The 820,858-nt window shown below is 44.6% G+C and overlaps 1 protein-coding gene and 1 non-coding gene across 3 annotated transcripts; both read left to right on the top strand.

Moving 5' to 3' along the window:
• Nucleotides 1-74,190: 74,190 nt before the first annotated feature.
• Nucleotides 74,191-714,042, top strand: gabrg3 (gamma-aminobutyric acid type A receptor subunit gamma3). 2 transcript variants are annotated; one of them, XM_078545149.1, is made up of 10 exons: nucleotides 74,191-74,243; nucleotides 76,002-76,150; nucleotides 87,217-87,284; nucleotides 277,115-277,335; nucleotides 325,301-325,383; nucleotides 459,793-459,930; nucleotides 645,355-645,507; nucleotides 693,216-693,412; nucleotides 710,650-710,784; nucleotides 713,557-714,042. In XM_078545149.1, exons 1-10 carry the CDS (start codon nucleotides 74,191-74,193, stop codon nucleotides 713,833-713,835), a joined length of 1,476 nt encoding a protein of 491 aa, XP_078401275.1. In that variant the 3' UTR covers nucleotides 713,836-714,042. The 2 variants fall into 2 exon arrangements, with proteins under 2 accessions (XP_078401275.1, XP_078401276.1); XM_078545150.1 differs by lacking the exon at nucleotides 710,650-710,784.
• A 7,098-nt stretch (nucleotides 714,043-721,140) lies between these two features.
• Nucleotides 721,141-721,277, top strand: LOC144683153 (U11 spliceosomal RNA). Its single transcript, XR_013577197.1, has one exon. It is a non-coding gene; the product is annotated as a U11 spliceosomal RNA (small nuclear RNA).
• Nucleotides 721,278-820,858: the final 99,581 nt, after the last annotated feature.

The following is an 820,858-nucleotide window of genomic DNA, read 5'->3' as shown; positions in this document are numbered from 1 at the left end:
CAGCTTGGGTAAAATAGAATGCTGAAATTGTGAAAAATCTTGTTCAATGTAAAGCATTGATAGGGGAGGAACATGAAATCAAGTGACAAGGGCATGGAGGCTATGGCAGGGACCAAAGATGATGGCTTCGATCTTTCCACTGTATAACTGGGGTAAATTGTGGCCTATTCAAGACTGGATGTTGGACTTGCAGGGTGAAATCACAGCAACAGTAGAACCGGGTGTCATCAGCATTCACATGGAACTTGGCATTGTCTTTAGATAATGCCATGGAGGAACAGTGTGTCGATGAGGAAGAGAAAAGGGACAAGGATAGATCTTGGGTAATCTGTTTTATTGATCCACTCTGCTTGCTATCTGCATTCTGTCCTGGCCACCATAGTATAATTTGTTTTTTTTTTTACTTTGTCTTGTATCATTGCAATATTACATTTATTATAAAAATAATCCATTTTAATTTTCATGTTGCCTTCCTGAAAACTGGCAATGCAAACAATTCTATCACACTGAATATAATAAATTGGATTCATTTACTACAAACACTGATGAGTTCCTTTTAACTGCATGAATTAAATGCTCATGATTGAAGGAGGTAAGTATTGCTATGGTGCAAGATTATGGAATTGGGAGTCAAAGGTTACATGGCCAGGGGGGCAATTACATTTTTAAAAGGTCCACTTTAAGCATTGATGATAAGCTCATTACATTTCTTAGTTTTATATCCTGGCTATTAATCCAAGATCACCTGAAAAGCCAATGAAAACAATCTGTTATTAATGGATATAAATTGACTGAAATCAAAGTGTATAACATTATTTATGAGCATATTAACATGGCATGATAGGTAATTGTTATTTTAATGACATTGTTCAATTACTTAAACAAAATGGACTAATGGCTTTGTTAAAATAGCAGACCTGCGTCTCACTGGAACATATTAGCATGTATGTTGCTATTGCACTGTGCAAGGTTGACTGTGCAGTGTGAGCAAAGCAGAATCCACAACCTAAAGGAAACTGAGATTATGAGAAAAGTAATTTCCAATATGACCTGTATGAGGAAAAGCATGTAGGGGGGCTTTCAGCCAGCAGAGCAAGATAACCTATAGCCTTGCTCACGTCACTGAAATTATAGCTGTGTGCCACAGCCTGTATGATTGTTCTGTCTAGAGTAGGAAAGCCACATTGCAACTTCAACCTTTTACCAGAGGAGGAGGAGAAGGAGGAGGAGGGAGAAATGATTGTAAGCTAATTGCACAGAAAAAATTGAGCATTAATCATTGATTAGCAGGACATTCAACTATATCCCTAATTTAGCCCTTGTATCATAGATCACTGTATTATGATTCTATAAGCAACAGCTGTCCTTTTCAAAGAATTCTACCTCAACTACAATGTGCAAGTCCGTCAACTTGCTCCCATAATATTCTGCTTTGCGAAATAAATTTTGGGACCACATTAAAGTGCAACAATTTTGTTTCTCTACTTGTGTTCTACAAATGTGCTCCTGCTGTTTCCCTGGTGATTCTCCTTGGTGACAGGATACAGCAAACATATTTTATTACTTAATCTTGCACTCCTTTTGCGCTACTTCAGTGGAAGAAGCAAGCAAGGTAACAGCTTGCAACTCATCAGAGAAGCCTCTTGAGCTGATTGTGGCTTTGCATCCCTTTACGCTGGTTCATGGGCTATGGTCAGCATTTCTGACCCTATACTGGTGGGTAGCTCAAATTACCTACCATTTCTTAGGCTACTGAGAGTCGGAGAGATGTATTGTCAGTCTGCAAAGTATGTACCTAATTTGCTCCTGCTCCTGCCATGACCCAGTTGCCAAATATTCCTTTAAGAGGAGCAAGTATTGGAACCAGAACAAATATTTGAGCTCAACTGAGCAGAGTGAAGCCACTGTCAAAGTTCCCTCATTCCTGATTCCCTAATGTACATCATACCTTAAGTACAGAGTGCCTCCTTTACTGGTGGTGTTATTGAATACACTACAGATCTTTGAACCCCTGAAGCATTGCTGCACTAATGTTGCAGTTGCAGTTCTGCAAATTCTCCAATGTAGCATGCAAGGTGTTATTAACCCTCTCGTGAGGTGTTTCAATTCTTTTCTATTGACAGTCCCTATTGACAGGTAAGAATCCATGCTAGCATGCCATGAAGAACATCTAGGGTTTGATATCCTCTCAGTTTGATTCCTGCTCCCCTACTTCCACGTCCACTTGCTGCTCCTCACTTGTGTGCTTCACCACATACCTCCTAACTATCTGAATTTAAGACAGAGATGAGGAGAAATTTTTTCTCTCAAAGGGTAGTGAGTCTTTGGAGCTCTCTTCCTCAAAAGGCAGTGGAAGCAGAGACTTTGAATATTTTTAAGGCAGAGCTAGATAGATTCTTGATTAACAAGAGGGTGAAAGATTATCGGGAGTAGGCAGGAAGTTACAACCAGATCAATCTTGTTGAATGGTGGAGCAGGCCTAAAGGGTCGAGTGGCCTACTCCTGCTCCTAGTTTGTATGTTTGCATGAACATATGTTTTTAATCTTCATTCAAGGGCTATGGGCTTCGCTGGCTCGGCCAGCATTTATTGTCCATCTCTAATTGCCCTTGAGAAGGTGGTGGTGGGCTGTCTTCTTGAACCGCTGCAGTCCATATGGTGTAGGTACACCCACAATGCTGTTAGGGAGGGAGTTCCAGGATTTTGGCCCAGTGATGTGAAGGAACGGTGATATATTTCCAAGTCAGGTGGTGGGTGGCTTGGAGTGGAACTTCCAGGTGGTGGTGTTCCCATGCATCCTGCTGCCCTTTCTTTCTAGATGGTAGCAGTCGTGGGTTTGGAAAGTGTCCCCTAAGGAGCCTTGGTGTATGTTAGCATGTAGTTGAGGAAGTGGAGGGGAACCGAGGGTTAAATCTTTTGGCGGGGGTGGCGTGGGCACATGCCTTAAGTGATGCCACAAGAGTGGAAAGAAGAGCCAATTTGAAAGATGTTTTGGCTACAATTATTTTGTTGCAGGACCCCAAACATTAGGAATCAGCAGCAGAACAGCACTAAACATGAAATAAAGGCATCTTATTAAAAAAGTGGGATCTAAACACTGGAAGGGAAAGAAGAAAATGCTCAAAAATTGTAGCAACAGTGAGAAAGAAGTAAGGTGAGATTAAGCCAATCAAGGCAAGTCCAGGTTATTTGAATTAATTGCATATTCAGTCACCTTGAATTTAAAAAAAAACTTGGGGGAAGGTTTGCTTTGTAATGAAACAGGGTTCCGATATTGTTGCACTTTACTGCAGAGAAAAAAATCATTGCCTGCGTGTGCAGTTAAGAACAGCAAAAAGATAACAACGAAAGGGACATATTTTCTTTCTGTAATTCTGCCAAGGTTTATTGAAAGCAATTGAGAACAAAAGCATGAAGCATGAGGCTTTTCCATTCGGCTGCTATTAATGAGAAGGTAGATAGCTGTACCAACACTACGTGCACAATTTTATTTGCTGTACGATATTTCAATTCTTGTCCCTTTGGCAATTGAGCAATAAGCTCTTACCTTGTTTGGATTAATTTGATACAAATGTTTCAGACCACCGAGTAGGAAAACTCATCACCACATCATTTGCCTTAAGGCTCAGTTATTGTTTTCTGTCAGTTTTGATGTTAACTAAAGGCAAATATAAGACACTTTCACACACTTCAATATTCTTCTGCACTTGTAGGTAGGTGAGAGTTGTGATAATTATAATATACTGACCCTTGAAGTGACCTCAGATGATAAAACTCATACAAAAATCACAAGTGGGGCCACTAACATATTGCAGCTCCTATGGATATTAAATTGTAGAGATTGGTAATGGCACAGTTCCCCAGCTCGATATAACACTATGCGAAGCACTCATATAGTCTACTTCCTATTCAAATAAATTGAGGCAATTAATTCCATACCTGTGGAGCAGTCCATGTCAAGTAACCAGTAGAGCTACAATGTGCCAGATACAGGACATGTTGTGCACAACAGAGTACAAGACAACCAGATTATGTGATTTTGAATTAATAGATCTGCCTACACATCAATCATTGAAAACATTTTTAGTATTCGAAGATTCAAGGCTTTTTGATGAGGGCTTTGATGCTTGCTCTTAATATGGATGAAGTGAGACCTATGGAGCATTTTCTGTGAGGGCGATAGACAGATGAATGGATAGAATTGAAACCTGATTTAAAAGATGGACATTTGGTAAGAGGCCACAATTGGCTGAAGCGCAGCAGCTAAGAAAGTAATTCATGTGCAGCAAGCGCAATTGGAACAAAATTATGCAGAGACTAATTTGGCATTGTTAGTCTACCGAGGAACTGATTGGTTGCAATGAAAAATGATTAAGCAAGGGCCTCTGACTCACAAGAAAGAAAGACTTGCATTTATAAAGCACTTTTCATAACCATGGGACCCCTCTAAGCACATAACAGCCAATGACATCTCTTTGAAGTGTGGTCACTGTTGTAATGTAGGGAACGTAGCAGTCAATTTGCACACAGCAAACTCCCATAAATAGCAATGTGATAATGACTAAATAATCTGATTTTGTGATGCTGATTGAGAGATAAATATTGGCTAGGGCACTGGGTTTAACTCTGTGCACTTCTTTGAGATAGTGCCATGGGGACAAATTTTATACAGGGGCGGGGAGGGGGGGAGACATCTTGCTTGCTAGAAAAGTCAGTTTCAAACTGACCAACTTTAAAAAAGGCTGCCTTGCAGTGATAATATACTACAGGCAACCTTAAAGAACTCAACTTGGGACTTTGTCCCTCAGTGGAAGAAAGGCCTGGCCTTTTGCCTGCCCTCTTGCATTCCCAGCAACACCAAAACTCAGTAGTGAACACTGCTGAGGCTGCAAGCAGGCCCTGGGAAGAAGGTGCCATGGATACCGGACTCAGGTAAGCCCAGGATTTTTGGGCGGGCAAGGATCAGGCACCCTCGGGAGGGGTGGGAAGGGGATGGGGGAATTAGCTTCTAGAGACTGGGGGGTTGGCACAAAGGGGTGCATCATTTGGGGTGATTGGTTGCCCCCAAGGAGCACAGGGTAGATCCCAAAGGAGTAACCCCCCCCACCACTTCCTGCTTTATACCAGAGTTGGTGAAAAAGCGGCCTGCCCACTCTCATCTGCCTTCAACAGCTAACCATAACATGGTGATGGAGGCCGAATTAGGCCTTAAATTGACCTTTAATGAGGCAGTTAAAGGCCTCAATAGGCCTAAGGGCAGGCAGGCTAGCAGGCACCTTACTCACTCACTGTATTATGGTAAACTGGTCAGGGGTGGGCAGGAAGGCAATGGGCTAGCCACCCATCATATTTTACTTGCCCCCCCACCAAAAACATGTCCAGCGGGGAGCCATAAAATGCAGCCCATGGGGTCTTTTACATCCACCCAAGTAGGCGAATGAGGCCATGGTTTAATGTGTCATTTAAAGACAGCTTTATCAAAATGAGAGAAGCTGACTATTTTTTACGGACTCTGCCAAAGACGGACTTTTAACAGCTTGCAAAATTGGACAGTTTGAGACAGGGAAAACCAAGCCTATATACAGTATTCTGCACAGCAACAGAGATAAGGATGTAGAACACCAGACTTACTGTGATTGGCAGGAGTATCACAAGCAGGAGAACCTCCTTAACTCCCACAGGGCAAGGAACTGATCACCCAAGTTGATCCACAACTTGGATCCTGAGTTGTACACCCCAGAATAAGGATGTGTGATTATGTTATTTATAGTAAAGCTCTGGCTGAATGTCAATTAAACTAGAAAACTGTTAAAATATCATTGATTCTTGACGTGCCATGCCTGGAAAAGAAAACTCTGCAATACTCAACCATGTAAAATAAGTCTTCATTACACCCAGTGTGTCAATCTGGCAGATTAGTTGGTGGATATATTTCAAGTTTGGCATTGAATCATTAAGTCTTTGCTTAAACTCTTCAACCAAATTCAATAAATTTCTGGCTTACAGATAGCAAAATTTTGGCTTCAGAGATCAAAATCACTAAGACTGTAAGGCAAAGCTCAAATGAGGTAGGCCATTCCTTATCCTTCCACAAATACCTCTAATTTTACTGTCACAGAATCCAATCCATTGGGATAAAGAAGAGTCAAAGTTAGGGATGCTGTAATGGACAAAAGGGCAAAGTTCAATGAGGTGAAGTGCAAAATGGTCCAAATTAAACAGACGTAAAAGTTAACAAATATCATGGTGGATCAGTAGTGGGAATTTTCAAATATGAGATGGATTGAGTTCAAGTCAGATATATTCCTATAAGGTTAAAAAAAAGAGCAAATCAGAAGGCAAAGTTTAATGGATAAATAGATTGGGGGTAAATTTTCACAGGGGTTCTCCCACTCATTGGTTGTTACTTTAGTGCATGATACATAGAAACCCCAGTGTTAAATTAAAGAGATCAATTACACTGTAGTATGGCTGACTTGTTAAAGGGTATTGACGACAAAATTGGACTCTGTCTTGCTTGGGGTTTTGCTGCTTTTTCTTGCTGTTTTGGTTCTGCAATGGCATCTGCACCACTTGCACTTACTTCTGGCAGCCCATGCTGATGCCATTTTGAAGAGGATATTAACATGAGTTTTAGGAGTGTGTGTTGGAAGTTTTCTTTTTATTCATTCATGGGATGTGGGTGTCACTGGCTAGGCCAGCACTTTGTGCCCATCCTTAATTGTCCTTGAGTGGTGGTGAGCTGCCTTCTTGAACCGCTGCAGTCCACGTAGTGTATGTACACCCACAGTGCTGTTAGGGAGGGAGTTCCAGGATTTTGACCCAGCGACAGTGAAGGGACGGCGATATATTTCCAAGTCAGGATGGTGTGTGGCTTGTAGGGGAACTTCCAGGCGATGGTCTTACCATGTGTCTGCTGCCCTTGTCCTTCTAGATGGTAGTGGTCATGGGTTTGGAAGGTGCTGTCTAACGAGCCTTGGTGAGTTTCTGCAGTGCACCTTGTAGATGGTACACACTGCTGCTGCTGTGCGTCAGTGGCGGAGGGAGTGAATGTTTGTAGATGAAGTGCCAATCAAACAAGCTGCTTTGTCCTAGATGGCATCAAGTTTCTTGAGTGTTGTGGGAGCTGCACTCATCCAGGCAAGTGGAGATTATTCCATCACAGTCCTAACTTGTGCCTTGTAGATGGTGGACAGGCTTAGAGTAGTTAGGGGGTGAGTTACTCGCTGCAGGATTCCTAGCCTCTGACCTAGCCTTTTAGCACTGAACTGGCTAGTCCAGTTCAGTTTCTGGTCAATGGTAACCCCAGGATGTTGATGGTGGGAAATTCAGCGATGGTAATGCCATTGAATGTCAATAAATATGCAGAGTAGGTACATTGTGACATTAGTCAGCATGTGGCACTGATTTGATGCTAGCACTGTCATTTTCAACCTCACTGTTCTAGTTATTGCCTTCTCTTAAACACACACAGCTAAACATGCATTCAGTAACAGGAAGAACACCTCCTCTCACCAGCACTACTTAAAGGGATAATCAACAGCTTGCAAGTTGGTCGCTAATTACTTTCTACAGGCTCTGTTTGAATTTGTGGAAGTGTTGGGTATTTTGAGGAGTTGCTTAGAGTTGGTGAAGTTTACAGTGTGTGGTACTGCTCATGGGGAAGGCATTGGCTGTGACTGTAGGCACTCTGAGCATCGTACTTATTCCAAGTCATGGGGGTGACAGTAACTGTCCCCCTAGGGTGGTTGCATGAGAAAGAATTGGGCAGAGACAGAAAATAAAAGGAAAAGCTGCTGTCAGAGGCAGGGGCAAAGAGGAGCTTTCAGTAGGAGGCTTTATGCATCTAGGGTCTTCCAGGAGCACCTCTCCAACCTCCACCTAAACCAGGGGCAGTGCGTGTGCCATCTGAACTTCACAGAATTCTGCCACCTCTTGGCACCAGAGCTGCAGTGTCAGTGCAGGGGGAGGATGGTACTGCCAGTGGTCATTAAGGGGACAGTGACCCTTAATTTCTTTGTATTGGGTATTCCTCCAGACTGGAACAGGTGACTTATCTAACATCTCTCAGTTCACCATCCATTGTTGCATTAGTGAGGTGACAGAGGTTTTTTATGTCTGGAGAGGGGACTTCATTGTGTTCCCTTTGAACAGATAGAAGCTGGAGGAGTGTACACATGGCATTTTCAGGGTAGCTGGCTTCCTCGAGATGCAGGATGCCACCAAATGATTTCACCTGGCTCTGCGGGCACCACATCCCAATGCAGAGATGTATCACAACAGCAGGGGTAACCACTCGCTGGATGTACAGTTGATGTGTGACCACGCTCAACACATCACACTAGTGAATGCCTGCTACCCTGCCAGCAGTCATGATGCATTCATCCTGTGACTGTTTGTTGTTTCAGCCATCTCTCAACCACCATTTCAAACCAGAGGGTGGTTTGCTGGGCGACAAGGGCTTTACACTTGGCTGTTGACTCCACTTTGCGTGCATTTAATGAGAGCCAAGCTGCCACAAGAAATATAATTAAGCAGGTGATTGTGGTGCTGAAGCAAAGCTTTTGCTGCCTCAACTGCTCTGGAGTAGCCCTTCAGCACTCGCCAGAGCAGGTGCTTTTTTACCTCGTCCATGGGATGTGGGCATCGCTGGCAAGGCCAGCATTTCTTGCCCACATCAGGTTTTCCAAATTTGGCGTAGTTTTCTACATCCTCCACAATTTGGTCATCTTGAGGGCACAGCCCTTGCCTTGAAGGATTAGGTAAGCACTTCTGGAGGAGGAAGGTGAGGAGGAGGTGGAAGAGGAGGAGGAAGAAGGGAGGCAGTCAGCACACTCATGCTCCAGATGGATGGTTTGTGAGCATCTCATTCAACTCCCATTCCCGTGAAGACAGCCCCTTTGCTCAACAGTCCATCCATTTCTTTGTCACTGAGCATCACAGCATCCTCTTGGCCACAATTCTGAAACAAAAACCACCAGAAATCTACTATTCCATTGCAAGTTTATCCAACAAAACATCTAATATTTCATACAAAACTCAGCTAATTACCCTTGTGCATTCCCTTAGGGCCGGTCTTGTGGGTACCTTTGCCTGCCCTAGAACCCAGTACTACCCCACTAGCTGCAGCTTGTTTGGGAACCTGCAAGTGGCTGTCGTGGGACTCGAGAGGAAATTTTCCAGGTGCCCTGTCCCATTGAGGACAGCAGGCAGACTCCGCAGCTGTGAGGTCAATGGAATATCTGGGTGGCTGGCAGCTCCACTCAGCAAGGTGGGCGCTGCCACTGTAGGTGGGGGACTGTGGGGCACCTCAAGATGGAGAGACCCTCTGAAGATTTGTAAATGGCACAAAATATACTGTGCCCACAGCTGCCAGGCCATCACTGCAGAGGAGGATGGTCTACGACTTCAACTGTGGCCCTCACATCTTAGTGATCCATGCTTAGCTGCTTTGCAGGATGTGTCACTAGTCCTCCCACCCCTGTACTGCCACTGGGAGGCAGGCCAACATTCCATCTATGGGCTCCAGCCACCTTGGGTGATCCATCTGCCATCTGAAAAACCCAGACAGTGTGCGAGGAGTGCCCTCAGTTGGCACTTAATTGGCCTAACTGGCTACCTGTTGCTGGCTGGTAAGCAAGTAACTGTCAACCCCATAATAGCCACCTCCTTGGAAATAGGTCAGAGGTGGGAACAGCCGATCGGCACCCTGGTTGTTAGCAAGAAATTGGTGGCATGACCACCTCCAAACCTGCCTCCGCTTTGGGATGAAAATTCAGCCCATGGAGCTGGCCATCACTTGCAGGATGGAAGGTTGGCAGGTTGAAGCCAGGCACCTCTGTGCTCTTTGACGTTGAGCACAGGTTCTCTGACAGGCCTGCCAATGAGCCAAACATTTCTGTGTGCATGCCCACTAGTCTTCACCAATGTGCTGCCCCTTCAAAGTTCTCATACAAGTCCTCTGCACCTGAATTTGTGTGTGACCTCACCTTTTGGTGAGCTTACCACCTACCTGATCCTCTCCCCCTGTCCTGGCTGCAGGCTACTCATGACCAATGACTCACCAAAGGCAGATCCCACCTCCATGCTGACCCTCTAAAGTACACGCAGTGCCAATATCTAAGCTATTGGCGGCAAGAGTGAGATTTAGTGACGGTATTTCTTGTTCATCAGTCTTTTGTCCCTTGAAGACTTTAAACTTCCACACTAGTGCGTGGTCAAGTGGCGGTTCTTGAGTACCTAAAAACATAAAGGCAGAGTTGGGATGGGAGAAGGGGTGACAGCAAGATGTCTGTGGTTGCACTATCTGCAGCTTGTAAATCACAAGAGATAGTAGAATGAGGTAGAAGGTGGATGCGAGAAAATGGATGAGATGAGCCTATTGTCATCCTCTATGGCTTCAATCCCGCTGGTGGCCATGGCCTCTGTCACAGCCACATCAAAGGTGGTCAGCACTGTGGCATTGTCTCTCCATTGGGGCTGAGGACACAGAACCATGCCAGTCCCTCACCATTTAGGTGGGTCTGCCTCTGATTATGGGCCACCTGCAAAAAAGGGAATCATGTCAGTAAGTAAGGTGCAATGTGCTTGGGTGACGTGTCTTCCACAGTTGAGTAGCTGGCAGGTGTACAAGCAGCGAGATGCAAGTGTGAGGCTTGGAGCAATGCTAAGTGTGTGAGGGTGAGGTGAGGCTATGTATGAATTGTGTTTGATGCGACGAAACAATGACAATGACGGATTGTTGGTAGGTGAGTGAAAGGGGTGCGGTGAATGGAGTAGTATGTGTGTGAGTGTGGCTACTCCTTCATTTGTAAGGAAAAGGCAGGTGAAGATGCATTTGCTCACTGTGACCACTCCTGTCAGGTGACTAAACTTCTTACAACACTGCATCCAGTTCCTTGGAGCTAAAGTGCTGGCATTAACTGTAACAGCTACCTACTCCCACTGCTGTCTCAGTATCTGCCTGGAGGACCTCCTGGCTCCGTGGGACAAGAAGACCTCTCTCCTCCTATGCACCTCTTGCACTGAAGCCTCCAGTGCTGCATTGGAGAACCATGCTCTCTAGTCTTTGCAACATTTACCAATGTTCCTCCTACTTATTATCTTCTCTTTCACGATTCCTGCCCCTGATGCTGCCAGAATGCATCTGACCTTTAAGAGGTTTTAATTAGTTTGTGCAAGTTTAGCTTTAAGTGGTACTGAGCTTACACAAATTTGGAGTCCCCTGCTGAGTTATGCAGCCATTTAAGCATGTTCAGCATTGGGCTGCACACCACTGGCATTAGAATTAGTAAGCAGCATGAGGTTTGCAGTGGTGTCTGCATTATTTTGAACGGCTGTGGGTTACTTACACACTACAATGCCCGTGACCATTTTTGGTGGCTGCCCAAGTTTGCCCCCATTTTGTAAGTAAGGGCCAGCTCTTCAACAAAGGTGTTCAGTAACAAACAGGAATTTGTGACCCTGTTGGGCTAAACACAATAAAGTTTGTTTTGTAGAAATTCTCCAGTATCTTGTCACATGCTGCCACTTATTATGCGACATTAAAAAAAACATTTTACGTCAAAGAACATGGAGCGTTAATTACAGAGAATTTTCTTAATTTTACTTGGAAAACTTTCTGAATATTGTCTAGTCGCAATCATAATCTTCAAACACAATGTTAAACTGAAATAAACAGCTAAATTATAACTCTTCCATGATTATGTAGAGCATTGTCTCAGAACGTGCAGTTTACTTACAATATATAATTTTGATTTGAAAAGCTGTACTTTGTACAGAGATGGAAAGGAGCTTAAATCTGTAAGCAGTCCAAAATACAGTATTTGTAAAGTCCTGACTTCACAGTTGTGATGGAAGCTTACAGATATGTGCTTAAATAGCATATATCAACTTCTTATATCCTGTGTTTGTACAAATAAGTTTACAACTAAAATATTACAGTAATATTACATGTAGTCGAATCTCAGAAGAATTTAACGCAATTATATATAAAGATTTGCTAAAGGAAGAAAAGTTATTGTGGAATTATAAGCACAAGTAGGAGGTGTCAAAGTGGGAGAGAGAGATCTTGTAATGATGGACTGGTCACTAATACCATTAGCTCCAAGTTCCGAAGTTGTAAGCAAGCCATTCATTGGGCTGGATTGCAAAAGGTACAACATGAGCCTGGCTTTGGTGAAACCATGTCTGACCCCAATTCTTGAGGTCCCTCAATTACCTCTAAATTTTCAGACTTCTTCTCCAACATCCAACACTGGGTGAGCTGGAATTTCCTCTGAGTAAATATCGGGAAGACCAAACCAATTGTCTTTGGTTCCCATTACAAACTCCATTTTCTAGCCATCAACTCCATCTCCCTGGCAATAGTCTTAGGCTGAATCACAACCTTCAACCTTAGTGTCATTTTGGACCCCGAGATGAGCTGCCAACCACTAAGGCTATCACAAAGATTGCCTATTTCAACCTCCACTATATCACTTGATTTTGCCCCTGCCTTAGCTTCTTTCCTGATGTTACTCTCATCCATGTGTTTGTTTCCACTAGATTTAACTATTCCAATGCACTTCTAGGTGGTCTTCCATCTTCTACTGTCCATAAACTTGAACTCATAAAAATTTCTCCTGCCCTTATCTTAATTTGCACTAAGTCCCATTCACCCATCACCTGTACGCTCGCTGACCTACACTGGTTAAGCAACTCCATGATTTTAAAATTCTCGTCCTTGCTTTCAAATCCCTCCGTGCCCTTGCTTCTCCCCATCTCTGTAACCTCCTCCAACACCACAACCCTCTGAGATATCAGCGGTCTTCCAAGAATACAAAGGATCAGGAGTTGATATTTCAGGCCATTGAACCTACACCTCCATTCAGTACGATATGGATGATCTTCAGCTTCAAGTCCACTTTCCCACCCACTCGCCATATCCCTTGATTTCCTAGGAGACCAAAAATCTGTCTCAGGCTTAAATGTAGTCAACGGTGGAGCATCCATAATCCTCTGGGGTAGACAATTGCAAAGATTCACAAACCTCTGAGAGAAGAAGTTTCTCCTCACTCAGTCCTAAATGATCAGCCCCTTATCCTGAGACTGTGCCCCCATGTCCTAGATTCCCCAGCCAAGGGAAACAACCTCTTCAATGTCTACCCTGTCAAGCCCCTTCAGGATCTTATGTGTTTCAATGAGATCACCTCTCACTCTTCTAAACTCCAGAGAATATAGGCCCAATTTATTCAGCCTCTCATCAGAGGAAAACCCTCTCATCACAGGGACCAATCCAGTGAACCTTCGCTACTCAGCCTCCAATGCAAGTACATCCTTCCAAAAAAGTACTGCACTTCAGGCATTGTCTCACCAAAGTCCTGTACCTTTGTCGCAAGGCATCTTTATTCCTGTTCTCAAAGCCCCTTGCAATACAGGCCAACATGCCATTTGACTTCCAAATTGCTTTCTATACCTGCACGCTAACTTTCTGACTTCTTTGTACAAGCACAGCCAAAGCTTCTCAAAATATCAACATTTACAGGTAGACAGGGTTGTAAAGAAAGCTTTTGGCATACTGGCCTTCATAAATCAAAGTATTGAGTATAGGAGTTGGGATGTTATGGTGAGGTTGTATAGGACATTGGTGAGGCCAACTTTGGAGTATTGTGTGCAGTTCTGGTCGCCTAACTACAGGAAGGATATCAGTAAGATTGAACGAGTGCAGAGAAGATTTACTAGGATTTTGCCGGGTCTTAAGGAGTTGAGTTACAGGGAAAGATTAAACAGGTTAGGACTTTATTCCTTGGAGCGTAGAAGGATGAGGGGAGATTTGATAGAAGTTTACAAAATTATGAGGGGTATAGACAGAGTAAACGCGAGTAGGCTCTTTCCACTTAGATTAGGAGAGATAAACATGAAAGGACATGGCTTTAGGGTGAAAGGGGAAAGGTTTAGGGGGAACATTAGGGGGAACTTCTTCACTCAGAGAGTGGTGAGAGTGTGGAACGAGCTGCCATCTGACGTGGTAAATGCGGGCTCACTCTTAAGTTTTAAGAATAAATTGGATAGATACATGGATGGGAGAGGTCTGGAGGGTTATGGACTGGGTGTAGGTCAATGGGATTAGCGGAATAATATTTCGGCACAGACTAGAATGGCCGAATGGCTTGTTTTCTGTGCTGTAGTGTACTATGGTTCTATGGTTCTACAAGTTTCACACCACTTAAAAAATATTTTGCTTTTCTATTCTTGCAACCAAAGTGAATAACTTCACATTTCCCCACATTATATTCCATCTGCCATTTTATTGCCTACTCACTTAACCTGTCTATATCGCTGTCCTCCTCACAGCTTACATTTCCACCTAGATAGGTTACTCTCTGGCCAGGATTTTCCGGCCCTGTTGCGGGCGGGACCCTCCGCGGGTGAGACCCTCTGCGGGTGAGACCCTCTGCGGGTGAGACCCTCCGCGGGTGAGACCCTCCGTGGGTGAGGCGGTGCCCCAGCCAGAAGTCCATTGACTTGCGGCGGGACCGAAAGATCACGATGGCGGGCAGGCGCGGAAAATCCACCGACTGTCCTTTTGTCTAAGTCAATAATATAGTTCACAAATAGCGGACGCCCCAGCAATATAATAAGTATTTTTTAAATTTCATACTATCTTGAAATTCCTGATGAAACCACATATGGATCTATCTCGCTGAGTTATTTTTCAGTGGAATGTATTTTTGTTAAACATTTTGAACAGCTTCTTTAAATGTTTTCCACTGTTTATTTATAGTCATGCCTTTTAGTCTATTTATTCAATTGATCTCAGCCAGTTCTACCTACGTACTTGGCATTGTTTAAGGTGAAACTTCTTGTTTGTGATTGATGTTGTGCACATCCCCAATTTAAATTGCTCCATGAGTGTCTTCAGCTGCCTGGGCCCTCAGTTCTGGAATTCCCTCTCCCCCTCTCTTTCCTCTTTTAAGATACCCCTTAAGACCTACCTCTTTGACCAAGCTTTTGGTCATCTGGCCAAATAACACTTTATGTGGCTCGGTGCTAAATTGTGTTTGATAACGCTCCTGTGAAGCACCTGGGATGTTTTATCACATTAAAGGCACCATATGAATGCAGGTTGTTATTATTGTTGCCATAGTAGTGGGTGTAGACAGAAAATTGGGCCCTTGTTGTCAGGCTGTGCACCTAATCTTCCAATGTCCATTTTTTTGGAGGTATATATGCACCATAGACACGTGTGAACTTCATTTAAATGGCATATTTAGGTCAGTGAGGTCCCACACCGAGTTACATCTTTAGAAATTTCAGAACCCTAACACACATCTCGACTTGATATTGGCAGTTTCTTTGTGATGGATGATCCCAGCCTTGGCGTTTTTGTACTGGCAACATGATTGCGATGTATCACATGATGTGTCACATCAGGTGCGTGCAGACTTGGTGAAAGCAGAAATTTCAACTGCTCAAACACGATCTAAATAAAGCATCTGAGCACCATAGCAACATCCATTGGGAGGGAATCAAAAAAATGTTCAATATCGGCTGCTGTACAGAGCTCAGATCCCTTTTCAGCATAGAAAGCTGCAGAAGTGACAAGGTTCAAAATAAAAAGCAGCGGAACACAACTTGCCTATTAAATATCATTCCAGTCCTTAATCTTTAAATTGACAATCTCCTGACTGATTTCCAAAACAAAATAGACCACACTCCGCAGTCCCGGAACGAATGTGTTTATTTCAGAAATGGCAAACTCTCTGATGACAAGGGCTGCAGGCAAGATCTTGTTTACAAAGCTCAGTACAAGGAACAAAAGGATGGGGGAGTGATGAAAGCGACTGAAAGCGCAGCAGAGGGGATTTGGACTGGATCTCTCACCTTCACGCAAGGAAAGGTTCAGGGTAAAACTGGCCGCACTGGCGCCGATGAGGATGATAGCTTAACTCTGACACAAACTTCTCTCTCACTGAGCAACAGGAGCTAAGGAGTTGTAAGGACAAGACTATAATGATGCCCAGAAATCCAACTTCCTGGCAGCGGAAAGCAATTTGAGTGGTTTGTGTGACTCAGCGTAGATTGGGCATTATCCCTTCAGACTGAACTTTATCATATGTACAGGGAATGTGCTCATAATAATTACACCTGCCTTTTTTTTTAACCCAGCCATTAGCCATTATACATTTGAACATCAATACTAGCATTCAGAAATGCACTCCTCGTAAGCATCATCAAGTCTAGCTAATAAATGCCACATCAGGATCATGCGATGAAAGGTCATCAATCTGAAACGTTAACTCTGATACTCTCTCCGCAGGTGCTGCCTGGCGTGCATGTTCGACTTTGTATTTCAGAGTTCCTGCAGCCTCAGTATTTTGCCTTTCCTTTATTGACCTCTCATGCCTTGAGGCTGTCCCAATCGGCTTCCCAGCAACGTGTTTGAACCATTGGAGCACCCAACTTGCACATTGTAAAGTCCCCCTCGGGTACTTTTCTCCAACAAAGGAGGACCATGCTACTGTTTTATGGTATTCCTGCCCTGTGCATACAGAGGCAGACAGTACCCTGTAGCAGAATTATAGCTGTCACTGTTAACCACGTAATTGTCATCACCCAGCTATTTCCTCCTGATGTACTATTGCGCTCAAGATTCATTGCTTCTCACTTCATTTGTTTCACTGACTTTGCTTCTTACCTGGTGCTTTGTGTCAAACTGATTGAAGATGAACCCAAGTAGATTAATAGGAACAGTGCCAGCAGTCATTAACCCTCTTAGATTTCAACTCTTTATGCTTTTTTTTTAGGGTTTCTTTTTAACGTCAAATAGGTTTAGCGCCTGCTCCTTACAAATCTGAATACCCCTTAAAATATTCATGTCTTACGGCAGTTTTATACTCTGTACATAATTAACAATGTTTTTCACCAAAGCAGTGCATCCTCTAAGCTATCAATACAAGATCTTTCAAACAGTCTGGCAATATTTCAGCATTAGAGCATTAATTTCAACAGATTATTGTAGGTAATATTCTGATTATCTTTAAAGCAGCAATGCTTTTATATCAAGACAAAAGTATTTATTCAAGTTTTTTTTTTATTTCAAGAGGGATAAAAGTCAGAGTGCCATTTAATTGGTTATGGCAATAATAGTGAGGAATATGCAAATTCGACGCAGGGCCTTGTCTGCTGAGGCAGTATTCCAGAAATTTAGGCATATGCTCCCACCTCTGGTCAATCTCCTGCCTCCTCAAATTATTGTGACTTATTTTTAAATGTCAACAACTCCAATGAATGGAAGGAAGATAAAACTCATACAAGAGGATAAGATTGTACACTTTTATCACCAGCCAAAATTTCCAACCTCATGAATTTTAAGGCTTAAAAACAGAAAGGGATTGAAATGCAATATAAATGGTAGGATATTGAGAAGTGAACAGAAACAGAGGGACCTTGAAGTGCATGTCCACAGAACCCTGAAGCTAGCAGGGCAGAGACACAAGGTGATAAAAAAAATGGCATATGTGCGATATTTCTCTTTAATAGCTGAGGCATAGAATCTAAGAACAGCAAGGTTATGCTAGAACTGTTTAAAACAGTGGTTAGGCCATAGCTGGAGCACTTCATACAGTTCTGATCACTGCATTACAGGAAGAATATGATCATGCCAGGGAAAGCATAGAGGAGATTTACAAGAGTGTCGCTGGGACTGATGAATTTTAGCAATGAGGGAAATTTGAATAGGCTGGAATTGTTTTCTTTGCAACAGAGGAGGCCGACAGAAGATTTAATTAAGGTGTATACAATTACAGGGGGTCTAAATAGAATGGATAGGAAGGACATATTTCTCTCAGCAGAAGGTCAATGAGGGGACATAGGTAGAATCTTACTGGTCCCATCAAGGGATTTAAAGGTGGGACCTGGAGGAAGGTAGGACGGGAAGGTATTGGGTCGGTGGACTGATGAGTTCCCGCCTTCGGTCGATCTTACTGGACACAGTGTGGAAATGGTAAGGGTACTGGTCCGTCAGTGGAAAATAGCCAATTTGAATACGTAAGTGTCCGTTTGTGGACAGATTGGAGACACCACCAGGCCCCTTCCTGAGGCAAAACCCAACAAGTGTCTAGAGGTGGTTTGCTGTTGGCTGGATGATGGGGCGGGGCCCGGGATGTCTCCTATACTCACCCCCTACCACCCAGGCCAAAGCTGTGGCCAACAGGCCATTCTTTGGAGGGGTCCCCCTTCAGAATGATGGCCTGGCAGCTGGGACCACAAATTTCTTTAAAAATGTCACACATCTCCTGAGGATGCCTCCACCATGAGTGGGGCTGCTGGCAGGAGAACTCTGTGGGCCCTCCTATTGGCCTAGCCGAGTGCCTGGTCACCCCACTGTCCTTAATTGGAAAGCACTCCTGCTTGGTTGCCTCCAGTAAGATCACACAGGGTGGTGGCCGGGCATCACCAGTGGGATTGGGACCAACTTCTGGTCCCAACCTTAGAAAATCTTCAAAGCTGGTGAAGATTCCACCCACCGAGTTAAAGTAATTGGTGGAAGGATTAGAGTGGAGCTGGAGGAGAAATGTTGTCATCCAGAGGGTGGTGGGAGTCTGGAACTCATTGCCTGTAAGGATACTAGACGCAGAGACCCTCATTTGCTGGGTGGAAGTTAATGCCCTTCCATGAGGTGGATTTAGAGGTGAGGTGGGCATTTAATCAGGCAGGAGGGTGCCAGGTGGGATCCCACCTCCTTCCTGCCTCTGCCCCAACTAAATCTGTGGAGGAAAGGCTTGTAGACAGCTTTCCCATTCCAACGTCAATTGAGGTTGTTAAGTGGGCAATTAATGTCCACTTAGGGCCTCATTCCACCACCACTGCTATTTAAACAGGGTTTTTTGGGGGACATGCCATGAGGGAAGCCCATGTGGCCTCCCATTGGGGGTTTCCCTCATTCAAGGTCACTCAGTGAAAGCCACTGAGAGTCGCCCCCCCTGCCCTTGTTGCCATTCCTCCTACACCACAATCCCCACCCTGTGACCCTCATCCCACCCTTACTCACCTTTGGCCTGGGTTCCCTCAGCGATCCTGGGCATCTGCTTCTGCTGCTGGCACTGCCCATAGAGCACACCTGCCAGCCTCTGACTGACCAGCAGCTCTCGGGGTGCGGTGTTTGTGCCCCGGTGTCCTTGATTCCGGGGAAGGCATGCCACTGTCCACTCTAGTGAGCCTTCCTGAAAGGAGGTGACATGGGGCTCTCACTGGCTCTCCAGCTAGCGGGCGAGACCCCCATCACTTGTGTTAGATACCACCCGAAGTGTGCAACCTACACGCCTATGGAACAAGGGCTGGAAAGCGGGATTAGGCTGGATGGCTCATTTTAGGCTGGCACACACCCAATGGGCTGAATGGTCTCCTTCTGTGCCCTAAATTTTCTTTCTCTCCATGGTTCATAACAGGTTGATCAGAATCCAAAAGGGAAGGGAAGTTAATGTTTGAGTGTGAGCCACCACGTGGTCAGTTTGCTTCTGAAGACATGGACTTGTTCTTTTCTCTCTGAAAGGTATTTTAAAATAAACACTGTTCCTTTAAAATATTCACCTTATCGACTTCTGCTTGCTATGGACTCTAAGGGTATATGTGATAGTGAGGTACCTTTGCCTTTTGAATTTAGAGTGCTCTACCAGATGGGACTAGAATAGCGAAAGATCAAGTTCACAAATTAATATAAGGTATCTGGGCTGACGTTGGATCTTGTAGACTAGTGAAGTCAGTGCAATTATTTTTATTCTCATATTTAAAGCATCTGTAGCTCTTCCAGATTTTTCATCCCAAAAGTCAGAATTACTTTGCTGGAAAAAGTATGAAATAAGGTATCAAAGATCTGTGTGATAGCATGGTCATGCCTCAAAATCTTTAGGGAATAAATCTCATGCTTTCATTGCTCATGTCGCGTCATTCATGTCAAAGTCCGGAAGTGTAAGGTGGTGCACCCTAGTAAGGAAAATAAGTGTAGTAATTATGTTGTGATTTGAAGTAGGTTTGGTACTGTGGAACTACCAGGGATTTGGGTGGTGCAAGTCACAGCACATTAAAGGCAGCATCTCACATTTAATAAGGTTGTTGAAAAAAGCAAATGAAATACCTTAGGAGATAGAGAATATCCCAAGAGACAATAATGAAACCACGTAAAACCACGTTAAGAACAAGCTAGCCATAGATAAGGAACCATGAATAAATAAAGAATAAAATTGAATCTAAAGGAAAAGGCCATACACAAAATATGCAAACAATAGAAATGATGATGAGAAACTGGAGCATAAGAGGTTGGATTTTATGGCCCCCCGGCAGTGTTGGCAAGCAGTGGGCACCATAAAATGCCATACCTACTGCCTAACCGGCCATCCCACCACACAGCCATTTTACCAGTGGCAGAGGAGCCACTGGGCAGACCACCCACCCATGAGCCAATTGAGGGCCTTAAGTGGCCAATTAATAGCCACTTAAGGGTCTCATCTCAGTGCTGTTGGGATTTAATCTGCGGGAGAGGCGCAAGCTAAGCATCCAGCCTGGCAGTTTTCACTGTGAGAGCTGGAGAAGGACAAGGGGTGTGGGGGTGCCACTTCAAGGGGTTCCCTCCCAAGCTCTTCACCCACCCACCCCCAGCTCCCCTCCTCCCAGGCTACTTACCATGGCTCCCCACGCTTTTCACCTTTCTTGCTGGGGCCGGCCATGCATACCCCCAGTCCCAGCTACAGCGCAGCACGCCTTCCTGCAGGACTTGTTGCAGTATGAGCGGTGGCCAGCACTCCTGGTGGCATTACAGGTACTGGAGAGTTGCCAGCCTCTGGTCAGCAGCGCTCTGAGGTGGGACATCCTGTTGCTGAGGTGTAGAAGTTACACATAAATGATTAAATGGTTGCAGGGTGAACCTGTCTTCTGGAGGTGGTCTTCCTCCCATATTTTATGCATGGGGACAGGACCACGATCCCGAACATAAAATGCAGCCCAATGAGTTTAAGAAAGTCATTAAAAACACAATTAGGAAGGCAAAGTGGAAATATTAAAAGATATTAAAGAAGAAAAAAAATGAAATGGTTAATTATTCCATAGGCACGTAAGTAACAAAAGGAGAAATAACATAGGCAGAACCCCACTAAGAGATAAACAAGATAAATTCATTGAAGGTGGAGACATTGTATAGATAATGTCTCAGTTTTCGCTGAAGGGGCTAACAAAGAGAAAAAGAAAGCAGAAATCCAAAGGGATATTACAACAGAAAAGATAGACAAATACTAAACAAACTGGTTAAGAAAGAGACATGCTGTCAAAGCGTTTCATCTTGCACTCATCAGGACAGCTTTACAAGAATATCAATTCCAAAGTGAACAATAATTTATATTGCATAAGAGGAGAATGCTGATTTGTTGGCAAGTGGGCTCCGATTGGTAGATGTTGCCATGGAGAATGGATCAGGGTATATATAGTTAATTGCCAAGCTTTTGTTTAAATTCAAACCTGGCAGATCTGCTCTGATTGGTCAAGGCTTTGCCATGGGGAAAGAACTAGGGAATGGCTGCCCCCCAAGCTTTTGCTTAGTTGAGAAAGTTGCACTGTCTGGATATATTCTTTCTGTTTGCGAAGGAAAGAGCAGAATTTGTGAATAAATGTAGCTTCTATCAAGTGTAAGCGAGCCACACTGAGCCTGACTGATAATCTCGAATTGGTTATCAGTGCAATTCTTAGCACAATCGGGATTGTTTAGCAAGCACTGTCCAATCGCAAAATCACATCCAATGTTGGACACTATTTTTTGAGTTTTGTAAGCACGGGCTGGTTGGGTATGGTCAGTACTTTGCCTGTTGCAAACAGCCGAAGGAACATGCTGTTTGATATGATCCACCAGCTGTTGGGATATATGGCCTACATCACTGGCATCACACTGTACTGAAATTCACATACCTCATTTGTGTAGTAGGCAGAACATGCTTGCAAAACTCAAAATACAGTGTCCAACATTAGCTGTGATTCTGCAATTGGGCAGCACTTGCTAAGCAATCCTGATTGTGCTAAGAATTACACAGACAGCCAGTTCAAGATTATCAGCTTGGCTCACAATGTGGCTCACTTATGAGTGCTGAAAGCTACATACACTCACACAGGGCCCTGTCCTTTGCAAACAGAAAGCCTTTTTTTGCACTTTTCAATTAAAAAGAAGTTTGGGGTCAGCCATTCCCTGGTATTTTATCCATGGCAATGTGTTGACCAGTCTGAGTTGACCTGTCTGGCTTGAATTTCAACAAAAACTTGGCAGTTAACTGTTCCCTGGTACAATCTCCATGGCGACATCTCTACCAATCAGAGTCCACTAACTAACCAGTCAGCACTCCCTTCTCATACAGTGTAAATTGTTGTTCCCATTAGAGTTGGTATTCTTGCAAATCTGTCCTGATGAGTTCAATATGAAAAGCTTCAACAGCATGTCTCTTTTTCAGCAATACTCAAGTTCTGTACTATCAAGTGACTATTTGTAAACTAGTTAAAATTGAGGAGAATGAAAGTTAGGGCCAGGTAGATTTCACCTATGGATATTCAAAGAAACTAGAAAGGAGATAGCAGAGGCACTGGTATCTGTATCTAAATTCAAATAAATGAAGGAGTTGTGTTTCTCTTATCTACAAATAGGGAATTGAACTAATCTAGGGAGCTATAATATTCTAGAATTATGAAATAACAAAACATCTAGAAACTGAGAATATAATAAAAATTAGCCAGCATGGCTTTCTAAAAGGAATGTCATGTTTAACCACCCATATTAAATACCTAATTACCTAAGAAATAATAGAAAAAATAGACAAGGGCAATAGGGTAGCAGACGTGATATGCGTGGAATTTCAGAAGACCTTTAATAATGTGTCATATTATAGTCTCATGACAAAGGTGTTGTAAGGCGTCAGGTAGACCAATGGATTGAAAAATGGCCAGGAACAGGAGTTGTCAGAAATTTCTCAGACTGGCTGTAAGTGAGAATTCATGTCTCACAAGTGTTTATGCTGGGGCTACTGTTCTTTACCACATACAAAAGTAATTTGGACTCAAGAATTGGAGGTATGGTGTCAAAATTTGCAGGTGATACCAAATTGAGGCTATAGCTAATGATGTGGAAGGCTACAACAACATATGGGAAAACAAATAGGCAGAGTAGGTACATAAATGGCAATTGAAATTCAATGTAGCAAAGTTTTTAATGTTGGTAGCAGGAGTAAGGAGGCCATTTATTTCTTAAATGTGAGAAATTGTGGTCAAGGAGAAAAGTAATTCTTTTTAATTGCAAATTTCAGGCTGTGTAAATGGTATGGTAGCATGTTGAAAATTGGCCCTATGTCACTACAAATACACTTTGCACAATATGAAACACCGCTAATTGATCCTAAAAATGTATTTCCCACTGCTTCATTGAGCATTGTACTATGCTCAAGAATCCATGAATAGATGCCACACACAATCATAATGAAGAACAGTTACAAAATCTAGGTAGACTTTTAACTATTAACCAGGAGACTCGTGCGGAAATAAATTATATACGTGGAAGAATAGAACCTTGTACATTTCAAAGATAATAATAAAAGCTAGAATTTTTAGACAAATGCACATTCCGACCACTGTTTTAATTGGAAATTTTAATAGGGCTTGGCAGTTGCTGATAAAGAGAAGGGATCCAATGTGGAAGACAATGAAGTATGTGAGCTCAATTTGGAAGAAGTACAATTAATTCAGCAACTCTGATTACTGTGCAGTATTATCACTTGGCTGCTTGCAGGTTTTCTAGATTTGTAAATGCTTATCGCATTGTAGCCAAACATCCAAGTGATAAAGGAAGCAAAGATGCTGACACCATAGCTAGCTATAACTGGGGAAAACTTGTCGAACCTTTTGTTGGGGAAATTTAATGGAAAAGCCATAAATAGCTTCAAATGCTTGTAACATTTCACTCAAAGTATTGTGTAGTCTCTCTTGGGGCATTTGCCCTCGTTGGGCAGACGCAGCAGGCGGGCCCGGTAGCAGCCGTGAAAGCGACAGCTGCCCGTGGTCGGGGCCTGACCTCGATTTCGTGCTGGGGGGCCAATTAACGGGCACACCCAGTGTGAAACGTGCGCTGCAGTGCTCAGCGCTAGCGCAGAAGTTCATGCATGCACGTGGGTGCGCGCAGGAAAAGCTCAGAGCTGCCTCAGGGAGGTGAAGATTTTTGAAAATAAAAAAAAAAGATTTTAAAAATGTTAATGGCATGTCCCCTCATGTGACTCTGTCACAAGAGCAGGGACATGTTAGAAATTAGTTTGAAAAATTTTACATTTATTTTAAATGGCTATTCGAAACCTCATTCCTCCCGTGGATGAGGTTTCGCAAAAAATCCTTTTCGCCTGCCTGCCAACCCTAAGGTTGGATGGGCAGCGAAAATTTTATTTAATTAGATCTTTAATCCTCCGAATGGGCCTGTTAATTGTTGGCGGGTGTGCTGCCGCATCCCATACGTGCCCGCCGACCGAAATATCACACGATGTCGTCGGGGCGCTCGCCCGACATCATCGTGCGTCATTTTACGCTCGTTCAGGCTGGGCATCCGCCTGCCCAATGAGTGCAATATTCTGCCCTTGATTATTCTTACAATCCTGGAGAGGCCAATAACTTTTAAGAATAAATTTAAACTTCCGATTAATAGCTGAAAGGATGACGTGACAAGATCTCACATTTTAAGTCTTTTGCTGTAACAAGCAAGCTAGAGACAAGCTTGACTAAACACTATTTTGTGTAGGCAACTTATACTTTGAATTACCACGTGGAACTTTCCTCTTTCACTTTGAACACAACTGAAAATCCCCCTTCACAATTATGCTTTACTGCGTCACTTTGGTAGACAATCAATTCTCTTGGAACCAATCCAAAGTGATTCTTAATTCCTGAGGGTTTACTTCCATTCTTTTCCTTTCCTAGCCTAATAACTTTTAACCTCAGAACTGTATTTCATGGTGGTGATAAGAACATAAAAACTAGGAGCAGGAGTAGGCAATTAAGTCCCTCGAGCCTGCCCGCTCATGGCTGATCTCATTTCGGCCTCAACCCCAATTTCCCGCCCTCTCCCCTTAACCCTTCAACGTGTTACTAATTAACAATCTGACTTTCCCCTCCTTAAATTTATTCAGCGTCCCGGCATCCGCTGCACTCTGAGGTAGTGAATTCCACAGATTCACAACCCTTTGAGAAAAGTAATTCCTCCTCATCTCTGATTTAAATCTACCACCCCTTAGCCTAAAACTGTGACCTCTCGTTCTAGAATGCCCAACAAGGGGAAGCATCCGCTCCACGTCTACATTGTCTATTCCCTTTAGCATCTTAAATACCCCTCAATTAGATCTCCTCTCATCCTTCTAAACTCTTGTGAGTATAGGCCTAAACTGCTCAATCTCTCCTCATAAGACAAGCCCCGCATCTCTGGAATCATTCTACTGAACCTCCTCTGAACTGCCTCCAATGCAACCATATCCTTCCTCAAGTAAGGAGACCAAAACTGTGCACAGTACTCCAGGTGCGGTCTCACCAATGCCTTGTACAGTTGCAACAATACTTCCCTATTTTTATACTCTATTCTTTTAGCAATAAATGCCAAAATTCCATTTTCCTTCCCTATTACCTGCTGTACCTACATACTATCTTTCAATGATTCATGCACGAGGACACCCAGATCCCTCTGCACTGAAGCATTCCGAAGTTTCTCTACATTTAAATAATAAGTCGCCTTTTTATTCTTCCAACAAAAATGAATAACCTCACACTTATCCACGTTAAACTCCATCTGCCAAATTTTGGCCCATTCATCTAATCTGTCCATATCCATTTGTAAATTTCTTATTTCTTCATTGTAACTTACTTTCCCACCTATTTTGGTGTCATCTGCAAATTTAGCTGTAGTACCTTCTATCCCTGAATCCAAGTCATTAATATAGATTGTAACTAGTTGGGGCCCAAGGACCGAACCCTATGGCACCCCACTAGTTACAGCTTGCCACCCAGAAAAAGACCCATTTATCCCGACTCTCTGCTTCCTGTTGGTTAGCCAATCCTCTATCCAAGCTAATATATTACCCCTAACTCCGTGTGATCTTATCTTGTGTATTAATCTTTTGTGCAGCATCTTATCAAAGGCCTTCAGGAAGTCCAGTTATACTACATCTACAGGATCCCCATTATCCACTTTGCTTGTCACATCTTCAACCAACTTTAGCAAATTAGTCAAATACGATTTACCCTTCATTAAACCATACTGACTCCGATGGATTGCATTTTGACTTTCCAAATGCCCCATTATCACTTCCTTAACAATAGATTCCAACAATTTCCCAATGACAGACATTAAACTAACTGGTCTATAGTTTCCTACTTTCTGCCTCCCCCCACTTTTTGAATAAGGGCGTTATATTAGCATTTTTCCAATCCAGTGGAACCTTTCCAGAATCCGGGGAATTTTGGAATATTATAGCCAATGCATCCACTATCTCCGCTGCCACTTCCTTTAAGACCCTGGGATGTAGACCATCAGGTCCTGGGGATTTGTCCCCCTTTAATCCCAATAGTTTGCTCAGTACTTTTTCTCTAGCGATGGTGATGGTTCTAAGTTCCTCTTTCTCTATACCCTCTGCACTACCTGTTACTATTGGGGTGGTACTAGTGCCCTCCACCATGAAAACTGAGGCAAAAATATTGATTAAGCATCTCCAGATTTCCCTGGAGTTCTCTCTAGCTCAGCACCATCAACACCCCTTTGTCCTTTTGTCTATGACATCTTTGGCAATCTCTTCTTTGCCTCCACCTATCACTGGCCCTCTATCCAGCTCTACCTGTCCACCCCCCTCAAACAGCTTATATTTCACCTCATTTCTATTTTTCCTTAGTTCTGATGAAAAGTCATACAGACTCGAAATGTTAACTGTATTTCTCTCCGCAGATGCTGTCGGTCCTGCTGAGTTTTTCCAGCTATTTTTGTTTTTGTTTCGGATTTCCAGCATCCGCAGTGTTTTGCTTTTACCCTAGTTATTATGTTTGTTTTAAGTTCCTCCATCCCTTTTACCTCTTGATTTTCAAGTATTCCTGGGATGTTTTTTGTGTCTTCTACAGTGACGACAGACACAAAATGCTTGTTCAATGTTTGCGCCATCTTCTTGTTTCCCAATATTAATTCCCCCGTCTCATCATCTAAGAAACTAACATTCACTTTAGTTACACTTTCCTTTTTAAATACTTGTAGAAACTCTTGCTATCTGTTTTTATATTTCTAGCTAGCCTCCTCTCATATTCTAATTTCTCCCTCATTATTATTTTAATCATTGTTGTTGGCTTCTAAAGAATGTCCAAGCTTCTGACATACCACTAACCTTCAGTTTTTCACGCTTTTTATTTCAATTTAATGCTATCATTAACTTCCTTAGTTAGCCATGAATGATGCATCCATCTCCTAGAGTCTCTCTTTCTCAAAGGAATAAATCTTCACTGAGAGTTATGAAATATCTTCTCAAATGTCTGCCATTGTTTCTCTGATATCCTACCTTCTAACATATTTTCCCAGTTCACTTTAGCCAATTCTGTCCTCATACCCTTGCAATTGCCTTTATTTAAGTTTAAAACATCAGTGTTAGACCACCACTTTTCATGTTCAAACTGAATGTGAAATTCTATCATGTTATGATCACTGTTGCCTAGAGGCTCCTTTACCATGAAGTCATTATTTAACCCTATCTCATTGCCCATTACCAGGTCTAAAACAGCTCCCTCGTTGGTAGTCGGATGTACTGCTCTAAGAAATTTGTCCCAAATACACTCTATAAACTCATCTTCCAGGCCACCTTTGCCAATCTGATTTGTCCAATCTATATGAAGATCGAATTATTGCAGTTCCTTTTACAAGGCCACATTTTTTCTTTCTCTGTACTCTGTCCTATAATGTGATACTGTGATACTACTCCCACAAGTAACTTCTTAACCTTGCTATTCCTCATCTCTGCCCGAACTGACTCTACATCTTGATCTTATGAACTAAGGTCATCTCTCACTACTGTACTAATGTCACCCTTAATTATCAAAGGTACCCCACCACCTTCCCTATCTTCTTGCCCTTCCATAATGTCAATTACCTTTGAATATTTAGGTCCCAACCTTGGTCACCTCGTAACCATGTCTCTGAAATGGCTATCAGGTCACACATTTACTTTTAAATTTCTATTTGTGCTATAAATTCATCTGTTTTGCTCCAAATGCTGTAGACATTCAGATAAAAAGCCTTTAATTCTGCTTTTTTTTAAACCATACTTGCAAACTCTGGCCTTATCTGCTGGTGCATTCTTAAGTTTATACACTCTGTCCATTCCTGCCAAACACTAGTTATCATTACCCATGTCACCACCCAGCTCTATTGTCTTGCCCTTTCTCTTAATTAAACCACATTTCCCCCCAACTGACCCCTCACCCCCACTATTTAGTTTAAATCCCTCTCTACCGCTCTAGTTATACAACTCACCAGAACGCTGGTCCAAGCATCCTTCAGGTGAAGACCATCCCAATGGTACAGCTCCCACTTTCCCCAGTACTGGTGCTGTTACTACATGAATTGAAACCCATTTCCTCCAGATCAATCTTGGAGCCACGCAGTCAACTCTCTAATCATAATAACCCTACGGTAATTTACTTGTGGCTGAGGCAGTAATCCAGAGATTATTAACTTTGTGGTTCTGCTTTTTAATTTAGTACCTAGCTGCTCATACTCCATAAGATGAGCCTCTTTCCTAGTCCCATCTATGATGTTGGTACCCACATGGACCATGATAATTGGATCCTCCTGCTCCCACTCCAAGTTCCTCTCCAGCCTTGAACAGATGCCCCTAACCCTGGCGCTGGGAAGGCAACACAGCCTTCTGGACTCATCCTCTCAGCTGTAGAGAACTGTGCCTATCTTCCTGACAATACTGTCCCCTTCTACTGCTAAATTTCTATTTACTTCCCTCACTTGAATGGCTGCCCGCACTATGTTGTCATGTTCAGTTTGCTCATCCATCTTGCAGCCCATGCTCTCATCCTTACAAGCTGAAAAAACCTTGAACCAGTTGGACAATTGCAGTAGTTGAGGCTCCTCCACTTCTACCTTCTCAATCCCCATGCCTGCCTCATTTGCAGTCACACCCTCCAGACTAGATAATCTATTTTTGTGATGTTAATTCAGGGATAAGCATTGGCCAAGACACCAGGGCTATCTCCCCTGCTCTTCTTCAAAATAGTGCCATGGGATCTTTTACATCCACGCAAACAGGCAGATGAGTCCTTGGTTTAACATCTCATCTAAAAAGCAGCCAAAAGTACAGCAGTTCCGCAGTACTGCATTGCAGTGTCAGCCTTAATATTTGTGCACATAGCCTGCAGTGTGGGACTTGAACCTGGAACCTTTTGACTCAGATGAACAAGTATTAACTGAGCTACAGACTTCCCACATAAAAAACCACAGAGGGAGGTGCTTCACTCAGAGAGTTATGAGTATTTGGAATTTTCTACTCCAAAGAGCTGTGGATACTCAATCATTGAGTATGTTCAAGACTGAGATTGATAGATTTCTGGAGTCTGGGGAAATCAAGGGATATGAGGATCAGGCAGGAAAGTAGAGTTAAGGTCAAAGATCAGCCATGGTGGAGCAGGCTTGAGTAGTCATATGGCCTACTCCTCCTCTTATCTCTTATGTTCTTATTTTTCTGCTATACCTCTGCTCCAGGGAATATGGTCCCACATTTTCAATTCTTTATCATAACCACACTTCTTCTCATCCCTGATATATTTTGACTGACACCTGCACACCTTTATTACTTACTGATTTTACCTATCATTTAGCTTCCTAATTTGCTGCCAGTTTTATAATACAAATTTAACTTGTTAATCACATGAAGGTTGATGCTTGATTTAAAACATTACTTAGTTCATCAAATCTAACAGCTTTAAGCAACCATATCGTGAAATAAAACTTTCCAAATATTAGCATAAAAAGACAAACGTGTACGGAATATGGAATTATTTTGTGTGCCTTTGTAACACAGGTATTAACCTAGTTATTGTAAAACAATAGGCGAATGAATATCTCATGAATACATTAAGGTTTCATACATTAATATATGAATGGCCTAATTCCAAGACACCAGAGGCTAGAAAGTACTATCTGTGATGTCATCGGTTAAATGTTTGTGTTAATATATTTAAAAATGAATGGTTTAACACCTCCATTAAAATTGCGGAGAGGCACATTAGATGAATGGGATATAGTGGCACAGTTGCGATGCTACTGGATTAGCAAATCAGAGGCCCAGGCTAATGCTTTTGGGACCCAGGTTCAAATCCCATGCAACTGGTGGAATTTGAATTCAATTAATAAAACCTGGAATTGAAAGCTAGGCTCAGCAATGGTGATTGAAAAACGACCATTAATTATTGTTTAACAGCCCATCTGGTTCACTAATTAACTTTACAGCATCTCAGAATTTTTACAGTGTAGAAGGAGGCCATTTGGCCCATCGAGTCTGCACTGGCTCGCTGAAAGAGCCATCTACCTAATCCCACTCCCCTGTCTTATCCCCGTAACCTTGCACGTTCTTTTAGGGAAGGGAATGTATCATTCTTAGCCGGTCTGGCCTACATGTGACTCCAGTGATCCACAGCAATGTGGTTGACTCTTAACTCTGAAATGGCCTATATCAACCCACCCAGTTCAAGGGAAATGAGGGACGGGAAACAAATGCTGACCTTGGCAGTGACACCCACGTCCCTTGAAAGAATAAATAAACAACATCAACAGGAATTTGCAGCCTTAGAATCTAATGAAAGAAAATTTGAAACTATGTCAAAGAACTGAAAGTCTAAGGGCTGGAACCAGCTTCTCTGTGATCCTACCTAAAATCAAAAGATGAGGGAAAGTTCAAGCAGTAAAGCCTACATACAGTTATCTCACTTCCCTGACCTGGATTTCCCTCATCCCAAACCTGAGACTGTAACTATATGTTCCCACTCTCGCCACCACATGGCAGGGTGAGCAGGGCCAATGTGGATTTTACTATTGGCACACCACTTACCACTGCTTCCCGGGGCCACCATGTGGAAGGTAGGTTAGACCCTGGGAAGTGCTGGTGCTGGCCTGGAGACTCCTCAGTAGAGCACAGAAAATTCTGTCACTTTAAAAGAGGCCAATTGTTTTCCTTTGTACGTCTTGGTCTCTGCTGACGGCTGCTAGCCAGGCACTGCGCTGATGTAAGGGGTGCTTCTGCTGGCTCCTAGCTCATCTGCCACTTCTGGTGCTGTATTGACAGTCCCCCTACAGCACCACTAGGGTTGTGTAGCCCGGCCCTGACAAGCTCTCCCTCGATAGCAGAGAATGTCATCGAAAGGCCAATGTGCGTCAGAAATGAACCCTGACCCAGGGGCAAGGGTCAGGGCTGGGTGGCTTTGGAAGGGCCGAAGCCTTGTCTTGCCAGAACCTACCTTGAAAAGGGGTATCCAGCTCTAAGCATCTAAAGACTGAATTCACTGAGAGGAATAAATGAGTCAAGCAATCTGACTCAAATTGAGCACTGCAAAGGGAGTCGTAATACCCAACTGCTTTCTTATCAATTATAAACCCTGTCTGCCAATTATAAACTAATCAAAATAATGTAAACTGCGTAAAACTGACAGCAAGCTCATAGATGAGCACGTCAGACCATTTGAGGTGTGGCAGCTGAATTGAACCATGAAAGTAAAAAGCTGAGAATGGGTCCAAATAATTGCTTGAGGTGAATGAATGAACAGAGAGGCTGCTGAAGCGAGAAATCCTCAGAGATTAATTTACTTATCTGTTTAGTGGAAGACACCGCCCACTATCATACAAAAATATTCTGCTTAGACAAGATTGTGTAGCATAAAAGGAAAAGCTTGAATAGAATCGGTCGTGAGAAGAATTCTTAACCCTTAGATCACTTGCCAGTACCAGAAAAATCCATAATTCTCTGGGGTAGGAGATTTAGTAAGTTTACAATGTTGTTTTTAATATATATCAAACACAGGGGGAAAACTGGGCAAAACAGTAAGTTTATTGATAGTCTCCTTGTCCAACAGTGTCCAGATCGGTGCACTTGCACACATTGCCGAAAGGGAAAAATTATTTGGTAAATACCTTTGTGCGTTTTTACATAACCTCAGATCAATTCATCATCAAGTGATCATCAGATGCATTTTAGTATAAAACTGTAATGCTAACAATAGCATCTGTTGACTAGGCATTTTCAGCGTGCGGACCAGTTATAAGAGTCAGTAGCCAACTTACAGCTGCTATGCAAAGACTTAACATTGTACTTCCACTCGACTCTCACCTTGCAATTTCCCTCAGATGGTCGAGGTGGCTGACCGGCTAGGGTTCCTGCGACGACATCAGAATCCCAAAGGCACTTTAATGGCCCCAACCAGTAACACCTGGCCTGCAAGATGATGAATCAGAAACTTCCATTAACTCTACTGGGCCCATAAGGAATGTTTGGGCTTCTCCTGTGCGAGGTTCACTCCTCACCTGCAAAACAGCCCCATTTCCCCCTCCCCCTACCCTGCTAGTTATCTTCCCTTTGGTGGGCAGCCTCTATTTCCCCTGACTTGCCTGTAGCCAGCCGGCTACCTCCTTCTGTCTGTTTCAGGAAGGCAGCTGGTTGGTGAGATGTAGAAGGGACCAGTGAGCTAAAATAGCCCTTGCCTTAAACCGATGATGTTGGGCAGGTTTCACACTTGCCCTCGTCTGCCCACCCAAAACCAATTAAACTGTCCCAACATCAGTAATATTCATATGTTGAGTTATTGGACCTGTAATTAGGAACATTGGAATATAGGAACAGGAGTAGGCCATTCAACCCATTGAGTCTGCTCCAGCCATTCAATTAGATCATGGCTGATCATCTACCTCAACACCACTTTTTCTGCACTATCTCCATATCCCTTGATGCCATCAGTATCCAGAAATCTATTGATTTCTGTCTTGAACATGTTCAATGATTGAGTTTCCACAGCCATCTGGGGTAGAGAATTCCAAAGATTCACCACTCTGTGCAGAAATTCCTCCTCATCTCCGTCTTAAATGGCTGACCCCTTATCCTGAGACTATGTCCCCTGGTTTTCAACTCACCAGCCATGGGAAATATCTTACTACATCCACCCTGTCACACCCTGTAAGAATTTCGTAAGTTTCAATGAGGTCATTCTTTTCAAAATGTCACATCCTTTAAAGGTAGATTCCAATGTTTTCCCTACTACCGATATCGAACTAACAGGTCCATAGTTCTCCATTCTCCCTCCTCCTCCCTTGGTAAATAATGGGGTTACATTTGCTGCTTTCCAGCCCACAGGAACCTTTCCAGAATCTATAGAATTTTGAAAGATAACCACCAATGCATCCACTATCTCTCTAGCCACCTCCTTCAACAATCTGGGATGAAGCTCATCTGGTCCAGGGGATTTATCAACCTGCAATCCAGTTAACTTTTCAAGTGCTACCTCTTTACTAATACTAATTTCTTTTAGTTCCTCAGTGTCACAAGTCTCTTGGTCGCCTAGTATTTCTGGGAGATTTTCTGTATCTTCTTCCGTGAAGACAGGTGCAAAGTAACTGTTTAGTTTCTTGGCCATTTCCCTGTTCTCCACTATAAACTCTCCTGTCCCCACCTGTAATGTGCTCACATCTGTCCTAGCAAATCTTTTCCTTTTCACACACCAAAAGAAGCTTTTGCAGTCCGCCTTTATGTTACTCACTAGTTTGCATTCATATACTCTTTCCCCTTAATCAGTTTCTCGGTCCTCCTTTGCTAAATTCTAAATTGCTCCCAATCCTCAGACTTACCACTTTTTCTGGAATCCTTTAAGCCATTTCCTTTGATCTAATGCAATCTTTAACTACTTTCGTTAACCATGGTTGATTTACCTTTCCCTTTGATGTTTCTGCCTTATAGGAACGTATACCTGTTGTAGTCCAGGTAGTATTTTTTTTTAAATACTAGCCTTTGCCTGTCCACCATCAACACATTTAGTGTATTTTCCAAAACCACCATGGCCAACTTGCCCTTGATAAATTTGAAGAAATGAAATTATAAAGGTAAGAGCCTAGTTTCAGAATGAAATGTATCTCATTTAAACTTAATGCAAAATTTTATCATCTTATGGTCACTATTTCCCAAAGGCTCCTTTACAGGAAGGTTACTAATTAACCCTTTGTTGTTGCACAACACTAAATCCAAAATAGCCCAATCTCTAGTTGGCTCCTCAATGCTAACTGCTCCAGAAACACACCTCGTACACTCCAGGAATTCCTCCTCCACAGCATTAATGCTGATTTGGTTAACCCAGTCTATGTGTAAATTGAAGTAACCTCCTTTTCCTTTTTTACAATCCCTCCTAAATTCCAATATCCTTGAATATTCAGTTTCTAATCTTGGTCACCTTGTAGCCATGTCTCTTTAATGGCAATTAAATCATACCAATTTACCTCAATTAGTGCATTCAAATCATCAACCTTTTTGCAAATGCTACATGCTTTCAGATAGAGTGCGTTTAATTCTGCCTTTTGAACATTATTCCTTATTCTGACACTATTTGATGCTTGCATATGCTTCATCTGTCTTCTACATTTGCTTTCTATTTTTCTAGTTCCTTTTATCAGTTTTGCTTCTCTCCAGTCTAGGCTCCCTCCCAGGTTCCTAACGCCCTGCCAATCTAGTTTAAACCCTCTCCAACAGCACCAGCAAATCTCCATGCGAGGTTGTTAGTACCAGACCTGCTCAGATGCATCCTGTACCGGCCCCACCTTCCCCAGAACTGGCCCCAAATCGTCAGAAATCTGATGCATACGAACATATGAAATAGGAGCAGAAGTAGGCCATTTGGCCCAACAATCCTGCTCCACCATTCATTAAGCTCATGGCTGATCTGTTTGTGTTTCGAATTCCACGTTCCCGATAACCTTTTATTCCCTTACCTAACAAGAATCTATCTACTTCTGCCTTAAAAATATTCAATGACCCCACCTCCACCACCTTCTGAGGAAGAGAGTTCCAAAGTTGCACAACCCTCTGAGAAAAAAATTCTCCTCATCTCTGTCCTAAAAGGGAAATCCCTAATTTTAAAACAATTCCCCTAGTTCTGAACTCACCTACAAGATGAAACATCCTTTCCACACCCACCTTGTCAAAACCGTTCGGGATCTTAGATACTTCAATCAAGTCACCCTCACTCTTCTAAACTTCAGTGGAAACAAATCCAGTCTGTCTAACCTTTCCTCATATGACCACCAGTTACCAATCTAGTAACCTCCTCTGAACCACCTCCAATGCATTTACATCCTTCCTTAAATAAGGAGACCAAAATTGCATACAATATTCGAGATGTGGTTTCACCAATGCCCTGTATAACTGAAGCATAACAAGCTTACTTTTATGTTCAATTCTTCTTGTAATAAAGGATACTGTTCCATTAGCCTTCTTAATTATTTGCTGTACCTGCATACTAACTTTTTGTGACTCATGCACTAGAACACCTAGATCCCTCTGCAGCTCAGGATACTGCTGTTATTCTCTGCTAAGTAGCACTCTGCTTTTTTATTCTTCCTGCCAAAGCGAACAACTTCACTTTTTCCCACATTATACTCCATCTGCCACATATTTGCTAACTTGCTCAACCTTTCTATATTTGTCTGAAACCTCCTTATGTCCTCTTCAAAACATACTTTCCTACCTATCTTTGCGTCATCTGCAAATTTAGCTACCATGCCTTCACTCCTCTCATCTAAGTCATTGATATGAATTTTAAAACATTGAGGCCCCAGCACAAACCCTTGCGGGACTCCACTCTTCACATCCTGCCAATCAGAAAAAGACCTATATATGCATACTCTGTTTTCTGCCAACCAGCCAATCCTCTATCCATGCTAACATGTTACTCCCTACACCAGGAGCTTTTATTTTCCACAATGACCTTTGCTGTGGCACCTTATCAAATCCAATGCCTTCTGGATGCCTTCCCTCCTATATCAGTTCTCCAGCCACATGTTCAATCATTCAATTCTCCCATTTCTATGCTCACTAGCACATGGGACTGGAAGTAATCTTACTACTTTTGAATCTCCATCCAAGCTCCCTGAAATCTGTTTTCAGGACCTCGTTACCCCTTCCCACCCCTGAGTCATTGGTACCAAAATGGACCATGACTCTGGCTGTTCACCCTCCCCAGGAGAATGTTGTGCAGATGCTCTGGTGACATCCTTGATGCTGACGCCAGGGAGGCACCATCCTGCAGTCACATCGATGGCCACAGAAACACCTGTCTGTTCCTCTAACTAACAAATCCGCAATCACTACTGCCCTTCCCCTCTTCTTCCTCCCCCCTCCTGTATAGCTGAGTCTCCCATGGTGTCACAAACTTGGCGCTGACTGAACTCATCCGAGGAACCAACACCCTCACCAGTATCCAAAATGGAAAACCGATTAGTGAGCGGGACCTCTGGGGACTCCTGCACTACCTGCCTGTTTCTCTTGGACTGCCTGGCAGTCACCCATTCCCTTTCTGCCTCAATGCTCCTAACCTGTGATGTGACCACCTCTCTGAACATGCTATCCACATAGCTCTCAGCCTTGCTGATGCACCACAGAGACTCCAGCCACCGCTCGAGCTCTGAAACCTGCAGCTCAAGTTTCTGCAGCTGGTCAGACTTCCTGCACATGTGGTCGTCCAGGTTAATGGTAGTGTCCACAACTTCCCATGTACTATAGGACACGCATTCCATATGACCGAGCTGCCCTGCCATGTTTTAATTTTACTCCACCTACATTAACTTCATTTTGCTTTGGTTTACTTATATTAATTTTATTTGGCCTCAACTTAATAAACCTTACAATTAATGATAAACCTAACTAGTGCTGATAAATCTGACTAATACTTAACACACTTTACGAGTTGAAATAAACATTACTTATAGCACCTCTTTCCCCCATGCACCAAATTCCTATGTGAACATAATTTGCTATTTACTTGGTCTCCTTCTCACTCAGACATAATCTCCTGTTTCCTGGTGCACCCATTACTGACCATGTAGTATGAAAAGCCTGTCTCTTATACAGACCCTCTGATGAGTCACTAGCTATTTTAGCTTCCTGCTACAGTAATTAACACCAATTGAACCAACTATTTTCAGCTGATTGGCAGATAACTGCCACTTCCAGTCAGTTCTCTGATTCACAAGGTTGTCTAACTTACTTGAAAGCTGTTAGTTCTATGTCAGAGCTTGACTCTTACTCTATATTTAACCCTTAAAAATACTTACCAGAACTTATCATGTGACCCTAATTTGCTACTCACTTGGTCTCCATTTCATTCAGACACAGTCTCCTGTCTCCTCGAGTGCTCCATACTTTTGTGTGCCCCTTACTCAACACTGTGCAAGTGAGTGGGTTTTGTATGAGTCAAAATCTTGCCCATTTGTCACTACAATAGATTGAGCTTCTGGAGCAGTTACACAGCCTGATAAAACATTGCACAGCTTAGAGAAATGTGCTCTGTGTGTGAACAAGACCTCAACTGACCATCGAACCTGGAAAGAAACAAGGACACCTGCACCACACAGAAACTGCACTTGTGGGGAAAGGATTCACTTACCCATCTGAACTCGAAACTTGTCGTAATAATCACACCAGGGAGAGGCTATTTACCTGTTTCATGCTTGGGAACAGATTTCATTCTCCAGCTTACCTCACTACATACAGGCTGGCCCACACTAATGAGATACCTTGAAAACATTGTGAATGTGAGCAGAGCTTTACAAGCCGAATCTCCTGGCACACTAATGCGCTCACACTGGTGAGAGGTCAATCACCTGCTCTATGCATGGGAAGGGATGTACTCAGTCAGCTCATCTCACTACATACCAACTAGTTCACACCAATAAGAAACCTGTCAAATGTTCTGACTGTGAGAATAGTTTCAAAAACACAAGGGATCTGCTGGAACACCGATGCGCTCACACTGGGGAGGGGCCATTCACTTGTTCAATGTGTGAGAAGAGATTGACTCATTCAATCCCACCTGCTGACACACCAGCAAGGTTGCAAATGACTGTAGCAATTGGATTCTGTTGTTATTGCTGCTATTAGTAACACCCAGGACTGAACTATGTTAATTCTGAGTAGTTGGGTTTTGTTTCTGCTGATGTTAATAACCCCTGTAACTGGGATAGAGTTTGATATGTCAAATAAATCACCTATGTTTTAGAAACATCTCTTCAGGAAAGATGTTAGGCAACAAGTTCTCACATAGAAGGTAGCAGAATTGTGGAGCCATCTCCCTCAAAGGGCAATAGATGCTAACTCAATAAATAATTACAAATCTGAGATTGGATAGATTTTCTCTAGCCAAAAATATCAAACAATTTGGAGCCAAGGCAGGCCAATGGAGTTAAGATCAGATCGGCTATGATTTCACTGACTGGCAGAATTGGCTAATGGTCTACTCTTGTTCCTATATTCTTATGTTCCCTGAAGTTTTGTTCCTTAGTCTGTTCACATAGATTGCAAAGGGATTTGGATAAATTATCAACTTCTGTCAGAATTGTCACTTGGTTACATATGGTAATGAAGTTAGCTGTACCAAAGTTGAAATATAAGGCAAATCGACATGACTAAGGTAGGAAAATATGATGTTAATTGTCAATGCGTGATGAATGAATGAAGAATAGGGACTGACTGTGCCAATTGTAAAATGGAGTCCTACCCGCCGATGAAAATGGTGGGTTTTCATGCTGTATCATCCCGAGCCCACCTCATTATTTATTCACCCCCATGAAACACACCGTTTCCATGGCGAGTGGGCTGTCATTCGCCCGCCGCCATCACCCCGCTGTTGCATCATGCCGGCCGCCATGTTTAAAAGGCAGCTGCCAGCAAAGCGCCCATCGCCACCAGCTCAACACCGCTTCCTGGGAGACATGGCCAGCAAAGAAGAAAAGACTGCAGACCCCTGCTTCAATGACAGGTCCCTCGAGCGACTGCTAACTGTCATGGAGGCCTGCCAGGATGTGCTCTACCCCTACTCTGGCCAGAAGATGGGCAGCAAAGTCACCAACCCGGCTTGGGAGGTGGTGGCAGCGGTGTCAGCGCAAAAGCCCTGCAGCCGTCCAGTGCCACAAAAGGATGAATGATCTCCTCAGTTCCACCAGGGTAAGTCACTCTTTTCATCACTCCCAACTCACAGACTCACAAACCCATCATACATCCACAGGGCCCTCACTCAATGCCAATGCAAGGGGCATCACCATTCACTCTTCCACATACACCCATCATTGTCCTCATCCTGTCCACTCACCACCCATACTTATCATCTGGCCTAGTAGGTGTCCTGATACCCTCTCCCCATCTCTATCCATGCTGGACAAACTGGCACTCAACAGGGGGGAAAGGTTGCAGACAGGTGGAGGGATGCCGGAGATCAAAGTTTTGACAGAATTCAAAAACAGAGCCAACCAGCTGGCCGGCGATAACTGGGACTGATCCTGTACTGACAGTGAGGTCGGCGGTGCTCTATCAAGCGAGGATCCAGCAGTGCAACATCCATCAGACAACTGTGAGTGATGTGCCCTCTTTCACAGGCCACTGACTTGCACTAATTACCTCCCCTTGCTTTCCCAGGCACATCCGCCAAACAGCTGACAGAGTCCATGACCCAAGCCCCAAAGAAACCTCTGAAGAGGAATCTGAAGGGACCCTGCTTGAAGTCCCATCAAAGTGCTCACCCACACCCTCCACTAGTGCAGAGCTACACACAGCTCGGTGGGACCTAGCTTTAGAGTAGCCTCAGGATCACAATCTGGTGAGCACATCGTACTTTCTGATCCACAGCAGGTGGAGGCAGGGGCTTCCCAGGTCTCCGGCACTTGGAGGACTGCTGGAGGCCAGAACATTGCTGAGTCCAATTCAGATGATGAGCCTCTGGACTCGGTCATATCACAGTTGCTGGAGCTCCAAAGGCAAGCTCGGGAACATCAGGAAGGGATGTCCGCTGCACTCCTCAGATTGCAAGGCACAATGGAACAAGTCCATCCATCTTAAGGATGAGGTGATAACGCCGGCATTACACCACACCGAGGTCAACACTGGCAGGATGGCGGTTGCCATGGAGACCTTGGTCCAGGACATCAATCCTGCACTGCTGCGCGGGCTTAATTTCATCGCTGATGCCATAGATGGCCTCCAGCAGTGTGTACGGGAGAGGGGTGCTGGGCAGCCTGATCTCACTTCAGCTACCCCTTCTGCTCATGGAGTCAGCCAGGGACCCTCAGGCAGGCGTAGGGAGGAGGATCAGCAAATGCACACTCTGGAGCCATCCACCCAGGTGAATCTGGGCACGCCTGCCTTGTCTAGCCAGTGCGAGAGCATCATCCCCATCATCGTCACCACCAAAGACCCCCTCACACTCATCCCCATCGACACCCTCCTCATCCGAGAAGACCCCCAACTCCTCCATCTCCTCCTCAGCCAGCTCCTCTCCCCGTTGCAGCGCCAGGTTGTAAAGGGCGCAGCAGGCAACGACGATACATGACATTCTCTGCAGACTGTATTGTAGGGCTCCACCAGAGTGGTCCAGGCACTGGAACCGCAACTTCAGCATCCCGATCATCTGCTCCACCAAGTTGCGAGCTGCTGCATGAGCCTCATTATAGCGTCGCACTGCTGCAGCCTGAGGCCACCACATGGGTGTCATCAGTCACGTCCTCTGGGGGTAGCTTGTCCCCAAGGAGCCAACCCTGCAGCCTCTGTGGACCCTGGAAGACTTCAGGGACCTGAGAGTGACCCAGGATGTAGACGTCGTGCACACTCCCTGGAAACCGTGCGCATACCTACAGGATGCATTTCTGGTGGTCGCATACCAGCTGCACATTCAGTGAGTGGAAGCCTTGAGGTTGATGAAGTCCACCGAGTGTAGCGATGGAGACCTGAGCACCACATGAGTGCAGCCAATCGCACCCTGCACCTGTGGGAATCCCGAGATCAGGGTGAATCCGATGGCCCTTGCATCTTGGCTGTCTCAGTCCCGGATGAAATATACAAAGTTGTGTGCCATGGAGAAGATGGCATCCGTGACCTCATGGATGAATTTGTGGGGGCGGATTGTGAAATCCCACAGAGGTCACCTGTGGAGCCCTGAAAGGAGCCACTGGCATAGAAATTGAGCGCCGCAGTCACTTTTACAGCCACTGGCAGTGGATGCCCTCCATGTCCCCTTGGTGCCAAGTCCTGCAGTAAGTGGCAGATGTGAGCTACCAGGTCCCTGGACATGAGCAGTCGTCGACGACACTGGTTCTCAGTCATCTGCAGGAATGGCAGACAGCGTCTATAGACCCTGGGTGTCGCTAGGCGCCAACCAGCTACGGCTAGCTGTCACTCCTGGGCAGCATGTGCAGGAGCCCCTGCTGCACCCTACTTCATGAGGTTGCTGCTCCTGCCTTTGTGCAGTCAGGAGCCTCAGTTGCTCTCTCCTCAGTCTTCTATGATCTTTGTACACCATCAGGCATACAGCTAGGTCACCAGAATCCAAGATCAAGACGTGGTCCTCCTGCAGCATGAAAGAGAGAGAGGGGGATGTGGTTATCATGGCTGCACCTAGCACCTTTCTTGGCCCTGTGTGACCGCCCCTTAACGATTCCCGGAGAGCGCTGGTTGCCCCTTGGACGGACACAGATGCGTGCGCTGCATGGCTGCCCTGTCAACCTGTGACACCATGGGGGCCACTAGTCCCAACCGGGTTGCTGAGATTGCAAGGGGGAGGGGCTCTGAGCACCTCCAGCAGTGACTGCTACATGGCCAGCATTGGCGATGAGATTGTACGATGTGTGCAGTCCAACTGCTCCACGGTCCAATAAAGTGATGGCGGACTCAAATGCTGGGGGGGTGGGGGAGGGGGGGGGAGGGGGGGGGGTGGGGGGGGAAGGGGGGGGGAGGGGGGGTGGGGGGGGGCGTGGGGAGGGGGTGGAGGGTAAGGTATGGAACACTTGCTGGCCCTTTGGTGCCTCCGTGTTGCTTACATGGACAGGCAGGCTAGGAGCACGACCCCAATCATATCCTTGTGGCTGCGCCTGATCTGTTTCAGTTGCAGAGGCATGGTCAGTTTATACAGGTGTCCCTAATGCGTAGTCACTTCCCTTGCTTACCCTGAACCCCCCACCTCAATTGCCTGTGCGTGGGATGCAGTGCCAGGGCAGCACTTGACGCCCACCGACCCCCCACCCCCTCCACCGACAACGGTCGCCTCCGACGCTGGCCAGCACTTGCCCCCGGACACCAACCACACCCCCCTGCCACTGCAGTTGCCCCCGGGGCCAGGCATCGCTTGCCCCCGTTCTCCAGCACCCCTGAGGCCTGTAAACAACGGGCGAGCTGTGGAAAACGATGCTGCTCACTCACCTCAGTCTCCCCAAAGTGAAGGCCGCCAAGTGCATGTTGCCTGCGTGCTGTTGTGAAACACACTGGCGTGATTTCCTGCTGCCGTGAAGCAGGTTGCGCCATATTTTCCGCGCACACCACCTATCACGCCCACCGCCAGCGGGCACGGAAAATTCCGCCCAATAACCTGGAATCAGTCATAGAAGTAGCACATGAACAAGGGTTCTCAGTTAAACAATTAAGATTGAATCTGGATAGTGTTTGAACATTGAGGCTATTGTGTCTGACCTTGAGAGAAGTCACTGCGGAAGAGACAGCAAGACAGCAACTGTAACATCAGCTCTTGAACCTCCATGACAGCCCATTACTGAAGGAGAGATATCACCAATGACATCCCAACTTAAGAATGCAGAATTACTTCAAAAAATGTGCTTGATAGTAACATTGATTTGATATTAAAGGTAATCTTTTTGAAGGAATGCTCTGATGACTTCAGAGACAAATAATTAACATTAAAGTGGCAGTAAAAGGATTAGAGCTGAGCTGAGGAGAATTTCTTCACCCAGAGAGTGATGGAGCTCACTGAACGTAGGTTGCATTTAATAAATACTTGGATATGCAGGGATATCAACGATGAGGTCTTCGGCTGCCTTTTGGACGCGCTATGCGAACGGGAGAAAACCACCCTTCCCAAATTTGTGCGACTGCATCGAGGTCATTGAAAAGCAAGGCTTGGATGTAGATGGCTATGGACCAAGAGTTATAAAGTGGGATTAGGCTGTTCAACTCTTATTGGGTTGGACTAGACATGATGGGTCAAATGGTGTCCTACTGTGCCTTTAAACTTTCTAAGTTTCTATGCTTCAATTTGAACAGAATTAGATTTGGCTGAGGTACTTAGGGCAGAACTGTGCCAGTTTTGCACTAAGTGTGGTAGCAGGCGGGTAAAACGATAGTTTACCCTCCGGCTGCAATGACGGTTTCGCTGTGTCGTCCCAGATCCGCTGCATTAACTATGCATTCCCGAGAACACATCGTTTCCATGGCGGGCGGGCTCTCATTCGCCCGCTATGCCATCATGATTCATCACACCGGCCGCCATATTTAAAGTCCAGCCACATGCACACATCTTAGTGCTTCCAGCCCACAACTACTGCAAGGAAGATGTCCACAAAAGGTAAAAAGATTGCAGCCCCCATGTTTAATGACACGTCACTGGAATGCCTTTTGGGCACTGTGGAAGGCATCCGTGATGTCCTCTACCCCTGCTCTGGCCACAGGATGGGCAGCAGCATCACCAATCTAGCATGGGAGGCGGTGGTAGCGGTGGTCAGTGCCAATGCCCTGTAAAAGAGGACAGCCACCCAGTGCCGCTACAGGATGAATGGTCTCATCCGTTCTGCCAGGGTAAGTCATTTTTCTCATCACTCTCAACTCACACACTCACAAACCCATCACACACCCACAGAGATCTCACACCTGAAGGGACAACACCGCTAACTCTCACACATCAGGCTCATACCTTCTTGAGTTCGTGTCCTCATCCTGTCCACGGCTCTGCTCACCACACAAACATTCCACGCAGTTCCTTGTGTCCTGCTCACACTCTCTCCATCTGTTTTCATGCAGGAGAGGCTGGCTCACAACAGCAGGGAGAGGTCCCGACCAGAGGTGGAGTGGACCACATTTTTCTTTATTCTTCGGCTAGTGGGGGCTGTCTTCCACCTCAGAGCAGAATCTTGCATTTTCACGCCTTTTTCGGCTGGGGTTTCCAGCCCTGTACTGCTTTTGAATCTCTTACTACAATTTCCATGGCCACTGTTATCTCTAGCGCCTTCTTGAAATCCAAATTCACTTCAGACAATAATCCTTTCTGAATAGTGTCCTCATTCACACACTAAACGATCTCTAAGCATATTGTTTAGAGGCATACCAAACTCACAATGTTCCGTTAGCTGCTTCAAATTTGTCATGTAGCATGCAACTGTCTCACCCGGAGATCTATTTCTCAAATTAAACTTGAGCCTCTGCATTGTTATTGAGGGCTTTGGTTGATAATGACCCTTCACGAGGTCTACCAATTCATCGAAATTTTTTGAATCTGGGGCACTGGGTACCGTCAAACTTCAAATCAAGCCGTAGGTTTTATTCCCACATGTACTTAAGAGGATCACTCACCTCTTCTCTTCCCCCGTAATTGCGCTCGCTTAAGAACATGAGGCATTCAATGTAATGAAACCAATTGTCTGTGGCTGGATCAAAAGGATCAATTCTCCTGTATTACGGCATTTTGAGAGGGGATATCTTATTCAATTCTAATGGAACTTTCTACTTACAATCACTGAGCAAGGTACTGTGCTGATTTCTTTTCAACTTGATTTTTTCTGTTCAATCCTGTTTCATCCTCATTGCCAGTTTGTTGTGAGTGGTGGCCGGTTAGGTACTATTGATAGAATTGAGCAGCAGACACTTCTTGGATGGAAATGTTAAGTTTATTTACCAGGTACTCAGCAGCAGCTACATGTGTGCTTTCATCTCCAACTCTATCTCTACTGACTACTGAGGTAGCCCACGCTACTCACCTATTGGTGACTAAGGATCATGTGACCTTCCTTAACAAGCATTATTCTTAATGGTATATTACACACTAAATAAAACCATAATTACTACAAACTGCTCTCTGTTGCTTTGACTCTGCTGCCATGCACTAATTAACTCTACTTTGGTGCACAGGGAGCTCTGCCAAGGGGCTGACACCATCAGTCAGCCAGTCCCTCAGCTCCATCCAGGGCCTCATCTGCAGCCAACAGGACAGCTCCTCCATTGAAGACTTGGAAATAAGCAGCCTGGAAGACCCATCACGGTTCTTACCCACACCCTCCACCAGCGCAGAGACACACACCTCGGTGGGACCTAGATCTAGAGCAGGTTCAGATTCACAATCTGGTGGTCACCGCACGGACACGTGTCCACAGCAGGAGGAGGCAGGTTCACCTGAACTCCCCAGCACTCAGAGGACTGCTGGGGAGGAGGCATCTGTGAGATCCGAGTCAGATGATGAACCTCTGGATTTGTCCTTCCAACTCATCGTGGAGAGTCAGCAGAAGGCAGGGGAACATCACGTAGACCTGTTGGAAGCCCTCTACAGAGTAGCACACAAGTCAGAGGAGTGCATCTGCCTGCTCTCTGATGCAGTAGTGCCCACATGCATGTGTATGGAGGTCTCCATGGGGAGGATGGCTAACGCCATGGAGACCCTGGTCCGGCAGAACGCAGAGATGTGCTCAGACCTGCACTGCACCATGGTAGCCATGGGTGAGCTCCTGCAGTGGCAATGCAAGAGGGAAATGGGGCACCTCAATGGCTCTCCAGGTGCTCCTTCCCCTCAATGAGTCAGGCTGGGGCCCTCGGGCACCCGAAGAGAGGAGGAGTAGCAGCTGAACACCCCTGGGTCATCCACTGAGAAATTTCAGAGGCTGTCCACTCCCTCCGAGTCCTTTGCCTGTGAACCCCTCAGCCTCATCCTCTATCACCGCAGAGGGAGCAGCTGGCCAATGAGTGATTCCGGAGGGAGAAGTATATGTGTGGGATGGCCTTTCGGAGCCTTGTGCAAGCACTCTCCCACGTACGCAGATCCTTCCTGTATCACACTCAACTCAATGTCCTGAGCATTTTCAATGCTACCTGCTGGGGTTCACTTTCAGTTGTCCATTTGAGATGACCTGCATCTCCACCCACCCACTGATCACACTCCCATGCAGCACCTGATCTCGCCCACCACGACTGTCACTTTACTTTCGATTTGGACAGCATGGTCTGGATTCTGTTTTTTGCCAGCTCCCCCATCTTTTCCCCTCCCCCAGTACCCCATTTCCTTTCCCCCATCACAGTTGACCCCTCACGGCATCACCTTCCGCCTCCCCTCCGTGACCTATCAGCCACAACCCTTTTCCTTTGGGGATATCCAGGTGAACGTGCATGTTCCCTTCCTTCCTGAAAATCTCACCCACAGCCACATTAACCTCCCCGACCTTCTCCTTCCCACCCCCAGAGTCCGTGTCTGCCTTCAAGTCCCCACCAACCACCCTCGCTGTCCCTTCCATCGCTACCGTCGAGCCCTCACCCTCCCACCCTACCGCCTCGCTCTGCCCTCAGTCATTCTCACCATTTTCTCATACCCACACCCACCCTCTGTTCGCTCCCTGGGAGGCAGTCATGGACCAATCAGACCCCTCCCTTGCACGTTCACCTGCACAACACCCCCCACCAGACCACTGCCCCCCTCCGGACCCCTCACCCTCTTCTATCCTTCCCACCCCTTTCCCCGACCCCTAGAACCCTTCCCACTTCACACCCCTTCCCCCCCAGACCCCTTGTCTCCTTCGCACCCCTTCCCCCCTTGGCACCCCTCCATCCCTGGAACCCCTTCACACCCTTTCCCCCCACCCCCAGTATCCCTTCCTCCCCAGAACCTCTTCCCCCCCCTTAGCCCTCCCACCCTTCCGGCCTCCCCTCATCCCTCGCTTAGTCCCTACCCCTTCCTAACCCCTTCCTCCACCTTTACTTCTTCTGCCACACTTAGTCCTTCCCCCCTCCCAAACTCTTCCTCCAGCCTTGCCCCTTCCTCCAGCCTTACCTCTTCCTCTAGCCTCACTTCTTTCTCCAGCCTTACTCCTTCCCCCTTCCTGACTCCCTCAGACACCCTTACTTCTTCCTCCAGATTCACTCCTTCCTCCTTTCTGACTCCTTCCTCCACTTTTATTTCTTCCTCCACCCTTACTCCCTCCCCTCACCACACTCCTTCTTCCCCCTCGACTCCTTCCCCTTGTCACACTCCTTCCTCCCCCTGGACTCCCTCCCCTCTCTGCACTTCTTCCCCTCTCTGCACTCCTTCCCTTACGCCTTCCACCCCCCTTACACCTATCTTCCCAGTTGCTCACATCTCCCTGTTACCCCCCTCCTCCTCCCTTCCCGATCCCCAACCTCCCCCCACCGACACCTTAATCCCCGCCTCCCAACCTCACCCATCCTACACCTTCATTCCCCCACTCCCAACCTCGCCCCCCCAAACACCTCTTCTCCCAGCTGATCCTAGATCTTCGTCTCCCGCCCTCTGGACCATCAGCCGTTCTGAGCATCAATGGTGCCTATCCGTGAGCAGAGCCAGGTCCATGAGATTCCACCCAACATGCCATGGATGTTCCTCTAGTGTGTCATTGCTGTCGGGTTCCAGTATCTTCTGCTCCTCGGGTGTCCGTGATATGAGCGAGGCCCTGGGGGTTACATCCCCACTTCTGCCTGTCTAACTTGTCAGGACATGTTCTACACCAGGGTGTTTTCCCGCCAACGTGGGCAGGCAATCCAGCTGGTGGGTGGGGGGGTGAGGGGGTTGCTGGTGTGTGGTGGAATGGGTCTGGCGGGCTGGCCTTATAATGACGGGCTGATGTATTACAATGAGGTTCTTAATGTCCCGGGGAATGCGGCCCACCATCAATGAGCTATGCGGACGTTCGCAAACAGGTTTCACAACGTTGTGGAACTGAATTTTACCTTTTCGCCACATTGTCCACTCACGCCACAGAACACGCCCGACGCCAATGGGTACGTACGATTCCGCCCTAGTTTATGACCAAATAACTTGCCAGCACCGCAAGGTGACAAGGGGTTCTCATTACCTAAAGAGCTTCATCCAATTCCCTCCTTCGGTATCAGAAGGGAGGAACGTTGGGCCACCTTGGGAGAAATGAGTTAACATGATCGTATTTGAAACAATTTGAAATAAAAAGCGATTCATTTGCACTTCAGGGTGGCCACAAACAAACCATTAAACAAAGCATAAAATAAATGCTTAAACTGTTCTAATTGTTCTTTTTATTTTTATGCTAATTAAAATAGCAATCATACATCCATGAATAGGCAGATTTTTATTATGCATAAGAGCCAAACAGGCAAAAGGAAAGGGTTGGTCTTTACACATGTACAAATCTCAAAGCAAATATTTACTTGTCTCTTGTAACCTAAACAATGCAGGGTATCATAAGGACAGCTTTCTAGGATTTGACCGTAAAATAACCTCACCAACTGTAATAATCTCAGACTCTGATCACTGCTATAATTAATACTCAGCAATTGTTAAGACTTGTTTATAGTGAAACACTGATTTGTCTCCATAGCTTTGGTTAACCAACTCTGTTAGCTAATGGTTTGATTGCTAGATAACTATAACTACATCTGTTCACATTTATGAAATGTTCATGTGCCCAATTTCTAATCTTAAATTATGATTCTGCAACCACTCTCCTAGCTCATAGCTGATGCCTTCTTTAATAATTCAGCAGGAAAGGGTAATGCACTCAATAGGTTGCAGGTAGCCTATCCAAAGGTCAAAGTATAGTAAATTTGAACAGATTAATGTTGGAATCATTTGGCAAGCCTACCGAGGCAGCACTCAATCCTAGCCCTCTGCTGGGAGACAAACTGCAGGCGATGCTTAGCAAGAGCGTTACAGATTCTGTCTGATTCCTCGGTATATGGTCGCCAGGATTCTAAGACCCAGTGCACTTCTACTTCTTACAGCACCAGGTCTGGTCAGAAAACGACAGCCAGACAGAACACCGCCCGCAGCACTTGGAAACAGATGCCAGAGAAAATGGCATGCTTTAAGAAATCTGACACGGTTAGATTAGCCAACAGTGTCATGTACCAGGAAAGACACGTACCACAAAGTGCAACTTGACAGCCTGACCCATGTTTGCTGCATGTTCATGCCAGGCCTTCAGATAACCTTACCGCCCTGTCCATGCATAGCACTACTCAATGGATCACATAATCCAGATGCAGCAATTGCATAGGAACATAGGAACAGGAGTAGGCCATTCAGCCCTTCAACACTGCTCTGCAATTCAGTTAGCTGTTTCTTAATTCCATTTTACCCACTTTGTTTCCATATCCCTTAATACCCTTACCGAAAAAAGATCTATCAATTTCAGCCTTGAAATTTTCAGTTGACCCACCATGAACAGCTCTGATGTGAGAGAGTTCCAGGTTTTGACTACTCTTTTTTTGTGAGGAAATGTTTCTGAACATTATCCCTGAAAGGCCCATCTCTAATTTAAAAATTATGTGTCCGTAGCCTTAGGCCTGAATTTTACCCTTGGTAGGCGGGCGTGATCAGCCGGCCTGCGACCAGTCGGGAAACAGGCTGCCGTTCGCAATCAGCCCCTGGCCACGATTTCACTTTGGCTGGCCTATTAGGGCCCGCCCAGCATGAACTGCGTCTTCCCAATGGTCGGGGAGGGTCGGGCGGGGGCGGGGTCCATTGGTGACAGGTTTAAAAACGGCACAGACAGTTCCTTGAAGGCTGCCAGGGAAGAACATATTTGCATTGCTCTGAACGCCAAAGTTATGGCCTCAAGTGTGGCTGGAGATGCCAGGCGGGAGGACAGGTCAGATGGGCACTCAGCCCCCCCAGTTTTCGGACGAATGTCTCGCGGTCCTCCTGGAGGAGGCGGCTGTCAGGAGGGACACCCTTGTCCCCAGAGATGGAAAGAGGAGGCCACCACCCCTCACATAAAGGGCTTGATAGGAGACGGCAGCGCAGGTCAGCAGCCATGATGTGGTGCGGCGCACATGGGTCCAGTGCTGCAAAATGTTTAACAACCTGCTGCGCTCAGGAAGGTTGGGTACCGTGTTGGCATGGATCAGTGTGTTAAAGTGTTAAGGTCTGGCCGTCCCCCCGTGTAGCTCAGGGGTGTTAGAGTCTGAGCTCCAACTGTCGATGACGCTGTAGATGGCCCTGGCTGCTTGGAATGAGTGCCTTGTGGTTCGAGGGCCATGACTTGGATGTCCCCTGCGAGGTGTTCCTCAGCTGGGGTTGGCCAGGCTGCAATGGTGCTGCAGGTAGAGAGTGGACCAATCCATGCTCCTCTGTCCTTTCAGGAGAAGTCGACCCATAACAACATTGAAAGGTCGCGGACAGGCAGAGGCCCCAAACCCCCTAAACCTATCTGGATTCGAGAAGGACGCCTTGGACCTTGGTCAACCGGCCGCAGAGAGGCTGGGGTATCAGAGGAAGATAAGACTGCAGTGCACTGAGCTGAGAGTTTCGGGCGGTGCAAACATTCTTGTGCAGTCTCATCATTGACGAGAGCCTCAAAACTGGATTCCCCATTGACCATTGAAAGACGATGGCACCATGATGCAGATCTCCATTGTCTCACAAGGGTGCCTGACGTGCACAGTGACAGTGTGATGACTTAAACTAATGACATGTTGTTGTTCTCCCTTAGATTCACCAGCACACACTCAATCATAGGACCCCGAAGATCCACCCCTGATGCCAGAGGACCACTAGGATTCACATGCACCTGCCTTGCACTCACTTTCTGAACCAGGCACCAGCGCTGATACCAGCTGGGCGTTAGATCCTCAGCTAGATGTCAGATCACAGTGGTGAGGGCACTTCACAGTTGCTTGAGGAGCAGGTGGAGGCAGAGAGTGCCCAGGATGCCGGCAGTCAGAGGACTGCTGGAGACCAGGGCAATGCTGAGTTGAAGGCAGATGATGAGACTTCAGGGTCGTCCATTAGGTGGCAGATGCTGGATGTCCATTGGGATGTGCGGGAGGATCTGGCGGAGATCCATGAGGGTATGTGTGCCATGGTCTCTGTTGTGGAGGCCTCTATGTGGAGCATGAACACTGCATTGACATTCATGGTTGAGTGCACTGCCTCCTCCATTGAGAGATTGGTGACTCTCATGTAGAGGCAGCTCCAGGAACAGAATCAGGGGTTCCTGGGGTTGCACCCATGCCTGCAAGCCCTCACACAGGCAATGGTCTCAGGTTGTAAGTGTCATGGGAGCTGCCAGGGTACCTGCACAGACTTGCAGAATCTGCATCCTGTGGTCACACACTATCTGGATGTTCATGGAGTGGAAGCCCTTCCTGTTGACGAAGGCACCTGGCTGACCCGCTGGCGCCTTGATGGCCACATGTGTGCAGGCGATTGCACCCTGGACGCGGGGGAAGCCAGCAACCACTGCATAGCCTCTGGCTCGCTCAGCCTGGCTGGCCTCGTCCGTACAGAAATGAATAAATGTCATTACCTGCCTAACCAGAGCTTCTGTCACCAGCTTGACGCAACTGTGGACAGCTGATTGGGATGCTCCACGCAGATCCCTCACTGACCCCTGGAAAGAGCTGGAGGCATAGAAGTTGAGGGCCACTGTGACCTTCAGAGCCACTGGCATGGATTTTCTACCCACACAGTCAGAGCTGACTCAGGCCTGATCATCTGACAAATGGAGGTCACAGTCTCCCTGATGGGGTGGGGCCTCCTTCAGCATTGCACCTTGGACATGTTGAGGTAGCTGCATCGCTGCCTGTAAACCCTGGCAGCAGGATAGTGGTGTCCTCTGCCTTTTTGGCCCTGCGCCCCTTGTGCCTGCGCCTCTCCTTCCATAGGCCGCTCCCCTAGAAGCTGCATTGGGACACCTAGCCTCCTCTCCCTTCTGCCCATTCCTTCCTCCTCAGAGGAGGTGCCTCCAGTGGAGACCACAACCCCCTTACCAGGGTTACAGAAGGCTGTATGATACCTGGAAGGGCCCACACGGTCAAAATCATCTGGGGACCTTGGAGACACCAATGAATCCTGAAATGAAGCCTGGAAATGCTAAGGCTGAAGCTTGGAACAGAAATGAAGCTGTCAAGTTCAAATAAGCAACCAGCAGAAAACTATCTCCTAAACTCCTAACTACTCACAATGGCAATGCTGCTGACCCTTTTTATCCCGCCCATGGATGAGGTTTTGCAAAATGTGAGGTGCCCGCCTGCACGTTTTGCCCGTGTAGCAAGTGTGAAATTGCACGGAGAACATAAAATCAGGTTCATTTGGGTTTTTAATGGCCTAAACAGGTTATGATGACTGGTCTTCTTCAAGAACCAATGTGGAGATTTTTACTCAGGAGGGAAGATTTTAACACTGGCTGTCCAGTGGATACTGGGCACATAGACAGTTAAAATTGCCTGGGAGGCTTGCTTGCCAGTGTCCTGCTCCCTACCCCCATTCTCCCATTTCCCCATGTTATTCTGAGCAGGAAGGAAGGACACCCACTAGAAATTTACCAGGTCCTTCTTGATAGTGTTATTGAGGCTTGGCTGCTATGTTAACCAGTGGTCATGTGATTTTCCCAGCAAGTGACGTTAGCAAGAGAAGGAGCCCTGGAACCTTGAGGAGGGAAAAGAAGCAGAACATTCTTTGTGCTGCACTGCGCATACCCCCACCAACTTCAACCCCACCAACCGCAACCCCACTCCTCCAATCCTCCCAAAACCCCTCCACAACACCCACTCCCACTTGAAGTTTTTCTATCAAAATTCCTCAAGCAGTAATCTTCCAGGAGAGAGTGCAACATGCCTTTAAAATGATGCACTCCCATTTTACATAGGCTACTGGAGGCTCACCAGAAATTATACCCAAAAATGTGGGGAAGCTTCTCATTCCTAAAGCAATTGGGCAGAAATCCTAAACAAAAACAGAATTACCTGGAAAAACTCAGCAGGTCTGGCAGCATTGGCGGAGAAGAAAAAAGTTGACGCTTCGAGTCCTCATGACCCTTCGGCAGAACTGAGTAAAGTTAGGAGAGGGGTGAAATATAAGCTGGTTTAAGGTGGTGGGGGGGGGGTGGGATGGGGGGAGAGAAGTTGAGGGGGGTGGTTGTAGGGACAAGCAAGCAGTGATAGGAGCAGATAATCAAAAGATGTCACAGACAAAAGGAACAAAGGAGTTTAAAGGTGGTGATATTATCTAAGAAAATGTGCTAATTAAGAATGGATGGCAGGACACTCAAGGTACAGCTCTAGTGGGGTTGGGGTGGAAAGACTGATGACAGGGTATTACAGTTATAGATTTTAAAATAATGGAAATAGGTGGGAAATGAAAAATCTATATAAATTATTGGAAAAAACAAAAGGGAGGGGGAAGAAACGGGAAGGGGGTGGGGATGGGGGAGGGAGTTTAAGATCTAAAGTTGTTGAATTTAATATTCAGCCCGGAAGGCTGTAAAGTGCCTAATCGGAAGATGAGGTGCTGTTCCTCCAGTTTGCATTGGGCTTCACTGGAACAATGCAGCAAGCCAAGGACAGACATATGGGCAAGAGAACAGGGTGGCGTGTTAAAATAGCAAGCGACAGGGAGGTTTGGGTCTTTTTTGCAGACAGACCGCAGGTGTTCTGCAAAGCAGTTGCCCAGTTTGCGTTTGGTCTCTCCAATGTAGAGGAGACCGCATTGGGAGCAACGAATGCAGTAGACTAAGTTAGGGGAAATGCAAGTGAAATGCTGCTTCACTTGAAAGGAGTGTTTGAGCCCTTGGACGGTGAGGAGAGAGGAAGTGAAGGGGCAGGTGTTGCATCTTCTGCGTGGGCATGGGGAGGTGCCATAGGTGGGGGTTGAGGAGTAGGGGGTGATGGAGGATTGGACCAGGGTGTCCCGGAGGGAACGATCCCTACGGAATGCCGCCAGGGGGGGTGAAGGGAAGATGCGTTTGGTGGTAGCATCATGCTGGAGTTGGTGGAAATGGCGGAGGATGATCCTTTGAATGCGGAGGCTGGTGGGGTGATAAGTGAGGACAAGAGGGACCCTATCACGTTTCTGGGAGGGAGGAGAAGGCGTGAGGGCGGATGCGCGGGAGATGGGCCGGACACGGTTGAGGGCCCTGTCAACCACCGTGGGTGGAAAACCTCAGTTAAGGAAGAAGGAGGACATGTCAGAGGAACTGTTTATGAAGGTAGCATCATCAGAACAGATGCGACGGAGGTGAAGGAACTGAGAGAATGGGATGGAGTCCTTACAGGAAGCGGGGTGTGAGGAGCTGTAGTCGAGATAGCTGTGGGAGTCGGTAGGCTTGTAATGGATATTGGTGGACAGTCTATCATCAGAAATTGAGACAGAGAGGTCAAGGAAGGGAAGGGAAGTGTCAGAGATGGACCATGTGAAAATGATGGAGGGGTGGAGTTTGGAAGCAAAATTAATAAATTTTTCCAGGTCCCGACGAGAGCATGAAGCAGCACCGAAGTAATCATCGATGTACCGGAGAAAGAGTTGTGGGAGGGGGCCAGAGTAGGACTGGAACAAGGAATGTTCCACATACCCCATAAAGAGACAGGCATAGCTGGGGCCCATGCGGAGAAATCCTGCCAGTCAACTATTAAAGATAAAATACTCTGGACCTGAAATCTGGATAAGTGCGTGCTTTTTACATGCATTCCAATCCCACCAGCCACGGCCTCACAAACACCGCCTACCAGAACCTGCCTCAGGTTAAAATCGACACCCCTGTCTGTTATTCTGAGCACAGGTACTATCATCAGCTATTTTCTCACAAACTATGATGGCAAGAAAATGTAAAAGGGCCATTTTTTGCCTCTAAATAAGTTCTGCATGACTTTCAGCTTTACAAAATATGTCAATGTTAGTGAGAAATTATCAAAATTGGAGAAATGTCTCTTCTAAAAATTAATTCACAGTTGTTAAATTTAGGTCACTTCAACATTTGATTTGGCTCAGGTTGGACTCTTGAAAGCTACTGAATCAGTTTATGTCTGTCACATGATAACTGGTTTGGATGTTCACAAAGACTAGAACAAAGGGGGTGACTTGCATTTATATAATGTACCATGCTTTACAATCCCAGGATGTCCAAAAAGCTATATAGCCAATGAAGTACTTTACTTTTGAAGAGTAGTCAGTGTTTTTTTGAAGTCTAGTCAGTGAAGGGAAAGGCAGCAGCCAATCTCAGCACAGCAAGGTCCTACAAACAGCAACCAGACAATGACCAGATTATCTGTTTTAGTGACATTGATTGAGGTGTTGTGCTCAGTGAAGACATGTCATATTCATAACTTCAAATGTGGACTGTGCTCAGCATATACTTTCCTGAAACTATCTTTTATTTAAAAATGGACAGTAATAAGACTGTCGAGATGGCTGCTGAGGGTCAGGTAACTTCTGCAATTTCTATACAGACTACCTTAAGTAGTCTTAACAGAGGGATAAATATTGGCCAGGACACTATGAAAACACCACTACTCTTCTTCAAATAGTGGCATGGGATCTTTTCTGTCTACCCTGAATATAAATAGATCCTTGGTTTAACGTGTGATCCAGAACATATCACCATGGTGGAACACTCATTTAGCATTCCACTGGAATGTCAGCATAGATTTTGCATTTAGGTCTCTGGAATGAGATTTAGACCATAACCTTCGGACTCAAAAACAGGAATGCTACTAATAGAGAATGAGTATCTAAACTGCAAAATGTGGGCTCAAGTTTGATCCAAGATGTATGTTGAATTGTTAAATCAGGGGATTAGGGAAACGTAATATATGAAAAGGGTTTGAAGCTACATACACATAAAACAAACTGGAGCATGTATGATGGTAATCAATGTGTAGGCTCTTTTGAGTTGTGCCAGGTCAATTCATTCTGGGAATGTTGGTTGTGCAATATAACCGAATCACAAGAGTTGAACCCCCTCTGGCTCAGTGGGCAATTACACCACCCAGTGTTATGACGAGCTGAGAAGTCCCATGTCCACAAGTTGGTTTGTGTTTCATGTGCTGGTTTCAGTCAGGATTGTACCAAGGATGCCATAATTGACCTCAGCAACCCTGGGCAAGGAGAGGAAGGGAAATAAACCCACCAAGATTGCTGGTCACTTCTTTCTGTTGGAAAACATATTTGTGTGGTCACCGAGAAAGGTCATAATGGGTTTGCCTACGAAACCCAACTGGTGCCAAAATCCAGTTTACCCATCACCCATGAGCTCACTAAACTACATTGTTTCCCAATGCTACAATTTTAAAATTCTCACCCCTATTTTCAAATCCCTCTAAGGTCTCTCCCCTCCATCTCTCTTCCTCCAGCCCTACAACCCTCCAAGATCTCCATGTTTCTCCAATTATGGCCTCTCCAGCATCCTGATTTTCAATGCTTCTACACTGGGAGCATTGCTTTCAGTTGCCTAGGCTGTGAGCTGGGGAGTTCTCTTTCCAAACTTCTTTGTTTACCTCTACTCCTGCTTCAAGGTGCTTCTTCTAACTGACTTTTTTGACCAAATGATCAGTCACCTGATCTAGTATCTCCTCATGTTTGTTTGATAATGCTCCCATGAAGCACATTGGGACCTTTTACAGCATTAAGGGTGCTATATAAATGTAAGTTCATGCTATTGTCAAGCAAGTGGCTAGCAACTGTGAAACATACACCAATAGTTTCAGGATAGAAGGAAGAAATGTGAAGAAAAGGAGCCCCATAGCTCGTATGCAGCCTATGAAAAAATGTATTTTGTCGTGTCATGAATATCTCATTGTAAGATCCTGAGTTACCATGGAGACTGAACATGTGCATGTTGGGAATCAGATCTTTAAATGTGCATTTGAGTTTCCGTCTCGTTAAGCTCCCTTGTTTCACTCGGGGTAAACAGTGGGCTGGGAAGGGGGCAAGGTGACAAGGACACCCCTACTTGCCAATGTGAGCCCCAGGCTATTTTAAATCCATGACCTCGTTAACGCACTTTGGCCTGACTGTCACCCAAACCCGGCCTGGATGGCATGGAGCCTGCAGGTGGAAGCAGGTCAAATCTGGCAGGAGACCATCACCCCACAAGATTGGTCCCCAGCAGTCAAGTAAATGAAAGTCTAAGGTTTCATTTTGGGGCCCAGTGGAGCACTTCTGCTGCTCCTGGCCTGTAAGGAATCAATTCAAAAATACATTTTACTCACCATTTCAGACCTCTTCTGGGCTTGCAATTCTTTGGCACCCAGTGTTCTTGGCAAGGCTAGTATTAGGTGCCACACTCCCGCAAGCATTGTTCCAGGTGAAAATATCATCAATGCCTCCACTACACCATCAGACCCCAACTTTGAATTCTAGTGAGGCCCACACCTGCCTGAAGTGGGAGCCTCACACACTGACCATTAAAATGGTATGGGTGCACTTGCAGCATAGAATTGCTACATACCTACCCCTCACCACATACATTCCCATTCTCATCAGGCATTTGAGTTGTCTTAAAATCAGGGTTTCGTCAGACTTGCATTTTTATCACGCTTTTCATCACCACCAGCCAGTTCAAAGAGCCTTTTAGTCAATGAAGTACTTCTGAGGTGGAGTCACTGTTCTCATGTAGGAAACCCAGCAGCCAATTTGCACACAGCAAACTCCCACAAACAGCAATGTGATAATGACCAAATAATCTGCTTTTTGTGATAATGGTTGAGGAATAAATATTGGCCAGGACACAGGAGCTAACTCACCTTCTCTTCTTTGAAATAGTCAATGGGGTCTTTTACATCCATCCGAGCAGGCAGATGGGGCCTTGGTTTAATGTCTCATCTGAAAGGCAGCACCTCCAACAATGCTGCACTCACTCAGTACTGCACCAGAATGTCGGTCCTTATTTTGGTGCGCAAGTCATGGAGTGGGACTTGAACCTGGGACCCCATGACTCAGAAGTGAGAGTGCTATCCACTAGAATGGTTATATCCTCATGTTCCTAATTTTATCTATCTTGTGCACCTCTAGTGTATATCTGCAATTCCATTCTTCCCATTTTACTTATACATGAAGTTTCATATGTGTCTGTCTATAGGGCCCTGAATAAAATTAAACAGGTCTACAAATTTCATGCACTGTGGGGTGGATTTTAACTATTAACCACAACAATATGGGAAATGCCATTTGAAAGAGGCCCAATCCTCAGCCAAGCACATCCATTTCAATACAGAAATAGGGGTCCAAATACCCTGATTGTTATCTATGGCTGAAAATGGTCATAGGTTATGCAATACATGCTCCGATGACTTCCGCGGGGACCATGCCAAGGTAAGTTTGATTTTTTTCATTATTAGGCCAGGAGGAACAGAAGTGTTCTTCACTGGTTCTCCAGAAATAATCTGGGCCATTGCTGGGATTCCTCCCCTCTGAAAACGTGCTCCATCCCCAACAAAAACCTTCGTTGCAGCCAAGGTGACTCATTGTAAATGAGGTCATTGTCTTAAAAGTGGCTGTCTTTTCAATCTGGATACCAGCCAGTGTTCTCCACTGGTTGGTCACCCAAAGGTCAAAATTGGCCCCTATTAGACCAATATTATGGACACATCTGTTTTAGGTCAAATTCCACTAACGTGACAGCTCACCTAAAGCTACAACTGCTGCTTGCACCATAAATAAAACACAATTTCAGACATGAGTTAAGTAATCCTTATTGCCTAACTTACTAGACACTACTGAAGATCATAAAATAAATTACATTTTGTACACTAAAGTCTAGCTTTCCCTTCTATATTTATGCACTCAGGAAGGTGAAAAATGTAATTACTGGCGAAGGAACATTCTTTCACTACGACATTCAAGATAGTATCAAGCACTTTCAGGTCAAATGCAACATGGCTGGAGAGCAGTGTAAACTTTATTTTACTCTGCTCCAACAATTCTTCCCTTAATCCTAATTTATGAAATCCGTTCATGTGGTTACCTTTCATTTTCTCCACTAGTCACCCTTGTGAGTTGTCCAAGTGAGATTGCCAATTTGCTTCTGAATTGTGGTCAGTGTTGCGCTGCACATCAATTCCCATTAGGAGCTGAATTAGATATGTTCAGACTCATTACATTTGGCTAGTTGTGAGAAATTTCAATCCAAGCTGATTTCAGCCAGGTCCACAGTTGACACACTATGCTTTAGCCAGGTCCACAGTTGACACACTATGCTTTAGCCAGGTCCACAGTTGACACACTATGCTTTAGCCAGGTCCACACTATGGCTCTCACTCCCAGCGGTTAATGCAATATTGGATATGGCATTAATTTAGCAAAAGAAGCAAAACAGCAGTGCAATTTTGTGCAAATAGATGGGTTGGGGAACTGTGAAAACGTCACCACTCAGGCAGTTTGGCTTCCAATATAACCAATGTTAATTTGGCTCAGTTCATAACACACCAGACATATCAATGTGGCACTCAGGAATTGCTGTGTTGAGAGACATGCCACCTTTTCGAATGAAGTATTATAATGAAGAACCAATTTCTCTTTGAAGTGGATGCTAATTGTATTATTTAAAGAAGATCAAGTAATCCTCCCTGGTGATTGGGCCAATGTTCTTCCCTCAAATATTACCGCCAAAAATAAATGAAATGGCCATGTATCTCACTAGGGTATCTGGAGAGCATTTTATATCATTTATGGCTATGGTTGCTCGACTATGGAGTGCACAACCCTGTCTCAGCCCAAGGTGCCAGTTGCATTTGGACTCATGAGTTCAGGGAAGCAAGCGAGTGGTGCAAAAGTAAATGCCCCAGGCTGACTGACTGTCAGAATATTCTCAACGCCAGGATAGCAGTCTGTGCCACTGCAGTCAAGCAAATGTCAAAAGAGGGAGGGATCAATTAGTATTTAAGGGGGTGATTTCTATCTGCCTTCTGCCCCTTTGTCCCATTGTCACTAGGCCAGTGGGAAGTGAAAAAGAAACCTACCCGTTAGCTGCCCAAGGCCCATGCAACTAGATGTTTTGTGCAGGTCTCAAAACAAGTAGCTTTCACCCAAGAGAGCCTAATTTAAAAGTTTTAAATCAGGGTCCACTGCCATTTGTAAGACCTTGACTCAATTTTAGTATTCCTTAAAAGGATCCACTGAAGGCTGCTCCAAAATATCAAGGAATGGATGCATGCTCCTTCTGACCCCAGAAAAACCTGGTCTATGTCTTTGCTCCCTTTTCACTGAGATTTCTGCCAATCGTCCACTGCGTTAAGTTGAGAAATTGGGGGAAACACCCTCAGGATCATTCCATCTCAGATTTTTACTCCCTCAGCATATTTTGTCTTTTATCAATGGGAAACTGTAGAATGTAGGTGTGCATTAAAAAATGTAAATAACGCATCGATTACGATTGAAAACATGAAGACGTGGAGAGTATATTAAAAAAAACACAAGACTAGAATGCGAGAAAGAAAGGAATAGGGAATTACCACGTGAAAATAGGTACTGGGCAGGTGGATTAGAGAATTAAATGTGTGACTCAAAGAGTGGTGTGAGAAGAAACGGTTATGATTCATGAGGCACAGGCATCAGGACTCAGGGAAGACTGAGCTACTCCATTGGGATGGGCTCCACTTAAAATGGGCTGGGTCCAATGTCCTGGCCATTCATACAACTAGGGATGTGGACAGGCCTTTAAACTAACAGAGAGGTCGGGGGAGGAATTGGGTGAAGGGAGATTTAAAAATCCAAAGAGAATGGTTGAGGCAACAGAACAGTGTAGCATTGTGGGTAAAGGCAAGCGGCATGAGGCAGGAAAAGCCAGAGAGTTTAACATTAATTGTGCACCAGCGAATAAGATCAATGCAGGGAATAACAGCAAAAAAATGAAATGGGAGGTTCTCTATCTGAATGCATGAAGCATCTGCAATAAGATAGATCAACTAGTGGCACAAATAGAGGTAAATGGTTTGATTTCATCAGCATTACAAAGACATGGGGCTGCATCTTCTGGTCGGCGAGTGGAAGGTCGGGTCCTGTTCGCCGACGCGTAAAATGACGCGGGGTGACGTCGGGACACATTCTCAGGTCAGCGGGCCCGCAGCTGAGTCCTGTCAACGGCCTAGTAAGGCCATTTAAAAAATAATTAAAATCATTAACGGACCTGCCCGTCCAACGTTAAGGTTGGCGGGCAGGCCGGGAGCCCTGGCCGGCTTCTAAAAAAACATGAAGCCTCATCCATGGGCGGGATGAGGTTTCATGAGGGATTTAAAAATGTCAGAATATTTTAAAATAAAAGTTATGGACATGTCCCAACTCATGTGACAATGTCACATGAGAGGACATGGCAGCAAAATTTTTTTCTCATCTCTATTTAATGTTTCAAACCTGAGCCAATCTCCCTGAGGCAGCACTTTGCCTCAGGGAGATCTGTGCGCTCTTTCACGTGCATGCCAGGGAGTGCATAGCGCTTCCTGGTGGATGTCATGCTGGGCGGGCCTTAACTGGCCCGCCCACGTAAAATGGTGGCGCACCCGCTCGCCCCCGCCGGGGATAAATGTTGCCCATGGTTACAAGGTGATCAAGGTTGGGAAATAAATATTCCAGGGCACACAATATAGACAGACAGAATGGCAAAGGAGGAGAGATAGCCCTGATAGTAAAGGATGACAGGAGGGCATTTGTGAGAAAAGATCTGACCTTAGAATATCATGAAGTAGAATTAGTATTGGTGGAAATTAGGAATAGAAAGAGTCAGAAAACACTGGTGGAAGTAGTTTACAGACCCCTATATACCATTGGACAGAGTATTAAACAAGAAATTATTGGAGCTTGTAACAAAGGAAATGGAATACTTGTAGGGTCTTTAATATTCATATAGACTCAGACAATCAAATTGGCAAGGGTGGTCTAGAAGATGAGTTTGAAGTATGTTTTCATAACAGCTTCTTGGAACAATACATTGTTGGAAGTGACTAGGGATAAAGCTATCTTAGATCTAATATTGTGGAATGAAGTAGGGTTAATTAGTAATGGCATAATAAAAGATCCAATGGGAAATAGTCATCATAATACCATTGAATTTCATGTTAAGTTTGAAAATGAAATGCTCCAATCACAAACAAGAATCTTAAACTTACACAAAGCCAATTACATAGGTATGAGGGGTGAACTAGCTAAGGTTGATTGGGCAAATAGACTATAAGGTATGATGGTTAGTAAACAGTGGGAAACATTTAAAAATATTCAACAAAAAATACATTCCATTTAAGTTAAAACATCTCAGCAAGAAAAACCCATGTGTGGCTCACTCAGGAGGTTAAGGATACTATTAGATTTAAAGAAGAACCTTATAATATCTCAATCAAAAGTGGCAAGTCTGAGGATTGGGAGTGTTTTAGAAATGAGCAAAAAGTTGATAAAATGGGAACAAATAGAATATGAGAGTAAACTAGCCAGGAACATAAAAATAGATTGTAAGAGCTTTTACAATTATGTAAAAAGGAAGTGAATAGGTAAAGTAAATGTTGATCTCTTGAAGGCAGGGACACGAGAAATTATCATGGGGAAATGAGGAAATGGCAAAATGGCAGAGGCATTAAACAAATATTTTGCATCAGTCTCCATAGTAGAAATAGGCAGTAGTCTAGGGTCTAAAAAAAGTGAAGAAATTAAGGTAATTAATATCAGCAGGGAAAAAGTATTGGAGTAACTAAAGGGACTAAAATCCAACAAAGCCCCAGGATCTGGAATGGTCCCTTCAGGTTGCAGGTTGGCAAATGTAACACCATTTTTCAAGAAAGGAGGGAGACAGAAAACAGGGAACTATAGGCCAGTTAGCCTGACATTAGGAAAGTACTGGAATCTATTATTAAGGAAGCCTTAACAATGCACTTAGAGGTGGCAGGTGGACTATAATGTGCAGAGTGTAAAGCTATTCACTTTGGTTGTAAGAATAGAAAGGTCGGATATTTTTAAATGGTGTAAAACTTGTAAATGGCGATGTTCAAAGAGACTTGGGCATGCTCGTACAAGGAATACAAAAAGTTAGCATACAGGTACAGCAAGTAATTGGAAAGGCAAGTGGCATTTTGGCCATACAGGAATAAAGAAGTCTTACTACAATTGCTTTTGTGGGACTACAAAGGCTTTTGTGAAACTGCATCTGGAATACTGCGTGCAGTTTTGGTCTCCACATTTAAGGAAAAATGTAATTGCTTTGGAGGTAGTACAACGAAGATTCACTAAATTGGTCCCTGGAATAAGGGGGTTGCCCCATGATGAGAGGCTGAGTATATTCTATGGAGTTTAGAAGAATGAAAGATGAACTCATTGAAACATACAGAATCTTGAAGGGGCTTGACAGGTTAGATGCTGCGATATTGATTCCATTGGTCGGGGAATCTAAACATGGGCGCACAGTCTTAGGGGCTGATCATTTAGGACTGAGATGAGGAAAAAATTACTTCATTCAAAGGGTTGTGAATCTTTGGAATTCCCTACCTCAGAGGGGTTTTGATGCCCCATCGTTGAATACATTTAAGGCTGGGATAGAGAGATTTTTGGTCTTTTGGGGAATTAAGGGATATGGGGGGCAGGCGGGAAGGTAGAGTTGAAGCCCAAGATCAGTCATGATCGCACTGAATGGTGGAGAAGGTTCAATGGGCCATATCATCTACTCGTGCTCCTATTTCTTGTGTTCTGTTTAGGATATAAGTCACTAATTTATGTACAATATGCCTCTTATTGGACTTGAGCCAAGCAATTAAGCAATTCGCTAAGGTTTAATGCTTATCACTTTTGTCTGCATTGTTACACATTGCTATATGTGCAATGAGCTCTTTTAAAATTACATTTTGTGATAGCACCATTCTAATTACATTTTTATTTGAACACCTGTGTGCCAGATGAATTGAGAATTATCAAGATCTCCAAACAATACTCTTACAGATAAGAGTATTGCGGATGACAGCCTCTCCTTCCTCTGTATTGACAAGTCGCTTACCTATATCCAGAGAGCCACATCAAAAGTTATGGGCGGCCAAGGTTTGATGACCCCTCCCCACTCTTCACACCGCCACCACCCACCAAGTGTAGCAGGAGTAATACTGGTGTTTGTCTAGCAAAAATCACACAGTGTACCATCACAGAGGCTTCCACTGTTTTTCCAGCCAGGACACCCTACCCATCCAGGCACTGGCTGCAGAGTTAACTGGAATTAGATGGGAAGAAACTAAGTTCACACTGATAAGCCTATCATACAAAATGCCAGTGTATTCTAAAAAGCAACAATGCCCAGTGCCTGGCTGGCTCGGGTCAAATTACCATGTTTGCCATAAAGGTTAACTTGGTTCCAATCCTCTATCACCACACATATTTCCTTGGAGTTACCTTCATTGCAAAGAGACTGTGTTTATCTTCTCCCGCCCAGAGAAGGCTAGTCACTAATTGGCCAATAGAAAAGGGATGTAAATGTGACATTTATACAAAGGGCATTGTTTCTCTGTTGCAACTCACGGAGCAAGAAGAGGTAACTTGCTGAAGCTATCAAATGAATTTAAAATCTAACATGCATCTGAAAAACTGTCATGGATGGGAAAGGAAAACACTGGAAGAGGTAAGAAAAATAAATATTTTTATTTGGCAGACTTGAAAAATGTTACAGTTGTACTTTCTAACATTCTGTAAAGCCAATTCACATATCAATTTTGTTACCGGCACAACATTCTTAAGCAATGAGTTTAAACAATATTACAAAAAAATTCTTGTGATTGCACCAATGTTAAATTTCAAATTGCAGTGAGCTGATTGGTTTGTGCTAATCATGTGACACCACAGGCTAAACAAATCCCAATACTGATCCATTCTGTACATGTGACCAACCAGATTGTTGGGAACAAAATTTGCAGTCATGGTAGTAGCTTCTTTGAAATACCATAAGAACATTGGAATTGCTGGAAGCAAAAAGATCATGGTCCATTCAGTTCACCCTCTACCATCTTGGTAGTTGCAGTGTACAATGATGATGGAGATGCTGACTAAGTAACCCCTATTTATTAATCTACAACAGAACCAGGCATTAGGTGAGGAAAACCTGCAGTGGTAGAAGGTTTTGGAAACCATAGATCCAAATTTGACACTGTTGGATCTGGTTCTTATGAATGAGGTAGGTTAATTGCATCAAGTGTCAGTTGAGAAAAATTTAGGAGACAGTAACCATAATTTAGGTTGTTTAGGTTTGCTATAGATAAAGATAAGGAGCAAACAGAATAAAAATAATTTCTTGGGGAAGGGCCAAGTTCGATAGAATGAGAATGGATTTGATTCATGTAAATAAGAATCAAAGATTGGCAGGCAAAACTGTAAGAGAACAATGGACTGCCTTTAAAGAGGAGATAATTTGGGAATAGTTAAGGTACATTCCCATAAAAGAGAAAGATAGGACAAACAAAGCCAGAACTCCCAAGATGATGGAAGTAATAGAGCAAGATAAAGCAGAAAAGGGGAGCGTATGACAGATGCCAGGTGGATAATGCAATTGAGAACCAGTTGGAGTATAGAGAGGAAGTGGAAAAAGAAATTAGAGAAGTAAAGAGAGAGTGTGAGAAGAGTCTAGCAGCTAACATGAAATGGAATGCAGGAGTCTTCTATAGATTCATATAAATAGTAAAAATGTGGTTAAAGAAGGACCAATAAGGAGATTTACATATGGAGGGCAGAGGGCATAGCTAAGCTACTAAATAAATACTTTGCATCTGGCTTTACCAAGGAAGAAGATGCTGCTCAAGCCATAGTGAAAGGAGGTAGCTGAGATGCTGTATGGGCGAAAAATTGATAAAGAGGAGATATTAGTTCTGATGAAAGATCACAGACCTGCAACACTGGCTCTACCTCTCTCTCCATGGATGCTGCTTGATCTCCTGAGTCTTTCCAACATTTTTTGTTAATACTTGTTCCCTGGTTTGTTGTTTAACTTTTGGGTTTGCATGTTATTTACCCAGAGCAGGAGGGCTGTGCAGCATCCAGCAATGAGGTCAGGGGTCCCCCATCACTTGATAGTCTTGCATGAAATGTGATCCATTGCTGACAGTTTTTTTTTTTACCTGCTTTTGGTCTCACTTCAGTTAAGAATTGAGCAGCTTCCTGTGTATCATCATTGTTGTCCTCTGGTAATAGTTGCCTCAGCCATTCAGCAGACCTAAATGAAGACAACTCATTTGCAGAGACAAGACAGACATTGTTCCATTCATTCTTTTGGACTACACTTGAAAATGCAGATGGATGCTGCAGAAACCAGGGTGACAGAATAACTTAATGTAGTTCAAGTGTAGCAGAGGAATGTAGAAATGGGACTCTATCCATGTTCTTTCAAGACATTGACATCTGTATTAAGGTACAAATAAGATAACCATATGGACAGTGTTTGAACATTACATCTGCTATATGCGACAATTGTTTAAAAAAAAACTATTTCACACTTACCAGACAGTCCTGATTCTGAAGAGGGTTGTCTTCTTTGTTAAGTAATTGGTGATATTTGCCCCAAGGTGCACTATCTCCTTTTCAGGGGTCATTTTTCATACATTTAACTTTTATTTTGATACCTTTTTGGGTCATTGACCTGTCTAAAGTAATCCTTTGCACTTCTTAGCATTGTGGAAGCTTGACTTCTGATGAAAGTTCGTTGAACTGAAATGTTAACTCTTTCTCTCTACACCGATACTGCCAGAGCTGCTGAGTATTTCTAGCATTTTCTGTTTTTATTATTGTAGAAACTTTGTTGGCTTTGTATACCACCATGGGGAAGGCTGCTGGTGCTTTTTCTCTGTTGGGCAAAGAGGTGTTGTAACAAAAATAATGCAGTTCGATGAGCGACCAATGAATCTGTTTATGTGGTGTTGATTAATGTAACAGTGTTAGCCAGAACATCAGGAGACAATGGATTAGGACCCCAAAAATGATTTTGCACAGCATCCTTACAGATTATTTTAATCACTCAATTTATTTATTTGTTGAAATCTTTGTTGGCATGTTTTCCAACATATCAGTGCTAACTGCACTTCAACTTTACTCCACTGCCTTTGAAGTATCTTATGATATCCTGAAGATGTGACGAGGTCTTATATAAATGCTGGTTATTTCTTCTTATGGGATCTTACTGTGCACAAAGTGATTACTGTCCTTGGAGAAGAGAAGATTAAAAAGAGATTAAAAGGATAGAGATGTTCAAAATCATGGGAGGTCTGGACAGAGTAAATAGAGAGAAACTGTGCCCATTAGTGGAAGGGTCGAGAACCACAAGAGACCGATTTAACGTGAATAGCAAAATAACCAATAGCAACCCTTTTTCACGCAGCGAGTGGTTAGGATCTGGAATGCACTTCCTGAAAGTGTAGTGGAGGCAAATTCAATTGTGGCTTTCAAAGGGGAATTGGATAAGCATCCGAAAGGGGGAAAAATTGCAGGGTTACAGAGTGAAGGCAGGGGAGTGCGACTAACTGAGTCGTCCTTGCAGAGAGTCAGCATGGACACGACAGAATGAATGGCCTCCTTCTGTGCTGTGAGCATTCTATAATTTTATTATTTTATCAATAACACAAGGTAAAGTTCAGGTAAAAGCCTAATAGGAATGAAAATAATAGTTTCAAAAGAGCAATGTGGAGGTGTTAACAGGCAGACATGTCTCAAGGAATATTAATTTTAGAATGAGACAGCAATCAACTAAGAGGAAGATTATCATTTACACTAAGCCTTTCGTCATGGGATCATTTCTTCTAATTGGTTATCAAAACCTCTTTTCTCCCTGTCAATCTCACACAGGGCAATACTCAGAATTTCAATTCCTAATAATCATTCTCTATAGCATTATGAAGGGAAAAATAATACTTTATTTGGCAAGTTACACGCACTGCTTCACACATGCCAAAAGCCATTGATGCTCTTTGAAGGCATTAAAACTGAGTTATGGGTCTTTCAGGTTCATGAATGAAATGCTATATGTTACAATCACCAATGAATTACACAGAGAATAACAATGACTGAGATTTTGCTGTGAGGCTGTAACACAATCAAGAGTTCCAGACGACACCATAAATTTCGAGAGCAAGGTTTGATCATTTGACATCCATGGCCTGCGAATGTGCGACAGCCTTAAACAAACTCCCAAATATGTTTACTATATTGTACATACATGAAATTGTAGAATTGCAAGCACAAATGGAAATAACACTTATATTGGTTCTCTAAAAAAGCTGCGCACTTAACCCCTTTTTTACTTTTGTTCTTCCATATCCATTCATAAGAGTTTTTGTAAGGTATTTGTCTTGGTTCTGTGGTAGTATTCTTGCTCCTACCTTAGAAGTGGCAGGTTCATATCCCACTCCAAAGAGTTCAGCATAATGTCTAGAGTGACATCTCAACGCAGCACAGATGGAGTGCCGCACTGTAGGTGGTGCTATTTTTCAGAAGCAATATTAAACTGAGGCCCCATCAAGCCCCTCAGGTGAATGTAAAAGACCCCATAGCACTCTTTAAAGAGAAGAGGGGTTCTCTTCCCTGGTGTCCTGGCCAATAGTTATCCCTCAGCCAACATCACTAACAAAGATCAATCAGTCATGATTTCACTGCTGTTCATCACATCTTACTGTGTGTAATGTTAACTGTTACATTTTCAGCATTACAACAATAGCTACAACTTAAAATTGGCTAAAAAGCACTTTGGGATGTCCTGGGGTCATGAAAGGTTTCAAATAAAGGCAGGTTCTTCTTTCAGAATAGTTTCTTTTATGAGCTACTTGAATCTTTTCTGATTAGTTTTATCAATGGTGCAGCTTGTCCTCATGAGCACTGATTAAAAAATTGCCATCCTTATGTTTGCTGATTTCTCACATGCTAAAAGTCAAGGATGTTTCTAATTTTCTTTTGCCTTTGCAGCTTTGCAGATTATAATAAGTATTTGGCCATCCTTTGAGTAAGTGTATTCTTCCTGATATGCCTTGTGTTTGATTTTCATTAAGTCAAATGAAAACAGATGAACTAGTCACTATCACATTGTTGTCAGTGGAACTTTGTTCACAAATTGGCTGACATATTTCTTGCTTACAACAATGACGATTCACCTCAAAAGTACCTCATTAGGTGTTACAGTGTTTTGGGGGTGATCCTGTGATTGTGAAAGGTACTATGTAAATGCAAGCTTTTCTTTTTAACTTTTGAAATTCAGGGCCCGATGTTACTTGCGAGCAGAAAATGCATAAACAGTCACTTGTAGAAATGTCACATAAATCCATCTTTGAACCGTTATAGCTAATGTGATTTTGCTGCTCATTTCTATTTTTCTTGTAAAATGAAACAGAAATGAACAGGGGGGCGCGGAAATGTAATCTTTGCTTCTCGATCGAAGTGTTTTGGTGGGGAGGGGCGTGGAGGTGATGGTGGTGGTGGGGTTGGAGGTTGCTATTTTTTGTCGCTCAATATCTATGAAGTTAGTTCATTGGTGTAGTGGTAATGTTGCTGGGCATGTAACCCAGAGGCCCAGGCCACAGCTGTAATCTGTTTCAAACCCACCATGGCTGCTGCTGTAATTTAAATTCAATTAAAAACATCTGGAATTAAAAGCCAGTCTCAGTAATAGTGACATTGAAGCCATTGTTGATTGTTTCACTAATGACCTGTAGGGAAGGAAATCTGCTGTCCTTACCTGGCCTGGCCTACATGTGACTCCAGACCTACAGCAATGTGGTTGACTCTTAACTGCCCTCGGAAATGACTGAGGAAGCTGCTCAGTTCAAGGGCAATTAGGGATGGGCAACAGATACTAGCCTTCACAGGGCCACCCACATCCCAGGAAAGAATAAGTTTTTAAAAAATCATAACGAGCTATCCACCAGTAACCTCCAACCCTCCCCATCAGATCATGTTGTGACAATGCCAGAGTTTTCATTTCCGCTGACTGCTCTATTTGGGAATAAATTCCCTACTTTTACATAAAGGAGGGCCCCCTATTAGCCTTTTGTCAACCAGCTAATTTTTAAAAATTAGATTTTACATCGCTTCTGAGCTTGATACTCTACGTAAGCGCTAATTTATATGATTGCTGGCATTCATTTAAAACCAGTAATAGATTCTGGATACACATTTTGCAAGGCCTACCCTCCACCCCAGTGACAGGAAATCCGATGCGTTTGCTAAATTGAATTAGCCGGCGGATTATTAACACCCCTGCGCCCAGAAGAGTCTGTATAAAATAGGGGCCAATTAAAAAAAAAGGCCTGCCCACCTTGCACCACACCTGGGCGCCAGGGAACTGGGATGTTGTGGACCGAGGAGGTCACAAGCCCCCCCGACATTGAGAGGAAGAGTGCGCGAACCCCGTTCTCAAGACGGGAAATTCGCCAACGAGTTAACAGGGGGCTGAAGTTTTAACGCGCCTCCTGTCCCCAGTGATAGTTCAACGTGCCCATGCAGAAAGCGCTCTGTGAAAAGCCGGCGTTTCATTACAGTAACCTCGTCCCTTGGGATCTTGCCGAGGACTGTTTGTAATATGAGCAGAAATTGGGACATCTTTACCTGTCCAGCATTAGGTGTTAAAAACAGGGAGGGAATATATAGCGAGGCAGGGTGGGCATTTTAAGGGGCAATATGAAGGTTGTCAATTTAAAATGCAAATAAAATTAGCTGCTCGCTACTTTGTATTTATAGATGGCATCGCTGTAGATTTCTGGTCCCCGGCGACTGATTCACTCTATTTGTTAACAACAACCCAATGATCCGGGAGAACAAAAAACAAAAATAAAAATACCTGGGGAAAACTCAGCAGGTCTGACAGCATCTGCGGAGAGGAACACAGTTAACGTTTCGGGTCCGTATGACTCTCCAACAGAACTCAATCAGAATGATCCGGGAGACTGCACATCCTCAGAGCCGCCGAAGCAGCGAGCCAGGCGTCTCATCGTGGCCAGAAATGACCCTGCTTCAGCCCTCCGAAGTGTTAGAACGACATGCCCAGCACCGGTGGACCGCTGGGGGAGTGCTCAGCAGACGGGCAGCAGAGAGTGTCGGTGCAAGGCTAATAACGAGGGCATCCCCAGGACTGGACTGGATTAAGAATAAGGACTGTGGAATATATCCAATCCGCCCTTGCTTGAAAACAGTTACCATTCTCCCCCCCACCACCACCACCAAACCAAAAATAAATACATAAAAAGGAAAGAATTCTGCTCAACATGTCTTCAAGTTGGATTTGACAGTGTAGTTCCGTTTTGCGCCCAGTTTCACTCGGTATTTCTTTGAGCCCCCCATCTGAACAATGGCTTAAAGGAGATACAAATGTTAGAGAGGGGGACGCTATATATTCCCTCCCTGTTTTTAACACCTAATGCTGTACAATGTTAACTGTACAATGTTAATTGTATGGATCAATATGAAACTGGAAGCACAGCACGGTGCTCTTTCTAAAGGGGTTGGCGCAGTTCCAGTGTGAGACGCCCCGGAAACTTGGCTTTTGCCTCTCTTGAGACAGGCAGGGGGAAACTTCCCCTTGAGACCTTGCTCCGGTCTCTCACTGGCGGTCGGCGAGCGCCGCTTCCCATCGATTCCCCCACTCCACCCCCGTCGGGAATCTGCCTGCTAGCAGGAGCAGCCGCTTGCTCCCTCCCCGGGCAGCCCACTCACTCTCGCCTCTCTGCACCCCAGCTCGCCGATGTGGAGCTGGGGTGGTGGGGGTGGGGGGGTGCATTTCCTGCTTGCCGAGAAAAGGAGCATTTCTTGCAGCCGCCGCCAGAGAGAGACGCGCGGAGAGAGACGCCGCTCCTTCGCTGGACGGAGGCATTTGCAGACATCCATTGCTTTTCAACCCCACAGCGTGGCTTGTCCAGCCATCCTGGTCGAGATATCACAGGCTCAGCTCCAGGGAGCTAATCTCAGCCCACAAACCAACACAAAGTCTGTTGATTCATTTCATTAGCAGAGAGTAACCGCCGGCTGGGTTGGCTGAGATCTGTACCATGGTGGAAGTGTTTTATATATATTCAGAGTACACGCCGACAGTTTATATATGAAATCAGAGCACACGCAGATAGTTAGATAGAGCAATGAGTGTATATTCCATTGGCATGTTTTACATATTCAGGGTGCACCCCTGCAGTTTCGGGAGACTGTGGAACAGGACATAATTCTCTGCTGGAACTTTTCATTATTAACACCTTACCGTATAGAATAAAAAGGCACCAACTATGCACACACATATGTAAACAATCCTGCCCTCATTCCCTGCACGCCCGGAAGTCTTGAGATTGAGCCACTCAATCTTTCAGTTGTAAAGTGACGTCTAGAATTGATCCCTTTCACATTCGGACCTCCTGCAATCTTTCGCGCTGATTTGAGGGTCAGTGTCCAAGGGACCCCCCACCCCCGCCCCTAAAGTCATGAGGATGCCATGGAATGGGCTGGGATTCTGCCGAGCCTGCCTTTGACAAGCACTTTCTGACGCCGATTACCAACGCGTTACAGACATTGCCAGGCCATTTCCCGCACACATTGACAAAACATCTGGCCGATTTGCCACAGGGAGTCACTTACCTGGTGCAGCAGCAAGCCTACCCTGGGACACAGAGGCGGCGTTGACATCCAAGGACAACGGTGATCTTGATCCCTTGTCCCAGTGAACAGCCTTGGCACCGGTGGAATTCGCTGCCCTCACCTGCCTGAGGCTGCAGAGAGAAGAGAGAGAGAGAGAGGACAGGACTGTTTCCATTCGCGCTATCAGTGAGACGCCTTTGGCCGGTTAGACATTGCAACAGGGGCTGTCCAGCGTCACCTAACCAAACAAAATATATTTAAAAAGTCATTCAGCACTGTCTTTCGTTCAAAGTCCCACACGCTTGAGGCGCCTTCTCCTCGAAGTGGGATTTCAATCTCATTGCTGTCAGCATTTGTTTTGGGTTCCGAAGTTTGCAACACGGTCTTTAAAAAAAAAAGGGGGTTTCCAAATCCTGGCAATAGGTCCTGTAGTTTTAATAGTTCCGTTGCTGAAATCTGTTGCCAGGATCCTGAAACAAACTCAAAATCCATTCTAGCAACGTCGGGAGAGTCGAGGTTAGAATGACTTTCTTGGCTCTCTGTTCAGTACCTGGTGGACATGCAACCAATTCACAGACTGTTCTAACCGTTCACACTAACGACGATATTACAGAGTCCATGGGTGGCTTTTTTTTAAAACTCCATTTATACTTAGGATATATTCTGAGGGGAGTTGACTCACTGTTTGCCAACTTGCCCCAGGAAGCAATTTTCACAAAGGTTAGATATTATTGTTATGGAGAGAACCAGGAAGCACCAGTGAGAATGATACCAGCGGAGTGAAGACATGAGCCTTTGGCTATAGATAAATTACGTTGATTCGGAACGGTAATACATCCCATTACAACCCATTTGAGGTAATTCGAAACATTGTCAGAGGGTGAGAATGGGGGACCTTTGTTAATATAACAACATAATCCATCTTCGGTGTCAATAGGTGATTAAACCCAAGAGCAAAACCGTCCTGGTATCGCCCTTACCAGCGGGCATATATGCACACAAGTCACACATGCACACGCATCGATGTCGTTAAATAGTCAAAAGATAAGTCGATACCTCGTTCGCACTGATTTCAGGAAATGTCCTGATGTTAGGCTCCTCAAACTAATCGCCCGATCCTGCGGTGAAGCCTGACGTCAGTTAACCCAATGGGGACTCCCCTCGGTTGGAATAATGGGTAAAGTGGGAATTCGAGCCAGCTGGAGATCGCTGCTCCGCCACTTTCTCTCCCAATGCAAAAAGCCCGAATGAGGTGGAGAACGTCAGAAGAGGGGCTCTGGACCTAGGAGGGGCCATTTCACTCTGTCAGCCACTTGGTGCTGGATGGAAAGGCTTGGAGCTGTCCAAACGCTAACACCTGTCAGAGGTGCATGTGTGTGATTTATGGCTGACTCTGAACGGATCGCTCTGTCTCATCTGTGCCGTGTTTCTTGATGGTTCCGAGGTGACAGATACTGGGAGGCTGCTGCTGGTTACAGGGGGGAGGCAAAGAAACTCTCTCTCTCTCTCTCTCTGTTTCTCTCTCTCCACCCCTGTCTCCCCAACCCACTTTCGGGCAACCCGACGGCTCGCTCTCTCCTTCGCGTCTCTCTCTCTCTCAGCGATGCCAACCAAACTGCTGGCAGTTTTCTTACTTCTTTCCGTCTTCCAAGCGTGGTAAGCAAGTATTATTATATAAAATAAGCAGCCCTGTCTTTATGGCTGGGGTTTTTTTTTGTTGTTGTTTTTGTTTGTTTGCCTGGTCGTTCTTTGGAGACTCTTCCCTTTTATGCAAAAAGTTCTCAAATGCAGCGACGGAAGCATGTGAAGCTAACGGGGAACGGTGGGTTTCAGGGATGCCTGGCTTCTCCCTCTACCCCCCACCCTCCCTCCACCCCCAGCATTATCTCTGATGTCGCAGTTGAATGTATGATGCCTTCGTGCAGGTGTTCCGACTGGGTATACCTGAGCTTTATTGCGATTGTGGGGTGGGGGGGGCGAGAAATTCGGATCTTGCACAGTCTCGAGTTTGCTGCCCATGCACCGTGAGAGACAAGGGGCTGGGCAGCGAGTCAAGAAGCAATGGGTTAAAAAAAATAAATAATAGAGCTTAACCTATGGCTTCGGACTGATTGTTTAAATACTTAAAGGAGAAATGCGCTCACATTGTCAATGAGGGTGATTTCCATTGCCTCATTTTGTATTTAAACTAAAGGGGGCCAATAGGTTAGCGGCATAGATCAGATTTAGACACGCCGAGCAACTATGGATAAAGCCAAAGGCTGCGTTGAATCTCAAAATCTTCCACAGGAGATCACACAAAATGGTGTGCCTTGGCGAGTACCCTTAGGCATTCGGAGTAGGGTTAACTGAGCATGTAATAATCATCATCATTTGATAATGCATTGAGAAATGATGGAAATTAATCTTTCAGAGGCCAAGCAGCGGGAGCTGGAACCCATCCCTCTGCCAGCGTTCAGTCAGTAACCACAGTAAATAAAGCGCACTGATTGTATTAGAATACTGTCAGGTCTGCTATGGTCTTTTTATGAAGTGGAAGATTGAAACGCTAAAATCAGATGGGCATTGCATGCGGTGGACTGCAGTTTTACGCTCCATTACCTGGGACAGATTGGAGCTACCTGGAAGAAGCGTTTTCTCCACATGCAGTTTGTGACTTCTCTATTATTCCATCAGGGTACCTAGCGGTACCATCGTTCATTCCGGGTACAGTAATAATCCACCGAAAGCTGGGTGATAGGGGCAATATTTGCAGTTTGGCCTTAAGACAGTGACAGTTGGTCACAGGCAACTCTTCAGTTGTAAGGATCCGGGTAAATGGTTAATAAAGAATGCCACAACGCCAACAAGAAATCAAAACACTGATCATTGCATTGTGAGGACGCGTAACTATAATTGCAAATGTCGTCTCCCCTTCCTTTCGACAAAGGGAAGGCCAAAGATTCAGAGCTTTTAAAACGTGGGTCTTAAGTATGTTGTTGAAGTTTGAACTTTGGGATATTAAATATTAATATAGAACCCTTCCCCCGCCCTGAGGGGATAAGATGAGAACTTGGAGTAAGTTGCGCAACCGATGCACACTGTCAGTGCAGATGCTAGGGGAGATGTACCTGTATTGGTTCAGTGTCCTAGATATGTGACCCATTTCCTAGCTCGGGCACCTGTTGCTTTCGGTGGAGTGGTGTGTGAGCAAGTCACTGCAATGCTGGTTCACCGCCTTCCAAAACCCACCAGCCGTGGGAACAAACTCAAACTTACTTTGAGAGACATCAGTTAATTACCGAAAGCTGGCAATTTTGCGTTCAATTGTTAAAACAAATTGTACAATCGTGCCGAAGTTTGAACTTGGTGCCGACCGCCCGTGTTAGAACAGCTACCAATCTGTAGACCATTAACACAGATACAATCTTACAGTTCGAGAAAGATCGACGAGGATGAGTACGAAGATCTCACAGTCAATCAGAAGTGGGTGCTGGCCCCAAAACTGCAAGATAGAGATGCAACTAAGATTTTAAACCATTTGCTGAAGGAATATGACAAGAAACTTCGCCCTGACATTGGAAGTGAGTACTAGCAGGTATTTTGTAACCCATGTCCTACCTCTTACCCACTCAGGTGGAGTTATTTTGCTGTAAATACTTAGGTTTTGACTCTCTGTGGCTGCGGATCTTCAGTTGCTGTTTCACAAACACATGCTCCACGTTTTGTGCTTTGTTTGACAGAGGAATTATCATGCATACCTTGAAATTAAAACAAGTCATAATATTCCACTACTTTCAGTCATGTGACATGAATGTATACATCAGAACCCATTGTAAAGTTATTGCAACTTCAACTGGCTAGAAAGAAAACAAATAAGAAAGACTTGCATTTATATAGTACCTTTCATCATCACAGGACGTCCCAAAGCGCTTTACAGCCAATGAAATGCTTTTGAAAAATAGTCACTCTTATAATGTAGCAGCCAATTTGCACACAGCAAGCTCCCACAAACGGCAATGTGATAATGACCTGATAATTTGTTCTTGTGATGTTGGTTGAGGGTAAATTGGCCAGGACACAGGGGAGAACTCCCCTACTCTTCTTCAAGTAGTGATATGGAATCTTTGACCTCTGCCTGAGGGAGTAGACATGGCCTGGGTTTAATATCCCATCTGAACGACAGCACCTCCATCAGCACTGCATCTCGACTATCGGACTGTATTTTTGTGCTCACGTCCTGAGAGTGGGACTTGAGCCTGCAACCTTTTAACTCAGAGGTGACAGTGGTACCAACTGAGCCACAGCTGACACCATGACTGATGGTGAAACTAAGAAGTTCAGGTATCAGTGGCAAATGTTAATCAGCAAATGTTGCTGTCATACAAAAAGAATGCAAAATGGCTCATTGGATATTTAAGATCATAACCAATACAAAGCCACTTCTTGTTTTTCTCTCTCTCTTCCTCTCTCTGAAATCTGCACGCAACAACAAGTCCAATATAATGGCCACTAAATTCTGAGTTGTGTTTTAATTTCACCTCTGTGACACAATGCTGTGAAAGGTTTACATCACACATGGAATCACATAGCTTGTATAGTTTGGTAATAGAGTGATCGAGGAGGTAGTCTTCAGTGGACTTTGCTAATCAAATGCTAGAACTGTCAACTTTGGTTCTTTTACTGAACATATTTTCCATTATTTAGCGCATTTCAATATCACATATCTGTCAGCAAAGATTTTGCTAGATTTATTAAAAATATGTACAACCTAATTGTAATGTAGACAGGATGAGAAAAACTAATTATTGGAAGGGTGCATCATTTACTTCCAATACATAAAAAAGTGCAATATTCTGTAATTCTGCAATTATGTACACTGAACTGAACTAGCTCAATGGCAGATTATTGGGTATGGCATTTTAATATATATGATTTATGAGTCATGTAGATTATTTCAAATGACAGCACTTTAACCATACAAAACTCATGTGAAATCTTAGTGGTGTCTCCAAGTAGGGCAGAGACACCGCGAGGGAAGAGGATACATTTCTTACTTGTAATCACAAATCTTACTTAATGTCAGTGCAAAGAAGTGGAATGAACATCTATTCTGTTTCAAGATGTTTGAATAGGTCAACAAAATGGCTCTAAACCACACAGGATAAACAAAAGCTCCTGTTGGAGAGTCTGTACTTGAACTGAAAGAATATGAAGCTAATTTTTTTTGTCAAAATATATATTGTGCATTTTGCTATCTTTTTGGTGAGCTTAGTGATTCATTCACACTTCACTTCAATCTTCTGTTAGCCTCTGTAAGTAGTTTCATACCTGAAACAATGATCTGAAAGGTTTTGCAACCTGTCAAGCCCATTTCAGTAAAACACTTAATGTTACTTTATCGCTGCATTCTCAGCTGACATATTGTCCACATTTTACTATGGAAAATAACAAGGCATCAATATAAATGGTAGAGAAAAAAATAGACTGAATAAGGGACATAAAAGGAACACCTCTGCCAGGCTTGTTTTGTGGGCTGTAGACATTTTCTATATTTCCATATTCAGTATATGAAAAGATTATGGAAAATGCCTCAAATGAAAAATATACCTTGTGTGCACATTAATACGTAGTTAATCAAGGTGTTTGGATTATGTAATGCCAATTTAAAAACAAAATCTAAACGACATCAGGCCAACAGAAAAAGACACCTGATGCACAATATTAACAAGACAAGGATCATGCTGTCTTTAGCCTAAGTTGTTTGCATACTGTTAACACGGGAGGGAGGGGGATGGATGAAGTAATGAAAGAGGCAACTGATTTCACTTGCATAGGGCAACCATGATCTACAAGGCACAAACCCTCCACTCACCTGGATAAGTACAGCTCCAACGACACGCAAGAAGCTTGACACCATGTAGAAAAAAAGCAGCCTACTTAATTGGCACTCCATCCACCACCTTAAACATTCACTCCCTCTACTACCACGCGCAGTAGCAGCAATGTGTACCATCTATATGTATAGCAGCATGTCATCAAGCCTCTTCCAAGCCCATGGCCTCTACTACCTAGAAGGGCAAGGGCTGCAGAAGCATGGGAACACCATACCTAAAAGTTCCCCTCCAAACCACACAGTATCCTGACTTGGAACTATATCCCATTCCTTCATTGTCACTGGGTCAAAAACTGTCTTCCTAACAGCACAGTGGGTGTACCTACACCACATGGACTGCAGCGGTTCAAGAAGGCGGCTTGCCACCACCTCAAGGGCAATTAGGATGGGCAACAAGTGCTGGTTTTGTCAGCAATGCTCACATCTCTTGAACAAATAAAAATAAATAAATAACCCAGGAGTACTGTAGTTAATTGTAGCAACCCTATTTCCAGCCCAGCTGAAGTTAGATAATTTGGTCTGCAGCTGGCATATTGTTATGTGTTTAGCTACTGACTTGAAAAACTTGCTGAGTCATCGAGATACCCATTTGGTCACCTTGAAGATTGTCCTACTAAAAGAATGACAAAGCAGGTTTAAATTGGTTGCTTTCTTAATGTATTTGCAGTCTGATCGCAAATAACATCAAGTCACTTTTTATTCCAAATGCTTTTTCATCAGTTTATTCCATCCTGCAATGAAGTTAATGGAGCTATCCTAGTCTAACTGCTCAATTAAACTGATGAAAGTTTTGTTTTCATCAAATTTCACTATGATGTAGATCTCATTACTCTATCAGTTGATATTTAAAGATACCAAATTTCAGATGGCTGCTCACTTTGTATGATTTTACGGATGTAATTTAAGAAGGAAGTCGAATTGGATTCTTTTGTTGCATAGCAACATTTAACTGAACTAATTCAGTCCATTAGAATGGGTGATTGTGAAGACTTAGTGCACTACATTTGATAGCTCTGAAAATGGGTGCGGGCATCTAAATGCACAATTAATTCATGCTCGTTGACTGAAATGTTGGCAGCATGCCAACCTCTAGCTCATTTCAATGATTTCAGCATCCAGCCAGTGCTAACTGTTGTTGTTGATTGGCTGGACACGTCAAGGGGGTGCCAATATCATGAGTGGCTAACACGACTTAAAACTATCTTACAATGCTTATCCAGCCTGCATCTCTTAAAGGGAGGGATGCATTGTGGCTAGAACAGTGTTTTAGTTGTGTAGGAAGTGAATCTTACCTGCCTGGGAAACATTGGAATGGGTGTAGGTCATTTAGCCCCTTGAACATGTTCCCTGAACATTGAATGGTACAACATGAGAGATAGAGTGTCGACTCCATGGCTTTCAGATATTGGCCTTGCTGAAGGAGGAAAGGAGGAATGTGCCATAACCATAATTGACCAGGAAGCTTTCCAGACACATGTCAAAAAGCAGTGGGAGCAGATGTCTGTGGAGATCAATGACAGAAGTCAGGCCCTGAGACCTAGATGCAATGCCACAAGACGCTCATTGATCTCACAGGAGTTCTCAAGGTCAGTGAATGCATCTTCAAATGCCATATCCTACCTGCTTCATTGGTAACCTCAGACATTCCTTAATTCACCACACCCCCTTCACTCACTACCAACATTCTCTATCAACCTGGACTTATACCTGATGCTCGCATACACCACCTCACCTTCGTACACTTAGCACTGCTACATGCCTCACCCTCATACCCATATCTCACAAGTTGCAAGCACACTGTCAGTGACGTATGGCAGCCATATCACACAAATAGATTTCAAGACTCTCACTGACACATCTCCCTCTCTTTTGCAGGCAAAGTGGCACACACACAGAGGCAGCAGGAGTTAACTGGAGGGGTAGGTGTACCTACATGTCCTGCCCCCATTGAGGACAAAGTGTTGGGTATTATTGGGATGCCATTGCTTAGTCCATGACTAGCAGTGGGGCTGAAACCATTAAAGATGATGGTTTTCTCATTCTCACTGCCATTTCCCCCTCATTCCACACTCTCCTGATTTGCAAACTGCGCATGGTGTAAGCAGGCATCCCTTACTTAATCCCTCTTCCCTTTCCAACACCACAACCTTACCCTTATGTCTTTCTTCTTTTAGATACCCAAGTAGTGCAAACTGCCCATGTAGTGGAGGAGCAATAAGGCATTGATGACAAGGAGCCTTATCAGTTTATTTCACACTTGCAGCCACCAGCTCAGAAACTGACATGATGAATAATTTAGAGGATAGTAGAGAGGTGGAATCTGCACATGGTGAGACACCAGGCACAAGTGGCCTGGGGCAAGGGCAGGAGGGAAGGTAATATATGTGTTGTTTTGCCACATGAGGGGCGATGTCGCACATGAGCTCTGCTGCGCGGACTCAGCTGAGGACTTCATGGGGCACTGTACAGAATAATGTTGATGGGTATGCAGAGCGGAATGCCTGGTGCATTGCAAAGTCTGTCAGAAAGCCTGTAGTCAATGTCAAGGAGTGTGAAGGAATCCAGTACCAGCTTTGCACAGGGCTTTGTGCAGAACTTGGAGCCCATCCTCTCCAGCATGGAAGTGGTGGCCAACTTCATCGCACATTAATGGACCCAACCAATGATGCGGGGTCTGATGACTGAAGTTGCAGCTTCCATTGCAGCACAGGCCACCGAAGCTATTGCAATGGTAGCTCTGACTTCTGCTATCATAACTGTGGATTACAGTGTGCAAAGGAACTTGCAGCACATCACAGCGGACCAGCAATCTGTCCTCCTGAAGATTCTGAGGATTGATGAGGTATTACCGCAATGGAGTGACAGTGGCTTCATGGGGTATGAACCTGCTGTCATCTTTCAGGAAGACAGCATTTGTTTCCCCATTCCTGCTACTCTGCCAGTGGCATTGCTGATGCTGGTCAGCCAGCCAGTCCAGACTGCCCTAGTCCCCTGCCATACTGAAATGTTGCACTTTGTAACCGGATCTTCTAGACGCAGAGCTGCTCAAGGTCATCCTCCAAGGCCATCTGCAGCCCCTCACCTAACCCTAACCCTAACCCATGCTGTAGCCACTGCATTGAAGCACCAGAAAAGGAATAGGCACATGGAAGGCAGCCACTAAAGAAATGCACAAGAGTGATTAGGCAAATTTTGTACACAATGTGACACAATTTCATTTGTACAAATTTGGTTTGGAATGTTTATTTTGTAGTTGCTTTTATTTTTATATTGTGGGCAAGCTGTGATTGTCAGTGACAGAAGGAGGGTAGAGCGTGGGATTATTAGTGAATGGGGAATTAGCAATATGGTTCCTGGCATTGAACTTGGATGAGTAGTTCACAGCCAGCCGGCCAGAAAGGGGCTGTGTAGGTTGCCTCCTCTCCTTTTCTCTTCCTCCTCCTCATTCTCCTTTTCCTGCTCATACTCCAAACTTCTCACTGTATAGCTGGTGACAGGGGCTATCCCCCATGGTGGCATGCTGAGGACCATCCTGAATCTTCATACCTGCTCTGTCGATTACTGCAGCACTCCTGCATATGATCACTCATCAGCTGGACATTGTGGGGATGGAATCTGTTTTGGGTCCGATATAGAACGGAGTTGGCTTGTGCTGCCCATAAAGCAATATGCATACCTCAATGGTACCCTGCACTATGGGGAAGCCTGCAACCCCAGCAAAACCATATGATTGCTTTGCCTACGTGCCTATTACATGAAGAATATGAAGTGAGCTATCATTGAGTAGAAAAGTCTCAGTAACCTCCCTTACACAACAGTGGATGACAAACTGAGAGACGTTGCAAATAACTTCAACTCGATCCTGGAAGGAGCCAGCTGAATTAAGAATTCATTGCCATGATCAGCAATGCTATCCTTGCCTTGCCTGTGGCTGCATCAGAGGTCAGATTTCAGTGAATGTGTCCGTGCTGAAGTGCGGATAGCTCACACTTTTATTCCTTGCTGAAGTTCGGGTAGGAAAATTGTCCCTAGAACACCCTGGGCAGAGATGGCCCCCTGCTGAGAGCCTTCTCCCCGTCCTCTTCGAGCAGATTCTCCTGTTCTGTGTGATCTCTGTTCATTCTCCCAGTCATGCTTTACTCCAAGGGAAATGCCTTCTACTGCACTCATGTTGGGGAGCAACTGGTTTGTGCAAAAGCTTTGGAGTTAGCAACACCTCCTACAGTACCTGTTATATCACTCCCTGTACACTTTTGCAACTTTAAGCAACTATAGAAACCACCGAACACTTGTAGAATCATAGCAATAGCAACAAGAAATCAACCAGAAACTAACCTGTAAATACTGGTGATCCCTTCGAGAAGAACACTGGTTGGGACGTTAGCAGTAGGGTTCTTCCTGTTGGTTAATCCATCTTCATTTGTGAGAATGCATCAGCTAGTGTACTGAGTGTCAAAGTGGCACCATGGGCATAAATCAGCATTGCCTGCCAATTCACACCATGATCTGCCTTTTCTGTATACTCCTGGTCCCTGTTCACTTCGTGTGCGCTAATGCCTTCACCAAAATGGATCCGGTGCTATTTGTTCTAAAGACGTGCATCTACACTGCAGAAGCCACTTTGGAGCTCTGTGGGCTGTCATAACACCCCTAAAATGGGTGCAAACAATCTTAATTTCTCGCCCACAATTATTCAACTGAAAAATCTCTGTTAAGACAATTAATCCAACCGACAGTTCTGATGTCCTGGAGACTTGGGCTGGTTTGGTGTCACGGACCAGTATTTTTAGGATGGTGGGGTATCCCTCCCTGCCATCTGAAAAGCCAGTGGAGAAACATCTCCACCGATACTGCCGACCCTGCAACCATTTCACACTCCAACAAGTATTAATTGGCTGGAGGCAAGACTTCCACCCCCTCACTCAGGAGGAAGTCCCGCTTCAGAGAGCTGCCAGCCAGATTGATTAGCCATCAGCTCTCTAGTCCCTGCAGCGGCATGGGTTGCAGTGGACAGGACAGGGACTGCAGCAATCCCCGGATCCTAAGCCCTGGGAGTCCAGGACCAGGTAAGTGTGGGGGTCTTGGGCTGGGGCGGGCACGTGAGGCCCAGGGGAGCGGGCAGAGGGGATGGGGTCTTGGTAGAAATGGGTGAAGAACCCCCACCAGGGTTAGACCTTTAAGGTGGGGCAACTGATATTAAAAGGGGGCTGCTGTTAGAGATGTCCATGCCCCCCCACCCCCCCACCACCCACCTTCCTGCCTGAGGCCTGAGGTTCATTTTTGGGCTTTCCCCTTGCCCCTGAACTCCTCCCGCCAACCTGAAAATTGAGACTGAAAATCAAGTGGTCAATAGTTGACCACTTAAGGGCCTCAATTGATGCAAGGGCAGGCGGGCTGGCCTAGGCCTCACCCAACCCAGGGTAAAACTGTGGAGAGATCAGGTTAGGCAAGAATCTGACAGGAAGCCGCCTGAGAAATTTTATGCTCACCCTCCCTCCTCCCCCCACCTATAAACCTTCTGGCAGGAGAACGTAAAATTCTGCCCATGCATTTCATTGCTCGCTGAAGATAAAACATCAAAATCTAAACATTGATGCTTTCTGTTGGCCACCAGAATGGATTTAACGCAATTTTCAAGTAAAAAGCTAAATAATGTAATACCTCTATGTGACGACTCTTTTAGTAATATTAGAGAAAGTTGACAAACACAACATCAAGTCCTTAATTGCTATAATTTTCTAGAAGTATTCCTCCTGTTAAAGCACTTGGCGTAAAATTCCTGCAGCTCTGAATCATGATTTATTCCATTTAGCAAACTTGTTCTTATAACTTCTAATACATCTACTGTCAATCATCATTAACAAGTGCAAAGGATGCAGAATTTAGCCCAATGCATCAGTTATGCTTAAAATTCAGATGAGAGAGTAGCTCATCCAAGCACAGAATCCTAATCTACCAACCCATTTTGTATTCATTCCTATTGTACAAACTTTCTAACCCAAGCAAGCATAAAACGTTTTCCAATTATTTCGTTTGTAATGTACCATACGCTATATACAGCAAAGGCATTGCTCATTTTGGCAAGATGAAAGCCTATTTCTGATATCTGATCAACACTGTGTAATATAAATGTTTTAATTTGGAGCTTTCAGTCAGTATCCCTTTGATTTAATTGTTGAATATGTTGTTATGTAGTCTCTGATAGACAGATTTGTAATCCTACTATTTTATGTGAAATTTATAAAGATCCTGATCTAAGCATTACACTTTCTGAAAAACTAGTTTAGACTTTGATAGGATTTAACAAGAATGTAAGCATTTTCAGTGCAACATCCTTCATATTTAACAGTGAGACATAAATCTCAATGGTGAAGTCATTCATTTTCATTACATTGCATTCGTCATTTAACACCAAATCTTGATTTATCTGGTCACTTCTCCCAATAGGTTTCACCCTTGATAGTATCTTACATCTGAGGCCTTGACATTAAATTTAATTTCTCAAATCCTAACATCCAGTTCCCTTGCTATTCCCCATTGCTTCACTGTTGGGTGTTACAAATAAGATTTAGAATCAAAAAGAGATGGGAACAAGAAAACACGTTTATTTATTTTTCCAATTTTCTCCTATGCTGTCCTGCCTTCAGTGACACGTGTTAAAATTTGTCCCATTAGCACTCGAGGACCTGAGTCAAGTGGTCAAACTTCATGTGCCAGCAATGGGAAGAGTCAACATATAGTTGTGTAGGACAAAACAGCCTAGCTTTTTATTTTAATTCATTCTTGGCATATCAGTGTTGATAGCAAGGCTAGCATTTATTTTCCACCCCTGCCCTTTAGGAGGCAGCGGTGGGACTTCTTCTTGAGCTACTGCAGTCCATGATGGAACTCCCACAGTCCTGTTAGCTAGGAAGTTCCAGAGTCTTGATTCAATGCTGATACATTCCCAAGCCAGGATGGTGTGTGACTTGGAGGGGAACTTGCAGGTGATGGTTTTCCCATGTGCCTATTTCCTTTGTCCTTCTAAATGGGGGGCGGTTTGGGAGGTGCTGTTTAAAGGCCGTCCCTGCCCTCACTGCATGTGTCTGCACTTTTCAAGCAACCCTCACTAGAAAGTATTAGGAGTGGAAAATCATTTACCTTTTCCTTCCTGGACTAGAAAGACTAAGGTCAAACATGGCACCCCCACAGTCTGCTCCCGCTGAAATCTGACACAGCACAGCCTAACTGAACCTAAAACTTTCTTAGGTTTAATTCCAAGCCTGTGCTGCATCAGTTGATTTCAGGCAGAGTAACAATGAAGGTTTATTGTCTGAATTACATCAGTTTCTAGGGCTTGTGACAATGGGTGAATTGACAAAGCCGTGTGAAATAAAGTTAGAAAATGTTCTTTATAACAAATAAAAAAGCAGTACAAACCCTCATCTTAATGCTATGATATAATAATATTCAGGCAGAAGGAGATTCTCCAGTAGTAAGTGTTTGCTTTTATTAAGATACAAATTTAAATGAGCTTTATTGTCAGCAGTAGCTCAGTGGAGCACTCACATTTGAGACAGAAGATTATGGGTTCAAGTCCCATGCCAGATTTTTGAGTGCATAATCTTAGTTGACACAGGAGTACTGCACAGCCAGAGGTGCTGTTTTTTGGATGAGATGTTAAACTAATACCTCATCTGCCTTCTCAAATGAATGTAAACAATCTCATGGCACAAATGTAAAGAAGAGCAAAGTAGCTCTCCCTATTTTCCTGGCCGATATTTGTCACTCTATCAGCACCAATTTTTTAATATATCGTTACCTCATTATCTTATCATTTTATCATTAATTGGTCATTATCTCATTGTTGTACAAGGGACTTTGCTATGCGCAAAATAACCACTGTGTTTCCTACATTACAATAATGATTAAACTTGCAAAATATTTCTTGGCTGTAAAACACTTTTGGAAGTCCAGCAGTGGCACAGTGGTAGCACTCTCACCTTTGTGTCAGAAGGTCATGAGTCCTCACTGCACCTTTCACGCAAGCGTCTCTAGAAAAGTATCAGGAGTGGAAACTCATTTACCCTTTCCTTAATGGACTAGGAAAGTGAAGGCCAAACAAGGCACCCCACAGCTGCTGCTCCCACTGAAACCTGGCACAGCACAAACTATAAAGTTTTAGATTCAGCACAGCCTAACTGAATCTAAAGCTTCCTTCAAGCCTGTGCTGAATCAGTTGATTTCAGCCAGAGTGAAGATGAAGGCTTTCTGAATAGGTCTTTTTTTCCCCTTTACTCTTTCATGGGATGTAGATGTCACTGGTTAGGCCAGCATTTGTTGCTTATCCCTAATTACCCTTGCTAGGCCATTTCAGAAGGGAGTTAAGAGTCAACCGCATTGCTGTGGACCTGGAGTCATATGTAGGCTGGACCAGGTAATTCCACGTCACCATTACTGACATTAGCTTTATATTCCAGATTTATTAACTGGTTGCCATGATGGGATTTGAACCCATGCCCCCAAAATATTAACCTGGGCCTCTGGATTACTGGTCTAACAACATTGCCACTACACCACTGTTTAAATATGCGATATAGCTATATAAATGCAAGTTCTTTCTTTTTCTCTAAGTTAAAATATCTTTATTATAGCTGATACAGATATGGGTGTAAGTAGGTGTTAATAAGATAACATAAAATGTAGACATTAATCAGAGAGGCTGCCCTTTTGCTGTTTATTAACATACAGCTTTTGTTTCCCCTTATTTAACAGTGAAACCAACTGTGATAGATGTTGATATTTATGTGAACAGCATTGGGCCTGTTTCATCAATTAACATGGTAAGTAAGTTTTATACCAAAGGCGAAGTCATTCTAATTTAATTTGTTTTGGTGCGCTTTGAAACAATAGATTGCTGTATTATAGTGGTCATGGATTGGCCTTTTAAAAGTTAATGTAGAAAACATTTCATATGTATGTTGTTTCAAAATGGACTGCATTCTGTCATGACTGAAATTGACAACAGGTTGAGAGGAATACCCCTGTCAACTGAATATTAAACTTTGCATTGGGATGCTTTTCAAAAATTGAAAGTACAAAAAAAAAATGAGTTGATGATTTATTTTGCTGTTGATATATTGACCATTTTGTTTTGCTTGTGAGTACCAATGGGACCTAGGTGGGTAAATGGAACTAAGATACAGAGCATCCATTGAACAGTAGAACAGGCTTGAGGGGCTGAGCGGCCTACTCACATTCCTATTTCTTCCAATAACCTCTCAGAAACCCATTTGAGAGGATATATGGACCCAATTAACATCAGTAAAGACATGAGAAAAGGAGGTCTTGGGTGCATTAGTGGCATCCTTACCTTTGGGCCAGAGGTTTCGGGTTTAAGTCCCACTCTAGGACTTGACGGCCACAGAAGGTCTGTTCACAATGTGGCCAAAGGTTGATTTTCAGCCTGTAAATCCTTCCAATACGCTTAATTCCAGGTGCTAGAGTGGAGAATTTCCCCAGAGGCAGCAGCAAACCACTGCAGTAATCATGGACTGTTCCAATGGAAGTCTATGGCTGCCAACACTCCCTTGGGGATGGCACCTGGAGGAGGAAAGAAATAGGGCTGAATTTAATGACCAGTGTGGTGGTGTTCCTGGGCCTTTGAAGCAAAGATCCTGCCTCCAAGAGCTGCTGATCAATCAGAAGGTTGGCAGCAGCACCACTGGCAGAGGTGCAGTAGGCCTGAGACCAGGGTCAGTCTCACCAGGGCCAGTCATGTAGGCCCCTGCCAGCTGGAGGGTGTTGGTTGGTGTGGAGGGCAGGGAAGGTCTTCATGTTGGGGTGGCCCTTGCTGCTTGTGGGGTCTTCCAGGGAGCATTTGGTTCCCCCCACCCCCTGAACCCACAGGCCTGCAGTCATTCAAGGTCCTCAATTGGTCTAGGGGGTGGGAAAGCCAACCTTGACCTTCCTGTCCCTTGACGTAATTGGGGGGGAAGAGTTGGGAAGGTGACGGGCTCCCTGTGCTTACTTGCCTGATTAAATGACTCCCCCTCCTGGAGGAGGAATTAAATTCCATGCTTTGTGCTTCAGAGGTTTTTGCAACTGTGCTTAATAGGTTAGTTTCCCCTTGTTGGTCTGGCTCAGTTTATTCCTCCTGATGATGTGATCAGTGTTACTGTTTAAACAAAAAGATTCTGAAAATTAACTGTGAGAAAGAGAAGAGCAAAGAAGATATCTGAATTAGTAGAGGGAGAGGGGAATTGTTTGCTGTGATGATTTAAAAGATAGAACATTGAATCAGCTGCTGCAATGGAGGTGCATCATTTCAGGGCTTTTCCCCAAGCCACTCCACTGATACTACAGTCAGATAGCAAACCAGCTTTACTGTGTGCAAACTTTCTGTCATGCTTCCTGCATTACTTCATTGGCTGCAAAATGCTTTGGGATGCGCTGGGATGAAAGCGTGAAATGCACTGAACAAATGCAAGCCTTTATTTACCGATACCCGTACAAAACCCTTTCATTTTAACGTGACTGGCAACTTTGCCATCAGTCAGCCTGGAGCTAGTGGGTCCTATGAAGACATGCCGGTGTTCGGGCACACTGCAGACATTGCCACTAGTTTGTTTTCTATGTGGCTTGGCACCTTCAGATCAGCTCTCAGCCTCCTCTCTATACCTCTTTAGTGACAATCCTACATACTGGGCATTGCAGTCTTTTCAACTCCAGTGGTCTGTTTTAGAGATGCAGATTTCCACAATTGCTGATCAAATTGGTCCATGGTCAAAATAAAATAAATAATATAAAATATAAATAATATGAAAATACATAAGAATAATATAAAAAATAAAACAAAAATATAATGGTTTAACTGAAATTGTACCTTTGGTCCAATAGCCAGCAATTTAATATGTTTTGTCAAAGAACAAATATATTATATGAATTATGGTACATTATTTTACTTTACATGTGTGTATATATATATAATATATAGTCAAATGGAAAATAAAGACATAATCCCATTGTTTTATGAATGATCAGATGGCAATCATATAATGGGCAGTACACAGTAATGGTTTCAGATAGAGAATAATTGATATCTCAAAATGTGCAGAAGGCAGTAATCTAATGGAAGGTTCAAATGATGTCATAAAGCACAAGTGCAAAGCTCAAATCAAGTTTAATGTAAATTTTGAGATGATATTACAGCTGAGAAAAGCACTCCAGGGGATCGGTTATTTTTATAACACTCTGCAAACTTGGTGGATGCAGGTTTATCTAGCGTGTGTGGCCCCCGATGCAGATCCCTGCATTTCAGTGCTCTCTCTCTCTCTTTTCAGGGTACAATGACATTCATGCTGAAGGATCAACTGCAAGTTTATCAAGAAATAATTTGCAGTCAGAAAGGCATACAGACAATATTTATTAGACACTTTTAATGTCAATGCAGTAACTTGTATATTTTAAAGGGGGAAATATAATACTGTAAAAGTCAGGGATGTGCAAGCGATACACTGTATTCATGCTTTTAAATTTGAATTTGAAATGTAATCCCCATGCACTAATAGCACAGGACATGCCAATTTGAAGGGGAAGGTTCACTCAGCGTCTGTTGCCATTGTGTACATTTGAGTGAAGCACTGGAATTAGTTGCACTTGTGTGGGAGCCCAACTATGGTCAAGTGCCAATTCCTTTAAGGGTTCCACCTACTCAACAAAGCTCAAATCTGAATATGTAAATCCGTCTGGCTCCTTTGAGATTGCACTATGATGACAGAAAAAAGCATCAAATTGACAGATTCTGGGCCTTGTTTACAAAAGTCTGTCAAATATCTTCTGGAGTGTTTCAAGATTCCTGATGCTGGTGCAGTGAGGCAGGTGGAGCATTTTTCTTTTGACAGCTGCTGGTGCGTCAGGGAGAAGTTCAGGTCAGTGTTCATGAGGAAAAAATCCCACTCATTCTTCGAGCTCCGTACAAACCCACTGCATTATAAAAAGGTGTGGCTGTGATGACACTTGAATCCTCCCCTCTTCAAGCATTCTCAGTTCTGGAGCAGAATGTCATTACTGCCTGCGAGAGGGGAAGTTGAGCCCATTGTCAATGACTGCCCTCCTTACAACATAACTAACAAATGAACATACAAATTAGGAGCAGGAGTAGGTCTGTTGGATTGAACAGGAGTAGCTTGGCATGCCTTTGACACTTGAGGGTTTTTTTTTTTGAGAAATGCTTGCCTACAAAGCAATCACTGCAGCCAAAACAGAATTCATTATTCAAAGCATTTCAAGACAGTTTGACAACATAATAAGGTCATTATAACCAGCAGTATTTCATCTTTTCTCTTACTCATCCAGTGTTTAAAAAGTGGCTGCTTGGAAACCTTAGAGACTTCAGTGCAGTTAAAAAGTGCCCATATTTCAGAAAATATACAAGATGGATTTAATACATTGGTACTTTGGGGCAGGTAATTCCAGTTGTGGGACGTTGTGCTCCTATGCAAAATGAATTGTCCTTGCATGGTAATATAAGGTCTGTTCATTTAATTATTTTTTTAAAACAGAGCTTTTGGTCGGTAGCACATGACATATTGAGAATGTCACGTGTGTCGGAAGCTGCAATGTTAAATGTCAGAAGTCAACGAAGGGTTGCTGGCTTCTATTAGCATCAACAGTTTTATTTATCTCCTGAAAATGGTGAAGACTTAACCTGACATCTATCTGCCAAGTTTATGTTCTGCAGGCTATCACTTTCATATTCCTAAAGGATTATCAATGGCATCGTCCAACTTGTACATCCCATTAATAGCCCGGAGAAGGGGAGGTCAATTGTTGACCTGTGACTGGAACCATGATCACTGGGAGTATGACTACTCCGCTTGCGTTAATACTGTAGGGGTGTGATGTACTCTGAAATGGTGACCTTTACTTTGCTTGAGGCTGACTGTTCATTGGAACTGTCTGGTAGCAACTTGATTGTTAAATGTCAACAGACCTAAATTTCTCAAACTCCACACAGCAGCCACAATGGAAACCATGGTCCTCCATAGCTGAAAAAAATGAAGTCTTCAAATGTGGCCCACTCCAAGCAGCTGTTCCAGTGCGTGAACTATCAGAACTAGGCAGCAGCTGGTTCCCATTCCCATTTTTACAGCCATATTGAGTTTGTCAGATTCTGACAGTTTCTGAGCTTCCCCATAGCACAGGAATTATGGCTTGGCTGATTTAACACACTGCAACTGCAGACAAGTTTTCATTTGGGAAAGGTATTTGGAGAATAGTCATGTGGTAGTACAGAATTTAAGTATTTGCTGAAAAAAGAGACATGCTGTCAAAGCTTTTCAGCTTGTACTTATCAGGACAGAATTTGCAAGAATACCAATTATAAAGAGAACAACGATTTATACTGCATGAGAAGAGAGTGCTGATCGGTTGGCAAGTGGAGTCTTATTGGTAGAGGCTGGAGAATACAGCAGGGAGCAGTTAACTGCCAAGCTTTTGCTTAATTTCAAACCGGGCAGGCTAACTCTGACACATAAAGCTTCAAAAGCATGTCTCTTTTTTCAGCAGTATTTGGAGAAGTTCCACACTTATAGTTATGTCTTAGGTCTTTCTGCTCTTTCGTTGATGCTAACTAAGAAAATCTTTTACTTCAATCTAATGTATGGTTTATGTTTAATGTAGGTCATCTTAAACATCCTAATATAGGCCCATGTCTTAATATACACCGTTGACCTATCACCCCTGTGCTTGCTGACCTGGCTCCTGTCTTGATTTTAAAACTCCCTGTTTTTAACCCCTCCTTGGCCTTGCTCCTCCCTACCTCTGAAATCTCCTGCAGCCTTACAACTCTGCAAGATATCTGCACCCCCCTCTGATTCTAGTCTCTTGTACATCCCCTAATTGCTCCATTGTTTTTTTTTTATTCATTCATTGGATGTGGGCATCACTAAGAGTCAAGGTCTGGAGTCACATGTAGGCCAGACCAGGTGAGGACAACAGATTCTGCCTTCCCTAAAGGACATTAGTGATAGGCTTTTACAATAATCATTAGACTTTTAATTCCAAATATTTACTGAATTCAGATTCCACCATCTGCCTTGGTCGGATGTGAACCCAGATCTCCCCAGAGCATTACCCTGGGTCTTACTGGATTACCAGTCCCACTATGCCACCACCTCCTCAAGTTGGTGGCCATATCTTCAGTTTCCTAGGCCCTGAGCTCTGGAATACCTTCCCTATATCTCTGCCTCTCTGCCTTACTTTCCTCTTTTAAGGCACTTATCCCTTTGACCAAGCATTTGGTCCTCTTAATTATTATCTTCTTATGTGTCGGTGTCATATTTTGTTTTATAATGCATCTGTCAATTGGGATGTCTTATTATGTTAAATGTGCTATATAAATAAGTTGCTGTCATTGTTAAATGTGATACATAAACCACAATAGAATGCTCACTATTCACTATAGTTCAGTGCCCCTCTGGTATATAATGGAAATTAGTGGGAGTTGTCAAAATTTGGCATGGTACCTCTGATACCCACAATACACTGACTGGTCAAATGAAAACAAGTTCAATGCACTTAATGAAAAAAAACAGGATATGGTTTTATTCAGCAAAAAAAGATGAGTAACAAATGACAGAAAAAAATGAAACATTGAGGGTCTGTGCAATGAGACAATGGGCTGAATTTCCCCTTCACCACCACCGCTGAGGCCAGAGCCCATCACTTAACTGAAGACGGCTGGCCAGTGGCATGTTGATAGGCTATCAATGCCTCTTCTCGCTCAACCCAGTATGGACCCACTGGGATGCAACAGCAACACCTGTGACCACAGGCTATCCTGGCTCTCCCACCACAATGATGGACTGACCTTTGGCCATTTGTTGTTTTCCATTTCTCCCATTGCTGACGAGAGCAGCTCCATTTTGAGGTGCCAGTCGCCTTCCTGCCTGTCTCAGCAGCACCCGCCTCTCCCATTGGGCTGCCAGCTGAACGTTGCTGCAAGTCCTCCTATCGGGCCTTCTTTAACTGGATGGGGCTCCCTGAGGTGGCTTCTTAATTAGTCACCTCCGGGAAGACCATAATCAACACACCACCATAGCTACTTCCGAGTTCCCGATCTGGAATTGAGACTGATGCCGGGATCATGACCTAAGTGAGAAAATTCAACCCAACGTTTCCTGCAATGTTTTCAGCTGTAGAAATTCTGGTTGATAATCTGGGAAATGGAATGAAGGGAGATGGTATTGAATGTGATTCCAGAATAATTATTCATAAAATATCCAGTAATGGAGTTACCTTTCCATTGTTTTCTTAAAACAGTGAACATTCTAATGCATGTGCGTTTGGGGATGAGGGGTTTGAGTTGAAAGTAATTCACTTATTTCCTTTGGAAGAGGATTATAGCACAAGTTCTGGCTGAATATTTTGCTATTTTGGATATTTACTATATAATTATTATATTATTAGATTACATTCCATAACATTCTTCTCTATTCCATGTCCTCAGTAATTGCTGTGTTGAGGTTGACGATTGCAACTTTATTACTAGTGCTGTGTCTACAGCTTGGTTCAGATGCCTGCCTCTTTATTTTTATATGTGTTTTGTGATCTGTCTACAATATTATATAAAACATCTGCAAATAAACTCAAAGCTTGCAGTCAATCACATAGATTAAGGCATTATATCCTTTCTATCAACAAGAGGAGACATTTGTAAGTACTGTCGGTTCTACACAAACACAGCACTGGAAACAATCCCTGTGCCCACTAATGGGCTGTGCCTCTGATCCTACCATCCAGTGAGTTGCTTGACACCTACTGTGTTTTCCTAGACAGCCTACCAGTGAAGTGGAATTCAATTTTGGGCTGCTGCAATACTGGCAGAAGCCCTCATATAAGCCCTGGGAGGGCAGAGGAGGAGCAAAGGAGAGGCAGGGGTGACAGCAGCCTTCACGAGCACCCCATCTTTTCCAAAGTCTTTGAAAGTGCTGTCACCTCCCACATGCATGCCCATCCATCTTGGAATTCAATCTTTGAATCCCCCTGAACAGGTTTCTGTTCTGTCACAGTCCCGAAACAGATCTTTTCAGAGACACAAATGACATCCTACATGACTATGACAGAGATAAACCATCCATCTTCATCCTTTGTGACTTGTCTGCAGCCTTTGATATGGTTGACCACACCATCCTCCTCCAACGCCTCTCCATGGTTGTCCAGCTGGGTGGACTAAGTTCGCCTGGTTTCATTCTTATCCATCTAATCATAGCCAGAAAATTGCCATCAATGTCTTCTCTTCCCGTTTCCTCACCATTACCTCTGGTGTACCCCAGGATCTAATCTTCACACTATTTCTCATCGATATGTTACCCACCAGCGACATCATCTGAAAACACAGCCTGTTTCCACATGTACGCTGACAAGGCCTACCTCTACCTCACCATCTCCTCACTCGGCCCCTTCACTGTCTTTAAATTACCAAACAGCTTCCCTGACATCCAGTACTGAATGAGCATACATCTCCTCCAGCTAAATATTTTTTTTTCATTCATGGGATGTGGGCTTTGCTGGCTAGGCCAGCATTTGTTGCCCATCCCTAGTTGTCCTTGAGAAGGTGGTGGTGATCTGCCTTCTTGAACCGCTGCAGTCCATGTTGTTTAGGTACACCCACAGTGCTGTTAGAGAGAGAGAGTTCCAGGATTTTGACCCAGCAACAGCGAACGAACGGTGATATATTTTCAAGTCAGGTTGGTGATTGATTGGGTGTAGAACTTCCAGGTGGTGGTATCTATCTGCTGCCCTTGCCCTTCTAGATGGTAGTGGTTGTGAGTTTGGAAGGTGCTTTCAAAGGAGTCTTGGTGAATTCCTGCAGTGCATCTTGTAGATGGTACACACAGCTGCCACTGTGCGTTGGTGGTGGAGGGAGTGAATATTTGTGGATATGGTGCCAATCAAGCGGGCTGTTTTGTCCTAGATGGTGTCAAGCTTCCTGAGTGTTGTGGGAGCTGCACTCATCCAGGCAAGTGGGAAGTATTCCATCACACTCCTGTCTTGTGCCTTGTATATGGTGGACAGGCTTTGGGGAGTCAGGAGGGGAGTTACTCATCGCAGAATTCCTAGCCTCTGACCTGCTTTTGTAGCCACAGTATTAATATGGCTAGTCCAGTTCAGTTTCTGGTCAATGGTAGCCCCCAGGATGTTGATAGTGGGCGATTCAGTAATGGTAATGCCATTGAACATCAAGGGGCGATGGTTGGATTCTCTCTTGTTGGAGATGGTCATTGCCTGACACTTGTATGGCATGAAAGTTACTTGCCACTTATCAGGCCAAGCCTGGATATTGTCCAGGTCCTGCTGCATTTGGACATGGACTGCTTCAGTGTCTGAGGAGTTGTGAATAGTGCTGAACATTGCGCAATCATTAGTGAACATCCCTACTCCTGACCTTATGATGGAAGGAAGGCCATTGATGAAGCAGCTGGTTGATGACTGAAGCCATTGTCTTTGGAGCCCATCACAAACTCTGTTCCCTATCTGCCGATTCCATACTGCTCCCTGACAAATTCCTGAAACTGAGACAGCTGTTCACTATTGTGATTTTATATTTGACCACAAGATGAGCTGTCAACCACATCTCCAAACCATCACCGAGATGGCCTATTTCCATCTCGTTAATTTTGCCACCTCTGTTGGGGAACCATAAACCAAAGTAATCAAATTTACCAAACCCCCAAATGAAGGAATTACCAACAAGATTCCATTTTTTGTAGCCTTTACTTTAAGATGACTCAGAACCAAAGCAAATTAAATGTGAATTAATGGGCAAATGATGCTTCAAATAAAAAGGTAAAACTCATTTTAAAACTTTGGAACAATAAAGATATGTCTCACACAGCCACTAGCAATCCCCTTCAGCATGAATAGCATTATGTAGCAACTTATATTCACAATATGCTGTTCTTTATTCATGCAGGGTAGGTCAGGAGTCCTATCCGGCAACAGCTTTCACCTCCGACTTTCACAGTTAAAGTTATCATCAGTAAGACACACTTCCATGACCCCTCTCTCCCTCGGGCCATGACCATCCAGATTGGTGTAGCTTTTCAGAGTTCCTTTTCAACATATCAACCAATAACACCATAGCTCACGGATTGGCCAATTCTGGGAAAACACCCAGACCTTTACCATCTCAGTGCTATTTGCACAGTTTTCCAGGTTTTAGCTCTTTTTTCAGCCAGCTCGCATTGCCTCTAAGAGCTCCTGTTTCCTTTTCTGTCAAACAGAAAAACCAACTGCTTCCTGAGAGCTATTCGCTTCTACTCAAAAGAATTCAGTGTGTTCCTCTTTCTGTCTCTGTCTGTTTTCTCTTTATGTCTCTATGTGGGCCTTCATCCTACAGCTCCTCTGTTTGTAGCTCTCCTGTGTGTCTATCCACGTGGCATCCATATCTTAACTTCCTTTCTGTTGGTACTGCTTCCAGGTCAAAGGTGGGAAGGTCATATGGACCAGTATTTCTTATTATCCAAGAAAAGTACAATGGGTCCCTTTACAATTGATGAAAACTCTTATAGTTCTTTTCAAACAGTCCTGAAAATAATTACAGATTGCAGAGACATTTTGAAGAAATAACAGAATGTCCTTACTGTACTGCACCCAGGTCAAAGCTTGTCACAGTAACATCACCTCAGTCAGTTTTAAAATTCCCATCCTTGTTTTCATATCTCTCAGGGCCACACTGCTCCCTATCTCTGTAATTTCCTCCAGCCCCATTGCCCTCCAAGATCTCTGCGCCCCTCTAATTCTGGCCTCATGTGCATCCCCAATTTTAATTGCTCTGCCACTGGTGGCCATGCCTTCTGCTGCCTTGACCCTAAGCTCTAGAATTCCCTCTCTAAACCTTTCCTCCTCTCTTCCTCTTGCTCCTCCTTTAAGATGCTCCTTATCTGCCCTAATTTCTCATTACATGACTTGGTCTCAAATTTTGCTTGATAACGTTCCTGTGAGGCACCATGAGACATTTCTCTGCACAAAAGGCATTTTATAAACACAAACACAATTTGTTGATGTTATTGTTGGAGCCAGGTGAAGTGGTCTGACCATCACTCCCCAGCCTTTACTCTCCTTCCCTGGGCTCCAAAGAAATGTAAATTTAAAATAATTAATTTTATCTTATTGGTGGCAGCCACCAAGGAGTTCCTTTAAAGACCACTGGCTAGACTATTTGTTGAACCATCAGACCATTCTTGAAAGAGATGCTGCAGGATGTAGCATTGAACTCTCTTGAAGGCATTCATTTTCTTTTGGAGCCTTCCTGCTTTCCAAAACATAGTACATTCATGGTCTCAGCCCAGCAACCAATAACAAATTGCATTTATTTAGCCCCTTTATAAGGGTAGAATGACTTAAGGCACTTTACATGGGGTATTATTATCAAAGAAAATTTGACACTGAGCACATAAATATTGGGACAAGTGACCAAAAGTTTGTTTAAGGAGATAGGTATTAGGATGTGACTTAAAGGAGAAGGGAGAGGTACAGAGAAGGAAAGATTTAAGCAGGGAATTTCAGAGTTTAGGGCCTTGACAGCTGAAGAACTGGTCAGCAATAGCGGCATGATGAAAATTTGGGATGTAAAAAGGTAAAAATTGGAGGAGTGCAGATGCCTTGGAGGATTAAAAGAGCTGGAGGAGGCTACTGGAGTGTTCTTGATGTGACAAGCAATGGCAAAGTTGTAGTTTTACCATCCATTCTTATAATGTGCAAATTGCATTAACGTCAATGCCCTCTAAATGTGGTGTACATTTAGACACACACAAACACAGTTATATCTTCTTCAGTGAGGGGCGCACAGCCAGGAGGCAATGCCTGAGTGTGTGGCGAATTAGGTTCACGTGTTAAGCCCTGTTAAATCTTTTTTGGGATTAAATATAGATTAAGAGTCAAGGTCTGACATAGTCTAATTTACTTGAAAATTGTTAGTTCTACCTTGTTAAACAGGGAAGAGCATGCTGGTGGCAGTTATCTGTCAATCAGCTGAAAGCAGTTGGTACAATTGGTGGTTAATGGAAGCTAAATTACCTAGTGACTCATCAGATGGTCTATATAAGAGACAAGCATTTAAAACTGCATGGTCAATAAGGGGCACACAGTCAGGCGACTATACCTGAGTGAGACAGAGACCAAGTGAATAGTGAATTAGATTCACGTGGGAATTAGGTGCATGGGGGAAAGCGGTGTTTTAATTTAGGTTTATTACTAGCCATAAAGTGTGTTAAGCACTAGTCAAATTTCTCAGTACTAGTAAGGTTTATCAATAGTTGTAAGGTTTATTCATTAAGACCAAGTAAAATCATTATAATAAAACCAAAGTAAAATAAAGTTAATGTAAGTGAAGTAAAGTTAAGACATGGCAGGGCAGCTCAGTCATGTGGAATGTATGTCCTGTAGTATGTGGGAAGTCATGGACACTACCAGTGACCTAGGCAACAACATGTGCATGAAGTGTCACCAGCTGTAGAAACTTAAGTTCCAGGTTTCGGAGCTCGAGTGGTGGCTGTAGTCACTGTGGCACATCTGCGAAGCTGAGGGCTATGTGGGTAGCACGTTCAGAGAAGTGATCACACCACATGTTAGGAGCATGTAGGCAGAAAGGGAATGGTAGGCAATCCAAGAGAACCAGGCAGGTACTGCAGGAGTCCCTGGAGATCCTGCTCACTAATCGGATTTCTGTTTTGGATACTGTTGAGGCCGTTGGTTCCTTGGGGAAGTGCAGTCAGAGCCAAGCACCAAGGCTGGCTCAGCTGTGCAGGAGGGAAGGAAGAAGAGGGGAAGAGCATTAGTGATAGGGGCTTTGTTAGTTAGAGGAAGAGACAGGCATTTCTGTGGCTGTAGACGTGACTCCAGGATGGTGTGTTGTCTCCTTGGTGCCAGGGTCAAGGATATCATGGAGCAGCTGGAGGACATTTTTCCAGGAGAGGGTGAACAGCCAGAGGCTGTAGCCCATGTCAGCACTAATCTCATAGGTAGGAAGGGGGGTGAAAGCAGATTTCAGAGAGCTAGGAAGGAGATTGAAAAGCAGAGCCTCTAAAGCAGTAATCTCAGGATTACTTCCAGTCCCCCCTGCTAGTGAGCATAGAAACAGGAGAAATGAGCAAGTGAACATATGGCTAAAGAGCTGGTGTAGGAGGGAGGAGATCAGATTTCTGAGGCAGTAGGACTGGTTTTGGGGAAGGTGGGACTTGTATAAAATGGGCGGGCTGCATCTTAGCAGGACCGGGACTAACATCCTCGCAGGAAGGTTTGCTAGTGCTGTTGGGGATGGTTTAAACTAGATTGACAGGGGGAACCTGAGAAGGAGCTCAGACTTGATGGAAGCAAAATTGATAAAAGGAAGTAGAAAAGTTGAAAGCTAAAATAGAAGACCGACGAAGCACAGGCAAGAATCAAATAAGATCAGAATAGAGAATAAAGTTAAAAAAGCAGAATTAAAGGCACTCAGTCTGAATGCATGTGGAATTCACAAAAAGGTTGATGATTTGAATGCACAAATTGAGATAAATCGGTATGATTTAATTGCTATTACAGAGACGTGGCTACAGGGTGACCAAGACTGAGAACTGAATATCCAAGGATACTCAGCATTTAGACAAAAAGGAAAAGGAGGTGGGGTAGCACTCTTAATAAGGGACAAGGTCAAGTATATTAGTAAGAGAGGGTCTTAGACTGAAGGATTAAGATGTAGAATCAGTTTGGGTGGAACTAAGAAACAGCAAGGGGCAGCAAACATTGGTGGGAGTTGTTTATAGGCTAACAAACTGTAGTGGTAATGTTGGACACAGTAGAAATCAGGAAATTAGAGATACATGTAATAGAGTAATAATGGGCCGCAACAATTTACACATAGACTGGGTTAACCAAGTCAGCATTAATGCTCTGGGGGAAGAATTTCTGGACTGTGCACAAGATGAGTCTCTACACAAGGACATAAGCAATAGGAACAGGAGTAGACCATTCGGTCCCTCGAGCCTGCTCCTCGTTTCAATAAGATCATGGCTGATCTTCTTGTGTTTTGATTTCAACATTGCCATCTAACCCCGATACCCTTTGATTCCCTTGCCTAATAAGAATCTATCTACCTCTGCCTTAAAAATATTCAATGACACCACCTTCTGAGGCAGAGAGTTCTAAAGTCGCACAACCCTCAGAGATAACGATTCTCATCTCTGTCCTAAAAGAGCGACCCCTAATTTTAAAACAGTGCCCGATAACCTGTCTTCTGGAGCAGTACATTAAGGAGCCAACTAGGGATCGGGCTATTTTGGATTTAGTTGTAAATTGAGAAAGGGCTAATTAATAACCTGTAAAGGAGCCTTTGGGAAAGAGTAAGCATAATATGATAGAATTTTGCATTAAGTTTGCAATATAGTTCATTAGTACTAGTAAAGAGGTAGCACTTGAAAAGTTAACTGGATTGAAGGTTGCTAAATCCCCTGGACCAGATGAGCTTCATCCCAGATTGTTGAAGGAGGTGGCTAGAGAGATAGTGGATGCATTGGTGGTTATCTTTCAAAATTCTATAGATTCTGGAAAGGTTCCTGTGGGCTGGAAAGTACCAAGTGTAACCCCATCATTTACTAAGGGAGGGAGAGGGAGAATGGAGGACTACAGTCCTGTTAGTTTGTGTCAATAGTAGGGAAAATGTTAGAATCTATTATAAAGGATGTGATAACTGGACCTTTTGGAACGAATGATAAAATTGGGCAGTGTCAACATAGAATTATGAAAGGGAAGTCATATTTGACAAACTTGTTGGAGTTTTTTGAGGATGTTACTAGTAGCATTGAAAAAGGAGAACCAGTGAGTGTGGTATATTTGGATTTTCAGAAGACTTTTGAAAAGGTCCCACGCAGGAGGTTAGTAAATAAAATTAGAGTGCATGGGATTGGGGAAAATATACTAGTATGGATTGAGAAATGGTTAACAGACATAAATCAGAGAGTAGGAATAAATGGATCATTCTCAAGATGGCAAGCTGTTACTAGTGGGGTATCACAAGGATCAGTGCTGGGGCCACAGCTGTTCACAATCTATATCAATGATTTGGAATCCCATGCATTCTAATTTTATTTACTAACCTCCTGCATGGGACCTTTTCAAAAGTCTTCTGAAAATCCAAATATACCACATTCACTGGTTCTCCTTTATCAATGCTACAAGTAACATCCTCAAAAAACTCCAACAAGTTTGTCAAACATGATTTCCCTTTCATAATTCCATGTTGACTCTGCCCAATTGTAATATCTCTGGAACAATTGTAATATTTCAAATTTGTTGATGACACCAAACTGGGTGGGAATATAAATTGTGAGGAGGATGTAAAGAGGCTTCAAGAGGGCTTGGATCGTCTACGTGAATGGGCTAGAACATGGCGGATTGTAGGCTATCCCTACCACCTGCGTTCGGTGGTTTACTCTGGATATCAATGACCCAAAACTTGAGACTTTTCTCAAAACAACTGCACTTTATTATATAATATATAATTATATAATACTTATACCAGTAACTACTCACCCCATGCTTTAGTTGCTTGGTTTCCCTGAGAAACAAGTAGGATTGGGTGGTCGAACCATCCTTGTCCGTCTTCTGTTCAGATAGCTGACCAGGCTATCCCCTTCCTTGTCTGGCTGCAGTGGCGGCTTCGAGCTTAACGAACACCATGCTCAGATAGGCCTCTGCTTCCTGCCCTGCCATGGACACACTTCCTGATTGGCTCCTTTCTCTAATAGCAACAGTCCATGATTGGCTCCTTTCATAGCGACAGTCCATGGTTGGCCTCTTACTCTGATAGTGATGGTCCATGATTGGCTTCTTTCTTTGATAGCGACGGTTCATAATTGGCTCCTCTCTCTTAGTGACGGTCCATGATTGGCTCATTTTCAGCCCCAGCAACTCTCCCCTAGAGCAGAAAGGTCCCAACAGCAAGATTGGCCATTCTCCTGCTAGATATGCTTGCTTCAGCTCCTCCCCCATCTGTGCCCGGTTCCACCAAGCAACCATTGCGTAAGGGTGATTATAAATTGCCAAATTTCTACTTATTCATTGATATTCTAAATGAACAGCAATCACCAGTTGGATTACATTAAGACATTACCTTTTGACCTTATTTTGAGTTTTAAGCAAACAACTTTACACGATAATTGTAATCAAAGAGGTCACTAATTGTGGAAAAAAACAATTGTTGCCTGGCCTTAAACAAGTCGCCTTCCTAATATTAGTACAAAACCATGAACACAGCATAAAGATTCTCTGTTAACTCATTTGCAGAAGTTAGCTGATGTTAGCCTTATAAATAATGTTAAATATTAATTGTTAGCTTAGCTTTTTCCTGCATCCATAAAAAGCTTCCACAATGTAATGACCCTTTAATTTTATTTGAAATCCAGCAGCTGCCCACAGATGGAATTCAATGCGAATAAGTGTGAAGTTATTCACTTTGGTAGAAAAAAACAGAAAGGCAGAATATTTCTTTAAAGGTGAGAGGTTGTGAAGTGCGGGTATCCAAAAGGACCTGGATGCCCTTGTTCACAAGTGACTAGAAGTTAGCATGCAGTGCAGCAAACAATTAGGAAAGCAAATGGAATGTTGGCCTTCACCACAAGGGGATTTGAGTACAGGAGTGAAAATGTCTTGCTGCAGTTGTATAGAGCTTGGTGAGACCTCACCTGGATTATTGAGTTTTGGTCCCCTTATCCAAGGAGGAATATACTTACCATGGAGGGAGTGCAACAGAGGTTCATCAGGTTAAACCCTGGGATGGTGGGATTGTCTTATGAGGGGAAATGGGGGACACCAGGTCCGTATTCCCTAGAGTTTTGAAGGATGAGGGGTGACCTAATTGAAATTTGCAAAATTCTTACATGAGGTGACTGGGTAAATGTAGATAAGGTGAGGTGAGAGTGACTGCCCTTGATATCAAGGCAGCATTTGACCGAGTGTGGCATCATGGAGCCCTGAAAAAACTGGAGTCAATGGGAATCAGGGGGAAAACTCTCTGTTGGTTGGTGTCATACCTAGCAGAATGGAAAATGGTTGTTGTTGTTGGAGGTCAATCATGTCAGTTGCACGACATCACTGCAGGAGTTCCTCAGTGTAGTATCCTAGGCCCAAACATCTTCAGCTGCTTCAGCAATGACCTTCCTTCCATCATAAGGTTAGAAGTGGGGATGTTCGCTGATGATTGCTCAATGTTCAGCACCATTCACGACTCCTCAGGTACTGAAGCAGTCCCTGTCCAAATGCACCAAGACCTGGACAATATCCAGGCTTGGGTTGACAAGTGGCAAGCAACATTTGCGCCACACAAGTGCCAGGCAATGACTATCATCATAAGGTCAGAAGTGGGGATGTCCACTGAAGCAGATACTGAAGCAGTCCATGTGCATATGCAGCAAGACCTGGACAATGTTCAGGCCTGGCTGTTTCTTCAGTTCTCTGCCTGAACGATGATCTGACCCACAGCACCATGACCTTCATAATGGGCAGGGAAATCAGGCAGGTATCAATCCACCTCAGCCAAAATGGGGATCGTACCCAGGGGATGTTGGCACTGATCTGATCCACATCTGCTGTCCAATGAACTGAGTCAAACCTGATTTTCAACAGCCAGGCTCACCTCGGCGACTTCTTGTTCCATAATCTCCAAGAGCCCCATTGTTTCGGTTCCCTTCCTTTTAAACAGAAAATAAACTCTCACCAGCATCCTGTTTATTTACAGCATTATCATTTTTACAGTCATAGAGTCATAGAGGTCTACAGCACAGAAAAAAGCCCTTCAGTCCATCGAGTATGCACCGGTAAAACAAGTACCTAACTATTCTAATCCCATTTTCCAGCACTAGGCCCATAGCCTTGTATGCCATGGCATCGTAAGTGCACATCCAAATACTTCTTAAATGTTATGAGGGTTTCTACCTCTACCACCCTTTCAGGCAGTGAGTTCCAGATTCCCACCACCCTCTGGGTGAAAAATTTTTTCCTCACATCCCCTCTAAACCTCCTGCCCCTTACCTTAAATCTATGCCCCCTGGTTATTGATTCCTCCACCAAGGGGAAAAGTTCCTTCCTGTCTACCCTATCTATGCCCCTCATAATTTTATACACCTCAATCATGTCCCCCCTCAATCTCCTCTGCTCCAGGGAAAATAACCCCAGTCTATCCAATCTCTCCTCAAGATTAAAACTCTCCATCCCAGGCAACATTCTGGTAAATCTCCTCTGCACTCTCTGTAGCGCAATCACATCCTTCCTATAACACGGGTTTCAGAACTGCATGCAATACTCTAGCTGTAGCCTAACCAGCATTTTATACAGTTCCAGCATAACCTCCCTGATCTTATATTCTATGCTTCGGCTAAAAAAGGCAAGTATCCCATATACCTTCTTAACTACCTTATCTACCTGTCCCGCTATCTTAAGGGACCGGTGAATGGGCACACCAAGGTCCCTCTGATCCTCAGTACTTCCCAGGGTCCTACCATTCATTGTGTATTCCTGTGCCTTGTTTGTCCTGCCCAAGTGCATCATCTCACACTTATCCGGATTAAATTCCATTTGCCACTGATCAGCCCATCTGACCAGCCTGTCTATACCCTCCTGTAATCTAAGGCTATCCTCCTCACTATTTACCACCTCACCAATTTTTGTGTCATCCGCGAACTTACTGATCAACCCTCCTATATACAAGTCTAAATCGTTTATATATACCACAAACAGCAAGGGACCTAACATTGATCCCTGTGGAACCCCACTGGACACAGGCATCCAGTCACAAAAACACCCCATGACCATCTGCTTCCTGCTACTCAGCCAATTCTGGATCCAATTTGCCAAATTGCTTTGGATCCCATGGGCTCTTACCTTTGTTGTCAGTCTCCCATGCGGGACCTTATCAAAAGCCTTGCTGAAGTCCAAGTAGACTACGTCAAATGCATTGCCCTCATCTACACACCTGGTCGAAAAATTCAATCAAATTGGTCAGACATGACCTCCCCTTAACAAAACCATGCTGACTGTCCTTGTTTAATCCCTGCCTCTCCAAATGTAGATTAATTCTGTCCCTCAGAATTGCTTCCAATAGTTTCCTGAACACTTGAAGTTAGACTGACTAGCCTGTAATTCCCTGGTTATCCCTTCCTCCCTTCTTGAATAACGGTACCACAATGGCTGTCCTCCAGTCCTCTGGCACCTCTCCTGAAGCCAGAGAGGTATTGAAAATTATTGCCAGCGCCCCTGCTATCTCCTCCCTAGCCTCACTCAACAGCCTGGGATACATTTCATCCAGGCCTGGAGATTTATCTACTTTTAAGCCTGCCAGTCCACTTAGAACCTCCTTCCCTTCTATGCTAATTTCTTTAATTATACCACAGTCCTTCTGCCTGATTTCCATACCCACATCGTCCCTCTCACTTGTGAACACCAACACAAAGTATTCATTTAGAACCCTACCTATGTCTTCCGGCTCCACACACAAATTACCACTATGGTCCTTAATGGGCCTTCCTCTTTCCCTAGTTATCCTCTCTCTCTTAATGTACTTGTAAAATAACTTTGGATTTTCCTTTATTTTACCTGCCAATGTTTTTTTATGTCCCCTTTTTGCTCTCCTAATTTCCTTTTTAAGTTCCCCCCTACACATTCTATGCTCCTCTAGGGCTTTCGCTGTTTTGAGCCCTCGGTATCTGCCATAAGCCTCCCATTTACTCTTTATCCAATTCTGCATATCCCTCGACATCCAGGGTTCCCTGGAGTTGTTGGTCCCATCCTTTATCTTTACTGGAATATGTTGGCCCTGTACTCTCCCTATTTCCTTCATGATGAGTCCCACTGCTCTGACACAGATTTACCTAAAAGTAGCTGCTCCCAGTCCACTCTGGCCAAATCATATATGATCTTATTAAAATCGGCCTTCCCCAATTTAGAACTCTGATTTCTGGCCCATCCTCGTCTTTTTCCATAACAACCTTGAATCTAATGGAGTTATGATCACTTTCTGTAAAATGCTCCCCCACTGATACCTCTGTCTCTTGCCTGGCTTCATTCCCTAAAATTAAATCTAGGACCACCCAATCTCTTGTAGGGCCTTCTACGTTCTGGCTTAAAAAGCTTTCCTGGATGCATTTTAAGAATTATGCTCCCTCTAAAAACCTGTCACACTATGACTAACTCAGTTAATGTTGGGGAAGTTGAAATCCCCCTCTATTACTACCCTATTATTTTTACACTTCTCTGAAATTTGCCTACATATCTGCTCTTCTATTTCTCTCTGGCTGTTTGGGAGCCTATAGTGCACTCCCAGCAATGTGATTGCTCCTTTTTTGTTTTTCAGTTCTACCCATATGGCTTCATTTGAGGAGCCTTCTAAGATGCCATCCCTCCTTACTGCTGTAATTGATTCCTTGATCAATATTGCGATACCCCCTCCTCTTTGACCTCCTTCCCTGTCTTGCCTGAAGACCCTATATCCTGGAATATTGTGCTGCCAATCCTGCCCCTATGTCAACCATGTCTCTGTGACAGCAATGACATCATACTTCTATGTGTTAATTTGTGCCCTAAACTCACCTGCCTTATTCGTCAGACTCCTTGCATTAAAATAAATACCATCCAACCTTGCCAAACTCCCTTGTGCCTTAACTGGCCTATAATTTCTATGCCTTCCAGACTCACTTGCTCTCTCTTCTAATTTTGGCTGTGCATCTCCCCCTGCTGAACCTCCTCTCAGGATCCCATCCCTCTGCCAAATTAATTTAAATCCTCCCCAAAAGCACTAGTAAACCTCCCCACAAGGATATTGGTCCCATTCTTGTTCAGGTGAAACCTGTCTGCTTTGTACAGGTCCCACCACCCCCAGAAACGGTCCCAGTGACCCAGAAATCTAAAGTCCTCCCTCCTGCACCATCTCTCCAGCCATGCATTCATCTGGACTAACCTTCTATTTCTATACTCACTAGCATGTGGCACCAGAAGTAATCCAGAGATTATTACCTTTGAGGTCCTGTTTTTTAATCTGCTTCCTAGCTCCCTAAATTCTGCTTGCAGGATCTCATCCCTCTTTCTACCTATGTCGTTGGCACCAATATGCACCACGATCTCTGTCTGTTTGCCCTCCCCCTTTAGAATGTCCTGCAGCCGTTCAGTGACATCCTTGACCCTGGCACCAGGGAGGCAACATATCATCCTGGAGCCTCATCAGTGGCCACAGACACGTCTGTCTGTTCCCCTTACTATCGAGTCTCCTACCACTATTGCTCTTCCCCTCTTTTTCCTCCCTCCAAGTGCAGCTGAGCCACTCACAGTGCCATGAGCATGGCTGCACTCCCCAGAGGAACCATTACTCTCACCGTTTCCCAACACAGAAAAATGGTTCTCGAGCGAGCTGCACCCTGGGGGTTTCCTGACTACCTGCCTGACCCCTTTCTTCTGACTGATGGTTACCCATTCCCTCTCTGTCTGCACTTCCATAAGCTGTGGGGTGACCACGTCTAAAAACGTGCTATCCACGAAACTCTCAGCCTCGCGGATGCACCTCAGTGCCTCCAGCTGCCGCTCAAACTCCGAAACTCGGAGCTCAAGTAGCTGCAGCTGGTGGCACTTCTTGCACATGTGGTCAGAGTGCAAGGAGCATCTAGGACTTCCCACATGTTGCAGGCGGTACATAACATGGGACTGAGCTGCCCTGCGATGCCTCTAGTTGAAAAAAAACCCTTGCTTTAAGTTAAATACAGTAAAAATAGTTAAATTATTTATGTGCTTTAAATAAAAACTAGAACTCTTACCTTTCCTTAGCTTAACTTGTTTTAAACTGGAGAAAAAACTGGAGAAAAAACACTTAACCACTACTCACCAATCAGCTCTCACATTTGTGCTGATGTCACTTTTTGAAGCTTCCCCACACTTGCGCTGGTTCTGATTTCTCCGCCGCTCTCTCACACTGTCTTGTGCTGTCGCTCTTGTTATTTTCAGCAAGAACTGACTGCAGGACAATCTTCCCAATTTTTTTCTCCCAATCTCAAACAGCAGCTGTCCCTTTTCTTTGAGATGTAAAGGAGTTAAAATTGTCACTTCAAGGAGTCTCTGTTTGAGTCTCTCTCCTCCCATGGCAACCTGATTACCTGGGCATGTCTTCGAACTGAGGCGTTTAAAGGCGATTTCTTTTCACTTTGAGTTAAAGGTACATTTCAAAGCATAACTGTCTTGTAAAATTCGGCATTCATGACAGCTGATACTTGCCTTCCAGCAGCTTGTTTATCTGCGTCTGTGATTAATCAATTTAAATTTTCCATGCTTCAAGGACCCTCCCTGTCAACGTGCCTCGGTTTTTGTCTGTCACCAATGTTTTGTACGTCTGGGTGCCTAATCCATAGACAATGGGATCAGAAATTCCCTCAACAAGCACTGGCCTCTCTGCACCCGCCATCCCCCTGCCATCCCCACCCCCAGCCCCCCCGACTGAACTGAATTCTAGCTCAGTCGACAGAACTGCAATAAAATTGCTTCTTTCCTGATTGACCCAGGAAAGATGAAAGCGATTGTAATCACATATTGCCATGCAAAATCCCAGAATGTCCCAAATCACATTGCAGCAGCTGAATTATTTTTGAAATACAGCCACTGTTGTTTTTGTGGGAAAACACAGCAGCCAATTTGTGCAGAGCACAGCAAACTAGGCCAGAGGCACACAGCCACCCACATCCCTGCATACCTTCCCTACATGCAATAAAGGCACAGTCAAGCTTATGTCTTAAGGGTATGTGATCTACATTTCCACGCATCCCAATCGCGTAAATGCAGTCAGGTAATCTGGGAGTAGCCGATCTTGATCTTACAGTGACTGGAAATCTATTTTCCGGGCAGTGCACCCGCCTGTAACATTTTAACAGAGGATAAATTGAACAAATTTTTTAATTACACAGCTGGAAGGGGGTGTAATTGAATTTAAAAATACTTCGCCAAGAGCCTTCTTCTTTGAAGTAACCTAATAAGAATAAGTGTAAAGGACAGCCTTGTATTAGATATATTAATTAGGCTTGAGCGAGATACGTTCAGATGGTTAGGTGGCACAGTTTATCAATTTCTCAAGAAACATCTGCCCAGGTATTTCAGAAAGAGCATTATTAGAAGGGAAAGAGCTGATAATTTTCCATATCTTTTCTAGGTTTCCTACTTTCCTCATGATTCTCTTGAACCAAAAGCATTATTTGCCTCTCCCAAAAAACAAAATTTCTGTGAAAATTCCATGTGTTTCATGGCGCTCAGTTAGATTATGTTATGTTTTTATCTTTTACTTATTTTAAAAAAAAACTCCCTTGATCTTCCACTTCCTCTCTGTCCTGAAAGTGCTGACACCTGCTATCTGGACAAAGCAGTTGCTTGATTGGCAGCCCAGCCACTATCTTAAGCATTCACTCCCTCCACCTCTGGCACACAGTGACAGCTGTGTGTACCATCTACAAGATGCACAGTAGCAACTTGCCAAGGCTCTTTTGGCAGCCTCTCCAGGGGCCACCTCTACTGCCTAGAAGGAAGAGGGCTGCAGACCCATCACCTCCAAGCCACACACCATCTGACTTGGAAGTATAATCGCCAGTCCTTCACTGCCACTGGGTCAAAATCATGGAACTCCCCTTCTAACATTACCGTGGGTATACGTACACCACGTGGACTGCAGCAGTTGAAGAAGGTGGCTCACCGCCACCTTCTCAAGGACAATTAGGGATGGGCAAGCAATGTTGACCTTGCCAGCAGCGCTCACATCACAAAGTAAGTAAACCAGGAGAGGGGGGACAATTTGATAGAGAATCTCTCTTCACTTATGAAGTGTCTGCAACATATAGAAAAAGAGTCTCCAATTAACTCTGTGCACTGACAGGCTGCAGGAGTATCCAGGCTATGTGTGACAGGTCATTCATGAGCCTTTGTAGCTGAAGAAAGTTATTCTGACATTCTGAAAGGGGAACATCGTAAGCTGTTGTGTACTTCTCTCCTTTCAACCTTTTGCTCTGATCATTCCAGTTGCTTCTTCGAAGAGCAAGGTGTGGCTAGTGAAGAAAAGAACAGCTCATCAATAGCTATCTCTTGGCATAATCAGACAGTGAGTTCAGCAAATTAATCTTAACTGATAAGGGCTGACTGAATGTAGTGGCAATTTAATGGGAAAAGAGCAGTGAGTAGCAGAGAAGGCTGAAAAAAGAATGTTATTTCTACCAAGAATTCAAACTAGCTGCACTGAGTAGAATGATTACATTGATTATTGAGAACTTTAATGCTCAGAAGATGTAACAGGTCAAACATTGCATATCAGATTAAAAGAAAGCTTGAACTTAAATAGAACCATAAAATGTCTACAACAGAGAAAGAGGCCATTCAGCCTGTCATGTCTGTGCTGGCTCTTTCTATGAGTAATCCAGCTAATTCCACCCCTAGGCTTTTCCCTACAGATCAATGTGAGCTGACTGAAACAAGAAAACGCAGAGTAGATGCAAATAAGATGATCCTTTCCCCTCTTTGTGCTGGACATTAAAGAATAGCAGCTATTCTGATTTCTGTCAGGATGTGAACTTTAGTCTCTGACCTTTGAATCTGCACCTTACCCCTCAAATACCCTGAAACCTGAACCTGGCTGCTTTAATGAAATGTCTGCATTTAGACTTTATTTAGTTTATCTATGCTTATACTGCAGCTGCTGTGAATTTTCCTGTTTCAGTCGCCTTACACTGATTTGCCTTGACAGATATGTGAGTTGCTCATTCATGTCAACAGATCTAATTAAATAAACTGTGAAAATGCCCCTCACATAACACAGTCCAACATTTATACAGGTATTGCACCTCCTGTGCCTCAGCCAAGTGCTCCTTATATATACAGCAGCCTTGACATGAGCAGGGTTTTTGCAGCTGAGTCCAATCCAGTGTTCACCCATTGCTAATAAACACACATTTCTGTATGGATTGCTAGAAACTGGAAGCATTTGCAATTCCATACCGCTCTCCCCTGCCAATGTAATGATACCCGATTCAATTTTGACTTAGTGCGATCATGTAAGTTGTGTTTGACACCTTTCCTTCTTTGAATTCAGTGGAAATAAAAATCAAAAGATATGTAAAACAGGCTGGTGAATTGCTGTCACCATCTTGAACTATTGCAAAAGCAGAATTCGCCCAAGTAGCTACAATTCACCTTAGCGTTTTTGGAGGAAGTGGAAAGGATTAACCATAATGGCCTGCACCTGATCAATCAGCAACACATCTTGGCTGAAAAGTGTGTGTGTCTCTGTGTGTGTCTGTGTGTCTGTGTGTGTGTGTCTATGGGCAGAATTTTACATTCGGTGTGCGGGTGCGGGCCCGACACACCGGAACGTAAACCGATGCATAATGACGTTGGGCGTGCGTCCTGATGTCACTGTGCGCCGTCGCGATATTTCGGTAGGCGGGCTCTATGAGGACAGAGGTGCGCCTGCCATTAATTAATGGGCCAGTTAAGGCCCTTAAAGCACCAATTGCCTTTGATTTTATGCAGCCCGTGCGATTTTCAGGGTGTCGTATGGGCACAACGGGCAGGCGGGTAGGCCACATTTTCAAAAACCTCATTCACGGGCAGGATAAGAGGAGTCAGTGGGCTCGCTAATGCAAGTTATTAGTACTTTGGATTACTGTTACTTGTTTGTTTGAACAGGACAACTTCATTTTGCTTCAGAGCTGCTTTGACAGAAATAACAGGCTTCAGTTCAGGACACCAGAGGAGTCATACCACTTGGGGCTAGATGGATGGCTGCTGGGCGACAAGGGCTATCCCCTCAAAAGGTGGTTCATGACGCCTCTCCACCATCCAAGAGCAGAGGCCGAGCAGTGGTACAATAGGAGCCACGCCTCCACAAGGGCTGTGGTAGAGGGAACCATCGGTCTTCTCAAGATGCGCTTCTGATGCCCGGACCGTTCAGGAGTCGCACTCCAACACCCCCCAGATTGTGTGTCACTGATAGTGGCTGCATGCTGCGCTCTCCATAATCTGGCGCTGGAAAGGGGGGAACGCAGTGGAGGAAGAAAATGTTGATGCAGCTGCTCTGGCAGCAGACGATAAGTCCCGCAGTGAGTCCGAGGACGAGCACGGTCAGGAGAACGCTGAGGGGATATACGCTGACCCGGGCAACCTCCAGGGGGCTGCAACACCCGGGAGGCTTTGATCCAACACTCCTTCAGCTAGCCTACCAAATAAAAACCACCACCACATGCCGGGGCTACAGGCTCCATACTCGATACCTGACAGGAACATTTTGCTTGGTGAGCAACATGCACTGTGTGCCATTTCAATAAAGTTCGATGACAAACAAGTCACTCATAACATCGTGGGTTACCCTTCACCTGCAGAACTAATGAAGCACCCAGAGGCTTGTTGAACACAAACACATTTAATGGTGTGGTGCCTGGCATACATAAAGCAAATTAAATGGAAAGGTGTTCTCCATCACACCTAATAATAACTAACTTAAAAGTGGGGGAAAAAAATATCACCAGTGATAAGCCCGTGTTCTGCTTAAGGTGCTTTAAGTTTGTGTTTGCAGGTGCTACCCCATCGCTGGCAGCGGCATTGGAGACAGCCTACTCAGTCTGCTGTCCTGTTGGCCTTAATGACCTTGGCGGCCTTCCTATGGCCTGAGAAACCTGTGCTGGCCCCGCCTGGGAGGGAACAGCCAATGGCACGGCTGGCATCTCCCCAGTCGCTACAGCCTCATCGGATGCCATGGTCACTGGCAGGGGGGCGGAGGAGCTGCTGCCCTCATCTGGAGCGCCTTGAGAGGAGCCCACAGAAATAACAAGCAGCTCATTCGCCAATGTCAGGTTGCTTTGGACCTCCCTGCTCACTATTGATGGATGGGCACCGAGCTGGGATACTAGGTGCCCAATCCATCTCCCACATTGACACTGACCACCTGAGGCAATTGCCAGTCTTGCAGGTCTGAGCGCATCCCCAGGAACCCCTGATTGAACTCCTGGAGCACCCTTTCCATGAGAGTCGCCACTCTCTCTATGGAGGAAGCATTGCGCTCGGCCATGAGGATCAACGCAGTGCTTATGCTCAGCAGGGTCTCCTCCACAACAGACACCATGGAACGCATTCCCTCATGTATCTTTGCCAGATCCTCCCACACACCCCTGCTGGACATCCAGCATCTGCTGCCTCATGGACGACTCCAGAGGCCCATCATCAGCCACCAACTGAGCAAATTCCTGGTCCCCAGCAGTTCTCCAACTGCCGGTGCCCTGGGCACTCTCTGCCTCTGCCTGCACCTCAAGCAAGTGTGAAGCGCCCTCACTGCTGTGCACCAAGATACTATCCGCTGATCTAATGCCCACCGAGGTGCTGGTATCTGCACTGGTGCCTGCTTGGCTGAGAGGGTGTGACACATGCGTTTCTATCGTCTAGGTCCACTGGGGTGAGCAGCGGCCCTTCAGGGTCCTGACCCTGACAGGCTTCTTGTGACCCTGAAAGGAAGAACAAGGACATGTCATTAGTTGAAGTTATTACACTGTCCCTGTGTATGTCTGGCACCTGGATCAGGCTGCCCATGTCTTTCCATTATCTATGGGGATTCCATGTTGGAGGCTGACATCAGTATAGAAACAATAGTGAAATGGTTGCTATGGCAGATATTCTGACCTCAGTGCACTGCACTTTTACCTCCCTGTGGCACCCCAACCTCACCGTGGCCGATTGACCTAGGTGCATGGTGCCTCTCCAGTCCCAGTGCCTCCTGCTCGTATCTGGACAAGATTAGAAGGTGGGGCGGTCCTCTGCCAGTCCACAACCCTTCAGTACTTTTGTGGGTTGTCTTCTCCTGAAAGGGGAGAGGAGCATTGATTAGTCCATCCTGTACCTGCAACACCATTGCAGCCTGGCCAACCCCACCTGAGGTACACCTCACAGGGCTCAGCCGGTTCATGATCCCGGAGCCACAAGACACTCAGTCCCAGCAGCCAGGGCTCACCCCCCTGGCCCAGATCCTGCCTCATTGACATTTGCACCTCACTCACACTCTAAGAGCTCTGAGGTCTGGGTGTGGTGGGGGGCGCTCCTAACTGCTCTGCTAAGTCACCCATGCCAACACGGTACTCACCCTTCCCGATCACAGAAAATCATTGAAGCACTTCCGGTGCTGCACCCATATGCGCCTCACCACACCATGGGAGCTCACAATGGCTTCCAACTCCTCCCAGGAATGTTTGGTGAAGTGGAGGGGGCCCCCTCCTCCCGACCCTGGGAACAGGTATATCCTGGCGTGGCTTCCCCCTCCTCCCGGAGGGCAGCGAGATTCTCGCCGGAAAACCGCGGGGGCCGACTGACCCGCCGACCTGCCCTCCCGCCTGCCATGCTCAGGACTGACGTTCCCCATGACTACGGTCCTCCCAGTCAATGGCAGCCTTCGCATGGCTGCCGTGGCCGCTTTTGAATTGGCCCGACGGACATTGAGCTCCTGTCCCCACCCGCCCCTTCTCGCTGATGCCGGAGTCGCGCATTACGCTGGGCGGGCCTTAATTGGCCCACCTGCGTAAAATGGCGACGAGGAGCCGATCGCGGGCGGCGGCCGGGTTCCCGATTGCCCCCGCCCACTCCTGCCGAGTGTAAAACCAATGTAAAATCCTGGTCTATGCGTGCGTCTGTGTGTGTGCGTATCTGTGTGCGAGTATGTATTTGCATGTGTCGTGTGTCCACGGGGAGAATTTTCTCCCCCTCGGTGGGGGGCTGAGTGGGAGTGGGCGCGCGAAGTGGGGCTAAACGGGAGTGGGCGGGTGCATAGCTGATCGTCACCTGCGATTGGCTGTGCGCCGCCATGTTACGTGGGCAGGCCAATTAAGACCCGCCCAGCATGACGTGCATCCAGAGGTGCTGAGCGCTCCCTGTGCAGGCAGAGAGAGGAGGCTGAGTCGGGGCCTGCGCCGAAATCTCCTTGAGGCACGGAGCCAACTCAGGAAGTTTAATTTCATTATCAAGAAGTTCATAAAAGATTTTTAAAAATGATTCGGACATGTCCCTTCATGTGACAACATGAGCTTGGACATGTCTATGAATTTTATTTAAAAATTTTTATTAAAGTTTAGAAAACTTCGTGAAACCTCATCCAGGCAAAAATTTGGCAATTTTTCCACAGAAAGGTTTTAGAGAAAGATTACTTTGTAAGTGCTAGATTTTAAAGAAAAGTTCATTCTTGCAAGTACTCTTCTTTAAAAAATAAACAGCATGCGGTGGAAGAAGATTGATATCTTAATTTTATCTGAAGGCTCTATAAACCATTTGGTAATCAATAACTACCTCACCCACTTTGTGTTGGGAAGTCTTTGGTCCTAGCAATCCATCAGGTTTTCCTTCTAGCTGTGTGCATGGAGATAAAATATAAAGGTATTGGCATAAGCAATCAGCCAAGTGTTAAATTGAAAGTGGCTAGTGTGAGGTTTGACTCATAAGAACGTAAGGATTAGGAGCATGAGTAGGCTATTTTTCCCCTTGAGCCTGTTCCACCATTCAGTAAGATCATGCCTGTTGCATGATGTTTTATGTGCCTGCGTGCTATTATAATGTAAAAGTGCTCGGCAGAGCAAGGGTTAACATGGGACTGGAGAATAACACTGCCCGTGGAATGATGTAAAGAGTCACATGACAATAGGCTCAGAGAACACTCTAGAAGGAGCCTGCATGGAGACAGTAGCACCATGTATGACAGGAACTGGGATATGGATATAGTTCTGGGCTAACAATAAAGTGTTCATGTTTAAATATACAAGTCTCAAGATCTCATCAAGGAGACATCAAACGAACCCATAACACAGCAATGTCTGACCTGATTGTGGCCTTAAGTCCACTTTCCTGCCTGCCCCCATAACCCTTCTCACTTGTTCAGTTTAGAAGGAAAACATTAGCTGCGATTTTGCATTAATCATACAAGATAACCAACCCACTGGCATGGTGAAGCATAGCATGTTTGCTATTCTTGTACAATTACACTTAGGCAAGTTGTGCCAAATTTTATAATTATTGCTGCTTTGCATGGTCACTTGCTGTGAAATACGTGGCTTAATGATTCGTGTGTGACCTGATCTCACAAAGTGTTTTCTCATCCCACATTCTACAAGATCAGAGAAGCATTTGGGGGCTTGTGTGAAACTCACAAATACCTGATTCAGAACACAAATGGTTACTACTGTTACACCCTTGAAGTGGGTTCATGTCCCACACCAAACACTTGAGCATAAATCTTAGCTGACACTCTTGTACCATACTGGGGGAATGCTGCACTGTTAAAAATGCCATCTTTCAAAAGAGGGCCTGTCTACCCTTTCAGGTGGATGTAAAACATCTCATGGCACTATTTCGTAGAAGAGCATGGGAGTTGTCCCCACCGCCCTGACCAATATTTAGCCCTGAACCAACATTACAAGAGTTAGTCTACCTGGTCAATATGAAATTGCTGTTCGTGGGATCTTGTAGTGCACAAAGTGGTTGCAATGTTTTCTACATAACAAGCATGACTACACTTCAAAAGCACTATTTACTCTTGGGTAAAGCTATTATTTAAGTAGATGTTGGGCAGTGTTCTTGTGCTATGCAACAAGAATGAATCGACTTAGAGGAATGACTTTTGCCATTAAACCCAAGATGGATTCATAAAATCCTTTGTTGTCAAATAGTTCACTAATGTTCATTCTCTAAGCCCATGAAGAATGATTTTTTGGGTTACTTTGAATATTTCTTGGGCGTTGAATCACAAAAGGCTAGTGTGCAGGTACAATAGGTAATTAGGAAAGCTAATAGAGCGTTATCATTTATTGCCAGGGAAATTGAATACAAAAGTAGGGAGGCTATGCTTCAGCTATACAGAGCACTGGTGAGACTGCATTTGGACTACTGTGTACAGCATTGGTCACCTTATTTAAGGAAGGATGTAAATGTGTCGGAAGCAGTTCAGAGAAGGTTTACCAGACTAATACCTGGAATGAATGGCCTGTCTTATGATGAAAGGTTGGACAGACTAGTCTTGTATCCGCTGAGGTTTAGAAGAGTAAGAGGTGACTTGATTGAACCACATAAGATCAACTTGAGTCATTGTGTGGATTAGCCAGAGCTGCTCTGCTATACATCGGCCACATTCCACAATGGAGAGAAAAGTGAGCAAGTTGTGTAACGGCCGTGAATCCGAATATTCTGCCCATGGCGAACAATCAAAGTTGTCAGAGTTGGTTGCACTGGTCCAGCGTTATTTTAGACCATAGATGTATTGATTGGCTGATTGTACACCTTTTGACTAGATCCTTGATCATGAAGATACTAGGTTATCTATCCGTCAGGGCATATTTTAATTCTTGAGATAGCCAGCCCAAGGGAGCACAATGGTTAACTCTCCCTTCTCACCCCACCCCCCCCACTCTCACCACCCAACCCCAGTCGGGTGGCAGAGTGGCCCCTGTCATTTTGAGACTCTGACCTAATTTCTCTCAGCCATCATAACAAGCCAGAATGGACATCCCAACAGGGCTCCCCAAATTCGTCAGAGAACTGGAGTTGCCATGAGCTCTGTGGGGTGGACGTGGTGGATCACCATCGCGAAGGGTGAGGGGGTCCTGCGATGGCATCAGCCCAGATTTGGGCATTAGGTAAGCCTCTCCTCCACTGCCTGTGGAGGCAGTTGAAGCCTGCACTATGTGGGCTTGTATGAGTTCCTATCTAAAATGGCAATCTTGGTCCTATTTATGTCATAGCTCCCCAGTTTCATATTATAAGGGCTCTATTGCTTGAATCAGACAGTTACTTTGGACAACAAAAGCAGAAAATGCTGGACAAACTCAGCAGGTCTGACAGCGTCTGTGAAGAGAGAACCAGAGTTGATGTTTCAAATTTGTATGACCCTTCTTCAGAGCTACAGAGACATATAAATGTGATGAAATTTGTACTGTTTAAGGGGGTTGGAGCACGTGAAGCTGGATAGAAGACCAGCGATAGGTGGGGGCAAAGGAGGGATTGGTAAAGATGTCATGAACAAAAGGACAAAGGGAGTGTTAATGGTAGTGGTAGGGGCTAAAAAAAGGTGCTGATAGTGACATTAAGGTAAGAAAGCTGAATGTGATAATAGCAGGACAAGGGTAAACACTCTGAAAAGAACAACATGAACAAGTGACAGATGGCCCTTGTGGGGATGGAGTGGGGGGAAGGGACAGTGGTGGGGGAAAAAAAGGATTGAAAATGGGATAAGAAGGGGGGATAAAAAAGGGGGATAAAACAATGAATAAATGAATGAAAATAAAAATGATTAAAAATAAAAATAAGTGGATAAAAAATAAAAATGAATTTTGAAAAAAGGGATTAAAAAGGGGTGTAGATAGAGGAGAGAGTTCATGGTCTGTTACTGTGGAAGCCTAGCCATAGGCCTCTTTTAGAATAGCCTCCGTGCTAGAGCTAATAAGGCAGTGAGCCTCACAAACCTATTTTGAGTCCATTACTGCTACATTAAAACCAGATGAACGGCATCAAAATTAATGCCTGAGCTTTTTTAAATGGTCTGATGTTATTGAAAATATTAAACAGCCTTATTTTTGAATATAAACAAATTAGCTTTTGCGTTAGAACTACAGCTCTCTGGGATTTTCTGGCAATAGCTGGCGAGATGGTTAAGTAAAGGTTTGCTAACGGTACAGTAATTAGAAGTAATTTTTTTTTGTGGATATTAAATGAAAACTTACGTAAATAGGTCAAGTAATTTACTGCTTCAATTTTGAACTTTCCCACCTTCCTTCTTCTGGTCATCCATATCAAAAACGTAACTTGTGCGTGCATAATATATATGTGTGAAACTTGCAGCTCAGCAAAGCTCTCTAGAGAATAAATCCATGGGACGCAACAGGGTTAGCAGCCACGTCTTTTAATCTGTACAGTTGTAACTCAGACCAGAAGCACAGAAAAGAATTCCAGGTAGCCGCACTGTCAACCCAGTCAATAGCTTCATTTTATTTTTCCTTCCACTCCCTTAGAAGTAGGTCAGTCTTTCGGATGAGATGTTAAGATGAGGCCCTGTCTGCCCTCTCAGGTGGGTGTAAAAGATCCCAGGACGCCATTTCAAAAAATAGGAGGGGAGTGAACCCCGGTGTCCTGACCAATAACTATCCCTCAATCAGCATCACATAGACAGATTATCTGGTCATCATCGTATTGCTTCCTGTGGGGGTGTGTGGTGTGCAACATAGCCGCCATGTTTCTTTCAAATAAGTACTTCATTAGCTGTAAAGAGTTTTGAGAAGCCCTGTGGTCATGAAAGGCACTCTATACATGCAACCTTTTCTTTTTATCAGAGGATCATTCTGCAGCCAAAGATCATTTCTACAGATTTTCAAAATTCTGGGTGCTTTGACCATGGACTGTGTCTGTGTGTTGCACTTCTGGGAAATTGCACAGGTAGATGTGGATAAACCAGTAATTGACGAAATTCGACTAAGACCTGTGGCCAAGGAAACTTTCTCAGTCTGGGCTATTTAATGGCTCCATCACTGAGTATGACATGTCGGGGCAGATTCTCAAAGCTGGGTTGGTCACCCGACAACCAGATGAATTCCGGGTCCCAACCTTGTGCTTCAGCTGTATCGCTATTGCGACACTTGCTTAAAACTCAGATGGCCTAATTGGCCAGGAGGCGAGCACTGGTACAAATAGATCTATTGATAAACAGTTTTAAAACAAAGACAAGCAAACTTTATTTGACCCAGTGGCGAACCCCATGGCTCTACACCAGACTGTGTTTGGGTTTGTCAGAATCACAGAATCACAGAATCTTAACGGCACAGAAGGAGGCTATTTGGCCCATCATGTCTGCACCGGCTCTCCAATGAGCATTATGACCTAGTGCCATTGCCCTGCATTTACCCCGTCCCCATGCATCCTGTTTCTATTCAAATAATCATCTTATGCCCTCTTGAATACCTCAATCGAGCTTGCCTCCACCACACTTCCAGGCAGTACATCCCAGACCTGAACCACTCATTGTGTGAAAAAGTTTTCTCTCCCGTCATATTTGATTCTTTTGAAATCACTTTAAATCTGTGCCCTCTCGTTCTTGATCCTTTTACGAGTGGGAACAACTTCTCCCTATCTACTCTGTCCAGCCCCCACATGACTTTGAAAACTTCTATCAAGTCTCCTCTCAGCCTTCTCCTCTTCAAGGAAAACAGTCCCAATTTCTCCAAATCTATCCTCATAGTTGAAGTTTCTCATCCCTGGAACCATTCTTGTAAACCTCTTCTGCACTCTCTCCAATGTGTTCACTTCCTTCCTAAAATGTGGCACCCAGAACTGTACATAATACTCCAGCTGAGGTCTAACGAGCGTCTTATATAAATTCACCATAACCTCCTTGCTCTTGTACTCTATGCCCCTATTAATAAAGCCCAGGATACTATTTGCTTTATGAACTGTTCTCTCCATCTGTCCTGCCACCTTCAATGATCTATGCACATATACACCCAAGTCTTTCTGCTCCTGCACACCCTTCAAAATTCCATCTGTTATTTTTTATTGTTTGTCCATGTACTTCCTACCAAAATGCATCAACTCACACTTCTCCACATTGAACTTCATCTGCCACCTATCTGCCCACTCCACCAATGTGTCAATGTCTTTTTGAAGTTCTACACAATCCTCCTCATAGTTCACAACACTTCCAAGCTTCATACCATCTGCAAACTTTGAAATTGTCCCCTGCACACCAAGATCTAGATCATTAATATATATCAGGAAAAGCAAGGGTCCCAATACCTATCCCTGGGGAACTCCATTACAAACCTTCCTCCAGCCCAAAAAACACCTCTGCTTCCTATTTTTCAGCTAATTTTGTATCCACATTGCTACTGTCCCTTTTATTCCATGTGCAATAACTTTTCTCACAAGTCGATTGTGTGGCACTGTATCAAATGACTTTTCAAAGTCCATTTACACCACATCGACAGCATTACCTTCATTGACCGTGCCTGTTACCTCTTCAAAAACCTCTAACAAGCTCGTTAGGCATGATTTCCCCTTTAGAAATCCATGCTGGCTCTTCCTCATCAATCCATATTTTTCCATGTGATAACTAACTCTATCCTGAATAAATGTTTCTAGAATCTTGCCCACCACTGAAGTTAAACTGATTGGTCTGTAATTGCTGGGCTTATCCTTAGAACCTTTTTTGATCAAGGGCGTAATGTTTGCAATTCTCCAGTCTTCTGGCACCACCCCTGAGTCTAGGGAAGACTGAAAGCTTATGGCCAGTGCCCCTGCAATTTCTACTCTCACTTCCTTCAATATCCTTGGATTCATCTCATCTGGTCCTGGTGCCTTATCAACTTTAAGTACTGACTATTCAACACTTCCTCCTAATCAATTTTGAACCCTTCTAGTGACAGAATTTCCTCATCTGTCACCATGGCCTGGATAGCATCTACCTCCTTTGTAAAGACGAATGCAAGGTATTCATTTAATACCTCAGCCATGGCCCCTTTGTCCATGTGTAAATTCCCTTTTAGGTCTCTAATTGGCCCTACTCCTCCTTTTACCACCCTTTTACTATTTATATGCCTATAGAAGACTTTGGGATTCCTTGGTATGTTAGCTGCCAGTCTTTTCTCATAATCCCTCTTCGCTTCTTTAAAATGCTTTTTCACCTTCCCTCTGAGCCTTCTGTATTCCTCTTGGTTGTCAATTGTATTTTGTATCTGACACCTGTCATAAGCACACTTTTTCTTATTTAGTTTATTTTCAATCTCCTTTTTGATCCAGAGAGCTCTGGGCTTATTTGCCCTACCTTTCCCTTTCGATGGAATATACCTTGGGCAGAAATTTCCCGTTGTCGTGCGGGGGTGGGCCCCACACATCCGCGTGTAAAATGATGTGCGGTGATGTCGGGCTAGCGTCCCAATGCCACCACGCGACATCGTGATATTTCGGTGGGCAGGTGCGCAATGATGTCTGATGCACGCCCACCATTAATTAACGGGCCACTTAAGGCCCTTGTGTGTTCAATCGACGCCGATTTTTCGGCACCCCATGCAATCTTTGGGTCGGTGCACGGGCACAACGGGCACGCGGGTAGGACACATTTGTATAAACCTCATCCACGGGTGGGATAGGAGGGCTGACTGGGTTCATGAACGTGTGCAGTCAAGTATTTATTTTAGAAAGTTTTTGAAATTTGCCTGTGTGATCTGCAGTACTTCAAAACGCATACCAGCTGCTTTTTCTGGACTCGTAACCTTCAGCTCAGCACTCTGCAGTGAGGATTCTTTTCTGGGCCTGCAGGTTTCAGGAAGCCTCCCCTTAGCCTGGGAGTGGGAGCTGAACTGTCCACTGGAGGCAGCTCCTCTGAGGAGGAAGAGAGGGCTAGAAGGGGGAGGAGGCCAGGAGTGCACATTCAGCCTCCAGGGGAGCCACCTTTGGGAGGTCAGGTGCATGCACAAGGGGCGCAGGGCCAAGAGGTAGTCCAAGGCAGAAGGTGCCACAGAAGATGCCACTATCCTGCTGCCAGGGTTTACAGGCAGCGAAGCAGCTACCTCAATATGTCTGAGGTGCAGTGCCGAAGGAGGCTCCGTCTGTCAAGGGAGACAGTCAACTATATCTGTCAGATGATTGGGCCTGAGATCTCCGTGAACTGTGTGGGTGGACACCCCATGCCAGTGGCTCTGAAGGTCACAGCTGCCCTCAACTCCTATGCCTCTGGCTCCTTCCAGGGCTCGGTGGGTGATCTTTGCGGTGTCTCCCAGTCAGCTGTCCACACTTGTGTCAAGCAGGTTACAGACGCTCTGTTCAGGCGTGCATTGACCTTCATCCACTTCCGCTGGGAACAGGCAAGCCAGACACAGCGAGTCTGATGCTTCACAGCGATTGCTGGCTTCCCACATGTCCAGGGTGCTATAGACTGTACACATGTGGCCATCAAGGCGCCAGCAGGTGAGCCCGGTGCCTTCGTCAATAGGAAGGGCTTCCACTCCATGAAGGTGCAGATAGTGTGTGATCACAGGATGCTGATTCTACAAGTCTGTGCAAGGTACCCAGGCAGCTCCCATGATGCCTACATCCTCAGACACTCCCAGGTGCCGGGGCTCTTCAGTGCTCCAGCCCGGCTTGATTGATGGCTGCTGGTGACAAGGGCTATCCCCTCAGAAGGTGGCTCATGACGCCTCTCCGCCATCCAAGAACAGAAGCTGAGCAGCGGTACAATAGGAGCCACGCCTCCACAAGGGCTGTGGTGGAGAGAACCATCGGTCTTCTCAAGATGCCCTTCCGATGCCTGGACCGCTCAGGGGGCGCACTCCAATATCCCCAGATCGTGTCTCGGTGATAGTGGTAGCATGCTGCGCTCTCCACAATCTTGCACTGGAAAGTGGGTACGCAGCGAACAATGAAGACGTTGACACAGTGGCTGCGGCTGCACACGATGAGTCCAGCAATGAGTCCGAGGATGAGCACGCACAGGGAAATGCTGAGGGGGTAGTCGCTGACCCAGGCATACTCCAGGGAGGTAGGGACACCCGGCAGGTTTAATCCAGCGAACCTTCATCTAGCACACCACAGATGGACCACCAGGACAAGCCTGGGCTGTAGGTTCGATACTCAACACTTAAGTGCAAAATCTTCCAGGTTAGGAACAATCACTAAGGGCCTTGTTAATAAAACTGAATGTCCAACCAAGCACTCATTACAGTTTTGGAAATCATACACATGCAGAAGAAAAGAGGCACCCTCAGCCATGGTGACATATCTGAATTTATTCTGTCAAGCAAACCAACTTATTACAAAAAAAAGACAATAGTGTTAAAAATCAAATAAAATCATAAGGGCCTCATCTCGGGCCAACACAAAAGTACGAGTGGAAAACCCGTGATGTGCCTAAGGTGCCTTATGTTTTCATTTTTGGGTGCTACGTCTTGGTGCTGCCCCATCGCTCAGAGTAGCATCTGAGACGGCCTGCTGACTCTGCTGTCCTGTTGGCCTCGATGACCTTGGCGGTCATCCTCTGGCCCATGAAGCCTGTGCTGGCCCCGCCTGGGAGGGAGCTGCTAGTTCCATACTGGCATACGCGTGAAAGAGCGCAGAAATCTCCCTGAGGCATGGAGCTGTCTCAGTGAGGTAAAGTTCAAATTTAAAGTTTGTATAAGAGGAAAGAGAAAAATTATTCAGACATGTCCCCTCATGTAACAATGTCACATGAGCTAGGACATGTTTATAAAGTGTTAAAAAAAATTTTAGTCATTTAATAAAACCATCATGAAACCTCATCCCACCTGTGGATGAGGTTTCATATAAAACGCGAAGGCCGCTTGGGCTCTTCGCCTGCCCGCTAACCTTAAGGTTGGATGGGCAGCCCTGTCAATTTGCTTAATTGGTTTATTAATGGCCTTAACAGGCCTTTGACAGTTCGGTGGGCAGGGCCCACCCCCTCACACCAAAGAGAAAATTCTGCCCCTGGTGTCATCCATTCTACCTTCTTACTTCACTCAAGTGATCCAGAACGTAAACAGAAAACAGACAAATCTCCAAACAGTGCCAGATCCTAGATGCCTTAACTCACCACACTTCACAGATTTGTATGTATTTATGTACCTGAGACTATAAAGCAGCCCAGAAACTTTCATCGGAAAGCCAGGAACAGAAGTAGACCACTTAGCCCCTTGCGACTGTTCTGCAATTCAGGTAGATCGTAGCTGATCCTTATCTTCGCACCATTTACCAGCCTGGGTTCCACATCCCTCACTAATCTTACCTGACAAAGATTTGTCAATCTCAGTTTGGAAATTTTTAATTGACCCAGCCTTGACAGGCCAGGATTATTGGATGGCGGGGTTTCTCTTCCTGCCATGCAAGGAGTCGGCGGAGAACGCATCGCCGCCCACACTGGCTGTTCCACAGACATTTAATGTTCCAATCTGATTGTCTGGCAGCTCTCTAGTCCTGCCACACCATTGTGAATGGTGGAGGACAATTAAATAACTAACAGGAGGAGGAGGCTCCATAAAAATCCCCATCCTCAGTGATTGAGGAGCCCAGCACATCAGTGCAAAAGACAAGTCTGAAACGTTTGCAAACATTTTCAGCCAGAAAAGCCAGGTGGATGGCCCATCTCGGCCTCCTCTTGAGGTCTCCAGCAGCCTTCAGCCAATTCAATTCACACCATCTGATATCGAGAAATAGCTGAATGTTCTGCATACTGCAAAGGCTATAGGCCAGACAATATTCCAGCAATAGTGCTGAAGAGTTATGGTCTAGAACTAGCTGCACTGCTGGCCAAGCTGTTCCAGTGCATCTACAACACTGGCATGTACCCGACAATGTGGAAAATTGCTCAGGTATGTCCTGTCCAGAAAAAGCAGGACAAATCCAAAATGACCAATTACCACCCCATTCGTCTACTCTTGATCATCAGCAAAGTGATGGAAGCTGTCGTCTTCAGTGCTATCAAGCAGCACTTACTCAGCAATAAATGCTCACTTTCCCTCAGTTTGGGTCCTGCCAGGTCCACTCAGCTCCTGACCTCATTGCAACCTTGATCCCAACATGGACAAAAGAGCTAAACTCAAGAGATGAGGTGAGAATGACTGCTCTTGACATCGAGGCAGCATTTAACTGAGTGTGGCATCAAGGAGCTCTAGCAAAACTGAAGTCAATGGGAATCAAGGGGAAAACTCTCCACTGTTTGGAGTCATACCTAGCACAAAGGAAGATGATTATGGTTATTGAAGATCAGTCACCTCAGTCTCGGGACATCACTTCTGGAGTTCCTCAGGGTAGTGTCCTAGGTCCAACCATCTTCAGCTGCTTCATCAATGACCTTCCTTCCATCATAAGGTCAGGAGTGGGGATGTCCACTGAAGAAGATACTGAAGCAGTCCATGTCCATATGCAGCAAGACCTGGACAGTGTTCTGGCCCATGCTGATAAACAACAAATAACATTTGCGCCACACAAGTGCCAGGCAATGATCATCTCCAACAAGAGAGAACATAACCATCTCCTCTGACATTCAATGACTTTACCATTGCTGAATCCCCACTATCAACATCCTGGTGGTTACCATTGACTAGAACCTGAACTGGACTAGCCATATGAATACTTTGGCTACAAGAGCAGGCCAGAGGCTAGGAATTCTGCAGTGAGTAACTCACCTCCTGCTCCCCAAAGCCTGTCCACCATCTACAAGGCACAAGTCTGGGGTGTGATGGAATACTCTCCACTTGCCTGGATAGATGTAGCTCCAACAAACCTCTAGAGACTTGACACCATCCTGGACAAAGCAGCCCACTTGATTGGCATCCTATCCACCACATTCAACTTTCAGCCTCCCTACCACTGACGCAGGGGCAGCATCTACAAGATGCACTGCAGCCAATCACCAAGCCTCCTTCGACAGCACCATCAAACCCATGACCTCAACCACTTAGAAGAACGAGGGCAGCAGACAGTTGGGAACACCACCACCTGGAAGTTTCCCACTCACCATCCTGACTTGAAAATATGTCGCCGTTCCTCCATTGTCGCTGCGTCAAAATCCTGGAACTCCCTTCCTAACAGCACTGTGGGTGTACCTACAGCACATGGACTGCAGCAGTTCAAGAAGGCAGCTCACCAGCACCTTCTCGAGGGCAATTAGGGATGAGCAATAAATACTGGCCTAGCCAGTGACACCCACATCCCATCAATGAATACATTTTTTTAAAGTGGCAGAAGCTGCAGTGGACAGGTCTGGGGTTGCAAGAGATCCCCTGAGTCTAAGGGCAGAGTCGGAAGTGCAGTAGTGGGCGGGTAAAGCAACATTTTACCTGTCGGCCACAATGCAGGCTTCTCACACCTTATTGTCCCAAACCTGCCACATTAGTTATCCATTCCCAGGAAACATGCCGTTTCGATGGTGGGTGGGCTCCGATTCACCTGCCATGCTGCCACCTCACTGCTTCATTACGCTGGAAGCCACGTTTAAAGTATAGCTGGGCACCTCTCAGTGCTTCCAGCCCTGGGCTGCTGAAAATAAGACATGGCCCCGAAAGGCAAGAGATTGCAACCCCCAGGTTTAGTGATGCGTGCCTCGAGCACCTTTTCAATGCTGTGGAGGCCCGCCGTGATGTCCTGTACCCCAGCTCTGGCTGCAGGAGGGGCAGAAACATTACCACTCCAGCTTGCTAGGCGATGGTGGTCAGTGCCAATGCTGCACAGAAGAGGTTGGCCATCCAATGCAGATAGAGGATGAATGATCTCATCAATGCCGCCAAGGTAAGGGAACCAGCTCATCACTCTAAACTCACACACTCAAGCCTCATCGCACATTCACTGGCATCTCACTCACTGCCAGCTCAAGGGACATCACCATCCATTCTCACACACATACCCTTACATGTCCATCTGGCCTCATCTTCTCCGGAGACTGCCTCCCAAGCCCTCACCATCTTGAGGCCACTTGCCCAGATCAGCATGTGCCCCCACACACACCCTGGGTATACCCTCCTTCTGCAATACAGCCCTTGCCCTGCAGCCTCTTCCCTTGCCTGAGGCCACTTCTCCCCCTTCCCCAAGCAAGCCCTAGCCCTGCAGCCGTGCAAAGCCGCCCCCGCCTTATGGCAGATCTGATAGGTAGAGATCTGCCCGTGAGCCTCCATAAAAGTGATGTGGTGCTGCCTGTGAAGCCTGGTGTTGATGACTGTGAGTGCTGCCCAAAGCAAGGTAGACAAACTAACCTTGAAGTCCCAAGTGAAGTGCAGCCCGCCAGGTGCATGTCGCTCATGTGCAGTCACCCCGACATGTAGGGGGGATGAGTCCAGTGAGCTAGCCTTATAATGATATGCAGATGTAATATAATGAGGCTCCCAATGTCTGATGGTGGGAAACGTGGCCCACCATCGATGGGCTGAGCGGATGATCGCAAACTGGCTTCAAGACATCATGAAATCGATTGTTGGCCTTCTCGCCATATTGTCCACTCATGCTGCCTAGCACGCCCGATGGAAGCAGGCAAGAAAAATTCTGCCCTTAGTCCCGGGACTCTAGGATAAGGAAAGTGTGGTGGTATCAGGATGGGGAAGGGAAGGTGAGGGCTGGACAGTTAGGGTGTTGGTGGGGAGGCTGTGTGGGAGGGAGCGCTTGCAGGGACAGACTTTTTTGTTAGATGCCCAATGTTGGAAGTAGGTTGCTGATGGAGGCACTCCCTGCCAACTCAAAGCCTGAGCAGGGTCACTTTTTAGGTTTCCAGGCTGCTCCTGAGCTCCTCCCACCAGCCTGCAATTGAGACTGACTGTGAAATGGCCCTTAAATGGTCATTAATTGGCCAGTCAAGGCCCTCAATTATCTACACCTCATTGGCTGCAAATCCATTTGGAATGTTGTGAGGTCATGACAGGTGCTATCTAAATGCAAATCTTTTTTTCCTTCTTTATTCTGACTGGATTCTTGACAACCCTGCCTTGATTTTAAGGATATGCCCCCTTGCTCTGGACTTTCCATTCTAATGAAATAGTTTCTCTCCATCTACACTCTCAATCATTACAATAATCAGTATTACAAACACTGCAACATTTAAAAATTCATTCTTAGGGTGTGGGTATTGCTGGTTAGGCCGGCATTTGTTTCCCATTCCTAGTTGCCCTTGAGAAGGTGGTGGTGAGCTGCTTTCTTTAACCACTGCAGTCCATGTGGTGTAGATACACCCACTGTACTGTTGGGGAGGGAGTTTCAAGTCAGGGTGATGTGTGGCTTGGAGGCGGATTGCAGGTGATGCTGTTACCACAAATCTGCTGTCCTTGTCCTTCTTGGTGGTAGAGGTCACAGGTTTGGAAGGTACCACCAAAGGAGCCTTGGTGAGTTGCAGCAGTGCGTCTTGTAGACGGCACACACTGCTGTCGCTGTGTGCCAGAGGTGGAGGGATTGAATGTTGAAGGTGGTGGATGGGGTGCACCCAGCAGGCTGCTTTGTCCTGGATGGTGTCAAGCTTCTGGAGTGTTGTTGGAGCTGCACTCACCCAGGCAAGTCAACAGTATTCCATCACACTCCATGACCTGTGCCTTGTAGATAGTGAACAGGCTTTTGGGGGTCAGGAGGTGATTTACTCACCACAGAATTCCAAGCCTCTGACTTGCTCTTGCAGCCACAGTAATAAATAGCTGATCCAGTTAAGTTTCGGGTCAATGGTAGCCCCCGGGATATTGATGGTGGAGGACTCGGTGATGGTAATTGTTTTGGTTTTGAAATGCAGCAGTGCCACATGTCCCAAATAAAAACAGAAAATGTTGGAAAAGCTCAGCAGGTCTGACAGCTTCTGTGGAGAGAGAAACAGGGTTAACGTTTCGAGTCTGTATGACCCTGTTTCAGAGCTAAAGAAGGCCATACAGGGTCAGAATATTAACCCTGTTTCTCTCTCCACAGATGCTGTCAGACCTGCTGAGTTTTTCCAGCATTTTCTGCTTTTATTTCAGATTTCCAGCATCCACAGTATTTTGCATTTACCTTTGTACTACATGTCCTACCTGGCTTGCCGTATTCATGTAACCTCTGCCATGAAGGAATCTCTCTGTAGGCTGCCATTTTACATCAGTTCAGTAAAGACTTGGTGTGAGAAAACACAGCAATTATTGAACTGGAAACATGGAGGAGGATTTTACCCTTGTCGGGTGGGCGGGCCTGGGAGCGACCGCGCAATGGTCTGCCACCCATGATCGGGTCCCAACCGCGATTTCACGTTGGCTGGCCAATTAACGGCCAGGCAGCATGAATCGCACGCTAAAATGCTCAGCGCTGCCTGGGGTGGGGCAGGACGGTGAGCGTGGAAGTCAACACGTGCGCGCAGGTCCGCTCACAGAAGGCACTGAACTGCCTCAGGGAGCTGAAGAATTCTAACATATGAAGAGTTGAAAAATAAAGAAAACATGTTCCCTCATGTGACTCTGTCACATTTTCTTTATTCATTCAAGGGGTGTGGGCTTCGCTGGCTGGGCCAGCATTTATTGCCCATCCCTAGTTGCCTTTGAGAAGGTAGTGGTGAGCTGCCTTCTTGAACCTCTGTAGTCCATGTGCTGTAGGTACACCCACAGTGCTGTTAGGAAAAGAGTCCTGAGATTTTGACTCAGTGACAGTGAAGGAACGGCGATGTTTTTCCTTGAGCAGGGACATGTTAAAAATGAGTTTTAAAAGCTTTTTTTAAATCACTGGTCAAAACCCCATCCTGCCCGTGGATGAGGCTTCGCAAAAAATACAAAGGCCACTTGGCCTATTCGTCCACCCGCCAACCGGACGGTTGGACAGGCAGCAAAAAAGTCAATTTAATTTATTGATTAAGGGCCTTAATAGGCCGCTTAACTGTCGGTGGGCACGCTGCTGCCTCTCGCGCCGCCCGCTGAGTGAAATATTGCGAGACTACGCAATGATGCAGGGACGCTCACCCGAAGTCATCGCGCACTATTTTACTCCCGTTCGGGTTGGGCGCTTGCTCGCCCGATGAGGGAAAAATTCTACCCATGGTGTCAGGGGTGGGATTCGAATTAACCCAAGTCTCCAGTCAAGGGGAGGAGGTTAGATTGTCTCTTTTTAAAGATGGTTATTGCCTGGCACTTGTGTGTTATGTATGTTATTTGCCACTTATCAGCCCAAGCCTGAATATGGTCCAGAGTCTTGCTGCATATGAGCGCGTACTCCTTCAGTATCTGAGTTCCGAATGCTGCTGAGAACAGCAATCGTCAGCAAATATCCCTACTTCTGAGCTTAAAATAGAGGAAAAGTCATTGATGAAGCAGCTGGAGACGGTTAGGCCTCGGGCACTACCCTAAGGAACTCCTGCAGTAATGGGAATGAAAGGGAATGAAAGCCTAGTCTAAGTAACTTATTCTCAATTTCATCTGTTCAAACCTGCTCCAAGAGCTTCTGCTTTTGGTGCAACCCATGGTTTGCATATCCCTAAATGTAAAATCTTCCCAGAATGAGTTCAATCGCCTTTCAGAATGTAATTTTTTATTAAAAAGAAATTTTCATTCAAGATATTTTTAGAAGGGGTGACGACCTGTTGCAGTTTTATTAATACAGCTTAAAGTTGGTTCATCACAAAGAAATAAAAATTTTCAATCAGCATCTAGTGCCCCACATGTGAGTAATCTGAAGTTACATAACTGAAAATTACTTTAATAAACTATACAGAGCTATTTACTAGTTACATTGGTGTGCAGTGGTCAGTTTCTTAGTAAATTAAAAAACATTTGGCTCAGAACCACTGGAGACTTTGGATGGTTCTGATTTACTTACAAATAGTTACCCAGGAAAAGTTAGAAGGATAGAAGCCAGACCTAACTCCTGGGTAACTATAGTACTGACTCCTAGGCACTCCACTGGACCCTCCCCCCCGCCCCAAAGCAACAACCCCCTAACTACCGGACTAGTCCCCTGATCCAACTACCCCCCGACTGCCCCACTAACTACCCGAATACCCCCCAACCTCCCGACTGCCCACCCAACCACCCCATCCCCTGACAACCCCCTGACCCGACTAGCCCCTGACCCCCCCGACTACTCCCCCAACTCCTCTGACCCACCTTACCCCCTCATCCATATGCCTGCCACCCTACCTCCTTACCCATTTTCCTGCCATCCTACCCCTCACCCACTCACCTACCAACCTACCCCTCACCCACCCACCTGCCACCCTAAACCTTAATCCACTTACCTGCCACCCTACCTGTTCACCCACTTACCTACCACTCTACCTCTCACCCACCCACCTGCCACCCCACCCCCAACCCACTTACATGCCACCTTGTGCACTCACGCCCCCACCTGCCATTCTACCTCCTCCCCCCACCCACTTGCCATCCCATTCCCCCAACCCACTTACCTGCAACCCTTCCCCTTCACCCACCCATCAGCCACCCTATCCCCTCACCCACTTACCTTTCACACTTACCTTTACTGTAGCTTCTCAAAGTGGTTTTCGGACATGTAAACTTACCGGAATGCAACAGTCTATGCTGTAAAAAAAGGGGGCGTGGCTTGGCTTCTCCCACTGCACCTACACTACCAAGGAGGGACTCCAAGAACAGGTACACTCCCCATTTCTCAGGAGGCCTGGTTTGGAAGCCCGGGCAAGAAATCTGGAGCTCCTGTGCAAGGTAAGGTAATAGGATTGGAGTGGCAATCCAATGGTGATCACCACTCGTCAGAAGGTTCAGCGCAACATTTACAAGATTTCAAAATGTGCCCATTACTGTCCTTGCCCCTAAAAAAAATCCTTAATTTTAAGAACCTCCCTGAATGCCTGCAAATGGGTGCAATTAGCAATAACTTGCAACAGCAGTTCATTTGATCTGGTGGTGTCAACCATTTTGTGGGCAGGGCCAACTTCTCGCTTGATGTTTTTTTGAACTAGCACAGAAGATGAGCACTGGATGTAATTTATTTGAAATTTTGCGGTCTTTTACGCTGGACTGGCCGCTTTTGGGTAAAGTGGGCAGAGAAAACCAATGCTGCCTCGTGGAAACTCTGCCCATGATATCATGCCCTTGATCCTTTTATCCAGCTTCATCTGATGAAAGCCTTTGAAAGATTTGCAAAATCTTGTACTAAAATGACCACTTAACCTACCTGTGCAGTAGAAAAAGGATCAATTTTTTTTAAAAGTTCTTTCACGAGTTATGGGCACTAGTGGCTAGGCCAGCATTTTTGTTACCCATCCCTAATTACCCTTGAGAAGGTGGTGATGAGCCGCCTTCTTGAACCGCTGCTGTCTGTGTGGTGTAGGTACACCAACAGTGCTGTCAGGGAGAGACTTACAGGATTTTGACCCAGCGACAGTGAAACAACGGTGATATAGTTCTAAGTCAGGATTTGTGTGGCTTGGAGGGGTACTTGTAGGCAGTGGTGTTCCCTGTGTCAGCTGCCCTTTTCCTTTGAGGCAGTAGAGGTCGCGGGTTTGGAAAGCGCTGCCTAAGTGAGTTGCTGCAGTTCGTCTTGTAGATGGCACACACTGCTGCTACTGTGCGTCAGCGGTGGAGGAAGCAGATGTTTAAGATGGTGGATGGGGTGCTGATGAAGCAGGCTGCTTTGTCCTGGACTGTGTCAAGCTTCTTGATCTGCAACTTTGCTTCAGTTTGGGTAAGGATTCATGAACTCATGCGGGGCAACATTTAAGAAAAGGTAAGAGATTGTTTTCTACTCTGCAGCCAATGACCATTCGTTAAAGAAGTTTCATTGGGATGAGAAGCACTGAGTGTCCCATGTGTTAGTACCATCAAATTTTCCAATTCTATACATAAAAATGGAAAGTTTACAGTCCTACGGGGAAGACCAATAGAATGGAGTTAATTGATATCTCTTTCAGAGAGCCGGCATAGGCATTATGGGCCGAATGGCCTGCTTCTGTGCTATGTGATTCGAATTTAATAAATGGATTCAGAAACACAATGCAAGTTGGTCAAATTTACAGGTGAAATAGGGATGGCAGTGGGCAGCCAGCCCAGAAATGACAGAATACATTATGCAAAATGTGCGAGTGGGCAGAATGATGGCTGATGAAATTTAATGCAAGCGAATATAAAAAATAGGAAGGAAGAATGGACATTGGGTACTTCATAAATGGTATTGAAGTAGCTAAGAATAAAGCTGAAAGACACCTTAACTGAATCCATGCTCAGCATGTCTAACAAAGCAAAGTAGGTATCAGCCAAGTCAATGGAATGCTGCAATCTAAAGCTAAAATAGTAGAAAACGATTTTTGACCGACTGTATGGTCAAATCACACCGTGAGTTTCGTGGCCAGTTCTGGTCATCAAGTCACAAGGGAAACCTGCAAGCATTGAAGACAGTGCAGAGAACAAGAGGCCAATCCTGAGGCGCAGGATTTTCCCCACAGGTTTGAGGACCCCGTCATCATGACCAAATTGGCATTAGAAGCCTGTATCATGTGGGGAACAGTCACCAGGGTGTGAATTTTCCCAAATTGGCCCAATTGGTAGTGCGAGAATGGATGTTTTTTAAAAAATATTTTGGGGAATATTGTGTTATTCTGTAAAGAAGGCTAGGGGTCTGAAGGTGTGTGTGATTTAATTAAGCGGGGCAAGAGGTTGATAGGAGTCAGGATGACTGGGTGTTTGGAAACATGAAAAGGTTAAAGGTGTTAAGTTTGAAGTACAAGTAAATAGGTTAGATCTAACATTTGCATTTTTAGATAAATTGGGAAGTTGGCGAATTTCGAAGGGGAATCAGAGGCAAGAAGGAAAATGTTTGCATTTTTCAGGAGTCCATAGATAAATAGTAGTGGGGTGGTATATTTTTATTGACCCAAAAGCAAAGAAAAGATGAAAACATGAAAGGTCTTACATTTGGAAGGGTTTGAGTTTCAAAGGGGTGTGAGAACAATGGGACTGAGATGAAGGGAAAAAATGATATATTAGAGTTACTGTGGATAGCTGTTGAGGTAGAGAGAGCTAGAGATAGCTACTGAGCTGGATCGCTGTCGAGTCATTAAGCTGGAGATGGCTAGAGATAGCTGGAGCTGTCTGAGCTGTTGAGAAGCCTTGGGTTGCAACAAGCAGTTTGATTCTGAAGTGAATTCCATAACAAAGTGGAAGACGGTGCAGGTTATGTGGTCACCTTTACTGAAGCTACAGCAGACTGCCCTGTGTGATAGTACTGGATTCCATATTTAAGTACCTAGAAGGAAGTGTTGCTTGGAAAGTGTTTACTTGTGGGTTTGACCAAGTAGAGAATTTTGGGGGAATGTTCTGTAAGACTAACCTTAATTGTGTAACTGTAATCTTGTGTGCTTAAGTTTTCTTTTTTTTTTTCACTTGTTAATAACAATTTATTTTTAATTTTTAAAAACCCAAAGTGTGACTGAACCTCTTACTGCTGAGATTAGTATGTCGTCTTCTTGTTATTAGAATACAAAAAAATGGTTGTGGTCTGTAAGCCAAGTTTCCCTCTGGGATTTGGGTTGTGCAGCAATTAACACAGGCTGTGGTCATGACAGTAGCCAGAGGGCAGGTTTGCCATTCAATTAAGGGTGTTGGGCAGGCTCTCAAAGCTGGAGGGCCAAAATGAGGTCTTGCAGCATTGAAAAAGCAGCAGGCTGCCTTTCTGGCTAAGTGAGAGAGAGAGAGACAGAGAGAGAGAGAGAGAGAGAGATGGCACTTCAAGATGGAGATGCTGTCTTTCCCCATTTTTTTAAAATTTAAAATTAAAAAATGGCCTCAATGGAACCCTACCACAAGGCAACCTGCGGCTACAGCTGAAGCCAAGCAGGGCTGAGATAGCCTCTAAGTCTGCTTGGAGTATTGCCCCCCACCACCCGCCCCTGGGAAGCCGCCTCCAGACTGCTAAGCTGTGCCCCGATGACTCTGGAAATCTGGAAAATTCCACTCGGCCTCTGACCTCATAATAGGTCTTAATAGGCCTTTAAGCGGCACAAATGGATAGCCTTGCTGCTTCCCCCATCCCACCTCCAGGAAAATTGCTGGGGAGGGAAGTAGAGTCAGGGAATTGGCATGCCGGCCGGCGATGTGAAATTCTAGTCCTGCAGTCTGTGTCCCCGGCCCCATGGGGCCCGAAAATTGAACTTCTAGTGATGAAAGTCTGAGTTACTCGCAAAGGCTGGAGTGAAATGAACTTCTCATTGTCTGAGAGGTTACCTGAGATGTATGAAAAATAGTTAATTGAATGGAAAATTAAATTTGGAATACTACTTTCAATTAAACTGTGGGTAAGACAAAGCGACACAGGAAATGCAGGGCTCACATGAGCTTCATGCACAGAGTGATCAACACTTGGACTGTGGACTTAAAGTAATGGACTTTAAGAACGAGCATTGATATCGAACATTGTGGAGTAATTTAAGAAACATCTCTGTGCTCTGCCAATCCCACCAGGAGTTGTTGGATGGGGAAGAGTCTCTCCAGACATGGGACGAGTATGAGACAGGAATGCAGTTGAAAGTTTTTGGGGTGGTGGGCTAATGGAGTCAAAGCAATGATTGGCACAAAGTGGAAATCTTTTTGAAGGCAGCTTTAAAAATGAAGGGGATGTGGGAGTTTTATTTGAAATCAGCGAAGATGCTGAGGCCAAAATGTTCAATCAGTGAAGATGTTGGAGCCATCGAAGGTATTAAGTGGTCACTGTTAGAGCAGCAAGAAACGTTTATGGAGGAAACGTCACCGTATGTTAAATCTCTCTGCCTCTCTATCCCCCCTCTTCCTTTAAAGTGCTCCTGAAAACCTATCTCTTTGACCCAGCTTTAGGTCACCTGCCCTAATATTTCTTTAGATGGCTCGAAGTAAACCTTTCATAACGGTTCTTGCAAAGCACCTTGGATCTTTTACCACAAGAATGGTGCTATAGAAATGCACATTGTTGTTGTCATGGCTGGAGCTAGCACATGCACAAAACGTGTTATGCTGTCATAATTTTGTACTTTATCATTAACAGAGCAGATGCAAATGTTTGTGCCTGCTCCTAATAATTGCTCTTGGGAGTAAGCCAATCTAATGAACGTTAACACATAACTGATGTGAGTGTGTTTGTTTTGGTTGTTAAATCCTTGTTAAGCAGCAATTAAAGGAAAGGTGCAAAATTGCTTACATTTACTTGAAAGCACAGATTATGCTAATGATAACTGCATGCAAGATAGTGTTACGGTAGCGGAGACTGTCAGCAGAGTTCAGCCTGGAGCAGAGCAGAAGACATGCACATTAGCAGCTCACCTGTTTCGTGCCGCGCAGCAACATTGGTGCATCGACAGGTCTCATTTTCTAGAAATGAAGGAGGAAGAGAGAGAATTTAGTAAGGTTAAAGGCTACAAGAGGAGGGATCCCAGGACTTGTCAACACCTAAGGCAGCATACCGTTTAAAGGAATAGAGATTCTGTCAGGAGTACTGAGGAAGCCATAGATTAACCAGGCCAATGCACAATCAGTGAGCAATATTAGCATCACATTGCATGGTATACAATTTGGGTGCCCAACAGTTGCCTCAGGTCCCCTTTGTCAATTCTGTTGCAAATGACAACAAAGCAGTGATCCTTAAAGGAACGTCCAGAGGCTGCCACTTGATAGCTACACTTTATTTATTTACTTACCTTATTGAAGAGCCAGGGGGAACAGGAGTGCTCCTTCCAAGTTAAACTGTCAGCCACTGTCAGCCACTGTCAGCCTCCACTTGGACACTCCTCCCCCTTCCCCATTGCCTATCACCCCACCAATTGGGCTCTGCTAAGGATCTAGGGGAGCCTGCGAACCTGCCGAATTTGCTTCCCTTTCATTATGGATCTGCTGCCAGCTTCATTAGTCGTGTGCACCCTACGCTATGGATGCAGTCTAACCTCTGCACTGCAGCATTGTGCTCAACTTTGTATAACATGACATGTCCATGTTTATGAATGAGGTGGGCAATAAGCCATAGTTTAGGAGGAGGAACTAATAGAAGTGGAGCAAAGGTGACTTTACCAGCCTTTCATTTAATTATTTTTTTTATTCCTCCATGGGATGTGGGCTTCGCTGGCTGGGCCAACATTTATTGCCCATCCCTAGTTGCCCTTGAGAAGGTGATGGTGAGCTGCCTTCTTGAACAGCTGCAGTCCATGTGGTATAGGTACACCCAGAGTGCTGTTAGGATTTAATGTTGCAAAGGCAAAATAATGCAGATGCTGAAAATCTGAAATTAGAACAAAAAGTGTTGGAAATGCTCAGCGAATCAGACAGCATCCATGGAGAGAGACCGCGACATTGGGGTTCTGACTCAGGAATGGAAATCCCACCCAGGGTCTCTATTTTTGGAGTTTCACTCCAGGCCGGGAGCCACATGGAGCAGCTATGCTGCAGCCAGGAGAGCCCCAGTAGTCTGAGGAAGCCAATGGATGTGGCTGTCAATGGGGAGAATGCATGGGGACAAGAGGGAAACTTATGATTGCAGAAGATGCTACCCAGCTCTGTGTGCACCATCAGAAGCTCAGCTTCTTAGAACTGTCTGAGCAGCAATATCTACAAAGACTGCACCTCTCTTGGGAAGTGGTGACAGATTTGTGGGCATATATGGTGGACATCCAATGCCTGTATTGCACTAAAGGTATTGCGATCCCTCAACTTTTTCGGTTTTGGTTGGGCTCCAAGGATCGCCTGGAGATGTCTGTGGTATCGCAATCTGCGGCCCATCACTGCATGAAAGAGGCCATGAATGCAATGCACAGTTAAGCTGGCCAATATTTAAAGCTCATAATCAATCAGGCCAGTCAGGCCAACAGGGCAGTCAGCTTCGGGAACATGGCTGGATTTCCCCAGGGGCATGGGCTCATTGACTGGGGTCATCAAGGCTCCCTCAGAGTAGCCATGTGCCTTTGTGAACAGGAAGGTGTTCCATTCCCTCAATGTTCTAGTTGTCTGCGATCACCATAACCGGATCATGCAGGTGCCTGTGAGGTTTCTGGGAAGCTTCCAGGACTCCTACATACTTAGCCAATCCTAAGTGCTTCAGCTCTTCAGGCCATCTGAGCACCCTTGTGGCTGGATACTGGGGATAAGGGATATCCACTGAAGACGAGGATTTTTTTAGGGGATGTGGGCATCGCTGGCTCAGCCAGCATTTATTTCCCATCCCTAATTGCCCTTGAGAAGGTGGTGGTGAGTTGCCTCTTCAACCGCTGTAGTCCATGTGCTGTAGGTACATCCACAGTGCTGTTAGGGAGGGAATTCCAAGATTTTAACCAAGCAATGGTGAAGGAACAGCTATACGTTTCCAAGTTGGCATGGTGATTGTCTTGGAGGGGACCTTCTAGGTGGTAGTCTTCCCATGTGTCTGCTGCCCTTGTCCTTCTAGATGGTAGTGGTCGTGGGTTTGGAAGGTACTGTCTAACGAGGCATGATGAGTTCCTGCAGTGCGTCTTGTAGATGGTGCACACTGCTGCTACTGTGCGTTGGTGATGGAGGGAGTGAATGTTTGTGGATGGGGTGCCAATTTAGTGGGCTCCTTTACCCTGGATGGTGTCAAGTTTCTTGAGTATTGTTGGAGCTGCCCTCACCCAGGCAAGTGGAGAATATTCCATCACACTCCTGACTTGTGTCTTGTAGATGGTGGACAAGCTTTGGGGAGTCAGGATTTGAGTTACTCGCTGCAAGATTCCCAGCCTCTGACCTGCTCTTGTAGCCACAGTATTTATATGGCCAGTCCAGTTCAGTCTCTGGTCAATGGTAACCCTCAGGATGTTGATAGTGGGGGATTCAGTGATGGTAATGCTATTGAATGTCAAGAGGCAATGGTTAGATTCTCTCTTGTTGGAAATAGTCATTGCCTGGCATTTGTGTGGTGCGAATGTTACTTGCCACTTGTCAACCCAAGCCTGGATATTGTTCAGGTCTTACTGCATTTGGAAATGGGCTGCTTCAGTATCTGAGGAGTGGTGAATGGCGCTGAACATTGTGCAACCATCTGCGAACATCCCCACTCTGACCTAATGATGGAAGGAAGCTCATTGATGAAGCAGCTGAAGATGGTGAAGGAGCTGACCCCTCTACACAATCCCAACACCCAGACAGAGGAAACATACAACTGCTGCTATACAACTACAGGGGTCACCATCGAGCAGGCCTTTCAAAGATGAAATTTAGATGCCTCAATGGATCTGGGGGAGCCCTGCAATACACTCCCTCAAGGATATTCTGCATCATCGTTGTCTACTGCTCATTACACAACCTGGAGCCAGAGGAAGTAATTGTGCGAGTGGCAGCCTCGAGGAGGATGAGCATGAGGTTCCTCATCCCAGCTGAAGATTGCACCAAATGGCCAAGGTCACTGGGCAGTGACATGCATGCCAAAGAGATGGTGGCATAGTAATAATGTCACTGGACTAGTAATCCAGAGGCCCAGCTTAATGTTCTGGGGACATGGGTTCAAATCCCATCGTTAATAAAATCCGGATTAGAAAGGCAGTCTCAGTAATGTTGACCATAAAACTATCATTGATTGTCGTAATGCCCTATACATTGTATGTCAGGGAAACCCTCAGTACTAGCCCATACTTTTACAGACTGGCTTGTGGTTAGTTCTATGTGGTGCTCTTTGTGCACCTAGAGCTTGTGTGGTGGCACCCTGCTTTTCTAGCTCTGGTGCATGAGATGGCCATGACTTCCATCCTCTAAGTGCTTGAGCCCTATTGGACCCCAGCATATTTGGGGCCACTGTATCTGTGAATGGGCCTGCTCCATCGTCAGACCAGCATGCAGAATTGGTGTCACCATCAAAGGGGCAAAAGAAAATCTGCCTTCAGCGATGGAAACACCTTGAGTGGAAACGCCACTGCCTTCAGCCTGCCCCTCCTTTGCCCTTTCAGGTCCCACATCTACTCTTGTGGTCGCCTGAAGTAGTTTAGCTCCTGCCAACAGGGCGATACATGCCTGGCTCCTCATGCCCACCCATCATTTCACAAATCTCATGGATGAGGCCATGCTATGGAGGTCTGTGCTGTTGTGATCCCAGCTGAGATTACGCCTGGACAAGCCTGATCCCAGGGTGGAACCCAGCTTGATAGATCCTAACTTTTATTTGTTTTTTTAGATAGGTAGAGAGTAGCTACTGAACAGAGGCACAGGAGTCAGCTGATGAACTTTTAACAAAAGAATAAAACATTTATTCAACAAGAAAAGATGAACTATATTACAATACTTCTTCATCCACAACTATACCTTTACAGATATATACAGATTTGTAAGGATAACACAAGTTACAAAAGCTATCTTATACTCTAGTGTTCACAGTAAGTGCCCAGTCCATATAAACCTATGGCACCCTGTGGTCAGACACACCACACTCTGAAATCAAGAGACAGATGCCACCTCAACCAGATGCTATGGATCTCTCCTCAACTCCCCCCCAGGCGCTTGTCACACTGTGAGCCAACCAGTCTCACTGAATTCCGTCCTTCACATGAGGGATTCCAATCTTCACTCTCCAAGACCTCGCCTAGGAAATTTTTTCCCAGGTTCCTGTCCTTCCTTTGACTAGAAGGTTTTCTATGAACTTTCTCTTCTTCCACTCCCCCGGATTTTTGGGGTTTTTCTTTAGCTTGGGACTGGCTATCTGTCCCCTTTGCTCCAGTCTCTCCTGGCAGCAACTTTCAGAACCAACTGCACACAAACAGCTTCCAAAACAACTTCTGTTTCTCTTCATCTGTGTGTGTATGTGTCTGTGGGAGAGACCAGCCTCTCTGGGTCCCTGTTGCTAGGCAACATTCTAATCCTTCTACACTTGTATGTTTACCTTTACTTTATAAGAGTCATAAAACACCTCATTAGAAATGCAAGCACTTTTTTAAAGTGAAACTAAAACTCCATTTGACCTTTCTTAACACACAGATACAGAAATACAAATCAAACTTAAACTTTGAAGCTAAAACTCATTCCTAACACCCACAAACACCAATATAACTTAATTAAACTATCTCTATATCCTAACAGTGCACACCCCCTACATCCGCTTGGTGCTGTCTCCATGTGGACCTCCATGAGGTTCAACACTCTCTCAGTGGAGGACGCCATGTACTCCCATGCCAGACAAATGGCACCATTCATGGCATGGATGGACCCTTCCATTGCTTGTACATGGACTGCACTGTTCCTGAAAACTCTGACAGATGTTCACACATTTCTTGCTGCTGCTGAAGCATCCGCTGCTTTGCTGATGACATCTGAGGCTCACCACCTACATGGAGTTGAGCATCACTGGGCATTCCTCACTCCTCCCAGAGGAGGTGGCTATAATTGTCATTGCCTCCGCTACCTCCTCCTGCGCGTCTGCTTGGAGCTCACTAGATTATGCCACCCATTCTACATACATGACAAAGCCCACTGTCGTGAGTGTATCTGCGCTGTTGGGGGGTATGCTAAAATGTAATGCTGTCTCCTGAGATGATGGTGGATCTGCGGAGTTGTGGACCAGAAGCCCCCATTTCTTCCCAAACTTCTGCTGCACTTGCTGGTCAGACATGATTTAAGTGAGATACCTGCTCCTTCTACCAACCCTGGTGCCTCAGTCGCATTGATCAGGAGCTACCAGTGGCTTAAAAGGCCCATAGAGCCATCACATCTCACACATATTGGAAGGATAATGGATGCAGCTATTGCTTTACTCACTCTTCATTGGTCCTCTACACACCTAGCCCTCAGTGACAGGCTGCCCTGCATGCCTCTTCCAATCTCCATCGCCTTCTCCTCTATCAATGCCACTAAGGTGATGAATGGCACTCCACTACTCATGCATTGGCATGCCCTGGCATTATAAGCATTCAAGCACTGACATACACAATGTCACCCCTGTCTCATGGCCCATCTGTGCTGGTCAGTCTGAGGCTCTGTAAATGTGCAGCACCATACCACTAGGATGGCATTGTGACATGGTCATTCAGCAACCTCACTGCAGTGTTCAGCCATCACTGACCATGGAGTTTGGGTACACATGAACTGGGCACCTCAATGTGGACATTGGTGCCCGGTGTTATCTACGCATGGGCCTGTCACTTGGCCTCACATTTCACGGGCATCCTTTAATTCATGCTGAACTTCTAAACGCCACTCACCTTTCCATACCACAGCAGATCATTCAATCTATTCCCGCACTGGCTCCACATTCTTGCAACCAGCTGCAACTCCTGACTTTCAGCTCTGCCTTCTTCATTAGGCCTCCTCCCCCAGTCTGCTGGAAACAGGGCATTTCTCCTTTGCTTTGCTGCCTGCAGGAGCACCTCCCAAGAGGCGTCACTAAAGCTTGGAGTGACCCTCCCTTGCGATGAAGCCTCTGTTAATCTTCCTCAGTGTCCTGCGTCTGCAGCCTGCCTGAATATCATAGATTTGCCTTTAAAGATAGCCCCTTTAATCAAGCTGCTGGCATTATGACCTGCGTACCATCTTGAATTGGCTGCCTTATTCACTCTTCATTAGGTTCCATGTAAAATTGTTGACCTTGCATGTCGCCGACCCGAATATCAGCATCCCCACCCCACCCCACCCCCCACCACCATCAGGTCATTGACTCAATCAGTAAAATTTAGCCACAATGACTGCTTGATGGTGAGGGTGATAGATTTTAGATCCATGTGATGATGACTAATAATGAATTTCTAGTGTTGGTTAATATGGTGTCATTTATGCTACATGTCCCTGTCATGTTCATTCTAACTGATGCTCTAATGGACACAAGAAGCCCTAAATATTCCTGTGAGTTATTCTGAGCACCTGATTGTGGTTCTGCTGTAATGGGCTGGACAGGGTAGATGCAGAAAGGATTTTCCCCCTGGCTGGGGTGTCTAGGGTGGGGGGCAGTCTCAGAATGAGGGGCAAGCCATTTAGGGCTGAGAGGAGGAGGATTTTCTTCATTCAGAGAGCAGTGAGCCTTTGGAACTCTCTACCCTAGCGGGGTCATTGAGTGTGTTCAAGACAGAGATTGATAGATGACTAATGACATCAAGGGACATGGGAATAGTGCGGGCAAATGGTGTTGAAGTAGACAATCAGCCATGATCTCGTTAAATGGTAGAGCAGACTCAAGTGGATGAATGGTCTCCTCCTGTTCCCATGTTCTTAATATTTTGGACAGTCACAAGAACACCAGAAATAGGAGCAGGAGTAAACCATATGGCCTGTTGAGCCTTCTCCACAAGTCAGTAGGATCATGGTTGATCTTGGGCTTCAACTCCACTTTCCCACACCCTCCCCATATCCCTTCATTCCCTGAGATACCAAAAATGTGTCTATCTATATATTCATCTATTCCAACTGCATTCCCTGCTTGCTTCATGGAGTGGGTATGGTTCCTTCGGCTATTTGCTTGGAGCCAGTTACCAGGGCGTATGACCTGCAAGGTTCTGGGTTTAATTTCTGAGGCAGGATTTTGCATTTTCGGTCAGGGCCCCAACACTGGGGTCAAATGCATGTCCCGACCCTACGCTGTGCCCGGAACAGTAACCCGATATCGATTTGAGCTGGATTGGTCAATTAGCAGCTGGTGGGGGATGGAGGGAGGGGCTGGTTCACTCAGAATCCAATTCAGGATGGTATGCAGACTGCCGAGACTGGAGGGACAATTGGAGGCTCACCAGCGATGACACATTGGCAGCCTCACCGTCCAAGGTGGGAATTGCCACAGCTTGAAGGGAGAAAGAGAAAGGGGCGCCTCACGATGGAGGCACCCTTTGAAGGGAAGGAGAAAAGCAGCAACTGACTGGCTGTGATTGTGGAGGAGGCAGTCCCTTCACTGGAGGCCAGCAGCATCAGCTGTGGCCCAGTAGTCATCGTGGGTGCAGTTGGAGATGTCCGTCAAGCGACCACCTTCTTTAACTGGCCGTGTTTCAGCCACGATGTGATGTAGTACACCTTTAAGTGGGTGTGGTCATGTTTTCTATATGTATCACCAGAGCGGAAATAGTGCAACGTATCATGTGATTCAGACTTAGGCCGCGATTTTCCCAGCCTGCCGTGGAGGGACCCGCCTTAGTCTCAGTTTGTTCTGAGGAAGCTCCCAACTCAGATAAACGTACAAGCCCTCCAACTTTGTAATACTGCTACCAGCTTCTCAGATCCTTAATAAATGAACCTATGTATTTTTGTGTTAACCAATCCATTGGGCAGAATTTTCCCCCCGCCGGGAGGAAGTTGGTGGGCGGGCGCGTGCGGGTGCATTTCCGATCGGCGTCCCCGCTCGCCGACAGTAAAATCCTGCCCATTGTGTGTGGTTGGTGCCTTGATGCTTATCTACCAGGTAAGCACAAGGAGGAGACAAACACAACACTGTGTGGGGTCTGTCTGCCAGCTGGAAAATTCCAATCAGTACAGAAGAGGGACCTTAACTGGTCCCTTAATTATCTCACTTGACAACCCTCCTCTGACCCAGGGGGCAGGATGGCACCGGCAAGCTGGTACACCAGCTGGTGACACAAAATTATGTTCCCATCCACCCAGGCTTCTGCCCCCATTGGCCTCGGAAAACCCTGCCGCTGTTCTGTGTCGAGTCAGCTGATCTCACCTGGGACAGTGTTAGTGATACGACAACTGGCCCCATGGCAGGGAAAAAAAACATCAGCCATTGGCTTTGACTTCTGACTATTGCCCTGCAACTCCTGTTTAAAGGGTCCAATGTCGGCTGAGAACAAGGTCAAACTTAATTGCGAAACCTATCCTTTGCAGTCAAATACCCAGCCAGCGCTCACAGATTCTTTGTGGGCGAGGTATTATGAAGCAACCACTGCCTGTGAAACCTTAACTCCCAGCAAGGGAAATAACCCACCCAGGAGAGGAAGAGGCAAAATTAGATTGAAAAAAAACAATAAACTAGGAAGTTAAGACTAATGAGGGAAATCAGATAGAATTGTTTCACTCAAAGGGGAATATCCTTGTATTATATTGCTACTTAGATTGTGATGGGAAAAAGGTTATTGAGGAAGGTATTGTTAGAAAAAGCAAATTGTTTCAGGAGGCATCTTAATGTGTATCAACAAATACAAAGGTATGTCAGAAAACAAGTGGAATAGAAAAGGCCATTGCATCAGGAGTTTAGGACAACGGGCATTAGATGGATGCCAGTAAAACCAAAGCTTAGGACTGGTGTGAGAGGAGCTTTCATTTCTCAGCCTTTATGAGCTCATCCAAAACTCTGTTGTCCATATCCTAACTCTCACCAAGCCCTGATCACTCATCACCTCTGTGCTCACTGCCCTACATCTAGTTGTGGTTCAGCAATACCTTGATTTTAAAATTTGCATTTTAATTTTGATATCGCTCTATGCAGGCTTCATTCTTCCCTATCTCTGTAATCTCCTCCAGCCCCAAAACCCTGCAAGATATCTCTGTTCCTTAAATTCTGGCCTCTTGCACATTCTTGATTTTCATTGCCTGACCATTCATTTCCATACATCCATTTGCCTCATTTCCAAACTCTGAAATTCCTTCCCTAAACCTCCCTCTACATTTCTCTCCTCTTTTAGGATGTGCCCTAAAATCTCTTTGATCAAGCATTTGATCACCTTTTTTTATATTTGTTCAAGGGATGTGGGCATCACTAGCTAGGCCAGCATTTATTGCCCATTCCTAATTGCCCTTGAGAAGATGGTGATGAGCTGCCTTCTCGCTACAGTCCATGTGGTGTAGGTACACCCACAGTGCTGTTTGGGAGGGAGCTCCAGGATTTTGAGCCAGCGACAGTGAAGGAACAGCGATATATTTCCAAGTCAGGATGGTGAGTGGCTTGGAGTTGAACTTCCAGGTGGTGGTCTTCCCATGTATCTGCTTCCCTTGTCCTTCTAGATGGTAGTGGTTGTGGGTTTGGAAGATGCTGTCTAAGGAGGCTTGGTGAATTCCTGCAGTCTATCTTGTAGATGGTATACATTGCTGCCACTGTGTGTCGGTGGGGGAGGGAATGAATATTTGTGGATGGGGTGCCAATCAAGCAGGTTGCTTTCTCCTTAATGGTGTCAAGCTTCTTGAGTGTTGTTGGAGCTGTACTCATTCAGGCAAGAGAGTGTTCCATCAAACTCCTGACTTGTGCCTTGTAGATTGTGGACAGGCTTTGGGGAGTCAGGAGGTGAGTTACTTGTCACACAATTCCTAGCCTCTGATCTGCTCTTGTAGCCACAGTATTTATATGGCTACTCCAGTTTAGTTTCTGGTCAATGGTAACCCCCCATGGTGTTGATAGCGGGGGATTGTACAATGGTAATGCCATTGAATATCAAGGGAATGTCAAACAATGGTTAGGTTCTCTCTTGCTGGAGATGGTCATTGCCTGGCACTTGTGTGGCATGAATGATACTTGCCACTTGTCAGCCCAAGCCTGGATATTTTCCAGGCCTTGCTGCAATTGGGCATCAACCTGTCCTAATATCTCCTTACATGGCTCGATGTCAGATATTATTTTGTAATTACGATAATGCAAGTTGTTCACGTTATTAGTGGTATCAATGACCTTGCTTTAACAAGTTTAAAATATCGAAACATGAAAGGCAGTTACCCTTCTCTTTTGGGAATGTATTGTTTTTAACACTGAAATCCTCTTTAAGAGCAAATCCCATGAAGATCTTTTTTCTTTGATTTGCTTTTCCATAATGCAAAAGGCCAGAATTTGAGGAGCGGAGAAATCTTGGAGAGTTGTGGGGCTGGGCAATAAGGTAGAGATAGGGAGGGGACAAGATTAGGGAGGGATTTGAAAACAAGGATGGGAATATTAAAATTGAGATGTTGATGGGCTGGAAGGTTAATGAACAAAGAGGTGATGGGCAAATGGGACTTGGTGCATGTTAGAGTATAGGCAGCAAAGTTTTGGATGAGCTCAAGGTCACCAAGGGTGCAACGTGGCAAGCCAGCCAGGGGTGTACTGGAATAACTGAACAGCAAGGAAAAAGCAAAAAGTGACCCTATTCTCAGACATGGCATGTGGATTTCCTTTGGATAGCTGCAGCATAATATGAAAATATTAAATTGTGTATTACATGCTCTCCTACTCCTGTTATTATAGCCTCAGACCTATGAGCTATGTCAAGGGAGATTTACTTGTGTTTACCTTATTCTTGCATCTCTATTGTTATATTTTGGTCAAGCAGTTTTGTCAATGACCTCAGATTTTCAAGGATTGTCAAGGGTGGCAGATTTTTACATGATTTCAGGCATGTTTCTTGAGGAAAGCGGAAAATCATTTGAACATTCTTTTGTCCCTTCTGAATTCTGGGGTTATTTTTATTTTGTAAATCTACTCTTCAATTGACCCATTTTTGGGTAAGTATAAGCAGAACCTTGAAATGTCATGTTACCTTAATCAGGTTATAAACGTCACAGAATGTCACACAATATGACACAATCTATTCATACATTATTTGCTGCAAAACGTGGTTGCGCAACACCTGTATTTTTTTGATGCTACAGGTGGTATTTTGGTTGCAAAATATTGCTTGCGGCACATGGTGTGGCCTCCGGCAGATGCCTTCTTGGTGAGGATGGTAGTGCGTTTGTTTGAGTGCATGCCGGGAGTTTGCAGAGTAGGCCAGTTGTGACTTCAGTCAACATGTATTAATAAGGCAATATCTCCAACTTCTCCCAGTTTACCATCCACTGCTGTAGAAAGGTCACTGACAATCTTTAAACTGGGAGAGTGAAGCATGTTGCAATCTCTCTGGGCAGAGAGAAGCAGTGGAGCATGCACATGGCTTTGCCAGGATAACAGACTTCCCTAATGATGCAGGCCTGCCATCAACTGCAGAGATATACCACAACTACAAAGGATGTTCATTGAGAAACGTGCAAGGATAGAGGTGCAGTTGGTAGTGTTTCTGGTAACAGAATGTACCATTTGCAGGTGCATTCACTGACCTGGACCACTTATGTGAAATCATTGAACTTCTTTTGGCACTGCACCCAAGTCATCGGTGTTACTCTCCTGCCATTGGCTTCTGTGGCTTTCAGCTCATTGTCCTGACTGGAGACCTCCTTGCTCCCTCATTGAGCTCCTGCACTTATGCTACATCGGAGAACCATGGAGCCTTGGATTCTCTGCGATGTTGTGCCATTCCTATGTCTTTCCCAGGTCAAACTCACTTCTGTAATGGCTGCATCTGCTCCAGTTAAAAAGCACCTCCACTTTAAGAGGTGCTTGCTTTAAGTAGCACAGGCTAGTTTGAGCTCATGCTAGCCTCTCACAATTTTATGCCTCCTATTCAGGTATGCAGCTACTCACCAGACCATTTAGCGCTGATTGCACACTAATCATGTAAATAAGCAGACTGCATGGAGTTTGCGTATTGCGTACATTGGAACAAACTGGCATAAGTTAATCTTGCATTGCAATCCCCACAATGAAAAGTAGACATTTCCCTTGTCTATTGTTATGACATGGTAGATGATGTGTGTCAGGTGGATCAAATCCATGAGGGAAACTCGATCCCGCTAGCACAATGGTTTTGCAATTTATATTTATTTTGAGATGTGTGCCCTGAATTCAGAAGTAATAAGTCCAAGACTTCAGAAATTTTTTAGAAAACTAAATTAAACATTCATTAACAAAAGAAAAGATTTCAAGCACATACATAGGTCTACAAACTACTACTATAATAACTCCTAAAACCCCTAATTAATCTGGCTTCCAGTTACGCCTCCATTAAGGCAACAATAAAAAAAAATAGATTTTAAACAGATCCAGGCAAGTCAACACAATACCCTGGACGGTAGAATTCATAGTGGCTATTCCCAGCTTCAGTTTCTGTAGACAGCAGGCTGAGTGCACAAATACTGTTAGTCTCTGTCAGATCTTACAATGCCTTCCCTGACACATAGGGGAGAATTTTCCCCCCATTGGGGGGTTGTACGGGGGCAGGTGGGAACCTTATAAGTGTCCCTGATCTGGTCCACACCTCCATTTTACTTGGGCAGGCCAATTAAGGCCCACCCAGCATGACGCACACCTGGAAGCGCTGTGCACTCCCTGTGGGGGATGGGGTGGTGTTCCCTGAGTCAGGAAATCTCCCTGAGGGACCTCATAAGTTTTAAGTTGAAAAATTTTAATAAAGAAAAAAAAAATTAATTCATGTCCCCTCATGTGATCGTGTCACATGAGCTGGTACATGGCAATGAACTTTAATGAAAAACTTTATTTAATTTATAAATCCTTCATGAAACCTCATCCCACCTGTGGGATCAAGTCATCAAAATAAACAGCACAATTGCTCAGTCCTGCAATTACTTTGTTTGTCAGTCTTTGAAATGTTGCAGGTGCATTCTTCATACCAAATGGTATGATTTTAAACTGATAAAGTCCATCTAACATCACAAAAGCCGATATCCCCTTTGCTCTGTCTGATGACGGTACCTGCCAATATCCTCTCAGCAAGTCAATCTTTGTGATAAACTTTGATTGCCCCACTTTCTCAATGCAATCTTCCAACTGTGGAATAGGATATGAATCTTCTTTTGTCACTGCATTCACCTTTCGATAGTCCACACACAGTCTTTGTGTTCCACCCACTTTCAGTACCATCACAAAAGGTGAACTCCAGTTACTGCAACTAGACTCAATGATGCCATTTCGAAGCATGAATTCAACTTCTTTCTGTACTTATGATAACTTTTCTGGATTTAATCTATAAGGATGTTGCCATATTGAAGAAGAAACTTCTATGCTCACCTCACGTGCAGTTAAATTTGTCCTCCCCAGCTTATTCCCACAAATAGCTTTGTGTGATTGCAATAGCTTCTCCAAAGCACTGCCACTTGTCTGGAAGGTAACTCAATATTACATTTACATTTTCAAGTATCACCTCATTATCCAATTTGATTAGAGGAAAATCAATTTCATAATCTTTCATTTCTATCTCTTTCTCCTCATCTAACGCTACTAATACCTCCTTTTGGTCCTCTTCCCTGTACTTTTTAAGCATACTTACATGACACACCCTCTGCTACTTTCTTCTATCTGGAGCACTTATTTAATAATTTACTTCACTTAATTTCTTTTCAATCTTGTAAGGCCCATTAAACCTTGCCTTTAATGAGTCACCCAGAACTGGTAACAAAACTAACACTTTTTCTGCAACAACAAAACTATGAGCTGTGGCTCTCCTATCTGCCTTCACTTTCATCACTTGCTGCAATATCTTTAAATATTCCCTAGCTAACTCACAGGCTCTGTCCAATCTTTCTCTGAAGCTTGATACATAATCCAGGAGAGTAGTTTCCAAATTTTGACCCACCAATTTCTCATGAATCAATTTCAGTGGTCCCCTTATCTCATGACCACAGACTAATTCAAAAGGACTAAATGCAGTCGATGCATTAGGATCATCCTAAGTAGCAAGTAACAAGAATTGAATTCCCCTATCTGAATCCTGTGGATAGTCCTGACTATATGCCCTCATCATAGTTTTTAGAGTTTGATGCCATCTTTTGAAAGCCCCTTGTTCAGGATTCAGGATGGTAAGCTGTTAACTTAAACTGTTTTATTCCCAAATAGTTCATTACTTTCTTAAACAGCTTTGACATGAAATTTGAACTCTGATCTGATTGTATTTCTTTTGGTAAACTATATATTGTAAAAAATTTAGTCAACTCTTCCAGAATTCTCTTTGTTGTAATATTTCTCAAAGGTGGCACTTCAGGAAACCTTGTAGACATACCCATTATTATCAATAAGCACTGATTTCAACTTTTAGTCTTAGGGAGGGATCCTTCACAATCAATCATGACCCTAGTAAAGGTTCTTCAAATGCTTGAATTGGAATTAAAACTGCCAACTTAATCACTGTTTGTGGTTTCCCAATCACCTGACATGTGTGACATGTTCTACAGAATTTTACTACATCGCTATGCAACCCAGGACAAAAAAAAAATGTTTTTGTATTTTTGCCTGTGTCTTTCTAATTCCTAAATGTCCCCCCTTGGATTTCATAAATTATTCTCAGTATCTCATTTCTATATCCAAGTAATATAACAATCTGATGTACTTCCATTCAGTTTTCAACTGCTGAAACCTGATATGGCTGAAACTTTCTCATCAACACATTACTCTAAAGGTAATAACATTCTGGAATACATTCCAACCCTGTTTCTGAGTAAAATGTCTGATATAACTGTTTTAGTTGTGGATCCTTTTTCTGTAATTCTACCAACTGCCTTGAGCTAAATACTTCAGCTGCATTATCTTCCATTCTTTTTTCCTGAACAATCTTTTCAAAGATAGTGTCATCTAATTGAACTTCAACACCTTTTCCCTACCTTTCAACTTCCCCTTCTTCCTGTTTCAACCTGTCAGCTTGTGATTGTTTTTACTACACAATCTGGAAACAATATTTCTGTTGAAAACACCTTACAGGTTATTCAACTATCATGGGCATCACCCAATTCTGTGACCCAGCTATATCATTACCCAAAATAAATTGAACCCCTGCAAAGGGCAATTTTTCCACTACTCCAATAATCAGCTCACCTGTTTTCCACTTACTCTTTAAATTTACCTTCCACAATGGAATAGGTTTAGCATCTCCATGAACCCACTTATTATCATCGGTTCCTGAAATGCTCCCTCTGAACAACAAACATCACTATCCCACAACATTAAGAATTGACTAGCCTCTGTGTGTTTTAAAATATTAATGTATTTACCTACTTCACCCTGTACACATGGAAATATTTCCCCTTCACTTACAAAATCTTTAAACATTTCTGAAACCTGCTCGTCAGAACTCCCTTGTTTAAATTTGAACACATTCCCACACCTTTACTCATCCCTGATTCTTACTGTTTTACCTCTACATGAAACATTGGCTTTTCCTGTGCCTGAACCTCAGAACCCACAGTACTTTTACCTCCAGAACCTTTCTGCATCCCAATAATTCCAATAGATTTTTCATGTAATTTCCAACACACTGGCTTCGTGTGCCCAACTTCATTACAATGAAAACAGCTCAATTTTCAACTGTCACTTCTACCTTCCATTTTAGTCTGAGCAAAAACTTCCTGGGAATTTCCACCAACTCCTTCTCTTCCCTGGCCACCCACTTTCCTTTCACCTTCCCACGTTCTATCCTCCTCTGATTTAAAAGGGTGACAAAAGAAAGGTTTTGATCTATGAACTAACTCATAATCATCAGCTATCTCTGCTGCTTGTGTTACCATTTTAAACCTCTGTCCCTCCACATGAGTTCTCACTACCCAAGAAATTGAATCTTTAAATTCTTCCCAAAGAATGACTTCCCTAAGAGCTGCATATGTTGTCTTTTTCTTTAATGCCCGTATCCACGAGTCAAAATTACTTTGTTTTACCCTCTCAAACTCAATATAAGTTTGCCCAGGCTGTTTTCTCATATTCCTAAATTTCTGCCTGAATGCCTCAGGAACCAACTCATATGCACACAAAATAACCTTTTTTTTTTACCACATCATAACCCACTGTCATTTCTTCTGACAGTGAAGCATAAACCTCATGTGCTCTACCCACTAACCTAGATTGGAACAGCAATGTTTAGTTTCCTTGTGGCCATTTCATCTGTTTAACTATCTTATCAAATGAAATAAAGAATGCTTCCACGTCTCTTTCTTCAAACTTCGGAAGAGCTTGCACAAAGTTAAACATCTCCTCACTGGGTTTTAGGTTAATGGTTTTTTCATCATCAGAACTTTCCTCAGCATCTGAGGTCTCTTTTTTAAAGTCCAGTTTTTTAAGCTGGTACTCTCTGTCTCCTTCCTTCTCTCTCTCCTCCATTGCTAATATTTCCCTCTAGGGGTCAGGTTTTCATATTTCCATTTACTTTTGAAATAATCTCTCTTTTTCCCTTTCTTTTTCTGCTGCCTCTAGCTTTTGAAATTCCAATTCTGTTTCTTTTGCCTCCAATTCAAGATTTTTCAGTTCCTTAGCTTGTTCAAATTCAAGCTTCCTCATTTCTACACCACACTCTCACTACACTCACTGGTGTCAGGTATCATCAGATATCAGGAAAATGCAGCAGGACCTGGACAATATCCAGGCTTGGGCTGACAAATAGCAAGTAACATTCGCGCCACACAAGTGTCAGGCAATGACCATCTTCAACAAGAGACAATCCAACCATCGCCCCTTGATGTTCAATGGCATTACCATCACTGAATCCCCCACTATCAACATCCTGGGGGTTACCGTTGACTAGAAACTGAACTGGACTAGCCATGTAAATACTGTGGCTACAAGAGCAGATCAGAGGTTAGAAATCATGTGACAAGTAACTCACCTCCTGACTCCCCAAAACCTGTCCACCATCTACAAGACACAAATCAGGAGTGTGATGGAATACTCTCCACTTCCTGGATCAGTGCAGCTCCCACAACACTGAAGAAGCTGGACACTGTCCAGGACAAAACAGCCCACTTGATTGGCACCACATCCACAAGCATTCACTCCCTCCACCATCAACGCTCAGTAGTAACAATGTGTACCATCTACAAGACACACTTCAGGAATTCACCAAGGCTCCTTAGACAGCACCTTCCAAACCCACAACCACTGCCGCCTAGAAGGACAAGGGTAGCAGATAGATGGGAACACCAGCACCTGGAAATCCCCCTCCAAGTCACTCACCATCCTGACTTGGAAATATATTGCCGTTCCTTCACTGTCGCTGGGTGAAAATCCTGGAACTCCCTTCCTAACAGTACTGTGGGTGTGCCTACACCACAGGGACTGCAGTGGTTCAAGAAGGCAGCTCACCACCACCTTCTCAAGGGCAACTAGGGATGGGCAGTAAATGCTGGCCCAGCCAGCGAAGCCCACATCCTGTGAATGAATTTAAAAAAAAACATTTCCAACTTTAAATGCTGTGCTATCACTTCAACTATGTCGGCTTTCTTTGCCCTACAGGTAACCTCAACTGCAACCTATTCATCAACTCTGTTAACTTACCCATAGATAATTCTTGTAACCCAATCATGGTTATATCTTCTACTTCCCAAAAAGTTCTAACCATGGGTACAGCCATCTTTGCAGCCTCACCACTTTAAAAATCCCTCAAACCAGCTCCTGAATTCAAAATGCTTCTCATACTCGTAATCTTAAGGTTTACTAACTCTAATCAAGGAATTTCAATAATGTCTGGACCTGGCAGATGATGTGTACCAGGCTGATCAAATCCATGAGGGAAACTTAATCCCACTATCACAATCGTTTTGAGGTGGGTGCCCTGAATTCAGAAGTAATAAGTCCACCAAGACTTCAGAGATTATTTAGAAAACCAAATTAGACATTTATTAACAAAAGATTTCAAGCACATACATAGGTCTACAAATTACTACTATAATAATTCCTAAAAACCCTAATTAACCTGGCTTCCAGTTACACCCCTGTTAAGGCAACAGTGAAAAAAAAAGATTTTAAACAGATCCAGGCAAGTCAACACAATACCCTGGACAGTAGAATTCAAAGTGTCTTTTCCCAGCTTCAGTTTCTGCAGACAGCAGGCTTAGTGCACAAATACTGGAGGCTTCTTACACTTCTGTTAGCTCTTACAGTGCCTTCCCTGACACAGCCTCATTCTCCTCTATATATATTTCTCCCTTTTAATGTTAATTCCATTTTTCCCATTTGTCTTTGAGCTTTACCTTTCTCATAATATAAAGCTTTTCATGGTGCTAATATTGTCAGTAACCTTTGGGAAAAATAAACACACTGCATGGCCTACCTTCTCTGGCTAGGTGTAAACATCCTACCATTTCTTTGAAATTCAAACTGCCCTGATTTATATAAAAATGCAAATTCTCCTCACCTTACATTATAAGACTTTAGCCATGATTACATATTTAGCATTTCAAACTTAGCTTCTTTTGATGAAGCAAAGCCTCCAGATCAGCTGCCTCTATTTAAATTAAATCTCACACACACACACACACACACAGAGAAACTATCCAAACCCCACTATTAACCTACTTTTACGATAAATCACAATAATATTATTATACTTTCATGACATTATCTGTTCACCAAGAGAAGTTGTGTGGCATCGGAAAAGTTCAGGAAACCAAAGAACTCTGTGGCACCTGAAACAAAGTGTAACCATAAGAGAGTTATATATATATATTTGAGAGGCCAAGCAGATTGGTTAGAGTCAAAGGTGTTCCATACCAGGAGGCTTTTCTAAGCAAATTGATTGGGTGAGGTTGGATGTGGAATAGTGAGATTTAAAATTTACATAGAGGAATTAGCTCAAATGTAGAGTGTCTGCTTTGCATGCAGGAGGTAGTGGGATCAGTACCCGCATTCTCCAGTTTTTCTTATGTTCTTATAGGCAAGGGAATCAAAGGTTATCGGGGTCAGATGGGAATGTGGAAATCGAAACACAAGAAGATCAGCCATGATCTTATTGAATGGTGAAGCAGGCTCGAGGGACCGAATAGTCTACTCCTGTTCCTATTTCTTATGTTCTTATGTAAAATGTTTTTAATACCCATGGACATAGCAGTTTCCCAAAACCCATCTCCGTGCATCCCATCGGGAAGTCAAGGCTTTTTCACAGCTCTCAGGATGGTAGGCTTCCTCTCTATTTGCAATGAGATGTCACATCTGACATTTCAGACTCAACTGAACTTTCCCAGAACAAATTAGATAGAATAAATTGCAATCCATGGTATGTGGAGAAGGACATGACTTGTAGCTGTCTTCTTGAGGATGCACTTCAAACCTTATTTTAGAAACTCCACAGCCAAAGATTGCTCAGAGTTATCGGAAGAATGAAGTAACCCATCACCCACCTGAATACGTCCATTTTAAGTCTTTCAACTGACCTACAGAATGGAAAACCAGTCCAGCCTTTCTGCTCCTGTCCACCATACGGCGACTTCTGCTGGTAAGCGCATATTTGGATGAGAACAGGGTTAGGATGAACTGTAACAAAAACAGAATTACCTGGAAAAACTCAGCAGGTCTGGCAGCATCGGTGGAGAAGAAAAGAGTTGACGTTTCGAAACGTCAACTCTTTTCTTCTCCACCGATGCTGCCAGACCTGCTGAGTTTTTCCAGGTAATTCTGTTTTTGTTTTGGATTTCCAGCATCCGCAGTAGTTTTTTGTTATTAGGATGAGCTGTGCTATTCTACACAGTCTATCTGCTGATAGTCAACTGTCCAGGTTCACATATGGAGAATGGCCAATTGTGAGAAATACTGGAGGTCTGTTAGTAAAGGAGGAATATTATCAGTGAGAGGTGGTGGAGGGGCAATGAATACAAAGCAAACTCTTCTGAACCATGATAGAATTTAATTTTCCAAATAAAATCACAGGATAATCAGGAGGAGAAGAGTGAAAAGAAGAGGCACCTGGGGGTCCCTTAAATTTTCAAAATCCTCTTGATAACGCTTTCAACACAATGGACATTAGGAAGAAAACACCTATCTTGAAAGCTCATAGGGATACTCGGTATAAAAGGGTTACACTTGGAGTGTTTAAATGACCTAATTTTTTTGGGTAATGCAGTTCCTTCTATTTTTAATTTTGCTTGCTTTCTTGCTGCAGTGTAATCAATTCTTGCAAGGCAGATTTGGACTCCAAGATTAATTTGATTCCCAGTCTAACTGTTCACCAGGGATGTACAGTATATTACTGATGTAGCAATGAAGCCAAAGCAGACAGAATGATATATCATCTGCATAAACTTTTCTTGCACTTTGTTAGTATAAGGTCAGGTAATATATTCCACAGAGAACAGCCAATCACGGCAGATGGAGTTTATTTAAGGAGGCAGCTAAACAAAGACAATTTCAAATGATTAAGTCACCCAAAAGCCTGTCACTCCCATCGTTTGTGTAGTTTGACATTGCCCGTTGCTTTACACCACTGAAGGGATATTTGATTAAGAATAATTAACTTTGTGAGCAGATATAACACAGCTCTTGCACAGATGCCAAATTGAATGTGACTGATCTTCTTTTTGTGGTGATGTACCATGACGCCAAGTGGCTACATTACCGGCGTAGTAATCCAAGACGTCTGGATTAATAAACCCTGAAAATGACAGTTCAAATCCCACCCTGGTGGTTTCAAAACTTGAGTTTGGATTAAAACAAAATCTGGAAATAAAGAAGGAAAACCTGGCGTCTGTACAAGAGTGGCCATGAAGCTGTCAGATTCTCTTAAAAACCCAACTGGTTCACTAATGCGCTGTAGGGAAAGAAACCTGCCACCCTTATTCGACCTGACCTATATGTGACTGCAATCCCACACCAATGTACTTGACTCTTAACTGCCCTATGAAACAGCCTGGCATGCTATTCATTTGTATTTAACTGATTGGGACCAATAAAGATGTCCAGTGATGCACACATCCTGAGAATAAATAGAGAGAACATGAATTAAAGGTGAGCGGAGGTGTGGATTCTTCACTGAAGAAGGTTCAGTTTAAAGAATGGAGGTGCATGATACTGTTTCTTAAAAAAAAAATTAAAAACATATAATCATCTAAATTTTGGGAAAATATCTTTGTAAATGTTAGATTACAAAATGTAATTCTAAAAAGGGTCATATTTTTGTGCACATCAAATTGAGGGGAATCGGTTTTTGAGGCAGTGAAAATGGAAATTTGCACTGTACCCATTCCTGGTGTAGTGACCAGGCTAGCAGAGGTGAATTGGCCCCTCTCTTTGTCCCACTCCTGAGCTGGTTATAACAGAGTTTGAATTTAAACAGGAGGAGATATTGCCAATTTTACATATATTTAACTGTGTAGAGCTCAGTGCAAGAAATAAACCAGCAAGGATGTTAACAAGTAAAGAATATGGGCGGAATTTTATGGCCCATCCATCAGGCAGGATTTTCTGATTCTGCCAAAATCAATGGACTTTTGAACGGATTGATGCATTTTCCGGCCCTGTAAAATTCGCCCTTAGTTTTACTGCTCAAGCTCACTCAGGTAAAGATGCAAAAAATATTAACAGGAGGTTTAAAATGTAAAAATATGTCTAACTGCCCACTAATGTAAAACAACACCCGCACTGGGCTGAATTTTCCGGTCGGCATATGGGGGCGGGCCCGACATGCCGGCGTGAAAAATGACGCGCGATGATGTCAGGAGTGTGTCCTGACGTCAGCGCACGCCATCGCGGTATTTCATGCCGGAGTCGACTGCGCACCCGCCGAAATGTAAACTCCCTATTAAGGCCATTAAGAAATCAATTGAGCCACTTGAGAGCACTGCCCATCCGATTTGACTGAAGAAGCATCATGTCTGGCAGAGGAAAAGGAGGCAAAGGGCACGGAAAAGGCGGAGCAAAGCTGCACTGCAATGTGCTTCGTGATAACATCCAACATCCAGGGCATTACCAAACCAGCCATCCACCGTCTGGCTCACCGTGGCCGTGTCAAGCGCATTTCGGGCCTGATCTGTGAGGAGACCCGCAGGGATGCTGATGGCTTTCCTGGAGAATGTGATGAGGGATGCGGTCAGTTACACCGAGCATGCCAAGCATAAGACGGTCACCACCATTGATGTGGTGTACGCTCTGAAATGCCAGGGCCGCACCCTCCATGGATTTGGCGGCTGAACAAATTGACTCAACCTTAAGGTTGGCGGGCAGGCAGAAAGCCCAAGCGGCCTTCGCATTTTTCAGGAAACATCACCCACGAGCGGGATGAGGTTTCCTGAAGCTTTTGTTAAATAAATTAATTAATTTTTGTGGATATAAAAACATGTCTCCACTCATGTTTAAATAAATGATCACACAGAATATTGCCGCCTACACGTAAAATGATGCACGATGATGTTGGGCGTGCATCCTGACATCATCGTGTGTCATTTTGATATCACATTTGGCAGGTGCGTACCAGAGGTGGCTGCATGCCCGCTGAACTGTCAATGGCCTATTAAGGCCATTTAAAAAGGCAATTTAAGTTGTTAACCACACTGCCTGTCCAGCCTTAAGGTTGGCGGGCAGGTGAAGAGCCCAAATGGCCTTTGCATTTTGCAGGAAAACTCATCCACGGGCGGGATGAAGTTCCCTGAAGCTTGTATAAAATAATTAATTAAATTTTGCACAATTCACAAACATGTCCCGGCTCATGTGATGCTGTCATATGATGGGACATGTTTAAATAATTTTATACTTCCTTTATTAAAAAGTTTTATTATCAACTGAATCTCCCTGAGGCTGCTCCGTGCCTCAGGGAGATTTCTGTGCTCTTTCGCACACACGAGCAAAAGAGCGCATGCTCCGACTCTCCCTCCTCTCCCCACCTGCTCAGGTAGCGCTGAGCGCTATGGAACGTATATTACGCTTGGTGGGCCTTAATTAGCCTGCCCGCGTAAAATGGCAGCGTGCAGCCGATCGCGGGCAGTGATCTGCTCCCTGCCCGCCTCCGCCCGCTCCCGCCCAGCCCGCCCGCCATAGGAAAAATCCTGGCCACATTCATCCTGAGTTTGCAGCAATGAGGTCTTCTGGTGGTTTTTTCAGATCACAAACAGCTCAGCTGTTGCCCCTATAGCAGTCCCTCTCTCTCTTTCTGACTATATAATATCCAGTATTTTTTCACCCAAAAGCTGGATGACGTGACCTCCCTCTCTGAGAGCTCCAGGGTCTCGGTGTCACCATAAAAGTAGCTTGTGTCCTTCACAAAGGCAACATTGTTATTGCTGAAAGCCAGTGTCCTTTGCTTTGGAAAAGTGATCTTCTTGAAAAAAGTTCAATACATACCTAGGTCCAGCCAGTGACATTATAAATCAGTATTTTATATAACACGTGGGATGCAGAGGCGCTGGGGGTGGGTGCCTATTCAGGAGGGCCTCCGCATTGCCGCCCGAGGCCTAAGCAGGGTGATCTGACAGACTTCCTGCCCCATCCCTGAACTCATCCCACCAACCAGAAAGTTGTGGTTGGGTGGGTAGTGGCCCATAAGTGTGAAGGCCTCAGTTGTCAGCCTAGGCTTTGCCCGCCCTCTGTAAAATTGCGACAGATCGAGGGAGGGAGGATGGTGTGAAGGCCACCTACCCACTGGCAGGGGACCATAAATTTCTGTCCCTAAATTTCAGAATGGTCCCAGCAGACTGGAAGTTAGTAAATGTAACACTGCTGTTCAGGAAAGCAGGGACGGAGAATACAGGGAACTACAAACTAGTTAGTCTGACATCAGTCATCGGGAACCTGTTGGAACCTATTATTAAGGCAGTGTTAACAATGCACTGTGAAAAGATAATCAGATAAAGTAAACATGGTTTATAAAAGGGAAATCGCATCAATTTATTAGAATTTTTTGAGGATGGAACTATTAGGTTAGATAGAGGGAATCAATAGATGTGGTATACAAATAATCATTTGATTGTACAGAACTTGAGTAAAGGCATGGGGCATAATTTCACCGTGTCGGGTGGGCTCAGTGGGGGCAGGCGGGGGTGGTCAGCTTCCCGACCGCTGTCCACGATTGAGGCCGGGAGGCGATGTCATGCTGGTGGGCCAATTAAGACCTGCCTAGCGTGAAACGCGAGCAGCAGCGCTCAGCGGTGCCTGTGTGGGCGGGGGGAGGAGTGCGAGCGAGGCAAGTCACATGAGTAGGGACATGCTACTAATTAAATTTAAACATTTTTATTTTATTTTTATTTGCTTTTGGAAACCTAATCCCGCCTGTGGATGTGGTTTCCAAAAAGGTGCAAAGGCCGCTTGGCCTTTTTGCCTGTGGGTAGCGAAAAATTTCTTTTAATTAACATTTTAATAGCCTTAATAGGCTTTTTAATTGTCGGCGGGCGCGATACCGACTCGGGCGCATGCCCGCCAAACTGAAATATCGCGTGAGTGCACGATGACATCAGGATGCTTGCCCGATGGCATCGCATGTGATTTTACACTCAGCTGGGTCAGACACATGCCTGCCCGATGAGCTAAAAATTTTGTCCATGTTGTTGAAGCTTTTCATCATGTACTCATCAGGACAATTCACAAGAATACCAAATGTAAAGGGAACAACAATTTATTCTTCATGAGAAGAAAGTGCTGATTAGTTGGCAGGTGGACTCTGATTGGTAGAACCATTGCCATGGAGAATGCACTAGTCAACTGTTGACTGACAGTTAACTGCCAAGCTTTGTTTAAATTCAAACCAGGCAGGTTGACACTGATTGGTCAAAGCATTTCCCTGGGGAATTAACCAGAGAATGGCTGTTGCCTATTGTGTTTAGTTGAAACAGGCATAATGCTATCTGTCTTTATAGTTCTAGCTAGTTTTCTGTTGTACTCTAACTTTTCCCTCCTTAATCTTTTCGCCATTCTTTGCTGTCCTTTATATCCGAATCTTCTGACCTACCACCCTTCTTTGAACAATTATATGCTTTTTCTTTAAGTTTGATGCTGTCTTTAACTTTTTTAGTTAACCACAGATGATGGGTCCTACCCTTGGAATTTTTCTTTCTCACTGGAATGTATTTATTGTGTATTCTGAAATATCCCTTTAAATGTCTGCCACTGCATATCTATTGACCTATTTTTTAACCTCATTTGACAGTTCACTTTAGCTAGATCCGCTTTCATGCCCTCATAAATGTAGTGTACTTGGATTTCTAAAAGGCCTTCCATAAGTTGCCACACTAAAGGTTAATACACAAGATAAGGGCTCATGGAGTTGAGGGTAATACATTTGTATGGACAGCGGATTGGTTAATGGACAGGAAGCAAAGAGTAGGGATAAATGGGGCATTTTCAAGTTGGCATGCTCTAAATGATGGAGTCCTGCAAAGATCAGTGGTGGGGCCTCAGCTATTTAAAATCTATGCTAATGACTTAGACAAAGAGGCAGAGAGTAATGTATTTAAGTTTGATGACAATATAAAATTAGGTGGGAATGCAAACCATGAGGAGAACACAAAGAGGCTGCAAAGAGATGTGGACAGATTAAGTGCATGGGCAATAAGTTGGAAGATGGAATATAAGGTAGGGAAGCATGAGGTTATTCCCTTTGCACATAAAAATAGAAGAGAAAAGCAGAATATTTTTAAAAGATGTGAAACTTGTAATGTTCTAAGAGACTTGGGTGTACTCATATAAGGAACGCAGAAAGTTTGCATGTAGGTACAGCAAACAATTAGGAAAGCAAATGGCATGTTGACCTTTATTGCAAGGGTATTGAAGTACAAGGATAAATAAACCTTGCCACAACTGTACATGGATTTTGGTGAGACCACATCTGGAATACTGTGAGCAGTTTTGGTCTCCGTGAGCAGGATTTTTGGGTCATCGGCCGGACGTGGTAGGCGGGCCTGGGAGCGACCGGGAAACGGTCCGCCACCCATGACCGGCCCCCGACCGCTATTTCACACTGGCCATTAATTGGCTAGCAAGCCTGAAAGGTGCACTGAAAGGCTCAATGCTGCTGGGGTGGGGACGAGAGGAAGGCGAGCACTGAAGTCTGCGCAGGCACGAGGGAGCACGCAATGAAAGCTCCCTGAAGGCACAGAGCTGCCTCAGGGAGCTGAAGAGTTTTAAAATAAAAAATAAATATTATGAAAGTCTGAATAAAATGTCCCCATATAGGACTCACTCACATGCACATATTGCAAGGAACATATCTTTTTATTTCTGTTGGACTGTGGTAAAACTACAATGGCTGCAGTTGAGAGACCTGTCCACTGGAACAGGATGAGAGATATATACCATTTTGCAGTCCTGGAACAAAGTGTGTCATGAAAGACAGGATGGTGCCAGGGAGGAGTCCTGGACCAAGGGAGCTGCCTGACAACAGCATTTTAATTGGCTCCTGACCAGGTTTTGTGTGATTGCAGCAGAATAGTTCCTAGCCTGAAAGTAACAAGACTGAAAACCTCTTTTTCCTGTGTGTGGAAGATTCCAGTAATTCCATAATAATAGCTAGCTGGTTTTTCTCTCCTCATATCTCTATAACCTGCTCTCTCTCTGAAAACCTCTGTCAAGAGGCAAAGGGGGAAACCACAGTTAGAGACATTGAAAGGGAAGTGCTCAACCAGTGAACTACAGACTGAAAGTGCTGGAAGACCACCTTGTGTCATCAATAAGAACTGAAAGGAATTTGGAAGACATTGATCAAAATTACCCATCGAATCCTGTACCCTGGATTGGTGCTATTGAACTGTTTTATCCCACCCTAAAAATCCGTGGGCAGAATTTCCTGGTCAGCGTGCGGGGGCGGGACCCATACGCTGACATGTAAAATGACGTAGTGTGACATTGAGCGGGGATCCTGAAGTCACCCCGCGTCATTTATATTTTCAGCTTGGCGGGCCGATTCAGCTGTGCGCCTGCCGAACTGTCAAAGGCCTATTAAGGCCTGTTAATTACCTAATTGAGGTCGTTGTCAGGGCTGCCCGTCCAACCTTATGGTTGGCGGGCAGGCACAAAGCCCATGTGGGCTTCCGAAAAAACATGAAACCTCATCCACGGGCGGGATGAGATTTCATGAGGGTTTTAAAAATGTTTATCAAGTTTTAACATTCAAGTAATTGACATGTCCCAGCTTATGTGACAGCATCACATGAGGGGACATGTCAATATATTTTTTCTCTCCGTTCAGCACAGTTTTTAAAGTTGAAGCCATATCCCTCAGGCAGCACTTTGCCTCAGGGAGATCTGTGGGCTCTTTCACGCATGCGCAAAAGAACGCACAGACCTGCTCAGGGAATCCAAACCCCACCCCCCCCCCACCGCACAGGGAGCACACAGCGCTTCAGGGCGGACATCACGCTGGGCAGGCCATAACTGGCCCGCCCATGTAAAATGGCAGCGCGCCCCCAACCCACCCGCTCCCACGCATCCCCCCCCCGACGGGGGGATAATGCTGCCCAATGTTTTGTGCGTGTGCGTGTGTGTGCATTTGTGTGTGTGTGTGTGTGTGTGTGTATAGGGATTTAAGAAGAGAGTAGAGTTTAAGTTATAGTGTTAGAAGTTAGCAGTTCATATTTCCTTCTTTTGCCACTAGTTAAAGACAATTGTTCAATAAACAGTTATTTACTGATTAAGTTTACCAACTCAGTGCTTGTACTCTGTTAACTGAAATTAAACATTTAGGTAGAATTGGGGCAATCTGGTGGATTGGTCAAACTTTTCACATTTGTTGTGGTTCCGGGAACAGTGGGACTTGATATCAGAGCGCACTATTCCCAGTGAGTCGTGACAATATACACAATAAAAATTATGTCAAAACATTTTTATTTTTTAAAATTAACATCGGAAACCTCATCCTGCCTGTGAATTGAGATTTCCTCAAAAATGCAAAGGCCGTCTGGCCGATTCGCCCACCTGCCAACTGTAATGTTGGACGGGCAGCGATCAATCTCTGTTAATTAATGAATTAATGGCCTTAATAGATCTTTTAATTGTCCACGGGCGTGCTGCTGACTCTCGCACGCGCCTGCCAACTGAAATATCACGCAAGTGCGCAATGATGTTGGGACACTCACCCGACGTCATCGCGCACTATTTCACACTCGAGCGTGTCAGGCACGCATCCACACGCCAAGCGGAAGATTCTGCCCCATATTTAAGGAAGGATATACTTGCATTGGAGGTGGTACACTGATGGACCCTTTGATGAAAAGGCTGCCCTATGATGAGAGGCTGAGTAAATTGGGTGTATGTTCTCGGGAATTTAGAAGAGTGAGTGATGATCTCATTGAAACATACACGACCTGAAAGGGCTTGACAGGGTAGACACTGAGAGCTTGTTTCCCCCTGCTGGGGATCTTGAACACAAAGGTACAGTCTCAGGATAAAGGGTCAACCATTTAGGACTGAGGTTAAGAGAAATTTCTTCACTCAAAGGGTTGTGGGTCTTTGGAATTCTCTACCCCAGAGGGTTCTGGGTGTTCCATCGTTGAGGATATTCAAACCTGAGATAGGCAGATTTTTTGTCTCTCAGGGGATCATGAGATATGGAGAGCAGGCAAGAAAGTGGTGTTGAAGCCCAAGCTCAGCTATGATCATACTGAAAGGCGGAGCAGGCTTGATGGGGCATAAGGTCTATTCCTGTTCCTATTTCTTATGTTCTATCAATCATGTTACCTTACTATGGATTGTTTCTTGATCTCCTGATGGAAGGCTCAACATAACTACTGCCTGAACTCTGGCATAATCAAGCAAAGCTGCAGAATATCTATCCATTTCAACAACAACTTATTTATAAAGCACCTTTAACAGAATAAAATGTTCCAAGGCACTTCGTCGGACCATCATTAAATAAAATTTGACATTGAACCATGAAAGGAGGTATTCGGACAGATGACTGAAACAATTGGTCAAACAGATAAGTTATAAGGAGTGTTTTAAAAGAGGGAAGAGGAGAAACAATATTAGACTCACAGGACTGTATCTTCCGGTTAGCGAGTGGGGGCGCGGGGCCCGCTTGCCGATGCGTAAAGTGACGCGTGGTGACGTTGGGCGTGCGTCCCGACATCACCCCACGTCATTTAGATTTTCAGTTCGGCGGGCGCGCAGCCGAATCAGCTGTGTCCCTGCCAAACTGTCAAAGGCCCTGCTCGCCAACCCGAAAATTCTGCCCTTTGAGTCTATGGGCAACACTTTTCCCCCCGTCGGGGGGATGTGCGGGAGCAAGTGTGGGTGGGTTCCCGATCAGCGCCCCCAGTTGTGGGCATGCTGCCATTTTTCGTGGGCAGGCCAATTAAGGCCCGCCCAGCATGGCGTCACATGAGGGGACATGTCTTAAAATATTTTCTTTCCTTTATTTAGCTTTTAAAAGCTTTAACTAATCTTCCCTGAGGCACCTCTGTGCCTCAGGGAGATTTCTGCGCTCTTTCGCGTGCATGTGCGAAAGAGCGCAGGCCCCGACTCAGGGAATCCCGCCCCCCCACCCGCACAGGGAGTGCTCAGCGCTTCCGAGTGTGTGTCATGCTGGGTGGGCCTTAATTGGCCCCCCCCATGTAAAATGGTGGCCCATTTTCGCCCGCCCCTGCACAACCCTCCCGATGGGGTGAGAATTCTGCCCATAGAGTCTATATTCAATAGAGTACCTACAGAGAAAGCAGGCCTTGTGACAAAGTGGTAGCACCCCTAATTCTTGGCCAGGAGCTTTGGGTTCAAGTCCTACTCCAGGACTTGATGGCCATGGAAGGCATGTTTATAATGTGACCAAAGAGTTTGATTATCAGCCTTTCCATACGCCTGATGGCAGACAGTAAAAGTGGGAGAGTTTCCTGGTCAGCCATACTGCAGAAGGCAATGGCAAACCACTGTGGTACTTTGCCAAGTGTAATCATGGACCAACCCAATGGAAGCCCATGGTTGTCAATACCCTCTTAGGGCATGGTAGCTGGAGGAGGAGATATGGAGAAGCTATTTCCTCCATTCTAGGACTCCAGCATAAGCTGGCTCAATCTTAAAATTTATAGCATCATAGAGTCATAACATGGTTACAGCACAGAAGGAGGCTATTCAGCCCATCGAGTCAGTAATGGCTCCCTGCATGAGCAACTCAGCTTGTCCCACACCCTCGCTGTGTAAGAATTTTTTTTTCTCATGCTGCTATTGGTTCTTTTGTCATTCACCTTAAATTGGTGTCCTCTGGTTCTCACCCATCTACCAATGGGAATGGTTTCTCTCCATCTACTCTGTCCAAGACCCCTCATGATTTTGAACATCTTGAACAAATCTCCTCTCAACTTCCTTTTCTCAAAGGAGAACAGTCCAGCTCCTCCAATTTTTCCTCATATCTGAAGTTCCTCACCCTGCATCCAGTCTCGTAAATCTTTTCTGCCCCTTCTCTGATGCCTTCACAGCTGTCCTAGCGTTCAGAATTAGACACAGTATTCTAGTTGAAGCTGAACTAGTGTATTATATAGGTTCAGCATAACCTCCTTGCTATTCGTACCCTCTGTCTCTCTTTATAAAGCCCAGGGCCCTGTATGAGTTTTAGGCACAAATAGTCATTCTAACACAAATTTCGTACAAGTTTGCACCCCTTTTGAAGAGAGTCTTATTTTCCACTCCGTCTGATTTGCATATCGCTAGCGCAAAATTTGCCATGAATGCTTGCAATCGGGCTGAGTTTGAGAGCAAAATTTTTTAAAGAAACAAACGTTGCGTTGAAGAAAGATTCCCTGATATATTAAAGAGTGATAACACGGCAAAGTTTGGTAAGCCCAGCTGAACACGGGTTTATCAGAAAAAATAACAGTTTTCGCTCAGAGTGTCAATCCACCACCCGTGGGTAACCCAGTTTCAAATTACTGAAAATAACTTTACAAAAAAATACAAATCTATAGTCAGCCTGGGGTACAGTAGTGAGCTCCTTGGTGAATTAAAAGGAATATTCAAAATATACCTATCAGTGTCCTGGTGTCCAAAAGGTCCGGCTTAATTTTGGAACCTCCGCCAAAGGTCTGTAAATTAACAGAAACTACCAATGGGGATTAATTCACCTTGGCGGTCTGGGCAGCTTTGTAGACCGGGCCTGTTGCTAGCGCAAAACCTTTTAAAAACTAGCACAAAAGTTCATGGAAACCCAAGATGCCCTGACCACAATTCGATCTCAAAATTCCACAAATTATTTGTGTCATTTGTCGAGGTGGGAATTGCACCCGTTCCTCTGCTTCCAAGTAACTACATGGGAATCACTCTGAGACTTGATGAGATTTTACACAAATGAAATTCTCTTTGAAAAATCTTATTCTGCTCAATACAAATTGGCACTCGGGTCAAAGGAACTAGAAAAAGGGCTGGTGTTGGAATTGGAAAATTTCACATTGGTTAAGAAGGATGATGTTTCTTTGAGATAAGGTTAATGAAATAGCATGATATGGGAGCGCTGGAATGCTGTTTCACATCAATTTGCTCTCTAAAACATGTAAACTTTTACTGCTATCAATATACTGATAACAGAATAAATGCTCAGGTCCAAATGAAACCTGACCTCATTGAAATACTTTCACCGAAAGGTCATCACTCTCTTATCAATGCAAGGGTCCCCAATTATATTCTGACACAGTCCAACCTACTTTATTTGTCAATCCAGTTGAGTACCAGATCAAAATATAGCTCAATACTGTGTTTTTGTTGTATCAATAGAAGTTCTCCTTTTTTCCTTTTTGACTGTATAATACTTTTTCCCTGCCCTTTCCTTCATGTGCTGTTACAGTTGTCCAATTACTTTCTGATCTTTCACTCTTGCCCTTTTCCTGGATATGCTCTCCTTGGGTACTTAACAACAATTATATCTAGAAGACGGAAAGTTCACTGCTATTACAAGCTACAGTAATCTTCCATTTACACAGGAAAGTTTGCACACATCTTTGTTCTTTAATAAAGATCTATACATTTAAATGTTGCTTTGTATTTACTAACTCTTGTTTAATCCATGATTTTTTTTAATAAAGCCTTTCAAAGCAATAATTTAATTTCAGCTTGTAAATTAAATTTTCTTAGGTTCAACTTTCCTTCCCTTCATAATTCATGAGACTTATAGAAATTGCAGCCCATATGAAGTCATTATTGTGTTCATTGCACCGTATTGGTGTTAGATCTTCAACTGGAATTGTCTACCATAATCCCATTTACCTGCCTTCCCTCCAGACTCCACTTGCTTTTCAAAAACTAACTCAATTCTGTATGAATTGATATTGGCGTTTCTGCCTCAGTAACAACTTGTGAAAAGGCATGCCCTGTTCCAATAATGCTCTCTGTGGAATAAAAATATTATGGGCTGTAAATTCTGAGCTCCAGGGCATCGTATTGTGGCACCTCAAAGATGCGCTGGGGAATCCCCTGTGGGAGTTCCCAGGTAAGGTCGTCGGGGGTCTCTTTTCCAACCACTTCCGGGCCTGCCGATTGTGCGCGCCCGATGACCTAAAAATTCAGGCAATGACTACTTTGGAAGACCAGTTCAAAATCAGGTTAAGCTCCTGTATTCATCGACTAGAGTTCAGGTCATTTCGACAACAGCCTCCAGAATCCACTTCAGCAGCAGATGCAGAGAAAAGAGTACGCACTGTGATTCTTTTCAAACGCAGAACAAACAGACAGAATTGTTGAGTCGGTGATCTCATCCACTCCAATGGAAGCATTCCAGAAAGTTCTGCTAGACAAACCCAAGGCATTGATTACAAAAGTAGGGAGATCATGTTGGAGTTGTATAGAACCTTGGTGAGGCCACAGCTGGAGTACTGTGTGCAGTTCTGGTCGCCACATTATGGGAAGGATGTGATTGCACTGGAGGGGGTGCAGAGGAGATTCACCAGGATGTTGCCTGGGATGAAACATTTAAGTTATGAAGAGAGGTTGGATAGGCTTGGGTTGTTTTCGTTGGAGCAGAGAAGACTGAGGGCAGACCTGATCGCGGTCTACAAGATTATGAGGGGCATGGACAGGGTGGATAGGAAGCCGCTGTTCCCCTTAGTTGAAGGGTCAGTCACAAGGGGACATAAGTTCAAGGTGAGGGGCAGGTTTAGGGGGGATGTGAGGAAAACGTTTTTACCCAGAGGATGGTGATGGTCTGGAATGCACTGCATGGGAGAATGGTGGAGGCGGGTTGCCTCACATCCTTTAAAAAGTACCTGGATGAGCACTTGGCACGTCATAACATTCAAGACCAAGGGCCAAGTGCTGGTAAATGGGGTTAGGTAGGTAGGTAAGGAGTTTCTCACGTGTCGGTGTTGACTCGATGGGCCGAAGGGCCTCTTTTGCAGTGTGTGATTCTGTGATTCTGATTTTGTGATATAGCATTGAAGAACTCTCAAGGATGATCATAAATAAGAAGTGATGCTCACAGGTCGTCAAAGCTCACAGGTCCTAAATACAAACCCAATTATTGATGCATTCACTAGAACACCCAAACCCAGCGAGACATGTAGAAGGTGTGGACTTCTACAAGCACCAGGGAAATGCCTGACTTTCCAGCAATTCTGCAAGGCATGTAGCAGAAAAGGGCAGTGGCAGTGCACTAGAGCAAAGGCTGATGCGGCTACAAAGAGCTGTGAACTCATCCAAGCAGACCTCACACAATGGGTGCCTTCGAACAATAAGAATAACCGGTAAAAGCAAAATACATGTGGATGCTGGAAATCTGAAACAAAAACAAAAATTGCTGGAAAAACTCAGCAAGTCTGACAGCACCTGTGGAGAGGAACACAGAGCTAACGTTTCGAGTCCGTATGACTTCATCAGAACTAAAGAGAAATAGAAATGTGGTGAAATATAAGCTGTTTAATGGGGGTGGGACAGGTGGGGCTGGATAGAGGGCCAGTGATAGGTGGAGGCAAAGGAAAGATTGCCAAAGATATCATAAACAAAAGGTCAAAGGGGTGTTGACGGTAGTGATATTAGCTAAATGATGTGTTAATGGTGACATTAAGGGTAGAAAGCAGGATGAGCAAGTGACAGATAGCCCTAGTGGGGATGGGGTGGGGGGAAGAGATCGAAATTGGCTAAAAGGTGGAGTTAAAACAATGGATGGAAATAAATTTTTAAAATAGTAATAGAAATAGGTAGGAAAAGAAAAAATATATATAAAAAAAATATAATAATTATTAGAAAAAGGGGATCAAAAAGGGGGTGAGGATGAAGGAGAGAGTTCATGATCTGAAGTTGTTGAACTCGGCGTTAAGGCTGTAAAGTGCCTAATCGGAAGATGACGTGCTGTTCCTCTAGTTTGCATTGAGCTTCACTGGAACAATGCAGCAAGCCAAGGATGGACATGTGGGCATGAGAGCAGGATGGTGTGTTGAAATGGCAAGCGACAGGGAGGTCTGGGTCATGCTTGCAGACAGACCGAAGGTGTTCTGCAAAGTGAAAGGAATAACCGGTATCCTGTCAGAGACATATACATGAGGTGATTGACAAATCAGAAAATGGCGATGCTATGTAGAGCAAGATGAAGAGCGGTGAACATGTTTCACACCAGAAATCCCGTGGGAAACATCATCATACCATCCGAGTTGTTTGCCATGATTCAAATGACCTGTCCTAAGAAAGTTGGTAACTATTCATTTTTGGCCAAGATTCACACAGGGGCAAGTGCCAACATACAACCTCTGTGAACTCTAAAGGACGTGTAACCACAGATGTGGAAGACCATGATGAAACCTACTGCTATGAAACCTTCAGCGTAAAACAGTTTACTTATTCCACATGCCAGATCCATAGTCCTGGAGTGCAAGTACAATCAATGGGTGTCACAGATGTCCTACATCATGGAATCTAAAGGCCCAGCAGTTGTAGGTCTACAGGCATGTTGTGATCTTATACTAGTAACAATGCATAGAATCAGTCAGGCATCACAAGAAAAACCAACCTCAGAAACTACCCCTATCACTTCAAGTCATGACCCAACATTGAAATATCCAGAATGTTTCAACAACATTGGCAGGTTCAAGTGAGCTGCAACATTATACATGCAGGAGAATGCAAATCCATCAATTGATCCACCATATAAGTGCTGCATCCACTTGCAACATAAATTGAAGGTTGAGCTGGCAAACTGGAGGAAGACGGAGTCATTAGAAGAGTACAAGAGCGCACAGATTGGTGCAGCTCGAGCATCTTCCAAACCCACGACCGCTACCATCTAGAAGGACAACAGCAGCAGATAGATGGGAACACCGCCACCTGGAAGTTCCCCTCCAAGTCACTCACCATCCTGACGTGGAAATATATCGCCATTCCTTCATTGTCGCTGGGTCAAAAACCTGGAATTCCCTTCCTAACAGCACTGTGAGTGTACCCAAACCAAATGGACTGCAACAGTTCAAGAAGACAGCTTACCACCACCTTCTCAAGGGCAGCTAGAGATGGGCAATAAATGCTGGCCTAGCCAGCGAAGCCCACATCCCATGAATGAATAAAAAAAAAAGCTCAATCACGTGTGTCATAAAGAAGGACAGATCATTGACAGTATGCCTCAATCCACAATGTTTAATCATAGTTTTGAAATGTAGTCCTTAAAAAATACCCACATTAGAAGAGTTAAATCAGAGATTTTCAGGTGCAAAATCCTTCTCGAAGCTTAACGTCAAGCATAGCTACTGGTCAGTAAATTGCACAGAAAAGTCCCAAGTGCTTACTACATTTCACACCCCATTCAAAAAATACTGTTTTCAATTACTTCCTTTCAGGCTATCTGCTGACCAGATCTCTTTCAAGCTCAGATGGATTCCATTCATGCACTGCACCAGGATGCACCTGTATTGCAGATGACATAGCTATTGTGGGAAGACCAAAGCAAGTACATGACCATAACCTGTACTTATTGATGCACGGAACACGTAATGAAGGATGGGTATCCGACAGTCTGAAATACGACACCAAGGTGCAGCAGAACAATTTCTTCAGTTCTATTTAGCCCTGTGCTGACATGTGTCCCGATCCATGTAAAATGGAGGAGATTAAAGTCACGCCAACCCCACAAGTTAAGGACGATCTTCGAAGGTGTCTTGGTCTCTTTAATTTCTTATCTCCGTACATTCCCAATTTCACTCAAAAATCTTTATCACCAAGGAAATTGTTGAGAAGCGTGTTTTTCCTGTGCTAGGAAGACTACCAGTACATCTTAGAAGCACTGAAACAGTCATTATCAGAAGCATCAAAATTTAGTTTTATAGAGTCATAAGAGGTCTACAGCACAGAAAAAGGCCCTAGGGAAATAACTACCCTGGAGATAGATGCCTCACTGTAAGGTCTGGGTGCATGCAGACTACAAAGAGGCAAATCGATTGCATTTGCTCCAAAATCTCTGTCTGTAATGCAATCCAACTACTCCAACATCCAGCAGGAAACATTAACTTACATGTTTGGTATCATGCGTTTTCATACCTATCTATCTGGAAAAATATTTGTGGCAGAGACTGACCACAAGACACTCGAGCTGACTTGGTGAAAACCATTGACCAGTGCACTGTCAAGATTGCAGCATCTTTTGATAAAGATTCAAGGTTACGACCGTGAGATTAGGTACAAGCCAGGTAACCTGATCGTCACATCGGCTACACTTAGCAGATTGCCTAACCCAGCGCATGCAGAAGATATGTACTTATATCTACAAATTTGATTTCATTGACATCGAACTTGAAAATGTTCGCCAAATTGATCTGGCACATTTTGCGCAATGCAAATGCCAACAGCGACAAGAAGAAACAGCGAAATATTCTACATTACAGGAACTGTAGAAAACCATCATTGAAGGATCATTCAGCATTTCCATTGACACGTGAGACCATTTTGGCCTTATCAAGGTGAGCTAGGCCTCTCCCAGGGAGTCATTTTTAAAGGCAGGCAGGCCATCACACCGGAATCTTTGCAATGTGACATTCTTCAACAACTTAATCATGGGCATAGATTGGATGAGAAGACTCACAAGATAGACAGTCTATTGGCTGGGTATGAACAATGACATTGAAGTCATGGTCAAGAAGTGTGAGGCATGTCAAGAACATATGGCAAGTCAACACAAATAACCATTGATTCCACATGAAGTTCCTACCCATCCTTGGTCAAAACTCACATCTAACCTCTTTCACATCCATGGCACTGACTTCATCATCATCGTCGACTACTTTACCAAGTACCCCATTACCCAACAATTGCACAATACATCAAACACACTGTCATGCATGCTTTAAGTGCTACTTTCAGTTTATTTGGTGTGCCTGGAGAGATCATTACGGATAATAGTCCACAATGTATTGGTAAGCCATTTCAGGACATGTGTGTAAAGTAGAATATAGATCACATGACTTCTTCTCCTCATTACCCTAGGTCTAATGGCCTGGCTGAACAAATGATTCAGATGGTGAAATCTCTAATTCTCAATTGCAGACAGACTTAGAAAGACCTGCACATTGCAATGTTATGCCTGAGAATGATTCCTTTAAGTGCAGCTTTTCCATTCCAAGCAGAGCTCCTGTTTGGCAGACTAGTACATACCAATTTACCTACTCTTATCCATTCTACTCTCTCAGAAACTAAAGAGCAACTCTTAAACCTACAACTGAAGATGACCAACATGCATGATAAAAATACAGGTACAGAATTGCCAAGTTTACAACTGGGACAAGAAGTTCATATCCAGGATCCCACAGAAGGTATGTGACAACCAGCCGAGGTGACATGGATTTGTTTGGAACCCAAAGACACAATAGTGAGGTATAACTGAGGACAGATCAGATCTATTCCAGCTCCTCAACCACCATACAATCCTATTGCATCCAGCACAAGATCCAAAATGCAACCAGGAACAACATCCAAGAATGATAATCCACAGATCACTGTGAGCAATTAAAGAAATGTTCAGACAAGGTTACTATTAGAAGATCTGGGCAGACCAGCAGATCACCTTTACCTTTTAGAGACTCATAGATTCATAGAGCAGTTCAGAGAAGGTTTATTAGACTAATACAAACTTCAGATGAAGAGTCATACGGACTCGGCTATTTTTGTTTTTGTTTCAGATTTCCAGCATCCGCAGTATTTTGCTTTTACTAGACTAATACCTGGATTGGGTGGGTTGACTAATGAGGAAAGGTTGGACAAGCTAGGCCTGTATCCGCTGGAGTTTAGAAGAGTAAGAGGCAACTTGATTGAAACATCAGGGGTCTTGACAGGGTGGATGTGGAAAGAATGTTCCCTTTTGTGGGAGAATTTAGAAAAAGGGGTCACCGTTCAAGAAGTCTTCTCTGAGAAGACTAGCTGCAAATGCAGCAGATGCCCATATGCCTCTAGCAAAGTGTCATTGCCCTAGGGAAAGGCTGGTTGTTTGGCATTACAATGATATTAATTGGCCTCCTGCCCCTGCCGGCCAGGTTGCCATCTGGGCACACAGCCCACCTCTGGGAAAAGTGGCTGGAGATAAGAGACACCAGGAAACCAGCCCAACGCACTTTTAAACATTTTCCTGGCCTGCTTGCCTCCAAACCCACTTCCAAGGGGCTGGAGCAACTTTCCCCAAAGACTTCAAGAGAGATGAGTATCAAGTATCTCAAGTGGAGCAAGACTGTCCATTCTAAGCTACTTCACAAGGTAAATTTCGATCACTGCATGTCTCCTTGCAATTGATTCACCAACCAATCTTTCACTATTTCCCCTCTCTGAGCATTATAGAATTTTGCCAACCTCAATTAACTTTTAACTATTCAGTTCCAGTGAAAAAAGCCTCAACTTTTCCAGCCTTTGTTCATAATTATAGCCCCTGGCATCATTCTCTTGGAACTTTGCTGTACCGTTTTCTGGCTTTAATAATCTCTCTCTAATGAGGATGCCTGCAGTACTTGAGTTGTGGCCTCACTAATGTCTTTGACAAGTTTACACAATTTCCTTGCTTTCATTTCAATTGCCATATGCATACGATCCAGATTCCCATTTGATATTTTTCATCTTCGCACCTTCACTCTAAGCTTTAATAGTCTTTCTGCTAATACTTCTCGGCCCCTTACTCTTTAAAACAATCATATCACATAGGCTCTGCTGCCTTCTAATTTCCACGTTGGCCTGTCTGCTTATGCCCCTTTCTTGTACGCAGAGAGCCTGCTCAAGTGGGGCCGAAGGGACAGCTTTGCAATATCTGCCCAGGGCAGCCCATTTTGTGAACAGGAGATTTGGCCAGATCAGAAGTGTGGGTCTTAATTCCACAGCATGAACGATCCCACCGATCTGACCATTTAGATGCATTATCTATGAGGTTTTCTATGAGGTTGCCTTTTTATTTAGCGCAATTCGCCCGAAATTGACCGAATCAGTCCTTAAGAGGGCAGAATTTCGAGTGCGAATTTCCCAATGCGAATCGAGTTTCGCGTTAGTTTAAAAATAACTACGCTGGAAGCTGGCTCCAGCCACACAACTGGACAAGCACCCCCACCACTCCCAGATCGTATTGTGCTTGTCTGTGGCTGAAAATTAAACTGGGCACAAGGACATCAACAGGCACGTTTTGAAATCTTTTGATTAGAATTTTTCTTTCATTTATAGAATCATTGCCCAGAATTTTCTGCCTCTGCAGGAGGCACCGAAGGAGGTAGGTGGACCTGAAGATTAGGTGGGTTGGCATCGGGACTGATACCCAACACTTTCCCATCTCCACTGCAAGGCCCATGTTTGACCTTCCCGCCCCGCCTCCACTTGAGTCCCTAAAGTGGCCAATCAACGACTACAGCCCCCATGGGCCACCTCTCCCAGCAAACCCCAGCCCGCAAGAACCCTGCCAACCACATTTACCTTTTTCCTGGGCTGCTGCTCGATCCTTGAACTCTGGAGGGTGTTCCGGTAGCAGCCACACCCTCCCCCTTAGCACTGCTGAGCGCAAGAGCTGTCGGCCTCTGATTGGCCAGCAGCTTTGGCCGGGCAGAAGGTTGTCTTCCAGGGTCCTTAGTCTGGAAGAAGGCCTGCCGCTGCCCACTTAAGTGCCTGATGGGCAGAAGAAACGGTGGGCCTCTCCCCTCAGAGTTAGTGCTGGTGTCTTGCAGCTTTCTCAGGCAGCAGGTGTGACACCCATTGAGAATGCAGGATTCCACCCATAGAATCAAAGAATGGTTATGGCACAGAAGGAAGCCATTTGGCCTGTTTTGTCTGTGCTGAACCTCTGAAGGAGCTATTCAGCTAGTGCTACTCCCCTGCCAATTCTCCTTTGAAAGCCATGATTGAATCTTCCACTCTCAGGCAGTGCATTCCAGATCCTAACCACTTGTTACATGAAACATTTTTCTTCATATCGCCATTGCTTCTGTTTTATTTTTTATAGCTAAAAAAAAAAGCCCGACTACTGTATACCTATATAACCTCCAAATGGCTCTGCATAGTTTTTTAAGTCACTTTCAGTTATTTAAAATCGGGTTACACGCAGATGGTAGACTGGTTAAAAAAAGGTTTGTTTTGCGATCAACCCATTTTTAGCTTTTTGAACAAAGATGCAGCAAGTTACCATTCTTAAATATATCAAAGAATATTTTTAAAGCAAAAATTGTAAATAAAAGGATGTACTAGAACGCTGGCCAACCGTGCTAGCTCCTGGCAGGTTTTATGTCTGACAATATGCAAATGAGTTTGAGCAGAAAGCTGAGAAAGAGAAACACGAGTCAAAAATGGAGCAATTTTGGGTGCACTCTGCTCCAGGTTCACCAATTTACTGCAAAGTGGAAACTCTACCCCATAATGTAAAAAGAAAAGCATAACAATACAGGGTCATGCTGCTTTTGCTGTGCCCATTGCCCTCACCAATTCTTTTTGTCTCAGTTAACACTTGTACTCTCGTGGGATAGTTAACTGAAGCGTAGCAATAACTTATTTTTAAAATGTTTTTAAATTGGCCGTTGACCAGAGTGAGGCAGGAAAGATACCTCCTAACGCAAATCCCCATGGTTTCTATTAACAGAGTGACCTTGGCTTAATTGTCTTTCTTCATATAATTGCACCTTGAGCCTAGTATGGCCCAGACAAAATAACCTCATGGTCTGTTTCCTGACCGGAGCCTAAATTTTGAAAAGCCATATATTAATGAAAAATTTGCCCTATATTCTCTTTGAAATCTCTGATCTTGGCAATACTATCTGCAATTCTGCTAGGGAGGGCATATCAGGTCTAAACTATTTTAAGCACTTCATAGAATCAGATAATGTACAGCACACAGGCACCAGCCATTTAGCCCATCAAGCCCTTTCAGGTGTTACTCTCCATGAGTCACATAATTCCACTCGAGCTTGCACTCCCCCCAGTCTGTAACATTCCTCTTTCTTTGAGCAACTCTGCAGATCCTTTGTAAGAAAACTTATCAGCGATGTTTCAACAACAGTCTCTGGTGGAAAATTCTGCATTCTACCACACTGCATAAAAAAACGTTTTCACTCCCACTTTAATTATTATTTTTTTTTTATTTGTTCATGGGATGTGGGTGTCACTGGCTAGGCCAGCATTTAATGCCCATCCCCTAACTGCCCTTCTTAGGAGGGCATTTAAGAGTCAACCACATTGCTCCAGGTCTGGAGTCACATGTAGGCCAGACCAGGTAAGGATGTCTGATTTCCTTTCCTAAAAGACATAAGTGAACCAGATGGGTTTTTACAGCAATCAACAATAGTTTCACAGTCATCATCAGACTTTTAATTTCAGATTTTTATTGAATTCAAATTTCACCATCTGCCATAGTGGGATTTGAACCCAAGTTCCCCAGAACATTACCCAGGTCTCTGGAATACCAACCCAGTAACAATACCACTATGACACCACATAGTCTGATGATGTTGAATGTATGACCTCTTATTGCTGTTTTGCTGAGTTCAATCTATCTATCATTGTTTACCTTGTTACTTTTCATGATTTTGTCCACTTTCATCAGGCCACGTCTTAACTCCAGCCTTGATGTCTTAATGTGTCAAATATATCTGTTAAAAAAGGTTGCTAAGATCTCCAAAAACCTTTGTGGGAACAGTAATTCACTAAGAAATGGATTTTCAATCAATCTGATTAAATTCATTGTCTGCATTGAAAGGGAATACCAAGGTAAATTGGTTAGCTTGGGAAGAATTGATGAATGATATTAATGAGTCTTGAGTTATTGTCCATTGAATAACACCCAAGTCAAATATAAGTATCAACCATAAAAGACATCACACCTCTATCTCTTATGCTCCCATTCCTTTTGCCAACAAGCTGTTGGATCAGGTTCAAGGTGTATGGCACATAGTAACACGAGATTGTCCATGTCAATCATCTCTTTGCGTAGCTCCTTAGGAAACTCTAATCAAGGTGTTCTAATCAGTTCTGGTATCCCTAAGTATGCCAGATATACCTGGCACTGATCTCTATGCAAACCTTAACTTTAAGCCCAAGCAAATCTTGAGTTTGATTCCAGGCAGGACCTGGTTCCAGTCTCTAGGCAAGCTCCCCATGAACCCCTGATAATACACTTCAAATTACTAAAGCAGTACAAAGCATCCACAGCCTCCTATCTACGTAAACTAACCATCGAGCTGTGGAACTATAGCTGATCCAGCACAGAAGGAAGCCATTCGGTTCATTGTGCCTATGCCGATTTTTTGAAGGAGAATCCAATTGGTTTCACTCGCCTGCCTTTTCTCCTTAGCCTTGCAATTTTTCCCCTTCAAGTATGCATCCAATTATTTTTTGAAAGTTATTATTGAATCTGCTTCCTCCACCCTTTCATGCAGTGCATTCTAGTTCATAACTGTATAAAAAGAATTCTCCTCAACTCTCCCCTCATGCTTATGCCAATTATCTTATATCTGTATCTTCCAGTTATCAACACTTAGACCATAAGACCATAAGACATAGGAGCAGAAATTAGGCCATTTGGCCCATCGAGTCTGCTCCGCCATTCAATCATGGCTGATAAGTTTCTCAACCCCATTCTCCCGCCTTCTCCCCGTAACCTTTGATCCCCTTACCAATCAAGAACCTATCTATCTCGCTCTTAAATACACTCAATGACCTGGCCTCCACAGCCTTCTGTGGCAATGAATTCCATAGATTCACCACTCTCTGGCTAAAGAAGTTTCTCCTCATCTCTGTTCTAAAAGGTCTTCCCTTTACACTGAGTCTGTGCCCTCGGGTCCTAGTCTCTCCTACTAATGGAAACATCTTCCCCATGTCCACTATATCCAGGCCTTTCAGTATTCTGTAAGTTTCAATCAGATCCCCCCTCATCCTTCTAAACTCCATCGAGTATAGACCCAGAGTCCTCAAATGTTCCTCATATGTTAAGCCTTTCATTCCTGGGATCATTTTCGTGAACCTCCTCTGGACCCTCTCCAGGGCCAGCACATCCTTCCTGAGATATGGGGCCCAAAATTGCTCACAATATACTAAATGTGGTCTGACCAGAGCCTTATAAAGCCTCAGCAGCACATCTCTGCTTTTATATTCTAGTCCTCTCGAAATAAATGCCAACATTGCATTTGCCTTCCTAACTACCGACTCAACCTGCAAGTTAATCTTAAGAGAATCCTGGACTAGAACTCCCAAGTCCCTTTGCACTCCAGATTTCTGAATTCTCTCCACATTTAGAAAATAGTCTATGCCTCTATTCTTCCTACCAAAGTGCATGACCTCACACTTCCCCACGTTGTATTCCATCTGCCACTTCTTTGCCTATTCTCCTAACCTGTCCAAATCCTTCTGCAGCCTCCCCACCTCCTCAATACTACCTGTCCCTCCACCTATCTTTGTATCATCAGCAAACTTAGCCAGGATGCCCTCAGTTCCTTCATCTAGATCATTAATGTATAAAGTGAAAAGTTGTGGTCCCAACACTGACCCCTGTGGAACTCCACTAGTCACCGGCCACCACCCTGAGAAGGATCCCCTTATCCCCACTCTCTGCCTCCTGCCAGACAGCCAATCTTCTATCCATGCTAGTACCTTGCCTCTAACACCATGGGCTCTTATCTTACTGAGCAGCCTCCTGTGCAGCACCTTGTCAAAGGCCTTCTGGAAGTCCAAGTAGATAACATCCATTGGCTCTCCTTTGTCTAACCTACTCGTTACCTCCTCAAAGAATTCTAATAGATTTGTCAGGCATGACCTCCCCTTGATGAAACCATGCTGACTTTGCCCGATTTTACCATGCACTTGCAAGTATTCTGAAATCTCATCCTTAATAATGGACTCTAAAATCTTACCAACGACCGAGGTCAGGCTAATCGGCCTGTAATTTTCTGTCTTTTGCCTCACTACCTTCTTAAACAGGGGGGTTACATTAGCGATTTTCCAGTCCTCTGGGACCCTCCCTGACTCCAGTGATTCCTGAAAGATCACCACTAACGCCTCCACTATCTCTTCAGCTATCTCCTTCAGAACTCTGGGATGTAATCCATCTGGTCCAGGTGATTTATCCACCTTCAGACCTTTCAGTTTTCCTAGCACCTTCTCCTTGGTAATGGTCACCATACTCACCTCTGCCCCCTGACTCTCTTGAACTTTGGGGATGTCACTCGTGTCTTCCACTGTTAAGTCTGACGCAAAGTACCTATTCAGTTCCTCCGCCATTTCTTTGTTCCCCACTACTACTTCTCCAGTGTCATTTTCTTTTGTCACTGGAAACAGTTTCTCTCTACTCTATGATTTTGAATACTTCTATTAAATCTCCTTTTAATCTTCTGAGAATTTAATCTTCGGAGAATAACCACATCTTCTCTGATCTCCCAACATAACTGAAGTCCTGCATCATTTATACTATTCTAGTAAATTTTCTCTAACTCTCTAAGGTCTCTTCAAGGCTGCTGCACTCAAGCATCCTTGTGACTCTAGCTGCCTCCTCTTCGACTTTGCCTTCCACCTCATCTGCTCCCAATCACCTGACCAGTCACCTTCATACTCTCCTACCGCCTCCATGATGCATTGCCTTATGGCCATGTTACTGATCTATTCCATCCATTGTGACTTCAGCACTGAATGACTATTCTGCTGTTATGTTGAATTCTTGACTGTTCCAAGAGATGCATGTCTCCCCCCTGCACTAATCTCTGAATGTTTTTGTTGCGCCCATTTTAATGCATACTGCTAGTTTGGTTAGATTTTGCCACCCAAGCTACCTCACTGTGCCTCTGGAGTCATTAAAAAAGGAATAAAGGACAAAGACGTGCATTTAGATAAAATCATAGAATCATTGAATGGTTATAACACAGAAGGAGGCCATTTGGCCCATTAAGCCCATGCAGCCCTCTGCAAGATCCAGGTACCTAGTCCCTCTCACTCTTTCTTTTCCTGTAACCTTTCAAATTTTTCCCTTCACGTGCTTATCTAATTCCCATTTGAAAACCACGATTGAATCGGCCTGTACCACCTTTTCATGTAGTGCATTCCAGATCCATCCACTCGTTGAATAAAAGGGTTATTCCTCATGTTGCTTTGATTCTTTTGCCAATCACCTTAAGTCTGTCAGCTCTGTTCTCGACCCTTCCATCAATAGGAACAGTTTCTCTCTACCTACTCTGTTTCAACCCTTCACGATTTCGAACACCTCTACCAAATCTTCTCTCAACCTTCTCTTCTCTAAGCAGAGCGAGGCCACCTTCTCCAATCTATCCACAAAATGGAGCTCCTCGTCTGTGCAACCACTCTCGTAAATCTTTCCTTCACCAACTGTAAAGCCTTCAAATCCTTCCTAAAGTGTGATCTCCCAGAATTGGACACAATACTCCAGGTGAGGCTGAATCAGTGTTTTAGAGAAGGTTCATCATAACTTCCTTGATTTTTTACTCTATGCCTCTATTTATAAAGCCCAGGATCCTGCATACCTTTTTAAACACTTACTCAACTTGCCTGCAACCTTCAATGATTTATGCAATATCTCTTTGTGCGTCCACATCATTTAGATTTGTACCCTTTACTTTATATTACCCCTCCTAGCTCTTCCTGCAAAAATGCAATACACAGAGCTAAGCAATCCCACAACCAACGGATCAGGTATAATGTGATAACAGCTAGATAATCTGTTTTAGTTATATTGATTGGAGGATAGATATTGGCTGGGACACTGGGGATGACTCCCTTGCTGTTCTTTGAAATGGTGCAGGGTGTCTTTTCCATCCACCTGAGAGAACAGATAGGACCTTGGTTTGACATCTCATCTGAAAGATGGCACCTTTAACATGCAACAGTCCCTCAGTACTGCACTAGTGTGTCAGCCTATGTTTTTGTGCTTAAGTATTGAATCCATGGCCTTCTGACTCAGAGATGAGAGTACTACCAACTGAGCCACTGCTGACAAGCGATCAGTGGCGGGGGCGGAGGAGGTGGGGAAGGGGGGCATTGGGGGTGAACGGAAGAAGAAAAGAAATGGATCGATATTGAGATAGTCAACAAGTAATTTAAAAAGAAAATACCAGTATCATACTGAAATAGTCCATTTGTATTTTGGAAAGAAAGAAACAATACTGGGATAAACAATTGATATTTTCAAAAGACGAAATCAATGCTGAAATAATAAAGTAGTCATTTATTTTAAAAAATACCAAAACGATCAATTAGTAATTTCAAAAGAGTAAGCCAAAGTAATTTAGAAAGGAAAATAAAACATTACTGAAATAAACAGTTAGTAATTTAGAAAAGTGACTAAAAAGCTATTGATTGTTGCAAAAATCCAAATGATCCCTTCCGGGGGAAAATGTGCTGTCCTCATCCAGTATTGTTTCCACATAACTCCGGGCCCACACCAACTGGTTGACTCTTACCTATCGAAATGGACTAGAAAGCCACCAAGTCAGGGCAACTAGGGATGGCGCCTTGCAGGCCAGCCTTTTGAACAATGCCCACAACCCAAAAATGGAAAGGAGAAAGTCGAGACCAAGAAAATCAATTGATAGTGTAGAAAGACGAATCCAATCAAAAGGATACAAACATGAAATATTTTACTCCTGTTATCACATCGTAATCTTCAAAAGTTCCACAGTGTAGGCATTATGGCCAATGACAACATTGCATGGATATCTAAATGCTTCACATGAAATTCCTCTGCTATTTTGACAGGGATTTTAACCTTTACATTTTAAGAGGATTAATGCCTCACTTAAAAAATGCACTGGTGACAGTGACTTGTACTTTCGTATGTTCAGTTGCACAAATTCTCCCTTAATGTTCCGAATGAGTTAGAAAATTAATGCCATTATTCACTGTCATGTAGATTCCCAATGACCAACTGAGACAGAAAATCTAAAAGCAATATCTGCCTGTCAGTGTGTGGCAGAGTGACATCAGCACATTGTGGATCATGAATGATGAATGGCACAGTCATCTTAATATTCACCTTAGTTGCATCACTTTAATGTGTTTCTATCTGAAAAATGGAGCAAAAACTGAAACGGATTGTTTTTGAGGTAATTAATTTACTGTGAGTATTTCGCAAGTAAATAAAATATACAGTCAACAGCTTTAAAAAAAACAATTGCTGCAAAATTTGGTTTGTGTAGCACGCACATTTTCAGTTCTACCGGTGACTTTCCTGATCCAGAATGACGTCCATGCCATGCATGCACACGTCTGGCACTGATCACACAGGATGCCATTTTCGTAAGGGCAACATCACAGGTGCAGGGAGCATGCATCAGGCCTATGCAGAATAGGTAGATTGTGACATCAGTCAGCAGTGCCATCTTTGATCTGAATACTCCAACATCTGCTCTTTCTTAATCTCACCCAGCTGAATCTGCATTCGGCAACTGGAAGAATCCCTTCCACCTGAGCGCAAAACCAATAGGGCAGTAATCGTTGGGGACTTTAACTACCCTAATATTAATTGGATATGAATAGTGTGAAGGGCACAGAGGGTGCAAAGCTCTTGAACTGCATTCAGGAGAACTTTTTTTAGCCCGCACATAACAAGCCCAATGAGAAGGGGTGCAATTCTAGATCTACTCTTAGGAAATGAAGCTAGGCAAGTGGATGAAGTAGCAGTGGGGGACCATTTTGGAAATAGTGACCATAATATAGTTAGATTTAGCATCATTATGGAAAAGGGCAAAGATAGAACAGGAGTAAGTTCTAAATTGGGGGAAGACAAATTTTACAAAGCTGAGAGGTGAACTGGGGATAGTGGACTGGATACAGCTATTAGAAGGAAAAATCAGTGGGAGGCATTCAAAGGCCAGATTCTATGGCCACAGTGTAGGCATGTCCCCGCAAAGAAAAAGGGTGGTACTGCCAAATCTAGAGCCCCCTTGTTATCCAGAAGCATACAGGCCAAGATAAAGCAGAAAAAGAAAGCTTATGACAGTTACAAAAGACTGAATACTTTAGAAAGCCTAGAGGAGTGTAGAAAGTGCAGGGGTGAAGTAAAAATGGAAATTAGGAAAGCAAAGAGAGGATACAAGAAAGTGTTGGCAGGTAAAATCAAAGAAAATCGCAAAGTATTTTACCAGTACATTAAGAGCAAGAGAATAACTAAGGAAAAGGTAGGGCCTATCAGAGATGTACATGGTAACTTGTGGGCCGATGCAGAAGATGTGGGCAGGGTTCTTAATGAGTACTTTGTCTCTTTCTTCACTGAGAGGGATGATGCAGACATTCAAGCTAAAGAGGAGGAGTGTGAAATATTAGATACAATAAGCATAATGAGAGAGGAAGTACTGGAGGGACTGGCATCCTTGAAGGTGGATAAATACCCAAGGGCCAGATGGATTGTATCCCAGGCTGCAGAAGGAAGCCAGGTAGGAAATAACAGATGCTCTGAGGATCATTTTCCAATCCTCACTATACAGGCGAGGTCCCAGAGGATTGGAGGTCTGTGAATGTTGTACTATTATTTCAAAAGAGAGGGAGGGATAGGCCAGAAAATTATAGGCCGGTCAGTCTGACTTTGGTGGTGGGCAAATGATTGGAAACAATTCTGAGGGAAAGGATAAATTGTCACTTAGAAAGGCATGTACTGATCAGAGATAGTCAGCATGGTATTGTTAGGGGAAGATCGTGTCTGACTAACTTAATAGAATCTTTTGAGGAAGTAACAAGGAGGATTGATGAGGGTAGTGCAGTGGATGTTGTCTACATGGATTTTAGTAAGGCATTTTACAAGGTCCAACATGGCAGACTGGTCAGGAAAGTAAGATCCCATGGGATACAGGGGAAGGTGGCAGGTTGGATCCAAAATTGGCTCAGTGACAGGAAACAAAGGGTAATGGTCAATGAATGTTTTTGCAAATGGAAAACGGTTTCCAGTGGCGTTCCACAGTGCTTTTAATATTGTTCATCTTAACCCAAACCATGGGAGGGTTCTGTCACATGAGCAGGGACATGTTAGAAATTAGGATGAAAAATTTTTTTTTAATGACAGATTGAAGCCTCATCCCGCCTGTGGATGAGGTTTCGCAAAAAATGCAAAGGCCGCTCGGCCTTTTTGCCTGCCCGCCAACCATAAGGTTGGATGGGCAGCGAAAAATTCAATTCAATTGCATTGTTAGGCCTTAATAGGCCTTTTAATTGTCGGCAGGTGCGCTGCTGACTGCTGTGCGCACCCGCCGACTGAAGTATCACCCGAGTGCGCAATGATGTCATCGCGCTTCGTTTTATGCTCAAGCAGGTCAGGCGCACGCACGCCCGCTCAGTGAAAAATTCTGCCCTTAGGTTTGTACTCTCTGTCCCTTCCTGTCACAGTCTGTTTATTATTTCCCATATTAATGCCTGTTTCTCTTGCCTTGTCTCTAATCTTTGCTTTACCACAGCTTCCCAAATTTGATTCTTTGCCTCCCCACCCCCCTAACTAATCAGTTTAAAACCCTCCCTACTGCCCTAGTTAGGCAGCTCGCGAGGACACCAGCCCCAGCACGGTTCAGGTGTAGATTATCCCAATGGTACAGATCCCACTTGCCCCAATACTGGTGCCAGTGCCCCACAAAATAGAACCCACTTCTCCCACACCAGTTGTTGAGCCATAGTTCCTGTGTCACACAGGTCACTGCCTGGTATCCTGACAGCAGTCACAGTGTCTTAATTCTGTAGCAACCCGTTGCAACATCTGCATTTGAATCACCACAACAAACCAAAAGGGGAGGCTAAAACAAACACAGATTTACCTGGAAAAACTCAGCAGGTCTGGCAGCATCGACGGAGAAGAAAAGAGTTGACGTTTCGAGTCCTCATGACCCTTCAACAGAACTGAGAGATACAAAAGTCCTGTCGGAAAGCAGAGCAGTACTTCTTCAAGGTAGGCATTTCTTGAAGAGGAGTGGCAGTCAATTAAACACAGAGATAAAAACAAAAAACTACTGCGGATGCTGGAAATCCAAAACAAAAACAGAATTACCTGGAAAAACTCAGCAGGTCTGGCAGCATCAGCGGAGAAGAAAAGAGTTGATGTTTCGAATCCTCATGACCCTTCAGCAGAACTGAGAGATACGAAAATCCTGTCGGAGAGCAGAGCAGTACTTCTTCAAGGTAGGCATTTCTTGAAGAGGAGTGGTAGTCAATTAAACACAGAGATAAAAACAAAAAAGGGGAGGCTATTGGGCAATCTGCTGACCACCTGGCTCATGAATCCAATGCGCAATCCATGCACAGGTGGGCAGCATGCGCATGCCAAAAGCCATGTTGCCCCACGGAATACCACCAAGCAGCACATTGAGCTGCTTAAGCAACACCTCAGCTGCTGGGACTGCTCTGAAGGAGACCTGCAGTAATCGGGATCTAATGCATGCTGAACAACATCGCCATCATGAGAGTACAGCCTTTGCCACTATGTACACGGTGAGCAGCTAAGGAGGAACAAAAGGAGGAGGAGGAAGGTAAGGAGGAACCAATGCATCCTGCCTGTCTGGCCTGCCTGTGATCGCCTCATCCAACTGTGATACCAGTGAACACAATCGCAAATCCCCATTCACCAACCATCCTGCACTTCACCTCCCCTCTGCCACTGAACATCACAATGTCATCTTTGCCACGATGCTGAAATAAAATCCGTCACAAAACAAACGTTACAAATTGAGTTTATAATCAAACTATTCAATTGCACATTCAAAAGTCAAACAATCATCCTTGCGCATTCCTTTAATGCCTGTCTTCCGTGTGCCATTGCCTGTCCTAGTGCTACCCCAGTGGCTGCAGCTTGGCTGGCGGAAGGCTGTTGACATTCAGTGGAAAAGGCAGCTGATGGCCTTTGCAGGGCAGCTTTAAACAATTCTGAGCCCGGAAGGCCCGGCCGTGGACTGCACCAACTCACCATGGGTAGCTGCAGCTGGGCTGACTGGCTGATAGGCAATAGCAAAGACACTGGCAGGAGGCAGTGGTGGGAAGATGAATGCTGTCCTCCTGGGAGAGGATAACAGGTTCATGGTCAACAGAGCTGCTGCCACTCCAACAGTACGGTGCCTCAGCAATCCCTAGCAGTGTTAGAGGACATACTGCTGGACTGATGTGACACTCTGCAAGCCCCTTTGCACTGGAATGTGCAGCTATGATGGCAGCAGTTTGATCTGCGTGGCAACAAGCTGAACTTGCATGACCTCATTCTGAACTTCCACTCCGACATTGACTGACATCTGTAGTGGAAGCTGAGACATCGACCACCATTCGATGCATCATGTTTGGGTCCACTGATGTACTAATGGAGTCGATCACCACTTCCACACTGGAAAGGGTGGGCTCCAAGCTCCGTGCAAAGTCCTGTGCCAAGTTTGCCTGTCAGCTGTCCCATCAATGTTCTCATCTGAGTTCTCTGCAGCAGAAGTCAACTTTGCAGTCTGGCAAACTGGCAGCTATGCTATCCTTGCCCCCTTCCCTAGCTGTTGCCCATTCATGCCAAGTGACTCACCAAGTGCAGTTTCCACCTCTCTAAGCTATCTTCTAAAGTATGCGCTGTGTCAATATCTGAGCTGGCAGCTGAGAGTCCGAGAGCAAGTGATGGTGTGTCTTCTTCATCACCACCTTCCTACACTTCCACCTTTTACTCTTCCATCACTGCTTGCTGAACTTGGGTAACTGAAAGGAGAAAGTTACAAGGGTGGGATTGTAATGAGGGGAGTGGGGGAAGCTAGAGGTGCACGTTAACAGTATCTGCAGCTTGTAAATCAAAAGGGATTGTGAGATGAGAGAGGAGTAGGATGTGAGAAGGAGGATTAGAGAAAAACATATTATCACCGCCAAGGGTTTTTTTTTGCCGCTATGGTCTCAGTCAAGGCCAGTCCGATGATGGTAAGCACTCCATGGGTTTAAGAAGATTCAGGCATACCTGTCCCTCACCAGCTAGCTCCTGCTGCCTCTGGTTATGCACCAACTTACCCTGCAAGAGAGAGAGAACTGTATCAGTGAGTGTGTTGCAATGTTTTTGGGTGCGGTGGTTGTTATGGTTGAATTGTTGGCTGTGTGCAAGTTATGAGAGTTATGGTGAGTGATATGAATGTTAGGTTTGGGTTGTGATTGATAGAGATTGTTGGTGGGTGAGTGACTGAGTTGCAGTGCATTGAGCAGTATGTGAGGCTATAGGAGCCATTGGTAGAATGCAACATTTGAAGATGTATTTATGGGCTTTGACTACATGCGTGTAAGTCATTGAGTTTCTTGCTGCACTGCATCCAAATCTTTGGGTCTACGTAAGCTGGCATTAACTGCCAGAGGTTTCTGCTCCCACGGCCTTCTGAGCCTTTAACTGGAGGGTCTCTTGGCCACCTGCAGAACGATGATATCTTCCCTCCTCTGCACCCCCTCACAAAGGCCTCCAGAGCAACATTGGAAAATTTTGGAAATTATTCTCTGCCATCATTTAGTGTCCTTCTCACTCACAGTCTCCTCCACAATCAGTTCCTGCAGCTTCTGCAGCCAGAATGCACCCCCCCTTTAAGAGATACAAGCTAGCTTTAATTGGTGCAGGCTAGCTTTAAGTGGTGCTCAACATCTTGTGATTTTGCTCAGACATACTACCAACCACAGCAGTGTGTTTAGTGCTAGCTACCTCAGCAATCATTTAATCATTTAAATGCACAGACAGCGCAACATTTATGTACAGCTAAAAGGTGTTTGAGCTGAAACAGTAACTCTCTTTCTCTCCACAGATGCTTCTAGTCCTGCTGAGCATTTCCAGTTTCTTCCTGTTTTTATTTCAGGTTTCCAGCATCTGCAGTATTTTATTTCCGTGTTAAAGTTTGTGTGCTTCCTGCATCAGAAGCCACAGGTGGGAAGTTAATCAGGCATCAGAAAGCCCGGTCCATTTTTGGATTTTATTGAATTTCAAGGCTATTATACTTAAATTTATTTTCGCTTGAATTTCCATTTGCCAGCTTAATCATTATGGTAGCAGTTTCAAATGTAGCTGCAGAATATTCACAATAGCCAGAATTAGCTGCCATAATTAAACCACTAACATTCATAACACTATAACTACAGGTATTGTAAATGGGAATGGTAAAAGGGCTAATGTGTGAAATTTATTGGAAATCAAACTGTGCAGCAATTTGGTGACTTAGGTCATGTTGCCAAGTGGATTAAAAGTGATTCTTGCGCACGAAACCTACACATACATCAAAGTATTAATCGAACAACATGGATGATAAATCCTTATGTCTTGCTTCTCTGTGACTGGTAAGAGGTGTAGCAGTCTTCTCCAGCACAGTTAATTCAATGTGGGCCATCTGTGGATTCATTGATTTCTTTACCCCTGTTGTTTGAAAGTGCTGTTTTCACTGGGACCAAACACTGCAGACATGCCACATATTTCACTTTGTGTACAGTTTGTTGAAATGAGTATATCTTCCAGAAACCATGGTTAATTTAGGATTTTAATGAAGGGAATTTTTCTGCATTCAGGAAAGGATACTTAGCTTAATTGGAAAACCGTTATCAATAAGAGTGTCATCTAAGGCCAGTTGGTAGTATTCTTGCCTCTGAATTAAAAGGTTGGGGATTCAAGGCCCGCTCCAGAGCTTTAAGCACGAAACAGCTAGGCTGACGCTCTGTACAGTACTGAGGGAGTGCGGCACCATTGAAGGTGAGAAGTTAAACTGAGCCCTTAAATGGACACATATGGCACTATTCGAAGTAGAGCAGCACAGTTCTCTCTGGTTGTCCTGGCCAATAATTGCCCCTCAATCAACATCACAAAAAACAGCTTATCTGATTGTTATCACACTACTGTTTGTGGGAGGTTTCTGTGTGCAAATTGGTTGCCAAAATTGCAACAGTGTGAGTACAGTTCAAAAGTAACTCAACAGCTATAAGGCACTAAGACATTCTGAGATTATGAAAGGTGCTATATAAATGCAATTTTTAAATTTTGAGTTAAACGTCATGGTGGTTCCGATGGCAACTTGATGTAATTCTGGCATGAGACCAGTGAAATCCACTTGGGGGATGGTGAGCCAGCTTTGATCCAGCTGGGTCTCTGCTGGTTCCAGGGGCTTCCAAATTGCCTCGCAAGGGGGAAACCCTCTGCTCATCCCTTTCAACACTCAAGCCAGAGCCACAAACAGGAACTTCCTATGTTGGGAATTGCCACCCCACAGCCTGGGTCAGGATTCATAATATCTGTAGAGGCTTTGATGCCAAATGAGTTGAGATGTACCAAATTCCAGAAATGGGGATGGGAACCCCCACCTGTAGGGTCCAGAGTAAAAACGTGCCCTACACTCAAGCAAAAAAGTAAGAAGTAACTTGCAATTCTATCAAAAATAAGAAATGGTCACTTGGACATAAACATTCACCCCCTCCACTACCAACGCACAGTAGCAGCAGTGTGTACCATCCACAAGATGCACTGCAGGAATTCACCAAGGCTCCTTCGACAGCACCTTCCAAACCCACGACCACTACCATCTAGAAGGGCAAGGGCAGCAGATAGATGGGAACACCACCACCTCCAAGTCACACACCGTCCTGACTTTGAAATGTATCACCGTTCCTTCACTGTCGCTGGGTCAAAACCCTGGAACTCCCTTCCTAACAGCATTGTGGGTGTACCTACACCACATGGACTGCAGCAATTCAAGAAGGCAGCTCACCACCACCTTCTCAAGGGTAACTAGAGATGGGCAAAAAACGCTGGTCCTGCCAGCGAAGCCCACATCCCGTGAATGAATAAAAAAAAAATGCATCCAGAACGGTAAGAGCCATATCCTACCCTCCGTGAAAACCTTGAAGAGGGAAGAAAAGAGGTGAATAATTATCAACTTATGTGTATTTTAATTCTCCTCTTTGCATTATACATTGTTTACATCTGTCTCTGAACAAAGCTCATGTGCTCTTTATATTTACCAGGGCTTTAATCACAAGTTAGTTTTAAATTAATCCAAATTACTGTTTTCATGTCAACAATTTAGCTCCCCATATGAATCTGCACAAGCCCATAATTCTTTTTACCTAAGGAAGCTCCCTAGTTGACTTCAGATTCAATCCCCTGCTTTGCTCAGCATTCCAATTCTTTCCATGTCCCAGCACGGGAAACAAGCCATGCACAAACATGATTGCAACTTTTCCTTTCAACTTATCCTCCAATCTATGTGTTTTCTTTCTCAATTGCACACATTTTTTGAGCTATTTTAAGAGACTCGTTGGGCTGGATTTTCAATCAGAGGACAGGAATTGGCAATGGGGGCTGGTTCGGGGTCCTGACCCCTCATGGCGTGTTTTAGGCACGCCCACCACAATCTTCAATGTTCTAGCCAATTAACAGCCAGGGAGCGGGATCACCGTCCAATCAGGGGCGACAGGCCAATGGGAGGTCCTCCAGCACTCAAGTGATTGGCAGCCCCACCGGTTGAGGTGGGAGCTGCTGATCTAAGAATGGAGACTGTGAGGGACAAGGGTGAGTGAGTTGATTTTTATTTTTTAAGTGGTGACAGGTACCTGGCCATGATCCTGGAGGGGCAATCACTTCAGTTTGTGGCCTGTGGCCGGAGCTGTGTCCCCTTCAGCCTTTATGGCTCCGGAGTGGGGTGCAGTGGGGGAGCATTTCCTACTTGATCTTTCATGCCCGCCCCTTCGCAACTCCCACCCTGAGACCACCATGCTGGCCTGGATGTAGTCCACATTAGTGACTGCAAATTCCAGTTGGCGCAGGAATGAGGCCTCAATCGGCTCCGCCATTGGCAATAATTGTCCTTAATTAGCTGCTCACCACTTCTCGACGGGCAACCCAATTTAGTTTCACATCCCAGCTTTCCCCCATTGGTCAGGCCTTCCCCCTAACCTCGAAGCCTTGATCTTCTCAGCCATCAGTATGAGGTTGAAAACGAAAATCTGATACAACCAACGGTTCCAATATGTAAGATGTGAGGCAGGATACCAGGCCAGATATTAATTAGTGCAAAATTTGATTTAGTGTTTTGTCGACCAAAACTCATTAGTCACCTGGTGGGCACTTTGAGTCCTACTGATCGCAGGTTGATTGGATTTGATATTGTTGAAGAAGCAAGAAATAGCAATGCAGATATGTTGGAGTGTGTAGGAGTAATGAGATTCAATCTAATTAAGGTTAAATAGGAGGCAATAAAATTCTTGAAGGATAGTTTTTCTTTTAAAACTTTTAACAAATGTAGAAAATGGATCGTGGGCCAGAATTTTACCTTTGGCGTGCGGGGCCGCGCCCGACATGCACGAATGTAATGTGCCGTGCGATGACGCCGGGTGTGCGTCCTGACGCCATTGCGCACTCGGGCAACATTTCGTTCGGCGGGCGCGCGCCGGAGTCAGCTGCGCGCCTGCCGATAATTGGAAGGCCTATTAAAGCCATTAACAAGCTCATTAGCTTCAAATTTATGCTGCCCGTCCAACCTAATGGCGGGCGGGCAGGCGCAAAGGCCTTTACATTTTTTAGGAAACCTCATCCACGAGTGGGATGAGGTTCCCTAAAGCAAATACACATTAAATGAGAACATTATTTTGAAATTAAAAACATGTTCCATCTCACGTGACACAATCACACGAGGGGACATGTTTCACTCATTGTTTATCGCCTGTATTAATGTTTTTAAGAAGCGCCCTTTCACGCACATACGGGCACTGCGCGCCAGGCCCGCTCTCCCTCCTCCCCCACTGCCAACACAGGTAGCGCTTGGCGCTGCCGCTTGATATCCACGCAGGGCAGGCCTTAATCGGCCCCCCGCGTAAAATGGCGGGGCAGAGCCAATCGCGGGCAGCGGTCGGATCCCTGACCACCCCCGCCTTCTCCCACCGAGCCCACCCGACGAGGGCCAAATTCAGGCCTTGGTGTGGAAAAAAAAGGAGGAAATTGAAAACAAGGCCAGAAATCATCTGTCGGCCAAGAATAAGAGTGACTTTGTAAGGTTCTGTCAGATATTGATTTTACAAATTACAGCAGCCAGTGGATGGACACTACAGAGGTCACAGCAGCTGTGATCTTGGGTGAACAGCTAACGCACCACAATATACTTCCTGGAGGGATCAGTTCTTGATTCTGAGAGGGGATGCGAAGATGGAATTTGTGCTCACGATGGAGAGAAAAACCATGAAGAGAGATGGATGTGATGTACAGGGATTGATATTGCAGTCAGAACAGGTTAGGGTCAGTTGTTCTCTCCTAGTTTGCTGCTGAGGCTTAGTTTGAATGGGCGACGGAGAACAGCAGGTATGGCAGTATGTTGCCTTGTTGAAAGGAAAATGTGATGGCCATGGGGAAGGAAATCTCCAGTGGGCTGGACCAGGAGTCCCCTAAATGTTATTTCTGAATTAGCTGCAAGTGTTACAGCTCAAACTCGGTTATATAAGGAGCACTGCAGTGCATGTCAGCACGGAAGAAACATCCTGAGGGCAAAGGGAACTTGAGTAAATATCTAAAGCCTTTGTTTGGTGGTGTGAAGAGTTACATTTGTGCCCGGACATGAAGCTGACTTAGGTCTTAAAAATTGGAACCTAAAGCTGATATTTTCCTTTGCTTCTCAGGCAGCCAGGGGTAGATATTAGATCCTGACCCACTTTAAAGCCCCCGCCCCACTGCTGTATTTTGCCATCGACCGGTGCCCATCCCGGTGAGTGGGCATATTTAAATGAGGTGATAACACCATGGTGACATTATACCTTCCATTTTCCATCAGTACAGTCTCATTTGCACCAAACGTATATCGATCCTCTATAAAGTGGGCATCCAGCAATGCTCTGTAGTAAGTAAAAGGGAGAAGTAGATTGAAAGGGACAAACAGCTTTTGTAAAGGATTTGTAGAAGGCTTTTTTTTGGCCTTTTTGTAATCATTGTTGCCAATGGCTCTCCTGTCTTTGTGCTTCTCGAAGCGGAATTTTCCATGCCCACTGGCATCGGGCGATTTCGGTGGCATGAGCGGACAATATGGTAAGCAGGCCAAAAATCAGTTTCAAGACGTTATGAAACCAGTTTGCGATCGTCTGCATGACCCGTCAGTGGCGGGCCCCATTTTCCACCATCAGATGTCGAGAACCTCTTTGTAATACATCTGCATATCATTATAAGGCTAGCCCGCCGGAATCATACCCCCATGCGGGATTGTCCACCCACCACACCAACGTGTTTCACAACTGGGCATAAGTGATGTTCCTGTGACAAGCTGCACTCTGCTCGAGACTTCGAGGTTTGTTTGCCTATTTTGCTTTGGGCAGCACTCGCAGTCATCATCACCAGGCTTCATAGATAACACCACCTCACTTTTAGGGGGGCTCATGGGCAGGTCTCTACCTACCAGAAGAGCCATAAGGCTTTGTACAGCTGCAGGGCTAGGTCTCGCTTGGGAAAGCGGGAGGAGTAGCCTCAGGCAAGGGAAGAGGCTGCAGAGCGAGGGCTGTACTGGGGAAGGAGGGTATCCCAGGGTGTGTGTGGGGGCACATGTTGATCTGTGCAAGTGGCCTCAAGATGGTGAGGGCTGAGGAGGCAGTCTCCAGAGGAGATGAGGCCAGACGGAGATGTGAGGGTGTGTGTGTGAGAATGGGTGGTGATGTCCCTTGAGCTGGCAGTGAGTGAGATGCCAGTGAATGTGTGATGGGCTTGAGTGTGAGAGGTTAAAGTGATGAGATGGTTGCCTTACCCTGGCAGAACGGATGAGATAATTTATCCTCTATCTGCATTAGATGGCCAAACTCTTCTGTGCAGCATTGGCACTGATCACCACTGCCATCGCCTACCAAGCCGGAGTGGTGAGATTGCTGCCCCTCCTGCGGCCAGAGCAGGCATAGAGGACATCACGGCGGGCCTCCAAAGCGTCCAAAATGTGCTCGAGGGCTGCATCATTAAACCTGGGGTCTGTAGTATTCTTGTCTTTCAAGGCCATGTCTTATTTGCAGCACTCCTGGGCTGGAAGCTTTGAGTGGTATGTGTAATTTAAATGTGGCACTTGGTGTGATGAAGCAGTGGGGCGATGGTGTGCTGGGTGAATCGGAGCCCACCTGCCATTGAAATGGCATGTTTCCTGGAATGCATATTAATGCAGTGAGTTTGGGACGATACAGCATGCGAAGCCGCCATTGCGACCAGAAGGTAAAATGTCGCTGGACTTGGAACCATATCACTGTTCCTTCACTCTCACTGGGTTGAAATCCTGGAACTCCCTTCCTAACAGCACTGTGATGCACCAACACCACATGGACTGCAGCTGCCCAAGAAAGCGGCTCAACACCACCTTCTCAAGGGCAATTAGGGATGGGCAATAAATGCTGGCCCAGCCAGCGACACCCATACCCCATGAAAGAATGAATCAAAAAAACTCTCCCACTGGAAATACGACCATGTCTAAGTTTTTGGGAGGGAGATGAGAAGGAATGGCAGAAGACAGGCTGGCCAGGCAGCACAAGGGATGAATAGCAATCATCAGCAACCACTGAGATGTGGTTGAGGGAAGGGCAGGATTGGCAGCTCAACATTCCAGGATATAGAATCTTCAGGCGAGACAGGGGAGGGGGTAAAAGAGGAGTGGGTGTTGCATTATTAGTTAAGGAGTCAGTCACTGCAGTAAGGAGAGATGATATCTTGGAGGGGGCATCGATTGAAGCTTTGTGGGTAGAGCTTAGGAATAAAAAAGGGTCAACCACATTATTAGGTGTTTATTATAGGCCTCCAGATAGTCAGCGGGAAATTGAGGAGCAAATATATGCACAATTTGTGGAGGTGTGTAAAAACAATAACAATAGGGTAATTATATTAGGTGATTTCAACTTTCCCAACATTAATTGAGATAGACATAGTGTTAAGGGCTTGGATGGAGTGGATTTCTTGAAATGTGTACAGGAGAACTTTTTAGGACAATATGTAGAGGGTCAAACAAGGAACGGTGCAGTGCTGGACTTAATTCTGAGGAATGAAGCCGGACAGGTGGCTGAGGTGCTGGTGGGCGAGCATTTTAGTGATAGCGACCACAACATGGTACAGTTTAAGTTTGTTATGGACAAAGAAATCGACAAGTTGCAAAAAAATGTTTTGGATTGGGGGAGAGTGGATTTTAGTAAAATAAGGCAGGATCTGGCCAAGGTAGACTGGGAACAGTTACTTGTGGGGAAATCTACAGAGGAACAGTGGGGGATGTTCAAAAAGGAAATGGGGAGGGTACAGGCTCCACATGTTCCCTCTAGGGTGATAGGAAGGAGTAATAAGCCCAGAGAACCATGGATGACCAGAGATATTCAGGTTGCGATGAGAAGGAAAAGAAAGGCTTTTAGCAGGTACAAGGGAATCAAATCAACGGAGGCATTAGTGGAGTACAGACAGTGCAGGGTGGAGTTTAAGAATGTAATTAGGAGAGCAAAGAGGGGTTATGAGAAAGCTCTGGCTGGTAAAAGTAGAGAAAATCCCAAGATATTCTAGAAGTATATCAATGGGAAGAGGATAACCAGGGAAAGAGTAGGGCCCATAAAGGACCAAGGGGGAAATCTTTGGGTGGAGCCAGAGGACATCGCTAGAGTGTTGAATGAATACTTCACGCCTGTCTTCACCCAAGAGAATGAGGATGAAGGTATGGAACTCGGGGAGAGAGACCGTGAGGTTCTTAAGCAAATTGATATCGGGAGTGACAAGGTATTGGAGGTGTTGGCAAGATTAAAAGTGGATAAGTCTCCAGGTCTGGATGATTTGTGTCCCAGACTGCTGAGGGAGGCAAGGGAGGAGATCGCAGGGGCTCTGGCCCCAATTTTTAATTTCTCTCTGGCCACGGGGGAGGTGCCAGAGGACTGGAGAACAGCTAATGTGGTTCCGCTATTTAAGAAGGGTTGTAGAGAGAAGCCAGGGAATTACAGGCCAGTGAGTCTCATGTCAGTGGTAGGGAAACTATTGGAGGAAGTTCTGAAGGAGAGTATCTATCTCCACTTGGAGAGGCAAGGTTTGATCAGGGATAGTCAGCATGGCTTTGTCCGAGGGAGGTCATGCCTAACAAATTTGATTGAATTTTGTGAGGAGGTGACCAGATGTGTAGATGAGAGTAGTGTAGTTGATGTAGTTTATATGGATTTCAGCAAAGCCTTTGACAAGGTCCCACATGTGAGACTTATAAAGAAGGCAAATGCAAATGGGATACAAGGTAATTTGATAAGGTGGATTCAAAATTAGCTTAGTTGTAGGAGGCAGAGGGTGATGATAGAAGGATGCTTTAGTGACTGGAAGCCAGTGTCCAGTGGCATACCACAGGGATCTATGCTCGGCCCCCTATATTTGTCATTTATATAAACGGCTTAGATGACTATGTGAGGGGTAGGATTAGGAAGTTTGCAGATGACACAAAGATTGGCCGGGTGGTTAACAGTAAGGTTGAGTGTCTTGGGCTACAGGAAGATATAGACAGGATGGTCAAATGGGCAGATAAGTGGCAGATGGAATTTAACCCTGAAAAGTGTGAGGTGAAACACTTTGGAAGGGGTAATTTGACAAGGAAGTATTCAATGAACGGCATGGCACTAGGAAGTTCTGAGGAACAAAGGGACCTTGGCGTGTGTGTCCATAGATCTCTGAAGGCAGAGGGGCGTGTTAGTGGGGTGGTGAAAAAGGCATATGGGACACTTGCCTTTATCAATCGAGTCATAGATTACAAAAGTAGGGAGGTCATGTTGGAGTTGCATAGAACCTTGGTGAGGCCACAGCTGGAATACTGTGTGCAGTTCTGGTCGCCACATTATAGGAAGGATGTGATTGCACTGGAGGGGGTGCAGAGGAGATTCACCAGGATGTTGCCTGGGATGAAACATTTAAGTTATGAAGAGAGGTTGGATAGACTTGGGTTGTTTTCGTTGGAGCAGAGAAGACTGAGGGGAGACCTGATCGAGGTGTACAAGATTATGAGGGGCATGGACAGGGTGGATAGGGAGCAGCTGTTCCCCTTAGTTGAAGGGTCAGTCATGAGGAGGCATAAGTTCAAGGTGAGGGGCAGGAGGTTTAGGGGGGATGTGAGGAAAAACTTTTTTACCCAGAGGGTGGTGACGGTCTGGAATGCACTGCCTGGGAGGGTGGTGGAGGCGGGTTGCCTCACATCCTTTAAAAAGTACCTGGATGAGCACTTGGCACATCATAACATTCAAGGCTATGGGCCAAGTGCTGGTAAATGGGATTAGGTAGGTAGGTCAGGTGTTTCTCATGTGTCGGTGCAGACTTGATTGGCCGAAGGGCCTCTTCTGCACTGTGATTCTGTGATTCTGATCATCAGCCCCCGTATCCCCACAGTGGAATTTACAGACCAATGCACTTCTGCCTCCAGCTAACTCGGGTCAGTACTTAGAAATTTTTCACTACAAAAGAAGTTATCAATGAACTGTCAACTTAACTGCGATTGACAGGGCGGTGATAGGATATATGCAGGGAGGGGGAGTACCTTGGGTGGGCCTCTTATGTACACAAGGTGCCAGAACAGACTTACCTAGGATTCAGAGAGACGCACCAGTCACTTGCTCAGAACCAGCCTGCCCCCAGTTTGAAAGGAGAGTATGAAAAAAAACAAATGGTGACATCACAGGAAAACCATGGGCTGAATTTTCCATTCGTCGGGCGGGCAGAGCTGACCCAACCAGTGTGGCCCCGATCGCCGCCAGCAATTGGGGCCGCACCGCCATTTTATGTAGGCGGGCCAATTAAGGCCCAACCAGCATGACATCCGCAGGGAAGCGCTATGCGCTCCCTGTGCGAAGGGGGTGGGGGGGAGCCCTAAAATCGAGAGTGCGCTCTTTCGCGCATGTGCACGAAAGAGCGCACTCATCTCCCTGAGGCTAAGTGCAGCCTCAGAGAGATCGCCTCGACTTTTAAAAATATTAAAAATAGAGAAAAAAAATTCCCTTACATGCCCCCTCATGTGACACTGTCTCATGAGTTGGGACATGTTCATAATTTCCATAACAACTTTATTACAATTTTTTAAACCCTACATGAAACCTCATCCCGCCACTGGATGAGGTTTCATGTTTTTTTCTAGTTGCCGCCGGGGCTCCTGACCTGCCCGCCAACCTTAAGGTTGGACAGGCAGGTCCTTTAATTGCTTAATTAATCCTGTCAATGGCCTCAATTGCCCATTGACAGGTCGGCGGGCCTGCAGTTGATTTTGCCGCGCCCCCGCCTTCCTGAAAATTTAAATGGGGCGGGATGATGTCAGGGTTTCTGCCCGACATCATCACGCGTCATTTTACGCGTCGGCAAGCGGGCCCCGCCCCTGCTCACCGACGGTAAAATCCTGCCCATAAGTTCGTTGGTTGGTAAGAAACTGCTGTTAGGGACTGTTTTTAAATTGATGTAAATTAGAGAAGCGCATTATTTTTAAAGAAGTAGCTATACTTGGATTTAAGTGAGAAACATAAGGAGCAAGGGAAACTCAGGGCCAGTATAATAAGGTAATATAAGTCAACCAAAATAAAATGAAATTAAGACATGGCAGGGCAGCTGAGTCGAGTGGAATGTGTGCCCTGTAATTTGTGGGAAGTCATAGACGCTACCAATGTCCTAGACAACCACACTTGTAGGAAGTGCTGCAATTGCAGAATATTGAGCTCTGTGTTTCAGAGCTTGACCAGTGGCTCAAGTTACTGTGGCACATCCGAGAAGCTGAGAGTTACATGGATAACATGTTCAGAGAGGTGGCCACATCGCAGCTTAGGAGTCTGGAGGCAGAAAGGGAATGGATGACTGCCAGGCAGTCCAAGAGAACCAGGCAGGTAGTGGAGGAGTCCCCTGGGGTCCCAATCACAAATCAGTTTTCCATTTTGGAAGCTGGTGAGGGTGCTGGTTCTTCAGAGGAGCACAGTCAGAGCCAAGTTTGTGGCACCACGAGCTGAACTGGAGGGGAGGAAGAAGAAAAGAAGAGCAATAGTGATGGGGGATTCATTAGATAGAGGAACAGACAAGCATTCCTGCAGTCGTAGACGTGACTCCAGGATGGTATGTTGCCTCCCTGGTGCCAGGGTCAAGGATGTCACCAAGCAGCTACAGGACATTCTTCTGGAGGAGGGTGATCAGCCCAGAGGCCTTGGCCCACATTGGTACCAACGACTTATGTAGTAAGGGGGATGTGGTCCTGCGGTAGGAATTTAGGTACCTAAGTCAAAAATTAGCAAGCAGGATCTCAAATGTAGAAATCTCCAGATTACTTCCATTGCCATAGGCAAGTGAGTACAGAAATAGGAGGATAAGGCAAATGAATGTGTGGCTGGAAAGATCGTGCAGGAGGGAAGGCTTTAGATTCCTGAGACACTGGGACTGGCTCTGGGGAAGATGGCATTTGTACAAGCCAGACGGGTTGCATCTGAACAGAGCTGGGACTGAGTTCCTTTGCTAGTGCTGCTGGGAGGGCTTTAAACTAACTCAGCAAGGGTGTGGGAACCAGAAGAGAATATTAGAGAGGAATACCAGGGTGTGCAAAATACTGGGAAAGACATATAGCACTGGAATAGGGAATAGTAAGTCAATAGGTGGAGTTGGAGTAAGGGAGGAAGTCATGAAGTATAAATCAGGGTTACTAATGTGTATGTGAATGTACAGAGTGTAGTAAATAAGATTGGGGAGTTACGGGTGCAGATTGCCACGTGGAAATATGATGTTGTGGCGATAACAGAGACCTGGCTCAAGGAAGGGCAGGACTGAGTGTTAAATATTCCTCGGTACAAGGTGTTCAGAAATGATAGGGCAGGAATAAAAGGAGGAGGGGTAGCTGTATTGACTAAGGAGAGCATTGCAGTGCTGGAGGAAGAGGATGTCCCAGAGGGTTCAAGGACAGAATCAATTTGGCTACAGCTAATTAACAAAAAAGGTGCTTGGTGTAGTCCATGGACCACCAAATACAAATCAAATCTGCAGGGAAATTACAGAGAGATGCAAATATTATAGAGTAGTTATAACGGGGGACTTCAATTACCCAAATGTAGACTGGGACAGTGGTAGAGCAAAGGGCGGAGAGATGCAAGAGTTCCTAGATTGTGTTCAGGAGAATTTTCTACAGCAGTATGTATCCAGTCCAACAAGAAGGGAGGCATTGCTAGACCTGGTTCTTGGAAATGAGGTGGGTCAAGTAGATCAAGTGTCAATGGGGGAACATTTAGGAAACAATGATCATTGTATTGTAAGGTTTAGGATGATGGTAGAAAAGGACAATGTGCAACCCTGAGTAAGAATAGTTAACTGGGGGAGAGACAACTTCAATGGGGCAAGAACGGAGCTGGGCTGGATAGAATGTAACCAAAGGTTGATGGGAAGAACTACAGCTGAACAATGGGCTACCTTCAAGGACACAAATCCAGAGCTCCCTGGATGAAAAAGGAGGTAGAAATTAAGATAAAGAAGAAAAGGTGTGCTTATGACATGTGTCAGGGAGAAAAAACAATTGAGAATCAAGAGGAATACAGAAGGTTCAGAGGGGAGGTGAAAAAGCAAATAAGAGAAGCAAAGAGATTATGAGAAAAGACTGTCAGCCAACATAAAGGGGAATCCCAAAGTCTTCTATAGGTGGATAAATAATAAAAGGATGGTTAAAGGAGGAGTAAGGCCGATTAGGGACCTAAAGGGAATTTACATATGGAGGCAGGGGCATGGCTAAGGTGTTAAATGAATATTTTTTATCTGTCTTTACCAAGGAACCAGATGCTACCCAGGCCATGGTGACAGAGAAGGAAACTCTATCATTAAAAGGGTTCAAAATTGATAAGGAGGAAGTGTTGGATGAAATGCCAGTACTTAAAATTGACATGACACTGGGACTGGATGGGATGCATCCAAGGGTATTGAAGGACGTAAGAGTAGAAATTCCAGGGGCACCAGCCATCATCTTTCAGTCTCCCCAAGACTCAGGGAGGTGCCAGAGGGCTGGAGAATCGCAAACATTACGCTGTTGTTCAAAAAAGGTCGTAAGCATAAGTCCAGCCAATACAGAACATTAATTTTAACTTCAGTGTTGGGGAAGCTTCTAGAAACAATTTTTTGGGATGGAATTAGTAGTCACATGGAAAAATGGGGGTTGATTAGGAAGAGCCAGCATGGATCTCTAAAGGGGAAATCATGTTTAACTAGCTTGCTGGAGTTTTTTGAAGAGGTAACAGTGGGTAGATGAGGGTAATGTTGTTGATGTGGTGTGCATAGACTTTCAAAAGGCAATTGACACATTGCCACACAACAGACTTGTGAGAAAAGTTGTAGTCCATGAAATAAAAGAGACAATAGCAACATGGATACAAAATTGGCTGTTTAATAGGAAACAGAGGGCAATGGTCAATAGATATCTTTTGGACTGGAGGAAGGTTTGTAGTGGAGTTCCCCAGGGGTCGGTATTGGGAGCTTTGCTTTTCCTGATATATATTAATGATTTAGATCTCGGTGTGCAGGAGACAATTTCAAAGTTTGTGGATGATTCAAAACTTGGAAGCATTGTAAACTGTGAGGAGGACAGTGTAGAATGTCAAAAGAACATAGGCAAGTTGGTGGAGTGGACAGATAGGTGGCAGATGAAGTTCAATGTGGAGAAGTGTGAGTTGATGCATTTTGATAGGAAGAACATGAACACAATATAAAATTCTTAAGGGGATGCAGGAGCAGAGAGACCTGATCTATGTGCATAGATCATTGAAGGTGGCAGGACACGTGGAGAGAGCAGTTAATAAAGCATACATTATCCTCATCTTTATTAATAGGGGCATGGAGTACAAGAGCAGGGAGGGTTATGCTGAGCTTATATAAGTCACTAGTTAGACCTCAGCTGGAGTATTGGGCACCACACTATAGGAAGGATGTGAATGCATTGGAAAGAGTGCAGAAGAGTTCACAATAATGGTTCCTGGGATGAGAAACTTCTGTTATGAAGACAGATTGGAGAGGTTGGAGAGGAGAAGGCTATGAGGAGATTTGATAGAGGTGTTCAAAATCATGAGGGGGCTGAGCAGTGTAAATAGGGAGAAACTGTTCCTGCTCATAAAAGGATAAAGAGCAAAGAACACAGGTTTAAAGTGATTTGCAAAGGAAGCAAATGTGATGTGAGAAAAAACTTTTTCACCCAGCAAGTGATTCGTCTGGAATGCACTGCCTGGAAGTGTGGTGGAGGCAGATGCAATTGAGGCATTCAAGAGGGCATGAGATTATTATTTGAATAGAAACCATGTGCAAGGATGCAGGCAAAGGGCAGGAGAATGGAACTAAGTCATAATGCTGAGTTGGAGAGCCAGTGCAGACACAATGGACCGAATGGCCTCCATCTGCACCATAACAATTCTGTGGTTGTATGATTCTCTGAATAGGACGTCTGACGTGGCCACTATATCGCCAGGATCCACCTGATGGCCTGGACTTAAGGGCCTGAATTGTCCCATGGGCAAGCAAGCTGCTCAATGCCTCCCCTGCTGTGGATAAAATACCCACGGGAATGGTGAGGGATGGGCAAGGAATAGGCATGGCGTCACTGCTGTGCCACACAATTCTACCTCCCCACTACTCTCTCCCCTGAATTTTAACAAAGGTGGGATGAGGGACAGGCAGTTTGGTTGTTGAAACCTTTCAAGGAAGTTTTATTCCTCCTTCTTAACAGGTTTTGTATTTTTAAGGATGAAGGGCATGTTCCAGGAACATGGGAAATTCGGCAGGTGAAAGGAAACAAGAAGGATTGTATCTATCATGTTATTGCCTTTATAGCACTGCTTGTGGGCCAGGAGACATAACAGAGTTTCCTCGAGCCCCGACAAGCAAATCCTGCAAACACTCCTTTCATGATCTCCCACTGACTGCACCCATCACTAATTTTCCCCAATCTCTCCCCGACCTAATCCTGGGGCGGAATTTTCCCAGATTTGGACTAAATGCGGTAACGGGCGGGTAAAATAATGTTTTACCCGCCGGCCGCGATGGCAGGTTTTCACAGCATATTCTCCCAAACCAGCCTCATTTTTTCAGCAGTCCCGGGAAACGTGCCATTTCCATGGCGGATGGGTTCTCATTTGCCCTCCCGCCATCACCCTGCCGTTGCCTCACTCCAGCTGCCATGTTTTAAAGGCAGCCTCCAGCACACCGCTTATCATTACCAGCTCACCACCACTGACCAGGAGACATGGCCAGCAAAGGGAAAAATACCGCAGCACCCCCCGGTTTAATGACGGGTCCCTCGAGCGACTGCTGGGTGCTGTGGAGGCCCACTGGGATGTCCTGTACCCAGGCTCTGGCCGCAGGATGGGCAGCAATGTGACCACTCTGGCTTGGGGGGTGGTAGCAGCTATGGTCAGAGCCAACGCCCTGTTAAAGAGGACAACCACCCAGTGCCGCAAGAGGATGAATGATCTTTTCACTCCGCCAGGGTAAGTCACTCTTTTTATCACTCTCAACTCACACACTCACAAACCTAGCACACATCCACAGGGCCCTCACTCACTGCCAGTTCAAGGGACATCACCATTCATTCTCTCACACACACCTTCATTGTCCTTAGCCTGTCCATGGGACCACTCACCAAGCACACAGGCCGGGCACATCTATTCTCTGGCCTGACAGGTGTCCTGCTTACACTTTTTCCGTCTCTATCCATGCAGGACAAGCTGACACACGAGAGAGAGGTCACAGACTAGTGGCGGAATGCCTGAAATCAAGTTCCTCATGGACTTTGAAAACAGAGCTATCCAGTTGGCAGGCCATGATCCGAACTATCCCTGTGCTGACGTTGAGGTCGGCGCTGCTCTACCAAGTGAGGATCCAGCAGTGCAACTTCCATAAGACAACCATGCCATGAATGGTGTGTTCTCTTTCACAGGCCACTGCCATGCACTAATTATCTCCCTTTGCTTTCGCAGGCACATTTGCCAAACAGCCGACAGAATCCATGACCCACGACCCCCACTCAAACCCCGAAGAAACCTCTGAAGAGGAATCTGATGGCACCCTCCTTGAAGTTCCATCACAGCGCTCACCTACACCCTCCACCAGCGCAGAGACACATACCTCGGTGGGACCTAGCTCTGGAATAAGCACAGGATCACATGCTGGTGAGCACATCAAGCTGTCTGATCCACAGCAGGCAGCAGCAAGGGCTTCCAAGGCCACTGGCATTCGGAGGGCTCCTGGAGGCCAGGAATCTGTTGAGTCCGAGTCAGATGATGAGACTCTGGACTCAGTCATGTCACAGCTGCTGGAGTTGCAAAGGCAAGCTCGGGAATGTCAGGAAAGGATGTCTGCTGCATTCCTCAGATTGCAAGGCACGATGGAGGATTCCATCTATCTTCAGGCTGAGGTGATAGTGCCGGCATTGCAATGTACCGAGATCAACACTGGTAGGATGGCGGCCGCCATGGAGACCTTGGTCCAGGACATCACCCCTGCACTGCTGCGCGGGCTGAAATCCATTGCTGATGCCATAGTTGGCTTCCAATAGTACGCGAGAGGGATGCCGGGCAGCTTGATCTCACTCCAGCTACCCCTTCCCCTGATGGAGTCAGCCAGGGGCCCCCCGGCAACCATAGGGAGGGGGATCAGCAGGTGCACACCCCAAGGTCATCCACCCAGGTGACTCCGGGAGTGTCCGGCCCAATCGAATCCCCTCTTCCTGTGACCTTAGCAGCTCCAGCTCCACAGGCCGAGGAGGCTGCCCCTGCCACACAGCAGGACCCCAAAAGTGGCCCTCCAGAGTCATCACAGACAGGGCGTCGCAGTCAGCAGGCTGCCTCCACTTCTGCTGTAGATGTCCAGGGAGCATCAAGGCATAGTGGCAGGGTCAGGGCTGTTAAGGAAAAGTAGTTGCACAGCCTGGGCATGGGTGTTGATCACTGTACATACTGTTCAGTATCGTCAATAAACTCCTAAGAATGTGGTTCCTTGTTCTGATGAGCAGTGTTCTTGTCACTCAGATGTGAAGCCTTTCTGCACAAGATAAAAGGCAGGTGTCTCAGTCCAGGGCCTCTTCCCTGTGCCCTGTGTAGCCTTCAGACCACAGTGATAGTCCGGCCTCACACTCCCTGGAAACGTCACTGATGCCTACACCTCGGCGGTGCTTGTCATTGCTGCCAGAGTGTTGTGGGCAGGCGCCACAGAGTTCTCTCATTCTCTCTGTCTGCTCTCAGGACATTTAAGGTGGGGCTGGCCCCCATTGCAGCAGCGTCTGCGACCAGTGATGCTGTGCACCAGTTCCTGAAAGGCTCAGGTGGTGAAGGCGGACACAGCATCGGAAGCGTCTAACGTTTCATGGCCGTGTCTCTATGAGGTGGCCCTGATCATGAGGCACAAGTGAGATGCTCTCGGCCAGACAGGAGTCAGACATTCTCAGATGCTATGTGAGGATTCATAGAGTGTCCTCACTGCATGTTATCATCATCCTCCTGCAATAGAGCAGGTATTAGGGCCTCCACTGCATCCTCATGACAGGAGCATTCTCTCAGAGGGTGTGTGTACCGCCATAAGCCAGACTGAAATCAAACATTCACATTTGCGATATGAGGATCTACGGGGACACCTCACTGCATGTCGTCATCATCCTCCACAAATCTGGCAGCTATAAGGACCTCCCGAGTGCGCCTGCCTCGTCTAGCCAGTGCGAGGGCCTCATCCCCATCATCATTACCACCGACGACCTCCTCACCCTCATCCCTGCTGCTGTCCCCCTCATCTGAGGAGACCTCCAATTCCTCCATCTCCTCCTCAGCCAGTTCGTCTCCCCGTTGCAGTGCCAGGTTGTAAAGGTCGCAGCAGACAACGATGATGTGTGACACCCTCTGCGAACTGTATTGCAGGGCTCCAGAAGACTGGTCCAGGCACCAGAACCACATTTTCAGCATCCCAATGGTTTGCTCCATCAAGCTGCGTGCTGCAGCATGAGCCACCTTACACCATCGCTGCAGTCTGAGGCCGCCGGACGGGTGTCATCAGCCACGGCCTCTGTGGGTAGCCCTTGTCCCCGAGGAGCCATCCCTGCAGACTTTATGGACCCTGGAAGACTGCAGGGATCTGCGAGTGACTGAGGACGTAGGTGTTGTGCACGGTCCCTGGCAACCGTGCGCATACCTACAGGATGCGTTTCTGGTGGTCACATACCAGCTGCACGTTCAATGAGTGGAAACCCTTGCGGTTGATGAAATCCACCGGGTGTAGCGATCGAGACCTGAGCGCCACATGAGTGCAGTCAATCGTGTCCTGACCTGTGGGAATCCTGAGATCAGGGCGAATCCAATGGCCCTTGCATCCTGGCTCTCCTGGTCCTGGGAGAAATGCACAAAGTTGTGTGCCCTCGCGAAGATGGCATCTGTGACCTCATGGATGCATTTGTGAGTGGCGGCTTGTGAGATCCCACAGAAGTCACCAGTGGAGCCCTGAAAGGAGCCATGGCATAGAAATTGAGCGCCGCAGTCACTTTCACAGCCACTGACAGTGGATGCCCTCCATGTCCCCTTGGCACCGAGTCCCACAGTAAGTGCAGATGTGAGTGACCAGGTCCCTAGACATGTGAAGTTGTCGGCGACACTGGTTCTCAGTCATCTGCAGGAATGGCGGACAGCGTCTATAGACCCTGGGTGTCGCTAGGCGCCGACCAACCGTGGTTGTCACTCCTGGGCAGCGTGTGCGGGAGCCCCAGCAGACCCTTCTTCATGAGGTTGCTGCTCCTGCCTTTGCGCGACCAGGTGCCTCAGTCACTCTCTCCCCCGTCTTCTTCGCTCTCTGTAGGCCATCAGGCATACAGCTAGGTCACCAGGATCCATGATCCTGATGTGGTCCTCCTGCAGCATGAAAGAGAGCGAGGGGGACATGGTTATTATGGCTGCACTTAGCACCTTTCCTGGCCCTGTGTGACCGCCCCTTAACGCTTCCCGGGAAGTGCAGGCCATCCCTCGGATGACCACAGATGAGTGCGCTGCATGGCTGCCCTGTCAACTTGAGACATGGGGGACACTGGTCCAAACTGGGATGCTGAGATTGCAAGGGGATGTGAGCGTCTCCAGCAGTGACTGCTACATGACCAGCATTGGCGAGGAGATTGTACAACGTGTGCAGTCCAAATACTGCGTGGTCCAGTAAAGTGGTTGCAGACGTGTAGCCTGTGCCAGGGTGGTGGGGGGGTAAGATTTGGAGGTCTTGGTGGCATGTTGGTGCCTGCACATTGCGTACATGGGCGGGCAGGCTAGGAGCCCGACCCCAATCATATCACTGTGGCTGCACCTGAACTGTCTCAGTTGCAGAGGAATGGTCAGTTTATACAGGTGTCCCTAATGTGTGGCCACTTCCCTCACCTACCCTGCCCCCCACCTTGATTTCTTGTGCACGGGATTCAATGCCCGGGCAGCAGTTGCCCCTGGACGCCACCACCCCGAAAACAGTGGCCTCTGTGGCAGGGCAGAACTTCACCTGGGTCCCCCGGTGCCCCTAAAGCCTGCAAAGCAACAGGCGACCCTGGAGAGCTGTGGAAAACGATGCTGTTCATTCACCTCAGTTCCCCCAAAATCAAGGCCGCCAAGTGCACGTCACCTGTGTGCTGTGTGAAACACGTCGACCTGCTTTCCCAGTGATGTGGATGGACGATCAGGCGAGGGTCCAGAGCCTGGCGGGGGGGACTTTTAATGAGATGCTGATGTATTACAACGAGCTCCCCACTGACCGTCGGCGGGAAACGAGGCCCACTGTTGGCGGGCTGAGCAGACGATCATGACCTGCCTTCCCGCCATTGTTAAGCAGATTGCGCCATATTGTCCACGCCCGCCACCTATCATGCCCGCTGCCATCGGGCATGGAAAATTCCGCCCCTAGATTGACACCCCACCTTTACCAACACACTAGATCTCCCTTGCGACGCCTCATTTACCTCCCTCTGCAATCTGTTAGCTTTCCCCTTGAGCTGGGAAAATGTGGCCTTCCGCCACATTGGCAATAATCACTGCCTTGTATCTTCCTCTTGGGAACTCAACAGTCAAACATAGTACCCACCCTGTCCTGCAGCATGTAAACTCCAGCTGGGTGGCACAGTCGTTTGATCCTTGCGATTTTGATCAGTTAATGCCTCTAACCTGCCCCAGAAAATAATGCCAAGGCAAAAATGGTGTTAAAAGAATCCCACAGGCAATAATGAAAAGTGGAGCTGTCCTTATTGTGGCAGTTGCCGATCTCTCAGTCAACACCAGGAAAGAACTTAAAATGATCTTTAGCCCCTTTAGGGGGTGGTGGCATAATTAGCTAGTGTTCCTACAGAATTCCTTTGCCACCGTTTTACTGAATGTGTTCACCTTTTGGGCAGGTTAACATCTCCCATTAAATATCAAACAAATGAAATTCATGGTGCTTTGTGTGCTAATATCATACAGCACAATTTCTAGGCTCTTATCTCTAAAAATTGGGCTTTGTATTTACACAATTCACCTCAATGCACAATACTGTGACAGGCACCACAAGAGCAAAACAGATTGGATAATAAAGATAAAAAGGATAAAATAAAACCCCTTGGTGGAATACAATTATCATATTATAATACATAATTAATTTTAATTATCATGCCTTACTAATGTCAGGTCTTTTAGTATCATAATTCTGCTTCATTAAATTTTTTTGTTGCAGCTCATGGTTTGCTGGTAATGATTGTAACTCAGCCCATCTAGCTGATTCTATTTCCTATGCTCTGTTTAGCATTAATTTTCACAGTTTTACATCTGCTTCAAGCCCCGATTCCAGCACAACTACAAATCGGTCCAATTCCCCTTCAAATGCGCTGAGTAACTTAATGAACTTTTCCTTGTTCGTGAATCGAAGCCCAATTCAAACCATTTTGGCTCTCATCTTTACTAACTTGTCACTTCTGCTTACTGTGTGAATACAAAGGATAGTGCAATGATCAACAGTCAGGAATGCTGCCTTACAATGAAAAATATATATCACAGCTGTGCAGGTGAAAACATAACAGGATCTGGCAATGGAACATTTCTTATCTAACCCAAATGTGTTGATACATGTTTACAATTGCCAGGGCTCCCTGGATGACAAAGGATATAGAGAGTAAGATGAAACAGAAAAAGGGTGCCTATGACAAATATTTGGTTATTAATGCAAGTGAAAACCAGGCTGAATATAGAAATTTCAGAGGGAAGTGAAAAAGGGAAATAAGAAAGGCAAAGAGAGATGATGAGTAGAGATTGGCAGCTAATTTAAAAAGGAATCCAAAATCCTTCAATATGTATATGGGTGGTAAGGAGGGGCGGAGCCAATTCGGGAGTAAAATGGGATCTATGTATGGAGGAAGAGGCCATGCCTGAGTTGCTAAATGAGTACTTTTCATCTGTCTTTACCAGGAAAGAAGAGACTGCCATAGTGCCACAGAAAAAGAAAAGGTGGTTGGGACACTGGATGGGCTAAAAACTGATAAAGGGGGCTTATTAGAAATGCTGGCTGTACTAAAACTTGCTAAGTCACCAGCACCATCTGGGTGCATCTGAAGATTCTGAGGGAAGTAAAGGTGAAAACTGCTGAAATATTGCCCATAATCTTTCAATCCTCCTTAGTGGTGCCAGAGGACTGGAGAATTGCAAAAGTTACACCCTTGTTCAAAAACATGTGCAGGAATAAATCCAGCAACTCTAGGCCAGTCAGTTTAACCTTGGTGGTGGCAGAGCTTTTAGAAATGATAACCTGGAACAAAAGGTGCAAAGATTATGGGTGAAAGGTAAAATATACAAGACAGTTGTTAGACCGGCATTGTTATATAGTACGGAAACATGGGCAACTATTATCAGTAATGGTGACCATGAAACTATTGGATTCTCATAAAAACCCATCTGGTTTGCTCATGTCATTTAGGGAAGAAATTCTGCCCATCTTTAACCAGTCTGGGCTATGTGCAACTTCAGATCCATACCTCCTGAAATGGTCTAGTAAGCCACTCAGTTGTGAAGAAGGTGGCTCACCACCATTCCTTCAATGGCATTTGGGGAGGTAGGGGGGCAATAACTGCTGGCCTTGCAAATGAATAAAAACAAAATACATTAATAGGTGAGTTTAAATGTCCAACAATAGACTGGGGTAAAATTATTATAGGTTGTAGTGAGGGGGATAGGATTCAATAATGCAAGATCAGAATGTTTTTGCTCCATAGAGAAGGACGTAGTTCTGGTCCAGGAACCGAAGTGGGGCAAGCAGGTAATGTAAAGGTTGGGGAACATCCAGGAAACAGCAATCATAACATAATTAGCTTCAATGTAAAATTTCGGAAGGAGAGGGAACAGTCAAGGTTAAATAATTATACAATTGAACGGAAAGAAAGTAAATTTAAAAGGGAAACAGCTAATATTTCCTTATGTGGCTGGGCGTCAAATTTTGTTTGATAATGTTCCGGTGATGCACCTTAAGATGTTTTACTATGGGCAGAATTGTCCCAGATTTTCACTAAGTGTGGTAGCGAGCGTGAAAAAAGACATTTTGCCCGCCAGCCGTAATGGTGGATTTTCACGCTGTATCATCCCCTACCTGTCTCATTAATTATGCAGCCATAGGAAACACTCCGTCTCACTGATGGGAAGCCTCTGGATCACCTGCCATGCTGTTACCTCACTGTTTCCTCACTCTGGTTGCTATATCTAAACTGCAGCCATAGACACAGTTCTCAATGCTTGCAGCCCAGGACCGCTCCAGCGAAGACAAGGCCTGGAAACCGAAGAAGAGTTCTGTGACCTGTCACTGGTATGCTTTTGGAGGCCCAGCATGATGTTCTCCACTCCTGCTCTGGCTACAATCTCACCACTCTGGCTCGGGAGGCCATGGTAGTGGTGGTCCGTGCCAACGCTGCGCAGAGGAGGTTGGCCATCTAGTGTAGAAAGAGGGTGAACGATCTCATCTGTGCCAGCAGGGTAAGGCAACAATCTCATCACCCTAAACTCACACATTCACAAGGCCATCACACATTCACTGGCACCTCAGTCACTGCCAGTTCAAGTGACATCACCGCTCACTCTCTCACATGTACCCTCACATCTCCATCTTGTCTCATCGCCTCTGGAGACTGCCTCCTCAGTCTTCACCATCTTGAGGTCACTTGCACAGGTCAACTTGCGCCCCCAGACACACCTGGGATACCCCCAGTACAGCTCCCGCCCTGCAGCCTCTTACCTTGCTGAGCCCAATTCTCCCCCTTCCCCAAGCAAGCCCCAGCCCCGCAGCCATTGAAAAGCCACCCTGCCTTATGGCTGGTCTGGTAGGCAGAGACCTACCCTTGAGCCCCCCTAAAAGTGATGTGGTGCTGCCTGCGAAGCCTGGTGCTGATGACTGCGAGTGCTGCCCGAAGCAAGGTAGGCAAACAAACCTCGAAGTACCAAGCAAAGTGCAGCCTGTCAGGTGCATGTTGCTTATGTGCAGCTGTGAAACACATCAGCATGCAATCACGCCAACATGGGCGGATGACCCAGTGTGGGTGGATGATTCTGGTGAGCAGGGCTTATAATGAGATGCTGAAGTATTGAAATTAGGTTCCCTATGTGCGGTGACGGGAAACGCAGCCCCACCATTGACGGGTGGAGTGGACGATCGCAAACTGGTTTCACGACGGCGTAAAATCAATTCTTGGCCATCTCGCCATATTGTCCGTTCAGGTCGCAAAACACACCCGCCACCATCGGGGACGGAATATTCCGCCCTCTATTTCAGGCGCTATATAAATGCGAGCTGTTGTTGAAAAGAGCCAATTCCAGTTTGATAAAAACAGAACGGTTGGAGGTAAATTAGGAAGGCCTATTGGCAGTGGATAAGCAATGGAAAATATTCAAGGAGATTAAGGTAGACCAGGCATACTCCCACAAGAGGAAAAGGATAATAAACAGGAAATGTTTAAATTAAATGAAAAATTAAAGCTGGGGCATATGATATAATCTGACCCTGAAGAATGGTCAATTGGAGAGGGTACTGGAGTGTACTCATTACATGTGGGGAAGGTCCTTACCCACACTCCAGAGCCTTCTGGATAGCATGGTATGAACAAGCAAAAAAATAGCTCCATCCTGAGGGTTTATACATCAAAGAACAAATATCAAGTTACTTTGGAAGTCTATGATAGTATTAAACAATTACTCATTGCTCCACTTTAGTAGTTACAATGGATCAATGCTACTTCAAAATCACTCGCCAATACTTTCATCACTTTCCACAGGGAAAGCTTTATTACAGAATGGTGGCCTGTAAATATTTTGATTGATTACCTCAGTTCTTTCCCTTTGCCTTTCTTGTCACCCTGTTTCCTGGTGACTGAGTGTATTTTGAGTGCAGCAGTAATTAAGGGTGGCAGAACTAATCAAAATCAATTAGCTTCTATGTTAATTCCCCCGATAATCCATTTCTGTGCTCTGCGGGACTGAAAACAAAATCAATGCTTTGCTTTTGTGCCGTTGTTCTATAGTCTGACGATCGCATCTTCTGGATCACTTTACAAATGAAGGCAAGGTGAGAATGTAAATTAGCAAGGGAAAAAAAAAAGGAGGAAACAATTTGTACTGGGTTCAGTAAAAATGACATGGCTTTTGTTCTGTTTAAAGCACTTATGTAAAAAATATTTCAGAACAGGATTAAAGCAACTCAATTCAAGAAATCCCTTCCTTTCTCAGAGATTAGTCCATCTCCTTAACTTCTCACCATAGCCTGGGAAATGCAATTAATGTACAAACACTTAATACCCCCACATCGAATTCCTCTCTGCTATTTTAATGGAGAAATTTACCTATTTATTTTAGGTACGCTATTTATTTGGTACAAGTGAAACAAGAATTACTGCAGCCCCATCGTAACAATAATCTTCAGCGTTAAAACCATTCAATGCCCTCTCTCTCTAGGAATCCAACAGCCTCTTGAACCCATTTTCACCACTTTCAGATTCATACATGGGACATCAGCATCTCTGGTAAGGCCAGGATTTATCACCCGTGCCCAATGGTCTTTGTAAAAATTTTATTGAGCCACCTTCCGTGTAATTCACTGACTAATTCAATGGTCTCCCTGTTAAATTATTTTTCAAATCTGTTACCCTCTGTGTGAAGGGGATCTGCCAGTTTTCCCTTCTTCCTTCCAATTCCTACATTTTAACCTGTTTATGTCCTCAGATTTGAAACCTTCTGTACAATCGCTGATCACTTGGCTTTTGATGCAGCCAAGTCCCTTTAAAATTCTGCAGGTTTGTCACTTGGGCATCTAGCCTTAGTGACATCCAGCATCTGTGGCCTATCATGAAAACATTTCAGCAAAGTTCCCTTAAGTAAACAGAAGGAGGACATATGTGCCTGATATTTTCCTGCCCAGTGTGGTACACAATCCTTGAGGTAACTGAGTGAGCTTGAGATCACTGAAAGATACCAGTCAAATTGAAGCTGTTATTATCAAAGCAAAATACTATGGATGCTGGGAATCTGAAATAAAAACAGAAAATGCTGGAAAAACTCAGCAGGTCTGACAGCATCTGTGGACAGAGAAACAGAGTTAAGGTATGACTCTGAAGAAGAGTCATACAGACTCGGAACGTTAACTCTGTTTCTCTCTCCATAGATGCTGTCAGTCCTGCTGAGTTTTTCCAACATTTTCTGAAGTTGTTATTAACAGGTTTCACAAGTACTAAGTTCCATTTCAAACACTTTTTTTCAATTAGTTAAGATACGTTGTCTGCTTGATTGAGGTTGATGCTGAATGACCTGTTGTGGAAGGAGCAGAGAGGAAAGAGCGTTGCTGTCTATGCTGCACGGGGACCTACTTTAAGGCCACCATATTGAGGACGAGTACTGGCATGTCCACTTGTAGCATCAAACCAGCCTACACGAAAAGGCTGTGATCTACTTGCTCTCTCAGCAGATCTGTCAGCTCACCTACTTGTTGTCATTTCAAAAGAATACTGCAGGAAATTAAAGTGAGTGGCAGCCCAGTGAAGAAGATGACAGAGCATTGCACAATGCCTCAGGACAAGCTATTCTACTCCAAAGGCAGACTCCCCTGCCTGTGAGGAAATCCCCTAACTCTGAAAGAAGAGATAGAGCAAAACTTTATTCCCTTCCCACATTCCCATTCCGCTGTCCCACAATGTAGCCTTGCAATTTGGAGTCCAGATAACTCCATGGTTTCCTTCAGAGTCCTGCTCTACCTAGGACTCAAGCCGCCAAATCCAATATATTGATTCTGTTGAAGTGTCATACGGACTCGAAACATTAACTGTGTTCCTCTCCGCAGATGCTGCCAGACCTGCTGAGTTTTTCCAGGTATTTTAATTTTTGTTTTGGATTTCCAGCATCTGCAGTTTTTTGCTTTTACCAATATGTTGAATACCCATTCTCCACTGACGGCAACAGAACCTTACACAATTTACATTTTGCTTGGGTGCACACAAGAGCTGTGGTGGTGGAACAGGTGAGGAAATCAGACTGACCAGAATCTGACCAATTTACCTGATTGAGGAAGCAGCAAGGGAGCTCACTGATCAATGGCTTTCACCTCACTCTGTCAATCAATGGTTACAAAGCCCAAGCCGGGGATCTCAGACCATAAAATAGCTCCACAAATGAAAATGAGTAACTGAGAAAATCTAAACACTCTAATATGTAGATACACTCCAGCTCCTGCAGCTATCAAACAGGAAAAGAAATTCAGAAGTCGACTCCCAGTCTGGGTGCCGGCACATGCACGGTTTCTCCAGCGGCCTATGTTGTCATTGTGCGCTCCAAAACCTCCAGCTCCTGCCCAATGCCTGCCTCCTCCTGCCCGTTGCCAGGGGCAGGGGGGAGCCAGAACATTGGAAGGTTTTCTTTTCTGTCTTTGTTCATTTTAATGCAGGAAGTTGCCTGGGACGTCACTGTCAGTGACATCACAGGCACAGACACTGCATCAGCACATGTGTAGGAAGTGCTTTCCCTAGTGTTGTGGCACAAATAAATGCAGCCATATGGATAAGCCTAAAGGCAGGCCCTGAACCCCTACCTCTGGAAAGATCAGAAGTTCCAATCTTCAGATAAACCATGAGTTCCAATGGCCTGGACATCCCCAAATCTCCAACTGTCAGGCAGTGGCTTGACCTACAGTTTCCAAGCAATCCCTGGCCCATTACTCCCAGAGAGGCTTGATGTGTGTGCTGTAACTTCCAGTCAAACTTTAAATTATGACCACTAATCAGGCCTCAACATCTGTTTCTAGCATTGGTAGCAAAACAGTCTGTATCTTATAACACTGAGTTACTGTTGTGTCCTGTTGACTCACATGTATATTTTGGTTATTATTCCAGACCTGATCTACACTGTTTATACACCTTCTGCCTTCCAATGATCCTTAATCTTATCTGCTGCTTCCTGACCTCTGCCTCCAACACTTCTTTCCACTTCCTGACACATAGCAACGTACCTCTTTAGAATTCTCCCCTTCTTAAACATCCCACCCTAAATCCGAGTATTTTATCAAGCAACCATTCCATCTTCTGTTGTCACTTTCTCTTCAAATCCTTGAACAGATCACTGCCACCTAACTATCTGTTTACCTCCCTCACCTTCACTATGCCTGAGGACCACTAATACAGCTTCCAATCATCCCCAGTACTCACAACTCCCCCGGTCAGGGTCACTGCCCTAACTGAGTGCTGCCACAGCTCACTCTCCCATTCTTATTTTCAAAGTATTTGCTGATGTTACTGCTCATTAGCCACTCTATTCTCCTCCACCGCCATTCCTCCCTTGAACCACACTCCCTTCTGTTCCACACAATGGAGGTGCTACATATTCTCAAACCATTTCCCCTCTCACGCTCATAGGCACCTGTAGTGTGCCCCAGGATTGTTCTCCCTCCAATGCACAATTTACATCCGGCCTTTAGTAAAATAACCTGCAAGCATAGCACCAACTTCCAGATGTGGCAACCATCTGCATTTCTCCACCATCACTGTTAATCCCAAGGTTTTAGCTTTCCAATGACTTTCCTCAAGTCAAGTTCTGAATGAACCTGATGAAGGATACATTTGTGAAACAGCAAATCATCTGTTCCCTTCACTGGTCTGCTGTGTCAAATCAGCGTTGTCTACTATTGTTTCAGATTTCCATCACCTGTGATTTTTCATCTTTTTCACAAATCCTGTTGAATCATAACCAAACAGGAAGACATGCCTTCAAGAGAAGGGAGAGATTTGTTAGTGGACAATTTTCTAATGAGTTGTCTGCTCTGCCAGTGGAGAATATTACCATTGGCAGAGCATATTGGAAAGTTAGATGTCCACAAATGGCCAGAAAAACACCTGCAGTGCCTGTGGGGATTCTGAGCATGTAGTTTCGGTGGGTAAGACTTCCAATGGTTGCGTGGCTTCAGAGAGTGAAGCTTTACATCTGAGTTTATATTTCCCTTTTGCAGATAACCGTGGAAAATGAGTAAATTCCTATTGAATTAAGTCCACCTCAAAATTCAAATCCAATTTCCAGGCAGCCTGTGCCTGTAATAAGTTTTGTGCTTTTAATTCAACCTCAAACCATAATAACAGTGAATCTGTGGAATTACCACGTGTGTTTAACTATTTAACAATAACTGGTTGATAATGGATTTAATCCTGTTACTGAAAGTTGTATTGTGTACATTCCAGTTCATTCATGTTATTTATTTTTGTTTAATGTGATTTATGTGTCATTGCTATGTGTTTCTAAGCAGCCATTTTATCGATGTAATCTGGTAATGTCTTCCTTGATGGTGCCTTTTAATCTAGTACTCGTTCTATGTAGTCGTTATCCGTTATCAATAATCTGAATTTGGTTGGGGACAATTTTCCTTCCTGGGCCTGCACTCCCCAGAGGGAAAAAACAGCAAAAAACTGGGAATTAAGAATACTTGTCCAAACCGTTTTTTTCCTTCTGGGTCGATACAACATTACCTGATCTGGACTATGCTTGTGAGATGAGAGAAGTGCCCTAGATTTTCCTGGCTGCAAGCAATACAAGTTTATCACCAGGCAGGGGAAAAAGACTTCCATTATGCAGCGCTTTTTGAAACCTAAAGCACTTTACAGCCAATGAAGTACCTTTGAAGCACAGGGAATTACCCATTTACAGTGCGTCCTAACAGCATGTTTTTGTTTTAGCGCAGCTGGCAAATTAGAGATGTTCCCCAATAACACTGCTTCCATTTTTGTTTTAGCGCAGTTACTGAGCATGCTCAGTCTTTTGTTAAGAAAAACAAAATGCCACTTCGCCGCCTCCTTCCCCGACCCTGCCGCTTGCTACCTCTCCCACACACCGACCTCCCGCTCGCCAATCCTTCCACTCACTGCTTCACCCCACCCCCCCGCCCACCAGCACTTCTACTTGCTGACTCTCCAGCTCACCACATCTCCTGCTCCCCACTTCCCTCCATGTCCCTCCCACTCCTCAATTCCTTGAGCCTCCTGCTCCCAACCTCTCTCCGCCCCTCACAGCCGAGGATTCGGGCAAGGGAAGCAGTGTCCCAAGAGGGAGGAGCAGAGGGAAGGGGTGAGCAGGAGGGCCGGGGAGAGAAGCAGCAAGCAGGAAGGTAGGGGAGTGGGAGAGGTGGTGAATGGGAGGGGTGGCAGCGGGGGGGTCGGCGAGCTGGTGTTGGTGAGTGGAAGAGGCAGTGAGCAGGGGGTAAGTTAAGAGTTCGTAAGTTAATAAGAGTTAATAAGTTATTACTAGTTAGTATGAGGATTTTTGGGCCAGTTAGGTTGAAGGCAACCAATAGGTTTTAGTGTAAAAACACAGGTCAGAAACATAGCCTGCCCTTATTACATGGTTTCTTTAGGAGCTAAATGAGGGATAGCTGTACAGTTGCTGTTTCAATGTAGAAAACATGGTAGCAAATTTGCATGCAGCAAGATTGAAGAAACAGCAATGTGATAATGACCTAATTACCTATTTCAGTGATGTTGATTGAGAGATAAACATTGGCCAGGACACCACAGGTAACACTCTTGCTCTTCAAAATAGCACCATGGGATTTTTTATAAGCACCTGAGAGGACAGACAGGACCTTCTCATATGAAAGACAGCACCTCCAGCAGTGCAGTATTCTCTCAGTACAGCACTGAAGTGTCAGCCAAGATTATTGTAGTCAAGCCTCTGGAGTGAATTTGAACCCACGACCATCTGAGTTAATGATAAGTGTGCTACCAACTGAGCTACAGATAATGCACTGCTTTGAGATTGGTGGAGGGCAGATGCTGGTGAACAAAAACACTCCTTGGTGCTGAACTTTTCAGCAGTTAGACAAAAGATTCTGGTCCCCAAAGATTTTCTCGGGCATGGGGGAATGGAATTCCTAAAACTTAGATAACCTTTGTAAATCTATCCACTTTGGGCTACCCACAGACAACCCAGTTGTTGGGGGTCCTGGTATGAGCTCCCTTCCTAACAGCACTGCCGTGGACCTAACCCACATGGACTACAGCAGCCTAAGACATCACCACCTCATCAAGGGCAGTTAGGAATGGGCAATAAATGTTGGCTTCACCAGCGATACCCACATCCTGTGAAAGAATAAAAAAATTAAGGGGCACAAACTCTGAAGTTAAAAATTCCTCACAGGGCTGGAATCAGTGTTCAGTATGTACCAGACCACCAAATGGTGACAGTGATGCTGTCGTGGGGTGGGGTAGGGTAGGGGAGGGGGTTTCAAGCCAGGATTCCAAAAGAGAATGTTAAATTCCACCCGTCCACATATCCCGCTATGGCCCTGCCCCCACTCCCCAAACAGTTGGCACATTTGGTGGTTTGTCACCTAGTGCTGAAAGTGTCCACCATTGCCACTTGTCCTGACCCCTGTAGTTCAGAGGCTCAAGCTAATGGTCTGGGAACATGGGCTGAAATCACACCATGGTAGTTTGTGGAGTTTAAGTTCAATTTTAAAAGTTAGCCACGGTAGACGTTGGTGTGGTCCACAGCAGAGGGTCCATATGTACATTTACGTCGGGAAATTACCATCCTCACCCCTTGGATTATTGGAGCCATTGGTCTGTATTTCCTTGTCATACATAAACAGTGAAGGTGCTATTGGGATATTTGGACACTGACAGTAGTGAACATCTATGGCAAAGCAATTAGCTGCTGTAAGGGAAGTGGCCTTCCTGGGTCCATTCTTGAAGGGTCCATGATTTTTGCACCAGACCCAGGGAGATGGTGGTATCGTGGTAATGTCACTGCACTAGTAGTTCAGAGGGCCAGGCTAATGATCTGGGGGCATGGGTACCAATCCCACCCTGGTAGCTTGTGGAGTTTAAATTTAATTTTGAAAGCCATTCCCAGTAATGGTGACCATGAATCCATCATCACTTGCTGTAAAAACCCATCTGGTTCACCAATGCCCTTTAGGGAAGAAAATCTGCCGTCCTTTCCTGTTCTGGCCTACATGTGACTCCAGACTCACAGCAATGTTGTTTGCTCTTAGCTGTCCTCTAAAATGGCCTAGCAAGTCACTCAGTTCAAGGGAAAACAGGGACGGGCAATAAATGTAGGCCTTGCCAGTGATGCCCACATCCCATGAAAGAATAAATTAAAAAAACTTGGACCCATTGGGTAGTGAGTGCTGCAACTTTCTTCCCCTGCAGCCTACCGGATACCACAGTTTACTGTTTGTGGAAATATCCCTGATTCTGGGAGTCCAATGGACTCAGGATTATAATTGCAAAGGAAGCTCCATTCTGCCATTGTGGAGTAAACTTATTGTCCATTACGAGTTATTAGAAAAACACATAGGAACGATAAGATAGACCAAGGCCTATCAAGTTCACCTTCTACCATTCTGGTAGTCACATGATGCAACACTAATGGAGTTGGTGATTAATCACAACAATTATTCCCTGTCCTTTAGTCTACAGCAGACCCAGACATGAGACAAGGAACCAACCCCCACCCCCCACCCCCCACAGTAGTGGAAAACTCTGGGAGCCATTGTTCCAAAGAAATTTGTTCTTCCCAAGCACACATATTATAAAAAGGATATAAAAGCACTGGAGAGGGTGAAAAAACAGGTTTAGAAAGCTGAACAGGCTGGATCTTTTTTGTGAAGACTGAGGGGTGGCCCAATAGAGGTCTTTACAATCATGAAAAGTTTTGATAAAGCAGACGCAAAGAAAATAGACTGGATTTAATGGTCATGGTGGTGGGCTAGTCCATTGGCTGGAGAGCTGGTGGTAGCCCTACCATGGTCCATTCCCAGGCACCTACCTGTTTCGCGTCGGGATCTCAGGCCCTAAACCACAGGTGTCCTGCTTCCAAAAAGACCCCCTGACCACTTGAGGAGTACCAAGATGAGCACCAGCGCTATATACCCTGGAACACAGTCGCCCTAACCACTGGCGGGGCCTTACATTGAATACAGTCTGTCTGAGCAGGAGGGACCCCCAGGCTGCAACTAGGCCTGCCAAAGTATACCGGCAGCTTGCCCACATAGTGCGCACCCTCCCCGCTACGGGCAGAACATAAGTGATAATAGGTTGACTCTCTTAAGCGGCTCTTAATTGGCCTAGAGAATAGAAAGCCTACCTCAACCTTTCCCAGCCTGGACTTAATTGGACAGAGTCAATGTTGTGTTCGATTGTTCGGTTTGATTGGGCAGAATTTTCTGCCTGTCGGGCGGGTGGGCCCGACCCAATCTCCAGCGGGTGGGGAGCCGATCCCCACCGGAGAAGCGGGCCCCACCACCATTTTACGTGAGCGGGACAATTAAGGCCCGCCCAGCGTGACGTCCGGCGGGAAGCTTCCTGTGCGGGCGGGGGGTGGGGGGGGTGGATTCCCCAAAAGTGAAAGTGCGCTGTTTCACGCACGTGCACAAAAGAGCTCACATCTCCCTGAGGCTAAGTGCTGCCTCAGGGAGATCGCTGACAGTTTTAAAAATGTTAACAATAGAAGAAAAAAAATCCTTAACATGTCCCCCTCATGTGACAATGTCACATGAGATGGGACATGTTCATAAATTACACTAAAACTTTATTAAACTTTTTAAAACTCTACACGAAACCTCAACCCGCTGGTGGATGAGGTTTCATGTTTTCTCTATTCCCCGCCGGGGCTCCTGGCCTGCCCACCAACCTTAAGGTTGGACGGGCAGGTCCTTTAATTGTTTTAATGATCCTGTCAATGGCCTCAATTGGCCATTGACAGGTCGGCGGGTGCACAGCTGATTTGGCTGCGCCCCCGCCTTCCTGAATATTTAAATGGGGCGGGATGATGTCGGGGGTCCCCACCAACATCATCCCGCGTCATTTTATGCGTCGGCGAGCGGGCCCCGCCCCCTGCTCGCCGATGGCAAAATTCAGCCCATTGTGTGTGCCGGCTGACTGCTCACATTGCTGTGTGCTGTTAGTCAAACCCATGTGTGGTTATAGAGAAGCTGAAAGCAAACACCAAGTTTGTGGCTGCAGACAGTTTAAAACCATTGTCATCAAGCTCCAGTTCACACATCGAACCTGGTGAGAATCATCTCTTCATTTCTTTGAGGCACAAAATACAATGGTGGGCAAGGGGGCTCTCCATCCTGCACCTGCTCATCCCATTGAATGCCCACCCACCTCCCCCCCACCTAAATGGCGGACCTCCCATCCCACTTCCGGGAGGCGCGAGGGAGGGTGTTAAATTCTGCCTTTTGTCTCCACTTGTTAGGCAAAGCAAAACAAGAGGGCATCAATGGCACTAAAACATAAAATAGAGAATTCAGACCGGACTCCTTTACCGAGGGAGTGGTGAGAATATAGAACGTGCTACCACAGGTTGTAATTGAAGTGACTGGAATAGCTTCATTTAAGGGGACACTAAAATATGAGATATTGCATATGAGAAAGAAGGGAATTGAGAGAAATATTGGGCAGGATTATGAGGTCGGTGCACGGGCGCAGTGGGTGGGCCCAGGAGCGGCTGGGAAATGGCTCGTTGCCCGCGATTGGCCGCTGACCACAATTTCACGCTGGCTGGCCAATTAACAGCCAGCCAGTGTGAAACATGCGCTGAAAGACTCAGTGCTGCTGGGGTGGGGGCAGGAGGAGGGCGAGCGCTGAAGTCTGTACGGGCACGTAATGTTGGAAGGGCAGTGAAAAATTGCATTTAATTAATACAGTAATGGCCTTGATAGGCCTCTTAATTGTCAGCGGGCGCACTGCTGACTCTCGCATGTGCCTACCGACTGAAATATCGCATGAGTGCGCGATGATGTCAGGAGGTTCCCCCGGCCTCATCGTGCGCTGTTTTATGCCAGATCGGGTCTGACGCTTGCCCGGCCATGGGATGTAAAATTCTGCCCATTATGCGGATAGAGCTGAATGAGGGAGGAGGGTTGAGTGGAACATAGACACTGTATGGCATGGTTGGGCCAAAGGGCCTGTTTCTTTGCTGCATGTTCTGCGCTACACTTATCACATGTTACGGAACAAATTATTCATAGGGCTGAATCTTCTGGCTGGCGTGTGGGTGGCGGAGTCCGCACGCCAGCGCTTAAAATGTCGCGCGCTGACGTCGCTCGAGCGTCCCGACGTCAGTGCGCAGCATCGCGATGTTTCAGTCGGTGGGCACGCTATGCAGCGGGACACACGCCCGCCATTAATTAAAGGCCTTGTTAAGGCCATTAACTCTCCAATCGACCAGGATTTTGAGGAGCCCGTGCGAACTTCGGCTCGGCGCACGGGCCCAACGGGCAGGCAGGTAAGTGATTTTTTACAAACCTCATCCAGTGGTTTGATATTGGAATTATAAAATTGTAATAAAGTTTTTGTGTATTTCATTAACATGTCCCATCTCGTGTGACATTTTCACATGTTAATGGTTTTTTAAATTTTCTATTTTTAATATTTCAGTGCCGTTCAGCGATCTCCCTGAGGCAGCACTTTGCCTCAGGGAGATGTGCGCACTCTGGCAGCTGGGGAATCCCCCCTGCCTGCACAGGAAGTGCATAGCGCTTCCCGTTGGGTGGCCTGCTGGGCGGGCCTTAATTGGCCCGCCCACTTAAAATGACGGTGGGGCCCGTTTCGGCGGTGGCAATGGGCTGTCCGTCCACTGCCGAGTCGGTCGGGCCCGCCTGCCCATCAAAGGCAAAATTCTGCCCATATAGAGGGCCAAATTTTACCCTTGGAGGTGGGAATCACAAGTCAGGCCATTTCCCAATGTCTGAAGCCCTCCTCCTGACTAGCAGTGCCTGCCAAGAGTCAAAGCAGGACGTAGGTGGGAACAGAAGCAGATGGATGCTGAGACAGGCAGGTTAGAAGGCCCACCTCCATTCACTGGGACATCAGCCCAGTTCTGTACATGAGTGTTGGGCACACTAGCCCTCACCCCTCTCAGCACCCACCCACCTTCAATGTCCCCCATGCCCACTCCATACACCCATGCCCCCATATCCCCCATTTCCATTTTATTCAGCCATTCAAAAACTTTTTAAAAAAACCTTAATTGTTTTAGGAGCTCATAAAACTGCCAATAAAACATATAGCCATTCAAATTCCACTTGAAAAAATAGATTAGTCCTCTTGAGTGGTGATAAAACGTCAAAATAAACAAACTACCAATCAAAAACCTTTTCAAAAACATGCTCCTCTTGGCAGCTCATAAATCTGGCAATCTAAGCACAGCTCAAAGTACCCTTGACACCTAAGTCAACAACCCCTGCTGAGATGAATCCATTCATAGCCAAGCATACATAATGGGATTCCAAAGCACAGCAGTGCCAACAAATCCTCCAGAGCCAAATACATTATAACCTTCGAAATAGTGGAACAAATCTGTTCCACTGCTTCAAAGGCTGAACAGATGGCAGGTCTGTCGATCAATATAAATATCAAAGCACAGGGTCTAATTGACACATTAATATCTTCATCTCAAAAACTGTTGAATGCAGAAGAACACTTTATACACAGGGTACTTCAACAAGAGAGAGTCCAACCATCTCCGATTAAAATGCAATGGCTTTGCCATCACTGAATTCCCCACAATCAGCATCCTGGGTGTTACCATTGACCAGAAACTGAACTTGATCAGCCAGATAAATACAGTGGATACAAGAGAAGGTCAGAGGCTGGGAATTCTGAGGTGAGTAACTCACCTCCTGAGTTCTCAAAGCCTGTCATAATCTACAAGGCACAAGTCAGGAGTGTGATGGAATACTTTCCAGTTGCCTGGATGAGTGCGGCTCCAACAACACTCAAGAAACTCAACGTCATCCCAGACAAAGCAGTCTGCTTGATCAGAACCCAGTTCATCACCTTAAACATTTACTCCCCCCACCACAGTGTCAACAGTGTGTACAACACACAAGATGCACTGCTGCAACTCACCAAGGTTCCTTCAACCCATGAACAATTCAGAAGGACAAGGGCAGCAGAAGCATGGGAACACCACCACCTCCAAGCCACACAAAATCCTTATTTGGAACTATCTCACCATTCCTTCACTGTCACTGGGTCAAAATTGTGGAACTCCCTCCCTAACAGCACTGTGTGTATACCGACACCACATGGACTGCAGCAGTTCAAGAAGGCAGCTCGCCACCATCTTCTCAAGGGAAATTAGAGATGGGCAACAAATACTGGTCTTGCCAACAAAGCCCACATCTCATGAAAGAATAAAAAAATATATAATGTGCTCTAATGCATCTGAACACTTTCACAATGCTGGTAAATTTATTGGTAACGTACATAAGAACATAAAAAATAGGAGCAGGAGTAGATCATGTGGTCCCCCAAGCCTGCTCTGATTGCAGCCTTAACTCTACTTTCCAGCCTGCACCCATCCCACCTACCCCCCATCACGCCTGACTCCTTTGTCATCCAAAATCTGTCTAACTCAGCCTTGATTATATTCAATGACTCAGCCTCCACTGCTCTCTGGGGAAGAGAATTCCAAACATTAACGACCCACAGAGAAAAACCCTCCTCAACACCATCCTAAATGGGACACCCCTTATTTTTAAATTGTGCCCCCTAGTTCTAGATTTTCATCAATGTGACCAAAACTGTACACAGTCTTCTATGTGTGTTATCACCAATGGCTTGCACAAATGTAGCAAGACATCTATACCCCACATCTATACTCCATTCCCCTTGCAATAAAGGCCAACAGTTTGTTTGCCTTCCTAATTACTTGTTCTACCTTCATTTTTGTGATTCATGTACAAGGACACACAGATGCATTCTCCAGTCTCTCTCCATTTCAATAATATTCTTCTTTCAATTCTCCCTGCCAAAGTGGACGACCTCACATTTTCCACATTATATTCCATCTGCCAAGTTTTTGCCTACTCAGTTTACCTTTTAAAAACAATGCCCTATCATCAATTGCTACATTAAAAACATACTTAAACCATCACACAGCATCTAATTATCACATGTGAAGCTGACAACAATTTTTCAACTTCAACTGTCAATAGGGTCTTGACTCCAGAACAGGCTTCTCTCATAGTTGACAACCCTTCCCTGCTGAGCTGGTTAACATAAGCTCCAAAAGCCCACCTGCCTCAATAAAAATCTCAAAGTTAATAAAATTCAGAGTTGAGATAGGCTGCAATTTGGCAGTCTTGAGATCAGTCTGCGTACGCGTCGGGTCACCACCCACCACAATGCCTGTGCTGGTCACAGTGGTGGCAGGCAGGAATGAGGTGACAATTTCGGATTTATAGTCCCACCCCCCCATCGGCCTCCATTTGCACCCTCCTAACACGGGTTTGCTTCACGTTGGGATGGCAAAATCCAGCCCACTCTCCCCCAAAATATTACTTTCTGCAAGAAATTTATCTCATTCACATTTAAACACCAGTAAGTGTTTCTATAACCATTACACTTACAGTTCAGGGCTGACCAGGAGCTAGCTGGGCAGGCAGTTGCCAAGTTTCACAACTGGAATCAAGGCTATATTACCAATTGAGTTTTGGAACATAGGAACAAGAATAGGCCATTCAGCCTCTTCAGCCTATTCCCTAATTCAGTTCTGTATCTTAACTCCATTTATCCACCTTGGTTCCATAATCTTTCATACCCTTGACAAACAATAATCTAACAATCTAAGTTTCGAAAGTTTTAGTTCGAGAGTTCCAGATTTCCACTATGCTTTGTGTAAGGAAGTGTGCAGAGTTACCTATGACAACATCTCTGTACTATAAATATAACATTAGCAGAAAAAGGTACCAGGCATCTAGGCACCATGCTGAATACATTAATGATTCCCAATTGCTGTAATGCCCCCAGGTTGTTGATGAGCACTGATGATGGTCATTAACAGCTGTAATCACTTATGGGAAATGATGGCTGCAGAGACACTTACCTTCATTCCAAGCTCAACAGTTCTCTCAGATAAGAACACTCCAAACACAGCTGGAAGGAAACTCCTGTAACTTTATCATCGAATGCTGACTACTTCTTCCAAGGATATCTGAATGCTTATAGTAAACACAAAGGAATCAAGACACCCCATCCACATTGCCAACTCTTTTATGGTGAGAGCAGTGATATGAGTTAATATTCTTTGCTTTATGTTAATATGATGATTAATGTGTTCACATCAGTTCTCCACTGTTTTAACCATATATTTATTCATATGAACATATATACGCGCAAACATACAAATTAGGAGCAGGAGTAGGCTACTCAGCCCCTCGAGCCTGCTCTGCCATTCAATAAGATCAGGGCTCATCTGATTGTAACCTGCACTCTACATACCTGCCTAGCCCCGATAACCTTTCATTCCCTTGTTTATCAAGAAGCTACCTAGCTCTGCCTTAAAATTATTCAAAGACTCTGCTTCCACCGCCTTTTGAGGAACAGAGTTCCAAAGACTCATGACTCTCTGAGCGAAAAAAATTCTCCTCATCTCTGTCTTAAATGAGCGACCCCTTATTTTTAAACCATAGTTTAAACCATAGTTCTAGGTTCTCCAACACGAGGAAGCATCCTTTCCATTTCCACCCTGTCAAGGCCCTTCAGGATCTTAAATGTTTCAATCAAGTCGACCCTTACTCTTCTAAACTCCAATGAATACAAAAATATAAATAAAATATATAGGTGACCGGAAAGACATGACATGTCGGGTGTTATGCCTCCAAAACATCTGGACAGCTGGATAACTTGATTAAGGAGACATATGGGATACTTTCCTTTATTAGCTGGGGCATTGAATATAAGAACAGGGAGGTTATTCTAGAACAATATACAACACTAGTTAGATTTCAGTTAGAGTACTGCATACAGTTCTGGTCAAGACACTAGGTAAAGGATGTGATCACACTGGAGATGGTGTAAAGTAGATTTACAGGGATGGTGCCAGGCCTGGAGAATTCTGAGGAAAGATTGGAAGCGTTAGACTCTGGAATAGAGGCGGCTGAAGAGAGATTTAATTGAAGAGTGTAAAATTATGAGGGACTCAGCCAGAGTGGATAGGAAGGATTGTTTACCCTTAGCAGAGAGGTCAATATAGGGGACATAAATTTAAAGTAATTGGTGGAAAGGCTAGAAAGGGATCTGGGACTCACTGCTTGAAAGGGTGCTTGATGTAGAAACCTTCACCGCATTTAAAAAGTGATTGGACATGCACTTGAAGTGCCGTAAGCTACACAGCTACAGACCAAGAGCTGGAAAATGCGATTAAGCTGCAATAGACATGATGGAACACAAGGGGCAGGATTTTTAGGTCGGGGTGCGGGCGTGATCGGTGGGCCCGGGAGCGGCTGGGGAACGGATCATTGCCCGCAATCGGCCCCAACCGTGATTTCACACTGGCTGGCCAATTGATGTAATTGATGCAGGCATGGGGGGAGTGCTGAATGAAAGCTCCCTGAAGGCAGAGAGCTGCTTTTGGGAACTGAAGACTTCAAAACAATTAAATGAAGATTTTAAAATCCGGAGAAAAATGCCCACGCATCAGGATCAGTCACCTGAATATATACGTGATGAAAATGCTGTCCGTACATTTTCATTTTTATAAAAATTCATTAACAGAAACCTCACCCCGCCCATGGATGAGGTTTCATCAAAAATGCAAAATTCGCCTGGCTGATTCGCCCGTCCGCCAACCATAAGGTTGGACGGACCACGAAAAATTGGGGACAATTGGAACTTTAACAATTTTAATTGTCCTTCTTCATTGTTGGCGGGCGCGCTTCCGACACTTGCGGGCGCCCGCCAACAGAAATATCGCGCGAGCGCAGGATGACATCAGGATGCTCGCTCGATGTCATCTCGCCCGATTTCACGTCCGATCGGGTCGGGCGCGCGCCGACCTAAAAATTGTGCCCCAAGTGTCTATAGGACAAAACATTAGGGTTTCTCCAATTAACCAATTAATCATCGACTAACTTCCCAATAAGCTATCCAATTGATTGGCCCAGTTCCACGATTCAACATTCCTAGTGAGGATTGGCAGTCACAGGAATTGCATTACAGGAAATCACAGGAACATAGCCCTTAATGTCCCCAATAGGAAAATCAAGGGCTGTGCATCCACGGTTTCCCACAATATATTCCCAGCATTTCCTGTTCTCCAATGGGAATGCAGGAATATTGAACTGATGCCAACAAACGAAAAGGTGACAATTTGGCAACAAACAACAAATAAAGAAACCATGCAATCAAAATCAACTGTTTTTGGTTCATTTGTCTACCTTAAAACCTATCAGACAAATTGCTCAAATAGTTGCCTCAAAATTTACAAAGCAGTTTTTTTTCTATTTTCTCCTGTCAGTGTATTCAGATAGAAGTAACAGATCACAACACAAATAATAGTATAAGAAAATTATATGGGAAAAGTGTAACAATAAACAATCTTGAAAAGAGAAAATAAGTATAGTCCAACCAAATGAGAAAGCACACAGGCCCTGAAACTCTGTTGAGATTAATTTTCTCCCACCAATGGCCAGTGGACACCCTGGGTAATAGGCACAATCTGATGTTTTTGTCTTTTACATCATTTCCCCCAAGGAGTCCATCATTCTCTTGTTGAAGTTAAAGTGGGGAGGCTTGGAGAAATCCCGTGGAATTTCTGGGGCACATTGTAAGTCCTCCAATAGCTCAATGGATAAAGGCTCTTGTGTGGCATGCTGCAGAAGCTGACATGGTGTGAAAGCCCCAGGTTACAGTCTTGGGCTGTGCTGTTAGCTCACTTCAGCGAATGTAATGGGAGGGCGTTTCAGTTGGCTTCAAAATGGCCAGGCTACAAAGGGAAAATGATCCACAGTTTCTGTCCTTCGTTATCATCTAGTCACCCTTGGTGGAAAATCTAGACTCCTGGACATTACGTGATTATGATTAAGGCTTAGCTGCAACATGCTTCACTGTCAAATAGCCTGTCGACATCTGCCATCTTTTATATAAAGATAACAACCACCACAACCTTATTGATACCCATCAATTGCGAGGAAAAGCAGAAAGACTTGCATTTATGTAATGCCTTTCGGGACCACCAGATGTCCTAGAGTGCTTTACAGCCAAAAAAGTACTTTTTGAAGTGTAGTCACTGTTGTGATGTAGGAAACGTGGCAGCCAATTTGCACAGAGCAAACTCCCACAAACAGCAATGTGGTAATGACAAAATAATCTGTTTCTTTGTGATGTTAATCGAGGAATAACTTTTGCCCAGAATACCATAGGTAACTCCCTTCTTCAAAATAGCACCATGGGATCTTTTGTGTCCACCTTAGGGAGCAAATGGAACCTCAGCTTAATGTCTCATCTGAAAGACATATCAGCCCAGATTGTTGTAGTCAAATCCGGCATTGGGATTTAAACTCACACTCTTGTGACTCCGAGGCAAGAGTACTACCAACTGAGCAATTGCTGAGATGATAGCCAATATATTATTAAAGCATCAATGCAATTCAATAGATGATATAATTTCATGAATAGAACACTTTGTAAAAAAAAAACTGCCATTTAATTGATGGTGTTTTTATTAACTCAAAATTTATGCAGAAAGGCGATACGAGGGGTAATTTTGTAAGGCTTTGCTGCCAGCACAAGACTCTTGTAATGTACAATATGTTACAGAAAATCACCACATGGATCATTTTACGGATCTGTCCTGCTGGTGTCTGAGGCTTCCTGCCAGCATTAGGCACTTGTAGAATTATCCCTCATATGTGCGCATTCTAATTAAGTTCGTTTAATGAGAACTGCTAATCCCTGATAATACCCTAATGCTTGTTCAGTTTATCGTGAGACTGATAACAGGTAGTGAATGAGAGAACAGTCAGGGGCACAGTATTAATGAGGACGTGCAGCTGTGAATGAATGAGACACTTTCCAGGGCACTGGGCTAAGGGTAGTTATCGCCAATTTAAGCAACAAAGCTGGGGAATAATTGATGGAGTTTCTGCAACTCAACACACAAGTATCGAAACAATAAGATAAAGGGCAGGATTTTTAGGGCGGTGGGGATTCCATTCCTGCCACCCAAAGAGTTGGCGGAAAACTCACGCGCACAGGTCACGATAGTCTCACATCCATTCAATGCTTCCGGCAGCATTAGTTGATGGCCACGGGATCTTGTGGCAGGGAACGGAGGTGAGGTCCGGGGGTGGGGCCTGCGATGATGTGAGGACGGAGGTTGGGGAGCTTGATGAGAGGCCAGCGGAGGTAGACCCTTGGGGGGTTGGGGGGGTGGAAGCGGGGTTGCCCAAGCAGGGTGAGCTGCTGGGTTTCCCCCCGCCCTTGAACCCCTCCTCCTGCCACCCTCAAACTTGAAAGCAGGCAGGACCTGGCCCTTCAAAGTGGAAAATTGTGCCTCAGTTGGGGTGAGGGCAGGCGGGCCACCCTAGGCCTCTCCAGCCCCGTGTAAAATTGTGGACAGGTTGGGGACCGGGAATTTTTCAGGCCTCCCCGCCTGCAAACTCATCAGCGAGGGCCCATAAAACTCTGTCCATGGGATAAAATTCCTGTTCTCGTGCTCTAATAATGTGAATAAGCCACAGCCTCAAAAGAGCACTCCCCGGGTGGAATTTAATGTCCTACTCCAAGGCAAGTTTGGTGATGGGGGCATTTAATCAGGTGAGCACCCTGCTGCCATCCCACCTCCACCCCGATTAAGTCCACGGCTAGAAGGCTTGTGGAAGGCCTTCCTGCCCTGTTGCGAATTAAGGCACTTAAGTGGGCAGTTAATGCCCACTTCGTCCTGCCTCTGCTGGTATTAACAGAGCAGTGGGTGGGGCCTTCCCATGCAAGGACCCTGCAAGCATTGCTTGTAGGCACCTGGGGTGGAGAGGGTCCTTGTTGTCAGGCACTCAGTGCCTGATATACGGGAACTGCCATCGGGAGGGTGGGGGCTCCATTGAGAACCACCTCCCTGCCCTCGCTTCTGACCACCCCCACTCTCCCACCACCCCCGATTGCAAACTCCCTTGCTATCACCCACCTGGGGCCTGGGATCCAGCGACATTACTAGGCCTCGAACGGGCATTGACCACCCGGTGGCCCTGCCATTTATCGAGGTGCTGGTCTCTGATTGGCTGCCAGCTCTCAGTGGGCAAGTCTTTGGCCCCAGGGTGCTTGAACCCAGGGAAGGCCCACCACTGACCCCTGTCAACTTACTTTGGTGGGCCTTCCCTAAAAGAGGTGACATGGAGTTCTTGCTGGCTTTCTAGCCAGTGGGTGAGACCCTCATTGCCTTCATTAAATATTAAATTCCCTTCCACACCTGTTGTGACATTTCCGTTTCTCTGCCCTCTGAATCCTCTCGGATATGATGTGGGCAATAAAAAAGAAATCCTGGATTCATGAGCAGATTTTACGACTTCCCACCAGGCGTGTTTTCGGTTGGGGGTGGGGGCATGTAAGATAAGACAGGTGGCTAGCCCACCGCCTTCCGGCCCTCTCCCGACCCGCTCCCCATAATACGGCAGAAAGGTGGGTGCCGAAATTTGCAGCCCACCCATCGTTTTTAAATAAATAATTCATGGACAATTGAGCTTGTTACCAAGCCAGCTGACCTGAATGTTACGCTGCCCACGCCATAAAAGGGTTGGTGCGGGCAGGGGTGGGGCGAGGGGGTGGGTGGGCTGTTTTTTTAAGAAAACTGATTAAAAGGCAGGAAGTGGGGAACGTCCTTCGGTGGTGCCCTGGGCGCATCAGGGGCACTGCCCTGCCATTGATGATACCAACCTTTTGATCCTCCCCACCCGGCCCCACCCCTGGCCCCCTTCGCCATCCCCCTCCCCCCACCCACCCAACCCCCGCCATCTCTAGGCTCCCTGAAACTCCCCTGACCAATACCCCCAACTTACCTCACTCTGGGATTCATGCCATCTTCTTCCCGGGGCCTGCTTGCCATTCCCAGCAGCACTCACTACTGAGGCCTGTGGCTGCTGGGACTGCTGGGGCTGCTGGCCAATCAGATTGGCTGTCTGTTCTTGAGGCTGGGCCTTCCTCCCACCGAGGGGGGCAGCAGAAGCCCCACTCTCACCTCATTCATGCTGCCGGCAGTCAGAGCCTCAGTCAGAGCAGCAGCAACTTTCCTTCCAGGCTGGGGTAGCTGGGGGTTGGGCAATATGCACCCCCCCACCCCCCACCCCCCCCCCTCCCACACCCCCAACTGCAACCCCCCCCCTCCCCGCCCAGAAAACTCAGCCCCAAATGTCTAATATCCATTCTAAATGGTATCACATCAGAACTCCAACCTCCCTAAACATATGTTAGCTCTCAATCTGAGAAACAAAAATATAAGTGGGTAGAATTTCCATCATTTGTACCATCTCTCCCGGGATTTTGCTGATCTTCCACGGAAGGTATGGTAAGAGTCCACTCCAAGGTTATTATGAGAAGAACAAAAGTGGGGGGAGGCGGAAATCCCTTACACGGAGCATTTTCAGAACCCGGAAGCTTTACCACAAGGTGTTATTGTAGAAGTGAAATTTAACAGAGGACAGGATAAGTGTCCATGAGGGAAAGATATAAAAGGGCAGAGGAATAGAATAAAATTGCTCCAGCTGGACAGCTGACTTTGGCAGTGATGCAATGGGCCGAATGGCCTTCTTGCATGCTGTCAGTTCCATAGGGGAGATTTTCCTGTACCCATTTAAATCAACGGAGACAAATTGTATGGACTCTTTTGCAGGCTGGCACACCCACCCACCCGATTTTCCATGCAATCCAATGTCAGGAAAATCTCTTGTGATTCAATGAGAAGGCTTTGCCTTTATTCAAACATCAACAAACCCTATTCTCCCAATAAACACACCTGATGACCTAGTACCCAGCCAAGTTGCACAACTTTGAAAGCCATTGATCGCAAATCTGTATCATACTATTTCGTTAGGTCTCAGAAAGAGTTGTCTGTTTTGATTCAAGAAGGAAAGTTTTATCCAACTAACCTGCTTTCAGGGCTTTCTCTGGTTTATATTTGTAAATTGAATCCTAAAGGTGCAAAGAACATGTATAGTTTCACTCCAAATAGCAAGTAGGGGAAGTCTTCCTCCAAAGTATTTAGAATCTTCCACCCAAAGTTTTCAAAACATCTTCTTCAACACATGAGACAGAGTCGGTCCCTGGTACAGGTCAGTATGAATTCTGTTTGAAGAGAAGGATTCAGAAGCTGAATTGGCACTCCTGCATCCCATCTGGCTCAAAAATGGCTTTGAGAGGATGGTTGTTCTCAATGTGCCAAGGGTCCCTCTAAGCTCCAAGAGATTGATTCACAGGCAGGTCGTGTAAATCTGCGGATGCTGGAAACCTGAAATAAAAACAGAAAGTGCTGGAAAAACCCAGCAGATCTGGCAGCACCTGTGGAGAGAGAAACCGAGTGATTGTTTCAAATCCGCCTGACTCTTCTTCAGAGCTAAAGAGCCTTGTCAGGCTCAAATCAGTTCTCTGGCTAGCAATATAATCTGAATCAGTTTGGGTGAATTTGGAGCAGGTGGAGAAATTGGCGAGTTGGATGACTAACTTAAATTAAATTATAACCCGGCCGATGATAGACAACACAAGGCCTTGCCAGTTGCACCTCCTCTCTGCCAACTCCCACAGCTTTTTGGCTCCATTTTGTTCAGGTATTGCGGGCCATCCAAGCTTTATTATTACTTGTGAACTTTTCACAGCTGGGGCCAATTCCATTAGCTTCCAAGGGTATTGATCCTCAGGCATCTGGCTGTATGCATCACCATCTTCTTATTAGAACACACTCATTAACTGAGCGTTGGACACTCCTGTCCTCATAATTGATACACTAAATCCTTTCTATACGGTGCATGTGGATTACATTCAGCTGCTCGTTCTGTGGCTTTGGGCCCTCAGCATCGCATACGCGCAACATTAAACTCAGGCACCCATCACGTCACATCATGTGGTCTGTCTCATCTGATACATAAAGTTCTGAAATAGCGGATTTTTTTGAAATCTTCTCAGCATATTCCATTAATCTATGTCATGCAGATGCAGATATTGTCAGCACAATGGCTCAGGCTATAATTGAACATCACTGAGATCCTCATTTTAAAAATTCAGTACAGTTTAAAAATGTCCAGTGTGAATAGTTTAGTTACATCATATTAGCACTCCACCCTAGTGTGTATAACCTATTCTAGTGCCTTAGCCCCAGTGTTTCTGTAGGGTAAACCTAAACAATTTGGGAATAGCGTGTCGACACAGGTGCGGAAGCTCCTGGGGTGAGAGAGGTTTTCTTTTTATTTTTTATTCATTCATGGGATGTGGACGTCACTGGCCAGGCCAGCATTTATTACCCACCCCTAGTTGGAGGGCATTTAAGAGTCAACCACATTGTTGTGGGTCTCATGTAGGCCAGGCAAGGACTGCAGATTTCCTTCCCTAAAAGGCATTAGCGAGTCAGATGGGTTTTTACAACAATTGACAATGATTCTATGGTCATCATTAAACTTTTAATTCCAGATTTTTATTGAATTCAAATTCTACCACCTGCTGTGGTAGGATTTGACCCCAGGTTCCCAGAACATTATCGCTGGATTACTAGTCCAGCTACAATACCACTACACCATCATCACCCTCTGTTGTGGGTAGCTTACCTAAGGAAATGCAGGAATGTCAGGTGAAACATGGGTTTCTGCCCTATTTCTGTTATGTTCTAATTCCAGTTAGGGGAGGGAAGCAAGTCCTCTGCCTGCCCCTCTCTTATATCCTTGGATTGCTTTGTGGCATGCCTTGGGAGCTCCTTGGTTGCCCTTGAAATCCCGCTTATTGCAGACTGAAGCATTGGAGTCATTCTAAGTTTCATTGTGGACTCAGTAAAGGCCCTAAATGCTTAAGGAAGATCCCATTGTTTTCACTTAGGACTAGAGGGTAAAAATTACTTACTTATTTTGTGCATGCACTGCCGTTTCTTGGAGTGGCATGGTACCAGCCCTGTTTTTTTTGGCCAGTCATCAGGTGGGCACTTCCATATGCCCATAGATTGCCTGCCTTAACTGATCAATGTCCTTGACTGCAGCATTTCCTGAGAATATAATGTATGATCCAGCTCTATCCTAGACACATAAATTTGGTACTAATTCTACAAAACCTCCACTTGCTTTGACTGCCTCAATACTGTGCAGCTTAAATAAATTGAAACCTTTCCTACATATAGTTCAAGATTGTCCTATAAAATGTCAACGTTTCCAGTCAGGGAGGAAAATTTTGCAAATCTTGCTGGCACTGCAGATAAATCATCCTAACTCTGTCAGTGCCCTTACCGCCAGTAACTTTGGCAAAACTAGTCTCCAAGGAAGTCATTTTCACTTTATCCAATGGTTTAAGACAAGCAAAAGCGAGGCAGCTGCCTGTTATTCATCTGTCCGGATTGAAGCCAGTGGAAATGGAAATCAGCAGAGATGTAAAGTGGGCTGCCAACTTTCTATCACTTATGTTGTATTATCACACAGTCAAACTACTCCAGGGAGTCTGTTTTTCTAAAAGAGCTGGCATTTTAGTCCTATCGGGGGAGGTTGGGTCTTTCTGACATATACAATATAGCTTTTACTTTTAGCAGCTTTGTGTTACAGCCCCATTCACTTACAAATAAGATTATTCCTTTGTAAATATTAAGTGGTCTTTATTTCAATTCTATATAGAGTACTCAGATAACTTTAAGAATTTCAAATCCTGCCGCGAACATCTCTTACTGCATTCACGCCCATGTGTGCTTTGTTTTGTTCACTAACATGCGATACACAGTCATGCAAACAGAGCATCTTAGCTCTCAAGGGCACTATCTTTTTGTTCAAAGGCTTTTGGGCAGCTATCATAATTAACTAAACCAGGGAAAGCATGTACCAAAAAAAAATCTTTACGATAACACCCAGCTGCGTGTTCTGTTGAAGATTTGCTTTGCTGTTTGTACATCGTTATAAACAGAGTATTTTTAGTGGCAGATCAGATTGGTAATGCGTCATTGCGCTCTCTTCCATTTACCAACCTGGAAAATTGTCTTGAGAGGCAATCTACCAGATGACAATGTCACTTAATCCAGCTGGTACCTGGTGCAATTGAAAAATGCGGCAGCTGCAAGTATCAGCGAAAACTAGGGTAAATCAAGATGCAGCAAGGTGATTGCTATAGTGAAAGGCACAGAATTTTGGCTTCTGGCTTGTGGTTAGCAACTGTACTGTGCAAAATCCTTTTTTAAAAATTATTTTTAGAAAGGAGAAGGCCAGATGATCATTGCAATTTCAAATTTCCCTTGATAAATAGTTTTAACATTATGAAGAAGCTCGATAAGGTACACAGAGAGAAGATTTTCCATTTGTGGAGGAGTCAAAACTAAGAGCCATAATGACAGGATAGTCACCAATAAATCGAATAAGGAATTCATAAGGAATTCCTTTACCCAGGGAGTACTTAGAATGTGGAACTATCTGCTGAAAGGAATAGTTGAGGCAAATAGCACAGATGCATTTAAGGGAAAACTAGTTAAGTACATGAGGGAGAAAGGAATAGAAGGATATGCTGATAGAGTTAAATGAAAAAGAGCGAGAGGAGACATGGACCAGTTGGGCTGAATGACCTTATGTGCTCCATAGTCTATATAAATTTAAATGTTTCTCTATGGAAATTGGAGTTTTTTTAATATTCCTGCTACCAATCAACCTTGTTTCTATTGCAAATATTTATACTCTTCAAAGTGAGTGCAGTGCAGTTTGAGTAACCTATTGTCAGCTGTGTTTCAATGGGTAGCACACTTGCCTCTAGATCAGAAGGTCGCAGGTTCAAGTGTCAATTAATGTCAAAATTAAAAGTTCTGAATTGTGGAGTCATGAGAATTTAGATCAAGACTGTCCAGCTACTTCAAGTAGGACTTTGACAACAATCTAAAGAGATTCTCAATCCCTCATGCTAAGTTAGACTCAACACAAATCATGGAGGTTAATGCTTCATGACTTTTCTAACCAGTGCATGTTAACAAAAGCGGGATCCTTGATTTAAACTCCTTTTTGATTACTGAGATTATTGAGATATCATCAGAAAACCACCAAGGTAGGTAAAAGTAAAACAGAGCACAAGGTAAGTCAAGGAGTAATTATTTGGTGATGCCAAGGTTGGGTTTGAATAATACAAGGGGAAGGAAACATTTGAGAATATAAGGCTTTCCATAAAAGGCCTGGGAAAGAACGATTTTAAAAAAAGACTGTGGCTGAGATTTTCCAGTCACACATGCCGTGGGAATCGTAGCGGGTGGGATGGAAAACTTGACCGAGCAGCCAAAGGTCCATACTCTTTGGGCAGGAACTTCCGGCCCCTTGGCAGGCGGGACTGGAAAATCCCATTCTGTGTTATGAGCCTTGACCTTGAGTACAGTGAGTGTGCAGTGAGGAAGGAGAGAGGGGGTATATTTGGCGTTTAGAAAGGGAAATCATAAGAGCTTAAAGCAGAATTGACCATCAGTATACTGCTAAAGAGAGACACATGAAAAAGCATCTAGGTATCAGTGATCATAACATTAATGAATTTTACATTCAGTTTAAGGAAGAGAAGAGTGGATCTAAAACTAATGTTTTAAACTTTTTTTTCCTATAGTATTTCATGGGATGTGGGCGCCACTGGCAAGGCAAGCATTTGTTGTACATCCCTAATTGCCCTTAAAATGATTGGCTTGCCAAGCCATTTCAGAGGGCACTTAAGAGTCAACCACATTCTTGTGGATCTAGAGTCACATGTAGGCCAGACCAGGGAAGGATGGCAGATTTCCTTCCCTAACGGACATTAGACAATAAAGGCAATTACAAGGCTATGAATATGGAGTTGGCTAAAATTGGGAGATAGGTTAAGGGACAGGTCAGTGGCAGCCATTTAAGGAGATATTTTAAAACGCTCAGAAACATCCCCGTGAGAAAGAAAGACTCCAGAAGATGAATGCACAATCTGTGGCAAACTAAGGAAGTTAAGAGTAGTATCAAATTGAAACAAAAAGTGTACAATTTTGCAAAGACTAGTGGTAGGTCAGAAGATAGGATAGAATTTAAAAACCAGCAAAGAATGACAAAAAAAATTAGTAACGAGGGTGAAATTAGAGTATGAGAGAAAGCTAGCTAGAAATATAGGGCAGGATTTTGCCCTTGATGGATAGGCGGCCCAACCGGCTCGGTGGCGGGTGGGCAGCTGATCGGCGCCGCCGAAACGGGCCCCGCCGCCATTTTGAGTGGGCGGGCCAATTAAGGCCCACCCAGCGGCCTGCCCGACGGGAAGCGCTATGCGCATTCTGTGCAGGGGAGCGGGGGGAGATTCCCCAACTGTCAAAACAATAAATATGGCTAAAACTTTATTGAACTTTTTAAAAACAGACATGAAACCTCATCCCGCCGGTGGATGAGGTTTCACGTATTATCAGAAGCCTGCTGGACCTCCTGGCCTGCCCGCCAGCCTCAAGGTTGGACGGGCAGGGCTTTTAATTGGGTTAACTACCCTGCCAAAGGCCTCAATCGGCCATTGACAGGTCGGCGTGCGGACAGCTGATTGCGCTGTGCCCCCGCCTTCCTGAATATTTAAATGGGGCGGGATGACGTCGGGGGTTCCTCCCAACATCATCCCGCATCATTTTCCCGTCGGCGAGTGGGCCCCGCCTCCTGCTTGCCGACGGAAAGATTCTGGCCATAAAATCAGTGAGAGATTCTACCAGTATTTAAAAAGGGAAAAAGTAACTAAAGTGAGAATAGATCCTCTAGACAGTGAGTCTGGGAATTGCTGAGTATTTCCAACACGGGATAGAAACCCAGCACTGTATATATTTTTTAAAAATTAGGCTTATTGCTATTTCCTATTTTTAAACTGGACTTTTCTGCTGAACAAAGGCAATTAAGAGAGTTGGTCCTCCCTCTGGGAGTTATCCCCAGAACAGAAGAATTCTCTAATCAGTTCAGGGAATCTCATACCTCATTATTCCTAAGGAGCTGTTATCAGATGGCCATTAAATGGAAAACAAAAACAGAAACAGAAATACCTGGAAAAACTCAGCAAGTCTGGCAGCATCAGCGGAGGAGAGCACAGTTGACGTTTCGAGTCCTCATGACCCTTCAACAGAACTTCTGTTGAAGGGTCATGAGGACTTGAAACGTCAACTCTGCTCTTCTCCGCCGATGCTGCCAGACCTGCTGAGTTTTTCCAGGTATTTCTGTTTCTGTTTTTGTTTTGGATTTCCAGCATCCGCAGTTTTTTTGTTTTTAGGCCATTAAATGGGTGTCCATTTGCATTTGATAAGCCAATCTTGCTAGCGTGTCAGTGGGTCTACTGACACAATGGCTTTCCAAACATCAGATCCTCAACACATCAATGGCACCCCTTTCAACCCACAGTGGCTGAGACATTTTCTGCCCTGAAAACAAGGCCAAACTCCAGACACTGGATAAACCTCCTTTGCTGAGGTCTCCAGCCAGCCAAATTGAAACACCTACACATGAAAGAATTCCTTGTTGGATTCTGACTTTCGGACTCCGGAACTTACGTGAACCAATGTTAATTTTTTTTCTGTGGCCCTTGTACTTTAAAACCTCTTTTCCTCTATCTCTCCCTTTACTGTGTGAATGCGGAGTGGGAAGTTGCGAACATTCCTTTTCATGGGTTTGAATGTGTAAAATAAATTAACCTTCTGAGTTAATCCGAACTTGAGTTTGCTGTGGGGTTATTAGTAAAATTGAATCACACAAAAACTGAGGGGTTTTGGAAAATACCACCACTTATTCTTAACAAAGAACGAATTTAAAACAAGAAGGATAGGAAGCCAGGTAAATGTGGAGGGGTAGTTCTGTTAATCAGGGTGACATTTGTGTAATAGTTAGAGATGATCTTGGTTCAGGAGATCAAGATGTAGAAGCGGTCTGGGTGGAGGTGAGGAGTAGTAGGGGAAAGATGTCAGTAGTGGGAGTGGCCTGCAGGCCCCCTAACAGTAACCACAATGTAGGACAAAGTATACAAGAAGAAATATTGGGTACTTGTGATAAAGGGATGGCAATAATCATGGATGTCTTTAATCTACATATAAACTGGAAAAATCAGATTGGCAGTAGTGGCCTGGATGAGGAGCTCATAGAATGTTTTTGAGTTAGTTTCTTAGAGCATATCATTCTGGAATCTAGCAGAGAGCAGGTTATATTAGACTTGGTATTGTGTAATGTGACAGAATTAATTAATAACCTTGGGGTAAAGGCACCCCTAGGTAGCAGTGACCACAATGTAATTGAATTTTACATCCAGTGTGAAAGAGAGAAGATTAGGTCTAATACTAGTATTTTAAACTTAAGTAAGGGTAACTGTGTGGGCATGAAAGCTGAGCTAGCTGAAGTTAACTGGGATACTAGGCTAGGGAGTAAATCAATGGAGAAGCAGTGACAGACATTTAAGGGGATATTTCAAAATACTCAGGATAAGTATATTCCTACTATGAAGAAAAATTCTAAAGGAAGGACCCACCATTCGTAGTTAACTTAAGAAGTTAAGGAAAGCATCAAACTTAAGGAAAAAGCATATAACTGTGCAAAGATGAGTGACAGGTCAGATAATTGGTCAGATTATAAAGAACAGCAGAGAATGACTAAAAGGTTAATCAGAAGAAAGAAATTAGAGCATGAGATGAAGCAAACTTGAAATCTAAAAATGTATAGCAAGAACTTCTACAGGTTTTTAAACAGGAAAAGAGTAGGTAAAGTGAGTGTTGGTCCTCTAGAGAGTGAGAATGGTGAGTTAATAGTAGATAATAAGGAAATGGTGATGAAATGAACAAACATTTTGTTTCTGCCTTCACTGTAGAGGATATAAAAACATCCCAGGGGAATTGGTAAAATTGCAATCACTAGGGAAGCAGTACTGAGCAAACTAATGAAGCTGCAGACTGACAAGTCTCCGGGTCCAGATTTAGGGTTTTAAGAGAGATGGCTAATGAGGTAGTAGATGCTTTGGTGTCAGACTGGAAAGTAACAAATATAACCTCTCTATTCAAGAAGGGAGGGAGGCAGAAAACAGGAAACTATAGGCCAGTTAGCTTGATGTCTGTCATGGGGAAAGTGTTAGAGTTGATCATTAAACAAGTTATAGCTGGGCACTTAGAAAAAACACAAGGTAATCTGGAAGAGTCAGCATGGTTTTGTGAAAGGGAAATCATGTTTAACTAATTTATTAGAATTCTTTGAAGAAGCAACATGTGCTGTGGATAAAGGGGAGACTGTAGACATACTGTACTTGGACTTCCAGGGGGCATTTGAAAAGGTGAAACATCAAAGGTTATTGTGGAAACTAAAAGCTCGTGATGTAGGGGGTAACATATTAACCTGAATAGAGAATTTCTGGCTGGCAGAAAACAGAGAGTATGCATAAATGGGTCTTTTACTGGCCAGCAGCATGTGACTAGTGGAGTCCCACAGGGGTCTGTGCTGGGGCCTTAAATTTTTACAATTTACATCAATGAGTTAGATGAGGGGAGAGATGGCATGATAGCTAAATTTTCAGATGACACAAAGGTAGGTAGGAAAGTATGTTGTGAAGAAGACATAAGGAGTTTGCAGATGGATATTGATAAGTTGAGTAAATGGGAAAAAATCTGGCTGATGGGAAAATGTGCAGTTGTTCACTTTGGCAGGAAAAATAAAAAAAAGCTGCATATTACTTAAACGGAGAATGACTGCAGAATTCCAGGGTGCAGAAGGATCTAGATGTTCTCGTGCATGAGTCACAAAAAGTTAGTATGCAGGTACAGCATGTAGTCAAGAAGGCTAATGGAATGCTATCCTTTATTACAAGAGGAATTGAACACAAAAGTAAGGATGATATTGCTTCAGTTATACAGGGTATTGGTGAGACCGCATCTCGAATACTGTATGCAATTTTGGTCTCCTTATTTAAGGATGTAAATGCATTGGAGGCGGTTCAAACGGGGTTTACTAGATTGATTCCTGGATTGTCTTATAAGAATAGGTTGGACAGGCTGTGCTTGTTTCCACTGGAATTTAAAAGAGTGAGGGGTAGGTTGTTGGAAGTATATAAGATTGTGAATGGTCTTACAAGGTGGGTTTGGGAAGGATGTTTCATCTTGTGGGTGAGTCCAGAACAAGGGACGACTGTTTTAAAATTAGGGGTTGCTCTTTTAGGACAGAGATGAGGAGAAATTTTTTCTCTCAGAGAGTTGTGTGACTTTGGAACTCTCTGCCTCAGAAGGCAGTGGAAGTGGGGGTCACTGAATATTTTTAAGGCAGAGCTAGATAGATTCTTGTTAAGCAAGGGAATCAAAGGTTATCGGGAGTAGATGGGAATGTAGAACTCGAAACACAAACAGACCGGCCATGATCTTATTGAATAGCAGAGTAGGCTCAAGGGGCCGAAAGGCTTAGTTCTGCTCCTATTTCGTGTGTTCATATGTAACACCTTCTGTTTACGCCCAGGTGGTAAGAGGAAAATCAATGTTGTTTGAACTGACCCCCTCCTGTCTGTAGCAGAATTAATAATGGGAAATAATGAAATGGCAGAAGCAATGAACAGATATTTTGTGTCTGTCTTCGCTGTAGAAGACACAAATAACATCCCAGAAATACTTGTAAATCAATAGGTGAAAGGGAGGGGTAACAATTGCAATCATCAGGGAGAGGGTACTGAGAAAAGTATTTGATTCTGGGGTCCTAAAAGAAGTGGCTGTGGAGATAGTAGATGCATTGGTTATAATTTTTCAAAATTCCCTAGAATCTGGAAAGGTCCCAACGGATTGGAAAGTAGTGAATGTGACTCCTCCATTCAAGAAAGGAAGGAGACAGAAAGCAAGAAACTACAGGCCAGTTAGCCTAACATCTGTCATAGGCAAAATGCTAAAATATATTATTAAGGAGGTGAAATGCAGGGCACCTAGAAAATCTTAAGGCAACTTGGCAGAGTCAACATGGTTTTGTGAAACAGAAATCATGTTTGACTAATTTATTAGAGTTCTTTGAGGAAGTAACAAGTAAGTGGATATAGAGGAACCTGTGGATGTGGTGTACTTGGTTTTCCAAAAGGTGTTTGATAAATTGCAACATCAAATGTTACTACACAAATTAAGAGCTCATGATGTAGGGGATAACATATTGTCTGTCATGGATAGGAGATTGCTTGGCTTACAGGAAGCAGAGAGTAGCGGTAAATAGGTCATTTTTGGGTTGGTAAGCTGGAACTAGTGGAGTGCCACAGGGATCAGTGTTGGAGCCTCAGCTATTTACAATCTATATAAATGACTTAGATGAAGGGACTGAATGTATGGCTACTAAATTTGCTGATGAAACAAAGATAGGAAGGAAATTATGAAGAGGACATAAAGAGTCTGCAAAGGAATTTAGATAGATATCGAACAGGCAAAAATTTGGCAAATGGAGTGTAAAGTGGGAAAATGTGAACTCATCCACTTTGGTAGGAAGAATAGAAAAGTAACATATTATTTAAATGGAGAGAGATTGCAGCACTCTGCAGTACAAAGGGATCTAGGTGTTCTGGTACTTGAATCACAAAAGGTTAGTACAGCAAGGAACAGCAAGCGATTAGGAAGTCAAATGGAATAGAACCATAGAACCATAGAACACTACAGCACAGAAAACAGGCCATTCGGCCCTTCTAGTCTGTGCCAAAATATTATTCCGCTAGTCCCATTGACCAACACCTAGTCCGTAACCCTCCAGACCTCTCCCATCCATGTATCTATCTAATTTATTCTTAAAACTTAAGTGTGAGCCCGCATTTACCACGTCAGATGGTAGCTCGTTCCACACTCTCACCACTCTCTGAGGGAAGAAGTTCCCCCTAATGTTCCCCCTAGACCTTTCCCCTTTCACCCTAAAGCCATGACGTTGTCATTTACTGCAAGGTGAATGGAATATGAATGTAGGGAAGTTTTGTTACAATTGTATAGGGTGTCAGTGAGACCACATCTGCATTGTGTACAATTTTTGTCTCTTCACTTGAGAAAGGATATAATAGCATTGGAAGCAGTTCAGAGAAGGTTCACTTGACTGATTCCTGGAATGAAGGGGTTATTTTATGAGGAAAGGTTGAACAGGTTGGGCCTGTATCCATTAGAGTTTAGAGAGGCAGTCTTATTGAAACATATAAGATCCTGAGGGGAATTGACAGGGTGAATGTTGAGAGGGTATTTCACCTTTGGGAGAGACTAGAATTAGGGAATGCAATTTAAAAATAAAGGGGTCTCCCATTTAAGATGGAGACGACGAGAAATGTCTCCCCAGAGAACAGTGGAGGCAGGGTCATTGAATATTTTTAATGCTGATTTAGATAGATTCTTGACTAACAAGAGAGTCAAAGGTCATTGGAGATAGACAGGAAAGTGGAGTTGAGGCCACAATCAAATCAACCATGATCTTATCAAATGGTGGAGCAAGCAAGAGGGGCTGAATGGCCTACTCCTGCTCCTAATTCATTAATGTGCATGTTTTTACGAGAAAGAGAGGTTAGAATGTACAGGAAAGTGAGGGATCATCTATGAGAAGGCAAGGTTTTTTTCCCTGATTGTCTAGAGTGTCACAGAAGGGTTAGAAATGCCTCCCAATATATGATAGTGATGTTCAGGTTTTAGATAAACATACCCCTTATAGAGAGTCTTAAGTGCTGTTGAGGATAAAGGAAGTATTTTGTCCAAAGAGGAAACAAAAGTACTTCAAGAGACCTGTCGATAATTCACTGGCCAGTATCTTCCACAGAATCATAGAATCAAAGAATGGTTCCAGCACAGAAGGAGGCCATTTCCCCTTCATGCCCATGTCGGCTCTCTGAGACAGCAACTCAGCTAGTCCCAACCCCTCGCCCTTTCCCTGTAGCCCTGAAATTTTTTTCCCTTTCATCTGCTTATCCAATTCCCTTTCGTAAGCCATCATTGAATCATCGTCCACTACACTCTCAGGCAGTGCATTCTCGACCCTATCTTAATTTCACAGAATCACAGAATCACAGAATTGTTACAGTGTAGAAGGAGGCCATTCGGCCCAGCGTGTCTGCACCGGATCTCTGAGCATTTTAACTCACTGCCTAATCTCTTGCCTTTTCCCCGTAACCCTGCACATTATTTCTATTTAAATAATCATCCAATGCCCTTTTGAATGCCCCAATTGAACCTGCCTCCACCACACCTCCAGGCAGTGCATTCCAAATCCTAACTACTCGCTGTGTGAAAAAACTTTTTTTCACTTTGCATTTACTTCTTTTGCAAAACACTTTAAAACTTTGCCTTTTGGCTCTCGATCCATTTACGAGCGGGAACAGTTTCCCCCTATCTACTCTGTCCAGACCCCTCGTAATTTTGAAAACTTCTGTCAAGTCTCCTCTTAGCCTTCTCCTCTCCAAAGAAAATAGTCCCAACTTCTCCAATCTTTCCTCATAACTGAAGTGTCTCATCCCTGGAACCATTCTCATAAATCTGTTCTGCACTCTCTCCAATGCGTTCACATCCTTCCTATAGCGTGGTGCCCAGAACTGGACACAATACTCCAGCTGAGGTTTAACCAGTGTCTTATATAAGTTCATCAAAACCTCCCCGCACTTGTACTCTATGTCCCTATTAATGAAGCCTAAACTTGAAGTGGACACGCTGCCTCTAGTGGCTTGGATTCTTCCCAATTGGTTGCAGATATGCCTAGAACCCTCGACAGGATTGTTCTAGCTGGAAAAGTACTGGAAGCTTATTAATAATTGATGCTAGTAAGTTGTGTGGTTCTATGCCACTCATGAAACCTTGGCCCTTGACAATTTGCATGTAATCTCTGTGGTTGAAGGGATAAAAGGGATATGTTCCGACAAGAGGACAATTGACATTCTATGTCAAGCAAATATAAACTCTGCTTATTTGGATTTCCTTCAGTTTAGTGACTTGAGGCATAGTGAAAAGTTTTTTCTTCTCATCAGACATCTGACTATACAAAAGGCAAGTGTAAATGGCAGGAGGGTAAGAGATGAATGTAAGGTAGCTAGCATTCAGAGTACTTTGAACGAACTAAGTGGACGAACAGATGGATTTTTTTCTGCAGATGAATGGAAAGTTGCGCACACTGCTGCTGGAAGATGAAAGTTTCATAATCAATGGGTTTCCATTAGGAAAGATGAAGGAGGAGAATAATTTGTATGCAATTATCCATCACTGCACCGAGTCAACGTGAGGCTGCAATCAACAAGGCTAATCAAATACTTCAATACATCTCATAGACATTTAATTATGAGTGAAAACAAGCTATTTCAAACATACAAAATGTATTTTTTCGGACCAGCTCACCTTTGAAAGCATTAATTCACAGGGGATGGTTCAGAAATACTGACTTCAGTCATTTCAGGGTTTGACTATGAGCGATTGGGGCGATGATTTCCTCTGTGTTCTACGTGTAGGCTAATTCCTAATTGGGTTCTTTGTAAACCTGGTTGCGGTTTGGCTACATACCGTGCAGAGAGGAAACCTTTCCCTTTGTGACAGGCTCACAGGATTGACTTAGTTTTCACATGAAGCAAAGTCAATAGCGAAAGGATAGGGCCGGTCTTGAATGTGATGTGAAGAAGCCAGTTCACTTTCAGGGTGATCCTAGGAACAGAACAAACACAACACCAAGCTGGAAAGCCTCAGCCAATATTGGAATTCTTTTTTTCAGGTGATATGTGAAAAGGACTCATTAGAACTAGTCAGCATGTGACAAGTACAATAACAACACCAACTTGCATTTACATAGGAAAACATCCCATGTCACTGCACAGGAGCATTGTCAAACAAAATCTGACGCAAATAAAAAACATTTATGATATTCAAAGTTATTAGATAAACCAAATGGGAAACGGATTGCATTGATAAATATGCACATTTAACAGGTATACAGTAGATGAACAGAAAAGGAAAACAAGCTCACATATGTTCTTAACATAGTCTGTATTGCATCACGATGAAAGGAAATATAAGACCATAAGACATAGGAGCAGAAATTAGGCCATTCAGCCCATCGAGTCTGCTCCGCCATTCAATCATGGCTGATAAGTTTCTCAACCCCATTCTCCCGCCTTCTCCCCATAACCTTTGATCACCTTACCAATCAAGAACATATCTATCTCGGTCTTAAATACACTCAATGACCTGGCCTCCACAGCCTTCTGTGGCAATGAATTACATAGATTCACCACTCTCTGGCTAAAGAAGTTTCTCCTCATCTCTGTTCTAAAAGGTTTTCCCTTTACTCTGAGGCTGTGCCCTCAGGTCCTAGTCTCTCCTACTAATGGAAACATCTTCCCCACGTCCACTCTATCCAGGCCTTTCAGTATTCTGTAAGTTTCAATCAGATCCCCCCTCATCCTTCTAAACTCCATCGAATATAGACCCAGAGTCCTCAAACGTTCCTCATATGTTAAGCCTTTCATTCCTGAGATCGTTCTCGTGAACCTCCTCTGGACCCTCTCCAGGGCCAGCACATCCTTCCTGAGATACGGGGCCCAAAATTGCTCACAATATTCTAAATGTGGTCTGACCAGGGCCTTATAAAGCCTCAGCAGCACATCCCTGCTTTTATATTCTAGTCCTCTCGAAATAAATGCTAACATTGCATTTGCCTTCCTAACTACTGACTCAACCTGCAAGTTAACCTTAAGAGAATCCTGGACTAGGACTCCCAAGTCCCTTTGCACTCCAGATTTCTGAATTCTCTCCCCATTTAGAAAATAGTCTATGCCTCTATTCTTCCTACCAAAGTGCATGACCTCACACTTGCCCACGTTGTATTCCATCTGCCACTTCTTTGCCCATTCTCCTAACCTGTCCAAATCCTTCTGCAGCCTCCCCGCCTCCTCAATACTACCTGTCCCTCCACCTATCTTTGTATCATCTGCAAACTTAGCCAGGATGCCCTCAGTTCCTTCATCTCAATCATTAATGTATAAAGTGAAAATCTGTGGTCCCAACACTGACCCCTGTGGAACTCCACTAGCCACCAGCCACCATCCTGAGAAGGACCCCCTTATCCCCACTCTCTGCCTCCTGCCAGACAGCCAATCTTCTATCCATGCTAGCACCTTGCCTCTAACACCATGGGCTCTTATCTTACTGAGCAGCCTCCTGTGCGGCACCTTGCCAAAGGCCTTCTGGAAGTCCAAGTAGATAACATCCATTGGCTCTCCTTTGTCTAACCTACTCGTTACCTCCTCAAAGAATTCTAACAGATTTGTCAGGCATGACCTCCCCTTGATGAAACCATGCTGACTTTGCCCTATTTTACCATGCACTTCCAAGTACTCTGAAATCTCATCCTTAATAATGGACTCTAAAATCTTACCAACGACCGAGGTCAGGCTAATCGGCCTGTAATTTTCTGTCTTTTGCCTCACTCCCTTCTTAAACAGGGGGGTTACATTAGCGATTTTCCAGTCCTCTGGGACCCTCCCTGACTCCAGTGATTCCTGAAAGATCACCACTTACACCTCCACTATCTCTTCAGCTATCTCCTTCAGAACTCTGGGATGTAATCCATCTGGCCCAGGTGACTTATCCACCTTCAGACCTTTCAGTTTTCCTAGTACCTTCTCCTTGGTAATGGCCATCATACTCACCTCTGCCCCCCGACTCTCTTGAACTTTGGGGATGTTACTCGTGTCTTCCACCTATTCAGTTCCTCCGCCATTTCTTTGTTCCCCACTACTACTTCTCCAGCGTCATTTTCCAGCGGCCCAATGTCCACTTTTGCCTCTCTCTTACCCTTTATATATCTAAAAAAACTCTTACAATTTTCTTTTATATTACTGGCTAGTTTACCCTCATATTTAATCTTCTCCCTCCTTATTTCCTTTTTAATTGTCCTCTGTTGGTCTTTGGATGAGATTTTAGCATTAGCTGTGATTTATTTTTTAAAAGCATCATTGCCACAACATTTCCTGCTATGTAGCCATTTATTTCATTCCCTGCCACACAGCAACTGAACTCTGGTATTAAAAAATGATTTGGGATTTATTCTGCAGTCTATCTTTTGTGTTATGAACAACATTATAGCCCCAATTGTTTGTGCTTTCCAAATTTGTTTAATTGAAGTCAAACTGCCCGTTTCAACTTCACATTTTATTTGTCACTAAGGGAACTTTCAAGTATAGCAGGCAACCTGAGAGTGAGAAAGAGAGGTAAAAAGAGAGAAAGAAAGCCTTGTGTCGTAATCTGAGGTGCAATGCACCTTTAAGAGAATGTGAGCAGATTGACCACATGACTATATTACCCAATGGCTGTGTAGCACAGGTTACAATGTTAATCAGTAGTTTAGAAAAGGAGCTGGTTGGTGAAGCACACATTGTGTTAGTGATCCGTTACTTGTGTTGGTAAACAGCACGTGCTTCATCTTACATTGGTCTCTGCATCTGCAGTATCTTATTTACTATCTCACTCACCAATAGATGGGTGTGCAACCATGTTCACTGAGCACAGCGACCTGACAGAAGGAACATAACACGTTGGCCAGAATTTTTCCGTCGGCGAGCTGGGGGCGGGGCCTGCTCGCTGATGCAAAAATGAGGTGGGATGACGTTGGGCGGAACTCCCGACATCATCCTGCCCCATTTAAATATTCAGGAAGGCGGGGGGACAGCACGATCAGCTGTCCGCTCGCTGACATGTCAATGGCCAATTGAGGTCATTGACAGGGTAGTTAAACCAATTAAAGGACCTGCCCGTCCAACCTTAAGGCTGGCGGGCAGGCCAGGAGCCCCGGTGGGCTTCTGAAAAAACATGAAACCTCATCCACTGGAGGGATGAGGTTTCATGTCTGTTTAAAAAATCTTTAATAAAGTTTTTGTCATATTTATTAACATGTCCCATCTCGTGTGACATTGTCACATGAGGGGGACATGTTAATAATTTTTTTATTATTCTATTTTTAATGTTTATGAAACTTTCAGCACTCTCCCTGAGACAGCACTTGGTCTCAGAGAGATGTACACTCTGACAGTTGGGGAATCCCTCCCCCCCCACACCCCCCCGCACAGGAAGTGCATAGCGCTTCCTGTCGGGCAACCCGCTGGGTAGGCCTTAATTGGCCCACCCACTCAAAATGGTGGCGGGGCCCGCTTCGGCAGCGGCGATCAGCTCCCCACCCGCCACCGAGCCGGTCGGGCCTGCCCGCCCATCAAGGGCAAAATTCTGCCCCTTGTATTTATAGAGCACCTTTCACAACTTGATAATGTCCTGAAGCGTTTTGCAGCCAATGAAGTACTTTTGAAGAACTGTAATAAAGGGAACGTGGTGGCCAATGTGTGCACGTAATTATCCCACAAACAGTAATGCATAATACTTTAGGTGACTGTTGAAGGATAAATGTCAGCCAGTCGAAAATATAGAGAGATAATAGAAATTTCACGCAGATTGAGGAATATGGCAGCATCATATTGTTGGACCAACTATTGTTAGTGGAAGATTCTAAAACCATTTATGGCTACTGTACATATCAAAACTCAGTATTTGAGAAATTGCGAGAGTCAATCCAGAGGGGAAGCCTCAACAACTTATGGATGAGAATGTTTAATTTCTCAGTTAGAAAGAGGCCTAGCAAGCTTCCAGAGAATCAACAAGTGGCGGCTGAAGTCTCAGCTAATTTCAACAGGCTTATTGAAACCTGTTGCTGGCATTTCCCTGTCCAAAATGGGTGGAAAGTCGGCAAGAAGCAGTGGAAATTTCAGTGGCTGGAAGACTGCCTGGTAGAACCTGGTTAAGTGTGGGGTCAAGGGGGTGATGTGTGTTTCAGGATCATGGCTGACTTTTATGTCTTGGGTAAATGAGTTCATTGGCCAACTGAACTCTAACTGCATGCCTTTCTATATTCTCCTCAATAGCTGCTTGCAATCAATAACGGGGAGAGACTGATATAAGAATAAACAGTGATGGTTTATTGAGACATAAGGCAGAGCATCAGATCATATGTGCTCACTCAGAAACCTCCAGAACTAGACTTACAGTTCCCAGTTGCCGATGCAGTACAGTGATTCATCAGTGCTGTCACATGATCAGTACACTTGCATTCTCTTAAAGAGACAGGATATCTCACTTTGCCACATTGACGAAGGGGGAGGGGAGAGGGGAAGTCTGGGGGAAGAACTTTACTTTACACTTTACTTATGGGGCCCAGAATCCACTCAGAAAGGAAAGGTTTAAACTTAACTGGAAATTGTGCTTCTCTGGTCTTAAATGGTTCCAGCTGCCATTCTCTTTTGGGGATAAGATGGTGTTGGGATATTACTGATATAATGGGACCCTTGTTTGCTTACTTGTGTGTGGAATTGAAGTCATTCAATGGAAGTCATTATCTTTATTTACAAGTATTTACAAGTCAGCAATTCATGCTGAATTACAGGAATATAAAAGGGTTTGTATTCCCAACTCAGGCAGTCACCTCATATCATGGAATCAAATGGTTACAGCACAGAAGGAGGCTGTTCAGCCAGTTCTGCCCATATCGGCTTCCTGCAAGAGGAATTCACCTAGACCCACTCCCCTGCCTTTTCCTCATAGCCCTGCAGATCATTTCTCTTGAGGCCTACATGTGACTCCAGACCCCACAGCATAGTGGTTGACTCTTAACTGCCCCCTGCAGTGGCCTAGGAAGCCACTCAGTTCAAGGGAAATTAGGGATGGGCAACAAATGCTGGCCTTGCCGATGACGCCCACATCACATGAAGGAACAAAATTAAAATCCAATTCTCTTTTGAAGGTGTCAATAGAGTCTTCTGCCACCGCACCCTCAGGCAGTGCACTCCAGGTCCTAACAACTCAGCACACAAAAGCATTTTTTCTTTGTGTGGCTGTCGCTTCCTTTGTCAATCACTTTAAATCAGTGTCCCCTGATTCGCAACCCTTCCGCCAACGGAAGTTTCCCCCTATTTACTCTGTCCAGATAGTTCCCTCATAAACTTATTGCTTATGTGGCAGGTTTTCCTTTTTGGGGCTTTTTTTTAGTTCTTTGATGGGATGTGGAAATCAAGTCGAGCATTTGTTGCCCGTCCCTGCCCTTGAACTGAGTGGGTTTGCTAGGGCATTTCAGAGGGCAGTTAAGAGTCAACCAGATTGCTGTGGATGTGGAATCAAATGTAGGCCAGGCCAGGTAAGGACGGCAGATGGACTTTTACAACAATTAGCTAAAGTGTCATGGGTCACCATTACTGAGCCAGCTTTATAATTCCAGATTTAAATTTCACCAGCTGCCATGGTGGGAGTGGAACCCATGAGCCCAGAGCATTTGCCTGGGTCATCTGGAGTACTAGTGCAGGGTACTTGACCACTATGTCACCCTCTCCCCCTAAATGTCATCCCATTGAAAGAAATGAAAGGTGATAAAATTATGCACCATATTGAGAAACATTTTGGGCTATTGAGGAGCATTTTGGATTATTGAAAAATGCGCTCCAGAGAATATGAAAACATCACTGGGTCAGAATTCACATAAGGAAATTTGCTGGGCGAATCACAAATCAATGTTGGAGCTTGCCCCATTTTTGCAACTAATTATGAATGCTAGGTCCTTCAATCTTTGCCTGATTGTTTTTTTTTAAATCATCTGATCCAGGTCATTATTTAGACACAAGCGCACAAAATAGGATAATATGCCCAATGATCTTAATCAAGAAATTAATGAGATGTATTAGCTATGTCAAATAGATATCTAACTAAATTCGACAATGCCATGTTGATCAACTCATTTGAAAAGGAACCAGCCATAAACCTTGTTAAAAAACAAGATTAAATGCTATAAAGCTAATTCCAGGGAACATGTCAATATAATTCTCTGGAATTCAACTGTTTCTTTTCAAATACATTGGAATGACAATGTTTTTTATATTCATTTATGGGATGTGGGCATCGCTGTCAATGCCAGCATTTATTGCTGATCCTGAAATCTCTTTGAGAAGGTGGTGGTGAGCTGCCTTCTTGAACCGCTGCAGTCCCTGTGGCGTAGGTACACCCACAGTGCTGTTTGGGAGGAAGTTCCACAATTTTGATTCGATGATGGTGAAGGATGATATAGGTCCAAGTCAGGATGGTGTGTGACTTGGATGGAAAATTGCAGGTAGTGGTGTTTCTATTTATCTGCTGCCCTTTTCCTTTTAAAGGTTGCGAGTTTGGAATGTGCTGTCTAAGGAGTCTTGGTGAGTTGCTGCAGTGCATCTTGTAGATTGTACACACTGCTGTCACTGAGCATTGGTGGAGGAGGGAGTGAATGTTGAAGGTGGTGGATGGGATGTTGATCAAGTGGGCTGCTATGTCCTGGATGGTGTTGAGCTTCTTGGGTGTTGTTGGAGCTGCACTCATCCAGACAGATGGAGAGTATCCCATCACACCCCTGACTTCTGACTTGTGCCTTGTAGATGGTGAACAGGCTTTGGAGAATCAGGAGATGAGGCAGAATTCCCAGCCTCTAACCTGCTCTTAGCCACAATATTTATATGGCTGGTCCATATCTGGGCAATAATAACCTCCAGGATGTTTATGGTGGCTATTCGGCGATGGTAATGCCATTGAATATCAAGAGGAGATGGTTGCATTCTGTCTTGTTGGAGATGATCATTGCATCCAAACTGTAACTCATTTTATTGTCTCCTGTGGGTCATCTCATGACTAAAGAATCAATTGCAGGATTGGGATGAACATCCACAGAACTGGCAGTTCATATTGTCATTATTGGTGTAGGGTCTGCAGTTGCGGCACTCCAGGCCTTCTACTGGGTATGTTGGGTTTTGCGAGTTTGGCGTAGATGGTCCTCAAAACATAGGGAATCAAGTTGCAATACTTGCATCAACATGGGCCAGTCAAGCAGTGTTTTCCCAAGAGATGTGGTCTGCAATGCAGATCTTGGTAATGCTCTTTTTTAAGGTGTCCTTATATCGTTATCAACCCAAGCCTGAATGTCGTTGTATGTATGCATGAACTGTTTCCATATTTGAGGAGTTGCAAATGGTAGTGAACATTGAGCAATCATCAGCAAACATCCTCACTTCTGACCTTTTGTTGGATGAAACGTCACTGATGAAGCAATTAAAGATGGTTTGGCCTAGGACCCTACCCTAAGGATCTCCTACAGCAACACCCTGGATTCAGATATTTGGATCAAGGCTATAAAGAGGTCTGGAGCTGAGTGGCCCTGCAGAACCCAAACTGAGCATCAGTGAGCAGGTTATTGCTGTGCAAGTGCCACTTGATAGCACTGTCGCTGACCCCTTCCATCAATTTGCAGATGATCGAGAGTAGACTGATGGAGAAGTAATTGACCAGGTTGGATTTGTCCTTTTTATGGTCAGGATGTACCTGGGCAATTGTCTACATTGTCAGGTAAATGCCAGTGTTGTGGCTGAACTGGAACAGTTTGGCTAGGGGTGTGGCTAGTCCTGGAGCAGAAGTCTTAAGAACTGTTGTCGGAATATTGTCAGGGCCCATAGCCTTTGCAGTATCTAGTGCCTTCAGTCAGCTCTTGATCTCACATGGAGTGAATAGAGTCAACTAAAGACTGTTACCTGTGATGCTAGGGACCTCAGGAGGAGGCCGAGGTGAATCATCCACTCGGTATTTCTGGCTGAAGGTGATTGCAAATGCTTCAACCTTGTTTTTTGTACTGGTGCTGGGCTCCACCATCATTGAGGATGGGGATATTTTTGGAGCTTCCGGCTAGTTGTTTAATTGTCCAACACCATTCACTGAATGTGGCACGACTGCAGAGCTTTGATCTGACCCATTGTTTGTGAGTTTGTTTAGCACTGTCTACAGCTCCCACTGTTTAGCACGCATGTAGTCCTGTGTTGTAGCTTCCCCAGGTTGGCATCTCATTTTTACATATGTCTGGTGCTGCTTCTGGCATTCCTCCCTATAACCCTCATTGAACAAGAATTAGCTCTTTGACTTGATGGTGATGGTAGATTGAGGAATATGCTGAGCCATGAGGTTACAGAATGTGGCTGAATATAATTCTGCTGCTAGTGATGTCCCACAGCAGCTCTTGAATGTCCAGTTTTGAACTACTAGACCTGTTCTGAATCTATTCCATTTAACATGGTGTTAGTGCCTCACAAAACGATGGATGTTGTCCTTGGTGTGAAGACGGGAGTTTGTCTCCACAAGAACTGTGTGGTGTAATAGACAGATGCACTTATGGTGAGGATGAAGTCTAGTAAGTTTTTCCCTCTTGTTGGCTCTCTCATCGCCTGCTGCAGGCTTAGTCTGGCAGATATGTCCTTCAGGACTCGGCCAGCCCCATCAGTATAAGAAAGAAAGATTTGCATTTATTTAGCGCCTTTCATGACTATTGTACGTCTCAAAGTGCTTCACAACCATTGTACTTTTGGAGTGCAATCACAGTTGCAGTGCAGGAAATGCAGCAACAAATTTGCACACAGGAAACTCCCACAAACAGCAATATGGTAATGGCCAGGCAATCTGTTTTTGTGATGCTGATTGAGGGATATAATTGGCCAGAATAGCAAGAATAACTCCCCTGCTCCTCTTGGAAAAACTGCCACAGGACCATTTCCATCTGCCCGAGCTGGCAGATGGGACCTCAATTTAACATCTCATCTGAAAGATGGCAGTCAGACTGCACAGCACTCCCTCAGTACTGTACTGAAGTGTCAGCTTTGAGTTTAGTGCTCAAGCCCTGGAATGCAACTTGAACTTGGAGCTTTGTGACTCAGAGGTGAGAGGTCAACCAACTGACCCACAATGTTGGTGCTACTGACCCAATCTTGGTGATGAGCATTAAAGCCCCCTGCAGCTAGAGTACATTCTGTGTCCTTGCCACCCTCAGTGTTTCTTCCAAGTGGCGTTCACCATGGAGGAGTACTGATTCATCAGCTGAGGGAGGCCAGTGGTTGGTAATCAGCAGAAGGCTTCCTTGCTCATGTTTGACCTGATGCCTTGAGACTCCATGGGGTCCGGAGTCGATGCTGAGGACTCCCGGGGCCACTCCCTCCTGGTTTGACAGGACATATCCAGGGACGGCGATGGAGAAGGCTGGGACATTGATTGTAAGGTGTGATTGAGCATGACAATGTCAGGCTGTTGCATGACTAGTCTGTGGGACAGCACTCCTAACTTTGGCACAAGCCCCACCTGTTAGTTAGGAGGACTTTGCAGGGTTGACTGCAGAGTGTCTTTTCCGGTGCCTGGATTGGTTCTTTCGATTTTACTCTTATTCTTCATGGTTTCGATACAACTAAGTAGCTTCTCAGCTATTTTTGATGATAGTTAAGAGTCAACCACATTGCTGTGGGCCTGGAGTCACATGTAGGCCAGATCAGGTCAGGTTGGCAGATCTCTTTCCTAAGAGCAATAGTAAAGCAGACCACAGTCCACGAGTTTCATAATCTTCATTACTGGGACCAGCTTTTTATTCCAGATTTATTAATTGAATTTAAATACCCTGAGCTGCCATGGTGGGACTTGAACCCATGTCTCCAGAGCATTAAGATAAAAGCAAAATACCGTGGATGCTGGAAATAAAAACAGAAAATGCCATAAAAACTGAGCAGGTCTGGCAGCACCTGTGGGGAGAGAAACAGGGTTAACATTTCGAGTCCGTATGACTCTGAAGGAGGATATACCCTGAGGGCCACCTAGTGCCACCCGCCATTGAAAAATGGTGTCTTTCCTCCTGTGAACATTCAAGATTAAGGCCTCCAGCATCACATCTGTGAACCGCAGAATCCGCTGTCTGTCTTGGTGTTCCTCTCCCACTCTCTTCAGTGACAGTCAGTCACCTTTGATTCAGTGTAGCTGACAGTGCAGTGTGGTGCAGAGAGACAGACTATCTTTAAGAGCTGGAAGTTGGGAACACGTGCTAGCCTTGGAATGCTGTTAGACCTGTTATTGTGTTTAATGCCAGCCAGTACTGTGGGTCACACTGGACTTAACACAGAAATTGTGGAACTGAGGAGGCATCATGAAGTTTGTGTGCTGCCTGCCTCAATGGGCCGGACCTGAGTAGATCGTGAATCGCAATCTCTGTACCTGAAAACCGGCCTTAACGAATTTTCCCCATAGTGTGAGTTAGCAATGGCATTGACTGCCCATTTATTTGATCAGCAAATTCTGATGTGCATGGACTTGAATGCAACTTGCTTGAATTAAACATAATTACAAGATTAGTCTTGTTTTGTGCTTGTAGACTGGTAAGATTTATACTAATCTGTTTGATATCAACTAAAAAAATAAAATGGCTATTTCAATCTGCTTATGATGTATTACTTAAAAGATATTGAGTTTCCAATCCTTGGAGTAAAATACGGTATTTGCTTGACAGAAATTACATATTATTTGCTGATGCAGTGGGGCACTGATGATGCAAATTCATGTTGCCTCTGCCATAATTTCAAAGAACAAAGCCACCCTAATTATAATTGTGAATAAGCTGAAAGGTCACTTACAATTATACTGATTGTTTGTTTGTGTCCAACTGTGCACAGCTGCTGATGTCAGAGACTGCACTCAGTTTTGTTTGATGGTACAAAGAGGAAACCATTTTACAGTCCAGTGAAGTGGTTCACCTTCCTTCTATTCCCAGCCATTCCAGGATTGTACCGGAGTCTGTCAGGAATTGAAGATTAGTCTCCTGGACGCTGGCTGTGAAGGCCAGGAGAAAAATTCTTCAGAGAATTAAAAAGAACAGCACGTTGGAAATTGGTCCACCCCATTTTTTTTTTAGATGCGGAAGCCATGATTCGAGATGGGCCTACGCCTGCTCAGTTCGAGGTGGGTGACACGCAAACTTCGCGTACCCACCTCATCCGAATGCTACCAGTGCTGCCAGCCTCACAACCACCTCTTGCTGCTTCCGTATACCTTCACCTATTCAGCTATGGCAGGTAGATCACCCAAACACCGTGCTGCACAACCACTGACACCCTGCCCTCTGCCCTGCAGGAGATGGTGGCACAGAATAGAAGGGGGCAGAGCAGAGCTGGTGGGGGAAAAGGACGACTGAATCTCCTGACTCCAACAGAAGCATCCTAGTGCCAGCTACAATGGAACTCGTTGGCATTTGATGTCACTGAGGGCATTGAGGGTAACAACACATTCCTGCCTTATGCCTCTTCTGAACTCCAGCACACCCTCATCCATCCTTTTCCCTTCTGAGTTCCTACTTTCCAACGCCCAAGTATTGCTGCCTTCCCAACTCCTGCAGGAGGAGAGAGGCAACTGCACAGCATAGACAAAAGAGGCCCTGACACTTGCTCTGACACTCAAAGCCACCAACTCAGACACTGGCATTGCATCTACCTTTGCAGGCCAGCATGGAGTTGCAATCAGTGCTGGGTGAGTCAGTGGCATTGGTGGGTCAACAAGGTCAGGGGGAAAGGATGGTTTCTCTTCCAGTCCCCCTGAGGGCGAGGTCACAGCTGAGTCCTCCTGCAGAGGAGCCAGATGAGGACCTTGATGGGGCGACATACAGGAGAACATGATGGGCATGCACACCTAGATGATGGGTGTATCAGCTGCTCTGCCACTGTGAAGGAACATGGAGGAATCCCACTTCAAATTGGAGAAGGATATGGTGAAGAACTCCGTCCCTCGGCTATTTCTGTTCCAGCTCCTGCCATGCTGCAGACACAGTGGCACTGCCACTGCTGCCCCCCTGCCTGTTGCAGCCTTTGTGTGGACAGGTTGCCTGTTCCTCTGCCCCCTCCCTGCCTCCCTCCACCCCCACTCCAAAGAGGGTGTGGCCACACTTCCTGGCACATCCGGGAACTCACCGAAACTTCTCCAAAATCACTCCAGAGTATTTCCAGATACTTAACTTTGCAATAGAAAAAGTTTCATAAATTTAACTGCAGTGAGGGTGCCTGGCCCTTTAAGTAACACTACCATAGAGCCCAGCTTGTAGCTTCACGCTTGAGTAAGTAACACAGATGTTGCCTGGCTATTCATTGCCCGAATTCAAGATCCTGGTGTCGCATCAGCTGGTTGGGCTGTGTGATGCCAGGATAGCACTGAATCAGCACCTTCTGGTGCCCATAGGGGATGCACCTGCAAACGCCCTTATCCTGGCAGAATGCCATGCGAGCCGTGCAGGAAGTGGATGGCAGCACAGGGTGGTGGGGGGGGGTGGGTACCAAGCAGCATCATGCCAACCAGCTTCACGCCCTGTGTGTTTTATTCACATTCTTTGAACATGCCTGTTTATTAGTTAGAAAAACATTGTCGGTGAGAGAAAAGGCTGGTTAACTGGGGGCAGTCAGGTTGGAGGCAGGAGGTCACATTACGGAACCTCCAGGAAGACATCCAGCCAGAGTTGGCAGCCCGGTAACCATCTCTTTCCAGTTTGCTCTCCATCTGAAAGGTGAACCTTTGTCTCTTGATGGAGGCTATTTATTCATCCAGCAGCTTCTATTTTTAACTTGAGGCCTGAGATATTCCCTTTAAAACTATTGACAGAAAGTGGCTTTTGTCAAATGCTGGTGCATGGACTTTGTCATTTAACTCTGCAATTCATAGCCATTTGGTACATAATTTCATTTGACGCTTAAGCTGCTCCTCACCACTCAGCCTTCCACGAGAGCTTGGTGCTACCTAGACATACTGGGGAGGATTTTCCCCTCGTTGGTCGGGGGGGGGCCCGGGAGCGGCCGCACAACGGTCCACGGCCCAGCGATAGGGCCCCGACCGCGATTTCACGCTGGCTGGCCAATTAACGGGCAGCCAGCGTAAAACGGGTGCTGATAACCTCAGCGCTGCCGGGGTGGAGGGGGCGGGAAGAGCGGGAGCGCCGGATGTGTGCGCGGTTACGCTCAGTGAAAGCTCCCTGAAGGCACAGAGCTGCCTCAGGGAGCTGAAGGTTTTCAACATTAAAAATAAAGTTTTCAAAACTATGTCACACGAGCAGGGACATGTTAAAAATGAATTTTTTTAAAATGTTGCATTTTTTTAAAATCACTGTTCGAAACCTCGTCCCGCCCGTGAATAAGGTCTCACAAAAAGTGCAAAGGCCGTTTGGCCTATTTGCCCGCCTGCCAACCATAACGTTGGACGGGCAGGGAAAAATTCACTTTGATTCATTTATTAATGGGCTTAACAGCCCTCTTAATTGTCGGCGGGCGTGCTACCGACCCCTGTGCGCGTCTGCCAACTGAAATATCGCGCGAGTGCGCGATGACGACAGGACCCTCGCCCCAACGTCATCGCGCGCTATTTCGTGCTCATGCATGTCGGGTGTGCGTCTGCATGCCAAGCTGAAAATCCTGTCCACATTGGGGGTGAATTTCCGTGAGGGTTTCCCTGGAATCATCGACTGTAATTTTGAGGGAAGGGCCAGGGAAAGCCCGGCAAAATGGTGTGGGTGACATTTATTCAATTTTTCTGGTATTTCCAAGGCTCTTCCATTACTGTGAGTGCCAACTTCTCATGTCAGTCTAGTAGCACGACGGGGATAGTTACGAGAATCCCAATTAAAATTCACACCCAATGTCTCTTTCCCTAAATAATAAAACAGCTTCATTTATGGAAAATGTGAATGAAGGAACCAATATTGTAGCAAAATTGTGTATGTCATTTGGGGACATTTCTGTTCTGAACAGAAAGAAATGCAACCTGATGGGACATTGTTGCAGAAGGAGAGAGAGAGAGAAAATGGCTTCTCTTGTGAGCTCAAAAACCAGAATGAATCGTAATACAGTGACAGGGAGGCAGTGGCATAGTGGTAATGTCACTGGACTAGTAATCCAGTGGCTCATACAAATGCTCTGGGGGACATGAGTTCAAATCTACCATGGCAGCTGGTAGAATTCAATTAATTAATCTGGAATTAAAAGTGAGTCTCAGCAATGATGACCATGAAACTATTGTGGATTGTTGGTTTAAAAAAAAACCCATCTGGTTCACTAATGACCGTTAGGGAAGGAAATCTGCCATCCTGACCTGGTCTGGCCTATGTGTGACTCCAGAACAACCACAGTCATGTGGTTGACTCTTAACTGCCCACCAAAATTAACGGTAGTACAGTTGAATAAAGGCAACTACAGAGGCATGAGGGAGGAGTTGGCCAGAATTGACTGGGAGATGAGCCTAGCAGGAAAGAGAGTGGAACAGCAATGGCAGGAGTTTCTGGGAGTAATTTGGGAGACACAGCAAAAATTCATCCCTAGGAAGAAGAAGCATACTAAAGGGAGGATGAGGCAACCATGGCTGACAAGAGAAGTCAGGGACAGCATAAAAGCTAAAGAGAAAGCATACAATGCAGCGAAGAACAGGGGGAAACCAGGGGATTGGGAAGCCTACAAAGACCAACAGAGGACAACTAAAAAAGAAATAATGAGGGAGAAGATTAAATATGAGGATAAACTAGCCAGTAATATAGAAGAAGATTGCAAGAGTTTTTTTAGATATATAAAGGGTAAGAGAGAGGCAAAAGTGGACATTGGGCTGCTGGAAAATGATGCTAGAGAAGTAGTAGTGTGGAACAAAGAAATGGTGGAGGAACTGAATATGTACTTTGCGTCAGTCTTCAAGGTGGAAGACACGAGTAACATCCCAAAAGTTCAAGAGAGTCGGGGGGCAGAGGTGAGTATGGTGGCCATTACCAAGGAGAAGGTGCTAGGAAAACTGAAAGGTCTGAAGGTGGATAAATCACCTGGACCAGATGGATTACACCCCAGAGTTCTGAAGGAGAGAGCTGAAGAGATAGTGGAGGCGTTAGTGGTGATCTTTCAGGAATCACTGGAGTCAGGGAGGGTCCCAGAGGACTGGAAAATTGCTAATGTAACCCCCCTGTTTAAGAAGGGAGTGAGGCAAAAGACAGAAAATTACAGGCCGATTAGCCTGACCTCGGTCGTTGGTAAGATTTTAGAGTCCATTATTAAGGATGAGATTTCAGAATACTTGGAAGTGCATGGTAAAATCGGGCAAAGTTAGCATGGTTTCATCAAGGGGAGGTCATGCCTGACAAATCTGTTAGAATTCTTTGAGGAGGTAACGAGTAGGTTAGACAAAGGAGAGCCAATAGATGTTATCTACTTGGACTTCCAGAAGGCATTTGACAAGGTGCCGTACAGGAGGACGCTCAGTAAGATAAGAGCCCATGGTGTTAGAGGCAAGGTGCTAGCATGGATAGAAGATTGGCCGTCTGGCTGGAGTCAGAAAGTGGGGATAAGGGGGTCCTTCTCAGGATGGCGGCCGGTGACTAGTGGAGTTCCGCAGGGGTCAGTGTTGGGACCACAACTTTTCACTTTATACATTAATGATCTAGATGAAGGAACTGAGGACATCCTGGCTAAGTTTGCTGATGATACAAAGATAGGTGGAGGGACAGATAGTATTGAGGAGACGGGGAGGCTGCAGAAGGATTTGGAGAAGTTAGGAGAATAGGCAAAGAAGTGGCAGATGGAATACAACGTGGGCAAGTGTGAGGTCATGCACTTTGGTAGGAAGAATAGAGGCATAGACTATTTTCTAAATGGGGAGAGAATTCAGAAATCTGGAGTGCAAAGAGACTTGGGAGTCCTAGTCCAGGATTCTCTTAAGGTTAACTTGTAGGTTGAGCCGGTAGTTAGGAAGGCAAATGCAATGTTGGCATTTATTTCGAGAGGACTAGAATATAAAAGCAGGGATGTGCTGCTGAGGCTTTATAAGGCCCTGGTCAGACCACATTTATAATATTGTGAGCAATTTTGGGCCCCATATCTCAGGAAGGATGTGCTGGCCCTGGAGAGGGTCCAGAGGAGGTTCACGAGAACGATCCCTGGAATGAAAGGCTTAACATATGAGGAACGTTTGAGGACTCTGGGTCTATACTCGATGGAGTTTAGAAGGATGAGGGGGGTTCTGATTGAAACTTACAGAATACTGAGAGGCCTGGATAGAGTGGACGTGGGGAAGATGTTTCCATTAGTAGGAGAGACTAGGACCCGAGGGTACAGCCTCAGAGTAAAGGGAAAACCTTTTAGAACAGAGATGAGGAGAAACATCTTTAGCCAGAGAGTGGTGAATCTATGGAATTCATTGCCACAGAAGGCTGTGGAGGCCAGGTCATTGAATGTATTTAAGACCGAGATAGATATGTTCTTGATTGGTAAGGGGATCAAAGGTTACTGGGAGAAGGTGGGAGAATGGGGTTGAGAAACTTATCAGCCATGACTGAATGGCAGAGCAGACTCGATGGGCCAAATGGCCTAATTTCTGCTCCTATGTCTTATCGTCTTGAATGCCTGTGCAAGCCACTTAGTTGTACCAAACCACTACAGAAAATTCAAAAAGGAATGAAAGCGGACAGACATTGACTGAGGCACCAGAAATGACAGCAGCATGCTCAACTCCACAAAGCCTTCCTTGCTAACATCTGGGGGCTTGTACCAAAAGTGGGACAGCTGTCCCACAGGCAAGCCAAGCAACAGCTTGACATAACCATATTCACTGAATCATCTCTTACTGACAATGTCCCAGACACATTTGCGCCATACAAGTGCCAGGCAATGACTATCTCCAACAAGAGAGAATCCAACTATCTCCCTTTGACATTCAATGACATTACCATCACTGAATCCCCCATTATCAACATCCTGGGGTTACTATTGACCAGAAACTGAACTGGACCAGCCATATAAATACTGTGAATACACGAGCAGGTCAGAGGCTGGGAATTCTGTGGACAGTAACTCACCATCTGACATCCCAAAGCCTGTCCACTATCTACAGGCACAAGTCAGGAGTGTGATGTAATACTCTCCACTTAAGTGGATCAGGGCAGCTCCAACAACACTTAAGAAGCTTGACACCATCTAGGACAAAGCAGCCTGCTTCATTGGCACCCTATCATCATCTTCACCATCCACTCCCTCCACTACCGACGCACAGTGGCAGCAATGTGTAGCATCTACAAGATGCACTGCAGCAACTCGCCAAGGCTCATTCAACAACACCTTCTAAACTCGTGACCTCTGCCACCTAGAAGGGCAGCAGATGCATGGGAACACCGCCACCTGCAAGTTCCCCTCAAAGCCACTCACCATCCTGACTTGGAAATGTATCGCCGTTCCTTCACTGTCGCTGCGTCAAAACCATGGGACTCCCTCCCTAACAACACTGTGAGTGTACCTACACCACATGGCCTTCAGCGGTTCAAGAAGGCAGATCACCACCACCTTCTCAAGGGCAATTAGGGATGGTCAATAAATGCTGGCCCAGCCAGCGATGCTCACATCCCATGAACAAATAAAAAAGGACACCACCAACACGAGCAGAGGTGGTGGCGCAGTGGTATACGGGAGGGAGTTGCCCTAGGAGTCCTCAACATTGACTCTGAAGTCACATGGCAGAAGGTCAAACAAGAGGAAGAAATCTTCCTGCTGATTACTAGCTACCACCCTCCTTCAGCTGATGAGTCAGTACTCCTCTATGTTGTTCACCAATTGGAGGAAGCATTGAGGGTGGCAAGGGCATGGAATATATGCTAGTTCAATGTCCATCAAAAAGAATTACCCAGTAGCACTACTACTGATCAAGCCAACTGAGTTCTGCAGGATATACCTGCTAAATTGGGCCTGCGGAAGGTGGTGAGGGAACCAACAAAAGGGAAAGTCCTACTTGACCTCTTCCTCACCCATCTACTCGTTGCAGTTGCATCTATCCATGGCAATATTGGACAGAGTGACTATCGCAAGATCCTTGTAGAGACAAAGCCCTGTCTTTACATTGGGGATACCTTCCGTCATGTTGTGTGGCACTACCACTGTGCTGAATGGGATAGATTTTGAACAGATCCAGCAACTCAATACTGGGCATACATGAGGCGCTGTGGGCCATCAGCAGCAACAGGATTGTACTCAGCCACAACCTGAACCTCATGGCCCAGCATATCTCCCATTCTACCATCACCATAAAGCTGGGAGCTCAGCCCTAGTTCAATGAAAAGTGCAGGTGGGCATGCCAGGACTAGCATCATGTATAACTAGAAAGGAGGTGACAACCTGATGGAGCTGCAGCACAGGACTGCTGGTATTCCAAACTGCAGAAAAAGCATGTGATAGACAGGGCTAAGTGATCCCACAACCAACAGATCAGATCAAAGCTCTGCAGTCCTGCCACATCCAGTCATGAATTATACTGGACAATTAAGCAACCAGCTGAAGGGGGAGCTCCACAAATATCCCCATCCTCAATGGTGGGGGAGCCCAGCACATTAGTGCAAAAGGTAAGGCTGAAACATTTGTGACAATCTTCAGCCAGAAGTGCCGAGTGGGTGATCCATCTCAGCCTCCTCCAGAGGACCACAGCATCACATATGTCAGTTATCAGATGATTTGATTCACTCCACATGATATCAAGAAACATCTGAAGTCATTGGATGCTGCAAAGGCTATAGGTCCTGACAGTATTCCAGCCACAGTACTGAAGATCTCTGCTCTATAACTAGACGTACTCCTAGTCAAGCTGTTCCAGTATAGTTATAACACTGGCATCTACCCAACAATGTGTAAAATTGCCCAGGTATGCCCTGTATACAAAAAGCAGGACACATCCAACCTGGCCAATTACTGCCCCACCAGCATACTCTCAATCATCAGTAAAGTGAGGAAAGATGTTGTCGACAGTGCTATCAAGCAGCACTTACTCGGCAATAACCTGCTCACTGACGCTCAGTTTGGGTTCCGCCCGGGCCACTCAGCTCCTGACCTCATTATAGCCTTGGTCCAAACATGGACTGAAGAGCTGAAGAAGAGAGGAACGAAGGGGCCATGTGACCTTTTCTGAATTCTGCCTGACAACAAGCTTGGATGGCTTGGTTTTTAAAGGTTAAAGGGGGCCCAGGTTGTCTTACTGGGAACAAGTTACAAGATATTCACACCTGTAAACAATTACCAGGGAGCTGACAGTTGATAGACTGTTAGCCTCCAAGGGGGAAGTGTGGGAGCAGGCGTACCTCCGAGGCGCGCCGCCATTTTAAGTGGGCTGGCCAATTAAGGCCCGCCCAGCGTGACGTCTGTCAGGAAGTGCTATGCGCTCCCTGTGCGAGCAGGGGGGGGATTCCCTCAGCCGAGAGTGGCTCTTTCCCGCATGCGCACGAAAGAGCGCACTGATCTCCCCGAGGCTAAGTGCTGCCTCAGGGAGATCGGCACCGAATTAAAATTTGCAATAAAAATGATAGAAAAATTTCCCTGACATGTCCCCTCATGTGACATTGTTAACTTTAACTGAAACCTTTATTAAAAATTTAAATACTCTCATGAAACCTCATCCCGCCTGCGAATGAGGTTTCATGCTTTTTCTGAAGCCCGCCAGGGCTCCCGGCCTGTCCGCCGTGTTAAGGTTGGATGGGCAGGTCCATTAATGATTTCAATTAGTTTCGCAATGGCTTCAATAGGCCTTTGACAGGTCGGACGTGCAGCAGACACGGCTGCGCCCCCGCCAACCTGAAAATGGAAATGACGCAGAGTGACATCGGGAGTTCCCAACGTCATCCCCCATCATTTTACATGTTAGGTGAGTGGGCCTGCCCCCCCCCCCCCACCCATCCAACAACTGGAAGATCCTGCCCCAAGTCACAGGGAGGTGCAAGGAATATCAGGTTTTGTAAATAGTTATCTTTTAAATTGCCCATTTAATTCCAAGATAAAGTAGGCTTCTGGGTCTACAGGATAGCTAATGAGCATTTCATCCTGTGAAGATTGTGGGTTTAAGTCCACTGCAGAGACCTGAATGCAAAATCAAGGCTGACATTCCATTCCAGTACTGAGGCAGTGCTGCACTGTTGGAGATGCCATCTTTTAGTTGAGATGTTTAACTGAGGCCTTATCTGCCCTCTTGGGTGCTATTTCAAACAACAACAAGGCTGTTGTCCCCAGATTCTGAGCAATATTTACCTAATAGTGACTAGATTGCAAACATACTTCATTAGCTGTGAAGCACTGTGTGATGTCCTGTGGCTGTGGAGGTGAGTGTCTTTATTTCTTACTAAAGGTGATTCAGCTGCTAATGCAAGCATGTGAGTAAAATTGGCCCATGTAATTCCCATTGCCATGGAAATGGGTTTTGAGAGGGGAAAAGTCTATTGTAGTATCGGGTAATAGGATTTTTTTTCTTAAGTTATCTCTGAACCTCACAGACAGGCCAGTCTACAAGAATCTGAGAGAGAGAGAGAGAACAGTTGGGATAGAGGGATAGAGATGGGCAGTCTCTATTGTTCACCATACAGAATGCAGATGGGAGCTCACACTTAGATTGAAGAGACCAAGCTTGTGAGCATTTAAACAAGGCTGGAAGTTTTGCCTAGCTTTGGCTAAACTGAGAGACCTCCAGGGTATCACTTACCGTGAGAGTCTGTTCAGGGATTAGAAGTTATCTGGCTCAAAAAAGGAAAAGGAAGTATGCCATCGGGAGCTGAGAATAACTTTGGACTGGTTCCTGGAGAATGAAATGTCCACTTAAGGGGCAGAGTGAAGTATAATCACAGCTGGAGGTTTTCAGACATTTTAAAAGTTAAATGGGGAATCTTCCCTTTCATTTAGAATATAAGTTGCCCACTGAATAGTGTTAAAAATGTTGCCTTAACTTTGTTTATTACATTAAAATCTTACAACTCGAAATCTTGTCAGTTCCTGGAAATCAAATATATTTTTAAAAGTTATCAGGGGATCATAACAATGGTGATAATATTTCATTTAGCTTATTTTGTTGTGCAGTGCATTACTGCATAGCGGCAGAAGTAAGGATCAAACTGAAACTCAATCAACTCCCCAGAATTATATAGAACCATAGAAAAGTTACAGCACAGAAGGAGGCCATTCGGCCCATCTTGTCCATGCCAGTCCGAGGACACCCAGGTGCCCTTTCTAATCCCACCTTCCTGCACTCGGCCCATAGCCCTGCAGCTTACAGCACTTAAGGTGCAGATCCAGGTACTTTTTAAAAGAGTTTAGAGTTTCTGCCTCTACCACCAACATGGGCAGCGAATTTCAGACACCCACTACCCTCTGCGTAAAAAAGTTCTTCCTCATGTCCCCCCTACACCTCCTGCCACTTATCTTGAACCTATGTCCCCTGGTTCTAGAATTCTCCACCAAGGGAAACAATTTTATCCTGTCCACTCTATCTATTCCCCTCATAATTTTGTACACCTCAATCAAGTCACCTCTCAGCCTTCTTTGTTCTAAGGAAAACAACCCCAAGCTATCCAATCTCTCCTCGTAGCTACACTTTTCTAACCCTGGCAACATTCTTGTAAACCTCCTCTGCACTCTCTCCAGAGCTATTACGTCCTTCCTGTAATGTGATGACCAGAACTGCACACAATACTCCAGTTGTGGCCTCACCAGTGTTTTATACAATTCCAACATTATATCCTTACTTTTATATTCTATACCTCTGCCAATGAAGGAGAGCATTCCATATGCCTTCTTTACAACCTTGTCTACTTGAACTGTTGCTTTCAAGGGCCTGTGTACTTGTACGCCAAGATCTCTCACTTCATCTACCCCTCTTAGTATATTCCCATTTATTGTGTAATCCCTGTAACGATTTGACCTCCCTAAATGTATGACCTCACACTTCTCTGTGTCAGGGATAGACATTTAACCAAACCACGAAAAAAGAAAGATCCCATCTTTCTTTTGACAAACACTTGAGAAATATCTCAATGCCTTCCCATATAATGAAATGCTTTTAAATTCAGTGTTCATTATGTCGCTAAATGTGTGATGTTCAGGATCTAATTACTTTACAGCATACAGTAAGTCATATTACTCAGTAATGAAGTGTTGATTATCACTCAATACATTTGCAGTGATTACATTTTGATTATGCTTCAGGAATGGAGCCCACTGGCCATCATCCAGAGATAATTGAGCCAAGACATAATCAAGTCACCACAATAAAGTTCACACAGTTGGGTAGATTTTACAAACTTCAGACTTAAAAGTGTGATTTAATTTACCTATTATAGAAATAAACTTTGAGATTGTGATTCAATGCTGTAGTTTATTCACTGCGTTAAGATAATTGTTATGTGTCACCTCAGTTTTGCTCTTATGCCTGCGTTATCAGCTGAATCGCCTTTAATAAGAAATAAAGACATTCGTCCTCCACAACCACAGGAAATCCCAGGGTGCTTTACAGCCAATGAAGTATGTTTGAAATCTAGTCACTATTAGATAAATATCGGTCAGGATGTGGGGATAACGCCCCAGGTCTTCTTTGAGATAGCACCATGGGATTTTTTTATGCCCATCCGAGAAGGCCTCAGTTTAATATCTCATCTAAAAGATGGCACCTCCAACGGTGCAGCACTGCCTCAGTACTGCACTGCGGTATCAGCCTTGATTTTGCGCTCAGGTCTCTGGAGTGGACTTAAAGCCACAATCTTCTAATTCACAAGTGAGAGTGCCAGCAACTGAGACATGACTAACTCTTGAATATCAATTATTCTGAATACAAAAAGCTCAAATTTGCAAATCAAAACACTTAAGACCTCAATTAGTGGCCATTTGCAGAGCAGGAGGCAAGGTTGCCAGCATCACATGGGACCACTCCCCCCCCCCCCCCCCCCCCCCCTCCCCCCCGCCACCCCCCCCACCCCTCCAACCCCGGCTCTGGTCAGAGCCCGGCAATGATTCTGAGCAGCTTCATGATGGAAGGCCAGAAAGCACACATAGTCTGATGCATCGACCAGTCGCAATGATCTCAAAGGCTGAAAGCGATACACCCATGGCATCTGCAGCCTTTTGTTAGTTCCTCCATGTTGAGGCGATGCCCTGAAATTCTACCCCCCCCCCCACCCCACAACTTCAAATCTCCTTCAGCCTGAATAACACTCATCTCCCCTGATGGGGCTGCCGAACAGCCCTCTCATTGTCCCTTCCGTGTCCCTGTGCCACCCACTGTCCTTAATATGATGGCGGATGAAGAGGCGGACTGTTAATTGCCAGCCTTCCATAAGATCACACTGGCAAAGGGCGGGGTCAGGAAATGGTCCCAAGGCCTATAAATTTTATACGTCCGGAAGATCCCAACCAATGTACCCTGTCATTGGTTTACCAACTTGATAAAAGGGATGGGGGAGGTGGGAAATTTAACTGCTCTTGGGTTTCTGATGGGAAACCATTGATTTCAGTTGTTTATCTGGAGGAAGCTTTGAGTTAATGGCAGCAATTCCACCTTTGAATCACAAGGTGCAGGGTTCAAAAATTGTTCCAGACAATCCCCAATGAATAGACACTGGAGCACTGCCTCTGAATTCTAAATTGGCGTCTAGTGGGATACCAGCTGAGTATGGGTGACTATTAACATCCTGGGGGTTACAATTGACCAGAAGCTGAATTGGACCAGCCATTTAAATACTTTGACTACAAGGGAAGATCAGAGGCTGGGAATCCTGCGATAAGTAACTCACCTCCTGACTCCCCAAAGCCTGTCCACCATCTACAAGGCACAAGTCAGGTGTGTGATGGAATACTCCCACTTGCCTGGATGAGTGCAGCTCCAACAACACTCAAGAGGCTTGACGCCATCCAGGGCTAAGCATCCCGCTTGATTGGAACCTCACCCACCACCTTCAATATTACTCCCTCTACCACTGACACACAGTGACAACAGTGCATACCATCTACAAGATGCACTGCAGGAACTCACCAAGGCTCCAAGGCAGCACCTTCCAAACCCACGACTTCTACCACCTAGTAGGACAAGGGCAGCAGACACATGGGAACACCACCACCTGCAAGTTCCTCTCCAAGTTACTCACCACCCTGACTTGGAAATATATCGCCGTTCCTTCACTGTCGCTGGGTCAAAATCCTGGAACTCCCTTCCTAACAGCACTGTGGATGTACCTACACTACATGGACTGGAGCGGTTCAAGAAGGCAGCTCACCACCACCTTCTCAAAGGCAGTTAGGGATGGGCAATAAATGCTGGCCCAGCCAGTGACACCTATATCCCTGAATGAATAAATAAAAAAAACCCACCCAAACCCCTTAATCCACAGATTGTTGGAGTCCATAAAAACCCTGTGGCGCATAGTAATAACACACCTACTGATCGATCCTAAGATGATTACAGTCACGGAAGGAGAGGTCACATCAAGGCCTGTCAGATTGTGAATCAGCCTGTGAATTATTCCACATTTATTGTGTTATTCTCCAATGGAAGTATGTGAAGGTATGAAAATAATAATAATCACTGGGCCTCATTAGTATGCTGACAGCCCAGATCCCGCCCAGAATTTCAGGCCCCAGAAATCAGGCAGCTCAGGTAAAGTATAAGGAAGAGGTGGAGTCTGATGCTAGGCAAAGGTGGAATACCAGAGCAGGCAAAGCCTCTTCAGCTTCCTGACCCTCTTCCCACAGGCCTTTCCTTGGAAGGAAAGCCAACCATCTCTCCTTGACGGTCAATGGGATTATCATCGCTGAATCCCCCACTATCAACATCCTGGGGGTCACCATTGACCAGAAACTGAACTGGACTAGCCATATAAATACTGTGACTGCAAGAGCAGGTCAGTGGCTAGGAATCCTGTGGCGAGTAATCCACCTCCTGACTCCCCAAAGCCTGTCCACCATCTACAAGTCACAAGTCAGGAGTGTGATGGGGCACTCTCCACTTGCCTGGATGAGTGCAGCTCCAACAACACTCAAGAAGCTTGACACCATCCAGAACAAAGTAGCCCACTTGATTGGCACTACATTCACAAACACTCACTCCCTCCACCACCGACGAACTGTGGTTGCAGTGTGTACCATCTAAAAGATGCACTTCAGAAACTCACCAAGCCTCCTTAGACAGCATCATCCAAACCCATGACCCCACTACCTCTAGAAGGACAAGGGCGGAAGTTAGATGGGAACACCACCACCTGGAAGTTCCCCTCCAAGTTGGTCAGCATCCTGACTCAGAAATATATCACCGTTCCTTCATTGTTGCTGGGTCACACTCCTGGAACTCCCTCCCTAACAGCACTGTGGGTGTACCTACACCACATGGACTGCAGAAGTTCAAGAAGGCAGCTCACTACCACCTTCTCAAGGGTAGTTAGGGATGGGCAATAAATGCTGGCCTAGCCAGCAATGCCCACGTCCCATAAATGAATAAAAGAAAAGAAACTGAACTGGGTTAGCCATATAAATACACTGGCTACAAGAGCAAGTCAGAGGCTGGGTATTCTGTGACGAGTAATTCACATCCTGACTCCCCAAATCCTGTCCACCATCTACAGGGCACAAGTCATGAGTGTGATGGAATACTGTCCGCTTGCCTGGATGAGTGCAGCTCCAACAACACTCAAGAAGCTTGACTCCATCCAGGACAAAGCAGCCCACTTGATTGGCCCCATGCACCACCTTCAACATTCACCCCCTCCATCACCAATGCACAGTAGCAGCAGTATGTACCATCTACAAGATGCACTGCAGGAATTCACCAAAGCTCCTTAGACAGCACCTTCCAAACCCGCGACCTCTACCACCTTGAAGGACAAGGACAGCAGATGCAAGGCAACACCACCATCTGCCAGTTCCCTCCAAGCTACTCACCATCTGACTTGGAACTATATCGCCGTTTCTTCACTGTCGCTGGGTCAACATCTTGAAACTCCCTTCCTAACAGCACTGTGGGTGTCCCCACGTCACATGGACTGCAACAGTTTAGTTTTGCTGCTCAGCACCACCTTCTCAAGGGATAGTTAGGGGTGGGCAATAAATGCTGGCCCAGCCAGCGATAGCCGCATCCCGTGAAAGAATGTTTCAGCCTGAAGTTAAAATCGCTGTCAGAGACCGATGCTTTCATTGGGCTTCAATTAGCATATGCTAATTAGGAACTTGCTGGCTTTGATTGGGTGGCTTAGCCACCTGTCCAGAAGTGCCCACTAAAGTCAAAACTAGCAGAATCTGGCCAGTTATCCATTTGGCATGTAACCAGGGAGATTTAATTGCCCATCCGCTGTTTCTGCCAGGTGGCTAGGGTTCAAACCTGCTGTAAAAAATTTTTCTAGCTTTTCTTTGTTTATTATTGAAGATACTTTGAGAGTTTCAGTTATTTACTATTAATAGTCAAATCTTTTCTTTTTTCCTTGAAAAAGCTTAGTGAAGAGCAGGTAAGTGAAGTTGACTGAAAATAAAATGAATGGAGAAGTAACTTAAGTTATAAACTACTGTATAGGAGGAAGGAGAGACAAAGTGAGATCATGCATTTCACCAACATATGAAAGAATAAGTTAGAGTTGAAGATGGTGAGAACGAAACAGAAAAATTAAGTTATATCATTGTTAAATCTTTTGTGATGATTAAACCACAATTTAGAAACTAATCTCATTTTGTTTCCTAACCTCCAGCTCCCTCTCTTTCTCTCTTTAATTATATTATATGTATGGTACTGGTATAGTAGAACAATGGTTATGTTACTGTATTAGTAATTCAAAAGCCTGGATTAATAATACTGAAATGTGAGTTCAAATCCCAGCACAAGCAGCTGGGGAATTGAAATTCAGTTAGTTAAATGAATCTGGAATAAAAAGCTAATATCAGCAATGGTGACAATGAAACTACCCAATTGTTGATTCACTAACATGCTTTAAGGAAGGAGGTCAGTGGTCCTTATTCAGTCTGGCCTATATGTGACTCCAGCCTCACAATAGTGTTGTTGACTCTTAATTGCCCTCTGAAATGACTGAGTAAGTCACTCAGCTGTATCAAAAATTGGATGACGCTGTGGGAGTATCTTCACCACATAGAATGTAATGGTCCAAGATGGCAGCTCCACAATCTCAAGGGCAGTTAGGCATGGGCAATAAAGGCCAGTGCCTCGCTAGCAACGCCCACATCCTTTGACTGAATGAATTTGAAAGGAAATTGTTCTGTCCCTCCCCCAGAAGCTAATCTTGTTCCACAGCCAAACAGCCTTGATGTCAAACAGAGAAAGCTGACAAACATTTCTGACATTTCCTTAAGAGAGGGAAAAAAATGATTGCTTAATTAAAAGGTTCACCCCATAAAATAAACTCTTTCCTTTCAAAGCTGCTCAGTAAGGGTTAGTTCCTTGACGTATGTGGAGTTTTGTTACTCTACGTTCAGCTCTGTTGGATTTATTAGGCCTGGTCTTTGTTTTGCAGGAGTATACCATTGACATCTTCTTTGCTCAGACTTGGATTGATAGTCGCCTGCGGTTCAACAGTACAATGAAGATCATCACCCTGAATAGCAACATGGTCGGATTCATATGGATACCAGACACAATCTTCAGGAACTCCAAAACGGCGGATGCTCATTGGATCACCACACCCAATCAGCTGCTTAGGATATGGAATGATGGGAAAATCTTGTACACTTTGAGGTGGGTGAGGAGCTGAAAGGCAGTCTCTGTATAACTGAAAGCTTTGGGGTGTCGCTCATGTTTTGGGGAGAAAAAGCATTTGGAGCAAAAGTTGGCTCCACCAGGATTCTGCCCCATTTACAGAGCCCTTTAGATTCCACTGGAGGGAGGGGGTGGGCAGGTCTTCTGCTACAATACCTTACACCAAGGGGAATCCCTGGCTGCTCTGGACAATCCTGCTCATTCTGTCCTCATTAGGCCTTAGAGGAAATTGTGCCAATTGAGTCCTGCTGAGAACCTTCAGAAAACTCCAAATAAGAAAGCAATCGGTCCCAAGGCCTGAATCTTCTGGTCGGCGTGCAAGGGCAGGCCCCCCTCACCGACGCATAAAATGACACGTGGTGACGTTGGGCATGCGTCCCGACATCACCGCGCGTCATTCAGATCCTCAGTTCGGCGGGCGCACACCGGAGTCAGCTGCACGCCCGCCGAACTGTCAAAGGCCTATTAAGGCCATTTAAATACCAATTAAAAGGATTAACAGAGCTGCCTGTCCAACCTTAGCGGGCAGGCGAAGAGCCCAGGTGGCCTTCGCATTTATCATGAAGCCTCATCCATGGGTGGGATGGGGTTTCATGAAGGTTTATAAATCGCATAAACATTTTTATTAAAATTCATTGGTATGTCCCAGTCACACAGGGTACGTGTCTGAATTATTTTTTTTCTTTATTTAAATTCCTGTACCTGCTCTGTGCCTCAGGGAATCTTCTGCACTCTTTCACGTGCATGCGCACGATAGAGTGCAGACCCCGACTCAGCCTCCTAGCCCCCCGCCCACACAGGTAGCACTCAGTGCTTCCAGGTACGTGTCACACTGGGCGGGCCTACGTAAAATGGGGGCGCGCAGCCAGTCGCGGACGGTGACCAGCTGCACGCCCGCCCATGCCCGCTCCCGCTCAACCCCACCCCCCCGACGGAGAGAAAATTCTCCCCCAAATGATGCAAACTTCCTTGCCAAAGAGACTCACTTGCTCTGTTGGAGCAGGAGATAGATAAGACTGTTGTTTGTTGAACGCTGTCTTGGCTGACAATCTGCAGCAGGGGAAGATTGGCACTTCAACAGTCCAACCATGGGTTCAGGGCGGGTCCTGCTGAACCATCCTTGTAGATGCAATGCAGCTGGCCTGACTATTGAAATGGCCAACTAGGATGGGGGCCAGCAACGATGAGAAAGGTCAAAACGGAAGTTCAACTCCTCCCCCAGATTTCCAAAGGTCTGGAAGAGGACGATAATTTCAGGTTCCAGGTGGGATTCCTCATCGGGTGAATGATAACAATTGGAGCCCAGGTTAAGTTACAAGGAGAGATTAAACAAACTAGGGCTGTATTCCCTGGAATTCAGAAAGTTAAGGGACAAGTAGGTTGAATTATTCAATATGTTAAGAGGATCGGATAGGATCATTGGTCCAAACTGTTTGTGCTAACTGAGGAGTCCAGGACTGGGGGCATTGCCTAAAAATTAGAGACAGACCTTTTAGGAGTGAAATTAGGGAACATATTTTCATGCGAAGGCTGGTAGAAATATGGAACTCTCTTCCACAAATGGCAACCGATGCTCGATCAATTGTTAATTTTAAAACTGTGTTACAACTGGGATGGGAGGAGTGCGCAGTTGACCTAGCCCCACTACTCCACAGGTCACACCATTAGTTTACAAGTTTGATTCACTCATCAAAATGGCCAATCGTTTATCTTCACTACTGTTATCCACAATAAAAGGGACTTTAACCAGGCTTCTTTCAATAAACAACAAACTTAGTGGTTGATTATAAAATCAGCCCTTTCGAATAGAAAGGCAGAGCTTATCAACACGCAGTATGGAATATGAAAGTATGCTAATTACTCTTTCAAGATAGATGCACACACACACACACACACACACACAGAGGCCAGGATTTTCCATTTGGCACGTGGGTGCAGTGGACAGGCCTGGGAGCGACTGGGAAACAGTCCCACAATCGATCCCTGACTGCAATTGCACGCTGGCTGGCCAAATAACGGTCAGCTAGCGTGAAAGGCGCACTGAGGAACTCAGCGGCTGCCGGGGTGGGGGTGGGGGTGGGGGTGGGGACGGGAGGAGCGCGAGCGCTAAAGTCTGCGCATGCGCAGGGGAGCGCGCACTGAAAGCTCCCTGAAGACGCAGAGCTGCCTCAGGGAGCTGAAGAATTTTACAATCAAAAATAAAGAAGTTAAAAATGAGGGAAGCATGTCCCCACATGTGACTCAGTCACACGAACAGGAACATATTGAAAATGACGTTTAAAAATGTTTACTTTTTAAAACTTACTGTTGGAAACCTCATCCCGCCCATGGCTGAGGCTTCCTAAAAAACCCAAAGGCCGCTTAGCTGATTCGCCCACCCGCCAACTGTAAGATTGGACGGGCAGTGAAAAATACTGCTGAATTATTTGATTAATGGGCTTAATTAAGCCCTCTTAATTGTCAGGTCACACAGCCAACTCTCATGCATGCCTGCCAACTGAAATATCGCGTGAGTGTGGGATGACATCGGGACACTCGCCCAAAGTCATCATGCACTATTTTATGTCCAATCGGGCCAGGCACATGCCCCTCCAACGAACGTAAAATCCTGCCGACAACAAAATAAAAATAGGGGAACTCTGCCAAAGGTTAAAAGTCAATGGTTCAAGGGAAAAGGAATGATGGTAGAGTCCTTGAAATGGGGTCTGGGTTATACAGTTGCTTCTTAATGCTGATCTGCGAAACAGTCAATGACTCTTGCACTGCTTTTGAGGCAGACTCGAGAAATACTTGCAGTTGCTCTATTTCAGCACGTAGCAAATTAGGAGCAGCTTATATTCACTTCTGGCTCTGGACTGCAAAGATGCAGTTGTCTTCCTTCTCAAGCAGTTGGCCCTTTCCCTTCTCAAAGCAAAACCAAAACCAACTTTTAAACACTTTTTCCAGGCATGCTTTTTCTCAGAGCCATAAACTACCACACGGTCCCTTTTATACACAGTCCACCAGGGTCAAGAGGTTTCCAGTTTCCTTAAAACTGCTTAATTACCTTTTTCTTGGAAAAATATGTTTTTTCCAGGAATAGCAATCGGAGCCCTGCATTAACCCTTTAAGGGACAGTGTCTTTTAAATCACAAATTCTTCCAGAATATTCCTAGCCCTTGAAGATGAACCATTTTCTGTAATTAAAGTGTTCGTGACAACTGAGATTGATAGAGCTTTGTTGGTCAAAAGTATTAGGGGGTTATGGGGCAAAGGCAGGTATATGGAACTAGGTTGCAGATCAGTCACAGTCCCTTGAATAGTGGAAGAGGCTCGAGGAGCTAAATGGGCTATTCCTGCTCTGATATTTCTGTGTGTGCAAAGAAGAAGAAGAACAAAGAAAAGTACAGCACAGGAACAGGCCCTTCGGCCCTCCAAGCCTGCGCTGATCATGTTGCCCGTCAACTAAAACATTTTGCACTTCCGGGGTCCGTATCCCTCTATTCCCATCCTATTCATGTATTTGTCAAGCTGCCTCTTAAACACCACTATCGTACCTGTTTCCACCACCTCCTCTGGCAGCGAATTCCAGACACTCACTACCCTCTGTATATGTGTACTGATGAAACTTCTTACCTTTTCACCATTATTGCGTTACAGCCTTGAATGGGATCCAAGTCAGTTGCTGTTCTTTGAAGTAGCATTATAGCAGGAGGCAATTTGATCTACTGTTCTGTTCAGGCTGTTTGTTAGAATAATGGAAAACTAATCGCACTGAATCACACTCTCCACAAAACCCTAGAACATCCTTTGCTTTAAATATTTATCCTGCATCCCTTAAAAGATGCAATTATCTTTGCCTCAAGGAAAAAACCTTCATAAGAAACAGGAGCAGGCGGAGGCCATTCAGCCCTTTAAGCCTGCTCCACCACTCAGTATGATCATTTAATACCGTTACAAATCTTATTTCAGAATTTAAGTTTATCTCTGATTGGTTAATAATGATTGAACAGCAATTAGAAATTTACAATAGAATAACCTGTAAGCAATATTTGACAGGAAAAGATTTATTTTAGAAACCATAGGCGGAATCTTCCGGTCTGCGAATGGGGGCGGGCCTGACACACCGATGCATAAAATGACACGCGATGATGTCGGGTGTGCGTCCTGACGTCATCGGGCATCATCTTGATATTTCGTTTGGCAGGCGTGTGCCGGAGGCAGCTGCGCACCTGCCGAAATGTCAACGGCCTATTAAAGCCATTAAAAAAGTAATTAAACAAGTTAAAAATGCTGCCCGTCCAACCTTAAGGTTGGCGGGCAGGCGAAGAGCCCAGGCGGCCTTCGCGTTTTTCAGGAAACCTCATCCACGGGCGGGATGAGGTTTCCTCAAGCTTTTATAAAATAAATAAATAAATTTTCCTAACTTCACAAACATGTCCCAGCTCATGTGGCACTGTCACATGAGGGGACATGTTGAAATAAATTTTTATTTCATTTATTTAAATGTTTTATGATCTATTCAATCTCCCTGTGGCAGTTCCATATCTCAGGGAGATTGAAGCGCTCTTTCATGCGCATGTGTGAAAGAGCGCTGGACCCAACTCTCCCTCCTCCTCCTGCCCGCACAGGTAGCCCTGAGCGCTACCAGCCGCGCGTTACGTTGGGCGGGTCTTAATTGGCTGCCGGTGTAAAATGGCGGCTCACAGCCAATCACAGACGGCAATCGGCTCCGCACCCGCTCCCGCCCAGCCCACCTGCCATAGGAAAAATTCTCCCCCATATCACATATGCTGCAAGTGCAGTGAAGGTTCACTAGGCTGATACCAGGGATGGCAGGACTGTATCGGGAGAGATTGGTTTGACTGGGCCTGTATTCACTAGAGTTTAGAAGAATGAGAGGGGATCTTATTGAAAAGTATAAAATTCTAAAAGGGCTCAATAGACTGGATGCAGGGAGAATGTTCCCCCCGGTTAGGGAGTCTAGAACCAGGGACCACAGTCTCAGGATACGGGGCAGGCCATTTAGGACTGAGATGAGGAAAACTTTCTTCAATCAGAGGGTGGTCAACCTGTGGAATTCTCTACCACAGAAGGCTGTGGAGGCCGGGTCACTGAGTATATTCAAGAAAGAAATTGATAAATTTATGGATATTAGGGGCATCAAAGGGATGGAGAGAAAGCGGGAATATGGCGTTGAGATTGAGGATCAGCCATGATCTCTTTGAATGGCGGAGCGGGCTCGAAGGGCCGAATAGCCTATTCCTGCTCCTAGTTTCTATGCGTCTATGTCATAAAATATGATACATTAATAATAAATAATAACATGGGTATTTACTTAATGACTGTGTGCAGAATTTATTTGAGTCCGCCGGACCAGCCATGATGGCGGGTGGGGGGAAATCGGTGGGACCACCAGCATCGGATTCCTGGCAACAGGAAGACAGTTCCCGATTATGTTGATGGCGGGAAGGGCCCAATGGGGAAATCCTGTCTGCTGGCAGTTGGATGTCAATTAAGTTCATGAATGAGCCAGATGACGCCAATTATTCCTGAACCCATCAGAAGGACAGCCAGCAAATCCTGTTGGGTTTGCCAGCCTCTCCCAGGGGCTGTCAGGTACTAAGGATAGAATTTTCCGTGCCCGCTGGCATTGGCGCCATGGTGGGCATGAGCGGACAATGTGGCAGGAAGGCCAAAAATCAGCTTCATGACTTTGTGAAGCCAGTTTGCAACCGTCCACTCCGCCCATCAATGGCGGCCCGCATTTCCTGCGGCCACATGCCGGGAGCCTCATTGTAGCACATCCCGCCGGAATCATCCCCCCATAGCAAATTTACCGCCCATGTTGGCAGGAAAACACGCCGGTGCAGAACACGTCTTGGCAAGTGTGACGTGCAGAATTTGGGCTTACTGTCAGGGCCTTGCTCACAGCTCAGACGTCCAAGGAGCAGAAGATGTTGGAGCCCAACAGCAACGGGACCCTGGGGGAACGTGCATCGCAGGCTGGGTGGATTCTCATGGACGTGGCTCTGCCGCAAAGCAGCCCACGTAAAGTAGTAGTTCACCATTGACGGTCTGCTTCAGGACTTCAGTGTCTTCAGTGTGGACCATGGTCTTCAATGGATAATCGTCGAGGAGGTGGAGAGAAAGGTACGGTTTGACTGGGAGAAGAAGGCATAATGGAGGGGTGGGAGAGGAAGGTCCAGGTGTGAATGGGAGAGGAAGGTGTGTCAGGGGGTGAGGTTGGGAGGGGGGAAGCAAAGGTGTCAGGGGCTGAGGTTGGGAGGGGGGGAAACAAAGGTGTTGGGGAGGGTGAGTGATATGGAGAGGTAGGGAGTACAAGTGCAGGAGGGTGTAACAGGGGAGAATACGGCTACTAGGGCCAGGATTTTACATTGGTCGGGTGGGCTCGGCAGGATCGGGCGGGACCAGTCGCAGAGCTGCCCATGATCGGCTCCACACCGCGATTTCACACGGGCGGGCCAGTGAAGGCCCCCCCCAGCTTGGATCATGAGCGGTAGCGCTTAGCACTACTTGTGCGGGCAGGGTGAGGAGGGAGAGTTGGGTCCAGAGAGTGCTTCAATCTCCCCGAGGCACAGAGCTACCACAGGGGGATTGAAGCGCTTTTTAAAAAAAATTATTAAAAAGCATTAAAAATTTAATGAAACATGTCCTCTGATGTGACTGCGTGACATGAGATGGGACATGGTTTTACTGTCAAAGGAAAGCTTTTATTTCATTTGTAACAGCTTTAAGAGACCTCATCCCGCTCGTGGATGAGGTTTCCTCAAAAATGTAAAGGCCGCGATGGCGTCGGGACACACGCCTGATATCACCACGCATCATATTACGTTCCGGCTTGTTGGACCTAGGAGTAAGGGGGAGAGGAAGGTGTAAGGGAAGGAATTCAAAGGGGCAAGGAGTCCAGAGGGAGAAGGAGTCCTGGGGCAGGAGGGAGTCTTGAGGGAGGAAGGAGTAAGGAGGGGGGAAGGAGGAAGGGTGGAGGGAGGAGTAAGGAGGGGGAAGGAGGAAGGGTGGAGGGAGGAGTAAGGAGGGGGGAGGAGGAAGGGTGGAGGAGGGAGTAAGGAGGGGGGAGGAGGAAGGGTGGAGGAGGGAGTAAGGAGGGGGGAGGAGGAAAGGTGGAGGGAGGAGTAAGGAGGGGGGAGGAGGAAGGGTGGAGGAGGGAGTAAGGAGGGGGGAAGGAGGAAGGAGTAAGGAGGTGGGAGGAGGAAGGGTGGAGGGAGGAGTCTGGAGGTGGGTAAGGAATAAGGGGGGTAATGTCCAGGTGAATGTTCAAGGGGAGGGGGGTCTGTGAAGCCGATGAGTTCCTCCGGGGCAGCGAAATGAGGGTGGGTGTGGTAGGAGGGAATGGCGAGAATAAGAGAGGGCAGAGTGAGCCCGGACAGTCGGAGGGTGAGGGTGCAGCAGTATCAGTAAAAGGAATGGCGAGGGTGGTTGGTGGGGGCTCGGAGGCGGACATGGACCCTGGGAGTGGGATGCAGGAGGTCAGGGAGGTCAATGTATTTGGGGGTGGGATTTCCAGGAAGGTAGGGAACGTGTGTATTCACCTGGACATCCCCGAAAGCAAAGGGTTCGGGTTGGTAGTAACGGCGGGGAGGTAGGAGGTGATGCCGGGGGGGGTCGACAGAGATGAGGGAAAGGACATGGGGGAGGGGAAAGGATGGGGGAACTAAAACCAAATGTTACACGCACCATGCTTCTAAAACCGAAAGTGAAAGGAGCCTCGTGTTGGGCGGGAATAGGTGCTGCATGGGAGTGTGATCAGTGGGTGGGCGGAGATGCAGGTCAGCTCAGATGGAAAGCTGAAAGTGAACCCCAGCAGGCAGCATTGAGAATGCTCAGGACATTGAGATGCGTGTGATGGAGGAAGGATCCACATGCGTGGGAGAGTTGTTGCACGAGGCTCCGAAAGGCCCTGCCACAGGCACACTTCTCCCTCTGGAATCAACTGTGGGCTGGCCGCGTGCAGCTGAACTACTCGTGGTGGTTGGTGGTTGGGGGGAGGTGCCAGGGGGGTGGGGGAATGCAGTGGGAGGACTCATGAAGCCTGTCAATAAAGTTGAAAGACACCATTACATATTATTCAGTGAAAGAAAATATATTTTCAGATTACAAAGTGACAAAATGTGTTCACCCATGCAACCAATTGTGATCAGAATTTCTTAACTTTTCTAGGCCTGACACTTCTTCTAGGTGCTGCCCTGACATCCCGAGCAGGGGTGGAGACAGCCTGTGCAGTGGTTGGCCCTGTTGCCTCTGATGTCTTTGGCCTGGGCCCTCTGGTCCTCTGGAGAGCCCCGGCTGGCTTTGGCTGTCCTCCTGTGGTCCAGCTGCTCCCTCTGTGGTAACAGAGGACGAGGTTCAGGGGATCACAGGCAAAGGGGATTCAGAGGGAGAGGACAAGCTCCGAGATCCCTGAGTGGATGACCCAGGGGTGTCCAGCTGCCACTCCTTCTCCCTTCGGGTGCCCAAGGGCCCCAGCCTGACTCCTTGAGGGGAAGGAGCACCTGGAGGGACATCGAGGTGCCTCGTTTCCCTCTCGCATTGCCACTGCAGGAACTCACCAATGGCTAGCGCGGTGGAGTGCAGGTCTGCACATATCTCCATGTTCTGCTGGACCAGGGTCTCCATGACGCCCGCTATCCTTCCCATGGAGCCCTCCATACGTGCACATGTGGGCACCACTTCATCAGAGAGTGAGTGGACAGACTCCTCCGACTCACATTCTACTCTGTTGAGGGTTTCCAACAGCTCTGCGTGATGTTCCTCCGCCTTCTGCTGACTCTCCAGGATGATTTGTAAGGCCGAATCCAGAGGCTCGTCATCTGACTTGGACCTCACAGATGCCTCTTCCCCAGCAGTCGTCCAAGTGCCAGGGAGCTCAGATGAACCTACCTCCTCCTGCTGTGGTCACGTGTCTGTGTGCTTATTACCAGGTCCCAGCAAGGTTTGTGTCTCTGCGCTGGTGGGGGGTGTGGGTAAGCGCTGTGACAGGTCTTCCAGGCTGCTTATTTTCAACTCTTCAATGGAGGAGCTGTACTCTTGGCTGGGGGTGAGGACCTGGATGGAGCTGAGGGACTGGCTGGCTGAGGGTGTCGGTCACTCGACAGAGCCCCCTGTGAACCAAAGCAGAGATGATTAGTGCATGGCAGCAGAGTGAAAAGCAGGAGAGAGAGAGAGCACTCACATTTGTGTTGAGAGAGGGACGATGGGGTGCAAGATCGTCAGATGGGTGTTCGTTGCCAACCTCACCGTCGCCATAGGCACAGTCCACGTCCTCACCAGTCAGCGCAATGGCTCGCTCCTCAAAGTGAGTGAGGGGCCTAATGCGGGCCACTCCACCCCCCATCTAGGACCTCTCCCTGCTATTGTCAGCCAGCTCCTCCTACATGAAAACAGATGGAGAGAGTGTGAGTGGGATGCATGTCACTGCATGGAATGTTTGTGTGGTGAGCGGAGCCATGGACGGGAGGAGGACACAAGCTCGAGAGGATAAGAGCCTGATGGAGATGTGAGGGTGTGTGAGAGAGTTAGTGGTGTTGTCTCTTGAGGTGTGAGATCCCTGTGGGTGTGTGATGGGTTTGTGAGTGTGTGAGTTGAGAGTGATGAGAAGAGTGACTTACCCTGGTGGAATGGATGAGACCATTCATACTCTTTCAGCACTGGGTGGCTGTCCTATTTTGCAGGGCATTAGCACTGACCAGCACTGCCACCTCCCATACTTGATTTATCACTTTGCTTGCTCGCCTTTGCTCAGAGCAAGGGCAGAAGACATCACAGTGGGCCTTCATGGCATCCAAAAGGTGTTCCAGGGACGTGTCACTGAATTGGGGGCTGCAGTCTTCTTGCCTTTTGGGGCCATGTCTTCTGTGCAGCAGTCCTGGGCTGGAAGCCCTGAGAGGTGTGCGCGCAGCTGCACTTTAAATATGGCTCCCAGCATGAGGAAGCGGTGAGGTGATGGCGTGGCAGGCGAATCGGAGGTCGCTCGCCAGCGAAACCGCATGTTTCCCGAGAATGCATGATTAATGAATCGCCATTGCGGCCAGCGGGTAAAACGTCCTTTTTCCCGCCCACTACTGTATCTTAGTGCAAATCTAGGACGATTCCACTCTTGGTGCCCAATCAAGGGAAAGGAGGGGGCCGCTGAGAGCCATCCCTTGTCCTCGTCTCCGACACCCTGGCCCCCGACCCTGCTCTGGTGAGACCCTCCCTACGGCCCCCATCTCGCCTCACTCACCTGTGTCCAGGAATCCAACTGCAATCCTTGGGCTGGGCCTAGGAACATTGTTTGCAGCAGCCACTGCTCCTGGAGGGAGATCTGCTGGCCTCCAATTGGCTCTCGGCTGGAGGAGGAGGGGGGGGGGCAAAATTTCTGTCCCTGGGGTCCTAAACCCTGTGGAAGGCCTCTGCTGGCCAGTTAAGAGCCTGCCAACACCTAAATTGTGTCGGACCTCCCTCATAAAACTGATATAGGGCTCTCACTGGATTTCTAACTGGTTTGAGTGGAGTGGGGAGTGAGGGGGGGTGCGGACGGGTGGTGGGCACCCCCATCATGGATACAAAATTTCGGCCGATGACAACAAAAGATTGGAAAGAACATTTCACAGAATAAATTACTTATAATGCAGTACAAAGTGAGTAAATGAGGTTGCCATTTTATGCAGCCACATCCTAAAACTAGCAATATTTGCAATTTGCAACAGTCCACTTGTTTCTTCGTGATATTTGGCAGAGAGGGGAATGTTAATTTAAGCATTAACATAGAAAGAAGGGTAAGAGAGGGGAAAGACTGATGTGAACCATAACGGAAACAGGATAAGGTATGAAGGTAAGAAATGGTAAGAAAGAGATTGCTTCCCAGCTGTGGGAGCACAGAGTGAGCCAACAACAGAAGGCTTCAAGGTATGAGAGCTAACTGGGAAATTTGGTGCAGGTGGGAATTCGATGCAGTTGGGGGCGGGCGGGGGTGGAGATATTGCTTTTTATACATTTTTCTCAGCCTCCAGTAGCTGGTGAGTGTTCAAAGGTATTAATTAGGTGAGCTGGTAGGTGATTGGTTGGTGGGTTTTAAGAATTTATCCCTCTAAACAGTGACAATACTTCAAACCGATACAGGGAAGACATAAGAGCATAAGAAATAGGAGCAGGAGTAAGCAATTCAGTCCTTCGAGCTCGCCATGCCATTTAATGAGATCATGGCTGCAGCACCATTTTCCTGTAATATCCCCATATCTCTTGATGTTTTTAATATGTAGAAATCTATCGATCTCAGTCTTGAACATACTCAATGACTGAGCAATAAATATTGCATTAAATTTGTAGCTTAGCTAGTTAACCTACTCAATGTAACTGCAGATAAATGTTGATTGCTATTTCTAAACTTGAAACCTAATGAGTTAAATAAAACACAATAAAGATGGCAGGGCAGGGACACCAGTGTGACTCACAGCAGCCACAGTAAGTGTCTGCCGCCCAAGGAACTTCAGCTCAGAGTTGATGAGTTGTAGTCTGTGTATCGGAAACCACGATGCCTCAGGGAGGGGGATAGGTACTTGGGCACTTTCTTCCAGGGGGCTTCTGATTTGGCCTGTGGTCAGGGGCAGGAGGGTGTGACTGTGAGTGAGGCAGGTATGCGGACCAGAAGGTAGCAATGGATGAGAGCAGGGACTGCAGGGGGAGGATGAGCAAACTGACCAAAGCTCTGTGGTTCAGGGAGCCATTCAAGTGTGGGGAGTAAAAAGGAATGTAGTTGTAGTAGGGGACAGTATAGCTAGGGGGATAGATAGTGTATCTGCAGCCAAGAGTGTGAGTCCCGAATGCTGTGTTGACGCTCCATGCCAGGATTAAGGACACCTCTTCTGAGCAGAAGAGGAACTTGGAGTGGGAGGGGAAGGATTCAGTTGTCATGGGCACGTGGGAACCAATGACAGAGGTAGGACAAAGAAAGATGTTCTGCTGAGTGGGTATGAGCAGCTAGGGGCCAAATCAAAAATCAGAACTGCAAAGGTAATAAAATCCCTGCATTACTACCTGAGCCATGAGCAAATTGGCAGAGGGTAAATAAGATCAGAGAGCTGCGTGCATGGATATGGGTAATCAGAATGTGACAGGAAGGAATAGAAAGTACAAACATAAGAGTGCACCAACAAATATGGTCAGAATAGGGGAAAAATAGCTTTAAACAAAGAGGAAGGTTCGGATGAGAGGAGATATAGAAATCTAAAGATAAAAGTTGAGGCAATAGAAAGTATATTGATGCTGGTGAAGACACACCGAGGGAGGCAGGTAGGGGCGAGAGTTTAACGGTATTAGTGCATAAGAGAGTAAGGCCCATGCAGGGAATAGTAGTAAAAAAATAAAATTGAAGTTACTTTATCTGAATGTGTGGAGCATCCACAATTAAGTAGACGAATGAATGGCACAAATAGACATAAATGGTTTAGGCCTAATTGCTCTGATAAAAACATGATTATAAGATGACCAAGGTTGGGAAATAAATATTCCAGGGTACGCAACAGGACAAGCAGAATGGAAATGGAGGAGGGTAGCCTTGCAAATAAAGGATGATTAGTGAGAAAGGATCTTGGCTCAGAAAAGTAGAAATAGAATTAGTATGGTGGGAGATTAGGAATAACAAGGGTCAGAGTAGTCATAGGCCCCCCTATCAGTAGTTATATATTTTAACAGAGCATTAAACAAGAAATTATTGGATCTTGTAACAAAGGCAATGTAATAGGGGGAAATTGATTCTCGTGTAGACTGGACCAATCAAATTGGCAAATGTGGTCTATAAAATGATTTTGTAGTTTGCTTTCATGACAGTTTGCTGGAGCAATATGTTGTGAAATGAAATAGATCTAGTATTATGCAATGAGGCATCTTAATCAGTAATGTTCTAGTAAACGATCCACTGGGAAACAGTGATCATAGTACAATTGAATTCCACATTAAGTTTGAAAATGACACACTCCTATCACTAACAAGAATCTTAAACTTAAATAAAACCAATTACATAGGTTTGAGGGTAGAGCTGGCAAAATTGGCAAAGTAGATTTAAAGGTATGGCAATAAATAAACAGTGGGAAACATTTAAAGAAACAATTCAAAATGTTCAACAAAAATACATTTCATTGAAAAACAAAAACTCAGTGAGAAAGATCCATCTGCAGCTTCATAAGGAGGTTAAGGATAGTATTAGATTAAAAGAAGAGGTTTATAATGTGCCTGTGTTCCTATGTTGCGAAGAGTGGTGGTAAGTGTGAAGATTGGGAGTATTTTGGAAATCGGCAAAGGGCCACCAAAAAGTTGATAAAAAGGGAAAAAATAGAAAATGAGAGCTAACTAGCCAGGATTAAAAATAAACTGATTATAAGGCCTTTTACGGGTATATAAACAGGAAGAGAGTAGCTGAAGTAAACATTGGTCCCTTAGAAGTAGAAGCAGAAGAAATGATCATGGGGAATAAAGAAATGACGGAGCCATTGAATAAATATGTTGTGTCTGTCTTCACAGTAGAAGGCACAAGTTACATACCAGAAATAGAGGGTAACCTACAAGAGTGAGGAAATTAAGGTAATTAAAACCAGCAGATAAAAATATTAGAAGAACTCAAGGAACTAGAATCCAACAAATCCGCAGGAATGATGGCCTAAATCCCAGGGTTCGAAAAGAGATAGATACAGGCATAGTGGGTGTGCTGGCTATGATTTTCCAAAATGCCCTAGATTCTGGAATGGTCCCAGCAGATTGGAAGTTAGCACTGCTAACACCGTTATTCAAGGAAGGAGGGAGAGGGAAACAGGGAACTACAGGCCAGTTAGCCTGACATCAGTCATCAGGAAAGTGGAGGAATATATTATTAAGGAAGTCTTAAAAATGCCCTTGGAAAAGCATAGTATGATCAGACAAAGCCAACATGGTTTTATGAGAGGGAAGCCCTGTTTGACAAATTTATCAGAGTTTTTGAGAATGTAATTAGTAGGATAGCTAAAGGAGAACCAGTATACTTGGATTTTTAAAACATATTAAATAAGGTGCCACACAAACACAAGATAAGGGCTCATAGAGTTGGGGGTGACATATTAACATGGATAAAGGATTGGTTAATGGACAGGAAGCAGAGAGTCAGGCTAAACTGGGCATTTAAAGTTGGCAAGCTTTGACTAGTGGAGTGCCATAAGGATCAGGACTGGGGCCTCAGTATTTACAGTCTATATTAATGACTTAGGTGAGGAGTCAGAGAACAATGTATCTAAGTTTGTTGAAGATACAAGGCTAGGTGGGAATGCAAGCTGTGAGGAGGACACAAAGAGGCTGCAAAGATATATAAACAGGTTATGTGAGTGGGCAACAAGTTGACAGATGAAGTATAATGTGGGGAAGTTTATGATTATTCACTTTGATCATAAGAATAGAAAATAAGAATTTTTTTTAAAAGCATGAAACTTGTAAATATTAATATTCAAGAGAGACTTGGATGTACTTGTAGAAGGGAAATAAAAACTTATAATGCATGTACAGCATGCAATTAGAAAAGCAAATGGCATGTTGGCCTTTACTGCAAGGGGATTGGAGTACAAGAATAAAGAAGTCCTGTGACATTTGTAGGGAGCTTTGGTGAGATCACACCTAGAATACTGGGCTGGATTTTACAGCTCCCTGCCGGCTTGCTTGAAAGCTCATTAAATATAACGCTTGGCTTTCCCCTGCCTTCCAACCCACCCCAACCTGTCTCCCATGTTATAGTGGGTGGGGGAAGTGTCAGATGGCCTGTCTGTGTTTGGGCCTAATGAGGCCCTTAAGTGCCAATTAATGACCACTTAACTGCCTCATACCAACATCCCAACAGCAGGGAGAAGCCCATGCCAGATGGGCAACCTGGCAGCTTTTACTGCTCAGGCTGGTGTTGGGCAAAGATGGGGGAACCTCCCCTGGGGGGCCCCTGTGCCCATTGAAATTAACCGCCCCTAGCCATGGTCACACACTCTACCTTTAACCCCCTATCCCGGGTCTGCCAGCTGGTCGCGCCCATACCCCAGGCTTATCTTGAAGTTCAACTCCATAACCTCCTCTTCTTCAGGGATTGCTTGTATCACAGCAGTGGCCACCGCTTGGACCTAGTACTGCCGGGAGTACAGAGCTGCCAGCTGATCAGATTAGCATCAACTCTCTAAGGAAAGATTCACTCACCAGATGGGGGTGGAAGTCTCACCCTTAGGCAAATAATGCTGCTTCCAGTGAAAAATGGCTGCAGAGCAGACAATATTTTGGTGGGAGGGCTCCCTCCTGACATTTCAGTTGGGGGAGGGGTGATGGGCAAGGGGTAAGGCACCCCGAAAAATCCAGCCCACCGTGTGCAGTTTTAGTCTCCATATTTAATATACTTGCATTAGAGGCAGTTTAGCGAAGGTTCACTAGATTGGTCTCTGGGGTGAGGGGGTTGTCCTATAATGAGAGGCTGAGTAAATCCGGCCGATATTCTCTGGAGTTTAGGAGAATGAGAAGTGATCTAATTGAAACGTACACAATTCTGAAGGGGCTTGATAGGATCGAGACTGAGAGATTGCTTCCCCTGGATGGGGAACTTAGAACACGGGGGCAGTCGCAGACTAAGGGGTCGATTGGTTAGAAGTGAGATGAGGAGAAATTTTTTTCAATCAAAGGGTTGTGAATCTGTCAAATTCTCTACCCCAGAGGCTTGCACATTCTGCAATGTTGAATATGTTTAAGGCTAAGATAGACAGAGTTTTGGTCTCTTTGGGAATCAAGGGATATAGGGAGCGGGTAGGAAAGTGGAGTTTAGCCCAAGATCAGATATGATCATATTGAAAGGCAGAGCAGGCTCCATGGCCTTCTCCTGCTCCTATTTCTTACATTATGTTCTTAGCACATAAGGCACAATTAGCTGAGAAGGAGCTAGTGAGAGGAGAGTCATGGGGAATGAGGTTAGGATATCAGGGATTATTAAAGGAAATGTCAAGCATTTCTATAAATATATACGTAGCAAGCATGTGACAAGTATAATGTCCATAGTATCAAATGAGCAACTAATATCAAGTATACTTTTTTTTGTATTCAAACAGGAGACAGCCTTCAGGTTGGGGCGGGGTGGGGGTGGAAGAGAAACAGAAACAATTGAAAAGAAGTTGCCAAGGATGCAGAATGTACAGAATGAGCTATCCAGGGTGACAGTGGATGCAGAGAGAGTGTGAACATATATGGAAGAACTCAGCAGCTTTGTTAGGAATTGGGCAATTGAGAAGTATGTGTTGTGACAGCCAGTGAAATGAACTACAGAATCTTTTCCCGTTCTGTTTTTCATCTAATTTCCCAATTGCTGAAATCAGATTTATTTGAAAATTTTGAAGAGATTGTTCAAAGCAGATCACCAGATTGTATTGTAACGTAATGGTTATGTAACTGAATTATTAATCCGGGGAACATGAGTTCAAATTCCACCATTGCAGCTTGAGTGTTTGAAATAAAACCGATATCATGTAAAAGTGAACATGAAGCTGTCCAATTCCCATAAAGACCCCGCTGATTCATTATTTTTCTTTAGCAAAGGAAACCTGGCATCCTTAACCGGTCTGGATGATACCTGACAGCCTCACATCAGCGTGGCTGACTGTATGGGAAGGTGGTGGTGTAGTAGCAATGACATTAAACTAACAGTTCTGTGGTCCAGGTAATGCTCTTGGGAAATGGGTTCAAATGCCATCACAGTAGTTGGTGGAATTTAAATTTAATTAATTAAATCTGGAATTGAAAACTAGCCTTGGTAATGGCGACCATGAAACAACCATCCACTTGTTGTTAAAAACCCAACCTTGGAAGGAAATCTACCATCCTTACCTGGTCTGGCCTACATGTGACATGGTGGTCCTGCTCTCTCAAATGACCCAGCAATCCACTCAGTTCAAGGGTAATTAGGGATGGGCAACAAAAGCCTGGCCTTGCCAGTGATGCCCACCTACAATGAAAAAATAAATAAAAAGAAACTCTGAACTGTCATCCCAAATTTACTAGCAAACCACTTGGTTGCATTGAATGTATGCAAAGAATAACAAGACAGAAATGGACTCAGCTGTGACCTAGCCATTGAATGAAGGCACATCCAATCACGTTGACCCTGCAGAGTGGAGACTGATGCCAAAGTTAGGAGATCTGTCCAACAGACAGGAACAACCTGACGTAGTTATACTCACAGAACCATACACCCTAGACTTGTCCATCATCATTCTTGGGTAAGATCATAAGGAATAGGAGTAGGTCATTCGGCCCATTGAGTTTGCTCCACCATCCGATAAGATTATGGCTGATCTGATTGTGGCTTTAACATCAGTTTCCTGTCTGCCTCCATAACCCTTGACTCCCTCGTCTATCAAAATCTAACTCATTCTTGAATACATTTAATGACCTGGCCTCCACTTGTCTCCATGGAAGAGAATTCCAAAGAATAACAACTCGCTGAGTGAAGAAATTACTCCTCATCTCCATTTTAAATGGGAAAAACCTTATTTTTAAACTGTGCCCCCAGTTCTAGATTTCCTCACAAGTGAAAACATCCTCTCAGCATCGATCCTGTCCAGCCCCTCAAATTTTACATTTGTCAATAAGATTGCCTCCCATTCTTCTAAACTCCAATGAGCATAGGTCCAACCTGCTCAACCTTTCCTCATAAGACAAACACCTTCATCCCAAGAATCAGCCTAGTGAACTTTCTGTGAACTGCTTCCAATGCAAGTATATCCCTCCTTAAGTAAGGAATCTTAGGTATCTTCTGCACAACACTTGGGGACCCAAAGGTATACTATCAAAGGGGAGTAGCCTTGAGAGACCACAAAATTGATTCAGAACCATTTGAAGTCTTGTGGATTTAAGTCAAACATTGTTAGGAAACCTGCTAATTAGTGCCCTCGCTTAGCTGATGAATCAATACTCCTCCATTTTTGAACACCATTTGCAGGAAGCATTGAAGTTAGCAGAGGCACTGAATGCACTCTGGATGTCAATGTCCATCTCCAGTAGTGGCTTGGTAGTCATACCACTGACCTGAAGGACATAGTAGCCAGACTAGATTGAGGGGAGAGAGCCAACATGCAGAAAAAGCTTACTTGATCCCATCCTCACCAATCTACCTGGAGCAGATTCTTCTGCCCATGCATTAGATAGGTAGATTTTGCAGCCTGCATTGCCAGTTGTTCTAGATGCCATCGAGTGAGCCAGAATTGAGATATTGGCAAGCAAGCCTCATGCTGGGCACTAAGGAAATCAAGGGGTATGGGAATTGGGCAAGAAAGTGGAGTTAAGGTTGAAGATTAGCAATGATCTTATTGAATGACAGAGCAGGCTCAAGAGGTCGCATAGCTTTCTCTTGCTCCTATTCCATATTTTCTTATGGCTGTCTTATTCCTTATTCTAATGGGCACTGTTTCTGCCCAGTAAAATTTCCTGTACTATTAAGGAAAATGTAAACCAATTGTTCTTGGAATGTGAGCAACACTGATGAGACAGTTTTTTGCTATCTATCCATAGTTGGACTGAAGATGTTAAGAGGCAAACACTTAGGGTGAGACTGGAGTGACAATTAGGTCAGGCTCAGTAGGGTGACAGGTTTGCTTACCTGAAGAAAATTCATGAGCCAATAGATTTCATGGTCACTTTTTTGGTGATAGAACCAAATTTATTGAATTTAATTTAGGTGAATTGGAATTCACACTCTCTACGTTACTAGGCAAGTACACTAAGCACCTGTCTACCCATAGAAGGTGTGACTCCATAACTTTTCACCAGAATCTATTTTTGGTTCCAATTGTCCAAATGCTGCCATTTGGTGACATCAGCCATGAACGCAAAAACAACATCCCAAGCAGATTGCAGAAAATAATAGTAATTGATGGTGTTATGATCCCAGCTGATGTTACTACTGGACAAGCCAGATCCCAGGGTGCAACCCAGCTTGATAGATCCTAACTTTTATTTTTTGTTTAAATACGTGGGGATTGGCTACTGAACAAAGCCACAGGAGTTAGCTGATGAACTTTTTAACAAAAGAATAAAGCATTTATTAAACAAGGAAATATGAATTATATTACAACATTCCTTCATCCACAATTATATCTTTACAGATAAATACAGATTTGTAAGGATAACACAAGCTACAAAGCTATCTTAAACTCTAATGTCCACAGTAAGTACACAGTCCATGTAAACCAATAGGCGACCTGTGGTCAGACATGCCACACTCTGAAACCAAGTGACAGATACCATCCCAAACAGATGCTATGAATCTTTCATCAACTACCCCCCATCACCCCCGCCCCCCCCCCGCCACCTCCCCCATACCCCCCACCCCCACCACCACTCCCCCAAGATGCTTGTCACACTGTGAGCCAACCAGTCTCACTGAACTCCATCTTTCACACAAGGGTTTCCAATCTCCGCTCTCCAAGAACTTGCTTTGGCATCTTCTCCCAAATTATGCTTTCTCTCGGATGCCTTCCACAAGGATCCACCTCCAGGGTTTTGAACTCTCCTTCCAATGTTCAAGCATTCAAGCTTTCTCCCAAACACTCACTCTCCCTCTGACTCAGCTGTCAACAGAATACCACTGCTTCACATGCCCATAGTAAAGAGTTACAGACTTTTGGCTGCCCCCTTGGATCTTCCAGCTTCTTGCTTTAAATATGCTTCCTGTAGCTTTCTTTTCTTTAAGCCTGAAGCTTGGAGCCTTCCTTTCTGCTCTTTACGTTCACTTCCACAGAAGAGGACCTTTTGCAGATTCCTGTCCTTGTCCTTTGGCTAGATTGTCCTCTTGGGACCTTTCCTGTTCCACTGCCCTGGATTTTCGGGACTTTCTTCTTTAGTTTCTGGAGCCTGCTCCTGCAGTTTCCTCCCCTGTATCCAGCTTCTCCTGGCAGCTGGCTTCGACTTTAATTTGGGACTTGCCATCTGTCCCTCTGCTGTCCAGCCTCTCTGGAATCCTGGCTTCAACTGAACTGAAACTGCTTTTCTAGTTGTGTGTTTGTGCGTGTGCACGAGAGGGAGGGGGGGCTTCCTCTCTGGACTCCTGTTGCTAGGCAGGAGCACAGTTTTTTTTAACCTTGTTTTAACTTTCCTAACTCACTATCCCCCACCACCCCCTTTTATAATACAGCTCTCCACTTCAAGAATCATAAAGCTCATCAGAAATGCAGGGGCTGAATTTTCTGTTTGGGGTGGGTGCGGAGCAGGAGCGGGAGCAGTGCGGCGATCGGGTCCATGCCGCCATTTTAGGCAGGCAGGCAATTAAGGCCTGCCCGGCGTAATGCCTGACTCCCGGGGATAGTGGGAGTGGGCGGGCGGCGGCGGGAGTGCATTGTCCACCGGGTCCAATGGCGACCCGGCGGCCTGTTTATCAGAAGCTCTGGCAGCTTTTGCAAGGCTGCTCACAATTTCAAGTGGAAGGGCTCACCAGAGGGCTTCTGGTGAGCAGGCCAGTCCGGAGGGTAGCCCAGCGGAGCAGGCGAGGCTGGAGGGTCAGGCAGCGGGACAGGTCAGGCCAGATGTTAGGTCAGGGGGTAGTGTGCCCCTTGTTTCTCAGATGACTGCCTTGCTGCCCTCCTTGAGGAGGTGGCAGCACGGCGAGAGGTGCCAGTTCCCCAGGATGGGAGGAGGAGGCCCCCCGACATGACGAAACGTGCCTGGGAGGAGGTGACGGAGGTGGTGAGCTCCTGCGACGTGGTGCGGAGCACCTGGATCCACTGTCACAAGCGCTTCAATGACTTGTTGCTTCTGGCAGGGTGAGTACCATGTTAATGTCATGTGAGCCAGCGGGTTGGCTTACACCCCTTCTGCACCCCACCGCTCCCCCCAAGTCTGAATGTAGTGACTACGTTGAATCATGGACGGCATTTGTCCTTTGCTGGGTGGGCAAGCAGATACTGCCGTTGCTGAGGTCAGCCTGAGACGGTGATGAAGGGATGTGTATTGCCCCCGCAGCATGTATTACACTGAGTCCCATATGACTGTTTTGGGGGCAACCTGAAGGAGCTGCACCTAGACGCTATGTTTGAACTCCAGGACATGTCCAAGTCAGGGTGATGAGATGCTGGGAGGGGAGCTTCAAGGTAACGTGTCAACGAACCATCTGCTGCGCTCTGCGCTCCACGTGCTTGTGCCTCCTTGCTATGGAAGGTTAGACCATGTGGTGTCTAATGTGATGTAGGCAGCATGTGGCCAAGGGGTGGTGGGGGGATGTGGAGCAGGCCTAGCAACTTTGTGTGAGTGTTCGGCAGCAGCAGGGTGAGGAGGCACTGGAGCCCTTATATGTCCCACTCTGGTTGGGGTGGGCCGTGTGCGAAGAGAGTCCATGTGCAATTTGCACTAATCAATGCTCGTCTCTCATTTTCAGGAGGAGAATGCTCATAGCGCGGCACAGCGTGTGAGGACTGGTGATGGGCAGGAGCAGTTAGCCATTCTTAACCACTTCGAGCAGGAAACCCTGGATCTGGAGAGGCGCCATGCGCCCAGGTCCACTGGCGTCGGTGAGGTTGGGGTGCCACGGCCAGGTATTTATGCCCAACAGTGAGGTCAGCACTGTTCTTCCAACAGCCATAGCGCTGCTGAATGTTAATTGATTTAATTTTGCAATATGGTTTGACCATTGCTTATGGAAGGATGAGCGCATAATGATCCGGGGGACAGGGATGCACTTTGTCATTGTCTCCACGTTACCTGATCCAATGTCCTTGTTCTTCCTTTCAGCATCATCGGAGCAGGGGCGGGAGGAGGAGCAGCAGAGGCCCCCTCTCACACCTGAGGGGCCTGAAGTCTCACCAGTGTCACACCATCTCTGTCAGGCAGGCACCAGTACAGATACTAGCACCTCGGTGGGAATTAGAACATCGGCTCGTCTCCCGGGACACAGCGGTGAGGGCACTTCACTGTCGCTGGAGGAGCTGGCAGAGAGAGAGAGTGCCCATGGAGCCGGCAGTCAGAGGACTGCAGGGGACCAGGCACATGCTCAGTTGGTGCCTGATGATGTGCCTCTGGAGTCATCCGCGATGCAGCAGGTGCAGGAAATGCGGCCGTGTGTGCAGGAGCATCTGGGGGAGATACATGAGCCTATGCTTGGCTTGATCTCCATGCTGGAGGAGTCTACGCGGATGATCGCCGAAGCAATGAGCCATATGTCTGAGCGCCATGTACCCCCCATGGAGAGAGTGGTGACTCTCGTGCAGAGGCTCCTCCAGGAGACCCATCAAGACTTCCTGGGAATGCGCTCAGACCAGCAAGGCCTCACATTGGCATTGACCTCAGCTGGTCAGTGCCAGTGTGGGAGATGGTATGGGCATCAACTTTCACAACTCAGTGCCCATCCATCCACGGTGAGCAGGGAGGTCCAAATCGACATCATGTCAGCGCAGCAGCTGCCTGGCATCTCTGCGGGCACTTCTCAGGGCGCTATGGAAGAGGGCGGCAGCTCCTCCACCCCTCTCCCAGTGACTGTAGCATCTGGTGAGGCTGCAACGACTGGGGAGATGCCAGCTGTGGAACTGGCAGCTCCCTCCCAGGCGGGGCCAGCACAGGCTCCACAGGCCAGAGGACGGCCACCAAGGTCATTGAGGCCAAAAGGACAGCAGAGTCAGCAGGCTGTCTCAGATACCACTCCCAGCGATTGGGCAGCACCAAGACATAGCACCCGGAAACGTAAACATAAGGCACCTTAGGCACAGCACGGGTTTATCACTGGTGCTTTTGTGTTGGCCCGAGATGAGGTCTTTATGATTTGCATTGTTTGGTAACACTATTCTCTTTTTTTGGAATAAGTTGTTTTGCTTGACAGAATAAATTCAAATATGTCACCATGGCTGAGGGTGCCTCTTTTCTTCTGCATGTGTATGATTTCCAAAACTGTAATGAGTGCTTGGTTGGACATTCAGTTTTATTAACAAGGCCCTTAGTGACTGTTCCTAACCTGGCAGATTTTACACTTAGGTGTTGAGTATCGAGCTGACAGCCCAGGCCTGTCCTGGTGGTCCACCTATGGTGTGCTAGCTGAAGGTTCATTGGATTAAAGCCTCAGGTGTCTCTGCCTCCCTGCAGTATGCCCGGGTCAGCGTCTACCCGCTCGGCATTTCCTCGGCCTCACTGCTGGACTCATCGTGTGCAGCCGCAGCCACTGCGCCAATGTCTTCATCGTCCACAGCGTCCCCCCTTTCCAGCGCAAGATTGTGGAGAGTGCAGCATGCACCCACTATCACCGACACACAATCTGGGGGGTACTGGAGTGCGCCCCCTGAGCGGTCCAGGCATCGGAAGCGCATCTTGAGAAGACCGATGGTTCTCTCCACTACAACCTTTGTGGAGGCGTGGTTCCTATTGTACCACTGCTCAGCTTCTGATGTTGGATGGTGGAGAGGAGTCATGAGCCACCTTCTGAGGGGATGGCCCTTGTCACCCAGCAGCCATCAATCAAGCTGGGCTGGAGCACTGAAGAGCCCCAGCACCTGGGAGTGTCTGAGGATGTAGGCGTCGTGGGAGCTGCCTGGGTACCTTGCGCAGTCTTGTAGAATCAGCATCCTGTGATCACACACTATCTGCACGTTCATGGAGTGGAAGCCCTTCCTGTTGACGAAGGCACCGGACTCACCCGCTGGTGCCTTGATGGCCACATGTGTACAGTCTATAGCACCCTGGACGCGGGGGAAGCCAGCAATCGCCGCAAAGCCTCTGACTCGCTGTGTCTGGCTTGCCTGGTCCCAACAGAAGTGGATGAAGTTCAATGCCTGTCTGAACAGAGCGTCTGTAACCTGCTTGACACAAGTGTGGACAGCTGATTGGGAGACACCACAAAGATCACCCACCGACCTCTGAAAGTGCCAGAGTCAGAGAAGTTGAGGGCAGCTGTGACCTTTAGAGCCACTGGCATGGGGTGTCCACCCACACAGTTAGTGGAGATCTCAGGCCCTATCATCTGACAGATATAGTTGACTGTCTCCCTTGACAGATGGAGCCTCCTTCGACACTGCACCTCAGGCATATTGAGGTAGCTGCTTTGCCGCCTGTGTACCCTGGCAGCAGGATAGTGGCATCTTCTGCAGCCCCTTCCGCCTTGGACTAACTCTTGGCCCTGCACCCCTTGTGCCTGCACCTGTACTCCCAAAGATAGCTCCCCTGGAGGCTGAATGTGCACTCTTGGCCTCCTTCCCCTTCTAGCCAGATGCCTTCAGTGGACAGTTCAGCTCTCACTCCCAGGCTAAAGGAAGGCTTCCTGAAACCTGCAGATCCAGATAAGATTACTCACTGCAGAGTGCTGACCTGAAGGTTAAGAGTCCAGAAAAAGCAGCTGATATATGTTTTGAAGTACTGCAGATCATACAGGCAAGTTTCAAAAACTTTTAGAAGTAAATGCTTGACAGTACACACTCGCGGCCCCACTGAGCCCTCTTATCCCGCCTGTGGATGAGGTTAATACAAATGTGTCCTACCCATGCCCGTTGCGCCCATGTGCCAAGCTGAAGATCGCACGGGCACTGAAAAATCGGCGTCGATTGGTCAGTCAAGGGCCTTAAGTGGCCCGTTAATTAATGGTGGGGTGCATCGGACATCTTTGTGCACCCGCCCAGTGAAATATCGCGATGGCGCGTGGTGACGTCGGGATGCTTGCCCAATGTCACCATGCGTCATTTTACACGCGGACGTGCGGGGTCCACCCCTGCATGCCAAAGGGAAAGTTCAGCCCCAGGTATACAAACAGAGCTTTCAACTTGCCATCTCCACTCAAAAACGAAACTAGATCCCCAGATTTCACCTTTTAACTCACATATAGAAAAAAATATAAATTGAACTTAAGCTTAAAGATATACCTTATTCCTGAAACACCCAAATACACATATAACTTACTTAAACTACCTCTATTTCCTAACAACAGCAAAGCCAGTAAGTGGAGAGGAGATTGGTTTGTTCATCTCTATGCCTTTGTTATATCTAGAATTGTCTATTCCAACACATTCCTGCCTGGCCTCCCAGCTTCCACTGTCCATTAATGTGCACACATCCAAAACTCCGGTATCCATACCATAGCTCATACCAATACCTGTTCAGCTATCACCCCTGTGCTCGCTGATGGACAGTGGCTCAGAGTCCTGCAGCACCTCAAACTGAAAATTCTCATCCCTGTTTTAAATCCCTCCGTGGCCTTGCTGCCTCTACCTCTGTAACCTCCTCCAGCCCCACAAACCCACCAAGATCTTTGCACTCCTTCAATTCTGGCCTCTGTGAATCCCCCATTTTAATCTCTCCGCCATTGATGGCCATGTCTTCAGCTGCCTCGGAATGAAAATCAGAATTCCCTCCCCAAACCTCTCCATTTCTCTGCACCTCTCCCCTCCTTAAAACCTATCTCCCTCCAAAATTTCAGCATACCTCCTCATGTGGCTTGGTGTCAAATATTGTTTGCTAACACTGCGGTGAAGCACCATGGGATATTTTACTATTTTACGGGTGTTATGTAAATGAAAGTTGTTGTTGTAGGGGTAAGGGAGCCTTGGACACTGAGTAAGTAATGGTGGAGGGAGCATTATGTTAAGTGTGCCAACCATCTGTACTGAGCCACCATTATTGTTTTTGAAACTCAATGCAAGTTAGCTAAATTCACAGGCAACATTGGTAGTTGAATCTGAGGAAGCAAACAAGGAATTAACTAAAACATGTAAATTGCCAAACAACGATTGTTAACATTTAAGGAGGAGATACACTGTATGTGCCAGAGGGTATAGAATTACCTAACGGTTAAATTGAAAAGGTTGAGAGAGCTGATCGTAGGTTTGACAGTTAATACACATTGTCACCATGGAGCAGCAATAAGGTACACCTACAACTCAGCAAAGTGAAAGTCAGAGGATATTCTGCTCATCTTCTGCAGTAGCACACTTCAAATATTGTTCCTAATTTTAGTTAGCAAGACACAAGAAAACCATTCAGGCCACGTGGGCAATGTAGACAACAGTAACAAGACAAATCGTGTATGGTTGAGGAATTACTTATGAGATTAAAGCTTGAAATGAGCTGACTGAGACAGGCTCTTATTGCAGGATGTAAGATATAAAAAGTGTACACATAGAATTAATCCTAAACACCAATTTCAAGGTTTGGGGGTCACAGAAATAAAGTATTGCATTTATATAGCGTCTTTCACTACTTCAGAACATCTCAAAGCATTTTACAGCCATAAGTACTTCTGAAATAATCTGTTGCAATCTAGGAAACATAGGTCAAAGTAATGATGAGCAATTGATTCAAACGTCAAGAAGAGCTGTACCTTTCAAACAATAATCAAATATCTCAAATATTCTCCCAGGCAGTGTAATGATGGCAAAAAGCTTAGATTCAACCATTAACCAGTTGGATGGAGGGGACCATGAGCTTTTTTTCCCCCCTCCTGGGTGTATCAGTGATGAAGAACTGAATGGCTTCCCACATCTATATTTATCCTGTGATTGGTGCTGGGAAATTTGAATCAATCTTAACAAGTGACTCACGTTGATGTGTTTTTTTGATTGCCTGCGATTTTGAAAGAATCAATGAAAATATGTAATCGTCATACTTTTAGTCTCATTGGTTGAAAATTACAGACAATCAGGGTAAGTGGATAATGTTGAATATTTCAGATAGATCCTGGGAATTTGAGCCATTTAGGATTTTATGCCCTGTGGACATTTTCCCATGACCTGTAGCCAAAGGAATGTCACATTAAGAGGTGCAATAATTTTGAAACAGGCGTAAACCAGAATTAAAAATGGGAACTTTCACATTTGTGTAATAATAACCATACATAACGCTCTGGTTGAATCCTGATTTTCGTTATTGACTGCTTCAATGTCACTTACAAAAACAGACAAGCAGGGCAGATCAAGAATTCTTTGGACCCTGGGAATCCACAGCAGTCATGTCCGCTCTGAACTCACCCTCGTGCAAGCTCCCCAATTCACTAAAATGCAAAGATGAACTGCAATGTCAAGTGTCAGTACTTGTATTGTAATGCATGTGCTGGCACTGTCTTGTCTCCTGCTGACAGTATTTTTTAAAAGCTAGAGCATTTTGACCCAGCAATTGTAACGTTTGCACATTCGAGTGAAATTTATCTCAAATGGGCCATTTTTATCTGGGGTCTCTGGGAATAGGTTTGTGCATTAATCTTTTTGCAGAGAACTCAGTGACAGAATCTGAAATTCATGGGGAGTTGGGAGGCATGAAGGGTGAGGTGCAAATGATTCCCACCTAAGGAAAGAATAAAAGACTTACAATTATTTATATAGCTCTCTTCGCAACCTCAGGATACCTTGAAGCACTTTCGAGCTAATTAATTACTTTTAAAGTATAGTCACTGTGGTAATATAAGAAATGTGGCAGCCAGTTTGCGCACAGCAAGCTCCGACAAAGAGCAACGCGATCTGTTTTCGCCATGTTGGCTGAGGGATAAATGGCCAGGAGAGCACACCTGCTCTTTTTCAAAATAGCATCATGGGAGTACATCTATAGAGAGGGCATGCAGGGCCTCAGTTTAACTTTTCATTTGAGAGATGAGGAGTCCCTCAATACTGCACTAACGTGTTAGCCTAGATTTTGTGTACATGTGTCTGGATTAGGATTTGAATCCACAACCTCCTGACTCCAAGGTGAGATCACGCAACTGAGCTCCAGCTGACACATGCTTCCAATGTGAGAGTCTCTGTACTGGGATTGCAGTTTTTGTAAAATGTATCCCTTTCCCTATCTCTTCTAGCCAGTTTATTTGGAAGTAGTCAGTTAGTCTCGCACTCTATGAAGCCAGTTTTTGCTGGAATCTTTAGGTGCTAATGAGCCTCTGAAGTGGCCAAGCTTGAAACTGAAGCTGAAACCTGGAATTTCCCCTCCAAGCCACACACCATCCTGGCTCTGAAATATATCACCATTCCTTCACTGTCACTGGGTCAAATTCCTGGAACTCCCTCCCTGACAGCACTGGGGGTGTCTCTGCACCACATGGACTGCAACGGTTCAAGAAGGCAGCTCACCACCATCTTCTCAAGGGCAACCAGGAAGGGGCAATAATTGCTGGCCCAGCCAGCAAAGCCAGCAGCCTGTGAACAAATAAAAAGGTGAATGGATAAAAAAAAATGTTGGTCTAGACTTCATTCAATGCAAGATGACACCTTGATGAGGGAGTTCAAGCACATGCTAGAATTGGCTGCTGGGGGATCATTGAGATGTTAATTGTTGAAAACTCTTATCCAATCTGCCCAAGGACCTCTGGCTCCAGGATTGGCCTGCTGAGTCACCTGAGAACACACAAATTATAAAGCCTGTCAGGCGCCATCCTTGTTTCAACAGACAGGAAATGGGAGTTGAGACCACAGCCAGATCAGCCATGATCTTATCGAATGGTGGAGCAGGCTCAAGGAACCTAATGGCCTACTCCTGTTCCTAAGTCTTCTGTTCGGATATGTTCTATGTATCCTGTTCTGTGGAACCATCATGTTGAAATCAGTTCGCTGATTTCATTGGAATATTAGTCACTGATATTGCAGAGATATTAATTGTGGCCATAATGGATTGAAATCGGGGGGCTTCCACACAGCAGGTCTTCAACCTATGGGTGAGCTTCTGTGCTGGGAGCTGGCATTCCTGAAATTTATCCTCATGTCAGAAGGCCTTTAATTTTTCCCGTTAGTTGTGACGGCAGGAACAAAGGGCAGAATGTTCCGGTCCGTCGTGGCGGGGGTGGGGTCAGAAAATGCAAGTGAGCCATTCAAACGTATGCCCCGTCTGTTGATGTAATCCCATGGTACTATTTTGAAAAAGAGCAGGTGTGCTGTCCTGGCCATATATCCCTTAGCCAACGTCACTAAAACAGGTCACGTTGCTCTTTGTCAGAGCTTGCTGTGCACAAACTGGCTGCCATGATTCTTGTATCGCCACAGTGACTACACTTCAAAAGTGCTTAATTGACTCGAAAGTGCTTCAAGGCATCCTGAGATTGCGAAGAGAGCTATATAAATAAATGCAAGTCTTTTACTCTTTCCTTAGGTGGGAATCATTTGCACCTCAACCTTCGTCGCCCCCCCCGCAACTCCCCATGAATTTCAGATTCTGTCGCTGGGTTCTCTGCAGAAAGGTTAATGCACAAACCGGAAGGTCCCGCTTACGGGAGGGTCTGGAAAATTCTGGCCAAAGTGTCTATGCATCTGCATGCTTCTTTATAGTTTTGTGTAATTATGCATGCACAGAGGCTTCCTGGAGACTTTGAACTTGGATCTGCCCTGTGACTATCAGAGTGCAGGCAGCCTCTTAAGAAATGGTGCTCAGTGCTGGTTTATTGCCAACAGTTATTTGCCTTCAAAGCCAAGCAGTGAAACCATGTTCCAAGGGGATATTCTTTGGCTCTGCCTTATGCCATGGATGTCCCTCTGATGATATGCAATCAAAGATATTTTCGCAGTATAAACTAGCTGTTACCGAAATCCTCCTTTTTTTCTCAAACACCAAATCTATTTTCTTAAGGAATTCTCTTTTGATCTGTTGCCAGTTACTTTATTCACATTGGTCCATTTTTCATCAAAAAGAGTCAATCTCTGACTAGTTTGCTGCTACCCACTTTTTTGTCATTTATGAAAGTGTTATTGAATTACTGTGTGGTATAGGAAATTCTTATCAACAAGTTGGAAAGGGTTAAGTATACCCGAAGGCAGTATATTAATCACATTGTTCAAGCTGAAATGTATCTAGTGTAGAGTGCTTTGACATTGAACCATACCCATAAGCTTCACTTGCAGTGGCAAATTGTTAGATGCGTTGTTGCTATGTTTGCGACTGTTGATCTGCTTCTTTTTGGGAATAGATCTGTCTACAACCCTCTGGAGAGAACGCCTGTCAATATTCACAGTGCGCTGCCAAAGAATATGTGCTTTTTATTAGGAGTCTTTACTTATTTGTTGAAAATAGAGGTGTGATAAATCCGATTCTGGTGACAGATGGGGGCAATTTAAAACTTATGATATGGAGCCAAAAAATGAGCATTCCAAACAGCGAGCGACCTACTTCAATCAGGTGCTACGCCAAATTAGGGCTTGGTGAGGCTCATGAGATGCAGCTCAACTGTACAAAATGGTTCCAAAGGTGTTCTTGGACTTAATCTGCTCAAGTAGGCCCTAGTTGCAGAATCTTTTGCACTTCTAATTTTTAACCTTTTAATTACACTTTAAGTGTTTTGCTGCAAACATTGTCCATGGTTCAGTGGTGGCACTCTCACCCCTGAGTCATAAGGTTTTGGGTTGAAGCTACCCTTCAGAAACTTGAGCACAAAACCTAGGGTGACACCCACGGCGCTGTGCTGATCAAGGGCGGCACTGACGAAGGTACCGTATCTCAGGTGAGATGTTAAACTGTCTGACCTCTCAATTGGACTATTTCAAAAGAAGAGCTGGAGAGTTATCCCTGGGTCCTGGCCAACATTTATCTCTCAACCAGCATCATTAAATCATATTGAATACTACATTACTGTTTGTGGGATCTTGCTGTGTACAAATGGGCTGCCATGTTTCTTGGGTTACAACGGTCATTACACTTCAAAAGTATTTCATTGGCTGTAAAGTTCTTTGGGCCATCCAGAGATCATGGAATTTGCTCTATAAATCCAAGTCTTTTTTTTTGCGTTAATTGGCTTTACAGGGTATCCACTCATCATGACATTTTCTTCCCCCCTGTTTCATGCTGACCTTTAAATTATATGGGATGGAGCAGTGAGCATGGTAATTCCTTTGGTTGTTTCGAAAAGCGCTGCATGATTTCAACAGGGATAGCCAACAAATGAAAGTGGAATAACGCTGGAGGTATTTTATCTTCACCCATTACTGTTCAGGGAGCCACCTTGATAGATCTCTCCTGTATTACCTGGTGATGTTACCTATCTTCAAAAGACCCAGTGTGCCATTTTGTTCCAGGCTGTAGACAGGTAGGAGATGTGGCTCATGCATTATAACAGGAAGGGCTCAAGGGGTTTGAAAATGTTGGGAGGAAATTCAGGGCTACTGTAGCATTCCAGAAGAGGTTGTGGGGTTTGGGAGAAAGTCTCAGGCCTAAAGTTATTGTAGGGGGAGGTCTCCAGAACCTGGGAGTAATGGAGAAGGTAGGGTGGGGACGATGTGGAGAGTGTTGATGTGGTGAGATGGGGCTACAGGTATATGGCAGTGATGAGGACGATTTTGAAAGTTGGGAGCGCTAGGAAGGCAAAGGCAAATTATGTGTGTTTTGTGGAAGGTGGGGAGGGTTGCTGGAGGTGTACAAAGGTGGGGAATGTTTCAGTTGGAGAATCTCATGTGAATAGACGGTTCGTAAAGCCTGTCACAGTTTGGAATTCCTTGCTAAATAAGAAATACTGGCCAGGATTTTACGCTCGCCAACGTCCCCGCACCCCATCCTCGCCCAACCCTCCCCAAACCCCGGCGCAAATTGCAGGGCCTGTTCCAGAAGCTTGCCCCGTAGCCATTTAACAATCGACAGGCTGTTAAGCGGCATGTGGTGAGACTTCCGCCCGCATCTTGGGAAGAGGCCCCGCAGCTCTCACAGCTGCCAGCCATTTGCGTTATCTTTACCCAGCAGGGCCCACTGGGAGAGGTGGCCACTGCTGGTACTGCACCCAGTCCTCAATGAAGATCGTCATTGGAGCTTGACGCCGAGGTAGGTGGGAGGAGTGTCACTGAGGCCAGGCTAGCAGGCCACAGCAAGGCGGGGGTGGGGGGAGGTTAGCTGGGGTGGACAGGCCAGGAGAGGAAGGGAATTGTAGTGGGGGGTTGGTGAAACCTGGGGTGGGGAGGGAGGTCTCCAATGGACCCCCTTGTCCACTACAACCCAAGCAGTGACAGCTGCCAGGCATCACACAGGGGCTGGACTCTGCCCCGCACTGGAAAAGTTGTGGTGGGGGCGGTGGGAAGAAGTCCTTAAGTGGCCGGTAAGTATCCCATGAGCGGGAAGGCTGCCTCACCCGCCACACGTTCCATTGCTGGGAATGGCACCCATGGCATTGCGCCCAATCCTACAGGCCCCTGCTCGGCTGCCAACCCACCCCAGGAGCATCAAGTTCAACCTGTTGTGTGTGTTTTAAAAGTCACTTAGATTGCTTCAGTTGAATTCCTTTCATTATTTCGTATATCTCATGAGATGGATAGAAGGCCTTCTTATATAAATATATAATTTATAATCCCATGAAAATATCCATGTGATCATTATGGGGAGGAATTTTTCCCCTTGTCGGGCAGGCTCGACGGGGTCGGGCGGGAGTGGTTGGGAAGCCGACTGCTGTCTGCGTTCGGGGCCGGACCGCGATTTCATGCTGGCACAGAGCCGCCTCAGGGAGATGAACATTTTCCAAAGTGCAAAATAAAGCTTTCTAAAACGTTATGAAACATGTGACTCACAGGAGCAGAGAGACATGCCATTAATTAAATTTTAAAACGTTTATTTTATTTTTATTTGCTGTTGGAAACCTCATCCCGCCCGTGGGTGAGGATTCCAGAAAAAAAATTGCAAAAGGCCGCTTGCCTTTATCGCTTGCCTGTCAACCGTAAGGTTGGGCGGGCAGCGAAAAATTCCTTTTAATTACCTTTTTAATGGCCTTAATGGATCTTTTAATTGTCGGCGGGCGCGCTGCCAACTCCGGTGCGTGCCCGAAGACCGAAATATCGTGCGAGTGCGCAATGGCGTCGGGACGCTCGCCCTATGTCGTCGCGAGTCATTTTACGCTCGGTCGGGGTGGGGCGCACGCCCTCCCAACGAAAAGCTTCGGCCCCATGTGTGTAATTAATTTGCTTGAAATCATAAAGATAAGCCTTGCCACTTCTAAAATGACTGTATAGAAATCTTATGGAGGCATGGTAAATGCTAACATTAACGAAACTGCGTTTGTATTTTGCTGTTTGTACGCCGTGTGCATTATCCAAACCTATTTTCGATTTGAAGGCTGGTTAGGCACAAGGAGATTTGGGGAGTTTGAGACTTGTCCGTCAGAGTGATTTCAATCATAAGGGCTGTCATAATCACAGGCGAGGAGGCTTCATAAGAAACCAGAAGCTAAACAGCTGCTAATAGCTTGAGATGCTTTGAAGCAAAGAATTCTGCCCCTCTGTTCTGCCGCCTACTTTTAAATGTCCCGATCCCTTTAAAATTTCAGTTGAATTGCAATTTTTCTGTCCCTCCCTTATTAGTCTGTCTCCTTGCCCAGCGTTGAGTTGTAACTAATTACAGTAATGAACAAACTGAGAAAAAAAAAACATTATGCAATCCTGTTCTGGTTTGTCCTTGTTTTAACCTATTCTGGCATGAACATCCATAGTGCATTGACATAGGTGAAAAAAGGTAAAGGCGCAGTAGCTTAGTTTATGGAATTGCGTGACAGCAGCTCATAGAGCTGCACTGAATTTCTCTATAGTGGTGATGAAATAGTGAGAAATAAACACCCTATAAATTACATTCACCCACTGAAAGTGAATGATTTATGAGATAACTAGGAGACTCTGCAACTGAAAGGAACCCCAGTAATGATTTTTTCCCCGATTATTAGACATCTATTTTTGCATTTATTTTCAGTTAATTTCTTACATTGCAACAGCGAATACGCCTCCAAACTACCTTATTGGCGGTAAAGCACCTTGGGACATCCCGTAGCCTTGAAAGTGTTTGACACTGCTGACCTGCAGTGCATTCATCCACCTCCAGTTTAAATGGTAATCACAGTCAGGTGACTGGTATTCTGTACTACACAAACGTTCAAACTTAATGAGCCAGTGAGAATTCATATATTGGATTAATTACAATTTAACAATCTCACCAAGAAGTTAAAAATCCTCAGCCTTAAAGAGCCCCAGAATTCCCATTTTTGTTTATATACTCCACACTCTGAAATGAATGACATTGGTTTAACCCAGTAAAGGATCCTGGGGTATCCAAAGTATTATCATGTGGGACATCATTGGCAATATATTCTGTTTCTCTGCAGCCTGATGATTCACACACTAAAGAGCTGACATTCACTTAGTGAGTATAAAGCAACAAAAGATTTGTTACAAGAAATCTGCTCTGTATGTAATACATATTTTCAACTTGATAGGATTGTTGGTAGTGAATCATTTTGGGGATTAAACTACAGACAAGAGCATTCATGTCATGAAGATACTTGTCTTTATGGTTTGCGTAGATTTACAGACCATTTAAGTTCTTCCCATTAATTCAGTTACCTCAAGCTGTGAATATCATTTTGGTGCGTGATTTAGGATTTATCCATCGGCAGCGCAAAGCACAATTAACCCTTTCCAAACCTCTAGGTTAACAGAATTCAGACAGGACAAACCATGTGAAAAGCACACATTTGACTCTCTTACCTAGTTCCTGGAGCCAGATTGCCAAGGCTCAGCTCCAGGACTTCATGTGATCAATGGGCTGCGCTGTGAATATCCCCTGAGTTAAGTTGAATCTTTCCAATCAAATAAATATTCCTGAAAAGCACATGTCAAGGCTTGTAGTGGTCTGTTGTTTGCTCCATAGCCTCTTCATCATGAGGGCACAGCCATATCCACCAGCTCTAGGACAACCAGCCGAGGAAGATGAAGAGAAAAGGAGGAGGCAACCGATAGGTGCCTTTTCAGCCAAGCTGTCCATGATTGATTCATCCAACTGTGGTATCAGTAACCACAACCCCTGTTGCCCATTCACCAACAATCCCGCACCTTACCTCCCCTCTCCTACTGACTGTCATAGTTTCCACTTGGCCACAATGCAAAATCAAAAGTCACCATGAATAAACTTTATAAACCAAATTTATAAATCAAATCATTCCATACTGCATTCAAGCAAGATCACCCTTGTGCATTCTCTTAGTACCTGTCTTCCTTGTGTCTTTGCCTATCCTAGTGCTCCTATGCAGTGCTAACCCCAGTGGCTGCAGTATGGCTGGTGGAAGGCTGCTGGCTTTCAATGGAGGAAACTGCGAATGGCCTTGAAGTGCAAACTTGAGCAGCTCAGGCCCTAGAAAGCCCGGCTGCAGGCTGCATCATCTTGGCATTGGCAGCAGCAGTCTGGGCTGGCTGGCTGATGGACAACAGCAAGGCACTGGCAGAGTGGCCGTGGTGGGAGCAAAATGCTGCCATCCTGAGAGAAAAGGGCAGTGTGGTCTTGCACAATGCCATTGCCACCCACTCTGGGGTGACACTTCCGCACTCATAGCAATGTACTAGAGCATAAGTCGCTGGACTGCTGTGAGACCCTACGAGCCCCTTTGAACACTGGTATCGGCAGCTATGGTAGCAGCAGTTTGAGTTTGCTTGGCAGCAAGCTGGGCTTGCATGGCTTTGGTCTGAGATTTCAATGCAGCACCCAGACACTGGGTGGATTCTGCTTGTGCCGCAGTGGAAACTGGAGACATCGGCCATCAGGCACTGCATCATAGCGTCGTTGGGTAACAAGTGTTCACAGGAAGTTGGCCACCACTTCCATACTGGAGAGGATGGCATCCAAGCTCTGTGCAAAGTCCTGTACCAAGTTGGTGCAGGTCTCCTTCATGTTTGCCGGCATTGACCAAAGGTTTTCAGGCAAGCTTGTCAATGCGCCAAGCATTTCAGTGTACGCACCCATCAGTCTTCTCCTGTAGGTCACTGCACTGAAGTCCTCATTTGAGTACTCTGTGGTTGTACTCGTGTAAGCTCACGCTCTGGTGAGCAGGCAGTTCATGCCTGGTGTCACACCACATGAAGATCTCCTCTCTAAGCAATCTTTAACATCTGCACAGTGTAAATATCTGTGAGTGTGAGAGCGAGTGACAGCGTTTCTTCATCATCACTGCCTTCCTTCTCTTCCACCTCTGGCTCTTCCACCTCTGTCTGGCTCTTGGGTACCTGAATCGAGAAAGGCAAGGGGAGAGTTGTGGTGAGGGCAGTGGGGGAAAGCCAGATGTCCTTGTTTACACCATCTACAGCTTATAAATCAGAAGAGATTGTGGGATGAGGGGGAAGTGAGACGTGAGAAGAATTAGTTATGAGCATATCGTCATGTTTGATAATTTCGGTCTGGCTGCTGGCCATGGCCTGAGTGACAGCACTCCAGTGATGAGGAGTACTGCCCCTACCTTGAGGACAAGCAGTCATGCCTGTGCTGCAAGAAGGCGGTATCAGGTATCAGTGAGCGTGGTGCAAAGTGTTTGAGTGAGGTGGTTATCATGATTGAGTAGCTGGCAGTGTGTACAAGCTGTGAGATGTGGGTTTGAGGCTTGCAGCAGTGCTCATTACGTGAGCATGAGGTAAAGCTATGAATGTTAGGAATGATTCGTGCTTGATGGAGATCATTAGTAAGTGAGTGAAGGGCGGGGGTTGGTGAATTGAGCCTTGTTTGTGAGGTCAGTAGCGTAGTGGGATATGGCATTTGAGGATCTTGAACATTTTGGTGAGGTGGTGGAACATCTTGCAGCGCTGCATCCAGATCCCCAAGACTTGACTCCTGGCATTGACCACTATGGGTATCTGTTCACACTGCCTTTGCAAACTTTGCCTAGAGGGCCCTCTCCTCATCCCAGCTTCTGAACTAAGGCCTCCACTGCAGCATTAGAATATCTTAGAGACCATTTTCTCCCATGTGGTGCCATTCCTCTGCCTTCCACATAGCAAAATCACTTTAGCATGACTTCAGCAAAAAATTGGCTCCAGTCAAAATGCGCCTCTCTTTTAGTCAGTTCAGGTAAGCTTTAACTAGTGCAGGCTAGTCTAAACTTGTGCCGGGATTTCACACCCCCTGTTCAGATTGTGCAGCCTCTCAACAGCGCACTTAGTTCTGGCTGCAATCTACAATCATTTAAATGAGAAGGCAGGATGAAGTTTGTGCACTGTCTGAATTGGAAGCATCGTGTGGCTTAATCACGCATCACGATCACCATGCCTGATTACCGGAGTTACCCAATTTTGCGGCCATAATGTTGTGATTCATAGACTTCTAAGAAAAATAGGCAGACCTCCTAGATCATGAATTAAGGTAGCGAGTGAAGAACCAAATATTAATACCATTTTCACAAACACAGTTATGGTAGTTGATGGTGCTTCAAATATAGCTTAAAAGTGTTTGATATCGAACTCTGGTGCCAAAAAGAACAGGTGTTGCATTAACTAAAATCTCTCGCCTCACAAAAGAAAACCATGAAGCGCCTTCTCAGTGAAATTAAAGTTGTATTACGCTGAGCATTATATTCACACAATGGCTTTACCAATAAGATAATTCTACAGAATGCAGTTTGGACTTAAGGTGTGGAGGTGTTGTGATATTTCCTGTCATCTTGTGAAACATTGTTGAACTTTTTCATTGTGTGTGCATTGAAAATCTCCTAAGGTTTCCTGACGGCTCACTTAGTAGATACTCCACCTGTTGAGATTAACTATCTGTGTCTGGATAGTGTTGAGGTTGACTACAGCAAGATCCCAGATTGGGCCCTTTTTCTAATCTGCAGAAGGTTAGTTGAGCTCAACCAGGCTGGGAAAAGAGCAGCTCCTCTTCGCCATAATTGCTTCTAAAATGAATGGGTGGGAGGGAGGGTGGAAATCAGCCGGGGATTCCTCCCCTGACTTTAACTGGAAAATATGTTTTTTGCTGGCGTGGTTAACTCAACAGTGATGTGCCCCCATGACTGAGCAGCTGGCCGACAACTTTGAAGAATAGTCATCTAGTTAAGGCGCTGAAGGGCTTTATGCTAATTGCAGTGTTAGAGAAGATGCTTTGCTCTATATCTGGATAGTGTTGAGATTAATTTTAATTAATTTAAGCACACATGGAGCCGTTTGGCTCACTGTGCCTTTGCTGGTTTCAGTAACCCCTTTGATGCCAACTGCACTAACTATGTTTCCTTATTGCCTGATCTCCCTACCAGCTGTCCTGTTGTATTCTGATTTAGTGATTATGATCAGCAAATTGCCCCGGTTCATAGCTTTAGTTTAAGCACCTATTTGCCCCTGAAGGGGCGGTTCCTGGGTTAAAATTCCACCCTAGAGGCTTGAGAACAAAAGACACCCAGCGCAGCAGTGAGGAAGTGCTGCACTGTCAGAGATGCTATTTTTTTGAATGAGGCACTAAGCCTCTCGGAAGGATGTTAAAAAAAAAACCCCACAACACTATGTCGAAGAAGAGAAAGGGAGTTCCCCCTTGTGTCCCGGCCAATATTTGTCCCTCAATAAACTTAAGAAAAACAGATTATCTGGTCATTATCACATTGCTGTTTATGGGAGCTTGCTGTGCTCAAATTGACTGCTGTGTTTCCTACATTATAAGAATCCCTACACTTCAAAAATATGTTATTGGATGGAAAGCGCTAGGGATATTCTGAATTGTGAAAGCTGCTGTTTAAATGCAAAATTTGTTTCCTCAGAGGATGTGAGTCAGATCATTGTTAATAGTCTCCAAACTCTCAACTTGCCTATATCTCTTCCTGAGGAAAATTGCCAGGGAACAACTGCGAACATGTTTAATTTTTACCAGGCGCGGAAAACGTGTGTATTTTCTTCACAAACACAGAAGGGTGGTTGTTACTTGGAATTTTGTAAGTAACACTTAAATGAGTACAAAGTACCAACACAAGAATCCAGATAACCACATCAAAGTGCTATCAAACGAGAGGCACCATCCATCATACAATAGATTTCTTTTTGTTTATCATGTTGTAAAACAATAGGAAATAGATGAGTCAAATGGTGATGTTTGTCATAGTTGTGTTATTTTCCCTGTCTACATGTGCTTTCTTCCCTTGTGTACAATGTGGACAGACCGATAAAAACAATGCAGGCAGGTGTTGAAAAAAATAACTTGTTAGCTGTTTGTCTATGTCTAGGTACAGTCCCCAGTTGCTCTGCACCTGACTGAACTGAACCCATCTTTATTTGTAGAATCAGGTCATTTAAATTGGTGAGGGCCCAGTGCATGTCAATGAGGATGGAAATCTAATCACTACTGTTAGTGTCAGGTGTCAGAGCATCAGGTTGCTATCCAAAAGCAGCAGCTGAGAGACCTCCAGCCTAATCCACATCCTTTGTAGCTTTATGGCTGACCTCCTCATGACAACTAGGCCTAGCTCTGATCTTCCGAATTGTGATGACTCGATGGAGCAGACAGGTTTCATAAAGAAACAGTAAAACTTCATTACGGAGACATCTAGGAGTGCTTGCACCAAGACCCGATCCTTCGTGTGAAAAGACTCCACCCCCGGATTGCCCGCGCTAAGAGCTCACTGGTCAAAGTACCTGAAGTACATCACATGACCCATGATTGACAGGAGGGAGGGACAATACAAGCAGTTACCACACTTCCTCCCCCTTTAGTTTTTTTACAATTCCTCTTTACAAAACACATTTAAACATCCAACAAACATATATACAATTTCTGGTGATTATAAATCAAGTCTTTGAGCTGCGCTTTGTATACGGCTAGAGCAGCGTAGCTCTACCACTGGAGCTTCATGAACAGGATCGACTGGGTCTGGAGCTGCACCATGAGACACATCATTGGAACTGGGCAGTTCAGGATTTGGCAACTCCTCTGAAACATCTGGTTCTAGGTCGATCACACTCCTCAGAAGTACAACGGTTCAACGTTAATCACAGGTTGATCAGTTGATTGTTGGAATGTCTCTCTTGTACGGATATGATCTACGTGCTTACGGATGATTCTATCTCCCCCTTGTACTTGGAAAGATAGTGGACCAGTCTCTGAAACAATGCGTCCCAGAGTCCAACAGGGTCCACAGCCAAAATTTTGCACATATACCGTATCACCTGGGAGAGGTGGTGGCATAGTGGTATTGTCACTAGACTAGTATCCCAGAGACCCAGGGTAATGCGCTGGGGACCTGGGTTCGATTTCAACCACGGCAGCTGGTGAAATTTGAATTCAATGAAAATCTGGAGTTAAAAATCTAACGAGGATACAAAACCATTGCCAATTGTCGTAAAAATAAAATTTGGTTCACTAATGTCCTTTAGGGAAGGAAATCAGCCATCATTACTTGGCCTGGCCTACATGTGACTCCAGATCAACAGCAATATGGTTGCCTCTTAAATGTCCTCTGAACAAGGGCAATTAGGGATGGGCAATAACCGCTGACCTAGCCAGTGATGCCCACATCCCGTGAACGAATAAAAAAAATTCTACGCTGAATGTATGAGCTTTACTGTGTATGTCATGGTTAAATTTCTGATTATTCTGGTTTTGCGCTACCTTCCCCTCTAAATTCAGAAACACCAAGTATAAAAGTGTATGCAGATGGCATTGCATTAATAACTCCAACGGTGTTGAACCCGTAGTTGAATGTGGTGTTGTACGATAACAAGAGAAACTGGCAACAACTAGGTTTCAGAGTGCCTTCCGATAACTTTGTCTTAGCAGACTTAAAAGTTTGTACAGCCCACTCAGCTAGGCCATTCGATGAGGGATGCCAAGGAGCTGTCTTTATATGGTGGATTCCATTCAGATCCATAAATTTCTGAAACTCAGTGTTGGTAAAGGCTGTACCATTATCAGAAACAACAATTTCAGGTAGGCCACGTATGCTGAAACAGTGATGTAGCTTCTCGATTCTTGCGTTTGACGTTGGTGATTTGACTTCGTATACATCCATCCATTTTGAACGTGCATCTACAATTAACAAGAACATGGTACCTAAGAATAGTCCTACATAATCGGTATGTAGTCAAACCCAGGGTCGACCAGGCCACTCCCACAGATACAGGGGAGCTGAAACAGGCAACTTCTGGTGGAGACATTGCTTGACCATGTTTTCAATGTCAATGCCTGGCCACCATACATAGCTTTGCACAAGCATTTTCATCTTTCGTATGCCTGGATGCACATTGTGGAGCTCCGTCAAGGGTGGCTCTCTACTTTGTGATGGGACCACAACTCTTGAACTCCACAACATAATTCCACCTTGACAGCTTAATTCTGTGTTTCTGACATGGAGTGGTCTCAATTCTTCAGATACAGGTGAGTTTGGCCACCTGTGCAAAACAAAGGGCTGAGTTATCCCAGACTTGCACCAGGTGCGGTAGCGGGTGGGTAAAACGACATTTTACCTGCTGGCCGCGATGGTGGGTTTCCAAACCGTATCACCCCAAACCACCGCATTACTTATATATTCCCAGGGAACACACCATTTCCATGGCGGGTGGGCTCTCATTCACGGACTGCACCATCACCTCGCCGCTTCATCACGCCGGGCGCATATTGAAAGTCCAGCCACACGCACACACCTCAGTGCTTCCAGCCCACGTCTACTGCAGGGAGCCACAAAAGGCAACCTGCAACCCCCAGGTTTAATGACACACCACTGGAATACCATTTAGACACTGGGGGGGCCCGCCATGATGTCCTCTATGCCTGTTCTAGCTGCTGGAGGGGCAGCAACATCACCAATCCAGCATGGCAGGCCATGGCAGGAGTGGTCAGTGCCAAAGCTGCACAGAAGAGGTTGGCCATCCAGTGCAGATAGAAGATGAATGATCTAATCCATGCAGTCAGGGTAAGGCAACCATCTCATCACTCTAAACTCACACACTCAAGTCCATCACACGTTCACTGGCATCTCACTCACTGCCAGCTCAAGGGACATCACCACCCATTCTCACACACACACCCTCACATCTCCATCTGGCCTCATCTCCTCTGGAGACTGCCTCCTCAGCCCTCAGCATCTTGAGGCCACTTGCACAGATCAACATGTGCCCCCACACACACCCTGGGATACCCTCCTTGCCCAGTACAGCCCTTGCCCTGCAGCCTCTTCCCTTGCCTGAGGCCACTTCTCCCCCTTCCCCAAACATTGCAGCCATTGAAAAGCCACCTACATGGCTGATGGCTGATCTGGTAGATACAGACCTGCCCGTGAGCCCTCGTAAAATTGATGTGGTGCTGTCTGCGAAGCCTGGCGCTGATGACTGTGAGTGCTGCCCGAAGCAAGAAACGCAAACCAACCTTGAAGTCCCAAGTGACGTGCAGCCCGCCAGGTGCTTGTCGCTTATGTGCTGTTGTGAAACACGTCAGCGTGTTTTCCCGCCAATGTGGGTTGATGATCCAGCAGGAGGGGATGAGTCTGGCAGGCTGGCCTTATAATGATATGCTGATGTATTACAATGAGGTTCCCGACGTCCGATGGCGGGAAATGCGGCCCAGAGAGTGAAAAAGGAATGGAGATTTGGAATCACAGCCCAGTCATCTTTTATCCTTGGTTTTGAGTTTGAGAGATGATTGCTCCCTACATGCAAGCCAGAGGAAATCTGTCTTTATGTGTTTGAAATAGTTGAAGCTTTCCTTTTGGAAGACTAAATGCAGAAATAATAAAATTTTTATCAAGTTAGCAAGGGGAAATGATCAACATTATGACCTATCTGGTTTGTAAAGATCAGTTATTCTGACTAAGATAAGATGCACCCCCTTAAAAATATTTAAATACTTTACAGGATTGAGCAGTAAATTCCTTTGTACCAAAACCACAATAATCATGTATAACATTGGGGCAAAATCCTGGAACTCCCTCCCTAACAGCACCGTGGGTGTACCTACACCACCAGGACTACAACGGTTCAAGAAAACAGCTCACCACCACCTTCCCAAGGGCAGTCAGCGATGGGTATTAAATTCTGGCCTAGCCAGCGAAGCCCACATCCCGTGACTGAATAAAAACATTGATTTTTTTTTTCAGTGGTTTTTATTTTGTTGAATGTTGTCTGAAACTAACAGTACTTCAGGGAAGTGAAAAAAAAACGACAGTTCATTTTATTCTAGAATACACAAATTTTATTTACTTCATTTCTCTCTTCCTTTGTCAAGGCATTAGTCACTCTATGTTAGGAACTATTTCATAGTCATTTATGTGGCCAGTCAGAGTGACGATACATGATGGCTCTGCATTTTGTCTCCTCTCTGTGATGCCAAAGTGAATTTAGTCCCAAACTGCCATCATGACTTAAATCAACCAACCTAGCAGAGATTGAATTATCAAACCCTTCCATCTGCTAAAAAAGATTTGCATTGATATACTGGCGTTGGTGACTTCAGCACTTCCCAAAAGTGCTTTGCAGCTAATGAAGTACTTTTGAAGTGTAGTCATTCTTGTATTGTAGGCAAGATGGCAGCCAGTTTGTTCACAGAAAGGCTCCACAAACAACAAAGCAATAATGACCAAATCATCTATTTTGTGGGATTGGTTGAGGCACCTGCTTTCTCTCTTGCCTAAAAAGACAGCCTGCCATTTCTTCAGTGCCAGCAGGTCCTCCTATTGGCCCTCCAGCTTCAATAGCCCAGCCACCAAGCTTAGCTGAAAATGACCTCCGGTGACTAATTGGCTAGTTTGGGGAAAATCACTGTAAGGTGGCTATTCCCCGCACAGTGCAGGGATCTGATCTCCGTTTGACCTCAACATCATGATGCCCAAAGGGCAAAACCCTGCTGGATACCTCTGACAGTGAGGCACATCCTCAGTGTTGCATTGATTTGTCAACCTAGAATTTAAGCTCAAATCTCTGAGTGGGTCTTGAAGCCACAACCCTCTGGTAAGAGGTATGACATAAAACTCAACCTTACGATCAGGCTATTGAGCCAGTATCATTTCTGCTTTTCATTTTATTTAAGTTCTTAGTTTTGGGACAATTGTCTGTACAACATGGGATGCTCTAAATACAAATGCTGCAGCCTGAGACTGTCATTAGACGTAGAGAATACATTCAGTGGACTTTTAATGAAAAGCAGTTAAATTCTTAATTGAAAAAGTTAGACGATAACACTTTTATGTATTGTTGAACTAATCTGGAAGATTGCCATGCCACAGTCTATTTGCTTAATTGATTATCTGAAATTTTGCTGATTAAATTAAGCAAATAAAAACTGATTATAGTACAGGCTGAATAACTAGGTGATTAACAATGTACTACAGTTTTACTTGGTAATGAACTGCTGAAAGTGAGATCATAAATTATTTTTAATCCACTAAGCAGTCTTTCCTTCAAAGTTCAATCATTTTTGTACATTTTTAAAAATGTGTTCTTGAGATGTGAGCGTCAGTGGAAAGGCCCACATTTATTTCCCATCTCTAATTGCCCTTGAGCAGGCGATGGTGAGTCACTGACAACTGAGTGGTAGGCCATTTCAGAGGCCCATTGTTGTGGGCCTGGAGTCACATGTAGGCCAGACCAGATAAGGATGGGAGATTTCCTTCCCTGAATGACATTAGTGATCCAGCTGGGTTTTTATGGCAATCAAATGATTATAGTTAATGATACTAGTATTTTATTCCAGATTTATTAATTCATTGAATCTAAACTCCGCCAGCTGCCATGGTGGAATTTGAGCTCATGTCTCTAGAGCATTAGTCTGGGCCTCTGGATCATTACTCCAGTAACATTACCACTATGAATGCTACCACCACCGCACCCCCACTGTCTCTCCTACCCCATCCACTGCTGAGATCCAAATGCAATCAAACTCTCTTTAATTAAATTCGCTCTTAATATGGCGCATTGAAGCCCGTGTAAGTGACATATGCCATGTTTGTGTAAGAGTGTCTACTCTTGTTAACCAAGGCCTTAAAGGGATATGGGGTTAGCCATGATCTCATTGAATGGCAGAATTGGCTCATGGGGCTAAATGGCCTAGTCCTGTTCCTATCTCCCTATACTGCCTGTACAATATATGCAATTGGTGTCTTTGAGGGACAAGCCTAGAATTCCAGAAGTGAAGGCCTGGATTTTCATCCTCGAGGCGGGTAGAGGGGAGTCAGGAAAATTCCTGGCTTCACCAGCACACCTTGAGAGAAAGTGCCTGCAAAGGTGGAATCTTCATTGTTAGGGGCCAGGTGAGGGTTGGAGTCAGGCCAACCAAACTGGGAAGAAGTGTGGAGGTAGCCACAGGTGTTCTCGTATTGTAATAGCTGTCAGGACTTTCAGCCAAGCCTCATTCTGTATGCTTGGCTGAGAGCCCAGGCAACTATTAGGATACTAGAACAGCTGCTCCTCAGAGGAAACATTCTTTGATTGACAGCTCAGGCTCTCTGATCTCTCCGGTCGATTTCATAACATTTGTTGACATAAGTTAAGTGGTTTCAAGGTTTTGTGGTTTTTGAAACAAGCAATTGATGCTTGCAGTTCAGACTTTTTTTTCAAGCATAGAAGAAAGGTATAAATGGATTACGTTTTTTCCAAAAGCTTTTATATTACATGTGCGCTATGGTGTTCATTGGTTCTAGAAAGTGTGCAGTGTGTCAATGGGCATGGGAGTGCCAGAGCTTGGCATACGGGTCATGAGGGGACATAGGGGGTGGGGGGCATAACTTGGCATAGGGGACATGAGGGAGAACCTTTGAACTTATATTTTAAAATGTACACTAGGGTTCACGACTCCTCTAAGTGGCCCTGAATCACGACTCATTAAAAGCCTGGCCCAGGTCCATAAAAATTGTGGAGGAATAGGAGATACCTAACTCTGCAAATGGAACCACCTAGATTGGGAGTCCCAGTTGCGGGACTTTGACAGGAACCAGCCCACATCCTTTAAAGGCACTCCTGAAACTTAGGCAACCTGGGATTGGGGTCAGGAATCGGGACCTGCCTGCCATTTTTAAAGGGCTCCTGAGGCAACCTGATTTGGTGACTAAAGCCTCAACTGGAGAAGGAGGTGGAAGAAGCATCCAAGCTCTACCCCTCCCCCCATTGGAATTTATTTGCCAGAAAGGGACAGAGACAGATTTCACCACAATTCCTCTTGTCTAATTTATATTAATCCCAAAATAGCTTTGAATTCCGAGGCTCAGCATTTATTGATTCTCCAAAACCAAACTAAAGCCTGCTTACTTCACTTAACGCTTTTTTGAAATTAGCAATACAAACACTAATTATATCAGCTACAATTTGCACTACTGTGTGAAGAATAGTTACCTCATCTATCGTGCAGCATCAGGCTTTTTAATTTCAGACTTGGTTCTCTCTCTATGCGAAGAATCCAGGCTAAATATTCTTTTCAATCGTCATTAACCAAAGCTGTCAACATTTTATATACCCATTTTATAGACCCTTTGAAACTTCTCATTCCAGTGAAATGGCATTCAACTCTGTAAGTTCCTCTTATTTAAATCGCTAAGTCCCAGGAATCTTTTGATCTCCATTCTCTGAACATCTCCCCCTTTCCTCCTAACCCTCAAGTTAATTGTAATATTAAATTGTTGTTTAATTATACTACAAGAGTGACATTAATTGAGGACTCACCTGTACTCCTGTATATATGTATTCCCCTATAAAGGAACAGGTCGATACTATGGTTGCTGGGTTGGAGATATGCAATATGTAATGGGTGCCTCGGTAAATAAAAGTTTATGGATGTATGAAGATGTGACTGCCGTGTTGCCTGACTATCTGAGTTTGAACACTCCACAATACTTTTGAAAGAAGGGTGCCTAAAATTACACATGGCCCCATTGGAGCTCTGCAGAAAGTTGAAATAAACAGTTTTGACTTTTGATTGAAATACCTTGAGATACATGCTACCAATTCACTAGAAGTACATTAGCAAAGAAGATTTGAACATTTGCTTTGATTTACTCAAAAAAAACTATCTACAAGGGACAGATTGATTGATGCCATCTTTAGAACAGGGAAGGTTGAAAGCAGCCACAATGCAAGGTTTTCAAAAGAATGCGTTGATACTTTATGTTCTTCAAATGTAACTGGCTGGCACTTGACATAGCACCACTTGACAACTCTGGTCATTCCTCGGCTTGCATGAAACTAACCTTCAATTGAAATATTAAAAGGAATATATCAAGCATGTAGTTTTCTATATAACAAGGCCCACTCAAGTGCATTAATATTTCAGTCTGGCATCAAGAACTAGTGAAAGATATGGATTCTACCTGGGATCGGATTAAGCAAACTGTATATCATACTGCAATAGCGCGTAAGTTTCTGATGGGGTTTGACAGGGTAGATGCATGAAAGGATGTTTCCCCTTATGTGGGAACCTAGAACTAGAGGCTGTGGTTTAAAAATAAGGGGTCTCCCATTTAAGACAAAAATGATCAGGGATTTCTTCTCTCAGAGGGTTATTAGTCTTTGAATTCTCTTTCACAGAGAGCAGTGAATATATTCAAGGCTGAGTTAGATTTTTGATTGACAAGGGAGTCAAGGGTTATGGGGAATAGACGGGAAAGTGGAGTTAAGGCCACATCAGACCAGCCATGATCTTACTGAATGCTGGAGGAAGCTCAAGAGGCTGAATGGCCTACTCTGGCTCCTATTTCTTATGATATTATTATGAATCCATCCCATCCTGTCCAAGAATCTAAATGCCTAACCATTAACAAGAATTCAAAGCCTTAATGAATGTCCTATTAGAATCATTATTAAAAACAAGGATATGCTTTGGGAAATTGGAACATTGCGCAACCAAAGGTGAGAATTTTTTTTTATATTGTACCAGTTGCCAAAATAAAAAGACACTTGCACCAACTACCCAAAAATAGAAGGGGAAGATCAGTAGAGATTGCACAAGTCTCAAGGGCTGGCCAAAAAAATTGTTTCCGACAAGAGGTCTAACTTCAACATTCTCCTGCCAAAAATGGCATCACATGGATTCTTGAATCTATAAGCAAACTCAGTTGAAGAGAATGGATTAAATGAATCACTTGACCATTGCTCTTGTCTTATTTCATTTGTTATTAGTTGCTTCTTATGATACAAAAAAACATCTGATTAGACTCTGTTTGGCGGCTTAGGAATTTCTTTACTATTATCTATGTCCTCATATTGAGAAGAATATAATGTTATAGACATTTGCACTTCCATTTCCCACTCTGTAATAAAGCTGTAACAGTGCCAGATTTCTAAAGTGTAAAGTGATATTAATAAGCAATTACTTTCCGCAGGCTTACAATAATCGCAGAGTGCCAACTGCAGCTCCAGAACTTTCCGATGGATGAACATTCTTGTCCTCTCATCTTCTCCAGCTGTAAGTACTGCCTCAGTCAAACATAGTTGACATCTGATAGAAATCTAATTTCCCATTAAATGATTTTTGTTTTAGGCAGTACGGATACTTACTTTTAGGAAGCCTTGATCTATGTTGGTGCTTCAGTGCATTGTACCCCAGAGTGGTTCCCTGTTAGCAGTTTAATGTGTAATCATAGAAGTGTTGTAGTGAATGATATCTCTCTCACTCTCGCATTGTTTAGCAGGTGATTCGTGTGAAACTTTGACAATAATTTGATAAATTAATCTCACCCTTTCTTTACTACTCATGAATTAGCATGGTTATATTTGATCCTGAAAGGTGTATCAGAGATTGACTTGGTCATGTCAATTATTTAACTAGGTTCTATAGTTTTCGGTCTTAAATGGCTGGATGGTGGTCCTTGCGGCCAAATCTTTGAATGTGGTGCCCGCCTTCAAAATGCAGAATTTGAGTAGGGAGGCAAAAGAAAACCATGAGGTGAGAATTGCTCTGGCTGTAACCATAGCATCATTGGGAACATGCATCTTCTGCTATTCCTGTTACCATTGAGATCATCAAGAATGTGTTTAAAGTCCTACTAGGAACAGCAAACAAAGAATGTTGATGATGCTGCTGCACATAACATCCAAAGGCCCCCACCATGACCCCACCAGCCTCAAAATGGAAGTGTTTTGGAATTTTATTTTAAGAGCTAAAAATTACAAATCAATAGAAATAAGGTATGGTGGGGGTGAAGCGGGGGGGGAAACAATATGAACAGAAGTGAAGAATTTAAACACTATTTTAACAAAATTATTCAAAACATCAGGAAAAATGTGGTTTATAATTTTCAAAGAGTCCTGATGATACTTGCTGCTCAAGGAACCTAACGACATAGAGATGTCTTTGCTCCATTCTAGACATTACAAAAATTCTTCAAACTTACTTAATTGGCTGCATTGCACTTTGGGATGTCCCAAGGTCGTGAAGGGCACTGTATAAATGCAGGTCCTTTCTTTTATTAATCAGCAATATGCAAATCCAGCAGGTTAGCTCTGAAGTACAGTAAACACAAAATGACAAGTTTAAACTTATTTTAAAACAATATCGTAAACTCATTACTGAATTATGTATGTCTTCAATATGAGCCACAGTTTAATAAACAGGATTAATAATTTATGAAAACACCTGCAATGAATTGTTATTTATGTGACTTGAATTGGCAATTGTCCTAAAAATGCAGCACAGGGATTCCCTGGGTCCTTGAAGCAAGCTAGTGCTGACAGGATGGTATTTTTCTCAATACTGTACTTGATTAAAAGCATGGGGATGTCTGGGAGCATCTTCCCTGAGGGATCTTCTGAAATTTTAAATTCAAAAAGTGTGAAATCTGCTGCGTAATCTGTCATGGGCGTTGCTCTAGATTGGATCGGACAGCGTTGCAATTAAAGTGGCCCTGTTGCATTGTAGTATCTTTCATGGAGGCCACAGACATCCTCAGCATGTGTTTCAGCAATTCAAAGGACATTGTAGCCTTGCAGGGCTGCCACTGCCTGACTTTGAATGGGGTTCGCTTGTCTTTTTTTCAATGAGCCATCTAAAAAATTCTAGTGTGTGAGCAACCAGACAGCAGAGCCCAGGTTCTGGCTGACCATCACTTAACCTTTTCCTCTGAAATCTCTTCCTCTGTTTTTCGTGGAGGAGGATAATCATCCTGAGGGGCTTTAGAATTACAGGAGGGATGAATTTCAGAAAAAAAAACCCACACTTTGGGGCTGAATTTTGCCCTTAGTGGGTGGGCTCGGCGGGGGGTGGTCGGGAAGATGCCCGCTGCCCGCGATCAGGGCCGGACTGCGATTTCACGCTGGCGGGCCGACGAAGGCTCGCCCAGCGTGAAACGCGAGCGGCAACACTGAGCGCTTCCTGTGCAGGGTGGGGGAGTGTGAGCAGGCCGAGTGCAAACTTTGCGCGTGCGCGAGCGAGCGCTTCGTAATCCCCCTGAGGCACAGAGCTGCCTCGGGGAGGTGAAGCGTTGTTAAAAAAAATGAAAAAGATAAGTATGTAATAAAACATGTCCCCTCGTGTGACTCTGTCACATGAGCAGGGACATGCTAATAAATCAATTTTAAAACTTTTATCTTTATTTGCTTTTGGAAACCTCATCCCACCCGTGGATGAGGTTTCCAAAAAAACGCAAAGGCTGCTTGACCTTTTCTCCTGCCCACCAGTTGATTACTTAATGGCCTTAACAGGCCTTTTAATTGTTGGTGGGTGCGCTGCTGGCTCGGGCACACGCCCGCTGACCGAACTATCATGCGACCGCGCATTGATGTCGGCATGCTCGGCCAATGGCGACGCGTGTCATTTCATGCTCAAGCGGGTCGGGTGCATGCCCGCCCACCGAGGGAAAGTTTCTGCCCCAACTGCACTTCCACTAACTTAGAAGTCTTTTATTTCAAAGCAAAACTCAAATGTGTTGCATGTCTAGACCTCATGATGTGGATCATTCATTGCTGGGTTATTAGAATCACAGAATCATTGAACAGCACAGAAGCTGGCCGTTTGGCCCGTCCTGTCCATGCTGGCTCTCTGCAAGAGCTACTAAACGAGCTCCACTCCCTGTGGCCCTGTAAATGTCTTTCTCCTCAGATAATTATCCAATTATGTACAGCAAATGTCACAACTCTGGCCCTCTTTCATCACACCATCTGTCTGGCTTTGCATATGACAAAAGTGGCAAACACAGATGGATAGAAGACAGCACCTGTATTTAAAAGAGAAGGTAATTGGGAGCTGGTGCTAGAATGGATAAAAGGCATCCAAAAAGCCTCTATCAGGTGTCCCAGTATCTTTTAGATTACATCTCATTTACAGGATCCTCAGTGAATGTACATAGGAACATAGGAAATAAAAGCAGGAGTAGGCTATTCAGTCCCTTGAGCCTACTCCACCGTTCAACTAGATCATGGTTGATCTTCTGCCTCAAGCTATTTTCCCCTCATGATCCCCATAATATCTAGAAAACATATGCACACTTCTCTTTACTCTTGAAATTAGTAAAATGGGATGCTTGTTCAAAATAGAGGATTTTGGGCTGGAATTTTACAAGGTATTGTGTTCCCTGTTGCCCCGGACTAAAAAGTCAGTGTGGCACCTGCACCATAGCCATTTTACAGCCAGGGGGGGCGGGGGGGTTGGGGGGGGCGGGTAGGGGGAGAGTTAATTCCCTACAGTCAAGACTTCTGATTGGCCAGCAGCTCTGTAGTCCCTGCAGCATCAGTTTCAATTGGAGGCCACTACTGGGACTACAGGCAGTCCCCGAAGAAAAGGAGGTTAGGGAGCTAGACTTAAGGTAAGTGTAGTAATTATAGCTTTAAGGAATGTAGTGACTGTAGCTTTAAGACTTATTGCGTTGTACAGTACCACGTGACAGTGTGAACAAATCAGCTCTAAGTGCGGGGATCCTTAGAGTGGGAGTTCTTCTTCTAGTTGTGGGCCTTGATAGAAGTATGTAACTGCTGCTGCAGCCTGTAAGTAAAGTTCGATGTTTCTAATGAGAAACCAGTCTGGGAAATCAAATCCATAACAAACTGGCGATGAGCATAAATCGGGTCCGGCGTTGTTCCTCGCCTAGTGACTCTGAGTATCTTGTTTAAACAGAAGAAAATAAAAATATACTCACCAGATATGCCACATTTTGGCAGGATTGACCCCTTTGAACCATCCACAGAACCTTCCGGTTCTATTTCCAGGCAAACAAAATAACAGGTGAGGAAAGGAGGAGAGCAATTCTCCCAAGTGTTTGTGGGAGTAAAATCTATAATTTAACCTGAACTTTGACGGCCCCGAACCCCCTGATTCAAAGACCTGTGGTGAATTGGCAGACCTTGTTAAGGGACACCTTCAACGCAAACCCACAGTCACCATGCTGAGGTTCAGGTTTAATTTGAGGTTTGGAGCCCTGGAGGAGACCATGGCTACACAAATGGTGAAATTGAAACAACTGACTGAACACTGATTTTGGGAAGACCTTAAACGATATGTTCAGGGATCGTTTGGTCTGTGGTGTACAAGAAGATGCCATTCAATGACGATTATTAGCTGAGGTAAACATTGATTTTAAAAAAGCATTGGAAATAACACTTGTGATGGAAAGCACCAGGCAGGACATGCAGGCTATACAAGGTGCTCAAAATGGTGCCATTTTCCAGTTAGGGTGGGAATGGACAGCCGGGTGTGGCGTGAAAAGCTGGAACTCTTCCGCAAAATGGGAGACAGTCCCCATTACCCAAAAATTTAAAATAAATACAGAAAACAGCTTAGCAGCAAATCTGAAAATGAATTGTTACGGATGTGGAAGCAATCATACTCCTGAAATTTGATGTTTAAAAGAGGTGGAGTGCTATTTTTGCCATTAAGGAGGACACATATTGAAGCATTGTAAAGCAAGATTGAGACATACTCTCAGGCAGCAAACTAAGTTAATCGAAGTGCATAATATGGAAGAACCAGAAACCACCAATTCTGATATTTACTTCTGATTTAATGTAAAAGTAGGGAAGACAGAGCCAATCACTGTTACTATGCAGGTAAATGGAAAACCTTTAATAATGGTAGTGGACACTGGTACTTCAACTACTGTAGTGGGAGAGCACACCTCCAAATATTTAAACAAGGGTACTCAACAATTGAATTTGGAGCAGACTTCAGCTAAATTGAAGACATTTACAGCCGAAGCTATTCAAGTGAAGGGTATTACCACTGTACCTGTTTATTATGAACACCAAACAGCACAACTCCCAGTGATGGCAGTAGAAGGCAAAGGACCAAGCGTTCTAGGTCATGATTGGTTGGAAGAAATTAAATCAAATTGGTCTGAAATTTTCCAGCTATGAGTTGGAGGACTGTCAGAGCTGCTAAAGAAATATGGGGCTGAATTTTCCCCCCGTTGAGGGTGAAGTTGATGGGCGGGTGCGTGCCGGCGTGCTTCCAATTGGCGCCCCCGATTGGGACCACACCGCCATTTTACGTGGGTGGGCCAATTAAGGCCCACCCAGCATGACGTCCACAGGGAAGCGCTATGTGGGGGGATTTCCTAAAATCGAGAGTGCGCTCTTTACGCATGCGCACAAAAGAGCACACTCATCTCCCTGAGGCTAAGTGCTGCCTCAGGGAGATCGGCGCTACTTTCAACAATATTATAAATAGAAAAAAAAATTCCCTTACATGTCCCCTCATGTGACAATGTCACATGAGTTGGGACATGTTCATAATTTCCATAACAACTTTATTATAATTTTTAAAACCCTACATGAAACCTCATCCCGCTGGTGGACGAGGTTTCATGTTTTTTCTAGTTGCCGCTGGGGCTCCCGGCCTGCCCGCCAACCTTAAGGTTGGATGGGTAGGTCCTTTAATTGTTTAATTGATCCTGTCAATGGCCTCAATTGGCCATTGACAGGTCGGTTGGCCCGCAGCTGATTTTGCCGTGCCCCTGCCTTCCTGAAAATTTAAATGGGGCGGGATGATGTCAGGAGTTCCGCCCGCATCACCGCGCGTCATTTTACACGTCGGGGAGTGGGCCCTGTCCCCCCGCTCGCCGACGGTAAAATCCTGCCCATGATGTTATGGAACAGTCGATGGTAAATGCTGAGTTGTTCAAATCCCAAAGGGAGAACTGCCACAACTTGTTTATCAATTTGTATAAGTTTCGCGATGCATGCCTTGAATTCAGTAGTAATAAGACCACCAAGTCTTATAGGTTTTCACAAAACTAGATTAAACATGATTGAATAAGAGAAATGATTTTAAACACATACATAGATCTGCAAATTACGACGATGATAACTTCTAAATCCGCTTCTTAATCTGACTCCGAGTTACACTTTTGTTAAGGTAACAGTAAGACACTTAGGGCAGGGTTTTTACCTCATCGGGCGAGTGTGGTGGGCGGGCCTGGGAGTGGTTACGAAGCCAACCGCTCCCTGCGCTCAGGCCCTGGAATTGATTTCATGCTGACTGCCCAATTAACAGCCAGCCAGCTGCTACAGCGCTGAGCGCTGCCAGGGTGGGGGCGGGAGGAGGGCGAGCTCAGAAGTTTGTGCATGCGTGCGGGTGCGCGTAATAAAAACTCCATGAGGCACAGAGCTGCTTCAGGGAGCTGAAGGCTTTTAAAATAAATGATAAAAAAACTACAATTGTTAAAAACATGTCCCCTCATGTGACTCTGTCGGCGGGGGTGGGGGGTGGGGGTGAAATGGGAGGGGGGTTGTAAAATCCAGCCCCTTTTTGGGGTTTGAGAAATCTGTAATCAAATCCCCCCAGGAAGGTTTATATGATGGTTCAATGGATAAATGCACGTGTGGTGCATTGCTGACTGATACAAACCAATGGAATCCCAGTTTCAATCATCAGATTGTCCTGATTTAGCTAATCTCAGTTTTGGAGGACTGAATGCTGCAGCAGAAGGTTCGTGTTTTTACAGATGGCCCAGGTGATCTCCTGGACAGGATATAATCTCCTGAGGCGCTCAGAGAGGAATATCCCAGTGTATTTCTTCCCTTGTTGAGCTTGGGTTTGTTCTGTCTTTTTTGCCTCTCACTGGCAATTAACATGACTGTGGAGCGGAGGCAGAGGGGCATATCAGGTCATACAGCACCAGTCATCATGTTGAGTCGGCCAGAATTGATGAACCAGCTGATCATTCCCTGGTCATCGATTTTGTATGTTTGTATTTATGTCTGTTCGTCATACATCTTAGGTCTCAGAGAAAGGGAAGAAAATGACTATTAGATGTCTCACTCCAGGAGCCCATGTAGTAAGGCGCCTGTGTACAGAGGAAAGGATCAGATTCAGCTGTGGCACCCCTGCAATTGGCCAGCTCTGCAGTTTACCAGTTAGATTCTCTGTCATAAGGTCAGATGTGGAGATATTCACTGACAGTTGCACAATGTTCAGCGCCATTCACAACTTCATAGATACCAAAGCACACCATGTCCATATGCAGCAAGACCTGGACAATGTCCAGGCTTGGGCTGATAAGTGCTATATAATATTTGTACTACAGAAATGTAGGCAATCACCATCTTCAACAAGAGAGAATCCAACCACCTCCCCTTGACATTCAATGGCATTACCATCGCTGAATCCTCCAGCAAAAACATCCTGAGGTATACCATTGACCAGAAACGTAACTGGACCAACCATATATATGCTGTGGCTACAAGAGTAGGTCAGAGCTTGGGAATTTTGCAACAGGTGACTCACCTCCTGAATAAAGCCTGCCCACCCTCTGTGAAGCACAAGTCAGGGATGTGATGGAATATTCCCCACAGTGGTTCAAGAAGTCAGCTCACCACTACCTTCTCAAGGGCAAATAGGGATGGGCAATGAATGCTGGCCTAACCAGTGACACCCACATCCCCTGAATGAATTTTTTTTTTTTAAATTGTCTGGTTAAGTGAAGCTGCAACAACATTCAAGAAGTTCGACACCATCCAGGACAAACAGCCTGCTTGATGGGCACCTCACCAACCATGTTAAACATTCATTCCCTTCACCACCGATGCACAGTAGCAGCAGCATGTACCATCTACAGGATGCACTGGAGCAAGTCACCAAGGCTCCTATGACAACTCCTTCCAAACCAGCGATCTCTACCACCTGGAAGGACAAGAGTAGCAGATGCATGGGAACACCAGCAGCCTACAAGTTCACTTTCACACCATCCTGGATAAGAAAGATATCGCGTTCCTTCACTGTCGCTGGTCAAACTCCTGGAACTCCCTCACTGACAGCTCACCACCACTTCCTCGAGGGCAGTTAAGAATGGGAAATAAATGCTGGTCCAGCCAGTGATGCTCATGTCCCAAGAATGAATTTTAATAATGTCAAATGGTCACTTAGCCAAGGTGCCAGAGTAAGCTGGCTATGTGGGACTATACCTCAGAAAGCATTAGTAACTTTAAAAAACTGAAGGTGGAAAACAAAGCCCTCTAAAAGATAGGCTTGACCCCTTAAACATTTTATATAGGGTTTTCACAAATGCAATGATAGAATAGATTCTGAAATGCATGAGCAATTGCTGTTACATTGAGATTACTTTTAATAGTATGGGGTTTTACCTCCTGCTTTATGTCATATGGTTGGATCCTGAACAAGAGGAAGCAGCCCAAAAATATCCTGCTCAATTTTCAAATATTTTTAATGCTTTTTAGTAATATTTTTAAAATCTTTTAACCATTTAATAATTCCCAGTAATATTATTGTTCATTATCATTGATTTGGAAATGTTTAAAAAATTTTTTTCCAAAAAACACATTGAAAACATTTGTGGGAAAAGCTGGCAAATAAAGGTGCAGTTTTCAGCATTTCTCCCTTGGATGCTCACCCATTCCATCCCCAAGGACTGGCAGTGTTTCCTGTTGTAAAAATACATCCTAATACAGCAGCATTATATTTCTGTAGGAGGTTGTAGCTTCACACTGTGTGTACAGCACAACTGGGATTAGTGAGGCATAAAAGGAACATTGTGTCATCAGCAACGCATGCAGCAGACACAATAAATGCAGAGAGCTATGGAAACTGAGAGCTGGTCTGTGTAACGATGCTGGCTTCTATCACCTTGGAAAATATCTCAACAAACATAGCTGTACAGAATGGGTCTTTCATTATGTTATTCTGGTCAGATTTCTCTCTATTTTTCCTTATGTCTTGCTGTATTCCCACCGTGCTTGCAAACTACCTCTCACCTCCAACCTCCCTCTCTTCTCCAAAGTGTTGTCACCTCCCAAATCTGTTCCTATCTTTACCAAAACTCCATGTTTGAATTCCTCTAATCAGGTTTCTGTCACAGCCACAGTACAGAAGCAGCTCTTATCAAAGTCACAAATGACATCCTTTGTGACTGTGACAAAACTTTCTCTTCTTGTCCTTCTCAATCTGTCTGCAGCCTTTGACAGGGTTGACCACACAATCCTCCCCCAATGCCTCTCCACTGTCAACCAGTGGGTGGGACTGTGCTCATATGGTTCCATTCTTATCTGTCTAAGATGGACAGAGAATCACTTGCAATGGCTTCTCCTCCTGCTCCCGCATTGCTGCTTCTGGTGTCCCTTAAGGAGCAATCCTTGGCCTCCTCCTATTTCTCATCTACACACTGCCCCATGGCAACATTATCCAAGGCCACAGCATTAGTTTTCACATGTACGCTGACAACAACACCAAGCTCTACCTCACTACTGCCTCTCTCGACTCCTCCATTGCTGTTAAATTATCAGACTATTTGTCCCATATCCAGTACGGGATGAGCAGAAATTTCCTCCAATTAAATATTGGGAAGACTGAAGACATTGTTTTTGGTCCATGCTTCAAACACCATTCCCTAGCTACTGATACCATGCCTCACCTTGGCAACATTCTGAGATTAAGCCAGTCTGTTCACAATTGTGTTGTCACATTTGATCCTGAGCTGAGTTTCTGATCTCATATTCATGCCATCACTAAGACCACCAATTTCCACCTCCCTAACATTGCTCGACTTCACGCCTGTCTCAGCTCCTCTCCTGCTGAAAATCTCACCCATGTCTTCGTTATCTCTAGATTGACTATTTCAATGCACATCTGGCTGGTCTCCCACTTTCTATCTTCCATAAACTTGAGGTCATCTAAAACTGTGCTTCCCGTGCCTTAACTCACAGCAAGTCCCATTCCCCTATCACCCCTGTGCTCGCTGACCTACATTGGCTCCTGGTCAAGAAAAATCTTGGTTTTAAAATTCTCATCCCTGTTTTCAATCTCTTAATGACCTCACCCCTCCCTATCTCTGTAATCTCCTCAAATTCCACAACCTTCCGAGATAACTGCGCACACCTAATCCTTGACTTTTGTGCATCCCCGTTTTAATTGCTTCACATTTGGTGACCTTCAGTCTCCTAGACCCCAAGCTCTGGAATTCCCTCCCTACAACTCTCCGCCTCTCTATTTCACTTCCCTCTTTTAAGACACTCTTTAAAACCTACTTGCTTAACTTTTGGTCAACTGACCTAATATTTCCTTTGCAGCTCAGGGTCATATCTTACATTATAATTCTCCTGTGAAGCACCTTTCATTACATTAAAATTACTGTTGTATACTTTATATCTTGGATCAATGCAGAGATGACACTAGTTTCTATGTGTGTAAGAAATTTTATTTATATTGCTTTAAAATGTCTACTCCATGCTTCAGCTCTGGCTTTCAGCTCTTTTTATAGTTTTTCTTAGCTTTTCTCTGAGTCCACTCCCAGGCTTAATCAATCAAGCACAGTGAGCATCAACAAACTCACATAATCAAATACAGAAAAATGGAATGCTACAGGTACTACATAATAATAAATTATTTTTGTTGTTCTTCTTTCTCTTCTCCTCCTCTTCCTCATCCTTATCCTCGACCAGCACATTGGCTAAATGCTTATTTTTGTGCAAACCCGTATAGTGACTGTCCGTAGAATATATAACAGTGAAGGAAGTTAAAAATAAGACCAATCTAATTCTACCTTTACCCGATAAGCACGTGCACACACTTTCCAAAACAAGGGAGTTCACTGCACAGATATCAGGAGGAGAAATCTGGACTAATTTCCCCTGGTCTGTAAGCATTGGAGAGATTGTAAGCATTGGAGGGAGACTCCATAATGATTGTGTGATGATGTGACTGAGATGGAATAAGTAAAGTAAGTACAATCTACAATAATGATAGAAGCAATAACATGGAGGAATAAGCAAAATGGTGTTCCTGCTGCTTTAGGGAGAGAAGTAACCTGGTGTCCTCCCTTTTATTCTCTACAATGAGTTCTGTCTTTTTCTCCATTTATATCTTCATCACTTTTGGGCACATGGTTTATTCATCCTGTGCCCCATGTTCAATGACTGCATTTGCACATCTTGCTTTTGTACAAACTCACCTAATTAGCATTTAAATTTGCCTGAAGAGTCTATGACGATCATATCCATACCACCTGCTCCTTACACCCCTCCATCAATAACCTCCATGTTGTGTTCCAACAAACAGTAATCCAAATAATGGGATTGAATGGTCCTCTTATCAGTAAAAAAAGAATTATAGTGCCTCTCACAATCTCAGGACACCCCAAACCACACTACAGCCAAAAGCAAGTATATTTTGAAGTATTACTGTTGTAGTTTAGGAAATGCAGCAGCAAATTTGCACAGAGTAAACTCCCACAAACAGTGATGTGATAACGATCATATAATCTGTTTTTAATTATGTTGATTGAGGGATAAATATTGGCCAGGGCACCAGGGATAACTCCCCTGCTTTTTTCAAAAACAGTGCCATGGGATCTACCGCCTACACCTGAGCGAGCAGGCAGGTCCTCAGTTTAACAGCTCACCTAAAAGAGGGTACCTCCAACAGTGTAGCACTCCTTCAGTGCTGCGCTGAAGTGTCAGCTTAGAATTTTGTACTGAGGTAGAACCTGAACTTACAACCATCTAACTCAGAGGCAAGGATGCTACTGACTGAAATGGCTGATACTCAATGTGATCAAACAGGTTTCAGTTTATTGTTCTATTACCCAAAACTCACTCCACCATCAGTGGCACTCAAAACTTAATGTTGCACGACCCGAAGTTTATTAACCCCATGCTTGTATTCTGTCATACCATCCAGCTTCCTTGGAGGCTACAGGTGCACCGAGGCCAATTCAGACACCCGTATGCTACTCAGGTACAGAATAGTCTTCAACCATGGGATCTTTCTGTTTTACGCCGCTCACTTCCACTCTTTCCAGTTCATCATCCAACCGAGACGTCAGAGAAACCTATTTCTGATAGCTTCATTGGTATCTACAGCTGGTTTTGTTGTGAAAAAGCCACGTGTTAACACTTAGGTTCAGAAGTTAAAACTATAGACTTTCAAAATAGGGCCAGAATAACATTCAGTGAGAAAGAACACGAACCATTCACCAACCGGACCCCAGTGATAATCAGGACTGAAAATGAAAGTTCTTGATTCTGTGTTCCCTCTGGAACATTCCTTTTATCATCAAGAAATTGAAATGAAGAGCCCTAGCTCAAGCTGCAGGACACCAGCAATATTAACAAGAGTAGAGAGAGCAGCTGAGGTAAGATCAGAAACAAAAGGATGGCAAAAAGCTTGGGTGTTAAAAGCCAGTTGGGTATAAGAGAATCTGAAATTCTGAGGCAGGTAGGGAGAGCCATTGATTTGTGGGTGTTCTGGGAGGCAGGCTGTCATCCTTGGCTCAATTGTTGCCTCTGAATCAGAAGGTTGTGGGTTCAAACCCCACTTTAGAGACTTTAGCACATAATCCAGACTGGCACTTCTGTGCAGTGTAAATGGGCTGCTGCGCTGTTGGGGGTACTGTTTTTCAGAGGTGACATTAAACCAAGGCCTGGTATCCCCTCGCAGGTGCACATGAAAGATTCTATAACAATGGATGGAGTAGAGCAGAGGATTCTCTCTGGCCAACATGTATCCCTCAACCAACACTTAAAACAGATGATCTGCTCGTTTATTTAACTGCAGTTAGTAGGTGCTTGCTGATAAAGCTACACCAGTGCACATCATGATTTACCCTTTTCCCAGCTGATTATGAGTCCATAGTGATACACTCAATTCATGAACTTAATTTACTTGCTGAAAGTATTCACTGTTAATGGAATCTGATGTCTGCATCAGCTTTAAGCGCTAGGTAGCACAGTAACTGCCCCCCACCCCACCCCATCTAATTGAATTGACTGTGGTGGAAGAGGGGAGGAGATATACAAGGATGTTGCCAGGAATGGAAAACCTTAGCCATGAGAAAAGATTGGCTGGACTGGACTTGCATTTTTTGGATCAGAGGAAGCTGAGGAGGGATTTAATTGAGGTGTACACAATTATGAGGGGCCCAGATAGAGTGAATAGGAAGGCCCTCCTTTTGGCAGAGAGGTTAATACTGTCATGATAATAGCTGATTGTGGTTGTGGACTCCAGTATTAGATACTATGCGGTACTCTGTACTATATACGGTGTCCCTGACCTGGGGGTTGATGGTCAGATAGCACAGGTTGGAGCTTGTCTTGATAGAGTTCAGATACTGCAGATATGTCTTCATGTTAGCAAAATGTGTTATCGATAAAGTTAGCTCAGCTATAATATCGATGGACTGTGTGCATCATTAAAACAAGAAGCAAGACAAATACCAGAGGGCATAGCTTTAAAGTAATTGGTGGAAGCATTAGAGGGTTGAGGGATATTATTTTCATTCAGAGGGTGATGAGGGCCTGGAACTCTGCCTGAAAGAGTGTTAGAGGCAGAAACCCTCATTACATTAAGAAAAATACACTCAGATATGCGCTTGAGGTACCATGACCCACAGAGTTACAAACCAAGAGCTAAAAAGTGGGATTTATTTATTGCCTGGCACAGACACAGTGGGCTGAATGGTCTCCTTCTGTGCTGTAAATCTGTCAATGTTTCTATGGTATGCCAGTCAATGCTAGGTATCTGTTATATGCAAGCATTATTGGTGTTGCAGTATTGGTATGGCACTAATAATGAAAAATATGGTGTACAACTTCACTCAATCATTACCACATCATTTGATTGTTCTTCACTTAGGTTAGAGGCTTCCAGCACCTGTTCTACACTTTCTCCAATAGAAATGGTCACAGATCTAAACATTTTCCACGTGGGGAAACCTGTCCTCTCACTCTCAGACTGACAGGGCAAGCGCATAACTTGTTCAACCAAAGCTACTCGTAAAAAAATCATTCAGAGCTTGTGGGGGAGCAAATAAGAAAGCTTGATAAGCCAAATGAACCTTTTATTTGTACTCCGTTGCCTCACACTAGCAGAACTAACTTGCTAATCACTGCAGGTTTAGCAAGTGCTATTTACAATCAATCACTGGAAAATAACACATTCTGTCAAGTAACTGCACAATGAGTTTTACTCATGTGAAATTAACATTCTCTCCATTTAGCAAACTCCATTTACTCACTTTCTTCTTACAGATCAGTTGACACTTGCCTTGATTTGCCTTTTCTCCGTTACTTCTGCAAAAGATATTTCCCGTGATGGTTGTATTTTGTACCAATAAATAGATTCCAGCTGAGAGATATTAGTCAAATTAACTGCTTAATAATAAAATTAAGTCCGATTAACTTGCGCAAGTACAAAGCCTTTGACAGCTAAGGATCTTGGCTAACATCTCTCACTTAGAATCTATTGCTACAAATACAACAATTGCAAAAAAAAAAGCTGCCTTTGTGGCACCCATGACGCTCAGAGAAAAGACAAATCAATGTCAAATATCTGAGAGAAGCCCAAAAAAATGAAGAAGACTTTTTTACTTTGTACCCAGGGGGATATGGCAATGCATTCAAAGTTTCTCTCTATTTGTGAAGATGTTTTGTTCATACTGCAGGATGCTTGACAGAAAAACAGGGCCAGTGCATTTGGAATGTTACACTGCTTGATTATTTGGTAGTACATTGTGGGTAAGTTGAATCCTTTCAGAGAAACTACAAACCAAAACAGCAGAGAGAGAGTTATTTGAAAAGGAGGACTACACAATTATTCAAGTTAAGAGGGAAGTTAAAACCATGAAATCAGAGAATGAATCAGTACAGCAGGGGGCCACTGAGCCTCTTTTGGTTTTTTGGTGGGGCTAGCCAATTAATCCCACTCCCCTCTCTCCCCTGCATTTTTTTGCCTTCAAGTATTTATCCAATTGGATCTGCTTCCACCATCTTTTCAGGCAGTGCATTCCAGGTCACAACTGAAAAAAAAATTTCCCAGTGTAGCTTCTGGTTCTTTATCCAACCGCTTTAACTCTGTGTCATCAGATTACTGACCTTTCTGTCAGTGGAGACAGTTTTTTATATTTGTTCATGGGATGTGAGTGTCACTGGCTAGGCCAGTGTTTATTGCCCATCCCTAATTGCCCATGAGAAGGTGGTGGTGAGCTGCCTTCTTGAACCGTTGCAGTCCATGTGGTGGAGGTACACCCACACTGCTGTTAGGGAGGGAGTTTAACCCAGCAAAAGTGATACAGTTCCAAGTCAGGATGGTGGGTGACTTGGAGAGGAACTTGCAGGTCATGGTGTTCCCATGTGCATGCTACCCCTGTTTGTTAGCTGGTAGAGGTCGCGGGATTGGAAGAGGCTGTCGAAGGAGCCTTGGCGCATTGTGGCAGTGCATCTTTTCAGCCCTGCACCTTAGGCCCAACACGGTCCCTGCAGCCACCTAAATGAATTGAAGGATATGGTTATCCCTGTTCCCTCCAGACTGCAGCTGTAAAATTAATTCTCATGCAATATTCCTGATCCTAATCTCCATTCCCCACTGCTGGACAATTAATTTAAAAACTCCACTGCTGCTACTCCTGCTCCCATCTATTGCCTAATTAAGTTAACAATGACAGTTGCCTCACTTAATTAATTGCAGTGCAATGTTTTCTTCTTTTATCTAATTTATAGATTCTGGGGTAACACATATAATAGCTACTTCATATTTAATTAATAATTGTTGCTTTCATGTAAAATAGACAACCCTTTTACCATCAAATGGCAACTGTTTTTATCCAAGGAATATATTTTTTGACACATCCTAATCCATTAAATGGCCACTACCTGTATTCAGTAATGCATTTTTGGTGGCATTATTCTATTCACCTAATTTTCCACGAACAGTGAGACAAGGAGTAGATTTTTCTTGTTGCTACCTGCACGTTTAGTATTATCTGGGTAAAAAGGTTTGCACATTCAACCAACCAGATTATTTTATGGGTTCAGATCAACAATGAAACTAATTTTATTCTCAGGATAAGGGATTGGCCATTTAACACTGAGATGAGGAGAAATTTCTTCACTCAGATGGTTGTAAGTCTTTGAAATTCCCAGAGGCTGTTCAGTCATTGGCTGGGATTTTCCATGTCCGCTGGCATGTTTGGTGCCATGAATGGACAATATGGCGCAATCAGTTTCACAATGGCGTGAAACCAGTTTGCAATCGTCCACTCAGCCTGCTGATGGCGGTCCGCATTTCCTGCCATAAGACATTGGAAACCTCATTGTATTACATCAGCATATCATCATAAGGCCAGCCTGCCAGACTCATCCCCCCCCGCTAGATATTCCACCCATGTCGGTGGAAAAACACACTGACGTGTTTCACAACAGCACTTAAGCAACGTGTATCTGGCGGGCTGCTCTTCAGTCGGGACTTCAAGGTTTGTTTGCCTACCTTGCTTCGGTCAGTACTCTCAGTCACTAGCACCAGGCTTCACAGACAGCACCACATCACTCCTAGGGGGGCTCACGGGTTGGTCTCTACCTACCAGATCAGCCATTTGTGGGTGGATTTTCAATGACTACAGGGGCAAGGTCTTGTTTGGGAAAAGGGGAGATGTAGCCTCAGGCAAGGGAAGAGGTTGCAGGACGAGAGCTATACTGGGGAAGGAGGGTATTCAAGGGTGTGTGAGGAAGCACATGTTGATCTGTGCAAGTGGCCTCAAGGTGGCGAGGGCTAAGGAAACAGTTTCCAGAGGAGATAGGCCAGATGGACATGTAAGGGCATATGTGTGAAAATGGATGTTGATGTCCCTTGAGCTGGCAGTGAGTGAGATGCCAGTGAATGTGTTAGAAGCTATTATTAAAGAAGTTATAGCAGGGGACTTGGATAAGCTCAAGATCATCAGGCAGAGTCAACATGGTTTTTGAAAGGGAAATCATGTTTAAACCACTTATTGGAGTTCTTTGAGGAAGTAATGTGCAGTAGATAAAGGCAAACTGGTGGATGCACTGTACTTAGATTTCCAGAAGGCATTTGATAAAGTGTCGCATCAAAGGCTTTTGTGGAAAATAAAAGCTCATGGTATGGGGGTAACATATTGGCATGGATAGAAGATTGGCTGGCTTACTGGAAGCAGAGAGTAGGCATAAATGGATTTTTTTCAGGTTGGCAAGATGTAACGAGTGGTTTGCCACAGGGATCAGTGCTGGGACCTCAACTGTTTACAATTTATATAAATGACTTGGATGAAGGGATTTAAGGGATGGTTGCCAAACTTGCTGATGACCCAAAGATATGTAGGAAAGTAAGTTGTGAAGAGGACATAAGCAGGCTACAAAAATATATTGATGGGTTCAGTGAACGGGCAAAGGTCTGGCAAATGGAGTATACTAAGGGAAAATGTGAAATTGTCCATTTTGGCAGGAAGAATAAAAGAGAAGCATATTATACAAATGGTGAGAGATTGCAGAGCTCTGAGAAGCAGAGGGATCTGGGTGTCCTAGTGCATGAATCGAGGGGGTGGTGGTGTAATAGTATTGTCCCTGGACTGGTAATCCAGAGACCAGGGTAATGCTCTGGGGACCTGGGTTTGAATCCCACCATGGCAGACAGTGGAATTTGAATTCAATAAAAATCTGGAATTAAAAGTCTAATGATGACTATGAAGCCATTGTCAATTGTCATAAAAACCCATCTGGTTCACTAATGTCCTTTAGGGAAGGAAATCTGATGTTCTACATGTGACTCCAGATCCACAGCAATGTGGTTGACTCTTAAGAGCCCTCTGAACAAGGGCAGTTAGGGATAGGTAGTAAATGCTGACTTAACCAGCGGCACCATGAATGAATTTTAAAAAAGGCTAGTATGCAATTACAGCCGGTAATTAGGAAAGCTAATAGAATGTTATCATTTATTGCGAGGGGAATTGAATACAAAAGTAGGGAGGTTATGCTTCAGTTGTGCTTGAGGGCTGCAGTCTGCTTGCCTTTCAGGGCCATGTCCTCTTTGCTGCAGTCCTGGGCTGGAAGCATTGGGCGCGGCTGTACTTTAAATGTGATGCCTGGCATGATAAAGCGGTGAGGTGATGGTGTGGTGGGTGAATGAGAGCCCACCCGCCATGGAAACGGCCTGTTTCCCGGGAATGCATAAGTAATGCGACGGGTTTGGGACGATAAGGCGTGAAAACCTGCCATTGCGGCCAACAGGTAAAATGTCGTTTTATCGCGGACTACCGCACTTAGTGCAAATCTGGTTCGATTCCGCCCATTGAGTGTATTCAAAGATTGAAATCGATGGATTTTTGAATACCAAGGGAATCGAGGCATGTGGCGATAGGGTGGGAAAGTGGTATGAAGTGGAAGATTTTTGCCATGGAAGCAAGAAGCTTGAATTGGGAAATCTCCCTACTCGCCAGACCTGTCTCCATGGAAACAATCTCCGTACACACAACTTTCACTCCTGGCGGGTGCTGCGGCAGTTTGGAGGCAGCCAGAAAGGTGGGCAATTGCTGAAGTGGGCTGGTTAGAAGGCCCATCTCAGTTCTCTGAGACTTCGGCCCAGTTTTATAAAAGGCAGTTAGGCCTCTAGCCCTCATCCAACACTCACCCAACCCACTTCTCGTGCCACCTCAGACTCCCTATGGCACTAACATGCACCTCATACCCCCGCACCACTGCTATGCTACCTCATACCCCATGCCACCTACATGCCATCTCATATTTTGGATCACAACACCTAAGTAGATCTTATTCACACTTCAAGAGTGTCTACAATTTCTCCATCAATTCGTTACTCTCACACTATGGGGGTTAAGGCCTTTAGAAGAGTGAAAATGGGATCTCTTTTGAACTCAGCACTAATTTTAAATGGCCCTGCTCAGTTTGGGTTTTCCGCATGAGTGATCTGTCCTGCCCCGTTCCCTCCGCCAGCAAAAATGGGATCTGCTAGAAATGTCGGCAGAACCTCCGCATCTGGGCCCCACCCGCCATTTTTAAAAGTCAGCCTGATGCTGCGAAAATCTTGCCCTAAATTAATGTCAGGCAGTAGAGATATAAAAAACCTACTCAAGAAATCTATTAGTGTTTAATAAATGTATCAGTAGCTGGTGACAAAGTTATGCATTTCTTTCTGTTTATTGGCATTTTAGATGGGCCAAATGATTCGTAATAGACTTGGATGTATGACCTAAACCTGAGAGTATCACTGATGCCATACAGATGTTTAAATATGTATGATCTGCTGAATTTAAGATGAATAGAAAACCATGTTTCTATGCAATTTCTTTTTCTCCACCGGTGACTTTCAACTTCAAAATAAACAGGCTAACAGTCCTGTCAAAAAAGTTGAGACAGCATTGTGTAATCTTGTGTACATAGAGGACGTTAATCTGCCACCTGATGCATATAGGATAACAGTGTTTGCAATCTGTTCCAAGGCAGTTGCACTTTGAGAAACGAAACAGACAGGTCCTCATCATCTAACCTTAAAATGTGTTGCTGCCTTATAGGTTTACATAGAAATTTAAGAATGCCTTCATCATTTTCTACTCCCTGCCTCCTGTTTTGCTTTGTATGGGGAATATTGCACAGCTTTTGACCATTGGTCTACAGGATTTAACAACGTGATATTGAAATTCATTTACCTGAGAGTGCAAGAGAATACCATAGTATGTATATTTTATGAAATGTATATTTCAAAAGTTACAAATAACTTTTAGTGGGGTTAATATTTAAAGCACAAAGTGTATATATGAAATTATGAAAGGGAAAATGTTTAAGAGCAAATGTACCACCCTTTCGTAGGAATTTGACCGTTTAGGGAAAAGAAGCCACCTTGCAGTAAGAGAGTTAATAATTTAAGTGGAAACCAACCCTTTCAAGTGGGAATTACAAATGGATGAAATTCTAATTACTGATAGATTTTCACTTTATTTTCTCATTAACTATTGATCTAATATAATTACTGTAAGGATTTCGCTATTCTGTTCTCTTCCTAATACCAAAGCAAATTTACATTGGATTATGAGATAAATTTAGATAAAAAGGGCCTTTTGGCCCATTTAATCTTCTTATTTTCATAAAGTTCCAACCTTACTGTCTTCTATTAGCATTAACTATTTTGTTTTATATGGCCTTAAATACCTTTGCTGGCAATCTATACCAGCTGCTCTTCTTCACAACCCTGAATGTTTGCCCTCATGCTCTGTTGCCCTGGCATACATGAAAGTAATTTTCTGTTGCTTTAAGTATTTTTTACATCCCCATAAAATTTCTTCCACAAAGTCCCAAATTATGAATTTTTTTTTTTCTTATAGCTCACCCCTCTGACACTGGGAATTTTGTTATTGCCAGGTCATCTAGCCCTATAGCAAAAGGAGGTAAAAACAGAAATTGCTGGAAATACTCAGCAGGTCTGGTGGCAACTATGGAGAGAGAAACGGAGTTAACTTTTCAGGTCTGTGACCTTTCGTCAGAACTCAAATGTCATGACCCGAAACGTCAACTCTGTTTCTCTCTGCCAAACCTGCTAACTATTTCCAGCATTTTCTTTTTTTTTATATTTCAGATTTTTAGCACCTGCAGTATTTTGCTTTTGGATTAGCAGAAAGAGGTATTGAGCAACCTGCATTTCTAAGGGTAAACACTGATGTTCACCCACCTCATTTTTTCCTCCCAATGGGGAAACCTTTAAAAAGAGACCATGGATAGGAAGTAAAGTTACACGCTACACACTCCTAAATCTAAAGAACTAGTAAAAGACATACTGAATACACTTACAGTAGATACTTTGACATCTACTCCTAAAATGCATCATCTTCATAGAAAGCCAATTGTAGCAGCTGGCATGGAACTATGGCTATGACTAATACAGGCAAGGATACTGAGACCCCAACGAAAATGACTTCTAATCTACAGATGTTTCAAATACTCAGTTAAATGCTTGACCTATCACAGACTGTGTGGTGGCTTGTTGATTATGGTCTTTGATTGTGCACATTTTCTGTCTTGTATTCATGGTCACTATCTCCTTCCAAATGTCATTGGCCTTTCTTCTCTCATCTGCTCTATGGTCTTCTCATTTGTTGGGTGAAGAGCCAGCTGTGGTTCAATGGGTAGCACTCTCGCCTCTGAGTCACAAGCATCTGGGTTCAAGTCCCACTCCAAGGTTTGAGAATAAAAATCAAGGCTGACACTCCAATCCTGCACCATCTTCTGGATGAGATGTTAAACCATGGCCCCATCTACCTGCTTGGATGGATATACATTACAACAGTGACTACACTTCAAAACTACTTCACTGGCTGTAAAGCGCTTTGAGATGTTCACGAATAGTGCTATTAAAAAGCAAGTCTTCCTTTTCTCTTAAAGGACACAGCACATCATAATAATCTTTAACAATTTAGCCAGACTAATATCCCCAAAGCTGTTCAGACTTTCAGAACTAAGATTGATAGATGTTTGCATACTAAGGGAATAGAAGGATATGGGGATAGGGCGAGAAAGTAGAGTTGAGGTAGATGGTCAGTCATGATTCTATGGAATAGTGGAGCAGTATTGAGGGGTCTTCTGACCTACTCCCGCTTCTATTTCTTATATTTTCATGTTCAATGTTTTAGGTTGATGATTATTAATTCAGTATGTTTTGGGTACGCTAAGATGTAGGAAGTGTCCTACAGTTCTAAAAGGGGTTTGATTGCTGACAAATTGTTCCCACTCAATCAGTTAGGTAGGATCAGTGATCACCCTCTCAAAGTTATGTAAGAGTAAAACTAGGTTAGATGTAAGGCAGTTCTTTTCCGAGAGTATAGTGAAGCTGTGGAACAGATTGCCGGCTCCTGATATGTTGTAATTTGATGCACCAGGCATCATAACTGCATGGTACATGCTAAATGGACCAGCCCATCAATTCCTGCTGCTTTTTCTAGCCTTGGTGAAGAGCCAGGGATTTACTAGCCTTTGTCAATTTACAAAAAAATCATAACTCTCTAACTAAAAGATACCTGACTGACCTCTGGCCCTGGGATACATGCAGCCACCAAGCTCAGAGAATCAATTGGCCAGGATTTTTCAGGCCCTTTGAGGATGGAATAGGGGGCAGGAAGGCCAGCAAATTGGCACAAGAAAGCGTGGGGTAGTGTGCCAGATGCTTTCCCACTGCCATGCCATTTTGCCGGCAGCAAGGAAGTGGCAAACGGCCCACCCGCCCGGAGCCAACTGAGCCAGCTAAATGGCCAATTGAGGGCCTCTTCCCACCTCTGCTGGCATTTTACCAGCAGTAGGGTTCCCCCTGCCATGTACGGAGGCTGCTAGGTAAATGCATCCCAGGGGGCTTCTGGAGTGAGCCAGTCCTCTTTTTTTGGGCCCTCTGTGGCATGCCCTCAGCGACCCCTCCGCAGACTGCACTTACCTAGTTGTTAGGTCGCGCATCCATCGATCCATCGATCGGCCTCCTCCTTCAGGTGTAGTCCTAGCAATGACCGCCACTTCCAATGGCATTGCTGAAGCCACTGAGCTGCCAGCCCATTGATTGGCCGGCACCATATGAGGGCGGGGCGGCTGTCCTTGCTAGGATGGACATCCTGCGGCTATAAAATGTGGCCCCAGATCCTGCTGCATGCTGAAGCAGAGTGCCCGACCCCACCCTTCCAGCCCCAGCAGTGGAATTACTGCCTCAGAAAAACCCCGGCCCTGTTCTCAAAGCCTCGGTCCTATTGACCTTTATGTATCTTATTTTCAGGTTTGTACTTTTTGAGCACTGTGAGCCTGGAGATTTGGAAAGACAGGTTTAATTATAGCCCACCCCTCCTCCACCCTGTCCCCACCCCTAACACTAACCAACAACACCTCAGTCTTAATGGAGGCAACTGCCACACAAACATGATAAGCACAGACAGTGGAAGACGTACCTCTGTGAATCATTGTTGAAGAGGGAGGTAGGGGCAAAGCTTTGCTACTGAGATTATAGATTTCTATTAGCAGAAAAATTCTGGATTCAATGAATGGCGTATTGTAGTCGCAGAGGAAGGTTAAAAAGTGCCCATCGGTGTTTAAAATGAACATCGTCAGAGTGTGACTCAGCATCAACAATTTCCTGTAAAATAAAATAGTTCAGGGCACAATTGTTTTCTTTTAAAACTCAGGGGTATAAGGTCCTCAGAAAGTGTAAGATATATGATAAATTCTGAGGAAAAAAATGACACTGCCTGGCAGAAGGGTCAGTAAACAGAGGACACAAATTTAAGGTAATTGGCAAGAGCCAGAGGTTTTTCTTCAGTTTTTATGCACAGCGAGTTGGTGTGATTTGGAATACGTGACCATGAAAGGATGGTGGAAGCAGACTCAGCAATAAATTTCAAAAGGAAATTGGATACATACTTGAAGGGGAAAACTTTTGCAGGGTTATGGGGAAAGAGCAGGAGAAGGGCACCAATTAGATACCTATTTTAAAGAGATATTCAATGGGCTAAATGACCTCCTACTGTGCTGTATTATTCTGTGATTCTATGCACATGTCCTGTTATGTATAAGCCGTGCATTAAGTATGAGTTAAAATAAACCTAATATGTGATTGCAGGCTACTTGACTTATGCTGTTACTTTGAAGATAAGGATACCAGGTTTTAATAAGCCTCAGATGAGAATTTGTCCCTGCAAAACAGAACTTATTTGGAAGAGAATCACAGTAAAGGCAGTTGAGGCTGCAATGCTCAATAAGAAGCTAAATAAATAATGTTGGGGAATAGGTTTGGTGGTTATAGGAATAGTTATAGCCGAAATGATCACCTAATTCACAGGACAGGGTGATCCCTCAATTCTGGGTCAGTGAATGGATGAATGCTGCCTGAATCAACTAGGAAACAATAGTGGAAATGTGAGAATATATGGACAAGCTGAGAATTTTCTTCATAATTCGGGAGTGTTCCTGCAAAATTTCCCCTCAGGAGATCATGCTTATTATAGTTCGTATCAGATGTGGTGTGCAGGAGGACTGGACCTGATAATCTTCTATCATTTGCTTTTTCTCCAGTGTAATGTTGTTCCTCTATAAAAGAAGCCAAAGGATAATGTGGTCAGCAGTAGTATCAAAGGCAATGGGGATAAGCAAGGACAGAAACAATTAAGTGATTAATGGGCAGAGTACCTCTTGAGGACAGGGAGCAGAAAACTGTCAACTATGGAAGAACAGAGGTTGTAAATTGGTAGCTTCACTGGTAATCTGGGAGAAGGGATGGTGTCAGAGGGATATAATGCAGAGCATTTTCCTTTGGAGATCAAATAATTTATGAAAAGTTCATGATAAAGAGTATTTTGTTCATGCTTTTGGTCTGATGAAGATGAATGTCTTTGTGCATCTTTATGTTATTGTAACAAGTGCACAGTCACAAAGTTTGCAACATATGGACAGATATGAGGTATTTGTGAGTCACGCATAATCCATTTATTAACCATCATGATTGAATTGTCAACTTTTTATTGTGACGAAAGCCAAAAACAAAGAATATTTACCTTAAAATTGGAGATTGGGAGTTCAGGCTACAGTTCCCAGCAGGCCTTGGGGGTTTCTGAGCATGCACCGGCTGTAGAATGGCTGCATATGTGCAGGTTGCGTATTTTTCCATTCCTAGGACTCCAGTGCATGCGCCAGCTGAAGAATGGCCACACATGCGCAGTTGGTGGATTTTCTCATCTTTAGGCTGGGAAACAAGTCCTGCACAGCTGCACGACAATAAAAAGAAGAAAATGAAATAGTGTGAAACTGGAGGTCAGGTGACCTGAAGAGGAGCACCATTGCAGAGAAGATGTCCCAGGGAGCAGGACACAGGGTGGGGATAGGGAGAAGGTCCCAGGCAGGGACAAAGACAGGGATCAGAAACAGATCCCTGAAGACAGTCCTAGGTAAAGGACAAGGGCAGAGATCAGAAGTAGATCCTGTTGAACAAAATTGAGAGTAAGGGCAGAGCAATTGGCTCTGAGTTAAAGAGAAAGCTGCATGGAGCAGACTTGCAGCAAAGTGGGCATGAGAGAAGCCAGAGGATCCGAGGAGGCAGTCAAAAGTTGGTCACCCTTACTGCGGGCCGTTGAAGCAGTGGTGTTCTGCTTGGCATGGCTGAATATCTGAAAGTGTGTTTGGAAGGTGAAACTTGAGTGTACACAGAGGTACAGGGAAAAGGAACATTGAGAAGGACGATTGAAACCCTGGAGGTGGATTCTTGTTGAAGGCGACCGATTGGAAGATACATTTGGGAGTGAATTGCAAGGTGAGTTCTTCAAGTGTGGAGATTGGGACCCTAATGAGAAAGACAGCATTTCAGTGAGACAGTTTGGCTTACAGTGTAATAAGCACCTGGGGGTGTTGGCGGGGGGGGGTGGTGGTGGGGTTGGGGGCGGGGTGTTGAGAAAGCCATAGAATCTGTTTTAGTCTCATCTATCATTTACTTTGGAGTGTGGCGTGTCTGACCACAGTTTGCCTTTTAGTTCACATGTATTGCATACTCGCGCTGAATACTAGAGTATAAAGATAGATATTGTAAATTGTGTTGTCTTTGAGTTTGTACGCATCTGTAAAGGTATAGTTGGGGTGAAGGGATAGTGTGATTTGAATCATTTACTGGGGTTTGTATTGAAATCTTTCTGACTTTTTGTCTGGTGTAATATAGTTCATTTTTCTTGTTTAATTAATGTTTTATTCTTTTGTTAAAAGTTCATCAGCGGACGGCTGTGAATTTGTTCACTAACTTACCTCCACGGTTTCTAAGACTAAATAAAAGTTAGGATCTATCAAGCCAGGTTTCACTCTGAGACCTGACTTGTCCAGTATTAACATCAGCTGGGATCGTAACTTTGCTGTAACAAGATATTGATATGTAAATCTGTCAAAACATAAACATTGTGCAACAAAAGTGGGCCAAGTGAATCAAAGTATCAGGAGAGCAACATTTTGGGGACAGCGATCATTCTATCATAAGGTTTTAGGTTATGGCTGTAGAGAAGGACAAGGAACAGTCTGTGAGGTCACGGCCGAGAATTTTCGGCCCTGTTATGGGCGAGGTGATGCCCCAGCCAGAAGTCCATTGACTTGCAGCGGGACCAGAAGATCACGGCAGTGGGAGGGTGCGGGAAATCCTGCCGCACATCCCTGAAAAGTTAACTCTGCTTCTCTCTCCACAGATGCTGCCTGACCTGCTGAGTATTTCCAGCATTATTTCAGATTCCTGGCATCTGCAGTATTTTGTTTTTCAATGGATCTGACCCAAATAAATTGGGATTAAATGTTAAAGCAAAATAAAAGCAAAATACTGCGGATGCTGGAAATCTGAAACAAAAACAAAAATAGCTGGAAAATCTCAGCAGGTCTGACAGCATCTGTGGATAGGAATACAGTTAACGTTTCGAGTCCGTATGACCCTTCATCAGAACTGATGAAGAGCCATAGGGACTCGAAATGTTAACTGTATTCCTATCCACAGATGCTGTCAGACCTGCTGGGATTAAAGGTTGGCAGGCAAAACTAACTGAACAATGGTAAAAACAAAAAACTACTGCGGATGCTGGAAATCCAAAACAAAAACAGAATTACCTGGAAAAACTCAGCAGGTCTGGCAGCATCGGTGGAGAAGAAAAGAGTCGATGTTTCGGGTCCACACGACCCTTCAACAGAACTTCAGTTCTGTTGAAGGGTCGTGTGGACCCGAAACGTCGACTCTTTTCTTCTCCACCGATGCTGCCAGACCTGCTGAGTTTTTCCAGGTAATTCTGTTTTTGTAACTGAACGATGGGCTGCTTTTAAAGAAGAGATAGTTTGGGTGCAGTCAAAGTATATTTCCACGAAGGGGAAAGGCAGGGCAAACAAATTCAGAGCCCCCTGGATGAATAAAGAGAGAGAAGTCAAGATGAAGAAGAAAAAATGTGCCTGTGAAAGATGTCAGGTGGATAATGCAACGGGGAACCGGGCCGAATATAAAAAGTAGAGGGGAATTGAAAAAATAAATAAGAAAAGCAAAGAGTGAGTCTGCAAAGAGACTGGCAGCTAACATAAAATGGAATCCAAAAGTCTTCTATCAGCACATAAATAGTAAGAAGGTGGTAAAGGGAGGAGTGGGGTTGAATATGGACCAAAAGGGGATTTACACATGGGGGCACGACTGAAGTATTAAATGAATATTTTGCACCTGTCTTTTCCAAGGAAGAAGATACTGTGAAGATCATGGTGAAATAAGAGTTAGTTGAGGCACTTGAAGGGCTTAAAATAAAAAAGGAGGAGGTATTGGATTGATAAGGCACTGGGATCGGATGAGATGCATCCGAGGGTACTGAGGGAAGTGAGAGTGAAAATTGTGGAGGCACTGGCCATTAAACTCAGGGGTGGTGCCAGAGGACTGGAGAATTGCAAATGTTACACCCTTGTTCAAAAAATGGTGTAAAGATATGCCCAGCAACTACAGGCTAGTCCGTTTAACCTCAATGGTGGGGAAAATTCCAGAAACTATAATTTGGGACAAAATTAATAGTCGCTTGGGTAAATGCAGGTTAATTAGGAAAAGCCACCACAGATTTGTTATGGTTTAACTAACTTGTTTGAGATTTTTGGGGAAGTAACAGAGAGGGTTGATGAGGGAAATCCTGTTGATATGGTGTATGTGGACTTCCAAAACGCATTTGATACAATGCCACACAATACACCTGTCAGCAAAGTTAGAGCTCATGGAATAAAAGGGATGGTAGCAACACAGATATAGCAACATAGGGCAGAAATTTGCCCTTGGCGGGGGCAGTCGGGAAGCTGGACACCGCCCACGATTGGCACCGAACCGCGATTTCACACTAGTAGGCCAATTAATTCCCACCCAACGTGAAACGCGAACGGCAGTGCTGAGTGCTGCCTGTGCGGAGGGCGTGCGAGCCACGCGCAAGTGAGCGCTGCATAATCTCCCTGAGGCTGCTTCGTGCTTCAGGGAGATGAAGAGATATTTTAAAAATTAATAAAAGAAATTAAAATGTAATGAAACATGTCCCCTCATGTGACTGTGTTACATGAGCAGGGACATGTTATTAATTAAATTTTAAAACTTTTATTTTATTATTATATGCTTTTGGAAACCTCATCCCGCCCCTGGATGAGGTTTCCAAAAAATTGCAAAGACCGCTTGGCCTTTTTGCCTGCCCACCAACCGTTAGGTTAGACGGACAGCAAAAAATTTAATTTAGTTGATTACTTAAGGCCTTAGCAGGCCTCTTAATTGTCGGCAGGCGTGCTGCAGATTCCACCGTGTGCCCGCCGACCGAACTATCGCTCAACTGCTCGTTGACGTTGGCACGTTCGGTCAACATCAACACACGTCATTTCACACTCGAGCGGGTCGGGTGTGCACCCGCCCACCGAGCGAAAATTTCTGCGCATAGGGTGACAGAAGATAGAGGGTAGTGGTTAATGCTTATTTTTTTGGACTGGAGGAAGGTCTAAAGTGAAGTTCCCCAGGGATCAGGGTTGGGACCCCTGCTCTTCCTGATACATATAAATAACCTAGACTCTGATGTACAGGAGCACAAATTCAAAATTTCCCAATGATACAAAGCCTGGAAGTATTCTGGACTGTGAAGAGAATGGTGTTGAACTTCTGAAGGACACAAACAGGTTGGTGGAATGGACTGGTAGCAGAAATTTAATGCAGAGAAGTATGAAATGATTCATTTTGGTAGAAAGAATGAGCGGGGAAAATATAAGATGAAGGGTACAAGTCTAAAGGAAGTGCAGGAGCAGAGGGATTTGGATGTATATGTCCATAAATCATTGAAGGTGGCAGGGTAAGTTGAGAGCGCATTTAACAAAGCGTACAGCATCCTATGCTTTGTCAATAGGGGCATAGAGTTCAGGAGCAAGGACATTATTGCTGAAAAAAAAGACATGTCAAAGCTTTTCGTCTTGTACTCATTAGGGCACTTTAGAAGAATACCAATATAAAGGGAAGTTAACAATATATGCTGTATGTGAAAAGAGTGTTGATTAGTTGGCAAGTGGACTCTGGCAAAGGCTTTACCATGGAGAATACACCAGTAATGGTGACTGACAGTTTGAAATTCAAACCAGGCGGCTTGACCCTGATTGGTCAAGGCATTGCCCTGTGGAATGAGTTAGCAAATGGCTGTCACTTATTTTGTTTAGCTCAAACAGGTGCAATTTGTGTACATGCTCTTTCTGTCCGCAAAGAACAGGGCCCTTTGTATAAATATATGCAGCTTCTAGTACACGCAAATGTGCCACACTACGAGCCTGAATGACAATATTAAATTGGTTGTCAGCGTAATTCTTAGCACACTAAGGATTATTTAGCAAATGTTGTCCAATTGTGGGATCACATCTAATGTTGGACACTGTGTTTTGAGTTTTGCAAACACAGGCTAGTTGGGTATGGTCTATACCTTGCCCGTTGCGAACATGCTGTTTGATATAATCCGCCAGTCTTTGGGACATACAGCCTACCTACCTAGCATCATACTGGCACTGAAATTCACATACCACATTACTCATTTGTGTGATAGGCAGAATCCTTTTCAGCTTGTCAGTCACATCACTCATGCATTCTCTACAGCAAAGCCTTACAAATCAGAAACAAAAACAAAAAATACTGGAAAAAAACTCAGCAGGTCAAACAGCATCTGTTGAGAGAAAGACAGAGTTAACATTTCGAGTCTGTATGACTCTTCTTCAGGGCTAAAGAGAATTAAAAATGTGGTGAAATTTACACTGTTTAAGGAGGGTGGAGCAGATGAAACAGGATAGAAGGCCAGCGATAGGTAGAGGCAAAGGAGAGATTGCCAAAGATGTTATAAACAGAAGATCAAAGGGGTGTTAATGGTGGTGGTACTGGCTAAAGGAGGTGCTGATTGTGACATTAAGGATAGGAAGCAGAATGTGATAATGGCCAGACAAGGGTAAACACTCTGGAAAGTACAACATGGAAATAACTTGTTCATGTTGTTCTTTCCAGAGCGCCTCCCCTTGTCCAGCCATTATCATTTTCTGTTTTCTATCTTTAATGTCACCATCAACACTTCCTTTAGCCAGTACCACCGCCATTAACACCCCTTTGACCTTTTGTTTATGACATCTTTGGCAATCTCTCCTTTGCTTCCACCTATTACTGGCCTTCACCTGCTTCGCCCCCCCCTTAAACAATATAAATTTCACCACATTTTTACTTCTCTTTAGCTCTGAAGAGTCATAAGGACTCAAAATGTTAACTCTGTCTTTCTCTTCACAGATGCTGTCAAACCTGCTGAGTTTTTTCCAGCATTTTTTGTTTTTGTTTCAGATTTACAGCATCCACAGTATTTTGCCTTCACTTTATCAATCAGAGTCCACTGCCAACCAATCAGCACTCTCTTCACATACAGTATAAATTGTTGTTTTCCCCTTATATTGGTATTTTTGCAAAGTGTCCTGATGAGTGCAAGGCAAAAAGCTTCAACATGTCCCTTTTTGCAGCAATATTCAAGTTCTGTACTACCAAACAATTACAAGGACATTATGTTAAACTTGTATAAAATATTGGTTCAGCCTCAGCTGGAGTATTGCATCCAGTCCTATGTTGCCACACTTGGGGAAAGATGTGAAGGCATCAGGAGATTGGTTCCAGGGATGAGGAATTTGAGTTATGAAGATAGATTGGAGAAATTGGGACTGTTTTCCTTGGAGAAAAGAAGACTGCAAGGACATTTGATAGAGCTATTCAAAATCACGAGGGACCTGGACAGAATAGATAAAGAGAAACTTCCTAATGGTGCAATAATCAAGGACAACAGGCCACAGATTTAAGCTAATTGGCAAAAGGAGCAATGGCGATATGAGGAGAAACTTTTTCCACAGTGACTGAAACATGCTGTTTGATAATGGTTAGGATCTGGAATGCACTGCTGAGAATGAGGTGGAAGCAGGTTCAATCGAGGAACTCAGGAGGGAATCTGACTGTTATCTGAAGAGGAAGAATGTGTGGGGCTAAGGGAGCAGGCAGGGGAGTGGCACCAGATGAATTGCTCCTTCAGGGAGCCAACACAAAACAATGGGCCGAGTGGCCTCCTTCTGTGCTGTAACCATTCCATAATTCTATGATCCTCAGAGTTGTTAGAAGTAAAGAGGAATCAAATTTTGAAAGGATAGGGATGTAAAGAATGAAGAGGATTTGGATAATTTTGTGATGTTATGCTGCTAAGGGAATGCCTGTCGGCGGTGGACATTGGAAACTTGCAAATGAGATCAACACCAAGTAAAGGAACATTAGTGCATAACATGGGAAAGACTGGAACAAAGCAAGTATGTAGAACATGTAATATGGCAGTGGATGGTATATTTAATATGGGTGAGACCAGCATAAAGTACCATAAGGATTGATAATTAGATGAAGAAGCTACGAGCATGATGGCTGATGTGGTGGCAGCAAATGTGTGAATTGAGTGAGGATTTTTTGGCAATTAAGTCTAGACTTAAGGACTAAACGATAATAGTCACTATCTCCTGTACAGCCATTGATTTCCCAATGGTTTTCCAATGGAAAAATGTTGCAATTTATTGAAAGGTAGGAGCTTGTCGGACATCTGGTGGGAACTGAAAATAGGTGGCCCTGCAGTTTCTGAAAGACACAGAATAAAAATAGGGTATGGAATATTTCAAGAATAATACATCATTATCAATCTCGCACTGCCTATTGGTAACATCACTTAAGCACAGTTTTACCGACAGTATCATCCTTTGCCAATATTTTGCAAAGTTGTCAATGCACCAAAGAAATCGTATTTTTATACTTTAAAAATGAATATAATTTGCTGTCTCTTGCTGTACAACCTGGTGGCACCCAACAAATTTTAGGGCTACGATGTCTGAGGCTTCTTTGTTATGTCTTTGACATTACACTGTGCAGCTCAATCTGCAGACACCTGAACAATTGGAGATTTATTTATTCAGAGAAGATAAGTACAATACAGGAGCACAGCCAAGAGCAAACCTTATCAGGCTGGATAGAAGGCAAATCAGGCACCAGATAAATCATTAATTCATGTCCTTTGTACTAGACAGTTGATCACTGCTGCATCCTTCATACTTTCCAGCTAAAATTTAAGTATTCAGAACTTTCTTTGATTAACTGTAGTTCCTTGGCCCTGAGGGAAAATTGTTATGTCATACCACTAATATTTAATGAGTTACCATATACTGATGAGGAGATATAGAATCACAGCAAATCAAAAATATATGAAAGAGCAAAAGTTTCTGCTCCTTTCGCTGTTCATTGATTTTTATCATTGTCAGTGATTGATTTCCAACTGCATGAAATTTAAAGCTCCTGGCAATATCCTCACCAAAGCCATGCAGTCACAACCCTGTATGTCAGATCTGCAGAAATATTTTAATCTGTAACTCAGTCGGCTTATGCATTTGATGTATCATTTACTACACCAGCTGGAGGATGTTTACCAACGTAAGCAACTGAATCAGAGAACTGTGATTGAAATGTTGGTGAAATAAAGGGAGAAATCGTTTGGTCCAAACTTCAGAGTAGCTGAATGAAAGTAACCTCTGTGTCCCCCCAAGGATTGATCATTGATCCCCTTCTGTTTCTCAACTACATGCTGCCCCTCACTGACATCATCATTCTATGTGTACGCTAATGACACCCAGCTTTACCTCAGCACCACCTTGCTCAATCCCTCCAGTGTCTCTACACTGTCAGACTGCTTGTCCAACATCCAGTATTGGATTAGCAGAAATTTCATCCAATTACGTATTCAGAAGATCAGAGCCATTATGGTCCCTGCCATGAGCTCTGTTCCCCAGCCACCAACCCCACCCCTCTCCTTGGCAAATGTCGGAGGCTGACCCAGTGTGTTTGCAACCTTGGTTTCATGTTTGACCATAAAACAGGCTTTGAATCACATTTTGGGGTCATAAATAAGATCATCTATTTCCACCTCCATAACATTGCCCGATTTCACCCTGTCTCAGCGCATATGCAACTAAAACCCTCATTCATGTATGTTTTTATCTCTAGACTTCAATATTCCAATGTATTCCTGGCTTGTCTCCCAAATTTTAACCTTGGTAAACCTTAGGTCATTCAAAAATCTGCTACCAATATCCATCTCGCACCAAGTTTCGTTTACCCATCACCCCTGTTCTTACTGACCTACCTTGGTTCCTGGTTATAAACAATGCCTTGATTTTAAAATTTTCACCTTTTTCAAATCCCTCGATGACTTTGATCCTCACTATCTCTGTAAACTCCTCCAATTCTCTGAGATATCTGCACTTTTTCAATTCTGGCTTCTTGGCCACTTACACTGTTTCTCCTAGATTTCTGCTGAAGTTACGGTGGGAGATTGGAAGAACTCAAGCAAAATTCTCCCCTGCCGTTCTCTGGTTTATAAAATACCTTTGATGAGAGTCTTCACAAAAGCTTCCCACTTGGACAAATTGTTATGACAATTTAGGTTCAAGAGCAGGACATGGATAAAGATTTGGCTGAAGGAAAGAGAATCATGAATACTTAACATTGGAGCATTGGGCGGAATAAGCCCTGAATTGAGTGCTGCAAGTTTTGGCCTAGGAACTCCTACTGTCCCTAAACCACATTCATGACTTAGATGTAGTAAACTGTGCAAGCTGGTAAAGTTTTCCGACAATGCTAAACTAGGGGCAGTTGAGGCAAATGAAATTAGTCGGCATTTTGGGCGCTCTCATTCAAATGATACTGTGAAGCTGAAACCCAAAATAATCCAGGTTTGCTATACCCAACCTTTACTGACTGGGCTTCCTTTCATGGGCAGTAGCAGGCATAGGCTGTGGTAGATGACGTACATCTTCACCATGCCTTTGCTACCTCTATTGTTCAAATGCTCTCCTCCAACCTCCCAACATTCACTCTCCATACACTTTTTAGCTCATTCAAAAAAATGCTGCCCATATTCAATCCCACATCAAGTCCTGCTCATCATTATCTCTGTCCTACATCGACACTGGTCTTTCAATGCCTCATGTTTAAAATTCTCATATTTGTGTTTAAATCTGTTCATGTGTCTTTCTCCAGCTCTACAACCCCACTGAATCTCCTCCACTTGGACTCTGGCATTTTGTGCACACCCCTCTGCATTTGCAGATGTATCTTCAGGCATGTAAGCACCATGCTCTGGAGTATCCTCTCTTAACCTTTTCTGTATTTTCACTTCCCTGATTCTCCTTTAAGATGCTGTGCAAATTCCATAACCAAGCTTTTAGTGTTGGAAAATATAGAGAATGAGTAGTATGATGATGCAGAGCCTTGTTCTTGGATCTTATTGCTTCCAGCAATGGGATTTAACAAGATCTTTCTTGTAATATAATAATATTTGGCCAAGGTCATTGATCTCTGATGACTAACTTAGTCAAATTCCATTTTTGTTGCAATGATATCTGATATTATTAGTGGGATCACATTCCTTGATTCCTTCCTTCCATTTCTCTGGGAAAAAACTGCAAACAGGTAGACTTGCTGATAACAAGGACCCTGTGGGCAAGTGATAAGTAGGAGAGAGCTTGATAGCTCTCTTAGGAGAGCTGGATCAACAAATGGATGGAAAATGGAACAGCAAGTAGTTCTTAAAGTGGATAAACACAAGGAAAACATGAAGTGTTCGCAAAGATGCGAAAGGGAAAAGTCACTCAATAAAAGTTGCCAGTTAATTCAAACCCATTATCAACAAGTCAATGCGCAGCTGTTATCAGCAAGGCACAGAACATAAGAACAACTGAAGACAAGATTAGCCAGCCTCAGACAAGATCTGAAATTAGACCGATTTGTTCTCCCCTCAGAAAATTCTAGAAATGTAGTCAGGAACCACTAATAAATCATGGGACAATCGAGGCTTTAATCTGAAACAAAATCAGAAAATGCTGGAAAAATTCAGCAAGTCTAACAGCATCTGTGGAGAGAAAGATAAAGTTAATGTTTCAAGTCCATATGACTCTTTCTCAGAGCTTTAATTCAGGAAAGGAACTAGACAAACTTCTGGTTCGGACTGTGATTAAGGGCTGTAAAATATAAATACAGATATGAATGGTGCTTCAGGACCAGAAAAATGCCAAAGAAAGTAACTCATTAACAGTGCTAAATGTAGCAGGGAGGATTGTGTATTCTGAAGTTTACTAGGATTCCCTTTAAGGAATCAGAAGATTTCCTCAGAGATCAAACCTGTTAGATACAGGCCATGATAACATGATTTACATATTATGGGCTAAATTTTCACATCGGTGGCAGGAAACAGGAGTCAGGACATTTTCCAGGTCCTGAACCTTCCCCCAAGGGGAAGGAGTCACCCTTTGGGATTTTCACGGAGGTGTCCCTTTAATTGGCCAGGACACAGGTTCCCAATTAAGGGTGGCAGGTGGGCTCTTGAAGCTGGAGGACCAATCAGAGCAGGCTGCATGAGAGAGTGAGTAATTAAGAGGGTGCTTAAATATGGAGGCGCCCTCTCACAAACTTTTTAAAAGTCTAAATTAAAAAGATTCAGTAGCCAGGCCACTGTGGGGTGGCAGGGGTAGGGGGTAGGGGTCGGAGGCGTTTCCTGTAATCCCTCTACAAGATGTCATTCACTAACACATATCCAGGCAGGCCCACAGGCGCTGTAGACCTGCCTGGGGTGCTGACCCCCTGGCCCCCTCCAAGGTGCTCACCTACAGGCAGTTAAATAAGTCCTGTCAGGAAACTGGACGCCAACTGGAAAATCCCAGTTGGCCTCCTTTAGCAGTGGTTAACAAGACTCCTACCAAGTCGAATTGGCTGCCCACCTCAGGTGGGTGGGTAGCTCTGTCAGTCCGGGAACTGCCTCGGCAAAAATGACCGTTACCTGCTTTGTGGCAGCTTCTGCCATAAATAGGAGAGGTGGCTTCACTTTCTCACACTCTGCTGCCCTGCTGAAGGCCTCAGGAACCTGCTGCACTGTGCTTTTCTCACCAGGCCCGAGTTGAGAGTCGGGTGAGAAATGTGCAGCTCCTTACGCTCAGTGAAAAGGAGCAGAGTGGCAATTCGACTGTGATTACCACTCCAAGGAGGTTCTGGCCCAATGTGTTTTTGTTTTCATTTTTTTAAATCCTTCGCTTATTAGTTATGAAAAGATAGAAGTTGGGGAAAAAAGTCTGTTTAATAGTTGAGAATCATCCAATTGAGTTGTGAGAAGTCTGTTCGCTTTCTAACTGGCATGGGAAGATGGTGTGCCAAAGGGTTGGGTGCATTGGACAACCAGTGGTGGGAGTGTGAGGCCAGGGCAGTGCGAAGCAGGATGGTGTGTACTGCAACCTCCAGGAATACACCAAACTATAGATGGTAACCTGAACAATGAGTTATTCATAAATGATAACAGTAAGATTGATATCACTAATATACAATATAGAAACCTCATACTCCTGTGCAGTGGTTCACTAGCCTGATGCTCCATCTCAAATATTTGTTTATTTTTAAACGATACTGCTTTACTTCCCAACGTAGCTCAGTCTGGACACCAATGGGCTCCCTACGGAATTTCAGATCCTCGGTCTCTTTTGCCTGTAGAATTCCTGAAACCAGTTTCCTCTCCTACTAATTTCTCTATCCATGTTCACTCTAGGGAAATTTTTGAAGTTCACCATTTTACAAGTATGGCAGTTTGGTAAGGTTTGATGGTTAACTGGGAATTTTGTCTATTTTCCTGAACCTGTTACCCTGTTTTCCTTGTTTTATGAAGTTTGGTGGGCAGGCAGTGGTGTAGTAGTATTGTCACCAGACTAGTAATCCAGAGACCCAGGGTAATGCTCCGGGTTCGAATCCCATCACCCACCATTGCAGATGGTGGAATTTGAATTTAATAAAAAAATCTGGAATTAAATGTATAATGATGACCATGAAACCATTGTTGATCGTCATAAAAACCCATCTGATTCACTAATGCCCTTTAGGGAAGGAAATCTGCTGTCCATTCCTGGTCAGGCCTACATGTGACTCCAGATCCATAGCAATGTGGTTGACTCTGAAATGGCCTAGCAAGCTATTCAGTTCTCAAGAGCAATTAGGGATGCCCAGTAAATGCTGGCCTAAGTCAGTAATGCCCCCATCCCATGAATGAATAAAAAAAATAGGGGGTTGCTTTAGTGTAAGCTGCTTGCTAATAAACCACACATGGTTTAAAGTCTGGATTTAACACGCTGATTACCATAATTTGAATTTACCTGCAGGTTTAGCAGTCAAGGGCTGCATTAGATATTATTTTCATGGAGCAGTCCTTTCTTCCACTTCCACTAGGTTGTGAAGTGTGGAAGGTGTGACTAGCTCAGGGACTGAGTGAGAGGGCTCTTGGACACAGCATTGGGAGTCCTGGTGGAGAAGGTCCAGCACCTGCGAAGGGGAAGGAGATCACCTCATCCACCTCACCCTTCTGAGCCTCTCTATCCTGCAGGATCTGGTGCTGCTTTGCCTGACCTCACCTCCTCCTCCCATATCACGTCCAGATCAAAGGGGGCCCGCCAGCAGGATGCCCATGGCCAAACACTCCTTTTCTCCTGGTGACTTCTATAAGGTGTCCAATAAGGTGGAGTAGCATAACACTTGCTCTCTTTAAGTGAAGTCCTTAGAGAACTTGCTGAATAAATGTTGCTAAGCGTGTTAGTTAAATCTTGACAAAGTGTCCCAGAAAGCCTCCCGATGTGTTTGAGAGCAAGTGACCATGACATGGTGAGTGACCCTTTAACTAGTGCTTGAAATCCACCTCAACATTTTGTTTACTCCCAAACAGCTGATCAGAAGGCATTAGGACAAGAGCCAGCCAACAAAATATCAAGCAGCCTCCTTAATTAGCACTAGTAGGTATTTTAAGTGACACACAGCCCCTTAACACATGTTTCAACTCTGTTAGCAAGGTGAGGTCCTGCGTTAAACTGGAGTTTCAGCCCAAGACCCCATCTTGGAAAACTCTCGGAGGAACTTTAGCGCCTGGAATGTTCTGCCGAGAATCGCTCTCAAGTACTGGAATTCTTTCCGCAAAGATAAAGTACGGAAGATGCTGGAAAGCTGAGGTAGAAACAGAAAATGCTGAAAATACTTAGCAGGTCAGGCAGCATCTGTGGTGAGAGAAACAGAGTTAACAATTCAGGGCTGTGAACCTTCACCAGAACTGAGGAAAATTAGAAGCTTTTATTACTTTGCTTTCCCTGTTGCCTTCAGTGATACTGCTCATAATTTATTCCTGTTTGTTCCTTATTTATTTCCTTTAGATGCTAAGACTTTTTTAAACACATCAAGCCAAGGAACTGTGCCAGAAAGTGGATGGATTTCTATTTTACTGCATTCACTGTCAGACTAGGAAAGAGGTACTGTTGAGTGAACATGAGCAGCTAGGGGCTAAATTGAAAAGCAGAAACACAAAGGCAATAATCTCTGGATTACTACTGGAGCCACCAGCACATTGGCGTAAGGGAAAAAAGATCAGAGAGTTGAATGCATGGCTCAAAGACTGGTGTAGGAGAAATGAATTTTGATTCATAGGGCACAGGCACCAGTTACTGGGGAAAGTGGGAGCTGTACCATTGGGCATGTCTTCTCCTGAACTGTGCCGAGAACAATGTCCTGACAAATCATACAAATAGGGCCGTTAGAGAGGGCTTTACACTAAATAATGGAGGGGGGGGGGAGGGTGGTGTGGGTGTGTGATGGAGAGAGGAGTGGGGGATCACATGAGATGAGATTTGGTAAGTTAAAGAGAAAAGTTAAGGCAAAAGAGTGGGGTAGCAATATGGGTAGTGATAACCAGAGTGTGACAGGAAGGGACAGAGCGTAAAAACCTAAGAGTGCACCAGCAGATAAGGTCAGTATGTGCAGGAAACGGTAAAATGACAGAATTAAAGGCTCTGTATCTGAATGAATGCAGTATTCATTGCAACATGGATGAATTGATAGCACAAATAGAAATAAACAAGTATGATCTATTAGCCATTACAGAGACATGTTGCAAGAGGTGACCAAGGCTTGGACCTGAGTATTCAAGGTTATTTGACATTTTGGAAGGATAGGAAGAAAAGAAAAGGCGGTGGGGTAGGCTGTGTTATTTAGGGATGAGATTAGTACAGAAATAAGAGATGATGTTGGTTCAAAAGAACAAGTTGTAGAATCAGTTTGGATGGAGATAAGAAATAGCAATGGAAAGAAGTCACATGAGAGAGTAGTTTATAGACCTCCTAACCGGTAACTACACTGTAGGATGGAGATGCAGGAAGAAATAATGTGGGCTTGTAAGAAAGGTATTGTGATAATCATGGGTGATTTTAATCTTCCTATAGATTGGAGGGATCAAACTGGCAAAGGTAGACTAGAAGGTGGGTTCGAAAAGGGACAATTTCTTAGAGTAATACATTCTAGAGTTAACATGGAGCAGGCTATTTTAGCCCTCGTAAAGTGCAATGAGACAAGATTAATTAATGATCTCATAGTAAAGGAACCTCTAGGCCACAAGCACAACATGATAGAATTTCACATTCAGTTTGAAGGTGGGAAACGTGGGTCCAAAACTAGTGTCTTAAGCTGAAATAAAGGTAACTGCAAGGGTGTGAAGACAGAATTGACTTAATTGGGCTGGGAAAATAATTTAAAGGATGGGGCAACAGAGAAGCAGTGGCAGACATTTAAGGAGATATTTCAAACACTCAACAAAGTTATATTCCAATGAGAAAGATAGACTCTATGGAAAGGATTCATAATCCGTGGCTAACTAAGGAAGTTAAGCATAGTACCAAATTGAAAGAAAACACCTGCAATATTGTTGAGTTAAGTAGTATAATAGATGATTGGCCAAATTTTAGAAACCAGCAAAGAATGATTAAAAAATAAGAAAGAGGGAGAAATTAGATTATGAGAGAAAGCTAGCTAGAAATATAAAAAACAGATTGTAAGAGTTTTTACAAGTATGCAGAAGAAAAGGTGTAGCTAAACTGAGTGACATGTTCCTATGTTGGTCCTTTAGAGGGTGAGACTGGGAATTCATAATGAGAAGCAAAGAATGGTGGAAGTGTTGAAGAGGTATTTTTTATCAGCCTTCATTGTAGGAGACACAAAAAACATCCCAAGTACAGTTGAAAATCAAGAGGGAAAAGGGATGGAGGAACTTAAAACAATCATGATCACTCAAGAAAAGATACTGGGAAAACTATTGGAACTAAAGGCTGCCAAGTTCTCTTGATGGCCTGCATCCTAGGATCCTAAAAGATGTGGCTGCAAAGATAGTGGGGGCATTGGTTGCAATCTTCCAAAATTCGCTGGTTTATGGAAAGGTTTGGGAAATGACAAATGTAACAACTCCAATTAAGAAAGCAGGGAGACAGAAAGCGAGAAACTATGGCCAGAATTTTTCCCTCATCGGGTGGGCTCGGCGGGAGTGGGTGAGGGCGGTCGGGAAGCCGACTGGCACCTGCGATCGGCTCCGCTCCGCGATTTCATGTGGGCAGGGCAATTAAGGCCTGCCCAGCGTGGATCACGAGTGGCAGCACTCAGCGCTACCTGTGTGGGCGGGGTGAAGAGGGAGAGCAGGCCTGGTGCGCAGTTTGCGCATGTGCGCGAAAGAGTGCTTCAATCTCCCTGAGGCAGCTCTGTGCCTCAGGGAGACTGAAGCGCTTTTTTAAAAAATTAATAAAGACAGTAAAAAATTTTTAAAAACACGTCCCCTCATGTGACTCTGCCACATGAGATGGGGCATGTTTTTAATTCAAAAATAACATTTTCAGTTAATATTTATTTGCTTTAGGAAACCTCATCCTGCTTACGGATGAGGTCTCCTAAAAAATGTAAAGGCCGCTTGGCCTTTTCACCTGCCTGTCAACCATATGGTTGGACGGGCAGCATTAATTTGATTTTAATTTGCTCGTTAATAGCCTTAATAGGCCTTTCAATTATCAGCCAGCGCGCCTGCCGAACGAGATATCACGCAAGTGCGCGATGATGCCGGGACGCACTCCCGACATCATCGTGCGCCATATTACACTTGGGCATGTCGGGTGCGCACCCTCACGCCAAACATAAAATTCTTCCCTAAAGATCAGTTAGCCTAACATCTATCATAGGGAAAATGCTCAATTATTAAGGAGGTCATAGCAGGACATTTAGAAATTCATAATGCAATCAGGCAGAATCAACATGTTTTTGTGAAAGGGAAATCAGGTTTGACTAACTTATTATAGTTCTTTGAGGAAGTAAGAAGCAATGTGGATAAAGGGGAACCTGTAGATGTGGTGAGTTTGGATTTCCAAAAGGCATTTGTTAAGGTGTTTTACACAGGATAAGAGCTCATGGTGTGGGGGGTAATAAATTAGAATGGAAAGAGGATTGGTTAGCTAACAGGAAGCAGAGAGTTGGAATAAATCAATCATTTACGGGTTGGCAAATTGTAATTAGTGGAGTGCCACAGGGATCAGTGCTGGGTCAGTGAAGACTGAAAAAGGTGCTGATAGTGGCATTAAGATAAGAAAGCAGAATATGTTAACAGCAGAACAAGGGTCAGTACTCTGCAAAAGCACAACATGGAACAAGTGACAGATAGCCCTTTTGGGGCAGCGTAGGGGGAGGGGGCAGTGGTTGGGGAAAAATAATTAAAAAGGGGGATAAAAAAGGGGTAAAACAATGAATACATGAATGAAAATGAAAATAAGTAAATAAAAATACATTTTTTTAAAAAGGGATTAAAAAGGGGTGAAGATACAGGAGAGAGTTCATGGTCTGAAGTTGTTGAACTCAATATTAAGTCCGGAAGGCTGTAAAGTGCCTAATCGGAAGATGAGGTGCTGTTCCTCCAGTTTGCATTGAGCTTCACTGGAACATTGTAGCAGGCCAAGGACGGACATGTGGGCATGAGAGCAGGGTGGTGTGTTGAAATGGCAAGCGACAGGGAGGTCTGGGTCATGCTTGCGAACAGACCGAAGGTGTTCTGCAAAGCGGTTACCCAGTCTGTGTTTGGTCTCTCCAATGTGGAGGAGACCACATTGGAAGCAGTGAATGCAGTAGACTAAATTGAAGGAGGTGCAAGTGAAACACTGCTTCACCTGAACGGAATGTTTGGGCCCTTGGACAGTGAGGATGGAGAAGGGGCAGGTGTTGCAACTTCTGCAATTGCATGGGAAGGTGCCATGGGAAGGGGATAAGGTGTTGAGGGTGATGGAGGAATGGAACAGGGTGTTACAGATGGAATGGTCCCTACAGAGTGCTGATGGGGGCGGGGTAAGGGGAAGATGTGTTTTGTTGTAGTATCATTCTGGAGTTGACGGAAATGGTGGAGGATGATCCTTTGAATGCAGAGGCATCCTTACCACCTGTCATAGGTGTATTGAAATGATTTACAGGATGACAAGCAACCTGTTTGGCTGCATTAAGAACACACTTTCCATGGTCATCAAGTTCTGAAGTGGGACTGGAATCCGGAGCTTATGGCTCAGTAACAGGGACCGTACCCACTGCAACACGAGACCTATTCACTTAGAGAGGAATATATTTTCATTGGAAGCAGTTCAGAGAAGGTTCACTTGGCCGATTCCTGGGATGAAGGTGTTATGAAGAAAGGCTAAGTGGGTTAGGCCGATACTCATTGGAGTTTAGAAGAATGGCAGGTCATCTTACTGCAACATAAAACATTCTGAGGGGACTTGACAGGGTGGATGCAGAGGGGATTTTTCCCTTCATGGGGGACTCTAGAACTAGGGACACGGGTTTAAAAATAAGGATTCTCCCATTTAAGATGGGGTTGAAGAGGAATTTATTTTCCCAGAGAGCTAGCACGAGGGGACAGGCAACTACGCCGGATTGAGACAGAGACTAAGTGACTGGCAAATTAGGTTCACGTGGGAATTCGGTGCAAGGGGGGAAAAAGAGGTATGGTTTACATAGGCAGGATAGTGTATTTAAGGCCACAATCAGATCAAGTATGTTCTTATTGAATGGTGGAGCAAGTGGCGGGGGGCGGGGGGGGGGAGGGGGGTGGGAGGGGGGGGGTGCGAATGGCCTACTCCTCCTATTTCTTTCTACTGTAACAAACCCCAATGTTATGGTAATTCTGTCATGACATTTGCTTGCTTTTTTTTAAAAAACGCACTAGAAATCTTACATCTCTTGTTAAGATTGCCAATTAGTCCCAAATTACTGCCAAGTGGTGGTGATAATGTCCTATCTACTGAACGAGACTGGTGACATCTATTTCTTCTGCACAACTCATTACCAACAAGATTTCTTACCCCGTCTGACTTAAGGTCCAGCGATGAAAGGAGAATCTCTTGATACACTGCATTCCCTCTCTCCTCTGCTTTTCGGTTTGCAAGTTTCTGCATTGCTTGGCAAATTTCAGATGGTAAAACTGGGAGCTTTTATTTCTCAGATCAAATCTTTGAGACACATGTCCATTGCCCTTATGGGATTCCACTGTACTGCTAACTTAAGAGCATTAAAATGTTATGTATTTTATTCCATATGTTCCAAAAAGCTCTTTAGTTGATGCCAAAAATGCATCAGCAACCAAGAGACTTCCAGCTTTCTTTCTCCTTCCAAGATGATGTCTACCAGTTACTCCAGCATTATATGTTGTTTTCTAATTTATCCAGTTGGGCTTTATCCTGCTTTCCCATGAGCGGCTTGTTGCTGAATTTTTACAAGCAGCTGACTGAGTGCCGCAGCGTCAGCTGTGGGTAAATTGGTTGTACTCTTGCCTCTAAGTTCCAGGTTCAGGCCTTTAAGCCCAAAAATCTGAGCAGACACCCCAGTCAAGTACTGAGGGCGTGCTGTTTTGTGATATTGTATGCGTGCCAATGCAGACAATGACATGTACGTTTAAGAAGCTGCATCACTATGACATCGCCATGTGTAAGGCTGGAGGATAAAAGGTACAGCCTCCATGTTAGATGTTCACTATTGCCAGTGATCTCTCCTGCAGATGTTCACTACTCTCTGTGACTCTGTATCAGTAAGCCTTTATGTATTCCTCATGAGTCAGGCATACAGTCAAGTAATCAGCCTGTGTAACTGTTAGGGCTCAGGCTAGATCAAGGCCTACGCAGAGCTGTATATAGTTGTTGCTAGTAATACATTTCATATAATTGTGTTCAACCAGAAACCTCATCAGTCTCAATATATTGCTTAGCATAGATAGCATAGAAACAGATCCTTTGAGGTCTACATTAAGACCCTCAACATAAATGGTGGCAGCAGAACATAAGAGACCACCATATGCTACGCTTTCGGAGGTGTCGTCTTTTGGATGAAACATTAAACCGAAGTCCCATCTGCCTGGTTGGGCAGATTTTTAAAAAAAATTCCCATGACACTGTTTTGAAGAAGAGCAGGGGTGTCATCCCTGGTATCCTGGCCAAAATGTACCCCTCAATCAACGTCACAAAAAAAAATGATGATCTAGGATTGAGTCATTATCACATTGTTGTTTGTAGGAGTTGGCTGATTGCAAATTGCTTGCTGCAATTCTGAAATTACAGCAATGACTACACTTCAAAAAGTACTTCATTGGCTGTAAAGTGCTTTAAGGTGTCCAGAGATGTAAAAACTGCTATACAAATGCAAGTCGTCTCTTTTTTGAGTGGACTGCAACCTGCCTGAGCTTTTCAAGGCTTTGTTTATCAATCTTGTTTTCTCAGACATGTTGACAGTTTTCCAACAGTGGCAAAATTGCTTCCTTGGCCTGCCTATGGGTGAGCAATCCGAGTCCATTGTTGGGAGGCGGTCAAGGGCGCAGAGAGATTTTTTAACTTGGAGTGGGTTTCTAAGGGGAAACCAGTTCCAGTTGTTACCTATCATTCTGCAGTGGAAGCGAGGAGCCTTTAGCAATTTTAGCCACCAGTAATTATTTTCTCACCCACCTACAGGCCTCTATGTCCTTTGTCACAGTTACTGGTGGGAAATCAGTGGTGGTTCCCCTGGCTCAGGGGTTCTGTCGATGGTAGCCGTGATCCAGCGTTGGTACTCTACCTTCGAGTTTGCCTTTAGGTGGTAGGTCTGTATGCTTGGAGATGATAGAATTGCACAATTTCCCCACCGCGAGGTTCATGGTCCTGCAGCTGATGAGGTCCATCTCTGCCTGCATCGTGCAATTGGTGGAGAGAGAGAGGGGAGAGTGCAGGTAAGTATTCTATGTCTGCCTTGGATCAAACTCAGTGTGCACATCGCAAGCCATTTACTCAGGTGCGTCCTTTATGTGCCAATCCCTCCCTGGCATCACCCCTCCCTATCTCTGCAACCTCCTCCAGTCAACCAAAAACTCTGCATTCCTCCGATTATGGCTTCTTATACATCCCTCACTAACTTCACCAGATGATTGAGAGGCTGAGACCGTCATGGCCCTGAACTCTGGAATTACCTTCCTAAACATAGTGCCCTTTCTAACCCCCTTTAAGATACTCCTTAAAGCCAACTGCTTAGACCAGGCTTTTGCCCTAATATTTCTTCATGCGCTCATCGTCAACTTGTCGCCTGTTTACACCTCTGCGAAGTGCCTTGGGACTTTTTGCTAGATTAATGGCAGTAAATAAATGCAAGTTGCTATAAGAGAAACCTGCTTTTCATTAATTCATGAAGCCCCACCCTGCTTTAGACAGCTGACTCAACTACCTGCAGGATTCTCCAGGGTAGGAATGCAGGCAGCAAGAAGGGGGTGAGTTGTGAGCAGGTAACTAACTATGCAGTTTCAACTAAGGATTAAAATTCATTGGGCATTTTATTGGGATTCTATCGGATCGAATATTAGTAGCAATTACCTTAATAATTCTGTATGAAATTCCTTTGCCCTTTATTCGACTTTGTCTTCGGTTGATAGAAATAGAAAAGCACCAAATTCTTGGAAAAAAAATGTGGCGATGAATATTTCAGGTAGAAATTCTTCACCAGAACATGGATGAGGGTCTCCAGCTAGAATGCTAGCCTCTCCTTCAGATCCTGAAGCCCTGCTGTGTGTATCCAACATTTTCTGTTCTTTAATCATTTGAATCCCTTTTAAAGTCTTCAGATCAGTCCTCCCAGGTATTTCCACCTGCTGTGAGGCTGATACTAGAATACTGACAGTTTTGGTCTTTTCTTTATATGTGTGTAACACAATGAGGTTAAATTCATGATGCCCAATGTTAACATCTGACATGCGGGACTGGATATTCAGCCTTGAGACGGGTAGCGGGAGTCAGGAAAATTCCCAGCTCGGCCCTCCCACTTCGGAAGAATTTCCAGGAAAGACGGGATTTTTCACTCAGGAGAGGCAGGTGCAGGCTGCAGCCGGGCTAGTTGACATGGGAAAATATTCAAAGGCAGCCACAGGATCTACCAGGTGCAACCGTGGTCTGTTTAAAAGGCCCACCTCGGTGCTGTGGGCTTGTCCAAGTTACAATGACAAAAGTAAGGCCCTCTAGCCCTCACCTCTCACGCTCCTTCACCCCCACACACTCCCTATGCCCCATCCATGCCACCTCATGCCCCCCACCCACCCCCATGGCTGCTCATGATACCCATGCCAAGATATGCCCCCTACCCTTCCCCTATGGGCCACTCATGCCCCCATGCCAAGCTATGGCATTTCTACAGCAGGACAGATTCAGCAGATGTGGTGGCATAGCGGTGTACAATCTGGAGCGAGTTGCCCTGGGAGTCCTCAACATTCACTCCGGAACCCATGAAGCCTCATGGCATCAGGTCAAATATAGTTAAGGAAACCTCCTGCTGATTGCCACGTACCACCCTCCCTCAGCTGATGAATCAGTGCTCCTCCATGTTGAACACCACTTGGAGGAAGCACTGAGGGTGTCAAGCACACAGAATGTACTCTGGGTCAGGGACTTCAATGTCCATCGCCAAGAGTGGCTTGGTAGCCCCACTACAGACCGAGCTGGCCAAGTCCTAAAGGGCATAGTTGCTAGACTGGGTCTATAGTATGTGTGAGGGAATCAACAAGAGTGAAAAAGAGACTTGGCTTCATCCTCGCCAACCTGCCTGCTGCAGAAGCATCTGTCCATGACAGTATCAGTAAGAATGATGACCACACAGTCCTTATGGAGACAAAGTCGTGTCTTCACATTGAGGATACCCTCCATCATATCATGTGGCACTACCACTGTGCTGAATGGGAAAGATTTCGAACACATCGAGCAACTCAAGACGGGGCAACTATGAGGTGCTGTGGGCCATCAGCAGTAGCAGAATTATACTCAACCATAATCTGTAACTTCATGGCCCGGCATATCCCTCACTCTACCATTACCATCAAGCCAGGGGACTAACCCTGGTTCAATGAAGAGTGCAGGAGGGCATGCCAGGAGCAGCACCAGGCATACCTAAAAATGAGGTGTCAACTGGTGAAGCTATAACACAGGACTACTTGCTTGCCAAACAGCTATAGCAGCAAGTGATAGACAGAGCTAAGTGATTCCAAAACCAATGGATCAGATCCAAGCTCTGCAGTCCTGCCATATCCAGTCATGAATGGTGGTGGACGATTAAACAATTCACTGGAGGAGTTGTCTCCACAGATACCCCCATCCTCAATGATGGGGGAGCCCAGTACATCAGTGCAAAAGTTAAGGCTGAAGCATTTGCAACAATCTTCAGCCAGGAGTGCCGAGGGGATGACCCATCCCAGCCTCATCCGGAGGTCCCCAGCATCACAGATGCCAGTCTTCAGCCAATTTGATTCACTCCACGTGGATATTGTACTGGATATTGTGAAGGCTATGGGCCCTGACAACGTTCTGGAAATAGTACTGAAGACTTGTGCTCCAGAGCTTGATGCGCCCCTGGCCAAGCTGCTCCAGTACAGCTACAACACTGGCATCTACCCGGCTATGTGGAAAATTGCCCAGGTATGTCCTGTACACAAAAAGCAGGAAAAATCCATCCCGACTAATTACTACCATATCAGTCTACTATCAATCATCAGTAAAGTGATGGAAGGGGTCATCAACAGTGCTATCAAGCGGCACTTGCTTAGCAATAACCTGCTCAATGACGCTTTGGGTTCCGCCAGAGCCACTCAGCTCCTGACCTTGTTGCAGCTTTGGTTCAAACATGGACAAAAGAGCTGAACTTCCGAGGTGAGGTGAGAGTGACTGCCCTTGACTTCAAGCCAGCATTTGACAGAGTGTGGCACCAAGGAGCCCTAGCAAAACTGGGGTCACTGGGAATCAGGAGGAAAACTCTCTACTGGATGGAATCATACTTAGCACAAAGGAAGGTGGTTGTGGTTGTTGGAGGTCATCTCAGTTCCAGGGCATCACTGCAAGAGTTCCTCAGGGTAGTGTCCTAGGCCCAACCATTTTAAATTGCTTCATCAATGACCTTCCTTCCATCATTAGGTCAGAAGTGGGGATGTTCGCTGATGATTGCACAATGTTCAGCAACATTCGCGACTCCTCGGATACTGAAGCAGTCCATGTCCAAATGCAAAACGACCTGGACAATATCCAAGCTTGGGCTGACAAGTGGCAAGTAGCATTTGTGCCACATATGTGCCAGGAAATGACCCTCTCCAGCAAGAGAGAATCTAACCATCGCCCCATCGCATTGAATGGCATTACCATTGCTGAACCCCCGATTATCAACATCCTGGAGTGGGGTTACCATTGACCAGAAACTGAACTGGACTAGCCATATAAATACTGTGGCTACAAAAGCAGGTCAGAGGCGAGGAATCCTGCAGTGAGTAACTCACCTCCTGACTCCCCAAGGCCTGTCCACCATCTATAAGGCACAGGTCAGGAGTGTGATGGAATACTCTCCACTTGCCTGGATGAGTGCAGCTCCAACAGCATTCAAGAAGCTTGACACCATCCTGGACAAAGCAGCCCACTTGATTGGCACCCCATCCACAAACATGCACTCCCTCCACCACCGACACACAGTAGCAGCAGTGTGTACCATCTACAAGATGCACTGCAGGATCTCACCAAGCATCTTTAGGCAGCACCTTCAAAATCCACAACAACTACCATCTAGAAGGACAAGGGCAGGAGACACATGGGAACACCACCACCTAGAAGTTCCCCTCCAAGACAATCACCATCCTGACTTGGAAATATATCACCGTTCCTTCACTGTCAGTGGGTCAAAATCCTAGAACTCCCTCCCTAACAGCACTGTGAGTGTACCTTCAACACATAGACTACAATGGTTCAAGAAGGCAGCTCACCAACACCTTCTCGAGGGCAATTAGTGATGGGCAATAAATGCTGGCCTGGCCAGTGATGCCCACATCCCATGAACAGATAAAATATATATACACTGTATAAAGCCAATGAACCTGTAATGACAATTGGAAATGTTAAAAAAGCATTTTAAAAGACTTTCATTGATAACTTTTCGCTTTCTTAAAAGAAAACTCATTTTTATTACAGGCCAATAAAAGTGTCAATCTTCCAGATTCTTGAAAGTACCAACAGCAGAAACTGCAAGCACATGAAACATTGTCACCTTGTGTTAATAAATATTGTGCAATTGACAGGAAAGAACAGGGAGCCAGAGCTATCAATCAAGCGATGTTTTCCCTGAGGCTCAGCTGTTTCAGCAGCCTAATGGATTTCTGAGCTCTCAACCATGCCTCATTATGTATTCTTGCTTGAAAGCCCAGGAATCCATTAGACTGTTGAAACAGCTGTTGAGCAGCCAGGTCGGAAGTGCAGGGTGCAGCCCACATCCTTAAAGGGCTCTATTGAAAATCAGAAACCTCAAGAATAGGGTTTGCTACCACGGAATCAGGCGCTGGCCACCATTTTCCCTCCTCTATGGTGTCTCCCGGACTCCATGAACACCCAGTCCACATGCACTGTTGTATGAAGTAATTTTCTCCTCTATTTTAACCTGCTTGTCGTAAATGTGTTAGCCTATTTTTGGTAATGTTGAAAGTGTAACTTCTACCTCTGTCTTTTTCTATTTCTTTCGCTGTCTGCATTTGTTGCTGTGCTGTGCTCAGTTTATGCATTAATTGCCAGGATATCTTCTCTTGCTCCTGAGCTAAGCCTCTGAGATTAGGAGCACTGGGGATAAAATTGGATCCCATGGGGACTCCTATTTTCTTGGTGCAGAACGGAGACAAAATGCATCAGTATCTGAGGGTTATATCCCAGGCTATATCCCAGCCCAAGACAGTAATCAAGTATGTCTTACACCATATTGTTTAGTTAAAATACAGCTGTCCCATTGCTATCAGATTTGTTGCAATATGGGTTCTCCTGTAAGCTAACCAGTGGTCCTTAAAGGGAATGCTGGTGATGACCAACCGAAAAGGTACACTTTTTAATTTTAACCTGCCTTGACCAGTACAGCACTACAGCAGGCCACTGTTCTTATCCCCTCCCATTCACCCGCCCCTCCCGCACCCCTCATAGGATCTAGCTGAAAGCCAGGAATGATATTACACCAAGCCCCAAATTGGTGTTGAAAGGAGACAACTGCATTGGAATGCCCGATCGGCAGCTGCAGTTTGTCGGATTGATGCTGACGAGGCTCAAGTCCCAATTTTTGGACAAAACTTAGAATTGGTGGCTATTTCATACCTAAACACTGACCTAAAGGAATGTTTCCCCTTTTAGTTTTAATTTTACAACCAATACAGGAGGGAGAAAAATGATCAATCACCCATCAAAAATGTAATGTTGTGAATAATACAGCTTGGGCCACATTTTGCTGAAGCAGGACATCTATTTCGCATTGGCCATTCGGTCGATTTATTCTTGCACATTTAGGTTTTTCAAACTTCTTGCATGGCAAGTTTTTGCAAGTGCAAAATGACAGCGGGACATCTGGGACTTGATGAACGGGGCAAGCAACTCTGCGTCTTCTTAACCAATCAAATTGTAGGATGATGAGAATAACAATGCAAGGACTGCAAAGGAAATGTAAATTGTAGTGTACGAATTCAACATATGATCAGATACAGAAAAAGAAATAAGGACAGGGAAAGGAGGCTTGGACTGAGAGAGAGGGAAACAAACAGAAATGTCAAGAAAAACTCCCATTTTACTTTTTAAAAATCTCCAACAACAATTAAAACCTGAAGGAATGAGATTTCACACTTGTAATAGTTAATTTCCAGCACCACCGAGATTGACTGGCAGTAATTAACAGTTATTACATTGCTAGAAGGGGACTTGAAATGGCTAAACCATCTGTGGGAGTTGACTTCATATCTAATGAGCAAATTCAGCAACTTCAGGCCGTTCAATGTATTTTAATGCAGCGAGGTACTGTTTTCGTGAAACTAACTGCATGACTCGGACAGCAATCTTTGGATTTTTGGGTTTGGCCCTACACCTGCCCCTGGCCTGTGTTTGCTGTAGCACTTGCGCAAAAACAATGACAAGTGGTATTAATCTCAACATTAATTTGGCAGTAAAATGAGCCCATTATCGTCACCTTACTTATTCAGAGGAGTTGAAGTTTGTTCGATAAGATTGATAGATAAAGATGTTATAATGGAAATAAATAAAGATATTAAAATAGAGAAAGAAACTAGCCTTCAAGCAGCAATATTCTTACCATTTTTGTTTGCATTTTTCATCACTTCATTTACAGATTAGAAGTAGCCCTGTGAACAAATCGTTTTGACCTCTGCACCACTATCACAAATGCTGTGTAACTGCTGTTCATATTTAGCATTCCCCCTATAGATGACTTCTGTCTCCTCCCAAGTAATCTGTCTACATGAGTAATCACTAATGTCTCTTCGCGTGGATTCCTTCCACCAATTACAATGTTCACAGCTCTCTTGTGGTTTAATTCATCTACTTTTGACAATGTTATAGATTACACCTGTAGGGACAGCGTTTGTTAATGAAACACTAACTAATTCCTCACTATTCATGCCGAACATATGTCAATAAGTGTTTTGTTTCCACAGCAGCTTGTTCAGGTCATGGTCAGGTAAATTCAGCTGACTGCAATCTCAGTTTCAAATTCAAAATTGCCCCTGTGATACAATGGGTTTTACTAGAACGCAACTGAGCCGTATCAAGAAGGGAGCTACCAGGATCTATCTATGGTTTGCACAGAGATCGCTGGTCTCAGCCTGGTCAATGCCTAGAATGCTACAATTGCCATCAGTGCACCTGGGTGAGGGAGGGTTATGACCCCTTGCCACCTTCTGCTGATGCCTCCCAGCACTATGCACATGTGGGTGTTGTTTGAACACATAGTCAGGTTTGGCTGTGCGATGGCCCCTGGAATCTAACAGCTGACCAATAAGCCTCACACACGAATAGCAGCCATTTACCTGCATTGGAGTGTGACTCTGACAAACAGAACTGGAACCGACTGCAATGAATTAATAAGTTCAGGAGGGGAAACCTTTGGTGGGAAAAGTCAAATCAAAGAACAAGTGTGAAGACCATTGTTACACCCTGACATCCTAGATAACTTTAATACCCTCTTGGTATTAAAAAGCGTGCAGAAGACAGTTTTACATTTGTTATTAATACTAAATCTGAAAGTGATATGTTCTATACAGTGGTTACATGATGAGAAACGCTCAGAGGTGCAACCTCAGTTTTAAAGTGACAACCAAGCATGATGAGAATTCATGGAGAACCTTGATTTTTCATTTGCTAGGTTTTCTATGCTGGCTGCTAGGAATGAACGCAGGTTTAAAATCTCAGTCTCAAGCGACTTGGAATGTTATTGTTCAGATTCCCAAAGTCAGCTACACTGAATTCAAGTTAAATTTGCCCTCTAAATTGGTAAAGAGGGAAAACAGTCGCATTTATCTTCAAAAGAATAATATATCTGGCAGGTGCTATGAGATCGGGATGCAACATTAATATTCGCAAGTGGTGATTTTTACAAAAAACTCCTTTACTGATGACTGCTGTCATTTCTCAGTAGAGTAATTCTTGTCAGAACTGATAAGTAATGGATTTGACTCTAACTGTCTAGTGCATCACCTCTCAAACTGAGGTTCACAAGGGGATTTCAGTGTGTACTGCAAGGTCATCACATCTTTGTTAGTCTGAGACTAGGCTGACTATGTGCAACCAACACGATGTCCTGAGAATTCTCTATTTTTTGTATGATTTACTGTTGCTGTATACTAATCAAAAAATGTTCTCCACAGTCATTGAGAACAGTTTCGCTTAGTTTAATGCTCGTATCCTTGCACAAACAGGGCATCCCCCCCCTAAACTTAAGCTCATTCAAACTCTGCTGCCCAGAACCCACCTGGTTCACTAATGTCCTTTAGAGAAGGAAATCTGCCATCCTTACCTGGTTTGGCCTACACGTGAATCCAGACTCACAGCAATGTGGTTGCCTCTTAAATGCCCTCTGAAATAGCCGAGCTAGCCACTCAGTTGCATTAAAACCATTACTAAGTCTAAAAGGAATGAAACCGGATGGACCACTTGGCATCGACCTAGACATTGGAAATGACAATGGCAAACACAGCCCTGTCAACCCTGCAAAGTCCTCCTGACTAACATCTGGGGGCTTGTGCCAAAATTGGGGGAGCTGTCCCACAGGCTAGTCAAGCAACAGCCTGACAAAGTCACAATCACGGAATCATACCTTATGGACAATGTCCCAGACACTACCATCACCATCCCTGGGTATGTCCTGTCCTACCGACAGGGCAGACCCACCAGAGGTGGCAGCACACTGGTATACAGTCGGGAGGGAGTTGCCATGGGAGTCCTCAGCTTTGACTCCTGACCCCATGAAGTCTCATAACATCAGGTCAAACATGGACAAGGGAACCCCCTGCTGGTTACCGCCCACCAGAACCCCACCCTAATCCCCCCTCTCCCTCAGCTGATAAATCAGTACTCCTCTATGTTGAACACCAATTAGAAGAAGAACTGAGGATGACAAGGGCACAGAATGTACTCTAGGCGGGGACTTCAATGTCCATCACCAAGAGTGGCTCGGTATCACCACTATTGACTGAGCTGGCTGAGTCCAAACGTGGACAAAAAAGCTGAACTCAAGAGTCAAGGGGAGAGGATACCCTTGGCATCAAGGCCACATTTGACCGAGTGTGGCATCAACAGTCCCTAAAAAAACTGGAATCAAGGGTAATCAGGGAGAAAACTCTCCACTAGTTGGAGTCGTACCTAGCACAAAGGAAGATGGTTGTTGCTGTTGGAGTCAATCATCTCAGCCCCTGAACATCACTGCAGGCGCTCCACAGGGTAGGTGCAACCATCTTCAGCTGCTTCATCAATGACATTCCTTCCATCAGAAGGTCAGAAGTGGGGATGTTCACTGATGATTGCACAATGTTCAGCACCATTCGCAATTCCTCAGGTACTGAAGCAGTCCTTGTTCATAGGCAGAAAGAGCTGGACAATACCGAGGCTTGGGCTGACAAGTGGCAATTAACATTCACGCCACACAAGTGCCAGGCAATGACCATCTCCAACAAGAGAGAATCTAACTATCAGCCCTTGACATTTTTTTTTCTTCTTTATTCTTCCATGGGATGTGGGCATTGCTGGCAAAGCCAACATTTATTGCCCATCCCAAATTGCCTTTGAACTGCGTGGATTGCTATTCCATTTTAGAGGGCAGTTAAGAGTCAACCACATTGCTGTGGATCTGGAGTCACATGTAGGCCAGACCAGGTAAGGATGGCAAATTTCCTCCCCTAAAGGACATTAGTGAACCAGATGGGTTTTTACAACAATCCACAATAGTTGCCATGGTCACCATACTGAGACTCGCTTTATATTCCAGGTTTATTAATTAATTGAATTTAAATTCCATCAGCTGCTGTGGTGGAATTTGAACCCATGTCTCCAGACCATAAGCCTGGGCCGCTGGATTACTAGTTCAGTGACATTAGCACTATGCCACAGTCTTGCCCCTCAATGGCATTACCATCATTGAATCCCCCACTATCAACATCCTGGGGGTTACCATTGACCAGAAACTGAACTGGACCAGCCATATAAATACAATGGTTACAAGCGCAGGTCAGAGACTGGGAATTCTGCGGAGAGTAACTCACCTCCTGACTTGCCTGTCTGCCATTTACAAGGCTCAAGTTAAGAGTTTGGTGAAATACTCTCCACTTGCCTGCATGAGTGCAGGTCCAACAGTACTCAAGAAGCTTGACATCATCCAGGACAAGGCAGCATACTTGATTGCTATCACAACCATGACCTTCAAATTTCACTCCCTCCACCACTGACACACAGTGGCAGCAGTGTGTACCATCTGCAAGAAGCAATTACAATAACTCACCAAGATTCCTTAGACAGAACCTTCTATACTCATGACCTCTACTGCCTCGAAGGACAAGGGCAGCAGATGCATGGAAACACCACCACATTCAAGTTTCCATCCAAGCCACACACCTTCCTGACTTAGGACTATATCACTGTTCCTTCACTGTCACTGGATCAAAATGCTGGAACTTCCTTCCTAATAGCACTGTGGACGTACCTACACCACATGGACTGTAGTGGTCCAAGAAGTCGGCTACCTACCACCTTCTCAAAGGTAATTAGGGATGCGCAATGAATGCTGGTCTAGCCAGCAACACCCGGACCCCATGAACCACTAAATAAATAAAAATCCTAACTCACACCATGTCCCATTCACCTATGACTCCTTTGACCACTTGGGTATCTGGGCTCTTGGATCAGCAATACCTCAATTGTTCGATGAAGCTCCCATGAAGCACCTTGGGAGATTTTAGTACTTTGAAGATGCTATATAAATGCAAGTTGTTGTTGTTGACTAGTAAGGCAGTTGAGAGTGTTGATCAAAACTGACAAACAAAAGGTCGTAACAGAAATGTCACAACTGTGTCATGACAGTGTTATAGATCATGAACACTATTTTAAACAATTGCCTTTTTAAAAAATGGACTGATTCAAGGTGGACTCTGATGATGTCACCATCTCTTGTGGATTTTATTTCCTGAGGAGACAAAAGGACATTTCCAGGCATGAAAGACACATTGAAATTCAATAGATGTTTCACAAGAGTAAACAGAGCTTTGATGTTGATGATTTTCCTCCAAGCACAAAAGACATTCGCTGCTTAGAAATTTCAAGGTGTGAAAGCAGGTGGGAGAACAATGCAGACTGCAATTCAAATTATCATAATGCCTTATTTGGAAGGTGACTTGGCATTTATTACAGGGTCACATGATACAGTGGCCATCCTTACTCACAGTTATAAATATAGAAAACTACTACAAACAGACAGAACTTCGAGGCAGAACTTCATCACATAGGGAGAGAGGGTCTAACAAGCACAGCCTTGAACTACTGTAATCAACCAAGCTAAAATGGGGCCACACCACTGTATCTTGAAAAGGAAATAAAGGATCTCCTCTCTCCCCCCTATCTGGAATGCATTGGGAAATTGAACTCATTAACGTAAAAATATGTGAATCTGAATCAGTTTCACCAAAAGAACTGAATGCTGGACTTCCGGCAAATGAGAACTATCTCTGTAATCTAGTCCTTCCGAAACGTTTCCCCTCTGTGACCCCATTTTAATGCTTGAGATCCCAGCGTGACAGCAGGGTAGGGGCGTGTTTGGGCTTTGAAATGCAATCGTACTATATGTCCTACCTGGGTTTCATGGTCAGGTGACCTCTGCCATTAGGCAATCCCTGTAAGCTGCCATCTTAGATCAGCTCAATAAAGAACTCTCACTGAAACAGACACTGAGAAAGCACTGATATCTTTAAACATGAAACATGGTATCAGGAGTGGATTTAAAATTAAGTTTCAAAATCCCGGAACTGCTACAGAGAAGCCACAGCTCAGAAAGGCACGTAGAAATGTTCAAATCAGCTAAAGCCTGTTGAAAAAGGCCAAGGAAAAGCAAAAACAAATGAAAGGCTGCAAGTAACATACTGAGTGAGTTAACATGGCTGCTGTAAAATTCTCCCTCCAAGCTCCTGTAGAAATGAAAGGTGATATGTGACAGAATTGGCAGTTTTTCCACTTGCAATGGCAAAATTACGAGCTGGCAACAGATTTAATTAACAAGCCAGAACCGATAAGAGTAGACACACTTCTTACACTGCCCGGGAGGGTGTGCTACAAAATGTATACCACTCTAATCTAACTCACGAACAAAGAAAACAGATGGAAGAGATTTTGAAAGCCTTGAACAAGTGGTTTAAACCCGGAGCGAACGTTACTTATGAACACTATGTATATAATACTAGAGCTCAATGTGAAAAGGAAACCATAGATCAGTATGTGACTGCAGTAAGACAGTTTGCAGAATCATGTCAATTCAGACAACTAAAAGATGATCTGATTAAAGATTGATTACTCCTAGGTGTACAAGACCCCTAAGTAAGAACAAATCGACTGAAAGAGGAGAAACCTATGCTTAAGAAGGCGATAGACATGTCTAAAAATGTGGAAGTTGTAAAACATCAGCTGGAGAATATGTATGGCAGAGCAGACCAGGAGATACATCATGCTGGGAGACATTTCAAGCTGAAAGAGCAGAGCAATTGCAGACAAAGGGCAGGATGTGAATACTGTGGTAGACATCATACTAAGGAAAAGAAGGATTGCCGGGGGGGTGGGGGTGGGGGGTTCCGGAGGGGGGTGGGGGGGTGGGGTGGGTGTTGTTGGGTGGTGGAAAGCAGTGTTTTAACTGCAGGAAGTTGATTCATTTCAAACGCAACTGTTGGCCGGAAAAAAGTAAAACAAGCCTATACAGATGGCCAAGGAGAAATATCAGTGGAAGAGTTTGATGAAGAACAATGCCACAGGTTGGTTCCATCAGGTCTATAGGTGACAAATTGTTTGTAACTGTTACAGTGATGACCACAGGAAAGTATCAAATGAATAAGAAGTGTCAGATAGACACTGATGTAACATATAACATCATGACCTTCACAGACCTGTACGATGTGGCTCAACATGGTGATCCAAAAATGAAGCCTTCAAAAGTAAGGTTGAGGCTATATGATGGCATGCCAATCATACCAAGAAGACAAATTAGCCTGAGAGTCCAATGCAATGGCAGGAAGGAGGATCCAGAGTTCCAGATCATACATGGAATTCAACAGCCACTTATCTCAGCTGAAGCAAGTCAAAAATTTGGACTGGTAACCCTGAACTTGCCAACGGAGGTTTACACCCTGTTGCAGCACACAAAAGCATTGACTGCCGAACAGATCCTAGAGGAGCACAAAGATGTGTTTATAGGATTTGGATGTCTACCTGGAGAATATCATCTTGAAGTAGATGAGAGCATAAGACCTATTCAACATCTGCCAAGAAGAGTTCCAGCTGCCCTCCAATCAAGCCTAAAAAACAAGGTAGAAGAGCTGGAAAAGAAGGGAGTAATCAAGAAAGTGACAATTCTGACAGCAGCATGGTAGCAGTGAAACAACCTGGAAAGCTGTAAGTATGCATAGGCCCAAATGATCTAAATAAAGCACTGAAGAGATCTCACTACCCCATGTCAACCATTGAAGGCATTTTGCTGCAACTTGCCAAGACAAAGATTTTCACTATTCTAGATGTGAAAGATGGTTACTAGCAAGTGAAGTTGGATGAAAGCAGCAGCTTTGTAACAACATTCTGGACATTGCCCGGGAGATACAGATGGCTGAGTATGTCATTTGGCATTTCCACGGCTCCAGAAGAGTCTCAACACAGACAGCATGAGATAGTCAGTGACCTTCCTGGAGTGGAAGCCACAGTGGATGATCTGCTAGTCTATGGATGTGGAGGCACGGTGAAGAAGTCATAGTTGACCATGATCAGAATTTAAAATGATGCTTGAGAAAGCACACCAGATGAACCTGAAGCTGAACAAGAAAACATTGTAATTGAAGATGCCTGAAGTCAAGTACATAGGCCATGTACTGACAGCTGAAGGCCTTTGCCTGGATCCTGACAAGGTGAGAGCTGTAGCAGTGATGCAGCGACTGATAGATGTGAAAGTAGTGCAAACATTTATTGGGTTTGTGAACTATTTAGCAAAATCTTTGCCCAATTTGTTGTCGGTGTGTGAGCCATCACACAAACTCACTGCCAAGGATGTGCAGTGGTATTGGAGCACAAAACAAGAAGCAGTGTTATCTAAAATCAAACAACTAGTGATGACAATGCCAGTGCTGAAGTACTATGACACCAATGATGAAGTCACCCTGCAGGGTGACGCCAGCGAGCCAGGTCTTGGAGCAACCCTAATGCAGCAAGGACAACCAGTCAAAGGGCACTAGCACAAACTGAACAATGCTATGCTCATATCGAGAAAGAGTGCCTGGCTATCGTTTTTGCTTGTGAGCGTTTTCGTCAATACCTGCTTGGGAGAAACAAATTAACAGTGGAGTCTGACCACAAGCTACTTCAAATCATTTTTCCCAAACAGCTACTATCTGCTCCAAAACGTCTGCAAAGAATATTATTTCATTTACAGAGGTAGCATCTGGATGTGACATACAAGCAAGGGAAACAGATATACATCTGGCACTGAAAATCACATGCTGTCGAGAGCAGAATTCCCCATGAAGAAAGTTGAGGGTGCGACAATGGAATGTAAAATCTTCCAGATTCAATGTGAAGCAGCTGCTCGGCATGATCTGGTAGTCACAACCCAGCAGAGATATTGGCCACAATTTTTCCGTCGGCGAGTTGGGGGCGGGGCCCGCTCGCTGACATGAAAATGACGCGCGGGTGATTGAGGCCATTGACAAGATAATTAAGACAATTAAAAGACCTGCCTGTCCAACCTTAAGGCTGGCGGGCAGGCTGGGAGCCCCAGCGGGCTTCTGAAAAAAACATGAAACCTCATCCACTGGCGGAATGAGGTTTGATGTCTGTTTTTAAAAAGTTTAATAAAGTTTAAGTCATATTTATTTCCATGTCCCATCTCGTGTGACATTGTCACATGAGGGGGACATGTTAATAATTTTTTTACTATTCTATTTTTAAACTTTGAAGCACAGTCAGTGATCTCCCTGAGACAGCACTTAGTCTCAGGGAGATGTGCACTTTGACAGCTGGGGAATCCCTCTCCCCCCCCCACCCCACACAGGAAGTGCACAGCGCTTCCTGCCGGGCAGCCCGCTGGGCGGGCCTTAATTGGCCCATCCACTCAAAATGACAGCAGGGCCCACTTCAGCGGTGGCGATTGGCTGCCCACCCGCCGCCAAGCCGGTGGGGCCCGCCCGCCCACCAAGGGCAAAATTCTGCCCATTGAGTCTGACAGACAAGCGACTTGCTCAAATCAAGCAAACTACCCAACAAGATGCAACTCTTCAAGAGCTACAAGAAGTAGTGATGAAAGGATGGCCTGAGAGCATCAAGGACATACTGTGGTCACAAGAGCATATTGGCCATACCGAGATGAATTGACAGCCTAAGGTGGCATCTTGTACAATGGAAATAGAGTCATCATCCCTAAGGGATGTTGAAGTGCATCCAAGGAAGCCATCAAGGAATTGAATGAAGTCTGAGAAAGGCAAGAGAAGTGCTCTACTGGCCAAACGTGAGCAATGAAATTAAAGACCACATCGGCCAGTGCTTGGTGCTTGTAACAAGTACCAAGCTAAACAAGCTAGAGAGCCGCTGATGACACATGACATCCCAGACAGGCCATGGATTAAGCTGGGAGTAGACCTTTTCACTATAGCAGGAACTGATTATCTTGTCACCGTAGATTACTATTCTGACTACTGGAAGTTAGACCGGCTGACTTCAACAATGACAGGAGAAATAGTAGAAAGCCTGAATGCACATTTCAATTGTTACGGCATTCCAGACATTGTGCCGAGTGACAATGGCCCTCCGTTCACGGATGAAAAATTCAGCCGATTCACAAAGGATTGGGAAGTCCAACTCTACACATCATCTCCACACTATCCTCAGTTGAATGGAAAGACTGAGGTGGCACTGAAAATCGTCAAAGAAATTGAGCAAATCTAGCACAGATGTATACAAGACAATCCTAGAGCGGAGAAACACACTGACTGAAGGCATGGAGAGTAGCCCAATCCAAAGACTATTGTCACGCTGCACACAAACGACTCTTCCAATTGCAAGAGAGCTGCTGAAACCAGAAGAAGTAACAGGTGTGAGTGAAAAAATCAAGGTGAATGGCAGAAAGCCAAATTTCACTTTAACAAGACTGCCAAACCATTGCAAGATCTGAGCATAGGAGAGCCAGTCAGGGTGCAAACCTTCAGCGCTCTCAACAGGTGTCAGCCCACGTGCAAGCTTGGAACACGCATAAAGAAATTGTCAACTCAATCGTATGCGGTGGAAGTGAACAACCAAATATATAGATGCAACTGCAGGCATATACTCACAACTAGCGAAACTGTCCCTCCACAGCAATCGGCTGGTCAGTAAGAAGGGATCTCACAAGTTGTACTGAGTACAGAGAACTACCATCAATCCCAGAGGTCCATGTGTCCCCCACAACCCATAAGAGACTTGTACGATTGAACAACTATGTGTTCAGTTCAGATGCAGAGACTGACTAATCGAACAAACATTTGTTAATGCATGAGAACGGTGGGTGTAAACTGGGTAACTGGGGTAACTCAGTTCCACATGATCATGCATGTAAATTTGTCTTTGGTTGGGTAGGAAAAGGGGGTGTTTGTGTCTTTTGTACATTACGAAACAGGGTATGTTTTGGTTTGAAATGCAATCAGTCCCATCTGGCTTTCCATAGTCAGCTGAACTCTTCCATGAGCCCATCTCTATAAGCAGCCAAAACAAAAACAGAATTACCTGGAAAAACTCAGCAGGTCTGGCAGCATCGGCGGAGAAGAAAAGAGTTGACGTTTCGAGTCCATCTTGAGGTCACTTCAATAAAGACGCTCACTGAAACAGGCACTGAGAAAGCACCGCTGTATTTAAACATGAAACAGGGAGAAAGGTTATTGAGAAGGGAGGGGAGATCATTGTTGATCTGGGTGGGGGGTGGGTCGGTGCTTGTGGAAGAGTTGTGCAGTTCAAAGGAGATATTGAGCACGGGCCAATGTTTCTGTCCACAATTGTTTTCAAGACTGATGGGGCCTCGGAGCTAAGAATAATGTGCACACACGTAATGGAGCCTCGGCGCCAATCGTGGGACTAGCCTTCCAGAGTCTCTGCTCGATAGTCACCACTGCTGCCTCAGAGCTCGCAACATCAAATAGTCATCCAACAGCCTAACATGGGTTGCAACACAGTTTGGAACCCCTGCTGTAACCTCGCCACAACTTTGTTCCTTTGATTTTGGCCTCTGCCTGTATCCTGCCTTCAGATGACTAATCCCTGTGCTGTGGAATTTGCTCGCTAGATCTCCCTGTCTCTTTACCTCGCTCTCCGCATTTAAGACTCTCTTTAAAACCCACCCCTTTATCCAAATTTTTTGTCACCCCCTCCTTCTTTGTTCCAGTATTTATTTTCATCTGAATATGCCTCTGTGAAGTGGGCTGGAGATATTTTCCTATGGGCAGAATTTTCTGCCTGTCGCGCGGACGGGCCAGACCTAATCGCCGGCGGGCACGGAGCTGATCGCCGCCAGCAAAGCGTGGCCATTTAATGTAGGTGGGCCAATTAAGGCCTGCCCAGTGTGACGTCCACCGGGAAGCGCTATGTGCTCCCTTTGCGGGGTGGGGGGGGATTCCCTAAAAGTGAGAGTGCACTCTTTTGTGCATGCGCACGAAAGAGCGCACATCTTCCTGAGGCTAAGTGCAGCCTCAGGGAGATCACCTGGACTTCGAAAAATATTAAAAATAGAAAATAAATTCCTGTACATGTCCCCTCATGTCACATGAGTTGGGACATGTTCATAATTTACAGAACAACTTTATTACAATTTTTAAAACCCTGCATGAAACCTCATCCCGCCGCTGGATGGGGTTTCATGTATTCTCTATTTGCCGCCAGGGCTCCTGTCCAACCCACCAACCTTATGGCTGGTCGGGCAGGTCCTTTGTTTGGTTAAGTGATCCTGTCAGTGGCCTCAAGTGGCCATTGACAGGTCAGCGGGCCCGCAGCTGATTTTGCTGTGCTCCCGCTTTCCTGAAAATTTAAATGGGGCGGGGTGACTTCGGGGGGTTCTGCCCAACGTCATCCCGTGTCATTTTATGCGTCGGTGAGCGGGCCCCGCCTCCTGCTCGCCTACGGCAAAATTCTGCCCAATGTTAAAGGTGCTTTACAAAATCTCGACTGCTGTTGTCTATGAATGAACCATTAATATTCACAGGTTACTGCATCTCAGAGAAACACAGCTCCAATAATTGATTATTCGAAATCATCACACATCACTCTTGCTGATTCTAACACCATATTATAGATTCTTCGCCAATTACATTAAGTGCACTGCTCTTTTCCCATGTTGTGCTTCCTTTTTGTTACTAACAGTCACTTAAGTTTTGCATTCAGCATTAACTCTAGATGGCACACGCGACTATAACGGAACTGTATTGATCAAGTTACAGTCATCAATTCCTTCAGCAGATGGGGTTACCATGTGCAAACTTGTTTGAAAAGTTGGAAGGTTTTTAAGAAAACACATACTTCCTCAGATGGGAAAATTTCACCTCAGTCTCTCAGTACTCTGAGGATGTTGTTCAGAACAGGGACTTTTATTGTACTGTTACTGCAATGTGTGAGAGCAGTTAATTGGTGCCGTGATGGAACACATTGATGTGAATGTCAGAAGTCAGTTATTTACCAGTCAGTTAGGCCATCTGCTGCTCCACACCTGTTTCAATGCCTCTTGCACAGACATATGAAAAATTTCACAAGGCTTCATCATTAATCAGCTGATATTTGGCCCCTAGGAAGAATTGAGCACAGTTGTGAAGGAGTGGGGAAAATGGTGACACAATTATCAATATTCTGCAATCTCTATCATGTACCAAAGGATGGTGGCATAATATTTTCTGTTAAATAGCCATGTAAGATCAAAGTAGCTGCAAGCCTACAACGAGCTCCACAGGAACCAAAGTGAAATGAACCTTATTTTGAATTTGTAAGGTGAAAATGCTTTCCTGGTGTCTGCTTAAAGTCTATAGGTTGCTGTTGCCTTAATAGAGATTAGTTTGGGAATTTGTTAAAAGTTATGATAGTAGTAATTTGTAGCCACGTGTATATATTTAACTTGTGTAAATTAATTAAATGTTTCAATTAGTTTAATATACAACCTCTGGAGAATTGGTGGTCTGATTCCTGAATTTACAGTTGCACCTCAAACATACCACTTAAAAATATAGGTTATGACAGTTGTTTAAAGTTTCCCTCTGGGATTTTTAAATAACTCAGCTTTACCAAAAGGGGTAGGTATTTATAATTGAATATATCTGGCCACCTGTCTGATTCTTTAGACTATAATTTTCAAACCCCTGCCATTTGAAGAGTCGGTGGGGAACACTGACTCCAGTAGCCACGATGCCATTTCACGCTCTAACAATCATTGATCGGCAGAAGGCAGGACTTCCACCCATCACCGGAAGGAAGTCCCGCTTTGGAGAGCTGCCATCCAATCCTCGGCCCAACCATCTTCAGCTGCTGGGTAGAGTCACACCTCGCACAAAGGAAGAAGGTTGTGGTTGTTGGAGGTGAATCATCTCAGCTCCAGGACATCACTGCAGGAGTTCCTCAGGTTAGTGTCCTCGGCCCAACCATCTTCAGCTACTTCATCAATGACCTTCCTTCCATCATAAGGTCAGAAGTGGGCATGTTCGCTGATAGTTGCACAACGTTCAGCACCATTTGCGACTCTTCAGATACTGAAGCAGTGCATGTCCAAATGCAGCAAGAGCTGGACAATATCCAGGCTTGGGCTGACAAGTGACAATTAACATTCACACCACACAAGTGCCAAGCAATGACCATCTCCAACAAGAGAGAATCTAACCATCACCCTATGACATTCAATGGCATTACCATCACTGAATCCCCCACTATCAACATCCTGGGGTTTACCCCCATTGGCCAGAAACTGAACTGGACTAGCAATATAAATACTATGGCTACAAGAGCAGGTCAGAGGCTGGGAATTTGGCACCTCCTGACTCCGCAAAGCCTGTCCACCATCTACAAGGCACAAGTCAGGAGTGTGATGAAATATTCTCCATTTGCCTGGATGAGTGCAGCTCCCACAACACTCAAGAAGCTTGACACCATCCAGGACAAAGCAGCCCACTTGATTGGCACCCCATCCACAAACATTCACTCCCTCAACCACCAACTGCAGTGGTAGCAGTGTGTGCTGACTACAAGATGCACTGCAGGAACTCACCAAACATCCTTACACAGCATCTACCAAACCCACATCCACAACCATCTAGAAGGACAAGGGCAGGAGATCCATGGGAACACCAACATCTGGAAGTTCCCCTCCAAGCCACTCACCATCCTGACTTGGAAATATATCGCCATTCCTTCATTGTCGCTGAGTCAAAATCCTGGAACTCCCTCTCTAACAGCACCCTGGGTGCAACTAGACCACATGGACTGCAGCGGTTTAAGAAGGCAGCTCACCACCACCTTCTCAAGGGCAGCTAAGGATGGGCAATAAATGCTGGCCCATCCAGCGATGACCACACCCCATGAATTAATAAAAATAACATTGGCCAGCAGCTTTCCAGTCATTCCAGGAACAGCGCTGCAGTGGCCGGAAGAGGCACTGCAGCGAGCTGCCTGGAACTAAGTGCTTGGAACCAGAGGAAAAGCAAGTGGCAGGGGTCAGTAGTGGGGTCGGGGGTGGCGGGGTGGGAGGGGGGGGTGGGGGGAGGTGGGGGGCATGTGGCGCGGTGCTATGGGGAAGGCCTGGGGATTCATGACGGGGGTGCGATCAGGGTTTCGGGGGATAGAACAAGGGGGAAGGGAGGTCTGGAGGTCACCAGGCCCTATGGGGAGGGCACCACCAGTCAGAAGGGGGCTTCTGATGGAGGCACCCCCCCACCCCCCCACCCCGCCCCCACGCCACCTCTCTGCCCGATATCAAACTTTGTTCAGGTTTCCTCAGATTTCCCTTCACTGACCTATCATATGCCCACTAGCCTAAAAATTGAGGTTGGATAAGAGAATGTCCTTAAATGGCCATTAAGTGGCCCCAGTGTAAAATGGCGACCAGGTTGGGGTGGGCGAGATCCCGGAGGGATTCCCATCCATGCAATTTCACGCTCCCTGCCTGCCTCAGAATCCGTTGGGTGTTGGGGAAGGTAAAATTCTGGCCATAGAACTTTATAACACAAGAACATGTCCTTATGGCCTATTAAGCCTGTGCTGGCTCTCTGAAGGAGCGATCTCCTTAGCTCCATTTTGCTGCACTTTATAGTTCTGGGGTAAATTTTCACCTGCACCATGTGGGCAGTAATTTAACGGAGTGGACCACCTGCCCATTATAGAATCCGTCCACTGGATTCGATAACAGACAGGTAATATGTTTTGCCAGATTTCTGGCCAATGTGATGAACTTTTACCCCATCCATTCTATAGCCCTGCTCCCTCTTGCTATCTGGCTCAAGCTGTAGGGGTTTTCAGTCAGTGATATCTTGTTCACTCCCCAACCTTGTGCTCCAAAGGATGGTCTCAAAAATTCTTACTCTGAGCCCAGTTTTCAGCCTGCCTGTCCCACAATTGTGCTCGTTTTCCAGGTTCAGATCTTAGTCTGACCTTGAGACTATTTATGGTATTGCTCTACTGACCATTTGAGTTGGGGCTAGGATAATTCTGTGACATCTTTTTGTGGTGATCGTGTCTCAAAAAATTCAGGGAGTGGACATCTTTTTGAGAATGTTGTCTTATCTGGTGCAATTGGTTGAAGTCAGCCTTTAAAAGCATAATCACACTCCACTCCCTCAACCCCCTCAGTGTCATCCACCACCCCTCCCCCGCTTCAAAGATCTTAGCAATTTTGGGCACTAGGGACAGCCAAGTTCACTAGCTTCTAGTATTGTTGCTTTGTTAAATTGCAAACGACAGAAAAAGCGACATTTGCCTACCTTTGTAATCCACTTGTCCGTGTGGTAACTTTGCAGTGCATATTTACTATGGGAAATGCCATGAATAGGCAGGATGTTGAAACAAATCGCTGCATGATCAGTTTACAAAGGAACATACAAATTAGGAGCAGGAGTAGGTCATTCGGCCCCTTGAGCCTGCTCCGCCATTCAGTAAGATCATGGCTGATCTGACTGTGGCCTCAACTCCACATTCCTGCCTAACCCCTGTATCCTTTGACTCTCTTGTCAGTTAAGAATCTATCTAACTCAGCCTTAAAATTTTTCAACGACCATGCCTCCACCACTCCCTGGGGAAGTTCCACAGGATCATGACTCTCTGAGAGAAAAAAGTCTCATCTCCATCTTAAATGGGAGACCCATTATTTTTAAACTGTGTCCTCTAGTTCTAGTAATTCCCACAAGGGGAAACATGCTTTCAGCATCCACCCTGTCAAGTCTCCTCAGGATCTTATATGTTTCAATGTGATCACCTCTCATTCTTGTAAACTCCAATGCATACGGGCCCAAACTGCCCACCCTTTCCTCATAAGATACCCCCCTCATCCCAGGAATCAGCCCGGTGAACTATCTCTGAACTGCTTCTAATGCAGTAATGTCCTTTCTTAAATAAGGAAACCAAAACTGCACACAGTACTCTAAATGTGGTCTCACTAATGCCCTGTACAACTGTAGCAAAACTTCTCTATTTTTATATTCCATTCCCCTTGCAATATACGACAACATTCCATTTGCCTTCCTAATCACTCGCTGTATCTGCATACTAACTCTTTGCAATTCATGGTACCAGGACACCCAGATCCTATCGCAGAGTGCTGCAATCTCTCTCCAGTTAAATCATATGCTGCCTTTTTATTCCTGCCAAAGTGGGCAAGTTCACATTTTCCCACATAAAACTCCATCAACCAAATTTTTGCCCACTCACATAACCTATCTTTCTCCCTTTGCAGTCTCCTTATAGCCTTTTCACAACTTACTCTCGTTTCTATCTTTGTGTCATCAGCAAATTTAACAACCATACATGTGGTCCCTCCCCCCAAGTCATTGATATAAATTGTATTTAGTTGAGGCCCCAGCACTGCTGCCTGTGGCACTCCACTGTTACCAATCTGAAAATGACCGATTTATCCCTGCTCTCTGTTTCCTGTTAGCTAACCAGTCCTCTAAACCATGAGCTCTTATCATGTGTAGTAACCTTTGATGTGGAACCTTGTCAAATGCCTTCTGGAAGTCGAATTGCAGCACAACCACTTTACCCATGTTGCTTGTTACTTCCTCAAAGAACTCCAATAAATTAATTGAACACAATTTCCCTTTCACAAAACCATGTTGACTGCCTGATTGCATTGAGATTTTCTCAGTGCCCTGCTATTACTTCTTTTATATTAGATTGCAGCATTTTCCCTATGACAGATGTTGAACTAACTAGCCTATAGTTTCCTGCTTTCTACCTCTCTCCTTTCTGGAATAGAGAAGTTACATTTAGGAATTCCAGGTGTTTGCTTTCCCTATCAGCACTGGTAGCAACCAGCGAGGAAAATCAGATTCATAGATCCTGAATTTAACTGGGTGGGGACAGATAACACTGGACTGAATTTTATTCTACCAGCCTGATAACAGGCCCAAAAGTCAGGGCCAACCCCGGCTCAGCCATTTGCTAGGCCATTGGGAATGGTGAACACTGATGAGCTGGCATGTGGAAGAAATGGATGCCTTGGAAGGATGACCTCCTCCCAACCAGTTTGGTGGGGTCTGGGGCCAAGGGGGGAGGGATGGTTGATGAGGGCAAGCTGCCAAGTGTGGCCCGGCCATGAGCCATAGAGTGCCTGAATAAGAGCACAATAAGACCACAAGGAAGCTGCTGGGTTCAACTGGCAGTTTCCCTGTGTGGTGGAGGTAGAGTCCAGCCTACTGTGTATGTGTTTTGCCCAAATCCGGTCTGCCAGAACGGATGGCAGGAGTAGGAAACTTTGGAAGTAGAAGGTCTTTTCTGGGGAACCACAGGATCAGCCCTTGACAGTCAAATAAGTGGTGGCCATGCATTCAGCTGCTGAGGTCCTAAACTCTTGAAGTTCCCTCCCTAAACCTCTCCACTTCCCTTTCCTCTCCCTTAAGATGGTCCTAACTCCATGGCCAAGCTCTTGGTGATCTGCCCTTATCTCTCCTTATATGGCCAATAAATATTGTTTGAAAATGCTCCTGCGAAGCCGCCTTACAGCATTCCACTAAGTAAAAGGAGCCATATAAATGCAAGTTGTTGATGTTGTTGGTTTTAGGGATGGAGGGTGTGACAGGGATACAGAGGGCTGAAGCCATGGGGGATTTGAAAACAAGGATGGGTGTTTTAAAATTGAGACTTTGCCGGACCGTGAGCCAATGTAAGTCAGAGTGCATCGGATAAACAGGGCTTAGTGCTTGCTAGGGTACAGGCAGTGGTGTTTTGAATGAGTTCAAAGTTATGTTTCTTGGTAGCTGATTCACAATTACCAGATTATGCTCTGATGGCAAATTTTTTTTTTTTTCCCCTGGAGGGTTTGTAAGTGGAAGCATCACATACAAAAAGCATGGAGTACCGCTTTTGAAAAAATTGTTAGGATATTGTGTTCAGTCACCTCAGGAAGGATGTTAAAGCTATGGAGAAGGTGCAAAAGAGACTCATTAAGATGATACCAGGAATGAAAGACTATAGGAATTAGAAGATATCAGAGAAACTGGGACTGTTTTCATTATAACAGAGAAGGTCGAGAGGAAGTATGATAGAGGTGTCCAAAACAGTGAGGAGCTTTGATAAGGTAAATCAAGAGAAAATTATTTCCGCTGCTCAATTAATCTGTAAGTAGGGGGCATCAATTTAAGATTATCATCTTCTTTTTGAGTTCTCTGCCCGAAGGGATTACACTACAACCTCCACCATGATAGGGCAAGGAGGCAGATCCTGAATCCAGCCCAACCAGAAGAGGGATTGAAACCCATGCCATTGGCACCAATCTGACCCATACAGGCCATCCAGCCAATTAGACCCCCAAAGAGTTTGAGTTGCTGTTGCAACATACACTTTTCCATGCATGTTGTAGCCTGGAACTATGAATAGTGATGGTACAGGCTCCAATTACTTTCCATCACGTGGCTGACCAGAGATCTGTCCCACTCTTATCCCTTGTCATTGGAGTATGTTGGAAGGATTTACATCTGTTTGGCCACATTATGAATGCACTTCCTTGACCATCAAATACTGGAGTGGGAGCTTCTGGGTCAGGAGGGCTACCCATTGTACCACAAGACCTCCTTAAGATTAGCACCAACAGAAAAAATGTTTACACAGAGGATTTGGAACAAGAAACAATGGTCGAAGCAGAATCTAAAAAAGTTCTTAAAAGACTGGTTGGAAGTGTGTCCAGTGGGTTGAAATTTGCCTTCGATGATAGTGCAAAACAGGTCTAATTAATCTGGCAGGATGCTTCACAGCTTGTTCGATTTTCTTCTCTTCAAAATTCATGGAAAAGAAAATCAAATGAGATATAAAACAGGCTGTTCACTCAATATCACTCATTTAGCATTGTATTAAAATACAGGTTAATTAGGCAAAATAGAGATATGATTAGGTGGAATATAGATAATAAGTAGAATTCATGTATATTTAGGACATTGCATCTTAGTTAATATAAATGATTTTAATAAAAGAAACAGAAGGGCTAAAGCTTTTTATCCAGAGACCTTTGCACACAGAGGGACTTCTCTGAATTTCATTAAAGACAGCTGGCCATCACTTAATGTTTTTAGAATCCGCTGGACTACTGAAGACCAATTATATCCCCAAGAGGTTTAATATTTGCAAAGCCAAAATTTATGTGTATAGGGAAAAGGCTGGGAGGTATGGGACTAAGTAGGTGGCTCATTTAGGAAGCTGGGGTAGATGTGATAGACCATTTGAACATTTTGTAATTTGTGAATGTCCATTATCACATCAAACTTTGGTCAAGCTTAGTATTGTTAAACGCAGATTATACTCCTATCTACAGCATGATACTCAGCCTCAATCTGAATAGTTGAAGATCACTGTCCATTTTAACAGAATGTCATTTTGCAATTTCCACATCAGTCCTCCCTGGAGACTACCTAGTTAGTGCCAGTTAGTGTCAATATTGGGGCAGCTGTTTTGTTGATGCCATGAGCCCATATTCACAAGGAGCTACTTTGGTATTACTCAGACTGATTTCGCTTTGAACTTTGCTCTAACAGCCACTTACGAGATTTATATTCCATTAGTCAGGCTGGATTTGAACCCAGGTCTGAGAGGTAACAGGCTGTTATCGAGTTGATTTTCCAGGCAACTTATCTTGGTGGAAATATTGAACTTTATTTACAAGACAGCAGCAGCTACATGTGTGCACCTAACTCTATAACTAAAGAAGAACTCTCCCCTAGATTTTCCCCACGCTGCTAACCCATTGGTTTACATGTGATCTTACAACACAGAATTATCCCTAAAGCTACAGTCCTACGTTTATCAGAACTATAATTATGACATTCCTCCCCCTTTAACTTTTCTGCACATTTTGTATCTACAAGGATATTTATGACATTACAATAGTTACATAGGTCATAAAATTACAAGTTCAGTCTTTCAGGTGGTTTCCTGATTTCTGTGGAACATCGTAGCTCCATGACTTCCGATTCTTTGGTAGGGACCATGTTCTCTGGAACCACATTAACATCAGGTTCCTCATTAGACATAGGCAGTTCAGTGTCTTCCACTCTGACAGAGACATCGGGCATGTCTGTCCTTGGTTGAGCAACTTCAACAGGAACCACAGTTCAGCAATTGTTACTGGTGGAATATCATTTTATTGGGGTATCTCCCTTCTTCTTAAGTGATCTACATGCTTACGGGTGATCTGGTCCTCCACTTCCTCATGGTATGACAATGGTCCAGTCACAGAACTTACTTTACCAAGTAACCACTTCGGTCCTCCACCGAAATTCCTTACATATACTGCTTCTCCAATAGTAAACTGTTGCTCACGACTATGCAAACCATGAGTCGCTTTTTGGTTCCCTTGACCTTTCTCCACCTTCCCCCCCAAATTTGGAAGTATTAAGCTTAGCCTTGTTCGAAGACTGCGCCTCATCAGCAATTCTGCAGGTCTTGCACCATCATAGTGTTGGGGGCTTGTTCTGTAGTGAAATAGGAAACAAGCAAGATTAGTTTCCAATGATTCACCTGTTAACTTTTTCATTCCCGCCTTAAAAGTTTGTACTGCTCTTTCCACCAGTCCTTTAGATGACGGATGGTATTACGCAGTCTTCACTTGGTTGATACCATTTAGTCTGACAAATCTTTGAAATTCAGCGCTAGTAAATGCAGTACCATTAACTGAGACGATTACTTCTGGCAATCCATGGATAGAAAAACTTTGGCATAGTTTTTCTATAGTAGCCCCTGACGTTGGTGACTTAACCTCATAAACGCCTAACCACTTGGATTGAGCATCTATAATCAGTAGAAATATGTTTCCAAGAAAAGGACCAACGTAATCGATGTGCAATCTCACCCAGAGTCTACTAGGCCGCTCCCATGGGTGTAATGGGGCTGCCACTGGCATCTTTTGTAGCTTTTGGCATTGCACAGTGTTTTACCACCTTCTCAATATCGCCACCCATTCCCAGCCACCAAAGATAACTTTGCACTATCATCTTCATTCTTGAGATTCCCGGATGGGCACTGTGTAACTCTGCTAAGAATGGTTCCCTTCCTTGTGAAGGAACTACAACTTGTGCGCCCCATAATAGAGTACCATCTTGACTGTTCATTTCGTGTCTTCGGTTGAAAAATGGCTTCAATTCATCAGAGACCGGTTCCTGGGGCCATTGATGTAACATTTGGTCTCTCACTCCAGACAGGACTGGATCACGATTCATCCATTTTCTTATCTGCCTGGCAAAGACTGGTGAGGAATCCAGGAAATTCATCACCAATACAAGCTCTTGGGGAATTGGGACATGATCATTGTTCTCATGCAAAGGAAAGTGACTTAGGACATTGGCCCTGGTTTATGTACAAAGGAGGATTCATATGCTGCTAAAATTAGGGCCCACCTTTGAATTTGTGCAGAAGCTATGGGAGGGATAGCCTTTTCCTCACTAAACAGACCCAAAAGTGGTTTGTGGTCTGATACTATTGTGAAGTGCTGCCCATGCACGTATTGGTGGAATTTTTTGACTCTAAAAATAATAAACAGATCTTCCTTTTCGATCTGAAAATATCCTTCATCAGCTGTGGTAAGTGTGCATGATACATAGCCTATTGGCCTCTCTGTACCGTCATCCATCTAGTGAGATAGTACCACTCCCACTCCATAGGGGGACACATCACAGGTTAGCATCAATTCCTTTGTCAGGTCATAGTGCACTATCAAATTTGAAGAGTGCGAGACCTGTTTTACTTTCATGACAGCTTCTTCTTGGGGTGAATTCCAAACCCAGTGCTGGTTTTTCTTTAGCAGTGAATGTAGAGAGGCTAGAAACATTGATACATTTGGTAGAAATCGGCCATAATAATTTACCATCGCTAAAAATGATTTAAGTTCAGAGATGTTTTGAGGTGCATGTGCCTCTCTGATTGTTTTAACCTTCTCTCCAACAGGAAGTAACCCTTGGGCTTCTACTCGGTGGTCCAAATAAATGACTTCAGGGTAGTGTCCTCGGCCCAGCCGATGGTTGCACAATGTTCAGCACCATTCGTGACTCCTCAGATACTGAAGCAGTCCATGTCCAAATGCAGCAAGACCTGGACAATATCCAGGCTTGGGCTGACAAGTGGTAAGTAACATTTGTACCACACAAGTGTCAGGCAATGACCATCTCCCACAAGAGAGAGAATCCAACCATTGCCCCTTGATGTTCAATGGCATTACCATCACTGAATCCCCCACTGTCAACATCCTGTGGGTTGCCATTGACCAGCTGGACTAGTCATATAAGTACTGTGGCTACAACAGCAGGTCAGAGGCTAGGAATCGTGTGAAGGGTAACTCACCTCCTGACTCTCCAAAGCCTGTCCACCATCTACAAGGCACAAGTCAGGAGTGGGGTGGAATACTCCCCATTTGCCTGGATGAGTGCAGCTCTCACAATACTTAAGAAGCTTGACATCATCCAGGACAAAGCAGCCCGCTTGATTGGCACCGCACCCATAAACATTCACTCCCTCCACCACCAACACACAGTAGCAGCAGTGTGTACCATCTACAAGATGCACTGCAGGAATTCGCCAAGGCTTCTTCAACAGCATTTTCCAAACCCATGACCACTACCATCTAGAAGGACAAAGGCGGCAGATAGATGGGAACACTACCACCTGGAAGTTCCCCTCCAATTCACTCACCATCTTGACTTGGAAATATATCGCCATTCCTTCACTGTCGCTGGGTCAAAATCCTGGAACTCCCTTCCTAACAGCGTTGTGGGTGTACTTACACCACATGGATTGCAGCAGTTCAAGAAGGCAGCTCACCACCATCTTCTGAAGTACCACTAGGAATGGGCAATAAACATTGGCCCAGTCAGTGAAGCCCACATCCCATGAATGGATTTTTAAAAATTGCCTGAAAAGAGCATTTTTCTTTCTTTAGGCGCACTCTTGCTTCTAAATATCATTTCAGGACTTCCTCTAGATTAGTCATGTGTTCCATTTCCGTGAATCGAGTTATTAGTACATCGTCCAGGTAGGCCACAAATTGAAGTAACCCTTGTAACAGGCTCTCCATCATCCTCTGAAAAATGGCACAGGCCAAGGAAACACCGAAGGGCAGGCATGTGTACTGATATAACCCTTTGTGGGTGTTTATGGTCACAAATTCTCGGGAGGCATTATCCACTTCCAGTTGCTGATATGCGTGACTCATGTCAAGCTTTGTATACATTGTCCCTCCTGCTAGTTTGGCATAGAGGTCTTCAATCTTGGGAATAGGGTACCTGTCCAACTTGACTGCTTTGTTGACTGTTAGTTTATAGTCCGCAAAGATCCGGAAGGTCTGATCCGGTTTAAGGACAGGGGCTATGGGTGCTGCCCACTCTGAGAACTGAACCACTTTTATGACACCCAGCCTCTCTAGCCGGTTCAACTCAGCATCAACCTTCTCTCTCAGGGCGTTTAGCACCACTCTTGCTTTCAGGAAGCGAGGAGTTGCCTCTGGGTCCACGTACATCTTGGCCTATTGGCTTTTGATTTTTCCCAGTTCATTCTTGAAGACAGTGTCATTTTCTTTTAGCAGCTCTGGCAGTCCTCCTGTTCACAACTGGAAGATTTCAGGCCAGTTTAATTTAATCTCTTTCAACCAATCATGACCTAGAAGGCTTGGCCCTTCACCTTCTGCCACCATCACAGGTCGTTGTGCTGTTTGGTGTCTATAATAAACAGGTACTCTGGTGATAACTTTTAGCTGGATTTCTTTGCCTGTGTACGTTTTCAACTTGGCAGATGTTTGTTCCAAATTTAATTGTTCAGTACCTTCATCTAAATATCTGAAAGTGTGTTCTCCTGCTACAATGGTAGAAGCACCAGTGTCTACTTCAATTTTTAAGGGTTTACCATTCACTTGTAATGTGACAGTAATTGGCTCTGTCTTCCCAACTTTCATGTTGAATAAGGAATAAATGTCAGAATCGGTTGTTTCTGATTCTTCCACACTATATATTTCTTTGGACTCCGTTTGTTGCCTGGAAGCCTGTTTTAATCTCACTTTACAACGTTTCAATATGTGCCCACTTTTGTGACAAAAATAACACTCCACCTTTTTAAATTGCCAATCGTTAGGAGTAAGATAGTTTTCACGTCGATAAAAATTAGTTTTGAATTTGCTACTAAGCTGTTTCCTCTAAATTTTCAGTTTCTCGGCGGAGTCCCAGCTTTTTGCGCCACTTTCGGCTGACTGTTCCTGCCCAACTAGGAAAACGGCACCATTTTGCGCACCTTGAATCGCTTGCGGATCCTTTAGAGCGCTTTCTATCGCAAGCGCTATTTCAAACACTTTCTTAAAATCAAGATCCACTTTGGCCAGCAATCTTCGCTGAATAGCATCCTCTTGCATGCCACAGACCAAACGATCGCTAAGCATGTCATTCAGGGTTTCACCAAAATCACAATATTCCAGTAGTTGTTTTAATTTCTCCACGTTCTCCCATTGTTTTAATTTCTCCACATTCTCCACAATGGTCTCCCCCGGAGCTTTATTCCGTGAATTGAACTTGAACCTCTACATTGCGACTGAGGGCTTAGGTTGAAAATGTCCCTTAATGAAGTCCACTAATTCACTGAATGTCTTCGAATCTGGGGCACTGGGGACAGTCAAGCTTCAAATTAAACTGTAGGTTTTGCTCCCACAAATACTCAGGAGAATTGCTCTCCCCTTTTCCTCTGCTCTGATTTTGTTGGCTTGAAAGTAGAATGCAAGACGTTCTATATATTGAGACCAGTCGTCTGTGGCTGGCTCAAAGGGATCAATTCTGCCAAACTGTGGCATCTTGGATAAGTATATCTTCCTTGCTTTCTAATTATCTTAGATACACACAATCGCTGGGCGAGGTACAGCTCCGGATCTCTTTTATACTCATCGCCAGTTTGTCATAGAGTTGATTTTCCAGTCTTTCCAACTTTTGTTGGTGGAACATTGAACTCTATTTACAAGACAGCAGCATCAACATGTGTGCATCTAACTCTATAACTAAAGAAGAACTCTTCCCTAGAGCTTCCCCATGGTGCTAACTCATTGGTTTACACAGATCATGTGATTTTACAACACAGTATTATTCTTAAAGCTACAGTCCTACATTTATCAGAACTATAATTACTACACAGGCCAAGGTGCTAACCCATTGCTCTTAATGTTCACTATCTCAATAGCCTGGTATAAGCCACATAAGATTTTTTTTGTGTAAGATGCTGCTGAAGTGACCTTTCTATGCTTATTTCGGCAGCACTCTGCTTCTTGTCTCTAATTTCGCCTGAACTATTGAAAAGAGAGATGAAATAAAGATGAAAGGTGGGACATACTTATACTTAGCTTCCCAGAGCAGAAGCTTGTGCAGTGAACTTGGAAGGATAGGAAAAAGGGGTAGAAGGGAAAGCAGTTAGTGCTAAGGGCAGGTATGAATTCACAAGTGCTTGAGAAGAACTGGGAGATGGCGAGATCATAAACTGTATTAGTACAAAACATTCATCGGTACCTCCTTTTTGCATCATCGTTAAAGACCAATTTCAACCCCTTTGTTTTTTAAAAGCTATTACAGATTCTGTCTCCACCATTCCTGTTCTCCAAGCTGCAGTGAAACTCAGCCTGTAAGATTAGCTAGTTTCAATTGCTGCAGTTTTATTTTCACAATGTCTCCTGGTTTAATGGCAGCACACACAGAAATACTTGCTTTCATGCTGTGAGTGCCTTTGCAACTGTAACAGTTTGAAGTTTTACCAATTTGTCTGCGTGCAGGAGGACATTTTTATAAGTTATTATTTGGTCTAAAAATCACATTGTCACTTGCTGGTATTCGAAGAGTGGTCACCAAATAATAAAAAGTTAATTGCTGAATTCTATTTCTGTCTCATTCTGAGGCACTTAAATCCACACTGAGTGCAATATTGAGACTCTTTTCCTGACTACCCGAAGTACTCAGCAATTTTGCTTCATAGGAGAGAGCCTTGTGAATGTCCTTCAAGCAAGGAGATAAGTAGCTCTGAATGCAGCCATTCAATTCAACATTAATACCAGTGGTGACGATTTAATGCCTCTATTAATATTGGAGTGCATTATGCATTTCTACGGTATTTTCTAAAACCATGAGTCCCCGCCAGTTGGCGCCCACTAGCCTTTACAGGTCCTGTGCATTCTTCAGAATGTTTGATAAGAACCATTAATAAATAATAATTTCACTGCCGTGTGATATAAGTTCAAAATCACATTTGGCTACGAAACGGTTCGAATGTTTGTACGTCCTGAGGTCAAAAGACATTACATCATAGCTTGATAGAAACTTGCATTGCAGGAGGACCCCATTTGGCCTGTTGTGCTTGTGCTGGCTCTTTGAAAGAGCACTCATGCATATTCCCACATCCCTCTTCTTTGTCTGTAACCTTGTAAATTCCTTATCCTCAAGAACCTGTCCAACTCCTATTTAAAATTACTAAGGGAGTTAGCCTCCGCTACATTTTCAGATAGAGCGTTCCAGATTCTGCTAATGGTTTGAGTGAAAAGGAAAATTCTCCCTATCTCTCCTCTAGGTCTTCTGCCAATAATTTTGAATCCATAGCTATTGGTTACTGAGTCATTCACCAGAGGAAAATAACTTTTTTCTTTATATTCTATCAAAGCCACTCATTATCTTGAAAACATCTCATCTTGGAAGCCTCAACAAGGTCATGTGCCCCTGTGGGGTGTATTTTAGGCGGGACAGGCACCCAGCCCACTACCCTCCCACCCACCCCCAAGCTTACCCCCATAACAAGGTAGGTGGGTGGGTGCTGAAACTGGCAGCCTCACCCTCCATATGTAAATAAATAATTAGACAGTTGGGCGGGAGTGGGCATGCCATTTTTAAAACAAAGTTTTTAAAAGGCCGGGAAGGAAGGGGGGACTTTCTTTGGGAGGGGGTGCCTTTTATGCACTGCGGAGCTTAGATAGTACCCCCCCATTTTTCCTACTCACCTGCTCTCCAAAATCCAGCACCCCCACCCCCGGCCCCCTCTCTAAGCTGACCGAACCCTCCCAACCCGATAACCGGACTTACCTCACTCCGGGATCCATTGGGCCTCCTTCTTGGAATTGGTTGCAGTCCCAGCACCGCCCGCTCATGAGCTAGGTGCTGCCAGGACTGCTGGAGCTGCCAGCCAATCTGATTGGCCGGCAGCTCCCGAGGGCGGGATTTCCTCCCCAGTGAAGGCTGAAAGTCCCACCCTCCTCCAATTTATCCCGCCCGCATCATGTTATGGCTGTGGGGCGGGCTGGCATGAGCGAGTCAGCTTTGAGCCAACTTTCCTTCCGGTGGGGGGGTGAGGGTGATGGGCGGGGTGCAAACCCCCTCCCTGTAAAATTCACCCCTTCTCTGTTCCAAGATGAACAGTCCTAACTTTTCCAACTTCTCATAGTTGAAGTCCCTCATCCTTGTTAATATCTTGGTAACCCTCCTCTGTGCTCTTTCTAAGGCAGAGCTTCCCAAATTGTGGATCGGGACAAGACTCTAGGGTCGTGAGCTCCAAGGCAGCAATGGCTGCTGTGGAGCTCGGACTGAACGTTAATAACTGCGTGGCCTCTTTAAATCCTCAAGCTTTTTTTAACAGCGGGCACGCCCTAACTGACTGATGCCTGATGCCAAGTTCCTGTTTCAAAAAAGACTAAAGGTAGCTTCTTAAAAATCCCTGAAGATTAAACACATTGCCCCTCCTTCTCCTTCCACAAGTCTCTCCGCGAGGACCCCCTATCCTCAACAGATCTCTGCAGCAACCCACAACCCACCCACCTGCCCCCATAGGTACCCTCTCCGCCATTCCCCATCCTGCTCTCACAGCTTGGTGGCGGGGTGGGGGGGGGGGGTGGGGTCACGAAAATTTTCAAGCTCAAAATGGGGTCACAGTGAAAAAAAAGTTTGGGAAGTGCTGTTCTCGTGGCCAGAATCTTCGGCTCGGTGTGCGGGGGCGGAGCCTGCTCGTCGACACATAAAATGACACACGGTGACATCAGGCGTGCGTCCCAACGTCACCGCGTGTCATTCAGATCTTCAGCTCGGTGGGCGCGTAGCGGAATCGGCCACGCACCCGCTGAACTGTCAAAGGCCTATTAGGACCATTTAAAAACTAAATTAGAGTGTTCAGCGAAGAGCCCAGGCGGCCTTTGCATTCATCATGAAACCTCATCCACGGGCGGGATGAGGTTTCCTGAAGGATTTATAATTCAAATCAATGTTTTAATTAAAGTTCATTGGCATGTTCCAGCTCATGTGACACTGCCACATGAGGGGGCATGTCTTAAAAATTTTTTTTTTCTTTATTAAAATTTTTGCTAATCAAACTAATCCCCCTGAGGCAGATCTGTGCCTCAGGGAGATTTCTGCACTCTTTCGCGCACATGCCTTAATTGGCCCACCCACATAAAATGGCGGCATGCAGCCGTTCGTGGGCGGCAATCAGTTGCTTGCCTGCCCGCGCCAGCTCCCATTCAGCCCCCTCAGTGAGGAGAAAATTCTCCCCAATGTCTTTACATCTTTTCTGAAATGTGGTCCCAGAATTGTCCACATCGTTGATTCCTAAATCGGTGATTTATCAAGTTTGTGCATGGTCCCTTTGCTTTTATATTCTATTTTTCTATTTATGAACCCAAGTAGCTTTGTCATTTTAACCATCTTATGAACTTGCCCTGCTACCCTTAAGGGTTTGTATGTGGACCTCTCTGTTCATCTACCCTTTCAAATTCATGCCATTTATAGTAATATTGTCTTTCCACATTAGTCCTCCCAAAGTGCATCACTCAATACCTCTCCACACGGAACCCCAAATGCCATACCTGTTCACATAACACCATCTTGTCTGTGTCATTCTGAACCTTATTATTCTCTTCACTATCTACTACTTTGCCAAGTTGTGTAGCATCTGTGAGGGTTATAATGCTGCTTCCTACATGCAAGTTTAGATTGCCTATAAGAATTCAAAGATCAATGAACCTAAAACTGACCTTTGGGGAACACCACTGCAAACCACCTTCTAATATGAAAAGCACCCACCCGCCACTCTCTGCTTGCTGTCACTGAGTGAATTTTGTATCCATACTGCCACTTACCCCTAAATTCCATGGGCTTCCATCTTCTTAATAAGATGCTGAGTTTTTCCAGCACTTTTTGTTTTTGTTGCAGATTTCCAGCATCTGCAGCATTTTGCCTTTTTCTTAATAAGCCTCCTGTGTGGCATTTTGTTGAGTGCCTTCCAAAAGTCCATCTACTGCACTACCTGCTATGTTACCACAACAAAGAATTCAATCAAGTTCTTCAGACACAAAAACTTGAAGAGTCATACGGACTCGAAATGGTAACTCTGTCTTTCTCTCCACAGATGCTGTCAGATCTGCTGAGTTTTTCCAGCATTTTTTGTTTTTGTTTCAGATTTCCAGCATCCGCAGTATTTTGCTTTTACCTTAGTCAGACACAATTTGTCCTTAATAAACCCATGCTGACTCTCTTTGATTCACAAATGCTTTTTCAAATGAAAGTTTATTTGGTCCCTGATAATTTTCACTAACAATAGTTTCCACTAGTTTCCACTAACTCCCCCACCACTGATGTTAGACTGACTGGCCTTTAATTTCCTGGTTTATCCCTCTCCCCTTGCTTGAAAGAGGGGTGATGGTGGCATAGTGGTAATGTAAACTGGATTGGGATTGGTGTCCTGGTGAATTGCCTAACTAGGGCTTTGGATAGGGCTTTAAACTAAAAGTTGGGGGATGGTTCAAATGAAAGGTGATTTAGAAAAGTAGGGACTATAGAATGATGTATCGATTTGGGTAAAGACAGGTAGAGACAGAGATTTAACTTTAACAGTGCATCAGCGAATAAGGTCCATTCAAAAAATAGTAAAATAAAACTCTAGACTATAGGGCTGAATTTTCCCCCCATCGGGGGGGGAAGTTGATTGGTGGGCGCGTGCGGGCATGCTTCTGATCGGCGCCCGCGATCGGGGGCGTGGTGCCATTTTACGTGGGTAGGCCAATTAAGGCCCGCCCAGCATCACGCTATGCGCTTCCTGTGAGGGCGGAAGGGAATCCCAAAATTGAGAGTGCACTCTTCCGTGCGTGCTAAGTGCTGCCTCAGGGAGATCGCCTCTACTGCCAAAACTATTAAAAATAGAAAAAAAAAATTCCCTTACATGTCCTGTCATGTGACAATGCCACATGAGTTGTGACATGTTCATAATTTCCAAAAAAACTTTATTAAAATTTTTAAAACCCTACATGAAGCCTCATCCCGCCTGTGGATGAGGTTTCATGTTATTTCTACTTCCCGCCAGGGCTCCTGGCCTGCCCGCCAACCTTAAGGTTGGATGGGCAGGTCCACTAATTACTTTAATTGCTCTGTCAATGGTCTCAATTGGCCATTGACAGGTCGGCGGGCGCTTAGCTGATTTTGCTGCACCCCAACCTTCCTGACAATTTAAATGGGGCGCGGTGATGTCGGGAGTTCTGCCCGACATCACCGTGCATCATTTTATGCGTTGGCGAGCGGGTCCCGCCCCCTGCTCGCCGACGGCAAAATCCAGCCCATATCTGAATGTGCGAAGCATTCACAATAAGATAGATGAACTTGTGACATGAATAAAGATAAATGATTTAGACCTAATTGCCATTATAGACACATGTTTACAAGGTAATAAGGTGCCACATCAAAGGTTATTGCAGAAAATAAGAGCCCATGGTGTAGGGGATAACACATTGGCATGGATAGAAGATTGGCTAGCTAACAGGAAGCAGAGAGTAGGCATAAATGGGTCTTTTTTCTGGTTGACAGGATGTGACGAGTGGTGTGCCACAGGGATCAGTGCTGGGGCCTCAACTTCTTACAATTTATATAAATGACTTGGATGAAGGGACCAAAGGAATGGTGGCTAAATTTGCTGACGACACAAAGATAGGTAGGAAAGTAAATTGTGAAGCGGACATAAGGAGGCTACAACATGACATAGGTAGGTTAAATGAGTGGGCAAAGATCTGGCAAATGGAGTACAATGTGGGCAAATGTGAAATTGTTCATTTCGGCAGGAAGAATAAAAAAGAATTGTATTAACTAACTGATGAGAAATTGAGGAGCTCTGAGATTCAGAGGAATCTGGGTGTCCTTGTACGTGAATCACTAAAGGCTAGTATGCAGGTACAGCAGGTAATTAGGAAAGCTAATAGGATGTTATCATTCATTGTGAGGGGAATTGATTACAAAAGCAGGAAGGTTATGCTTCAGTCATACAGGGCATTGGTGAGACCACACCACGAGTGTTATACTGTACTGGTCTCCTTAATAAAGAAAGATATAAATACATTAGAAGCAGTTCAGAGAAGGTTTACTAGACTAATAGCAGGAATGAGCAGATTGTCTTATGAGGAAAGGTTGGACAGGTTAAGCTTGTATCCAGTGGAATTTAGCAGAGTAAGAGGTGATTTTCTGAAACCTTTAAGACCCTGAGGGGTCTTGACAGGGTGGATGTGGAGAGGATGTTTCCTCTTTTGGGAGAATCTAGAACTAGGAGGTCATTGTTTAAAATAATGGGTCACTCATTCAAGACAGCGATGAGGAGAATGTTTTTCTGAGGGTTGTGAATCTTTGGAACTCTCTTCCTTAAAAGGTGGTGGAAACAGTGTCTTTGAATATTTTTAAGGTTGAGCTCGATAGGAACTTGAATAACAAGGGGCCCAGGGGGTGAAAGCTTTTGGGGGGTAAGCAGGAATGTGTGGTTGAGTTTACATTCAGATCAGTCATGATCTTATTAAATGGCAGAGCAGGTTTGAGGGGCCACATGGCCTACTCCTGTTCCTAGTTTGTATGTTTGTATGAACAGTGGTATAACATTGACAATCCTCCAGTCCTCCGGCACTGCTATTCCATTTAATGAAAACTGATGGACTCCGACCAAAACCTCTGCTATTTAGACCTTTTGTTTCTTTCAGCAACATAGGATGTATTGAATCTGAACCAGGAGACTTACCAACTTTCAGCAATGCTAATCTTTTTAGTCCACTGCTATCCGGTCCATAACTTGCTTCACACTTTTAATGTAACCATTATATCATTCATTTCCATTTTGAAGACAAATGCAATTTACTTTTGTAATACTTTAACCATCATGTCCTCTATCTCTAATTGAAGGTTTCTATTTCAGTCCTAAATACGCCCAGCATTTTCCCAAGCCAACAGCTTACACTGTTTATAAAATGTTTTAGGGTTCAATTTAATATTGTCTACTAATCTTTTCTCATAAAATCTCTTCATCTTTGTGTTAACTTATTCAATTCCCTCTGGTACTTTTCATAATCTTCCCGGTTATTAACTGAATCTCGTATGTGACATTTATCATAAGCCTCCTTTTTCTGTTTAATTTTAACCTTCCTTTGTTGTCCAGGGTACAATGGATTTGGATGCTCCATCTTTTCTCTTCAAAGTAATATACTTGGTTTACACTTGAACTATTTTTTCCCTGAATTGCCCCCATTGCTCTGTTACTGTTTTACCTCAGAATCACATTTTCCAATCTACTTGTGCTGGGCCCTTTCTTAAATCACTGAAATTAGCCCTTCCTCAGTTTTACCTTTGATCTTTTCTGGTCTCTCTTCATTTACATCAAATTATGTTGTAGTCACTGTTAGCTCGATGATCTTGTACGGTAACACACTCTACTCGCCCTATTTTGTTTCCCAGAACCAGATCCTCATTGGACAGGAGAGCAGTACTGGGCAGAACTTTAACTGCCAAGTTGATGAGGGGGTGACGGGCTTGGGTGCAGGCGGGGAATTAAAGCCTTGAAAAGTGGTGTTAGATCAGAAACCCAACGTGACCCTGTACACTCCTGAGTTTAACCTGGGCACATTTTCAAGCAAGCGGGAAACTCCCGGGGAGCCATCTGGTAAGTGATTAAAATATGTAGATTTCAATTAACTCAGGAATTAATCTAGAATTCTGGCTTTAGCAGCCAGCACACGGGATTCCTGGGTTTTGTGATACTAGGATCAGTGAGGTGAGAGAACCATATGGAGTGCCTGAAACTGACAGGCTGGGAAGCCTTCAAACAGTGAAACTGAATAGCTGCAGCCCTGCCTAGATGAGAGGCTGCTGTTTACTGCCCTTCTTCCGACTGTGTGCTTTCACTGACCAGCAGGCGACTTCCAATTTCTTGGACGTCAGTTTAACTGTCTTGGACTTCAATCATTTTGATCTGCACTTCCCTGCTGTCAGCCTTCACTGCAGAATGGGAGCAGCTTACACAGCTCTACCTTGGACCTCTCAATGAGGAACAAGAGGAACTGCAACACCAGCAGCTGCAGCATCACCAACAGCAGCAGCAACTATCTTCTCCTCAGACTCCTGCATTATTTGTTCATGGGATGTGGGCATCGCAGGCTAGGCCAGTATTTGTTGCCCATCCTTTATTGCCCTTGTTTCAAGGGCATTTAAGAGTCTACCACATTGCTGTGGGTCTGGAGTCACGTGTAGGCCAGACCAGGTAAGGATGGCAGATTTCCTTCCCTAGAGGACACTAGTGAACCAGATGGGTTTTTATGACAATCGGCAATGGTTTCATGGTCATCATCATAATTCCAGATTTTTTATTGAATTCAAATTCCACCATCTGGCGGTAGGATTCGAACCCAGGCCCCTAGAGCATTACCCCGGATCTCTGGATTACCAGTCCAGTGACAATACCACTATGCCACTACAATGAGAGAGTGAATGACTGGCCAACGCAGGCAGAGGTTCAGTTCTCTTGGCATGTGTGAGCACCCGTGCCTCAGGGAACTCAGGCTTTCACAGCAGGTCATTGCTTTAATCTACTGGGACAAGACCTTCTCTCCAGTGGGCCAGGTGTGCACACATTGCCAGTGGCTGTCAAGGGAGCTGTCATTGCCTGCTTAACTTAAGCAGCCACAACCGGCTCCACTGCTGCATGTGGTCTGTTATGTTAAAAGTCCACCCATTGGTCAAGAAAGTTATCCTGTACATATATTCATGCATCCCTACCCCTAGCACTATGCCTGACTTTAAGATTGGACGGGCAGCACTGTTAATTGGCTTAATTAGTTTCCTAATGGCCTTTGACAGTTCGGTGGGCACGCAGCTGCCTCCGGCACGCGCCCGCTGAGCGAAAGATTTAAATGACGTGCGATGATGTTGGGACGCACGCCTGATGTCATCTCGCGTGATTTTGCGCGTTGGCGTGTCGGGCCCGGCCTTGCACGCCAACAGCGATATTCTGGCCATTGTCACTCTTTCAGGCAAATTCTTTAGTGAATAAACAACACAAGCTTCTAATCAATGTACCTATATTATATTGGTCTTCATTATTCTGATTTCCTGAAGGAATACTTCTATCTCCTGCTCTTGTTATTTGTCTCAGTCGTCAAGTCAACTGCAGTCTACCAAAAAACTTGGAATGAATTTATATACGTTTAACTACACTTTCAATGGCTCAGATACTTAGTTAAGTGCTGTGGAATCAAGATAATAGCATAATTTTATCTTTAATGACCTTGGACCGATAATGTGACCTAAAAGTGTGGTCTTAAACAAGATTAGAAAGCTCTGATCTTATCTACAATAAATTGCCTCTCAGTGAATAGGATTTGGACTGTACATGGGAGCAAGATAACCTTAATTGTGACCGTTATTGAGGAATGAAGGGCTCTTGCGTAAGAATAAACAGAAAATGCTGGAGCAGTCTTTCCTGGAACAGGCCTTTCAAATATAAACAAATGATCATCTGTGCCTACAATTGAGGGAGAGAGAACATTATGTTTTCAGCCATAAACAAACATTGTCATTTTTTTAATGTACGGCCTACATATTTTGGTTATGCTTTCCAGCAATAAAAACCTTGATCAACTGATTGGATGCACCCAAACAGTGATCTCCCACTCCTGCTTTACTTTAAGATGTAAATCTGTCATTCCCCTCACTTCATTTTCTCAACGGATCACCACAGTTTTGACAATAAAGGTCTCTTTAACTTTGGCAATGTGCTGACATGTTCTTTATTCCCATTTTCCTTTCTTGCAGTTGTCTTCATTTTTTTAATAACAGAACTTTTCTCACTTTTGTTTTTTTTCTCCTGCTGGCAAAGGATCTCATCTACATTTCAGCTAGTAAATACTGGTGACAGCAGAGCAGTGTGTGTAGGAAGACAGAATAACAGAATTGTTACAGTGTAGAAGGAGGCCATTCAGCCCATCATGTCTGCACTGGCTCTCTGAGCATTTTATCTTACTGCCCAATCTCTTGCCTTTTCCCCGTAACCCTGCACATTATTTCTATTTAAATAACCATCCAATGCTCTCTTGAATGCCTCAATTGAACCTGCCTCCACCACATTTCCAGGCAGTGCATTCCAAACCCTAACTAATCACTGTGTGAAAAAAAATTTTCTCACCTCGCATTTGCTTCTTTCGCAAAACACTTTAAAACTGTGCCCTCTGGTTCTCGATCCGTTATGAGCGGGAACAGTTTCTCCTTATCTACTCTGTCTAGGCCCCTCATGATTTTGAAAACTTCGATCAAGTCTCCTCTTAGCCTTCTCCTCTCCAAGGAAACAGTCCCAACTTCTCCAATCTTTCCTCATAACTGAAGTGTCTCACCCCAGGAACCATTCTCATAAACCTCTTCTGCACTCTCTCCAATGCGTTCACATCCGTCCTATAGTGTGGCGCCCAGGATTGTACACAATACTCCAGCTGATGTCCAACTAGTATCTTATATAAGTTCATCATAACCTTCCTGCTCTTGTACTCTATGCCCCTATTAATGAAGTCTAGAATACTGTATGCTTTAGAAACAGCTCTCTCTACCTGTCCTGCCACCTTTAATGACTTATGTACATATACACCCAGGTCTCTCTGTTCCTGCAAACCTTTTAGAATAGCATCCTTTAATTTATACTGTCTCTCCATGTTCTTTGTACCAAAATGTGTCACCTTTATGAATTTATGATTTAATAAGAAGTGCTTTGTATTATGGGCAGATTTTCCTTTTAATTGTGCTTGGGCATAAGGAATGAATCCATCATGGGCTGAATGGCCTCCTTCTGTGTCACAATGACTCTATAGGCTGGATTTTATGGTTCATCGCTAGACATGTTGTTGGCTGAGGGGGTGGGCACGTAAAATATGACTGGTGCCTAGCTTACTGCCTTCCTGCCCACCCCGACCCAGTCCCTGGAACTCGTAGGCAGGCAGGCACCAAAACCGGCAGTCTGTCTGCCATCTTTAAATAAATAATTAATGGTCAATTGAGCGTTTTACCAAGCCAAGTGACCAGAATATTATGGTTGACTTGAGCAGTGGGAGTGGGCAGCCTTTTTACTTAAGCAAACTGCTAAAAAGGCTGGGAGAAAGAAGGGTATGTCCTTCTGGGGTGCCCTGTGCCCAACGTGGGCACCCCCTCCCAAGATGTTACTCCCTCACTTTGTTCCTCCCTGCCTGGCCTCCAAAGCCCACTCCCCTACCCACCCCACCCACCACCCTAGTCTCCCCGATCCCTCCTCCTCCAATACCTTGACTTACTTCACCTGAGATCCATGTCATCTTCTTCCTGTGGCCTCCTTGCTGTTCCAGCAGCACCCACAGCTGAGTTCTGGTGCTGCTGGGACAATCAGATTGGCCAGCAGCCCTTAAGGGTGGGACCTCCACCCCACTGAGCAGCGGAGGTCCCAGTCTCACCTCATTCATGCTGCCGGCAGCACTTCATTGCTTTATTGAGCGTCAATCGGAGCAGCAATTTCCCTTCGGGGGATGGGTGAGCGATACATCCCCAACCCCCACTCCACTCCACTCCACTCCACCCCACCCCAAAAAATTCAGCCCTATGACTTGGCCACAGCGCACTGAGAAATATCTTGCATAGAGGATGGACCCATTAAAGATATTGCCACATTTTTCTATACACTAATTTTAAGTGAACAAACGTTATGGTGGGCTCTGTTACAGTGTGCAATCCTCCCCCCTAATTTGCCCGCTGTACCTAGTTGAAACTTTATGCCCAAGCACAAAAAGAGGAAAATCAGTTCCTATTTATTGCCATTGGTACCAGATGTCTTCCAGCATCTCTCCTAATAGTCATTCTAGTGATTGTTGGAAGGTCATTCACTTATGAATAATATCATAGCTACACCCTATCATATCCTTGTTTGACAGCCACCACATGGCACTTTCAGCAGGGACAGTGAGTAATGGTCAAATTGGGGTTTTCCAGACCATGAACATTGAAGCCACTAGTAGAAGCCCTATCACTTTCCAGGCAGAGTTCAGTTAATTCAGCACAGAGGTGGTAGGCCAGGAAATGTTTGGACGCAACTTTTTTTTTTCCTGGTCTCCTTAGTTAAAGCGGCAATACTCTCTCTTATTCACACTTTAAAAGATTTACATCTATCAAGTGGACTGATCGAAAAATAATTTCTTTTTCCTGATTTCGCAAAGGCTGCATCTGCTGATGCCATAACTGCAGAGGACACACTTGCTGCCCATGCACAGTTGCAGAGCCAGAATTAATAGCCCACATACCTGAATAGACCACATACTAGATACTATGCTTACTCTCCAATAATAGTCTTTTCCCATCCCCATTACATCCACTATGTTTAATCCTCATTAATCCGTATTCCCCTATATCCTAACATACTGTGCTTAATACTCGTTAATATACATTCCACTATAATATTACATTATATTCTTAATCCCCATGAACCTATAATTAACAATATCCATTTTATAGCATTTTTCCTTCTTTCTCTCTTGTCATAAAAATTACTTATGCGGGCTGGATAAACCTGTGAACTCAGTGTGGTTGCGAAAGGGATTATTGCTGTTTGTCTATGTGGGGCAGAAAGAATATTATCCACTGCCCAAGTAGGCAAGTTCTTTCATTTCCTTGACCATATGAGTCTACTTTCTCCTTCAGTGGTCAATTAATTCCAACATGTTGACAAACTGGCAGAGCTGTATTTAAATTAGGATTGTGTAACTGTGCCAAACACAATGAATGAAACACCAACTATTTACCATGGGGCATTGGTTAGCCCTTAACATCTGCAATTGTGTTGGCTCAGATGTGGCACCTTTCTGATTATGCGATGGTCGTGTGTGACTTTCAACTCCCCTCCCCTCACCACTGTGTATTTGAAAGATTAGCCTCCAAAAATACAAACAACATTTAGAAAAAAATTATTAAATGCAATCAATTGAAATAAGCAAAAGAGTTAGGAATAATTCTCCTTTGGTGTAACAAGCTTACCCATGAGCAACCCAGATGTACTGACCAGAAACATGCCAAGCTCCAACCATGTTCTGTGCTGATCCAACTCATTTCAGCGATAGAGTTGGCAGGGGCACCTCATTTAGGGAGAGGAAAATTAACCAGAGTCCCATCCTACACCTACACATCTTGGAATTTAATCCTGAGAATTGTGACGTGATGCATTTTGGGAGGACTAACATGGCACAGGAATGCACAATGAATGGTAGGACCCTAGGAAGTACAGAGAATCAGAGGGACCTTGGTGTACATGTCTATAGATCCCTGAAGGCAGCAGCACAGGTAGATAAAGTTGTTAAGAAGGCATATGGGATACTAGCCTCTATTAGCCGAGGCATAGAATAAAAGAGCAGGGAGGTTATGTTGGAACTGTATAAAACGCTAGTTAGGCTACAGCTGGAGCGTGCTATAGGGAGGATGTGATTGCCCTTGGGAGGGTGCAGAGGAGATTCACCAGGATGTTGCCTGGGCTGGAGCGTTTCAGACATGAAGAGAGACTGGATGGGCGAGAGTTGTTTTCCTTAGAGCAGAGGAGGCTGAGGGGGGACCTGATAATGGTATACAAAATTATGAGGGGCATAGATAGGGTAGATAGGAAGAAATATGTCCCCTTAGTGGAAGTGTCAATAACCAGGGGGCATAAATTTAAGGTAAGGGACAGGAGGTTTAGAGGGATTTGAGGATTTTTTTTTTCACCCAGAGAGTGGTTGGAATCCGGAACACACTGCCTGAGGGTGTGGCAGAAGCAGGAATCCTCACAACATTTAAGGAGTATTTAGATAAGCACTTGAAACATCATAACATACAGAGCTACAGGCCAAGTGCTGGAAAATGGGATTAGAATAGTTAGATGCTTGATGGTTGGCATGGGCCAAAAGGCCTGTTTCTGTGCTGTACAACTCTATGACTCTATGACTATGACCTCAGTCACACATCAACACTGTTGACTCTTGATTCCCCTCTAAAGCAATGGTTCTCAAACCTTTTCAACAGCAGGCCACTTAGGCAGGACAAAAAAACCCCAGGGACCACCCACAAATCCTACCCATGGACTGCAGCGGTTCAAGAAGGCAGCTCACCACCACCTTCTCATGGACAACTAGGGGTGGGCAATAAATGCTGGCCCAGCCAGTGAAGCCCACATCCCACGAATAAATAACAAAAAACGCTGAAGAGAAAAACATATTAATAATATCTCTTACAGAATAATGTATTCTGAAAATATGAAAAGAAAATCCCTGTTCAAATAACATACAGCACAATGTAGGAAATACAGAGATGGAGAAAAATAAATTAACCAGAAAACTAATTAATGGACAATTTGTATTGGACTTTACACCTACAACATAATAATTTTATTTTGCTTGGTAAAAAGAATAATTATATTATCCATTAAGGAAGATAATAAGCTATGGATTGCTTGATTTCAAACATTTATGGTATTAAAAATAGTTTACCCAATAGCTCAGTGCACAGCAATACGGTGATTTTATTTACAATCTATATTAATATGTTAATGACTTAGATGAAGAGACAGAGAGTAATGTATCTAAGTTTGCTGGTGATTCAAATATAGGTGGAAAGTGTGGGGAGGACACAATGCGGCTGCAGAGATATAGGGCGGGATTTTCCGATCCTGCCAGTGACAGGCATCTCTTGAGAGCAGCCAAAAATCAATTGACTTTAGGCCGCTCTCCAAATTTTCCTGTCCCACCTGTGATGACGCCCGCTACTGTTGGGACCAGAAAATTCCAACCATAGACAGGTTAAGTGAGTGGGCAACAAAACGGCAATTGGAGTACAATGTTGGGAAGTGTGTGGTCATTCACTTTGGCCTTAAGAATAGAAAAGCAGAATATTTTTTAAAATGCGCGAAACTTGTAAATGTTGATGCTCAAAGAGACTAGGGCGTTCTCGTACAGGGGTCCAGCAAGTTAGCATGCAAGTTCAGCAAACAATTAAGAATTCAAATGACATGTTGGCCTTTATTGCAAGGGGATCGGAGTACAGGTGTAAAAAAGTGTTGCTACAATTGTACGGGGCTTTGGTGAGAACACTCCTGGTATACTGTGTGCGGTTTCCACTTTTAAGGGATGATGTCATTGCATTGGAGATAGTACAGAGAAGGTTCATTAATTTGGTCCCTGGAATGAGGGAATTGCCCTATGGTGAGAGGCTGAGTAAGTTGGGCCTATATTCTCTGGAGTTTAGAAGAATGAGAGGCGATCTCATTGATACATATAAGATCCTGAAGGGGCTTGATAGGGTCGAGACTGATCGATAGTTTCCGCTGGTCGGGTGAACCTAAAACTTGGGGACAGAGTCTCAGGATAAGGGGCCAATCATTTAGGACTGACATGAGGAGAAATTACTTCACTCAAAGGGTTGTGAATCTTTGGAATTCTCTACCGCAGAAGGTTGTGGGTCCTCCATCATTGAATATATTTAAAGCCAGGGACAGATGGATTTTTGGTCTCTCAGGGAATTAAGGGTATGGGAAGTAGAGTTGAAGCCAAAAGTCTTACTGACTGGCAAGGCAGGCTCGACGGGCCATGAGGTCTACTCCTGCTCCTAATTCTTGTGTTCTTGTGTGATGTGCTTTTGAGCCACACAGAAAAGGAAGGCGCCATGTTGGAGAGTCTGGGCTGAGTGAGCTAATGTCAGTCAATGCTTGGCCCCAGCATCTAATGGAAGGAAAAATAATTGGCTAAGGTTACTGCTCTAACCGTTATCATTCTACTTTGTCTGACCATCAACCCAACTTCAAACTGCCAGCAGAGAAAAATTGGGGTCTATTTTAACGCCCAGGTGTAAACATGGCTTTGAGGGCATCTGGACCATCTGAGAGCAGGAGCAAGGAGACCAAATCGATTTTAACAACAGGCACTCATTAATACAGCACTGGACAATTTACCGGTCAAAACAACTTCTGCACTTACTGTCGGCATCAATCATTCTTAGTTCAGCTGTGGTATATTTTGAGTAAAACTCTCTAACAATTAGGAATAAAAGCCATTGGTTTCTCTGATATAATAAGTGCTTTCACACAGATTTTCACTGGCTGGCACTTCTAGCAATATCATGAACACGCTGGCCCAGAATTTATCTCCTCACTGCAAGTCATCATCATTCTTCACAAATCTAGCAGCTATGAGGGCCTCCCGAGCGTGCCTGCCTCGTCTGGCCAGTGCAAGGGCCTCATCGCCATCATTGTCACCTTAAAGGACCTCCTCACCCTCATCCTCTTTGACATCCTCTTCTTCAGAGGAGGACCTCCAGCTCCTGCATCTCCTCCTCAGCCAGCTCCTCTCCCCATTGCAGCACCAGGTTGTAAAGGGCGCAGCAAGCAACGATGATGAGTGACACCTTTTTTGGATTATATTGCGGGGCTCCACCAGACTGGCCCAGGCACTGGAGCCATATTTTCAGCATCCCGATGGTTTGCTGCACCAAGTTGCGAGTTGCAGAATGAGCCTCATCACACCTTTGCTCTGCTGCAATCTGAGACCGCCTCACTGGTGTCATCAGCCACATCCTCTGCAGGTAGCCCTTGTCCCTGAGGAGCCATCCCTGCACCCTTTGTGGACCCTGGAAGACATCAGGGATTTGTGACTGGCTGACAAAGTAGGAGTCATGGACACTCCCTGGAAACTGCGCAGACCAGCAGGATGCATTTGTGGTGGTCGCACACCAGCTGCACATTCAGCACATGGAAGCGGTTGACATAGTTGACCGCTTGTTGCAATGGAGATCTGAGCGCCAAATGAGTGCAGTCAATGGCACATTGCACCCTGTGGGAATCCCAAGATCTGGGCAAATCCAATTGCTCTTGTATTCTGCCTTTCCTGGCCCCAGGAGAAACGCACAAAGTTGTGTGCCCTCGCAAAGATGGCGTTTGTGACCTCATGGATGCACTTGTGGGTGGAGGTTTGTGATAGGCCACAGAGGTCACCTGTGGAGCAGTGAATGCCCTCCATGTTCCCCTGGCGCCAAATCCTACAGCAGGTGGCAGATGTGACTGACCAGTTCCCTAGATATGCCCAGTCTTCGGCGAAACTGGATCTAGCTAGGCGCCGACCAGCGACAGCTCACAGTGGCTCTTCAGCAGCGTGTGCAAGAACCCTAGCTGCCCCTTCCTAAGGGTGCTGCTCCTACCTCTGCCCAGCCAGGCATCTCCATTGCTCTCTTCTCCATTATCTTCGCTTTCTGTACGCCACGAAGCATACAGCTAGGTCACCAGGCTCCATGCCCCTGATGTACTCCTCCTGCAGGATGAAAGAGAGAGATGCGTGGGTTAACATGGGTGTACTAAGAACCTCTCTTGGAAGGTCGCTTACCACATCCCGGAGAGTGCTGGCCACCACTTGGATGGCCAGAGAAAAGTGCGCTGCAGGGCTGCCCGAAACCCCACCCTTCTCCGTCCCATTCCACCTGTCCGATTGGTGGCAGCTTCAGCCACTGGACTGCATGCTGTGCTCTCAGCTCAGACGCAGGCATTCTGCTAACCCGCATTCAAGGCTGCACTGTTAGCTTGAACCATGGGGGAGATTGGTCCAAACCAGGATGATGACATTGCAAGGGGCTGTGAGCACCTCCACCAGTGACTCCTCCATTGCCAGCTTTAGCAAGGAGATTGTACAATGTTCCCAGTCATCCAACTGTTCTGCAGTCCACTAAAACGTTCATTAGTTTGTAGTCTGTGCCCAAGGGGTGCAAAGCTCTGGAGCGCTTGATGGCACTTTGATGCCTCTGCATTGCTTGAGTGAGCAGAGAAGCTAGAGGTCCGACTCCAATCATATCAATGTGGCTACGCCTGAACTGTCTCAGCTGCAGAGGAATGGTCACTTTCTACAAGGTTTCCCTAATGCGTGAAAAACTCTGGAGCACTTGGTGATACTTCCATGCTTCTGCGTTGCTTGAGTGGGCAGATCACGGAGAGGCCCGACTCCACGCATGTCAACGTGGCTGCGCCTGAACTGTCCTTATGTTTCTCTAATGCGTAGCCACTTACCTCACCTTGTGAAACCGAGTTTTGGCCTTCTCGCCATATTGTCCACTCATGCCGCCGAACATGCCTGACGCCAGTGGGCATGGAAAATTCCACCCTTAACCACACAAGCCTCCAAAGCTCTTAGTGAGATACTGCGCAAGCACTTACAACATAACCCAGCAATTTGTAGTGAGGAAGAAATACACTATGAATTGACACAAATTGCTGGACCATTTCCACCATTAGCCTTGTGAAAACGAGAGCTTGGCATCAACCTCCTCATGAATCTCCAGAAATCTCTGCATTTCTTACAGAAATATGAATTGAACTTGCCTCAGAAAGTTAGGCTGATACCCTAACATTGTAAAATGTTGGCAGAATACAGATATTAGCCTGTGTTGCTGACACAACTCAAGGAGGAGCAGAAGGAACCTCTTCATCACGGTTATGCGCTTTTGGATGGTTCAGCATCATGATAAAGCAGCTACATTAATGCAAATTCTTTCTAACTGAAACGGACTTAGTTACCATATATTAATGAATTATTATCTTTATGAATTGAGCAGATAAACCTTCACAGTCCTGAAAAGATATGACTTTTTTTTGGAGAAGTTTCAATTTAATTCAAGTGCTGACATCACTCAACTCCACAGCTATAGTAAATGTGATAGATGTCTCACATCGTTTTAATTGCATGCGGTTTGAAGGATTTTCAATGGACAAAGCTTGGCTTATATCAAAATCACCTGTCTAGTCCACAAAACGTTCCCGTCCTATTTCCACCATTTTATCTGCCTCACTAAGTTGCTGATTTTTGATGATTGAGTATTTCCATTTGTGTTTCCAAAATCAGACAAGACTCTTTCACAGATATGTGAGAGGAGAACTGCGAGGGGGAATAAAAATGCTCAACATCTTTACAAGTCTGTCCAAAAGATCTTTGGAACAGAGCAAAGGTCAACTGGGGTTCATGGCAGCATGAGGGATAGGACAGATTAAAACAAAAATGTGCATTGAAATTGAGAGGGCGAAGTAATCCCTTTTGTCATTCTTGGCCTAAGTGCCACTAAGCTAAGGACTCGGTTCCGGTAAACAGGGTGTGGAAATGCAATAAAACGCAATGACAGAATCTTGTTCCGCTGTTTGTGCTGATGTGATAATGAATTGTCTTTTTTTATTCTTTCACGGGACACGGGCATCACTGGCTAGGCCAGCAGTTTTATTGCATTTCTCCAATTGCTCTTGAGAAGGTGGTGGTGAGCTGCCTTCTTAAACCGCTGCAGTCCAAGTGCTGTTAGGGAAGGGAGTTCCAGGATTTTGACTCAGCGACAGTGAAGCAACAGCGATATATTTCCAAGTCAGGATGGTGAACGACTTGGAGGGGAACTTCCAGGTGATGGTGTTCCCATGTGTCTGCTGCCCTTGTCCTTCTAGATAGAGGTCGGTTAGCTCAGTTGGCTGGACGGCTGGTTTGTGACGCAGGGTGACACCAACAACGCGGGTTTAATTCCCATACCGACTAAGGCCATCCATGAAGGTTCCATGGTGAGGTGAGGTGACCCTCAGGTTAAGCTCACCACCAGTCGTCCCTCTCTAATGAGAAAGCAGCCTATGGTCATCTGGGGCCAAGGCAACTTTCATTCATTTCAGGTGATAGAGATGGTGGATAATAAAAACAGAAAATGCTGGTAAAACTCAGCAGGTCTGGCAGCATCTGTGGAGAGAGAAACAGAGTAACGGTCATAGTTTTGGAAGGAACCTTGGTGAGTTCCTGCCGTGTATCTTGTATATGGTACTCATTGTGCATTGGTGATGGAGGGAGTGAATGTTTGTGGATGGGGTGCCAATCAAGCGGCTGCTTTGTCCTGGATGGTGTCAAGCTTCTTGAGTGTTGCTGGAGCTGCACTCATCCAGGCAAGTGGAGAGTATCCCATTACACTCCTGACTTGTGACATGTGGGTGGTAGACAGGTTTCGGTGAGTCAGGAGGTGAGTTACACTCTGCAGGATTCCCAGCCTCTGACCTGCTCTTGTAGCCACAGTATTTATATAGCTAGTCCAGTTCAGTTTCTGGTCAATGGTAACCCCCAGGACGTCAATAGAAACTGAACTGGACCAGCCATATGAATACTGTGGCTCCAAGAGCAGCTCAGATTGTATACTTTCCTTTTGAAAAATGTATCAGTCAGTCATAGGACTTAATAGAGTAACAGTACCATAGTATTTGGAAGAATCTTTTAAGAGAAGAACTAAATTTCTGTAACCAGTTCCTTCCCTTTATTATATTAAGTGACTCTCATTCACAGTAATTAAAGGATAAGGGAGTGAGGGTTTAATGAAAGGAATGGACTTTAGCTCCCTTTTAACTATGGTGCAGTGTAATACTTAATGATATATTTCTAATGGAAATGAACACAAATGTGCTGCTAGCAATTAGAACTTGGGTGGTATATGAGGTAATTTTCAAAATGTATATGACAGTTCCTTTGAGGCTTTGTCGGGTAATCAGCTAATTGAGACTTTGTTGGAATCTCTTCTCTGGCAATAAAATGGAAAAAACTAGTCAAAGGTATTCCCTTCCGAACTATGTCACCAACTCTTACATCTCCCCTGACCAATTGGACACAAACTTTATGACTGCCAAAGGACATAAATTGAACTGTTAGAAGCTGGAAATGACCAGCAGTCTTGACATTGCTGAAAATTACTATTTTTTGTCTCCTATAGCACGCATGTGCACGTGTGTGTGTGTGTGTGTGTGTGTGTGTCTTTTTCTGTGTCCCCTAAATTACCTTTTGGGTAAGTCTAATCTGGCAAGATATTCAAGGGCCACATCTTGCTTTTCCAGCAGTGGTCACTGGACAACAAGCAGATTTAGGAACCCGGGCTGATGTTTTCCCTTCTTTAGCCCGTGGGCACTTCTTTTGCCTCTTCAGCTGAGGTCAGTATGGATTAGGGAATTAAACACTAAAATAAAAATAAAATACTGCAGATACTGGAGAGATGAAATAAAAACATAAAGTGCTGGAAAAACCCAGCAGGTCCGGCAGCATCCGTGGAGAGACAAACAGAGTTAACATTTGAAGTCCAATAAGACTTGTTCAAAGTTCTGAAGAAGAGTTATATGAGCTTGAAACAACTCGGTTTCTCTCATCACAGATGCTGAGTTTTTCCAGAATTTTCTGTCTTAATTGTAGATTAGGGAATGTTCCTGGAATCTTTGTATGGCTCAGTTCCACACTGACCATTACCAAATGATTCAGCGAGAGAGCTTCTCCTACTCGCCAGTGATCTATACTGCTTATCCTGATGTGGGGGTGTGGAAAGCCTTCACTGGAGCAACATGACCTCCTGAAGAAAGAGAAGACTTCAAGGAGCACAAGGCTACATTTCTTCACCTGAAAGGTAGTTGCCTCAGTCATGTTCATTCTGACCACTCCTTGATGATGGATTACCTATTGACATTCATTGTTACAGCTAATGTGAATAATGTTCAGGAAGGAGCAGGCACTTGTGGATTGATGCCCAGTAGAAAAGGGAGGAGGAGATGGGAGACAAAATAAAGAATATTCCGTAATGCAGGCGCACCATACTGATCCAAAAAGAAAAATTATTGCACAATTTGAGTTCACACAAATTATTATGACACCTGCTGCACTTGAACACCATACATTAATTAGGCAATCAGTTATTTCCTCAAGTATTAATCGTGCTAACTGCTAACAATTAGCAGCACATTAGTTTCACATACGTTACAAATCTGCTTCTAGGAAGAGACTCAATTCCTATCTTCCTACTCTTGGGAAGGACAGTGACAGACTGGAGTAGATCTTGACTTTGCATGACGAATAAAAATATTTATAGAAATAAAAATCGACAGAGAGAAATGCGAGGATGGGCGGTAGACCCGCTATCACTTGCTTCATGCTTTCCCCCACAAAGTAAAGGTCCAACCAACTATGCCCGTTTAGATAAAATGGAGGCAATTCAAAGCTGAAAAGACATTTTCTTTACTTGTTCTTGGGATGTGAGTGTCACTGGCAAGGCCAGCATTTATTGCCCTTGAGCAGGTGGTGGTCAGCCACCTACAACTGAGTGGCTTGCAAGGTTATTTCACAGGGCAGTTAAGAATTAACCAATTAGTGTGGATCTGGTATAGCCTATAGGCCAGCACAGGTAAGGAGAGCAGATTCCCTTTCCTGAAGGACATTATTGAACCAGATGGGATTTTTAAAATAAAAATCCGTAGGTTCATGATTATCACTGAGACTATCATTTTATTCTGCTAGCTGCCGTGGTGGGATTTGAACTCATGTATCCAGAGCATTAGTCCAAGCTTTGGGATTATTAATTCAGTAACTTTACCATTATACCACTGCCCCCATCTGAAATCTAAACTCAGTTAAGCAATTAAGCCAATCAGCCAAATTAAGGTCATGGGTAGATTTTCAATTTGTCCCCAAGGCTTAAAACTTTTTTAACATTCTTTCATGGGATGTGTGGTCATGGGCTTGGGCAGAATTTTTTTGCCCATCCCTAATTGCCCTTGAGAAGGTGGTGGGACGCGGCAGTCCATGTGGTGTAGGTGCACCTACAGTGCTGTTAGGGAGGGAGTTCCAGGGTTTTGACCCAGCAACAGTGACGGAACGGCGATAGATTTCCAAGTCAGGATGGCGAGTGACTTGGAGGGGAACTTCCAGGTGGTGGTGTTCCCATCTTTCTGCTGCCCTTGTCCTTCTAGGTGGTAGAGGTCACTGGTTTAGAAGGTACTGTGGAAGGAACCTTGGTGAGTTTCTGCAGTGCATCTTGTAGATGGTACACTTTACTGCCACTGTGCATTGGTGGTGGATGGAGTGTTTGTGGATGGGGTGCCAATCAAGTGGGCTGATTTGTCCTGGATGGTATCAATCTTCTTGCATGTTGTTGGAGCTGCACTCATCCAGGAAAGTGGGGTGTATTCCATCACACTCCTCACTTGTGACTTGGTGGATGTTGGACAGGCTTTGGGGAGTCAGGAGGTGAGTTACTCTCTGCAGAATTCCCAGCCTCTGACCTGCTCTTGTAACCACAGTACTTATATGACTGGGGCAATTCAGCTTCTGGTCAATGGTACCCCCAGGATGTTGATAGTCGGGGGTTCAGTGATGGTAATGCTATTGAATGTCAAGGGGAGATGGTTGGATTCTCTCTTGTTGGAGATGGTCATTGCCTAGCACTTATGTGGCGCAAATGTTGCTTGCCACTTATCAGTCCAAGCCAGAATGTTGTCCAGATCTTGCTGCATTTGGGCATGGACTGCTTCTTTACCTGAGGAGTTGCGAATGGTGCTGAACATTGTGCAAACATCCTCACTTCTGACCTTACGATGGAGGGAAGGTCATTGATGAAGCAGCTGAAGATGGTTGGGCCTAGGACACTACCTTGAGGATTTCCTGCAGCGATGTTCTGGGGCTGAGATGATTGGCCTCCAACAACCACAACCATCTTCCTTTGTGCTCGGTATGACTCCAACCAGTGGAGAGTTTTCCCCTGATTCCCAAAATACCAGTTTTGCTAGGGCTCCTTAATGCCATACTTGGTCAAATGCTGTCTTGGTGTCAAGGGCAGCCACACTCATCTCACCCCTTGAGTTCAGCTCTTTTGTCCATGTATGGACTAAGGCTGTTATGAGGTTAGGAGCTGACTAGTCCTAGCAGAACCCAAACTGAGCATATGTGAGCAGGTTATTGTTGAGTAAGTGCCACTTGATAACATTGCTGACAACCCCTTTCATCACTTTGCTGATAATCGAGAGTAGACTAATGGGGCAGTAGTTAGCTGGGTTGGATTTGTGCTACTTTTTGTGGACAGGACAGACCTGGCTAGTTTTCCATATTGCCGCTAGATGCCAGTTTTGTAGCTGTACTGGAGCAGTTTGGCTAAGGACGCAGCTAGTTCTGGAGCACAAATTTTCGTAACTATTGCTGGAATGTTGTCAGGGCCAAAAGCCTTTGCAGTATTCATTGCCTTCAGCCATTTCTTGATATCACATGGAGAGAATATGAATTGGCTGAAGACTGGCATTTATATTGCTGGGGACGTCAGGGGGGAGGCCAAGATGGATCATCCACTTGGCACTTCTGGCTGAAGATTGTTGCAAATGCTTCAGCCTTTCTGTAGACTGACGGCCTGTTATAGAAACTGCCCTATTTTTCTTTCCACTGATGTAATTGAGAATGAGGAATATAGGTTTCCATGTCTTGCAGCTCATAAATAATAACAGGTTTTATGGCCCATCAGTAAGTTGAATATATATATCCCATGATGTTATCGTTTTCATCATGCAGCTTTCAATCTTCCACATGGACCTTAGTACTATCAAGATATCACTGAGTTGCTGCTTTTTACTTCAAAGCCTGGTTTTACAACTGCTTATTCATGGTGAGGAGCATGCATATTCCGCAGGATTACGGGCTGCATTCACCCCTGTGTTTGAATCTCTCTAATCAGGTTTCTGTCCCTCCATGCCCATAACGGCTTATATCAAAGTCACAAATGACATCCTATGTGACTGTGAGTTGGAGCTATATTTGACCCTAAGGTGAGCTTCCAACTACATGCCAACATTAAGATCACCTATTTTCACTTCTGCAACGTTGCCTGACCCCGCACTGCCTCAGCACATCTCCTGCTGGAAGCCTCATCCTCTAGGCTCGACTATTCCAAATGCCTCCCATCTTCCACCCTCCATAAACTTAAGCTCATCTAAAACTCTGCTGCCCATATCCTAACACGTACCAAGTCCCATTCACCCATCACCATTGTATTTGCTGACCTACAATGTTTCCTAGTTAAGCTGCACCTCAATTTGAAAACACTCATCCTTGTTTCGAAATGTCTCCATGGCCTCACCCTGCCCTCCTTAACCTATTCCAACACGACACCTCTCTGAGCTCTTCCAATTCTGAACTCTTGTGCATCACCCAGTTTCAGCATTCCACCATTGCCAGCCATGTCTTCATTTGTCAGGGCCCTAAGACCTGAAATTCCCTCCCAAAAACTCTCTGAGCTGTATTTTCACCACAGGGGTGGAAGCTCAAGTCTAGAAAACTCCCAACTTGGCAGACCCATCTTCATTGCAATGACACCCACAAGCACAATTTAAAATCTAGTGGTTCAGAGGCAGCCACAGAGGTGGGCAATTGCTGAAGCTGGCTAGTTAGAAGGCCTGCCTTGGTTCTCTGGGGCTGCAGCCCAGTTTTATAATAGGCTGTTAGGCCCTCTAGCCCTCACTCCTCACAATCCCACTGACCCTCATGCCCCCTCATACTCCCATGCCACCTGCATAGCTTCTCACCTAATATCCACTATGGGCAGACCTCTGGAGCCATGTTGAGATGAAAACTATTGAGCTTCTAACAACCTAAGAGATCTCTCACTCATACGCACTTGATACTGAAGAAAAGCTCTCATTCATGAAACCAATTGAAAGATTTAAATCCCCTGGTCAATTGGTTTGAAAAGAAATAAACTTCTGTTCAGTAACCACATCAAAGACAATTAAATCTTAGATAAAAGCAAAGAATTGCGGATGCTGGAAATCCAAAACAAAAACAAAAACAAAAATACCTGGAAAAACTCAGCAGGTCTGGCAGCATCGGTGGAGAAGAGCACAGTTGACGTTTCGAGTCCTCATGACCCTTCAACAGAACTAAGTAAAAATAGGAAAGGGGTGAAATATAAGCTGGTTTAAGGGGAGGGGTGGGTTGGGACAAGAAGAGCTAGGTAAAGGGCCAGTGATAGGTGGAGATAACCAAAAGATGTCACAGACAAAGGGACAAATATTATCTAAAGGAATGTGCTAATTAAGGGTAGAAAGCAGGACAAGCAAGGTACAGATAGCCCTAGTGGGGGTGAGGTGGGGTGAAGGAATCTAAAAAGGCTAAAAGGTAGAGATAAAACAATGGATGGAAATACATTTAAAATAATGGAAATAGGTCGGAAAAGAAAAATCTATATAAATTATTGGAAAAAACAAAAAGGAGGGGGAGAAAACGGAAAGGGGGTGGGGATGGAGGAGAGAGTTCAAGATCTAAAATTGTTGAACTCAATATTCAGTCTGGAAGGCTGTAAAGTGCCTAGTCGGAAAATGAGGTGCTGTTCCTCCAGTTTGCGTTGAGCTTCACTGGAACAATGCAACAAGCCAAGGACAGACATGTGGGCATGAGAGCAGGGTGGAGTGTTGAAATGGCAAGCGACAGGGAGGAGGTCTGGGTAATGCTTGCGGACAGACCGAAGGTTCAAGATGTGAATTCTGCACCACCTACTTCTCCCGTCCCCTGCTAAGATAAATGGTTTTTGAAGCTTTGAAAACTCAGCCAAGCACTCATAATGGGCTCAACTGTAGTAATAGCCCTTAGGAAATGCCAACAATTAATTGTTTTGAAACTGCAGGAACAGATGGCCATGGTTTTTTTCTAAGCTATACTAGAAGGCCTGCCAATCAATGCACTCCAGCAGCGAGTGTTTGTTTTTCTACTCTGACAGTTGCAGCCTTTTTCTTTCATTTTTAAAAGGGCTGGGGATTTAAATAACTTAAGATCATGAACTTAAACGGACTTTATATGCCCTTCAAGACTATTTACATCTCCTCCATAAATTTGTGACTCCAACACTGTGGGTTAACTTGGAACTGCAATACGGGGTATGTTTGAACTCAGCAATAATTTCAAACAGCCCTGCAGTTTCCCGTTTATATGATTCATGTCCCACTCCCTTACCCCTGCTGGCAGAAATGGGATTTGCCAGAAATGGGGGTGGGATTTTCATACCCAGGTCCTGTCCCCCACTTTTAAAACTTTCTGAAGTTGATCCAACTCCATGAAAATCCAGCCCTCTGTCTTTCCTAACTCACTTTCTTCCTTCAAGATGTTGCTCAAAACCTACCTCTTTGATCAACCTTTTGGTCATCAGCGCTAATAATCCCTTATGTGTCTTGGTGTCAAATTTTCTTTGATAATGCTTCTGTGAAGAACTTTGGGACATTATACTAGTTAGTAGCAGCCTTCATAAGATGACGGTTTGTGCCATTGTTGTCATGGAGATATTGAGCTACTCTATATGGCACAATTGGTGGTTAGCACATTTGGTTGTTAACCAAAAGGTTGATGGTTTGAGACCAAACAGGGTGAAACTATCACTGTACTAGTTAAAGTCACTACATAAATGTAAGTTGTTGTCGTTTTTGGTTGTGCTCATTCTTGCTACTTCACCATGTATCCTATCAGGACCGAGAAGGACAAGGGCAGCAGATGCATGGGAACAACATCACCTGCAAGTTTCCTTCCAAGCCACATACCATCCTGACTTGGAATTATCTCATTGTTCCTTCCTTGTCAGTGGGGAACTCCCTTCCTAACAGCACTGTGGGTGTACCTACACCACATGGGATGAAACATTTCAAGAAGGCGGCTCACCACCTCCTTCTCAAGGGCAATTAGAGACAGGCAATAAGTGCTGGCCTGGTTAGCAATGCCTACTTCCCATTAAAAGAATAAAAACAAAACTTTGCTTTGCTTCCATCCACTCTCCTTCTGCTGATGTATTTTCTGCCTTTTTATCTTCCTTCTCTACAATAATCTGCTCTCTTCTGCTCCTAGCCTGTAATACAGAATCACCTTAAACTATTTACTTTGGTGTCCTTTGATGTGTTCCACTTTGCGCCTTCTCTGCATCAGTCCTTTAACTTCTGCCAGACTCTGTCCCTTTTGACTGCTAGTAAACTCTCTTATAAATATTTTCCTATCCAGCATCTGCCCCAGCTTATCACTTAAGTGTTTGTTTTGTAGTTTGAATGTTTAATCATCAGTATTAATTCTTATATGTTACATTATTGTCTCAGATTCCCTTTTGGTGTTAAGCCACAGTCTACCTTCCTTCCACATGTAGGTAAGGCCCAAACATTTGAATTTTCTATTCCTCCATTTCTTTTCTAGCTTCTAGTTTTTTTTTGGCTAGTTGGGACTCTCAGTTAATGTTTCCTCTCAGTTGACTGCCTGCCAGCTTCTCATAAACAGCAACCATGGCACCGCTTTCCATCTCTGACATTCTGGCCAGGATTTTATAGGGCTGCAGGGAGTGAGCTGGGAGGTGGAGGGATGGGGGGAGGGGTGTGTGTAAAATCAGGTGGAATGATGGGGGTGGTGAACACGCTTCCTTCCTGCCGCCGCTGGCATTTTACCAGCGGCAGGGTAGGTGGCGGGCAGCCCTTAGGCCAGTTGAAGCTCTTAAAGGGGCAATTAAGCGCTACTTGAAGATCTCTTCCCGCCACCATTGGTATTTTACCAGGAGTGGGGTGGGCACATCGCCACATGGGGAGACCGCCAGGCATAACCTGCTGGCCACCCTGTGGGCTCAGGGTGGAGTGGCCCTCCTGATTGGGCACCCTGTAGTGGGGTGGGTCGCCCCATCCCTCTCGCTGAAAGAAGGTCCCCTGGCCTCATGATGGAACCCCCCCACCTCCCCCCCTTGCCAGGGCCTGCCTGTGAGTGGTGAGCCACACAGACTTACCTTAATTCTGGCACCTCCTCCATGTGGCTGGACCGGGCCTGCTATAGTACCAGTAGTGGCCACCATATCTGGTGGCACTGCTGGGGCTGACGAGCTGCCAGCCCTCCATTTGGCAGGCAACACTTGTGTTGGTTGGGTGGGTGGGGGTTTGAGGGGGCGAGACATTCTCCCTTAACAGTATGGAAGCCCTGGCTGAAGGCAATTAATTGTCTGAAGAGCATAAAATGCTGTTGGGGCTTTAATGACTGACCAAGGTGGGGTTGCCCCTGACTTCCCAGCCAGTGGACAGGATCACCACCATCCTGTAAAATTCTTGTGCAGACTATGTCTGAACCATTCATTTTGTCATACCAACCCCAAGCTGATCGGTGAAGCTAGACACTAATACCTTTCTTGATAATGGGTTTATTCACAGAATGCAGCATTTCATCTGCCTGCTTTCTATCTACCAACCCTGTATCCAATCGATAGTGCTCTAAGTGCTTATTTAAACAATGTATCTTAACAATATAATCACATCCCATTAACACATCTTGACATCAATATGTCCCAAAGCCTTTTACAAACAACTTTTGAAGTATAATCACTATTGTAATGTAGGATATGTAGCATCAATTTGAGCACAGCAGGGTTCCACAAATGCCATTACAATATTGACAAAATAATCTGGTTTTTTTTAACTAATGTTGCTTAAGGAATGAATATTTGCCAGAATACTGGGGAAAGCTCCCCTAATTTTCTTTGAAATAGCGCCATGAGATCTTTGGTGTTCACCTGAGCAGGCAGAAGGGGCTTCGATTTAATGTCTCATCTGAAAGACAGGATCCCTGACTTTGCAACAGTCCTTGAATACTATCCTGGAGTGTGAGCCTAGTTTTATCCTTGGAATGCTCATTTCAAAGCTAATTTGAAAGATTTGAAACACAAAGTTCAAGCTGAGTATATACCTTTGAAAATGCACAATAAACTGAAGTCTTCAATGAACCAAACTGTTTGAGATCCGAACAAACAAATTTCTGAGGAGTCACAAAAGCACAAGGAGGAAATAACAACACTGAATTACATTGTTGGCAAATCAAGGTGAGAGTTGGGAAAACTCAACCAGGCAGAACAGCAGGCAGAAAAGATAATCAATAAAGTTATGACCTTGAAAGACTCTTTGAGGAACGATTACATGCCCCTGGAAAAATGTGAGTTGTTAAAAGGGTTGTTGAATGCTACTTTAGAAAAAACAGCATTGCAACTATCAGCAGTGACAAAGCAATGCACTAAAGTGCAGAGTGAGAAGGCAAGGGCTGAACAAGAAATAAAACAGTTGACAGAACAATTAATTGTCCTTCAAGATCAAATTCAAAATGAGCATGAAGAGTCTCAGAAACAATTGGCAGAAGTGAGATTACAGAATGTGAGATTCAAGGATTGTGCAGAGGGATTATGCTTTGCCAAAGAAAAACTTATCTATACAGAGAATCAACTTTCACATATGAAAGAGCACTTGAAATACTTAAATGATTATCTTGAAGAAACAATTTCAACAAAGATGGATCTTTAGTTAAAACTTTGTGAACTTCAAGCATCAGAATTCTCTATTAAGCATCATGAAAAATGACTGGCACAGAAGAAAGCATCAGAACAGTTGCCTGAATACGGAATTGACAACTAAAACTGATTAAATTTGTCAACCTCGTCCTGATCTGAACAACATGAATGATGGGATGTGTAGCATGGAACAGCAAATCCAGACTTTGAAAGAGTCTAAGGAGCAGTCATGGACCATGGAAGAAGCATTCTAAAATGAACTGACTGCCTAGGCAAAGTTCTTAAACTTATATGAGTTCTGCACATAACTCTGAGACAAAGACAACTCAACTTACCAGAATAGTTGCTGAGCTGAATGAAAAGATTCATAAGCTCGAAAAACAACTGGAAAAGAAGAAAGAAATAAAAAAAAATGGCTAAACTTGTAAAACAAGTGGGGATGAATTATCCATTGTTGAAACATGGACTTCAACGTATGTCGTGACGAACCACGCAATGATGGAAGAAGCGAGAAAAGCAATAAGGAGACAAGCACACTGTTCAGCCACCCCCCAAAAAACAAATTAGAGTAGCAACCACTGTCAGCGCAGCAGCCAGGCAGACCAAGAGCGGTTTCAATATGAAAGAATGGAAGAAAAGGATGAAAAGATATCCAGATGCCAGAACAACGTCCAAATCAACAGAAAGAACTAGCAGTGACAGAGCCTACTACTCCCCCAACAGTGGTAAGAACGAGATATGGAAGAGTTATAAGGCCTCCGGACCATCTGAACCTTTGAATTCAAGGACTTGGGGCAGGGGGTGTGGGGGGTGGGGTTGGGGGAGATGGGGTAGTGATAATATAGTAATGACAATGTAAATGTATGGCAGTAATAACAATGTAAGACATAAGGTAAACTATAATCACTTCAAATGCATTGGGTAAAGACTTGGGGGGTGGTGTAGAATAAGGGTCTGGCACATATAGGGTTAATGTGGGACTGAGTACAGTGCTGCCCACATAGTGTTATAAGAGAGCACATGACCCACACTCAGGCTTAGTCGGGTGCTGGACAGGGCCATGTGTACCCGCAAGCATGTAGACAGCTCTGAACTTGTACCCTTTACTGTACATTTGTAAATAGTTCTAAGAGTCATTAAATACTTACAGTTAACCTACATGTGACTATGAAGACTTCTTCATACCTACCAAACTGCGTAACCAAAACCTTACGGCATTGATCACTAATTTTCCTTTGACCAATATTACCAAAACAGATCATCTATGTTCTGAGATGGGTCCTTCTACCTTAGATTATAGGCTTGAGACTCGGTTCTTAGACGGACTGTAGACATACTCTGGTATCTGCTTAACACTTATTTAATAGTACTATATGTAAACAGGTTACAAAGTAGGCAACTTGCTCCTAGGCATGATCCCAACTCTCTCTTGAGAGAGTTTAACACATGATTGATTGATGTCAGTAGTATATCAGCATCTACATCATAAATTAGTATAATCCATCTGTTAACACTTTATACTACACCTCCCCCAAGTATACTATCCTTTTTTTTAACAACAACATGAAACTATGTCTTTAACTATTTACATTATACCTCTCTAACCCCCTTTTCACAACTACGAATTCTAGCCAAATCCAACTCCTACTCTTCCCCTCCCCAAGTCACAGTCTTGGGGGATCCAATCTCCCTCAGTACTCTTGGCCCTTAGAAAAGACGTCTAGGAGACTTGAGGGCTTTCTTTTGCGCCTGGTAGGGCATCATCATCTTCAGTATAGGAGAAAACTTTAGCAGCTTTGTTGGGAAGCAGAGTGCAGGTTGTAGTATTATGGAACTGAAAGGGTGATGAAGATTTTTCAGTGAAAGACTGATCCAAAAAAGAAGACTGAAGAGAATCAACCTTTGGTCCCTCTAGGGCTAGAAGTGAAGAATGCAGGACACTCCGAGGAGCGTGTTGCACCCTTGAAGGACTGTGGGAAGAAGTTTCAGAAGATGAATAATCTTTAACTCCAGGAAGACTGTCACAGCTGTATCGAAGACTGAAAAGGCATTGAAGAGCTGAGATTTCAATGAGCTTAGATGACAAAGGAAAAAATGACCAACTTCACCCTTGGAAGGTACCAGCTCTTCAGCAGTGTGATCTCTGCACACTCTGGTATGGACTCAAGAAAAGCATTCTCTGTGGAAGCCTCTTCATGAACAACAGGAGATAACGTAAGCAATACATTGGTAGATTCAGTGGAACTAAGATCTGAATGCTGCTCAGCCACTAAAAGCACAGCAGATTCTCTTAAAAAAAACAGAGGCTTCATAAGGTGCATTCATCAAAGATGAATCATTCTCTAGGACCTCAACCTCCAAGAGGTCACTCAGTACTGCAAGGGATTCTTTCCTCATCACTATCTAGGAAGACCCAATTCGTGTCCAGCAGGTCTTCCTGGAAATGGTCAGTGTATGCTGCCATGCCTTCTGTTTTTGTCACCTCTGGCCTTACTTCATGAAGAACTAAGAGATTCACAACTTCCATGTCTGCCGTGGGTCTAGTGGATGGTGTCACTGTGAAAGAAAAGAAGTTGCTGCTGATGGTATAACCTTCCTCAGCTTCTAAAAGCTGAATTTCCACTGCTTCTAAATAAAAGGTTGAAGATTGTTGCACGAAAGACAGTGAGTCGTTCAAATGATGAGCATCATCTGGTTTTTCTAGGATTCCTAGAGTTATGCCAACTTAGCCACTCAATAAGGATGTACGTTGATCTGTTGCCTCTTGTAGCTAAGAGGCACAGGAATCTTGCTTTTGATTGGAAGGTCTATGCTGCCTGGACCTTGTAACTTAATGTCTGGCGGTTGAAGGGTCATTGGCTGAAGCCAGCGAGGTCATCTGCTAATATGTTAACAGTTGCTCCAGTGTCAATTTTAAAAGTAGCATTGAAGCCTTGAACGTTTGCTGTAACTGATCAAGAGTCTGGATTAAGACAACCTACTTCACCGAGGAACTCTGTAATTTTGTGTTTTTGGACCTTCCAAGGAATGTGTTTCATAAACATTTTCTGATCTTTGGCTTTGATTAAAAGTGCTGGATTTGCAGAAATGCTTGATATGTCCAGTTATGCCACACTGGTAGCATTCCGCACCCCCTGCCTGGCAGCCTTGGCATCTATGCTGGGTTTTCGTGCCACATCGCAAGCATCTCAAAACGGCTGCCAGCATGGCATTTCCAGCCCTTATGCTTGGTTGCTGATATTTTGAATGGGTGGGGCCATTGCCCATGGGTTTAGCCAATCTATGGAGTCATGTGAAGCCTTGGAGTCACCACAAATTACAGCCCGATTAAATGCTCTAAGCTTGGCCTGCCTCCCATACTCAACCACTTGATCCAAAGCAAGACCACCTTGGTCTGAGCTCTCTGCCCTAAGGGGGCTTTCTCTCAGTGTTTGCCTTCACCTGCGTTGACGTCATTGCCCGCCCTCCTCCTACCCCCACCATGGCAGCGCTGAGCTTTTCAGCGCGTGCTTCACGCTGGCTGGTCGTTAATTGGTCAGCCAACGTGAAGTCACGGTCGGGGGCTGATCGTGGTCGGCGGACTGTTTCCTGGCCGATCCCGAGCCTGCCGATTGGACCCACCTGCCGAGCTGAAAATTCAGGCCGGGATTTCCATAACTTCCAGCGCTGGCCTCTCTGTAGGCCCTCGAGGTAGTCAAATGGGTGGGGCAAGAACAGGGACTGGTCATCATTACCTCTCTCCAGTGTGCCCTCTTCTACTGCCAAAATTGTTCAAGCTGCTTTTAAAGGTTTCTTCACTCTGTGGTTCCTTCAATAACACTGATGTGACATTTACATTGATGTCCCCATGGCTGCCACCATGTTCTGAGATAAGTCCTGCTACCTTGGGACTTGGTTCTTAGACAGACTATAGACATACTCTGGTATCTGCTTAACACTTGTTTATTCATACTACATCTAAACTGGTTACAGAGTAGGCATGTTGCTTCTATGCATGATCCCAACCTTTCTGTTGAGTTCTGTTGAAGAGTCATGCGACTCGAAACGTTAACTGTGTTCCTCTCCACAGATGCTGCCGGACCTGCTGAGGTTTTCCAGGTATATTTGTTTTTGTTTTGGGTTTCCCGCATCCGCAGTTTTTTGCTTTTATCCCAACCTTTCTCTTTTGAGAACCTAACACAAGACTGACTGATGTCAGCAGTACATCATTATCTACATCATAGATCAGCATATCCCATTTGTTAACCCTTTATACTGGAATCGGGTCAATATTGCAGCTGGCCAATATGGGCTGCCCAAATTGCAACAGCAGCTCCAATTCAGAAGCATTTAATTGACTGTAGCGCACCAATGGCATGTGCTGAGGGTTTGAAAGGTGCAATATCAGTGCAAGCCTCTCTTTTTGATTATTTTGATGAAGCCCAAGGCCCAACTTCAGGGCAAGCCTGAGGCCTCTCAGGTTGGCCCATGCTACAGCTGAATTGCTGACTTGAGACTCCAATGCGGGCACCACCCAATATCTACATCTGCATGTCTTTCTCTCGTTTTATCTTGTTCATCAATTTCTGTATACATACCTGCCACAGTTAGATGAATGATGTCATATTTATTGTACGTGCCCAGGTAATGAACTATTCCACATTTACTGTCTGTTGCTATTAGATCATTTACTCCTTATTTACAGTTCACTCTCTGAAAATAAAGTATCCATCTTTATAACGTCCACAGTTAGATAACAAATGATTCTATTTTACTGCCTGGCAGAGACAACACATTATTCCATATTCACAGCCCATCACAGTCTGACAATAAATGTTTCCCTATTTGAAGCATGTCACCGTTAGGTAACAATTAATTTTATACAGAAAATGCTGGCAATGCTCAGCAGGTCAAGCAGCATGTATGAAGAGGGAAACAGAGTTAACATTTCAAATCAATGGCCTTTCATTGGAATTGAAAAAAGCTATGGAGATGTGACAGATCTTAGGCAAGTAAGGGAAAGGTGGGAAGGGGACAAAAGAAAAAAAAGGGAAGGTCTGTGATAGGGTAAAAGGCAGGAGAGAAAGGGTTGGGTTTTTAGCCCATGCCAGAAGTGCGTGGGGACAGAGGTAGTGGGTGTAGAGTAATGGGTTCACATCAGAAGCATACATGATGCTGATGTAATAATGATGTCAGATCACATGCCTGATAAGTAAGAGCGTTCTGGAAGTAGGAGAAGCTCAAACCTTGTGTAGAGGTCCAAAAAACTTGCTGTAAATAACGAGTAATTGCGTTGAGAAATTATAAACTCAAAACAGCTTACTTGGAGAAGAGACAATCCGAAAAAAAACCCATCTAGACCCCGACCACACAATGAAATATGGTGGAATTAGTAAAAGACCCAATGAACCTGAAAAGGAAGATACAAAACTGGCAAAAAAAAAATCCTCGAAGGAAAGACAAAGGAAAAAGAACAATTAAGACTCATCAAGCTGTCGGAACATTGCGGGAGCAACAGATGCAAGTTGAGACACAGACCCGGAGACCATACAGCAGTAAGCAAAGGCCCGAAGCAGCAAACTTCAGCACAGAAGCAGGAACAATTCCAGAGCTCAGCAGGAGCATGGAATGCACACTTCCATTCCCAGGACCATTTCAGAGTGCAGAAGGCTAACAACAGGCCCAGAGCAGGGACAACTGGAGAAAAGGGTTCACAAGGTACTGAACTGCTTCAGAATTACACAAAAAGATTTTTAATAAAACATTAGGTCAGTACACTATTTTATGCAGTAGGCTCTATCACTGATGATGTAATAGCAAGGAAGGGCCTTAATGAAACCTCAACTACTTATGAAGAAATCCTGCAAGATTTTGACTCTTATTTCAGTATACGTCAGAATTTAATAATAGAGAGGACTGGGTTTAATAAAACAAAGCAAACACCAGGTAAAAGCATGGATACATTCATCAACAATCTCTATAGGCTGGCAGGGAACTGCGATTATGGAACCTTGAAGGATGAGCTGATTCTTGACAAGGTCATAGTCAGGGTCCTAAACAAAGCATTACCAAATCTTTTACAAGGTTTACAAGGCAAGAAAGAGTTTAACGCCAGTGAAAGCAGTACAGACTTCAAGGCCAATGGGACTCGGGAAACAGAATCATTCGGGGGAAGGAGAGGTCCTGTGGCGCAGATCAAGTGAGACCATTAAGCTCGTAGGCCTTAAAAGAGAAAGCGCACCAAAGCCTAAGCCCACCAAAACAGGGAAAAGCATGCCAACCACCATTTTGAAATATTTCTGTTGTGGCAGGAACAAACCGCACAAGCAAGAAGAATGCCCAGCAGTGGGGCGGGTGGGGTGGGGGTGGGGGGGGGGGGGTGGTGGTATTGGGTCGGCAGGGTCAAAGTGTAACAACTGTGGAAAAATATATTACTTCAAAACCTTGTCATTTGAAAATGCTGACAGCCTGTAAAAAGGAGAAGATTTTAAAACAGAGCCATGTACAAGAAGTGGAAGAACCACAAGCGAAGGAACTAACCTTCCTGGGGAGGTAAATGATACTGAAAACAAGTATTGGCGTATTAAAATGGAAGTGGATGGACACCCCACAGAGTTTAAAACTAGACACAGAAGCAGGGGTTTCTGTTTTATCAGATGAAGTCAAATGGCTCGAACAGATTGCATTACAACCCTCATCTGTCAAACTGCAAGGTTCTGGTGGGACAACTTTAAAAGTGAAAGGCCAACTTATGGCAAAGCTGTAATATAAAGACCAAGAAATCCTCGAACCTCTCTAGGTCATTCAAAATCAAGAGTGCTCTCTACTAAGCTGAAAGGCATGCCTAAAACTGAAATTAACCTCTAAAGTGGATGAAGTTGCTGATGAGAACTGCAGCGGTATAATTCAAAATGAATTTCCAAAATTGTTCACAGGCCTAGGGAAGTTAAAGACCGAGCACCATATCACCCTTCGAGTTGATGCTAAACCAACTTGCCTCTTTACACCAAGGAAAGTCCCTCACCCACTCTTGGACAAAGTCAAGGGTGAATTGAAAAGAAACAGCACCAAAGAGTTATCTCACTGGTCACCATGCCAACAAAATGGTGTTCAGGAATGATCACAATCCCAAAGCCAAATAGCCTCAGAAGAATCTGTGCAAATTTAACTCAACTAAATAAATCAGTGGAATGTGAGATCCACACAGTGGCCTCAGTGGATGAGAGTCATGCCAAACTAGCCAAGAGTACTTTACCAAATTGGATGTGCACAGTTGTTTTTGGTCGTTTGTCAAAGAATCCAGATTGCTGATCAGACTTATAACACCATTTGGTCATTAATGTTTCAGTAGATTGCCATTTGGAATAGTGTTTGCTCCAGAAATTTTGCAGGGAATTAAGTCTCACACTTTAGAAGGCATGGAAGGAGTAATATGTTAAATGGACGACATACATGTACATGGTTCCATGAGAGAAGAGCATGATCGCAGAGTCAGAGCAGGCCTAACAGTGAATGAAAAATTAGTTCACCAAACCTATGATCAAGTTTCTAGGTCACATATTACAAGCCACTGGAATCACATTTGATCCACAAAGAAAAAACAAAAGTAATCAGAGAATTTCCACAACCTGGGAACATGACTGAGCTTTAGAGATTCCTTGGGATGATCAACCAAGTAGGCAAGTTTCTGCCAAATTTAGCAGAGGCCAATGAGCCTTTGAGACAGCTGTTGAGACAGGGTCAACAGTGGTGATGGAATGCTTTTGAAAAGATTAAACAACTTTTAATCTTATAGACGTTTACAGCACAGAAGGAGGCCATTCAGCCCATCGTGTCCATGCCGGTCAACAAAGATCTGACTACACTAGTCTCATTTTCCAGCACTTGGCCCACAGCTTTGGAGGCTATGGCAATGCAAGTGAATATCTAAATACTTTTTTAAATGTTACGAGAGTTTCTGACTCAACCACCCTTCCAGACAGTGAGTTCCAGAATCCCACCACCCCCGGGTGAAAATATTTCTCCTCAACTCTCCTCTTAGCCTTATACCTCTTACCTTAAATCTATGCCCGCTGGTTATTGACCCCTCTACTAATGGAAAAAGTGCCTTCCTATCCACCCTATCTATGCTCCTCAATCTTATTCACCTCTATCAAGCCCCCTCTCAACCTTCATTGCTCCAAGGAAAACAACCCCAGCTTATCCAATGTTTCCTCATAGCTCAGGCCCTCTAGCCCAGGCAGCATCCTGGTAAATCTCCTCTGCACCCTCTCCAGTGTCCTCTAAAATTTTGGTACATTACAACCCAGAATTACCGACCATTGTAACAGACGGCAATATGTGTCCAATATTCCGCTGTGTGGTCCGGGTCTAGACGGGGGTTTTGGGGATTGTCTATTCTCACAAAATAAGCTGCTTGAGTGAGTAGTTTCTCAAAACCATTACTCTTTATTTACAGCAAGTATTTACACATTTGGATTAGGTTGAAGCTGCTCCTCTTTACAGATCTCTCTTACTTCTCAGTCATGTGATCTGACATCCTTATTACATCAGCAGCATGTATTCTTCTGATGTTAACCCTTTTCGCTACATGGTTTTTCATGCTGGTTCCCTGACTCCATCTCACCACTCCCCCTCTGGCCATTTTCCCAGAGATAAAATGGGGCTCTGGCAGGAGCACCCCACCTGCTCACAGTAGGTAGCCTATTAAGGTCAGTTAACTGAGGCCAACTGGGACTTTCCAGTCAGTCTCCAAGTTCCCAGAAACAAAGGGGTGGGGGGAGAACAATTTAGCTCGCTAGAGATAGCCTTTAGGCAGCAAATTGGTGGGTCAACACTCCAGGCAGGCATAGACGCCTGCAATAAGGTAAAAGCAAAATACTGTGGATGCTGGAAATCTGAAGCAAAAACAGAAAATGCTGGAAAAATTCAGCAGGTCTAACAGTATCTGTGGAGAGAAAAAAAAACAGTTGACTGTTCAAGTCCGTATGACTCTTCTTCAGAGATAAAGAGGAGTAAAAATGTAATGAAATTTATACTCTTTAAGGTGGGTGGAGCAGGTGAAGCTGTATAGAAGGCCAGCGATAGATGGGGGCAAAGGAGAGATTGACAAAGATGTCATGAACAAAAGGACAAAGTGGTGTTAATGATAGTGGTACTGGCTAAAGGAGGTGGTGATGGTGGCATTAAGGTCAGAAAGCAGAATGTGACAATAGCAGGACAAGGGTAAGCACTCTGGAAAGAATAACATGAACAAGTGACTTCATGCTCTCATCTGGACCTGGAAAAATTTATCAATTTTGCTTCCAATTTCCACCCCTCTACCACCTTCACATGGCCCATCTCTGACACTTCCCTTCCCTTCCTTGACCTCTCTGTCTCCATTTCTGGTGATAGACTGTCCACCAATATTCATTACAAACTCACCGACTCCCACAGTTACCTCGACTACAGCTGCTCATACCCTCCTTCCTGTAAGGACTCCATCCCATTCTCTCAGTTCCTTCACCTCCATCACATCTGTTCTGATGATGCCACTTTCCAAAACAGTGCTTCTGATATGTCTTCCTTCTTCTTTAACCAAGGTTTCCCATCCACGGTGGTTGACAGGGCCCTCAAGCATATCCGACCCATCTCCCATGCCTCTGCCTTCACACCTTCCTCTCCCTCCCAGAACCATGAGAGGGTCCCCCTTGTCCTCACTTTTCACCCCACCAGCCTCCGCATTCAAAGGATCATCCTCCACCATTTCTGCCAAATCCAGCATGATGCCACCACCAAACACATCTTCCATTCACCCCCACCTCCTTCAGCATTCCATAGGGACCGTTCCCTCCAGGACACCCTGGTCCACTCGCCCATTAGCCCCAACACCTTATCCCCCTCCAACGGCACCTTCTCCCATGCAATCGCAGAAGATGCAACACCTGTCCCTTTACCTCCTCCCTCCTCACTCTCCAAGGGCCCAAACACTCCTTTCAGGTGAAGCAGCATTTCACTTGCACCTCCTTCAATTTAGTCTACTGCATTCACTTCTCCCAATGCGGCCTCCTCTACTTTTGGGAGATCAAAAGCAGACTGAGTGACCACTTTGCGGAACACCTTCGGTCTGTCCGCAAGCATGACCCAGACCTCCCTGTCGCTTGCCATTTCAACACACCACCCTGCTCTCATGCCCACATGTCCGTCCATGGCCAGCTGCAATGTTCCAGTGAAGCCCAACGCAAACTGGAGGAACAGCACCTCATCTTCCGACTAGGCACTTCGCAGCCTTCCAGACCGAATATTGAGTTCAACAATTTCAGACCATGAACTCTCTCCTCTTTCTTCACCCTTTTTTTTTATTCCTTTTTTCAATATTCATTGTAATTTTTATTTTTTCACTTTTATTTTGTACCCGCTTATTTTTATTTATTTTCCTTTTTATTCATTGTTTTATCCTCACCTTTTATCCTATTTCCAATCTTTTATCCCACCACCATCCCCTCCCACCACCCCACCCCCACAAAGGCCATCTGACACTTGTTCATGTTGTTCTTTCCCGAGTGCTTACACTTGTCCTGCTATTATCACATTCTGCTTTCTTACCTTACTGCCACCATCAACACTTCCTTTAGCCAGCACCACTATCATTAACACCCCTTTGTCCTTTTATTCATGACATCTTTGTCAATCTCTCCTTTGGCCCCACCTATCGCTGACTTTCTATCCAGCTCCACCTGCTCCACCCAACTTAAACAGTATAAATTTCATTACATTTTTACTTCTCTTTAGCTCTGAAGAAGAGTCATACGGAGTCGAAACGTTAACTCCGTTGTTTTTTTCCTCTCCCCACAGAAGCTGTCAAACCTGCTGAGTTTTTCCAGCATTTTCTGTTTTTGTCTTGATAGGGGCCTTCCATGTCTGCCTGGGAGTAGTAGCAGCAGCAGCCATAAGCCTGTAGAAGGGTTCACCACACCCCACTCCACCCCACTAACTACAACCCCTCACAGAAGCGGTCAGCTGCAAAGGCCATTTTTAATTTAAAGTTTGTAAACGTTGAATAGAGGCGCCTCCATTTTGAAGCTCCCTGTCCCTCACTTACCTGCCAAGCTATCCTGCCGTTGCTTTCAAGCTAGAAGGCCCCTGATTGGCCCGCCAGCTTCAAGAGCCCGTTCCCCCGTCTTTAATTGGATGGAGAGCCTGCCCTCTGCCTATTAATTGGTGGATTCAGGGAAAAACGCAATGGGAGCTGCCATCTGACGTGGTAAATGCGGGCTCACCCTTAAGTTTTAAGAATAACTTGGATAGATACATGGATGGGAGAGGTCTGGAGGGTTATATACTGGGTGCAGGTCAATGGGACTAGCAGAATAATATTTCGGCACAGATTAGAAGGGCCGAATGGCCTGTTTTTCTGTGCTGTAGTGTTCTATGGTTCTATGGGTGACAGTTTCCCCTAGAGTATGGGCTTTGGTCTCCATTTGAGCCTGACGGCAGGGAGAAGTTGGGAAGGGAAAGGGCTCTCCACCTCACACCTTCCCACCTGATTAAATGGCCTCATGCTTCCCACCCCCCCTCTCCCCCTCCCCCAGAAGAGGTGGATAGTGGGAGGTATTCAATTCCATTCACTATGTTAGAGAAGGTTTTCCACGAGCAAGCTAGATAAAAAGAGTAAATTTTGGGAAGGTGAATTAATTCAAAGCAGAGCACAACTTGACAGGCATTAACTGGCAGCAGCATCAAGTACCAACAGCTGCACATTAACAAGAAGGACAGAATATATCAGTAACTTGTGCAGCAGTGCACCATGAAAATAATCTCAGCATCTGTGAGCTTTACTAATAATAGAACCCAACATCACTGTCAACCTCCCACACATTACTAAAGGATAGCAGCCCCGAGCAGCTCATGTTAATAAATCAGCAGCAGCTGGGATAAGCATGAACTTTGTGCGTGTGCGTGTGTGTATGTGTGTGAGGGTGAGTGAGTGTGTGAGAGTGTTAGTGTGTGTGACTGTGTGTGCCTGTATGTGTGTGACAGAGAGATCCTGTGTGTGTGAGTGTTTGTGAGAGTGTGTGTTTGTCTGTGTGTGTGTTTCTTTTTCTGTCTGAATGTGTCTTTTTGTGTGGTGAGTGTGCATGCATCTCTGTATGCGTGCGTGCATGAGTGTGTTTATGTGTGTGTGTATTGTGTGCAATAGTGTGTGTGTGTTTGTGTGTGAGCATGTATCTCTGTGTGCTGAGTGTGTGTGCGTAACTCCGTGTGTGTGTGTGTGTGTGTGTGTGTTGGGGGGACGGTTTGTGTATGGGTGTGTGTGTGTGTGTGTGTGGAATTTGGTCGTATATCAATATTTGATGGCTTCTATGAAGACTAACCAGCAAACTGTTAATTACCGCTATCTGTTTCGCACAGGCTCAATTGGGTTTTATAAATCCTGGATGACTTGCAGCTGTTGGGGATCAAATGTTGCAACACTACAAAATTGGGGTTGATGGTTTGGATAACTGGGATTTTAACAATGAAGCACCAATCTCTGAATTGGGGTATGAGACCTCAGTAGGGTTCAAGCACATATCTGGGTCAGACAGGTAGTGAGCACAGAATTCTAGGCTGACACTCCAGGAGGTGGAGTCTTTCAGATGGTCCATTAAACTGAGACCTCTTCTGCACTCTCGGGTGGACGCATAACATTCCACGATATTGGTTCAAAGAAAAGTGGGGGTGTTATCCAAGGAATATTTTTCCCTCAACCAACATCACTCAAAATCAGATTATCTGGCCATTATCACATTGCTGTTTACTGGAGCTTCCTATGTGCAAATTAGCTGCCGCATTTCCTGCATTACAACAGTGACTAGATTCCAAAGAAGGAATTAATTGGCTGTAAAGAGCTTTGGGGTCTCCTGTGTTCATGAAAGGTGCAATAGAAATGAAAGTCTTCCTTTCACTTAGGTGGATTTTATATTTGCCATCCAGGCATAGAATTGGCATTGTGGATCAGCTGCCTGTCCTAGAAACTAAGGGCAACATTGTTCATCCTGTGGGTGGGCATGCGTCCCACCCGGACTGGACTGAGTTAGTGCAGGAGGGTCCCGATGTCCTCGCGCGCTCTCTCAATCTTTCGGTCAGCGGCCGCGCTCCCGCCGACAATTAAGGGTCCTATTAAGGCCCTTAAGTAATTGATTACACTGCATTTTTCGCTGCTCGCTCAACCGTTCGGTTGGCGGGTGGGAGAATAGACCTGGCGGCCTTTGCATTTTTTAATGAGATCTCATCCACGGGAGGGATGAGGTTTCCAACGGCAACTAAAAAAAAATTTTAAACATCCTTTTTTTACATGTCCCTCTTCGTGCGACTGAGTCACTACTGTTTAAAGCAATTAGGCAACTCCACGTGACTGAGTCACACATGGGGACATGTTTATATAATATGTAAAAAGTTTACTTCTCATTTTAAAATCCTCCAGCGAGCTGTCAGTGTGCACTCCCCCCCCCGTGCATGCGCGCACTTCAGCACTCGCGGCCCTCACGCCCCCCACCCAGCAGCGCTGGCTGGCCAGACAATGTGAAATCGCGGCAGAGCCCGATTGCGGGCAGCGTTCGGTCACCTGGCTGTTCCCGGGCCCACCCACCACACCCTCCCGACGAGGGGAGAAACCTGCCTTAAGCGATGTTCATTTAAAGAGTAGAAACGCGTGGTGATGATATTGAACACAGGTGGCTGATCCTTAATGTCAGTTTTATGCCCAGATGGCAAGTTAAAAATCTATCTCAGCAGCTCTGCGAAAATCTCACAAAGAACTAGACCTTGATTATAGCACTAATGGTAACTGGAGTTGCCTATTTGCTTTAAAAAGTAATGCAAGAAATACATAGTAAAAACAATATCTCTTCAATTTGGTTTTAGTTAGATATCATTTTAATTGCACTTTAATTTTAATTAGATGCGTTTGGATGAAGAAATCCCTTCGGCAAGGTTTGGCCTCATCCTTCTAAGTGATAAGCACAGTCATATGTGTGACAAAGGTTATATAATCACAAGTTCAATATGCCCTACGGCTATGTGTAATCATAATATGCCATGTAGTCTCTTGGGCTTCATGTCCTACTAGCAATTCAACCCCTCATCCCATCAAACTACAAGTACCTTCTCTGTATTTATAGAGGATTGATGAGTGCTAAGAAAATGCCTTATTGACATCTAAGAATGGAGCTGATAGATCCAATTGTTGGCACTTCCTAGGTATATTGTAGCCATTACTGAAACTGAGGGCATCTTTTTTTTTAAATTCTTTCATGCAATGCAGGTATTGCCAGCAAGTCCAGCATTTGTTATCTCTGAAGATGCTGCCTGGTTTGCTGAGTATTACCAGCACTTTCTGTTTTCATTTCAGATTTCCAGCATCCGCAGTATTTTGCTTTTCCCAGAAACTGATAGGTCAATGGCAACTCGCAGGCGAACAGGGTGGGCTTAAGACTGTCCTGGATTTTGCAGCCAGGGCAAATGAACTCACTGGGGAGGATTTTTCCCTCGCGTCAGTCGGGCTAGGCGGGGGCGATCGGGAAGCTGACCACCGCTCGTGATCGGGGCCCGACCGCAATTTCACGCTAGCGGGCCAATTAAGACCCACCATGTGTGAGCCATGCGCAGCAGCGCTCAGCGTGCCTGTGTGTGTGTGTGTTTGGGGGGGGGTGGCAGGAGGAGGGCGAGCACGAACTTTGTGCACGCGCACAGGTGCATCTTGAATAGCTCCCTGAGACTCAGAGTTGCCTCAGGGGGATGAAGAGCTATGAAAATTAAAACTAAAGATTCCTAAAATGGTATAAAATATGCCCCCCCCCATGTGACTGTCACATGAGCAAGGACATGTTATTAATTAAATATTAAAATTTTTAATTTTATTTTTATTTGCTGTTGGAAACCTCATCCCGCCCGTGGATGAGGTTTCCTAAAAAATGCAAAGGCCGTTTGGCCTTTTTGCCTGCCCGCCAGCTGCAAGGTTGGACAGGCAGTGAAAAATTTCACCCAATTACCCTTTTAATGGTCTCAATATACCTTTTAATTGTCGGCGGGTGTGTTGCCTGCTCCGGCGCGTGCCTGCTGACTGAAGTATCGTGCAAGTGCGTGATGACACCAGGACACTTGCCCGACATCATCATGCGTCATTTTACGCTCGGTCAGGTTGGGCGCGGGCGTGCCCGATGAGTGGAAAATTCCCCCCCACTGTTCCTTACGCTTACAGCTGTCTGCAGAATTTTCATGCTCTTTAGTGTGGTGACTTACGCTAACGATGTATCCATTTTGGTGCTGCACCCTCCACAGAGAATCTGGCTCCTGCATGAACAGGACAACATTATCTCTTCAACCAATCAGACCGAAGAATCCTCATTGAGACAGGAAAGGGCAAAATTAGGCTCTGTAGCTCCCATTCTCTGAACTACCAAGATGGCGTCCACAACACACGAGCATCCTTCTGATGGGAAGGGCACCAGATGCCATAGGGGTTTACGAACGTCCACCAAACAATGGCAGGCAGCTGCCAATTTGGAGCCCTATGTTCCAGCCTGTTCCCTCCCTTGACCTCACACATGTGTTCAGTGTCATGAAGAACTCCTCACCAGTGTAATTTAAAGGGATCACCAACTACTTGCAGGTTCTTTGCTGAATTATTTCTTCTGGCTGCTGCTGCAATTCCGTGGCTCCTTTCTTGTACCTGTTTAAAGTCTCACTAGTCTTCAGGGATTTTTCACTGCCTGTCCAACCTTGAGGTTGGCCTGGCTGGTGCTGAAGTACATTTTTGGTGACTTCAATGCTTGTGCACAAGCAAGTTGCTTCCAAAAAATACTGCCATAGTAGTGGCATCCTCGTAGCGTTAAGCATGGCTGGGAGAAATAACAAAGGCTATGAAGAGCAGGATGAGCTGCTAGAAGAAGGAGAAGGAGGAAGGGGAGAAAGACTCTCAGCAATGCCCCTTTCCAAAAAAGCCAGCACTGTCTCCTCCATTGGGGTTAAAACAAACAGACGTGCCTCTTCCACTCCCATTAATTCACACTGCCTCCTGTTCTGTGCCACCTTCTCATATAAGGAAGAGGAAGGTGTTTCAGTGAAAGTTGTTCAATATGTTTGGGTGATGTGGTTGTCATGGTTGATTGACAGTTTGTGCATGCAGTGAGATGTCAGGGTGAGGCTGACAACTATGCCATATATGTAAAAGCATGGTAAACCCCATGAATGTTATATATGAGCTCTGATTGACAGAGTTTGTTGGTAATTGGGGTGTGGTGAATTGAGCACTGGGTGAGGGTGGATGTAGCATTTAAAGATGCTCTGCTAACCTTGACAGCTCCTGTGAAATCATTAAAATTCTTCCTGCACTACAGCCAGATCCTTGGGGCTACACTCCCCGCAGTGACATTCGCCACTATCACTTGCCACTGTTTTCTGAGCATATGTCTGGAGTAGAACTGTAACCTACTGTGGATACAGTTCCATCTCTCATTCTACCTTCTCTTCAAGACCTCTTGTTCAAAGATAGGCCTCCAGCACTGAGCAAGCAATGAGCTGTATTTTCAGGTAAGAGAACATCAAGATGGAGGTGTACACTCCACAACCTTTTAGACTTTTAAGAATGAAAAAAAAGTAAAAACTGGGAAATAAGGATACTGCTCCAAACTGGTCTTGTATACTATAAAATTGAACACCAGTAGAAACTGGGAAATAAGAGTACTGGTCCAAATTGTTTTTTTCCCTTTTTGGACAAAAAAAATGCCCAAGCAGCCAGGCCATTCTGGAAGCAGTACCCCTCCACAGGGAGGCTTGAAGCCAGAAAAGCAGGGAGGGCCTCAAAGCCTTCCTGGGCGGCCGGCACCCGGACTGCCATTGGGATGCTGCCTCCAGGCAACTGACCGAGCCCCCAGTGCAGGCCAGCTGGAACTTTTCAGTCAGCCTCTGATAATAGGCCTTAATTGGCTTTCATACACCCTTATGAGGCTAACCACTACTTGTGGAGGGACGGGTAACCCTGTCACCACAACAGCCCCCTCCTACCCCCCCACCCCACAACCTGCTGCTGGGAAAGTGGCCCCAGGGCAAGATGGCAAGCAAACTGGCACACTGGCCAGCGATAAAGATTTCTGTGCCCGTCTCTTCCGTCCTCACCCCCATTAGAGCTAAAAGTCCAGCTCCGTGTGTTTTAGAAAAATAGAGAAATGAAAAAGGTCAGCTGACTCAAAAACCCTGCCCCTTTATGGTTAATCTTAACCCACATTGCCATCCTTTCTCCTATTTCTTCAAAACATCACTTGGTACCTTAAATTCATTCATGTCGTCTCTCTAGCCCCTTTTTCCAGATATCTATTATCTTTTGTATGAAACATTTTTTCTGTGCTTTTGAAACAAAGTCATTTAAGATAAAGGAAATAGACTTTGTTAAAACAGTGAATAGGGAAATTTCACTTAAACTTGTTAACCAAATTATTACAAGTGGCAAACAGTGATCTTAGAGCCCCTTTTATTCCATCACCTTCTGTAGTACCGCATTGTAACCAAGGCTGAAGTTGTTTAGCCAAATCTGACCTATATGTAATTCCGATCCCACACCCATGTGGTCGACTCTGAACTGCCCTCTGAAGAAGTCTATCGATCCCCATAAACACAACAGTTCAAGGGGTTCCAGGAAAGAATAGAAGGGCTGAATATTTTTTAAAATGTGAGAAACTTGCAAGTGTTGATGTTCAAAGAGACTGTGCTCGTATAAGGAATGCGAAATGTTAACAGCTACAGCAAACAATTAGAGAGGCAATTTATTTTTATTATTCATTCATGGGATGTGGGCGTCACTGGCTAGGCCAGCATTTATTGCTCATCCTTAATTGCTCTTGTTCGGAGGGCATTTAAGAGTCAACCACATTGCTTTGGGTCTGGAGTCATGTGTAGGCCAGATTAGGTAAGGATGGCAGATTTCCTTCCTTAAAGGACATTGGTGAACCAGGTGGGTTTTTACAACAATCGGCAATGGTTTCATGCTTATCATCAGACTTTTAATTCCAGACTTTTGTTGAATTCAAATTTCACCATCTGCTGTAGTGGGATTTGAACCCAAGTAGCCAGAGCATTACCCTGGGTCTCTGGATTACTAGTCCAGTGACAATACCACTATGCCACCGCCTGCCCCCTTAATTGTTAATTGGCCTTTATGTAAGCCAGGGGATTGGAGTACAGGAATAAAGATGTCTTGCTAGAGATGTATAGGGTTTTTGTGAGAACACATCTCGAAAACTGTGTGCAGTTTTGGTCTCCGCATTTAAGAAAATATAAATTTGTAATGGAGGCGTCACTGTGAAGGTTCACTCGAGGTTGTCCTCTAATGAGAGGCTGAGCAAATTGGGTCTATTTTCTCTGGGGTTTAGAAGAGTGAGAGTCAATCGCATTGAAACGTACAAGACTCTCAACGGGCTTGATAGGGTAGACGCTGAGAGATTGTTTCCACTGGACAGGGAATCTAAAATGCAGAGGCACATTCTCAGGATAAGGGGTTGATCATTTAGGACTGAGATGAGGGGAAATTACTCCACTTAAAGGCTTGTGAATCTTTGGAATTCTCTGCCCCAGAGATTTGTCAATGCTGCTTCATTGAATGCATTTAAGGTGGGGACAGACAGACTTTTGGTCTCTCCGGGAATTAAAAGATATGGAGAACGGGCTTGGAAGTGGAGTTGAAGCCCAAAATCAGCCATGATCATATTGAATGATGGAGTAGGCTCGACAGGCCATATGGTTGACTCCTGCTCCTATCTCTTGTTTTCTTGAGAAGAGCCATCAGCTTCTAAGGGCAACTAGGGTAATAAAGCCCACATTCTGAGAATTAATTTTTAAGGAGGGTTTGGAATCCTACCCAGCTTCCCCTTTCCATTGTAGTGAATCAAGATAACCTCAACAGCCTCCCGCACAACTTCCCATGCCAGAAGCTTTCATTGCTACATCCTTGCCAGTTACAAAGTAATGAAGCACTGGCTGTGGCATAAAGTATATGATTGAAAAAACATTATATAGCACTTTTCATGACACTTCAAAGCACTTTTCAGCCAATGAAATACTTTTTGATGTGTAGTCACTGTTGTAATGTAGGAAATGCAGCAGCTAATTTGTGCACAGCAAAGTTCCACAAACAGCATTGTGATAATCTGTTTATTTTGTGATGTTGACTGACAGATAATGTTATGATCCCAGCTGATGTTAATACTGGACAAGCCAGATCTCATAGTGAAACCTGGCTTGATAGATCCTAACATTTCTTTGAGAAAACCGTGGAGGAAAGTCACTGAACAAATTCACAGGAGTCTGCTGATGAACTTTTAACGCAATGAATAAAATATTTATTAAACCATAAAAATGAACTATATTACACCAGACAAAAAGGTTAGAAAGATCTCCATACAAACACAAAAAGCTTGACACACAGATTTCTCGCACAGTTGCAAATGGTTTTCTGCCGGTGAATTCTTGAGCATTCATTCGCTACTTTTTCACCAAACTCGTATCTCTCCCTGAGACACCCAATACCACACTCTAAACTCACAGCTTCCTCAACTGTAGAACAAACAAATGAGTTCCCAAAACTCAGTCTTCCAGGAGCATCTCTGCTAAACTGATCGCTTTACTGAGTTCCATAACTGATTATTCAGTTAACTACTGTCCCAATAGCCTTGTAGTTTGGCTTCTCAGAGAGCTTAAAATCCTTGTCTTCACTCTCTGACACACGCTGAACCCTCTGTGACAGATGCGACCACGGATTTCTCAACAACCCACCCAGACATTTGTCGCATTGTGAGCCAGCCAATCTCACTGAAACATTGGGAAAAATTTTCCCCCCGTTGCGGGGGAGTGCAGGAGCGGGTGCAGGCAGGCGCTCCTCCAATCGGGGGCCGCGCCGCCATTTTACGTGGGCAGGCCAATTAAAGCCCACTCAGCGTGACGTCCACCAGGAAGTGCTATGCGCTCCCTGTGTGGGCAGGGAGGGGATTCCCTCAGCCAGGAGTGCGCTCTTTCCCGCATGCGCATGAAAGAGCGCGCTGATCTCCCTGAGACTAAGTGCTGCCTCAGGGAGTTCGGCTCCAAATTTAAAAATGTTAAAGGAATGATATCAAAATTTCCCTGACATGTCCCCTCATGTGACATGAGTTGGGACATGACCATCACGTTTATTCAAACTTTTATTAAATTTTTAAAAACCCTCATGAAACCTCATCCCAACCGTGGATGAGGTTTCATGCTTTTTCTTAAGCCCGTCAGGGCTCCCAGCCTGCCCGCCAATCCTAAGGTTGGATGGGCAGGTCCATTACTGATGTTAAATACTTTTTAAATGGCCTCAATAGGCCGTTGACAGGTTGGCCGGCGCACAGCTGGTTCAGCTGCGCCTCCGCCGATCTGAATTTGGAAGTGATGCGGGGAGACGTCAGGAGTTTTGCCCAAAGTCATCCCGCCTCATTTTACGTGTCGGCGAGTGGTCCCTGCCCCCGCTCGCTTACCGGAAGTTCCTCCCCATTGCGTTTCTCACAAGGGTTTCCAATCTCCACATCTGAAGATCTCACCTTAGGATTCTTCCCAAAAGTTGCTCCCACTCGCAGGGTTTTCAATCTCACATTCCAAGATTCTTTCCCCCGGGATCTCTGAGTACACTCAAGTGTCACCTTCCAAGCACAATTCCAGATCTTCGGCCATACCAAGCAGAACACCACTGCCTTAAAGGGGTACCTTTGCCCCAACAGCCTGCAGCATGGAGTCACCAACCTTCGGCTGCCTTCTCGGACCTTCAGGGCGCCTCTCATGCCCACGTCGCTTAAAGTTTGCTTTCTGCATCTCTTTCTAGAATTCAGAACCTATTACTCTGCTCCTTTCTTGGACTTCACTTAAGGGGACCTATTCCTGTCCCCCTCCCTGGTTTGGGACCTTCTGCCTGTCACACTCTCACGTCCTGCTCCATGTGAGCCCTACTAGATATTGGCGCTCTGTATGAGGTTATCTGATCTGCCTCTTCATGCAGTTTTCTCTTTTCCCTCCTGTGCAGGTGGACAGGGCTGGCCCCTGGACTGAAGAGTGGAAAAAAACTCAAACTATGTATGTGCGGCCATTTCCTGGCCAGCGCATGTGCAGGAGGCCCAAGGTCCATTGGGAACCCGAGTTCCCAACCTCCAATTAAAGAAGGTGCGTTTAGGTTTCACCACAATAAACATTGGCTAGGTCACCAGCGACAACTCCCCTGCTCTTCTTCAAAACGCTGTGTCTAACGCAGGATGGCCGCACAAGATGGCCACCAATACCTTTCTGCTTATACCCTCTGGTTCTCGCATGAGCAGAAATCCACTGATGTCACTCTGCTGCACCCAGCTTGCCAGTAGTGTTGTGCATGCATCAATATACCACACACGTGCACCATCTGCCTGTTTGTAACTGCTTGGAGTGGAAGAGAAAAAAGTGTCAGTCATCACATTCGTTGCCCCCATCTTGTTAATTCTCATCCCAACAGTCCGATCCTCCATTCTTAGCCTGATGCCAATACCGTGAATGCCCTGAGAGGTACTGGGCTCATCTCCTTTTCTGAATTCACCTCAGCTCCCCACATTCCGCAACTTGGGCAAAAGTTTTCTAATTGATTTTCTAATGCAGTTCTCAGTGGAGGACTGATGCATCGCTTGGATTTTATAAAGACAGGATTCAGACAACTGGTTAATACTTCTTCACCTTTACGTAACTGTACTTTGGGCATTTGCACAAACTTCTCTCTCTTTTTTTTCACATAACTCTTCCCATCAATAACTTGTATTAATTCAGCTAACAAAAAAACCCCGAGAGACTGAACCTGCTTTGGTGTCTTGTCCTATTACAGATTTTATTAGAATAGTTGTTTTTAATAAACAACGATTCAAAAGGAGAATCTTGATAAACAAGCATGAAAACCAATAGTCTAAATACACATTGCGGTATCTTGCAATAATCAAATCAGCCAATATAAAGAATCCAAAAATAAAACAAGGCCAATAAGATATACCAAGCTCTTAGCACCTTTATTAAAGCTCTAAGCCATAGTACGTAATTACAATGACACTGGATGCTTAGGCCATCTAAAACACAGCCATGATTATTTGAGCAGCACCATCTTTGTTCCTGGCTGTTGCTTACTCTGTTGTATCGGTGTAACACAGTACAACTGCGCATGCGCGGCGTTGGCGGCAAACACAGCCAGTTCAAAATTGTGGCATAGGGTCTTTTGAATCCACTCAAGCGGGCAGGTGGGGCCTCAGTTTAAGATTGCATCTGAAAGACAGCATCTCGGACAGTGCAATGCTCCCTCAGTACTGTCCTGGGGCGTCTACATTGATTTTTGTACCCAAGCACTGGAATGGGACTGCAACCTGGAATCTTTTGATTCGGAGGTGAGGGTGCTACTAACTGAGCCACAACTGACCATAGACAAGATATATTGCTATATATTGCAAAGATATATTGCTACTAACTTTACAGAAAGCAAAGGTATTATGAATAAATTTGAATATTAATTTCTGTAGAATTCCTGAGCAGATAGGGAATTAACTTTCACTGGTGACAAAGTCATTTGTCTAAGAAGTCACAAAAAAGACAATCAGTGCATACTGACAGTGGTGATGTCGATCTCCTCCCTACTGTGTGCAGGGAGAAGAGACAGACCATTAGTCCTGCCTAAAACTTGAGCCCATTGCTGATGCTGTCTTTGTTTCCATTTAGATTTATGTTATTTGCTCTGAATAATTGAATAGACGTTCAGTTGAGTTTCATTTCCTATGCATTGCAGCATTGCTTTGTTTACCAGAGTCAGCCACTGTGGAAATGCCACAGAATAAATATTAATGAGATTATTATCAGCAATGCCTAGGATATTTTTACATTAGCACATTGCTCCTATATTTTAACAAATGGGTATCAAGGAAGACCTTGCACTGTGCACTTTGGGACCAATGATAGCAATCCCGGCATTAGTGCCAGTATTACATCCTCCAATACCATTCAGCATTGATTTCACTGGACGATGTGGTGTCAGTGGTAGGGAACCTCTCTTTATGGGTCTAGCAGGTGTTTGCACCACTACAAGCACCTGTCAATCCCATACCTCCACTAAAACTCTAATGACTGCTATCCATCTGGGAGGAGTGCCTCATCCCCTAAGGCCCACAACCACCCCTGTCCCTCTCAGGGATGTCCCTTCTGTGACTTTGGATTTTTTTGTACTAACCTACTAAACAGTAGTTGTTGGAAAACCATTGCAGCATTGCAATGGGAATCCGGGGGGAAAACCCTCCATTGGTTGGAGACATCCCTAGCACTAAAGGAAGATGGTTATGGTTGTTGGAAGTCAATTACCTCAGTTCCAGGACCTCACTGCAGAAGTTCCTCAGGGTAGTGTCCTAGGCTCAACCATCCTCAGCTGCTTCATCAATGACTTTCCTTCCATCATAAGGTCAGAAGTGGGGATGTTCGCTGATGATTGCACAATGTTCAGTACCATGCGCAACTCCTCAGATACTGAAGCAGTCCATGTCCAAATGCAACAAGACCTGGACAATATCCAGGCTTGAACTGACAAGTGGCAAGTAACATTCACACCACACAAGTGTCAGGAAATTACCATCTCCAATGAGAGAGAATCTAACCATGGTCCCTTGACATTCATTGGCATTACCATCGCTGAATCCTGGGGGTTTACCATTGACCAGAAATTGAATTAGACTAGCCATATAAATACTGTGGCTACAAGAGGAGGCCAGAGGCTAGGAATCCTGTGGCTAGTAACTCACCTCCTGACTCCCCAAAGCCTGTCCACCATCTACAAAGCATATGTCAGGTGTGTGATGGAATAGTCTCCAATTGCCTGGATGAATGCAGCTCCCACAACACTCAAGAAGCTTGACACCATCCTGGACAAAGCAACCCACTTGATTGGCACCCCATCCGCAAACATTCACTCCCTCCACCACCAATGCACAGTGGCAGCAGTGTGCACTTTCTATAAGATGCACTACAGGAACTCACCAAGCCTCCTTAGACAGCACCTTCCAAATTCACGACCACTACCATCTAGAAGGACAAGTGCAGCAGACACATAGGAACACCACCACCTAGAAGTTCCCCTCCCAGCCACCCACCATCCTGTCTTGGAAATATATCACCATTCCTTCACTGTTGCTGGGTCAAAAACATGAATCTCCCTTCCTAACAGAACTGTGGGTGCACTTACAGCACAGGAACTGCAATGGTTCAAGAATACAGCTCACCACCACCTTCTCAAGAGCAATTAGGGATGGGCAAAAATGCTGGCCTAGCCAATGAAGCCCACATCCCATGAATGAATAAAAGAAACTACCTACTCCAACCCATCTCCTTCTACAACAAAAACAGAAAACGCTGGAAAAGTTCAGCAGGTCTAACAGTATCTTTGGAGAGAAAAGCAGGGTTAACGTTTCAAGTCTGTGTGACTCTTCATCAGAGCTAGGTGTTTGCTTCAAATTTCCAGCATCCGCAGTATTCTGCTTTTTGATCCCATCTTCTACTATATTGTCCTGAGGGATTTTTTGCACTCTTGCAGTAAGATTTTAAACTGAGGTGCTGTCCCGGTCAACTATTTCAGGTGGCCATTTAAGGTGCCTTGGCAACACTCAACAAAGAGCAAGGAATGTTTCTAGTTTCTTCACCAACATTCAACTAACACCTCAAAGATAGATGGTTAGTCATTCATCTTTAAAAAAATACACTCTCACAGTGTGGGCTCGTTTTTAAGGCCAGGATTTATTGTTCTCTTTAGCTACCCTGAGGAGGTGGTAGTGGGCCATGTCCTTTATAGCAGATTGACACAATGGAATAAAAACAAAAAAACTACTGCAGATGCTGGAAATCCAAAACAAAAACAGAATTACCTGGAAAAACTCAGCAGGCCTGGCAGCATCGGCGGAGAAGAAAAGAGACACAATGGAATGTCTCGCTGGGCCACTTCAGGAGGCATCAATTGTTGTGGGACTGCTGTGACATATAGGCAGGATTCCTTTCCTAAAGGACATTTGTGAATCATTTGAGGTTTTTACGGTAACCTGATCCTTCATGGTTACTTTTACAGACACCAGATTTTGTAAACTAAATTACAATTCTCAAATTGGCATGGTGTATTTTGTACTGATATCTTTTCAATTATTAACTCAGTTCTCTGAGTTACTAGTCCAGTGAAGTAGCAACCCTATGCAATGCTATTTCTCCTTCATACAATCTTGCCATGTTTGCCTACGTACCAACAGCGACTGTGCTCTTCAATAAGTCATTGCTAATGAAAGGTTTTGGGTCTTTTTTGGACAGGCATTTCTTTGCTTCTAAGATTCTCTTCCATTTTTTGTTGTTCTGAATATTTTGGCATTTGGCATCCCACATTGCCTGTGTAGGTGGTCCTCCAATCATTACATCCCTGTGAATGCCTTCAGGGCTCGGGTATCTAAGTAAAGTGATTGTAGGCCAGGAGATCAAACAAAGATCATCATTGTTTTGACTTAGCACTTTTATCATGTGTCCTTATGTGATCTTCCTCCACTCTGCAAAGTCAAATAAATTTATGGGACATTAGAAGAATAAGTGAACGGTAGCAGTGACATATATTTTACGGCAGTTTTTAAGCTTAACCATCTCCAGTAAAATAACAAATAGTCATGACTGCTTCACTAAACTGCAGCACACATAATATTCTCTTATGGAAGTTTTTCATTTTTAACACAGCCTTCCACCAGCATCATACCTATTAAAGTTCCTTCTGTCTTCTTCACTCACCCACCTGGAAACAGCACGACAGTTCCAAGAGCAAACTAATGTACCTGATTATCCAGAGTGTTGTTACTTTGCATTCATGGGATATAAATTAGAGAATGGATTATTGAGCTCCCCAATATACATGCCCAGGGATCCTGTGGTTTTGAGCCCATGATGGCTCTAGGACTCTAATGCCAAACAGCAGGAAACCAGCAAATGAAAAAGCAGTGATGGGTTAAAAAAGAAGGTTCAGGAGTAGCAAAGTTCTGCAGATAGGAGAGAAAGGTTGTTCTCTCTGCGGCTATGAAGAATCTCTGCCAATATCAGTTTCTTTAAATAACAAAAAAGAAAAGTACAATGGTGCTATGAATTTGGCTGTGTGGTACCCATTTTTCAGGCCCTAACTGACCTACCATGCCAGGCAACAATTGCCCTCTTCTGCACAACCATAGCTCCCCTGGCCAATGATTGTGACCCAGACTGGCCCAACCTTCAGACACCAATCGTTCTCTGCAGCTCACCAGCTCCATTGAAATGAGGCTCATGATCCAATGACAGGAGCACCTCAGATCTCACCACTCAGTCACACGGGTCATACATTGTATCACCTGCTCGCTTAAAAATGTGCACCAGGATTTCTCGGCCAATATTCTGTATTGCATTTTTACCAGTGTGTGGAATAGAAATTAATAATGAAGGGGACAAAATGTTACTGTTTTGATGTCTGCAAGGGTAATTGTTGGAGATATCAATCCTGATCTTCTATCTCTCATTTAAACAGAAATATATTTCCCCAATTATCATGTAAGTATAAAGAGTCCAGTGGATATATAACTAATTAGATCACTTATTGTTAAACTAGACCAAACAGAATTACTCATGAAGGGAGTGATTAAGACAAGGCTAAGAAGTGGAAATAAGCACTTTCCTAAAAGCAAGACTTCTGTTTCATGCTGAAGATGGATACAAATATCCTTTGTTCAGATTACTGTTTAAAATGGTCAAAAAAACATACAAACAATGACAGACAGAAAACGGCCCACTGATTCATCCAAACTGTCTCCCGTATCTACCACATTATGTACACTTCCCACCAACGCTCCCTCAAATTTTTCTTTCCTGTCTCTTTGATTGTGTCGGCATCACTGCCTAACATCCGTATTCCACCAACATTTATGTGGCTAATGCCAACTGAATCAGACGGTGACCTGCTGATAGTCACGATCATGAAAAACTAATCAATAGAAATGGTCTAGAGGTGGATCTTGAAGATTTCCAGTGATGGGGCTGTGACTATTTCCTTTGGCAACTGTGGGATTGTCCTTGAGAAAGAAGATTGTTGATATACTGTCTTGGAAAGAAATGATCTTTGTAGTTTGTGTGGATCGCTACCTCGTGTTTTGTCGTTGCCGGAGGGCACTCGGTACTCACTGTTGTCAACTCCCAACAGTCCATTCCATATTTTTTTGAACACAGTCAGTCTATTTTTATGTGTCCTGTTTCTTACACGATATATTCCAGGTTACTGCGAGGCCACGCGCTTGCACAGCTTGGGGGGAGCATTGCTCCCTATCCTACTCGGGAGTCATGTGATCTCTCAGGAGAGGCAAGGTCAAAAATGAAGACCACTTAGGGAAAATGGCTGAAAAAATTTCTTTCCAACTCCCTTTAGCAATTGAATCTGGCCCGTTCATCAAATTTGTTATTTTATTTTGTTGCAGGACCTACAGTGCAATTGTAAACAAAGTGCCGTACATTTGGCAAAAGAAGTTAGTTATTCTGTGCTCTCCTTCCAGATGGATACCCGAAAGAGGAGATGGTCTACAAATGGAGGAAAAATTCAGTAAAAACAGGGAATCAGAAGTCTTGGCGGCTCTACCAGTTTGATTTCCTGGGCTTAAGAAACACAACCAAAATCATTGAAACAACTGCAGGTATTGAAATAAAATTCTAATAACTTTTTAGCATTTAAGTGCCTTTATGCTCCTCAAATTGTGATGTGTGAACTTCCAGTTAATAATATTGCTTGCAGTTGAGTGTTATGGTCAACAACAGTTATTTAAGTGTGCTTCCAATCAATTGGAGCAATGGAGGCATGCGTTGGAGGAATCAACATAGCTGGAAGATGCAGAGTACATAATGAAACTGGAGTGAAGTGTCAACTTTTCATTTTGTGAGCACAGCTTGCCGTGCTGAAAATTGAGTCAATATGATTAGTTGTTTAATTAGCCATTGAACTGGCCAAGTGGACAGAAAAGAGACAAAAGGAATTTAGTCTGGAGAAGCATGAGGTAATGTAATTGAGGAGGGCAAACAAGTTAAGAGAACAGACAATAACTGGTAGGATACTGAGAAGAGTAGAGAAACAGAGAGGCCTTGGATTGCATGTGCACAGATCCTTAAGGCATCAAGACAGGTAGATCAAGTGATTAAGAAGGCATATGGGATACTTTCCTTTATTGGCTGAGGCATAGAACATAAGAGCTGGTGGAGTTATGTTAGAAATGTATAAAACTAGTTAGCGCATACAGCCACCACATTACAGGGATGGTGTGATCACACTAGAGAGGGTGAAGAGATTTACAGACGATATTGGCAGGAGTAGAGAATTTAAGCTATGAGGAAAGATTGATTTTCTTTTGAACACAGTAGGCTAAGGGGAGAGCCAATTGAGGCGTGTAAAATTATGAGGGGCCTAGATAGAGGGGACAAGAAGAACTTATTTCGCCCATCCAAGAGGTCAGTGACCAGGAGGCATAGATTTAAAGTTGTTGATGAAAGGATTAGAGGTGAATTGAGGAAAATCTTTTCATCCAGAGGTTGGTGGATATCTGGAACTTCACTGCGTGAAAGGGGGATAGGGACAGAAACCCTCAAAAAATTTTTTAAAAATATTTGTATATGTACTTGAAGTGGTTAACATTTTGTTTTAGGCTGGCATGGACACAATGGGCCAAATGGCCTCCTTCTGCGCCATAAGTTTCTATGGGCAGAATTTTACAGTCCCATTGCAGTGAGAGCAGGGCCGTAAAATGCAGCGAGCTGTTCAAAACTCCATTGCCTTTGGCGGGAATGGAAGACCCTGTCAGTGGGAGGGGCTGTAAAATCCCGCCCCATGATTCTGTGAACAATAAAATAAAGCGGGCCGGAAATTTCTAAATTGGCCACCACATGTAAAACCGAGCAGGGGTGGTGGGCCTCAGACACCAAAGGGGTTGGGATTGCCAGAGATTTTTATTAGTTTGGAAGATTCAGACCAGTGACTGCGCTTCACAAAAGAACCTCATTGGCTGGAAATGTACAGAAGTTGTGAGAGGTGCTATATAAATGCGTATTCCTGTTTCCCCATTTCTTTCTAAAACAAAAATCCCATTCAGTAAAAGGAATTCAATTAAAACCCACACAGCTAATCACATTAAATCCCAAAGATATCAGATTGTTTTCAGCACTCAGGCTTTACTATTCCTTCTCCTTGTAAAGCTCGATACCAGTCTCACCGATGATTGCCACCTCCCGCTGTCCCACACTCTGGGCGGAATCGTCCCAGATTTGCACAAAGTGCGGTAGCGGGCGGCAAAAAAAGTTGTTTTACCCGCCGGCTGCATGTTGGGTTTTTGTGCCACATTGTCCCATTCCCGCCCCATTAATTATGCAGCCGCAGGAAGCAGGCCATCTCACTGGCGGCGGCCTCCTGATTTGCCCGCCACACCGTTACCTTGACACTACCTCACACACAACGCCATAGTTAAACTGTAGCCGTGCGCATACTTCTCAATGCTTGCAGCCCAGGACTGTTCCGGTGAAGACATGTCCCCAAAAGCCAAGAAGAGTACAGCCCCCCCCCGGTTCAATGACGTATCCCTGGGATGCCTTCTGGATGCCGCGGAGGCCCACCGCGATGTCCTCTACCCCCAATCTGGCCGCAGGAGGCCCGTCAGTCTTACCACTCCGGCTTGGGAGGTGGTCAGTGCCAGTGCTGCATACAAGAGGTCGGCCATTCAGTGCAGAAAATGGATGAATGATCTCATCCATGCTGTGAGGTAAGGCAACCATCTCATCACTCTAAACTCACACACTCACAGGCCCATCACACATTCACTGGCATCTCACTCACTCACTGCCAGCTCAAGAAACATCACTACTCACTCTCTCGCACACACCCTCACATCTCCATCTGGCCTCATCTCCTCTGGAGACTGTCTCCTCAGCCCTCCCACCATCTTTGGGCCACTTGCAGAGATCAAAATGTGCCCCCACACACACCCTAGGACACCCCCTTGCCCCAGTACAGACCTTGCCCAGCAGCCTCTTTCCTTGCCTGAGGCCACTTTTCCCCCTTCCCTAGCCCTGCAACCTTGGAAAAGCCACCCCCGCCTTACAGTTGATCTGGTAGGTAAAAACCTGCTCCTGAGCACCCCCTAAAAGTGATGTGGGGCAGCCTGCGAAGCCTGGCGCTGATGACCGTGAGTGCTGCCCAAAGCAAGGTAGATAAACAAACCTGGAAGTCCCGAGTTAAGTGCAGTTCGTCAGATGTGCGTCACTCACGTACACTTGTGCAACACGTCAATCACGCCGACGTACCTGGATGATCCAGCATGTTGGGATGCTTCCGGCTTATAATGAGATGCTAAAGTATTGAATTAGGCACCCAATGTGCGAGAAAAGTGGCCCACCACTGGCGGGTGGAGGGGACGATGGCAAACTGGCTTCACGGCTTGCTGAATCACAGAGCTGCCTGCTTGAGCCTCCTTCTATGTGTTAGGCCTCAGAACTTGTGTGACACTCATTTTGCACCACCAGCTGTTCTTTTTCACTCCTTTAGGCCCTTGAGTCTCCTGATCCCATCAGCCATTAAGGGCGGAATCGTCCCAGATTTGTACAAAGTCCAGGCCGGGGACAAAAGGATGTTTTACCCGCTGGCTGCAAAGGCGAATTTTTGCACCGTATCGCCCCATTCCCGCCACGTCCCACCTCATTAATAATGCATTCCCAGGAGTGTTGAGGGGGGGTCCTCAGATTCACCTGCCCCGCAATCGCCTCAGGCCTTCAGTAATCCGGGTGCCATATTTAAAGGCAAAGACATGGCTGCCAAAAGGAGGATACAGGCTGCCTCCAAATTTAGCAAAGTCTCCCTCGGGCACCTACTAGATACAGTGGAGGCCCACCGTGAGGTGAAGATCAGCAAGCAAGGTGACAAATCCAGCATGGGAGGAGGTGGCAGCAGTGGTCAGTACCAATGTCCTGCAAAGGAGGACAACCACTCAATGCCAAAAGACGATGAATGATCTCCTCTGTTCTGTAAGGGCAAGTCACTCTCAACGCACACACTCACAACCCCAGCACACATCCACAAGGATCTCACTCACTGCCAGTTCAATGGACATCACCATTCACTCTCTCACACACACCTTCATCGTCCTCATCCCGGCCATGGCACCACTCACCACCCGCACATGCCAGGCATACTTATCGTCTGGCCTGGCAGGCATCTTTCTTACACTCTCTCCATCTGTATTCATGCAGGAGAAGCTGGCACACAACAAAAGGGAGATGTCGTAAACTGGTGGAGGAAGGCCTGACATCAAGGTCCTTACAGACTTTGAAAACAGAGCCATCCAGCTGGCCGGCGAGGATCTGGACCGTTCCTCTGCTGACGATGAGGTCGGCGGTGCTCAACCAAGTGAGGATCCAGCAGACAACCATGCTGTGAGTCAATTCCCCTGTTCCTCAGTCCCCTGCCATGCACCAATTGTCTCTCCTTGCTTTCGGAGGCACATCTGGAAAGCAGCTGAGGGGGTCCATAATCCAGTTCCTCGACTCAAGCCCCAAAGACACCTTGGAAGAAGAATCTGATGACACCCTCATTGAAGACCCATCACCGTGCTCATCCACGCCCTCCACCAGCGCAGAGACACACACCTCGGTGGGATCTAGTTCTAGTAGACTTGGGGTCACAATCTGGTGAGTACATAGCACTGTCTGATCCACAGCAGGCGGAGGCAGGGACTTCCCAGGTTTCTGGCACTCAGAGGACTGCTGAAGGCCAAAAATCTGCTGAGTCCAAGTCAGATGAGGAGCCTGTGGACTCGGTCATACCTCAGTTGCTGGAGTTGCAAAGACAAGCTCGGGAACATCAGAAAGGGATGTCTGCTGCACTCCTCAGATTACAAGGCACAATGGAGGAGTCTGTCCCCCTTCAGTCTGAGTTGATAGCACCAGCATGCCAACGCACTGAGGTCAACACTGGTAGGATGGTGGCTGCCATGGAGACCTTTGTCCAGGACGTCACTCCTGCACTGCTGCACAGGCTGAACTCCATCGCTGGTGCCATTGTTGGCCTCCAACAGTGTCAATGCGAGAGGGGTGCGGCCCAGCACCATCTCACTCCAGCTTCCCCTCCTCCTCAAGGAGTCAACCAGGGTCCCTCGGGCATCCGTAGGGAGGAGAATCAGCAGGCGTACAGCCTGGGAACATCCACCCAGGTGACTCCGGGAGTGTCCGGCCCTTCCGAATTCCTTCTTCCTGTGGGCCCTAGCAGTTCCAGCTCCACAGGCCAAGAAGGACACCGCTGCCACACAGCAGGACCCTGAAAGAAGGCCGGAGACCTCCAGGTCTCAGCCCTCCAGGAGGGGTTTGTCAAGGTCATCACAGACAGGGTGTAGCAGTCAGCAGGCTGCCTCCACCTCCGCTGTGGATGTTGGGGGAGCACCAAGACGGAGCGGCAGAGCCAGGATTGTTAAGAGGATGTAGTGGCACAGCCTGGGCACGAGTGTTAATCACTTGTACTTGATGTTCACTGTTGTAAATAAACTCCCAAGAATGCCTCCTTGCCTATGGCTCATTGTTGTGATGAGCAGTTTTCGTGTCACTCAGGTGTGAAATCTTAGTTCCTGCACAAGATAAAGGCAGGTGTCTCAGTCCAGGGCATCTTCCCTGTGCAGTGTGTAACCTTCAGATCAAAGTGATGGTCCGACCTCACACTCACTGGACACATTACTGAGGCCTGCACCTCGGTGGTGCTTGTCATTACTGCCAGAATGTAGTGGGCAGGTGTCACAGAGTTCTGTCATTCTCTCTGTGTGCTCTTGGCACCTTTGAGGTGGGGCTGGCCCCCATCTCTTCAGCATCTGTCACCAGTGACACTGTGCTCCTGAAGGGGTCAGGTGCTGAAGGTTGACAAAGGATCAGGTGCACTTAAAGTTTCAGAGCTGCATCTCCATGATATGACCCTGATCACAGTGTACAAGCGAGCTGCCCTCGGCCAGACAGGAGTCAAACATTCACAGAGGCTGAGTGAAGATCCATGGAGTGTCCTCACTGCATGTTGTCATCATCTTCCTGGAATTTAGTGACTATTAAGACGTCCACTGTGTCTCTATGACACGAGCCTGAGCACTGAGGGTATGTGCACTGCCATCAGCCACACAGGAGTCAAATGTTCACAGATGCAAGGTGAGGATGTCAGGAGTGTCCTCACTGCATCTTGTCATCATCCTCCATGAACCTTGCAGCTATGAGGGCCTCCCGAGCGCGCCTTGCTCATCTGGCCAGTGCGATGGCTTAATCACTAGCATCCTCGCCTTCGAGGATCTCATCACCATCACCCCCTTTGACGTTCTCCTCAACAGAGGATACGTGCAGCTCCTCCATCTCCTTCTCAGCCAGGTCCCACCCCCATTGCAGCACTGGGTTGTGGAGTGGGCAGCCAGCGATGATGATGTGCGACACTCTCTGGGGACTGTATTGCTGTGCTCCACCAGACCTGTCGAGGCACCGGAACCTCACTTTCAAAATGCCTATCGTTTATTCCACCAAAGTAAGGTCGCGGCGTGAGCCTCATACTGTCATAGTGCTGCAGTCTGAGGCCGCCACACAGGCATCATCAACCACGTACTCTGTGAGTAGCCCTTGTCCCTGAGGAGCCAACCTTGCAGCCTCTCTGGACCCTGGAAGATGTCAGGGATCTGAGACCTGCTAAGGATGTCGGAGTCGTGGACGCTCCCTGGGGATCGTGCGCAGACCTGGAGGATGCGTTTGTGGTGCCGCAGACCAGCTGAATATTCAGCAAGTGGAAGCCCTTGCGGTAGACTGCTTGTTGCCATGGAGATCTAAGCAGCACAGGAGTGCAGCCAATGGCACCCTGCACCTGTGGAATACCTGAGACCTGGGCCAATCCCAAAGCTTTTGCTTCCTGGCTTTCCTGATCCCAGGCGAAATGCACAAAGTTCTGTGCCCTTGCGAAGATGGCATCTGTGTCCCCCTGGATGTGTGATATCCTGCACCCGCATTGGAGCCCTTTCCCTGGCACCACACTGAAATCTAGCCGGCAAAAAGCAACTTGCCTGTGCCCCCCCTCCCCCGAATGCGCGGCGCCTCTTCCTGGATGTCCTACGGGCAATGCTCGTGGGCGCTGCGTAAGGTTGTGTGCGCTCACCTCTGAGTTTCCCTCCAAGTTCAGGTTGCCAGGTGCACACCTTTTAAAGACAGCCATGAAGCACGCCGTTCTGAAATCACACTGACATGGGTGGTAAATTTGATGTGGAGGGATGAGTCTGGTGAACAGGGCTTATAATTAGATGCAGATGTATTTAAATGACGTTCCAGATATGCAGTGGCAGGAAACGCAGTCCGCCATTGACAGGTGGAGCTGACGATCACCAGCTGGTTTCACGATGATGTATAACCGATTTTTGGTTTTCTCACCGTATTGCTCGTCCCTCCTTCTCGCCATGACGCCCGACACCAATGGGGCCAGAAAATTCCCGCCGAAGACTTTGCTAGTGTTGGAACTCCATGGTCAATCCTTCATCCCTGTTTCTCATCCCAACCTCTGGTCCGCACGAGTTGACTGGTGCCCGTTTTCCATTGATTCCCGTTGAGCTTTCAGCACTGTTGCCAGGCAGTAGGTATGTGGCAAGTGCTTGGGGGTAGAAAAGCACATAGAGGCCTTGGTCTGGAGCCATCATTCATTCACCCAAACCCAGGCTCGTGCTTCACCTCACCTGAATGCCCATCAACACTATTTCCAGATGATTGGCCCAAAATCCTGCAAATGATAGAGGCTGCAGGTGACTGTTGAGATACAGGGAAGAATGAATGGGACAGTGCTAAATTCCTACCTGTTTCTAACTCGCCAAAGATAACTTGCCCTCATTGAACAGGAAGCCAGCCTGTCCACCATGTCTGTGTGCATGTGGTAAGAAAAGCAGATGAAAGCCTCTTCTAAAAACACATGCTGCATGTCATAGAAATGTTCCCTGCCTCACATTCCTAGAATGGACAAGCTTTTTATTTAGATGATGAAGAGAAGGCAGATGGAAGCTGAATAGTATGCAAATATGTAAACGCTCTAATTCTACAAAGGGAGCAGAGATTATATGTGATCCATTATGGATGGGGAAGTGAATGATATAGCAATTCAGCACAAAATGGAAAGGGACCGAGTGGTGAGAGTGATGCCACAGCAAACATCAGAAACCACAGTGCTGGAATGACTGTGAGCAGTGCCAAGAGAAATCTTCTAATTGCTAAGCATCACAGGATGGCGCAGAACAGAAGGCCATTCAGCCCATCGTGCCTGTGTTGGCTCTTTGAAAAAGCTATCCAATTAGTTCCACTCCCCTGCTTTATCCCCATAGCCCTGCAAATTTTTCCACTTCAAATATTTATCTAACTTGCTTTTCAATGTTACTATCCAATCTGCTCCCAGTGCCCCTTCAGCCAGTGCCCGATCTTGCCGTGTAAAAATAAATGTTTCCTCATCTTCCCCTCTGGTTCTTTTGCGAATTACATTAAATCTGTATCCTCTGGTTACCATCCCTCCCTGCCAGTGGAAACAAATTTTCCTTAAGTGCACCATCAAAATTTGGAACATGCCTCTTACATCCCCCCTTAAACTTCCCTGGTCTAAGAAGGTAAAAAAAAAAGGAGATAAAAATGTAAGAAAGAATGTAAAATAGTGAATGTGCATTCATGAGCTAGTCTTGCTTGGGGGAGAATCTCCCACATAATTTTAGCAGTGATGCTGAAGAAATGGTTTAATGGCTGTCAAAATTCCAGGCGATTATCTTCTGTTTTTTTGTTGGTGTTACCATTGGCTTATTGCAGTGTTTGTATTTTTGCTGAATTTTCCTCAGTAGGCAGTGAGTCAACTTCAAAGTAAATGTTTACATTGTTGTTTACTTCCTTTAAAGACACATTGAGAGAACAAGAGCCTTGCTCTTGATCTAGAGACAGTCGCAGGCCGGATTGTGCGACCGAGTCTCTCAAAGTGTGTGGGATTGCAGGAACTCACGCACCATCGGAAGCAAGATTCAGCTTTGATCGGTTTAAATGCCCTCGAGGGCACAGTGATGTCAATCACACATACCAGATAATGACCTCACTGTATGTGAATGGTATAACAGTACAGTCCCCCTACACATAATTGTGAACGTTGAGTTCTGCCCAATGCAGACAAGGATTCATTGGAAACAGCCACTTTTAATAAGCAGGGTCACCCCTGCACTGCATTTTTGGCTGAGGATAGGCTGGCCAAATGAGCAAAGAGCAAGCAATGAGAATGCCCTCCAGTCCGAGCAGCTGACCATACCTTGTGTGTTATCAAGCTGCAAATCAGCAGCAGAGCCTGGAATCAGCGACCCTGATTTTAATCACTCCACCGTTGGTGGCTGTGTTTTCAGCCACGTCCTTAAGATCTGGAATTCCTTCCCTTAGTCTCTGCACCTCTCGACCTCTCTCTCTCTCCTCCTTTAAGATGATTCTTAAAAATGTTGCTGTTTGAACAAGCTTGTCATAATATCTCCATACGTGGCTCTCTATCAGATTTATGTTTGATGATCACTGCTTTAAGGGTTTTGAAATGTTTACGTCAAAAGCGCTATGTAAATGTGTATTGTAGTGTTGTTGCAGCATAATGTAGGGTGATTTGGTCATTATTAGCCTTCAACACTTGGGCATGCATGATTCCATATATTAAGTAGCGCATAAATATCTTTGACTGCCGCTGTCTGAATGCAGAATGAACGTCTGCCATTTGGAGAATAACAGTGATAAATACAATGGCTGCGACTTTGATTAAACTTACATTGGCCTGTTTCAAACTGTTCTTGCAATGACCTGACTGCTTCCTTGAAGGGGATTCAGATGCAACCAATCTGTCATTATTTTTACAGATATTGTTACCTGGCACCCTGCATCTTTATAATAAAACCTTTGCAAGGGCAGTGATGTGTCACAGGAGACATTAGTAAAACATGCTTTTTATGTGCCGTGCATAACTGGCTTGTAACCTGGAAGGCAGATCACAAGCTGAGCTCCCTGGCCATATTGCAGCTTAGCTGGGATATTGCTGAAGTTTCCTCCTTAATCGCTGCTGCTGCTGCTGTCGCCTCCTAAAGTAGATATTCCAAAGTGATTTGGACCGGGTTGAGTTGTGTTTGTAACATTCATTGTGAATATTGCGGAGTGCACTTTGTGAGACACCAAGTTCCTCTCTTGAGGAAGTGGTGCGGAATAATTTACCTTAAACCTACGCTGGAAGACAATTTGAGAAAACGAGGTGGAATCATTTAACTCACACATACCGTGCACTTCATAGTTGTGTGCCATTCTTTTAAGTATTTATTTTTCAGTTGAGACATTAAACGAAGGCCCTGTCTGTCCTTTCAGCTGGTCAATAAAAATCCCAGGGAACTATGCTGAAGAGTGGCAGAGGATTGTCCTCAATCAACATCACCAAAAGAGATTATCTGGTCATTGTTACGTTGCTGCTTGTGGGACTTTGCTGCGTGCAAATTGGCTGCAATGTTTCCTACATTACAGCAATAGTAACACTTCAGGAAATACTTCACTGGTTGTAAAGTATTTTGGGAGGCCCTATGAGCATGAAAGGTGCTGTAGAAATGCAAGTCTTTCTTTTCTTATTCACTAACAACTGTAGAGGTTTGGGCAGAATAAAGGGTAGGAATTCCAATGGCACCTTTGGTTTGTTCCTTTACCCTCCCCTTGATACCGATCCAAATATTTGGGATCATTAACACCATAGGGGTGTCAGGAAGCACCTGTCAGACTGGTATTCTGGGAGGGGCAATGCGAGGGCAATGAATTCAGGTAGCTTGTTTTATTTTTCTCTTTGCCAGTCCCATGTTAGCAGGCTTTGCATCCAAAAATTGATGGATCGCCATGGGATCTGTGATTGCCACTGAGGGGGCTGACATTCACTCCAGAATGGGATCTCTGCCTGCTCCCTGCAGGTATAGGCTCTGCGGAGCCCATCAGGATTACATCAGCTGGGATTGCAGGGGATAGCACAGTTTTGTCTCCAGATAAGGCACGCGCTGCTTTCAGTATGCGGAGGATTCATAAGATAATATCATAAGAATTACTCATGCCCATGCCCACCTCTCCTCCATCTCCTCCACCCACACCCCATGTTTGTATTGGTAGCTGACATGTCAAAGGGACAGACAGCAGATGGACCCTAATTTTGCTTCAAGTCCAACGATTTTTGCCCAGGTTCTACACCAAGAAGAAGCAGCATTTCAGAGGTGAAAAGTTACAAATATGAAATGAAAGGTGCAGGATGGTTCACAGCAACTTGCTCTGTGATGAGGTGATCAAGTGCTCCTCATCCTGTCTTCCTGAAATCCCTCAGTCTGACATGGCAAACCTTCTAAAATAAAAAGTATTTAGTATGCGAGAGGAAGCTTGCTTGCATTAATATACAAGCAAAGGTGAAACCTCTTATTGATTTGCTTCAAGGTCTACTAGGCCAGAGACCACATTCACCAGCTCTGCCATCCCCATTATGGCCTATTCTGCATCCCTCATTTTAATTGCACCACTTTAACATCTGTTATTGGGAAAATGCTAGAATCTATTATTAGGGAGGTTATAGCAGGGCGCTTAGAAAATCTTAATGTAATCAGGCAGAGTCAACATGGGTTTTGAAAGGGAAATGATGGGAAGAATTTTCCCCCCATTGGGGGGAAAGTGCAGGAGTGGGCCCGTGCAGGCGCACCACCAATCGGAGCCCCTGATTGGGGCGCACTGCCATTTTATGTGGGCGGGCCAATTAAGGCCCACCCAGCGCTCCCTGTGAGGGGTGGGGGGGGATTCCCTAAGCTGGTAGTGCGCTCTTTCGCGTATGCACGCAAAAGAGCGCACTCATCTCCCTGAGGCTAAGTGCAGGGAGATCGGCGCCAAATTCAAAAATGGTCAATGGACAAAAATAAAATTTCCCTGACATGTCCCCTCATGTGACACTGTCATATGAGTTGGGACGTGTCCATCAATTTTATTCAAACTTTTATTAAATTTTTTAAAACCCTCATGAAACCTCATCCCGCCCATGGATGAGGTTTCATGCTTTTCCTGAAGCCCGCCAGGGCTCCCGGCCTGCCCGCCAACCCTAAGGTTGGACGGGCAGGTCCATTAATTTCGTTAGTTAGTTTTTAAATGGCCTCAATAGGCCGTTGACAGGTTGGTGGGTGCACAGCTGATTCAGCTGCGCCCCCGTCGACCTGAAAATTGAAATGATGCGGGGTGACATCGGGAGTTCCGCCCGGCGTCATCCCGCGTCATTTTACACGTCGGTGAGCGGGTCCCGTCCCCCACTCGCCGATCTCAATATCCTGGCCCATGTTTGACTAATTTATTAGAGTTCTTTGAGGAAGTAGCAGGCAAGGGGAACCTGTAGATGTGGTGTACTTGGATTTCCAAAAGGCATTTGACAAGGTGCCACATTGAAGGTTACAATTCTAAATAAGAGCTCAGGGTGTAGGAGGTAACATATTAGTATGGATAGGGGATTAGTTAGTGAACAGGAAGCAGAGAGAAGGGATAAATGGGTCATTTTAGGGTTGGTAAGCTGGAACCAGTAGAGTGCCACAGGGATCAGTGCTGGGGCCTCAACTAATAAGAATCTATATCAATGATTTCGATGAATGGACCAAATGTATAATTGCTTAACTTGCCACTGACAGAAAGGTAGGAGAGCATGTTGTGAAGAGGACATAAGGGTTTGATTTTATTGAGGGGGGCCCCTCCTGCTCACCCAGCTCCCACGCCCCCCCCCCCCCCCCCCCCGCCCCCGACCAGCCAGAGGGACTGTTGGCCCTAAGCCAACCAACTTTAAATAAGGCTACCCCGCAGCAATAACACACTGCGAGCAGCCTAAACAAGCAGAGAATGGGCCTCCTGCCCGCGAGAGCTGTCAGCCAATCAGATTGGTCAGCCGCTCTCGCAGCCCCAGCAGCGCCGGAACTCAGTAGTGGACGCTGGTGGGACTGCAAGGAGAATCTGGGAAGAAGATCCTGGTGAACTCAGGTTAAGTTCCAGCTTTTAGGGTGGGGTGGATCAGGCACCCTAGACAGGGAGTGGTGGGGGGGGGGTGCGGCGAGAGGAGCGGTGGGGGGTGGATTTTGGAGGCCAGGCAGGAAGGCACAAGGGGTGGTGGGGGTGCTTTCCCTCTATGAGCACCGAGCTCCCTTCAAAGGATGAACCCCCAATCCCCCTTCCTTCCTGCTGTTGGTGAAAATACGGTATTCCACTGCTCAGCATATCCTGGCTGTGGAAGCAGATTGAGAGCCTTAAGTGGGCAATAATTGATCACTTCAGGTTCTCTATAGGCTTAAGGGTGGGAGGGCAAGTGGGGTGCCTTACCCATCCCCTGTATTATGGGGACTGGATTAGGGTGAGCAGGAAGGCGTTGGGCTAGCCACTCGATATATTTTATGTGCCCGTCTGCCAAAAACACACTCGGCAATGTGTGAGGGGGTGGGGTGGGGTGGACGGTGGTGGGTGTAAAATCCAGCCTGAGGAGCCTGCAAAGGGATATGGATAGGCTAAGTGAGTGGACAAAATTTTGGCAGATGGAGTATAACATGGGAAAATGTGAACTTGTCCACTTTGGCAGGAATAATTGAAAAGCAGCATATTATTAAAATGGAGAGAGATTGCAGAATCAGTGGTAGAGAGGGATCTGGCTGTCCATGAATCACAAAATGTTAGCATGCAGGTACAGCAAGTGATTAGGAAGGCAAATGGGAATGTTGTTGTTTTCTGCAAGGGGAATGGAATATAAAAGTGGAGAAGATTTGCTATAGCTGTACAGGGCTTCGGTGAGACCACATCTGGAGTACTGTGTATAGTTTTGGTCTCCTTAATTAAGAAAAGATATAATTACACTAGAAGCAGTTTAACGTTCACTTGACTGATTCTTCCGATGAAGGAGTTATCTCATGAAGAAAGTTGGGCCTGTATCCATTGGAGTTTAGAAGAGTGAGAGGTGATCGTATTAAAACATATAAGATCCTGAGAGGACTTGACAGAGTGGACACTGAAAGGATGTTTCCCTTTGTGGTAGGGACCAGACTAGGGAATGCAGTTTAAAATTAAGGGGTTTCCCATTTAAGACTAAGATTAGGAGAAATGTTTTCTCTCAGACGGTCATAATTCTGTGGAGTTCTCTTCCCCAGAGAGCAGTGGAGGCTGGGCCATTGAATATTTTGAAGGCTGAGTTAGATAGATTCTTGATTGACATGGGAGTCAAAGGTTATAGACAGAAAAGTAGAGTTGAAGCCACAATCAGATCAGACTTATCAAATGGTGGAGCAGGCTCAAGGGGCCGAATGGCCTACTTCTGCTCCTAATTTGTATGCATGTAAGTTGTTGTTTTTGTTGCACTGCTGTTTGTGTTGCCACCAAAGGATGGTCCCGCCACCCCCAGAAGAGCCACCCTCTTTTTGCTGCGTTTCCCACTGCCAGGCATCTAAGGCTTAGTTATGAATGATGTAATGTTTTGCATATTGTTCCTTCCAGCCACAATTCCAGCTTGTATGCAGTTTCAGGCGCCTAATGAATGGCTGTCTTTTAAGTGTTGAAGGCCCTGTGGGCCTTCCCCAGGATCAAGGACCCCACCAAGAGCAGCTGACCAATCAGAGGCTGGCAGCTTTTCATTGCTCAGCAGTGCCACTGGGGAAGTGGTGGCTGCTGCAGGTAAATGCACTCATCCAACACCCAAGATCACCGAGGGACTCTTGCCACCCTGTTAAGTGCAATTGGTTGGGCCAATTTTTTACCAGCAGCAACCCTGCTGGTAGACTTAATGTCCTGAGCATGTGCAAGGAGCTTCAGTAAGGGACTGGGTCTAATACTGTAGCATTGCAGTCCACTCTGTCCCTCCTCATTAGCTGTATCCACGCTATCACTTCTTTGTGGCAGCATTCCTTCTCGTTAGACAATGGTTTGGGCCATGGTGGTCAGCTCTGTGTTAAGCATCTGGTGTAGCTCAGGAACCCCACTCTGGCATGGCACTCTCTGCCGCGTTTGCTGCAGAGGAAGACAGTGGGCTGAGAATGGGAACGAACTGCTAGTCTTTGTTTTCTCTAGGCCCTCTTCTCAACCAGCTGAGCTTTTAGTTTCTGCTTGCCTCTCCAAACAGTCAGCCACCAGAGGTCACTGCCATCAACGACCGTCTCCCAGTTGTTAGTGTGAATCTGCCATTTTCATAAGTTCTTTGATTGTCACAGAATCCAGGGTAATGTCCTGGTTGTAAGGCTATGACTTCACTGAAGAGCTCAGACAGTATTATAAACAGTGGAGGCAAAACTGGAATACTATACACCTGTTGCCTGATCCCTGGGAATGGGAATGCACCACAGATACCATGGTTTATCTTAATGGAGGATGCTTCATTCAGTTCATTAAAACGTATGGAAATGACGGTCAGAGAAAGATGCAATCACGATACACCAGGCCAAAAACTTCCCCTACTGCTCTTCCCCCCCAAAACACCTGCCCACCCCACACTACCGAGCCATGTAATCCCCTGGGAGAGGCAAAAAAAAACCCAGGGGCAATAAGGGAAAAACAAAGGGCTGAAGTTTGTGCTGAGAGGGCGGGTACACGCCCGATCCACTCGAGCGTAAAATCACGCGCAATGATGTCGGGCGAGCATGATATTTCGGTTCCACAGGCAATTAACAGGCCTATTAGGGCCATTAAAGTTACAATTGAATAAAGTTTTTCATTGCCCGTCCGACCTTATGGTTGAAGGGCGGGCGAAAAGGCCAAGCGGCCTTTGGATTTTTTAGGGAACTTCACTCATGGACGGGATGAGATTTCCAACAGCAATTAAAAAATTAAATTAAAAATTTTATTTTAATTTATAACATGCCCCTGTTCACGTGACAGAGTCGCATGGGGGGGACATATTGCTAAGTTTTTTATTTCTGATTTTTTTGAAACGTTCAGCTCCCTGAGGCGGCTCTGTGCCTCAGGGAGATTTCATTGCGCGCACCCGCGCACATGAGCGAACCTCCGTGCTCGCCTTCCTCCCGCTCCCCACCCGGGCAGTGCTGAGCACTGCAGCGCGCGTTTCATGCTGGCCGACTGTTAATTGGCCAGGCCAGTGTGAAATCGATAGTCGGGGCCCGATTGCGAGCGGCCGTCAGTTCCGTGGCCACCCTCGGGCCCACCCGACCACGTAAAAATCCCGCCCAAGTAGACTCTCTGCTTCCCTTCAGGCGGTTGGAGCCAGTCTAGGAAACCACGTGACCCGATGAATCCTTCATGAATTGACAAGGTGAATCTCTTTTGAATCTCCTATACTGGAATTGCTGCAGATTTATGAACAAATATGCGAGGGTTAGGCAATGGAAAATATAAGCCCTTCAATTGTCATCCCAAGCTTGTCATAATTCCACTGTGAACATAACCATGCATCAAAGGTTCGCTGTGTTGCTAACAGCTGGTGACAATACAAATAATTGACGAAAGATACAATAAATGAGTGGTTTAAATACTTGCATATTACTTTGTCTGTCATGCACTCCCTGGTGGCAATGCCGTTCAATAGAGCTGCCGGCCCCTGATTGGCCGGTAGCTCTTGGCTGGCAGGACTTTGGTCCCTGGGGTCCTTGATCCCGGTGGAAGGCCCGCCGCTGGCCTGTCGAGTGCCTGAGTAGAACAAGATGTGCCTTGGCCTTCCTGAGAAGAGGTGATGTGGGGCTTTCGCCAGCTCTCCAGCCGGAGGCCAAGACCCCCGCTGCCTTCACAAAATTCTGCTCCGTTCCCTTCCCCAGATGCTGTCTGATCTGCTGAGTATTTCCAGCGCCTTCCATTTATAGTTTGATTTTCTTCATTCTCGTTTGTTAACTTATTGTCGCTCTACGTTAGATTACATGGAGTATAAATTTATGGGAATAACACAGGTGCAATGAGGCTCAATTTCCGGCACCATCGTCCTGTGCCGAACTGGAATTGGATCCAGCCATTTTTCTGGGGTGCCAGGTAGACAAAGTAATATGCAAGTATTTAAACCACTCATTTACTTGCTGCCTGAAGTAAACATTGTCCTTCAAATATGTAAACAAGGCAATAATCTCTCTTCAGCCTGCTCCTCAGACACTGAAGCTCTCCCTCCTCTGACTCTTTTTTTTCCCCCCTTTAATTCTGGATCTCCTGCACTTCTGGCCTCAGTGCTGCTCGACCGACCCCGGGGTAGGAGCTGTCCTCCTACAGGAAGACGAATCAAGGATAGAGAGACCAATCGGGTACTTCTGCAAAAAAAACTAAACAAGCGTCAGGAATGGTGCTCCACAGTGGAGAAGGAAACCTTCGGTTTATTACTGGCTCTCAAACACTTTGAGATATATGTCCGAAATGGATACAGAGAGACCACAGCCTATACTGACCACAACACTTTAACCTTTGTGGGGAAGTTTAAGACACAGATTGCCAGGTTACTCCGATGGAGTTTGTTTCTCCAACCATGCCACCTAAAAAATCACCCACATTGTCGGGAAATTAAATGTGTTTGTAGACATCCTGTCGAGAACTGCAAGAGATCTGGTTAGAACTGAAGGGATAATATTGACCAAGGCTAGGAGAATGAATGCGTGTGTGTCGTGTGTCTGTCCTTTTATTTTTTTTCCTTTGTAATGAAGTGAGAATGAATCTCCTTCATGAATTAATGTGGTCAATCTCTTTTAAATCTCTTATGTTGCAATTGCTGCAGATTTATGGACAAATGTCCAAGGGTTAGGCAATGGAAAATATAAGCCCTTCTGTTATCATCACAAGCTTGTCATAATTCTACTGTGAACATAACCATGTTATGAATGAATCTCATTTCATTCGTGGTGCTGGGGAAGTGTCATGAAAAGCCGATTACAGCCAGGAATTACTTACGGACATATTGAGCTTTTTAAGGAAGATGTGTGTTTTTAAAGAAATACCAGAGAGGGCACTGAGCAAAAGATGGCTGGCAATGTAAAGTGACCACATTCTGGAAAATTCCTATGTGGATTATACTGACAGACCTGTCCTGAGAGAACATGGAATTTCGCACCTGAAAACGTGTCATGGCCTTCTTCAAGCAGAGACTCTTGAAAGGGGGATAGGAAAGATGCAAAAGACAACTTTAATCTCCTGTATTTGCAGAGACAAAGGATGATTTGCACATCTCAGCAGTCACCCAAAAATCCATCTCCTGTTTATTTATATCTCAGAATGTATAAATAGTTCTGAGATTCTTGCAAGATGGCTATTTCCCCTCAAGGAACGCAAAGGGAAAATGGGTTACAAATATGGCTGCTGAGCAGTGCAGTGTGTGCTGGTGTGCTCTGTGTGTGACAGCACAAGAAGACCAACTAGTCACCACTGCAGTTGCAGGTGAGATTTCTCCCTCTCTGTTGCTGGAGGCAAAGCTCAGCAAAAGTCACAATCAGAAGGAAATAGAGTAGCCTCTTCAGCTGCCTTGCAGAACCAAGTATCTCCAAACTAGCCACTAAACTGCCAAGGTCAGCTCTACCGGAATCACCCAGCTTAATGGCTACAACATACCACCATTTGTGCCTCACGGACAAGCCAAAGACTGGTTCATATATTTTTAAACTTTTATTTGGACTCTCAACTTCTCATTTATGATCTGTGTGTATGTGTTACGTTTTCATTATTCTCCTTGGGTTTTAGTGACTAATAAACTTACTCTTTATTTGACTCAAAAGAGCCTAGTTAAATTGGCTCCTTCTGAAAAAAAATACATTTGGATTGGGAAAAGATATCCACGGGCGGGTGGGGGGAAGGGATCCCTTTCAAATTAATCCTGTTGCGACCAACCAAGGGGTTGAATAAAGAAGGTGAGCCAGCTCATTCCTCCTCATCTGGGAGCATAACAAATTTGGGGTCCGATTCAGAAAGTTAACGAATTGGGGGACCTTGCCTGGGACTGGTCGTAACACCATGACCTGTCCGTTCCCTTCCTATCTCAGGTACAATCCAGACATAACTGATTGCACCCATCTGTAAGAATTTAGACCTGATTAAATTTTAATCCAGCTGCTGGTATCTTTAGTCAATTTAACTTTGTACCTCAAATTCATATTTTCCACGGGTCTCGCTGAGCTGACCTACAAGGTACAATCTAGCAATGGAGACAATCAGATGTAGTGAATCAAAGTAGAATTTATAAAGCAAGAATGGTAAATACACTTAACAAAAGGCAGTGAAGACAGCATTGATTGACTCTCAAAGACCACAGATCCTCTGAGTGCTAACAACATAGTCAAAGTCTTTCTCTTTGTCCTGGTTTGAGCTGTGTCTCAGGAGAGTTGGCCCCATAGGAGCGATAGTGATGACTGTACTGACGATGGCTCGATTTGTCCCTAGTTCTGGGACTCCTGTTCGTGTCATTTTTGGACATAGCTTGTATTAGCTCTTTCAATTTGTTAAAGTTAGGTCACCAGCTTTATCCCCATCTCCATGGCTGAAATCATGCAGCCAGTAACTGAAAAACAGGTGTTCATTCTTGTACTCAATGTTATCTCTAGATGTTACATGAATTACAAGTAAAAATGACATTCCCATAAAATGCGTTGCACCCTTTTACGGCTAGTTGGCTTCTTACATTGTCTTCACACACATGGGGACTCGTCGTGCATGTCCTGAAAGCTATTAGTACCAGGGTTAAGTGGTGTCTCTCACGGTGAAACAGGAAAGACAGCAAAGAAGATACCTTAAATGCCTTACTCTATTGTTTATACATAAATGATCAATATGTTAGAAAACTATTCTAATTAAAAGGTTGGTACCAGCCTTAATCACTGTATGGAAGGATTCATGCTGAGATTTTTTAGGAGGCCTTGAGTGTGTCTTTAAGACAAAAATGTTCCCCCTGTTGGTGGGTGGGTGGGGTTGTGTGGGGGCGGGCGCGAACCCGATCAGTGCCCCCAATCGGGACCTTGCCGCCATTTTACGTGGACGGGCCAATTAAGGCCCGCCCAGCGTGACGCTCGCCAGGAAGCGCTGAGCACTCCCTGTGTGGCTGGGGGGAGGGACTCAGAGAGATCAGTTTGATTTTTTAAAACTGAAATAAAGTAATTAATAACTTTTATAACATGTCCCCTCATGTGACATTGTCACATGAGCTGGAACATGTCAAAGAATTATTTTTAAAATTTTTATTGAATCTTAAAAAACTTCATGAAACCTCGTCCCGCTCGTGGATGAACTTTCATGAAAAATGCGAAGGCCGCCTGGGCTCTTCGCCTGCCCGCCAACTTTAAGGTTGGACGGGCAGCTCATGTAATTGCTTAAATCAGTTTTTAACTGGCCTTAATAGGCCTTTGACAGTTCGGTGACCGCGCAGCCGACTCAGCAGTGCGCCCACCGAACTGGAAATCTAAATGATGCACGGTGACGTCAGGACGCCTGCCCAACGTCACCGCGCGTCATTTCACGCGTCGGTGAGGGGGCCCTGCCCCCGCTCGCCGACCGGAGAATTCAGCCCCAGACTGGCAGGCAGGCTAACCCTTATCAGAAAGACAGTTCCTCACGCAGTACTGACAACCTTGAATTGCGTTTAAGCTGTTCCATAGCCGCAATTGCAAGCAGCGCAGTCTTTAACTGTTTAATGACCTCTCTCTCAGCAGGGCAAGAACTTAAGTTAGTCTATTTAAAGTGTGGTTAATATGAGACCCCAAAATGTTAGTTCGAATTAATATAAAATCTTAAAATCAGTACATCATCCAAATCTTACACTTCCCACCATTCAAAATACAACAGCAGGCACATTTGTTGCATTGATGAGATTCTCAATTTATATGGTACATTATTAAAAACGTATCCACATGTTGTTAAATAGAAAGTTAAATATAATTTTGCACAAGTAATCAAAGGAATCATGAAAGAAAACATTCTGCAGAGGTAATCAGGATTGCAAAGCAAATATTAGAGAAGAGAGAAATAATTTTCTATGGAAGACAAATAAATAAAATACTTGGGAGATAACAGAGTTTTTAATATTCTGATTACATATGTCAGCCAGTTAGCTCAAATATGATCTCTAGTTTTACAGGATGCTGTTCAGATTGAATCTTTATTCCTGTGGCCTCTTTGGATTAAGTACAACTTTTTAAAGCACTGGTGATTTCTAGATAAGGGAAGCCCGCTGGCCAGGACTCACTGCTTGTTCAGGTAATGTTATGGGATCCTTTATGCTCACCTGCACAGGCAGATGGGGCCTCAGTTTGGCATCTCATCCAAAAAACACCATCCCTGGAGTAACCGCATTCCCTCAGCAGGGCATTGAAATGTCAGCTTTGATTATGTGCTCAAGCCTTGCACTGAGACTGGCACCCGCAACCTTTGGAGCCAGAGATGTGATAAGACACCGTGTTTAATGAAAGGCCTGCAAGAGAGAATATCGGGCCGGCAATCCTGGTTGGTGTAAAAGGCATAAAACCACTGTACAGGGGATAGGAATCCAAGTGGAAATCCATTATTTTTATTTGCCTTCAGAAAATGGGCAAGACAAGACTGATTGCCACCCTTAGTTACCATCAGAAGGTGGCAATTAACCACTATTTATTCTATTAATTGCTTTTATAATGGGCAGCAGTTTGGTAAACATTTAGGTGCTAGCCAGATGGAACTAAGATGGACACAAACCCCCAGTTTGGCAACAAGGTCTGGCTGTAGGCAATAACTGCTCATAAATATTGACATAAAAGTCAACAACTCTGAAGCCTCTAGACGTGAGTTCTTAAAGGGGCGCTGATGTAATTTTGGTTGCTTGAACAAACGAATGCAAAAATAATTATTGCAATAGAGCTTCTCCCTGCTTGATTTTTTTTGGAGTTAAGTTGGAAGAGAGGTTGAGGGACGTGGATTCATACCAGAAACAGACTTCCTGAACTCAGAATTAGCCATATGACTGCATTTGTTGATTCAAGTGCCTCTACCTGAGACTTTGCGGGTTAGATTGGCAATGATGATGAGATACTGTTTGCTGTTACTCTGGCCTGCAACATTTTCACTTGCAGAGTGGATCTGACATAGGCAGTCAAGGTTACCACCAGAATGTTTGTATCTCTGGCTTCTTCCAAGCTGTTACAGGGTATTTCTCCAATATAAGCCAACACACAGAGTTGCACAGAGACAGCAAGCAAGGTTCCCGGCTCTTTCTCCACTTGGGCAAACACCTTGAATGTTTTCCTTGTGGAACAGCAAAGGCAGGATGAGCAATTCTTCCAAATGATAGGATTTGTAGAAGTTCAGGTGCTTACTGATGGTGCTTGCAGAGATATCCAAGCCTTTGGATATGATGCCATGTATTTAGTAATCCCTAGAACTTCCATGATTATAGCCTGTAGAATCATCTGGGTTGAACCTGCGCTCCAGGCAACAGTCATGATTCTTAAAAGTTAAGGCACTCTTCTGTGGCTCGTTTGTTTCTACAATGGCAGCGAGCTATGTATGCCCTCACAGTTTTGGACAGTCATAGACACTGAATACAAATAGCTTAAGGTTCCTGCATCCGCCAGTGCAATAATAGACAAATTGGCCTCTTGAAGTTGTAGTCATGTTTGTTGAATGGATTAGGTGCATCTTGCAATACTTTCCTAACAAGACCTCCATGATCATCGCCCTTTGCCTAATTCAGAGAGGCCTACCTATGAGTCAGGTGCAACAGGATGCTCATCCACTTGGAAGGCCAGATCACATCAGACATTGAAAATGACTCCAAAGCCTGAATTTTCGCTCCCAGATCAGGACTGCAGAGTCGGGACAATTCCTGGATCCTCAAACCCAGGGAAAAGTGCCCCAATGATTGGATGGGCTGAAATGGGAGCCGGGTCTGACACACCAGAAACAAGGGCTTACTGGTGCAATATAGTGGGGGCCGGGTTTGAGGGCAGAACTTCTGGATTCGGGCCTCTGGAGCCTTTTTCTCAAAAACGGAGAGCCTTTCCATCTGTGCGAGCATTCAGGCCCAATATATTGCTAGATAAACATCCTTCAAGCCTGCAAGAATAATATACCATCTAAAGAGAGTTAAAATCCATGGAGGGAAGGGAGGACCACATGGAGCCAGTCAGAAAGCCAACAGACCCATGGAAACGGTCCCCGATGAAGGGATAATAAGGAATGGGAGGTTTGTGGGGGCAGGGGGTAGCTGACTAGGTTCACATAGGCAACTGCATATGTTAAAGTGCAGCTGCCTTCAGCTAGACCTGATTTTGATGGGTGGGATGTCCAAAACATGATCTGTGCACTTTAGACCTCGTAGAAGAAAGTCTGAAGCTGCCGGAGTTCCTTGGAGAGGTAGGGCATACTGGTCCCGGGACACAATTAGGAGAGGCCAGGTGCCTTTAGGAGAGGTAAGATGCCACTTGGGAGAGAAAAACTTCCCTTTAGGATTGTTAAAATTAGACATGAATGTGTGTTAAATGTGCGTAAACTCACTGGAACTGTCAAGCTCAGTGGACCTGTCAAGGCAACTTTCAAGAGAACTATCAAGGGAGCTGCCAGGAGAATTGCCAAAAGAGCCGTCAATCTGTAAAGACATTTAAATGTCCTGTCCTTTAAATATTAGAAAAAAACTGTCTGTAATGTTAAAAAAATCAGTGCTTGCTATTTCACTGTCTGTTGACATAAGCCTGAAGACTACCATTACAGGATTAGTGCTGCATGATTATCACAGTGGGATGCCTGTCATGTCATAGTGTGACTGACAAGTGGTTATTAACTCTTTGAAGTTGGGCTATGAATGCAAATGTTTTCTTTTCCATTAGGGAGTAAAGGAAGTTAAATGTAATGAATGGGTTTTATCAATGAGAGGTTTTTTTTGAAATAGTGAATTAATCAATAGATGCTTAAGAACTCTATTTATTATCAGCATGGGTCCTGAGGTCTCCCCATGGTTGAGACTGGGTGAGTTGACATGGTAGATGTAAGGGTTAAGAGAGGTGGGTGGGAGGCATGGGGTGGCATGAGTTGGCACTAGGTTGGCACAGAGACTAGAAGGGCCATTGGACTGAGTGGAGGGACATGGGTTAGCACAGGAGCTATCAAAGGCCATGGGGGGGAGGTGGAGGGGCATACATTGGCATAGAGGGTATGAGGAGCCATGGGGGAAGGGTAGGGAGCATGAGGTGGCATGGATTGGCAAGGATGGAGCATGGGGAGTGTATGCAAGAGGTGAGGGGTTAGGGATAGAGGGTTCTTTTCTCGTTTTATTCATTTTTTGATATCTTCGATAAAGTGCGGGAACACTGAGACAAGGCTTCCACCGAGGCCTCCTCCGCACCTGCCAGCCTCAAAATTCTTTACGGAGTTGCCCACCACGATTCCCACTTTCACCCACCCCTCAAACAGACAGTCGGAACTTCCAGGGCACTTTTTCTTGGATCGGATTTACAGAGCCGGGAATTGTCCCAGCTCTGTGGACCTGAGCCAAGAGCAAAACTTCAGGCAATGGAGCCTAGAAGTGCATTGATTTGGAGTTTGAAGCAAACTACAAACAATGGCAGGCTTGAATTCCACAGAGGAGTGCTGTTTGGGCATGTCCATTCAAGAGGCCCCCATGCATGATGATTCAATTAGGAACTTTCCAGAAGCTTGATGTTGGTCTGTGTTAAATTTGCAAACGCCACCTGATGCTTGACAGCCATCTGAGTCACCTGGTTTGTGTCCATAATAAAAAATAAAAGACCTTTCAAGAATCTTCCATTTGAACACAGTCGATGTTTAAAGTGATGACTAAGGGAGGCCTTCATTGGGCATAATAGATGTAAGTAGGAGCCTCTTGGGATCAAGAGATCTGCTATTTTATATGTTTGTGCCTGATGGTCTAGGAACTACCTGGCCCGATTCACTTTTGAAGACATTTTCTGTTACTTAAGCAGGGGTGGGAGATGGTGGTGTAGCGGTAATGTCACTGGAGTAGAAATCCAGAGGCTCAGGCTAATGCTCTAGGGGCACGTGTTCACATTTTACCATGACAGCTGGTGGGATTAAAAGCTAGCCTCAGTAATAGTGATCAAGAACCCATTGTTGATTGCTGTAAAAATCATCTTGTTCAATAATGCCCTTGAGGGAAGGAAATCTGCCATCCTTCCCTGGTCTGGCCTACATGTGACTCCAGATCCACACTAGCTTCCCTCTGAAATGGCCTAGCAAACCACTCAGTTCAAAGGCAATTGTGGATAGACAACAAATGCTGGCCTTGCTGGCAATGCCCACATCCCATGAAAGAATAAGGAAGAGACAGTTGACACACTAAGAGGTTGTCTGTACCTCCACCTGCAATATCTATACTGCTGGGAGTTCCCTCAGCACATCCATTGTCCTGATTAGGAGTAGGTCTCTGTGCAGCTATGAGGTTGGTGAAATCCTGAGTAGCAGCTCTCACCATCCACCACCCCACCCACAATTTGTTGAAGCTGGAAAACTGCCTCCTGTACTTTTGAACTCAAGTGTTGCAGCAGTGTTAAACATCAAGTGAGATATCCTCAATATTCCACAGACCTCTGTTACGAGTGCCTCAGCTACGGATGCCTGTGCATTTGCCGTGTGCTCCAGATGCAGAGTGATGGGGAAAGAGTAGGGCAGTGGGATTAATTTTTCATTGCACCAGCACAGAACTGGTACAATGGATCTCTTTCTGTCCTGGAAACTTCAGCGGTTCTGTGGGGCACAACTTGAAACTCATTGACCTGCAACTGAGGAAGTGTGTAGATGCTTGTTCCTCCATTGACATCACCTCATGCTCCTCCATACTTTTGTTCTTTTCCCCAATTTTATTCACTTCACCATTGGTGGCTACGCTTCCAGCTGCCAAGGCTGTAAGCTCTGGAATTCTTTCCTTACACCTCTGCCTCTCTACTTCACTTTCTTCCCACAAGGCGCTCCTTAAGACCTACCCCCTTTGACCAAGCCTTTGGTCATCTGACCTAATATCTCCTTCTGTGGCTTGATGTCATATTTTATTTTATAATGCCCCTGTGAAGCACCTTGGGTGTTTTATTATGTTAAGGGTGCAATATAAATACTAGCTGTTATCGTTGTTGCTGTTGGTTTACCCAGTTCTACATCCTCAAACTGATTATCTAAATCTCCCAAAGTACAAATGCAGAAGTCCATGGCAGGTATACTGAGTGATGCCAGGTGCTCCAGGATACAAATTCCTTTCAATTCCCTGGACACTACACCTGATGTTTTTGGAAACACCTACAGAAGTAGAAAAGGAAACTATATTAGAAATCCAACTGCAAGATGTGTCCTCATATAGGGCTTACATGGCAAGGAGAGTCTCATGTTATTATGCTTTACTATATGCTGTGCGAGAGTGATTTAGTCAGGTGATAATGAATAATGGGATAAATGGTACTACCTGTGAACTTGGCAGATCCCTCTGGCTATGCTCTTTATTCAATGATATTCAAAGTGACTTTTTGTTAGGTTGACAGAATTCTGAAACACATAGGTAATTTTTCTCAACAAACTGCATTTATAAGGCACATTTAATGTTGAACAACATCCTACGACATTTCAAAGAAGTGTAAAATGGATGCTAAGGCAAAGAAGGAAATATTAGGACGGGTGACCAGATGCACGGTCCAAGGGAAGGTTGTTAGAAAGGGTTGTAAAAGAGCAGAGTGAGGGAAAGGGGTGGAGGGATTTAGGGAGGGAATTCCAGAGTGCGTGACCAAAGTGGCTGAAGGTGGAAGGATGCACAAACAGCCGGGTTCAGATGAATGGAGAGCTCAGGTGGAGCTGTAGGACTGAAGTTAGTGTAGGCAGCAGGGGTGCCGCTGCTGGGGATGAAAGTGGGAGGTGCAACTCTGCTTCAGCAGGCAGCAGGACATGATGCTGCCTTTTGTGAGCAACAGCCAATTAAGCGGCATCCTGTTAAAGAGTTGCCGGCCTAATCAGAAGGCCGGCAGCTCAACAGCCTCAGCAGCGTCCCTGCTAGGGCTGGACTTGCAGAATGGGGATGCATGAATGGCCATGTGCCCTCAAAGGTCAGATAAGTGGGATCCAGGGGCACCAGGGCCAGCCAGGGAGGCTGCGGTGAGGGGGTTGCTAAGGTCAGGTAGTGTTGTTGCCTTAGGGGTGACCATTGCCACTGAGGTGGCCTCTCTGTGGGCCTGAAAGTCCCCAAAGAGGAGGCTCCCCTCCCAAAGCTTCTGGGAGGCCATCAGACTGCCCCCCCCACCCCCCCACCAAAGTTGCCAACTGAAGTGGGAAGAGGCCTTTAAATGGCCATTTATGTTGTTCAGTTGGGTTCTGAGCAGCCAGGCTGTCTGGCACCTTTCCTGTCTCTGGCAAAATGGCCTGGCAGCAGGATGGCAACAGAACAGGCATGCCACCTGCCATCTTTCCACACCATCTTGCTGGCCTTCCTGCCTCCTGGCCTGTTCCCAAAGCTCCAGCCTGTGGCCATAGTTTTTCACTGATAGGGATTGTGTGGTGCTAAGTTGCTTTAGATGATGCACAGGCTCATTGGAACAACTGGTCTCTCTTCCTGTCTGTCATGCTCGTATATACCTGACTCAGATTGGATGTGCCACTTGGAATGGGCATAACTCATCCACCCCACTGTTCCTGCCACCTTGGAGGCCATCATGGAAATCCCATCCACATTCTTACACATAATTTGTTTCCAATTGTCAACTTCAATGCATATTCAACTCCAACAAGTTCATTGAGATTTTTCAGAAGTACTTACATTTGCTTTTCCACACTGAAACACGGTGCTTTTGTTGTTAGGTTTTGTCAGCATTATGACCATTCCTGCTTCATGCTTACGCTAAGCACTTCCATTCAGCGATTCAACACAAATTAAACAAATTGAAAACAGTGCTGAACTAGGAAGGGCTTGTGACTCTGAGAATGCTGATCAGTATTCAGAAGGTGAGTTAGACAGAACCAATGGTAGATGGAATTTAATACAGGGAAGTGCAAAGAATTGCACTTGGGGTGATATAAGCACAGATCAAAGAAGTTGTGCCCAAACAATCATAGATTTTTCTTTATTATTCATTCATGGGATGTGGGCATCACTGGCTGCGCCAGCATTTATTGCCCATCCCTAATTGCCCTTGAGAAGTGGTGGTGAGCTGCCTTCCTGAACCGTTGCAGTCCATATGGTGTAGGTACACCCACAGGGCTGTTAGGGAGGGAGTTCCAGGATTTTGACCCAACGACAGTGAAGGAATGGCGATATATTTCCAAGTCAGGATAGTGAGTGGCTTGGAGGGGAACTTCCAGGTGGTGGTGTTCCCATGTGCCTGCTGCCCTTGTCCTTCTAGGTGATAGTGGTTGTGGGTTTGGAAGGTTCCTTGGTGAGTTCCTTGGTGATGTTACACTGCAGAAACCATTGGGCCATTATGTCTGCATCTGTGTTTTTCACCACGTCAGCATCAATCTCATCCCACCCTCCTCCTCCCTTCCATTAATGTTCTTTTTCAAGCAACTGTCTAATTCCTTCTTAATAGATTTTATGGACTCTGTTTCAGTAATGGTTTGTGGAGAGAACTCCACATTCAATCTATCATGGTTCCCTGGCCAGGTCACATTTTAAGTACTCTGTCCAGTTTTGATCACTGAGTGACCAGGGAAACTTTGAGATAATGGAAGCAATGAGAGATGAGCCACAAAGCTGATTCACGGCATAAGAAGACTGAGGTATGAAGGAAGACTGGAGAAACTTGGGTGGTTCAACTTTGAAAGGAGGCTCCCAAGATAGTGAATGAGATATAATCATTCAGAAATTGAACCAAATTGCAAAGCAAGACAAAGAAATGTCAGTTCTAACCAGTAAAGAACAAACTTAGGGCTGAGGTTAAACACATTTCCTTCATAAAGAGTGATCAACAGAGAAAATGTACTTCTAGGTAGAGCATTGGAGTCAAAAAGCCTGGAAGCATCTAAAGCAATTTGATGTCAAATGGAAGGACTTGTACTGTCTTCTGGAGTGACAATCCAAGGTGAGGATGAATGGCCTTCCTGTGCAGATTTATCTTGTGATCTTGAAGGCTGTATCCACAAGGAACTTCAAGGATAATTCTATTTTGGTTTTGCTCCATAGAAAAGTTTAATAAACTAGAATATATTTTCCAATGATTACCTCAGTGATTAGCCAATTCACAAAGTGTTACAGTGACCCTTTAAGTGGCTGTCAATTTGTTTAATTAGTTAATTTGTTAATTAGTCCATTTTATTTTATTGGTAAACTCAAAAGAGTATATTAATTAGCCATGTGCTGTTAATTCCCTTCATCCTCGCTACCAGCCTCTATTCATCTCGTCCCAAACATTAATAAGGATCAGCTCATGTCTAATTTCACAGGTCCCCAACACTCTGCCTTTACTGCCAGCATCTCAGAATGAATGCTACCTGTTAAATGAAGAAGCCTCTGATAATATGGATGGGAGTAAGCACATTGTAGTAAATACACTCCAAGGTAGCTTTTGTACAGTCCTGGTTATTCTTTGATGGAAAATTCCAGTGGATTTTGCAAACAAAAGCAACTAGCTATTGCCATAGCAATTTGAGCGTTTTTAAGAGATAGCATCTCGAGGGAGCTTCTTCTTATTACTTATTAACTACTCATACATTTCTGCTTTACTGCATCTTATCCCAATTCACAAAGTTTTATGGCTTTTGTGTGTGCAGACTGCAAAATTAAACTTACCTGTGCCAGTGAAAGGGTTGAACAAAACAATATGTTCCTGTGCCCACCTGGGAGAGAATATAAAACAGCGAGGCTTCGGGATCGAGACGTTAACACAGCCAGACTTTGGGAGAGACGTTAAAACAGCAAGATTTCAAGGGAGAGAGGTTAAAGCAGCAAGACATTGGGATGGAAAGGTTAAAACACGAGACTTTGTGAGAGAGAGGTTAAAACACGAGACTTTGTGAGAGAGAGGTTAAAACAGCGAGACTTCAGGAGGGAGAAGTTAAAACAGCGAGACTTCGAGAGAGACATGTTAAAACAGCAAGACTTCAGGAGAGAGATGTTAAAACAGAGAGACTTCAGGAGAGAGATGTTAAAACAGCGAGACTTCAGGACAGAGATGTTAAAACAGCGAGACTTCGGGAGAGAGAGGTTAAAACAGCGAGAATTCGGGAGAGAGAGGTTAAAACAGTGAGACTTCGGGAGAGAGAGAGGTTAAAACAGCGAGACTTCGGGAGAGAGAGGTTAAAACAGTGAGACTTCGGGAGAGAGAGGTTAAAACAGCGAGACTTCGGGAGAGAGAGGTTAAAACAGCGAGACTTCGGGAGAGAGGTTAAAACAGTGAGACTTCGGGAGAGAGAGGTTAAAACAGTGAGACTTCGGGAGAGAGAGGTTAAAACAGCGAGACTTCGGGAGAGAGAGGTTAAAACAGCGAGACTTCGGGAGAGAGAGGTTAAAACAGAGATTTCGGGAGAGAGAGGTTAAAACAGCGAGACTTCGGGAGAGAGAGGTTAAAACAGCGAGACTTCGGGAGAGAGAGGTTAAAACAGCGAGACTTCGGGAGAGAGGGGTTAAAACAGCGAGACTTCGGGAGAGAGGGGTTAAAACAGCGAGACTTCGGGAGAGAGAGGTTAAAACAGCGAGACTTCGGGAGAGAGAGGTTAAAACAGCGAGACTTCGGGAGAGAGGGGTTAAAACAGCGAGACTTCGGGAGAGAGAGGTTAAAACAGCGAGACTTCAGGAGAGAGAGGTTAAAACAGCAAGAGGAGGACGCTGGGACAGGTAATCAGCAGCACCTTGAGGAGAGTGTGAGAGGAGGATGCTGGGACAGGTAATCAGCAGCACCTAGAGGATCTAGTCTATCTAGAGGATCTAACATCTAGTCTATATTCAAGTAGGAGTAAGAGTAAAATAAAAGCAAGGATCCATTTTTATTTAGTTAAGATATGTCTGTGGAGCTCAGTCCTGTGTTTTGGACATCCTGCGCTATGTGGGAAATCCTAGACATTCCTGGCAGTCTGGATGGCCATGTGTGAAGGAGGTGCCTTTGACTGGAACAACTCAAGTTCCAGGTTTTGGAGCTTGAGCAGCAGCTGGGGGCACAATAGTGCATTTACGAAGCGGAGAGGCTCATGGATAGCATGTTTCAGGATGTGGTCACCCCGCAGCTTAAGGAAGTGCAAGCAGAGAGGGAATGGGTGACCGCCAGACAGAAGAAGCATCTCGCTCGCAAACCATTTCTCGGCCTTGGAAAATGGTGAGAGTGATGATTCCTCTGCTGAGGCCAATCAGGGCCAAAGCCAAGGCACTGTGGGTGGTCCAGCTGATCAGTGGGGAGGAAGAAGTGTGGAAGGGCAATAGTGGTTGGGGATTCATTAGTGAGGGGAGTAGACAGGCCCTTCTGTGGCTATAGACGTGACTCCAGGGTGGTATGTTGCCTCCCAGATGCCAGGGTCAAGGATGTCATGGAACGGCTGCACGGCATTCTAAAGGGGGAGGGTGAACAGCCAGAGGTCGTGGTCCATGTTGGGACCAATAACATAGAAAGACAGAGAAATGAGGTCCTGCAAGCAGACTTTAGGGAGTTAGGTAGGAAATTGAAAAACAGGACTTCAAAGGTAGTAATCTCCGGATTATTCCCGGCACCATGCAATAGGGATTTTAGGAACAGAAGGATAGAGCAGATGAATGTGTGGCTGGAGAGATGGTGCAGGAGGGAGGGCTTTAGATTCCTAGCGCATTGGGACCATTTCTGGGGGAGGTGGGACCTGTACAAGTTGGACAGGTTACATCTGAACAGGAACAGGACCAACATCCTTGCAGGGAGGTTTGCTAATGCAAAATACTGTGGATGTTGGAAATCTGAAACAAAAACAGAAAATTCTGGAAAAACTTAGCAGGTTTATCAGCATTTGTGGAGAGAGAAACAGAGTTAACTTTTTGAACCCTTATGACCCTTATTCAGAGCTGCTAATGCAGTTGGGGCGGATTTAAACTGAATTAGCTGGGGGGTGGGATCCTAAAAAGTAGTTCAGAGGGGAGAGAAGCTGAGATAAAATTAAAGTTGAAATCCTAGTAAGTGAGACTGGAAGGCAGAGGAAACATAGGTGAGATTAGAAAGAAGTGAGTTTTGCAAGGCTAAATGGAATATGTTTTAACGCAAGGAGCCTGAGGAATAAGACGGACAAGCTAAGGACACAGGCACGTGGGAGTCTGATATCTTAGCTATAACCAAGACTTGGCTAAAAGAAGGACAGGATTGGTAGCTCAACATATCCGGTTGTAGGGTATTCATACAAGATAGCGAGAGGGATAGAAGAGGAGGGGGGTGTCGCAATATTGATCAAGGAATCAATTATAGCAGTGAGGAGGGATAATATCTTGGAAGGATCATCAAATGAGGCCATATAGGTAGAAGTAAAAAGCACAAAAGGGGCAACACGCTGTTGGGTGTGTACTATAGGCCCCCAAACAGTCAGGGAGAGATAGAGGGTCAAATATGTAATCAAATTTCAGGAAGTGTAAGAATAATAAGGCAGTAAAAGTAGGGGACTTTAACTACCCAAATATTAACTGGGATAGTTTTAATGTGCAAAGAAGGGAGGGAGCAAAATTCTTAAGTTGCCTCCAGAAGAATGTTTGTAGCCAATACGTAGAAAGCCCAACAAGGGAGGGGGGCAGTTCTGGACCTAACATTTGGAAATGAGCCTGGGCAGGTGGAAGGCGTATCAGTAGGGGAGCATTTTGAAGACAGTGATCATAACTCAGTTAGATTTAGGATAGCTATGGAAAAGGATGAGGTTGGGTGTGGAATAAAAGTTCTAAACTGGGGAAAGGCTAATTTGACTAAGATGAGATATGATTTGGCCCAAGTGGACTGGGAGCAGCTACTTGCAGGTAAAACTGTGTCAGTGCAGTGGGAGGCATTCAGGGAGGAAATAGCGAGCGTACAGGGCAAATATGTTCCCGTAAAGACAAAGTGGGGGACCAAGTCTGGAGAACCCTGGATGTCAAGGGACATAAAAGTTAGGATTAAGGAAAAAGAGAAACTTATGGCAGACACCAAGGGCTCAATACGGCAGGGTCCTTAGAAGAGTAATAAAAGCACAGGGGGGAGCTTGAAAAGGAAATTAGGAAAGCTAAGAGGGTGCATGAGAAAGCATTGATGGGCAGAATAAAAGAGAACCCAAAGGGGTTTCTTAAATATATAAAGAGCAAGAGAATAACTAGGGAAAGAGTAGGGCCAATTAGGGACCATTGAGGTAATGTGTATGTGGACCCAGAAGACATGGGTACAGTCCTCAGTGAATACTTTGCATTGGTCTTCACAATGGAAAAGGACGACGCAGGTGTAGACATCAGGGTGGAGGACTGTGAAATATTAGAGGAAATTAACATAGAGAGAGAGGAGGTACTAGCAGGTTTAGCAGCCTTAAAAGTGGATAAATCTGCAGGCCCGGATGAGATGTATCCCAAGCTGTTGAGGGGGGCAAGGGAAGAAATATCAAGGCCCTGGCAGTAATTTTCAAATCCTCTCTGGCCACAGGTGAGGTGCCAGAGGACTGGAGGACTGCTAACGTCCCATTATTAAAAAGGGAGGGGAAGGGATAGACCAGGAAATTACAGGCCAGTCAGTCTAACCTCGGGGGTGGGGAAGTTATTAGAAAGAATTCTGAGGGACAGAATAAATCTGCATTTGGAGAGACACAGACTAATGAGGGATAGTCAGCATGGATTTGTTAAGGGAAGGCCGTGTTTTTGACAAATGGTTGTGTTGATGAGGGTAATGCATTTGATGTGGTCTACATGGACTTTAGCAAGGCTTTTGATAAGGTCCCTCATGGCAGACTGGTCAAGAAAATAAGAGGCCATGGGATCCAAGGCAAAGTGGGACATTGGATCCAAAATTGGCTGAGAGGCAGAGGGTGATGGTACAGGGATGTTTCTGTGACTGAAAGTCTGTTTCCAGGGCTCGGTGCTGGGGCCCTTGCTGTTTGTGATGTGCATAAATGATTTGGACTTAAATGTAGGGGGGCATGATCAAGAAGTTCGTGGATGACACAAAAATTGGTAGGGTGGTAAATAGTGAGGAGGATAATGTAAACTGCAGGAGGATATCAATGGACTGGTCAGGTGGGCTGAGCAGTGGCAAATGGAATTCAACCTGGAAAAGTGTGAGGTAATGCACTTGGGGAGGGCTAACAAGGCAAGGGATTACACTATGAATGGTAGGACCCTGGAAATCACTGAAGATCAGAGGGACCTTGGAGTGCATATCCACAGATCCCTGAAGGTAGCAGGGCAGGTAGATAAGGTGGTTAAGAAGGCATGTGGGATACTTGCCTTGATTAGCCAAAGCATGGAATACAAGAGCAGGGAGCTTATGCTGGAACTGTATAAAATGCTGATTAGGCCACAACTGGAGTACTACATGCAGTTCTGGTCACCATATTAAAGGAAAGATGCGATTGCACTGGAGACGATGCATTTACCAGGATGCTGCCTGGGCTGGAGGGTCTGAGCTATTAGGAAAGATTGGATAGACTGGAGTTGTTTTCCTTGGAACAGCAAAGGTTGGGAGGGGACATGATAGAGGTGTTTAAGATTATGAAGGGCATAGATAGGGTGGTTAGGAAGGCACTTTTTCCATTACTAGAGGGGTCAATAACCAGGGGACATAGATTTAAGGTAAGAGGTAGAATGCTAAGAGGGGAGTTGAGGAGAAATGTTTTCATCCAGAGGGCGGTGGGAGCCTGGATCTCACTGCCAGAAAGGGTGGTTGAGTCAGAAACTCTCGTAACATTTAGGAAGTATTTAGATATTCACTTACGTTGCCATAGCCTGCAGAGCTGTGGGCCCATCCCTGGAAAATGGGATTAGTGTAGTCAGATCTTTGTTGACCGGCATGGACACGACAGGCCGAATGTTTTGCTTCTGTGCTGTAAATGCCTATGAATCTATAGGGTACAGATATAGAAAGGGAATCCCTGAATTAATAACTGTTGTGAGTGTTTGGAACTTTCTGCTATTGATCCAGTATTGACCAGTCCAGAGGAAGTAACATTTTAGAGCATCATTAACATTAGGAAAAATGATTTGTTGTGGCAAACAATTTGCTATCGCTCTGATCATCGCACAAATAATGTATTTACATGTCCTCCAGGAGTGTTTAGTTCACAACTTCAGTACTAAAGCAGCTAAACATGTTTGTCATCAAATGGACAAGCATGCCAAATAAGTTGCCCTAGTTCACATGAAACACTTTGGCCCAGATAATGGGGTGATCTATTTGAGTTGTATGAGATGATTGAAGGTTGATAGTTTCTTTCCATTTATCCCGTTTTCTCAGGTGTGGGACCAGAACAAGGGGACATAACCTTAACATCAGAACCAAGCCATTCAAGGGTGATGCAAGGAAACACTTGACACAAAGGGTAGCCGAAATCAGGAATCTTTTCCCTAAAAAGCTGAGGCTAGATCAATTGAAAATTTCAAAACTGAGATTGGCAGATTTTGTCAGACGAAGACATTAAGGGCTATGGAACAGATTTCTTTTTTCCTCATTTTTTCATGGGATGTGGGCACCACTGGCAAAGGTAGAATTTGTTGCCCCATCCCAAATTGCCCTTGAACTGAGTGGCTTAGAGGGCAGTTAAGAGTTAACCACATAGCTGTGGGTCTGGAGTGGTTTTTAGATGGTTTTTAACAACAATCAATATTAGCTGTCAAAGGCCTATTCCTTCTTCCTATTACCACTGAAGGGAATTGGTTTAAAATTCTTATCTTTGTTTTCAAACCCCTCTATAGATTCTCCCCCTCAATCTCTCTAACCTCCCCCAGCTCTGTAACCTCCTCTGAGACCTTAGCAGTCTAGCAATTAGAACGATAGAACAATAGAAAAGTTACGATGCAGAAACAGGCCACTCAGCCCATCTTGTCTGTGCCGGCCAGTAAAAGATGACAAAGAAACTAGCCCCTCATTTTAATCCCACGTTCCAGCACCTGGTCCGTAGCCTTGCAGGTTCCAACGCTTCAGATGCAGATCCAAATACCTTTTAAATGATTTGAGCGTTTCAGCCTCAACCACTGTACCTTGCACATCCTTGATTGTAACTGTTCCAATATTGGCGACTGTGCCTTTAGCTGCCTAGGCCCAAAGCTGTGGAATGCCCTTCTTTAACCTTTCAAACTCTTTCTGCTTCTTTGAGATGCCTTAAAATCTAGTTCTTTAACCAAGCTTTTGGTCACATGTCCTATTAGCACCTCTTGTGGCGCAATGTTGTTTTGTTGGATAATGCTCCTAATTACATTAAAGGTGTTATATAAATGCAGTTTAATGCTGTTGTTGAAACATTAGGACATACCATCCACAAGATATATTTCAAACAGTTTGATACCAAAAAGGATGCAGAATTGTGATAAGGGTTAAGAAAGCCATAACTGTGTTTCCTTTCAAGCAAGATACAACATACAATTAATTATACTTCCACAGGCTGCACAACATAAAATCTGATCTTTTTCAACAAGCAGCAAACTTAATGTGACTGATGCCAATTGGGAAATCAAACCACATATTGTAGAAAGGTATTCATCTGAAATGATGGGCTGCCAGTCCCTGGAGAAAGAGTGCACCAGAGGTGAGCTTTTAGAACTAGTCAGAGCACTTTGTCTAGTCAAATGTCATGCAGCAGATGTAAGCAACAGTTCACCATAACTGGATAAGTGTCAAGCTTAAACTTCAAGCAATGGTGAAACCACAGTTAAAGCAAGTCTACTTCAATCACCTTCTCAAGGGCAACTAGGAATGGGCGATAAATGCTGGCCCAGCCAGCAGAGCCCACATCCCTTGAATGAATAAAAAAAAAACCAAACATGGACTAATTCAAGTCAGTGTTCATTCCAGGGACTGGATTTTAAGCCATGGCTGGTGCCAGGAGTGGAGGCAGGCAGGCGCTAAAAGTCGCTGCGAATGCCATTTTTTAATTTAAACTAAGTATATTCAAGACTGAGGTTGATAGCTTTCTACATATTTAAAACATCAAGGGATACAGGGATAGTGCAGGAAGATCAGCTATGATCTCATTGAATGGCAGAGCGGTCTCAAAGGGCTGAATGGCCTACTTCTATTTCTTATGTTCTTATAAGGTGGAGAAAGTACGTCTCCATTTTGCAGTGCCCTCTCTCCCTTGCTTACCCACCATTGCATCCTGTTGCTGTTTCCAATCTGGATTGTCCATCTAGCTTTGAGAGCCCGCCCATTATCCTTAATTGGACAGCTAGTGCATCCTCGCCATTAATTCGCCAGCCGCTGGAAAATCACAGTCAGCGACTGTTTCCCACATTTTCCAGGCTTCTGATCCCCATTAGAGCCTGATAATGGCGTTCAGAAGCCCACAGGGAAAATCCTGCCTCATGAATCTAAACAATATTATTGTCAAATCTGGTTCCCATCCTATTATTTCTGGTCTGATATCTGAGTGACACTACACAACATGCAAATCCAGTTATTTTCACAAGGCACCTCCATAGAACCATTGAACCATAGAAAAGTTACAGCACAGAAGGAGGCCATTCGGCCCATCTTGTCCATGCCAGCCCGAGGACTTCCAGGTGCCCTTTCTAATCCCACCTTCCTGCACCTGGCCCATAGCCCTGCAGCTTACAGCACTTAAGGTGCAGATCCAGGTACTTTTTAAAAGAGTTTAGAGTTTCTGCCTCTACCACCAACTTGGGCAGCGAATTCCAGACACCCACTACCCTCTGCGTAAAAGAGTTCTTCCTCATGTCCCCCCTACACTTTCTGCCACTTATCTTCAATCTATGTCCCCTGGTTCTAGAATTCTCCACCAAGGGAAACAATTTTATCCTGTCCACTCTATCTATTCCCCTCATAACTTTGTACACCTCAATCAAGTCACCTCTCAGCCTTCTTTGTTCTAAGGAAAATAACCCCGACCTATCCAATCTCTCCTCGTAACTACGTTTTTCTAACCCTGGCAACATTCTTGTAAACCTCGTCTGCGCTCTCTCCAGAGCTACTACGTCCTTCCTGTAATGTGGTAACCAGAACTGCACACAATACTCCAGTTGTGGCCTCACCAGTGTTTTATACAATTCCAACATTATATCCTTACTTTTATATTCTATACCTCTGCCAGTGAAGGAGAGCATTCCATATGCCTTCTTTACAACCTTGTCTACTTGAACTGCTGCCTTCAGGGACCTGTGTACTTGTACGCCAAGATCTCTTCACTTCATCTACCCCTCTTAGCATATTCCCATTTATTGTGTAATCCCTGTAACTGTTTGACCTCCCTAAGTGTATGACCTCACACTTCTCTATGTTAAAATCCATCTGCCACTTTACTGCCCACTCCACCAACCCATCTATATCATTTTGGAGATTATGGCTATCCACTACACTATCCACTGCTCGGCCAATCTTTGTGTCATCTGCAAATTTCCCAATCGTACCCCCCCACGTTCACGTCCAAATCGTTAATATATAACACAAACAGCAAGGGCCCCAACACCGAGCCCTGTGGAACACCACTTGAGAATACTTTCCATTCGCAAGGACATCCATCGACCATTACTCTTTGTTTCCTGTTACAAAGCCAACCTTTTATCCACTTTGCCACATTACCCTGAATCCCATGGGCTTTTACTTTCCTGACCAATCTGCCATGTGGGACCTTGTCAAATGCCTTGCTAAAATCCATGTACACAACATCCACTGCACTACCTTCATCAACCCTTCTTGTCACTTCCTCAAAGAATTCAATCAAATTTGTGAGGCAAGACCTTCCTTTAACAAATCCATGCTGACCATCCCTGACTAGTCCATGCCTTTCCACATGACAGTTAATTCTATCTCTCAGGATTGATTCTACTAATTTGCTCACCACCGATGTAAGACTAACTGGCCTATAATTGTTTGGCATTTCCTTTGATCCCTTTCTAGACAATGGAACTATGTTTGCGTTTCTCCAGTCTTCCGGTACCTCCCCTGTATCTAGTGAAGATTGGAAAATCATCCTCAGAGCATCTGCCATCTCCTCCCTGACTTCCTTCAGCAGCCTCGGAAACAATCCATCTGGTCCTGGTGACTTATCAACTTTCAAGGATTTCAACCCTTCGAGTACTTCCTCTCTCTTTATGACTATCCCATCCAATATCTCGCAATGTTCCTCCTAAACTACTATATCTACATCCTCCCTTTCCTTTGTAAACACAGAGACAAAATATTCATTCAAAACCCTTCCCACAGCCTCTGCATCTACACACAAGTTTCCATCTTCATCTCTGATTGGTCCTACTTTTTCCTTAACTAACCTTTTAGCATTAATGTATTGGTAAAACATCTTTGGGTTATCTTTAACTTTACTTGCTAATCTTTTTTCATGCCCTCTCTTTAATTTCCTTATTTCCTTTTTTACTTCGTCCCTGCACTTCCTATATTTGTCTAGGCTATTTGCAGTGCTTAGTTCTTTGTGCTTATCGTACGCTTTCTTTTTCTGTTTGATCTTCCCCTGCATTCCTCTAGACAACCAGGGGGGTCTAGATTTGGCAGTACCACTCTTATTTTTGTAGGGGACATGTCTACTTTGTACAATTAGGATCTTGCTTTTTAGTGCTTCCCACTGGTTTTCCACTGTTTTATCCTCCAGCAGTGCTGTCCAGTCCACCTCAGCCAAGTCCTTTCTCATTTCTGCAAAATTTGCCTTCCCCCAGTTCAAGACTTTTACTCCTGCCTTATCGCTGTGCTTTTCCATGGTAATGCTAAATCTAACTGAATTGTGATCACTGTCCCCGATTTGGTCACCAACTGTCACTTCACCCACTTGCCCTTCTTCATTCCCCAAGACTAGGTCTAGAATTGCATCTCCTCTCGTTGAGTTTGTCACTAATTGGTTGAAAAACTTTTCCTGGACACACTGCATGAATTTTTCTCCCTCAGTGCCCCTTATATTGTTTGAATCCCAGTTGATATTCGGATAGCTGAAGTCTCCTACTATTATTGCTCTCTTGTTCTTACAAGCAGAAATTTGCCTACATATTTGTTCTTCTATCTCCCTTTCACTATTTGGGGGTCTGTAGTATACTCCCAGTGGTGTGACTGCCCCTTTTTTATTTCTAAGCTCAATCCATTAAGCCTCGTTTGTTGACCCATTTAGTATATCATCCCTTCTCACAACTGGAATTGATTCTTTAACCATTAGTGCTACACCCCCCCCACCCTCCTTTTTTATCTCCTACTCTATCGTGTCTGGAGACTCTATAACCAGGGATATTAAGCTGCCAGTTTTGTCCCTCCTTTAGCCAGGTCTCCGTTATAGCAATGACATCCTGCTGCCATGTGTCTACCTGTGCCCTTAACTCATCTACCTTGTTTGTAATACTCCTTGCATTGAAGTATAAACATTTTAACCCTGTCAATTTCCCTTGCTGGACACTTTTTAAACTTTGCTTCTCCTGTAACTCCATGTTTTTCACAACATTCCCTAGCTAATGTTCTACCTCCATTTTTCTGATCTGAATCTGACCTATCTGATCCTACTCCTGGGATTCCATCACCCTGCCACACTAGTTTAAATACTCCCCAACAGAACTAGCAAAAGCCCCTGCAAGGACACTGGTCCCAGCTCTGCCTGGGTGCAGCCCGTCCGGTTTGTACAGGTCCTACCAGAACCAGTCCCAGTGCCTCAAGAATCTAAATCCCTCCTGGCTACACCATCTCTCCAGCCACATGTTCATTTGGTCTATCCTCTTATTCCTGCTCTCGCTAGCACGTGGAACTGGGAGTAATCCTGAGATTACTACATTTGAGGTCCTGCATTTTAATTTATCTCCTAATTTCCTGTACTGAGCTTGCAGGTCCTCATCCCTTAGTTTACCTATGTCGTTGGTACCAATGCGTACCACGACCACTGGCTGTTTGCTTTCCCTCCCCAGAATGTCCTGCAGTTGCCCCGTGACATCCTGGACCCTGGCTCCAGGGAGTTAACATGCCATCCTTAATTCACGTTTGCAGCCACAGAAGCGTCTGTCTGTGCCCCTCCCTATTGAATCCCCTATCACTATAGCTCTGACACTTGTTTTCCTCCCACCCCTCTGAGCAGCAGAACCACCCACAGTGCCGTGAACTTGGATGTTGCTGCTTTCCCCTGAGAGGCCACCCCCCCCCCAACAGTATCCAAAGCGGTATATCTGTTAGAGAGGGGGATGACCACAGGGGACTCCTGCACTACCTTCCTGAGTCTTTTACTGTTCCTGATGGTCACCCATTCCCTTTCTGCCTGTGTAATCTTCACCTGCGGTGTGACCACCTCGCTAAACGTGCTATCCACGACTTGCTCAGCATCGCGGATGCTCCACAATGAGTCCACCCGCAGCTCCAGCTCTGAAATCCGGTTAGCTAGAAGCTCCATTTGGACACACCTTCCGCACACATGGTTACCAGGGACACTGGAAGCGTCCCTCATTTCCCACATCCTGCAGGAGGAGCATATCACAGGTCTGAGTTCTCCTGCCATGACGTCCCTCTCAATTAAGCTAGTTACTCCCTTAAAAAATACGCTAGCTCGGGGCCTTATTTATGTTAGCTAGGAACCTTGTTTCTTGACTAATTATACTTGTACAGCTACTCTATACTTTTTTTTAGCTCCTACCTCAGTATTAAGCAATGAATTACTTTAATAGATTGGGAAAAAAAAACTCCCCAGGATTTACTCACCAATCAGTTGCTTTTTTAAAAAATTCACTTTCAGAAGAGTGTCCCTTGCAGGTCTGGTGCACTCCTGAAGGTACTGCCTCTCCCTCTCTCTTTTGTTTTGGTTTGAGGAGGAGGGAGGGATGGAAACACGACAGCAATGTAATGTGCTGAGATTGAATTAGGCAGGCAAGCAGTCTGAGCTGATGTTTGTCATGAAAGGAAGGCTTGTTTGTCTACTTGGCCCATGTATAGCTCGAGCCCTGTGGCCTACCTTCAGCACTATGTACCATCAATAAAACAACGTCAGAGATTGCTATTTGCAATGCTCTCTAGTATTCAACAGTATAGGGAAGCTGAGGGGCATGAGGGTCAAACTGCACATTCTAAAGCATGTCATTCCCGTTGTCCAGCCTCATTGCAACGTATCATTTCCTCAGTGGAAGAAAATTGAGATCAAATTAAAAGAGTTGATAGTGATTAATTTGAAAGTGCAGAAAATCCTGTTGTCTAATTGCCCTCAAGTCCCAGTGATATAAATCTTTGTGTCGATAGTGAGCAACAAAAACAATTAAGCATCAATGACATAAGACAGCAAGGGATCTTTCCTGGTGTCCTGGACAATATTTCTCCCTCAATCAACACCACTAAAACAGATTACCTGGTCATTATCTCATTGCTGTTGGTGGGAGCTTGCTGTGAGCAAATTGGCTATCGCTTTGTCCTAAATTACAATGACAATTGCGCTTCAACAGTACTTAATAAAGCACTCTGGAAGGGAAGACTGGGAATACCTGAGATTTCCTTGTGAATTCGTAAGAAGAATTCTGAAACGGAAAAGAACATGCTTGTGTCATGAGAGCTAATCTTCCCCAACACACCCTTAGCTCAATTTCAATTGGGATTTTTTCATTTAGTACATTGCCTCATTATATTCAGCACCCAGGCTGGTATCATGATTCAAAGTATAATCATACTAACTCCAATCATGTGATATTATCCCATCATTTACTGTCAGCATGTTACTTGCCTTTTTCTATTTGTTGTTGTACCTTTCAACATCAGTTGCTGCCAAAACACCCCCCATGTATTTTCAGAATACTGCCTTGCTACACTGATTGAAATCCATTTCAAATTATCGACAAATAGGTTAGCTGTACCTTGAACCACTACAAGATTCCTCATACTAATGGAAGAGCACATGTAGTGAGGAGATTATAAAGTCAATTCCTTCAGCAATCACAGCAGAACAGCAAAGGAAAATAGCATTATGGCACAGCCGATGGTAAATGCTGAGCTGCTCAAATCCCAAAGGGAAACTTGAAACAACTGCTACAGCTATTTTGCAATTTGTATAACTTTTGAGATGCGTGCATTAAATTCAGTAGTTATAAGACCACTGAGTCTTAAAGATTTCTTACAAAACTAAATTATACCTTTATTAATAGAAGAAATTATTTTAAATACATACATAGATCTACAAATTACTACTATGATAACTCCTAAATCCCCTAATTAATCTAAACCTCCAGTTACATTTTCATTAAGGCAACAGTAAGACACATAGATTTTAAAAGACCCAAGCAAAGGAACATGATACCCTGAACAATCCTATACAAAGTGAGTTTTCTTAACTTTAGTTCTTTGTAGACAGCAGCTTGAGGCTTAGATGCTGGAGGTTTTCACACTTGTTAGATCTTAGAATACCTACCTTTACACCCAGCCTTTGCTCTTTTATACATATTTTCCCCTTTGAATGCAAATTCTCATTGTTCCACTGTGCCTTTGGACTTTGCCTCTCTGATATTAAAAATCATTCATACTTTTACCAAATTTTACCACTAACCTTTGGGAAAAATAAACACACCGGGGAGAATTTTTCCTATGATGGGCGGGCTGGGCGAGAACGAGTGGGGGCGGGAGCGGAGCCAATCGCTGCCCGCAATCGGATGCACGCCGCCATTTTAAGTGGGCAGACCAATTAAGGCCCATCCAGCATAAATGTGGGGTCGGTAAGACACAGCGCTTCCTGTGCAGGCAGGAGGAGGAGGGAGAGTCGGGGCCTGCGTTCTTTCACGCATGTGCGCGAAAGAGTGCAGCAATCTCTCTGATGCACGGGGCTTCCTCAAGGAGATTGAATGGATTATAAAGCTTTTCAATAAATAAAATAGAAATATATTTAAACATGTCCCCTCATGTGACATTGTCACATAAGCTGGGACATGTTTGTAAGGTATGGAAAATGTATTTATTTATTTTATAAAACCTTCAGGAAACCTCATCCCGCCCGTGGATGAGGTTTCTTGAAAAACACAAAGGCTGCTCGGGCTCTTTGCCTGCCCGCCAACCTTAAGGTTGGACGGGCAGCATTCGAAACTAGTTTAATTACGTTTTTAATGGCCTCAATAGGCCGTTAACAGTTTGGCGGGCACGCAGCCGCCTCTGGCACCCGCCCGCCAAACGAAATATCGAAATGACGCGCAATGACATTGGGATGCCTGCCTGATGTCATCGCGCGTCGCTTTACACGTCGGCATGTCGGGCCCGCCCCCGCACACCGCAGGCAATATTCTGCCCTCTGTTTCTGAACTTCTCCTGGCTAGGTGACACATTTCACCACCCCCCACAAACCCCCCACCCCTCACCCCACCTCTCCTCGAAATCAATCTAGTCAGGTTTATTTAAAAATGCAAATATTCCTTTGCCCCTATGTTTACCTACTTAACGTTTCAAACCAATTTATCTTCTATTACATCAAAGCCTTCAGACAATTAAGTCACACACGCACAGACATAGACCTATAGACATAGATCCCACTATTACTCTACTTTACAATAAATTCCAATAATATTGAGAATTATTGAATCTCCCTGACGACAGCACAGAACACATGCAGATTCGCCCACTTCTAGAACTCACTAAAGCAATCGCCCATGCCCTTGCAGCAAATACATAAAATAGCACATACCCAGAAGCACCTTACAAAGCAAACATGGAGTTCTAACAACATGTCTAAATTGTTCAAGTGTTGAGCTTCTGGAGTCACCTAGCTGTGCCCTTATTCACTGCATGGGTTAAACCCTCTAATTTGCAACTTAGTCTGAGGGGACATCTGTTACTCCTTATGTTGTGAAAGACTTTCATTCCTCTCAGTGTGTTTCAATCCATTCTGCCTGGATGATAAGCGCCAGCTGATGAATATTCAGGATACACATTTGGCAGGATGGACCCTGTATCCTATTGCACCAAGGAGAAGATACGAATCCTCCTTGTTGACCTGGAGTTTTACTTAGCTGACCAGCTGTGAGCGGCTGGGTCCGAAAGTCAAGGGGAGCCCAGAAACTGGGATTCCCACATTTTAACTCCGCAGCGTGCACGTGGTGTCACTCAGTTCCCCGGCCGGTGATTGAAATGCTTGGTATCCAATTAGGCAGGGAACTGGTCATTGAAGGCTGCTGGACCATGTAGATTTGCATGGGGAGCATTCCATCATATTCCTGAGTTGTACCTTGTAGGTGGTGGACCGTTCTTGGGATGTCAAATGGTAAGTCACTCACTGCAGAATACCCAGCCTCTGATCTGCTTGTGGCACCAGGGCTGAGGGACTTCCATTACAAGGAGAAAATGGAGCTGGGATTGATCTCCTTGGGGAGTTAGGTTGGGGAGATAGATTTTGGTCGATCAGGGGGCTTCCAATCCTTGGGAGGTAGGTTGGAGACCTAGGGCTGGATTGGAATTCTGGAGTGGTGGCCTGATGGTAGTGCAGGTCGGGGGGAAGGGTGGGCCAGTCTGAGGTCTGGTGTTGAGGGATTGGAGGCCTGGTGGTAGTGTTGATTAGAGGACTGGTGATGTGGGTTGGTGGGGTGGGGGGGTGGGGGGGGGCGGGGGGCGTGGGGTGGCGTGAGTGTTGGTGGGATCTGATGTCTAGGTGGGGAGGGATCAGAGGCCTCAAGGGGAAGACCAGTTGGAGGTGCACCTGATCTCAGAGGCTCCTCAGGGAGGTACCTGGATTTTGCTAACTAGGCTTTCTGCCACAGGCAACAGTTTCACCTTATATATTCGATCAAAACCCTCCACGAATTGAAACAATGTGATTAAATCTCCCCTTATTCTTCTTTGCTCAGGGAGATGAACCCCAGCTTGTCAATTTTCTCCTTGTAACTGAAGTCCCTCAGCCCTGGTGTTACAGGCAGGTGAGAGGCTGGGGATTCTGCAGTGAGTGACTTACCATTTGACATCCCAAAGACTGTCCACCATCTACAAGATACAAGTCAGGGGTGTGATGGAATGCTCTCCATTTGCCTGAATGAGTGCATCTCCAGCAACATTCAAGAATCTCAACACTATCCAGGACAACCCAGCCCAGTTGATCAACACTCCATCCACCACCTTAAACGTTCACTCCCTCCATCACAATGCACAGTGGCATCAATGTGTACCAGCAACAAGATGCACTGGAGCATCTTGCCAAGCCTCCCTCAACAACACCTCCTGCCCACAACCTTTATAACCTAGAAGGACAAGGGCAGCAGACACAGAGCAACACCACCAACTTCATGTTCCCTTCCAAGCCACACACTATCCTCACATGGAACTATATCACCATTCCTTCATTGTCGCTGGGTAAAAATCATGGTACTCCCTCCCTAATGGCACTGTGGGTGTATCTACACCACATGGACTGCAGTGGTTCAATAAGACAGCTCAGCACCACCTACTTAAGGGCAATTAATACTGACCTTGCCAGCAATGCTCCAATCCCATGAATGAATAAATTAAAATTGAAATATTTAATTAGAGTGTACATTTATCCCCAAGGACTTTAATAGCTTTCACTTTGCAGCCATCCAAACTCTATTGAATTGTGTAGGATTTCTCTTTAACCCTATGATCTTAGTTCATAACTGAAGAATGTATATTTTGTTTCCATATGACCAATGCATCCACAATTCCATTGCACCATCATTAGTGTCTGTGCCTTAGCTGTTTGGGTCCTAAGCTCCAGAATTCCCTCCGCTTCTGTCTCTCTCACATTCATTAAGTTGTCTATAAAACCTACCTCTGACCAAGATTTTGGTCACCTGCTTTATTGCCTCCTTTATATGACTCAGTGTCATTATATTTTGACTGACTGCACCATTTTGATGGGCCTCCTGACATTTTACTCTCTTAAAGTTTTTGCACGTGGTTTTGTGAAATGGAAATCATGTTTGACTAATTTATTAGAAGTCTTTGAGGAAGTAACAAGCAACATGGATAAAGGGGAATCTGTAGATGTGGTGTACTTGGATTTCCAAAAGGCATTCGACAAAGTGCCACATCAAAAGTTACTTAAGAAAATAAGAGCTCATGGTATAGGGAGTAACATATGAGCATGGATGGAGGATTAGTTTGCTAACTGGAAGCAGAGAATAGGGTTAAATGGGTCATTTTCAGATTGGCAAGTTACTAGTGGAGTGCCACAGGGATCATTGCTGGAGCTTCAACTATTTACCAATCTATGCCAATGACTTGGATGAAGGTGCTGAAGGTATGGTCACTAAATTTGCTAATGACAGAAAGATAGGTAGCAAAGTAAGTTGTCAAGAGGACATTAAGAGTCTACAGAGGGATTTTGACAGGTTAAGTGAGTGGGCAAAAATTTGGTAGATGGAATACAGGGCAGAATTTTGCCTTTGGTGGGTGTACGGGCCCCACCGGCTTGGCGGCAGGCGGACAGCTGAACCCCGCTACCAAAACTGGGCCTGTCGCCATTTTAAGTGGGCGGGCCAATTAAGGCCTGTCCAGCGGCCTTCCCGACAGGAAGTGCTGTCTCAGGGAGATTACTGACAGTCCAAAAAACTTTAAAAATAGAAAAATTTAAAAATTATTAACATGTCCCCCTCATGTGACAATGTCACACGAGATGGGACATGTTAATAATTATCACGTAAAATGTATTAAAGTTTTTAAAAACGGACATGAAACCTCATCCCGCCAGTGGATGAGGTTTCATGTGTTATCAGAAGCCCACTGGGGCTCCTGGCCTGCCCGCCAGCCTTAAGTTTGGACGGGCAGGTCTTTAATTATTTTAATTACTCTGTCAATGGCCTCAATTGGCCATTGACAGGTCAATGGGCGGACAGCTGATTTCGCTGTCTGCCCGTCTTCCTAAAAATTTAAAGGGACTGGGATGACGTCGGGGGGTCCTCCTGATGTCATCCCGCGTCATTTTCCCATCGGTGAGCGGGCCACACCCCCAAATCGCCAACAGGAAAATTCAGGCCATAATGTGGGAAAATGTGAACTTGGCCACTTTGGCAGGAAACTTGGAAAACATATATTATTTGAATGGAGATAGATTGCAGAGCTCTGCAATACAGAGGGACCTGGGTGTCCTGGCACATGAATCACAAAGTGATAGCAGCAGATACAGCATATCCTGGGTGTCACTATTGACCAGAAACTGAACTGGACTAGCCACATAAATACGGTAGCTGCAAGACCAGGTCAGAGGTTTGGAGTCCTGTGGCGAGTAACTCACCTCCTGACTCCCCAAAGCCTGTCAACCATCTACAAGGCACAAGTCAGGAGTGTGATGGAATACTCTCCACTTGCCTGGATGAGTGCAGCTCCAACAACACTGAAGAAGCTTGACACCATCCAGGACAAAGCAGCCCGCTTGATTGGCACCCCATCCACAAACATTCACTCCCTCCAACACCAACGAACAGTGGCAGCAGTGTGTACCATCTACAAGATGCACTGCAACAACTCACCAAGGCTCCTTAGACAGCACCTTCCAAACCCACAACTGCTACCATCTAGAAAGACGAGGGCAGCAGACATACAGGAACACCACCACCTGCAAGGTCCCCCCCAAGCCACTTACCATCCTGACTTGGAAATATATCGCCGTTCCTTCACTGTCATTGGGTGAAAATCCTGGAACACCCTCCCTAACAGCACTGAGAGTGTAGCTACACCACATGGACTGCAGCAGTTCAAGAAGGCAGCTCACGATCACTACCATCTCAAGGGCAATTAGGGATGGGCAATAAATGCTGGCTCAGCCAGCGACACCCACGTCCCATGAATGAACAAAAACAAAAAAAAAAACAGGTGATTAGGAAGGCAAATGGGTTTTTTGTGTTGATTGTAAGAAGAATTGAGTATAAAAGTACTGACCCTAAAAGCATCAAATTCCAGTAACACCTGCATTTGTGAGATAACATCTGGAATACTGTGTACAGTTTCGGTCTCCTCACTTAAAGGATATAATTGCATTAGAAGCAGTTCAGAGAAGGTTCACTCAACCGTTTCCAGGGATGAAGGGATTATTTTATGAGGAAATATTGAGCAGGTTGGGCCTATACCCATTAGAATTTAGAAGAATGAGAGAGGATTTATTTAAACATATATGATCATGAGGGGGCTTGACAGAGTGAATGCTGAGAGGATGGGGTGTCTAGAACCAGGAGACATGGTTTAAAGATTAGGGGTCTCCCATTTAAGACTGTGGTAAAGAGAATGTTTTTTCTCTCTTGGTCTGTGGAATTCTCTTCCCTAGAGGGAAGCCTGGGTTATTGAACATGTTCAAGGCTGAACTTGATAGATTTTTGATCAGCAAGGGACTCAAGAGTTATGGGGAACTGACAGGAAAGTGGAGTTAAGGCCACAATCAGATCAGTCATGATTAAATGATAGAGAAGGCTTAAGGGCCCGAATGGCCTACTCCTGTTCCTAATTCTCATGTCCTTATGTTCTATATATATGGGGATGATGGACAATACATACCCGGTTTCCAGAGAAAATGTGGCATTCATAAAATGTAGGATTTTCTTCTTAGCTTCAGTGCCACAGTAGCTAGCAAGTTGTGAAGGTCATGTGCAGCTGGGACATATCAGGACTTGGTTCCCTATGCTATTTATTCAATCAGCATTTCTGTGCCTCAGTTCAAAGTTATTTCACCTCTGCTAATGTGATGATACCAGTTAAATGACAAATCACATATGTGTAAAGCTGCATCTGGTTTCATTGAGGGAGGAAATATCACCATCAGGGAAGTGAGAAATGAAATGTAAGCAAAGGACATTTATCATAAGCCGATATGACTGAAAGCACAAGCTTTCAGGTGAGCTCTTTCAGCCACCAGCTCTTGTGAGCCACCAATAAGTGTTACATTTTGTTTTAAAATAGTGAAGCAACAGTGTAACAGCCAAACTTGTAGAAATATTAGCAGACAACCTCTGAACAAATGACATGAAACCGAAATTATCCCTTCATGGTGTGCACTTGGAGTTCTCAATTGCAAATACCTTTGCAAGTGCATCTCTGGTATCTTCTGCCCATGCTGCTATGACCATAGCAGATTATACTTGCTGAGCAAGCCAAATCCCAGGGGAAACCTGTCCTCCTGATCATAAATCTTTTTTTTACTCTTTTAAAAATGAGGAGGAGAAGCTACTGACCCTAAAAGCATCGAACTCCAGTAACACCTTTAGGATTTTAAACATTAAAAGGTTTATGAGAAAGAAAAAACACCTTAAGCACACGAGATTAAAGTTACTCGGTTAAAACAGTCTTACAGAACAACTCCCAAAAAACCCACTTGGCCAAAACACGCACGTAAACTACCTTCTTGGTCACAGCCCCCTTATAGATTTTAACTATGGAAATCCAGTGATATTACCCAAGGCAAAAACTGTTGTCACTTTTACAAAGATATACAACACAACTCTTCAAACACTCCCACGCAGAGGTGGAAATCCAAAAAAAAATGTTCAGAAACAGACTGCTTTCTGAAATAAAAGACCTTTCTGGCTTGAAACTGGATGGCTGCTTCAAATTCACAAATTTCACACCCCCTCAGCATGGAAATCTGGTCTCAGGACATTTCCCCCACACAGCCACCCACTCAGCTAAACACCTTTCCCTCAATATCTTCTCCTCTTCCATCTCAAATTCCATTGTTCTCAACACCTCTTTGAACTCAAATATGTTATTGCCTCCACTTTCGGGTCAAGATTTAATATACCTTCCCCTATTTACCTATGAAACCTTTGTAAACTGTATAAGTTCCTTGTCACTTCTAACCTTCCTTTTGAAATTCAACAGCTGAAAAATCAAGTCTCCACTTATCTCAAAATGTAAATTTTAAAACCAATGTGTTTACTTGTAAATCCAACCTCACCATAACCTCTCATTATAAATGCATGAACCTAACACCTTTACCCTTTTATCTCTCAGTGCTCACAGACAAACTGTCTTTATTAACTGCCCCCCACGCCACACGCACACACACACACACACACACAGCCTTCTTTACAGAATGCCCATTCCAATATTCCAAAAACAATTAAAAAAAATAACCCAACATCACAATGCAGCTGGATAAACTAGTAACAGCCAGCTGCTTGGATGTAAAATGCTGTCTAAACCCTGACTACATCCCTCTTCAGACTCAAGTGGAAAGGAAGAGCTATCAATAGATGTGATTTCGAAAACTTTCAGAAGTCCGAAGTATTTACATGACCTGGACCCCTACCAGTTTTGTCCTTTTGGAGACCAGAATGCCTCATTTCACTTTGCATACTTAACTCTAGAGATACAACAGTTTTCAACTGAACCAGCATACTTATTGGAGTATTCCTGTAGGAAAGGGAGTCATACATACATAAACACATAAATACATACGAATTAGGAGCAGGAGTAGGCCACTTGGCCATTTGAGACAACTTCGCCAATCAATAAAATCATGGCTGATCAATTGTAACTTGAACTCCACATTCCTGCCTAACCCCAGTAACCTTTCACTCCCTTGTTTATCAACAATCTATCTACCTCTGCCTTAAAAATATTCAACGACTCTGCTTTTGAGGGAGTTCCAAAGACATCAGTGCAAGGGTTACTCAGGGTAGTGTCCTAGGCCCAACCATCTTCAGCTGCTTCATCAATGACCTTTCCTCCATCATAAGGTCAGACGTGGGGATGATCGCTGATGATTGCACAATGTTCAACACTATTCATGACTCCTCAGATACTGAAGCAGTCCATGTCCAAATGCAGAAAGACCTGGAAAATATCCAGGCTTGGGCATACAAGAAGCAAGTAACATTTGCGCCACACAAGTTCCAGGCAATGACCATCTCGAACAAGAGAGAATATAACCACTGTTCCTTGACATTCAATGGTATTACTGTTGCTGAATCCCCCACTATCAACATCCTGGGGTGTGGGATTACCATTGACCAGAAACTGAACTGGACTAGCCATATAAATACTGTGGCTACAAAAGCAGGTCAGTAGCTAGGAATCCAGTGATGAGTAATCACTTCCTGACTCCCCAAAGCCTGTCCACCATCTACAAGGCACAAGTCAGGAGTGTGGTTGAATATGCTCCACTTGCCTGGATGAGTGCAGATGCAACAACATGCAAGAAGCTTGAGACCATATAAGACCAAACAGCCCGCTAGATTGGCACCCCATCCACAAACATTCACTCCTTCCACCACTGACGCACAGTGGCAGCAGTGTGTCTGACCATCTGTAAGATGCACTGCAGGATCTCACCAAGGCTCTTTCGACAGCACTTTCCAAACCCACAACCACTACCAACTAGAAGGACAAGGGCAACAGGTACATGGGACACCACCATCTGGAAGTTCCCCTCCAAGCCACACACAGCCTGACTTGGAAATATATCGCCATTTCTTCACTGTTGCTGAGTCAAAATTCTGGGACTCCCTCCCTAACAGCACTGTGGGTGTACCTACACCATATGGACTGCAGTGGTTCAAAAAGGCAGCTCACCGCCACTTCTCCCACATCCTGTAAATGAATAAAAAGAAAAAAATCTTTTCATCTCTCTCTTAAATGAGCAACCCCTTATTTTTAAACGGTGACCCTGAATTCTAGGTTCTCCCACATTAGGAAACATCCTCTCTACATCCACCTTGTCAAGACCCCTCAGGTTCTTATATGTTTCAATCAAGTCACCTCTTACTCTTCTAAACTCCAGTGGATACAAGCCTAACCTGTCCAATCTTTCCTCATAAGACAATCCGCTCATTCCAGGTATTAGTTTAGTAAACCTTCTCTGAACTGCTTCTAATGCATTTACATCCTTCCTTAAATAAGGAGACCAATACTGTACACAATACTCCGGATGTGGTCTCACCAGTGTCCAGTACAACTGAAGCATAACCTCCCTACTTTTATATTCAATTCCCCTCGTAATAAACACTAAGATTCTGTTAGCTTTCCTAATTATTTGCTGTACCTGCATGCTAGCCTTTTGCGATTCATGCACCAGGACACCAAGATCTCCCTGAATCTCTGAGCTTTGCAATCTCTCACTATTTAGATAACATGCTTCTTTTTTATTCTTCCTACCAAAATGGGCAATCTCACATTTTCCCACATTATACTCTCTTTGCCAAGTTTTTGCCCACTTACAAGGCACAAGTCAGGATTATGATAGAATACTCCCCACTTGCCTGGACGAGCGCAGCTCCAACAACACTAAAGAAGCTTTACACCATTCTAGACATAGCAGCCCACTTGATTGGCACCCCATCCACAAACATTCACTGCCTCCACCACCGACAAACAGTGGCAGCAGTGTGTACCATCTGCAAAATGCACTGCTGCAACTCACCAAGGCTCCTTAGAAAGCATCTTCCAAACCCACGACCACTACCATCTAGAAGGACAAGGGAAGCAAACACATGGGAACACCACTGCCTCGAAATTCCCTTCCAAGCCACTCATCATCCTGACTTGGAAATATATCGCCATTCCTTCATTGTCGCTGGGTCAGATGGACTGCAGCAGTTCAAGAAGGCAGCTCACCACCACCTTCTCAAATGCAATGAGGGGTGGGCAATAAATGCTGGCCTAGCCGGTGATGCCCACATGAATGCATAATCACTTAAACTATCTGCCCTCCTTATGTTCTCTGCACAACTTTCTTTCCTACCTATCTTTGTATCACCAGCAAATATAGCAACCATACCTTCTGTTCCTTCATCCAAGTCATTTGTATAAATTGTGAAAAGTTGAGGCCCCAGCAATGATCCCTGTGGCACACCACTTGTTACATCCTGCCAACCAGAAAAAGACCCAATTTATGACTACCCTCTGTTTCCTGTTAACTAGCCAATCTTCTATCCACGCCAATATGTTACCCTCAACACCATGAGCTTTTATTTTCTGCAATAACCTTTGACATGCCACCTTATCAAATGCCTTATGGAAATCTAAGTATAGTACATCCAACAGTTCCCCTTTATCCACAACACATGTGACTCCTTCATAGGACTCCAATAAATTGGTTTAATATGATTTCCCTTTCAAAAACCATGTGGACTCTGCCTGATTGCCTTGAATGTTTCTCAGTGCCCTGATATAACATCTTTAATAATAGCTTCTAACATTTTCCCTATGACAGATGTTAGGCTACCTGGCCTGTATTTTCCTGTTTTCTGTCTCCCTGCCTTTTTGAATAAAGGAATTACATTTGCTATTTTCCAATCTAATGGAACCTTCCCCAAATCTAGGGAATTTTGGAAAATGAAAACTAAGGCATCAACTATCTCACTAGCCACTTCTTTTAAGAACTTGGGATGAAGTCCATCGGATTTGTCAACCCGCAGCTCCAACAATTTGCTAAGCACCACTTCCTTAATGATTGTAATTTTCCTGAGTTCCTCCCTCCCTTCCAAATGCTGATTTACAACTATTCCTGGGATGTTACTTCTATCCCCTGTATTGAAGACCAATGCAAAATATCAGTCCAGCTCTTGCCATCTCCTTATTTTCCATTATTACTTCCCCAGGCACACTTTCTATAGGACCAATGCTCTCTTTGTTAACTCTTTTCTTATTTAAATATGGAAAGAAACTCTTACTAACCACCTTTATATTTCTAGCTAGCTTCCCCCGTACTCTAATTTTTCCCTTCTTATTAATCTTTTTGTCATTTTTAGCTGTTCTTTATATTCTGTCCAGTCTTCTGACCTGCCACCCATCTTTGCACAATTATATGCATTTTCTTTAAGTTTGACACTATATTTAACTTTTTAGTTAAGCATGGATGGTGGGTCCTCCCCTTGGGATTTTTATTTCTCATTGGAATGTATTTATTCTGTGTATCCTGAAGTATCCCTTTAAATGTCTGCCACTGCATCTCTTTTGACCTATTCCTTAACCTCCTTTGCCAGTTCACTTTAGCTAGCTCTGCTTTCACTCCTTCGTAATTGCCCTTATTTAAGTTTAAAATACTAACCTTGGACCCACTTTTGTCTCCCTCAAACCAAATGTAATATTCAATCATTATGATCACTGCTACCCAGGGATGCCTTCCCTATGAGGTTATTAATTAATCCTATCTCGTTGCACAATACCATGTCTAGTATAGCCAGCTCTCTGGTTGGCTCCAGAGCATTATGGAGAGGCAGTGGTATAGTGGTATTGTCACTGGACTAGTATTCCAGAGACCCAGGGTAATGCTCTGGGGACCTGGGTTTGAATCCTACTACAGCAGATGGTGAAATTGGAATCCAATGAAAATAGCCACAAAACTATTGCCAATTGTCATAAAAACCCATCTGGGGTTTTAGGGAAGGAAACCTGCCACCCTAACCTGGTCTGGCTAACATGTGACTCCAGACCCACAGCACTGTGGTTGACTCTTGCCCCCTGAACAAGGGCAATTAGGGATGGGTAATAAATGCTAGCCAAGCCAGTGACGCCCACATCCCATGAACAAAAAAAAAAATTGCTGTTTGAAGAAACTATTCCATGCCTTGAGCTCTTCATCTAGGCTACTTTTGCCCATCTGATTTTTCAAGTCTACGTGTAGATTAAAACCCCCCATGATTATCGCCTTTTCTTTCTGACAAGCTCCCATTATCTCTTCCTTTATGCACTGTCCTACCATGTAGTTACCATTAGGTGGCCGGGACACCGCTCCCACATGTGACTTCTGCCTTTATCATTTCTCATCTCATAACCACAGTGCTTCTATATCCTAGTTTCCTGAACTTAGGTCATCCCTCTCTAATGTGCTAATGCCATCATTAATTAGCAGAGCCACCCCTCCTCTTTTTCCTGGCTTCCTGTCCTTGTTAAAAATTATATACCCTTCAATATTCAGGACCCAAACTGTGTCATCCTCCAGCCACGTCTCTGTAATGGCTAGCAGATCATATTTATTTGTTTCTATTTGCGCTATCAGTTCATCTGTTTTGTTTTGAATGCTACGTGCATTCAGATACAGAGCCTTTAGTTTTGTCCTTTTATTATTTTTGTAGGCTCTAGAGTCTAGGGTTATGGGGAACATACAGGAGAGTGGAGCTGAGACCACAACCAGATCAGCCATGATCTTATTGAATGGTGGAGCAGGCTCAAAGGGCCAAATGGTTTACTCCTCTTCCCATGTTCCTAGATCTTGATTTTATACGATAGTATGACAGAGTCGGCAGCCTATTTTACATTTCTTCAAATTTTTTATTCTATTGCCTTCCAACTGAGTCTTCTGCATATGTCAAGGCCAAGGAAGACCCACCAAACATGGGTCTCACCATTAGTCTGAAGACATCAGGCAATTTCAGATTGAGACCCTTGCTATTTGAATGAGTTGGCGACTGAAGAGCTGTTGAATTTGATGCAAGGAATTCTTGGGTCACACCAGGTTGATGATTAAAGTTAAGTGGTTTGGGTCTGGCCCAGGATCCTGGTTTGGGTCTCCTCTCCTTCTGGGTTTATTGCAATTGTTCGCCTGCCTCTTCACATGGACATGAGAATTTACTCAGATCTCTTATTGGCAGGTGAGCTGCCAGTCAATTACCCACAGGCTTCAAACCTCAACCTGAATTCCCTCAGCCTCGTAGCAGCTGATTCAGATCTCATTGTAAGTTTAAATGCTCAGTTTTTCACAGAATCATGGGGCATAACCGTAGCTTACAACAGAATTTGACTCCAATTTTAAAACCTCAATGTGTAAAAATGAGAATGTGTCATGAGAAATCTATTGCTGTGGCACTAGGGAGAAACATTTTACAGTCATGGATTTTTCATTGGGCTGTCCAGACTGTCAAGTTGACTTGAAAATCAATGCAATATCACAAGGCTATTTGTGTTTTGCATCTTAATTGCATATTAGCCTTCTGGATTTCCTGTTTCACATTATTGTATTTAGTGGGCCAGGTGAGTAGGTCATCAGTCACTTGCCACAGTGCATCTGCAAGTTCAGGACCATGTGGATGGGTAAATTATCTAGGTGAAATTTCTACAGATTGTCTGAAGGGATGTCTCAGATGAAGATCTCTTTTTTTTTAATGAGTGATTAGGCCAGGGTTCATTTCTCTGGAAAAGAGGAGGTGGAGGAGTGACCTTATAGAGGCCCTTAAAATTATGAAGGGGCTTAAAATGATAGAAGTAGAGAAAATGGGTCGGATTTTACCGTCCCGCGTGACACTTTAAAAATGGCAGGCGAGACCTGATTTTGGGATACCCACACCCATTCCCGGCACTGGCAATTTTCAGTGGTGCAGGAAAGGGTTGTGAGCCTGCACACTGATGTCCTGATTGTCAGCACCATTGTGGAAGTGGACATTTCAGAGTTTCCACAATTTTCATGCAATCAGGCCGGTTTTGGAAGGTGACATGTTTCACACCAACGCCCTCATGTTGGGAGTGCACCAGTTTCAGCACAACAGCCAAGACTCAATAATGATGCGCTACACAATTAAATAGCTTAAACACAGCGTCAAGGTTCACACATTGATAATGGCAATCTGGGTGAGGTAGCGACAGAGACAGTGGCGAGATCCTTAAGACTGTGAATCCTACATTTGGTTTTTACTCTATGGGCTGCATTTTACCAGCCCTCTGGGGATGGACTGGGAGGTGGGAGGTCCCTGTGAAATGGTGGTGGAAGACGTTGGGACGGGAACCTTAGCAATGTGACTGCCTGCTGACTGGAGGAGGACAGCCTTTTAAGCCAATTAAGGGACAATTTCCACTCCCCGCTGGCATTATACCAGCATCAGGAGGAACCACTGTTGCATGGGAAGACTGCCAGGTAATCCCTGATGACCTCCCAGCAGGTTCTTGGGGGTGGGAGTGGGGAGAGCGATGTCTCTCCTACATGGCTGCCCCTGTGACTATGGTGGCCCACCCCAGAGGGCAGGCAGGGTCTCGATGGGGTAAAGAAGAAAACCTCGCCCTGCCTTCGAGTGTGACTCAGCATGGAGGCGCCCACACTCCTGCTTCCTGCAGCCTCAGCAGCAGCCACCTCTGTCGGCAGCGAGTTGAAGCTGCCAAATTGCTAGCACTCTGCTTGGGCTGGTAGCTGTGAGAGATAGGCCATCATCCTCAATCAGATGGCGGTCCCAGCAACGGCCTCTTAACTGCCAGTAAAGTGTCACCCAGGGGTATACTTTCGATGCCAGCAGTGAGACAACCTGCCTTTGATAAAACTTAGCCCCAATGACTCCTTGATGCCCAATTGGCCTCTCAGGCAGGTCTGAGAGATTTTACTTCACAGCTATTCCTATCTTTAAAGCAGCTCCCTGCTCTGTTGGGAAGAGGCGTCCAATTAATTTGCAACATTACCATACAAATAGGGTGCCTTTGCTATTAATGACCTGTCTTTTGCAATTCAATCACAAGTCAAAAATAGCTCCCTTGTGTCTTTTTGTATATCTGCATGCTAGCACGGTGACTTTTAAAAGGAATCTTTGGAGATTGCTCATTTTCCTTGGTGAATTCGTCGAAATATTTAAGCATATTGATCTTTTTAGGCATATGTTGGTACAGTGTGGCCCATGTTAAATAGGTTGACTAGCCACAACCGTGCTACAACAACACCATTTTAGTCACACACAGTAATTTTAGCAGAAAATATCTTAAACACAAGACAGATAAGTTTTGCTGAAAAGAGAGACAAGTTGCCGAAGCTTTTCATCCTGCACTCATCAGGACAAATACAAAAATGCTAAATTTCATACTATTACAACAATTTATATTACAGGAGAAAAGAGTGCCGATTGGTTGGCATGTCAACTCTGATTGTCTAAGGCGTTTCCGTGGGGAAAGCAACAGGGAATTATAGGCTCCCCAAGTCCTGGGTAATTCAAAAAAGGCGCAAGGCTTGAACATATTCCTTTTATTTGCAGTGAACGGGCGGGTCCCTGTGTATAAATGTATGTCACTTCTAGCAAGCGTAAATGAGCCATGTTACGAGCTCGATTGATCATCATAAATTGGTTGTTCGCGTAGCTGTTAGCGCACTCAGACTTGTTCAGCAAGTGCTACCCAATGGCGGAATCACATCTAACAGCATACATTTTGGGCAGAATTTTGCCCTTGGTGGGCTTGCGGGCCCCACCGGCTTGGCAGCAGGCGGACAGCCGAACCCTGCCACCGAAGCGAGGCCCGCCGCCATTTTGGGTGGGCGGGCCAATTAAGGCCCGCCCAGTGGCCTGCCCTACAGGAAGCGCTATACGCTTCCTGTGCAGTGGGTGGAGGGATTCCCCAACTGTCAAAGAGCGCACTGCTCCCTGAGGCTAAGTGCTGTCTCAGGGAGATTAGTGACAGTCCAAAAAACTTCAAAAATAGAAAAATTTTAAAAATTATTAACATGTCCCCCTCATGTGACAATGTCACACGAAGTGGGACATGTTAATTAATATCACATAAAAGCTGATTTCTCTGTCTGCCCGCCTTCCTAAAAATTTAAAGGGACCGAGATGACGTCGGGGGTTCCTCCCGATGTCATCCCACGTCATTTTCCCATCGGCGAGCGGGCCCCGCCCCCAAATCGCCAATGGGAAAATTCCGGCCTTTGTTTTTGCTTTTGCAAGAACGACGCCCTTTTTTCCTGTTGTACAAATTGTTGTGATTGTGGGAAATTTGGCATTCTTGCATTTGTCCTGATGAATGCAAGATGAAAAGCTCTCTTTTCAGCAATATTTAGGCCCTGTACCACCAAGCGACTATTTGTATACAAATAAATGCATTACATATATATTTGTTTAGTTCTCACCATTCAGTGCAAAACTTTGCAGGCTATCTCTTTTACCAAAACTTGGAATTCTGGTGTGAGGTCAGACTCAGTACATCTCAATGCAGTTTCTAAGTTTTTGACCTACAGTTGCAAGTGGTATTTTGACTTCAGCAGACTGAGATCTGATAATACAAATGCAAAAATACTGCAAATGCTAAAAAGTTGAAATAAAAACAGAAAAACACATGAAAACGCTTAGCGAGTCAAGCGGCAGCTTTGGAGAGAGAAAGAGTTAACATTTCAGGTCGATGACCTTTCATCCGAACTTCTGATGAAAGGTCATCCACCCGAAACGATGGCCTGGGTCTTCTGATTGGAGGACATTGGCCACTGTTACATGTCAGGGCCCAGAGAAAGTTCCAATGGGCGCACATGCATGGTACCTGTGTTAGAGGTTAAAACTTCCAGAGGACAGAGATAAGCTCTGATCCTGACTCTGCCATCAAAGACATGGGCTAGATGTCCAAATTTACATTAGAATGCCCAGAACATTTAAGGACAGGGATAGGACCAGGGTGGGAAATGATTTACAGCTGAAGCTATATCGGGAAGACCTCTTTCCTATACAAAATGTATTGAAAAGCAAACTCGCGGTACAATCAACAGCCCCCCTACCCCACTCCACCTCCAGTACCCCGTCCACCTCCATTCCAACCCCCATCACCCTCAGTTGAATGGCCCTGGCAGAACCCAAACTGAGAATCAATGGACAGGCTGTGGTTGTGTTTGTGCCACTTGGTAACACTGTCGATGACAACTTCCATCACTTTTCTGATGATTAAGAGTGGACTGATTTGGCTGTAATTAGTTGGATTGGATTTGTCCTACTTTTTGTGGACAGGGCAGAGCTGGGCAATTTTTCCATTTTGGCTGATAGATGCCTGTGTTGTAGTTGTACTGGAACAGCCTGGCTAGGGGCATGGCTAGTCCTGGAGCACAAGTCCTTAGCACTGCTGGGATGCTGCCCTGGCTCATAGGGATGAATTTTATGGGACACGCGCAGGTGGGAAAGCAGGCATTGGACCCGTAAATTAGGGCACCGTACCATCCCCGATGTACCTGCCTGTCCGCACCCCCCTCCCCCGGGCAGTTTTACGAGCGGCAGGAGAGGTGTCATGTGGGTTGCCTGTCCAATTGAAGCCCTAAAGTGGGCAATCAATTCTCAGCTAAGGGCTCTACCCTGCCACCTCTCTCTGCGGGAGAGGCCAGCACTCAGCATGCAGGCCAGCAGGTTTGGTCATAAAGGGGAGGGGGCTGCCTCTTGTCAGATCCCCCCAGTGCCAGTCAGAGGCCTCTCCCCACTGCTTTGCCCCCTCCCCCCCCAGGTCCACCCTCCCCCACCCTCGACCTGTTGAACATGCCCCCCCCACCCCCCCGCACTCGGCAGGGCCTGTGTCAGTCTGGCCCCAGCAGGATCCCAGACATACCTGAATGTCCAGTTCCATTGCTGAACACAAGCTCCTTGGCCTACGTGAAGTGCCGGCAGTGGCCACTGCTCCTTCTGACGCTATTGGTGTGCAGAGCTGCTGGCCTCCCTTTTGCCAGCAGCTCTATAAGTCAAGAATCCCTCCTGGGAATGGACAGAAGTCCCGCCTCATGCTAATTAAAGGCTGTGGCCCAAAGAAATAAAATGGGGCCAGCTAGCCAAGCGGAGGCAGGATCGCCCTGGCATTTACCTAGGGGTGAAGGGAACCTGTCCTCAGTTTATAATCTAGCCCATACTCTCTGCTGAATCCAGTGCCTTCTGCCATTTCTTGTTATGATGTGGAGTGAATGGAATTGGCTGAAGACTGGTATCTGTGATGCTGGGGTCTTTAGGAGGAGGCCAAAATGGGTCATACTCTCGACATTCCTAGCTGAAGACGGTTGCAAATGCTTCAGCCTTCCATTTTGCACTGATGTGCCAGGCTCCACCATCATTGAGAACGGGGATGTTCATTAAGCCTCCCCCTCTGGTTAGCTGTTTAATTGTCCACTAGCATTCACAACTGGATGTGGCAGGACCCAAGAGCTTAGATCTGGTTTAGCTCTGTCTATCGCATGCTGCTTCCACTGTTTGGCATGCAAGTAGTCCTGTGTTGTAGCTTCACTAGATTAACAACTCATTTTTAGATATGCCTAGTGCTGTTTCAAGGATGCTCTCCTAAACTCCTCTTTGAATTTGGCTTGATAGTATTGGTAGAGAGAGGGATATGCTGGGTTACAGATTGTGGTTGAATACAAATCTGCTGCTGATGATAGCCCAAGGTGCCTCATGGATGCCCAGTTTTGAGCTGCTAGATCTGTTCTGAATCAATCCTATTCAGCGAAGTGATAGTGCCACACAACACAATGGATGCTGCCCTCAGGGCTTCATATCTGCAAGGACTGTGCAGTACTCACTCCTGTACTCAATACTGTCACAGACAGATGCATCTGCGACAGGTAGATTGATAAGGATGAGGTTAGGTAGGCCTGTTCCCATCGTTGGTTCTCTCACAACTGACCACAGGCCCAGTATATCAGATATGTCCTTCAGGCCTCAGCCAACTCAATCAGTAGTGGTGCTACTGAGACACCCTTGTTGATGGAGTACATCCAGAGTACATTTAGCACCCTTGCTACCCACAGTGCTTATTCCAAGTCTAGAGTCTTTTACAGTGCAGTAGGAGACCATTTGGCCCATTGAGTCTATGCTGGCACTCCATAGACCAATCCAGTCAATCCCATTTCCCCACTTCTTTAACCCCGCAATTATATTTCCTTCAAGCGCCCTTCGATCGTCCTTTTGACATCATTGAATGTCTCTGCTTCCACCAGCCTTGTGAACAATGTCACTATCATTATCACTCAAGCTTCACTTCAGCTGAGTCATCATCACTCATTGCGTTAAAAAGTTCTTCCTCACATTCTCTCTGAATCTCTTGCCCAAAACCTTAAACTTGTGTCCCCTAGTCCCTGTACCATCAGCTGATGGGGATAGTTTTTCCTTGTCTATCTTATCCATACCTGTCAATATTTTGCACACGTTTATCAAATCTCATCTACCAAAGGACAGCAGCTTAAAGTGATTCGCAAAAGAATTAAAGGTGACATGAGGAAAAACCATCTTACATAGTGAGTGGTTGCAACCTGGAATGCATTACCTGAAAAGGTGTGGAGGCAAACTCAAATCATGCCTTTCAAAAGAGAATTGAATAAGCAGCTGAACGGAATGCAACCACAAAAGGGCAAGGGAGTGGGACCAGCTAAATTGCTGTTGCAGAGAGCTGACATAGGCTCGACAGGCTGAATGGCCTCCTTCTGTACTGTGACCATTCTATGACTCCATATCTAGGGATGGTGATTGAGGAGCCTGGAACCTTTGCTTAAAGGTATGATTTGGTGAGTATGACTATGTCTGGCTGTTGCTTGATTAGTCTGGGGGACAACGCTGCCAATTTTGACACAAGCTCCCAGGCCATGGTGAGGAGAACATATTTGTAGGGCTGCCTGTGTTGGGTGTGTTTTGTTGTGTCTGATGCATTGGTCAATGCCAGGTTGTCTATCGAGTTTTATTCTTATCGTTTTACATAGTGGTAAATACAATTGCAGTGGCCATTTCAGAGGACAGTTAGGATTCCACCATATGGCTATGGGTTTGGAGTTACATATAAGACAAATCAGGTGAAGATGGTAGATTTTGTCCCCCAAACACCCATTACTAATATGCACTTTTTCATTCCAAATGTATTTAATTTGTCAAGTCATATCTCCGGATCATTCATCCAGGCCTCTGGATTACCAGTCCAGTAACATAACTGCGCCCCTGACTGAGGAAGTGATGTCCTTTTTCACTGCCTTTGTCATGTTAAGGCATCTTTCTGTGTGTAATGACAACTAACAAATCCAGGATGCTGAGGCTCACAGCGAGAGAAGAATCTTTGTTGGATCAGCTTTAAGAAATAAATAGCTTCTTCTGATAGATATTGCAAGTTTAGTGTTATTGAATTTGAACTGAATATTTGAATCTGTAATTTATCCCAACAAAGAGGCATTTAATTCTTCATCCCCCACTGACCGACATTATAGTTTTACTCAAAATACCTCCAGGGTTGGCAATAACCAACATTATTGCACTGCTGTTTTCCTTTTTGTTTTCATCAATAAAATTCCACATTTTTATGACATTCTAGGAATACAGAATTGACTCAAACGTTATTGGATATAAACTTTAGCTGTAGAGTTTTGATGTTATAGTTGAATGCAATGGCCCAAAATTTCCTGGAGAATTTCAATGTAGTTATGACAAGCCAGCAGAGCTGGGGCTTTTTTTTTTACCTCTGGAAGCTTGTATGTGACTGATTTACACCAGTTTTACTCCAAATCATCGCGCTGCATGAAATTCTTCAATCACTTTCGACAATCCAGACATATGCCTGCCAAAACACTACTTAACATAATAGCATAGCTCCACCTTGATGCAAAGGACCAAAGCAAGTGAGTTTCCTGTATTTATGCCAGGGCTGAGTAGGTGTAGATTTACGCCCTAAATTCTAGGTGTGTTAGGATCTGTTGTCACTCGCTCTGGTGCTTCTAATGATCTTTGTAAGCCACTCCTTTACTCCTTACTGAGACCCACACTGTCATGTCTGAATATTTGAATGCTTTTTGTGGCGAAAGAATCTGTTACAATTAAAAAGGCAGCATTTCCACAATTGCATTTTCTTAAAATTCCGGAGGACAAAATTAAACTTTGCAGGACGCAAATGGGTGATGACGGATTGGGCCCCTATTCTACACTCAACGTCATAGTTTAACATTTTAAAATGTTCGGAATATTTTTAAATAAAAGTAATGGACATGTCCCAGCTCATGTGACAGTGTCACATGAGGGGACATATCAGGAAAATTTATTCTACCCTTTAAAAAATTTTTATAACTTCAACTGATCTCCCTGAGGCGGCACTTTGCCTCAGGGAGATCTGTGCCTTCTTTGGCGCACATGCGCGAAAGAGTACACTCCCAGCTCAGGGAACCTCACCCCCGCCCGCACAGGGAGCACTCAGCACTTATGAGCAGACGTCATACTGGGAGGGCCTTAATTGGCCCACCCACGTAAAATGGCGGCTCGCCCCCAAGCGGGGGCGCCAATCGGGAACCTGCCCACCCACGCCCGCTCCAGCACAACCCCCCCAACGGGGGGAAAATGCTGCCCATAAAGTTCTTGGAAGCCAAATTCCCCATCTGTGATCCACTATTGAATAATTTGTGATTCCTCTGCACCCCGCCCGGATCAAAATTGGACTAAATTCCTGCTGTGATAAATTTTCATAAATGATGCTTTGCTAGGTTTAATTATCATAACCTCAGTAACATAATGAGGGAATTACTGAAGGAAGTGAACTCATGCTCCGCACTTTCCCTCAGGACTCAATTATTTCCATTAATTACCCATTGATTCATGCTGGTTTGGATGTTCTAATAAGGTTTTCAGTTGGCAAGATTAGTGCAAGAAAGGGCTCAAACTTCTGCAGAATTTGGATACAGGAAATTCCCGGTATTTGGACAGAATCTTCAGCTCGGCGGGCAGGCACACGCCTGACTCAGCCAAACGTGAAATGACATGTGTTGATGTCGATCGAGCGTGCTGACGTTAATGCACAGCTGTGCGATAGTTCGGTCGGTGGGCGCGCACTGGAGCACGCAGCACGCCCGCCGACAATTAAAAGGCCTATTAAGGCCATTAAGTAATCAATTGTCCTGAATTTTTCACTGCCCATTCAACCTAATGGTTGATGGGCAGGCGAAAAGGCCAAGCGGCCTTTGCATTTTTTTGGAAACCTCATCCACGGGCGGGATGAGGTTTCCAAAAGCAAATACAAATGAAATAAAAACTTTAATTTTTAATTAAAAACATGCACCTGCTCACGTGACAGAGTAACATGAGGGGACATGTTTTATTAATTTTTCCTGTTGTCTAATAATGTTTTCAATATATTCTTCATCTCCCTGAGGCAGCTCCATGCACTCTTCCGCGTGCACGCGTGAAGTGCACGCTAGGCCTGCTTGCCCTCCTCCATCCGCCCGCACAGGCGGCGCTCAGCGCTGCCGCTCGTGTATCACGCCGGGCAGGCCTTAATTGGCCCACCCGTGTAAAATCGTGGGGTGCTGCCAATCGCGGGCAGCAGTCAGTTTCCTGACCGCCCCCACCGATCCCGCACGCCAAGGGCAAAATTCTATCCATTGTGTTTACCTTTCAAAGAAATAAAAATGTTGCATCTTGTGTACTAAACATCTCCAAATCCAGCAACTAACACATTCAAGTATTCAACTCCTCTGTTCACCTATGGTCCAAGAAAATTCGAATTAGGATTATTTATTCATGATTACACTAGAACCATGGAATAAGATCGTTCCATTGGGAGCCATACAGTAAAATAACAATAGGAATATCACAACATTCAGCTCCTTGAACATGTTCCACTATTCAGGTAGACCATGATTGATCCATATCATCAATCCCTTTACCCACCTTTGTTCTGTATGCTTAATACCTTTGTTGAACAAAAATCGGTCAATCTCAGTTCTGACATTTCCAGTTGATTTAGCCTCAACAGGCTTTTGGGGAGAGAGTTCCTGACTTCCAAAACCCTTATTGTGAAAATGGCTTCCTGAAGCCACCTCTGAACTGCCTAGAATCTAATTTTAAGTTTGCTCCTTTCTTCCCTGCTTGGGCTTGGTTTGCAACCACAATGAACACACTAAAAACAATTCCTAATCTAAAACCTCATGCGGGCTAAAGCTCCCAAGAATGCAACGTATTTGTCTTAATTGTGATCTTATCACTTCTGCGCTGCAAAGTCCCTTCGCATTTCCACAATGTTTGTAAACCCAAATAAGTTATTCCTATGTGGAATTCAAAGATCACAGAAAACTAATGGCAAAATATATCTGTTTAGATTTATGCTGTTGACTTCAATGGGAATGACAAAACACTCTGCCATTTGGTTTATTGTAAGTGCATCTAGGATGTGATTTGTTTGCAATACAATTTGATTTGTGCATTTGTGAGCACAGATTTGTCTTTGAGGAAAATATATGAGGAAAGTATATGAGGAAGCAGCAACACTGGGCTTTGCTAAAATATTCTGGCGTACTTTAGAAAGCTGCTATTGAGATCACGTGAAAATATCTTTGAGAGAAAATAAAATGTTTTTAAAAGGAGTGGTTTTCTTCCGTGCTTTGCTTTAGCTGTGGGGCATTTTTTTCTGGTCACAACGGGCAGAATTTTTACCTCGGCGGGCAGGCGCGCGCCCGATCTGCTCGAGTGTAAAATGACGTGCACTGATGTCGGGCCAACACCCCGATGTCAACGCCCAGTCGCGCGATATTTTGGTCGGCAGGCATGCGGGAGAATCGGCAGCACGCCCGCCGACAGTTAAAAGGCCTATTAAGGCCATTAAAAAGATAATTAACTTAAATTTTAACTTAAATCCACAAGTGGAATGAGGTTTCCTAAAGCTGATACACATTAAATAAAAACTTTATTTTGGAATTAAAAACATGTCCCATCTCATGTGACAGAATGAACAGAGGGGACATGTTTCATTAAATGTTTACTGTCTTTATTAATTTTTTTATACAATCACTTCAATCTCCCTGAGACAGCTCTGTGCCTCAGAGAGATTGAAGCGCTCTTTCACGCGCATGCGTGAAGATCGCGCTAGGCCCACTCTCCCCCCCACCCGCACAGGCAGAGCTCAGCGCTGCTGTTCGTGATCCCGCACAGGGTGGACCTTAATCGGCCCACCTGCATGAAGTCGCGGCGCGGAGCTGATCGTGGGCAGCGGTCGGCAACCTGACCACCTCCACCCACTCCTGCCAAGCACCCCCGCCAAGGGCAAAGTCCTGCCCATTAATTCATAACGTTTTACTGTGTTAAAAAATGCCCTTTTACTTCAGGGAAATAAAAGTGTCAATCATATAGACCCTTTAAAATTTCAATAGCTGAAACTGCAAGCACTTGACCTTGTTTAAATAAACATTGTGCTTACGGCAACATAGATCAGAGAGTCAGAGCTGTCAATCAAGCAAAGTTTCCTCTGGGGCTCAGGCGCTTTAATAGATTACTAGATTCAAACAAGCCTCATTATGTATTCTTGGTTGAGAGGCCAGAATTCCATTAGAGTACTACAATGAGCATTCCACCTGATCCCATGTGTTTCCCACCCCATGAGTTAGGTTATAATCTTTCTGAACCTGATTTGACACTGAATTCTCTCAGTCTAAATTACACCTCCTTTTTCAAACCTTGTGGCGTTCAGGTCATAATCCTTCAACCTGATTGGTTAAGCAGACAGAGAGTTGCTTACCCTGTTAACTCAGATCCTGGGTGCCCTGCAGAGGGTACTGCACCATTTCCACCTCTCACTCTCAGTAGTTTACAGATATCATCAATATTAAACTGGCAAGCTAACAATAGCCACTGCTCATTGCCCTGCCACTGCAAATTCAGGGTATTACTCTACAGCAAGATTCAATTCGCTTCCCTGAAAAGAATCCAATTTCACAGCGCTTGGCACTTTAGAAAGTTTCAGTGCTTCAGAGTTATTAATACTTTCAATACTGAAATCAACCTGTCATTGCATCAACCCGATCATAGCAAAGTCGGCAGGATTCATTCGGTATATTGCTTGCTGCTCCTCTCTTAATGTCTCTGTTCTCTTGCTTGCTTACCATGTTTCCCACTGCTTCCCTCACCCCAAATTTTGTCTGATTCCACTCTTGTGAAGCAGCTTGGAAAGTTTTACCATGTTAAAGGGGCTACAGAAACGCAAGTTATTGTTTTTGTGATAGTATCAGGAAGTCACCCCACTATCAATTGGCTGAAAAGTTAAAAGTTACTCACTTGAGCAATGGAGGTGGACCATGAAGCTTAGCCACTGGGGATACAACCCTAGGGTTCAGACGCTCATTCAAGAACTTGTCACTTGAAAAGGAAGTGTTCAAAGAGCTCATTGTTTATTGGAAAAATCCTAATAATTGGTCTGTGCTGGGTACTCCCAGTGAGGAAACAATTGTAGATGTTACAGGCCTGGAGGACAATGGTTTTCCATCCATTATATTTAGCTAAGACCCAGCATCTCTGAACAAGCATTCCTAGTTTTCTAACAGGTCTTCAGTCGGTTTTCCACTGGAGTTTAGACCATAAGACCATAAGACATAGGAGCAGAACTTAGGCCATTCAGCCCATCAAGTCTGCTCCGCCAATCAATCATGGCTGATAAGTTTCTCAACCCCATTCTCCCGCCTTCTCCCTATAACCTTTGATCCCCTTACCAATCAAGAACCTATCTATCTCGGTCTTAAATACACTCAATGACCCGGCCTCCACAGCCTTCTGTGGCAATGAATTCCATAGATTCACCACTCTCTGGCTAAAGAAGTTTCTCCTCATTTCTGTTCTAAAAGGTGTTCCCTTTACTCTGAGGCTGTGCCTTTGGGTCCTAGTCTCTCCTACTAATGGAAAGATCTTCCCCACGTCCACTCTATCCAGGCCTTTCAATATTCTGGAAGTTTCAATCAGATCCCACCTCACCCTTCTAAACTCCATCGAATATAGACCCAGAGTCCTCAAACATTCCTCATATGTTAAGCCTTTCATTCCTGAGATCGTTCTCGTGAACCTCCTCTGGACCCTCTCCAGGGCCAGAACATCCTTCCTGAGATATGGGGCCCAAAATTGCTCACAATACTCTACATGTGGTCTGACCAGAGCCTTATAAAGCCTCAGCAGCACATCCCTGCTTTTATATTCTCGTCCTCTCGAAATAAATGCCAACATTGCATTTGCCTTCCTAATTACTGACTTAACCTGCAAGTTAACCTTAAGAGAATCCTAGACTAAGGACTCCCAAGTCCCTTTGCACTCCAGATTTCTGAATTTTCTCCCCATTTAGAAAATAGTCTATGCCTCTATTCTTCCTACCAAAGTGCATGACCTCACACTTCCCCACATTGTATTCCATCTGCCACTTCTTTGCCCATTCTCCTAACCTGTCCAAATTCTTCTGCAGCCTCCCTGCCTCCTCAATACTACCTGTCCCTCCAACTATCTTTGTATCATCTGCAAACTTAGCCAGAATGCCCTCAGTTCCTTCATCTAGATCATTAATGTATAAAGTGAAAAGTTGTGGTCCCAACACTGACCCCTGCGGAACTCCACTAGTCACCAGCCGCCATTCTGAGAAGGACCCTCTTATTCCCACTCTCTGCCTCCTGCCAGACAGCCAATCTTCTATCCATGCTAGTAACTTGCCTCTAACTGTAATATCTTACTGAGCAGCCTCCTGTGCGGCACCTTGTCAAAGGCCTTCTGGAAGTCCAAGTAGATAACATCCATTGGCTCTCCTTTGTCTAACCTGCTCATTACCTCCTCAAAGAATTGTAACAGATTTGTCAGGCATGACCTCCCCTTGATGAAACCATGCTGACTTTGCCCTATTTTACCATGCACTTCCAAGTGTTCTGAAATCTCATCCTTAATAATGGACTCTAAAATCTTACCAACGACCGAGGTCAGGCTAATTGGCCTGTAATTTCCCGTCTTTTGCCTCACTCCCTTCTTAAACAGGGGGGGGGGGTTACATTGGCGATTTTCCAGTCCTCTGGGACCCTCCCTGACTCCAGTGATTCCTGAAAGATCACCACTAACGCCTCCACTATCTCTTCAGCTATCTCCTTCAGAACTCTGGGGTGTAATCCATCTGGTTCAGCTGATTTATCCACCTTCAGACTTTTCAGTTTTCCTAGCACCTTCTCCTTGGTAATGGCCACCATACTCACCTCTGGCCCCTGACTCTCTTGAACTTTGGGGATGTTACTCATGTCTTCCACTGTGAAGACTGACGCAAAGTACCTATTCAGTTCCTCCGCCATTTCTTTGTTCCCCACTACTAATTCTCCAGCGTCATTTTCCAGCGGCCCAATGTCCACTTTTGCCTCTCTCTTGCCCTTTATATATCTAAAAAATCTCTTGCAATCTTCTTTTATATTACTGGCTAGTTTACCCTCATATTTAATCTTGTCCCTCCTTATTTCTTTTTTAGTTGTCCTCTGTTGGTCTTTGTAGGCCTCCCAATCCCCTGGTTTCCCACTGCTCTTCGCCACATTGTATGCTTTCTCTTTAGCTTTTACGCTGTCCCTTACTTCCCTTGTCAGCCATGGTTGCCTCGTCCTCCCTTTAGTATGCTTCTTCTTCCTAGGGATGAATTTTTGCTGTGTCTTCCAAATTACTCCCAGAAACTCCTGCCATTGCTGTTCCACTGTCTTTCCTGCTAGGCTCATCTCCCAGTCAATTCTGGCCAGCTCCTCCCTCATGCCTCTGTAGTTGCCTTTATTCAACTTTAATACCGTTACATCTGATTCCAGCTTTTTCTTCTCAAATTGCAAGATAAATTCTATCATATTATGGTCACTTCCTCCTAAGGGTTGCTTCACCTTAAGCTCCCTTATCAAATCTGCCTCATTACACATCACTAAATCTAGAATTGCCTGTTCCCTAGTGGGCTCCACCACAAGCTGCTCCAAAAAGCCATCTCATAGACATTCCACAAATTCCTTTTCTGGGATCCACCACCAAGTTGATTTTCCCAGTCCACCTGCATATTGAAATCCCCCATGATCACTGTAATCTTGCCTTTCTTACACGCCTTTTCTATCTCCTGGTGTATCTTGTGCCCCACATCCTGACTACTGTTCGGAGGCCTGTACATAACTCCCGTTATGGTTTTTTTACCTTTGCGGTTCCTCAACTCTACCCACACAGATTCTACATCATCTGACTCTACGTCGTTTCTTGCTATCGGCTAATTTAATTTTTTACTAACAAAGCAACCCCACCCCCCTCTGCCAACCTGCCTATCTTTTCGATAGGATGTACATCCTTGGATATTTAGCTCCCAGTCCTGATCCCCTTGCAGCCATGTCTCCGTAATGCCCACCACATCATACCTGCCAATTTCAATCTGCGCCACAAGCTCATTTACTTTATTTCGTATACTGCGTGCATTCAGATACAACACCTTCAGTCCTGTATTTCCCATCCCCTTTCTCATTGTCGTCCCTTTATCTGATGTGCTTGAAGTTAGATTTCTAGCCCTTTCCAAACACTCTGTCCTATTTTGTGTTCTGGAGACTTTAATAGCCTCTCCTGGGCTCTCCTTTCTTTTCAGTTTTTTCATAATTTTCCATGAAGTTGAATCCACCCCCCCACACGCTAACCTGCTGCTTTGTTTGCCATTAGTCACACTTCTTGGAGTTTTACCCTTCCCTTCCCCCCCACTTTCTAGTTTAAAGTCCTGTTGACCACCCTATTTACCCTTTTCGCTAGAACATTGGTCCCAGATCAGTTCAGGTGGAGACTGTCCCAACGGTACAGATCCCTCCTGTTCCAAAACTGATGCCAATGCCCCATGAAATGGAACCCCTCTTTCCCGCACCACTCCTTTAGCCACGTGTTTACTTCCCTTAGTCTCGTGTCCCTATGCCGTGGCTCGGGTAGTAATCCGGAGATTATAACCCTTGAGGACCTGTTCTTTAATTTAGTTCCTAGTTCCTGATAATCCCCAAACAGGTCCTCTTTCCTAGTCTTACCTATGTTATTTGTCCCGATGTGGACCACAACAACTGGATCCTCCCCCTCCCTCTCCAATATCCTTTCAAGCCGGTCAGAGATGTCCCTCACCCTGGCACCGAGCAGGCAACAAACCATGCGGGACTCCCAATCCTGCTTACAAAGGATGCTATCAATTCCCCTAATTATAGAATCCCCTACAACTACCACTTGTCTTTTCTCTCCCCCCTCTTGAATGGCCTCCTGTGCCACGGTGCCGTGGTCAGCTGGCTCATCCTCCCTACAGCCCTGTTCCTCATCCACACAGGGAGCAAGTACCTCGTACCTGTTGGACAAGGTCAAGACCTGAGGCTCCTCTGTTCCTGAACATGGGATCCCTCTACCTGCCTCACTTGCAGTCACACCCTGCTGACCCTGACCACTGACCGAATTTGAGGTTCTTAATCTACCGGGCGTGACCGCCTCCTGATACAAAACGTCCAGGTAACTCCCCCCCTCCCGGATGTGCTGCAGCGTCTGGAGCTCGGACTCCAGCTCATCAATTCTGAGCAGGAGTTCTTAGGATGCTATGGTCCACTGAATTTCCTTCCATTTTAATTGGGCTGTGATTTTGGACTGGCAGCTGAGTCAATTTGCCATCACCCAAACCCCAGAATTGCATGTACTGGTAAAACTTGCTGCATTCTGACTCTCCTTAAGAACACAAGAGCATAAGAAATAGGAGCAGGGGTAGGCCATATGTCCCATCGAGTCTATCCTGCCATTCATAATGATGAGGGCTGATCTTCAGCTTCAACTTCACTTTCTACATTCCTTGATTCCCTGTGAGACCAAAAATTGTTTACCTCAGCCTTAAATATATTCAATGATGGAGCATCCACAACCTCTTGGGGTAGAGAATTTTTAAAGATTCATTACCCTTTGAGTCAAGAAATTTCTCCTCCTCTCTGTCCTAAATGATTGGTTCCCTCATCCTGAGACTGTTTTCCAGTTTCCCAACCAAGGAAAACAGCCTTTCAGTGTCTACCCTACCAAGCCCCTTCAGAACCTTGTATATTTTAACAAGATCACTTCCCATTCTTCTAAAGTCCAGAGAATATAGGCCCTATTTACTCGGCCTCTCACCATGGAATAACCTCCTCATCCCGGAGACTAATCTAGTGAACACCAGCCACATCACCTCCAATGCAAGCATATCTTTCCTTTCATCTGGAGATCAAAACTGCAGACAGTATTCCAGATGTGGTCTCACCAAAGCCCTGTACAATTGTAACAACAGTTCTTTATCCTTGTGCTCCAAACCCCTTGCAATAAAGGCCAACATGCCATTTGCTTCCTTGTTACTTGCTCTACCTGCATGCTAACTTTGTGTTCCTTGTACAAGTCTACCCAAGTCTCTCTGAAGATCAACATTTACAAGTTTCACATCTTTTTAAAAAATCTGTTCCTATCTCAGTTCTGATATATGTCATATTCATCACAGCAGCCTAATATTTCTATGTAATATGTATTATTTGACCTTCCATAAAGTTGCTTTTCTTTAACTTGTTCTTAGAATGTTGGTGTTCCTGGCAAGGCCAGCATTTATTGCCCCTGAAAGGGTGGTGGTTGTTGTAGGGTGTTGGATGCGGTTTGATAGATCTTAATGAAGTCTTTGCAGTCTTAAGTAAGTTAACTGTATGTACTTATTAACTACAAGGCCTCCGTACATATATGCTGTAAAGAATTCAAGCAAGGAGCTGTCTCCATGCTTGCTCAAGCACATGGCTCTGTTCAACACTAGACTGACCCTAGGTGCAGGTCATGCGTTCTCTCACATCACGATGTGGGTGGCACTGAACCCAGTCCCATGTTAACCTTATAAGTACCAGATCCTTATACTAAAGTGATTAGCTGCTTTCTTGAACCACTACAGTACATACATGTGGTGTAGGTACACTCACGGTGCTGTTAGGGAGGGAGTCCCAGGATTTTGACCCAGCGACAGTGAAGGAACAGTGATATAGTTCCAAGTCAGGATGGAGTGTGGCTTGAAGGTTTAAGGCTTATGATGAGCCAGAGGATTTGCTGAAGTGTAACATCTGAAATGTGACTGCTAATATGGGGCAGGAACTCAGTTTTATGCTTGAAGGAACGTATGTACATTAGATGTTTAAAATAAGTCATTCACATGTGGGTGACTTATTCCAATTTTGGCAAAGGTTTTATGTTTCCTGTCACCCGGTGTATTGATAAATAGCAAGCTTCCACAGTTAAATTACATTTCATTCTCTTATTTATTAGGAGGAACTAATGGTTATATAAGAGGGGAACAGATACTTAATATTAATTACGAGGCAACAACATGTAAGATGCATTGTAAGCTAACAAAAGATGGTCAAAAGTGGAGTATTATTGTGTACATTTAGGATCTTTTGCTCTGTAAGTGCACACCATACATTTACATAACTATCTTTGTATTTTATCACATAACCATGTTTCAGGATTGCAGCTTGCTTGAAAATATCACACTTATAAATAACCCATGGTTGACAACTGTGCCTGAACTCCTCAGATTATTATTGCGTCTCTTGTAGACTTCCTCTTTAATGTTTCCTCTCCGCCATCAGCTCGCTCTTCATGCTGTTCATGCTCTTCATTCTTTATTGTGTGGGGATTTTAAATGGTGTACTTGGTGAATCTGTCTATGATAGCTAAATAATCAAAATAGGGGATGACAGTAATTCCACTCAGGAGTCGTTTTTTTTAAATTTAAGTCTATAGGTTGGAAAACTTCTGTCATTTTTCAAAATATCAGGAAAGGTTATGTTCCTCGAACAGGTGACAGAATTTAAAAATCAAGGAAATAGCAATTTCTGCCGGGCATCTCTCCCTCTCACCTGCTGAGAACCCTCGGTTAAAATCAGGACCGACGGTAAGCCCGATGGGCAGTTTTAACTCTGCCCACCTGGTTCGCAAATGGGCAGGCAAGATTAAACCAACCCTTTAAAAGTGAATGAATAACTGGGATCTGTTAGCTCTGTGAAAACACAAGCAACTTTTTGTTCCTCTTCAAGATTTCACGGCTAGTTTATTGTCAAGATCAGAAAACCTGTTGACAAATGTCAGCCTACTCCCAAATGCTGATGATTAATGGGTCAGTTATAACACAGACAGCGCATGCATTGATTTGCTGCAGATTTTGAGCAGCCCAATGCATAACCTAATAATGTAGTCACGGGTTAAGGTGTCTAATTAATTCATTATAAAAGCAGTGTGAGGCTCCCTTAATGAAATTTACTCACCCCTTTTTCTCTTCACACCAGTTTTAGGAGAGCTACGAATGGTGCAAAGCAAGCTTCCTGATCTTTAATATTAAAGTATAACAAACCCCAAGCAACCTGCCGAACAGTTTTCAAATTTTTCGCCAAGCATCATCTGAGGCTCTGAGGAGGCGTCATACAAACTCAAAAAGTTAACTCTGTTTCTCTCTCCACAGGTGTTGTCAGACCTGCTGAGTTTTTCCAGCATTTTCTGTTTTTATTTCAGATTTCCAGAATCCACAGTATTTTGCTTTTATTATAGAATCATAACTGGTTACAGCACAGAAGGAGGCCAACTGGCTCATCGCTGGCTCTCTATAAAAGCTACTCAGCTAGAACCTCTCCCCGTTTTTGCAGATATTGTGCCTTTTGCTAATTAATATTAATAAACATGCGGTGAATTGAATCTGCATATATATTTCAGTCTCCAGAGCCCCACCTTCCCCCTCCTTCAATTGAGCAGAGAGCATTGTGAGTGCATCACATAAGTCAGTGCTGTCAGTCTACACTATTCTCAAGCTAGTTACTGAAATATAACTGCAGTATTAATAGCGGAGTTGCTCGCTGACTGTCAAATCTAATTCATTAAAAGAAATGCTAATCTGAGATTTAAAAAAATGAATCAATACTAATTAAGTTAAATGTCAATGACTCCGCGTAAAACAGACTTTCTTTAACACAGAGCATCAGGTGGGTGTCAGATATGTTACTTGGTGGAAGGATGAGGCCCAGAATGAATTGTATTGGATCTGTGACCAGCACACACTTGTCAACCTCAGAATCCTCTTTCCCTGGGGGTGGCAGAGGTGGAGTAGGGGGGGGATTTCTTCACTGCTGCAGCGGGCAGAAAGCCAAACTAAGATACAGTTTAAAAATAAAATTTAAGACGGAGATGAGAAGAATTTTTTAGGGTCATGAATCTCTGGAAATCTCTTCCCAGAGAGTGGTGGAGCCAGGGTCAATGAATATTTTTAAGGCAGAGGTAGATAGATTCTTGACTGACAAGGGAGTCAAAGGTTATTGGGGGCAGGCAGAACGTGAAGGTGAGGCCCCAATAAGATCAGCCATGATCTTATTGAACGATGGAGCAGGCTTGAGGGGCCAAATATCTTACTCACGCTCCTAATTTGTATGTTTGTATGTATATTCATATGCACGTAGTTCTCTCCCGAATTTCCTACAAAGGTCAAATTTAGATACGTTTTAAGTGCATTTCACCTTAATTTTCTCCTGGGATTAGGATTTATTGCTGAAAGTCAGCATGTCAAGACAAATAGACTTGGATAGTACTGTTGCATTATTAGCAATACCAAACGTCTTATAGTACAGATGTCATATAGTGCTCACTCAGCGTCTACCCTGTTTCCCAGCATTTTTAAACTTCTATTTGTAGAATTTTAAAATGAAAGGGCCAATGCATTTGATTCCTACAGATGACCAAACAACCTTATGTGATTTGAAGACTGGAATTTCCTTAGAAATGAGACAAGGAGTATGAAGTTACACCAATTTTCGGCATAAAAGATAAAGGAAAGTTGGGCATAAATGGCATTTAATACATTACTATAGAAATAGTTGTTTGGCAGTGCAGAACTTAAGTATTGCTGAAAAAAGAGACATGTTTTCGAAGCTTTTTGTTTTGTGGACAGATTTGCAAGAATGCCAATTATAAAGGGAACAGCAATTTATACTGCATGAGAAGAGAGTGCAGATCGGTTGACAAGTTGACTCTGATTGGTAGAGGTGTTACCATGGAGAATGCACCAGTGAACAGTTAACTGTCAAGCTTTCATTTAAGTTCAAGCCAGGCAGGTTCACTCTGATTGATTAAGGCATTGCCCTGGGGAATGAACCTGGGAATGGCTGTCCCCAAGCTTTCATTTAGTTGAAAAAGTTGCAATGCATGGACATGCCCCTGCAAAGAACAGGGCTCTATATGTAAATATATACAGTTTCTAGCATGCGCAAGTGAGCCACACTACGAGCCCAAGTGATAATCTTTCACTCCCCAGGGTAATGCCTTGATCAATCAGAGTTGACCTGCCTGGTTTGAATTTAAACAAAAGTTTGGCAGTTAACTGTTCCCTGGTGCATTCTCCATGGCAATGCCTCTGCCAGAGTCCCCTTGTCAACCAATCAACACTCTCTTCTCATGCAGTATAAATTGTTGTTCCCTTTACTATTGGTATTCTTGCAAATATGTCCTGATGAGTGCAAGATGAAATACTTCGACAGAATGTCTCTTTTCTCAGCATTGCACATGACTGTAGCTTCAGAATTGGTTACATAACAAAGTAAAATGGTTTTGTAATTGTATTTTCTTCAACATGCTATGCTTAATGTGCACACATTATGGTTTCCTGGTATAAATGCTTTTAAATTTTCTTAATTAAGGTAGACTTGAAGAATAAATATGTGTCACTTTCCCCGGGCCCTGATTTGTGCACTGATTTTTACATATGCTAATGAGTTAGGCAGGAAATTTCAGTTTAAGTGAGTGCTGGCAATATTAGCATAAGAACGAGCCCAAATTTTGGCCTTAAAAGTGAAGTACCCCATTGCAACCAAAGCAATTGAAAAAAGCACTCAGTTGAATGCACACCTCTGCTTCACTGTGTTAACTCAATATTATTACAATTACACAGCTCTTCCTTGAGGCTTTTCCCTGCCTGACTGATGCTCTGCAACTCACCATCATCATCATGTGTGCCCTGCCCGAAGGCAGGTCCTTGGCTCATAGTAGTCTTTCCATATCTCTCTATCCTGAGCCAGTCTTTTCATTTGCCAATAGCTTCCTTCAATTTTCAACCCATCTAACATTGGCCAGGATTTTTCGGTTGGCGTGCAGGGGCGGGCCCGACACGCTGACATGTAAAACGACGCTCAATGATGTCAAGCGTGCATCCCGACGCCATCGCGCTGTCTCGCGATGTTTCGTTCAGCGGGCGTGCACTGGAGTTGGCTGCACGCCTGCCGATAATTGATAGGCCTATTAAGGCTATTAACGAAGTAATTAATTTCAAGTTTACGCTGCCTGTCCAACCTAATGGTTGGCGGGCAGGTGAAAAGGCCAAGCGGCCTTTACATTTTTTAGGAAACCTCATCCACGAGCGGGATAAGGTTTCCTAAAGATTTTACAAATTAAATAAAAAGTTTTTATGAAAAATAAACATATGTCCCATCTCATGTGACACAGTCACATGAGAGGGGACATGTTTCATTAAATTTTTATGACATTCATTTATTTTTTTCAAAAGTGTTTCAATCTCTCTGAGGCAGCTCCTCCGGACCTGACTCTCCCTCCTCCCCCCGCCCGCAGAGGTAGTACTCCGCTACCGCTCGCGTATTACGCTGGACGGGCCTTAATTGGCCTGCCCGCATAAAATGGTGGTGTGGAGCCAATTGCGGGAGGCGGACGGCAGGTGGCACTGCGACCACCCCTGCCTGCTCCCACCGAGCCCGCCCAATGCGGGAAAAATTCAGGCCATTGGTATTCTCTTCCTTCCTCTCCCTCTATTCCCTCGAAATCTTACCTCCATGACATCTCTTACAATTCCGTTTCAGCTTAAGATGTTCCCTACCCTTTCTCTTTGCCTTTTCCTTATTATGTCCGACAAATTTCTTTGTTCACTCACCCTCCACAGCATTTCATTATTTGTTTTCTTTTTTCCCTCCAACAAATCCTTTCCATTCTCCTCCAACATTCCAAAGCTATTTAGCAAGTTGGTCTCATCCTTCCATCAGGTCCAAGTCTCACATCCACACAAAACAAAAAGCCAGATCAACCTCTTTACAAGTCGCTTACTGAATTGTTTATTCAGCTTCCCGGTTAGCAACCATCTCTTCTTACCAAATATGGCCTTTCTTGTTGCTATCTTTAACCTTATTTCTTTGTCGCATCTTCCATCTGCAGATATTTTGCTTTCTAAATACTTGAATTCTTGCACCTGTTCCAGTTCTCTCCGCTCTATGAATATATGAATATTTCTTGGTGATTTTGAGATATGCATAACTTTGTCTTTGCCAATGTTCACGTTCATTCCAAAGTTCATGCTGCTGTTTACTAGGCTGTCTACTACTTCGTGGGATCCTTCTTCCGCCCTTGCTAAAAGTGCTTTGTAATCTGCAAATCTCACTGATGTCATCATTCACCTCCCCCCACCCAGCCTTAACACCAGATTCTGCACCTTCAAACACTGATCATTTCTGCTGCATAGATATTGAAGAGGACTGGTGATAAACAACACACTTGTCATACTCCTCTTCCAATTACACATGGTTTCAACTCCCCATTGCCTGCTCTCGGTATTGCTGTTTGCCCCATGTACAGATTTCTTTTGCATTGTCTATCCATCTGGTTTACTCCAATGTCTTTCAGCGCCGTCAGCTTAATCCAGTCAACCCAATCGAATGCTTTTTCAAAATTGTTATGACGTGGCAGATGATGTGTGCCAGGTGGATCAAATCCACGAGGGAAACTTGATCATGCGGTTACAACAATTTTGCAATTTGTATTTTATTTTGAGAAGTGTGCCCTCAGTTCAGTAGTTATAAGTCTACCTCGATTTCAGAGATTTTTAGAAAACTAAATTAAACATTTATTAACAAAAGAAAGGATTTCAAGTACATACATAGGTCTACAAATTAGTACTATAATAACTCCTAAAACCCCCAATTAATCTGGCTTCCAGATACACCCTTGTTAAGGCAACAGTAAACAAGCAAATAGATTTTAAACAGATCCAGGCAAATCACCACAATACCCTGTACAGTAGAATTCAAAGTGGCTATCCCGGCTTCAGTTTCTGTAGACAGCAGTTTAATGCACAACTACTGGAGGCTTTTCACACTTCTGGTAGATCTTGCAGTGCCTTCCCTAACACATAACCTCAATCTCTTTTATACATGTTTCTCCTTTTTAATACAAATTCCATTGTTCCCATATGTCTTTGAAACTTGGCTTTTTCATAATGTAAACCTATTCATGGTGCTAACATTGTCAGTAACCTTTGGGAAAAATAAACACACTGCATGGCTTAGCTTCTCTGGCTAGGTGTAGCATCCTACCATCTCTTTGAAATTCAAACTGCCGTGATTTATCTAAAAATACAAATATTCCTCACTTCACCTTCTAAAATTGCAGCCATATTTACATATTTAGCATTTCAAGCCTAGCTTCTTTTGATGATTCAATTCAATTAAATTCCACACACACAGACACACGGAGAAACTATCCAAACCCCACTATTAACCAACTTTTACAATAAATTATAATAATATTACTTTCATGACAAAAATCTACAAAACAAACATGTAGGCCAGAATATTGCCGTCGTCGTGTAGGGGGAGGTCCAACACGCCAACGTGCAAAATGGCGTAAGATGATGTTGGGTGTGTGTCCCGATGTCATCGCACATCATTTCGATATTGCGTTCGGCAGGTGCACACGAGAGGCGGCTGCGTGTCCGCTGAACTGTCAATGGCCTATTAAGGCCAATAAAAAAGTAACCAAGCTTATTAACAATGCTGCCCATCCTACCTTAAGGTTGGCGGGCAGGTTAAGAGCCCAAGCGGCCTTCACGTTTTTCAGGAAACCTCATCCACGGGCGAGATGAGGTTTCCTGAAGGTTTTCTAAAATATTTTAATAAATTTTGCTACACTCACAAACATATCCCAGCTCATGTGACACTGTCACATGAGGGGACATGTTTAAATAATTTTTTACTTTATTTATAACAAGATTTTTTTTATCAACTTAATCTCCCTGAGGCAGCTCCATGCCTCAGCCTCAGGGAGATTACTGTGCTCTTTAGCACGCATGTGTGAAAGAGTGCAGGCCCTGACTCTCCCTCCTCCCCCCACCTGCACAGGTAGCGCTGAGCGCTACCAGCCGCATGTTACGCTGGGTGGTCCTTAATTGGCCCACCCACATAAAATGGCAGTGTGCAGCCGATTACAGGTGGCGATCGGTTTCACGTCTGCCCCCACCCGATCCCGCCCAGCCCACCCAACATAGATAAGGTTGAGCCCATAATTCCTGTCCAAATTCTAAAGTGGGTTCACTGATTGATCTTATAATGCTGATTGCTTCTCTTGCCCCTCTTTAACTACAGAGCTCTATAGCTACAAAGCTGAAAATAGAAATCTTTTTATTAAGAGCTTCCATCGCACTGAGGAAGCTTCAAGCCAATCCACATCCAGCAACCTGCTCTGAAAACTCTGATCACATTTTGACACCTGTGGCAAATTGCACCACAGCAACTGAGACAACCCACAAGATTCGAAAACAACCCTCAACATTGTAAAAGAAAAAAGCAATTCGCCCTATCCCTCAATGTTAGCAGATGGATCCTTGAAAAAAAAATCCAGGATCCAGATCTTTACTGAAAATTAATCAGCTCTTCCTTGAGCCTATCTGTGTCCCAGGTTGAGTTGAAATCCATCAGCTTCAACACCTCTTTGTCCTTTTGTTTATGACATCTTTTGGTTATCTCCACCTATCACTGGCCCTCTATCCAGCTCTACCTGTCCCACCCCCTTCAACCAGCTTATATTTCATCTCATTTCTATATTCCCTCAGTTCTGATGAAGAGTCATGCGGACTTGAAACGTTAACTGTGTTCCTCTCCGCAGATGCTGTCAGACCTGCTGAGTTTTTCCAGGTACTTTTGTTTTTGTTTTGGATTTCCAGCATCCGCAGTTTTTTGCTTTTATCTTATAATTTTTGAGATTTTTTTACCAGACAAACAGACTGACAGGGGCGAAAACACTCCCTCCGCCCACCTTCAGTGGCGGTGGTAATGATGGTTTAATGTGTTCATCTCAATCAAACAATACAAACCTGACAGAAGAAGCTGTAATGAAAAAGGTTCAGACTTCATTTGAAGGTGAGTTGATGCAAATTTTTTTTCCATTGTCTAGTTTGTTATGAGCTTTGGGGACTGCAACCAGTACTAGAACAGCACTAAATTACAGAGAAGAGCAAACAAGTGAGGAAAAGAGCTGCCTGTGATGTTCCATGGTAAACGAGACATGCCGTGCAGGACCCTTTGCTTCTTTACACAGCAAATTTATCTATCCAGCAGATAAAAAGATCATAAGGGCCAAGAGTTTCTGCTGGTTTGTGTTGGTTTTACAAGAGCAATTCAACTGAAATAGGTCCAACCGGAGCAAAAGATTGGGGAATTTTAAGTGCATGTTACATCAAGTACATTAAGCTTCTGCAATCTTAAAACAATGGTTTTAAAAATATCCTGCTCGAAATAGGTTCCACCCACAAAACAGGCCACGCCCCAGATCAAATTAATTGCTATGGTCAACGCATCTACAACCCTTCAAGAAGCTCTTTAAATTAAACCTTTTGTTAAGGTGCCAAAGTTGCTAGTAGGAAATGTGTAAAAGTTTTAAGTGTTTAAAAAATATTTAATCTACTAAGGAACACTGACTACTGTGCGCCAATTAAACTAGTAACTGGTTCTAGCTTTTTAGTACTGTTTTTGAAGTCATTTTCAGTGATTTAAATCAGGTTACTCAAGGGTATTGGTCTGGACTCTTATTAAACCTATTTTCAACTGAATTAATAAATGTGCACCAAGTCACCATTTTTTTTCAATGCAAGAAGCTACATTCTATTACGCTACCCAACTTTACCAGTTCATGGGGGATTTTATGTCTGTGATTATGGCCAGGATGTTACAGTCGTCGGGCGGGCTCGGAGAGAGTGGGTGGGGGCGGTCAGGGAGCCGACCGCCACCCGCGATCAGCTCTGCACCGCGGTTTCACGCCGGCCGGCCAATTAAGGCCCACCTTGCGTGGATTGTGAGCGGCAGCGCTGAGCACTACCTGCGCGGGGCAGGGGGAGGAGAGAGAGAGCTGGGCCTCATGCGCAGTCCACGCATGCGTGTGAAAGAGCACCTCAATCTCCCTGAGGAATGGAGCTGGCTCAGGGAGATTGAAGCGCTTTTTTAAAAAAATAGATAAGGACTTTATAAAAATTTAATGAAATATGCCGCCTCATGTGACTGCGTCGCATGAGATGGGACATGTTTGTATTTTCAAAATAAAGGTTTTATTTCACTGGTATTAGCTTCAGGAAACCTCATCCCGCTCGTGGGTGAGGTTTCCAAAAAAACGTAAAGGCCGCTTGGCCTTTTCGCCTGCCCGCCAAATGTAAGGTTGGAAGGGCAGCATAATATTCAGCTTAATTGCCTTGTTAAGGGCTTCAATAGGCCTTCCAATTATCGGCGGGCGCGCACCAAACTCCAGCGCGCGCGCGCCGAATGAAATATCACGCGAGTTCGCGATGATGTTGGGACGCACACCCAATGTCATCACGCGTCATTTTACATTCCGGCGTGTCGGGCGCATGCCTGCACATCGAATGTAAAATTCTGCCCCATGCATATGCGTTTGAGCAGAAATTTGAGCCATAACTTCACCTCAGGAAGCCAGTGCAATTTCAAGTGTAATTTACTCCCAGATTGCCAATTGCTGCCAAAGCAGAAACATGACCACATGATGCTCATGCCAGGGGTTGAAGTTGATGGTAGAAAGGGCACAGCTGAAGGGCTGAAGGAGACAATTGGTCTTTTGAGAAGAGGAGTTTGGCATTGTCCTTAACCTCAGGGACAATCCTGTCGCAGATGGAGGAACTGGCCGTTGAGAGGGGGATGTGGTAATTTTTGGTATTGGCTTGTGGTGGGAGGTCAGGCCAATTGTTTGACTTGAGTCCGCAACCCCCAGACCTGAGGTACAAAGATGTGAGTTGTACTATTGGAAATGGCAGGGACAAGAACATCTAAGAGAACTGTTGAGTAGGTCAATAGTGGCAATGAATTCATGGCAGGTGGAGAGCCAGTGGAGACACAGTTTGCAATGAAAAAGCATACTACTTAAGGAAGTGGGGGAGGAATTTCCAGTGTGCTGGGTCAGAGTAGGAAATGAGCAGGAAAAGGTCTTAGAAAAGGTGGACTGGTTATGATCTTAGAGAATAGCTTGGCCTTGCATGTAAATGCTGTGTGCAATACAATGGTTGCACAGTGGCACTGAAATTTGCATTTGTTTCTTGGGAAGGCAGCAGGATACCAGCAGCATTTCCTTCCTTTCCCTAATGTCATCGCTGCCGTCTTACCTGTCAGCCTTTTCAGCATTCTGGGTATCTATCCTATTTTCTATTAAATACCTTTTGGTTATGGAAATTATGGATAAGGGGATAACTGAGTTTAATTTTTGCAAAGCCTCTGAGTTTGTCAAATGATTGACTTTGTAAGCTTTATATATTATAACTTTAACATTTTGCTTCCACTAAATGAGATTTTAATTCCAGCTTGATATTGTTTCATTTAGCTTATATTCAATTTGTGAATGTTGAGGATAATGAACAATTTTTTTGTTATTTGCATTTATATCCAGATTGAAGAATGAAGTAAAACTATTATGTTGAAATTTTGGCAGATGCTTCCAGCATAAACATGCTTAAGTATTTTGTATGAAATTCCTTTTTGACTATTCTGAGGATATTGGCACTTTGCTCTTTCATTTATTTTAATGTTTTCTAGTATTTATTTATATTAATAAAATCATAGCTTTTTATCACCAATGCAGACATAAAATGGTTTAATTCCATTGGCACAAGTCCCTTTTTCATTTAATCTCTAATGCATGTTCCTGTTTGTTCTTGTATTTATATTTGCTCCCATATAATAAATAGATTAATATCACCATTAGAAAAGCAAATAAAAGAATTTCATATGAATGTAATAACTGTGGGCGCAAACTAATATTGCACACTATTGTGATTTCTAAAACAATACCTACAAGGAGAAAAGATATTTCTTGACTACAGAATAAAAGTTATCTTCAGTAAACTAGGGTTACAAAACCTTCTTGGGTGTAATGCAGTTTGCAGGTTTGCACACAATTTTCCTGTTTTTAGAGTGTAGGCCATATACATTGGATTGCATTGGGAAAGCAAAGCAAAAGGTTACCCAGCAACATTGCTGTGGAATTTGTTGGCACAGATTGAGAATGAACAGTTTAACTGGTCAAATGATGCAAGGGATAGGAGAAAAGGGACATAAATTATGGAAGTGATAACAGCAGACAACAGTTGTTATGGGAACCCTTGGGTGTGAGTGGCAGGGAAGGGGGGTGCGCAAAGTAGGACTATCCCCAACCCTTCTAGATATGTTGAGGCCAATTACTCTCATCCCATCCCCCAGAGAATGCTTATTCACTGACTGCACAGGGCAGTAAAAATGGGTTGGAGATCCAGATTTTCTCAGCCTTTTATCTTGCTTCAACTGTATATGCACTCTTCCTTTAAGAGATTTCATGGTCTCCACCTCCAGCAACTCTCTGTGGCAAAGCTTCCTATGGTTTAACAACTCTCTGCATGAAGAAATTACTCCTACCTTCTCTCTGCCCTTAGCAACAATCTTAAGCTGGACGATTCTTCACCACTGACCCACCGACCTAATGAAATAGTCTTTCCTATTCACGCAATCAAAATCCTCCATAATGTTAAGAACACTTAGTCAGCCATCTCTGCTTCTCTGAAAATAGTTCCAGTATCTCAGATCTATCCTTATATAGCTCATCATCCTTGCTATCGTCTTGGTGATTCTTCTCTGGACACGCATGTGTCGTTTTAATATCCTTCCTATAAAAGGCTGCCCAAAACTGCATATTGTTAATAAATTCGTGAAGCTAATTGCAACCTTGAGTCGCCATGTGGAGATTGTGCAGAAGGCTCCTTGTCCTTTCTGTTTTGCCTAGGCTCTCCACTAGAAGGCCTTCCTCACTCTATGACACACAGCCTTTGTCATCTGCCTTATTTGGGCCAATAGCACTTCCATTGATTAATACTTCTAAAAACTTGGGGGCTCTACGGCGAGCAGATCCTTCCCAATTCCTGTTTAGATAACAAGTAGTTCCTTGATTAGTAATTTTTTATCAATCTAGGGCTTATTATTGCTTCTGTTCAGGCAATTTACAGCCTAAGCTAGGTGAGGCGCTTTATTTTATTCAATCTTTCATGGGATGTGGGTGTCATTGGCAGGGCCAGCATTTCATATCCATCCCTAATTGCCCTTGAACTGAGTAACTTGTTCATCCATCTCAGAACAGTTAACAATAGTGCTGTGGGCCTGGAGTCACATGCAGGTAAGGATGGCAAATTTCCTTCCCTCAAGGATATTCATGAACCAGATGGGGTTTTTTTTTATGACACTTGATGACCATTACTGGGACTAGCTTTCAATTCCAGATTTTTTATTAATTGAATTTAAATTCTACAGCTACCATGCTGGGATTTGAACCCGTGACCCAAAACATTAGCCTGGGCCTCCACATTACTAGCCCAGTGACGTTACCACTACACCGTCACCACCCCTTATTCTACTGCATTCTGAAGCCAAAGAATATGTGATATAAGCGGAAAACTAGAAACATCAGGGTAGGCTTTATTTTTCATTGCTAGGCAGTAAACCATGGTAGCAGATCGTTATACAATGCGCCCCATTGAACATTCTTCCTCAAGCATATTACTGCAGATGTTACAGCTTTCCCAAGAGTAGACCTTCAGTCCATCCTAGAACTAGTCCAGGAATTTCTCTGGGTCCTCCCAGTCACATGCCATAACTTTAGTGATAGACCAGCAGAAACCCTGTTTACATGCCTGTCTGGAATGTTTTGCTGATCTCCCCCTGAAGTTACAAAGCTGGTCAGGAAAGGCCCTGAGGTAAGTGCCAGTGAGTACTTTGTTTAGTAATGAATTTTTCTGTGTCCTAAATCAGCCATCCTTAAAGCCTTTCGGTGTGAGATTAGCCTTTTAGTGTCAGTGTCTATTTAATGGCTGGTAGCTATGACATTAGGAGCTGGGGTTGAGATGTGCATCTCATTAATTTAGGACACTTACAATTCGCAGATAGAAGACAATTTAATCCCGTCAATTTTGCCTGGATTTGAATCCATCTTTCATGAATAACAAAGCAGTGTGCTAATCCATTATGTTGCACAATCCCATTCTGCATAAATTTCAATAATAATAATTAGAGCCACAGGGTCTTGAAACAGTTTTAGTACATTCTGCTTCTTTCTCTGTATTTCTTTGATCGTCAGGTTGTCCCTTTGGAAATTAGTGTTTTGAAGTTATGGAGAATGTTAATTGGAGCTTTAGCATCTACTGTAGTTCCCATTGAGTCGGTACAAAACTTCTGGATTAGGAGGGTGTCTGGTAATAGAACAGAGCAGGTTACAGGAGCTGAAAAGCCAGAGGTCTAAACTGCCAAATAAGTAATGTGTGCAGCTGGAATAGGTTAGCTGAAGAGTAAGCTGTGTATGAAAGTCTGCCCACTTTTTTTTGTTAGCTCTCCTAGATTCAACCAGATATCTAACAAGACGTAGCACATGTTGCCTGTCCCATAAGTGGCTCAATGCTCAGTGAGGAGTGGGACACATCCAAAAGCTGTAACATTACTGACGCCAAAAAAAAGTGTTTCAAAGTGAAGGTGTAACAGGAGTAGCCATGGATGTCAACCTGGGAGCATAATTTGGATTACAGGGGCCTGCACACAACACGCACTTCCAATTGATCCAATTTAACACTATAATTAGATTTTGTATTACACCAGACAGGTTTAAGAACTGAAGGATTTGTCCCTTCTCCAAAGTGTTGGTAGTGTACCCAATGGAAAGGGATTTTACAGCACTGCGCTATGGCAATGGCCCCAGCTAGCTCAGGCCTTCTGGAAATAGTTGTGGACTCCTGGTTTGACAGGCTAATCAGCTGCATCTCACGCAATCCATATTCTGCACCCTGGGGGACCCACTAATGCCATATGCAGCACAGGCATTAAAATCAGGCTAGCTCCTCCAGGGACTTGTCACAAAGAAGAAACAGGATTCAACAATACAGGATGATGGCTAAATGAAATGCAACATATCTCTGGCCAAGTGAAAATATTCAAGAAAAAGTCAGAAAGATGTGAGGAATTGATTTGTAGAGGAGATATCTATTTAATATCGAGGATTACAACATGTTTGCATTGTTTGTTGGAGTCATCACCTGTATAGACTGATGATGAAATTTCGCAGAATCATGGAATTATTACGGTGCAAAAGGAGGACATTCGGCCCATCATGTCTGCACAGATTCTCCAAATGAGCAATTAATTAGTATCATTCTACCACCTTCCCCTGGTAACCCTGCATATTGTTCCTTTTTAGATAACAATCCAATTCCCTTTTGAATGCTGTGATCGAACCTGCCTCTACCACACTCTCAGACAGTATATTCCAGACCTTAACCATTCGCTGCATGAAAAAAATTTTCTCAAATCACCTTTGCTTCTTTTGCCAATTACTTTAAATCTGTGCTCTCTCATTCTTAATCCTATCGCACATGGGAACAGTTTCTCCCTATTTACCTTGTCCAGACCCCAGAAATTTTGAGGTTGGTTTCTTGGACAGCAACACCAATATCAATTTACATTTATATAGCACCTTTATTCAATATCCCAAAGTGCTTCACAGGCTGTCATCAAACAAAGTTTGGATTGAGCTACATTTTGGGAATATTAGAGCAAAAGACCAAAAGCCTGGTCAAAGAGGTAGGTTTGAAGGAACATCTTAAAGGGGGGAAGAGTGATGCGGAGGTTTAAGGAAGGAATTTCAGAGCTTAGAGCCTAGGCTGAAGGCACGGCCATCAAAGGTGGAGTGAACAAATAGAGAATGTTCAAGAGGCCAGAGTTGGAGGATCGCAGAGATTTCAGGGGCATTTGAGGCTGGAGGAGTTTATAGAGACAGTGAGGGGACGAAAACATGGGAGGACTTGAAAACAAGGATAAGAATTTTAAAATTGAGGTGTTACCAGACTGGGAGCCAATGTAAGTCAGAAAATAATCCTCTGGGAGGTAGGGTCTACCAAGTTAAAGTCTTAGAGTCATAGGCCAGGATTTTCAGCTGAGTGTGCAGGTGCGCATCCAACATGCCCGAGCGTGAAATAGCACACGATGACGTCAAGTGAGCGTCCCGACATCATCGCGCACTTACATAATGGCCAAGATTTTCCCCTTGGCGATTTGGGGGTGGGGCCAGCTCGCCGAGGGGAAAATGACACGGGATGATGTCAGGAGGAACCCTCGACATCATCCCGGTCCCTTTAAATATTCAGGAAGGTGGGCGGACAGCGAAATCAGCTGTCCGCCCGCCGACCTGTCAATGACCAATTAATGCCATTGACAGGCTCATTAACCTTATTAAACACCCTGCCCAGCCAACCTTAAGGCTGGCGGGCAGGCCAGGAGCCCCAGTGGGCTGCAGATTATTCATGAAACTTCATCCACTGGCGGGATGAAGTTTCATGTCCGTTTTTTTAAAATTTAATAAATTTTATGTGTTTATAATTAACATGTCCCATCTCGTGTGACATTGTCACATGAGGGGGACATGTTAATAATTTTAATATTTATCTATTTTTAGAGTTTACTTACCTTTCACTAAACTCCCTGAGACAGGACTTTGCCTCAGGGAGCAGTGCACTCCTTCGCACGCATGCGCGAAAGAGCGCACTTTGACAGTTGGGGATTCCCTCCTCCACCCCCAGCACAGGAGGCGCATAGCGCTTCCTGTCGGGCAGGCCGCTGGGCAGGCCTTAATTGGCCCGTCCACTCAAAATGGCTGCGGGCCCCGTTTCGGTGGCGGGGGTCGGCTGCCTGCCCGCCGCCGAGCAGGTGGGGCCCACACGCCCACCCGCCAAGGTAAGAATTCTGCCCAATATTTCAGTCGGGGGGCGCGTGCGAAAGTCAGCAATGCACCCACCGACAATTAAAAGGCCTATTAAGTCCCTTAAGCAGCTAATTAAGCAGAATTTTTCACTGCCCGTCCAACATTATGGTTGGCGGGCGGGCGAACAGGCCAGGCGGAAACCTCATCCACAGGCAGGATGAGGTTTCCAACGATGAATAAAAAAACAATAAATTTTTTAAAAACTCTTTATTAACATGTCCCTGTTCATGTGACAAATTCACATGTTTATATTATTTGTGGATTCTTCTTTTCTCAGTTTAAAAATCTTCACCTCCCTGAGGCAGCCCTGTGCCTTCAGGGAGCTTTCGGTGAGCACATCCCCACACGTGTGCAAACTTCAGCCCCCGCCTCCTGCCCCCACCCCAGCAGCGCGGAAGTTCTCAGTGCGCAGCCAGCCAGTGTGAAACCCTGGTCAGGACCCCGATCGCAGGCAGCGAACCGTTTCACGGCTGCTCCCGGGACTGCCCGCTGTGCCCGCCCGATGAGAGGAAAACCCTGCCCGTTGAGTTTTACAGCACGGAAAGATGCCCTTTGGCCCATCGTGTCCGCACCGGTCATCAAGCCCCTATCTACTCTAATCCCATTTTCAAGCAGCCTTGAACGCTATGGCATTTCAAGTGTTCATCTAAGTACTTCTTAAATGTTGTGAGGGTTCTCGCCCCCACCACCCTTTCAGGCAGAGATAGATACCCCTTCACCCTCTGGGTGGAAAACATTTTCCTCAAATCCCCTCTAAACCTCCTGCCCCTTACCTTAAATCTATGCCCCCTGGTTATTGACCTGTCCAATAAGGGGAAAAGTTTCTTCCTATTTATCCTATCTAAGCCCCTTATAATTTTGTACACCTCAATCAGGTCCTCCCTCAGCCTACTCTGCTCAAGGATAACAACCCCAGCCTCTCTAGCCTCTTTTAATAGCTGAAGTTATGCCTTACCTGTGCTGGTTAACCCCTGATTAACATGTTCTGAGACAGCTTATAGCTGGCTCTTATATTCACGTATTAACTTTTACCCTTCTATCAGATTTTGTGCTGTAGCTAAGGGATAGTCGTAGTGGAGGATGGAGCTTCTTTCATTTTAGCACTCAGTGGCAGCACAAACACTCCCATGTCAAGTAGAGTACAGCCTGATGCAGAGTAAAACCCGCCTTATTCTGTTCCAAATGTCTTGCCTCAGCCAAGCATTCTCCTGCCCCATTGTGACATTTTTTCCACAACAGCCAATTTGTGGCCTCTGTGATTGAGGTTTCCACGTGCTTGCTGAGTTCTGACACTCCTGTGTTGAAAGCCAATGCCCATGAGGTACTGCATTAAGACTTTCTGCACACATTGCACTCCCTTCCTAACAGCACTGTGGGGGTATCTACACCGGATGGTCTGCAGTGGCTCAAGAAGGTGGCTTCACAAGGGCAATTAGGGATGAGCAACAAATGCTGGCCTTGATAGCAATGCTCACATCTCATGAAAGAATAATTTTTTTAAATCCTTTCACAGTCAACTGACAGGGGAAACCTGCAGCTCATTAGCCTCAGCTGGATTTCAACTTTGAAGAAAAGAAATGTGCTCATGCCATGAGGCAAGCTGGACACAGGCGTTGGCCTCTGTTGTAAATAAGGTAGGCCCCGAGGCCCATTCAATTTTGGGCCTGAGGCTTAGTATCAATATGTGCTGGAGCATTGTGGGTGCCTACCAGTACCACAATTGCCAACAATCCAGGATTATCGAGAAGTCTTCAGGAGTTAAAAATTCCAAGACACTGCTATGAACAAACTGGAACACTCGAGAGCGCCTTTACCGAGATGTGCACGTGTTTCTGGCACTGTTTATGGGCAGGGGGGCTGTTCCCCAAGATTGAACTTCTGTTTCTTGCCTGGAAAAATCATGCATAATGAGGTCCATTTTTCCCTCCAGAATCCCAGAAGTGGGATTTTATTTAACCCGCTGCCAATCCCATTCCCCTCATGCATTCCTTCTTTCAAGATTTTTTTTTTTGCGTCAGAAACAAAGTTGAGGAAAATATAGGCAATGTGGCATCCCTGAGGAACCCAGCAGTGGGAACAGATATGGCAAGCTTCAGGAATGAAGTTCTTCAACATTAAAGGGGAGACATATTTCAGATCAGGAGCAAGACAGCTGGCAGCACCATGTAATCCCACCAAAATTAGAATGATTTATTTTCTTTTGATAGGCATCTGGAATTTGCTGTGAAGGAGTGCTCTGAGCTTGTTTTCAAAGTGTCAGGGTAACCTGGAAGCTAATTACGATTTATTTACACCTAATCTGTGACTACTGCTAATAACCCCAGGGAGCTGCACTGCATCTCTTCTAATTGCATAACATCGGATGAGGGACTTCCGTGCAAGTAACCAAGTTATGCAATTAAGCAATCTCCATGGAAATGAATGAGGAATCAGCACCGCTTGCAGTTCCTTAATAGGAGCAGTTGCAGTTCCCTCTCAGATCCATTCTGAAGGAAACAGCGGAGGTTCGTCCAATAAGTAAAGACATTTAATCATCAGCTTTATATTTGGATTTCTGACATTTGTACCTTACAACACATGCATTCTGCTACCTGTCTGTCAAATCAGTAGAGATTTTGAGTCCAGAAAATTAGTTCAAACTTGGAATAAAATATGTAAATAAAATTGCTAGGATAAAATTAAAGGCCAGAATTTAAATAAATGTCTTCACAAATTAATCTATTTAATTAAATGGGTATATAGGAAATAATGTGGGGAAAATTCGACTTGATTGAATCAAGTTGACTTTGTGATTAAACGTTATGAGTGGGAGGTATATTATTTTGTTTTAAAAGTCTGTGCACAATTTAATTACTTTGCTTATTTTAATTGCGCCTAAGTTCAAATTATATAAGATCCTTCTTATGTATTTGACCTGAGGTTTTTTTTTGTAGAATGTTCATTCATTTATCTGTTTAACCAGAGTTCTCCCAGTTAACATGGTTAACTCCCAGTCCTGGTTAACATGCATCTCTCGACCAACACACTTAAAATAGATTCTCTGGTCATTACCATCACTGTTGTGTATGGGACTTGCTATATGCAAATTTGCTTCTGATTGTGCCTATCTAGCAACAATGAGTACACTTGGAAAGTAACATCCTCAGAATGCCCGACATAGAACAACAAAGAACAAAGAACAAAGAACAAAGAACAAAAAAAAGTACAGCACAGGAACAGGCCCTTCGGCCCTCCAAGCCTGCGCCGATCATATTGCCCGTCAACTAAAACATTTTGCACTTCCAGGGTCTGTATCCCTCTATTCCCATCCTATTCATGTATTTGTCAAGCTGCCTCTTAAACACCACTATTGTACCTGCTTCCACCACCTTCTCTGGCAGCGAATTCCAGACACTCACTACCCTCTGCGTAAAAAACTTGCCCCGCACTTCTCCTCTATAGTTTTCTCCTCTAACCTTAAACCTATGTCCCCTAGTAATTGACTCTTCCACCCTGGGAAAAAGCTTCTGACTATCTACTCTGTCCATGCCACTCATAATTTTGTAAACTTCTATCAAGTCGCCCCTCAATCTCCATCGCTCTAGTGAGAACAATCCGAGTTTCTCCAGCCTCTCCTCATAGCTAATAACCTCCAGACCAGGCAGCATCCTGGTAAACCTCCTCTGCACCCTCTCCAATGCCTCCATATCCTTCTGGTAATGTGGCGACCAGAATTGCACTTAGCCTCAGGGAGATCGGCACCAAATTTAAAAATGTTAACAATAGAAAAAAAAATTCCCCTGACATGTCCCCTCACGTGACAATGTCCATCACTTTTATTAACACTTTTATTAAAAATGTAAAAACCTATATGAAAACTCATCCCGCCCATGGATGAGGTTTCATGCTTTTTCCAATGCCCGCCAGGGTTCCTGGCCTGCCCCCCAACCTTAAGGTTGGATGTGCAGGTCCACTAAGTACTTTAATTACTTTGTCAATGGCCCCAGTTGGTCATTGACAGGTCGGCGCGTGTACAGCTGATTCTGCTGAGCCCCTGCCCACTTAAAAATTGAAATGAGGCGGGGTCACGTCGGGAGTTCCGCCCGACATCATCCTGTGTCATTTTACGCATCGGCGAGCGGGCCCCGCCCCACGCTCGCCAACCGGGAAATCTTGGCCTATTTGTTTCAATCAGATCGCCTCTGATTCTTCTTCTAAACTCCAATGGATACAGGCTCAACCTGTCCTCTTAGGATCCCAGGAATAAGGTTTAAGACTTGTGGTAATGTGTTTTCTATCAGGGAATGGTGTGGGAGCATCTTACCTACTAGTAGTGATGATGGTTGAGATCATTGTCCTCACTTGTTAGTGGGTACTTTGGGGTGGTGCATTGTGCCCAGTGACCCTTCAAGTACAGCTAATTCTCCAGTTCACATAATCCCACCAAAATTAGAGTTATTTGAAAGACACAAATTTCCTGATTATAATACGTGTTAAGGCAGATATTTGTTATACAATGTGACTACACACCACCACAGAGGGTGGATGTGCCTTTTGCAAGTCGTAGCAAGAACCATGCAAATTTGCATGTTGTGAGAAAGGCCTTTATTCTCCAACAAGCATTGTACAGGGGTCATCTAACATTGCAAACCTAGTCATAATCTTTGCAACCACCTGGACCACCATCTAAATTATCTAAATGTGAGTGCACTACCACACAAATGTAATCAGCTGCCCTCGTGGCTGCAAACCCTAGTCAGCAGTCATCGTGTATGGAGGGCTCCTAATCATGGAGCCATCCATCCTCTTTCTCATGGAGTCATAGAGTCATCTACTGCTCATCAAGTCTATGCTGGCTCCCCATGGAGCAATCCAGTCAATCCCATTCCCCCCATCTCTGTAGCCCTGCAAATGCCCATCCAGTGTCATATTGAAATCATTGAATGTCTCTGCTTCCACCAGCCTCATGGACAGTGAGTTCTGAGTCATTATCACTTGTTGCATGTAAACATTCTTCCTCACATTTTCTCTCCATCTCTTGCCCAAAACCTTAAATCTGTGTCTCTTTGTCCTTGCGCCATTAGCTAACGGGAACAGTTTTTCCTTGTCTACCTCATCCAAACCTGTCATAATCTTGTACACTCATATCAAATCTCATCCATCAATATGGATTTAGCTGTCACATGTAGAGTGATGACTTCCAGCTCAGATTTCTCAGCTCCTCCGCTGCTTCTGTCTTGTCAGGTTGCTTGTTACATATTCAGTTTTTGGATGAACCCCAATTTCTTCCTTTTAAATATTGGGAAGGTCTAACACCATCATCTTAATTCAGCCCCTATCACAAATTCCATTTCTTCACTATCGACTTCAAGCCCCTCCAGTCTGATGGGCTGAATTTTCATTGAGTCAGGATGACCCCGTTCCCAGGCTACCTGATTTTCGGGAGTGCCTTTAAAGGGTGTGGGCTAGTTCCTGTCAAAAGCCTGCACCCAGCACCCCAAACCTGGCCGGCTCCATTGAAGACATAGGCATGTCCTACTCCTCTGCAATTTTCATGGAGCCAGGTCAGGGTTTTCGAAGAGTTATGGTTCACGGCCCTTCAGAAGAGTCGTGAACTCTAGTCCGCATGAGGGGACCTTTTAAATGTGAATTCAAAAGGGACTCCTCATGCCCCCTGTGCCAAGTTAAGGCACTCCACCCAACCCCTATGGCCCCTCAAGCCCCCCCTCTGCCAGGCTGTGGACCTCCATCCACACCCTCCCCCATGGGCCCTCATAACCCCTATGCCAAGGTATGGCACTCCACCCTCTCCCCATGGGCCTTCATATCCCCATGCCAAGCTATTGCACTCCGGTTGCCATTGACTCACTATACACTATACACTGCACAAATGAACCCCACAGACCCAGTAGAATGTGTAAAACAAGCTTTTAAAAAGTCATTCATTCATTCATTACATTCCAGTATGTTAAGAAGTTATTTTACTACAAGGCAAGAAAAGTGCCATCGATCCAGACCCTTTAAAGTATCAATAACAGAAACCACAAACTCTTGTAACCCCTTAATCTTGTGTAAATAGATATTGTGAAATTGACCACAGAGATCAGAGATCAGCTGTCAATCAAGCAATGTTTCCCCTGGTTGAGAGCCCAGACATCCATTACTCTTCTTGAAACAGCTGCACCCCAGGGAAAAGGTTGCTTAATTGACAGTAAAAATCCATTTCTTTTAAATCACAAAACATTGTGGCTTCACTCTTTCAGTAAATAACTGGGATTTTGGATTTTATTTTTTAAAAAGAAGCTACTAGTCTCTACTGAGATCATAACAAAATCTCTAATACCTGTATCCTATCCTATGTCAAATTCTGCTTGCCCATCAGCATACTCTTTGCGGCCCAATATTGGGTCACACCTTCCCAACACCTCATTAAAATCTCATTATTATGTTTAAATCCATCCCTATTCTGGTCCTCTAGTCTTCTGCTGCATCAAAGCACTGTACCTGAGCCTCTTGTCCATTTGCCACACCCTTCATCTCACTATTAGCAGATGCTTAGGTTTCACCGTTTTGAATTTATTCACCTACCTCTTTAAAACTCACCTCCTTATGAAGCTTTCAAACACCCCTCTTCTTCAGATCTATTTTTGTTTATTGATTCTTGGGATGTGAGCATCACAGGCAAGGCCAGCATTTATTGTCCATCGCTAATTGCCCTCAAGAAGGTGATGGTGAGCCACCTTCGTGAACTGTGGCAATTCATGAGGTGTAGGTACAGCCACTGTTCATTTTTGTCCTGTAGCAGTTTTTATAATCCCAGCTGATGTTACTGCTGGACATGCCAGATCCTCGGGTGGAACCCAGCTTGATAGGTGCCAACTTTTATTTTTTGTTTAGAAATTTGGAGAGTGGCTACTGAACAGAGTCACAAGAGTCAGCTGATGATTTTTTTAATAAAAGAATAAAACATTCAATAAACAAGAAAAGATGAACTATATTACCACACTCCTTCACCCACAATGATACCTTTACAGATATATACAGATTTGTAAGGATAACACAAGTTACAAAAGCTATCTTATACTCCAATGTTTACAATAAGGACACAGGCCATTTAAACCAATAGGCAACTTGTGGTCAGACACCACTCTCTGAAAGCAAGCGACAGTTGTCACCCCAAACGGATGCTATGAATTTCTGATCAACACCCTCCAGACGCTTGTTACACCGTGAGCCAACCGGTCTCACTGAACTCCATCTTTCACACAAGGATTTCGAATCTCTACTCCCGAAGAACCCACTTTAGAATCTTCTCCCAAATGATACTTTCTCTCAGACGTCTTCCGCAAGGGTCCAACTCCAGGGTTTCAACCTCTCCTTCCAATATCCCTTTCCCCTCGATCATCATCTGCATTCAAGCTCCCTTCTAAGCACTCTCTCAACTGCTCAGCCATGCCAATGGAACACCGCTCCTTCACATGCCCATAGTAAAGAGCTACAGACCTTCAGCTGTTTCCTTGGATCTTCTGGTTTCTCGCAAGTCTATATTGCTTTAAATCTGCTTCCTGTGGCTTCTCCCTTTAAGCTTGGAGCCTTTCTCTGCTCCTCACACTTAACTTCACTTAACAGGACCAGTTCCAGCTTCCTGTCTTTGATTTAACTCAAAGGGCTTCTTGGGCCTTTCTCTTGTTTATTTAGGACCTGCTCCCTGCAGTTCCTTCTCCCAGTAGACTGCTGACAACTTGGTATCCTCCTTGAGATCTACAGCTCACTTGACATTCACTGTTACTTTGACTTTAGAGCAACTCACCTAAGATTCTTAGATTCATTCTCCTCAGCAGTCTGCTAGTATGTCCGCTAGAGAAAGACTTAAACTTTCCCTTCACCTTAGAGCAGAATGACTAACCGAACTCAAACTGTTTTCTGTTACTTTGTCGGTTTGGGGCCTCTCTATCTGGACCCCTGTTGCTAGGCAACACCACAGTTTTTCCTCTACCATGCTTGTTTTAACTCCCCTTCAAGAGTCATAAAATCTCATTGAAATGCAGGTACCTTTTAAAGTGAAACGAAAACTCAAGTTTCACCCTTTTAACCCACAAATACAGAAATACAAATTAAACTTAAACTTAAAGATATACCTTATTCCTAACACCCAAATGCACATATAACTTACTTAAACTGTGGGCAGGATTTTCCCATCAGCGTGCGGGGGCGGGCCTGACATGTCGATGTGTAAAATGATGCGTGATGATGTTGGGCGTGTGTCCCGACGTCATCACGCACCATCGCGATATTTCGTTTGGCGGGCGCGCGCCAGAGTTGGCTGCACACCCGCCAAAATGTGAATGGCCTATTAAGGCCATTAAGAAATTAATTAAGACACTTGCAACCTTAAGGTTGGCGGGCAGATGAAAAGCCCAAGTGGTCTTCGCGTTTTTCAGGAAACCTCATCCACGAACGGGATAAGGTTTCCTGAAGCTTTTATCAAACAAATAAATACATTTTCATAAATTTAAAAACATGTCCCCACTCATGTGACACAGTCATCATGAGGGGACGTGTTTCAGTAAATTTTCAAATCATTTATTTAATTGTTTTGATGTCCATTCAATCTCCCTAAGGCACGGAGCTGCCTCAGGGAGATTGCTGCGCTCTTCCGTGCACGCGCATGAAAGGGCACTGGCCCCGACTCTCAATCCTCTCCCCGCCCGCACAGGTAGTGCTGAGCGCTACCAGTCGTGTATTATGCTGGGTGGGCCTTAATTGGCCTGCTCACGAAAAATGGCGCAGAGCCGATCGTGGGTGGCGATCGGTTCCACGCCCACCCCGCCCTCTCCCGCTCACCATAGGAAAAATCCTGGCCTATTTCTATTTCCTAACACAGTTTAATGCAACTGTATGGCTTGCTACCCCATTCCAGAGGGCAGCTAAGAGGCGATCACATGGCTGTGGATCCGGTGTCGCTTGGAGGCCAGACCAGGTAAGAATGGTAGATTTCCTCTGAAGAAAATTTGCTCTGAAGAAGAGTCATACAGATCCAAAACGTTAACTCTGGTTCTCTCTCCACAGATGTTACCAGAGCCACTGAATTTTTCCAGCATTTTCCATTTTTATAGCAGATTTCCTCCCTGAAAGGTATTAATGAACATGATTTCCTATGCGACTCTGGTAGTTTCATGACCATTATTAATGAGACTAGCATTTTATTCCTGATTTATTAATTAACTGAATTTAAATTCCCCCAGTTGCCATGGTGAGATTTGAGGCCATGAAGCTGAATTTTACACTGATTGGGGCAGGAATGCACCCAGCGTCCTGGCTTCATCCTGCGCTCACATGATATTTCACTCGGTGGGTGCATGCACAAGTCAGAAGCGCACCCGCCAACAATTAAGAGGGTAATTAGACCCATTAACGGTGCAATTGTCTCCGGTTTTTCATGGTCCGTCCAACCTTACAGTTGGCTGACGGGCTAATCGGCCAGGCGACCTTTACATTTTTCATCAAACCTCTTCCAAAGACATCATGAGGTTTCTGTTATTAAATAAAATAAAAACAGAAATCTGTCGACAGTATTTTTATAATCTGTATGTTTAGGTGCCTTATTCTGATGCTTGGACATTTTTTTCCTGATTTTAAAACCTTTATTTCCTGAGCTTTGGGTCTTCAGCTCCCTGAGGCAGCTCTCTGCTTTCTGTCAGTGCTTGCCCGCGTCCGCGTTGACATCATCGCCCACCCTCCTCCCATCCCCACCCCGCCAGAGCTGAGCTTTTCGGCATGCGTTTCCCGCTGGCTGGCCGTTAATTGGCTCAACCAACATGAAATCACAGTCGGTGGCTGATCGTGGTCAGTAGTCCTTTTGGTGACCGCTCCCGGGCCTGCCGATTGCACCCGCCCGCCGAGCTGAAAATCCAGGTCCACGTCTCTGGGGAGGCGAAGGCGTAATGGTATTGTCACTGGGCTAGCAATCCAGAGACCCAGGGTAATGCTCTGGGGACCTGGGTTCAAATCCCACCACGGCAGATGGTGGAATTTGAATAATAAATAAATAAATGAAATGAAACCATTGTCTACTTTTGTAAAGACCCACCTGGTTCACTAGCGCCCTTTAGGGAAGGAAATCTGCCACCCCTTACATGGTCTGGCCTACATGTGACTCCAGACCCACAGCAATGTGGTTGACTCTTAAATGCCCTCTGAATAAGGGCAACTAGGGATGGGCAATAAATGCCAGCAACCCCCATTGAAAGAATATAATAACAGTCATCCAGGTCCAATGCAAGTTGTTGACATCTTAGGACAGTCAATTCTGGAAGGCAGGAGACACAATTTCACAGTGCCCAGGGCATTTGGATACCTTTCAAAGTGAATTAACTAATTATTTGAATTTGGATGGTGCGATTAGACCACTTTGCTGTATAAACAACAATCCACTGAATGTTGATGGTTCATTTTCTTTTTACAACTAACATAAATTTATGCAATGTGTCAGATGCTTGGTGCAGGTTGCGTGGGTGATGCAGAATGTTATATTGATTGTAGGCCTGAGGGATTGGCTTGCTACTCCATGAGATCTTGGCTTTCTGTGCAATGAGAGGATGGCACAAGATCCACACACAGTTGTGTTCTGGAATGCACTGCCTGAAAAGCCGGTGGAATAAACTTCAAAAGGGAATTGGACATACCTACTTGAAAGGAAAATAATATAGGATTATAGGGAAAGAAGAAGAGAGTGAGACTCAAAGAGTTAGCACAGACATGATGGGCGAATGGCTCCTTTTGTGTGATAAGATCCTATAATTCTATGCCCACCGTTCAACAGATTAACACACCATGGCTTGCTAATTTTTTTTTCCCTTTTTAATAGGACATTTCTGCGCTCATTCACATCCTCTTTAAAAATGTCCAGGAATGTAACAGTGAACCAAAAGTTTCTGTCTCCCTGCTATCTCTATTTGGACAGAAACATCCAAGTGTATAGTTATATTGTGTATTTGATGTATTGTGTACAGTTGTATTGATGAACCGTGCTCCATTTATCGTCATAAGTTGCCAATTCGGCCGCTCAGCATACGTTTGACTCTTTAATTGTGCAAAAATCGTTCAAAGTTAGTAACGTTCTGCTTTCTTGGCAGTTCAGTAAAATAAAACAAATGAAAACAAAACTAGCTCTCCTTTAGCTCCTAATCAGAATTCTCGGTGAGTCAAGAATAATGATTGTCAAATTAGGACATTGTTCTTATGATCAATGCGCACATCAGATGACCATCACAAGCTCTGCTTCAAAGCAGACCTGCTAATAGTTGGTGAGACTATTGGTATTAGCACAGAGACATGGCTGTGAGCAGCAGGTGCATAATGACAGGAGCTGCAAAGGTATATGTTTCACCAAAGTTACAGGCTGAATCCACAGGTGAGAAAGCAGGCTGATGGATCCATGAATTTGGCCGCCATGCTGTTGGCGACATGCCCGCCTTCCTCTGCCCCCACTGCGATTTTACAATTGGCGGGGGAGGCGCCAGGTGAGTCACCTGCCCATGGCCCAACTGAGGCTCTTACATAGGAAATTAATTCCCTTCTCCCTGCCGCCGCTCTGATTTAATGGGTAGCGAGAAAGGCGAGCACACGACGTGCAGCCTGGCAGATTTAACCCTGTGGGCTGCTAGCCAGTTAAAGCTGAGGCGGGTGCAGGTTAGGGGGGTGTGGGGTGTCTGATGCTCTTGCCAGACCCCCAGTGCCAAGCAGAGGTGTCGGCCTATGGTTTTGCCTCCCCATGCTCACCCTCCCCACTGCCCTGTCCAACATGCACCCCACCCCCGCCCCCCCACCATCCCCCGCATCAGGACCTGTCAGCCTGACCCCAGGCAAGATCCCAGACACAGCTGAATGCCCAGGTCCATCACTGAACACCACCTTCCCGGTCTGCCTGCAGCACTGGCACTGGCCACCATTACTGCTGGAGCTGCCGGTGTGCAGAGCTGCTGGCCTCCGATTGGCAGCGGCTCTATGAGGCGGGCCGCCCTCCTGGAGATGGACGGAAGTCCCACCTCATAATAATTAAAGGGCCATCGCCCGAAAAATTAAAGCGGGGAGAGTTGGCCTTAAGGAGGTTCAGTGACCCCAAAATCCAAGCTGGGGTGGGGAGCCTGCTCTCAGCGCGTAATCCAGTCCTACAAGTTCTATTATTCATAAGCAATGGTATAAAATGGAGTGTGGCAGCAGAATAAAGACTGTCAGTAACATTAGGGATAATAAGAAAAAAAGAATTTGCAATTATGTTGAGGACGGTATGTGACTTTACAGGGTGAGCAGTTGAGAGTTTGGTGAGTGAGGGAGTTAGGGGAACAGGGCAAGCAGGTGTGCTTTGCTTTTTCTACCTTTTTCAGGCTCCAATATTTGCTTCTTATTTCGGTACAGAGGAGGAAGCTCATTGGTGAGTAACTGGTAAGTTATTCTACTTATAATAAATAGTTTGTATAAGTTAGGGTGTGGCAGCACAGCTTGGCTGAGTAGAATGTGCAACCTGTGGAATGTGGGAAGTCAGGGATGCACCATATGTCCTCGCCAAACACATCTGCAAGAAGTGTCACGGGCTGCAGAAACTTGAGCTCTGGGTTTCAGAACTTGAGTGGTGGCTGGAGTCACTGGGTTGCACCACAAGGCAGAGAACTACATGGATAGCATGTTTAGTGAGGTAGCCACACCACAGGTTAGAAGCATGCAAGCAGAGAAGGAATGACCACCAGGCAGGTAGTGCAGGAGTCCCCGAGTCGTTCTCATTCATGAACCGGTTTTCCATTTTGGATACTGGTACTCAGAGGAGTGCAGCAAGAGCCAAGTCTATGGGACCATGGGTGGCTCAGCTGCACAGGAGGGGAGAAAAAAGAGTGGAAGAGCAATTGTGACAGGGCGTTCATTAGTTAGGGGAACAGACAGGCATTTCTGTAGCTGTAGACGTGACCCCAGGATGGAATGTTGCCTCCCTGGTGCCAGGGTCAAGAATGTCACAGAGTGGCTGCAGGACATTCTTCTGGAGGAGGGTTGACAGCCAGAAGACATGGTCCACATTGGCAACAACAACATAGGTAGGAAGAGGGATGAGATCCTGAAAGCAGATTTTAGGAAGTTAAAAACAAAATTAAAAAGCAGGACCTCAAAAATAGTAATCTCAGGATTGCTCCGAGTGCCATGGGCTCAAGAGCATAGGAATCAGGAGGATTGAGTGATTGAATATGTGGCTAGAGGATTGGTGTAGGAGGGAGGGAATCAGATTTCTGAGGCATTGGGACCCGTTCTGGAGCAGGTGGGACCTATACAAAATGGACTGGTTGCATCTTAGCAGGACTGAGACTTGCTTCCTTACAGGGAGATTTGCTGGTGCTGTTGGGGAGGGTTTAAATTAGATTGGAAGGCAGGTGGGAGCCTGAGAGGGAGCTCAGATTGGAGGGATGCAAAACTGGTAACAGGAAGCGGAAAGGTAGCAAACAAAATTAGAAGGCAGACGAAGCGAAGGCTTGTATCAAATAGAATCAGAATATGGAATGATGTTAGAAAGACAAAGCTAAAGGCACCCTGTCTTATTATGCACAGCATTCGCAATAAGGTAGATGATTTGAAGGCACAAATCAAGGTAAATGGGTGTGATTTAATTGCCATTACAGAGATGTGGTTACAGGGTGACCAAGCCTAGGAATTGAATATTTAGGGATGTTCGTCATTAAGAAAGGATAGGTAAAAAGGAAAAAGAGATGGGGCAGTGCTGATTATAAGGGATAAGTTCAGTGCATTAGTGAGAGAGGATCTTAGATCGAAGGATCAAGATATAGAATCAGTCTGCAAACATTGATGGGGGTTGTTTATAGGTATATAGTGGTAACATTGGGCACTGTATATATCAGGAAATTAGAGCTGCATGTAATATGGGAAATGCAGTAATAATGGGTGACTACAATTTACATATAGACTAAGTAAACCTAATTAGCACTAGTGCTGTGGAGGATGAATTCCTGGAGTGTATACAAGATGGGTTTCTGGAGCAGTACTTTGAAGAACCAACTGGGGATCAGGCTATTTTAGATTTAGTGTTGTGTAACAAGAAAGGACTAGTTAATAACTTTGCTGTAAAGGAACCTTTAGGAAATAGTGACCAAAAAATGATAGAATTTTACACGGGCCTGAATTTTACCTTTGGCAGGCACGCATGATCGGCAGACCCAGGAGCAGTCAGGAAATGGGCCCCTGATCGCGATCAGCCCCCAACCTCAATTTTGCGCCTATTGGCCAACTAGCGGCCAGCCAACAAGTACCGCGCATTGAAAAGTTCAGCGCTGCTGTGGTGGGGGCGGGAAGAGGGCAGGTGGTGACGGTTTCACGGGCACGGATGATCACTGTGAGAAAGCTTCCTGAAGACAGACAGCTGCCTCAGGGAGCTGCAGACCTGAAAATCATCAAATAAAGGTTTAAAAAGCTGCAAAAAAATGTTGACGCATCACAATCAGGCACCTGAAAATATAGCTGATGAAAATGCTGTCCACAGAATTTTATTTTTATTTTTATTTTATTTCATAATGGAAATTTCATCCCGCCCTTGGATGAGGTTTTATGAAAAACGTAAAGATCGTCTGGCCGATTCGCCCGCCCGCCAACTGTGAGGTTGGACAGGCAATGAAAAATTGGAGACAATTATGTCGTTAATGGGCTTAGTTGCCCTCTTAATTGTCGGCAGGCACGCTTCCAACTTTTGCATGTGCCCGCTGAGCGAAATATCGGGCGAGTGCGCGATGACATCGGGATGCTCGCCCAACATCTTCTTGTGCAATTTTACACCCGATTGGGTCGGGCGCAAGCCCGCCCGTGGGGCATAAAATTCAGCCCATTAAAATTGAAAGTTCGTTCTGAAACAAGGGTCTTAAACCTGAACAAAGAAAACTATGAAGGTATGAGGGGAAAGTTGGCTATGGTGGATTGGGAAAGTACACTAAAAAAGGTGATGGTAGACAGGCAAGGGTTAGTATTTAAAGAAGCATTACAATGTCTACAACACATATACATTTCTCTAAGACACAAAAACCCACAGGAAAGGTGAATCAATCATGGCTAACAAAAAAAATTAAAGATTGCATTAGATCAAAGGAAATGACTTATAAGGATGCTAGAAAAAGTCGTAAGTCCGAGGATTGGAAGCAATTTAGAATCTAGCAACGGAGGACCAAAAAACTGATAGAGGGAAAAGAGCATGTGAATTCATACTGTAAAAACTTCTTTAGGTATGTGAAAAGCAAAGGATTAGTAAGGGCAGATCTGGGTCAATTCTGGACCCGAGGGCACAGCCTCAGAGTAAAGGGAAGACCTTTTAGAACAAAGATGAGGAGAAACTTCTTTAGCCAGAGAGTGGTGAATCTATGGAATTTATTGCCACAGAAGGCTGTGGAGGCCAGGTCATTGAGTGTATTTAAGACTGAGATAGACAGGTTCTTGATTGGTAAGGGGATCAAAGGTTTCGGGGAGAAGGCGGGAGAATGGGGTTGAGAAACTTATCAGCCATGATTGAATGGCGGAGCAGACTCGATGGGCCGATTGGCCTAATTTCTGCTGCTATGTCTTATGGTCTAATTACATGCAGAGACAGGAGAATTTATAATGGAGAATAGGGAAATGGCAGAGAAACGAAACAATTACTTTGTATCTGTTTTCACGAAGGAAGATACAAAAAATCTCCCAGAAATATTAAGGAACCAAGGGGTTTTTACAAATAAGGAACTGAAATAAATTAGTTTTAATATGGAGGTAGTGCTCAAAAAATTAATTGAATTAAAGGTTGATAAGCCCTCTAGACCTGACGTGCTACATCCCAGAGTGTTGAAGGAGGTGGCTATAGAGATAGTGGATGCATTGGTGGTTATCTTTCAAAATTCTATGAATTCTGGAAAGGTTCCTGCAGACTGTAAAGTAGCAAATGTAATCCCACTATTTAAGAAGGGAGGGAGAGAGAAAACAGAGAACTACGGACCTGTTAGTTTGACGTCAGTAGTAAGAAAAATTTCAGAATCTATTATGAAGGATGTGATAACTAGATACTTGGAAAATAATGGTATGATTGGGCAGAGTCAACATGGATTTATGAAAAGGAAATCATGCTTGACAAACCTGTTGGAGTATTTTGAGGATGTTACCTGTAGCATAGATAAAGGAGAACCAGTGGATATGGTGTATTTGGATTAGAAACATAGGAACATAGGAGCAGGAGTAGGCCATTCAGCCTGTCGAGGCTGCTCCCCCATTCAATACAATCATGGCTAATCATCCGCTCTTCCACAGCTCTCTGGGGTAGAGAATTCCAAAGATTCAGAACCCTCTGAGTAAAAAAGGTTCTCCTCATCTCGGTCCTAAGTGGCTTCCCTCTTATTTTAAAATTGTGTCCCCTGGTTATAGACTCCCCAACCTTGGGAAATGTCTTACCTGCATCTACCCTGTCTATCCCTTTAAGTATTTTGTAGGCTTCAATGAGATCATCTTTCATTCTTCGAAACTCGAGAGGATACAGGCCCAGTTTCCTCAATCTCTCTTCATAGGACAGTCCCGCCATCCCGGGAACAAGTCTGGTGAACATTCGTTGCGTTTTCAGAAGGCTTTGATAAAGTCCCACACAGGAGGTAAGTAAATAAAATTAGAGCTGAGGGAAATATATTGGTAAGGATTGAGAATTGGATCACAGACAGAAAAGAGAGAATAGGAATAAACGGGCCATTCTCAGAATGCCATGCTGTTACTAGCGGGGGTACCACAAGGATCAGTGCTGGGGCCACAGCTGTTCAAAATACATATAAATGGTTTGGATATGGGGACTAAATGTAACATTTCCAAATTTGCTGATGACACAAAACTAGGTGGGGATGTAATTTGTGAGGAGGATGCAAGGAGGCATCAAGGGGACATGGATGGGCTAAGTGAATGTGCAAGGACATGGCAGGTGGAATATAAGGTGAATAAGTGTGAAGTTATCCACTTTGGCAGACATAAGAGAAAAACAGAGTATTTCTTAAATGGTGAGATGTTGGGAAGTGCTGAGGTCCAAGGGACCTGGGTGTCCTTGTTCATTAACGTCCCAATTGTAAGTGATTTTTCGTGGCCCATCCAACCTTATGGTTGGCGGACGGGCCAATCGTCAAGGCGGGCTTCACAATTTTGATGAAACCTCATCCAAGGGCAGGATGAAATCTCCGTTAGGATTTAAAATTAAAAGAAATACCTGGAGACTGTTTTTTTTTGTGAGGCCTGCATTCAGATGCTTCATTGTGCTGCATGGACACTTTTTGTAGCATTTTTGGGCTTTATTTTCTTATTTGCAGGTCTGCAGCTCCCTGAGGCAGCTGTCTGCCTTCAGGGAGCTCACCGGAAGCGCTTACCTGCACCCGTGGTGACGTTGGCACCCACCCTCTTCCCACCCCAACCAGCAGTGCTGAGCCTTTCTACGAGGGGCGATTGCAGGCGGAAGCGCATTTTGCATCCGCTTCTGGGCCCGCCAATCATGCATGCCCAACATGCACAAAATTCAGGCCAATGAATCACTAAAAGCTAGCATGCAGGTGCAGCAGGCAATTAGGAAGATAAATGGTATGTTAGCTTTCATCGCAAGGGGGTTTGAGTGCAGGAGTAAAGATGTCTTGCTGCAATCGTATAGAGCCTTGGTGAGAACACACTTGGAGTATTGTTTACAGCTTTGGTCTCTTTATCTAAGGAAGAATATACTTGCCATTGAAGGAGTGCAACAGAGGTTCACCAGATTAATCCCTGGGTTGACGGGATTGTCTTATGAGGAGATATTGAGGAAACGGAACCTGTCTTCTCAAGGATTTCAAAGAGTGAGAGGTGATCTCATTGAAACTTACAAAATTCTTACAGGGCATGATGGGGTAGATGTAGATAGGATGTTTCCCCCGGCTGGTGAGTCTAGATCCAAGGGGCACAGTCTCAGAATAAAGGGTAGGCCATTTAGGACTGAGATGAGGAGGAATTTCTTCAATGATGGTGAATCTTTGGAATTCTGTACCCCAGAGGGCTGTGGAAGCTCAATCATTGAACATGTTCAAGACAGAAATTGATAGATTTCTGGATACTACTGACATCAAGGGATATGGAGATAGCGCAGAAAAGTGGCATTGAGGTAGATGATCAGCCATGATCTAACTGAATGGTGGAGCAGGCTCGGTGGGCTAAATGGCCTACTTCTTCCTCTATGTTCCTATGTTTCTTTCAGAATTTCACGATGATTCAAAGTGCTTTACAGTCAATTAAGTACTTTTTGAAACGTACTCACTGTTGTAATGTTGGAAGCATGACAGCCAGTTATCATGGAGCAAGGTCCATCACTGCAATGTGTCAATGACCAGATAATCTGCTTTAGTAATGTTGGTTTAGGGATATATATTGGCCTGGATATCTAGGACCTTCTTGTTCTTCTTCAAGGTGGTGCTATGGGGATCCATTACACCCAGCTGAAAGAACAGATGGGGCATTGGTTCAACAGAAGGTTGGCACCTCCAACACTCAGTACTGCACTGGAATGTCAGATTTAATATTGTACTCAAGTCTCTGGAGTGCGACTTGAACACACAGCCTTCTAACTCCGAGGCGAGAGCCCGAACCGCTGAACCATAGCTAACAAGTAGAAATTATTCATAAGAGCATCTAAGTAATAATCTCAATTTACATCAACTGCCAAGCTCACCATGTGTAACCTGATAACATAGTACTTAGGCAAGTAGCATATCTTACATGGGATTTTAATGTGATAACAGGCAATGACGTGACAACTGAGAAGATGGGCGAAACCAAAAAATGGTAATCAGTGGCTGGCTCTAATGCAACTTGTGAAGCAGAGAGCTACTGCAGATGCTGTGTTAGATTTAATGTTTTATGGTCCACTGGAACTGATTGGTAACATGGAAGTAGGTCAGCTCTTGGGTTCCAGTGATTATTGTATAATTGTGTTTTATATAGTAATTAGGGCCAAAACCAAAAATAACAATGTGTCTGTGCAAAGCTTCAGATGAGCAAACCTTGGAACTATAAGGAGAACCCTGGGGACAATCGAGTGGGAGGTGGAGCTGGGAAATAAGAGAGAATTCTAATAGTTCAACAACCACATCAATTGGCGTGGAAAGCAAACATACTCCTTTGAGAATCAGAATAAATAAAGGTTAAATAAAGAAACAGAAAATGCACAGTGGCAGAATAAGGAGGCCAAATATATCCAAAAGGCCAAGCAGAAATCCACTTTGAAGGATGGTAACTAGCAATGAGGAGTGGGAATCATGCAAAACTCAGTTTTAAGGTTGAATAAAAAGCATATTTGGAAAGGTTAAAGGGGGATAGGGAGGCAAATTGTAAATAAAAGCAAGAGAAATTTGTAGATATTTTTTACACCACTTCAGTTGGTGATTGGTTTAAGTTGTATTGTCCACAGGGCAAGTGGCTTTTGTGGCAAACGGTTTACTGTGGCTCGGTGTTTTGTCAGAAAGCGGTCCTTTCACCACCTTGGGAACAGTTTATGCAAATTTGCAGTTCATTGGCCATGAATCACTCTGCAAATAGTGAGTAGAATTTCACTGCACCAAAGCACTTAATGTAATCACAGATGTCACCTTGCACCTCCAACAGTCCTCCCTTAGTTTGCTGACTTCCCTTTAATGGCCATTGCTGTAAAATCTTTGATCACTAACTTCCTATTGAAAATCAAATTACCACCACCAGGATTTTAACCACCATGGCATCAGTGGGAGGAGTAGCCGAGCGTAGCAGGAGGCCACCACTTGGGATTCAGGAGATTGGTTCCTGCCGTTGCAAACTCTGAGTTGGTAGGGAGGTCCTCGGGGGAATCAAGCCCCTGTGTTTCCTGGTGGGGACCAGGTGGTGGAATTCTGCTACTCCTGACCCACGTAGGGATACTTCTTTATAAAATTTAAATATACCATTTTGGCCTTCCTCTTGGCCTACCTTGTCTTGGCGTCTGGTGTTCCTGGCAACACCGGCATGGGAGGCTGAACATGCAACTGCATTAAAATTTAGTCTGAATAAAGTTATCAGACCCTAACTTTTCCCTTTAAAGGAGACAACTCTCACCACATTGTCTGTGAGAGGGGTCCTAAATGCCCCCCAAAAAGGGGGAGTTAATAGATTGGCCCAGTCCCAGTGCAGCATCAAGCTGCTTCTATTTTAACCCTCTGCACATTCAGTTCTCATTGCACATATGGGGTTGAAATTAGCCCTCATCATTCGTAACACTGAACTGCAGACTGCTTTCCAGCGAGTCAGATCGCAACATGGATTGATTCGCTTCCCCTTGCTTCACGCTGTTGCTACTTTTTTTTTTCACGTTCAGGATAGTCCTTCTGCTCCATTTTATTGAGATGCAAAGTGAGCCTGCTCATTTCTTTAATAAAGCCTAATTACTATCAACAGTTTAGCATTTCAAACACAGTTCCTTGAGGGCTCCACATTCTGGGTGAGCTCTGGACTGTGTGGCCGGTGCTGCATGTGCTGTCACCATTGGATGGTTCTAATAATTACCTTGGTGCTTTAATTAGCCACCAGATTGAGCCTGGGGTGCGGGTGCGGGGAGGGAGTTAGGCTGCAATGTTAGGTAAAGGGGGTGTGGTAAGAATTTCTCTGATTATTATGTATACACCGACATCCAAAATACGCTTTTTAACAATTTCCTGTGGTATATCTGCAATTCTATGAGTACATCCTTATAAGTTTGCTACACATAATAACCTAAGGCCCTTTACGGAAGTTCTTCATGGGATGCTTCCCTGTGCTCATTAAATTTTGTGAAAAATAATTGAAAATGCAAAGTAATATTCTCTGGCTCACACTTAAATCTTTTTCCTTGCTTAGCGAATAGTGGAAAACTCGGCATGTGGTGTCAATCTTGAACAGCTTTACCTGCTAAAAGCCATATTTAGTTTTCAGCCGGAGGCCTTCTGGGCCACATTAATGCATCTTAATCTTTCTGTTTACCTGATGGCTGCAGACGCTGCAGGCAATTCCTGTGCTCCCAAGGAGTGCCGGTTGAAGAATCAGGGCAACCCATACTCATTCAGCCGAATTTCCTTCGCCCCATGTTGGTGGGCTTGGAGGTGGGGATCCATAAAGACAGCAGGCAGCTGCACCGAGATGTTTCCCAATGCATTCCCACCACCAGGGAAGTTTCCCAGGAGGCAGGCTTGGCAGGCACGAGTTGAGTGCAGCCGGTTAGGATGGTTAAGGGTCCAGTTAAGGCAATGTTGTGGCCTCACCAACATTTTGCTGATGGAGTGCCCCACCCCCACCCCAGACCAGGTATGGAGGCTGGCAGCTCAATGGAGGAAGCTGCTCTGTGACATACTGGGGGGCCCTCCCCTCCTACTGGCTTTGGCCCTCATAAATTTTGATTTGGATCCATGTTGAGGTGCCTTCATGATTCCCAACCTGCCTCAGTAGCATCCACCTCTCCCGGTTTTGTTAAAAAGAAACTCAATGAGGCAAACTATGTAATTAGTACCCCGAACAGAAAGAGACATCAAGGAGTGTGTCATATAAATATGTTGAAGCAATATTATGACAGGCAGGCTAGTCAACCAGTGAGTGTACATCAGGTGGTAAAGAAGGAATATAATGATATACAACTGAGGATTCAAACAATGAGTCAGCATGTGAAAGTTCTCAAGTTGAACCCTAGCAATGAAATTAACCATTATAGAAGTGTTAAAAAATTTAGATAGAATATTCCCATCTTGCACCATCTTGCAGAGCTGCCTCAGGGTGACATAGCCAAACTGCTTAAAAATAAAAGTCGGTGTATAGATGCAGCTGGGCGAACTTCTTCAGCTAGGCCTGACGTTGATGTGGGAAATGCTGCACCTAAGAAACAAAACCCTTGTAAGTCAACCCTGGAAAATTGGCTCAAGTCAGAAAGGAAATTAATTTTATGCTGGACAATTATACCATTGAACCAACTCAAAGTAGCTGAAGTTCTCCAGCCATACTGGTATCAAAACATGATGGATCTTTAAGATTCTGCATTGATTCCAGGAAAGTTAATGCTGTAACAAAAAGTTGATTCTTAACCAGTCCCCCAGCTTGAGAATTGCATTTACATGGTTGGAAATCCGGGCTTTGTTAGCAAGATTTATTTGCTAAAAGTTGATTGGTAAGTTCCACTAACAGATCAAGTCAAAGAAATCTCTGCTTTCTTAAGCCGAGGCAGCCTGTAGCAATGTAAAATTATTCTATTTGGAATGAAGAATGTGCCAGCATCCCAAGAATAGTAGAAAATCAAGAGGGAAAAGGGAGGGAGGAAATTAAAGCAATCATTATCAGTGACAACAAAGTACTAAAAAAAACTAATGGGCCTAAGACTGACAACTCCCCTGGACCTGATGGCCTCCATCTTAGGGTCTTAAAAAGAGGCAGCAGAGAGAGTAGATGCATTGGTTGTAATCTTCCAAAATTCCCTAAATTTTGGAAAGGCCCCAGCAGATTGTAAAACCCCAAATGTAATAACGCTGTTCAAAAAAGGAGGGAGACAGAAAGCATGAGAAAACTATAGGCTAGTTCTTGGGAAATTGCTAGAGTCCAATATTAAGGAAGTAGTAGCAAGGCAATTAGAAAATCATAATTCAATCAAGCAGGGTAAACATAATTTTGTGAAAGGGAAATCATGTTTTACAAATTTATTAGAGTTTTTTGAGGATGTAACAAGCAGGGTGAACATAGGAGAACCAGTAGATGTGGTGTATTTGGATTTCCAAAAGACATTCAATAAGGTGCTGGTGGTGTTGGGGACGATATATTAGTGGGGATTGAGTTAGCATTTAACTAAAAGGAAACAGAGAGTTGGGTTAAGTAGATTATTTTTAACTTGGCCAGCTGTAACCAGTGGAGTGCCACAGGAATCAGTGCTGGGGTCTCAACTATTTACTATCTATATCATTGACTTGGATGAAAAAATCGATTGTATTGGAGGCAAATTTGCTGACAATACAAGTAAGTAGAAAAGTGAATTTTGAGGAAGATACAAAATCCCAGATTTTCATGGAGTCATGGAGACTCCTCGAACTTTTAAAAATGGCTGGGGGACCCAGGTTCAGAAGTCCTGCCCCTATTTCCAACGGATCCCATTTTCAACGGTAGGAGGAAGGGGGCAGGGCATGACTCACACATGAGGGATACCTAAACTTAGCAGGGCCCTTTGAACTCTGTGCTGAGTTCGAACAGATCCCATTTTTGCTGTCACAAGGGCCTTAACCCACAGTGTGGGAGTCATTAATTTTTAGAGTAGACGTAAATGCTGTTGAAGGGCGGATCAGGTGTGTAGAACTATCAGCTGCCAAGTTATTTAAAAATTTTAAAAAATACAGCCTGCTGTGAGATTCTTGGGTCTAGCAACAGCCAGAGACAGACCAGAATTAAAAGTGAATGAGCAACGTAGCTTATTTATTAAAATAGCTTTTGCAGAGGCCAGGATTTTCTGGCCCCATCATGGCAGGACCCACCACGGGGGATGCGGTGACACAGCCAAAAGTCCATTGATCCCAGTGGTGGGTGGAGCTGGAAAATCCTGTCCAGAATCTGTCGTCTTCTTACAGACTCCCTCTGCTGGTACAATTCTGTATGGTAGCTTCAAGAGAACAAAAGTGTAATTTCAAAACACTAATACACGACATCCCTCTCTTTTTTAGTAAATGAGAGGCATCGCACGTTTCAATAATTTGCCTCCAAAGTGTAAACAATAAGCTTAAGCATAACTAGAACACTTCGCTAATAATGTATTTTAACTCTTGTATTAATTTAACTGTGCGCTCAGCTATATGTAATGAGATGAAACATTCCTTCACCAACTAAAAATAGTTCACTTTGTAACATAATCACTTTAGTATGGCGGTTCTTCTCTCACAAGTGGGATATTGTCTAACATCAGGTGTGGTCTTAGTTAACTCATATTCTTCATCTGAGATGTTGGTGTTGGAATCAGATTCAATGTTTACAAATGGTGTTCACAGTGCTTTGAAGAATGATGTGTTTTGTGTGATGATTTGTGAACCGCACTTAGCAGTGATCATTGATCCTTTTGTGTTAGTCACAACAAATGGTTGGATGTCATAAGGGGTTGTTAGCTTTCCAACATGATCATCAGGTTTCACACTCTCTTTAGCTCCTGTCTTTAGTGGTGTAGCTCTGAATTTCATGTTTTCTGCATTTGCTCTCAGTCGATTCTTCGGTCCTCAATCAGGTTATATACCTATTGAACAGTAGCTCAGGAAGACGTGTGCACATAGGATGTGCAAAGATGAGTGTAGCTGGAGACTTTCCAGTTGTCAAGTGAGGAGTCACTACTTGCTTCCATGACTTGCTCTCAGCTGTAGCTGTGCGTATCACTTTTTTCAAGGTATGCATAAATCTCTCAACTTCCCCATTAGCTCTTGACCAGTGGGGTGTGATTTTTTTGATGAGTGAAACCTAGATAGTCTGTAGATTTTCTGAACTCCTCGCTGTTGAATGGGGGTTCAGTCTCACTTCGCCGTTTGAGGGATTCCAAACAAATTGAAAATCTATCGTTGAAGTAGACGTAGCTATTTCCACGAATGGCAATTGGCTGTAGTTGTCAGTAACAGTTCACTATTGTGCAAGTCTGTGAAGTCAACACTAACTTCAATCTATGATCCTAGAGGTAGTTCAGACATCTTGAAAGGATCATGAAGATTTAACACTGTGGTTCCTTGACGTGGCAAACATGGGTTGATTTTGTGCTCTACCAAACGGTCTATTCCTGGGAACCATACCTTTTCCATAAGAAGTAGTTTAGTTTTGACAAAGCACTGGTGAGCTTCATGTGTTATATCGACAACACATTCCCTCAATGATTGTGGAATAACAATGCTGTTGCTGCATAACATGAGATCAGATGTGGTTGTATTTCGAAGTGGCTCAAACATAATTCCAAACATTGTGAAGGCCTTGTAGTGTGTGAGCGATTTATTTGTAGATACTCTTTCAATCGTGTCTTGGCAGTTTTGTGATTCTATAGCCGTCATGTTTTTTATTATTCATTGGATGTGGGTGTCACTGGCCGGGCCAGCATTTATTATCCATCCCTAATTGCCCTTGTTGAGAGTCAACCACATTGTTGTGGGTCTGGAGTCACATGAAGACCAGATCAGATAAGGACGGCAGGTTTCCTTCCCTAAAGGGCATCGTGAGCCAGATAGGTTTTTACAATAGTTTCATGGTCATCATCAAACTTTTTAATTACAGATTTTTTTTATTGAATTCAAATTCCATCATCTGCCATGGGATGTGGGATTTGAATCCAGGCCCCCAGAGCATTACCCTGGGTCTTTGGATTACTAGTCCCATGACAATCCCACTATGCCACTATCTCCCAATGTATAATTGTAAGGCTTCATCTTGTTTTGTTGCCACTTTGATGTCAGCTACTTTTAGCAACGTTGGCACCACCTTTAGGCTTACATAGTTAGGATGTTGTTCAGTAACCTTCTCCCCACGACTAATGGACTGGCTGTTGGCAATGATGTCACGAAAGATAATCTGTTGGGTCGAGCTTGCCTAGCTGATACTCAAAATTGAACTTGTACTCTTGTAGTTTGAGTATTCAATGCACTATTCAAGCATGTGGTTTGCTATGTGGATTGTTGAACAAGCTTACTAATGATCTATGATCGGTTATGACTTCAAACTCACTTCCATACAAAAAGAGATGAAAATGTGAGATACCTCATGTGATTGAGAGCGCTTCTCTCTCTGTTTGTGAATAATGTTGCTCTGTAGGTGTTTGCGATCTGCTTGCCATTGCAACAATTGATGCCTTGTCTTTTTATACGAGGACTGTACCTAAGCCAACCATGGTTAGCTGGGTGATCTTCTCAGGGTCGAAGTAGGCATTTGTGCATCTTGCTGACAACCGTTGTTAGATCTGGTGTACCGCCAGTTTGTATAATGTAGTCCACTCCCACTTGGTGGTCTCTTTTGTCAGATTATGTCGGGATAGCATAGCGAGGTCAGGAAGAAAACGACTACAGTACGTGATGAATTCTAACAGACTCTGGACTTCCTTCACATCTGTAGGATCTGCAGGATTTGCAATGGCTCCAGGGGATGAGGTGATGCTCCTTCACCATTGAACACATTTGCAAAGATTTTAATTCTGTTTTCATTGAACAGACACTTGTCATTGTTCATGGTGATGTTATATTCTCTAAGGTGTTGTAGGCATGCATGTAGGCATGCCTCGAGTTCACTTTCAGTGCAACATAGATAAGAATATCATCACCGATGTTCAGTGTGCATTCAAGTCCTTGAAGTGCAGACTGAACCTTGTGCTGAAATACCTCAGCTGCTGAATTGACTCCAAAGTTCAACCTCTTGTATTGAAAAATGTGAGGGGAGAATACTGTCAGATACTTTGATTCTTCTGCAAGCTCAATTGAATGGCATCTGAATTGAGATAGTTTGACAAAGTCTTTAGCACCATGGACTTTATGATGTCACTAGTTGTCAGTGTCAAGTGTCTTTCTCGTTGTATGGCTTGGTTTGGTGACTTCATATCAACACAGACTCTAACATGGTTCTTGCTCTTAGGTTTCATGATGACTTGTTTGGGTGAGACCTAAGGGGTAGCGAACTTTCTCTAAAAATCAAGGTCAAATCGACACTGAAGTTCCTTCACACTCTGCTTCCTGACATGAAATGGTATTCAATGCCAGTGATGCATTACTGGGGACACATCGGGGTCCACATGCAACTTACATGTAAAACCTTTCAGTTTGCTGATACCAATGAAGCATACAATTCGAGAATGTTGCTGGCATCCATAGGAATCGTGTTTGTGATGGTAATCGTGCAGACCTGTTGCTGTGTGAAAACTGATGAGCATGTCACATTCTCCAGATATGACTTAAAATACACATTCATTCTGGTGTCTTTGAGTGAGATCGGCATTTCAAAAGTCCTGTGAATTTTCAGTGATTTAACTGTTGTTAAGGGAAAGATTTTGCCCTAGATAAAAGCAAAATACTATGGATGTTAGAAATCTGAAATAAAAGCAGAAAATGCTGGAAAAACTCAGCAGGTCTGACAGCACCTGTGGAGAGGGAAACAGAGTTAATGTTTCGGGTCCGTGTGACCCTTCTTCAGAGCTCTGCAGAAGGGTCATACAGACCCGAAACATTAACACTGTTTCTCTCTGCGAAGTTTTCATCCTCCCAGGTTTGCAGAGAATGGGACAACCTTGAAGTTTCTTGCACATTTTGTCTGCCATGTTATTGACAGATGCTCCTGTATCTGTGAGAGCATCTACGTCCAAACAGCCAATGGTCACTGTCACAGGTGGCTGGTTGTTGTATTTGAGAGAGAGCACAGAAGTATGTTTAGAGTCATCCGCCTCTACTTTGTCTACATTCTCTTTCCCTTTTGCTTTAGTACACATACCGTGGCACCCTTCTGTCAGTACTGGTCTTGGTAGTTATTTTTGCTGATGAGTGACAAGCACGAGTAAAATGGTTGGGTTTTCCACAGGCTTTATAATGTTTTAGCGTTAGCAAGACATTTTGTCTGGTGTGGTAAGCACCACCACAGTGGAAACATTGTTCGGACATGTCACAACTCTGTTTGTGAGGCTGCTGTTGTTGTTTTGCAGGTGGCTTCCTGGCATATGAGCGGTGAACAGTGTTTCCAGGAGTTGAACTTGGAATGTGGCAGTTACTGTTAGCAGCCTCAACTTCAGTAGCTCTGAATTTGGAATAATGATAGCGATCTTGTTAGCTCCAGTAGCTCTGACAGCTTCCTGTCTTTCTCAAATGCTTTTCGACATAGTTGGCTGGAGAGACAAACTTTCAATAATTCCATTTGACTAATAGATGGGAAGACAATATTGAGTCAATCTGTTGCTTCCTGCTATTTGGAGTGCAGCGTAGAGATCCCCTTAGTCACAACTGTGGATACCCTCCCTTATTGCATTCCTGCTAGGAGAATATTCGGCTTCTGCTTTAGTTGTATCGGCATCACAGACTAATAACCATATTCTGGCAACATTTATACGGGTAGCGTTAGCTAAACCAGGCATGACCTGCTGGTAGTCCTGGTAGTGATAACTTACAAAATGGAAATAATCTAAAGATGGGCCTTGAAGATTTCCAGTGATGGGGCTGCGAATAGTTTCTTTGGCAGCTTGTTCCCCTGGGATTATCCTTGGGAAGAAAGATTGTTGATATGCTGTCTTGGAAACAAATTATCTTTCTAGTTTGTGTGGATGACTATCTCGTGTTTTGTCTTTGCCAGAGGGCTGCAGGTATTTTTTTCTGCCAATTCCCACCGTCCATTCCATATTTTATAGAATATGGTCAGTCTATTTTTCTCCCTCTTTTGCTGTGGTGATTCCCATTCCAAATCTTTGATCTGGGACGTGGCACTGGAGTATTTCCCACACTGATTTGTGCAGAACCATGCAGCAGCTCTTTGGATTGCTTCAGTCTTATTTATATCTCTCACCATATAAGGATCCCACACACAACTTGCATACTCCAGGACTGGGCAAACAAATATTTGATAAGCTATAATTCCTATATTTTTGTTGCAATATCAAAGATTCCTCCTTAGAAACCCAAGAACCCTGTTTGTTTTGGATGTTAACTGCTGAATGTGGAACCCCCATTGAAGATTGTTCAGGCTGTGATCATCACCAGGACAGCTTTGACCATGTTCCCTTGCCCACTCTCCATTGCTGGTCCTGCAGCTGAAAGGCCAGATCACTTTAAAGTGAGGGCACAGTTGCCCCCTGCCAATCATAGCTCTCTGTATTCATGGAAATTACACCGAGAGTTCATTTGATTTAAATTCATTGGCTGGCTGAATTGTGCAAAGGTAACTGGTTGAACTTGTTGGGCAAACAACCACAAGTACATAATGATCCCAGTCCCATAGGCTCACATTCTAGTGCAGTATTGGGGGAATGCTGCACTGTCGGGGGTGCCGTCCTTCAGGTGAGACATTAAACCAATCTGCCCTCTCAGGTGGGCGTGAATGAGCACATGGCACTATTTCATAGAAGAGCAAGGGAGGCCCCCCCATCCTCCACACACCCCTCCCCACAGTGTCCTGGTCAATATTTATCCCTCAACCAAAAAATGCAAATCTCTCATTCTTTCCCTACCCTTCCCAACCCTGCCCCTGCCCTATTCTTAATAGACCATAACAAAGGTTGCTGGTGTCTGTGAAAGCTGTGCACATGTGTCTGAGCATCAAATATTAATGGGAGTGGGAAGTCCAACGTTGTAGAATAGTTAAAAGCAAAATACTGCGGATGCTGGAAATCTGAAATAAAAACAGAAAGTGCTGGAAAAAACTCAGCATCTATGGAGAGAGAAACAGAGTCATCCAGACTTGAAACGGTAACTCTGTTTCTCTCTTCACAGGTGCTGTCAGGCCTGCTGAGTTTTTCCACCATTTTCTGTTTTTATTGTAGGATAGTTGTTGACGTTCGGTATCTATGGTCACACATGGGTGAGGTATTGGTTATGTTGCCGATAGAACTGAACTTCATCTTTAGCCGTGGCCTTCAAGGGACGAAAGGGAAAAACAGAAACACAAATTGAGATTGAAAGGTAAACAGCCAAACCTATGGGGCCGGGAATGGCAGGTTTTATTGAGGATTGGTTTTTGCCTAGCATGTTTAGTTATGTTTTCTGTGCTTGTTCTTATTTTTATTGCTTTCCAAGGTCGTATGTGGTGCCAAAAATTTCACAGGCTAGAAAGAGAAGAGGTTATTCAAGTGGTTATTTCCAATTACCCATTGAATTATTGAATACTACAAGAAAAATTATGCAGAGAGATATTAATGTTAGCTTCATGTCCTTAACCTTTCAGGACCCCTGTTAGAAAATGTCTTTCATTTTTTTACATTCAACACTCATCATTCCCATCAATTAACTTCAGAGGAAGGCAGGAGTGAAATATTTCTTATGAAATACACTTAGAACAGTGTTGCTGTTTTTAATGGGCCAAGTCTTGCGGTCTCCAGATCATCGGAGACAAGATTTACAACTGAAGATATGTGGTCAGGACCCTCTGGAAGTCCAGATGCATGGATCTCTGTGGGAATTGCCTGTGAAGTTTCAACTTCCAATGGACAATTCCCTGCCCCCTGTGACCATCCGTAAATGTCTCTGACGCTGAGTTAGAGTCAGAGATTTCAGACGGTTCCATGGTACTTGCCTGGGTTAATACCCAGGAAATGTTAGACAGATTAATACTTAGCCTAATATCTGGATAACTATACAACTGACCTCCCTACAATCACCACCCACCCCCGACCTACCAACCGACCACCTGAGCCCCCTGACTACCCCCCCAAATCAACCTAACTACCCCAACTGCCCAAACCTAACGACACCTCGCACCACACAACTACCCTCCCAGCCAGACCTGACAATCTTCTTGACCTGACTACCAACCACCCTCAACCACCTGACTACCCCCTGATCCAACTATCCCCCAACCATTCAACTATCCCCGACCCATCTAAACCCTAACCGACCAACTGACTACCCCGCCAACTCGACAATATCCACCAACCACCTGACGAATCCTCTGATCCGACTAGCCCCCTGACCACCTGATTACCCTCCAACCTGACCACCTACATGACCCAACTACTCCCCGCAACCAGAACTGACTCAACAACACCCACCGACCACCCGACTACTCCCCTGATCCGACTACCTTCCCCAAGCACTTGATTACCCCCCAGCCTGACCACCATCCCGACCAGACCTGACCACCATCCTGACCCGACTATCCCCTGATCACCTGGCTACACCTCCCCTGACCATACTTGATGACTCCCCGACTCGTCAACTAACTTACCCAGCTCACCCACCTACCCACCCTCTTACCACACCACCCACCTGATCCACATAACCCACATACCTACCTACCCTCTTTCCCACCTTACTGACCTACCCACCTTACCCACCTCAGCCACCTTACCCACTTAACCACTTAACCTTTTATCCACCTACCCATTTACCCACCTAACCTCTTACCCACCTTATCTACTTACCCATCTTATCTACCTTACCCACCTTAGCCACCTTACCCACCTAACCCCTTACCCTTTTATCCATCTACCCACTTACCCACCTACCCATCTGACTACGCAGAGATGGGTGGCAGGTCAGAAGACTGGAAAGAATATAAATAACAGCAAAGGATGACAAAAGATTGATAAGGAGGGAAAAATTGGAGTATGAAAGAAAGCTAGCTAGCAATATAAAGACAGGCAGTAAGAGTTTCTATAGATATTTAAATAAGAAAAGGTTTAACAAAGTGAGTGTTGGTCCTATAGAGAGTGTGTCTCTGGAAAGTAGGGAGATGGCAGATAAATTAGACAGTTATTTTGCTTCAACAACAAAAACAAAAATTGCTGGAAAAACTCAGCAGGTCTGACAGCATCTGTGGAGAGGAAGACAGAGTTAACATTTCGAGTCCGTGGTCAAGAAGGTATTTTGCTTCAGTCTTCACTATAGAGCAGTCCATGTCCAAATGCAATAAGACCTGGACAATATCCAGGCTTGGGCTGACAAGTGGCAAGTAACATTTGGGTCAGGCAATGACCATCTCCAACAAGAGAGAGTCCAACCATCGCCCTTGATGTTCAATGGCATTACCATCACTGAATACCTCGCTATCAACATCCTGGGGGTTAGCATTGACCAGAAACTGAACTGGACTAGTCATATAAATATGGTGGCTACAAGAGCAGGTCAAAGGCTAGGAATCGTGCGACGAGTAATTCACCTCCTGACTCCCCAAGCCTGTCCACCATCCATAAGGCACAAGTCAGGAGTGTGATGGAATGCTCCCCACTTGCCTGGTTAAGTGCAGCTACAACAACATTCAAGAAGCTTGACACCGTCCAGGACTAAGTAGCCCGCTTGATTGGCAGCACATCCACAAACATTCACTCCCTCCACCACCAATGCACAGTAGCAGCAGTGTGTACCATCTACAAGCTGCACTGCAGGAATTCACCAAGGCTCCTTTGACAGCACCTTCCAAACCCATGACCACTACCATCTAGAAAGACAAGTAGACAAGTGCAGTAGATAGATGGGAACACCACCACATGGAAGCTCCTGTCCAAGTTACTCTCCAACCTGACTTGGAAATATATCGACCGTTCCTTCGCTGTCGCTGGGTCAAAGTCCAGGAACTCCCTTCCTAACAGCACTGTTGGTGTACCTACACCACATGGACTGCAGCGGTTCAAGAAGGAAACTTACCACCACCTTCTCAAGGGCAATTAGAAATGGGCAATAAATGCTGGCCCAGCCAGCGAAACTCACATCTTGTTAATGAATAACAAAAAATAGAGGACACAAGTAACATCCCGGAAATAGCTGTAAATCTGGAAATAGAAAGGAGGGAGGAACTTGGGAAAATTCCACTCACCAGGTATTAAGCAAATTCTTGGGGCAGTGGCTGACAAATCCCCAGGTCCGGATGGACTTCACCATAAGGTCTTGAAATAAGTGGCTAGTGAGATATTTGATGCATTGGTTTTAATTTTCCAAAATTCCCTAGTTTTGGGGAAGGGTCCATTAGATTGGAAAATAGCAATTGTAACTCCTTTATTCTAAAAGGGAGGGAGACAGAAATCAAGAAACTACAGGTCAGTTAACCTAACATCTGTCATAGGGAAAATGTTAGAAGCTATTATAAAAGATGTTATAGCAGGGCACGTAGAAAAATTAAAGGCAATTAGGCAGAGTCAACATGGTTTTGTTAAAGGGATATCATGTTTAACCAATTTATTGGCGTTCTTTGAAGGAGCCACATGTGCTGTGGATAAAGGGGAACCAGTGGATGTACTGTACTTAGATTTCCAGAAGGCATTTGATAAAGTGCCACATCAAAGGTGATTGGAGAAAATAAAAGCTCATTGTGTAGAGGGTAATATTATTGACATGGATAGAAGATTGCTGGCTAACAGGGAGCAGAGATTGGCATAAATGGGTCTTATTCTGGTTGCCAGGATGTGATGAGTGGTGTGCCACAAGTATCAGCGCTGGGACCTCAACTTTTACCATTTACATAAATGATTTGGTTGAAGGAATGGTTGCTAAATTTGCTGATGACACAAAGGTAGGCAGGGAAGCAAATTTTGAAACGGACGTAAGGAGGCTACAAAGTGACATAGATAGGTTAAGTGAGAGGGCAAAGATCTGAAAAATGCAGTATAATGTGGGCAAACATGAAATTGTTCATTTTGGCAGAAAGAATAAAAAAGAAGCTTATTATCTAAATGCTGAGAGATTGCAGAGCTCTGAGATTTCGAGGGATCTGGGTATCCTAGTGCATGAATCACAAAAGGTTAGTATGCAGGTAGAGCAGGTAGTTAGGAAAGCTAATAGAATGTTATCGTTTATTGTGAGGGGAATTGAATACAAAAGTAGGGAAGTTATGCTTCAGATATACAGAATATTGGTGAGACCACATCTGGAGTATTGTGTACAGTACTGGTCTCCTTATTTAAAAAAAAGATGTAAATGTATTAGAAGCAGTTCAGAAAAGGGTTACTAGACTAATGCCAGGATCGGGCAGGTTGTCTTATGAGGAAGGCTGGACAGGTTAGGCTTGTATCCACTGGAGTTTAGAAGAGTAAGAGGCGACTTAATTCAAATAGTTAAGATCCTGAGGGGTCTTGGCAGGGTGGATGTGGAGAGGATGTTTTCTCTTGTCGGTGAATCTAGAACTAGAGGTCACTGTTTAAAAATAAGGGGTCATTCATTTAAGACAGAGATGAGGAGAAATTTTTTTATCTCAGTGGGTTGTGATTCTTTGGAACTCTCTTCCTCAAAAGGTGGTGGAAACAGAGCCTTTGAATATTTTTAAGGCAGAGCTGGATAGATTCTTGATTAACAAGGCGGGAAAGGTTATCGGGGGTAGGCAGGAATGTGGGGTTGACGTTACATTCAGATCAGCCATGATCTTATTGAATGGTGCAGCAGGCTCGAGGCCTACTCCTGTTCCTAACTCATATGTTTGTTTGTACCCACCTTACCCACTTATCCACTTACCAAAGAGTGATTTCTTAGCCATTAGTGGATGCATGGGGAATGGTAATTCAAGAGATGGATCAAACTGTGTAGAAGCTATAAGCAGGACATCACTAAGGTTGTTCTCGAGATCCTCATTGTTCCTATTAACAATTTTCATCACTCTTTCTCCCTCTGATAGCAATGATTGCTTTCTGGGCTTCATGGGTACCAGTCATAAGAACATAAGAAATGGCACTAGGGAGTAAGCCATTTGCCCCAACAAGCCTGCTCCATCATTCAATAAGATCATGGCTGAACTTCTCCATTAAGTCCCCTTTCCCACCATATCCCCATATTTTTTAGTGACCAAAAATCCTTCAGTTTCAGTTTTAAATATACTCATTGACTGAGCATCCACAGCTCTCAGAATTCCAAGGATTCACAACCCTCTGAGTGAAGAAAATTTTCCTCATCTCAATCCTAAGTGGCTGCTCATTATCCTGAGACTATGGCCCCTAGTTATCTCTGGTCAGGGGAAAACACATCTCAGCATCTACCCTGATAAGCTCCCCAAGAATTTTATATATTTCAGTGAGATCACTTCTCATTTTGCTAAACTCCATGGAATATAGCCCTGTTCTATTCAAGCTCTCCTCATAGGACAACTCTCTCATCAATTTAGTGAACCTTTGTTGCATCCCTTCTAAGGCAAATTTATCCATCCTTAGATAAAGAGACAAAAACTGTACAAAGTACTGGAGGAGATAACAACAGAAAACTCTGGCAAATCTCAGCAGGTCTGGCAGCATCTGTGGAGAGAGAAACAGAGTTAATGTTTCAAGTCCATCTGACTCGTCTTCAGAGCAAAGTATTGGAGATGTGGGCTGACCAAAGCCCTATATAATTGCAGCCAGACGTTCTTACTCTTGTACTCAAACCCCTTGCAATAAAGGTTAACATATCATTTGTCTTTCTACTGGCATATAGCAGCCTTTTGTAAATTTCTATGATTTGTGTACAAGGATCCTCAAAATCCCTTTGAACATCAACATTTACGAGCCTCTTTTGAAAAAATATTCTGCTCTTCCTACAGAAGTGACCGCTTTCCCATATTACACGACATCTGCTGATTTGGTCTGTTGCCTTTTACTTGAGTTGTCTTCTGACTGAATGAGGTTTCTCTTACTCTGTGAGTGATTTGTGCACACTCTGTCCTAGTTTTTCTGAAAACTCTTTACTTACAACTTACAATCCAAGACCTCAGGGTAAGCACATTGTTCTCTGGACACAGAGCGTTCTGTGTCTTGCTCCCTTGGAGTCTCTTGGGCATCTGACCCTGATGTCATAATTAAACATCATTAATATCATTGTCTAATTAACAGAACTATTAACCCTTTACTTTACATCTGCCACCTTCTTGCCTAATCATTTAAACAGTCTATATTTCATTGCAATCTGTTTGCATCCTCCTCACAACTTATTTTCCCACCTAGCTTTGCATCATTTTTTTTATTCATTCACGGGGTGTGGGCTTCACTGGTCAGGCCAGCAATTATTGCCCATCCCTAGTTTCCCTTGAGAAAATGGAGGTGAGCTGCCTTCTTGAACCGCTGCATTCCATGTGGTGTAGGGTCACCCACAGTGCTGTTAGGAAGGGAGTTCCAGGATTTTGAGTGACTTAGAGGGGAACTTCCTGATGGTGGTGTTCCCATCTATCTGCTGCCCTTGTTCTTCTAGATGGTAGTGCTCATGGGTTTGGGAGGTGCTGTCGAAGAAGCCTTGGTAATTCCTGCAGTGCATCTTGTAGATGGTACACACTGCTGCTACTGTGTGTCAGTGGTGGAGGGAGTGAATGTTTGTGAATGGGGTGCCAATCAAGTGGGCTGCTTTGTCCTAGATGGTATCAAGCTTCTTGAGTGTTGTGGGAGCTGCACTCATCCAGGCAAGTGGGGAGTATTCCATCACTCTCCTGACTTGTGTCTTGTAGATGGTGGACAGGCTTTGGGGAGTCAGGTGGTGAGTTACTCGTCACAGGATTCCTATCCTCTTACCTGCTCTTGTAGCCACAGTATTTATATGGCTAGCCCAGTTCAGTTATTGGTCAATGGTAACCCCCAGGATGTTGATAGTGGGGGATTCAGTGATGGTAATGTCATTGAACATCAAGGGGCGATGGTTGGATTCTCTCTTGTTGGAAATGGTCATTGCCTGGCACATGTGTGGCGCGAATGTTACTTGCCACTTGTCAGCCCAAGTCTGGATATTGTCCAGATCTTGCTGCTTTGGACATGAACTGCTTCAGTATCTGAGGAGTCGTAAATAGTGCTGAACATTGTACAATCATCAGCGAACATTCCCACTTCTGACCTTATGATGGAAGGAAGGTCATTGATGAAGCAGCTGAAGATGGTTAGGCCGAGGACACTACCCTGAGGAACTCCTACAGTGATGTCCTAGAGCTGAAATGACCGACCTCCAACAACTACAACCACCTTCCTTTGTGCTAGGTATGACTCCAGCCAGCAGAGAGTTTCCCCCCTGATTCCTGTTGATTCCAGTTTTACTAGGGCTCCTTGATGCCACACTCTGTCAAATGCTGCCTTGATGTCAAGGGCAGTCACTCTCACCTCACCTTGGAAGTTCAGCTCTTTTGTCCATGCTTGATCCAAGGCTGTAATGAGGTCAGGAGCTGAGTGGCCCTGGCAGAACCCTAACTAGACAACAGTGAGCAGGTTATTGCTAAGCAAGTGCCGCTTGATGGCACTGTTGATGACCCCTTCCATTACTTTACTGATGATTGAGAGTAGACTGAAAACTATTTACTTACAACTATTTGTACAGTAATTGGCCAGGTTGGATTTGTCCTGCTTTTTGTGTACAGGACACACCTGGGCAATTTTCCAAATAGCCGGGTAGATGCCAATACTGTAGCTGCACTGGAACAGCTTGGCTAGGGCGCGCGGCAAGTCCTGGAGCACAAATCTTCAGTACGATTGCCGGAATATTGTCAGGGCCCATAGCCTTTGCAGTATCCAGTGCCTTCAGCCATTTCTTGATATCACATGGAGTGAATCGAATTGACTGAAGGCTGGCACCTGTGATGCTGGGGACCTCTGGAGGAAGCCGAGATGGATCATCCACTCGGCACTTCTGGCTAAAGATTGTAGCAAATGCTTTAGTCTTATCTTTTGCACTTAAGTGCTGGGCTCCCCCATCATTGAGGATGGGGATATTTGTGGAGCCTCCTCGTCCAGTGAGTTGTTTAAGTGTGCACCACCATTCACAACTGGATGTGGCAGGACTGCAGAGCTTAGATCTGATCCGTTGGTTGTGGGATCACTTAGCTCTGTCTATCACTTGCTTATGCTTTTTGTCATGCAAGTAGTCCTGTATTATAGCTTCACCATGTTGACATCTCATTTTTAGGTACAGCCCTCGCCCTGCAGCCTCTTCCCTTGCCTGAGGCCACTTCTCCCCCTTCCCCAAGCAAGCCCTACCCCTGCAGCCGTTGAAAAGCCACTCCTGCCTTATGGCTGGTCTGGTAGGTAGAGACCTGCCCGTGAGCCCCTCTAAAAGTGATGTGGTGCTGCCTGTGAAGCCTGGCGCTGATGATCGCGAGTGCTGCCCGAAGCAAGGTAGGCAAACAAACCTCGAAGTCCCGAGTGAAGTGCAGCTCGCCCGATGCCCGTCACTTATGTACAGTTGTGAAACATGTCAGCCTGCAATCACGCTAACGTGCTCGGGTGATCCAGCGTGGGGGTGGGGGGTGATCCCGGCGAACTGGGCTTATAATGATATGCAGATGTATTACAATGAAGTTCCCGACATCCGAAGGCAGGAAATGCAGCCCGCCATTGACGGGCAGAGTGGACGATTGCAAACTGGTTTCATGACGTCATGAAATGGATGTTTAGCCTTCTCGCCATATTGTCTGCTCACACAGCCAAACACGCCCGCCGCCAAAGAGCGCAGGAAATTCCGCCGTTTACCCAAATTGAAAATTAGATTGGATGGGATGGAGGAAATGGAGGAGATAATGAGGTCTGGAAACTGGGCAAACAAATGCAACTAAGACTGTTAGATCACATGGCTAGGAAATGCCAACATGGAATGGTTGAGCCGAATAGCTTATTTGTTTCCATATTATAACTTATGGCACTTTTGATTCATTTTAACTTTGTTGGTTTAATAAACACTAGGAATGGAAAAACGTTGCTCTGTAATCTGCTGCATAGCATCTGCTAAAGTGAAAATGTTCCACAATATCCAACATGCTGTCACAGCAGGGGAGGTTTGGGTCCAAGCTATTCCATGAACTGAGATTTCTTATTATCTTCCTAAACAAATGCCTGTTTTACTCCCAGCACTGTGATATGGTCTGTGTTACTCTTCAGGAGTGTTTTCCTACTGTGTTGAAAATTCCATTATCAGGGATTTAAGTTAAGCAGTGAAGTGCAAGAAGTTGCCTGCTTGCAATGTAAAACAGTAGAAACAGTACTTTCGTGAAGATTTCCTCTGTAATTCTGTAATTTCTAATAAAATTATAAACGTGCTCGGAATAGATGTGCTCCACATTTCATTAGCAAAGAGCTGAACACAGAAAATCCCTCACTAATGTAGTTACAATGTTGTGGCATAAAAAACAGCCATAGGAGTTCCTTCTCCGCGATCCCATACAGCCCCAAGTCTTAGTTATTTTTTGTTGCAATAAGAGCGAGTGAAAACATTAAAATCTTTGACCAAAAGGCACTTCAAAAAAATATTTTTCATTTCAAATCGTTTGTCAACTTTCAGAATCTAATGGCCATTTTTCTTTTGCCCAAATGGCATTCTGCTACAGATTCTCCCATTATCAAATGTCACTGCCCCATTGTTGATACAATGTACACGAATGTAAGAAGGAGTTGGCATTGGGAGGCCGTGAAAGGATTTAAATATGACGATGTACATTTTAAATCTGAAGTGTTATGGAGTCAGTGTAGCTCAGAGAAGACAGGAGTAATGGACAAGCAGTACTTGGTGCAGGATTAAACACGGGCAGAATGCATGATGAGCTAAAGTTAATGGACTATGGAGGATTGGAGGCCAGCCTGGAGACCAGTGGAAAGGTTGAACCTGGAGGTAATGGGACACGGATAAAGGTTTCACAGATAGATGAGTTGAGGTGGAGGTAGAGGTGGCTGATACAACAGCAATAGAAGTTGATAGTTTTTCTAAAGAAGACCATATGGAATTGGCAGCTCAATTTGGATTTGAATAATGGTGCAATCTGCTGGAGGGGATGGACTCTGTGTTGTGGCTGGCAGATGATGGCTTCAGCCTTCCCAATGCTTAGCTAGAAAAAATTGCAGTTCATCCAAATTGGATGTCGGACAGTCTGACAGCACAGAGGATGAGGAGGGGTAGGGAATAAAGGTGGGGTAGCAGAGCGGAATGCCATCATTGTAAAATGTAGGGTTTTTTTTATTCGTTCATGGGATGTGGGCATCACTAGCTAGGCCAGATTTATTGCCCATCCTTAACTGCACTTGAGAAGGTGGTGATGGCCGCCTTCTTGAACCGCTGCAGTCCACGAGTTGTAGGTACACCCACAGTGCTGTTAGGAAGGATTTTCAGCATTTTGACCCAACACCAGAGAAGGAACGGTGATATAGTTCCAAGTGGCTTGGAGGGGAACTTGCAGGTGGTAGTGTTCCCATGCATCTGCTGCCCTCGTCCTTCTAGTTGGTAGAGGCTGTGGGTTTGGATGGTGCTGTCGAAGGAACATAAACAATACTTTTGTGAAGATTCCCTCTGTAATTTCTGGCAAGATTATAAACGTGTTCAGAATAGATGTGTGAGTTGCTTCAACGCATCTTGTGGATGCTACTGTGTGTAGGTGGTGGAGGGAGTTAATGTTTAAGGCAGTGGATGGGGTGCCAATCAAGCAGGTTGCTTTGTCCTGGATCATGACAAACTTCTTGAGTGTTATTGGAACTGCACTCACCCAGCAAGTGAAGGGTTTTCAATCACACTCCTGACTTGTACCTTAAAAAAGGTGGACAAACTTTGGGGAGTCAGGAGGTAAGTTAGTCTGCAGAATTCCCAAGCTCTGGCCTTTACTTGTAGCCACAGTTTCTGGTCAATAGTAGCATTCAGGCTGTTGATAGTGGGGGATTCAGTGATGGCAATGCCATTGAATGTCAAGGGAGTATGATTAGATCCTCTCTTGTTGCAGATGGTCATTGCCTGGCATTGGTGTGGCACAAATGTTACTTGCCATTTATCAGCCCAAGCCTGAATGTTGACCAGGTCTTGCTGCATATAGGCACAGACTACTTCAGTATCTGAGGAGATGTGAATGGTGCTGAACATTGTGCAATGATCAGCGACCATCCCCACTTCCGAGTTTATGATGGAAGGAAGGTCATTGATGAAGCAGCTGAAGATGGTTGGGCCTAGGACACTACCTTAAGGAACTCCTGTAGCAATGTCCTGGAGCTGAGGTGACTGACCTCCAACAACAACGCAACCATCTTCCTTTGTACTAGGTTTGACTCCAACCAATGAAAGCCATTCCCCTGATTCCCATTGACTGCAGTTTTGTCAGGGCTCCTTGATGCCACACTCGGTCAAACGCTGCCTTAATGTCAAGGGCAGTCACTCTCACCTCACCTCAGGAGTCCAGCTCTTCCATCCATGTTTGGAGCAAAGCTGTAATGATGCCCAGAGCTGAGTCACCCTAGTGGAATCCAAACTGAGTGTCAGTGAGGAGGTTATTGCTGAGTAAGTGCCACTTGATAGCACTGTTGACAACACCTTCCATCACTTTGCTGATGATCGAGAGTAGACTGATGGGGCGGTAATTGGCCAGGTTGCGTTTGCCCTGCTTTTTGTGGATGGAACACGTCTGGGCAATTTTACACATTGACGGGCGATGCCTGTGTTGTAGCTATATTGAAACAGCTTGGTTCGGGTGCGGCTAGTTCTGGAGCACAAGCCTCTAGTACTACTGCTGGAATGCTGTCAGGGCCTATAGCTTTTGCACTATTCAGTGCCTTCAGCTGTTTCTTGATATCACATGGAATGAATTGAAGCTGCTGAAGACTGGCATCTGTGATGCTGGGGACTTCAGGAGAAGGCTGAGATGGATCATCCACTCGGCACTTCCAAATGAAGACGGTTGCAAATGCTTCATCCTTGTCTTTTGAACTGATGTACTGAACTGCCCTATCATTGAAGGTGGGGATACTTGTGGAGCCTCCTTCTCCTCTTAGTTGCTTCACTGTCTTTCATCATTCACAATTGGATATGGCAGGACTGCAGTTCTGATCTGTTAGTTTGTGGGATTGATTAGTTCTGTCTATCACGTGCTGCTTATGCTGTTTGGCACGCAAATAGTCTTGTATTGTAGCTTCACCAGGTTGACACTTCATATTTAAGTATGTCTGGTGCTGCTCTTGGCATGCCCTCTTGCTCTCTTCATTGAACCACAGTTGATCTTCCAGCTTAATGGTAATAGTAGAGTGGGGGATTTACTGTCCCATGAGGTTACGTATTGGGGTTGAATACAATTCTGCTGCTGCTGAAGGCCCACAGCATCTCATGTTTTGATTTGCTAGATCTTTTCGAAATCTATCACATTTAGCACGGTGATAGTGCCACACAACACGATGGAGGGTATCCTCAATGTGAAGGCGGGACTTTGTCTTCACAAGGATGTGCGGTGGCCACTCCTACTGACACTGTCAATGGCAGATGCTTCTTCAACAGGTAGATTGGTGAGGACAAGGTCAAATATGTTTTTCCCTTTTGTAGGCTCCCTCACCACCTGCTCAGTCTAGCAGCTATGTCATTTAGGTCAGTAGCGGAGCTACCGAGTCACCCTTGCTTATGGATATTGAAGTTCCCACCCAGAGTACATTCTGTGCTCTTGCCATCCTTGGTGTTTCTTCCAATTGGTGTTCAACATGGAGGAGCACTGATTCATCAGCTGAAGGGGCTGAGAGGATGGGGTGTGGGTAGTTGCGCAATGTGTTAATTAGCAGGAGGTTTCCTTGTCCATGTTTGGTCTGATGCCATGAGACTTCATGGGGTCCAGGGGCAATGTTGAGTATTCCCAGGGCAACTCCCTGTCACTGTATTGATGACACCTCTGGTGGGCCTGTCCTGCCGATGGGACAGGACATACCCAGGGATGGTTATGGTGTTGTCTAGGACATTGGCTGTAAGGTACAATTTGGTGCATATGACTATGTCAGGCTGTTGCTTGACTAGTCTGTGGGACAGCTCTCTAGGCTCCCAGGTGTTAGTAAGGGGACTTTGCAGCATCAACAGAGCTGGGTTTGCCTTTGTTGTATCTGGTGGCTAGGCAATGCCGGGTGGCTCACCCCGTTTCATTCCTTTTAGACTTCATAGTGGTTTGATACAATTGAGGCTTGCTAGGCATTTATGAGTCAACAATAATAATATTGGGTCTGGAGTCATATGTTAGCCAGACTGGGTAAAGTTGGCAAATTTCCTTCCCTGAAGGGCATTAGTGAACCGGGTGGGTTTTTATGACTATTGATGATAGTTCTCATGGTCACCATTGCTGAGGTTAGCTTTTAATTCTAGATTTGACTGATTGAATTTAAATTCCACAGGTTCCCTGGTGAGAATTGAACCTATGCCCCCAGAGCATTACCCTGGGCCTCTGGATTACACGCCCATTGACATTACCACCATGCCACCGTATCCCATGTAAAGGGCAGAATTTTGCCCTTGGTGGGGGTGCTCAGCGGGGGCGGTCGCGAAGCCGACTGTCACCCACGATCAGCACCGCACCGCGATTTCACGCTGGCGGGTCTGCATGAAGCATAAGCGGCAGTGCTGAGCACTGTCTGTGCGGGAGTGGGGGGAGTGCGAACCGGGCAGAACGCCAATTTCACACAGATGCACGAGTGAATGCTGCATAATCCCCCTGATTACGCACGTGATTTCATGCTCGAGGGGGTCGGGCACGCGCCCGCCTGTCGCGCGAAAGATTCTGCCCAAAGCGTATAACTTAAAGAATGTGCCCCGTACATATTTGCTAAAACAATGTGATTGGAGGCTTTCAGCAGAGTCTTAAGGTTTAATTAAGGTTAGAGCTACAAAGAGGTTCCCACTGAAACTATTTTTTTTTAGGATCCTGAACTCTCTGGTTTTATAAAACAGCATTGGTGCATGATCTAAGTTTGTGATTACTAAGAAAATATCGCATCAGAAAAGCAGATTATTGTCAGTGAATCAATGCAAGATCTGCTTGTGGCTGGTGGAGATTTTTTTTCCATTTTGCCCACATTACACACTGAATATACGCAATAATTGCCTGGCAGCCTTTGTGTTATTTCATCTTGGCCCACAATCCAGCAACCTCTTGCATTCTCATTTATTGATGCTGACAGTGAATCATGCGTTAATTCTGCCATTTGCTGTAACATTAAATACCCCCCTGTGGACATAGAAAGAATCAACAGGAGTTGAGTAATAAAACCGCACAGATCCAGAAATGTCAGTCAGGCTTACAGTGACAAAGAATTCGCATCAAGTAGTGCTTGCCTTTCTTAAGATGTGTTCAGCTGAAAATGTCCAAAGATATATTTAGGAGAATAGTGGGAATCCTGGAGATTACAGCAGAAACGCAAGCACAATCCTCATCTATTTTCCACTACCCAATGCATTCTCAAAAAGTTGCTTCTCAAACTCTTGGATGAAGTTTGTTAAAGGATGAGTGGGGGTAATTTTGACTTTTGACACTTGTGTGAAACGGTTGATAACAGATCATCCGCCCATTGTGCTTCTGTCCTCAGTATCATTTCCATTGCTTGTCATTCATGCTCCATATGAAGTCAACAGAAATAGTACACAGTGTTGTCACACTGTTCAAGATACAAGAGATAGCAAAATGGCCCAAGACCTGTCTTATGACACTATTCCTTGTCACATCTACTCATAACTTTATTTTCAACATATTCAGTTGCACACTTTGACTATCACTGTAGCACGGTAACCCCCATTATATCTTTCTTCTTTGTAAGGGTGAGGATTTGCTTCTAGAATGGAAAACAGAGACTGATTACAATTGCAAACAAATTGGGAAAGGAGAGATTGGAGATTAACCTTTTACTTAGCAGTAAACCATCAGCCTGTACCCATTGCTTAAAATGTCTCATTTAGTCTACAATTGCCAAGGATAAGAGAAGTAAACGTTTGGAATATATCTTTCTGATGATGCTCCCAGCCCCTACTACCACCTTGATGCTCTTAGAATAGAAGATTTTTTTTATTTTATGGTAGAAGAAATAATGCCTATAAATATGAATACAGGCAGTCTATGGATCCAAGACATCTCAGAATTCAGTACTGGTAAAGAATGTTTCTTTTGTTCTGTATTATTAGTGAAGCATTGTCAAAAAGATGGTGAAATTTTGTTTAAGCTATGCAAATGTCTCATGTGGGATGAGGCACAAGGTTATAAAGACAATGGCCCAAAAATTCCTGTAACCGGTCCACCATCCAAATTGCAGAGATTATGAAATGCACAGCTCAAGGTCAGACCTAGGAAGTGTAACTTAGAGTGGTGAATTCAATGTCAAATCAGGTACAGAATAAACAGTAAAGAGAGGGAAAGAAGGATTGGATTAAGAGACAGAAAAGAGAAAAGAAGAACAAAATAGATAAAATTAAAATTATCTCCAACAACAATTAAAGCCTGAAGAAATGAGACTCCACACGTGCAATAGTTACTTTTCAGTGTCAGAGAGATTGACTAGCATTAATTAACACTTAGGCCAGGGTTTTGTAGTCGTCGGACGGGGACGAGCGGGAGCGGCTGCGAATTGGGCTGCCGCCTGCGATTGGGCTGCAACCGCCAATTAGCGGCCAGCCAGCGGGAATCACACACTGCAATGCTCAGCGCTGCCTGTAGGGGGAGAGGGGAAGAGGGCGAGTGTGGAAGTTTGCGCATGCACGTTGGTGCACGCAGTACAAGCTCCCTGAGGTACGGAGTTGCCTCAGGGAGCTGAAGCTTTTTGAACATAAAAAATAAAGAATTTAAAAATGTTAACAGTATGTCCCCTCATGTGATCCTGTCACATGTGGGTAGGGACATGTTAAAAATTAGTTTGAAAATGTATTACTTTTTTAAAAATCACTGATCGAAACTTCATCCCGCCCATGGGAATCTGCTTGGCCTTTGCCCTTTAAACCACTGTTAACCCACCATTAGTTTGACAGCAGTGCTTGGTCCAATAGTAATCTGAGTGATGCTGTGGGTGACTGTGGACTACGATCAGGTAGAAGAAGAGAAATATTTGCAAAGATAATACAGTGATACAACATTGATTGTAAAATTGTAGAATGGAGGCTATTCCAACAATTTGTGTTTCAGGCAGAGGCAGTGCCAGCGGCGACTCTACAACCAGAATTATCTGATGGAGATAAATCGGTGTAAATAAGATTAGTTTTCCATTTTTGGCCTTCAACATCAACACTAAGCAATGCCGGATGAAAAACAACATAGCCAGATCCAATTCCAAATTTATATAATGTAGCAACATGGGCCTGGATTTTTTCTATGGCGGGCAGGCTGGGCGGGAGCGCGCACGGAGCCGATCACCGCCATTTTATGCGGGCGGGCCAATTAAGGCCTGCCCAGCATAACGCACGGCCGGTAATGCTCAGCGCTACCTGTGCAGGGGGAGGGTGGGGGAGGAGGGAGAGTCGGGGCCTGCGCTCTTTCACGCATGAGAGTGCAGCAACCTCTCTGAGGCACGGAGCTGCCTCAGGGAGATCGAATGGTTATGAAAATTAATAAAGAATAGGTTTTAAAATTTATTCAAACATGTCCCCTCATGTGACTGTGACATCATCGCGCATCATTTTGCGCGTCGGCGCGTCGGGCCCACCCCCGCTCGCCAACCGGAACATTCAGCCCATGGAGTAATTTTTCAGCTTCACTGCTCCTTTGTGCCAAAGTATGAGTTTTAGGGATGCATGTTAAGTAGAAAAGAAAATGCATGGCTAGCAGAAAGTCTTGATGTATCTAATTGCATTTCTAGTCCCCTTAACCTCACTTTGCCTTTCTAATATTAATCATGCGGCTCTTTGTTTCATTGAGAACTTTAATTCAAGTGTAAAACGTGTTAAACTTTCGAGAGTTACAAAGGTTATAACTTGTTTTTCTCTTTCCCTATACCACTGGAAAGCTTACCTTGGTCACATACCCATCGCTAAATCTCTCCTTCCCCGACTGGGCATCATTTTCCATTCACACATCTGTGGAGCTCCTTGGAAGCTTATTTAATATTAACGGCGCTCTCCAGATGCAAGCTGTTGAAGTTGATGTTGTCACTACGCCAACTGAAAATTACAATTCATTCTTCAATCTTCCTTAACTGGACTTCTGAGATCAACAACAGGAGACGCCTGACCTAAATGTATCAGCTTCATTACCATATGAAAATCTAACTTTCATTACACTGACAGCAACAATCTGCTACAGTCAGCCCATGAATAAAACAAACACATCAACTGATTTTTTTTAATATGGGAGAGGATGTTAAATATGGAGAACCCTTGCAAGTAAAATGATCTTAAAAAGCATGGAACAAATCTTTGTTGGCTCATTTACATGTCAAAGACAATGATATAATTTGTGTCAATAAACATTTGCATATGTTGTAAATACAATGCGCTTTTCTCCTTAAATCATACATGGTTGCCAAATATGTTTTCATGGCACCCATTTTTTAAAATGAGTGGTTAACTGGGCTACTGATGTTTCAATTGTTTAATTTTTGGGAACCTGGCATTTCTGTGCATTTATGCTGCTTGATTTTTTTTCTCTGCACTGTTGCCCCTGATGCAGAGTTCAAGCAATGAGGGCACCTCTTGAACTTTGAGCAGGTGGTCAATTTGCTTTCACACACAAGTTGCCAATATGTATGCATTCTTGTCACACAAAGCTCCACATCAAGAGTGTTAAGTATTAAGATTTACCCTTCGGTGTTACTTAACATCGAGGATCACTGGGTCAGGATCTGGGAGGGAAGTCTGCAGTTTAACGGAATTTGCTTGGTATGGACTTTGGTGTGTCGATCTCAACATCACTGGTCGTTTATTGTCAATTGATGCTTTCAGTACAATAGCTTATAATTGATGCAGTCGGGAATGTCAGGTACCAGTCGGGCTTAAACAGTAGCTCCCTTGCCTCTGAGTCAGGAAGCTGGGAGTTCAACTCCCAATCCAACAACATGAGTGCCCAATCTAGGCTGAGTATTACTCAATGCGCTAGCTCAAGTTGCTCAGTGCAGTAATGAGGGAACCCTGCACTGCCAGAGATGCCTTCCTTCAATTGAAATGTTCAAACCAAAGCTTCATCTGCCCTCTCAGCTGGTCAGGAAAGATCCCATGTCACTGTTTCTCAGCAAAGAGCTGGGGTATTCTCCCCAGTGTTCTGGTGATCATAACTTTGGTGTGTGCAAATTGGCTGCCATGTTACAACAGTGACTATGAGCTGCATTTTATTGCCCCAGCCCCCCCTTCTACCAACCCTTGTGGCAGATCTGCAGGCCCAGGTTCTGGTTTGGGGGGGTGGGGAGGCAGGCAATAAAATCCAGCTCGTAGTCACTGCAATGAAATTTAAGCTTTCATATGGCAATTTTACTAGTGACAGGGAAGGTGTCAGGCAAACCAGCCCCCTATGGACCAACTGTGCCCTTAAATGGTCAATTAATGGCCATGTAAGGGCTGAAAATGATTCACAAATGCAATTTCTTTCTTCTTTTCTTTCAGCTGGGCATGACACCTGGAAGTGCACCAGTTCCAATTTCAAGCTAATACCAATCTTAAAAGGTTCCTTAAAACCAGTCTGACGAAGCATATATTTTTGGAAAGTAAAGTGTATCTCCTGTTTCACAGCACAGTGGCCTATTTTCTATCCACCCTGAACAGTTGAAGAGTTTATAGCCAGAGGCAGCTTGCCCTTTGCCTGCTTAGAATGGCCTTTTGTGGATCACCCATGTTCAAGTGGTCCTGGTAACCTCTTTTCTGTTCATGCTGTCCTCGCACTCTATTCTATTGGCTTCAAGAATGCAAATCTCCTGAGGAATGTACTGTGAAGGTGCTGCTGACAAATTCACTGTGTTGATTGGAGCCCAGGAGTTGGAACAGACACCAGCTAAAGCATTCTGAGTGACAATAGAAATGATTCATTGCTTATGATCTGACAGATATATCAAGCATATGGAAACTGATGTTGCTTTTTATATCCACCGTTGCCCCAATCCTTGTGTATTTTATTTATTGAATTAGCTGCTCAGCTGTTCGGCTTTTTGTTGAGTATGTGGATTTCCCTGGCACTTGCAGTCAAACATCCACCTTGCACAGTGAGCAATGCAATACAGAGGGATAAATTTCTCATCATGTGGATGCATGCCTGGGATCCATCTTTCTTCCCTTAAATTCTACATCATTCTCCTCTGCTGCTCTTTGCTTGAATCCCAAAGGTAATCCTATACCAGGTATGTATTGTGCTTGACCAGGATTAGCAAAAGGTATCATTGGACGTTCTTGCGTAATGGTCAATTTGTAACGTTTTACTCTACATGAGATGGATCCCGAAACTATCTTTGTCTAATACAGTCGATATTGTGATATGCCAGAGTGTCTTAGTGTAAGTATAATAAAAGGCCACAAGGCAACAAGTAGTTTTGAATGCTCGAAATATAAGCAAGTCTGCATTTTCCTGAATTTCTGCTCCAGTTCAACATACCCTGAGGTAAGAAATAAGAACAGAAAATGCTGGAAATACTCAGCAGGCCTGGCAGCATCTGTGGAGAGGGAAACGGAGTTAACATTTCAGATCAAGGGCTTGTGATCTCAAGACTACACGAAGGGAAGGTGGTGGCGTAGTGGTATTTTCACTTGCCTGGAGAGCCAGTATAATGTTCTGGGGACCTGGGTTTGAATTCCACCATGACTGATGCTGAAATTTGAATCCAATTAGAATCTGGGGCTGAGTTTTTGAGGGAAGTGGGCGGGACTTGTAATGGCCCCACTGCTCATGATCAGCCCTCGACAGCGATTTCACACTGAGCGCTGAAAGGCTCAGCACTGCCAGGGTTGGGGCGGGAGGAGGGCGAGTGCTGAAGTCAGCCCGTGCGGGGGAGCGCGCAATGAAAGCTCCCTGAAGGTAGGGAGCTGAAGAATATAAAACCATCAAATAAAGATTTATAAATGCAGAAAAAAATGTCCACACATCGGACTCACTCACCTAAACGTATGCATAATAAACATTCTGCCCAAACATTTTTTTAAATTTAATTACGGAAACCCCATCCTGCCCTTGGATGAGGTTTCCTGAAAAATGCAAAGGCTGCCTGGCCGATTTGCCCGCCCGCCAAACGTAAGGTTGGACGGGCAGCGAAAAATCGCTGTTAATTAATACTTTAATGGCCTTAATAGGCCTCTTAATTGTCGGCGACTGCACTGGGAACTCTCGCGCGCACCCGCTGACCGAAATATCGTGTGAGTGTGCGATGACATCAGGACACTCGCGCAACGTCACCACTTGTTATTTCACGCTTGAGCGTGTCGGGCGTGCGCCCGCACACCGAGCAAAAAATTCTGCCCATTGTCTCTCTGTTGTAAAAACCCACCTGGTTCACTAACGTCCTTTAGGGAAGGAAATCTGCTGTCCTTACCTGGTCTGGCCTACAAGTGACTCCAGACCCACAGTAATGTAGTTGACTCTTAAATGCCCTCTGAAATGGCCTAGCAAGCCACTCAGTTGCATCAAACTGCGAGAAAACCTACAAAAAGGAATGAAACCAGACAGACATCCCAGCATCAGCGTAGGCACCAAAAACGACAATAGCAATCTCAGCCCTGTTGACCCAGCAAAGTCCTCCTTACTAACCTCTGGGGGCTAGTGCCAAATTTGTAAAAGCCATCTCACAGGCTAGTCAAGCATAGTCATACTCACGGAATCACATCTTACAGACAATGTCCTTAATGCCACCATCTCCAGCCCTGGGTATGTCCTGTCCCACCGGCAGGACAGACCCAGCAGAGGTGGCAGCACAGCACCATACAGTCAGGAGGGAGTTGCCCTGGGAATGCTCAACATCGACTCTGGACCCCATGAAGTCTCATGGCATCAGGTCAAACAGGGGCAAGGTAATCCTGCTGATTACCACATACCATCCCAATCCCACACCCCTCAGCTGATGAATCAATGCTCCTCCATGTTGAACACCACTTGGAGGAAGAACTGAGGGTGGCAAGGGTGCAGAATGTACTCTGGGTGGGGGATCTCAATGTCCATCACCAAGAGTGGCTCGGTAGCACCACTACTAACCGAGCTGGCTGAGTCCCAAAGGACATAGCTGTGAGATTGGTACTATGGCAGGTGATGAGGGAACCGACAAGAGCAAAAATCATACTTGACCTCGTCCTCACCAACATGCCAGCCACAGATGCATCTTTCCATGACAGTATCAGTGGGAGTGACCACCGCACAGTCATTGTGGAGACTAAGTCCCGCCTTTACATTGAGGATACCCTCCATTGTTTTGTGTGGCACTACCACTGTGCTAAATGGGATAGATTTTGAACAGATCTAGCAAATCAAGACTGGGGCTCCATGAGACGCTGTGGACCATCAGAATTATACTTGAACACAATCTGTAACCTCATGGCCCGGCATAACCCCAACTCAGCCATTAGCACCAAGCCAGGGGATCAACCCTGGTTCAATGAAGAATGCAGGGGGGCATGCCAGGAGCAGCACCAGGTATACCTAAAAATGGGTGTCAACCTGGTGAAGCTACAACACAGGACTACTTGCATGCCAAACAGCATAAGCAGCAAGTGATAGACAGAGCCAAGCGATCCCACAATCAATGGATCAGATCTAAGCTCTGCAGTCCTGTCACATCCAGTCGTGAATGGTGGTGGACAATTAAACAACTCACTGCGGGAGGAGGCTCCACAAACATCCCCATCCTCAATGATGGAGGAGCCCAGCATGTCAGGGCAAAAAGTAAAGCTGAAGCATTCGCAACAATCTTCAGCCAAAAGTGCCGAATGGATGATCCATCTTGGCTTCCTCTGGAGGTCCCCAGCATCACAGATGCCAGTCTTCAGCCAATTCGATTCACTCCACATAATATCAAGAAACAGCTGAAGGCACTGGGCACTGCAAAGGCTATGGGCCCTGACAATATTCCGGCAATAGTATTGAAGACTTGTACTCCAGAACTTGCCGCACCCTTAGCCAAGCTGTTCCAGTTCAGCTACAACACTGGCATCTATCCAGCAATGTGGAAAATTGCCCAGATACGTCCCGTACACAAAGAGCAGGACAAATCCAAACCGGCCAGTTACCGCCCCATCAGTCTACCCTCGGTCATCAGTAAAATGCTGGAAGGTGTCATTAACAGTGCTATCAAATGCTACTTGCTTAGCAATAACCTGCTCACCGACGCTCAGTTTGGGTTCCACCAGGGTCACTCAGCTCCTAATGGTCCATTACAGCCTTGGTTCAAGCATTGTCAAAGAAGCTTATCTCCAGGGGTGAGGTGAGAGTGACTGCCCTTGACATCAAGGCAGCATTTGGAGTGTGGCATCAAGGAGTCCTAACAGAACTGGAGTCAATGGAAATCAGACGAAAAACTCTCCGCTGGTTGGAGCCATACCTACCACAAAGGATTTGATTGTGGTTTTTCGAGATCAATCATCTCAGTTCCAGAACTTCACTGCAGGAGTTCTTGGGGTAGTGCCCAAGTCCTGACCACCTTCAGCTGCTTCATCAATTAGCTCTTTTCCATCATAAGTTCAGTAGTGGGGATGTCCGCTGATGATTGCACAATGTTCAACACAGTCACAACTCCTTAGATACTGAAGCAGTCCGTGCCTAAATGCAACAAGACCTAAACAATTGGGCTGACAAGTGGCAAGTAACATTTGCACTACACAAGCGCCAGGCAATGACCACTTTCAATAAGAGAGGATCTAACCATTGCCCCTTGACATTCAATGGCATTACCATCACTGAATCCCCCACTATTAACATCCTGGGGGTTACCATAGACCAGAAACTGAACTGGACTAACCTTTACAAATACTATGGCTACAAGAGCAGGTCAGAGGTTGGGAATCCTGTTGCGAGTAACTCACCCCTGACTCCCCAAAGCCTGTGCAACATCCACAAGGCACAAGTCAGGAGTATGATGGAATACTCCCCACTTGCCTGGATGAGTGCAGCTCCAACAAAACTCAAGAAGCTCGACACTATCCAGGACAAAACAGTCCACTTGATTGGCACCACATCCACAAACATTCACTTCCTCCAACACCGATATACAGTGGCAGCAGTGTGTACCATCTACAAGATGCACTACTGGAACTCACCAAGACTCCTTAGAAAGCACCTTAAGAACTCAGGACCACTGCCATCTAAAAGGACAAGGGCAGCAGATAGATGGGAACACCACCATCTGGAAGTTCCCCTCCAACCCACTCACCATCCGGACTTGGAAATATATCACTGTTCCTTCACTGTCGCTGGGTCAAAATCCTGGAACTCCCTCCTGAACAGCACTGTGGGCGTACCCACACCACATGGACAGCAGCAGGCCAACAAGGCAGCTCATTACCACCTCCTCAAGGGCAGTTAATGGATGGGCAAATAAATGCTGGCCCAGCCAGCGACACCCACACCCCATGAACAAATAAAAAAAAATTCCAACTATAGAGCACTGTTCAGCAAATTGTTTGACCCAAAATCTGAGGTTTAGGTTTTTGGGTTTTGTTTAATCCAAATCTGTATTTAGATCATGGGCAGAATTTTTCACTCGGTGGGCGGGCACGCGCCTGACCCACTCGGGCATGAAATGACGCATGTTGGCATTGGCTGGGCATGCCGAGGTCAACGTGCAGTCACGCAATAGTTCACTCGGCGGGCGCGCGCCAGAGTCGGCAGCGCGCCCACCGGCAATTAAAAGGCCTGTTAAGGTCATTAAATTATCAATTAACTTAAAGTTTGCACTGCCCGTCCAACCTAATGGTTGGCGAGCAGGCAAAATGGTCCAGCGGCCTTTGCATTTTTTTGGAAAACCCATCCATGAGGTTTCCAAAAGCAAATAAAAATAAAATAAAAGTTTTAAAATTTATTTAATATCATGCCCCTGCCCATGTGACAGGAACATGTTTTATTACGCTTTTATTTTCTCCATTTTCTTTTTTTAAAACCCTTCATCTCCCTGAGGCGGCTCTGTGTCTCAGGCAGATTTTCAAGCGCTCGCTCGCGCGCACGCACGGAGTTCACGCTCAGCATGCTCGGCCTCCTCCCCCCCCTCCCCTCACCCGCACAGACAACGCTGAGCGCTGCCACTTGTGTTTCACGCTGGGCAGGCCTTAATTCCCGACCGCCCCCGCCCGCCCCTGCCAAGCCCGCCCGCCCACCCACCAAGGGCGAAATTCTGCCCGATATATAGTTTGGGTCATTTCCAGTACAAATGCATAGAATTAGGCATTATCTAATGCAACCATTGTCACCATATCTACAAATCTGTCATCTCAGAATTTCAACACAGAATTATCCTAACTCACGCTGATTTGGTTTTCAACGAATTTCAAGCTCAGCCACAAACAGTAAGTATTTGCCTCAAGATGGGCCTGCCGGCAGCATGAATGTGGTTCACCTGCAAACCACAGCAGGTTCACAGTGATAGGGTTATTCTGTGGTTGTCCATATCCAGATGAAAATAGCTTTGGTCACCCAGTGTAACAACATTGCAAACATTTTATTTCTATAAATTGGTAAGCATGTTCTTCAGAAATACTGAGGAAGTCATCTTTCTGATAATGCCGAACACAGTGACTAGAAGAATTGGTTCCTTCATCTCAGCTCTGCTATTTAGGAGAAGTCACAAAGTAGAAGCCAGATTATTTTCCGTGGCAAGAGACAGAAAATGAGAGGCTTTCAGTCATCTTGGCCAACTTGCTGCATGTGGGCGACTGTTGTCTCTAAAATGCCAAGGGCGTAGGAGGATGTCGCTGCAGAATATTTTATGGTATCATGTGTTGTGTTTTCATAATGATACAAAGGCACCAATCACTCAGAAGGGTAAACACACCGTGGGCTCATTTAAGTAAGACTTGGCACATGAGTACATTTATACAAAGGTAGAAAACTTGAAGACATCAGCAGCAGAGCTGTTTTCTGCTCATAGGTCAAAGTGAAACTGAGACTGGATCACATGACACACTTCCCTTCCAGTGATGGCATGCTCCTATCCCTTAAAGGCATATTACAACATAGGCCAGAATATTGCCATTAGCGAGCGGGGCGGACCTGACACACCGATGCATAAAATGATGCGAGATGACGTCATCACGCGTCATTTTGATATTTCATTCGACGGGCGGGTGCCAGAGGCAGCTGCACACCTGCCGAACTGTCAAAGGCCTATTACGGCCAATAAAAGTAATCTAATTTATTAATAACACTGCCCGTTCAACCTTAAGGTTGGCGGGCAGGCGAAGAGCCCAAGCGGCCTTTGCGATTTTCAGGAAACCTCATACTCGGGAGGGATGAGGTTTCCTGAAGGCTTTATAAAATAATTAACTAAATTTTGCAAACTTCACAAACATGTCCCAGCTCAAATGTCACATGAGGGGACATTTTTAAATAATTTTTTACTTTATTTTTTAAAAATGTTTTATTATCCACTTAATCTCCCTGAGGCAGGTCCGTGACTCTCCCTCCTCGCCCCGCCCGCACAGGTAGCGCTACCGGCCGTGTGTCACGCTGGGCGGGCCTTAATTGGCCCGCCCGCGTAAAATGGACCCCACAGCCGATCGCGGGCGGCGATCTGCACTGAGCCTACCCCGCCCAGCCTGCCAGTCATAGGAAAAATTCTCCCCATAGTGAGAGCTATAAATAGCAGACCCTTTCCATCATACTTTGGGCCAAAGTAAATCTCTGGCGAGCTCTGGAAGTGAGCTGGCAGAACTTCATTGCATCGGACATTGCGGCCTAGATATCGGGCCGGGCCCAAAATTGGGTGTGATCATGTGCACAGGAGAGATCCAGAGAAGCTGGTGGCAGGGCCAGGACTAATTGGCCTGTTGCCATGACCACAGTTGCAGTTCGCTGGTGTCAAGAGGCACCAAGATTGACCAACTCAGACACCGACCGAGGTCATAAGTCCGCTGGGTGGAAGGAAATTGGAAATTGGAATGGGCAGCTGAGGTCAAACGATTTCACCTGGATCTGGGAGGAACAACCTTTAGAAACTGGCCACAATTGCAAAATCAAAGTACTGTGGATGCTGTGCATTTGGAATAAAAACAGAAAATGCTGGAAATATTCAGCAGGTCTGGCAGCACCTGTGGCCTTTTATCAGTACTCCAGCTCCAGCACAGAATGAGCAGGTACATGCCACTCTATCTATATCTATGGGGAGAACTCACCCCCCATTGGCGGGGGGGATGCGTGGGGGTGGGTGGGGCGGGCAGGAGTGGGGACAAACCCAATCGGCGCCCCCGATCGGTGCCCCCAATCGGGTCTGCGCCGCTATTTTACGTGGGTGGGCCTTAATTGGTTCGCCGAGCATGATTTGCACCCGGAAGCGCTAAGTGCTCCCTGTGCGGGGTGGGGGGGTGGTGGATTCCATGAGTCGGGTCCTGCGTTCTTTCACGTATGTGCGCGACAGAGCGCAGAAATCTCCCTGAGGCACAGAGGTGCCTCAAGGAGATTAGTTTAAGTTTTAAAAAGCTAAATAAAGAAAAGAAAAAATTTTAAGACATGTCCCCTCATGTGATAGTGTCACATGAGCTGGGACAGGTCAATGATTTTTTATTTTTATAAAAAATTTTTATTCAATTTATAAACACTTCATGAAACCTCATCTCGCCTGTGGATGAGGTTCCATGAAAAATGCGAAGGCCGCCTGGGCTCTTCGCCTGCCCACCATCCTTATGACCTTAAGGTTGGACGGGCAGCTCAGTTTATTGGTTTAATTTGTTCTTAAATGGCCTTAATAGGCCTTTGACAGTTCGGCGGGTGTGCAGCCGAATCGGGTGCGTGCCCGCCAAACTGAAAATCGAAATGATGCGGGTGACATCGGGACGCCCGTCCAACATTACCCCGCGTCATTGTACGCCTCAGCGAGCAGACCCCGCCCCCACTCGCTGAGCCGAAAATTCTGGCCTATGAAACAGGTGTTGTATGATCTAGGTATCTTTGCTTTCGAAGCAGCATGGGTGCTGATGACAATGCTCACCACCGTCTGTTTGAGAAGGAGGAGCAAGATAGAGCAGCCTGGGAGTACAGAGGGAGTTGAAGGAAGATGCGCAGAAGTCAGCCGTACCCAAGGCGACATGTTTACCAACCAAGGAACAGCTATCCAGATTTAATTGAGCAGCAGTGCCTCAGGATGCTGCGCTCGAGTGGTCAGGCCATCATTAATCTGAGCTGTCTGCTTGAAGTAGGTTTCCTGACAGAGTCATCATTAGCTCTGCGGTGCCTGTGGCTGTGAGGGTGGCCACAAACCTCGACATTTACACAGCAAGGTCTGTTTGGCTGTCAAGAGTTGGTCACTGTTTTGAGTGGAGCTGATACAGGGCGCTGTGCCTTGCGAGATTGCTGCAAAGGTACCAGCTCAAGCTCTGACTTTTCTTATTTGGACTGAAATACAAGACTTGACGTTTTGAGCATGTGACCTCTGCAAGCCCACACTCCTGTTCTCTCAGTACATGTGTATTGTATGATATACTTAGTAACCATGCTCACAAACAGCAACTTACATTTATATGGCACCTTTAATGTAGCGAAATCACCCCCAGCGTAACAAGACAGAACTTGACACCAAGTCATATAACAGGACAAGTGGCAATAAACTTGACCAAAGAGGTAGTTTTTTAGGGAGCATCTTAAAGGGGGAGGAGAGACAGAGAGGGTTAGGGAGGGAGTTCCAGAGCTTAGAGCCTGGACAGCTGAAGGCATGGCCACCAGTGTTGGGGCGATGGGAAAATAATGACCTGAACATTATGGTACGTGGCTTGGCTCAGGATGCCTCCTGCTTTGTCATCCGACTCTCTCATAGGTTGACCTACATATGGCCTCCACAAAAGGGGTGAAATTTGCACTTCAGCTGCAGTTCCCACCTCACCCCCTTCCTTCAACATCATTGAACACTGGCTTCCCCTGAAAGAAAACCATTGTGCACTCTTCGAAGGCACACATTGTATTGACAGTGTAAGCATGTGGCAGAGTAGCTCTTGATCTGGTACATATAGGGTTAATGTGGGACTGAGTACTGTACCACCCACACGGTGATGTAAGAAGGCACCTGACCCACACCTAGGGGTCAGTGTGGTGTTCGACAAAGCTGGCCACAGACCCAAGCATGGAGACAGCTTCTAGCTAGTACTCTTTACTGGATATTTGTAAATAGTTTTAATAGTTAATGAAGACTTACAGTTAACCTGCTAAGGACTACAAAGGCTTCATCAAACCTATCAAGATGTAACCAACACCCCACAACACCTCTGACATGAAACATAATGAAGGTAGATTGAGACTACAGTTTCACTTCCAAGACATTAGAGCCAAGAAAGGTACCGCCAGATTTTGCTTTGCTCACTGGGTGAACTCTACATTCTTGGCATTCCTTACATAGGAAGAAGTCCCATTTCACCTTAATCTGCATTATGGAATTTCATGGTGTTCTGACAGGAGCACAGTTTACTCCCTTCTGTATAATGCTGTATAAGCAAAGGTTTATGTCACCTTATTCTTCATTGCTTAACTTTGTACTTTGCAGCAGGTCCAGTAGATCTTTTAACCCTCCACACACACACCCGCCACACTGCGCTGATCCACCAGATATTGGATCAGACTGGTGTCAACATCACAACACTAACCTGCATGTATCGTACACCTTTCATGTAGCAACAAGTCGCAGGGCACTTTGTGATCAGCCAAAAATCGACACCCAGCAAAAGAAGGAAACATTAGGACAAGTTACCAAAAAGGTACTTATTAAAGGTACTTTAAAGGAGGAGAGTGAGAGCTCAGAATTTTCAGGGTGAAAATTCCAGAGCTTATAGCCTGGTTGAGAGAAGCACAGCTTCCAATGATGAAGTGAAGGAAAAGGGAGATGGGCACGATGCCTGAATTGGAGGAACGCAGTGCTCTTGGAGGGCTGTAGGACTTAAGAACTTTACCGAAATAGGAAAGGGCGGGGCCATGGATGGATTTGAATATGATGCGTGAGAATTTTTCCCTCTGCAGGGAAATTTGTTCCCTGTGCTCCCACATCCAAGTTATCAATATACATCATAATGGTGTAAACTAAGCAAAGGATAGAAAGAGTCTGCATGCCCTTCTGAAAGGTTGCCAGAAGTATCAGACTATTTATATCAAGTTTCGGAAACAGCCACTCTGACAGAATGTGGCTAAGTGCAAACCATGGCTGGCAGCTGAAATCATTATGTAGATCTGCAGAATGGTCTAAGCCTTAGATGAAGGACTTTGAAGTTTTCAGTATATGTAGCCAGAATCTAGAGAATATATCGTCAGTACAAGAGATAATAGGTTGACAAAATTTCTTGAGGCCTGAGTTCTACTGGAGAAATGTATCTCCTTAATGCTACACCTGTCAATCTTGTACTGTAACTAAAATATCCAAATGGTAGAAAAGGCCTTTCAGTCACCACTTTGTCTAGTGTCAAACCCATTCCAACTTCCCAGGATGGGACCATTGATTTAAAGTAGCCATTGCCTCTCTGACTTTGGCAGTCCAGGTGCTGAACTGAAACACTACAGAATTCCATAGTATATACAGTACAGAAACAGGCCATTAGCCCAGCAAGCCCAAGCCAGCATTTATGCTCCACTCAAGCCTCCTCCCATTTCTCCTTATCTATCAACGTGACCCTCAATTCCCTTCACCCCTCATTTGCTTATCTAGATCCTCATTAAATGCATCTCGATCAAAACCTTTCAAGAACCAAGACCTGAGCATAACAAATTTAGGCCAAAATTCCAGTGCAGGATTGAGGGAGTGCTACACTATCAGAGGTCCCGTCTTTCAGAATAGATGTTAAAAACGAGGCTCCGTCTGCCCTCTCAGGTGGACGTAAAAGGTCCCATAGCACTATTTTTAAGATGAAAAGGGGTGTTATCCCTGCTGTCCTACCAAGCTAGGTGGAAAGGTAAGCCGTGGGGAGGGCACAGAGAGGCTGCAAAGAGTTATAGACTGTGAGTGGGCAACAAGATGGCAGATGGAGTATAATGTAAGGAAATGAAAACTTATTCACTTTCGTTGGAAAAATAAAAAGGCAGAATATTTTTAAAAGGTAAGAAGCTTGTAAGTTTTGAGGTTCAAAGAGGCTTGGGTGTGTGTGCTTGTACAAGGAACGCAGAAAGTTAGCGTGTAGGTACAGCAAGCATGTTGGCCTTTATTGCAAGAGGATTAGAGTACAAGAATAAAGAAGTCTTGTTATAAATATACAGGGTTTTGGTGAGACCACATCTAGAGTACTGTATGTAGTTTTGGTCCCCACATTTAAGAAAAGATATACTTGCATTGGTGACGGTACAGCAAAGATTCACTAAATTGGTCCCTGGGACAAGGGGGTTGTCCTATGATGACTGAGTAAATTGGAGTTTAGAAGAATGAGAGGCAATCTCATTGAAGCCTACAAAATTCTTAACGGGTATGGTCAGGTGGACGCTGAAAGATTGTCTCCGCTGTTGGGGAATCTAAAACATGGGGGCACAGTCTCAGGATAAGGGGCCGATGATTTAGAACTGATATGCAGAAAAATTACTTCACTCAAGGGTTGTTACTCTTTGGAATTCTCTACCCCAGAGGGTTGTGGATGCTCCATCGTTGAATATATTTAAGGCTGGGATAGACAGATTTCTGGGCCAGAATTTTCCCGTCGGCGATTTGGGGGTGGGGCCTGCTCGCCGATGGGAAAACAACGCGGGATGATGTTGGGAGGAACCCCCAATGTCATCCCAGTCCAATTAAATATTGAGGAAGGCGGGTGGACAGCGAAATCAGCTGTCCGCCCGCCGACCTGTCAATGGCCAATTAACACAGGCTATTTAAGATCATTAAAGACCTGCCCATCCAACCTTAAGGCTGGCGGGCAGGCCAGGAGCCCCAGCGGGCTCCTGATAATACATGAAACCTCATCCACTGGCGGGATGAGGTTTCATGTCCGTTTTTAAAAAGTTTAATAAAGTTTATGTCCTTTTTATTAACAGGTCCCATCTCGTATGACATTATCACATGAGGGGGACATGTTAATCATTTTTCTATTTTCTATTTTTAATGTTTTTGACACTGTCAGTAATCTCCCTGAGACAGCACTTAGTCTCAGGGAGCAGTGCGCACTTTTGCACATGACAGATGGGGAATCCCTCCACCCCCCGCACAGGAAGCGCATTGCGCTTCCCGTCGGGCTTAATTGGCCCGCCCACTCAAAATGGTGGCGAGCCCCGTTTTGGCAACGGAGTTTGGCTGCCCGCCCGCCGCCGAGCCGGTGGGGCCCGCCCGCCCATCAAGGTAAGAATTCTGGCCCTGATCTCTCAGGGAATTAAGGGATATGGGGAGCGAGCGGAAAAATGGAGTTGAAGCCCAAGATCAGCCATGATTGTATTGAATGGCGGAGCAGGCTCGATGGGCCATGTGGTCTACTCCTGCTCCTATTTCTTGTGTTCTTGTGTCCTTGCCCACATGGTTCCCTCAATCAAGATCACAAAACACAGATTATCTGGTTATTATCACATTGTTTTTGTGGGAGTTTGCTTGGGGGGGCTGGGGGGTGAAATTAGCTGCTACGTTTCCTACATGACAACATCGACTACATTTGAAAAGTACTTCATTGACTGTAAAGCACTTTGAGATGTCTGGTGGTCATGGAAGGTGCCATATAAATGCAAGTATACATTTTCTTTTATATTAATGCCAGTTCTTTTTCTTTATTCCATCAATTTTCTCCTCCTTGATCTATTATTTTCAATATAAAGATGAACTCTTTGCATTCTTCGAAGCTTAACCATCTTGTGCATGGTTGAAAAAACACAAATAATTCCGTGCAAAATAATTTAGGTTAACTGGAAAATAAAAGGGCAGTGCCGCAAACACAACTGACAATTTATGTGCCCTTGAAAACAGTAATTTTGTCAACTGGTTATGTTCCTTTGCCCCAGGTCAGAGCAAAGGGTTTTAGCTAAAGCTGGTGACCTTGGGCTGGATTCTCCCATCCCGACGTGAGGCCGAATCCTGCTTTGGGCTGGATTCAAAAATGGCGGGCAGGAGCCAAGGGCAGGATTCCAGCCGCCATTCCCATCTTCAGTAATTGAGATTGGGGAGGGATAAGAGTGCGGGTCGCAGCTGGCCCGACAGTGCCCGCTCCATTGCCGAGGTAGGCACTTCAGACCCTCGACAATTTTCATGGCGTTGGGCCGGAATTTGAAGGCAACATGGTTCGCACCAGCTCAGAGGCGTCATGAACCACGGGGGAGCTCTGGCTTGGAGTCAGGAACCTTTTCACAGGCAATTGTTTAAAAGGTGTTGCCGTGTCATAATGAAACGCTGTGTTACGATAAGTTAAATAGGTTCAGGCAGCGCCCACTGACACGCCCTTTACGCTGCTGGGACCGATGGAGCTGCCAGCCAGTCCGATTGGCCGGCAGCTCCAGGGGGGCGGGTCTTCCTCCCCAGTGAGGGCCGGAAGTCCCGCTTGGCCCTTGTTTAACCCACCTGCAGCGCTTTATGGTTGCAGGTCAAGTCGGCGTGGAGTGAGTTAGCTCCGCGCCAGCTTTGTTACGGTCAAGTGGGAGGGAGGGGTGGGGGTGGCGAGATGTCTGCGCCCCCATATTATTCAGCCTATCAGGTGTGGGGTGTTTACATTATCACTGATTTCCCTAGACACCTACTTCCACTGCTCCTGTGCTGCTCTCCGGAGGTCTATGTCACTCCGTTTCACAGTGTGCCTCAGCCTGATTTCCATCAGCAAGCAGCATGTCCACAGCTGCTTGTGTGACACCTGAGCTCTCTAAGCCCTCCTGCAGACCCCACAGACACTCCTGCTCTTGGAAGTTTTCTGTTCTACCAATAAATCTGTTCAGCTAAATGTCTGTCCCTTTTAAGCTGCTGCATGCATTTTAATGCTAGTTTCCCCCTTCCTCTCTCCCCCCGCAATGGACAAGCTTCCACTATATGACATTCTTATTGCCTCCAGCTCATCGGGAATACTGAAATTTGGTTGGTCCCCAGAAAGCATGAAGGGTTAGTGCATTTCCCAACAAGTGAACACAAATTACTGGGTGGAATTTCACAGTCCTGCCCTGACAGGGGGCAGGGCCCCTAAAACGCGACAAGCCATTAAGAGGTCCATTTGTCAGGACCTTAAAATCCCGCCGACGTAAAATTCCGCCCTCTGTCTTGTCTACTGTCTTTATGAAGAAAGCAACAATCGAGGACAATGAGGGCTCTTCATGGGGAGGGTCTTCAGTCGGCGAGTGGGGGGGCAGGGCCCGCTCGCCGACACGTAAAATGATGCGGGATGACTTCGGGCGGAACTCCTGACGTCTCCCCGCCATCATTTCCATTTTCGGGTCGGTGGGGGTGCAGCCAAGTCAGCTGTGCACCCGCCGACCTGTCAACAGCCTATTGAGGCCATTTAAATGTAATTAAGCTCAATAACGGACCTGCCCGTCCAATCTTAAGGTTGGCGGGCAGGCCAGGTGCCCTGGCGGGCTTCAGAAAAAGCATGAAACCTCATCCACTGGCGGGATGAGGTTTCATGAGGGTTTTTAAAAATTTAATAAAGGTTTCAGTAACAGTGATGGACACGTCCCAACTCATGTGACAGTGTCACATGAGGGGACACGTCAGGGAAATGTTGTTATCATTTGCTTAACATTTTTGAATTTGGAGCCATTCTCCCCGAGGCAGCACTTAGCCTCAGGGAGATGAGTGTGCATGAAAGAGTGCGCTACTGGCTAAGGGAATGCCCCCCGCCCCCACAGGGAGCGCATAACGCTTACTGCCGGGGATGCCAACCGGAGGCACGCCTGCCCGTGCCTGCTCCTGCACCCCACCCCCCCCCCCCCCCCCCCCCGCCCGCCCCCGGCAACGGGAGGAAAATTTTCTCCTATATGTTGTTATTTAATGCATGTGCAATTCATAAAATCATAGGGCAGCATAGGGGGATGTGCAGGAGCGGGCACGGGTGGGCGGGTTCCTGAACGGCCCCCTCGGTTAGGGGCGCGCCACCATTTTACGGGGGCGGGCCAATTAAGGCCCGCCCAGCGTGACGTCCTCTCGGAAGTGCTATGCGCTCCCTGTGCAGGTGGGGGTGGGGGGGCATTCCCTGCGCCGGGAATGTGCTGTTTCGTGAATGCGCGCGAAAGAGCGCATTGATCTCCGTGAAGCAAAGTGCCGCCTCAGGGAGGTGGCTGGAAGTTATGGGGAAGAATGACATTGTCACGTGAGTTGGGATATGGCCATCACTTTACTCTGAGCTTTATTAAATCTTTAAAACCCTCATGAACTCTCATTCTCATAAATCTCTTCTGCGCTGTCTCTAATGCCTTCACAAGCTTCCGGGTGGAATTTCCGCCAAAATTGTCCGACCTCCCACCGCAGTTGGTGGCAGAACCATGGAGAAGCAGCGTAAACAGCCATTTATTCCGTTTCCCTGGGTTACCAGCAATCCTCCCGCTGAAGCAGGGGATCGAAAGAACTTCTGTAGAAAATTCCCAACCTAAGTGTTTCGGGTGGGGTGGTGGAAAGTGGTGGAAATTTCTAATTGTCCCAAAGGCAAAAGTGCAACACGGTGATAATGGCGACGCGAGAAGAAGAAGAACTTGCACAGCAGATTTTAAATGAATGAGGTAGAGAAAAGAAACAAGCAATGAATCGGGCATTGACTCTCTTCTGGGGAATGTGACAAATCAGAAGGGTCCTTTGAGCATACCCTCAGCAAGTTTCCCTGGCATGCAGTGTGCTTCTTGCCCCCGAAGTGCTGATCAAGAGGAATCGAAGGCCCAGCCTTCAATTGTTGACCTCAGACACAAACTAAAAAATGCAGACTCAGGCTGTTCTCTCAGGACACATGTTTATCTCATTACCGTTGAGAACGGCTGAAAAATATAATTGATTATTTCAGCTACCTCAGGTGGAACAATAAATTGAAATAAAGAGTATTCCTTTGAGTGCAGCCTAATACATTATGCGATTCAAAAGGGGCTTAATATGCATCAGGCTAACCATGGAGAATCTGGAATCCCACTGTAAACTGTACACCATATTCCCTTTTGAACTATCTTTACATGGCTTGCGGTGATGCCTTCCTAAGACAGATTTGCGACGATGTGAATTCAGGGCCCTGTGAGCGAGTCGGCAGTTCATGTTCTCTGCGAAAGGGCGCCTTGACATCTTGAAGGCAACATTCATTAGGTATCAAACTATTAGAGCTAATTGGCGGAATGGTTCAATGATTAAAAGATAAAACTAGCAGCTCAACTTATTTTCACCTCCGACCAATTGGAGAACAAATTATGGAATTCTGCTGAGGCCTCTTCAGTTAATTGGTTTGGCTCTGGAAGGCACACAAGCAAATTTCTCGACTGTCTCTCGAATGCCATCAACCCACTGACATCAGCTGTTAGCTATAATGATGCTTCTTGCGTGCAGTATGGAGTCCCCACAGGTCAAAAATAAACAGCTGCTCCTGCTCCGCTGCAGTAATTTTACTGCAATTGAAATTAAGCGTGTAAATGGATTTTCCTGCCACATTTCCAATGAAGTTATGATGGAAGAGTTTCAGCAGCTCCTAGAAAATTCCCGCCTTGTAAACTAAAAGTGCACAGCAGATCAGTTGGCACCTGAACGAGAAAGGGAAGTCAGCATTTTCAGTGTGGTCATTGACAGAGTTGGCTCCATTAGTTTAGAGATCCCTTCCACTCACAGGGTTATGAAGGACAAGATGGAACACACCTAAACCCTTGGATATCGCCAGTTGATTTTGCCCCAGGCAACTCTGGAATGAAGTAGAGTGAAGCAGGAGTGTGGGATCACTTTCTACTCCCATAGACTGGTGGCATGTTTAATACTTGGAGAGGGACTTGTATTTGCCATGGGTTTTCAATTGGAGGATACTTGGCCTGCCCCATTATGCCATCCTTGTTAAATCATTAATATACGGTGTTCAGAATTCTGATTGAACCCTTGGCATCAGTCCAGAGCTGTTCTGCTTTAAAAGATGGAGCAGGTCCATGGGAACTGGAAATAGTTTTAAAGCTGTGAGCATTGACCTTCTAATGAGATTAGTCTTTTTTTTTCACTTTTTGCTACTTGGCAGCGCACCATTACCTCATCCTTTGAATTGAATGTTTATTCTTTTCTTGGATCCAAACTTTGCCTGAGATGGGCCGTCCTGACTGCCCTTGAGAGGTTAGGAGATTCCTGCCTCATTTCAGCATGATACGCAGCAGAAATGCCCACTTTCAATCTTTGGCATTGATACAAAGTGCAAATGCCCACAGGACATCCTGACTCCTGCGCTCCCAGTGTACACTAAAGCACTCCAGCTATATTTAAACAGGGCGACAGCAGAAAACCCAGGGGCGTTTCCTCTGTGCAAAATGCTCTAGGCAAAATGTGCTAGCGTCAGCAATGCACCAGCAGTGAAATTTCAACCCCTCAGTTGCTATGGCTTTTTGACACTTATGGAGCTGAGCTTTCAACTTTGACAGACAGGTTAAAATGGGCAAAATTGCATTCCCAGAAGGGAAAAAATAGTTCGGACCACAATTCTTATTTCCCAGTTTTTACTGGTGTTCCATTTTAAAGTATGCAAGACCAGATCGGACCAGTATTCTTATTTCCCAATTTTTACTGTTTTTTCCTTCTGGGCTGGCTGCGGTTCATATACCCTGCCTGCTTTTACTTTGTATGGACAACGGTGACTTCACTTGAGAATTAATACATTGGTTGCAAATCATTTGAGGATGTGCCAATAAATTGCTATATAAATGCAAGTTCTCTTTGCAGGCAGTCTATTTACAGGGCCAATTTAAAAGCAAACTCCACAAACTGCAGCAAACAGAACTTGCGACCAAAACTGCAGCAACATCTCCCAATAAAAGCAGGGCGATTTCTCCAGAAAAAATTGTAGCAAGAAGAGGATAGTTACATTAAAACAAATTATGCCTGTAATCTTTTCACTGAAAGCAATGTGGCCTTGAGGCCTGGTAATAGGACAAATTACTCATCCATCTCCATTCTGGCTGCGAATAGTGGTGTCACTATGTACACCCATAAAGCGATTAATAATCACCTTAGGATACATCTGAACATTGACCTCCTGCACAAACTCAATGGCCATTTTGCAAGTGACTTCTCAACATGTCTATCTTCATTTATTTGACTTTCTACAATGTGTAATTCTCCCTCGCGTTTAGGTTGGATAAGTTTTGAGTGAAAGCTTGCCTTTACTTTGTAACTATCGATCAACTGCTTTTCCTTCATCGGTTTCTTACTTAATGCTTGTCTTGTACTTGATTTTGCCCAGTCTAAGTGAAAATATAGTTAAGAGTATATCAGATTTAATTAGAACAAAGGGTTCCAACATTCCATCAGGATCACATCAGCTGATCCAAGGAATATTTCCATCAAGGTTACAGAAGTAGCTTTAAGCTGGTAAACTTTCAGCTCTTCAGTCAGGTGTGAGTGAATTTTACGTTGCTATCAATATCATGAGAGACAGAGGTCCTTTCACGCTTCACTAATCTGCATTTTCAGCTTTGCTGTCTTCCACATCGCTAAATCCTCACTAATTACAAACAGTCACTAGGCAGCTATTGTTCTCAGTTACAACTCGCAACTGTTTTAAATAATACTGCGCTGAGTAGCCGTCTAATTTGTGACATACGCAGCCAAGGGGAAAACGGAGAAGAGAGGTTGGCCTCCGAACAGTTTGACTTGGCTTTTGAGCCTGGGTGCCGGTGGTGTAAAAGCTACAGTGCGAAGCCGCTGTGCAGGCAATACGCCAACAAAGGACTGAGACAAGGTCAGGAATGCAAAGGATCGTCAAAAAGATCTGTCCCCCTGTTCTAGTTCAGCCATTTGTTTCTATTTCTCCTCAGCAAGACCTGCTCAGCCAACTTTTTCAGCATGGTAAACATTTTAATTATACATGCTCATTGTAAAGCAGTTGTTTTTTTTTTTTAGTTGGCTGCCTAAACACTGATTGATGAATTATTATGCTTTGTATTGGTACCTGGGACACTTTTGTTTCTTCTGTGGCCATTTTGCTGGAAGCTGTGATAAGCCCTTAGTTTTAGCTTCGAAGGTAAAGCCCATTTATCCAAGTGACATGATGAATAATTGCTCTTCACTGCTATCAGTTTAAAGTACTGTTGAGAGAAAGGAACAGGATCTTTACAAACTGGAATCACATACCTACCAGAGAAGCCTTTTTATATTCAAGGTCTTTCCTTATTACAATTTGTTTACTCAGATTCTACTGCACTCCATTATAATTTCTTTTATCAGAGAATATGCCATCTAGCATTGGTGGCTTAATTTATAGGCTTCTGCTGAAAATTAGTTTCTCCTCTGGCAAAATTCCATTTTCCAGATAATCATTGTTATTTTGCCCTGGATGTAGTGACCTTGTCTTAGTTCCCTGGTAGAAAGTAGATGGCTCATTAGTTTTGTACAGTGGCTAGAAATGTGTTGCACCCTGCTTCAAATCCAGTCCCCCAAAACTAACTTCCACCCTGCTAGCTCTAAAAGTCCACTACGAAGTGGATTGGACAGCCTCAGTCCTGTTCCCAGAGGAAATGGATCCACAAGTCCAAATTCGCCATCTTGCTCAAAAAGGCCAAAAGATGACATGTTTGGAAGTTGCAGAGTTGACAACACCAGGACTGTTTAGTCCTTGCTGGTGTGTATCCTTCACACAAGCATTAGCTCTAACGCCATGTGCTCTGCTCCTACCCAGGTTATTTTCTTTCAACCACCTATTGAACTTATTGGCCTGAATCTTCTGGTTGGCATGTGGGGACGCGCCCCGCTCGCCGACACGTAAAATGATGCGCGGTGTCCTCGGGCGTGCGTCCTGATGTCACCACGTGTCATTCAGATCAGCAGTTTGGAGGGCACACACCAGAGTCGGCCGCGCGCCTGCCGAACTGTCAAAGGCCTGTTAAGGCCGTTAATAATGTAATTAAGCTGGTTGTCTGGGATGTCTGTCCAACCTTAAGGTTGGGATGAGGTTTCATGAAGTGTCTATCAATTGAATAAAATTTTTAATTAAAATTCATTGACATGTCACAGCTCATGTGACACTGTCACATGAAGGGACATGTCTGAATTTTTTTTTTTCTTTATTTAAATTTTTCATAATCAAACTAATCTCCCTGAGGCAGCTTTGTGCCTCAGGGAGATCTCTGTGCTCTTTTGCGCGCAGGCTCCGACTTAGCCTACTCCCCCCACCCGCACAGGGAGTGCTCAGCACTTCCTAGTGCACATCACGCTGGGCGGGTCTTAATTGGCCCGCCCAAATAAAATGGCTCCACACACGCCCGCTCCCGCTCAACCCCCACCCCCCCAGATCCGGACGGGCAGAAAATTTTCCCCATTCTTTTAGTTTCTCCTTTGATGTTGCATTCTCGCTACTTATTCCAGCTAAGCTTTCTGCCTCTATTCCAGTAGTTCCACTAATACATCCTTCCTTCTCAAACCTGGATATTTCTACCATAACATTTTAAATTCTCACTCCCACAGCTCTATTTATCCTCTCTGAAAACACATTGGTGCTGTTTAACTCAAATGAAGGCAGCTCGAAAAGCCTCCCTCTGCATTCACAGTTAATATCCATTCTCTGCATTGTCCCATTTCTTCCACTGCAGTTACTGCAGGCAATGGGGAAAAGCTCTTGCAGAAATTTCACCTTGTGCTGGACTCTAGATAGGGCAGGCTCAATCAATTCAAAAGTTGTTCTATCTTTATGATAGCACCTTTGAGGTGGTTAAGGTTTAGCAACGATGGTTTGTGTTTGGCTCCTTTTCTCTGAAGGCCCTAGTAACAAACTTACCCTCAATACAAGCATGCCTTACAAAACGTTCTCACCAATCCATTCGTAGATCATAGAAAATACAGGGCCGGGGTGGGGAAAGGCATTCAAACTGTCTGAGTCCAAAAGCCGTGGTTCGCAAGCCCAATTCTGAGAATCGGAGGGAGGGACCACTTTCCCAGGCACTTCTCTGAAGCCATCGTGTGGAGGAGTCTAAGTGAACACTAAGAACAGACATCCCAGGGATGATTAAGGTGCTGATGACTCATTAAATTGACCCCTGTCATTAAAGAAGCTGTAGACTATTTTGCTGGCTAGCACTGCAATGAACTAATCTAACAGCAACCAGCTGAATGGGAGTAAAGAAGTCATTGGTGAGGATTGCAAGCACCACTTAAAGCCATGCTTAGCTTTCGCTACTCACATGCTGCCGGAAATTGGCTGATTAAACTGTGTTTGACACACACTGGGAGACTTCTTGCAATAGTTTGTCAAGACTTCAACAAAACTTTTATCAAGATCTACTTTGGAAAGTCTTCAAGGACCTCACCTAAAGAAAGCAAGCCCTGTGCCCCTGTTCCTTATTGGAGACCTTGCAAGAGTTACCAGGATAAAGGGAATGCTTCACCATGGGGATCATGCTAGGGGTCCCACTTATTTACGCTTCTTTTCGCTATGTGGCGGCTCTACCTTGTTTCTCATACTTTTGCTTTTAGACAGAGCTGTTCATTATTCTGCTATTCACCCTCACTCTGGGCAGATGCTTTGTTTCTTTACTAAACCATTGCCACTCCCTTTCTCTTTGGTTCTGTAACATCTTTGTCCTTTAATCTCTTCCGCTCTCTCCTCTATTCCTGACCTCCCTTTTGTCCTTCCTGTCCCTCCCTTTTTCAATGGCATAAAAACCCTTCCCATTTCTACCTTCCTTCAGTTCTGAAGAAGGGTCATATTCACATTGAAACATTAAATGTTTCACTCTCCACAGCTGCTGCCAGACCCGCTGAGTACTTCCAGCACTTTCTGTTTTCATTTCAGAATTCCAGCGTCGGAATATTTTATTTTTGATATAACGGGCTTCCCTCCCCACTGCAGCATTTCTCCAGCCACGCATTTATTTGCTCAAACCTCCCATTCATATGCTCACTAGCATATAGCCTTGGCAGTAATCCTGAGATCACTGCTTTTGAGGTCCTCGTTTTTAAATTTCTTTCCTAACTCCCTAAAATCTGCTTTCAGGACCTCATCCCTCCTCTTACCTGTGTCATTGGTACCAAGGTGGATCACAACCTCTGGCTGTTCACCCTCCAGCGGAAGAATGTCCTGCAGCTGCTCTGTGACATTGTTGACCCTCACGCCAGGGAGGCAACATTACCATCCTGTAGTCATGTCATGTCCATGGCTGCAGAAACACCTGTCTGTCCCCCTAACTAATGAATCCCCTATCATCATTGCTCTTCCGCTCTTCTTACTCCCTTCCTGTGCAGCTGAGCCACCTGTAGTAGCATGGACTTGACTCCTGCTGCACTCCTCTAAGGAACCATTGCCCTCACTAGTATCTAAAACAGAAAACCAGTTAATGAGCGAGATCAAGTCAGGGGACTCCTGCACTACCTGTCTGGTTCCCTTAGATTGCCTGGCAGTCACTCATTCCTTCTCTGCCTGCATGCTCCTCAGCTGTGGTGTGACCACCTCCCTAAATATGCTATCCATGTGGTTCTCTGCCTCACGATGCACCACTGTGACTCCAGCAGCCTCTTGAGTTCCAAAGCCTAGCGCTCAAGCTCCAGCAGCTGGGGACACTTGCTACAGATGTGTTTGTCTAGGCATATGGTGCATCCACAACTTCCCACATTCCACAGGATGCACATTCCACTCAGCCGAGCTGCCCTGCCATACCTTAACTTTACAACTATTTATTACAAGTAGAATAACTTACCAGTTACTCACCAATCAACTTCTTCCCCTGTGCCAAAGAGGACTGCCCCTTATAGAAATATATATAAAAATATGAAAATATTAAAAAAACTTACATTTTAACCCAATGTATAAGAGCAGATACCTACCAACAAATCAAATCACAGTTTTCCTGTGTTGTTACTCTTTTGAGTTTGCATGCGCTGAGTCCAGCAATGATAGCAGACCCACCGCTCCAGGTCCCTCTTCTCCTCTTCCTGGTGAGTGTTTAGGCCTGATCCTAGACCTCTATTTATTCACCGCTGCCGCTCTGGCCGTCGACTACCTCTCCTCCGGGTAAGTCTCCTCAGTGATCGCCTCACACATTTTTTCTTATTCTTTCATGGGATGTGGGTGTCACTGGCTAGGCCAGCATTTATTGTCCATTCCTAATTACCCTTGAGAAGGTGATGGTGTGATGCCCTCTTGGACCGCTGCAGTCCATGTGGTGTAGGTACACCCACAGTGCTGCTATGAAGGGAGTTCCAGGATTTTGACCCAGCGACAGTGAGGGAATGGTGATATATTTCCAAGAGAGGATGGTGATTGGCTTGGAGGGGAACTTGCAGGTGGTGGTGTTTACATGCCTCTCCAGCCCTTGTTCATCTAGATGGTAGAGTTTGCGGGATTGGAAAGTGTTGTGGAAGTGGATTGTAACCTTAATCCCTTGTGAGGCTATTCTAGATCAGGAGCACTCACCCTCACAAGTCTAAAACAGCCAGCCCTCACAGACACTTGTTTGGATCTGAAGAGATGATCTGTTTCTCCCCCACGGAGAGAAATTAGCAAGAAAAGTTACCGCCTTCCAGATATCTGTCTTTAATAAGCATCAGTTGAGTTACAATTACATGGATATTATAAGGGTTCGGAGGGTCTCTTGTCAAAAATGCATCTCCCCACTTAAGATTATACAGAGAAGGGTTCTTTGGAATTGTGAACATGAGACATTATGTTTTACTAATTTAGTTAATAATTTATTAAAGAACCATGCATGCAATACACTTTAAGAGGTTAAGCATATCGCAACATTAAAGATTATAAAAGGATGGGAAACATAATCTTAGTTTTAATATAGATCCAAAAGTTAAAACTCTCCAAGCTACAATCAAAACATCTTAGCACATGCATCAGAACCTAAAGTAAAATGTTACCTTAAATCCCCCAGCCTGTTTGGCAAGGCATTTCTCTGCACTTTAGATTATAAATGTTCAACTATGCATTTGGCTCTAGTGAGAACCATTGAATTGAGGATTTCAATGCTTCTGAGTTTTCAAAGGTGAAGTTCCTATTTTTATAGTGTTTCTAATTGGATTGGACCATCTTTTGTTAATGTGTGTGTTGCTTCTTTGTGCAGGTTCATCCTCATTTCATTATCCTTATAAAAGGCTCTATCATTCTTTATTATTGGTAAATTATTTAATTGTTCAGAATTGTCTTATTATGTGGTTTGAGCTTTTACCTGGTCAATAAATGTTTGTAGCGCCTTACAGCAGAAATTCCTATAACTAGTTTTACTTGTTTCTTACTTTCATAATCTGCATTTTATATAAAAAAGGGCTTTTAAGCTTTACACAGAACAGTCAGCTTAGGTTTTTTTTTACAGTTAGGTTATCCAAATACTACATCCCCATAGCATCTGTTCTCTTGTAAGGGTGATATGTAATGTTTCATTTCTGTGTTTAAGTGGATTGATAAGAGTCCACAAGACATCAGCGCTAGTACCAGGTTCTAAGAAGTCTTTCTTCAAATTTTGAAACATTAATGATGCCAGGTTACAGACTAAACTGATACTAATGAATGTTGATAGCTTTTAACATTCCTTTTGCGAAAAACTATATCATTAGGATTATGAGATAGACAGAAATTAAATATTCTGCTTTTCTTGTATTAGCCTGTATATGAACATATATACGAACATACAAATTAGGAGCAGGAGTAGGCCATTTGGCCCCTCGAGCCTGCTGCACCATTATATAAATAAATGGCTGATCTGATTGTAACCTCAACTCCACATTCCCACCTACCGCTAATAACCATTCACCCTCTTGCTTATTAAGAATCTATCTAGCTCTCCCATAAAAATGCTTCCACTGCCTTTTGAGGAAGAGAGTTCAAAAAGACTCACAACCCTCTGAGAGAAAAAATCCTCCTCTGTCCTAAACGGACAACCACTTTTCAACAGTGACCCCTAGTTCTAGATTCTCCTTCAAGAGGAAACATCCTTTCCACACCAACCCCGTCAAGACCCCCAAGGATGTTTTAATCAAGTCGCCTCTTACTGTTCCAACCTCCAGGATACAAGCCTATCTTGTCCAACCTTGCCTCATAAACCAACCCCCATTCCATTCCAGGTATTATTCTAGTCAACCTTCTCTGAACTGCTTCCAAAGCATTTACATTATTCCTCAAATAAGGAGACTAATACTGTACACAGATGTGGCCTCACCAATGCCCCCTATAACTGAAGCATAACCTCTTTACTTTTGTATTCAATTCCCCTTGCAATAAACAACAACATTCTAATAGCTTTCCTAATTACCTGCTGTACCTGCAAACTAACCTTTTGTGATTCATACACTAGGACACCAATATCCCTTTGTATCTCAGTGCTCTGCAATCTCTGACTATTTAGATAATATGTTTTTTTTTAACTCTTCCCACCAAAATGGACAATTTCCTATTTTCCCACATTATACTCCATTTGTCAGATCTTTTCCCACGCACTTAACCTATCTATATCTCTTTGTAGCCTCCGTATGTCCTTTTTCACAGCTAACTTTCCTTCCTAGCTTTGTACTATCAGCAAATTTAGCAATCATACCTTTGGTTCCTTCATCCAAGTCATTCATATAAATTGTGAAAAGTTGAGGCCCCTGAACTGATCCCTGTAGCACACCACTCTTTACATCTTATGAACAAGAATATGACCCACTTATGCCTACTCTCTGTATCCTATTAGCCAGCCAATCTTCTAGCCATGCCAATATGTTATCCCCTACACCATGAGTTTTTATTTTCTGCAATAACCTTTGATGTGGCACCTTATCAAATGCATTCTTGAAATCTAAGTGTAGCACATTCACCGCCTGCCCCTTATCCACAGCACATGTTACTTTCACAAAGAACTGCAATAAATTGGTTAAACATGATTTCCATTTCACAAAATCATGTTGACTCTGCCTGATTGCCTTGAATTTATCTAAGTGCCCTCTATAATGCCTTTAATAATAGCTTCTAACATGTTCCCTATGACAGATGTTAAGCCAACTGGCCTGTAGTTTCCTGTTTCTGTCTCCCTCCCTTTTTGAATAAAGGAGTTACATTAGCCATTTTCCAATCTAATAGAACCTTCCCCGAATCAAGTGAATTTTAGAAAATTAAAACCAACGCATCAACTATCCTATTAACCACTTCCTTTAAGACCCAAAGATGAAGTCCATCAGGACCCAGGGACTTATCAGCCCACAGTTCCAACAATTTGCTAAGTACCACTTCCCTGATGATTTTCTTGAGTTTGTCCCTCCCTTCCAAATCCTGATTTACGGCTATTTCTGGGATGTTACTTGTATCCTCTACAGTGAAGACTGATGCAAAGTTCTAGTTCAATTCATCTACCATTTCCTTTATTAATTCCCCAGACACACTCTCTATAAGACCAACATTCACTTTGTTAACTCTTTTTTAAAATATCTATAGAAACTCTTACTATCTGTCTTTATATTTCTAGCTAGCTTTCTCTCGCATTCTAATCTTCCCCTCCTTATTAATCTTTTAGTCATTCTTTGCTATTTTTTATATTCTGCCATTCTCCTGACCTACATCACATCTTTGCGCAATTATATGCTTTTTTTTTTATGTTTGATATTATCTTCAGCTTTTTTAGTTAACCACGGATGCTGTGTTGTCCCTTTGGAATTTTTCTGACTCATTGGAATGTATCAATACTGAAAAATTCCCAATATCTGGTTACTGTATTCGAAAAAAGGTTTTTAAATAAATTCTAATGAATTCTGAGATAATTAAGTAATTACCATATGCTCTAAGTCAAGTTCAGAGATGTCCCTGTATGTACAAAGATGTCTGGGTGAAAACTTTAACCCTTTTCTGTTCCTTAAAAATGAGTGACCGCTTATTCAATTAATTTGTATTAACTAAAATGTAATTTCCTAATTATTTGTGAATTCTACCTAATTATCTATATTCCACCTAACTATATCTATATTCCACCTAGTTATATCTATGTTTTGCCACAGAGCCTTGGTGAGTTATTGGATTGTATTTTGTAGATGGTACACACTGCTGCCATTGTGCGTCGGTGGTGGAAGGAGTGAATGTTTAAGGTGGTGGAAGGGTTGCCAATCAAGAGGGCTAATTTGTTCTGGGTGGTGTCAAGCTTCTTGACTGTTGTTAGAGCTGCACTCATCCAGGCAAGTGGAACGTATTCCATCACACTCCTGTCTTGATCCTTGGAGATGGTGAGCTGGATTTGGAGTGTCAGGACGTGAGTCATTGCCTGGCACTTGTGTGGTGCGAATGTTACTTGCCACTTATGCTCAAGCCTGAATGCTGTCCAGGTCTTGCTGCATATGGACATGGACAGTTTCAATATCTGAGGATTCGACACATTAGCTGCCTCTGTGGCTTCCTTCCCTCTTGGGGTGTGGACATGCCTCCTCCACTCTTTCTCCACCAGCAGGATCTCCAGTGCCACCTCTGAGAACCTGTGAGTCCTCTCCTTCTGTCCCTTCACCACCCTGTTACATGGCATTGTCTTTCAACCAGCACAATTCATATCTTCAGTGGAAGCACATGCAGCAAGGCTGCATACATACCACTCCATGAAAATTGCTCCTAATCAATGCTTGAGTGCTAAACATACAAGTCTGTTTTAGCACTTCCAGGTACGTTAAAATCATAGTAATTATCAATCATCTTCACAATTATAGCCTAAATCCAGACTTTTAAGTGGGAATGCCTAATTAGAGCAGCACCCGCTTTTCATCCTTTCCCTAAAATAACACACTTGAGTGCATAAGCTAGGTTGAAACTTTAGTGCGGACCTGAAGGGCAGGCTGTGCTGTTGACTGATTTGCTCAGTTAAAACCTTGTTTGCCTGTTCTGGGGGACATAAAAGACCCAATGGCACTATTCAAAGAAGAGCAGGGTAGTCCTTCCCATTGTCCTGGTCAATCTTTTACCTTCAACCAGTATTACTAAAGCAGATTGTATAATTATTTAGCTCATTGTGATTTGCTGAACCTTTCTATTCAGAAAGCGGCTGCTTTGTTTCCCTGCCTTGCAACAGTGACAACACTTCAAAAGCACTTTATTTTCTGTGAAGCTCATTGGGACTCTTAGAGGTCGTAATAGCTGCTGTATAATTGCAGATGCTATCTTATTGACGGAAAAAAAGGTAACCTCACAGCTTTGCGTAGTGTTTTTTTCAATAACCCAATCATTTTGATCTTCTTTAGCAATCTGAAATACGTTCTTGTGCTGAGAGCACACAATGGAAAGCAAGAGGCCCATTGATTTTATTTTCCATTCACTAAAGTTAAAACAGGGAATCATGAGGTAAAGGCAAAATACTGCGGATGCTGGAAATCTGAAACAAAAACAAAAAAATGCTGGAAAAACTCAGCAGATCTGTGGAGAGAAAGACAGAGTTAACGTTTCGAGTCCGTATGACTCTTCTTCTTTCAGAGCTCTGAAGAAGGGTCATTTTTTGTTTTTGAGTCATAAGGTCAAGTTGATTGTGGCCTAAAGCTGTGGCTCTTACATTTTCTTCTCAAACCATTGTGATAATATTTTTCAATCTCATAACTTTGTAGTTATGAGCAATTTTAAGCATTTGTAAGTTGATTTGACCGGGTGCACAATGCATTTATAATGGATTATGGTTTGAAATGTGCTGTAGCAATATATTTCACATTTGTATATTTCACTTTCTTAAGCACTGAGTAATCTAGTGTGGTTTAAAGCTGAGAGTGATTAGCTGTGATTTCTGACTATAAATGCCGATTAGGAGGGGTGATCTTCTCCCAATCCAGTGCGATCAGCTGTTTCCTGAAATACAGGGGAGATTTTAGACTGAATTGGACCAGTACAATTGGAAAAGATGTTACAAAATTCCTGCTCTATAATCAACAACCTGATTCCACAGTAAGACAAGGTTCCACTGACTCCTACTCTTGCTTATTTTATTTAGGGATCTCAAAACTGGAACTACTCATCTCCCCAGTGTTCCTTTTTGCAGTCTACAGGCTTCTAACTTGGCATCATCATAGCATGACTGATTAATTTACCAGATTTAGTGTCCCACTGGTTTCAATATTGATGAAGCGCAGCAACATAGACCTTGACCATTCACTTGGGCTTCTCAAGTTCAAAAAGTTTTTACAATTCTGTTTACCATTCTTATCTTAGTTTCTTATAAACAATTGTAAACACTGAGCCTCATCAACAACAGAATAACATCTCATTTCTCTCTCTATCATTGCTTATCCCGCCCTTCTGAGATTGAGGTTGAAATCCAAGGTTGGCGAGTTTTTTCTTATTCGTTCATGGGATGTGAGCATTGCTAGCGCCTTTTGGATGCAGTGGAGGCCCGCCGTGATGTCCTCTACCCCAGTTCTGGCCGCAGGTTGGACAGCGCTCACCCACACACCCTCCACCAGCACAGAGACACGCATCTCGGTGGGACCTAGCTTTAGAGTAGCCTCAGGATCACAATCTGGTGAGCACATCGCACTTTCTGATCCACAGCAGGCGGTGGCAGGGACTCCCCAGGTCCCTGGCACTCAAAGGACTGCTGGAGTCCACAAATTTGCCGAGTCCGAGTCAGATGACCAGCCTCTGGACTCGGTGATGTCACAGTTGCTGGAGCTGCAAAGGCAATCTCGGGAACATCAGGAAGGGATGTCCGCTGCATTCCTCAAATTGCAAGGCACAATGGAGGAGTCTGTCTGCCTTCAGGCTGACGTGAGAGCTCTGGCATGCCAATGAACAGAGGCCAACACTGATAGGATGGCAGCCACCATGGAGACCTTGGCCCAGGACGTCACTCCTGCACTGCTGCATGGACTGAACTCCATTACCGACACCATAGTTGGCCTCCAACAGTGTCAACATGATATGGGTGTAGGGCAGCTCGATCTCACTACTCCTTTCCTCAAGCAGTCAGCCAAGGGCCCTTGGGCACCCATAGGGAGGAGGATCAGCAGGTGCACCACCCGGGGCCATCCACCCAGATGACCCAGGAGCGTCCGGCCCACCCAAAGCCCCTCTTCCTGTGACCTCAGTAGCCCCAGCTCCACAGGCCGAGGAAGGTGCCACTGCCACACAGCAGGACCCTGAAAGCAGGGGTCCTGCAGGTCACAGCCCTCCAGAAGATGCCCATAAAGGTCATCGCAGACAGGGTGTAGCAGTCAGCAGGCTGCCTCCACCTCTGCTGTGGATGTCCGGGGAGCACTAAGACATAGCGGCAGGGTTAAGAAAGTTAGGAAGATGTAGTTTCATAGTCTGGGCACGGGTGTTAATCACTTGTACATAATGTTCACTATTGTAAATAAACTCCCAAGCATGTCTCCCTGCCTATGGCTCCTTGATCTGATGAGCAGTGTTTGTGTCACTCAGATATGAAACCTTTCTACACAACGTAAAGGCAAGTGTCTCAGTCCAGGGCCTCTTCCCTGTGCTTTGTGCAGCCTTCAGACCAAAGTGATGGTCCAGCCTCACACTCCCTGGACATATTATTGATGCTTGCACATCAGTGGTGCTTGTCATTGCTGCCAGAATGTCGTGGGCAGGCATCACAGAGTTCCGTCATTCTCTCTACGTGCTCTCAGCACCTTTGAGATGGGGCTGGCACCCCCATCTCTTCAGCATCTGTGACCAGTGCCCCTGTGCTCCTGAAGGGGTCAGGTGCTGAAGGCAGACAAAGGGTCAGATGCTTTACAAGTTTCATGGCTGTGTCTCTATGATATAACCCTGATCATGGAGCGCAAGCGAGCTGCCCTCGGCCAGACAGGAATCAGACATTCTCAGAGGCTATGTGAAGATCTATGGAGCGTCCTCACTGCATGTCATCTTCACCCTCCTGCGATTGAGCAACTCCTAGAGCCTCCAGTGCGTCTCTATGACAGGAGCATTGTCAAAGAGGGTATTTGTGCTGCCATAAGCCAGACTGGAGTCAAACGTTCACAGATGCAATGTGAGGATTGTCATGGCACAGCCGATGGTAAATAAAACCACCAAGTCTTTTAGGTTTCTTACAAATCTAAATTAAACCTTTATTAATAGAAGAAATAATTTTAAGCACACATATATTTACAAATTACTATGGCCAGAATCTTTCCCTTGTCGGGCAGGCTCGATGGGAGCAGGCAGGAGCGGTTGGGAAGCCGACCACCGCTCGCGATCGGCTCCTCACCGCGATTTCACGCGGGTGGGCCAATTAAGGCCTGCCCTGCATGGATCGTGAGCAGCAGCGCTGAGCGCTACCTGTGCGGGCGGGGGGAGGAGGGAGAGCGGGTCTGGCGTGCAGTTCACGCATGCGTGCGGAAGAGCGCTTCAATCTCCCTGAGGTACAGAGCTGCCTCAGGGAGATTGAGGCGCTTTTTAAAAAAATTATTAAAGACAATAAAAATTTAATGAAACATGTGACTGTGTCACATGAGATGGGACATGTTTTTAAATTCAAAATAAAGCTTTTACTTAAATTGTATTAGCTTTAGGAAACCTCATCCCACTTGTGGATGGAGTTTCCTAAAAAATGTAAAAGCCACTTGGCCTTTTCGCTTGCCCGCCCACCGTTAGGTTGGATGGGCAGCGTAAATTTCCAGTTAGTTACCTTGTTAATGGCCTTAATGGGCCTTTCAATTATCAGCGGGCGCGCAGCCAAATCCGGGGTGCGCCCGCGAAAAGAAATATTGCGCGAGTGCGCGATGATGTCAGGACGCCTATTATGTTCAAGCATGTCGGGCGTGCGCCCACACGCCGAAGGTAAAATTCTGGCCTTGATCACTTCTAAATCCCCTAGTTGATCCAACTCCCAGCCATACTTTTGTCGAGATAACAGTAAGACACATAGCAGAGGATCTTCCCCTCGTTGGGCTGGTGCGGCGGGCGGGCCCGCGCAACGGTCCACCACCCGCGATCAGGCCCTGACCGTGGTTTCACACTGGCAGCCAACGTGAACCGCGCGCTGAAACTCTCAGTGCTGCCTGGGTTGGGGGGGAGGGGGTGAGGAACGTGAGCGCAGAAGTCTGTGCATGCATGGCGGGTGCGCTCAGTAAAAGCCCCCTGAAGGCACAGAGCTGCCTCAGGGAGCTAAAGGTTTTTAACATTGAAACTAAAGAATGGGAAAATAAGGAAAACATTCTCTTCATGTGACTCTGTCACATGAGCAGGGGACATGTTAAGAATGAGTTTGAAAATTTTTTATTTTTTTTAATCACTGGTTGAAACCTCATCCCGCCCGTGGATGAGGTTTCACAAAAAACGCAAAGGCCGCTTGCCCTAGTCGCCTGCCTGCCAGCCGAACGCTTAGATGGGCAGCGAGAAATTCAATTCAATTAATTGATTAAGGGCGTTAATAGACCCCTTAATTGTCGGCCGGTGCGCTACCGTCTCTCACGCATGCCCGCCCAGCGAAATATCGCGAGAGTGCGCGATGACGTCAGGACGCTCGAACGATGTCATCACGCACTATTTTGCTTATGTTCAGGTTGGGCGCTCGCCTGCCCAACGAAGGAAAAATTCTGCCCATCGATTTTAAAGGCAAAGAAACACGATACCCTGAACAATCCAATTCAAAGCGAGTTTTCTTAACTTCAGCTCTTTGTCGACAGCAGCTCGAGGCTTAGATGCTGGAGGCTTTTCACATTTGTTTTAGATCTTAGGATTCCTACCTTTACACACGGCCTTCTCTCTTTTATACATATTTTCCCCTTTGAATGCAAATTCCCATTGTTTCACTATGTCTTTGGGCTTTACCTCCCTAATAATAAAAATCTCTCGTAGTACCAATTTTACCAGTAATTGTTGGGAAAAATAAACACAATGGGCAGAATTTTCTGCCTGTCGGGTGGGCAGGCCCGACCCAATTGCAGGCGGGCACGGAGCCGATCGCCACCAGCGAAGCCGGCCGCACCGCCATTTTAAGTGGGCAGGGCAATTAAGGCCCGCCCAGCAGGACGTCCGCCGGGAAGCGCTATGCACTCCCTGTGCAGGCAAGGGGGATTCCCTAAAAGCGAGAGTGCGCTCTTTCACGCATGTGCACGAAAGAGCGCACATCTCCCTGAGGCTAAGTGCAGCCTCAGGGAGATCACCTGGACTTTGAAAAATATTAAAAATAGAAAAGAAAAATTCCCTTACATGTCCCCCTCATGTAACAATGTCACATGAGTTGGGACATGTTCATAATTCACAGAAGAACTTTATTAAACTTTTTAAAACCCTGCATGTAGCCTCATCCCGCCGCTGGATGAGGTTTCATGTTTATTCTATTGCCCGCCGGGGCTCCTGGCCAACCCGCCAACCTTAAGGTTGGACAGGCAGGTCCTTTAATTGGTTAAATGACCCTGTCAGTGGCCTCAAGTGGCTATTGACAGGTCGGCGGGCCTGCAGCTGATTTTGCTGCGCCCGCCTTCCTGAAAATTTAAATGGGGCGGGATGACCTCAGGGGTTCCGCCCAACATCATCACGCGTCATTTTACGCTTCGGCGAGCGGGCCCCGCCCCCTGCTCGCCGTCAGCAAAATTCTGCCCAATGTTTCTTAACTTCTCCTGGCTATGTGAAACATTTCACTCTGTCCTTTGAATTCAAGCTGGTCTGGTTGATTTAAAAATGCAAATGTTCCCTTTACACCTCAGACTCTAAAATTTCCCCTATGTTTACCTACTTAACATTTCAAACCTAGCTTATCTTCTGATACGTCAAAGTCTTCAGACCAGCTGCCTTTAATCCAATTAAGTTTCACACACACACACACACACACAGACCCCATTATTACTGTACTTTACAATAACTTCTAATAACATTATGAAAATTATTATATCTTCCTGACAGATCTATGTCATCACATGTCATCATCATCCTTCACCAATTTAACAGCTATGAGGGCCTCCCAAGCATGCTTGCCTCAGCTAGCCAGTGAGAAGGCAGCTTCGCCATCATTATCACCTTCGAGGACCTCCTCACACTCATCACTGTCGATGTCCTCCTCATCAGAGGAGACTTCAAGCTCCTGCACCTCCACCTCAGCCAGCTACTCTCCCTGTTGCAGCGCCAGGTTGTAAAGGACGCAGCAGACGATGATGATGTGTGAAATCCTCCGTGGACTATAATGTAGGGCTCCACCAAACCGGTCCAGGCACCAGGACCTCATTTTCAGCATCCCGATGGTCTGCTCCACCAAGTTGCAAGTTGCAGCATGAGCCTCATTACACCTTCGCTCTGCTGCAGTCTGAGGCCACCGCACAGATATCGTCAGCCACATCCCCTACAGATAGCTCTTGTCCCCAAGGAGTCAACCCTGCAGCCTCTGTGGACCCTGGAAGATGTCAGGAGTCTGTGACCGGCTGAGAATGTAGCAGTTTTGGATGCTCCCTGGAAACTGTGTGCAGACTTGCAGGATGTGTTTGTGGTGGTCGCACCCCAGCTGCACATTCAGTGAACGGAATCCCTTGCGATTGACATAGTTGACCCCTTGTTGTGACAGAGATCTGAGCACCACGTGAGCACAGTCAATGACGCCCTGCACCTGTGGGAAACCTGAGATCTGGGCAAATTCAATTGCTCTTGCATCCTGGCTCTCCTGGTCCTGGGCAAAATGCATTAAGTTGTGTGCCCTCGCAAAGATGGCATCAGTGACCTCATGGATGCATTTGTGGGTGCCAGTTTGTGATATCCCACAGAGGTCACCTGCAGGGCCCTGAAAGGAGCCACTGGCATAAAAATTGAGCGCCGTGGTGACTTTCACGGCCACTGGCAATGGATGCCCTCCATGTCCCTGTGGCATCAAATCCTGCAGCAGGTGGCAGATGTGACCAGCCAGTTCCCTGGACATGCGCAGTCTTTGGCAACACTGGTTCTCGGTCACCTGCAGGAATGAAAGGCGGTGTTTATAGGCCCTGGGTCTAGGTAGGCTCCGAATGCTGTTGGCTCACTGTGGCTCTTGGACAGCGTTTGCAGGAGCCCCACCCACCCCTTCCTCCTGAGGGTGTTGCTCCTCCCTCTGCACAGCCAGGTACCTCAGCCGTTCTCTTCTCCGTCGTCTCCGCTCTCTGTACGCCGCAAGGCATACAACTAGTTCACCAGGCTCCATGATCCTGATGTACTCCTGCAGGATGAAAGAGAGAGAGAGAGAGAGAGACACATGGGTTAGCTTGAGTATATTAAGAACCTCTCTTGGTTTAGTCTGAAGGCCCCTTAACGCTTCCCGGAGAGTGCAGGCCACCACTTTGTTGGCCAGATATTAGTGCGCTGCATGGCTTCCCAAAACCCCACCCTCCTCCGCCCCACTCCGCCTGACCAATTGGCGGCAGCTTTGCCCATTGGACTGCACACTGTGCTCTCAGCTCAGGTGCAGGCATTCGCCTAACCCGCACTGCAAGGCTGCACCGTTAGCCTGAACCATAGGGGAGACTGGTCCAAACCGGGATCCTGACATTGCAAGGGGCTGTGAGCACCTCCACTAGTGACTGCTCCATGGCCAGCTTTAGCAAGGAGGTTGTACAACGTGCCCAGTCGTCCAACTGTTCTGTAGACCACTAAAAAGCTCATTAGTTTGCAGTTTGTGCCCAAGGGAAGAAAAGCTCCGGAGCACTTGGTGGCATTTGCATGCCTCTGCGTTGCTTGAGTGGGCAGATAAGCTGGAGGCCCGACTCCACAAATGTCAATGCGGCTGCGACTGAACTGTCTCAGCTGCAGAGGATTTGTCACGCTATACAAGTTTTCCCTAATGCGTGGCCGCTTCTCTTCCCCACTGCTCCGCATGTCCTCTACCTTCAACCGCAGGACAGCCCTTGCCCCCACGCCTCCAACGCGCAACAATCTTGAAGTCGAACAGACGACCTTGGGTGGCCATTGTGCAACGTTACTGTGCACTCACTGCCGAGTTCCCCTCAATGCAGCCCACCAAGCGCACGCCTTATATATGCTGTTGTGAAACATGTTGGCGTGCTAGCACACTGACGTGGGCAGACAATCCAGTGGGAGGGGATGATTCTAGTGGGCTGGCCTTATAAGGATATGCAGATGTGTTACGATGAGGTTCCTGATGCCTGATGACAGGAGAAAGGCCTGTCATCGACAGGTTGAGCGGACAATCACAAACTGGCTTGAGGACGTCATAAAACTGATTTTTGGCCTTCTCGCCATATTGTCCGTTCACGCTGCCGGGCACGCCTGATGTCAGCGGGCACGGACAATTCCACCCCATTGTGTTTTAAGGTTGATAGTGAGTTGCAGCCCATTTTACATCTCTCTCGGTTTTTAATCCTGTTGACTTCAGGAGAGATTTACAACATCCTCATCAACAATAACGCACAAAATCAAATGATACCCTAGTGTCTCTGCCTTTTTGTCTTACCTTACCGATGAGAGAGGAAACAGGGATAAGGGAGAAAAAATTAACTCTCATTCCCTCTCCCCATTCCCCCAAAAAACAGCGTGTTAAAATAATAGGATTAAAGGCAGCCTTTGCGAGCAAGCTATTTTAACGAAACTTGCTCTGCTCCTCCATTCAGCCTTTGCTCCCTAAGTTACCTTAATATTACTTTAAAATCCAAAAGACTCCATAAACCTCTCATTGATCCTAGGCAGTCATTAAATTGCAGCCAAATCCCAGCGTGGCAGTTTGAGAATTTGTATTTATTTTGTCGAATCTGCAAATAAAATGCAGGTATCAGAAAAAAGTGACTAATAAGCCAGTGAACCATTGTAACGTCCCGACCTGTTCACAGGCGTCCTTTAGGGAAGGATACCAGCCCGTTGATCCCCTGCCTGGCTTACACATAGCTCCAGTTTCACATCAACGCGGCTGGCTCTTAATTGCCCTCTCACAGCGGCCTGGCAAGCCACTCAGTTGCACAAAACTGGCACCAATAATGGTTCAAGATGGTCTGCCACCACCACATTCTCAGGGCAATGAGGGATGGACAATAAATGCTGGTGACGCCCCCATTGTGAGACTGGACGATGAAAATCAACACCTTGATCTTGAATATTTGTACGATGCAAACTGAGCATCAAACTGGGCTTGCCGGGAGGCGTCATAATCCAAAGATAAACCTAAAAGGAACGAGTTCACAATGACACAGTCCCCGATATCAAGTTTTTAATCTTTAAGTGTCTTGTAATACAGAATGGAGAAAGGCTGTAAATAACACACAGCTCAGGCATCAGTGGGAGACTGGGAAACTAAGCATGACAGACATTCATGTGAAGAATGAACTGCTGGGAAAACTGCTTATTATCATCCCATTGTATGTCATAACCTATTTATTATCTTAGAATGCTGAGGCTCTTGGCTCCATTCTATTCAGCTAAGTCACATGTTTCTTGTTTGCATATGAAGGATTGTGCATGGGGAAATACTTTTGGTCCAAACCAGTTTTTCTTCCTTTGTCTAAGCTATATAATTTGTGCAACAAAAACAAAGAGGTATCTGATATTCCCAGCAGTGTACTCCATCTCCAAAGAGGCTTAATATTTCAGGTTAGTGGAAGCCAAAAACCAAGCTCGCACTCCCTTAAATGGGATTTTCACAGAAGTGTTACCAAACAACATTTGACAATGAGCCACACAAAGAGATATTCGGACAGGAGACCAAAAGTTTGGTCAAAAAGGTAGGTTTTAAGGTGTTTCTCAAAGGATTTGGGCAAGGTAGAAAGGCAAAGGGGTTTAGGGAGAAATTTGCAGAGCTTAGGGCCTTGGCAGTTGAATGCACAACCACCAATGGTGGAGCAATAACAATCAGGGATGCTCAAGAGGCCAGAACTAGAAGAGGACAGAAAAGGGGAGGTGTTGATGTAGTGGCATTGTCACCAGCCTAGTAATCCAGAAACATGAGCAATGCTCTAGGGACCTGAGTTTGAATCACACCACAGGCAGATGGTGGAATTTAAATTTGAATTCAATTAAAAAATTAGCAGCAACAATGTGGTTGACTCTTAAATGCTGTCTGACATGGCTTAGCTCTGTTCTCAAGGGCATTTAGGGATGGGCAATAAACCCCATCCCATGAATGAATCAAAAAAATGTCAGAGAGTTGTAAGGGCTGGAGAAGGTAAGTTAGGAGTGGTGAGGCCCTTGAAGGATTTGAAAACAAGGAATGAGGATTTTAAAATCCTCTGGGAGCCACTGTGGGTTAGCGATGGGTGAACAAAACTTGATCCAAATTAAGGGTGCAGGAACCAGAGCTTTGGATGACCACAAATTTATGGAGGGGGTGGATGGTTGGATTCTGTTCAGGACAGCATTGGAATAATCGAGCCTGTGATGGCGTGGATGAGAAGAGGAGCTGAGACAGGGGCAGAGATGTGTGATGTCACGGAGGTGGGAGTTGATGGTTTTGGTGATGGCGAGAATATGGAGGTGTGAACTGCGCTCAGGGTTAAATAAAACAGCAAGATTTATAGCAGTTTGTTTCAGCCAGCTGGATCTACAACATCTGCAAGGGCAAAATTTTCCCCCCATTGTGGGGTGGGGGGGGAGAGTGGGAGCGGGTGCGCTGCCATTTTATGACGTCCACCAGAAAGCACTATGCACTCCCTCTGCGTGGGCGGGGGGGGGAAAATTCCCTCAGCCAAGAGTGAGCTCTTTAGCACATGCATGCGAAAGAGCACACAGACATCCCTGAGGCTAAGTGCTAAGTGCTGCCTCGGGGAGGTCGGCACAGATTTTCAACTTTTAATGAAGGAATTTCAAAACTTTCCCTGCCATGTCCCCTCATATGACACTGTCACATGAGTTGGGACATGTCCATAACTTTTATTTAAACCTTTCATTAAAATTTAAATAACCTCATGAAACCTCATCCCGCCAATGGATGAGGTTTCGTGTTTTTTCACAAGCCCGCCAGGGCTCCCGGCCTGCCCGCCAACCTTAAGGGTGGACGGACAGGTCCATTTATCAGCTGAATTGGTTTTCTAATAGCCTCAATAGGCCGTTGACAGGTCGGCCGGCGCACATCTGACTCAGCTACGTCCCCACCGACCTGAAAATGGAAATGACGCGGGGTGACGTTGGGAGTTCCGCCCGACGTCATTTTACGTGTTGGCGAACGGGCCCCGCCCCCGCTCGCCAACCGGAAGACCCTGCCCCAACAGTCATGAGTCCAGCTTTCAGGTCATAATGATGCTTTATGACGATCAGGCTTTGGAAAGCAGCAGAGTAAGAATTCTGTCAAATTATAGCCCAGCCTATAAACTACGGAACCGGTTTCATAAAAGTAACAGATAGTCGTAGAAAGTTGGCCCATCAAGTTTATGCTGGTGCTATTTTCCGCACAAAAGCCTCCTATTCTAATTCCAATCTCTTACTAAATCCCTACACCCTGTAGTATTCCTCCAAACTATGTGACCTCTGGATTAATAGTTAGAAATGAAAAGGATAATGTTCTCCAATGAATCAATCAATGATGAAGCTAATTCCTGCTAGGAAATGGACTGTGAAGTTAGTGAGTGTCAAGGTTCTTTCCAGTGAGTGTCCAAGGAGCTTTTATCAACAACAATCAATGTTCCTTATGAGAATAAGGGCCTAATTTTAATTTCGGGTGGGGATCAGGAGGGCAGGCACAGGGCTCAGTGAGTATTGAGCTGCACCACCGCGCCCCTGCCCAATCTTTTTCAATACCCTACACACTGCCAACCTTCCCTTCAGACCTCGATCTGATGCCCTGCCGGTGCAGAATTTTTAGCTGAGCGGGCGGGCACGCACCAGACCCACTCGAGCATAAAATGACGCGCGATGATGTCGGGTGAGCGTCCCGATGCCATCGCGCACTCGCGCAATATTTCGGTCGGCAGGCGCGCGTGGCAGTTGGCTGTGCGCCCGCTGACAATTAACAGGCCAATTAAGGCCATTAGAGTAATAATTAAATGGAAATTTATGCAGGCGAATCAGCCAGGTGGCCTTTGGATTTTTTATGAAACCTCATCCACAGGCGGGTTGAGGTTTCCAACAGGAATTAAAAATACAATAAAAATGCTCAAATCTCATTTCTAACATGTCCCCACTCATGTGATGAGGGGACATGTTTTTAACATTTTTAAATTCTTTATTTGTGCTTTTAAAAATCTTCAGCCCCCTGAGGCAGCTCTGAGCCTTCAGGGGGCTTTCACTGAGCGCACCCCGACACAGGCGCAAACTCCCGCGCTCACCCTCCTCCCGCCTCCACCCTGGCAGCGCTCAGCGTTGCAGCGCGCGATTCACGCTGGCTGGCGTTGATTGGCGTGAAACCGAGGTCAGGGCCCGATCGCGGGTGGCGGGCGGCTTCGCAACCGCTCGCCGTGCCCGCTCGCTGTGCCCGCTCACCGTGCCAGCTCGCCATGCCTGCTTGCTGTGCCTGCCCATTGTGCCCGCTCACTGTGCCCACCTGCCGTGCCTGCTCACCGTGCCCGCTCACCATGCCCGCCCGCCGTGCCTGCTCACTGTGCCCGCTCACCGTGCCCGCTCGCCGTGCCTGCTCACCGTGCCCGCCCACCGTGCCCACTCACCGTACCTGCTCACTGTGCCCACCCACCGTGCCCGCTCGTTGTGCCCACCAGCCGTGCCCGCTCACTATGCCCACTTGCCGTGCCTGCTCACCGTGCCCGCTCACCGTGCCCACCCGCTGTGCCCGCCCACCGTGCCCGCTCACCGTGCCCGCCCAATGAGGTAAAAATCCTGGCCCTGGTGATTTTCCCTCACGGGTATCATCCTTATACGCATTTTAGGCAGCTGGTACCAAAGAGCAACTCATCAATATTGAGATAAATCGGAAGGAGAAGATTTTGGGGCAGGACCTCACAGGAGAGAAGGTGGATGAGTCCGGGACAGGGGAAGCCTAAACTTTCTCCGTGGGGTCCGGAAGAAAGTTTTTTTAAAAAAAGTTTACTTGCTTAGGTGTGCAGATTCATTTCCCTATCATCTTTACCTGGTTTGCACACTCAGGCCACATGTAGTAAGCTGACCCCAGTCTGCGTATTTAAATGGTTCTGCCAGTTTGCAGAAGGATTCAGAGATAGCAAAACCATTGAATGTCAAGGTGAAGTGGTTAGATTCTCCCTTGTTGGAGATGGTCATTACCTGGCACTTGTGCGGCCTAAATGTTACTTGCTACTTAGCAGCCCAAGCCTGAATGTAGTTCCGGTCCTGCTGTATATGGCATAGAGTGCTCCAGTACCTGAGAAGTGGCAAATGATGTTGAACATTGTGCAATCATCAGCGAACATCCTCACTTCTGACCTTTTGATGGCGGATGATCATTGATGAAGCAGCTGAAGATGTTGGGCCCAGGGCACTACCCTGAGGAACACCTGCAGTGATGTCTTGGGACTGAGATGATTGGCCTCCAACAACAACAACCATCTTCCTTTATTCTAGGCATGACTCCAACCAGTGGGGAATTTCCTCCCGATTCCCATTGACACTAGTTTTGTTGGGGCTCCTTGATGCCACACTCAGTCAAATGCGACCTTGATGTCACGGGCAGTCACTCTCACCTCACCTCTTGAGTTTAGCTCATTTGTCCATGCTTGGACCAAGGCTGTAATAAGGCCAGGAGCTGAGAGGCTGTGGCTGAATCCAAACTGAACGTCAGTGAGCAGGTTATTGCTGAGTAATTGCTTTTCGATAAACACTGTTCACAGCCTCTGCCATCACTTTGCTGATGTTTGACAGTAGAATAACGGGGCGGTAATTGGCCGGGTTGGATTTGCCCTGCTTTTTGTGTACAGGACATACCTGGGCAATTTTCTACATTGCCAGGTGGATACCAGTGTTGTAGCTGTCCTGGAACAGCTTGGCTAGGCACACGGCTAGTTTGGGAGCACCAGTCTTGAGTACTATTGCCAGAATGTTGTCAGGGTCCATAGCCTTTGTACCAGTGCCATCAGCCATTTCTTGTTATCATATGAAGTGAATCAAATTGGCTGAAGACTGGCACTTGTGATGCTGGGGACCTCAGGAGGGGGCTGAGGCAGAGCACCCACTGGGCACTTCCGGCTGAAGGTGGTTGCAAATGCTTTTGCCTTGTCTTTTGCACTGATGTGCTGGGCTCTCCCATAATTGAGGATGAGGACTTTGGTGGAGTCTTCTCCTCCTGTTAGTTGTTTAATTGTCCACCACTATTCACGACTGGATGTGGCATGACTGCAGAGCTTAGATCTGATCCATTGGTTGTGGGATCCCTTAGCTCTGCCTAATGCATACTGCATCTGCTGTTCGGTATACATGTGGTCCTGTGTTGTAGCTTCACCAGGTTGACACCTCATCTTTTATATATGTCTGGTACTGCTCCTTCTGCACTCTTCATTGAACCAGGGTTGACCCCCCGCCACGCCGGCTTCTTATGAACATATGAATTAGGAGCAGCAATAGGCCATTCGGCCCCTCAAGCCTGCTCCGCCGTTCAATAAGATCATGGCTGATCAGGTCGAAACTTCCCGCCTACTCCCAATAACCTTTCACCCCCTTGTTTATCAAGAATCTATCTACCTCCATCTTAAAAATATTCAAAGACTCTGCTTCCACTGCCTTTTAAGGAAGAGAGTTCCAAAGACTCACTACCCTAATGGGAATGGTAGAGTGGGGCATATGCTAGGTTACAGATTGTGGTTGCATACAATTCTGCTGCTGCTGATGGCCCACAGTATCTCATGGATGCCCAGTTTTGAGTTGATAGATCTGTTTGAAACCTATCCCATTTAGCCCGGTGATAATGCCACACAACACGATGGAGGGTATCAATGTGAAGACAGGACTTTTCCTCCACAAGGACTGCGCTGTGGTCACTCCTACCAATACTGTCATGGAAAGTGGCATCTTTGACAGGTAGGTTGGTGAGGACAAAGTCAAGTAGGTTTTTCCATCTTCTTGGTTCCCTCACCACCTGCCAAAGATCCAGTCTAACGGTTATGTCCTTTGGAACAGTTCATTCAGTCGTGGTGGTACCGAGCCACTCTTGGTGATGGACATTGAAGTCCCCCACTCAGGGTACATTCTTTGCCCTTGCTACCCTCAGTGTTTCCTCCAAGTGGTGTCCAACATGGAGGAGCACTGATTCATCAGCTGAGGAGGAGGGTACATACTGATCAGAAGGTTTCCTTGTCCATGTTTGACTTGATGCTATGAGACCTCATGGGGTCCGGAATCAGTGTTAAGGAATCCCAGGGCAACTCCCTCCCAACTGTATACTGCCTCTGGTGGTAGAGATGGTGATGGTGGTCATGTTTGGGATATTGTCTGTCAGGTATGAGTTGGTGAGCATGACTATGTCATGCTGTTGCTTGACTAATCTGTGAGACAGCTCTCCCCATTTTGGCACGAGTCCCCAGATGGAGGAATTTACAGTGTCGGCAGGGCTGGGTTTCCCGTTGTCGTTTCTGGTGCCTGGGTTGATGCCAATGGCACATTCGGTTTAATTCCTTTTTGTAGCGGTTTGATACAACTGAGAAGTTTGCTAGGTCATTTCAGAGTCAACCACATTGCTGTGGGTCTGCAGTCACATGTAGGTCAGACCAGGTAAAGACAGCAAATTTCCTTCCCTAAAGGACATAAGTAAACCAGATGGGTTTTTACAACAATTCAAAATGCTTTTATGGTCACTATAACTGGGATTATCTTCTAATTGAATTTAAATTACATAAACTACTGTGGTGGGATTTGAACCCATGGCTCCAGATCCTATTTGGATTATTAGTCCAGTGACATTACCACTACCCAACTAACTCCCTGAGGCATTGGCAGCGATTTCACCTCTGTAGCAAGTCTGACAAACAGCAATGCAATGACTGATTGTCTAATCCATCTTTCTGGTGTAGATTGAGGGATGCGTGTTGGCCAGGGAAATAGGAACACGCCGTATTATTCTTTAAATAGTGTCATTGGTTCTTTAATATCTCTCAGATTAGTCAGACAGGACCTTTGACATCTCATTCAAGCAGAGGCACTTCTGATAATATATTACTGTCACAATATTGCACTGGAGTGTCAGCTGTCACGTATTTGAAATTTTCACTCCATTAAAAAAGCTCATCTGGTCAAAAATAATGTGGCTTTAATATGCACAGGCATCAAAATTAATTGTGCACCTAACTAAGGTGTGACTGATGCATGACCTCTTCCATTACCACATTGTTATTTGCAAAATGCTACTAGTGGAGCTAATCTTTAAATCTTCACATTTTCCAGATGGTATTTCTCCGGCCTTCCAAATCTGATTTCTGTAATTTGTTTCCTTTCCTTCTCTTTGAGGGTGAAAAGCGTTCATGTGGCGCTACTTCATGCAGACTTGTGCCAATACCCAGGAGCAGGATATGCCATGGGTCATTACTAGTGGGCCCCACGCACAAATTGTCATTGATATCATTGAAGAATGCTGCGTGGGCTGGGCAGGTAGTAGTCCAAGGCGCTGCATGCCCTGGTAAATCAACTTATGCCTGTGTAGCACCTCCGGAAGAGGTGCCACCATAAATGAATTTCTCCACCTCCCCTCTTTGTTTTCCTGTTTATACTTTCAGCCCTAAATATGTTCATATCTTCATGAAGATTCTGTTGCATGTCATACATTATGTTCAGTTTGATAAGTGAGCCTCTGCAGTAGAACAATATAATAGTGTATTAAGAACATTCAGACAAATATCTAATGACAGAATGGTGTAAAGGATGATTACTACTGTGTAATAGAAAAAATGGGGGGGTGGAGTTTTCCCATCAAGGTGAGGTAGATTTGCCTGCGTGTGTGTGTGTGTGTGTGTGTGTGCAGGGAGTTAAATCCCCTACAACTGACATGGAGTTGAGGCCCTGGCATCATCCAGCCCTCATCCTGCTTTCTGCAACGTGGGATTGAAGGTGAGCTGCGAATCACCTTGGGTCTGTTGGGTGAGTAATTAAGATCATTAAGAAGCCAATTAAGAGCCCTAACAGCCCTCAATTCTAGATTTCCTAGCCAGCCGGTTTCCCGACAGCAACTCATCAGGATCATTGAGGCAGGTTCACAGTGGGAGGAGCTTCTTGAAGTGAAACTGACAAGTTGCAAAGGCTTTGATCAGTGAAACTGAAGAGCTCCAACCATGGCCAGGCAAGAGGCTGCTGTACAAAGCACCTCTTCTCTCACAGGGTGCTTTCACTGCTTAAGATTGCCAATGTTTAGGAAGGCACTTCACCCGTCTAGTGCTTCACTCGCCTTCAGCTGCACTTCCCTGTTGCCAGCCTTCAGCGCCTCATGCAGTTCCACTTTGCATCTCCTTAGAGGGAAAAGAGCCAAAGCAGTAGCACCAACAACACCAGCAACAGCACCAGCACCAGGTGCCTTCTCCTCATCCACAAGTCCTTCCATGGGGGAGAATGGGCGTATACCACAATCCGGCTGGAAGGAGGGGAGGACCCCCCAACACTGGGTCTATAGGCGGATGGTCTGATTTCTCAATGTCAGAACCAGTGCCTCCAGGAGGTTTGGCCTCTCCTGGCAGGTCACTGCTGACATCTGCAGCCTCCTGGAACAAGATCCTCCTTCTGTCTGGAGCAGATGAGGATGCATTGCAAGTGGTTGATAAGGTGGAAGCCTTATTGACCCCCACTGGAGGGCCACCCCACCTCCACCCCCAACCATCACCAACCCCCACCCCCATCCCACCGCCTGGGTTCTTGCCAGGTTGTGAGCTTTCTTCCCCTGCAAGGAGAGAAAGCAGAGGGGTGTGAGTGTTTGTAGCGATTCGTGTGGAGAGGAGGGAAGGACAAGTTTTGCGGAAGGTGATTGTAAGGCATGGGTGTGAGAGGACAATAGGGTGAGAGTGAGAGTGGATGTAGGCTGCTCAAATGGAGATGTGAGGGACCCGCAGAGAGAGGAATGAGTGGAGCGACAGAGTGTATTGACCTGAGGATTCCTGTGAAGGAGATTGCTGGGGAAGTCAGGGTGTGGGGCTTGGCACCTGCACGTGTTATGCCACTCACCTTTCACGTCCTCTTAAGATCCTGGCTACTCTTGGTGAGTTGCCTCCAGGCTGAAAGAGACCTCACTTCTGCTGCTCACTTCCTCAGCCACTTCTACCCATGCTCCATTGGAGGGGTTGTCCTCTTCCTCACGTCCTTGGGAGAACTCACCTCAGCGCAGCCTCTCAAATCCCATGGCAGGGCCCCCAGGTAAGAGTGAGAGACCCAGGAAACAATCATCCCATGTCTCCTCTCCATTCCTGTGGTTGCTACAATCTCAAAAACCAATGTGTAGCTGAACCATTCTAACCCACGTTATGGCCCTTTTAATTAAAAATCCTTTTTTGACAAATTCAGTGTGTCATTGCGCCCAACTCCCTGATTGGTTGGAAGCCAAGAGATGGTATGCTATTGCCGTGGTTCGAGGAAAGAGCAATGCCAAAGCCCGCCAGTTAGTGCATTGGGCTCCTGACCTGCAAATGGTCCTGCTGTTCCGGCCGGGTCTGAGTGCAACCCAATATTTCTGCATTGCACTGAAACAAGCCATTTGTCATAACTGGCCCATGCCAGCATTTATGCTCTGCACAAACCTCCTCCCAACCCTCTTCATCTAATCCTACCAGTATAACGCTCCTTTCTCCCTCGTGTGTTTATCTTAACCTGAAATGCATCTGCACTATTTTCCTCAACTACGCCTTGTGACACCAAGTTTTACATTCTCACCACTCTCTGGGTAAAGAAGTTTCCCCTTAAGTCATGGATTTTTTTATTAACTGTCTTACCTCTGTGATCCCTGTCTCCCAACAGGTGGAAGCATCTCTGTTAGATCTACCCTCTCAAACCTTTTCATCATTTTAAAGATCTCCATTTGGGTCACCTCAGAGCCTTCTCTTTTCTACTGAAAAGATCTCAAGCCTGCCCGATTTTTCCTGATGGGAATAGCCTCTCAGTTCTGATATCTTTACTTTGGTTTTACTTTGGCAGCAGAAGTCCACGATTTCTACAGTCCTTCTATTTAGCCGTAAAATGACAGTGACAGGTGTTTTCAGACGACTGCAAACCTCTTACGTATACCAGCAAAAAGAAGCAGATTCATTCCTTGGAAAGCCCTGGGAATCTTCCGAATGTTGTACCTAGGTCACACATAAATATGCTGTAGGTAATGGAAGTAAATTTGTGGATCCGATGTTAACAGTGGGCAGGGGTCCCAGTTGAAAGGAGTGTGGGTCAGAGAAAGAGTGTCAGAGTGCTCCAGCCTATCTCAAACCTATGCTCATTTTGAGTGTGACTACCTTGCCAGGAGCACAGGAACACTGATTTTAGCCTAACAGCAACTAAAAATGGCATTAACCATCTTTTTTCTTCTTAAACAGGGGAATATGTCGTCATGACGCTATACTTTGATTTAAGTAGAAGAATGGGGTATTTCACGATTCAGACCTACATACCGTGCATATTGACTGTCGTCCTATCATGGGTGTCATTCTGGATTAAGAAAGATGCAACTCCAGCCAGGACGGCACTGGGTAAGTTTTGTTTATCACATTTAGTTCCAAATATTTTGTTAATCGATTCTACATTGATTGGCAAAGGAACCAGGGGCCACATGAGGGAAGCATAAAATACACAATGTGTTGCTATGATCTGGAATGCACTGCCTGAAAACGTGGTGGCAAAAGATTCAATCAAACTTTCAAAAGGGAATTGGGTAAATACTTGAAAAGGAAAAAAATTCTGCACTGTGGAGAAAGAACAGATGGAACTAATTGGATAGCTCTTTCAAAGAACCAGTATCAGCATGATGGGCCAAATGGTCTCCTTCCATGCTGTATCATTCCATAATTCCATGAATTTGCACTCCTGCAATTTATAGGCATTCAAAGCTCATGCGGCATGATCTTTTTACTACTTCCTGATTGTGGCTATTTCTCTTAGATGTTCTACAAAAAACTTGGCCTTTGTCTAAACTTCCTAGTGATTACTCAAACCATAAGGTAAACTCGCTAGCTCAATATTTTGAAACCTCCATTAACACAATGATTGCCACCACATAGTCAGTAATTTGTGTGTGCTCAAAAAAATGTTCATCACATTATACATTTCTCATTGTTTTATGATTGCCAAGAATATTCAAGACATTGCCCATTGTATTGAGGCAAATCTAGGCCATCCTCCTCAGGCATTCTACACAGCAAAATATCCGTAGGCCAAAGTAGGCTCACCTGATTCTTCCACCCTGCCCATAATGCATTTTTAAAAGAGCAGGGTCATCAGATTCCCTGTAGGTTACAAGGATGTTATGGCCGGAATCTTCTTTTCTGGAATCTCAGTTCGGTGGCGGGCACAGAAGTGGGTCTGATTTCCGCTGGGGTTGGGACCAGCTGACCACACCCGATCTTGCGCTGTTCAGCTCATTAAAATGCATCTGTGAGGAGCTCACCAATTTTCATGGCAGGGGCAGGCAGGAAGTCACCATCCCCACCGTCACCTCATGGGGTCAAAGGTCCAGGCGCTATACTTAAAGGACAACCGACCACTGCTCCACCCTTCCCTGCTAACCGCCCTTCCCTTCCTTGGTCATCCTTCACGCAACTTGCACTGCCACCACCCGGTCTCAAGCATAGGCTGGTATTTACAGACACCCCCCCAAAAAGGACAATGCAGCGGCAACTCACCGTCAATCATGGGAGAAGTTTGCCTCGCCAAGTGCATGCCACTTATGTGCGGTCGCAAAAATGAATGTTCTAATTTCTCACTGGCGGGAAACTAAATTTGGAGGGGAGCTTAGTTCCTACAAGGTGGCCTTTTAATGAGCATGCAGGACTTGCAAAAGGGATTCCTGACATTGCTCGACCCGCCTTTAAAGTCTCAAGAACATAATTCCTAAAGTTCATCCCATCATCAGGAAATTGATTTTTGGCCTCATGCCAAATTAAGGTCCCCGACCCACCAAGCTTCCCAGTGCTAGCAGGACCAGAGGATTCCACTTCACATCTGGCCCGTGGTGTTCGTTTTTTTTATTCGTTCACTGGTTAGGCCAGCATTTATTACCCATCCCTAATTGACCTTGTTCAAAGGACATTTAAGAGTCAACCACGTTGCTGTGGGTCTGGAGTCACATGTAGGCCAGGCCACATATGGACAGCAGATTTCCTTTCCTTCCCTGAAGGACACTAGTGAACCAGATGGGTTTTTACAACAATTGGTAATGGTTTCATGGCCACCATCAGACCTTTAACCCTAACTTTTTGTTAAATTCAAATTTAGCTAACGGCTGTGGTAGGATTCAAACCCAGGAGCCCAGGACATTACCCTGGGTCACTGGAATACCAGTACTAATACCATTATACCACCACCTCCTTCATCTTAATGTTTACATGAGAATCTTTAGCTTCTATATCCGCCTAACTTTTCCTTTTTCCATATTGCTGTGGCTACATTAAGGGGTCATATTGTGGCCTCCCATTTTTGACAGGGGGACTTGTCAACTGGGAGCCCATATTTTGAGATTCAAGAGTACATTGTGCATGTTACTTTCTGAAAGTTCTTGTAAGATCCTTTCCAGCATATGCTGGAGTTTCCAATATGTGGTTCCAGCAGAAAACTGAGAATGCAAAGTTGGGCAATTATGCCTTAAAAGTGTTGGCATATGAGGGGCAATGTTATGATGACCTTGAGCCCCACAAGATGGGAGCATTGATTACTGAAATAATCCATTGGAACAAGAGTAGGCCATTCAGCCCCTCACATCAATTTTATTTTAAATTTTATCATAACGGATCTAAATTAGGCCTGCAGCTCTGATACCTGCTCCCATCAGCAGGATTTCACACCAGAAACAGTCTAAAACAGTTGCCACTCTTGTTCCCCTCAGGTCCATATATTGGTAAGTATACTTTCCTACCTTAACTCATTGGTTGTGTACTCACAGGTGATTGCTTTAAGGACTCATCGTTAAGCTGCATGTTAACCTAGTTTTCCTGAGTGCAGCTGGTGCTGGTGCCAGTACCTCAGGGCAAGCTAGTCTTGCAGTGGGGCCCACAAACAGGTGTTAGATCTCTCATATTCATGTGCAAGAGGCCTAATGCCTGTTTCATATGCAGGCACTGCACACAGAATTTTATTGCCTTTACAATGTGATAACACCAGTTGGCTTCTTCTGGAACAAGTTGACAGGCAAACTGCAGCCGGTTGGAATGAAATGAAGCCAATTGCCATGTAACTGCTTCACTTGCAGTTCTGGAATCCGCATTATAGGAAGGATGTGATTGCACTAGAGAGAGTGCAGAGGAGATTTCCCAGGATGTTGCCTGGGCTGGAGAGTTTTAGTTATGAGGAGAGATTGGATAGACTGGGGTTATTTTCCCTGGAGCAGAGGAGATTGAGGGGGGACATGATTGAGGTGTATAAAATTATGAGGGGCATAGATAGGGTATTTCCCCTTGGTGGAGGGATCAATAACCAGGGGGCATAAATTTAAGTTAAGAGGCAGGAGGTTTAGAGGGGGTGTGAGGAAAAATGTTTTCACCCAGAGGGTGGTGGGAATCTGGAACTCGCTACCTGAAAAGGTGGTAGAGGCAGAAACCCTCATAATATTTAAGAAGTACTTGAATATGCACTTGTGATGCCATGGCATACAAGATACTATTGCTGGAAAATGGGATTAGAATAGTTAGGTACTTGTTTGACTGGCACAGAATCGATGGGCCGAAGGGCCTTTTTCTGTGCTGTAGACCTCTATGACTCTAATGCTTCTTTGAACTGGAAGCACTTAAAAGACTGCATTCCTTTTATGGGATGTGGGTATCACTGCAAAGGCCAGCATTTGTTGCCTATCCCTAATTAGGCTTGAACTGAGTGGCTTGCTAGGACATTTCAGAGTCAACCACATTACTGTGGGTCTGCAGTCATATATGTAGGCTAGAACATTTCCTTCCCCAAAGGGCATAGTGAACCACATGGGTTTTTGCAACACCCACTGATGGTTTCATAGCTGCCTTTACTGATAGCAAGCTTTCAATTCCAGGTTCATTAACTGAATTTAATTTTTACCAGCCGCTATGATAGGATTCAAACCCCAAAGCATTAGCCTGGGCCTCTGGGTTACTAGTTTAGTGACATTACCACTAGGCCATCGCCTTCTCTGGCTCAGTATGCACCTTCTGCTTTTCATATTGGAGCTTCAAGTAGCTCATTGGTGCCCAAAAAAACCAGGCCCAATTGTGTTTAAATGTTGCAAGATTCCATTACAATAATGGTGCATGTGATGTCAGGCAGGATTCTGGCTCAGGAGGTCAAACACATTTTGTGCCACTGCCCAATGGATTTATAGGTTGATAGACTTAATTTTAGATTATTTGACAAGCTTGACAGAGCTGTACTTTCCTTCCATACCTGAGCCTAAACTGGTGAATGTTTTAAGGTGCGGTTTATCAGATAGTTAGGGCTGACCTAATTTCACACCTCAAATTAGGAAAACTGCCACAGTTGAGGCGTTTATCCTGGAGTAAAATCGTTAGCACAATGAATCTGCTGCTACAGGTATCCAAATAATTCGAATGCTGCATGAAATTGGTCTCAGGCTGTTACACAAAACAGGCAAGATGGAAAGGCATATTGGGTGTGGTGTAAAAGGTGTTTCCAATTCACCACCACTCGTTCTGAGCTAATGCTAAAGACCAATTTCACCTCCCAAAGTGTTTTGAAAGTGTTTTATCGTTTATTGCAAGGGGAATGGATTATAAAAGTAGGAAAGTTTTGCTACAAGGGTATTGGTGAGACCACATCTGGAGTACTGTGTACAGTCTTAGTCTCACAGAATTACAGAATTGTTACAGTGTAGAAGGAGGCCATTTGGCCAATCTTGTTTGCACCGGTTCTCTGAGCATTTTAACTCACTGCCCAATCTCCTGCCTTTTCCCCATAACCCTGCACATTGTTTCTATTTAAATAACCATCCAATGCTCTCTTGAATGCCTCAATTGAACCTGCCTCCACCACATTTCCAGGCAGTGCATTCCAAACCCTAACTACTCACTGTGTGAAAAAGCTTTTTCTCACCTCGCATTTGCTTCTTTTGCAAAACACTTTAAAACTATGCCTTCTGGTTCTTGATCCATTTATGAAGGGGAATAGTTTCTCCCTATCTACTCACGATTCTGAAAACTTCTATCAAGTCTCCTCTTAGCCTTCTCCTCTCCAAGGAAAACAGTCCCAACTCCTCCAATCTTTCCTCATAACTGAAGTGTCTCATCCCTGGAACCATTCTCATAAACCTCTTCAGCACTCTCTCCAATGCGTTCACATCCTTCCTATAATGTGGCGTCCAGAACTGTACACAATACTGCAGCTGAGGTGTAACCAGTGTCTTATATAATTTCATCATAGCCTCCCCGCTCTTATACTCTATGCCCCTATTAATGAAGCCTAGAATACTGTATGCTTTAGAAGCAGCTCTCTTTACCTGTCCTGCCACCTTTAATGACTTATGCACATATACACCCAGGTCTCTCTGCTCCTACACACCTTTTAGAATAGTATCCTTTATTTTATACTATCTCTCCATGTTCTTTGTAACAAAGTGTATCACCTCACCCTTCTCCTCATTGAACTTCATCTGCCACCTACCTGCCCACTCCACCAATGTGTCAATGTCCTTTTGAAGTTCTACACTGTCCTCTTCTGGTGGAGGACAGGCTGGGCCTGTCTTTATTAGAGTTTAGAAGAACGAGAAGTGATCTTATTGAAACATATAAGATCCTGAGGGGAATTGAAAGGGTGGATACTGAGAGCATGTTTCTGTCATGGGAGAGATTAGAACCAGGGGACACAGTTTAAAAATAAGGGGTCTCCTATTTAAGGTAGGAGAAATTTTATCTCTCAGAGGGTCATTGGCCTGTGGAATTCTGTTCCCCAAGAGGAGGAGGCAGGATCATTGAGTATTTTTAAGGCTGAGTTAGATAGATTCTTGATTGACCAGGGGGTCAAAGGTCATAGGGGGTAGACAGGAAAGTGGAGTTGAGGCCACAATCAGATTAGCCATGAACTTATCTAAATGGCGGAGCAGACTCGTGAGGCTGAAACGCCTACTCTTGCTCCTGATTTGTACGCTCTAATGTACACACGCCTGGAAAAATTGCCATTTAACTAAGAAAAGATGACTAATAGAAACAATAGATTTGAATCCTGCTCCCTAGAACTAAGGAGAGTCTCTAACCGATTCTTGAACAAGATCGAAGAAAATTTCATGTTCTCTTTCACCTTCAGTCTCCAAAATCACACTTTCAGGGACTTTATTGTTCCCCTTTGTTTTACCAACTTTAACCTCATCTACTTTGCTCACACTAAGCTTCAAATCCTGCATTCAACACATCGTAACCCCCACTTTCCACTCTAAGCTGCTCTTTCCCAATGTTGACCCTTCCTGCTATAATCTTGGTTCCACCTAACCTCTACTTTTCATTCACTTCATCCTCAAAATGCAGTAGAGTAGAAGAATTCAAAACAAATGAGGTTAGGGCTCTGACTTTAGCTGCATGTATTCCCGGAGATTTCATCATATCATCCTGTGCTGAGCTGTGGGGAGGGCAGGCAAACTGCAACAAGCTATTCTTGCTCACTTCAAGCAATTAGCCAAGGAGTGATCTTGACAGAGTTCAGGTCACCTAGCCACAGTTTTAATCATGGTGAATGCTCAGGGAGGGAAATGTAAGAAAAGGGAAACAAATTACTTCTATTAAAAAGAGAAATCTCATTATTTTAAGCACACACCAACTTGGGAATTTCCCAACTCCATGCTCATGTTCCCACTGAAGAGGAGATATTACACTGTCTGGTCCCACAATGACCATTGAGACTCCCAGGCTTCCTCTTAACCGGTTTTATTCAAGCAAATGCAAGGGAGCCGCAATTATTCCTAAGAATGAAGACCCAGCTCCCAGACTGATTACATTTCACTACTTTTGTACTTTTTCTTATCAAAATACATTTGAGTAGATTTGAATATATCCAATCGGTAACTGACACACCGGTCCCATGCTAACTCTATCCTACTGAGTACATAAACATGTGATTTTGCTAACCAATTACTCTAAAGGATGTATACATAATTATATCATCCAATCAAAATTAAAACACGTATGCAAAGACCTTGGTTCTCACAAGTCAAGACTGTTTGTGTTTCATCAAAGCCCCCTCTTTGTCCCTTGTTCATCTTCCCATATCTAAGCTAAAACCATCTGCCCCTTCCCTATCTGAGAGAGGAGTACACTTAATCTAATTTATGTCATACTTTTGTCTCCAATCTGACTCTCAAGGCTGTGTAATGTTCATCTGGTAATCTTCAACTCTTAATATGTTTAGCAGCCATGTCTGCCTGGAGATTTTAGGGGTTTTTCAGTAAATTCTTACTGTATTCTCTTTTAGCATTTTTAATTTCCCCCTAACACCATCAATCTGCATTCTGACACCATTTCCCAGAGAGCTCACAGTGCTAAGAGACTGAGCCAATAAACTGGCTGCAGCTTGCGTCGTTGCACCCGACCCAAGACCCAAATGCTACACCTGACTGCTACAGGTATCAAAGCATTGAAAGTGAGCAACCCTTCACAGAATCACACAGTGCAGAAGAGGCCCTTCAGCCCATCGAGTCTGCACCGACACGTGAGAAACACCTGACCTACCTACCTAATCCCATTTACCAGCACTTGGCCCATAGCCTTGAATGTTATGATGTACCAAGTGCTCATCCAGGTACTTTTTAAAGGATGTGAGGCAACCCACCTCCATCACCCTGCCAGGCAGCACGTTCCAGACCGTCACCACCCTCTGGGTAAAAAAGTTTTTCCTCACATCCCCCCTAAACCTCCTGCCCCTCACCTTGAGCTTGTGTCCCCTCATGACCGACCCTTCAACTAAGGGGAACAGCTGCTCCCTAACCACCCTGTCCGTGCCCCTCATAATCTTGTACACCCATACGGAAAAACGTTTTAAAAAGTGAAAGACCTCACTGTTAACCTGCCAAACATTGCTCCCTACTGTGTATTAGAAATGCACTGTTCATATTTTTGACAGGTTGGCGGGGGGTGGGGGTTAAGAATCTCGCCAAGCTAGGAAATGAGTTCGTGTCATGGTGACCTCCCTGCCTCATCTGAGCCATCAAGGTCAGGACTGAACAAGTGCGGCAAAGACTGTACGGCAGATGTCTAGTCTAAATATTTGCTTAAAACTCTGTGGCTTGCAGTGCATTAGTGATGCTTATAAAAGCAGAGTCACACAGTAAGCCCACAAATGTACTGAACATCTGGTCTAAAGTGGTCCTGGAGTGGGTTATAGAAACTAATTGAAGCAAATCAAAATGAATCAACCTGTAATGAAAGGGGCATTGCAGACGGTAAATGTGTCATGACATGATGCCAGATATCTAACTTTTGTGTTAATTTAGTCAAAGTTAATGCTTTATAAACTAAATCTAAAATGTTAGACATTGGTTGAAAAATGGGAAATGCAAGTAACCGTTGAATGAGCTTGAACTTGCAAAAGATGATTTTGAAAAAGATCAGATTGATAGTAAATCCCTCATTTTCAATCTCTGGACAATATGAGGAAGAGATGAATTTAAAAAAAAGTAGAATTCTGGATTATATACCAAGAACAGTAAGACATGGGGCAAATTTTACGCTGGGGGTGGACATCCCCATCATTCAGATGAGCTTTTCTACTCAAAGGAGGTAAAATGGTACTTGCAACATGAGCATTCAAACTTATTCATAATAAAAACTCTCCTGTTATTGTGATTAAAAAGGGGAGTCTTACACAGGTGTGTAAAGTACTTGTAAGCTGTCGCCACACAAGGTATACTCCAAAAGAGTCATTTGAAATAATACATTGACTGTGGGAGTGAATAGTTAAGGGAAAATGTGAGGGATGTTCAAAATTCAGTTGGATGCCACAATAGGGGAAGCGCTAAGAAGAGGGGCTTTCATGGGCTGAATGTTACTTTCTTGTCACCGTACCCTGTGTTTTTAGTGAATATTTCTCTAGGCAGCTTAAATTAAATTAAATTAATCTAACTCACCTGCTGCACCTTTTATTTAAACTTGGTAGTGCCTTGTGTTATGATCCTTCACTGCCGCTTTGCAGTGATAAAAAGAAACATAACTAAGTAAAATTGAAATCATTGCTCATAATTTCGGAACCCCAGGGCATCACACCTTTAGGGGGGAGGGTGGTGGGGAACCCCAAAAATGAGCTGGGGGACCACCCCTTCCAAGACTGCCCTCCAACGACCCACCAGAAGTCTCCACTTAAGGGATTGCATGGCAATTGCCTGGGAGGTTTAAATGGAAGTCCCCAGGACTTCGCCCAGTGAACCCAACCACTTCCCCACAACCCTCCACGGGGATACCTCCCCCGCTCCGACTACACCCTGACCACCCCCCCATGGCACTCCAACCACTGCCCATGGGACCCCCCCCTCCTCACTGCCCTCCTCTCCCCCCCCCCCACCAAACACCCTCCCCAATCTCACGGCTACACTCCCATGCCCCTGACTACCCTCCCCACCCCCCACTACACTCCACCCCCCTCAACTTCCCTCCCCTCCCGCCAAAATTCTCACCCCCGATACAACTCCGCCATTCCCAACTAACCTCCTCCTCCCAACTGCCTTCCCCACCCCACCGACTATACGCCCACCCCCTAGCTACCCTCCCCATCCCCCCTACTGACCACCCAAACCCCCCCTCACTGACCAACACCCAACTGACCACCCTACCCACCACCACTGCCAACCCACTCTACCCGCTCCCCACCCCCCCTAATCCTGCCCACTTACCATATACACCTACCTTCTCCCTGGCTTCTCAAAGTGGCTGGATCTTTAAACGTACCAGCTTTATGGCAGTTGGTGCCACAAAAAAAGGGGGTATATCTTCCTTACCTCTGACTCAGCTTCCCTCAACACAAGGCCTTGGGAACCCACTAGGCTGCAGCTTTCTCACCTGGCCCGAGTCAGAAGATTGGGCGCGAAAGGTGTGGCTGCATTTCAGGGTAAGTAACCAGGAGAAGAGTGACAATCTGGACTGTGGTTGTCACTCCACAGAAGGTATGGCCCTATATTTTCAATGTGTTTGTTTGAAGTATTAGCATTTTGACTTGACCTGTTGTTTCCCTTAGTCCGGCCTTCATAAAGAAACAAGAACAAATGATTTGACTTCAATGTCAAGACAAGACACTCAATAGTATTTACTAGTACAATCTGTGAATGGAGAAAAAGGCACCAGAATATCATATGAATTGTTATTTGTCAAGTTTCTGTAATATGGGCCATTGGCTATTGGTGACCAGCTATAATAACCTTCCTTTTGTCAAAACTGCATTGCCCCATATCATAATTCCATTAAAATATCTTGGGTAGATCTTTACCCAAAGAGTGGTAAGAACATGGAACTTGTTACCAGAGGGAGTAGTTAAGGCGAATAGCATAAATATATTTGTTGTAAAGTTAAACAAGCACATGAGGGAGAAACGAGTCACAGGATATTCTGGTAAGGTGAGATCATAGCAGCACAGTATACTTACCATGCAGAAGGAGGCCATTTGGCCAATCGAGTCTGCACTGCCTCTCTAAAATAGCATTCCACATAGTCCCACTCCCTTATCCCCATAACCTTGCACATTCTCTCTTTTGAGATGGCAATCCAATTCCCTTTTGAATACCTCGATCAAACCTGCCTCCACCACCCTTTCAGGAAGTTAGTTCCAGACTCCAACCACCTTCTAGGTGGTGAAAAACCCTCACATCACATTTACTCCTTTTGCCAATTGTTTTGAATTTGTTCCCTTTAGTTCTTGATGTTCTCTTGTTTGGGAACAACTTCTCACTACTGTCTGTCCGCAAGAAAGACCCAAACCTCCATGTCGCTTGCCATTTTAACACTCCACCCTGCTCTCTTGCCCACATGTCTGTCCTTGGCTTGCTGCATTGTTCCAGTGAAGCCCAATGCAAACTGGAGGAACAGCACCTCATCTTCCGACTAGGCACTTTACAGTCTTCCGGGCTGAATATTGAATTCAACAACTTTAGATCTTAAACTCCCTCCCTCCATCCCCACCCCATTTCTTCCCCCTCCCTTTTGTTTTTTTCAATAATTTATATAGATTTTTCTTTTCCCACCTATTTCCATTATTTTTAAATCTACAACTAATACCTTGTCAGTCTTTCCACCCCACCCCCACTAGAGCTGTACCTTGAGTGTCCTGCCATCCATTCTTAATTAGCACATTTTCTTAGATAATATCACCACCTTCAACACCTCTTTGATCCTTTTGTCTGTGACATCTTTTGATTATCTGCTCCTATCACTGCTTGCTTGTCCCTACAACCACCGCACCCCCCCCACTCAACTTCTCTCCCCCCCCGACCTCCCACCTTAAACCAGCTTATATTTCACCCCTCTCCTAACTATACTCAGTTCTGCTGAAGGGTCATGAGGACTCAAAACGTCGACTCTTTTCTTCTCCACCGATGCTGCCAGACCTGCTGAGTTTTTCCAGGTAATTCTGTTTTTGTTTTGGATTTCCAGCATCCGCAGTAGTTTTTTGTTTTTACCTCTTTAATTGACTGCCACTCCTCTTCAAGAAATGCCTACCTTGAAGAAGTATTGCTCTGTTCTCCGACAGGATTTCCACCTGTCTCTTCGGCCTTGTTCACCTTCATTGCTTTCCATTTGTCTCCTGGTGTTTGACAAGGTGTTTACTAAAACCCGCTTTCACAGCCATATTTCCTTTCTAAGTGACTGTCTCCGTCTCCGACTCACCCCACGTGGATTTCAACTGAAATTCCATCCCTCTTGTTTCGAACCCACCCAGGATTACAGGTATCTCCGGGACATAAAACATTTCTCGGACTGCTGTTCCCGTCGCATTCTGAGATCCACATTCAGTGCCATGCGCCGCCATATGAACACACTCGACCTCTCCCTCCAGCAGCACCGCCGCACCCTTTTTCAAAGCTGCACGTGCCCCCAGTTTCATTTTATTCTTCGTCTCATCTGACGCCTCAACAAGAAACTTTTTCTCTTTCTCTCAAGTGCAAAGGAACGCAAACTCCAACAACTCATCGACACCAACACGCATCTGGGACCCTCCACCCCTGCTTGTCCCTCCGTCCCCATCCCATCTTCCAATCCCAGCCCCAGCCGCGTATTCACTATACCCCCTGACCTTCCCCTCTCCAACGCTGAACGTTCAGTGTTCAGCAAAGGACTTAATTTCATACCCTTACGCCCTCATCGCAATGAATTTCGGGCTCGGCACAATGCTGAACTCTTCTTCCGCCGTCTTCGTCTCCATGCTCACTTCTTTGGGCAGGAGTCCTCTCCCCGTTCAACAGATCCTTTTACCCACCTCCAATATTCTCCCTCCACCTGGACCCCTCCCTCTGGATTCTTACCTGCTCTTGATCTTTTCATTGAGAACTGTCGGCGTGACATTAGCCGTCTCAATTTCTCTGCTCCTCTCACCCATTCTAATCTGTCTCTCTCTGAATTTACTGCACTCCGTTCTCTCAGGTCCAACCCCAACATTGTCATCAAACCCGCTGACAAGGGTGGTGCTGTTGTTGTCTGGCGCACTGACCTCTATCTCGAGGAGGCTGAGCGTCAACTCGCAGACACTTCCTCCTACCTCTCCCTGGACCATGACCCCACCACTGAACATCAAGCCATTATTTCCAGGACTGTCACTGACCTCATCTCCTCTGGAGATCTTCCTCCCACAGCTTCCAACCTGATAGTCGCCCAACCTCGGACGGCCCGCTTCTACCTCCTACCCAAAATCCACAAACAGAACTGTCCCGGCAGACCAATCGTGTCAGCCTGTTCCTGCCCTACGGAACTCATTTCTCGATATCTTGACTCCTTTCTCTCTCCCCTTGTCCAGTCCCTTCCCACCTACATCCGTGATTCCTCTGACACCTTACATCACATCAACAATTTCCAGTTCCCTGGCCCCAACCACTTCCTCTTCACCATGGACGTCCAATCCCTCTACACCTCCATCCCCTACCAGGATGGTCTGAGGGCCCTTAGCTTCTTCCTTGAACAGAGGCCCGAACAATCCCCATCCACCACTACTCTCCTCCATCTGGCTGAACTTGTTCTCACACTGAACAATTTCTCCTTTAACTCCACTCACTTCCTCCAAATAAAAGGTGTGGCTATGGGTACCCGCATGGGCCCCAGCTATGCCTGTCACTTTATGGGGTATGTGGAACATTCCTTGTTCCAGTCCTACTCCGGCCCCCTCCCACAACTCTTTCTCCAGTACACCGATGATTACTTCGGTGCGGCTTCATGCTCTCATCTGGACCTGGAAAAATTTATTAATTTTGCTTCCAATCTCCACCCCTCCATCATTTTCACATGGTCCATCTCTGGCACTTCCCTTCCCTTCCTTGACCTCTCTGTCTCAATTTCTGATGATAGACTGTCCACCAATATCCATTACAAGCCTACCAACTCCCACAGCTACCTCGACTACAGATCCTCACACCCCGCTTCCTGTAAGGACTCCATCCCATTCTCTCAGTTCCTTCGCCTCCGTCGCATCTGTTCTGATGATGCTACCTTCAAAAACAGTTCCTCTGACATGTCCTCCTTCTTCCTTAACCGAGGTTTTCCACCCACGGTCGTTGACAGGGCCCTCAACCATGTCCAGCCCATCTCCCGCGCATCCGCCCTCATGCCTTCTCCTCCCTCCCAGAAACATGATAGGGTCCCCCTTGTTCTCACTTATCAACCCACCAGCCTCCGCATTCAAAGGATCATCCTCCGCCATTTCCGCCAACACCAGCATGATGCCACCACCAAACACATCTTCCCTTCACCCCCCCGGCAGCATTCCGTAGGGATCATTCCCTCCGGGACACCCTGGTCCACTCCTCCATCACCCCCTACTCCTCAACCCCCACCTATGGCACCTCCCCATGCCCACGCAGAAGATGCAACACCTGCCCCTTCACTTCCTCTCTCCTCACCGTCCAAGGGCCCAAACACTCCTTTCAAGTGAAGCAGCATTTCACTTGCATTTCCCCTAACTTAGTCTACTGCATTCATTGCTCCCAATGCGGTCTCCTCTACATTGGAGAGACCAAACGCAAACTGGGCGACCGCTTTGCAGAACACCTGCGGTCTGTCCTCAAGAAAGACCCAAACCTCCCTGTCGCTTGCCATTTTAACACTCCACCCTGCTCTCTTGCCCACATGTCTGTCCTTGGCTTGCTGCATTGTTCCAGTGAAGCCCAACGCAAACTGGAGGAACAGCACCTCATCTTCCGACTAGGCTTTTTACGGCCTTCTGGGCTGAATATTGAATTCAACAACTTTAGATCTTAAACTCCCTCCCCCCATCCCCACCCTGTTTCTTCCCCCTCCCTTTTGTTTTTTTCAATAATTTATATAGATTTTTCTTTTCCCACCTATTTCCATTATTTTTAAATCTACAACTAATACCTTGTCAGTCTTTCCACCCCACCCCCACTAGAGCTGTACCTTGAGTGTCCTGCCATCCATTCTTAATTAGCACATTTTCTTAGATAATATCACCACCTTCAACACCTCTTTGATCCTTTTGTCTGTGACATCTTTTGATTATCTGCTCCTATCACTGCTTGCTTGTCCCTACAACCAACCCACTCCTCAACTTCTCTCCCCCCCCCACCTTAAACCAGCTTATATTTCACCCCTCTCCTAACTATACTCAGTTCTGCTGAAGGGTCATGAGGACTCGAAATGTCGACTCTTTTCTTCTCCACCGATGCTGCCAGACCTGCTGAGTTTTTCCAGGTAATTCTGTTTTTGTTCTCACTACTTACCCTGTCCATACCCCTCAGGATCTCGAATACGTCCATCAAGTTTCCCTGGACAGAGTATAAACACAGACATAGACCAATTAGGCCAAATGGTTTCTTTCTGTGCTGTAGACACAATGTTCTTCCATGTATTGTCAGACAAAATAGCTTGGAATTCGGTGCCCTTTAGTGCAGGTTAGTAACAGCTTGTGCATAAAATCGGTTAACTGCGACTGCGATCATTATCGATGAGCACAATAAAACAAACCTAGTCTGCAATCTGATTCATGTGAAAAGTCTTGAAAATTAATCAAGACATAATCGAATGCACCAGAATCCTCAAGTGAGGGTAAGCATCCCAAATAAGCAAGATTTTGTAAAACGTTTTATAAAATTAATCAGTAATTTGTAACTAATTAGCACTTGCTATATGACATTAATTTAAATACTAATGTATTTGGAAGTTTGCTTCTTCAGGTTTTCTCCTCTTGAAGCGTTTGTGGGACAGAATTTTCTTTTTCCATCTAGGCACTAACTTAAATGGATAGATCATTGTCTGGCTTCCATTTCGGTCATGCAATTCTCTCCACCCAATTTTTCCTCTAATCACTTCACTCCAGGAAATTATATAATGCCCACATGCAAATGAGGAAAGTCTGTCGAGCGGTGTTTATTAAAACTTGCTGACACCAGTTGGTTTTAACAGATGCTTTATAAATTCCCCTACATAATGTCTTACAAGAAGAATGATAAATGTTCTAACACATGCTGCACAGTTTACATTTGTGTCAATGAAGGAAGTAAAATAGTTCCCTCCTGGTATTGGTCCCGTGGAGGTGAAGTAATCGGCACCATCAAATTGTTGGCTATAAAGCATATAGCCAATTAATGTAAATTTTGCAGTCATCTATCTTCTTTGCATCGTTGTTTAGTCACCTTTCACATTGTAAGAAAATATAATTACTACAATCGAGTACCTGTTTCACAAAGTTGGCACAAGGAAAATTGGCAGCAATTGCCAGTTTGATTGGCAACCATTAATGCACTAAAATAAGGAAACTTCTAAGTGAAAGATGAACATATACCTGCCAGATTTCACATGCTGTCATCTGGTGTCACCTATTTTTCATAAGCTATCAGGTACATAGAAAAATATTTTTGCCTGTGGAATTGCGCTGTAACATTTTGTAATTAAGGTGCTATATCAGGCAAATGAGTAGCTTGAGGCCTTAGTTTGATCCCTGCCCCTTTGTAAACGTTAGGCTGTTGATAAGGTTTCAAGCAATTTCAAGACTCAACGGGCAGAATTTTCCATTTATGAGACAAAGTGCAGTGGCGGGCAGTTTCAGTGGTGCGCAGCCCGCTGGCCAGATCGGCGGGAACTCGCGCCCGATTCTGCGCTTGGAAGCTCATTAATTATGCACAGGCGGGTATCAGGCCGAATCACCTGGCGGGTCAGGAGCTGATTGGTCTGCCCACCATCAGCTGGCGGGTTCGAAGGTCCGGGCACCACATTTAAACGCCAGTCCAACACACACATCTCACTGTCTCCAGCCCACCTGTCCTCCGGACACGTGCAGAGATGTCTTGCAGCCACAAGAAGGAGGCCGAAAGCCTCAAGAGGGAGGCAGCACCCCACTTCACCCACCAGGCCCCCTGGGCCTTGTTCAGAGAATTGCAGGGCGCACAGGCGTGTTCTGTATCCCAGTGATGGCTGCAGGAAGTGCAGCAGCCTCACGTCTCCGGCCTGGGAGGCCGTCGCAGAGCAGGTCAGCGCGGCGGGCAACCTCGCCCCAAATGGCATCCAGTGCAGGAAGAGGAAGAATGATCTTATCCACTCTACCAGGGTAAGTCATCCTTCAACTCCCTCCAATATCAAACTCTTGAGATGCTGAAACAGTGATGTGAAGCCACTGACTTCTGAGTAGCCCTTTGCTAATGAAGCCATTGGCTTTCAGTGGCTTTCATCCCAAGGAGGTCTTCCTCCTTTCTCTTGAAGCAGACTCCTGTTTGCTCTTGTGGCAACAAGTTAGAGGGCGACCCCAGAAAGGCCTACTTGCCTTTGCCCTTCTGCCTTCCAGCCATTCCACAGCCTTCCCTCCCCTTTTCCCCGTCTTCTTCGCTCCTCCCCCTCACAGCCATTCCACAGCCTTCACTTTCTTTTGCTCCCCTTGTATTTGCCCTTCCCCGCCCAGCCCTTCCACAATCTTCCTTCCCCATTGCCCACCTTGCGTTCGTCATCCCCACCCTCGTCTCACAGCCCGCCCCCCCTGTTGAAGTGCTAGTTTCTGAAAGTGGAGTTCTGCCTGACTACCACTGCACAGTGATGTCCTTGTCTCAGCCAAGGGGAGTAGAAGACCCCTGCACTCCCCAGCTCCAGCCGCAGTACTGGTCATTGTCCGAGTACCACAGCACAGGAGCAGACCAACCCTGCAGCCCCAGCTGTGTGGCGTTCACTTCAACCTCACAGGCGCAGCGCTATGGCAGGTAAGCTATGTATGTTGCACTCACCTCAAAGTTACGAGTGAACCGAGGTCTGACTTGTTTCAAGCGGGTTTGCGACCGACGTAATTTCACGCTGGCAAGGTGTGAGAAGATTCCAGCGAGCAGCTGTTTTAATGAGCATTCATGAGATGTTAATGAGTGCAAACGGCATTCACGCCACTAGTCAGCGGGATAAACGGCTCACCATTAACCTGCCATCGGGAGAATTACAAACTGTTCTTATGCCGGCAGATTTCCAACTTTTAGCCTGCCGCTGGACTCTCTGCTCCCGCCCGCCACGAAACCTATCACGGGCAGGATGGGAAAATTCCGCCTAACATCATTATGAACTCTACCAACTTCTCTATTCTTTTGGTGCACACGCAAGAAATCTTGGGGTTTTGCTGCATAATGCGATGTAATTTGACTGAATCTCTGAACTCAGAAAATTGGACAATAGGGGTCAACTATTCTGATTGATGGAAATCTGAATTTTTCAGTCATAGTCAGGCACTTTAAAGCTCATGCCCAGTGCTGAGATCTGGGTTCCCATTGAGCAAGGCTCTGTTCCGAGAATGGAGTCTGACAATTTCCATGTTCAATTTTCAACACGCCACTTGGGCCTAACACCTCAATTGCAGATTGGTCACCCATAACATGATGCTTTATGTTTTGACTTCCATTGTATCAACTTTCTCCCATTACGACGTTCCATGTCAATGTTTGTTGTGGTTTTGGCTATGTAAGCATATTACCCTGTGCAGTCTGGCAATCTGGTTCTCACAAATCATTCGAGATACTTCCTGAAAGCTTTTACAATTGCCAGTTTTTTTCTTAATGGCTGAACTTTGTAATACCCAAAAGGAGGGTGTAAACTAAATAAAGATAACATTATTAAATTTATTCCGTGAATCATCGTTTGCATCTCTTAATGCCTTTATGAAGCTTTTTACTTGAAGGTCTCAGCTCCTCCAAATGCCTGTTTTAGGCTTGATTATTGTGCCTAGAGCTATGGCTCTGTGAACTAAATTTGGATTACGTAGGCTGGCCATCTAAATTGTGATTAATTTTCAAATATTTTTCAGTATTATTCGGTCATTTGTGCCAACCTAATTTCTATCTTTAGCTTCTAGCATTTTCTACTCAATAATTTTTCTACAAATAACATTGACTGTCAAGGGGACATATGTCAAAGGATTTATTGAAGTAAAATAAAAATGGGGTGTTATAAGCATGAAAGCTGCACGTGGTGGGAATAGAGTGAAAAATGTCATGCAATTGTCGATTTGTTTGCTTCAGCAAGTGTATTAAAGTGAGGGGGAGAGACTGGTGTTAGTGAGAATAAAAGCCAGAGACAGAATAAGGCTAGTGAGAGTGAATGTGAGAGAAAGAAAGGCTGGGTCAGAGAAAGTAAGAGAAAAAAAATGAGGGACTGGGAGTTTTTTTATCTTCAGTGAATATTAGTTCAATTTTCTTCTGGAAAGCAACTTAATTTGAATTTTGTTTACAGTTAGACAAGATTAATATTAATCACATTAACTGTGTGACAGAAGTTTGAATTTAATTTGATTCAATGCCTGAGATGAGGGAGAATGAAGGAAAAAGAGACAGAGCTAGAGGGGGAAAGACATGGGGCAGAAAATTACGCTCGGCGGGTGTGCGCGCGCCCGACCCGACCGAGTGTGAAATGACGCACGTTGACGTTGGCCGAGTGTGCCGACGTCAACGTGCAGTCACGCGATAGTTTGGTCGGCGGGCACATGCCGGAACCAGCAGCGCGCCCTCCGACAATTAAAGGGCCTGTTAAGGCCATTAACTGATCAATTGAGTTTAATTTATCACTGCCCGTTCAACCTAGGGGTTGGCAGGCGGGCGAAAAGGCTAAGCGGCCTTTGCATTTTTTGGGAAACTTCATCCACGGTTGAATAAATGCAAATAAAATAAAACTTTATTTTTTCATTTAAAAACATGTCCCTGCTCATGTGACAGAGTCACATGAGGGGACATGTTTTTTTTTTAATTTTCTGATGTTCAATAATTTGTTCAATGTATTCTTCATCTCGCTGAGGCAGCTCCATGCCTCAGGCAGATTATTCAGCGCTTCTTCACGTGCATGCGCGTACTGCGTGCTAGGCCTGCTCGCCCTCCTCCCCCCCCCACCCGCACAGGCAGCGCTCAGTGCTGCCGTTCGCGTATCACGCTGGGTGGGCTTTAATTGGCCCGCCTGCGTAAAATTGTGGTGCGCTGCCGATCACAGACAGCGGTTGACTTCCTGACCGCTCCCACCCGCTCCCGCCAAGCCCGCACGTCAAGGGAAAAATTCTGCCCTTGGAGGTACAGTTAGACGGATAGTATCTTTCCACTTTCTAATCTGATTTCTTTATACATACATATTTGTAGGTTAGCTCAATTGGCCATATCCACCTAATATTGGAACAATATTTTTAATGTTCTATGCCAGGAGTACACATTTGTAAAATGTCAGCTTGAATTTCATTGCATGATGTATCACACAGGATATTTTATACACCATATATACTTATATACATATATATACTATATATATATATATAAATGAAAATTCATGGATCCACAATAGGGTCAATAATTGAAATATTATTAGAAGCTAAGAAAAGTTTTCTTTTTGAGAAAAAGAGCAATCAAGCTGATTTAGATGGTAGATATTAAAGAACTGGAAATGACCAAGAGGCTAGTAAGGACATACTCTTGCTTTGCTGCAGATCAGTAAATGTTTTTTACACTGCTTTTTTTGTAAAATCAGGTTCAAAAGCAAAATACTGTGGATAATGGAAACCTGAAATAAAAATGGAAAACGCTGGAATCATTCATCAGGTTAGGCAACATCTGTGGAGAGAGAAAAACAGAGTTAACCTAACTCTGTTTCACTTTACACAGGTACAGCCTGACCTGTTGAGTGTTTTCCAGCATTTTCCATTTTTACATCTGTCGCATTGATCCCTGATGTCAGATGTTTGTAAGTGCAGGTGCAATAGAGCCACTGTCGAGAAGTAATTGCAATAATTTTGGCTTATGCTAGATGAACCTCTGGCCACGATCTCTATACTCCATACTTCCCTTTGCAACATATTTTTTGTAAATGCATATCCAATCCTCACCTTTATAGAGAAGTTGCTTTGTTTGATAAATATTAATGAACAAGTGTCAAATTCTGTGAAGAAAATTGCAGGCAATTTGTAATCCAGTAGGAAATGGATTAAGCAAAACTCTTTGTATAACAAGATTTGAAGACTCTGCAGTATGTGCAACATGCAAAGAACTGTCATGTACAAAACAATAGGGGGGATTATAATGTGTGCTGCATCGTTGTGTAAAAGAGGGTTCTGAGCTCTTGATGTTCAGTTTGATTTGTGACATTTTCATCAGTATTATTTCAGTAGGAGGCGCTCTGACAGCACCTCCATCCCCAACCTCTGCCATAATGGTGTAAGCTTTTTTGACAGCGGAGTAAATGGAGTTTTCAATTAATTTTCACCTTGAGTGCTACAGCGCACTTTATCTTGGTTGTTTTAACTCATTGCCACAAGTTTCACTGAACTTCAATCTGTTCAAATGTTCAGTGAGAAACCTTCAAGCAATGATTTGAAAGCCTTCTGGAATATGCTGCTTGTTGTGCTGAAGTTAAGAATAAGGTTAACCCATGAAGGGTTGTTTAAGAGACGTGTACGTGTGGCATCAGGTTATAGGTGCTGAACAACTCTTAAAGGCATGTTACTGCAGTTTTATTGCATATGATGCCTACAAGATGAGTGCACAGCTGACCTGCCCTTTGCAACTTCATAACTGTGGGAACAGAACCTTGACATATGTGGGAAAAACTGTGCATTCTGGTGACACAGTGGATTGATGATCCATTTGACGTGCAGTGCCAAAGAATGCATTAATCTATAAGATACAATGCTGGAGATTATTTTATAAAATAAAATACGTTTACATTTCAATTATGTCTATTGCATAGAGATATTTCCCCATGGTGCCATCACGGTGTCAAGTATAGGTCAAAGTTCTAGATTGTTGCTTGCTAACTGAAAGAATCCAGAATTACATAGGATTTACAGCACAGAAACTGGCCATCCATTCCAACTGGTCTGTGCCAATGTTTATGCTCCACATGAGCCTCCTTCCGAACCGAGCTTTATCTAAATAACCTTGCATTTCATTGCTTATGGTTGCAAATCTATCGGGAGACTGGAGCCTCAGTTTGGTGGTAGTGTTTTGTATCCAGGGATATATCAACAAACCATTAAAGCTCAATTCATCGCATGGGGACTCAGGTACTCTATTAGTGTAGCAAAAAATAGATTGAAGTGAGGGAATGCAAAGTGGATTTGAGTCCCATCCTCACTCAGCTTCCCTCAGGAAGTTTATCAGACCTGACCATCTCATTTGAGGAGGGAGGGGATATACCTGCCAGGCAGTAGGAGGCATTGTCAGAAAGGTGGGCAAGGGGGAGACCTTAGCAAAAGAAAGAGGAGAAGATTAAGAAATAACTTGGCTTCACTAAACATTTATTTCTCCAGGTTATTTGATATATGACTCATATCCCTGTACTTTAGTTAAGCAGTTTAATCTGAGCTTTTCAGCCACCTACAAGGCACAGGTCATGTGTATGGTGGAATACTCTCCATTTGCCTGGATCAATGAAACTGCAACAATGCTCAAGCAGCCGAAGATTTTGCTGGATTGGCACCCAGCCACCTTAAAAATTCACTCCCTCCACCATTGATGCAGAGTCTCCAATCTACAAGAAGCGCTTCAATAACATGCCAAAGCTCCTTCGATAATGTTGTAATATGTCTTTAAGTGATATCAGCATGACATCATGAGAAGAGCAATATGTCATGTGATCTAGTCTTAGTTATACTTTTGCTTTGAGCGGAGCACACACACACATAGCTCTGTTGCCTACATACATCAGGTGATTGACAAACCAGAGGATGACAAGACAAATAGTGGTGAACACATGTTTTGCATAAATCTCATGGAAAACATAGATGCTGTCACGCCATCCAAAGTGTTTGTCAAGATTTGAATTACCTGTCCGAAGAAAGTTGGTAACTATCTGTTATTGGCCAAAATTGACACAGGGGCAAGTGCCAACACACTACCTATGCGAATTCTAAAAGACAAGCAGGAGAATTTTCTCCCCATCGGGCAGGCCGGTTGAGAACGGGTGCGGGTGGATGCAGAGCTGCGCGCCACCATTTTACGTGGGTGGGCCAATTAAGGCCCACCCTGCGTGACATGCACCCAGATGTGCACGACACTATCTGTGCGAGTGGGGGGAGGAGGGAGAGTCGGGGCCTGCGCTCTTTCACGCATGCGTGCGAAAGAGCGCAACAATCTCCCTGAGGCACGGAGCTGCCATAGGGAGATTAAGTTCAGTTATACAGATGGAAAAAATAAAAAAATAAAATTATTCAGACATGTCCCCTCATATGACAGTGTCACATGAGCTGGGACATGTTTATGAATGTTCACTAAACATTTTATTTAATTAATAAACTCTTCATGAAACCTCATCCCGCCCGTGGTTGAGGTTTGATGAAAAATGCGAAGGCTGCCTGGCCTCTTCCCCTGCCCGAAGCCAACCTTAAGGTTGGACGGGCAGCCCTGACAATTACTTTAATTAGTTTATTCATGGCCTTAAAAGGCCTTTGACAGTTCGGCGGGTGCACAGCCGACTCTGGTGCACGCCCGCTGAACGAAAGATCAGAATGACGCGGGGTGACGTCGGGATGCACACCCGATATCACCGTGTGTCGGTGTGCAGGGCTCCACCCCCGCGCGCTGAACAGAAGATTCTGCCCATGTACCCAATGTCGTGGAAGGCCATGGCAAAACCTGCTACTGTGAAACTTTCAGCGTGCAACAATTCACTTAATCCACACTGAAACAGGACCCATAGTCCTGCTGTGCAAGTACAGTGAATCCTCCTGGGTGTCACAGATGTTCTACATAGTGAAAACCAAATGACCAGCAATCGCAGGTCTACTGGCATGTGAGGACCTCACACTAGTAACAATCCATGGAATCTGTCAGACATCACAAGGCAGATTATCCTCAGAAACTACTCCTATCTCCTCAGTTCACCACCTAACATTGAAATAGCCATAGTGTTTTGACAAAATTGGCAGTTTCAAGGAAGCTGCAACATGACATCTGCAGGGGAATGCAGCTGCGCCAATTGATCCACAACATAAGTGCAACATGCACTTGCAAGATAACTTCAAGTTCAAACTAGACAAAATGGAGAAAGAAGGAATTATTAGAAGAGTAAAAGAACACAGATTGATGTAGCTTAATTACATGTGTCATAAAGAAGGATGGATCATTGAGAATAATGTCTGGATCCACAACATTCAAATACAACTTTGAAACATTGTCCTTACAAAATTCCCACACTAAAGAGCTTTTCAGGCACAATATTCTTCTTGAAGCTTGATGCCAAGCATGGATACTGGTCAGTAAATCTCATGGAGAACTCCCAAGAGCCTACTACATTTCATAGCCCATTTGGATGATACTGTTTTCAATTACTTCTTTTCGGGCTATCTGTTAGCTAGGATCTCTTTCAAGGTCACATGCACCGCATTACATGCACTGCACCAGGATGCATTTGTGTCGCAGATGATATAGCTGTTGTGGGATGAACAAAGAAAGAACATGACCATAACCTGCACTTATTGATGCAAGTAACACATAATGAAGGATTGGTGTTCAACAGTTCAACAGTCTGAAATGTGATATTAACGTGCGGCAGATCAATTTCTTTGGTTCTATTTATTCCAGTGCTCCTATATGTCCTGACCCAAGTAAAATAAGGAATATTAAAGCCATGCCAGCACCTCAAGATAAGGACAATCTTCGAAGGTGTCCAGATCTCTTTAATTTCTTGTGTCCGTACATTCCCAATTTCACTCAAAAATCTTTATCACGAAGGGAGAAAGGATTTGGCACAAAGACCACCAATACATCTTCGAAGCACATTATCAGACGCACATTATCCTAGGGAGGCAACTACCCTAGAGATAGCATGCTTTCTACAAAAAGGCAAACCGCTTGCATTTGCTTCAAAATCTCTGTCCGCAACGTAATCCAACAACGAGCAGGAAACATTCACTTTAGTGTTTTGAATCATACGTTTCATATCTGACCAAAAGCCACTGGAGATGACTTGGTGAAAATCATTGACCAGTGCACCGCCAAGAGTGCAGCATCTTTTGATAAAGATTCAAGGTTAGAACCGTGAGATTAGGTACAAGCCAGGTAACTTGATGGTTACATCGGATACACTTAGCAGATTACCTAACTCAGTGAAAGGAGAAAAGATATCTTTGGATCTACAAGTTGATTTCATTGACATTGAATTTGAAAATGTTCTCCAAATTGATCTGGTACATTTTGCGCAGTGCAAATACAGAAACAGTGACAGATTGTACACTGCAGAAACTGGAAAACCATCATTGAAGGGTGGCCAGATTCAGTTCAGCATTTCCACGAACACTTGAGACCATTTTATGAACATACAAACACACAAGATAAGAGCAGAAAGAGGCCATTCGGCCCCTTGAGCCTGCTCCACCATTCAGTAAGATCATGGCTGATCTGTTTCTGTTATAAATTCCACATTCCCATCCACCCCCAATAACCTTTGATTCCCTTGCCTAACAAGAATACATCTACTTTTGCCTTAAAAAAATTCAACAATCCCATCCCCACCGCTTTCTGAGGCAGATTTCGACAAATGCACAATCTTCTGAGAGAAAAGATTTCTCCTCATCTCTGTCTTAAAAGGACGACCCCTAATTTTGGCCTCATCAGCTCAAGCTAGGCATCTCCTGGGAAGTCATTTTTAAAGGCAGGCAGCGCATCATACCAGAATCTTTGCGACCTGATTTTCTTCAATAACTTCATCACTCACACATGGGCATTGATCAGATGAGAAGACTCGCAAGAGAGTCAGTCGATTGGCCAGTTATGAACAATGACGCTGAAGTCGTCATTGAGAAGTGCAAGCCATGTCATATGCCAAGTCAGCACAAAGCACCATTGATTCCATATGAAGTTCCTACCCATCCTTGGTCCTAAATCACTTCGGACTTCTTACATTTCCATGGCACTGACTTTATTGTCATCATTGACTACTTTACCGAGAACCCCATTATTCAACAATTGCAAAATGCATCAAGCACAACTGTTGCATACATTCTAAGTGCTATTTTCAGTTTATCTGGCATACCTAGGGAGATCATTACAGATAACAATCCGCAATTTATTGGTATGCCATTTCAAGATATGTGTGAGAAGTGGAATATCGATCACACTACTTCTTCTCCTCATTACCCTAGATTTAATGGCCTAGCTGAATGAATGATTCACATGGTGAAATTCCTAGTTCTCAGATGTCGACAGATCAGCAATATCTACACATTACAATGTTACATCTGAGAGTGACACCTGTAAGTGCAACTATTCCATCGCGGGCACAGCTCATGTTTGGCAGACCAGTATGTACCAATTTATCTCCTCTTACTCATTCCACTCCCTCAGAAACTAGAGGACAACTTTTAAAACTGCAAGAGAAGATGTTGAACTGCATGATAAAAATGCAGGAACAGAATTGCCAAGTTTACAGTTGGGACAACAAGTTCATATCCAGGATCCCACGGAAGGTACTCAGCAACCAGCCGAGGTGACAAGAATTTGTTCAGAACCAAGGTCCTATGAAGTCATTGCACACAAAACTGCAACAGTGAAATGTAATCAAGGACAAATCAGATCTATTTCATCTAGAACAAAATCCCAAATGTAACCAGGAACAACATCCAAGAATTACAATCCCACAGATCACTGTGAGCAATTAAAGGAACCTCCAGACAAGGTTATCATCACAAGATTACCTTTACATTTTAGAGACTCATTGATTAATCAGTTCTATGCAGCTATGTAATGATAACTAAACATGAACATGTATTGTAAATAGTTATACTCTTCGGAAGGCGGGGAGAGAAAGTATCTTTAAAAAAAGGGGTGTGTTGTAATATGCCTTTAAGGGATATCAGCATGACATCACTGGAAGGGAAATTTGTCATGTGATCCAGTATTAGTTTCACTTTTGCTTTGAGCAGAGCACACACACACACAGCTCTGATGTCTTCAAACTTTATACCTATACATAAAACTGTTCTCGTGTGCCTAGTGTAAATAAATGAACCCACGATGTGTTTACCCAATCCCTTATGAGTAATTGATGCCTTGTGTCTTGTATAGTAAATAAGTCCAAGGTTTTAAATTGTTATAATAACACAACAGACAAAACTGCCCAAACCGGCAATCTCTATCATGTGAAAGGACAAGGGCAACAAGTGCATGGGAACAACATTATGTCTAAACTTCCCTTCAAGTCAAACATGGAAATGAAAATATATCGCCTTTCCTCCATCATCACTGGGTCATAATCCTGCGGGAGTATCTTCAACACATTGACCTCAGTGATTCAAGAAAGTGACTGACCACCACCTCCTCAACAGCAACACGTGTGGGCAATAAATGCTTTGTCATCCTGTGAATGAATAAAAACAACCAATGTACATGCAGCTGACAATCCTTAGGGATTGCAAGCCTCCATATACTATCAGGGATAACAAGAAACCCTTCCTAGCAGAAAACCCACTGATGATATAGAAACTGTCCAGCATTATTTGATTTGTGTCTGACAGGAATTTTCAAAATGATAATCCAAAAGGGAGAATTTCCACAGGGGTTTTCCTGACCTCCCATTCTAACTTTGGTGGAAAGGTTGCAAACAGCTTCTGTCTGAGGTTGATGCCAATCTGGCACTGATAGGAGGTCAAATGAAAACTGCAGGAATTAGATCCCCATCTCTCCCTCAACCCACATTGTTCTTGAGAGAATGAATTACCTTAGTTGAAAGAACATAAGGGCTCACAGAGAAATCAAACCAAGGGATGTAATTTTACATTCTGAGGAACAGAAGCAACAGCTTTCCCTCAGTATTTACTGGTTAAAGTTCATTTCAGTACATCACACTTGTTCAAAGTTAATCTAGCATATGAGATTATGACCAGGTTCATGCTGCAGGCTCCCTCATAGCAGAATACTACAGAGCGATGCATCTCTGACTTGGATTAACTAGCACACAGATGGAAAAAGACTTCTAAAACAGATTATGTTCTGAAAGGGTCAGCAGTAGCAGCCCCTATCTATTCACAACAGTCTGGTCTTTTTTTCCCCTATGACACAAGCCATCCATGTTATAAGAAAAAGGACTTACATTTATAAAGCATGTTTCACAGCCTCAGAACATCCCAAAGGACTTTGAAAGTACTTTGAAGTGTAGTCACTGTTGTAACGTTGAAAACATGAAAAACAATTTTCACATCGCAAGTTGCCAATAAATGGCAATGTGACAATGGCCAGGTAACCTGTTCTGACGGAAGGTCACAGGCCTGAAACGTTAACTCTGTATTTCCCTCTCTCTCCACAGATGCTGCCAGGCCTGCTGAGTATTTCCAGCATTTTCTGCTTTTATTTAATCTGTTTTTAGGTGTTGGTTGAGGTATTATTAGCCAGGACTCTACTTTGATATAGTGCCATTGAAGCAGGAATAGGTCAAACGCCCCTCAAGCCTGTTCCATCTTTCAATGAGATCATGCTGGGCATCATAATTTCATCCGCCCGCCTTAGCTCCATATCGCTTTAACACTTGGCCAGCAATTATCTACTGATCTCATATTTAAAATTATTAATTGAGCTCACATCCACTGTTTTATTTTTGTGGGAGTGAGCTCCACCCTTTGCATAACTAACTTCTGCCATGATTTGCCTAGTTCTGATTTTAAGGTTTTGTCCCCTTGTTCTGGACTCCCATGCCAATCAAAATAGTTTTTCCATCTACCCTAGCAATTCATTCTAAAGTCCTAAAAGCCTCCATCAAATTACTCCATGGCCTCCTATCTTCCAATCAATACAAGCCCATTTTATGTAATCTCTCATAATTCAACAGTTGGAGCCCCAGTGAATCTGTACCGCACTCCTTTCAAGGTCAGTATATCCTTTCTACGATGCTATGCCCAGAACTGTATGCTCTGATCTAACCAGAGCTTATATCTGTAGCAAATCTTCCTCTCTATTATAGCCAAGCCCTTGAGTTATAAGAGTTAACATTCCGTCAGCCTTTTAGAATACTTCCGTACCAAACTGCTACATTTTAGTGATCTGTGTACATGAACCCCTAAGTAAACCCATGCCAGCTGTGAGTCAGTGCGTAACACTGGTACCTCTAAAACAAAAGGCCGTGGATTCAATGCCCACCCCTGAGAATTGAGCACAAAAGGAACTCAGGCTAATGCTCCAGTACTGTACTGAAGGACTGCCGCATTGCCTGAGGCGCTGTCTCTTGAATGAGATGTTAAACTGAGGACCTGTTGTTCTCTAAACAGGACATAAAATATCCCATGGCACCATTTCGAAGAAGAGCAGTGGAGTTATCCTTGGTGACATGGCCAATGTTTACCACTCAAATAGCATCACACAAACAGATTCATTGTCATTATCACATTGTTGTTATGGGAACTTGCTGTGTGTAAATTCATTGTCGCTTTTCCTACATTGTACTTAGGGGCGATGGTAGTGTAGTAGTAATGTTACTGGACTAACAATCCAGAGGCCTAGGCTAATGCTCTGGGAGCATGAGTTCAAATCCCACCATGACAGCTAGTGATGCTCTTAATTGCATTCTGAAATGGCAAGTCACTCAGTTCAAGGGCAATTAGGGATGGGCAACAAATGCTCTCCTTGCCAGCAATCCCAACAAAGCTTGGCAAAAAATTACAACAGTGCAAATACTTCATTGGCTGCAAAACACTTTGGGATTCCCTGAGATTGAAAAAAGTTCTGTATAAATGCAAGTCCAAGGACCTCCACTGTTCCTAATGTTTCACTATTTAAAGGGTGGCTGGATCTGTTGTTTTTTGGTCCAAAATAGATTACCTCAAACTTAACTGCTTTGAAATCCATCTGCCACAACTTTGCCCAATCATTTTATCGATATTTTGTTGTAATTTTACGCTCCAGTCTACATTAATTACTATGCCACCAATCTTTGTGTCATCAACAAACACAGATATATGGCTCCCTGTTGCATTATCTAAGTTATTAATAAATAAACTGAATTGTTGAGGCTCCAGCACAGATCCCTGTGAGACATCACTAGTCACTTCTTGTCAATTCAAGTATATACCAATTATCACTACACCCTGTCTACATCACCTAACCAATTGCCCAACCAGGTCAATAATTCGCCTTCAATTCCATGCCTTTAATTTTAGCAATCAGTCTCTTATGTGGAGCCTTAGTGCATAAATTCTGGCTGCCCATATAAACTATATTCATAGGCATTGCTCTACCTGCTATTTTAGTTACTTCCTCAAAAAAAAGAAAGTTTATTAGACATGGCCTACCCTTTGCAAATCCATTTTCACTCTCAAACCATATCAAATTTCTCCAAGTGTTCAGTGACTTTGTTCATTTTTTCTCAATTCATTCACGGGATGTGGGCTTCGCTGGCTAGGCCAGGATTTATTGCCCATCCCATGCCCTTGAGAAGGTGGTGATGAGTTGCCTTCTTGAACCACTGCAGTCCATGTGTTGTAGGTACAGCCACAGTGCTGTTAGGAAGTGAGTTCCAGGATTTTGACCCAGCAGCAGTGAAGGAATGGTGATATATTTCCAAGTCAGGATGGTGAATTACTTGGAAGGGAATTTCCAGGTGGCAGTGTTCCCATCTATCTGCTGCCCTTGTTCATCTATATGGTAGCAGTCGTGGGCTTGGAAGGTGCTGCCTAAGGAGCCTTGGACTTGTGCTGCTACTGTGCATCGTTGGTGGAGGCTGTTTGAACCATGTCTGTAATGAGGTCGGGAGCTGAGTGACCCTGGTGGAACCCAAACTGGGTGTCAGTGAGCAGGTTATTGCTAAGCAAGTGCCGCATGATAGCATTGTTGATGACTCCTTCTATTAATTTAATGATGATCAAGAGTAGACTGATGGGACGGTAATTGGCCGGCTTTTTCTGTACAGGACATACCTGGGCAATTTTCCTCATAGTCGGGTAGATGCCAGTGTTGTAGCTGTACTGGAACAGCTTGGCTAGGGGTGCGGCAAGTTCTGGAGCACAAGCTTTCAGCACTATTGCTGGAATATTGTCAGGGCCCATAGCCTTTGCAGTATCCAGTGCCTTCAGCCTTTTCTTGATATCACATGGAGTGAATCGAATTGGCTGAAGACTGGCATCTGTGATGCTGGGGACCTCTGGAGGAGGCCGAGATGGATCATCCACTCGGCACTTCTGGCCTAAGATTGTTGTGAATGCTTCAGCCTTATCTTTTGCACTGATGTGCTGGGCTCCTCCAGCATTGGGGATGGGGATATTTGTGGAGCCTCTTCCTCCAGTGAGTGTTTAATTGCCCACCACCAATCACGGCTGGATGTGGCAGGACTGCAGAGCTTAGATCTGATCCATTGGTTGTGGGATCGCTTAGCTCTGTCTATCACTTGCTGCTTTTGCTGTTTGGCACGCGAGCAGTCCTGTGTGGTAGCTTCAACAGGTTGGCACCTCATTTCTAGGTAGGCCTGGTGCTGTTCCTGCCATGCCCTCCTGCACTCTTCATTGAACTAAGGTTGATCCCCTGGCTTGATGGTAATACTAGAGTGGTGGATATGCTGGGTCATGATGTTACAGATTGCGCTGCTGCTGATGGCCCACAGCACCTCATGGATGCCCCATCTTGAGTTGCTAGATCTGTTCGAAATCCATCCCATTTTGCACGGTGGTTATGCCACACATGATGGAGGGTTTCCTCAATGTGAAGGCGGGACTTCGTTTCCACAAGGACTGTGCAGTGGTCACTCCCACCAACACTGTCGTGGACAGATGAATCTGCGGCAGGCAGGTTTTTGAGGATGACGTCAAATACGTTTTTCTCTCTTGTTGATTCCTTCACCACCTGCCGCAGACCCAGTCTAGCAGCTATGTCCTTTAGGACTCGGCCAGCTTGGTCAGTAGTGCTACCAAGCCACTTTGGTGTTGGACATTGAAGCCCCCCCCACCCAGAGTACATTCTGTGCCCTTGCCACCCTCAGTGCTTCTTCCAGGTGATGTTCAACATGGAGTACTGATCCATCAGCTGAGGGAGGGCAGTACGTGGTAATCAGCTGGAGGTTTCCTTGCCCATGTTTGACCTGATGCTATGAGACTTCATGGGGTCCGGAATCGATGTTGAGGACACCCAGGGCAACTCCCTCCCGACTGTATACTACTGTGCCACCACCTCTGCTGGATCTGTCCTGCCGGTGGGACAGGATATACCCAGGGATGGTGATGGTGGTGTCTGGGACTTTATCTGAAGGTATGAATTACAGTATAGGTTCTTATAACTTGCCCACACCAGATGTTAGACCAACACTTCTGAATGCCCTGGTTTCTCTCTCTCATCTTTCTTAAACACTAGAGCTACTTTTGTAATTTTTTCAACCTAAACAGATAATTCCTAAATTGAGAACGCTTTAGAGAGTTATGGCTAAAGCATTTACAATTTCTTCACCTACTTTCTTTAAAACCCTGGGGATTTGCCAGTCTTCACCATTTTTGTTCTATTATTGTTTTCTTGCTTAGATTAACTTTAGTGAGCTCCAATACATGATTCATTATTAATTTCCCTGGGATGTAAACTATATTATCCACTTCCTCTACTGGAAGCTCTTATTTAGCTTTTATTATCTTTTTGTATCTTCCTTTGCTGGTCTTTGCATCTATCCCAGTCCCCTAGATCTGCGTGGTTCTGTGCAATTTGTATGGTATCTCCTTTATTTTTCTGTTACTTCTCACCTCTTTTGTTTTATTTGGTATGTAGAGCTCTTGCCCCTTAGAGGTATATAATGGTCCTAGCTAAATTATTTTTTTAACACCTTCCACTGTTTTTACCCAATAGCGGATTTGACCGGTTTGCTGTCTTCATTATCTGTCCCATCTCATTAAAATTAGTCTTAGCAATATCTAGAATCATAGTATCTATGTTAAATTGCACCTTTTCAAATCAAGTTCAGTCATATTATAATCACTATCTGATAAATGCTCCCGTACTGTTAGATTATTAACTAATTCTGACTCATACTCATGCTTAAATCCAGTATGGTCTGCCCTCTGAGGTCTCTCTTACATCCACTGAGAGGGCAACTGAGACTTTGGATTAACGTCCCATTTCAAGGAATCAAAAAGCACAGTATCAGCGGAGGTAAAACACAGATGGTGTGAATTATTGGGAATCTGAAATTTTTAAAAATGCACTGGAAATGTGGGCAAGTCCATTAGCAAGGTTGCTTACAAACATATTTGCAGCATATTCTATTTTTACATTAGTCTATTAATACAAGTGTATGGGAGCTTGCCAACAAGGCAATTTTTTTTGTACAGAATACACCAAACTCCATCCTGCAGGCACAATATTTGCTGCTCATGCAGATGGTTTAATATTAAATCAACACATACCTTCAGACCTAATGACAAATCCTCAGGCCTGTTAGTACTGTGCTCAATGAGTATCCCAGATGCCTTTGTGGAGGAATACACACACAGTGAAAGAGACTGGAAAATAAAATCTGAATGATGAGAAGAAGAAGAAAACGAACAAGAGACACCCCACAACCTTTGCTTTGCTGCTTTAGACTGCAGAGTTCAGATAGGAGCCTTTGGTCAAGTGAGGAATAGGACTCTTTGACCAACTGAGGAAAATAGTCATGGGCCAGAATTTTATGGTCTCCCTGCCACCGGTAGGCTCTGAGGCGAGGAGGGAACGTGAAATTGCATTGACGGAATTCCCTCCAGGATCCCGCCCGCTCCGACCTGGTAGCGATTTTACACTGGGGCAGGCAGGGCCTCGAACAGGAAACCTGCCCAGCCTCAATTTTTAGGCTGGCGGGTAGATGACAGATCAGGGGTGGGGGGAGGGGGAAAAGCCCAAAATTGAACAGAGTTCAATCTCGGGCGGGTAGGCCCCTTCCGGCCAGAGCAGCGTTGTTCCTGGAGGGGCTGGAGAGCTGGAGAGCTGCCGGCCAATCTGATTGACCGGCAGCTCCCCAAGGCGGAACTTCCTCCCGGTGAAGGGCAGGAGTCCCGCCTTATGCCAATCAACGCTTGTTAGAGCATGAAATGGCATCGGGCCTGTTTTTCCCGCTGATTCTTCGGTTGGTGGGGGCTCAGCCCCACAATCCTGAAAATTCAGGTCATGGAGTACCCCAACTAATATTAGGGATAGCTTCGTGCTCTTGCCCACCAGTTATGACTTACTCAATTGCCAAGACAGCACTGATTTGAGCCTCAGTGTACCATGGGTAAACATACTTGTTAATCTGTGAATCTGAGGGTGTGCTACACACGGGTATGTCAATTTTTAGCCGGCCTTTATTCTATCGATACATAAAAATGCAGAGACCAATATGACCTATTCCATTTTTGCTTCCTGCTTGATTAAAAACATACCTTTGGGCTTGTGATTAGCTGGTAAAAATTATTCAGGCCTGCAAAAAATTTCTGGGGAAAGCATGAAGAAAATAAGATGCATTTTTAGCTTTCTTTTTAGGTTAAGCGTGCAGAAAATTATAAGTTTACAAAACACAAGACAACTAGAGAAGAAGGGAGGTTAAAGGGCATTGAAAAAATTGGAGAGCAGTACTGTTTAAAAACTTGTACTCAAAATTACCTTCCCAGGAGGAAAGAACAGTTCAGCCCAGTTTTTAATGGTGTTCCATTTTAAGGTATGAAAGACCAGTTCGGACCAGCATTCTTATTACCCATGTTTTTACTTTACTGTATTTTCCTTCTGGGCGATGTTTATGAGAAAGGCTAATAGCCCAGATATTCCTGTTAGAGTAATCGTAAGGCTAATGGTGCTCAGAGTTATTTATGCGCAAATTGTACAGCATCTTCAGCTAAGGGGCAGATGCAGTTTGAGTCAAATATCCAACCGTTGCTGTCCAGGTTGCATCTTGCTATTAATGGCATGAAGTTGCTGTATTTGCATGGTTTTTGTGTTCTAAGTTCAAGTTAGGGCTTGTCAAAGTATCCTTTTACACTCGTGATATGTGAAACTTGCTGGCTGTGAAAATTAACCATTACAAGTGTCGCTTCAGGTTTTAATTGGTGTTGGAGATTTAATAAATGTAAAATTAAAAACTCTATGAGGAACAATTTATACTAAGAGAGAGAAAAAGTGCTGGGAATACTCTGCAGGTCAGGCAGCATCTGTGGAGAGAGGAACAGAGTTAAAGGCCAGGACTTTGCCACAAAAGCAGAGGCCCTGACATTGGGCAGAAATGTGTGGCTGCAGAACACATAGCAGGCAGCAAGACTTCCCAATGCATTTCACCATCAGCAGCCAATTAAGTGGCTGCCAATGAGGGAGCTCTCTAATTAACAGTGGCAGGTGGGTCCTAGTGCCGACAGTTCACATGTGAGATGAACCAACCACGTATCTCCCCTTTCCCAGGAGCTCAGCCACTCCAGGTAACCACAGGAGTGAATATGTGGCCTCAAAGAGCAGCAGAGGGACAGACTTCAGACAAAGGGAGTTCTTCGCAGAGTGCTTCCACAGCTGATGACACACTCTCAGCCCCTTCGATGGTGACACAAATGCTGGATCTTCCTCATATTGCTGAGATGGCCCATGCACAGGTGTCCCAAATCTGTTCTAATGCAGTCGGGCCCATGTACCCAGAGGACTCAGGCCACAGCCATCCACTGTACCAATGTTACTCCCCTCTAGAGCACCAATATTCTGCAATGCACAACAGAATATAATGATGCAGGATCCCACTGAAGGTACATATTCCAGGGTTTCCCAGATCTATTGAGGCATTGAAACCTCGTCTTTAGCAGATGTTCATTATTCTGTCATTCGCACCTCCTCCGGACACATCTTTTGCTTCTTTACTTGTCCCATTGCAACTCCTTTTGGCTCTGCCCCAACAACTCTTCTGACATTTAATTTCTCCTGTCTTCCACTCTATCACAGACTAATGCAATTATATCCTTTCTTAGGTAAGGAGACCGAACTTCCCTACTTTATATATTTCATTCCTCTTTCAATATGCAACAACATCCCACTTGCCTTCTTAATCCCCTGCTATTCCAGCATACTAACTTTTTGTGATCCATGTGCAAGGGCAGTCAGATCCCTCTGTACCACAGAGTTCTGCAGCCTCTCTCTATTTAAATAATATGCTGCTTTCTTTATTCTTCCTGGTAAAGTGGACAAATTCACATTTTCCCACATCATACTCCATCTCCCAAATTTTCGCCCACTCACTTAAGCTATCTATATCCCTTTGCAGACTTCTTTATGCTCTTCACAACTTACTGTCCTACTATTTTTGTATCATCAGCAAATTTAGCAACCATACAGTCAGTCCAGTCATCCAAGTCATTGATATTGTGAATAGCTGAGCTCCCTGCACAGACGCCTGTGATACTCCACAAGTTAAAGCATGCTAACCCGAAAATGACCCATTTATCCCTATCCTCTGCTCCCTGTTAGCTAACCAATCCTCTATCCATGCTAATCCATGTGTTAGGGTTCTGCTATCTTTACCCACTGGCAAGATAAATTGAAACTTATATATAAAACTTATATAAAAACAGTTGAAACTTATTGTCAGTCTCAATCCTCAACCAGGTGAGACTTTAAATAATTCTAAGTGCTTAGTCAGCTATACTAACTTTCAACTTGGTCTTAAAATAAAATCTCCTCCCTCCCAGGAGTATTTAGGATAAATAAAGATATCTCAAAATGAAATATTCTTCTTAGGTATATTATAGCAGAAATAACTCCTCTGAGCTAACCACTCTCAAGCCATGGGTTCCCCATTAAAGAACTCTAGAGTAAAGAGTGAGTCTACAACTTTTATAGTGGTTACTTAATAATATTTTATTATAAGGCTAAATCCTGATTGCATTATAGTAATGGTTGCAATATTACAAAGTGTAAAGTAAGTAAAATAAACTAATCCACCTAAAATATAAATGCAGAGTAAACTAATTCACCTAGAATATAAACGCAGAATATATAATCCACCTCAAAGTAAATGAAGGCTAACAAAGTTACCTAAAATATAAATGCAAAAGATGCAAATCCACCAGAAAATGAATATAGGAATGTAGGATATTCAAACAAATAACATAATAAGTCTATACTCACAATCAAATTATAAAGTGTAGTTTTTGTCTTGTCTCATCTATGAGGAGATCTCATCCATAAGACCTCTACTCTCAGGTCAGCAGTGGCAAATCTGACCTAGGTGCTTGCTTAAGAGCCAAATTTAAAGACAATCTATTGCTTTAAGAAAACAATAGCCATTGATAAAACATATTCTTAGGTTTTTTTGTTTCAGAATTCTTTGAGGACCAAACAGTGTGTGTGTGTGTGTGTGTGTGTGTGTGTGTGTTTGCAGGTGTTTTTCCAGCTTGTTGTAAACAGCATCAAGGCCTTTACTAGCATAGCAGTCTCAAGGTTTTCTGCATTTTGTGTATAACATTGTCTTTCCTGTTCTTGGCAAAGATACAAATTTTCAATTGGCTGGGTTAAATCCTTAACAGATGCACCTTATCAAATGCCTTTTGGAAATCCAAATATCCAAATACACCACATCTACAGGTTCCCCTTTATCCACGTTACTTCTTACTTCTTCAAAGAACTCCAATAAATTAGTCAAACATGATTTCCATTCCACAAAACCATGTTGACTCTACTTGATTGCATTGAAATTTTCTAAGAATCCTTGCACTAACCTCCTTAAAAATAGATTCCTGCATTTTCCCTATGACAGATGTTTGGCTAACTGGCCTGTCGTTTCTTGCTGTCTGTCTCCCTCCTTTCGTGAACTTACTATTTGCTATTTATTATTTTCTAATCTGATGGGACCATTCAAGAATCTAGGGAATTTTGGAAAATTACAACCAATGCATTTACTATCTCAGCAGCCGATCCTTTTAAGACCTTAGGATGCAGGACATCAGGTTCAAGAGACTCGTCAACTTTCAGTTCTAGTATTTTTTTCAGTACCCTTTCCCTGGTAATTGTAATTGTTTTAGTACTTCCCTCCTTTTCACTTCTTGATTTACAAGTATTTGTATCTTCTATATTGAAGACACAGGTACAAAATACCTGGTCAACACTTCTGCCATTTCCTTAATTTCCCATTATTAATTCCCCAGACTCACTCTCTAGAGGACCCACATTCACTTTAGTTACACTTTTCCTTTTCAAATACTTGTAGAAACCCCTGCTATCTGATTATATAATTCTAGCTAGCTTCCTCTCACACTCTAATTTATCCCTCCTTTTTTTGTAATTCTTTGCTGGTTTTTAAATTCTGTCCACTCTTCTGACCTACCACTAATCTTCACTGAAGCATATGCTTTTTCTTTGATACTATCCTTAACTTAGTTAGCCATGGATAGCGTATCCTTCTCATAGAGTCTTTCTTCCTCACTGGAATGTATTTTGCTGAGAATTATTAAATACCTTCTTAAAAGTCTGCCCTTGCATCTCTACTGAACTACCTTTAACCTAATTTCCCAGTTCACTTTAGCTAATACCCTGAACAGCCTCCAACCTCATAGTCCCCCAACACTGCAGAGCCCACTTCTAACTCCCTCCTAAAATCCACAAACAGGACTGCCCTGGTAGACCCATTGTTTCAACCTGTTCCTACCCTACTGAATTTATTTCTTCCTATCTTGACTCAATTTTTTCTCCCCTTGCCCAGTCTCTTCCCATTTACATTCATGATTCTTCTGACACCCTACATCATTTCAACAATTTCCAATTTCCTGGCCCTAACCAACTCCCCTTCACTATGGACATCCAATCCCTCTACACCTCCATTCCAGACCAGGATGGTCTAAGTACCCTCTGTGTCTTCCTTGAACCAAGGCCAGAACAATCCCCATCCACCATCCCCTCGTCTTCCTGGCTGAATTTGATCTTTAATTGAACAATTTCTCCTCTAACTTGTCTCACTTCCTCTGAATAAAAGGTGTGGCTATGGATACATGCATGGCCCCAATTATGTCTGTCTTTTTGTGGGGTATGTGAAACATTCCTTGTTCTAGTCCTATTTGAGCTGCCTCCCACAACTGTTTTTCTGGTACATCGATGAATGTTTCGGTGCCGCTTCATGCTCTCACCTGGACCTAGAAAAATTCATAAATCTTGCTTCCAATTTCCACTCTCTCTCACATGGTCCACCACCAACACTTCCCTTCCCTTCCTTGACTTCTCTGTTTCCATTTCTGGTGATAGACTGTCTACCAATATCCATCACAAGACTCCCACCTACTCAACTACTCCTCCACACACCCTGCTTCCTGTATGGACTCCATTCCATTCTCCCAGTTTCTCCATCTTTGTCATATCTGTCCTGATGCTGCTGCCTTCCACAAAATCATTTTCGGTATGTGTTCCTTTTTCTTCAGCCGACACTCCTGCACCGCAACCGCCCCCACCACCCCCCCAAACTGCCACTGTGGTTGACAGGGCCCTCAACAGTGTCCGACCCATTTCCCACACTCCTGTCCTCATGCCTTCCCATCCCTCCCGGAACCACAACAGGATTCCCCTTGTCCTCACTTTCCACCCTACCAGCACCCATGTTCAAAGGATTATCCCCCGCCATTTCTGCCATCTGCAGCATGATGCCTCCACCAAACACATCTTCCTGTCCCCTCCTCTGTCAGCATTATAAAGGGACCATTGCCTCCATGACACCCTGGTCCACTCTGCTATCACCCCCAACACCACATCTCCTTCCCATGACACCTTCCTATGCAATTGCAGGAGGTATAACACCCGACCCTTTACCTCCTCCCTCCTCAATGTCCAAGGTCCCAGACGCGCCTTCCAGCTGAAACAGCGATTTACATGTAATTCTTTCAAATTATCCAACTGTCTTTGCTGCTCACAATATGCTTTCCTCCACACTGCAGAAACCAAATGCAGACTGGGTGACTGCTTTGTGGAACAACTTCGCTCTGTCCACAAGAATGACCCCCGGCCTTCCGGTCACTTGCCATTTCAATTCACCATTTTGCTCTCATGCTCACATTTCTGTCCTCGGCCTGTTACAATGCTCCAGTGAAGCCCAATGCAAGCTGCAGAAACAGCACCTCATCTTCCTATTCGGCACTTTGCAGCCTTCTGGACTCAACATTGAATTCAACAATTTCAGACCATGAACTCTGTCCTCCATTTTGATCTTTTTTCTCCCAAGTGCCAAGCTGTATTTTGTTCTCACGTTTTTGCCTTCAGACACACTGATCTTTATTCTGCTATTAACACATTCTGCAATTTTGCTTTCAGACAATGCTGACCTTTATCATGCTATTAACACCTACTCTGGACCAATGCTTTGTGTCTTTAATACTATCATTACCACTCCTTTTGCTTTACGTTCCATAACATCTTTGCCATTTAATCTCCCCCGCTCGCTGACCTATCCCTGACCTTCTCTTTTGCTCCACCTGCCCCTCCCAGCTTTCTCAACAGCATAAAACTCACCACCTACCTACCCCCCTTCAGTTCCAAAGGACAGTCACGTTGGACTCGAAACATTGGGCAGGTTTTACCGGTCAGCGAGTGGGGGCGGGGCTTGTGTCCCGATGTCACCCTGTGTCATTTAGATTTTCAGTTCGGCGGGCGTGCAGCCAAACTGTCAATGGCCTGTTAAAGCCATTAAAAAACTAATTGGCCTCATTGATGGACCTTCCTTACAGGTGGCGGACAGGCACTTTGCCTCAGGGAGATCTTCCGCGTGTATGCGCGCACTCCCAGCTGAGGGAATTCCCCCTCCCCCCTACCCCCCACCCTGCCCACACAGGGAGACAGGGAGCGCATAGCACTTCCTAGCGGATGTCACCTGCCCACTTAAAATGGCTGCGCCCTCCTGTCTCGGGGCGTCAATCGGAAGGCCGCCCACTGGCACCCGGTCCCGTAATTCCCCCCCCAACGAGGGGAAAATGTTGCCCATTAAACCTGTTTCTCTCTCTACAGATGTTGCCAGACCAGCTGAATCTTTCCAATGCTTTCTGTTTTTATTGTACTTTAGCCAGTTCTGCCTTCGTACCCTTGTAATTGCCTTTATTTACAACATTAACCATAGACCCACTCTTCTCACCCTCAAACTGGATGTGCAATTCAATCATATTATGATCAATGCTACCTAGCAGTTCCTTTACTCTGAGGTTATGAATTAATCTCACCTCATGATCTAGAATAGCCTGCACTTTGGTTGGCTCAAGAACATGCTAGTCTACAAAGTTGTCCCCAATACATTTAATGAGCTCACCTTCCAGGCTAACTTTCCAATCTGATTTGTCCAATCTATATGTAAATTAAAATGACCCATGATATTGCTGAATCTTTCTTACAAGCCCCCCATTATTTCTTCCTGTATATCCCGTCCTACAGTATAGTTACTTTAGGAGAACTATAGACTACTTCCACAAGTGACATTTACCTTTGCTATTCTTTTTATATCTAACCACACTCATTCAACATCTTGATCTTTAGGACTAAGGTCATCTCTCCCTAAGGAAGAGAGAGAGGTAGAAATTTGGAGAGGGTTAACAAGGAAATTCCAGAGCTTTGAACCTAAGCCGCTGAAGATGTGACCATCAATGATGGAGTGAAGAATAATGAGGTCTGATAGTGATGCAAGCACAGATGTAATGGTGCCCGGAGCACTGGCGCCAGCTGTTCCCATAGCGACCATGGTCAATATAACCTCAGGTGTTTCTCTTCTGATCCTCTGAGGTACATTGGTGCTATGAAAACTGATCATACAGTCCAAATATCATCAAAATGGCTCCTTCTCAAACAGTTTAGGATGCAACCAGATATATTTTCTATTGGATTCTGACATGAAATTAACAAGAAAGTGATTGGAAAAACAGATACGGTAGATGGGATATCAAAGTTTTGATTGAATATCTTTGGGAGCAATCGATTACATTCAATTCTTTGCCGAATGAAAAGACTACTTTGCCCCTCAAGTCTTTTATGTCCCTTACTGTCCAAGAGCTACCTGTGGACACATGTCAATCACTAACACTTAACACTTCCTTATCAAATCAGGAACTTGTGGGGAAAACGTAAAATAGGAATGAAATTGCTTTCAGGAAGATCAGATTATTATAAACAGTGATTGTAAATCTCTCTTTGCACCATCTACTTCCATTTGATACAGTTGTGCACCTATCCAGAAGCAGCCATGGATTTTTTTTGTTGCAGCTTGGTGACAGAATGCTTCTAATCCAAATAATCTAGCATTATCTATTATGTCACTTAATACAACAGTGTTAAATCGGTAAAATAGCGTGCAGGAAATAATTTACTTTTGGAACATATCTTTTAATACCAGGCTGCCAAAGGAAAGGGAATAAAATTGCCTCACACAAGATGGGAGATCAGGAAACGTTGGCTGGGAATTTTCTTACCAGCCTAACTGGCAGTTACATCTTCGGGATCAGGGTATATTTATGCAGAACTTTTCAGTGGAAGATGCAGTAGGTGGAATGCAGTTTATGATAAAGAGGATTGTATGTGATTTGTGGAAGGGACAGACTTGAGGGTTGATCTTGACTTTGTGTGAGTGTATGCCAGGCGATAGCTAGTCCGCAGGCAGTTTTAATTCTCATACAATAAATAGAAATCCCACAATTGCACAGAGTCTAAATTCATATCTGAACAAGCTTTATTCTTTGTGTGCTTTTCCCTATTTATTAAAATTATTATAAGATGAACCATTGTTAGCTCGATGTACCTTGGCTGAGAGAGCTGTTTTGATATTAAGATCAAAAAGGTCCCAGGCTCTGTGCTGAATTATCCAATCTCAACCTGAGCAACATTAGGATTGTTGTAATTGGATTGAGTTCCCTTGGGCTAGAGAATAGAAAATCATCAAGGGCCCCTGTCCTTGCTTGCACTTGATAGAGTGATAGAGAGAGCAGTTGTTGGTGAGGCAAAGATTGTGCTCAGCAGTGAGGCAGCCTAAGGTCACAGATAATAAATTGTCTTTTGGACAAGGTTTTAGAAGTGGTTTAGACTAGCGTGTAATCCTCCTGCACAGAAGGAAGCTATTCAGCCCATTGTGCCTGGGAACGAGCTATCCAATTAGTTCTATTCCCCTACTCTTTCCCCAGAACCCTGCATTTTTTTTTTCAAATATACATCAAGTTTCCTTTTGAAAGTTACTATTGCCCCTGCTTCCACCACCCTTTCAAGCAGTGTATTCCAGACCATAACAAACCACTGTTTAAAAACAAATGCTCCTCGTCTCCCCCTTTCTCTTTTGCCAATTATCTTAAAGAGTTGTTCTCAAAGTGTGGTCGGCAGATTGGTCGAAAATGCAAGTAGCTGACGTGTAACACTATGGCCAAAGCCATATGAGAGAACAGGCCAGAATCTTCATCCCCACCTCTCACGTAACCCACCACTCAGCCAGACCAGCTCCTGCGCAAGCAGCAACAATGTGGTTTTATAAGCAAGATTTATGTTACTGTTGACTTGATTTGATTAATATAGATGTAAGATAAGTATTAGTTTTGTTAGAAGATTATTGTGATGATTGTATAACACTTATTGGAGTGTTTCACACAAACGTGTTCTCAAATAGTAGTGATGTTTATGATTTGAAAATGCCTTTATTTTTGTTTCTGGTTTGAATTAATATTCAAAAGCATGGAAAGCATCTCAATTCTTCCCATTAAATCTGATGAGCCTTTTTTGTGATGGCAAGTGAAAGCGGGTGGAGTGGAATCGGTAGGTGGTCCGCAGAGTCTTTTGTCGTGTCTAAATGGTGCACAGATGAAAGGTTTGAGGACCACCACCTTAAACCTATGTGCTCCAATGACCAACCATCCAGCCAGTGGAAATAGTTCCTCCCTAGTTACACTGTCAAGACCCTGCATAATTTTGCACATCTCTATTTCATCTCTCCTTAACCTTCTCTGTTCAGCATAATTCAGGAAAATGGGAAATGGCAACTTTAGTTGTAACAGCTGGCACTGACACAGGTCTGATGAGTCCTCGACCTCAATCTGCCCACTCACATCTCCAAGGGCTGTCATTTCTGTGACTTCAGGAGATCAGGGAAGTTTTCCGTTTACCTGGAAGAACCATTGCCTTTTGAACAACGGCATAGCTTTTCCCCCTCACCGCTTGAGTGACACACTGATGGATTAGATTGACTGCCCGTCACAGTGCCCACCCAATTTTCATTTGAGGGGTTCTATATGGCTGGTCAATTCATTCCATTGGTTTGGCACCTAAGCGTGTGTTCCGAAAGTTACCGTCAGTGTGTAGAGCTATTTCACCGAAGTGCCATTTGTATTCTCTCATGATTAGGTAGCATAGTGAGACCTTTAGAAATAGCCATGTTTTCTCCTGAACTGTTGGTCTATAGTTGTTGCCAGGCTACAATGAGTTGCCAAGCTACATCTGTTGCCAGGCAACTGATACATGCTCTGCTGGCTCTGTAGGTCTGTGCAACAATTCCATCTTCAATTCTGAAAAGCAAATTAAAAATTAAACATATTTCAATGGAAATGAGCTCCTGATTACTATCTAGTGATCCCTGGTATTGGGTAAGGACAGGAAAAACTCAGCTCAGATTCAAATAGACTTTGTCATCCAGGTTCACATTTGTCCACTTGGATGAGGTACTAGAGGGCTGCCTGTGTCCTTGGTACTTTGTCCCACATTTAGGAATGGAGGAGAAAAATTGTGAGGAAATCAAAACATAAGGTTTTAGCTTTATGTTCTTTGTGCAGACAGGATTTTAGTGTGGATTTTCCCCTCAAGCACATTAAAACTGAATTCAGTTTTACAGTTTGGCGTAGCAACTGTTCGGAAGTTACTAGAAAGAATTCTGAGGGACTGAATATATCTGCACTTGGAGAGACACAGATTAATCAAGGATAGTCAGCATGGATTTGTTAAGGGAAGATCTTGTTTGACAAATTTGATCAAATTTTCTGAGGAGGTAACCAGGAGTGTTGATGAGGGTAATGCATTTGATGTGGTCTACATGGACTTTGGCAAGGCTTTTGATAAGGTCCCTCATGGCAGGCTGGTCAAGAAAGTAAGAGTCCAGGGGATCCAAGGCAAAGTTGGAACCAAAATTAGCTGAGAGGCAGGAAGCAGAGAGTAATGGTAGAGGGATGTTTCTGTGACTGGAAGTCTGTTTTCAGTGGGGTTCCGCAGGGCTCCATGCTGGTGCTCTTGCTGTTAGTAGTGTACATAAATGACCCTAAATGATTTGTATTAAAATTTAGGGGGTATGATCAAGAAGTTCACAGATGACACGAAAATTGGTAGGGTGATAGTGAGGAGGATAGCCATAAACTGCAGGAGGATATCAATGGACTGGTCAGGTGGACAAAGCAGAGGCAAATGGAATTCAACTCGGAAAAGTGTGAGGTAATGCACTTGGGGAGGGCTAACAAGGCAAGGGATTACACTATGAAAGGTAGGACCCTGGAAAGTACTGAAGGTCAGAGGGACCTTGGTGTGCATATCCATAGATCCCTGAAAGTAGCAAGGCAGGTGGATAAAGTGGTTAAGTAGACAGATGGGATACTTGCCTTTATTAGCCGAGGTGTAGAATACAAGAGCAGCGAGGTTATGCAGGAGCTGTATAAAATGCTGGTTAGGCCACAACTGAAGTACTGTGTGCAGTTCTGGTCACCACATAATAGGAAGGATGTGATTGCACTGGAGAGGGTGCAGAGGAGATTTACCAGGATGCTGCCTGGGCTGGAGGGTCTGAGCTATGAGGAAAGGTTGGATAGGCTGGAGTTGTTTTCCTCGGAGAAACGAAGTTTGAGAGGGGATCTGCTAGAGGTGTATAAGATTATGAGGGGCATAGATAGGATAGATAGGAAGGCACTTTTGCCATTAGTAGAGGGGTCAATTACCAGGCGGCATAGATTTAAACTAAGAGACAGAATGCTAAGAGGGGAGTTGAGGAGAAATTTTTTTACCCAGAGGGTGGTGGGAGTCTGGAACTCACTGTTTGAAAGGGTGGTTGAGTCAGAAACTCTCGTAACATTCAAGAAGCATTTAGGTATTCACTTGCATTGTCACAGCCTCCAGGGCTATGGGCCAAGCGCTGCAAAATGGAGTTAGTGTAGTCAGATCTTTGTTGACCAGCGAGGAGGCGATGGGCCGAATGGCCTCCTTCTGTGCTGCAGACGTCGATGAGCCTATAGCCCACGTTCCTTGATGGAAAAAAATCGCACCTCCTTTCATCCATTATGCCAAGCCTCACTGGCATCCCATACTCTAACATTCTTGCCCTCATGTTGAAATCCTTCAAAGGCTGTCCATCCCTCTATACCTCCAACTATACATTCCCCCCATCTTCCCTTCATTCCTACAACAACAGCTTCCTTCTTGTGTCTCTGGTCTCTCTACTCCACAAACCACAATCCTATGTCACATCCTCTGGAGGTCCCTCCCAAAATCCTGTCACTTGGCTTCCCTGAGTCCTTCCCCTAAACTAGTTTTGCTTTTCATCAGCAACTGTGTTTTCCTCTTTCTTTCCAGTCCTATTTTGTGGCCAACATTTATAATGTGACTTGAGGCATTGTTCTCCATGTGAAGAGCAACGAGATGGACACAAATTCTTGTCTGATATAAATATTAAGTGCAATGGAAGGCAATAAGCACTGTTGTAGCACAAAACCTGTGGTTGTTATCAGTTCTAATCATACTCTTCAGATTAAATTCCAGTACAAGCCTGTTAAACTTCACCCATGGTTGCTCAGAGCTACAATTTGTGCTTTGTGAATCAACAGTAAATAATCTTTATTGTGTTGCTTGCGAACAACCCTCACTATTAAATCCAATTGACGTTTCAATCCAGAGTTCTGAGCTAGTGTATTCAGAAGCACATCCTTGTGAATACGCTCAGATTTGTACTGAGGTGAGACCATGAAAAGTAAAGCAAGTTATATGGCTGTAATGCCCAAAAATACATGGCTGAAGGGCATCAGTACCAGCTATTTTTTGACTGCTGAAAATTCATTAGTTGGTCTAACATCTGTGTAACAATGTTGGTTTAGTTTATTTCATAACACACTACAAGCCAAAACATTGTGGATTAGAATTCTATACCAGAAAGAGAGCTTACAATCTAGACTGACACTCCAGTGCAATACTGAGGTAGTAACTGGCTCCTTATGCATATTGTTAAATCAAGGCCCTGTTTGCCTGTTTGGGTTTATGTCAAAGATCTTGTGGCATTTTTGATAGGGAGCAATGTTCCACACCCAACCAACACCCTAGAAAATGGATCAACAAATTATTGCTTCAATAACCTTTGGTGGGACCTTGTTGTTTGTAAGGTGACTGTTGTGTTTGCTTATATATCAAAGATCATTCAATGCAAACCTTTGTGCATGTGATATCTTTGTAAGACAAAAAACAACTGTGTGCCACATGGAATGCCACTGGTTTATTTTGGTTTTGGTTTATATACATACATACACAAATGGCCACAAGAGGGTGCTGTTACACTCCTCCTTCCTTCATGAAATGCTACACAATGTTCAAGTTCCATACAACTTATTTACAATTTATTGTTTTTCATTTATTTGCATATCCAACTGAACCACTGGTTTCCTATTCCTAAGGGTATGTTGCCTTTCTTGACCCAGACTTTCAAAACTTGGGAAAGGACCTTGACCCAGCTGGGCCTGAGCCTGAGGAGATGTTTTCTCTAATAAAGACTGATTGTTCCTTTGAACTTCAATTGAATTTTTCACTTCATCAGACATGTCTGTCTGACTCTGACTTGGATCTGAACTGGTTTCAGGGAAAACTTGTGTTGGAGTAATTACTGGTACTCAACTCATATCCCAACTATCCAATTCATCAGACTCATTATTTTCCTCCTAACTCCCATCACCTTTGTGAACCTCCGAAGGTAAAACATGGCCTATATGTACAAACCTAACCTTTCCACTACCAAACACCTTGACCAAATATGTGTGAAGGTCACATATTTTCACCACTCTTCCTGGTAGCTACTTCAACCACTTATGATGATGACCTTTCACCTTAACCTTCTGGTTCAACTTCAGACTTTTTTCTCTCATTCTGCCCCGATCTTGACTCTTTCTCTGCCTGGATTGTTTCTCTTCTACTGACTGTGCTAAATGTGGCTTCAGAAATGAAAACCTCCACTCATACACTCCCAATGCAAAGCTTGCCCATTAGGACTTTATACAGGGGTAAACTGGGAAGTTGCATGCAGGCAGTCCATGAATTTCCACTCTGCACATGTGGTTTCCTGATCAGGCAGGTAAAGCTCCAAAGCAGAAATACAAGAGCAGAAAGTGGAATATTTACCTTTTCTATTTGCTTACATGATTAAGATTTCTTTGGCTATCCACTTGGGCAACCTATTTGTAATTATAGGAAAGTAGCCTTAAGCAGGAGTGAAACCCTTTGAGACCCCATTCATTCCTCAGCTGCCAACATTTGAAGTTAATATGGTGGGATTATATTTGTATATGTGTTCACCAAGGCCAGTTTGCTATTGCATTATTTTATTCTGCTGTCTCTATGCTGGCTTCTGCCTTGACTGTAGGGTTTCACGATAGACTACTGTAGCCAATTGAGTGATCAATAAATTAATAAAATGACAACAGGGCATTTGTATAATGGATTGGGAATGTTCTTCAAATGTTAATTTGCACTGGCATTTCTTCCTTTACAAAACAGGGATCACAACAGTGCTAACCATGACAACACTCAGCAGCATAGCCAGAAAGTCACTACCCAAGGTTTCCTACGTCACTGCAATGGATTTATTCGTCACTGTGTGCTTTTTATTTGTCTTTGCGGCATTGATGGAGTACGCAGCCCTCAATTACTACACGTGCTGCAAGAAACCGAGTTGTACGAGAAAGAAAAAAACGGTAAGTTCCCCAGATGTTACTTCACAATTCACAGAGAAATTCCGTTACCTTTGAACAAGCTAAGAAGGGTGGGGGAGGTTTTTTTTCTGGTCCTAGTGTGCTATGCAAATTGTCAAAACCATGAGAGGATTTCCTCTGGTCCCAGTATGTTCATCAACATTGTGAGGATTTTAGCTACATCGTCGACATAACAATATTCTCGGACTTTCTTCTTCTTGTGAAATTTGAAGCCTGCTCTTTTAGAAAACTGTTACCATTCTCCTGGTAATCATGAATATTGAAAATCTTGATGCATCGTTTATGTAATTGGGACAAGTGGAAACTTGCCACTGGGTACAGCCTGGGCTTTTCCATGGGTGGTAATATTAACAAACGATGTTACTGTGAGTTTAGCTGGTCTTACTAGTAGGAATGGGGGGGGCCTTGTGGTGCATAGTGTCCACGTTGCTGAGCCAGAAGCTCCAGGTTTGAGGCCCACCCCAGGACTTGGTGGCCAAGGAAGGTGTGTTCATAGTGCAGCCGAACAGGTTGAGGATCATCCTGCAAAGCCTCCTGAGTCATGCCAATGGTAGGTGGTAAGAATGGGAGAGATTCCTGGTCAACCATGTGATGGAAAGAATGCTGGAGCCTCTTCTATCAGTATCCATAGCTCCAGGTTATGACATGCATGTAAAAGTACCACAGTATTTAGAACTCCCTGAGTGAACTGTAACACATCATCACCGCTAATAGGAATACAGGTGTGTTAACTGTATGCTTCTGATAGGCTGTTTTACTACTAGTGTAGGCAAATCTAAGCCAGCACAGCTATAATGGGTCAATGGGCTTCCTCTATGCTTTAAGATTCTATGATGTGCACTATACATAAATGTGTGCAAGTGTTTTTTTTTCTCACAGGAGAAACTCAGTGGCTTGGGTTTCCAAGAAATGGGATTGCAGGGGAGCGAGCGGGAGTGCAAAATAGTGGCTTAGTTTTGTATTTTTTCAAAGTTAAAGGAGTAATGACCTAATAATCTAATTGTCCCACTGCAATTCATTTGTCGCTATTTAATTGCTGCTTGTTAACCTTCCCACTCAGAGTCGAATTTAATGCTCGAAGCGGTGGGCCCATCCACCAGTTGGAGAGCCTGTGGCAACTCTGCTGCAGCCATTCCATGCTCGCCCAACCCAATTTAGTGCTAATCAGGCACTTAACTGGTTGGCTGCGGGGTCCACGTTGTCCTTAGGGGAAATTTCCCACCACTGAGAGCTCCCGGCCAATCAGAGGTTGGTGGCTGTCCATTAACAGCACCACCACTGGGAGCGGTGGCCACTGCTGGTACTGCAGTAGGCCCAGGCTGCAGGATTGGTAATGGAGCCCCAGGAATAAGGTAAGTGGGATATTTTCGCGAGGGCCAGTCGGGGAAGCCATGGTGAGTTGCGGGATCTGGGGGGGTGGGGATTGATTTATTTTTAGGGGCAGGTGGGGGTCTTCACCCATGGCCCATGCCTCCAGCAAGGATCTCCTTTTGGCATGGGCTGCCCGTGTAGAAGAGACATCCCCCCACCCCTCAGCTCTAAGAGGCGGGACATCCACCCCACACCAGGAAGTCCTGTGAGAAATTGCCTCTGGTGGAGCCAGGAACCCCAGCTGCAGCCAGTGAGCTGTATCATTGGGTTTTAATCCCAAAATGGCTCCTGGGAATGGCCACAGAGGAGTTGTCACTGGCTCTCCAGCTGGCAGATGGGTCCACTGCATGACCACCAACAGTGTCCCTTCAATTCTGTGAGAGTCCTACAGTTGAGGGAAAAACAATTAATGGCACATTTCCTGATCTCAGGAGGCCCTTCTTGGGCTGTTTCTTGTCCTAGTTCGTCTTATTACTCTAAACCCCAGTGAACACATACATATTGTTGGAACAATGCGGAATCATGGTCTTTATTGAGACATCATACTTCATTATTCCAGTACAAGTGCTGCTATGCAGTGGTTCATTCACAGCCCTTTCACCATTTTTACCGTTGATCTTCGAATTCCATGTATACCACCAATAAATCAGAGTACATCAAAGATACACAGAAATGACAACACCATGGACACAGCAAAATGCACTTAGCCCTTCTCAATCTCCTCTAAACATTTTGTTGCCATGGTTATGTTGTCCACACAAATTTCAGATCAATTCCCATAAACACAAGTGACCAAGCTAACATATTCTACACCATCACAACAGACACAGTCAAGTGACTTTCACATATTCCATCACCCTCCTTGTCTGTGGAGATATCCTTAGCTTTAGCCTGCATACACAATGAAAAAAGTTGTATTAATCCATCGTGTGCTAGTCCCATCGGCAGTCCAGGACATTGAGGTACTCAGGTAGTGTGGACTCTCATTCCCACACTCCTCCCATGTATGTACTCTGTGTACTTTCTGCAAGGCGTAATCTGGTTAGCATTTGAGCACTCGTTTGGCCCATTTAGTCCAGTGTAGTCCTTGTTTTCGAACGCACATTGGTAGTAAATCAAGATTACCAGCACAATTAACTGAAACAACACCAGCAGAAGAACATAAATCACTGGCCTCTATCTGAAAAATAACTTTCACCAGTCTACATGGCCAATCTGATCCAAAGTTCTGTGGATGTTCTCAATTTCAGCAGAGTGATTGTCAATGTTCACAACCATTGCTTGTCAGGCACTGAACCATGGGACCTTGTCCTCCATGTTTGCATATATTTCTTCAAATAGCACCACAATTAGAGTCAAAGCAAGGTTACTGCAGACCCAGATTCCCTGGATGCCATTTTTAAGTCTGTTGGCCTATGATTTTGTGCCAATTATTACAAGGACGCAAATTATGTACATACAATCACCCAAACCTCATATCTATAACTATAGATTCATTTAACTTCCACCCTTCAACACTCCATGACTGAGATTGTTCCACAGAGGATGCTCCCAAGATAGTATTGAACACCATGTAAAACTTCAGATAAATCTTCTCCTCTCGATGTTTGAAACAGCAGCACATATCAACTTACCTTACCAACTCCAATTTCAGAAACAGATGATGCCCAATATATACATTTACATTCAGCAATACAAAAGTTATCGCTTGGCGAATTAAAAACAAAGCTAATCTCATACTAAAAAAAAGGACCCAGCAGCCTGTGGAAAGAGTTAACAGTTTTGTGTTTCAAAAGAAGACTAAGCCAAGCATCATCAACATCAACAACAACAACTTATATTGTAACAGCACCTTTAACTTAATGAAAATGGCCCAAGGTGCTTCACAGGAGCATTATAAAACAAAGTATGACAATGAGCCACGTAAGGAGATATTTAGGCAGATAACCAAGAGCTTAGTCAAAGAGGTATGTTTTAAGAAGTCTCTTGAAAGAGGAAAATGAGGAAGAGAAGCGGAGAGGTGTCAGAAGGGAATTCCAGAACTTGGGGCCTGGGAACTGAAGGCACCACCACCCAATGGTGGATTGTGGTAGTGAATGCACAAGAGGCCAGAATTAAAGCAATGAGGGTGTCGCAGAGGGTTGTTGGGTTGAAGGAGATTGCAGAGATAGAAAGGGGAAAGGCCATGGAGGGATTTGAAAATAAGGATGAGTATTTCGAAATCAAGACATTGCTAGACAGGGAGCCAATGTAGGTCAGCAAGCACAGAGATGATGGGGGAATAGACTTGCTGTGAGTTAAGACACGGGCAACACTAGAGTTTTGAATGACCTCTTGATGGCGCAAGTACAGGTCAAAAGCTCATCTCAGGGTCAAATGTGGTCAAAGAGGTAGGTTTTAAGGAGTGTCCTTTGAGAGTTGGAGAGGTATATGGAGGGTATTCCGAGTTTAGGGCCTATGCAGCTGAAGGCATGGCCACCACTGGTGGAATGATTAAAATACAGATTGTTCAAGAGTCCAGAATTAGATGAGCGCAGATATCTTGGAGGATTGTAGAGCTGGAAAATATTACAAAGATATGGAGGGGTGAGGCCATGGAGGGAGTTGAAAACAAGGATGAGGATTTTAATATCAAGATGCTGCCTGACCAGGAGCCAATGTAAGCCATTGAATGCAGGGGTGATAGGGGTAAGGGACTTGGTGCGCGTTAAGGCATGAAGATGCCTTCAGATCGTTACCAGACCATGAGATAGCAGTAGCATTCCTCCTGTCTTTCTATTTTCTTGGTAACACTTTGCAGAACCAGCAGGATAATTAAACAATGAGAATTACCCCAAATCATTGACTCCTGAAATTCAAAAATGTTGATTACTTATGTGACAATCTCATTTCCGGAACTAGAGACTTTCAGGCAATTTATAACAAGCAGAATTTGACTGGCCATAAAAGAAGTCTGATTTTCACAACTTAATAGGTTTGTCAATCTCAATAATTCCAATTTAATTCAGACCAATATTTTATTAACCAACCACAAAATAGAGCAGAAAGTAACACATTCTTGCAAACGAAGCAATAAATCTTTATCTTGCTTCCTTCAGGTGGCCCTCCAATTACTGGACAAACCATTGAATGTAACAGAAGAAAAGCCCAGCTTTCACAATCAAATACATTCTTCAATATTTTTACATAAAAGCTTGTTTTAAAGGAAGACAGGTTGAAAACATAAGAACTTGTGCAACTTGTGACAGTCGAAAAAGGAACAGTATCTTTCCCTTTTTTCCTATATTCAATCATAGATTAATTTTTTCTTCAAACTGATTTACAGTTGCTGCTATTTTTTCCATTCAATTCCATCGTGCACTAATTTAAAATCTCAAACTTGCAGCCTGTGTTCTCAGCCAAACCTATTACCTTCTGCACAACTCTTAACACTTCCCTCTGGTTTATGGGAGAAGTGTAATGCCATAGCATAAAGTCTGGAGGGAACACTGAAAACCCATTTCACCTCTGGAAACTGCTATAACGTTTCACTCAACAGTTTCAATATTCCAACTCCCATTCCGCATCTCTTTAGACTATGCTTACAATTCCCCCATTTGAGCTATTCACTGAACATCTCAACATCTTTTTTTAATTCATTCATGGGATGTGAGCACTGCTGGCAAAGCCAGCATTTGTTGCCTATCCCTGACTGCCTTGCAAAGGTGGTGATGAGCCGCCTTCTTGAACCGCTGCAGTCCATGTGGCGTCAGTAGAGTGCTATTAGGAAGGGACAATGATATAGTTCCAAGTCAGAATGGTGTGTGACTTGGAGAGGAACTTGCCGTGTTGCCATGTGCCTGCTCCCCTTATCGTTTTAGGCAGTAGAGATCATGGGTTTGAAAGATGCTGTTGAAGGAGTCTTGGTGAGTTGCTACAATGCATCTTGTAGATGGTACACACTGTTATCACTTTGCGTCGGTGGTGGAGGGAGTGAAGGTTTGTGGATGGGGTGCCAATCAAGTGCGTTGCTTTGTCCTGGACAGTGTCGAAAAACCAATCTGCAAATGTGCCGATTTGTCGACACATGCCAAATCGGTCAGCTGTCTATCCAGAGGTCTATCAGGGATGAGCTGCCTTGTTTGCAAATGGTTGCACATTCATTTCCCACTGTAAAGCAATAGCTTGTAACTTTTCCTACATGTCAGGCCCTTAGTGCTGCAGGGGAGCGTAGATGGTGTTCATTTGCATAGATATTAGATTATGAATATTATGACTTTCCGGGGCTGACTCACTTCAACATAATCATTTAGCCAAGTGTAATAGCTGCTTATTTCTCTTAGCAAACCCTTTTTTTAGAATAACCATAAACAGCTCCTGTTATAGACTCGAATTTAAAAATACTAAAAGCAACAGCTTTGCATCCTTTGCTAGGCCTAATCTGAGAATAAAGCTGTAATGATTACCAAAATAGTATGTCAATGTCAAAAATGCATAGCTGTAACAGTGCCTGTTTATTAAATGATTAAACTTGTACTATATTGATGTTGACAACTGTATAATGTCAGATACTGACAGTTTCATCCTTCAAGGAAATCCCGTGGCTGTGATATTCAACCATAAATCGCACTGGCCCATGAAGTTCCCTATCAATATCTGTTAAGTCTTCAAGTTCCTCGGCGGCCCGCAGTACAAAGAGGTGAATTATGCTAGGAGATCGTTGAATATGTCACCCACGACCAAGCAATTTACAAAGGCTGTTATGTTAGCGCATTATGGGGCAACCTCAGCCAAACACTAGGATTCTGAATCCTGCACATTTCCAGGTGCAGACATCATGCATCCCAAATGAACAATGTTGACACAAAACACAGATTGTTAGCATCGATGCGTGTAGCTATCTGTCCTGCAGGTTCTGCGACTCTGCCACCAGCACTGTGCGCTCCTCATGTGTGCACTCTTCCTTAACTGATGCCAACTCTTCAAGTTCATTAAGTGCATCACTGAGCTGTGAGTAGCTGTGCTGGTGCTTGAAAACATTGGCAGGAGACGTACAGGATCCTGCGCGATGTTCCTGTACACAGGCCACGGCCACCATTGACTAAGATACTCCTTCATGCTGACAATGACAGAAAAGGCACAAATGTTAGAATGCCTTTTACCCAACATGCCTTCAAACAGAGCTTTCACTGCAAGGGAAAAGGTGCTCCTTTCCTTTTCTACCTTGCTTCAGAAAGAAGAGCGGGCCTTGATTAGTAGGACCTGGTGAGTAAATTAGCAAAGTGTAATATTTTTAAACAAGTTGCTGTACTTGAATTTAACTGTAAAGTGCCAGGAAAAAGGGAAATTTAGGGCCAATATAATAAAGTAATATAAATAATCCAAAGTAGGACAAAGCTAGCGTAAGGGAAGCAATGTTAAGACATGGCAGGGAAGCTCAGTCAAGTGGAATGCGTGTCTTGTAATATGTGCAAAGCCATAGTCGCTACCAGTGTCCTGGACGACATGTGCAGGAAGTGCCGCCAGCTGGAGAAACCGAAGCTCCGGGTTTCAGAGCTCGAGCGGCAGCTGGTGTCCCAGTGGCCCATCCATGAGGCTGAGTAGCAGTTCAGATAGCACATTCAGAGAGATGGTCACAACACAGCTCAAGGGCCTGGAGACAGAGAGGGAATGGGTGGCCGCCAGGCAGTCCAAGAGTAGGCAGCAGGTAGTGCAAGAGTCCCCTGTGGTCCCGCTCACAAATCTGTTTTCTGTTTTGGAAGCTGGTGAGGGTGCCGGTTCTCCGGAGGAGTGCAGTCAGAACCAAGTTTGTGGCACCACAAGCGGCTCGGCTGTACAGGAGGGGAGGAAGAAGAAAGAAAGAGCAATAGTGAAAGGGAATTCATTGGTTAGGAGCGCAGACAGGCGTTTCTGTGGCCGTAGATGTGACTCCAGGATGGTATGTTGCCTCCCCGGTGCCAGGGTCGAGAATGTCACAGAGCGGCTGCAGAACATTCTTCTGGGGGAGGGTGAACAGCCAGAGGTCATGGTCCACATTAGTACCAATGACTTAGGTAGGGAGGGGGATGTGGTCCTGCAAACAGAATTTAGGGAGCTAGGTAGAAAATTAGCAAGCAGGACCTCAAATGTAGTAATCTCCGGATTACTACCAGTGCCACATGCCAGTGCCTACACAAATAGGAGGATAAGGCAGATGAATGCGTGGCTGGAAGGATGGTGCAGGAGGGAGGGCTTTAGATTCCTGGGACACTGGGACTGGCTCTCGGTGAGATGGCACTTGTACAAGTGGACGGGTTGCACCTGAACAGAGCCGGGACTGAGTTCCTTGCTAGTGCTGTTGGGAGGGCTTTAAACTAACTCGGCAGGGGTGTGGGAACCAAAAGAAAATATTAGAGAGGAATACCAGGGTGTGCAAAATACTGGGAGGGACAGATAGCACTAGTATAGAGAATAGTAAGTTAATCAGTGAATTCGGGGTGAGGGAGAAAGTAACAAAATCTAAATCAGGGTTACTATGCATGTATGTGAATGCATGGGGTATAGTAAATAAGATTGGGGAGTTACAGGTGCAGATTGGCATGTGGAAAGATAATGCTGTGGCGATAAGAGACCTGGCTCAATGAAGGACAGAACTGAGTGTTAAATATTCCTGGGAACAAGGTGTTCAGAAAAGATAGGAAAGGAAGGAAAGGAGGAGGGGTGGCCGTATTGGTTAAGGAGAGCATTGCAGTGCTGGAGAAAGAGGATGTCCCAGAGGGTTCAAGGACAGAATCAATTTGGAGAGAGTTAAAGAACAAAAGGGTGCAATTAAATCGCTCGGTGTAGTCTATAGACCACCGACTAGTGAGAAGGACGTAGCAGAACAAGTCAGCAGGGAAATTGCAGAGAGATGCAAGAGTTATAGAGTAATTTTAATGGGGGACTTTAATTACCCGAATGTAGACTGGGACAGTGGTAGTGTAAAGGGCGGAGAGGGGCAAAAGTTCCTAGATTGTGTTCAGGAAAATTTTCTACAGCAGTGTGTGCCCAATCCAACAAGAAAAAACACACTGTTGGACCTGATTCTTGGAAATGAGGTTGGCCAAGTAGACCAAGTGTCAGTGCGGGAACATTTAGGAGACAGTGATCATTGTATTGTACATTTTAGGATGATGATAGAAAAGGATGAAAGGCAATCCAAAGTAAGAATAATTAACTGGATGAGAGCCAACTTCGGTGGGGCAAGAACGGAGCTGGGCCCAATGGGCTTGGAAATATGACACCTGATTTGGAAATATATTGCAGTTCCTTCACTGTCACTGGGTCAAAATCCTGGAACTCCCTCCCTAACAGCACTGTGGGTGTACCTACAGCACATGGACTGCAGCGGTTCAAGAAGGCATCTCACCACCACCTTCTCAAGGGCAACTAGAGATGGGTAATAAATGCTGGGCCAGCCAGCAGAGTCCACATCCCATGAATGATTAGAAAACAAGACTGGAACGAAAGATTGGTGGGAAAATCTGTAACTGAACAATGGGATAGCTTCAAAAACAAATTGTTTTGGGCACACTCAAGGTATATTCCATTGAAAGGGAAAGGTAGGGCAAACAAATTCAGAGCTCCCTGGATGAAAAAAGAGATAGAAATTAAGATAAAGAAGAAAATGTGTACATTTGACATATGTCAGGTACAAAATACAATTGAGGACCAAGAGGAATACAGAAGGTTCATAGGGGAGGTAAAAAAGCATATTAGAGAAGCGAAGAGGGATTATGAGAAAAGACTGGGAGCCAACATAATGGGGAATCCCAAAGTCTTCTATAGGCATATAAGTAGTAAAAGGGTGGTAAAAGGAGGAGTAGTGCCAATTAGGGGCCTAAAAGGGAATTTGCACATGGATGAAGGGGCCATGACTGAACTATTAAATGAATACTTTGCATCCATCTTTACCAAGGAGGTAGATGCTATCCATGCCATGGTGACAGATGAGGAAACCCTGTCACTAGACGGGTTCAAAATTGATAAGGAGGAAGTGTTGAACAAACTGTCGGTATTTAAAGTTGACAAGGCACCGGGACCGGATGAGATGCATCCAAGAACACTGAAGGAAGTAAGGGTAGAAATTGCAAGGGCACTTGTCATAAGCTTTCAGTCTTCACTAGACCCAGGGGAGGTGCCAGAAGACTGGAGAATTGCAAACATTACACCCTTGTTCAAAAAAGGCTCTAAGGATAAGCCCAGCAATTACACACCAGTCAGTTTAAATTCAGTGGTGGGCAAAATTCTAAAGACAATTATTTAGGATAGAATTAGTAGTCACATGGGAAAATATGGGTTGATAAGGAAGAGCCAGCATAGATTTCTAAAGGGGAAATCATGTTTAACTAACTTGCTGAAGTTTTTTGAAGAGGTAACAGGAAAGGTCGATGAGGGTAATGCTGTTGATGTGGTGTACATGGATTTTCAAAAGTCATTTGATACGGTGCCACACAACAGAGTTGTGAGAAAAGTTATTGCTCATGGAATAAAAGGGACAGTTGCAATGTGGATACAAAATTGGCTGAAAGAAAGGAAGCTGAAAAATTGATATTTTTTGGGCTGGAGGAAGGATTGTAGTGGAGTTCCCAGGGGTCGGTATTGGGACCCTTGCTTTTCCTGATAGGTATTAATGAACTAGATCTTGGTGTGCAGGGGACAATTTCAAAGTTTGCGGATGATACGAAGCTTGGGAATGTTGTGAACTGTGAGGAGGATGGTGTGGAACTTCAAGAGGGCATAGACAAGTTGGTGGAGTGGGCAGATAGGTGACAGATGAAGTTCAATGTGGAGAAGTGTGAAGTGATGCATTTTAGTAGGGAGAACATGGACAGACAATATAAAATAAGGCATGGAATTTTGAAGGGGGTGCAGGAGCAGAAAGACCTGGGTGCATATGTGCATTGATCATTGAAGGTGGCAAAACAGGTGGAGAGAGCAGTTAATAAAGCATATAGTATCCTGGGCTTTATTAATAGGGGCATAGAGTACGAGAGCAAGGAGGATATACTGAATTTATACAAGGCACTTGTTAGACCTCAGCTGGAGTACTGTATACAGTTCTGGGCGTCACATTATAGGGAAGATGTGAACACATTGGAGAGAGAGTGCAGAAGAGGTTTACAAGAATGGTACCAGGGATGAGAAACTTCAGCTATGAGGATAGATTGGAGAGGTTGGGACTGTTCCCCTTGGAGAGGAGATGGCTGAGAGAAGATTTGATAGAGATGTTCAAAATCATGAGGGGCCTGGGCAGAGTAGAGAGGGAGAAGCTGTTCCCACTCATAAAAGGATCAAGAACTAGCGGGCACAGATTTAAAGTGATTTGCAAAAGAAGCAAATGTGATGTGAGAAAAAACTTTTGCACACAACGAGTGGTTTGGGTCTGGGACGCACTGCCTGGAAGTGTGATGGAGGCAGGTTCAATCGAGGCATTCAAGAGGGCATTAGACGATTATTTGAAGAGAAACAATGTGCAGGGGTACGGGGAAAAGGCAGGGCAATGGCACTGGGTCATAATGCTCATTTGGAGAGCCGGTGCAGACTCATTGGGCCAAATGGCCTCCTTCTGTGCCATCAAAATTCTTAAATTCTGTGATTCTTCTGCTGTTCCTGGAACTCCCTCCCTAACAGCCCTGTGGGTGCACCTACACCACATGGACTACAATGGTTCAAGAAGGCGGCTCACCACCACCTTCTCAAGGGCAATTAGGGCTGGGCAATAAGTGGTGGCCTAGCCAGCAACACCCACATCCTGTGAAAGAATAAAGAAAACTCTAAGTGGAAGTGAATACAAGGGGAACAGGAGACAACAGCAGAAAGACATTGGGCTGAATTTTGAATTGCCTGTGGCGGCCGGTCTGTAAGTGGAGGGTGGGGGGTGGGGGGGAGCGGGGGGAGTAGGGAGTGGGGGGGGTGAGTGGGAAGGGGTGGGGGCCTCGAAAATGGGAGGAAAATCCCATCAAACTGGCTCCATGGCATATTCCTGTCTCCACTGCATTATGAAAGTATAAGGATGGTTGTCTGGCTGCAGAGGGTAACCAACGGAGCCCCTTAAGGGCTTAGTTAGGGTTGGTCTCCCAATGTTGACTGGATTTTCAATCATGGGGTGCCCATTACATCAGGAGGCCATACATAAAACCGTAGCAGCCTCCAAGCAGCAGTGTGTGCAGACATCAGAATTAGAGGCTCCAATCCATTACTATGGCAGGCTTTCCCCCATGACTTTCAAAGGCCCTAACCCTTCTGGCCTACATTTTTATCTGATCTGTGGTCGGCACCCAGGAATGGAAGCACCCTCATGCTACTCAACAAACCTCAGCAGCTCCCATTCCAACAATCTTTGACTGCTGGAAGGTCTCCTAGTAGCCCTCTGGCATTGGGAACATGCCTGCCATTCTAACTGGATGGCAGGCATGTTCTCACTGCCCTCTGCCCACTAATTGGCCAAAACGACAAAAGATCACGTTGGGCGCATCAAAGTGTGGGATTTGGATGTGGAAATGATCCCAACATCCGGTTCCCGACCCCAAAACAAAAATCCTGCCCATTAAGAACAAGTTGGAATGTGTTTTTTACCTTTCCCTAATCCTTCCATGCTCTGGTATATGAGAATGTCCTGGAGGGTCTCTTCCGCTGGAGTCAAAAGTATGTGATGTGTGAACATTTCTCCAATTTGAATCTGTCTCCTTTAGTGTTGTCACGCAACCAGAGAAGTAGTCTTGAAATATTGTAACTTGATAGAGTGTATTTACAATGACAGATATGTGCCCAATCTGCAAGTCCGCTGTTATATCAATCAGTGACCTGTTGCATCTTGACTTCATGTCTTGCAAGAGTGTGCATGAATTACAATGATAGACTGGAAAGCTGTAGGAGGGCTGGCCATGATGGAACAGCTTGTGTACTGAGTTGACAGACAACTTATTGCAGCACAATTTTGGGCCTTTGGCATGGTAAATGGCACTGACCACAAGTCTCCCTTTGCCAGCGGTGTTGAAATGTCAATGCACGTGGGCGCTTCAGTTCTTGTAGGTACCGTACTATACAGGCTATTGATTCAGGTTCTCATCTCCTAGTGTCCTCTGGCTGTACCCTGGAGTTCCAAACCATACAACCTTCCTTGTTCCGTCCTCATGCATCAGCACATCTAATTTCCCAGCCCTAAAAAAGGTGCTACGCCATTCCATCACCTGGCCATGGGCTCAACCTGAGGCCTGCTCACTTCATTTTTTGACTGATATATTTTCACCTCCTGCAGTTTTGGCAAAGGCTGAGAGATTGGGTCAGAGTGAAAGGAAGCACAGAGTGAAAAGAGGCCTGAATGCGACGCGGAGTGAGTGCTAAGCCAGAAAGGACTGGATGAGCAAACTTACCCTGGCACTATGGTGCAGGGTGCCAAAGGCTGCAGAAAGGGCAAGAAGGATGAGAAAGGATAGTTTACTATCAGAAACCCTTGGTCTATACGCAGACAATTCCCTGTCAAGTAACTGGAGCCTGAAGCTAGTATGAAAGCAGCATGATAGGAATAATAATGGTGAGAGTTACGATATTGGGTGTTTGAGTGACAGCTTTGTGTTCAGTGAGCGACAGCGGTGGAATTGATTAGTTCCTTTTATTTTTTTTCACTTTTATTATTTGATTTTCATTAACAGCACCTATGGTGCTTGGACCTCTGTGCTGGAAACAAGACAAACATTTACCTCACAGTTAGAGTCCAGGCATCTTGCAAAGAACATTTTGAGTAGTTATATGAAACCCTTTCATGCAGCACATGCTCCAGTACTCACATTGAATTTGCCTAACATCAGCTGCTAACCAAATTGGAGAATTGTGAAAGAAAGGAGCTAAAAATTAATTGGCTCAAAAAATTGCTGTCAAATTAATGGTGAGGCTAATATTGCTCGCTGTTATTTAAGTGCTTACACCACGTGACTTCAGCGGTTCAAGAAGGCGGCTCACCACCACCTTCTCAAAGGCAATTGGGGTTGGGCAATAGGCTGGCCTAGCCAGTGACACCCACATCCTGTGAAAAGAATATTAAAAAGTGCAAATGCCACAGCAACTTTGGCAAGGGCAGATGCGTAGAGATCAAAAGGTTCTGTCGAGGATGCATCTATCGTTGGCTTTGTGAAAACTGCATCTTGAGAGTGACTGGTGAGAGGTGAGAGTGACTGCCCTTGACATCATGGATGCATATAACCAAGTGGGGCATCAAGGAGCCCTAGCAAAACTAGAGTCAATGGGAATCTGGGGGAAAGCTCTCTGCTGGTTGGAGTCATACCTAGCACAAAGGGAGATGGTTGTGGCTGTTGGAGGTCAGTCATCTCAGCTCCAAGACATCACTGCAGTAGTTCCTCAGGGTAGTGTCCTTGACCCAACCATTTTCAGCTGCTTCATCAATGACCTTCCTTCATCATAAGGTCAGAAGTGGGGATGTTCGCTGATGATTGTACAATGTTCAGCACCATTCACGACTCCTTAGATACTGAAGCAGTCCTGGTGCTGAAAGACCTGGACAATATCCAGGCTTGGGCTGACAAGTGGCAAGTAACATTCATGCCACACAAGTGCCAGGCAATGACCACCTCCAATCAGAGAGAATCTAACCATCGCCCCTTGACGTCCAATGGCATTACCATCGCTGAATCCCCCACTATCAATATCCTGGGGTTATCATTGACCAGAAACTGAACTGGACTAACCATATAAATACTGTGGCTACAAGAGCAGCTCAGAGGCTAGGAATCCTGCAGCGAGTGACTCACCTCCTGACTCCCCAAAGCCTGTCCACCATCTACAAGGCACAAGTCAGGAGTGTGATGGAATGCCCTCCACTTGCCTGATGAGTACAGCTCCCACAACACTCAAGAAGTTTGACTCCGTCCAGGACAAAACAGTTGACTGGCATCACATCCACAAACATTCACTCCCTCCACCACTGACTCACAGTAGCATTAGTGTGTACCATCTATAGGATGCATTGCAGGAATTCAACAAGGCTCCTTCAATAGCACCTTCCAAACCCACGACCACTACCATCTAGAAGGAGAAAGACACATGGGAACATCACCGCCTGCAAGTTCCCCTCCAAGTCACTCACTATCCTGACTTGGAAATATATCGCTGTTCTTTCACTGTTGCTGGGTCAAAATCCTGGAACTCCCTCCCTAACAGCATTGTGGGTGTACCCACACCGCGTGGACTACAGCAGTTTAAGAAGTCAGCTCACCACCACCTTCTCAAGGGCAAGTAGGGATGGGCAATAATTGTTGGCCCAGCCAGCGAAGCCCACATCCCGTGAAAGAATAAAAAAAAGATCTGGTTGCATGAAGTTCCTGTACTTACAAGGTCGATACAATGTAAATTTGCCACAGAAAGATAGGGCTGGTCCATTTCAGGCTAAGTGCCCTGATAACTGTGTGATAGGTGCTAATTACTACCAGTCAACTTGTCTGCCCCTGAAAAGTAACTACTACAAGTGTGCAATCTCATTGCTTCAGGTTTTCATTGTTTCTTTACCGGTTTAACATTAAATGGGTGAATTTTTTTTTCTGACTTTTTCCTGACTTGGAAATATATCGTCGTTCCTTCACTGTCACTGGGTCAGTATCCTGGAACTATCACCCTAACAGCACTGTGGGTGTCTACACCACAGGGACTGCAGCAGTTCAAGGAGGCAGCTCACCACCACCTTCTCAAGGGCAATTAGCAATGGGCAATAAATAGCGGCCTAGCCTATTCAAGCTTACTTCATTCTCCACTGTAGCATTTTTTTTTTCTAGGCGCATCTTGTAGAACTCAAATACTGGAAAAAGAATAATTCCCATTAAAAAGCAATTAATCTTAATACTGTAAATGTAAGCCAATACTAATTGTTTTTGTTGGACAAAAGTTGTATGATAACACAAATAATCTTGCACGTAACCACTGTCTGCACAGTAGAATCTTTGTTGTCAGGAATTAACTATTGAAATTAGTACTGTTGAGACCAGTGTGGCACATTTAGCTAAAGCTGTGAATATGCACATCACACAGACACTTGCTGCAGGTTTGGCCTTTAAATTATTGTCCCTTCGCAATAGTATTAAAGCTCAGGGCTATTTATTAGAGTCTAAACACAAAGGTTGGAACAATCAGTGCAGTATCGTTTTCTGGTCTTCATCTGCCAATGGGATTTATCTTGCTTTCAGAGCCAACTTTTCCTTTGAGCTGTCTCTAGTAAATGCTGAACACGGCTGATGTATTTTGGACCACTAACCTTAGTTTGCTGTAATGTGGATGCAAGCTACGTGTATAACTATTTGGTGTGTCCAGGACTTTTTTGACATTCATGTTTGTACAAAGCCACATTTTAGAGCAGCGGGTATCACCGCAACTCTTAAACAACCATTGTTTCCATTAAAAGCCTATTTTGTTGAAAAATGTTTAAGATATTAGATGTATGGATATAACAGTCTCTGAAATTAAAGAATTTAACATAATTTTTAAAAATAAATAAATAAATAAATAGCGGCCTAGCCAGTGACACCCACATCCTATAAAAAAAGACTGAAAAAAATTTTGCCCATTCTAACTTACACTTTCTCATCCTGTCCTTGTTCTTTTCATTTCATTATCTGCCAATGTGATTGGTTAAAGAGATATACTCTGTGGACTCAGACCCCAGATGCACTGTAGAGGTGGCTGCGCTGTTTCCGCCTCACACTCCAAGTAACTTATAGGGCAAATTATGATGGAGAGCAAATGGGCGAGGGCAATTGCAACTAACACTGGGCACTACTGTTGGCCTACTACAGCAATTTTTGCACTATTAGTTCTTTCAAAAGAGATGCACTTATAATGAGCAAATTTTACGGCTTAACACATTAGGGCTTTGGGTCTCGTAATTAGCTTCTGAATAGTTTCTGAAAAGTACCGTTTTATTGCACAAATGTGGACTTTTCCCCCACCTCCTTATCGTTCAAATGCCCGCTCGAAAAGATTGTTATTTTAGTTCACACTTTCTGCGAATTGGTGGAAGTTTCGTGTTTAGATCCCTCTGTGACCTCAGCCTTCTCCATCTCCGTAACTTCTTCCAGCCGCTGAGAACTCTACATTCCTCCAATTTCGACTGCTAACCCATCTCAATTTCCTTGGCTGCACCGTTGCCAGCCATAGCCAGACCTGACGAAGCCGCGGAATTCGCTCCTTAAATCTCTCCAGGTCTCAACCCCACTCTCTTCCTTTAAGGTGCTGTTTCAAAGCCCGTACCAACCATCTGTCCTAAACAACCACGTGTGGTTCAGTCTTGTGTAAAGGCAAAATACTGCAGATGCTGGAAATCTGAACAGAAACCAAAAAATGCTAGAAAAGCTCAGCAGGTCTGACAGCATCTGTGGAGAGAAAGACCAAGAGTTAATGTTTCGAGTCCGTATGACTCATACGGACTCGAAACGTTAACTCTGTCTTTCTCTCCACAGATGCTGTCAGACCTGCTGAGCTTTTCCAGCATTTTTTGTTTTTTGGTTCAGTCTTAAATGTCTGATACCACTCCCATAAAATGTCTTGGATCAATTTATTTTGTTGGTAAAATGCTATAAGAAACTAAATGAATGTAAGCGTGGGGCTATGGTCAGCATAAATTGGTTTAAAATCATTCAGGCTCAATTCACAAAGGGCCACTACAGCCAGTGGAGAGCAGAGACTTTCGCTACATTACTCTGAGTGTTATTTGAACCAAAGTTTTGGTGCTAAAAGAACAATTCGCTTAACCGCTACAATGCTATTATTAGTTCTGATAATTGTATTAATGATTGATCACATTTATTGGAATATTTTACCTGCACTTGGAAACATTTTTGCATTCCCAGCTCCCGGATGCAACCCTCGGCTGTAGAGTTAAGTCTAATTCTCACTGTCATGGGTTCCCAAGTCAGTATGAGCAAGACTGGAAAGGGGAGCGCAGACGTGAATGGTTCTTCACCCAGCAAAAAGGATCCCAAGAGGTACTTATCTATAGGTTTGATTCGAAATGCAGGGTCTGTAGTCATCTAACAAACCACGGTCTTAAATTAAAATAGTAAATTAACACCGGAGAATGAAGACATTTGTTGAAATAGAAGCATGAAATTCGAGACTGGTAATAATATAGTTTCCCATTTGGACAGAGTGCAGGATATAACGGGCTGATGGGTGGCGATTGAGGGAGAACTGTCACTGGTGTGACAAGCCAGAAGATGTCAAGCAATCGTCACATGATCAGGCAATTCCCTCAACATTTGCCCTCAGTCAGCACCTGTCAGCCCTATTGTTTTGTCATGAGAACATAAGATATTGGAACAGGAGTAGACCATTCAGCCCCTCGAGCCTGCTCCGCCATTCAATAAGATCACGGCTGATCTTGTGTTTCGACTTCCACATTCCCACTTAACCCCGATAACCTTTGATTCCCTTGCCTAACAAGAGTCTATTTACCTCTGCCTTAAATATATTCAATGACCCCACCTCCACCACCTTCTGAGGCAGAGAGTTCCAAAGTCACACAACCCTCTAAGAGAAAAAAAAAATTCTCCTCAGCTCTGTCCTAAAAGGACGACCCCTAATTTTAAAATAGTATGCTGTCATGCTCCTGGCTCTACCATGAGGGTTGTTTGCTGATTGACTTGCACATTTTTTTGGAAATTCCATGGGGGTGAAGGAGAGGGATTCATCTTGACTTTGGGCAATAGTGTACTTCAGGCAGCGTAAGTTCAAGCTACTGTTATACATCTGTCCCAGTACTCATTTCATTAATTGATTAAACTGCAGCATTGGCCATAACCATGGAGCAATCAGTGACTAGCCCAGTAAACCAACTGAGAGGATATGAATTCAAAAGGAGGAAAAGATAGCAAAAGAAAAATCAAAGCACAAACGGTAAATAAATTCTGACTCAAATGCCCCACACAGGAATGTTGCTTTCCAAGTATCAAGCAATTTCCAAGCAATTGTTTTGCTATGAAATGGTGGCTGGTTTTGCCTTTAAATGAATGAAGAAAATCTGATTAAATTGCCATCTGCCATCCCATTCTTTTGCCGAGAGAGCCATGCTTGAGAGGCATGTGGGTCATTGATAGGGCCACAAAATTGTAACTCCCATTCTCCAAACCTTACTGCTCATCAGCACAGCTCCCAGCTGAGAGAATGAAATTGAGGAATCACACCTTATGCTTCTAACTTAATCAATGGTATTGGAAGGGAAGAAGGGACAATTTGCTTTTAATGTGGATTAAAGCCGAAAAACATTGTGCAGGAAAGGCAATGCCTTCAGCCTCCAGGGAAGTGTTTGACTTACTTTTAAGAACACAAGAAATAGGAGCAGGCGTAGACCGTATGGCCTGTCGAGCCTGCTCCGCCATTTAATATGATCATGGCTGATCTTGGGCTTCAACTCCATTTTCCTGCCTGCTCTCCATATCTCTTAATTCCCTGAGAGATCAAAAATCTGTCTATCCCAGCCTTAAATATATTCAGCGATGGAGCATCAACCCTCTGGGGTAGAGAATTCCAAATGTTCACAACCCTTTGATGAAGTAATTTCTCCTCATCTCAGTCCTAAATGATCGGCCCCTTATCCTGAGACCCCGTGTTTTAGATTCCCCGATCAGCGAAAACAATCTTTCAGGGTCCACCCTATCAAGCCCCTTCAGAATCTTGTATGTTTCAATGAAATCATCCCTCATTCTTCTAAGCTCCAGAGAATATAAGCCCAATTTACTCAGTCTCTCATCATAGGACAACCCCCTCATCCCAGGGACCAATTTAGTAAACCTTCTCTGTACCGCCGCCAATGTAAGTATAGCCTTTCTTAAATGTGGAGACCAAGGCCTGAATATTTCAGATGGCAGTGTTTCCCTTCCCACCATCCAAAGAGTCGGCACGGAACACATCCCTGCTGACTGCGAATGCTCCGCAGCCATTTCACGCTCGAATGAACATTGATTGGCTGCCGGCGGGATTTCTGCTTTTCACTCGGGAGGAAGTGCTGCCTGAGAGCTGCCGGCCAATCAGATTGCAGGGAGGGTTGGGAAAGCCGGTGGGGGGGACACAAAGAGGGCAATTGGGGTGTCGGTGGAGAGGCCGGTGGAGAGGGAGGTCCAGCGGCCACCGGACCTTAAGGTGTTGGGGGGGGGGGGGGTTGCCTGAAGTCAGAAGGGGGCTTCTGATGGAGGCGTTCCCCCCCTCCACTTCCTACTTGAGACCTAAGCCCGTTCATTTTCGGGTTTCACCTCACGTCAGGTAAATCCTCCCACCAACCTAAAAATTGAGGCTGGGCAAGAAATGGCCCTGAAGTGGCCAGTAAGGCCCTCAACAGGGGCAAGAGCGGGCATCCTGTCAGAGACTTTGCCTGCCCCAGCGTAAAATCACTGCGAGGTCAGGGCAGGCAGGAGGGAATCCCTTGCCTTCAATCTCACGCTCTCCTCGCCTAAAAACCCGCCAGCGGGGGAGCGTAAAATTCAGGTCCAAAACTTCACACGGTATTCCAGGAGTAGTCTGACCAAAACCCTGTATAAATTCTCAAAGTGCTTTCTAAATCCTAATGCCATTTTACTCACATTGTTTCTCAAAAGATATATCAATCTGCAAGTTGCTCAGATTTTCCAGATGAAATATATATATATATAAAATATATGGCTAAAACTGCTCGTAATTACATTTTGTTATGAATATGTTGGAAAGGGTAGCTTGTGTCTCATTGCCAGTTTTTTAAAAAAATCTCATTTCTCTCTTCATTCTAGAACTATTCTGTACTGAACCTGGGGCCAGCCTCTTCAGTCATTACCATAAACAATTCCATGTATTGGCAGGACTTTGAGGAAGCCTGCGTATATGAATGCCTGGATGGTAAAGACTGCCAGAGCTTCTTCTGCTGTTACAAGGAATGTAAATCAGGCTCATGGCGCAAAGGACGGATCCACGTAGACATTTTGAAATTAGACACATATTCACGTGTGTTTTTTCCTACAACGTTTTTGCTATTTAATCTCGTCTACTGGGTTGGATACCTTTACCTTTAAGCTTCTGCCTGCAGCAGTGAAGACTTCCTTTGTCGACACTTGTCCTGTAACTTTGATATGTATCTCTGGATGTTGTCAGAAAAGTGAAGCTACCTGGGACGAAGTTCTTTCTTTTCCATTTCTTTAATTTATACAAACTGCAAATTCAAAATAAAATGGTGGAAAGAAGAAGGTGCGGAAAGTGTACATAAGTTGACAAGGCATTTCTCCAAGGTCATCTGTTGAAATATTTTTGAAAAATCTTGAAGAGAATAGACTGATCTTATTGACGCAACTAACTGTATTCTCGGTTTTGCAACCAGCAGCAATTTTAGAGTAACTATTCACAGGTTTGTTGGATAGTCAGAAAAGCCTCGATTTTTAAATAGTTGCATGAAGAAAAGTAAAGAGTTAGCTAAGAGCAAACTAGACTGAAGCATATTCCTCTTACAGAGCTAATTAGAATAAATTAAGGCATTTCTGGCCATAGCAACCCAAGGAGAAAAAAATTATCTTTCTAAATTAAAGGCAATTCATGCGAACCCATTTGTATTTGACAAGATGGGCCAAATCCAGAGGTTTAGAGAGATCTTTGGAAGGAAAACAAAGTTTCCTTTGAAAAAAAACTAAGAGTGTTTGTGTATGCTATGTCTTTTCATTAATTGAAATTTCAAAACAGTGTTGGGTGAACAAAGTGTTAGACTGTTTGGAAAATTATTCCAGCACTTCATATTTTTATGTGGGGTTTCTTTGGTAGTATGATGTTAGAGGTGACTGAGATAATTTAGCTGAAAATATTGATGAAACATTAAGTATCTACAAGGTGGTGCATTCTCCATTCATTCACTCTTAAAAATGATCACAATTCTGTTTAGCCCTTTGAGGACTGAGTTAGTATTTGTGTACCCAAGTAAAAAAAAATTGCCAAAGCTAAGTTTTGTGTTTTGGCTAATTCCCGTTTATGAGCTTTTTCAGTGGCATATTTGCCCGTCTCCCCCAGGGGAGAAAAAGGGGTGCTTCCCACATCACTAAAGTGTATTTCCTGGCAGGTCAAATGAATGATATCAATGGTATCTAAAAATAATTGTACATAAGAAAACATGAATGAAGAAAAGCAATGGTCTCCAATGTTGCTTCTTACGTGTGATGTACTGTTGAAGTATATAAACTCAGAGAACGGCCGGATTTGGTGGCCAATGGTGAAATCGGGCGCTTGCCACTGACCTTAATATACTTGCATTGTAAGTGGTTCAGAGAAGGTTCATTAGGTTGATTTATGGGATGAAAGGGTTGTCTTATGAGGAAAGGTTAAGCAGGTTGGGCCAAGACTCATTGGAGTCTAGAAGAATGAAAGGTGGTCTTATTGAAACATATAAGATTCTGAGGGATCTTGGTAAGGTAGATGCTGAGAGGATGTTTCTCCTCATGGGGGAATTTAGAACTGGGGGCACAGTTTCAAAATAAGGGATCCCCCATTTAAGACTGAATGAGGAGAAATTTCTTCTCTCAGAGGGCCATTCATCTTTGGAATGCTCTTCCCCAGAGACCAGTGGAGGTTGGGTCGAAAAACATATTCAAGGCTGAGTTAGACAGATGTTTGATCAACAAGGGGGTCAAGAGTAATGGGACAGGGGTGGGTGGGGGCTGGCAGGAAAGTGGAGCTAAGGCCACAATCGGATCAGCCGTGATCTTATTGAATATTGGAGCAGGTTCAAAAGGCCAAATTGCCTATTCCTGCTCCCACTTCTTTTGTTTGTATTTTCTTGTTCTTATGATCGCAAAGGTCCAATGATCTCTCTGGTGCAGCTTTCCCTTTTCCTGACAGCAATTTACACCTGGTGCCAAGTGAAGAGGATGTCATGGCGTGCAGCAGCAGTACTGTCAACAAGCAGGCGGCCAGTCACATTATAGTATTCAAAATAAGCAAACCAGGAAGTTAAAGCACTTTAAAATCCTTCACTTTTCATTTAAATTTTAAGATACCTTAAATTTTAAGATACTTTAAGAATAAATGATTATGATTGGATTAAGATTGAAGCTAAAATAAAGATAAACGCATTTTAGAAAATAAAATGAATTATTTTTTTAAAATGTGGAATTTTTTTATCATTATGGAGAAATTTGACATTCTGCAAATATAAAATTAGCTTTTCAGAGCCAGTGAGGTTGTTTAGAAGTAATGATGCGGTTAGTACGCCATTAAAAACCTCATTCAGCAAGGTGTAACTTTTTCAATGGGTTTTTTACATCGAGGCTAATAGTGCTAGAGTGGGAATTCTTGATTTCAATTGATTTCCATGGTTGTGGTCTGGAGGTTGCCTCAACAACGTACCCTCTGGAGATGTGTAGAATCACTGCCCGTGTGTGTGCGTGTGTGTGTGTGTTTGTGTGTGTGTGTAATTTTATATCCTACAGTATTCATTTCTAACTGATTCTTTTTCATAGCATTACATTTCCATGGACCCAACAGCTCAGCTCAGCTCCAATGCATCGTCCAAGTGCTTATTCGCCATGCTTATACATATGAGACAGCAGATTATTTAACGTGGAGACAACGTAGTTTATCGTAATTGACTAATCCGGTCTTTATCCAACACACACAACACATTTTCCAACAGAGGCTACCAGATAGCAATTGATGGCAGGAAGCATTCCATGCCTAGCCTATTTGGCTGTCACACCTCAACTGCTGCCCAAACTGAGATAGAAACGTACAAAAATATCAGACAGGAAAAGATTAATTGGTCCATCCAGAGTGCTCCATTGTCACGATACCTCATGTCACATCTAACAAATCACTCTGCTGCATTTTATGTGGTTAAAGCTAGTCCAGGAGACTCATACAACCTGATCTCCACTCCAAACAGAAATAGCTCCATCTTGCTCTTGAAGATATGACAGTGTTCAAGATGTAAGCTAGAAATCTGTTCCACTGGCCTAATATGTTCTGGGAATAATATGGAGGCACTTGGTGTCTGGAGTTTGTGGTAGGAGCTGAAGATGATGGCCACCATTTAACTGGACATGGAGATTATTCCATTTATCATCACCTGCTACTTTCTAATACCAAACCAATTCCAATTCAAGCAACTAGGCCACTATTATTTCCATGGGTTTCACTTTTAGAAAGCCTCACAAACAGAACTGTATCAACTGGCTTTCTGAAATGCAAGTAACATTACATCACCTGAACAACTCTCAAGTACTATTTTGTCATTTCTTACGAATTCATAAGATAATTTCAGATGAAGATCCTTTGAGGTATTAGGTTAGAGTTATAGAATCATAGAAGGATACAACATAGTGAGAAGCTATTCAGCCCATCACCCTAGGCTGCTCTTTCTCCATAGCCCCGTAATTTTTAACACTTCAAAAGTTTACCTAGTTCCTTTTTGAAAGTTATTATTGAATTTGCTCCCACCTTTCAGGCATTCATTCCAAATCACCAACAACTAACTGTGTTAAAATAAATCCCTGGGTTGGCTCTGGTTCTTTTGTCAGTCACTTTAAGTCTGGCTCCTCTGCTTACTGACCCTTCCATCATTGAAACAGTTCCCCTTATTCACTCTATCAAAGCTGCTTATGATTTTGAACACTTATACCAAATATCTAAATGTTCTCTGCTCTAAGGAGAACAACCCCAGTGTTTCCAATCTCTAATCTAATTGAATGGCGGAGCAGGCTCAGTGGGCTGAATGGCCTACTTCTGTTCCTATGTTCCTTAAATCTATCATAATGTCTGCCCTAGATGTTGTGTTAAGAAGCAGTTACTGCTTACCTCTAGAATTTCATTAGTTAGGTTCTTTTGCTCATCCCTGATCCGTTCAATTTATATGTAGAATATTGAAACCCAGTCATTACCACAGTGCAATTTGCTCTAATTCTGTTTCTTTGTAAGCAGCTCTCATTAGGGAGGTAGTAGTTAGTACATTATGACAGGAATGCTTAACGTGCTCTTGCCAAATGTCTTTGTTACGTTAACTAAGACAATAAACTGGAATAATGTTGAAGCTTTTCATCTTGCACTCATCAGGGCACTTCACAAGAAAGCCAATATAAGGGGAAAACAGCAATTGATACTGTATGAGAAGAGATGGCAACACCAGTGATGGCAATGCCTCCACCAATCAGAAAACGCTTGCCAACCAATTAGTATTCTCTTCACATACAGTATCAATTGTTGTTTTCCCCTTATATTGGTATTCCAACAAAGGAACCTGATGAGTACAAGATGAAAAGCTTCAGCATATCTCTTTTTTCAGCAACACTCAAGTTCTGTACTACCAAATGACTATAAACTGGAATAAGCAAATATCAGAGAGAGGAATTTCATATAATCAGGTTACGCACTCATATGAGAACCACAGCAGTATTAATTTCTATTCATATCTATCTGTCTTGTGCAGGCAATCAGTGGAAGCTGTCAACTGTTACTTTGTTTGCCTAATTACCAATTTCTCCATATTGCTTCTGCTAGTTACTCTTTTCCTGCTATATCACAACTGGATAGTTGTGATTTCACTTTTTTCCATGTGAGATTATCTCCAACATCATCAACGCTCTTGTTATGTAACTGTCCAATGTTTATTCCCTTGTTACAATCATTTGCCTATATGTATCCTGCACTCCATCAAATAGCATCAGTTCTTTTGCTTCAATTTCTTTCTCCTCCATGTTTTAGGCCAGACCAGCTAGAGCATTACATGCAACTCTGGAATCCACATTATAGGAAGGATGTGATTGCACTAGAGAGAGTGCAGAAGAGATTTACCAGGATGTTGCCTGGGCTGGAGAGTTTTAGTTATGAGGAGAGATTGGATAGACTGGGGTTATTTTCCTTGGAGCAGAGGAGATTGAGGGGGGACATGATCGAGGTGTATAAAATTATGAGGGGCATAGATAGGGTAGACAGGAAGGAACTTTTCCTTTTGGTGGAGGGATCAATAACCAGGGGGCATAGATTTAAGGTAAGGGGCAGGAGGTTTAGAGGGGATGTGAGGCAGGATTTTTTTTCACCCAGAGGGGGGTGGGAATCTGGAACTCACTGCCTGAAAGGGTGGTAGAGGCAGAAACCCTCATAACATTTAAGAAGTATTTGGATGTGCACTTGCGATGCCATGGCATACAAGGCTATGGGCCTAGTGCTGGAAAATAGGATTAGAATAGTTAGGTGCTTGTTTAACCAGCGCAGACTCGATGGGCTGAAGGGCCTTTTTCTGTGCTGTAGACCTCTATGACTCTATGACTAAAGAACATTCCACCACAATAACAACTGACATTTATATCACACTTTTAAGGTAGTAAAACATCCCCAGGCAATTGTCAGGCATTGTAAATTAACATTTGTTGACTAAAAGAAACATTGGAGGTCACTTGAACCTTCCATGCCCATCGGAAGCTCACAGGATTGGATTTTATATCCTGCCCATTGAGCTCAATGCAGGTAAATTAGTGGAGGTGTAAAGCAAACATTGTACCCAATCCTGTCAGTGTCCAGATGGGCGGTTAGGTCAAAATTGTCCCCATTATTTTTATTTTAAGCTAATAACTAATTAAATCTGGGCACAAGTACATCTCACTTTGAAAGCATTATTGGGTTTTTGTTACTATTTCATGCCACCATTGAACAATGCAGGGAGAGGAGGGCAATTATTACTCTGGTCACAGTTTCACTAGATGTGCTGAGCAAAGGAAATCATCATGAATGAATATTGTTCCACTGGGTGGCCACTGCAAGCTTTCCCTCAACAAGTCAACATTTTGCACGTTTACTGATTTAATCGACAGAATGCAGCGGAGTGACGGCTCTTATGGGCATCTTAATTATGTGCATTATGATCATTTACATGTCATCAGAAAGCAACCTATAACAACTTCCAATTCTGTGGGGCAACACAGTTTTAACCATAAAATGGTGCCACTCTCCTTCAAATGAGCCAAGTATGGGCACTGGTCTCAATTACCATTTGACGTTGGCTTCTCTATCTGATTAAATTGTGTGTACTGCTGAGTAAGCTGGTAAGTAAATTCAACAAGTGAGATGTTTCAATGGAGAGTGCGGCGAGAGAGGGAAGATCAATAGAGACTCCCAAATGCACCTTAGGTCATCCAATGTAGATCAGCATTAATAATGGCCATGGAAATATCTAGAGTTACTCACCCTTGTAGTTCATGCCACAGGGAGCGAAAGGAAATGTAAGAAATTCAAACCTTTATAAGGTTTTAGTTCTTCAAGGAGCACTGAATAATGTTGCCCCGCACGTGTCTCCAACTTCCATCTTAAAACATTCAGCATGACAATTCTACACAATATTAATCCTGGGATAGGGAGATAACGTTCATGAAACTGCAAACGGAATTCAGTACTCAAAGGGTTAATAAAGCATTTCTGTATCGAATGGTGAGGCAACTGTACAGGCCATTAAGCCACTGAAGAAAATCAACCTTTGTTTTTATCATTTCTGTTTAAGAATTATTAACTTTATCCATGCACTTTATAAGTGTTTTAGTGAAATGTATTTACAACAAATAAAACTATTTTATGAGTAGAGATTGTACCCAGTATGTCTTTGTTTTCTTATCGCAAAAGTGGCTGATTCAAAAGCGTTTCCAGTCAGACAATGGCTTAATTCCCTCAAAATTATTTTCAGAGCAACTGTGGAATTCTGGTCACTAAATAATTGAAGAGATCTTACTGTCCTTGAGACAGAACAAAGCTACCAGCGTCATCAGGAACCTAAATTATTAGGGAAGCATAAGAAAGCTAGGTCTGCTTTCCGTGGGGAAGAGACTTTTTTGACATCATATGAAAGATTGACGATGTGGATCCAGACAAACCGTTCAATACTGAGGATTGCTCTGCTAGGAATAAGGAGGGGAGTCAAGTGGAACCTTTTGTTACAATAGAAGAAAAATAAAGTACTTGCGGCGAGATCAAACAAGTTATAGACAAGGTAGGTTAGATCAGGTAGAAGGGAAATTTAAAAAGAGAGACTTTAGTCAGGAATTTGCTTGGAGGTGCTCCTGTCTACTGTTGTATGGTCAAGTGGGAACAGCTCCTAAGAGGTTTGCAGACATGACTTTGGGTTCCTTCAAATTATTTCACACCGCAGAAGGAACTTTACAGCCCCCTCCCCACTGGGGTATTTGCAGGCAGTGGTGGCGGGGAGCAAGTAAAATAAAATGAGTGGCTAGCCCACTGCCTTCCTGCCCATCGCCCCACCACCCCCCACCCCCCAGCCCCGAGCTGTTCCCCATAATACGGTGGGCAGGTAAAGCATCAGCCAGCCAGCGCACCAGTGGCCTATTGAGGCCCTTAACTGGCCAATTAAGGGCTTGTTTCAACCCAATAGCACATGGACGAGGTGCTTGCGCTTTATCTGTGCGGAATCGATATCAAGAGATTTCAGAAGCACCATTTTAGTTTCTTGGAGCTGCTGGTGATCGTTTGTCTCGGCGCTCCAAAAAGAAAAATAACACATGAAAGGACGTCCTGAGGAACACACTTGTGACCACAGGAATTTAATGTGGCTTTACATTGGCGAGGTTATTGGCCGAAGAAGCCTGATTGGATACAATATCTGAACTCTACCCTGTATTGGACCAGCATTGCATTGTAAATGAATGAATAATATTTCGAATTAAATAAAGCCATTATTAGGACTTAAAACAAATAATACATGCAGCTGGGGAAGGCAGAATGAAGGAACCCAACCCATTGTTTCAGCAACTCAGGTTAAAATGGAAAGGGAGGAGAGGCACCTCCTTTGGGAGTGCCCTGTGCCCATTGGGGGCAACTCCCCAAGATGGTTACCCCTCTCCCCCACCATTTTGTGTGTCCTGCACCTTTGGCCTCCAGAACCCAGCCCTTGACTCCCTCCCCACCTCCCTAGGTTCCCTGATGCCTGCCCAACTAAAAACCCCAGACTCACCTCTTAGCTGGGTATCCATGTTCCTTCTCCTCAGGATTCCCTTGTAGTTCCTGCAGCAGCCACTAATGTGCCCTGGCACTGCTGGAACTACTCAGCTGCTGACCAATCAGATTAACTGGCAGCTCTCAAGAGCGGGACTTCCTATCGCTGAGAGGGGGGCGGAAGTCCCACTATCACCTTGCTAAATCTTCCCCCCAGTGTTGCGGGGCAACCTTTTTTAAAATTGGTCAGCTCAAGACTGACTTTTCTACTGGAGGGAGTGAGCAATATATTCTCCCCCACTAACATTCACCCCTCCATCTCCATCTGTGGTTTTGTGACCCTCAGGGCTCAATGACAGCCAGGCCCTTGTCATATCATCAGCACAGCAACCTCAATATTAATCACAATAGATGGAAAAGTATTGGGATTAAAATGTGAAATCTATGTAACCTGTCTCCTTACTACAAGGTACAGCAGTGGATATTGGGTCAGGTGTAGCACTGTGGCGTGGTGGGACACTCCATTTAGATTGGACTTCTACAGGGCATCTGGGAGGCCAATTTGCAATTAACTGGAGTCGCATGGGTTTCCTGAGTGTTGGCAAACTTGACAATGAAACAGAGGCAGGAGCTGTCAAGGTAAGTAGCTGTGTCAGTATTCCTGTAGAATGGTTACAGCATTGAAAGAGGTCATTCAGTCCATCAAGCCCACACCAGATCTCTGCAAGAACAATTCAGCTTGGCTCAGTCCCTCACCCTTTCCTTTTAACCATGCACACTAATTAACTTCCTGCTTGGCCTCCAAAACCCACCCACACCACCCTTCTCACTCTGTCCCTAGGCTCTCTGATCCTTCCCCATCCAAAACCCTGAACTTACCTCTCTCTTTGTTGGCCATGTCCTCTTCCCTCGCCATCCTGGGGCTTTCTTGCAGCCCCAGCAGCAGCCACAACCGAGTTCTGGCGCCATTGGGACGGCTAGAGCTGCCGCCCAATCAGATTGACCGGCAGCTCTCAAGGGCGGGACTTCTGCCCACTGAGGGGTGGAAGTCCGGCCTTCAGCTTCTTTAGGCCGTCAGTCAGAGTGTTATTACTGTGGCGTTGCCTATTTTGAAGAAGGTCAGTTCAGAACTGACTTTCCTTCTCGGGGTGGGTGGACAGGGGCGGCGAGCAGAATGCAGCTCCCCCCACAACTAGCCCACATCTTGGGGGAGGGGCGCCCCCGAATGCAAACAGGGCACCCTCCCCAAAAGATGTGCCGCCTCCTCCTTCTCGCCATTTCAGAAAGTTATTTAAAAAACAGCCTTCTCCCTCTTGCCTGTCAGCCACTGCCCAGCGATTATATGGCAGCGGAGGCAGACTGAGGGCCTCAAATGGGCAATAATTGGCCAATTAAGGGAGGGTATGCTAGTGGGCGCATTACCCACCACACCTCTCCATATTATGAGGACCGGGTAGGGGTTGAGCAGGAAGGTAGGAGGCTAGCCACCCAACATGCCCCCACCAAAACCATGTACACAGGGGCCGTAAAATCCAGCCCTTTATGTCCTCTGCACAACTTACTCTCCTACCTATCTTTCTGTCATTGGCAAATTTAGCAACCAGACATTTTGTGCCTTCATCCAAGTCATTTATGTAAATTGCAAATAGTTGAGGCTCCAGCACTGATCCCTGTGGCACTCCACTAGTTAAGTCTTGCCAACCCGAAAATAACTGATTTATCCACACTCTCATTCCTGTTGCCAATTCTCTATCCATGCTAATATGTTACCCCTAATATGTAACCTTTAACATGGCACCTTATCAAATGCCTTTTGGAAATCCAAGTACACCACATCTACAGGTTCCCCTTTATCCACCTTGCTTGCTACTTCCTCAAAGAGCCCTAATAAATTAGTTAAACATGATTTCCTTTTCACAAAACCATGTTGATTCTGCCTGATTGCATTTAGATTTACTAATAAGTGGCTTGCTATAACCTCCTTAATAATGGATTCTAGCATTTTCCCCATGACAGATGTTAGGCTAACTGGCCTGTAATTTCTGCTTTCTGTCTCCCTCCTCTCTTGAATGGAGGAGTTACATTTGCTATTTTTCAATCTGATGGGACCTTTCCAGAATCTAGGGAATTTTGGAAAACTACAACCAATGCATCTATTATCTCAGTAACCAGTTCCTTTAAGACCCAAGCATGCAGACCATCATGTCTTGGGGACTTGTCAGCCTTTAACCCTAATAGTTTTCTCAGTACCCTTTTCTTGGTAATTGTAATTGTTTTAAGTGCTTCTCTCCCTTTCACTTCTTGATTATAAGTATTTCTGGGATGTTATTTGTATCTTCTGCAGTGAAGACAGATGCAAAATATCTGGTCAACATTCCCACCATTTCCTTATTTCCCATTATTAATTCCCCAGATTCATTCTCTAGAGGACCAACACTCACTGTATCCAACACTCTGGTTGGCTCTACAACGTGCTGCTCTAATTGTCCTGAAAACACTCTATGAACTTACCTTCCAGGCTACCTTTGCCAATCTGATTCATCCAGTCTAAATGTAGATTAAAATCACCCATGATTATTGCAGTACCTTTCCTATAAGCCCTCATTATTTCTTCCTGTCTACCTAAAAGTACAGTGTGGTTACTGATAGGGACATATAAACTGCTCCCACAAGCAATTTACCTTTGCTAGTTCTTATCTCTACCCAAACTGATCCTACATCTTGATATTTAGAACCAAGATAATCCCTCACTGGTTGCACTAATATCATCCTTAATTAACAGTGGGGGAATGTTTAGGAGACAGTGAACATTCTATTGTACGTTTTAGGATGATGATAGAAAAGGACGATAGGCAATCCAGTGTAAGAATAATTAACTGGACGAGAGCTGACTTCGATGGGGCAAGAACGGAGCTGGGCCAGATAGACTGGAACAAAAGATTGGTGGGAAAAACGAGCTGAACAATGGGCTACCTTCAAAAAAGAATTGATTCGGGCACAGTAAAGGTATATTTCATTGAAAGGGAAAAGTAGGGCAAACAAATCCAGAGCTCCCTGGATGAAAAAGGAGATAGAAATTAAGATAAAGAAGAAAAAATGCACTTATGACAGGTGTCAGGTAGAAAATACAATTGAGAACCAAGAGGAATACAGAAGGTTCAGAGGGGAGGTGGAAAAGCATATTAGAGAAGCGAAGAGGGATTATGAGAAAAGACTGGCAGCCAACATAAAGGGGAATCCCAATGTCTTCTATAGGCATATAAATAGTAAAAGGGTGGTAAAAAGAGGAGTAGGGCTGATTAGAGACCTAAAAGTGAATTTACATATGGACAAAGGCTGAGGTATTAAATGAATACTTTGCATCCATCTTTACCAAGGAGGTAGATGCTACCCAGGTCATGGTGACAGACAAGGAAACCCTGTTACTAGAAGAGTTCAAAATTGATAAGCAGGAATTGTTAGAAAGACTGTCAGTGCTTAAAGTTGACAAGGCACCGGGACCAGATGAGATGCATCCAAGGATACTGAAGGAAGTGAGAGTAGAAATTGTAGGGGTACTGGCCATGATCTTTCAGTCTTCCCCAGACTCAGGGGAGGTGCCAGAGGACTGGAGGATTGCAAACATTACGCCATTGTTCAAAAAAGAGTTGTAAGGATAAGCGCAGCAATTACAGACCAGTCAGCTTAATTTCAGTGATGGGCAAGATTCTAAAAACAATTATTCAGGATAGAATTAGCAGTCACGTGGGAAAATATGGGTTGATAAGGAAGAGCCAGCATGGATTTCTAAAGGGGAAATCATGTTTAACTAACTTGCTAGAATCTTTTGAAGAGGTAACAGAAAGGGTCACAGAATCACAGAACCACACAGTGCAGAAGAGGCCCTTCGGCCCATCAAGTCTGCACCTACATGTGAGAAACACCTGACCTACCTACCTAATCCCATTTACCAGCACTTGGCCCATAGCCTTGAATGTTATGACGTGCCAAGTGCTCATCCAGGTACTTTTTAAAGGTTGTGAGGCAACCCGCCTCCACCACCCTCCCAGGCAGTGCATTCCAGACTGTCACCACCCTCTGGGTAAAAAAGTTTTTCCTCACATCCCCCCTAAACCTCCTGCCCCTCACCTTGAACTTATGTCCCCTCGTGACTGACCCTTCATCTAAGGGGGACAGCTGCTCCCTATCCACCCTGTCCATGCCCCTCATAATCTTGTACACCTCGATTAGGTCACCCCTCAGTCTTCTCTGCTCCAACGAAAACAACCCAAGTCTATCCAACCTCTCTTCATAACTTAAATGTTTCATCCCAGGCAACATCCTGGTGAATCTCCTCTGCACCCCCTCCAGTGCAATCACATCCTTCCTATAATGTGGCGACCAGAACTGCACACAGTACTCCAGCTGTGGCCTCACCAAGGTTCTATACAACTCCAACATGATCTCCCTACTTTTGTAATCTATGTCTTGACTGATAAAGGCAAGTGTCAATGAGGGTAATGCTGTTGATGTGGTGTATATGGACTTTCAAAAGTCATTTGACAGTCCCACGAAACAGACCCGTAAGAAGTTATTGCTCATGGAATGAAAGGGACAGTAGCAACATGGATACAAAATTGGCTGAAAAATAGGGAGCAGAGAGTAATAGTCAATGGATATTTTTCAGGGTGAAGGAAGGTTTGTAGTGAAGTACCCCAGGGGTCTGCATTGGAATCCTTGCTTTTCCTGATATATATTAATGATCTAGATCTTGGTGTGCAGGGGACAATTTCAAAGTTTCCAGACGATACAAAGCTTGGGTGTGTTGTGAACTGCAAGGAGGACAGTGTGGAGCTTCAAGAGGACATAAATAAGTTGGTGGAGTGGGCAGATAGGTGGCAGATGAAGTTCAATGTGGAGAAGTGTGAGTTGATGCATTTTGGTAGGAAGAACATGGAGAGACAATATAAAATAACGGGTGAAATTTTGAAGGGGGTGCAGGAACAGAAAGATCTGGATCTATATGTGCATAGATTATTGAAGATGGCAGGACAGGTGGAGAGAGCAATTAATAAAGCATATAGTATCCTGGACTTTATTGGTAGGGACATGGAGTACAAAAGCAAGGAGGTTATACTGAATTTATATAAGACACTCATTAGACCGCAGCTGAATATTGTGTACAGTTCTGGACGCCACATTATAGGAAGGATGTGAATACACTGGGGAGAGTGCAGAAGAGGTTTACAAGAATGGTTCCAGGGATGAGAAACTTCAGTTACGAAGATAGATTGGAGAGGTTGGGACTGTTCTCCTTGGAGAACAGGAGAAGAGGAAATTTGATAGAGATGCTCAAAATCATGAGGGGGCTGGACAGAGTAGATAGGGAGAAGCTGTTCCCACTCATAAAAGGATCAAAAATGAGAGGGTACAGATTTAAAGTGATTTGAAAAAGAAGCAAATGTGACATGGGAGAAAACCTTTTCACACAACGAGTGGTTTGGATCTGGAATGCACTGCCTGGAAGTTGTAGTGGAGGCAGGTTCAATCAAGGCATTCAAGAGGATATTAGATGATTATTTGAATAGAAATAACGTGCAGGGTATGGCGAAAAGGCAGGGCAATGGCACTCGGTCATAATGCTCATTTGGAGAGCTGATGCAGACACGATGGGCTGAATGGTCTCCTTCTGTGTTGTTAAAATTCTGTAGTTCTGTGATTCTGTGAACAAAGCTACCCACCCTAGCTTTCCCCAGCTTCTGTCCTTCCGAAAGGTCAAATACCCTTGAAAATGTATGTCCCAGCCTAGAGCACCTTGCAGCCACATCTTTGTAATGGCTATCAGGGCATACATATTTATTTCCATTTCAGCCGACAATTCATCCGTTTTGTTATGAATACTATGTGCGTTCAGATACAGAGCCTTTACTACTGCCTTTTTACAGTTTTTGCAATTTCTGCAACTCCCTGAACCACCACTAAATTGTGGGAGTCTCAGGGATAATGGGTGTCAATTGGCTCATTAAGGAGCCTAGCTGACATCCTGCTGGTGGCAGCCAGGAAACCGTCATCAGCCCCTTCCAACTTCGTCAGGGGTACGTTTTGCCACTGCCGGGAGGATGACATGGGGCCTCTCCCATGATTAAGTGGGCCCAGTGACCATGGTTCCAGCTGTAATGAGCTGGATTAAATTCACCCAGTTTCTCTCTATCTACTCTTTCTAGACCACTCATGATTTTGAACACCCCTATTAAATCCCCTCTCAACACTATCTATAAGGAGAACAATCCCAGCTTCGCCAGTCTGTCCATGTAACTGAATTCTCTCATCCCTGGATCCAACCTCGTAAATCTTTTCTGCACCCTCTCTAACGCCTTTAAATCCTTCCTAAAATGCGGTGTAGAATACTCCAATTGAGGCCAAACTCATGCCTTTATAGAAGGCTCATCGTAACTTATCTGCTTATGCACCCTATGCCTCAATTTATAAAGCCCAGTATCCCTCATGCCTTTTTAACCACTTTCTTAACCTTCCCTGCTACCTTCAGTGATTTATGCGCATACATCCCATGTCTCTATGTTCTTGCATCCCCTTCATAATTGTAGCCTTTTGTTTATATTGCCTTTCCTCATTCTTTCTACCAAACACAATTTTCCTTTTGTAAAACCAGGTTGAATTTGATCATTTTTGAAGTGCATTATTGTTAAGCATTCCTTAACAATAGATTCCAGCACTTTTCCGACCACCGGACCAGGCCTATAGGTTTTCTCTCTCCCTCCTTTCTTGAACCACAGTGATACAATTGTTAACTTCCAATCCACTGGGAGAGGTATGGAATCACTGTTTTACTAGTTCCATATTTATGTGGAGATGGTTAGGGTAATGAAACTGAAATTTTTTGAAATGAAGGAGGGAATCAGAAGAGTAATGGATGTAGGTAGGGAGAGGCTGGCAACGGGAGAAAAACTGCACTCAAGGTAGGGAGAAATCAGTTCAGTGGGGCAGAAACAGGCTGAAATGAAAGGTCTACCAGACCAGTCCTGTTTATGGATTTTGGGAAGGAGGTAGATGCAAGCTGTATGGGCTTGAGGAATTATGAGGTAGGAAGCCACGGAGGGAAGGTCGTTGGAGGAGATAAGGTTTTTGACTGTTCTGGAAACAATGGGCTTGATGTTTGGTGGTGTGTCCATGGTCCATGGGAAGGTGGAAGGAAGTGTCGGAGAGTTGGTGTTCAGCCTCTGCTAGGTAGAGGTCGGTACACCAGACAACAAGGGCACCCTCCCTTGTCAAGCAGGTTTGATAACGATGTTGCTGTTGGAACTGAGAAAACTGAGTGCAGCAAGTTCAGAGGGAGACAGGTTAGAGTGAGTAAAGGGAGCAGAGAAACTGAGATGGCTGATGACATGCCAGCTGATGAAGAGGGAAGGGTCCAGGTAGAGGGAGAAAGTCAGTGCCACATTGTGATTTACACTATCAATTTAACTTCATTAGCTTTGTCTTGTATTCATGGAGATGTATTTATTTCATTCTTTCATGGAATGTGGGTGTCGCTGGCTAGGCCACCATTTATTGCCCATCCCTAATTGCCCTTGAGAAGGTGGTGGTGAGCCACTTTCTTGAACTGCTCCAGTCCGTGTGGCGCAGGTACACCCACAGTGCTGTTAGGAAGGGAGTTCTAGGATTTTTACCCTGCAACAGTGAAGAAACGGCGATATATTTCCAAGTCAAGACGGTGTGTGGCTTTAAGGGGAACTTGCATGTGGTGGTGTTCACATGGATCTGCTGCCTTTGTCCTTCTACGGGTTGGAGGTTGTAGGTTTGTAAGATGTCGAAGGAGGCTTGACAAGTTGATGAGGGCTAAGTCCCAGGTTTACTTTCTTTTTTCAAACAGTTATTTACATAGACAAGCACACTTCCTTCCTTGTATATTTCTACATTACCAAGGGAGGCTAGAATAATAAATCTCCTGAAAACAAATTAAAACCATATTATATCTCGATCATGATAGAAAGTTAGAATGTGACTTGAATTGGATACCCTATAATGAGAGCTGGCAGAGAAAGAAAAAGTGTATGCTTATAAACCAGCAAAGGACACCAGTAGTGTACTCAGAATGCATCCCTGGTGCCAATGCCAATAATTTTAAGAGTACCAGTCTTTTTTATTGCCTATTCATTCATGGGGTGTAAGCATTGTTGGCAACATTTGTTACCCATCATTAATTAAACTGGAGAAGGTTCTGGTAAGCGATGTTCTTGAATTGCTGCAGTCCATGTGGTGGAGGTACACCCAGGTGCTATTAGGGAGGGTTTTCCATGATTTTGACCTAAAGGCAGTGAAGGAACAGCAATATAGTTCCAAGACAGGATGTTATGTGACTTGGAGGGGAACTTACAGGTGGTGGTGTTCCCATGTGCCTGCTGCCGTCATGCTTCTAGGTGGTGGAGGTTACAGGTTTGAAATGTGTTATCAAAGAAGACTTGGTGAGTTACTGAAGTGCACCTTGGAGATGGTACATCCTGCTGCCACTGTGTGCCAGTGGTGGAGGGAGTGAATGTTTGTGGATGCGGTGCCAATCAAGCAGGCTGCTTTGCCTTGGATGGAGTCAATCTTCTTGAGTGTTGTTAGAGCTGCTCTCATCCAAGCAAGTGGGGAGTATTCCATCACACTCCTGACTTGTGCACTGTAGATGGTGGACAGGCTTTGGAGAGTCAGGAGGTGAGTTACTCGCCACAGAATTCCCAGCCTCTGACTTGCTCTTATAGCCACATTATTTATATGGCTGGTAGAGTTCAGTTTCTGGTCAATGGTAACCCACAGGATGTTGATAGAGGGGGATTCAGTGATGGTAATGCCATTGAACGTCAAGGGTGATGGTTAGATTCTCTCTTGTTGGAGATAGTTATTGCCTGTAACTTAAGTGGCACAAATGTCATTTGTCACTTATCAGCCCAAGCCTGAATGTTGTTCATGTCTTGCTGCATATGGGCACAGGCTGTTTAAACATCCGAGGAGTAAAGAATGATACTGAACATTGTGCGTAGTCATGCAGGAGGTTATGATCCCCTCTGTAAGAGTCCTCCTGAATGCAGGAAAATTGGTAGACCTGATTACAAATCTGTATTGCTCTATACTTTGTACTTTGCACACTCTTCCTATTAAATGTCTTTCATTTTACAAGGACTTTTAGCCTTCGTGCACACAACAATTTTTGTTATTTGGAAGAGTATGTTTGAAATGTTAAAATATGTGGAATTTTAACCTTTGACATTATAGATAAAAACAAAAAACTACTGCGGATGCTGGAAATCCAAAGCAAAAACAGAATTACCTGGAAAAACTCAGCAGGTCTGGCAGCATCGGCGGAGAAGAAAAGAGTTGACGTTTCGAGTCCTCATGACCCTTCAACAGAACTGAGTAATATTAGGAGAGGGGTGAAATATAAGCTGGTTTAAGGTTGGGGGGGGTTTGGGGGGAGAGAAGTTGAGGGGGTGGGGTGGTTGTAGGGACAAGCAAGCAGTGATAGGAGCAGATAATCAAAAGATGTCACAGGCAAAGGAACAAAGAGGTGTTGAAGGTGGTGATATTATCTAAGAGAATGTGCTAATTAAGAATGGATGGCAGGACAGTCAAGGTACAGCTCTAGGGGGGTGGGGTGTAAAGACTGACAGGGCATTACAGGTATAGATTTAAAAATAATGGAAATAGGTGGGAAAAGAAAAATCTATATAAATTATTGGAAAAAACAAAAGGGAGGGGGAAGAAACGGAAAGGGGGTGGGGATGGAGGAGGGAGTTCAAGATCTAAAGTTGTTGAATTCAATATTCAGCCCGGAAGGCTGTAAAGTGCCTAGTCGGAAGATGAGGTGCTGTTCCTCCAGTTTGCGTTGGGCTTCACTGGAACAATGCAGCAAGCACGGACAGACATGTGGGCAAGAGAGCAGGGTGGAGTGTTAAAATGGCAAGCGACAGGGGGGTTTGGGTCTTTCTTGTGGACAGACCACAGGTGTTCTGCAAAGCGGTCGCCCAGTTTGCGTTTGGTCTCTCCAATGTAGAGGAGACCGCATTGGGAGCAACGAATGCAGTAGACTAAGTTAGAGGAAATGCAAGTGAAATGCTGCTTCACTTGAAAGGAGTGTCCTGCCATCCTTTCTTAATTAGCACATTCTCTTAGATAATATCACCACCTTCAACACCTCTTTGTTCCTTTGTCTGTGACATCTTTTGATTATCTGCTCCTATCACTGCTTGCTTGTCCCTACAACCACCCCGCCCCCCAACTTCTCTCCCCCCAACAGCGCCCCCCCCCCACCTTAAACCAGCTTATATTTCACCCCTCTCCTAATATTACTCAGTTCTGTTGACGAGTCATGAGGACTCGAAACATCAACTCTTTTCTTCTCCGCCGATGCTGCCAGACCTGCTGAGTTTTTCCAGGTAATTCTGTTTTTGTTTTTGACATTATAGATGTTGTTAGTTTGTGCCTCAACAAGCATCCCCTCTATGGCTGTAACACAACTGAAGCTTTGAAAGGCAATCTTTTAGAAAAGCTTGATTGCCTTTCATCTGTACTATAATATGCTCAAGCATTGTTTGATTGAGGTGCTTAAGCATTGTACATGACTACCAGAGTCAATAAAGAACATGTAGGCATCAGCAACATAAGTCAATCAGCTAATTGTGTTTGTTGCATTCCACCAGTATTCAACATGTCTAGGATTAACAAAAACTGTGAGCAGGCTGGTTCCAAGTTACCATCCATCTACAACCACAGGTTATGGCACCTTTGAGACATCCATGGACACAGTCTGAAAATGTGTTCAAGGGCAGGATTTTGCTCTTGGCCGGGGTGCTCGGTGGGGGCTGACGGGGGCGGTCGGGAAGCCAACTGCCGCGCGCGATCAGCTCCGCACCGCGATTTTATGTGGGCGGGCCAATTAAGGCCTGCCCAGTGTGGAATGTGAGCGGCAGTGCGGAGTGCTCCCTGTGCGGGCGGGGGGGAGGAGGGTGAGCGGGCCTAGTGTGAACTTTACGCATGAGCGTCAAAGAGCGCTTCGATCTCCCTGAGACACGGAGCTGCCCCAGGGAGATAAAGCGCTGTTTAAAAAATATATAAAGGAAATAAAACTGTCATAAAACATGTCCCGTCATGTGACTCTGTCACACGAGCTGGGACATGATTTTAATTCAAAAATAACATTTTTATTTGATGTTTATTGGCTTTAGGGAAGCTCACCCCGCCCATAGATCAGGCTTCCTAAGAAATGTAATGGCCGCTTGGCCTTTTCGCCTGCCCAACCGTTAGGTTGGACGGGCAGCGTAAATTTGTATTTAATTAGCTTCTTAATGGCCCTAATAGGCCATTACCAATAGGCAAATACTCCAGCGTGTGCCAGCCGAATGAAATATCGCCAGGCAGTGCGATGACGTCGGGACGCTTGCCCGACGTGATCGCGCATCATTTTACGCTCGGGCGTGTCGGGCGCGCGCCTGCCGCCGAGCATAATATTCTGCCCCAAGAGTCTTAAAGAATGAGTCCAGACAAGGGACCGGCGGTTTGAGTTTAACATGTCTTTTCCACCAATGTTATACAACCTTGTTTTACAGCTAGCATCTGTTCTGAAAAATGATATTCAAGAATTTTTTTTTTACGAGCTGGTATTAATCAATAATGGCAGGAGACAGAAATCAAAATTCCATGCTATCTGACGTTAAGTGAGGAGTATTAAATCAGGCCTTACACTGCCAGCATGATGGTGGTTAAAATTGGTTGTTTAAGAGCTCGTCCTAAATAAATTACAATGGGAGGGAAGCTCACTGTCACCAATTTTATGCCGCAGGAGAGTGTTAAAAAGTTACTTCCTTGCAACAGTTTTATCTACAAAACTTTGTTATGCTAACCATGACCACACATTTGAATTTTTGGTTTTATTGCTACTTATAAACCCAGGTTGCCTGATTAGGAAATATTTGGATTAGCAGCAAACTGATGGTATAGCAGCAGTAAAATATAAGCACGACAGTAAATGTAATTGTCTCACTCTCACAGTATGTTACATTCGCTGCATCACACCTACTAATCAAAGAAAAGTTACACTCAATGTCCAAGCATGGCACCGAGGAGCCCTAGCGAAACTGAAGTCAATGGAAATTGGGGGAAAGGTCTCAACTGGTTGGAAGTATCTAGCACAAAGGAAGGTAGTTGTGATTGCTGGAGGTCAAACATCTCAGTCCCAGGATTTTGCTATAGGAAACCTCAGGGTTATGCCCTTGGCCAAAGCTTCGTCAGTTGCTTCACCAATGACCTGCCTTCCATCATAAATCAGAAGCAGGGATGTTCGCTGCTGATTGCTACTCAGGGTAGTAGTCGCCCATCTGTCAACTTTACTCGCACTTGCCTACGCTCCAGGAAATGAGACAATTTGGGTGGGGTTTTCTGGCCCCACCCAACGCCTGGATCATCTGGTCCTGCCGAAATCCGGTGGATTTTTTGGCTGGGCCGTTGAATCAGCCGCAACAGGTCACGTCACCATGGGGCTGGAAAATCCTGGCCAAAGGCAGGGATCACCACAGACCTGAAAGAAGTTCTTGCAAATTCCTCCAGTCAGGTGGGATGTAAGAAAAATTAAAAAAACAAAAAAAAAAGAGAAAAAGCAGGAGACAGGAGGAGAGAGAGACTTGTCCCTGCTGCTTGGCTGACTCTTGAACTAGTTCAGTAATGCTACTGACCATGTTTATGCTTATATCCTTTAGTGGAACGAGGTGCTGAGTGCCCCCAAGTGAAATCTTGCTGCTTTGCACAAGTACTTTGTGGAATTGCCTGAAAGATGTAGCAAGATGTTATATAAATGCAAGCTCTACAAATATTTTAGAATTCAAAGAAAAAAATAGCACAAAGGAGGATACTGCCAATGTAAAGTCCTTACCACAATACTTTCCGTTCACATTAAAAGGTATATGTTCCTCTGTGTGTAAAGACAACGAAAAACGTTTTACTAAACAGCTGTTGTAAAGCAACAATTTGTTCAGTAAAATAATTTTTACCTTGAACTTTATTCTCTCAGCAAAACCTACATCAAAGTCATGTCTGTTCAGAACTTCAGTAAATCCATTGGGGCAGTTAGTGACTTTGCTCTTGGGTTGTCAATGAAAGGTAACCTTTAGTTGTTTGGTAGCACAGAACTTGAGTATTGCTGAAAGAGAGATTTTTTGTTGAAGCTTTTCATCTTGAACTCATCAGGACAATTCACAAGAATGCCAAATGTAAAGGGAACAATAATTTATACTATATGAGGAGAGAGTGCTGATTAGCTAGCAAATAGACTCTGATTGGTAGAGGCAATGCCATGGAGAATGCACCAGTTGATGGTGACTGACAGTTAACCACCAAGCATTGTTTGACAATTTAAACCATGTAGTTTAACTCTGATTGATCAAGGCATTGCCCCGAGGAATGAATCAGCTATTGGCTGTCACTTATTTTGTTGGGCTTTTGTTCCCTTTACGTTTGGTATTCTTGCGAATTGTCCTGACGAATGCAAGACCAAAAGCTTTGATAAATAATGTCTCTTTTTCCGGCAAAGATAACTTTCTGAAGGGAAGCACACTGTATTATCTAACTGCACCTGTCGATATCTCTATGATAACAGTTTTGGTTGAATGTAGGAGAATAAAGTAGCAGGCATATCTTTCAATACCCATCTGCCAACTGGCAACTGGCACAAACTGGAGGAAGCCTAGGCACAGATTGTTCATCAGTGTTTTCATCCACAGTTAATCTACTGGTCAAGGAAATCTCAAAGGACAGCAAGGAAATAGCCTGAACAATAGACGTACTCCGACAAAATGAATATTCCTCAGCAGATTTCATTATCAGATTTGACAAGAAGTTCTTTTCCACCACAGTCCAGCTCTAGCATTTCAGAATGTTTCCCTTCTGTTCATTCCAGGTGATGCGCTATCTTAAACCCAGGACTCTGCCAACACTGCTGCTCAGCCAGCTTCTAGGGGTGTCCAAATTTGGCTAAAAGCCACCTCCTTTTAATCCCTTCTTTCTTCCCTCTGAAGAAGACCTAGTCTTCATTCATTATTTTCAAAATGCCATTACTGAGATCAGAAACAGATGCCTTTAAAGGGAAGCTAGATAGGTACAAGAGGGAGAAAGAAATAGAAAAAGATATTAGGTTCGATGAAGTAGGCTGGGAGGAGGATGGAGTGGAACATAAACATGGCAAACACGGCTTGGACCAATGGCCTGCTCCTGTGCTGTCAGTCCTGTGTAATTCAATGGAAAGCAAAGTTGGGTCAAAGCTGCACGATTGAGGCATCAGCTTGTGCTCCATTCTATTCCTCCAACACACGATCAAAAAAGAATGAAATGCTTGCACAAAAATCTCTCAAAGTATTTCAGAAAATGCACTACTTTTCTCTGGTTGTTGTTATGTAGGCTGCATCCACTAGATGTATTCCCTTTAATTAGTTCAGTCTTCTTTCTGCACCACTGTGACCAGGATTACACTAATCTAAACCTGTCATCTGCCATAAAAACGTGGTTCTCTCTGGAAGCAGAAGTAACATCTTATGCATCGTTACAGGGAATTAGCGTATTAGAGGACACAATAGAAATTACTTCCATCTCAGCATTGCCTTGGCACTGCCAGATGGGGAGATAGGGGGTGGGGTTGAGGGAACATAAAGTGGAGGCAAAAAAGGCAAATGCAGAAAGGTACCTATATGGCGATGTATAATGTATATATTCTATTAATTTACAAGAAGTTTTACTGAATGATAATATGACATTTAAGGCTCAGATTCATCAAAAGCATTTCTATTGTTACCATGGCAACCACAAAAGAATGCAAGAGGTAGGCTACGCAAGGGACTTAGAATTTGTATATATTTGTGATGTAAATACAGCACTGTTTACCTCACTAATTCAACGTATGTTAACAATTTAGCAATTATCATTACATATTACATTCTGAAAACCCTCCTGTCTGTCTAATTCCCCTGTGCCATCAGATACAGCAAAACAAAGCTCGGCACCATAATTTGGTAATCATCCAAGTATCAAAAGCAATAAGGAAAAAGCCAAGAGGATTACATTTTGAATTAGAAAATTATGTTTATTTGTCCAGAATGGAGGCTAATCTATTAGAGAAACCGAGGAGAAGTGAGCCAAGGATTCTTGTTAAACTAGCATCTATGTCTGCTTAGGAGTTTCCAGCCTACCTCTCTGTGGTCATATTAAAGGTACCAGATCTTGAAGCTATAACACAGGACTACTTGTGTGCCAAACAGCATAAGCAGCAAGCGATAGACAGAGCTCAGCGATCCCACAACCAACGGATCAGATCTCAGCTCTGCAGTCCTGCTGCATCCAGTTATGAATGGCGGTGTACAATTAAACAACTCACCGGAGGAGGAGGCTCCACAAATATCCCCATCCTCAACGATGAAGTTCCCAGCACATCAGTGCAAAAGATAAGGCTGAAGCATTTGCTCCAAACTTCAGCCAAAAGTGCCGAGTGTATGATCCATCTCGGCCTCCTCCAGAGGTCCCCAGCATCACAGCTGCAAGTCTTCAGCCAATTCTATCCACTCCACATGATATCAAGAAATGGCTGAAGGCATTGGATACTGCAAAGGTGATGGGGCCTGACAATATTCCAGCAATAGTACTGAAGACTTGTGCTCCAGAGCTTGCCGCGCCCCTAGCCAAGCTGTTCCAGTGCAGCTACAACACTGGTATCTACCTGGCTTTGTGGAAATTTGCCCAGGTAGGTCCTGTACACAAAAAGCAGGACAAATCTAACCTGGCCAATTACCGCCCCATTAGTCTACTCTTGATCATCAATAAAGTATTGGAAGGGGTCCTCAACAGTGCTATCATGCGGCACTTGCTTAGCAATAACCTGCTCACTGACGCCCAGTTTGGGTTCCGCCAGGGCCACTCAGCTCCTGTCCTCATTACAGCCTTGGTTCAAACATAGACAAAAGAGCTGAACTTCCAAGGTGAGATGACAGTGACTGCCCTTGACAATAAGGCTGCATTTGACAGAATGTGGCATCAAGGAGCCCAAGCAAAACTAGAGTCAATGAGAATCAGGGGGAAAACTCTCCGCTGGTTGGAGTCGTACCTAGCACAAAGGAAGATGGTTGTGGTTGTTGGAGATCAGTCATCTCAGCTCCAGGACATCACTGCAGGAGTTCCTCACTAGTGTCCTCGGCCCAACCTTCTTCAACTGCTTCATGAATGACCTTCCTTCCATCATAAGGTCAGAAGCGGGGATGTTTGCTGATGATTGCACAATGTTCAGCACCATTCGCAACTCCTCAGGTACTGAAGCAGTCGATGTCCAAATACAGCAAGACCTGGACAATATCCAGGCTTGGGCTGACAAATGACAAGTAGCATTCGTGCCACACAAGTGCCAGGCAATGACCATCTCCTACAAAGGAGAATATAACCATCGCCCCTTGACATTCGATGGCATTACCATCAATGAATCCCCCACTATCAACATCCTGGGGTTACCATTGACCAGAAACTGAACTGGACTAGCCATATAAATACTGTGATAAAAACAAAAAGTTCTGCCGAAGGGTCATGAAGACTCGAAACGTTAACTGATTTCTTCTCCACCGATGCTGCCAGACCTGCTGAGTTTTTCCAGGTAATTCTGCTTTTGTTTCATATAAATACTGTGGCTACAAGAGCAGGTCAGAGGCTAGGAATCCTGCGATGAGTAACTCACCTCCTGACTCCCCAAAGTCTGTCCAACATCTAGAAGGCACAAATCAGTGATGGATTACTCTCCACTTGCCTGGATGAGTGCAGCTCCCACAATACTCAAGAAGCTTGACACCATCCAGGACAAAGCAGCCTGCTTGATTGGCACCAGATCCACAAACATTCACTCCCTCCACCACTGACACACAGTAGCAGCAGTGTGTACCATCTACAAGACACACTGCAGGAGTTCACCAAGGCTCCTTCGACAGGACCCTCTAAACACTACCACCTAGAAGGACAAGGGAAGCAGATAGATGGGAACACCACCACCTGGAAGTTCCCCACCAAGTCACTCACCACCCTGACTTGGAAATATATCGCTGTTCCTTCACTGTTGCTGGGTCCAAATCCTGGAACTCTCTACCTAAGAGCACTGTGAGTGTACCTACACCACATGGACTGCAGCAGTTCAAGAAGGCAGCTCACCTTCACCCTCTCAAGGGTAAGTAGGGATGGGCAATAAATGCTGGCCCAGCCAGTGAAGGCCTTGTCCAGTGAATGAATTTTTTAAAATCACCTTCTGACCCTGTCTGCTGTCCTGATCAGATGGAATGCTGTCAATGTTTAAGTACAGTAAATGCTTAAAGAACAGTGGCATGTTAACAGAAAAATACATCAGACTGAAAAGCCATGGTTAAATTTAAATATTTAACTTTAATCTGTTAAATTATAGTTTAACTGTAATTTACAGGAGGTGGAGCAGCGGTGATGTCACTGGACTAGTAATGCAGACGCTCTTGCTAATGCTCTGGGGACACAGGTTCAAATCCCACCATGGCAACTGGTGGAATTTAAATTCAATTGTTAAATCCAGAATTAAAAGCTAGTCTCAGTGATGGTGACCATGGAATCATTGTAGACTCTCGTAAAAACCCATCTGCATCACTAATGCCCTTTAGGGAAGGAAATCTGCCATCCTTACCACTCCAGGCCCACAGCAATGTGGGTGACTCTTAAGTGGCCTCTGAACAAGGACAATTAGGGATGGGCAATAAATGCTGACCTAGCCAGCGACCATCACATCACATGAACAAACTTTTTTTAAAGACTCACAGCAATATGGTTGACTCTTATATGCCCTATGAAATGGCCTAGCAAGCCACTCAGCTAGATAGGAATCTTAAAAGGAGTGAAACCGGATGGACCACCCGACACCGAGCTAGGCTCTGGAAATGACAATGGCAAACCCAGCCCTGTTGGCCTTGCAAAGTCCTCCTTACTAACGTCTGGGGGCACGTGCTGAAATTTGGAGAGCTTTCCCTCAGGCTAGTCAAGCAACAGCCTGACGTAGTCACACTCACCAAATCATGACTTACAGTCAATGTCCCACACACCAACAACATCATCCTTGGTTATGTCCTGTCCCACCGGCAGGACAGACACCCAGAGATGGTGGCACAATGGTATGCAGTTGGGAAGGAGTTTCCCTGGGACTCCTCAACATCAACTCTGAATCTTATGAAGTCTCATGGCATCAGGTCAAACATGGGCAAGGAAACCTGCTACCGATTCTCCCTAAGAGCGCTGTGATGGTGGTGTGCCTACACCACGTGGACTGCAGCGATTCAAGAAGGCAGCTCACTACCACCTTCTCAAGGGCAATTAGAGATGGGCAATAAATGCTGGCTTAGCCAACAACGTCCACATCCCGTAAATGAATTTTAGAAATGATTACCTCATAGGGTGCCCCCTCAACCTCCCCCCTCTCCCCGCTGACGAATCAGTATTTATCCCTGTTGAACACCAATTGGAAGAAGCACTGAAGGTGGTAAGGGATGTAGTCTGGGTGGGGGACTTCAATGTCCATCACTAAGAGTGGCCCAGTAGCACCACTACTGATCAAGCTGGCCGAGTCCTAAAAGGCATAGCTGCTCAACTAGGTCTACAGCAGGTGGTGAGGGAACCAACAAGAGGGAAAAACCTACTTGACCTCATCCTCACCAATCTGCATCTGTCCATGACAGTATTGGTAGGACAGACAATTGTGCAGTCCTTGTGGAGACAAGTCCCATCCTCACACTGAGAATACACTCCATCGTGTTGTGTGGCATTACCGACGTGCTAGATGGGATTGATTTTGAACAGATCTAGGAACTCAAAACTGGGCATCTGTGAAGAAATGTGGACCATCAGCAGCAGCAGCAGAATTGTATTCAACTGTAATCTGTAACCTCACGGTCCAGCTTATCTCCCATTCTACCGTTACATCAAACTGGGGGATCAACCCTGGTTCACTGAAGAGTGTAGGAGGGCATGACAGGAACAGCTCCAGACATGCCGCAGTAATCTGATATGTAATATACCTTTAAGGCAAGTATTGTAATGTAAGGTCACATGATCTTAATACCCAATAGCAGAGTAGCACGGTCTACCTCTGTGTGGGAGAGTCTTGAGTTAGACACTGAAGAGTGAAGACAGAGTTTTAAGTTGTGAGCACACAAGGGTAGCTGTTGAGTTTACTTTGCAAATAAACACCATGCATTTATTCTAACAACGATCTCTGGATGTTCTCTGTACCAACTGGGTCACCCCAAAACAAGTGTGCAACCCGGGTCCTTTAGCCCCAACAAACCAAGGGCACTGGATCCAGCAAACTGGCGATGAGAGCAAAAGCACGGAAAACCACAGAGAAAATGAGGTAAAAAGCGAGAAAGAATGAAGGAAATCAGAAGAATCGAAATCAGCCATACTTTGCATGGTAGTTGTAAGTAAAAGAAAATTTCCTTCTGAGCATCCAGGTAATTCCTTCAGGGCATGCCACAGTTTGGAAGAGTGGAGCCTTTCGATCCAACCTCGAACGACTGGTCACACTATGTTGAACACCTTGCATTCTTCTTCCAGGTGAACAACATTGCGGGGAAGGAGAAGAGGCTCGCAATCCTTCTGACCATGTGTGGGAGTAAGACATACGGACTAATTCAAAATCTGTTGGCGCCCAGTGCCCCAGGCTCGATAAGTTTTGATGATTTAGTGAACCTCACAAAGAAACATTACCAGCCCAGGCCATCGGTGATGATGCAATGGTTTAAGTTTAACTCAAGAAATAGAGCTGCGGGGGAGACAGTTGCTTGTTATGTGGCAAGTCTGAAGCAATTAACTGAATATTGTGAGTTTGGTACATCTATCAATGACACGCTCAGAGATCATCTGGTGTGCGGTATAAACGAAAATGCAATTCAGAAGAGATTACTGGCTGAATCAGATTTAGATTTTCAGAAGGTATCGGAAATTGCTCTGGCAGTGGAAGGCGCAGTGCGAGACTCAGAAGCCAGACGAGGAGCGCAAAATGGTACCGTCCTCCGCATTGGGCATGGAGCCTCAACCAAAAAGAGCACAAAAATGTAGAGCTTTGTTCCGAAGTAGGAAACAGCCACCGCTAGCAGACAAATTAAAAGAGATAACTTAGCAGCAAAAACATAACATAATAGTAACGGAGGTGGAAGCAAACAACCCTCTAATGAATCACAGTTTAAAAAGATTGAATGTTTCTCCTGCAATTGAAATGGACACCTCTTGAGACATTGTAAAGATAAAATCAGACAGATTAGCAGACAAAAGCAAAAACTCAATGAGATAAACAGCATTGAAAAGCCTGAAGTAATAGATGCTGATATCTATTCGCAATATAATTTAAAGGTAGGAAGAACATGAGAGTAACCATGAGAGTGAATGCAAAGCCTATAAGACTGAAGGTGGATACTGGTGCTGCCACTAGGGTGATTGGTGAGCATAATTTTAAATACCTGAATCATGGAGAATGTAAGCTCAATTTGGAAGAAACTGATACCAAATTAAAAACTTACACAGGAGAAGACATACAAGTCAAGGGTGTATGTAAAATTACAGTACATCACAAAGATCAAACAGTCAAATCACTCTTGATGGTGGTAGCAGGTGAGAGACCTAATCTTCTTGGATGAAACTGGCTGAAAGAAATTAAATTGGAATGGACTGAAATCTTCCGACTGAGAGCTAATGGGCTTTCAGAGCTACTGCAAAAATAGGCCTCCATTTTCAAGGAAGTGCTTGGAAAAATTGAGGGGCTACAAGCAAAAATTAATGTAGATCCAAAGGCAACACCAAGATTCATGAAGGCAAGACCAGTACCTTATGCAACACGGGAAAAGGGAGACGCCGAACTGGGCAGATTAGAAAAACTGGGAACAATACAGCCAGTGTAGTTTTCAGAATGGGCAGCTCCAATTGTACCTGTTCTCAAACCTGACCGAAACATTCAACAATGCGGGGAATACAAATTAACAGTTAATAAAATGGCAAAATTGGATAGACACCCCATACCTAAAATTGAAGACTTATACGCTAAACTGGCAGATGGAAAGGTCTACACGAAGTTAGATATGAGCCATGCCTACCAACAATTGGAATTAGAGAAGGCGTCCCGGAAGTTTGTCACCATAAATACACACAAGGTGTTATACCAATACACCCATTTACCTTTTGGCATATCTTCAGCTTGCACCAATTTCCAAACAACTATGTAAAGTTTACGATAGGGACTGCCCCATGTTGTAGTTTGTTTGGATGACATTCTCGTGACTGGACTCACTGCAAAGGAACATTTGATGAACTTGAAAGATGTTCTGAAATGTTTTTCGCAAATTGAAATGAGACTGAAAAAGGAAAAGTGCACATTCCAGGCAAAAGAGGCAACTTACCTTAGTCACAAGGTAGATTCACAAGGCCTACATCCAGTTGAAGAGAAAGTGAAAGCCCCAGCACCAAAGAATACACCCGAACTGAAATCATTCTTGGGGATGATCAATTATTCTGGACATTTCTTGCCTAATTTGTCAACAGAACTGGCACCCCTGTATTACTCGCTCAAGAAAAACCAGGGATGGTCATGGCAAACACCAGAAGAAGAAGCTTTCACAAAAGTGAAATAGTTGTTACAATCAACCACACTTCTAGTACATTTTGATCCTAAAAAAAGAGCTGATATTAACGTGTGACGCATCTCCCTATGGTGTGGGTGCAGTGCTTTCTCATCGAATGGATGATGGATCAGAACAACCTATAGGATATAAGACCATAAGACTATAAGACGTAGGAGCTGAAGTAGGCCATTCGGCCCATCGAGTCTGCTCTGCCATTCAATGAGATCATGGCTGATCCGATAATCCTCGACTCCAATTTCCTGCCTTTTCCCCATAACCCTTGATTCTCTTACTGATTAAAAATCTGTCTATCTCAGCCTTGAATATACTTAACGACCCAGCCTCTACAGCCCTCTGCGGTAAAGAATTCCACAGATTCACTACCCTCTGAGAGAAGAAATTCCTCCTCATCTCTGTTTTACATGGGCACCCCCGTATTCTGAGATTATGCCCTCTGGTCCCCGGTTCTTCTACAAAGGGAATCAACCTCTCAGTATCTACCCCGTCAAGGCCCCTAAGAATCTTATATGTTTCAATAAGGTCGCACCTCATTCTCCTCAACTCCAATGAGTACAGGCCCAACCTACTCAACCTCTCCTCATAATAAAATCCCTCCATACCCAGGATCAACCTAGTGAACCTTCTCTGGACTGCCTCCAATGACAGTGTACCTTTCCTTAGATAAGGGGACCAAAATTGCTCACAGTCTTCTAGGTGTGGTCTAACTAGTGCCTTGTATAGTTTTAGCAAGGCTTCCCTATTTTTACACTCCATTCCCTTTGAAATAAAGGCCAACATTCCATTTGCCTTCCCTATTACCTGTTGAACTTTTATGTTAGCTTTTTGGGATTCAATATGTGCTGAGAACACTCCGTACTGTAGGGAAAAAGTGCTCTCAAATTGAAAAAGAAGGCCTGGCAATCATTTTCATTGTTAAGAAGTTTAATCAATATATACATGATTGTAATTTTACTATCATAACTGGGCACAAGCTGTTATTAGGACTATTTGATGAAGACAAGTCTATACCCTCTATAGCTTCAGCAAGCGTATAAAGACCGGCATTGATCTTAGCAGCGTATGAGTATACTTTTATTCATAGACCCGGAAGTCAAATTGCAAATGCAGATGCAATCAGTTGTCTACCTTTGTAAGTAAAAGGTGAGGATGTTCCAATTCCTCAGGAATTCATCTTGTTATTAAACTTCCTGGACTCATCACCGCTATGTGCTAAACAAATTAAAGTTCGGACAAACCTAGATCCGGTCTTATCCAAAATGAGAAATCAAGTTCTTCATGGTTGGTCACAAATGCAAGAATCTGATTAAATAAAACCGTATTTCCAGAGAAGATACGAGATAACCAAACACAAAGGTATTTTATTGTGGGGAGCTTGAATGATTGTTCCCCCAAAAGGGCGAGAGCCATTGTTGTCTGAACTTCACAGTGCACTTCCTGGATTATCCAAAATGAAGGCAATAGCACATAGCTATATGTGGTGGCCAGGAATGGATGGAGAAATAGAGAACTTAGTGGGAAGTTGTATGCAGTGTCAACAAGTACAAAAATTAACTGCAACAGCTCCATTACATTCCTGGGATTGGCCAGGAAGGCCATAAGTACAAGTACACATCGACTGTGTGGGACCTTTTATGGGAACAATGTTTCTACTTATCATAGACGCTCATTCAAAATGGATGGACATATACGAAGGGAGGTCACCCACATCTTCAGCGACAACAAACAAACTACGACAAAGTTTCGCTATAAATGGACTACCTGAAGTGCTGGTATCATGGATAATGGAACAGTATTCATTCACAAGTGCTGAATTTATGGATTTACAAGCCTCAATGGTATTGTTCATGTGAAAACATCTCCATACAACCCTTCTTCAAATGGACTGGCCGAGAGAGCAGTTTGGATGTTCAAATCTGGCAGGAAGAAATTACCTGGAGATTCGATAGCGACTGAATTAGCACGATTTATTTTCCATTATAGAACCACCACTCATTTGCCAACAGGTGTCACACCTGTGAAGCGCCGTCTCCGGTCAAGATGGAGCCTAATTATGCCAAACTTAGCGGGGAAGGTAGAAAGAAAGCAGGAATTCAGAAAATGGGACATGATTGTCACAGCCGGGACAGAACGTTTAATGTATGAGAGGAGGTATTTGTGAAAAATTTTAGAGAAGGACCAGTATGGTTGTTTGGTGAAATAAGTGCTGTAATGGGACCCCTTTCCTACCACGTGAAAGTGGAAGATCAAGAAATAAGAATACATGTAGATCACATAAGAAGAGGAAACCAAATACCCAGAAGTGATTCCACTAGTGTTCGAGACTGAATCAAGACCTCCTGTTGAAAGGACTCAACCGAGTACAAGTGTATTTGAAGGGCTGACTTACCTGAAAGAGTTGAAGAAACAGAATTACAGGTACCTACTGAAGAACCAGATGCTCAGATGACTCTAGCAAAGGAGGTTCCAAATCAAACTTCAGGAACTGTGGAGCTGAGACGTTCCACAGGCATAAGGAAACCCCCAGAGAGACTGACTTTGTGTATATCTATGTAAATAACTTGATATATTGAAAAAAATTGAAATATGTATTTTTCAGTAAGGGGGTGGGGGGGGGGCTTGTAGTAATCTGATATGTAATATACCTTTAAGACAAGTATTGTGATGTAAGGTCACATGATCTTAGTACCCAATAACAGAATAGTGCACGCTACCTCTGTGTGGGAGAGTCTTGAGTTAGACACTGATGAATGAAGACATGTGAATGCACAAGTGTAGCTGCTGAGTTTAGTTTGTAAATAAACACCATGCATTTATTCTAACAACGATCTCCGGATGTTCTCTGTCTCTGTACCAACTCGGTCACCCCGAAACAAGTGTGCAACCCGGATCCTTTAGCCCCAACAAACCAAAGGCACTGGATCCAACACATGCCTAAGAAAAAGGTGCCAATCTGGTGAAGCAACAACGCAGGACTAGTTGCGGAAGCGGCATGCAATAGGTAGAGCTAAGAGATCCTACAACCAATGGATCAGATCAAAGATCTGCAGTCCTACCCTGTCACATTCAGTCATAAATGGTGGTGGACAATTAAACAACCAACTGGAGGAGGAGGCTTCACAAATGTCACCCAGCGCAGCACATCAGCGTAAAGACAAGGCTGAAGTATTTGCAACTAACCTCAGCCAGAAGTGCTGAATCAATAATCTATCTTGGCCTCCTTCCGAGGTCCCCAGGTCACAGATGCCAGTCTTCAGCTAATTCGATTCACTCCAGATGATATCAAGAAATGGCTGAAGACACTGGATACTGCAAAGGCTACGGGTACTGACAACATTCTGGCAATAGTACTGAAGACTTGTGCTCCAGAACTAAGCATGCCCCTAGCTAAGCTGTTCCCGTCCAACACTGGCATCTACCCAGCAATGTGGAAAATTGCCCAACACTGTCCTGTCCACAAAACGCAGGAGAAATCCCACCTGACCAATTACTGCCCCATCAGTCTACTCTCAGTTAGCAACAACATGATGGAAGGTGTCACTGACAGTGCTATCAAGCAACACCAACTCAGCTATAACCTCTTCGCTGACACTGAGGTTTGGCTCTGCCAGAGCTACTCAGATCCTGACCTCATCACAGCCTTGGTTCAAACATGGTCAAAAGAGCAGAACTCAAAAGGTAAGGTGAGTGTGACTGCCCTTGACATCGTGTGACCAAGTGTGGCATCAAGGAGCCCTAGCAAAACTGGAGTCAGGAATCGGAGCAGGGAGTGGAACCACTCCACTGGTTTGAGTCATACCTAGCAGAAATGTAGAGCCAGAGAGAGAAATGATGGGTCCTGCTGCTGCTCCTGTTTCGGAGCCCCTTACCTCCCTCCTCACTTCACCTTCCCTCTCAGCCGTGCATGATAGTGTTTCTCCTTTCAAGATTCACCAACCAATTCACCAATCAATCACAGAAATGTCCTAGTAAAATGATAATGCCCATTATTGGCATCTGGTTAAAAATGTTGTCCAATATATATGCAGCATTGGTCATTAATATTATGAGCAGCAACGATATAATGCAGTGTTAGTTTGTGTGCCCCCTATAGGTGATCCCACCCTGACTATTAAAAAAACAGAGAGTACAAATATTACTTTAACAACTTTGTGCAATATTATTAATTTGACAAGGAAATATCCTATTAGTTATTTACAGCACTGTACAGGCAATGTCACTGATTTTAGTGACTGCTTCAGCCCTCATTAACATATTCTGCACATTGCACCATATGGAAATGGTGACAGTAATTTCATATTTGGGGGAAAGATTCAAGACTCATAAGAATTAGAAAGCTCTCTCCTGGGTGCATGATATTATTCAATATAATTATTTCAAACAAGGTGTAATTGGATTTTATTTTATCAGTAATCTCACAGGGTAGAAAGATCAAATGACCCCTGAGCAAAAAAGTGGAATGATTGAACAACATAGGCTTCCACTGTCAGTGAGAAGTGTTGGAGCCCTCGGGTCACACAACTTTTAAGAGGCCAGAAGACATAGACTGAATGGTTCACAATCATATCTGTGTTTTCTTGATCAGCAAATCTGAATACTCTGCTGGTTTCTGCTTCTCACTACAATATATTTTCAATATCGGCTATGCAACACACTTTATCACAATATGCCATTCCTTAAAATACTCATAAAAAAACACCAAGACAGAGTGGAATAATAGGTAAGTAGGTAAAAGGACAAGATTAGAGTCAAGGGAAAAGACTCTTGAAAATCTTGTGCAGTATAAAACATGTTACTGATTCACTATGAGCCCATTATGCACTCGTGTCCTGGCAATCTCACCTCACAAAGCCTGCTCACAGTAAACTTCTATTAGCAACAAAACAAACAGAACCCCAGCCATGATTCCACCCTCTGTTTGAAAGATAATTATGGATAGCAGTTCATCTCATCCATCCAGAATGAGACACAAACATGCGAATTAGGAGCAAGAGTAAGTCATTTGGCCTCTCGAGTGTGTTCTGCCATTTGATAACATTGCCTACATTATAGCAGTGACTACAAATCAAAAGCATTTAATTGGCTGTAAAGCAATTTGAGATATTCTGAGAGGTGCTGTGTTAATTTAGGTTTTGTCTTTCTTTCATTACACTTGCATGCAGTAGGCAGAGCCACTGTAACAATGGTGAAATTGGAGGCTCAATGCTGATTCTTGGAGGATAATTAATCACAGAGCAATCAACTGATGTTAAGAAAGTGGCTACAAAAAAATAACGACAATCACAAAACAATTCAACTGCCAGCCTGACAGACCCAATTTAAAACACTGAGCCCAGGCCACAACACCCCTCCCCCACCCCCCAGCCCATAGGGCCCCAGTGTTTTTCACAATCCACACTCCCTTCTCCCAGGCAAAGGAAGTAGGAAACTTTAAGCTTTCAACCTACTTTTGGTGGTTCCACTAAGCAATAGTGCAAACATTATTTTCTAAGCATATCTAATGCTGAATGTTATATTAAGCCATGAGGGAGAAAGAAATCGCCAAACGCATAGTGTTATGATCCCAGCTGATGTTAATACTGGACAAGCCAGGCACCAGAGTGAAACTTGGCTTGATAGATCCTAACTTTGTTTTTAAACCATGGAGGAAAGTTACTGAACAAATTCACAGGAGTCTGCTGATGAACTTTTAACACAAAGAATAAAACATTTATTAAACAAGAAAAAAAACTATATTACACCAGGCAAAAAAGGTTGGAAAGATCTCAATACAAACACAAGAATATGATTCAAATATTCACTATTCCTTCACTCCAACTATATCTTTACAGACACATACAAATTAGGGAAGGTAAAACAATTTACCATACCTATCTTACATGGTAATATTCAGGATAAGTATGTGGTACATGTGAATTAACAGGTAAACTCTGGTCAGGCACGCCACACTCCAATGTAAAGACGAACATACAAACTTGAAGCAGGAGTAGCTACTCGGCCCCTCAAACCTGCTCTGCCATTCAATAAAATCATGGCTGATCTGATTGCAACCTCAACTCCACATTCCCACATACCCCTGAAAACCTTTCATCGACTTGCTTATCAAGAATCTATCTAGCTCTGCCTTAAAAATGTTCAAAGGCTCTGTTTCCACCACCTATCGAGGAAGCAAGTTCCAAAGACTCAACGCTCTCAGAGAAGGAAAATTCCTCCTCATCTCTATCCTAGATGGGTGACCATTTATTTTTAAACAGTGACCCCTCATCCACTCTGTCAAGACCCCTCACAATCTTAAAAATGACTGATGCGACCAAAGCAGATCCTATGGATTTCTCAACAACTCACCCAGATGCTTGTCACACCGTATGCCAACTGGTCTCACCGAAATTCTATTTTTCTTACAAGGTTTTCCAAACTCCACATTTGAACAACCTGCCTTGGAATTCTCTCCAAACTTTGCTTCCATTTGGGCAGCTTCAAAAAGGATCCAATTCTATGGTTTCAATCCCACCTTTTGAGGTTCCTTTCCTGTGGATCTCTGAGTACACTCAAGCGTCAATCTTCCAAGCACACATTCAGATCTTTGGCCAAGTCAAACAGAACACCGCTGCTCCAAAAGGGTGTCTTTGCCCCTACAGCTCACAGCATGGAGTCACCAACCTTCAACTGCCCTCTCGGATCTTCTGAGCTTCTCTCAAGCCCGTTTGACTTAAATTCTGAACCTCGCAGTTATCTGTCTTTAATTTGGAGCCTATTTCCCTGCTCCTTTCTCTTAACTTTACTTAAAAGGGTCTGTTTCTGATCTCGGTCCTTGTCCCTTACCTGGGACTGTCATCTGGGACCTGTTTCTGATCCCTGTCTTTGCCCCTGTCTGGGACCTTCTTTGGGAAAACTCCTTCTGTCCCATTTCCTCATTTGGGACCTTCTCCTTGTCGCCCTCCCAGTGTCCTGGTCTCTGGGACACCTTCCTCCTAATGACACTCAGGTTCCAGGTCACCTGAAAAAACTCAGCAGGTCTGACAGCATCTGCGGAGAGGAATACAGTTAACGTTTCGAGTCCGAATGACTCTTCATCAGAACTCAGGAAAAATAGAAAAGAGGTGAAATATAAGCTGGATTAAGGGGGGGTGGGACAGATAGAGCTGGATAGAGGGCCAGTGATAGGTGGAGATTGCCAAAAGGTGTCATAGACAAAAGGACAAAGAGGTGTTGAAGGTGGTGATATTATCTAAGGAATGTGCTAATTAAGGGTAGAAAGTAGGACGAGCAAGGTACAGATAGCCCTAGTGGGGGTGGGGTGGGGTGAAGGGAAGGGATCGAAATAGGCTAAAAGGTAGAGATAAAACAATGGATGGAAATACATTTAAAAATAATGGAAATAGGTGGGAAAAGAAAAATATATTTAAATTAATGGATAAAGGAGGATTGGAAAGGGGGTGGGGATGGAGGAGAGAGTTCATGATCTAAAGTTGTTGAACTCAATATTCAGTCCGGAAGGCTGTAAAATACCTAGTCGGAAGTTGAGGTGCTGTTCCTCCAGTTTGCCTTGAGCTTCACTGGAACAATGCAGCAAGCCAAGGACAGACATGTGGGCATGAGAGCAGGGTGGAGTGTTGAAATGGCAAGCGACAGAGAGGTCTGGGGTATACCTTGCGGACAGACCGAAGGTGTTCCACAAAGCGGTCACCCAGTCTGCGTTTGGTCTCTCCAATGTAGAGGAAACCGCATTGGGAGCAGCGAATGCAGTAGACTAAATTGAGGGAAGTGCAAGTGAAATGCTGCTTCACTTGAAAGGAGTGTTTGGGCCCTTGGACGGTGAGGAAGGGGGAAGTAAAGGGGCAGGTGTTGCACCTTCTGCGATTGCATGGGAAGGTGCCGTGGGAGGGGGTTGAGGTGTAGGGGGTGATGGAGGAGTGGACCAGGGTGTCCCGGAGGAACGATCCCTACGGAATGCCGCCGGGGGGGTGAAGGGAAGATGTGTTTGGCGGTGGCATCATGCTGGAGTTGGCGGAAATGGCGGAGGATGATCCTTTGAATGCGGAGTGGTGGGGTGATAAGTGAGGACAAGGGGGACCCTATCATGTTTCTGGGAGGGAGAGGAAGGTGTGAGGGCGGATGCGTGGGAGATGGGCCGGACACGGTTGAGGTCCCTGTCAACCACCGTGGGTGGAAAACCTTGGTTAAGGAAGAAGGAAGACATGTCAGAGGAACTGTTTTTGAAAGTGGCATCATCAGAACAGATGATGACGGAGGCAAAGGAACTGGGAGAATGGGATGGAGTCCTTACAGGAAGCAGGGTGTGAGGAGCTGTAGTCAAGGTAGCTTGTAATGAATATTGGTGGACAGTCTATCACCAGAAATTGAGACTGAGAGGTCAAGGAAGGGAAGGGAAGTGTCAGTGATGGACCACGTGAAAATGATGGAGGGGTGGAAATTGGAAGCAAAATTAATAAATTTTTCCAGATCCAGATGAGATCATGAAGCGGCACCGAAGTAATCATCGATGTACCGGAGAAAGAGTTGTGGGAAGGGGCCGGAGTAGGACTGGAACAGGGAATGTTCCACATACCCTATAAAGAGACAGGCATAACTTGGGCCCATGCGGGTACCCATAGCCATACCTTTTATTTGGAGGAAGTGAGACGAGTTTAAGGAGAAGTTGTTCAGTGAGAGAACAAGTTCAGCCAGACGGAGGAGAGTAGTGGTGGATGGGGATTGTTTGGGCCTCTGTTCGAGGAAGAAGCGGAGAGCCACCAGACCATCCTGGTGGGGGATGGAGGTGTAGAGGGATTGGACGTCCATGGTGAAGAGGAGGCGGTTGGGGCCAGGGAACTGGAAGTTGTTGATATGATGTAGGGCGTGAGAGGAATCGCGGATGTAGGTGGGAAAAGACTGGACAAGGGGAGAGAGAATGGAGTCAAGATAACGAGAAATGAGTTCCATGGGGCAGGAACAGGCTGACACGATCGGTCTGCCGGGACAGTTATGTTTGTGGATTTTGGGTAGGAGGTAGAAGCGGGCCGTCCGAGGTTGGGAGACTATGAGGTTGGAAGCTGTGGAGGGAAGATCTCCAGAGGAGATGAGGTCAGTGACAGTCCTGAAAACAATGGCTTGATGTTCAGTGGTGGTGTCATGGTCCAGGGGGAGGTAGGAGGAAGTATCTGCGAGTTGATGCTCAGCCTCTGCGAGGTAGAGGTCAGTGCGCCAGACAACAACAGCACCACCCTTGTCAGAAGGTTTGATGACAAAGTCAGGGCTGAGAGAACGGAGTGCAGTAGGTTCAGAAAGAGACAGGTTAGAGTGGGTGAGAGGAGCAAAGAAATTGAGACGGCTAATGTCACGCCGACAGTTCTCAATGAAAAGATCAAGAGAAGGTAAAAATCCAGAGGGAGAATATTGGAGGTAGGTAAAAGGATCCGTTGAACGGGGAGAGAACACTTGCCCAAAGAAGTGAGCACGGAGGTGAAGGCAGTGGAAGAAGAGTTCAGCATCGTGCCGAGCCCGAAATTCATTGAGGTGAGGGCGTAAGGGTATGAAACTGAGTCCTTTGCTGAGCACTGTTTTTGTTTTTGTTCTAGATTTCCAGCATCCGCAGTATTTTGCTTTTATCCAGGTCACCTGACCTGCTTTTCATGCCATTTGACTTCCTCTCTTCTGCGCACATGCACAAGGCTGGTTCCTGGCCTGAAGACATGAAAACAAATGAAACTGCGCATGTGCGACCATTTCCTGGCCAGCGCATGCACAGAAGGCCCTAAGCTCTGACCCCCAACTGCTGACTTAAAAGGTAAGTATCGCATTTCATCACAATAGTTTTAATTTTCCATAGTTGGTTAAAAGAAAAAAGAAGTAGGCATTTCAAAAGTTTATTTCTGTTTCTGGAAAGATTTAAATGAATAAGAAGAGTCCAGAGGAATTGAGTATTGTTACAGAGACGGAAGTGAGGCAACCCTGAACTCTTTCATTTTCTCACGGTCTGCCTGTAAGCAGAAGTCTTTCAATTTTTGAAATAGGCTGTGGTGTGTTTCTCCAAGCCCTTGAATTGCGAGGTCAATTTTTAAAGTGACTTGCAGCAAACTCTCCTTGGAGTTAAATCAGAAGTATAGTTTATTCATACATTCAAACCTAGGGAATGGCTGGAACTTTATACACACACACACACACACACGGACACAAGGACACACATGGACACAAGGACATACACAAGGACACACACATGGACACACACACGGACACACGGACACACGGGCACACAGATACACAGACACATGGACATACACACGGACACACAAACACACATAGATACACACGTGCGTGCACACACACACGGGCACACGGACACAATAAGAAGATAGGAAAGAGAAGTTTTTACAGTTATGAGGCATGTTAAAAGAATAAGAGCCACAGATATGTATATCAATTCACATGATTGTCAGAGTCCAGAAATTTAGAATCCAGTGACGGCTCCTTGACACAGGAGTTCAGGTGGGTTCAGCTTGCTGAAGTAGGAGTTGCAGAATTCCTTTAAAGTTGATGGTAATGCAGCTAGAGAGATACTAAGATACAAACATACGAATTAGGAGTAGGATTAGGCCACTTGGCCCCTCAAGCCTCCTCTGTCATTCAATAAGGTCGTGGCTGATCTGATTGTAACCTCACCTCAATATTCCTGCCTACCCCCAATAACCTTTCACCCCTGTGCTTGAATCTATCTACTTCTGCCTTTAAAATATTCAAAGACTCTACTTCCACCGCATTTGAGGAACAGAGTTCCAAAGACTCATGACCTTCTGAGAGAAAACAATTCTCCTCATCTCTGTCTTAAATGCGCAGCCCCTTATTTTTAAACAGTGACCCTAGTTCTAGATTCTCCCACAAGAAGAAACATCCTTTCCATATCCTCCCTGTCACAGAATCTTATATGTTTCAGTCAAGTTGCCTCTTATTGTTCTAAACTCCAGCGGATACAAACCTAGTCTGTCCAGCCTTTCCTCGTAAGACAACCCGCCCATTCCAGGTAGTAGTGAAGTAAATCTTCTCTTAACTGCTTCCAATGCTTAAGGAGACAAATACTGTACATAATACTCCAGATGTGGTCTCACCAATGTCCTATATAGCTGAAGCATAACCTCCCTACTTTTGTATTCAATTGTCCTCTCAATAAACGATAACATTCTATTAGCTTTCCTAATTGCTTGCTGTACCTGCGTACTAACCTTTTGCTATTCAGGCACTAGGGCACCCAGATCCTTCTGCATCTTTGAGCTCTGCGATCTCTCACCATTTGGATAATATGATTATTTTTTATTCTTCCTGCAAAAAAGTGGGCAATTTCACACTTTCCCACAATATACTCTATTTGCCAGATGTTGCCCACTCACCAAACTATATATAAGCCTTTGTAGCCTCCCTATGTCCTATTCACAACTTACTTTCCTACCTATCTTTGTGTCATCATCAAATTTAGCATCCATACCTTTGGACCCTGCATCCGAGTCATTTATATAAGTTGTAAAAAGTTGAAGTTCCAGCCCTTATCCCTGTGGCTCACCACTTGTTACATCTTGCCATCCAAAAATGACACATTTATGCCTGCTCTTGGTTTCCTGTTAGCTACCCAATCTTTTATCCATGCCAATATGTTACCGACCATACCATGAGCTTTTATTTTCCGCAATAACCTTTGATGTGGCATTTTATCTAATGCCTTCTGGAAATCTAACTACAATGCATCCACCGGTTCCCCTTTATCCACAGCACATGTTACTTCTTCAAAGAGCTCCAATTAATTGGTTAAACATGATTTCCCTGTCACAAAGCCATGTTGACCCTGCCTGATTAGCTTGAATTTTTCTAAGTGCCCTGCTATAACATCTTTAATAGCTTCTAACATTTTCCCTCTGACAGATGTTAAGCTAACTGGCCTGTACTTTCCTGCTTTCTGTCTCCCTCCCTTTTTGAATAAAGGATTTACATTCGCTATTTGCCAATCTGATGAAACCATCCCTGAATCTATGGAACTTTGGAAAATTAAAACCAACACATTGACTATCTCACTAGCCACTCCTACTAATACCCTAGGATGAAATCCATCCATACCTAGGGACTTGGCAGCTCCAATAATTAGCTCAGTACCACTTCCCTGCTGATTTTAATTTTCTTGAGTTCCTCCCTCCCTTTTATTTCCTGATTTACAGCTATTTCTAGGATGTTACTTGCATCCTTTATACTGAAGACCAATGTAAAATACCGGTTCAATCATCTGTCATCTCCTTTTTTCAATTATTAATGCCCCAGACTCACTTTATATAGGATCAATGCTCATCTCATTATCTCTTTTTAAAAAATATCTAAAGAAACTCTTACCACATGTCCTTATATTTCTAGTTAGATTTTCCCTCCTTATTAATCTTTTAGCCATTCTTTGCTGTTTTAATATTCTGTCCAATCTTCTGACCTGTCACCCATCTTTGCACAATTATATGTTTTCTCTTTAAGTTTGATACTATTTTTAACTTTTTTTAGTTAACCACAGATGGTGGGTCCTCCCCTTGGAATTTCTTTTCTTGTTGGAATGTATTTATTCTGTGTATTTTGAAATATCCCCTTCACTATCTGCCACTACATCTCTATTTACCTATCCCTTAACCTCATTTACCTGTTCACTTTAGCTGAGGCTGGTATATAGACACTTGGTCTGTTCAGCAGGTGATTACAGGATTCTTCCAGAGAACAGGCTTCAAGGAGGGTTTAATGTGATGCAGGTTTTTGGTCAGCCCGGAGTTGTTCTGTGGTGTTTGCAGGCTGGAGGTTAAACAGCAGACTGAGTTGCAGCTTTCCAAAGGTCAGAAGCTTGCATCTTGTGACATTGCCCGTTAATTTGAGTTAGTTGCTGGCTAACAAGCAGTTTCTATACCTACAAAATTCATTGTTCACCTTAGGAGATAGATGGTGGCTATTAGCGTATCTGCAGGAATGACAAGTTTTGATGGCTCTCCCTTTGTTATAGGATCAGCGTGGGGAGATGGAGCATCTGCTAGTTCCTGGTTCCATTGATTGCAATGCATCTTCACAATGAGAGGTGTGAGATTCCACAAGGATGAGGGTCGGTCCTTTGTCCTGTAATTACTGTTGGAAATTTCCAGAAACTGTAGCCAACTTGTGAATCATGTGACCTGTAGCAGCCATCTTTTGATTTAGAAAAGCCCATTTTTTAATTAAGTAAAAAAGTAAGATTTGATTTAAACCGTTTATGATCGCTTTTAAGTCTTGGAGATATGACAGCATAGATTAAATCGAATCACATCGAGTGTACAGCACAGAGATAGACCATTCAGTCCAATCCCTCTTTGCCACCATTTATGCTCCAACCCTTCTTCATCTAAGCCTACCAGTATATCCTTCTAATATTTTCTCCCTCATGTACTTCACCAAATTCCCTCTAAATGCATCTCTGCTATTTGCCTCAATTACTCCATGGTAGTGAGTTCTACATACTCACCAAATTCTGGGTAAAAACATTCCCCTGAATTCTCTATTAGTGACTATCTTATATTTATAAACTCTAGTTTTGGACTTCCCCCCAGTCCCCGCCCCTACAAGTGGAAGTATTTTCTTTACTTCAACCCTATTAAACCCCTTTATTATCTTAAAGATCTATATCAGTTTATTCCTCAGTCCACCTCTTTTCAAGATAAAGGAGTCCTGCCCTCTTCAGGTAAAGATGGCAGATTTCCTTCCCTAAAGGGCATTAGTAAACCAGATGTGCTTATTGACAACAATCAGTTCATGGCAACCATTACTGAGGCTAGCTTTCAATTCCAGATTTATTAACTGAATGTAAATTCCACCAGCTGCCATGATGGGATTTGAATCCTTATCCCCAGATCATTAGCCTGGGTCTCTGGATTACCAGTGCAGTGACATTACCACTGTGCTACCATCTCCCCATATTTCAGCTACTTGCTTTGTGATGCCCTTAACTAGCTTGGCTTAGTTGATATTACTTAACTGCTGAGTTAGAATCAGGTGTTAAAGCGGACAGGAATGTTCTGCTGCACTGCATCAGTTTCTATCCCATTCGCTATTGAAGTACTGCTTCCCATTGTTGCAATCTGTCCAAGGAAGGGGTGGTGCCTCTAGAATGTGTTTCAGAGGATGCGGGAGTAGGTACACTGCTATCAGTCTGATCATTGGGAGTCCAAGGAACCACATCCTGATCCCAGTGCCTTAAAGTCAACATTCAAAGCACTGTGCCTGCACTACAGGGTCTCACATATAATTCAAATGAACTCAGTTCCTTCTGGGAAGGATGGGGATCCTATTAAGAGCCAGGCCCCTTCCCTTTCTTCAGAACTGCCATAGCCAGCGTCCCCTCTCTGTGACATCCCATCCCACCCTCACTCACCTGCGGCCTGGGCCCCTTGCTGTTCCCCCAGTGGTACTAATGGCAATGAGGAGTTGCCAGCTTCTGATTGGCTGGCAGCCAACTGGGAGTGGGACCCCCAGGGCCCTTGAATCCAGGAAAGCCTGCCGTTGGCCACAGTTAATACGATAGGCCTTCACCAAAGGAGGCAATGCAGGTCTCTCACCGGCTTATCAGAGGCCAGGTGAAGCCTCCATCGCTTGGATTAAATTTCGCCCAGGAGTGCTCCTGCCATCCAAATCCATTGAATGATAGTAAAATATTAGAGTACCAACCAGCAGTTTTACTGTCACTTTTATGCTATGACATCAGGATTACAAGAATAAATATTTCTTTATTTGATCTTTCTTTTTTAGATATGGGCAGGCACTAATGAAATTCTGATTTTATCAGGTTGCTACAATGATATTGAACCAACAAATCACCAGCCTTAACTCAGTGGCAGGTCTCTCATCACTGAGTCAGGGGGTCTATAATTTTGGTGGGGCTGGAATACTGCTAGTATTAGTTCCGGCGCAATTCAAAGCAAAATTGATGGTGATGCATAATAAGCACCTGTTTTCTACCCTCACTATAGTTGAAGGTTGCCGCCATGATGCACACTTTCACTGCAAGGCCAGAATTTTCCGCTTGGTGTGCGGACGCGTGCCCAACACGCTCAAGCATAAAATAACGCTCAATGACGTCAGGTGAGAATCCCGATGTCATCACACCCTCGCACGATATTTCGCTCGACGGGCACATGCTAAACTCGGAAGCATGCCCGCCGACAATGAAGAGGGCTATTAAGCCCATTAATGGCGCAATTAACTGGGACTTCTTGCTGCCCGTCCAACATTACGGTTGTCGGGTGGACGAATTGGCCAGGCGGCCTTTGCATTTTTGAAGAAGCCTCATCCAAGGGCGGGATGAGGCTTCCGTCATTGGATAAAAAAAATTAAAATGTTTGCGCAGGATTTTCATGTTGTGTATGTTTGGGCGACTGTTTCTGATGCGTGGGCATTTTTTTTTACAGATTTTAGAATCTGTCTTTATTGGATTTGAATTTTTCAGCTTCCTGAGGCAGCGCTGTACCCCCAGGGAGCTTTCTGTGAGCGCTCCCCCCCGCACCCGCGCTATCTTCAGTGCTCGCCCTCCTCCCGCCCCCCACCTCAGCAGCGCTGAGCATTTCAGCCTGCCCTTCACGCTGGCTGGCCGTTAGTTGGCTAGCCAGCGTGAATTTGCGGTCGGGGGGGGGTGCCAATCGCAGGTGGCGGGCCGTTCCCTGGCCGTGCCCACCCCCCAACCTCAAAATTCTGGCCCAAGTGTCAGAACCCTCCTCCTTCAGATGCAACAGTAAACCAAGGCGCTGTCTGCCTGTTCAGATGCTCTGGTTTAGTGTTGAAGGCCCTACGGTGCTATTTGAAAGAGCAGGATGGGATTTCCCCACCCTCCTTCCCAAAGTACAACTAACACTATCAAAAACATGTCAGCTAATCAGTCTTCTCATTGCTTCTTCAAAGATTTGTCATGCACAAGTTGTCGGTACATTAACCCTCATAGCAAGTCACTGTGCTTTTAATCTGATGTATTTTGACATGTGTTGGAATGATATAAGACAGACTGTAAATATGATCCATTTTATTCTGAACTTTTCTGTCTTTTAGTCTCATGCGCTTGTATCACATTCCAAATCGTTTCAAACACAAACAAGAAGTATGGATTCATTAGTTCACCCATCATTTCCGTGATTGTGGTGGTCCCATTCATTTTAAACAGTTGTAGATTATGAAACTTTACCTGAACGGGTGTTAAAGGAAGTTAACTCATCAATTAGTGAAGTCCTTCATTATCTGGGTGTATACCAGCTCAACATGGAGGCAGACGATTGGGTGAGCGCTTATATAAAAAGTAGGACATGCAAGTAGCAGGCAATTGCAAAGACTCACAAATTGCAAAGAACTCACAAAGCACTGAGGCTGTCAATAGGCAGGGAGCTAACTGCATGCATATACACAATAAGTGGCTCAGATCCGTCAGCAGCTTTCTCAGCACAGCATGTATCGAACGGCACAAATGGCCATATGTTTTGTTGAAGGCTGTAATCTTGGTTTTACTGACAATTACTTTGAAAAAAAAATTGACAAGAATATCAAACTGTATAAATTAATAACCAGAGCTAAATACTGGAGGAAAATAATGGAAACACCTCCAGGCAAGGATGCACTGATTTCCCTTCCGTGGAGATGTATCTTTGCCCGGGGTGTTTATCTCAAAACACCTGGTTGTATTCCAATCAATTTACTACTTTTGCAATCAGCCTTTATCGTGTTGAACGTACATTGAATATATGTCCATCATCCATAGTCAAAAGACTAAGGGCTATACAACCTATGCAAGGACAGATAACAAGTCTCTAACTTAGAGGCTACTTTTATAGTAATTATAATACAATCAGAGAAGAAGAGTTGACGTTTCGAGTCCTCATGACCCTTCAGCAGAACTCTTTAGTTGAAAGTTCTGCTGAAGCGTCATGAGGACTCGAAACGTCATCTCTTTTCTTCTCCGCCAATGCTGCCAGCCTTTTGGAAGAGATGCTTTGCCTCCAATCAGATTGATTGTTACATCAGTGCAATTAAAGAGTTATAAAAATAAAATACTGCAGATACTGGAAATCTGAAATAAAAACAGGAATTGCTGGAAAAACTCAGCAGGTCTGGCAGCATCTGTGGAGAGAGAAACAGAGTTAATGGGCAGGATTTTCCCCTCGGGTGGGTCCGGGAGTGGCCATCGCCCGCCGCCCGCGATCGGGCCCTGACTGCGATTTCACACTGACGGGCAAGTTAAGGCCTGCACAGCGTGAAACGCGGCTCCTCACTGGCCTGGAAGGGCTGAGCAGGGTTTGGGGCTTGTTGGCCGCCGGGTCCAATGGCGACCCGGCAGCCGGTTAAAAACAGCCCAGACAGCCCCAGAGAGGCTGCCAGGGAAGGACGCCTGTCTGCCATTGTAACAACGGAGTCAAGTGCAGCAGCAAACGCCAGGCGCGAGGGCAGGTCAGGCGGGCACTCGGAACTCCACTTTTCTGATGAGTGCCTCATTGTCCTCCTGGGGGAGGTGGCTGCCAGGAGGAACACCCTTGTTCCCAGAGATGGGAGGAGGAGGCCACCGCGCCTCACCAGGAGGGCATGGGAGGAGGTGACAGCCCAGGTGAGCAGCCATGGCGTGGTGTGGCACACATGGGTGCAGTTGCCGGAAGCACTTCTCAGGGACCTGCTGTTCTCAGGAAGGGGGAGTACCATGTTGGCATGGGTCAGTGTGCAGAAGTGTTAAGATGTGGGCATCCCCCCACGGAGCTCAGGGGTGCTAGAGTCTGAGTGCCAACTGTCAATGACGCCGGAGCTGGCCAAGGGGGTGAGCCCTGGCTGCTTGGACTGAGTGCCTTGCGGCTTGAGGGCCTTGACTCGGATGTGCCCTGCAAGGTGTCCCTCAGGTGGGGTTGGCCAGGCTGCAATGGTGCTGCAGGAGGAGAGTGGACTAATGCATGCTCCTCTGTCCTTTCAGGAGAAGACGAGCCATAACCAAGCCGAGGGGGCAAGTGCATGTGGAGGCCAGCCCAACCTGCTGCTGCTCACCCAGTTCCAGCAGGACGCCCTGGAGCTGGAGAGCCGGCATGCACGTGGAGTGCAACCTGGCGTGGAGAGGCGGGGGTGCCAGATGTAGGTAAGAGCGCAGTGCACAGATGTGAGAGTTGTGCAACCATTCTAGTGTAGTCCCCTCACTGATGGGAGCCTCGAACCTGGAATCCCCATTGATCGTTGCAAGATGATGGCACCGTCATACAGATCTCCATGGTCTCACCAGGGTGCCTGGCATACACAGTGACAGTGTGATGACTTTAACTAATGACATGTCCTTCTTCTCCCTTTTAGGTTCACCACCTGGCGTCTGATCTGTGGATCCCGAAGGGCCACCTCTATCACTGGAGGGCCACCAGGCGCCATTTTCACCTGCGTCACACCCGCTCTCTGAAGCAGGCACCAGCGCAGATACCAACACCTCAGAGGGCATTAGAATGGTGGCTAGTATCTCGGTGCACATTGGTGAGGGCACTTCACAATCGCTTGAGGAGCAGGGCAGGGCGCCGATAGCTGGAGGACTGCTTTGGACCAGGACAATGCTCAGTTGAAAGCTGATGATGAGTCTCCTCTGTCGTTCATTAGGCAGCAGATGCTGGACATCCAGCGGGTGTGCGGGAGGATCTGGTGGAGATCCATGAGGGTCCGCATATCATGACCTCCGTGATGGAAGAGTCCATACGGAGCATGAGCACTGCGCTGACTGTCATGGCCATGTGCACTGCCTTCTCCATTGAGAGAGCGGCGACTCTCATGGAGAGGCAGCACCAGGGACAGACTGAGGGGTTCCTGGGGTTGTGCTCAGACCTGCGAGCGCTCACACAGGCATTTACCTCATGTGGTCAGTGTCCGTGTGGGAGATGGATGAGGCACCCAGTATCCTAGCTAGGTGCCCATCCATCAGTGGCATGCAGGGAGGTCCACAGATACCTCACGTTGGTGCATGAGCGTCTCTGCGGGCTCCTCTCAAGGCACCCTGGATGATGCCAGCAGCTCCTCTTCCCCCTCCACCTGTGACCACGGCATCTGATGAGGCTGTGATGACTGGGGAGATGCCAGTTATGGCACTGGCCGCTTCCTCCCAAGTGGCTCCACTGACCAGAGAACAACAGCCAAGGTCATCAAGGCCAACAAGACAGCAGAGTCAGCAGGCTGTCTCCAATGCCGGTGCCAGCGAGGGGGGAGCACCAGGATGTAGCACTCACAAGTGTGAGTTAAAGGCACCATGAGCACAAGAGGGACAGGTCACAGGTGATTTTATGTTCATTTATGTTTACTTTTTCTATACTGGTTTGGGAATGAAGACCAGAGAAGTTTATGTAAATAGTTTGAAATTGTCAAAATGAGATAAAATGTGTTTTTGTCATGGCCTGAGGAAGCTTCACCTTTTTAATTTATTGGTGCTGGGTACGTCAGTGTGTAATGCTGGGCGGAAGTGGCTCTGAACCTTATTGCACAGGCACTGAGTGCTCTTTATGTTCAAATGAAAGGGACTTTTCAGACATCCGGGATGGAGCAGGCAGCTCCAGCATGCGTTTGAAGCTGATCTTTGGTAGCTGAGCTGAAGGATCGTTGGATCAAGGCGTTCCTGGTGTCCCTGCCTCTCGGAAGGTTACCGAGGTCTGCCTTTATGCCCTCAGCATTCTCCTCACAGTGCTCATCTTCCAACTCACTACTTGACTCATCCTCTGTGGCCTGTGCAGCTGCGTCAAGATCCTCTTCCTCCAGTGGGTCCCCCCTTGCCAGTGCCAGATTGTGGAGAGCGCAGCATGCAACCACTATCAGTGACACCAACTCTGGAGGGTATTTTAGTGCTTCCCCTGAACGGCCCAGGCATCGGAAGCACATCTTCAGAAGACCTATGGGGGGGATGAGTCCAGCGGGTTTGCTTTATAATGATGTGCTGATATATGACATGAGGTTCCCAATGTCTGATGGTGGGAAACGTGGCCTGCCATCAGCGGGCTGAGTGGACGAATGCAAATTGGTTTCACGACACCATGAAACCTATTTTTGGCCTTCTTGCCATATTGTCTACTCATGCCACCGCACACATGCCAACACCAGTGGGCACGTAAATTCTCAGCCAGAGATTTTGAAGCAAATGCAATCGGTTTGCCTCTTTGCAGTCTGCATGCGCCCAGACCTTTCAGTGAGGCATCTATCTCCAGGATAGTTGTCTCATTAGGTTATAAAATTGCAATGTTGATGCTTCTGATAATGACTTTTCCGTGCTTTGAAGAGGGATTGCTGGCCTTCGTGCCACAGGAAAGTCACATCCTTTCCCAGCAAATTCCCTTAGTGATGAAGATTTTTGAGCAAAATTGGGAATGTTTGGAGACTTGGAATTAAAGAGGCCTAAGCATCTTTGAAGACCTTCCTTATTTTGGGGTGTTGGGATGGCTTGAATGTCTACTAATTTACTTGGAGTGGGACATATTCCAGCACTCGAATGAAAAGAAACAAAAGAAATTGATCTGTTGCACGTTGATATCACATTTCAGACTGTCCGTCTTGGTGTGCCACTTGCATCAGTGAATGTAGGTTATTTTCTTGCTTTGTTCTTCCCACAATAGCTATGTCATCGGTGATACATGTGCATACTGGTACAGTGCATGTAATGCAGTCCATGTGAGCCCAAAATAATTCTTGACTCACCGAGAGCCTGAAAGGAAGTTGTTGAAAGCAATCTTGTCCAACTGGAGTACGAAATGTAACAAGCTCTTTAGACTTCGTCGCGAGATATACTGGCTAATAGCCATGTGTGGCAACGAGCTTCGGGAAGAATTTTCCATCTGCGAACCTCAGATTTAACTCTAATAAGCATGTCCCCTTTCTAAGGATAATGCTTCAAAGCTGTGTTTAAATGTCGTGGATAGAGGCATACTCTCAACAATCCATCTTTCTTTATGACACGTGGTTAAGCTGCCCCAATCTGTGTGCTCTTGTAATTTTCTATTGATTCTGTCATTTTCCATTTTGTCTAGTTCAACTTTCCATTTGGCTTGTATATGGATGCTGCACTTATGTGGTGGATCAATTGATGCACTTGTATTCTCCTGCAAGTGTAGTGTTTCAGCTCCCTGGAAACTGCCAAGCTTGTTGAAACATTTAGAATATTGCAATGTTAGATCATGAACTGAGGTGATAGGAGTAGCTTCTGAGGTTGATTTGCTTTGTGATATTGGACTGATTCAATGAATTCTTTTAGAATTCCCAGAGATACTATGTTGGCACTTGCCTCTGTGTCTCCCTTGGCCAATAATGAATAGTTACCAAATTTCTAATGACAGATAAGTTGAATATTGGCAAACACTTCTAATGGTGTGATGGTATCTACGTGTTCCATGAGATTGACGGCGTGAAACGTGCTCACCACTCTTCATCTCATAGTGCACATCATCGTCATTTTCTGGTTTGGCAATCACCTCATGTATATGTTTCTGACAGGATACAGATGGTCACTTTTGTCATTTGAAGGTACCACTTTTATACATTCTGTTTGGATCAGTGCACGGCTCTTTGTAGTTCCATCAGTCTTCATTCTAGTGCATTGTCACTGTCAATGGCCTTTTCATCACATGCCTTACAGAACTAACGAAATGCTGGGATTTCCTTGGTGCATGTAGGAGTCCACACCTGCCACACGTGTTGCCAGGTTTGGGACTCTAGTAAGTGTCTCAACAGTCGGGGTTGTACATAGGACTCGAGCTTTGTCGACCCGTGACAATTGTACCTAGGTCCATCCTTGAGTAGCCCTTTGAGCTTGTCTAACAGATCTTTCTGGAAAGCTTCCATGGGAGTGGGTGCGGCCACCAACTCAACAATTCTGTCAGCTAAAAGCAAAATACTGCGGCTGCTGGAAATCTGAAACAAAAACAAAAATAGCTGGAAAAACTCAGCAGGTCTGACAGCATCTGCGGAGAGGAACACAGTTAACGTTTCGAGTCCGTATGACTCTTCATCAGAACTAAGAAATATAGAAATGAGATGGAATATAAGCTGGTTGAGGGGGTGGGACAGGTAGAGCTAGATAGAGGGCCAGTGATAGGTGGAAGCAAAGAAGAGATTGCCAAAGATGTCACAGACAAAAGGACAAAGGGGTGTTGACAGTCAGCTAGCTCTGCATCTGAAAAAGCACAGTAAAGAGCCTTTTCTCTGTATCTGCTGATGAAGAGTTCTATGGGTTCTTCAGGCAGCTGGTGATATGACGTGAACGGTAGGTGATAAATACAGAAGTTTAGACTGGTTCTAGACTGGCCTTCCAATGTAGCCCATATCTTTTGGGGATCCTTTAGTTCTTCTTTTGATCCTGATATGTTCAGCCTGTGTAGGCCTTCATTTCCAATTGCTAGGCAAATCTTTATGGTTTGCTTGTCTGGTTCAGACACACCTAAATAAAGAAACCATAGCTCTATACACTGTTTTAACATTTTGAATTTGGATCGTAAGTCAGCTGCATTCTAATTCAAACTGGGGAATTCTGACAATATTCCTTTGACCTTCCTTCTGCTGCAGTACCTGGGGTGAGTGTCTCTGTAGCCGCTTCCAGGCCCTTTTCTGAAGATCCGTCCACAAAGATGAATTGTGGCAGGAACAACTCATCACAGAGCAATGGCGTTGTTGCTTTTTATTCAATTTACTTTTCAACAACTCCGGATGCCATCCATTATAATCACATCCCTCACTGGCTCGATTTTTATGACTTGTTTTTCTGGCTTTCCCTTGCTCGCTGGCCCATTTCCTGATCACTCACCTTTCATATCTGAGCTAAGTAGATGTTGTTCAAAAAAAGGGGGTCGGCCATTTAAGACAGAGATCAGAGGTGGGAAGAATTTTTTTCTCTCAGCGAGTCATGAGTCTTTGGAACTCTCTTCCTCAAAAAGCAGTGGAAGCTGAGTCTTTGAATATTTTTAAGGGAGAGCTAGATGGATTCTTGGTAAGCAAAGGGATGAAAAGTTATCAGGGGTAGGCAGGAATGTGGGGTTGAGGTTACAATCAGATCAGCCATGATCTTATTGGATGGCGGAGCAAGCTAGAGGGGCCGAGTGGCCTACTCCTGTTCCTAATTCATATGTTTGTATGCTTGTATGTTCATTTATTAAGATTAGACACATGGGAATAGTCATACATTGCTGTGAAATTTGGAGCTGTTGTTTGCTCAGCTGCTTAAAGCAAAAGTAAAACTAAAACTGGAACCCACAAAACATACATCATTTCCCTTCTAGTGATGTAAACAGAGACATACTCGTACCTTAAAGATGTACTGCAACAAGTAACTCACTTCCTGATACCCAAAAACTATGTCCACCATCTACAAGGCATGAGTCGGGAGTGTGATGGAATACTCTCCACTTGCCTGGATGAGTGCTGCTCCAACAACACTGAAGAATCATGACACACTCTAGGACAAAACAGTCTGCCTGATTGGTTCCCCATCCACCATCTTGAACATTCACTCCCTCCACGATGGATGCACAGTGACAGTGGTGTGTACCATATACAAGGTGCACTGCAGCAACTCGCCAAATCTCCATCAACAGCACCTTCCAAACCTATGACCTTTACCACCTAGAAGTGCAAGGGCAGCAGGCAGATGAGAACACCACCAAGCCACACACCATGCCGAATTGGGACTATATCACCTTTCCTTCACCGTCGCTGGGTCAAAATGGTGGTACTCCCTTCCTATCAGCACTGTGGGCATACCTACACCACACAGACTGCAGTGCTTCAAACAAAGAACAAAGAAAAGTACAGCACAGGAACAGGCCCTTTGGCCCTCCAAGCCTGCGCCGATCATATTGCCCAACTAAAACATTTTGCACTTCCAGGGTCCGTATCCCTCTATTCATGTATTTTCAAGAAGACGGGCTTCACCTTCTGAAGGGCAATTAGGGATAGGACATAAACACTGGCCTTTTCAACAACACCTACACCCCATGAAAGAACAAGTTAAAACAAAAGCCCTATTTCCTATGAAAGCATTGCCATATAAGAGGATCATTAGAAGGCTTTTGAAGGCAGAGAGAGAGACAAAGCAAGGAAGGGAAAGAATTCATACCAATACATTGTTCTTACCTATATCCCAGGTTGAACTCAGAGCTTATGTGGCATATTCATTGTGGCTTTAGTAGTTTAGAAAGATGGTGGCAGACAATAGGCAGGTTTTCTGGCCCGCCTGCCGCCTAGATCGTCCAGTCCCACTGAGAGTCATTGGACCTTTGGCTGGGCCGCCACATCCCCCATGGCGGGTCCCACCACAGTGGGGCCAGAAAATCCTGGCCAATGTTTGTTCAATTATTCGCTTTCAAATGTCTCCCCTTCAGTAATTGTATCATAAGAGGCTTAACTGTGGTCTTTTAAATTTCTGACCAATGCAAAGACATTCATACCGAACGGTCACTTAAGACTGTATTTACATGTTTAAGCTAGGCTTCCTCATGTACATGCTTTTAATGCTGATAGAAATGTTAGCTAATTTGGTTCTATCCTTCAGAATAACAGATGCCCTAAACACAGGATATATCCCCAGTGATTTTGTATGATCATTTCTTCCAGCTTCTAAGGATGAGAGAGTTGTGAATGATGTTCTTTTGATTGGCAAAAAGCAAAGGAATAGGGGCACAGTCAAAGCAAAAAAAAAACGCTATCATGTAAATGATGTTAGAACAATGCAAAGAGCACAGGACAGGAAAGCAGAAAGAGAGATTATGGAACAGCTCCACTGATATAAGCAAGAATTACAAATACAATGAAGCCCCTACATAGAAATTTATCACCAGCATGTTAAATGCAAAGCAGCCAACATAAAAGAGGGATAAGGATATTCTCTTGAGAGCTCAACAGGGTCAAGTAGACAAGAAAGAAACTGTAGGAATTTGATTCTGCCCCCGCCCCCGACTGCTCTCCAAAATACCAGTGGAAAGCTAAAGCATTTCAACAGTTTGCTTCACAGCCAACTCTTTCTGGACTAAAATAGAAGCACTGTGCTATTCAAATTTTGGTAAGGCATTGACAGCTTCTGCATGAAGTTAATGCCAGCACTGCCTGAGTTTATTCACTAGGCTCTATGGATCCTGCCAGGACTTCTGGATACATGGGAGATATTGACTTCACTTTGAAGTCATGTACACTGCATAGTGTTAACCAAGGCCTGTTTTGAGGTCATAATTGGGGCAATAATTTGTTCGCACTTGACTTCATTCAGAAGTCAGGATTTGCAACTTGCATTTATATAGTGCCTTTAACATGATAATTTTTTAAAAATCTCAAGGCTCCTCAATTGAGTGTTATCAAATAAAATTTGACTTTGAGCCACATAAGACCATAAGACATAGGAGCAAAAATTAGGCCATTCGGCCCATCGAGTCTGCTCCACCATTCAATCATGGCTGATAAGTTTCTCAACCCCATTCTCCCACCTTCTCCCCGTAACCTTTGATCCACTTACCAATCAAGAATCTATCTATCTCGGTCTTAAATACACTCAATGACCTGGCCTCCACAGCCTTCTGTGGCAATGAATTCCATAGATTCACTACTTTCTAGCTAAAGAAGTTTCTCCTCATCCCTGTTCTAAAAGGTCTTCCCTTTACTCTGAGGCTGTGCCCTTGGGTCCTAGTCTCTCCTACTAATGGAAACATCTTCCCCACGTCCACTCTATCCAGGCCTTTCAGTATTCTGTAAGTTTCAATCAGATCCCCCCTCATCTTTCTAAACTCCATCGAGTATGGACCCAGAGTCCTCAGACGTTCCACATATGTTAAGCCTTTCATTCCTGGGATCGTTCTCATAATTATCTTATTAAGAGATATTAGGGCAGCTTGGTCAGGCTATTGTGTTTGTAATAGGTCAGTGAATAGGACAACTCAGTTATCATCAAACATGCTGAGCTTATTAACCACAATGGTCCAAATCCAGACTTATCTCATCCATCATACTCTGGCATACAAGATGTATCAAGGACGCCATGGAGGCCTATCAACACTACACTATCCCCCAAGAGAGTGCCTTTCTCATCAGTGATATCTGTCTACCCTACTCAAGAAACAGACGACCAATCAGCAGCAAGAACATTAACATGTACTGGCCTATTACAAACACAATAGCCTGAACAATCAGCAGTAAGATCCCATTCTTATTCCCATCCTTCACTATCTGTAACTGCCTTTTTCGTGTGTTCCAGCCATCCCTCCAGAGGCCAGGCAGAGGACACTGCCTGAAACTTCGAAGCCTACCAGTTCTCCTATGGAACCCCTTTAAAGTAACAGCTGCTCTTTTCAAAGCAAATTTTACATGATGAAATCATAAAATTGTTTTACTCGATGTTACCGCTCTCACAATTAAAACATCCAATCAACTTTTAAAAATAAGGAACTTTTAGAAAGCGGTATAAGTTGTAATGAATATATAGCTCATGGTTCTCATTAATATTTTAGAGGTAATATGTTTAGTTCTGGGAAGATTGTTGTTGTGAAGATAAGGTAACTAAAATGCTGGGCTTTAGAGATTGCCAGAACACCTAAAAGAAAATGGCAGTTTAGAAGGGTACCCATGTTTGTTTAATAGAGTCAGAATAGAAGAAAGGGGGCCATAAAACACCAGGTGGGCTTGCTTAGCTGGAGAGCTGGAGACATGATGTCTACACTGCTTGCAAAGAAGCACAATCCAGAGATGTTTTGTTTTGGGAGTTAGAACGAAATTAGTTTAAAAGCATTTAGTGAACCCTAAAAAGTTACATCAATTTTCAGGGGAGGTGATGGTGTAGTGTATTGTCGCTGGACTGATAACCCAGAGACCCAGGGTTATGGTCTGGGGACCTGGGTTTGAAACCCACCATGGCAGATGGTGGAATTCTGGGATTAAAAGTCTAATGGCGATGCCCCCAAAAAACTCATTTGGTTCACTAATGCCCTTTAGGGAAGGAAATCTGCTGTGCTTATCTGGTCTGGCCTATATGTGACTCCACATGTGACCCCAGACCCACAAACACCCTCTGAAATGACCTAGCAAGCCACTCAGTTGTTTCAAACTGTTAGGAATGAAACCGGGATGGACCACCCAGCATCAACCTAGGCACTGGAAAAGACATCGGCAAAATCAGCCCTGTCGTCCCACTAACATCTGGGGGCTAGTAACAAAATTGGGAGAGCTGTCTCACACATTAGTCAAGCAACTCACAGAAACATGTCTGCCAGATTAATGTCCCAGACACCACCATCACCATCCCTGGGTATGTCATGTCTCACCAGAAGGACAGGCCCTGCAGAGTGGTAAACTGTCAGGAGGGAGTTGCCCTGGGAGTCCTCAACATCAACTCCAGACCCCATGAAATCTCATGGCATCAGGTCAAACAAGGACAAGGAAACCTCCTGCTGATTACCACATACTCCCTCAGCTGATGAATCATTGCTCCTCCATGGTGAATATCACGTGGAGGAAGCACTGAGGGTGGCAAGGATGCAGAACAGACTCTGGGTGGGGACTTCAATGTCCATCACCAAGAGTGGCTCAGTAGCACCACTACTGACTGAGCTGGCCAAGTCCTAAAGGACATAGCTCCTAGACTGGGTCTGCAGCAGGTGGTGAGGGAACCTACAAGAGGGAAAAACATACTTGACCTCATCCTCACCAACCTGCATGCCACAGATGCATCTGTCCATGACAGTATCAGTAGGAGTGACCACCACACAGTCTTTGTGGAGACAAAGTCCTGTCTTCACATTGAGGATGCCCCCAATAGTGTTGTGTGGCACTACCACCATGCTAAATGGGATAGATTTTGAACAGATTCTAGCAACTCAATACTGGGCATACATGAGGTGCTGTGGGCCATCAGCAGTAGCAGAATTGTACTCAAACCCAATCTGTAGTCTAATGACTCGGCATATCCCCCACTCTACCATTACCATCAAGCCAGTTGATCAATCCTGGTTCAATGAAAAGGGCAGGAGGGCATGCCAGGAGAAGCACCTAAAAATGAGGTGTCAACCTGGTGAAGCCATAACACAGGGCTACTTGTGTGCCAAACAGCAAAAGCAGCAAGTGATAGACAGAGCTAAGCAATCCCACAACCAATGGATCAGATCTAAGCTCTGCAGTCCTACCACATCTAGTTGTGAATCGTGGTGGGCAATTAAACAACTCACTGGGGGAGGCGGCTCCACAAATATCCCCAACCTGAATGATGGAGGAGCCCAGCACATCAGTGCAAAAGATACAGCTGAAGCATTTGCTACAATCGTCAGCCAGAAGTGGCAAGTGGATGATCCATCTCGGCCTCCTCCAGAGGTCCCCAGCACCACACATGCCAGTCTTCAGCCAATTCGATTCACTCCATGTGATATGAAGAAATGGCTGAAAGCACTGGATACTGCAAAGGCTATGGGCCGTGAAAATATTCCGGCACTGGTACTGAAGACTTGTGCCCCGGAACTTGCCGCAACCCTAGCCAACCTGTTCCAGTATAGCTACAATCCTGGCATCTACCCAGCTATGTGGAAAATTGCCCAGGTATGTCCTGTACACAAAATGCAGGACAAATCCAACCCGGCCAATTACCGTCCCATCAGTCTATTCTCGATCATCAGTAAAGTAATGGAAGGGGTCATCAACAGTGCTATCAAGTGCTTAGCAATAACCTGCTCACTGACGCCCAGTTTGGCTTCCGCCAGGGCCACTCAGCTCCTGACCTCACTACAGCCTTGGTTCAAACATGGACAAAAGAGCTGAACTCCCGAGGTGAGGTGAGATTGACTGCCCTTGACATCAAGGCAGCATTTGACCAGGTTTGGCATCAAGGAGTCCTAACAAAACTGGAGTCAATGGGAATCGGGGGGAAACTCTCCACCGGTTAGAGCCATACCTAGCACAAAGGAAGATGGTTGTGGTTGTTGGAGGTCAGTCATCTCAGCTCCAGGACATCACTGCAGGAGTTCCTCAGGATTGTGTCCTGGGCCCAACCATCTTCAGCTGCTTCATCAATGAACTTCCTTCCATCATAAAGTCAGAAATGGGGATGTTCGCTGATGATTGCACAATGTTCAGCACCATTCGCAACTCCTTAGACATTGAAGCAGTCTATGTCCAAATGCAGCAAGATCTGGGCAATATCCAGGTTTGGGCTGACAAATGGCAAGGAACACACAAGTGCCAGGCATCTCCAACAAGAGAGAGTCTAACCATCACCCCTTGACGTTCAATGGCACTACCATTACAGAATCCCCCACTATCAATATCCTGGGGGTTACCATTGACCAGAAACTGAACTGGATTAGCCATATAAATACTATGGCTACAAGAGCAGGCTGGAGGCTAGGAATTGTGCGACTCATCTCCTGACTCCCCAAACCCTTTCCACCATCCATATGTCAGGAATGTGATGAAATACTCCCCACTTGCCTGGATGAGTGCAGCTCCCACAACACTCAAGAAGCTTGACACCATCAGGACAAAGCAGCTCACTTGATCGGCAGCACATCCACAAACCTTCTCTCCCTCTACCTCCGACGCACAGTAGCAGCAGTGTGTACCATCTACAAGATGCACTGCAGGAATTCAACAAGGCTCCTTAGACAGCACCTTCCAATCCCATGACCACTATCAGCTCGAAGGACAAGAGCAGCAGATAGATGGGAACACCACCACCTTGAAGTTCCCCTCCAAGTCACTCACCATCCTGACTTGGAAATATATTGCTGTTCCTTCACTGTTACTGGGTCAAAACCCTGGAACTCCCTTCCTAATAGCACTGTGGGTATACCTACAGAACATAGACTGCAGCGGTTCAAGAAGGCAGCTCACCACCACCTTCTCAAGGGCGATTAGGGATGGGCAATGAATGCTGGCCCAGCCAGCAAAGCCCACATCCCCTGTACGAATAAAAAATTCATGGGGATTGGTGGAGCTTAAGAAGTTTCTCTGGTTTCAATTTATCTGTGTGCTTGCTGGAAGAGGGGTTAGTTGCAGTTTAGTCTTCTTATGGGTTGCAGCTCACAGAGAAGCCCTGGGAGCCATTCAGTGGAGTTAGGGCTCAGGAGAAGTCCTGGGGAGCTGAGAAGGTGGCAGAAGGTCACTGGTTCCATGTTGGAGATGGTTAGGGCTCAGAAGAAGCCCTGGGAGCCATTTATAAATCAGTGCAGCTGGGAGGCTGGAGGTCGGAGAAACCTGGGTTGTGCCAGCTAAGTCTGCAAAAGAGTTGGAATTGTGCCGTTAATTAGAGGCGGGAGTGCAGTTTTGTGAATCCCTTAGAACACAGTCTCAGGAGAAGAGATTGAACCATCAGGAGGTGAGCAGTCATTGAGGCAGTCCCAACCAGAGCAGCTTTTAAGGAAATGCAGGGGCTAGATCTTCACAAAGGAGGAGTTGAAATCCCCCCATAAGGGAGAGAGTTTTAATGCAAATTTTTGATTCACAGTGGTCACTGAGATCTGAGTGGGCTGCTGCGAACCCCATGGGATCTGTCTTGTTTGCATCTGCCATTTAATGTGCAGCGTGATGTGCTCGACCACAGTTTGCCTGTCAATTCATATTTAGCTTTTGTTAATTCTGAATGTTAGAGAATAAGATAGATATTGTAAATTGTTTTACTTTTCTGACTTTGTCTAGTTAAGTTTATTTTGTTTGTTTAAAGCCGTGCAGCCTTGTAGCTTTATTCTCCCGGTGGGTTACTGGGATTTCAAACTTTGTCTACTTTACCCAAAAAGTTACTGGCCCCTAGCCGGATCATAACAAAATGAAGGAATCGTCCTGGAGAATTTAGTTTGACTAAGTGGTGACAAATTCCCTGGGCCTCATGATATGCACTCTAGGGTTTTTAAGGTGGTAGCTGCAGAGATAATGGGTGCATTGGTTTTGATCTACTTAGGTTCTAAAACAGTTCCCAAAGATTGGAAGGTAGCAAACATAAGCCCGCTATCTAAGAAAGGGGAGAAAGAGAAAATGGGGAACAGTTGGACAGTTAGCCTAACATCAGTAGTCGGCGATTAGGAATGGGTAACAGGCACTCAGAAAATCATAATATGATTAAGCAAAGTCAACACAGAGAAATCATGTTTGAGAGTTTTTTTTTTAGGATGTAACTAGAAAGATGGTTAAGGGGGAACTAGTGGATGTAGCGCATTTGGATTCTCACAGAGCTTTCGATAAGGTGTCACACAAGAGGTTAGGACACAAAATTAGGATTCATGGGATTGGGGGCAATATATTCACATGGCATGAGGATTGATTAATGGACAGAAAACAGGGACAAGGGATAAACATGACATTTTCAGGTTGGCAGTAGTAATTGACGGGGTACAACAAGGATCAGTATTAGGGCTTCGGGAAAAAATTTCCCCCGCTGGAGGGCATGTGCAGGAGCGGGCACAGGCGGGCGTGCCTCCGATCAGCGCCCGCAGTCGGGGCCGTGCCGCCATTTTACATGGCCGGGCCAATTAAGGCCAAAGTGTGACGTCCACCAGGAAGCATTATGTGGGTGGGAGGGGATTCCCTCAGCCGGGAGTGCATTCTTTTGCGCATACGATATCAAAATTTCCCTGACGTGTCCCTTCATGTGACACTGGCACATGAGTTGGGACGTGTCCATCACTTTGACTGAAATCTTTATTAAATATTTAAAAACCCTCATGAAACTTCATCCCGCCCGTGGATGAGGTTTCATGCTTTTTCTTAAGCCCGCCAGGGCTCCTGGCCTGCCCGCCAACTCTACAGTTGGACGGGCAGGTCCATTAATGATGTTAAGTATTTTTTAAATGGCCTCAATTGGCCATTGACAGGTCGGCGGGCGCACAGCTGGTTCAGCTGCACCCCCCGCCGACCTGAAAATGGAAATGACGCGGGGTGACATCGGCAGTTCCGCCCGACGTCATCCCGTGTCATTTTATGCATCGTCGAGCGGGCCCCGCCTCCACTTGCTGACCGGAAGATCCTGCCCTCCAGCTATTTACAATCTATATTAATGACTTTCTTGAATGTGAGAGATTGGTTAAGTTTGCATTCAGAGGAAGCTAGACGCTCTTGTACATGAATCACAGAGAGTTAACAAGCAGCTACAGCAAGCAATGAGGCAGGCAAATGGCTTTTGTTTCAAAGGGATTGGAGTATAAGAGTAAAGCAGCTTTGCTACAATTGTACAGATGAGGCTACACCAGGAGTACTGTGTGTAGTTTTGCTCTCTTAAACTAAAGAATATATACTTGCCCTAGAGGAAGTAAGAAAAAGATTCACTAGACTAATTCTGGGTTAACAGGGCTGTCCTGTGAGAAGGGATTAAGTGCATTAGGCCTATACTCCCTGGAATGTAGATGAATGAGTGGTGATCTGTCGACACAGGCGAAATTCCTAAGATATTTGACAGCGTAGATTGTGAAAAACCATTTCCCCTGGCTGGGAAATCCTGAACATGGGGTCATAGCTGGAATTTTCCAGCCCCTCACTCCCATTTCTTCACTCAAAGGGCTGGAATTCTCTACAGTATGGACAGGTGGATGCTCAGTTATTGAATAAATTCAGGGCAGAGGTTGACACACTTTTGGGTACGAGGAATCTAAGGGATATGGGGACTGTGCAGGAAGGTGGAGTTGCCATGATCATGTTGAATAGTGGAACAGGCTCAAAATGCCAACAGGCCTATTTCTGCTCCTATTTGTTATATTCTTATGAATATAATCCCTTAATCCTCAGAAAATACTGTAATCCCACAAGAAAAATAGAACTTTGTTTATTCAGTAACAATAAGGTGCTCTGATCAATATGATAGGCATGTAGTCAAGGTAAAAGCATAAAAGCAAAATACTGCAGATGCTGGAAATCTGAAATCATTAAGCTTTAAGGTGTCCTCCGAAGGATTATAGGCTGGCTGCATTAACAGTGCCTGGGAGCTGCTGCTTAAGTGAACCAAAGGCAAAGATAAAAATGATTTTTTTTAAAGCTTAGACTCCAGCTTCAGCGTGACAGGATCCCACAATAATTAATTTGTTTAACATTTCCTCTTTCCCTAAGTTTTAACGTGTTTCCCAAATATCCCATGTCCTAATTGGCATGAAAGGAATTATATTGCTTTAGGGGTTCAATGTCTGTAGACTGCACAATGAGTGTTAATTTTACTGTTTCATGGGCAGAATTTTCCGGTCGGCGTGTGGGGGCGGGCCCGACATGCTGACGTGTAAAGCGACGCGCGATGATGTCGGCCGTGGTCCCGACGTCATTGCGCTCCATCGCAATATTTCGTTCGGCAGGCGTGCGCCAGAGTCAGCTGCGTGTCCGCCGAAATGTAAACGGCCTATTAAGTCCATTAAGAAATTAATTGAACCACTTGTGAACGCTGCCCGTCCAACCTTAAGTTTGGCTTCGGGTAGGTCGAAAGCCCAAGCGGCCTTCGCGTTTTTCACGAGCAGGATGAGGCTTTTATTAAATAAACTAATGAATTTTCATAAATATAAAAACATGTCCCCACTCATGTGAGACAGTCACGTGAGGGGACATGTTTAAATAAATTTTTAAATCAATTCTTCAATTATTTTAATATCCAGTTGCGAAAGAGCACTGACCCCGACTCTCCCTCCTCCCCACGCTGCCTGCACAGGTAGCGCTACCAGCCGCATATTACACTGGGCGGGCCTTAATTGGCCAGCCCAAAATGGTGGCACGGAGCTGAGCGCGGGTGGCGATTACCTCCGCATCCACCCCCCCCGCCGGCTCCCGCCCAGCCTGCCCGCCAAAAGAAAAATCCTGGCCCATGTGTACAGCAGCTTTCTCTGTCCTTTAAACAGTTTGTACATGAACATAGAAATATGGGCCTTGAATTTCCTCAACGTGAATTGCACAACTGCTGTAGCTTTAAACAAAAAGAGTTAGCTGCCAATGGCCTCCAGATTTCATGGGGAAGCTTAGTTGCACTGTTCTGCAGGTAAGTTTAATTCTACAACTGGCGCAAAATCATTGCAGCAGCTGAATCGCCAGGAAATTTCTGGACAGCGTTCTCAATGCACTGTTCAGAACACGAGGGGACAAGATTGAAAGATAGGAACGCTATTTGCCTTTTATCTTTATCAAATTACTGCATGGGGTTGGATTTTACAGGGTGTCTTGTTCTCTGCCCTCCTCCCCCGGCAAATAAAATGCCGGACAGGAGCCCGCCCATGAGAAAGCCGGCTGCCCCGCAGCCATTTTGCACTCGGCAAGGCATTAATTGGCTCAGTGTGAGACTTTCGTCTCCATCTGGAGAGTAAGTCCTGCTTTAGAGAGCTGATGCCCAATCTGCTTGTAGTCCCAGTAGCGCCAGGTTCGACCGGTGGCCACTGCTGGGACTACAGGCAGAACCCAAACAAGAGGAGCTCATAGAAGCCACATTGAAGAGGTCTCAGCAGGGCCTCGCTGACAGCCTCCAGTGAGGGGGACGAGGGAGGTAGGGACCGAGCTTGAGAACCCAGCAAGGAGGGTTAAAGGGCTGTCTATGACCTTGGGTGGGTGATGCCTCCGATGCGAACGGGGAACCCCCCCAAAGTTGGTACTCCCCCTTCTTTCCTAATGCCAGTTCGCCCAGTAAAACTTGCCAGGCTACCCGTTTGGCCTGTCCTCCCCTGCTGTGGGTAAAATAGTGGCAGGGCAGGCACTTAAGCAGCCGTTAATTGAGCCGCCTGATGCCTCCATCCCTTCCCTACCACCACCCCCCTCACCCCCCCACACCCACCCCCCCAGTAAAATGGGAGTCAGGTCCGGTGTGGGTGGGAAGGCAAAGGGCAGGCTATGCACTGCATTTTATGAGCCCCCCTAACTTTACACACACCGGCAAAGGAGAATAAAATCCAGCCTCATGCATTGCTAATATTTTTAGGACAGAATTATGAATATTCAAATATTGTCTGTGCCCAAAGAGAAGTATGCACTATTTCACTTCTTCAGACATTCAAGCCCTCCTGTGGGCGTTGGTAAAGGGAATGGAATTAAATGCAAGAGCAGACTCTGGCTGTGGCTGCCAACAAATCTCCCAGAATTATCGCTTATGTTATCTGAGGGGAGTGTCACTGATACTGACTGCCAACTCCCTCATGCCCAGAATTGTGGAACATTGCCACAGCTGCACACCTTTTCCTTTTCTTCATTGCTCACTCTGGATACCAGAAAAATCTTCACCCTCTTAAAGTAAAACTTGCACAACTAACCCTTCAGACTGCACTCTGCTTTATTATGGCTGCAACTCCCTGTTCCGCACTTTGGCTACGCAATGACCCTATTGCACATCAACTGTCTTTCTCTACATCAAAACACCTTCCACCAATTTAACACAGTCACTCCACACTTTTCTTGCTTCACCCTTAAAATGGCAGCTGACACATATTCGTTAACTTCCAGCCTTACCTGCATTTACTTATTTATTTGCAGTGCAGATTGGAGTACAATACCTGGCAAAGGCAAGCCACTGAAAGGGGATATCCCCATCATCAAACCTCTTCGCTCATGGGCAAAAACGCAGCTACTGCTGAGGGAGATATCAAGGCCAGCAGTATCTTAACGGTTACTGATTGAGAACCTACATTGTCGCATTGACGTCCAATGAAGCACCACACAGCCACATACCTCCACCCCTTTCTGTTTCTTAAAACTCAAGGGCGTGATGCTAACCCGTTCTTGCCTTCCATGTATGATATAGACTCGAAATATCAACTCTGTTTCTGTCATGAAGCTATTAATGTATATAATATTTTGGAAAATATTTTTATTTTAAAATAGAGGTTTAGTCTGAGGGCATGCCTTAATTGGATTAAAGCCAGCTAGCCTGGTTGCTTTGATGGGTACTAGTTTTGATATATAAGAGAGATGACATGCATTTGCATTTTTTGAACAGAGCATTCATGAAGTGGGGTGAAAACTGATGCCTTCCTAGCAGCTACCAGGCCATATGTTTATATTACTAATAAAATTGGTACTATGAAAGGGGTTTCATTGTTAAAAGGTGATGCTCAAAGAGGCTGGTGAGACAATGAGAATTTGCATTCAATCAGTGGCGGTAGGTATAATTTCAGCAGTTTTTGGGTGTGCACCAGAGGCAATGTGAGATCAAAAGGCAGCTGCAAGCCTCCAACTGGCTCCACAGGTTTTGATTCATAAGGTGAAAATGCTTTGCCTGGTGTTTGGTTAAGTCTATGGGTTGCTGTTGCCTTAATGGAGATTAGTTTGGGAATTTGTTAAAAGTTATGATAGTAGTCATTTGAAGCCATGTGCATATATATTTTAACCCTTGTAAATTAATAAAATGTTTCACTTCATTTAATGTAGAACCTCGAGAACTGGTGGTTTGATTCCTGAATTTAGAGTTGTATCTCGAACATAACACTTAAAATTATAGGTCATGACAGTTGTTTAAAGTTTCCCCCTGGGAATTTTAAATAACTCCACTTTACCAGCTGCATCGGTCATAACAGTTTTTCTCTCCACAGGTGCTGCCAGAGATTTTCCAGCATTTTCTATTTTTACATCTATTGGTTGAGAAAAAAATATTGGCCAGGGCACTGGATAACTCCCTTCTCTTCAAAATAGTGCCACTGAATCCTTTACATCTACCTCAGGGGCAGACCCTGAGGTAACGTCACATCCGAAATATGGCACCTCCAGTAGGCAGAAAGAACACAAAAGAGCATTCACTGAAAAACATAAATCTTTGGCCCTTTCTACTGTAGGAACACATCAATTCACCTTCACAGCCTGATTCTAAATGCTTTTGTGTCTCAAGTCAACAGGGGTAACGCACCCTGAGTGGACTCACGGAATAAGTGGAGGAAATTTCACGCATATCATCAACGACTATTGGTTAGTCGAATGTAAATGAGGCCAGTAGCGACTTGAGGGATAAGCTTGAGGCAACAGCAAGCTTGTGAGGAAACTCCATGGGGGATTCTTAAATTGCAAAAGTTCCAGAAAGGGCTTCCCCCAGAGTCTCTTCTCTAGAAAATCTTTCAACGCTGTTCACTGCTCAAGCACAGCTAACACCATAGATGTCAGAAAACCAGGCCATCCTGTCCAACCAGTCTGAATCAAGGTTAGCCAATCTGTTCCCACATCCCTTTGTCCCCTTTTCCTTCATTGAACTATCCAATCCAATTTTGAATGTTGATATTGGCCTGGACTTCCCTAAGAACTGTAACCGGGGTTTCTCCCAAACTTGCATGGTGACTACAACAGTAAAGCAGGAGGACGCCAGGGAAATTGCCAAACATAATTCCGGCCTCAATCATTGAACCTGGAAGTGAACTCCACAGCCACACAACTTTGCGTACCAAGAAGTGTTTTTTCTTCCTTTCTGTTCTAAATCTCTTGCATTTAATATTGTACCTAAGGCCCAATTTCTTATATATTTTCACTGTTTTGACATTGTTAAGTAATCATCAGGCTGAAAATTCAAAGACATTTTGTACATTTTGATATACTTATGCTATTATTGTGGTGAGTGCAAGTTTCTTTGACTTTTTTTTAACAGTGCAAATCCCCATCTTAAATGTTTTGTTATTTGCTGATGGAGACATGTGAAACCAGGATGCCAATTAATCATTGTTTCATGCCAAGCAGCAGCCTGTGTTATGCACTCTCTAAACCCAGTATTGCACAGAGCTCTCTTGAGTGAGGTTTTGGCTAATGAGAAATTGGTTTGCACTGGATTAAGATGATAATTGTACTTTAATCAAAAACAGGGGCCAATCATAAGATGGCCACCGGCCCAGAAAATCAGGCATCGAGGTGTGAAGTCGACGTGGCACTTGGGTCACCCCATCGCAGGTGGCAAACACAAAGGGAGCTGCAGGTAGGCTGTGCAAAACTTTCATGCCAGGGTTATTAGGCCCCGACTTTAATGCTAATTAGGTGATTGCCCCTTATTGCGCCTGGGGTGTCTGAGTAGTGTCGTAGCCAGCATTAAGGTGTTGCAAAGATGTGGGGGCTGATGTCTCTTGGCACTCTACTATTTCTCTTCCCCCTCCTCCTAGCTCACGGGACAATTACCCTCCACTCACTGGTCTTTCACTGGTTCCTGTTGCCCAACACGGTAACCCTGGTGGTCAGCCCATTCGTGTGCAGGTGTACATGGAATAGGTACCTTTTGCACAGTGGGTACAGGCACATTATTAACCCCATCAACTTTTTGATTGTAATGCTGATGACATTGGCGCCAGAAAAGGGGGAATTTCTGCCAAATTCTTTCTAATTATATGTCGATGAATGGGTGGTTCCAGGGTGTCAGACATGCATTTGTTTCAGCTTCGATACTATGCCAGCACATTGCTATAATAATGGGGGCCATGTTGATAATTACATTTCAATGGGTTGGCAAATCATCTTTTTATGTCAAAATGAGTGGAAGCAACATCGGCTAAATGACTCACTATCTACAGCATGGTGTTACAGTGATGTCTTTCCCTTTCCTCTCCACCCGCCCACACCCCCTGCCCCGCACCAAAGTTATGACGCCAATATTACTGGACAACAAACAGACCACTTCATTACTCCATGGCCCCTGGTAAAATCAATATGCAACCTTTCTCACTTTACCTGCATAGATTTTATAAGCTGCATGCTGAGTTTCCCTGCTATCTTGGAGTTTGACATCAATCTTCATTCACCTTTGCAATGATTCTTGTCAATGCTTTCCTTATTCCAGGCCTTCAAGAGGGGATGGCATGTCTAAATCCAGCTCTGAAAACTGGCTGGAACAGAATTCTTAAATGACCTGAGGTATCTTTGCAGTTTTTGTTTGATTTCCGCTATCTTAATAGTTTTTTTTCTGCATCCCGTGGACTAACTAGGTTAAGTAATCCAGCATAATTAGCACCTCATTAACCTCAATTACTCACGTCACTACCCTGAAGCTTCCCAGAGGTGCAGTATCCTGCTGTAGTTGTGTCATTCCCCTCCAAATAGAAGCACTCCAATTATGATTTCACGAATCCTCTAAGGCAACTGGTAGCTAAATTAATTGTAAACATAAAGGGTGACAGGTCTCCTTTTTTCTAATAGAGCTGCAGTATCTCTTCATATTAAAATTGTATAATTGTTTTCTCTGGGAATCTTTAGCCTTGGGCTTTGAATCTTATATAATCCATGTGATGTAATCAAAGACGTAAATTGTGCTCTTTATCAGCAGGGTGCACAGAAACAAAGTAGGCCTCCACTATCATCAATACTCAACGATTTCCTTTTAGTATTACTGCCAAGAAATAAATCCAGGTTCTGGGACTGGGTTATTAAAACAGCACAGAAAAGGTCAGTAAAAGGTCAGGAAGGAAAATGCTTTGGCTGTGAATTTGAAAAGGGTATCTAGTTCCACAGCATTAATTAAGCTCCATCAGCTAATCAATGTGCTTCAGTTTACAGAGTAAAATACAGCATATGTCAATATTAGTGTCACAACAGGGGTTGTATTGATAATACTCGTCTTGTCCTATTGAGACTTACACTACCGCATGGCAAATTTAGTTGACATGGATGCCAAAGTTACATTCTCACCTGCAGCTTGGTGACAGCTGAGTGGAGAAAGGAACATCATTTCTGTCTGTAACCTTTCTGCCTGTAAAGGCGAGTTGCTAAGATGCAGCCTATAGAATGGGCCACAGAGTGCAAACAGGAAAGGGCATGCATAGTGAGTCCAGTGGTAGGCGCATTTAAAGGAGCAATCAGATATCCAATAGGTTCAAAATAAATGAATCAAAAGAAATTGCTCTCAGTCTGTAAGTATCAATGCAAAATGAGTGGGCAACAGAAATCTGAGCATTCAAATGATCTTCTGTATAATTGATAATAAGCAGCCATGCATTTTTTTTTAGACAGGGAGCTGCATTGGTATCCAGCCTGCCAGAATGTCAGAAAATGGTATGCAGGACTCCCCCCCGCGCCCCCCTGTCGAGTTAATACTTAAATGAAGTGACCAACTGTTTGAAGTACTTCACAGAAACGCAAACAGACAAATGTTGATACTGAACCAGATAAAGAGATATTAGAACAGGCGACTAAATGTTTGGGTAGACGTGGGTCTTAATGAGTGCGTTCAAGGAGAGGCAGAAAGGTTTAGGGAGGGAGTTCCAGATCTTAGGATCTCGACAGCTGAAGGCATGGCTGCCAATGGTGGGGTGAATGCTGTGGTAGGCGCGCAAGAGGCTAAAGTTGCAGAAATACTGAGTTCTTGAAGGGCTGTAGAGTTGGTGGTGATGACAGAGATAGGGAGGAACATGCAAGGATTTGAACTTGAGGCGGTGGTGGACCAGGATCCAATGTAGGTCAGTCAGCACAGAGGTGAGGGGCAAACGGAGCTTGAGTATGGGTTATGATATAGGTATCAGAGCTTACAGGGTTGTAGGATGGGTGGTTGAGCTTTGGATGAGCTCAGCTGTATGGAGGGTGGAAGATGAGAGGCCAGCCAAGAGAGTATTGGAATAGTTGAACCAGCAGGTTCCAGAAACATCAGTGAGGGTTTAAGGGCTGAGGCAGAGACAGAGGCGGATGATGCTATGGAGGTGAAATAAGACAATGGAATGTGGGGTCAGCAGCTCAACTCAGAGTTAAATATAATGCTCAGCCTGTGGCAGGGCCCAAGAAAGGGGCATGAGTTCCTGATGAAGGAAGAATGTGTAGCAGGGCCAAAAGACAGTGTCTGGATGGGATGGAAACTCCTGCCTGAAGTCAAAGGACCTTTGGCAGGTCCGTCAAATTTTCCTGTCACAGGCAGGACTGGAAAATCCCGGCCAGTGACTTTCGTTTTTGTAATATTTGATAGGGAAAGATTTCAGCTCATCCAGGTCAGGCCATTGGTCAAGTAGCCTGACAGTAAATGCCGCTCGAGGGTACATGTCTAACCTGCCATTGTGGCCAGGATTTTATCACCAGGCAGTCAGTTCCCTCTTTGGAATCAAATGTGAGTCTCAAGCCCACGTAGGCAATTTTATTGGCGGCGGCCAGTTAAGAAGCTGTTGCCAGAACCACCGCCCCATTCAGGGTGGCGGCCCACATCTCTGAGCTACCGCCCAATCAGGGGGTTGGCAGCCTTGGCAGTACCACTGATAGAGGTGGCAACTGCTGAGGCTGCAAGGAGGACACCTCCAGTATATTGAGATGCCCTTAAGAAAAAAATGATATGTCATGGCTCAGCACGCAAGGCCAGCAGCAGCATCAGAACTGTGACCAGCAGTGGGTGGTCCCTCCATGGGACGTTGATCCATTGGAAAGGAAGGTCCACCCCCCCTCCCCCATCTCCTCCCACACCGCCTCCCCCATCTCCCCCCACACCCCCTCCCCCACCTCCCCCCACCACTGCCGCATCCCCCAACCCCCGGGAAGTGTTGCCGGGAGGTACCTTAGGTGTAGCTAGTGGTCTCTCCATGCCCCGGGCAGTTCTGACACCATCACAATGTCATTTGGGTGGTAAAGTGGCCGTCAGTAGAGTAACTAATTATCTTAATTTGCAGTCCACTTCCTGGTCTGGCAGCCTTTCCAATGCCATTTTCCACCCCGACTGCTTCCAAGCTTGTTTTCAAAGGGCTGGTAAAATTCCACCCATATTTTAAAAAATTTATTCTTTCACAGGATTTGAGCACCTCTAGCTAGGCTAACGTTTATTGTCCATCCCTAATTGCCCTTGAAAAGGTGTCAGTGAGCTTCCTTCATGAATCGCTACAGTCCATGTGGATGTAGGTACACTCACAGTGCTGTTAGCAGGGGAGTTCCAGGATTTTGACCCAGCGATAGTGAAGGAACGGCGACGTAGGGCAGGATTTTCTCCCTGTCGGGTGGGTGGTGCAGGCGGCGATCGGGTCCCCGCCGCCATTTTATGTGGCAGGCCAATTAAGGCCCACCCAGCGTGAAACGTGGCTCCCGAGAACAGCGGGAGTGGGCAGGCGGCGGCGGGACTGCTATGACCACCGGGTCCAATGGCGACCCGGTGGCCTGTTTAAAAGTTCTCCTGCAGCCTTTGCAAAGGCTGTCAATCATGGCCAGCAGAAGGGCTCCCCAGAGCGCTGCTGGTGAGCAGGCCAGGCAGGAGGGTGGGGCAGGAGGACACTGTGCCCCTTGTTTCTCAGACGATTGCTTTGCTGCCCTCCTCAAGGAGGTGGCAGCACGGTGGGAGGTCTTCATTACCAGAAACGGGAGGAGGAGGCCCCTCCACATTACCAAAGGTGCCTGGGAGGAGGTGACGGAGATAGTGAGCTCCCACGATGTGGTGCGGCGCATCTGGACCCAGTGCCGCAAGTACTTTAACGACCTTTTGCCCTCTTGAAGGGTGAGTACCATGTTGCCATTGGTCAGTGAAGCCAGCAGGTAGGCATTTCCCCCCTGGCCACTTCGCCGCCCCCCCCCCCCACCCCCAAACTCTGAGTGCAGTTACTGCATTGAATCATTGATGGCATGTGTCCGTCGCTGGGTGGGCCAGCAGATATTGCCCACGCCGAGGTCACCCTGAGAGGGTGGTGATGAGATGGGTTCTCATCTTGTGGTACACTATGACCCACCTTACTGTTTTGGGGTCAGCCTGGAGGATCTGCACCTCGGCGCAGTGCTGGAACTTCAGGACATGTCCAAGTCAGGGTGCTGCCATGCTGGGAGGAGAGCTTCCAGGTGGCGGGGCACTGATCCATCTGCTGCTCTTTGCATTCCACGTGCTTGTGCCTCCTTGCTCTGCAAGGTTGGACCGTGTGGTGCCAAATGTGATGTAGGCTGCATTTGGCCAAGGTGGGGGGGACAGGCCTGGCACCTTTGTGTGAGTGTGTGGTAGCTGCGGGGTGAGGAGGCACTGGAACTTTGCAATGTCCCACTCTGGTTGGGGTGGGATGGCAGCGAAGAGATTCCAGGTACAAGTTGCACTAATCAATGCTCTTTTCTCCTTTTCAGGAGAAGAATGCTCTTAATGCCACTGAGCGGGTGAGGACTGGCGGAGGGCTGGCCCAGTTGGCCATCATTACCAGGTTCGAGCAGGAGGCCCTGGATCTGGAGAGGTGCCATGTGCCCAGGTCCACCAGTGTCGGTGAGGCTGGGGTGCCTCGGGCAGGTATGTTTGCCCAGCAGTGAGGTCAGCATTAGTGTCCCAGCAGCCATGACGCTGCTGAATGTTCAGTGATTGAAGTTTGCAACATGGCTTGACCATTGCTTATGGAAGGATAAGCGCAAAATGATCTGGGGGACAGGGATGCTCATTGACATTGTCTCCACGTTAACTGATCCAATGTCCTTGTTCTTCCTTTCAGCATCAGTGGATCAGGGCCAGGAGGAGGAGGCACAGGGGCCCCCTCTCACACCTGAGGGCCCTGAAGTCTCTGACTCACCAGCGTCACACCATCTTCGCCAGGCAGGCACCAGCAGAGATCCTAGCACCTCGGTGGGAAATAGATCATCGACTAGTGTCCCGGGGCACAGCGGTGAGGGCACTTCACAGTCGCTGGAGGAGCTGGCAGAGACAGGAAGTGCCCATGGCGCCAGCAGTCAGAGGACTGCAGGGGACCAGGCACGTGCTCAGTTGGTGGCTGATGATGGGCCTCTAGAGTCATCCATGAGGCAGCAGATGCTGGAAAGTCCAGCAGGATGTGTGGGAGGATCTGGTGGAGATACATGAGGCTATGCTTGGCTTGGTCTCCGTGGTGGAAGAGTCCATTCGGACCATCGCCACGCGCTGAGTGCCATGCTTCTTCCATGGAGAGAGTGGCCACTCTTGTGGAGAGGCTGCTCCCGGGGACCCATCAGGGTTTCCTGGGGATGCGCTCTGACCAGCAAGCCCTCACATCGGCATTGACCTCAGCTGGTCAGTGCCAGTGTGAGAGATGGTCTGGGCACCAAGTTCCCCAGCTCGGTGCCCATCCATCTGTGATGAGCAGGGAGGTCCGAAGTGATCTCACGTCGGCACAGCAGCTGCCTGTCGTCTCTGCGAGCTCCTCTCAGGGCGCTCCAGATGAGGGCAGCAGCTCCTCCGCCCCTCTGCCAGTGACTGTTGCATCTGATGAGGCTACGACGGCTGGGGAGATGCCAGACGTGGCACTGACCGCTCCCTCCCAGGCAGGGCCAGCACAGACTCCACGGGCCAGAGGACGTCCGCCAAGGTCATCGAGGCCAACAGGACAGCACAGTGAGCAGGCTGTCTCAGACACCAGTACCAGTGAGGGGGGAGCACCTAGACATAGAACCTGTAAACGTAAATTTAAGGCACCTTAGGCACACCACGGGTTTCTCACTGGTGCTTTTGTGTTGCCCCACAATGAGGTCATGATTAGTTGGTGTGGTGTTTAACACCTTTGTCATTTTGTTTACTTAAGATCATTTTGTTATATCATTACATGTGACCAGGGCTGAGGGTGCCTCTTTTCCTCTGCAGGTGGATGGTTACCCATGATGTTATGAGTGGGTTGTATTACATTAAGTTTTATTGACTTGGCCCTTAGTTAATGTCCCTATCCAGGCAGATTTAGCACTCAGGTATCGAGTATGGTGTCTGCAGTACAGGCTTTTGTTGGAGGTCCATCTGTGGTGTGCTAGCTGAAGGTTCATTGGATTAAAGCCTCCCGGGTGCCCCTACCTCCCTGGAGTATGGCCAGGTCAGTGTCTACCCCCTCAGCATTTCCCTGTGCATGCTCACCCTCGGACTCACTGCTGGACTCATCGTGTGCAGCCGCAGACACTGCGTTTACATCTTCATCGTCCACAGTGTCCCCCCTTTCCAGCGCCAGATTGTGGAGAGCGCAGCATGCACCCACTATCAGCGACACACAATCTGGGGGGTACATGAGTGCGCCCCCTGAGTGGTCCAGGCATCGGAAGCGCATCTTGAGAAGACCAATGTTTCTCTCCACCACAGTCCTTGTGGTGCCGTGGCTCCTATTGTACTGCTGCTCAGCTTCTGTTCTTGGGTGGCAGAGAGGCGTCATGAGCCACCTTCTGAGGGGATAGCCCTTGTCACCCAGCAGCCATCCATCAAGCCGGGCTGGAGCACTGAAGAGCCCCGGCACCTGAGAGTGTCTGAGGATGTAGGCATCGTGGGAGCTGCCTGGGTACCTTGTACAGACTTGTATAATCTGCATCCTGTGATCACACACTATCTGCACCTTCATGGAGTGGAAGCCCTTCCTGTTGACGAAGGCACTGGGCTCACCTGCTGGCGCCTTGAAGGCCACATGTGTACAGTCTAGTGCACCCTGGATGCGGGGGAAGCCAGCAATGGCCGCGAAGCCTCTGGCTCACTCTGTCTGACTTTCCTGGTCCCAACGGAAGTGGATGAAGGTCAATGCCCACCTAAACAGAGCGTCTGTAACCTGCTTGACACAAGTGTGGACAGTTGATTGGGAGACACCGCAAAGATCACCCACCGACCCTTGAAGGTGCCAGAGGCATAGAAGTTGAGGGCAGCTGTGACCTTTAGAGCCACTGGCATGGGGTGTCCACCCACACAGTTCGCGGAGATCTCAGGACTAATCATCTGACAGATATAGGTGACTGTCTCCCTTGAGAGATGGAGCCTCCTTTGGCACTGCACCTCAGACATATTGAGGTAGCTGCTTCGCTGCCTGGATACCCTGGCAGCGGGATAGTGGCGTCTTCTGCGGCCCCTTCCTCCTTGGACTACCTCTTGGCCCTACGCGCCTTGTGCCTGTACCTCTCCTCCCAAAGGTGGCTCCCCTGGAGGCTGAATGTGCACTCCAGGCCTCCTCCCCCTTCTAGCCCTCCCTTCCTCCTCAGAGGAGCTGCCTCCAGTGGATAGCACAACTCCCATTCCCAAGCATAGGGAAGGCTTCCTGAAACCTGCAGGCCCCTAAAAGGATCTTCACTGTACAGTGCTGACCTGAAGGTTGTGAGTCCTGCCCAAGCAGCTGGCATGAGTTTTGAAGTATTTCTGCTCACACAAGCAGGTGTCATTAACTTTCAAAAATAAATATCTGACTGAGCACATTCGCGACCCCACTGACCCCTGTTATCCCGCCCGTAGGTGATGGTTTATACAAATGTGTCCTACCTGCCTGCCCGTTGCGCCCGTGCGACGACCTGAAGATCGCACAGGCCCCGAAAAATCGCCATCAATTGGTGGCTCAAGGGCCTTAAGTGGCCCGTTAGTTACTAGCAGGCGAGCAGCCGAAATATTGCGATGGCGCGCGGTGATGTCGGGACAGTCGCCCAACGTCACTGCGCATCATTATATGCGTTGGCACAAAATGCAGGCCTCGCCCCCACATGCCAATGGGAAAATTCTGCCCATAGTTCCAAGACAGGATGCTATGTGGCTTGGAGGGGAATGCGCAGGTGGTGGTGTTCCCATGCATCTGCTGCCCTTGTCCTTCCAGGTGGTAGAGGTCGTGGGTTTGGAAGGTGTTGTTGAAGGAGACTTGGTGAGCTTCTACAGTGCATCTTGGAGATGGTACACACTGCTGCTACTGTGCATTGGTGGTGGAGGGAGTGAATATTTAAGATGATGGATGGGATGTCAATCAAGTGGGCTGCTTTATCCTGGATGGTGTCAAGCTTCTTGAATGTTATTGGAGCTGCACTCATCCAGGCAAGTGGGGAATATTCCATCAAACTCCTGACTTGTGCCTTGTAGATGGTGGACAGGCTTTGGGGAGTCAGGAGGTGAGTTACTCGCCACAGAATTCCCAGCCTCTGACCTGCTCTTGTAACTAAACTATGTATATGGCTGGTCTTCCGATGATGCATCAGACAGGGGACCAGTGTACAGGTGAGAAATAGGAGGGGGCAAGGATAGATCCTTGAGGGACTCCAGAGATAATGGTGCAGGAACAGAAAGAGGAGAAAGGACAAGAAGAAAGAGAAAGGGCAGAAAGAGAAACATTGCAGGCAATTCTCTGGCTACAATTCGGCAAGAGTGAAACAAGGCAGGGCCCATCCCACTAGGAGAGACAATGGAGGGGGACGGTGTGGTCAACCATGTTAAACGCTGCAGACAGGTCAAGAAGGATGAGGAGGGATGGTGCACAATGGCCACAGTCACTAAGGGTGAATTTGTGGCCTAGACTAATTCTATTGTTCAACAGTTGGCAGCCATTGTCATACACAAGATGGGAAGTGGCGTGCTAATTTCACAGAGCAACCTAACTGGCCTCAGACAGTTGTTGACTTAACGCCAGCTGGCATTTGAATTTAAGTCACATTACTGAGAAATAAACAAAATGTATCTGATAACAGGAGCCACAATAGTGACAGGTAGCAAAACGATCTCAAATTATATTAATCATGAATACCCTTTATTCCCATCAGAGCCAATTTACTTAGTCATGAAGAATGAATAAAAAGTGAGTGGATGATTTGATAATGACTGTTTTATTGATCCCTGGAGCCCAAGTGGTTTAACAGAGGCTGTGCTTTATAAGTTAATTGTTTTTGGCTCAACACTTAACATGTTAATGAAACATGGACAGATTGCAGCTAGATTCACACTTCTTTTATTGTTTCCAAAAACACAGTTAAGACAAACCGAAGCCAAAGGCAGCCAGTCCCACTACAGTGTTTGGGAGTCTCCTGTGGCTTAGCAGATATTGGACCGATCTGTGGTTTCCACTAATAATTGTAATACTTATCCTCTGCAGTATGAACTGGTCACTTATGGTATGTTTTATATGGCAGTTTAGATGCTAAAGTGTCTATGAATTGGAGATCAGGTCCCAAACTGGCTTCAAAGTGTAGAGGAGCGGGATCCCTGAAGTAGGCAGTCTTGTGTTAGTTGGATGTCGTAGTTCCTGGAGTATACAACCAGTGTGACACCTAGTTTGTAAGGAACCAGAATTCTCCCCCGGGCAGGAAAAGTCAAACCAAATGCAAGGAGAATGAATGAATTGATAACCTTGCAAGAACCAACATATTCTTAGGCAAGTAGCGAGAGTACACATTAACCTTAACTCACATTATACGGAATACTGACCCCTGAGAATCTGCTGTTCTACTAATTCAAAAGTGTTAAGGTTCAGGGGTCCCTGATGGGGCCCCTTCGCTTTGGGAGAGGAGTGCGTCAGAACTGCCCCCTGTTTGGCCAATTGTATTCTATCTGCGTGGAGCCTTTCCTGCGCCTGTTGTAGAGGAGGTTGTCGGGATTTTTTCTGCGTGGGCCGGGCACCAGAGTTGTCCTTTCGGCTTACGCCAATGACGTGCTTCTCATGTGTAACGAACCTGGCTGACCTGCAGAGGATGCGCGAGTACCAGGAGGTTTACTCTGCCGCGCCTTCTGCCAGGATTAACTGGCGCAATTGTTCTGGACTCCTGGTCGGTCCGTGGCAGATGGATCCCCTACTCGAGGAGCTCAGGCCTCTCACCTGGAGCAGGACCAGCCTCCTCTACCTGGGGGTCCATCTCTGCCCTATTGAGGAATCCTGGTCAGTGAACTGGCAGGAGCTGGAGGCCAAAGTCACCACTCGCCTGCAGTGCTGGACAGGAATGCTCCGAGTGCTGTCTTACCGGGGTCAAGTTCTGGTCATAAACCAGCTAATTGCCGCCATGCTGTGGTACCGGCTGGTCACTTTGACCCCTCCCCCAGATTTTGTCACGAAAATCCAGAGAATGCTCGTTGACTTCTTCTGGGACAAAAGGCTGCACTGGGTCGCTGCTGAGGGCGGTCAGGCGCTAGTGTGCCTATGCACCCAGGTGGCGACCTTCCGCCTTCAGGCCCTGCAGCGATACCTTTACATCGAACCCCCTCCGAGATGGTTGCCCTGGCGATGTATTTCTTCCGCCAGGTGCACGGCCTGAATTATGACGTGCAGCTCCTGTTTATAGGCCTGAGGGGCCTTCGTGGCTCCCTGCAGGCCTTGCCCGTCTTTTACCAGGACCTGATGAAAGCCTGGAACATGGTCGCCTCGCGATGCAGCTCTCCACCACCAGGAATAGCTGCTGTTCTGGGATCTGTCCCTCCATCCGTTTCAGTGACTGGGTGACCAGGATCGGGGACGTGCTGGGTGGCAGAGGAGTGGGCTGGTTGCTTCCACAGGAGTTGGTGCGTCACGCGTTGCGCGTCTGTGGATGTCCGGCTCGCGGCCGATGCCATTCAAGACCTTAGGATGATTGTGCTCGGCCCCAACGTTATAATGGGCCTCGAGGTGTCGCAGGTGCGTGGTGGTCTTCCTACAGAGTGTACCCCTGTTCGGACGGAATTCCACATTGGCCCCAAGCGCCGAACCCTCCCTCGGGAGCTGGTGCCCTGCAACCTGAGTCGCCTCGCAGAAATGCTCTCCGTGTCCTTTCGCATGGCGCGGAGGGGTTTCCTGTACAGGCTGCTGCTGCACACCCTTCACTTCCTTGCCCTCGCCCATCGCCTGGACAAGCTCTGGCGTGCCTTGTTGCCATCCGGCAGTGGAGGTCCCCATTGGGGGGGGCCCTCTACAGAGGCACCCTCCTGCTTTCCATTGGGGACCTGAGGTGGAGGGTGTTACACGCAGCAGTGCCGTACAACCTTAGGATGTGTCGGTTCACGGACTCCCAAGATACCTGCCCCTTTTCGGTCTTGTGGAATCTGTGCACCATGTATCCATAGGGTGTTGTAGGCTGCACTCCCTTTTCAGTTATTTAAAAAACATTTTATTGACCTTTTGTTTGCACTTCAGTCCCACGCTCCTGATCTATGGGCACCCGGTGCAGAGGGGGGTCGGGAGGGAGGAGGACCTCCTCGTGAACCTGCTCCTGGGCCTGGCCAAGTTAGCCATTAATAGGTCCAGCCAGCGAGCGATCGAGGGGGTCGTCCGACCCGACTGTCTGTCCCTCTTCCGCAGCTATGTTCGTGGTCAGGTATCCATGGAGAGGGAGCACGCGGTATCTGCTGGCACAGTTGAGGCCTTCCATGCCTGGTGGGCACGGCGGGGACTGGGGTGTTTTATTGGCCCCTTTAACCACATCTTGATTTGATGTTTGTAAGTTTCCTTTAAATTTTGTCTTCGGTTTTGCAGTTCCGTAATTTAGGGGCTGTGTTTATTTTGTCCCTCATTTTGATCATTTATTTTAATTGGTTGACTCCAAAAGAGTTAATTCAAAAGTAGAAACCTGCTTATGGGTCCGTATTTTACACTCCCTGCCACCACCCTCCACTGTGGGGCATGCTATCGGTGAGGGGGGCATGTAAAATATGAGGGGTGGTAAGCCCACCACCTCCCCGCCCACCTCCATAACACAGTAGGTGGGTGGGTGCCAAAATCAACAGCCCACCATTCATTTTTAAGTAAATAATTAAGGGTCAGTCAAGTTTGTTGGCAAAACAATTGACCTGGATTACACACTGCCCACGCCATAAAACAGTTGGCATGGGTGGGTGGGAAGGAATGGGTAGGCTATTTTTTAAAAAAACATTTTGTGAAAGTGAGAAGCAAGGGGGGGCACAGCATTCAGGGGGTGCCTTTTGAATATCAGGGCCACCTCCCCATTCCAAGATGTTAACCCATCCCTTTATTCTTCCCTGCCTGGCTTCCAAAAAGGGCCCTCCAACCCCTCTCGCCACCCGCCCCCCAGCCCCATCTCCCAGGCTGTCCGATCACTCCCCGTCCAGGATTCCCGACTTACCTGGGCCCGGACGTCATGACTACCTTCTTCATGGGCCAGCTTGCAATCCCAGCAGCGCCCACTACTCAGTTCTGGTGCTGCTGGGGCAGCAAGAGCTGGCAGCCAATCTGATTGGCCAGCAGCTCTGGAGGGCGGGACTTCTTCCTAAAGAGGGCTTGTTTAGCCCGCGGCAGTGTGTTTTGGTTGCAGGTTAGGCTTCTTTTAAGTGTGACAGCTGCCAGTTGACTCTTGCAATGGGGGAAAAGGCAATGTGCAACCCCCAACCCATGAAATCTAGCCCATGGTCTTAGCCTCTGGCTCGCGTATTAACTCTGATCATGATTATTTACAATGCTTTGGTTTTCACATTCATTGCTATCTCCGATTCCTGGGGTTGGATTTTCCTTGGAACATTGGAAACTCAATAATATGAAATGTCCTCACCTCCACCAGAAGGCCTGAAACAAGGCCCTTTGGTGTCATTTCCTATGCAAGACAGGTCCTGAACAGTTAATTTCATTTCTGAGTGGCTTTCACTATAGGGATGTAGGAAAATGCACTTCAGAATATGAAAACCAAATCAAAATAAAGGAGCATCACCATTGGAAAATCAGATGCACCTATGCAGTGGAGGTGGTGAAGAGGATTTGTGTGAACTGGAATTGAGCGTTACATCACAGAAGTACTAATTCTTTGCCCTAGTCTTAAGGCTGCGGTATTGATATGGTTGTTCCAGTTACTCTTCTGGTCAATAGTGACTTTCAAAGGCATTAGTGATTGTAAGGCTCCTATTTGGACATAGGCCCACAGTGAAAAATATATCAAAGATGGCTGATATAAGGAATAGAACAATGCTAGCAAAATGGGTGGCTCATATGTTATGGGTTGTACTGAGGCATGTTGGGTCTGGTACATGTTTCTTTGCTAAGTTTAGAAAAAAGGAAGCTATATTAGGGGTGGTGGAAGAAAGTGTCCATGGATGATTTATCTAATTAGCACTGATTTGAACATTCGTACTCCACCAAAAAAGAGCTAAAGGCTACTGGACAATGAGGAAAATGATTCAATTTTTCATTATTAAGGCTTGCTGAAGGTCATTGACAATTACCTTGTGCAGTTCTTCAAAGCTGTAGAACCAAATTGAAAAGTGAGTCTTTTGGTCCAGGTCACACTTCAAATTGGAACTGTCGAGGCTAATGAAGGGAATGATTTTCAGATGTCACGCAGCACTAACAGGAGTTAATAGTACACATGGGATTTCTGTCACAGTTCATCTGCTCTTTCCTCTTCTCACTGCATTTTTTTTTTCCTCTTTGTGTATAGATCTAGTTCCCCTTTGAAAGTCACTCTTGAATTGTCTTCCACTGCTCTTTCAGCCAGTGTATTCCAGATCATAACAACCTGCTGTGTAAAAGACATTTTTCTCATCTCTTCCTGGGTTCTCTTGCCAATTACTTTAAACCTGTGACCACTGGTTACTGACCCACTCAGCAGTGGACACAGTTTTTCCTTCTCTGGCCTGCAAAAGCCTGTAGTAATTGTAGTTTTGGGAAACGTAGGATGGTAGCTTTAAGAATAATCCTGTGTCGTAAGAGCACGTGATCTGTGTAAACCAATGTGTTAGCGGCGTGTGGAACCTCTACAAGGGAGTTCATCTTTAGTTATAGAGTTTGGTGCACACATGTCGTTGCTGCTGCGGTCTTGTAAATAAAGTTAAATGTTTCCACTAAGGAAAATTGTCTGAAGATCAACTCTATAACAAACTGGTGACGAGGATAGATCAGATTCACTGCTGTACCTCGCCCAGCGATTGTGAGTATCTAAGTGTGGTAAAAATAAAAGGAGATATACTCATCCGAAATGCCACAATTTGGCAGAATCGATCCCTTTGAGCTAGCCACAGATGACTGGTTTCAATATATAGAATGTCTTACATTCTTCTTTCAAGCAACCAAAGTCACGGGGCAGAAAAAGAGGAGAGACCCTCCTGAGTATTTGTGGGAGCAAGGCCTACAGTTTAATTTGTAGCTTGATGGCCCCCAGTGCCCCAGATTCAAAGACCTTCAGTGAATTAGTAGACCCTCGTTAAGGGGCATTTCCAACCCAAGCCCTCAATCACAATGCAGAGGTTCAGGTTCAATTCACAGAACAGAGTGCCGGGCGAGACCATTGCTACCGACGTGGTGAAATTAAAACAACTGACAGAATGTTGTGATTTTGGTGAAACCATGAATGACATGCTCAGAGATTGTTTAGTATGTGAAGTGCAGGAAGACACTAGTCAGCAAAGATTGCTGGCTGAAATGAATCTTGAATTTAAGAAAGCGCTAGAAATAGCACTGGCGATGGAAAGCGCTGTGAGGGATTCACAAGCCATTCAAGGGGCGCAAAATGGTGCCATTCTCCTAGTCGGGGTGGGAACAGTCAGCCTGGATGACACCTCCCGGGAATTCATAACCAGAAATACCCGTAAAGCATTATACCAGTATACACTTCAGTGTTTCCTCAGCCTGTGCCATTTTACAGAGGACAATGGAGAGCTTACTACAGGGACTACCTCCGGTTGTGGTCTGCCTGGACAATGTACTGATAACTGGATTCACAGAAAAGGAACACTTGGCTAACCTAGAGGAGGCCCTGAAACGATTTTTAGAAGCAGGAAGAAGAAGGAAAAATGCACTTTTCAAGCAAATGAAGTCATTTATTTGGGCCATCGGGTAGATACCCAAGGGTTACACCCAGTTGAAGAGAAGGTTAAAGAAGGTTAAAGAAGGTTAATGGGAGAGGCACCTGCGTCCAAGAACACCTCTGAACTCAAATCATTTTTAGGGATGATGGATTATTATGGGCGATTTCTACCAAATTTATCCATAGTTCCAGCCCCTCTACATTCACTGCTAAGAAAAAACCAGCATCACTTTTGGGAGGCTCCCCAAAAAAAAGCCTTCATGAAAGTAAAACAGCTCTTACACCCTTCCAATTCGTTAGTGCGTTATGACCAGATGAAAGAATTGGTTCTATCCTGCGATGCGTCCGCCTATGGAGTGGGAGCGGTACTATCTCATTAAATAGACGACAGCACAGAGAGGCCGATAGACAAATATCCAGGACATTACCACAGCTGAAAAAGGATATTCTCAGATTGAAAAGGAAGGCCTGCCAATTATTTTTTGGGTGAAAAAATTCCACCAATACGTGCACGGGCGACATTTCACGATAGTATCAGACCACAAATCACTTTTGGGTCTGTTTAGCGAGGAAAAGGCTATACCTCCCATAGCTTCTGCAAGAATACAACGATGTGCCCTAATTTTGATGGAATATGAGTATACCAGGGATTCATATAGCAAATGCCGATGCCCTCAGTCACCTTCCTTTGCAAGAGGATGATGAACATGTCCCAATCCCACAGGAGCTCGTGTTAGTGACGAATTTTCTAGATTCCTCACCAGTCTGTGCCAGGCAGATAAGAAACTGGGCAAGTTGTAATCCTGTCCTGTCTCGCGTGAGAGACCAAGTGTTACACCGATGGTCCCAGGAACCAGCCTCTGATGAATTGAAGCCGTTTTTCAACCGAAGACACAAGATGAGCGGTCAAGATGGCTTCTATTATGGGGTGCATGGGTTGTAGTTCCTGTACAATGAAGGGAACCACTTTTAGCAGAGCTACATAGCACCCATCCAGGGATCTCCCAAATGAAGACAATAGCACAGAGTTACCTTTGGTGGCCAGGGATGGATGGCAATATTGAAAATGTGGTAAAACACTGTGTGCAGCTTCAACAGCTACAAAAATTGCCGTTGGCAGCCCCATTACACCCATGGGAGTGACCTGGTAGACCCTGGTTGCAATTACACATTGACTACATAGGTCCTGTCCTTGGAACCATGTTTCTATCGATTACAGATTCCAAGTGGTTAGACATTTATGAGGTAAAGTTGCCAACATCAGACGCTACTATCGAGAAACTACGCCAGAGCTTCACCATCCATGGATTGACAGAGGTAATCGCCTTAGATAATGGTGCTGCATTTGCAAGCACTGAGTTCCAACGATTTACCAGCCTCAACAGCATCAACCACGTGAAGACTGCACTTATCACCCATCATCAAACCGACTGGCGGAGAGGGCAGTACAAACTTTTACTGCCGAATGAAAAGGTTAACAGTTGATTCATTGGAGACCAAACTTGCACATTTTCTATTTCACTGCAGAACAACTCCCCACACTACGACAGGTGCAACATCTGCAGAATTACGATGAGCTGCCGTCTTCAGACAAGGCTAAGCCTAATAGATCCCAATTTGATGGGGAAGGTGGAGAAAAGTCAGGGGAACCAAAAAGCGACTCATGATTTGCATAGTCGTGAGCGATAGTTTACTGTTGGAGAAGCAGTGTATGTAAGTGTATTTCGGTGGAAGACCGAAGTGGTTACCTGGTAAAGTAAGTTCTGTGACTGGACCATTGTCATACCATGAGGAAGTGGAGGACTGGATCACCCGTAAGCATGTAGATCATTTAAGAAAAAGAGAGATACCCCAATAAAATGACATTCCACCTGTAACCTTTGCTGAACCTGTGGCTCCTGTTGAAGTTGCTCAACCAAGGACAGACATGCCTGATGTCTCTGTTGGAGTGGAAGACACTGAACTGCCTGTGCCTAATGAGGTACCTGATATTAAAGCGGTTCCAGAGAACGTGGTCCCTACAAAAGAATCGGAAGTTGTGGAGCTACGACATTCCACATGGATCAGAAAACCACCTGAAAGGCGGATCTTGTAATTTCATGACTTGTGTAAATATTGTAATGTCATGAGACAATATCCTTGTAAATACAAAATGCACAGAAATGTTAAAGGGGGAGGAATGTAGTAATTATAGTTGGGAAACATATGACTGTAGCTTTAAGAATAATCCTGTGTTGTAAGATCACATGATTTGTGTAAATCAATGTGTTAGCAGCACGGGGAACCTCTACAGGGGAGTTCTTCTTTAGTTATGGAGTTTGATGCACACGTATAGTTGTTGCTGCTGTCTTATAAATAAAATTAAATGTTTCCACTAAGAAAAGTTGTCTGAAGATCAATTCTATGACAAAGCCTTTATAATTTTGAACACCACGGTTGTAAGGAACGCAAGCACAGCTTCTCCTTTCTCTCCAATGAACTGAAATCCCTCATCCCTGATAAAATTGTGCATCCTCTCTCATGCTTTGCCAATACTGAAACAATTGCAAGAAGCAGCCACTCTATTTTTTATGGGAGCATTCTGATCTGAGCTGATCTGGAGGAAATTTGTGTGCAAATCTCTATTGCCATTCATTTGCCTATAATTTACAATGCTTCATGCAGAGTCAGGTACATCCCACTAGGGATGGGCAATAAATGCTGGCCCAGCCGGTGAAGCCCACATCCCATGAATGACTAAAAAAAATGCCATATTGCATTTTTCAGCTATCAATTTCCAGAGATGGGTGGCTTGGGAGTGCAGGATGAGGTTGCATTATCGGTGCGTACATGTCTCATTATTATCAATATTTATTTTAACTTGGTGCCATGCTGAATTTCACATGCCTTAGCCCATATTTATCACTCAACCAACACACTAGAAATCCATTATCTGGTCGCTATCTCATTGCAGTTTGTGGAGTCTTGCTGTGTGCAACTTAGCGGCTACATTTTGTTTTATTCATTCACGGGATGCAGGCGCCACTAGCTAGGCCAGCATTTATTGCCCATCTCTAGTTTCACTTGAGAAGGTGGTGGTGAGCTGCCTTCTTAAACCGCTGCAGCCCATGTGGTGTAGGTACACCCACAGTGCTGTTAGGAAGGGAGTACCAGGATTTTGATCCAGCGATAGTGAAGGAACGGCGATATATTTCCAAGTCAGGATGCTGAGTGACTTGGAGGGGAACTTCCAGGTGGCAGTGTTCCCATCTATCTGCTTGGCCCTTGGCCTTCTAGATGGTAATGGTCGTGGGTTTGGAAGGCGCTGACTAAGAAACCTTGGTGAATTCCTGCAGTGCATCTTTTGTTGTGTTGTCATTGTTGTAGTGCCCTACAATACAACAGCAACAACACTACAAAAGTGCTTAGTTGGTTATAAAGTGCTCTGCACTGTCCTGAGGTTCTGAAAGGCACTATATAAATGCAAATTCTCCTTCTTCTTCACAGGTTCAGGCAAGAATCCATCCACAGCATTGTACTATAGCCCTGTGTACTAATAAAATGGGTATATCAGAAGATCTGGTGCTCAACCGTTCAAATAGACATTTTGAAGAGAGACTGGAGTTACTGTTCAAAGCATTTGCTTTTATCTTGTAATTTCAAATACATCTTCTACCATTTTGCTCTGCACTTTGGGCTTGCTGTCCTCTCCATTACCCTTGGTAACTGCTACTTTTAAAATTGCAGCATACTCTTTGTGAATATCAAGCTCATGGTTCATGTTAACATTTTAGTGGTAATTTTTAGTTTTAGGAAGCTTAAATTTGTAAAGGTAAATTGATTAAAATGCTGGTCGTCAGAGGTTGCCAGAACGCCTGACTAAATGGCAGGTCAAAAGGTGATCCATGTTTTTTTTCAATAAAGTCTAAATAGAAGAGGCAGAGCTTTAAAACAGCAGGTGGGCTTAGTTAGCTAAAGAACATTGGCCAGGATTTTTCAGTCGGCGTTTGGGGGTGGGCCCAACATGCCGGCAGGAAAAATGACGCGTGATGATGTCAGCGTGCGTCCCGACGTCATCGCGCTGTCTCACGACATTTTGTTTGGCGGGCGCACGCTGGAGTAGGCTGTGTGCCTGCCAATAATTAAAAGGCCTATTACGGCCATTAAGGAACTTATTCATTTCAAATTTATGCCGCCCATCCAACCTAATGACTGGCGGGCAGGCAAAAAGGCCAAGCGGCCTTTACATTTTTCAGGAAACCTCGCGAGGAGGATTGAGGTTCCCTAACGTTTTGACAAATTGAATAAAAACTTTTTTGAAAAATAAAAACATGTCCCATCTCATGTGACCCAGCCACATGAGGGGACATGTTTCATTAAATTTTTATTGCGTTTATTTATTGTTTCCTTTCAGGGAGATTGAAGCGCTCTATCGCGCGCATGCATGAAAGTGCGCTGGACCTGTCTCTCCCTTCTCCCCCTGCCCGGACAGGTAGCGCTGAGCGCTGCCGCTTGCATATTATGCTGGGTGGACCTTAATTGGCCCACTCGTGTAAATTGGCAGTGCAGAGCCGATCGCAGGTGGTGGTCAGCTCCGCGACTGCCCCCACCTGCTCCCGCCGAGCCCACCTGATGCGGGAAAAATTCAGGCCATTGTATCTCCAATTCTTAAAGTAAAGGCATTCCAGAGAGACGATTTTTCTTTTGTGAAGTGGAGATAATCAGTAAACCCTTCATCAGATCAAAGAAGAAATTGTAAATGAGGGACAATTAATCTAAAGTTTGGTTTGAGGGCAGCCCAAAGCAGGCTATGTTGTTATGGAGATAGGTATAGCTTAGGATAGTTTTCTGGTTTCAATTTATCTGGGTATTTTTGCTGAGAGTTAGTTGCAGTTTGGACCTCATGTGGTTTGCAGCTCAATAAGATATAGCCAAAGTAAATTATAGATCTGCCTTGTAAGTAGAGTAAAACAACTAACTTCATCATTAACCATGTGGAATGTGAGTGGGGCTTAATCTCAGTTTGAATTTGTGAGGGAAAAGAAGCTATAGGATTGCCTGGTTTGAAACCAGTGGAAGAATCTACAGTGATCCTCACAGAGACTTGTGGCAAAGAAAGCACAAGCAGATTTGCTTTTAAGTTTAGGAAGAGTAACCAGAACAAGGGACTGAGGCATCTACAGTCAAGAGAGGGGCCAGAATTTTTACCTTGATGGGTGGGCGGGCCCCACCAGCTCGGCGGCAGACGGGCAGCCGAACTCCGCCACCGAAACGGGGCCCGCCGCCATTTTGAGTGGGTGGGCCTATTAACGCCTGCTCAGCGGCCTGCCCGACCAGAAGTGCTATGCGCTTCCTGTGCTGGGGGTGGAGGGATTCCCCATCTGTCAAAGTGCGCTCTTTCGCGTGCATCTCCCTGAGACTAAGTGCTGTCTCAGGGAGATTACTGACAGTATAAAATTCTTTAAAAATAGAAAAATATTAAAATTATTAACATTTCCCCCTCATGTGACAATGTCACACGAGATGGGACATGTTAATAAGAAGCATATAAACTTTATTGAAGTTTTTAAAAACGGACATGAAACCTCATCCCACCAGTGGATGAGGTTTCATGTATTATCAGAAGCCCGCTGGGGCTCTTGGCCTGCCCACCAGCCTTAAGGTTGGACGGGCAGGGCATTTAACAAGCTTAATTATCCTGTCAATGGCCTTAATTGGCCATTGACAGGTCATCTGATTTCGCTGTCCGCCCGCCTTCCTCAATATTTAGAGGTGTCAGCTGTGGCTCAGTTCATAGCACCCTCGCCTTTGAATCAGAGGGTTGTGGGTTCATGTCCCACTCCCGGAAACCAAGAACTGTGATTGTACTCGAAAGAGTTGCAATCTGTGACTGTTGATAACTCGAAAGAGTTTCCTCAATGTTTAAATGGACCGAGATGACGTCGGGGGTTCCTCCCGACATCATCCCGCGTCATTTTCCTGTCGGCGAGCGGGCCCCACCACCAAATCGCCAACGGGAAAATTCTGCCCAGGGTAAATGAAAGTTTTACCTCTGAGAATAGCTGGAAATGAGGAGGATCAAAAACAGTTTCTGGAGGACTGTGCATAGTTATGGGTGGTCCCTATAGAAATAAATAACTTCAAGATTCATGTATCTTATAAGAGAATTTTTCGCAAGTAAGCAATGTAAGAAGAATATTCAGTACCATTTGTGACACCTCAGCTACTGAAGCAGCCTGTACCCAAATGCAGCAAGACCTGAACAATACCCAGGTTTGGGCTGATAGCTTGCTCCAACTGCTAGTTCTAATTTGGAAAACCTTTGACAACTTGTCAAAACAATCTTACTTTCCCATATGACATCAGTGCAACAAGAAAGGATAAAACCATTAGCTGGTGATATAGTCAATGAAGCTTTTGCCATCAAATTTCAGTCCCATTTTACAGTCCTTGCATCAGAGCATCTGAAGTATGTGAAATTAATTTACTAGAAGCAGTTGCTGTGAAAATGATTGCTTTAGTTATGATCCCAGCTGATGTTACTACTGGACAAGCTAGATCTCAAGGCGGAACCTGGTTTGATAGATCCTGATACGAACCCCAGCTTCTACAAGTTTATCATTTAGACATTTCAAGTCCTCAGTCAAGTGTTCTACTGATTCTCAATTGATCTCATCAATTCTCTTCTTTCATTTGCAAACTCCTCTTTCATACATGTTAATTGATTTTCTATATTGATCAAGTTTTCCTTCTATTGCTTGTTTTCAGCAATAAGTGTTTCATTTTTGGCCACACTAGGTCCCTGAAGTTGATTAAGATCAGCATGATCAACCACCTGCTGCAATATAGTCATTGAAACATGGCTGTCTCCCTAGCCAAATCATTACCCAGAATAAAATCTACCCCTTCAATAAGTGATTTAGGAATAATTCCCACCATATCAATTCCATTTACAAAGTGACTTTGTAAGTTAACTTTACACAAAGAAACAAGTTCATAAATTCCATTAATACCTCTTTTCCTTCATAAAACTATCTGGACACAAAATGTATCATCACCATCAATGATTGATCTGTCCCTGTATCTCTTAAAGTTTTAATCTGTTTACTTATTTTGTTGGAGGAGTAAGGGAAGACTTCTCCCTTTGAGACAAAACATCCATAACCTCTATTAGCCTGACTTTCTTCATCAGTAATCAGAGAAGAATTCTCTTGACTTCCTTGAACCATATCCCATTTTCCTGCATGTTCTGAGGGAACATGTTTTGCCTGTCCCACTACTACAGTTTTAACAACCATTTCCTTTTCTGATACTGCCTTTTCTGAGGATTCTTTAGGCGTTCCTACTACTGCAATAGGACTACCATTTAGTCTCCAGCAATCTTCCCTAACATGTCCCACCTTGTTTCAATGAAAACACTTAGGGCAGAGTTTTCTGCCTGCCGGGCGGGTGGGCCCAACCCAATCTCCGGCGGGCGGGGAGCCAATCCCCACCGGAGAAGCGAGCCGCACCGCCATTTTATGTGGGCAGGCCAATTAAGGCCCGCCCAGCGTGACATCCAACAGGAAGTACTATGCGCTTCCTGTGTGGGCGGGGGCGGGGGGGGGGCGATTCCCCAAAAGTGAGAGTGCGCTCTTTCGTGCATGCACACGAAAGAGCGCACATCTCCCTGAGGCTAAGTGCTGCCTCAGGTAGCTCGCTGACAGTTTTAAAAATGTTAAAAATAGATTTTTAAAAACCTTTAACATGTCCCTCTCATGTGACAATGGGACACATGAGATGGGACATGTTCATAAATTACACTAAAACTTTATTAAACTTTTTAAATCTCTACATGAAACCTCATCCCGCCAGTGTGTGAGGTTTCATGTTTTTTCTATTGCCCGCCAGGGTTCCTGGCCTACCCGCTGACCTTAAGGTTGGACAGGCAGGTCCTTTAATTGTTTCAATGATCCTGTCAATGGCCTCAATTGGCCATTGACAGGTCGGCGGGCTCACAGCTGATTTTGCTGCGCCCCCGCCTTCCTGACAATTTAAATGGGGCAGGATGACCCCCAACGTCATCATGCATCATTTTACGTGTCGGTGAGCGGGCCCCGCCCCCTGCTCGCCGACGGCAAAATTTAGCCCTTAGGCTTTCGAATGTCATTTTTACCCTGAGCACCTTCCTTTCTGTTCTGAGGAGAAATTTCATGGATCTTCCCAACTGTCCCTTCTCTTCCCAGGCTATTTGCCTTCCTTTCACCTTCCCATCTTCTATCCGTTTTATGGGTGTGATGGAAAAAGGATTTAGATTTATGGACCAGTTCATAATGGTCAGTCATTTCCGCTGCCTGTCTAGCCATTTTAACCCACTGATCTTCAAGAGGGGTTCTAACTTCAGGAGGAAGTGAATCTTTAAATTCTTCCAAGAGAATTATTTCCCTAAGAGTTTCAAATGTTGCCTCTAACTTTAATGCCTTTATTCAATAGTCAAAATTACTCTGCTTTAACCTTTAAAACTCAATACAGATCTGCCCAGGCTGTTTCCTTATATTCCAAAATTTCTGCCTCAGGGACTAGCTCATGTGCACTCAGAATAGCCTTTTTTACTGCATCATAATCTGCTGATACCTCTTCTGAAAGTGAAGCATAAACCTCATGAGCTCTACCTACCAACCTGCTCTGTAAGAGCAATGTCCAGATTTCTTTTGGCCACTTAATTTGCTTAGCCACCTTTTGAAAACAGGATAAGTAATGCCTTTCCTCAAACTTTGGGAGAGATTGCACAAACTTAAACATCTCTCCACTAGGTTTTAAGTTGAAGGTTTTTTTCAACATCAGAGCTTTCCTCAGCATCAGAGATCTCTTTTTTAACTTCCAGCCTTCTAAGCTGGTATTCCCTTTCTTATTCCTTCTCTCTTTCCCTTGCCGCTCTTTCTTTATCCTTCTCCCTTACCTGAAATTCCAGTTCTATCTTCCTTTCTCTCTCCTGCCTTCCCACTTGCTCCCTTTGAAATGCACTTCCTCTTTCCTTTTCTTCTCTTTCTTTTTCCTTTTCTGCCCTTTCATTTTCTTCTCCATCTCTTGCTTTTTCTTTTTCTTTCACCTCTAATTCAAGTTTTTTCAGTTCCTTTGCTTGTTCAAGTTGCTTCATTTGCAACTGGATCTTAGCTAACTCAATTGACTCACCCCATTGAGACCGTCGTCCCTCTATTATCCCTTCCAGTTTTAAATGCTGTGCTATTATCTCAACTATGTCTGCTTTCTTCACCCCTTCAGGTAATTCTAATTCCAATTTATCCGCCAATTCCATTAGCTTACTCTTGATTAATTTCCGTAAACCAGTCAGGATTACATTTTCCATCTATTTAAAAAGAAACCTTAGCAACTTCCAAAGCCATTTCAAATTCCAACAAGTATAATATACCTCACAGAAACTCCAGTTCCTATGTTCAGTACCTCTTTTCCTCCACATACTCATTTTCTAAGGATTCACAGATCCCAATATCAAGGATTTCCAATCTCACCTTATAACCGATAATACTGATCCAATTATTATCCGGCGTCCAATAACCTGTCAGCGTTTCGAATCCCGCAAGAGCCACCATTTTGTTATGCTCCCCAGCTGATGTTACCCCTGGACAAGTCTGATCCCAGGGTGGAACCTAACTTGATATATCCTAGCTTTTATTTGTTTGTTTAGATACTTGGATGGTGGCTACTGAACACTGTCACCAGAATCAGCTGATGAACTTTTAACAAAAGAATAGAACATTTGTTCAAAAAGAAAAGATGAACTATATTACAATACTCCTTCACCCGCAACTATACCTTTACAGATATATACAGGTCCGTAAGGATAACACAAGTTACAAAAGCTACCTTACATTCTAATGTTCACAGTCCATGTAAACCAATAGGCAACCTATGGTCAGATACACCACACTCTGAAACCAAGTGACAGATGCTGCCTCAAACAAATGTTATGGACCTCTCCTCAACTCCCCCCAGACGCTTGTCACATTGTGAGCCAATTGATCTCATTGAACTCCATCTTTCACACAAAGGTTTCCAATCTCCACTCCAAGAACTCGCTCCGGGATCTTCTCACAAGCAACACTTCCTCTCAGAAGCCTTCCACAAGGGTCCACCTCCAGGATTTCGAACTCTCCTTCTGACATTTCTCTCCCCTGGAACGCCACGTGTGTTCAAGCTTCCTTCCACGCCGTCTCTCACACTGACTCAGCCGTCAACAGAACACCACTGCTTCGCATGCCCATAGTAAAGAGTTACAGGCCGTCAGCTGTCCCTTTGGATCTTCTGGTTTCTATTTTGCTGTAAGTCTGCTTCCTGCAGCTATCTTCTCTTTAAGCTTGAAGCTTGGTGCCTTCCTCTCTGTCTCTTGCTTTCACTTCCACAGGACAGGACCTTTTCCAGATTCCTGCCCTTGTCCTTTGACGAGATTGTCCTCTTGGGACCTTTCCTGTTCCACTCCCCTGGATTTGTTTTCTTGAACCTGCTTCTGCAGTTCCTTTCCCTGTGTCCAGCCCCTCTGGTATCCTGGCTTCAACTGAGCTTTAGTTTGGGACTTGCTATCAGTCCCTCCTACGCTGCACCTGCTTTCAACTGAACTCAAGCTACCCTTCTATCTCTGTGGGGCCTCCGGTTGCTAAACAGTGGCATTGTTTTTTTTTTGCTAACCTTGTTTTAATTTTCCTAAAACACTACCCTGCACTTGAAAACACAGCTCTCCAAGGGTCATGAAACTCATTAGAAACACAGATATACAAACAGAGCTTTAGACCTGATGTCTCCACTCAGAAATGAAACTAGATCCCAGGTTTCACCTTTTAACCCACAAACAGAAAAAAATATAAATTGAGCTTAAACTTAAAGATATACCTTATTCCTAACACACCCAAACACATATAACTTACTTAAGCTATCTCTATTTCCTAACACTTCATTATAGGGGCATGATATGGGTGCTGTTCCCGAAGGCAGGTCTTTGGCCCATTGTCTACTGTTGCTTCATCCTGAGCTGTTTTTCTTGGCAGCTTTTTTTCGTGTCAGTTGTGGTTTGCCGTTGTCTCCACTCTCAGGGGCTGGGTGAGGAGGCAGGTCTACCTCAGCCAGAATCGGAATTAAACTCACACTGTTTGTGTTATTCTGAACCACATGTTAGCTATCTAGCCAACTGAGCTAACCAACCTCCTCCCTTCTTCATGGCATAGGTATCAAGAGAAAAAAATACCCTTTAAGGATGTCTTCTACATGGTAGTTGATGTCCAGGCCAGTGTAAGGCTTGAAAAGAAATTTTCCATTAATAAGGCATCCTTCATGACCCCAGGACATCCCAAAAGAAGTACTTTTTCATGTTTAGTCACTGTTGTCATGTAGGAAATGTAGCAACCAATTTGCACAGAGTACGGTCCCACAAGCAATAATGAGAAAATGGCCTGATATTTGTTTGAGTGATGTTAGTTGTGTTCAGTCTGTGGAGGCCTTCATTGCTTCAAGAATTTTATCTTGCTTGTTTATCTGGTTCTGAGACACTGAGGTCCAGAAAACACAGTTCTATATGTTATAGGAACAAATGAAACTCAGAAAGGAGGCCTGCTTGAGTGTCGGAAATTTTATGCTCAACCTATGGCTTTGTGTGCAGTTCTGGTCACCACACTATAGGAAGGATGTGATTGCACTGGAGAGAGTGCAGAGGAGATTCACCAGGATGTTGCCTGGGCTGGAGCATTTCAGCTATGAAGGGAGGCTGGATAGGCTAGGGTTGTTTTCCTTAGAGCTGACAAGGCAGCGGTGGGACCTGATAGAGGTATACAAAATTATGGGGGGCATAGATAGAGTAGGTAGGAAGAAACTTTGCCCAGAGCGGAGGCATCAATAACCAGGAGGCATAGGTTTAAGGTAAGGGGCAGGAGGTTTAGAGGGGATTTGAGGAATTTTTTTCATCCAGAGGGTGGTTGGGATCTTGGAAACACTGCCGGAGTGGGTAGTAAAGGAACCCTCACAACATTTAAGAAGTATTTAGGTGAGCACTTGAAACGCCATAGCATACAGGACTATGGGCCAAGTGTTGGAAAATGGGATTAGAATAGATAGATGCTTGATGGCCGGCATGGGCACGATGGGCCGAAGGGCCTGTTTCTGTGCTGTATAACTCCATGACTCTATGACTCTAAATTGAACATTTATTAATAGAAGAAATGATTTCAAGTACATACATAAATCTACAAATTACTACTATGATAACTTCTAAATCTCCTAGTTAATCTAACTCCCAGTTACACCCTTGTTAGGCAATAGTAAGACTCATAAATTTTAAAATACCCAGGCAAGGTGACACACAATACCCTGAACCAGTCGAATTCAAAGTGAGTTTTCTTAACTTCAGTTTTTTGTAAACAGCAGCTTGAGGCTTAGATGCTGGAGGTGCTTCACTTGTTAGATCTTAGAATGCCTGCCCTTACACATAACCTTCACTCCTTTATATATATTTTCCCCTTTGAATGCAAATTCCTATTGTTTCACTATGTCTTTGGACTCACCTCTCTGATAATAAAAATCTCTCATAGTACCAATTTTATCAATAATCTTTGGGAAAAATAAATACACTGTTTCTGAACTCCACCTGGCTAGGTGACACATTTCACCCCTCCTTTGAAACCAGTCTAGTCCGGTTTATTTTAAAATGCAAATGTTCCCTTTACCCCTATGTTTGCCTACTTAACATTTCAAACCTAGCTCATCTTCTAATACATCAAAGCCTTCAGACCAGTTGCCTTTAATCCAATTAAGTCATGCACACAGACATACAGACATAGACCCATAGACACAGACCCCACTATTACTCTAACTTATAATAAATTCCAATAACATTATGAGAATTATTTTATCTTCCTGACATCCCCCTACTTATTAAAAAATGAACTGTCATAATTTCAAAAGACGGCTTCATTTTCTGAACTCATTTTATGTTACCTCCTGTATTTATTACACTATTAGATTACCAGATGCATGCATTAACATGACAATATACACACAAATCCTTGATATCAACAGAAATTGTTCTAGTCCAGTGGCCAGGTTTTAAATGTCCAATTTTCCCTTGAAGCTTCAACCCTCGACAATGCTTCTGCAATCAGATTTTCTCGTCCCGCTACATGTATAATCTGAGAGGTGTCAGCTGTGGCTCAGTTCATAGCACCCTCGCCTTTGAATCAGAGGGTTGTGGGTTCATGTCCCACTCCTGGAAACCAAGAACTGTAAATGTACTCGAAAAAGAGTTACATGTATAATCTGTAGATTAACTGGTTGTCGTTATAAACTACATCTGAAAAGCCTTGCACTTCTATCTCGAAATTTGTCCAGAAACTTTAAAGGATTGTGGTCAATTGTTTCTGATGAATTGTTTGCCACATAAATTTCAAAATGCTGCAATGCTAACACCAAACACAATGTCTCCTTTTTGATCGTTAAATATCTTCTCTGTTGTACATTTTACTTCCATGAAAAATACCCTATCGGTTTTTCAATCCCAGCGTTATCTTGTTGTAACAGTACGGCCCCAATGTCTATATAACTTGCACCAATGGCCAACTTAAATTGCTCAGCGTAATTGGGTACTGCCAAAACTGGTGTTGTGGTTAACACAGTTTTCAAACTGTCAAATGCCTTCTGACACTCCTGTGTCCTTTGAAACTTCTTATTCTTTTTTAATAGTTCAGTCAATGGAGCAACAAAACTTTGGTACAAATTTCCAATAAGACCCACTCATGCCCAGAAATCGCAAAACTTCTTGTTTTGTCGTAGGCATGGGGAAATCTACGATAGCCTTAACTTTCACATCTCTCAGAGCCACCTTAACATGTCCAATGGTATAGCCTAGATATATAACTTGCACTTTTGCAAATTCACTTTTAGCCAAGTTCACCACCAAATTAGCTTCTTGTAATCGAGTAAATAATTCTTCCAGATGTTCTCAATGGTCCTCCCACATCTGACCAAAAACTATCAAGTTGTCAATATAAACAGCATAATTGCTCAAACCTGCAATTAGTTTGTTTGTCAGTCTTTGACATGTTGCAGGTGCATTTTTGTTACCAAATGGCATGAATTTAAACTGATATTGTCCATCTGGCATCACAAAAGCAGCTATCTCCTTTGCTCTCTCAGATAATGGTGCTTGCCAATATCCTTTTAGCAAGTAAATCTTAGTGATAAATTTTGATTGTCCAACTTTCTCAATACAATCTTCCAACCATGATATAGGATATGAATTCACTTTTGTCATAGCATTCGCCTTTCGATACACAGTCTTTGTGTTCCGTCCGTTTCGGTACCAGCACAACAGGCGAACTCCACTTACTGCACTAGTCTCAATGATATCATTTTGAAGCATGAATTTGATTTCTTTCTGTACTTGTGATAACTTCTGTCCAATTTAATCTATAAGGATGTTGCCTTAGTGCAGATGAAACTTCTACAGACACATCATGTATAGCTAAATTTGTCCTTCCCAACAAATGTCTTTGTGACAACAATAGCTTCTCCAAGTCACTTTGACACTTGAATGGAAGGTAACTCAATATTACATTTAAATTTCCAAGTAGCCCCTCATTATCCAGTTTGATTAGAGGAAAATCAATTTCAGAATCCTGCATTTCTACTTATTATTTACCACCACTAATACCTCCTTTTGGTCCTCTTTCCTGTCAAAGTAGTTTTTAAGCATATTTAAATGATGCACCCTCTGCCTCTTTCTTCTATCTGGAGTATTTATTAACAAGTTACTTCACTCAATTTGTTTTCAATCCTGTAAGCCCCACTAAACCTTGCCTTATTGAGTCACCCAGTACTGATAACAGAACTAGCACTTTCTCCTCAACAACAACTATGAGTTGTAGCTTTCCTGTCTGCCTTTATTTCAATCACTTGCTGCGATATTTTTAAATGTTTCCTAGCCAACTCACATGCTCTGTCCAATCTCTCTCTGAAGTTTGATACATAATCCAGGAGAGCATTTTCTGAATTTTGACACACCAATTTCTTATGAATCAATTTCAATGGTCCTCTTATCTTATGACCGCAAACTAGTTCAAAAGGACTAAAACCATTCGATGCATGAGGAGCGTCCCTAATAGAAAATAACAAGAATGTTATTCCCCCATCCCAATCCTGTGGATAACCCTGACTATGCCCCCTCATCATATTTTTTAGAGTTTGATGCCATCCTCAGAATCTCATTTCTATATCCAAATGGTATTACAATCTGATGCACCTCCCTCCAGCTTTCATTTGCTGAAGCATGATAAGGCCTCCATTTTCCCATTAATACATTACCCTTAAGGTAATTCTGGAATACACCTTTCCTCTGTTTCTGAGTAAGCTGTCTGAAATAAATGTTGTATTTGCAAATCCTTCTTCTGTAACTCCACTTTCCAAAGCCCCTTGTGACTCAGGGTGGTAAACTTTTGATTTAAACTGTTTTATCCCCAAACTGTTCATTACTTCCTTAAACGGCTGTGACATGAAATTTGAACCCTGACCTGATTATATTTCTTTTGGTGAAATATACATATCTTGTAAAAAGTTTAGCTAACTCTTCCACAATTTTCTTTGTTGTAATATTTCTCAAAGGTAATGCTTCAGGAAACCTGGTAGGCACATCCATTATTATCAGTAAGTACTGATTTCCACTTTTAGTCTTAGCGAGGGGTCAGATACAATCAATCATGACCCTAGTAAAAGTTTCTTCAAATGCTGGAATTGGAATTAAAGGTGCTGGCTTAATCATTGCTTGTGGCTTCCCTATCACCTGACATGTGTGACATCTTCTACAGAATTTGACTACATCCCTGTGCAATCCAGGCAGAAATAAAATTGTATTTTCACCTGTGTCTTTCTAATTCCCCAGTACAGCCCTCGCCCTGTGGTCCCTTCCATTGCCTGCAGCCACTTTTCCCACTTCTCCAAGCAAGCCCAGGCTCTTCAGCCATTGAAAAGCCACACCTACCTTATAGCTTGTCTGGTAGGTAGAGATCTGCCCATAAGCCCCCCTAAAGATGATGTGGTGCCGCCTGCAAAGCTTGGTGCTGGCAACCACAAATGCTGCCCGAAGCAAGTTAGGCAAACAAACCTAGAAGACCCGAGTGAAATGCAGCTCACCCGATACCATCACTTATGTTCAGCTGTGAAACACGCCAGTGTAATACTTGGATGATCCAGTGCGGTGGGATGATTCCAGCGAGCTGAGCTAATAATGATATATAGCTGTATTGCAGCGAAATGCCTGATGTCTGACAGCAAGAAATGCTGCCCACCATTGATGGGCAGAGCAGATGATTGCAAATTGGTTTCACGATGCCGTGAAACCGCTTTTTGGCCTTCTCACCAGATTGTCCGCTCATGCCGCCAAATATACCCACCACCAAACACACCCAACTCCAAAGGGCAGGGAAAATTCCACCCTTTGTTTACTTTAGCTACTCTCTTCCTTTTTATATATGTGTCAAGCTTTTGCAATCTGTTTTTATATTCCTGGCTAGTTTACGAAGCAGTCCAAATTCACATGCAGCAAGATCTGGACAACATTCAGGCTTGGGCTGATAAGTAACAAGTAATACTAGCACCACACAAATGTCAGGCAATAACTGTCTCCAACAAGACAGAATTATAACTGTCTCTGCTTAATATTCAATAGCATTACCATTGCTGAATACCCCATGATCAACAACCTGGAGGTTACCATTGACCAGAAACTGAACTGGACCAACCATATAAATACTGTGGCTACTGTTAAGAGCAGATCAAAAGCTGGGAATTCTGCAGCGAGTAACTCACTTCCTGACTCTCCAAAGCCTGTCCACAAGGCACAGGTCAGGAGTGTGATGGAATACTCTCCACACTCAAGAAGCTTGACAACATCCAGGAAAAAGCAGCATGTTTGATTGGCACCCCATCCACCAACTTAAATATTCAACCCCTCCACCACCAATGCACAGTGGCAGTGGTGTGTACCACCTACAAGATGCAATAGCTCACCAAGGCTCCTATGACAGCACCTTCTAAACCAGTGAACTTTACCACCTAGACAGACAATGGCAGCAGATGCATGGGAACACCACCACCTGCAAGTTCCCCTCCAAGCTACACAGCATCCTGTCTTAGAATTATGTCACTGTTCCTTCCCTGGAACTGGGTCAAAATCCTGGAATTCTTTTCCTGACAGCACTGTGGGTGTGCCTACACCAGATTGTTATGACGCAGCAGATGATGTATGCCAGGCTGATCAAATCCACAAGGGAAACTTAATCCTGCTATCACAATGGTTTTGCAATTTGTATTTACTTTGAGATGTGTGCCCTGAGTTCAGAAATAATAAGTCCACCAAGACTTTAGAGATTTTTTTAAAAACTAAAATTAAAATATTTAATAACAAAAGAAAAGCTTTCAAGCACATAAGTAGGTCTACAAATTTTTACTATAATAATTCCTAAAATCTCTAATTAACCTGGCTCCAAGTTACACCTTCTTTAAGGCAATGGTCCAAAAATAAATATTTTAGATTTTAAACAGATCTAGCAAATTTACAATACCCGGGACAGTGGAATTCAAAATGGCTCTCCAGCTTTGGTTTCTGTAGACAGCAGGTTTATGCACAAATGCTGGACGCTTCTCATGTCTTCCCCTGACACAAAGCCTCATTCTCCTTTATATATGTTTCACCCTTTTTAAATATGCAAATTCCATTGTTTCCCTATGGGCAGAATATTGAGCTCGGTGGGTGGGCGCGTGTCCAACCTGGCCGAGCATAAAATGATACGCGATGACATTGGGCAAGCATCCCGACGTCATTGCATAGTCCTGCGATATTTCGTCCGGTGGGCGCACACCGGAGTCAGCAGCGCACCCGCTGACAATTAAAAGGCCTATTAAGGCCATTAAAAAGGTAATTCAATTCAAATTTACGCTGTCCGTCCAACCTTATGGTTGTCAGTTACGCAGAAATGCCAAGCGGCCTTTGCACTTTTTAGGAAACCTCATCCACGGGCGGGATGAGGTTTCCTAAAGCAAAGAAAAATAAAATCAAAATTTTGCACTTGAATTACAAACATGTCCCTGCTCACATGACAGAGTCACATGAGGGGACATGTTTTATGACATTTTTATTTTCTTCATTAGTTTTTTTAAACAGCGCCTCATCTCCCTGAGGCAGCTCTGTGCCTCGGGGAGATTGAAGTGCTTTTGCGCGCATATGCGCGAAGTTCACGCTAGGCCTGCTCACCCTCCTCCCCCCGCCCGCACAGGCAGCACTCAGCACTGCCACTCGCATTCCACGCTGGGTGGGCTTTAATTGGCCCGCCCGTGTAAAATAGCGATGCAGTGCCAATTGCAGGCAGCAGTCGGCATCCCAACCGCCCCCTCCAAGCACCCCTGCCAAGGGCAATATTCTGCCCTATGTCTTTGGAACTTTACCTTTCTTATAATATAAATATTTTCACATTGCTGCTATTCCCATTAACCTTTTTGAAATTCAAATTCCCCCTTCATCTATCTAAAAATGCAAATTCCCCTTACACCTTCCATGCTAAGACCCCAACCATGTTTACTCATTAGCATATTAAAGATACTTCTACACCTTACTTCTTTTGATAACTTCAACTTGTAGCCTGCTAGGCTACAAAATGTAACTAAATCACACACACACACACAAAAAAACACATCCCCCATAAACCTACTTTACAATAAACCAGAAAAACATGATGAAAACGGTTATACCTTCATGACAACATGGACTGCAATGGTTCAAGAAGGCAGCTCATCACAACCTCCTCAAGGGCAATTAGATATGGGCAATAATTACTGGCACAACCAGTGACATCCATATCCTGTGACATAATTTTAAAAATCTATTTTTTTCCCTTTTTTTCAACTTATCGGTGGCCCTTTGCTATTTTCTAAAACATTCCAAATCGTCAGACTTATTACAATTCTTTGCACATTATAAGCCTCTGCTTTTAATCTAATACTATCCTTAGCCTCTTTAGTAAGCCTTAGATCCTTCTTGCTGCCTTTGGATAATTATTATTCCCCCTATATGTGCAATTTACTGAAGCAGTTTATCTCTGTTACCAATGGGTGCATTGTTACACCCCTCCTCATGGTAATTAAATACATCTAAGGCTGGCACTTATTTCAAATCTCAACAGAGTGAAACAAAGCACAGATTCAAGTTTGAGTTCAAAGTTGGCTGAAAATGCTTAGCTCTGTCCTTGGGTTGACAGAAACTGTCAGTTGGAAAGGCTTCTTTTTAGGCCACCTCATCATTTGGAAGAGAAGAGAAGGCTGAGGAGTGTTCAAATAGAGTTCTTTAAAATTATGAACGGATTCAGTGAGGGGAGACATATTGATGTTTAAACTATGGGTCATCAATCATAGAATCACCCAATCCTGCGCTGCACAGAAGGAGGCCATTCAGCACAAATATTCTATACAAACAATAAGAAGTGCTATTGGGAACACAGACAAAATTGCTCATCCGTTGTCTAGGAATAGTCAGAATATCTAGCCCAGTCTGTTTTTAAGTGATCCAGCTCAACTATGCCTTAATTCACTAGCAGAAATTCTGTCACAGCTAATAATCCTCCTGTGTGGACTGTAGGATCAGAATGAACTGTTTGTGCTTTCAAGTGGGAATCAATAGTCAGTACTAACTGTGCGCTCTATTTGGAGCATTCGTGAAGGCCTGAAAGTAAGCAACACAAGTGAATCGCTAGAAGGTCGCTGTGAAAATTAATTAGGCAAGAGAGGAGCAGAACCAGACTACAGACAGTGAGCAGCCAGAGACTTACACAGGGAATATAACAGCAACATTGGAACTGGAGAAAGCCATTCAGCTCCTGTTTTGCTATTCAATTAGTCCATGGCTGATTTGTATTTTAACTCCGTCTACCTGCCTTTATTGGTTCTGCAACCCTTAATAACAAAAGCTTGACAATCTCAGTTTAGAGATTTTCAATTAGCCCTCAGCCGCAATAGCTTTTTGTGGGAGAAAGTTCCAGATTTCCAATAGCCTTTGTGTGAAGCAGTGTTTCCTGACATCACCCCTGGATGCCTTAGTTTTTATTTTATGGTTAATGCCCCCGCACCCTGAATTCTGTCACCAGAGGAAAAAGTTTCTCTCTCCCTCTCCCCGCCAATCAAATCCTTTAATCACCTTGAACACCTCTGTTAGAGCACCGCTTCATTTTTTATACGCAAGAAAAGACATATTTTAATCTTATTATCTTCTTAATAAAGAATTTATTCAATGGAATATGAAATAAAATGATTATAAATTCAAAGCCATGGTATTAGCGCCACACAAAAAAAGGAGCTGGATGAGTTCCTGTAAGTGTCCAACAACATTGTCACAAAATTACAATAATTTTCATAACATTATTGTGATTTATTAAAAAAAAGTAGGGTAATAGTGGGTTTTGGATAGTTTCTGTGTGTTTGTGTGTGGGATTTAATTGAATTGGAGACATCTGGTCTGGAGGTTTGGAAGTATCAGAAGAAGTTAGGTAGAGAGGCGTTTGAAATGCAAAATACGCAAACATGGCTGAAGTCTTAGAATGTCAGGTGTGAGGAGAATTTTCATTTTTAGATGAGTCGGGACAGTTTGAACTTCAAAGAGATTGTAGGATGTTTGCATCTAACATGAGAAGGTGGCCAAGCAGTGTGTTTATTTATCCCAAAGATTATTGAAAATATTACCACCATGAAATGTTTTATGTTATGGGAAAGTGCATTTTCAAAGACATATGGGACAATGGAAGTTACAGTTTAAAGAGAGGAAAATGTATATAAAGGAGGATGAAAAGCCATGCGGTGAGAGTTTATATATCTGTGTATATCTGGCAGAAGCTTGCGAAAGAACCTCAGAAACACCTCCAACATGTCTGTACATGTCTACTGCATGCAGCCCTTAAAGGTCTTTTGGAACTTCTCAGAGTTTTTTCCTAAATTGGCCAATGTTTGTTTTTCTTCTCTACGTATTCCTTTCTTCCAGGATATTGTACAACTGCATGGGTAGGTTGGGATGGATGGCTGGCGTGGGGAGGGGGAGGAGTGGTTGGCGGGTCGGGAGAATGGATGCAATGATGTGTGGAAATTATGCAATGCTAGATCAGGACAGGTCAACTGGTCTCATCCTGCCCTTTTTCATGTGTTTGTGAGAATGGGGTGTGCACTGCTAGATTGTAGTGAAGTAACAGCCGCTAGCAACAGAAAGTGTCAAGAGACAAAGTGAAACCCTTATGTAGAATGGAAAATGTATCAATCACAATCAAAGCAAAGAGGACCAGAAAAGTTACAATTCTAATCTTGCAGGAGGGCCATAATCACAGTTTTAGTCATTGAGACACTGTTCTTTGTATTTATGATGCCACCCTTATTATACACCTAATTTCAATAGAGCATCAAGTTCCAATTCCCAAATGTAATGTGGCTAATTCTGGCTCTGTGCAATTGTAAAATGGGTGCGACAGCCAGTTGTACATCTCGCCCAAGTTTTATTTGCAATGAAGCCAATGCAAAAAGGGCCATCAAGTGGCTAGCACCCATTCCATACTACAATTCCAAATTACCCCCAGTACACCTTTGGGCCATGCCTAATGTCAATAGTCCTGGTTATCCTACCTTAGCATGATCAGTACTCTGATCTTCAAAAGACAACTGCAAAATGTGGAGTATAGAAATTTAAGGATACAGAATGGTAAATGGCAAAGGGGCTAGAGGCAAGATGCAGATTTTTTTTTTAATGCAGCAATTTGTTGTGACCTGGAGTATACTGCCTGAAAGGATGGCGGAAGCAGGTTCAAGTGTAACTTTCAAAAGGGAATTGGATATATTCTTGAACAGGAGAAATTTGCAGGGCTATGGGGAAAGGACAGGGCACTGGAACTTATTGGCCAGGATTTTCCAGTCTCCGGGCGGGCTCGGCGGGAGCGAGCAGGGGAGGTCGTGGAGCCGACGGCCGCCCGCAATCGACCCCACACCACAATTTCAAGTGGGCGGGCCAATTAAGACCAGCCCTGTGTGGATCGCGAGCGGTGGTGCTGAGCGCTACCTGTGTGGATGGCGGGAGGAGGGAGAGCCGGGGCCTGGCTCTGTCACACACATGCCTCAGGGAGATTGAAGCGCTTTTTAAAAAACTATATAAGGACATTAAAAATTTATTGAAACATGTCCCCTCATGTGACTGTGTCTTGCTTTTATTTTCAAAATGAAGTTTTTATTTCATCAGTATTAGCTTTAGGAAACCTCATCCCGCTCGTTGGTGAGGTTTCCTAAAAAACGTAAAGGCTGCTTGGCCTTTTTGCCTGCACGTCAACCGTAAATTCAACTTAATTCAGCATAAAATTCAACCTAATTACCTAGTGAATGGCCTTAATAGACCTTTCAATTATCGGCGGGTGCGCAGCTGATTCTGGCGCACTCTCGCTGAACGAAATATTGTGCGAGGTCGCGATGACGTCCGGCGTGCGTCATTTTATATTCTGGCGTGTCGGGCGTGCACCCACACGCCAAATGTAAAATACTGTCCATTGGATAGTTTTTCCAAAGAGCTGGCACAGACACAATAGAATGAGTGGCCTCCTGTTGTGATGTATCATTCTATCATTCTATCATTCTATCATTCTATGATAGCTACACCGTACGTGTATATTGTGCTTAACATCAGCAGCTGTCTCTTAGTGAATCTTAAACAGCTGTCAATACTGACTTCACTTAACTATTAAAAAAAATAAATGGTTATATATAGGAACTATGTTCATAGACTATAATATTAATACTGAATTCAATGTATGAGTGTATTGGAATTCCTATCAGTTAAGTGATTGTTCTGTAACTCAGCCTTCTTTCATGCCAATATAATCCATGGCTTGCTAAAAATCCCTGCTTTATCCACAACTTCTTGTTCTTTATTGCTACATTGAGTTTGTACACATCTAGGGCAGAATTTTACATTCGGTGTACCGGCACACGTCCGACATGCCGGAACATAAAATGACGTGTGGTGACGTCGGGCTTGCGTCCCAACATCATCGCGAACTCGCACGATATTTCATTCAGCGAGAACACGCCGGAGTCGGCTGCCTGCCCACCGATAATTGAAAAGCCCATTAAGGCCATTAACAAGGCAATTGAGTTGAATTTTATGCTGCCTGTCCAACCTTACGGCTGGCGGGCAGGGAAAAAGGCCAAGCAGCCTTTACGTTTTTTGGAAACCTCACCCACGAGCGGGATGAGGTTTCCTGAAGCTAATACTACTTTATTTTGAAAATGAAAACATGTCCCATCACGTGTGACACAGTCACATGAGAGGACATGTTTCCTTAAATTGTTATTGCCTTTAGTTATTTTTTAAAATAGCGCTTCAATCTCCATGAGGCAGTTCCGTACCCCTGGGAGATCGAAGCGCTCTTTCTCGCGCATGCGCGAGCTGTGCTCTGGACCCGACTCTCCCTCCTCCCCCAGCCCATACAGGTAGTGACTGCTGCCGCTCACAATCCATGCAGGATGGGCCTTAATTGGCCTGCCCGTGTGAAATCACGGTGCGGAACCAATCGCATGCGACAGTCGACTCCGCTAACCCCCCCACACCCACTCCCTCCAAGCCCACCTGATGACTGGAAAATCCTGGCCCTAAAGTCCATTTTATGTTAACAGGTCTGGAATTTCAAAATGCAAACGTAACTGAAAACTAAGATAAGTATTCTTGTCAAAAATGCTTCTACTTCTAAAAGTGCCAGCCAGTTAAAAGAAAACCCCTCCTTTGCTTAAATAAAAGCAAAATACTGCGGATGCTGGAAATCTAGAACAAAAACAATAATACCTGGAAAAACTCAGCAGGTCTGACAGCATCTGCGGAGAGGAACAGTAGGCGTTTCGAGTCTGTATGACTCTTCCCCAGAACTAAGGAAATAGAGAAATGGGGTGAAATGTAAGCTGGTAGAGGGGGGTGGGACAGGTAGAGCTGGATAGGGGGCCAGTGATAGGTGAAGGCAAAGAAGAGATTGCCAAAGATGTCATAGACAAAAGAACAAAGGGGTGTTGACAGTGGTGATATTATCTAAGGAATGTGCTGATAGGGACATTAAGGGTAGCAAGCAGGACAAGCTAGTGGCAGATGGTCCTAGTGGGGGTGGTGTGGGGAGAAGGGGGGAAGGGATCAAAATGGGCTAAAAGGTGGAGATGAAACAATAGA

This window comes from Cetorhinus maximus, chromosome 7 (genome assembly GCF_964194155.1).
Source record: "Cetorhinus maximus chromosome 7, sCetMax3.hap1.1, whole genome shotgun sequence".
Taxonomy (NCBI): Eukaryota; Metazoa; Chordata; class Chondrichthyes; order Lamniformes; family Cetorhinidae; genus Cetorhinus; species Cetorhinus maximus.
The sequence above is the reverse complement of the archived record's forward strand: the minus strand, read 5'-3'. Positions and strand labels throughout refer to the sequence as shown.

Excerpts from the sequence above, each read along its gene's own strand:
- gabrg3 (XM_078545149.1), top strand. The coding sequence starts at position 74,191 with ATGCCAACCAAACTGCTGGCAGTTTTCTTACTTCTTTCCGTCTTCCAA. Across the intron at positions 459,931-645,354 it reads AATCATTGAAACAACTGCAG|GGGAATATGTCGTCATGACG; the intron begins GTATTGAAATAA and ends CTTCTTAAACAG. Across the intron at positions 710,785-713,556 it reads AGCAAAAAGGATCCCAAGAG|AACTATTCTGTACTGAACCT; the intron begins GTACTTATCTAT and ends TCTTCATTCTAG.